Source organism: Ornithorhynchus anatinus, chromosome 3 (genome assembly GCF_004115215.2).
Source record: "Ornithorhynchus anatinus isolate Pmale09 chromosome 3, mOrnAna1.pri.v4, whole genome shotgun sequence".
NCBI classification, from domain to species: Eukaryota; Metazoa; Chordata; class Mammalia; order Monotremata; family Ornithorhynchidae; genus Ornithorhynchus; species Ornithorhynchus anatinus.
This window is the reverse complement of record NC_041730.1, coordinates 122610862-123764294: the sequence shown is the minus strand read 5'-3', so window position 1 is coordinate 123764294 and position 1153433 is coordinate 122610862. Positions and strand designations below refer to the sequence as shown.

Genomic DNA, 1153433 nt, shown 5'->3' with positions numbered 1-1153433 from the left:
CCTCGGCCCTGGACAAACCTATAATCCACTGACATTTGAGTGCTCTCTGGCAGACTATCCTTAAACGGCTGTACCGTTGAGTCCACTCGCCGCGAAAGCAGCGCTTTGGACTCCGTGACCGGTTCCGCACGTCATGCTGACTCTCCCCTTTCTGCCGTTTGCACAGTGCAGACCCGGTTTGGCCTCACGGGTTCCCGGCCGTTTGTGCAATTGACTGTTTATGCATTCAACACAGATGTGTTTGTCTGACCTGCCCACTCTCCGTGGGAAGATTTTCTCACAATAACAATTCCTCAATTACCTGCCATGTGAGAGGCCTGACTACTTGCATGAATTAATAATGACAGTGGTAGCCGTTAAGCGTTTACTATGTGCCAAGCACTGAACTAAGTGCCGGGGCAGATGCAGGGCAGCCAGGTGGAACACGGTCCCTGACCCACATGGGGTTCACAGTCTAAGGGGGAGGAAGAACGGATATTGAATTCCCATTATATTAATGTCTGGGTCCCCCCTCTAGACTCTAAGCTCATTTGGGGTGGGAATGTGTCTGTTATATTGTTTTACAGGGCTCAGTACAGTGTTCTTGCCAGGAGTGCTCAATAAATGCCTTTGACTGACTGATTTTATTCATTCATTCATTCATTCATTCAATAGTATTTATTGAGCGCTTACTATGTGCAGAGCACTGTACTAAGCATTTGGAATGTACAAGTCGGCAACAGAGACAGTCCCTGCCCTTTGACGGGCTTACGGTCTAATCGGGGGAGACGGGCAGACAAGAACAATGGCAATAAATAGAGTCGAGGGGAAGAACATCTCATAAAAACAATGGCAAATAAATAGAATCAGGGTGATGTACATCTCAGTAAACAAAATAAATAGGGTGATGAAGATAGATACGGTCGAGCGGACGAGTACGGTGCTGAGGGGGTGGGACGGGAGAGGGGGAGGAGGAGAGGGAGGGGGGGAGAAGATCAATCATATTTATTGAGCACTTACTGTGTGCAGTGCACTGTACTAAAAGTTTAGATGAGGAGACAGACATAGAGAAGTGAAGTCTCTTGCCTGCTGGGTGGCCTTGGACAAGTGACAGAGCTGCGATTGGAACCCCGGGTTCTTTTGGCTCCCAGGCCTGTGCCCTTTCCACTAGGCTTTCCCAGAATTGGGAGGGTCTAGAACGCCCTAAGGTGGGCACAGGGAGGGCAAAGTATCCCAACTCCGATGCCAGCCTTCCAGCACAACAGTAGCAGGGAGGTTTCTCTGGTGCAGCCCAGTTCCTGAGAAGGGAAAAGCTCTTTTTGAGCAAAGACGATGGGGTCTTAGAGGCAGAACCACAAGTCACAGACTACACATAGCAGCTGAGGCCTCAAGTCAAAGGACAGTCTGGGGGTTTCTGGTGGAAAGAACTTCAGTCTTCAGAGCCACTGGTCTCGGAACTGTCATCTTCAGATTCGGAGGTCAGTGCTACGACGGCCAGATGAGACCGTCCATGGACGCCTGGGAATGCAACAGTTGAAAGAGGAGATTGGGGCTCGTGTCCCGATTTGATTCATTCACTCAATCGTATTTATTGAGCGCTTACTGTGTGCAGAGCACTGTTTGATGCTATCAATACCTGTCTACTTGTTTTGTTTTGTTGTCCGTCTCCCCATTCTAAACTGTGAGCCCGTTGTTGAGTAGGGACTGTCTCTATCTGTTGCTGAGTTGTAATTTCCAAGCGCTTAGTACAGTGCCCTGCACACAGTAAGCGCTCAATAAATACAATCGATTGAATGAATGAATGAACGAACGAATGAATACTAAGCTCTTGGGAAGTACAATTTAGCAACAGATAGAGACAATCTCAGCCCATAACGGGCTCACAGGTGAGAGAAGCAATGTGGCCTAGCAGATAAAGCATGGGCCTGGGAGTCAGAAGGACCTGGGTTCTAATCCAGGTTCTGCCACTTGTCTGCTGTGTGACCTTGGGGAAGTCACTTCACTTTCTCCGGGGCTCAGTTACCTCGTCTGTAAAATGGGGATTAAGACAATGAGCCCCATGTGGGACAGGGATTGGGTCCAACCTGATTAGCTTGTATCTACTCCAGCGTGACACATAGTAAGTGCTAAACAAATACCAGAGTGATTATTATAATTGTTATTACTATTATTAGGAATCTGAGGTGCTGTTGAAAGATGAGGGGTCAGAGGACAATTTCCCTGGACCTCCAGTGTCAGGAAGAACTACGGAAGACTGGATCAGGTCCTCCCTGAGGCGGAGTACGGGACGATGCGCGTTCGATGCACACAACCCTGATGTACGTGTCCATGGTTCATTAATCGATATTAATATCTGCCTTTCCTTCTAAACTGTTAGCTTGTTGTGGGCAGGGAACATATCTGCCAATTCTGCTGTATTGGACTCTCCCAAGCGTTTAGTACAGTGCTCCACACAGAGTAGGCATTCAATAAATGCCACTGGTTGTTTGAGGCATTGATGAGAAGCAATGCCTGCTTGGAAAGGAAGAGATTTCCTGGTACAAATTCAACACCCACTGGGTATTCTGGGTCTCTGTTCTAAGTGGGTCTTAAACTTGTGGTAGATGGGGAACATGTCAGCCAGTTCTGTTGAATTGTACTCCCCCAAGCATTTAGTACAGTGCTCTGTGCAGAGTAAGAGCTCATTAAATACTGTTGATTGATTGACTGATTGCAGCCCCTTACATTCAATCACCCTCCCCCTTCTTGGTTTTTTTTATGGTATTTTTTAAGCACTTACTAAGTGCCAGGCACTGAACCGAGATCTGGGGTAGATAGAAGCTAATCAGGTTGGACACAGTCCCTGTCCCAAAATGGGCTCATAGTCTTAATCTCCATTTTACACATGAGGTAACTGAGGCACAGAGAAGCAAAGTGACTTGCCCAAGCTCACACAGTTAAAACCCAGTTCCTTCTGACCGGCAGACCCGAGCTCTATCCATTAATAATAATAACGATGGTATTTTTAAGCGCTTACTACGTGCCAAGCACTATTCTAAGTGCTGGAGTAGATCCACGCTACTCAGGCTGTCCCACGTGGGTCTCACAGTCTTAATCTTCATTTTCCAGATGAGGTAACTGAGGCACAGAGAATTTAAGTGACTTGCCCAAAGTCACACAGCTGATAAGTGGTGGAGCAGGGACTAAAATTCTAATTCTCTTCCCCTCTTCAAAGCCCTCAAAGGAGAGCTCACCTCCTCCAAGAGGCCTTCCCAGACTGAGCTTCCCCTTTTCCCTCTGCTCCTCTGCTGCCTCTCTGCTCCTCCCTTCACCTCCCCTCAGCTAAGCCCCCTTTTCCCCCCCTTTCCCTCTGCTCCTCCACCTCTCCCTTCCCCTCCTCTCAGCACTGTGCTCGTCCGCTCATTTGTATATATTTTCATTACCCTATTTATTTTGTTAATGAGATGTACATCCCCTTGATTCTATTTATTGCTATTGTTTTAATGAGATGTACATCCCCTTGATTCTGTTTATTGCTACTGTTTCTGTCTGTCTCCCCCGATTAGACTGTAAGCCCGTCAATGGGCAGGGATTGTCTCTATCTGTTGCCAATTTGCACATTCCAAGCGCTTAGTACAGTGGTCTGCACATAGTAAGCACTCAGTAAATACTATTGAATGAATGAATTAGAACCCATGACCTCTGACTCCCAAGCCCACGCTTTTTCCACTAAGCCATGCTGCTTCTCACACTGCTTCTCACTGGAATCATTGGGACCTGATTCTCTCATCCCCGGCTTCCCCCACTCTCCACCCACGCAGTTCGCTCTGTTCCTCCTTTGAACCAGATCCCAGAGTTCATCTCTCCCAGGAAACTTCCCTTCAATTAACCCTGCCCTCTAGCCACCCACACGATCCATGCAAACCCCACTCCTCAGAGCCCACCTCCTTCTGATTTTCTTTCCAAATTGGTGTTTGTTTGTCTGGAGGCTACGACGAGACTGTAAACTATTTGAGAGTCGAAGACTGGTAACATATAACCCAAATGTCTGCTGTCTCCTGTCCCTGAGTGCTTACTTAACATTCTTGACGGACGAATTCAATTTTGCACCCCAAACCGGGCACATTTAGTGAAATGAATGCCTCTCTGGTCATTTGACTGAGAAAACGGAGTCTAGCTTGTGAGCACTGTTCTCCAGTGTGCGGAGCAGAGCCCTTGCTGGGGAGAAGGGGGGAATCACAGCTCAGGGTGGAGTTAATAATAATAACGTTGGTATTTGTTAAGCGCTTACTATGTGCAGAGCACTGTTCTAAGCGCTGGGGTGGATACAGGGTAATCGGGTTGTCCCACGTGAGGCTCACAGTCTTAATCCCCATTTTACGGATGAGGGAACTGAGGCACAGAGAAGTTAAGTGACTTGCCCACAGTCACACAGCCGAGAAGTGGCAGAGCGGGGATTCGAACCCATGACCTCGGACTCCCAAGCCCGTGTTCTGAGCCACTCGTAGTGCAGTAAGAGCAGGGATGAGCGGCAACTGGGATATCTTGCCATCCCTCCCCACACTCTCCCCGCCCTCCCACCCTACCCCCGGCGCCTCCTCTGCCGTGTCGGTGCCATCGCGCGGAGTCAGTGAGCCACTCTGGGGTCGTGAGCGGCTGCCAACGCAACCGAACATAGACTCCCTTTGCAAACAGACCCACACATTCTTTCAATCAATCAATAGTTCATATTCATGAAGTCTCTACTCTATGCAGGGTGCCGTACTAAGCGCGTGGGAGAGTGAAAGCGAATTCGTCGCCAGGATTCCTGCTCTTTAGAAGCTTGCATAGTAGTAAGGAAGACAGACATAAAATAATTTACACATGGATGAGGAGAAAGGAAAAATGGATATGTAGATGAGTCAAGTTCTTAAATGGTAAGGTTTTGCAAGTTGATTTGTACAGGAGAGCTATGTTACATTAACCAGTGAGCGCTATTAAGTGCCTACTGAGTGCAAAACACTGTACTAAGCGCATGGGAGAATCCAACACAATAGAATTGATGGACAGGGTCCTTGTCTTCAAGGAGCTTACAGTCTAATGGTACAGCTTTCAATCAGGTCAACCCAGAGTCCCATCCTCTCCAGGGATCCAGATTGATAGGCAGAGAAAGATCAAAGAATAATCCAAGTGATTTGCTCTAGACAGTTCAAGCCAAACGGAGTTTTTAATGTCTGAATTAATATCTTGACTGGGTAAAGGGCTTTCATTTTTGTAAAGGATTTTCCCATGATCTCATTTCCCCAGAGAGATCTGGTTGGGTTGTCCACCCACACAAAAAGTTTACCTCTTAAACTTTCCCCTCTTCCTGCCTTCCCTTCACTTGAACCGTCAACAGGAGCAATGTGGCCGACTGGATAGAGCACGGAGCTGGGAGTCAGAAGGACCTGGGTTCTAATTCCGGCTCTGCCACTTGTCTGCTGTGTGTCCTTGGGCAAGTCCTTCTAGACTGTAAGCCCTGTGTGGGCAGAGATTGTCTCTATTGCTGAATTGTACTTTCCAAACGCTTAGTACAGTCCTCTGCACACAGTGAGCGCTCAATAAATACGATTGAATGAATGAATGAAGTCAATTAACTGCTCTGTGCCTCAGTTACCTCATCTGTAAAATGGGGATTAAGACTGTGAGCTCCATGAGGGGCAGGGACTGTGTCCAACCTGATTGCCTTGTATCCCTCCCAGCCCTTAGACTAGTGCCTGGCACTTAGTAAGAGTTTGACGAATACCATTTAAAAAAAAAATCAGATTGGACACGGTTCCTTCCCCCATGGGGCTCATTGTCTAAGGGGGAGGGCGAACAGATGGAGAAGCAGCGTGGCTCAGTGGAAAGAGCACGGGCTTTGGAGTCAGGGCTCATGAGTTCGAATCCCAGCTCTGCCACTTGTTGGCTGTGTGACTGTGGGCAAGTCACTTCACTTCTCTGTGCCTCAGTTCCCTCATCTGTAAAATGGGGATTAAGACTGTGAGCCCCACGTGGGACAGCCTAATTCCCCTATGTCTACCCCAGCGCTTAGAGCAGTGCTCGGCACATAGTAAGCGCTTAACAAATACCAGCATTATTATTATTATTATTATTAACCCCATTCTACAGATGAGGAAATTGAGGCTCAAAGAAGTGGTGACTTGCCCAAGGTCACAGAGCAGGTAGTTGGCAGAGCCAGAATTAGAACCCAGGCCTTCTGACTCTCAGTCCTATCCCAAGGTGCCTGTCTCCAGTCCTCTCTCCCACCCCTACGCCTATACTCACGGATTTTGAGCCCCTTGAAGGACAGTGTCAGTGTCTCCCGCTTGTACACTCTTGCCCAGTGCTTAGTACCATGCTCTGTACACAGTAGGTGCTTCATTATTACTATTACTACTTTCCACCACTACTCAGAAGTGAGGGGCCATCTGGGGTGCACGCTGGGTTATTTGGGATGACAGAGGGCCCAGGAGCCAGAATAAGTGTGTGTGCACACAGAGTGGGATTGGGGGGCACTGGGGGAGGGCTCAGCATTGGTTTGGGGGGGACATTTCCCAGTTGGACTTGGCGCATCAGCTCCCAGCGGGGGAAAGGACCAGGACCATCGCCGAAGCACCGAGAACTGCTGCCAGCACAGGCCCCGGGTCCCTCCTGTTCCTCCCTTTTGGTCCTCCAAGGAGTCTTGGGTTCTCCTCGGACAACCTTGATTCTCAGCAAACCCATCGAGATCTCCAAACAGCGTTGCCTTTGGTGGCATGTACCCAATCTGGGGCTTCTTTGGCGGCGTTATTTACGCTTGCTCCTCATTGACTTCACCTTGGTAAAAGAGCACACTTTCCCCAGCTCGCACTTAGGTAGGGAAAGCACGCTGAAGAGCAGGGCGGTCAGGAAACAGAAGTCAACAGATGACCTCAGGGGCTCGTAAGTACTAGGAGTCCAGTGGAGTGAACTTCTGAACCAAACACTCTGTCTCTTGGGCAAACCGTATAATTCCCCACTGTGTCCTTCAGTTTCCTTTCTCTTCACAGAAAACAGAGGCATTTGTAATTATAAGCTCAAAATTAGCATTTATATCTTCATTGCTATTTTCCTTGTCCTCATCAGGAATTGGCAGTACACATTAATTTTGCAGATATATGATTTAGGCGGGAGAGTCAACACCTTGAAAGGCAGAGGACCTGGGAGTCAGAGGACCTGGGTTCTAATCCCAGCTTTGCCACTTGTCTGCTGTGTGACCTCGGGCACGTCACTTCTTTGTGCTTCACTTAACCCCTCTGTAAAATGGGGATTAATATTGTGAGCCCCATGTATGACATGGACTATGTCCAACTTGATTATCTTGTATCTACCCCAGTGCCTCAGTACAGTGCGTGTAAATAGTAAGCTCTTAGCAAATACCATTTAAAAAAAAAGCCAGGTCCACCAGTAACCTAATTAAAATCAATAGGAACACAAACAAAGGTTGTACACTTCGGGGCAAAAGGCAAACATTAGAAATAAAGGATGGGAAAAGATTTTTAGACTAAAGACGGGTGGGAAAAGATCTTTAGACTAAAGACGGGTAGGAAAAGGATGGCGTCCATCTCAACCGCAAAAAGAATAGTGTAGGGCTATTCATTCATTCATTCAGTTGTATTTATTGAGTGCTTCCTGTGTGCAGAGCCCTGTACTAAACATTTGAGACACATTCCCAGCCCACAACAAGTTTACAGTGTAGAGGGGAAGGCAAACATTAATATAAATAAATTACAGATATATACATAAGTGCTTTGGGGAAGGTGGGGTGGGGGGGAATGAATGAAAGGAGCCAGTCAGGGAGAAGCAGAAGGGAGAGGGAAAAGAGAAAAGGAGGGCAGAGTAAGGAAAGGCGTCTTGGAGGAGATGTGTCTTCAATAAGGCTATTATTAAAGCGGTAACTACTATCCTGGAATATTCATTCATTCATTCATTCATTCAATCAATCATATATATTAAGTGCTTACTGTGTGCAGAACACTGTACTAAGTGCTTGGAAAGTACAATTCAGCAATAAAGAGAGACAATCCATGTCCACACCGGGCTTATAGTCTAGAAGCGGGGAAATAGTCAAGAGCCCAACATGCAACAGATGGGAAATAATCCTGCCACTATATTCAGTGCTGACCAGGCCCAGTCAATCAATCAATCAATCAATCAATCAATCAATCAATCATATTTACTGTTTACTCTGTGCAGAGGATGGTCCAAGCATTTGGAAGAGTACAAAAGAGTTGGTAGTCACATTTCAGTGGACTCTTATTAATGTCCAGTTATGGGAACCAGAATTTGAAAATAAAAGAGACATAAACAATACAAAGGAACACAAAAATCAACTTGGAGATGGGAAATTGGTTTTAAGAGGAAAGGAGAGATTAATTAAATCATAAGTTCCTTACAGGCAAGGCTTGGGTTTTGCTCTTCCTTTGTAATGTCCCCCATAACGGACAATTAATAACTACTGTTGATTTTCTGAAGTGGGGTTGTTTAACTTGGAGATGACAAGATGAAGGACTAATTTAGCAACCATCTTTGAGCAAGAGCAAAATTATAAGATGGAGGAGTAGGAGAGAGGAGGAGGAGGAGGAAGAAGAGGAGGCGGAGGAAGAGAAGAAGGAGAAAGGGAAGGAGGAAGAGGATGAAGAGGATTAGGAAGAAGAGGAAAAGTCCAGAGGAAGAGGCCCCAACCCCATCTGGGCCTGAACAACCCCAGAGGAACAAATAAGAGGAAATGGACTTAAATGGTCAAAGGAAAAGGTTCAAGTAGATAGAATGAAGAACTTGTTGACAATAAGGATGACTAAATACTGACTTGTATTTAAATGAAGAAAAAAAAAGCCTGCCTGGGGTTTCGGACTTCACTTATCTCAAGCATTATTACCTCAAATGACTTCTGTATAGTGGGTTGAGCCATTAATGATCAACACTACTGGTTTTGTGGGCTTCAGAGTTCTGAATTTAAGTATTGATGCTTTGCTGTTCCCCATTAGTACTCTGTGCCTGGAATTAACCTGGTGCTTAGCCTCTAATCAGAGAATCAGCTTTTCTAGGGCAGGGTCCATGTCGTGTTCCTCCCTAGCCATGACCCAGCACTCTCTACTACAGTGTTCTGATCCAAGTGGGTGTTACTGTTTGTATATCCCCTCGGGAACAAACTCAAGATCTCTATCCGGGGTCCTCCATGCCTAGAGAAGATCAAGACGTAGCCCAACATGGTGAGAACCACCCTGAATGCTTTGGAATTCAACTCCCAGAATTCTGGGAGCCATCCTGAATGACAGGCATTATGTTGTCTTCCGTCCGACCTTCTCTCTCAGTCGACCCAGCGAGCACAATTTGGCTCAACCAGTCTTTGAAACTAACAGAGTTTCCTCATCAGGAGCTGAATAATTGCTCCCGAGCACTGCAGTTGAGGACTCCTTCAAGATGCAGCTCATTGAACTGTGTTGATCTTTTTTTGATTAGCTCTTGGTGCCTTTCCATGCTAAATGCAAGTGCTGACCAAGGAGAATTGGACATTTCACTAGCCAACACTGAGTCATAGTTCTTAGGGCTCAGTGCTCCCGATCAGGCTTCCGAGTACAATTCCATAAGACAGCAAGACCTCTGTACTCCTTCTTGAAATAACACAGTGCGGTATATGCGCTGAACAAACAGAGTGGACTGCTGCCTGAGCGCCTCTGTGTTCTCACTGCTGTCGGCCAAGGGTAAACTTGAGGGCCGGGAACAGGAAGTTGTTTCGGAAAGACGTCGTGTACTCACTGTGGGAACCCTGGGCTGAAGGGCTGAGAGTTCTGCATTGTGGGAGGGTCACTAGGAGGGAGTCAGAGCTCTCTGTCCATCTTCACTGGGCCAAGAACTCACTTTTAGGCTCCCGAAGTTGGTGGTGGGGCTGTGTTGCCTAGCATGCTGAAGGAATTAGCAGTCAGCACTTGGGAGTTATGCTCTCTTCTCCCACTTTGCTCCAAACTATGAAGGGCCAGTGGGAATCCTTCCTGTCAAACCAGCAACTCTCTACGTGTGTTTGTTTCGGGTAGAGGGACAGTGGAACTCATCTCAACCCCCTGGGAGGCAGTGAAACTCCTCTCGACTGTAAGCTTGCTGTGGGCAGGGAATGTGTCTACCAACTCTATTATATTGTTATACCCTACTCTCCCAAGCATTTAATATAGTGTTCGGTACACGATAAGCTCTGAATAAAAGCTACTGATGGATTGATTGACCGTAACCCTCTAAGGGTTAGTGAAACTCACCCCAACCCCTTGGGGGGCAGTGAAACTCACCTCAATCTTCCTGCGGGCTGGGGGGAAGTAACACTCACCTCAAAACCCTGGGGGGCAGTGAAACTCACCTCAAAACCCTTAGGGAGCATTAAAATTCGATTCAGCCCTTTCAGGGACTCGTGGAACTCACCTCAACATCCTGGGCGGTAGTGAAATTCACCTCAATTCTTTAGGGAGGCAATGAAACTCACCTCAACCTCCTCGGATGGGGGGCAGTGATACTCACCTCAACCCTCTGAGGGGGCCAGGGGAAATTGCTTCAATCCCCTTGGGGGCAATGGAATTCACCTCTACCCTCTTGGGGGCCTTGGAACTCATCTTAACAGGATGGGAAGACTGACCCAAGAAACTGGGAGCCCTGGGGAGATTTGAAGTCTGCTTTCAAAAACATACCTGGATAAAGAAACCAATGGGGACATTTGGGAGGGTCTTGAGCAGAATGATATGCGAGTAAAGAACCCTCCTCAAGAGCATCTAGTTGTGGAGGCTGAAGTCAGAGAGTTGGGGGACGGGCTTTCTTTCACATCCAGCTTCCTCGGTCGGTGTGTATTTTAAAAAGTCCTTGAGCGTAACCATGCAACGACAAAACAGGAAGATTAGAATGAGGGGCTCTGATGAGTGGATAGTGAACTTTTGTTTGACAGCCCAGTTCCTCTAAGAAAAGCATGAACAACCAACCGATCCACTTCACTTCTTGGTTCAGTGGTCCCCTCCCGTCCTGCTAACTCCAAACCTAATAGATCAGAGAGGGGACACAGAATGACCTTGGATTTGGGAAATACGGGTAGCTGCATTCTCACTATTGGAGATCTACAAATAAAGTACCCGTCCTAGGCTCTCCAGCCTAGCCTTTCCTCCCTCAGTAAGAGAGATTTCTGGCAGGGTCTTGAGTTTACCAGGGATCACTTTCAAAACTAACCCATAGTTGTTCATTTATTTTCAGGTCTGTCTCCTCCTCTGGCCTGCAAGTTCCTCGTGAGCAGGGATGGTGCCTACCAACTCTATTGTATTTTCCCAAGCGCTTAGTACAGTGCTCTGGAGTAGTTTCTCAGGGCTCTTGCCTTCAAAATCAAAAGCTTGGTTGGTGTGCTGAGATTTTTACGAGATGTTCTTCCCCTTGTCTCTATTTATTGCCATTGTTCTCGTCTGTCCGTCTCCCCCGATTAGACCGTAAGCCTGTCAAACGGCAGGGCCTGTCTCTATCTGTTGCCGACTTGTTCATTCCAAGCGCTTAGTACAGTGCTCTGCACATAGTAAGCGCTCAATAAATACTATTGAATGAACGCAACTGCACATTATCTCTTTCCTGAGAGGCAGCCTGCATTTTTAGAGGGAAATCTGGGAGCTTTCTCAGTATTCTGTGCCCCGAGAAGTAATAGTAGTTAGTAGTTGCACCCATTGGGTGCCCTTGGTTGCAGAGCACTGTACTAGATGCTTAGGAAGTACAAAATATGGTGAAGCTTTCACTGCCCACAGGCACCTTAAACTCGGACAAGGGGTGACAGGTATAATACCTGTTTGCCCTCCAACTTAGACTGTGAGCCCTCCTATTCAGGACAGGGACTATGTCTGGCCTGATTATCTTGTATCCACCCCAGCACTTAGTACAGGGCTTGGCACATGGTATTAGATAAAAATATGTTCAAAGGGTAGTCAGAGTAGATAGTCGAAGACGCCACCGAATGAACACATACATTAAGTGCTGAAGGGTATAAATAAATACCTGTTAGAGGTGGTTGATGATGGGTTCGTACCACTTGGGGTGATGGGAGTTAAGTGAAGACTTTGTTGGAGAATGTGGGATAGGAAAGCAGCATGGCTTAGTGGATAGAGCACAGATTTCGGAGTCAGAAGGACCTGGGTTCTGATTCTTGCTCCACCACTTGTCTCCTGTGTGACTTGGGGCAAATCACTCAACTTCTCTGGGCCTCAGTTACCTCATGTGTAAAATGGGGATTATGCATGTGAGCAAGGACCGTGTCCAAGTTGATTAACTTGTATCTACCCCAGGGTTTAGGACAGTGCTGGTAAGTGCATAGAAACTACCATTTCAGGGGGGCTGTGGTCTGTCAGATTCGGGGAGGAAAGGAGAGAGAGGGTCCTAAACCAGAGAAACAGTAAGAGCGAACGGAGGGAAGCAGAAGAGTTGAGAGCAGAGGTTCTCAGACTGTAAGCTCGCCGTGGGCAAGGGATAGGCCTACTGACACCCTCAAGTGCTTAGTACATGTTCTATAAAGTGCTCAATAAATACGATCGATTGATTGATTGAAAGTTGAAGGTTGGTGTGGGAGGAAAGAAGAGAGCAAGTCTGGGATTAGTGGGTGAAGAGAACAGATCTGTTGGGGAGGGTAAATCAGTGGAGGGCCTTCAAGTTGATTGTATTTGATGTGGAGGGACACGGGAGGCCATTTGAGCTGTGATGCCTCAAGAAGATAATTAACGCTGTGGTATGTGGTAGAGATCAGAGTGGGGAGAGGCTGAGACAACAGTCTAGCCGCAGTATAATCAGAGTTTATATGAGGGTCACAGCCGTTTGGTTGGAGAGGAAGGGGTGAATCTGGGAGATGTTGTCTAGGAAGAACTAGCGGTAGAAATTAGCATTAGAATCAGTCATTTTGCAAAGGGAAAATGGGTAGGAAACTCTCCACTGCTTATACACCAGTGCTTTTTAGTATAGATGTCTTCATCTTGGGTGCAGTGTGCTGTATTAGACACTTAAATACAAAATAATAATAATGGTATTTCTTAAGCACTTACTATGTGCCAGGCACTGTACTAAGCGCTAGGGTAGATCCAAGGTAATTGGGTTGGACACAGTCCCTGCCCCACATAGAGCTCACAGTCTTAGTCCCCATTTTCCAGATGAGGTAACTGAGGCACAGAGAAGTGAAGTGACTTGCCGAAGGTCACGCAGCCGGCAAGTGTGAGAGCTGGGATTAGAACCTAGGTCCTGCTGACTCCCAGGCCCGAGCTCTCTCCACCAAGCCACGTTGCTTGACACTGACTTTTAGGCACCTACTCAATTCTCTCCTATTATCTTTTTTCTTCTCCAACTATAACCCAGCTCACACATTTTGCTCCTCTAGCACCAACCTACACGCTGTGCCTTGATCTCATTTCTCATTATCAGCGACCTCACTCACACCTTCCTTCCTGCTTGGAATTTCCTCTCCCATCTTATCCGACAGACAACCACTCTCCCCATCTTCAAAGGCCTACTGAAAGCGTATCTCCTCCAGGAAGCCTTCCCTAATTAACCTCTCATCTCCCTCCCTCCAGCATTACATATATACTTATATACTGAGAAGCAGCGTGGCTCAGTGGAAAGAGCCCGGGCTAGGGAGTCAGAGGTCATGGGTTTGAATCCCAGCTCTGCCACTTGTCAGCTGTGTGACTGTGGGCAAGTCACTTCACTTCTCTGTGCCTCAGTAACCTCATCTGTAAAATGGGAATTAAGACCGTGAGCCTCACGTGGGACAACCTGATTACCCTGTATCTCCCCCAGCGCTTAGAACAGTGCTCTGCACATACTAAGTGCTTAACAAATACCAACATTATTATTATTATTACTTGGGTTTGTACCCACTAGCACTTTGATACTCACCCCGCCCCCCACAGCTTTTATGCATGCATCCTTCCACTTGGTTGCTTCCCCTAACTGAAAATTATTTTAAAATCTGTCTTCTCCATTAGATTATAAGGTTCTTAAGGCCAGGGATCGCGTCTACCAGTGTACTCTTCTAAACGCTTAGAACAGTGCTCTGCGTAAAGTAAACACTCAAACACCATTGATCGATTGGAGTCGGAACCTAGTCCCGTTGCCGGCCTTGAAACAGATTCAGTTCAAGGCTTAGACCTCAGTTCTCATCTATTCTAGATTATTTTAAATCCTGTTTTAATGTCTATCTTCCCCTGTAGACTGTAAGCTCCTCGTGGACAGGGATCTTATCAACGAACTCTGTTATACTGTACTCTCTCCAGCCCATAGTAGAGAGCTCCACATACACTAAGTACTCAATGAATACCATTCATTGATTAATCCCCAAGTTTGAGCAGTGTAATAATGTTGTTATTTGTTAAGCGCTTACTACGTGCAGGGCACTGTTCTAAGCGCTGGGGTAGATACAGGGTAATCAGATTGTCCCACGTGAGGCTCACAGTTAATCCCCATTTTACAGATGAGGTAACTGAGGCACAGAGACGTGAAGTGACTTGCCCACACTCACACAGTTGGCAAGTGGCAGAACCGGGAGTCGAACCCTTGACCTCTGACTCCGAAGCCCAGGCTCTTTCCACTGAGCCGCGGTAGGATGGGTTCCCCAGGTATGTCTATCTCCGAATATTATTTATTCGCTATCTACTCACCTTTGCTGTATTTTTGTTCTTCCACCTGCTCCCGCTATTTGTCAATAGCTTATGTCTGCCTGACTCTCCCAATATTGTAAACTCCTCGAGGGCAGGGATCGTCTTTTTCTTATTGTACTAATAAAAGACACTGCACTCAATAGACGCTCAATGCATGCAACTGATGGACTGCAGTCTCTCTGAGAGGACCAAAATGGACAGGAGGAAAAGCCTTCTCCACTATGAACCCTCTAGACTGTAAGCTGGTTGTGAGCAGGGAATGTACCTGTGAATTATTATATTGTACTCTCCCGAGGGGTTTGTACAGCCCTCTGCCCCCAGTAAGTGCTCAAAAAACGCAACTGAATGAACCCAAAGTTGGGTGTCTTTTTTTAAGTAATGAACAAGGAACTCGAAGAGCAGGTAAGTGTTCATCCTGGCTCTGTGGGATGAACTGCTGTGCCCTCCCAGGCCTCAGTTTCCCTGGGAGAAAAGCACCTTTTCTGTCTCACAAGAGTTCTGAGAGGAGTAGCTTATTGGCGGTACCCCGATCTCATCCGTCTCGGTGTCAACTGCTTTCTCATGTCCCCTCCCTGGCCTGGAACTCCTTCCTGCTCCATATATGCCAGACCGCCATTCTCTCCACCTTCAAAGCATTAAGATCACATTTCCTACAAGAGGCCTTCCCCGATTAATCCAGTTTTTCCCCAGCTCACTCTCCCCTCTGCGTCACCTATGCGTTTGGATCTGTGATCTTGGGACATTTGATATTTGCCCAATCCCAACCCCACAACACAGCGTGGTTCAGTGGAAAGAGCACAGGCTTTGGAGTCAGAGGGCATGGGTTCGAACCCCGGCTCTGCCACTTGTCAGCGTGTGACTATGGGCAAGTCACTTAACTTCTCTGTGCCTCAGTTACCTCATCTGTAAAATGGGGATTAAGACTGTGAGCCCCACGTGGGACAACCTGATTCCCCTGTGTCTATCCTAGTGCTTAGAACAATGCTCTGCACATAGTAAGCGCTTAACAAATACCAACATCATTATTATTATTGTACCTACCTTTAAGTAATGGATTATAAATTATTTCTATTAATGGATGTCTCCCCCTCTAGACTGTAAACTCATTATGGGCAGAGAACATGTCCACTAATTTTGCTGTACTATACTACCAAGCGCTTAGTACAGTGGCCTGCATAGTAAGCACTCAATAAATACCATCGATTGATAGCAACAAACGTTGGCCACGGAAGCAGCATGGCCTAGTTGAAAGAGCACAGGCCTGGGAGTCAGAAGACCTGGGTTCTAATCCCAGCTCTGCTACATATTTGCTGTATGACCTAGGGCAAATCACTTTACTTTTCTGAGCCTCAGTTACCTCATCTGTAAAATGGGGATGAAAACTGTGAGCCCCACGTGGGACAACCTGATTACCTTGTATCCCCCCAGCTCTTAGAACAGTACTTTGCACATAGTAAGCGCTTAACAAATATCACCATTATTATTATTATTATTAAAATGGGGATTAAATCCTACTCCCTTCTACTTAGGACTGTGAGCCCCATGTGGGACAGGGACTGTGTCCGACCTAATTAACTTGTCCCTACCCCAGGATTTAGAACGGTGCTTGGCACAAAGTAAGTGCCTAGCAACAACCATAATAAATAAAATAAAATAACCGATTTAAAATAACTACAGCTAATTCAGGATCATATGAAGATCTCTTTCTGTCCATCACCTCTACGCCTTCTAAAACCCACTCCTTAATTTAATGGGAGTCCAGTGAAACTAACTGGCTTTATATTCACGCTTTGTATGCTTTTCGCTTGGGCACCCGACAGTCTCAGAGGACCAGTACTCTCGGAGGCCCACGGAGGAAGGTGTAGGATGTAGATAGAAATGTCCAACCCTTGACACCACTGTATAATAATTATGGTATTTGTTAAGCGCTTACTATTTGCCAAGCACTGTTCTGAGCACTGGGGTAGATGCAAGATAATCAGGTTGTGCCTCGAGGGGCTCACTCGTGGTTTTAATCCCCATTTTACAGATGAGGTAACTGAAGCACAGAGAGGTTAAGTGACTTGCCCAAGATCACACAGCAGGCAGGCGGTGGAGCCGGAATTAGAACCGACGTCCTCTGACACCCAAGGCTGTGCTCTTTCCACTAAGCCAACACTGCTTCCCTAGATCTACTACCCTGGCTCTTCTTTCCACATGGTCCAAGGAGTTCACTGCAAACTACGGCTGACTTTATCATCCTCCCACCGACAGAGTGACCCGGCCTTATTGGCTGGACCTGTCAAGGACAATAAAATGATGTCAGAGGAAGAGGGGACATTTGATGTTTCCTTACAACCCTGCATGGCAGATGAGAACTGCTCACTCGGACGGAAAATCTAAATCAGCACAGTGAATATACAAGAGGAGAGAAGTTTAAATTTTGATGAGGAGGAGCACATTAGCTGATATGCGCTTTGGAACTAACACAACAGATAAGGCTTCAGTTGGGTCGAGCTAAGGGGACTCACTCCAAGGAGTGGACTTTACCTGGACTCACCCTTTAGCATTTTTGCACACTTTAATCTTATGCTAAGAATTTTTACATTCACACGTATTTTGATTCGAACAGTCACTCGTTCAAGCTATTTTTATAGCCGCGGACTACGTGCCAGGCACTGTACTGTGCGCTGGGGTAGATGCAAGTTAATCAAGTTGGACACAGTCCGTGTCCCAGTCCCACATGGGGCTCACGGTCTTACTCCCCATTTTACAGACGACGTAACTGAGGCTCAGAGAAGTTAAGTAATTTGTCCAAGGTCACACAGCAGACAAGCGGTAGTGCCGGAATTAGAACGCAGGTCCTTCTCTCAGGCCCAGGTTCTATCCACTAGGCCATACTGCTTCTCTATTTCACCCTGACCTATTTCTAATTCTGCACCCACTATCTGTAAATCAATTCTCTCTGCCCATCTATCCCATTACATCGAACACTTCTGGAGGACTGACATGTCTTCCTTCTGTTATACTCTCCTAAACATTCAGGCCAGTGTTTTGCATTCAGTAGGTGCCCGATAAAAGAGACTGCTAGTCCACCTTTGTCAGCACATCTTCCTACAGCAGAGGAGTCACAAACACATCAAATATGCCATAATCACTATCTTTACAAAGCAGATTGAGTTCACTCTCCACTTTCCCTTGCTTTATTTCCACTTATGCCTCTTCGGGGAAAGCAGGGTCTGGGGTGCACAGCTGTTTTCATGACACTTGGAGTTGGACACTCCGACTTACTGCTTTTCTTGGAGGACAAATGGGCTCAAAAATGGTTTAGAAAACACTTTAATGGGCTTGAACATACATAATGCAGCAGCAGCTAGACAACTGGCAACATTATTCAGTCTACAAAATTATAAATATTTGATCTCATACTGTTATTACTATAATTATTTGCTGTACTGAAAAGCTTCAAGTTTATAGTTTTAATTTACCTTTTAGAAGCTCTAATGAACATTATTTAAAAATTCACTCTGTTGGGGGAGGGTCCCTTTTTTCCCCAAACCAAGGAGGGTCTCGGTGCCAAATACTGTACTGGAAAACTCCAGGGGAGGTTGCCTTGCAAAATCTGGTTCCCAGAGCGGCGCAGTCTAACCTCATTCTCAGCTCTGGGAATCCTGTTCCAATGCAGGAGGAGATGCCGTGGCCACCCCCTGAACCTCCGGGGCCAAGAAGTTTGGGGAGCACTTAAAGCTCCTTGGGGGGTGAGGGGAGGGGATCGTGTCTACTTACACTACTGTACTCTCCCTAGAGCTTAGTACAATGCTCTGCACACAGTAAGCACTCAATAAATACCACTGATCGATGAAACGACAGGTCCCGTCTACAGATCCCACTAGGGCTGGAAGAAAAGCAGGAGAGTTTACAGAACCAATTTAAGAGCAGGAGGTACTCTGCAAAAAGGCAGGGATTTTCTCGGACTCTGGAATCACGGAATCGAGTAAATAAAAAGACTAAACTGGACCCCCGATCCCCTTGGCTTCCACTTGGCACAGGGCTTTGGGGATCTTCCAAAAAAAAAAAAAGGTGGGGGGGGGGAGGGTGGGGAAAGAAATTGGTGGGATTAAATGACATTTCCAAGTGGGATTAGAGGATAATGCACAACATCTCCAATGTAGTTGATGGAAAGTGACCATCTGGACATGCCTGAATTTAGCTACACAATTGATTAGCCCTTGGTTCCCCCAAGTACCTGTGCCCATAGCCCTTGCCTGAATTTCCCCTTGTCAAGAGGGAGTTAAAAAGCTCTTCGATTGAATTCTTCTGACTCCAACTCCCCATCCCAAAAGGCTCAATCACTTGTGAAACAGGCTGGGGATTTCCTGTCACTCCTCTGTCCCTATTATCTTGGTATGGTTGACAGAAGCACAGGTGGAGAACTTCAGTATGCCAGAAGGCCCAGGCCCATAGGGAGCTGAGGTATACGAGGAGCAAACATTAGCAAATGAATTAGGCAAAAGGGGAACCACTTGCTGTGTGCTAAACGCTCTAATAATGGGGATGAAAAACCAAGAACAGTAGACTTGGTTCAGGCATGGGGCCACTTGATAGTTTCTCTTTGTGGTTTCCATGCTCTCTCCCCACCAATCCCGACTCTCTCCCTGCCCAAGACTTGGCTATTCTGAGGGAAGAAAAAAAAATCCCACTCAGAGTAGGCGTTTGAGTCTGTAGGGAAAAGGAACCCGGCCTTTCGCCCATCCTGCCCGAGGAGGTAAATGTGTTGTCGATTTGACACCTCCTTCCCGGCTGGGATGACAGTGAAGGAGAACTTTCATTCCGCCGTGACACGGGGCTTTCAGCGGGACCCTGGCTGGGGCAGGTAGCTCGAGACGAAAAGTAGCTCTGGGCCAAACCATATGCTACTTTGTCTCCAGGTTTAACGTGTGCCGTCGCCGCCTGAAACATACCCTGGCACATTTCAGAGAGACCCAGACGGTGATGGGCACCAGCGTGCTCTACCTGGCCAGGTGACCAGCAGTGATCGGGGATAATAAATCTTTAGAAAATAGAAGGCACAAGATGCAGGGAGAGGAGTGCTCCATGTCCTTTGGTTGGGTCCATTCCGATGGACATGGGGCTTGGTAACTTGGTCCCAATATTATGATTCACAGTTCACTCCGGCATTAAAGAATGATTTATCTCAGTTACAGACATTTGGGCGAGACCTCAGCTCATCCCACGCAAGGATCGTAGTCAGATCCTAGACCGTACGCTCGTCTCTAGACTATAAGCTCGTCGTGGGCAGGGAATGTGTCTACCAACTGTTGTGCTGTGTTCTCCCAAGCGCTTAGTACAGTGCTCTTCACTCAATAAATACCATTCCTGATAGTCAGAGGGGAGTTGAGGGCAGGTCTGGAAGTGACACGTGACATGTGCTAGTGTGGAAGAAAGGCTTCGTGCCCTAAATGGTGTGGCCGGGAGGTGGGGGAGGGCAGGCCGGCCACAGCTCTCGCTCCTCAGAGTGAGTGGAGTCAGGGGATCCGTGAGCAGATCTGTGGCCACAGGACATTCCCGGGTTGAGCTGCTCCAGCTCCTGGTGGATTGGAAGCGTTGCTAAAGGAGAACTAGATCACTGATCCTTTAAAAAACAGGAACCACCTTTTGATTCTCAGTATGAGACACTTGGCAGCCCTACTGAATTGCAACCATCCTCCCATCCTTGGAAACAGGATTGGGCGGGGGCATTTTCCAATTAACCAACCCTATTTTGGGGTGGAAATGCACGGGGGATTCGCTAGGATTCCTGCCCTCCCCCAATATGGGGTGGAACCACTGGGCTTTCTGATCCCCAGAATCTTCCTTCTGATACATATCGAGAGCTCCGAGGTCCCTCTCCTGATATCGGCAGAGGGGTCCTGGGGCCTAGAAATTCTTTTAATCAACTGCCCGAATCCTAGATTTGCTGCTTCTTCATCGAGACCATCATGTTGGATCTTGATTTGGAGGATGCAAAGCCCCTACGGTCCTGGCATGGGATGAATGAAAATATGGGGCAATTTATGCATGGAATTAGTTCCTACAAGGCTGAAGAGAGAGAGGGGCAAAAGCCCACAGAGGCGCAGAGTGAGGAAGAGGGACCCTCTAATTCTCTGCCCGCTCTGTGAGCCCATCCAAGAGAGTTAGAGAGTTAAATGGAGGAACCATGTGACCCTCGGGAGGGGTCTAGTGTCCTTTCCAGCTCTCACCCAGCCTGCTCCGGACAGATCCATCACCTGCCTGCTTCCTCGCTGGTCCAGGAGCCAGCTGGGAACGACACTCTAGATGTTGGCTTTAAAGTGCATTTCGGATTGCTCGTCTCATAATGAGCAATCAAGTAGCACATGGCCGCTTTTGGTGAAGTGCATGCCCAGCTGATGGGGAGACCGGGCTGGGGGCTTTGCTGCAGTTTCTTCATGACTGCCAGGGCTTCCTGTCCACGCCTCGGTGTTCAGGAACATGTCTGTAATGACATTTTTCACCAAAATGGCAGCCGGTGGTTCTCCAAAAGTAGCACTCGTTGCCTTTCACCGGTCCCTTCCGCCGGGATCTGCAGGACAGGATGGAGAGGATGATTAGGGTCGTGCCTCAAGTACACAGGGGAGGAAATCTCCCTAGTTTCAGGGCTCTCAAATCCAGCCTGCCCAGTTTTGCCAAAACATTAATTCAGGTTACAGATATAGCCAACTCTCACGTATCTGTGAGAATGGGGGGCACAAGATATCACGAAACATACAGGTAACTCAAAAGTCTCATTTTAGTACACAGTTTTTTTTCAAATCAAACCTATCTTATTGGAGCCGCTAACACGAAACAACGCTAACTGATTTGGAGGTTTCCTCTCCTTTGCCTACAATTAGCTGGAGGTGCTAATAGTCCTGAAAGAGCAAAGAGCAAAAAACAGGAGGAGAATGGGTAGGGGGGAGCGGAGGATCTTCTGAAGATCCAAGAGGGGGATTGTATTCTGAAAAAGCGAAGCTTCTCTTCACAAACTAACTTCCCACAGCTTTGTGTCCTCTGAGTCCAATGAATAGGGAACGATGCTGAGTTTACCCATGGGAACGGGCTGGGAAACTGCCCAGGGCTTTTCTGGACCTGAAAGTCCTTAAAGAGGCTGGCACATTCTGCTTTCTACGGCTGACTTACCCAGGTCGTGCAATGCCTGGTTTGGTTTGCGCTGGTGATGGGTTAACACCAAGGCACCGCTGCTGCTTGTCAGGGTAGCGGATCAACAGCTTGGTATTCTCAATTTCTTTGCCCTAAAAGAACAAAAATTTCAGGTAGAGACAGGCTGGACTTTCCACTCGTCGGAGGGTTGGTCAGACAGCTGAGCAAAACTGCCCACCGGTACTCCTTCCATTTATGCAAAGGCTAATATTTAAGAGTTCAGAACACATTTCCTCCAACAGCCTTATTTACGGCCTATCCTGTTTTGCCCAACCCCAGTTCGGCGCTAACCCTGACCCTGTCCCAATACCTCTTCGAGTGCTCCTTGGTCTAGCAGAGCAGACCCTCCCCACCCTGGATCTGAGGACAGTCTGGTCTAGCGGTCACGCAGATGAGCCGCAGTGCGCAGAGCGACCGCACCTGTAAACTGTCCAAGGCTCTGGCAGCAGCGCTGGGGCATTTGAAGTTGACGAATGCGCAGAAGCGTTCATGGAGCACCCGCACGCTGGCAATCTCCCCATAGCTGCAGGAATGACAAAGGCAGTTAGCACCCAAGAAAGCGACTCTGCAGTTCAAATGAGTCATTCAGCCACTGAAACCAGACTCAGCCTGGCCCCGGGAGAGGCAGAGATTGGCTTCATCTGGGGGTCCCACCAGAATTCCAACGGCATGGAATCCTGCTGGGCTTTGGGAGAGTGGAAACTTGATTTATCAACATAAATTTCCTTACTCTGGAAGATCTTGACGTCCGTGAATAGGTTCTGCACACAATGGCAGAAGTTTTGTGAAACCAGATCCAAAGAAGGTATTCTCTCTTCCCTGCCCTAACTCCCCGCCAACCACTGACATTTCCCTTGGTATTGTTAAATGAAAACTTGTCCTTGCAGAATCTGAATGAGAAAAGAACATGCTGACATGGCTCTACTCTTCCCCACATAGCCCCCCAGCAAGCCGTGTGGTCATGTGGATAGAGATCTGTTCTCCTCTCTCAGCTCTGCCACTTGCTTCTTTCTAACCTTGGGCCGGTCACTTTATCTTTGTCTCAATATCCCCATCTGAAGGAGAGGGTCAACATCACCCGCCTCCTCTTCACTTTCCAAGGTTATGTGAGGCTTAACGAGATGTCTGTGCTGTGAGCTGTTGGAAGTAACAACCATTTGGGGGATTCGTAAAGTGCTTACTATGTGTCAAACACTCTTTTAAGAGCTGGGATGGATAGAATATCCACAATATCGCCAAGATCCGCCCTTTCCTCTCCACCCAAACGGCTACCTTACTGCTACGGGCTCTCGTTATATCCCGGCTAGACTACCGTGTCAGCCTTCTCTCTGACCTCCCTTCCTCCTCTCTCGCCCCGCTCCGGTCTATTCTGCACTCCGCTGCCCGGCTCATCTTCCCGCAGAAACGATCTGGGCCTGTCACTCCCCTTCTTAAACAACTCTAGTGGTTGCCTATCGACCTCCACTCCAAACAGAAACTCCTCACTCTAGGCTTCAAGGCTCTACATCACCTTGCCCCTCCCTACCTCTCCTCCCTTCTCTCTTTCTACCGCCCACCCCGCACGCTCCGCTCCTCCGCCGCCCACCTCCTCACCGTCCCCTGGTCTCGCCCGTCCCGCCGTCGACCCCCGGGCCGCGTCCTCCCGCGGTCCCGGAACGCCCTCCCTCCTCACCTCCGCCAAACCGACTCTCTTCCCCTCTTCAAAACCCTACTTAAAACTCACCTCCTCCAAGAGGCCTTCCCAGACTGAGCTCCTCTTCTCCCTCTACCGCCCCCCTTCACCTCTCCGCAGCTTAACCCTCTTTTCCCCCCATCTCCTTCTGCTCCTCCCCCTCTCCCTTCCCATCCCCTCGGCACTGTACTCGTCCGCTCGACTGTATATATTTTCATTACCCTATTGATTTTGTTAATGAAATGTACATCGCCTCGATTCTATTTAGTCGCCATTGTTTTTACGAGATGTTCTTCCCCTCGACTCTATTTATCGCCATCGTTCTCGTCCGTCCGTCTCCCCGAAATAGACCGTGAGCCCGTCAAACGGCAGGGACTGTCTCTATCTGTTGGCGACTTGTTCATTCCAAGCGCTTAGTACAGTGCTCTGCACATAGTAAGCGCTCAATAAATACTATTGAATGAATGAATGAATGAATAGAAGGTAATTATGCTGGTCCCAGTCCCTGCCCAACGTGGGGTTCCCAGTTTCAGTAGTAGAGTGACTATCTAAATACAAGGAGTTATTTCTGAAAACGTACGAGGTAACGTGTGAATTATAAGACCTTTTTTTGACAATTCTAACTGTGGCAAATCTATGCTCCTGATGGCAACTGAGGCAGAGAGAAAAGTGTTTTACCACTGGTCACCCAGAAAATAATATGCAGTATCCCGGGGGGGGCTCTTAAAGAGTCAAAGGTACCATCTCCCATAAGGCCAGCTGTTTGACTGTCTGGAATCTCTAGACCAAAAGTCCCTTCGTTCCCCCTGTATGAAGCAAGAACTGCTGCCTCGGGTCACAGGGCATCGCCCTGTTTCCTAGGAATCTGTGCTGTGTGTTCCTCTGTGCTGCTCTATTTCTTCCTGCACCACTGCTTTGGGTCCTCTACACTGTAAGCTTGTTGTAGGCAGGAATGTGTCTGTTTGTTATACTGTACTCTCCCAAGCACTGAGTACAGTGCTCTGCACATGCTAAGTGCTCAATAGATACCACTGATTGAATATGATTGACTTTAAATAGGGGCGGGATCATTTTTCTATAAAAAGGTTCAGCACGTTTCCCCACTCCTCAAATAACTCCAGTGGTTGTCCATCCACCTCCGCATCAAACAAAAACCCCTCACCATTGGTTTTAAAGCAATCACCTTGCCCCTTCCTACCTCACCTTGCTACTCTCCTACTACAAGTCGGCCCACACATTTCAGTCCTCTAATGCTAACCTTCTTACTCTGCCTTGATCTCATCTAGCTCACTGCCGACCCCTCACCCACATCCCGTCTCTGGCCCGGAACGTCCTCGCCCTCAAAAAGACAGATAATCACTCTCCCCACCTTCAAAGCCCTGTTGAAGGCACATCGCCTCCAAAAGGTCTTCCCTAAGCCCCCTCTCCTCCCACTCCCTTCTGCGTGACCCCGACTTGCTTCCTTTGTTCTTCCCCCGACCCATCCCCACGGCACTTATGTACAAATCTGTAATTTATTTATATTAACGTCTGTCTCCCCTCCTTCTAGACTGTAAGCTCGATGTGGGTAGGGAATGTGTCTGTCTATTGTTATATTGCACTCTTTCGAGCGCTTAGTACAGCGCTCTGCACCCCGTAAGCGTTTAATAAATACAACCGAATGAATGAGGATTTAGGAGAGTAGCCAGGGTTCCCATATGGTAGCAGGGTTCCCAAATCATCAGAAACAGGAGGAAGCATCCAAGCCTTAACCAGGGTATGCCAGAAAGAAGGGCTGGATATGCTACCCCGTGGCAAGAATTCCAAGGATTGTTGATGCTCGATCTAGCATCCTGACTCCAGGGAGCGCATCGAACTTTACAAATAGCTTGGTAATGTTCACACAATCCCTGGGTATTCTTCTTCCAGTTTTATACAGGGTAAAACTAATTTTACACAGTGTTCTATCCGTGGACATTCAGCAAACAGTGGTGACATTGAGGAGAGAAACCAGAAGACTGCCTTACTTCAGAATTGACCTCATCACCGTTGGACCCGAGAGACGAGATGCCAGGTGCCCGTACGTTGCCCGCCCTATGGACAGGTAGTTGTCTATGCTTACCTCTTGAAGAGGTCCTTCAGGTGCTTCTCCTTGACATGCATAGTGATGTTTCCTACCCATAGGGAGGCACAGAGGGTCCTACAGGAGGAAGGGTACATGGTTTTTTTGCACATGGGCCTACACCTTCACATTTTCCAATAGCTGAGCAGGTCAAGATATTTTTCCACAAGAATATCCAAAAGTTCCCCCAAATTCTTCTAGATGGAACCCTGACTGCTTATCTCCCATCCCCAGAGCCGCACTCCCTTAGCAGCCGTGGCTCCGTTTTGACTCTTCTGCTACAGGATCCCCTCCCTTCCCGGCCCGGCCCAGCCTATCAGAATAATCCCAAATGTTCACCTACTTGGGCTGATCCGTCAAGCAAACCACTGCCTCTTCCAGGCAGGAGCTGGAGTTCCTCTCGAGCACTGCTCCGGGAGCAGGTTGCAGGGGAAACACAACATAGATTGACTTGAAAACCTTACCAGGCAGCAAGAAAGGAAAAGGGCTGGGGGAAATATGCAGGAGAAAGCTCTGGGATGGTGGGGTGAGAGGGGAGAGGGGGCATAAATCCCTCCCTTCCACCAGTGAGCTGGTACATCAATCTCAAATAATCAGTGCTTAGGTAATTAATGCCTCCAAACCTATGGTCACTAATGACATTTCTTGGTATCATCACCTCGCCCGGCAGTTAAGAGGGTACACTCTGGGCAGAGTTTCTACATCCCGTGGTCGAAACGACGTCCAGTGGGAAATACCTCGCGGGAACTGAGAGGCCATTTCTCGGCCAGCTACACTCTCTCAGTCAGTACTTACTTGGAGGGAAGACTGAGTTTTGGGGAGCTCACCTAACCCTTGGGAGAAAGTCCATTACCCCTCTGAGCGGTGATTTGAGTGATCTGACGACATGTTGGTTTGACTGTGACTAAATCCAGTTGTGCGACACTTGCTGCAGTCTACGAGTTTCAAAATCAAACTCACTAGTTTGATAAGTAAGAGAAGCAGCGTGGCTCAGTGGAAAAGAGCCCGGGCTTGGGAGTCAGAGGTCATGGGTTCGAATCCCGGCTCTGCCCCTTGTCAGCTGTGTGACTGTGGGCCAAGTCACTTCACTTTTCTGTGCCTCAGTTCCCTCATCGGCAAAATGGGGATGAAGACTGTGAGCCTCACGTGGGACACCCTGATGACCCTGTACCACCCCCAGCGCTTAGAACAGTGCTCTGCACGTAGTAAGCGCTTACCAAATACTAACATTATTATAAGGGTTCTTATTGATGGAAGTGGGAACTGAGGTTTTCCACCAAGTTTTGCCTTCACAGTACTGTCTGCTTGTTTGATGGGAGACCCCTTTCCCATCCGGTTGGCAGAAGTTAACAAGGTGAATTCCTGTTGATGGGATGGAGAAATGACCAGAGTTTCCATCAACGGGAAAACCATTTTTTCACAAAGTGAAGAGCCACTGATGGCTTGGGGGATAAACAGAAACTCCTAAAAATATACATTTCCATCCCATTAATGAGAAATTAAATTTGTAATTTTAGTGTCTGTTATATAATAATTACGTTATTTGTTAACCGCTTTACTATGTGCCAGGCACCGTACTAAGTTCTGGGGTGGATACAAGCAAATCGGGTTGGACCTAGTCCCCGACCCGCATAGGATTCAGAGTCTTAATTCCCATTTTATAGATGAGGTAACTGAGGCACAGAGAAGTGAAGTTACTTACCCGAGGCCACAGAGCAGACAAGTGTCGGAGTCGGAAATTAGAACCCATGACCTTCTGACTCCCAGGCCCATGCTCTAGCCACTACTTTCCCAAGCCCTTAATACGGTGCTCTGCACACAGTAAGTGCTCAATAAATAATAATAATGATGGTATTTGTTAAGTGCTTACTATGTGCAAAGCATTATTCTAAGTGCTGGGGAGGATACAAGGTGATCAGGTTGTCCCACGTGGGGCTCACAGTCTTAATCCCCATTTTCCAGATGAGGTAACTGAAGCACAGAGAAGTTAAGTGACTTGCCCAAAGTCACACAGCTGACAAGTATAATTGACCGACCGACTAAAGAATTTTTGCCTGTCCATTCCATTCGACTGCAAGCTCCTGGGTGGGAAGGATCATGTGCCTTGCTACTGGAGAAAACTCTTCTAGGCACTTAGCACAGTGCTTCACACTCAAGATAATAAATACCACTGATAATAATAATGAAAAGGATCCCTAAGTTAAAACTTTGGTCGAATGGCATTCCAATTCACAACTACAGTGCTGGTACATAGTAAGTGCTTAACAAATACTATTAACCATCCCCCACCCAAAACTACAGGAGTTCATACCATTGATAGGAGAAGAAGAACATCTTTATCACTATTCTACCGACAGAAGCTTTACTAAAAGACGAGTCCCGTGATGATGGGAACTCCAGCTTTTTCTTTCCCTTTCTAGCAACAGGAGTTCATTCCATTAAACAAATGAGTCACTCACTGATGGATGGCCCAAATGATACCATGAAAAAAAATTTCTGGCCCCAGACTTCAATCAGCGGGGAGAACTGGGAAAGGGAATTGGGATTAGTTAATGTGATGATTCCACTCCAGCACTCCGGACCAGTGACCATTAGACATAAGGATGTTTGATGATTTGAATTAGGTGTTTGATTTTCAATCCTTTCTATCCTTCTAACTGAGCCACGAAAATGTTTGATTCCAGTTCTTTAGGAACCTAAAGTCTGGTTACCTTGGGCAGCAATGGGGGCCTGCAAGACTGCCGGGACTGTTTCAAATTCCTCCAGCAGGCTGACACTTTGCACTTGAGTAAAACCAGCTTCCTGTAATAGAAAGAAGTAGGTTATCAATTGAGGTAAGGTTTATCCTGATAGTTGGGTACAATCTGGGGTTCTTTAAAGGGCTCTTTTCAGAGCCGTAACCGAATACCACGCTTGCCATGCCATCAGCACAAAAGTCCACCCTCTCCTCTCTTGCTAAAAAGGGGTGAAAGAATGTTTACTTGAGGTAGGGGGGAATGCATGCACCCAAAATGATGGGGGGAGGATACGAATGGCCTCTCTCGGCAGCACCCCTCCTCCCTTCCACTGGAAATGTCATTCGGCTAAGTAATAATATCAGATGTTTGGGAAGGAATGGGCGCAAGACGCTATTCGCGTCACTATCCCCTCGCACCAATGAGTATGGTGATTGCTTGAGAGAGAGCGGAGAAGGGAAGGAGGAGGGAGCAAAGGATGGAAGGGGAGGGAGGGAAGTGGGCAGAAAGGCAGAGATGTAGTAGAGCCTGTCCCTTCTCACTTGCCGGCGGCCCAGCTCCTCGCACTGGGATGGGAGGCTGCTGTTAGTGCTGCTGCTGGGGACCGCTCATAGGAAGGCCTCCCCGGTCCCCACTCTCCCCACGGGAAAGCAGGCCCTAGCAAGGAGTTGAGCGGTTGGCAGAGGTGGGCAAAGGGCAGGTTCAACTACGTATCTCTTTCCTCCATTGCCCCGCCGAGGCAGCTGAGCTTTCAGAGGCTGCAGTCAATCACGCGGCAGGATGCAAGTGGAACAGAGGGGGTGAGCTTGACATGCCTGGAACATAGTTTCTGAAGATGAAAAACTGGGGGAAAAGAGGAGGAAGGTGTGGAGGAATGATTTCTGAACCAGAACACACCTCAGTTGCTTCTACCTGCCCTCAGTTAACTAATCGGAAGAGAGAGAAAGAAACAAAGCGGGTTGGTCAAGCTGGAAACACACGTACTTACCCCCATCGTACATATCTGTTCTCTTCAACCTGCTCTCTCGGCTCCCGACTCTCCTGCCTCCATCCCCTTGTATCCCTCCCTAAGGGCAACGAGCCACAGTCCTCCCCAATAATCAAAGCCCACCTTAAATCCCTCCTTTTCCTGCCCGCCTTTCCCAAAGAATTCCCAGCAACTCAAGTCATAAAATCATCAGCCAGCCACCTATCCCTATCCTCAAAGGAGCTTACAGTCTAGTGGGAGAGCGCTTATGTATAGATATCTATTCAATTATTTATTTTCATTACTCTGTCAATATTTTTATGTCTGTCTGTCCCATTAGAGTGCAAATTTCTTGAGGCAGGGATTATGTCGCTTGCTTGTTTGATACTTTCCAAGCATTGTACTGAGCACCGTACTGTGCTAAATGCAGATTGCTATGACTCCTGGTAGACAACTACAGGATACATTACCATCTTGTCCCTTCGTGGATGAAGTGAAAATGGCTTTAGTAAGAGGGGAGGTGGGCATCTAGCCTGGGGCCTTACATATTCTAGTGAGGGCTTTGGCGATGACGGAGGCGCTGAGAACGTGGAGGCTCATACCATCAGGCTCAGAACTCGGCAGGTCAAGATCTCCTTCACAGCCTCATGACAACCTTCGTCGAATCGCAGCACCATCTCAAAGGCAGCCTCTGCATCAGAATGCTTCTACACAAGGAGAGAAGACAGAAAGATGCCTGCAGCATTGAAGACGTTGGGCTTCTTCCATTCTGTCAAGCATCTGTTACGTCAGAGAATGTGCGAAAGTCAGTCGGTCATTCGTATTTATTGAGCCGGTTACTGTGCGTGGAGCACTGTACTAAGATTGGGAGGCAAGGAAACAACAATAAACAGACACATTCCCTGCCCACCAGAAAAGCGGCATGGACTAGTGGATAGAGCACGGGCCTGGGAGTGAGAAGGTCACGGGGAATAATCTTGGCTCCACCACTAGTCTTCTGCGTGACCTTGAACAGGTCACTTCACCTCTCTGTGCCTCAGTTACCTCATCTGTATAATGGGGATTACCTCATCTGTAAAATGGGATTGAGACTGTGAATTCCCCTTGGGACAGGGACTGTGTCCAACCCGATTTGCTTGTATCCACCCCAGCGCTTAGTACAGTCCCTGGGACACAGTAAGAGCTTAACAAATACCATGCTTATTATTATTATTATTATGAGCTTACAGGGGGAGACAGACATTACTATAAATAAGTTACAGAGAGGCACATAAGTGCTGAGAGGAAGTATTTGAGACCAAAGAGTTTCAAAGGAGGCAGGGTCAGGGAACTCCTTCAATAAGCAAACTTAGTTAAAACTATATTTTACCTCACAATGTACCCCCTGTGCCAGACCAGGACTCCCTCCATTAACTCTACTTGTACTGCCAGGCTCACCTCTTTTATCCCAGCTCTCCTCATCTAACCCCTGTTCAATCCTATTTCTAGATTTCCATCTTTAGTCTTCTAAGCAGAAAATGCAAAGTAGTTCTGGGCATTACTCAATGTTCCTGATGATTACCCAGCAAAAATATGAAATTAAGCAATAAAAAATGAAAGGTCCAGACTCCATCGCCTCTCTAGAGTGATTCATTTTTGCTCGCTTTAGGTCAAATTTCAGCTAGTTTGGAGTATTAGAAAGCCTGAACTGAATTTTAATGTCTGTCTGTCACCGGGGTATATTCGGCCAGGGCTGTCGGTCCGGTGAAGAGAACACGGCTCTGGGAATCAGGAGACCCGGGGTTTCTACGGGGCTACGTTATCTGTAATCAAAGTTTCTGACCGAAGAACCAAGAGATGGACAAGCCCGGGATGACTGAAAAACAGCTGGCTGACAGGCGAGGTGAAGATGGAAGTGGTTTCCAAGGCAACCACCTGCTGGGTCATGGTACTACGGCACAGCATCGTTGGTTATCCACGGGTACTGCACGTAAAAAACCCCTCCTTGTGCTCTTTGCAACGGGCTGCTCCCGGGCCCGCCTCCACGGGAACTGTGCTCCGTGCCCCAGAGAGGACATGACTGGCAGGGATAAGAGAGCGGGTGGTGCTGTGCAAACCACTATCACTTCAGTCAACTCCTCCGCATAGTTTCTCGGTCACGAAATCTTAGGACTGAGACTTGTTCATTCAATAGCATTTATTGAGCGCTCACTAGTGCAGAGCACTGTACTAAGCGCTTGGAATGTACAATTCGGCAACAGATAGAGACGATTCCTGCCCAACAACGGGCTCACAGTCCCATTGTTACCAATGGGAGACCCCATCAATAAGTCAATATTGTTCTACGTTACACTGGGGATCACTGGTAACATCAATCAGGCTCAAAGTAGATTAGGATAGAGGCTGGGAAAGGATAACAATAACAATTCAACGATTACTTATACTACTAGTACTCATAATCTCATTTCAGCCATACAATATCCCTCTGAGGTAGGTGTTATTATCCCCATTTTACTGATGAGAAACTGAGGCCCAGAGAGGTTAAGTAAATTACCTAAGGCTATATAGCAGACCGGAGATAGAACTGAGACTACAAACAGGTTTTCTGGCTCTCAAGCCCACTTTTTTCCACTAGGCCAACCTGCCACTTAGCTCAGGCGGCCTCCCTGAAGGAATAATGAATGAATGGCCCTTCCTCTAATAATCAGAGCAGGGTGTGAAGACGAAACGTGGCTTAGTGGATAAGAGCAAAGGACCTGGGTCCTAATTCCGGCTCCGCCACTTGTCTGTTGTGTAGCCTTGGGCAAGACGCTTCTGGGCGTCAGTTACCGCATCTGTAAAATGGGGATTAAGACCGTGAGCCCCACATGGCTGTGTTCAATCTTTCATTCATTCATTCTTTCAGTCATGTTTATTGAGCACTTACTGTGGGCACAGCACTGTACTAAGTGCTTGTGAGACTACAATATAACAATAAGCAGACACATTTTCTGATTAGCTTATATCTACCTCAGAGTTTAGAAAAGTGCCTGGCACATAGTAAGCGCTTAATGCCATTAAAAAAAAACATACATGCACAAGAAACTTTCTTTGCAATTCAGTGAGCGCCCAAGGTGTGGTTTGCTTGCCTTCTTTCAATCAACCAATGGTATTTATTGAGCACTTTTTGCGGGCAGAGCACGGTCCTTCCCCTGGTGGAGTTCTTGCTGGCAGTTTAGCTGCCCAGCTGAAAAGAAGATCTGAGCTGGAAAATGCTAGGCAGTTCTTACCTTACTGCCCAGCAAGGCTTTGCCTTTGCGGAAATACCCCTTCGGCCAATCTACTGACAGCTGGATGGAGGTTTCTGCATCCAACAGGGCCTCTTCATACTTCTTCAGCTGCTCATAGCAATAAGAGCGGTTACCGAAATACCTATCAGCAGAGGAAAGAAAGAAGGGGAGCTATTTATCTTCTATTGCTAGGTGGGGCGAGATGAACAAGTGACAACAAACGACTCAACTCCACCACTTCTTCCTCAACAGCGCAAGATGCAGGAAGCACATCTGCTCACAAGTTTGTGTTTCTGAACCACCAGGTATCGAGGGAGGGCAGCCGAAGCTGACTAAATGTCTAAAGGAAGGGGCAGAAGGCAAGCAGCAGGCAAGATGTGACTGGATATATAACATTCCGCTTCTGCACTCGGGCAGTGCAGGTAAATGGAGGCTCCCGGTTACACATTTAACTCTTCGGGGGGGAGGGGAGGGGCTGAAGAGGGCAGATGCTAAATGTCCCATCTGAGACCATTTCTAATCTCGTCCTTAACCACTGGCTGAAAGGCTGGATCGCCAGTCCTCCCCTCCCTCGTTTTGTGTTCAGCTCACCGTTCCCAACAAACCAGACAAATTACACGGCTCAGGAAGGTAGACCATTACCTGTAGTCTTTGGGGTCTAACTGGATGGCCTCACTAAACATTTCAACAGCCTGGGAGAAATTTCCCCTTTTCACCAAGTCAATTCCTTTCTCTGTGAATAAAACAAAACAAAACGGAAAAAAAAAAGGCCCACACTCTGTGGTGTAAAGTCTGCTCTAGGCCTACGGGGGTTGCGGGGAGGGGGTGCGTGCTATGGCCACCTCTGCCGAGCTCCCTAGGTAGAAGATGAGGTGATCCTGCCCGCAGCAGCCTGGACAGATGAATTTAGACATCGCTGTCATTTTACCATAATTCACGGCTGGAGTGCAGCGTGAAGATCAGGACAGCGACTACTTCATTCCAACGGGACGAATGGTAGAGCAGCAAGAAGGGCAATGCAATTTACTGGGAACCTTAACGACCGGGCAATGGGCAATAAACCAGAAAATGACTGGAGAAAAATCAGCGGAACCTAAACCAAATTAAATACGGGAGTGGTGAACCAAATGACCGCACCGAAGGAGGGGTGGGAGAGATACGACTGGGTGGTGGAGACAGAAGGTCATCTGCCTTTTACTGCTGGGCTTCTGGTTGTGAACCAACTCAGGGCAGTGGGGCCTGAGAGTCTCTGCTGTTTGATGGCTGACAGACCGTCAATCTTAGTTCTGACAGAGAACTGTTGTTACACAAGGCATCACTGGAGGGATTTCAGTCGCGGGGTTAAGACCGGAATGGAGTAATCTCCCTTTCTACAACCGGGAGCCGACGAGATTGACGTGAACCTTAAAAGATCACTTACCGGCCAGCTGTCTGCTTCTCTGCACGGCGAGAGTCGGGCCATCATCCTACGAACAGCAAATGCCAGTGAATACTTTGATAGCAACAGGAGAGTTGCAGGAGCTGGACTGAAAATCAAGCAATACAATTCATCGAGTACCTACTGTGGGCAGCGCCCTGTGCCGAGCGCTTGGGAGAGTACAAAAGAGTTAGAAGACAAGATCCTTTGCCCTGTAAAAGGAGTTTACAGTCTAGCGGAGGGGTAGGGAATAAACAAATAAATTACATACAGGGAGTTTAACAGAATATATAAGTGCTTTGTGGGTGGTGGTAATTTTAGAGTTTAGGTAGCTCAGAAGGACTTAAGTGGCAGCTGGAGGACACAAAGTGGGGAAATTTGAGATTACTTGGGGAAGGCCTCTGGGAGATGTGATTTCAGAAGGGTTTTGAAGACGGGGAGAGCAGTGGTCTGTCAGATAAGATGAGGGAAGGAATTCTAGGCTGGAGGGAAGACATGAGGTCAGCGGCTGAAGAGATGAGAACCAGTCACGGTGAGCTGATTAGACTGAGGAATGAAGAAAGAGCCCGGAAGAAGAGAATGGGGAAGAGGGAGAAAGCTGAGTGCTTTAAAGCCACTGGCCAGGAACTCCCCTTGAGGAGTTTGGAGTTTAACATCCTCAACCTGTGCTTATTAATAGATTTATTAAAGATTAAGGAAACTTCTGAAGCTCGAGGCACACATATGAGTGATGATTTCATGGTTCACACTGAGAAAAACTTGGCATTTTGAAGAGGGAACCAAATACGTTAAGTAGGGGCATTTCCATTTGGCAGCATTTACCTTGGCACCTTCAGATCAACTCTTTAAACAGATCAGACTTTTGGATAGGGAAGAGCATTTTACTATTGTTCTGAACATTTGGAGGGGCCAAGGAGTTGCAGATCCAGATGGGGAAGGAAAAGAAAATCGACCACCACACATGTACCACCGTCCCCCGCCCCCAGACACACATACACGGTTCTATAGCTACCTATCCACAATTGGGTTTGGTAATTTTAGAAAGACAGCCAGATGGCAAGACCCTGGATGTCCGATGCCAGTCGCTGCAGGTTTTTCAGAGACTGAGTTACCTCCTGTGCCTTGTGTTCACTGTCCTTGTTCTCCCTGCTCTTCTTCTCCTGTTTGGGTCTATATCGAGACTTAATGTGACTGGCGGCATTGGCTACAAAAGCACTGTTGACATCCCACTCTGGTTCCTGCCACCAGCGAGAAGAGAGAGGAGAGAAGTTAAGAATCCGGTATTCCTACTCTTGAACGTTAACCTGACAGGGCCAGGAGTTCAAACACATTCACAAGCCGGCTGAATTGGTCCCTGCCTACATACATCTCATCAGCCCCACCTGCCAATTGTTACTCCTATCTGGGCCCCTCCTTACTGCCCATTTCTGCCCCTCACCAAATTCCCTCAGATTGCACTCGCAAGCAGACATACCCCTAAAACCCATTTATAAAAAGCAATAGAAAGGAAAAACTGATAATTGGATTAGTGTTATGGTCGCTGTCTGGGAAGCTGCTAATTCAGATCCACTCCCAAGGTAATACGCAAGCGTCTACATTAAGCTTGGGACCGTTTTTGCCCCCGTGGCATTAGGCTCCCAGGAGCTTGAGTTGCGGAGGAAACGGTGTCGGACAAAGAGCCTTCCCATCCAACCTTCCTCGCCCTGAACGTGCCAACGTCCTTCAGGAAAGCTAACAGGGCAAATAGCTATAAATGCCTCCTGACAAATTCACAGGAACCAAGAGGCACTGGTGGGCGTACTGTGGAAAGGTGTTGGAACGAACTGGATGGAGACGAAACCACAGGGAATGAGTGGATAGGCCCCTGTACGAGAGATTCTGTTTCACAGTCTGTAATAATGAGTCTCCCTTATACCACCCAAGTCTCTGGCTGGGAAACAATTCAGATTGGGGGGGGAGGGGGGGGGGCGGGGCAAGCAGCAACTTCATTACTGTACCTGTTCACTGTCCTCATGACCTTTTCTCCCCAGCTTCCTTCGTTCTCTTTGTCTCTGAAAGTCCAAAGGGGACAAGAATCACATTTTGCAAATATTTCAGGTTAGAGCTTTGGTTGAGCATCAGTACCGCCATCGACAATATCTACTGAGCACCCGCTGTGTGCTAAGCACTATACTAGGTACTAGGGGAACACAGACAATAAGTCAAAGATGCAATCCCTGTCCTCAAGGAGCACACGATCTAATGGGACAACAACCTAGGCAAATTACTTTTCTCCTCCAAGATACTGTTCTGAGGCTTAACGGTTAAGCCTTTACAGGAACCAAAAAGTTATGATTCCTGAAACCTTCCTGACGGCTTCAAATGATTTCCTCTGAAGTCTCATAAAAATCTCAGTAGGTACTCCTTTTAATCTATCAATCAATCATATTTACTGAGTGCTTACTCTGTTCAAGGCACAGTATTAAACTCCAGGGAGAGTACAACATAACAGACTTAGTAGATACGTTCCCTGCTTATAAGGAGTTTACAGCCAAGAGAGGGAGACAGACAATAAAATAAATAACGTGGAACTGAGGGTGGGGTGAATGTAGGGTACAAATCCAAATTCATAGGTGATACAGAAGGGAGAGAGAATAGGGGAAGTGAGAGCTTGGTTGGGAAAGGCCTTTTGGGGGAAATGTGATTTTAATAAGGCTTTGAAGGTGGGCAGAGTGACCATCTGCCCGAAATGAAGGGGGAGAAGTTCCAGGCCAGAAGCAGGGTGAAGGAAAGGGGTCTGCGGCGAAAAAGACAAGATCGAGGCACAGTGAGTAGGTTGGTGTGAGAAGAGCGGCAGTGACGGGCTGGGTTGTGGTAGAAAATCAGCAAGTTAAGATAGGAGAGGTCAAGGTGACTGAGTGCTTTAAAGCCAATGGTAAGGAGTTTCTGTTTGCTGCAAAGGTGGATGGGCAACCACTGGAGGTTCTTGAGAAGTGGGGAAACAGATTGAACTTTTTTTAGGAAAAAAACAAACCCATCAACAGATGAGTGAAGTATGGACTAGAATGGGGAGAGACAAGGCAGAAAGGCTAGCAAGGAGGCTGATGCGGTAGTCAAGGCAGGATAGGATAAGTGCTTGGACCTAGGTGGCAGCACATTGGGTGGACAAAAAGGGTGGATTTTAACAATGTTGTGAAGAAGGTAGAACCGACAGGATTTGGTGACAAACTGAATACGGGGGTTGAGTGAGAGAGATGAGTAGAAGAGAACACCGAGGTTACGGGCTTGTGAGATAGGGAGGATGGTGGTACTGTCCTCAGTGATGGCAAAGGGAGGTGGAGGATAGGGTTTGGGTGGGAAGATGAGGAGCTCTGTTTTGGATATGTTATGTTTGAGGTGTTGGCAGGACATCCAAATAGAAATGTCCTGAAGGCAGGAGAAAATATAGATTTGGAAATCAATCTGCATGGACATGGTAGTTGAAGCCTGGAAATGAGTTCTTCAATGGAGTGGAGAGCTTTAAAATAATTACTTCTGGGGTAACTGAAATGAAGTCAAAAGAAAGTCCAAAACAAAGAACGAATGGTAACACAAATCTGCTAACAATAGTTCTGAGTGAGTTAGGAGTCGGGTGAATATGGCCCATTTTATACTTGTCATTTCAAGTTGTAAAGAGGTTCCACTGATCAGGCATCGAAAGTGTCTTAAGGAGACAAGGTCAAATTACTTCAAGGAGGATACTGTCTTTGCAAAATATTTAATGCACTATGAATTGACCTGTTTTACAGATTCTATCCAAGGGCTACAAATTATTCCTTGTACCTAAGCTATGGTTTTAAAAGATAAGTGACCATATACTAAATTAAATAATCCCCAGGCATTTATTTCAACATTCTTCTCCGAATACCAGCTTGCCAAATAAGGCACCCACATGCAGTTTGAATCACGGAAATAAACAACGGTGTGGGTATTTAAATGCACATCCCTTCTGCACATGGGTGTCTAGAAAACCACACTGAGAGGGCACTTGAATCAATAAAGAAAATGAGAGACTGCACCTATCCAGGGAGCTATATTTGCTTACTCACATTTTATTTTCTTCGAATAGCTATTTTCAGACTTGGCAAAACCAACATTCCTATTCGGCTACGTATTTACAATGTTTAAAAGTGAAATGAGTTATCCAAAAGCAAAAAGAAAGGAACTTGAAAATAGTCATGGGGGGGGGGGGAAGCGGCTCACTACCACACACAAAAAACTGGGAAAATCAAACACACACTTTCTCCCAGGCCTCTCCACCTTGGTCCAAATTTCGCACTGGATTGGAAACCAGGAGCAAGGGTGCACTCATGGTAGGTGGCTTCCTAGAGACGTCGGAATGGATCCATTTCCTTCATACCCCCTGCGATCTTTCAGTAAATCAGCCAGGGATTAGGCTAGGATTGGACTTCAGCTGACAGGGTGAGGGGGAAACCCCAGTGTTGCCCGGCCCAACAGATGGTGCTTGTTTCTCCAGGGCATGGCCAAATGGCGAGTGACAACATTCCGATAATCGAAACTCTAAACCCAAAAGGAAACTCCTAAACACCTGGCACATCACACCAAAGTACCTCTAGGATGGCGATCGATCTTAAAGGAACAGTTCCCTAGAATCAAAACAACTTATCCCCGAACACACTTGCTAGTTCTTAAATCGATTCTGCTCACCTCAGACAGAGTAAGGGCTCCCCAGGTGAAACAGATTCATTCATTCCTTCATTCAATAGTATTTATTGAGCGCTTACTATGTGCAGAACACTGTACTAAGCGCTGGGAATGTACAAATCAGTAACAGATAGAGACAGTCCCTGCCCTTTGAGGGGCTTACAGTCTAATCGGGGGAGACAGACAGACAAGAACAATAGCAATAAATAGAATCAAGGGGATGAACATCTCATTAAAACAATAGCAGTAAACAGAATCAAGGGGATGTACATCTCATTAACAAAATAAATAGGGTAATAAAAATATATACAAATGAGTGGACGAGCACAGTGCTGAGGGGAGGGGAAGGAAGAGGGGGAGGAGCAGAGGGAAAGCGGGGGAAGGGGGTTTAGCTGAGGGGAGGTGTGGGGGGCAGAGAGGCAGCAGAGGGAGCAGAGGGAAAGGGGGGAAGCTCAGACTGGGAAGGCCTCCTGGAGGAGGTGAGCTCTCAGTAGGGCTTTGAAAAGGGGAAGAGAATTAGTTTGGCGGAGGTGAGGAGGGAGGGCATTCCAGGACCACAGGAGGATGTGGCCCAGGGGTCGACGGTGGGATAGACAAGAACAGGGGACGGTGAGGAAGTGGGCGGCAGAGGAGCGGAGCGTGCTTATTGCCATTGTTCTTGTCTGTCCGTCTCCCCCGATTAGACCGTAAGCCCGTCAAACGGCAGGGACTGTCTCTATCTGTTGCCGACTTGTTCATTCCAAGTGCTTAGTACAGTGCTCTGCACATAGTAAGCGCTCAATAAATACTATTGAATGAATGAATGAATGAATGAATGAATGAATGAATGGGTGGGCAGTAGAAAGAGAGAAGGGAGGAGAGGTAGGAGGGGGGCAAGGTGATGGAGAGCCTCAAAGCCTAGGGTGAGAAGTTTTTGTTTCGTGCGAAGGTTGATAGGCAACCACTGGAGGTTTTTAAGAAGAGGAGTGACAGGCCCAGAGCGTTTCTGCAGGAAGATGAGCCGGGCAGAGGAGTGAGGAATAGACCGGAGCGGGGAGAGACAGGAGGAAGGGAGATCAGAGAGAAGGCTGACACAATAATCCAGCCAGGATATTACGAGAGCCTGTAACAGTAAGGTAGCCATTTGGGTGGAGAGGAAAGGGCGGATCTTGGCGATATTATAAAGGTGAGATCGGCAGGTTCTGGTGACGGATCGGATGTCTGGGGTGAACGAGAGAGCCGAGTCAAAGATGACTCCGAGGTTGCGGGCCTAAGAGACGGGAAGGATGGTCGTACCATCCACAGTGGGAAGTCAGGAAGAGGACAGGGCTTGGGAGGGAAGATGAGGAGCTCAGTTTTGGACATGTTGAGTTTTAGGTGGCAGGCAGACATCCAGGTGGAGATGTCTTGGAGGCAGGAGGAGATACGAGCCTGAAGGGAGGGGGAGAGGACAGGGACCGAGATGTAGATCTGTGTGTCATCTGCATAGAGATGATAGTTGAAGCCGTGAGAGCGAATGAGTTCACTGAGGGAGTGAGTGCATATGGAGCACCATCACCTAGCTCTCTGCAAAGTTCCTCAATAGTTCCTCTTTCTACCTTGATAACATCAACAAATCCTGGCCAGAATGCCAAAATGAAGCAGAATGCAACGTTTCCTTTTCTCCTTAAGTGTAGCTCTAAATTGCTATGGCAGTATATCGCTTCTGGCAAAAGTGGTGCAAGGATGAGGCCAGAAAACAGAGATGAATGCTTCAATCCCAAACTCTCTTCTTTTTACAAAATTAGGTAAAGGGGATAGACATGGAGTAAAAAAATCATAAATATTTCAGGAAGAGGAGAAAAAAACCCCACTCCACGGTCCTATAGAGTTTACAAAGGGAAATCAGGTTAAAAATTGACTTTACTTTGAGAGACAAGGTGGAGTGGATAAGGAATTTAAGGTGTGTTTTCCACCTTGCCATATTAATTTAGGAGCCAATGAAAAGGCTTCTTAATACTCATGTGAAGGACAAACCAGCTCTGAATCCAGCACAGCAACTAAGAATCTTTATTGGTAGAAGGGTTTTTTAATCACTTTTTAAATATATTCATATTGTTTTCATCATTAAGCATTAATACACATGTGCTTTTTTTATGGAGTTTTGACAGCAACTAGGCTCTTCGTTTTATAAAATACCATATCCAATTCCTGAGCCCCAAAACACCGAGTTACAGAAAAACCTAATTACCTCAACCAGTGACAAACACCATCTTGAAAGAGGATTCACTCCCAAGAATGGGGTTGAGCTGCAGTGAGGGAGGGTTACGAGACTAAAGTTCGCTACTTTACAGAAAAGGATATCGAGTGATACTGGTATTCCCTCAGTGTCTTTTTCCCCAGGAAACAATGTTTTAATGCTCCATTACAGCAACTTTACAGAAGGCAGGAGATGATTTGCTAATTATGTATTTATGAAGTGGGTACTAAGCGTTAAGCCCTGTGCAAAGCAGTGGGCTAGATACAAGATAATCACGGACACTATACTGCTATAATCTTCCTGTTTACCACTATTAATTGGTTCCACGAAATAGTGTTAACTGAAAGAGTGGTAAACTATGTCATTTCCCATTAAAAAAGGACATGTGTATTCATGCTTAATGATGGAAACAATATGAATATATTTAAAAAGTGATTAAAAAACCCAATAGTTACACAATAAGGCAAGGATTATACCAACAATATAATACTTTGAATGTAATTTTTTAAAATAGGCACATATGTAAATATTTAATTCTCTATGTGCTGTCTGTCACCTCCTATTCAGAAAATAGGTCCCTTGTGCTACCAGACTAGAGATCTGCTATTATCTATTTAGTAGCAGTAATGGCATTTATTAAAACACTTCCACAAGCTAAGTGCTGGGGAAATTACTAAGTAAACAGATTAGAAGAGGTCCCTGTCCCGGGAGGTGGCACAGTCTAAATGGGGGTAGGGGTGGGAAGGTAAATAAACACATAGCCCGAGAACAGTGGAAAACAAAATAAAAATAAATGACCAAACCAACAATCAAAGATAACAATGTAAACCTGGCCAGACACAGTTCTTGGCAGGAAGAGTCCTCACCCCTCACAGCTTCAAGGACAAAATATGCTAAACAGATCTCCCATTAACTAAGGCTGCATTGAAATTGGCTTTATTCAAGGCAGTCAAAATCTTTCCAAGACTGAGGAGAGGAAGGGAGTTGTTAAAACCTGCACAGTTTACTTTGGCTTAATCGCCGAGTGAGAGAGAGTAGGTAATACTGACATTAAAATTCAATAGTGCTATGCAGGCGAGCGCAAAAAGAGCAGTGTTAAATGAGGACCGGTGCTGAAAGTACAAAATGGATTTGGACTGGATCGTGGGACCGGGTCAAGGCTTTTGAAAGTGTCCGGCTGCTCCTATCACTCGATCAATAAATGGAATTTATTGAGCATTTACTGCGTGCAGAGCACTGTACTAAGCACCCGGGAAAGTATGAGTAGGTAGACATGTTCCCTGCCCACAACGAGCTCACAGTCTAGAGTTGAGACTAGGTATTGGGGGCAGGGGACGGGATGGGATGGTACTCCCGGACAAGCCGAGGCATTTCAGGCCACGGTGGCGAGAGACTGGCTCACTCTGCAGTGCAGAGAGGCTTCTAGGAATGCCACAGGTCTCCATGCCCGGCCGAGGCTGCTTCCCGCCATCGAAAGAGTGGGAGCACGGGCTGGCTTTCCTCCGTCCCTATTACGGAGCGCCCTTCTTGCCCTCGCTCTATCCCCAGAGCCACGGCAGCGCGCTAGGGGAGTTGACGGTGCTTCTGAGGGCCGGCGGGCTGATAGCCCTCCTGCAGTTCTGGTGGGGAAGGTCCCAGCACCACAGCACTTACGGCATATCTGCAAAGCAGCAGCCTGACACAGTGCATAGAGCACAGGCCTGGGAGGCAGAGGGTCATGGGTTCTAATCCCGGCTTTGCCACTAGTCTGCCATGTGGCAGACAGGTCAAGTGTGTGCAAGTCACTTCAGTTCTCTGTGCCTCAGTTACCTCATCTGTGAAATGGGGATCAAGACTGTGAGCCCCATATGGGACAGGGACTGTGTCCAACCTGATTTGCTTGTATCCACCCTAGTGCTTAGTACAGTGCCTGACACATCGGAAGCGCTTAACAAATACCAGAATCATTATTATCAACTCTTTGGGAAACTACAATACAACAGAGTTGGTAGACGCGGTTCCTGTCCAATTAAATGGAGGAATTGAAGAAAGGAAAAAATTAAGATGACTACAGTTTTTGTTAGGCATTTTGAGATTAGCTGGAAACAAGTCAGTATTCACTGCCAGACTGTAAACTCATGAGCAGGGAATGAGTCTGTTATATTGTTCTCTCCAAAGCGTTTAGTGCAGTGCTCTGCTCACAGGCGGCGCTCAATAAATCTGATTGATTGACTGGTGCCACATTGGGATCGAGTCCGCTCCTCGGCACACGTGCCAGTGAGGGGCCGACCAGCCTCCGTGCCACCGTGGAACTGAAAGGAAAAAGGCGTCCACTTTGAAACAATTTATGCTGGAATGGACACACCGGCAAGTATATAACTAGTGGAAAGGTCCCGTGGCTCTATCTTGCTTCCATTTTTAATGGGAGTGGCTGTACTTCAAATTTTTAGCAGAAAAGCAGATCTCCTACTACACAACTAAAACTTCCGTGTAGTGCCACTTTGGAGAGGAAGACAATGACCTCTCCACTTCTCCTAAGATTGGGCAGAGTGAGAGGAATCAATTCATCCAATCTATCTAGGGATTTTCGATTTGTTCTCTTCAAATTATAAACCCTGAGTTTTAGGTAATCTTTGGATCTCTCCTCTCCCCCAACCCAATTTTATTTGGGGTTCATTTCCCAGTCACTGTTCAGCTGCAGCTTTGGACACGTCTCAGCTAGAATAATTTTCCTGGACAGCACTTTGAACTATATATCTCAAGGGTGAGGAAACTCCTTCTCACCTTTTTCTTTGCTCGTTGCTTCTCCGCTTTCTGTTTGGCTCGTTCCTCCTTGGAAAGATGTTCTTCCAAATTAATTTCCTCTTCCTGAAAACAAGACCAGAGGTTTGTCAACACGATGAGAGAGCTGGATCAGCAAACACTATTCCAACTTATTTCCAACTAATCTCACAATCCCCACCAAAAACTGTAATAATAATAATAATGTTGGTATTTGTTAAGCGCTTACTATGTGCCAAGCACTGTTCTAAGCGCTGGGGTAGATACAAGGTAATCAGATTGTCCCACGTAGGGCTCGCAGTCTTCATCCCCATTTTACAGATGAGGGAACTGCGGTACAGAGAAGTTAAGTGACTTGCCAAAGGTCACACAGCTGACAAGCGGCGGAGCTGGGATTAGATCCCATGACCTCTGACTCACGAGCCCGGGGTTTTTCCATTGAGCCATGCTGCTTCATCTTTCATTATTTTCCTTTTTTCACTTCCACCATAATTGGGCAGGAACCATGTTTACCAACTCTGTTGTACTGTACTTTCCCAAAGGGTTAGTAGAGTGCTCTGCATACAGTAAGCATTCAATGAATACCACTGATTGATTAATGGTTACCTTCTCCGAGAAACCTACTTTAAGGTCAAAGAAAAACTCTGCAAGTCAACACAGTAGCTTTCTTTAGTATTATCACTGAAAAAAAATACTAGGTGCCAACCTTTGTAATAGACAAAATAGGTGCTGAGCAGAGCCAGTTACTCAGACACAATTTCTATCCTGAAGGAGGTTCTCCGAAGAACGCCTTACTCAACTTTGCAGGAAAAATGGGTTCCCAAGACATTCCCATATCTGTAAATACTGCTTCTGGAAAACAAGGCTATTGCAGTTGGTGACATGCACAGTGATATATTTGGGGAAGCTTCATTTTTTTCCACTGAGTAATGGAAGCAATCAATGGTTTTTATTGAGCACTTACTAAATGCTTGGAAGAGTACAACAGAAGACCCATTTCCCTGTCCTCAAAAAGCTTTCAATCTAATGAGGATGACAGACAAAAAATATTTATAAATAGTGGGAGCAGGATGTAGAACAAAAATATAGCTGGAAAATAGTGCCACTATATAATTCCAGCTCTGCCTTGTACCTGTTATGTGACCTTGGACAAATCACTTCACTTTTCTGTGCCTCGGTTCCCTCCTCTGGAAAATGGGGATTCAATACCTATTAAATACCAACATTATTATTATTCTCTCTCCTACTTAGACTGTGAGCCCCATGTGAGACCTGATGATCTCCAATGCTTATTACAGAGCTCAGCACATAGTAAAGGCTTAATAAATACCATAATTATTATAAGGATGAAATAGCTGATTAATTGAGTATACACAGGAATTACAGAGTTTAAATATTTATATACATAGGTGCTGAGGATAGAAATAAAATTTTATTATTTCTAAGCGCTAAGGTGGGGAAGTTGACTCTGATTTTTTAAAAAATTTTAAATGGTATTTGTTAACACCTACTATGTGCCATGCCCTTTACCGAGGGTAGGGTAGATACAAGCTAATCAGATTGGACACAGTCCATGTGCCACATGGGGCTCACGGTCTTTCCAGTGAGGTAACTGAGGCCCTGAGAAGTTAAGTGACTCGCCCAAAGTCACACAGCAGACAAGTGGCAGAGCTGGGATTAGAACCCATGAGCAAGACTGAGCTCCTCATCTTCCCTCCCAAACCCGGTCCTCTCCCAGACTTCTCTATCACCGTGGATGGCACGACCATCATTCCCGTCTCTCAGGCCCGCAATCTCGGTGTCATCCTTGACTCGTCTCTCTCGTTCACCCCACGCATCCTATCCGTTACCGAGACCTGCCGGTCTCACCTCTACAATATCGCCAAGATCCGCCCTTTCCTCTCCACCCAGACGGCTACCTTACTGTTACGGGCTCTCGTTATATCCCGGCTAGACTACCGTGTCAGCCTTCTCTCTGACCTCCCTTCCTCCTCTCTCGCCCCGCTCCGGTCTATTCTTCACTCCGCTGCCCGGCTCATCTTCCTGCAGAAACGATCTGGGCATGTCACTCCCCTTCTTAAACAACTCCAGTGGTTGCCTATCGACCTCCGCTCCAAACAAAAACTCCTCACTCTAGGCTTCAAGGCTCTCCATCACCTTGCCCCTTCCTACCTCTCCTCCCTTCTCTCTTTCTACCGCCCACCCCGCACGCTCCGCTCCTCTGCCGCCCACCTCCTCACCGTCCCTCGGTCTCGCCCATCCCGCCGTCGACCCCTGGGTCACGTCCTCCCGCAGTCCCGGAACGCCCTCCCTCCTCACCTCCGCCAAACTGATTCTCTTTCCCTCTTCAAAACCCTACTTAAAACTCACCTCCTCCAAGAGGCGTTCCCAGACTGAGCTCCTCTTCTCCCTCTACTCCCTCTGCCATCCCCCCTTTACCTCTCCGCAGCTTAACCCTCTTTTTCCCCTTTTCCCTCTGCTCCTCCACCTCTCCCTTCCCATCCCCACAGCACCGTCCCCATCCGCTCAACTGTACATATTTTCGTTACCCTATTTATTTTGTTAATGAATTGTACATCGCCTCGATTCTATTTAGTTGCCATCGGTTTTTACGAGATGTTCTTCCCCTCGACTCTATTTATTGCCATCGTTCTCGTCTGTCCGTCTCCCCCAATTAGACTGTAAGCCCGTCAAACGGCAGGGACCGTCTCTATCTGTTGCCGACTTGTTCATCCCAAGCGCTTAGTACAGTGCTCTGCACATAGTAAGCGCTCAATAAATACCATTGAATGAATGAATGAATGAACCCGGATTTTGAAGATTTTGACTGCCTTGAATAAAGCCAATTTCAATGCAGCCTTAGCTAATGGGAGATCTGTTTAGCATATTTTGTCCTTGAAGCTGTGAGGGGTGAGGACTCTTCCTGCTAAGAACTGTGTCTGGCCAGGTTTACACTGTTATCTTTGATTGTTGGTTTGGTCATTTATTTTTATTTTGTTTTCCACTGTTCTCGGTCCTAGGCCCATGTTCTATCCACTAGGCCATGCTGCTTCTCTACTGTGTGAATTGAGAAAAATCTCCCGGAGGAAGCGAAATTTCAAGAGGATTTTGAAGATGAGGAGAACTGAAGTCTGATTAATTTGGAGGGAGGGCGTTCCAGACTGGGAGGATTGGTGTGAGTAAGGGTTTGGAGGTGGGAGAATTAAGAGGAAGATGCAGTTAGGAAATGAGCAGCCAGTATAAGCTAGAGAATAGCAAATGAATAATGGAGTTGATCTGTAAGGTGGAAAGAGCTGATGGAAAGCCTTGAAGACAATGATAAGGACTTCCTGTTTAATGTGGAGAAAGCTGGGTATCCATTGGAGGATTTTGAGGAATAATGATGGTATTTGTTAATAATAATAATAATAATTATGATGGTATTTGTTAAGCGTTTACTATGTGCCGAGCACTGTTCTAAGCGCTGTGGTAGATACAAGTAATCAGGTTGTCCCACGTGGGGCTCAGTTTTAATCCCCAATTTACAGATGAGGTGACTGAGGCACAGAGAAGTTAAATGACTTGCTCGAAGTCACACAGTTGATAAGTGGTGGAGCCGGGATTAGAACTCACAACCTCTGACTCCCAAGCCCATGCTCTTGCCACTAAGCCACGCTGCAGAGATCAATCAATCAATGGTATTTGAGCACTTACTGTCTGCAGAGCACTGTACTAAGCCCTTGGGTGTGTACCAAATGATGCTTCAAGGTGATCCGTGCAGCACTGTATGGACTGAAGAGCGGAGTGGGTTGGAGGCAGAGAATCTACTGAGGAGCTCCCCTTCCTCACCTTCAATTCCTTCTTTCCTTCAACTAGCAGAACCTCTTGGAATGATCTAGACACAGTGTTTGAGATAAATGGTACGTTCCACTGGCATGATTACTAGAAACTAGCTATTTTGTGGTTTGACATCTAAAAGGGGGATTTAAAAAGCTACAGCGTCCTTCTATGACATCACTAAAGAGGCCGCATCTTTGAGGACCATGTAAAGGTCTAAAAAGACACTGCTGAAGAGCGATTAGTACTCGGCACACTCCGGCCATTGCTTCTAAGGCACGATCCTTAGCCAACTCCTCTCCCATTTTGACAACTGCTTATAGTGCATCCCTTTCGGAGACGTCTCCTTCCCTCGCCTCTTACTGGCTGTCAGAATCCTCCAATGCTCCGCCTTCATCCCGATCCCATCTACAGCTCTGGCGATCAGATGCTGCTTAGAAGTCAGTGCTACATTTAAAGATGGCTATGTTCCTGTCAGCACAATTTAAACATAGCAAAAAACAACTGTTCATCCTCCTTCTACAATTCTAGTACGTTCAACCTTTTCCACGAGGTGGAGGATTGGTATAATTGAGGTAGCATGTCCTAGTGGACTGTGCGTGGAACTAACAAGTAGGAAGGCATCTCCTAAGTTCAAATACCAGCTCTGCTATTAGCCTGCTGTGAGACCTTGGCCAAGTCACTTAACCTATCTACAGCTAAGTTTCCTTATCTGGAAAATATGGATAAGATAGCTACTCTTCCCACTTCTTAGATTGTAAATTCCACATGGGACAAGGACTGTGACCCATTTAATTACCTTGCAGTGCTTAGTACAATGTTTGGCACCTAGTAAGGTTTTGGCATATAATAAGTGGTTAGGATTGCTATTATTCATAGTGTAGAAAATAATCAATTGTATTTATTGAGCGCTTATTGTCTGAAGAACACTATACTAAGCGCTTAGGAGAGGACAATACGACAGAGTTGGTAGACACGTTCTCTGCCCACAACGAGATTACTATCTAGAGAGCTGTATTCATTCATTCATTCAATAGTATTTATTGAGCGCTTACTATGTGCAGAGCACTGTACTAAGCACTTGGAATGAACAAGTCGGCAACAGATAGAGACGGTCCCTGCCGTTTGACGGGCTTACGGTCTAATCGGGGGAGACGGACGGACGAGGACGATGGCAATAAATAGAGTCGAGGGGAAGAACAAAATAAATAGGGTAATGGAAATATATACAGTTGAGCGGACGAGTACAGTGCTGCGGGGATGGGAAGGGAGAGGTGGAGGAGCAGAGGGAAAGGGGGAAAAGAGGGTTTAGCTGTGGAGAGGTAAAGGGGGGGCGGTAGAGGGAGTAGAGGGAGAAGAGGAGCTCAGTCTGGGAAGGCCTCTTGGAGGAGGTGAGTTTTAAGTAGGGTTTTGAAGAGGGGAAGAGAATCGGTTTGGCGGATTTGAGGAGGGAGGGCATTCCGGGACCGCGGGAGGACGTGGCCCGGGGGTCGACGGCGGGATGGGCGAGACCGGGGGGCGGCGAGGAGGTGGGCGGCGGAGGAGCGGAGCATGCTGGGTGGGCGGTGGAAAGAGAGAAGGGAGGAGAGGTAGGAAGGGGCAAGGTGATGGAGAGCCTCGAAGCCTAGAGTGAGTAGTTTTTGTTTGGAGCAGAGGTTGATAGGCAACCACTGGAGTTGTTTAAGAAGGGGAGTGACATGTCCAGATCGTTTCTGCGGGAAGATGAGCCGGGCAGCGGAGTGAAGAATAGACCGGAGCGGGGCGAGAGAGGAGGAAGGGAGGTCAGAGAGAAGGCTGACACGGTAGTCTAGCCGGGATATAACGAGAGCCCGTAGCAGTAAGGTAGCCGTCTGGGTGGAGAGGAAAGGGTGGATCTTGGCGATATTGTAGAGGTGAGACCGGCAGGTCTCGGTAACGGATAGGATGCGTGCGGTGAACGAGAGGGACGAGTCAAGGATGACACCGAGATCGCGGGCCCGAGAGACGGGAAGGATGGTCGTGCCATCCACGGTGATAGAGAAGTCCGGGAGAGGATCGGGTTCGGGAGGGAAGATGAGGAGCTCGGTCTCGCTCATGTTGAGTTTTAGGTGGCGGGCCGACATCCAGGTGGAGACGTCCCGGAGGCGGGAGGAGATGCGAGCCTGAAGGGAGGGGGAGAGGACAGGGGCGGAGATGTAGATCTGCGTGTCATCTGCGTAGAGATGGTAGTCAAAGCCGTGAGAGCGAATGAGTTCACCGAGGGAGTGAGTGTAAATGGAGAACAGAAGAGGGCTAAGAACTGACCCTTGAGGAACTCCAACAGTTAAAGGATGGGAGGGGGAGGAGGAGCCGGCGAAGGAGACCGAGAATGACCGGCCAGACAGGTGAGAGGAGAACCGGGAGAGGACGGAGTCCGTGAAGCCGAGGTGAGATAAGGTGTGGAGGGGGAGGGGATGGTCGACAGTGTCAAAGGCAGCGGAGAGGTCAAGGAGGATCAGAATGGAGTAGGAGCCATTGGATTTGGCAAGAAGGAGGTCACGGGTGACCTTAGAGAGAGCAGTCTCGGTAGAGCGGAGGGGACGGAAGCCAGATTGGAGGGGGTCTAGGAGAGAATGGGAGTTAAGAAATTCTAAGCATCGATTGTAGACGACTCGTTCTAGGATTTTGGAAAGGAAGGGTAGTAGGGAGATAGGACGATAACTGGAGGGGGAAGTGGGGTCAAGAGCGGGTTTTAATAATAATAATGTTGGTATTTGTTAAACGCTTACTATGTGCAGAGCACTGTTCTAAGCGCTGGGGTAGATACAGGGTAATAAGATTGTCCCACGAGGGGCTCACAGTCTTAATCCCCATTTTACAGTTGAGGCCCAGTGAAGTGAAGTGACTTGCCCACAGTCACACAGCTGACAAGTGGCAGAGCTGGGATTCCAACCCATGACCTCTGACTCCCAAGCCCGTGCTCTTTCCACTGAGCCACGCTGCTTCTCTAAACAGAGAAAACTGTCAGTAGAAAAAGTAATCATAAAATAAGGGTACAAATCAATATACAAATAATAAACCTTCCTCAGGATTTAAAGTTTTCAGGTAGGCTAACAGGATGACCTGATCAGGGAGATGAAGAATCCTTCCTGAAGGAGGATGTTTTTCAAAGGGTTGTGAAGGTGGAGAGGGAGGTGGTCTGGCGATTTGATGGATGGAGTTCCCCACAATGGGAAAGGGCATGAAAGTTGGAGACGGGAGAGTTGTGACTGACGAACAGCTCGGAGGTTAACTTAGAAGAAGCACAGTGCAAGATGGGGTAAAATGGAAGAGATTGGCAAGGTGAGGAGGAGAGAGCTGGTGGAAAGCCTTGAATCCCAACGGTCAGAAGTTCTCGTTTATCGTTCAACTGACAGTTAAGTGACAATCTCCCACTCCCTTTCAGTCTGAACATAGAAATTCACCCAATTTACCCTCCTTATTCTCCAACACAAAATATTTGCCCTGCTGTCTGTCAATATTATGAATTTGATTCACGTCTGTGTATCTCTTCAGAGGTTTGCAATATCACTGCTGTCTGTTTAGATCATAACTGTTCTTTGTATTCACAGACGACAACGCTGAAGGTGAAATTTATCTGAGTGGGTGAGTGGCTGAAAAGGTCAACGTGGGAAACCACGGTCCCAGCCACATTACGCACACCAGAAGGTACAATTATAGTGTTATGTTTAATATTTGCAACACTTGATGCTTTTTTCTCATTTTCCTCCATATCTCTTTTAAAGGCGCCAACATGCTGGTCCACCCTCCCTAATTGACTTCCGGTTTTCAGCTGAGAGATGCAATAACATCTGAGGCTTTGTTTTACCGTGTCCTGAAAATGATTCCTCTGCCCTCCTTACTTCGGTTTCCCACCTTCAGCTCTCCAGACAGCAGATGGGCAGCCTGCTCATCATCATCAATGGTATTCATTGATGCTTACTGTGCAAAGCACTGTACTGAGCGCTAGGGAGAATACAAACAGAGTAGGCAGACACGTTCCCTGACCACGGCCAGCCTGCAATCTAGAGCTGTTGCTCAATTCCCCCAGGCCATGTCCTCCCGCTGTCCCGGAACGACCTCCCTCCTCACCTCCGCCAAACTAATTCTCTTCCCCTCTTCAAAGGCCTACTGAGAGCTCACCTCCTCCGGGAGGCCTTCCCAGACTGAACTTCCCCCTTTTCCCTCTGCTCCCTCTACTGCCTCTCTGTCCCCCACTTCACCTCCCCTCAGCTAAGCCCTCTTTCCCCCCCTTTCCCTCTGCTCCTCCCCCCTCCTTTCCCCTCCCTTCAGCACTGTGCTCATCGGCTCATTTGTATATATTTTTATTACCCTATTTATTTTGTTAATGAGATGTACATCCCCTTGATTATATTTATTGCTATTGTTTTAATGAGATGTACATCTCCTTGTTTCTATTTATTGCTATTGCTTTTGTCTGTCTCCCCGGTTAGACTGTAAGCCCATCAATGGGCAGGGTTTGTCTCTATCTGTTGCCGAACTGTACTTTCCAAGCGCTTAGTACAGTGCTCTGCACATAGTAAGCGCTCAATAAATACTACTGAATGAATGAATTCCCTCATCTGTCCAACCTAGCGTAGCTGGGTTACAGTAAGCACAGTTTCCATGCTAGGCCACTGACTAAATTCCAGATGTTCATTGTCTGTGATCCTTTTTTTTTAAGTGGTATTTCTTAAGTGCTACCTATGTACTAAGCGCTGGGGTAGAAACGTGCTAATCAAGTTGCCACACGGGGCTCACAGTCTTAATCCCCATTTGACAGATGAAGTAACTGAGGCCCAGAGAAGTGAAATGACTTGCCCAAGGTCACCCTGAGGACAAATGGCGGAGCCGGGATTAAAACCCAGGTCCTTCTGACTCCCAGGCCCGTGTTCTATCCACTACACATCACCATCCCTCAGTCTCGCCTATCCCGCCGTCGACCCCTGGGCCATGTCCTCCCACGGTCCTGAAATGCCCTCCCTCCTCACTTCCGACAATCTAATTCTCTTCCCCTCTTCAAATTCCTACTTAAAGCTCACCTCCTCCAAGAGGCCTTCCCAGACTGAGCTCCCCCCTCTTTCCCTCTGCTCCCTCTACCCCCCTTCACCTCTCCGCAGATAAACCCTCTTCTCCCCCCTTTCCCTCTCCCGTCCCGTCTCCTCAGCACTGTACTCGTCTGCTCAACTGTATATATCTTCATCACCCTATTTATTTTGTTTATTTTGTTTAATGAGAGGTACATCACCCTGATTCAATTTTTTGCCATTGTTCTTATGAGATGTTCTTCCCCTTGACTGTATTTATTGCCATTGTTCTTGTCTGCCCGTCTCCCCCGATTAGACTGTAAGCCTGTCACAGGGCAGGGACTGTCTCTATCTGTTGCCTACTTGTACATTCCAAGCACTTAGTACAGTGCTCTGCACATAGTAAGCGCTCAATAAATACTATCGAATGAATGAATGCTTTTGATATTGAGTATGGCCCATATATGTGGCTGTTGGGACTGCTTAAGGAGTCCCAAGAGGCGCCTTGTTGGATAGAGACAGTTGATTGGAGGCCGACACCACACTACCCCCCATTCTCAATTTGACCGTCCCCCAAAGGGTATACTGGTTTTCTTGATTCAGTTTTCTACTTCCTGGTCTATCACTGCATCGTCGGTCAACATGCTGCCTGGGTAACAGAATTCTGTCACGTTTTCTTAGGTCTGTGTCACCAATGAAACATTTTAGCTTGTTTGTAGGGTGTCCTTGGCACAGCTGGATACACCACCTAGGTTTCCTTTCGATTTATCATCAGCCTACAACACCTGACTGATATAGGGAAATGGTTTACATCACCATTAATGGAAAACAATTCAAGCACAAGCCTTACTGACAGTAGGATGACTCATACCCGCAATATTTCTCCATTCTATAGCTACCGGTTTCCAGCGGCACCATAAGCTCCTAGAAGGTAAGGAATCTTTTCTATTGAATTTGCTTTGTTTATCATTAGGAACAGCACCAGCCATCCGTGCACATTTATAAATAACCTCTAATGATGAAAGTGCTAGAAAATAACCTAACAAGGTTAAGATAGATGTAGATAAAGCAGAAGTTTCAGTCAGGTCAAATGCAGCCAACAGAACTATGGAAAAAGAATCAAATGCTAATATTTAGCAGGTAGAGAAGAAGAGTAGCCTAGTGGGTAGAGCACAAGCCTGGGAGTCAAAGGACATGGGTTCTAATCCTAGCTCTGCTGTGTGACCTTGGGTAAGTCATCTCACTTCTCTAGTGTCAGTTACCTCATCTGTAAAATGGGATTAAGACAGTGAGCCCCATGTGGGACATTTTGGACTGTGCCCAACTTGATTAGCTGTATTAACCCCAGCGCTTAATATAGTGCCTGACACTTAGAAAGCGCTTAATATTATAAAAAAAGGGAACAGTCTAGAAAGGTAAGGACAAAAAATTAGCACTGCCAGACAGTAGGAAAATGACACCATATGCAACCAAGTGAGGAGAATCTATTTAGATGCCATTGTTTTTACTACATGTTCTTCCCCTTGACTCTATTTATTGCCATTGTTCTTGTCTGTCTCCCCTGATTAGACCGTAAACCCGTCAAACGGCAGGGACTGTCTCTATCTGTTGCCGACTTGTTCATTCCAAGAGCTTAGTACAGTGCTCTGCACATAGTAAGCGCTCAATAAATACTACTGAATGAATGAATCGCTTTCTGTATGACTCAGCCCAGAGTGAGAAACTGTACTGAGGTAAGGTAACTCAAAGCAAAACCAACATCAACGCTGTTCTCCTTTCCTTTATACAGGAAAGTGGAACCCAGCCCTATTGACCTAGACTTGTCCGTGGGCCCACCTCAATGAGGTTCCCCAGTTGATTGTGATACAGGCAGTGGACATCACCTTGTCTCAGACCTATGTAAAACCATCAAGGTTAAAGAGAACAGGAAAGAGCTGGATGGAAAATTCAGGAAATGAAGCAAGGCAAATGTCTATACAAACATTTGCTGAACCTGAATAAGAACCTACTGGCTCTGTCTTGGTGAAAGTAAAGGTTCTAATATAATCTCTCTCCTCTTCTTTAAGGCTCTGACTATTTATCCTTTGATAGTCGGCTGAGACGGTAAGGGTTAAATAAAAGTACACGTTCGTTGCCTCACTTGGATTCACATCCCCACAAAACGAAAATACAGCAAAATAATCCCGTGACGACGAAGGGAAATGGTATTTCAGGTCCTGTCAGATTGATCTTGCAGAGGGGTTCTGATGAATATTTCTCTGAGGAAAATATTTATCAAGCCCCTTTTGGGGAAACAAAATGAGATCCACAAAGACTACCAGATCCACAGCTATTAAATGGGGAATTCGATTTCATCTAGGTACGTATCGTTAGGAAACACAAGGGAAAGATAGCTGACTACTCCTCTCAAGAGAGCCAAACCACCAAGCCCGCTGGCTCGACTGGCAGTTTTGCAGGAAAGGCCTTCTACAGGGAAATCTCTCCAGCTTTATTCACAGAGTGAATCCCCTCCAATTCCAGGCCCCCAAATATCCAGGCCAGACTCACAAACCTGAAACCTAGAGTGTCGGCTTGGAGTCCGCGCCGCACAGCTGCCACTGGCTTCAACATCTTTTCCACATTCCATCTCATCCTCTGGTGTCTAGGGGCCAGAACCTGGGAGACAAATCATGCTGGCATCAGTCAGGGAACATGGGAAACATGAGGTATTAATATATGTGTAGAATATGCCTCCCCCTCTAGTATTACGCTCATTGTGGGCAGGGGATGTGTCTGCTAACTCTGTCGTGTTGTACTCTCCCAAGCACAGAGTAAGCGCTCAATAAATACCATTGATTGACTGTCCTTGTAATACACAGAAATACGGTTTGCTGATGCTCTTCTGAATCGGTGCTGACGTAGTGGAGCTGTTTGGTATCAGTGTGGCAATCGTGGTGAGCGGATCAATATAAGGGTCCCCAGTCTTATTCTTATACTCCCCCGGGGGCAATCTCCACTTAGCCAGGTTATATTCTATTCATTTCCTTCAGCGTTTTCATTAGACAAGCTAATCATTGTTTCCTATTACCAGAAACTATGATTTACTAATGGTGGAAGGAAAAGCGTCTAGGCTTTAGGTGAAAAGAGTTGTATTTCTCTGGTAGACAAGGAGTCTACATCTCTTACAGAGAACTTGGGGCTCCCTTGTAATATAAATACAAGGTATATATTCCATATGTATCCTCAAGGCTTCCTCTTCAAGACAAACTAGGATAGAAAATACATGATCTTGTGGTTATAACCCAACTATTCAGACAACATTAATGGTACGATGCAAATCATTATTCACAAAGGGTAATACAAATACTACAATAACAAAGACATATCACATTTTTAGAAAACGCTAGACAATCTGTCATTTGTGTTTAATACTATGGTACAGTCCCAAGGGCTTAGTATAGGGTTCGGCAACCAGAAAGCACTCAAATTTTATTGACTGATTTGGAAGTGTGAAAGGGAAGATACTGTAAAGAGCAAACACTAGTGAGCCCAACTCAGATACTTACTATCTGGCAGTGGAGGAATCAGGGAATGGAAAATATAGCTGCAAGACACGAACAATGTACCAAAGAGATAGGCTGGGAGGAAAGAAACAGATTTCTGGATTTAATCATCAAAGAGGCTAAAATCTCAGATTAATCCTTCAACTAGAAACTCTCACTATATAGATAGATGCCCCCAAGCCATATCACCCAACATGAATCAAAATACTGTTAGCTGTTGGAAAGTAGAGAATCCAACAAGAGAAAGGACAATCCTGTATCTATTTAAAACAATAGGGAGGAATTGAGCAACAACAAAAATGAGATGAGCAATTTTATCACTGCCTATAAATAGCTCTAAAATCTACCATAAAAGTAAGATCTGTTATTGGGCCACACCCCAAGATTCTCCTCTCCAGATTAAATAAATCAAACCGTCTCATTTTCTTCATAGGTTTTGGTCTCTAACTCTTTGATCATCTTTGTGACTCTCCCCTACTGTATGCAGAGCACTGCACTAAGCACTTGGGAGAGTAAAATACAAGAGAGTGGGTAGACACCTTTCCTGACCACAAGATGTTTATAGTCTAGAGTGGGAGACAGACATTAGCATAAATAAATTACTCATCTGTATAGAGGGTGGGGTGAATATAAAGTGCTTAAAGGGTGATTCAAAAGGGAGAGGGAGGAGGGGAAAAGAAGGCTTAATCCGGGAAGGCCTCTTGGAGGAGATGTGAAACATAATAATAATGTTGGAATTTGTTAAGCGCTTACTATGTGCTGAGCACTGTTCTAAGCGCTGGGGGAGATACAGGATAATCAGATTGCCCCCCTTGGGGCTCACATTTTTTAATCCCCATTTTTACAGATGAGGTAACTGAGGCACAGAGAAGTGAAGTGACATACCCAAGGTCACACAGCAGACAAGTGGCGGAGCCGGGATTAGAACCCACGACCTCTGACTTCCAAGCCCAGGCTCTTTCTACTAAGCCACGCTGCTTCTCATCCCGGATCTCCTTGTTCGCTGTAAATTGAGGAGCCCTGAACTTGGTACAATACTCAAGGAAATATCGCTAATCAATGCTGCATATAACATTAAAAATCTGTTCTTACAGGCTTGCTTTTTCGTCAATAAGATAAAACTCACAGCCAGCATGTTATCCACTATGACCTATTTTTCAGGCTCACTCAAAGATAGCTTGTAATTCTCCATTGTGTTTTCTCCTTAATGTGTTACCTTCCATCTCATGACTAACCTCATTCTATTTGACACCTCTCCAATTTTCTGTGGTTAGCCGCTGAAATGGTGGCTCTCACTTCCACCCCGGCATGGGTTCACCAGCGTATCTGTCAAATATATTCTAGGACATCACCCCGGTCCCTGAAAAACGTTCAACACCTCGAGGTCTAAACCTGACACATCCTCCAGTTTGGACCCGTAGGAGGAGGACGGCAGAAAACACGGTGAGGAAAGTTTCTTTCCCTCTGCCCCTAGTGCACACGCTGGAGACACCCTCCATCCCGACACTCTCAGTTCCATCATCACACATTTTCAATATGTATTTTGGCTACAACGTAATTACGGAATTGGGGAGTGCTCGTCCACCAAAGCCAGCCTGCCTGAGCTTGGAGCGCTGTGGTATTGAAGAAACAGCCTGTTGGCTCACACGTGTGCAGCGCTGGAACGGGTGAGTGCTACAGCACATGTTTTCCTTACTGGGATGTTTCACAAGTGTGCGACCCTCACATTACAGGGGAATGCGGTGTACTGTACTGTGTTCCACCTAGACCCTGAACAGGACCTAAAGAACTTCAAAAAACAACAACAGTGAAACAAGTTAAGTAGGGGGGATGGGCTTACAGTGAATAAGGAAATGAAATGTTTACCATTGGTTTAAAAACTGGGGAAAGGCTAGGGCATTTCTGCTTTAGAATTTGTAGGATTCTCCGCCTCCTTTGTTTAAGGTGGTCTGGTAATGGATATTTAGCAATCAATCGATTGTATTTATTGAGCTTTTGAGAGAAAACACTACATTTCTGGCCCACAAGGAGCCAGATTGCATTTATTGAGTTTTGAGAGAAAACACTACATTTCTGGCCCACAAGGAGTTTACAGTTCATTGTGTGGGCGAAGGGCAGACAAGAAAATAAATTATGAATATGAACATGTACAGAAGTGCTATGGGTGCTGAGGGTGTGGATGTGTGTGTGTGGGAATGAATACCAACTCATTTATTCAATTATATTTATTGTGCACTTACTGTTTGCTAAACAGTGGACTAAGTGCTTGGGAGAGTACAATATAATGATTAACAGACATATTCCCTGCCCACAGTGAGCTTGAAGCCTAGAGGGGGAGACAGACATTAATATAAACAATAAATATCAAGTGCTTAAAGGGTACAGATCCAAGGGCCTACGAGCAGGAGCAGGGGAAATTAGGGCTTGTTGGGAAAGTCCTCTTGGAGGCGATGTGATTTTAATAAGTCATGGACTACATTGAGAAATAATTGAGAAAATTAAGATATAAACTTTTTCATTATCTCATGTAGAAAATGACACCCCACATGCAGTCTCCCCAAGAATCGAGAAGCTTTAATTATTGTAACCCGCAACATGTTCTACAGAGCTTAGCACTCCACTGACCTGCTGCTGCAGCTGTGTGCCGTGACCTGATCAGCACGGGATTCTTCACCTTCATTCCAAGTCCCTTTCTTCTCGACTCTTATTCATAGCCAGTTAATGAGCGTTCTGGTTGACCTCCCCACATGTCACCTTGCATTTCCCGACACTTCAAACCATCTTCTAGTCATGTGAAAGTTTTCCTCAATCTCCCCAAACTGTTTCCTTAGACTCTCCGCTCTGTCGATTCTCCCCCCTTCAGTGACCAAGATGCCATGGCAACAAGATCTATTTTCCAAACTGAGAAATCTTTCATATGTGCACCCGTACAAACACACAGGGGCAAAATTTACCATGCATCCCTCTTTTTCAAAGAATTAAATGTCAGTCAGTCAATCGTATTTATTGAGTGTTCACTGGGCGCAATAGTCTGAAAACGCCTGAAAAAGGCTCGTGCTTAAAAAATGGAGAAGGAGCTCTGTAGAGGGAAAAAATGACTCGGGGGAATTTTTTTTTGATGGTATCTGTTAAACGCTTACTATAAGTGCTTAGTGCAGTGCTCTGCACACAGCAAGCACTCAATAAATACTACTGAATGAATGAATGTGCCAGGCACTGTTCTGAGTGCTGGGGTAGATAGAAAGTAATCAGTTTGGACACAGTTTATGTCCCACATGGGGTTCACAGTCTTAATCCCCATTTTACAGATGAAGGAACTGAGCCACAGAGAAGTTAAGTTCATTCACGTAATCGTATTTATTGAGCGTTTACTCTGTGCAGAGCACCATATTAAGCACTTGAGAATACCATCATCATCATTATTATTACAGTTCGGCAACAAATAGAGACAATCCCTACCCAACAACGGGTGTGGCTTGCCTAAATTCACACTGCAGACAAGTAGCAGAACTGGGATTAGAATGCAGATCCTTCTGGCTCCCAGGCCCGTGCTCCACTAGGCCAAGCTGTTCAGTGCTTAGAACAGTGCTTGGCATATAGTAAGCGCTTAACATCATTATTATTATTATTTCTAATTCAAAGATTAGGGGGATCTGATTTCAAGGGATGGGCTTCCCTGCCTCAATTCCGACCCTAACGTCTACTTGGGCGTACCCTCTCCAGAAGGCCTACTTTCAACTGGAAACAACTCCCTCCGGGGAGAACCATATGGGGGCACTTTACTCCACGGGTGAAACCTACTTGGGCTGGGAAAGACCTCAAGGAAATGTTCATTTCTCCCTGGGCAAATTTCCACTCTTGGGACCCCCTCCATATCTGGGACAAGAAGACTATTCCAGGGAAATGCCCAAGGAAACCTCGTCTTGCCACCCACCATTTCTAGTGGCTCAGCTGATGCTGACCAGTCTAGGGTAATGGATCGACGCTGGAATGGGCCCCCAGATGGGTTTGGTCTTAGATCACTCCGATTCTAAGAGCTCAGGCCAGTTGCTGCCGTAAGGACCTACTCCAGGGCTGTGAGGGAAATGCCAACGGCTTCGCTCCCTCTTTGCCAAAACCCATGGAGCACCGAGGAGCAAAAGGTTTATGAGGAATCCTGTGAAGACCAAGAACTCTAACCATATTACCTTGAGGAACAATTCACACATTTTCTGTCTGGTCACTTCTTTTCTGGGTTTTGTCCCAAAGATGGTACGGTCACACTGAACAATGAGGATTACTGATTTGATATAATCTCCTTCTTGCAACAATAATAATAATAATGATAATAATGTTGGTATTTGTTAAGCGCTTACTATGTGCAGAGCAATGTTCTAAGCGCTGGGGTAGATACAGGGTCATCAGGTTGTCCCACGTAAGACTCACAGTTAATCCCCATTTTCAGATGAGGTAACTGAGGCACAGAGAAGTTAAGTGACTTGCCCACAGTCACACAGCTGACAAGTGGCAGAGTCAGGATTCGAACTCATGACCTCTGACTCTCAAGCCTGTGCTCTTTCCACTGAGCCATGCTGCTTCTCTAATGAATGGCCTAATGAAAAATATTATCCGAAAAATGTCTAATCTATCTTCCTTTCAGAATCATTCCCTTTCAAAGGATACCTTAGTCATTCTTTTTATCCCCCAAAGTCTCTAATGTAGAAAATAACATTGTTTTGGGGGGAGTCTTTTCCATCCAGATCATTTTTTTAATGGTATCTGTTACGCACTTACTATGTGTCAAGCACTGTTTTAAGAGCTGGGGTAGACACAAGTTGACTAAGTGGAACACAGTAGAGTCCACATGGGGCTCACAGTCAAGTGGGAGGGAGAACAGGCATTGCATCCCCATTTTACAGTTGAGGAAACTGAGGCACAGAGATGTGAAATGACTTGCTCCAAGTCACACACCAGGTAAGTGCCAAAACTGGGATTTGAACCCATGTCCTCTGGTTCCCAGACCTGTGCTTAGAACAGCGCTTCGCACATAGTAAGCGCTTAACAAATACCATGATTATTATTATTTTTATCCACGAGACCACACTGCTTTCGTCAGCCATTACACACCAATTTTAACACGTTTTAATACGCCTTAACACTTGACAAATGACCTCTTAGCTACCCTCCTGGTTGGTTTTAAAGTTCTGAGAGCATGCAAGGAAAGAAGAAAATTCCATATTTCCAAACCACTCTCTATTCCCATGCCTTTAGATTCCTAGGAATCTCTTCCTGCTCTCGGGCAATTTCACTGATCAATGATCTTTTCTAAACTTTACGCTCCCACAGGCTTCTCTATTCCTCCCCTCAGTTATGTCCTCCTGTCCTGGAAGAGACAGAAATCTGCATCCGTTCATTCTTCAAACTTTCAAAACAACAGTGGACCCACTGGGGATGTGGCTCACTTTTTGAACTTAAAAGAATTGATGGAAACATCCCACGGAAGAATACGACATTGGAATCGATCTCCCCGTGCCCTGTTAGCTCATTCTAACAGATGAATATGAAGATATTTGCAGTGCTACAACCAAACTAGGTGCTGAATTCACAATGGGCAGGAGCGTAGTAGTCTCCTGTAGTAGAGATTTTACAGATCTTGATGGGAAAATGAGTTGCCCAATAGGTCCTACCCAAGTTCTGGCCTCTGCTGTGGTTTCCAAGAATGCACATCTGGATCTGCAGCTAAAATACAGATCTACAAATTGCTTTTTGCCATTGAGATACAGCTCCCCAGGTACACAGCATGTAGGACTGACTCAGCCACTTCCCTGAATCTTGACCTCAAACAATCCTTAAGTTCTTCAGGAAAACAGAAGGGATGATTTTTATATCTGCAACCCTCTGCCAAGTAAGACTTCAGGATCCTTGAATCATGCTGAGAAGTAGCTCTTAAATATACCACTGACTGAGCTGAGCTTGGGACAGAAAAGAAAAATGAAATGTGATTAACAAGTAACCTTTGAAAAGAGAAAAAGGAAAAAGAAGCGTGCTTAAGCAGCAGCTGCAACAGAATTATTATCAAGCCGACTCACAACAGACCCTTCTTCCTAGCCATCTGCCTCAATGAAGTAAGCCTAACTCAGGACTTCCCAAATTAAACTCGCCTCTGAGCAACACTGGCGATCTACATCAGGTTTTCTAGTTGCTGCCACTGCATTCTCATTTTAGGTGTCCCCGAATCCTAATTTTAGAATGATTGTATGATGCCGGATTCAATTAGCTCTCTGACTTTGACTTCCTTCAATCTGGCTGTTGGGACAAGGTCCCATAAATACAAGAGACAGTCAAACGGGCTATAAATGGGATTCATGAGACACTTACTAAAGCCCATAATGTTTCGGGGGGTAGAGAGGAAAGACAGCATCCTGGATAACCTCTGGGCAAAGAGAGACTGGAAGAGTCCAAGTACCTAGAGGCAAGTCACTCCAAACTGATGGAGAGGGAAGTGGGAAGCAGCAGGTATAACCAAAGTTGCTACTGTCCAAACCCAAATGTAAGTTGGCCAATTTGAAGGAGAGGAAAGTCAGAGCAATATCAGAAAAAACAGATGGGAATATGAAGAGGTTGTCAGTAATTGGAAGAGCAGACAAGAGTAAAGGAGGGTCAGAGAAAGGAAAAGGGGAAGGCAATGACACACTGAGCAGCACAACCAACAAACCCTCTATTAAAAAGATATACTCCTTCAAGTGGAAAAGATAGCATAACCATTCATTCATTCAATCATATTTACTGAATGCTTACTGGGTGCAGAGCACTGTATTAAGCGCTTGGAAGACTACCAATCCAGCGCTTAGTAGAAAGCCTGGCACATAGTAAGCAATGAACAAATACCATAGTAATTATTACTATTACAAGATAACAGTAAACAGACACGTTCTCTGAAACCCACAGATCCCATTTCTATCTGCTTCTTCTCAATCTAACCTAATCTGGCCTCAGACTTTGTCCATCAAAGTATATCTGGCAGTTCACCTTGAAAGAGGTGGAAAGGCACAAATCTGACACTTCCCTAACACTTAAAATTGCTACAATACTTTGCTTTTACCAAAGCACTTCCACAACACTTTTGACCTCGCAACAGCCCTGTGAGGTAAGCAGGAGCGAGTATCAGAATTCCCATTTTACAGATGGAGACAATGGGGGTTACGATGTTACGATGACTTGCCCAAGTTCACCCAGCAGTCCAGTGGGTGAACTGGGTCCAAAACCCATGTTCTTTGACTTCCAGTCTGTGTTCTTTTCCCTAGTCCATACTGATTTAGGAATTAACAGATTTTTGAAAGGGCTCTGAAACTTGAGATGCTGGAATATCAGTGAGTGCCCTTGTGACTTTTCTGTTCACCATTTGACCCGTCCAGAATGTGCCCACAAATACCTCTTAAGGAAGAGAAGCTATGGAAGAGGAGCTTCTTACTGACTATAACTTTGACCTGTAGAGTCTATGAGCGAAAAGCTCTACTTACAAAACCTCTGCATCCTATACAATAAAGTCCTACTCTGTACCAACACCATATTTCTCTCCAAAATGAGGTTTATAAATCAGAACTGGGTGTTCCCCACTTTCTTCTCCAACCCCAACGCAAATGACAAAGTAGCAGACACTCAATAGGGGGTGAAGAGTGCTCCGCTCTTGGAAATGTCCTGCAGCCTTAGACCATCTAGCTGGCCGTTCGTGCCCTTACGTTAACTCCCTGAAGGTTTCTTTCTTGAAGGAAACCATCTCTCACCTACCAACCCCCAATACTATCCACAATCACAACATTATCACTTTGTGTTTCTTCTCAAGAAATCCTCTCCAGGGTCATCATGAATTGGGATCTTCTGCTTGGAACCCAAGTAAATTCCCATTTGGAGGAGGAGGACCTCCAACAAGCAAAGAAGCTGAAGTGATACGGGCACCAGTCTGGTCTGATAATAATAATAATTAGAGTATTTGTTAAGCGCTTACTATGCGCTAGGCACTGTTCTAAGCACTGTGGTAGATATAAGATAATTGGGTTGGACACAGTTCCTGTCCCATATAGGGCTCACAGTCCTAATCTCCATTTTACAGATGAGGGAACTGAGGCCAGAGAAGTTACATGATTTGCCCAAGGTCACAAAGCAGACGAGTGTAGGAGCCAGGATTAGAACCCATGACTTTCTGACTCCCAGGCTCATGCTCTACCCACTAGGCAATGCTGCTGCTTTGATGGAAATCTTCTTGTTTCTATGAACTCTACTGTGCTCTCCCAAGGATTTAATACACATTTAAGAAATACTATCGTTTGACTGATTGAGAAGAGAAAGTTCTCTGGGTTATATCATAAAGTAAGGGAGTCAGAAGGCAGGATATAAAGCTCATCTTAACTGTAAGCTATTTGCTACACTGTAAGCTTTTCTCTAAAATGTAAGCTCATTTTGGGCAGGGAATGTATCTGTTTATTGTTATATTGTACTCTCCCAGGTGCTTAGCACACAGTAAGTGCTCAATAAGTACGACTGAATTGAATTTGAAATAAGCATGGCTGAAACTGGGCTAAATTCAAACAATGGCAAGAGCAGGAAAGTAGGATATACAGCCATACAAAATGTAGCAAAACTCAGAAGATTAGATAGGGAAATTTTCCTGCAGGAACCAAGATTGGACAGTTGATTCAAATTCCAGCAGGTCCCTGGGCCTGCGTTGGTACAGCTATCTCGGAACTGATGACCCCTGAGATTGGGATGGAAATGCAGGCTAATGTACACATTGCTGATACCCGCTGGGCCGTGTCATGCCAGTATAAGGATCCGATATTGCTCTCTTTTGGATGACAATGCCGTTCTCCGAATTTCCACCGAGATTTATGAATTGTTTAAGCAAGCCAGTAGCCAAGATATTCAATAGAGTATTAGAAAAGGAGGAAATGTCAATATCCTTGAAACCAGAATTACTGACCATGCAATATTGTCCCATAAACGCAAGAAGGAAGACATCAGAACTGAGAGTATTTAATGCCACTGAATTCAGGCTATAAAATATTTGTGTTAGCTATCAGAATAATATAAGAGGCCCAAAACTGCAAAAAAGAAAAAGAAAAATGATAGCAGACTGTTTAATCACTTTGCTACAGGAACATGCTAAAGAAGGGGGCTGGTCCTGCTAACTGGAGAGCTTGGGTCAGAGGGAAGCATTTGACAGGATCGAACAGATACACATTCAAGACAAAGTGGATAGATTGCAAAGATTATTAGATGGAAGAAAATTATACACAAAATCTATAAGCAAGGGGAAAGAAGTTAACAGTCGCCAGAGGAGCAATCTGCTTTTCACGCCGTCAAACAACCCTCTAATAAGAAATTTTGCAGCTGAGTTGAGGTCTATTAGTTGGACAGCAGGAGGGGAAAAAATATACATATTAAACCCAACTGTCACACCTGTGGATGACTGGGTGACGGTGCGACTATGTGGACAGGAGGCAGGGTCAGATTACTTCCTCAGAGAGGGCTGGGCCGCAAAACAGGGATAAAAGAAATATATCCGTCAATGGTATTTTTGCCTAAACTATGGGGATTAGCGAGTGGAGTGACTAATTGTAATGTTCACTGTGGGCCAAGTGAAGGCAAGTGCACTGTATTAAGTACTTGGGAAGTACAGAGTAAAGAAGTGACACATTCCCTGCCCACAGGGAGCTTACAGTCTTATGGGGGAGACAAACACAAAATAGGGGTAAAATTCAAAAGGTCAGAGAAGCTACATCTTGTGGCTTATAAGATATGTGGTAAACAAACCAAGGGATAGAGTTTGAAAGTAGGTGGGAGATCACTTGACAGAGAATTTAGGATGACAAAGCGAGTGCAGAGTGGGTGGGAGTTGGAGAGGTGAGGAAGAGAGTGAGGGGAGTTCACACCGGATGCTTTGGATTTTGTCAACACAGTAGTTGGAAAGGTCTTCCGGGGCAAGAGGAAGGTAGGTAAAGCAACTGGGGACTTCAGAAAGGAGTTAAAAGTCTAGAGTAATTTGGTTGGGGCGATGGGTGGAGCAGGTGACAGTGAGGGAGAAGAAAGCTGCTGAGAGGAAAAGAGGGCATTCAGTCAGGGAAGAGCACTGTACTGAGCGCTTGGCAGAATCTAATATAACAATAAACAGACACACTCCCTTCCCTCAAAGAGCTGGTAGCAAGCATAGATGAATCTGAAACAACTGAAGTCAATCTGGTGCCTGGGTTTGAACCAACAACGTTCTGCCACACATGCATGGGATTACAGGACATTTACTGTGGAGGTGGATCCACGGCTGGGGGTTGGTGGCGCAAAACTGAGGGAGGGGCAGGAAGCCAGGGATCTGAGTTCAGTGGAGAAGGCGGTAATGAGGGTACGGATTTGTGCTTCAAGAGAGGGGAGTGAGTTAGGAAGTCCAAATACGGCACCGGGCCCCGGGATAAGTGGAGGGGGTCTGGAGAGCGGAGGTTGCTGATGGAGGAGAAAAGAGTTTTGAGGGGAGAGGAGGTGTGGCTGAGAAGGCAGTTTAAGAGGTTGTGGTCAGAGAGTGGGATTTCAGAATTGGTGAGGAGAGAAACGGTAAAATGAGCGAAGATGAGATCCAGCACGTGTCCAGGTTGGGGTGTGGGTGGAGGTGGGGTGGAGCAGGTTGGCAGCAGAATTGAGGAGTGGGAGGAAGTTGGCAGTCGGGTGATGGTCAAGAGATCACTGTAGGAGAAGAAGGGTGGGGGGAGCAAAGTGAGAAAGACATCGAAATCACTCAGAAAAGTGGAGGTGAGGGCAGATGATAATCAAGCAATTGAAGTGGGTGGTCGAGGCAGTGGGTTTCAAAGGTCGAGAAGATGCTGGACGAGGGACGGGGTGGTGTCACACTGGCACTGGAGGGTGAGGGGCAACCCAAGTCCTCCCTCTTTTTCTGGAAGTCGGGGTGGGGAGGGAAGGTGAGGCCCTCCCTCCTGATGGAGCAAAAATGGAGACTCCGCCCTCTGCTCGCTTCCCCTTCTCCTCCATTTCCCTCTGCTCCTCCCCATCTCCCTTCCCCTCAGCGCTGTGCTCATTTGTATATATTTTTATTACCCTATTTATTTTGTTAACTAGGTGTACATCCCCTTGATTCTATTTATCGTGAATACGTTGTCTTGTTTTTGTCCGTCTGTCTCCCCCGATTAGACTCTAAGCCCGTCATCGGGCAGGGATTGTCTCTATCTGTTGCCAAATTGTACATTCCAAGCACATAGTACAGTGCCCTGCACATAGTAAGCGCTCAATAAATACTATTGAATGAATGAAGAACGAGCCAAATCTTAGTGATGGGGAGATAGGCTGGGCGACTGGGATGGGGCCCAAGGGATGGGTGAATCAGGGATGAGTTGCCAGCGCGCATTCAACAGTCTAGCTCAGGACAATCTATTCATATCTGATGATTTATATACATTAATGTCTGTCTCACCCTCTAGACTATAAGTTCGCTGTGGGCAAGGAACAAGGGCAATGACTAAGCTCATTGTGGGTGAGAAGCAGCATGGCCTAATGGATAGAGTACAGGCCTGGGAGTCGGAAGGACCTGGGTTTTAATCCCGGCTCTGCCACTTTGCTGTGTGACCTTGTGCAAGTCACTTCACTTCTCTGTGCCTCAGTTACCTCATCTGTAAAATGGGGAATAAGACTGTGAGTCTCATGTGGGACGGGGACTGTGTCTGACCCGATTTGCTTGTATTCACCCCAACGCTTGGGGGTTGGGGAGGAATGTGCGGGGACTGCGATACCGTTGTTGGGTAGGGAGTATCTCTATCTGTTGCCGAACTGTACATTCCAAGTGCTTAGTACAGTGCTCTGCACACGGTAAGTGCTCAATAAATACGATTGAATGAATGAATGAAAGAGAATGGCACTGATAATCCAGCCTCCCAAAGGAGGCCTTATCATCCCCTTATCAGAAACCTGAAAGGAAAAACCACCTTCAACCCATCAAAAATAAACAGCTGCGTAACAAGCTTTTACTATCCCATTTTACCTCCTGAAGGAACACCGGCAGCAAAATGAACGAAATTAACACTGTTGTCTACTTGATTGGTATAAATTGTTACTTGCCCATGGCAAGTAGGAGGGTAAAAAATGATGCCAGAGAAACAGAAAATACTAGCTCGATCACTGAATAGCCCTCTCCTTGAGGACTCTGATGGGATTTGTCTCTCCCACCCCCCGAGCTAGAAAATAGTAGAGAAGCAGCGTGGCTCAGTGGAAAGAGCACGGGCTTTGGAGTCAGAGGTCATGAGTTAGAAACCCGGCTCGGCCACTTGTCAGCTGTGTGACTGTGGGCAAGTCACTTAACTTCTCTGGGCCTCAGTTACCTCATCTATAAAATGGGGATTAAGACTGTGAGCCCCATGTGGGACAACCTGATTCCCCTATGTCTACTCCAGCGCTTAGAACAGTGCTCGGCACATAGTAAGCGCTTAACAAATACCAACATTATTATTATAGGTAGTCACGCGTAATACCTTGCTCCACACTCACTGAATGTCACTGAATTCTAAAATGAGGAATACAGCACCCCGCCCCCCGCCCCCGCAACAGTACCAAGAGCTTATAGAATGATGTTCTTCTGTTTTCTATACTCATAGATCAGCTGTTATAAAAAGGAGTATTAAATCGCCCTCCACATTTACGGACTACAACCTTTCAATTGGCAGAAATTGCTAGAAATAGAAGAGGTTGTGCTTATAACCTAGAAGCCAGCAGCCAATAGAGTGACTATAAAAGAACTAAATGTAGCAAAGTAAATGAGACACTTTTGTGGATATGTTTATTTTTTCTGTCTCCAGGAAGACGTGCTGTGACTGAATTAGATTTCCAGTTCCCTGCCTCTCCCTAGAATCGTGGGTTCCCAGTGGTAGGGAGGAGAGTTGGAAATGACTACAACACAAGACATCAAAGGATCGAATGGTTTCGTGTATGTTTAAAAAAGAAAAAAAAAATGGCTGCTTTGTAGTAAAGGCACAGCTAGTGGAAAAAAAGAGCCCACAGACAGTACCTAAAAACATGAACTGATTTTCCACGATTTCAATGGTCAAAAGTATTGTTTCGATAGTGTACAACATGTAAAAACAAAATTAGAATGTACCAGAATCCGTGGTGATCAGAAACGTGAGAAAGTTCCAATCCTTTCTTGTTGTCCTTCAAAATCTTTTTTATTCCCAGATTTGAGAATCTGGGCCATCACCGCTGATAAACTCTGACCTCAGAGCATGTTCTCCAAATAGACTTCCTGCACGACATCGGTTTCTACCTCTCAGGCTTATCTGTTCATTTTCAAGAGTGATTTTAACTGGGCCGGAAGCTACACTGGTCGCTCCTCTCATATGGGACAGTTTTTGAACGTGATTTTCATTGTATGAAATGCTGACGGAGGAACTGAAACTAAGAATACACTAACTGCGACTTTGGGATATGAATATTACTTCCTAGACTATGGACTTTAAAAGGTGCTGTTTTAACAAGGCATCAGGTACAATTTCAAGTACATTGTCTAGGGACCCTTGTCTTTACATGATAATTATGATATTTGGTAAGCTCAAGCACACAGTAAGTGCTTAACAAATACAACCGTCATCATTATCATTATTAATAACAATGATACAGGCCAAGCACTAAGCACTGGGGTAGAGACAAGATATTCAGGTGCCACATGGGGCTCACAATCTGCATAGGAGGGAGAACGGGTATTGAGTCCCCATTTTGCAAATGAGGGAACTGAAGCACAGAGAAGTTCGATGACTTGCCCAAGGTCACACAGCAGGTAAGTGGAAGTGCCAGGATCAGAACCCAGGGCCTCTGACTCCCAGCCACTAGGCCACGCTGCTTCTTTAGGAGATTAAAACAAAAGATTCTCATCATTCTGATTATTGCCTTGTTCTTCCCACCCTGCATAATTCAGCACAGATTCTCACCTAACCAGCTACATATGACAATAAGCAGGAGGGTTTTTTTAATGGTATTTGCCAAGTGCTTACTATGTGCCAGGCACCGAACTAAGCCCTGGGAAGATACAAGCCAATCGGGCTGGACACAGTCCATGTCCCACACGGGGCTCACAGTCTCAATCCCCATTTTACAGATGAGGTAACTGAGGTACAGAGAAGAGCCCAAGTTCACACAGCAGACAAGTGGTAGAGCCGGGATCCGAACCCAGGTCTCTCTGACCCCCAGGCCCGTGCTCTGTCCACTAGAACACGCTGCTTCCCAAGCACAAGGCGTTCTCAGGCATACGGGCCAAGTGGCACACCACCACTTTCCTTGCTGAATTTGCTGGCCTAAGGACCCGCGCTGCCACTAGAGACGAGCTATTGCAGTATGTCACTCATAAATTTCCCCTTCATTTCCCGCCACTTCTGCAGAAGAGTAGGTAAGGATTAGCAAGTACAGAGAAGTCCTTTTTTCTTATACCATCCTGCCAAAGCTTCATTCTCAAATCCCTAAATCAAAAAGTAGTGTTTTATATCTTCTAAATGGCACTGCCAGCTTTCAGGTAGTAAAAATACCATAATCTCTGAGGCCAGCATTTCCTGAGTTTGGCTGACAACCTAAAATAAATGTGGGCAGGAAACAGAAGGGTGAGCCTACCACTCTACAAGATAGCTGAACCAAACGACTGACCTGGATATCCATCAGTCAATAGCATTTACTAAGCGCTTACTGCGTGCAGAACAAGCACATCCCATTTTTCTGATGATAATCAACTTAATTTTTCACTAGATCCCCCTAACTGACTTAGTTATCAGGATTCATCATCACCAACATTTACTGTGCATCCTCTATGTGCACGGCATTGTAATAGAAAGTTAAGAAAATATAGCAGAGTAAAAGACACGGTCCCTGCCCTCAAGGAGTTCAGTCTAAAATGGGAATCAAACTACTCCATCCTCCACCCCACCGTCTCACGATCCACTTTTCCACCCAACTAGCAACGTCATGGAAGAACAGTATAGACAGTGTTTCTAGACCTTCCCAATTTCTAGATCGATTTCTTTCCAGGACATTAAGATAACTGATGGTCTATACTAATTCACACAATGAAGGGCGTACAAATAGAATCTCTACTGGATCTTATGCACCTACTCCTATTACTAATAATAACAACAGCTACTGAATGAATTGGGCAATCCTATGGCTAAAAGATCAGTATCGTGGCTCAGTGGAAAGAGCCCGGGCTTGGGAGTCAGAGGTCATGGGTTCGAATTCCGGGCTCTGCCACTTGTCAGCTGTGTGACTGTGGGCAAGTCACTTAACTTCTCTGGGCCTCAGTGACCTCATCTGTCAAATGGGGATGAAGACTGTGAGCCTCACGTGGGACAACCTGATGACCCTGTATCTCCCCCAGCGCTTAGAACAGTGCTCTGCACATAGTAAGCGTTTAACAAATACCAACATTATTATTATCTGATTATACTCTCACAAGCGCTTAGTACAGTGTTCTGTACACAGTAAGCGCTCAGTAGATTCGACTGAAAGAATGAACAATAAGCACACATTAAATACAACTGATTGACTGATCTGAACCTTGCTTGATTTAGAAATACTTCCAATTGCTTTCACAAGGCATATCCAAATGGTTTTAGGTCTGGTATCATGGATCATAGAGTTCCAGTCCTGGATCTGTGAAAAAAAAAGAAAACACGGATGCACGCAAACAGTACAAGATCTTGGCCATAAAGGGTCAAAACCTTGTAAACACAGAATTAAGAATACAACACTACATCGGACGGGAAATCTCATTTTTAAACAGCTCATCCCATACAGTCTTAAAAAAAGATGTATCAGAATGGCCCAGACCTAAAAATGTGCTTACTGGAAGTCAACGAATCGTGCGATGCACTGGCATGTGAAAGTTAACTAGTTATAAAAGGTTGAGACACAAATCCCTGCCAGCTTATCCACAGCTGGATGGGGAAAACCCCTACTGGATGAAATTCAGATTCTTGAAACATCAGATTACAGTGGGCATTCCAGCAAAAGGCCTCACTGCTAAAGCAGTTCAGCAATAGCTGGGAGTCAAGCCAATTATTTATTAATTTAGCAAACCCATAAAGCACCAGGGAAGAGTAAATACAAAGAGAAGGAAATGGAAAGATGTGAGTTCTGATCAGATTAAAGCAAAGAAACAAAAAGCTGGCCAATTGGCAAGTAGCAGCTCTGCCCCTACATTCTCAGCACATGAGTCAGCCTCTGAGTTATAACAAGTTTACTTCCTGAGGAATAATTATAGCACTCTGATGAGCACATCACTCCAGATAATCCACAAGGGCAAACATACGGTTCCATTTCACAACGCCTTCCACCTATTCAGTGGAATAGGAGGCAGTGGCGGAACAGAAAAAGTCTGTTCAACTCAATTCACTCAAAAGTGATCCACAGCCAATCTGACACAAGCAGGAATTTCTTACTTCACCTTAATACACCTCCCTGCCTCCCCCCGCTTCTCAATCCCTACCTTCTCTAAAAATAAAATGAGGTTACAAAGTCATTTGTGCTACTTAGTGCGTCAGCATGTTTATTTCCCTTTATAGGAAATAGTACGGCTCCCAGTCCGTTCCTTCAATTTTAGATCCCATCCTATTTCAGCCTTCTTCCCTTCAGAGAAAACAACTTTCCCTGTCACTTTCATAATTCTTTCCTCTGGTTCCTGATTACCTTATACATCACTTTCCTCGAAGCTAGAGTGGCGACCATCTTGAGCCCTCTTGCTTACAGATTCCAAATTCCAAGTCCCCCCAAATGGAAGGAACCCTCTGTTTCTCCAATTCCTTTCTTCCTTCAAGTCTTCAGTACTCATTTAAGCATATGTAAAACCCATCTTTCTATCTAGGGTTGCATGCCAAAACAAGTAGGCTGTGGGTTTTTGCTATTTAAGAGAATCTGGACAAAGTTTTATAAATGAGATTTCCTTTGATTTTTTTTTAAGGTTGGTGTATGTTCACCGGCCAAATGGCATAAGGTGCAATTGCTATAAACTGAATAAATGCATCATTCTGAAAATCCTTATTAAGTCACTTCAAAGTTTTATCTTTTTCTTTACTAAAATCACACATCTTTACTAAAATCACATCAGGGGAGATGCCTCCCCTGATTAAACCTTCATTTCCCCAATTCATGCTCCCTTCTGCACCACCTGTGCACTTCATTCATTCATCCGATCGTATTTATTAAGCGCTTACTGCATGCAGAGCACTGTACTAAGCGCTTGGACAGTACAATTCGGCAGCTAATAGGGACAATCCCTACCCAACAATGGGCTCACAGTCTAGAAAGGGAGAGACAGATGACAAAACAAAACAAGTACACTCACTAGTATCAATATAAATAAAGAAAATTATAGATATATACACATCATTAATGAATAGAATAATAAATATGTACAGAGATATGCACTTGCATCCTTTAAGCACTTGATATTCACCCCACCCTACGGGCTTCTGCACATATGTGGAGAGACTGATTTATTCTAATATCTGTCTCCCCCTCTACACTGTAAACTTCTTATGGGCAGGGAATTTATTTACCAACTTTGTTGTACTGTATTCTTCCAAGCACAAAAGTGCCCTGCCCACAGTAGCCCAATAAATTCCATTGATTGATTGAACTCTCATGATATTTGCCGCTTGAAAAGCCACTTTCGAAACTGTCGATCCTATCAAATCCTTCGGAATATGGTGGTGATTGTCTTGTCTCTCTGCTCTAGTTCTAATCCGACATTCCAGAAAAGATTGTGTTCAATCTCTCTGTCCCGAACATGTGCAATATGGATTCAGTACTTCATGACTATCAAATTGACATTGAAATCTACTAGGGTTTAGAACGCTGAAATGAAAGGCTCATTGTTAGTCTAGGAAGCAAAAATATTTTCAGCTAAAAATGAAGACCCAAATGGAATATGTCAAGACGGGTGGAGTATCTTTGCAGTACCAGTACTCATAAATAAATGGTGGTATTTGTTAAGCGCTTACTATGTGCAAAGCACTGTTCTAAGCGCTGGGGGAAACAAGGTGATCAGGTTGTCCCACGTGGGGCTCGTAGTTTTAATCCCCATTTTGCAGATGAGGTAACTGAGGCACAGAGAAGTTAAGTGACTTGCCCAAAGTCACACAGCTGGCAAGTGGCGGATTCGGGATTCAAACCCACGAACTCTGACTCCCAAGCCCGGGCTCTTTCCACTGTACCACGCTGCTTCTCCAAGACTGGAGAAAGTTGCCAGGGACAGATTTGATTTTTACTCATCAAAGAGGAAGTTTTAAAATCGAAAGAGAATGATTTTTAATAACAGGAAATGTCTACTTAACACTTTAAAATATTTGTGAAAGGGTGACAGTAACCACTCAGGTTGAAGTTCTGAAAACTGGAATTTGGACTGCCGAGAAGGGCCGTACCATTTTCAAAGAAAGCGAAAAACAAAGGAATGTTTTAGCGAAGAAGCAACAAAGCTAAATTCAATCGTATTTATTGAGCACTTACTGTGTGCAGAGCACTGTAGTAAGCACCTGGGAGAGTATAATAATAATTATAAAAAATGGACACATTCCGTGCCCACAACAAGCTTACAGTCTAGAGGGGGGAGAAGGACATTAATATTAACAAATTACAGTAGCGTGTCCTGCACATGTCAAGCAGATCAGATATGGTGAAGAAAGGAGTGCTCCCATATCAAGAAAACATGAACAGTGCAGTTATTGGAAGATGACAGACGGTCTGGGCTAAGGAAGAGAGAGGTGATGGAATTCTGCGGACCAGTAAAATTTTGCTACTTTAAAAATTATTCCCTAGATGAGGATTACGCATTTTTCTATTCAAATTGTTCACTTAATCCAAAGAACGGCTGTAGTAAAGTTCAAAGTAGAAACTAGTAAAATCACTCCAAAGAGACACAAAACAGAAGAGAACTAAAGGGGGAAGGTCACTTTAGAACCTCCAAAAAGGCATCTCATAGCAGCTTCCACTACACTGGAAGTGGTGCTACGTCTTCCAAAGGTGTCTAATTGATGAAGAGCATATTTTGTGCACTGGAAAATAAATTTGACTTGTTTTTTACTGTTGGTACATTAAATCTTCCCCTAGTCTGAAAGGCACATCCACTCAGCTCTCTGCTACTGCACGGGGCAAATCTATGCTGTACACTTTCATAATTCTCCAGGATTATATGGGGAAAATCTCAACTGCAATTCCAAATCACCATTATGTTCTACGGTGACAACTTTCCTCCCTGCGATTCTATATGCTCATCCAAATGAAAGAAATGGGCTAAGTATCATTAATAAAATCTTATGATTGAGTAGTGCTGAGACCCAAAGAATCCCAAATGTTTTCTAAAAACCACTGCTGCATATTAACTTCTTCCATATTATACATTTTCACTCTGCATATCGGACAGAACGCTGTTAGGGAATGACAACATTCGTCTATCTGGATAACGAGCGACGTGACATCGGAAAGAACGGTTGGGCCCGTCTGCGTGGCGCATTAAGAGGCAAGTTTTAATGTGGGATTCACCAAGAACATAATCCATGTGTTAAAGGAGGACTGAGTGTATTTATTAGCTTGAGGTAAGTGAACAAGAAGCAACTGAAAACAGAATTAAATCCCTCCCGAAGGGGCTACTATCTAGGTTGCAACTAAGTTGGACAGTTTGTCTTGGATTCTGTCCCAGGGAAGAGGATTACTCGAGTCGAGTACACTCGACGTTTTTCTCCTCGGCCTATCTTTGTCTAACCAGACAGTCCGTCTACCTGCCCTGACTAAGTAATATATGACTGCCTTGGAGTCATTAAACCAACCATCGGAAAATGAGAGATACCTCTTTAGGGAACAGAACAGTCGTGAACATTCAGAAGCACAGTAGTAAAAAAACAGACTGTACGATGAATTTTATCACCCTTTTCTCAATTCCATCGTCTGTATTTTAATGTTTTTCTGAAGTAGTGGATAGCCTGAAAGGGTTAACACAGTTCAGAAAGCCAAGGAAAAAGAGATGGAGTAGCACAAGCATGTTAGATGGACTAGCAGAATGTGTAAAGTAACATCTCTTACGTATATGCACAGAGGTGCCATTTTTTATTTTGAGAAAGGGGCAGAAAGGGGGCAGAGATTGTAGGGGGAATGAAGACTGGGAAGCAAAAGGCGGCAAATCAACCAACCGATGGTATTTATTGAACACTTACTGTGTGCAGAGGACTGTACTAAGCGATAGGGAACCTACAATATGTCAGAGTTGGTAGATTGTTCAATTGCAAAGAGCTGAGTGTCATTCATTCATTCATTCATTCATTCATTCATTCATTCAATCGTATTTATTGAGCGCTTACTGTGTGTGGAGCACTGTACTAAAACTCCTGGACGGTACAATTCGGCAACAGATGGAGACGATCCCTACCCAACAAAGGGGTCGCAGTCTAGAAGGGGGGAGATGGACAACAAAACAGACATGTAGACAGGTGTCAGGGTCCAGCTAATGTCAATCAATCAATGGCATTTATTGAGTGCTTACTAAGCACTTGGGAGAGTACAATACGGTTATCTTTCTGTGTCTTTTTATTCTTATGGAGAACACTCAGGTCTTGACAATCCGAAAAGCTCTTGGAGCCCCTGTCTCCAACGCCTCCGGAGAGTAGACACCTACAGGGCACTATCTGGAAATTCGAGGTGGCCGAATACACGGGCAACGGGCTTCCTCACCAAGACCCGGGCCACATCGCCAATGTCCAGTCCGGCCTTGCCTTGGGCAGTGCTCAGTCCCAAAGGGGATGAAAATGAATGAAATGTTAAGATTTTACTTAGATGTAAATTATTTCTGTTCGTGCTCCGAAATTCCTACTTTAGCCTACGCAATTCCAGGATGGCATTCCTATAAATACAAAAATTAAGTCTAAGCCTTGAAATAGAGTCAGATCCTACATGAACACACCACCTAAATCTCTGCTGAAGAAAAACGAGGAAACCGAGACTTTATACATCGATTAATGACTCTGGAGTAGCCAGCTTGGAATCACTGAAGAGGAATCTTGAGAGGTAAACTGGTCCAGCTGGATCCGGTGGGCATCTCTCCTTGTATTTATGGCAAAGATCTCCAGAGATCTCCCGCTTCCCTCAGCAACCTGTTCCAGGGCTTTAACACCTCAAGTTCCGTTCTTCCTTATGTCCACTTATGTCTCCTCCTGTTGCAGTTTCAGTTAATTTCCTCTTGTTCCATTCTTGACTGATAAGCATAATAACCAGTGAATAATAATCCCTATCTTCTCCAGGATAATCAACTCCCCAGTTTCTTTAGCCTTTCCTCATAAAATTTATTTCTACTTTAACCCTATCTTCTCCAGGATAATCAACTCCACAATTTCTTTAGCCTTTCCTCAGAAGATTTATTTTCCATCCTAGCATTTATGAAGCTATTTATACCCTCTTCAGCATTTAGGTACACAGTTCCCCTCACTGCATTTATTTTGGCAGTGTCGGAAGTGTTTTTATACTTGTCTCCCCTAACTGTAAGCTCTTTGTGAGCAGGGGACGTCATTTGGTATTCTGTATTTCTCAAGTGCCTAATACAGGGCACCACCTAAAGTGGGTGCTCAATAAACGCTACTACTCCTAAAATCATTTTTATTCTTCTCTGAATCCTCTCCTTTCACAATGAACTAAAATCAGGTTCAAGATTCTAAAAAGGTCCAGCTATTGCAGAGAATAGAAAGAGTACTTTCTGGATTTTGCCCCATGTCATAATCTTTATACTACACCTCAGTATCATGCTGGCTTCGTGAAGAATGGCACTGCATTTTTGACTCATATTCAGCTCTGGTGTTTTTCTGCAGCACTTGTACTTTAACAAATATACCCTTCACCTAACTCCAAACTGCTATTTATTTACCTCAGCGGAGTGTGCAAATACAAGTTTAAATCCCGTTCGGATTGCCAAGAGGAGAAATTCCAGGGGACTTTTTTTCCCAGCAATGCATTAGGTAGCCTACAGATAGTCCTCTTGGGATAGGGTTTCCATAGTGCTCGGATAAGAAATCACAGCAAACTGAATTGATTAACCTCCTTTTAAGATTGATTCAAAGTTGATAGATATAAATGCAAATACCTCAGCCACAAAACAGAGCACTCAACCTAACACAAGCTAGGCAAATCTACCTACCATTGTGTAAGCACACCAAAAACCCCAATCGATTTTAAATCAAAGCCTATTTAAAGCCAGCAAAAAGTCAGAATCATTACCCTTTCTGTTAAGTGTGGACCCCAAACTCCAGAGAGGGACGAGTGGCATCATTTCTCATCTTTGGAGGGTGACCCTTCCGAACAGCTCGAGGGACGATCTTCGGGGACACATGGTGTTCTAAGCTGTCAGTTCTGCATCAGTTCCAGCCACACTCACCCGGTCATCTACGAGTAAGACAGATATGAATATGAAAGATATAACTCCATCTGGGGTTGGCATCCCTAGCCCTAGGACACTTTTTTAAAATGACATTTAATAATAATAATGATAATAAGGTTGGCATTTGGTAAGTGCTCACTATGTGCGAAGCACTGTTCGAAGCGCTGGGAGGATAGAGGCGATCAGGTTGTCCCACAAGGGGCTCACGGTCTTAATCCCGAGACATTCGGTTAAAATAAAATGCCACTAGAGCCTTTAAAAAATAATGTTGGCATCTGTTAAGCGTTTACTATGTGCAAAGCACTGTTCTATGCGCTGGGGGGATACAAGGTGATCAGGTTGTCCCACATGGGGCTCACAGTCTTCAACCCATTTTGCAGATGAGGTAACTGAGGCCCAGAGAAGTGAAGTGACTGGCCCAAAGTCACACAGCTGACAAGCGGCGGAGCCGGGATTTGAACCCATGATCTCTGACTCCCTAGCCCGTGCTCTTTCCACCGAGCCACGATTTGTTAAGCCCGACTCCCGACTCTGCCCCTTGTCAGCTGTGTGACTGTGGGCAAGTCACTTCACTTCTCGGTGCCTCTGTGACCTCATCTGTAAAATGGGGATTATCTGTGAGCCTCACGTGGGACAACCTGATGACCCTGTATCTACCCCAGCGCTTAGAACAGTGCTCTGCACATAGTAAGCATTTAACAAATACCATAATTATTATTATTACAATCAAATCGGGTTGAAATAGTCCCTGTCTCACATAGGGCTCACGGTCACAACCCCCATTTGACAGATGAGGGAACTGAAGCCCAGAGAAGTGACGTGATTTATTAATAATGATAATGATGTCATTTGTTAAGCGCTTACTATGTGCGAAGCACTGTTCTAAGCACTGGGGTAGATGCACGGTAATGAGGTTGTCCCATGTGGGGTTCACAATCTCCACTCCCAATCTACAGATCAGGTAACTGAGGCACGGAGCCGGGGCTCGGGAGTCAGAGGACATGGGTTCTAATCCCGACTCCGCCACTTGTCGGCCGGGTAACTTTGGGCGAGTCACTTCACTTCTCTGGGCCTCAGTGACCTCATCTGGAAAAGGGGGATGAAGACTGTGAGCCTCACATGGGACAACCTGATCACCTTGTATCTTCCCCAGCGCTTAGAACAGTGCTTTGCACATAGTAGGCGCTTCACAAATACCATCGTTAATTAATTAAGAGCCCGGGCTTGGGAGTCAGAGGTCGTGTGGCTCAGTGGAAAGAGCATGGGCTTGGGAGCCAGAGGTCATGGGTTCGAATCCCGGCTCTGCCGGCAGAATCCCGGCAGCTGGGTGACTGTGGCCAAGTCACTTCACTTCTCTGGGCCTCAGTTCCCTCATCTGTAAAATGGGGATGAAGACTGTGAGCCTCACATGGGACAACCTGATTACCCTGTATCTACCCCAGCGCTTAGAACAGTGCTCTGCACATAGTAAGCGCTTAACAAATACCAACATTACTAATTCCGCTTCCGCCACTTATGAGCTGTGCGACTTTGGGCAAGTCCTTTCACTTCTCTGTGCCTCAGTGACCTCATCTGCAAAATGGGGATGAAGACTGTGAGCCCTGCGTGGGACAACCTGATCACCTTGAATCCTCCCCGGCCCTTAGAACAGTGCTTTGCACGTAGTAGGCGCTTAAATGCCATCATTAATTAATGAACAAAGAGCCCGGGCTTGGGTGTCAGAGGTCATGCGTTCTAATCCCAGCTCTGCCACTTATGAGCTGCGTGACTTTGGGCGAGTCCCTTGACTTCTCTGGGCCTCATTTCCCTCATCTGCAAAATGGGGCTGAAGACTGTGAGCCCTGTGTAGTCCAACCTGTTGCCCTTGTATCTGCCCCAGCACTTAGAAGAAGCAGCGTGGCTCAGTGGAAAGAGCCCGGGCTTGGGGGTCCGAGTTCATGGGTTCGAATCCCAGCTCTGCCACTTGTCAGCTGCGTGACTGTGGGCGAGTCACTTTACTCCTCTGGGCCTCAGTTCCCTCATCTGTAAAATGGGGATTAAGACTGTGAGCCCCACGTGGGACAACCTGATTCCCCTGTGTCTACCCCAGCGCTTAGAACAATGCTCTGCACAGAGTAAGCGCTTAACAAATGCCAACATTAAGTCACTTCACTTCTCTGGGCCTCAGTGACCTCATCTGCAAAATGGGGATGAAGACTGGGAGCCCCACGTGAGACAACCTGATGACCCTGTCTCTCCCCCCAGCGCTTAGAACAGTGCTCTGCACAGAGTAAGCGCTTAACAAACACAAACATTAGTATTATTATTACTTCTCTTCTCTGGGCCTCAGTGACCTCATCTGCAAAATGGGGATGAAGACTGGGAGCCCCACGTGGGACAACCTGATTCCCCTGTGTCTACCCCAGCGCTTAGAACAGTGCTCGGCACATAGTAAGCGCTTAACACATGCCAACATTATTAAGTCACTTCACTTCTCTGGGCCTCAGTGACCTCATCTGCAAAATGGGGATGAAGACTGGGAGCCCCACGTGGGACAACCTGATGATCCTGTCTCTCCCCCAGCGCTTAGAACAGTGCTCCGCACACAGTGAGCGCTTCACAAACACCGACATGATGATGATGCCATTTCAGTAGTCGAGGTCTTTTAAAAATGATTAATAATAATTAATGATAAATGATTAGGAAATGCCATCACGGTTAGGGTTCGGGACGCCGCCCGGAGCAGGGCGAGCGACCCGCCCCCGGGGGGGGGGGGGAGGGGGGTGGGATTCGCACCCAGGACCGACTGCCTCCCAGGCCGCGGGCGGGGCCCGCCGGCGCGCGCGCCCGCGCCCCTCCCCGCGCGCGCCCCGCCCGCGTCCCCGCGCGCGCGCCTCCCCCCCGCCCCTCCCCCCCCCCGCGCGCGCGCGCGCGGCCCCGGGCCGCTCTCACCGGCCGGAGGCGGACGGCGTCCCCGCGGAGCCTCCGCCGGCCCCCACCGCCCCGGGAGCGCGCCCCGCGGGAGCGCGCCCCGCCCGGCCCCGCCCCCCGGCCCGCGGCCAATCGGCCTCGAGGGGCGGGGCCTCGCGCCCGTGACGTCAGACGCAGCGCCGGCGGGGAGGGCCAGCGAAGCTCCCGCCGCCATCTTCCTAAGGGGCCGGCGGGGGGCGGGGGGGCGGCCGCGCGTGCGCGCGTGCGCGCGGGCCTGCCTTCATTCATTCATGCGTTCGTTCGTTGTGCGTTCATTCATTCATTCGTTCGTTCGCTCCTTCGGTCATTCATTCATCATTCGTTCATTCATTCATTCGTTCGTTCATACATTCATTCATTCGCGCATTCATTCGTTCATTCATCGTGCCTTCCTTCCTTCCTTCCTTCCTTCCTTCCTTCCTTCCTTCCTTCCTTCCTTCCTTCCTTCCGCATGCATGCGTTCATTTGTCCATTCATCTATTCGCTCATTCATTCATTCATTCATTCATTGTGCACGCATGCGTTCATTCGTTCATTCATCCATTCGCTCATTCGTTCATTCATTCATTCATTCATTGTGCACGCATGCGTTCATTCGTTCATTCATCCATTCGCTCATTCGTTCATTCATTCGTTCATTCATTGTGCATGCATGCGTTCATTCGTTCATTCATCCATTCGCTCATTCGTTCATTCATTCATTCATTGTGCACGCATGCGTTCATTCGTTCATTCATCCATTCGCTCATTCGTTCATTCATTGTGCACGCATGCGTTCATTCGTTCATTCATCCATTCGCTCATTCGTTCATTCATTCATTCATTGTGCATACATGCGTTCATTCGTTCATTCATCCATTCGCTCATTCGTTCATTCATTCATTCATTCATTCGTTCGTGCATGCATTCGTTTGTCCCTTAGTTCATTGATCCATTCGTTCATTCATTCGTTCGTTCGTTCATTCATCATTCAATCATGCATTCATGCATTCATTCGTTCATTCATTCGTTCATTTGTTAGTTGGTTCATTCATTCAATCATTCATTCGTGCATTCATTCGTTCATCTTTATCGAGTGCTCCTTCCTTCCTTTATTCATTCATATTGAGAACTCATTTGTTCATTCATTCATTAGAGAAGCAGCGTGGCTCCGTGGAAAGAGCCCAGGCTTGGGAGTCAGAGGTCATGGGTTCTAATTCCCGCTTAGCCGCTTGTCAGCTGTGTGACTTTGGGAAAGTCACTTCACTTCGCTGGACCTCAGTTACCTCAAATGGAAAATGGGGATGAAGGCTGTGAGCCCCATGTGGGACAACCTGATCACCCTGTATCCTCTTCAGCACTTAGAACAGTGCTTGGCACATAGTAAGTGCTTAACAAATGCACTATGCAAATGCAAATGCTTATCATTCCTTCACTAGATTAATTGAACGCTCATTCATTTATTCATTCATTTGGATTATTGAGCGCACATTCATTTATTCATGCATTCATTCATGTTTATTGAGCGCTCATTCAATTATTCATTCATTCATGCATGCATTCATATTTACTGAGCACTCATTTATTTATTCATTCATTCATTCGAGAAACAGTGTGGCTTCACTGAAAGAGCAGGGGCTTGGGAGTCAGAGGTCGTGGATTCTAATCCCTACTCCACCATTTGTCAGCTGTGTGACTTTGGGCAAGTCACTTAACTTCTCTGTGCCACAGTTACTTCATCTGTAAAATGGGGATTCAAACCGTGAGCCCCACTGGGACAAACTGATTACCTTGTATCCCCCCCAGCACTTAGAACACTGCTTCACACATACTAAGCGCTTAACCAATGCCATCTTTATTATTCATATTTATTGAGCACTCATTCATTCATATATATATATATATATCGAGGGCTCATTCATTTATTTATTCATTCAGTCATTCAATCGTAGTTATCGAGCCCTCCTGTGTGCAGATCACTGCCGTAAGCACTTGGGAGAGTACGCTCTAACACTAAACAAACACATTCCCGGCCCACAATGAGCTTACAGTCTAGAAGGGGAATCAGATATTAATATAAATAAATGAAAGGGCATCTGCCTTGTTCTCTGAAGCCACATCCCAACACTCAAAGTCAACACTGATGGCTATTCAATTATTCATTCAGTTACTACCTGTGTAATATTTTTGTTCTTCCCCATTTCTAAGTGATTTATGCCTGCCTGGATTCCCGCTTAGTGTTGCGTTCTTGGCAGCAAGAACATGCATTTTGCTCCGTTTTTATGGTATTTGTTAAGCACTTACTGTGCGCCAGGCCTTGTTTTAAGCAATGGGGTAGATTCGAAATAATCACGTTGGACACGGTTAATGTCCCACAAGGATTCACAGTCTTAACCCTCATGAGGTAACTGGGGCACAGAGAAGTGATGTGACTTGCCCAAGGTCACACAGCAGACACGTGATGCCGTTGGGATCAGAACCCAGGTCCTTCTGACTCCCAGGCCTGTACTCTATTCTTTAAGCCATGCTGCTTCACTGCTTCTGGTGTCCAAGTACCTAGTGCAGTGTGCGTTACACTCAATAAATACCATGCTTGTATGAAAGAAATAACTTGTTAGGTTTAGGAAGAGAGAGCAAATGGCAGGAAAGTATGGTTCCTTCTGTCTACTCTCCACCCCTGTCCCCAGGCTAAAAAGGGCACCTTAAGAGCAGGCAAGAGAAACCACCACCTTAGCTCCAACCTTTGAACGTCACTGCAGCCGTCAAAGTCATGAAAATCAGCCTTTCAATGATCTCCGGTGAAGTGGGAATGCAGGAAGAGCAGGTGGATATGATCACTGTCATAACGGATATTGATAAAGTATTTGTTAAGTGCTTAACCTGTGTGCCAGGCGCTGTACTAACTGTTGGGGTAGATACAAGATAATCAAGTTGGACACAGTCACCGTCTCATATGGAGATCACAGTTAATCCCCATTTTCCAGATGAGGAAACTGAGGCCCAGAGAAGTGACTTGCCCAAGGTTATAGAGCAGAAAAGTGGTGGAGCCAGGATTAGAACCCAGATCCTTCTGACTCCCAGATCTGTACTATATCCACTAGGCCACAGTCGAGCTCTAAGGATGTACCTTTCATTCATTCATTCAGTCAATCGTATTTATTGAGCGCTTACCGTGTGCAGAGCACTGTACTAAGTGCTCAGAAAGTACAATTCAGCAACAAATAGAGCCAATCCCTGCCCAACATAGGGCTCACAGTCTAGAAGGGGGAAGACAGACATCATCTCTTCTACCATCCCTATCTTTTCTTTCATCATTACCATCGTCATAAATGGTATTTATTGAGCACTTTCTGTGTGCAGACCACTGTACTAAGCGCCTGGGAGAATACAATGCAACAGAGTTGGTAAACGCGTTCCCTGCTTTTCACCGTAGGCTCTTCTACATCACCCACATCCTCCTTCTAGCCTGGAACCCCCTCCACTTTTGTGTATGACAGACCATCACTCTCTCCACCATCAAAGCCTTATTAAAATCACATCTCCCCCAAGAAGCCTTCCCTAATTAAGACCTCATTTCTTCTACTTCATCTCCCTTCTCCCTCATCTGTGGACTTGCCTTCAAGCACTTGATATTCAGCCCCACAGCCTTGATGTCCATATCGCCAATTTATTTCAGTGTCCGTCTCCTCTTATAGACTGTAAGCTTCTTGTGGACTGGAAACATGTTTACCAACTCTGTTGCACTCACCCAAGCACTTAGTACAGTATTCTGCACACAGTAAGTGCTCAGAAAATGCTGTTGCTTGGTTGATGTACGATATTTAAATTAATTAAAACCCTTGGTATTCATTGACATTTGCAATCTGCAAAATGTTCAGTGGTAAGAAATTATCGCCCACTGGGTGAGAAACTCTTTTTGATTTATTTTTAATCTACCACCTTCAAGTTTCACTGGGAGTCCCATAGTTCCGATATCATGGGATCTAGTGAGCGACGATTCTGTTTTCACAAAACCACACCATCATCGTTTTAAAGATTTCAAAAATGTCCTTATCTCAGTTTACATTTTTTCCGACTGCAAGAGCCCTAATCTTTTCAGTTTATCTTTATACGGAAGCTCCAACTCAGTGATCGTTTATATATATATATATATATATATATATATATATATATATATATATTTTAACCTCTGTTATGTTTTTAAGATGCAATGACCCAAACTGCAGACACTATTTCAGGTATGGTGATATCATGGTTTTATATTTTTTCAGCAAGATTAAGCTTTTGGATTTGTTTTCGATAAACTTTCTGATGCTATCTGGCAGACTTTAAGGTTGTTATGGTCAGGGAATGTGTTTGCTAATTCTGTTGTATTGTGCTCTCCCAAGCTTTTAGTACAGTGCCCTGCAGTCAGCCTGTCAGTCAATCATATTTATTGAGTGATTACCGTGTGCAGAGCACTATATTAAGCGCTTGGGAGAGTACAATGTAACAATAAATGTTCAATAAATATCACTGATTGATTGATTTGGTTAGGATTTTTGGCTGTCACTGAACACTGGATTTAGGGACCAGTTAAAAATGATTCAAACCCACCAACCAGGTGCCCTGCCTAAGTGGCAATCACCCATCCTCCCATCCAACCTTAATTACGAAGGGGTAATGGGAGTCACAAGTAATATTGTTGGGGAAGATGAGAAATCCAAGCATGGAAGCTGGATTGAGTTCTATCTTTCCTTGCCCTCCTTGTCCTTTTCCCACAGAGTTTCAAGTGCGGCTAGAGCACGGGTCTGGGAGTCAGAAGGACCTGGGTTCTAATCCCAACTCTGCCACTTGTCCGCTGTGTGACCTTGGGCAAGTCACATCACTTCTCTGTGCTTCAGCTACTAAATCTGTAAAATGGGGATTAAGAGTAAGTCACTTCACTTCTCTGTACTGTTGTGTTCTTGGCAGCAAGAACATGCATTTTCTCCTTTTTTACGGTATTTGTTAAGGACTTACTATGTGCCAGGCCTTGTTTTGGACTGTGTCCAACCTGATTAACTTGTACCTACCCCAGTGCTTTCCCTCTCAGGGTCACACCTGGAGAGTTTCCAGACAGTCCTCTACCAGTCTTGACTGTGGGAGGGAGAATCAAGCAGAGGCCTTCCCATTCCTACCTTGGGCCATGGCTTGCAAGTGGAAGGCAATCTGCTACAAGTCAAAAATCACCTGTGCTGGGCAGCGGCGGCACGGGAGAGAGTCGAGGGCGGAGACTCGGGTTTACCGCGTGGAAGGAGGCGACGGTAAACCGCTTCTGTATTTTTAACCCAGAAACCTCTCTGGATCCACTACCCGAACGATTGCAGATGGAGGTGGGGCGTTCAGGGAGAGATGTGTCCATGGTGTCGCTATGGGGCGGAGACACCTCGGCGGCACAAGACAAGACCCCAGTGCTTAGAACAGCGCTTGGCACGTAGTAAGCGCTTAACAAGTACCATAGTTATTATTTATCCTTATCTCCTTCTCCGTTTCACTGGGTGAAGTTAATCTTCTGAAGATTGGAGTTGTTTTCCCTGTCCCTTGCCCTAACATTTTCTGGGATTGGGAACCCATTTTATTTAGGAACCTCCCTAAAGAGACTTTCTTCTATCCGCTGGTTCCTGACCTTGTCCCCTCATATCTCCATACCTTACCAGATCAATCAATCCATCAGTGGTATTATTTGACCTCTTTGAGCAGTGCAGAGCACTGTATTAAGTGCTGCTTGGGGAATAGAGAACGAGATGCAAGAACGAGATGTGAGACCTTCGGCAGCCAGCTCCATCCCAGGGTTGGGACATCGTGGTCCCAGGCCAGATGTTTAGCTAGGACCCCCTCCCCCGACATCCCGATCAGAAGAGTGAGGAGTGGTAAGGGAAGACTTTAAGCTTCAGGTAACCCTAGGATTTATAATTTGGCATTTAGAACCAATATACATCCTTCAAATCTGGAAATCGGGGTGTTTTCAGAAGTGCTCAAAAATGCCTGGAATTCCTCAGACCAAAATGGGCCCCTAAGGGCCTGCAGTGGTCTTCCTAAACTGTTGTTTAATTTCCCTGATTGTGAGCCTTTGGCAGTTTCCGCCCTACCTGTCACAGCACGGTTTACCTTATTTGCCAGGATGAACAAAGCGGATCCTTTTTGCTGACTTCTCCCCACGGACAGAACATAAAAACATAAGGAAGAGTGTACAAAGCGGAGCTCAGTGATTTACAGCTTCTCTTTCCCACCCCACTGAGAAAAGTGCGGGACCTGTCTTGCCTCACTGGGCAAATGGCCAAAGGGACCCTGGACTCATCTCAACCTGAATATGACCAGACTCCAAGTAAATAAGTAGCGCAAAATTTAGCAGAAAACTTCTGATGCAGAGTTACTTGCCAGTGTGTTTATATTTGAAGATCCAAGTTACCTCATGAATATGGCATTATATCTCCCAGTTTTATTAATCTCTGTTGTGTGGGTTTGGGGAGAATAATGAAGGTTGTGAAAAAACTTCACTGAGCACAGGCCCGGGAATCAGAAGATCGTGGGTTCTGGTCCCCGCTCTGCCACTTGTCTGCTGTGTGGCCTTGGGCAAATCAAGGGGAAGCAGCGTGGCTCAGTGGAAAGAGCATGGGCTTTGGAGTCAGAGGTCATGAGTTCGAATCCCAGCTCTGCCACTTGTCAGCTGTGTGACTGTGGGCGAGTCACTTCACTTCTCTGTGCCTCCGTTCCCTCATCTGGAAAATGGGGATGAAGACTGTGAGCCCCACGTGGGACAACCTGATTCCCCTGTGTCTACCCCAGCGCTTAGAACAGTGCTCGGCACATCGTAAGCGCTTAACAAATAACAACATTTTAGAGAAGCAGTGTGGCTCAGTGGAAAGACTGCGGGTTTGGGAGTCAGAGGTTCTAATCCCGGCTCTGCCGTTAGTCAGCTGTGCGACCTTGGGCAAGTCACTTAACTTCTCTGTGCCTCAGTTACCTCATCTGTCAAATGGGGATTAAAAAAACTGTGAGCCCCACGTGGGACAACCTGATCACCTGGTATCCTCCCCAGTGCTTAGAACAGTGCTTTGCACATAGTAAGCGCTTAACAGATACCACAATTATTATTATTAAATCATTTAACTTCTGTGGGCCTCAGTTACCTCATCTGTAAAATGGGGATTGAGGGGATTGAGACTGTGAGCCCCTGTGGGATAGGGATTGTGATCCACCCCAACGTTTAGTACACTGCCTGACACATAGTAAGTACAAATATTATTATTATTATTATTATTTTTATTATTATCCCTGATGTCCTGCAGCAGAAGGTTTGAAAAACACCAACTAGCCCAAGATGTTTGAAAAGAAAGGGTTCTTCGGAGATTTTCAATTTCATAATCTCAGATGCCAAATCATCAGATTAATGGAAGAGAAATTCTGTTGACTGCTAAATTTAGCAGTTAGAGCTTTTAAAAATCTCTAACTCCGTTTAAGGGTGCTAATAATAATAATCAAAGTTTAATAATAGAGGCCCTTCCTTTTGGGAGAAATAACAGGAAGTGAATTAGAAATGTAAACAGTTCAGAGGCCAATGAAGAATTAGAGGTTAATCCAATTGTGTCTCAGAACTGCAGAGTAGCTGGCAAAAGGTTTCCAGGTCTAACTGTCAATCAATCAATCGTATTTATTGAGCCCTTACCGTGTGCAGAGTATTATACTAAGAGCTTGGAAGAGTACAATATAACCATATAATAGACACGTTCCCTGACCACAATCAGCTTACAGTCTAAAGGGGGAGACTAGTCAGTTAGTCATCCACACCATCCCTATTTCAAGATACGGGTGAAGCGACCACATAAGATTCCTAAAATCCAGGCCTAATGACTGAAACCTTTCAGAAGGTATCCTCGTTTCGAGACTCATTGGGTTGGAGGAGATTTCTGTGAGGTTGATATAATTACCGGAAAGAAGATAAAATAGTGCCGTCCTCTTTTTGGATGGTATTTATGAAATACCTATCATGTTCCAGACACCGGATTAAGCACTAGGGTAGATACAATCTATTCAGGTTGGACACGGTCCATGTCCCACGTGGGACTCACAGTCTTAGCCCCCATTTTACAGATGAGGTAACCGAGGTCTAGAGAAGCTAAATGACTTGCTCAGGGTCACACAGCAGACAAGTTGGTGGAGTGGGATTAGAACTCAGCTCCTTCTGACTCGTAGGTGTGTGCTCTATCCTCTAGGCCACGCGGCTTCCTTTGAGGGCTCACTCCTCCCACCCCAAGTAGCATAGCTGAATTCCCTCCTCTCTCTCAGCCCTGGGGAACCATAAAAAGGTTAACTTGGTCATGTGCTTTTTTATACATATATATATACACACACATAATAACTGTAGTATTTTTAGACACTTACCGTAAGTCACGGGGCTTAAAGCCCTCTTTTCCTTTCCTTCTACTCCCTTCTGGTTCACCCCGACTTGTTCCCTATATTCATCGCCCCTCCCAAGCCCACAGAACTTATGTACAGAACTGTAATTTATTTATTTTTATTCATGTCTGTTCGGCCCCCGCCCCCCGCCCCCCAGGCTATAAGCTTGTTGTGGGCAGGGAATGTACCTATTATGTTGTTATAGCGTGCGCTCCCAAGCGCTTAGTAGTGCTCTGCACACAGTAAGGGCTCAATAAATATGATCGACTGTCCGACTGACTGGTGGAGAGCGTGGAAGATTCAATAGAGATCATAATAATGATTGTGGTATTCGTTGAACACTTACTACGGGCCAAGCACTGTACTAAGCACTGGGGTGGATCCAAGCGTACTGGGTCGGACACAGTCCCTGTCCTACGTGGGACTAACAGTCTCAGACTGTTCTTCCGGGTTGGAGACTGGGGAGCCTGGGGGAAGGATCTGCATATGGGGGGGAGAGCCAGCGTACGGGGAGAAGGGTCACTGCAGATAAAGCACCCTCGGGTCTCCGGGTCCCACTCCAACGGGGATTGCAGCCCCGAATTCACTCAGCACCTGCAATTGAGAGGCCAAGCCCTAGAAACCACATTTGGATAACGTTAAAGTAGACCTCAGTGAGTAAGGTGAATAACGAGGCATTGTTTTTATCCAGCACTTTACATCCAAAGATAATATTCTTTGCAAACATTAGCTCATGAATCCTCCCACCTCCCAACAACCCTGGGTGCTAGGTGGCTTGAATTACCCACGCTTTCCAGATGGGGAAACTGGGTGTCTGCCCAAAATCACACGTTCGCAGACAGGGCCTCGGCCCACAGGCCTTCGGAAATGTAGGCCAGAGTAGGGGGCGGGGGGGTGGGGGAGAGCCGGACTAGAGTACGGGGGCTTCAGCTGGTCCGTGGGGAGGGGAACCATGGAAGAAATAAGTGCTAACGACTCTCCTCTCCCAACACCTTCTCTTGCCCAAAGACCTCAGTGTGATTACCTGCTGGGCCTCCCCACCTCCCCATCTCTTCCCATCTGGACCGCCTCCTGGCCAGGGTTGAGAAAGCGGGGAGGGAGGGAGGGAGAGACAGGAGAAAAACCTCCCGGTGCGCAACCCCTGAGTCACATCCATGTAGGTAAGAAGGGTTTTCTTCCCTTCCTTAATTAATTCATTAGTGCTCTGCACATAGTAAGCGCTCAATAAATACTACTGAATGAATTATTATTATTATTTTGGGCTGGGGCGTCTAATCCTGGTTTCTTCACTTGCCTGCTGTGTGACCTTAGACAAGTCAATTCACTTCTATGTGCCTTAGATTCCTCTGTAAAATGGGGATTAAATACCGTTTTTTCCTCCCCCTTAGCGTGTACAGTGCTTGGTACTTAATAAGTGCTTCACAATTAATTCCTTAATTAAGTTAATTCCTTAATTCATTAATAATAATGATGGTACTTGTTAAGCGCTTACTATGTGCCAAGCACTGTCCCAGCGCTGGGGTAGATACAAGGTCATCGAGTTGTTCCACGTGGGGCTCACAGCCTTCGTCCCCATTTGACAGATGAGGGAACTGAGGGGCCGAGAGGTTAAGTGGCTTGTCCAAAGTCACACAGCTGACAGGTGGCGGAGGCAAGATGAGAACCCGTGCCCTAAACTCCTAAACTCTTTCCACTAAGATACGCTGCTTCTCAAGGGAGGCTCGCAGAGGGCAATCTCAGCGGTGTTGGCGGGGTACTTTTTGTTCCTGTCCTACCCTTAGACCATCTGGTTCTCCCCATCTCCAATCTCACCATGGCTCCCTCCAACCCTACCAAGTTCCCCCTCCTTCCATCCCTCCCCCTAAGACCCCTCAAACCCCACCAAATGTTTTTTGGAGTCCTACCCCATTGACATACCCTTCCTCTTAGGAGCACTCTCACTTGTAACACCTCCAAGCACATGGGTAATAAACTAGAAAAGTAGAATCTGGATAACCAGTGCCAGACAGCCAAATGCACACGCTTTGAAGTACCCAGCCTCAGTCTAGATCTGGGGCTTCCTATCTGATCCCAGATCCAAAAAATAAATTTGAGCTTTCCCCTGGCTCTTATTACCTGAATTCAGCCCTTTCCTTTGATTTTTTTTTTTAACAAAAAGCAACCACCCACACATGCACACAAAAAAATTTAAAAGAGGATTAGCTTGAGGAAAGACAACTTTCAACAACTATAATAATAATGTTGGTATTTATTAAGCGCTTACTACGCGCAGAGCACTGTTCTAAGCCCTGGGGTAGATACAGGGGAATGAGGTTGTCCCACGTGAGGCTCACAGTCTTACTCCCCATTTTACAGATGAGGGAACTGAGGCCCGGAGAAGTGAAGTGACTTGCCCACAGTCTACTAAGATGACCGAAAAAGTCTCTGTGCACTCTATAGTGCCTTGCACATAGTAAGTGCTTGACAGACACTACAATTATTATATTAGACTGTGAACTCATCACTGGGCAGGGATTGTCTCTATCTGTTGCCCAATTGTACATTCCAAGCGCTTAGTACAGTGCTGTGCACATAATAACCGCTCAATAAATACTATTGAATGAATTATTATTATTATGGGCTGGGGAGTCTAGTCCTGGCTTCTTCACTTGACTGCTACGTGACCTTAGACAAGTCTTAGACTTCACTTCTATGTGCCTTAGATCCCTCTGTAAAATGGGGATTAAATACCTTTTGTCCTCCCCCTTAGCACGTACGGTCCTTGGTACTTAATACCAACAGTTATCATTGCTAATAATGGGCGGAACTGTCATTAGGGTGACCAATAAAGGCATTCAAGAATTTCAGAAACTCCTTTGCTGATAGCCCCCTTCATTTTTATTAGAATAAATAATAATAATAGTGGCTTTTGTTTAGCGCTTACTATGTGCCAAGCACTGGTCTAAGCGCTGGGGTAGGTACAAGGTAATCAGGTTGTCCCACGTGGGGCTCACAGTCTTTATCCCCATTTTACAGACGAGGGAACTGAGGCACGGAGAAGCTAAGTGACTTGCCCACGGTCACACAGCTGACAAGTGGCAGAGGCGGGATCAGAACCCATGACCTCTGACTCCCAAGCCCAGGCTCTTTCCACTAAGCCACCCAGCTTCTACAAACCATTAAGAACTTAATAGCTTTTAATGATCATCTATTAAAAATATCAAAACGATCAAAAAACGAAGGTCTAAAATGAAACTAGTGAATGTTTACTTTGTGTATAGAATTGTTCTTTACACTCAAGATAATGCCATCAGTGATAAATTCACCCGTGAGAGTATCTGTGACAGAAGCGGCTAAGACATTCAGTCAGTGGTACTTACTGAGCGCTTACTGTGTGCGGAACAGTGTACTAAGTGCTTCAGAGATGTCAATATAACGGACACATTAACTGCCCACAACGAGCTTGCAGCCCCATCCTCTTTGTGGGCACAAATTTACCTTGTAGAAATGAGTCTGTTCTAACCATTCCTGGCAACAAGTTGTTTCGTTTGGAAACTCAAAGGACAACCACTCTCAAATTCCTTGTGGTGCAAGCAACAGAAGTCGCAAACGTAACTTGTGTGACGTTACCTAAGTCACGTATTTGTCAGGACACCAACCTGCCACGTTTCTTCAGGGGAATTCCCGGAACCTATGCAGGCTCCGAGCATTTATAATAATAACGCTGGTATTTGTTAAGCGCTTACTCTGTGCAGAGCACTGTTCTAAGCGCTGGGGTAGATACAGGGTCATCAGGTTGGCCCACGGGAGGCTCACAGTTAATCCCCATTTTCCAGATGAGGTGACCGAGGCACAGAGAAGCGAAGTGACTCGCCCACAGTCACACAGCTGACAAGTGGCAGAGCCGGCAGTCGAACCCATGTCCTCTGACTCCAAAGCCCAGGCTCTTTCCACCGAGCCACGATTTACAAGTAAAAATACCGGGCACAAGAGTATTTGGTGTTTGGTGAGCCCATGTTGGTTAGGGATGGTCTCTTTCTGTTGCCGAGTTGTACTTTCCAAGCGCTCAGTACAGTGCTCTGCACACAGGAAGCGCTCAATAAATACGATTGAATGAATGAACAGCAACAGAGGATGGGGGACAGACCGGTTGAAAAAGAGTGACTGACATAAAACCAGGTGAATGTCAATCAATCAATCAGTTGTATTTATTAAGAGCTTACTATTTGCAGAACACTGTACTTAGCTCCTGGGAGAGTACGGCAGAATTAGCAGACACTATTATTCTCAGCACTGTACTCGCCCGCTCGACCGTATCTATCTTCGTCACCCTATTTATTTTGTTTAATGAGATGTACATCACCCTGATTCTCTTTATTCGCTATTGTTTTAATAAGATGTTCTTCCCCTCGACTCTATTTATCGCCATCGTTCTCGTCCGTCCGTCTCCCCCGATTAGACCGTGAGCCCGTCAAAGGGCAGGGACCGTCTCTATCTGTTGCCCGTTTGTACATTCCAAGCGTTTAGTACAGTGCTCTGCACAGAGTAAGCGCTCAATAAATACTGTTGAATGAATGAATATTCTCTGCCCATAATAACAATAGTTATTATTATTATAATTAGGGTAATTGTTAGGCGCTTACTATATGCCGAGCACTGTTCTAAGTGCTGGGGTAGATACAAGGCAATCAGGTTGTCCCACGTGGGGCTCACGGTCTTCATCCCCATTTTACAGATGAAGTAACTGAGGCACAGAGAAGTTTGGCTCGCCCAAGGTCACACAGCGGACAACTGGCGGAGCCGGGATTAGAACCCGTGTCCTCTACAAGCTTGCAGTCTGAGGTGGAGACAGACATTAATGCGAATAAGTAATTTATAATATATAATTTAAAGATAGGTACGCTGTGAAGCTATAAAGATATGTATATAATTTAAAGACATGTACGCTGTGGGGTTGGGGGGTGGGACAAATATCAAGCGTCCAAAGGTCGCAGATCGAAGGTAACAGATGTCCACGCTGATGCTGAGGGGGCTTACCACCGCTTCCCTCACTGACCCTCTTTCCCCCATCCTGAAAATAAGTGTTCCAGTTACTCTCCCCTCCACCTCACAATCCCCACATGAGAAAAGAAAAGCAGCATGGCTCAGTGGAAAGAGCCCGGGCTTGGGAGTCAGAGGTCATGGGTTCGAATCCCAGCTCTGCCACTTGTCAGCTGTGCGTCTGTGGGCAAGTCACTTCACTTCTCTGGGCCTCAGTTCCCTCATCTGTAAAATGGGGATTAAGACGGTGAGCCTCACGTGGGACAACCTGATAGCCCTGTATCTACCCCGGCGCTTAGAACGGTGCTCGGCACATAGTAAGCGCTTAACAAATACCAACATCGTTATTATTAATATTGGGAAACTCCCGGAGTCAAAGTCAGTAATTAATTTGGAGTTGCTGAGAAAAGGTCCTTGACATGATTGTTAAGAGGAAAGTGGCCCAGATTTATTTGTTATTCACACACAAAGCTCACGTTTTAACTACAGACAACGTATTATCCCAAGCGGCCTGCCGTGTGCAGTTGGGCGAGCCATTTACCTTTACCGTGCTTGGAGTTTCTTCGTCTATGAAACGGAGATCTAATACCTGTTCTTCTTCCAACTTAGACCATGAGCCCCATGTGGGATGGATACTGTGCTCGACCACACAAGTGCTTAGTTCGGTGTTTGAACATAAAACTTAACAAGTGCTATTATTGTCGCTTTTATTATTATTATTATTAATAGTGCCTTATAAATTGGAGCTCTGCTGTGTAACGGTTAGCACTTGGCCTTTGAATCCAGCGATCCGAGTTCAAATCTCCGTAGAACCCGGCCCGGGGTGCCTGTCTTTCTGATTAGACTGTAAGCCCGTCAAAGGGCAGGGACCGTCTCTCTCTGTTACCGATTTGTCCATTCCGAGCGCTTAGTGCAGCGCTCTGCACATAGTAAGCGCTCAATAAATACTACTGAATGAATGTGTCTGTTTACTGTTGTGTCGCACTCTCCCAAGCGCTTAGCACAGCGCTCTGCACACAGGAGGCGCTCAATAAATACGAGTGAATGAATGAATGAGCAGAGGATGCATGCCGGAAAGGAAAAAGGAGAGAAAGGACATTCCGGAGGAATCGATTCCACTGTTTCAAAAAAATCTGACCACGGATCTGTCACTTGCCATCTTGGCGTTTTCCACCCCCGGACACCTCTGACCCCCGGGGCCTTTCCGGCAAATGACCTTTGCCGGAGCTCGGAGAGATTAACCTGGTTCGGACAACGCAGGATCTCCATGTTGCACACGACTAGTCGGGGCGCGCTCTAGATGCGCGAGCTTGGATTTGGCGGGTGCCAAAGTGATGACTCTGCAAATTAAAGAAGCATTTGAAAATGTGTCCCCTGCTGCCCGTGGCTTGTCAAACCCTTAAAACTGCATAAACAAGTCAGAGACGTATCGCTGCCCGCAACGTGACGGGTTGGGGGGTAGATTTACAACCACGTATTTCCCCAGAGCAGCGGGAAACACTTCCTCCCAACGGAAACCCATCCTCCTCCCCGACTGGTAGTTAACGGCGCCTGGTTATGCATCCAGCGTATGGACAAAATAAAACTGCCAGTCCTCTGCCTTGGGTCATGACTCCAAACTGAGGCTTTCCAGACGCTTGGAGGGAAGGAGAGTTTACAGTCATTCGAGCCCCTCACTGGTCTCCTGGTTCAAGGAATGTCAGTCGCCGTCTGAACCACCTGCCTATCTTCATTAGGATGAACCTTTTGAGCAGCAGTAGGGTCTAGCGGTAAAAGCCCGGCCTGGGAGTCGGAAGGATCTGGATTCTAATCCTGGCTCTGCCACCTGTCTGCCGTGTGACCTCGGGCAAGTCACTTTAATTGTAACGTTGGGATGTGTTAAGCGCTCACTCTGTGCAGAGCACCGTTCTAAGCGCTGGGGGAGATACGGGGTCATCGGGTTGTCCCACGTGAGGCTCACAGTCTCAATTCCCATTTTACAGATGGGGTAACTGAGGCCCAGAGAAGTGAAGTGACTTGCCCACAGTCACACAGCTGACAAGTGGAAGAGCCGGCATTCGAACCTGTGACCTTTGACTCCCGAGCCTGGGCTCTTTCCGCTGAGCCACGCTGCTTCTCTCTGTGCCTCAGTTACCTCATCTGTAAAATGGGGATTAAGACCATCAGCCCCACATGGGACAGGCGCGGTGTCCAACTGGGTTATTTTGTTTCTAGCCCAGTGCTTAGAGCAGTGCCTGGCACACAGTAAGCGCTTAACAGTACCATTTTTTTTTTTAAAAGAAGTTCGGAATCAGTTTGAAAAATACTGTTCAACTACTCATGATACCTCAAATGCTCTGGAGAGAGTCAACTGCGTTATTCCTCTTCTGAAGAAGATTCCCTTCCCACGGAAAGAGGCCGCTTAGTGGCAATCAGCGTGTTAGTGGCGGACAGAAAGAACGGGGTGTACTGTAAAATCTGAGTTTGTACTTTAGCATATTGGATCAAGTCGCAGGATAATTGTGCTATTCATTAAAAATTGAACTCAATCCCAGCCCAGTGTTGGACTCACACCCTAGGTAAGGGGGAGGGGCAACAGGTATTTAATCCTCATTTTGCAGGTGTGGCAACTGAGGCATGGAAAAGTTAAATGACTTGCCCGAGAGGAGCTCTCTTTTAGACCGTGAGCCCCATGTGAGACAAGGGCTCACAGGTATTGTTATTAGGCAAGTCACTTGACCTCTCTGAGTCTTAGTGTCCTCATCAGTAAAACGGGTATTATAATACCCGCTCTCCCTCTTAGATCGCGAGCCCTGTGTGAGACAGGAACGGGGACCGTGCCTAATCTGATTATCCTGTACCTACCCAGCACATAAGACAATATTTGGTATATAGAGAGTGTGTAATAAATGTAATCATCATCACTGTGCTCAGGGACAAGGAAGGACACTAAGTGTATATAAAGAGCACAGGGAGGCATGAAAGAAACAAAATGGTAGCATTTCCCCCCCTCTTTCGCTATCCTTCCAACTGTGCTTATCATTATGATTAATAACGATAATAATTACCATAACTGTAATAATACCGACATTCATAAAGTTCCTACCACATGACAAGCAATGTACTAAATGATGAGATAAATCTCGGCTCCGCCACTTGTCAGCTGTGCGACCGTGGGCAAGTCACTTCACTTCTCTGTGCCTCAGTTACCTCATCTGTAAAATGGGGATTAAACCTTGAGCCCCCACGTGGGACAACCTGATCACCCCGTATCTCCCCCAGCGCTTAGAACAGTGCTCCGCACATAGTAAGCGCTTAACAAACACCAACGTTATTATTACAAGATAATCAGGCCCCCTGTGGGGTTCACAGTCTGAGGGAGAGGAAGAGCAGGTAGTTAATCCCCATTCTACAGATGAGGGAATTTGCCTTGCTTCGCTTTACGCTGTCCTAGTCGTCTCCGACCTATAGCGACTCCATGGCCGGGGCCCTCCCGGAACATCTCGCCTCCATCTGCAATCGTTCTGTTAGTGGATCCGGAGAGTTTTCTCGATAAAAATACGGAAGTGGTTTACCACTGCCTTCTTCCACGATCGAAACCTGAAACTCCACCCTCAACTCCCTCCTATGCCGCTGCTGCCCAGCGTGGCAATTCTGACTTGTAGCAGATTACCTTCCGCTCGCTAGCCACTGCCCAAGGTAGGAATGGAATAGGAATGGCACCGCTTGACTCTCCCTCCCTTGAGCCAAGATTGGTAGAGTACTGGAAACTCTCCAGGTGTGACCCCGAGAGGCGATGAGGGAATTTAGGCACAGATAAATGAAGTGACTTACGCGCTCAGCGGGCAAGTTGCGCGTCACACGGCGGGCAAGTTACCAGTTGCAAATTTTCCCATCCCAGAGACAGGAGTGGGGAACCGTCTGTGGAAAGAGCCCGGGCTTGGGAGTCAGAGGTCATGGGTTCGACTCCCGGCTCTGCCACTTGTCAGCTGTTTGACCTTGGGCAAGTCACTTCACTTCTCTGTGCCTCAGTGACCTCACCTGTAAAATGGGGATTACCTGTGAGCCTCCCGTGGGACAACCTGATTACCCTGTATCACAGTGCCCTGCACGTAGTAAGCGCTTAACAAATACCAACATCATTAACGTTATTAACTATCTCCCTTCTCAGCTCCTCTCAGAAGGGCGCGTGAAAACGTGGCCCTTTCTGCTGAGTTGATTCTTTCGGACCAGCGGGGCTCCATTTCCCTAATGGTTCCAAGGATGATGTCTTCATGATTTGTGCCCAGATCGCTCGGGTGAAAGCCCACCTTTCTCATGGTTTTGAAACCCAATACACAGCCATCCCTAAGCAAGGAAACCGTTTCTGGCCCGGAGGGAGCCAGACAGCAGTTGGGACCGGCTCCAGATAGTGAGTGAATGAGTGAGGAGGGGACACCTCTAGGCCACTGTCAGAGAGGGTGGCTGCAATCGGGCTGAAGTAGTAGAACAGCTCTTACTGTGTGCAGAACGCCGAACTGAGTGCTTAGGAGAGCACAGTAGACACATTCCCGACCCACGGGGAGCCTACGGTCTAGAGGGGGAGACAAACATTATTGAATCAATTACAGATATAATTTTAATGGCATTTAAGTGCTTACTATGTACCAGGCACTGTATCGAGCGCTGGGGCAGCTACAAGCTAATCAGCTAATAGAGAAGCGGCGTGGCTCAGTGGAAAGAGCACGGGCTTGGGAGACAGAGGTCATGGGTTCGAATGCCGGCTCGGCCACCTGTCAGCTGGGTGACTTCGGGCAAGTCGCTTCACTTCTCGGTGCCTCAGCTACCTCATCCGTAAAATGGGGATTAAGACCGTGAGCCCCACGTGGGACGACCCGATTCCCCTGTGTCTACCCCGGCGCTTAGAACGGTGCTCGGCACATAGTAAGCGCTTAACAAATACCGACATTATTATTATCCCCACTTTACGGACGAGGTAACCGAGACCTAGGTAGGTCCACCATTGCTGCGGGGCTGAGAGTGGGGTGAATAGCAAGTGCTTACAGGGTACGGATCCCAGTGCACAGGTGATGTTGAAGGGTGAGGGAGTAGGAGAGCTGAGACTTAAGCAGGAAAGGCCTTTGGGGGGGAGATGTGATTTTAGTAGAGTTTTGAAGGCGAGCAGGGTGGTGGACTGTCAGATACAAAGTGGAGGGAATTCAGGTCCAAGGGAGAATGTGGGCAAAGGGGTCGATGGAGAGAGAGATGAAATCATCCGTTCGTCCATTCAATCCTATTTATTGAGCTGTTCCTCCGCGCAGAGCACCGTACGAAGCCCTTGGAAAGTACAATTTGGCAACAGGTAGAGACGATCCCTACCCGACAACGGGCTCGCAGTCTAGAAGGGGGAAGACGGACGACAAAACAAGTAGACAGGCATCGATAGCATAATCAGGCAAAGTCAAGGAACGGAGGGTAGGTTGGCGTGAAAGGAGTGGGGTGTGTGGGCTGCACTGTAGTGGGAGTGAAGTGGGGTTGACGGGAGACAGCTGATTTAGCGCCTTATAGTCTTAAATTTAAAAGCATCCCACCCAAGTGGGCAGCAGTACCCAAGGGACTGGAGACTTGGGGGAAGAATGTTAAATTCTACGTCGATCTTGAAGTGAAGGGCGATTGTGATCTAAGGCCCCAGTCACTAGGGCTGAGCTGAATGGGGGCATCTTAGCCTTGGTTTCCCCCCCAGCCTTCCCTGTTACCCCCACCAGGAGCCCTGCCTCCAAAACAGTGGGAACATCACAGGGCAAGGGCTGAAGGTAGGTCAAGGAGGAACAGTATCAAAAATGACTGTTTCCTGGTTTAAGAACCAGGGAGAAGGGAAGGGCTCATGAGAGACACCTCTTCCCTAAGCTACGGGGTGGAGGGACAGGAGGTTATATCTAACACCTATTTAGCTAAACTGTGAGGTGGGGAGAGGAGAAGAGTAACTGTGAAGCTCCAAAGGATCCTTCAGACTGCATTTGTTTAGTTGGGGGTTTTTTATGATCTATATGAAGTGCTTACTATTTGCCAGACGCTGTACTGAGCACCGGGGTAGGTACGAGTTAATTAGGTTGGACACAGTCCCTGCCCCACACGAGGGTCACAGTCTTCATCCCCATTTTACAGATGAGGTCACTGAGGCACAGAGAAGGGAAGCGGCTTGCCCGAGGTCACATAGCAGACAAATGGCGGATCCGGGATTCAAACTCCGTCCACGTGTGAATCTGTAACGGTGAACCGTTAAATGCCTGCGTTTCACCCTAGCTGTGGCTTCTTGAGGACAGAACGGCTTCCCTTTCATTTCTCTCCGACCTTAAGTGCCCAGTCTGGTGTTCTGCTGACCGTAGGCCCTCAGAAAATCATCTGGATGAAGACGACGATGATGTTGACTTACAACAGGGACACGGACAACACCGTAAATAAAGGGTAAAATCCGTCTGGGGAGGGACAATACCCGATGGACGTTTTCTCAGGAGCCGAAGTGTCTTGTAAGAGCGACGGAAGGGTGAGGCGGTGGGTTTCCTGGGAATGGCAGTGGGAAGGAGAGGCTTTTGGGAGGATGACTTGGAGGTGGGAATGACCTCGGGGCCGGCTCGCTCCAGCTGCTGCATTCTGGGATCACACGCGCTTGAAATCCTCCAAGGCCACATGAGCCGCGTTGTGTCCGGCCGCTCCCATCACACCGCCTCCTGCAAAGGATGCAGGTGCAAGACTCTCAGCCTCTTAAGCGCCTTCTACTTCTACTGCGTGGTCCCTAACACCTAATACGGAGCTCTGCACTAAGATGATGCTCCAAGACGTCTTCCCAGAACACCCGGCCTGGGCCCTCTGCAAGTCCGAGCCCACTCTCCTGAAGCCCGCATAACTCTAAATATGTGGTTTTTGACAGATTAAAACATAGCCTAGAAGGAAGCACTGGGGTTTGTGATTTGATGATTCGGGGCCTGTAGTTTCTAACTTCTCTGGGCCTCACTTACCTCATCTGTAAAATGGGGATTAAGACTGTGAGCCCCACGTGGGACAACCTGATTTCCCCTGCGTCTACCCCAGCGCTTAGAACAGTGCTCTGCACACAGTAAGCGCTTAACGAATACCAACAGTATTATTGTTATTATTATCTCGTTACGACGCCCACGGAACTGGGAACAATTTGGGCGTGAAGGCAAAAGCACGGGTGTCAGAAGGTCATGGGTTCTAATTCTGTCCCCTCCACCTGTCTGCTCTGTGACCTTGGACCAGCCACTTCACCTCTCTGGGCCTCAGTTACCTTATCTGTAAAATGAGGATGAAGACGGTGAGCCCTGTGCCGGACAGGGACCGCGTCCGGTCCGATTTGCTTCATGGCCTAATGGATAGAGCACGGGTCTGGGAGTCAGAAGGACCCGGGTTCTAAACCCCGCTCCGTCACCTGTCTGCTGCGTGACCTTGGGCAAGTCACTTTACTTCTCTGTGCCATCCGTACAATGGGGATTGAGACTGTGAACCCCATGTGGGGCAGGGACTGTGTCCAGTCTAATTAACTTGTATCTACCCCAGTGCTTAGTGCAGTGTCTGGTGCATAGTAAGCACTTAAATACCATCATCATCATAATAATAATATCTACCCCGGCATTTAGTGCAGTGCCTGACACAGAGGAAGTGCTTAACAAATGTCATTATTACTACTACTATTAGTATGCCAGAAAATCAGCTCCACTGCAACTAGGTTCTGCAGATGGCATGGGTGCCCTGCTGGGATCCCTACCGGACCAAGAGCTTCGGCCCAGGCTGAATCAATCCTAAGGAAACTTCAGCATAAAAGAGCAGACTTCGAGCTCAATTTTGCCTAAAATTTGTGCACCGTAGGGTAGAAATTCTGGCCCATTCTATTCCAAGTAGAATCAGTGCTGATCTCAAAGCACGTGCATGTCACTCCCCTTCTTAACCACCTCCAGTGGTTGCCTAACGACCTCTGCACAAAACAAAAACTTCTCACTCTAGGCTTCGAGGCTGTCCGTTCCCTCGCCCCTTCCTACCTCCCTTCTCTCTTTCCACCGCCCACCCCGCACGTTCCGCTCCTCCGCCGCCCACCTCCTCACCCTCCCCCGTTCTCGCCCGTCCCGCCGTCGACCCCCGGGCCACGTCCCCCCCCCGGTCCCGCGACGCCCTCCCTCCTCACCTCCGCCAAACCGATTCTCTTCCCCTCTTCAAAACCCTACTTAAAGCTCACCTCCTCCAAGAGGCCTTCCCAGACTGAGCTCCCCTTTTCCCTCTATTCCCTCTACCCAGTTAAACCCTCTTTTCCCCCCATTTCCCTCTGCTCCTTCCCCTCTCCCTTCCCATCCCCTCAGCAGCGAGGCTCACTGGAAAGAGCACGGGCTTCGGAGTCAGAGGTCATGGGTTCGAATCCCCGCTCTGCCACTTGTCAGCTGGGTGACTGTGGGCAAGTCACTTAACTTCTCTGTGCCTCAGTTACCTCATCTGTAAAATGGGGATTAAGACTATGAGCCCCTCGTGGGACAAACTGATTCCCCTGTGTCTACCCCAGTGCTTAGAACAGTGCTCTGCACATAGTAAGCGCTTAACAAATACCAACATTATTATTAATCGTCCGCTCAACTGTATATATTTTCATTACTCTATCTATTTTGTTAATGAGATGTACGTCGCCTAGATTCTATTTATTTGCTATTGTTTTAATGAGATGTTCATCCCCTCGATTCTATTTACTGCTATTGTTCTTGACAGTCCGTCTCCTCCGATTAGACTATAAGCCCGTCAGAGGGCAGGGACTGTCTCTATCTGTTACCGATTTGTACATTCCAAGCGTTTAGTACAGTGGTCTGCACATAGGAAGCGCTCAATAAATACTATTGAATGAATAGGGTAATAGCAATAATAATAATCATAATTATGGTGCTCGTTAAGCGCTTACTATGTGCCAAGCACTGATCTGGGTGCTGGGGTAGATACGAGTTAATCAGGTTGGACACAGTCCCTGTCCTTCATAGGGCTCACGGTCTCAAGCACCATTTTAGAGAGGAGATAACTGAGGCCCAGAGAAGTGAAGTGACTTGCTCAAGGTCACCCAGCAGACACATGGCAGAGTCGGGATTAGAACCCACGATGTTCTGACTCACTCCCCCATGATAAGCAGCGTGGCTCAGTGGAAAGAGCCCGGGCTTCGGAGTCAGGGGTCATGGGTTCGACTCCCGGCTCCGCCGCTTGTCAGCTGTGTGACTGTGGGCAAGTCACTTCACTTCTCTGGGTCTCAGTTACCTCATCTGTAAAATGGGGATTAACCGTGAGCCTCCCGTGGGACAACCCGATGACCCTGTATCTACCGCAGCGCTTAGAACAGCGCTCTGCACATAGTAAGCGCTTAACAAATACCAACGTTATTATTAGTATTCTTATTAATTCCCCCTTGAGGCCCAACATGGCCCTGTTGGCGCTGGTGGGGCCGAGGTGCCGTGATGGATAGCTCGGAGTCCTCTGGTGTCTCCTCCCCGCTTACCTCAGCTTCAGGGCAGGCCTCTCAATTCCTTGAGAAGGTTGCGCTCGTGCACGCGAGCAGGCAAGAGGGAGAGAGAATGAAGCAGGAGGCCACCTGGGCTCCCTCACCCCTTCCACGTGCCATCCGTCTCTCCCCACAGCGAGCACCCTCCGCCCTTCGGCGAGGGCCGAGAGCACCAGTCACATACCAGGGTGAGCCCCGCTGCCACAGAGATACAAGCCCCGGATCGGAGAGCGGTAGTCGGAGTACGACGGTGCCGGGCGGGCAAAGTAGAGCTGATCCAGCGTCATCGCTCCGTGGAAAATATTCTGGAGACGACAGACAGGGTGCCTGGGGGGGGACCAACCTCGATCCCAGCGTCTCCTTGTCCTGTGATGAGCTAGAACCGATCCATTAGAATGTAATTTCCCCGAGGGGAGGGAGGCACAGCCAGTTTGGGAGTGGAGAATCTTGGGAAAAGTCACGCGATATACACCTACCCCTCCAGGTAGGCCGAAGAGCCTCTCCAAATCAGGTGGAGTCAGGATGTCTCTGCCGATCACCGACGCCTTGAAGCCCGGGGCGTAGGCCTCGATGCAGTCAAACACTGGGGAGATCAGACAACAGCAGGGGGAGAAGGAACTTTGTTTTGGCAGGAAAAGAAGCACCCCAAAAGCTCAGGAGAAACTACGCGGGCCAAAGGGCTCTCTTCCCCCCAACCCCTGGGACGCTCCCGAGTGATCCCGAGTCTAGAGAGCCCATGGTTATCCGGGTCTGCCCTGGGGCCCAAAGTCTGGAGTGGAGTCCACTAGCCTACCGGGGATCCCCCAGAGTGGCCACCTCCTCCTCTGTGGCAGATAGGAGCAGCCAGGACTCACGCCTAGTCTGGACCTCTATTTCTGGGGCTGCCTCAGTTTCTGCTCAGTCTGTAGGGGTAGATGGCGGCACCCTTCCACCTGACTTTCCTCGGGGCCGTCACACCGTATTTCGGAGCTATACCGCACACCCTGAGGGGCCGGGGTGGCGGGGAGGAGGCCAGCGGGCATAGGGGTATCCCGACTTCCCGAGTTCACACACAGCACACCAGGGAGTCCGGATTAGTTGTTACTAGGCCTCCGCAGACCCTCGCTCCTTCAGGAGGCTGCCAGGGGGCTCAAGATCAATTCCACAACCTTGATATTACCCTGAAGGCAATTTCTTAATCAATCGATTCCTTGTCAAATGGCCATTATAATTGAAAGTCACAGTCATAATGGTAACGTTGTCCTTCGGTCGACTGCGAGACGGCATCCACGGGACTAACGGCAGGGAACAGGAGCGGTGATTCAAGGAGGGATGTAAAAATGTTAATTAGGTACCAGAGACGCCTCTGTTTCTCTGGGGAAGGATGGGAAAGATGGAGTTGAGGAGTGTGTTGCTCCGGAGGCAGGAAGCCCCCGCCTGCCTTTACCTCTGTCGGCATAAGCGTCCTTCTCTTGCTCGTCCCAGGTCTTCCCTTCCGTCAGAGTGTACGGGGTGTACTGAGTGAAGAGAGAAATGACATGGCAGCCACGAGGAGCCAAGGTGGGGTCCAGCGATGAGGGGATGCAGAGCTCGATCATAGGCCTGGGAGTGGGAGACACAAGGGGAAGGAGAATCCATCTCTTGGGGAAACAGCCGTCCAACCCGGGGCCCAGCTGGGAAATGGGATCTAATACAACTTGAAGCAGCGTGACCTAGTGGAAAGTGCAAAGGGACGATGCCTGAGTTCAGATCCTGAATCTGCCACTTGCCTACGGTGTGACCTTGGTTAAGTCACTGAAGTTCTCTGGGCCTCAGTTTCCTCCTCTTTAAAATAGAATACCGGTTCTCCCTCCCCCTTAGACCGTAAGCCTCATGTGGAACAGAGACTATGTTTGATCTAATTGCATTACCTCGGTGACCTCATCTGTAAAATGGGGATTGATAATAATAAATGATTATGGCATTTTAAGGATTCACTATGTGCCGAGCACTGTCGTAGATGCTGGGGTAGATAAAAGGTAATCATGTTGTCTCAAGGTGGGGCTCACAGACTTACTCCCCATTTTACAGATGAGGTCACTGAGACACAGAGAAGTGAAGTGGCTTGCCCAAGACCACACAGCAGACGAGTGGCAGAGCCGTGATTAGAACCCAGGTCCTCTGACTCCCAAGCCCGTGCTCTTTCCACTGAGCCACGCTGGTTCTCGAGAGTGTGACCGCCACGTGGGACGGGGACCGTGTCCAACTTAATTAGCTTTTACCTAGCCCAGCCCCAGGTTCAGTGCTCGGCACATAATAACACATAGTACTGAAAAAGTACGGTAATTATTATTACTATTATTATTATTATCTATTCCAGTACGTGGCCCTTATCGAACACCCTCTAGAGACCGGCATTTCAAAGTGACCGATGACCTCTTCTACGTGGAGCCTTGGATCTGTTACTTGCCAGATTCGTTCTTTCAATAGTATTTATTGAACGCTTACTCTGTGCAGAGCACTGTACTAAGCGCTTGGAATGAACAAATCGGCAACAGATACAGTCCCTGCCCTCTGACGGGCTCCCGGTCTAATCGGGGGAGACGGACCGACGAGAACGATAGCAATAGATAGGATCGAGGCGATGAAGGTCTCATTAAAACAATAGCAAATAAACAGAATCGAGGCGATGTAGATCTCACTAACAAAATAAATAGGGTAATGAAAATATATACCGTTGAGCGGACGAGTACGGTGCTGAGGGGATAGGAAAGGAGAGGGGTATTCATTCATTCGTTCAATAGTATTTATGGAGAGCTTACTATGTGCAGAGCACTGTACTAAGCGCTTGGAATGTACAATTGTTCATTCATTCAATAGTATTTATTCAGCGCTTCCTATGTGCAGAGCACTGTACTAAGCGCTTGGAATGAACAAGTCGGCAACAGATAGAGACGGTCCCTGCCGTCTGACGGGCTCACGGTCTGATCGGGGGAGACGGACAGACGAGGACGATGGCGATAAATAGAGTCGAGGGGAAGAACATCTCGTAAAAACCGATGGCAACTAAATAGAATCGAGGCGACGTACATTTCATTAACAAAAGAAATAGGGTGATGAAAATATATACGCAACAGATAGAGACAATCCCTGCCCATCGAAGGGCTTACAGTCCAATCGGGGGACGCAGACGGACAGAAACAAGACAACTTCATCTCAATAAATAGAATCGAGGGGATGCACACCTCATTAACAAAACAAATGGGGTAATAAAACGAATAGGGAAATAAAAATACATACAAACGAGCACAGTGCCGAGGGAAGGGGAAGGGAGAGGGGGAGGAGCAGAGGGAAAGGGGGGAAGCCAGATCCCGAGAAACGTCTACTTCGCCGTAATTCCGAGCTGTTTCTTCGGGTTGAGCTCGGAGGTCACTCTATCGGCTCCTCCGCTCAACTTGGCCGCGCCCTTCCCTCCGCGACCCACCTGAAGGAAGGAATCCCTTTGGTGGCTTCCTCAAAGGCCTGGTGGAGAAGCTGGGTGTCTTCGCAGTTCAAGTGGATGGAGCACTGGTGATGGGGCAGGGGCAGACCATCAGGGGAATTGGGGGCAGCCAGGAAGTCGGGCAGCCGATTCACGGCCACTGGAGATTTCAGAGAGAAAAGGAGGGCGAGTGAGAGTCCAGACGGAGAAAGTGCTGGCTTCCCTTCTTAATAGTAATAATAGTGATTGTGGTATCGTATGGCGCAGTGGTTATCACGTGCACCTCGCACGCAAAAGGTCCCAGGCTCGAGACCTGGCAGGAGCATCTTGTCTGTCCCCGATTGGACCGTAAGCCCGTCAAAGGGCAGGGACTGTCTCTGTTACCGATCGGTCCATTCCAAGTGCTTAGTACAGTGCTCTGCACATAGTAAGCGCTCAGTGAATACTATTGAATGAACGAATGAATGAATATCTTATTTTAGGGAAGCAGCATGGCCTAATGGATACGGCCTGGGAGTCAGAGGGACTGGGGTTCTAATCTTGGCCCCACCCCTCGTCTGCTGTGTGACCGTGGGCAAGCCATTTCACTTCCTCTGTGCCTCAGTTACTTCATCTGCAAAATGGGGGTTAAGACCGTGAGCCCAATTTGGGACCGGGACTGTGACCAACCCAATTACCTTCTATCTAGCCCTTCGCTTAGTACGGTGCCTGGCACATAATAAGCACTTAACAAATATGACGATTAGTATTATTACGTTTACTATGTTCCAGGTCAGCGTGGCTCAGTGGAAAGAGCCCGGGCTTGGGACTCAGAAGTAATGGGTTCGAATCCCGGCTCTACCATTTGTCAGCTGTGTGACTGTGGGCGAGTCACTTCACTTTTCTGTGCCGCAGTTACTTCATCTGTAAAAGGGGGATGAAGACTGTGAGCCTCACGTGGGACAACCCGATGACCCTGTATCTACCCCAGCGCTTAGAACAGTGCCCTGCACATAGTAAGGGCTTAACAAATACCAACATTATTATTATTATCATCTAAATGCTGGGGTAGATGCACAGTAATTGGGTTGGACACAGTCCCTGTCCCACATGGGGCTTACGGTCTCGGTCCCCGTTTTACAGATGAGGTGACTGAGGCACGGAGAAGTGAAGTGACTTGTCCAAGGTCACACACAGCTGCCATGTGGCAGAACCGGGATTAGACCCGGTCACTTCTATCGGGCCCGTGCGCCGTCCGCTAAGCCGTGCCACTTCTCTTCTTCCCGGACTGGGCCTGTCTGGCACAAGTGAGCCGGTGCTTTAAAGGACTGGGAGAGTAGAGCAGGGATCAACGCAAAAAGAATTAAAAGGGGAACAACGTTTGGCTTAACTTTTCCAAGAGACCCCCAGGCAGGGATGAATTTATTAACAGCAACAGGGGAATGAAGCTTTAGACCCTGACTGGGAGCCGAGTTAGGCAACTTGGACCCCAAACTGCTCAACTCCAGTTGGCACTCTTACTTGAGTCCCATGAAAATAGGGTGTGCAGTGAAAGAGCACTCAGTGCTCTGCACACAGTAAGCGCTCAATAAATACGACTGAATGAATATCGTTCGCTAGAGGAAATCCGTGGTGAGCCCACAGCTGGCTGCCTTGTTAATGCCTTGTTTGGAAGCAGCGTGGCTCAGTGGAAAGAGCCTGGGCTTCGGAGTCAGAGGTCATGAGTTCGACTCCCGGCTCTGCCCCTTGTCAGCTGTGTGACTGTGGGCGAGTCGCTTCACTTCTCTGTGCCTCAGTGACCTCATCTGGAAAATGGGGATTAACTGTGAGCCTCACGCGGGACAACCTGATGACCCTGTAATCTACCCCAGCGCTTAGAACAGTGCTCTGCACATAGTAAGCGCTTAACAAATACCAACGTTATTATTAATGACTGTTTGTGATCCAGTGAACGACAACGACAAGGGGGAGATTTTACTAAGGCACCGACGGGCTCTACCTGAGGCAGGGGGTTGCCGGCCTGTGGGGGCTGAGCACGAGGGAGGCGTGGCTCTCTCTCCCTGTTCTACCCCTTAATGGGCCTGGGCCAATCAATAATAATAATAATGGCATTTGATAAGCGCTTACCGTGTGTCAAGCACTGTTCTAAGCGCTGGGGTAGATGGAAGGTTATCGGGTTGCCCCACATAGGGCTCACCGCCTTATTCCCCTTTTTACAGTTGAGGTATCTAATGGCACTGAGAGGTTAAGGGACTTGCCCACAGTCACACAGCTGACAAGCGGCGGAGCCGGGATTAGAACCCACGACCTCTGACTTCCAAGCCCGTGCTCTTTCCACACGGACTGCCGTGTAGAGCCACAGCTGCCGTGTCTAAGGCAGATAAAAGGTGGTTGCTTTGAATCTCGAGAAGCAGCGTGGCTCAGTGGAGAGAGCCCGGGCTTGGGAGCCAGAGGTCACGGGTTCGAATCCTCGCTCGGCCACTTGTCAGCTGTGTGACTGTGGGCATGTCACTTCACTTCTCTGGGCCTCAGTTACCCCGTCTGTAAAATGGGGATTAAGACGGTGAGCCTCCCGTGGGACAACCAGATGACCCTGTGTCTACCCCAGCGCTTAGAACAGTGGTCTGTATGTAGTAAGCGCTTGACAAATACCAACGTTATTATTATTATTATTGAGGGGGGCACCTGGAGGCAGGAGGGAGGCACAGGAGCACGCTGGAGAGCAGCAGAAGGCAGCAGCATTTGGAGGCAGAAAGAAGAAGCAGTGGCAGAAAGGGCTCCTTTGACCACAGACTGATATTGGACCCTTGGATTGTGGAGTGAGTGTATTTATGTGTCACTCTCTTGCACTTTGGTAAAACTAAGTAAAAAACACTTTCCACAATAACCTTGGTGATCAGAGGTGTGGCTTGAACTCTACTACGTGTCACCGAGGCTCCCCCGATCCAGGAAGATCCTGGTTGGGATGAACTGGGAGCGCGCGTGCGACAAAATCGTGTAAAGTGCATTCACGTGTTACCCAGGGGCCCCAGATTGGCCAGAACATTATAAATATATTAAAAACGATCGAGGCAAGACAGCCTTTTTGGGTGACCAGTGTAGCTGGGATTGTGGGTTTCCCACTTGTCTTTTCAGCCACACACGCACTCAGGTGAACTTCATCATCAGAGGTGTCTTCTTCAAATGTTGTTCATTCAATCGCATTTATTGAGCGCTTACTGCGTGCAGAGCACTGTACTAAGCGCTTGGAAAGTACAGTTCGGCAACAAACAGATCAATCCCTACCCAACGACGGACTCACAGCCTACAAGGGAGGAGACAGACCACAAAACAAAGCATCACCATCCCCCCTCTCTCTTTCTATACTTATAAACATATAAGTGTAATAAAAAGCTGCAGAAACACAATAAATGTAGTATCATATACCGAACATAAAATATGTTGAATTAGATGCTTTTTTATTCTATTCATATCAATGAATTAATAGTATCTTTTGAGCACTTACTCCGTGCAGAGCCCCGTACGAGGAAAGCACTTGGGAGAGTACAAAGTAGACAACATATGCAAATATTTCATTTTTTCGAGTGTTATATTTCACAACCTCTTTAGTAAAAAGGCGCTTGGTGCTACTAGAGCCCAGCTCACACATTCTGCTCCTGTAGAGCCAGTATACTCACTGTACCCTTATCTATTTCGTCGCCGAACCCTTTCCCTGGTCATCTCCCTCTCTGTCCATTCAAGCCAGACCATCACTGTCTCCACCTTCAAAGCATTACTAAGGTCACATCTCCTCCAAGAGAACATCCCCGATTAAATCCTCTTTTCCCCAGCTCCCTCTCCCTTCTGCGTCTACGCACCTCAATCTGCGACCCTTGGACGCTTGATATTCTCCCCATCCCCAACCCCGCAGCATTTATGTACATATCTTTAAATGGTATGTTTTAAATGAGCTATTTATAAATGAGTCTATCTCCCCCTCTAGACTTTAAGCTCGTCACGGACAGGGAACATGTCTGCTAATTCTGACGTATCGTAGTCTCCCAAGTGCTTCCTACAGTGCTCTGCACATAGTAAGCACTCAATAAATAGGACTGATTAATTATTAGGCACTCAGCCATTATCTGGTTTACGTAGACTCGTCACTATCTAATTATAAATTGACAGAGACCTTAATTGCTAGAATGATATTCTAGTCAGTCAAAATTCTTCAAAGGTTGGGGAAGAGAGAAAGGAAATATTTGCCACATAGCAATGGAAGAAAACTTTGATGGCGCTAGCTCGAAAGAATGCTAAGAAAAAAATACGACAGAAGGGGATGGCTGGCTGGACGGACCTTATCTACCCAATCCGTCACCAGGATTGATCTGATTGAGTCTAGGGATGGTGGAAAGGGCTCAGGTGTAGGAATCAGAGGATCCAGGTTCCAGTCCAAGCTTCACCATTTGTCTGATAAGTGACTTTGGTCACTTAACCTCTCTAGGTCTCAGTTTCCCCATCTGCAGAATGGGGATATCTGCCTTTCTCTACCTCACGGGGATGCTGGGAGAACAATAAAAGAGCTAATTAATCAGAAAATACTTTGGGAATGAACCCAAGATATACTTGGATGTCCTAAAGTTATTTTCTTCAGCGGTAGGGCTCAGCACCTACCATTGATCTTGGTTACAGGTGACTGGGAATCAAACTGAGAAATCCTCTTGATGAACTCATCTGGGAGCTGCTCCTACGAGAAAGCAGGATTCAGTGCAAAATGTCACCCTAGGGGGTAAACTGATTCAGCCGAGACCCTTTTGGAGTTAGGAGTGGTTGGGACAGCGGCAGGTAGGGCCAATTCACGGAGCTGCCAAGCCCAAGCCACGGATTGAGAGGCCTGGTACCACTTCCCTGATCCCAAATCCCTGGCCCCCGCCCCTTTCTTTAATGGTTTTTGTTAAGTGCTTACTCTATACCACGTACTATACTAAGCGCTGGGGTAGATACAAGATAATGATGTTGGACACAGTTCATGTCCCGCCTGGGGCTCGTAATAATAATAATAATAATGTTGGTATCTGTTAAGCGCTTACGATGTGCAGAGCACCGTTCTAAGTGCTGGGGCAGATACAGGGTAATCAGTTTGTCCCACGTGAGGCTCACAGATAATCCCCATTTTACAGATGAGGTAACTGAGGCACAGAGAAGTTAAGTGACTCGCCCACAGTCACACAGCTGACGAGCGGCTGAGCCGGGAGTCGAACCCATGACCTCTGCTTCCGAAGCCCACGCTCTTTTCACTGAGCCACACTGCTCGTAGTCAATCTCCCTTTCACAAATGTGGCAACTGGGGCACAGAGGAGTTAAGTGACTTGTCCAAAGTCGCACAGCAAACAAGGGGAAGAGCTGAGATTAGAACCCCCCGTCCTATATACTTTTAAGTCTCCCACACTGCTTCTCGGGAGACGATGGGACATGATGGTGATAATAATGATGACGATGATGATAACTGTAGTATCTGTTGAGTGCTTACTATGTGCCAAGGACTGTACGAAGCGCTGGGGTAGATACGAGATAATCAGGTCCCACATGGGACTCACAGCCTAAGTAGAAGGGCTAATAAGTATCAAATCGCCATTCTGCAGAGGAAAGAAGTTAAGTGACTTGCCCAAGGTCACATTGCATGCATGTGGCAGAGGCAGGATTAGAATCCAAGACCTCTGATCGCCAGGTTCATGCTCTTTCCACTAAGCCAAGAAGAGTAAGAGCCAACGGGCATCACCCACTGTCTCAGGATGGCACAGTGCCTTAGTGAAGGGCTGAGGCCTGAATACGGAAGCTTGCCAATATTTACTCAGGCTGCCCATCTTTGGGCCGGGCCAGGAAATAGAGAATATCCTCCTACCTGCTCCGTGCTGCCTATCTCAGTTGGCACCCAATCCCATGGGCCCTCACCGGTGCCGTGAGCTTCAGGAAGGTGATCTGGGGCGAAGCGTTGGACAGGACCAGTTTGCTCCTCACTTCAGTGCCATCTTGCAGCAGGACTCCCCGCACGCGCCCAGCCCCGCTCACCTGCACCTGGACGACCGGCTATCGCGGCCCGAGAGACAGACAGAAGGAGGCTTATTAATGATGATAATAATGATAATAACTGTCGCATGCGTTTGAGTGCTTCCTATTTGCCAGGCACCGTTCTAAGCGCCGGGGTAGATACAAGCAAATCGGGTTGGACACAGTCCCTGTTTCAGCCTTAAGCCCCGTTTTACAGATGAGGTAACTGAGGCCCAGAGAAGTGAAGTTTCTTGCCCAAGGTCACACAGCAGGCAAGTGGCGGAGCCGGGATTAGAACCCGGATCATTCCGACTCCCGGGCCCATGCTCTACCCACTAGGCCGCACTGCTTAAGTCCCTAAGACCCACCAGAGGAGCCACAGCAGCAGCAACAGACTGTGAGCCCCAGGCCAGAGCTTAGAACAGTGTCTGACACAGAGTACGCGCTTAACAAAATGCCATTAAAGAAAGAAAGAGAAAGAAAAAAGACCCTCTCACAGAAATCCCCCCCGAGGAAACGCGCGAGCTTTCCAGACCCCGAATTGTCCAACACTGGATTTTCAAGACATTCCCATCCAACTGCGGCCTTGGATCTCAGGATCGCGGCTGGGGAACAAGCAGAGAGGCTGGGAGAGGCCGTTCCCGCCCTCGAGGGGGTTGCGTACCTTTTCTGTGAAGATGTCAGCTCCGCGGGCTGCAGCTGAGTTGGCAATGGCCTGAGAAACGGCCCCCATGCCTCCTTCTACATATCCCCAGGCCCCCTTCTGCCCCTCCAGGCTTCCCATCACATGGTGCAGCAGCACATACCTAGGAGGGCGACACCATTCGCTCAATAGTATTTATAGAGCGCTTACTATGTGCAGAGCACTGTACTAAGAGCTTGGAATGGACAAATCGGTAACAGATAGAGACGGTCCCTGCCCTTTGACGGGCTCACGGTCTAATCGGGGGAGACGGGCAGACGAGAACAATGGCAGTAAGTAGAATTAAGGGGAAGACCATCTCATTAAAACAATAGCAAATAAATAGAATCAAGGCGATGTACATCTCATTAACAAAATAAATAGGGTAACGAAGATACATCAGTGGTTCAAACCTTGGGGTTTCTGAAGGACCAAGGGAAGAGGGCCAGGAGGCTTCTGAGTTCCACGAGAACCATTAATTCAGTCGCATTTATTGAACGTACCGGGTGCAGAGCACTGTACTAAGTGCTTGGGAGAGTACGATACAGCAGTAAAGAGAGACAATCCCTGCCCACGATGAGCTCACAGTCTAGAGGTTGGGAGACAGACAACAGTAGAAGTAAACGGGCACCAGCAGGGAAGATGAAACAGGGGACAACCTGGCCTGCTCGTCAGATCAATCAGGGGGTCTCGGTCAGGCTACCCCCCGCCCCCACACTCATTATCATTCATTCGATAGTATTTATTGAGCGCTTACTATGTGCAGACCACTGTACTAAGCGCTTGGAATGAACAAATCGGCAACAGAGAGAGACAGTCCCTGCCCTCCGACGGGCTTACGGTCTAATCGGGGGAGACGGACGGACGAGAACAACAGCAATAAATAGGATCGAGGGGATGAACGTCTCATTAAAACAATAGCAAATAAATAGAACCAAGGCGATGTACATCTCCTTAACAAAATAAATAGGGTAATGAAAATATATACCACTGAGCGGACGAGTACAGTGCTGAGGGGATGGGAAAGGAGAGGGGTATTCATTCATTCGTTCAAGAGTATTTATTGAGCGCTTACTATGCGCAGAGCACTGTACTAAGCGCTTGGAATGTACAATTGGGCAACAGATAGAGAGAATCCCCGCCCGTCGAAGGGCTTACAGTCTAATCGGGGGAGATAGACGGACAAAAACAAGACAACTTAATCGCAATAAATAGAATCAAGGGGATGTACACCTCATTAAATAAATAATGGGGTAAATGGGGTAATAAAATGAATAGGGAAATAACAATATATACAAATGAGCACAGTGCTGAGAGAAGGGGAAGGGAGAGGGGGAGGAACAGAGGGAAAGGGGAGAAAGGGGGCTTAGCTGAGGGGAGTGAATGGGGGGCAGAGAGGCAGCAGAGGGAGAAGAGGGAAAAGGGGAAGCTCAGTCTGGGAAGGCCTCTTGGAGGAGGTGAGCTCTCAGTAGGGCATTATCCACACTCATTATCCAAAAGGAGACAGATGCTTTGTCTCCCAGCTGCCCTGTCTTCCAGATTCCTCCTCCAAAGAAGCTCCACACACAGAAGATGCTCCAGAACTGACTAAGCTGTCAGAGAAGGATCCGGGCAGCCTTGCCTCGCTGACCCCCTGGTCGTCCCCTCCCCCGGACCCTGGGCCATTCACTCACCCACTACCGGGAGTGTGGGGGCTTGTCATGGCTCCAATCACAGCATCGGTCGCCAGAGTTGCTTTCAGGGGCTCGGACTCAAACCAGTGATCCAACACCTGGGCCAACAGCAGGAAGGGAAGTCACCCCTCCCTCTCCCTTTCCCCAGGGACCGTGATTCGTTGCCGAATTGTACTTTCCAAGCGCTTAGTACAGTGCTCCGCGCCCAGGAAGCGCTCGCTAATTACGATCGAATGAATGAATGACTCCTTAACCTTGTGGACGGGGGCATTCCTGGGATTTGGGCTTCCTGAAGGGAATGGTGAGGGACTGGGGAGAAGCTGGGAGTCCCCCAATCTTACCTTGGTAATTGGGGCAGTAAGGACTTGGTAATACTGTGGAAGCTGGGATCCTAGGATGAAGCCTGGAAGAGAAGAATGTAAAGCAGCGTGGCTTAGTGGAAACAGCCCGGGCTTGGGAGTCAGAGGTTGTGGGTTCTAATCCCAGCTCCGCCACTTGTCAGCTGTGTGACTTTGGGAACATCACCTAACTTCTCTGCGCCTCAGCTACCTCATCTGTAAAACGGGGATGATCACAAGACTGCGAGCCCCGTGTGGGACAACCTGATTACCTTGTATCTACCCTAGTGCTTAGAACAGTGCTTGGCACAAAGTAAGCGCTTAACAGATACCATCATAAAAAAAAAAAAGCCAGATGGCGATCCTCTAGACCGCGAGCCCACTGTGGGCAGGGATTACCCCTCTTTACTGCTATATTGTACTTCTCAAGCGCTTAGTACAGTGCTCTGCACACAGTAAGTGCTCAATAAATACGATTGAATGAATGGATGAGTGATCCAAAATGGAATGGAGGGTAAAGGGGAAACCCCAGTCCGACCCAGGAAGAGAAGCCGTTCCCCGGGGAAGCCACGGGTGAGTCACTAAACATCGAGGAGAATCTCCCCACTCCCCTTCGGCTCCCTCTACGTGGAGAAACACACACCCTAGGTTGTCCGGGTTGCACTAAACCTTCACTGGTCTTCGGCCCGGGCCTACCTGCCTGCAGCAAGGGTTTGAGATGGCGGAGGGACCGCAGTCTCTGGAGGAGGGAGCCCCGACTGAAGGCGGCCGGGTCCACCGGAGAGGCGTCCAACAGTGGCTCAATGGCGGATGCCAAGCGATGCATGAACTTCTCATATTCTGGGAAGGCCTAGAATGGAGAAAGAGGAAGGAGAGGACACAGTCCTAGCCAGGGACACTGTGATTTTACCTAAAACCCGTACCCTTCAGGCTCCTGGAAGCTTTGAGCTCCTCCACTGGGGTTCGGGCCAGCTCCGGGCCCGCGGGAAACTGATCGACCAAGTGGAGGGGTGTGCTGACCTTTGGTTGCTTTGCTCTCTGTTCCCTCAAGCTTGCTCTGATCCCGGGGTCGAAGGGGAAAGGGGCATTAGAGGCAGAGTGGGATTGAGGCCAACGGAGGGAGGAAGGAAAAATCAAGGATGGCCGACAACCGCTTAATACAGTGCTCCGCACATAAAAAGTACTCAATAAATGCCATTGATCGATTGATTGAAGTAACCTTCTAGGTAATTAGTTTAGCTGTCAGATGAGCAGACAAAATGGCTCTTCCACAGGCAGAAGCAAAGACCTTCTGACAGTGGTGATCTTGTCTGACTGAGCCAGCGTATGCCAAGTCTCGACCATAAACCACATGACTGATGAAGGATTCATTCCTAGTTTTTTCCTTTCAGACAATAGAAGGTCTCCTTTCTCTCTGCCTTTACAACTCCTCGGGGGTGAGTGAGTCACTGGGGAACTGGAACTGGCAATGGGTGGTGGTTCATGAGAGAAGATGGAGGAGGATGCGGAAAGAAGACTAGGCCAAGCAGCGTGGCCTAGTAGAAAGAGAAGCTCACCTCCTCCAAGAGGCCTTCCCAGACTGAGCTTCTCCTTTGCCCTCTGCTCCCCCTCCGCCCTCTGTTCCCTCCGCCTTCCCCACTTTCACCTCCCCTCAGCTAAGCCTCCTTTCCCTCTGGTCCTCCCCCTCTCCCTTCCGCTCCCCTCAGCACTGTGCTCATTGGTATATATTTTTATTACCCTGTTTATTTCGTTAATGAGGTGTACATCCTCTGATTCTATTTATCGTGATTAGGTTGCCTTGTTTTTGTCCATCTGTCTCCCCCGATTAGACTGTGAACCCATCACTGGGCAGGGATTGTCTCTATCTGTTGCTGAAATGTATATTCCAAGTGCTTAGTACAGTGCTCTGCACATAGTAAGCGCTCAGTAAATACTATTGAATGAATGAATGAATGGGAGTCAGAGCATCTGGGTTCTAATCCTGGCTTTGTCACTTGTCTGCTATGTGACCTTGGGCAAGTCACTTCACTTCTCTGTGCCTCAGTTACCCCATCTGTAAAATGGGGATTCAATCCCACTCCATCCTTCTTAGACTATGAACACCATGTGGGGTGGGGACTGTGCGCGACCTGATTAGATGGTAATAATAATAATGCTGATGGTATCTGTTAAGCTCTTCTGTGTGCCAGGCACTGTTCTAAGTGCTGGTGTGGATACAGGCAATCAGGTTGCCCCATGTGGGGCTCACTGTCTTAATTCCCATTTTTCAGATGAGGTAACTGAGGCCCAGAGAAGTGAAGTGACTTGCCCAAAGTCACACAGCTGACAAATGGCGGAGCTGGGATTAGAACCCACGACCTATGACTCCCAAGCCTGCGCTCTTTCCGCTAAGCCACGCTCCAACGTGTAGAACAATCCTTGGCATAGAGTAAGCACTTCAGTATCGTTATGATTATTGTTATTATCAGGCCCTCTTGGGTTGAGATCAGGGTTAGAAGAAGGTGGGGTGGTAAAGGCAATTGTTTGAGGTTCGGCGCAAGGCCGAGGCCTTGAGTTCTAGAATCGAGAAGGCTTAGAAGGATGGTTATTCCGCCCTGACCCTCAGCTTCACCCTGCTTTCCCCAAGCCTGGCCCACCACTTCTCCTCAGGAAAAAGATACGGTGGAAAAATCCCCTTCCCACACAGTTCCATGAAGAAGAGCTGGGAGCCGGGAACTCTACGTCACCATCACCCATACCTGGGCATCCCTCTGGGAGAATCGGCCAATCTGCTTCTGGTTCTCGGCCATGTCCGTGCCCAGTAAAAGGGACCTGGGGCCTTTCCCCGTGACTCTCTCTTCCAGCATTGGAGTGAAGGAGTAGGGGTTCCGAAGGTGCACCCGCAGCCCGTGTTTCTGAAAAAAAACCAACAACGCTGTAAGCTTCAGATGGAGACTGCTCCTTGCACATCATTTTCAAGCTTGAGGTGTCCTTGTACGTGACAGGCTTGGACTGATATGAAGGCTCTTGACCTCCTAGGAGTTTGTAATGATAACGTTGGTGTTTGTTAAGCGCTTACTATGTGCAGAGCGCCGGGGTAGATACAGGGTGATCGGGTTGTCCCGCGTGAGGCTCACAGTCTTAATCCTCATTTTACAGATGAGGCAACTGAGGCCCAGAAGAAGTTAAGTGACTCGCCCACAGTCACACAGCTGACGAGTGGCAGAGCCGGGATTCGAACCCGTGACCTCTGACTCCCAAGCCTGGCTCTTTTCATTCATTCAATAGTATTTATTGAGCGCTTACTATGTGCAGAGCACTGTACTAAGGGCTTGGAATGAACAAGTCGGCAACAGACAGAGACAGTCCCCGCCCTTTGACGGGCATACAGTCTCATCGGGGGAGACGGACGGACAAGAACAATAGCAATAAATAGAAATAAACAGAATCAAGGCGATGTACATTTCATTAACAAAATAAATAGGGTAATGAAAATATATACAGTCGAGCGGACGAGTACAGCGCTGAGGGGAGGGGAAGGGAGGGGGGGAGGAGCAGAGGGAAATGGGGGGAGAAGAGGGTTAAGCTGAGGAGAGGTGAAGGGGGGGGCGGTAGAGGGAGTAGAGGGAGAAGGGGGGCTCAGTCTGGGAAGACCTCTCGGAGGAGGTGAGTTTTAAGTAGGGTTTTGAAGAGGGGAAGAGAGTGAGTTTGGCGGAGGAGAGGAGGGAGGGCGTTCCGGGACGGCGGGAGGACGTGGCCCGGGGGTCGACGGCGGGATGGGCGAGACCGAGGGACGGTGAGGAGGTGGGGGCGGCTCTTTCCATTGAGCTACGCTGCTTCTCTGGACAGATACTTATTCCTTTAAAACCTAAAAGTAATGGGGCCATTCGGAGGGAGGCAAATCCTAACCTGAAGAAAATTTCAAATCTTAACAAGGCAATTGCACTCTAGGCCAACAGAAAATCTTCACAGGGACAGGCCTGGAGGGAATGGACAGTAGTAGTAATAATAATAATACTGTTGGTATTTGTTAAGCGTTTACTATGTGCAGAGCACTGTTCTAAGCGCTGGGGGAGATACAGGGTAATCAGGTTGTCCCATTTGAGGCTCACAGTCTTAATCCCCATTTTACAGATGAGGCACAGAGAGTGAAGTGACTTGCCCACAGTCACACGGCTGACAAGTGGCAGAGCCGGGATTCGAACCCATGACAGTAGACAGCAGTGAAGAAGAAACTCACCAAGGGAGCCCCCCCCCCCCCACCCGCCGTCCCGCCCCTTCATCCCTCCCTCTACTCCACCGCACATCAGCCGGCTGCAGCAATTCAATGGAGGAAGCAGCATGGCTTAATGGAAAGAGCACATTCATTCATATATACTGAGCGCTCACTGTGTGCCGAGCACTGTACTAAGCAGCGTGGCTCAGTGGAAAGAGCCCGGGCTTTGGAGTCAGAGGTCATGGGTTCGAATCCCGGCTCGGCCACTAGTCAGCTGTGTGACTTTGGGCAAGTCACTTAACTTCTCGGTGCCTCAGTTCCCTCATCTGTAAAATGGGGATGAAGACTGTGAGCCCCACGTGGAACAACCTGATTCCCCTGTATCTACCCCAGCGCTTAGAACAGCGCTCGGCACATAGTAAGCGCTGAACAAATACCAACATTATTATTATTATCACTTGGGAGATTACAATATAACAATAAAGACACATTCCCCGCCCTCAATGAGTTTACAGTCTAGAGGGGCAGACATTAATATAAATAAATTACAGCTAGGTACATAAGTGCTGTGGGACTTGGGAAGGGGGTGAATAAAGGGGTCTTTTTGACCTTGGGCAAGTCACTTCTCTGTGCCTCAGTTACCTACCTCATCTGTAAAATGGGGATTAAGACTGTGAGCCCCATGTGGGACAGGGACTGTATCCAACTTGATTAGCTTGTATCTACCACAGCTTTTAGATCAGTGCCCAGCAAACTAGTGTTATCGAGGAGCAGCGTGTCTCAGTGGAAAGAGCACGGGCTTGGGAGTCCGAGGTCATGGGTTCGAATCCCTGCTCTGCCACTTGTCAGCTGTGTGACTGTGGGCAAGACACTTAATTTCTCGGTGCCTCAGTTACCTCACCTGTAAAATGGGGATTAAGACTGTGAGCCTCACGTGGGACAGCCCGATTACCCTGTATCTACCCCAGCGCTTAGAACAGTGCTCTGCACATAGTAAGCGCTTAAGGAATACCAACATTATCATTAGCGAACAGTAACAGCGTGGCTCAGTGGAAAGAGCACGGGCTTTGGAGTCAGGGCTCATGAGTTCGAATCCCAGCTCTGCCACTTGTCGGCTGTGTGACTGTGGGCAAGTCACTTAACTTCTCTGTGCCTCAGTTCCCTCATCTGTAAAATGGGGATGAAGACTGTGAGCCCTACGTGGGACAACCTGATTCCCCAATGTCTACCCCAGCGCTTAGAACAGTGCTCAGCACATAGTAAGTGCTTAACAAATACCAACATTAAACGCCTAACAGATACCTTTAAAAAAAGAGATCAAATGGAGAAGAGCAATGCGTGAGCCGACAGGTTGGAAAAGATCTTTAATGAATGTGGGAGATTGGAATTAGCCGGTGGAATGGAAGACCACGGGAGACAAGAAGGAGGATGTGGAAAGAAGGGGATTAGGTCATCTTGATTTGTGAGAGCAGCTGGAAGAAGGTACGGTGATCAGGGCAATTGTTCATCAGTCAGTTAGTCGTAATTATTGAGTGCTTACTTATTTAGTGGGCAGAGCACTGTACTAAGCATTAGGGAGAGTACAATGTAACAATAAACAGATACATTCTCTGCCCACAACGAACTTACTATCTAGAGGGGGAGACAGACATTAATATAAATAAATAAATTACAGATATAATAATGTTGGTATTTGTTAAGCGCTTACTACGTGCAGAGCACCGTTCTAAGCGCTGGGGTAGATACAGGGGATTGAGGTTGTCCCACGTGAGGCTCCCAGTCTTCACCCCCATTTTACAGATGAGGGAACTGAGGCACAGAGAAGTGACTTGCCCGCAGTCACACAGCTGACAAGGGGCAGGGTCGGAATCCGAACCCATGACCTCTGACTCCCAAGCCCGGCTCTTTCCACTGAGCCACGCTGCAGATAAGTACATAAGAGCTGTGGGGCTGGGAGGGGGAATGAGCAAAGGGAGCAAGTCAGGGCAAGGCAGAAGGGAGTAGGAAAAGAGGAATGGGGAGTTTAATCAGGGAAGACCTCTTGGAGGAGATGAGCTTTCAATTAGGCTTTGAAGATGGGGAGAATAATTAGGAAAACTGCCTCTCTCCCCATTCACTTATGGCTCTCAAGGTTGGAGAAGAAATACAGAAAGTTACTGTGAGACAGCAGGCCATCAATCAGTGATATTTATGGGGTGCTTTGCTGTGTGTAAAGCCCTGCACTAAGCACTAGGGAGAACATAATACAACGGAGTTGATAGACGCTTTCCTGCCCACAGTGAGCTTACAGTGATGTGATCGTGCCTTCCTGAGGCTCCACACCCTACCCTAAAACCGGCTCTCACTGAGTGTTTAACTGGAGCATCCCAGCGAGGAAAGTTCAGGCTCTTAGGACACTCTGGAAAAGGAAGAATGCCTGAAACTGAGGCTGGGCTGGCAAAGATGGGGAATAAAAGGGTTCGACATGAGAGGGTCTTGGCTGGGAAGGATGTCGGAGCTGGAGCTGGGTAGCGTACGAACCAAAGGAAGGGTGGAGAGATGTGCTACTCAGAGTTATGGAAACAAAAGTTCACGGGTCAATTGATCAATCGTATTTACTGATTGTTTACTGTACTACTACTACTAATAATAATGATGACGGTATTTGATAAGTGCTTACGATGTGCAGAGCACTGTTCTAAGCAATGGGGGGGATACAAGGTGATCAGGGTGTCCCAGTGGGGCTCACAGTCTTAGTCCCTATTTTACAGATGAGGTAACTGAGGCACGGAGAAGTGAAGTGACTTGCCCAAAGTCACACAGCTGACAAGTGGCAGAGTTAGGATTAGAACCCACGACCTCTGACTCCCAAGCCCTCGCTCTTTCCACTGAGCCAGGCTGCTTCTGTCCGAAGCACTTGGGAAATATAATTCAACAGATTTGGTTGCCCACATCGAGGTCTGAAAGCAGTCTGAGCTAAGGAGCATGAGAGCTGGCGGCCCCTCCCTAATGGGACCTTTAGCCGAGAGAAGAATGGCAGAGACGCTCAGCAGCTAAAAAGTTCCGAAGCAATCAGAAGAGACAGGGTCCAGTTGTGCAGAGAGATCAGCGGAGAAAGAACAGGAGGAGAAGCGATGGCACTGGCTCTGCTTCTCCGTGGGAGCTGCCCAACTGAAAGCTTTATCTCAGGAGGGGAAGATGAGGGCAAAGCTCAGAACCAAAATGGCGTGGGGAGAGAAGGAAAAGTCCAATTCAGGGCAGAAATGAAGACTCGGGCTTTGCTCAGATGCACTTTGCTCCTATAAATCTAAACTTCTCACTGTACCTCCATCTCATCTATTTCGCTGCCATCCGCTCGCTCACATCCTGCCTCTGGTCTGGAATGTCCTCCCTCCTCAGATCATACAGACAATTACTCTCCCCTCCTTCATCATCATCATCTATGGCACTTACTGAGCGCTTACTGTGTACACAGCACCGTACTAACACTTGGGAGAGTACAATAGAGCATCCTTTCTATCCGTAATCCTATGACACCTAGGTCCCCAGCAGCAGCCGCAGTAATTGGTCTGCATCTGTTCAAGGGCTGCTCTTAACTCCGTGGGTCCCTGGCTAATCTCCGCAGGAAACCATTTGTCTCAAGCTTCTCCGAAAACCCATTCATTTTCCCGGATAATCTAGGAAGGGAGGAAAAACGTGAAGCGCTCAGCTGGACATTTCCAAAACTTGACATTATCGCACCTAAACACATTCACCAAAGCCTTATTGAAAGCACATCTCCACCAGGAGGCCTTCCCTGCTTAAGCCCTCTTTTCCCTTCCTTCAACTCCCCTCTGGGTCGCCCTCACTTGCTCCTTTTTTTTCATTCCCCCCTCCCAGACCCACAGCACTTACGAACCTATCTGTAATATATTCATTTATATTAATGTCTGTCTCACCTTCTAGAGCGTACGCATGTTTTGTGCGGGGAAGGTGTCTACCTACTATTATATTGTACTCTCCCAACCATTTAGTACAGAAAGCGCTCAGTAAATATGAATAACTGACTGACTCAAGGAGTCAAGAATGATCAGTGAGATTGGAAGTTGCACCGATTCAAGCCCTGGAGGAAACCGCACAGGGAAGAGAAGTCACCGGGAGAGTGAGGGGTGGGAGGGGTGGGAGGGGGAGATTGCAGCCTGGGGTTTGATGGATTCTAGGGTCCAGCTGTGAGTTCCTAAAGGACTCTGGGGCTGAATCCTTCTGACATCTCCACAGTTCTTTCCTGGAGCTATGTCCTCAGACGTGCAGGAGTAGAAATCAACTCTCCAGGGGACTTTAGCTGGGAGGCAGCATGGCCTAATGGAAAAGTTAGGAAGTGGAAGTCAGGAAACCCAGACTCTCTGCCCCTGGCCTGCTGTGAGACCTTGGGCAGGTCACTTACCTTCCCTGGACTCAGAAACTCCTTGGCATCTGCTTTAAATCTCTCAATCAACTTACCCCCTACTACATTACTTACCCCCCTGATTTCCTACTACCACCCAACCCGCACATTTCGCTCCACTAATGCCAACTTACTCACTGCACCTTGATCTCGTCTATATTACCGCCGACCTCTCGTCTATGTCCTACCTCTGGCGTGGAATACCCTCTGTCTCCAAATTCAACAACTTGTCACTCTCCTCACCTTCAAAACTTTACTGAAGGCACTTCTCCTCAGAGAGGCCTTTCCTGACTAGGCCCTCATTTCCTCTTCTCCCATTCCCTTCTGCCTCATTCTTGCACTTGGATTCACACCCTTTATTTAAACCTCCCTCAGCCCCACATCACTTATATACATATCTGTAATTTATTTATTTATATTAACATTTGTGTCCCCCTCTAGACTGTAAGCTTAATGTGGGCAGGGGACCAACTCTGTTTTATTGTACTCTCCTACGTTCCTAGTTCAGTGCTCCGCACACAGTAAGCACTCAATAATTACAGTTGACTTTGCTTTTTTCATCTGCAAAATGGGGATAGGATATCTGCTCCTCCTTACCCCATAGATTGTGACCCCTCGTGAGACAGTAATTGTGTCTGACGGAATCTTCCCCAGCACTTAGTACAGTGTGTGGAACGTGGTAAGTGCCTGATAAATGCCATCATTATAAATTATTACTGTCATTACCTTCAGTTCTAGGTCTCTGTAAATCTGAGGCCTCAGCAGGCTGAGGAGGTAGGAAGCACGAGAAAACTTGAATCCTGAAATAGAAACCAAACAGACATCAGTGTCAGCTGTCCCCAGTCTGCCCCTCCCCACCTGCCTCTCAGAAACTCACCTGGGATGATCTCCTCGGTGACAGCGGCCCCTCCAATCAGGTGGCGTTTCTCAAAGACAGCTGTTTTCACCCCCCATCTCTGCAGATATGCCGCCTGGGGGAGACCAGATAGCTAATGCGTGCTCTCTCTCTCTTTATCCCACCCCACTCTCCTTGAGGAGTCCTAGTTACATCACTCCCTACCCGGACTACTGGTAGTTTTACAGGTCACGGTAGCTGGAGCCTTTTTACCCTGGCAGATATTCCATGAACCATAATAATAATTACAGCATTTAAACACTTACTATGTGCAGAGCACTGTTCTAAGCGCTGGGGTAGACTGTGGGGCTCACATTGTTTTAATCCCCATTTTTACAGATGAGGTAACTGAGGCACAGAGAAGTGAAGTGGCTTGCCCAAGGTCACACAGCAGACAAGTGGCGGAGCCGGGATTAGAACCCACAACCTCTGACTCCCAAGCCCGTGCTCTTTCCACTAAGCCACACTGCTTCTCTGAACCATGCCAACTGAGGTGTAATATGTCAACTGTGCTTGTCCTAATAATAATAATCACTGTGGTATTTGTTCAGTGCTTTTCATGTGTTAAGTACTGGGGTCTCGTCTAATGCTGTCAAGTCTATTCCAACCCAAAGTGACGTCGTGGCCACATCTCCATCAGCGATCGTTCCGGTAGAGTATCCATAGTTTGCTTGGTAAAAATACAGAAGTGGTTTACCATCGCCGTCTACCGCAGTCTCCGCTCTCGACTGTCTCCCGTGCCGCTGCCGCCCAGCACAGGTGAGTTTTGGCTTGTAGCAGGTTGCCTTCCATTAGCTACCCACTGCCCAAGCTAGGAATGGAATGGGTAGACCTCTGCTTCACTCTCCCTCCCGTAATCGAGAATGGTAGAGGACTGGAAACCCTCCTGGTGTGACCCTGAGAGGGGCAAGTGCTGGGGTAGATACTAGCTAATCAGATCAGTCACAATCCCTGCCTCGCATGAGGCTTACAATTAAAAGGGGAGGAAGAAGAGATACTGAATTCCCATTTTACATGTGAGGTAACGGAGCCATAGAGAAGCTGTGCTTTGCCCAAGTCACACAACGGGCAAGTGGCAGAGCTGGAATTATAGCCCAGATCCTCTGACGCCCTGGGCCTTTCTCTTTCAATTAGGCCATGCTGCTTTTCAAGATGGAGAAGAGCTAGGCTTCAAGGCTGTCCATCCCTCGCCCCCTCCTACCTCTCCTCCCTTCTCTCTTTCCACCGCCCAGCCCGCACGCTCCGCTCCTCTGCCGCCCACCTCCTCGCCGTCCCCCGTTCTCGCCTATCCCGCCGTCGACCCCTGGCCCACGTCCTCCTGCTGTCCTGGAATGCCCTCTTCCCCTCTTCAAAACCCTACTTACAGCTCACCTCCTCCAAGAGGCCTTCCCAGACTGAGCTCCCCTTCTCCCTCTACTCCCTCTACCGCCCCCCTTCACCTCTCCGCAGCTAAACCTTCTTTTCCCCCCATTTCCCTCTCTTCCTCCCCCTCTCCCTTCCCCTCCCCTCAGCACTGTACTCGTCTGCTCGACTGTATATATTTCCATTACCCTATTTATTTTGTTAATGAGATGTACATCGCCTGGATTCTATTTATTTGCTATTGTTTTAATGAGACGTTCATCCCCTCGATCCTATTTATTGCTATCGTTCTCGTCTGTCCGTCTCCCCCGATTAGACCGTGAGCCCGTCAGAGGGCAGGGACTGTCTCTATCTGTTGCCGATTTGTTCATTCCAAGTGCTTAGTACAGTGCTCTGCACATAGTAAACGCTCAATAAATACCATTGAATGAATTGAATGAAAGAAGAGGACCTTAAGGACTCAGCAGGGACAACTGAAAACAATGGCCAGAAGCCGGCGGCAAACTTGCCACCCCCATCTTTCCTTGTCCTGATCTGGTTCCCTGGGACCCCAACTCCTCCCTCTCTCTGACAACTAGTCCATACTAACCATGGGACAAAGGAGATTGTAAAGGGAAGGTGGGGGCTAGCTCTCTATCACACATTTCATGATAAATGCGTGCCTTTGCTAAACTATGAATGATTCATCCCTGGGCTTTCTCTCTAGCCCTGTACTCTCAGATTTGAACGACAACCTTACAATCCAGCTAGTGTGAACAACTACACTCAAGGGGGCTTTAGCCCGCTTCTTCAGAGGATTTCTGATTCTCCCTGTCCTAATCCAGCTTGTGTCCAATTCCCTCTAGAGATTTCTGGGTCCTGCGACTTTAGCTGGAAAGTAGAATGACATAGCGGATAGAGCATGGGCCTGGGAATCAGAAGGTCAAGGGTTCTAATCACGGCTCCGCCACTAGTCTGCTGTGTGACCTCGGGCAAGTCACTTCATTTCTCGGTACCTCGGTTATCTCATCTGTAAAATGGGGATTGAGACTGTGAGCCCCATGTGGGACGGGGACTGTGTCCAATCCAATTTGTTTGTAGCCATCCCAGTGCTTAGAACTGTGATTGGCACATGGTAAGCACTTAACAAATACCATTATTTCCAAAGTGATGGAAATATATACGTCTGGAGCCAACTGTGTTCTGCAGAGACTGTTTCCCCATCCACCCATGGCTGCCAAGGTTTAGTGATACAGAGGAAAGTAACCAAGGGCCATCACCCCATTAAATCTCCCGCTTACTGGACTAAGTCCTTTTGCCCCCTTCCTCCCCGTCTTGATGTTGCTACCCATCCGACAAGGGCACAGGGTCTGAGTACTGTGTGAGGATGGAGGAAGAGACGATGATACTCACGGCCACCAGCCCGTTGTGTCCTGCAATGAGAAGGGGAGTGCTGGACTCAGAGGCACAGTTGGGTTGCAACGAGGAAATCTGGTTCTTTCTCCAGTGGTCTGTGGGCTAAGCTTCACTTTTTGCACTTTTCCAGAGAGGGTGGGAAGGAGTGATCAATCCCTCAGAGGTCCGCCCACTCAAAATTTCATTCTCGTAGAGGGACAATCCAGGAATTGGCTAAGCCTATTGACTGTAGAATCTGACTCTGGCCACAGAGGAGAGAATCACTGTCGTCCTGGGTCATAGGAAATTTTACCATATGGGGGACCAACAGATGGTATAAATGAACCCTTCTCAATCAGTCGATGGTATTGAGCGCTTACTGTGTGCAGAGTACTGCGCAGAGCACCGAGGAGAAGAGGAGCAGTATGGCGTAATAGAGTACAGGCCTGGGATTTAGAAGATCATGGGTTCTAATCCTGGCTCGGCCACTTATCTGCTGTGTGACCTTGGACAAGCCACTTCACTTCTCTGTGCCTCAGTTACCTCATCTGTAAAATGGGGATGAAGACTGTGAGTCCTTTGCGGGACAGGGACCGTGTCCAACTTGATTTGCTTGTATCCACCCCAGCGCTTAGTACAGTGCCTGGCACATAGTAAGCACTTAGCAAATACCACAATTATTATTATTAAGTGCTTGGGGGAGTACAACAGAGTTGGTAGACGCATTCCCTACCTAAACTGAGTTTCCAGTCTAGAGGGGGAGGCAGGCATTAATATAAATGAATAAATTATAGATACATACGTAAATGCTGTGGGCCTGAAGGAGGGGTAAATAAAGGGCATAAGTCCAAATGAAGGGAATTGGGGAAGAGGAAATGAGGGCTCAGTCAGGGAAGGCCTCTTGGAGAAACGGTGCTTTAAATAAGGCTTTGAAGATGGGGAGAGTTATCATCTGTCAGATATGAAGAGGGAGGGCATTCCAGGCCAGAGGCAGGATGAGGGTGAGAGGATGGAGGCAAAAAAAAATGAGCTTGAGGTACAGGGAGTAGGTTGGCATAATAGGAACGAATTGTGCAGTTTAGATTGTAGCAGGAGAGCAGCGAGGTGAGGTAGGAGTAGGGGGCAGGTGATTGGGTGCCTTAAAGTCGATGGTAAAGTGCTTCTGTTTGACACGGAGGCTTTGCATCACTATCACGGTGATGACTCTGGGGAAGCAGCATGGCTCTGTGGCAAGAGCCCGGGCTTGGGAGTTAGAGGATATGGGTTCTAATTCCAGTTCAATCACTTGCCTGCTGTGTGACTTTGGGCAAGTCAATTAACTTCTCTGTGCCTCAGTTACCTCATCTGTAAAACGGGGATGAAGACTGAGCCCCACGTGGGACAACCTGATTACCTTGTATCTACCCCAGCGCTTAGAACAGCGCTTGGCACATAGTAAATGCTTAACAGATACCATCATTATCATTATTAGACTGTAAACTCATTGTGGGCAGGGAATATGTCTACTTTTATATTGTAACTCTTTCAACAGTTTAGTACAGTGCTCTACACACAGTAAACACTCAATAAATACGACTGAATGAATAAGTTCTAGGCCCCAATCCTTAGCACTGGGTTACCCCACCTCTACCCTAAACTGCCGCTCCAGGCCAGTTTTGCCCATCAGGATCGGGCTCAGCTATTTAAAGCATTGGGAATTTCAGGGACCTGGTCAATCAGCTGCCAAGCTCTTTGGCTGGCTCCCTCGGGGAACGGGAAGTCTTCCGGGAACTTGCTTCCTTCTGCACCCTCGAATCCTGTCCCGGCTGTGACTTTACCTGCTCCTATCACCACTGCGTCGTACTCCGCTTTCAGGCGGCTCCCTGCTGCAGCGTGAGTCTGTCTCCTGCCCACGAGGGTCCAGAAGGCAAAGGCTTTTTGTGTTCTTGGGCTTCTCGTAGCCATTTCTGCCCCAGACAGTGACCTCAGAGTCAGAAAGACCAGGGCTCTGCTTCCCAGCTAGCAGCGGCGACAGAGAGGGGAGGAACAGGAGAGAGGAGGAGCTGACAGAATTCCCCAATCCCCAGTGGCTTGGCTTCCAGCCATTACTGGAGAGAGAAGGAATTTGGCTTCCCTTGTTTTGTACTCTTCTCTCACACATTACCCTTTAGTCAGTTTCAGAGCTGGGCTAGAGGAGCAGGGGCTACTCATTAACTGGCTTTAGACCCTAGACTTTGTCATTAAGGACCCACTGGGGCAAAGATCCGACTTGTGCCAACATCCTTAAGGCACTCGATCTCCCTCATACCTCACCTCGTTGATCTTCTACCACGACCCGATCTGCACACTCCATTCCTCTAACAACCTATTCCCTATACTTCAATCTCACCTATCCTTCCACTTGCTTCGTGCCCGCATTCTTCTCAGGTCTGGCACTTCCCTCCCTCTTCATATCTATCAGTCTACCACCCTCCCACATTCAAAACCCTCCTAAAATCACATCTCCTCCAAGAAGCCTTCCGTGTCCTCATTTCCTCTGGCCGCTCTCCTCTCCAGATCACTATTCGCTTGGTTCTTACCCCTTAAGCACTTAGATACTCATCCCAACTCCAAAATACTTATGTAAATATTTTTATAATCCATTACTTCCCCCTACCTCCTTTTTATTTTAATGCCTGTCTCCCTCCGTTAGACTATAAGCTCTCCGAAGAGAGGGTTCACGTCTACTAACTCAATTGTACCCTCCCAAGCACTTAATAAAGCACAGTGAACACAGTAGGTGCTCAATAAGTAATACTGATTAATTGAATTACGAGCTTGGTGTAATTCGTGTGACCTCATGTGGAATTCCCCATCCACTAATAATAATTCTGGTATTTATTAAGGGTTTACTGTACTAAGCGCTGGGGTGGATACAAGCTAACTGGGTTGGGCATTCATTCATTCATTCACTCGGATTTATTAAGCGCTTACTGTGTGCAGAGCACTGTACTGTTTGGGAAAGTACAATACAACAAGAAACAGTGAAATTCCCTGTCCATAATGAGCTTACAGTCTAGAGGGGAGGAGACAGCTACCAATGCAAATAATACAATTACAGATATATACATAAGTGCTGTGGGGCTGGGAGCCAGAGGGCGGGGAGTGTGAAGAGCAAAGGGAGCAAGTCAGTGCAATGCAGGAAGGCAGTGGGACATGAGGAAAAGTGGGGCTTAGTCTGGGAAGGCCTCTTGAAGGAGGTGTGCCTTCAATAAGACTTTGAAGAGGGGGAGAGTAATTGTCTGTCACATTTGAAGAGGGAGGACGTTCCAGACCAGAGGCAGGACGTAGGCCAGGGGTCGGCGGCGAGGGAGGCGAGATCGAGGCACAGTGAGAAGGTTAGCATCAGAGGGGCGGAGCGTGCGGGCTGGGTTGTAGGAGGAGAGAATTGAGGTGAGGTAGGAGGGGGCAAGGTGATGTAGTGCTTTAAAACCCCAGTCCCTGTCTCATTTGGGGTTCACAGTCTTGATCTCCATTTTACAGATGAGGTAACTGAGGCACAAAGAAGTTAAGTGACTTGCCCAAGGTCACGGAGCAGACAAGTGGCGGAGCCGGGATTAGAAGCCTTGATTTTCTGACTTCCAGGCCCATACACTAATAGGCCGTACTGCTTCTCACTATGCCTTACAGTAGCTGGGAGAGCTGTCAGTAACCTCTTCCTTTTCCTTCACCCCACACACTTTGGGGCTTGAGATGGGCTGAAGTAGAGGGGAGAGCTCCCCAGTTGCCTTTTGACAGTCCCCTTTCAACTACGCGACCAAAAGAGGTAGACCAGTTCTGTTCTACAGTACCCCATCTTGCGATCAATCTATACTCTACTTTCCCCTCCCCGCCACCTACTTCCTGTTGCTCCTTCTGTCCACCTGAATGGGGGAAAATGCTGGACAAAATTCCCTGTTTCTCATTAGTCAATCTGTCCATCATATCTATTCATTCATTCAGTAGTATTTATTGAGCACTTACTACGTGCAGAGCACTGTACTAAGCGCTTGGAACGTACAAATCGGTAACAGATACAGTCCCTGCCCTTTGACGGGCTTACAGTCTAATCGATCTAATCAATAATACCTATTGAGCGCTTACTGTGTGCAGAGCACTGTACTAGGTGCTTGGGAGAGTACAATATAACAGACACGGTCCCTGCCCACCGTGAGCTTACAGTCTAGCAGGGGAGACAGACATTAATATAAATAAATTACATACAATCATTACCTCTGTGGGAGCTGATGATTGTAATAAGTTTGCTTCACAATTCTGATTTGGCAGGGACCCTGGCCCGGTGAGAAGCAGGCAGGTCATTGAGGGTCAGCACTGAGCCTGCTGCTGTGATAGCCTGGGTAGCTGTCACCTGAGGGTTCAGGGCCACCTCCTGCTAATCCTCCCCTTTGCGTTCTTTCCCAGTGCTTCGTACAGTGCTTTGAACACAGCAAGCCCTGACAACCTGGGAAAACATGGATCATCACTTGAAATTTCACCACTTTCTACCTCATCAATCCATCGAGCAAATTTATTGAGCACTTAGTGGCAGCTGAGGCATTATATCAGTGCTTGGGAGTGTACAATATAACAGAGTTGGTAGACATGTTTTCTTCCCACGATGAGCTTACAGTTTAGAGGACTGTAAACCATTCAAATGTTTCACAGGACAAATTAACTAGGTCCTGATGAAGGTATTTATTAACAGTCTACTAGGTTCTTGACCCGGTGCTTAATAAGATACAGATTAGACACAGTCCCTGACCCATCGGATGCTCACAGGCACACAGGGAAGGAGAACAGGATTTTATCCCCACTTTACAGAGAAACTGAGACTCAGAGAAGGCAAATGACTTGTCCGAGTTCACTCAGCTGACAAATGGCAGAGTCAGGACTAGGATTCAGCTGTCCTAATTCCCATCCAGTGTTTTTTCCACTAGACCATACGTTTCCACACACTTCTGCCTGCCAGGCCCAGCAGTATCTCCAGACACACACGCAGAGGACACCCCACGAAGGAGTTCTCTTCAAGCCTAACCCGGACATTATTTCCTGGCAGGTGCAGAGAAATTTAGCGCTCTGTGCCTCCATTTTGTTTTCTTTCAGGAATGTGGTCTCCATGACAATACCTATGGCCAGACATGACATAAGTACCAAAAGACCCAAGTCGCATCCATACACATCCATGTAACTTCCTGTTGTGTACTTGTTTTCCCTCCTGCTCCCTCTATTTGTAAACACTATTTTATCTTACAATCTCTCCCATTAGATTATAATCTCCTTGAGAACAGGGAATGTGTATCTTATTTCTGCAGCACTCTTCCAACGTGCTTAGAACTGTACTCGTTGTCTTATGCTTTCGAGTCGTGTCCGACCCATGACGACGCCACACATCTCTCCCAGAACGCCCCACTTCCATCTGCAATCGTTCTGGTAGCTTATCGGTGGAATTTTCTGGGCAAAAATACGGAAGTGGTTTACCACTGCCTCCTTCCGTGTAATAAACGAATCTCTGCCCTTGACTCTCTCCCATACCGCTGCTGCCCAGCACAGGTGTTTTGCCTTGTAACGGATTGTCTTCCACTCACTAGCCACTGCCCAAGCTAGGAATGGAATGGATAGGCCTCTGCTTGACTCTCCCTCTTGTAGTCGTGACTGGTAGCGGACTGGAAACTCCCCAGGTGCGACCTTGAGAGGAGAACAGTGCGTAGATTCAGTTATAGTACCCCTCAACTTTTGAGGGAAGGGAATGTTTCAAACAATTATTAAGCATGGGGCATTAGAACAATGGCCCATGCTTAGTAATTGACTGATAGAAACATTCCCTTCCCTCAAAGGTTGTAGGGGTACTATGACTGAATTGGGGAGGTATTTTATTCATACCAGAAACAGTGGGATGGAGGTATTTTTTTTCTTTCTGGTATTTGTCCTGGGGTAGATACAAATTAATCATGTTGGACACAGTCCCTGTCTCACATGGGGTCTCACAGTTTTAATCCCCCTTTTACAGATGATAATAAATAATTGTGATATTTATTAAGTGCTTACTATATGCCAGGCACTATACTAAGCACTGGGATGGATACAAGCAAAGCGGTTTGGACAAAGTCCCTGACCTACACGGGGGCCACAGTCTTACTCTCCATTTTACAGATGAGGTAACCGTGGCACAAAAGTTAAGTGGCTTGTCTAAGATCACACGGCAGACAAGTGGCAGAGCCGCGATTAGAACCCAGACCCTTCTGACTCCCAAACCCGTGCTGTATCCACTGAGCCATGCTGCTTCTCAGATAAGGTACCAGGGGCTGAAAGGATGAGGTTCCATCCCTCTCCTTTGCTCAGGAAAAAACGTGGATTGGCTAAACCAAGCCACCCGCAGCTTACTTTTCATTTACTTGTGATATTTACTATATGCCAAGCAATGTACCAGGGGCGGTGTAGATACAGGAAAATCAAGTCCCACATGGCGTTCACAAAGTAGGAAGGAGAACAGGTATCGAATCCATTTTTCAGATGAAGGAACTGAGGCTCAAAGAAGTTAAGTGACTTGGCCAAGATCACATAGCAGGTAAATGGCAGAGCAGGGATCAGAACCCAGGTCCTCTGACTCAATGACCCTTTCTCTTTCCACTAGGCTACACTCCTTGGATTCTTCTTGCGTGAACTCGATCCAAAAAATGTGTCAGCACAAAAGGGCCCTGGATGTAGTGTACAGTGTGGATTCTGGAATTTGCCCCCCTTCCAGTCACAGGAAATTTTGCTGTTAGCGGCTCCATTCCTATTCCCCCTTTTCCTTGCAGTCGATGAATTCACTTTCCACGGCTGAGCTGAACCACAAGTCCGTTTTATAGCTAAGTAGTCAGATATGTGAGAAAGATGTGTCCCATAAGCACCTCTTCCTGCCTAGGTTGAAAAGCACTAAGTTCTTTCTCCTGTGAATTTTTGGTCAGGAGTTTGGTCTCTTGGTGACCCTAAGAAAAAACAATAATAGTCCTGGAAATGTTCTTACATTGTGTAAACAGTGTGGGGTTGTGGAAAGAGCACTGGTCTGAGAGTTGAGAGGGCCCCTGTTAAAATCCCAGCCTGCTTTTTGACCTTGGGCAAGTCACTTGACCTTGATACCTTAGTATCCTAATCTGCAGAAGGGGGATAATAATGCTTCTTGCTCCCTTTCTCATAGGGATGTTGTGAGAACACTGATGAGCTAAGTTTAGAAAGGGCTTTGGGAATAGAAGTGCTAGGTAAAACCAAGGTCTCAACCGTTTGTTCCGCTCCATTCAAACTGCAATAATGCTAATCCAAGCATTTACATTCTGCCTTGATTACCGCATTAGTCACCTCCCCAACTCCCCAACTCACAACTCCCGGCCTGACTTCTCTGCCTCCTGTCTCTCCCCACTCCCATCCTTACTGCATTCTGCTGCCCGGATCATTTTCTGAAAAAACATTCGGTTCACATCTCCCAGCTCCTCACAAACCTCCAACGATTGCCCATCTGCCTCCACATCAAACAGAAACTCCTCTAGCATCAGCTTTAAAGTATTAAATCAGCTGGCTCCCTATCTTACCTTACTGACTTCTTGCTACAATTCTGCCCCTTCACTCTGCTCCTCTTTCTCCAATCTGCTCACTGTAACTCGGTCTCATCAACTGACCCCTTGCCCACGTCCTCCCTGGAACTGCTTCAATCAATCAATTGTATTTATTGAGGGCTTACCGTGTGCCAAGCATTGAACTAAGCGCTTAGGGGAGTACAATCCCACAATGATTAGACTGTAAGCCCGTCGATTAGACTGTAAGCCCGTCAATGGGCAGGGATTGTCTCTGTTGCCGAATCGTACATTCCAAGCGCTTAGTACAGTGCTCTGCACTTAGTAAGCGCTCAATAAATACTTTTGAATGAATGAACAATCCCTGCCCACAAGATTACAGCCTTGAGGACTGTAAGTTCCCTCTCCCTTCAAATACGACAGGCCACCACCCTCCCTATCTTCAAAGGCTTATTAAAATCACATCTCCTCCAAGAGGCCTTTCCCGATTAAGTTCTCAGCTCCTCTACTCCCTCTCCCTTCTGCAACTCCCTTACACTTGATACATGCCCCGCAGCACTTAAATAAAAAAAAAATAATAAATGGTGGTATTTGTTAAGCGCTTACTATGTGCAAATCACTGTTCTAAGCACTGGGGATACAAAGCAGGTAGTCCCACGTGGGGCTCACACTTTTAATCCCCATTTTCCAGATGAGGTCACTGAGGCACAGAGAAGTTAAGTGACTTGCCCAAAGTCACACAGTTGGCAAGCGGCAGAGCCGGGATTAGAACCCACGACCCCTGACTCCCAAGCCCAGGCCCTATACATATCCATAATCTATTTTAATGTCTGTCTCGCCCTCTAGACTTCAAGTTCCGGTGAGCAGGGAACACATCTACCAAGCGCTTAGTGCTGTGCTCTGTACACGATAAGCGCTCAATAAATACCATTGATATTGATTGATTGAGGTGAGAACTTCCCCCAACGGAATTACGGTTCCTATTTTTGTCTGTCCCTGGCACTGTGGAAGCCCCAGGAATTACAAAGCAGGCTGAACTCTTCTGAGGCTTCTGCAACTTTTATTTCCATTCACCCTCCCCGGTGTAAACTTCAGTCACTTTGTCTCAGACCTGCAGAAGTCCTGGAGGTGTGTCTTTTCTGACCTTCTGTTTGTCATTTGATCCCGGGCCACGTGACGTCCTCAGAGGTGGGCCAGAGGAGGAGCCCTGGGATCCGGGACGAGGAGGTAGCCACCTTGCCCGGAAGAGGAACGTTTGTGTGTGCAGCTGTGTCTTCTCAGCCCCTGCAGCAGCGGCCAGGGCTCCGGCCAGCGCGCTATTTGCACTCGCCGGTGATCAGGTCTTGGAAACCGCCGCTGCGGGCGAGGCAGTCGCTGCAGTGGATGCTCTTCAGTGCAGAATAAGATTTCTCCTCTTCAAACCAAGGATGGAGTCTGCCACCTGAGGAGGCTGAGGCCAGCTGGAAGTCTAGCAGGAGATCGGGTCCTGAATAGGAGAAAAGGAAGGAACAGACCCCTAGGATCCCCTCAGAGGAGGCCCCTTACACCCCCAAAATCAAGGGTGCACTAGATTTCTCCTCCCCGAGAGGAAGAGGAAGGCCTGGAGGTCACTCTCCATCAAGAGCAGGCATGGCAGGGGATCCTTATAGCAACTACAGTTTGTAATGGATCACCTCCAGCTCCTCCTGCTTGTGGTTTCTGCTGCGGAGTGAAGGAGGCCCTTCTCAGGGCAGCCTCTGGACCACGTGGAGCTTGGCCCTCACAGTCTCGCTCTTTTCTGGCTCAGACTCCTGGAGCAGGCAGCTCTCGCTCACTGCAGTCGCCCATCAAATCCGGGTGCCAACCTCCACCCTCCAGTTCAAGATTTTTCACGAGTCTGGTCCCGTAGCCTCAATCGGGGGCACAGTGGCCCTCCGTCTGAGCTCCCAGGCGGGCCGGTCCCCCACAGAGCCATAGTCCTTCAGAGGAGGAGGGGCTTTGGCAACGGGGGAAGTGGCTGAGGCAGGGGAACAGACTCATCAATACTCTCTCAGCCTAGAACAGGGGGATCCGAGACGACTCCCACAGCCGCCGGGCCAGCTCGCCCGCCTGTTGGACCACCAGGTCTGTGGGGATGATGGCCAGATGGATGGCCATCAGCTCATAGCACTTGACCACCTCCGCCGGATAGCTCTTGCTGTAATAGCGCAGCAGCTTCCTAGAGAGAAGGAAAAGGGCAGGCAGTGAGGAAGCGGACGGATTTCCCTCACGCTCAGAAAAACAGGCAGATTCAATCCACCCAATCAGGCCCAGGCTCCTACATAAATCTCAATTTAGGCAGGCAGGCCCCTGGCTCCTTCCTGCTCCCAGCCACAGGTTCCCATCCCTTTTTGGACAGGAAAAGATGGCTCCTGGCTCCTGTCAAAGAATCTTTCCTGTTCCCCATCTTTCTAAGCTTGGGACCATCCATTACTTCTATTTGCTGTAAGCCTCACGTGGGACAACTGATTGCCCCGTATCTACCCCAGCGCTTAGAACAGTGCTCTGCACATAGTAAGCACTTAACAAATACCAACTATTATTATCATTTGCAACCTTCCCGACTTCCCCACTGGTCTTCCCAGGCTTTACCTTGGGCCCAGCCCCTGCGGCGTCTATAACCCAAGCAGAATTGGTGGTGCCATAAAAGGAACGGAAAAAGCTTTCTCTGTTCACAGAACAGAAGCTTGAGGTTACCCGTGCTGCCCAGTCCACTGGGGACCCACAGGGATGCTTATCCCATGGAGTTGTGTCTTGTGCCAGGATTGATGTTTTCCTGGTGGAGAAGACAGCTGGATTGGGCTCTACCCTGGCCAAGTGAGGTGCACGCATGGACCTCTCATTGCTCCTCTAGACTTCCTCACTGAACCTCTAGACTGTAAGTTCACTGTGGGCAGGGAATGTGTCTGTTTATTGTTGTAGGGTACTCTCCCAAGCGCTTAGTATAGTGCTCTGCACAAAGGAAGTGCTCAATAGATACAAATGACTGACTCCTACCTGTAGTAGTCTCCCCCCAGCATGCCAACGGGGGCTGAGTCATCTGACAGGACTGGCACCTCCATGGTTGGTAGTTTGTAGCCCTGTAGAGGAAGAAGTTGCATGAGCTCCTGAGGCAGGGATGGGATCAGGATCGGTGAGGGAAACTGAGCGGGGAGAGACCGGAAAGCAGGAACTCGACAAGCGCAGGGTCTTCCTGAACACAGAAGTACACCTTTCCCCCGGTTTTAAAAAAATTTTTTAAATGGCATTTGTTAAGCACTTACTATGTGCTAGGCACTGATGTAAGAGCTGGGGTAGATACAAGCTAATCAGGTTGGCTCACAGTTTTAATCCCCATTTTACAGATGAGGTAACTGAGGCACAGAAAAATGAAGTGACGCCCAAGGTCACACAGCAGACAAGTGGCGGAATCAGGATTATTAATATGGCATTTGTTAAAGCACTTACTATGTGCCAAGCACTGTTCTAAGCACTGGGGTAGATATAAGTAATCAGGCTGTCCCAGGTGGGACTCACAGTCTTAATCTCCATTTTCCAGAGGAGGTAACTGAAGCACAGAGAAGTGAATGCCTTGCCCAGGGTCACACAGCAGGCAAGGAAGCAGCGTGGCTCAGTGGAAAGTGCTTGGGCTTCGGAGTCAGAGGTCGTGGGTTCGACTCCCGGCTCTGCCACTTGTCGGCTGTGTGACTGTGGGCAGGTCACTTCTCTTCTCTGTGCCTCAGTTACCTCACCTGTAAAATGGGGATTAACTGTGAGCCTCACGTGGGACAACCTGATGACCCTGTATCTCCCCCGGCGCTCAGAACAGTGCTCTGCACACAGTAAGCGCTTAACAAATACCAACATTATTATTATTATAAGTGGCGGAGCCAGGATTAGAACCCGGGTCCTCTGACTCCCAAGCTCGTGCTCTTGCCACTAGGCCACGCTGCTTCTCAGGAGAAGAAGCTGCCCCAGGAAAGACGTAGCTAACTGGCAAAGGAGGACGGGAGAGTGTAAACTGGGCTTCTCGCCCTCCCTGGCAGCTGCGGTGGCTGGGCCAAGGTAGAAGAGGTCGCAGGTCCCTGTGGCACCAATCCCACATTTACAATCTGGGGGGCTTCATTCCTCAAATATTGCCAGTCATCAAACTACTCCTCACACACTTCACTGCTCTGCTAGGAAGAAGGAAGAATCGGGGGGAAGGGGAATTTCGCACTGAACCGCAGGGGAGGAAGCAGGAACAATGGGGAGGGTGGAGCAGATGACGGGGGTCAGCTAGGCGATCAAGAGGATGCTGGGGTTGAGGGTGGCCCCGGACCCTCTCATGATGACTGTCTCTGTTACCGATTTGTACATTCCAAGCTCTCCGTACAGTGCTCTGCACATAGTAAGCGCTCAATAAATACTACCGAATGAAATGACCGGAAAAAGGGAGAGAAAGAGACAGGGATATAGAAAAAGAGACAGAAAAATTTCAAGACCAAAGCAAGATGTAAGGGCAATTTGAAAGAAGAGGCATAAGGCTGAGTCAAGAGAAAAAGGCGGAGAAAAGGAAGAGAAACCAACGTGGGGCAAGAAGAAAGCAGGCAGGGAAAAAGTAATAAAACATAGCTCAAACACATTCCTTCCCTGCTGCCCACTCTACCTCAACCGCTCTCTGCGGTGGCCAACAGACAGAACTCTTTCCTTAGCCTCTGTGACGGGGACTGAGGGAAGTTGGGAGGAGCTTCCGAGATCACGGCAGACTTCCGATCAACCCTGGGCAGCCCCCGTTCGGTCGAGCTGGCTCTGCCTATCTTTAGGCTCCCAGGAAGGGACCAGAGGCCCCACCCCGGTGCCAGGAGGGGCCTTGCTCACCATCTCATTTTCAAACCACAGGAAGTACGAGCAGTAGTAGTCTCCGTCTCGGAACGTCAGCGTGGTGTAGCCTTTCTGGAGGTATCGTCGTGCCAGCCTGATCAGAGCCCAGACCTGTGGGGAAGGAGAGGGGAGTCGCGGGGGGAGACGTCGGCCGTCACCTCTCCCAACTAACCCTTAGGTAGCTCCCCGTAGGCCCAAGATCAGGCTACGCTTAAGACCGACATCACCCAAGGCCACCGGGGAGAGAGCAGGTGGAACCTAAGGGACTCGGGTCCATGACGCTGGGTTTCAGAGATGGTCCACAGCTTGAAGTCCCGGCGGGAGGGTGGCGGTGTGGAGGTTACCTTGCCTTTGACGAAGGTCGCCAGGGGTCCCTTCCCGAGCTCTGAGGAGGTCTTCTCGTTGACGTTGAGTGAAGGAGCCACCATCTGCCCACCAAGGCGATCCACATAGATGAAATGAACCAAACCTGGGAAGTCTTCCAGGTAGGTGGGGGGTTGGGGTTAAGGAAGTTTGGCTTAAGGGTCAGACGGGATCCCCAAATAATCCTTTCCACCGCCTCGGCGGCGCTGAGAGTCATCCCGTAGCAGACGGTGAGATTCCCCCAAGCCTGGCAGCCATCCCCTCTGTTCCCCTGAACCCCTTCGCTGACTCCCCAGGCCCACATTGCTGCTGATGCTGCTCAGACAACTCGCTCTTGGGGACCCTCACTGGTACCGGTGGAGTCTTCTGGATGCCCCCAGAAGCGCCAAAGGGGCAGGGTGACAGACAAGGAAGGGGATATTAGGTCGGTGCTGTTAGTTAGCACCGAGAAGCAGCGCGGCTCAGTGGAAAGAGTCCGGGCTTGGGAGTCGGAGTTCATGGGTTCGAATCCCGGCTCTGCCACTTGGCAGCTGGGTGACTGTGGGCAAGTCACTTCACTTCTCTGGGCCTCGGTTCCCTCATCTGTAAAATGGGGATTAACCGTGAGCCTCACGTGGGACAACCTGATTATCCTGTATCTACCCCAGCGCTTAGAACAGTGCTCTGCACATAGTAAGCACTTAACAAATACCAACATTATTATTATTATTAGTTATGAAGCTATCTCTGGCCCTCTCCCAGGGAAACATATTTAACAGATGGATAAACTGAGGCTCTGGAAAGGAACTGGCCTAGGACGACAAAGTGGTGGTGTGATCATTTTGGCAGGGATGTGGGGAGGGTCCAGAGTCTGGGCATGACAAGGAACTTCCTTCCTCTCAGGTTTTAGAAAACAGCCCTCAGAATACTCTTTAGAACCTAGGGAAGGCTCTTGACCGTGAAGGAACTCTACCTAGAGGCTCTCCATAATTGTAATAACAACAATAACAGTAACAATAATATTTGTTAAACACTTTCTATGTGTAAAACACTGTACTAAGCACTGGGGTAAATAGGAAATAATCGAGTCCCACATGAGGTTTGCAGTCTAAGTAGGAGGGAAACAGGTATTCAACCCCGGCTCCACCACTTGTCTAATAGTAATAATAATAATAATGGTGGCATTTGTTAAGCGCTATGTGCAAATCACTGTTCTAAGCGCTGGACGGATATAGGGTGATCTAATCTGTGAATTTAAGTCACTTCACTTCACTTCTTTGGCCTTCAGTCACCTCATCTGTAAAATGGGGATTGAGACTGTGAGCCCCATGTGGGTCAGGCACTGTGTCTAATACGATTTGCTTAAATCCACCCCAGTGCTTAATACAGTGCCTCGCACATAGTAAGTACTTAACAAATACTAATATTATTATTACTACGAATCCCCATTTGGTAGATGAGGGAATTGAGGCACAGAGAAATTAACTGACTTGCTCAAGGTGTCCCAGCAGACAAGTGGCAGATCCAGGATTAGAATCCAGGGCTTCTGACTCCCAAGCCACTGCTCTTTCTCTCTGCCCCCAGGACTGTTTAGAGTTAAACTGGGCCCAGAGGACTCATCTGAATTTCCACTTCGATCAACAGAATTTCTTGAGTGCTCACTATGTGCAGAGCACTGTATTAAGTGCCTGGGAGAGTACAATAAAACAGAATTAGCAGACACGCTCCCTGCCCATAACGATCTTACAGTCTAGAGGGGGAGACGGACATTAAGATGAATAAATAACGTATAATATACATTTTATAGGTATGTACATAAGTGCTGTGGGGTTGCAGGTGGGGCGAATATCAAGTGTCCAAAGGTCACAGATTGAAGTGCAAAAGATGATGCAGAAGGGAGAATGAGTCGGGAAAGAGAGGGCTTAACCAGGGGAGGCTTCTTGCAGATGTGACCTTAGTAATGTTTTCAACTTTGGGGCCTTTAATAGCTACAAAGAGCAAGAGGGGACAATACTCTGGATATCCCCCTAGACTGTAAGCGCCCTGTGGGCAGGGAACAGGTCTACCAACTCCGCTGTATTATACTCTCTCAAGCGCTTAGTGCGGGGCTCTGCACAGAGTAAGCGCTCTATTAATCCCACTGATTGATTTCTCAATCTCTCCACTGGGGAATAACAGGGGAGAAGCAAAGCCTAAGGTAGTGGGATAAAGACTCCTCCCTTGAGCCCTCCAACTGTTTCACGGAGATATGGCCGAGGAGACCCTCACCCCCGCCAAGTCCAGAAGGCTCTGGACCCCCCAGTGCACCTTCGCGTCTTTATATCAGGATATGACACCATGGTCACGTTTCTCTTGCTCTTCACCAACAGAAACTCCTTCCAGTCCAGCAGCTTTTCTCTGCCGAAGGAAGCCGGAGGGAGGCCCGGTTATTTGGGGAATCAAGTCCGCTACTGGCTCAGGCCCCCGGGCCCCAACACCGAGAGAGGGAACTACCCTGGGGTCCTGTGGTGGAAAAGAGCTGTACTTACTTCATGAGCTTCTGGACTTGGTCCTGAAGGCTCTGGGGCAGACAGGGCCCACCCTGGCCCGGAGCCGTGGTCAGGAAGTAGAGACGGTACATGGAGCAGAGCTGCCGTTTCAACTTCCCACAGGCCTGGAGGAGCCTAGCCGCCGGGAGACAAGGAGGGGGGGAGGCAGGAGATGACAGGAGATCCTCTCCAGTTTTCCCTTCTCCCCAGCGCCTGGACCGTCCCGCTGCACATCCCCTATCACCCACCCTCGAGCCTTCCCCGTGACCCTTTCCTGCCCGGGACCACACACCCTCCTATTTTCTGAGCCCCCCTCCCACCTTCCTTCAGCGGGGGTTTCTACCACCTCGCTCCCTCTCTTGTTTCTCTGACCCAGCTTCTCCTCTCACTTCCCCTTCACACTTACTCCCAAGAGGATCCAGGCTCGCTTCTGGAGAAAACCTTGTTCTTAAACTCCAGCCACGTGCTCTGTAATGAGCCCAGAGACGAAGCGTCAACTCACATCCAACTTCTTTTCACCACGGGAGCCCAGGTTTTCCCTCTCTCATCAGTAATTTCGGCCCTCCGTCTCTCCCCAGGTCTCAAATCTTCAAATTTCATTGGCAGCAATGTGAGGTGCCCACGTCTCCCGACTCCCGCCCCGCCGGGGCCTTCAGTGGGAGAAAGAAGACACCCCACCCCAATACCACGGGGATTTCCATCGGCCCCGACTCCAGCTGAGGAAGGACTCTGATCAGTGGCAACATGAGGCCTTCTCAGCTTTTAGAGGCTGTGGCTCCGGTGACTCTTGGTCTGAGCTGTGAAGGGCCTGTAATCCTGCTGTTCTGCTCGTATTTATCACCATCCTTATATTTTATATTATTATATTTTATCATATTTATAATTATATATAATATACAGGGAATTATATTCTTATATTTTATATTTTTATTTCACCTTCCCTTACGTGTTTGTCACCAACCTGCTCCTCAGAGTTCCTCTTGGCCCACGAGTCCCTTGGGGGCTAGGGATTTTCTCTACATCTCACCCATGTACTTTTTTTTATTTGTTAAGTGCTTACTACGTGCCAGGCACCGTACTAAGTGCTGGGGGTAGATACAAGCTAATCAGGTTGGATACAGCCCATGTCCCAAATGGGGCTCACATTCTTAATCTCCACTTTACAGACGAGGTAATTTCGGCACAGAGAAATTAAGTGACTTGCCCAAGGTCACACAGCAGCCAAGCAGCGGAGCCGGGATTAGAACCCAAGTCCCTCTGACTCCCAGGCCCGTGCTCTATCCACTAGACCACACTGCTTCTCTCCCGGGGCTTAGTAGGATGCCTCGCACAGAGCAACTGCTTAATATTATAACAATTAATATCTCCAGAGTCAGTGTCAGCTTATACTTTAGCCAAGCTCCCCACTTTACGGTAGGGGACACTGAGGCACAAAAAATGGAAATGGCTTAACCAGAGGAAGTCCATGCAGTATCTGTGTTCGGATGTACATTTTTACATCCCCAGGACTAAGCTGACAGGTCCTCTTGCCTCTCTCCAACTTCCAGGCTCCACAAGTCTGCTGTGGGAACTCGGGGAAGTCACTTCACTTCTCTGTGCCACAGTGACCTCATCTTTAAAATGGGGATGGAGACTATAAGTCCCACATGGGACAGGGGCTGTGTTCAACCCGACTTGCTAGTATCCACCCCCGTGCTTAGTACAGTGCCTGGCACACAGTAAGCGCTTGACAAATAACCACAATTATTTTTCTTACTATCCCTCTTAGCCTCTCACGTTAGGATGGGTAGTATCAAATGCCCCCAAAATCTCACCTGAATCTCCGGCCCGCCTCGGTTCTTGAGAAACTTATCCATCCTCTGGCGCAAATCTCCCAGGAGAGGGTGGGACCTCAAGCTGCTCCCGCCCTCCTGCCCTTCCTTCAGCCTCTTTTCCAGCACATAAAACCCATCCAGGAGTTGGTAGAAGGAGAGGGCCAAATGCCAATTAGGACTCTGCAGAGAAAAAGCACAGGGGCTGGGAGGTCGGAGGTGGGCGCCCAGCAGAGCGGGCAGCCGGTCCGGGGGCGAGCCCCTTGGGAGGCAGGGTCAGCCTAGGTTTCTCGTCACCTTGGTCAGCAGCACCATTGACATTCCGGGCCAGAGGGGCAGACAGTACATGGTGTGGGGCATCACTGGACAGTAGTTCTCCCGTACACTGGCATTAAGGAAAACTCTTCTGGGATTGGAGGCTGCGGGCAAGGGAGGTATCAGAGTCTGCAGTGTGTCCTCAGCTATCTGCACGGGGAGACAGAGCAAATCACGAGAAGTAACTCAGCGACCGTCTGCTCCCACCTTCTCTCACCCATCCCAACTTGGCCTTCGCCTCCCTCCCTCTGGCCGACCTCCTCCTCGTTACCTCCTGCGAAAGATGCCTAGGGACGATTCGACAATATGAATATTCCCATTAGATTCTTAGTTTCCAGCACTGTTCCCCGGCTGATGCCAGGTCACTCCACATCCCTCCCTGCCCTTCCCCACTCAGACTGGAACAGGACGAACCGGGGAAGTAGGAAAAATGGGAACGGAATTGCAGAGGTGGAAAAAGGAACAAAAGAAATGGGCTGGTGGGTGGGGATAATCCCAAAGAAAGGCTTGCTTTTGTTTGAGCCAAATTAAGCAGTGCTCTGCCATCCCATCGGTCCTTGGGCACTTCAAAGTCCGGCCACCTGTGCAGGTGGGGGATCTGAGGCCCAGGCGTGTCGAGTTAGTGGAAGAGCCCAAGTAGGATCCAAGTTCCCTCCTCCGAGCCCGAACCCTCACAACAGCCCAAGCGGCATTTGGGCATGACGATCTGCAGCGGGACACACCAAAGCCTTTCTGAAGAATCAGGTCCCAGAAATAGGGAGATAAAATGGGAGAACGAAGCAGGGTTCTGTGACTCGAGACACAGTCCAAGTCCAGGGAGAGAGAACAGTTCCTGTGGGTGGCACCTGCCACCCACCAGACAAAGGCGGTGGTGAGATCGTCCTTCGGGCTAACAAGGGAAGAGCTGCAGCCCCTCATCCGCAGACCCCATGGACCCGCTGATCTCTGTTACCCAGGGGACGGCCTCCCCGGACAGACACGGGCTTCTGCGGGAGGACCCGAGGTGGGCATAAACGATGATGCCAGAGCTCACCCAGCCCCGTCTCAGATGGGCGGCCCAGCAAGATCCCCCAAGGAGCTCACCTATTCCCCCAACAAGCACTCACCTGGACACTGGCGGTACTTACATCCCCACAGACTGGTGGCGTCCCACCCTCCAACCAGATGGTACTCCCTACAAGCCAGAAAAGAGTACAGTGTGGTTTGGGCCCAGCTGGGACATTAATTGGACCACTCAGAACCAAGAGACAGAGATGGCCTTTTCTAACCAGCATCACCCACAGGAACTCACCCCGCAAGGGGCCTACCTGGCCATGGGGCTTGGGCATCCACGTTGAAGAGAGCGGCTCTGCCTCTGAGTGCCAGCTAGATGCTAACCAGAATCCTCCCCACCTGCTACCACCTCCAGTCACCGTGAATTGGCCACGGTTGGAGCAGTGAAGGGCACATGGGGATATAGCAGAGGAAGAAAGAGCAAAACGAATCGGGAGGGACAAGTAGAACAGGTAAAAGACTCAAAAAAAGAAGAGGCCGTTTGAAGAGAGCAAGCGAAGGAGAGAGATTCTCATACCCAGAGAATCAGGGTTGTGGGGAGTGGCAGAGGTGGTGTTGGTGCTGGAGATTAGGGAGAAGCAGCGTGGTTCAGTGGAAAGAGCCCGGGCTTGGGAGTCAGAGGTCGTGGGTTCGAATCCCGGCTCCGCCACTTGGCAGCTGTGGGACTGTGGGCGAGTCACTTCACTTCTCTGGGCCTCAGTGACCTCATCAGTAAAATGGGGATTAACTGTGAGCCTCACGTGGGACAACCTGATGACCCTGTATCTCCCCCAACGCTTAGAACAGCGCTCTGCACATAGTGAGCGCTTAACAAATACCAACATTATTATTATTATAAAGAGTCGGAGAGGACGGAGACTGGAAGTTACGAAGGAAAGGTCACTTGGGGGGTGGAAAGCCAAGGTGGTGATGTTTTGATTCTCCCGGTTCTTTCTGGAATGGATTCCGCTGGAAAGGAAAGGAAGGAGTTTGGAGGGGGGGGCCGGAGCCCCGGCTGGTCTGGTGAGGAGTTGGCGGCACCATCTGTTTGAGTTACTGGGGTCTGGGCAGGCCATAAGGAACCCCTTACAATAAGAAGAAAATGACTTCCGGCACAAGAGACGGAGACCGTCAAAATACTAAGGCCCATTGTTGCGGACTGATGCAGTGACAGAGCGAAAGGCACATTCATGACGAAAGGGCCTTCTTTCCTTACACAGAGGCGGCAGTCTGGAGATCAGAAGGGAGGAAGAAACCAGGAGAGCTGCAGGTGTCTTGTTGGCTTTCGAGTGACTCCCGCGAGCTCTGCCCAGGCAGTGTAGACAGGTAATGGGAAGTCTGAGTTTGGGAGGCGTAAACCAGAAGCAGGGCAGTAGGCTGCAGCAAGAGGAAGAGAGAGGCAGAGGAAACGCCCACGCCACACTTCTGCAGGATTCCAGATCCTGACTCCTGCCCCAGGATGAAGGGTCTGTTTCTGTCCCTGATGCCAACTACTCTTCGGGGTGCCGGTGCTCGTCTGCAGGCAGCCCCCGCCCCGCACCAGCTTGGCCTAGTGAAGAGAACACGAACCCGGGAGCCAGTGGACTTGGGGTTTAATCACAGCTCTGCTATTTGCTTCCTGCATGACCATGGGCAAGTCACTGAACTTTCCTGTGCCTTTGCCAAATGTACAATGGGGATCATTCACTCATTCATTCGTATTTATTGAGCGCTTACTATGTGCAGAGCACTCTACTAAGTGCTTGGAATGTACAATTCAGCAACAATCTCTGCCCAACAACAGGCTCACAGTCTAAACGAATACCCGCTCTCCTTTGCCTGGACTGTGAGTCTCTTGTAAGACAGGGATGGTCTTCGTTTGATTATATTCTATCTAACTCAGCGCGCCTTTTCTTCCACTTAATACTGTATTGCAGTGGAAATAATTTTGTAAAGAGTGTATGAGAATCCAATAGATTGTAAGCCCCTTGAGGGCAGGGTCCAAGTCTTTTGCTTCTGTTGTAGTCTCCCATGAGCTCAGTAGAGAGCTCTGCAATTAGCAATTCATCCATCCATCAATCGTATTTTTTGAGCATTCATTCTGAGCACTGTATGAAGCCCTTGGGAGAGTACAATACTACAAGAGTTGGTTGACACGTTCCCTGCCTCTAGGGATCTTTCGGTCTAGTCTGGGAGAAAGACATTTAAAGTAGATTACAGTTAGGGGAAGCAGCAGAGTATAAGGATATGTCCACAAGTGCCGTGAAACAAGTATCAGATTGCCTAAGGGGTACAGAACCAAGATCGTAGGTGATGCGGAAAGGAGGGAGAACAGCGTGGGGAAATGAAGGGTTAGTCAGAGAATGCTCCAGGTACTCAAATATCATTCATGATGACTAATAAATTTGCAGCCTGAATCTGACTGCATTTGACGGTTGTGAAAGGCAGCTTGAAGGAGGGTGAGAAGACCACAGTAACAATTTCGGTTCTTGGTGAGTGCTTACTATGTGCCGGCTACTGTTCTAAGCCCTGGGGTAGGTACAAGTTCATCAGGTTGGAAACAGTCCCTGTTCCCCATGGGGCTCACATTCTTAAACCCCATTTTACAGATAAGGTGACTGAGCCAGGGAAATGAAATGCTTTGCCCGAGGTCACACAGCAGACAAGTGGCAGAGCCAGGATAAGAATGCAGAGCCTTCTGACTTCCAGGCCTGGCTCTATCCATTAGGCCACACTGCTTCCCACTGGGAGTGCAATGGCTGAATCAAGGATTGAAGAACTGTACTCACTTGGGGATGGAAGGGAAGGCCGCAGAGGACAGATAAAGAGCTGAGATTACTAAACAAACAGCTCTGATTCCCTTCTGGGTTAAGAGGAGGAATCTTTGGCAGTTATAATAACTAAGCCTCAGTGCAATTTCCCTGCAAAGGCCAGTGGTGGCCAGCTTTAAAGACAGAAACATGGCCTACTTCGTTATACCGAAGCAGCAGCAGCGTGGCTCAGTGGAAAGAGCACGGGCTTTGGAGTCAGGGCTCATGAGTTCGAATCCCAGCTCTGCCACTTGTCGGCTGGGTGACTGTGGGCGAGTCGCTTCACTTCTCTGCGCCTCAGTGACCTCATCTGTAAAATGGGGATTAAGACTGTGAGCCCCACGTGGGACAACCTGATTCCCCTGTGTCTACCCCAGCGCTTAGAACAGCGCTCGGCACATAGTAAGCGCTTAACAAATACCAACATTATTATTATTATTATTATTACCGGACACTCCATGAACACCAATGCTGCAACTTATATGTTTTTTTATAAGTACAGTCAGTTCTGCCAAAATGCATATTTTCACTCTGTGTTTTGACGCCTCGGAAAGTTTAGGGAACGACGTCCCGACAACTTGAGAAGCGTGGCCCAGTGGACGGACTACGGGCCTGGGATTCAGAAGGAATCCCAGCTCCTCCACTTGTCGGCTGCCTTGGGCAAGTCACTTAACTGCCCAAGGCAGCTGTGTGACTGTGGGCAAGTCACTTAACTTCTCTGTGCCTCAGTTCCCTCATCTGTAAAATGGGGATTAAGACTGTGAGCCCCACGTGGGACAACCTGATTCCCCTGTGTTTACCCCAGCGCTTAGAACAGTGCTCTGCACATAGTAAGCGCTTAACAAATACCAACATTATTATTACTTAACTTCTACATGCCTCAGTTGCTTCAACTGTGAAATGGGGATAAAGGCTGCGGGCCCTGCGTGGGACCTGGACTGTGTCCGACCTGATTAGCTCGTATCTATCCCAATGCTAGGTACAGTGCCTGGAACATAGTAAGTGCTTAAAAAATATCATTAAAGAAAAACAACAAAAAAACCTGGAAAAACTCCCCAAAACACGTGTTGAATGGGGCAGAGTGCCATGGATGTCCCAGGAAAAGGTTGTGCGAGCAGTGTTATCAAATCAGTTGTATTTATTGAGCGCTTACGCTGTGCAGAGCACTGTACGAGGCACTTGAGAGAGTACAACATAAAAATATAACAGTGTTGCTCCAGGTATTAAAAACTATGGTGTCATTTCTTCTTTCCATGTTAAAGGAGACACGACTGGGCACTGGATTTATGTTTTAAAGCAACACACACAACTAAAGAACTGAAGCAACTGCAACTTGATATTAGGGAGGAAAAAGATCCGGAGACACTAACCACTGAAGTTAACAGTTAAATACGACAATTCCCTTGGACGCAGAGCCTGTGGAAACGGAGGAACTGTGCCCCGAGAGGGTTGCCCAGAAGCAAGCTGCTTTAGGTGGCCAGGTGGGCCACACAGCCAAGATACCCATGTGGGGTATCCAACCCATGGGAGACTGGGCTGTGTCCAACCTGATTAAGTTGTATAGAAACCAATGCTTAAAACACTGCTTGACACATAGTAAGGGCTTAGCAAATACAATAATAATAATGATAATTATTATGATTACTCTTACATGCCTCACAGAAATGCGGAAACTATTTTAATGGTCTGAATGGAGGGAAACCACCTAAGGAAACAGTAGCTGTGGGTGGGCGTGGAGAGGCGGATAAAATTACCACAATGATAAATGTGGTCTTTGTTGAGCGCCTCTGTTGAGCCGAGGGCTGGGGTAGATACCACATATTCAGATCAGAGACAGTCCCGGGCTCACACGGGGCTCACGGTCTAAGGGGGAGCGAGAACTAGTATCGAATCCCCTTTTTTACCGAAGAGGAACCGAGGCACAGCGAAGCGACTTGCTCAAGGTTGGTATTCAAGTCAGCATTCCAAGAGGTTCCCTCGAGGCCACCTTGAAGTTTTGGATGAGAAACGCCGGGGTCCTCCTCCCTCATCCGCCCCCTCCTCAGAATGAAGTCTCAGCTGACTCCATTCTCCTCCATCTTAGCCCCCTCCCTAGGATTTCAGACCCACTTCATTACTGGGTCCTTCGGCGATCCTCTCACTCCCACCCACCCGGCCTCACCTGAGCTCGTTCCACTGGGAGAAGGCTTGGGAGTGTAATATTCCTCTGACATCGAAGTATTGTCAGTCTCCTGTGACAGAGAAGCAGGAAGCTCAAGCCAAAGGATAAGAGCTGTTTCTTCCAACCGCTTCTGGACAGAAGGGTCTTCGAGTCCACTGTGGACCCCCGGAAGAGGCGGGACCCTCCCGCCCCCCGCTGAAAGGGGCCCTCATCAGCAGAGAGGAAGCAGAGGTGAATGGCTGGAAAGGGACAGGGGTCTCTGAGGTGGGGGTGGGGGGCATATCTCTTACTCTGGAGGGGTCCTGCTGCTCCCCCAGGCACGTACCGTCTCCTCAGAGTCTCTGCGGGAGTTTCTCCTCTCGGTCTGCGGCAGCACAGGGATGCTCTGGCTGCTACCGGGTCGCTGCTCCGAGGGCCCGGGCCTCGTCGGCTGAAGGGGGATCAGGATGGTGGTCTGAGAGATGAATGACCTGCACCTCACCTCTATCCCGTCACGGTACTGGCCACGGCCACTCATCCGTGGGACAGCGGGGCTATGCCCACGCCACGTGCCCCCTTTTCGCCCGCCCTGGGCCTCGGTCCAGGACCCTTCCCCTCCGCTTCCTGTTGCCCGTTCCCCATCGCAAGATCTCGTGTCATCACGAGGCTGGTGCGGCCCAGGAAGCTGCCTACCAACCTGGATGCCGTTCTCTTCTGCCGAGCGGTCCCGGGGGTAAAGGTCTTGAGCCAGGAGGATGAGGGTCAGGAGATCTGCTGGGCGTAAGTTGCTCGCACAGTGGCTGGGGACACCGGGGGAAGACCGGACCCAAGGTCAGCTGGCCGCGCTCTCTGAATCGGAGGGAGCGGCAGGACAAAGAGGGGCTTACCCAGAGTAGAAGGCCAGCAGCTTGGTGTGGACCAGGAGGAAGGCGTGCAGGACCTCTTCCCCACCGTGCTCGGGGCTAGTGTTGATGTGCTGGACGACCTTCTGCTCCAGGATCTCAATGCACTGCTCGCAAAGCTGGGGATGGATCAGCCTCTCCACTGCCTGGCAACGCGAGGGGCCATTTTAGGGACCACCCCAGAACACGCACCAGCACCGCACTCTCGGTGACCAGAGACAGGTCTGCTGCAGGGATGCTCAACAGCAGCCTTGTCCCGACCCCGGATCCTGTCCCACAATCCCGCCCCAACTTCCCAGCCTCTTGGGAAATGAGGGGACAGACCCATCGGGGAACGCTGGGGACCCTCAGGGCTGAGGTCTGACCTAGGACCCAGTAGAAGGAGGACCAGATCTATCGAAGGCACAGGATGTTTGCTCTCTGAACCTTGGACTGTTTCCTAGATCTTATGAGAAGCAGCATGGCCTAGTGGAAAGAGCACTGGCCTAGGACTGGGAGGACCTGGATTCTAAAATCCTGACTCTGTCATGCGTCTGCTGCGTGATCTGGGGCAAATCTCTCAACTTTTCTGTGCCTCAGTTACCCCAGCTGTAAAATGGGGATTAAATCCTACTCCCTCCTACTTAGACTGCAAGCATCCTGTGGGACAGGGACCGTGTCCAACCTGATCGACATGGATTTTAACGAGAAGACCTAATGAGAAGCAGCGTGGCCTAGCGGACAGAGCACGGACCTGGGAGTCGGAAGGACCTGGGTCCTAATCCCAGCTCCACCACCTGTCTGCTGGGTGACCGGTGGGCAAGTCACTTGACTTCTCTGTGCCTCAGTTCCCTCAACTGTAAGACAGGAATTAAGACTGTGAGCCCAGTGTAGGACAGGGACTGTGTCCAAACTGATTTGCTTGTATCCACCCAGTGCTTCACTACAGTGCCGTACACAAAGTAAGTGCTTAGCAAATACCACGATTACTATTTTCCCCAGCACTTAGAACAGTGCTTGGCATAAGGTAAAGCTTTAACAAGCACCATTTAAAAGAAAAAAAATCTCATCGCTCTCCGAAACGGAAGATCTCAGCAGGAATTCCCCTATCCCTTGGTATGTCACTGAAACCAATTCCTTCCAGGTCCGTGGGGCTTCCTCCCACTCTCCTGCTTCTCCTCCCCTCCTCGGCAACATGGGGGGCCATGATTCCTGCCCAGTCGACCCACAGTCTCGGGGGGACCCTTCTCAGCCTCAAGACTTTCCCGCTGGGAGCTCTCATCAGGACAGGAAGAAAGTTGAGAAGCGGCACGGCACAGCGGAAGGAGCCCGGGCTCGGGAGTCAAGAGTCGACGGGTTCGAATCCCGGCTCCGCCGCTTGCCAGCTGTGTGACTTCGGGCGAGTCACTTAGCTTCTCTGTGCCTCGGTTACCTCATCTGTAAAATGGGGATTAAAAACTGGGAGCCCCACGTGGGACAGCCTGATCACCTTGTATCCCCCAGCGCTTAGAACAGTGCTTAGCACATAGTAAGCGCTTAACAAATAGCACCATTTAAAGTTACCTCCACGGCAAAGCTCTGTTCCTCCTCCTGCAGGCGGCTGTATGTGGAGAGCAGGCTCTGGAAGAGCCCCCACACCTGGCCACGCTGTTCCGAGTCGGAGGGGCGCAGCCTGGAAGGATAGCGGGGGGTGACCGAGTCAGCACCGAACCCCGCAAGACCTACGTCCCCCATCAACCCAATCCAGTCACTCATCCCTCATTCGGAGAGAAAGAAATCACCAGGCATACAACAGGACCTCACGCTGCTCTGCAGAAACAATGTTGGTATTTGTTAAGCGCTCTGTGCAGAGCACTGTTCTAAGTGCTGGGGGAGATACGAGCCACGTGAGGCTCACCGCCTTACTCCCATTTTGCGGATGAGGGAACCGAGGCACCGAGAAGCTAAGTGACTTGCCCACAGTCACCCAGCTGACAGGTGGCCGAGCCGGGATTCAAACCCATGACCTCTGACCCCCAAGCCCGGGCTCTTTTCACTGAGCCACGCTGCTTCTCTTAAGCAACCGAACAGAGAGCGCCACTTCTCTCTAGACTGTAAGCTAGGGGGCAGGGAAAGTGTCTACCAACTCTGTTGTACTGTATTCTCCCAAACACTTAGTACAGTGAAGCAGAGAAGCAGCTCGGCTCGGCGGAAAGAGCCCGGGCTTGGGAGTCAGAGGTCACGGGCTCGACTCCCGGCTCTGCCACTTGTCAGCTGTGTGACTGTGGGCGAGTCGCTTCACTTCTCTGGGCCTCGGTTACCTCATCTGTAAAAAGGGGATTAACTGGGAGTCTCACGTGGGACAACCTAGAGAAGCACGCTGAGCAACCTAGAGAGAACCTAGAGAAGCACGCTGCTTAGAGAAGCAGCGTGGCTCAGTGGAAAGAGCACGGGCTTTGGAGTCAGAGGTCATGAGTTCGAATCGCAGCTCCGCCACTTGTCAGCTGTGGGACTGTGGGCAAGTCACTTCTCTGTGCCTCAGTTACCTCACCTGTAAAATGGGGATTAAGACTGTGAGCCCCACGTGGGACAACCCGATTCCCTTGTGTCTACCCCAGCGCTTAGAACAGTGCTCGGCACATAGTAAGCGCTTAACAAATACCAACATTATTATTATTATTAACCTGATGACCCTGTATCTACCCCAGCGCTTAGAACAGTGCTCTGCACATAGTAAGCGCTTAGCAAATACCAACATTACTATTATTATTACAGTGCTCTGCATACAGTAAGCCCGCGATAAATAATATTGACTGATTGATTTAAAGCTCCTAAGCAGCCACACGGGCGAGTGCACGCACACACAGGTACACACAAGCACGCAAAAGCATCCAGACACGGAGACTTGCAATACCTTCCCACTTCCTTTCCTTCTTGGAATCAGCAAGGCACGGCCCGTTAACTCAATGGCACAAAAGCTCTAAGTGGTGTTGGGAGGGTTAACAACCCGGGGACCCCCCCCCCCCCCCGGCGCCCCACAAACACACACAGGCTTAGCGGCCAGAGCACGGGCTTGGGAGTCAGAGGTCGTGGGTTCTAATCCCGCCCCCGCCACTTGTCCGCTGTGTGACCTTGGGCAAGCCACTTCACTACTCTGTGCCTCAGTTACCTCATTTGTAAAATGGGGATTAAGACTGTGAGCCCCATGTGGGACAACCTGATCACCTTGTATCCCCCCCCCCAGCTCTTAGAACAGTGCTTGGCCTATAGTGAGCGCTTAACAAATACCACTTATTAATCAGAGCTTCCAAATCCGAACAGACTGATGTGGGCATTGGGGAGTGAGCAGAAGAACCTGGCCTCACGTAGGAGGAAGATCAGGATCAGCTTCTCCTCTAGACTGTAAGCTCGTTGTGGGCAGGGAATGTGTCTGCTTATTGTTGAACTGTACTGTCCCCAGCACTTGGTACAGTGCTCTGCGCACAGTAAGAGCTCAGTAAATATGACTGAAGTGACTGACATCTGCCGCTTCAGATTCATTCATTCATTCATTCAATAGTATCTATTGAGCGCTTACTATGTGCAGAGCACTGTACTAAGCGCTTGGAATGGACAAAACAGTAACAGATAGAGACAGTCCCCGCCCTCTGACGGCCTTACAGTCTAATCGGGGGAGACGGACAGACGAGAACAATGGCAATAAGTAGAATCGAGGGGATGAACATCTCATTGAAACAAGAGCAAATAAAGAGAATCAAGGTGATGCACATCTCATTAGCAAAATAAACAGGGTAAAGAAAATATATACAGTTGAGCGGGCGAGTACAGTGCTGAGGGGAAGGGAAGGGAGAGGGGGAGGAGCAGAGGGAAAGGGGGGAAAAGAGGGCTTAGCTGAAGAGCGGTGAAGGGGGGAGCAGAGGGAGCAGAGGGAAAAGGGGAGCTCAGTCTGGGAAGGCCTCTCGGAGGAGGTGAGCTTTAAGTAGGGTTTTGAAGAGGGGAAGAGAATGAGTTTGGCGGAGGCGAGGAGGGAGGGCGTTCCGGGACCGCGGGAGGACGTGGCCCGGGGGTGAGGACCTCTCCATGAGCCACACAACTTGCTTATTGAAAATGAAAAAGATCCCAATTCCTCAAGTTTCCAGCACTGCTCGTGAGTCCCGGGGGCTGAGACCCTCCACCACAGCCCATCGTCCCACACTGCCTTCTCACTGCCGGCCCATCTTCCACCACCAAGCGGAGTGGCCATTCCTGGTCTGGGGAAAAAATTCCCAGCCCAAGAGACACTGGGGCCAAGTTGCAGAGAAGAATGAACTCCACGGGCTGTCACCACACTGGGCAAGCGGGCAAGCAGCGGAGGGCGGAAGGGCTTGGACCCGGCCCGGCCTAGCCCCATCCGATACCAGCCGGTACCAGCTCCCGCTCCGGTGAGCCCAGGCCAACCCAAAATGGGTCTAGGCTCACTTTTGGGGGACACTCGGCGGAAGCTGGGCACTTGTGACCGGCGTTACGCTGCGGTCGCTCCCCTGCCCTCCCCGACCGCGCCCCGCACCTAAAACCTCCCACGTGGGTAGCAAGTGAGGTTGAGCGGGTCTTGAGGACGGCAGAACTCACACCACCCGGGTGAGTCTTGGGGTCGGTCATAGCTGGCCTCGCCGGCCGGACCAGCCCATGCATGTCTGTAGACTGTAAGCTCCTTGTGGGCAGGGAATGTGTCTGTTCATTCATTCAATCGTATTTACTGAGCGCTTACTATGCGCAGAGCACTGTACCAAGCGCTTGGAAAGTACAATTCGGCAACAGATAGAGACAATCCCTACTCAACAACGGGCTCACGGTCTAGAAGGGGGAGACAGACGACAAAACCAAAAAAGGAGACAGGCATCAACAGCATCACTAGATGAATAGAATTACAGATATATACACACCATTAATAAAATAAAGAGTAATAAATATGTACAAATATACACATGCTATGGGGCAGGGAAGAGCAGAGGGAGGGAGGGGGGGCGATGGGCAAGGTAGGAGGAGCAGAGGAAAAAGGGGGCTCAGGCTGGGAAGGCCTCCTGGAGGAGGTGAGCTCTCAGTAGGGCTTTGGAGAGGGGAAGAGAGTCGGTTTGGCGGAGGTGAGGAGGGAGGGCGTCCCAGGCCAGAGGTAGGACGTGGGTCCGGGGTCGACTGCGGGGCGGGCGAGAACGAGGCACCGTGAGGAGGTTAGCGGCAGAGGAGCGGAGTGGGCGGGCTGGGCTGTAGAAGGAGAGAAGGGAGATGAGGTAGGAGGGGGTAAGGGGCTGGAGAGTTTTATTGTTCAGTGCTTGGCACACGGTAAGCACTCAATGAACACGACTGAATAAATGACTACAGGAGACCAGCTTGATGCCTTGGTACCGGAGGGGGATACGACCATTTCCTCCAGAGGCCGGGACTGGCAGCGAGGCAGGAGGGGAAGGGATGTCCAGGGTCGGGGAGACTCACTCCTTTTTGATGACATGACCATCCAGGGTGACCAGTCCGAAGTGCATCTCAGTCAGCTGCTTTAGCACGTATAACTTCCGCCGCAGCTGGTCCTCGCCCTCCGTGCCGTCGCCGTTCATCGCAATGAACAAGCAGTCACCAAACTGCAAGCAATTCACTGATGGGAATCGGATCCCGAGGACCCCCTCATCTTACCCCGGGTCCCTGGGGGGCGGGGGGGGGGAATCCCTCCTCCTACTCCAGCCCCGGGCAGGGGCTGATCCTGCCCCTCCCCAGTGACGTCAACCACCCGCCCCTTCCTCGGGGAGCGGGGACACCCGCGACGCCTGTGGAAGGGGATCCGGGCGGGGGGGGGGGGGGGCAAACTCACCAGGTGTAGGACATACAGGTGATTTCCATTCTCTGCTGAGAAGCAGGTGTATGTATCTGAGATCTTCTCTAGCATTGTCACGCAGGAGATGATCAGGGGGGCCAGGAGGGTAGTGAGACTATCCTCAAGACTAGGAAGCTGGGGTTTGGGAAAAGAACAGGGCACAGTTCAGCCTAAAGACCAAGCCTTTACTGCCCCCAGCCCATCCGGGTGTCTGCCCACCACCGACGGCCCGTCTACCACGATGACACCCTCGGGGCCGGATGAAGGAGGAAGGACAGTGGGAGACCTGGTCCTGCCCGCTCAGACATGGGCCTGGAAGTTAGAGGACCTGGGTTCTAATCGCAGCTCTGCCACTTGCCTGCTGTGTGACCTTGGACAAGTCACTTCTCTGTGCCTCAGCTTCCTCATCTGTAAAATGGGGATTCGATAATTCAATAATAATGATGATAATTATGGTATTTAAGTGCTTTCTCTGTGCTAAGCACTGTTCTGAGCGTTGTTCTCCCTGCTACTTAGACTATGAGCCCCATGTAGGTCAGGGGTTGGGTCCACCCTGATTATCGCGTACCTACTCCAAGGATCAGTACTGTGCTTGTAAGCACTTAAATCCCCAAATCACTATTATTATTAGGTGTTCTATGCCTCATCCTAACTAAACCGGGAACCCACGATGGAATATGAAAACGAAATTTACGAAGACCTCTCTAAAACAAATATATCTGGGCTCCCATATGCCTCTTGAATATTTTCATCCTGGGTTCTGCGTGGGGTTTTCATGATTTCTTGGGGAACAGGGTAACCGGCACACAGCGAGCAAACCAGTTGGGTAGTATTGGCTGAAAGCAATTGGGTGGCTCCCTGGAATGGTACATCCCAACCCTTAAGGCGTATCTGTCCTTTCTGAGGAAGCAGGGGTCAGTGAGAGGGGCTATGAAGTGGAAAGAGCCCGGGCCTGGGAGTCAGAGGGTCATCCTGGCTCTCCTGCAAGTCACTTCACTTCTCGGGGCCTCAGTTACCTCATCCATAAAATGGGGATTGCGCCTGTAAGCCCCCCGTGGGACAGGTATTGTAACCAACCCAACTTGCTTCTATCCACCCCAGCGCTTAGAACAATGCCTGACACACAGTAAGCGCTTAACAAATACCACAATTATTATTATCGTGATTAAGTGTAGGAGAGAGAGAGCTGAAGCCAAGCTAAGGAGCGAAGGGGAAGTGCACAGGGCCACTCCATAGATGAAAGCCACAGTTTGGGAGGAGGGGGCGACAAACCACAGAGGACTTGGATGGGGGCTGACAACAGGGTCCAGACGCCTTACTCAACAGTGGATTGTTGAGTCTCAAACTCCTAGAACGAGTCGTCTACACTCTCTGCCTTGAATCCCTCAACTCCAACAATCTCCTGGACCCCCTCCAATCTGGCTTCTGTCCCCTCCACTCCACCGAAACTGCCCTCTCAAAGGTCACCCATGACCTCCTTCTTACCAAATCCAATGGCTCCCACTCTACCCTGATCCTCCTCGACCTCTCAGCTGTCTCTGACACTGTCGACCATCCCTTCTCCTCCACTCATTATCCAACCTTACCTTCACTGACTCCGTCCTCTCCCGGTTCTCCTCTCATCTCTCTGGCCGTTCAGTCTCCTTCGCGGGCTCCTCCTCCTCCCCCTCCCCTCCCCCTAACTGTAGGGGTTCCTCAAGGGTCAGTTCTTGGTCCCCCTCTGTTCTCCATCCACACTCACTCCCTCGGTGAACTCATTCACTCCCACGGCTTCAACTATCATCTCTACGCAGACGATGCCCAAATCTACATCTCCTCCCCGTTCTCTCCCCCTCCGGGCTCGTATCTCCTCCCGCCTTCAGGACGACTCCACCTGGATGTCTGCCCGCCACCTAAGACTCAACATGCCTTATCTTCCCTCCCAAAACCTGTCCTCTCTCTGACTCTCCCGTCACCGTGGCCGGCACGACCACCCTTCCCGTCTCACAAGCCCTTAGTGTCGTCCTTGCCTCTGCTCTCTCATTCACCCCACACATCCAATCCGTCACTAAAACCTGCCGGTCTCACCTTCACAACATCGCCAAGATCCGCCCTTTTCTCTCCATCCAAACCGCTACCTTGCTGGTACAGGCTCTCATAATATCCCGACTGGATTACTGCATCAGCCTCCTCTCTGATCTCCCACCCTCCTGTCTCTCCCCGCTTCAGTCGACACTTCACTCCACTGCCCGGGTTATCTGAGAAGCAGCGTGGCTCAGTGGAAAGAGCACGGGCTTTGGAGTCAGAGGTCATGAGTCTGAATCCCAGCTCCGCCACTCGTCGGCTGTGTGACTGTGGGCGAGTCACTTAACTTCTCTGGGCCTCAGTTCCCTCATCTGTAAAATGGGGATGAAGACTGTGAGCCCCACGTGGGACAACCTGATTCCCCTGTGTCTACCCCAGCGCTTAGAACAGTGCTCGGCACATAGTAAGCGCTTAACAAATACCAACATTATTATTATTATTATCATCTCTCTACAGAAACGCTCTGGGCATGTCACGCCCCTCCTCAAAGACCTCCAGTGGTTGCCTATCGAGCTTTGCGTGAAGCAAAAACTCCTCACTCTTGACTTCAAAGCTGTCCGTCCCCTCGCCCCCTCCTACCTCACCTCCCTTCTCTCCTTCTGTAGCCCAGCCCGCACGCACCGCTCCTCTGCCGCCGCTCACCTCCCCACCGTCCCCCGTTCTCGCCCGTCCCGCCGTCGACCCCCGGGCCGCGTCCTCCCGCGGTCCCGGAACGCCCTCCCTCCTCACCTCCGCCAAACTGACTCTCCTCCCCTCTTCGAAGCCCTACTGAGAGCTCACCTCCTCCCGGAGGCCTTCCCAGACTAAGCCTTCCCTTTCCCTGTGTCTCTCCTCCCCTCCTCATTCCCCCTACTCCCTCTCTCTGCTCTACCCCCTTCCCCTCCCCACAGCACTTGTGTATATTGGTATATATTATTTATTACTCTGTTTTATTAATGATGTGCATATATCTATGACTGAATCGATCTCTTTTGATGGTACTGATGCCGGACTACTTGTTTTGTTTTGCTTTCTGTCTCCCCCTCTCAGACCGGAAGCCCACTGTGGGGCAGGGATCGTCTCTATCTGTTGTCGAATCGTACATCCCCAGTGCTTAGTACAGCGCTCTGCGCACAGTAAGCGCTCAATAAATACGACTGAATGAATGAATGGTCTCCGAGGGCTTGGAGACGGTCCAGGAGTGGGAATCGGGAGACCGGGATTCTAAGCCCAGCTCTGACACAGACCTATTGTGTAACTCTGGGCAAGTCACTTGACTGCTCTGTGCCTCAGTTCCCTCATCTATAAAATGGGGGTTAAATAGCTGTTATTCCTCCTCCTTGACCGTAAATCCAGTGAGCAACAGGGACTGCGTCTGATTTTCTGCACTGTCTCTGTGCCTCAGTTACCTCATCTGTAAAATGGGGATTAAAACCGTGAGCCCCACGTGGGACAACCTGATCACCTCGTATACTCCCCCAGTGCTTAGATCAGTGCTTTGCACATAGTAAGCGCTTAACAAATACCACCTTTATTATTACTACTTCAGGGCTTAGCAGAGTGCTTGGCATGTAGCAAGCAGGATAATTGTTCTCCATTATTAATCCCCATTCTCCTAACTCCCCTCCCGCTCCAGCGCTCACCTCTTCCTCCCCGTGCTCCGAGAGTCCGAACCTCTGGCGTAGGCGGTCCTCGAACTCCTCGTCTGTCCAGTAGAACAGGACCTCGGCCCCATCACTGGCCACCAGCACACACTTCATCTGCCAGAAGAAGGGTCAGTCAGGCTCCCAGGGCTCTTTGGTTTCCCTTTCCTCGGACTCCCGCGCCCACACCTCTATTACCACGGGAATAATAACGTCGGTATTTGGTAAGCGCTTACTACGTGCCGAGCACTGTTCTAAGCGCCGGGGTAGACCCGGGGGAAACAGGTGGTCCCACGTGGGGCTCGCGGTCTTAATCCCCATTTTACAGATGAGGTCACTGGGGCACCGAGAAGTGAAGTGACTTGCCCCAAGTCACCCAGCTGACAAGAGCAGCGTGGCTCAGTGGAAAGAGCACGGGCTTCGGGGTCAGAGATCATGAGTTCGAATCCCGGCTCTGCCACTCGTCAGCTGGGTGACCGTGGGCGAGTCACTTCACTTCTCTGGGCCTCGGTTACCTCATCTGTAACTGGGGATTAAGACGGTGAGCCCCACGTGGGACAACCTGATTCCCCTGTGTCTACCCCAGCGCTTGGAACAGTGCTCTGCACGTAGTAAGCGCTTAAATACCAACATTATTACCATCAAGTGGCCGAGCCGGGATTTGAACCCATGACCTCTGACCCCAAAGCCCGTGCTCTTTTGGCTGCCTGGGCTCGCCAGGAGGGGCCGAAGGCAGGCAGGGTTCAGCCATTTACGAGATAATGACGTTTGTCTCCCTCAGGTGACTAAAATCCCTCTAGCCTGGAGGCTCACTGTGGGCAGGGAATGTTTCTAACAACTCCACCGTATTGTACTCTTCCAAACGCTCAGCACAAGCTCTGCACACTGTAAGCGCTCCACAGATACCATTGATTGACAAAAATAATTCCATTCAAAAGCCTCAAGGAGTTCGGCTCCCCATCTCGGGCCTTCACGAAGTCAGAAACTTACAGAAGCAGCGCGGCCTAAAAAAAGTGGAGACACCCCGGGCTTGGGAGTCAGAAGGACCTGCGATCTAATCCTGGCTCTGCCAATTCATTCAGTAGCATTTACTGAGCGCTTACGATGCGCAGAGCACTGTACTAAGCGCTTGGAATGGACAACCTGGCAAGGGACAGAGACGGGCTCACAGTCAAAACGGGGAGATGCGTCTCCCCAAATGAGAGGGAGACTGGGGGCTGGGCCAGCATGGAGTTGGACACGGGAGGAGAACGGAGGATGTCCAGGACTGCACTGGCAGCTGGTCAAAGGTGGAGGGAGGAAGGTAAACGAGGACGGGGAGGCATGTGGAGGGCTGAGAGGACACAGGATTTCGGAGTGGGAAGGACCTGCTATGTGACCTTGGCCAAGTCACATAACTTTTCGGTGGCTGCTTCAGTTTCCTCAACTGTAATAATAAATGATAATAATAATGTTGGTATTTGTTAAGCGCTTACTGTGTGCACAGCACTGGGGTAGACACAGGGGAATCGGGTTGTCCCACGTGGGGCTCACAGTCTTAATCCCCACTTTACGGATGAGGTCACCGAGGCAGAGTGAAGTTAAAAGTGACTCGCCCACAGTCACCCAGCTGACAAGCGGCAGAGCCCGGATTCGAACCCACGCCCTCTGACTCCAAAGCCCGGGCTCCGTCCACTGAGCCACTTTGCTTCTCTAACTGTAAAATGGGGATCCCTCAGATGAGGTAACTGAGGCACAGAGAAGTTAAAAGTGACTCGCCCACAGTCACGCAGCTGACAAGCGGCAGAGCCGGGATTCGAACCCATGCCCCCGACTCCAAAGCCCGGGCTCTTTCCGCTGAGCCCCTTCGCTTCTCTAACTGTAAAACGGGGATACCTGTTCTCCCTCTTATTTAGACCGTGAGCCCCAGGCGGGGCAGGGACCGTGTCCAACCTAATTAACTTGTACCCACCCCGGCACTTAGAACTGTATTTGACACAAAATAAGTAAATGTAAATAAATATGATGGCATTTGTTAAGCGCTCACTATGTGCGAAGCACTGTTCTAAGCGCTGGGAAGGATACAAGGCGATCAGGCTGGCCCACGTGGGGCTCACAGTCTTCATCCCCATTTTACAGATGGGGTCACTGAGGCACAGAGAAATGAAGTGACTGGCCCAAAGTCACACAGCTAAGTGGCTGAGCCGGGATTTGAACCCGTGACCTCTGACTCCCAGGCCCGGTCTCTTTCCCCTGAGCCACGCTGCTTCTCTACTTAAATAGCAAGAGTCAGGGCGATGCCAGGGGCCTTGAAGACATTCTCCTCGACTTCGGTGCACGCTCCCGGGGGGTTCCTCTGGCCCAGAGGCAGCAAGGAGAGTGACCACGGCAGCAACACGGATCCCACCCTCAGATTCTCCCAGGAATCACTCAACGGTATTTACGGAGAGCTTACTACGCGCTGAGCGCTGTACTAAGCATTTGGGAGCACACAACAGAGCTGGGAAACATGTTCCCTGCCCTCAAGGCAAGCAGCGTGGCTCAGTGGAAAGAGCACGGGGCTTGGGAGTCAGAGGTCGTGAGTTCAAAACCCAGCGCTGCCACTTGGCAGCTGTGTGACCGTGGGCGAGTCACTTCACTTCTCTGGGCCTCGGTTCCCTCATCTGGAAAATGGGGATGAAGACCGGGAGCCCCACGTGGGACAACCTGATTCCCCTATGTCTACCCCAGCGCTTTTAACAGTGCTCGGCACATAGTAAGCGCTTAACAAATACCAACATTATTATTATTACAGTCTAGAGGAGGAGAGCAGTGGGCAGAGGAGATTTCATCCCTAATTCATATTAAGCGTGTTTTGGGCAGGGAATGAGAGCACTGATTTTGTTGTCAGTACTCTCCCAAGCACTTAGTACAGTACCCTACTTGCGGTACGTGCTCAATAAATACCATGGATTGATTATCAACGAAGCAGCGTGGCTCAGTGGAAAGAGCATGGGCTTGGGAGTCAGAGGTCATGGGTTCGAATCCCGGCTCTGCCCCTTGGCAGCTGGGTGACCGTGGGCGAGTCACTTCACTTCTCTGGGCCTCGGTTCCCTCATCTGTAAGATGGGGATGAAGACCGTGAGCCTCACGTGGGACAACCCGATTACCCCGTACCTCCCCCGGCGCTTAGAACCGTGCTCTGCACATAGTGAGTGCTTAACAAATACCGACATTCTTATTATTATTATTACCATGAGGGAAGGGGGGGCATGAGGGAGTCCTGTTGCTACGGAAACAATCCAGTCCCTCTCGAAACCAGCGTGAAGCGGCGTGGCTCAGTGGAAAGAGCCCGGGCTTGGGAGTCAGAGGTCGTGGGTTCGAATCCCGGGCTCTGCCACTTGGCAGCTGTGTGACCGTGGGCGAGTCGCTTCACTTCTCTGGGCCTCAGTTCCCTCCTCTGCAAAATGGGGATGAAGACCGTGAGCCTCACGTGGGACAACCTGATTGGCCTGTATCTACCCCAGTGCTTAGAATAGTGCTCTGCACATAGTAAGCACTTAATAAATACCAACAAATAGCAACATTATTGAAAAGTCGCCCGAACCATCCCCCAGGAAGGATGGCGGTCTACTCTCATCTTCGACAGCGTGGCCCACAGGGCTGGCTTCGGGGTCAAGCCTCTCCTCTCTGCCTGAGAGAGGGAAGACGTCCCCCAGAAGGGGTCTGGGAGAGAGAAGAATCCGGCTGCATTCTGGACGGTAAATAAGAATAATGGCATTTGTTAAGCGCTTACTATGCGCCGAGCACTGCTCTAAGCGCTGGGGGAGATACAGGGAAATCAGGTTGTCCCGCGTGAGGCTCACAGTTAATCCCCATTTTACAGATGAGGTCACTGGGGCACAGAGAAGTGAAGCGACTCGCCCACGGTCACACAGCTGACAAGTGGCGGAGCTGGGAGTCGAACCCATGACCTCTGACTCCGAAGCCCGGGCTCTTCCCACTGAGCCACGCTGCTTTTGAGACCGGCTCCCGGTGAGGACGGAGAGGGAATGGACACAGCACGGCCTGGGGCAGGAGCCTGATGCCGCGGGTTTGCCAGACGCTCTCCCAAGAGGTCCCTTGCACGCTAAGCTTCAGCCCTCCCGCCCAGCCTGAGAGGAAAAAAAAAAATATGTTGCTATTTGTTAAGCGCTTACTATGTGCAGAGCACTGTTCTAAGCGCTGCGGTAGACACAGAGGAATCACGTTGTCCCACGTGGGGCTCACAGTCTTAATCCCCATCTTACAGATGAGGGAACTGAGGCCCAGAGGAGTGAAGTGACTCGCCCACACTCACACAGCTGACAAGGGGCAGGGCCGGCATTCGAACCCACGACTTCGGACTCCCAAGCCCGGGCTTCTTCCACGGAGCCACGCTGCTTGAACCCTCGATTCTAGTTACTGCCATCGTTTCCGTCTCCCTCCCCCCAACAGACCGTAGGCCCGTCGAAAGGCGGCGACTGTCTCTGTTACCGATTCGCACGTCCCAAGCGCTTAGCACGGTGCTCTGCACACAGCAAGCGCTCAATAAATACTATCGAACGAATGAACCCAGACGCACGGCCACTGAGAAACTGACATCTGGCCCCGAATACGACGGCCCCTCGAGGGCGGAGGCCAGGTCTTCTCCTGGCTTCCCCCAGGCGCCTAGGAGAGGGGGGTCGGCTTCCTTCTCCCAAACCCTGGCCCGCGGGGCCGGCTTCGGCGCGTCCAACCCCTCCTCTCCTCCCGACGGAAGACGTCCCCACCGGGGGGGATTCGGGAGACGAACCCGGCCCCGTTGGGGCGGAGAACCGAGACGGGCTCGATGGAGTGGGGGTTGATACGGACGCGATGATGTCGGTATCCGCTAAGCGCTTACTACGTCCCCGGCACCGCTCTAAGCGCCGGGGGAGATACGGGGCAATCAGGTCGTCCCGCGCGAGGCTCGCCGTTAATCCCCATTTTCCCAAGAGCTTACCGAACGGTCCATAAATACGATTCGACTGTGCGCCCGTCGGAGGGCGGCGACTGTCTCCGTTACCAATCCGGCCGTTCCGAGCGCTCAGTACAGTGCTCTGCACATAGTAAGCGCTCAAGAAATAGCGAATGAAATACCGATTAGCTGAAAACATTCCATCTCTATCTCCCGAGCGCTTCAGATCGAATATTCACCTACACTTCAGTCGGACTCTTCCGTCTCTGATTTGCCTGGAGTTTCAGCTCCTTTGGTTCCCCACCCTCTGTCCATTCTCCCTTTCCTTGCCGAGTGCCTTCGCTGGACTCCTTCTGAATAATAAATAATAATAATAATAATAATAATAATTACGGTACCTGCTAAGCACTTACGAGGTGCCAGGCACTGCTCTAAGCGCCGGGATACTCACAAGTTAATCAAGTTAATTCGAGAAGCAGCGTGGCTCAGTGGAAAGAGCGCGGGCTTTGGAGTCGGAGGTCATGAGTTCGAATCCCGGCTCTGCCGCCCCCCTCCCCCCGGCAGCTGGGTGACTGTGGGCGAGTCACTCCACTTCTCCGGGCCTCAGTCACCTCATCTGGAAAACGGGGATTGACCGTGAGCCCCACGTGGGACGACCCGATTCCCCCGTGTCTACCCCGGCGCTTAGAACGGCGCTCTGCCCGTAGTAAGCGTTTAACAGATGCCAACGTCAGGTTGGACACGGTCCCCGTCCCACACGGGGCTCACGGTCTCAATCCCCATCTCACAGATGCGAATCACCCCGACGTCTCGCCCACCTTCTCCTTGTGAGCCCGTTTCCGAGCGCTCGGTACAGTGCTCTGCTCGCAGTAAGTGCTCAGTAAATAGGACCGAATGAATCTGCATCCCAACTACCTCTCGGTTGGCTGGATCTCCACTGTGATGGTCCCCCTCCGCCTCCCCTCAGCTAAGCCCCCTTTTCCCCCCTTTCCCTCTGCTCCTTCCCCTCAGCACTGTGCTCGTTCGTACGTACTATTTATCCCCCTATTTATTTGATCAATGAGGTGTCCATCCCCTCGATCCCATCCATCGTGATCACGTCGTCTCGTTTCGGTCCGTCTCTCTCCCCCCCGATTAGACCGTGAGCCCATCCCTGGGCAGGGAGCGTCCCTATCTGTTGTCGAAATGTACATTCCAAGCGCTTAGTCCAGTGCTCTGCACATAGTAAGCGCTCGATAAATACTATTGAATGAATGAGTGAATGTGGGACGGGGGGGGGGGGGGCGTATATCTGACCCGACGGCCTTGTAGGAGAAGCCGCGTGGCTCGGTGGAAAGAGCCCGGCCTTGCGAGTCAGAGGTCGTGGGTTCGAATCCCGGCTCCGCCGCTCGTCAGCCGTGTGACTTTGGGCAAGTCACTTCACTGCGCCTCCGTGACCTCACCTGGAAAACGGGGATGAAGACCGTGAGCCCCACGCGGGACAGGCCGACGACCTCGTATCCCCCGCCTCCCCCCCCGGCTCTTAGAACGGTGCTTCGCACATAGTAAGCGCTTAACAGATACCATCATTATTCTCTACGCCTGTGCTGAGCACAGTGCTTGGTACATAGTGAGCGCTTTAACAAACGCCAGTTATTATTCTGATTATGGGAAAACTTGTCCAGGTGGAAGCAACCATCCCGGGGTTGAGGCTTCTAACCGAGGAGCCCAACTCTCCGGGGCCGGACCCGGCAGGGGAGGCGCCTCGGTATTTGATGATGGTGTTCGTTGAGCGCTTACTCTGTGCAAAGCACCGTTCTAAGCACTGGCGGGGGGAAGACAAGGTGATCGGGTTGTGCCAGTGGGGCTCACGGTCTGAGGGCCCATTTTACAGATGAGGTAACTGAGGCACAGAGAAGCGAAGTGACTTGCCCACGGTCACCCAGCAGATACCCCGAACTTTCATTCCTTCGTGTGGACGTATTGAGCGCTTACTGTGCGCGACAATGAACGGCCGTTCCCTGCCCACAGCGAGCTTATAGTCTGGGGGGAGCGGGGACAGACATCGTCCGCCGTGGGACCCGGGGCGTGTCATTTCGCTTCAGCGCTTAGACCAGTGCTCGGCGCACAGTAAGCGCTCGACAAATGCCATCCTTATTATTCCCCGTGCCTCATTAGTTCCCTCGTCTGTAAAATGATAACGTTGGTATTTGTTAAGCGCTTACTCTGTGCCGAGCACCGTTCTCGGCGCTGGGGGAGATACGGGGTCGTCAGGTGGTCCCGCCTGAGGGTCACGGTCTTCATCCCCATTTCACAGATGAGGTCCCCGAGGCCCAGAGGAGTGAAGTGGCTCGCCCCCGGTCACGCAGCTGACAAGTGGCGGAGCCGGGAGTCGAACCCGTGACCTCTGACTCCAGAGCCCGGGCCCTTTCCACTGAGCCACGCTGCTTCCCTTTGGGGCTGAAGACTGTGAGCCCCACGAGGGACAACCTGATGAGTTTTTATATTCCCAGCGTTTAGAACAGCGTTTGGTACTATGGGTGAGTGCTTGACAAGTACCATCGTCGTCATCGGCAAGGCCTTGACAAATAGAGAAGCAGCGTGGCTCAGTGGACGGAGCCCGGGCTCGGGAGTCGGGGGTCGTGGGTTCGAATCCCCGCTCCCCGCCACTTGGCAGCTGGGTGACTGTGGGCAAGTCCCTTCGCCGCTCTGTGCCTCGGCGACCTCATCTGTAAAATGGGGATGAAGACCGTGAGCCTCACTGTGGGACAACCTGATGACCCCGTATCTACCTCAGTGCTTGGAACAGTGCTCTGCACCTAGTAAGCGCTTAGCAAATACCAACGTTATTGGTATTAAAAACTAATGAATGAATGAATATCTGTTGCCAAACTGTCCATTCTGAGCGCTCACTGAATACTGTTGAATGAATGAGTGAATAGCTGTTACCCAACTGTCCATTCCAAGCGCTCAATCCAGTGTTCCGCACAGAGGAAGCGCTCAATAAATACTACTGAATGAATGAATGAATAGCTGTTGCCCAACTGTCCATTCCAAGCGCTCAGTCCAGTGCTCCGCACGGAGGAAGGGCTCAATGAATACTGTTGAATGAATGAATGAATAGCTGTTGCCCAACTGTCCATTCCAAGCGCTCAGTCCAGTGCTCCGCACATAGGAAGGGCTCAATAAATACTGTTGAATGAATGAATGAGTAGCTGTTGCCCAACTGTCCATTCCAAGCGTTCAGTCCAGTGCTCCGCACAGAGGAAGCGCTCAATAAATACTATTGAATGAATGAATATCAGTTGCCCACTTGTCCATTCCAAGCGCTCAGTCCAGTGCTCCGCGCATAGGGAGCGCTCACTGAATACTACTGAATGAATACCTGTTGCCCAACTGTCCATTCCAAGCGCTCAGTCCAGTGCTCCGCACGGAGGAAGCGCTCAATAAATACTATTGAATGAATGAATATCTCTTGCCCAATTGTCCATTCCAAGCGCTCAGTCCAGTGCTCTGCAACATAGGGAGCGCTCACTGACTACTGCTGAATGAATATCTGTTGCCCACTTGCCCATTCCCTGCGCTCAGTCCAACACTCCGCACGGAGGAAGCGCTCAATAAATACTACTGAATGAATGAATAGCTGTTGCCCAACTGTCCATTCCAAGCGCTCAGTCCAGTGCTCCGCACGGAGGAAGCGCTCAATAAATACTATTGAATGAATGAATAGCTGTTGCCCAACTGTCCATTCCAAGCGCTCAGTCCAGTGCTCCGCACGGAGGAAGCGCTCAATAAATACTACTGAATGAATGAATGAATAGCTGTTGCCCAACTGTCCATTCCAAGCGCTCAGTGCAGTGCTCCGCGCGGAGGAAGCGGTCGATAAATACGACTGGATGGAGGAATGCCCGCCCCGGCCCCTCCCCGCCCTCTCCTGTTCCCCCTGGAAGGCGCCGGGGTCCCGCTCCTCCCGCAGGCCAGATAAGAGAAGGGAAGAAGGAGAAGCCGAAGAGAGAGGAGGGGGCCGGACCTACCCCCGACCACCTGCGGACGGCAGCCGTGCGGCAGCCGTGCAGCAACCGTGCGGCAGCCGTGCAGCAACCGTGCAGCAACCCCGCGGCAGCCCTGCAGCCCCGGCTGCTTCCTGCAGTCACCCACGTGACCCCCCTGCCTGTGACCGAAGGAGCAGGAAGGGGGGGAAAGGGGCGGGGTCAGGACAGACGGGGACCAATGGAGAAGCGGGGGCGGGGCCGGGACGGGACGGGGACCAATGGAGGAGCCGGGGGCGGGGCCAGAGCGAGGCCGGGGACCAATGGAGGAGTCGGGGGCGGGGCCGGAGCGAGACCGGGGACCGATGGAAGGGACGGGGGCGGGGCCAGGACGGGCCGGGGACCGGTGGAGGGGGCGGGGGCCGGATCAAGGCCGGGGACCAATGGAAGAGCGGTGGGCGGGGCCAGGACGAGGCCGGGGACCAATGGAAGAGCCGGGGGCGGGGCCAAGACAGCCCGGGGACCAATAGAGGAGCCGGGGGCGGGGCCAGGACAAGGCCGGGGACCAACGGAAGAGCCGGAGGCGGGGATGAGGGCGGGGCCTGGGTGGAGCCGGGGGCGAGTCCGGTGGAGGGGCGGGGCCAAGGCGAGGGCGGGGCCAAGGCGAGGGCGGGGCCAGGGATTGATGGGAGAAGGGGCTGGGGGCGGGGCCAGTACGGGGGCGGGGCCAAGGAGGGGAGGGGGGCGGGGCGGGTCTGGGTGTATCATTCATTCATTCATTCATTCATTCATTCATTCATTCATTCATTCATTCATTCATTCATTCATATTTATTGAGCGCTGCCTTAATTAATTAATTCATTCATTCTTATTTAATAATAATAATAATGTTGGAATTTGTTAAGCACTTCCTATGTGCAGAGCACTGTTCTAGCGCTGGGGTAGCTACAGGGGAATCAGGTCGTCCCACGTGAGGCTCACAGTCCTCATCCCCATTTTACAGATGAGGTCACTGAGGCCCAGAGAAGTGAAGTGACTCGCCCACAGTCACACAGCTGACGAGTGGCAGAGCCGGGAGTCGAACCCATGACCTCTGACCCCGAAGCCCAGGCTCTTTCCGCTGAGCCGCGCTGCTTCAGTGAGCGCTTACTATGTGTGCAGAGCACTGTACTAAGCGCTTGGAATGGACAATTCGGTAACAGATAGAGAGAGTCCCTGCCCAGTGACGGGCTCACGGTCTACACGGGGGAGACAGACTGCAGAGCGGAACAGAACAGAACAAAACCAAGACAACATCATCACGATATAGAGAATCAAGGGGATGAGCATCTCAATAACAAAATGAATAGGGGAATAAATAATATATACAAAAGAGCACAGTGCCGAGGGGAGGGGAAGGGGGAAGAGAAGAGGGTGGAGGGGAGGGAAGGGGGAGGGGGAGCAGAGGAAAATGGGGGCTCAGGCTGGGAAGGCCTCCCGGAGGAGGTGAGCTCTCAGTAGGGCTCTGAAGAGGGGAAGAGAATGAGTTTGGCGGAGGTGAGGAGGGAGGGCGATCCGGGACCGCGGGAGGACGCGGCCCGGGGGTCGACGGCGGGACGGGCGAGGCCGGGGGACGGCGAGGAGGTGGGCGGCGGAGGAGCGGAGCGTGCGGGGTGGGAGGTGGAAAGAGAGAAGGGAGGAGAGGTGGGAAGGGGCGAGGTGACGGAGAGCCTCGAAGCCTAGAGTGAGGAGTTTTTGTTTGGAGCGGAGGTCGATAGGGCAACCACTGGAAGGTTTTTGAAGAGGGGAGTGACAGGCCCAGAGCCTTTCCGTAGGAAGATGATCTCACCTGGGTCGTTCCTTAATAACAATTTCAATAATTTTGATATCTGTTAAGCACTTACTACGTGCCAGGCACCGTTCTAAGCGCTGGGGTAGATACTAGGTCATCAGGTTGCCCCCCGTGGGGCTCCCAGTCTTCATCCCCATCCCCAGATGAGGGAACTGAGTCCCAGAGAAGTGAAGTGACTTGCCCAGAGTCACACAGCTGACACAGTGGCGGTGCTGGATTAGAACCCCCGACCTCTGAGTCTCAAGTCCGGGCTCTTTCCACTGAGCCACGTTGCTCTGCATTCATTCATTCACGCATTCATTCAGTCGTTATTTATTGAGCACTGTACTAAGCGCTCGGATAATATAATACAGCAATAAAGAGAGGCAACTCTTGGCCATAGCGGTTGCCGACAACCCCTGGCCTCATCCTGCCTCTAGCCTCTAACGGCCTCCCTCTTCAAATGATAATAATAATAATAATAATGAGAGGAATGGTACTTGTTAAGCGCTTACTATATCTCGTGCACTGTTCTAAGCACTGGGGTAGATAACAATTAAGCAGGTTGGACACAGTCCCTGTCCTGCATGAGGCTCACACTCTGATCTCCATTTTACAGATGAGGTAACTGAGGCACAGAGAACAACATTGATAGTATTTGTTAAGCGCTTACTATGGGCCAAACGCCGTTCTAAGCACGGGGGGACACAGAAGGTGATCAGGTTGTCCCATCTGGGACTCACGGTCTTAATCCCCGTTTTACAGATGAGGGAACTGAGGCACGGAGAAGTTAAATGACCTGCCCAAAGTCACACAGCTGACAAGTGGCGATGTCGGAATTAGAACCCATGACCTCAGACTCCGCAGCCCAGGCTCTTTCCACTGAGCCACGCTGAGAAGTTAAGCGACTCGCCCAAAGGCACACAGCAGACACGTGGCGGAATTGGTATTAGAACCCCTGTCCTTCATTCATTCAATTGCATTTGCTGAGCGCTTACTGTGTGCAGAGCACTGTACTAAGCGCTTGGAATGTACAATTCGGCAACAGAGAGAGACAATCCCTGCCCAACGCTGGGCTTCTGACTCCCGGGCTCCCGCTCCGGCCGCTAAACCACACCGAGAAGCAGCGTGGCTCAGTGGAAAGAGCCGCGGGCTTGGGAGTCAGAGGTCACGTGTTCTAATCCCGGCTCCACCGCTAGTCAGCTGTGTGACCTTGGGCAAGTGGCTTCACGTCTCTGGGCCTCAGTTACCTCATCTGTCAAATGGGGATTAAAAAACTGTGAGCCCCACGTGGGACAACCTGATCACCTTGTATCCCCCAGCGCTTAGAACAGTGCTTTGCACATAGTAAGCGCTTAACACATACCACAATTTATTTATTTATTTCTTACTCTCCCCCGCTTCAAAGCCTTATTGAAGGCCCATCTCCTCCAAGAGGCCTTCCCAGATTAAGCCCCGCTTTTCCTCATCTCCCACTCCCTTCTGTGTCGCCCAGACTTCCTCCCTTCGCTCTTTCCTCCTCCTCCCACCTCCACGGCACTTATGTACCTATCTGTAATTTTACTTATTTGTATTAATGTCTGTCTTCCCCCGGCTAGACGGTGAGCTCACTGTGGGCGGGGAATGTCACTGTTTGTTGTTGCGTCGTACTTTCCCAAGCGCTTAATACAGCGCTCCGTACACAGTGGGCGCTTAATAAATACAGTTGAATGAATGAAAGAAGCGACAGGCGGGGGCCGTACCCACCCCCGAGGCCCCTGCAGACGGCGGCGCTGGAGTCATGCAGCCCACCCACCCGAGCCGTTTCCTGCATCCACACAAACGCCTGGGAAAGTACAATATAACATCAAACAGTGACATTCCCTGCCCACAGTGAGCTCATAGTCTAGAGGAGGGAGACAGACATTAATACAAATAAATAAAATTACAGATATGAACGTAAGTGCTGTGGAGCTTGGCGGGGCGGAGTCAAAACTAGGGCCGGGTCCGATAACAATTATAATAATAATTATGGTGTTTGGTAAGCAGTTCCTATGTGCCGGGCACTGTTCTAAGCGCTGGGGTGGATAATTGGGTTGGACACAGTCCCCGTCCCACGTGGGGCTCACAGTCTTAATCCCCATTTTACAGATGAGGGAACCGAGGCACAGAGAAGTAAAGTGGTTTGCCCAAGGTCCCCCAGCAGACAAGCAGCGGAGGCGGGATTAGAAACCATGATCGTCCGACTCCCGGGCCTGTGCTCTGTCCACTAGCCAAGATGCTTCTCGAGGCCTAGGGAGGGGCAGGGGTTCATTCATTCGTTCAATAGTATTTATTGAGCGCGTACTATGTGCAGAGCACCGGACTAAGCGCTTGGAATGTACAAGTCAGTAACAGATAGAGACAATCCCTGCCCATTGACGGCCTTACGGTCTAATCGGGGGAGACGGACAGACAAGAACAATGGCAATAAATAGAATCGAGGGGATGAACATCTCGTTGAAACAATAGCAAATAAATAGAATCAAGGGGATGTACATCTCATTAACAAAACAAATAGGGTAATAAAAAATATATACAAACGAGTGGATGAGCCCAGTGCTGAGGGGAGGGGAAAGGGGGAGGAGAAGAGGGAAAGGGGGTAAAGGGGGCTTAGCTGAGGGGGCGGGTAGAGGGACAGCAGAGGGAGCAGAAGGAAAAGGGGAAGCTCAGTCTGGGAAGGCCTCTTGGAGGAGGTGAGCTCTCAGTAGGGCTTTGAAGAGGGGAAGAGAATCAGTTTGGCGGAGGTGAGGAGGGAGGGCGTTCCGGGACCGCGGGAGGACGTGGCCCGGGGGTCGACGGCGGGAGAGGCGAGACCGAGGGACGGTGAGGAGGTGGGCGGCGGAGGAGCAAAGTGTGAGGGGTGGGCGGTAGAAAGAGAGAAGGGAGGAGAGTTAGGAGGGAGCAAGGGGATGGAGACCCTCGAAGCCTAGAGTGAGAAGGTTTGTTCCGTGCGGAGCTTGATAGGCAACCACCGGAGGTTTTTAAGAAGGGGAGTGACATGCCCAGGGCGTTTCTGCAGGAAGATGAGCCGGACAGCGGAGTGAAGAATAGACCGGAGCGGGGAGAGACAGGAGGAAAGGAGATCAGAGAGAAGGCTGACACGGTAAGTCTAGCCGGGATATTACGAGAGCCTGTAACAGTAAGGTAGCCATGTGGGTGGAGAGGAAAGGGCGGATCTTGGCGATATTATAAAGGTGAGACCGGCAGGTTTTGGTGACGGATCGGATGTGTGGGGCGAACGAGACAGCCGAGTCAAAGACGACACCGAGGTCGCGGGCCCGAGAGACGGGAAGGACGGTCGTGCCATCCACGGTGATAGGGAAGTCTGGGAGAGGACCGGGCTTGGGAGGGAAGATGAGGAGCTCAGTTTTGGACATGTTGAGTTTTAGGTGGCGGGCAGACATTCATTCATTCATTCATTCAATAGTATTTATTGAGCGCTTACTATGTGCAGAGCACTGTACTAAGCGCTTGGGATGAACAGGTCGGCAACAGATAGAGACGGTCCCTGCCGTTTGACGGGCTTACGGTCTAATCGGGGGAGACGGACAGACGAGAACGATGGCAATAAACAGCGTGAGAGACATCCAGGTAGAGACGTCCTGGAGGCGGGAGGAGATCCGAGCCTGCAGGGGAGGGGAGAGGACAGATGTAGATCTGCGTGTCATCTGCATAGAGATGATAGTCGAAGCCGTGAGAGCGGATGAGTTCGCCGAGGGAGTGAGTGTAGATGGAGAACAGAAGAGGGCAAGGGCTGACCCTTGAAGAACCCCAACAGCTAGAGGATGGGAGGCTGGGGTGGATGGATCCATTGTCCAGGAGGGGAAGGGACAAAAAGGGGGCTGGGGGGTCGGGTGCGAATTTTGTCAGGGTCATGGATCACGCTGTCTCTCTGCTCTGAGGGGTTTGGTTTTCTGGTTTCCTCTGGCAGCCACTGTTGGCCTATGCGCGGTACCCCCCCGGAGCCCGCTGACTCTGCCCTAGAGAAGGCTCAGCTCTTTCAGCTCTTCCTACGTGTTGCCGAGCACTTACTATGTGCAGAGCACTGTATTCATTCAATTCATTCGTTCGATAGCATTTCTTGAGTGCTTACTATGTGCAGAGCACTGTACTAAGCACTTGGAATGGACAATTCGGCAACAGGTAGAGACAATCCCTGCCCACTGATGGGCTTACAGTCTAATCGGGGGAGACGGACAAAAAACAAGACAACTTAAGCACGATAAATAGAATCAAGGGGACGTACACCTCATTAACAAAATAAATAGGGTAATAAAAATATATACAAATAATAAAAATCTATACAGAAATAAAAAGCTTGGAATGTACAATTCGGCAACAGTTCACTTCAGTGCTTGGTGCCTAATAAGCACTTGACCTAATAATAATAATAATGTTGGTATTTGTTAAGCGCTTACTATGTGCAGAGCACTGTTCTAAGCCCTGGGGGAGATACAGGGTAATCAGGTTGTCCCACGTGAGGCTCACAGTTAATCCCCATTTTACAGATGAGGTAACTGAGGCACAGAGAAATGAAGTGACTCGCCCACAGTCACACAGCTGACAAGTGGCAGGGCCGGGAGTCGAACCCACGACCTCTGCCTCCGAAGCCCAGGCTCTTTCCACTGAGCCAAGCTGCTTCCCCTAAAGTAGAGTAAGTCACTTCAGTTCTCTATGCCTCAGTTGCCTTATCTGTAAAACGGTGATTAAAATTGTGAACCCCAAGTAGGACATGGACAGTGTCCACCTGATTAGTTTGTATCTACCTCAGCGCTTATTACAGTGCCTGGCACATAGTAAGCACTCAACAAATTCCATTTAAAAACCTACACAAATACCGTAATTATAATTACTGCTAAATCAGTCAATCAAATGGTATTTATTTCAAGCTAGCTGATTAGCATAATCTCCCCCGGCGCTTGCTGCAGGGTTCGGCACACAGTTAGCGCTCAACAAATACCGCAGTGAAAATGGTCGCTGAGGGCTTGGGAGAGTACAGTGCACCAGAGCCGGTAAACACGATCCTTGTCCTCATGGAGTTTACGAGATATCGCGGGAGAAAGACTTTAAAAGAAATTACGGATGGGGGAGGCAGCAGAGTACGAGGACATGTACGTAAGTGCTGTAGGGCGGCCATGGGGTATCAAAGGGGAACAGACTCAAGTATAGGCCAAAGGGAGGGCAAGTAGGGTGGGGAAATAGGAGGCCTCTCAGGTATGGCTTCTTGGAGATGTGATTTTAGTAGGGTTTTGAAGTCGGGGTGAGTCGAGGTCTAGTCATTCATTCATTCAGTAGTGTTTATTGAGCGCTTACTATGTGCAGAGCACACGAAGGGGAAGGAGTTCCAGGCCCGAGGGAGGACGCGGGCTAGGGTTCAGCGGCAAGAGAGACAGGATCGAGGTACAGTGAGCCGGTTGGAGTTGAACGAGCAAAGTGAGTAGGCTGGGTCGTGGTGGGAGAGGAGCAACTTAGATAGGACGGGGAGAGCTGACTGAGTGCTTTTAAGTTGATGGTTGAAGAGCTTCTTTTTAATGTGGTAGTTTAGATGAAGAGGGAGGGGCAGAAAATAGAGATACTGTGGTGATCGAATCTATCTCGGGTGTTTATTGAGTGCTTATCGTGTAGAGCATTGTAGGTGAGGAACTTCTGTTTAATGCGGTAGTTTAGGTGAAGAGGGAGGGGCAGAATCTAGAGATGTTGTGGTGATGGAATCAATCTACGGTGTTTTATAATAATAATAATAATAATAATGTTGGTATTTGTTAAGCGCTTACTACGTGCAGAGCACTGTTCTGAGCGCTGGGGTAGACACAGGGGAATCAGGTTGTCCCACGTGGGGCTCACAGTCTTAATCCCCATTTTACAGATGAGGGAACTGAGGCCCAGAGAAGTGAAGAGACTTGCCCACGGTCACACAGCTGACAAGTGGCAGAGCCGGGATTCGAACCCATGACCTCCGACTCCAAAGCCCGTGCTCTTTCCACTGAGCGACGCCGTATTGAGTGCTTATCGCGTAGAACATTGTAGGTGAGGAGCTTCCGTTTAATGTGGTAGTTTAGATGAAGAGGGAGGGGCAGAAAATAGAGATACTGTGGTGATCGAATCAATCTGTGGTGTTTATTGAGCGCTTACAGTGCAGAACACTGTACTCAGTGCTTGGGAGAGCACAGTTCAATAGAGTTGAACCAAAAGAATTCAGTGACAGACTGAATATGTGAGTTGAATGTGAGAGATGAGTTGCGGATGAGGCCGAGGTTACAGGTTAAGGAGACAGGGAGGACGGTGGGTTTTGTCTACAGCCGTGGGAGAGTTGGGTAGGGGGAAAGAGGATATGTTCGGGAAGACGAAGAGTTCTGTTTTAAGCATGTTAAGCTCGAGGGGTTGGCGGGACTCCAAGTAGAGATGTCCCGAAGGCGGGAGAACATGGGAGATTGCAGAGAGGGAATACGATGCTCTGTACAATACTCAGCTCCGAGGAAGTTCTGCAATAGATATTGCTAATTGATTGATCGAGGGAGTGCCCCCAGCCGTAGGTTCCGGAATCCCATTTTGGGAGAAGTGACCTGCCAGGGATCCGAGCCTTATCTTCTCATCTCAGAGCCTCAGTGGGCAGTGGCCCGCAGAAGCCCCTGTCTTAGCAGCTACGGCTCAGAGGTCTGAAGCCGCTCAGACCCCACTGGGCCTAACACCGGCCACCCTAAGAAGAGTTAACCCATTGGGAATGGAGATGGTAGTGGGGTAACCCTTTGGCCACAGATGCCTGGCTCTTTCTGGGGTACCCGTGATCCCAGGAAAGAGGAGCTCCTCCCTCCCGGAAGGCCTGCGTTTTTTGACACCAAACCGCTCCTGAGAGAAATCGCTCTGGCTGTTATTTATCTGGGAGGGGGCCTGCTCTTCCAATAGGGCCCAAATTTGGCAGCCCTGGAAAATCAGAGCACATCTTCATTCATTCATTCATTCAATCGTATTTATTGAGCGCTTACTGAACGGAGAGCACCGTACTAAGTTCTTGGGAGAGTGCAATATAACAGTACATTCTCTGTCCACGATGAGTTTACAAACTAGAGGGGAAGGGTCAGCTTCCTCCCAAATGGGAAGTAGAAATACAGACTATTTGGCCCCCCAATCAAATGATCCTGTGCTGCTGCTAAAAGTAATTAAACTAAAAAATTTAAGTTTATAAGTAAAGGCTACCCAGAAATTCATTCATTCAATTGTATAATAATAATAATAATTATTATTAATAATACTAATAAGCATTTGTTAAGCACTTACCATGTGCCGAGCACCGTTCTAAGCCATGGGGTAGGTACAAGGTAATGAGGTTGTCCCACGTGGGGCTCAAAGTCTTCATCCCCAATTTACAGATGAGGGAAATGAGGCCCAGAGAAGTCAAGTGACTTGCCCAACGTCACATGGCTAACAAGTGGCGGAGCTGGGATTAGAACCCACGACTTCTGACTCCCAAGCCTGTATTTATTGAGGGCTTACTGTGTGCAGAGCACTGTATTAAGTGCTTGATGGATACATATCAGGAAAGGTGCTTTTTAGTTTGTTTGAATTTTTAATTCATTCAATCTGTAGTATTTATTGAGTGCTTACTATGTGCAGAGCACTGTACTAAGCGCTTGGAATGTACAAGCACTTGGAATAATTGTGGTATTTATTAAGTGCTTATTATGTGCCAAGCACTGTACTGAGCCCTGGGGTAGACACAAGATGATCAGATCGCACATGGGGCTCACAGTGTAAGTAGGAGGGAGAACTGGTATTGAATCCCCATTTTGCAGATGAGCAAACTGAAGCACAAAGAAATTAAGTGACTTGTCCAAGGTCACACAGCAAAAGAAAGTGGCAGATCTGGGATTAGAACCCAAGTCCTCTGATTCCCAGTCCTGTGCTCTTTCCCCTAGACCACACCGTTTCTGATGGGAAGAACATCTGATGGGAACTGGAGAGAGAAAGTGATGGGACTAAATGGATCCAGAAAGCAGCATTCTTAGAGCCTTGCCAGGCAAATCAGGGGCCACTTAACTCATTTGTGCCTCAGTTATATCATTTGTAAAGTGGGGATTAAGACTGTGAGCCCCAAACAGGACCACCTGATTACCTTGTAATAATAATAACATTAATAATGATATTTGTTAAGCGCTTACTATGAGCAAAGCACTGTTCTAAGCGCCGGGGGATATACAAGGTGATCAGGTCGTCCCAAGCGGGGCTCACAGTCTTAATCCCCATTTTACAGATGAGGTACAGAGAAATGAAGTGACTTGTCCAAAGTCACGCAGCTGACAAGCGGCGGAGCCGGGATTCGAACCCATGACCTCTGACTCCCAAGCCCGTGCTCTTTCCACTGAGCCACGCTGCTTCTCTGTATCTACCCCCCCCTGCTTAGAACAGTGCTGGGCACATAGTAAGTGCTTAACAGATACCAAAATTATTATAATTATTTTGCTCCCCATTTCAGTCCAAACTCTCCCCGGAGGATCCAGTCAGTGTTTCACAGGTTTAAAGTGCTTTTGTGAGAATCTTTCCTTTAAGAACTTGGAAGTGGTCAAAGGTGTTAGTTTATGCCGCTTGGTGTTTAAGGCCTAAAAGTTTAAGGCTCTTTCCATCTCCCTCCTAGTGTTAGCCCCTCTCCGCACAGTTCCTCTGCACCGTTCTGCTGTTTCACTTACTAGCGGTAGGTCTAGTCCCTGGTGCTGAGATAAATCTCATCTCCGCTTCCACGTTACCCTTGGTCTCACTAGATCATGGGCATACCGTAGCGAGAAAGTTTTTTGTGCAGGTCAGCAGCGCTGTTAGAAATCGGATGGGGATTGCAGATGTGAATGGTAGATGCCAAGTCTGCCGACGTGAACTCTTTGCCAACTAAAGAGAAAAACAGACAAATCTATCTGCCTGAGACTCCAGCTGAGGGTTGAATCCTCTGGCACAAATTCATATTTGTTACCTGAAAATAAATAGTCTGAGGAACTTTCGAGAACCCGGAGAAGTCACAACCTCTGCTTTCCACACGACAGGTGTGGGTTTTTCATATGTAGATTGGCTGTTTACTTATCGGACTACTGAGTCCTCTGCGATGTGGGGTGCCCTTTCCACCTTTGTCTAGCCCATCTTCCCCAAGTCCAACATCTTGGGGTCATGCCACTTTTCACTAAGAGAAGGAAGCGCCACCGATCTTTCATTTTCACCACAAGGGACTTTTGGATAGTTGGTGAGAGACAGCAATGCAAGCACTGGAGCAAAACTTTGAGGAGAAGGAGAAACTGCCTTCAAACCATGGAGAAGCAACGTGGACTAGTGGAAAGAGCACGGGCCTGGGGGTCAGAAGACCCATGTTCTAAGTAAGCGCTCGATAAATACGATCGAATGGATAATCCTGGCTCTGCCAATTGATTGGAGGGTGACCTTGGGCACGTGACTCAACTTCTGCGCCTTAGTTTCCTCAACCGTCAAATGGGGATTAAATACCTATTCCCCCGCCTACTAAAAATGTGAGCCTCAAGTGGTCTGGGACTGAGTCCAATTTGATAAACTTGTATCTACCCCAGTGCTTAAAAAAGTGCTTGACACAAAGAAAGAGAAGCAGCGTGGCTCAGTGGAAAGAGCCTGGGCTTGGGAGTCAGAGGTCATAGGTTCGAATCCCAGCTCTGCCATTTGTCAGCTGTGTGACTGAGAGCAAGTCACTTCACTTCTCTGTGCCTCAGTTACCTCATCTGTAAAATGGGGATTAACTGTGAGCCTCACATGGGGCAACCTGATGATCTGTATCTACCCCAGGGCTTAGAAAAGTGCTCTGCACATAGTAAGCGCTTAACAAATACCAACATTATTATTAATAAATACCATAGTAATAATAATAATATTGTCAAGCAGTTTAATTTTTCCAAGAGAGCCATTTGTACCCTAGTGGAAAGAGCACGAGCCAGGGAGTCAGAAGACCTGGGTCCTACTCCGATCTCGGCCACTTGCCTGCTGTGTGACCTTGGGCAAGTCACTTAACTTTTCTGATCCTTGGATCCTTGGTTTCCTCATCTGTAAAATGGGGATCCATTCATTCAATAGTATTTATTGAGCACTTACTATGTGTAGAGCACTGTACTAAGCGCTGGGAATGTACAAATCGGCAACAGAGACAGTCCCTGCCCATTGACGGGCTTACAGTCTAAGACAGTCTAAGACTGGGTGTTCCAAATGGGACAGGGATTAAGACCTGATGAACTCAAAGTGCTTGGCAGATGAAAGCTCTTAACAAATAGCACAATTATTAACATCACTATTATTTTCTGCTTGCCATGGGAATTCCAAATATAGTATGCTAATAATTATGGTATTTCTTAAGTGCTTACTATGTGCCAAGCACTGTTCTAAGAGCTGAGGTAGATACAAGGTAGTCAGGTTGGACGCGGTCCTTGTACCTCATGAGCCTCACAATCTTGATCCCCATTTTTCAGGTGAGCTAACTGTGACTTGCCCAAGGTCACACAGCAGACGGGCAGCAGAGTTGGGATTAGAACCTATGAGCTCTGACTCCCAGGCCTGTGCTCTTTCCACTGAGCTGGCTGCTTCTCTAACATAGCATACTAGAGCGTGTTGGGTACACGGGCAAGGTGGGAGTCTGAAGACGAGTGACCTTGAGAACACTAGCTAGCTGGCTCTGGCTCACCACCTCGATTTGCCCACCTTGGACCTGCACAGCTCTGGGACTAGCTAGACGACAGATAACGAAACGTCCGGATCCAAGCAGTGATGGCATAATGCACAGCTGTTCTCCCAAACCCACTCCAGCTGCTTTGTCACGTATGGTCCAGATGTGCATTCATGTGCTATCCAGATGATCCATTACAGAGACAGCCCAGCTGTCCTCGTCATCCTATTGAATTCCGCCATTCTTCGGCAGTTTAGGACGTTGACATGTCTAACTCCGACCAGAGTAATTTTAGAAAACCTTGGACTCAGAGATCATGGTCGCCCACCTCTCTTGGTTCTCCTATTGCCGTGTTTTGCTCTTGGAAAACAACCCTAGCGTCTTCTAAGGGCCAGGTAAAGGATTATTGCAAGTGGTCTCATTCCGATTGCTTTCTTTGGGACCTTCATCTTCCCTCTCTGACCGACTCTGATGACTTGGCCACTTGGGGTTGGGCAAACATGGAACTGGAAGCCCTCACTGCCCAGAAGCCAGTGGGATTGGGAGTAGAGATGGGGGTGGAGGGGAGGGTGAGATGTTTTGGTAGACTTGGGAAAAAGTGAGGAGGTGGGAATCCTCATCTCATTCTGGAGTTGTACCCTTTCTTCACCCCACCCTCAGCTCCATAGCACTTCTGTACATTTTTTGTAATTGATTTTAACATGTGTTTTCGTAATTTATTCGAACATCTGTCTTCCCCTCTAGACTGTAAGCTCCTAGTGGGCAGGGAACATCTCTATCAGCTCTGTTGTATTGTGCTCTCCCAAGTTCTCAGTTCAGGGTTACGCACACGGTAAGTGGTCAGTAGATGTGATGGATTGATTGAGCTGGGAGAACATAACCACTGTCTTTAATTCTGTATTATAAATATTTTGATTTAAAACATTTGTATCAGCTGCAAGATATTTTCTCCCCCTTTCTTCACTTACGGAATGATGATGTATCTGAAGGCAGTGAACAGCAGTGACGACCCAGGTTGTGAGGGATAAAAATCCATTTTTATTCACCTTCTTCCTTTCTCAGAGCAGTGTTCCTTTTCAATCAGTCAATCAGTGGTATTCACTGAGCACTCACCTTGTGCAAAACGCTTTACTAAGCACTTGGGAGAGTACAGTACAACAGTGTTCATAGACACATTCCCTATCCACAGCAAGTTTACATTCCAGGGGGGGAGACAGATAGTAATGTTGGTATTTGTTAAGCACTTACTATGTGCAGAGCACTGTGCTAAGCGCTGAGGTAGATACAAGGTCATCCGGTTGTCCCACATGAGGCTCACAGTCTTAATCCCCATTTTACAGATGAGGGAACTGAGGCACAGAGAAGTGAAGTGACTTGCTCACAGTCACACAGCTGACAAGTGGCAGAGCCGGGATTCGATATTAATATAAATAAACGGTTTATGGATATGAACGTATGTTTAATTTTATTGTATTCTCACAAGCATTTAGTACAGTGTTCTGCACAAAATAAGCGCTCAATAAATGCCATCGAGGATGACGATGATTATACCTAGCCTACCTCATTTTGGGCTCCAGAGCAGTAGGTCTCTGCTGATTCACAGTTTAGAGGGGGTGAGCCTAGAATTCATGTAAATGCTGCACTCCAAGATGAATTAGAGAAGCAAGAGGGAGGACTGGTGAATTCTTCCACTTGGGGCTTTCTGAGAACCTCAGGGCTCTGCAGTCCTTTCAGTTGGCTGAGTCTCCTAGCAATTCACTGATCCCGGCTTGCAGTCTGCCCTGTGAATTGGCGTGTCAGCCCCCACAATGTAACTTAGTCTGGAAACGTACCCTTTGCATGAACCAGCCTGCTCATTTTAAAGGGCCTGAAGCAAAAGTGGACTACGAAAGGCAGAGATGTGGGCCCAGACAGCTGGAATAAGTTACCTGTTCCTCTGGATCAGGCGCCAGTGTGGTTTGGTTTCAAAAGTCTTCTGATCTTTTACCTTGAGGAGCCTGGTCTGGGAAAAAGACCCATACTCGGGACTGTCTGTTAGGTTACACGGTATAGTCTGCATCTTGTTGCTTCTATGGGATGGAAGCCACTCGAATAACAAGGCTGACTGCTGTCCTCGGGCTCCCGTGCCAGTCAGATGACTATCTCACGAGGCTACAAACCCAGCCAGAGAATGCTTTAGGTCAATAGAAACTTATACGTATAATAAGACACGGGGGTCACCGTTCGTTATTCTCAGATGTCCAACTAATGTGGAATGTTTAGATCGCCCCACGTCAACTTGTTAACAAACACTGCGACTGAAATAGGCACTAAACCGTAAACACAGAGGATAATGACTCCAGGTCCTGGTTTTGACTTTCAATTTGCCAATTTTGAAATTCAAAACAAGGACTGGAGTCACTATCCTCTGTGCCCATGATTTAATACCTATTTCAGTAGGTGTTCTTTTCCTGTCAAAATTGAAATAGGTTTAATTTGGGGATTAGAACAAAGGATTTAATCTCCATTGGGTTCTAGCCGGTAATTAGCTCTCTAGGGAGAAAAAAGGAGGTAGTCATGAGGAATTTACCTGCAAACCTAATTGCTCCTAATAAAATAGTGCTGTTATTCTTAGGCAAAGGCAGGCTCAGTGACTGGTTGAGTTTCACGCTAGTATTGATGAGGTAGGTATCATCGGCAATGAAATAATCAGTCAATCAATCATTTATAATTATTGAGTGCTTGGGAGACTGCAGCATAACAGAGTTGGGAGACACATTCCCTGCCCACATTGAGAGCTGGCCCGTGGAGGAGAACAAAAGTAATTCTGAATTTAATTCACCCAGCAAGAGTGTGGAGAGATAAAGCGGAAACCTTGCTGGTCCTTTTTACCACCAGCCCTTCAGCATCGGGGACGGGAGGCCTAGGTCCCATACCGTTGTAACTTTCCATCAACCCTTGCTTTAGCGTGGGAAGGGAGAAGAGAAACCAGCAAGCATGAAGTCTTCTCAACCTTTAGCACTTCAGGTAGGATGTGTCAGTGGTTGTGGCTGAAGCTGTTACTGATGTACTCAATCGCCAGAATCCTCTCTGCTCCTCTAGCCGCCCAATAACCTAGTACTTTCACTGTATTTATCATTGTTCTGGAATTTTAAGGCTTTTTTTGTTTTTATTGTTGGATCTCTCCACGTGTGTCTATCGCCAGCTGTTCCTCCCCATTTTGTTCTTGGATTTTTCCAGCCTTATTCACAATAGTCAAAACCCACCCATTAGGCATGTCATAAATACTATTATTACTATTTAGTCCTTTAAGGGGATAAATAAAATTACCTCTTTGTCCAGGTATGGAAGAGAGATAAATGACAAGAAATTGAGCTGTGGCTTTGACACCTTTCTTGTCCTGGAATCAACCCTTGATCTCTTAATTAGCCAAGGGCCAAGGCCGTTAAGGCTATGATTAGGAGCCATGGTGTTGAATAGTCAGAGGGGCTGAAAACAAAATCAAAATTTTAAGCAGGTGACAATTTTGGTTCGGGAACATCTGTTTTTCTGGCATGAGTCTTTCTTGGGTCTTTAGGTGGTAGACACTTCACACGTAAGAACAGTTTCTTTTTCTATACACTGTACAGGACCTCACACTAGGCATTGTCTAGTGGAAAAACTATGGGGCTGAGAGTTAGGAGACCTCAGTTTAATTCTCAAATCTGCACCTGGCCTGCTGAATGCCTGCCAGCAAGTCACTTAACTTCTCTGGGCATGAGTTTCCTCACCTGTAAAATGGGGACAACAATACCTGCCTCTGCCTACTTTCCAGGGATGTCGTGAGGTCAAAATGAGAAAACTGATGTGTAAGTGCTTTGCAAAAATAAAAGTACTTTTCAGAAAACAAGGTACTGTCACGTGAGGGTTTATTGATAGTAATGCTAATTTAAGTTATTTGGAAACAGGTGCAAAATCTTCTCTGGAATCAAAGCAAGAAAACAGTCTCCTAACAGCTCAGATGATTTTGAATTAAGTGTAAGGCTACCAACTTGGCCTCTCTTCTAATGCATTGTTGTGCAGAACTCTGAATTAAATTAGCACTTAAACTTCTTGTAGAGCCTTAAACAATTGCAAGTTTGCAGGTATCATCATATTTCAATATCTGTGGCAGGTGTTGGTAAATCATGAGCCAACTTCGAGAATGCTCTTAAGACGAGTCTCATAAATGATTAAAATTTATCCTTGAAGGAATCTTAATGAAGACAGCCTTCAAAATGGCACCCTTTCCATTGGCATCTGTACCTCAGTCCAGACTGAATCCACCTTGCAACTAGACTACTTCAGCCTCTCCCATATCGCCATCCCATTCTACACACATTTAAAATGGCCGACCTGAGTTCTGCACTCAGTATTAGCTTATATTTTGGGTGAGGACCTCCTCTGCCTGCTGCTGAAGATGAGGGTCCCATGGAGGTAATCTATCTCCCGATGACAGAATGCACCCGCTGTCTCTGCAGCTGATTTGCAATGTATGCTCTTGGAGTCTCGTACGCTTCTTGAACGTAGGGATTGTGTCTAACTGCTCCATTTTACTCTCTCAAGTGCTTAGGACAGTGCTCTGTGGAGACAAAGCCCTCAGGAGAGACCCCTGATTGATTGATTGGGGGCCAGGTGAGAGATCATGAGTGGCTCAATGGAAACCATTGCCATGGCTGCAAAAATAAATCAAATGCATGACCCATTAGCCAGTTCTCTGTGATTCTGCTCTTGCTGGGCCTGGGCTATCAATCAGTCAATCAGTAGTATTTATTAAGCATTTACAATGTGCACAGCACTGCAGAGCTTGGGAGAGTACAATACAAGAGTTGGTAGACATGTTGGTACCAATACAAGAGTTGGTAGACAGTGGTCCCTGACCACTGGAGCTTACAGTCTAGGTCATGTTCCCTTTCTGAACCGCCCAGAGGTGTAGGCCTCTGTGAAGCTTTCCATCCCTGGTTCTTCTCACGAACAAAACTTTTGGAAAAGTGCCTCCGCGGGATACGGGAAGTGCTTTCCAATGATCTAAGAGGAAGAGGCATGTGTTCTCATTGATTGATTCCCCTGTGTTTCTCCACAAAGCACTCAGACGACTGAAAGTTGAATATTCCACATTTTATTACTTTCAAAATATTACCTCAAAATATAAAATACCTCATGGACCCAAATTCTCTGCAGTCATCAGACTCATATAATCCTTAATAAAATCTGTTTTCTGGAAGAAAATATTAACACCTGTAAACATCCCCTGCACTTGGAAGAGACTCTCCTCCTGGACGCGTCGTTCGGACTCACTCCCCTCGGCCAACTTCCAGATTAATAGAACTTTTAAAGTTTCCTTTTGCTTCTTCCGAAAATATAATTTAATACATAACATTTACAACACGAAAATCACAGACTATTTCCACTCTAATCATGAAGAGAATAGTCAGTGTTAGTGATGCAGGGGAATAAGGAACAACGCAACTGGGCGGGGATCAAGTGAGACCTCTCTTCTCTTCCAATTTGTTTCACATCCTGAGTACGTTTCTCAGAAGGAGTCCTCCCTGCTCCAGGCCAGACAGGGCTTTTGGAGCCTGGACCGTGCGGCTAAGCCTGGGTCAAACATCTCCTTCAATGGGAGTGTGTTTCCTGTAACCTCTGAACGTTAAGCGTCAACTCTTCTCCTCCCCTCTCCTTTTATCTTCTGCATTGCCCTCCTAAAGAAAGAAGCTTTTCTTTTCCTCCTCCACACTTCTCCTTTGTATCCTCTCCATCTGACCTGTAGCGGCTGCCTCCATGTTTCAATAGAGAATAAGCCAAAACCACTGATTTGGTTCAGTTTCCTTTGGTGTCAGTCAACAGTAGTGATACAGGTCCCCCCGATCCAAGGCATGATGTGGTCCTAGAGGCAGGATCCATATAGACTGAAAGTTCACTGTGGGCAGGGAATGTGTGTGTTTACTGTTGTATTGTATTAGAGAAGCAGCGTGGCTCAGTGGAAAGAGCCCGGGCTTGGGAGTCAGAGGTCATGGGTTCGAATCCCGGCTCTGCCACTTGGCAGCTGTGTGACTGTGGGCAGGTCACTTCACTTCTCTGTGCCTCAGTTCCCTCATCTGGAAAATGGGGATGAAGACTGTGAGCCTCACGTGGGACAACCTGATGACCCTGTATCTCCCCCAGCGCTTAGAACAGTGCTCTGCACAGAGTAAGCGCTTAACAAATACCAACATTTCTTTCTCTCTTATTGTACTCTCCCAAGCACTTAATAAAGTGCTCTGCACACAGTAAGTGCTCAATAAATACGAATGAATATAGGGAACACTAAAAACATTACCACTAAAAACACTACCCTGGGCAAGTCTTCCATACCCTTGGAATCCCCCCTGAGGTCTGGAGAAGGTGAGAGCTGTCATCTTGGAGGTGATTCTAAGCATTTCCTAGGAGACTAGCCTTCAGATTGGATCCGGGGACCAGAAGTGCCCACGGTCCAGACTAGGATGGTGGAGGATGGAAGGGAAGGTTGCCCACAGGACTTCTGAGAGGAAATGGTCGTCCTTGTCCTCTCCTTCCTTATAGGTTCAAGCCCACCACAAGCTCCGGTACAGCAGGAAAAGGTAGACTAGTTTGCCTGCAGCTCTGGATGAAGCCATGGACAGTCCAAGATAGAAAGAATACCTTGTGGAGAGGTCCTGAATCTTTTAGTTCCAGGGTCTTGCGGCTGATTCTAAATAGATATCCAGAAGGTGATCCCCTGGCAACATCCTGATGAAAGAGGGACAGCAGGAGCACGTCAAGATCTTCATTAACTCCTAATGAAGTTTCTTCTTAATGGCTATGGGAGGGAGGGCCCTATTTCAACTCGGGGAAGAAAGTGAGGATCTCTCAGCGGAATCTACTAGTTGTAACAGTGATAAGGCTCGGGGAACCTTGGTTACAAAGCAAACGGTCAAGGCTTGCATTGGACTTCAAAATATCTGGTTAGCTTATTGGCCAGAATAGCACTTGGCTTAAGGAGCTCAGATTGGATACACAGCTCAACTGCTTGGCTAGAACTCAGCAATAAGGCTTATGGATAGCTTAGTACACAGGGAATTAAAAAATATACCCAGGGGTTGTTTTCTAGAGAGGATGTGTGCGTTATTTGTAACTAGGCTATTTGAGAAGTAGGTGGAGGGCTTGTTGTGTGTCACCTCTGGTGGAAATTAATTGGCTCAGGTTCTAAACGACCGTAGGAGTTTTTATGTGAAGAATTGATTCCCTCATTTTAGAATTACCTGGCTCTGGGGCATTTCCTCCATTTCTTTGAATCCTTATTTCATTCCAAGAAGTGACTGGAAAACAGTCCCTTCAATCATGCACAATTTCATCATAAATCAACACAACTGGAGGTTTGGAGATGGGCAGAATGGAAAAGACAAGGACGCTAGAATCCGAGAGCAAATGGGGTTGGTTCCTGACTAAATCTGCATTTTTCCTACATGCCCTCCCTTCTGAGTTGACTCTTCCCTTGGCTGTATATCCCCTAAAGCACTTTGATTCTTACCCCAGCCCTAAAGCATTTTTGTAACTATCACTGTTCTCTACTGTTTGCCTTGTCTATAATTTATTTTAACGTCTGTTTCCCCCTGTAGACTGTAAGCTTCTTGTGGGCAGGGTCATTTCTACCAGTGCTATTGTATCGTACTTTTCCAAGTGCTTAGTACGGTGCTCAGCACAGAGTAAGTGCTCAACAAATACCGATGATTGATTGGCAGTTCACTCGTGGATAATTAATTGGCAGAAGGACACTAGGGTTCAGTTGGATTGAGACCATGAGATTCTAAAATCACATCTCCTCCAGAAGACCTTCCCTGATTAATTTAGAGTTTCCACTGCTTATATTCCTCCTACTGCCTGTTTGTCATTTCTACACCATCTAAGCACTTAAGTACTCACTTTCACGCATGTTTCACATACCCTTCACTTTAACACTGACTCAGGCGTAGATCCCCTTTTCCTTCTTCCTCTTGTCTAATTTATTTTGGTGTCTGCCTCCCTTGCTAGATTATAGGTCCTTGAGGGCAGGGGTCATGTTCAATAATTCTATTGCACTCCCTCAAGTACTTAGTACACTGTATTACAAGAGCAGGTGCTCAATAAATACAATCAATTCATTGATTGAGTGAGATCAGGTCAGGTTTGTTGTAGTGGTGCTTGGAGGAATAGGTGAAAGTGAGCAGTCTGAGGTAAGGATTAAGGTGAGAGTTATCCTCCTCTTTTTCTGTCTTTGCTTTGCTTTTCCGCTGCTCCTGCTACTCATCTTTTCAATGGGAAGTTTGACCCTATTTATTTGAGGATTTTAAGATATTTTGAAATCGCCTGGAAGAATTTCATGCTTCCCTGCCCCTTCTGCCCCTTCTTGTCAGAACCAGGGGTTGGCGGGTTCATCTGATCCATTTTAATAATGGCACGACTGGATTTTCTCAGTTGCATATTGAAGAATTTGCATCCTTTTGGCCAGCTCTCTAAGGTGGAGTGAGACGAAACCTCTGCTGTAATGTAAGTGGATTGCCTGAGTTTGTTTGCTTTTGCTTTCTGCACTTGGCATGTGACATTCACTTGCCATGGTGTGAAATTTAGTTCTATGTGATGAGGCTCCCTCCCTGCACCTGCGGGGCTGAATTCCCTATTTCCATGATTTTAGTGAGGGTGTGGAGTGGGAGCCAGGTTTTCTGACAAGGCCCCGGGATATGGAACAGACTGGGAAATTTGCCACAGTGCCCTTTCCTGCATTGGGATTCCAAGCGTATGACTTTTCCGCATTCTCGGGGCATCCCTACTGGGAGTTCAGCTTATGTGAACGCATCCCCTTGCTTCCATTTCAACTCCGATATTTCAAATCTTTTTCCTTGTTCTAAAGAGATGGAACGAGTTGTAAGAAGTTGGTAGCCTCCAGATTTGCTCTCCAACCTACAGTTGAGGTGCGGTCTTAACCTCCTTTCCAACTTCCTAGAAGAGAGGGGAAGAAAATCTCTTCCAGAGCCAGGAGGGGAAAGAAATCTTTCCAGCTAATAACCTGATTTCTTATTTGCTCTGCATTATCATCTCTTTAATTCAGCCTTTTCTGAGTCAATAAAGAATTCATTTGCCTTATTAAAATAGTTCTTAAATCTAAATTCATCTCCTTTACGTCTTGATTTACTCTAAATGTTTTAAGGGAAAGCAGATTCGGTCAAGTTAAGATCGTTGCCTAGCATTCTTTTTGGTTTCCAAAAATTTCCTTTCCTTTCCACTTCTCTTAATCTCTCCCTGTCTCTCCCATCCCCCACCATCTCCCTCCAGGGGGTAAGTTACTGTGTTTATTAATCTCGAATCTGCCTTTTTTAGAATGATGTTGGATGCATTTGCAGTTCACTGATTTTAGATTACATGAAGTCAGACTTCCTCTTCTTGCCTCTTCTTCTCTCCTCTCCTCCCAGTTATAGCAGCATCCTTAGGAGAGCCCTTCCTAGCAGTGAGCAAGAAACACTCAATTCTAGAGATAACCACGAAGCTTGACCAAGAAGCAAGGAAACTTTCATTCCCAGGGAGAGCTAGAGTGAGGGAGGAACAGAACATTTCTTACAAGTTCTGCCATTTGATTAGCTACATTTGATGAAGAAGAGCCTGAATCCCAAAGGAAGAGCAACTGATCGGCATCAGCATTTGAGTCATAAGCACAAACACGTGATGATATCAGCCATGAAAATAAAGTTCTCAAGCTTCCCCTTCCAGGTTCCAGTCTGATTCACCCATCTGCTTCCCACGGGCTAAAGGGGAAATGGTGGTTAGAAACCACAGACAACAGCAAAAGACAGGAGGAAAGGAAAAGTGTGGAACTGGCGTTGGGCTTTAAATCCATTCCTTCCTGTCTTCCGATCCCTCCATCTTCTCCACCACTGAAGGAAGCAGGGGATCATGGTGGGAGTGCCGAGTGAGTGCTGTCGTATTTCAGGTAGCCGGTCCCCTGGGTCTGAATGGGGGCTGCCTGTTTTCACGGGTCATAGAGACACGTAGACAAGCACATGCGTTTACATACTTTCAATATTCATTCCAGGGGAGCACAAGACCTTCCGACCATCGAAATCATTCCTTTCAATTGGGAGGAAGGCCCACGCTGATTCCAGTGGGATTTGGAAGCAAAGACTAGTGAGGGTTACTCTGGAAGCTGTCCGCCCAAAAAAAGGATATTGTTGGGTCTGAAGAGTGAAATCAGGTCCAGCAGGTCCATCCGTGGCATGGGCATTTGGGAGGGTCTCATCGATACCGGCAGGCTAAGGCGTTGACGTTTTTGACCACGTAAAAGCCCATGGTCAGTGGCGGGATCACCAATGTCCGGCCAGCCCGGAGGGGTCGTGGTTTCAAATCTGGGAGTGTTCCATCATCCACCATCACTAAGGGCTGGCCATTAAGTTGCACTGACCTAGAATGGGGACAAACAGAATTGGGTGATTATTTCACAGCACGGTAACTCTTTGAAAGGTCAGTGACTCCCAGGGAAGAGGCCACTTGTTCCTGAGGAATCTTTGTAGACATTACATCAGCCTGGTAGAAACACTCATTCATTTGGTTACTCCTGGCATTTTCTCATTTGCTTTTCTTTTGTATGTAGCAGAAAAAACACAGGACAGGGAGTCAGGAGACTCCAGTTTTCATTCATTCATTCATTTAATCGTATTTATTGAGCACTTACTATGTGCACAGCACTGTACTAAGCACTTGGAAACTACAATTCAGCAATAGAGACAAACCCTACCCAACAACAGGCTCACAGTCTAGAACGGGGAGACAGACAACAAAACAAAGCAAGTAGACAGGCATCAGTAGCATCAGAATAGATAAATAGAATTATAGACAGGTACACATTAATAAAAGAGAATAATAAATATGTACAAATATGCACAAGTGCTGTGGGGTGGGGAAGGGGGTAGAGCAGAGGGAGGGAGTAGGGGCGATGGGGAGGGGAGGAGGAGCAGAGGAAAAGGGGGGCTCAACCTGGGAAGGCCTCTTGGAGGAGGTGGGTTCTCAGTAGGGCTCTGAAGGGGGGGAAGAGAGCTAGTTTGCGGATGTGAGGAGGGAGGGCATTCCAGGCCAGAGTTAGGATGTGGACCAGGAGTCGACGGCAGGACAGGTGAGAACGAGGCCCAGTGAGGAGGTTAGCGGCAGAGGAGCAGAGTGTGCGGGGTAGGCTGTAGAAGGAGAGAAGGGAGGCGAGGTAGGAGGGGGCAAGGTGATGGAGAGCTCTGAAGCCAATAGGAGTTGTAGCTTCACGCGAAGATTGATAGACCACCACTGAAGATTTTTGAGGAGAGGGTGACATGCCCAGAACATTTCTATAGAAAGAGAATCTGGGCAGCAGAGTGAAGTACCGACTGAAGTGGGGAGAGATCAGAAAGCAGGCTGATGCAGTAATCCAGTCGGGGTATGATGAGAGATTGTACCAACAAGATAGCAGTTTGGATAGAGAGGACAAGGCGGATCTCGATGATGTTGTGAAGGTGAGACCGGTTGGTTTTGGTGATGAACTGGATATGTGGGGTGAATGAGAGAGCGGAGTCAAGGATGACACCAAGGTTGCGGGCTCGTGAGACGTTCGGTGATGGGAAAGTCAGGGAGAGGACAGGTTTTGGGAGGGAAGATAAGAAGTTCAGTCTTGGACACGCTGAGTTTTAGATGGCGGGCAGACAACCCGGTGGAGATGCCCTGGAGGCGGAAGGAACCCCAATTCTGCCTCTGACCTGTTGTGTGATCTTGGGCGAGTCACTTAACCTCCCTGGGCCTTAGTTTCCTCATCTGTAAAATGGAGATGCTGCCTGCTTTCCCTAACTCTTAGACTTAAGCCCCACGTGTGAGAGGCACTGTACCCTATTCGATGATGATGATGTTTAGACTGTGAGCCCGTCACTGGGCAGATATTGTCTCTATCTGTTGCCGAATTGTGCATTCCAAGCCCTTAGTACAGGGATCTGCACATAGTAAGCGTTCAATAAATACTATTGAATGGATGATGTGTATCTACCCCAACGCTTAGCACACTGCTTGGCACATAGTAAGTATTTAATAAACAGCATAGTTAACATATAGTCTAGCTCTGCATTTGTTATTGGAGGGATTTTCTCTGAGTGGGAAACCTGAGTCAGCCTGTTTCAGGGATCTACTGTGGAAACGTAACCTTTACCTGAGACATTTCACAAATGAGGAAATTGACCCAAAGTGCCTATGTAAGTCTACACTGAAAGCCAGGGCCTGTGAATCGAGTTTGACTCACAGACTTTATTTTATCAGTCTGTTACCCAGCCTCCTCTCCCAAGCTGCCTCCTTAAACATACACAGACAATTCTTTGTGACTGACATTCAGTCTGCATTCAGCACCGGAAGTAGGAGGGTAAGGGCAAATCCAGGCCTGGCTTCTTATTTCCTTAGTTTAATTGTCTGGCTCTTCTGCCAACCCACAGCTGGGAAAGAAGGCAACTTTAGCATCATAGGGTAAGAGGAAGAGGGGAGGGGGGTCTCCAGGCTACAGGGATGTAAGGCGAAAGCATCTGATTCCTATTTGTAATCAAATCCTGCTCAACTGGAGCCACAGGCATTCAATGTGTCGACTCACTTCTTTGGGAAACAGGAAAGGAAGCTGGAAGGAGCCAAGGCACTGGGATGGTGTCAGGTCCTGAAGCTGAAAAAGGGCAGAAGCAGAAGGGAAAAACAACAACGGGAGGAATGTGGAAGGGATACGGAGGGACACTGAATCCTTTTGCTCTTATTTGTTCAGGCTAATTTGGGAAGTCCCATGTCTGCTGGTTGGTCGGCCAGTCAGGCATATGAAGAGCCCTTTGGATGCTCAGCCTTGAACCAGTGTTGAGTTGAATGCTGAAACTCCAGCCAGTTCCCCAAGGAAACATTTTTTTTTTTTTTCACAAATCAAGCTTGATGCTCCCTTTCTCAAATTCTTTACTGCTCCCAGTTCCGCCTCTAGTTTAAGTGGGCCACGACCTCACAGGCCTGCAGATCTATTGTTGTTTGAGGACAAGCATGGGTAGAAGGAGAATAGAATTAGCTTCCTACTTTCCACTGGAGCTCAAATTAAAAATAAAGAAATCCTGGGGTGTGGATTCTCCCTTGACTGATTTAAGCCTCCTGGGAACAGGGGATTTTCCTCTATGTCCTCTGACCCTTCATGAGTTCGAATCCCAGCTCTGCCACTTGTCAGCTGTGTGACTCTGGGCAAGTCACTTAACTTCTCTGTGCCTCAGTTACCTCATTTGTAAAATGGGGATTAAGACTGTGAGCCCCACGTGGGACATCCTGATTTCCCTGTGTCTACCCCAGCGCTTAGAACAGTGCTCGGCACATAGTAAGCGCTTAACAAATACCAACATTATCACCTCTCTCTTTTTCTCCGTCTCTCTCTTTCTCCCTTCATCCCTCTCTCCACAGGTGAGTCCCCACCCCTCTATTTGGTGTGGGGGATTCCACTGGTTTTCCAGAGAAATCTCATGAGGAGGAAAGCTTCTCTTCAGGCTGCTCCCAGCCTTGACTCTCTGATTACTAACCCAAATGAGTTATAAAAATGACCCTGGGAGCTTCAAGGCAAGTCTGGGCAACCAGAAAGTGGCAGAGTCAAGGGCCCTGGCCAACCGCGCCAGGAGAGCTCACTAAGGAATGCGGGATCACTTACAGATCAGCCATTACATGTTTGGTCTTACCCTTTTCTGACCCTAGCCCACTTCATTTCATCTCCCACTTTTCATGGTTACTCCATCCACTCCGACCCTAAGGATGAAACCCATTTTATTTCTCTTAATTTCATCCTCCTATGTTTAAGGAAGGTTTTCTATTTCACATTATTCCTTTCAATGACCTGACATTTTGGGGGCCCAGAGGAGTAGGACCAAAGAGAACTAAACATCTTGGGGATGATGCCTGAAGCTCTAAGGAAGACGAGGGAGCGTTCTGTCCGTCTGGAATCACGATCCTCATATTTTGTAGGAAACCAATAGCAGTGACCTTCTAGTCTCCCACCCCCTAGTTTACCCTCTAACGATTCCGCTGACCGCTTTCACACTGTGGCCTCTTCCCAAAGTTCCTGCTTTCCCAAATGTTGCAATTTCTCATTAGTTTTTCCGAATGAATAGCATCGATTTGATTTTATAAATTGAATCTCACTCTGCCCCTTTTGCCAACTTGGCTGGGTTACTGATAGTAGTGGTATTTATTAAGCACTTACTACACGCCAATCATTTTCTCGAAAGATTTCAGGGTCCCCATTAAGGTCTTCAAACTTTTGTTATTCCGGTCCCTCAGGAAGCCTCCAGAATATCATGTACGGATTCCATTAACATGTCAATTATTCAGGTTTTCAGATGGTCCATGGAAATGTTAGATAAAATCCAGATTAACTCTGATCCCCAGAGAATTCCTCTGGATAGTTTCTCCCAACATGACACATGGCCCCTTTACTATTATCTTAGGTTATAATCCTTAAACCAATCCACGTGATCACTGCTTAACTGGGCTAATCTGAGTTAACTTTGCAAGTAAAATTTTGTGAGACCCCACATCATTACATTTCCTTATCCACTAATTTAATAACGCTATCCATCAGAGAAAAAAAAAAACTCCACTGTTTATTGCCCATGGTTCTATTTTCCTGTAGATGTTTATAGTTTTTCTTTTAACATTTGTTCTATTATTCTGCTAAGAATTCACATTATACTTACCAGATGCTAATTTCCAGGATCACATTTCTCCTTTTTTTTTAACGTTTGGTATCATATTTTCTCAATCTTCTGCTACCTCCCCAGTTCTCCATGACTTTACAAGCTAAATTCTAAGTGTTCCAGTCTGTCTTTTGACTGTTTTCCTTAACACCCTAGAATGCCTGGCCAGATGGGTGCACAATTAAATTGTCCAAGTCTTAGGGCAATTGGATTTAATTCTTAACTACTTTTGCAAAGTTTTGATTACTTTCCAATTTCTAAAATGTATTGAGCCCAAACGTCCCAAGGCTCAAGCTTAACCCCTAAATATTATGCACTTTAGGGAGAACATTACCTCTCTCGGACCACAAAGGGAAGGCACCCTTTCTCTCTCTCTTTCTCATCCTCTACTGGTCTGAAAAAGCCTCGGCAGTATCTCTCCTTCCAATCGGTATTATTAGAACCCTGGTTGGATACTCCCTTTGGTTGAATACTTCCAGGATTCTGCTCACTCTATCCCCTCATGGCTCTGGAAAACCTGAGGTTTCGGAGACCCAGTGGTTATGTCTGCCTCCTCTGTTAGAGTGCAAGCTCCTTGTGGATGGGGAATATGTACTTTCCCAAGGGTTTAGGACAAATGCATCCTATGCAGTAGGTGCTCAAAAAATACCATTAACCCTACTATTATTGATTGTGGCTCTCTGCCAGGACCCAGCAGAAGATCATTAATCTGAAGATAGCCTCGGGGACTCAGGTTGGAACCAGGCTGGGTTCAGAAGGTCTGGTCTAGATGAGAACTGGCCAAAAAGTCCATTATTGAGCAGATCTGAGTCTTGCTCAAGAGTTCACTGTATAGGAGAGATTATGGGGAGGTATAAGCCCCCAGTCTGACTCAGAAAGAGCAACAGTCAATTAATCGATGGTTTTTTTTAGAGCACTTCTGTGTGCAGAACACCGTACTAAGCACTTGGGAGGGTACAATACAACTGAGTTGGTGATAATAATAATGATGATGGGCTCCCTCCCCCTGCAAATCTTCGCTACTGCCCCACAGAGACCTCCGCTCTCTCGATCCCATCTGTCTTTCCAATAGCATCTCTCCTCACCTTGCCGCCCTGTCCTCTCTTCCCACTCTCAACGATCAGGTCTCCGCTCTCAACTCCACCCTCTCTACTCATCTCGACTCTCTCGCCCCCCTTTCCCTCCGCCGCTCTCGCTCCACTAACCCACAGCCCTGGATCACCTCCTCCGTCCGCCTCCTACGCTCCTATGCTCGAGCTGCTGAGCGCTGCTGGCGAAAGTCCAAGCACCAAGCCGACCTCACACACTTCAAATTTATCCTTTCCTGCCTTAACTCTGCCCTCTCCTCCGCCAGGCAAAGCTTCTTCTCCTCCCTCATCGACACCCATGCCCGTCACCCCCGCCGATTGTTCCGGACCTTTAACTCTCTCCTTAGGCCCCCTGTTCCTCCCCCTCCCCCATCTCTCACCCCCAATGATCTGGCCACCTATTTCCTCACGAAAATCAACACGATCAGCTCTGAGCTCCCCAGAGTCACCCCTCCGCCTCTCCCCTCCCCCCCACCAACCCCCTCCCCTACTTTCCCATCCTTCCCTGCAGTATCCTCAGAGGAGATCTCCTCCCTCCTCGCAAGTTCCACCCCCTCCACCTGCGCCTCGGACCCCATTCCCTCTCACCTTCTTAAAACCATCGCCCCTGCCCTCCTCCTTCCTTAATTTCTATTTTTAACCACTCAATCTCCAAGGGCTCCTTCCCCTCTGCCTTCAAACATGCCCACGTCTCCCCCATCCTAAAAAAACCCGCTCTTGACCCCACTTCCCCCTCCAGTTATCGTCCTATCTCCCTACTACCCTTCCTTTCCAAAATCCTAGAACGAGTCGTCTACAATCGATGCCTAGAATTCCTTAACTCCCATTCTCTCCTAGACCCCCTCCAATCTGGCTTCCGTCCCCTCCACTCTACCGAGACTGCTCTCTCTAAGGTCACCCGTGACCTCCTTCTTGCCAAATCCAATGGCTCCTACTCCATTCTGATCCTCCTCGACCTCTCTGCTGCCTTTGACACTGTCGACCATCCCCTCCTCCTCCATACCTTATCTCACCTTGGCTTCACGGACTCTGTCCTCTCCTGGTTCTCCTCTTACCTCTCTGGCCGATCATTCTCGGTCTCCTTCGCTGGAGCCTCCTCCCCCTCCCATCCTTTAACTGTTGGAGTTCCTCAAGGGTCAGTTCTTGGCCCTCTTCTGTTCTCCATTTACACTCACTCCCTCGGTGAACTCATTCGCTCTCACGGCTTTGACTACCATCTCTACGCAGATGACATGCAGATCTACATCTCCGCCCCTGTCCTCTCCCCCTCCCTTCAGGCTCGCATCTCCTCCTGCCTCCGGGACATCTCCACCTGGATGTCGGCCCGCCACCTAAAACTCAACATGAGCGAGACTGAGCTCCTCATCTTCCCTCCCAAACCCGGTCCTCTCCCGGACTTCTCTATCACCGTGGATGGCACGACCATCCTTCCTGTCTCTCAGGCCCGCGATCTCAGTGTCATCCTTGACTCGTCCCTCTCGTTCACCCCACACATCCTATCCGTTACCAAGACCTGCCGGTTTCACCTCTACAATATCGCCAAGATCCGCCCTTTCCTCTCCACCCAGATGGCTACCTTACTATTATGGGCTCTCGTTATATCCCGGCTAGACTACCGTGTCGGCCTTCTCTCTGACCTCCCTTCCTCCTCTCTCGCCCCGCTCCGGTCTATTCTTCACTCTGCTGCCCGGCTCATCTTCCTGCAGAAACGATCTGGGCATGTCACTCCCCTTCTTAAACATCTCCAGTGGTTGCCTATCGACCTCCGCTCCAAACAAAAACTCCTCACTCTAGGCTTCAAGGCTGTACGTCACCTTGCCCCTTCCTACTTGTCCTCCCTTCTCTCTTTCTACCGCCCACCCCGCACGCTCCGCTCCTCCGCTGCCCACCTCCTCACCGTCCCTCGGTCTCGCCTATCCCGCCGTCGACCCCCGGGTCACGTCCTCCCGCGGTCCCGGAACGCCCTCCCTCCTCACCTCCGCCAAACTGATTCTCTTTCCCTCTTCAAAACCCTACTTAAAAATCACCTCCTCCAAGAGGCGTTCCCAGACTGAGCTCCTCTTCCCCCTCTACTCCCTCTGCCATCCCCCCTTTACCTCTCCGCAGCTTAACCCTCATTTTCCCCTTTTCCCTCTGCTCCTCCACCTCTCCCTTCCCATCCCCACAGCACCGTACTCGTCCGCTCAACTGTATATATTTTCGTTACCCTATTTATTTTGTTAATGAATTGTACATCGCCTCGATTCTATTTAGTCGCCATTGTTTTTACGAGATGTTCTTCCCCTTGACTCTGTTTATTGCCATTGTTCTTGTCTGTCCGTCTCCCCCGATTAGACTGTAAGCCCGTCAAACGGCAGGGACTGTCTCTATCTGTTGCCGACTTGTTCATCCCAAGCGCTTAGTACAGTGCTCTGCACATAGTAAGTGCTCAATAAATACTATTGAATGAATGAATGAATGAATGAAAGTATTTGTTAGGTGCTATGTGCTAAGCGCTGAGGTAGTTACAAGGTAATCAGATTGTCCCACGTGGGGCTCACAGTCTTAATCCCCATTTTACAGATGAAGGAACTGAGGCACAGAGAAGTAAAGTGACTTGCCCAAGGTCACACAGCAGTCAAGTGGAGGAGCCGGGATTAGAACCTCCATCCTCCGGTAGAACTGATCCCTGCCCTCGAGGAAATTGCAATTTAGTGGGCTATACCGCAAGCTCCTTGAGGGCAGAGATCCTGTCTACTAAGTGCCTTGAACGGTGCACTGCACCAGTTGAGGACTTGATAAATCCTGCTGCTGCTAATGCTACTACTATTATTAATACTACGATTATTAGTACTCTCCCATGCACTTAGTACAGTGTTCTGCACAAAGTAAGCACTCAATAAGTATGATGGATTGATAATTACTACCACTTCTCCTCCCCCTTCTCTTCCTCCCTCCTACTAATATAACACCAGGCTTGGGAGACTTATGTTCTTCAAAGACTTATTCCTCAGAAAGGTATTTAGAAGAACAAGTCTGTACTTCACAGGGCGGGGAGACTGGACTGCTCTACAGGGGCCTTCACTTCCTAGCCAAGGGCAATCCTGGCAGGGGGTGGGTAAGAGGGTTAACCAGACATTCTGTGTGTGCAGAGACTGTTGGCTGCTGGGGCCGGTGGGGGGGCTTCAGGTTGTCCCAAACTTTGTAAACTTGGCTACAGAGAGGTACAGGCCAATCATTTTTTCGAAGGATTTCCCATTAAGGTCCCCAAACTTTCACTATTCCAACCCCCCCAGATTCCATTAACACCCCGATTATTCAGATTTTCAGATGGTCCATGGAAAGATTAGATAAAATCCAGATTATCTCTGACCCCCAGAGGATCCCTCTGGATATTTTCTCCCATATGACACAAGGCCCTTTACCTTATCTTAGGTTATAATCCTTAAACTAGAAGGGAATGGAGAAAGTCTCATCTCTCTTCCCTGGCCTGCGAAGTCACGTTTGCTCTCTCCTGAGCTTAAGAGCTGGGTTTTAGAAACTACAGGAATAGACACCTTAAGTAAATGGAAGACAGACCGACGTAAATAGAGTAAGAACAGATGTGAACTCTTCTCCCCAGCCATATTATCTGCATTTACCCAAATGCCATTGCATTTTCCTTCTCATAGCCATGTTTCTAAGTTCTGCAAGTCCTTCCTCACCTCCCGTTGGGCCTCTCTGTAGTTCCTTTCTGCCCTCACTGGTGTTAGTACTCTAGCTCGATTTGTCATCCTCTCTATATTCCCCCATCTTAGTGGAGGATGTTCGGCCCCTTGCCAGGACACAAGCTGCTTTTGGCCTCTGGGTTCTTCCTCTCTTCATCCTGGTAAAGGGGCTGAGGGGAAAAGAATCCTGGCAGGGAGATGTGCAAAGTGGGATATCATCTCTTCACGCCAAGGAAGGGGATGAGCTTTTCCTCTCCGGCTTGTACCGGGGAGGACAGAATCCAAGTCTAACCTAGTGCAGGTAGGTGCGAGATGCTCTACCATGCTAAGTATGTAAAATATTCAACACCCGCTCTCCAGCGGAGCAATGCCAAAATCTTACAGATGAGGAGCAGAGCAAGTAGAAAGGGAGTGATTGCCAAAAGGGTTGAGCGGTGAGAGACGTATCACAGAAAATCTCTGATGATAACTTGTCTCGTTGGTCATCTAATAGGGCCAAAACATTCATTCATTCAATCGTATTTATTGAGCGTTTACTGCGTGCATGAGCATATATACCCAACTCTCCTATAATCTGGGGCCTGCCCTCTTGAAGAGCTCTGTAGTGATGATAATAATAATACTATTTATTAAGTCACTTTCTCCATTTCATTGAGGAGACTTCACCTCTTCCTGCTTTGCCCTAATCCAGTGGGAAAGAGAAAAACAACTGCAGCATGAGGCCACCACTAAACTTTGGCGAGACTAGTGGCTGATTCATTCATTCATTCAATAGTATTTATTGAGCGCTTACTCTGTGCAGAGCACCGTACTAAGTGCTTGGAATGTACAAATCGGCAACAGATACAGTCCCTGCCCATTGACGGGCTTGCGGTCTAATCGACGGGCTTACAATCTAATCTACAAACAAGGTGGTGGGGTCAGGGATTCCTTTTTCCCTTGCCCACGAGTCCGGGCACGGCGATTCCTTTCTTTAGGATCTGCGACCCTGGCCCCCAGGAACCAGACACCTTCAACTGACAGCCAAGAAATCCAGACTGTGTGATTCCTCCTTTGGCTGTAGATGGCCCGTTAGGGCCCTCGGTTCCCTGGGGAACTGCGGACATTCATTCGTATTTACTGAGCGCTTACCGCCTGCAGAGCACTGTACCGTGCGCTTGGGAGAGTACGAGACAACGAAACAAAGAGAAGCACCTCCCTTGGAGGAGATGAACCTTCAGTGAGGCTTTGAAGGCGGGGAGAATAACTGGCGGATTTGAGGAGGGAGGGCATCCCGGGCCAGAGGCGGGACGTGGGCCGGGGTCGGCGGCGAGACAGGTGAGATGGAGGCACAGAGAGAGCAAAGTAAGAGGAGCGAAGTGTGCGGGCTGGTTTGTGAAGGAGAGTAGCGAGGTGAGGTAGGAGGGGGACAGATGGGGGAGGACTTTAAAGCCAAAAGAGAGGGGTTTCTCTGTGATGCGGACAAACGCCCGCAGTGCTGTCGACCCACACAATCAAATCCCACCGGTCAAGGCCCGCGAGGTCCCGGCTGGGAAACAAGCTTTGAGCTCTATACGTGGGCCGTCCTCCGGCGGGAGATGTAGCAGTTGCTATGGCTACAGGTGTGCCTTAGTCTCCGAACAGCGAGGAGCCTGAAATTATTCTCCCCTAGCCACAGCACCCTAATGATTTTTTATTTTATTTTGTGTATGAGTCCTGGTCCTTTATGCTTTTTAAAAAATCGTTTTATTGTTTCATCTATCCTTATGTGTCTGTCGCTAGTTCCCTCACCTGGTTTATAATTCTCAGAATGAGAGACCCTTGAGGACCAGGGATCTTGCTAATTAATCATAATAATGATGATGGTATTTATTAAGCGCTATGTGCAAAGCATCGTTCTAAGAGCTGGGGGGTATACAAGGTGATCAGCTTGTCCCACGTGGGGGTCACAGTCTTAATCCTCATTTTACAGATGAGGTAACTGAGGCGCAGAGAAGTTAAGTGACTTGCCCACAGCTGACAAGCGGCAGAGCCGAGATTAGAACCCATTACCTCTTAATCCCAAGCCCATGCTCTTTCCAGTGAGTCACGCTGCTTCCCATAATTCCCAACTCTGTATATTTTCCCAGTGCTTAGTAGAACGCTCTGCACACAGTAAGTGCATTATAGATACTATTACTTTATTCAATAGTATTTATTGAGCGCTTACTATGTGCAGAGCACTGTACTGAGCGCTTGGAATGGACAAATCGGCAACAGATAGAGACAGTCCCCGCCCTCTGACGGGCTTACAGTCGAATCGACTTCTATTAAGCACTGAACGAAACCCTGGGAGAGATACACGTTTCTCAGGTTGGGCTCATTCCCTATCTCACATGGGGCTCACAACCGAACGGGGAGGGGGAACAGGTATTTAACACCCATTTTACGGATGAGGAAATAGAGATATAGAGGTTAGGCGACTTGCCAAAGGTCACAGAGCAGGCAAAGAGGGGAGCGGGAATTAGAACCCAGGTCAACTGACTCCCGAGTCTGTAGAACTCACGCAAGACTTCTTTCCGACCCCAGATCACACGGCTAACCCAACTGGCTGGGAGACAAAAAAAAAAATCACTCCATGGTGGGGAAGCAGCTTGGCTCAGTGGAAAAGAGCCTGGGCTTCAGAGTCAGAGGTCATGGGTTCGACTCCCGGCTCTGCCACTCGTCAGCTGTGTGACCGTGGGCGAGTCACTTCACTTCTCTGGGCCTCAGTGACCTCATCCGTAAAATGGGGATTAACTGTGAGCCTCACGCGGGACGACCTGATTACCCTGTATCTACCCCAGGGCTTAGAACGGTGCTCTGCACTTAACAAATACCAACATTATTATTATTATTAATTATCGAGAGCTTACTATGTACAGAGCACCGTACTAAGTGCTTGGGAGAGTACAGTACAACAGAATTAACAGAAACGTTCCCGGCCCATAAGGAGCTTACGGTCTAGGGAAAGTTTTCCGATTAAGCACGATGTGAAAACAGGTGTCGAGGGAGAACTGAGTCTGCAACTGGGCAGAAGCCTTGGGGAGGATTGCCCCTAAACATCAACAGTGGGGATGGTTAGGAAAGGGCTGATCGCCCTCTTCCTGAGACTAGGCCTGGCCTAAACAGAGCCGAAGCTTCTGGATGATCTTGGCCAGGCCACCCGGCTTCTTGGTGCCTCGGTTTCCTCGTCTGCAGAACGGAGCGGTCGGACAGCACGATTTGGTGAGGAGTTAATGACGCAGGATTTGTTGGCGAATTGTTCCGCTTCGGATTTCACTCAGCATTCTGTTCGCTACGCCGTTGCTCCCCCGCCCCATTGGGGGACCTGGCTGGGTTTGCTGGGGTGCCGGGGACAGAAGGGAAAGGATGGGAAAGGGGCATAAAAAAATAAAATAAATAAACGGTGATATCTGTTAAGTGCTTACTACGTGCCAAGAACTGTTCTAAGCATTGGGGGATACAAGGTGATCAGGTAGTCCCACGTGGGGCTGGCACTTTTAATACCCATTTTCCAGATGAGGTCACTGAGGCACAGAGAAGTGAAGTGACTCGCCCAAAGTCACACAGCTGGCAGGCGGCAGAGCCGGGATTAGAACCCACGACCTCTGACTCCCAAGATCGGCCTCTTTCCACTGAGCCACGCTGCTTCTCTAACGTACGTCACCCTTTACGCGGGGACCGAAGGGGAATGTCCTACCCGGTTCCCTTCCGAGGGTTTAGTACAGTGCTCTGCACACAGTACGCTGTAGGGACATAGCACCGATGGATTGATTGAGTGGGGAGGGACAGAGCTGAGGAGAGGAGCCGTCGAGCTCTGGTGGAGCCCGGAAATTCGGTTTGGAGGCAATCCCCCAGATACGGCGCGGCTCAGTGGAAAGAGCCCGGGCTCTGGAGTCAGAGGTGATGAGTTCGAATCCCAGCTCTGCCACCTGTCAGCTGTGGGACTGTGGGCGAGTCACTTCACTTCTCTGGGCCTCAGTGACCTCCTCTGTAAAATGGGGATGAAGACTGTGAGCCCCACGTGGGACATCCTGATTCTCCTGTGTCTACCCCAGCGCTTAGAACAGTGCTCGGCACATAGTAAGCGCTTAGCAAATACCAACATATATATATATATATATATATATATATATATATATATATATATATATATATATATGTACCTAGAAGCTGTTCCGGGAAAAGAGGTACAGGTGTCTCTCCATCTCTCTCTCCACCACCAGGAGAGGGCGGGAAGCTGGCGGGGGAGCGGGGGCGATGCGGGATAAGCAGCGTGCTCAGTGGCAAGAGCCCGGGCTTGGGAGTCAGAGGTCATGGGTTTGAATCCCGGCTCCGCCGCTTGGCAGCTGGGTGACTGTGGGCAAGTCACTTCATTTCTCAGTGACCTCCTCTGTGAAATGGGGATGAAGACCGTGAGCCTCACGAGGGACAACCTGATGACCCTGTATGTCCCCCAGCGCTTAGGACAGTGCTCTGCACATAGTAAGCGCTTAACCAATACCAACATTATTATTCTAAGAGTCAGGATTAGCAAGCCCACGGCGAGCTCCCTCTCTCCCTCCTGGAGCGCCACCAGAGGGCACTCGTGTCCTAGAAAACTCCCGCCAAGGCATGGGGAGCTTGGCTGGGCTCCCGGGAAGGCTGAAACCCGGGACTAGCGCTCCTTCTCTCTCTCCTTCTCTCCCTCTCTCTCTCTCCTTCTCTTCCTCTCTCTCTTCCCCCGTCTCTCTGTCTCTCTTCTCTCTCCCTCCATCTTCCCTCTCTCCCCTCTGCCTCTCTTCCTCTTCTCTCTCTCCCCCTTTCCTCCCTCCGTCTCCCCTCTGTTTCTCTTCCTCTTCTCTCTCCCTCCATTTCCCCCTTTTTCTCTCTCCCCCCTCTTTCCTCTCCTCTCTCTCCCACTCCTCCTTCCATCTTCCCTCTCTTTGTCTCCCCTCTGTCTCTCTTCCTCTTCTCTCCCTCCCCCCACCCCTTGTCTCCCCTGTCTCTCTTCCTCTTCTCTCCCTCCCTCTCTCCCCTCTTTCTCTCCCCTCTCTCGCCCTCCACCTTCCCTCTGTCTCTTCCTCTTCTCTCTCCCCCCACCGTCTCCCCTCTGTCTCTCTTCTTCTCTACCTCCCTCTCTCTCCCTCCATTTCCCCCTTTCTCTCTCCCTCTCTCTCTCTCTCCACTCTGTCTCTCCTTCTCTTCTGTCTCCCCTCTGTTTCTCTTCCTCTTCTCTCTCCCCTCTCTCTCTCCCTCCATTTCCCCCCTTCTCTCTCTCCCCACTGTCTCTCTTCCTCTTCTCTCTCTCCCTCTCTCTCCCCCCATCTTCCCTCTCTCTCTGTCTCCCCTTTGTCTCTCTTTCTCTTCTCTCTCTCCTCTCTCTCCCTCCAACTTCCCTCTCCCGCACCCCCCGCTGTCTCTCTCCCTCTCCCTTCCCTCTCTCCATCTCCCCCTTCTCTCCCTCTCTCCCCCCCCCGCCCCGTCCCTCTGTCTCCATCTCCCCCCTTCCACTCCCCTCCCTCTCTCTTTCCCTCCCCTCTCTCCCTCTTCTCCTCCTCTATCTCCCCTCTCCCCTTCCTTTCTCTCTATGTCCCCTCTCCCTCTCCCCTTTTTCTCTCTCTCTCTCCATCTCCCCTCTGTCCTTCTCTCTCTCTCCCTCTCCCCCCCCCCCCACCCCAGCCCGACCCCCACCCGTTCAGTCCACCCATCCCAGACCCTCGGTGGCGCCCCGTCCTTGGCCTTGCCTGCGATGGAACCACACTATCGATCCCATTTCCCGAACACTGGGCTTCCCCGCAGTCTACTTGGCAGGGAGCGGGCCCCAGGTCCGGGCTAATATTAAGAAAATGTGTGAATACGGGGCTAAGAAATCCTGCTGGGGGAGAGGTGGGTTCCTTGGCCCTGGTTTCCCAGCAAGGAGCCGCAGCGGCCTCGCTGCAGGTGTGGGGTGTTGGCTGGGCTCCCCTGCGATTCGGGCCCGTCCAACTCTCCCAAGCCGAGAGAGGAGTCTGGGGGTGCACCTGTTTGCACTTTACTGGCCCCCTGAAGCCAGAGCTGCCCCCTTCCGGCCCCCACCGTGGACTGGGGAAGTTGGTATGTGCAGCTGCCCCAACTCCTCCAGGTCACCCGCAGGTTAAAGAGGAGGGTGGGGGGCTGGGGAGGGGGTAGGAGAGGGTGTGAGGTTTGGAGGTGTGGGGAGGATAGAAAGGGCTTCGTTCATTTCCCGCCCCCCACCCCACCCGGGGGAGGCTGTGTGCATCTGGTGGAGGACAGAGAGAGGAAGATATTTTTAGAATCTCTGTGAGGATATGACAGAAGCTATGGAAGAAATCCTTCCCCTTACAGACCCTCTTATGGGGATAAAAGCTGGGGCTGCTCTTTTCATTCGTTCATTCATATAGTCATTCAAGTGTATTTATTGAGCATTTACCGTGTGCAGAGCACTGTACTAACTGCTTGGGAGAGTACAATATAACGATAAACAGACACATTCCGGGCCCACAACAAGCTTACGGTCTAGAGACGAGCTCTTCAAGCCTCACCCTCCTCCTAAAACTTTACTGGGTTACTTGTCAAGCACTTGCTTTTACGCCAGGCGTGTCATAGTGGATCGAGCACACGGCTCGGAGTCAGAAGGTCATGGGTTCTAATCCCACCCCCACCATGTGTCTGCTGTATGGCCGTGAGCCAGTCACTTCTCTGTGTCTCGGTTATCACATCTCTAAAATGGGGATTGAAAATGTGAACCCCACATGGGACAGGTACTGTGTCCAACCCGACTTGCTTGTATTCATTCATTCACTCAATAGTATTTATTGAGCGCTTACTGTGTGCAGAGCACTGTACTAAGCGCTTGGAATGTTCAAATCGGCAACAGGTAGAGACGGTCCCTGCCCTTTGACGGGCTTACGGTCTAATCGGGGGAGGCGGACGGACGAGAACAATGGCGTAGAGTCGAGGGGAAGAACGCCTCATTAAAACAATAGCAAATAAATAGAATCAGAGTGATGTACATCTCATTAAGCAAAATAAATAGGGTGAGGAAGATATATACAGTCGAGCGGACGAGTACGGTGCCGAGGGGAGGGGACGGGAGGGGGGAGGAGCAGAGGGAAAGCGGGGAGAAGAGGGTTTAGCTGCGGAGAGGTGAAGGGGGGTAGAGGGAGCAGAGGGAAAGGGGGAGCTCACCCCAGCACTTAGTACAGTGCCTGGCAGATAGTAAGCACTTAACAAATAGCACGATTATTATTTTATTAAGCACTGGGTTAGATGCAAGAGAGTCTGGTCAGACCCAGGCCCTATCCCACAGTAGGGCTCTCAGTTTAAGTAGGAAGGAGAGCAGACAGTGAGTCTCCATTTTAAAGATGAGGAAACTGAGGTCCAGATAAGTGAAGTGACTTGCCCAAGGTCACACAGCAGACAAGCAGCGGAGCCGGTATTAGATCCCAGGTCCACTGAGTCCCAGGCCCATGCTCTACCCACTAGGCCATGCTGCTTCTCTACCACCTCTGTGACCGTAGGGACAAAAGAGCCACATTCAGTAGTCCGGGAGCTCACTGAGGCTCCGTGAATTCCCCAGCCTCAGCTCCAAGAGGAAGAGAACACGGAAGAAGACATAAGAGAAAAGAAAGACTTTTTAAGGGAGAGAAAATTACCATTGTTCCTCTCTTCCCCCCAAATCTCCTCACCGCAGTAGGCATTTTGGCTCCACTACTAGCTTGCTGGGTGACCTTGGGCAATGCCCTTAACTTCTCTGTGCCTCAGTTCCCGCATCCTTAGAATGGTGATAAAATACTAGTTCCTTCCCACCTAAACTGTGAGCTCCATGTGGGACAGGGCCTGTGTCCAATCTTATTGCCTAACCCTAGTGTTTAGCACAGAGGTTGGTGTGTAGTTGACAACTGTTAATATAATTAGTAGCTAAGCAGAGTTACAGAGTCTGAGTTTTTGTCCTGTTACCAGTCCCTTGATGTTTTGGAGTTCCTGGAGCGTAAGGAGGAACTGGAGTCAGGTGGGGTTTGTCTACATAGAAGCAGCGTGGCTCAGTGGAAAGAGCCCGGGCTTGGGAGTCAGAGGTCATGGGTTTCGAATCCCTACTCTGCCCCTTGTCAGCTGTGTGACTGTGGGCAAGTCACTTCACTTCTCTGTGCCTCAGTTCCCCTATCTGTAAAATGGGGGTGAAGACTGTGGGCCTCACGTGGGACAACCTCATTCCCCTTTATCTCCCCCAACGCTTGGAACAGTGCTCTGCACAGAGTAAGCGCTTAACAAATACCAACATTATTATTATTATTATTACAGGGCCTACAGGGGCTGATGCGGAGGAGACAGCTACAGCTTGGCAGAGAGCGGTACTTATTGGGCATTTACAGGGTACACAGCACTGTTCTAAGCACTTGGGAGAGTACAAAACTATAGGCCTGTTGCATAAAAGCATCCCTGCCTCAGCCTGGTAGAAATCACTGCTGGTTTAAACATGTTCAGTAGAGTGCTGGACATGTAGTAATAATATAATAAAAATAATAATAATAGTAATGATGGTATTTGTTAAGCTCTTCCTATGTGCCAAGCACTGTTCTAAGCGCTGGGGTAGATACAAGGTAATCAGGTTGTCCCACGTGGGGCTCACAGCATTACTCCCCATTTTACAGATGAGGCAACTGAGGGACAGAGACATGAAGTGACTTGTCCAAGGTCACACAACCAACAAGTGGCAGATTTGGGATTAGAAATTCTGACTCCCAGGTCCAGGCTCTATCCATTAGGCCATGCTGCTTCTCATGGCCATTATCTTGTATTTAATGATCTGATTATACTGTATCTGCTCCATGCTTAGTACAGTGCCTGGCACATAGTGAATGCCTAACAAATACCATTAAGATTTTGGTAGATTTACTCTTAGATTGCGAACCCATGAGGGACAGGGACCGTGTTTAATTTTCTTCCAGGACTTTTAGTACAGTGCTCTGCACACGGAAAGCACTTAATAAATAATATTACTACGGTTAAATACTATTAATACCTCATTAAAGAAAAAAGTCCAGTGGGAGTGATGGTGCCAGCTGCAGCCACCATCTATCTCCCTTTCTAGACTGTAAATTCCTTGTGGGAGAGAACATTTCCATCGACTTAATTTTGACTGTACCTTCTCAATTGCTTAGTTCAGTGCTCTGCACTCAGTAAGGACTCAGTAAATCGTGGCTCAGTGGAAAAGAGCCTGGGCTTCGGAGTCAGAGGTCATGAGTTCGACTCCCGGCTCTGCCACTTGTCAGCTGTGTGACGGTGGGCGAGTCACTTCACTTCTCTGTGCCTCCGTTACCTTATCTGTAAAATGGGGATTAACTGTGAGCCTCACGTGGGACAACCTGATTACCCTGTATCTACCCCAGCGCTTAGAACAGTGCTCTGTACATAGTAAGCGCTTAACAAATACCAACATTATTATTATTACTATTATTATTAAATGCGATTGATTGATTGATTGATGCAATTTGAATAAGGCTATGAAGGAGGGGAGAGTGATGCAAGAATAGAAACGTTGGCGGAGAAGGGCAACATGGGGTGGCCTGGTGGGTTTGGAATGTTGGGAGGTGGGTAGGAAGTGAAAAGTGGGGGATCAGGGAGGGTCAGAGGGTACGGTCTGTTTCAACAGCTCGTCGGGAGGTTCTGCTTCTGTGCACCACTCAACAAAGGGCTAAAACTTGCCGGGTTGACAGAAAGCCCTTCTTCCCTTTCCTCTTCATCCAAAAAGCTACCACGTCGAGCCAATCCCACCTTGATTACTGCGTCGGCCTCCTTACTGACCTCCCCACCTCTTGACTCTTCCCACTGCAGTCCATACTTGGCTGCACGGCTCATTTTACTAAAAAAAAAGTTCAGTCCATATTTCCCCGCTCCTTAATTACCTCCAGTGGTTGTCCATTCTCACTGGGAGCCCGTTACTGGGCAGGGATTGTCTCTATCTGTTGCCGAATTGTACATCCCAAGCACTTAGTACAGTGCTCTGCACACAGTAAGCGCTCAGTAAATACTACTGAATGAATGAATCCACGTCAAACAGAAACTCCTTACCATCAGCTTTAAAGCACTCAATCACCTTACTCCCTCCTATCTTACCTCCCTCATTTCCTACTACAACCCAGAACGTTCACTTCCCTCCTCTAGCATCCCTCTCTCATTGAACCTCTATCTTGCTGGTGACACTTTGCCTCTACTTTTGTCCTGCCTCTGGCCTGGAACTCCTTCGCCGTTCATATCCAACTAGCCATCACTCTCCCCTCCTTCATAGCCTTATTCAAATGGCCACAATCAATTAATCAATTGCATTCACCTAGTACTTACCCGATGCAGAGCCCTGAACTAGGCAATTGGAAGGGTACAATAAAAATAAAGTTGATGGAAATGTTCTCTCCCACAAGGAATTTACTGTCTAGAAGGGGAGACAGACATCTGTGGGGTTTTCCCATTGTTTCCACCTCTTTTCTCCTCACTTTTGAGGCTGGTTCCCGTCTGCCAAGGTTTGTCTGCCTGCAATAATCATGTTCAGAAAGCTAGCAGAAGGAGAACAGTGATTTGCCTTGAAAGGGAGGGTTTGAAGAATATTCAAGCCCTCTGCACCAATAATCAGCTAATTCTAAAGATCTAAATCTAATCTAATCTGGAGCCAAGATCTGAACAGTGCCATCCTTAACAGTGGAATTTCAAAGATTTGTGCATCACTGTAATCATGTGATATCAATCAATCAGCCGTATTTATTGAGCACTTGCTGTGTGCAGAGCACTGTGCTATGCGTAGACAGTGTGATGGTCTCAATCAAATTGATTGATTGATTAATGGATGCAATTTGAATAAAGCTTTGAAGAAGGGGAAAAAGATGGCTCTTTGGATGGTCTGATCTCTGTCTTCCTTGAGTTGTCGTCTCAGTCGCAATATTTGAGATCAGAGGGAGATTGGCAGAAGGGAAAAGGTAAGATCTGATGCAGCTCCACATATTCTAAGTGTATTTTTGACAATGTCCTAGAGAGATCAAACCAGGCAGAAGAGAACTTCCAACATATTGGGTGTGACGTACAAACCATTTAGGCAGCTTAATATTGAATTCCCGGAGAATGAAGGCATTTGCTTGGTGCTCTGTGACAATACCCTGGTAACAGTTTCTTGTTGGGACAAGGAATCCCAGCTGCAAAGTCCAATGGGAATGGAGAAGATGGTCCTGGGCTCTGCCTTCCAGATGACCATCAAGATTGAGCACTTACTAATTCTGTAAGCTTTCCCTCTAGACTGTAAGCTTGTGGGCAGGGATTGTGTCTTGATTGCGATTTTGGACTGTCCCAAGCGCTTAGTACAGTACTGCACACAGTAAGCGCTCATTAAATACTATTGAATGAATGAATGAGTAGGAGGTTGCGGATTTGGCAAGGAGATAGTACCAATATTTGTTTGATAATACAGAATTCCAAAAACTACTTGTAGAAAAGGAAGGTGTGAATCAGAATTAGAGGCATGAATTAGAGGCATCCATTCAGCAACCTGGCTTAATAGAAAGAGCACAGGCCTGGGAGTCAGAAAGACCTGGGTTCTAATCTCAGCTCCGCCACTGGTGGGCTGTGAGACCTTGGGCAAGTCATTTAACTTCTCTATACCTCAGTTATCTCATCTATAAAATGGAGATTAAATCCTCCCCACTCCTACTTAGACTGTGAGCCTCATCTGGGACATGGACGATGTCCAACCTGATGAACTTGTGTCTACCCTGGTGCTTAGTACAGTGACTGGAACATAGTAAGTGCTTAACAAAGACCATGTAAAAAATCATCAATACTTCACAGCTCCTGTTCTCTTTACCAAAGGGAGGCCTATGGAAACCTGTGACCTGATGTTCAGATCAAGCTAAGAAACAAACATAACAAGGGGTGAGGTGCCAAAGCTGGACTGACTTAGGACCAGACAGACTACCTACAAAATAGGGGATTGTATTCACCTATCCTTTCTACTGTATTGTATTCTCCCAAGTGCTTAGTACAGTGCTCTGCAAATAGTAAGTGCTCAGTAAGTCCCATTCACTGATTGATTGATCACTAAAGTCACTGAGATCCTGGACCCACTGCTGCTTTGTGGCTGAAGAGTTCTGATGGATCCTCTATCAACACAGAGAAAAAAGGGCATCTTGAGGAGATGGCAAGAACACTATAGTGCTCTAACAACAATAATAATTATAATAATGATAATGATTGTGGCATTTGTGGTACTTGTGAAAAAACAGGATAGAAAGAACATTGATTCTTTTGAAATGTGGTGTTAGAGAAGGCTTTTTCAAATACCATGGACTGCCTGAAAGACAAACAAATGTATTTTAGAGCAAATTAAACCAAAGTGGCCTTTGGAAGGCCAAATGACTCGACTTAGATTAGCATATTTTGGATACATAATCAGCAGGACTAATTCTCTGGAGAAGACACTAATCCTAGGAAAAGTCCAGGGAAAATGTGGAAAAGGCAGACCAGGAGCTAGATGAACAGAGACCATAACAATGATAATGGAAGAACCATTAGGATGCGGATTGTGGCAGAAGACAGGATGTTCTGGAGAAAGAATATCCATAGAGATGCTATGAATCAGAAATGATTCGATGGAACTTCATAATAAGTAAATTTGTTAAGCACTTCCATGTGGCAAGATCTATATTAAATGCTGGTCAGAGTCCCTGTCCCACGTGATGCTCAAAGTTTAAGTAGGAAGGAGAATAGGCACTGAATCACCATTTTACATAAGAGGAAACTGAAGCACAGAGAAGTTAAGTGACTTGCCCAAGTCACACAGCAGACAAATGGCAGAGCTGGGATTAGAATTCAGGTCATATGACTCCCAGGCCAGTGCTCTTTCAACTAAGCCACACTACTTTTTCTGGATGCTTCTTCTGCCTCTGAAGGTGAACCTTCAAATGTCGGAAAAACAGCCCTAGTATGATGCCATGACCTTCGTCCCAACTTTGGAGGAAGTTAGTACTTCAGTCAAAGCCATGAAAGATGGTATAACAATGGGATCTGATGAAATCTATTAAAAAAAAGGAGGATTTAATGCTTAATAGTCTATGCAGGCTGCTCCTCAACATGTGGAACTTTGAAGCATTCCATAGGGCTTCAAACCCACCACCCATGATCTCCAATGCCAGAAAAATCTGAGAACTGACAGCGAAACCACTGGGACATCTCACGGCCTTCAATTGCCTGGCAAGACTTTAACTAGAATCCTTCTGGATAGGTTACTCATGTTTATCCTTGAATTGCATCGTGATTTCCCATAAATAGCAGCAGAGCAGTGATGTTCTTGCTTCAAGACGATTACAGCGGAAGAGCAAAGAAGAGCAGGGAGTCACACCAAGATCCATATACTGTATTTGTATATCTTAAAAAAATATTTGGCACATTCATGGCCCGGACTTAGGAAATTGCTAAGCAAATTTGGCTTCCCTGAAAAATTCATCTTAGACTAGTGGCAGTGCAGCAGCAGCAATAGGTAGTAGTAATCAATCAATCAATCATTCCTAAACCTAGAAAAACTATGTTAAATGACAAGTACTCCTTGCCCCATTGTTTTTTCCACTTGCTTCAATCCATCAAACAATTGTATTTCTTGAGAACTCACTGCGTGCAGAGCTTTGAACTAAGCGCTTGGAAGAATACTATATGACAGAGTTGGTAGATACGTTGCCTGCCCACAACAAACTTACAATCCAGAGGGGAAGACAGACATTAATATAAATAAATAAATTTCGGATATGTACATAAATGCCATGGTCTGAGGGAGGGGTCAATCAGGGTGCAAGTCCAAGAGCAAGGGTAACCCAGAAGGCAGGGGGAGAAGGGGAAATGAGGGTTTAGTCAGGGCAGACCTCTTGGGGGAGATTTGCTTTTTATAAGGCTTTCAAGGTGGAGAGAGTGATTGTCTGTCACGTATGAAGAGGGAGGGTGTTCCAAGCCATAGGCAGGTCATTGGCTAAGAGGTCATGGCGAGATAGACAAGACTTAGGTACAGCGAGTAGATTGGCATTAAAGGAGTGAAGTGTGCAGATTGGGTTGTACTAGAAAATCAGGGAGCTAAGACAGGAGAGGGTAAGCTAATTGAGTGCCTTAAGGCCCGTGATAAGGCACTTCTGTTTGATGCAGAGGTGGATGGGCAACCTCTGAAGTAATAGTAGTAATGGTTTTTATTGACCCCCATTTGGTACAGTGCACTCTACTTGGGAAGCGTACAATGAAAAATAGCACATTCCTTGTTCACAAGGAGCTTTTACACTCTAAAAGGGGAGCAGACATGAAAATATTTACAAATACTGTAGTCAGTATAAAAAGTATTCAAAATTTGGCATTTTGAATGCCAAATTTCATAAATGTATCTCCAAAAGTGCTAAGGATGCCTATTCAAAAGTCCATAAGTACTAGAGATGGCTGATGGAATGAGGAAGCAGTATAGCTTAATATAGCAGTAAAGCATGGGCCTGGGAGGCAGAGGATCTGGGTCATAATCCTGGCTCTGCCACTTACCTGCTGGATGACCTTGGGCAAGTCACTTACCTTCTCTGTATTACTGTTTCCTCAACTGCAAAATGTGGATTCAGTACCTGATCTCCCTCCTACCTAGTCTATGAGCACCATATGGGATAGGGACCGTAACTGGTCTGATTAACATATATCTACCCCAGCACTTAGAATAGTACTCGACGCGTAGTAAGTGCTTAAACAAATACCACTAACAAAAAAGTTATGGTTGCTCACGTCACAGTCGAAGGCGTCTTGTTTGATTCATTTCCCACTGTCATCAGAGTAAAGTTAGATGGGAAGCTGGTAGGTCCAATCTTATAAATTCTATTACCCGGCTTCATATTTGGGGATGTTACAAGGGGACCTGGAAACTGTTGTCAGAATATGCTTCTGACCCAACTTTTAAGGGAAACAGGCTTACAAGCATCATCAGGGCTTTTTGAAACAGTTTCTTATGATCACTGTAGCCCGATGACTATTGCGATAGGGACAGACAATCAGCTTCACAGAGCTTGAGTAGCAGTGTGAGCTAATGGCTACAGCACTGGCGTGGGAGTCAGAAGGACCTGGCTTCCGATCCTGGCTCCTCCACTTGTCTATGTGAACTCAGGCAACTCACTTAACCTCTCCATTAATGGGGATTAATATTGGGCATTCCATGTGGGACATAGACTGTGTCCGACCTGATTAGCTTGTATCCACCCCAGTACTTAGTACACTGCCTGGCACACAGAAAGTGCTTACCAAATACCATAAAAAAGCAAAAAAAAAAAAACCAAACCCCAAAAACAAAACTGAGGATTTCCACCAGATTACACCAAAGAAATCCTTCTATACGCAAAATGGCCAGCATTAGCTTTTGGGGGTTTGACAGAGTTTGACATTTAGTGGCATATGATGCTTCAAAGTAACTTTCCTGGTTGGCTGAAAAATCTGGATGTATCAGAGCAGGTCTATCCACTTTCTTAAGTAATTTCATCAGCAACAGGCTATGGGACACTGTCAACATCAGATGGCAAGGCAGTTACCAGTGCTTTCATTTCATGAGAAGCAGCATAGTCTAATAGGATAGAGTGCTTAGTGCCAGGCCTGGCATATAGTAAGTGCTTAACAAAGACCATTATTATTACTATTATTAGCAAGGGCCGGGGATTCAGACAATCTGGGTTCTAATCCCGGCTCCACCACTTGCCTGCTGTGTGATTTTCACTTCTCTGTGCTTTTATTCATTCAGTAGTATTTATTGAGCACTTACTATGTGCAGAGCACTGTACTAAGTGCTTGGAGTGTACAATTCAGCAACAGATAGAGACAATCCCTGCCCAATAAAGGGCTCACAGTCTCAACGACAGGCTCACAGTCGAAACGTATCTGTGCTTCAGATAGACGGGCTCACAGTCTAAATGACAGGTTCACAGTCTAAACGTATCTGTGTTTCAGATACCTCATCTGTAAAATCGGGATAAAAGTGTGAGCCCCATGTGGGATAGGGACTGTGTCCAACCTGATTAACTTGTATCCACCCCAGCGCTTAGTACAGTGTCTGGCACATAGTAAGTGCTTGCCAAATACCACGATCGTTATTATTAATTATTATTATTTCATTTCTTCCTTTGAACTTCAATGGCAATGGGACATTCAGGTGGCAAAAGTGCACTATGCTCAGGCCATGCTGCTTCAGTTCTGTTGAAGGGGATTTAGAGAAGAATTAATGAGTTGATTAAAGAGCTGGGATGAAAAGATGAAGGAATTGGGATTATGTTGCTTGGAGAAAAGAAGACCAAAGAGGCTCTATATAGAAGACCCTCAAATATATATGTCTTCTACATAGAGGATAATAATTAACTCTATTCCTTTTCAACAGAAGGCAGACCCAGGGAAACTGGTTAAACCACATCAGGAGAGATTTAAGTTAGATCTAAGGAAAAGTTTAGAAGATTTCAGGAAAATTTAGGAATAACCAAGAAAAACCCACTGTGATTGTGAATGGTCTTTCCCCAGATATTTTCAAAAACTGGAGAGCTATTCCTTTGTCCAGTGGTTTAGCAGTAAAATGGACCGGGTGGCTTCGCAGGCTCACTGGAATAATTCCATATAGAGATGTAATTGCTGATTCCTCCTGATCAAACAGAGAGATTGGAGCAGCTGGCACCCTAGAAGACTCTCCCTCTTTGCTGACCGAAAGAGGTATATATACGGAAGAACATTAAGGAAGTTGACAGAAAATGTGATCTTGGCTTAACCTTTTTCTATTTTTTAGTCCTGTTTTGGTTGTAAAATGGCGAATTTCTGATGAAAAAATTTGTTCTCCATCTGAAGCAGCATGGCCTAATGGATAGAGCATAGGCCTGGGAGTCAAAAGGACCTGGGTTCTAATCCCGGTTCCACTACTTGTCTGCTGTGTGACCTTGGGCATTTCACTTAACTTCTCTTTGCCTCAATTTCCTCACTGTAAAATGGGGATTAAGATTGTGAGTTCCATGTGGGATCGGGACTGTGTCCAACCTGATTAGCTTGTATCTACCCTACCTCTTAGTACAATGCCTGGCACATAGTAAGAGCTTTACAAATGCCACAGTTATTTATTATTATTATCATTGTAATTATTATAATTATCACTGTTATCATTACTATTATTATCATCTGTTCTTTGCCTCACTGTAGGGGTGGTGGTGATAGATCCCCAAGATCTCCCATCGTCCAAGCCTCTAGGCTCCTAATCTATCAATCGATCGATCGGTTTTACTGAGCACGTACTATGTGCAGAGCATTTGATAGAGTATAGTATAGCAGAGATAGTAGACATGTTCCTGGGTAGGTTCCCTGCCCACAACAAGCTTATAGTCTAGAGGGGGAGAGAGGTACTTATGTAGATAATTTATAGATATGTTCAGAAGTGCCATGGAGTTGAGGGTGGGTTGAATAACAGCTAAAGGGCACAGATCCAAGTGCATAGATGACACAGAAGGGAGAGTGAGCCAGGAACTCCTGAGAGGAGTTCTCTCCTAGTAGAACACGATTGATTTCTGACTGCCAGGGCTTAATACTCTCCAACCTCTTATTTGAGAATTGGTCTCAGATGGTGTTTGGCCCCGGTTCTAGGCCACCAGAGAAACTCCAGTGAGGAGGAACAGGGGACTGATACGGAATGGAGAACTAAAACAACCCTGACAAGGAAACAACAAACCTTAATGGCAAACATGTTCTTCACATTAAAGAGACCAAACCGTATCAAAAGCAAACCAATTACACTCATTGTCCTTTAGGTAAACCACTGTAGCATTTGCTTAACTACAGAGTTTGTGCCAAATGCCATCTCTGAGTTCTAAGGTGCCTACAGTGGTGCCAGTTAATCAATCAGTGGAATTAATTAATTGAGTGTTTACTGTGTTCAGAGCACGGCACTAAAGGCCAAAGAGAGCACACTGCAACAGAGTTGGCAAATATATTCCCTGCCCTCAAGGAGGTAATGATAATAATAACCGTGGTATTTTTAAGTGCTTACTAGGTGCCAAGTGCTGTACTAAGTGCTGGGGTATCAACAGGTCCCACATGGGGCTCACAGTCTAAGTGGAAGGGAGAGAGCGGATACTGAATCCACATTTTGCTGGAAGGAACTGAGGCCCAGAGAAGTTAAGCAGCTTGACCAAGGTCACAGAGCAGGCGAAAAGCCAGAGTCAGAGCATGCAATCTAGAGTCTACATTCACTTACAAAAATGGCTACTTGGCATTTGGGTACTGAATAAATATTGTTTGATCTGCCCTACTGCTATTAAGTGATCAGAGATATTCGGTTCTCTGTACCAGCAGTCTAGCATTATGTGCCTTTGGGCACAGGGCATTATGAGAAGCAGCATGGCCTAGTGGAAAGATCATGGGCTGGGAGTCAGAGGACCTGAGTTCTAATCCTGGCTCTACCATTAGTTTGCTGTGTGACCTTGGGCAGGTCTTCTCAGTGCCTCATTTTCTTCAACTGTAAATTGGGGATTAAATCCTATTCCTTCCTACTTAGACTGTGAGCGCCAAGTGGGATAAAGACTGTGTCCAACCTGATTAATTTCTATCTACCTCAGCGCTTAGAATAATGCTTGACCCGTAGAAAGGGCTTAACAAATATAATAATGATGATGATGATGGCGATAAAAGTAATATTAATAGGATGGGAACCTGCCCTCTGAAAGAGGCACCTACTGCCCAAAGAACTCAAACATATGTCCTGAGAAAAGAAAGACATAGCTTTCTTTTTTTAAAGTGGTATTTGTTAAGTGCTTACCATGTGCCAGGCACTGTACTAACGCTGGGGTAGATACAGGCTAATCGGGTTGGACACAGTCTCTGTCCGTCACGGGGCTCACAGTTTTAATCCCCATTTTACAATAAGGGAAGTTAAGTGACTTGTTCAAGGTCACACAGCAGGCCAGTGGTGGATCTGGAGTTAGAAGGATCTGGGTTCTAACTCCCGGATCCTTGTTCTGTCCACCAGGCCACGTTGCTGCTCTACCTTTCTCCTCTTAACCTTTGGTGTCTGATCAGTGTTCATCCTGAATGGCAAGGGGCCAGAAAATTTGCACTACTGTGCTCTCCGGGACACTACGTAAAAGTTTGCAAGAGATTTTCAAATGTGACACTAAACCTTGAATACAATCTCATTGAGAGCCACACTGTCTTTGAAGCAAAGGTCAATTTACTGAGCTGAAGGATGTCCTTTTCAGTTGAGGAAGAGTCTTCTTCTACCTGGAAAAAGTGCGTTGTAATTCTTGGCCCTGAAAGGTACGTACCTCCTATTTTGCGGACATACTGATCTGGGAGAGATTGAACCTCTTCGGGGTTCATTATGAAGTGGGCAGCTAAATCTAAAGATTATTTTGTGAGAAGTGATGTTCTTTCTAATTGGATGTCACAGAGGCTTTTGGAAACTAGAGCTGCTGTTTTGTAAATCCTCAAGAGCCCTGCTTAGGGAGTTAAGAGAGTTAGATGACTCTTTTTATCCAGAAACTTTGCCTGTCATGGTGGCCAATACCCCTGAAAGTCTGAGGGGCTACTGGGCTCGGCCACTGGGAGAATTGATGGTGGAGGGAGGTTTGAAAGTTTACTTGAGCTAACTCTGTTGCCTTTCTGAGCATTAACATCAAATTTACTCCAGGCTTGACTCTCTCCTCTCCTCCTCCTCCTGTCTCTCCTCCTTCTCCTCAAGCCCCCCTTCCCCTATGTTGTGCCAGCACTGCCTCATGTTGCCTCAAGGAATGAGCAGAATAGACATTCTGGCCCCAAAAGGCTTATAAAAGAGCAAAGGAGACATCAGAAGAATAAAATCACTTCCTGGAATTTCCTTTCCTTTTAAATTTCCACTGCAGAGTGCATCTGTACCCAGAACCACACCCTTCCTGCGAGACACCCCATCCCCAAACAACTGCCTCTTCATGTTGTCATTTAGTGCTTATTGAGTCTCCATGTTGGGCACGAGTCCTGGTTCCTGCTCTCGAGAACCTAAGGTGGTGGGCAAGACACCAAACATCTATGGACTAATCCTAGGCTGGCACAAACAATCCTGGCAGTGAAGAGGCTACTTTCTTTCATTCATTCATTCATGCATTCATTCAATCAATCCTATTTATTGAGCACTTACTATGTGCAGAACACTGTACTAAGCACTTGGAATGTACAATTCGACAACAGATAGAGACAATCCCTGCCCAACAACTGGCTCACAGTCTAAATGCGGGAGACAGACAACAAAACAAAACAGAACAAAACAAAATAAGTAGTCTTATATATGAATATAGGAAAGAAGCGTAGTCTAGTGGAAAGATCACAGGCCTGGAAGTCAGAGGACATGGGTTCAAATTCCAGCTCTGCCACGTGTCTGCTGTGTGACCTTGGACAAGTCCCATCACTACTCTGGGCCTCAGTTACCTCCTCTGTAAAATGGGGATTAAGACTGTGAGCCCATGTGGGACATGGACTGTGTCCAACCTGATTATCTTGTATCTACTCCATTGCTTAGAACAGTGCTTGGCACATAGTGCTTAACAAATACCACAATTATTATTATTATCAGTAGCGAAGGCAGCTGCCTGTTGAAGGGAATCTCCATGACTTATCAGTCACCTGTGCCCCACTCCTCCCAGCTCTGCTGTAGATTAGGAGCCTTTTGGGGGTTAATAATAATAACAATTCTGGTATTTGTTAAGTGCTTACTCTGTGCAAGGCACTGTACTAAGCACTGGGGTAGATATAAGCAAATTGTGTTGGACACAGTCCCTATCCCACGTGGGGCTCACAGTCTCAACCCCCATTTTACAGAGGAGGTAATTGAGGCACAAAGAAGGGAAGTGACTTGTCCAAGGTCAGAAAGCAGACAAGTGGCTGAGCCGGGGATTAGACCCCAAGATCTTGTGACTCCCAGGCCCGTGCTCTACCCACTTCACCATGCTCGAAATTAGGGTAAGAATGGGTTCTTCACACCTCAGTAGCACCCATGGCTAAGGGGCAGAGATTCTCTCCCACTCTGGAGGAAATCCATCATGACAAGCCTGTTAGATTAGCGTGCAGATGCCACACAAACCCAAACCGACTGCTATCCTAACTTAGTATGATATGTTTGTTCTTGATTTCTGCTTTAGTGATTTTACATTTGAAAGACATAAAGCAGCTCCCGAGGGAAAGGGTAATCACCATACTGAGGGGTCTGGAGAGTCCTCATCTGGCCCCTCCTCCTCTCCCCTCTCTCCCCGCTTAGCTTGGTCTGGGAAGGCTTCCTGCCTGAGGGGGAAGAGAAGGGGCTTGGCAGATGGGAAGTGAAGGGCTGTGCCAGGAGTATGGAACGGCCTGGAAAAGGGAAGGGAGGCTGAGAACAAAGATGGGTGACTTACTGTGACCAGAGAATGTCTGTTCATTGTTATATTGTACTCTCCCAAACGCTTAGTACGGTGCTCTGCACACAGTAAGTGCTCTACAAATGACTGACTGACTGACTAGAGTGAAAAGAGTTGGCAGGAGAATGGGAAGAGATGAGAATAATAATAATAAAAAAATAGTAATAATAATTATGGTATTGGTAAAGCGCTTACTATTATACCAAGCGTTGTTCTAAGCACTGAGGTAGATACACGTTAATCAGGTTGGACACAGTCCCTGTCCCACATGGGGCTCACAGTCTTAATCCACCCTTTACAGATGAGGTAACCAAGGCCCAGAGAAATGAAGTGACTTGCCCAAAGTCACACAGCAGACAAGTGGCAGAGCCGGGATTAAAATCCATGTCCTCTGACTCCCAGACTCTCACTAGGCCATGCTGCTTCTCTATTGATTTGATGCCCCCACTCCACTGCTTCAACTGCCCACATTTCTGTCATTCCCTCCTATCCACCTGGCACCTGGCACCACAGGCTGGTAGGCAGCATGGGAAGCTCACGTGGCCTCCCGATCTTGGGCGATGGCTATGACCATTCTCATAGTTTGGTACATTCCGATTTGTACATTCCAAGCGCTTCGTACAGTGCTCTGCATATAGTAAGCGCTCAATAAATACTATTGAATGCATGAATAGTTCTGCTCCCTGAGAAGCTTGGGGGATCTGGGGAGGAGTGGGGAGGCCCATGGTAGTTTGGGAGGTACTGGTGGGTAGCCACCGCACGGGGCCCGATGGGGCCACCTTGCCACTGACCCTAAGACCTGGCCACAAATCCACCTCTAGAACAATCTCAGCACTTCCAGACTTCAAATGTAAAAGTAGAAGCAAGAAACAAGCAGCTCCCGAGAGTGGCAGCTTGGGGAGGTCAAAGGGAAGGAAAGGGAAGGGGCAGTGGTGTTTAGCACAGCGGCAGCTGGTGGTGCTTCCTGTTGGAATCAGGGGTCAGGGACTAGCGAAGCAGCATGGCTCAGTGCAAAGAACCCGGACTTGGGAGTCAGAGGTCATGGGTTCGAATCCCGGCTCCGCCGATTGTCAGCTGTGACTGTGGGCAAGTCACTTCACTTCTCTGTGCCTCAGTTACCTCATCTGTACAGTGGGGATGAAAACCGTAAGCCTCATGTGGGACAACCTGATTACCCTGTATCTACCCCAGCGCTTAGAACAGTGCTCTGCACACAGTAAGCACTTAAAAATACCAACAATATTATTATTATTATTAGAGGGCATCAGTCTCCTGGAGCACCACCTCCACCGTTGATCTCCTAGTACCACTCTGGTTAGGCAAGAGAGAGCTTCCCCGCCCAGAGTCAGCCCTGCCCCTCGGCTGTCCTAAATAGCTTCCGCTATTACAGGTCATCCTTTGAGTTCCCGTTGAATGAATCCCTTTTGCCACAATGACCAGTGGAGGTGCCCCAGAAGTGACAGGAGACTCACTCTCATCTGGCATCGCCCTGGAACACCCCTGCAGCTCTCAAGGGACCCTCTGGTGTCCCAGGGACTTTTCCATCCTTGCTGAGAAAAAAACCTTGAAACCGCCAGATTCCTCTCCCGGGGTTGATCCGTGCTTGCCGGGCCGGGGATAAAAGATGCTCCCATGCACTCCCAGATCTTTCCATTGTCCCAGAGAAAAACACAGCAGTAGCCACTGCCTTCCCTCCCACCACCGAGAGTCCCTGCTCCTGGCATGTTCCATGTGTCCTGGCTGGGCATAATAGCCTATCCCATGCGCTTTTGGACATTTCCATCAATATTGCAAAAAGAATTATGTAACCACTACCTTCCCTCCCACCACCAAGAGTCCTTGCTCTTGGCTTGCTACCGCGTGCTCTCAGACTCCTCCGAGACTCGGTGCCTCTGCTGTCTATTTATTTGTGTTGTGTTTTAATGTTTCCTCACTTCTTTTGTGTCTGACTGCAATACCTTCACCCTATTTTAAACTTTTAGACTGTGATCCCTGTGCAGACAAGGGGCCCTATTTAATTCTCATGGGTGTATCTTCTCCCAGCACTTAATACAGTGCTCTGCACTCTGTAAGAGCTGAATAAATACTATTACCAGTACTATAGGGTCTCAGCAGTCAGTTATCCAGCAGGAACTAGATTAGGCAACTGCTAGCAGCATTTGAGACGAGTAAGCAGATCCAATTAGGAATCCACCGAGAAGGGAGGGTAGGCAGCATCTACAAAGACTCAACCCAGAGACATTGCCTTCCCCTCCAGGTCCCCGTGAACATGGGCACCACTTCTGAGCCACAGGACTCAACAGCAAGAGCTGAGGTGGCGGGAGACGGGTGCTTAAAACAAAAATACCAGAGATAAAGTTGCACACACCACTTGAGAAACAGACTGTCCACTATAAAACAGGGTGAATGGCCACTCCAATGGCACACGGTAATAGGAAAGAAAAGAAGGGAGATTTACCGATGTACAACGCTAACGATAGAGGGAGGATTTATTCTTGTACAACGCTTTAGGCAAAGTTTGGAACGGCGCAACCCGGGACACATGAAGAGTGAAGTCTCCTCATACCCAGCCAGAAGTCACATGAAAAAAGTGGGTGTTGACACTGAGGCAGTGTGGGGGAAACAATTTCAGCAGATGACTTCCCAGCTCGCTTTGTTTTGCTACATGCATGCGGCCAGAAGCCCAGTTGGAGCCCCCGAACCGCGAACAATTATCTGTGGACAGCTGTGGGTGTGCAGGCCACCTGCTCCAAGTTTACAGCTTTGTCAAACTTCGTGAACAGCAGAAATGGAATGGAGGCAACCCCAGTTAGTACTGCCATTTCTTCAGAGTGCCTTCCTTTTAGAGAGGATGAGCATGTCAGGGGTTGGGAGATCTCCCACTACAAAGGCCTTCAAAATTTTGGCCTGTGTTGCCTCCTGCTGAGAGAGAACGGGAGCTGCAAAGACGTTGGGGTTTTGGTGGCTGGGGATGACAGACCTAAGAGCCAGCAGCCTCCCCCAACACAACAGGACTTATCCTAGGGCAGACCGGTTTCTGCCTTTGCTCATCCTCACTCAGGGTGGCCCACGAGGATGGACACACCAGTGCTGGCTAAGTAGACACACATGACATCACACTCATCATGCTTCATGTGATGGTGTCACAGTGGCCATTTTATGGCTGCATACCCGAGTCTGGCCAACCCAAGAGCATTTTTCTGGGGCTCTCTGACCCCCACACTTGCTTCAGGACCATGGCGTTACATTGTTATTGTACCGTACTATTCCAAGCATTTAGTACAGGAAGCGCTCAATAAATACTCTTGAGTGAATGAATAAATCCTGTTCTCCTTCAGAGTTCAGATGAACCCGTGATGCCTAGCAGAAGTAGGCTGTGGAAGGAGGCCAGGTGCTTAAGGAGAAAAAAATAGATATAAAAGCTCGTGGTTCTGTTTAGGTCCCAGACAGGGTACAGGCCAGCTGAATACCGGAACAGCCTGGCATAAAACCTGGTGATGATTGGCAGACACTCCACCCTCAGTCCCCCATGCTCCTGCTGTGTTAATGGTTGCCGGCCACCTGCCCCTCTTAGATTTCACTCACTTGGACTGGAGCCCTTCCTGCCCGTAGGGTTGCAGGAGATACTGGTGAACGATCTTGTCCCTGAGTGTTCCGGCCAGTTTGATTTTCTTTCTTGATCGATGCAGGTTGATGATGTAAAGGGTAATGGATCCACGGACATAGTTGTGGCTGTTAATTGGGAAGACAGATACGGGGAGAAGACGAAAACACAGGAGTTAGGAGGAAGACCTCAGTGTTCTATAAATGGCTTTCAAGAAGCAAAAGAAAAAAATCAAAACAAGGAAGATAGTTTGTTTACAAGAGGAAAGGTGGGAAGAATTCTGGAGCAGGGATTCTGCCTTCAGCCTTCTGCTGTTCCCTGTATTTCCTGCCTCCAACTCCCCCTTGTTCCTAATGTGTTACTTGGCTCTAGATTAATAAAAACAAAAGCATGTAAGCGAAGGAGAAACCTGTCAGTTTTTTTGGCTGTGTCTATAACCCCTTAACCCTCTTCCTTTCCTATTTTACCCTTTGGGGAGAAAGCTTATTCTGTGGCTTGCATCCTTATTCAGATACTATTTTACTCTTTTTTATGGTATTTGTTAGACTTACCTTGTGACAGGCACTGAACTAAGCACTGGGGGAGATACAAGCTAATTAGTTTGGACACAGTCTCTGGTCCCACATAGGGCTCACAGCTCAATCCCCATTTTGCGGATGCACAGAGAAGTTAAGTGGCTTGCCTAAGGTCACACAGCTGGTAAGAGGAGGAGTCACGATTAGAACCCAGATCCTTCTGACTCCCAGACTCGTGCTCTATCCATCAGACCACACTGTTTCTCATTCTCACTACTCGTTAAATTTCTATTAGATTATAGTTTCCTTGAGGGCAAGGACCTTCTTTTAGTTTAACTTTGGATAACCCCTCAAGTTGCCATGAATTTGGAGGCGCTAAGTAAATCACAACAATAATAAAGGCCATGGGGCTCTTTCAGGGCACTAGGGGACTGGTTAGAACATTGGTCTTAAAGGATCAACCCATCACTGGTATTTATTTAGTGCTTTTTGTGTGCAGAGCATTGAACTATATACTTGGGAGAATATAATCCACCAGAGCTGACAGGCACATTTCCTGCCCACAAGGTGCCTACAGTCTAGAGGATTAATGCTTCTCTCAAAAGGGTAAACGGGAAATATGTAGGCTTGTTAACGATACAGCGCACTCTTTTTTATTATAGTTTATTGTAGCTTGGGGAGAAAGGGATGCAAATAGCCGGAAATGTAAATACAGGATTAATTTAATTAGGACATTACTTAGTGTACTATGATATACACAGAAATGGTAATGTTTCTATATTTGAAGACAAGGAATTTAAACACATTTTGCTTTTGCTCATCTAATCTTGGGCTTTAGTTTTTTTGATTTTTTTGACTTCCATTTCACTCCATAATCTTCCTGCAGGGAATTAGACTGAAGAGATTGAAGACATCCCTCTAGACTCTAAGCTCCTTTTGGGAAGGGAACATGTCTACCAGCTCCGTTATATTGTTCTCTCCTGAGTGATTAGTACAGTGCTCTGCAAGCAGTAAATGATCAAAAAATATGATTTACCGATCCTTTCTCTGGGAGGAAAAAACAGGGAAAGTCAAACTAAGCAGGCTGGCAGCTGTTGGAATTCTGGCACCTGCGACCAGGTTGGTAGAGGAAGCAAGGTGAGCAAGGGTAGAAAAGAAAGGGAGGAAAGGAGGGGTAAAAATGTGAGGAGAAGGATGGAGGGGAAGAGAAGGAGGGTTAAGAAGAGGAAAGAAATGAAAGTCAGTCAATCATATTTAATGATCACTTACTGTGTCCATAGCACTCTACTAAGTACTTGGGAGAGTACAATAAAACAATATACAGACACATCCCCTTTATGGTCTGGAGGAGGAGACGTACATTAATATAAATAAATAAAATTGCATATATGTACATAAGTGCTGTGGGCCGGAGGGGGGGTGAATAAAGGGAGCAAGTCAAGGTGATGCAAAAGGGGATAGGAGAAGAGGAAAGGAGGACTTAGTCTGGGAAGACCTCTTGGAGGAGATGTGTCTTCAATAAGGATTTGAAGGTGGAGAAAGTAATTGGATATGAAAGAAGAAAAAGAGAGAGAGAGAAAGAGAGAGAGGAGGGGAGAGGAGGCAGTGAGAAAAGAGGACACTTTCCCCCTTTTCCTTCAGAGACATCTACTCCAATATCTTGAGGCTGAGACAGTGTTAGGGAGGTGGCTGAATTGAGGAAAACCTTCCCCACCCCTTGGGAGAAGGTGGGGAACTAGTGTGACTGGAGATTTTTAGCCCTGAGAGTGGAAGTGGAGATCTCTCTAGGGAAAAGGGAAGGTCCTCCTTCCTCCCTCTTCTCTCCCTCATCCCTCTTTCTGAGAGCAGGTGACTGGGGCTTCCCCTGGTGACTGTTCTCCCTCCCTCCCACTGAGCAATAATAATAATAATAATAATAATAATGATGTTATTTGTTAAGCACTTACTATGTGCCAAACACTATTCTAAGTGCGGGGTAGATATGAGGTAATCAGATTGGACACAGTCCCTGCCCCATGTGGGGCTCACAGACTTAATCCTATTTTACAGATGAGGTAACTGAGGCCCAGAGAAGTTGTGATTTGCCCAAGGTCACACAGAAGACAAGTGGCGGAGCTAGGTTTAGAACCCAATCCTCTGACTCCTAAGCCCATGCTCTTGCCACTAGGCTATGCTGCTTCTCACCTTCGTTTCCACCATCTCCCAGGAAGGGGCAAGTTGTCCATCACCCCCAACTGCCCCATGCCCAGTTGGGTCCCCAGGCCTCTTTTGCTACTGAGGACACTGCCAAGTGGCTTCTCCCAGGGCTTCCTTCTCCTCACCCTATCCACTTGCAGGCCAGGTCACTCCGCTCAATCAATCAACCAGTCAATCAATCATATTTATTGAGCACTTACTGTGTGCAGAACACTGTACTAAGAGCTTGGGAGAGAACAGTAATCCACACTTTGCTCTCTCAACTTGTTCAAACAGGAGAAAATTCACTTGGGTGGCAACCCAATATATCAGGAGCATAGCCTAATGGAGAGAGCATGGGCCTGGAAGTCAGAGGACTTGGGTTCTACTAACAGCTCCAACACTTGAGTGCTGTGTGACCTCGGTAAGTCACTTAACTTCTCTGTGCCTCGGTTTCTTCATCTCTAAAGTAGGGATTTATTGCCTGTTCTCAGTCGCCCCTAGACGGTGAGCCCCGGGTGGGACAGGGACTGTGTCCAACCTGATCATCTTTCAAGTACCCCAGCACTCAGTATAGTGCTTAGTACATGGTAAGACCTTAACAGATGCCATGGTTATTATTACTATTAGCAGTATTATTATTATCATCAACAGAAATTTAATGGAAACAAAACTTAAGGTGTTGCATAGAGAGAAACAAATTCCCAACTGGGAAAAGAGGGTTTCATCGCTATAATAACAAGCAACAGGAAACAGACCCTTTACTTTCTGATGGACAAATTCTATAGGAAGGGAAATAATTTCTCATTCAGGTTTCATTTCCCCCCCCAGTTACTCTAATGATGGACACTGATATTGGTTTGGATGGGAGCCCTTCTGGGGAATCCCAGTAAAGAGGGAATTTAGTTGGAAGCTGAAAGCTGGAGATGTGACATCAACAACGATGCCTCTATTAGCCAAGACTAGAGGATGTTTCTTTTGCTGAGACTACACTGGATTTCCCTCCCATGGGAGCCAGCAACCTGTCTGCAGAGGCAAACTTGCTCTTCCAACAGTTTAGTCTAAAGGAATCCTCTGGAATAAATGGGAAGTGAAGAATGCGAGGGAAACATCACTACACATCACTAGAGGAAACTGACTCTCCAAGCTGCTCGGCAACCTTCCTACTTCACTTCCGTTATCCCTGCAGAGGTCAAACCAAGTCAGAAAAGACTGATGCACTGTAATGGACAGAGCGAGTTACCCAGGAAGTGTTTAGCTTGCCCATGTTGGAACAGGCTAAATCATCTCTCCCTGGTTCCCTGTAGCTGGGATGGCGATTGCACCAGGTCTGCAGGGGCTAGATAGTTGCACAGCTTGGTAAGCATGGCCCAGTGCTGAATTAGGTTCTCAGAAGAATGTTCATCCTCTTTCTCCCCCTTTCTGCCAAGGAGATAATTTTAGGGAGAAGCTGGCTTAGTTGATAATGGTTCCCCAGGAATGTCTGAAGCCTTGGCCGAATCCTGACCTGCAGTCACAGAGAGATCAGCTAGCCCTTTTACAATCAATCAGTCAGTCCATCAGAGGTATTTATTGAGCACTTATTGTGTGCAGAGCATTGTACTAAGCACTTTGGAGAGTACAATACACCAGAATGGGTAGATATGTTCCCTTCCCACCAGGAGTTTACAGTCTAGGAGTCGTGGCAGGCATTAAAATTAATTGCAGATATGCACATAAGTGCTTTAGGGCTGAGGGGGCTGTGGATAAAGAAACAGCACGGCCCAGTGGATAGAGCATGGGCCTGGGAGTCAGAAAGATCTGGGTTCTAATCCAGGCCCTGCCATGTGCCTACTGTATGATTTTGGGGAAGTGACTTAACTTCTCTGTGCCTGAGTGATGTTACCTATAAAATGGGCATTGAATCCTACTCCTTAATACTTGGACTGTGAGCCTTAGATGAGACAGGGACTGTGTCCAACCTGATTAACTTGTACCTACCCCAGTAGTTAGAACAGTGCTTGGCACATAGTAAGTGCTTAATAAGTACCATAATCCTGATAAAGTCTTTAAAGGGTACAGATCCAAGTGCATATCCTTTAGGCCAATAAATCTTCCTAGGGAAAAGTGTCTGGGTTGTATTTTTCCCACCTCTGCTCCATTCCCTGCTGCTCACGGTATTCCCACCAACGGCAATTCTCTGTGTCTGGAGTTTATCTTCTCTGGCTGTTCCTTCCCCATCTGACATCCTCCCCAGGTTGCCATGGGGGATGGGAGTGGGAGGGTTGGGGTTGGGGATGTACTGGGTGGAAGAGGTGGAGGACTTCAGGTGGGGGCCCGGGGCCCCGGACGACCTCCAGATCCCACGCAATCTCTGCTCATGCCAAACTCTCCCCCTGAGGCCGAGAGGGGGTGCTGGGTGTGGAGGCCTGGCCCTGAGCCTGGCCACCTCAGAGTTAGGCAAACCTGCCTGAAATCTGGCTTTATCCATGGTCTCCGAGTCTGTTTCAAACTTTTTGGGTTCGGCAAGTTGGACCATGTTTTGCCAAACATTTTTCCCCATAATTCTGAAGCCCCTGTGAATTTGAAGGGAAATTTAATCCACATGTTTCTGATTCATTTACACTTAACTCATCAAAATATTGTTTTGTAAGAGTCATTTGATGTCCAAGAAGCCTCAGGAATCTTTTTTATGAGCCGTTTTTTTTTTTCTGAGAAGCAGGAAGCCGTGTCTGGCCAAGACTAGATGAACTTGAACCCCAAAAGCTTTGAGTTTTCTTCAAGATTCATCGGGATCCAGGAGGTCTTGAACTTGTCTGAGGGCCTCTCCTCTTCCTCGGAAACATAAGCTATCTCACCAGAATGGTTTGTGTCTCAGAGGTTTTCCACCCTGAATCCCTTTCCCCCTTTGTGAGGGGTTCTGGGTAGACTGGTTCCCATCCCTCCAGTCCAGAGTGGGAAGCAGTGGGCATTCCTGGGAATTGGCATGTGCCTCTTTATTTTTGACAAGTCAAGCACTATCGCTCTATTGGGAAAGGCAGTGTGACTTACCCACCATTATATAGTAGGTCAGTGTCTTCAGTATTATATAGTAAGTCAGTGCCACAAACATTATATAGTAAGCCAGTGCCAGAGCTATACCCCTTTACTTCTGCCACATCCCTTGCTCGCTAATAATGATAATAATAATAATGGTGGTATTTGTTAAGCACTTACTACCTGCCGAGCACTGTTCCAAGCCCTGGGGTGGATATAAAGGTTATCAGGTTATCCTTATATCATGTGGGACTCACAGTCTAAATTTTACAGATGAGGTAAATGAGGCACAGAGAAGTGAAGTGACTTGCCCAAAGTCACACAGCTGACAAGTGGCAGAGCTGGGAGTAGTACCCACAACCTCTGACTCCCAAGCCCGGGCTCCTACCACTGAGACGTGCTGCTCCACTTTCTGATTCATGCTTATCTGAGTAGCAGGTACTAAGCTGGTTTCATCAGAAGATCAGAGATTCTTAAGCATCTGGCTTCTAATGCCTTATCGTCCAGATTAGAGACAAGTCTATAAAAGAACTGTAAACTCCCCTCTAGACCGTAGGGAATGTGTCTGTTTATTGTTATATTGTACTCTCCCAAGTGCTCAGTACAGTGCTCTGCACATAGTAAACGTTCAGTAAGTACAATTGAGAATTGAATGAATGAATAAATGTGGGCGGAGAATGTGTTTTATCACCTCTTCTTATATTGCTTACTCTATCAAGCGCTTAGTATAGTGCTTAGTAAAGTGCTCAATAAATACCATGGATGGATTGATTGATTGACTCTCAAGGACTGGGAGCTCAGTGCATCTAGGATGGTGGACAGCGGGGACCCAATGGGGTCACCTGCTGGCCTTCCCTACCTTTTGATAAACACCTCCGTCCAGAGCACTGCTCTAGACTGTAAGCCCGTTGTGGGCAGGGAATATGTAGGTTATCATATTGCCTTCTCCTAACTGGTTAAATGCAGTGCTCTGCATGTAGTTACCACTCAGTAAATACGATTGACTGACTGCTAGAGAGAAATGGTGGATCCGTTGGAGCTGGGGCTAATGAGCAGCTACAACACACATGAAGTGGCCAAAGAACTTTGAACTAAAGAGGGAAGGGGTCCTGACTTCCAAAGGTTCATTTCCATCATGGCCACTGGCCTGTCATGGCCTGCTTAATAATGAGGACAGTTACTGAGTCAACACAGGGCTGACAAACTGCAGGATCTAAGTTAGACACTCACTAAAATCTCTTCTAGTCTCTTGGCCAGGACTCCTACCTATCCTACCGTTACTCCGGCAGGGAGTACTCTTTCTTTCAATTCTCTTTTTCTTCCAGTTGGTTCATCTCTGGACTGTAAGTTCATCTCTAGACTGTAAGTTCATTGGGGGATGGAACATGTTTATCAACTCTGTTGTATTGTACTTTCCCGAGAGCTTAGTATAGTGCTCTGTGCAAAGTAAGCGCTCAATAAACACCACTGATTGATTGGCTTCCTGGAATTGGCCAGCTAAAGAAATGACCTCTGTGGCAGGTTGTGCCACATGGGAGGTTGTATTGGTGGTGGTGGTGCTGAGGCACTGAGTGTATTTTTTCTCTTTTATGGATGAGGTCCAGCATTTTTGTGGTTACCCCAGAGACTAGCAGGGGCTAGGAGGACAGTGGCTCCTTGTCTGGAGATCAGATAATGTGAAACAAAAGCCATGAAGCAGTCAGTCCTTTCAGATAACGGGTAGGGCTTCCTGTTGAGCAGGAGGGATGTTGAAAACCAGCAGGAATGTGACAACCCTGACTGTCCTCATCCACAAAAGATACTTGTGTCTGCAGACAGGACAAGTGACCCCAGCCCCCTGGCTCCTCCTCTAATGGTTCACTGACAGTCTTATCATAGAGAAATGAATTGGGATGGGCTCCCCCTCTCATCAGGAGGGGAAGGACCTGGGGCTGCTGGGTAACCTGACCTTCGAGGGTCTTTTGTGCTTTCCGTTCCTGATTTGTCAGATAGGGAGATGTCTCCAACCCCAATATCCTCTTCGTTTTCAGAGATGCTCTGTCTCCTCTCTAGGAGGATGATCCTCCGACCACATCCCAGAATAGGATGGGGGGCTAGGCAGGGGCCTTCTTCAGGGGTTTGCCAGGCAGGAATAATTCCCAGGGTGGGTTTCTAGTAATCATCATCCACCTTCAATGTGGGGCTTGTAGATTCATTAATTCATTCAGTTGTATTTACTGAGCATTTACTGTGTGCAGCGCACTATATTAAGCGCTTGGAAAGTACAATTCAGCAATAAGGAGTCAATATCTGCCCACAGCGGGCTCACAGTCTAGAGTGGAGGGAGACAGACATCAAAACAAGTAAACAGGCATCAATATAAATAAATAGAATTATACATATATACATAAGTGCTGTGGGGCAGGAAGAGGGGTGGAAGAACAAAGGAAGCGAGTCAAGGTGACTTGGAAAGGAGGGGGATTGAGAAAGATGGGGCTTGGGCTGGGAAGGCCTCTTGGAAGAGGTGAGCCTTCAGTAGGGCTTTGAAGGGGGGAACAGTGATTGTTTGGCAGATTTGAGGAGGGAGGGTGTTCCAGGCCAGAGGTAGGACGTGGGCCAGGGGTCGGCGGTTGAACAGGTGAGATCGAGGCACAGTGAGAAGGCTAGCACCAGAGGAGTGGAGTGTGTGGGCTGGGATGTAGTAAGAGAGAAGGGAGGTGAGGTAAAAAGGGGCAAGGTGATGGAGAGCTTTGAAGCTTTGTTTGATATGGGGAGTATCCACTAGGCAACCACTGAAGATTTTTAAGGAGGGGGATAACATGCCCTGAATGTTTCGGTAGAAAGATAATCCAGGCAGTAGAGTGAAGTAAGGACCGAAATGGGGAGATGCAGGAGGTTGGGAGGTCAAAAAGCAGGCTGATTCAGGAATCCAGTCAGGATAGGATGAGGGCTTGTACTAAGGTGGTAGTGATTTAGATGGAGAGGAAAGGGCAGATCTTGGTGATGTTATGGAGTAGAGGCATTGCGCATGCACTTTTTAAACTTGTTGAGGGCTAGCCACCTGGAGAATTTTTGGTTGGACGGATTTTAAAAACAGATTTAACGGAATCACTGAAGGTAGAAGCAGACCTAGTGGGTAGGGCACATGCCTGGGAGTCAGAAGGTCATGGGTTCTAATCCCGGCTCTGCCACTTGTCTGCTATTTGATCTTGGGCAAACCACTTCTCTGTGCCTCAGCTACCTCATCTTTAAAATGGGGATTGAGACTGTGAGCCCACGTGGGGCAGGGACTGCCTTCAACCTGATTTGCGTGTATCCACTTAGTACAATGTCTGGCTCAGAGTAAGCGCTGAACAAATACCACAATTATTACTATTAGAATGAGATCCTAGGGCAGATTTTTCAGGTTCAGGAAAGGAACCAGAAGATTGATCCTGAAGGACCCATGAACTCCAGGAATGTTCCTCAGAACCTCATAATGGCTGAAGTGTTGATTTCTGGGCACACTGAAGTGGGAGGGGGAGAACGGCAACAAACCCAGGGCAGCTGGAAGTTCTCCTGCATTGGTGCCTCGACCGAGAACTTACTTGTGATGGCTGGTACAGTGAGCGTAGATCCTTAGCTTGTCCCGGATCACCCTGCCAGGCCGTGGCTTCCTCTGCAGACCGGCAACGTGGACCGCTAAGACCTTGGGGCCAATCAGCCGTTTGTACAAGAGAGACAGCCAATAGTCCTGGAGTGGGGGAGAGACAAGGGGAAACAGGGAGGGGGAGAGAGAGGGAGGCAAAGGAGTGACTTTTCATTCACTGAAGGTCAACCAGTAGGACAGAAACCCCCAGTGAGAAGGGCTTTATACAATTCTAAATCCTTGGCGAAGCAGCATGAAGTAGTGGATAGAGAATGGGCCTGGGAGTCAGAGGTCAGGGGTTCTAATCCTGGCTCTGTCACTTGTCTGCTCTGTGACCTTAGCCAAGTCACTTCACTTCTCTGGACCTCGGTTACCTCATCTGTAAAGAGGATTGAGACCGTGAGGGCCCTATGGGACAGAGTCTCAAAGGTCAACACTGTCCTCCTTCTTGTCAGATCCAGTGGCTCCTACTCTGTCCTAATCCTCCTCGACCTGTCAGCTGCCTTTGACACTGTCGACCATCCCCTTCTCCTCCATACTTTATCTAACCTTGGCTTCATGGACTCCGTCCTCTCCTGGTTCTCCTCATCTCTCTGGCCTTTCATTCTTGGTCTTCTTCACGGGCTCCTCCTCCCCCTCTCATCTCCTAACTGTAGGGGTTCCTCAAGGGTCAATTCTTGGCCCCCTTCTGTTCTCCATCTATAGTCACTCCCTTGGTGAATTCATTTGCTCCCACGGCGTCAACTATCATCTCTAGACAGATGACACCCTAATCTACATCTCCTCCCCTGTTCTCTCCCCCTCCCTTCAGGCTCGAATCTCCTCCTGCCTTCAGGAAATCTCCACCTGGATGTCCGCCTGTCACCTAAAACTCAACATGTCCAAGGCTGAGCTCCTTATCTTCCTCCCAAACCCTGTCCTCTTCCTGACTTCCCTGTCACTGTGTACGGCACTACCATCCTTCTCACAGGCCCGCAACCTTGGTGTCATGTCACCCTTAACTCTGCTCTCTCATTCACCCCACACAGCCAATCCGTCACCAACACCTGCTGGTTTCACCTTCACAATATCGCCAAGATCCGCCCTTTCCTCTCCATCCAAACTGCTACCTTGCTGGTACAAGCTCTCGTAATATCCCGACTGGTTTATTGCATCAGCCTTCTCTCTGATCTCCCATCCTCCTGTCTCTCCCTGCTCCAGTCTATTCTTCATTCCGCTGCCTGGATTATCCTTCTACAGAAACGCTCTGGGCATGTCACTCCCCTCCTCAAAAACCTCCAGTGGTTGCCTGTCAACCTTTCATTCATTCATTCAATAGTATTTATTGAGCGCTTACTATGTGCAGAGCACTGTACTAAGCGCTTGGGATGAACAAGTCGGCAACAGATGAAACAAAAACTCCTCACTCTTGTCTTCAAAGCTCTCCATCACCTAGCCCCCTCCTACCTCACCTCCATTCTCTCCTTCTACAGCCCACCCTGTACACTCGGCTCCTCTGCTGCTAACCTCCTCACAGTCCCCCATTCGCACCTGTCCCCCCATCGACCCCTGGCCCACGTCCTATCACTGACCTGGAATACCCTCCCTCCTCATATCCGCCAAACTAACTCTCTTCCCCTCTTCAAAGCCCTACTGAGAGCTCACCTCCTCCAGGAAGCCTTCTCAGACTGAGCCCTCCCTTTGCCTCTGCGCTTCCTCCCTTCCCCATTCCCCCTACTCTTTCCTTCTGCTCTTTCCCCTTCCCCCAACACTTGTGCATATTTGTATATGTTATTTATTACTCTTTTTATTTTGTTAATGATGTGTATATATCTATGGTTCTATTTATCTTGAGGATATTAACCCCAGACTGCTTGTTTTGTTTTGTTGTCTGTTTCCCCCATTTAGACTGTGAGCCTGTCATTGGGCAGGGATTGTCTCTTTCTGTTCTCGAATTGTACATTCCAAGCACTTAATACAGTGCTCTGCACATAGTAAGCGCTCAATAAATACGATTGAATGAGTGAATTCATTGATAGGGACTGTGTCCAACCCAACTTGCTTATATACTCCCCATTTCTTAGTATAGTACCTGACACACAATAAGCACTTAACAAATACCACACCTTTTATTATCATTCTGACTCCAGTCACTTCCAGAGGGAGCCCATCGAGGAGAAATATCTCATGGAGGTTTTTGTCAAAATAAATGGAAAATTGTATATGCTAAAGAAAGATTATGGAAATACCCAATTCATATTTTTATTTTTTCACACTTCTCTGAGACTTGGCCCCCCATGTTAATGTAGAATGCAACAAAGAAAAATCAGTCTCATTACCACGTGGTCTGTCTCAGTTAAACAGGCAGATCTGGGTAAAGCAATCTGTAGGGTCTGGTGATTTGGACTGTAAAGATGTGTAAGTGTGTGCATCTGTGTTGCTGGGCACCTCCAAAATAAGTGCTTAGTGCCCCTGGGCCAGCTGTTGGAGCTGGTCACCGCCTCATTCCACACCAGATGAAACATGGTGTGGAATCAATCAATAGTGGTAGTTATTGAGCCCTTACTGAGTACAGAGCTCTGTACTAAGCACTTGGGAGAGTACAATACAATGGAGTCCGTAGACACATTCCCCGCTCAAACACTGTGAAACTGCAGAGGCTTTAAGCAGTTGGGGACATGCTCCATTAACCAACCAGTTCCATTTCAGAATGATTTTCTTTTTTAAAATGAAGAGCAGAAAGAGCCCAGTCTTCATTATGAAACAGTTACCATAAAAAACTTTGAGAACTTTTGGTGTTGGAAGTAACCCGCTAGGAAACCACATCAGTTCAGCAACTCCCCAACCTTATTTGTCCATGTGAAAGGGGTGAGGGGAAGCAGAGAATTCTGTGAGCTTTTTCAGATCACTATGCTTTCCTAAATACAAAGATGATAGGCTCCTGGGAGAAGGGACTGAGGCCAAAGAGAGTATTGTTCCTTCAAAGGTCAAATGGAATATGGGAGAGAAAGGTGTGTGCAGGTATAGAGTGCTGTATCATTCCAGCAGTTGCTATTAGCACTGGTATATTTACTTATTACCATCCTCGGCACTTGTGAAGATAGGCATATTTGATTAACAATCCAGTTTATTCATATTCCAATGCTTGTAAATTTGACTTTAAGCTCCTTTATGGACAGGGACTGTGTTTGACTTCATTTATACTTTCCCAAATGCTTAGAAACTTCCCTTTTTTCAAGCACTGTTCTAAGCATTGGGATAGAGACAAATCTATCAGGTTGGAAAGAACCCCTCCCCACAGCAGTCTCACAGTCTAACTAGGAGAAAGACCAAGCATTGAATACCCATTTTACAGTTGAGGAAACTGAGACACAGAGAAATTGTGTGACTTGCTCAGGATAACACAGTAGACAAATGATGGAGCCAAGATTAGAACACAGGTCTTCTGACTCCAAGGTCTGTGCTCTTTCTACTAGGCCATGCTGCTTCCTTAGGAGATGCTCAAAGAATACCAAAACAGGACTGAAGTTTATGTTTATGAAAAACGGGGGTTGTATTTGAGGGTTCTGTGCTGTGGGGCTAAAGGGGTGACTGAGTTCTAATTAATTGACCAGTTAGGTTTCCTGTCTTTCATCTGGGAGACCAGGATTTGATTCCTGGAGGGTGACTCTATATTCAACAGTTCTGTATATGTCATGCACTCAGTGGACACTTGAGTGGTTGACTGAGGGGAGTTATATTTTCCATTTCTCTAGATTTAACTGTCTGCTCGCTCTCCAACTCAGCTTCCCCATTTCCATAGGCCCCGTAGGCAGGATCTAGGGTTCTGCCTACCATATATGTGTTCTCGACAGAACACTTTCATGGCTAAGCATGTCTCTACTTGTTTATATATGACCTTGGGTAAGTCACTTAACTTCTCTGTGCCTCAGTTTCTTCACCTGCAAATTGGGGGTACATTGTTTTAAATGTTACTTGTGCCAAACACTGTTCTAAGCACTGAGTAATTAATCAGGTTCGATGGACACAGTTCCCATCCCACATGGGACTCACAGTCTAAAAAGGAGGGAGTATGATTTAAACCCCAGTTTAAGGATGGGGTCACTGAGGCACAAACAAGTGAATTGCCCAAGGTCACACGGTAGGCATGTGGCAGAGTTGGGATTAGAACCCAGGTCCTCTGACTCCCAGGCTTGTGCTTTTTCCTCTAGGCCACGCTGCTTCTTCCCTCTTACTTAGGCTGTGAACCAACCTAATTAACTTGTATCTACCCCAGGGCTCGGTACACAGTGTTGAATAAATACCACAATTATTATTATTATGAAGCATAAAAGAGCTTAACCTGCCCCGTCTTCCCCAGCAGCCACTCTATTCTCTCCCACCTTGGTGCTGATACCAGCTGCCACTGAAGGCTTCTCCTGGAGAGGAGGAGAATCATGAGATTGGCCCATGGAGTTCCTCACCCTCTCCTACACTTTCAGCCTCCTTGCTTCTTCCATCTCTATACGCTGCCATAGCTTCCAGAGAGAAGGAAAGGACTTACAGAGTGGTCCAATGAAATGGCCCCGTCGGCCCCTTTCCCCCAACCCCTCCAAAGTATTCCAGGAGTGGTTATCAGTGTAGGAGAAGCAGGTGGGTCTATAGCATATGGGAAAAGGTCAGGAAGGAAAGTTTTCTGTTTCTAATTATCTTGCACTCTCACCTAAATTTTTAGGTTGAAGGGAAATAGGGGCAAAATGCAATGTGTGCAATGGAAACCCAAGGATCAAGATGTTGCTCAGTTTTTAGCCTGAAAATTATGAAAGGTCTAGAATGCAGAATTTGCATGACAAGAATTATAGCTCATCTGGAAATTCCAGAGGAGGAAGGGTCATCGGAGCCCTCCCACAGGCTTCCCAGGGAGCCTGGAGAGCCCTGAAAATAATCTGAAAAACACTTCCCTATAGCAATTTTGGCGGCTCCCATTCCTCTGAACAGAGGTGAGTGGGTAGCCAGAAAGCTGGGGGGGTGGGGATGTGCTTATTTTCCAAGGAAAAAGGGTTCAGGAATTCATTAGGCCAGACCACTGGGTGGGGCTGGGAGGAATTGGGGCTTCGAAGTTGGATAATACCAACCTTCAAATGTCCTGAGGCCTAATGAGTGATTTTGAAATTCAGAAAAACATGCTTGGCCCCTTTCCCAATTCCTATCCTCAGTCTCCCACCTTCCTTCCACTGTCTCTATTCTTCCTAACCCCCTCCTTCCTCTCACCCATCTACTCTTTCCTTAGACATCTACCAGCCTACCCAGTCGTACAATTTTTTTTCCTTTCCGCTTCTTTCTCCTCCGCTTGTTCTTTCTCTCTCTGTCTCCTCTCTACTTCCCCTTGCCTATTTCCATTCCTCTTGTTTTGGATCTGACTTTCCTTTGTGTTTATTCTCATCTTTATCTTGCTCCTTTTTTATTCTTTTTCCGCCATGTCCTCCATGTCAACTCCTGTGTTACCTTTGCTACCCCTTCATACTACTTCTTCTTTCCCCTCTCCCGTATTTCTTTCTCATCCTTGCCATTGGTTCCCTCTCCTTTTTGCCCCTCTTCTCTATCCTCATCTTTGTCTTTTTCAATTTTCTTGCTCACACCGGTGAGTGGCTGGGGAGAATCCAGGGCCAAGTAGGAGGCATGGATGCTGCTGCATCTGGCCAGCAGGAGGGCAAGCAGGATTTTAGGGGACTAGAGGAGACATCACTGAAGGGCTCTGAAACTTCCAACTTCCTTCCAGTGATCCGGGGAAGACTGAGGAGAAGATGGTTGGTATCTCAGCTTTACCTTTGGTCTTGGCTGAGAGGGAAGATTCAGGGCCACCACCATTACACGAATAATAATAATGATAAAGTTGGCATTTGTTAAGCGCTTACTATGTGCAGAGCACTGTTCTAAGCACTGGGGTAGATACAGGGTAATCAGGTTGTCCCATGTGAGGCTCACAGTTAATCCTCATTTTACAGATGAGGAACTGAGGCAAAGAGAAGTTAAGTGACTTGCCCACAGTGACTACACAGCTGACAAGTGGCAGGACTGGGATTCGAACCCATGACCTCTGACTCCCAAGCCCGGGCTCTTTCCACTGAGCCATGCTGCTTCTCTAGTCTAGGCTCAGTTTGTTCATTCACTCTCCAAGAGGCTCTCCCCACTGCTTCTTTCATCTTCATTCGTGGGGCCTCACCATCCTATTTTATCCTTATTCATGAGACCTAGTCCTTGTTTTATGATGAAGATGATGATGATGACAATAATAATAATAACGGTGCAACTTATGAAGAGTTTACTATATGCCACGCACTGTACTAAGTGCTGGGGCAGAGAAGCAGCATGGTTCAGTGGAAAGAGCACGGGCTTGGGACTCAGAGGTCATGGGTTTCAATCCCGGCTCTGCCACTTGTGAGCTGTGTGACTTTGGACAAGTCACTTAACTTCTCTGCACCTCAGTTACCTCATCTGTAAAATAGGGATCAAGACTGTGAGCCCCACGTGGGACAACCTGATCATCTTGTATCCCCCCGGCTCTTACAACAGTGCTTTGCACATAGTAAGGGCTTAACAAATACCATCATTATTATTATACAAGATAACCAGATAGGACATAGTTCCTGTTTCCCACGGGGCTCAGAGTCTAAGGGGGAAGGAGAACAAGTATTTTACAGTTGAGGGAACTGAGGCTCAGAGAAGTCAAGTGATTTGCCCAAGGTCACACAGCAGGGTCGGGATGAGAATCCAAGTCCCCTGTCTCCTAGGCCCGTGCTCTTTTCACGAGGCCATGGTGCTTCTCATTTCTCATTGGTTGGTTCCTGGGCCAAGGAGTGCCTCTCCTCACTACCTTGGGGCCTGGAGGAAGAGTGGAATGGTGTGTCATTTCCCTTTGCAATTACCGTTCTAAGCCCAGAGAACGCCTCATGTGTATAGTACTGCCCAGGACCTTCCCAAGATCTCGGCCGCTTCCCTCTTTCCCTGTACCCTGCTCTCCTCTCTCATCCCTGCTGGAGTTCCAAAATTTGACTGCTGGAGAAGAGCGCAGCCCAGGCAAGGTGTGCTATCTTGGAATTTAAAAGCCCCTTTTAGTAAGAACGTGGCAGAAGCTGATGACTACATTCTTACATTTATAAAAATCAGGCAGGAAGTGGGGTCAGATGAGTGAAGTGGAAAGACAGAGCAACAACAGATTATAGGTGTGTTCCTGCCTCCAGACTCACCTCTCACCAGTCCGTAATTCGCTCTCCAGCTGGGATCCTTTTTCTAACAGATTCTGGCTGTCTCTCCACTCTTCAAAAACTTCAAGGGCTAGTCATTCCTCTTCATCAAATAGTGGCTCTAAACTCCCCACCAGCACTTGTCCTCTTATTTATCAGCTCTCTTCTCCCACTACACGCCAGCTCACATTCTCAGTATCTGTCAAGCAACCTTCCAGCTGTGTCTTGTTCTTGACTCACCCACCTCCTATGCCTGCTCACCCCCTTTCTGCTCCTTGGAAGTCCCTCCCGCTTCAAATCTGCCAGACCATGGTGTTAGGGAGACTAGGCACTGAGGATGAGGAGTCCAAGGGTCCGTGTTGGGGTACTCAAACTGTATGCATGGGGAATACTGGAAGGAGCAGGAAAATTGGGTGGAGCAGGTCGTTCCCGGCAGTAACACACAAAGGCAGGTATTAGGAGACACACAACAGTAAATAATATAGAAAAGGATGACAGGATCAGGTCAGTTGAAAGCACAGTGGAGAAAGGACAATAGGGCAACAACAAAGAATAGTTAATCCCTTCTCCACCAGAAAAACTAATTGTTATTGGCAATATTGAAGAGGCGAGAAAACCTTCCCCCGATAATCAGTCCAAGAAGGTCACACTAGCTGACCCGGCTATCGATCGGTCAATCAATCAATCAATCAATAGCATTCATTGAGCATTCACTGTGTGCAGAGCACTGTACTAAGCGCTTGGGAGAGTACAATATAACAATATAGCAGGCACATTCCCTGTCCACATCGAGCTTACAGTCAAGACAGGGAGACAGGCATTAACATAAATAAATTACAGATATGTACATAAGTGCTATGGGGCTGAGGGAGGGGTGATAAGGGAACAAGTCAGGGTGACACAGAAAGGAGTGGAAGAAAAAGAAAAAAGGGCTCAGTCAGGGAAGACTTCTTGGAGGAGATGTGCCTTCAGTGAGGCTTTGAAGAGGGAGAGAGCAATTGTCAGATATGAAGAGGGAGGGCATTTCAGGCCAGAGGCAGGATGTGGATGAGAGGTTAGTGGTGAGATAGATGAGATTGAGGTAGAATGAGTAGGTTGGCATGACCATGACCCTTTGCAAGAGCTGCACAGACTCCCAATCAGGGGACCCTCTGAAATATGTGGACACACCTCAGAAATGGCCTAGACCACCCAGATGAGGATGCCCAAATTCAGTGCAGAACCGGGGAGGGGAAGGAATGTTGAAGGGTATAAACAGGGGTCCAGGGGTCAATGGTCTTTGCTCTGCAGACTGGAGTCCACTGGTACCTGCACCAGCGTTAAGGTGAGCCAATAAACGGAGTCGTTGTGGACCTCTTGATGAGTTTACGTACTGCGTGTCAAGAATCGTTCTAAGTGCTGGGAGGGATACAAGTAACCAGATTGGATATAGTCCTGGTCGCACATGGGGCTCACAGTCTAAGTAGGAGGGAGTAGGATTAAATCCCCATTTTACAGATGAGGAAACTGAGGCCGTTAACAGAGAAGTTAAGTGACTTGCCCAAAGTCACACGGTAGGCCAGTGGTAGAGCCGAGATTAGAATCCAGGTCCTCTGACTCCTGGGCCCGTGCTGTTTCCATTAGGCTACTCTGCTTCCCTTAGCTCATGTTAAGGAATTGTAACCTAGGGCAGCTGACTGAACAGGAGAGAACATGCCCATGAGTAGTCGGAGCCAGATGCTTCATTCATTCAGTTGTACTTGCTGAGCACTTAGTGTGTGCAGAGGACTGTAATAATAATGTTGGTATTTTTTAAGCCCTTACTATGTGCCGAGCACTGTTCTAGGCGTTGGGGAAGATACAGGGTAATCGGGGTGTCCCACATGAGGCTCACAGGCTTAATCCCCATTTTACCGATGAGGTAACTGAGGCACCGAGAAGTCAAGTGACTTGCCCAGAATCACACAGCTGACAGGTGGCGGAGCGGGGATTAGAACCCATGCCCTCTGACTCCTAAGCCCGTGCCCTTTCCACTGAGCCACACTGCTGCTTCTGTACTAAGTGCTTGGGAGAGTACAATACAACGATAAACAGACACATTCCCTGCCCACAACGAGCTTACAATCTAGAGGGGGGAGATGGAAGTTATAAATAAATACATTGCAGATATGGCCATAAGTGCTGAGGGGCTAGGAGCGGGTATGAATAAAGGGAGCAAGTCAGAGCGAAGGAGAGGGGAGTGGGAGAAGAGGAAAGGAGGGATGAGAAAGGTAAGACCTCTTGGAGGAGAGGTGCCCTCAATAAGACTTTGAAAGTAGGGAGAGTAATCAGTGGCAAGTTGAGTCACTGCAACTGGGCAGGATATTTGGGGGCAAGGAACGTGCTCAGTTATTTTGTACTCTCCCAAGCACTGTACTAGGCGCTAGGGCAATGTATTAACTGTGCATGTAGGAGGAATATTGGAAGAAGCAGGAAAATGGGGTGGAGCAGGTCGTTCCTGGCAGTAGCACACAAAAGCAGGTATCAGGAGCCACACAACAGTAAATAGTTCAGAAAAAGATGATGGGTACTGAATGATGGGTTAGCACCGTGTGCTAATTGTGTACACTCTACTAAGTGCCCACAGTAAGTGCTCAATAAATGCTATCGATTGATTGATTATCAGCGGGCCCTATTGCCCCAAACAGCAGTATTTGGCAGAAGCTCCTTTTTTCCAATGGCTTCTTTATCTTGACTCTAGTACTTCTCTTTCCAGCCTTTCAGTGCTGTGGCGGAAACATACAATGAAAAGGTTGAGTCCCTGCCCTTTCCCAGGAAAACGAATTCTTGTCGAAAACAATTTTCATGCATGCTCCTTAGTGACGGTTAGTTGCATGCATCCTATAGGAATTGCAAATTATTAACCGATTGAAACACTCCTTTTAAAAGCCAAGTTTCAGCAGGGTCACTGATATCATACAATATGAGTATTAGTGTTTGAACACTTCACTGCCTAAGTCCTAACTTTGATTGGTCTGCCTCTTTGGAAAAATGATAAAAAAAGGTAGTTTCAAATGACCACAGTGATAGCTTCCAACTTCTTCAGGCTAGAGTAATGTCGAATGAAGTTGCATGGGACAAGGGTCTACTCTGAACTAACGTTTTTGCCGTTCCCTGAACTGTGCTCCAAGAGTTTCCTTCGACATTATTAGTTCTTTCTGATCCGGCCATTACGTTTTTGAACTGCTTGGTCGTTATTCATATATCCTTATCGGACAGATGGAGAAACAGGAACAAAGGTCATTTTTCCCACCAGACAATCATGTTTCTCCTAAATGAAGTTTTCAGTATCCAGTTCAGTTGCCAACACTTGCTAATCCCAGGCAAGCCCAACACTCATGGTGCTTCTTATTATTATTATTATTATGTTTATGGTATTTGTTAAGCGCCTACTATGTGCCGGGCACTGGACTAAGCGCTGGGGTGAATACAAGCAAATCGTGTTGACACAGTCCCTGTCCCACGGAGGGCTCACAGTCTCAATCCCTGTTGTACAGATGAACTAACTGAAGCACAGAGAAGTGAAGTGACTTGCTCAAGGTCACACAGCAGACAAGTGGCTGACCCAGGATTAGAACCCATGACCTTCTGACTCCCAGGCCCATCCTCCATCCACTACGCCATGCTGCTTGTGCTAGAAGGTTCAGGAAATATTAGTAGAGGCCAGAATGGCCAGTGCAGCTCCTGAACCAGCTTGGGCATCCTGAAGTCAGGGCATTGTCATGTATGACAGAGGACAGCACAGTTTTTTTTCTTTAATGGTATTTGATAAGTGCTTACTGTGGGTCAAAAACTGTTCTAAGAGCTGGGCTAGATTCAGTGAACCAGGACAGATAAAGGCCTATCCCATACGGGGATCGCAGTCAAGTAGGAGGAAGAACAGGTATTGAATTCCCATTTACCATAGAGGAAAATGAGGCACAGAAAAGGTTCACATAGCAGCTAAGTGTTGGAACCGGGATTAGAACCTAGGTCTTTTGGGTCCCAGGCCCGTGATTTGTACACTAGGTCATAATATTTTTCCACTCTCTCACCTCTAATTCATCTTGGCCCCCAATGCGTAAGCTGATCAGGAAGCTTAGGGCAGTCCCCAGAGTCTAAGCAGGCCAGTGGTCACGTTCAGAGTCCCCCGTTACTAACAGTTTGTCTGAGCGTGCCTGGGTCAACTAGGAGGAGCTCAAACTGATTTTTTTTATGGTATTTGTTGAGTCCCACTCTAGTCTGTAAGCTCGTTGTGAGTAGGGAATGTGATTGTTTATTGTTGCATTGTATTCTCCCAAGTGCTTAGTATAGTGTCGCAGCTTAACCCTCTTTTCCCCCCATCTCCCTCTGCTCCTGCCCCTCTCCCTTCCCATCCCCTCAGCACTGTACTCGTCTGCTCAACTGTATATATTTCCATTACCCTATTTATTTTGTTAATGAAATGTACATCGCCTCGATTCTATTTAGTTGCCACTGTTTTTACGAGATGTTCTTCCCCTCGACTCTATTTATCGCCATCGTTCTCGTCCGTCCGTCTCCCCCGATTAGAGCGTAAGCCCGTCAAACGGCAGAGACTGTCTCTATCTGTTGCCGACTTGTTCATTCCAAGCGCTTAGTACAGTGCTCTGCACATAGTAAGCGCTCAATAAATACTATTGAATGAATGAATGAATGAATACAGTGCTCTGCACACGGTAAACCCTCAATAAATACCACTGAATGAAAAAGAGCTTACTATGTGCCAGAAATTGCACTAAACGCTGGTGTAGATACAAGTTGCTTATGAGAAGCAGCGTGGCTCAGTGGAAAGAGCACGGGCTTTGGAGTCAGGGCTCATGAGTTCGAATCCCGACTCTGCCACTTGTAGGCTGTGTGACTGTGGGCAAGTCACTTAACTTCTCTGTGCCTCAGTTCCCTCATATGTAAAATGGGGATTAAGACTGTGAGCCCCACAAGGGACAACCTGATTCCCCTATGTCTTCCCCAGCGCTTAAAACAGTGCTCGGCACATAGTAAGCGTTTAACAAATACCAACATTATTAAGTTAATCAGGTTGGATAGAGTCCCTGTCCCACACAGGGATCAGTCTTAATCCCCATTATGCAGTTGAAGTAACTGGGCACAGAGAAGTGAAGTGACTTGCTTAAGATCACACAGCAGATGTGTTGGAGCCAGGGTTAGAGCCCAGGTCCTTCTGACTTTCAGGCTCATGCTCCACTAAGCTACACTGCCTCTCTTAGACCCTCCCGCCCGACCAACCTTCTCCCTTGTTTCCCCAAGCCCAACTTGGTGTTCACAAGGCTCAGGAAGAATAATAATAATGTTGGTATTTGTTAAGCGCTTACTATGTGCAGAACACTATTCTAAGCGCTGGGGTAGACACAAGGGAATCAGGTTGTACCACGTGGGGCTCACAGTCTTAATCCCCATTTTACAGATGAGGTAACTGAGGCCCAGAGAAGTGAAGTGACTTTTCATTCATTCAATAGTATTTATTGAGCGCTTACTATGTGCAGAGCACTGTACTAAGCGCTTGGGATGAACAAGTCGGCAACAGATAGAGACAGTCCCTGCTGTTTGACGGGCTTACAGTCTAATCGGGGGAGACGGACAGACGAGAACAATGGCAATAAATAGAGTCAAGGGGAAGAACATCTCGTAAAAACGATGGCAACTAAATAGAATCAAGGCGATGTACAATTCATTAACAAAATAAATAGGGTAACGAAAATATATACAGTTGAGCGGACAAGTACGGTGCTGTGGGGATGGGAAGGGAGAGGTGGAGGAGCAGAGGGAAAAGGGGAAAAAGAAGGTTAAGCTGCGGAGAGGTAAAGGGGGGATGGCAGAGGGAGTAGAGGGAGAAGAGGAGCTCAGTCTGGGAACGCCTCTTGGAGGAGGTGAGTTTTAAGTAGGGTTTTGAAGAGGGAAAGAGAATCAGTTTGGTGGAGGTGAGGAGGGAGGGCGTTCCAGTACTGCGGGAGGACGTGACCCGGGAGTCGATGGCGGGATGGGCGAGACCGGGGGATGGCGAGGAGGTGGGCGGCAGAGGAGCGGAGCGTGCGGGGTGGGTGGTAGAAAGAGAGAAGGGAGGAGAGGTAGGAAGGGGCAAGGTGATGTAGAGCCTTGAAGCCTAGAGTGAGGAGTTTTTGTTTGGAGCGGAGGTCGATAGGCAACCACTGGAGTTGTTTAAGAAGGGGAGTGACATGCCCAGATCGTTTCTGCAGGAAGATGAGCCGGGCAACGGAGTGAAGAATAGACCGGAGCGGGGCGAGAGAGGAGGAAGGGAGGTCAGAGAGAAGGCTGACACGGTAGTCTAGCCGGGATATAACGAGAGCCCGTAATAGTAAGGTAGCCGTCTGGGTGGAGAGGAAAGGGCGGATCTTGGCGATACTGTAGAGGTGAAACCGGCAGGTCTCGGTAACGGATAGGATGTGTGGGGTGAACGAGAGAGACGAGTCAAGGATGACACCGAGATCGCGGGCCCGAGAGACGGGAAGGATGGTCGTGCCATCGACGGTGATAGAGAAGTCTGGGAGAGGACCGGGTTTGGGAGGGAAGATGAGGAGCTCAGTCTTGCTCACGTTGAGTTTTAGGTGGCGGGCCGACATCCAAGTGGAGACGTCCCGGAGGCAGGAGGAGATGCGAGCCTGAAGGGAAGGGGAGAGGACAGGGGCGGAGATGTAGATCTGCGTGTCATCTGCGTAGAGATGGTAGTCGAAGCCGTGAGAGCGGATGAATTCACCGAGGGAGTGAGTGTAAATGGAGAACAGAAGAGGGCCGAGAACTGACACTTGAGGAACTCCGACAGTTAAAGGATGGGAGGGGGAGGAGGCTCCGGTGAAGGAGACCGAGAATGACCGGCCGGAGAGGTCAGAGGAGAACCGGGAGAGGACAGAGTCCATGAAGCCGAGGTGAGATAAGGTATGGAGGAGGAGGGGATGGTCGACAGTGTCAAAGGCAGCAGAGAGGTCGAGGAGGATCAGAATGGAGTAGGAGCCATTGGATTTGGCAAGAAGGAGGTCACGGGTGACCTTAGAGAGAGCAGTCTCGGTAGAGCGGAGGGGACGGAAGCCAGATCGGAGGGGGTCTAGGAGAGAATGGGAGTTAAGGAATTCTAAGCATTGATTGTAGACGACAAGTTCTAGGATTTTGGAAAGGAAGGGTAGTAGGGAGATAGGGCGATAACTGGAGGGGGAAGTGGGGTCAAGAGCGGGTTTTTTTAGGATGGGGGAGAGTCACACAGCTGACAAGTGGCAGAGCCGGGATTTGAACCCATGACCTCTGACTCCAAAGCCTCGTGCTCTTTCCACTGAGCCATGCTGCTTCTCTAAATTCCCCAATCAAAAATCCTTTTTCAACAGACTGAAGACAAAGCCAGACATGCAATGACCATTAAGGGTTTTGCTATGATTCATTTCTCCTTTTTGTTTCAAATTTCTATTCAATCTCCTTTTGCGTGTGTGAGATTAGGTGAGAGGAGGCTTGTCCAAGGAGTCAGTTCTTCTGTTCTTGTAAATGCTATGGGACACGGGCTCCATTGCTGGGAGAGTTGCCTTTACTACTGAAATGACCCCCAGATGTAAGAAAATTTGGCCATAGTAGGATGGGTGGCAGAAGGAACATCACTTGACGAATCTCAACCTAATGCCGAGAGACGCTGTCTTTCATCAAGAACACCGGATGGGCTTCAGTCCCTAGACTTCAGGGTCAAGAACTTGTGCAAAGGATTTGATAATCCAGAGAAGCAGCGTAGGTTAGTTGGAATGGGCGGGGCCTGAGAATCAGGGGGTCTGTGTTCTAATCCTAGCTTCTCTACTTGTCTACTGTATGACCTTGGGCAGTTCACTTCACTTCTCTATGCCTGATCTATGAAATGGGTATGAAATACTGGTTGTCCCTCTCCTTTAGACAGACAGACCTATGTGGGACAAGGACTCTGATCTCAGTAACTAGTGCTATCCTATGCTTAGTAGAGTGCTTTACACATAGTAAGCTCTAAACAAATACTGCACATTATTATTATTATTAGTAGTAATAATAATAATATTAGTATGTTAGTGGTTTGTGCAGCTCCACTTGCATTCCTGCCTTGCAAGTGCCAGCCATGGTTTCACTGGAGCACAGAGTAGCTCCTGGCAAGCTCTTAGGACCTGGACATCTTTAATTCACTAAGGACAGTCAGGGTTTGTCCCGGGCACTCGAGTTTGTTCTGCTCTCAGTGCTTTCTCCTCCTAAGCAGAATATATGGGATGAGATTTAATTGTGTCACGTCTAGCTCTACTTTTCCGCCTGCGGCCTTGGGTCGGCCTCTTAAAGACCCAGCTTGCCGCTTCTCTCCTGAGCAGCAGAGCCGAAATACTACGGTAGCCAACCTTCACCTAGATATTTGACCCTGGAGAGCAGGGAAGAAATTGAGTGTAACAACATCACTGGATTCTGCCACTAGAAGTGGAGACCAGCCAAAGCAAACATTCTGCAGGAGAAACCCCGTGGCTCCTTCTTTCTCAGCAAAAGAGAGACAGCAAGGGAAGCCCAGGAAAAGCATTCAAGAGAGAAAAGAGTTATTGAAAGCTATGGTAAAGACATCAGTGCTCCCACCTTGTCCCCTGCTATTTGCTGAGGAATAGTTCTTGGCCCTTGATTGGGAGTGGAGTCATGGGAGAGGAGCAGGGGGGCAGAAGCTTTGAGGCGGTGGCGAGGTGTCTTTCAGCATGGACTAGGCCCACAGCCTCTTTCCCCACGGCTCTTGCCTGGTTCGGAACTCCTTCCCGGGGCCACAACTCTGAGGTAACAGACGGTCCACTCTCAGGCGTGGGCTGTCCTGACCTAATGGGTAGGGTATTGAACTCCAAATCTCCTCAACTCAACACTACTTTAGTGGTTAGAGTAACAGGATTCATTAAATATCAAATGTGGGCAAAGCACCGTGCCTTCCTTGATTGTCTTAAAAGGGAGAAATGGCTCTTTCCTCTCTGTTCCTCATGGAACTGTTGTGAGGATCACTGGGAGAACAGGGTGGACAGGAGGGAGCAGAGTTTAAATCCTTAAGATCTCTGGGCTCCATTTAGCACTCTGGGAGAGGCAAGTTCCTATATAGTATTTACTGAACACCTACAGTGTGCTGAGCACGGCATGAAAAGCTTAGGAGAGTACAACAGAAACAAAAGAATCTCTGTCCCCACAGAAGGTACAGTGTAATGGGGAGAGAGATATATATATAATTTTTTTCCATCAGTTGGGAGCAGGAAGAACAAGTGTACAACATAATAGGATGAATATGGAAAGATAGAGAGAAGAAATGGGGAGTGAATAAAAAAAGTATATCAATATTCTTTATAATCAATCTGTCACATTTATTCAGAACTTACTGTGTGCAGACCACTGTATTAAGTACTTGGGAGAGTACGACACGTTTAGTAGACACGTTCCCTGCCCACAGTGAGCTTAAAGTATTCATGGGGAGATAAGCATTAAAAGAAATTATGGATATTTATATAAGTGCTGTGGAGTTGAGGGTACTTAATGAGCACAAATCCAAGTGTAAAGATGATGCAGAAGGGAGAGGGAGTAGGGGAAATGAGGACTTAGTCGCGGAAGAACTCTTGGAGGAAATGTGATTTTAATAAGGCTTTGAAGGTTGGGAGGGTGATGGTCTGTTGAATACGAAGGCGGAGGGAGTTTCAGGCCAAAGACAGGATGTAGGAAAGAGGCTGGCAGCAAGATAGAAGCGATTGAGGTACAGTGAATAGGATGATGTTAAAGCAGTGAAGTGAGCGTTCTGGGTTGTAGAAGGAAATCAGTGAGGTAGGATAGGAGGGGACAAGGTGACTGAATGCTTCAGAGTCAATGGTAAGGAGTTTCTGTTTGATATGAGAGTGGATGGGCAACCACTGGACTTTTTTGAGGAGTGTGGAAACATGGACTGAACTTTTTTTTAGAGAAATGATCCGGGCAGCAGAATAAAATATGAACTGAAGTAAGGAGAGAAGGGTGGCAGGTAGTTCAGCAAAGAGTCTGATGCAGTAGTCAAGGAGGGATAAGAAAAGTGCTTGGATCAGCATGGTAGCAATTTTGATGGAGAGGAAAGGGCTGATTTTAGCAATGTTGTGAAGGTAGAACGGACAGCATTTGGTGACACTGATAATATGGGTTGAATGAAAGAGATGAGTTGAGGATAATGCCAATTTTATGGGCTTGTGACACAGGGAGGATGGTGGTTCTGTCTACAGTGATGGGAAAGTCAGGGAGATGACATGGTTTGGGTGGAAAAATGAGGAGCTCTATTTTGTACATTTTAAGTTTGAGGTGTTAGCAGGACAACCAAGTAGGGATGCACTGAAGGCAGGAGGAAATTCGAGGCTGCAGAGAGGGAGAGAGATCGGGGCTGGAGATGTAGATTTGGGAATCATCCACACAGAGATGGTAGTTAAAGCCATGGGAGTGAATGAGTTCTCCAAGGGAGTGGATCCATGTGAAGAATAGAAAGAGACCCAAAACAGAGCCAGAGAGACTCCAACAATTAAGGGGTGGGAGGCAGAAGAGGAGCCTGTGAAAGAGCTTGCTAAGGGTGGTCATGGAGCTGACAACAGAATGAGGTGGTGAAGCTCAATTAGGGAGAGCTTTCCAGTGAGCAAAAATGGGGAGGGTTGTGGACGGGCCAAAATGTGAAGAGGCGGGGAGCTACAGGCAGGGATGGAAGTTAAGCAGAGGGCGGGAGGCAGGAGAGCAAGAAGTGAGGTGCAGTTAAAGGAGTTTAGGAGGAGGAATAGTGGCAACTGGGGAGTGGCAGGCGTCAGAACTGATGTGATGATGGAGAGACCTCGGAGACCCCTGAAGCCAATGGGAAGGGGTTTTGAAGAGGGAAGTGGGTAGCTAGTGGAGGTTTCTATGGCGGGGAAAGCTGAGTGCTAAGTAATATTATCTGGGCAGCAGAGCAGAAATGACACTGGCAGCAGATTATACTATAGACTGAAGAGTCAGTCAATAGTATTTCTCGAGTGCTTACTGTGTGCAGAGCACTGGACTAAGCACTGGGGAGAGTACAGTATAACGATAAAACAGACATTCCCTGTCCATAATGAGCTCATAGTCTAGAGGGGGAGACAGACTCCAATATAAGTAAATTCAAGATATGTACATAAGTGCTGTGGGGCTGGGAGCAGGGATGAATTAGAGGGAGCAAGTCAGGTGACACAGAAGGGAGTGGAAGAAAAGGAAAAGAGGGCTTAGTCAGGGAGGCTTCTTGGAGGTGATGTGCTTTCAGTAAGGCTTTGAAGCTGGGGAGTGTAATTGTCTGTCGGATATAAGGAAGGAGGCTGGTAGATGAGTGAAGAGGCTGGTACGGCAGTCTGGTTTTGACTGGGTAGAGGGAAAAGATTGAATCTGAGAAATAATGGGGAGGAAAATTTGGCAGGAGTCAGTGACAGACTGAATGTAAGAGCTAAAAGACAGAGACTACTGGAAGATGACAGCAAGGTTAAGGACTTCTGGGAGAGGGACTATGGAGGTAAGTTTGCTGGCGATGGAAAAGGTAGGAAAAGCAATAGCTTGAGGAGGAAGATAAAGAGTTCAGTTTTCGGCATGTTGAACTTGAGGTGCTGCCAGCAGAACATCCATGTGGAGAGTCCCTGAAGTAAAAATGAAATCCAGGAATTGGTAGCGATTAATCAATCAATGAATCAATGTCATTCAATTATTGATTGATTGAATCAGTCAATCCATCAGTGGTATTTAGTAAGCTCTTAGAAATATGCAGAACACCATACTAAGCGTATGGGAGAGTACAATACAACAGAGTTGGCAGACATGTTCCCTGGCCACAGTGATCTTATGATCTAGAGGGGGAGACCCATGTGAAGATAAATATATAACTCATAATATACAATTTAAACATATTTAAGTGCTGCCGGGTTGAGGGTGGGGCGGATAGCAATAGTGGTTGAGAGTTGGGGGCTGGTGAGGTAGATTTGGGAATTTTCTCCTTTAGCAGTAGAATGTCAATCTGCCCTTCTAAACTGTAAGCTCCCTGCTCCTTGCAGTCAGGGAACATGATTATCAACTTCGTTGCACTCTCCCAAACGCTGTGTACAGTCCTCAACAAATACGATTGACTGATTACTGAAGATAGCATATGAGCCTCCCAAGAGAATGCCTGAAGCATGAGAAGAGTAGGGGACCCAGAACAGAGCCTTGTAGGGGACGAGAGGTGGAAGAAGAGCCGGTGAAGAGACTACCGGCTCCACCATTTGTCTGCTGTGTAACCTTGGGCAAGTCACTTCACTTCTCTGTGCCTCAGTTACCTCATCTGTAAATTGGGGATTGAGACTGTGAGCCCCACGTGGTACGAGGACTTTGTCCAACTCGATTTGCTTGTATTCACCCTGTTTTTAGTACACTGCCTGGCACAGAGGACGCACTTAACAAATACCATCATTATTAAAAGCCTGAAAAGGAGCAGTCAAAGAAGGAGGAGGAGAACCAAGTGAGTATCGCACATTGTAAGTGCTCAATAAATACCACTGATTGATTGATTGGAAACCCCGGTAAGATACACTTTCCAGGAGGTGGCACAGGTCATGGTATCATAGGCTGCTGAGGGCCAAGGAGGATAGAACAGAGAAAAGCTCATTAAATTTGGCTATGAAGAGGTCATTGGAGATCAGTGACCAGACAGAATTCTGTATATTGTATTTGTCAAAGCTTAAGCATTTGTCTGTTGACTATTGTCTGTTGAGCTATTTCTCACAGGATAAGAAGGATGATTTATCTCCTTCTAACTATGGGATGGCAATGTGGCCTAGTGGAAAGACCACTGATCTCTGAGGTTGTCTGCGCACCCTTTCAAGCCTACCAACCTCAGGGTGAAGGGGTTGAATTACTCTCCTCCATGGAGCAAGTCACCGTCTGAGTTCCTTGTATGAAGGGAAAGTGTCATTTACCGGTCTGGTTCGTCCCGCCCACATTGGGCCCTCAATCGGGGAAGGTGTTATATTCTATATAACTCTGTTATCTTTGCTTTTCTGCACTCTCCCAAGTGCTTAGTACAGTGCTCTGCATTTAGTAAGTGCTCAATAAATACAATTGCCTGAGTGAATGCCATGACTACTAGAAGACCCAATCATTGAAGCAGCTTGGCTCAGTGGAAAGAGCCCGGGCTTGGGAGTCAGACGTCATGGGTTCGAATCCCGGCTCTGCCACTTGTCAGCTGCGTGACTGTGGGCAAGTCACTTCACTTCTCTGTGCCTCAGTTTCCTCATCTGTCAAATGGGGATTAACTGTGAGCCTCACATGGGACAACCTGATGACCCTGTCTCTCCCCCAGCACTTAGAACAGCTCTGCACATAGTAAGCGCTTAACAAATACCAACATTATTATTATTATTATTGTCGGACCTCAGAATCCTAACCCTGATGATTCAGGCCAGGGAGTGGGGAGAGATTGAGAAACTCCTCTGCAAGAGTGGAGGAGAGATTGAGAAAGACCTTGGCCTAAGTGGATAGAGCACAGGCCTAGGACTCAGAAGGTCATGGGTTCTAATCCCAGTTTCACCACTTGTCTGCTTTGTGAAGTTGGTCAAGTTGCTTCACTTCTCTGTGCCTCGGTTACCTCATCTGTAAAATGGGGATTAAGACTGTGAGCCCTGTGCGGGACAGGGACTGTGTCCACCTCATTAGCTTGTATCTACCCCAGGGTTTAGTACAGTGCCTGGCACATAGTAAGTACTTAACAAATTCCGTGTTTTTTTTTTTTTTAAAAGATTCTCCCAAGGAGACCAGAGGTCTCCGTGCATGAAAGGGAAGGTGGTCTCCACCCAGACACTAGAGCCGTCTGCTGGGCTCCCAGGCGATTCTGCAGCAAGTTTCAGTAAAATAATTAAACAATATCTGAAGAGCAACAACAACATCCACAAGAGCCAAATTGGATTCCTCCCCGGAAAACAAACTACAGACCACATCTTTACTGTGCAGACGCTCATTAACAAATATGTACAAAAAAAAAAAATACCAGCCTGGAAAGATGTTTTCCTGCCTCGGAGACTTTTAAAAAAGCATTTAATTCAATTTGGCATGCATGACTGAACCTGAAATGGCTACAATGTGTAACTTGTGGGAAAACATGACAGAATTAATTCTGTCTATCAGTCCACTGACTGCACGATAAAGACAGGCGACCCCCATTTGGGGTCGGGGATTATGAGGTGTCATCAGAGCACCCTTCTAGGCCGAAGACCTGCAGGAAGCACTTGCTAAGCTGGGACCATCTCCACACCTTTCATTCATTCAATAGTATTTATTGAGCGCTTACTATGCGCAGAGCACTGTACTAAGCACTTGGAATGAACAAGTCCTGTATTCTTCCTGGCCCTTTCTGAGAGAAAATGTTTTACTAGGGACCTGCAGGTCCTCAAACTGATTTTGACGTTGGATCATACTGGATCTCAAAGCCTTACTGAAGGCACATCTCCTCCCAGAGGCCTTCCCTGACTAAACCCTCCATTTCCTCTGCTCCTCTTCCCCTCCCCATCGCCCCGCCTCCCTCCCTCTGCTCTACCCACTTCCCCACCCCACAGCACTTGTGTATATTTGTACAGATTTATTATTCTATTTATTTTATTAATGATGTGTACATATCTATAATTCGATTTATCGATTTTGACACTATTGATGGCTGACTACTTATTTTGTTTTGTTGTCTGTCTCCCCCCTTCTAGACCATGAGCCCGTTGTTGGGCAGGGCTTGTCTCTATTTGTTGCTGAACTGTACTTTCCAAGCGCTTAGTCCAGTGCTCTACGCAAAGTAAGCGCTCAATGAATATGATCGAATGAATGAATAAATTAATGAAATAATTAATTAATTAATGAAAAAGACTTTGGAAAAAAGTTATTCCCAAATCTTCGATTAAATTTTCACATGCAAACCCACTATAGTTAAAAATTTGATTTATTTGGAGAAGTAGCGTGGCAGGAGAAGCAGCATGACTTAGTGGAAAGAGCCCGGGCTTGGGAGTCAGAGGACATGGGTTCTAGTCCGGGCTCTGTCACTTGTCTGCTGTATGACCTTGGGCAAGCCACAGAACTTCTCTGAGCCTCAGTTATCTCATCTGTAAAATGGGGATTAAGATTGTGAGCCCCAAGTGGGACAACCTGATTACCTTCTATCTACCCCAGTGCTTAGAACAGTGCTTGGCACATAGTAAGTGCTTAACAAATGCCATAATTATTAATTGTTTCCATTATTATTAAAAGCCAAAAGCAGACCAAACATTTCCCTGTGTCTTGGGCTTCTTAGTGAATCTGGAGTCTCAGTCTCCTGCTCTTTAACTGTGCTTCCTGTGGTTTATAGTAAGTGACTTTTGTGGCACAGGGTAAAATCTGTCTGTTAAAATTAGAAAACTAAAGCATGCACACAAGTATGGCTTTTTTTTTTTTTACAGCTTTTGAGGCTCTTTTGGCTGGGAAGAAACAAGACTCAGTCCCTGTCCCACATGGGGCTCACAATCTGAGAGGGAAGAAGAGCAAGTATCTTATTCCCATTTGACAGATAAGGAAACTGAACCATAAAAAAGTTAAGTGATTCGTCCAAAGTCACACAACAGACCAGTGGCAGATCTGGGTCTAGAATTTGGGTTTCCTGACTCCTAGTTCCAGGCTCCTTCCCAAAGCCATTGTCATGAATCGAGTACCTGGATCTGGGACCTCTGAGCTTATTCTATATTCACCTCCAACCTCAACTCCACAGCATTTATATGCATATGTATAAATCATATATTATAAAACTATTTATTTATATTAATGTGTGTCTCCCCCTCTAGGCTGTAAGCTCATTGTAGGCAGGGAACTTGTCTAATAATGTTGGTATTTGTTAAGCGCTTACTATGTGCCGAGCACTGTTCTAAGCGCTGGGGTAAACACAGGGGAATCAGGTTGTCCCACGTGGGGCTCACATCTTCATCCCCATTTTACAGATGAGGGAACTGAGGCACAGAGAAGTTAAGTGACTCGCCCACAGTCACACAGCTGACAAGTGGCAGAGCTGGGATTCGAACTCATGAGCCCTGACTCCAAAGCCCGTGCTCTTTTCCACTGCGCCACGCTGCTTCTCTTGTCTGCCAACACTGCTGTACCACACTCTCCCTTGTGCTTTGTACAATGTTCTGCACATAGTAAGCGCTCAATAAATACCACTGATTGATTGATTAGCGGAAAGAGCAGAGGATTGGGAATCAGAGGACCTGGATAATAATAATAATAATGTTGGTATTTGTTAAGCGCTTACTATGTGCCGAGCACTGTTCTAAGCGCTGGGATAGACATAGGGGAATCAGGTTGTCCCACGTGGGGCTCACAGTCTTAATCCCCATTTTACAGATGAGGGAACTGAGGCACGGAGAAGTTAAGTGACTTGCCCACGGTCACACAGCCGACAAGTGGCAGAGCTGGGATTCGAACTCATGAGCCCTGACTCCAAAGCCCGTGCTCTTTCCACTGAGCCAATTCTAATCTGGGCTCCACCACTTGTCGGCTGTATGACCTCAGGCATATCGTTTAAGTTCTCAGTGCCTCAGTTCCCTCATCTGTGAAATGGGGATTAAGACTGTGAGCCCCATGTGGGACATGGACTGTGTCCAACTTGATTAGTTTGTATCAACTCCAGCTCTAAGGACTGTGCCTGGGATAATAAAACTGGTTAACCAATGCAATAAAAAAAGGGAAAAGTTTTGCCAAAGCTGATTTAGTTAGTAACTGGAGGATAAACTATGGCCCATTTAGTTTCAGTGGAATGCTGTCTTTGCCGTTCTGAAAAGGTTAATGGCTAATGGAAACCCAGAATAGTTTAGGCACTGGGAGAATCTGGCTCAGTGAACTTTCCATAATATGAATCCCCAAATATTTGAACTTGGTGCTTCAGAAACCCAAGGTAGACACTTTATCCAACAAGCTTCATTGTCCTTGCTTAATTCAATATTGGACTGTTTGGGAAGGTCTAGTGGACTGAAACCCTGGAACAGAACTGTGGCACGGGATAGAATACGGAGTCTTTGAAATGTGGGAAATTCTCAGCGATCGAGAAACAAGACCAGCTCCAGCAAACTGCTGACGACTGGGAAAGTGCTTCTTGACCGTTATGTAGGGACATTACTACAAATCTCATTATATAATTTAATATTTCTGACATTTGCAAAGTATAATATGACATTAATCTTGACTCGCACAAAGAGGAACTGGCCCCACAGAATGAGCTGGATGGAAAATATTATCCGAATTTGCTCTGAACACTCTTCCTCAGCATCAAGTGCCAGCAGCTGTTTCAAAACCATAAGAGGAATCTAAAAATGTGTCTTCAAACTTGGCATTGGAGTTCGGAGCGAAAGCCTCAGCAGCAGGTTCAGGCCTCTCTACCACCTGTCTCACGGAAGCTTGCTGAGAGCCAGGGAGAGGCGTCTTGTCAGATCGCTCAATCAGAGGTAAGCACTTAGAGAAGCAGCGTGGCTCAGTGGAAAGAGCACGGGCTTGGGAGTCCGAGGTCATGAGTTCGAATCCCGGCTCTGCCACTTGTCAGCCGTGTGACTGTGGGCAAGTCACTTCACTGTGCCTCAGTTACCGCATCTGTAAAATGGGGATTAACTGTGAGCCTCACGTGGGATAACCTGATTACCCTGTATCTACCCCAGTGCTTAGAACAGTGCTCGGCACAGAGTAAGCGCTTAACAAATACCAACATTATTATTATGTGTGCAGAGCACTGTACCCAGTGCTTTGGAGAGTACAATAGAGGTGGTAGACATGATCCCTACCTGCAAAGAGCTTACGATCCATTCAGAAAGAATGGAAGAAACCACCAGGTGAATTTGGAAGGATAGATAGCTTCTAACAGAGAAAAGATGTTTCTGAAATTCCCTAGAGGCATAATAATAATAATGATGTTGGTATTTGTTAAGCGCTTACTATGTGCAGAGCACTGTTCTGATAATCAGGTCGTCCCACGTGAGGCTCACAGTTAATCCCCATTTTACAGATGAGGTCACTGAGGCACAGAGAAGTTAAGTGACTTGCCCACAGTCACACAGCTGACAAGTGGCAGAGCCGGGAGTCGAACCCATGACCTCTGACTCCGAAGCCGAGGCTCTTTCCACTGAGCCACGCTGCTTCCCTGGCATCAGAGGCAGGTGAAGAACCTGATGGAGATAAATCCACATCCCACTCGGATGTAAGAAATGGAGCTTCTCTCTCCTCCCTCCAAAACAGTACACTGCTACTGCAATCTCCCAATCCACCTTGGCCTCCCTTTTATCCAGTATGAGATCATTCGGAAGCTGAAATCTTGGGCTCTATCCATTGGTCTCACCCAGCATTCAGCCCCTGAGTTGTCGGACTCTATTCCCTGGTCCCATCCACTTAGATAAACTGGCGGCACCACAACAGAAAAGAAGCGCGACATAGTGGAAAGAGCACGAACCCAGGATTCAAAGGACCGGGTTCTAAACCTGACTCTGCCACTTATCTGCTGTGTAAACTTGGGCAAGTCGCTTCACTTCTCTGTGACTCAGTTACCTCATCTGTAAAATGGGGTTTATGAGCGTGAGCCCATGTGGGACACGGACTGTGTCCAACCTGATTAGCTTGTATTTACCCCAGCACCTTGTACAGTGCCTGGAACATAGTTGGTGCTTAACAGATACCATAAAAGATATGCCTACTGGTCAACCTGAAAAAAAGAGAGTATGATATCAGGAAATAACTCATATGGCTTTGGGAAGAGTTAATTTCCTTCTGTGATGGAATAATGGATCAAAAGAAAGAAATGGGTGTAATCGATCAAAATTTTAACCGGTTCTAATTTCATCCCATGGGTTTCTACCAATAATGTCTTGGAGTCATGGATGATGGGATTGGAAATTTGCAGATTAAGCAGGATTATGAACAATTTGGAAGGCCGGAACACAATATAAAGTAGCCTCGAGAAATACTAACAACGGTCCTAACAAAAATAAATCAGAAGAAAATCAATCTAAACGAGTGCAGGGCAACATACCTAGAGACGAAACGCACCCAGGACACTTGCAAGGTGGGGAAGGCCTGGCCAGGGGCAGGTTCGACACGAAAAGAAAGGCTCGGCCTTAATCTAAACAGGAGTCGGGTTCGTGGGTGTCATTTTATTAAAACGTTGGGGATGGGAGTGGGGTGTACGGACTGGAATAGGACTTGCAAGGGCTGAGAAGTCAAAATCAGAACTCTTGGAGGGGCAGCTGGGGAAATGTTGTGAAGATTTTGGTTTTAGGATATACATTTAGGGAAGCAGCGTGGCCTAGTGGAATTAGTAGAAATAGCACCATGTGGGCTAAGGACTGTGTCCGACCTGATAATCTTTTATCTTCCCCAGTGCTCAGTACAGTGCTTGGCACATAGAAAGCAGTTAGCAGGTACCACAGTAGTAGTAATAACCCCTGCACATTGAACTGTATAAAACAGAGGACCATAAGGTCTCTCAGTCTTCTTTCCCGAGGTTAAATAATCTAATTTCCCACTAGAGCATAAACTCCTTCAATCAATCAATCGATCATTCATAATTTTTGAGGGCTTACTGTGGGCAGAGCACAGTACTAAGTGCTTGGGAGAGTATAACATAACAAGATAATAGAGTTGTTGGACACGCTTCCTGGTCACAGTGAACTTTCCGTTTAGGGAACTCCTTGAGGGAAGGGATCGTGTATACCAATTCTGTTGTACTGTGCTCTCCCAAGCTCTCATTACAGTGCTCTGAAAGGAGCGAGTGCTCAATACACACCACTCATGGACTGATTAGTTCCTCTAGTTGTCAGCCGTGTGACTGTGGGCAAGTCACTTAACTTCTCTGTGCCTCAGTTACCTCATCTGTAAAATGGGCATTAAGATTGTGAGCCTCACGTGGGACAACCTGATGACCCTGTATCTACCCCAGCGCTTAGAACAGTGCTCTGCACGTAATAATAATAACGTTGGTATTTGTTAAGTACTTACTATGTGCAGAGCACTGTTCTAAGCACTGGGGTAGAGAGAGGTTAATCAGGTTGTCCCACATGAGGCTCACAGTTAATCCCCATTTTACAGATGAGGTAACTGAGGCAGCGAGAAGTTAAGTGACTTGCCCACAGTCACACAGCTGACAAGTAGCAGAGGCGAGATTCGAACCCATGACCTCTGACTCCGAAGCCCAGCTCTTTCCCAAGCGCTTAACGGATACCAACATTATTATTATTATTTCTTCCTAATTCTAATAATCTTAAAGGCTTTCCTCCGAAAGTCTCCACAGCGTCCTACTCGGTTCTTGTGAGCAGGGATCTTGTCTATCAACTCCCTGCCCTCCTTTCCTCATCTCCCATTCCCTTCTGGGTTGCTCTAACTCGGTCCCTGTATTCATCCCCCGTCCCAGCCCTACAGCACTTAAGTACATATCTGAAATTTATTTATTAATATTAATGTCTGTCTCCCCCTGTAGACTGTAAGCTTGTTGTGGGCGGAAAATGTGTCTTGTTCATTATTTTGCACTCTCCCAGTTTCTTAGCTCTGTACATAATAAGCACTCAGTAAATTCAATTGACTGACTTGCATAGTGTTTAGCTCAGTGCTCCGCACCCAGTAAAGGCTCAATATATACCTGTTTATGCCCCTCAGGATCACATTTGTTTTGAAGCAACGTCTCCCCTGTTCCCGTCCACCTACTGTGAAGAAGGTTTGGTAAAGGCTGCAGGAGCCCAGCCGAAACTCTGTCCCGCTGAAGAGAGGGGCTTGGCCAGGCATGAGTGGAGTGCAAAATGTACAGTATTTTCTTCCCTAGAAAGAAACGCTTCTTGGAATTCCGCCCCATCTCCCATTAACTGATGTTGCACGATGGTGCTAATAACATCTGCCTTCCAGATTACACACGATGATGATAGCGACGGAGATGGAATTGCCGCTCATCCCTGAAAGTCCCCGCCCCCAGCAGGTCGGCCCAGTCCCCCGGTTCAGCCCACGGACCATTAATCATCTATCATTTCTCTGGGCTTGGATCCTTCGGCCCCTTTCCACTTCATTTGACTGGCTCGGGCTCAGCCAACGCGAATTCGGTTTCAATGTTGGATTTTATGGGATGCTATTTTGGATACTTTACATTCCTGAAATCTTGTCAGCTGACCAAAAAGACATCTCCTAATATTTCAAGAGGGTGGTAAGTGAAGGAGGGGGAACGTGATCTGAGACGAGACCAAGGGAAGCTTTGATCAGCGTTGGTTTCCCAGGTCACCTGGTGATCTGTCTTCAGATCCGTTTGGGAAACCTGGCCCAGGAGTGGCACCTAATCAGATCTAACCATCCTTGACTGGCTTTTGCGAGGAAAAGGCTTATGGAAACCTGGACCCACAGAAAGAATGCGAAGACAAAAAAAAAAAAAAAAGAAGAAAAGATTTGAGCTTTCAGCCTGCAGCATCGGCCAGGAGATGCTGCATTTTTGAGGGCTCCCCAGGGCAGTCATTAGTGTACAGGGAATACCGGGATTGGAAGCAACGGCTTGAAATGAACTTCACAGTTATACGCAAATGATAAAGAAAGATCCCGTGCATTTCCAAGCCATATAAATCTGACAGCCTCGGTTCTCTCGCACCAATCCCCATCCGTTTCCACCCAAGCCATTAAACTCCTCTGACAGCTGCCTGCGGAGCGGGAGGGCATTACGGAAAAGCAGTGGTGGAGACCGCAGATGGCTGGTGAAATATACTCTGAGAATTCGGTTCAAAGCATACCAGAATCGCAATCAACACGCCGCCTGACCAGAAGGAGCCAATGGAGGCTGCGGAGAAGTATGTCGGGGTAGATGCCACAACCGGAAATCGTCCTTACAAAATGGCCCACAGTCCCCCATCTTGATTATTCTATCTGCTGAGCCAAGTCCGCTAGGATAAGACACAGGATGGGCAGTCAGGAACAGTGGTAATGGGTGCGGCGGTGGGCTGGAAAGTGACAGAAGGGGTGATAGAGTCATGCAGCTGGGTTTAGAAAAGGAAGGGAGAAAGAGAGCATAAATTCTAGAATCTAATTCTCTGTGTGCCGATCGTTCTTTTTTAATTTTCTGTCCATGTTTCCGCACTCCTCGAGAACCTCCAGCGATCGCCCATCCACCTCCACATCAAACAAAAAGTCCTTACGTCAGCTTGAAAACGGTCGGTCATTTTGGCCTCTCCTATCTTACCTCACTGATTTCCTACTACTACCCAGCACGTTCACTTCGCTCCTCTAACACCAACCCACTCATTGTAACTCCATCTCGTCCATCTCACTGCTGATTCCTTGCCCATGTTTCCGCCTTCGGCCTGGAAGTCTCTCCTCTTTCATACCTGACAGATGACCGCTCTCCCCACTTTCAAAGCCTTATTAAGATCGCATCTCCTCCAAGAAGCCTTCCCTGACTAAGTCCTCCTTTACCTTACTTCCTCTCCCTTCTGCACGGGGCTTGCCTTTAGGTCTGTGCCCTTTATTCACCTCAGCTTCACAGCACTTGTTTACATATCCGTAATTTAATACCTGTCTCCTCCACTAGACTGAAAGGTTGTTATAGGTGGCGGAAATGACTAATAAGTACTTAATAAGTATTGGTGTAATTCATGGAAATAAACGAAGGGAGACGGCTTTCATAGAGAGCCACAACACTCACACTTCCATTAGGCCACCGTTTTAGCACTCGTACCTGCCTTTCGCCCTCTGCCCTCCTCCAGTTTCCAGGTTTAACCTCTTGTCATTAGCCTAAAGGAAAGCCCGGACTCTTAAGTTGACTATCATGGACCTATTTTTTTGGTGAGGAAAGCCCTTCTTATATCTTTCCATTTGTGTCAAATGAAATGCAGTTTCAAAGCATAACTGGGTCAAGGCTGATAGGAAAGTATCTCTTTCTAAAACTGGACACGATGGATGAGAATATTGATATCGGTATAATATATATGTAACAGATCACAAAAATGTTTGTGACATTGGGCTAGTCATTTCTTCAGTTTTCTCATCTTTCAAATGGGGATTCAATGCCTGTTCTCTCTCCCTCTTAGACTGTGAGCCCCATGTGAAACTGAGACTACGTTTGACCTGATCAGCTTGTATTGACCCTGGCACTTAAAAAAGTGCTTGGCACGGAGAAGCAGTGTGGGTCAGTGGATAGAACATGGGCCTGGGAGTAAGAAGGTCATGGGTTCTAATCCTGCCTCCACCACTTGTCTGCTGTGTGACAATGGGCAAGTCACTTTACTTCTCTGGGCCTCATTTCCCTCGTCTCTAAAATGGGGATTAAGACTGTGAGCCCCACGTGGGACAACCTAATAACCTTGTATCTATCTCAGCGCTTAGAACAGTGGTTGGCAAATAGTAAGCGCTTAAATACCATCATCATCACCATAGTAAATACTTAACAAATACTCTAAATTATTATTATTATCATCATTGTAGCTTCACAACAGCTAAAATGACAGCCATAGCAGAAACATCAAGTGAATACAGATCGTTGAGCTGCCTCTTATTTTTTTCCCTAAACTTGACGGCTTCGGATTTTTTTTTAGCTAAAATCTAGTTCTCATTCTCTTCTTCCCAGAGCGGTAGTCAGCGAGTCTGGGAAAATATAGCCTTACTATTTACAACTTTGCAAATAAGATCTAGGAAATGATTAGCCTACATAATTTAAGGAGTCATGGATGACTTTTCAGAGGCAGGGCACACGGAGCAGAACAAGTTAGCTCCGCCATTTCAAAAACAGCACACATGTTCCTGAAGATTGCTGTTTCAGCTATTCAATAATAATAATAACAATTGTATTTATGAGGCACTTACTATGTGCCAGATGCTGTGGTAAATGCAAGATAATTAGATAGAACAGAGTCCTCGTCCTACCTGGGGCTCACAGTCTATGGAGAAGGAAGGATATTTAAGCCCCATTTTACATATGATGAAACAAAGGCTCAGAAAGAGTAAGTGATTTGCCCAAGGTCTCACAGCCGAAGCAGTGTGGCTTAGTGGAAAGAGCACAGGCCTGGGAGTCAGATGACGTGGGTTCAAACCCCGGGTCTGCCACTTGTCTGCTGTGTGACCTTGGGCAACCCAGTTAACTTCTCTGTGCCTGAGTTACCTCATCTGTAAAATGGGGGTTAAGATTGTGAGTCCCACGTGGGGCAATCTGAATACCTTGTATCTACCCCAGTGCTGAGAACAGTGCTTGGCACATAGTAAGTGCTTAACAAATACTATTATTATTATTATTAAGTGGCAGAGAGGGGGTTAGCACCCAGATCTCCTCACTCTCTGTTCTTTGTACTATTATTGTAGTGGTGGGTTTTTTTTTAAACACTTACTGTGTGCCAGCACCGTAATAAGTGCTGGGGTGGATTAGAGAAGCAGCAAGGCCTAGTGGATAGAGCACAGGCCCGGGAGTCAGCAGGTCATGGGTGCTAATTCCGGCTCTGCCACTTATCTGCTGTGGGACCCTGGACAACTCACTTCACTTCTCTGTTCATCAGTTACCTTATCTGTAAAATGGGGATGGAGACTGTCAGCCTCATGTGGAACAAGGACTGTGACCAACTTAATTTGCTTGTATCCACCCCAGTGCTTATTACAGTGCCTGTAATAATAAATTAATAAGTACCATAATTGGTATTATATAAGAGAATAAGATTGGACGCAGTCCACGACCCACCTAGGGCTCACAATCTTAATCCCCATTTTAGAGATGAGGTAACGGAAGCCCTGAGAAGTGAAGTGACTTGTCCAAGGACAAACAGCAAATAAGTGGCAGAGCTGGGAGTAGAACACAGGTCCCTTCGGTGTCCCGGGTCTGTGTTCGATTCATTAGGCCACCCTGCTTCTCTAGTAGAACACATTCCATCCTTCCAAGCATTGCTCCCAACTGCCGCCCGTGGTTTCAACAGTGAGCGGCTTGGTCTCTCCACATCCAGCTGGCCATACTCAGAGACAGGCGACATAGGAGTGGCAACATAACGACGATACCTTGACAGCCAAGGAATTGGCAAACTGTCTTGGGAAGACTAAATGTGGAATATTATGTCAACAGGCATCAGAGAAACAGTTATACCCCATCTGTTTTATGGCTTTTCAAAGATGTCCAACCTGGTTAGCTTGTATCTACCCCAGCGTTTAGAATAGTGCTTGGAACATAGTAAGCACATAACAAATACCATCATCATTATTAATATTATTATTATGAAGCATCCAGATTCTTTTTTATGGTATTTATTGAGCACTTACCATGTGCCAGGCAAGTGGGAGCAGCATGGTCTAATAAGACCACGGGCCTGGGAGTCAGAGGTCGTGGGTTCTAAACCCGGCTCCGCCACTTAACGGCTGTGTGACTTTGGGCAAGTCACTTAACTTCTCTGACCTCAGTTACCTCATCTGGAAAATGGGAATTAAAACTGTGAGCCCCACATGGGACAACCTGATTACCTTGTATCTACCCCAGTGCTTAGAACAGTGCTTGGCACATAGTAAGCACTTAACAAATACCACCATCATCGTCACTACTATATGCCCTGGGGTAGATATGAGCTAACCAGGCTGGACACAATCCTTGTCCCACATGGGGCTCGTAGTCTTAATCCCCATTTTACAAATGAGGTGACCGAGGCAGGGAGAAGTTAAGTCACTTGCCCAAGGTCACACAGCGGAAGAGTTGGCAGAACCACAATTAGAACTCAGATCCTTCTGATTTCCACTATTTCTACTGATTTCTACTCATTAGGCCAAGCTGCTTCTTGCAATGTTTCATTAGAGCACCCCAAACCTCATTCTTCCTGACAAGAGGTGAGTTGGAATGATAAACAGCCATGTCTTCTCTGGCAGGAAGGGCAGGATGATGCTTCGGTGGCTGCAACCTAAGGGACGTTGGGAGAATCTAGATGGCTTTTGCATCCAGAATACTCCAAAAGTTCCGGAACGGCAAACTGAACTGGAATTATAGGCTGCCAGGGTGGAAAGAAAACTGTCAAGAATGGATATTCCTGAAGCAGCATGAAGCAGCATGCAGAAGCAGCATGGCTTAGTGGAAAGAGCCCGGGCTTGGGAGTCAGAGGACATGGGTTCTAATCCTGGCTCCGCCACTTGTCTGCTGTGTGACCCTGGGCAAGTTACTTAACTTCTCTGTGCTTCAGTTACCTCATTTGTAAAATGGGGATTCAAAGTGTGAGCCCCATGTGGGATACTATTATTATATTATATCCATCATCATCAGTCAATCATAGTTATTAAGAGCCTAACATGTGCAGAGCACTGTACTCAGCACTTAATAATAATAATAATTATAATAATTATAGTACTTGATAAGTGCTTAATATGTGCCAAGCACTGTTCTAAGACTAGGGTAGATACAAGTTAATCAGGTTGGACATGTTGGTATTTGTTGGTATTTGTTAAGCGCTTACTATGTGCCGAGCACTGTTCTAAGCGCTGGGGTAGACACAGGGGAATCAGGATGTCCCACGTGGGGCTCACAGTCTTAATCCCCATTTTACAGATGAGGTAACTGAGGCACAGAGAAGTGAAGTGACTTGCCCACAGTCACACAGCTGGCAAGTGACAGAGCTGGGATTCGAACTCATGACCTCTGACTCCAAAGCCCGGGCTCTTTCCACTGAGCCACGCTGAGTCCCTGTTTCACATGGGGCTCACACTCTTATCCCCATTTTACAGATGAGGTAACCGAGGCACAGAGAAGCGAGGGGTGATTTGCCTAAGATAATAATAATAATGTTGGTACTTGTTAAGCACTTACTCTGTGCAGAGCACTATTCTAAGCACTGGGGTAGATACAGGGTTATCAGGTTGTCCCATATGAGGCTCACAGTCTTAAATGCCATTTTACAGATGAGGTAACTGAGGCACAGAGAAGTTAAGGGATTTGCCCACAGTCACACAGCTGACAAGTGGCAGAGCCGGGATTCGAACCCATGGCCTCTGACTCCCAAGCCCGTGCTCTTTTCACTGAGCCACGGATCACACAGCAGACATGTGGCGAAGTCAGAATTAGAACCCAGGTCCTTCTGACTCCCAGGCCCGTGCTCAATCCACTAAACCACACTGCTTCTCCCACTTGGGTGAGTACAATATAACAGAGGTGGTGGAAACGTTCCCTGCCCACCAGGAACTTATTTTCCAGAGGAGGAGAAAGATGTAATTATAAATAAATAAATTATGGGTAGGTACTTAAGTGGTGTGGGGCAGAATAAAAGGTGATACAGAGCTAGGAATCATACAGTGCTTAGAACAGTGCTTGGCACATAGTAAGCGCTTACAGCGTGGCTCAGTGGAAAGAGCCCGGGCTTTGGAGTCAGAGGTCATGAGTTCGGATCCCGGCTCTGCCGCTTGTCAGCTGTGTGACTGTGGGCAAGTCACTTCACTTCTCTGTGCCTCAGTGACCTCATCTGTAAAATGGGGATGAAGACTGTGAGCCCCACGTGGGACATCCTGATTCCCCTGTGTCTACCCCAGCGCTTAGAACAGTGCTCGGCCCATAGTAAGCGCTTAACAAACACCAACATTATTAACAAATACCATCATTATTATCTTAGCATTTATTGGGCCCTTATAGAGTGCACCACACCGTCCCAAGAGCTTGGATGCATAAAATAGAAGGAACTACCCCTAAGGAGGTTACGAGCAGAGGATAAATATCATGAGATAGCTGCAATAACATTAGCAGTTTTCTATCTCCTTCACAACCTAAATTAGGTTGAGCTGGAGCAGGGCGGGCCAAGCTGGCCAAAGTCACGTGATTGGCTGCACTGAATGGCATCCAGACCGCCAACCTGCCCCCTTTCTTATCAATTCCTTTGAATTCCCAGATTGGAGTTGGGAAGGAACAACCAAGGCCCATTAACCCCCACCTATTGTGGACACGCCAGTCACTGTGATTGGCCCCTCACCCTCGTGACTATCGTGACTGTCATGTGAGCAGGCTTCTTATGTTTGTGACCTACTCTCCTACTCCAACCCAGCCCGCACACGTCGTTCCTCTAACGCTGACCTTCTCACTGTACCTCGACCTCATCTATCTTGCCGCCGACCTCTCTCCCACGTCCTACCTCTGGCCTGGAATGCCCTCCCTCCTCAAATCAGACAGATAATTGCCCTCTCTCACTTCAAAACCTTATCGAAGGCACATCTTCGCCAAGAAGCCTTCCTAAGCCCTCCTCTCCTCTTCTCCCACCCTTCTGCGCCGCTCTTATTTGCTCCTTCATAATAATAATAATAATGTTGGTATTTGTTAAGCGCTTACTATGTGCCGAGCACTGTTCTAAGCGCTGGGGTAGACACAGGGGAATCAGGTTGTCCCACGTGGGGCTCACAGTTAATCCCCATTTTACAGATGAGGTAACTGAAGCACAGAGAAGTGAAGTGACTTGCCCACAGTCACACAGCGGACAAGTGGCAGAGCTGGGATTCAAACTCATGACCTGTGACTCCAAAGCCCGTGCTCTTTCCACTGCGCCACGCTGCTTCATTCATCCTCCCTCCCATCCCCACAGCACATATGTATATATCTGTCTGTATCTATAATTTATTTACTTATCTATTCAGTCATTCATTCAATCGTATTTATTGAGCGCTTACTGTACTAAGAGCTTGGAAAGTACAATTCCGCAACAGAGACAATCCCTACCCAACACAAGGCTCAGATTCTAGAAGAGGGGAGACAGATATCAAAACAAATGAACAGGCATATGATTGAATGAATGCACAAACAAATATTAATACCTGTCTCCCTCTGTAGACTGTGAGCTCGTTGTGGGCAGGAATGTGTCTGTTTGTTGTTATATTGTACTCCCCCAAGTGCTTAGTACAGTGCTTTGCACCGTAAGCGCTCAATAAATACAATTGAATGAATGAATGAATACCCTCACCAGACAATAGTTTATTTTGTTTTTGTTTTTTGCTCGTTTGTTTTTGTGTCTATATGCGCGTTTGTGTTTCTGTATTTGTTGGTCCTGTCTTCCCCATTATATTGTAAACCCCTTGAGGGCAGTGAGACCGCCGACTTATTCTTTCTTTGGAATGCTTCACAGAAAACCTAATAGGTGCTCTGCACTCACTGGACCCTCTATAGACATGACTGATGGATCTGTGTAGGATTGAGGGAATTCAAGCAACTTGCCTTTGATGATAATCCTCCTTCTTATCCTCCTGCTACTCTTTGCCTCCTCCTCCTTGTTTTCCTACCTGACTTCCCTACTCTCCGACGTGTGTATCGCCTTCCTCAGTTCCTTTCCCATGTGAAACTGGCTTGTCTTTTCATATTCCCCTAGTGGCATTTTCAAATTATTCTCTTCCCTGCAACCCCCTCCCTTCCTTTTCCCACAAAATCTTGCTTGGCCTTCATAAGAATGAAAAGAAAAAAGCCAAAAAAGGCAAAACATTAAAGTATTTGTGTGCGTGTGTGCAAGCAAGCCCCTCCCCTATTTTTTGGCCTTTTGGAAAAATGTCTAATTCATGACTGACCCTTCTGGGGTGTGTTTGGTTTCTAAAATGTACTAAGTCTAGACCTAGCTCGATTCTCTCCCAAGCCAGGATATCGTTAGCAAGACACCTGTCTCATCACAGGAGAAACGGAACTAAGGGCTCAGTACCATGTATTGTAGTAGCCAATCAATAAATACCAATTCTCCTTAAGCTCACCTACTGCACTGTGCAGAGAGGGCTTTCCCTAGTTAAGGTAGCCTGACCTTCTGTCATAGAAGAGATTAAATTAGCTAGTCATAAAAGCCCTTCCCATCTTCAAAGCCTTTCTAAGATCCGCTCTCGTCCCACAAGCCTCCCCCAGCTAATTATCAGTATCCTGAATCTTCTCAACTATTCGGCTGTCTCCGGCACTTATTTATTCATTTATACTCACTCTCAGAACTTGTGGGTATACGGATATCCACTTAAACATTCAACTTTATGCATTCTGATTTTACTCCTTGTGGATATTTCTATTATCTTTCAATGAGTACAATCAATCGATAAAGGATATTTACTGAGTGCTTACTGTTTACAGAACACTCTACTAAGGGCTCAGGAAAGTGGAAACTCTTTGTGAGCCAGGAATGAGGGAACGTGTCCTTCATTTCCGCTGCGTTCCCAAGCCCTTAATACCGTGCAGTAAGGAAATGCCATTTATAATATTACTACTATTAGTATTCGTTAAGGGCTTACTTTATACTAAACACTGAACTAAGTGCTGGGGTAAAGATAACATAAACAGGTCTCCTAAGAGACTCGCAATCTAAGTAGAAGGGAGAACAGGTACTGAATCCCCATTTTGCAAATGAAGGAACTGAGGCACAGAGAAGTTAACAATCTTCCTCAAGTTAGCACAACAGACAAGTGTTAAAGCTGGGATTAGAACCCAGCTCCTCTCATGGCCTAGTGAATAGAGCATGGTAATCAGAAGGATCTGAGTTCCAATCCCTACTCCATCACTTGTCTACTGTGTGACCTTGGGTAAGTCACTTCACTTCTTTGTCCCTCAGTAACCTCATCAGTAAAATGGGGATTAAGACTGGGAGTGCTCAGCGTTTAGGACAGTGTTTGGCCCATAGTAAGCACTCAACAAGTACCATAATAATAATTACTATTATTATTATGCAGGACAGGGACTGTATCTAACCTCATTTGCTTTTATCTACCCAAGAACAGTGGCTGACACAAAGTAAGTGTTTAGCAAATACCACAAGTATTATTTCCACTAGACCACACTGCTTCTTGTTGCTCCTATGACTATTATTATTACTGCACTGTCCAGAACATTGGATCTGGACAGAAGCAGCGTGGCTCAGTGGAAAGAGCCTGGGCTTAGGAGTCAGAGGTCATGGGTTCTAATCCCTGCTCTGCCACCTGTCAACTGTGTGACTTTGGGCAAGTCACTTCACTTCTCTGGGCCTTAGTTACCTCATCTGGAAAATGGGGATTAAGACTGTGAGCCCCACATGGGACAACCTGATTACCTTGTATCATTATTATTAATTACCAATATTATTATTATTATTGGGTTGTTGTTGTTTTTCTTTGAGATGTCTACAAACTGACTTTATGATGAATTTTTCAATATTTTTCCCAGATAGAGGAGTTAAGTTTATACCCTGTAATTTGCAGGGAATATCATTTTCCCTTTACTTCCCGAAGGCATGACTTTAAAAGCCACTTTGCCTGAGCCGATGACGTCAATTCACAGGTCAGTGGCTCTTCCCCACCCAGTGAAGACAGACGATCAGCCGGACCCCAGACAGTTTGTTAAATAGCAGTCCGCTCTTGGGCTACAGAGTGAAGAACAAATAGAATGCTCAGTATAATCCAACAGAAATAATAATAATAATAATAATAATAATGATGGTTTTTATTAAGTGCTTACTATGTGCCAAGCACTGTTCTACTAGGGAGCAGTAAAGATTGACTGAACACAAGATACAGTGGCAGCTACTAACTGGAGGTACAGATAGGGGACAGCCTTTAGAGGGTACTGTTCATCTAATTCCAGTTAATTAATATGGATAAAGAATAGATATTATTTTATGATATTTGTTAAGCACTTACTATGTGCCAGACACTTTACTAAGGTAGAAGCTACATGGTCTAGTGGATAAAGCATATGTCTAGGAGTCAGAAGGACTTGGGTTTTAATGCCGGCTCTGCCATTTTTCTGTTGCGTGACCTCGGTCAAGTCACTTCACTTCTCTGTGCCTTGGTAGGACCTGGGTTTTAGTCCTGGCTCTGCCATTTTTCTGCCGTGGGACCTCGGACAAGTCACTTCACTTCTCTGTGCCTTGGTTACCTCATCTGTAAAATGGAAATTAAGACTGCGAGTCCCAAGTGGGACAGGGACTGTGTCCAACCTGATTAGCTTGTATCTACCCCAGTGCTTAGTACAGTGCCTGGGACATAGTAAGCCATTAATGAATACCATAAAAATAAAACAAAATAAAATAAAGTGAAATAAAAGAAAAATATGCTGGGTTGGACACAGTCCTTGTCCTACAAAGGGCTCACAGACTTCATCCCCATTTTATAGATGAGGGAATTGAGGCACAGATGAGTTAAGTGTGTAGCCTGTCTTACTTTTCTCATTACAACATGATAGCCTCTGTAGGCAGTAACTCAAAGTAGAACTTCTTTCTAAGAATTCCTTAGGATGCCCACCAAGCCCTTTGCCCTAAAATAGTGATGCCTACAGCCCCTATAACATGGCATCTTTACAGAATGATGAGGAAGAGGAAAGAGGGTACAACAGTGTCCAACCTGATTATCTTGTACCAGGTTAAACATTTATCACACGAGTGACAGAGCCGGTAAGAGAACCCAGGTCCTCCGATTCCCAGTCCTGTGCTCTTCCCACTGTGACACCCTGCTTCTCAAGTGCTTATCTCTGTGTCTGTGATCATTTTTAATGGGTTGTGATCTTCACACTGATGACTTCCCCTGATCCATGTCTCTTTCCTTATCCACCCTCCTTTCAGAAATTCTCCCTTCGCTACTCTCCTCGCCAATCTTCACCATTCCTCCACTCTTTGCACTATGAAACCCCTTCACTGCTACCCTGAAACCTCTAACTCTACAGCTCAGGTGGCTCACTAATTATAACCGAGGTATTAAGCACTAATCAATCGACCACCCAATTGTATTTCCTGAACGCTTACTGTGGGTGGATCACTGTAATGAGCACTTGGGAGAGTACGATATAATGGATTTGGTAGACTCATTCTCTGCCCACAATGAGATTATTCATTCAGTAGTATTTATTGAGCACTTACTATGTGCAGAGCACTGTACTAAGCGCTTGGAATGTACAAATCGGTAACAGATAGATACAGTCCCTGCTCTTTGACGGGCTTCCAGATTATTGTCTAGAGATTATAGAGATTATTGTCTAGAGTATTTGTTAAGCATCTACTATATGCCAAGCATTCTATAAAGCGCTGGGGTCAGTTCAAGATAATCAGGTTGGACATTGTTGTACCCTCTTTCCTCTTCCTCATCATTCTGTAAAGATGCCGTGTTATAGGGGCTGTAGGCATCACCATTTTAGGGCAAAGGGCTTGGTGGGCATCCCAAGGAATTCTTAGAAGTTCTGCTTTGAGTTACTGCCTTCAGAGTCCATCTTGTTGTAATGAGAAAATAAGACAGGCTACACGCTTGGGATATGCTAGAGAACAGGAGGGGTCAATTAGAGAACAGAAGGGAGGAGTCTGCGTTCTTATTTGCAGGACATTCCTCCCTTCCGGATATTGCTTCAGTGAAGGGCGAGGCCCTGAAAGCACAGAGAAAAGCTCTAAGGATTTGGAAACAGCAAAGGCCAGAGAGGAGGAAATGACCCAGGAAAGGATTTGGAGAAAGAGAGGGTCCAGTAAAAATATGCTTTTCTCAAGTGTAAGATGCTTCATGCCCAAGAGTTGGCCAATGTCACTTCAGGGCCAGTCACTTCAGGTGGGGTATTCGGCAGGACTGGGGCGATGCCAGATGTCCGAAAAGGGGTCAAATGATACTTCCGTTTTACTAAGGGAAAGTAAGGGAAGTTGTAAGCTTAACTCCCTCCACCTTCAAACTGCATAATATTAAAAAATTCAATTTGCAAACACTTAAGAAAGGACAGGTACAATCAGTTCTCCAAGACACTGGCGGAAGAAGGAGGGCTGTGATCTGAAGAATGTATCATGACAGAACACTGGTGCCGTTACAACGCACGTGATATCTGATGCTGCCGAACTGTTTCCTCTGATATGTGTCACGTTTTATTACGACGCATTTCTCAACTTCGCAGGAACGGTCTATCCAAAATCCCTCATGGAAACCTGTACTGTGGCTGGACTGTCTACAAAGGGCAGTAATCAGTCCAACCCAGAAGAGTAACCCAATTTCCTTCTATGGTAAATAGATGATGCCTCAGTCAATCAATCAATAAGATTTATTGATTATCTTCTTTATGCAGAGCACTGTCAGCTCCCTTTAGACTGTAAACTCGTTCTAGGCAGGGAATGGATCTATCAACTCTGTTGTATTGTACATTAACTTGTTTCTACCCCTTAACAGTGCTCAACACTGTTCATAACACTGTTATAAAGTACTTAACAAATACTATCCTTAAATTAAAATTCATACTAATAATGTGGAACCAATAGAGTATAAAGACATATACAGATATTCTCCAAGAGGTCATGAGTACGTAAGGGTTTAGATGGGATGCAGAGTATCTGTAATTTATTTTATATTAATGCCTGCCCCCCTCTAGACTGTATGCTCTTTGAGGGCAGGCACTGTGTCTACCAAGACTGTTGTATTGTAGTCTCCCAGGTGCTTAGAACAGTGCTTTGCACTGAGTAAGCGTTCCATAAATACCATTGAGTAATTGATTAAAGTGCTTCTATGGGAGTTGGGAGATCTAAGGCAGGAAAATTAGAAATTAATTGGGGAAGGACAAGGATGAAGCAGTATGTTGGGGTCAGAGTGGCTAAGTCAGTGGCTTTTGTGACCTTTGGACTCTGAATAGCCTTTTATAGGCGGGAAGAGCACAAAACTGTAACAATTAACCGATCAATTGTACTTATTGAGTGCTTATTAATCATAATAATTATATTTGTTAAGAGCTTACTATGTGCTGAGCACTGTTCTAAGCGCTGGGGTAGATACAAGGTAATCAGGTTGCCCCACGTGGGGCTCACAGTCTTAATCCCCATTTTACAGATGAGGCAACTGAGGCACAGAGGAGTTAAGTGGCTTGCCGAAGGTCACACATCAGACAAGTGACGGAATCGGGATTAGAACCCACATCCTCTGGCTCCCAAGTCCATGCCTTTTCCACTAAGCCATGCTGTTACTGTGTGTCCGTAGCACTGCTATAAGCATTTGGGAGAGCAAATACAACAGAGTTCGTAGACACGTTCCCTGCCCACAACTCCTAGGGTATTTATCTGTCTTTTAACGTTATTTTTCTGTTTTATGTTGTTGCGCCTTTCCTTGTGTTTCTGTCACCAACACCCCTGCTCTCCCCCATTATTCTTAGATCGTGAGTCTTACCTCATTTGCAAAATGGGGATTAAGACTGTGAGCCTCACGTGGGATGACCTGATTACCTTGTATCTACCCCAGCGCTTAGAACAGTGCTCAGCACATAGTAAGCTCTTAACAAATATAATTATTACGATTAATAAGCACTCAATAAGTATCTACCACTTAGAACAGTCTCGGCACATAGTAAGCGCTTAACAAACACCAACATTATTATTATTATTATGGATAATATTCATCCCTAGACTTTTTCCAAGTGCTTAGTCCCTTCGTCCTTATCCTTACCTCCTCACCTACCAGTGAATAATGGAAAACCACAATAAGCTCCCCCTCTAGACTGTAAGCTCGCTGTGGACAGGGAATATGACTGTTTATTGTTATATTGTACTCTCCCACACGCTTAATACAGTGCTCTGTATATAGTAAACGTTTAATAAATACGACTGAATGAATGAATGCTTTGCACTGGACTGGCCACTAAAGAATATTATCAATTGAACACTCTCAGAATCCCATTCTGGTTTCAGACAACTATGTGTCACAAGGGGCATGATCTTTGCTGTGCACCAGGAACAGGAGAAGTCCTCTAGGCTGTAAGCTCCCTGCGGACAGGGAACATATCTACCAAATCTGTTGTATTGTAATAATAGTAATAATAATGTTGGTATTTGTTAAGCGCTTACTATGTGCAGAGCACTGTTCTGAGCGCTGGGGTAGACACAGGGGAATCAGGTTGTCCCACGTGGTGCTCACAGTCTTCATCCCCATTTTACAGATGAGGTAACTGAGGCACAGAGAAGTTAAGTGACTTGCCCACAGTTCCACAGCTAAGTGGCAGGGCCGGGATTTGAACTCATGACCTCTGACTCCAAAGCCCGGGCTCTTTCCACTGAGCCACGCTGAAGTGCTTAGAACAGAGCTCTGCCCAGAGAGCTTGATAATTACATCGGACTAATTTGTTGATTGGAAAGAACAGCCCCAGGATCCCTACAGAGTTTTCACAGTTCTTACCAAAGTATCCCACTCTGGAAAGGAGGGAAGAGGGCAGATAGAGAAGCATCATGGCCTAGTTGAGAGAGCACTGTCCTGACAGTCAGAGGACCGAGGTTGGCAGCGTGGCTCAGTGGAAAGAGCACGGGCTTGGGAGTCAGAGGTCATGAGTTCGAATTCCGGCTCTGCCACTTGTCAGCTGTGTGACTGTGGGCGAGTCACTTAACTTCTCTGTGCCTCAGTTATCTCATCTGTCAAATGGGGGTTAACTGTGAGCCTCACGTGGGACAACTTGATTCCCCTGTATCTACCCCAGAGCTTAGAACAGTGCTCTGCACATAGTAAGCGCTTAACAAATACCAACATTATTATTATTATCATTAATCTCGCTCTGCTACTTGTTTGCTGTGTGACTTTGGGCAAGTGACTTAACTTCTTGCAGCTTCAGTTTCCTCATCTGTAAAATGGGGATTAAATACCTGTTCTTCCTCCCCATTAGACTGTGAGATGCATGTGGGAAAAGGGACTCTATCCAACCTGATTATCCTGAATCTAACCCAGTATAATGCTTAACACAGAATAAGCACTGAGAAGGAGTGTGGCCTCATGGAAAGAGTACCGGCCTGGGAGTCGGAGGAACTGGGTTCTAATCTGACCTCTGCCACTTACCTGCTGTGTGATTTGGGGCAAATTACTTAGCTTCTCTATGTCTTGGATCCCTCATCTGTGAAATGGGGATTCAATACCTCTTCTTCCTCCTACTTACTCTGTGAGCCTCACGTGGAACTTGATTATCCTGTAGATAACCCAGCACTTAGTATAGTGCTTGGGATATATTAAGCGCTTAGCAGATATTATTAGTAGTAGTAGTAGTATCAAATATCACTATTACTATTATTGTGGATGACTGTGGATGAGTAAAATGAATAAAAAACGTAAGACAATAAGCTCAACGTGAGCTACCACTCTAAAAATAGAAAGCATCATACTGTATACTAAGGTGAAAAATTAAAAATATCTAACACAGGAATAGTCAAACTTCCAATATAATCAGCACTTTGAAAATGGAGTAGGATTCTGGGCCCCATAACTCAAGAGAAATATGGAGAATTAAGGGAAAGCTCTGAGATAATCCAGGAAAATGGTTAGAGGTTGGAAATGAAATTTATGAGAAAATATGGTTTGTTCTGTGATTATTTAGCCTACAGAAGAGAAAGCTGTGGGTGATTTGATATCAGTGTCTCAGCTTATGAAGGATGATTTTTAAGTCCTCCGAAGCCAGAGTAAAAGAAGATAGACTTACACTTGGGCCTGTGGGGTTTTGATTGGCTATAAAAGAAAAATGAAATAACGTAGGAAAATAAAATATAAATTGGTAAGAGTTATTAAGAATTAGAGTGGATATTAAATACTCCTCTTATCCTGGCAATGCTGATTTGTGTTTTCACTCTGACTGTCCCAATTGGCTGTGAATACTATGATGCTCAGTGGGTCTGCTGCTTCTCAGAGCATTCCATCTTGGGGGTGGGCGTGTGGGAGGGGGAAGGAATGTTATTTGAACACTGTAGGCCCATACAGGATCTATAGTGGAACCGATTTGGCCCAAAAGACTTTTGTGAAGCTTGCTTACCTGAAAATTTTTTGTTTATATTAACATCTGTCTCCCTCTCTAGACTGTAAGCTTTCTGTGGGCAGAGAAAGTGGCTAGGGGAAAGAATGTGGCCTAGTGGAAAGAGATTGGGCCTGGAAGCCAGAGGACCTGGGTTCTGATCCCATCTCTGCCACTTCTCTGCTGTGTGACTTTAGGCAAGTCACTTCACTTGTCTGTGCCTCAGTTCCCTCATCTATAAAATAGAGATTTAATATCTGTTCTTCCTTCTACTTAGTGAGCTCCATATGAGACCTGATTATCTTGTATCTAGCCCAGCACTTAGTACAGAGCTCGGCACACCGTAGGCACTTTACAGATATCACAATTATTATTATTATTGTTGTTACCGACTTTGTAGTACTCTTCCAAGCACAGAATACAGTGCTCTGCACACTCTAAGTGCACAATAAATTCCAATTAATTTGGACAAAATCTCTTTTGCTTAGGGTAAATTATTTTGCTAGCAGAGAGGTTACTTTGTCCTGTAGGACCTCCCGGGCAAATGCTATTGCTAGGGCTTAGCTTCTTCTTGTTTTCGTGCCAGAATACGTCTAGCTCTGATTACAAGCTTCATTTCTCTGAGGCTGAGAAAGGAACGAGGAGCCGTGGAGACCTTGGAGAACAAGCTGAAAGAATGAACTTGAAAAGACAGAAAGGCAAGGAGCAGGTTATGCTCTGCATAAAATCATTATCGAGATCAGAGGTACCTCTGGGTCAAATTTTTAATAATGATAATTGTGTTATTTGTTAAGTGCTTACTATGTGCCAAGTATTATACCAAGCGCTGGGGTAGAGATAAGGGAATCAGATCAGACATAGTCTCTATCCCACAAGGGGTTCACAGTTATTAGTAGGAGGGAGAATAGGAATTAAATCCTCATTTTAATCCAAAAAAAATGATACACACAGAAGATAAATGACTTGGTCAAATTCACACAGCATGGTAGAGCTGGTATTAGAAGCCAGGTCCTCTGACTCCCAAGCCTGTGTTCTTCCCACTAGGCAACACTTAGATTCAATCCCTGCAGTAAACCAAATGTTTTGCCTTTTTCTTATCTTTTTATGGTACTTGTTAAGTGCATACTATATGCCAGGCACTGTTCTAAGTCCTGGGGTAGGTATGAAATGATCATGTTGGACACAGTCCAGGTTCCCAACGGGGCTCACAGTCTTAATCCCCATTTTACATATGAGGTAACTGAAGCCCGGAGAAATGAAGTGACTTGCCAAGGTCACCTAGCGGACAAGTGGCGGAGCTGGGATTAGAACCTAGGTCCTTCAGACTTCCAGGCCCGTGTTCTCTCCACTAGGCAACACTGCTTCTCATCTTCCCTGCTTCTTCTCCCTTCTCTTCTGCCTCTCCCACTCAGAAAAACCTTTCTATCTAACGGCAGACCTGGCAGACTCTACTGATCGCTACGTTGCAGTTAAAGAGTAAAGATAGAACTAGAACCAGTGTGGCTACGAAGACAACTTCAACTCGATAGTGTCCTCCCCCTGGTTCTTTTAACTAGTGCACCTGGAGCCAAGAATTGTTAGGTTGGCGCAAACAAGATATTATTGGTACACTCGGCATCTCAGGTAAACGTGGCCTTGAGTGAACTTGAACTTGGTATTTTGGGTGGCATGCCTTCCTGGCTTTCTTCTCTGTCAAACCCCTTTCTCCATCAAAGCTCTACTAAAAGCTCACCTGCTCCCAGAAGCTTTCCCAGATGAGTCCTACTCAACGCCGCCCCTGCTTCAAACAGATCATTCCGACAGCCCTCCACACTTATCTCCTTCTGAACAAAGTGCATCTATTTCTAAAGTTTGTGTTCTTATCGGTCATTTTGTGACAATGTGTCTGCCTTAATTATTATTATTATTGTTATTTATGGTATGCATAATAATTATATTAATTTTACATTGTAGCTTATTTTTATTATTTTATTTCTGGCATTGACTACGCACTTCATAAATGTCTAAGCACTGGAGTAGAAACATTCAGTGGATCTCTATTTAGGGATGTGTCCATCAAAGAGGGATTCTCAATAAATAATTGCATTAAGCTTCCCAAGGGCAGGAACTGGGAACCCACTCTTGGCAAGTCCAGCAGTGCCTAGTGGACACTCTAAAGATTATTGACTGTCTTATCAAAGCTGATAAAGTTACTTATTAAACCAAACTGCTAAGCTCCTTTAAAGGAGGCTGTCAAGAGATTTGCTAAAGAATTTTGTGTGTCACCAGTGATTTACGAGGGGCTTGGGAGCCCTCCAACTTGCAAAACCCCGGTTTCCTCCACTTTGGCCACGGCTCCGATGTGGTGGACGGTGGGGATTTTACTGTCCGTCCCGGTGCAGGACACCTTATCTGAGACAACTCCATATGGTCACCTCAGTCATGCCATGGCCAGGACTTTTCCCTGACGGGAAGTAGGCTTCTTGCCAGTGCTCTCCTTCCTGGCTGAGCGACTCCGAAGGAATGTGAGAGTCGGGAAGATCTCTCCTGCAGATGCACGGAGGACCAGAAGGCCCTCTCTGTGCTGCATGTGGGAGCTTTGGGTCTTTCCATGGATTATACACAGCCACAGCGAAAGAGTCTGTCGAGACCTCCCCTCAACATCAATACTGGATGAGGTCTATGTAGTTCCAGCTGGTCCGATTGGGGAGGACAGGGAGAATGGACAGGAGATGGCTCCTCTGCTATTTGGGATCTCTCCCAGCCTAGGATCTCAAGCTGAAGGTCTCCAAGATGGATTAGTGAGGTATTAACGGGGAACAGATTACTAGGCTCAGTGATTGAGTCCCCTCGGCGGGGAATCTGCCAAGCTCTGCATCAGCTGCAGCCTTCTTGGGGACCTCTGTGCTGGTGCTTGGTGGAACGTGTTTGCAAAAGAAGTGAAATAGCTAACCGGAGGTCTACGGCTGCTATTGTAACTTATCTTTGTGATTTCTTCATCTTACACTCCCATCCCTTGCTTTGTCTCCCCTTCCGTCCCTTCCGTCTTTTCTGTGGGACGGAGACTCGGTCCCTCTCTGGGGGTCCGAGACCCTGACCACAGAGTAGGGTTACCCTACTCTTCTTTGAAGTCAAGCTTTGCTGTTCCTGCCAAAGTCCCATGGATCCCCTCAGGCGCCCGGTGGGCCCTCTAGACTGTAAACTCATTGTGGGCAGGGAATGTGTCTGCTTATTGTTCTACTGTACTCTCCCAAGCACTTAGAACAGTGCTCTGCACACAGTAAACACTCAATGAAGATGATCGAATGAATGAACATTGTCAGGAACACTGTCATTTCATCTGGGCACCAGTGGGATATTGTCTCTCCTCTGACCTTTGTCCTCTGAGTCCACCAGGGTCCTGCCTTATGACCCTGCCCTAACCCAATCCCTTGAAATCCCCTCGCCCTTCTGCTGTCTGCTCAAATAGGCCTAATCTCTCCATGGTGCTTTTTCCTGTGTTTGTTGGCAGGAACACGCATAGGCAGTGCACATGAGAAGAATTGGTGCTATGGATTCAGGTTCCAATTGAAGCTATAATCTGTAGATCGTGAGCTCGTTTCTAGACTGTGAGCTCGATGTGGGCAGGGAATGTGTCTGTTATTGCATTGTACTCTCCCATGCGCTTAGTACGGTGCTTTGCACACAGTAAGCGCCCAATAAATACGATTGATTAATCTATATAGCTGAGAGCTATACCATCAACTTAATTGACAGGGCCTTATCTGGGCCAATCGGACAGGATGATGCAAACGAGCTGCGTGCAGGGTCAGGAGGCTTGACCCCAACTTTAGCTAGACTTGAACGTTATATATGGGAAGATTTGTCAAGACCAAGGAATAGTATTTTGGTGGTACTTGTGGGGGTCACAATGGGATATTCTAAAGATATAATGCAGCCTTAATACAGAATTTCCTGGCTTTCTTTAGAGTCACTGGAACACAGTGTTTATGTTTCGTAATGCTAATCACATGCAATTCTTCTAAACGTGGGATCTAATGGATGCAAAAATGGGTCCAAATGTCTATTTTGAACATATGTTTTTTATATTGACTAGACCTGCACAGTTCCAAACTCTAGTTAACTCTTTGATGTGAAGTGGGTCTGAATTTCCTGGGGTGCCCTGGGATGGAATTCAGGAAGGGAAACTTCCAGACTCACCCAGATAGAAGGTTATTTACTAGAGGAAGAGGAAGGCTTTTTGTGAGTCAAGCTAGGATCCATGGTTCGGTGGTTGAGTTAATGCTGCCCACCCTGAGTACTGGAGGAAGTTGGGAAGTAGGCAGATGGAGAGCAGCAAAATCTGGAAGTTGAGAAAATGGAGAGCATTTCCAGCCAATGAGAGTCAGCCTCGGAGCAGCTTCCTGGGGGCTTCAAATGCATATAAATACCATACTGATCTTGCTGATCATGAATAGTCATTCTAAGTTTCAAAATGACTATTTTCATTTTTTTCAGATGACGTGAAGCTGATCCACTAAGTCCTCAGAGAGCTATTAAGCAGAGCTTTCATTGGCTTCCAGTGGATTTCTCCACTGCCTTTGTGTATCTTCGTCTGAAGAAAAGGAGGCTGAGAGGTGACTTAATAGCTGTCTTTAAGTGGTTGATGTGTATAATCAGGAGGATGGTGACCAGCTGCTCAGCATCTCCTCCGAGGACTGAACGAGAGGAAGCAGGTTTAAATTGCAGCAAGGGAGATTAAGGCTAGACATAAGGAAGACTGTTGTAATGGTCAGGGCTGTTGAACACTAGGACAGGCTTCCATGGGAGACTGGGAAATTATTTTCCTTGGAGATTTGACAATCAAGGCAAATCTCAAGAGAGATGGACTTGGTGACCTCTTGAGATTCATTTAAGCCCTGTGACCTTATGCACGATCCTCATCGTTTTAAATCAGGGTAAGACCCCCAGGCTAGAACTGGCTTCAGGGGTGTTTGGGATGTTGAGTCTTTCAATCTAAAACAAAGTTGTTCCAGTGACACTCCATGCCTGGAGTATATACAGTATATCCAGGCTTCCAGCCCAGCCCACCCCATTTCCTTCCTGTGTTTTTTGTCTGGCTGGTTGTGCGTGGAGGAGTGGTAGTTTAAATAGGTGGAAGGTGTGGAGAACATCAATGAGATGCTGCAGGCAGAACAGTGAGCAGTGATCTGACAGCATCTTCTGACAGGTGGCAGGTGTCTCTTTAATTGCCAGCTGGACTCCTCTCACATCCTGTACATATTGGACTCCCCTTGGAGCCACTTCTTGGGCAGCTGCCCCTCCTCTCAGCTCCCAACTCCAGACTGTTGCTGGTAAGTGTCCCGGTTTGGGTCAATGTTGTACAGCTTGGTCATGACACCGACGTACTCACTGTATTTCAATCTCTTCTATTTCACCGCCAACCCATCACCCACATCCTGCCTTTGGCCTGGAGCTCCTTCTCCCTTCATATCCCACAACCAACACTCTCAGCACCTTCAAAATCCTATTAAAATCACATCTCTCCAAGAGGCCTTTTCTGGCTAAAACCTTCATTTCTTCTTCTCCCACTCCCTTCTGTGTCACCATTGCACTTAGATTTTCACCCTTTATTCATCCCACACTCAGCCCCATAGCACTTATGTACATATCTTTAATTTATTTATATTAATGTCTATCTCCCCCTCTAGACTGTAAGCTCCTTATGGGCAGGGAATGTGTCTACCTGCTCTATTCTATTGTACTCTCCCAAGGGCTTAGTATAGTGCTCTGCACACAGTAAGCATTTAATAAATTCAGTTGATTGATTAATACTATCTACCTGATGGCCTTTGTGAAAAGAATAGTGTGAGTAAGATTAGTAGGAATCAAATTTGGAGGGAACTTGGTTCAGTAAACTAGGGAATAAACTGGGTTTCCTCTGCCTTAATACCTATGTGACTGGATAATATATTCACAGTTAGAGCCAGAGAGATGGACTTGATGATCTTTGTGATTCTATGATGCTCATTCAATAATTCAGGCCCCACCATACGTTTTGGCCTCAACTCATTCTTAATTCTGGAATTAACCCAATTGTTTGAGAAGGTGGATGTGAGAACTGGTTTTAAAATATTTCCACCTTCTTTTCCAAATAGCTTAGATTGCAGTGGGGCACAAGGACAAGCATACTGACTGCAAAAGTCATTAAAAACTGGGATAAGCAGAAAAGAGAGGTTGTGGGGTTTCCGTTCTTGGAGAAATTGATTGAAAAAGAGATGAGAACTGTCTGTCTTGGATGGTTTAGGCATCGCTTGGTAGAGAACAATTAATTGGTTGGAACAGGTGCTCTAAGGGAAGGCGATGGGAATTGGACTTATTATCTTGGAGGTGACAAGGGTAAGGTAGGAGAAAGATTTTTCCATGTGGGACAGGGACTGTGATGAGCTCACTGACTTGAATGTAGCCCCAGTGCTTAGCACTGGACATATCTCATAAGTGAGCGCATAAACAATACCATTATAATTTTTACTGGGGGACTGTGGACCAGTTGCCAAAAATTATCTTGAGCACATCTCCATGCTCCTTAAAAACCTCCACTGGTTGCCCATTCCTTTCTGCATCAAACAGAAAGCCAACTCCTGACGATTGGCTTTAGGTAGTCAATCATTTCTTTCCCTCTCACTTATTCTTGTTCCTTTCCCACTTCATCCCGATTTGTACTCTTTGTTCCTCGCACATCAACTTTATTGCTGGGCCTCATTTCTCATTCTCAGGTGTTTCCTTCTACTTGGATCTCTTTCCCACTTCAGTCATTCATTCATTCAATCAATCGCATTTAGTGAGCATTTATGATGTGCAGAGCACTATACTAAGTGCTTGGGAAAGTAAAATACAGTAAACAGACACAGTTTCATCTGGCAGACTACTGTGCTCCCCATCTTCAAAGCCCTACTAAAATCCCACCTCCTCCAGGAAGTCTTCCCTGACTAATTTCATATCTTCCCCCATCCCATTTTCCCTCCAAATTGCATCACTTATATACTTGAGTCATTTTCCCCTAAGCCCCTAAGTTCACCTCCCACCCTTACCCCAGCAGCACTTAAGTATGTATCCTTACACTCTATGGTTGCCCCCTACCTGTAATTTATCCTAGTGTCTGTCTTCTCTGATGGATTGTATGCTTCTCGAGGGTAGGGATCCTGTCTACTTTACTGTATTGGACTCTCCCAAGTATTTGGTCCTTCTGCCCGTCGTTACTGTTAGAGCACGGCGGCCTTGCTTAAGCATACCCCACCCTCACCCAACCCCTCGCCCCCCAAAATATACAATCAGGTACAACTGCTTTTCTTTAAATCGTGCCTTTTCGGAGGTGGGGAGCCCTGAAGGGGGTCGGGTGGCGAGCGACGGGGCTGGATCCCCGGGGGAAGAAGTCTTAAACCTTGGGGCGGCGGCACTGAAATCTGGCAATGGTGGTCAAGCATCCCTCCTCGCCTCCCTCCCCCAGCCTAGACCCCGAAAACGACAGATATTTCAACCTCTGTGTTCAACCCTGGAAGGGGTCTAAGCCGACCATGCTTGCAGCTCCTTCAGGGGCTGAGTAATGAGATGTTCATCCCCTTGATTCTATTTATTGCTATTGTTTTTGACTGTATGTCTCCCCCGATTAGACTGTAAACCCGTCAATGGGCAGGGACTGTCTCTATCTGTTGCCCATTTGTACATTCCAAGCGCTTAGTACAGTGCTCTGCACATAGTAAGCGCCCAATAAAAAAATACCATTGAATGACTCTACACAGTAAGCACTCAATAAATAGTATTGACTGCCTGATCGATGCAAGAGCTGGGAAGTAAGTTTTCCTCTATATTTTGCATTGGTCATAGCCTTGGATTCCTGCTGTCTCCACATTTAAAAAACTTGTAGCTAGGAAACAACTTGCTTGAAGCCTAAGGGCTCAGCCAAAACGTGTCCCACACTTCAAAAAACAACAGGTGACAAAACAAAACTCGACAGGATATGAATGGTCAACAAAGGGAAAAAGTCATTCTTAATATCCACCTGAGTGTAAGCTTCTTGAGATCAAGGACCATGTCTTCCAACCCCCTCATCCTGTCCTCAATACTTAGTGCAATGCTCTGCAAACTGAAGGCACTCAATAAATAGTCCTGATTGACTGATTGGTCCATCCTTTAGACACTGGAAACCTCACCTGAGAGAAAGAACTGGAAAGACCAAAGAGACCTGAAAACTGGAAATAAGATGGAATTAAATATAATAATAATACTGTTGGTATTTGTTAAGCACTTACTATGTGCAGAGCACTGTTCTAAGCACTGGGGTAGATACAGGGTAATCAGGTTGTCCCACGTGAGGCTCACAGTTAATCGCCATTTGACAGATGAGGTAACTGAGGCACAGAGAAGTTAAGTGACTCGCCCACAGTCACACAGCTGACAAGTGGCAGAGCTGGGATTCAAACTTATGACCTCTGACTCCCAAGCCCATGCTCTTTCCACTGAGCCACGCTGCTAGGCTCCCTCTCACGGTCACAGCTGGAGAGTTTCCACTACTCTACCAGTCTCGGCTATGGGAGGGAGAGTCAAGCAGAGGCCTACCCATTCCGTTCCTAGCTTAGACAGTGGCTAGCAAGTGGAAGGCAATCTGCTACAAGTCAAAACTCTGGCAGCATGCTGGGCAGCAGCGGTATGGGAGAGAGTCGAAGGCGGAGCGTGTAGTTTACTGCGTGGAAGGAGGCAATGGTAAACCACTTCCATATTTTTACGAAGAAAACTCTATGGATACACTACCATATTGATTGCAGATGGAAAGTAGGGCGTTATGGGAGAGATGTGTCCGTGCTGTCGCTGTGGGTCGAAAACGACCCGACGGCATAAGACGAGACAAATGGAGGCTAAAGGACCACACCTCTTGCAGGGAATGCCAAAGCTAAAAACCAGAGTCTTCAAATCTGTCAAAAGCAGGACACTTGCAAAGGAATCACTGGGGCCACAGAATGACTGTGTGGTAGAAGGTGAAGTCAGCAATCAAAAGTAAGAACAGAAAAGCGCAGACTTCTTTGGTTTGATTTTTCTTGAGGAATGTGTTAAGGAGGCTTCTGCACACATTTTTAAATTTTTATTGGTATTTGTTAAGCACTTACTCTGTGCCAGGCACTGTCTTAAGCGTTGACGTAGGTAGAAGCTAATCAGGTTGGACACAGTCGATGTCCCACATAGGACTCACAGTCTTAATCTCCATTTTATAGATGAGGTAACTGAGACACAGAGAAGTTAAGTGACTTGCCCAAGGTCATACAGCAGACAAATGGCAGAGCTGGGATTAGAACCCAAGGCCTCTGGCCCCCATGTCTGTGCTATTTCCAATAGGCAACACTGCTTCTATTCTATTCAAATTATTTTTTGTAGACAAAATAGTAGGCCAGAGCAAATGGATCAAATTGAGGTGATCATTCACAATGTTTAGTCCAAACTGATCCTCTAGATGTAAACCTGTGACAGGGAAGGAAGGAATTTACCTAAAAGCATCTGATGGGGCTCTAAGAGGAAGTGATAGAATGCAGACCAAGTCAATGTAAATAGCCACCATTCTCGTGGACCAGTGGAATGCCAACCTAACTCTAGTCTATGAAAGGGGATCCAAGGGGGGAGTCATGGGGGACTATAGTTCAGTGAGTGCTATTTCTATAACTGGAAAATAAGAAGAGACCTCCATTAATTTCAAATTTGTGAGCAAAACATAAAAGCATTACCTATTGCGGGAAATACAAGATGGTTTCTGTAAGTGGAGACCATGTCACATTTCCTAAGTGCCTCGGATAGTGCACTGCATTCAGTAGGGGCTCAATAAATACCATTACTACTATTCATTCATTCATTCAATCATATTTACTGAGCGCTTACTATGTGCACAGCACTGTACTAAGCGCTTGGAATGTACAATTCAGCAACAGATAGAGACAATCCCTGCCCAATAACGGGCTCACAGTCTAAATGGAGGAGACAGACAGCAAAGCAAAACAGAACAAAACAAGTAGTCTGGGGTAGATATTAATACTGGTATTTGTTAACTGCTTACTATGTGCTAAGCATTGTTCTAAGCACTGGGGGGGCTACAAGGTAATCAGGTTGTCCCACGTTGGGCTCACAGTCTTAATCCCCATTTTAATAATAATAATAATAATGTTGGTATTTGTTAAGCGCTTACTATGTGCAGAGCACTGTTCTAAGCGCTGGGGTAGACAGAGGGGAATCAGGTCGTCCCACGTGGGGCTCACAGTCTTCATCCCCATTTTACAGATGAGGGAACTGAGGCACGGAGAAGTGAAGTGACTCGCCCACAGTCACACAGCTGACAAGTGGCAGAGCCGGTATTCGAACCTATGACCTCTGACTCCAAAGCCCGTGCTCTTTCCACTGAACCACGCTGCTGTAACTGAGGCACAGAGAAGTTGAGTGGCTTGCCCAAAGTCACATAGCTGACAAGTGGCAGAGTCGGGATTTGAACCCATGACCTCTTTCCCCTACTACTATTACTACTACTATTTGGCTGGGGAGTTGCTGGAAGGGATCCATAAACATGTAGATACAGGAGAAACACAGTTTAGTTGGGCTTTCAAAAGATCTCTGGAAAAAGTTCACCACCAAGATTTAAAAATTTGAAAAATGATGGCAAAGGAAGGAATGTTCTATCATGGGCAGAAAGGCTAAATGATAGGAAACAGAATGAGGATCAATAACCACCAACTAAGATGGAGAATGTAAGAACTGGAGACTGCCAGGGATAAGAACTAGATTTAGTTTTGTTAACATCTTCAATGATCTGCAAGAGGAAATGTCTAGTGAAATTTTTAGGTTTGTTGGTGACGTTAGGCTCCTTGGGGTGGTGAAAATAGCATGGAAGAGCTAATAAAACTGAGTGGCGTGGCTGAAAAATGGCAAATGAGCTTCGGGGTGAGAAAGGGCGAGGCAATGTATGTGGAGAAAACCAATCCAAATTACAACTACATGATGAAAGGTTGTGACTCAGGAAAGAGATTTGGAAATTAATTGTTGGCTGCTCTTTTAAATCACAGGTTCAATACCATCAATCAAATTCCAGACATCTCTTGGAAGAGGAGAGAAAACCAAACAAATGGCATATCATTACTTGTCCAGTATGAAAAAAACGCAAGATTCACCAAACCTGGTCACTGCATCATTGGAAGGGCATCACAGAGCTGGGAAGGTATAGAAAAGGGCAACCAATATGATCAGATAGAAGGAATTGATTAAGATTCTGATTTTTCAGCTGGATCCCTCATATCTTTAGCCTTTGCAGTTTCTCCCTACCTGAAATTTATTTTAGTGTCTGCCTCCCCCTTTTAATTGAAAGCTCCTTGAGGGCAGGGTTCAGTTATACTAAACTCTATTGCACTTTCCCTCTTAGAGCACTGCTCTGAACAGAGTGAGTGATCAATAGGTACTATTGATTGATTAAGAAGGATGAAAATAACAGGGTCAATATTGAAGTCTAAAATGTCCTGAAAAGTGTGGACGGGGCAAACGTGGAAGTGTTATTCTCCAGCTCCCTTTTCAAGAGGATTAAAGAATGCACACTGAAGCTTGAAGGTGGGGGATTTACACAAACTCAGGGCTTAGAACAGTGCTTGGCACATAATAAGCGCTTAACAAATACCATCATCATCATCACAAACAAACGGAAATGTACCAATACAGTGTGGGGCACAGATATACAATTTGTTGCAACACAAAGTTATAGAGGTCAAAAATATCAACTGGTTCTAAAGGTAAAAGATTAAATATATGGATAAAGGGTCCATACTGGGTTACTAGGAGGAAAATTAGGGGTAGGTGTTCGAAGTCCATATTGGGTTACTAGGAGGAAAATTAGGGGTAGGTGTTCGATGTTCACAATGGGCAAGATGCTTGGTGAGCCAACAAGAGTTGAAATGGATGTCTATGAGACGAACTGTCATACTTTTTTAAAAAAAATTGTCAAGGGTTTATTATGTGCCAGGCATCATGTTAAGCGCTGGGGTAGATATAAGCAAATCAGGTTGGACAAGGTCCACGTGACACATGGAGCTCGCTGTTTTAACCCCCATTTTACAGGCACAGAGACAGAACCTTGGGCAGGAAGAATATTGTGCTGACCCTGTTCTGACCTATCTATGCTGAAGTTCGAGTCAATTTCCTCCAGTTCCCTCCTGGATGGAGATGAGGAACAGATGGTCACTCCGTTCAGTACAATACCCGTGTCACCTTTCACAGAGAATGAAACTGCAAAAAAAATAAATAAATCTCTTCTTTTCCAGTTTCAATTTTGGAGTTTAGGGGAGGAATGTCGCAGTTATAAAGAATGAAATGTCTACAAAGCGCCTTGAGCTCTTTGGAGTGTTTTCAATGTAAAATATAATATATGGAGAATAAGAATCAGAACCTCAGGTATTCAATGGGGTTATGCAAAATAGTTCTGACTTCTTGTTCCTCATCCTTGAAGTCTTCCCAGCCCATTCCCAAGTGGGTCCCTAGTTATTCAAGCTTTCCAACTTTCCCAGTATACAGTTCCCAATCATCGCTCTTTGTGGCTATAGCGGATTTGGATTTCTATGTTTTCGCCCTTTCTCCTCCCGCTTATTTCTACAAACCCAACATCCCATTATGATGATGATGATAGTATTTATTGAGCGCTTACTATGTGTCAAGCACTGTTCTAAGCGCTGGGGTAGATACAAGCTAATCAGGTTGAATACAGTCCCTGGCCCACATGGGGTTCACAGTCTTAATCCCCATTTTGCAGATGTGGTAACTGAGGCACAGAGAAGTGAAGTGACTTGCTCAAGGTCGTACAGCAGGCACAGCTGGAATTAGAACCCGGTTCATCTGACTCCCAGTCACCTGCTCGATCTGCTTACTCAAATCCCTAATTGTTGGGTTGAACTCAAGGCTGGGACAGTGTCAACTGTCAAAAAAAACCAGCCAGGATCTGTGAAGACTCTCTTGTCCTAAAATGTAGTGTCATAACTCTGATTATAAACCTGAACACTCAGGTAAGTGCTTTTCTGATCTGACTTCACTTCCTGTTGGCATAATTTCTCATGTGCAGCATGATTTTTCAACAGTGGCTCCAGCAAAATTTTAGGTTTTCTTTCTGACTAGCTCAGAGGACCCAAACAAATATCGTCATTGTAAAAACAGTCATCTTTCAACCTCTTTTCTCTGTGATGACCCCATTCAGTGCTTGTTTTTCCATTCTTGATGGGGTAGCAGCTACTGTGATTCTTATCTGCCTTGACTTGAAGAGGTAGATTATCTTTGTGGTAATACATTTCCAAGACTTTATAATATTTCCTTTTTTCTCTCCCCCATTCACCCCAGTACTCTCTCCCTTTCTCCTCCCCTCTTTCCTTTCTCCATCTGCCTGGGGCTACTCAGGAACGTGGTTGCAACAGACAAGAGAGAAGGTGACATCAAGTGGGAATTGAACAATTTAAATTGGGAAGAATGGGAAGCAAAAAAGTTCTGTTGTTTAAGAAAATCTGAGAGTCAGAAAAAGGAAAGGAACAGGCTTAGGGCTGGAAGAAATCATCAGGTGTGATCTTCCTAAAATCTTTCCTGCTCCTTTCCAGTCCCTCCCTCCTCCTCACCCTTCTTTGACTCTTCCATCTTTCCCAGTAGTATCTCAAGCTATCTCCTGCCTCCTCTCAAAATCAACCTCCTCCATCTGTGCCTTCAACCCTATCTTTTCACACCCTATCAAAATGCTTGTCCCTTCCCCTCTTTCCTCCCTAACCTCCGTCTTCAACTGTTCATTCTCAGATGGCTTCTTCCCCACTACTTTCCAACATAGCCATGCCTCCCCTATCCTAAAAAAAACCCCCTCCTTTGACCCCATGGCTCCCTCTAATCATCACTCCGTCTCTCTCCTACCATTCCTTTCCAAACTCCTTGAGTGAGTTCTCTACAGCTGCTACTTCCACTTCCTCTCCTGCAATTCTCTCTTTACTCCCTCCAAGATGTCTTCCACACCCTTCACTCCACAGAAACCACCCTCTCAAAAGTCACTAATGATCTCCTTGCCAAATCCAGTGGTCTCTATTCCATCCTAATCTTCCTCTACCTTTTAGGTCCCTTTGACACTGAGGACCATTCCCTTCTCCTGGAAACATTATCTGACCTTGGCTTCAGTGATGCTGTCCTGTTTTGATTCTCCTCCACTCTCTCTGTCCACTAATTCTCAGTCTCTTGCTTGGCTCCTCCTTTGCCTCCTACCCCTAACTGAGCCATCAAGGCTCAGTTCTGGGTTCTCTTCTATTCTTTATCTACACACAATCCTTTGGAGAAATCTTTCACTTCCATGGCTTCAAATTCATTCAACAGTATTTATTGAGCACTTACTATGTGCATAGCACTGTACTAAGCACTTGGAATGTACAATTCAGCAACAGATAGAGACAATCCCTGCTCAACGACGAGCTCACAGTCTAAATGGGTATTTGTTAAGCGCTTACTTTGTGGGCGAGCACTGTTCTAAGCATTGGGGTGGATACAAGGTTATCAGTTTGTCTCACGTGGGGCTCATAGGCTTAATCCCCATATTACAGATGAGGTAACTGAGGCCCAGAGAAATTAAGTGACTTCCCCAAAGTCACATAGCTGACAAGTGGCAGAGCCGGGATTAGAACCCATGACCTCTGACTCCCAAGCCCGGGCTCTTGCCATTAGGCCCCACTGCTTCAAATACAAGGCCTGGGAGTCAGAGGACCTGGATTCTTATACTGGATCCTCCACATGTCTTCTGTATGACCTTGGGCAAGTCACTTAACCTCTCTGGGGCTCAATTACCCTATATGTAAAAGGGTATTAGGACTGTGAGCCCTATGTGGGGCATGCACTATGTCCAATCTGATTAGCTTGTGGCAACCCTAGTGCTTAGTACAGTGCTTAGTGCCTAATAAGTGTATAACAAATAATATTAAAAACAAACTATCATCTCTAGGTGGATGAATCCCAAATCTACATCTCCAGCCCTGATCTTTCTTCTTCTCTGTAGTCTCGTATTTCCTCTTGTCTTCAAGACATCTCTACTTGGTCATCTTCCTGATGCCTCAAATTTAACAAGCTCAAAAGAGAACTCCTTGTCTTCCCACCCAAACCCTGTCTTCCCTCTGACCTCATCATTGTAGACAGCACCCTCATCCTCTCTCTCTCACAAGCCAGTAACCTTGGCGTTAACTCAGGCTCATTTCTCTCATTTGACTACATAATCATTCTGTCATCAAACCCCTTCGATCAACCAATCAAATTTATTGAGCACTTACTGTATGCAGAGTACTCTACTAAAGCCTTGGGAGAGTACAACATAGAAGAGTTGTTAGACATGTTTCCTGCCCAGAATGAACTTCTAGTCTTACAGTCTAAAGTCTGTCAGTTGAACCTTCAAAAAATCCCTAAAATCTTGCTTTTCCTCTCTATCCAAAGTACTACCATAGTAACATTAATCCAAGCATCAATCCTGTCCTGCCTTGATTACTGTACCAGTCTCCTTGCTGACCTACCGGCTTCCTGTCTTTCCCCTCTCCAACCAGGACTTCACTTTGCTTCCCAGATTCTTTTTCTACACACATGCTCAGCCATGTTACCCCACTCCTCAAGAAACTCCAGGGAACACCTTTGCATCCATCAGAAACTCCTTGCCCTTGGCTTTAAAGCACTCAATCACCTTGGCACTTCCTACCTAACCTCCTGGTCTTCTCTACTACAACCAAGCCTGCATACTTTACTCCTCTAATGAAAAACTACTCTCTTGTCTACCTCGCCTCTGACCTCTATTTCCACATCCTGCCTTTGGCCTGGAACATCCTCCCTTCATTTCTGACAGATGATCTCTCTCCCCGCCTGCAAAGTCTTATTAAAAGGACATCTCCTGTAAGAGGCCTTTCCTGACTAAGCCCTCCTTTTCTCTTCTCCCATTCTCTTTTGCGTTGCCCTAGCATTTGTATTTTCACCCTTAATTCACCCCTCCCTCACCCCCACACACCACTAATGTACATACCTGTAATTTTTTATTAATATTAACGTCTGTCCCCCTCTAGACTGTAAGCTCATTGTGGGCAGGGATCTTACCTAATGACTCTGTTATACTGTATTCTCCCATGTGCATAGTTCATTTCTCTGCACATAGTCAGCCCTCAATAAATTCAATTGATTGATTTATTGAAGAAGGTGGAAAAATCAAATGAGGCAAGCAGTACCTGTCATTTAGGGTAGATATTCTAGGTTTATAGTGTCCAATTATTGAACTTGGTATTTGCACTCTTACTGTACAGGGTTCTGCACACAGAAGGTACTCATTAATACCTTTGGTTGATTGACTGAGCATTACAGAGTGTGCTCAATCATGAGTAGATATGAGTAGGCATGAGTACATATGATCTCTATCCTCAAGGAGCTTATCATCTAGAAGACCTTACAATCTAGAAAAGATAACAATCTAGCAGGTTACATGCAGAATCTGAGTGGTCCACGATAAACTGTCCTTAGGTTAGAATTACTGTTACTATATTTAGTTCTTATACCATCAATATTTTCTATGTGAAACACTAAATTATCATTTTTCAAAAATGACTGTATAGAGTTCCCTCTCGATAATTCTATGAAAGGCCATTAAGCAACACTACCGTATTAGAGGCTAAATGACTGCATAACAAGACCTACTTTTCCCTCTCAGGTGCAATAGTTTTATTGCAATCAAACCATCAATCAATCATATTTATTGAGACCTTACTATGTGCAGAGAATTGCACTTGGGAGAGTACAGTACAACATAATTAGCAGTCACATTCCCTGCCCATAACACGCTCACAGTCTAAAGGGAAAGACTGACATTAATGTGAATAAGTAATTTATAAGATATGTATAGATGTATACATAAGTGCTGTGGGTTTGGGGGGGAGAATATCAAGTGTCCAAAGGTCACAGATTGAAGTGCATAGAAGATGCAGAAGGGAAGGAGGGTTTAATCAGGGAAGGCCTCTTGAAGGAGATGTGATCTCAGTAATGCTATGAAGTTGGAGAGAGTGGTGGTCTGGAGTATATGGAGGGGAAAGAAGTTCTAGGGAGTTCCAGAGAGTTCCAGTTTGCTTAAGGTTTAGGGTTTCTCTTCCACTTTTGTGCTAGGGAGAAGATGGGAAGGTAAAGGTCTTGCTTCAAGTGGTCCCTAACCATATTCCTTCTTACTGCAAGAGTGTCTGATCTCTTTTTTTATGGTATTTGTTAAGCACTTTCTATATTCCAGACACTATGTTAGATACAAGCTAATCAGCTTGAACACAGTCCATGTCCCACATGGGCTCACACTCAATCCCCGCTTTCAGAGGAGGGAACCGAGGCACAGAGAAGTGAAGTGACTTCCCCAAAGTGACTCAGCAGACAAGTAGCGGAGCCTGGATTAGAACCTGATTCCCAGGCCCGTGCTCTATCCACTAGACATGCTTCTTCCCCGAGGATAGTGCAGGAGTCAAGGTGTTCCACTCTAACATTGTGGCAGTGACAGTTCATGAGAGGACGTAGGGAAAACGGGAGAGGCTGGCTGGGATTGGATTGGCATCCCACCCCATGATGCCGCATCGGATTCCCACGCTCCTCCTCCCTGTCCACCTCGAATCCCGTGTCTGCTTTGCAGGCTCACACAATAGATGGATGCTGGCAGGGGCTGACTGGGCAGAGTGGCAGAGACACGAAAGGATAGTTTAACTGGTGAGAAGAGTGGGATGGAACTCCAGATTCGTGTTCTGAATGGTTGCTGCTCAGCATAATTAGGGTCTGGCCTTCCTTCCTGTCAGGATTTGTCACGCAATAATAATAATGAGAATTATGGTACTTGTTAAATGCTTACCATGTGCCACCGAGCACTGGGGAGATACGAGATAATCAATTTGGACACAGTGCCGGTCCCCCGCAATCTAAGCAGGAAGGAGTAGGATTCAATTCCTTTTTTACAGATGATGTAGACACAGAGAAGTTAGTGATTTGTCCAAGGTCACTCTGCAGACAAGTAGAGGAGTGGGAATTAGAACCCAGGTCCTCTGACTCACAGGTCTATACGCTATCCACTAGGCCATGTTCCTCCACGGGCTCCTGGTTGGCCCATCCTATTCCAGGGCCTGCTGAGCTCTGCACTAATAGTAATAATAGTGATAGAAGTAGAGGTATTTTCTGTGTTCTAATCCCGACCCTGCCACTTGTCTGCTGCATGACCTTGAGCAAGTCACTTCCCTTCTCTGTACCACAGTTCTCTCATCTGAAAATGGGGTTTAAATCCTACTCCTTCCCACCTAGACAGAGAGCCCCATGTTAAAAAGGGACAATAGTCAACCTGGTAATCTTTTTCTAACCCAGCACTTAGTATGATGTTTGGCCCATAGTAAGCACTTCACAAGTACCATAATAATAATGACTATATTCCCTCCTATTTAGACTGTGAGCGCCATGTGGATCAGGGACTGGGTCCAGCCTGCTTATCTTGTGTCTACTCCAGTGCTTAGGAGAGTTCTTGGCATTTAGTAATTGCTTAATAAATACAATAATAATAATGATAATAATAATAATAACTTATTTAGCACCCACTGGGTTTAATGCTCTGTACTAAATAGTGGGAAAGTAGAAGCATGTGAGATGTTTCCTGCCCATAATCAGTGGTATATTCACTGAGAGCTTACTGTGTGCAGAACACTGCACTAAGCCCGTGGGAGAGTAGAATACAGCAGACTTGGTACACATGTTCCCTGCCAAAGTGAATTTACAGTCTAAAGGGGCAGACAGGCATTAATATACAAAAATAAATTACAGATATGTATGTGGAATTCACAATCTAAGTAGGAAGAGCAGGTATCATAACACCATTTCCAGAGGAGGAAATAGAGGCCCATAAAGGTTAAGTGACTTAACCAAGCAGCATGGCTAGGGAAGCAGCGTGGCTTAGTGGAAAGAGCACGGGCTTGGGAGGCAGAGGGCATGGGTTCTAATACCAACTCCACCACTTCCCTGCTGTGTGACCTTGGGCAAGTCACTTCACTTCTCTGTGCTTCAGTTACCTCATCTGTAAAATGGGGATTAAGACTGTGAGCCCCATGTGGGAAAACTTGATTATCTTGTATCTACCCCAGCTCTTAGAACAGCGCTTGGCACATAATAAGCTCTTAACAAATACCATCATCGTCATTATTATTATTATTGAGCTAGACCCTTGTACTCTCTATTTGGCTGTGCTTACTGGAATCAATTCCCCTTCCCCAAAGTGAAAGTTCTCGTCACCTGAAGGGCAAATTGATGATGTGAGAGACTGTTAAATCTGGAGCATTTATGAGTTTATTGTAGAGCATACCCAACTCCGTGCTCGTGTCTGCCTAGCCGAGGGTGAGTCCCAATACTGGCCAAGGCCCAAGATAATATATTTTCCCCAAATTGCCAGAGCATAAAATTTAATAGGGTTACATCATTGCTATACATTATTATTCTCACATTTCAATAGTGCTTTTCACTCTGGTTGCCTCCCATCGCCAGGGGCCCAGAGGAACATTTTCCCTGTACATGTCCCAGTGATGGCCCCTTATATGCTGCTTATGTTGTCTAGACTTTGATCCCCCAATAGTTAAGCACCCCTGTTTACTTTCTGACCTGTAGACTTTAGGACTTGGTCCCGAAGTCTTAGAAATCCTAGAGCCATCTAGTTCATACTCCTCCCGCCTGACAATACTTTCTTTCCTCCTGGCACCATCCCCCTCCCTTGGGGGATGACACTTTATACTTTAACGTTAAACTCCTGCAACCTCTAATTTCTTCATTTTCATAGTTTCACGATTTTCTGTTGATCTGTGATTCTTACGTGTAGGGGGATTATGAGTCTGTTTCAATCTGGTGTTTGACTTTCAGCATTCCTTGTAAGCTTTAGGCTTTCCACTTTAATTGTTTAAAAACTCTGCTGCAAACCATAAATGGTTTTCTAACCCAAGGGCATCCAATCTCTGAAGGACTTTTCCACTAGCAGAGAAGTCTCTGGTCATGTTTTTTCTGGGCTTTCTCTCCAAATCCGATTTTGAGTCATTCCTTGGGACGGCCGACTGCAGAGGGCAGGCAGACTTTGGATGCTTTTTCCAGATCTGAGGCGAGGAAGAGTTTACCTTTCCTCAAGAAGCCTCCCTCTAGAAAGCTCTTTCTGGAATTCTGGGAATCTGTCAGGCCTACTGGGAGGCAACTTCTCTTTTTCTGATCCTGTATTATTTTTGAAATGCCAAAATTCCTTTGCCCCATGCTGAATGAATAATTACTGTGAGACTTGTTAAATGCTTACTCGGGGCACGGTACTCATTGGCGGGTTGGATGCAAACTGAGCAGGTCAGACTCAGTGCCTGCCACACATGGGCCTCACAGTCTAAGCAGGAGGCAGAACTGGTATTGATGCCCATTTTACAGATGAGGAAGCTGAGGTGCTGGGAACTTAATTGACTTGCTCAAGGTCACACAGCAGGTAGGTGGCGGAGCTGGTACGAGAACCCAAGTCCTCTGACTTCAGGTCTGTGCTCTTTCCATTAGGTCCCTCTGTTTCACCGAAGCAATATCAGGGAGCAAGGATTCTTTTTTTTTTTTTAAATAGCATTTGTAAAGCACTTACTACATGCCAAGTACTGTACTAAATGCTGCTAATCAGGTTGGACTGAGTCCATGTCCCACATGGGGCTCAGTTTTAATCCCCATTTTACAGATGAGGTGACTGAGGCACAGAGAAGCTAAGTGACTTGCCTAGGGTCACATAGCAGACAAGTGATGGAGCACTTGGTGGTTTTCTGGGATTAGAAGCCAAATCCTTCTGAATCCCAGCACCATTCTGTTTCCAAGAGGCCACACTGTTTCTTGTTCTGCAAATTATAATGTAGGCTCCTACTTCCATTTTCTAGCCTTCTCTTCATGTCCTTTAACATCTGCCAGGCATGTAGCCTTCTCTACTATTGTCACTGGAGAAGATAGCACCCCTAAATAGCGCTGTCTTCAAAACAGAACTTGATGCGAAGACTCCCTAATAGTAATGCTTAGTTTTCACCTCTCAACTGAGATCCTAGTTTTTCAGAACACATGGAATCAATATGCCTTATAAATTTACCTGTAGGAAACAGACAATCTACTGTGGGTGAACAACAAACTGCAAACTCCTTTCAAGTGGGGAAAAAAGGAAGCCACTTGTAGGAGATCAGATCCCTCGGGCTTGCAGCTAAGTTTAAAAAATTAAAGTGGAAAGCCAGGAGCTTACAAGTAATACTTAAAACCAAACTCCAGAATGAATCAGTCCAATAACCCTTCTTTTGACGCTCTCGCCAAGAATCATAGAGGAGACATGAAAGGAGGAGAGAAAGTTCTGGGACTGCGAGCATGCGGCTGACTGATCTCAGACACAGAAAAATAGGAAAGGGCCGGGAAGCTGTTTTTATGATGGTATTTATTAAATGCTTACCATGCACCACGCACTTTGCTGAGGACCGCGGTTGTAAACTGTCACTGTTGAGGCTAATATTCATTCCTTCAATCATATTTATTGAACGCTTACTGTGTGCAGAGCACTGTACTAAGCACTTGGCAAGTACAGTTCACCGACAAAGAGACAATCCCTGCCCACCACGGGCTCACAGGGCTGGCCCTGGACATCTGGTAGCTCCAGGCCGATCTCTCCATCTCATGGCCCTGCTTCCAGGTTAGAACCAATGCCAGACCCAGAGTGTGGAAGGATGGGACAGGGAGGGAGAAGAAAAGGAGATTTTGGATCCAAGCGGCTTGCAAAGTATGACTTGCCACTCTGTTCCTGAAATCATTCTCCCATTCTCTCCCTCTTTCCAGCCGGGGAACTCTTATATTGAGAAGCAGTGTGGCTCAGTGGAAAGAGCACGAGCTTGGGAGTCAGAGGTCATGAGTTTGAATCCCACTCTGCCACTTGTCAGCTGTGTGACTGTGGGCAAGTCACTTCACTTCTCAGGGCCTCAGTACCTCATTTGTAAAATGGGGATGAAGATTGTGAGCCTCATGTGGAACGACCTGATTACCCTGGATCTACCCAAGGGCTTAGAACAGTGCTCTGCACATAGTAAGTGCTTAACAAATACCAACATTATTATTATTATATTAAGGGGTCTGTCACTGCCACTTTGGATGGCTGGCCCATTTGACCTGTGTTGTACTCTCCCAAGTGCTTAGTAGAGTGCTCTTCTCATAGTAAGCACTCAATAAATACCATTGATTTGTTGACCCATCCTTAAAACATGCTTTGTGGTTGATGTGTGTGTGCATGTGTGAGTGTGTGTGTGTAAGAGAGAGAGATGTGTGAGATTCTGCACTCTGAGGTTAGGCAAATGGTGCGCAGGTGAACTTGAAGCGAGTGGACTGTGAAACTGTGAGGGAAGACTAGGAGAGCCAGAAGTATAAGAAGGCCAACGAACTTAGGCAGGCCCAGTGAAATGTGGGTAGATCCAACCATTTTCCGCTTTTGAAACTATTCGCCAGACTTCTTTAAACAATTCATCATTTTGAAGATCAAGGCCGCATGAATAGAATGAGAGAGGACAAAAGGATTTCACCAAAAGAGAAGATAAAATATCTTTTCAAAACACATAAATATCCTACATGAATAACTTTCACCCTCTGAAACCTCAGCTTGAAAGGCAGACGAAACTCTTTAAGAGGAAGGACATAAAGTAAATGAAAGCAACTAAACCTTTAGCGCATTTAAGGAGATTTATAATCCAGTTGGGTAAAGTTTGAAAAGCATAGGCATTTTAGATACATCAGCTGAACTACAATTGGATACCAGATCTGAAAAGGAAATATCAAGGTAATTAAATTTAAAGTCGTATGGACTTGGGGACTGTAATAGAAACCGCATCAAATACAAGAAAAGAGGGGAAAGAAAATTTAAAGAAAAGAAATGACTACAGCTTTTAAATATGACATAGTCTCAATATATGATTCAAGTTAAATCCTTAGACTTCTGGGATAATATAATTAATCATTAACCCTCCATCATCTCCTTCCAAAGACACGTTTCATCTTTTTGTGAGGTTTCTTTTTTTGATACAAGTAAATTTAGTATCAAGCAAATGTTTGGATTCTTCATAATAAGACAAAATAAACATTGCTTTGTCAATAATAGAATGTGGTTTAACATATTTTTTTTAAAAACTCTTACCCTGCAACATCAGTGTTTAATTGTCAAAATTCAATTTGTATAAGTTCAACTTCTCTCATTTGAAATGTGCCGCCTAAGACAAAGAGTGAAACATATGGACGTATTATCCTCGACAAAACATTATTTTCTCTTGAGCAACCTTCAAAAGCCTCCTCTCATCCAAGTGTGCTTCAGATGAAAACCAAGGTGAAGAAATTTGAAGTGAATCTTCCACCTCCTTACTTTTCCCTTTTAAACCTTGAATAATTTAAATGATAATTTTGTTCCAAGGCCTAATAGAAAAGGTCCCTACATTTCTTCAATTGCAATATCACTAAAAGTTCTGTGCACAGTTTGGATTTTCTGAAACACTGGCAGTTACTTTGCACCCAGTCTTGTCCCCCTGGTTGAAAGACACAGAAATGGGTGAGTCCTGGAGGAAGCAAGTATAGAGAGAGAAGAGGATGGTGGTTTTCCATCAATCAGTCATATTTATCAAGCACTTACTGCGTGCCAAGCACAGTACTAAGATGTTGGGTGAGTACAGTAAGATACATTCTCTGCCCACAACAAGCTTATATTCCAGAGGGGGAGACAGACATGGATGTAAGTAAATAAGTTATGGTAAATACATAAGCTCTGTGGGGCTGATGGAGGGGCGAAAAAAGGGCTCAAATCCAAGTGCAAGGGTTATGCAGAAGGAAGTGGGAGAAGAGGAGGTGAGGGCATAGTCGGGATAGGCCTCGGCTTCCAGACCCCTGCAAAAAGGAAGGTATTTGCAGGGGTCAGACAAGTTTGAGCAGTTCGCAGAGGTAGTAACTGAAACCCAATGAGGGCAAGGGTCTTCCTCGTTAAAGGGAGGTGGTGGGGTTTTGATTAGGTTGTTCAGTGTCTCTTGATCTCTGAGTTGTAGTGAATATTAATCGATCAATCATTCAGTGGTATTTATTGAGCGCTTACTGCATGAAGAGCACTGTACTAACCACTTGGGAGAGTACAATGTATCCTGGTTGTTATATAAGGGTGCTCTACTATGGGACACCAGGGTTAAGCTCCTGCATCTCAATTTTATGTACACAGGGCTCGCTTTCTCAAAGTCTTCATTCATTCAATCATATTTATTGAATGCTTACTATGTGCAGAGCACTGTACTAAGCCTTGGAATGTATAAATCAGCAACAGATAGAGGCAACCCCTGCCCAATAACGGGCTTACAGTCTAAATGGGGAGACAGACAGCAAAGCAAAACCCAACAAAACAAAACAAGTCAAAACAAGTAGTGTGGACTTCATGTCCTGCTTAGGATCGGGACTAGTTTCTGAGGGAAGTTTCCTTAAACCAGAGACATTCTGAGGGACAGGAGGTAGCAATGTAATTTCCCGAACACTTCCTCAGGGCAAATGGAAGATACAACAAAAGTACGAGACAGTTCCCTGCCGATAAAGAGTTTATACTAACTTAGAACTACTAAGCACATACATAAATAGACATAAATTTATATTTCTACAAAAGTTCTGCTGAAATCCCATCTCCTCCAACAAGCCTTCCCTCACCAATCCTAAGCATCCCAAGTTATGGAAACCCATCAGCCAGGTCTAGAACTTATGAGTTTACTTATCCTCATCTCAGAACTTGCGTACAGGTTTATTCAACTGCACATTCAATTATAGATTTTGATAATTCTATCTTCCCCATAAATGTAAACTCTCTTGGGACAGGAATTGTGTGACTTGTTCGTTTTGAACTTCCCAAGGGCTTATAACAAGGCACTGCACCCGGTGGGAGCACAATAAATGTTATGACATATAATATTTATAAATATTATAAGTATAGTATAAATAAATAAATATTCCTACTCCAAATACTTCTATTACCACTGCTGCTGCTACTGCAGTTGCTACTGCAAGAGACAAAAGAAAGAAGTTGAGGATGTCCCAGAATTATGGGGTATCTTGTAGATTTAGACTCAGCCAAAAAACATATTATCAATGAGGAGGAGGAGATGTTTTGTAGTCAAATGATGGTCTTTCAGTTTACTAAAAAGAAAGCAAATCATGGGGATCTAATGGGGGATAGATTGTAATCCACTTATGAAGCTGGAATTATGGTGAACAGCATTCATTCAATCATATTTATTGAGCGCTGACTGTGTGTAGAGCACTCTACTAAACCCTTGGGATGGTACAATACAACAATAAATAGACAGATTCCCTGCATCATAGAAAAATCAAGTAGATGGATATGTACAGAGGTAATAGTAACAGTAGTCATGATAATGGATTTTAGCAAACGCTTACTGTGTGTCAAGCACTGTACAGGAAAGGATTTCTCAACCAAGCTCTGGTACCAAAGCTGAAACTGTGTGCATTCTTTGGTAACACCAGAAAGGTGTAGGCAAATAGGAAGTGATTTCAGGGAAAAGTCCACCCAAGATTATGAAGCGCCTGGGGAAATGGATCATTAAGGGAAGATTCATGGCTCTGAACCTATATAACACCTTAAGGAACATTTAATGGTGGATGAGAAACATGGTAATTGGCTATGAATGAATTGTTAAAGCAGGTGAACCCTTCAGTGAAGGAGAGATGATCTCACCCTCTACACTGTAATTTCACTGTGGGCAAGGAAGATTTCGGTTTCTTCTTCTGTAATAATAATAACGTTGGTATTTGTTAAGCGCTTACTATATGCAGAGCACTGTTCTAAGCACTGGGGGAGATACAGTTGTCTCCCATGAGGTTCACAGTCTTCATCCCCATTTTACAGATGAGGTAACTGAGGCACAGAGAAGTTAAGTGACTTGCCCACAGTTACACAGCTGACAAGTGGCAGAGCCAGGATTCGAACCCATGACCCCTGACTCCCAAGCCCGGGCTCTTTCCACTGAGCCACGCTGTCCCAAGGCACATAGTACAGCACTCTGCACATAGTAAGCACTCAGTAAGTACGATTGAAAGAACAAGTGGTGAGAAACAGGACTAGGATTACACTAAGAAGGAAAAAGGGTAAGTAGCATGGCACAGTGGATAGAAGAACATGGGCCTGGGAGTCAGGAGATCATGGGTTCTAGTCCTGGCTATGCCAATTGTCTGCTGTGTGACCCTGGGCAAATCACTTCACTTCTCTGTGCCTTAGTTCCCTCATCTGTAAAATGGGGATTGAGAGTGTGAGCCCCACGTAGTTGTGTGTCCAACTTGATCTGCTTGTAACCATCACAGAGGTTAGTACAGTGCCTGGCTTAAGTAAGTGCTTAAATACAATCATCATCATCAAGATGTGGGCAAAATGTTAATGAAGTCCAGAAGGTCTGACAGTAAATAGTCACTATGGGATCAGTGAGTATCAGTCAATCAGTGGAATATTCATTCAGTAGTATTTATTGAGCGCTTACTATGTGCAGAGCACTGTACTAAGCGCTTGGAATGAACAAGTCGGCAACAGATAGAGACGGTCCCTGCTATTTGACGGGCTTACAGTCTAATCGGGGGAGACAGACAGACAAGAACGATCGCAATAAATAGAGTCAAGGGGAAGAACATCTCGTAAAAACAATGGCAACTAAATAGAATCAAGGCGATGTACATTTCATTAACAAAATAAATAGGGTAATGAAAATATATACAGTTGAGCAGATGAGTACAGTGCTGAGGGGATGGGAAGGGAATACTTTCTGTGTACAGAACACAGTACCTAGTAAGTATCGATCAATCAAGCTTATGGTCTAGAGGCAAAGCATTTCCTCTGAATTGAACCCGGGTCTCCCACATTCATTCATTCAATTGTATTTATTGAGTGTTTACTTTGTGCAGAGCATTGTACTGAGCATTTGGAAAGTACAATACAGTAATAAAGAGAGACAATCCCTGCCTACAATGGGGCTTACAGTCTAGAGGGGAGGAGACAGACATCAAAACAAGTAAACGGGCACCGATATAAATAAATAGAATTATAGATATATACATATCTACATAAGTGCTGTGTGGGAGGAGAAGGGAGGGAAGAGCAAAGGGAACAATTGGAGGTGACACGGAAGGGAGAGGGAGCTGAGGAAGAGGGGGCTTGATCTGGGAAGGCTCCTTGGAGGAGTCTCAGTAGGGCTTTGAAAGGGGGAAGAATGATTGGCAGATTTGAAGAAGGAGGGCTTTCCAGGCCAGAGGTAGGATGTGGGCCAGAGGTCAGCGGTGAGACAAGCGAGATCGAGGCACAGTGAGAAGGTTAGCATCAGAGGAGCAGAGTACGCAAGCTGGGATGTAGAAGGAGAGAAGGGAGGTGAGGTAAGAAGGAGCAAAGTGATGGAGAGCTTTGAAGCCAATGGTGAGGATTTTTTAATTGTTATGGAGGTTGATAGGCAGCCACTGGAGATTTTTGAGGAGGAGGGTGACATGCCCTGAACGTTTCTGTAGAAAGATAATCTGGATAGCGAAGTGAAGCATGGACTGCAGTGGGGAGGAGAGGCATGAGGTTGGGAGCTCAGAAAGGAGGCTAATGCAGTCATCAAGTCGGCACAGGGGGAGTGATAACAATAATAATAATAATAATAACAATAATAATAATAATGTTGGTATTTGTTAAGCGCTTACTATGTCCCGAGCACTGTTCTAAGCGCTGGGGTAGATACAGGGTAATCAGGTTGTCCTACGTGAGGCTAAGAGTTAATCCCCATTCTAAGAGTTAATCCCCATTTTACAGACGAGGTAACTGAGGCACAGAGAAGTTAAGTGACTTGCCCACAGTCCCACAGCTGACAAGTGGCAGAGCCGGGATTCGAACTCATGACCTCTGACTCCCAAGCCCGGGCTCTTTCCACTGAGCCACACTGCTAGTGAGTGATTGTACTAATGTGGTAGCAGTTTGGACGGATAGGAAAGGGAGGTCACAATCTTGCCACGAAACTATTAATGCTCACGACAGATCATTTCATGCGGTAGTGGAGGGAGATCAGATGAGATCCATGGGAACATTGGGATCATTTATAAATTATCGGAAATTATTTATGTTATATATTATACATGATGTATTTACATTAATGTCTGCCTTCCCCTCTAGACGGTAAGCTCACTGTGGGCAGGGAATGTGTCTACCAACTCTGTTATATTGAACTCTCCCAAGCACTTAGTAGAGTGCTCTGCATACGGTAAGTGCTCACTAAATTTCCACTGAATGATGGGTGAGGAGGAGGAGGAGGAATTCCTCACTGGCCAGCCAGGTTTCAATCATCCCTAGCCTCCGGCAATACCATGGGCTCCCAATCAATTCCCTAATCCCATACTAACTCCAGGAAGGAGGTGACCCCACCAAGCTGCCACCTGGGGATGATGTGCTGATCTCAGACAACTTTAGCATGGAATCCTGCCCAGGGAAAGCCACGGGAATGACACCATCCCTTAAGTCACAGATAACACAACACAGCAAAACAAAGTGTTTTGCACCGAATAATTTACCCTGATCCCTGGGACATGGACTAAGTGGAATTTAATAAGCCTTTTCCATCTCTAATGACTATGTTTCTGTATTTTTTATATCTCCCTTCTGAGTATGCTTTTGCACACTCTGCTTTTCCTGTGGGCTCTGCTCCCTGGCAGACCACAGAGTGCATTTGCACACACTGATTTCTCCTTTGAGTGCTGTATGTTTCTGCACACTCTGCTTCTCCTGGAGACTTGTCTAATCTCTCCTTGTAGGGCTGTGAATTTTGGCACACTCTGGCTCTCATGGATATTCTTTTGTACATTAACACCTCTGCTTTACCTCACCCTTCAAAGCCTTAAACATAGTAGCCAAAAGGATTTCTGTGACACCACTGACATAAGCCATCTCTGTCCTGCTTGGGGTATCTGGGTATTCTGTTGTCAAATTGTACATTCCAAGCGCTTAGTACAGTGCTCTGAACATAGTAAGTGCTCAATAAATACTACTGAATGAATGAATGAGTCTTCCTTGCATGCTTGAGTACTTTTTCACCGAGATTTGGAGGTTGGGCAAACAGTGGCTAGAAATGGCAGAATCACTAGATTAAAATAGGCAAGTGTTAATCAATAAATAGCATTCTAAACTTCCTCACTAAACTTCTAACTCTATTGTACCCTTTAAAGCACTTAATAATAATAATGATGGTATCTGTTAAGTGCTTATTATGTTCCAACCACTGTTTTAAGCGCTGGGGCAAATACAAGGTAATCAGGTTGTCCCACGTGGGGCTCTCAGTCTTAATCCCCATTTTACAGATGAGTTAACTGAGGCACAGAGAAGTGAGACTTGCCCAAAGTCACAGAGCTGACAAGTGGTGGAGCCGGGATTAGAACCCATGACCTTCTGTCTCCCAGACCCGTATTGTATTCCCTATACCTATATTAGACCTTTGACTCCCAGGCCCGGGCTCTTTCCTCTAAGCCATGCTGCTCCACATTTAGGAGCAGCTTTGTACACACTTAGTACAGTGTACATAATAATAATAATTGTGGTATTTGTTAAGTACTTACTGTGTGCCAGGCATTGTACTAAGTACTGGGGTGGATACAAGCAAATCAGGTTAAACACAGACCTTGTCCCATGCTGAGCTCATAGTCTCAATCCCCATTTTACGGATGAGGTAATTGAGGCCCAGAGAAGTGAAGTCACTTGTCCAAGGTCACACAGCAGACAAGGAGTGGAGCTGGGATTAGAACCCATGACCTTCTGACTCCCAGACCTGTGCTGTATTCCCTATACCATTCTGCATCACCTGTTCAAAACTGAATTTCTCATCTTCTCACCCAAACCCTCTCCTCTTTTCAAATTTCTTTTCACTGTAGGCAACACCATCATCCTTTCTCTCATAAACCAACCACTCTGCTATTATCCTCACTCGTCTCTCTCCTTTGACCTACAAATTTAGTCGGTCACCAAATCCTCTCAGTTCTATATTTTGACAACAACTCTAGAATCCACCCCTTTCTCTCCACTTAAACTAGTACCACACTGATCTAGATACTTCTCATATCTCACTTCCACTACTGCATCAGTCTCTTCGCTGACCTACCTGTCTCCACCCTCTCTTGTCTCCAGTTCAAAGTTCACTCCCCTGCTTACACCATTTTTATAAAAGACTGTTCTGTGCACATCCATCAGTCTATCGATCATTGGCATTTACACAGTGCTTACTGTGTGCAAAGCACTATACCTAGGAATTTAGGAGGGTAATAATAATAATGATAATGTTGGTATTTGTTAAGCGGTTACTATATGCAGAGCACTGTTCTAAGCGCTGGGGTAGATACAGGGTAATCAGGTTGTCCCACGTGAGGCTCACAGTCTTAATGCCCATTTTACAAATGAGGTAACTGAGGCACGGATAAGTTAAGTGACTTGCCCCCAGTCACACAGCTGACAAGTGGCACAGCTGAGATTCGAACCCATGACCTCTGACTCCCAAGCCCGTGCTCTTTCCACTGAGCCACGCATTCCAATGGGGTTGGTAAACACCCTAAGGGTCTAAGGGTATAAAAATAATCATGGTGGCATTTGTTAAGCGCTTACTATATGCAAAGCACTATTTTAAGCGCTGGGGGCATACAAGGTGATCAGGTTGTCCCAAGTGGGGCTCACAGTCTTCATCCCCATTTTACAGATGAGGGAATTGAGGCACAGAGAAGTTAAGTGACTTGCCCAAAGTCACACAACTGGCAAGCAGCAGAGCTGGGATTCCAACCCATGACCTCTGACTCCCAAGCCCGGGCTCTTTCCACTGAGCCACGCTGCTTCTCTAACATGATTCTCACTTAGGGTACTAGAGGTTCCAGGTTCATATTACAGATGAGCCCATTTTCTTAAAAAAACTGAGAAACAGAACACTGGCCTGGGAGTCATAATAATTGTGGTATTTGTTAAGTGCTTACTATGTGCAAAGCACTGTTCTAAGCGCTGGGGGATACCAGGTGATCAGGTTGTCCCACGTGGGGCTCACAGTTTTTTTTTCTTTTAATCCCCATTTGACAGATGAGGTAACTGAGGCACAGAGAAGTTAAGTGACTTGCCCAAGGTCACACAGCTGACTAGCGGCAGAGTCGGGATTAGAACCCATGACCTCTGACTCCCAAGCCCACACTCTTTCTACTGAGCCACGCATCAGGGCTTCTAATCCTGACACTGCCACTTGTCTGCTATGTGACCTTGGGCAAGTCACTTCACTTCTCTGGACCTGTAACCTCATCTGTAAAATGGGGATTGAGATTGTGAGTCCCATGTGGGACAGGGACTGTGTCCAACCTGATTTGCTTGTATCCACCCCAGCACTTAGTACAGTGACTGGCATAAAGTAAGCACTAAACAAAGAATACTAATAATAAAATATTATTATTGTTAATAAACATGATCTCTGCCAACAAGGCTCTTACAATCTAGAAGGGGTGACAAGCATTAATATAAATTATAAATAGGTAAATGGGAGGAAATGAGTATATATACAACAGCTGCTGTGAATATCAAAGTGCTTAATGGGTACAAACCCAAGTGTTTGGGGAGGGATGCAGAAGGGTGATTGGAGGAAATGAGGATTTAGGGAAGGCCGCTTGGTGATTTTGGTAGGACTTTGATGATGGGGAGAGTGGTAATCTATCTGTACAATGGGGATTAAAGTTGTAAACTCCACGTGGGGCATGGACGGTATCCAACCTGATTTGCTTATATTGACCCCAGTGCTTAGTACAGCACCTAGGAAATGATAAGTGTTTAACCAGTACCATTCTTCTTATTATTACTATTAAATATATGATATGTGCAAAACACTGTACTAAGCATTTGGAATAGTACAATATAACAGATTTGGTAGACATATTCCTTACCTACAAGGAACTTTCAGTCCAGAAGGGGAGACAGACATTAAAATATATTATTCATTCAATTCATTCAATAGTATTTATTGAGCGCTTACTATGTGCAGAGCACTGTACTAAGCACTTGGAATGTACAATTCAGAAATAGATAGAGACAATCCCTGTCCATTGATGGGCTTACAGTCTAATTGGGGGAGACAGACAAAAACAATAGCAATAAATAGAATCAAGGAGATGTACATCTCATTAACAAAATAAATAGGGTAATAAAGATATATACAAATGAGCAAATGAGCACAGTGCTGAGGGGAGGGGAAGGGAGAGGGGAAGGAGCAGAGGGAAAATGGGGAAAGGGGGCTTAGCAGAGGGGAGGTGAAGTGGGGGCAGAGAGGCAGCAGAGGGAGCAGAGGGAAAAGGGGAAGCTCAGTCTAGGAAGGCCTCTTGGAGGAGATGAGCTTTAAGTAGGGCTTTGAAGAGGGGAAGAGAGTTAGTTTGGCGGAGGTGAGGAGGGAGGGCATTCCAGGACAGCGGGATGACGTGGCCCAGGGGTCGCTGGAGGGATAGGCGAGAACAGGGGACGGTGAGGAGGTGAGTGGCAGAGGAGCGGAGCGTACGGGGTGGGCAGTAGAAAGAGAGAAGGGAGGAGAGGTAGGAGGGGGCAAGGGGATGGAGAGCCTTGAAGCCTAGAGTGAGAAGTTTTTGTTTCAGGTGGAGGTAGATAGGCAACTACTGGAGGTTTTTAAGGAGGGGAGTGACATACCCAGAGCGTTTCTGCAGGAAGATGATCCGGATAGCAGAATGAAGAATAGACTGGAGCAGGGAGAGGCAGGAGGAAGGGAGATCAGAGAGATATTAGGGACCTGTACATAAGTCCTGAACATTATGGCTGAGGGAGGGGTAAATAAAGGGTACAATCCTTTATAAGAGCAGGATAGAAAGGTAGGTGAGGGATTAGGGCAAATAGGGGTTAGTCAGGACAGGTCTTTAGGAAGAGATGTAATCTCCCTAAGGCTTGGAAGGTGTAGGAGTGATGATCTCTTGGATATAAAGCTTTTAGCATAGTGCTTTGCACATAGTAAGTGCTCAATAAATAGGATTAATAATAATGATAATATAAAGGTAGAAGGAGTGTCAAGCTCATTGCCCTCACCAGTTGTTACAGACATTTAACTCCCTCCTCAGACCCCTTGCCCCTCCCCACCTCCCCCATCCTTGGCCCCTAATCAGCTAGCTACTTACTTTATTTAGAAAATTGAAAGTATCAGGCATGATCTCCTTAAAATCTCCCCTGCTCTTCTCCAGTCTCTCCCTCCTCCTACCCCTTCTTCAACTCTCCCATCTTTCCTAGGAGTATCTCAAGAGGCCTTCTCACAAAATCCGCCCCCTCCACCTGCGGATCTGACCCCATCCCTTCACACCTTATCAAAACACTTGGTCCCTCCCTTTTTCCCTCCCTAACCTCCATCTTCAACTGTTTCCTCACCAGTGGCTTCTTCCCCTGTGCTTTCAAACAGGTTCATATCTTCCCATGGCTCCCTACACCTATCACCCCATCTTCCTCCTACCATTCCTCTCCAAACTCTCTGAGCAAGTTGTCTCCAGCCACTGTCTCAAGTTCCTCTCCTCCAATTCTCTCCTTCACCTCCAATCTGGCTTCCATCCCCTTCACTCCAAAGAAACTGTCCTCTCAAAGGTCACATATGTTCTCCTTCTTGCCAAATCCAACGGTTTCCACTCCATCTTAATCCTCCTCAACCTCTCAGTTGCCTTTGACACTCCTGATCACCCCTTTCTCCTGGAAACATCATCCAACTTCGGCTTCACTGACACTGTCCTCTCCCGGTTCTCCTCCTATCTCTCTGGTGCTCATTCTTAGTCTCTTTTGAGGGCTCCTCCTCTGCCTCCCACCCCCTAATGGTGGGCATCCCTCAAAGTTCAGATCTGGATCCCCTTCTATTCTCCATCTTCACCCACTCCCTTGGAGAACTCATTCACTCCCATGGCTACAACTATGATCTTTATGCAGATGATTCCCAAATCTAAATCTCCAGCCCTGATCTCCCTCCTCCTCTACATTTCCTCCTGCCCTCTTGGATATCCCACTGATACCTCAAACTTAACATGTCCAAAACAAAACTCCTTACCTTCTCACTTAGACCCTGCCCTCCCCATTCATTCATTCGAATTTATTTAGCGTTACTGTTTGCAAAGCGCTGTACTAAGCACTTGAGAGAGTACAATATAACAGTTAAGACATATTCCCTCCTCACAACGAGCTCACAGTCTAGAGGGAGAGACAAACATTAATATACAGCCTGGGGTGGGCAGGGATTGTCTCTCTTTATTGCTGAATTGTATTTTCTAAGCACTTAGTACAATAAATACAGTTGAATGAATACATAAATAATTAAATAAATTGCAGCTATATGCATGAATACCATGGGGCTGGGAGAGGGGGTGAATAAAGGGAGCAAGTCAGGGTGACACGGAAGGGAGTGGGAGAGGAGGTGAGGAGGACTTAGTTAGGGAAGGCTTCTTGGAGGAGCTGTCTTCAATAAGGCTTTGAAGGCAGGGAGAGCAAAACTGTCTACCTGATACGAGGAGGAAGGCATTCCAGGTCAGAGGCAGGATGTGGGTGAGATAGAAGAGATTGAGATATGGTCAGAAGGTTAGCATTAGAGGAATGAAGTATGTGGGGTTGGGTTGTAGTAGGAGAGTAGCGAGGTGAGGTAGGAGGGGGCAAGGTGATTGACTGCTTTAAAGCCAATGGTGAAGATTTTTTGTTTGATGTAGCGGTGGATGGACAACCATTGGAGCTTCTTAAGGAGTGGGGAAACATGGTGTGAACGCTCTTGTAGAAAGATGATCTGAGAAGCAGAGTGAAGAGTAGACTGAAGTGGGGAGAGATAATCTGTTGAATTGTACTCTCTCAAACACTTAGTACAGTGCTCTGCACATGAAAGTGCTCAGTAAATACCTTTGATTAATTGATTAAAAACTTAAAATTAGACTGAATAGTGAAAAAAATAACTCTTTTTTGTTTCCCATTCTCCTCCCTATATCCTCAATATTTATGATTCAAGTAAGAGCTTTCAAAGACATCTTTTTCTGTTAAAATGAAAAACCTCTAGTGGGTTTTTTTTCCTCCCATTTTATTGCAGTGCAGGAACAACTCTCTTTGCAGGAGCCATAGTTATACGCTTAAAATAGAAATCAGGTTCAGGCATGAAAGAGCATGACCAAAATAAGGAACAGATTTGAAGAAAAAGGACTTCTTTAATTCATTCTGATCAAGTGGGATGATACAATTTGCATTTGCCCTCTTCAGCGTCAGGACAGTACTCAGCACATAGTGGGAACGCAATAAAAGTTGATGACTGATCGACTCTTGTTTCGGAGAGCTATGAAAGACATAATAAAAAAGAGGGAAACTTCCTATACGGTTAAAGCAGTGTACAAATGTAAGTCCGCGAGAAGAAGAAAATCATCAAATACAAGTTATGGAAACTATGACTGGAATATTTTCTAAGCTATCACATATGATTGAAATTCAGACACTTGGTTTTATGAGGGGAGTGTGGAGGGAGAGGGCAGAGGCTCATAGGACTCTGTTAGGTCAGAACTCCATACAGTCTGCTCATCTGGGATCAAAATTTTTCTCCACCACCCGATTTTACAGCCCCTAGGAAGTAAATTAATTCAACAGCAAAGGCAGAATTCTCCGTGGCTATTTTCAAACACGGGAGAAGAGCATAATTAAAGCATTCTTAGATCTTCCCTACCCTTCCTCCACTGACTCCACTCTCAATTCTTTCCACGTGATGTGAGGTGAGTTTCAAAGCTCCCCATTCAGGGGAATTTTTCTTCTGGCTCAATTAAGACACTTTCATTCATTCATTCATTCAATAGTATTTATTGAGCGCTTACTATGTGCAGAGCACTGTACTAAGCGCTTGGGATGAACAAGTCGGCAACAGATAGAGACAGTCTCTGCCGTTTGATGGGCTTACAGTCTAATCGGGGGAGACGGACAGACAAGAACAATGGCAATAAATAGAGACACCCAAAGGCTCACCTATTACACATTAATTGACAATATATAAGGTTTACTTAGCATTTGTTTCTACGAGCATCAACATCACTTCAGTGAAGGAGACTATCCTCCACTCATGAAAGACTTAACAAAACTGTAGAAAGCCCTGTAGAAATGGGAGGGGATAGTTTCAAAGATCTTGGCCTTCTTCTGTCTCCATCTATACTCACTCCCTTGGTGAAATTCGCTCCCTGACTTCCCTGTCACCGTGGACAGCACTACCATCCTTCCCATCTCACAGGCCCGCAAACCTTGTGTCGTCCTTGACTCAGCTCTCTCATTCACCCCACACATCCAATCTGTCACCAACACCTGCCGGTCTCACCTTCACAATATCGCCAAGATCTGTCCTTTCCTCTCCATCCAAATGGCTATCGCGCTGGTACAAGCTCTCATAATATCCCGACTGGATTATTGTGTCAGCCTCCTCTCGGATCTCCCTTCCTCTTGGCTCTCCCCACTCCAGTCTATTCTTCATTCCGCTGCCTGGATCAACTTCCCGCAGAAATGCTCTGGGCATGTCACTCCTCTCCTCAAAAATCTCCATTGGTTGCCTATCAACCTTCGCATGAATCAAAAACTCCTCACTCTTGGCTTCAAAGCTATCCATCCCGTTGCCCCCTCCTACCTCACCTCCCTTCTCTTTCTACTGCCCACCCCATACACTCTGCTCCTCTGCCGCTCACCTCCTCACTGTCTCCCGTTAACGCCTATCCCGCCATCGACTCCTGGCCCACGTCCTACCTCTGTCCTGGAATACCCTCCCTCCTCACATCTGCCAAACTAACTCTCTTCCCTTCTTCAAAGCCCTACTGAGAGCTCACCTCCTCCAGGAAGCCTTCCTAGACTGAGCCCACCCTTTCCCTCTGCTCCCCCCTTGTTTTGTTCTGTTTTGCTTTACTGTCTGTCTCCCCCATTAAGACTGTGAGTCCATCATTAGGCAGGGACTGTCTCTATCTGTTGCCGAATTGTACATTCCAAGAGCTTAGTACAGTGCTCTACACATGGTAAGCACTCAATAAATACTATTTAATTGAATTGAATTGAATCATCCTCCCTAGGCCCTCCCCCTGCCCTGTCTGATCAACTGAAACAGCTATTGCCAGTCAGATTTTGACACAGGAATGTCAGATGTCAATCAAAGGATGCAGCTCTTTAGCCGGTTACAGTTAGTGAGAACTAACATGGCTCAAGTGGGAAGCAGTGTAGCCTAGATGAAAAAGTATGGGCCTAGAAGTCAGAAGACCTGGATTCCAAACCTGGCTCTGTCTCTGCCTGCTCTGTGACATTAGGCAAGTCACTTTAACTTCTCTGTGCCTTTGTTTCCTCAACTGTAAAATGGGGATTCAGTACCTGTTCTCCTTCCTATTTAGACTGTGACCCGCTTGGGGTACAGGGACTGTATCCTAATTTGTATCTACTCCAGTGCTCAGAACAGTGTTTGACACATATTAAGTGCTTAACAAATATTATATAAACAAAATTTACACCTTCAACTAGGAGGAGGAAGATCATAATAGATCATATAGGGGAGCCCCGGCACATCCATGTTCCAATCAAATGACTCATGCATATAGTACTCAGGCTCGAGCTTGTCTTTCCTATGAGAACTTTCACCCCATAATGATGCCTTAGTTTATTTGACCCTACCTAGAGGGCTGACCTCTAGTTTTTAATTCTGTGGGAAAAGGTTGAGAGGTCCCTGCAGGACCTTTTTTTAAAACTGGTATTTGTTAAGCGCTCACTATGTGCCAGGCACTGAACTAAACACTGGGGTAGATACAAGCTTGTCAGGTTGAACACAGATCATATCCCAAATGGGGCTTGGAGTCTTGGTCCCCATTTTACAGATGAAGTAACTGAAACAAAGAGAAGTTAAGTGACATGCCCATGGTCACATGGCAGACAAGTGGCGGAGTGAGCATTAGAAGCCAGGACCTCCTGACTCCTGGGCCAGTGCTCTATCCACTAGGACACACTGCTTCAAGGCAAAGTCCAAGCTCACAGAGCTTCAGCCACGTTCAGCAGTAAGAAGCACAGCGAGAGAAGTGGCAACTTTAGGCTCCTCGCTCAGTAACCCAATGTGCAGAATGCATTAGCATTTGGCTTGGCTCGATAGCCAAAATGTTCTGCAAAAATTTTACATTCTATACAGCAAGGGCACACTTCATAGAGCAAAATGAAAAAGCAAGTGAGGGCCTGGGTTAGCTGGTCAGAGGACAACTGTACTCCAGGATTTTGTTCAGAGTTGCTTGGGAATCAAAGTTCTTTCGGCTCAGTAACCCAACTCGGAAAGCATTAGCATTTGGCTTGACTCGATAGCCAAAATGTTGTGCAAAAATTTTACATTCTATACAGCAGAGGCACACTACACAGAACAAAATGAAAAAGCAAGTGAGCGCCTGGGTTAGCTAGTCAGAGAACAACTATACTGCAGGATTTTGTTCAGAGTTGCTTGGGAATCAAAGTCCTTTCAGCATCCCTGGCCTCCGATGAGCTCGTCACCTATTTCATCAACAAAATTAAAACCATCAGGGTAAAATGTCCCTCACATCTCCCAAATCCCAATCCCATTCCAATCCCTCACAGATTCTATCATTCTTCCTAGCCATCTCTCAAAAGAAGATTTCCTGACTCCTTTCAAAATCTCCCTCCTCCACCTGTGCTCCTTCCCCATCCCTTTGTACTTTATGAAAACACTTACACTCTATTCTTCCCTCTGTGACAGTCATCTTCAACACTCACTCTCCAGTGGCTTCTCCCATCTGCTTTCAAACATGCCCCCATAACCCCTCTCTTAAAAAAAAAACCCTCCCTTGACCTCTCTGCATCCTCCAGTCATCACCCCATCACCCTCCCAAACTCTCCCAAGCATTTAGTTCCAGGATCTCCCCACAATAAGCACTCAATAAAAAAAGTTAATTAATTGATTGCTTGGATGGCCTGTAAATTGACTCACTGTTTAAGCTGAGAAATATCACGGAAAATACATGGTTTAGAGGAAAGAGCACAGGACTCAAAACGAGGGAGCCCTGGTTCTAATCCTGGCTCTGTCACCTGCCTGCTTTGTGGCTCTAGGCAAGTCACTTAACTTCTTGAGGCCTCAGTTTTCCCATCTGTAAAATGGGAATGAAATAACTTTTTCCTCTCTTCCTTAGTCTGTGACTAATCTGATCTGTGCCTAATGTGATTATTTGTAGTTAAACCATTGCTTAGTATATTGTAGGCACTTAACAAATACCACAATTATTACTGATTATTACTATCAACCTCTGAGTTGGGACATAAAAGTCCGAGCTGGTATATAAATGTGTGTGTGTGTGTGTGTGTGTGTGTAGAGAGCCAAGCTGGTATATAAATATATATGTGTGTGTGTGTGTGTGTATGTGTAGAGAGAGAGAAAGATATCTTTTGCTATTTATAGATACATGCATATATGTACATATATCTATATATCTACATATTTAGATATATTTATATTTTAGATGAAGGCAGGTAGAAAATCAGCAAAAATATGGATGACCAAGAAGTGAGATTAAAAAGAGAAGGAACTATTTTCTGATAAACACCCTTTCTGAGCTGAACCATATGGTCGGATGTTTCCTTGAATCTGGCAAGTTCAAGCTTCTTTTTTCCAGTCACTCCAATATTAATCTTCTTTCTTGCTGTTTATTCCTTGGTTTCCTGACAGATAATGCTTGAGTGACATATGAGGTGAGAAATCCAGGGTGTAATAACACTATGTCATGGAAAAACCCATAACGCTATGAATCTATAGCATAGGAATTCTATGAGGAGTTTGCACAGGTATTAAATGTTCTGTGGTTGGGCTCTGGAAGCCTGTCCTGACCTGACACCGGCATTTCTACGCTGGCCTAGGGGAAGGCAGGGTTGCGGCTTCCTGGTTACGGCAACAGATGGAGGAATGGTCCGAAGTGCTGCTTGTCATCACCTCTGGTTGACAGACCACAGGCAAAGAGGAATCAATGGGGAGAAGTTAGAAGCAGCATGGCTTCATGGATAGAGCACAGCCCTGGAAGTCAGAAGGATGTGGGTTCTAATCCTGGCTCTGTCGCCTGTCTGCTGTGTGACCTTGGGCAAGTCACTTAACTTCTCTGGGCCTCAGTTACCTCATCTGGAAAACGGGGATTGAGACTGTGAGCCCCACATGGGACAGGGGCTATGGCTAACCTGATGAATTTGGATCTACCCCAACACTTTAAAGAGTACTTGGCACATAATAAGCACTTAACAAGTACCATAATTATTATTATTATTATCATTATTACCAGTTGATTTGGGAGTGAAGAGGAAACCAAGATTGGTGCCTTGTATATTCTCCCCTCTTCTTTTTGGTTTAGAAGGAATTGATTTTCTCCCACATTTCTACTCAAAATGGGGTGCTTACATTTCTACCGACTCAGCCCCACAGCACTTATGTACAGATGCATAGTTTAGTTATTTATATTAATGTCTATCTCCCCCTCTCTACTGTAAGCTTGTAGCAAGGAACTTGTCTACCAACTCTGTTCTATTATACTTTCCCAAGTGCATAGTGCAGTGCTTGATAAATACGACTGATTGATAGATTTGCCCTGGGCCAGAGGCCGTGAAAAAATCCAAGATTGAAAAACCACAACTAGCCTCCACCTGCAGCCACATTCAAAGCAATGTCAGTCAGTTAATTATATTTATTGAGCGCTTACTGTGTGCAGAACACTGTATGAAGAAGTGTAGCTATAACCCAGAATAATGGCCCCAGTGATAGGATAGTGCAACATCTGGAAACAATCAATGATATTTACTGAGCACTTATTATGTGCAGAGCACTGTACTAAGTGTTCAGGAGGGTTCATAAATCAGGAACAGTACCTACACAAAGGTTATCACATAATTGGATAGTTTTTTACTTTGTAAACATCTGGATCGATCACAGTCTTCGCTTTGCACAGAAAGCCCACCTGGACCCACTGCCGGGGGCTGGGGGTGGGTCAGGGTCGGGATCAGGGTCAGGGTGGACACTAATTCTGGAGTCCGGGACCTCATGTTGTCTGTCTCCCCCTTCTAGATTGTGAGCCCATTGTTGGGTAGGGATTGTCTTTGTTGCCGAATTGTACTTTCCAAGCGCTTAGTACAGTGCTCTGCACACAGTAAGCACTCAGTAAATACAATTGAATGAATGAATGAATGAATGAATGAATGCAGAGTCTGTCACTGAAAGGATATTGCTGGAAAGGTCAACAGCACCATGAACTGACACTGGGTGAGGGACTTTCAGAATTTATATAAAATCTAGTCAACAGTCCAAAGCCTTGGTGGGTAACAATAATAAAAATAACTGTGATATTTGTTAAGTGCTTACTATGTGCCAGGCATTGTACAAAGCCCTGGGGTTGGATACAAGAAAATCAGGTTGGACACAGTCCCTGTCCTACATGGGCCTCACAGTCTCAATCTCCATTTTACAGATGAGGGAACTGAGGCCCAGAGAAGTGAAATGACTTGTCCAAGTTCACACAGCAGAGAAGTGAAGGAGCCCAGATTAGAACCCATGTGATATTCAAAATGCTACTTGTTAGCCACTACAAGGGAGTTTGCTTTGTGATCTTGGGCAAGACATTTAACTATACTCTACCACAGTTTACATCTCTGTAAAATGGGACAAAATCCCTATACTACCTCCCTCTCATTTAGAGTCCCTTGTGGGACATGGGCTGTGTCCAATTTGATTAATAATGATGATATTTGTTAAGTGCTTACTATGCACCAAGCACTATTCTAAGCACTGGAGCAGATACAAGGTTATCAGGTTGTCCCACATGGGGCTCACAATCTCAATCTCCGTTTTACAGATGAGGTAACTGAGGCACAGATAAATTAAGTCACTTGCCCAAAGTCACACAGCTGACGAGTGATGGATCCGGGATTAGAACCCATGACCTCTGACTCCCAAGCCTTTGCTTTTTCCACTAAACCATGCTGCTCTTCGTGTATGCTCAATCAATTAATCAATTAATGGAATTTAATGAGCATTTACTGGGTGTGGACCACTGTACTAAATTATTGGGGAGAATTCAATAATAATAATAATAACGTTATTTGTTCATTCATTCAATAGTATTTATTGAGCGCTTACTATGTGCAGAGCACTGTACTAAGCGCTTGGAATGAACAGGTCGGCAACAGATAGAGACAGTCCCTGCCGTTTGATGGGCTTACAGTCTAATCGGGGGAGACGGACAGACAAGAACAATGGCAATAAATAGAGTAGAGGGGAAGAACATCTCGTAAAAACAATGGCAACTAAATAGAAACAAGGCGATGTACATTTCATTAACAAAATAAATAGGGTAATGAAAATATATACAGTCGAGCAGATGAGTACAGTGCTGAGGGGATGGGAATGGGGGGGGGAGCAGAGGGAGATGGGGGGACAAGAGGGTTAAGCTGCGGAGAGGTGAAGGGGGTCGGTAGAGGGAGTAGAGGGAGAAGGGGAGTTCAGTCCGGGAAGGCCTCTTGGAGGAGGTGAGTTTAGGTAGGGATTTGAAGAGGGGAAGAGAATCAGTTTGGGGGAGGTGAGGAGGGAGGGCGATCCAGCCGCGGGAGGACGTGGCCCAGGGGTCGACGGCAGGATAGGCGAGACCGAGGGACGGTGAGGAGGTGGACGGCAGAGGAGCGGAGCGTGCGGGGTGGGCGGTAGAAAGAGAGAAGGGAGGACAAGTAGGAAGGGGCAAGGTGACGTACAGCCTTGAAGCCTAGAGTGAGGAGTTTTTGTTTGGAGCGGAGGTCGATAGGCAACCACTGGAGGTGTTTAAGAAGGGGAGTGACAGGCCCAGATCGTTTCTGCAGGAAGATGAGCCGGGCAGCGGAGTGAAGAATAGACCGGAGCGGGGCGAGAGAGGAGGAAGGGAGATCAGAGAGAAGGCTGACACGGTAGTTTAGCCGAGATATAACGAGAGCCCGTAACAGTAAGGCAGCCGTTTGGGTGGAGAGGAAAGGGCGGATCTTGGCGATATTGTAAAGGTGAGACCGGCAGGTCTCGGTAACGGATAGGATGTGTGGGGTAAACGAGAGAGACGAGTCAAGGATGACACCGAGATTGCGGGCCTGAGAGACAGGAAGGATGGTCGTGCCATCCACGGTGATAGGGAAGTCTGGGAGAGGACCGGGCTTGGGAGGGAAGACGAGGAGCTCAGTCCTCATCTTTGTTAAGTGCTTACTATGTGCCAGGCACTGTACTAAGTGCTAAGGTAGATACAAGCAGATAGATACAGACCCTGTCTCTCATTGGGCTCAAAGTCTTCATTGAGAAGCAGCGTGGCTCAGTGGAAAGAGCAAAGACATAGGAGTCAGAGGTCACGGGCTCTAATCCCGTCTCCGCTACCTGTCAGCTGTGTGACAGTGGGCAATTCACCTAACATCTCGGTGCCTCGGTTACCTCATCTGTAAAATGGGGATTAAGACTGTGAGCTTCACGTGGGACAATCTGATTACCCTGTATCTACCCCAGCACTTAGAACAGTGCTCGGCACATAGTAAGCGCTTAACAAATATGAACATTATTATTATTTTATAGATGAGGCAATTGAGGCACAGAGAAGTGAAGTGCGTTGCCAAGGTCACAGAGCAGACAAGCAGTGGAGTCAGGATTAGAACCCATGATTCTCAGACCCAGGCTCTATCCATTATGCCATGCTGCCTTTCCTACAATACAGTAGAGTCAATAGACTATCTAATTGCTATTACTGCTACTATTAAATACCATTATTATTATTGTTAGAAGCCTTTCTCACCTTCATGCCTCCATCTTGAGGGGCAGCCAACTAGTGATGTTGCTAGTTGGGCTGGGAAGCAGTATGGCCTAGTGAAAAGAGCCTGGGCGAGGAAGACAGAGGTCCTAGGTTTAAATCCCACCTCTGTCACTTGCCTGCTCTCTAACCTCGGGCAGGTCATTTAATTTCTCAGTGCCTCAGTTTCCTCATCTGAAGATTGGGGATCAGATACCTGTTCTTCCTTCACCTTCAATCAATCAATGGTGTTTATTGCGTGTTTACCACGTGTAGAGCACTATGTTGAGCACTTGGTAGAGTTCAGTACAATGCTGTGATCTTGTGACCTCAGGCAAGTCACTTAACTTCTCTGGGCCTCAATTCCTTCATCTGCAAAATGGGGATTTTGTCCTCCCTCCTACTTACAGCGTGAGCCCCATTTGGGACCTGACCCTCCTGTTTCTACTCCCAGCACTTAGTACAGTGATAATAGAGTAGTAATCATTTAACAAATACCACGATTATTATTAATATTACTGTTGATTCCCACAAGGAACTTCCAATCTAGACTTAGAGTGTGAGTGCTGTGTGGGCCCGAAACTGTGACTTATTTGCTTGTATTGTATCTGTCTCAGAGCCTAGTACAATGCTTGGCATGTAGCAAGTGCTTAACAACTATTATTATTATTAGTATTAGTAGTAGTAACAGTAGTGTAATAGCCATAGTAGTAGTTAGTAGTAGAGTGGTTGTGAGAGCAGATGCAATTTATCTCCTTGGATATTAGCCAGTGCTCTGAAAAAAGACAGGTTGAAAATCTGAACATTGAAAATTCCCCAAATCCTAAAGTCTAATTCCAGGACAGGTGAGTCTAGAAGGGAGAGGGATAGAAGCCTTACATACTTGGGCCTTTAGTCCCTTTATAAATGGTGTAATAACAATAATAATGATAGTATTTGTTAAGCGTTATGTGCCAAGCTTTGTTCTGAGCATGGGGCAGATACAAGCTTTTCTGGTTGGACACAGTCCCTGTCCCACATGGGGCTCACAGTCTTCATCTCCATTTTACTGATGAGGTAACTAAGGCACAGAGAAGTGAAGGGACTTGCCCACGGTCACACAGCAGAAAAAGGGCGGAGCCAGGATTAGAACCCAGGTCCTTCTGACTTCCAGGTCCATGCTCTATCTACTATGCCATGCTGCTTCTTATTGGTTAATCGGTCAGTCATATTCATTGAGCACTTACTGTGTGCAGAGCACTGTACTAAGCACCCGGGACAGTACAATAATGATAATAATGACAATGGCATTGAAGTGCTTACTATGTGCCAGGCATTGTAATAAGCACTGGGGTGGACACAAGCAAATTGGTTTGGACACAGCCACTGTCCCACATTGGGCTCACAGACTTCATCCCCATTTACAGATGAGGTAACTGAGGCATAGAGAAGTGAAGTGGCTTGCCCAAGACCACAGAGCAGACAAGTGGTGGAGCTGGAATTAGAACCCATGACCTTCTGACTCCCAGGCCCTGTTTTTACCCAGTATGTCATGCTGCCCTTTCTATATAATGAACACATTCCCTGTTTACTGAGATTTTACAGTTTCTTACTTTGTGCCGTGCAATCTACTAAGCACCGGGCTAGATACAATCTAATCAGTTGGGCAGAGTCCATGTCTCCTGTGGGGCTCACAGTCTTAATTCCCATTTTCCAGATGAAGTAACTGAAGCACAGAGAAGTTAAGTGACTTGTCCAAGGTCACACAGTGTCAAATGAAGCAGCATGGCTTAGTGGAAAGAGCAGGGGTTAGGAATCAGAGGTCATGGGTTCTAATCCCAGCTCCGCCACTTGTCAGCTGTGTGACCTTGGGCAAGTCACTTAACTTCTCGGTGCCTCAGTTCCCTCATCTATAAAATGGGGATTAAGACTGTGAGCCCCATGTGGGACAACCTGATTACCCTGTATCTACGCCAGTGGTTAGAACAGTGCTCAGCACATAATAAGCACTTAACAAATACCAAAATTATTATTAAGTGACAGAGCTGGGATTAAAACCCAGGTCCTCTGATTCTCAGATCCATGCTACATCCACTAGGTTATGCGGCTCTTCAACATGAACTGTCAGCTCTGACCTCCCTCCCTGGTAGTAAATTATTCTTTCTGTCCCTAAGGACACTACTAAGTTTTAAAAAGATCTCCTGTGTCTTTCCAAGTATCATATGTTCTATCTGCTCTGCACACAATAAGCTCTCAATAAGTACCATTGATTGATTTATTGATTGCAGTTGCACCTCGGAGGTTTTATCTGACCAGGCTGTCAAATGGATTGACTGATTTTTATTAATAATAATAATAATAATGATGATGGCCTTTGTTAAGCACTTACTATATGCTAAGCACTGTGCTAAGCGCAGGGGTAGATACAAGGTAATCAGGTTATCCCACGTGGGGCTCAAAGACTTAATCCCCATTTTACAGATGAGGTAACTGAGGCCCAGAAAAGTTAAGTGACTTGCCCCGAGTCACACAGCCGATAAGGGGCAGAGCTGGGATTAGAACCCAAGACCTCTGACACCCAAGCCCGGGCTCTTGCCACTAAGCCACGCTGCTTCTCTTCTTTTTAGAAATATTGGCTACTGGAATTTGCTGTCACTTGGCCTTGGGTTTGGGGTCACTGCTCAGCCCCTTTCAGAGGAGCTAAAAGCACTTTCCGCACATCTTGCCCATTCTCAGAATTCTACTGGGGGACGCCTGCTTAATATCTGAATTATCATGATTTGGCAGTTGAGGAAACTGAGTCCCAAAGAGATATCATAAAAGGTTCAAAGTCATTCATTTATTCAATAGTATTTATTGAGTGCTTACTATGTGCAGAGGACTTTACTAAGTGCTTGGAATGTACAATTGGGCAACAGAGAGAGACCATCCCTGCCCGATGATGGCCTCAGCAAGCCAGTGACAGAACTGGGATTGTATTTTCTGGGTTTCCTTCCTCCTAAAGCTGAGTCCCATCTACTAAGCCACTGTTCATCAGTGGAGGATTAGTAAATTAGGAAACATGGCCTTGAATGGTTTTGTAGAAAAATGATCTGGAAAGCAGAGTGAAGGATAGACTGAGATAGGGAGAGACAGGAGGCAGGGAAGTCAGCAAGGAGGCTGATGCAGCAATCAAAGAAGGATAGGTTAAGTGCTTGGATTAACATAGTAGGAGTTTGGATGGAGAGGAAAGGGCGGAGTTTAGCGATTTTGTGAAGAAAGAACCGAAAGGATTTGATCACAGATTGAATATGTGGGTTGAATGAGAGAGATGAGCCAAGGATAATGCCAAGATCACGGGCTTGTGAGACTGGAAGGATGGTTGGTCTAATAATAATAATAATAATAATGTTGGTATTTGTTAAGCGCTTACTATGTGCCGAGCACTGTTCTAAGCGCTGGGGTAGACACAGGGGAATCAGGTTGTCCCACGTGGGGCTCACAGTCTTAATCCCCATTTTACAGATGAGGGAACTGAGGCACAGAGAAGTTAAGTGACTTGCCCAGAGTCACACAGCCGACAAGTGGCAGAGCCGGGATTCGAACTCATGAGCCCTGACTCCAAAGCCCGTGCTCTTTCCACTGAGCCATGCTGCTTCTCCAGTGGTCTATAAATACCATTATTATTTGTACTACACGGGCTCACTAGTTGGTGAATATGAGATTATCTACCACCCTCCTGGGAAACTGTGAGTCTGGGAGTCCAGGCCAAAATATCAGTGGCCCCCTTTATTTTTGGATTTTATGCTGTTTGTCTGTTCTCAGCCCTGGGCTCTTTCCCACGCCATTTTACAACTCTGGGTTTTCTCTTCCTTTGAGGAAATGTATTCCGTACTTCAGGTGCATCATCTGCAATGATCTAAATTCAAACCTGGTTTCTAACCACTGCCACCTGATGTCCAATTCGCAGTGTGTGCCTTTGGCTTTGGCTATTTCCAATTTTCTCCATTTTTAAATCTTTTTTTTTATGCACTATCCAAAAATGAGAGGATACTTGGCATGTTCTCTTTAAAGGCACTTCATAAACTCTTGTACCTGGCATTTAACCCAATTGATCCTGCTCTCCTCTTTTCTCTGCTCTAGGGTAAAGCCATCTTCTGTGACTAATGAGATCCTTAAGCAGTCTCCAGGCTGATTCCATGGATTGTAATTTCCTAACATTTCCCTTTAGTCTAACATCCTCATTTAAAGAAGAAAATCCTTCTTGGATTTGGAATCGCAGACACTGTATTACCTTTTTTGTACAAATTCACCCTCAGGGAAGGCTGATTTAATTACAGCCTGAGACTTCAAGAGCAAATTATATGGACCGCAGCACCACTCCAGACAGCAATTTATAGTTTGATTGTTGAGTTTGGACCATTTTTTCCACTTGGTTACAATCGAGTGTCTGAACTCGAGATTCCAAGCCGGGGCACCGGCTTTCCATTTTGAGGGTGGGAGCAAGGAATTGAGAAGGCCCTCTGGCCTCACACATTCTTTCTGCTCTTCAGCACTGCCTTTAGAATAGCAAGATGTTGCTGGGCTGAAGTATTGTGGATAAAAAGAATGAGGAAAGGAGTTGCTGATAGGGCCAGAACCTAGACCAAGGAAAGGAAAAGGATTGAGGAACTCCTATATGACTAATTGGAGGCTCCACATTTGCCTGCTCCTTAAGGGCAGGGATCAGAAGCAGCATGACATAGTGGATTAGAGCACGGCCCTGGGAGTCCAAAGGTCATGGGTTCGAATCCTGGCTCTGCCACTTGTCTGCTGTGTGACCTTGGGCAAGTCACTTCACTTCTCTGGCCCTCCGTTACCTTACCTGTAAAATGGGGATGAAGACTGTGTGGCCCACTTGCGACAGAGACTGTGTCCAACTTGATTACTTCGGATCTAACCCAGTGCTTAGAACAGTGCTTGGCACAGAGTAAGTGCTTAACAAATACCATTATTATTATTATTGCCAACTCTATTATACTGTACTCTCCCAAGTGCTTGGTACAGTGCTCTGCACAAAGTAAGCATTCAATAAATACCACTGATTCATCGCAGATCAGGAAGGAATCCTAAGGAGATGGCAAGGATAGTTGAATGTTCTCCTCAATATAATAATTATGGTACTTTCTAAGCACTTACAATGTGCTGAGCACTGTTCTAAGCTCTAGGGTAGATACAAGTAGATACAAGCATGGGAGTCAGAAGGTCATGGGTTCTAATCTCCGCTCTGCCATTCATTCATTCATTCAATTGTATTTACTGAGCACTTACTGCGTGCAGAGCACTGTACTAAGCACTTGGAAAGTACAATTCAGCAATAAAGAGGAACAACCCCTGCCCACACAGGGCTTACACTTGTCTGCTATGTGACCTTGAGCAAGTCATTCGTGGCTCAGTGGAAAGAGCACGAGCTTTGGAGTCAGAGGTCATGAGTTCGAATCCCAGCTCTGCCACTTGCCAGCTGTGTGACTGTGGGCAAGTCACTTAGCTTCTCTGTGCCTCAGTTACCTCATCTGTAAAATGGGGATTAAGACCGTGAGCCCCACGTGGGACATCCTGATTCCCCTGTGTCTACCCCAGCGCTTAGAACAGTGCTCGGCACATAATAAGTGCTTAACAAATACCAACATTATTATTGTTATTATTATTCTCTGGGCCTCAGTTGCCTCATCTGTAAAATGGGGATTGAGACTGTGAGCCCCATGTGGGCCAGAGATTGTGTCCAACCCGATTGGCTTGTGCCTACCCCGTGCTTAGTACAGAGCCTGGAACATAGTGCTTAATAAATACCATTATTATTATCATTATTATCATTATTACTATTAACAATCCCCATTTTACACCTGAGGTAACCGAGGCCCAGATATGTGGCAGAGTCGGGATTAGAACCCAGGTCCTTCTGACTCCCAGGCCCAGGCTCTATCCTCTATGTCTTCTGCTATTGAAGTTGAGATCCTACAAAACAAGATAAACCTTCCAACAACCCAAGGCACTCATCCCAACTATTGAGAAAGTTACTTCAGCAGTCAGAACTGTGAAAAATATTGAGTTCTATGAGCACAGAAGGACACCCTGTTAAACCTCTTACACAAGGTCTTCAAAACATGGAACCCTGAGAAAATGCCACAGGATCTCAAAGAGGGCACCATCACCTTCATCTTCAAGAAGACAGGAGAAAGATTAGATTATGATAAATACTGTGAGGCATTTCGTCACTCTCCTGGCCAGAGCACTCCTGGATTGGTTCCTAAAGAAGATTGTCAGCCAATTGTTCCCAGAATCAGAATGAAGCTTCAGATCACATCGTGGCACAGCAGATGTGGTCTTTGCAGAGCGTCAGACACAGGAAAAATGTAGGAAACAGAACTGAAAACTCTACACAGTTTTCACAGACTTTACGTAAGCTTTTGATACCATCGGTAGGTGCGGACTCCTGGAATTACTCAGAACTTTGTTGGTCCTGAAAAATTCACTGTCACTCCCTTCTACATCGCCCTGACTTGCTCCATTTATTCATTCTCCCTCCCAGCCCTACAGCATTTATATGCATATCTGTAATTTATTTAATGTCTGTCTCCCCCTCTAGACTGTAAGTTCATTGCGGGCAGGGAATGTGTCTGTTCATTGTTATATTGTAATAACATTTGTTTAGTACTTACTATGTGCCAAGCACTGTCCTAAGTGCTGGGGTTGATACAAGGTAATCAGACTGCCCCACGTGGGGCTCCCAGGATTACTCTCCCAAAGGCTTAGTACTACTGTGCTCTGCACACAGTGAGCACTCAATAAATACAACTGACTGACAGTTCATTCCTCATCAGTTCATTCCTCATGGTGCTTCTCAAAATGGGATTCTAACATTAACTTCCAGATTCTTTGTGGGTGTTCTTAATGTTGATCAAGACAATGGTATTTAATGAGCACTTACTGTGTGCAGAGCACTATGCTAGGTACCTGGGAGAGTACATTCCCTGCCCACAACGAGGTTATAGTCTAGATTTTCCTCTGCCCCGTCATTCCCTGACTTGCTCCCTTTGCTCTACCCTCCTCTCCTCCCCACAGCACATGTATATATATGTGCATATTTATAATTATAATTTTATTTATTTTTATTAATGATGTGTATACAGCTAGAATTCTTTTTATTTTAAAGATGCTACTGATGCCTGTTTACTTGTTTTGCTGTCTGTCTCCCCCACTCTAGACTGTGAGCCTGTTGTGGGTAGGGATTTTCTCTATTTGTTGCTGAACTGTACTTCCCAAGCACTCAGTACTGTAAGCGCTCAATAAATGCTATTGATTGAATGAACTCACACAAAGCCTTTCTTTGTTCAGTTTGGTCAAAGAGAAATGATCAGCTCTGAAGCAATCAGCCAAATCATCATGGAAGAGTCTTAATATTTAAGGATGCTTTCGTAGCATTCGAGGCAGCTACTTAGGAGTGTCGTTGTAATAGCGGTAGAAATAGTAGTAATAGTATTTATTAAGCACTTACTTTGTACAGAGCACTGTACTAAGTGCTAGGAAGGAATAAACAGGCAGGAATTTGAAATGGACACAGCTCTGGCCAGCTGATGATGCCAAATGTTTTGGTAAGTTCTACTAACACTGAGTAAAGGACTTGAAGTTCCCTACATTTCTCCTGTAGTTGGACTGTAGTAGAGGCCATTTCTGCTGTGACTCACTATGATGGGAAGCCTTTTGTGAATTTGGCTGTACGTGTGTAGCAATGGCCTTCGGCTGCGAGCCCATCTGACTGGGATCTAGATAGCAATAGAACGATTCCACGATAGGCTCCATAGTCATTTTCTTGCCTCTCTTTTTGAAGAGAGTTCCTATGGCGTCCATTGCCCATGCTCTAGCCACTAGGCTATACTGCTTCCCTACTAGGCCCCATTCCTAGTGAACTGATTAGCACAGCGCTTCATGCTCTGTAAGGACTCAATATATACCATAGATGATGAGGAGGATTGTAGCAAGACTCCTGCCAAAGCACCGGCCTCCCCCTCATTGCCCCAACTCTAGAATCGTTGTGGACAGGGAATGTCTGTTAAATTGTTATGCTGTACTCTCCCAGGTGCTTAGTAAGCACTCAATAAATATGATTGACATAAATACGATTGACTGACTGAAGACTTTGATAATGTACTTTGAAGTTCCCTGGCATTTCCTCAGCATTCTATATGTTGGGGAAAAATTTGCAGGCATGTGACTTCTCACTATTTGGAGCATGATAAAAGTCAAAATGTCACCACCTCTTAGCTTTTGGGTATTTCCCAGATATCTTTTATTCCATAAATGGAAAATTATATTCACGATTACAATACAGTAGAACAACAGTGGACCATTGCTCTTTAAATTTTTAATTCTATAGAATCCAATAATTTTTGTCCAAATTTCTGCATGACTGCCTATACAGGTGTTGAAGCTTCCCATGGTAATCAACTTATCATATATTAGCCCTGTTGGGTTGATTCTCTCTAGTTCCTTATACAAATGTCCTATCTGTTTGCTGGTGCCAGTTACGGTGGGCATAAATGCATTGATAATAATAGTAATAATAATTATGGCATTTATTAAGTGCTTACTATGTACCAGGCAATGTACTAAGCGCTGGGGTGGATACAAGTCAATCAGGTTGGACATAGTCCCCGTCCCACATGGGGCTCAAAGTCTCAATCCCCATTTTACACATGAGGTAGCTGAGGCCCAGAGAAGTTAAGTGACTTGCCCAAGGTCACACAACAGACAAGTAGCCAAGTCAGGATTAGAACCCATGACTTTCTGACTTCCAGGCCCGTGCTCTATATCCACTATGCCACACTGTTTCTACTATGCCGACAACTGTAGCAGGCATTTCCGTTTTCGAGAAAGGCAAGGGGCAGGAGAAGCTCGCTAATGTCTGCAAGAACTTTATCTCAGCCCTCACTTTCAAAGTGTTTCCTCCGCTCCACTTCTTGTTGAGGGCTCATTTCCACCTATTAGATTCAATTACCCATTCAGACTTTGGGTACAAGTGTACTGAAACAAACACGTAGTACAGCTCTCCTTTCCTCTTCTCCCACTCCTTTCTGCATCGCCTTGACTCGCTCCCTTTATTCATCCCCTCTCCCAGCCCCACAGCACTTACTTACAAATCTATAATTTATTTATATTGATATCTGTCTCCCCCTCTAGACCGTAAGCTCATTGTGGGGAGGGAATGCATCTGTTTATTATTTGATTTTACTCTCCCCAGAACTTAATACAGTGCTCAATAAATACAGTTGATTTGATCGACTGACTCAGTGCCAAGGTCAGGATTGGAAATGACTGAATTATATAGCAATTTGGCAGAAAAATGATGTACAGAGTTGGTCACTGAGGATAAAAAGTTGATTTTGAGCCACAAATGTTCATCAGCAAGCTTAAGGCGGAGAAATGTTATAGGTCATAACAAATGTCAGAAGCAGTAGGTGGTACTAGGAAGTACAAGGTGGCAGTGAAATAGAGTTGCAAAGAAAGTCAGAGGAGTCTCCATCCCTGGAGATCTTGAAAAAAGAAATAGTCGTTCATTTGTGCTATCCATCTATTCCTGGCTCTGATCATTTCCCAAATTCTATGGTTCTAAACTTCTGTGAATTATTTAAGCATCCAAAGCCCTGTTTTGTCCACCCTACTAGCACATCCTATTGAGTCCCGGGAATTTTAGACCCCATGGGAACTGCTCCTTGCCCTGGGTGACATCCAGATCTCCAGCCCGATCCACTGCTTTGGTTATGTTACCACCAAACAACGGCTCTTTCCACTTGTATTTCACTAGTTTATCCAACCTAGAGATTCTGGGTACTAGGTCCTTTCAGATGGGTTGACCAGAGGCAAAAAAGAAATGTCTTGCACCGATCATGATTGTGTTTACAGAGCTCCAATAGATTTGCCATCGAGTGAAGCGTAAAGCAACCACTTCTTTAGAATGGTGAGCTAATTGAGTGAGTGGCTGGTTCTTTCAACTGCATTTATTGAGCACTTACTGTGTGCAAGCACTGTACTCAGTGCTTGGGAGAGTACGATACAGCAATAAACAAATTCCCTGCTCACAACAAGTTTACAGTCTAAAGGGGGGAGATAGACATTAATATAAATAAAAGTCCTCAGCTTGGGAATATATGCCATTAGGCATTGGAGCCTGGGCCTAGGAGTCAGAAGATCATGGGTTCTAATTCCAGCTCTGCCACTTGTCTGCTGTGTGACCTTAGGCAAGTCACTTCACTTCTCTGGGCCTCAGTTATCTCATCTGTAAAATGGGGATTAAGATTGTTAGCCCCATGTGAGACAGGGACCGTGTCCAACCTGTGTGACTGTGGGCAAGTCACTTAACTTCTCTGAGCCTCAGTTACCTCATCTATAAAATGGGGACTAACTATGAGCCTCACGTGGGACAGACTGATTACCCTGTATCTCCCCCAGCGCTTAGAACAGTGCTCTGCACATAGTAAGAGCTTAACAAATACCAACATTATTATTATTATTATTAGGTTGCATCTACCCCGGTGCTTAGAACGGTACTTGCCACACAGTAAGTACTTAACAAATACCATCATTATCATTATTATTATTAGAAAAACGAAAGACCCCTTAGTAACCCCCCCCCCCCCACTGATCTTTCAACAAGTGGTTGGATTTCGGGCCTAGGGAATTTGGTGCCTGGAGATTCGGGGCATGATTAGTTGTGTAAGTGAGCACGGATGGGAAGGAGCCAGATTTCAGGAGGTTGAGCCAAAACCGCCTTCCCCAAGGAAAAGACCAAGCTGCTGCTGGGCCCAGAGCTTCCAAAAGCATCTTGAGGGCAGGGAACATGTCTACCAAACTCTGTGGTGGTGCACTCTCCCAAACGGTTAACAAAGTCCTCGGCACAGAGTAAATGCTCAAGCATGGCTCAGTGGAAAGAGCCGGGCTTGGGAGTCAGAGATCATGGGTTTGAATCCCAGCTCTGCCACTTGTCAGCTGTGTGACCGTGGGCAAGTCACTTCACTTCTCTGTGCCTCAGTTCCCTCATCCGGAAAATAGGGATTAAGACTGTGAGCCTCATATGGGACAACCTGATTACCCTGTATCTACCCCAGCGCTTAGAACAGTGCTCTGCACATAGTAAGCGCTTAACAAATACCAACATTATTATTATTATTAATAAATAGCATTGCTTTCTTTCTTGATTGATTAATTGAAGGGGCCTTATGCTGTGACCCCCCCAGGAGGATTCCACACAGTCATGACCTTGGGTGGGTCCCTGCCGGAGTAACTGGCAGGCGGAGACTCCACCCTAGGCATGTCTGGAGCTTCCCATCAAACCAGAAGGGGGCGGCAGATGAGCCCCACCAGGGTTTCAGGGGCAGCCTCTCCGGGCTCCCCTCCAGCCCTAACACCTGGGAACAGTGGCCCCCAAAATCATCTCACCGGAGAGACTCGAACTGGGATTTGAAGGGTGAGAGGGGTAGCTTGCCAAATGAAACATCTTAAAAACACCATTTTAATGACTTACGTATAAATTAATCATAAACATGTGGATTAAATTTCCCCAGAAAAACATGTTTTGGTTCTCTCTGGACCCCAAGTGATTGAAAAATGATTGGAGACATTTCCTGAACCCAAAGAGTAAGCAGGAGCAGGTCCGCGCTTCTCAAACTGCAAATGTTAGTGCGATAGATAAATTATCCAGAGGGACCAGGGAAGTTAGAAATATGGACAGGAAATAAGGAAATGAGAGTCAGCCTGGAAAAATGCAGCAGATACATCTGGGGTAAAATAATCAGAAACAGAGAAATTTGGTTGGAGGGAGAAACTAAGGGAACCATGGTGACCAAAGGGACCAGGAGTAATAGTGGACACCAGACCGAACTGGAATTTGCCAGGTCACTGCCAAAAGCAAAAGTAAAATGGTAGAGCCGCTGGATTTGGCTCAGGGAACGGGAAATGACATTCCCTGTCGGCGAAGCTTGAGAATGATCTTTACCCTCTGGTTGAAACAGAGCACCGATGCGGCCTTCCCTATGGATGACTGTCAATTGGACCAGTCGTTCAGGATTACCTCAAGGAATCGGCGCATTATAATATATGCTGACTCAGCAAACAGTGCAGTTTCCAATCTCTGAGGTTACTCAGCCAATACTCAGCCTGATCCAGGACAGAGAACCAAGCTCCTCCCCATCCCCACTGCAGAATACAGAGTTCCGAACAGGTGTCACTTGGCTCTTCCAACGTCGATCACTGCCTAGTGAGGGTCAACCATGAAGACTCTCGAATTGCCCGCTTTCCTTTTTGGGGAGTAAACACAATATGCTTCCTGACAAGAGCCCCGGTTTGTACCAGCCAGGACCTTCCTGGACTCGGGGAGCCTGGGTGACACGTAGTAAAGTCGAACCACACCTCTGATCACCAAGGTTACTGTGGAAAGTTTTTTTTACTTAATTTTACCAGAGTGCAAGGGAGTGACACATACACACTCACATTCACTCCACTCTACCAAGGATCCGATACCGGACTGCGGTCAAAGGAGCCTGTTCTGCCACTGCTTCTTTCTGCTTCCAAGTGCCGCTGCCTTCTGCTGTTCTGGGCACTTCCCTCTGCTTCTCTGCGGGCTTCTGTGTTCCTCTGTGCTGCTTCTCTGCATGTCTCTGTCTGCATGCCCTTTGCGTGCCCCATGTGTGGGTGTCTTCAGTGCCTTTTATGTACCTCCTTGCGATTCATAATGACTGCCTAATATCTGCCTTTGGCATCGCGGTTGTGGCTCTATGTGGCAGTCACTGATTGATTCAAGGCTGATACTGGGTAAAACAGGGAGAGAAAGCCAAGCCTGCCTCCTTGCTCTGCCCACACAGGCCAGCAGTCACCTGTCTCAGGTAGAGTCCATCAGTGCCTTCACGAGCCTTTTCTTTGTTGCTGTTCACAGGATCACAAACAGTCATTAAATAAGGCAGCTTGTACTGGGCTCACCACATTTCCTTCTATCTTCTTCCTCTCTCCTTTCTTTTTCCCTCCTCCACTCAGCCCTGGCATGGAAGAAAGAAAAATGTCTCTCTGTTTTCCCTCGGGCTTTCCTCTTTTCACCAGTTCAAGGAGAGAGGTGTTCCCAAGGACCCCAGAGCTATAGAAACTGCCATTAATTCAGGTTTCCTGGGAAGACTGGGAAGGCTGTGATAGTAATGGCACTGCGGCACCACAACAGAAGCATGACAGACAAAAAATTCAAAGCACGCCTGGCCATACCAATTACCCCCAAAAGGACTACCTCTCAGGCTCTATGCGAAGCTTAAGACTTGTGGTTGGTCTTGCTGTCAGGCAATCAGTGGAATTTACTGAGCACTTATTGTGTGCAGAGGGTTGTACTCTAAGGACTTGGAAGAATATAATACAATAGAGTTAAAAGACATTATTCCTGCCCACAAGGAGCTTACAGTGTACAGGGGGATACAGACATCAAAATGAATTACAGATAGGATAAATGGAAGAATATAAGGATACCTACACAAGTGCTTTGGGGCTAGAGATGGTGTGGATAACAAGTGCTTAAGAGGCCCAGGTCCAAGGTGATGAAGGAGGGAGGGAGAGTAGGGGAAATGAAGCTTATTCGGGAAAGGCCTCTTGGAGGAGACGTGATTTTAGGAGGACTTTGTAGGTGGGGAGAGTGGTCTGTCATGTATGAAAGGGGCGATGTGGGCAAGGGTCGGCAGATAAGACAGGGGTACCGTCAGGAGGATGGCATTAGAGGAGCAAAGTGTGCAGCCTGGGTTGCTTCATGACATTAGTGAGGTAAGGTAGGAGGGAGAGAGCTGATTGAGAGTGCCTTAAGTAGTAATAATAATAATGATGATGGTGATGATAATAATTGAGGTATTTGTTAAATTCTATTTGCCAAGAACCATTTTAAGTGCTGGGGTAGTTACAGATTAGGCACAGTTCCTGTCTCACATGGGACTCACAGTCTTAATCCCCATTTTACAGATGAGGTAACTGAGGCACAGAAAAATTAAGTGACTTGACCAAGGTCGCACAGTAGTCATTTGGCAGAGCTGGGATTAGAATCCAGCTCCTCTGACTCGCAGGTCCATGCTCTTTCCACTAGACCACACTGCTTCTCAATGGTAAGGAGTTTCCGTTTGATGAGGAGGTGGATAGGCAACCAACTACTGAAGCTTTGTGATGACTGGAGAGACAAGGACTAATTGTTTTTGAAAAATGGCCTTGGGAAAGTCACTTCACACTTGTGTACCTTAGTTCCCTCTCCTGTAAAATGGGGGTGAAATAGCGGTTCTCCCTTCTTCTTGGACTGAGAGCCCTGTGTGGGACAGGGACTCTGATCTAATTATCTTGTATCTACCTCAGTGTTTAGTAGAGTGCTTAGCACATATTGAGCACTTAACAAATATCACAATCATAATTATTATTTTGAAGAAAGTGATATTTAAACTCCTGTAACATTGGACTCCAAACTCTTTTCCTCTCTTCATATTACCTGAATGGGGGAGTAAAATGTCTCTCGGTTAGCTCCACAGCACGTTTGGTTTGGAAAACTCTCCTTAATAGAAGACAGGTAAACATTTAGAAATTAAGGTGGAAAAAGCTAGTTCGTATCTTAGTTTCTGCTAAATGGCAAGTGGATCGTTGTTTACTGTAACAGTTCTGAGGCATTTGACATAGATACTATTTTTTATGTACAAAGGAAGTCTCAACTGATAGTTGATGTCTACTGCGCATATTCTAACAATTGTGTGAGTTCTTGGGTAATCCATGGACAAGTCTTCTCTGGCCTGAACAAACCCTACTAGATGTAAACTCCCTGAGGGCATGGCCTGTGACTAATGTACATTGGGACACTTAATCTAAGCCAACCACTCTGTCGATGCTTTGATGTGGCTGAGAAACAAGACTTTTCTCAATCAGTTTGCACAACTTTGGCCCCCTTCTTGATTTCTCGGTTCTAGATAAATTTTGCTTTCTGTGAAAGGCTAAATTCTCCATCAACATCATGTCCGGCTGTAAATCTTAGAACGAACCTCTTCATTCTCTTTAGCTTATGACATCTCAGGTCCGAATCGGCCTTGGAAAGATTTCTAAAGCCTCGCTCATTTTCAGCAGGTGGCACACTGAGAAAATGAAATTGATTAATTTGTTCCACTCTCGAGTCAGTTAAAGAGAAGTCTACTCAATTTGTGTTTGCAGCGTGTGCACACAGATTGGTTTCTTGTAGCCATCGACAATGTGCAAGGTGGGGAAAATTGAATTGTCATGTCTGGAGAGGGTTGAGGGAGCTGGGAGATGCACTTACCTGCACTTAGCCACTCCAGTTGCCAAATCTACACTCACCACATCAAAGCTCTTGTATTCATATACTATTATATCAAAAACTGGATACTGAGGAGCTAATGGGGAAAACTAGATTCTTTAATACTGGGTGAATGCCTGTTGGCTTACCACTTTATATTAGTTTGATCAATAAATCAATGGTATTTATTAAACACTTACCATGTGGAGAACACTGTACTATGCACTTGGGAGAGTTCCAACCTAGCTGCCCTCCAGGAGTTTACAAACTAGTGGGAGGAGTTTACCTTTTATTTTGATCTCAGATTTATTTATTCTTCATAATAACTCTATATGAAAAGTCTTTCCTTTTGATGTAGATGGGGAAACAGAGTTACACAAGGGTGAAAGCTAAGGCACTGGGGGACTCTGGATCAGAAGTCATAAGCTTTTAATAATAATAATTGTTGTATTTGTTAAGGGCTTAACAAATGTGCCAGGCACTGTACTAAACAGTGGGGTAGAAACAAGATAATTGGGTTGGACACAGTCTCATGCTGAGGGCCCACGATCATGCCACCCAAACTTTCAAATCAAGGCACATCTGTCTTTCCGGATGGGAGACGTCATCTCAGACTGACTCTGAGAGGCAGAGTTGTGAAGTGAAGACTCTCTTTCAAACTAGAGGACAAAATGGAAGGAAAGAGAAGTGTGATGATGCCCCTAAGGTGAGCAGACAGAAGGCTGGGAGTGGAAAGATCCTGGAAGAGGCTTGTGTTCTAGATAGGGATTGCCGGTGGTTTGACAGGTAGGGGCTATTGTAAATCACTCATGTCAGATTCCAGTCGCTCTCACAGACTCCTGGCTACCATAAAAGCATTACAATCTCAGGAGGGGGCAGGCACCGGCAGGAACAGTTAAACTGGCACTGCTAGCAGAATGTAAAGGGAGTTGAGGAATTCTCTCTGAGAGCCCTTGAGATGTAATTTCCCTCTCTGGCTGGCTGAACTTAAGATTTCTTGGCAATGCTGAATTCAACTTGCAGGAGCACTAAGCCACAAGCACGGTATTTACGAGCACCGAATCCTATTAGTTGACCATGTTAGGAGATGACATGAGTTGAGAGTGGTGAGCTTTAATGCTCTTTGAAGTTCAATTTTCCAAATGAAAACAATAGAAGGAAAATCATTTCAGGGAAGAAGCAGGGAGGAAGTGTATCAACCTCATCTTTCCTACTGGGAGCAGACCATTTATTAGGGCTTAATGGCAAAGAGACCTAATAAATAAACTGTCAACACAGCTTTTCAGGGAAGCTGGCCTGTTCTCCATTCCCCACACCTCCGACAAACCACTGGACTTTAGGCGATAAACAGAGCTCGTGCCATAAAGATGGCCGGCTTGTAAAGGTAAAATCAATAGCTCATTGTGTGTTTATTGTTATCTTGCACTGTCCCAAGAACTTGCTACAGTGATCTGCACACAGTAAGCGTTCAATAGGTATGAGTGGATAAATGAATGAAAGAGTTCTTGGGGTGAGCCCACAACAAGCTGCCTTATTAATGACTGTTTATGATCCCCTGAACAACAACGAAGAAGACACTTTGCGAGACCACTGATGGGCTCTACCTGAGAAGGGTGATTGTGGGCCTGGGAGGGAGTGGAGCATGGAGGGTTGTATGGCTTTCTCTCCTTATTCTGCCCAGAAGCAGGCCTGGACCGAAAAGTGAGTGTTGCATGGAACCCCAGTTGCAATGTCTAGGGCAGATGGAGGGTGGCCTTTCTGAATCAAGAGGGGCACCTGGAAGCACACAGAGAAGCAGAGGCAGCACAGAGAAGCAAGCACTGAAGCAGCAGGAGAGCAGTACTCGAAAGGAGCAGAAGGCAACAACACTTGAAAGCAGAAAGAAGCATTGACAGAATAATGATAATAACGATGATGGTATTTGGTAAAAGCTTACTATGGTCCAATCACTGTTTTATTGGGCTCCTTTCGCCACAGACTAGTATTGGACCCTTGGTGAAGTGGAGTGAGTGTGTGTATGTGCCACTCTCTTGCATGCTGGTAAAACTAAGTAAAAACTTTCCGCAGTAACCTTGGTGATCAGAGATGTGGTTTGAACTCTACTATGGGTCACCGAGGCTCCCCCGGTCCAGGAAGGTCCTGACTGGTACCAACCGGGGGCTCGCGACAGTTCCAAAGTAGAATCAGCATACACATAAAGAACAGTTATAAATTCCATCTGTAACTTGAAATGCTGTTAGTTGAAGACCGTCTTCAGTTTCTACCTTGGCTGCAAACCTGCCTGGGGCTTCTGGACATCACATAGTAGTTTTAATCCTCCAGAGGGACTGACAGAGAGGAAGTGAAAAGATGGACTGGGAAAAGAGAGCGTTAACATGTGCAATGGGAGCTGAACCTGAAGAGGGTGGAAGCCGAGAAGAGAGCTGGAGGAAGGTGGAGCCCTGCAGAGAGCATCACCAACAAGAATCTGATTTGCCCTGAGTCCCACACCCTTTCCATGTTTCCTTCCTCTTTTGAATGAGATTCTCTTCCCATATCCTTGTTTCTTTCTTCTTTTCCTTCCCCCAGAGCTCCTTCTTTCTGGCCTATTCTCTACCAACGAACACTTCTACCCGAGAGCCAGTTTGGGCAGGAATAGAAAAAGGAAACCACAATTTATTCCATTTACTTCTTTTCCTCCAGCTTTGGTAAGGGGCTTAGCTGGAAAGGAGGTTGAGACCACTGACTACAGTGAGATGTTTGATTCATCCGAGCATCTGAGTTATCCTTAAACTGATTAGCACACAAAAAAATTTAGACCCCCACCACATATTTTAACACTGGAAAACGATGACCCTGAATGACAGACACAAGATCTTCTCCTCCTAGGTTTGTGCAACATTCAGCACAGTACCCAACTTTACAAACGCTATTGGATGATCACAAAACATATCCTCCCTGTAAGCATCTCCACCATGCCCTCTTCTTCAAGGACACCCTTCGAGTCTTTGACAACTGGGGAGGCTACACCCCTGGTTTACAAGGTAGTAAATCAGCAAACTGATGGCAGTCAGAAAATTCAAGATTTATGGTGGTTGTATAAAATAACTATAAACAAATAGAACTTTTTCAAAGGGATTTAAACGACTAAATTATATCCAGACACATGGCTAGGATAAGAAGTAACAGTAGTAGAAGCATTTATTGAGTGCTCATTTGGTTCGGTGCACTGTACAAGATGTCATGGAAGTATGAAATAGAGAGGTGATATGTTCTCTGAGCACAAAAGGATTACGTTATTATGGGAGAGACCAATATAAAGGTATTTGGAATTAGAGAGGTCGAAATAAATTTAAAGTAGGATAAACTCTTGTCCTTCCAAACGTATGCCTGGAGCTTCACAACAGGACACTCCATGCACACTGAAATGGGTCCCTTTACTCTATCCAGCAACACTGCCTTTCTTCTTGGGACTTACTGGTCCCCATATAACCAAATCCCCTCTTGCCTGGGACACAGAGCACCCACCTTTCAAGGACTTTGAGATCACCCTTTCCTAATAGTAATAATAATAACTGTGGCATTTGTTAAGCACTTACTATCTGCCAGGCACTGTGCTAAGTGCTGGGGTGGATACAAGCAAATAGGGTTGGACACAGTCCCTGTCCCACGTGGCACTCACAGTCTTAGCCTACATTTTATGGATGATGTAACTGAGGCACAGAAAAGTCAAGTGATTCGCCTAAGGTCACACAGCAGGCAAGTGTCAGAACTGGGATGAGAACCCAGGTCCTTCTGACTTCCAGGCCCGTGCTCTATCCATTTGGCCATGCTGTTTCTCTTCTGGGAGCAAACAAAATGAAAGAACATAAGGCATTCTATTGGTAGGATAATTAGTTTGTCCTCCAGCCTAATAGTTTGTCTCTGACAGAGGCAGCAGTATGTTTGGAGCAATCACGCGAGGGTTGCCTTCTTTCATATCCATCCTAATATTTAGTGGTGTGCCATATAACTGCCTACCTGTTCCAGACTATTTCCTTAACATTCCCTGTAATAACTCATTATGAATCTCTTGTCCACAAATTTATCCTTTTGAATCTATTTATATTCCCTGCCTGCACAATTTCCATGGCAACCAATTCCATTTGGTGACCACCTGCTGTGTGTAGAAGTGTTTCTTTCGGTTTGTTTTAAATATGCCACCCTCAAGCTTCAGTGAGAAGCAGTATGGACAGGTGGATAAAGCCCAGGCCTGGGAGCCAGAAGGACTTGGGTTCTAATTCTGGTTCAGTCACTTGTCTGCTAGGTGAACTCGGGCAAGTCACTTTACTTGCAGCGTGGCTCAGTGGAAAGAGCATGGGCTTTGGAGTCAGGGCTCATGAGTTCGAATCCCAGCTCTGCCACTTGTTGGCTGTGTGACTGTGGGCGAGTCACTTCACTTCTCTGGGCCTCAGTTCCCTCATCTGTAAAATGGGGATTAAGACTGTGAGCCCCACGTGGGACAACCTGGTTCCCCTATGTCTACCCCAGCGCTTAGAACAGTGGTCGGCACATAGTAAGCGCTTAACAAATACCAACATTATTATTACTTTTCGGAGACCCAGTTAACTGTAAAATGGGGATTAAGACTGTGAGCTCTAAATCAGTCATGGATTGTCTCAGGCAGGGATTGTGTCCAACCTGATTATTTTAGTACAGTGCTTGGCACATAGTAAGTGCTTAACAAATTTTTTTTTAAAAAAAAGTGTGATTCCCCTTTGTGGATCAGCACTGTAGGATGGATGTTTTCCTGGCTGCTCACCATTTTCAGGCCTGTGTCTCTGTTCCCCCAAAGACCTTTTCTTTTCTCAGAATAATCCCCATTAGCTGAATATTTTCTCCCTTCTCTGAATCTTCTTTCCCAGAATACCTTGAGCCTCTCCATCAAAAAACACATCCCTTGCACCTGCTTATAATATTATTTTTCCTAAGATGCCTCTTCTGGCTTGATACTCCTTGTAGGACAGGAACTGGAAGGCCAGCCTTCACATTTAAAAAGAAATGAGTTTGTCCAAAAACCTCATATTTCAAAAGAACTAAATGTGGTCAAAGCTGAAAACTAGAGGAGTTATTCAGAATCAGCTCTGGAAAGAAAAACTGAAAGAAAGAGAAAGCAATGGAAAACAGAAGATGGAGATTATGGAGAGAGATGAAACTGTTCTGAAAGGAAATGTGTCCTCTGTAGTAGGATCAAGTCTCAAAGGCAGCATTTTATATCCTGGATAGGGTTGCAGGCCTCTTCAGGACTTGGCATCTAAAACGCTCTGCCTCTGAAGACGCTTACTGAACGATACGTCACCCTTGCTTTCCATCACCACCCTGAGACCTTCTGGACTAGCTACTGAACGACATGGCACAGACTCACTCAGAGGTGCAACGGTGACTTTAAGTATTATCCTTCTTAACCATATCCCTGAGCTGGGACATACACTCCTGTTTTGGGAGAGAAGGAGGGGGTATCTTTAAGGCTTGCCCGCGTTTTATCTTGCCTCAGTAGAAGTAAATTCGAGCTCCAAAATATATTTGGCAGGTAAGAAAGAAAGAAAAAAGTTTTAGAGGGGAATCTGTACCTTGTATTTGACACAAACATTGTGCAATGCTGTGATGTGTAAGAGAGGGTCTTAACTACTCAGGGGCCTGAGAAGGCTACTGGCTTTGTTCACTTCAAAACTGCCAGATGGAAAGCAGATCCAGATCGACAGTAACTAAAGTTATTAAAGCTTAATGGATCTTGGAGCACTGAGTAGGTAGCATCAGTCCAATTCTGACTGGTTAAGAGCCCGCCCCACCTGAGATTAGCCCAGAATTCCGTTCTTCTTGGCAGACTGAGAACCCCGAGATTCAAGAGTCAATCAGATACTACGTGTGTGTCTCACTGATGTATATCATTTCTATCCTCAGCACTTATGTACCTGTGTATATTCTTATCTATACATTCAATTATTTATGCAGCAATTTCATCCAGATACAATTGTATTTTTCCAGCTGTATTCTTCTTCTTTCTCTTGCTATTGCTATTTCTAAATATTTTTTGCCTGCCTTTCCTAACCCTTAGCACAATACTTATATTGGGACTGTGCTTCACTGTGTTTACAAAATGATCGTTCTGCCCTCCCTACTTGCCCATGTCCTGATTCAGTTCACTGTTCAGCAGCTGCATGGGAACTGCTAAAGATCATGCTGTTGTTGGGAAGCAGTGTGGCCTAGTGGACAGAGCACAGGCCTGGGAGCCAGAGAACCTAGGTCTAATCCCGGCTCTGCCACTGGTCTGCTGTGTAACTTCGGGCAAGTCACTTAATTTCTCAGTGCCTCAGTTTCCTCATTTGTGAAATGGGGATTAAGACTGGAAGCCCCATGTGGGACATAGACTGTCTCCAACCTGATTATTTTGTGTCTACCCCAGCATTTAGAACAGTGCCTGACACACAGTAAGTGGTTAACAAGCACTATTATTATTATTCTTATTCTTATTATTTGTCCTGGTCTCTCAGATGGAAGCCTTTAGATTGCATCACTTTTAAGCACATAATCTCGCTGGGTTTTTTTGGCTTTATTGTCAATCCATAGCTCTGAGCTGACCCCAAAAGTCGTTCCTCACAATCTCCATGCTTTCTTGGGTAATGGGCAAGTGCTCAGTATAGTGCTCTGCTCATAGTAAACATTCAGTAAATACACTGATGATGATATGGGCCTCCAGAGGAAGAGCTATCAGTATACAGTACTTCCTAAGTGACTGTCACATTGGCGATTCCTGCTTTCATTTGAGATTGAAGTGTCTTGGTGGATCAGAGGTGTATTTGATGTCCCCCATAGCAACCACTAGAACCACTCTTCTGTGCATACTGCTTTCTCAATTTATTAGATCCCATATCCATCAAACACTTCTAACTTTATTTTTCACACATACTCTTATAATGAAGTATTTTTCTTTTTTTTCTTCTTCTTCATAATAATAATAAAGTGCTCGTATAGCCCCTGCTTGACCTTTTCTCTATCATTACTCAAGTAAAGAAGAGGAGCTTGGCAGTGTTACCAACAACTAATATGGTTTCTATTTCAGTCCTAATTTGACCAAATTTTACCCTGCATAATTCCTATAGATTTTCAGAGAAATGGTACAAAATCAATTGTATGTTCATTCTATTTTTAAACATTTTTGGGTCCGTCTCTCCCATTACAGCATAAGTGCCTTGTAGGTAGGGAATGTGTCTCAGGTTTCTATTGCTTTTCCCAAGCGTTCAGTACACATTGAATTGCATTCAGTGGGCACTCAGTAAATAACATTACTACTTCACCTAGAATGTCCCATCGCAGAATAGTTTCCTCTCTTTTTAATGTTTTTTTTAAAAAGTACTGTCTCTCCCAGTATATTGAGAGTGTATTTCCCAGACTCTTCTCCTGGATGCACTGTAAAAGTTCCTGCCTATTGTCAGCCCTGGCGTTCTTGACATACCATCTGTCCTTAGCCAATGGGAACCCAGATATCTGGGCAGTGTGCCAGGACCACCGAGGCAGACCCTCCTCTGCAGGTGAAAGTGCTTCCTCCGGTGATATTAAACATGACCTTTCTTCCTAGGCCCCACTTTACCCTGTAGGGCCATGAAACCAATACATAAGAGGGAAGCAGAGGGATGAGAGCTACAGTGTAGCCTAGAGCAAGAAGCATGAGCTTGAGACTCTTGGGACCTGGGTTCTAGTCCTGGCTCCACCACATGCCTGTTGTGTCACCTTGGGTGAGTCGCTTAACTTTTCTATGCCTCAGTTTCCTCATCTGTAAAATGGGGATGGAGACTGTGAGCCTCACATGGGCAGGGACTGTGTCCAACTCGATTTGCCTGTATCCACCCCAGAGCTTAGTATAGTGCCTGGCACATAGTAAGCACTGAACAAATACCACAATTATTAATTATTATTATTATTGGTATTATCATCATCACCCCAGTCCTGAGCAGTTGTTAACTCTATTTAAACACAAGGCCAATTTCACAGAAAAACCCTGGTCAATCTATTAAACTGTGAACTCCCTGAAGACAAGGTCTGTGGGTGTACTTAAACAGGTACATCAAGCCCTTTGGCAGGCCACAAAAAGTGTTGATCAACTAATATCTGGGGCACATATAGGTGAAGGATTTTAAGGGCACAAAGACTGAGAATGCAAAAATTAAAATGTCTCTTGGATCACTTACTCATTTGCTTTAAACCCATTTCACGTTCCCTCCTCCCCCTTTCCCCTCCATCTACCCCCTCTCCACCCTTTATGCTGCTCCCAAATTCCTCCCTGACCCTATGCCTGTTATCCTGTCCCAGCACCACAGCTCATCCCCTTCCCCCGACACCAGCCCCCATCAACTCACTCCTATCCAGTCCCATCCCAACCCCTCACACCTTCCTCTCCCTTTGTACACCCAGTCCCTCTTCCACAGCCTCAGCCAATTATGGCCTGTGGAACCCTCTCTCCATTATGGAAAGGATTCCCTTCATCCATGACCTGTTCCTGACCCAGTCACCGCTCCTCCTCACTATCACTGAACTTTGGATCCTCCCGGATGACATAGGGATCTCATCTTCATCTACTCCACGGGACTGTCTGTGTAAAGGGGAGGAGTGGGCTTGCTTCTCAATTCCCAGTGCTACTTGCACATCATTCCACTTCCCCTCTCTTTTATTTTCTCTGAAGCCCATATCATCATCATAATAATAATACTTGGGGTATTTGTTAAGCACTTACTGTGTGCCAAGTATTATTCTAAACGCTGGGATAGATACAAGGTAATCAGGTTATCCCACATGAGACTCACAGTCTTAATCTCCATTTTACAGATGAGGTAACAGACACAGAGAAGTTAAACGGTTTGCCCAAGCTCACACAGCAGATGAGTGGCAGAGCCGGGATTAGAACCCACATCCTCTGACTCCCAAGCCAGTGTTCTTTCCGCTAAGCCATGCTGCTTCCATCTTTACCACCCACTACAGATATTACTACCCAGCGTGGCTCAGTGGAAAGAGCACGGGCTTGGGAGTCAGAGGTCATGGGTTCGAATCCCAGTTCTGCCACTTGTCAGCTGTGTCACTGTGGGCAAATCACTTAACTTCTCTGTGCCTCAGTTACCTCATCTGTAAAATGGGGATTAAGACTGTGAGCCTCACGTGGGACAACCTGATTCCTCTGTATCTACCCCAGTCCTTAGAACAGTGCTCTGCACATAGTAAGCCCTTAACAAATACCAACATTATTATTATTATTATTATTATTATTAGCCCCCCAAGGCCACTTCCAACCTTTTGAACCATCTTCATCCCTTTCTCACATTCCCTCTCTCTTTCTCCATCCCTGCACTGAATTTTGGGGACATCACTATTCATACAAATGTTCCTTATGACCCTTTCACTGCCCATTCGGCACATAGTAAGCACTCAGTTAATAGTTTTGATCGATTCACTCATTGATTCACATCAGCCTGTGGGACTGGGCAAAACGGCGGACACAATGTTTCTGTGGGAATCTGAGCCTTTGCATTTTTCAACCAGCCTTACCTTGGCAGCCAAATGTACTGTTCTCTTCAATAGCATATGAAGCTGATGGCTCTGTGAGGACAGAAGCCCTCAGGCTGATTCAGGAAAGCTAAAGAGGAATAGGACGGGTTGTCATGTGACCAGAGGAACTCCGTTTAAGAGCGTTGGCTTCACTGAAACTTCCCAAAAGGCCATAGCAGATAGCTAACAGCACAGGCTGTGATCTGACAAGTGTGGGACAGCAGTGGCATGGACGGGAAAAGAAGAAAGTCACCTCCACTGGGAGGGGAGCCCGAGGTCTCAGCCAGTTGACAAGCAGCCAGCTTGATTCTCAGTGATGGATCCTCCAGTTGAAGCTGCTCCTCTCTCAGCAGACAGTTGACTCACACAAAGGCCGCGTGTGGAAAAGTCTTTGTCATGGCAGCTAACGAGCTGATCGTTTTTCACATCCCAGTTATCCTGAGCTGGTACCCTCAGCTCCTTTCATCTTCCTGATTGCTCCCACGGGAAAGAGAGACAAACTGCTATACCTAAAACGGTGCCAAGACACGGCCTTGTTTATTTTTCCCCAGAACTGCAGCTTTTTAATTATTTAATATTCAACTATCCTGTACTTCCTATGTCTACTGATTGTTAGACATCCATTTCCCCAGGGTAGATAGGGTGAGGAGAAGGGAACCTCACCAAACCTTAATAATAAATAATAATGGTACTTAATAATAATATAATAATAATAAGCACTTAACTATGTGCTAAGCACTATTCTAATTGCTAGGGTGGATGCAAGTTAATCAGGTTGGACACAGTCACTGTCCCACGGACTTCACACTCTCAATCACCATTTTACAGAAGACAATAATGATGATATTCGTTAAGCGCTTACTATATGTCAAGCACTGTTCTAAATGCTGGGGTATATACAAGGTAATCAGGTTGTCCCACGTGGGGCTCACAGTTTTAATCTCCATTTTACAGATGAGGTAACTGAGGCATAGAGAAGTTTAGTGATTTGCCTAAGGTCACAGGGCAGATAAGTGCCAGAACTGGGATTAGAATCCAGGTCCTTCTGATTTCCAGGCCCATTCTCTATTCCTAGGGTCTGGTCCTCTAGCCTCCCAGGGTATTGAATGCAACCGCTATAGGGAGCTCTTTCAGGGTTTAAGTCACTATGTTTAAATCACAAGTCTATTTCAATATGTGCTTTCAATCACATTCCCAATATGATCCTTCTGGGAAAGGGGCCTGGGGGTGGTAAGAAATGGGATCGGCTCCTTATTGGAGGAAGTTTCAGCTCCCTGAGGACACGGATCACGTCTTCCAACTCTGTTGTACTGTACTCTCCTAAGTGTTTAGTTCCATCTCTGAATGCTCTGCATTCAGTAAACACTCAATAAATACTATTGATGGAATGGTTGACTGGCAGATGGTTTCTCTTTCAATGTCCATGAAGTAATTGTCCCTCCCCGTTCTTCATTTCACATAATTGATGATTGATTCTCACATGTCTACCAACTCCGCTGTAATGTGCTCTCCCAAGCGCTTAGTACAATGCTCTGCACACAGTTAGTGCACATTAAATACTATTGTGATGATGATGAAAACCACTGGCATCAACCCTTCTCATGGGAGGTGACATTTGCCCTCTGCATGGACTAGCAGTGGAAGTTTACCAAAACTAGCAGTAGGAATGTCTTGCTGGTCCTTAATCCTTTTATTAAATAACATTTCCAGGTCCAGTTCTGAACTTGAACAAGTTCAGAATATCTCTTCGCGAGAAAGGACTGACACTGGTAGAAGGTGCCAGAGGATGTCTGAGGAAACCGAATATGTTTGATAAGGTATCTAGTCACTCAACTGGTCAGTCAATCGTATTTATTGAGCACTTACTGTGAGCAGATCATTGTACTAAACACCTGGGATAATAAAATGTAACAATAAAGAGATACATTGCCTGCCCACAACGAGCTTCAGTCCTACATCTTTTCCCAGTATTCCTGGATTATCCCAGGGAAGGCTGAAAGGGTGCCAAAATTTGATTGGTAAAACATTCACTGCACCATTTTGGAATCAAAGTATCCCAATTTTCAGGATCTGTTTTACCGTAAACTGTTTTCTATTTGTGATTTCTGCTTCTCTCTTCGTAGTGCAAATACCTTTCACATCCCTTCCATTCTTCTAGGGCACCAAAATATCTTGAGTCAACCCTTCCAGGCACTTGAGGTTTTCTTCACTCTCTTGTTTACTCTTTGACTGAGAGAGAGCAAAGTTGCCACGGTGGGATTTTTTGGAGTAGTATGAAACATCCACGGAAAACAGCATGGTGTAGTGGATAGAGCATAGGTCTGGGAGTCAGAAGGCCAAGGGTTCTAATCCCTGCTCTGCCACTTGTCTGCTGTGAGATCTTGGGCAAGTCACTTAACTTCTCTGTCCCTCAGTTACCTCATCTGTTAAATGGGGATCGGGACTGGGAGCTCCACATCAGACAGGGACTGTGTCCAATCCGATTACCTTGTGTCCATCCAACACTTAGAACAGTGCCTGTCACCCAGTAAACGCTTAACAAATACCATAAAAACCTACAAATATATGATCATGGGCTCCAGATTTCTCCTGGGTGTTCTTAAATTATTTCTTTCTTTAAGTCCCCTAGATGATTATGGTATTTGTTAAGCACTTCCTTTGTGTCAAGTTCTGTTCTAAGCACTAGATACAATGATACCAGGTTGGACCCAGGTGGGGCTCACATCTTCATCCCCATTTTACAGATGAGCAAACTGAGGCACAGAGAGTGGGGCTGAAGAGCAGCATGCTGGGCAAATAGGGGATGATGAGATGATGCAGATGGGCTGAGCGCTGTCTCTCTTATAGAACTCACCGAAGAACACAATAGAAAAATAAAATAAACATTACCGGCGCAAGAGCTAATTAGCATCACTAAGGTGGGACAATGTTAGACTACATGAGCCAGCTAACAAACTGGAGTTGATTTCTCCAAGCAACAAAATGCAAGTAACCAAATTACCGAGTGTTCAAGCCCCGAACAAACGCCCTTGAAGATTTTAAAGCCATGTAAAATCCTCAGGGTTTTATTGGCAGTATTTGGTTATCAAATGAATAAGTCTCTGAAGTAGCCGCCATTATGATTCCCAGATCTCCATTTCACATTCCAAGGGCCTTGCTGGCAGGAGCTGACAGATAGGTGCCCTGGACGAGCCTTGTAAATTCCTTCTGGGGGAGATCTACCAAGCACCTCTTCTCCTCTTCTTGCTGCCAAGTTCTCCACTTACAAGGTGTAGAATTTATTAGCGCAAAAAAAGATGAAAAGAAAACCGGCTACTTTTTAAAGTGCTTTTACATAAGCTTTCTTTATTAGAGCTTTGTGCTTTTGGAAACTCAGCTCCCTTGGGAAGAATTACAAATGAGAAGCTTTGTGCTCAGTGGATGAGACTTGCCTGATAGAGGGAAGCTGGGAAGTTTTTTCACTTACAGTTTAATAAACTGGGAACAGGAACAGAAACTCCAGTTCCCTAATTCTTTGGGTCTGTCCTTTGGCTAATTTAGGATTAGTCCACTTGCACCAAGCTTTTCTGAACTAATGCCAAAGCTTATAATCATTCATTCATTCATTATTCATTCAGTCGAATCTATTGGGACTTACCGTGTGCAAAACACTGTATTAAGTGCTTGGGCGACTACAGTATTACAACCATGAGAAGCAGCATGGCATAGTGGAAAGAGTATGGGCCTGGGAGTCAGAAGACCTGGTTTCTAATCCTGGCTCTGCCCCTTAACTAATTAATAATCAATAATGTTCCTTCTTAGGTGTTTACTATGTGCCAACCACTGCTTAAGCTCTGGGGTGGATGCAAGTTAATCAGGTTGTACAGAGTCCCTGTCCCACCTGGGGTTCACACTCTTTACAGATGAGGTAACTGAGGCCCAGAGAAGATAAACTACTTGCCAAGATCAAACAGCAGACACGTGGCAGAGTGGGGATTAGAACTCCAGTCCTTCTGACTCCCAGGCCTGCACTCCATTCGCTAAGCCATACTGCTTCTCTAAGATCACTTGTCTGCTGTGTGACCTTGGATAAGTCTCTTCACGTCTCTGTGCCTCAGTTGTCTCATCTGTAAAATGGGGATTAAGACTGTGAGTCCATTGTGGGACATGGACTCTGTCCAACCGGATTATCATGTATCTACCCCAGCGATTACAGTGCTAGCATATAGTAAGAGCTTAACAAATACTATTAAAAAACAAACATAAAAAACTCAGTTCTATAAATATCATGTCCCATCCATTTACAATGAGGAGACAGGAGGGGCTATCTTACCAAAGCCATATGACAAATCAGTGACTAAATCAGCGTCACTGAATCACCCGAATACTTCTTCTAGATGAATATTCACAGGTTATCACAACCTACAGTGGACACTGCCTCCCCTCTAGAATTTTCATTCTAAAGCAAGTGGGAGGCAGGCAAATAGTCTCATGATTCATTTTTTAATTTTGTATTTAGTTTTGTTACTGATCACTTGGGCTTGGGTAAAGGTGAGCAGCATTAGGGCAGGCTTCCTGAAAGAAATAAACTTTGTCCCTCCCACTTGACACTTCCCAAGCTCTGATTCTCCTTTTAGTGGACTCTGGGAACTCCATCACCGCTCCTTCACGACTGAAGGGTCAGTATCTCTCTGTAACCCACTTGCCTGTTTCTTTTTCAGAAAGGGTTTCACACTCTCTATTATTTTGGCAGAAATTTCAGCTCCAGAGGTAATACAATCCCATCTGCTTTCAACATGTTTGCATTTGACATTAACTAATGTCTCCTATTAGCAGTGAAAGAAACCAATCTGGGAAAATTCATTTTCAAGTAGAGTTCAAACAAGCCACAAGGCAAAGCGGATTCTCAAATGCACTTGGGTATTGCGGTCAAGCCAAAAGTCTGTGAAATGGGTCAAGAGAACAGAAGGCAAGAACTTATCTTTCTGATTTACTGACTGGAAACATGATGAGAAAGAGAAAATTCTCCCAACCAAATGGGACATCAAAACACGTGATGGCAAAAAGGAAAAGCCAAAGCAGATGGGTGGGATCTTATCTTTCACTTACCGGTAATGGGTTAAAATTCTGGTCCACGAGGTGATTGTATCCATGGTCAAAAAATGAATGTCGAATCACAACGTCAATGCCCTGGTTGGCCAACATTCCTAAAGTGTTCAACCACCTAGAAGGAAAGGAAATAGCTGTATCAAGATATTTCATTCAAATGCAGGGAGTGATCATCATTAGTATTAATAGGATCCTCACCTTCCCACCCAAACCCTGTCTTCCCCTGACTTTCCCAATACTGTGGACAGCCCCACCATCCTTCCTGTCTCACAAGCACATAACTACCCTCCTTCCCACTCCACAGCATGTGTGTATATAGGTACATATCTATAATTCCATTTATTTACATTAATGCCTATTTACTTGTTTTGATGTGCATATATCTATAATTCTATTTATTTATATTGATGCTATTGATGCGTCTTTACTGATTTTGATGTCTGTCTCCCCTCTTCTAGGCTGTGAGCTATTGTTCAATAGTATTTATTCAATAGTATTTATTGAGCGCTTACTATGTGCAGAGCACTGTACTAAGTGCTTGGGATGAACAAGTCGGCAACAGATAGAGACAGTCCCTGCCGTTTGACGGGCTTACGGTCTAATCGGGGGAGATGGACAGACAAGAACAATGGCAATAAATAGAGTCAAGGGGAGGAACATCTCGTAAAAACAATGGCAACTAAATAGAACCAAGGCGATGTACAATTCATTAACAAAATAAATAGGGTAATGAAAATATATACAGTTGAGCGGACGAGTACAGTGCTGTGGGGATGGGAAGGGAGAGGTGGAGGAGCAGAGGGAAAAGGGGAAAAAGAGGGTTTAGCTGCGGAGAGGTAAAGGGGGGGTGGCAGAGGGAATAGAGGGAGAAGAGGAGCTCAGTCTGGGAAGGCCTCTTGGAGGAGGTGAGTTTTAAGTAGGGTTTTGAAGAGGGAAAGAGAATCAGTTTGGCGGAGGTGAGGAGGGAGGGCGTTCCAGGACCGCGGGAGGACGTGACCCGGGGGTCGACGGCGGGATAGGCGAGACCAAGGGACGGTGAGGAGGTGGACGGCAGAGGAGCGGAGTGTGCGGGGTGGGTGGTAGAAAGAGAGAAGGGAGGAGAGGTAGGAAGGGGCAAGGGGATGGAGAGCCTCGAAGCCTAGAGTGAGGAGTTTTTGTTTGGAGCGGAGGTTGATAGGCAACCACTGGAGTTGTTTAAGAAGGGGGGTGACAGGCCCAGATCGTTTCTGCAGGAAGATGAGCCGGGCAGCAGAGTGAAGAATAGACTGGAGCGGGGTGAGAGAGGAGGAAGGGAGGTCAGAGAGAAGGCTGACACAGTAGTCTAGCCGGGATATAACGAGAGCCCGTAACAGTAAGGTAGCCGTTTGGGTGGAGAGGAAAGGGCGGATCTTGGAGATATTGTAGAGGTGAAACCGGCAGGTCTCGGTAACGGATAGGACGTGTGGGGTGAACGAGACAGACGAGTCAAGGGTGACACCGAGATTGCGGGCCTGAGAGACGGGAAGGATGGTTGTGCCATCGACGGTGATAGAGTGATTGTGGTGATTGTGGGCAGGGATTGTCTCTATTGCTGAATTGTATTTTCCAAGCACTTAGCAGAGTATTCTAAGGACACAAGCTCACGGTTTTAATCCCCATTTTATGGATGAGGTAACTGAGGCACAGAGAAGTGAAGTGACTAGCCCAAGGTCACACAGCAGGCAAGTGGCAGAGCCAAGATTGCAACCCAGGTCTTCCTGTCTTCCAGGCACATGAGCTATCCACTAGGCATTGCTGCTTCCTTATATTTTCCATACACATACACACACAAATACACATATAATATATATATATATACCCACACAAACATATGTACACATGTATATTCCCTAAACACAGACACACACCTTCTCTATATATTCAATCTGTCACTAAATCCTGTCATTCCAAACTTTATAATATCACTAAACTTGCCCTTTTCTCTCCAAACTGCTACCTCGTTAATCCAATCATTTAGTCTGGATTACCGCATCAGCCTCCTTGCCGACCTCCCAGCCTCCTGTCTCTCCCCTCTCCAGTCCACACTTCACTCTGCTGCCTGGGTTATTTTTCTAAAGAACGTTCAGACCATGATTCCCACTCCTCAAGAAACTCCAGTGGTTGCCTTCTCACTCTAGGCTTCAAGGCTCTCCATTACCTTGGCCCCTCCTACCTCTCCTCCCTTCTCTCTTTCTACTCCCCACCCGGCATGCTCCGCTCCTCTGCCACCCACCTCCTCACCGTCCCCCGTTCTCGCCTATCCCGCCGTCGACCCCTGGGTCACGTCCTCCCGCGGTCCTGGAACGCCCTCCCTCCTCACCTCCGCCAAACTGATTCTCTTTCCCTCTTCAAAACCCTACTTAGAGCTCACCTCCTCCAAGAGGCCTTCCCAGATTGAGCTCCCCCTTTTCCCTCTGCTCCCTCTGCTGCCCCTCTAACCCCCCTTCACCTCCCCTCAGCTAAGCCCTCTTTTCCCCCTTTTCCCTCTGCTCCTTCCCCTCTCTCTTCCCCTCCTCTCAATTGCTCGTCCACTCAATTGTATATATTTTTAATACCCTATTCATTTGGTTAATGAGATGTACATCACCTTGATTCTATTTATTGCTATTGTTTTAATGAGATGTACATCCCCTTGATTCTATTTATTACTATTGTTTTTGTCCGTCTGTCTCCCCCCATTAGACTGTAAGCCCGTCAATGGGCAGGGTCTGTCTCTATCAGTTGCCCATTTGTAAATTCCAAGAGCTTAGTACAGTGCTCTGCACATAGTAAGCGCTCAATAAATGCTATTGAATGAATGAATTCACCTCTGTATCAAGCAAACACTCCTTCCCATTGGCTTTAAAGTGCTCAATCAACTTGCCCCTGCCTACCTTCACTGCTCTCCTACTACAACCCAGCCTGAACTCTCCACTCCTCTAAGTCCAACCTACTCACTGTACCTTGATCTCATCTGTCTTGCTGCTAACCTCTGGCCTGGAATTCATATCAGACGGATAATTACTCCTCTATTTTCAAAGACTTATTGAAGGCTTATCTTCCCTAAGGGGTCTTTCTTGAATAAGGCTTACGTATATATCCCCCTCTAAACTCTAAACTCACTGTGGGCTGAGAATGTGTCTACCACCTCTATTATAGTGTCCTCTCCCAAGTGCTTAGAACACTGCTCTGCACGCAGTAAGCGAATAATAAATATGATTGATTAAGTGATCATTAATATTACTGGCAGACTGACAGAGGAACTACCAAGGACTCATTATCTCCAAAGGTCAATCATTATCCAGAACTTACAGTGTCCTAGAACTACAGCAGTAATAATGGTATTTATGAAAACAGTTGCATCAATATATTTCAAACAAATCCAGAGAATAATGGCCATTAGTATTACTGGCAGGACTGTCAGAGAAACCTCTAAGGATGCATTATCTTCAAGGGTTACTCATTCTCCTCAGTGTCCTAGAATTACATTAGTAATGGTATAGTAATAGTAGTAATAATAACGCCTCCTAACATCTATGGATTACCACTTTTTTATGGTCTCTGTAGTTGAATAGTCATTCTCCCTACGGAAATATGAATACTAAATCCTAAATCCTTCCTGTTAAACTCTAAATCCACTTTCACTTACGAAGATGCCAAAAAATCAGTCAGTAGCTTTCACATGAGCAGCGTGGCTCAGTGGAAGGAGCATGGGTTTGGGAATCAGAAGTCACGGGTTCTAATCCTGGCTCTGCCACTTGTCAGCTGTGTGACTGTGGGCAAGTCACTTAACTTCTCTGTGCCTCAGTCACCTCATCTGGAAAATGGGGATTAAGACTGTGAGCTCCATGTGGGGCAACCTGATTACCTTGTATTCCCCCCAGTGCTTAGACCAGTGCTTGGCACATAGTAAGCACTTAACACATGTTGGTATTTGTTACGCACTATGTGCAGAGCACTGTTCTGCCATCATTGCCATCAAATGCCATCATTATTATTATTATTATGATAGCTCACTGTGTCTCTGTTGCTGAATTATACTTCCCAAGCACTTAGTACAGTGCTCTGCACACAGTAAGTGCTCAATAAATACGACCAAATGACTTGAATGAATGAATGAATGATATCTATTAAGTTAAGACTGTAAGCCCCATGTGGGTCAAGGACTGTGTCCAACCCACTTTGCTCATGTCCACCTCAGTTCTTAGTACAGTTGCCTGGCACATAGTAAGTGCTTAACAAATACCACAGTTGTTATTATTATATGTCTTCCAACTCTCCCAGAAGCTGACCTCTGCACTGGATGGAAGTTGGATATTTCAGATCATGTAAGGGCTTTGTCGGTTCACTCGGTTAGTTTCTATTTACTCTAGCGACTATTTGCTAAGTCAGTCAATCAATCAATCAAAAGTTCAAACTTCCCTGGAGACTGTAAGGTCCTCATGGGCAAGGATGGTGTCTACAATTCTTGTATTGTACTTTTCCAAAGGCTTAGTACAGTGCTTAACACACAGTAGGTGTTCAATAAAAAACAGTTCCTGATTCATTGATCGGTATGTATTGAATGCTTGTACAGAACACTGAACTGAGCACTTGAGAGACTAGAATGCAGCCCCCAGAGGAACAGGGACCATGTTTAATCCCCAACTATGTATTCTCTCCCAGGGTTTAGTAGAGTGCTCTATACACAGTGAACCCTTAACAAATACTATTACTACTCCTAGAAATGATCTCTGCCCTTAAGGAGCTTACAGTCTGAACAGGGAGGCAGACACTGAAATATATTACAGATAGGGGAAATGGCAGGATATAAGGATAGGTACCTAAGTGCTGTGGGTCCAAAATTGGGGTGAATATCATAAGCATAATAATAAAGATAATTATGGTATTTGTTAAGCACTCACTGTGTGCCAGACACTGTGCTATACGCTGGGGTAGATAAAATCAAATCGGGTTGGACACAGTCCTTGTCCCACGTGGGGCTCACAGTCTCAATCCCCATTTTACAGACGGAGTAACTGAGGCACGGAGAAGTTAAGTGACTCGATCCGGGTCACACTGCAGACAAGTGGAGGAGCTGGGATTAGAACCCATGATCTTCTGACTCGTAGGCTCATGCTCTATCCACTACTCAAGGTTGCTTCTCTACAGATCCAAATGCATAGGCGACACAGAGTGAGAGTGAGTAGGAGGAAAGGGGGCTTAGTTGAGGAAGGCCTCTTAGAGGAGATGAGATTTTAGGGTGGCTTGGAAAAAACTACAGAAGTTTTCACAAATTTACATGTTCTGTCATCCTAATGATGTAAGTGAGTTTATGTGGCACCTTATGAAGCCTCTATCTTCCCCAAGGTTTGCATACAACCTAGTGGAAAGAACTTGGGCAATTCCCTTAATTTCTCTGAGTCTCACTTTCCTTTTCTGGATATGGTGTCTGGAATAGGGGTTGTATCTGAACTGATTATCTTGTATCTACCCCTGAGCTTAGCCCAGTGTTTGGGGCATAGTAAGCACATAATGAATGCTGTCATTATTATTGAGAGATCAGGCTCAAAAGTGACTTCTGTTGCCTCGGAGAACGGAGGAAAGATGGAAGGCTGAAGGATCGAACTTCGCCTAGGTCGAATCCTTCTTTGATGCTCAGTTCCTGAACATTATATCATTATCGAAACTGCAATTTGTATCAAATCAGTGATTTTATTCACATATTCAGTAGTGAGACCAGAATTTAGCAAAACTCTTCTGTGGCCATTCAAAGTACCACCATTAATCATCTATCAAAATATTTCCAAGATGCCTATTACTGTCGAATCCATTATTACAAGGATCATTGTTTATGCCCCTCCAGGCAGTTTTCAATCCACGTGACAGTATTCATAGCCAAGCCAATTTGAATTCTATTTTCAAGTAAGATTCCATGATACACTGTGTCAAAAGTTTGGCGGAAATCAAGATATATGATATCTATTGCATTCCCTTCATCTGCAATTGTTGTAATTCTTTCAGGGAAAAGCAATCAGTTTGTCTGCTGTGATTTGTTCCCTATAAAGATGCTAAAGAAGCTGCCACATTGATGGGGAAATAAGCCCATATATATTCATGAACAGCCGCCGGCAACGTAACGCACAACTCAATGCAGAGAAGGATTCCTTGGAAGGCCATTAGTCAAAGATGAAGTTTCAAGCAGGAAGGAATCTTCACTTTCTAGCTTAGTCGATTCCAAGGAATTGACTCCAACAACAAAAAAAAGACGACTCCTCTGAGAACTGAGTCCCTGGAGCAGCGGAGCTGTGTCGCGGCCACCGATATCCTCCTGCTTGGCCCCGAGGGGACTGAGAGCCCTGTAGCAAGGATATAAACCTACCCTCCCGCAACTTCGAATGGAGGGCAGGTTGTTACAGTGTAGAACAGGCAGCTGGCCTGGAGCACCGAAGAGATCAACAACAACTGGACAGCTATGTAAAGTACGCCTGTTTCTGTTTTTGTTTCATTCTTAGTTTGTGCCTTAATCCCTGTGTGTGAGAGCTGGCAGGATAGTGGGAAGGTGGCATTGTGGTTGCCCTCGACTCCCTGTTTTAGACTGTGAACCAGTGCCTGGGTTTGAAACAATGTAGATGCATTCTTTCTCTGATCTAGTACAGTGCTGTGCTGCACATCACAAGTACTTAATAAATGGCACTGTTGATTGATCTCCTAGAGGGCAGGGATTGTCAGTCAGTCTGTCAACCATATTTATTGAGCATTTACTTTCTGCAGAGCACTGTACTAAGAGTTTGGGAGAGTACAATAGACACATTCCCTGCCTACAACTAGCTCACAGTCTAGAAGAAGATAAAGACATTAATATTAATAATTTACAGATATGTTGTCAAGTGCTCTGGGGCTGGGAGCGCAGATGTATAAAGGGAACAAGTTAGGATGTCACAGAAGGGAGTGGGAGAAGAGGAAAGGAGGGCTTAGTCAGGGAAGGCCTCTTGGAGATGTGCTTTCAATGAGGTTTTGAAAGGGGGAAGAATAATTATCAGTCAGATATGAGGCTGAAGGGCGTTCCAGACCGGAGGCAGGATGTGGTTGAGAGGTCAGAGGTGAGATATATGAGACTGAGGTTCAGTGAGAAGGTTAGCATTAGAGGAGCGAAGTGTACAGGCTGGCTTGTAGTAGGAGATTAGCTAGGTGAAGTAGGAGAGGGCAAGGTGATTGAGTGCTTTGAAGCCACTGGTGAGGAGTTTCTGTTTGATGCAGAGGGGGATGATCAACCGTTGAGGAGCGGGGAAAGGTGAATTGACCATTTTTGTGGGAAAATGAGCCAGGCGGCAGAATGAAGAATGTAATGGAGTCGGAAGAGACAGAAGGCAGGGAGATCAGTAAGCAAGCTAAATCCAGGTTTGAGGTCCACAGGAGGCCTCATCTCCAAGGGCATAAATCTTATGAATGCTAGTTATCTTCTCATGGGGCACTCAGACCCAGTTTTAGTATTTTTCAGTCTTCCTGGAATCACTGCACCTTCCTTCTGTCTTTAGGATTTCATCATGTGCTTGGAGCCCTTCTGAGTAGGCTCTTACCTTACAAACAGGCAAACTGGTCTATGGAGAGGGAAGGGTAGGAGGCCTGTAGGGATCAAATAATTTTGGGCAAACTTATCTTTGGAAAGGGAAGCATAGGAGGCTGTAGGAATCAAATAATTTCTTGGAGGACTCTTTCCAGGCCTCCTTTTAGGGCAGACTTGAATCCTGCCACCATAGGAGATGCATTCCTGCCACAGTCTAATTGGACCTCTCATTGTGGGCAGCAAATGTATCTGTTTATTGTTATACTGAAGTCTACCAAATGCTTAGTACAGTGTTCTGCACCCAGTAAGCGGTCAATAAATGTGATTGACTGACTGACTGAGGTCTCCTCCTGTATGCCCAGAACAGTCAGGCACAGTCAGGCAAGCCTCTGGGGAACTGGGCTTTAGAAAAACATGGATTGTGGTATTGGCTAAGCTCTTACTATGAGCCAAACCCTGTCCTAAGCACTGGTGGAGATACATGATAATTAGGTTGGATTCAGTTCCTGTGCCACAAGGGGCTCTAAATCAGTCAGGAGTATTTACTGAGTGATTATTATGTGCAGAGTACTGTACTGAGCACTTGGGGAAGCTCGATGGAGTTAGAAGACACTAAGAAGCAGCGTGGCTTAGTGGAAAGAGCATGGACTTGGGAGTAGAAGTCTTGGGTTCTAATCTTAGCTCTGCCAATTGTCAGCTGTGTAACTTTGGGCAAGGCACTTAACTTCTCTGTGCCTCAGTTACCTCATCTGTAAAATGGGGATTAAGACTATGAGCCCCACGTGCGTATCTATCCCAGTGCTTAGAACAGTGCTTGGCACATAGTAACTGCTAAACAAATACCATTATTATTATTATTGTTATGAACTCCGCTCTGAAGGAGCTTCCAGTGTAGCGTGCTTCAAGCTCCAATACTGGAATCAATCATACATTTGTTCTGAGTTAACTTACAGGAATCCAGCTGCGTAGGAATCAGATAGGTTGTTCGTGCCTCCAGCAGAGGTGGTTACAACTCCTTCCAGCCAAATCTTCTTTCCTGGGGTGTATGTGTTTACCACCTATTCACAAAACAAAAGTGCAGTCATTTAATGTACTGTGCACTGATCCTTTCAGAAGAATTCCCAAACATACTTAGCACAGGCTAGGTCTTTACTTAGTGGATTGGAAGTTCCAATTTTAAGAGAACGTAGAAAGGCCAAAGGAAGCAACAAAGGTAGATTAAATGATTGGGCAAAACGATCTCAAAGGAGAGGTCATAAGAGTTCCGATCGGGTTCCGTGAGAGTGGCTTGATGATGCTCTTCAAGAGTTAGCTGTGGTACCTTTAAAGTATAACCTACCTAAATAACAAGCTCTGAACTAAGTGCTAGTGTAGACGCAGGATAATCAGACCAGATCAGATGTGGGCTCTATTCCACACTGGCAATCTAAGCAGAAGGGAGAGCAGATTCCTAATTTACAGAGGAGGAATCTGAGGCCTGGAGCAGTTAGGTGACTAGCCCAGGGTCACAGAGAAAGCCAGTTGTAAAGCTAGGGTTAGAACTAGGGTCTCTGGACTCCCAGTCCCCTGTTATTTCCACTAAACGTGGCTGTCCTCCTAACTAAGACAATTATTATCTGTTTTTCACCTCTACTGAAGGCATAACAAAATGTAAAGAGCATGAATTGCAACAGACAGGATTGAGATAAGGGAGAAGAAAGCACAGTAAGAAAGATACAAATGATAAACATTGGAATTCATTCATTCATTCACTCGTATTTATTGAGCGCTTACTATGTGCAGAGCATTGACTGAGTGCTTGGAATGTACAATTCGGCAACAGATAGAGACAATTCCTGCCGAACAATGGGCTCACGGTGATGCAGTCTTAGTTGGAGAGCCAAGAATGGTCCGGGATAAGCTACCTGTCCTGAGATGAGGGACTGAGCTGACATACGAGAAGCATCTACTACCAGGAATCTGCAGGAGTAGGACTTGAGGAGTGTTCCCAGACCACCATCCATATGAAGGGGGTCTTCAATTTGGCAAGCATGTACAGGAATTTAGAACTCAGAACAGTGCTGGGCACACTGTAGGGACTCAGTGATCAATCCATCCATTAATCATTCAATGCTATTTATTAATAATGTTGGTATTTGTTAAGCACTTACTATGTCCAGAGCACTGTTCTAAGTACTGGGGTAGATGCAGGGTAATCAGGTTGTCCCATGTGAGGCTCACAGTCTTAATCCCCATTTTACAGATGAGGTAACTGAGGCGCAGAGAAGTTCAGTGACTTGCCCACAGTCACACAGCTGACAAGTGGCAGAGCTAGGATTTGAATCCATGACCTCTGACTCCCAAGCCCATGCTCTTTCCACTGAGCCACGCACTTACCGTGTAGAGACAAAGTGCTTGGGAGAGAACAATACAATAGGGTTGGTAGACATGATCCCTAGCCACAGTCTAGTCCTGGAGGCAGACATTAAAATTAATTACAGATAGGGGAAGTAGCAGAGTACAAGGTATGTTACTTAAGTGCTGTGGGTACAGTAAGTTCTCAATAAATTCCAATGACTGATGACTGATTGCTTCGCAGGTGTAGATATCAGAGTTATGGTTTGTCAACACTCTTCTCGTAGTCACTGTATTGGGCCTGTGGCAATACATCCTGAGGAGAATACTTGGGGTAGAAGCAAAGTGATACCTTTCTTCCTTTCGTATCTGGGAAACTGTTTTCCAGCATTCTCAAAAGTGTAAAGGGGAGAATTGAGCTCATTGGTGGTCCTTTATTTCTTTACTACATTTTTATTCTCGTTACATCACCCTCAGCTCGACAGTACTTATGCACCATTCTTACACTTTTCCATTTCCCCTATCTTTAACTTATTTTAATGTCTGTCTCCTCTCCTAGACTGTAAGCTCCTCAAAGACAGGAATCGTGTCTAATGTCTCTATTATGTTTTACTCTCTCAAATGCTTAGTACAGTTCTCTGCACACAGCAAGCACTCAATAAATAACGCTGACTGATTATCCTAAACAGTTGAAGGACAGGGGTTGCAACAACCACAAAAAGCAATCACCTGCTAGGTTATAGAGCTCTGGCACAGGATCAGAAACTCTCAAGCTGCAGCCAGTTTGACCTTAATGGGATCTGCATGATGATGATGCTTATGGTACTTGTTAAGCGCCTATTATGTGCCAAGCATTGTGCTATGAGCTGGGGTAGATACAAATCAATCGGGTGGCAAACAATCCCTGCCCCACAGTGGGCTCATGTTCTTAATCCCTGTTTTACAGATGAGGTAACTGAGGCCCAGAGAAGTTCGTGGCTCAGTGGAAAGAGCCTGGACTTTGGAGTCAGAGGTCATGGGTTCGACTCCCGGCTCTGCCACTTGTCAGGTGTGTGACTGTGGGCAAGTCACTTCACTTCTCTGTGCCTTAGTTACCTCATCTGTAAAGTGGGGATTAACTGTGAGCCTCACGTGGGACAACCTGATTACCCTGTATCTACCCCAGAGCTTAGAACAGTGCTCTGCACATAGTAAGAGCTTAACAAATACCAACATCATTATTATTATTATTATTAACTGACTTGCTAAAGGTCACAGAGCAGACATGTGATGGAGCCGGAATTAGAACCCAGGCCCTTCTGACGCCCAGGCCTGTGCTCTATCCACTAAGTCATGCTACATCTAAATAACCTTTCTCTGCACTTTACAATGTGTGATTTGTCTGCCTGCCTATGTGTCCGCTTCCCTCTATATGCCCCAGTGAGAACATGGATGTGAGATTGTGAGTGGTCCAGAGCAAACCACTGTCATTAGAAAGTTTCTTCTCCATCCCACGATTCTTGGTCCTGAGATTTCATGATTGAAGCTCATCATTCATTCTCAACAGGAATCTCCATCATTCATTGCCCATCGCATTATTATAGATTTGTGCAGGTGTCTGAGGAACTATGCAGTTTGCAGACTCTCCCTGCTACGAACTGCACTTCACACTGCTGCACAGATCATCTTTCTGAAACACAGCTCAGCCCACATCTCTCCACTCCTCAAACGTTCCCTGCCCCCATTTATTCAATAGTATTTATTGTGCAGAGCACTGTACTAAGCGCTTGGAATATACAGTTCGGCAACAGATAGAGACAATCCCTGCCCAATAACGGGTTCACAGTCTACGTGGCTCAGTGGAAAGAACCCGGGTTTAGGAGTCAGAAGTCACGGGTTCTAATCCCGGCTATACCACCTGTCAGCTGTGTGACTTTGGGCAGGTCACTTCACTTCTCGGTGTTTCAGTTACCTCATCTGTAAAATGGGGATGAAGACTGTGAGCCTCTTGTGGGACAACCTGATTACCCTGTATCTACCCCAGCGCTTAGAACGGTGCTCAGCACATAGTAGGTGCTTAACAAATACCAGCATTATTATTATTATTATTATTATTGTTAAATGACAATGAAAGCCCCCACTCCTACTGGTTACCTATGTTTCTCTGTCTCAAACAAAAATTTCTCAGAATTAGCTTAGAAACTTGTCATCATCTGTCCCACCTTAGGCACCCTGCACATTTGCACTCTTCACCCACTGTTTCCTAACTTGCTGTCTTTGTTTCTTGCCCAAAACAACTTTTAGCTGTTCCTTGCCCTTAAGGACAGGACCTGTGTCCAAATTCCACTGGGGTTCCCCTTCCCACCACTTAGTACAGTGCTCTTAATAAATACTATTATTATTATTTCAACTATCTCACTCTCAACCATCCTTACTCCATCTCTTCACTTCTGCGATTCCCTCAGCTTGGAGCTCCCTCTCTTCCCACATCAGACAGACCACAGCTCTCCCCATGTTCAAAAACCTCCTGAAATTCCACCTCATCCAACAAACCTTCCTCAGTAATTTCCCAATGCTATCATCCTTTAACCACCTTTAACATTCATGAGCACATTTGTGCCCTCCTTAACACTGATTATCTATATGCATCTGTTCACAATATTTACTTGGGTGACTTTAGTTTTACATATTATTGTGTTTGTATACCCTTTAGAGTGTAAGCCCCTTGTGGGCAGGGAACTTAGTTATTCAGCTCCGCCACAGGTCTGCGGGGTGACCTTGGTCAAGTCACAACTTCTCCATGCCTCAATTACCTCACCTCTAAAATGGGGATGAGTGTGAGCCCCATGTGGGACAAGGACTGTGTCCAACCTGATTAATTTGTATCTACACCAGTGTTTAGTACAGTGCTCGACACATAATAAGCACTTAAAAAATACTATAATAATAATTATTCTATACTTTCCAAGATACTCAATAAATCCTTCTACTACTATGGCTACTTCTGGTACTATTACTATTCCCTTTTTTCATCCCTCCATCAGTCTTACGGAACTTAAATACATATCTATATAATAATAATGTTGGTATTTGTTAAGCGCTTACTATGTGCCGAGCACTGTTTTAAGTGCTGGGGTAGATACAGGGTAATCAGATTGTCCCACGTGAGGCTCACAGTCTTAATCCCCATTTAAGGTAAGCTCAGTTACCTTAGCTGTAACTGAGGCATGGAGAAGTTAAGTGATTTGCCGAAAGCCACACAGCTGACAGGTGGCAGATCCGGGATTAGAACTCATGACCTCTGACTCCTAGGCCCTTGCTCATTCCACTGTACCACAATTATTTTTAATAATGTCTGTCTTCCCCCTAAATTGTAAGCTCACTGTGGGCAGGGAGTGTGTCTACCAACTCTGTGATATTGTATTCTCCCACTTAGTACACTGCTCTGCACACAATAAACGCTCAATAAATATGAGTGATTGTGTGATTACTGCTACTGCAGCTGCTGCTATTCTACTAATATTATTGAGATATGTCCCTCATTGTCCTCTCCTTTAGATTGTGAGCTCTCATTGTTAAGAGACAAAACATTTATGCAATCCCCCTCCTGAGTATGGTACAAAGGACAAATGTATGACAAGTTAAATAAACACAATCCCCTCACTGTTAAGGGGGATTGCATAAATATTTTTTGAAGATGAAGAACTCAGAGTCATGCCATGAAAACCCCAACCATTCCCAGTAAAAGAAAAGAAGTGAAGTTTGCAGCTCCAAATAGAATCCAGATAAAGAGTCTGCGAAGACACATCTTCCTTCTCTGAGGGAAGTCAGTTAAATTTACTGTAGAATATTGTTTTAAAAATTATGGAGTGGCAGATAGATACTAAAGGTGTTCACATAGCCAAATGGAAAGCTGATGTCTTGAACAGTAGTCCATGAAGTACTGGGAAAACTAATCGTAGAATTTTAAAAATCATGGAACAGGCAGGATTTTTAAAATTTGTTAACACAGAATAATAAAATTCTCAATTAGGACACAGGTGTCCTAGAGACTTTCTGAGCTGGGCCTCTGGATTCAAGTCCCATCTACAAAATAAAGAATTGCATTTTTTTCCTTATCTTACAGGGATGATGCTCAGTTAAATGAAATTCTGCCTAAGGAATAGTTGAAGCTCTTCAGAGACAGGAGCTAATAAATCACAATAAAGGATTCTGGGAGCAACAAGCAAAATCGGAGATGGGAATGTAAACATGAAGGAAATATAAATGTAAATGAAAAGAAATTGAGGTGGAATTCAAGAGAAAAATGTAAATTGAAGAAGGGCATATGAATTGGAGAAGATAGAGTCACCCCATCCAAATTCATTTCATTTTAAAAAATCAATAACTAGATAAGCAGTTGAGGGAATGCAGTAGATTTAATGGAGAACTCATTCACTCCTGTGGTTTCAACTACCATCCCTATGCAGCTAATTCCCAATTCTACATCACCATGCCCTGATATCTCTATTTCTCTGCAGTCTCATATTTCCTCCTGCCTTCAGAACACTTCTACTTGGGTATCCTCCCGACACCTCTCAAACTTAACATGCTCAAAGCAAAACTCCTTACCTTCCCACCAATACACTGTCCTCCTCGTGACTTTCTCATCACTATAGACGGCACCACTATCCTCCCTGTCTCAGAAGCCTCTAACCTTGTCCTTGTCCTCAACTTATCTCTCTCATTCCACCCATATATTCAATCTGTCATCAAATTCACCAAATCCTGTAGGTTCGACTTTCACAGCATTGCTAAAATCCATCATTTACTCTCCTTCCAAACTGCTACCGTGTTAATCCAAACACTTATCCTAGACTGCCTTGATTACTTCTTCAGCCTCGTTCCTGATCTCCCTGCCTCCTGTTTCTCCCTGCTTAAGTCCATACTTCACTCTGCTGTCTGGATCATTTTTCTACAAAACTTTTCAGTCCATGTCTCCCCAATCTGCAAGAACTTCCAGGAACTGTTCATCCACCTCCAAATCAAAAAGAAACTCCTTACTTTAAGCTTTAAAGCACTTAATCCGCTTGTCCTCTCCTGTTTTGCCTCACTGCTATTACTACAACACAGCCCTCCCACTTCATCACTTCTCTAATGCCAATCTACGCGCCGTACCTCGATCTCATCTATCTCATGGCCAACCCCTCGTCCACATCCTACCTCTGGTCTGGAACTCCCCTCCCCCTTCGTCTATGACAAACTATCACTCTACTCATCTCCAAAGCCTTAGGTAAATCATGGCTCTTCCAAGAGACTTTCCTCACCTAAGTCCTCATTTTTCTTATTCCACTCCATTCTTCATCACCCTTGTACGTGGACTTGCACCTCATCCTCAGCCCCACAACACTAATGTGCATATTCTGTTTCCCCTCTAGACTGTAACCTCCTTGTGGGCAGAGAATGCGTCTACCAGGTCTGTTATATTATACTCTCCCAAGCACTTAGTACAGTGTTCTAATTACCCTGGTTAAAGCACAATTATATTAAAGAAAAAGTCCTCACTGTTGTCATCAAGGTTTTCCAAAATAAGCTCCTTATTTTATATATAAGTTCTCCCTCACCCTCTCCTCCCAACCCTGCTCTCTTCACTCCTCTCAAGCCCTCTTCCTAACTACATTCCATTCTTGTGTTACCTATCACTGATTCTTTGTTCATGCCGTTTTCCCAAATTGGAATGCCATTCCCCCCAAAATGCTCAATTCATTCATTCATTTATTCATTCAATCGTATTTATTGAGCGCTTACTATGTGCAAGTATTGTACTATTCATTCAATAGTATTTATTGAGCGCTTACTATGTGCAGAGCACTGTACTAAGCGCTTGGGATGAACAAGTCGGCAACAGATAGAGACAGTCCCTGCCGTTTGACGGGCTTACACTCTAATCAGGGGAGACGGACAGACAAGAACAATGGCACTAAACAGCATCAAGGGGAAGAACATCTCGTAAAAACCGATGGCAACTAAATAGAATCAAGGCGATGTACAATTCATTAACAAAATAAATAGGGTAACGAAAATATATACAGTTGAGCGGACGAGTACAGTGCTGTGGGGATGGGAAGGGAGAGGTGGAGGAGCAGAGGGAAAAGGGGAAAATGAGGCTTTAGCTGCGGAGAGGTGAAGGGGGGATGGCAGAGGGAGTAGAGGGGGAAGAGGAGCTCAGTCTGGGAAGGCCTCTTGGAGGAGGTGATTTTTAAGTAAGGTTTTGAAGAGGGAAAGAGAATCAGTTTGGCGGAGGTGAGGAGGGAGGGCGTTCCAGGACCGCGGGAGGTTAAGCACTTGGAATGTACAATACGGCAACAGATCAATCTGATCAAACTATATCATTTATCATGTAATGTATTTGGCTCAAAGCATCCTGAAACCTGACTCACTCATCTGGGATTGGACAGCCAGGCTGTCTTCTTGTGGATTAACAATGAGTTGATGGGGCCCAAGAACATATAATAATCAGCAGCAGTGATAGAACTGAGCATGAAAAAAGACTGGTAGAGTGGCACTGTTGTTGCTGATATGCCCGTTTTTCTAAAGGAGAGCTAGATGGATGGTCCCTCTCAATGTCATCTACTCTATTCCCCTGCTCTAGGTAAAAATAACTTTTTTATGGTATTTGTTAAGCACGTATTTGTTAAGCACTTACTATGTGCCAGGGACTGTACACTGGGGTAGATGCAAGATAATCAGGCTGGAAGCAGGGTGGTCTTGTGGATAGAGCACAGCCCTGGGAGTCAGAAGGACCTGGGTTCTAATCCTGGCTTCACCACTTGTCTGCTGTTTGACCTTGGTCAGGTCACTTCACTTCTCTGTGCCTCAGTTACCTCATCTGTAAAGTGGGGATTAAGGCTGTGGGTCCCATTTGGGACATGGACTATGTACAACCTGATTAGCTTGTATTGACCCCAGTATTTAGAACAGTGCTTGGCACATAGTAAGCACTTAACAAATATCACAATTATTATTATTATTCTTATTACAGACCATGGCCCATATGGGGCTCACCGTCTTCATCCCCATTTTAAAGGTGAAGTAACAGAGGCAAAGAGAAATAAAGTGACTTACCTAAGGTCACATAGCAGACAGGAGTCAGAGCTGGTATTAAAACCCAGGTCTTTCTGGCTCCCAGGTCTGCGCTCCATCCACTAGACCACACTGCCTCTCGCTTAAATCATCCCCGTTCGAATGCTGGTTACATCTCCATTGACAGCATCTTCATCCTGTAGCTGACCTTGATCTTGGTGTCATCCTCAACTGCTCATTTTTCCTTCAACTCTCACACCCAACCCACAGTTAAATTGTTTCCATTCTTCCTCAGACAGATTTTGAAGGTTGTCCTTTTCCCCTCTACACTAAATCAACTGTTAATTCTTTGTCATTCTTCTTCTCAACCCTTTCATGGATCCATTCCTTCCTCTCCATCCCAACGGCCACCACCCTGGTTAAAGCACAGTTATATTAAATCCTTACTATTATATCTTCCCAAGCACAGAATACTGCATTCACTAGGCACTGTATAACCATCACCAATGCTGTTACCACTATTTTTTTATGGTATCTGTTAAGCATTTACTATGTGGAAGACACTATACTACATTCTATGGGGAAGATACAAATTAATCATATTGGGCATGGTTCCTATCCCAGAGAGAGTTCACAGTTTTAATCCTCATTTTACAGCTGATGCAACTGAGGCACAGAGAAGTGAAGAGACTTGTTCAAGGTCACACAGCAGGCAAGTGGTGGAGTTGGGATTAGAATCCAGGATCTTCTGGCTCCCATAGTCACTAGGCTATGCTGCTGCTATTATTATTATTACTACCACTATTTCCACTATTAAAACAACAACCACTACTCTATAATTACTACATATTTCTTAAAAATCTCCCGAGATGGGGATGTCACAATCTGCAATTAAAATTCATTCCATAGTCTAGCAAGGCAGAGTGGCAGGAAATTCTTCCTGATATTGAACCCAAATTCCAAATACTGCCATTTAAGCCCCATTCCTATTATGCTGCCCCGGTCGGAGATGGAAAACAATTGCCCAACATCACCCATCGCAGCAATTTATCGTTAATTATGGTGCAAACAATACTCTCTGCTCTCTGGTAGATCAGGACTTGGCTTCTGAAGTTTTGTTTCCTTCTCTGTTCGTTTTGTGCTTCGCCATCAAATCGTGAATCAAATTGTGGAAGTTTTCACATATAAATGGTGGGTCAACTGTGCCTGAGTAGTAGTATTTTTTAAAAAGGAGGCAACTCCGATATATCTTAGAAGATGAAAACAGCTGTTAGACTATTTCCTTTCCTTTGGTGCAATGGCCTTGAAGAGGGGGTACAGGAAGGAACTCTTCAGCCAAAGCAATGTATTATTCTCACTACTGGAGTGAAGAAATCCACTCCAGATGGCCCGTAGTTAAAATAGCACCTACTTTCCACCACTATCATCATTATCAGTTAATATTTATTGAGTGCCCAGTGAGTGCAAGGCTCCATTCTAGGTTCTAATAGACCCCCAAAGGGTTATCTGTCTCCCTTGAAATTGTTTGAAGCCTTGCTCCTCAGAACAGTAGATCAAGGCTCTTGCCAACAAAAGGAAATCAGGACCTCACCTTTGATCCCCTCTCTTGCCGCTTAAACTAGATGGTCTTCTGAGGCTCTTTTAAATGAAAACGTTGGCCTGACTTCAGATTCCGAATTGAAACTATCATCATTTCTTCCTTTCCCAAACCTGCTTCTCCCTTAACAGTCCAGTCCAGGTTGAAGAGAGTTAAGACTATTGTCTCAGAACGGAAATTCTCTGAGCCTTCCCTTCTGCTTCTAAGGCCTCCACAGGCAGATCTACTCATTCCCCCAGGCTAGGTTGTGCTCTCCAAACCTTTATCCTTTTTTTTAAAAAAAAAAAATTTCAAGAGCCAAGAAGGGCGGTCACACGGGTCTCTTTGGCTACCCTATGCTCCATGAGCATTAGGCAATGTTCAGCATGTCCTATGAATAAACTTCTGTGAGATAATCAGCTACATTCTATTCCAACATTTAAAAAAGATGAGTCCAGGAGGAAGGACAGGACGTTTGTGAACATCTTCCCCCAGACCTTCCCACAGTCAGTAGGGGACGATCCTTCCCGTAGAGCATGATTTGGACACTCATTCTCATCTGCTCACAGCCTTGGATCGCATGGGATAGAGGGGTGGGGATGAAACAGAGGTGACTCCTTCTAACAGTGTCCAGGAATCCCACATCACTTTAAGTAATAGGTTATTCTAAAAATAAACTAGATGTTCCTTAGGAATCCCATGGTTACTTCCTTTCTAGAAAATCTACATCGCTGACAATTTGCCTCATCCATATAAACAACATCAGCAGACGTATTTTATCCTTTTAAATTATCCTTCACAATCTTAGTGTAGTGGCTTCAAGCCCACTCTTTGGGAGGCAATATTTGCATCATAACCAATTTGACAAAATTCCCACCATGCCTCCATATCCAACCATTTTTATTTGTGTGATTAATGATGAAGATATTTATTAAGCACTTATGTTCTAAGCCATAAATTTAGTTCTGGGATAGATACAAGATATCACATAGGATAGAGTCCCTGTTCCACATAAGGCTCACGGGTTAAAAGAATAGGTATCTTAGACCTATCTTACAGATGAGGAAATTGAGGCACAGAGAAGTTAAGTGACTTGTTTCAGGTCACACTAGGATTAGAATCTAGTTCTCCCAATCCCCAGTCTTGAACTCTTTCCAGTAAACTTCCCATTATCATGGCTGTGATTAGCCCATATGCCCTATGCATGAATAAACAGCAATGAGAGGAAATATTCTATACTGATTTAGGCAGAATCTTGATAGCTTCCACAGAATCTGGCAAGCACATTATCAGAGGAACTTTATCACAGGATAGCAGTTCTGTAATGTGGTAAAATGTCACCATGGGTTTGGAGAGCTAAATGGTTAATGAGTTACTTTTTTATGGTACTTGTTAACTTTCTTACTATGTGCTAGCCACTGAACTTCTCAGCAAATAAACACAACACAGACTCATAGCTGCTGATACCTCGTGTTGCCTTCCAAATACTAGAAAGATGCTGTGGACGTCCTCAAGGTCCTCAAGGTCCCAACAATTGCCTCTGATAGATGATATCGTCATCCCACAGTTGGATTTGAAAGATGTACAGTCCCACTGCAGGGGCCAACCACTGGTTTATAAATTATAATTATCATAAACCTGAGCTCTTAATACAAATAATGCATCAGAAAGTGGATCCACACCACCATAAAAGCCCCAGATCAATCTACTGGGGAACAAAGAATGCTGTGAGACTTTCTCTAGCAATATGACAAGTATCCATATTGGACCAAGAAACCCTTAGCTTCAAGAATTAAAATCAGAGTAAAGAGATTCTTCTCCCAAATACCCAATAAACCAATCACTTGTATTTATTGAGCGCTTACTGAGTGCAGTACTAACTGGGTGAGCTTCATACAATAGAATTTGTAAACACTAACCCTGCCCACAAAGACATTAATGCCTCAAGGATGTAGAAATGTAAAGGAAACACCACCAGGGATGGTCGGAGGCAATGACTCATTTAAAGAAAGAACATCTGCATCACAGCAAGAAGGACACCAGTAAGACCTTGCAGCTCCTTATTATTCCAACAAAAAGTAGACCTCCTGTCCCAGGTCAAGTAGATCAATCACATTAAGAAACACCCTCGACTAGTAGTGAGTCTACTAGTGAGTCTACTAGTAGTGAGTCAAGGCACCCTTGACTGTCAAACCAGAAGAGAGATGATATGATGATCGTCACCAACTCAAGATTTTCACTCATAGCTAAAGAAGCTATTCAACCCCATCCACATTACCAGAGCACTGAGGATTATAGATGGAGCCACTCTCATTGCAGACAAGAAGGGAATCTTGTATGGGTAGCAAAAACACAACATTAATCAGAAAAGTCTTCTGTTGAGGAGAAGGTCCTGGGAAGCAGAAAAAACCAGCCACAATATGAAGGCAAGACTTCAATTTCTTATCTCACCTTGGCTTCACGGACTCTGTCCTCTCCTGGTTCTCCTCTTACCTCTCTGGCCGATCATTCTCGGTCTCCTACTCTGGAGCCTCCTCCCCCTCCCATCCTTTAACTGTTGGAGTTCCTCAAGGGTCAGTTCTTGGCCCTCTTCTGTTCTCCATTTACACTCACTCCCTCGGTAAACTCATTCGCTCTCACGGCTTTGACTACCATCTCTACGCAGATGACACGCAGATCTACATCTCCGCCCCTGTCCTCTCCCCCTCCCTTCAGGCTCGCATCTCCTCCTGCCTCCGGGACGTCTCCACCTGGATGTCTGCCCGCCACCTAAAACTCAACATGAGCAAGACTGAGCTCCTCATCTTCCCTCCCAAGCCCGGTCCGCTCCCAGACTTCTCCATCACCGTGGATGGCACGACCATCCTTCCCGTCCCGCAGGCCCGCAATCTCGGTGTCATCCTTGACTCGTCCCTCTCGTTCACCCCACACATCCTATCCGTTACCGAGACCTGCCGGTTTCACCTCTACAATATCGCCAAGATCCGCCCTTTCCTCTCCACCCAAATGGCTACCTTACTATTACGGGCTCTCGTCATATCCCGGCTAGACTACCGTGTCAGCCTTCTCTCTGACCTCCCTTCCTCCTCTCTCGCCCCGCTCCGGTCTATTCTTCACTCCGCTGCCCGGCTCATCTTCCTGCAGAAACGATCTGGGCATGTCACTCCCCTTCTTAAATAACTCCAGTGGTTGCCTATCGACCTCCGCTCCAAACAAAAACTCCTCACTCTAGGCTTCAAGGCTCTCCATCACCTTGCCCCTTCCTACCTCTCCTCCCTTCTCTCTTTCTACCGCCCACCCCGCACGCTCCGCTCCTCTGCCGCCCACCTCCTCGCCGTCCCTCGGTCTCGCCTATCCCGCCGTCGACCCCTGGGTCACGTCCTCCCGCGGTCCTGGAACGCCCTCCCTCCTCACCTCCGCCAAACTGATTCTCTTTCCCTCTTCAAAACCTTACTTAAAAATCACCTCCTCCAAGAGGCCTTCCCAGACTGAGCTCCTCTTCCCCCTCTACTCCCTCTGCCATCCCCCCTTTACCTCTCCGCAGCTAAAGCCTCATTTTCCCCTTTTCCCTCTGCTCCTCCACCTCTCCCTTCCCATCCCCACAGCACTGTACCCGTCCGCTCAACTGTATATATTTTCATTACCCTATTTATTTTGTTAATGAATTGTACATCGCCTTGATTCTATTTAGTTGCCATCGGTTTTTACGAGATGTTCTTCCCCTTGACGCTGTTTACTGCCATTGTTCTTGTCTGTCCGTCTCCCCCGATTAGACTGTAAGCCCGTCAAACGGCAGGGACTGTCTCTATCTGTTGCCGACTTGTTCATCCCAAGCGCTTAGTATAGTGCTCTGCACATAGTAAGCGCTCAATAAATACTATTGAATGAATGAATGAATTTCTGAGAAAGTCACCACTATAGTTATAGCCTAGGTAAAAATGGTGAAATATCTGAATCTGATGGCATTCCTTTGAAATCTTCAAGGAGAGAGAGTCCTAAAAATCATAGGGCTGAATAAGCTCTTCTTCAACATATGGAATATTGGAGAAGTGCCACAGGTCTCCAAAGATACCTGCACCTCACATCTTTAAGAAGAAAGGCGAGAGAGAGTGACCTGTGGAAACTGCCTATACATCACACTCTGTCTCTCCCTTGCCAGCAAGAATCTAGAAAGAACCCTTCTGGTCAAGCTACTGAAGAAGAGTCAATCACATATTATTTAATGAAGACAGTATTTATGAAGTAATTATTGTGTTCCAAGAACTTGGGTAGATGCAAGAAAATTACATCAGATGACACCTCTGTCACTCAATAATAATAGTAATTTTGGTGTTTGTTAAATGCTTACTATGAGCCAAGCAGTGTTCTAAGCACTCTGAGTAGATTCTACTACTACTATGAATGGTATTTAAGCACTTAACAATGTGCCGAGCACTGTTCTAAGCACTCGGTAATCAACAAGGTAGTCAGGTTGGACACAGTTCCTGTCCCACATGGGGCTCACATGAGGCATAGAGAAGCTAAGTGACTTGCCCAAGGTCACACAGCTGACAAGTGGTAGAGCTGGGTTTAGAATTCACATTCTCTGACTCCCAAGCCAATTATCTTGCCAATAGGCTCACAGCCTAGATGGAGGGAGAGCAAGATGTTGACCCCAATTTTACAGATGAGGAAACTGAGGCACAGAGAAGTTAAGTGACTTGACCAAAATCACAGAGCAAGGCAGGGATGACTTCCAGTCCCATGCTTGTTCATCCTAAACCTTGATATTCACCCTACCCTCGGCCCCACACCACTTAAGTACATACCTACCTATTATTTATTTATATTCTTGTCTGTTTCCTGCTCTAAACTGTCAGGTTGTTGTGGGCAGGGAACGTATCTACCAGTTCTGTCATACTGCACTCTCACCAGCCCTTAGCACAATGCTCTGGACACAGTAAGTACAATAAATACCATTGATTGATTGATTGATAGGTCATGCTACAATTTACAATATGATTTCAGGCCCAAACAGACTGTATCATTCTACAATCAGGAAGCCCTCCACACAAAGATTTTCTTCAACCCCACAGAGCATAATGTTATCACTGAAATTGTAAGCTCACCAATGACACTCAGCTAAACAAAGAAATAGAAGACAGAATCAAGAAGATGAGCACTGCTTTCGATGGAGATTGAAAAATAGAATTGTGCAGCAGGATATCCAACTTCAGACCAAATTGAAATCTATAATGCTGTAGTGATGTCCAACTTTCTGTAGGTCTCTCATAGACATAATGTCCAGAATCTAGGGCGGTTTTGCCAGCACCACCTGTGACCAACTCCACATCAAGTAGCAAGCTCGAATCATCCACCATGATGTCCTGGAAAGAAGTCAGTCTACAAACATAGAAGTCATGGGCTTGGGAGTCAGAGGACCTAGTGCCAGTTTCACCTCGTGTCTGCTGTGTGATCTTGGGCAAGTCACTTCACTTCTCTGTGCCTCAGTTTCCTCATCTATAAAATGAGGAATAAATGCCTGTTTTCCTTCTTACTCAGAATGTGAGTCTCATGTGCAACAGGTACCGTGACAGATATGATTATCTTATACCTACCCCAGGGCTTAATACAATGCTTAGCGCAAGGTAAGTGCTTAGCAATTACCACTGTTATTATTATTACCCTACAAGGGGCACATGAGGGGAATGGATAATCATAGGATACCCAAACAGTTGCAGTGTGTTGAACTGAAATGAAAGGAAAAAGGACAAAGGAATCCACATAAGGTAATAGTAAAGAGCAACCTAAGAAAATGTGATGTCACAGCTGGAGGTTGGCAACCCCCCTCGGATAGACAGACCAGTATGGTGGACTGTAATCCAGGTGTAGGGAGTTTTTTGAGCTGGTGTTTCAAGAGAGTTTGGAGACAAACAGGCAAAAGTCAAACATCACCAGGTTCTGCAAAGAACAAAGACGGCAACACAATGGTGATAATCACTGTAACTGCTCAAACTGGGTAGGATGAGGGCAGGAGAGAGAGCGAGAGTTGAAAGGCAATGCATTTTGCAAAGTAGAAAGACAGCCTTTCTCATCTTCATGGCATAAAGGGTTTTCAGTGGAAGAAGGAACAGTTTCTGCTCTCTAGTGCTCAATAACTCCCAGTGTAATACTCTATCCTAGTTACATTATCAGCCAAACTAATTGTTTTATTAAACCCTGCATGTCAATTAATCCATTGTATTTATTGAGTGCTTTCTGGATGCAGCACCCTGTACTAAGCTCTTGGGAGAGTACAGTATAACAGACTTGGTAGATATGTTACCTGCTCACAAGGAGCTTACATTCTGAAGGAAAAAAAATGGCACTTACTATGCACTGCTCTAAGCCCTGGGGCAGAATCAAGATAATCAGCTTGGATACAATCGCTACCCCATACAGGATTCATATTCTAAGTCAGAGGGAGTGGGATTTAATCTCCAGTTTACAGAGGAGAAAATTAAGGTAAGGAGAAATTACATGATTTCCCAAGTGACATAGTAGAAAAGTGGCAGAACTGGGATTAGTTACTTCCAGGCCTGGGCTCTCTCCACTAGACCACACTGCTTCCCATAAACATCTGCCCTTCCCTGCCCTACCATCTACTTGCCTGTCTCCTAATCTTCACTTCAGAAGGAAGTGGAGACATACAAACACATTTACCCAATCCAAATCAATTGGGATTCCAATTGCACAGGCAATATTCACAAATCTTGAGGATAAAGAAACAGTGCAGTGGCACTTGAGTAAACTCTCATCTGAATGGGTCTCCAGGGAACCTTCATCCTTTCAGAATAGTTTATCTTCATTTAGCTTAGGAACACATACAAGTATACTTTAAAAAATGCATCCAATAGTTTGTTATTGTCAGGTTTGTTAAAGGTAAGACTGGACTGCACAAATATTTGGGCGTCTTAAACCATGGAGGCCTAAAGTGAGATCTCTGGGGTCATTTGTACTGCTACTGAGTAAACCATGCCTCAAAAACTGGTGAGGGGGCTGCTGCAGCCACTGAAAAGTCTGTTTTGGCTACTGAATCCTAGGATTTTCTCCCTCACAGTGTCCTGGGCAGTACTTGTATTACAAAGATGCAGTGATTCCTTCAGACCAACAGATGGCCTAGTGCAGTCGGCCGGGTGATGCTCCTTAGACGCAGTTGCGGCTGTTCTTTGCTTCCGGAAGACTATGCTCTGGGCAAGATTGCACTAGAAATCAATCAAATAATTGCATTGAATAATAATAATATGGTATTTGTTAAGTACTTACTATGTGCCAAGCACTTTTCTAAGCGCTGGGGTAGATAGAAGGTAATCAGATTGCCCCACGTGGGGCTCACGGTCTTAATCCCCATTTTACACATGAGGTCACTGAGGCGCAGAGAAGTGAAGTGGCTTGCCTAAGGTCACACAGCAGACAAGTGGCAGAGCTGGGATAAGAACCCACGTCTTCTGACGCCCAAGCCAGGGCTCTTGCCACTAAGCCACGCTGCCTAATACTTGCTAAGCCCTTAGCGAGTGCTTGGGGCAGTATTTATTTATATTGATGCCTGTCTTCCCCTCCAGCCTGGAAGCTCGTTGTGGGCAGGGAATGTGTCTGTTTATTGTTACATTGCACTCTCCCAAGTATTTAGTACAGTGCTCTGCACCTAGTAAGCGCTCAATACAATCCCAATGCTCAATACAGACAATACATTCCCTTCCCTCAAGGAGTTTAGAATTGTCTGCCACTTCAGAGGAGGCCAGGCAGCTGATTCCTTTAGGCTTCTGGGTGGGGCTTTCATGCCTTGACACTTTTAAAAGGCAGAGTTTCCATATGCAGATAAATCCCAAATGCAGATATATGGTAAGAACGGAAGCCCAATATTTATGAAAAGCGAGGAGTCTAAAATTGAATTCGCCAAGTGTATCTGAGCAAACCAGGAGCCTGTTCAGGAAATTCAATGGGTCTATTTTATCTGACGTGATGAGATATCCCACTTGAGGCCAGTTGATCAGGGAATTCAGGCTTCTCTCCCACCCCCGCAGTCCCGGTTGTGATGGTGGGGGATGTGGAGGTGGTTTTCAGAGGTGCAGGGTAAAGGAGGGATCCAGGGAGCCCAGCTGCTTGGATGGGGAGATGGTTGGCTAGCCTCCTCATTCTCTTCTTCAGCTGCCATTGCCACCCTCCCCACCATGGTTGTTCTGACCCTTCCGGCATTGAGCCTGATGGGATTAGCCGACACAGGCAGGACCATCTATTCAAAGACAGCTCTAGAGTGACCATTCGGCTTGGGGTTGCTGACAAAACCAGTTCTGTTTCTGTCCGATAACTATTTTATCCAAAACAGACCATCATGGGTAGGGGCACTCAGGGCACTGATCTATCAATTGTATTTACTGAGCGCTTACTGTGTACAGTGCATTGTACAAAGCACTTGGGAGAGTACAATATCACAATAAACAGACATATTCCCTGCCCATAATGAGCTAGTGTCTAGAGGAGGAGACAGACATTAATATAAACTGCAGGTAGGTGCATAAATACTGTGGGGCTAGGAATGGGGGATGAATGAAGACACCAATTCAGGGTGACACAGAAAGGAGTGGGAGAAGAGGAAAGTAATGCCTAGTCGGAGAAGTCATCCCTCTAATCTGGCTTCTGTCCCCTCCACTCCACCAAGACTGCTCTCTCAAAGGTCACCGATGACCTCCTTCTTGCCAAATCCAATGGCTCCTACTCTATCTTAATCCTCCTTGACCTCTCATCTGCCTTTGACACTGTCGACCATCCCCTTCTCCTCCACACCTTATCTCACCTTGGCTTCACAGACTCCGTCCTCTCCTGGTTCTCCTCTTAACTTTCTGGCCGTTCATTCTCGGTCTCCTTCGCGGGTTCCTCCTCCCCCTCCCATTCACTAACTGTAGGGATTCCTCAAGGGTTAGTTCTTGGCCCTCTTCTGTTCTCCATCTATACTCACTCCCTTGATGAACTCATTCACTCCCACAGCTTCAACTATCATTTCTATGCAGATGACACCCAAATCTCCTCCCCTGTTCTCTCCCCCCTCCCTCCAGGCTCGTATCTCCTCCTGCCTCCAGGACGTCTCCACCTGGATGTCTGTCTGCCACCTAAAACTCAACGTCTAAAACTGAACTCCTTATCTTCCCTCCCAAGCCCTGTCCTCTCCCTGACTTCCCTGTCACTGTGGACGGCACGACCGTCCTTTCTGTCTCACAAGCCCACAAGCTTGGTGTTGTCCTTGACTCAGCTCTCTCATTCACTCCACACATCCAATCCATCACCAACACCTGCCGGTCTCACCTTTACAATATTGCCAAGATCCGCCCTTTCCTCTCCATCCAAACGGCTATCGTACAGGTACAAGCTCTCATAATATCCCAACTGGATTATTGTGTCAGCCTTCTCTCAGATCGCCCTTCCTCTTGTTTCTCCCCACTCCAGGCTATTCTTCATTCCACTGCCCGGATCATCTTCCCACAGAAACACTCCCCTCCTCAAAAATCTCCAATGGTTGCCTATCAACCTTCACATGAAACAAAAACTCCTCACTCTTGGCTTCAAAGACATCACCCTGCCCCCTCCTATCTCACCTCCCTTCTCTCTTTCTACTGCCCACCCCATACACAACAATGCTCTGCCGCTCATCTCCTCACTGTCCCCCGTTCACGCCTATCCCACCATCAACCCTTGGCCCACGTCCTACTGCTGTCCTGGAATGCCCAACCTCCTCATGTCCACCAAACTAACTCTCTTCCCCTCTTCAAAGCCCTACTGAGAGCTCACCCCCTCCAAGATGCCTTCCCAGACTGAGCCCCACTTTCCCTCTGCTACCCCCTCACCCTCTGCTCCTCCCCCTTCACCCCCCCATCACTGTGCACATTTGTATATATTATTTATTATCCTATTAATTTTGTTAATGAGGTGTACATCTCCTTGATTCTATTTATCTTGATAATGTTGTCTTGTTTTTGTTTTGTTCTGTTCTGCTTTGCTATCTGTCTCTCCCGTTTAGACTGTGAGCCCGCCATTGGGCAGGGATTGTCTCTATCTGTTGCCGAATTGTACATTCCAAGCGCTTAGTACAGTGCTCTGCACATAGTAAGAGCTCAATAAATACTATTGAATGAAAGAACGAATGAATGAATGAATGGAAGGCCTTTTGGAGGAGTTGTGCCTCCAAAAAAGCTTTGAAGGTAGTGGAGAGTATTTGTCGGATATTGCTGGAAGGGCAGCAATAGAAGATGAGAAAAGACTGTCGTGGCCATGGTGGGTATTGTATGTTCTCTTCTGTTCTTTTCTTCCTTTCTTTGGCCCTCTGTCCTTTTCTCTCTCTCCTCCTTCCCTCTACACCTGTTCCTTATTAGACCTCATCTCTAACGCCCTGAAGGTAAATTTCACTGGTCACTATAATTTAATTTTGTGCATAAGTGGGAAATACATGCACAAATACATTTATAGATAGTACTGGATTTAATTAAAAATGAAAGAATTTAAGTACAGCTACACTAGACTATAGATTCTACTCTAGAATGTAAGCTCACTGTGGGCAGGGAATGTGTCTGCTATATCGTTATACTGTATTCTGCCAAGCACTTTCTACGGCGGTATGCACAGAGTAAGCGTTCAATAAATTCGACTGACTGCTGAACATCATTTAAATCTTTATCTGTAATACAGGAATACCCCATGATGCACAAGTATCCCATGATTCAATGGGCTACACATTCCTTTAAAATAAGGTGGACTCATAAATGGTATGGTAGGGTATATTTTCATGTTATAAATGTTATAAATTAGGATCCATTCCAGAACCTCTGGGAAAGCACTATGAAACTCCCTTATGTTCTTTATACTAGAGGGATTAAAATCAGTAAACTACCATTTGATCTTTATTGAAGTAATTCAGAGTATAACCTACTGTCAAATAAATCAGTTGTAATTTGATTAGAAACCTTTCCAAGAAGCTGGAGAAATACAAATTTGTTCTGTTGACTGAGGTAGCGATTTTTCAATTTTAGTGAAAAACATGTTCTATTTAAGTTTCTTCTAAAAGCACCTGGTAGCTAGGGAACAGCTTTTAAACTCCTCTGCACCACTTTGAACCTTTGTCTCGATTAGGAACTTGGTCACTGGTTCTATTTATAAATCCATCCTGCTTTCTTGAAAACTGATGCAAGACTTTTAATCCTACAGTTTTAGCAGGTGGTAGAAAAAACACAACTACTTCTTCACTTATTTTCAAATCTTACAACGATACTTTGGATTATTGAAATTTGATGAGTACCTCATGGGATGGCAATTCTCCAAATGGGATGAGATTAACTCATTGATGTCTCCATCACCCATTTTTAAATGAATACATTTTACCAGGTCTCAATTCCTTTATTTATCTGCTCAGCAGTATCTCCTATGGCCCCTAAATCTGAAACAAACTTTGGGCAGGACTTCCTCCTAATTATATTCATTTTTGAATATATGAATCGTATAATGTCAGCCCAACAGGGGAAGGAGGCACAATAGTAGCAATAATAAATTGTTATGATATTTGATAAGTAACTACTATGTGCCAAGCAGGGTTTTAAGCACTGAGGTAGATACAAGTTAAACAGGTTGGCTCACAGTCTTAATCCCCATTTTACAGATGAAGTAAATGAGGCAAGAAGTTAAGGGACTTGCCCAAGGTCACAGAGCAGACAAGTGGCGAAACCAGGATTAGAACCCATATCCTCTGACTCTGAAGCCTGTGCTCTTGCCATCAGGCCACGCTACTTCAAGTAAATAAATATTATTGGTCCATAGGCGAATGTGTTGCTCTGGCAATTGGGAGACCTGAGTTCCAATTTTGGTTCTGCCTGCTGACACCTTGACATCAGTGGTGAAAATTTCTGACCAAAGAACTACTTTGGACAGTCTGCAAGGTTGACAGGACCAGCTGGAATCTGGAGAGATGGCTGGCAAACATGGGTAGCATAGACTGTATGCAGCAGATGCCAAGAAAGCCACCAAGTGGTTAATGGAGCTACTGTCTTCTGTCATTACTGGTTTGCAGTCACTTTGCCCATAAATAGGTCCAGGATGTAATAAGAATTAATAATAACGATACTAATGGCATTTGTTAAGCGCTTAACTATGTGCCAGGCACTGTACTAAGCTCTGGGGTGAATACAAACAGATTGGGACACAGTCCCTGTCCCATGTGGGGCTCACCATCTCAATCTCCATTTTACAGATGAAGAAACTGAGGCCCAGAGAAGTGAAGTGACTTGCCCCAGACCACACAGCAGACAAGTGGCAGAGCAGAGATTAGAACCCATGACCTTCTGACTCCCAGGCCCGTGCTCTATCCCCTACACCTTGCTGCTTCTTTATGACAAATCTTCCTGGGTGCCTTCTGCAATTCCTATCACTGTAGACACCCACCCCACTGCTCCCCCTATTAGCAGCACCATCAATCAATGACATTTATTGAGCGCTTACTGTGTGCAGAGCACTGCACTAAGCACTTGGAGAGCACAACAGAATGAAAAGACCCGTTTCCCCCCCAAAACTGAGCTTACAGTCTAGAGGAGGAATTTTGACTGAATTTTGGCATTCCATGAGCTCAGAATTTCAACACTCACAGTTTTCCTCCCTACTTCAGAGTTAGCCCCACACCTAAACCACCCACTTCTAAATTCTGACACATGACTTTGGGACTGACATCTGCTAAGGAAGAGGAGCAGGATTTGTGTTCCACCAATAAGTCCCAGGACCAATGTGTGCCTGAGGGTGTGATTATTCTTAAACAAAATCTTCCAGATACCTTCACCCATCTTCCCCTTGCTAATTTCGCACATTCTTCTTCAAATCAGTCAATCCCTCGTATGTATTGAGTGCTTGTTGTGTGCAGAGCAGAACAGTTGGGAGAGTACGATATAAGGGTTGGTAGACATAATAATAATAACAACGATGGCATTTGTTAAGCGCTTACTATGTGCCAAGCACTGTTCCAAGCACTGAAAGAATGAAGTAAATTGGGTTGGACACAGTCCCTGTCCCATGTGGGACTCATGGGCTCAATCCCCATTTTACAGATGAGGGAACTGAGGCCCAGAGAAGTGATGTGACTTGCCCAAGGTCACACAGCCAACATGTGGTGGAGCCGGGATTAGAACCTCCGTGTGGCTCAATGGAAAGAGCCCGGGTTTGGGAGTCAGAGGTCATGGGTTCAAATCCGGACTCTGCCACTTGTCAGCTGTGTGACTGTGGACAAGTCACTTCACTTCTCTGTGCTTCAGTTACCTCATCTGTAAAATAGGGATTAAGACTGTGAGCCTCATGTGAGACAACCTGATTAGCCTGTATCTACCCCAGTGATTAGAATAGTGCTCTGCACATAGTAAGCGTTTAACAAATACCAACAACAAAAAACAAAAACCTGTGACCTTCTGATTCCCAGGCCTGTGCTCTATCCGCTGCGCCATGCAGCTTCTTGTCTCGTGGACACATTCCCTGCCCACAAGGAGCTTAGGGTCCAGAGGGGGAGAGACATTAAAATGAATTACAGATATGAAATTTAGCATCCAATCTACACCTGAAAATCATCATCGCGATGGAAGCTTTAATGACCTGGCCCATAATGAGCTTACAGTCTAGAGCGGGGGAGGTGGACATCCAATACAAATAAATAAAAAGACACATATGTATGTAAGTGCCGTGGCGCTGGGAGGGGGGAAGAGCAAAGGGAGCAAGTCAGGGTGACGTGGAAGGGAATGGGAGATGAGGAAAAGTGGGGCTTTGTCTGGAAAGGTCTGGGAGATTGTAATTTGGGCAAGTCACTTCACTTCTCGGTGTCTCAGTTACCTCATCTGTAAAATGGGGATTAAGACTGTGAGCCCCATGTGGGACAACCTGATTACCCTGTATCTCACCCAGTGCTTACAACAGTGCTTGGCACATAGTAAGTGCTTAACAAATACCAACATTATTATTATTATTATTATTATAACAAGACACATTCCCTGCTCACAATGAGCTTTCAGTCTAGAAGGGGAGACAGACATTAATAGTCAGGCAATGGTGCACCACAGTGCACAGGGCATGCCTGGGTTTTTTATATTCAGGACCCTTCTATGGCCCAAGTAACCACAGCATAAAAGCAAAAGCACAAATGAATCACATACCATTATTTGGTGAAGTCCACGTACTTCCTGAGTGCTTGCTGTGGGCAGAGCACTGTATTGAGCACTTGGGAGAGTACAATAGAAGTACTCTCTAGTAGAGAGTAGAGATTAATAATAATGTTGGTATTTGTTAAGCGCTTACTATGTGCCAAGCACTGTTCTAAGCGCTGGGGTAGACACAGGGGAATCAGGTTGACCCACGTGGGGCTCACAGTCTTAATCCCCATTTTACAGATGAGGTAACTGAGGCACAGAGAAGTTAAGTGACTTGCCCAAAGTCACACAGCTGACAAGTGGCTGAGAAGTAGAAGAATAGAGTAGAGAGTAGAGTAGAGAGAGTAGAAGAATAATAGAGAAGTAGCGTGGCTCAGTGGAAAGAGCCCGGGCTTGAGAGTCAGAGGTCATGGGTTCGAATCCCAACTCTTCCCCTTGTCAGCTGTGTTACTGGGGGCAAGTCACTTCACTTCTCTGCGCCTCGGTTCCCTCATCTGTAAAATGGGGATGAAGACTGTGAGCCTCACGTGGGACAACCTCATTCCCCTGTATCTACCCCAGCACTTAGAACAGTGTTCTGCATGTAGTAAGCACTTAACAAACACCAACATGATTATTATTATTACAATATAACAGAGTTCTTTCTTTACAGCTGTGTGTCAAACATTGTTCTAAGTGCTGGGATAGATACAAGTTAATTAGGTTGGTCACAGTTCCTGTCCCACCTGGGACTCACAGTCTAAGCAAGAGAAAGAACGGGAGAACTGAGCCACACAATCACAGTGCTCCCCTTCAAAGCCCTACTGAAGGCTCCCCTCCTCCAAGAGGCCTTCCCAGACTAAGCCTCCCTTCTTCTCAGCTCTCCCTTCCCTCCACGGTGCCCCGACCCCTCCCTTTGGTCTACCCCCACTCTCTGCCCCACACCACTTGTGTACATATGTACTTATCTATAATGCTATATATTTATATTGATGCCTGTTTCCTCATTTTGATGTGTATATGTCTATAATTCTATTTATTTATATTGATGGCTGTTTATTTGTTTTGATGTCTGTCTCCCCCCTTCTAGACTGTAAGCCCGGTGTTGGCAGGGATTGTCTCTCTTTATTGCTGAATTGTACTTTCCAAACACTTATTAGAGTACTCTGCATGCAGTAAGCGCTCAATAAATACGATTGATTGAACGAATGAATGAAGTGGCCTGCCCAAGGTAACAGAGCAAGCATTTTTCAAAGCCGGGTTTAGAATCAAGGTTCTCAGACTCCCAGACCCCTGAGAGGCAGCTTGGCCTAGTACATTAGAGCATAGGCCTGGGAGTCAGAAGGATCAGGGTTCTAATCCTGTCTGGTTGATGACCTTGAGCAAGCCACTCACCTCTATGTGCTATTACCTCATCTGTAAAATGGGGATTAAGACTGTGAGACACATGTGGGACAGGGACTACGTCCAACATGACTCACTTTTATCCATGCCAGTGTTTAGTACGTCAGGCACATAATAAGTACTTAAATATCAGCACTTACTATATGCCAAGCACTGTACTATGTGCTGGGGGAGATACAAGATAATCTGGTCCCACATGGGCTCAGAGTCTAAGTAGGAGGGAGAACAGGTATCTTCACATCTATTGGGTGACCTTGGGCAAATCACTTAACTTCTCTATGCCTCAGTTCCTTCCTCCACAAAATGGGGATATCTGTTCTCTCCTACTTAGACTGTGAGCTTCAGGTGGGATCTGGTGACCTGGGTTCTAATACCAACCCTGCCATTTGTCTGCTGTGTGACATTGGGCAAGTCACTTCACTTCTCTGTGCCTCAGTTTCTCCTCTGTAAACTGAGAATTAAATAACTGTTCTCCTTCCTACTTAGACCATGAACCCCATGTGGTAGATGGGATTAGAATCCAGGCCCTCTGACTCTCAGGCACATGCTTTTCCCAGGAGACCTCACTGTTCCTTAAAAGACTGCAAGGGGTAAAAATAAATGTTTTATTCAGGCCAGAGTATGCAGCAGTTTACACTGCTGTAAGAATGAGCCTTTAGGTTTTTTTACTTATAAAGATGGGGTCTAAAATTTTAATACAATCATTATAGTCTCCAGGGCTACTTAAAAATAAAACACCATCTTATTTCCTGCTTCTGAAAGATTGTTCATTACAAATGGCCATTTCTAGGAGATGGGGCTGCATTTTCAACTGTTTTTCATTTTCATTTTCAACTGTTCTGAAGTTAAGACAATTTCTTCACAGCAAAGAGATGTGCAGCTCATGAATTCACAGTGGTAGTTAAAGACTTTAAGACAGAGATACCCAAGAGATTTTTTATTTCCCGTGTTTTACTGATTAGTGGGACAGTCAGTCCTTCCTGATTCAACAAGAACAATAATAATGCAGAAAAATACGGGGGAAAGAAGGGAGTCAGAAAAATAGTAGGTAGGGTACCAAGATATTCAGGCAAAATGTCCAGTTGGAGAGCAAGATCTGCATAATGTTCGTGGCAGATTTATCAATCATTCATTCAATCAATGGTATTTATTGAGTACTTACAATGTGCAGTACTAAGTGCTTGGAAGACTACAATACAATAGAGATGGTAGACATGACCCACCCTTCAAGGAGCATACAATCTAGTCGGGAAGAGAGACATTAAAATTACAGATAGGGGAAGCAGTAGAACATGAGGATATGAGCAGTAGTGCTGTGGGACTGAGATAGGATATCAATGTGCCTAACAGTGGTTTGGCGATGAGGTGGGGGAGAGAATCAATGTGCTCCTTACCTGTTTTTGTTCTACACTGTTATTTCATGGAGATGTGGAGTAATGAGTCACTATAGTCCATAAGAATCTTTCCCAGTTTTGAAGAGGGCTACTAAACCAATCCTCAATCCACCTTTCTTTACTGTGGAATTCTAATTTCTTCAAGATACCTTAATAAGTCCTATTTTCCAACACTTCCATCATACGGCTACTTTCCTCTGGACACTTTTGAAGGTTTCCGTATTTCCCTCCAGTTTATTTTGATGACTGTCATGATTAATGTTCAAACTTGTGAATATTAATCTAGATCGGGTCAAAGGCCTGAAGTAAATTAGGTCAGGCCCTAAGGAAAACAGATGGAAGACAAAAATTTGAGTAAAAAATGAAAATGGAACCATCCACATGGGTATTGAGCTTCAGGCAGCTGGTGATGCTTGGCACTATTTTAGATTCATATCTCTCATTCAACCCATATATTTAATCTGTCACCAAATCCTGTTGGTTCAGACTTCACAACATCGCAAAAATCCACCCTTTCCGCTCCATCCGAACTGCTACCACGTTGAGATGGGCACTTATCCTATCCCACCTTGACTACAGCATCAGCCTCCTTGATGACCTCCCTGCCTCCTGTCTCTTCCCACTTCAGGCCATACTTCCCTCTGCTGTCCTGTTCATTTTTCTATGAAACATTCAATGCATATTATCCTCTAGACTGTATGCTCACTGTGGGCAGGGAATGTATCTTTTACATTGTTGCGTTTTACTTTTCCAAGCGCTTAGTAGGGTGTTCTGCACATCGTAAGTGCACAATACATGGAGCGAGTCATCCACACTTGCTGCCTCAAATTCCTCTCCTCCAACTCTTTTATGGACCCCCTCTGATCTGGATTTCATCCCCTTCACTCTACTGACACTGCTCTCTCAAAGGTCACCAATGACCTCCTCGGTGCCAAATCAATGGCTCCTACTCTATCCTAATCTTCCTTGACCTCTCAACTGCCTTTGACACTGTTGACCATCTCCTTCTCCTCAATACGGTATCCAACCTTGGCTTTACTGACTCCGTTCTCTCCCCGCTCTCCTCTTATCTCTCTGGCCATTCATTCACAGTCTCCTTCGGGGGCTCCTTCTCCCCCTCCCATCCCCTAACTGTAGGGGTTCCTCAAGGGGCAGTTCTGGGTCCCCTTCTGTTCTCCATCTATACTCACTCCCTTGGTGAACTCATTTGCTCCCATGGTTTCAATTATCGGATGATACCCAAATCTACATCCTTTCCCCGTTCTCTCTTCCTCCCTCCAGGCTCGCATCTCCTCCTTCCTTCAGGACATCTCCTCCTGGATGTCCTCTTGCCACCTAAAACTCAACATGTCCAAGACAGAGCTCTTTATCTTCCCTCCAAAACTCTGTCCTCTCCTTGACTTCCCCATCACTGTAGATGGCACTACCATCCTTCCCATCTCGAAGGCCCACAACCTAGTTGTCATCCTTGACTCCACTCTCTCATTCACTCCACATATCCAATCAGTCACCAAAACTTGCCGGCCTCACCTTCACAACATCGCCAAGATCCACCCTTTCCTCTCCATCCAAACAGCTACCTTCTTAGTACAATCACTCATCCTATCCCAACTGGATTACTGCACCAGCATCCTTTCTGATCTCCCAACTTCCTGTCTCTCCCACTTCAGTGTATACTTCACTCTGCTGCCTGGATTCTCTTTCTAGAGAAACTCTCTGGGCATGTAGAGAAGCAGCATGGTGTAATGGATAGAGCAAGGGACTGGGAGTCGGAAAGTCATGGGTTCTAATCCCGGCTCTGCCACTTGTCTGCTGTGTGACCTTGGGAAAGTCACTTCACTTCTCTGGGCCTCAGTTACCTCACCTGTAAAATGGGGATTGAGACTGTGAGCCCCATGTGGGACAGGGACTTTGTATAACCCGATCTACTTGTATCCAACCCAGTGCTTAGTATAGTGCCTGGCACATAGTTAAGCGCTTAACAAATACCATAATTATTATGTCACCTTCCTCCTCAAAAATCTCCAGCAGTTTCCTATCAATCTTCGTGCCAAGCAAAAATTCCTCAAATCTCAAAGCTTCAAAACTCTCCATCACCTTGCCCCCCCCCCACCTCACTTCCCTTCTCACCTTCCACAGCCCAGCTCGCACACTCTGCTCTTTGAGTGCTAACCTCCTTACTGTGCCTCGTTCTCACCTGTCCCGCTGTTGACCCCTGGCCCACATCCACCAAACTCACTTCCTCCCTTCAAAGCCCTACTGAAAGCTCGCCACCTCCACGAGGCCTTCCCAGACTAAGCCCGCCTTTTCCTTGGCTCCTCCTCCCCTCCTCATAGCCCTGACTTGCTCCCTCTGCTCTACCCCCCTTCCCGCCCCACAGAACTTGTGTATATATGTACATATTTACTATTCTGCTTGTTTTATTAATGATGTGCATATATCTATAATTCTACTTACTTATATTGATGCTAAAGATGCCTGTTTACTTGTTTTGATGTCTGTCTCCCCCTTCTAGCCTGTGAGCCCTTTGTTGGGTAGGGATTGTCTCTGTTACCAAATTGTACTATCCAAGTGCTTAATACAGTGCTCTGCACACAGTAAGTGCTCAATAAATTTGAATGATTGATTATCCTACTCAAGAACCTCCAGTGGTTGCTCATCCACCTCCACATTGAGCAGAAACATCTTACCCCGGGTTTGAAAGCACTCAGTAACCTTGCCTCCTCCTACCTTTCTTCTCTGCTTTTACTACAAACCGGTCCACCCGCTTCACTCATCTGATGCCATCCTACTTACTGTACTTGGATCTCATAGATCTCATCGCTGACCTCTCACCCATATCCTGCCTCTGGCCTAAAACTCCCTCCCTCTTCATATCTGGCAGATGATTTCTCTCCCTCTATCCTCGAAGCCTTATTAAAAGTGCATCTCCTCCAATCAATCATTGAATGGTGTTTATTGAGTGCTTACTATGTGCAGAGCACTGCATTAAGCACTTGGGAGAATCCAACAGTGTTGGTAGATGTATTCCCTCACCACAAGGAGCCTACAGTGTAGAAGGGGAGACAGATATTAATGAATAAATTGTGGATCTGTACACAAATGCTATGGGGTTGAGGGTGGCATTAATAAATGGTGCAAATCAAAGTCAGAAAAACATCGTTCCTTTTCTTATATTGCATGTCAGTTAACATTGTTCTATTAGAGGATAGTCTTTAATCAGGATGGTTCTGCACCTGAACAGCCAAACCACTGGATATTAGTGCCATTTTAGAATATTTTATTATTAAATGGCATCAGAAATCAAATAAAAAATCTTAGTATACACATCTCTCAAACAATTAAGCCGAACCTTCTTCTAAAACTCTGAGGGAGCAGAAGACAAATTTAGTCAGAGTCAAAGAAGTACAGTTCCCGGTTGACTGTGTGATTCAAGTACTGTGGTGGAAACATTTCATGTACTTTGTTGAGATATCTGTCTTAGTAGAAGTAGTACAGGATCAGGAATCAGAGGACTCGGGCTCCCCTCCTGGTCCTGCCACCTGCCCACAGTGTGAGCCTGGGCTAAAGCACTTCTCTGTGCTTTAGTCTCCCCATCTGCAACATGAGGACTAAACACCCACTCTCCACCTCTACCTGAGACTGTAAGCCCTGTTTGGGATGGGGACTGTACTGATAAATCATGTCTACCCCAGTATTTAAAATATAGTAAATGTTTAACAGATACCGTGATTATTAATAAATATAATGGCACCAAAGTCAAGCACAGATATTGGAGAAAATGACTGAGGTGCTTGTTGAAGATTTCTGGTTTCACTTTATTAATGCTGAAGCAAGTTGCTGTAAGTTTTATTCAGAAAGATCACAATGGTATCCTGACACACTAAAAGATAAAAAGACAAAATCATGTCTTGTATATTAAAAATACTTTTATAGTTTACTGGCAAATTGTTTTATCCACTACTATTAAACACTTATTAAGCACTTAGTATATAATATTTATAGAGGCTTTCTTTGATTAAGCCCACATTTCCTCTTCTTCCTCTCTTTCTGCAGCATCCTGGATTTGCAGTCTTTATTCACCACTCCCTCAGCCTCATAGCACTTATGTACATATTAGTAATTCATTTATTTATATTAATGTCTGTCTCCCACTCTAGACTGTAAGCTCCTTGTGGGCAGGGACGTCTGCCAACTCTGTTATACTGTACTCTCCCGAGTGTATAGTTCAGTGCTCTGCACATGGCAAGCACTCAATAAACATGAGTGACTGACTGATTGACTCATGCAGTCTACTGAAATTTGTAAGGAAAGAGTCCCGTTCAGTGGGATCTGCCAACTGGGGTTTAGAAAGGGATTAAAGTATATCCATTTACCATTTGAAAATGACTCATAAAGTCATTTTTAAGGGCATGTTATTAAGGTCACTTTATTAAACTCATTATGAACAGGGAGAGTGTCTGCCAACACTGTTGTATTGTACTCTACCAAATGCTTATCATAGTATTCTGTGCTCAGTAAATACCATTGACTGATTGATTGATAGTCACCAAAACAACAACCTATGATATGTCTGTTTAGCCTGAGCTTGATCTTTCCACATGACAAGTACGGTTTAGGAAGGCAGCAGGGCCTAGTGGAAAGAGCATGAGCCTGGGCAGCGGGAGATCTGGATTCTAATCTCAATTCTACTGCACAGGTGTATATCCGTGGGCATGTTATTAAACTCAGTTTCCACAGCTATAAAATGGGAAGAAGATACTCATTCTCCCTATCTTAAACACTTGTGGGCCCAATATGGGCTAAATACAACTGTGTCTGCTCTGATTAACTTATGTCTTTCCCAGCACATAGCACAGTGTGTGGCACATAGTTAGTGCTTAATAAGTACCCAAACTATCTACAGTAATTTTCAGCAGGATCCAGAGAAGCTAAACAACTCAGGGCCATAAAATATGATGGTTAAGCATTTTATACTAGCATGTTGGCATACAGCAATGCAACGGAGGAAAAAGAAGCCCTCTCGTCTCTCCCTGTTTGTAATGTCTTGCTCATCTTTCTCCTGTCTCGAACTCCCTCAAATTTCAAACCTGCCAGACTACAGCTGTCACCATCTTCAAAGCCCTTCTGAAACCACTTAATCCACATCTCCCCACTCTTCAAGAACCTCTAGTGGTAGAACCATCCACTGCCACAACAAACAGAAAATCCTTACCATTGGCCTTAAAGCAATCAATCATTCATTCATTAATATTTATTGAACGCTTACTGTGTGCAAAGCACTGTACTAACCGCTTGGGAGAACACAACAGACACATTCTCTGCCCACAACAAGCTCATCTTCAGCTTGCCTTTCTCCTTCCTTACTCTACTGATCTACTACAGCCCAGCCCACGCACTCTGGTGCTCTAGCTTCACCTGCCTCACTGTACTCTGGTCTCGTTTCTCTCACCGCTGACCCCTTTCCCACATCCTCCCTCTGGCAGGAACACCCCTCCACCTCCATATACTCCACATGACCACTCTCCCCACTTTCAAAGACTTATTAAAGTTCACATCTCCTTCGAGATTCTTCCCTGATTAAGCTCTCTTTTCCCCGACTCCCTCTCCCTTCTGCATCACCTATGGACTCGGATCTATATCTTATGGGCATTTGGTATTCACCCCGCTCTCAGCCCCAGTGCACTTATGTTCATATCTATAAATTATTTATATTAATATCTGTCTCCCCCTTCGACTGTAAGCTCACTGTGGGTTGGGAAACTCTCCCAAGCAATTAGCACAGTGCTCCGCATGCTGTAAGCACTCCATTAATACCACTGATTGATTGTTTGATCAAAGTCTACTTCCTTCGAGAGACTTTCTCCTATTAATCTCTCATCTCTCCTCCCTATAACCCTACAACACCCCCCTCAGCATTTAGGCAATCTCAACTCAATAGCACTTCTTTACATTTCAATTTCAACACATTTCTATTTAAACACATACTTATCCATCTTTCTAGTTTCTTCTTCCTCTTAACTAAAACTTATTTTACATGTGTCTCCCCATTAGATTTTCAACACCTTGAGGGCAGGAGCTGAGTCTCCTAACTCTATCTTATTCTCCCAAATGCTTAATATGATGATGATGATGAAGGAATTTGTTAAGTGCTTACTATGTGTGAAACACTGTTCTAAGCGCTGGGGGGGATACAAGGTGATCAGCTTGTCCCATGTGGGGCTCACAGTCTTAATCCCCATTTTAAAGATGAGGTAACTGAGCCACAGAGAACTGAAGTGACTTGCCCAAAGTCACACAGCTGACAAGTGGTGGAGCCACGATTAGAACCCATGACCTCTGACTCCCAACCCCGTGCTCTTTCCACAGAGCCACGCTGCTTCTCTGCACCCAATAGGAGCTCAATAAATGCTATTCATTGATTGATTTTAACCTAAAAGCCTCAGTGAAACAGCTTTATCTATAACTTATTTAAGATACATTAGCAATTCTTTTCTTGGGAAGCAAAACCTGTCTTCTTTTACACTGTGAGACTAAAACAAACAAAGGTATTCAGTGAGTGCTTACTTCGGAAAGAGCACTGTACTAAGTGCTGGGGAGAATACAAACAGATTTGGTAGACATGATTCCTGCCCTCAAGGAGCTTACAATCTGGTGGAGGAGCTTACTGTCTTGAAGATAAAACATTTGCCTATCTGGCTTTATTAGCAAATCCCTTCAGCGACATGACTTGAGCCACTCAGAAATTCTTTAGACGGGATTCCAGACTCCTTGTTTTTGCTGGGGTCTGTGTAAGCTGGGAGTGAATAACGCCTGTAGTGGATCTCATAGGGGTAGGCATTTTGCCCTAGGATATCCTAAAATATCACCTTTCCTAATTCCTTTCCTAATTACTTCCTACTGGGAGGAAGTAATAAAACAAGAATAGGGGACAGAGCCAGCTGGTCTAATCAGCCCTCTTAGGCTGTATACTGTCAATGTCATTCCTAAACTCTTCTGAGAATTCTTCCCAAAGGACCAGGAGAATTCCCTGATGTTTTTGGGCAGTTTTTTTTGTGGTTTGCTTTTTTTGTTTTTTTATGGTATCTGTTAAACACTTACTATGTGTCAAATATTGTTCTAGGGGCGGGGGGGTAGATACAAGTTAATTAGGTTGCAGCAGTCCCTGTACCACATGGGGCTGAAAATCTAAGTAGGAAGAAGACCAGAAGCACTGAGGTTCAGAAAAGTTAAGTGAATTGCCTAAGGTCACACAGCAATCACTTGGCAGAGTCATGATTAGAATCCAGTTCTTCTGGCTCCCAGCCTCCTTCTCTTTCCACAAGGCCACATTGCTTCTCCTGTTTCTTGGAGGGATCCAAAGTCAGACCACCACAGGTTCTGTGGTTTCCGATTCTATTTTCCTGTGGGGGGCACTTGCAGTTTTGGCTAAGAATGAACAAAACCTATTCTAGTGGCTAGAAAGAGTTTCTCTCTCTGCCCATCTCCATCCCTGCGGAAGATGTCAAATTGAATGATTTCCTGGAACAAATTGGAGCCAAACAGAGCCTCAATATGTTTAGCACCGCATAAAGATTGAGCTTTTTTATTGTGTACATTCAGAGAAAGATATATATTTAATAAATGGCATCTATGCCTGGCTGCCCGTGATACAGTCCTCATATCCAAACTATTCAGTGATTCAGATGTATCTGATCGGCCAAGTATCTGGTTAAACCGCACTCCTTGCCTCAACCTCTGATTTCAACAGTAAGTACTTGGATGCAGCAATTCCTCCTACCTATCAATCAATGGCATTTATTGAGCATTTACTGTACTTTACTAAACGTATGGGGCAGTAAAATATAACAGAGTTGGAAGACATGTTTCCTGTCCATAAGGAGCTTACAAAAGTGCTATGGTGGGTGGATATCTTTGTCTTTGAAGATTCAGGTACATGGATAAAAGCAGTGCCTTGCAAAATAAAGGAATTGCACAGCAGCCCTGGGGTAGAGGGGTAACTGGTGAATGTGATTCCAAAGGGTCATGAAATGAAGTTAAGGGAAGCAATTAGTCACTTGGAAACATTCTGTCAGGCTAGGTATTTTTTAAATGCTCAAATGTTTACTTGGGTGACAAATGGCCCTTTGAGAGGTGGTATTGTCTAGTGGAAAGAGGACTGGGAAGGCCCCAGGAGACCCAAGTTCTAGTCCCAGCTCTCACTTGCTGTGAGAGTAAACCAAATCACTTAGTGTGGCCTAGTGGAAAGAGCCCAGGCCTGGGAGTCAGAAAACCTGGGTTCTAATCCCGGTTCTGCCATTTGCCTACTATGTGACTTTAGTCCTCATTCACCATCTCCGTGCCTCAGTTATCTTATCTGTAAAATTGAGATGAAGCTTGCGAGCCACATATGGGACATGGACTGTGTCCAACCTGATTATCTTCTACCTACTTCAGTGATTAGTATAGTGCCTGGCACATAGTAAGCACTTATAAAATACCATTAAAAACCAAAAATCTATATCTCAGTTTCCTCATCTACAAGATGGTAATATCATACCTATTCTTCCCACTCCTGGACTATGAACCCAGGGTAATAATAATAATAACAATAATTACGGTACTGTTAAGTGCTTACTATGTGCCAGGCACTGTACTAAACACTGGGGTGGACAGAAGCAAATCAGCTTGGACACAGTCCCTGTCCAGCATAGGGCTCACAGTCTTAATCTCTATTTTACAGATGAGGTAACTGAGGCATAGAAATGTGAAGTGCCTAAGGTCACACAGCAGACAGTGGAGGAGTCAGGATTCATTCATTTAGTCATATTTATTAAGTGCTTTATGCATGCAGAGCACTGTACTAAATGCTTGGAAGGTACAATTCAGCAATAAAGAAAGATAATCCCTGCCCACAGGGGGCTTAACAGTCTACAGGGGGAGAGGCAAACATCAAAACAAGTAAACCAGCATTAATATAAATAAATAGAATTATAGAGATATACAAATACATATCAAAACAAACAGGCATCAATTAAAAAATAGAATTATATATATATATATACATATATATATATAAGTACAGTGGGACGGAGAGATGGGGGGAAGAGCAAAGGGAATGAGTCAAGGTGATGTGGAAAGGAGGGGGAGCTGAGGAAAAGGGGGGCTTAGTCTGAAAAAGCCTCTTGGAGGAGATGTGCCTTCGGTAGGGCTTTGAAGGGGAGAAGTGTGTTTGTTTGGTGGATTTGAGGAGGGAGGGTGTTCCAGGCCAGAGGTAGGACGTGGGAGAGGGGTCGACGGCGAGACAGGTGAGATCGAGGCAGAGCGAGAAGGTTAACGCCAGAGGAGCAGAGTGTGCAGGCTGAGATGTAGTAGGAGAGAAGGAGGAGAGGTAAGAAGGGGCAAGGTGATGTAGAGATTTGAAGCCAGTAGTGAGGAGTTTTTGTTAGTTATGGAGGTTGATAGACAACCACTGGAGATTTTTGAGGTGGGGCGTGACATGCCCTGAATGTTTCTATAGAAAGATAATCTGGGCAGCAGAGTGAAGTATGGACTGAAGTGAAGAGAGGCAGGAGGTTGGGAGGTCAGAAAGGAGCCTGATGCGGTAATCCAGTTACGATAGGATGAGTGATTGTACTAAGGTGGTAAGCAGTTTGGATGGACAGGAATGGGTGGATTTGGGTGCCGTTGTGACAGTGAGACCAGCAGGATTTGGTGATGGATTGGATATGTGGGATGAATGAGAGAGCGGAGTCAAGGATGACACCAAGGTTGCGGGGCTGTGAAATGGGAAGGATAGTAGTGTCGTCCATAGTGATGGGAAAGTCAGGGAGAGGACAGGGTTTGGGAGGGAAGATAGGGAGCTCAGTCTTGAACATGTTGAGTTTAAGGTGGCAGGAGAACATCCAAGTAGAGATGTCCTGAAGGCAGGGGGAGATGTGAGCCTGGAGGGAGGGAGAGAGAACAGGGGAGGAGATAGAGATTTGGGTATCATCCACATAGAGATGATAGTTGAAGTGGTGGGAGCGAATGAGTTCACCAAGGGAGTGAGTGTAAATAGAGACTAGAAGGGGACCAATAACTGAACTTTGAGGGACCCCTACAGTTAGGGGATAGGAGAGGGAGGAGGAGCCGGTGAAGGAGACTGAGAATGAACACCCAGAGAGATAAGAGGAGAACCAGGAGAGGACGGAGTCAGTGAAGCCAAGGTGAGATAAGGTGTGGAGGGGAAGGAGATGGTCCATGGCATCAAAGTTAACTGAGAGGTCGAGAAGGATTAGGATGAAGTAGGAGCTGTCGGATTTGGCAAGAAGGAGGTCATTGGTGACCTTTGAGAGGGCTGTTTCGGTGGAGTGGAGGGGACGGAAGCTAAATTGGAGAGGGTGCAGGAGAGAGTTGAAGTTGAGGAATTTGAGGCAGCGAGTGTAGATGACTCGTTCTAGGAGTTTAGAAAGGAAGGGTAGGAGGGAGATAGAGCGATAACTGGAGGAGGCTGTGGGGTCAAGGGAGGGTCTTTTTAGGATGGGGGAGAAGTGGGAATGTTTGAAGGCAGAAGGGAAGAAGCCATTGGATAGTGAGCGGTTGAAGACAGTATGTGGCTTAGTGGAAAGAGCACTGTCTTGGGAGTCAGAGGATGTGGGTTCTAATCCCAACTCTGCCACTGACTGCTGTGTGACCTTGGAAAAGTGACTTAACTTCTCTGTGCCTCACTTACCTCATCTGTAAAATGGGGATTAAAAGTGTGAGCCCCACGTGTGACAACCTGATTATCTTGTATCTACTCCAGTGCTTAGAACAGTGCTTGGCACATAGTAAGTACTTAACAAACACCATAATTACTCTTCTAGACTGTAAGCCTGGTGTGGGCAGGGACTGTTTCTACTGCTGAATTATACTTTCCAAGTGCTTAATACAGTGCTCTGCACATACTAAGTACTCAATAAATACAATTGAATGCATGAATGAATGGTTAAGGAGGGAAGGAGGGAAGGGAGAGAGTTTTTATAAGGTGCGAAGGAGTGGGATCCGATGCGCATGTGGGGGGATGGCACTTGAGAGGAGGTAGGACATCTCTTCTGAAGACACTGCTGGGAAGTATGGGAAAGTTGAAAAGAGGGCATAGAGGAGGGAGGAGAGAGAGTGGTGATTCTGGGGAGTTCAGACCAGATGGCATTCATTTTCTTAATGCAGTAGATGGCCAGATCACTGAGGGTGAGGGACTGGTGGGGGGGCTGATGAGAGAGTTAAATGTGTGGAACAACTAATGAGGGTGATGACCATGGGTGTCAATAAGGGAAGAGCCATCTATGGCTTGGCTATTTTAACTATATGTGTATGCTTAGGATGGAAAAGGTAGGATGAACAGCCAGAGAGATAAGAGGAGAACCAGAAGAGGACAGAGTCAGTGAAGCCAAGGTGAGATAAGGTGTGGAGGAGTAGGGGATGGTCCATGGCATCAGAGGTAACTGAGAGGTCGAGAAGGATTAGGATGAAGTAGGAACTGTCGGATTTGGCAAGAAGGAGGTCATTGGTGACCTTTGAGAGGGCAGTTTCAGTGGAGTGGAGGGGACCCAACCAAAGGCTCTGCTGTCTGCATTTGTCCTCTCTTTCCAGTCACCATTATTATCTATAATCTGATTTTCACAGCCTGCATTACCTTTCCACATATTTGTCTCTTCTCTCCCTTTTTTATTCTGTCCATCAAATAATCAATCATCATCACCAAGTGGTATTTACTGAGGGCTTCCTGTGTGCAAAGTGCTGTACTAAATGCTTTGGAGAGTAGGGTACAACAGAGTTGATAGACAGACTCCCTGCCCAAAAGAAGCTTACATTCTAGAGGGGGAGACAGGCATTAAAATGAGTTCCAGATAAGTACATAAATTATGTATAGTGGGACATAACTATGAGGAGGTTTTCCCATTCCTCAGTGTTGTCATTTGATATTTGGATAACCAGGAATCAAAATGAATTTATAAACTCTACGCTTGTGTAATTTGCCATAGGACCCACTACAGCATAGGGCTCAACTCCTAATGGGCATTCAAAATTTAATGCTGGTAAAATTAATGTATGTAGTTTTCATTCATTCAATCAAATTTATTGAGCACTTCCTGTGTGCAGAGCACTGTACTGAGCACTTGGGAAATGCAATTCAACAACAAATGGAGACAATCCCTGCCCACAACGGGCTTCTAGGCCATGTTTCCCATCCTAGGAGTGATTGATCCATTTAGTCATTGATTAATTAATTCAATCATTAGTTCAAGAACCCATTAAGTATATGACATTTTGCTAAGTGTTGAGAAGAATAGAAAACCAAAAGAGAGTCAACATTAAGGGAAAAGTGTGTAACATAACCCACAACACACCTCCAAAAGTCCCAATAACAAAACTCTTAGGCTGTGGGGGATGAGTTGAGATATAGATGCCGCTCCCTATATCGTTTAGAATGTGAGCCCGTTATTGGGCAGGGATTGTCTCTATCTGTTGCTAAATTGTACATTTCAAGCACTTAGTACAGTGCTCTGCACATAGTAAGCACTCAATAAATACTACTGAATGAACATATCAATTCTCCCTCCAACTTCTGGCTTTGCTGACATCTCAGAGCCACATTTTTCTCTTTGCCCCTTTTCTGACCCAATTCTCTTCTTTACATATCATTTCATACTTACTTTCTGGATTTTCCGAATCTGGTCGGAGAGTGTATCTAAGAGTCGTGTTTTTAGGAAGTCCATCACTTTGACCACCCGGCCATCAATGTAGTAGCTGAAATGAAGATGATAGGAGAGTCAGAGACATCTACAGCCAAGGACCACAGAGTCTGATTTTCTAAGCATAGTCACCCCTGTCGGTAATGAAAATTTGATCCATGTACCTCTCTTATGCCAAGGGAAATTCAGCTCTTGGGGATTTCCAAACAAGGCCTAAACTTCCTGTTTTCCCTACTACCACCCATAATGTGACTCAGAGAGTGGATTTTCAACCTGTATTTTGTAAATTGTAGCAGTTCCAAGAGAAAGTTGGAGGTGGGGAGGGTGGAGTTGGCAGGCGAAATTGGGGGAGGGAAAATGAGATCGGTGGGGAATCCAAAAGCTATTCCAAAGGTACTTTATCTTTTCAGCCAACAATTCTTTGGTGAATGAATCTCAAAGTGAAAAAGCGAGGAGAGAGCAATACTTTTTCAGCCGAAGCACTTTTAAGAACGTAGGTGAGAGGCGCAGTGTTCCCAGAAATTATAAAACATTTAAAAATAGCATCTTATTTCTTCAAAGGCTGAAAAAGTGGCAGAGAGTCAGACCAGTTCTATTTCATGGCCCTCACTCCAAAGCAGAATTCATTTGTGCATACTTACGGTCTCTCAAAGATCATCAATGCCTCCTCTGAGGGTGGCCAGATAAAACAGATCAGCTTTGGATATAGATTCAAAAGCAGAAAATTCCTTACAAACATTCATAACAATAACAGCGAATGGCCAGGGGCAATAGAAGAACAGTTATAGTGCTAGGGTTTCAATTTTAACATTTTGATTACTATTCTCCCTTGTCCTCCGCTCAATTTCTTTAAGGACCTGGACTGGTGATATTTTAGCTGAGTGATAGTAATGACATTTATTGAACACCCACTTGGTGCAGTGTACTGTACTAGGGGTTTGGGAAATACTGAATAAAAAGTAGCATGATCTCTGCCAACAAGGAGCTCCTCTAATGGAGGTAATGAACATAAAAATATTCACAACTAGAGTTGTCAAAATAAATAATCCAGAATGCATATACTCAAGAATGCTGAGGATACTTTCAAAGGCCTTGAGTTATCTGATGGAACTAAATGACTCCGGATGCAGAGAGATTAGTGAGGGAAGGCTTGTTGGAGAAGGTGGGATTTTTCGGGGGGATTTGAATATGGAGAGAGTCGTGGATTGTCTAATGTACGAGGGAAGGAATTCCAAGCTGGGAAGCAGAGTGAAGGAGGGGAGGATGGCAGGACAGTCAAGAGTGAGTTACAGTTAGAAGGTTTGCTTGGGAAGAGGAAAACGGTAGGTTGGGAAATAGTTGATGAAGAGAGCAGATAAGTAAGGAGGGGACAGACACTCTGATCTACCTTCCTCCTGTCTCTCCCTGCTCCAGTCTATTCTTCACTCCGCTGCCCGGCTCATCTTCCTGCAGAAACGCTCTGAGCATGTCACTCCCCTTCTTAAAACCCTCCAGTGGTTGCCTATCGACTTCCGCACGAAACAAAAACTTCTCACTCTAGGCTTCAAAGCTCTCCATCACTTTGCCCCCTCCTACCTCTCCTCCCTTAGCTCTTTCACTGCCCACCTCGCACGCTCCGCTCCTCTGCCGCCCACCTCCTCACTGTCCCCTGTTCTCGCCTATCCCGCCATCGACCCCTGGGCCACGTCCTCCCGTGGTCCTGGAATGCCCTCCCTCCTCACCTCCGCCAAACTAATTCTCTTCCCCTCTTCAAAACCCTACTTAAAGCTCACCTCCTCCAAGAGGCCTTGCCAGACTGAGCTTCTCCTTTTCCCTCTGCTCCCCCTCTACCCCCCCTTCGCCTCGCCTCAGCTAAGCTCTCTTTTCCCCCCTTTTCCCTCTTTTCCTCCCCCTCTCCCTTCCCCTCCTCTCAGTACTGTACTCGTCTGCTCAACTGTATATATTTTCATTACCCTATTTATTTTGTTAATGAGCTGTACATCACCTTGATTCTATTTATTTGCTATTGTTTTAATGAGATGTTCATCCCCTTGATTCTATTTATTGCTATTGTTTTTGTCTGTCTGTCTCTCCCGATTAGACTGTAAGCCTGTCAAAGGGCAGGGACTGTCTCTATCTGTTACCAATTTGTACATTCCAAGTGCTTAGTACAGTGCTCTGCACACAGTAAGCACTCAATAAATACTATGGAATGAACAGAGGAGAGCCTCATGAACAACTGAGAAGAGTTGTTGCTCAATGCAGAGAGACACAGGAAGTTAGTGTACGTTTTGAAAAAAAGAGAGCTGTAAGCTGATGGATGTTTGAGGAAGATGGTCCTTGCAGCACTGTGCAGTATAGATTGAAGAGGTGGAAAGCCGGGAGTCAGCAAGGAGGCCAATGCAATAATCTAACTGTAGTACGATCACAGCTATTTTTTTTTTATGGTACTTCTTTAAGTGCTTACTATGTGCCAGGCCCTGTACTAAGCACTGGGGTAGATACAAGAAAATCAGGTTGGATAAAGTCCCTGTCTCACTTGGGGCTCACAGTTTCAGGTGGCTATTTAGGGGGAGAGGAAGGGGTGAAATGAAAGAGTTGAATGAGAGCAAAGAGGTGAGAATGGTCCCTAGAGTTTCAGTTTTCTGGGGCAAGAAGCAAGATCACTTTAATCCACAGAGATGGAAAAGTATGGGGAAGAATGGGTTTATGGGGAAAGATGAGGACGTCTGTTTTGGACCTGTTGAGTCTGACATTCTGGCAGGATATCGAAATAGAGATGTCCTGGAAGAAGGCAGAGATATGGAATTGCAGGTCAGAAGAGAAGTTAGGGATACAGAGGTACATTTGGGAATTCATTCATTCATTCAATAGTATTTATTGAGCACTTACTATGTGCAGAGCACTGTACTAAGCGCTTGGAATGAACAAGTCAGCAACAGATAGAGACAGTCCCTGCCGTTTGATGGGCTTACAGTCTAATCGGGGGAGATGGACAGAGGAGAACAATGGCAATAAATAGAGTCAAGGGGAAGAGCATCTCGTAAAAACAATGGCAACCAAATAGAATCAAGGCGATGTACATTTCATTAACAAAATAAATAGGGTAATGAAAATATATACAGTTGAGCAGACGAGTATAGTGCTGAGGGGATGGGAAGGGAGGGGGGAGGAGCAGAGGGAGATGGGAGGAAAAGAGGGTTAAGTTGCGGAGAGGTGAAGGGGGGGTGGTAGAGGGAGTAGAGGGAGAAGAGGAGCTCAGTCTGGGAAGGCCTCTTGGAGGAGGTGAGTTTTAAGTAGGGTTTTGAAGTGGGGAAGAGAATCGGTTTGGTGGAGGTGAGGAGGGAGGGCATTCCAGGACCGCGGGAGGACGTGGCCCAGGGGTCGACGGCGGGATAGGCGAGACCGAGGGACGGTGAGGAGGTGGGCGGTGGAGGAGTGGAGCGTGCGGGGTGGGCGGTAGAAAGAGAGAAGGGAGGAGAGGTAGGAAGGGGCAAGGGGATGGAGAGCCTCGAAGCCTAGAGTGAGGAGTTTTTGTCTGGAGCGGAGGTCGATAGGCAACCACTGGAGGTGTTGAAGAAGGGGAGTGACATGCCCAGATCGTTTCTGCAGAAAGATAAGCTGGGCAGCGGAGTGAAGAATAGACTGGAGCGGGGTGAGAGAGGAGGAAGGGAGATCAGAGAGAAGGCTGACACGGTAGTCTAGCTGGGATACAACAAGAGCCCGTAGCAGTAAGGTAGCCATTTGGGTAGAGAGGAAAGGGCGGATCTTGGCGATATTGTAAAGGTGAAACCGGCTGGTCTTGGTAACGGATAGGATGTGTGGGGTGAACGAGAGAGATGAGTCAAGGATGACACCGAGATTACGGGCCCGAGAGACGGGAAGGATGGACGTGCCATCCACGGTGATAGAGAAGTCTGGGAGAGGAACGGGTGGGGGAGGGAAGATGAGGAGCTCAGTCTTGATCATGTTTAGTTTTAGGTGGCGGGCCAACATCCAAGTGGAGACATCCTGGAGGCGGGAGGAGATGCGAGCCCGAAGGGGGGGGAGAGGACAGGGGCAGAGATGTAGAGAAGCAGCATGGCTCAGTGGAAAGAGCACGGGCTTTGGAGTAAGAGGTCATGGGTTCGAATCCCGGATCGGCCACTTGTCAGCTGTGTGACTTTGGGCAAGTCACTTCACTTCTCGGTGCCTCAGTGACCTCATCTGTAAAATGGAAATTAAGACTGTGAGTCCCACGTGGGACAACCTGATTCCCCTGTGTCTACCCCAGCGCTTAGAACAGTGCTCGGCACATAGTAAGCGCTTAACAAATACCAACATTATTAGATCTGTGTGTCATCTGCATAGAGATGGTAGTCAAAGCCGTGAGAGCGAATGAGTTCACCGAGGGAGTGAGTGTAAATGGAGAACAGAAGAGGGCCAAGAACTGACCCTTGAGGAACTCCAACAGTTAAAGGATGGGAGGGGGAGGAGGAATCACGGAGGTGGTAGCTGAAGCCCTGTGAACTGTTAGTAATAATATTAATTATGATATTTGTTAAGCACTTACTATGTGCCAGGCACTGTACTAAGCACTGGAGTGGATGCAAGCCAATCGGTTTGGACATAGTCCCTGTGCCATGTGGGGCTCAGAGTCTCAATCTCTATTTTACAGATTCGGTAACTTAGGCACAGAGAAGTAAAGTGACTTGCCTAAGGTCACACAGAGTCAGAATTAGAACCCATGACCTTCTGACTCCCAGGCCCGTGTCTTATCCACTATACCACGCTGCTTCTCCATTGAGCTCTCCAAAAAAATTAATGTAGACCAAAAAGTGTTGAGAACTCATGCCAGAGTCTGGTGGGGGCAGGGAGAGGGATGACTACAAAAAGAGGAAGGAGGCAAAAGAGAAGCCAAACTGACAAATCAAGATACTCAAAATCATTCATTGCTCTCCGTTTGTGCCCTCTTGATTCCTTTGATCTTTTAGACTATAAGCTCATTATGGGCAGGGAACTTTTCTGCAAATTTTGTTGTATTGTACTCTTCCAAGCACTTAGTACAGTGCTCTGCACACAGTAAGCACACAGTAAGTACTACTGATTTATTGATTGTTGAGATGTCACCTAGGCCTAAGACTAACACTTAGGTGAGGCTAACTTATCACGTCAGTTTGACCACAACGAAAGCTTTATTTTGGGGGATTTCTATACAGTTTAATTTTTATTCCTCTACCAGAGCCCAGGTCTGCACAAAACAAAGCCTGCTCTGACGTACTTACTAAGAGATGAGAAAATAAATTTGTAATTAGTTTGCCTTTGTCTCTAAAGGGTACAACAAAATGGCTTCTGAAAAGAGTTTGCCCAAACTAGCTGGTTTCACTATTGAAATTCTAAAAAATTCAATGGGCTACTTGTCTAGCTGAAATGGAATGCAAAGTTTCCATTTTCTACTTTGAAATTTCTTTTCTGGAAGCTCAGTACTGAATTAATATTGGATGTGGAATAATAATAATGTTGGTATTTGTTAAGTGGTTACTATGTGCCGAACACTATTCTAAGTGCTGGGGTAGATACAAGGTAATCAGGTTGTTCCACATAGGGCTCACACTCTTCATCCCCATTTTACAGATGAAGTAACTGAGGCACCAAGAAGTTAAGTGACTTGCCCAAGGTCACAGAGCTGACAAGTGGCAGAGCGGGATTAGAACTCATGGCCTCTGATTCCCAAACCCGGGCTCTTTCCACTAAGCCACGCTGCTTCTCGAATAGTGATTTAAGCCTAGCCCAGAGTCAGATCCATGGAGCCACCCAATTAATAGCCACTAATGATGATGATGATAAAGATGATAATGAAGATGATAGTGATGATGATGATGATGATGAAGTTGACAATGGGGACAGGAAGTCGTTGCATCTTCCTGCCTCTTTCCTCATCAGAAACAGGGGGAAGGTGATCCTTAACTGTCCACAAAGGATCCCCTAAACGATCCCCTAAATTTACTAATAATTGTGGTGATGAAAATGAAGGTGAAAAATCAGTATTGAAGTGAGGAATCCTTCTGAGGCAGATCTCATTTTGTAGAATTAAAAGTCTTGCACTAGACAGGAGGCTCTCAACGAAACTCACAGTCTATCAGGTTTCCCGCTGCAGTACACTGTCCCTTTTCTGGCTTCAAGAGAGGAGGAACTTTAAGCGAAAGTGCAGGATGGCAGTGGAAGCAGTAGTGTGTGCAGAGTGAAAGAAAATATCTACATTAGACCTGGTCTGTGATGGCTCTTTCCTTCAACCATTCATTTGAACTCGGGTGATCAATCCTCTTCTGCCCACCATAGACTCAATATCTATACCTGGAACCCTGCCAAGCCTCTGGATCTATAAGAGACCCAGATCACTGGCGATATCACATATTGCCAATCCTTTTCATCCCACCGATTCCATCCTAGCCTTGTGCAGTTCCACTGGGGGAGATGGGCGATGCCCTCACCTCCCCTGCTGCTCTATCACGGCCCCGATGCAATAATCTTGAGGCTCTCTCCTTGAACCCCATTGTGAGCTCTTCCACAATTAGTCACTTGTGCCCATTAGCTCTTAAAATATTTAATGAGAAGGGTTTGTTGGCTCCCGGGGCAGCTGGTTTTGTTTATGCTGCCCTTTATTTTTAAAGGGAAAACCTTTGCCCCTTATTATTTGACCCCTTCTTTTATTTCAAGTAATTGCATTAGAGCCGACTTCCCTACGCTCAGGAATTTCCGGATCTACTTTGTCGCCTGCTGTTCTGGAGGGAGGGGGATAGTCTGCTAAGAATTATAACACCCGCCTGCTGGAGGAAGGCAGGTATTCCATAAAACTGGGGCCTATTCCACCAAAGGGGAAAAAGCCTAAGTGAGCCCAAAATTACAACCTCTACACTGTTAGACTCATAAAATCCCCTCTGACACCTCCGATCCAGGCTCAGTAGAGGAGCGAATAAAGATCATAAAGATTTAAAGACAGATGCCCCCACTTCCTCTTGTGCCTGCAACCTAGGCCCATGCGGAATGACTGACATTCATTTGCCCTCCCTTTCGGTTCTCTTTGCAATGGCTTTCCTTCCTTCCTCCTCTAGGGTCTGGATTATAGGATGTTCCCCTCCTGTGACCTGAACTTGACGTCAAAAGGAAGTTTGCTGTGATGTAAGAAGGAAAGCGATCGGCTTAGAGAAAGCGTTGGACCATGCTGCCGTGCATTTCTATTAGGCAGATCGCAGCGTGACAGGTAATATTGGCTCCAGGAAGCAGATGGAATAATTATTCCTATGAGAAAAGACTTGCAGAATTGGACTTGTTTAACCTAGAGAGAAAAGGCTAACCCGCCTTTCAGCTAATGAAGGCTTTGATGGAAGTAATTCCGACCCAAGGATGGAACAAGAGGAAATGCTTAATTAAAAGTTTAAATTAAAGCAGGAAAGAATTCAATAGGAAATAAGGAAGAACTTCTTATTTTATAACTGTGATGACTGAATTAGTCTCCCAAGTGGCAGTGCAGAGTTTCTATCCACGGATATCTCTTAGTAAAGAACTGGCCACCAGCAGTTCTCTATGATCTGGTTTTGCACCTGGCCAGAGGCAGGGCACTGGACCCATTGACCGCTCTCTGTTCTACAATTCTCCCTTCCTTTGCCCATCTTCAGGTAGCAGATCCAATGAACACAGCAATCAATGATCAAAAGGCCAGTGGCTCATCCACTAGTTGGCTTCTCAGGGCCTGAATGATGAATCCGTTAACTTCCCAAGAAAGAAAATCTGACTCACTCAGGCTCCAAATATGACCATTTTCTCATCCTCCCCAATCCTTCCAGCCCCTTCTTTGTTTCAACATTGGCCTAGTGGATAGAATACGGGCCTGGGAGTCAGAAGAACTTGGGTTCTAGTCCTGGCTCTACCAATTTTCTGCTGTGTGGTCTTGGGCAACTTTGCTTCTTTGAGCCCCAGTTAACTCATCTGTAAAAATGGGAATTAAGATTGTGAGACTCATCTGGGGCAGGGACTGTGCCTGACCTGAATCGTTTGAATCTACCCCAGTTCTTAGTACAGTGTCTGGCACATAGTAAATGCTTAACAAATACCATAATTATTATTATTACATGTGCCACTTCTCTGGGCCTTGATTGATTCATTCATTCAATAGTATTTATTGAACGATTACTATGTGCAGAGCACTGTACTTGGAATGTACAATTCAGCAACAGATAGAGACAATCCCTGCCTACTGACGGGCTTACAGTCTAATCAGGGGAGACAATGAAGACTTGTCTTGATGACTATGGCTTGATGACTTGTTGACCTTGATGATTATGATGGTAGCTGAACCAGCCATCTCCTGCCTCTTCTCTTTCTGCTCCATGTACTTTCTCCATTTCATGCTTTCCAAACTGGCAGAGAGGCTTGGATTTGGGCCTTGAAGCATGCCAGGAGAAGTGACAGTAAGCAGTGGCCAGTAGCCTTCTCAGAAGTCTCAGCACTGCAATCTAGCCCCCAACTGCCACATTCTCAAACCAACCACGCTGATAATGGGGGGAGTAATGGGATGGTGATGGGGCACTGTTAGCTTTCTTCTCTCTGGAGCAGCAGTTTCTGCCTTTCTCTTGCTTCCCTGATTGTTAGGATCTGAAAACGTTCAGTTGCTAAAAACATTCCATCTCCTTCAATTTGGAAGTTTCATTCCCTGAAAAGCAGCTTTAGGAAGGATCACAAAATCATTAACCTTTAACCTGTTCTTAAAGGATTTCCCCTCATGAGCATTTGGTAGCCATTTTCATGTACACTGGGAGCTGGAATTGGCTCTCAGAAGCAGTGGCAGCCAAGTGTCAGGCTGGAATGAATAAATCATACCGTCATTGCCATCATAAGTTTGTAGAGTGCTTCATAAATACCATGAATTCATTCTTAAAATACCCTCCTGAGGAAGGTTGGGGTGGAGATTTTTTCTCAGTTTTATCCAGGGAGGGATAATGAAGCATAATGACTACCCTGCTAAGCAGGGCTTAGAGATGTCTTTCTGGTTTCTGGTCCACTGCTCTCTCTTAGAACACTCTCTTTACAAATCTCTGACAATAATCATTAACATCATCAGGTTAGTCTTCTTTTTCCTTCATATGAACCATGCCTTCCTCCCAAGTCCCATTCGACAGAGCGAGCGAGAGAGAGAGAGCTGGAAGGAGAGATAGGGGAGGGAGAAAGAAAGAGGGAGAGAAGAAGACAAAGGTAGAAGAAAGTGTGAAGAAAGTACTTGTTCAATGCTTACTATGTGCCAAACACTGTTCTAAGCACTGGGGTAGATTCAGGTTAGTCAGGTTGGACACAGTCCCTGCCCCACATAAGGCTCACACTCTTAATCCCCATTTTACAGATTAAGTAACTGAGGCTCAGAGAAGTGAAGTGACTTGCCCAAGGTCACACAGCAGACATGTGGTAGAGGCAGGATTAGAACCCATGAACCTATGACTCCCAGGCTTGTGCTCTCTCCATTAAGCCATGCTGGGGAGAGAGAAAAAAAGGAGGAAGGGAAAGAGAGGGGGAGAAATAAAAAGGAAAGAGGAGAGAGAGGAAGGGGAATAGGGGGAGATGTAGAGGGGAAGGTGAGGAAATGAAAAGTGAGCAAGGTGGGAGAGGAAGAGAAAGATGGGGGGAGAGAGAGAAAGGAAGGAGAGTTGAGGGAGACCATGAGTGATTATTTTCTCTGAGAAAACTTAGATTACACTTTTTGTTCAGCCAGTTTATTTTTCATATTTTACCAAAGATATTTTCTACCTCATAAGCTTAACATCTAAGCACCCAATCTGATCCCCCTCCTTCTTCTATCATAGCTCTAGAAAAGTCAAAGTGAGTACAGGGAGAAAAAGCCTCTAATCACAAATGATTCATTATCTAAGCACCCAGCCATTTCACCGTGGGGAAGGGCTATTTCCCTGACATTAACAATCCAACAAATGGCCTGTGTTGAATTAATCATAAAAATAGGAAGGAAAATTAAAAAGCACAGAAAGGACAGAAGCTGAAACTGTACATGGTAGTCAGACAACTTCCAGAGGGGAAAGAGAAGGTGTAATACCCACATACAGACATTTATGTTCTGCTCCCTAAGAGACCCAGGTGTGACCAACTTCACTGAGTACTTTTGAGGCTTGAAAAGGACCAAGAAAGAGAGGGGGTGGGGGCTCAGATTTTCAGTTCAATAACAATTTGGTTGTAGTCTCATTAAACGAAGCGATTCCGCCTGCTCCTAATTTCATTCTTGGCTTCACTAGTTGTTGTTTGTTTGTTTGAATGAAGAGGGAAAAGGGGCCGGGGATGCAGAGCAAATTGGAGCACTTGGAGGGAGAGGAACCGACATGTGTTAATGAGCAAGAGGGAGCAGATCAGGGAGCAATCCTCAGCAGCCTTCTTTCTGCAAATTTCTCTTCCAAATCTGATGACAGTTTGAGTGCAGGGTTGCATAAGATCCCAGACTGGTGGTTCTGGGTGCTCTGAATAGAAAGCTAAATTGTCTGTACCCAGTGCTGCTCGCTGGGATTTCCAAATGCCGACTGTAAGGGCAGCTTTCTGGATATTCCGACCCTGAAGTTGTCACAGAGAAGATCCCCGCATGAATCTGACAAGAGGTTAGATTCTGCTAAGTGAAGAAAATTGACAGCCTCAGTTTCTTTGGTACAATTTAGTGTCTCCGTTCTCCACTGTTTGGAGACCTCATTCGCTTCCATGGCCTCAACTACCATCACTAAGCAGATTATTCACCATACTACCTCTAGAGAAGCAGCATGGTGTAGTGGATAGAGCACGGGCTTGGGAATCAGAAGGTCATAGGTTCTAATCCCGCCTCTGCCACTTGTCTGCTGTATGACTTTGGACAAATCACTTAACTTCTCTGGGTCTCAGTTACCTCATCTGAAATGGGAATAAAGACAGTGAGCCCCATATGGGACAGGGACTGTATCCAACCTGATTTGCTTGTATCCCCCAAAACGCTTAGTGCAGTCCCTGGCACATAGTAAACACATAACAAATACCACAGTTACTGCTCCAGCCCTGACCTTTCTCCTTCTCTGTAGTCATGCATTTCCTCCTGCCTTTAGAACATCTCTATCTGGATGTCCCACTGACACCTCAAAGTTAATATGTCCAAAAGAGACCTCCTCACCTTCCCACCCAAACCCTGTCCACCACCATCTTTGTCTTTCCTGCAGACTACATCACTGTCATCTTTGCCTCATAAACCTGTAACCTTAGCATTATCTTCATCTCAGCTCTCTCATTCAACCCATATATTCAACCTGTCACCTAATCCAGTCAGTTTTACCTTCACAGCATTGCTAAAATCCACCCTTTGCTCTCCATCCAAACTGTTACCACAACTGACCCAAGCATCTGTATCCCACATCAGTTTTCTCACTGATCTTCCTGCCTCGGGTCTCTCTCCACTCTAATCCTAACTTCACTCCAACTTCCAGATCATTTTTTTGAAAGTAGTTCAGCCCATGTTTCCCAACTCCTCAAGAATCTCCAGTGGTTGCCCATCCTTTTTGGCTTCAAAGAGAAACTCTTTCCCATGGGCTTTAAAACATTATCTTTTCTCACTGGTTTCCTTCTATAACCAGCCCGTACAATTCACTTCTCTAATGAGTGAATTAGAGTTATCTCTTTCCACTGCCCATCCCACATGCTCCGCTCCTCCGCCGCCCACCTCCTCACCGTTCCCTGTTCTCGTCTATCCCGCCATCAACCCCTGGGCCACGTCCTCATGCGGTCCTGGAATGCCTCCTCCCTCCTCACCTCTGCCAAACTAATTCTCTTCCCCTCTTCAAAACCCTACTCAAAGCTCACCTCCTCCAACAGGCCTTCCCAGACTGAGCTCCCCTTATCCCTCTACTCCCTCTACCCCCCTTCACCTCTTCGAAGCTAAACCCTCTTTTCCCCCCATTTCCCTCTGCTCCTCCCCCTCTCCCTTCCCATCCCCTCAGCACTGTACTCGTCATTACCCTATTTATTTTGTTATTGAAATGAACATCGCCTTGATTCCATTTATTTGCTATTGTTTTAATGAGATGTTCATTCCCCTGATTCTATTTATTGCTATTGTTCTTGTCTGTCCATCTCCCTTGATTAGACTGTAAGCCCATCAAAGGGCAGGGACTGTCTCTATCTGTTACTGATTTGTACATTCCAAGTGCTTAGTACAGTGCTCTGCACATAGTAAGCGCTCAATAAATATTATTGAATGAATGAATGAATAATGCCAACCTATTCACTGTACCTCAATCTGGTATATATCACCGCAAACCTATGGCCTCCTTCTGTCCTGGAACTTCTTCCCCTTACATATTTGACAGACCACCACTTTCCCCATCATCAAATACTTATTAAAATTACATCTCCTCCAGGAGGCCTTCCTTGACTAAACCCTGAATTCCCTTACCTGCCCTCCAATCTGCTTCGCCTATGCACTTGGATCTGAACCCTATAGGCACTGGATATTTACCCCACCTTCATCTCCACAGCACTTATGTACATAGCCATAATTTGTTTTAATGCCTGTTTTCTCATCTAGAGTATAAGCTCACTGTGGGCAAGAAACATGTCTACCAATACTCTGTGTTGTATTCCCCCAAATACATAGTACATTCATTCAGTTCATTTAATTGTACTTATTGAGCACTTACTGTGTACAGGATACTATACTAATCCCTTGGGAGAGTACAATACAACAATAGACACATTTCTTGCCCACAGTGAGCTTTCAGTCTAGAGGATGAAATTACAGTCTACAGTACAGTGTTCTGCATATAGTAAGTACTCAAAAATGCTTATTGATCAATTGATTGATTGTGTGCTTGAGAATGCTAGCCTGCAATGTAGCCTGCCTCTAATGTAGGCTCTCTGCCTTTTTGGACAGAGGCAAACTCATGCTCACCTGGGCCTTTACTGTTTTCTTCCTCTTAGAATTCTTTTGCACTCCGTCTATCAGGTATTCTTCAAACATTTCCCCAAATCTCTCCTTACCTACAGCTTTTTTCCCCTGAGCAGCTGTTAGGCACCACCATCTTCTTACCGCAGATGTCTGATTCTGGCAGACCTCCCCACCTCCTGACCCTTTCCCCTCCAGGCCACATTTTATTCTGCTGCCTAGATCATTTTTCTAAAACAGTGTTCTGCACCCCACCTTGGAGGTCTATGGTCTTTCTTCCATATTAGCATATTTGAGAGATCTTCAAGATTCATTCTTTCTTCCTTGGGCTAATACAGAAGTGGCTCACCAGACCCTTTGCCTGCTTATTTTTGAACTACTATGTCTATGAGTCTGTTATATTGCTTTATTGTAATCCTTTGAAATGTGGTGTTTGAGAAGGGTTTGAGAATACCACAGACTGAAAAACAAACGAACAAATGGCATTTAAAGCAAATTAAACCAAACTGGTCTTTGGAAGGCCAAATGAGTCAACTTAGATTAGCATATTTTAGACGCATAATCAGGAGGACTAATCCTCTGGAGAAGACACTATTGCTAGGCAAAGTCCAGGGAAAACTTGGAAGAAGCAGACTGGCAGCTAGATGGATAGAGACCATAACGATGAAAACGGAAGAAAGGTTAGAAAGCTTGCAGTTTATGGCAGAGGTCAGGATGTTCTGGAGAGAGTATATCCATGGAGTCACTATGAATTGGAAATGACTCGATGGCACATAATAAAAAAATAATAATAATAATAACTGTTCCAAGTGCTTAGTACAGTGCTCTGCACACAGTAACTGCTCAACGAATACAGTTGAATGACTAACTACTGCTGACCACATGTTCACTGGTGGCTTGGCCTACAGTTGAAATGAGCCTGAGAGGAAGGTGAAAGGACCTGAAGCTGGCTTATTTTGTGGCTTTAAATGTGTTTTTTTTGTGACTCAATCAGTCAATCAATATTTGACCGTTTACTCTGTGCAGCAATGTATTAAACTCTCGAGAAAGTCCGTTATAGAAAGATATAGCTCCAGATGTAAACATCATCCCTACCTTCAAGGATCTTAAATCGAGGCTGGAAGACAGACTCTAAAGGAAATTAAAAGTAAAAGGGAAGCAAGAGAAGCAGCATGGCCGAGTGGAATGAGCACAGGCCTGCGAGTCAGAAGGTCAGGGGTTCTAATCCCGGCTCTGCTATGTGACCTTGGGAAATCACTTAACTTCTATGTGCCTCAGTTTCCTCATCTGTAAAAGGGGGATTGAGACTTTGAGCCCCACATGGGACAGAGACAGTGTCCAATTCCATTAGCTTGCATCCACCCTGGTGCTTAGTACAGTGCCTAGCACATAGTCAGTACTTAACAATTACCATAATCAATCACCGATAATAATAATTATGGTATTTGTTAAGCACTTACTATGTGCCAAGCACTGTTCTAAGCGCTCGGGTAGATGCAGGGTAATCAGGTTGTCTCATGTCAGGCTCACATTTTTGGAGAAGCAGCGTGGCTCAGTGGAAAGAGCACGGGCTTTGGAGTCATAGGTCATGAGTTCGAATCCCTGCTCTGCCACTTGTCAGCTGTGTGACTGTGGGCAAGTCACTTAACTTCTCTGTGCCTCAGTTACCTCATCTGTAAAATGGGGATTAAGACTGTGAGCCCCACGTGGGACATCCTGATTCCCCTGTGTTTACCCCAGCACTTAGAACAGTGCTCGGCACATAGTAAGCGCTTAACAAATACCAACATTATTATTATTATTATCCCCATTTTGCAGATGAGGTAACTGAGGCACAGAGAAGTTAAGTGACTTGCTCAAGGTCACACAGCGGACAAGTGGCAGCGTTGGGATTAGAACCTATATCCTCTGACTCCCAAGCCCATGCTCTTCCCACTAAGCCATGCTGCTTCTGAGAGCTTACTGTGTGCAAAGCACTGTATTTGGGAAAGAACAATATGAGTTGGTAGGAAGGTTCCCTGCACACAAGAAGCTTTCATAATTACTGTGCGGGTGAATGCGGGGAGTGAGTACCCAAGTGCTTTAGTGACATGAAAGTGTTGAGGTGTCATTAGTGGGAAAAAAGTGTGGGGATATGACAGATTCTCAGGGAATCAATCAATCACTGGTATTTATTGAGCACTTACTTTGTTCAGAGCACTGTAGTTAGTTCTGGGGAAAGTACAATACAACAGAATTAGATTATCCAGGAAGGGCTTCCTGAAAGAGATGTGATTTCAGAAAAACTCTGAGAATAGGAAGAGCAATGGTCTAGGGGTATGTGAAGAGGGAGGAAGTTCCAGGCAGAGAGGAGGGCCAGTAAGAGATTGACAGCAAAGATAATACAAGTAGGGTTCGGGAGAGCAACCATCTAAGTTAGAAAATGAAGAGCGGAGGAAGGAGGTGACTTTCAAGAAGACCCTCTTGACCAGATTTACAAGTGCTTCAAAGAAGAGAAAGGGCATAACTGTGAGGGGAAAGTCAGGCAGTCGGTCAATCATATTTATTGAGTGCTTACTGTGTGCAGAGCACTGTACTAAGTACAATATAACAATATAATGGACACATTCCCTGCCTGCGATGAAATTACAGACTGGATGGGGAGACAGACATTATTGTAAACAAATGAAATTACAGATATGTATATAAGTGCTTTGGGGCTGGGAGCAGGGGATGAATAAAGGGAGCAAGTCAAGGTGACACAAAAGAGAATGAGAGAAGAGTAAAGGAGGGTTTAATCAGGGAAGACCTCTTGGAGGAGATATGCAAGGAGGCTGTAGATATAGGAGGAGGTAGAGCAGAGGAGAAAACAGCACTGTTCCTTTTTTTTAATGGTATTTGTTGAGCACTTACTCTGTGCCAAGCACCTTTCTAAGCGCTGGGGTAGATACATGGTAATCAGGTTGTCCCACAAGGGGCTCACAGTCTTAATTCCCATTTTACAGATGAGGTAACTGTGGCACCGAGAAGTTAAGTGACTAGTACACAGGTCCTCTCATTCCCAGGCCCATATTCTTTCCACTAGGCCATGCTGCTTCTGCAGCAGTTTGATCAATGCTCCCCAGACAGTGCTCAGTAAATACTTGCATGATTAATAGCAGATATCATGAGGTCATCTTTAACAGGCAACAGTACAAATGAAATAAGATCATTTTTACCACCAAGGCAATTCTAATGAACTCAGCAGCCTTACCCAAGGGACTAATTCAGAACAAAATATTGAGGCAGAGGAAAAATAAAAATAAAAGAAAATGGATTTCAGTTGTCAATCAAAATGAACACATCTTAGGCCAGATAATATTATTGGATTGGATTTTTGTCAGTGCCAAAATTCAATCAGTTGCAACTGTTTTTTGTTTTTTTTAAAATCATCCTATCGCACCTGTGGAAAGGAAGGGTATTTGTTTCATGGGAAATGTGGCTTAATGGTAAAGATATTAAATAAACATCATATAATTATGATGGTAATTGTTAAGTGCATACTATGTGTAAAGCACTGTTCTAAGCACTGGGGAGGATACAAGATGATCAGGTTGCCCCACATGGGGCTCACAGTCTTAATCCCCATTTCACAGATGAGGTAACTGAGGCACAGAGAAGTGAAGTGACTTGCCCAAAGTCACACAGCTGACAAGCGGCAGAGCCGACATTAGAACCCATGACCTCTGACACCCAAGCCCGAGCTCTTTCCACTGAGCCATGCTGCTTCTCTAGGAAATTGGCATGGACTCTACAGTGTCTACCAGACTCTCCCAGTAGAGGAACTAGATGACTGTCTTCAAACAGGAATAACTGAAAATTTAAGTAGACTATAGCTCATCCAGAAAAAATATGGTTAAGATATTGGGACATGAAAATAATAGAAAAGTCTATTTACTGATCCACACTTGATGAAAATGTTTAGAATGATTCCACCAATTTCGAAGTATCTTAGGGAATGGGTATCATCTAGTGGAAAATCACACTCTACTTCTTAAGTTGTGAGCCCCATGAGGGTCAGCGAAAATATCTGATCTAATTAATCTGTATTTACCCCAGTGCTTGGCACCTCATAATCATTTTATAAATGCCATCATTTTCAGGATGTATACATATCTAATATTATATAATAGCTGTATTACATATAAAATGCTGTGAGTGCCAGGCACTGTTCTAAGTGCTGGGATAGACAGAAGATCATCAGGTTGGACATAGTCTCTGTCTCACATGGGAATCACAGTCTTCATCCCCATTTTACAGATGAGATAACTGAGGCCCAGAGAAGTGAAATGACTTTCGCAAGGTCACCCAGCAGGCAAGTGGCAGAGCTATAATTAGAACCCAGATCCTTCTGACTCCCAGGTCTTGGCTCTATCCATTAGGCCTTGCTGCTTCTCTGCTCATATATTGTTTTGATCCCTCATTTATTTTCATGTTGCTCAATAGCCATAGCTCTCCTAGATTCCAAAGGTTGAGGGAGCTAGGACAGGGGGGACACCCTCCATAACCTTTGTACAGCAGAAAGGGGACTGAAATAATGAAATCCATTTGCAGATTACCCAACTTCCTTCATTGTCATCTTTTAGGCCTCAGGCATATTGGACATTGCCTACCTTTGGCCAACTATTCCCTTGTCTCTCCACTGGGGAAGGAGGGAGAGGAGAAGCAGCTCAAATTAATCTGTTTTGAGCTTTTCTAGGGATAGCTTAGAGAAGGCGTTCCTTCTTGAGGTTTTATAAATATCTCCTGTACTATAACTGTTGGATTTTCAACTGGACTATTCTGTTTGTGAAATAATTTATACAGGCTTATGCAGCTGAATTAAGATTTAAATGGCAGGGCTAATAAGTGATGGGAATCAGGGGCTAATTTGCATATATGGTTAATTATATATGGTTTGGGATAATCCATGCCAAGGCATTTCCCTACTATCCTGAATCATCAAGACTTAGCGGAACATTATGTGAGTATAACAAATGTAATTATATTCAATAGAAAATGATGTTGAATGCAGAATACTCTAGCACATAATTATATGCTAATTACAAATACATTTTACATCCTACATGAGGCCACAAACTAAATATTCTCCTATCTAGCCTGCTTTATTTGCCAAAGCAACAAATATATAATGTATAATTATATATTATATATATTATAGCTCATTTAATAGATTTGTTTGCTACTGGCTTTGCAGTTTTCTAGAAGAGACATGGAAAACATGTTTCTTGGAGCTTGCCGTGGTAACTCATTTATATTAGATATTAAAGAGTGTTTGCCAAATAAAACCACCCTGAAAAAATATGAAAACTTCATAGTACTAAAAACATGGATGAACCAACCAACTCTTCCCCAGCTTTTCTCTGCTAACCACAAATTCATGTTTTTTCTCAGAGCTCTGCGTGAATGAGTTCTAGTTCCTAACTAAGGTGGTAAGTGATTAGAGCTTAGTAGTTGCTCCATAAACAGATAACAAACAGGGAGGGTTCAGGAGAACAACCATATAATAATAATAATAATATTTGTTAAGCACTTACTATGTGTCAAGCACTATTCTAAGTACTGTGTTAGATACAAGCTAATCAGGTCCCTGTCCTACTTGGGGTTCGCAGTCTTACTCCCCATTTTACAGATGAGATAACTGAGGCCCAGATAAGTGAAGTGACTTGCCCAAGGTCGCACGGCAGAAAAGTGACAGAGCCTGTATTAGAACCCAAGACCCTGTGACTCCCAGGCCCGTGCTCTATCCATTAGACCACACTGCTTCCCTGCTGCTGCCAAGTTAGGAAATGAAGAGCGGAGGGAGGTGCTTTTTAAGAAGACCCTCTGTCGTGTCACCACTAAACATCTGCGCAGAGTCTCCAAGGCCAACATTTATTCAGGAATCTTTCACCTCCTTCTCCAGCCCCTCCCCCAGTCAGGCTTGAACCCAAAAGTTAACTCCTGGGACCATTTTTAGGTCATTCCAATATGTGCATTCAAGTGACTTCCCTGTACATTTTGAGTTGTAACAATTGCTGGGTCCTCTTGTGCATCACTTAAATCAATTTTGCTAAATGACTCCTCTCTAGTCTCAGTCTAGAGTTCTTTGCATTGGAGTGTGTTCCTCCCTCTCCTATCCCCTACACTCCAGAAGGGGTTAAAAGCCCTGGAAGGACTGGAGCAGAGGAAACGTACCCACATTTCCCATTTTCCCCTCCCTCCTAGTGTCCTCTACTTGGTAGCTAGGCCTTGGGAAGCTGAGAATATTTTTCTTCTGTGATTCATGGTTGGACTGAAGAATAGCTACCAGTAGTAATGTCTTGACACTTCCCCATCCCGTATGACTACCAAGTCTACTGGACTCTCCCAAGTGCTTAGTACAGTGCTCTGCACATATTAATAGCTCAATAAATACCACTGATTGAATGGATGACGAGATGGAAAGAGAGTTATAATTTTAAGGTGAACAAGTTAAAGTGCATCTAATCCGTGAACATCTATTTTATCCCAAGAGAGTTAGAGAGTAGTAAGCTTCTAACTGCTGGAAGGGCTCAGTTAGTTTAAGAACAAAAGGATGAATAGAAACTAAGGTAAAGTCTACGACACAGGATTATATCCATAGCAACGTGACTCAGTGGAAAGATCCCAGGCTTGGGAGTCTTGGGAGCCGGGGTTCTAATCCCGGCTCCTCCGCCAGTCAGCTGTGTGACCTTGGGCAAGTCACAACTTCTCTGTGCCTCACTTACCTCATCTGTAAAATGGGGATGAAGACTGTGAACCCTACGTGGGACAACCGAATTACTCTGTATCCTCCCCAGCACTTAGAACAGTGCTTGGCACATAGTAAGTGCTTAACAAATACCAACATTATTATTATCCATCCATCCATCCATCCATCCATCCACCCACCCACCCACTGGGGAAGCTTGTCAATTTGGTGACTGGGGGAGAGGAAAGAATGCTGGAGTCTCCGGCTCTTTTGGAGTATTAATAATGTATTTCAGCTGACTAGAAAGGGGAAACAGCATGGCATAGTGGATAGTGCACGGGCCAGGGAATTGGAAGGTGATGGGTTCTAATCCCAGCTCTGCTATTTGTCTGCTGTGTGACATTGGGCAAGTTACTTCACTCCGACATGCCTCCATACCTCATCTAAAAACTGGAGATTAAGACTATGAGCCCCTTGTGGGACAGGAATCTGATTTGCTTGTATTCACCTCAGTACAGTGTATAGTACTGAGTACAGTGTCTGGCACAGAGTAAGCACGTTACATGTACCACAAAAAAAATACAACTAAAAATTGACCTCTTTAAACTCACTGGTGTTCCCCATGTTCACATTTCTTGAAACTATTTCTTTGACTCTGTAACTCTCTAAGATTGGGAAGGTGTATTGGAAGCCTGCAATTTCAGAAATTTCATTTTACGATAAACTACACATGAGAAGTTTCTAAATTTATAACCTGCTTCAGCTTTATAATACAGAGGTCTGACTTAGAATGAACTTCCTGCATGGGGCTAGCTCTGTGGGTGCTGGCAGGAGGAAGATGGGGCACATGGGAACTACAAAGAAATGGGGCAACAATTTAAAAAGCCACGATGAGGGGAAGGGAGGAAAGTTTAAAGGGTTGGCTAACAGAGAGGTCCAGGTTGGGGGGAAAGGTAAAGGGTGTTGACCCAAATGCCAGGGTGTCAACAAGGAAGACCAACCCATCCATTTTACATCTGAGTGAAGTAAAACCTGGCTACCATGTTGTGGAATCTCTCTGGCTTAATATAAATTAATGTGTCTAGATTACTCATCTATAATTTATTGAGTAAAATACTCTAGAGAAATTTGGTAAAAATGGGGCATTCAGCCATCAGTCAGGAACCAATACGTTATTGGTTAACTGTTCCTGTAAAAATTGGTTCCGACTTACAAATTTTAAGTTAAAATGGGTTTTTCAGGAGCCAATCATGTTATAAATCTGAGGACTGCCTGTATTGTAATTCTGTAATAGTGATTATGTTGTAATACTGACCATGTGCCTGGAATACTAGAACATTATAACAACGTTAACCCCAGTTTGGTCTGCAGGGGAGGGAGGCATAAAGGCTGGAAAATATTTTTTGGAATTTTTTTTGACCATAAATCTCATCCAGGTGACTGAAGATGAGTCTTGCTTGGGTACTTCAACTGCTAGCAGGTTACAGCTGTGTTGTGTTACAGTCATTGGTGGGGAGAAGTTGTCCAAACAGAGTAACTGTGAGCTGGCTATCTATAAGAACTGGGAACAAAATAGCCATGAGATTGAAAGAAAGGGAAAGGATGGATTCTTTGCACTCAAAGACCACTTTCCTCCCCTATCTTGGATGGAGTGAGTAGGGTGGGTCCCAGGGGACAAAACCAAGATGGGCAGAAAAGTCAGATTTTATTGCCATAATAATAATGATAATAATAATAATAATGGTACTTGGAGCATTTGTTAAGCACTTACTATGTGCCAAGCATTGGAGCATTTGTTAAGCACTTACTATGTGCCAAGCACTATCCTAAGCACTGGGGTGGATACAAGACAATCAGGTTGGACACAGTCCCTGTCCCACATAAGGCTCACAGTCTTGATTCCCATTTTACTGCTGAGGTAACTGAGGTCTAGAGAAGTGAAGCAACTTACCCAAGGTCACACAGCAGGGCAGTGTCGGAGTCAGGATTAGAACCCAGCTCTTTCTACCTCCCAGGCCCATGCTCTAGCCACTAGGCCACGTTGCCCCAGGCTGGGGAGGGAAGGGGATGCCAGTCAGTCTATCAGTGGTATTTTCTGAACAGTTATTGCTGCAGAGCACTCTAAGCATTTGGGAAAGCATGACATGATTAAAAAGAAGAACTACCTGCACCTTGAATAGTTCTGCTCCTTTAAGTACTCTCTTCCTGGACATATCCAGGTGAATTGGACCTCAGAACCAAAACAGACTTTATCTGGGTGGAAATAAGATGGCAGTCTGTTTCCTCTTTATAACCTTTTCCCACTCCCTGCCAAGTTCTAGCTTGCCTGTGGCTGCTAAAATGCTGCCAGTTCCAGGGAGAGAGGCAGAGAGATAGATTCCCTTTCTTGGGTGTAGCACTTATGTACGCATCTGTGATTTACTTATTTATAATAATAATTATGGTACTTGATAAGTATTTAGTACTTAGTATGTCCCATGTGGGGCTCACAGTCTCAATTCCCTTTTTACAGAAAAGGGGCACAGAGAAATGAAGTGACTCACCTAAGGTCATACAGCGGACAAGTGGTGGAGCCTAGATTAGAACCCTTGACTTTCTGACTCCCAGGCCCGTGACCTATTCACTACACCATGCTGCTTCTCATTTATATTAATGTCTTTCTCCCCCTCTAGACTGTAAAGCTTCATATGGGACAGAGAATGTAACTGTAGTTATATTATACTCTCCCAAGCACTTAGTACTGTGCTCTGCACAGAGTAATGCTCAATAAACACAATTGACTGACTGACTAAAATGCCTATTGGTCTGCTGCCTTCCGTACTGTGCAAAAGTCAAATGGCACAGCTTCCTCCTCAACACCTTACCTCCATGCCCTCCAAACCCAAAACTTCTAACATTCATACAAACATAGATTAGGGAGGCCAGCAACATTGCAGACTGGAAGTAGGTGACACATATTATGGGATGAAGGCAAAAGGACACCATTTTGTGGCAGTCCTCTCAATTTTTCCCCAAGCTACAGCACGTCTCCAAGATGCTCTAGCCCTTCCTGGCCTGCTTCATATTCATCATATTCCTTCCCAGATCCCTTAGAACCCAGCCTTTGCTTCTGAGCTCCAGAAGAGCTCCAGATTCTGGAGGCGGGAGCTCCACTGCTGGAAATATAAATAATAATAATAACAATAATGATAATGATATTTGTTAAGCACTTACTATGTGTCAGGCACTTTACTAAGTGTGGAGTTAAATACAAGATGATTGTGTCTTTTTCCCAAAAAGGGCCCTTTACCACATAAGGCTCATCATCTTAATCCTCATTTTATAGATAACTGAGGCACAGAGAAGTAAAGTGACTTGCCCAAGGTCACACAGCAATGGGCAGAGCGGGGATTAGAACCCAGGTCCTCTGACTCGCCCGTGCTCTTTAAGCTAGGTTATACTGCTTCCAATAGCAGCTCTAAAGGTGTCTGGTGCCAAATCAGTTCCAGGCAGGGGACAGACCATCTGAAATCCAAATGAATGGGTCTCCTAACATCAAATATTTTAAATGTTTTAAAACCCGGATGTATAACTATATAGAAACATATATATGGTATACATATGTAGTGTGTATATCTATAGCTACAGGTTTAAAAATATTTGATGTTAGAGAACCATATGTGTGTGTATATATATATATATATATATATATATTCATTCAATCATATTTATTGAGCACGTACTGTGTGCAGAGCACTATGCTAAGCAAAACAGAAATAAAAAGAGAAAATCTGTGTGTGTGTGTGTATATATATGTATATGCATATATTCTGATATATATATATATATATGTCCCGAGAGCCACAGCAGTAACAAGAAGTGGCATGACCTCGTGGAAAGATCCTGGGTCTGGTAGTCACAGGACTTGGATTCTAATTCCATCTCTGCCGATTACCTACGTGACTTTAGGCAAGTCACTTAACTTCCTTGTGCCCCAGTTTCCTCATCCATAAAACAGAGACTCAATACCTGTTCTTTCTCCTACTTAGAGTGTGAGCCCTATGTGGGACAGGGACTGTGTATCACAATGCTTAGAGCAGTGCTCGACACTTAGTAAATGCTTAACAAATAAAAGAAAAAAAAAGGAAGGCACATCAAGTGAGAGAAACATCCAGTAAAGGAGGTTGAGCAACCCAAGAAGAAAGGAAAGAGATATGGTGGGAATCAGTTATTCATTCCTCACAACAGCTCACCAAACTGAATCCCTGGCATCCTTTCAGCCACAATCATAAATTGATTGATTGATTCATTCATTTGATTATATTTATTGAGCACTTACTGTACTAAGCGCTTGGAAAGTACAGTTCAGCAATAGAGACAATCCTTGCTCACAGTGGGCTTACAGTTTAGAAAGGGGGAGACAGACATCAAAACAAGTAAACAGGCATCAATAGCAACAATATAAATAAATAGAATATAGGTATCTGCACATGACGTAAACAGGCATTAATATGAGTAAATATATGTACATATATACACAATGTTGTGGGGTGAGGAAGGGGGAAGGGCAAAGGGAGCGAGTCGGGGCGATGGGAGGGGAGGGGGAGCTGAGGAAAAGGGGGGCTTAATATGGGAAGGCTTCTTGCAGGAGTTGAGCCTTCAGTAGGGCTTTGAAGGGGGAGAAGTATGATGATTGGCAGATTTGAGAAGGGAGGTCATTCATTCCAGGCCAGAGGTAGGATATAGGCCAGGGGTGTCAGCCTTCTCTCTGATCTCCCTTCCTCCTGTCTCTCCCCGCTCCAATCTATTCTTCATTCTGCTGCCCGGCTCATCTTCCTGCAGAAACCCTCTGGGCATGTCACTCCCCTTCTTAAAAACCTCCAGTGGTTGCCTATCGACCTCCGCACGAAACAAAAACTTCTCACTGGGCTTCAAGGCTCTCCATCACCTTGCCCCCTCCTACCTCTCCTCCCTTCTCTCTTTCTACTGCCCACCTTGTAGGCTCCGCTCCCCTGCTGCCCACCTCCTCACCATCCCCCGTTCTCGCCTGACCCGCCGTCTACCCCTGGCCCATGTCCTCCCGCTGTCCTGGAACGCCCTCCCTTCTCACCTCCGCCAAACTAACTCTCTTCCCCTCTTCAAAGCCCTACTGAAAGTTCACCTCCTCCAAGAGGCCTTCCCAGACTGAGCTTCCCCTTTTCCCTCTGCTCCCTCTGCTGTCTCTCTGCTGCCCCCTCACCTCCCCTCAGCTAAGCCCCCTTTCCCCCCATTTCCCTCTGCTCCTCCTCCTCTCCCTTCCCCTCCCCTCAGCACTGTGCTCGTCCACTCATTTGTATATATTTTTATTACCCTATTTATTTTGTTAATGAGATGTACATCTCCTTGATTCTATTTATTGCTATTGTTTTTGTCTGTCTCCCCCAATTAGACTGTAAGCCAGTCAGTGGGCAGGGACTGTCCTTATCTGTTGCAGAATTGTACATTCCAATCACTTAGTACAGTGCTCTGCACATAGTAAGTGCTCAATAAATACTATTGAATGAATGAGAACGAGGTACATTGAGGAGGTGAGCGGCAGAGGAGCAGAGTGTGCTGGCTGGGATGTAGAAGGAGAGAAGGGAGGTGAGGAAGGAGGGGGCCAGGTGATGGACAGCTTTAGAGGAGCAGCGTGGCGCAGTGGAAAGAGCATGGGCTTTGGAGTCAGGGCTCATGAGTTCAAATCCCAGCTCTGCCACTTGTCAGCTGTGTGACTCTGGGCAAGTCACTTAACTTCTCTGTGCCTCAGTTCCCTCATCTGTAAAATGGGGATTAAGACTGTGAGCCCCACGTGGGACAACCTGATTCCCCTGTGTTTATCCCAGCGCTTAGAACAGTGCTCTGCACATAGTAAGCGCTTAACAAATACCAACATTATTATTATTATTAGCTTTGAAGCTAATAGTGAGGAGTTTTTGCTTGATATGGAGGTTGATAGGCAACCACTGGAGATTATTGAGGAAGGGGGTGACATGCCCAGAATGTTTCTGTAGATATTCTGGGAAGCAGAGTGAAGTATACACTGAAGTGGGGAGAAAGAGAAGGTGTGAGATCAGAAAGGATGCTGATGCACTAATCCAGTTGGGATAGGGTGAGTGATTGTACTAACATGATAGCGGTTTGATGGAGAGAAAAGGGCAGCTCTTGGAGATACTGTGAAGGTAAGACCAGCAGGCTTTGGAGACAGATTGGATGTGTGGGGCGAATGAGTGAACGGAGTCAAGGATGGTACCAAGGTTGCAGGCTTGTGAGACTGGAAGGTTGGTAGTGCCATCCACAGTGATGGGAAAGTCAGGGACAGGACAGGGTTTTGGAGGGAAGATAAAGAGTTCAGTCATGGACATGTTGTGTTTTAGGTGGCAGGAGGACATCCAGGTGGAGATGTCCTGAAGGCAGGAGGAGATGCGAGCCTGGAGGGAAGGAGAGAGAACAGGGGAGAAGATATAGATTTGGGTATCGTCCACGTATAAATGATTGTTGAAGCCGTGGGAGCGAATGAGTTCACCTACCCCTTGTTGACACCAAACCCCATCCTCCTACACAATCCCAAAATGTCAATTAGTCTTATGTACACTGAAAACATAAATATGCAGTCACACTACCTTCAGTTTTTATATATCCTCAGCTCGACTTCCACTCCATATTTACAGGGAAGAAGACATTGTAGAGATGCAAAAAGATGGTTTTTGAACCCTTCCGTCGAGGGGAAGGTGAGGGTAGGTGAAAGTCAAGACCACTGTTCATCTCCATCAGGAAGACCCAACCGTGGGGAGTTCTTCCACTGTCCCATCTGCCAGCAGCTCAGTGGCAGGATTTTGATTAGTCTCTGATGTTGAAGCCAGGAAAGGCAGATTGTAGAACAACAAATAATTGGTGTCTAGACAAGTTTTAAACTAGTTTTTATAGTCAGCGTCTTTTGCTTCTCTTTGTTCTCAGCTGTGTATTCCGGTACTTTGTATTTCCTTCTGGAACCTTCCTAATTCTTAAAGGCATAACATGATTGCCTTGGCATTTTTCCCTCGGAATAAAAAAATTACATACCTTAAATGATTAAAAATAGGTGAAAGAACCTTTCCACGCTTCACCAGGATACTTTAAATTATTTAAATATCAAGGGGGCATCAAGGACTAGTGGGAAGACTGGACTTTGGAAATTGTATTTACTAAGTTTCCTCTATGTACCACACACCATTCTAAGTAATGGAGTAGATACAATGTGTAATTGGATTGGAATCCTTGTCCCACTAGGGTCACACAGCCTAGGTAGGCTGGGAAAGAAGAGACTTGGTTTCTTATCCCTCTAGACTGCAAGCTTATTCATTCTTTAAACTGTATTTATTGAACACTAATTGTGTGCAGACCACTGTACTAAACACTTGGGAGAGTACAATACAACAATAAATAGACATATTGCCTCCTCACAATGAGTTCACTTGAGGACTTGTGGGCAGGGAATATGTCTACCAACTCAGTTGTATTGTATGCTCCCAAGAACTTGGTACAGTGCTCTGCACACAGTAAATGCTCAATCAATATGATTGATTGATTGATTATCCCTACTCTGCATCTGGCCTTCTATGTAACGTTGGCAAAGTCACTTAATCTCTCAGGGCCTCAATTTCCTCATTTGCAAAATGGGGTAAGATATCTGCTCTGCCCATCTCTTAGAGTGTGAGCTCTGTGTGGGACAGAGACTGAGCTGATTGTCTTATTTCTACCCCAGGACATAACACAGTGATATGGCAAATAATAAGTCCTCAATAAATACCATAATAAAAATTATGATTAAATTTATACTAATTGGTCTTTCATCTTTTCATGCTAGCCAACATTCTTAAAGCATCTTATCCGTCCCTGTTTTGGACTGTCATTATTCTTTATGCTTCCAATAAACTCCAGCATTATATGGGATGGGATGGGATGGAAAACCTCACTCATCTTCTAGTACCTTGTTTTCTCTAAAATGTTATTATCCATGCCTGCTGCTATTATTGCATTATCCTCAGATGGTAGTTGCAGGACTCTCCACTTCCCTATGTGTGGGTCCTTTTAATTTTAGCCTTAATTGAGTTTGCTGTGGGACTTTGGGCAAGTCACTTAACTTTTCAGTGTCTCAGTTTCTTTATCTATAAAATGGAAGTTCAATATCTGTTCTCCTTCCTACTTAGATTACCCCATCAGGGTCAGGGACCGTGTCTGGCCTGATTAACTTATATCTACCCCAGTGCTTAGTATAGTGCTTGGCACCTAATAATTGTGGTACTTACTAAAGTACTTAATAAATGTGGTACTTACACTTACTATGTGCCAAGCACTGGGGTAGATAAAAGATAATCAGGTCCCACGTGGGGCTCAGAGTCTAAGTAGGAGGAAGAACAGGTAGTGAATCCTAATTTTGCAGATGCATGAACTGAGGTACAGAGAACTGACTTGCCAAAGGTCATGCAGCAGGTCTGACTCCCAGGCCCATGCTTTTCCCACTAGGCCACATAATAATTGCTTAACCAATTCCACAGTTATTACTGGTGTCATTATTATTGGTGTCACTTCTCACATAATGACAACCACCTTTTTGTCACTCATCCACCTAAATGTAACGTCCTACTTCGATTACACTATGAGAAATTCTGTTGTAGTGAGCCCATGGGAAGCCCTTTTCTTGACCAAGAAGCCATTTTACAAGTGACTGTTTTTTGAGTCTGTGAACAACAACATCAAAGAAGGAATTCGAGGAGGAACTAGGCAAACAGCCTGAGCATCATCACAGTATGCTCGATCTGTCTCTAATGTCTGTGCACGCTGTTTTGCTGCAGGGCAGAAGGAATGTGCACACCAGATAAATTCAAGATCAGTCTGCAGGGTGGGCATGGAGGGAGACATAACCTTCCCTCATCTCTTTACCCAGTAATGGGCCTGGAACAACCACCACAATGCCCGAAGCAGCGAATCAGGAACCTTTACGATGCCCCAGGCAGCCAATACAGAAAGCCTTTCTAGCCTAGCTAATGAGAATAAAAGGGGGAAGATCCTGACCCCTGGGGGTGGTACCACCTAGGAATTGTGGCCAAACAACCGAAAGAAGGAGGTTGCCATGGCTCACAAACCAGGTCTGTGGCCATGATCTAAGAACAGGCCACAGGGGCTGTACCACCTAAAATTGGCATCCCAACAACCAAAACAAGGCAGTCATCATGAGCTAAGAACCAGACTACAATGCGGCCACCACAAACCAGCTAAGACTTGCACCGGGAGTCCATGCTGCCACTCACAGAAATCACGAATTAGCGAGCCCATCAAGAGCCAGCTGGACTCCTCGAACTCCTCTGGCATGGGACCATCTGCATGCACATGGGGCAAACAGTCGAATGAATAGCTATATATAGATATATACATATTTGTTTATGTGTGTGTGTGTGCGTGCGTTTACCCCTTTAATTAGATTAAGAATTGAATAAAGCCTTTTGCTGTAGACCGTAGCGGTTTGGTTTCGCTTTGAATTTGTCGTTGAGTGCCTGAATAAAGTCTAGGCCTGGATCCATGATGGAGTCTGGATTGGATCTCAGGGCAAAATGTAGGCGGGGATCCTTTGGCCCTCATAGCCATAGGCGGTTAGATGGTGTATGCCTTCATTAGTCGCCAACAGGGAGGCTGAAGTAGATAAGGACCTCAGACACCAGCTTGTAACTTGAGTGCCTGAAGATACGGGGGAGGTGAATCCCCAGAGATGGGCTCATAGCTTGAGTGCCTGAAATTAGGGGAAGGGGAATCGCCAGAGATGGGTTATAACATCTATCATACCACAACTTTTTATTTTCTTGTCATCCTGTCTCTTATTAAACGTCCTCTTCACTTATTTCATTTTCAAATTTGTTGGAAGTCTATTTCTAACTTTCTTCCCAAATACTCACTCATCTGGGAAACATCTTATTGCCAGAGGAGTGGTTCAATAATTTAATAATGTCAAATAGGGGTTCTTCTCGGAATATTCTGCTTAGTGAATGATATCTTAATTCATTTTCTACTAACTTCTTTGACTAAGGGTACCCCAAGCATGTAGAAACTTTTAATCCATTGTAAATTTCTCAAATTCAGCAGTACTAAATTACGGTTTATTATCTCCCATAATTTAGAAGGTACAAGATGTTTGGAAATAAAGGTTTATTTTGGATTATTACATTCTGTACTGGAATGCTCTACAGTTTAGTGATTTCTATTAAGTCTAAATAGAAAACAAATGAAAGGTAAGCTTTCCCACCATATGCAAATAAGTCCATTCTACCTCCTGACTAGGTTTCAGTGGTTTACGATCCAAATTATCAGCGAATACTACGTGTATGTTGATATTTTAATGCCACTTAAATTTACATTTTCTCTAATGCAGAAATCTCTTAGAATTACAAAACTGTTTCTCCAATTTACATTTTTTAGTTGTTAGGTTGAAAACTTCCAACTTTTTAATGATAGCATTGATTGCTTATTAATAATGATGGTATTTGTTAAGCGCTTACTATGTGCCAAGCACTGTTCTAAGCGCTGGGGTAGATACAAAGTAATCAGTTTGTCCCACGTAGGGCTCACAGTCTTCATCCCCATTTTACAGATGATGTAACTGAGGCACAGAGAAGTGAAGTGACTTGCCCAAAGTCACACAGCTGACAAGTGGTGGAGCTGGGATTAGAACCCACGACCTCTGACTCCCAAGCTTGGGCTCCTTCCACTGAGCCACGCTGTTTCTCATGATAATAACAATAATAACATTTGTTCTATTTGTTAAGCATTTACTATATGACAATGATCCAATGATAATTATAATAATAATAACATACTACTACTAGGATTTGTTAAGCAGTTACTATGTGCCAAGCTTGGTTCTAAGTGCTACAGTAGATTCAAGTTAATCAGGTTGGACACGGTCCCTCTCCCACAGTTTAAATAGGAGGCCTACTGAATAAATAAAGCCCTACCGAAAAGCTCACCTCCTCCAGGAGGCCTTCGTAGACTAAGCGCCCCTTTTTCTCTGCTCCTCCTCCCCTCCCCATTGCCCTAACCCATTCCCTTTTCTCTATCTCCCCCGCCCCACAGCACTTGTGTATATATAAACATATTTATTCTTATAATTTGATTTATTTTTATTAATGATGTGTATATATACCTATAATTCTATTTATTTATAATGATGCTACTGATGTCTGTTTACTTGTTTTGATGTCCATCTTCCCCCTTCTAGACTGTGAGCTCATTGCGGGCAGGGACTGTCTCTATTTATTGATGAATTGCACTTCCCAAGCACTTAGTACAGTGTTCTGCGCACATTAAAAGCTCAATAAATATGATTGAATGAATTGAATGAAAGGAGGGAGAACAGGTTATTGAATCCCCATTTTGAATCTAGGGAAACTGAGGCACACAGAAGTTAAATAACTTGCCCAAAGTTATACAGCAGAGCCACAGTGGGCTAAGAACTGGGGTAGATATAAAATAATCAGATCAGACAGATTCCCTGTTCCTCACAGTACTCACAATCTAAGAGGGAGAAATCAGTCAATCAGTTGTATTAATGAAGTGCTTATTATCTGCAAAGCACTATACTAAACGCTTGGGTTAGTAAACTACAATAGACTTGGTAGACACGATGGGTGCCCTCTTTGAGTTTACAATCTAGTGATAATCAGCCTGGCATATATCCATCTTCCCCCTCTCAGAGTTGCACCTGGAGCGTTTCCAGTCCTCTACCAGCCTTGACTTCGGGAGGGAGAGTCAAGTAGACGTGTACCCATTCCATACCTAGCCTGGGCAGCAGCTGGTGAGTGGAAGGCAATCTGGTATAAGTCAAAATTCCCCTGCGCTGGGCAGCAGCGGCATGGGAGAGAGTCGAGGGAGGAAATTCCAGTTTACTGAGCGGAAGGAGGCAATGGTAAACCGCTTCTGTATTTTGACCAAGAAAACTCTATGGATACACTACCAGAATGATTGGAAATGGAGGTGGGGCATTCTGGGAGAGATGTGTCCGTGGTGTCACTTTGGGTCGGAGATGACCCGATGGCATAAGACAAGACAATATGTCCATCTTAAATCACCAAAGGCTGAGATGCTAGAAAATTGGCAGGCCTGTCAGGAAAAGAATGGTGTCCCATTCTCCAACAAGACGTCTTGATTAATCTCCCAGCATTCTGAGTCAGGAAGAACAGGTATCTCTGCCTCCCCATCTTCCTGATAACTAGCTTGGCATTTGAATCTTTCAGCTGCATCCACGGAAACAGTTGTCTGAAATCTCCCTGCTAAGGACTTTCTGTAGAGGGTAGAACACAGGCTTGGAAATCAGAAGGTCGTGGGTTCTAATCCCAGCTCCCCCTCTTGCCTGCTGTGTGACCTTGGGCAAGTCACTTCCCTTCCTCTGAGTCTCAATTACTTCATCTGTAAAATGGGAATTGACACTGTGAGAGCCACATGAGACAGGGACTGTGTCCAATCAGGTTAGTTTGTATGCACCTCAGTACATAGTACAGTGTCTGGGACACTTAGTAAATGCTTAACAAATATCATTATCATCATTCCAATTATTCTATTGCATTGCATCCTGTGCACACTCGAGAAATACTACTACTATTACTCTGAAATACCAGAGTTCCCCTTTTTAGGTTTTGCTTTTGATTAATGTCTCTAGCTTCTTCCCCCGCTATATTTAGCAAACTTTAGAGAAAATGCTTTCAGAGATTTAATCTCTGATTTGCTGTCAGACAAACTCTCGAATAAAACATTTCCAGTAAGGGAAGCTGCACTGCATAAACTAGAAGTGGAAGGAGAGGGCTGTGAGTCAGGGGACCTAAATTCTAATCCTTCACAACATCACTAAAAGCAGCTCTCTTTTCTCCAACCAAACCGCTGCCACGTTAATCCAAGTACTTATCCTATTAAGCCTTGATTACTGCATCAGCCTCCTTGCTGACCTCCCTGCTTCCTGTCTCTTCCCACTCCAATCTATTCTTCACTCTGCTGCCCAGTTCATTTTTCTATAAAAACATTAATTCCATGTTTCCCCACTCTTCAAGAACCTTTGGTTGTTGCCCAACTACCTCCACATCAGACAGAATCCTCCTTAACATAGGTTTTAAAGCACTCAATCCCCTTTCCCCCTCCTACCTTACCTCCATGATTTGCTAGTACAACCCAGCCCATATACTTTACTCCTCTAATACTAACTCTACTCACAGTACCTTGATCTCGCCTATCTCACTGCCAACCCCACGGCTATGTCCTCTGACCTGGAACGCCCCCCCCACTTAATATCTAACTGATAATCACTCTCCCCACCTTCAAAAACATATTGAAGGCACACCTCCTCCAAGATGCCTTCCCCAACTAGGCCCTCATTTCCTCTTCTTCAGCTCCTTGCACTTGGATTTGTCCCCTTTTATTTACCACACACTCAGCCCCACAGAACCTATGCACATAGTCATAATTTATTTATTTGTTTATACTAGTGTCTGTCTCCCCCTCTGGACTGCAAGCTCACTGTGGGCAAGGAACATGTCTATCGATTCTGTTATACTGTACTTTCCCAAGCACTAACTTCAATGTTCTGCACACACAAAGTGTTCAATAAACACTACTGATTAATTGATTGATTGAAACCAGAACATTTACTTAGGCACGTGAAGACAAAGAGCAGACATACTGCTCACACCCTTATTCCTACTGACCATTCTCTTTCAAATGCTTATATATAATATTTGGAAAACATCTCCCTTCTAGAAGCCTGTTGCTCCTTGACAGATTTTCACTAGGTCTAAGTGAAGAGATTCACGAACACTTGCCCGTCTTCTGGTACACTCTTTTTGGTTTTTTTCGATGGCATTCGTTTAAGCTATTACTATGTCCCAGGCACTGTATTAAATGCTGGGATAGATTCAAGCTAATAAAGTTGGTCAGTCCATGTCCCATATGGTGCTCACAGTCTTAATCCCCATTTTGCAGAAGAGGTAACTGAGTTCCAGAGAAGTTGACTGACTTGACCAAGATCACACAATAGACAAGTGATGGAGCCAGGACTAGAACCCAAGTCATTCTGATTCCCAGGCCTGTGCTCTATCCAGTAGGCCACTACATAGCCACAATCTGCCCTTTCCTCTCCATCCAAACTGCTACCTTGTTGGTACAATCCCTCATCCTATCCCGATTAGATTACTGCATCAGCATCCTTTCTGTCCTCCCTACCTCCTCTCTCCCCATTTCAGTCTGTACTTCACTCTTTGGCTCAGATTATCTTTCTACAGAAACATTTTGGGCACATACCCCCCTCCACAAAAACCTCCAGTGGTTACCTATCAACCTTCGTATCAAGCAAAATCTCCTGACTATTGGCTTCAGAGCTCTCCATCACCTTTCCCCCTCCTACCTCACCTCCCTTCTCACTTTCTATATCCCAGCCCATACACTCTGCTCCTCTGGTGCGAACCTTCTCACTGTGCCTCATTCTCACTAGCTCCGCTGTTGACTCCTGGACTATGACCTACCCCTGACCTGGAACAACCTCCATCCTCAAATTCACCAAACAGTAACACTTCCCCCCTTCAAAGCCCTACTGAAGACTCACCTCCTCCAGGAGGCCTTCCCAGACTAAGCCCCCCTTTTCCTCAGATCCCTCTCCCCTCCCCATCACCCTGACCCTCTCCCTTTGCTATACCTTCCTCCCCACCCCACAGCACCTGTGTATATGTGTACATATCTAAAATTCTATTTATTTACATTAAAGTCTGTTTACTTGTTTTGATGTGTATAGATCTATAATTCTATACTGATGCTATTGATACCTGGATACTCGTTTTGATGTCTGTCTCCCCAATTTCAGACTGTGATCCCATTTTGGGCAGGAATTGTCTCCCTTTGTTGCTGAATTGTACTTTCCAAGCACTTAGTACAGTGCTCTACACACAGTAAGTGCTCAATAAATATGATTGAATGAATGGATGAATAGGCCTAGGCTAGGCTGCTTCTCATCATCATATATGCAGCACTCAGCCCTCCCCTAAGCTCTTGGGAGAGTACAGTATAACAAAGTTGGTAGATCTATACCATCCTGTGACTCTAACTCTCTGTACATCTCCAAGCATGGGACTAAGGAAAGTTTTGAACAGAACTGGACCCACCACCAAGCTCTACATCATCCCAATTATGATCGGGTGAAGAATTGAATGAGCCCCAATCATGAATAATCTCAGTGAATTTCTCCAGATAACCAAATTTGCAAAGCTCTGACCCGTTAACCCTATTACTTGTCTCGTCTCATGTCTTCGAGTTATTTCCGGCCCAAAGCAACACCATGGGCACATCTCTCCCAGAACGCCCTGCTCTCCATCTGCAATTGTTCTGGTAGTGTAACCACTGAGTTTTCTTGGTAAAAATATGGAAGGGGTTTACTATTACCTCCTTCCACACAGTAAACTCAAGTCTCTGCTTTCGACTCTCTCCCATGCTGCTGCTGCTGCCCAGCACGGGTGAGTTTTGATTTGTAGCAGACTGCCTTCCACTTGCTAGCCACTGCTCAAGCTAGGATTGGCCTGGGTAGCCCTCTGCTTGACTCTCCCTCCCATAGCCGAGACTGGTAGAGTCCTGGAAACTCTCCAGATGCCACCCTGAGAGGGGTATCATTATTAGTATTATTACTAATAATAATAATATCAATCAATGTTATTTATTGTGCACTTACTGTGGACTCTCATTCCTCACCACAACACCTAGGGGGCCCAATTCACACCACCACTGGAGTTCAGGTGGAACCAGTCATCCCAGACAAAAGAGGGACTCTTAAGCAGAAGGTAATGGCACAACAGTGGTTTGGGTTGACCAAGTCTCATGAGCTGGTGATGGGCCAAGAAAAAAGCCAAGAGTTGCAGGCATTCAATTAACAATGGCTTTTGGTGATGAGGATGGGAATGATGACAGTTCGAAGATGTTTTCTAAACTATTTCTACTAATGTCATCAGCAGCAGCAGGAGCAATGATATTTATTGAGCATTTACTATGTGCAGACCACTATACTATATACTTGGGAGAGTATAATACAAAAGAGTTGGCAGGCTTGTTCCCTGCCCACAACGAATTTACGGTCTAACATCAGGCACTCTGAAAACTGGAATAATGTCTCCCTACTCTCAAATGGCATTAACAACCTGGCTACCATTTCACTTAGCTTTCTGATATTTCACTTTTTTGGGGTCTAACAAATAACCAGATATGTATCAGGACTAATTATTCCCACCCTTGCCAAATACCAAAATTTGCCAAGCCCTTTTTCAAAAGGGGAGGAACTTCCCCCAAAGAAAGTGAACTAAATAAGCAGAAAAAATAAGTGTCAATTGAACATGACGGTTCACAATTATTCGCACACAGGATGAAACACAACTGTTACAGTTCTCAAATTGCTAATTAATCCAGAATCTTCCTCTCATGTGATGCACATTAGAAAAAGTCCAATTGAAATTCTAACTGGCATTGGAAAAAACTACATCTGTGCAACCTGGAAAACTAAAACTTACCCCGAGAAGCTTGCATTCTCTGACTTTTGTGAAGCTCACAAAACAGAAAAGATTTTCACCATGAAGATTTTTTTTTTGTTTCTCTTATTATTTATTTACACCCATTGAAATAGTGAAGAAGAAAAGGCGGAAAAAAAGACAGGACGTAGCTATCCACCTCCGCATAAGAATACCAGCAGAAAACCACAGCTATGCTGCCATCAAACAACAATACTTTGTGTTTACGAAACTCTCCAGTCCCAGAAACAGCCGTGTAACTTTAGACAGTCATGAAATTACATCCTGCGCACACTCAAAAGCCATCTTTCCATTGCTTCTAACTTCGTTATTTCATTGTGTATTTTGTTGGGTGTTTTTTTCTTCCCAGAAATCATCCAGGAGATTCTCTCTCCCAGGCAATGAGTCACATGGAGAATTTGCGCCTTAGGGGTCTAAGTGTTTAAAGAGGTATTTGCTCTGCTTGGATCTTCTGCCATTCTGCCCCTGAAATATTTGGGAGTGAGGCCATTGTGCTTAGTTAATTTGGGGAGCTGTTGGGCATTTCTCTGTACACAACGGAGTGGGAAATATGCCCAATTCCCTAATGGAGAATTTAAGAAAATGCAGGAACAAGAGAATGCAGGACCAATCGCTTACCTACTAACCTCTTTTGGAATCAAAATTGTGCATAGTGTGGAGGAGGAGACCCTCTCTCTCCCACTGACCCTGAAAGTTCATTCATTTTGGAGCCATTTAATAGCATTTGGAAATACTTTTGCTGTTCTTAAAATGGGACCAATATATTTATTTCTACCTGCCCAGAAATCCAAATCTTCAGTTTTCCAATTAAGAGAAATCACTTTTGGATTGAGACCAAAATCCCTGGGCCCCCAAAGATTGCATTTTTGGTTGTAGGAGGGAAGGGGAAAAGGAGTAAGAGGAGAAAGGGGGAGTTTGAGTAATTGGAAATGGAGAGTTAGAATCCAAACATGCACTAAAACTTCATTTAGCAAGATTCAGTTGTGCAGACCCTATATCAAGCAATCAGTCCTGCAGAGCACACCTGGAAATCTGTCCTCAGTGGTGGGAATGGAATGGCAGTGCTAGGTAATCTTGAGAGAAAAGTTCCCAAGGTACAGCCATGTTGTGTAATCCCAGGATCCAAATTCCCAAAATGAATGTAATCACTGCACAATGTAATCCCGGGAACCCAACTAAACAGACGTAATCACTGCACAGAGTAATCCCGAAAGTCAAACATCCACATTGAGGCAATCCAGCTCCCAAAGTGATCAAATGACTTGAGACAAATGTATCAAGTTGCTATGGCAACTGATACAAAGTACTGCCCAGCTGTTTTCAGTCTGCTTTCCCAACATCAGAGACCCAACATCAGGCCTGCGCCATAAAAATACCTCCTTGCTCATAAAAAGACATTCTCTGACTCACTCCCTGGATTTTTCATCTTTGCATGCCTGTGGTCTGTCCCCCATTTGATCTGTACACGTAGTCACCAGTGGAGAACCCTGATAGAATCCTCACTGTTAGTGTTTCCATTGGATGTCCACACTGATGGGCTTTCCCCCAAAGCTTCAGGGTAGCCTGTAATTTCCAAAGTGAATGGCTCAGACTGAAAAGCAGTGGACACCACACACACACACACAAACATAAACACCCCCACTCCCCCCACACCACACTCACATTCTCTGTGTGTTGTTTTTGGATCTAGTTGTTTACTATCATCTTATCAGCTTTGTGGTGCTTTACACTTAAGCAAATGTAGAATGGATCATTTCTTTCTAAATGAAATGACAACATATTGGTTTTCAGTTTCGTTTCCTGGCTCCACCTCTGATTACAGGGGGTCCTTGACTCTTCTCACTTTATACTTACTCTCTCAGGGAGCTCAACTATTCACCTGGCTTTGGCTTCCACGTCTATGTGGTTACCTCTCAGATCTGTTTCTCTAATCCTGCCCCTCATCTGACTGGCAATTCTGCACTTCCTCTTGCCTCTAGAACATCTCCATTGGGATGTCTTGTAAGGTTCCCTAGATCATATCCCCGGGCCATAACAGGAACAGGAGAGGAGACCCCTTCTCCTAGTAGCAGGTTTGGACTCAAAGTGAGGTAAGGGGAGGAAGAGCTATTTTTAACCCATCTAAATTCTCACAGCAGCACTTCTCCCAGCCCGCACACTTCTCTATTGCCAATCTTCTTATGCTACCTCAGTGAATTTTTTCTTGAATTTGACCTTTTGTGCAGTGAAGCAGAATGGCTTAATGGAAAGATCACGAGCTTTGGAGTCAGAGAATGTGGGTTCTAATTGCAGCTCCACTGCTTGTCTGCTGTGTGACCTTGGGCAAGCCACTTAACTTCTCTGTGCCTCAGTTACCTCATCTGTAAAATGGGGATTAAGACTATGAATCCCATGTGGGACAACCTGATTACCTTGTATCTACACCAGTGCTTAGGACAGCGTTTGGCACATAGTAAGCACTTAACAAATACCATAACTATTATTAGCATTATTATCCTTCCTCCAGACTGGAACTCCCTCCCTCCTCATATTCAACAGTTATTTGCCCAAAGTCACACAGCAGACAAGCAGTGGAGCTGGGATTAGAACCCAGCTCCTTTGATGCCTAAGGCCATGCTCTTTCCACTAGGCCATGCTACTCCTCGGCTCTCCTCCAAGAAGCCCTCCATGACTGACCTCTCATTTCTGCATCCTACCATCCTCCCTTCTGCAGTGCTTGGGTCCAAATCCCTCAAGCACTTACGGGCATATCATAAAATTCTGCTGCTTCCCTTACCTGTAATTTATTCTGCGGGTCTCCCTGACTAAAATATAAGCTCCATAAAAGCAGAGAGAGTATCTCCCAATTTTTATTGCTTTGTACAGTATTCTGCACAGTGTAGATGCTCAATTAATACTACTGATTGATTGATGGGTTTATTGGACCATGTGAGGAGAATGGAATAACAGCAGCTGCTGAAGGAGTAACTTAAAGGAGGTCAATACAAATCCAGAGCGCAGAAATGATATTTGAAAGACAGTGGAACCTAGTTTCAGGGGACTGCTGAGAGACCACTGCAGCAGATAGACCAGTTTTGTGGGCAGAAATCAGGAGAGGGATTACTCTTCCAGCACAAAGCCTGTGGGAAGTTTGAGATATAAACTCACTGTGGGCACGGAATGTATCTACCAATTCTGTTGCATGGTCCTTTCCCAAACACCTCACAGAGGGTTCTGTACATAGTAAGTGCTCAGTAAATACCACATTGATTGATATAAGTAGGAATAGAAAAAAACAAAATGAGAGACAGGACTGATATGGGACAAACCCATTAGTGCAAGGATCTATGGATAACATGACGACCCAAGCTGTCCAAGCTCAAGCTCAAGAGGTCCAAAACTGAACTTCTCATCTTCCCACCCAAGTTCTCTCTCCCTAAGACTTTCCCATAACTGTTGATAACACCATCATCATTCATTTCTCTCAAGTCAGCAACCTTTCTCTCTATGGCAACGAACTTGTCTACGAACCCTTTTATTTCTGGAATTTGTTAAGCGCTATGTCCCAGGCACTATACTAAGCACTGGAATCTGTGCTAATCACATTAGACACAGTCCCTCACCCACTTTGTGCTTACAGCCTTAATCCCCATTTTACATATGGGGTAACTGAGGCCCAGAGAAGTGAAGTGGCTTGCCCAAGCTCACACAGCAAACAAGTGGCAGAGCAGGCATTACAACCCAGATTCTTCTGACACCAAGGCCCATGCTTTCTCCAGTAGGCAATACTGCTTCTCTTTGTTATACTCGCTCAAGCACTTAGTACCATTTTCTGCACAAAGTGCTCAATAAATATGTTTGACTCTTTGATTTTGCCAATTCCTGTCAGTTCTTCCTTAACAACATTTCCAGTCCTCCGCCCTTTCCTTCCCATCCAAATGGCTATCACACGGGTCCAAGCACTTGTTCTATCCCAACTTGACTATTGTGTATTCCTCGCTGACCTCTCTGCATCCGGTCTCTCTTCATTCCAGTCCTTACTTCACTCTGTTGCTCTGACCACTTTCCTAAATAATCTTTCTGCACACGCCAGTCAGTTCTTTCTTTTCATATTAAGGAGAATATAGTCATATCTATTACATGTAGAAGGATTCAGAGTATCTTAGAGTCTATTAGTCCAAAAGAAATTACTATCATTCATTTAGGTAAGTTTCTCAGAACTTTTAAAAATGAATTAGAATCCAAATATATATATACACTGATGCTAAAGTGTATTTTATCTGTTCTACCTCAGTTACACGAATAAGTTTGTCTCACAATATATTTAAGTTTAAGTTAAAAGAATATGACTGATAGGCACATATACTGAAGTCAGTCAGTCGATCATATTTATTGAATGCTAACTAGGTGCAGAGTACTGTACTAAGCATTTGGGAGAGTACAATATAACATTTCCTGCCCACAGCCAATATTCTACATCCTTTATTGATATACAAAACATACTCTTCAGCCAAATTTTGAACTTATTTCCACCTTGTTTAGCATTCTTGTATATAGGTCTGTTTTATTTATTTTTGACCTTTCTACTTGTAAATATTTTTATAAACTCCTTATGTGCAGGGGATGGATCATTCCAATATTCTTTATTTCTAAAGTGCCTAAATCAGTGCAATACACCAACTGGGCACCAAAAAATGCTATTACTACTCTTCTTAGCCAGAAATACAGAGTTCGGTATCCACCAGGGAGTCCCCAGCAGGGAGCTGATTGGAATAGGAGGCATTTGGTTGTATTACAAATTTGTAATGTCAGTGTCTAGACTGTAAACTCATTGTGGCAGAGAATGTATCTGTTATATTATTATATTGTACTCTCCCAAGAGCTTAGTAGAGTGCTCAGCATACAGAAAGCACTCAATTCATTCATTCATTCGATCCTATTTACTGAGCACTTACTGTGTGCAGAGCATTAATATGATTGATTATATTTATTAAATCTACATCTCCTCAGTAGAAGGGGTTAAACTATGACCATTATAGCATCACTTCCCCTGGTCAATCCTATAACAGGAGCATATAACTGGCCTCAGGGGTTTATTTTTTGTCGGTTTTTTAAATGAAAAGAATAAAAAACAATCACGAGCCTTCTCGTTTTGTCTCTTCCATTTGCCCTAGGGCTGGGGCTAGAGGGTCTAGGTTCTGGCGAGGAGCCTCAGTGCTTTCCTGCTTCCCCTACCCCAGCTGCTGCTTCAGAGGTTGCGCTGATGAAAGGTGAAGAAGGCCCTCAGGTGGCTCAGACCTTCCTAGGAGTTGGGACAGAGCTGCTTGGTGTTGCACCATTTTCCTGCTTTGAAGAGGGAGACAAGAAGGGCTGCCCTGCTCTGGCCACTGCTCCAGACCCAGGCTAACTAGTGGGGAGGTGGCCCTCATTCCCCCCTATTTCTACTGGAGCAGCCTCTCTGTCCCCTCATCCATCGGTTGAAACCTCTTGCCCATGTCCTGCCTCTGGCCTGGAACACCCTCCCTCTTCATATTTGACACTCACTTCACCTTCAAAGCCCTATTGAAGAAATATCTCCTCCAAGAAGCCTTAATAATAATAATACTAATAATGTTGGTATTTGTTAAGTGCTTACTATGTGCCGAGCACTGTTCTAAGCGCTGGGGTAAATACAGGGTAATCAGGTTGTCCCATGTGAGGCTCACAGTCTTAATCCCTATCTGACAGATGAAGTAATTGAGGCACCGAGAAGTTAAGTGACTTGCCCCGAGCCACACAACTGACAGGTGGTGGAGCCGGCATTAGAACCCATGACCTCTGACTCCTAAGCCCATGCTCTTTCCACTGAGCCACGCTGCTTCCCTTCCCTGACCTTCCCAGGCCTTCCCTGACTAGGCCCTCATCTCCTCTTCTCCCACTCCTTTTCTGCTTGTATTACACTTGTAATTTACAGCCCAACAGCAGTTATGCACATATACAAAATTTATTTATTTTTATATTAATGTCTGTCTCCCCTTCTAGACTCTAAGTTCGTTGTTCGCAGGGAATGTGCCTGTTAATTATGTTGTATTTTCCCAAGTGCTTAATACAGTGTTCTGCATACCGTAAGCTTTCAATTAACATGATTCACTGACTAACTAATGTCTGTCTCCTGCTGTAGACTGTGAACTTGCTTGGGGCAGGGAACATATCTACCAACTCTATTTTACTGTACTCCCCCAAGCATTTAGTACAGTGCTATTCGCACAGAAAGCACTCAATAAATATGATCGATTGAAACCATCTGCCTGTCCCCCTTCATCCACGCAGCCCCCGCCTTCTCTCAGCCCCCCGGTCCAGAGCTGGAACCCGCACATGCATCCCCCTTCACCCCCATGGCCCTTCTGCCTCCTCTCTGGCTCCTGGAGGGGTGGCAGAGGGAAACTGAGGGAGAGTCCCTGACAGAGCTGCTTTGGTTTTGGAGAACAAATCCCGCCTCACTCTTCCCTGGAGCCGCCCCTTGGTCGGAAGATCGGGGGACCAGTAATTTCAACTAGGAGAACACCAGCCATTATATACTGCTTGTTTGTCATATCATCTTGAAGGATTTCACCTAAATAATGTATAGTAGCACAAATTCACCCATCCATCATGTAACCCAAATGGATGAACATTTTCATACAAATGGATTATAGCCTCTAGTGAGGAGCAGAGTGCCCTCGTGGATAGGGTATGGGGCCTGAAGTCAGAAGGACCTGGGTTCTAATCCCAAATCTACCACTTGTGTGCTGTGTGATTTTAGGCAAGGCATTTCACTTCTTTGGGCTTCAGTTATCTCATCTGTAAAATGAGTATTAAGTCTATGAGCCCAGTATGGGACATGAGCTGTGCCTAACCTGATTAATTTGTATCTATGCCAGCATTAAGTACAGTGACTGGCACATAGTAAGCACTTAACAAATACCATTAAAATAAAGAAATAGTGACCCATAGAACTTCCCAATTTCTGTACTTCACATTTTCTCTACTAGAGAAGATTTCCAAAGGCAATTTACTCTTCTTTGGGAATACATGAGGAACTGGAAATTGCCTTTCTGCTAGTATTGGTTTCAGATGTTTGGTGTGGGCCAGAAGGCAGTCATCTGGAGAAAGATGTAGCTCCATCTTGGTTAAAAGGAGGTTCCTAATTAATCCAGATTTAATCCAGCACAGAGAGGCCGTTTTAGAGTGTTGGAAGGATAAGGAGGAAAAAGCAAGCATGAAACCAGGCACTGCCAACACAAAAATCAGCACAACACAGGGCAGTCTTGGAAATGAGCAGCAAAACTGGGACTAAGCAAGCGTTCCCTTTATGTGAGTGCTGCATAATGAGTTGGAACAGAAAGATAGAAGTTACCATTTACCTCCACATTAAGAAAAACACTTTCCCACTGGTTTCAAGACTGTCCACCAGCTCTCCCCATATCACATATCTGCTCTCCTCACCTGCTGCTTTTCAATTTACATTCTTCACTTATTCCAACCCAACTTTCTCAATGAATGAATTCACCAATCAATCACAATTATTGAGTGCTTACTGTACTAAGTGCTTGGGAGAGTCCAATTTAACAGAGTTGGTAGAGAGGTTGCCTGTGCACAATGAACATACAGTCTATAGGGGGAAACAGACATTACATATAATTGAATCTTGCTCTTGACTCTCCTGCCTCCATTTCCTTGCCCTGGCTATTTCACCTACCTGGAACTTCCTTCAGATCTGCCCAAGGACAACTCTATCTACAAAGCCCTTCTAAAATTCCATCTCCTGCAGAAAGCCTTTCCTAATTAATCACCAACACCCCAAGCTTTAGCAATCCAAGAGCCGTCATGAATTCATACCCAACCCCAGTTCATAAGTATATTCAGTTATTTATTCTATTTCATCCTGACATTCTTACTATCTGTTATATCCTGGCTTTTCTTCATGCTCCAACTATTTGTAAATAATCTGTGTCCTCCAGTCTCGGTCATTAGACTGTAAGCTTCTTGAGGGCAGAGAGTGTTAATTTTGCTTCAGGTGTACTCTACCAATATATTGCTCTCAACTCAGTAAAGGCTCTCTGAATACCTAAAACTCAACATGTCCAAGACTGAGCTCCTTATCTTCCCTCCAAAACACCATCCTCTCCCTGACTTTTCCGCCACTCTGGACGACGCTACCATCCTTCCAGTCTCACAAGCCCGCAACCTTGGCGACATCCTTGACTCCACTCTCTCATTCACCCCACACATCCAATCCATCACCAAAACCTGCCGGTCTCACCTTCACAACATTGCCAAGATCCGCCCTTCCCGCTCCAACCAAACCGCTATCTTGTTGGTACAATTTCATCCTATCCCGACTGGATTACTGCATCAGCATCCTTTCTGACCTCCCAACCTCCTGTCTCTCCCCACTCCAGTCTATACTTCACTCTGCTGCCCAGTTTATCTTTCTACAGAAACATTCTGGGCACGTCCCACATCCTACCCACGTGGCCCACTTCCTACCTCTTGCCTGGAATGCCCTCTCTCCTCAAATCTGCCAAGCAATCACACTTCCCCCCTACAAAGTCCTACTGAAGGCTCACCTCCTCCAGGAGGGCTTCCCAGACTAAGCCACCCTTTTCCTTGCTTCCCCTCCCCTCTCCATCACTCCGACTCACTTCCTTTGCTCTACAACCCTCCCCACCCCACAGCACTTGTGTATACATGTACATTTTTATAATTCTATTGATTTATATTAATGACATGTATATATCTATAATTCTATTTATTTATGTTGATGCTAATGCTGCCTGATTATTCATTTTGATGTCGGTCTCACCACTTCTAGATTGTGAGTCCGTAGTTGGGCAGGGATACTCTCTCTTTTTTGCTGAATTGTAGTCTCCAAGAGCTTAGTACAGTGCTCTGCACACAGTGAGCACTCAATAAAGACGATTGAATGGATGAATGAATTCCACTGATAGGCTGGCAAGGCATTCCTTGGAAGACCACTGGGTAAGGCAGAGTGACACATATTTGGCAACACAGTAAATGCTGAATAAATATGAATGAATGAATGAATGAATGAATGAATGAATGAATGAATGAAAAGGGGTGCTGAACCCTGCCCTCATGATGCAGGGCAGTAAGATATGGAGCCTCGTGAGTGACATTGCTGGTGGTCTCTGGCCCAATCCATTTTGGAGTTGTTTTCAGGGGTCCATGCCAGTTGGTTCTGGGAGCTGGTCTACCTGTTTGCTAACTTTGTGGTGAGTAGACCAAACCTTATGATTTCATGCAGACCAGGGCTTTATCGGAGAAATCATGGCCCAGTGGATAGGGGAGAGGCCTGGGAGTCAGAGGATTTGGGTTCTAATCCTGGCTCTGCCATTTGTCTACTGTGTGACCTTGGGAAAGTAACTGAACATCAGTGTACTTCTGTTCCCTCAACTGAAAAACAATCAGTTGTACTGACTGAGTGCTTGCTGTATGCACATCACTGTATTAAGCACTTGGGAGAGTACAATGTAACCAACAACATAATAATAATGTTGGTATTTGTTAAAGGCTTACTATGTGCAGAGCACTGTTCTAAGCACTGGGGTAGATACAGGGTAATCAGGTTGTCCCACGTGAGGCTCACAGTTAATCCCTATTTTACAGATGAGGTAACTGAGGCACAGAGAAGTTAAGTGACTTGCCCACAGTCACACAGCTGACAAGTGGCAGAGCCAGGAGTCGAACCCATGACCTCTGACTCCAAAGCCCAGGCTCTTTCCACTGAGCCACGATAAAAGAGGGATTCAATACGTTTTCCCTTTCTTAGACTGTGAGCCCCATGTGGGACAGGGATTGGGTCTAACCTGATTAACTCATATCTACTCCAGTGGTTAGAAAAGTTCTTGACACATAATAAGAACTAAACAAATAATGAATAAATCAATAAAATATATTATGTTAAATTATAATAAATCAGTAAAACAGGATCAGTGTAGTTTGATCCTCATAAGCCTGGCTTCTTTTGAATGTTCTTGGCTCTCCAGTTGGGATTGCATCTGATCAAATGACACTCCTATCTGGTCTGATCCAGAGGGACCTTGGGATGACCACATATTCTAGGAGTGCCCCAGACTATTCCAGACTATTCTCCTTTAACTTCCTCAGACAGGACCAAAGCTGGTAGGAGGCTACTGTTTTAGGTTGATGGCTTTCAACGAGCCATTCCTGGAGAGACGGTTGCCAGTTGGGCTTGCTAATAATAATAATTATTATTATGATCTTTAACAAATACCACCAGTATCATTACTCTTACTATGTGCTAAGCACTGTTCTAAACTCTGGGGTAGATGCAAGGTAATTAGGTTGTTTCACGTGGGGCTTATAGTCTTAATCCCCATTTGACAAATGAGGTAACTGAGGCACAGAGAAGTTAATTGACATGCCCAAAGTCACACAGCTGATAAGTGGCAAGGTCGGGATTAGAACCCATGAGCTCTGACTCCCAAGCCAGAGCTCTTTCCACTAAGCCATGCTGCTTCTCTATTTGTTAACCATTTACTACGTGCCGGGCACTGTTCTAAGCGGGGTCGATACAAGGCAATCAGGGTGTCTCATAGGGTCTCACAGTTTTAATCCCCATTTTACAGATGAGGTAACTGAGGCAGAGAGAAGTTAAGCAGCTTGCCCAAGGTCACACAGCAGACAAGTGGCAGAGCTAGGACTTAGAACTCCCTCCCTTTGCTCTACCCACCTTCCCAACCCACAGCTCTTGTGTATATATGTACCTATTTGTTATTCTATTTATTTTATTAATGATGTAAATATATATATATATAAAATTCTATTTATTTATATTGATGTTATTGTTGCCTACTTGTTTTGTTGTCTGTCTCCTCCCTTCTAGACTATGAGCCCATTGTTGGCTAGGGATTGTCTCTATTTGTTGCAGAATTATAAGTTCCAAGCACTTAGTACAGTGCTCTGCACACAGTAAGTGCTCAATAAATACGATTGAATGACTCCCAAGTCCATGGACTTTCCACTAAGCCACGCTGCTTTCCACCTCTGTTGCCTGGATTTTTCAGGGACTCATTCATTAAATCAGGTAAGACCAAGAGTTGCAATGGTTTGTGGCTTCGGCTAGAAAAGAGACATAGCTCATTAGTTTTCTAACGGTAGCAAATCCCACAGAGTAGCTCTGTCGTACCACCACGCCACAGCCCCAGATCACCTGCACAGTATGATTCTTCTGTTCGTGTGCTCATGCTGCTGCAAACTTTCAGACATTGAAACTGACCTCATCCACCCCAAACTCACCCTGACCTGCTAGAACTCTGTCTTCTCCTTTGTCGAGCAACAATCTTTCTCCACCCTTGACTCCCATACCCATTGCCCATTCCAACTGGTTCCGAATTTTAACTCCCTTCTTAAATCCTCTGTCCCCAGCTTCCTCCCTCGCTTGAACCCAAATGACCTCGGCTGCTATTTCATTGACAAAACTCAAATCATCAGGCATGGACTCCATAAAATTCCCCTTGCAACTCTCCAGTCCCACGCTCCTCCTTTCCTCAGATCAACACTCTCTTCTTCAGCACTTAGTACAGTGCTCTGCACACAATAAACACTGAATAAATACAAATGATTGGCTCTTCCTAGTCATTTCTCAGCCTTCCCAGCCATCTCTAAAAAGGAGATTTTTCTCCTCTTTTCAAATTTCACCCCCTCCACCTGCCCCTCCAACCCCATCCCTTTGAACCTTATGAAACACTTGTGTCTTCCCTGATGGCAATCTTTCTCTCCCTGACGGCCATCTTCAACTTTTCACTCTCCAATGACTCTTTTCCCACCCCTTTCAAACGTGCCCACAGATCTCCCATCCCAAACATACTCTCCCTCGACCCCACTGCATCCTCTAGATTAGAACCAAGGGCCTCTGACTTCCAATCCTATGCTCTTTCTAATTCTCTTTGTCACATCCCACCTCGACTATCATACTGGCCTCCTCGCTGACCTGTCCCAGCCTCTTCCCAATGTAGTCCTTACTTAACTCAGTTGCATGTCTCCCACCAGATCAAATCAAAACTCTTCACCATCAACTCAATAGGTTCTCCCCATCCTGCCTACCCTTGCTCCTATCCCACTGTTGTCTATGTTGTGCACGTCGCTCCTCTAATGCAGACCAACTTTCTGTGCCTTGATCTCATCTTTTCCACCAATGACTCCTTGCTCACGTCCTCCTTCCTTCCTGGGACTCCCTCTCCCTTCATATTCAGCAGTTCAACACTATTTCCATCTTCAAAGCCCCACATCTCCTCTTTTATGACCTTTCACCACCCCAATCTACTCCTGTACCCTTCTGTGTTATCAATGCATTTTGGTCCACAGCCCCTAAGTACTTTGATACTCACTCCAGTCCCCTAGGACTTATGTCTCTATCTATATGCTCTGCTGCATTCCCGATCTCTAATTAATTTTAATATCTGTCTCTCCAACTAGATTATAAATTTGTGGGGGTTTTTAAGTGACATTTGTTAAGTGCTTACGGTGTGCCTGACATTGTACTAAGTCCTGGGGTATATCTACCAACTCCCATTGTACTCTCCCAAATATTTGGTACTGTGATCTGCACCCAGTAAAGGGTCAATACCATTGATTGACTGATTGATTGTCCACCCTGACTGTAGATGTATCTCTGGTCTCCAAATTAGGATCGGAGGCACCAGCTCATCAAGCCTCATATTCTAAATTAATTAATTGTGGTATTTTGTAAGTGCTTACTATGTGTCAGGCACCATAATAAGCACTGGGGTAGATAAAAGCAAATCACATTGGACACAGTCCCTGTCCCACTTTGGGCTCACAATCTCAATCCCCATTTTGCAGATGAGGTAACTGAAACACACGGAGTAGTGAAGTGACTTGCCCAAGGTCACACAGAAGACAAGTGGCGGAACCAGGATTAGAACCCAGGACCTTCTGACTCCAAGGTCTGTGCTCTATCCGCTACACCGTGCTGCTTCTCCATATTGCTACTCTAGATCACAGTACTAGATTGCCTGTCTTGGTTATGTGTGTTCTTTAAAGACACTGTGAGAAGCATTGTGTGTGGCCATGCCCCACACCTTGGTGTTTGAAAATGGCTGCCTGATTCCTGGGAACGCTGATATGCCCTTCAGTGTAACGAGGCCCGTTGGTGGTGGGGAGCAAGTCTCCATTGCCTCTGAGCTTTTTCTTAACGTTGTGGTAACAGACCTCTGGTCAGTCTCTTTCAGTCCTCGATGGTGGGATTTCTGGAGATTATCCTTTATGAATTCATTCATTCAATCATATTTACTGAGCCCTTACTGTATGCAGAGCTCTTGGGAAAGTACAAGATAACAACAAGCAGACACATTACCTGCCTACACTAAGCTTACGGTCTAGAATAGGAGGCAGACGCGAATATAAATAAATTACAGATATGTACATAACTGCTGTGGGGCTCCGAGGGAAGATGAGGGAGGAGGTGTTCTAGCTGTTGTGAGTCTATCTTGGGGAGTGGCTAAGGGTAGGAGGGAGAACTGTGGAGTCCAGGTGCTATCTGCTGCCCCCAAAGAGTGCAGATCTTTGAGCCAAAAGAAACACAACACACTCCCCACTTGGTTTTGTGTATATTTGAACAAGTTGCAAACACATGGTGTTTGTCTTGAACAACAGCCAATGGTTTTGAAAGGGGCCAATAAATGGAAGGAGTTTTACAGTAAATTTTGTTTTTCCAATAAAAGGAAACATTGGGCTTGACTCTCACCTCTGAGCCCAAGAGAATGCCCGTCATTCATTCATTCAATAGTATTTATTGAGCGCTTACTATGTGCAGAGCACTGTACTAAGCGCTTGGGATGAACAAGTCGGCCACAGATAGAGACAGTCCCTGCCGTTTGACGGGCTTACAGTCTAATCGGGGGTGACGGACAGACAAGAACAATGGCAGTAAATAGAGTCAACACCGAGGGTTTTCCTTTGCCTCATCCTTTCCCATGGGCAGGGAACATCCCTGCCAACTCTGTTGTAGTGGACTTTCCCAAGCGCTTAGTACAGTCCTCTGCTCATAGTAAGCGCTCAATAACTACCATTGATGATGAGGATGATGATGATTGCCAAGTTCATCCCTACCTGAAGGGGAGACTGGAGAGGGCTGGGGCCTCTCTCTGGGGGGCCACTGGGAGAGAAGACCTGTCATGCTCCTCAAGGTGAAGGAGATCCCACCACTCCAGAGGAGAAACGAGATGCCATTCGTGCCCGAGTTGTTTACCCCAACTGTGGTACCCGCCAGCATTCCTGTGCCTATTCTGTGCGCAGAGCACTGTACTGAGCACTGGGAAGCAAAAAACAGGTAGGAATTGGACACGGCCCCTCTCCTTTAGGGGGCTGGGAAGCAAATTTCTCGATCACCTCAGCAAATCTTCATGGGGACTCGGAGACAGTGTCCCCTTGTAGCTGGAGCGGGACATTAGCCCAGAAAAATTGGCTTCACTTGTTTAAAATAAATACCATTGACTGTAAGCTTGTTGTGGGCAGGGTATGTGTCCGTTTATTGTTGTACTGTACTCTCCCAAGTGTTTAGTATAGTGCTCTACACACAGTAAGTACTGAATAAATACTGCTGGAATGAATTGCTGCAATATCTGCTATTTGTTTTCTTCAACGGTCTGTGAATTGAGACTCTTTGCATCAAAATCCTATACTGCTAAGGATTAGATGAGCAACTAACCCAGGAAGGATGGGCACAGAAGAGCCCATTGTTGGCTGCATGCCAAGTTTATTAATGTATTAAAGTCAGCAGTCCTTCCTTCTATTTTCTGATATTACTGGGCAACATATACTGAAGCAAGATAGCATGACCTTAGTGGACAGCGGGCAATAGAAGCAGCATGGAATAGTGGACAGAGGATAGGCCTGAGAGCAGAAGGTCATGGGTTCTAATTCTGGCTCCAACCACTCGTCTGCTGTGTGACCTTGGGCAAGTCACTACTCTTCTCTAGGCCTCAGTCACCTCATTTGTAAAATGGGGATTGAAACTGTGAGCTCCACAGGGCGCAGGGACTGTGTTCAACCTGATTTGCCTGTATTCACCCCAGAGCTTAGTAAAATGCCTGGCATATATTAAGTACTTAATAATAATAATATTAATAATAATAATGATGATGATGATATTTGTTAAGTGCTTACTATGTACCAAATACTATTCTAAGAGCTGGCGTAGATATAAGGTAATCAGGTTGTCCCATGTGGGGCTCACAGTCTTAATCCCCATTTTACAGATGAGGTAACTGAGGCACAGAGAAGTTAAGTGGCTTGTCCAAAATCACAGAGCAGAGAGGTGGAGGAGCTGGGATTAGAACCTATGACCTCTGACTCCCAAGCCCGTGCTCTTTCCACTAAGCCACGCTGCTTAACAAATACCACTATTAATATTATTATTATGGACTGCCCTGGGAGCTCAGATATATGGATGGTTCTCCCAAGTGGAACAAAGGCCTGGGGGCACTGGACTATTTTCACTTCTTTTGTTTCTCTGGCTCCAGATTTCTGCAAAGAACAAGACTGATTCCTGTTCATTACCTGTCTCACAGACACGGAGAGTTAAGGAGGTAATTTCTGAATTTAGGCAGAGAAGAGAGCTGTAAACCTGCATGTTTTTATACTGGGGTGGCATTGATCAGTGGTATTTATTGAGAGCTTACTGTGTACAGATCACCATTCTAAGTGCATGGGAGAGTGCAACACAATACAGTCTATGGACATGATCTCTCCCCTTAAGCATCTTACAGATCAGAGGGGGAAGCAGATATAAAAATAAATTACCAATGCATATGCACATTATATTATAAATTACATTGTAAATGTAATTTTAATAAATAAATGTCTGTCTCCCCCTCTAGACTTTGAGCTCTTTGTAGGCAGGAAACATGTCATATTGTACTGTACTCTCCCAAGTGCTTAGTACAGTGCAGTGCACACAGTCAGCTCTTAATGAATGCCATTGATGATTAATGATATAAAGGAGAGAGATGACTGAGTGTATGCTTTAAAGTCAATGGTTAGGAGTTTCTATTCAATGTGGAGACGCAAGGGGAACCAGTGGAGGTTTTTGAGGAGAGGGGAGTCATGAACTGAGTGCTTTTTTGGGAAAATGAATCAGGCGGCAGAGTGAAGTAAGGACTAGAGTAGGCAGAGTCAGGAGGCAAGGAGGTTAGCAAGGAAACTGCCTCACGCAATGCAAACCAATTCTTGGCAATTTCACAATAAACAACCTTCCATAATCCTGCCCACTCCTGATTGCCCCAGATCCCTGGAAAATTTTTTGGCCTCCTATCAATGGGCTTCAGAGAGAGTGCATGAGAAGTGTGGGAAATGAGAAAAAAAATATTTAAAACCAATGTGGAGAGAACTAAGGGGGAAATTTTAAAGAGGAGAGGAGTGGGATGAAATTTGGCTAGGCTGATCATCAACCAGGGACTTGGAAATAGCATGGCATGGGTGGATAAAGCATGGGCCTGGGAGTCGGAAGGTCATAGGTTCTAATTCTGGCTCCGCTACTTGTCTGCTGTGTGACCTTGGCCAAATCACTTCACTTTTCTGTGCCTCAGTTACCTCATCTGGAAAAAGGGGATTAAGACTATGAGCCCCACCTGGGACAACCTGGTAATCTAGTATCTCCCCCAGTGCTTAGAACAGGGCTTGGCACATAGTAAGCACTTAACAAATTCCATCATTATTATTATTATTCTCTGTGCCTCAGTTACCTTATCTGTAGAATGGAGATTGAGATTGTGAGCCCTACATAATAATAATAATAATAATAATAATGTTGGTATTTGTTAAGCACTTACTATGTGCAGAGCACTGTTCTAAGCGCTGGGGAAGATACAGGGTAATCAGGTTGTCCCACGTGAGGCTCACAGTTAATCCTCATTTTACAGATGAGGTAACTGAGGCACAGAGAAGTTAAGTGACTTGCCCACAGTCACACAGCTGACAAGTGGCAGATCCAGGAATCGAACCCATGATCTCTGACTCCGAAGCCTGGGCTCTTTCCACTGAGCCACGCTGCTTCCTACATGGGACAGGGACAGTGTACAACCCAATTTGCTTGTATCCACCCCAGTGCTTAGTTTAGTGTCTGGCACATAGAAAGCACTTAACAAATACCAGAATTACTATTATTATTATTATTATTGTTATTATTATCATTAGAAATGACACCGTTACTTACTTCCTGAAAAAGTGAAAATCATCATGTTGTCATCTACCTACTTGGAGGAACTGTAAAGTGGCTGTTCCCACTTTGGCATTTGTTAAACATTTTCTACATGTCAAGCGCTTTGCTAACCTTTATTGGAAGATTCATTCATTCATTCATTCAACAGTATTTATTGAGCGCTTACTATGTGCAGAGCACTGTACTAAGCGCTTGGGATGAACAAGTCGGCAACAGATAGAGACAGTCCCTGCCGTTTGATGGGCTTAGTCTAATCGGGGGAGACGGACAGACAAGAACAGTGGCAATAAATAGAGTCAAGGGGAAGAACATCTCGTAAAAACAATGGCAACTAAATAGAATCAAGGCAAGGAAGATACAATATGAGGGGATTGGACAGAGTCTTTGTACTACTCTGGGCTCATAGTCAAAGAGGACAGGAGAACAGCTATCTTAGCCCCAATTTACAGATGAGGACATTGAGGCAGAGAGACATTTAGTGACTCGCCCATGATCATTCAACAGGCAAATGGCAGGCTGGGTAAGAGCTCATTTCTCCTGACAAGCAGCTCTATGCTCTTTTAAGCCACCCATTGACATTTATCCTGATGGGAGTGAACGTGCCAGTTAGCATCTCTAATTTTCTCCTCTAAATCCCCAACTTACTATATAATAGTCCATTATGGGCTACTGCCCATGAATTTAGCAAAACCTCTAATGAACCTACTGACATTTTTTGCCTGCACAACTTCCTGTGCTTGCAAATTCCATATGTTCTCTCCCAATCTGTTATGAATGTTATGTTTTTCTTTTGTTGTGGCTGCTGATTCGGTTCAGTCGTTGACTTTCATCTTCACCTATTCTGATTTTTTGTTAACTGTTGACTTTTCCCTGTTTCCTAGACCTCCTGTGGGTAACCGACCAGGTCTGAACCAAGAGCTTAAGAAATGTTATTAAGTGATAGTCAAAGAATACCGGATGAGCACTAGATGGATACAGAAAATAGAGCTGCTTATGAGAGACACCAGTGGATTTGAAATATGGTAAGAAGGGGCTCTGCATTGGACAGGAATTTAGGAGGGAACAGGGGTGAGCAGTTGGCCCAGTTTCAAAGTATCAATCTATGAGTTTTATATTTATTGAGCGCTTACTGTGTGCATAGCACTGTTCTAAGCACTCAGGATAGGGATTCAGAAGACACATTCCTTGCCCATAAGGAGCTTACAGCCTAGAGGGGGAGACAGACATTAAAATAGATAAATTATGAATATGTACACACAAGCATATTGATATTCATAGTCATATGCGTACATATCCGACATAACATCATTCTCCCCGCCTTCTAAACCTTATTAAAAAACACAACTCCTCCAAGAGGCCTTCTCTGATTAAGTCTAACTAAACCACTCTGAGAAACAGTGAGATCTAGGAGATAGAGCTTGGGCCTGGGAATCAGTAGGAACTGGGTTCTAATCCTAGCTCTGCTGCTTGTCTGCTATATGACCTTGGGCAAATCTCTTCTGTGCCTCAGTTACTTCATCTGTAAATTGGTGATTAAGACTGTGAGGTTTATGTGGGACAGGGACTGTGTCTAACCCCATTACCTTGTATCTAGTCCGGTGCTTACTTAGAACTGTGCCTGGCATATAGAAAGCACTTAACAAATACCACAAGAAATATACCATTTCTCTATTCTCTTCTACATAGATGGATCTGTGCCTCTTAAACACTTGATATCCATCCCAACCCTACTCCTACAGCATTTATGTGCATATTCTTGCACTGTGCCATTTCCCTTACCCATAATTTATTTTAATGCCCATCTTTTCCTCTCATATGTAAGCTCTTTGTGGGTGGGGATCATTTATTCCAACTCTGCTGTACTATACTCCATCAAGTGCTTAGTACAATGTTCTGAACACAGCAAACACTCAGTGAATGTCATTGATCGATTGGTATTGATTCCAGTTCCCCACGGAGCCAACCTGATTTTGCTACAGGTCACGTTGTTTCTGTTCAATTAAGTTTGTCTCCTGTTTGGACTATCTTCAGGTTAATGGAGCATCTTCCTCTTTTCCACTCTAGGTAGCATCAGGGGTTTGCTTTTCATTTGATTTGCCCTTTAGAATAATCAACCCTATCCTGTGTCTCGCCTAGTTGAAATAGCTGTGGGAATCATATGCACGCCACAGAGATTGTGGTTGGTAAGGGAAGTTATCCCCTGTAGAAAACCCCAGATTCCTACTGCCTTTGCACTCACCAAGAATTTAATCAAGTAACCAAATCCCAAGTGTCTTGAGAGTGACAAGACCTACACATCATTGATAGGAGGGGAAGACATTGCTTACTCTCCAAACAGTGCTTTTATGGTATTATGGAACAGTGGACAATTCGGAGAAGACTCAAGCGCAGGCTTAGTAAGTATGAATTAGTTCCTTATATTCCACATCAGTCACAAAAGGAAAAGAAACTAAGAGTGACTAATACCTACTGTTGCCAGGTAACAGCATCCACAGTGCTCCCAGCCACTTTCATGAACCTGTGAAAAACAGAGGGAGAAAGTGAATGAACCTAAAAATAAGAGACAACACATCTAACAAGACCATGAGATAAATATGTGGATTTGATATTGATAAATGAGATAAATATGTGGATTTGACTCCAGCTCTGCCACTTGTCAGCTGTGTGACTGTGGGCAAGTCACTTCACTTCTCTGTGCCTCAGTTACCTCATCTGTAAAATGGGGATTAACTGTGAGCTTCACGTGGGACAACCTGATTACCCTATATCTACCCCAGCGCTTAGAACAGTGCTCTGCACATAGTAAGTGCTTAACAAATACCCACATTATTATTATTATTATTACATTGGTGGTGGCAGGGGGTCTAACAGGCCTAATTCAGATTCCATCTGCTCTATTCTGGATATGGGAGGTAACCCTTCTTCCTCTCTAGATTGTAAGCTTGCTGTAGGCAGGGGTGTGTTTGTGTATTGTTATATTGTACTCTTCTAAGCTCTTAGGACAGTGCTCTACACACTAGGCTCTCAATAAATACGACTGACCGATCAATTGACAGTACTGACCTCAGTTGCAGTGTCTCTGACACTAGATTTGGGATTTTTCAGGCCTAAAGACTTTTAGAAATTACCTTCATGGTTGCTTAGTTCTTCTCATTCTAAACGGAATATATACATTTAGTAGGTCTTACAGAATTGTCTGGCCAGACTAATCATGGGCAAAGAGGGCAGAGCCCTTGATTCTCCTTCTGCAAGTTATAACAACCAAATTACAATGGGGGAAATTAGATTTGAAAAGTTAATCGGTTTACTTGGGTAGAAGATAGATCTGAGAATTATATTCTCAGTTAACTTTTCAAATCTTTAAAATACTGACCTCTGGTCCGGAGGAATACTAGAGGCCACAGTAGTTGAAGGTTATGAGAAACTTATGAGAAGCAGCATGGGTAAGTGGATAGAGCACGGGCCTGGGAGTCAGAAGATCCTGGGTTCTAGTCCAGGGCTCTGCCACATGTCTTTTGTGTGGCCCTGAGCAAGTCACTTGACTTCACCGGGCCTCAGTTTCCTCACCTTTAAAATGAGGATAAGAGTGTGAGCCCCATGTGGAACAGGGATTGTGTCCAACCTGATTAACTTGTATTTTACCCCAGAGCTTAGAATAGTGCTTGGTACATAATAAGAAATTAACAAGTACCACAATTATTATTATTAAGTTTAAGTTATAAATTATTTTCTCCTAGTCCTCATGGCAGAACAAGGAGAAAATCCTCCTTCTATTCCATTCTCATTTCTGTGTGATATTTGCTAAGCTCGTACTATGTGCTAGACCCTGTACTAAGTGCTGGGATAGATACAAGATAAACAGGTTGAACAAAGTCCCTGTCCCACATGACCCTCACAGTCTTAATCCCCATTTTGCTGAGGAAGTAACTGACACACAGCAGAGTTAAATGACTTGCTCAGGGTCCCACAGCAGAAAAGTGTCAGAACTGAGATTAGAGCCCAGGTTCCCTGGCTCCTAGACCTGTGTTCTTTCTATGCTGCGTCCCTATTTTCTCCACTCAAATCAAATCATTGGAGAGAATCCCTGATATGGCTCTGGAAGCACAGTTTCTTTTTGTATCTTTCCCTTACATTTACAGATGCCATCGCAAGATCGGGGTAGGAACACTGCTCCCATTAGAGAGACACTCAAGAGATCTTTTCCATCTCATTTCTCTGACTCACACCCTCAGATCTCTTTAGCAAGGATACTTGGCATTAAATTCTAAGTTGTTCAAGTAGAAAAACGAACTAATTTCTAGACGTATACAAAATGCTATGCAAGAGAAATTTTAAAGATGAAATGATATGCAGAATACCGATCCCGGAGGAAAAACAATATGTTGCAAAGCAGGGGGATCTTAAATCAGAAATTGGGATTACCAGTAACTCTGGGTGACTGATTCTGTTTTGGTTTCTGGAGCTTGGTTGCCGAATCTGAAATCTAAAGATCACCGTGGATCCATTGACAATGTTCAGGCCAACGTCTAAACCTGCCAGGAAGCAATGAGCTTGGTTTTCCAAGGTCTCGTGCCCAATGGATAACCTTTTGGGTGGCCTTATTCAGAGAAACAGATAGGCACAGTGCTTCCTCTCAGGTTGATGCCCAACTCTGAGAGGAAAGAGGCGGGAACCCCTCCAAATGAAGCAGGAAATAAGAGAGACAAATCTGTGCAACAGCAGATAGTTCAGCATTTGGTAGCCTTCCCCTTTAGGCCTGAATTACTGCTATAAATAACAACAAAAATATCCCCTTATGTTTTCAACCATTTCTCTCCTCCCCGAGGATCCCCAGATCTGGGAGGATTGTTCTCTTTCGTGATCCACCTGCAGGCGTGACGTGTCTGAAATATTGTCAGGCCGTCTCCCTCAGGGAGTATTGCAGCTCTCTCCTCGAATAAGGGACATCTTTCTTCCTGGCCTTTTTGGTTTATTTCCTTGTTCTGTGCTGCACTATGAATCCGGCTCCCAGGGAAAGCCGATAAATCCTTCACAATAGGTAATTTGTCCCCCCCACACCATGTTCTCTCAGGTTCCAACAGTGAGGAAGCCTGAGTGAGTTCCTTTTGTCCAGGCAAAATACACAGTAATGTGAAATACCTCCTCGAGCCAAGGAACAAGAGCCACCCTAAATAACTGTTCTAGAAAAAGAGAGAAAACTGTAACCTGCAAATAGGAAAGTCCTGGATAATGATCCAGGGCATCTTCTATGATGACTGCAGACCACTTTGCTTTTCCTTGGCTTAAATTAATTGGACTGCAGTACAGAAAAGAGTGCTATCCAGAGGAATTTATACTGTAAATGGCATGTGAAACATTCTAAGCCCACAATCTCCCTCAGGTACAAGGGCTTGTTGGTCATGCATAGGTCTACATACGTGAATAAAATTCAACAGCATTAACCCTATATTTGAATAGAAGAGTTTGCACTTCACACCCACACACACACATTCTCTATCTACCCACCCCCTCCCAAACTCTTCCTGTCATCTTCCCAATCCAGTCCCTCTATCTGTACTTCCTCTAGACTGTAAACTCGCTGTGGCAGGGAACATGTCTAGTAACTCTGTTACGTTGTACTCTTCCAAGTACTTAGTACTTGAGAGTACTTGGGGAGTACTCAAAGGCTCGGCACGCAGGAAGTGCTCAGTAACTAGAGAAGCAGTGTGGCTTAGTGAAAAGAGCACAGGCTTGAGAGTCCGACGTCATGGGTTCAAATCCTGCCTCCACCATTTGTCAGCTGTGTGACTTTGGGTAAGTCATTTAACTTCTATTTGCCTCAGTGCCCTCATCTGTAAAATGGGGATTAAAGAGGGTGAGCCCCAAGTGGGACAACCTGATAACCTTCTATCTAACCCAGAAATTAGAACAGTGCTTGACACATAGTAAGTGCTTAACAGATGCCACCATTTGTTATTATTATTATTACCATTGATATATTTATTGTTGGATTAATTCTGATCCCATTCTTTCTCACCTTATAAAAACATCTGCACCCATTCTTCTTCCCTAAGTCCCTTCACTAGACTGTAAACTCATTACCGTGTATCTACCCCAGCACTTAGAACAGTGCTTGGCACATAGTAAGCGCTTAACAAATGCCATCATCATTATTATTATTAATTTTAAACTGTAATCTTGTTTGGGCAGGGAACACGTCCACTAATTCTGTTGAATTGTATTCTCCCAAGCGCTTACTACGGTGCTCTCAGCATACTAAATGCTCAACAAATACCAATTGATTCCTTCCCCACTTATCATCTTCAGCTGCTCACTATCTTGATGGCTCTTTCCCTTCTGCCTTCTATATGCTCACATCTCCCCCATCCTAAAAAAAAAAACCCTCTTTAAATCATGCTACATCTTCCAGCTACTGCCCCATCTCCTGGCTTCCATTCCAGTCCAGCCACTTCAAACAACCTCTGTACAACACACCTGCTGCCTCCATTTCCTCTTTTCCAACTCCCTTGTTGATCCTCTACAATCTGCTTTTCACCTTGTTCACTCTAGAGAGACCACTCTCTCCAAGATCACTAATGACCTCCTCCTTGCCAAATCTAATGGATTCAACTCTCTCCTATTCCTTCTCAACCTCTAAGCTGACTTTGACCCTGTGGATTACTCTCTTCTCCTAGAAACACTATCTAACTTGTTTTACTGACTTTTTTCTTTCCTCATTCACTTCTTACTTCTCTGGCCTCTTCTTTTCAGTCTCACTGTCCTGCTCTTCCTATGTCAATCAGTCAAACAATGGTACTTATTAAGTGCTCACTGTGTGCAGAGCAACCATTCAATCAAATAATGTTATTTGACTGATTGGTATTTAGTGCTTGGGAGAGTACAATGCAATAGATTTGGTGGACATGTGGAAAATCTGGATGATATAATAATAATACCTGTGGTATTTGTTAAGGGCTAAGTATGTACCAAGCACTGTACTAAGCACTGGGGTGGATACAAGCAAATCAGATTGGACACAGTCCCTGTCTCTGTTGAGGCTCACAGTCTTAATCTCCATTTTACTGATGGGGTAACTGAGGCCCAAAGAAGTGCGGTGACTTGTCCAGGGTCACAGAGCAGACAGGTGGCAGAGCCGGGACTAGAACTCGTGACCTTCTGACTCCCAGGCCTGTGCTCTATCCACTATGTCACGCCGCTTCATGTATGTAGTGAGGGCTGAGGGACTGAGGGTGGGGTGACATATCAAGTGCTTAAAGGGTTCAGATCCAAGTGCCTAGGTGATGCAGAAGGGAGAGAGATGATGGCCTAGTCGGGGAAGGCCTCTTAGAGGCTATGTGTTGTAATAAGGCTTTGAAAGTGGGGAGCACAATGGTCTGTCACATATGGCTCAGTGGAAAGAGCACGGGCTTTGGAGTCAGAGGTCATGGTTTCGAATCCCAGCTCTGCCACTTGTCAGCTGTGTGACTGTGGGCAAGTCACTTCACTTCTCTGTGCCTAGTTACCTCAACTGTAAAATGGGGATTAAGACTGTGAGCCCCACGTGGGACAACCTGATTCCCCTGTGTCTACCCCAGCGCTTAGAACAGTGCTTTGCACATAGTAAGCGCTTAACAAATACCAACATTATATGAAGGGAGAGGGAGTTACAGGCCAGAGGGAGGATGTGGGCCAGGGGTCAGCAGCGAGATAGTTGAGATTGAGGTGCAGTGAAACCGTGACTGTGGGTGTCCTTCAAGGTTCCATCTTAGTCCCTTTCATTTCTCACTTGACATTCATTTCCTCAAGGATACCAACCACTCCTATGAGTTCCACCACTATCTCTGGGCAGATGACTCACAAATCTACCTTGCTAACCCTGACCTCTCCCACTCACTATAATATCACATTTCTTCTTGACTCCAGGCATGTCTATCTGAATGCTGCATTCACAACTCAAGCTCAATAGGTGTGCAACAAAACGCCTCAGTCCAACAAAGGTATCGTGCAGAGAAATGGACTAAGCACTTGGGAGAATCCTCCTCCTTATTCCTTTGACTGTAAGCTCGCTGTAGGCAGGGAATGTGTCTGCCAGCTCTGTTAATGGCTCAGTGGAAAGAGCCGGGCTTGGGAGTCAGAGGTCATGGGTTCGAATCCCAGATCTTCCACTTAGCTGTGTGATTGTGGGCAAGTCACTTCACTTCTCTGTGCCTCAGTTACCTCATCTGTAAAATGGGGATTAACTGTGAGCCTCACAGGGGACAACCTGATTACCCTGTATCTACCCCAGTGCTTAGAACAGTGCTCTGCACATAGTAAGTGCTTAATAAATACCAACATTATTATTATTAATAATTAATAGCAATAATAATAATAATTGTGGTATTTGTTAAGTACTTACTATGTGCCAAGCACTGTTCTAAAAGCTGGAGTAGATACAAGGTAATCAGGTTGGACACAGTTCCTGTCCCACATAGGGCTCACAGTCCCCATTTTACAGATGAGGTAAATGAGGCACAGAGAAGTAAAGTCACTTGTCCAGGGTCACACAGCAGTCATATTAGAACCCACCCCTTCTGACTTCCAAGCCATGGTCTTTCCACTAGACCAAGCTGCTTCAAGCTCTGCACACAGCAAGCGCTCAATAAATACCATTGATGATGATGATACTATGCAGTTAGTAATCATGATTCCTGCCCTCAAGAAGCTTATGTTCTGGCAGACTGCCTCATCTTCCCTCCCAAACCTCTTCTCCCCCTAAATTTCTTATCCTACTTGACAACACAACCATACTTCCCATTTCCAAAGTCAGTCAACTAACACCCTCCCTACCCCCACAGCACATATGTGCCAATCATTTTACTTGGCTGCTACCCTAAGTGAAAATGAATTTAATATCTGTTCCCCAACCAGATTTGTAGCTCCTTGTGGGCAAGGATCATGTCTGTTAACTCTCTTATACTGTCCCAAGTATTTATTATAGTGCTTTGCCTCTATTTAGCCCTCATTCATTCATTCAATCATATTTATTGAATGCTTACTATGTATAGAGCACTGTATGAAGTGATTTGGAGAGTACAATACAACAATAAATAGACACATTCCCTGTCCACATCAAGCTTACAGTTTAGTGGAGTTTACAAGTTCTGGAGTAGATACGAGATAATTGGGTTGGACACAGTTCCTTTCCAACACAGGGCTTCCAGTCACACTCCCCATTTTACAGGGGAGGTAACTGAGGCACAGAGAAGTTAAGTGAATTGCCCAGGGTCACACAGCAAACAAGTGGCAGATGTCCTTATGAGGCCCTTCTGATTCCCAGGCCTACACTCTATCCACTAGCATCATTTTACTAAGACTTTACTCTGCACACATCTCCCCAACAAATCTCCCCATTACCTGAAAACCTTCAATGGGTTCATTCATTCATTCATTCAATCGTATTTAGTGAGGGCTTACTATGTGCAGAGCACTGTACTAAGTGCTTGGAATGTACAATTTGGCAACTGATAGAGACAATCCCTGCCCAACAATGGGCTCACAGTCTAAACAGGGGAGTGCTCCCTGCATCAAGCATAAACCCATGGCCACTGACATTAAGACCCTCTATCAGCAAACCTCCCTCTACTTGTCCACTCTTTTCTCTGACTACATCCCAGCTGACACACTTCATTCCATTTCAGCTAACCTAAACACTGTGCCTTGTTTCTCCCCTTACTGCTGCCTGGAATTCCTTTCCCCAACATATTCACCACACCACAGCTTTCCCCACTTTCAAAACCCTGCTGAAATCACATCTACTCCTGCAGGCTTTCCCTGATTATTTCTTCTCTCCCCAGGGCTTATCTACCCAACTACCTCCTTAGTATTTTGTGCACATCTATGCTCTCACAACTTCCTGGGCAGCATTTTGGTAAGTACTCTGTTACTCAGGAATTTACTCATCTAAGTATCCACTTTTCCTCCTTCTCCTATTTTTTTGGTGTGTCTTTTTCTCCCACTAGATTACACTTTCCTCAAGGCCAAGGATCGTATGTATTGTCAGCTGTGTGACTGTGGACAAGTCACTTAACTTCTCTGTGCCTCAGTTACCTCATCTGTAAAATGGGGATTAACTGTGAGCCCCACGGGGGACAACCTGATTACCCTGTGTCTACCCCCAGCGCTTAGAACAGTGCTCTGCACATAGTAAGTGCTTAACAGATACCAACATTATCTATTAACTTTGTTGGATTCTTGCAAATGCTTAGTTCGGCTCTCTCCACACAGTTAAGTGCTCAATAAATATGGTTGACTAGCAAACACGTTTAACCTAGAATACCCCCCCCCAACTTACAGTAATATTCTTTGCAATTATCCTGATGATAATCATGTCCTCCTCTTTCAAAGATTTGAAGGATACTGTTCAGGGGAGGGAAGAGTCTTCCCTCAGTTTATCCCTGTTGAAAAGTCTTTGGATGAAAAGCAGTGTGGCCTAGTGGAAAGAGCATGGGCCTGGGAGTCAGAGGACCTGGGTTCTAATCCCAGCTCCATCACTTGTCTGCTTTGTGAATTTGGGTAAGTCACTTATATTCTTTATGCTTCAGATACGCCATCTGTAAAATATAGATTAAATCATCCTCCTCCTCCTCCTCTCTCTGAATTAGACTGTGGGCCTCATGTAGGACACAGACTGTGTTCAACCTGATTATTTGTTGAATAACCCGAACACTGGCACATAGTAAGTGCTTAATAAGTGTCATTAAAGAAAAGTGGGATTGAAGGAGTGTCTTCAGAGAGGTGAACGAGAGATTCATTTGTTTATTCAATGCAATCATATTTATTAGGAGCTTACTGTGTGCAGAGCACTGTACTACGAGCTTGGGAAAGTATAATACAAAAACATAAGAGATGAGGTTCATGGGAACAAGAGACTCATTCGGGCCTAGGAACATCAAAAAAGGAGATGACCAGAATGAGGTGAGGAGAATGATAAGGAAGGAGGACTCCAGAGAGAAAAGGGAAAGTGAGGGATGATGGCAGATGTGCGGAGTTCCTTAGAACCCAGACTGAGGAGGCCATAGTTTTCACAAATGACTATAGTCTGAGAGAGGACTTTCAGCAAGGGAGTTGTTAAAGTGCCTGGCAGAAGACTCATTTCCTCAGAGTCACTTTGGACCGACCTGAGGGAGTTGGGGAGGTGTGTGAGGAGGGGATTTCCTTACACCAGATGTGAGATGCTCCAGCGCCTGAACCAGAGAGCTGGCTGTGGAGGCTAAGAAGAAAGGTCAGATCTTCAAGATACTGTGAAGGGGAAAAAGACACTTCAGGATTTGATTGCCATAGGAAGAATTCTTCTGAATGCTAAATTTGGCTGAAGACCTGTCCTGGTGCAGTTGGTTATCCCTGCCAAGGCCTGCTCCAGAACCTTAGTCCCAGAAGACCCTGAGCACCATGCAGCCCCTACCCATGGGGTGGCTGAAGCAGAATTGTAGTTGGGAACAGGACGGGTGGTGATTTTGCAGCTCAGAACACAAGCTTGTGTTCTTAGCTTTAATTAGAGGAACACAAACCAATTCCTCAGTGGAGTTTGTTATCCAGTTGGCCCCCTCCACATTCCTCTGAGGAGATGAGGGGCACGGAATATTATCCCCATTCTGAAGCCAGGGAAACCGGAGCCTGGAGAAATGAGGTAACTAGCCCAAGCCAATGAGTGACAGAGGCAGGAGAGGAACCCACATTTCCTGATCAGCTTTAGTTACTTTCCACCAGACAATGCCGTCTCCAATCCTAAAATAAATATTATCTCGGAAAGCCAGGATAAGGCTTCAGGCGAGTGGACCCAGCTAAGGCTGTGCAGGGTTAAGTAGTTCCTGCTTCTGGAGATGGGATTCTAACTTAAAATAAATCATATGTGAAATGAGCTCAGAGGTCTCAGTGTACTACAGCCCTACCAAAAATTTGTCTGTCTTCGGTGAGTCCCGTCCCTGCTGGCCTGGAAGTGAGGGGCTGAGAACCACTGAGCTATAGGAAGCCATCTGGCTCCCAGCTACCGCGTTGCAGCTGCCCCCGGCTGGTGCTATCAGCTTCAGCAGAGGAACGCCGGGCCCTGAAAAACTGGGCTAGCTTAACCCAAAGACAATTCTCCGCAGCCAACAAAAGGGGTGGCCGTCAAGACGGGGCAGGGAGAATAACTCAGGATGGGAGCTTGTCTGGAGCGAACAAAGAGGGCGGGAATACCGGTCATGGAAGAACCAAAGAAGTGAGCGAGTTGGGGCTAATTGGCTATCAGCAACCTTCTCCGGTGGGGAGCAGGAACTTGCAGTAGCCACGACATTGCACCAGTAAGCGCTGAACAGCTGTTTGGAAGAGCCGTCCTCCCTCCGGAGACGGAGATGGAACACGTCTCTCCCAGTATGAACTGAAAGGAGGAATCTGCTCCTTTCCATTGTAATTTGGTTAAATAGTTTAACTACTTTGCAGTTGAAACAAAACAGAGCAATTATTAGGAATAACACTGTGATAATTACCCTGCCCCGCAAATCGTCCCCAGCTGTGGATCTTCCCACTGTACTGGGAGTGCGTGGAATTAGCAGGTTTCCTGGCTGGAAGCAGAAGTCCTAGATCATTCTCATTCCACTGACACATTGCCCCGGCCCTTCTTTCCAAGTCCCCTCTTCTCCCCCTCATTTGAGCTGCTTGGAACACTGCACACTGTCACGTGCAAAGAAACAATAAGTAGCTGGAGACTTAGCACTGCTTTTCCTTTGGAATAGGCCTGGGGCTGAAAATGGGTCAGGCATATGACAGCCCAGTGATCCAAATCAATATGAACTCTGTCCTGGGCCAGATAAGTACTGCAGGTCCTGGTGGGTTGCAAGAGGAAGTGGGTGTGCTCGCCAGAGAGAAGTCCTGCAGGGGATGTGGTGCGGGTGGGCCAAGATGGAGCCCTCCCCTGGGAATGTGGATTCAGTGCCCAGCCGCCTATGGTCTCAGAATCCAGATCAGAGCCCCCGAGGGGCTGGCTGCCTACCAGGCGGAGATTAATGTCTTGTATCCCTCAGCTCACAGAGGCTTAACGGGAATCCCAGGAGAATCCTGGCCACGCTCCCATGTGCTCTGAGTTGCACAGTCTTCAGCGATCACAGTGTTCCGGCCCTGGAGTGTCCCAGCTCCCACTCTCAGCATGGCCTAGTGGATAGAGCACGGGCCTGGGAGTCAGAAGGACCTGGGTTCTAATCCTGCTCTACCACTTGCCTGCTATGTGACCTGGCGCAAGTCATTTTACTTCTCTGTGCTTCTGCTTCCGCATCTGTAAAATGGGGATTGAGACTATGAGCCCTATTTGGGACAGGGACTATGTCCAACCTGCTTAGCTTGTGTCCAACCTGCTTAGCTTATATCCACCCCAGAGCTTAATACGGTGCCTGGCACAAAGTAAGTGCTTAACAGATGCCACAGTTATTATCTCATACTGGAATCTCCATGGATTCCGTTTGCCCAGGTCGGGGGGGGGGGAAGGGGCAGAGTAGAGCACAGGCTCCCTCTCTTACGAGGCTCCAAGGAGAGTCCCGTAGCCCGGGAGCAGTGGAACGGTGGCTTTGTTCTACATCTCCAGCTCCTGGAGAACTTCTTTGGATTTTGGAGCCAGGTGATATGGCAGTTGGGCTTCTCTGCAGCCCATAGTCAACCTGAGCCTATGGGTGGAGGAAAGCAAATATTGGGATGGGTAGGTGGGTCCTCAGAATACCTACACACCCCCTTTGTGCCATGTGTATCCAAGATGTCAGGATTGAGGGTGGAAGCCTCAAGTCTTCCAGAGGAAGGGGGCTCTTCCAGCAGCCCAGCAATCTTGAGTCTGTACACCAGCTAACTGAGGTAAAGCTCCCTAGACCAGACCCTTTAATAAAGTCACTATGGATTAACAGATGTTGCTTCATTGAACAGAGGGGCCCAGCCTGCCCTGCAAGACTACTGATTTCTCCATTTGGACACAGAGGGAGAATTGAAGTTGAAGGCCGCTCAGAGAAATAGCTCTCCACTCTTTAAGATTTACCCATATCTCCTGCATGGTCACCTTTTCCTGAAGCTGCCTTTTGGCTGATTCACTGCTTTTTGCCCCTACTACAGGGAGTGAACAGGGCCAAAGAAGACATATGCAAATCAAATCATTCCTGCAAATGTCTGGTAAAGGAATAATGACAAGGGAAGATGGCTGAAACTCTTAGTTGAAAATGCGTTTGAAGATTACCTAAGGATTTCCTTTATCCTGCTAATTCTGCTCCCATTAATGCATCTATTTGCAAATTACATTATATTATATATTTGCATAATGCAAATATTTACATAACTGGAGGGAACAATTTAATTACCAGCTTTTTGGTAATTAAATCTTTCCAGGGTCAATAAACAAAACTATAATCCTGTAAACCAGAATGTGATCAATGTCCGAAGCCCTGGAAAGATATAATCATTAGGAAGGGAAGCGGAAATCAATTAACATGGAACATAAGGGGATAATAGATAGAATTCCAAAGAGGAAGACACCAGGATTGTATTCCCAAGAGTAAGAAGTATTCAACGAAAGAATCAACTCGACTGGGAAATCAGCAAGAGTCCCTTTACTTAGGATGCTTAAACACAGAGAGTTCCAAGGGCTAAAAGTCAAGCATTTGGGAGGGATTCAACAGACATCTGACATCAGCAGGGATAAATCTGCTCAGAATCCAAAAGAGTTTGTCTTCTCACCACTGATCTGGGGTTTTGACAAGGACAGTAAAGTAGTGTGGTTAAGGTGAGCGAAGTGGTTAGGAGAACAAAGTAATGATTCTTTCCGAAGGTAGCATTTTGGCCTTAAAAGATCAAGTAGACTTAACGTGCTGAGAATTTCACACACCTGCAGGTATGGAAGAATGCTCTAGAGTTGCGGAATTTGAGGTTATGTGTCCCTTCTATAACAGACTACAGACCTGTTCCCCATTCTGGGAGAATTAATCATTTCTAGAGGATTTAGCAAGCTTCCAAAACTTCCTGCCAATTTCTACTAGCTGAGCCATGTTTCATGACAACAGGACAACAGGAAAAGGGATATCCCAAACTTTGATGCACATTACTTTGGTGTGTGTGTGTATGTATGCATACATGTATACATATGTATCATACCTACATATAATAGATATAGTATTATTATTACTATGGAATTTGTTAAATGCTGACTATGTTTCAAATGCTGTTCTAAATACTGGGAAAGACACAAATTAATCAGGCTGGACATAGTCCCTGTCCCATATGGGACTCCCAGGCTATGGAGGAGGGAGATCAGATATTGGTGAATCTCCATTTTACAGATGAGGAAACTGAGGCACAAGGAACTTAAGTGACTTGTCCAAAGTCACACAGCAGATAATTGAAAGAGCTGAAATTAGAATCTCAGCCCTCTGCCTCCCAGGCCTATACTCTTTTCACTAGGTCACAATGCTCCTCATAAATAAAGGATATATCTGACCTTTATTCTGAAGATCCTTGTCCATGAGCACAGTTGAAAAGGCAGGTGCCTGACTCCCTTCTGTGCTGTGGGTCTTAAAATCTAATCTCTTGGTCTTTTGATGAATTTACTTGTCTCTGTTTTCAAGTCCTCCTCTTGGTGTCGAGATCTTTGTGGAGTCTTTGCTCAAAGGAGAATATCCCCATTCCAGTCACTGCCACATTAGAGTGGTCTCTCCATCATAATTTATTTATATTAATGTCTGTCTCATCCTCTAGACTGTATGTTCATTGTGGAGAGGAAATGTGACCCTCAACTCTGTTATATTGTAATTTTTAATAATCATAATGATGGTATTTGTTAAGCACTTACTATGTGCCAAGCACTGTTCTAAGCGCTACTCTCCCAAACACTTTAGTGCAGTGCTCTACACATGGTAAGTGCTCAATAAATACGACTGACCAACTGACAGTCACTCACTAGTCCCTTGTTGTGTCATTGTGCTTCACTGTGTCGTTAAAATGCTTGGATGTGTCCCCTTTCAGTTTTCCGACCCTCAGCTTTTGGGGAATCAGGCTGTCATCCGTTGACCCACCCAGAGAGTTTCTGTGGCTGCTCTCATAGCCTCTATCCTGGTGAGCTGTCAGTGTTCTAGGTATTCACTGTTAACCTTTTCATGTTGAGGATGGCTCACTGGGGAGAACGGTGAAACCCCCCAAGAAGCTGGATGTACCTTCTGCAGTAAGTCCAGATCTCAAGGACAGCCTTCAAGGAAAGCATTATAGTTGGCAAGATCTGGAGAAACAATCCATCCAATTGTATTTACAGAGAGGATTCTTTGTGCAAAGCCCTGAACTAAGAGCCTGAAAGAGTACAATATGAAAGAGTTGGTAGACACGTTCCCTGCCCACAACAAGCTTTTATTCTAGAGGTAGATGCAAATATTAATATAAATACAATTACAGATACATACATAAGTGCTGAGGGAAGGGTGAATAAAAGATGCAAATCCCAAGTGTAACAGTGACGTGCAACAGAAGAGGAAATAAGGGCTTAGTCTGGGAAGGTTTTTTGGAGGAGATGTGCTCTAAGTATGGCTTTGAAGTTAGGGAGAGTGATTGTTGGTCGGCATGAAGAGTGAGGGCATTTGAGGCAAGAGACAGGATGCGGGCGAGAGGTCAACGGCAAGAGAGCCACAGACAGGGAGTGGATGAGCCGCTCCAGATGCCCTTGCTACTGACTCTCCGGAGCTCTGTGACAGAGTCACAGCTCTGTCAGGGTCACAGAAAGAAGCAAGAACTTTGGGGAACAGGCAGCAGTTGTGGTTCCCCTTAACTGCTCCTGCTCCTTCCCTCTGTTGGCTCCCACTAACATTTTTTGAGGAGTGTGGTGAAGAGGGTGATATATGAGGGGGGAAAGGCAGAGATGACAGTTTTTCATTTTGAGCATAGACTGGGAGGGGACAGGCTATGTGGAACAAATAGCTCAGGAAATTACCACTCTGGGGCTTCCCAACCTGATCGGAAACACACACATCTTATCAGAGACCAGGGAAGAGTGAGCTATGTAGATATATTTGTTATATATTATAAATTATTTACTAGCATTTGTGTCCACCTCTCCCTCTAGACTCTAAGCTTTTGTGGACAGGGAACATGTCTACCAACTCTGTTGTACTGTACTCTCGTGAATGCTTAGTATAGTGCTGGCTGTAGTAAGCACTCAATAAATAACCATTGATGATGGGGCTGGGAGTCCAGCTCAGAAAAACCTAGGTCCACCTATGGGGACAGGTGGAGGATGTGGAGGTAGAGTGTGTGTTTGTGACCTTCTAGTGAAATCCTGAGGCCACAGAAATAAAATATCTCAAAATAGGTTGCAAACCTCTGGTTTAAGGTGAACTCCTTTCCCCTTGGAGACCAAAAAGAACCTTCTCTTTGTTTCTGTCAGCCAAGGGGAAGAAAGCATCGAAACCATCCACCGACAGCTTCAGGAGGGCGAAATGTTGTTTGGGCTGAATGAATTTACTTACCCGTCGAGGAGAGCTATGACATTCTTCCTCGGGCGCCCGATATTAGGTCCATACAAGCTGGCTCTAGAGTAAGTCCGAATTGGTTGCAGCAGGCTTTTCAGCTGGATGTAGTCCTTCCCCAGTTGGCTGCCATTCACCGCGCGGCCATTCATGGTCCGATAGTTATTAGGCTCTGGATTAAAAGCAGACACGTGAATTAGGGTTGGGCAGTTCAGGCTTCCTGTCCCCACCCCCTGCTTGGCCCCCACCTAGTCAGGAAAACCTGACTCCACGGAGAGGCTTGTCTCCAACCCGAGCCTTGAGTGGTGCTTATCTTGAGGATTAGTAAGGAAATATCTGAGAAGTGGGTGGTTGGAGGTGAGGGCATCAGAGTAGTCAAAGAGAAGCTCCAGGGCAGTGAATAGGGTAGGGGCCTGGGAGTCAGAAGTTCATAGGTTCTAATTCTGGCTTCACCACTTGTCTGCTGTTTGACCTTGGGCAAGTCACAAGGCACTTCTCTGTGCTTCAGCTCCCTTATCTATAAAATGGGGATTAAGGCTGTGAGCCCTATGTGGGACAGGGACTATGTCCAACCCGATTATCCTGTAATAATGTTGGTATTTGTTAAGTGCTTACTATGTGCAGAGCACTGTTCTAAGCGCTGGGGTAGATACAGTGTAATAAGGTTGCCCCACGTGAGGCTCACAGTCAATCCCCATTTTACAGATGAGGGAACTGAGGCACAGAGAAGTGAAGTGACTTGCCCACAGTCACACAGCTGACAAGTGGCAGAGCCGGGAGTCGAACTCATGACCTCTGACTCCAAAGCCCAGGCTCTTTTCCACAGAGCCACGCTGCTTCCCCTGTACATACCGCAGCTCTTAGAAAGGAGCCTGGCACATAGTAAGTGCTTAACAAATACCATAATAATAATTACTATTATTGTTAAGGCCTGGCAGAGGCCAGGTTGGCACCAATCTTGGACTGATCTTCCCAGTCTCTCTCCAAACAAGTGCTCAGAGACTGATATGCCTTGGGCAGTAGGGCTTTTTAATTTTGCAACATGACACTGGAGGAGTAAAAGGACAGACAAACCCATGTCCAGAAAACCCTGCCCCCACTCCCCACTCCCCGTCCTCTCTCAGTCACCCCAGGAGACAACAAGGGATCTGCAGATTCCAAGGACATCCAGCCCAGCCCCATCCTCGACACACACTCGTATTGCTGGGAAAATAGCAAGTTTGACATTTCAAATTCAATTAGCAAAGGGAATGAGAGGGACAGGGAAGCAAGGAGAATGACAAACTTGCTTCAGAGCAAGTAATTCAAGACTTCTCAGTTGGGTAAATAAACTTTGGCAATGAAAATAAATCAGTCTGGGAGGGGATTGAGGATCTTAGAGCAGATGTCACCAGTCGGCTGGCAGAGCATTGGCAATGCTTATTTTTCTTGACCGGAGTGAGGATTTTTTCTTTTACCCAGAAGAACAACATAAACTTCACTCTCCTGACCTCTCTTCTCCAGAAGTGTGAAGCAAAACAAGCACAGTAAGGGCTCAAGGTTCTTCTCCAGGAAGGGGGAATTCAAAATGGCCAGCAACTAACTCTTCAGGAGACAGCCGGGCCTGGCCCACTGCCTGTGAGAGTTGATAACCAAATCTCAGTGCTTGCCAGTTTTTTATTAATGGTATTTGTTAAACACTTACCATGTGTCAAACACTGTTCTAAGCACTGGAGTGGTTCAACTTAATAGGTTGGAAATAGATCCCATCATGTATGGGGTTCACAGTCTACTTAGACTTAGAGGGAGAACAGGAGAATTGAGGCACAGGGAAGCAAAATGACCTTCCCAAGATCAGACAGCAAGCTAACAGGAAAGCAGGGATTAGAACCTATGTCTGACTCCCAGCCCTGTGCTCTTTCCACTAGGCCTTGCTAATTTCCTGAGCCATGTAATGTCCCGAGGAGTTGGGCAGCTCCCAGAAAACCTGGTGGGGAGAGGGGCCATTGTGATTGTCCAGATGAGAAGTCAACGGTTAGGATCTCTTGTCTTAACATTTTTAGGGGTCTAACTCGAATGAGATCACCATAATTCCTAAGATAGCAAATTTCTAAAAAGCAAGGCCTTTATGTATTTGACTGGCTTTATTCAACATTGAGCACACTCCCATATGCTGGTTTGTGCTTAATAAATGCTTTTGACAGTGACAATTATGATCACGGCCCTGAGAACCAATTGCTTTCTGGGACACTTTTCTATTAAAGGAAAGATTCTTTCACCCCTATAGTACCTGCAACTTGCCTGAGTTTTTTCTTGAATCCTTCCCCTTCTCCTCAGCACTTCTTCCTCCTGTCTGCAGATTTTAAAACTTTTTTATGGTATTCGTTAAGTACTTACTATGTTCTAGGCACTATATTAAACGCTTGGGTCACCGAAAGCTAATCAGGTTATACATAGTCCATTTTCCAAATGGGGCCCTCAGTCTTAATTCTCATTTTACAGATGAGGTACTGAGGCACAGAGAAGTGAAGTGACTTGCCAAAGGTCACGCAGCAGATAAATGCTGGAGCCGGAATTAGAACCCAGGTCCTCCTGACTCCCAGTCCATGTGCTATCCATTAGGCCAAGCCTGTCTCTTCCATGAGATTAGGGGAGCCTGGCTTAGTGGAAAGAACCCGGGCTTGGGAGTCAGAGGATGTGAGTTCTAATCCCGGCTCCGCCACTTGTCTGCTGTGTGACCTTGGGCAAGTCGCTTAACTTCTCTGAGCCTCAGTTACCTCATCTGTAAAATGGGGATTAAAACTGTGAGCCCATGAGGGACAATCTGATTACTCTGTATCTAATCCAATGCTTAGAACAATGCTTGGCATATAGTAAGTCCTTAACAAATACCATCACTGTCATTATTATTATTCCTAATACGAGGTCCTTCAGGGAGGGGACCACATCTTCTACCACCTCTAATCTAGACTCTCAAGGATTCAGTCCAGGGCACTGCATAGAGATAGTGCCCAGCAAACACAGCTGATCGCTACTCACCATTTCCTAGCTCCCAAGAGATGTTGTACTTTTTGCTGGCACTGTACTTCAAAAGGCTCAGGGCACTCGAGCTGTTCCATGAGTTATTGGGATTACGGCGCAGTGCGTTCAGGGCAAATATCAGGTGGAGTCCAGAGCAGTCAGCAAAGTTATAAAGTTTGTCTAGAGACCTGGCTGGGAAGAAGCAAAAAAAGGATTGTAACTCTCAAATGATTCCAATCTACGGAAATAACAGCGTGACAGACAAGCTTTCAACTTCACTCCTCCTTAGACTCTCTTTTGAAGGAGAAACCAGTTTGACATTCTCAGGTGAATTGGCAGGTGCTATTAAGCAAGCCCCTACAGCGTGACATTGCAATCAATGTGTAGAGAGTCCAACCTGGCATGTACTCTTCTCTACTCCGACGCGGTATTTCTCGTGTGTCCTCCTGGGTTACCCAGGGTTTGCGGGGGGGCGGGGTGGAGGAGTGCTCCCTTCTCTCTCTGTGAGGACGACATCAAAGAATTTCCTATTTCCCTATGATTTATTCCTTCCTCGCTGGTCTCAGGTATCCAGGTCCCTCCGGAACTCTCACCGGCTCCACTCTCTGTCATCGTCGGCTCCTTTGAAGGCTGAGTTCTCGGCCAGCTACCGGGCAGGGGGTGATTCTCTTAATCTGTTCGAGGCTCCCCGTGTGCACACCTGCGCTTCGTTAGTTATCCTGCCATGAGGCGGAGCATTCCCGGCTCCCCACGGGGCCCCTCTTCCCGCTTCCCCGGCCCCGCAGGTAGGCACCACCGTGTCTGCTCTAAATCTGCTTCCAGGGGAAGTCTGAACCCCTTGTCCTCCACGATCAGGAATTTCTGCTTCCAGGGAAAGTCTGAACCCCTTGTCCTCCACGATCAGGAATTTGAGACCAGTGGGTGAAGACTTTTCCACTTCATTAGATGTCAACCTGCAGGGATCTGATTGCCTACAGATACCACTTTGGGGAGATGTTCCTAAGAAGGCCTTAGAGAAGCTCCACACATACCTATGCAGTGCCAGAAGGGTTGGAATAGGGCTAACCAACCACCGTGCATCAGATCTAAAATAAGCATTCCCGACCACATATCTCAAAAGTAAGAGGACAGTTCGTATCGTTGAATAATAATAATAATAGTAATGATGATTGTGATATTTCTTAAGCATTTACAAAGTTCCAGGCACCGTACTAAGCTCTGGGCGGAATATAAGCAAATCGGGTTGGACAAAGTCACTGTCTCACATGGAACTCACAGTCTTGATCCCCATTGTACAGTTGAGGTAACTGAGGCACAGAGAAATGAAGTGAGTTGACCAAGGAGACAAGTGAGAGAGTAAGGATTAGAACCAATTACCTTCTTACTCCAGGCCCTTGCTCTATCCACTAGGCCATGCTACTTCTCCACAATGATTTTATCTCTAGATACAGGGCTGAGCAAGTGTTGCTTTGGGGACTAAATTTAACAACATATACTGGGGTACTAACAGGTGTTTCATTTCTAGCCACAAAACATGAAAATCATAAACTCATCTAGCTGCAGAAACCTCCCTCCACTCTCATAAAACAAAAGAGAAACATACATATTTAAATATATATGCATCCCTTTCCACACTGGAAACCCCACTTGTTTTCACCTTACCTTAAAATGATCCCCAAATTATTCTTCCCCAAACTATTCAACTTTTCCTCATGGAAACGTCTTCAAAAGAACTTTCAAGATTTCAAATCTGAGGAAGAAAAAACCTAAACACTCTCTTTAGTTTAGATTGCTCTAACCCCCTCTTCTTTTTTTAAGATATGCATTTAGCATTTCTTAAGCCAGCATGGCTTAATGGAATGACCACGGGCATTTGAGTCAGAGGACCTGGGTTCTAATCCCTCCTCTGCTACTTACTTGCTGGGTGATCTCAGCTAAGTCGTTGAACTTCTCTTTGCCTCAGTTAGCTCATCTGCAAAATGGGCTTTGAATACCTGTTCTCTTTCCTATTTAGAACGTGAGCCCCACGTGGGATCTGATTATCTTGAATCTTCCCCAGGATTTAGCAGAGTGCTTGGCACATAGTAAGCACCTAACAGATAGTATTATTAGTATCATTATTGATTATGTGTCAAGCCACTGTGTCAAGCATTGAGATGGACACAAAATAAATATGTTGGACACAATCCCTATTCTGCTGCAGGCTCAAAGTCCCAGAGGGAGGAAGAGCAAAGATTTATCTCCCTATTTTATCCCTCCTATCTCTCTATCTGCTCATTCCCAATCTCTTTCGTGGGCTCCTCCTCTGCCTCCCACCCCCTAACTCTGGGTGTCCCTGTAGGTTCAGATCTGGATCCCCTTCTACTTTCCATCTACACCACTCCCTTAGAGAACTCCTTCGCTCTCATGACTTCAACTACCACCCCATGCAGATGATTCCCAAATCTTCATCGCCAGCCCCGGTTTCTCTCCCTCTCTGCAGTCTCGCATTTCCTGCTGCCTCCAAGACATCTCTTCTCGGATGTCCTGCAGTCAACTCAAACCTAACATGTCAAGAACAGATCTCCTTACCTTCCCATCTAAACCCTGTCCTTCCCCTGACTTTCCCATCACTCTAGACAGCACCTCCATCCTGTCTCACAAGCCCGTAACCTTGGCATTATCCTTCACTCCTCTCTCTCATTCAACCCACATATTCATTCATTCGGTCATATTTATTGAGCGCTTCGTGTGTACAGAGCACTGTACTAAGCTCTTGGAAAGTACAATACAGCAATAAAGACAGACAATCCCTGCCCACGATGGGCTTACAACCTCGGATGGCCTGACTCCGCCTCTAGGATCCCTTTGGCCTGTAATACTAATAATGGTGACATTTGTTAAGCGATTACTATGTGCCAAGCACTGTTGTAATCGCTGGGGTAGATACAAGGTAATCAGGTTGGACACAGTCCCTGTCCCACATGGGGCTCTCAGTCTCAGGCCCCATTTTAAAGATGAGACCACTGGGACCCAGAGAAGTGAAGTGACTTGCCCAAGGTCACACAGTAGACAAGTGGCAGAGGAGGGATTTGAACCCAGGACTTTCTGGCTCCCAGGCCTGGGCTGTAGCCACTAGGCTACACATCTTGTCTATGCTCCTGTGGACAGGACTCCTGCCTATCCACTCTGTCATGCTTTACTCCCTCAAGCCCTTAGTACAGTGAGCACTCAATAAATACTGCAGATTGACTGATCCCCAAACTTTTGTGGCTCACCAGCAGCAGTCCTTACATTTTCTTGGCCACATCTGACTCGCAGAACTGCTCCTTCACCATGGTGATGGCCTCCAGGGAGCCACTCACAGGGGGTACAGAGGGCTAGGGCGGGGGCAGGGGCCGCCTTCTGCCAATCTATCACTAATCCTGCAGGTTCAATCTCCATAACGTCCCTAAAATCCATCCTTTCCCATCCATCCAAATTGCTACCACATTAATCCAAGCACTTATCCTATCCTCTCTTGATTACTCTATCAGCCTCCTTGTTGCCCTTCCTGCCTCCTGTCTCTCCCAATTCCAGTCCATACTTCACTCTGCTATCCAGATCATTTTTCTACAAAAAACCTTGAGTCTATGTTTCTCCACTCAAGAATCTCCAGTGGTTGCCCATCCCACTTCTGCATCAAAAAGAAACTACTTACCATCGGTTTTAAAGTACTCAATCACCTTGCTCCCTCCTATCTCACCTTACTACTCTCCTATTACAACCCAGTCCACACACTAATCCCAGTTCTGCCACTTGCCTGCTGTGTGGCTTTGGGCAAGTCACTTCACTTCTCAGTGCCTCAGTTTCCTCACCTGTAAAATGGCGATTAAGGCCCGCTCCCTCCTACTTAGACTTGAGCTCCATGGGACAGAGACTATATCCAACCCCAGGGTCTTGTAAGTAATCCAGTGCTTGGACATAGTAAGTGCTTAATAAACATCAGAATTATTTTGCTTATCTCTATAGAACATGCCAGCCAAGCTTGATGGTACTTTTCCCAACACCCTATGTGATCCTCTCGCCCTACTCACTCCTTCCATATGGCCTTGCCTGAGAGAGGCTTAATGAGGAGACTGCTTATTGTGGCAAGATGTTTTGGTTAAGAATGCTATGGAAACAAGTCTGTTCACTCACAGATGAAGATATTTTCAAGAGAAGATCGTTTTTATGATGCTTTGGAGATGCTATAACTCGGCCTCACACAGAACCATGCCCCAAAGGGTGGTCACTAAACACTTCTTGTTTTTGTTGGGAAGCAGTGTGACATAGTGGAAAGAGCATGAGATTAGGAGTCAGGTCCTGGGTTCCAATCCCAGCCAAAGAGTCAATCATATTTATTGAGTGCTTACTGTGTGCAGAGCACTATATTAAGCACTTGGGAGAGTACAATATAACAGTAAACAGACACATCCCCTGCCCTCAACGAGCTTAGAATCTCGAGGGAGTTTACAGTCTAAAGGAGTTTATAGTCTAGAGGGAGCTCCCAGCCCTGCCACTTATCAGCAAGGCACTTCACTTCTCTGGGTCCCAGTTACCTCACATCTGTAAAATGGGTATTAAGACCGTGAGCCCCATGTGGGACGTGGGCTGTGTCTGACCTGATAAACTTGTATGCCCCATTGCTTACTACAGTGCCTGGCCAATAGTCGGGTCTTAACAAATACCATTAAAAAAGATGATAGTGATGAAGACAATACTCGGATCCTCATAACAGCTTCCATAAACCTTTAAACATGAAATCTCACCAGGTGGCTATAGCACAAACACTTACACTTTCAACCTGTTTTAACTATTGAGCTTGGCCAGCTCCACACAATCACCTCGCACCTTCCTATATTACCGGGCAGATTTCCTTCTTTGACCCAGCAAGCTCGCTTTGCTCCTCTAACTCCACACTACTCACTGTACTTTGATCTCGTCTATTTCACCATCAACCCCTTACCAGCATCCTTCCTCTAATCAGTGTCATTTATTGAGTGCTCATTATGTGTATGGCATTATATTAAGCATTTGGGAGAGTACAAAAGAATTAGCAGGCACGTTCCCTGACCAAAACGACATTACAGTCTAGAGGGGGAGGCAATCATTAATACGAATAAATAATTTGTAATATCTAATGTAAGAATATGTACATAGTGTTATGGGGTTGGGGGTGGGCAAATATCAAATGTCCAAAGTTCACAGATCCAAGTACATAGATGATGCAGATGGGAGAGTTTTGGGGGCCTGGAACTTTCTCCCCCTTCATATTTGACAGACCACCGCTTTTCCCACTTTTGAAGCCTTCTTAAAGTCCCATCGCCTCCAAGAGGTCTTTCCTAAGCACCCCACTAAACTGTAAGCTCCTTATGGGTAGGGAACATGTCTCCAAATTTTATCTTTTACTCTCCCAAGCACTCAATACAGTGCTCTGCACAAAATAAGTGCTTAATAAATATGACTGAGTGATTGAATCCTCCACTGGAACTAAAGAGAGAAGCTTCCCAGATAATTCAGTTCAGCATAAAGAACCTGAAGAGACCTAGGTGCTTGTCATGTATTTTAGTGCCTGTCTCTTCCACTAAGTTGTAAGTAGTAACAGTATTTATTAAGCCGGGGAAATGTCTACCAATTTGGTTGCATTGTGTTCTCCCGAGCTTGGGGTCTGCACAGAGTAAGCACTCAGAAAATACCACTGATTAACTGATGAAGAGCACATTGTCAGCAAAACATTGTACTAAGCTCTGGGAAAGAAGACACAGGTGAGCATTAGCTAGGCTCCCTGGCCCTCAAGGGGCTAAAAACCTAGGAATGCAACATCCTTTGAAGGCAGAGATTGGGTGTCCCTAATTCCCTCTAAACTGCAATCTCGTAGTGTTCAGGGAAAGTGTCTACCAACTCTGTCTTATTGTTCTCCCCAGTACAGTACTTTGCATACAGTAAGTGGTCAATAAACCTTCTGTTTTATTGTCTCCCAGCACTTAGTACAGTGCTCTGCACACAGTAGGCACTTAATAAATACTATTACTATTACAGTACAAAATGCTTAGTACAGAGCTCTTCACAGAGTAGGCATTTGGAGAATTTAGAGAAGCAGTGTGGCCTTGTAGAAAATGCAAGGGCTCTGCCACTTGTCTGCTGTGTGACCTTGGGCCTTCAAGGACCTTCAAATTCTCTATACCTCAGTTACCTCATCTGTAAAATGGTGATTAAGACTGTGAGCCCCACGTGGGACAATCTGATTACCTCATATCTACCCAAGCATTTAGAACAGTGCTTGGTACATAGAAAGCGCTTAACAAATACCATAATTATTATTATTATTCAATAAATACCATTAATTGGAGAGAAAATATCCCCAACATGGATACTTAGCACCCTGTTAAATCTTTCAAGGGAACTACACCTTTCTCTGCTCCATTCCTCCACCTTTCTTCCTAAAGAGGCAGATCTGATGTGATCACCTCAGGTAGGCCCTGACCTCTTGGGACTGGAGAGAATTTGCTTCACTACTAGGCTTAGTCGGTCACCCAGGGGAGAGGCTTCTCCCTTTGGGCCTTCATGCTGAGTAGCGGCATGGCTTAGTGGAAAGAGCATGGGCCTGGGAGTAAGAAGGTCACAGGTTCTAATCCTGACTCCACCACATCTCTGCTTTGTGACCTTGGGCAAGTCATTTCACTATGCTGCGCCTCAGTTATCTCATCTGCAAAATGGGGATTGAGATCGTGAGCTTCATGTGTGACAGGGACTGTGTCCAACCTGACTAACTTGTATCTACCTCAGTATTTAAAGCAATGCTTGGCACATAATAAGTGCTTAACGAGTACCATTATTTTTTTTTTCACCTTCTCCTTGAGCCTGGAAAAAATGGCCTTTTCCAAATTACAACAATATGCTCTCTCCATAGAGGCATGGCCTTAAAATTCTCCAGAAAGGGAGAGCTCACAATATCCAGGAGAATCCCATTTCAATGTCGAAACAGCCTAATGATAATGAATGTCTTTCCTAGGTCTAACCCAAATTCCTTCCCCAGTGTCCTCCCTCCTCCCTCCTTCCACACAGGCCCCCACCCCCCCACCCCACTGCCCTCTGGTGCAATATTCGGTCATTCCTTCTTGTTCAATCCTTAGTAAGCAAGCAGGACATCCAGACACCCAACATCTGGGGATCAGGATCATCGTCCCTGTAAGCGCTTATACATCTGAACAAATGAGTGGAGAGTATGGGAAAAATTAACAAGTCAAGGAGAAAAGTTCAAAATAAAGTCAGACAATGACATAGTTACTCTTCAGACATTAGGACACAGAGCAAGGGGCTTCCTTTACGGTCCTGCGCGAGCCTTGTTAAACCATGCTCGACGGCACATTCCTGGCTGCTCAACACAACCCGCCCAAGTAGTCTCGGTGACCCAAAAACAACAGCTGAAACCAAATCGTTCAACAGCTTAACGAACGTATCTCTTTCCCTCCCATCTCTGGGCTTCCTTGTGGGCGTGTGCTGTGCATGTGTGAGAAATCCCCCCCTAAACAGTTGCAAAATCAATCAGAACTTTGATGGAAGTTCTGAGAAGGTTTCTCCTCTCTTCCCAACCCCCCGCTCCCTAGATAATTACATCCTCCTTTGCTCTGGGACTCTTGGCTTTTGAGCGTTAGGTGTGGGGCTGGCCTGGTCGGGGGGAGGGGGCGGCGAGGGGGAGCAGCAGGGGCAGACACTGCAGTTTTAAGTGAAATCAGGTGTTGCCTTCCCAGCAAGGATGTCTGGAAAATGTCAAGATCCTTTGAGTAACAGGTATTGGCAGATGAGAACTTCCCACAGCGTTCTGCTGCCTCTTTACCAAGAAGGCCCAGTTGGGCTCTCTTTTTCTTCACTTTATTTAGTCCTTTTATGTATGCCCCAGATTCCTCCCTTCTTTGCTCTCTTTTTGCAAGTGCCAACGAAGAACTGCCATCTTCGACAGACTCTCCTCAGGCACTGTTCGGGAGTGATGGGATTCGGGATCCTTCCTCCCTCCGCACGGATGCCAAGACTTGCAGTCAGAGGGGAAAGCACAGGAATTTTGCAGTCGGAGTGCACGCTGTACTCAGGAATGGAGCTGGAAGAACATCCTCTAGGCCAGTTTTTCCTCATGCCGCAGAACCCGAGCCATTTTTTTCCACAGTCCAATGCAAATGCAGAAGCACAGACATACACAGCCATTTTTTCATTCTCCTTGCCCTCCTGTCTCCAATTATTTTTGCACTGCCTCTTTTAGTAGACCGTAAGCAATTTGAGGGCAAGGAACTATGTCTTCCATTGTATTCATCCCAAGCGCTTAGTACAGTGCTCTGCACATAGTAAGCACTCAATAAATACTATTGAATGAATGATTCTCCCATGTGCTTAGGACAGTGTTCTGCCCACAATAGGTTATCAATACGCTTGATTGACTGAAACAATCTCCCCAGTAGCCATCCAGCCTGAAGCCTCCCCCTCTCCAATCTACTCTGAAAAATGCAGCTGCACTGATCATCTTCATGAAGCATTCCTTGGTTCATGCCACTACTCTCCTCAAAACCCTCCACTAGCTCCCTCTGTCTTTTCGCCTGAAACAAAATCTCATCACAGTTGTCTTTAAGACTCTCCACCATCTGGCCCCATCTTCCCTATCTGTTTTCTTCTGCCCCTAATCCTCAACTCGCTATCCTGGTTCCTCTCAAGCCAACCTTCTAAGCTGCACCTCCCTCTCAAGTTTCCCTCCCCCATCCCCTCATTCATGCCGTCCCCTAGATTGAAACCCCCTCCTTCCCTACATCAGACAGCCTGCAGCTCTCCCCATATCCAAATCCCCCTTAAAATGCCAACAAACTTTCCCAGACCAACTGAACTTTAAGAGGGCAGTTTTGCTGGAGTGAAGATTGGAGTGTAGTCAAGGAGAGAATTTGAGGAGAGGAAATGGAGCAGAAGGTGTAGACAACTTGCTCAAGGAGTTTGGGGTGGAATAGTAGAGGAAGATTGGGCAATAACTGGAGGGAGTCGTTGGGTAAAGGAAGTCTTTTTTAGGATAAGGGAGACATAAACATGTTTGAAAGCAGTGGGGAAGAAGTCACTGGAGAGTGAACAGTTGAAGATGGCAAGAAGATGGAACAGGAGGGGGCAAGTGTTTTGATAAGGTAAGAAAGGATGGGTTGGGGGCACAGGTGGAAGGGGTTGATTTTAACAGGAGGAGGAAGATCTCCTCTTGAAATACTGCTGGGAAGGAGAGATTAGGGACTGGAGAGGATCAGGGAAGATTTCAGGAAGATCACACCTGCTAATTTCAATTTTATCAGTAATATATGTGGTAAAGTCATTGGGGCAAGAGATGGAGTAAAAGGAGTTGGAGGAGGGAGGCAGAAGTCTGAAACAGCTGGCGTGGGCAGTGGGTATGGGAATCAATAAGGATGGAGAAATATTATTTCCCGGCACAGTTAAAGCAGAGGAGGAGGAGCTTAAGATGGACAAGGTTGACCTGGAGTCTGGATTTCCATTAGCAGTGCTGCACAGTGTGAATGCTAAAGTGGAGGAAGTGTACTGTTGAGGTCATACAAGGTTGTAGGTAGGTGGCATAAGATCAATGGAGGGCAGAGCTCAAACTTCTAGGTCGCTTTCCTCCGCCTCGGCCACCTCTCTGAACCTCATCGTGGGCAGGAAATGTATCGGTTTATTGTTGTATTATTCTCTCTCAAGTGCTTAGTACAGTGCTCAACACACAGTAAGTGCTTAAAGAAGCAGCGTGGGTCAGTGGAAAGAGCACCGACTTGGGAGTCAGAGATCATGGGTTTGAATCCCGACTCTGCCACTTGTCAGCTATGTGACTGTGGGCAAGTCACTTCACTTCTCTCTGCCTCAGTTCCCTCATCTGTAAAATGGGGATTAAGACTGGAAGCCTCACGTGGGACAACCTGATTACCCTGTATCTACCCCAGTGCTTAGAACAGTGCTCTGCACATACTAAGTGCTTAACAAATACCAACATTATTGTTATTATTAATAAATATGATTGAATGATAGGGGAGTGAGGGAATTGAGCTCAGTGGAGAGGATGCTGTTGAAGACCTGGATTTGTGTACCAAGAGAATAATAATAATAATGTTGGTATTTGTTAAGCACTTACCATGTGCAGAGTACTGTTCTAAGCACTGGGGTAGATATAGGGTAATCAGGTTGTCCCTCGTGAGGCTCACAGTCTTAATCCCCATTTTACAGATGAGGCACAGAGAAGTGAAGTGACTTGCCCACAGTCACACAGCTGACAAGTGGCAGAGTCGGGATTCAAACCCATGATCTCTGACTCCCAAGCCCGTGCTTTTTCCACTGAGCCATACTGCTTCTCTAAGGGTAGCTTGCACTTTGAGACCAAATGAGGCATGATGATTTTATAAAACTGGAGGGGATCAAAAGATAGGCAGTCTCTTTGCAGGAACAATACAGGGTGTGTGGGAGGGAAGGCAGGTCAGGAAGTTGTGGTCAGAGAGTGGAATTTCAGAGTTGGCAAGGTTGAAGATTATACAGTGACTAGCAATGATGTGTTTAGCAGAGTGCCCAAGTTGGTGAGTGGGTGAGGTTGTGGGGAGCAGGAGGTCGGTGGAGAGGAATCAAGCCATGAGAAGGTCGTCAGCAGCATCCATGTGGATACTGAAGTCATGGGGGATCAGTGTAGGAATGGAGAAAGAGAAAAGGAAGGTGAGAAATAAATTGAAATGGCTCAAAAAAATGGAGGAGGGACATGGGGAGTTATATATGTTGTCTACTAGTAATTGGAATGGGTGGTAGAGGGGGATGATATGGACTTCAAAGGAAGGAAAAGAGGATTTGAGGAGAATTGTTCAAAAGTGGCAATGGGGAACAAAAAGAAAACTAAGTCTGCCCCCTTTCCCTGTGGGCCTTGGGAAGTGGGAGAAGATGAGGCCCCCTCAGGAGAGACAGTATTGTCTGAGGGGAGGCCACTTTCAGTGATGGCAAGAAGGAGCGGTGAGTTGTCTAGGGTGAAGGGAAGCTTTCCCACGCTGGAGCAGGGGGTTCCACGGGCTGCACCTGGCTGGGGGCTGGGAGGGTGGGTGTTGGGAGAGAGTGAGTTGACCAAGGCCAACGCTGGAGATGGGCGAGGAAGAGACAGCATGAGGGGTAGGAAGGGGGATTAGGGAGCTGCTGGGAAACACCAAATGTGCCCTCAAATAAATATTAATTGATGAAGTTGCACTTAGCCTATCACAGACTACTAAATTTCAGAAGAGATAAAAAGGGAAAGAGAAAAATATGGTGACAAGTTGAGTACTCTGGCACAATTTATGCTGTAGTCATTGATTTTCCTGAATGAGGAGATCTGTACTGGGGAAGGGAAGGACTGATATTATAAATTCACAAAATCCCTCCCTTTACTAAATCCATGCTCCGGTAAATGAAAAGGGATTAGGCAGCTAGCCCTTTTTTCACCATACAAAACTCTACAATATCTAAATCAAGATGGAGAGATGAGATTTTTATTTGGGACCAAAACCAATAATGTCATTTTCACAAGAGATAAGCAAGAACTGAGCACAGGTGCCCAGAGAAACTCCAGTGGGAAGGGAAATTGATCAGAAAAAAATATTTCTGATACACTTGAAAATGATCAAACCTGCCAGATAACATACCCCAAACAACATATAGAGTCTAGTAATGACAGTAGAGACACTGAAAATTCTTCACAAATATTAGTGAAATAATCTGGGTACAGAAAAAAACATTTTTCTGAACTTTCTGCTGCCAAAATAGTTTTAAAAATAAAATTTCAGATTTTTGGTGGGGGTTTAGTGCTAAGGAAAAAAAATATTTGGGTGGGCTTATTATTAAACATAGAGTTGTTTCTGATTCATAGTGACTCCATGAAATCACTGGTTTTCTCCAGAACCACCTGTCCTCTGCCGTAATCTGCAACCTTTCTAATGGTTCTTCCATTATTGTGGTTATGGTCTCTAACCATCTAGCTGCTGGTGTGCCTCTTTCTTGTTTTCCATGGACTTTTCCTAGCAATAGTGTCTTATTTGGGTGAGTATAAATCTAAAATGAATCCTTCCTCTATTAGGTATTGTTTAGTTCATTTAAGTTAGCTTATCTTCTCCACTAGGTAGTCCTCAACAGCAGGGAAGGAGGTTAGTCTTCTCTAAATTGGTGAGTGTTCAGTAAATGTTGAGAAGCAGCATGCCCTAATGGGTAGATCTTGGGCCTGGGAGTCAGAAGGACCTGGGTTCTAATTCTATTTCCACCACTTGTTTGCTGTGTGACCTTGGACAAGGCACTTAACTTCTCTGTGCCTCAGCTACTTCATCTGTATCATTGGAATTAAGACCGAAAAAAAATCCAGGATTAAGACCTGGACTATGTCCAATCTGAATAGTTTGCATCTAACCCAGGATTCAGTTCAGTGCCTGGCACTTAGTAATCACTTTACAAATACCACCAAGAAAAAAAAAGGAACAAGAGGAGGAATAATACTGAAATGAAAGAGGAGCATAGCTACAGCCATCCAAATTGAACATAGACAGATTTCTGCCAAGGAATGTTGGAAATCCAGTTATGTGGACACAAAATGATAATTATAATGATTGTGGTATTAAGCACTTATTATGTGTGAGGCTCTATACTAAGATCTGGGGTAGCTACAAACTCATCAGTTGGCCACAATCCCTGTCCCATATGGGGCTCAGAGTCTTAATCCCCATTTTAAATGTGAGGTAACTGCAGCACAGATAAGTGAAATGACTTGCCCAACAGCAGACAAGTTGCAGAGACAGGATTATGATTCACAGGCCCATACTCTATCCATTAGGCCATTGTCCTTCTCAGAACAAAACTGCTGTCCATTTGTATTCAGTAGCTCCTCCTTTCTTCTGCCCTGGAACCCCATGAGAAATAGCATTACAGGAAGCCCATGGAGTAATGAATATCTTGCCCATGGATGGAGGTGGGATGCCTGGCTCCTTGCCTCTTCCCACATGGAGAGTAGTTCCAGGACATCCAGAGTTCCTGCGCATCATTATGCTGCCTGGACCAATGGGCGCTCAATAAATTTCATGACTAACGTCAGTGGCACGTCCAGGAACCGACTCTGTCACTTAAAATTAGAAGGAGAGACCCCAGTGACCGAGTCGTGGGATTACTATGCATTGCCTTGAGGCGTACCACTACCTCGGAGCTGACAGCATGGGAGCCTATCAGTTCAAATCTAATAACTCTGACTTCAGGCCCTCTCTGGGGACAGAGAGAGATGGGTGGCGAGAAGCCAGGAAACAAACTGGCTTCAGTACAGGCTTTTTTTCAGCCAATGAAAATGATGGCAGGAATTTCTTGGTCTTTAATTTTACCCAATTTCTCCTATTTTTACCACCTTTTCCCAAGGCTAAACATTTCATCCACGATGTTCATTTAGTTGACATTTCCACAATTCTCCTCGAGGAAGCCATGGTTCCATCTCCAAAGACGGCATCTATTAGAAAGAATAAACGCCCCCTGCCCTGTCTTGCTCCTCATCATTTATGTTTCTCTTCACCTGCCCTTAGAAGACCCTCGCCGATCATTTCTTCATCAATTTTCAAAGTCTCCTCAGAGCGGCTTCATTTTGGATTTGCTCAGCTCAATTCTAACCTCAAGCCCAGATTTGACTTGGAGAAACCTAAGAAATCTTGGGCTCCTAACTTGTGGTATTTTCTTCCAGGTGGAGCCTTGGAGGAGGAGGAGTAATAACAGTAATGATAGTTTCTTATTAAGGACTTACTGCTGCAGAGCACTGTACTAATGAGTACACTGTCTCTCAGGGAGCTCACCATCTAATAAGAGAGGGGAGAACCAAGGAACTTTTGTAACTGCCCAAGGTCTCGTAACCCGAGCTCATCTAACTCAGGACAGATCATTTAATAGTATTTGAGTACTTGTCCTCTGCAGACCTCTGTACTAAATCATTCAATCAGTGGTATTTATTGAATGCTTAATGAGTGCAGAACACTGTACTTAGGGCTTGGGAGAGTATCAATTCAACAGACATAGCAGACACATTTCCTACCCATAACAGAACACTTGGGCAGTCCATTACATTGTGCAATTACCATCGTCGCCTGCAAGGAGAGAAGACCAAAGACAGCTTTGGTCAGGATGATGGGGGCATTTCTTACAGAATAATAATACTAATAATAATGAATGTGGTATTTGTTAACCACTTACTATATACCAAGCAGTGTACTGAGCCCTGGGGTGGATACAAGCAAACTGGGTTGGACACAACCCCTTTCCCCCATGGGGTTCAGATTCTTAATCCCCATTTTACAGAGGAGGAAACTGAGGCACAAAGAAGTGAAGTGACTTGCCCAAGGTCACACAAGTGGTGGAGCTAGGATTAGAGCCCAGGTCCTTCTGATTCCCAGGTCCATGCTCTATCCACTAGGCCATGCCGCTTCTTGCATGGGGAGGAAGAAGCTCTTTAGAAGGGCTTTGGAAGAAGCAAGAGACATGGTTTAGCCCAGGTGAGTTGCTCGGTTGTTCCCTCCCATGCATTTAGTATAGTGCTTTATAAGTGAATGACACATCATAATCCCCATCATCAAGAAGAAAGAGGAGAGGGCTGATTCTAGAGGAATTATTAGGGTAGTTTTTTGGTTTCCATTGCCGGCAGGATCTTAGCCAGAGTTCTTTTGGAAGTAAATCATTACAAAAAGGCATCTCGGGAATCATGATGAGGAATCAAATCAAAATGCAACATAGCAGATAAGATATCCTCTATTGATCAATCAATCAATCATACTTATTGGGCACTTAGTTCAGAGTACTGTACTGAGCACTTGGGTGAGTATAATGTAACAGCTGATAGACGCATTCCCCTTGCTGCAAAGAAGTGAAGGGAAAAAATCCCCAAAATCACCAAATCCCATTCATAGATCTCACAGATGCATCAAACACCATGAAAATACCCAGACTCTGGCAACTCCCAAGTAAATCTGGCTGCCTTCTCCTCAAAAGTATTCATTCATTAATTCATTCAATCATATTTATTGAGCTCTAACTGTGTGCAGAGCACTGTACTGAGCACTTGGAAAGTATAATTCGGCAACTGACAGAGACAATCGCTCAGTATGGCTGACAACATGGGCTCCTTCATCCCTGAATCAAATTCCCTACAACCATTGGAATGAATCAGGACTATAAAGTATGTGTGACTCTATCAACAATATTTGGCTAACTACTGTGTACAGAGCGCTGACACTGAGCACTTTGGAGAGTACAATAGAGTTAGTTGACATGATGGATTTCCTCAAGGAGCTGATAAGGGGGGCAATTGTTCGATTTAGTCTGCCATGCTTGAGGATGGAACAAGAGACCTGGAAACTGGTGTTAGAATGTGTCTGTGGTCCTCCAGAAAACCCTTCCACCTCAAAAGCTTATGAGTATAATTGACAGAACTAACGACAAAACTGATGATGGTGTCCTGGAAGTCTTTTCACAGAATAATATGCAGTCAATAATGAATATATCCCAAAAAAAATTAACCGAGAAAAACTGTGCCTCGATATCTCCATACCCATTCATTCAATCATATTTATTGAGGAATAGAGGTTGCTCTGGGATGGGTAGGAATAGGGCACTTCCCATTTCTCTGTCTCCACCCCGTTCTCACTAGGCCGCTGACTATCGTAATTTAAACCACTTAGTCAATGGATGAGGCAGCAAAAAAATGCAGCATCTTATCTGCTCATATTGGGTGGCTGTAGCAAATAAGAGAGTCATAGTTTATAATGATAGTAATCCTTTGGGGAACCATCTCAAATGCAACAGTGAAACCAAGGTACCATTTCAAAGTGTAGAGTGGATTGTCAGTCCCCGATAAGTTTTTTTTCAGCTGGCCCAAATACACGATAGGTATCATGACCATGGCCACCGATATCATCTTCAATTACCAAAGCCATATTTCTGTCACTCTTACATTGAAATGAGATTGGATTTATTTCAGATCTCTGTACATTTTCGTTCCGGCAAACAAAACCAACAGTTTCCATTATCTCATCAGCCAATGTCTGGATCTTAAGCAGACAAAGAGGGGTGCAAGATGGTGCAGTCCCTCACAGAACACTGCTTCTCTTCTCTGAATGGAAGGGTGGAGGAGCAGGGTGAGCTTCTGATCTAGAAGATGGAACCTGTTTTTTCTTCCACTCGGTTAAGTTGTACTGTGCTATATTTTGGGGAAGCAAGCAATCATGGGCTGATCAACCCATTCTTTCTTAGAATTTTGGACATTTTATATTTTCCCCCAGTCCCGAGATGCCAGGGTTAATCACAAAACTGTCATATGTACTCGATCAAACTCTTCTATAAAGCTTCTGAAAACAACTCAATTTTCCTTTCTAGAACAGGAAAGAGGATCAACAGCCTGAACCCCCGAGGAAATGATTACTCTCTCTCTGGGCATATGCTGTGGTAGGATAAGGCATTTCCATTTGCTTAAATACTCCTCTAAAAGAATTCCATTTACAACCACTTTATCAATTTTCCTGCAAGTGCTGAAAATGACAGTTGTTGTCTTTTATCACCCAAATTCAAATGTGATGTTTTCACCAGTTAGCAGTTAAAAAGTGACCTGCTCAAGAATAACACCCAAGTGAATTCCAGTTTCCTCAAATCTAGAACCCCTGAACAAAAGTCACCAGTATCATCTTTACTTTGTGCTTTGGAGAGTGATTGTCCAATCTAAAATATAAATCTTGCCAATTACTCTTCTTTTCCCTGTAGGCCACTCTGTGGTTGATCTTGCAGATGGAAAGCGATCTCCATTACAACCCTGTTTTTGTTCTCTCTTTAAAATATTTTCCTTTACAGCGGACACCTCCCACCTTTGAGCACTCCTCTTTGCCTGTTGGTTTTTTTTTAAAACAAGGGTCAAGTGTGAGTGTGTGTAACATATGAGTACAATCTGTTCAGTCACTTTCAACAGATGGAAGAGTGAAAGGCATACCTCATCTGCTTTGACTTTCTTCCCTCACCGTCAATGCATTTCTATTGCTTACCAAAAATTAAGTCAGCTGAACAGTGAACACTTCAAACTTGGTTTAAGGGAATGCCTCCATGAGAAAAACATAGTTACTGAGTAAAAAAGACTTTTTCTTTTGTTCTCAGGTTGACAGCAAGCTTCATGTCTCTGAAGTGTGGTTGGTGTTTGGTAAGATTTTCAAAGCACCTAGAGCAGCCCAGCTCTCTACAAGCTCAATGCAGAAATGGAAAATGAAATGATTTCTGTTGGTTGGAATTCAGAGCCAGGACTGCTACTAGGGTAAAGTAGCAACAGAGGTCTACTAGGGTAAAGCAGTCGTCGACATCCACACAGTCTTTCCAATAACAAAAACACTAAAAATATTGTAAGTTCTTTGAGCGGGGGCCAACACTTTGCTAGAGAAATAATAGACCAAGAGCAGATATGAGGATGGTTTTATAGAGGGCTTAGGAGAGCTAAAGAAGCTAAAGTGAGGAATGCTGGGGTTGCTTAGCACATTGTTTAACCAATTCTGGTATCAGTTAATCCTCACAGCCCTTGACAAATCACAAATTAGTATCTACACCTCCATTTTACAGAAGAGATATTTGGAAACCGAGGGACAAAGGGTTGGAGAGCACCAATTGGAGAACGGTTTGAACTTTGAACTTGTCTACAGAGACAAGAGCATTGAGTGTGGTTAACTAAGCAGAGATATTGCAAAATTTCATTTTCCAAGCGGTAAGCAAGCCAGTCTGGTGGCTTAATAGCAAATTCCTTGAGAAAGAAGGTAACGGTAGGAAATTTTGTGACACCATAACAACAGCCTTATCTGAATAAGAAATCCCATCTACACCAACCAGTGGTATTTATCGAACAATTACAGTGCACTTCAGAGCACTGTACTAAATGGTTGGGTGAGTATAGTACAACAGAGTTCGTAGACAAGTTTCCTGACCACAGCGAGCTTACAGTTTGGAGGGGGAGACAGACACTAATATAAATAAATGAATTATGGATATCTTTATAAATGTTGTGCAATCCCAAATGCAATCTGCACCAACTGATGCAAAGGGAACATTGGATTCTTCACAGATATTACTTAGCAAAGAGCCATTAAACCTGAAGGCATGGTTAGAAGACAAATGCCAGGGAGGTCTGGTGAGGAGGACTTTGAGCTAGAAGAACTACCAATAGCAGTTCAAGAAATGCAATAACATTGGCAGTTTCTCATGAGAGGCAAAGGGATAGTTACAAAGTCTAAATTTCACTTCAGAAAAATGTAATAATTGTGGTATTTGTTAAAGGCTTGTATGTCCACGCTCTGGGGTAGATACAAAATAATCAGGTTCCACAGATCTAAGTAGGAGGGAGAACAGGTAGTGAATCTCCATTTTGCAGGTGAGGAAACTGAGGCACAGAGAATTTAAGTGATTTGCCCAAGGTCACACAGTAGGTGAGTCACAGAGCTGGGATTAGAAATCAGGTTCTCTGACTCCCAAGACTGTGCTCTTCCCAATAGGCTATGTTGTTTCTCTATTATGAAAGGTGGGACACCAAAGCTGAGAAGATCCTAGACTGTGTAGACAACCACCAAACCAAGGATTTCTATGCATCCTTGAAGAAGTTCCACTAACACAGGCACAGAGAGGGAACCGTAACAGGAACACATAGAGAAAAAGATCTCAAAGCTAGGGAAATAAGAAGGTTTATGAGCTAATCAAAAGTCATGATCACCTTCCCCATTCCAGGCACAGGTTCCTTACTAGGTACTCTGGAGCATATAATAAAAAACATAAGACATACACTGAATACTGCATCAGACTCCTCACTGACATCCCTGCCTCTTATCTCTCCCCTTCCCAATCCATTCTTCACTCTCCTGCCCAGATCGTTTTTCTGAAAAACCATTAAGTTCATATCTTCCCACTTCCACAAAAACTTTCACTGATTGCCTATCTTCCTCAAGCATTCGATCAGTTCTCCCTCTCCCATCTTACCTTTCTGATCTACTACAATTCAATCCATAAATTTTACTCCGCTAATACCAACCTACTCAACTATCTGGCTGCCGAGCCCTTGCACATATTCTCCCTCTGCCTGGAACTTCCTTCCCCTTCATATAATAATAATTATGGCATTTGTTAAGTCCTTACTATGTGGCAAGCACTGTTTGAAGTTCTGAGCACTGTTCTAAGCACCATCTGATACTCCACTTTCCTCACCTTAAACATAAATCTCATCTCCTCCAAAAGTCCTCTCTTAATTAAGTCCTCATTTCCCCTACCCACCTACCCCTCTGCATCACCTATGCACTTGGCCGTGAACCCTTTAAGACCTTCGATGTGCACCCCATCCCCACAAGCACTTGTGTATAAATCCTTATACTCTATTTCCCCTATTTTTAATGTATTTCAACTTCTGTCTCCTCCTGTAATAATGATGGTATTTGTTATGCACTTAATATGTGCCAAACACAGTTCCAAGCGCTGGGGTAGATACAGGCTAATCAGGTTGTCCCACGTGGGGCTCACAGTCTTAATCCCCATTTCACAGATGAGGTCACTGAAGCACAGAGAAGTTAAGTGACTTGCCCAAAGATACACAGCTGATAAGTGGCAGAGCCGGGATTAGAATCCTTGACCTCTGACTCCCAAGCTTGGGCTCCTTCCACTTGGCCATGCTGTTTCTCTAGACTGCTAGCTCCTCTGGGGCAGGGATCATGTCTATCAATTCTACCGTACTGTACTCTGAGTGCTTTCCTCTCTTTCTGCCTTTTCCTCTCCATCCAAATTGCTACCACATTAATCTAAGTATTTATCCTATCCCGCCATGATTACTGCATCAGCCTCCTTGCTGACCTTCCTACTTTCCGTTCTCCTCTACCTCCAGTCCATACTTCACGCTGCTGCCTCGATCATTTTTCTACAAAACCATTCAGTCCAGATTTCCCCACTCCTCAAGAACCTCCAGTGGTTTCCCATCCACCTCCTCATCAAACAGAAACTCCTTTCCAATTGGCTTTAAAGCACTCGATCACCTTGCCCCCTCCTACTTTACCTCCCTGATTTCTTACTTCAACCCAGCCCACACACTTTGTCCTCTCATGCCAATGTACTCACTTAACCTCCAGCTTGTCTATCTAGCCACCAACTTCTCACCCATGTCCTGCCTCTGGTCTGGAACACCCTCCCTCTTCAAATCCAATAATCACTCTCCCCACCTTCAAATCATGAATGAAAGCACATCTCCCCCAGAAGGCCTTCCCTGACTAAGCTCTCATTTCCTCTTCTCCCACTACCTTCTACATCACACTGATTTGCTCCCTTTCTTCACCTCCCCCACCAAGCCCCACCTCACTCAAGTACATACCCATAATTTATTTATTTATACTAATGTAATAATAATATTTGTTAAGTGCTTACTATGTGCCAGGCACTGAATTAGGCTGAGTTGGATAAAAGCAGATTGTTCCTGTCTCACAGAGGGCTCCCAGTCTTAATCCCCATTTTACAGATGAGGTAACTGAGGCACAGAGATGTAAAGTGACTTGTCCAAGGCCAAACAGCCGACAAGCGGCAGATCTGAGATTAGAACCCATGACCTGACTTCCAGGCCCATGCTCTGTCCGTTACACCATTCTGCTTCCCCTGTCTTCTCCTCCAGACTATAAGCTCACTGTGGGCAGGGAACTCTACACACAAAATGTGTTCAATAAATGTGATTGGCTAATTTCTTACTCTGCACATAGTAAGGACTCAATAAATACCACTGATCAAATGACAAAGTCCCTGCTTTGTAGAAGTTTAAACTCAAATGAAAGCGATAGACATGGATTGAATACAGATAAGAGGAACAAAAGTAAATGAAAGCAAAAACTAAATCATCGTTTTTAATAGAGCTCAGCCAGCATGTCGCATCTTCACTGGTGGAAGATGTGATCAGGGGGCATTTGGAGTGTTGATGCCATTTCCCTTTCTTGTTGGACAAGAACTCAGAATCATGTCTGTATTCACTTATTATGTATCCATCCTAGAACTCAGTATAGGGCTTAGGACAAAGCAATGCCTTACTAAAAACCATTACTGCTCCTCCTACTTCTCCATACAAAGTAGGCTTTCAATAAAGACTGATGATGGTGACCATTCTTCTAATTTATCAAGACAGGAGGGTGTAGGCTGCAGCTCAGGAATTAGGTTGAGGGAGTAGGAAAGTAGCAGCAGTGAAGGAAGACTGAAAAGGTTAGCATTCTAGTCTGAAAATGTGGACACCGGGAGGAACCATAATTAGAATTCATAAGATCATACAGGAGACAGGGTCAACACAAATTTGTTGATACCCAAATCACACAATAAGATAAGAAGACATCCAGGGAAGCTTGACTGTGATAGATTCAAAATAAACAAAGGTAAACACTTGCCCCAGTGGTGTTGGCTATGGAAATTGACACCACAGGAAGTCGTGTGGGCTGAAAAACTAGAAGTAGGTTCAAGATATTTTTGCATAACACATTTGTGCAAATGTGTTGCATGAATGTCCATAAGGGGTTGGCAGAGGGAAAATTAGGATTGTAGAAGTAAGGTTAGGGGTGCCTATCCACCTTCATATTCATTCATTAATTCAATAGTATTTATTGAGCACTTACTATGTGCAGAGCACTGTACTAAGTGCTTGAAATGTACAATTCGGTAACAGATAGACACAATCCCTGCCCACTGATGGGCTTACAGTCTAATCGGGGAAGACGGACAAAAACAATAGCAATAAATAGAATCAAGGGGATGTAAATCTCATTTATAAAATAAATAGGGTAATAATATGAAACAAAAACTCCTCACCATTGGCTTTAAAGCATTACATCACCTCACCCCCCTCCTACCTCACCTCACTTCTCTCCTGCAACCCAGACAGCACACTTCACTCCTCTGGTGCTAACCTTTTCAAGCGCTTACTACAGTGCTCTGCACATAGTAAGCGCTCAATAAATACTATTGAATGAACCTTTTCACTGTGCCTCGTTCTCACCTGTCTTGCCGCCGACCTCTGTCCCACATCCTACCTCTGGCCTGGAATGCCCTCCCTCCTCAAATCTGCCACAGAATAACTCTCCCGCCATTCAAAACCTTACCAAAGGCACAACTCCTCCAAGAGGTCTTTCCAGCCTAAGCCCCACTTTTCCTCTTCTCCACGCCCTCTGTGTCACCCTGACTTGCTGCCTTTGCTCTTCCCCCATCTCCCTGCCCCACAGCACTTATCTGTAATATTTGTAATTTTACTTATTTATATTGATGTCTGTTTATTTGTATTGATGTCAGTTTCCCCACCTCCGGACTGTGAGTTTGTTGTGTGCAGGGATTGTCACTCTTTGTTGCTGTATTGTGCTTTCCCAAGAGCTTAGTACAGTGCTCTGCACATAGTAAGTGCTCAATAAAAACAACTGAATGAATGAATGAATAAATGACATATCCACACTGTTGGGTTGAATGACAACAAAGTTAGTCATAGGATTGCTTCTCTAAACATACTGTTGCTGTGATCTGAGACAGAACACTGGATTGAGTGGACCCGTAGGATGACCCCTGCAATGGGATGGTACATATTATTATGCTCTATTCTAAGGCCTCCCTTTTGACTGGGCCCCCATTTCTTTCTCTCATTAGATGATCTCCTTTGTAGATGCTGCAATTAAGCCTGTAAATGCATGGAAACATTATCATTATCACCATCAGTGGTATTTATTTAGAATTTACTCTGTGCAGAGCACTCTTCTAAGTGCTTGGGAGAATCATAATAATAATAATAATGTTGGTATTTGTTAAGTGCTTACTATGTGCAGAGCACTGTTCTAAGCACTGGGGTAGATACAGGGTAATCAGATTGTCCCACGTGAGGCTCACAGTTAATACCCATTTTACAGATGAGGTAATTGAGGCACAGAGAAATTAAGTGACTTGCCCACAATCACACAGCTGACAAGTGGCAGAGCTGGCATTCAAACCCATGACCTCTGACTCCCAAGCCCGGGCTCTTTCCACTGAGCCACGCTGCTTCTCAGAACAGAACAGAACACAACAGAAGCAGCATGGCATAGTAGAAGCAGCATGACAGATAGAGCACAGGCCTGGGTGTCAGAAGATCATGGGCTCTAATCCTGGCTCTGCCACTTGTCTGCCGTGTGACCTTGGGCAAGTCACTTCACTTCTCTGTGCCTCAGTTACCTCATCTACAAAATGAGGATCAAGACTGTGAGCCCTACGTGGGAAAGGGATTGTTTCAAACCTGATTTGCTTGTATTCAACCCAGTGCTTAGTACAGTGCCTGATACATAGTAAGAGCTTAGCAGATACAATAATTATAATTATCATTATTATTATTGTTACTATTAACAACAGAGTTGCCAGGCACTTTCCCTGCCAGCAAGCAAACAGTCTAGAGGGAGAGATAGACATTAATATAAAGAATTAATTTATGATTCATTCAATCATATTTACTGAGCACTTACTGTGTGCAAAGCAGTGTACTAAGCACTTACGAGATATACTTTATATTGTTTACATTATATATGGCAGTACCAGACTTTAAATCTGAGCATGATCTACATAGAGTACAGTAAAAGTAAAGCTCTGAAACCCCGAAAAATGTTAAATTTTCAAAAGGCAAAAGTATGATTAGTGTGTTTCTTAATGTACTAAACAAGACGAAGATAGTGAACTGGCTTAGCACTAATTAGAGAATTTCTACAAAAGCATCTAATTGCTGCGAGAGAGAGCAGCAACCAAAGTTCAAAAGCCCCTCCACCAGAAGATTCCTAGCTGCTGGGAGATATCCTAGATGGGAGAAACAGCTACAGAACTAGTTGATCAGAGCAGGAGATGAGCCTTAAACCTTTGAAAACCCTGGTGTCTTGTGAAACTCTATTTGTAAATTTGGTGCTTGGATGATGAATAATATGGTATTTTTAACAAAGCAGATTACACAAGTATGTAAATGTTCAGTCTTTTGAGAGGTAGAGCTGTAATTAATCACATAATCCAAGGAACCACGGGATGTTATCCACTTAGTGTACACAAAAACACCAGCGGAGGCTCTGTCGTCTCTGGCTGTATCGTCTTAATAGCAACAATAGCTCCTTCGGAGTGTGTGCTGTGACCATAGAATTCAGGGGCCTGTGCATTCAAGGGGAAGATCTAGCTTAATGCACCAAGGCAACTATGTTGTGCTGGCTCTTATTAGAACAGCCTCTGCCCTTAGTCCTGTGTCTAATCTGAGGGGAAGGTGGCCTAAGGAGATGAAAACAATGTGAGAAACTCTTGCATTTATAAGCAAAACCAGAGTAAATGAAAAACCGAAGGAGGCATATTGAGTTTGTTGACCTTTGGGAGTTGGGCAAAGCCCATCCGTTTCCTCAGGCTTTGATCTGAAGCGGATAGAGGGGGCGAAACAGAGAGGACTAAAGCCTGATAATGAAAGGAGCAGCAGCAGTTAACGGGTGCAGGTCAACAACTCTGTTTGCAGCCTGTCACATTAAATAGGTAAGTCTCAATTTCCTATGGTGTTGAAGGACTGGAAAAGTGTGGTAATAATAATAATGATGATGGTATTTGTTAAGCACTTACCATTAACCAGACACTCTACTAATTGCTGGGGTGGATACAAACAAATCAAGTTGGACAGAGTCCCTGTCCCACATGGAGCTCACAGTCTCAATCCTCATTTTACAGATGAAGTTACTGAAGCACAGCGAAGTGAAGTGGCTTGCCCAAGGTCACATAACAGACATGCGGCAGAGCTGGGATTAGAATCCATGACCTTCTGAGCCCCAGGGCCGTGCTCTATCCACTTTCCCATGCTGCTTGGATCCATGAAATCCACAGGTGACACAAATCTGTAGCCTCAACCTCTTTCCCACAGTTTTGGGAGCAGTGAGAGTCACCTCCATTTCTGGAACCCCGTACCCATGAGAAGAAACATGGTGCAGGAGTAGAAAGAGAAGAAGGTTAAATGTACCACACACTGGATCATTAGCATACGTGGAATGAATATGGGAACCCAGAGGCGTGACAAAAAGGGAAAAACTGTATTTTTTAAAAAATTAAATTGAAAGAGGAAGAAAAATAGCCATTACCACAGGAAGGTGCTGAATGGTTCTTTTTTGGGGAAGTACAATTTTTCTCTTCCTTTAGCATTCATTCATTTGCTTGGTAATTAAATTGCTTAATGTTTAATGTTGCACTGACTGATTACTAGTTACTGTGAGTTGGAGTTTGGCAACATAAAGATGGGTCTTGGCCTCAGGGAAGGTAATGCCCCTGAGTAATGCCCCTAAAGAAAACATTACCTTCTTCGTAAAGATCATTTACAAACATTAAACATCCAAATTGCTTAAATATTCATCATCCCCAACAAGTAATTTATCTGGTACCATTCTCTCCTTCACAGTTAGGAATGTGTCACCAATGTTCCATCCCTAATGAAGTGGGCAGAAGAACTTTGCTCCTCCTTTGTCCATATTCTCCCATTAGCCAATTTAAAAAAAATTAAAAGCAGGTACACAGAGGACCCTTAAACTGGAAAAATTAAAGAAGTTAAGGGGGAAAAATTATCCTTTCATAAATGGAAAGCTCGTCAAAGTGAAAAAACAAACTAAAGGGAAAACCCATAAAGTTTGGTTGATGAGAAGCAGCATGACCTACTTAGTGCTTAACAATTATTATTATTATTAGCTCAAATAATTATTTGCTTTAGTCTTTAGAGAGGAAGTTGTTAGGGAAGATCCCACACAGAAAAGGTAAAAATCAAATTGTGGTGACTCACACAATGTTTTAGATGAAATTTATTGATTTATTTATATTATTAGTGGTATTTGTTAAGCGCTTACTATGTGCCTGGCACTGTACTGATCATTGGGGTAGATACAAAAGCGGACACGGTCCATGTCCCACATGGGCTCACAGCCTTACTCTCCATTTTAGAGATGAGGTAACTGAAGCACAGGGAAGTTAAATGATTTGCGCAAGGTCACACAGCAAGTACATGACAGAGCAGGGATTAGAACACAGGTCCTCTAACTCCCAGGCCCATGCGCTTTCCACTAGGCCTTGCTGCTTCCCAAATTGATGAAATGGTTAGTCAAATAACCAGAACTGGTTAGTAAAGATACTTAAATTCTGAGAAACCTGGATGGGATTTGCAGCACTCCTGGCGAGCATGTCATGTTTAGACTGTGAACCCGTCAATGGGCAGGGATTGTCTCTATCTGTTGCCGAATTGTACATTCCAAGTGCTTAGTACAGTGTTCTGCACATAGTAAGCACTCAATAAATACTATTGAATGAATGAATAATAATGAACTACCGCTGTTACAACTTCCACCACTGCCCTATCATTACAAATGGCCACTGTATCGGGGACTGGCATATGTTCTACAGAACTCCCAACTATAAGACTGGCTCATCACGTGACTAGGGGAACTATAGATTTGGGGAATTCAGGGAGGGAGTGTCCCATCGATACCTGGTAAATTGATAAAGTCTATTAACCAAGTTTAGGATCAATAAATACTTTAAAAAAAACAACATGTGGGAGATAACCAAAAGCTTCAGTACAGGGAAATCATTCCAATTAGTCTACTGCAATTCTTTGATGTACATGTAGAATGGAGAGCTAATATAACTAATATATTTAGATTTTCAAAGGGCCATAGAAAAGATTTCATTCAGTAGGGATTTTTAAATGAATAATCATGGAATTGGAGAGAACATTTTTTCAGTAGTAGAAAGCAGACTAAAATAAAACAAAGGGTGGGGATAAACAGACAGTTTTCTGGCTAAAAAAGTATAAATGAAAGAATCCTCAAAGGATTAATTCTGAGATCAGTTTTATTTAACTTTTTTTCTACTGATCTGGAAATTAAATCCTAGTTATGTTATCCCATCAGTCTACTCAATGCTCATGGGTATATTTGGTTTCAATATATGTTTGTAATTTTAATCCTTGTGTCTCCCCCGTTAGATTGTAAACCCTTCAAGGCAAGGACTGCATCTATTACTTCTATTGTATGTGCCTAGTATAATATTTGCTCTTTTTTTTTTCAAAGCTATTTGTTAAGTGTTTACTGTGTTCCAGATATTGTACCAAGTGCTAGGTTAGAAACAAGACAATCAGGTTGGACACAGTCTCTGACCTACATAGGGTTCACAGTCTTAATCCCCAGTTTGCAGATGAGGTAATCGAGGTTCAGAGAAGTTGTGTCTTGCCCAATATCCCACAGCACAAAGGTGGCTGAGGCAGGATTAAAACCCAGGTCCTGTGACTCCCAGGCCCATGATCTTTCCATTAAGTCAGGCTACTTGTCAAAATTGTTGATGATAACGGTATTCTTTCAGGTAGAAAGATATAAACTACAAGAAAGCTTTATAAACTGGAGAGTTTGGGAAGAAAGCTAGGCAATGGTCTTCACTGAGAACAAGTGCAAAGTGAAACATGATTGGGAAAACAATCCAGATTACAGCTACATGAAAATGGGTTTGAAACTATTAGCTTTCTGGGAAGAAATCTTTCATCTTGATCACTGTTCCTTTAAAGTATTGGTTCAAAACTAATAAGGGGAACAAAATTCTGGGTATCATCAGGAAGAGGATAGAAAACAGAAGGCACAGTTTTTCAATCAATCAGCAGTACTTATTGAACATTTACCGTGTCATGCCACTGTATTACCAAAACCACTGGGCATCCATACTTGGCATGCTGGGTAAAGTTCTGGCTGTGGCTGTATTTTAGGAAGGAAATAATAAAGTGGTAGAAGAATCAAAGAAGGGCAATCAAGGTGATCAGGGTACTGTAGCAGCTTTATTAGAAGGAAAGATGGAAAGGATTAAGACTTAAGAAAGGATTAAGTCTGGAAAGATGAAGACTGGGAGGGGACATGACTGAAGTTTATCGAATACCACGCCACCATGACTAGGTGGCAAACCCCGAAGCGTCACAGAAGTAGGTTCAAAACAATCAAAATGAAACACAGATTTTATCCAGTAGATGGCAGACATATGGAATCAGTTTACCCCAAATAAGCTGTACAGGCTGAAAATATTAGTAGGTTCAAGGAATCTGGGGGAGGTGGAGTAAAGTTAGTTATGTTGTAAAGTGCATCCCTAACCTTTGGGATGGATGTCAAAAAGGGCAGGCCAGTGTTAGAGTCAGAGACAGAATCTCGGGGCAGAATCTTTGGGCTTTAGTCCGGTAATACTATTGTTTATGGTGTGATCTGCTATTTCCCATCTCATTTTTAACCAAGGGCACAATGAAAGCAAGGGACATCAGGTTCAGGGAAGGCTTGGGGGTTCATATTCTGCCACTCTGGGGCTTTAGATGAGAGCTGATCAATCATTCAATCAATCAATAGTATTTATTGAGTGCTTACTGTGTGCAGACCACTGTACTAAGTGCTTAGGAGAGTACAATTCAATTGGTAGGCCCATTCCCTGCCCACAGTGGGACTACAGTCTAGATGGGGAGTCAGACAATATAAATAATTTATAATATATAATTTATGAATATGGACAAAAGTGCTGAAGAACTGTGGAAAGGTTGAATACCAAGGGCCCCAAGGTCACAGAACCAAGCGTAGATCCAAGTATTCCTGCCTTCAAAGGCCTTGTAACTGGTAATATATGATTAGGTACCTATCCAAACATGTTTCTACTCCCAGCGTCATCTTTTGCTTGGAGAGGTGAAAGTCAGCAGCTGACCTTCCTGTTCCTAGCTACTGCTTCCCCCACATTCTTCAAGGCCTGAATTCAACACCAGAGTTAACAAGGCACTTTGGAAGACCACTAATCCTTTTCCAGCACCAAGATTCATTTTGTTGCCTTGTTCTTTACCCCTTGGGGCTTCTAAGGAATAATTTAGCACCTGCCCAAAAGGGTAGGACAAATTAAATAGTGGGGCATGTATATTAGAAAGAGAAATTGCTCCTTCTGAATCCTGAATTTAGAATATTCCCTTTGTCGCAGATCTACATCTCCGCCCCTGTCCTCTCCCCCTCCCTTCAGGCTCGCATCTCCTCCCGCCTCCAGGACGTCTCCACCTGGATGTCGGCCTGCCACCTAAAACTCAACGTGAGCAAGACTGAGCTCCTCATCTTCCCTCCCAAACCCGGTCCTCTCCCAGACTTCTCTATCACCGTGGATGGCACGACCATCCTTCCCGTCTCTCGGGCCCGCGATCTCGGTGTCACCCTTGACCCGTCTCTCTCGTTCACCCCACACATCCTATCCATTACCGAGACCTGCCGGTTTCACCTTTACAATATCGCCAAGATCTGCCCTTTCCTCTCCACCCAAACGGCTACCTTACTGCTACGGGCTCTCGTTATATCCCGGCTAGACTACTGTGTCGGCCTTCTCTCTGACCTCCCTTCCTCCTCTCTCACCCCGCTCCAGTCTATTCTTCACTTCGCTGCCCGGCTCATCTTCCCGCAGAAACGATCTGGGCATGTCACTCCCCTTCTTAAACAGCTCCAGTGGTTGCCTATCAACCTCCGCTCCAAACAAAAACTCCTCACACTAGGCTTCAAGGCTCTACATCACCTTGCCCCTTCCTACCTCTCCTCCCTTCTTTCTTTCTACCGCCCACCCCGCACGCTCCACTCCTCTGCCGCCCACCTCCTCACCGTCCCTCGGTCTCGCCTATCCCGCCGTCGACCCCCGGGCCACGTCCTCCCGCGGTCCCGGAACGCCCTCCCTCTTCACCTCCACCAAACTGATTCTCTTCCCCTCTTCAAAACCCTACTTAAAACTCACGTCCTCCAAGAGGCCTTTCCAGACTGAGCTCCTCTTCTCCCTCTACTCCCTCTACCAGCCCCCCCTCACCTCTCCGCAGCTAAACCCTCTTTTCCCCCTTTCCCTCCACTCCTCCCCCTCTCCCTTCTCATCCCCTCAGCACTGTACTCGTCCGCTCAACTGTATATATTTCCATTACCCTATTTATTTTGTTAATGAATTGTACATTGCCTTGATTCTATTTAGTTGCCATTGTTTTTACGAGATGTTCTTCCCCTTGTCTCTATTTATTGCCATTATTCTTGTCTGTGCGTCTCCCCCGATTAGACTGTAAGCCCGTCAAACGGCAGGGACTGTCTCTGTCTGTTGCCGACTTGTTCATTCCAAGCGCTTAGTACAGTGCTCTGCACATAGTAAGCACTCAATAAATACTATTAAATTATTAGCTCTTGATTATCCATATTCTGAAAGCTCCTCCCTACTCAAAAGGTAGAAACTTCTGGGAGCTGAATTAATTCTTTCGGGCCCCTAAGGTCCATGTGGGACAGGGACTGTGTCTGACCTAATTAACTTGTACCTACCTCAGGACTTAAAAACAGTGTTGACACATAGTAAGTGCTTAAATATCATAAAAAAGGCACTTGAGTTCAAATTTATTTGCACAACCTCCATGTGTACTAGTGTTTTCTATTCATTCTGGCAAGCTACTGGGTTAACCAAGAAAGACCTCTATATAGGTTTCTGTATTACAGTGTTAATAATAATAATGATGTTGGTATTTGTTAAGCGCTTACTATGTGCAGAGCACTGTTCTAAGCACTGGGGTAGATACAGGATAATCAGGTTGTCCCACATGAGGCTCACAGTCTTAATCCCCATTTTACAGATGAGGGAACTGAGGCACAGAGAAGTTAAGTGACCTGCCCACAGTCACACACCTGACAAGTGGCACAGTGGAATTCAAACCCATGACCTCTGACTCCCAAGCCCGTGCTCCTTCCACTGAGCCATGCTGCTTCTCTGAACCCACTTCCCCACTCAGCATTGTTTAACACGAAACCTATAAATGGAAAACTAAATCAAGAAAGTGAGGATGCCATTTGAAGTCTTCCAGGGTACGGTAATAATAATAATAGTATTTGTTAAGTGCTCACTATGTGCCAGGCACTGTACTAGAGAAGCAGCGTGGCTCAGTGGAAAGAGCACGGGCTTTGGAGTCAGAGATCATGGGTTCGAATCCCGGCTCGGCCACATGTCAGCTGTGTGACTTTGGGCAAGTCACTTAACTTCTCGGTGCCTCAGTTACCTCATCTGTAAAATGGGGATTAAGACTGTGAGCCCCACGTGGGACAGCCTGATTCCCCTTTGTCTACCCCAGCGCTTAGAACAGTGCTCGGCACATAGTAAGCGCTTAACAAATACCAACATTATTATTATTACTAGGCACCGGGGTAGTTACAAGATAATTGGGTTGGACATAGTCCCTGTCCACATAGGACTCACAGTCTTAACCCCCAGCTGGCATCAGCCTCCAGCCAATCTGAAGGTCTCTACAGAGCAGCTGTAATAGTACAGTATTAGTAATACTATTACTTCTAGTAATTCAGATAGTAGTAGGGAATGGGTCTGCTCATTCTGTTGCATCATACTCTCCCTGGGCTTAGTACAGCACTCTGCACACAGTAAGCGCTCAAAGCAGCATGGCATAGTGTATAGAGCCCAGTCCTGGGAGTCAAAAGGTTATGGGTTCTACTCCTGGCTCCACTACTTGCCTGCTGTGTGACCTTGGGCAAATCATTTCACTTCTCTGGGTTTCAGTTACCTCATCCGTAAAATGGGGATTGAGGCTGGGAGCCTCATGTGGGACAGGGACTGGGTCCAATCCTATTTGCTCGTACCCATCCCAGTGCTTAGGACAGCTCCTGATACATAGTAAATGCTTAACAAGTACCACTATTATTATTAATAATAAATACCACTGATTGATAGTATTAATGACAGTTATTGAGTTCAGTACACTTTACTAAACACTGTGGAAAATATAACAGAAACTCACTTGTTCTGCACCCACAAGGGGCTTACAATTTAACTTCACATTTGGCTGCAAGATTGAATCGCAAATGTTGATTCCTGGAACATAGTTATCCAGGAATGAAACAATGTCTATCATAATGTGAGGACAAATTAGGAGACAGAAAGACCCAGCAATATCCAAGGAATAAATAACTGGTAAATTGAAGCAGAAGCCTGGTTTGAAAAGTTTCACTGAAGCAGAATCTCAAATGCTTATTGTGCTAGTAGAAGGAACATGGGATTGGGAATAAGGAAACTCGGGTTCTGGCTTCAGGTTTCACCACTTGACGGCTGTGTGACCTGGGGCAAATCACTTAACTTCTCTGTGCCTCAATTTCCTCACCTGAATAATTGGGATCAAATTTCTCTTCTCAGTCCCGTTTAAACTGTGAGCCCCTTGTGGGTTGATGATTGGATCCAATGAGATTGTCTTGCTTTGCACAGTGCTAGCAAATAGAAAGGACTTAATAAATACCATTATTGCCATTATTATTAGATCTGTGGACTACAAAGAGACAAGAGTGAACATCAGAATGCAAAAGCGGCAGACAGATTAGCCTGGTGTGCAGCACTGAAGAATGCTTCCTTCTTCTCAAGCGGAAGCTTAAATAGCAAGATGAATTGTAATTCAGTGCTAACCTTGGCAACAGCAAAGAGAAAGCTTTACTTGTTTAAATATGGAGGGTCTATCCAGGCCCACCCAGTCAGGATCCTTAATGGCATCTTTGCACCCAATTGGCAGCTCTATATTTTTGGAAGGAATTCCTTTTCTCTCCAAGTAACTACCACTCCTATGCCCATTGCTCTTTCCAGGTGTTTCAGATGTTCAACCCCCTCCTCAAGACCCTGTTCCCCTCCTCACAACATCTCTTTCCCCTAACGACCTGGCCACATACTTTACTGAGAAAATTGAAACAATCAAGCATAGTCTCCCTAAAATCTTCTCTGCTGCTCTCCAGGTACCCCTCCTTCTGCCCCCTCTTGGAATCTCCCATCTTTTCCAGCAGTAACTCAAGAGATCTCCTACCTCCTCTCAAAATCCAGCCTCTACCTGTGTCTCTGTCCCCATCCCTTTAGACCTTATCAAAGTGCGTGCCCCCTCTCTCCCACCCTCCTTGACCACTGTCTTCAACTGTTCACTCTCCGATTGTTTCTTCCCCACTGTTTTTAAACATGCTCATGTATTGCCTATCCAAAAAACAAAAAAAAGAACACCCTTGACCCCACAGCTCCCTCCAATTATCACCCCATGTCTCTCCTATCATTCCTTTTGAAACTCCTCGAACAAGTTATCTACACTCGCTGGCTCCACTTCCTCTCCTCCAATTCTCTCCTCTGACCCTCTCTAATCCAGCTCCCACTCCCTCCACTCCACAGAAACTGCCCTCTCAAAGGTCACAAATGATTTCCTTCTTGCTAATTCCAATGTCCTCTACTCCATCCTGATCCTCCTCAACTTCTCAGCTGCCTTCAGCAATCTGGACAACCTTCATCTCCTGGAAATGTTATCTAATTTGGCTTCACAAACACTGGTTCTTCTATCTCTCTGGCCTCTTCTTCTTTTGTGGGCTCCCCCTAAGTGTGGGAGTCCCTCAAGGTTCAATTCTGAATCTCCTTCTATTATCCATCTACACCCACTCCCTTGGAAAACTCTTTAGCTCCCACGGCTTCAACTACCATCTCTATGTGGATGATTCCTAAAACTACATCTCCAACCCTGAGCTCTCTCCTTCTCTGCAGTTTTGCATTTCCTCCTTCAGGGCAACTCTACTTGGATGTCCCACTTATAGAAGCAGCATGGTGTAGTCTATACGGCACAGACCTGAGAATCAGAAGGTCATGGGTTCTAATTCCAGCTCTGTCAGTTGTCTGTTGTGTGATCTTAGGCAAGTCACTTTACTTTTCTGTGCCTCATTTACCTCATCTATAAAATGGGGATTGAGACCATGAGCCCCACATGGGCTGTGGGGACCTTTGGAATGTGTCCACTTGATTTGCTTGTATCCACCCTGGTGCTTAGTACAGTACCTGGCACATAGTAAGAGCTTAACAAATACCGTCATCATTATCATTATCCCTCAAACTTTATGAGTCCAAAACAGAACTCCTGAAATTCCCACCCAAACCCTGTCCTCCCACTGACTTTCCCATCACTGTCGACAGTGCCAATACCCTCTCTGTCTCACAAGTCTGAAACCTTGGCATCATCTTCAACTCATGTCTCTCATTCAAACCACAAATTCATTTTCACCAAATCCTGCTGATGCACCTTTCACAACATCCCTATAATCCACCATTTCCTTTCCATCTAAACTGAAACCATGTTAATCCAAGCATTTATCCTACTCCACCTTAATTACTGCATCAGCTTTCTGACCTCTGCTTCCAGTTTCTTCCCAGATCATTTTTCTACAGAACCATTCAGTCCATGTTTCCCCACTCCTCCAGAAAGTCCGGTAGTTGCCCATCCACAACTGCATCAAAAAGAAACTCCTTACCTTTGACTTAAAAGTTCTCTTTCACCTTGCCTCCTCCTATCTTACCTCTCTGATTTCCTACTACTAACCAACCCACATACTTTACTCCTCTAATGGCCACGTACTCACTGTACCTTGATCTCATCTATCTCTCTGCTGACCCCTCATCTATGGCCCAGGAACTCACTTCTGCTTCTCATTTGACAGACAAAAACTCAAAACCTTATTAAAAGCACATATCCTCCCAGTGCCTTTCCCTAACTAAGCCTCCATTTCCTCTTTTTTTATGGAATTTGTTAAGTGCTTACTATGTGTCAAGCTCTGTTCTATGTGTTGGGGTAGATACAAGTTTATCATGGTGGACACAGTCCCTGTTTCACATGGGACTCACCATCTGAGTAAAAGGGAATAGGATTTGTTCCCCATTTTACCGTTGGGGAAACTAAGACACAGATAAGATGAGGGACTTGGCCAAGGTCACACAGCAAGGATTTTGGCAGAGCAGGTCCTCTGACTCCTAGGCCCAAGGCCTTTTCATGGTCTTTCCACTAGGCAATACTGCTTCTCCCACTTCTCTACTCCCACTCTCACCTGCATCACCCTTTCACTTGGATTTATTCCCTTTATTCAACTCACCCTCAGCTCCACAGCACTTATGAACATATCTCTAATTAATTTTTTTTTTAATTGATGTCTGTCTCTCCCTCTAGACTGTATGTTTGCTCCAGCCAGGGAACATGTCTACCAACTCTGTTATGTTATACTTCCTAAGTGCTTAGTACAGTGCTCTGCACACAGTAAGTGCTCAATAAATATGGGTAAATATGTACTAAATATGATTGACTGATTGACTGTTAATTCCTTCCATTGCTTCAGATCTGGTTTGGAAGAGAGACCATCATTCCTATGAAATATATAACCCTCACCTGGGTCTCTCGGGAATCTTCAAGGATCTGTGGAAACTGGAACAATGATGGAAGCTGAAACGTGTTAGAATTTATATTCTAACCCCATTTGCAAGAATAAAAGGAGACAGACCATGGAAAAGTCGTCACTAACAGAGAATCACCTTGGCGTCCAATCATTGCCTCTGTTTTGGATAATTCCCTACTCCCAATTCACTTTACTCTGCTATGTAAAATGTTCATTTGAAATGATAATAACGATGAAAGCCAACAATATAACATAATCACGGCTGCAAATTAAGGGCAGAATAACATAGAAGTTTCGAGAATGTCGGACAGTTCAGAGAGGATGGATGATCCTATTGGGTAGTTTGGGAGGACTGTGTCATAAATTTAGTGACTTGAATTTTGTTGACAGCTCACAAGAGTGGGAACCAAAATAGTGGGCAAGTAGACAGGAGGTAGGTTTAGAGTTTGTTATCATAGGGAGAGGTTGTAATGGTTGCTGGCTAAGAGTAAGTGAGGGAGGGAAGTTTCTGCTGAAAAGAAGTGTCTCTTTTCCCAATCCTCTGAGATTTTTTTCCTTAATTCACCTTCTCTCCAGGTTCTTCCTGCTGGGGCATATACACCTGCTGACCTCTATAATAACAGAGGGCAAGTATTTGAACAAACCTCTGGGAAGTTTCCCACTCTAAATTGTAGGGATGGCCCCCAGTAACTGACAGACCCCACTGCTGCAATATCTTTCTGCTGTTCTCCTGATGTTGCCCATGACCAAGAAGCACTCGATGCCTGCAAATCTGTAAGTCAGCTAGAATCAGGCCCTCCAAATGACTGGGGGCTCCAGGAGAGAAAGACTGTTTTGACAACTTGAGGAATATTGCTTTCTTCTGAAATCACACACTGTAACGTGGCCAGCTAGTAGTAATGGTCTTTGCTGAGCACCTTCTGAGTACAGTCTATTGTACTGGGAAAATATGTGAAATGCACAAGACATATTCCCTGCCCACAATGAGTTTGTGCACTAAAAGGGAAGATTTTTGATAAACAGAATAATCAAAATAAAGGATTGATTGTGCAATTGATCTCTCACACCCATAGGTATAGATATAGAGAGGTATACATATACAAATATATATTTCATATATATATATATATTTCACAAGTGCAGAGAAACGGCAAATATAAAAGTCCTAGAGATGGACATCAGGCTGATCAGACTTGGGAAAGGAGAGTTAATCGAAGAAGCCTTGTTGGAGGAGGTGGGATTTTAGGAAGGGCCCCAGGGACACCATTATAATTTAAGAAAGGGCACAAAAAAATTCCCCAACAAGTGGAAAAGGGCCTTTGGGGTCTTAAAGACTTGACGAATTACCAGCATCCTCTGCTGTAAAGCAAACATTCATGTTTCAGCCCTGGAGAGAGAGTACAGATCTTCCCTTTAAATTCAACTGAAAAGCAATTCCATACATTTTCACTAGCTGACATGAAATTCAATTTGATTCACAATAACCCATGCAGATTTTTCTAAGTTATTTTTATATTAAAGCATTCTTGCAAATTTTCTACCCAGATTTAGGTTTAAAAGTTTCCCAGACTCAGTAATTGGTACAGTAACGAGTCCTTACATTTTAATTTTGCCTGCTCCAGATGTTAACATCCAGACTGTCTTTCTTCCATTCTACATCCTTCAGCATGTCACCATAATACCGTCCGCTTCCAAATGTGTCAAAAATACCAGAGTGCGTCAGGCTAGGAGTCCAGTAACTCACCTGACCATCTGTCTACGGGGTGCCAATTTGACCTTGCTCTTCTGATGGAGAAGAGGAGAGGGCGAGACCAAGTGTCTCCGTCCACTGAACGCTACGCCTGCCCTTCCAGTGACTGCGTGGAGAGTGAGGAAGGTTGAGGAGCCCGGCCTTCGGGACTGTTGGGTGTGGTCCACGAGGCAAGGTAAAGTATTGGTAGACCACTGGGAGTGAGGGAAGAACTTTGGCTCTCATTGCTCAACAGCATTTTCAGGCAAGCCAGGGGAACACAATCTCATCCTAGATAATAGCGCCGCTGAATGATAGTCGGGGAAACTTGGCTCGAAGATCCCAACTAATAAAGTAATACAGTGATCTAGTGTATTCATAAGAACCTGCATTTCATACCCAGCTGGCAAGCAGCTGGATGACAGCTGGAAGACCTGGGCTGATTCCCCCACAGATAACAAGGAGATCTTGCTCTAGAAGTTACTAATATCATCATCCAAGATCTTTAGCAGCTGAAGGAGAAGTTAAAAAAAAACACAAACTCAACAGCGTAGGCTTTCAGTCAAGCCCTTTCCTTGATTTTTGACAGCTGGGTTCAATCCACAGCTGGTAAAGAAGTTGTGTAATGATGACCACAGATAGATTTTGTCCCTCACTATGGAATACCAAAGGAGTAGTCTGGGGTCTTCGTGCCTCTCCCCCACCAATAAGGGGGTTGGAAGGCAGCCACATTGTGTGGGCTCAATTCCCAGCTGGCACAGAACTTGGAAGATAACCATGAAGTCTGGGTTCAATATCCAACTGCTCAAGAGCTTGGCTCCCAGCCTTGTTGTGTGGAATCAATCTCCCATTGATAGAATGCTTTGATAACAAACAAGCAACATGGGTTAAATCCAGAAATTGTAAAGAACCTAGATAAAAGTCCTAGGACCTGGAGTTTGGTCCCCAAATGGCAACGTTAGGATGACAGTCGGGAATGGGTTTAATCCTCAAATGGTAAGAGGTTTGGATGACAGGAATGAGGTCTGGGTTCAATCTCTTGTCATTAAAGAGCTTGGAAGACCAGCGTGGGGTCTGGTTTCAATCGTCAGATGGTAAAGAGTTCAGATGACAACAATGGTTTCTAGGTTCAAGTGAAAGCTGACAAACAGCTTGAAATAAACTGCAAGATCTGGGTTCAATCTCAAAATGGTAAAAGGTTTAGCTAATTGTCATAAGGAGTGAGTTCAGTTTGAAGGCCTCAGAAAGCCAAGGCGAGGTAGCTCTAGGATCTGTGGAACCACATTGAGCTAGTTCATCTGTGGCTTTAGGAAAGCCCAGATGGTAAGGAGTTTCAATGCTGGTTGCTGGACTGTGATCCCACCTAAGAAGCAAAGAGGGTGGACCCGTGACTGTGGGAAGGCCAGGACTTATTTATTCCTCATCTACGTCGAACGAGGATCCTGAATAACGGAAGTCCATGGGCTAGAACTTTCCATTCCCACCCCTCCACTCCCCCGACCCCTGTCAATATGTAAATACAAGCTTTAGTGCCAGGTCATGGACTAACGTAGCAAAAGAATATTATGTGACTTCTCCATACCCATAACTATGGAGGAGAATACACGCACCAGGCCTGGGAATGTGATTCCTGAAATAATGTAATTCTTTTGCCAGGACTTTTGCTGACAGAAAGACTGTTTTATATGGCTATGAGAGCAGATGTCTGAAAAGCACTGAAATCTATGATGTGTGTTCCTAAGTGAGATGACAGCTGGCACCACTGCACAAGATCTTGTTCCTACTTTTACACAGTTTCACTAAAACACTTCTCTCTGATCACCCTGATTTATCAACAAACAGCAGTTTCTGGAACCTTTTAAAAGCATTCCCAAATAGGCAAGACGCAGACAGCTCTCCAAATACCCACCAATCTACAAACCACTGAACAGAGAGACAAAAATGGAATTGGATTCCTTAGAGAAGCAGCAGAGGGGCCACTCTACCAAACAAGCCGCCTTTCTGAAGGTTGGCTCTCATTGGTGTGGCAATCCAAGCTGGATCCCAAGAAATACGGTCTAACCACGGGATGTGTTTAGGGCATAGAATGAACTGCCAAGAGAAGTGAGACAAGCTTGACTGTTTTGCCTTGAAGGAGCTCAAGTGGCAAAGACCCTTAAAATGTTTTCTAAAGAATAGTCTTGCAGCAACCTTTAATGACAGGAGAGGCAAGACTTGATTAACTTCTCCACTTATTTTAAGATGACCCAAAGATTTAGATTAATCAATCAATCAGTGGTATTTATTGAGAACTTTGTGCAGAGCACTGTACTAAAGGCTCGGGAAAGTACAGTTCAACAGAGTTGATAGACATGTTCCCTTCTGCCCTCAGTGAGATTGTTCATTCATTCAATCTTATTTATTGAGTGCTTACTGTGGGCAGAGCGCTAATCTAAGAGCTAGGGAGAGTACAATACAACACTAAGCAGTCACATTTCCTGCCTACAACAAGCTTACAATCTAGAGGAGGAAGACAGACATCAATACAAATAAATAAAATTACAGATAAGTGCTGTGGGGCTGGGAGAGGGGAAGAACAAAAGGAGCAACTCAAGGCAATGCAGAGGAGTGGGAGAAGAGGAAAAGTGGGGCTTAATCTGGGAAGGTCCCTTCAATAAAGCTTTGAAGTGGGGAGAGTAATTGTTGGATTTGAGAGGGAAGGCGTTCCAGACCAGAGGCAGGATGCGGCTAGAGGTTGGTGGTGACACAGGTGAGATCAAGGCACAGTCAGAAGGTTAGCACTAAAGGAGCGAACTGTGCAGATTGGGTTGTAGAATGATTACAGTCTAGAGGACCGTAAGACCTGGGTAAAATATTATTTAAAGGATTAACTAAAGAAAACTAATTTTGACTCCCAGTGACTATTCTTTTTTCAGTATATGACCTCTGTTGATCCTTATTCACTCGTTCATCTCCCTTTGCTTTTTTGAAGCGGGAACCATGAAAAAGTAATTTCTAGGACTTTCAACCTAAACAACACCTATAAAAGATGACAAGTGCTCTTCATCTCAGTTATTTTCCTGCAGATTCAGGACTCGAAGGGGATGGGGAAAGATGGCTATGAAGAAAAGAGACAATTTGTTTGGAGAATTCCAGTTTACTATGGATTACATAGTGAGAGTTGATAGAGCCAGGGTCTACTGTCAATTCTTCCACTTGCCTGCTCTGTGACCTTGGACAAGTCACTTTACCTCTCTCATCCTATTTCCTCTTCTATAAAATGTGGAGTAGAATATACCTACTCTCCCTACTTCTAAGATGGTTAGCCTATAATAGATAGGGACTTTGTCCTATCTAATTATCTTTTATCAACCCTGGAGGTAAGCATAGTGCTTGATCATAGTAATAAATAATGTACATAATTAATACCATAATGAAATTTGCTGCCTTCCATGGTGATATCCCAGGAGATTCCTGGACACCTGTGCTCCCTCAGGCCCCCTATGCCTCCACACACTAGCAATTAAGAATCACAGGTGTGGATGACAAAGGGTTTCTTGGTATAAAAAATTTCTCCGTTTATTCTAGTGTTCACCTAGAGGAACAAAAGGAGTTCTGGAGGTAACCCTGGAACACTCTTCTGACATTTCTGGAAGAGGGAGCATCCTAGAATCTGACAGGTCTATTGGGCAAATGCCACTGTTATGGAAACACTCCTCCACACTTCCAAGAGATGTAGGGTCATCTAGTGGATAGAGCTTGCGCCTGGGAGTCAGGAGAACCTCGGTTCTAATCCCAGCTCCACCACTTTCTGCTCTGTGACCTTGGGCAAGGTCTTAAACTTCTCTGTGCCTTAGTTACTACATCTGTAAAATGGGAATTAAGAATGTGAACCCCATGTAGGACATGAACTGTGTCCAACCTTGTGTCTACCCTAGTGCTTAGTACAGTGCATGGCACATAGTAAGTGGTTAACAAATACCATTAAAGAGAGAGAAAGAGAGAGAGATGCTACCCACCCCTGAGGCCCTACATGGAATAGCCTGAGAGGTTCCAGGGTTACAGTGGGGATTTGGGTCCGCCTTTGGAGGAAGAATCCAATTCAGCACAGTTGACAACCCATTCTGGCTAAGGACTAGAATGAAATAAATCCTTCCGGAGTTGCCCAGACCCAAAGCTGCACCCCTGGGGTGGCCATTTGCTTTTCAAGTGACTGGATGCCCAGGGGACAATGTTGGACCCCCTCGATCATGGTGCATTGCTGTTTATAGTCCCCCACCACGTCATGGCCTCCAAAATGCTCTTCATCTTATTCTCCGTGCCAGTTTCCAAGGAATGATGCTACCCATTTTCAAGCAAACTAGTCTTAAAAAGAATGAGTAGACAATAGAACAATTGCCTCGGGGCTGTTGGCTCCTACTGGCTCTCTTTAAAAGGGCAGGGTCTCCATCCTACCACATCAGGACAGGAAGGCATAATTTAATCTATCCTTAAAATTAATGAGCATGTAGGAAATAATGGCGGCAGATCGGTTCTAGAAATATGCAATAACAGACGGCGATGTGAATTTAAGTACTTTTTTCACCAATGTAAGAAATGGACCATATAAGTAATGTATGAGATCATTCAACTGGCAATAATTAAAATGTTGAATGATTTAAAATTAAAGCCCTAAGCATATTGTCATACAACATTAAAGCTGCAAATTCAAACACCCAAAGATCAGAAAATAAAAGGGGCTCATCTGAATGATGCCTAGTGTTCTAACAAATATTGCAGACTTGTAGAATTTGGCATTGAATGTTGGAGTGATTAATGTTGTAATTGCTTCTACTCTTTGGTAAAACCTTCCATCAGAATGTCACAGTGGATGATTTTTTCTCTGGAGTGCAGTAACCAGGGTGGGTCAGAAAGAGCTATGTAGTGAATTAATATTTTTTTGAAGCTAAATGATCATTAAAACACAAAATGAAGCAGGGTGGGCCAGTGGAAAGAGTATGGACCTGGGAGTCAGAGGATTTTGGTTCTAAACCCAGCTCTGCCAGTTGCTTGCTGTGTGTCCTTCTCTATGTTTCAGTTACCTCATCTGGAAAATGAGGATTAAATCCTCCTCCCTCCATTTTAGACTGTGAGTCTCACTGTGTCTCCCACTGTGAGACAGTGGCTGTGTCCTACCTGATAAAATTGTATTTACCCCAGCCCTTAGAACAGTGCTTGGCACATAGTAAGCCTGTCACATTGACACATTGCTGCCTGTCTACTTGTTTTGTTTTGTTGCTTGTCTCCCCCCTCTAGATTGTGAGCCCATTGTTGGTTAGGGATTGTCTCTATCTGTTGCCAAATAGTACTTTCCAAGTGCTTAGTACAGTGCTCTGCACACAGTAAGTAGTCAATAAATAGGATTGAATGAATGAATGAATGAATGAATGAATAGTAAGCACTTAACTAAAGCCGTCAAAAAGGAAGTCTTCCTCATTTGGCCACGCTGTCACTCCCAGTTGCTTCTGGGTCTCTTGGAGACTGTGGTGGTTCTCCAGATCCCCCATACTTATTAATCAAATTTCATGGCACAGAATTCAAGTTTGACCCAGCCATGTCCTCCTTAGGGACACTGTTCTCCACACCTTCTAACTCTGTATGCTCCAGAAAAGGAGGGAGTGTGCTGGGAGATGGCTGGGAGAGAGCCTTTTCAGATAGCAGGTGACCATATCTTGTTTCCATATTGCCTCCTGCTCTCTGAAAAGGCTCTAAGAGGTATTGCCACTCTTTCACACCCAGAAACTGTGGAAAGAACTCAGGGTGGAGCAAGAGGGAAGGATCAAGTCTGATTTCTTGTGACTGAAGACTGAGGCTGGAGGCAGGGGAGGCTTTGTGACTGTGAGGACAATAGGAGTGAGGGTCATGGCTGAAGACTCCCAAAGATATTATCCATGAGACCACCCTTGGTCTCCTTCCCTCTCAACAGCGAGATACACTTCCTCCTAATGTTTTTCTGTCTAGAAGAAATTCTCCAGTCAAATATATCTTTCTCTAAACATTATACTGACATTAAGGAAGTGACAGCGAAATGCTGGGAAGACAACCAAATGTTAGGCACTCAGAAAATAAAACAAAAAACAGAGGGCTGCCATTCTCTAGAAGTGTGGAAAGTCCCTCCCTGGAGTCTGCATGTGATCTGGTGCCCACAACTCAGGAAGACCAAAAGAGGCTTGAAAAGGTACAAAGAAGTGTCACCAAAGGGATTGGGGGACAGGGGGACAGTGTGGGGATGAGCAGCTTCTGTATGAGAATATATCGTGGTCTAGGAAGACAAGGCTGTGAGAAGGCATGATTGAAGTTTAAATAGTCATGAAGAGTGTGGACAAGGCAAACATGATATTGCTGTTCATCACCCCCTCCCTTCTCTTCTTCCCGTGCCTGACATATAAGCCTGAAGGTAGTAGGTTCAACAAGAAGGAAAAAAAAGACTTTTTCGCATGGCGGGCAGTAAGGACACGAGATTCATTACTACAGAATGCTATGCAGGCAGAAAATAGCAGTAGATTCAAGAAGGATTTGGAAAAGTTAGAAGGGTAAAAGTTAGAAGAGTCATAATAATGTTGGTATTTGTTAAGCGCTTACTATGTGCAGAGCACTGTTCTAAGCGCTGGGGTAAATACAGGGTCATCAGGTTGTCCCACGTGAGGCTCACAGTTAATCCCCATTTGACAGATGAGGTAACTGAAGCACAGAGAAGTTAAGTGACTTGCCCACAGTCACACAGCTGACAAGTGGCAGAGGTCTAAGGTTGCATCTGAGTAGATGTGTGGTTAATAAGTCCATAAAGTGTTAGGAAAGGGAAAGATTCGAGATACTGGATGGCACAGACATAAAAAGAGTTATTTTCCAAACACTCTTTACTGCCATAGTTATTATTATTAACAATAATAATAATAATAATAATGTTGGTATTTGTTAAGTGCTTACTATGTGCTGAGCACTGTTCTAAGCGCTGGGGTAGATGCAGGGTAATAAGGTTGTCCTACATGAGGCTCACAGTTAATCTCCATTTTACAGATGAGATAACTGAGGCAAAGAGATGTTAAGTGACTTGCCCACAGTCACACAGCTGACAAGTGGCAGAGCTGTGATTCAAACCCATGACCTCTGACTCCCAAGCCCGGGCTCTTTCCACTGAGCCACGCTGTAGAGACAGAATACTGGGTTGCAAGCAATGTGGATAGTTCTCCTGCAACGCAAAAAGCTCATATTACTGCAAAACCCACATTCAGGAAAATTCACACTGTAGCATTCCCCCACTGTCCAGTGCTGCGCACCTGAGCACAGTGATTTCTTCCGACACCAAATCACACTAAAACCAGGCAGATACACACTGTGGAAAGATCATTCCCTAATTCTGCTGTCACTTTCTATCTAAAATGCATAGTGAAAACATGCATTAGGGAAAAACAGCTTGCTACTTTATGTCTACTTTCTTTCCCATTATCACGTAAGCTCCTTGAGGTTAGAAGTGATTTCTTTTGAATGTTTTGAAAGACCCACAGTAAAGCACTCAAAACACTTGCTACCGGAATAATGATTCTGACACAACATGGTATTTCTTCTGTCCCTAATGATACACATTATTGTGAATAAGATAGATGTATAGATAGTCCAAGGTACTCAAGTTTAAATCATATCAATAATTTTCACAACTTTCCTATGAAGAGGAGCAATCTGTTTTTTCCAGTTAGGGGAGTTGAGCCTCTTAGGAAAGTAACTGGTTTGGTCCACTGATAAAAAAGACATCAACTGCAGTGTGGAACCACTGTAGCCATATAATGCACCTTAAAATGCTGATTCTTTCAGATTTCACCTCGGCCTCCATTATTCAAGCTTTCCCTTTAGAAGAAGGGCTTTGCTAAGGATTTTTCAAATGCAGTCAAGAATCAAGAACAAGTACTCTCAATGAAAATTTCATTTTTCAAGGACTCTATTTCATTAAAATTCTTGTTTATCCAGAAGCAGCATGGACTGGATAGCTGGATAGAGCACAGGCCTGGGAGTCAGAAGGACCTAGGTTCTAATCCTACCTCTGCCACTTGTCTGCTGTTTGACCTCGCAAGTCAATTCACTTCTCTGTGTCTCAGTTACCTCATCTGAAAAATGAGGATTAAGACTGTGAGCCCCATGTGGGACTTGTACTGTGTCCAACCTGATTAACTTATATCTACTCAGCACTCAGTACACTGCCTGGCACATAATAAGCACTTAAGATACCATTAAAAAAATGATACCTTCAGATTGAAAGTGCTAGCCCTTACTTAGCCATAGGACCACAGTTTGCAGTACCAGTTTAGCTGACCTTCTAACTGAACCTCATTCTCAAGTTTCTCAACCCCATCACCTTCCTTACAGGGTCCCCCACCTTGGAATTCCTGTCTTCCCCAAACTTACCTCACCGGGGTTCTCCCCTTAGACAAAGACCAACTTTGCCATCTTCAATTATTTCCCAGCATCCCATCAACCATCGCTAACACTTTTGTACCTGCTTAGATGCATCCTCAGCCCTTATGCATACAAACTGAATCAAATGTACATTTAACATGACTATTCTATTTCAAGATAGTTTTATGTCTGTCTCCCCTATTAGAGCATTAGCTTACTGGGGGCTAAGCTCCCTGTCTAAGCCCTCGCTTCTCCTATTACAATATCTACACATTTGTCGCTGTGTCTTTTAGGTCCTTTAATATTCATCCCATCTCTAGCCCCACAGCACTCATGTGCATTTATTTTAATGTCTGTCTCCCTCTTTGGTCTGCATGCTCTTTGTGGGCAAGGATTGGGTCAGCCTACTCCATTGTAGTATACCTTTATAAGCACTTAGTACAATGTTCTGCACACGTAAGTGCTCATTAAATACCATTGACTGATTGGGCTGGGAATGTGTCATTTGCTTGTTGTGTACATCCCAAATGCTTAGTCCAAGGCAGTACATCCACTGGGCACTCAAATACTGTAATTATTAGAATTGATCAATCATATTTATTGAGGACTAACTGTATGCAGAGTACCGTACTAACCATTTGGGAAAGTACAACAGAGTAAGTAGACACATTCCCTTCACATAACGAACTTAGAGTCTAAAGTGGGAGAAGACAATAATATAAACAAATTACAGATATGTATATATTTGTAGGTCTGAAGAAGGGATGAATAAAGGGAGCAGATCAGGGTGATGCAGAAGGGAGTGGGAAAAGAGGAAATGAGGGCTTAGTCAGGGAAGGAATCTTGGGAGGAGATGTGCCTTCACTAAGGCTTTGAAGTGGGGGAGAGTAATTGTCTGTCGGATATGAAGAGGGAGTACGTTCCAGGCCAGAGGCAGGATGTGGGAGAGAGACAGATGAGATTGAGGTACAGTGAGTAAATTGGCATTAGAGAAGTGAAGTGTGTAGCTTGGGTTGTAGAAGGAGAGCAGTGAAGTGAGGTAGGACGGGACAAGGTCATTGAGTGCTTTAAAGCCGGTGTTAAGGAATTTTCCTTTGATGAGGAGGCAGATGGGCAACCACTGGAGGTTCTTAGGAGTGGGGAAACATGGACTGAATGTTTCTGTAGAAAAATGATCCGGGCAGAAGAGTGAAGTATGGACTGGAGTGGAGAGAGACATGAGGCAGGGAGGTCAGCAGGGAGGCTCGTCAAGGCAGTACTATATAACTATCCCTTGTACTTGAAGATTATTCTTATTATTAAAGTATTTGTTAAATGCTTACTATGTGCTAAGCAAGATGCTACTCATGGTGAAATGCACCTATGGGTGCATGAACTTTGTGCCATTAAGCCATCTTAACAACTCCTTGCTTCACCCATGAGTTTTCCTCTCTAATAAAGCCATGGCAGAAGCTTTATGAAAGTAGGAAGGAGCAGGCCTTAGCTTGCTAATTAGCTTCTGTGCTTAATAAGCTGAGGAAAGCAATTTCAAAATGGGGGCTGGAAGCTTTGCCATGCCTTAAAGAACATGTGAAGATTCAACTCTCTGACACCTGAGAATGGGGCCAGAAGCTCTGAGAAAGTCTTTTTGACCACAAAGAAAAAGGAAGTGAGGAGGAATGGAGTTAGGGGTGTTACCATGAAGCTAATCTGACTTTGTGCACACTACCTCCTGCTTGGCAAATTCTCCATGACTGATTATTTTAGCGGTGGCTTTACAAAGTGATTGTTTCCTTTCTGAACACTACTAAGTCTCAATTTTAGCATTCCTAGCAAAGAGGGGGCAGAATGGGGGAGGAGATTGGGTGGGAAAGGCTCCTGAGCCCTGAGCAAGTGAGACACAACTCAGACTCAATATCCCGGCTGTCCTTTCATTTAACAAAAGGCTGCAGTCCTTGGGCAGGGACTGGAGAATATTTTCTCCTTTTCTGTCCACTTGCTTGTAGTTTATGTCAGACTTTTTTCTTTTCCAGTTCTACTAAAACCATTGAAACTCTGCCAGGCTGTAAGGGGAAGAAAACATCTCTCTCCCCTTCCACCACTCGGTGTTTCCAGAAGTATCTCCTAAAACTGATCCTTCCTCTTGTCCCTTTTCCTGCCTTCTCCCTTCCCAGAGGCCCCCCCAAACCTAAGCAATCACATCCAGATTTCTCACTTCCTACAGTTTCTGATATCCCTTTTCCCAGAGTATTTCCTTTTGGAAGTCCTATGGAAAGCATTCAAGATTCATAATCAGGGGGCCCTGGAAATCGAGAGTACTTGCTGCCATGAGCAGGATACAGTTGGGTACAAAGTGTGATAGGGGATGAACTGGGAATAAGATCCTGGTATGAGTGCTTGAGGGAGGGAGTTTAGCTGGTGGTTTGGAGGGGGCCCTCTGTGCAAGTGGACACAAGAGAAGGAGCTGCCAGGGCCCTGGAATAAGTGTCCCCCTCCCCTCACTCCAACCTTGTCATTCAAACAGAAGGGGTTGCATCACTGGTGTGGGGGACTCAACAAGTAGATTTTCCCACCAATCCAAACTGGCCTAGGCATGGTGAGTACTCAACAGACAGATTTGTCTGCCAGTCAGATCCTGCCTGGAGAAATCACTCAGAGGAGAGGGTGGAAGGGATGGATCATCAAACCGTGTTTTCATTGGAGGAATCCGAAAGACCAAAGCTGCCCAGAAAAAAAAAAAATCATTTTTAGAGGAGTATGAGATTAGCAAACCGCACCCCTATCGTGTACCCCTAGGGGCAACAACCTGCAGCAGTGAGCCAGATGAGTGTGATGCCTTTCTTCTGTCTGTCATGAATAGAGAAGTGCAGAAGCTGGGCAGGTAGCCAATTGAAGCCAGTGTTTTCAGCTACGGTCCCCTATTGACACATTAGGCCTAGGCAGGCTAGAGACAGCATGCTGCCTATACAGACTGCCTTGGGACACCTCCAGGCTAGATAGAAGAGCTTGTTAATTAATTGTGCTACCCATCCAATCGGATTTTTTTATTCCCAGTGTCTTTCCAAGGCCAGGGGGCTCAGGTCTGGCCACGTGGGGTAGGATTTCTGTTTTCTATTAGGCCAGATAAATTTATAGCTCTTCTTTACAGCTTTAGTTTATTCATCGTTGGATAGATTTTGTCATGGCTGGGCCTGCATGGGAACGTTATATTATGAGTTTATTTGGTAGACCTTTTCAGTATGGTCTGAATAGATAAACTGGAAATCATAAGGAGTAACAAGACCAAATCAGCTCCGGAGGTTTGAAAAACAGAGAATGTTTAAATGTAACTAATTTTTTTCTAATAATTTAGTATTGATAGGAAAGAAACTGGGTGGCTATGTGGAAACAGAGATGTATGTAGCCTTTTAGCTGTACTTGTCATTAAAAAAATTTGAAATGGAAATTTTAATAGCTATGGTAACAAATTACAAAACCATTTACTTGGACCATTCATTTCATTCATTCAATCATATTTATTGAGCGCTTACTGTGTGCAGAGCACTGTACTAAGCGCTCCTAAGGTAGATTTATCAGGCATTTGAAATGCTGAGTTCAAGGTTGATGCAGAGGTTGTATTCTTGTGATTTGAAAGGAAAATGTAGTATATTGTTGTAAAAGCATTCTGGGAAAAGTCAGTCAATCATATTTCTTGAGCACTTACTATGTGCAGAGCACTGTACTAAGCCTTCGGGAGAATACAATATAACAGACTTGAAGTGATGAAAACTGTCACAGGTTAAGATGCTGGTAAAGATTTGAATGGATATTTAAAAAAAATAAATGATAGCAGCATAGAAGTCAAGATCTGTGGGGAAGGAGCAAGGAGTAATATACTGTGTTTAGGTTGGTTTTTTTCCATTGTTGACATTGTTAGAGAGTTCATGATTAGGAGAAAAATAATCTGAAAACACATTACAAGGATGTGTGTGGGAAGGTATGTGTGTGTGTATAAGAAGAGGAATGTCTACGTATATCTGCTGCACTTATGAACATTTTTTTCAGTCCTAAGAGTCTGGTGTGCCTTTTGGCTTTCTTGGCGGGTGAGTTTGAATTGAAAAAGTTGAGTCAGAGAACTGGAATTTTAAATAATTACTCCAACACAAGGCAAAGAAACAGTGGCAGGTAGAGCTCTGTTCCATTTACTTCTCCGTGCATGGAAAAGAGAGATCTCAGAAAAGCTACAGAGGTGTCTTGTTTCCCCTGAAAGGGCTGACAACAATGAGTCATATGGGTGATGGCCATTCTAGACAAGTTGGAAAATTGATTGTGTTCTATAATTGAAAAATCAAGGTGATCCCATGTTCGGTAATTAATGTTCGGGTTACTGAAGTAGATCATTCAGTGAAAATGTTGCTAGCATGAATGAAAGATAGTGTGTTTCTGTACTGTTTGCTTCTGTACCACTGTTCATTTAACCTGGCATCAAATGGGAGAGTTTCTGTTTGTACTGTAGTAGCCTTATTGAGGTCACATCTCCTCCAAGATGCCTTCCTCGGGTAAGCCCTCTTAATCTATATACTTAAATCTTTGCCCTTTGGGCATTTGGTACTTGCCCCACCCTCAACCCCAAAGCACTTATGCACATATCTCTAAACTATTTATGTTATTGACTGTCTCCCCCTGGAAAGTGTAAGTGAGGAATGTGTCTTATCACTCTACCTATCTTGGGAGACTGCAACATAGTAGAGTTGATTGTTGTTGTTGTCTTATGCTTTCGAGTCATCTCCGACCCATAGCAATGCCATGGACACATCACTCCCAGCACATCCCAACTCCATCTGCGATCATTCTGGTAGTTTATTCATAGAGGTTTCTTGGTAAAAATACCGAAGTGGTTTACCATTGCCTCCTTCTGCACAGTAAACCTGAATCTCCACTCTCGACTCTCTCCTATGCCGCTGCTCCCAGCATGGGTGGGTTTTGACTTGGAGCAGATTGCCTTCCACTTGCTAGCCACTGCCCAAGCTAGGAATGGAATGGGTAGGTCTCTGCTTGACTCTCCCTCCCATAGTCGAGACTGGTAGAGTACTGGAAACTAGCCAGGTACAACCCTGAGAAGTGGTAGGTAACACTCAGTAAATACTGTTGATTGCTGCTTAGTTTGGTGTGCAAAGTGTGCTGCTCACAAGAACTCTAGACGGTAAGCTTGCTGTGGGCAGGGAATGTGTCTCTTCATTGTTATATCGTACTCTCCCGAATGCTTAGTATAGTCCTTTGCCAAAGTGAGCATTAAATAAATATGATTGAATGAAGAACTCTGCTCTGAACTGCCCTCTTTGATTGAATTCAGGATTTCCCTGATACCATTCAGGGAGAAACTCATTTTTGCTGTATTAACAAAATGATCCAGAATCTCTTCTATGTCTTAATGATCACCAGCATCAAGTAGCTCATATAACTGTCTTAAATACTTTTTATGTTATTAGTTTAGCACTTACTATACAACAAGTACTTTTTTAAGTGTTGGAAAAGATACAAGTTTGCGAGGTTGTAGTCCTTGATGAGCTTGGGGGCTCATAGTCACAGTAGGAGGGAGAACATGTGTTGAATCCCTATTTTTCAGATGAGGAAGCTAAGGCACACAAAAGTTAAATGACTTAACCAAGAACTTGACTTTCACACAGCAGGCAAGTGGTGGACCTGGGATTAGAAGCCAGGTCCTCTGGCTCCCAGGCCCATGATTTATACACTAGGTTAGGCTTCCCAAAGAGCAGCAAGAATAATCCAATACCAGTTTCCAGATCCTTTGGTGAATGAAATCGTACTTGTTAGCTCTGTCGTGCATCCTGACTCATTGGACTCTTGATGGGCACTGGTTCCATTTGGTTGACTTTAATTCTGAGTAGTCTTAAAAGTTTGTAGAAATCTTGTCAGCACCCCTGCTCAGTAGTGATCATATTCTAGACTTTACTGGTGACCTGAAAGGCTTTGACAAGGTCAATGTGCAGAGCTCTTCAGAATCTCTTCTGCCTCAAAAAGTGGCTCTCTTGTGCCATAATGTGGCCTAAAGCCGCATGGTAGTTCTCAGAGTCTAGAATTGCTTCTTAATCGATTCCATGAAAAGTGTGTACCTAGTGAAAGAACTTAAACAAAGTAGACCTTCCCACCAGAAATAACTTAGAGTACCATATTGCCAATATCCCCAAAATTGCCCAATATATTTTTAAAGTGATAAAAAGAATAATATAGCTACATTGTCAAACAATAATGGAAAAATTCTGAATTAGATTTTTTTATGTGTGCCTATATACAGAACTTCATTTTCAAAGTGCTACCTTTCCCATTCTATTCAGCACAGAGGCACCTTGTTAGCACAAGAACCAATAGAACACATCTCTGCTAAATAGATTATATGGAGATCGGATTTAATTACCTTATCAAGTCAGTCAAACCACTTCAGAAGAGGAGGAATAGAAGTGCTAGGGAATCAATCAGTCAATGAATGATTGTCATTGTTCTTGTCTGCCTATCTCCCCCGATTAGACTGTAAACCCATCAGAGGGCAGGGACTGTCTCTATCTGTTGCCGATTTGTACATTCCAAGTGCTTAGTACAGTGCTCTGCACATAATAAGCGCTCAATAAATACTATTGAATGAATGAATGAATATTTATTGAGTGCTTCTCTGAGTAGAGCATTGTATTGAGCTCTTGGGAGTGTATAATATAACAGAGTTGGTAGAAGCCCAAGTAAATCTTTTGGAAATGCCTTGGAGTGCAAGCTCCTTATAAGTTTAAATCCCCTTACCTACTACAGTACACACTGCACCAAGTGGACACTCAATAAATAGTGCTACTTTTTCTAAGTGAAAGAAAGCAGTAAGACTGACATTAAAATCCATTAAAATTATTGCAAGAGTGCAAAAAGAGTGTTGAAACAGATGATGGCTGTATAGTGAAAGATTGCTTCCCAAATGTTGCTTGTCATAGTCCCATTAATCTGTTCTAGTGTTATTTTAGCTTTTTAAAATAACCGTACTGCCTAATTGACTCATTCAACTTATGGTTGACATCACACCATCATCATCATCAATCATGTTTTTAATGCACAGAAGTTTTCAGACTAGTTCTCCAGGTGATGTGGAAAATACAATGAAACCACAGAATCTTATTTTTAATGGTATTTGTGAAACACTTACCACGTTCCAGGTATTGTACGAAACACTGGGGTCTATACAAGCAAGTCAGGTTGGACACAGTCCACTTTCCACCTGAGGCTCACAATCTTAATCCCCTTTTTACAAATGAGGTATCTGAGGCACAGAAAAGTTAAGTGACTTGACAAGGTCACGCAGCAGACAAATGATGAAACTAGGATTAGAACCCAGTTCCTCTGACTCCCAGGTCCGTGCTCTATCCACTAGGCCATACTACTCTGACTACCTGCCTTCAAAGACTTTACAGTCTAAGGAGTGGGATAAGAATATTTAATTCTCAAGAAATATATACAAAAATATAGTAATAAAAGCCCCATGAGAGTTCAAATTTGAAACTTCCTCTCTTGGATAAGCTGAAAGTCCCACTTTGCAATCAATGGTATTTATTCATTCAGTAGTATTTATGAAATGCTTACTATATGCAGAGCACTGTACTAAGTGCTTGGTATGTACAATTTGGCAATGGATAGAGACAATCCCTGCCCAATGATGGGCTCACAGTTGAACACTGACTACATGCAGAGGACTGTACTAAGTCTTTAATAGCCCTACTTGTCTAATTGGGTTTTTTTTCACTTTTTTGCATTTTAAGTCCTATAAAAGCCCTCTTTCTATTTTCCCTTTCCAGGATGCAATCAAAATTTGTGCCCAGTGAGATTTGGGGAGAGGGAATCGTTCATCAAGTTCCCCCTAAAATTTCTGGGAGTTCTGATACAGACAGGGGCTGGCAGAGGAGTGTGGGAGGAGGTAGAGGGAGGGAGGCAAGGGAAGAAGAGAGGGAGAGAAGAGCTCCAGTTACTGTAACTAGTTGTAGCCAAACCTTGACTATATAGCACTTGCTGGCCAAAATCTCCCTCTCTGGACTTGCTCCTCCTGAATGGCATCTCCATGTTGGATTTTTCTACTTGGAACTTGATTCCTGTCTTCAACAAGCATTAGCCATCCTTCCCAATTTCATGTCATCTGCAGCAAATTTGATGTGCAGCGGTAATGATGGAGGCATCTTTTAAATCCTGGGCATTTCCTCAGTGCTCCATATGTTGAGGAAAATTTGATGCAAACATCCACTTTGTCCCAGGCCTCTGCTTGAAAATCTCAGCAGGTGTGCCATTCAGTCCAGGAGGCCATCATTAGTCACGATTCTTAATAATTCCGAGCCCGCCAAAAATCAGTGCTGAACCTACACCCAGCTTCAGAAATTGCCCTGTTAAGAGTAGGGGGAAGGTGGGAGGCGGTAATGAGGTGATTTCTTGATTTTCCTATCTCTTTGCTTCTTCTCAGTCTCTTTTGCTAGCTCCTCCTCTGCCTCCCACCCCCCACCCTGACTGTGAGTGTCCCTCAAGGTTCAGTTCTGAGTTCCTGCCTACACCCTCTCTCTTGGAGAATTCATTCACTCCCATGGCTTCAACTGTCATCTCTCTGCATGATGATTCCCAAATCTACATCTCCAGCCCTGACCTCTCTTCTTGCCTGCAATCTCGCATTTTCTCCTGCCTTCAAGACATATCTACTTGGATGTTCTGCTAACACCTTAAATTAAATATGTTCACAAAAGAACTCCTTATTTCCCCACCTAAAATCTCTCCTCTCTTTGTCTTTCCCATCACTGTAAATAATATCATTATCCTCCCTACCTCACAAGCCTGTAAGCGTGGCATTTTCAACTCATCTCTCTACCACCTGCATATTTGACCTGTCACCAAATCACGTCAGTTCGACTTTCACATTACTAAAATCCACCCTTTCCTCTCCATCCAAACCACTACCATGCTGGTCCAAGCACTTATCCTATCCTGCCTTGACTAACTGCAACTGCCTCTTCACCTACCTTCCAGCCTATTGTCTCTCCCCAGTCCAATCCATACTTTATCCCACTGAACAAATCATTTATCACGAAAAACGTTCAGTTCATGTTTCCCCACTCCTCATAAACCTCCATTGGCTGCCCACCCACCTCCACAACAAAGAGAAACTTCTTACCACTGGCTTTAAAACATTCTATCAGCTTGCCCCATCCTACCTCACCTCACTAATCTCCAACTACACTCAGCCTGCATACTTCGCTCCTCTAGTGTCAGTTTATCCACTGTGCCCCTATCTTGTCTATCTCACTGCTGACCCCTTTCCCACATGCTCCCTGCAGCCTGCAACTCCCTCCCACTCCATAAACTCCAGACCCCCACTCTCTCCACCTTCAAAGCATTATTAAGGTCACATCTCCTCCAAGAGGCCTTCCCCAATTAAGCCTACTTTACCCCAGCTTGCTCTCCCTTCTGCATCACCTATGCCCTTGGATCTGTGATCTTTGGATATTGACCCCACCCCCAACCTCACAGTACTTATGAACATATCTTCAACTTATAAGTTATTTATTTATTCATATTAATATCCATCTGCCCTCTCTAGACTGTAAGCTCATTATGGGCAAGGAACGTGTCTGCTAATTCTTTTGCATTTACTCTCCCAAGCATTTAGTATGGTGTTCCACAGATAGTAAGCACTCAATAAATATAATTGATTGATTTCTGAAGTGTGGCTGCACCCTCCAGAGAACACCTATTCCCATGCATATAATGTGGTGTTTGTTAAGCACTTGCTATGTTCCCAGGCACTGTACTAACTACTGGGGTAGATTCAAGCAAATTGGGTTGGACAAAGTCAATATCCCACACGGGAATCACAATCTAGACCCTCATTTTACAGATGAGGTAAATGAGACACAGAGAAGTTATGTGACTTGCTCAAGGTCACCCAGCAGATAAGTGTCAGAAACAACATTAGAATCCAGGTCCTTCTTACTCCCAAGTTCATGCTTTTTCTGCTAGACCATGCTGTTTCTCTGCTAATCTTTCCTGGGTGCTATAGAGGTCTTCCGTTTGAAATAATAATGGTGATAATAATAATAATCCTAATGTTTGTTAAGCACTTAGTGTGGCTCAGTGAAAAGAGCACGGGCTTTGGAGTCAGAGATCATGAGTTCAAATCCCACTTCTGCCACTTGTCAGCTGTGTGACTGTGGGCAAGTCACTTCACTTCTCTGTGCCTCAGTTACCTCATCTGTAAAATGGGGATTAAGACTGTGAGCCCCACGTGGGACAACTGATTCCCCTCTGTGTACTCCAGCGCTTAGAACAGTGCTCTGCACATAGTAAGCGCTTAACAAATACCAACATTATTATTACTTACTGCGTGCCAAGCACTGTATTAAGCATTGGGATAGATACCAGATAATCAGGTCAGCTATTGTCCCTGTCTCACAGCCTAAATAGGGAGAGCAGATATTCCATTCCCCATTTTACTGATGAGGAAATTGAGGCACAGAAAAGTGAAGTGAATTGCCCAACAGACCAGTGGTTCAACCTGGATTGGAACCGGGTCTTCTGATTCCCAGGCCTGTGCCTTCCCCACTAGGCCACGTCGTTTGAAAATCTGCAGACTCCCACAATACTTCAGGCATGGACCCTTCCACTGGTCCCACATATTACTTAACTGGATCTGCGTGTGAGCACATGACTTCTTTAAGCATTTCGCATGTATAAATCGAAAGGGCAAGAGAGGTGATCAGAATACTCTGTTTGTTAGGCTTCCAGTAAATTCTGTGAACTTTGATTTGTTTTTACATAACCTGCCTTGGAAATCTTGTCTTAGGGAACCCACTGGATGACCAGTCGGAAAGCATCGCAAAGCCGTCCACTTGTTGTTCAAATAAGTAGAAGAGATTGTCTAGGACACTGTCAGGAAGCTCCTTGCAGATGTCTTCATTCTCCAGCTTCACACTGATCCATAAGCATGATCCGGAATACAAGTTGCTTCCAGATGACCTTGGACCTGAGTGGCTTTCAACTCTATGTATTTCCATCCCGTGACCGCTGCAATTATCCACAGTTGTGTTGATTCTTAAAGGTCAGGGGAAGGAATGTGAATTGAGGATCAGATAGAATCTGGAATATTAAGTCATGGGGGATGGCAGCAAATGGGAAGATGACAGGCAAAGGGTCTCTTGGGAAGGGAGCAACTGAAAGAGAGTAGACTTTTGGGTTTCAGCGTGATCTGTCAAAAGAACGTGCTCATTAATACAGAAGGAAAAGAAGGTGAAGAAGCACTGTGGCCTAGTGGAGAGAGCACGGGCCTGGGACTCAAAAGGTCATGGGCTCTAATTCCGACTCTGCCACTTGTCTGCTATGTGACCTTCACTTCTCTGTGACTCAGTTACTTCATCTGTAAAATGGGGATTAAGTCTATGAACCCCAAGTGTTCAGGTCCCACATGGGGCTCACAATCTTAATCCCCATTATACAGATGAGGTAACTGAGGAATAGAGAAATTAAGTGACTTACCCGAGGTCACTCTGTACATGTCATTCATTGATTAATGGAGATGTAAAAGGGAACTTAATGATAGAGAGGGCAAAGGGTCAAACTGGGAAGTTATGTCCAAAGAGAGGAAGTGAAGAGATGGAGTTGGAGAGTATTATATGTTCTAAGAGGTGGACAAATTTGTTTTTTATCTGTCTCGGTAATCTACTGTAGTGCTGAATCTTCCATGTTGTCATTTAGTTCTTCCTTAATACTAACAGTACTCTCCTTCTGCTTAATCAATCTATTGATTGATCTTCTGAATTTATTCATCTCTGTAATTTATTTGTTCACATCCAAAATGTATTAATATTAATGCCCATCTCCCTTCTAGACTTTAAAATCCTTGTGGGTAGGGAACATGTCTACTGATTCTGTTGTACATTGCTCTCCCACTCTCTTAGTTCAATGCTCTGCATGCAGTAAGAGCTTAATAAATACCATCGAATGATTGATCATTGATGGATCTGAAGCTCCTTTTATTCACCTTGATGGGAGTATGATTATCATCCTCCTTCAAATACCAACATTGTTCTTTTAACCCAAGAAGCTCTTTGATGCCAACCCTGAATGGACAATCCAGGGTTTATAATTTAATATTTAAAAGTAGTGGTTTCCTCCTCCAAGTACTTAAACCTTTTCAGATTTTGTTAGCCTACTTAAACTAAATTGAACACATTATCCTCAAATGACTTTTGCTTAGCTTTAAAGACACAGGAGATCTAGAGAGTCAGTCCAGTTCCACCTAGGACCCCTCTCCTTTCTATCAGAAAGGATTAAAGTAGCTCTCACTTTTCTGTCTGAACATCATTCCTTCACCATTCCCAGCCATTCCCTCCTCACCAGCTTCTCCCACTCTACATCCTTTTTTGATATCTCGATTTTTTTTTTAGTGGTAAACACTTACTACACGCTAGGCACTGTAATAAGCACTGGGTAGACATGAGATAATCAGGTTGGGCACAGTCCCTGTCCCATATTTTGATGTTTCTAGTACTTCTTTCTTAATTCTGTAAAACTTTTCAAGTAAATTTAGCTCATGATTTTATGGTAATATCTTCCTCTTTCTGCCATCAGGAAAAAGACCAAGCAGTTATTTATTCTAACAGTGTACCAAGCAGACAAACTTTTTCCACAAAGGAATTTCTATTTTAGATGGTTCAAATAATGATTCCAATTAATTTCGCTACTGCACAGTGTCCTAAGCGGTCAGAAATGCTGTCGGCAAGACTGACAGCCAGTTATGGCCATCCACACCTTCATTTACATTTTGAAAACTCATCCTCTTCATATGAAGAAATGAAAAACCCTCTCTTCTATCTTTACCAAGATCACCTGGTGAAGAGGGAAATGGAACAGGGGGAATAAAAACTCCAAAACAATTTCCACCTGACTACCTGTCACCTCTTCAAAAGTAAATAATAGAGAACAAAGGCTGAGCCTCTGAGAACACCAGGGTTGATGGTTTTTGTTTCTTTTTATTTATTTGTTTGCTATTTGGAAAAGCATTTTACCAGGCTACATGCTTTTCTGGCTTGGCTCCACACAGAAAGGGTTTAAAAACGTAAATTAAATACAAATGGTCAAAGCCACATATCTGAATAGTTCCCAATATAAGTCACAGAGACATTTTCATAAATATTCTTGTTAATCTTTTTTTCAAAAATTCCCATGGAACCAGCCATGTATGAAATGTGGGGCCAGAGAAGAACAGTTTTCCTCTCAATGCAGAATGAGGAGGGAAATCTTAACTTCCCTGAAAATTATGTGCATATATAGTCAGCATTCAACTAAATACAAACATCAGTGAAATTGTTTTACTATTATACTTGTCATAAAGCCAAAAAGAGAGATGGGTAAATATGTAGAGAGAGAAAGATACATATATAAATATGTATATTATATATATATGCAGATATATATAAAAATGCATATATATATTGCTGTCCAGAGGAATCACGTAACTCAGTGAGTACAGTCACAAGGAATCTGTGTTCTAATCTGTCCCTTCTGTCCCCTAGGACTGTCTCCTCGGCCACTGGTGGCAAACAGAAAGCCTGAGAGACAGGAAGATGGAGGAAGAGTGGGAACCAATGGTCCTATATCCCTCGCCCTCCTCCAGATGTTTACGTTGGCCAACTGGCCCACACCGGCAGCGGTCCTTCCTTCCCGTTTCCTCTGTTTCAGTCCTAGTGGCTAAAGCTTCCAACCAACCTCCAAGGCAGGAACAGTGACACTCTGGCATTTAAGTGCCTCCCATCTAGACTGTAAGCTCGTTGTGGGCAGGGAATGTGTCTATTATTGCATTGTATTTTCCCAAGGGCTTAGCACAGTGCTCTGCACACAGTAAGCGCTTAATACAATGGAACGAATGATTGAATGATGAGCACTGTGCAGCATGGCCTGGGAGTCAGAGGTCATGGGTTCTAAACCTGACCACCACTTGTCTGCTTCGTGACCTTGGGCAAGTCACTTCTCTTGTCACTTCTCTTCTCTGTGCCTCAGTTACCTCATCTTTAAAATGGGGATTGAGACTGTGAGTCCTATGTGGGACAGGGACTGTGTCCAAAAGCTATTTGCTTCTATCCACCCAAGTGCTTAGTACAATGCCTGGTGCATATTAAGCGCTTAACAAATACCATCATTATTATTGTAAACTCTGGGGTGGATCCAAGGTAATCAGTTCAGACACTTCTGGCTGAGGGGCTTTCATCCAAAAGCCTAGAGAATCCAAAAGTGCTGTGCCGAAGTCAATGACCATGGTGGTCCCAGGCACATCCTTAAACCTCGTGGCCTCTCTGGATAGAAAACCAAATAGGTCGGTCCTGAACAGGAGGCAGTGGTGAGTTGAGGCTCTGGCCAGTTGCTCACTGTTTCTACATGGGACTCTTGGTCTCTCTCACTCTCTACCTAAGGTACAATGAGATGTTTGAAGCTTAACATTATCCTCCATCTGCATGGAGGATCAGTGTCAAGAATGTTCACTGGATGCAGAGCACTGCTAGCCATTTAAGGAACAAATAAAATAAAATAGGGGATTCCTCGAGGATCTTACAACCCACAGGGGAGAGTGGAGATCAAAATTGATTGATAGACCATGGTTAAAATAATGACAGTATAATAACAATACAGTGATGTGGCCTCCTGGAAAGAGCACAGGCCTGGGAATCAGAGAACCTGGTCTTTAGTTCTGGCTCCACCACTTGTTGGCCATGTGACCTTGGGAAGGTCATTTAACTTCTCTGTGCCTCAGTTGCTTCATCTGTAAAATGGGGATTCAATCCTACGCCCTCCAACTTGGAATGTGAGCCCATGTAGGGGAGTGATTGCGTCCAACCTGATTATTTTGTACTTACCCCGGTAAATATTATCATAATAATTGTGATATTTGTAAAGTGAATACTATGTGCCAGACACTGTATTAAGCACTGTGGCAGGCCCAGTATGTGCAGATTGGACAGTCCCTGTCCAACAAGAGGCGCACAGTCTAAGTAGAAGAGGACCAGGTATTTTATCCCCATTTTACAGATGAAGAAGCTGAGGACCAGAGAAATTAAATGACTTGCCCAAGTGACTTGTCACACATCAGGCAAATGTCAGGGTTGAGGGATTAGAACCTGGGCCCTCTGACTCTCAAGGTCAAGCTCTTTCCAGTAGGCCATGCAAGTAATATAAAATAAATAAAAGATGCATGCATGACTGCTGAGGAGGCTGCTGGAAGGTATGACTGGAAAGGTGGGCAGAATTAATTTAGGACTGCCTCTTGGAGGTGGTGACATTTTTTAGGAGGACTTTGAAAGAGAAAAGAGATGTGATTTGGCAAAGGTGAGGAAGGAAAGCATTCCAGGCAGGGGGAAAAAAGTGAGCAAAGTGTTGGAGGCAGAAGAGTCAAGGGTGAGTGGTGGTTAGATAACAATCTTTGGAGAAATAAACATAAGGAATGTGGCATGAGAAAAGAGAGAGCTAGTTGATGGAAAGATTTGCAGCTGATTATTTTGGATATATGTTTAAGGCATTTATTTCAATCATTCACTTTGGAGATGATCAGTCGATCAATCACTAGTTTGGACTGAGTGCCTTCTCTGTGCAGAGCACTGTACTAATTAGTACACATAATCCTTGCTCTCAAGGAACCTATTGTTCAGCAAGCAGCAGGAGAGTGGCTGTCAGGGTGAAGAGGAAGGGACAAATCTGAAATTATTTAGATAGAACGAGCAGAACGTGGAGGTAAATTAAACATGGCAAGTAAATGAAGAGAGAAAGAGTTCAAGACAATGTCATGGTTAAATTATGTTGGTGACGGTGACAGGGATGGGAAAATTAAGGGGCTGAGAGGGTTCAACAAGGAGGAAGAGTTTTGATCACAATATATTGCAGGTGCTAGCCAGTCATCCAGGGTCAGATGTTCAGGAAGCAAGAGAAAATCTGGCTTCTAATCCTGGCTTCCCCACGTGACTGCTGTGTGACCTTGAGGAAGTTATTCATTTCTCTGTGTCTCATTTCCCTCAGATGTAAATTGGGGATTAAGACCGTGAGAGTCACGTGGGTCATGGATTGTGTCCAACCTGATTAGCTTGTACTGCGCTTAGTACAGAGTCTGGCACATAGTAAGCACTTAACAAAATACCATAGAAACAAAAAAACCTGAGTTGTACTGTGACTGAGATGTCAGGGACAAACATTAACTTTGGGAGAAAAGCCTAGAGAGGAGGCAACTGAAACTTTATAAGCCAAAGAGCTCCCCAAAGGAAAGAGAGTGGAGCAATGGGACCCTAAATTTTTCCCAAGCTGCAGATTCCTCTTTTTAGGATTCCCCCACCACCAAGGATGCTGCCTCAGTTCTTTGTGCTGCTCCTCCCATTGCCCAAACCATACCTTTGGAATTGCTCACTTTTCCAGAGGCCTGGATGGCTTACCTTGAGGCCAATGGTTAGCAGTTTCTGTTTGATGCAAAGATGAATGGATAACTATTGGAGACTGTTGACAGGTATAGAATGGCACTTTGGAAAGATGATCGGAACAGCAGATTGAAGTATAGAGTAGAGAGAGGAGAGGCTGGAGGCAGGGAGGCCAGTGAGAAAGTTGATTTGGTCAATAGTCAAGCTGAGATATGACCAGTACCAGGCCACTGTGGAAGCCATTTGGACGGGGAGGAAGAGGTGGAAATACCATGGACAAAGAACTTATTCGGTGCCCTGAGAATCTTGAGGACTTTAGAGTCAAGGAGAATTTAATTTAAAATAATTGATGACTTCCTCAATGTCCTTAGCTCTTCCCCTCAATCTCATCCTAGCTGCTTTCTCCATATTGCACGTTTCATGGATACTTTGTTCCATAATGCCTATTTTATGAGTTGGTGATTCTTGTCAGAGTAATGGTTTGCTGTGTAATCAGGCAGAGAGAGAATTGTCTCAAGGTTCACTTAATATAGATTCAATTATATAATGCTAAATGGGCTGATCATACAGAGAAGATTGAAATCTGCTTTAAAATCCCTGCAATTTCCAATTCCAGTATATCAGCCATAGCATGTCTGCTTACCTCCACTAGTTGAGAGGGTCAATTCACTTTTCCTCAACTTTGCATGCTGGGAAGGAAGATATGCCATATAAGCATGGGAGAGCCTCTCCTTCCTGCTGACCTACAGTAGAGAATCTCCAGAATATTCAGTGCCTAAAGAAATTTTGGAAAACTTAGTGATCCTACAGAATGAAAATGTCTCCATTTTTGCGATGGGAAGATGAAAGCGAAGGTCAAACCAGGAACAGATTTTTGATCTCCCTCCATGAAGTTGCTATGCTTTCAGAGTAGAAGGAGTTATGGCGAGGAAAGAGCACTCTCACTAAGAGTTGGGTTGGGGGAGTGGGAAATTAACTAAAATTAAACACCAGAAAGTGACTCTTTGACAGGTTCTAAATAGCTACATTTCTGAAATCAATCAAAAATACTTATTGAGCTCCTGTCTGAAAAGCACCCCAGAGAACTTGGGAGACTACTGCTGAGTGAGAAACATGGACCCCACCCTCAAGAAGCTTTTAGTCTGATGGGGAACAGGGGACACAGGGTATTCACAAATGTTGTGACTGTTGAAAGCTAAAGAATAGCTGAAAAAAAAAGGATAAATAGATGAATGATAGTTAGGCTATGTCTGGCTTGATGGAAAAAGCAGGTCCTGGGAGTCAGGAGACTTGTGTTCTAACCCCAATTCTGCCACTTGTCTGCTATGGACAAGTCCTTTAACTTCTCTGTGCCTTAGTTTCCTCATATGTAAAACTGTAAAATATGTATTTTCCCTTTCCCTTAGATTATGAGCTGTGTGTGGGATAGAGACTATATACAATCTGATTGTAACATATCTACCCCAGTGCTTTGCACAGTGCTTGATAGTAAGCATTTAACAAATATGATTATTATTGCTACATGAAAAATAGAACTAACCAAACTACAAAATGAATTGTCAAAAAACTGTAGGTTAAAATTGATCAAACATCCCCAAACCATGTATTAATTCTCAATTTCTTCCTTCCAGGAGGATAGACTAGTCAGAGACGTTTCCTCTGTTCCAATGAATTGGCTCAGATTGGCACTGACTGAAGGAGGGGAAGAAGCTGTACAGTGGAGCCCTATCTGTTGTCTTCCTGCATTCATTCTGTGAGTCCAGCCCTGATCTTAGGCCTTATTTACCCTGCATATCGGGATGGCAGTCTTGGATCTTTCCAACATTCCATCTCTCTGCCTTCCCTCCAGGCAGCCACCAAGATATTGGGGCTGCAAGCAAGTCACTCCCAAGTATAGGGTTGTCCTGATCAAAACAGTCCACTGAAGTGGTTCCAACCATCCTGTCCTGAAGTTGGCTGCCATCCAGTCAAAGGCAAGTTAGTCCAGGTGTAGGTTCAGCCAGCTGCAGGTAAGTTCATTTGCAATCCATTCTAGGTCACTCTAGATGGCAGATCCCCACCCCAAATGCTGGATTTGCAGACAATCCCTGGAATCCTGGATCAGTATGAGTCTCAGCCTAAACTCGTGTGTCCCTGGATCAGAGGAAGCCATTCTGATCCAGATAAACTCCTCTCCTCTGCCCTACTCATATCACACATGCTCCAAGAGGTCTTCCCTGAGTAAACCCTCATTCCCCCTACTTGCCCAACCTTAATTAAACACCAGAAAGTGACTCTTTGACAGGTTCTAAATAGCTACATTTCTGAAATCAATCAAAAATACTTATTGAGCTCCTGTCTGAAAAGCACCCCAGAGAACTTGGGAGACTACTGCTGAGTGAGAAACATGGACCCCACCCTCAAGAAGCTTGCCCAACCTTCTGCATCCCCTATGCAGCTGGAGCTGTACCCCTTAAGCACTTGATATTCACCCCACCCTCAGCCTGACAGCACTTATGTACATATCCTTATACTCTCCCATTTCCCCTATCTGGATGTATTTCAATGCTTGTTTTGCTCTGGTCTATAAACGACCAGGTCTATGATATTGTACTCTCCCAAGCATTTAGTACTGTGTTTAGCACAGAGCAACAGCTGACTAAATACTACTGATTCATTGAGTGCTCAAACAGGGACAGTTGCAGGATTAGAGCAACCTCTCTCATGCCAAGAACCCTGCTATGTTGCCTATGCCTATCTATTACCTTTGGACATATGATATTCACCTCAGCCCCACCCCACTGCACTTATGTACATATATTTAAATTATATATTATAAATGATTTATGTATTCATAATGTCTATCTCCCTCTATAGACTGTAAGCTCATTATAGACAGGGAGCAGGTAATAATAATAATAATAATAATGGTATTTGTAAGTGCTTACTATGTGCCAGGCACTCTATTAAGTTCTGGAGTGGATACAAGCAAATAGTGTTGGACACAGTCCCTGTCCCACATGGGGTTCACAGTCTCAATCCCCATTTTATAGATGAGGGAACTGAGGACCTTCAAAGTGAAGTGACTTGCCCAAGATCACACAGCAGACTCTGCTAATTTTGCTGTATTGGACTCTCCCAAGAGCTTGTACATTGCTCTGCACATAGTAGGTGCTCAATACATACCATTGATTGATTGATTGCTGTGAGAATGCACATTTACCACACTCTGTGTCAACGGTGGTTTTCATGAAGGAAGGGACTCATTGAATCTCAGCATCAGGTGGGTGGATGGGTCCTCCCTGGACCTTTCGTTGTTTCATTTAAGGCTTGTTTAAATACCTAACTGGTCCTGACCAAAGTCTTCTGCCGGTTCATAATATTCAAGACAAAGTCAGGAAGTGAGGGGAAGTAAAGCTCAAAAAGGTTAAATGGCTTCTCCCTCTAGATGAAAATCCCATTCAAGCAGGGATGGTGCAGACTGAGGCTGAGTTGGCACAAGGCCGAATGCAGTTGGGGCTACAAGACAAAGTCAGAATAAAGAAGAACAAAACAAAGAAATACAGATGATTTCCCTTGGTCTGACTGCACCCTGGATCACTGCCCCATCTGAGCTCCATGGGGGCCACTGATAGGGTGTAATTCTCGTCGGTGATTTTTTCCAGTGCTTAGCAGACAATAGATGCTTAATAGACACTATTATTACTACTACAAGGGCTCAGGGGAAAGTGAAAGGGGAGAGGAGGAAGGTGGGAAGCTCCTTATGGGCACGGAACCTGTCTGCCAATTCGTTTGTATTGTACTCTCCCAAAGGGCTTGGTGCAAAAGGAAATTGAAAGAGGAGAAGAAGGCAGGTAACTCATTACGGGCAGGGAACGTGCCTGCTAACTCTCTTGTACTCTCATGGGCTTTGTACAGTGATCTTAACACAGTAAGTGCTCAACAAATACCATTGACAGATTGATTGATTGATTGATTGATTGATTGATGAAAGGGCATCCAGCTTCTGCTCCTTTGCAATAGCTGTTCACCATTCTTCAGAGTTTCTACTTTGGCTGGGCACCATCCCATTGGGCAGTTATGGGCAATGGGCCGGGAGCAAATGGCTGATGGGAAGCATTAGCAGTGGTGGTGGGCAGTGAGTGTGAACTGACCTCTCTAGGCTGGGATGGGATTGTCTAGCGTGGCTGCACAAGGGGCTTCCAGCTGCCCCAGGAACTCGAACCCCAGGACCAGGAAAGCCAGCTCAGCTTAGCTGTGCGAGGGGTGACTGCGGTCCCTCCCGAATGAAGAGAAGGAGAATGTCTCACCGCCTGGTGGTTTCATTAAAATCCATTTCAACTAAAATTAGGGAAAAGGTTAGAATAAAGGAAAGCCCAAAGAACTCCATATTGTCCATATTCCTTCCACATTCTGGCTATGAATGGATTTGGTGAGTTGACTTTCCAAATCCAAAGTTCCTTCTTTGGGGTCTGTAGCCAGGATGAGCTGGAGACCAAGACCAGGGTGGCTAATAATTTTTTTTCCTCTCTGAGGTTGGTGCTCTCTCTAAGTCCTCTTCTCTTTGAGTCCTCCCATCTGGAGCCCTCTGTACCTTCTGCAACTTAGGTTACATAATAGTTTAGGCCCTGTGATGATGCATACTAGGTGTTTCATCAAATGGTGCACCCACCAACTGTCTAATTCTGTTGTATTGTACTGTACTGTACAATTCAACCCATCAACTGCAAAAATGTTGGAAACAATGTGGCTTAGTGAAAAGAGCATGGACCTGGGAGTCAGAGGACCCGGGTTTTCTAATCCTAGATGTACCACTTACCTGCTATGTGACCTTGAGCAAGTCATCTCTTCTGCAAAATGGGGATTTATTACCTGTTGGCCCTTCTACTACTCTGTAAGCCCCATGTGGGACCAGATTAACCTATCCTAGTGTTTAGTCCAGTGTTTGCCATACCATAATTGTGATTGTTATATAGTTAGCACTTAACAAATACCATGATTATTAATACCCAGCATTAGTGTGAGTATCTTGAGTACGGAATCTAGATTTCCAGGTTTCACAAAGGTGGTGTAGGGGGAGGTCAGGGTAGGGAAGATCAATCAGATGGGAATCTACCTGAGGGAATAAACCTGCCTCTTCTGATCCAAAGCATAGAAGCATTCAGGAAGCCAGGGACCCAATCTAAAAACTGCCGCTCTGCTCTACTCCCTTCCCCACCCTACAGCACTTACGTATATTTGTACATATTTATTATTCTACTTATTTTATGAATGATGTGTATATATCTATAACTCTATCTATTTTGATGCTATTGATGCCTGTCTACTTGTTTTGGGGTTTTTTGTTGTTGTTATCTGTCTCTCCCTTCTAGACTGTGAACCCATTGTTGGGTAGACATTATCTCTATCTATTGCTGAATTGTACTTTCCAAGTGCTTAGTATAGTGCTCTGCATACAGTAAGCGATCAATAAATATGACTGAATGAAGGAATGAATGAATGGTGCCACTGGTGCTGATTGCAGCTACAATTTAGCAGGAGTTGATCCAGACCCCTTGGTTTGTTGTCAGACTATAGGAAGTTCTACATGTTTGCCTGCAAATAAACACTTATTATAGTGCTCTGCAATGGTGAGCACTCAATAAATACAGTTGATTGATTGATTTCTGCCATTTCACCTCTGACTTTAATGAAACCTCCAGACAGAGGGGCCACAGTCACCTCTGAGAGAGCTGAGCTAGCTAGATTTAATAATGTTAATAATGTTGGTATTTGTTAAGCGCTTACTATGTGCCGAGCGCTGTTCTAAGCGCTGGGTAGACATAGGGGATTCAGGTTGTCCCACGTGGGGCTCACAGTCTTAATCCCCATTTTACAGATGAGGGAACTGAGGCCCAGAGAAGTTAAGTGACTTGCCCACAGTCACACAGCCGACAAGTGGCAGAGCTGGGATTCGAACTCATGAGCCCTGACTCCAAAGCCCGTGCTCTTTCCACTGAGCCACGCTGCTTCTCCAAGATTTCTTGGTTCTGGGACTACAGTTCCTGGTGCAGATGGAAACTCCTCATCCAGCCAGGCTAGAGACTCCCATGCCAGTCTAGAGAGGCCAGTTTCAGCAAGGCTTAGATGCCAGGAGGCAGAGGCTCAGACACTTACTTGCCCACCACCACTGCTACTGTTTCCCACCAGCCATTCGCTCCCCTTCCACTGCCACAGCTTCCCATCTGGGGCAGTACCCAGCTAAGGCAGAAATTTCTGGTGAGCAGCTCTGGCAAAGGAGAAGTTGGTTGCCTCATCATCCTCATCTCCTCCTCCGACAATCTTCTTCCCCTCCCCTTTCATTTTCCCCTCAGCCCTTGTAGTAGTAATAGTATTTATTAAGCATCTACTGGAAAAAATATACTGATGAGAATTAGAAAGAATCCCTGTCCTCGGTGGAGCTCACAATCCAAGAATAAATGGAGGGGATGGAACAGACCCATAAAGGAAGATGAAATAGTAAAAGCACAAACACAATATAGGAGACAGGGATGATGATAAATGCAATGTGAGTCAAAGGGCATTGTGGCTCAGGGAACAGCCTAGGTTTTAAGCCTTACTCTGCCATTTGTCTGCTGTGTGACCTTGGTTAAGTCACTTAACATCTCAATCTCAGTTAACTCATCTGTAAAATGGGGATTAAAACTGTGACTCCCCCCCAACGTGGGACAAGGACTGTATCCAACCTGGTTAGCTTGTATATACCCCAGTGTCTAGCATAAAATAAGCACTTAACAAATATCAGTAATTTATATATATTTCAAGCTCCTCATGATAGCTTCAGCCAGAGTTATGGTCTTCCCAACACTCAAAAAGTTGAGAAGATCTAAAGCTGTTCTTTTTTTCCCCAATCTCTTCTCTTTCTTTTTGACCTTCTCCCCTTTATCCTTTCTTTCTCCACCTCCTGTGTCTTCAACTCTTGCCCCAACATCATCCCACCTAAGGCGTGTCTAGAAACAGATTGGCCTAGTGGAAAGAGCACATGCTTTGGAGTCAGAGGGACTGGGTTCTAATTCCAGCTATTTTTCTGTGGCCACATTTCCACATCTGCAAATTGGGGATTAAATAACTGGTCTCTCTCCTACTTGCACTTTGAGCTCCAAGTGAGACAGCACCTGGGTCTGACCTAATCACCTTGTATCTAGCCCGGTGCTTAATTGGTGCCTAGTACACAGTGAGTGCTTAAGAAACACTATTATTATTATTATTGTGATCACTTTACTCTGACCACTACTCTGTGACACCTGTTTCCTACTAAGATAACCGCCTCCATCAAGCCAAGCTCTGATGGATTTCTCCCTCACATGCCTTCTCGCAAACCACCTCCTGAATTTCGATTGATTCTCAGCAGGCTGAGGTTAGTTATTTATAAAGGAAAATCTCCCACAAATCACTTTTGAAATATTTTTCCAATAGGCAGATCGATTCTTTTACAGAAGGTCAGAAAAGCAATTGCAGAACATCTATCACCTTGCCCAGACCCCGCCAGCCTCACCTTGGCAACCAAACCTGCCCTCAGAGCTGTGGGGGCTGACTGACAGGGAAAGGAGAGGAGAGGCTGGAGCAGCACTCTCTGAGCTGGGCATCTGGTATGTTTCAAAACTCTAAAACAGTCTAACTGAAAACTGTCCCAAGAAAAAGGAAATGTTTCAATCTGAAATCCTTGATTAAAACCACATTCATAATTCTAAGTATTTAAAGAGAAAGTTAAAGAAGAAATTTACTTTTGCACATCACAGAGATTATAATAAACACAGAACCTTGCCAAAAGAGATGTCTCCAGCTGCTCTGAAGTAACATCAGAGTTTACCAGTGCTGCAGCAACTTCGGCAAGGGCACAATAATGTACAGAATGGCAAAAAAAAAATGGTAATGCAAAACGCATGCTCCCTGCTGGAGTAGTGTACAGTACAGACTCACATACACACTCTCTCTCTCTCACACACACATTTTATTTTATCCCCCGTGCTAAATAAAAAAAAAGTTAGATCTCTGTCTGCTCTATCCAGGATTTTCCAGACTACATCTGTTTCTTTGGAAAAGCTTTCCAATGTCACTTTCTGTGGCCGAGGACTTAGCTTGCAGTTGAGAACTGAAGTGTTAGTTGTCGCCAATTTTTTGTTACAGTGTTAACCACTGCCAAATACTCCCAACTCGGGGTCACCTTTTCCAATCAAGGGATTGACTAATTATTTAGACTCGTCTAAACGGAGGAAGCCGGCCTTTGTCAAAACAATGCCTCCTCTCCATTTTTCCAAATCCACCATAAAATCCTCCACAAACCATGTGATCTCCAATCCAACGGACAATGGCTAAATCTGCACAGGGCAAGAGCAAAACTCTAGAAAAAAAAAATCTTGAATCCACACATTTCTTAATGGCTTAAGTGGAAGGAGCCTCATTCTCAATCCAGTGAAAGGGGAGGTTTCAATGACTTCTTTTGGGAGTAATTGTTGGATTGACGGAGCTGGCCTGGATCTTGGCATTCCCCAGCTGATGCCCATGCAGGCGTCTTGGTTGGTCTGAGAGCTACCCGATATTTAGGGGTACTAGGAGCTCTGGACTACTCTGCCAGTCTGGATCCAGGGATTACCAAGAGGACCCAGGGTACCAGAGGACTGGAGCCCTGGGGAAGCAGTGTGTCCAGTGAATAGAGCATGGGTCTGGGAGGGAAGGACATGGGTTCTAATCCCAGCTCCATCACTTGTCTGCTGTGTGACCTGGGGCAAGTCACTTCACTTCCTCTGTGCCTCATTTACCTCATCTGTAAAATGGCGATAAAGACTATGAGCCCCATATGGGACAGGGACTGTGTCCAACGTGATTTACTTGTACCTACCCTGGCACTAAGTACAGATTCTGACCTATTATTATTATGATTAATGATAGTTTTAAATAATTATAGTCATTAATGATAATAATAATAACAATAACAAAAACCATCTTCAGTGGGAAGGTGACATTATGATTTCTGAGGCTAATCTTCTGAGAATAGTGAGGTACAAGGTTTCATCAATTCCACTTCTCTGAGGGCAGGGCTCATGTCTATCTAACCTAGTGTACTCTCCCCGGCCCTTAGTATAGGAAAGGCAGCAATGACTGATTGACTGTCAGACTCTACAAACATCTCCCCAACTAAAAAGCACAGCTTTGTCTTTGGTGAGATGCTATGTCCTACAGCTAATCACGTCAAAAATGGACATTTCCTCTGGAAAGATCAACTCAATAAAGATACATATTTGTGCAGACTAAGTCCACGGTTCCTTAATACAGAATCAACAAATAGGCCCCTCTAGCTGGGACTGTCTCCAACACCTTTTGGTGTCAACGAGTTCACTTGGGGTAACAGTCCAAAGCATTGCACTGCCTTTCCTAATGCTTAGATTGGATTTTCCCTTCTCCCTCTGGGTCTCCCTTCTCCCAGACTTCTCCCTTAAAGCTACCTTCTTGTAAGAAAAAAATTAACACCCTTCCTTCTCACCTTCCCCATCACCCACCCATTACCTATCCCCATTCCTCCCCCTCGCCGGCTTATGACCCGTGCCCTGGCAAATCACAATGACATAATGGCTTTTAGATTTGTTCTTGGGTGAGTAAACTGGCTATGCTTTTGTAAGCAGTTTCCATGCCCCATCCACACCACCTCTGATGCTGCTCAGCCAACCTCTTCCCTGTCGGCTCTTTCAATGGCCTATGAATCAAATCTCGCCTGCTATTTAATTGCATTGGTTGCTGTTCAGGGATTCCCTCTCATTTGTCAATATCCTTGGGGTAATGGAGTGTTCAGGGCTGGTGGTATAATTCCTGGCAGCTTCCTGTGGTGGGCACTGAACCTCCCAGCTCTGCTCACCTTCACCTTCTAGCAGGATTCGGAACATTTTATAAATGTGTTTCTCTCAGTGCCGTGTTACTCTGTGGGTCACTGAAACTCTCCACTACTGGTTCCCGCATTCACTGAAGAAATTGCCTTCTCTCCTACTGGCCCTTAACCCTACAGTGAAACTTTAGCTTAAATTCCCTTTGACCCACTTAGAAATTTCGATCCACTTCTTCCTCCATCGCAAGAGAGATCGGAGGATTGAAGAGCTTAAGCCTGGAAGTCAGAGGACTGGGGTTCTAATCCCAGCTATGCTGCATGACTGCTGTGTGTCCTTGGGCAAGTCACTCAGCTGCTCTGTGCCTCGGCTATCCCATGTGTAAAATAATAATAACAGCATTTGTTAAGTGCTTACTATGTGCAAAGCACTGTTCTAAGTACTGGGGGGGATACAAGTTGATCAGGTTGTCCCACATGGGGCTCACAGTCTTAATAACCATTTTACAGATGAGGTAACTGAGGCATAGAGAAGTTGAGTGACTTGCCCAAAGTCACACAGCTGACAAGCGGCAGAGCCGGGATTAGAACCCATGACCTCTGGCTCCCGAGCCCGTGCACTTTCCACTGAGCCATGGGGATTAAGGCCTTGAGCCCCACATGGGACGTGGACTGTGTCCAAACTGATCAGCTTGTATGTACCCGAGGGCTTAGTACAGTGCTCTGCAGTACTTAGAACAGTGCTTGGCACATAGTAAAAGCTTAACAGATACCATCATTATTATAGTAAGCTCTCAGAAAATACCACTGATTGATTGATTCTTGGCTCTTAGCTTTCCTGGGTACTGAGCAAGAAGAATTCACCCTCTATTACCAGGATACAGTGGAAGGTGAATAGCTTCTTTAATGCAGATACTTACTCTGGCCCATTTGCTCCTGCCTAAGGGAAGCTATTAAGGATCTGTTGACACGGCCTTCCCACCTACCATGCCATGGAGGAAATGAAGTCTTTAGTTGGCCTTTTTCAGAGCTCTTCCCTATGTCCTCAAACTTCACCCTTCAATCAACAGGAACTCCACCCTCAAAAAGGGCTGCAACAGAATCCAGGAAAGGTCACCTCAGCCACAGGAGTCTTACATTTTCAAAGATGAGAGAAGACGGTATAACAGAACACCTGAGATTTGGGGCACCCTTTTTTCACGGACATTGTCAGTGCCTCCTGTGCCAAATATCACGGTCCTGGAGGTCAGAGGACCAGGGTTTTAATTCCGGCTCTGCCACTTACTTCCTGTGTGACGTTAGGCAAGTCACTACACTTCCCCATGCCTCAGTTCCCTCAGCTGCAAAATGGGGATTAAGTCTGTGAGCCCCATGTCGGACATGGATTGCGTCCAACCTGATCAGCTTGTTATCTACACCAGAGCTTAATACACTGTCTGGCACATAGTAAGCACTTAACAAATACCATTAAAAAAAAAAACTATCACAATACCCTAGTTTTTTGTGTGTAGGAACAGCAACAACAGAAAATTACAGTTGTAAGTTACCCAGCATGGTCATTCATTACATTTCTGATCAGGGGTCAGAGGTTCTGCTGGACTGTCCCCAGACAGGGTTCTGGTGTGAAGCATGTGGGCAGCAAATAGGGTGTCCAGGACATGTCGAGTGCTGTCAGTGGCCACGCTGTAAGTGCCGTTGGAGCTTGAAGATTCTCCTTTGGCTACTAGATCACAGACTTCCCTAAGACTCATCATTACTAGCTAAATGTGGAGAGTCACACCTGTGATTGGGGCTCACTTCACTAGTTTGGAACACACCAAGCTACCACTCCGGACACAAATGAGAGGAGGAAAAGAAGAGCCATATGATTCAATCCGGAATGGACTCACAGACGGGAATAATGGCAGCTAAATAATCCAGAGATGAATTGGGGCTCAACTTGGTGTCCTGATCAACTGAGTTGCAGTCATAATAATGGCTGTGGTATTTATTAAGTGCTTATTATTCATTCAATTGTATTTATTGAGTGTTTACTGTGTGCCAAGGGCTGTAGTAGATACAAGATGATCAGATCATACATGAACTCTCTCCCACATGGGGCTCAGTAGAAAGGGGAAGGAGAACAGGTACTTTTTATTTATGGTATTTGTTAAAGTGCCTACTATTTGCCAAGAAACGTATTAAGCAGTGGGGTAAATAGGAGCCTAGCAGTTTGGACATAGTCCATGTCCCACATGGAACTCACTGTCATAATCCCCATTTTACAGATGAGGGAACTGAGGCACAGCAGTGAAGTGATTTGCCCAAGGTCACACAGCAGACAAGTGGTGGATCCAAGGATAGTACTCAGATTCTTCTGACTTCCAGGCCTGGGCTGTACCCATGCTTCATCTTAACCCTCAGTTTTCTCGACTGTAGAATGGGGAATAAATACCTGTTCATCCTCCTATTTAGACTGTGAGCTCCATGCAGGACAGGGCCAGTGTCTGACCTAACTTGTACCTACCCCAGCACTTTAAGCAGTGTTTGACACACATTAAGTGATTAACAAATACCATTAAAAAAAAAAACATTTTACAGGTGAGGAAGCTGAGGTCCAGAGAAGTTAAGTGTCTTGCCCAAGGTCATACAGCAGGCAAGTGGTAGAGCTGGGATGAAATGACAGGTTCCCTGACTCCCAGGCCCAGTCTTCTCATGAAGACGCTGGCTGTGGATGGGTTTACAGGGACAAGTGTTTTCAAGCTGTACATTTTACAAGTCTACCCAAATGAAGGGGAAGGGAGTCTTAAAGACAGAGTAGGTTGAAAACGCGTTCCACCAGCAGCAAATCAGCTTTTCGTCTGTGTAACTTCCTGTTTGTAAATAAAGGTGAAATGAAGTTTGGTCAAACCGTTTCTTCCTGGCCAACAGATGACTGTCATTGTCAGGCATAGCCATGCTGAGAGTGAGATAGAATATTTGGTTGTTGTCTGGGGTAGAATATTATAATGCACTGCCTTTCACTCATTTTACCTTCTTTTCTCAGCCATCCCTTTTGTCTCCCTCTTGGTTACCTTTCATGTAAAATCCTCTTCCAGCTTCAAACCATTTCACAAGGTGGCATTTTAGTAGGAATGGGTGATGACATACATGACAAAGAAATGTTCCAGCAGTTCACCTTGATTCCATTTTCGGCTTTTAACAACATTCCCGAGTACCTTTCCCCTCTCTGACAGTGGTCAGGATCTTGTGCCAAGATAATCTCTTCTTCCTTCAAGATAAGACCTTAATATGATCTCCAAGCCTGTGCTTCTGGACTGCCCAGGACCTCCTGTGAGGACCTAGGGCTCTCTCTCTCCCCGTGAAGCTATGGATCAAACCTCCTAAGTCCACCCCGCCCTGCAATTAGCTGGCTTCCCCTCTTCACATTTGACTACTGTATCTGCCTCCTGAGGATGAGCACTGGTTCTTCAATCCCTTCTCCTTCCCTGCACTGTACTAAGCATTTGGTAGTGTACAACAGAGTTGATAGACAATTTCCCTGCCCACAGTGAGCTGGAGCAGGGTGCCCAGCTTGGGAGCAGATTCCAAGTCAGGGCCTGTGAAAGGACTGTCTCCTCTGATCTTGATTGCTAGGCACCCTTTGACACAAAGGGGAGAATCAAGGTAATTTATTCATTAGAGTTGCAAAGTGATTTTCCTTGAGGAGCTTTTGGTAAGGCATTTTCTCAGTTCTGCCTCCACCAGAAAAGTGTCAGTTATAAGAAATGGCTGTTTTCAAAGTGTTTTGCTATCATAAATTAAAGGACTGAATAACTACCTGAAATTTTTACTGAAGACATCTCTCTTTTGATAAATGACTTCCCAGCACCCTCTCTTCTTGCACTTTCTCATCCCCACTCTTGTTTCTAAGCTTCAGTAGTTCTGGGTTACAGCCTTCAAGAACTGGGTCCCTTTTCTGAGTAAAAGTAGCACCTGTTGAATAATGATTAGAATAAATATAGTATTTGTTAAGTGTTACTATGTGCCAGACACTGTACTGAGCCCTGGGATGGCTACAAGCAAATCGGGTTGGACACAATCCCTTGTCCCTCCTGGCGCACATAGTCTCAATACCCATTTTACAGATGAGGTAACTGAGGCAAAGAGAAGTTAAATGATTTGCCCAAGGTCACATAGCAGACAAGTGACCTCTTGATATGGTGCATTGTACTAGGTGCTTGGGAAGTACAGAATAAAGAAGGGACCCATCGCTGTCCACAAGAAGCCTACTGTGCCAAGCCTACTGTGCCACCCAGCCTATATCCAAAGGTTTGCAAATTAGATGCTGTACTTGGCTGCAGAAGCTCATGACCCCTTCCCATAAATATCCAACAGATCCCCACTCTCCCTACCTTCAAAGTCTTATTAAAATCACATCTTCTCAATGAGACCTTTCCCATCTAAGCCTTTCTTTCCCCTACTCCGTCTCTATTCCATATTGCCTACATATTTGGTCCTATACCCTTTAAGCACTTGATATTCACTCCACCCATAAAGCACTTATGTCTGTCTGTCTCCCCCTCTACACTGTAAACTCCTTGTAGGCAGGGTATGTGTCTACTAACTCCGTTGTACCATACTCTCCCAAGAGTTTAGTATAGTGCTTGGCACACATTAATTCATTGACTCATTGTGTCAAGCTCTCTCTTACTCTTGTTTTCATTAATCTGAGGAGAAACCCAGAAAAGGGGATGGGTTGAATACACCACCATGCTGCTCTTCGGAAAGCATCCCTTGTCTTTGAACTTTCAAAATTCTAAATTTTGTTCAATTAAATAAATGAACATCAAGAGAGATCCAGAAGAACCATACAGAACTAAGAGGTAAAAGCAGTCGGGGACAGAGGTCAGATCTGAGAAACAAAATTTGACCAGGGGAGTGACAGGATGAATTTTGATCAAGTGAACAAGACTGGAGAAAATGCTTGTCAAATATGGCAGTGATAAAATTCTAAAGTCTCCCTATTGAGATATCAAAAAAGCATATACCACACACAGTTTTCTCTGGTTTCCAGAACCGCAGGAAGCAGCAGAGACTAATTTTCTTTGGGCAAGAAGAAAAGTTAGAAGCTCGTTCTCAAATCCCTCACATACCAATTTACTGAGACACTGGTAGTTGACCTGACTTTGCCTCAGTCTCTTTCTTAAAGACATTCCCCCTTTTTGTGCCTCAGTTTCCACATTGGGAAAACAAGAGCTGATAAAACCTGCATACCTCATTGTTGGGTGAATCGTTGAAATAATGTTGGTAAAGAGCTTGAAGACATGGAAAGTGCTAAATTTAATTATTTATTATTAGGATCTCCTCCCCATGCAGATGTTTTTGGTTGAATGAAATAAGAACCATGTGGAAGGCACAAGAGCAGGGAAAGGGAAAGACGAACTTAAGATGGAAAGGGAGTATGAAAACTACAGGATTAGGAAAGAACATTCACCCAGAGAAGAATGGGACAATGAAGGTAAAATAATCTAGTGAAAAATATTCAGGTAGAACAATACAAAAGGGAGGAGGTGTTTGGGAAGAAAGCATCTTAGGAAAAAGGAGGCAAATGGAAAGAAATGTCTCACTTTAGGACAATGATGAATGACAGGACTCTGGGTTCCAATCCCCGTTCCACCACTCACCTGCTAAGGGATCTTGGGCAAGTCACTTAACTTCTCTGTGTCTCAGTTTCCTCATCTGTAAAATGGGGATTCAATACTTGTTCTCCCTTCCCTTTAGATCCTGAGTCCTAAGTAGGACAGGGACTGTGTCTGTCCTGATTATCTTGTATCTATACTAGAACTTAGAATAGCATTTGTCACATTGTATGTGCTTATTATTATATTATTATTGCCGTTACTATTATTAAAGAAGAAAAATAGAAACCTGAGGAGAGAAAGGTTAAGAATAGAGGCACATGGCCAGAGGTTAGAGAATAAAGCACTTCAAAAAAGAGCAACTGAAGCTATCACGAGGCAGAAGTAAATGGAAAATTCACTACAAAACCTTTTGATAAGACAACATTAACCAACAAATTCATCTAATGAAGTGGGCCTCAAGCACCTCTGCTTAGAAAACTCACTTTGAAAGAGAACCAGGTAACACAGGAAAAGAAAATCAGGCAGGGGGACTGAGAGAAATTTAGTAGACTCGGACTACCTTTCTGTCCTCATTATATCAGGGTTTTGTGAGAATTTAGGTTGGTGGGAAATAATGTATGCACCCCAGGAAGATAATTCCTTTAATCAAATTGGATGGGATTGTGTCTGCTGGCCCTAATGACTGACATCATAGATTCTTAAGGAATGTCTCTGAAATCATCCCAGTACCACACCCAATTATTGTAGCAGACTACTCAGGAGCCTGCAGAGTGGAAAAATACAAACAGAACATCTACTTTTTGAAAAAGGAAAGGGATGAGTCTGGAAATTATAGGATGGTTTCTGGAGGTCTCTTTTTGATTCTGTGGAGAAATAATGTCTGTCTGGGGTGGTTAACTATGCAATGAAAAAGAAGGTTGGAATAGGCGTGCTCTTCCAGACCCTGTTACCAATGATTCTGAGCAATCTCTCCTCCACTTTGCACTCATGATGGATCCCAGGCTGGAGTTGGGAAATAGGAACTGCCATCAGTCAGTCAGTCAATTGTATTTATTGAGTGCTTACTATGTGCAGAACACCAGAGCTCCATAGAGCTCCATACCTTGGTTTAGTGGAAAAGGCACAGGCTTGGGAGTCAGAGGATGTCGGTTCTAATCCTGGCTTTGCCACTTGTCTGCTATGTGACCTTGGGCAAGTCACTTAACTTCTCTGTGCCTCAGTTACCTCATCTGTAAAATGGGGATTAAGACTGTGAGCCCCACGTGGCGTAACCTTATTACACCTTGTATCTACCCCAGAGCTCAGAACTGTGCTTGGCAAATAGTAAGCACCAAAAAAACCCATCATTATTATTATTATTATTATCATTATACTAAGTGCTTGAGAGAATACAATATAACAATATAATAGACATATTCCCTGCCCACAATGAGTTCACAGTCTAGAGGAGGAGCTTATGCCCGGGTCTGTGAGCTCAATCCCAGCTCTGCCACTTGTCAGCTGTGTGACTGTGGGCAAGTCACTTAATTTCTCTGTGCCTCAGTTCCCTCATCTGTAAAATGGGAATTAAGACTGTGAGCCCCACGTGGGACAACCTCATTCCCCTGTGTCTACCCCAGTGCTTAGAACAGTGCTTGGCACATAGTAAGCGCTTAACAAATACAAATACCAATACCTGTACATATTATTTATTACTCTATTTTATTAATGATGTGTATATATCTATGATTCTATTTATCTTGATGGTATTGATGCCTGACTACTTGTTTTGTTTTGTTGTCTGTCTCCCCCTTCTAGACTGTGAGCCCTATTGTTGGGCAGGGATCGTCTCTATCTGTTGCCAAATTGTACATTCCAAGCTCTTAGTCCAGTGCTCTGCACCCAGTAAGCGCTCAATAAATACGACTGAATGAATGAACTGGAGAGATGGGCCTCAAATTAAATTACAGATAGGGGAAACAACCGAGAATAAGGATAGGTATATCAGATGTACAAACATTCCTAATATCTCTTCTTTCCTCAGATTCCTAAGCAGCTCTTTCAGAATCTATGCCAGCATCCCTAGCTAGAGGAGTCTGGGATTGAAAGAGGTGAGAGGGAAAAAAAAAGCTGGGATGGAAGAAGTCTAAATTGGCTGCCAATAAGGACTGACGGATGTTTTCAGAGATGAGTCCAGAAGAGTCACATTGCTGGGAAAGACAATGTGAAGGGACAACTTGATATCCTGTGCGACGCCCAGGACATGGACCATTATACTTTCCTGCAGTATCTTTTTTGCTTTGAGAGCAAAAATTTCAAGGTGCTAGACCACAGAGAGCAGAAGTGCTCGCACCAGCATGATAAAAAGCTAACATGGATTAGCTGTATGTTGATGGAACAAGCGTCAGTGACTTAAAGAAAGAGCCAATGCAAAGATTCCAATGAGCTGGAGCAGGGTGCCCAGCTTGGGAGCAGATTCCAAGTAAGGGCCTGTGAAAGTCTGATCCTGGGTATGCTCATTGGAATGCAAAAATAAGAAGTCTGTTATCAATCAATCCATCAACTGTATTTATTGAGCACTTATTGTCTGGAGAGCCCTATACTAAGCGATTGGGAGAATGCAATGCAACAGAGTGTAAGAGACATGTTCTCTGCCCCACAAGGAGCTTACAGTCCAGAGGGGGAGATAGACATTAATATGAATGAATTATAGATACGTACATAAGTGCTCTGAGGCTGAAATAAAATATTCATTTTATTAAAAATAAATCTTAAAATGAATCTTCCATATTATTAGCTGGTGATTATCAGATTTCACAAAGAGATATACCACACGTCTTATATTTGTCCACTTTTAGAAAAGAAAATGCTGAGCATGCGTGCATTTGCCTGATGAGTCAACTTATTTCTTCGGGTCCCAGGTAATCTCTGGCTCTCTCTTCTGCAGAGGAGTTTTCCATCAAAGTCAGTGTTGAAAGCTAGAGGAAGTTTATCAGATCTGAAAGTTTTCAGGCAGAAACCAAAGGTCATCTTCCAAACCAACAAATTTAAATCTTCCCAGGAAGGTGTTTGTTACACAGACAAATCAATTCTGATGATAATAACCGCTTACCAAGGTGCAAAGCACAGAGATGGATAAAAAATAATCTGCCAGATCCAGTCCTGTCCCACTCAGGGTTCACACTGTGAGAAGTAAGTAGACCATTTTATAAATGAGGAAATAGAAGCACAAGAGAGGTTAAAGTGACTTGTTCAAAGTCATTGAATAGGCAGAGTGCAGAACTGGGAATAATAATAATAATGTTGGTATTTGTTAAGCGCTTACTAGGTGCAGAGCACTGTTCTAAGTGCTGGGGTAGACACAGGGGAATCAGGTTGTCCCACGTGAGGCGCACAGTCTTCATCCCCATTTTACAGATGAGGGAACTGAGGCACAGAGAAGTTAAGTGACTTGCCCACAGTCACACAGCTGACAGGTGGCAGAGCTGGGATGCGAACTCATGACCTCTGACTCCAAAGCCCATGCTCTTTCCACTGAGCCACACTGCCCAGATTCTCTCATTCCAAGATCAATGCTCTTACTTCCAGAACACTATGCCACTTTACCACCCAGAGGTGGCACTTTAACATAAAGAGAGTCAGTTCTTTTTCCAAATTAACTGGGGAGTAGATTTTATTTTTAAATCTCCCAGCTGATTTTTTTAAAAATGCCTCCATCAGTGAAAGTCAAGTGATGTGGGAGATTACAAAGGAGAGTCTTATGGACCTCTGCCATTTACCTACGGTGTCACCTAAGGCAACTGCTCTGTGCCTCAGTTTCCCTATCTCTAAAGTTTCCCCTTAGTTTCTCCCTCTGTGGGAGAGGGACACTGTCCAATCTAATTATTTTGTTTCTACCCTAGGATCTAGTATTGGTACATAGTAAGTGCTTAAACAAATACACTAATTATCACCATCAGTCATTATGATGAATTCATATTAATCATACTATTTATAATTTATGCATATTAGTGTCTATTTTATTCATATTAATGTCTAATCCCCCTCTCTAGACTGACCGTTATGGTCAGGGAACGTCTGGTAATTCTGTTGTATTGTTTCCATCCAAGCAGTTATACGGTGTTCTGCACATTGTAAGTGCTCAATAAATATGATTGATTTACTGATCGTTTGATTGATTGTAGCTCCCACTCCTCTGTGGCTTCCAATGTCTCCAGGGATCCAAAGAAAGACATGGAATGGGGAGCTCTCAGGTTTGGGTGCTCAGAGGGGTGGCAAGGCCCATATTGTCTCAAGGCTGGGTTAGCCACAAGTATGTGCCTCCCCATTCACCATGGCCTAGCAGCATGGTCTAGTGGATAGAGCGCAGGCCTATGAGTCAGAATTACCTGAGTTCTAATCCCGGCTCTGCCTCTTGCCTACTGTCACTTAATTTTTCTGTGCCTCAGTTACCTTCTCTGTAAAATGTGGATTAAGACTGTGAGACCCACACGGGAAAGGGACTGTGTCCAACCCAATTTGCTATCCCAGCACACAGAACAGTGCCTGACATATAGTAAGGGCCTGAAAATACCATTATTATTATTATTATTTCCTTTAATAAGAGGTGCCTTTGTGGTTAGGAAGGATCTATCTCTCTTATTCAATCTGGAAAATGGGAATTAAGACTGTGAGCCCCTTGTGGGACTGGGGCTGAGTCCAATCTGATTATCTTGTATCTACCCCAGTGCTTAGTACAGTCCGCACTGTACTTAACAAATACCATAAAACACCCACACATAGTCAATCTGTCACCAAGTCCTGTTGGTTCTACCCTCCTTCCAGAATCTGCCGCTTCCTCTCTATCCAAACTGTTATCCTCACTGGTCCAAGTACATATAATATCCTTCCTTCACTACTGCATCAACCTCCTCACTAACCTCCCTGCCTCTAGTCTCTCCCCATTCCAGCCCACTCTACTCCCTGCTGCCCAGATCATTTTTCTAAAACAACTCTCTGGGCACCTCTTCCCACTCCTCCAAAACTTCCAATGACTGCCAATCCATCTTTTCATCTAAAAAAACTTTACCTTTGGCGTTAGGCTTGCAATCAGTTCTCCCCTTCCTATCTCAGCTCACTAATCTCCCACTACAATGCAGTTTGTATATTTCCCTCCTCCAATGTCAACCTGCTCACAATACCTCATTCTAATCTGTCTGGCTGATGAACCCTTGCTCATGTTCTCCCTCTAGTATGGAACTCCTTCTACCTTCCAATCTGAAAGAACATCCCTCTCCCCATCTTCCAAGCCTTACTAAAAATCACACCTCCTCCAAGAGGCCTTCCCTGACTAAACCCTCATTTCCGCAACTATTCACTCTCCCTTTTGAGTCACCTGTGTACTTAGATCTGCATCTCTTAAGTACTTTGATTCTCCCCCCACTGCACCCTCCCAGAACTTTTGTCTTGTCTTAGGCTGTGGTGTCATCTCCGACGTCATGGACACATCTCTCCCAGAACGCCCCACCTCCATCTGTAATCGTTCTTGTAATGTATCCATAGAGTTTTCTCGGTAGAAATGTGAAAGTGGTTTACCATTATCTCCTTCTGCGCCGTAAACTTGAGTCCCTGCCCTCGACTCTCTCTCATGCTGCTGCTGCCCAGCATAGCTGAGTTTTGACTTGTAGCATATTGCCTTCCACTTGCTAGCCACTGCCCAAGCTAGGAGTGCAATGGATATATCTCTGCTTGACTCTCCCTCCCATAGTTGAGACTAGTAGAGTACCTGAAACTCTCCAGGTGCCACCCTGAGAGGGGAGAATCTATGCGCATGTCCTTATTCATTGCTGTTTCTCCTATTGGTAATTTTCATTTCAGATAAGAGGGGGTCAGTAGTTCAGGGTCAAAAGAGAAGAGCAGCAGCAAGAGAGGAATGGGGCAGCAGAAAGAAAAAGGCAATGATGACAAAATGGCTGATCCTCCTTCTCCTTACTGCTCCCACTATTTTAGAATAATTGGAATTTCCATCCTCCCCATTAGAGTAAAAACTCTTTGTTGAGCGGGAACATGAGTTTTACTACTACTGTACTTTCCCAAGGGCTTAGTACATCAATCAGAGGACACTTGATAAACACCAGGAGAAGCTACATGGCCTAGTGGAAAGAGCACGGACCTGGGAGTCACAGGACCTGGGTTCTAATCCCTGCTCCACTGCTTGCCCATTCTGTGACCTTGGGCCGTTCATTAACTTCTCTGTGCCTCAACTTCCTCATCTATAAAAATGGGGGATAAGATACCTATGTTCCTTCCCACTTAAAGTGTGAGTCTCACTTGGGGTAGGATCTCGGCCTGATTTGTTTATAGTTGTATCTGATCTAGTCCTTAGCACAGTACTTGGAACATATTAAGTGCTTAATTTTTTTTTTATATTTGTTGAACAGTTACTATGTATCAAGCACCATTCTAAGCGATGTGATAGATACAAATTTATCCACTTGAACACAATCCCTGTCCTACATGGGGCTCACAGTCTAAATTGGAGGGAGGAGAATTTACTCCCCATTTTACACATGAGGTAACTGAGTCACAAAAAAGTTAAGTGACTTGTCCAAGGTCATGCGGCAAGCAATTAGTAGAGCCAGGAGTAGAACGCAGGTCCTCTGATTCTCAGGTCCAGTCTTTTTCCACTAAGCTACACTGCTTCACTAACAAATGCCACAAGGCCAAATGCCAAAGGAGAGGATTATATTTTCTGAAGGTAAGAAATGGAAGCAGCATGGCCCTGAGAGTCAGATGGACCTGGGTTCTAAAACCGGCTCCATCACATCTGCTGGGTGACCTTGGGGAAGTCAATTAACTTCTCTGTGCCTCACTTACTTCATCTGTAAAATGGGGATTAAGACTTTGAGCCCTATGTGGGACATAGACTGTGTTCACCTGACTAACTTGTATCTAACCCAGTGCTTAGTATAGTGCCTGGCACATAGTTAGCCCTTAGCAAATACCATAAAAAATACCATAACAAGATCAGAACTTTCCCACAGTGTCCAGTCTATTCAGAATTAGGCCAGAGCAGTGGCGCTTGGATACCAAGGATTCTGTCACCCTCCTACCACCAATCCCATTCCTGATCCCATTCCCTCATTTACAGTTGCACAGAATTAATCAGGCAATTAAAGGAAGCTGGGATTCTACAAGCTGAGCTCTCCTGATCTAGAGATTCCTAAACAGCTTCCTGCTGTGTCAGAACAATCTGCTCTCCTCATCAAAGAAATGTTCTAATGAAGGGGACAAGTTCCTCGTGCCAGAATCTAAATGCATTTGAGTGCTCCTGACTCTCAAAGCTGTTCCAGTTTTCAGAAGATCAAACTCAAATCACAGCCAACATAATTAAGTACTATGATTGCAAAGGGCTCATCAGAGTTTCAAAGTTCCCCAAGAGAGGAGATGTGGCTTCCAAAAAAGAAGAAAACAAGAAATCCTACCGTGTGAAAACAGCACAGTGGAAAGTGCAGAATTACAAAGGCAGCTTCCACGATTATTTCTGAATTGGCGGCTCCCGCGATTATTTCTGAATTGAACCAGGGGACATGCAGAAGGTGAGATATACCGTTGGGGGCATATTCTGTTGTTGATGGGAAATTATTCACACGAAGTATTGGATCATAAGACTTTAATATGTAAAAATGAAATATGAGGCCATAACAAGATCCAGAATAAAGATAAAAATTCCCCTCTAGACTGTAAGCTTCTTCTGGGCAGGGAACGTGACTACCAACTCTTGTTGTACAGTACTTTTCCCTAACGCTCAGTGGGGTGCTCTGCACCCAGTGAATGCCCAATAAATACCATTGCTTGATCTTGTTTCTCAGCAAAAATTACTCTATTCTGCATGTTGATCAATCAATGAGTCGAATATCCCAATCTATCTGATAGTCTCCAAACGACCTCATTCCAAGCTGTAATAATTGTGGTATTTGTTAAGCGCTTACTTTGTGCCAGGCACTGTACTAAACACCTGGATAGATACAAGCAAATCAGGTTGGACACAATCCCTGTCCCACAAGGGACTCACAGTCTTAATCCCCATTTTACAGATGAAGTAACTGAGGCAAAGAGAAATTATGTGACTTGCCCAAGGTCACACAAAAAAGAAGTGGTGGAGCAGAGACTCCCAGGCCGATGCCTCATCGACTTGGCCACAAAGCTAGAGTCCCCAAATGGGTTGCCAAATCAGTATGGACATTTCTACTATTTTTAAATTATTTGAATCCTGAAACTACGATTCTCCTCAGCTAAGATTTGCTGGACCAAACTCACTGACTTGGGTGACTCTTTGACTACCCAAAAGAATATTATTTTCTCATATTAAATTGATAAATTTGACCATGTCTACACCTCTATTCCATTATACTCTCCCAATTGTTTAGTACAATGCTCTGCACACAGTAAGCACTCAATAATTACCATGGATTGATAGGCTGACGTTATGAGGTTATGTTATTCAGCTCTCGTATCTCCCTGAGAAGGATCCAACTCAGGTAGGGGATTATATTGCTGAAATCCAATTCAATCAATCAACTAATGGAATTTGTTGAGCATTTACTCTGATCAGAGCACTGTACTAACCACTTGGGAGAGTACAATATAACAATATAACAGACACATTCCCTGCTCACAAATCCACCATTTTCTCTCAATCCTAACAACTACGATGCTGATCCAACCTCTTATCCTATCCTGCCTTGACTACTTCATCTGCCTTTTTGCTGACTTCCTAGTCTCCTGTCCCCCACTCCAACCCATATTTCACTCTTCTGCATAGATCATTTTTAAACTGAAACGTTCTGTCCATGTCTCTCCCTCCTCAAGAGCCTCCAGTGACTGCCCATCCACATCTACATTAAACAGAAACTCCTTCCCATTGGCTCTAAAGTACTCAGTCATTTCATCCCATCCTAATTCACCTCACTCAATGATCTCCTTCTACAGCCCAAACCACACGCTCCATTCCTCTATCACCAGTTTACTCACTGTGCCCCCATCTCATCTATCTCTCTGCTGACCCCTTTTGCATATCCTCTCCCTTGACTGGAACTCCCTCCCCCACCATAAATACCAGCCCACCACTCTCTCCACCTTCAAGCATTATTAAGGTCACATTTCCTGCAAAAGGCCTTCCCTGATTAAGCCCTCTTGTCTCCTGCTCGCTCTCCCTTCTTCACTGTCTCTACTCTTGGATGTGTGACCTTTGGACATTTGAAATTCACTGTACCATCAACTCCACAACATGTATGTACATATCTTTAAATTATGTATTATAAATTACATACTTATTCGTATTAATGTCTGTCTCCCCCTTTAGACTGTAAACTCATTATGGGCCGGGAATGTGTCTGCTAATTCTGTTGTACTCTCCCTCGGGTTTAGTACAGTGCTCAGCACATAGTAAGCACTCACTAAATGCCACTCATTAATCGATGGGTTGATTATATTTACTAGCTTCATCTGATCCATTCTCGCAGACTACACTGTAAAGAAAGTCTACTTACTCATCCAAACCCATATTTTGTCTTGGGCCCTATAGGAGTCAGATACCGTACAGGCTCCTTAGCAGTGGGGAAAGGGCATAGGGTAGGCAGAGTGGTCACTTATGAATAACCAACCATCCCTTTTTCGTTACATAGGCAGCCACTCTACCCAACCAGTCATCCTCCCAAGTGGGCAGAATGGGGGCTTGGTGGGCTGAGACTGGAGGGAGAAGGAGAAAACACAGGGAATGGGCAGGGTGGTCTCAGGGCAGTCTCATATGGGCTGCAGGAAAGTGCAGGCTGTGTTTTATCCCAGCAACCCAAAGCAGTACCAACTTCTCATCTATTCAACCCAATGGAATTAGCCCCCACATAACCTGGGCTCAGAGAAGCAGCATGGCTTAGTGGAAAGGACCCAGGCTGGGAGTCAGAAGGTCCTGGGTTCTAATCCCACCTCCGCCACTTGGCCCCTGTGTGACTTTGGGCAAGTCACTTCACTTCTCTGTACCTCAGTTCCCTCATCTGCAAAATGGGGATGAAGACCGTGAGCCCCACGTGGGACAACCTGATGACCTTGTATCTATCCCAGCGCTTAGAACAGTGCTTAGCACATAGTAAGCACTTAACAAATACCACCATTATGTCCTAACACTAATTATCAATCACTCAATAGTATTTGAGCCCCTACTATGTGCACAGCAATATACTAAGTGCTTGGGAGTGTACAGAGGAGTAGGCATGATCCCTGCCTTCAAGGATTTTTACAAATGCTAGGGGATTTGGAAGTGCTAAGGTGGCAGTTGGGGGAAGGAGGGGGATATAGAGTGCAGAGATGAAAAATTAATCAGGGAAGACCTCCTGGAAGGAGGGATTAAGATAGGGATTTTTACCTCTTCTCCCTTCTGGCCCCATATGGGATTGGAGACTGTGTCCGACCTAATTATCTTGTGTCTATCCCAGTGCTTAGTACAGTGCTTTGGCATATAGTAATTGTTTAAAAATAATAATCATTATTATGATCGTTGTTGCTGTTATTAGAGGAAATTAAAGGAGATGATGTGATTTTAAAACGTCTTTGAAGATGGGGAGAGATGTGTAACTTGTAGATTTGCAAGTCTCTAGGGAAGAAGGGAATGAGCTGTCAAAAATCCACCTGCCAATTCAAATTTATGCCAAATGGAGAAATGGAGAAAACCCAACTCTGGCAGCGGTTAGCAGGCTCTCTCAACCTCATGTAGGTCAAAATTCAGGACTCACAGAGGGCATAGCAGAAGAGAGATGCTCCATTAACAAGCAAGAAGGAGTTGATCCACCAAGTCCTGGATTCCCAGAACAGACATGTGACTGTTCCTTTCATTTATCCAATTAGCACTCCACACTCCCAGTCCTGTCCAAACTCCTTGAATAGGTTATATACACTGATGCCTCAACTTCTTTCCTTCCAGCTCCCTTTTAGCCCTCCAGAATCCAGTTTTCTCCTCCTTAGATCCACTGAGATGGCTCACCCCAAAGTCATCAATGACCTTGTTCTTGTCAAGTCTAACAGACTCTACTACATCTTAAGCTTTCTTAACCATTTGGCTAAATATGGCACCGTGGGCTATTCCCCTCCTCCAGGAAACACTATCTAATTTTGGGTTCTCTGAGTCAGTTCTCTACTGGCTCTCCTACCTCTCTGACCACTTCTTCTTGGTCTCTTTTACCAACTCTTCCTCTGGCTCCACTCCTCAACTGTGAGTGCTCCTCAAAGTTTAGTTCTGGATCCCATTCTATTTTCAATTTATACTCACTTCCTTGGGTGCTCATCTACCCCCATGTCTCCAAAATACCAATGACAAGAACACTGAAACATACCTCGCTAATCTTGACCTCTTACCTCTGTCATCTCACATTTAATCCTGTCCCCAGGGAATCTCTACATGGGTGTTCCACCTGTGCTCCCCTGCCTACCTTCATTGCCAAAATGCTAAGCTTTTTCAGCGACACAATTCCATTTTATAAATGAATAACCATGAGGGGGAGCAGAGCTAGTTTTCAGTGGAGATTGAGCCTGACTGACACTTAAAAGGGACGCAAGGGAAACTTATAGTGGTGGGTGAGAAGAACCCAGCTTAGAGCCTCATCTAGGCCTTCTCACTGTGGGCAAACACCCATAATGTCAGGTGCTGGACAGAGTGTTTCAAGAGACAGAACTTCAGGGGATTAGTGATGTCATCTCTATGTAATATCAGGTAGAAGGGATGGGAACACCCAATAAAGTGATCTGCACACAGAAAGCGCTCAATAAATATGACTGATTAACTGATTGACAGGTTACCTGTTTGTCATTGCCAAGAGCAGAGTAAGAGACAAATTGGGGTTAGCCCCTACCTAGAAAAGCATAAACAAAGTCTCCTGTGTAATTCCAGACCACTTCAGTGTGTTGGAAGCTGGGACTTTGATTACCATTCCTGGGTGACCACATTTCCAATTGGTCTTAGTGTCCTTGAGAACATATGTGTGTGTTTGTGAGGGGTTGGGGGACACTTGTACATAAAAAAACAACCTGGGAAGTGTGGGTAGCCTGTTTTTATAAAGGAAAATGCAAATGCTAGTCAATACTATGCTCCTCCTTCACTCCCATTCATCCCCATTATAGAATGATTTGTTTTTTAACTGGCAGCTTCCATTTTAATTTGGTATTATTGGTTAAGCAGGCAAATGCTTGAAAAACTAACGCAGGCAGGCCAATTACTGTCACTGCAAAATAAATCAAAATTTGCTGAGTAAAAAGAAGAGTGGAGAAGAAATGGATCTGGCCTTCTTTGCAGACATAAAACCCTGCTGTAAACCACACAAACCGGGGCCCTAGGAAACTAAATAAAAAACTCCAGAGACAGAATGTGGCCTTCAATAGCTGAATATTATTAATTATTAGGCACTTGATGAATACTGTATGTCAGAAGGCTGCCCATTGGATTGAGAAACTAATCTACACACTGTAGGTAGGCTCAGAGGAATTTCACATTACCATATCAAACGCCCAACCGATGGAAGACACAAATTAAGTAATCCTCATTCCTCATTCTTATGCTTTTCTGCCTTCCTTGTCTCAATCATCACTTTAACATTTTTCTCTGCATTTTTTTCTTCTTATTAAATTGACATTCATGTTATATTGGTGCTATAAAAAGATGTGTCCACCACTCTGTGTTTGGCGGGTTTGCCATCTATAAACTCGGCATGTTAACTTTAGGGGTTTATGAGAGCTTGTTACACTCAATGAGTCTAATACAGGAGAATCATTTCTATCCTAGAAATCCCATTCTGCAATAACTCTTCTCTCGATCAAGAAGGAATAGACCAACCAGAGTCTGACTTCCCAGAAGAGATAGGTGTCTGTTCCTTTCAGGTATCCAGTTAACACTCCACTTTCTCCATTCCCAATCTTGTCCAGACTCTTGGAATGGGTTATATACACTGATGCCTCAACTTTCTCCCCTCCAGCTCCCACCTTAATCCTCTACAATCTGGTTTTCTCCCCCTTGGTCCACTGAGTCTAATACAGGAGAATCATTGGCCTTTTATCCAAGAAATCCCATTCTGCAATAAACCTACACTCAATATTTGATCTTTTCAGAAAAGCTGTCATATCCTCTGGGGGTTTTTTTGTTTGTGTTTTTTTTTACTTGTTTTGTTTTTAAATATAGATTCCTTCCTCAAAGAAAGAAAACCACCTGAATACTTTGGCACAGATTTCAGGAGTTTTTTTGATGGCATCCCCAGCAATCATCTACCCTTTCAATTTTAATTGCTCATTATTTCCCTCAGCCTACATGGGGGAAGTCAAGCTCTTTTCTAAAGGCTAAGAGTGGCTTTTGGAGAACCCATCCACACCAATCAGTGGCTCCCTGCGGGACTGGACTATCCCAGAGTGAATGTGCCTAGTGACCCCATAGTTTGTGGAGTTAGATTATGCTGACCAACTTACTCTGATTTAGCCAGGGTGGTCTCAAAAATTGGTAGCTAATCTAAACCATTTTAGAAAACTCTGCAAAATACCCCAGAAAGCTTTCCTGGCTTACCCCGTACTGTTCACCAAATGCTCTTGCTCAGTTTAAAAACAACTTCAGGACCTGGGCTGGAGAACAAACAATAAGTGCTTAGGTCAAGGTAACTCTGACTCCCACACTCATCTCTCCTCTCAGAGCCTCTAACCCCAGCTCAGAAATGTCATGGGCCCAGGTCATCCCAGCTCGGATCCCTATGCTACCTCACCTCAATCCATGGCTCATTAAAGGAGAGGTTTTCCAATTTAGGGTTGACCTCTCTCAGAAGGGTCTTTGTAAGACCATGGATAGACAAAGGGTTAATGAATATCCCCACTGTGCTGCCAGACCATACCTTCAGATGAATCCTGAGATTCTCTGAGGGAAGATGTCATCTAAACAATATTGGGTCCCTTCTTGGCAATTTCTCCTAGTGTAAAAATAATAACCTTTAGGAGGATAGTTCAGAGGAAGCATAAACTGAACATTGCTATTCACTCTTAAGGCAAAAGACCACCTGATTCAACATACATGCATCTGATTTAAAAGTCTTCCAATTAATGTTTACTGTACAGTAATAGTTTTACAAAGTCCACATTATTATTATTATTATTATTGTAATGCATTAAAATCATTTGGAAGATTTTTAAATTGGCAACATCAAAGCATGTTTAAAGTGGGAAAAATTCTAGCAGCCCTTAATTTTCCTATTATTTCAAAGGAATGATAACTAAGGAGGCAGATGATGGGGATGAAGTATCATTTAAATTAATAATCTGATGTTTAGCTGTTTTAAAAACACCAGTTCTAACCTGGTGCCTGAGACTTAGGAGGTGTCAGGGGGAGGTCAGAGAACTCGAAAAAGTGGACAGCAGGGAGAAGCTCTTGGTCACGATATGCTCTGCCACCAGAGTTTCAGGGACTGATAAATAGGACTTCGAGCATCCTGCTCTCTTGCCATTACAGGAGACATATCTCCCCCTCCCAGAGTGGCACAAGGCAGGTAATAATAATAATTATTATTATATTTGTTAAGCACTTACTTTGTGCCGAGCACTATACTAAGCACTGGAGAAGATACAAGATAATCAGTCCACACAAGGGACTCACAGTCTAAGTAGGAGGGAGAACAGAATTGAATCCCCATTTTGTAGTTGAAAGAACTAGGACACCGAGAACTTAAGCAAGTTGCCTAAGGTCAACAGCCTGTAAGTGGTGAGGCAGAATTAGAACTCAAGTCCTCTGACTCCTAAATCCATGTTCTTTTCACCAGGCCATACTGCTTCAGGTTATGGGGAAGGATATGGGAGGATAGGACCTACCTGGATCCAAGGGCTAGCACCCCCGTAACCAGTAATGAACTGTTTTCACGCCATCCTTCATTTATTTACTTTATCTTGTTTCCTCTTTTCCCTTTGTGTCTCTCATCCTCTTACTCCCTTAGATTAGCGGCAGCATGGCATAGTGGATAGAGCACAGCCAGAAGGTCATGGGTGCTAATTCTGACTCTGCCACTTGTCTGCTGTGTGACCCTGGGCAAGTCACTTCACTTCTCTTTACCTCAGTTACCGCATCTGTAAAATGGGGATAGAAGCTGCGAGCCCCATGTAGGACAGGGATTGTGTTCAACTTGATTTGACTGTATCCACCCCAGTGCTTAATATAGTGCCCGGCTCATAGAAAGCACTTAAACACCATCATCATGATCATCATCATCATTATGCTCTCTGTAGGTTGGAGAACCTGTCTTAATCAACAGTAATAATGGAATGCATTAAGCTCTTATTATTTGCCAAGTGCTCCACTAAGCACTGAGGTACATATGAAATAATTAAGTCAGAAGCAGTCCCTATCCCACATCTTAAGTGCTTAATAAATGATAGTGATTTATCAATTCATTCATTCAATAGTATTTATTGAGCACTTACTATGTGCAGAGCACTGCACTAAGCGCTTGGAATGTACAATTCAGCAACAGATAGAGACAATCCCTGCCCATTGACGGGTTTACACTCCAGTGTGTAATAATAGTACTCATAGTATTCACTGAGCAATTACGGTGTACAGAACACTGACTAATCACTGGGAGAGAATACACCGGTGGAAATCAGACATGGTCCCTGTCCCTTACGGGACTCAAAAACGACAATACACCTATCCCTGAAATAGAAGTGCATATGCCACCATAATGATCAACACTTCCATTTTCCAGTCTATCAATCAATCAGCTATTTATTGAGCACTTGTGTCTGCAGGGCTCTCAACTACCTGCCTGGGAGTTGGTAGCCATGATTGTTGGCCTTGAGGAGCTTAAAGTCTTCTTGGCTGTACTGCCTGGATCATTTTTTCTAAATAAATCACTCTGCACACATCTCCCCACTCCTCTAAAACTCCAGTGGTTGTCCATCCATCTCCCCATCAAATAGAAATTGCTCATCACCAGCTTCAAGGCAGTCCGTCAGTTCTCTCTCCCTTAACTATCCTTGTTCCTCTCCCACTATAACCCAGTCCCGCACACATGGCTTATCTTTCACCAACATACCAATGTACTTTGCTTTCATCTCTCTTGTTTTCGACCCCTTGCTCACGTCTCCTCCTCCTGCTTGGAGCTCCCTCCCACTTTATATCTGACAGACCATCTTCAGAGCCCTACTAAAATCACATCTTCCAGGAAGCCTTCCATGACTAATTTCTAATATCCTCACACGATTTCCCCACCAGTTGTCTAGAGTCCATGCCCACTAAGTATGGACAGAGCTTAGCAAAGTTTATTTTTACGCAAAGGACTCACATTAAGCCAAAAAGACTGCGGCCCAGTGACGATGCTGAGTTGTAGCTCAGCAGGCAGTAATGTTATGGCTTTTGCTGCAAAAGTGGGCCAACTATATTACATTGTACTCTCCCAAGCGCTTAGTGCAGTGCTCTGCACACAGTAAGGCCTCAATAAATACTACTGACTGGCAATTTTATTGTAAAATTCCCACCAAATGGTCTATGTGATTCTTTTATCAAACGCCCTCCCCACTGATGGCACAGCAACAAGCTGATCCCAGCAGAGCCAGAACTAGAACCCAGCTCTTCTGATTCTCTGAGCTGTGTTCTTTCCACTGGACCAACAGCAGGGCTGACCAGAGGTGGAGGACAACATGGAAAGAGCAGGCCAGGAAAGTAGTGGCAATGTAGCCTAGTGGAAAGATCATGGGGCTGGGCAACAGGAGACCCAAGTTCGAATCCTGGCTCCACTACTCTCCTATGTGACCTTGGGCAAGTCACTTAACCTCTCCATGCCTCAGTTTCTTTAACTGTAAATTGGGGATTAAATGCCTGCTACATTTTAGACTATCTTACACACAGTAAGCACTTGAGTTCAGTTGAGAAGTAGCATGACTCAGTGGAAAGAGCACGGGCTTGGGAGCCAGCGGTCGTGGGTTCTAATCCCGGCTCTGCCACTTGTCAGCTGTGTGACTGTGGTCAAGTCACTCAACTTCTCTGTGCCTCAGTTACCTTATCTGTAAAATGGGGATGAAGACACTGAGCCCCACGTGGGACAACCTGATTACCTTGTATCCCCCCCAAGCACTTAGAACAGTGCTTTTCACATAGTAAGTGCTTAACCAATACCATTATTATTATCAATTGAATTGACTGACTGATCAGTAAGGACAGGGACTATTCTGATCTCATTATCTTGTATCTTCCCCAGTTCTTTGGCACAGTAATTTGCCATCTACTAAGCACTTAACTAATACTATAATCTTTAATCAGATAGATTATAAACTCTTGAAAAGGCAGGGATCATGTCTACTTACTCTGGTGTACTCACCCAAGCATTTAGTGCAGTGCTTTGGACAAAAGAAGCCCTGAATAAATTTCAGTGAATACGATTGCTTGATTGATTGATCGGAAATTAAGCTGGAGTAGATTATAAAAATGGCAGGAAACAACATGTTGAAGAGGGCAAAATGTTACAGACTTGCAGTGTAAAGAGCCACTTGAGTGACTAATTGAGAATTTGCCATTCTTTCTGTCAACTCTCTGCAGTCTTGCTCAAGAGCAAAGCTGCAGCTTAATCAGCACAGAAGATGTCATTTCCAGACTGATTTAAGTGTGAGGTTCTGCTTTGGCTCAAATCGTCCACAAATGAGTAGCTGAACCATTAAATGAGCTGGGACAGCAACAGCTCTTTTTCTTGTTGATTTAAGAGTTGCTTCTCTGCAAAATGGTGTCAACTGGCAGACGCTGGGTTTTCTGCATAATTTTCCCCCTTTAACAAGAACATCAAAGGAAGCTGGATGTAAAAGAACAAGTTAATCAATAAACCCATTAAAGTCTGGAAATGCAAAAGTTACAGCAATATTCATCTGGTTCCACTGCCCAGACTGAATACATTAAGAATAGATGACGGTAACCTAAGATATTCCTGGGTGCAATATTGCAGTGTTAATGTTGCTACTAGGCACTTAATATTTGAATTTACTGACTACTGTGAGCTTAAATTTAAAACTTAATGAAACTGTAGCTTTTTTGTGGAGTTGTGTTTTTTTCTATTTACTACATTGCAACTGAGTCTCAAGTACCCATAGTGATAGGCCAGGAACAGCCTGGAGGCCTGAAATCCATTGGGAATCTGCCCCACTACATTTCAACCGAAGCTGCTAAGGAGAAGAAAAACTGATGGTTGGAATTTCACCTCCTTAAATTTCCCCCATTCCCCACCCCACAACCTTGGTGTTCATAGACAGGGAGAGAACCAAAGGCAGAAAACAGAGAGGAAAAGCACATCCTGGAGCCACTTCTCCATTCCACAAACCAGGGACAGAGTGCCACTTTACCCTGAATTCACAGGAAATCTATCCAGGATTGGACCTAGTAGCTTAGGGCAAAGGAACCAGGGATATTTAGCCTGGAGAAGGAAACCTTAATAGGGGGTGTCAGGCATTGTTATTATTATTATTATATTTGTTACACACTGTGTGTCAAGCACTGTTCTAAGCACTTAGGTATTTGCAAGTTAATCATATTGGGCAGAGTCACTGTCCTATGTGGGGCTCACAGTCTAAGTAGGAGGGAGAATAGGCTTTAAATCCTCATTTTACAGGTGAGAAATTGAGACAGGGAGAAGTGAAGTGACTTCCCCAAGGTCACACAGCAGACAAGTGGTAGAGCCAGGATTAGAAGCCCAGTTCTCTGAATCCCAGGTCTGTTATTTCTGCTACGCCATATTGCTCATCCTATTTCTCACTAAGCTACATGTGACTTCATAAGGCGTGCTATCCTCCAGAAACCCAACTACAATGCATAGACCTTCCAAAGGACGGCATCTCCCTTAAAAGAAGAGCGGGTGGGAAGGAGAAGGGACAGGGAGACACATAAGGGAGGCATTGCAGAAGTAGAGGTAGAATCCGGCAAAAAATGTGCCTACCAGCTTTGTTGCAGTGTACTATCCCAAGTGCTTAGTACAGTGTTCAGCACAGTATAAGTGCTCAACAAACACCACTGACTGATCGATTGACTCAGGAGCTTCATCATGAATACATGGGTTTTTCTTGGAAAATGAATTAAGAGCCCGAATCAAAGAGAGAATTATGTGCACGGCAAGTAACTCCTTCCACCCCCTTTAGATTGTTCCATGAGACTAGTGGTAGACCAGTTGCTCACCGTACTCTCTGAGAACACACTATTAGGCAAGGAGAAAGGAGCTTAGCCTCAACGTAAGGAAGAGGTTCCAGATAGAGAGGGTTGTCAAAATCTCCTCTAGAGGTCATAAGAGCATAAGCAGTGCCATTCCTGGATCTGGCCAATGCTCGCTCTGGCATATTTGGTCTCAGACAGGGGCAGCAGGAAGTTACCCTAACTGACGCACAACCAAGGTTTAGGAATAAGCCATCTAACATCCCTAAGTCCCCCTTCCCCCATTTATAATTATTTTGCTTCTACTAACTCATTAAGGATCACTTGCATAGGAATTTGATTTCAACTTTGAACTTATTGGTAAAAGCCTGTACATCTTCCTGTTGTTATTAGTTCTATCTACCCCCATTCTCTTGTGTACATATATTTATATTCTACTGCTTCTCCTTACCTGTTATCTAATTTAATGTCTGTCTCCCCTGCTAGCTTCTCCAGGGCAGGGATCTTGTCTCTCTCCAGCATTACATAGTGGATAGAGCCCGGGCCTGGGAGTCAGAAGGTCATGGGTTCTAATCCCAGCTCCACCATTTGTCTGCTGGGTGACCATGGGCAAGTCACTTCACTTTTCTGGTCCTCAGTTCCCTCCTCTGTAAAATAGGGATTGAGACCATGAGCCCCACATGGGACAGGGACTGTGTCCCTCTTGATTTGCTTGTATCCAGCCCAGCGCTTAATACAGTGCCTGGCACATAGTAAACACTTAACTTACCATTATTATCATTATTATTATTATTATCATTACTATGTCTATTGCACTCTCTTAAAGTGCTTGATATACTGTTCTGCACAAAGCAAGCACTTAATAAATACCACTGACTGATCTGCTTATCACCCTCTCTGTGAAGGATTTCTTATTGTTTGTTTTGAAAGTAATAACAATAATAATAATTATTATTATGGTATTTGTTGAGTGCTTATTATGTTTCAAGCACTGCACTAAGCGCAGAGGTAGATCAATACACAATAATCATTCCACTCCAAGTTTCAACGAGTGACCCTTATGGAATTTTATGAGCAACAATTATGTGTCTAATCTTCCTATACCCTTTGTGACTTGGTGTATTTCAATGATGTCTCCTCACAGTTTGCCCCTTTCCAGACTCAGGTCCTAACAATATCAGTCTGCCCTCAACAAAAAATGGCTTCACTCCCCTAATCATCTTGCTTGGTTGTATTTTCTCCAGCCAACCATAATTAACAGCTTGGCTTCGTAGAAAACACAGGCCTGGGAGTCAGAGAGCCTGAGTTCTAATCCTGGCTCCACCACTCACCTGCTGTGTGACGTTGGGAAAGTCACTTAACTCTCTGTGCCTCAGTTCCCTCATTTCCAAAATGAGAATTCCATACCTGTTCTCTCCTACGTAGGCTGTGAGTCCCATGTGGGACCTGATGATCTTATATCTACCCCAGCTTGCTACAGTGCTTGGCACGTAGTAAGCACTTAACAAAGGTCATTATTATTATTATTATCATTATGATTACTATTCTCTAACTCTTTGGGCAATTCTTGAAATTCAGTGACCAGAACGGAAATTAGAACTCCTGGAGAAGGTACCCTATGTTTCACAGAGTGGTGACACTCTGCCTTGAGTTTGGCTTTCTATCCCCTCCCCAGTGACATCCAACTGCTGCCATAAATAAACCAATGATTTAAAAGAAAGGTCAACAATGACTCTGACATCTCTTCCCAGAGTGGTGGTGGATGGCCATGAACCCATCACCATTTAGTTGGCATTTCAATTAATTTTCTCTCTGAATATTAAGTAAGAAGTGTTGCTTAATGGAAAGAGCCCAGGACTGAGAGTTCTAGTCCCAGCTCTGCCTGCTGTGTGACCTTGGGCAAGTCACTTTACCTTTCTGGTCCTCAGTTTCATGATCTGTAAAACAGGGATAAAACAGATTGTGAGGCCCATTCGGGTCAGGACTGCATCCAATCTGAGGACGTAGTATCTCTCTCACCACATAGCACATAATAATTATAGTACTGCTAAAGCACCAATCATTACTGGCTCAACTAAAGCAAATGTGCCGTTTTTAACCCACATACTCAGCCTTCTTGCCATTTCATCATCCCCAAGAGATTAGTATAATCAGGAAACTTTGAAATTTCACTGCAAATTCCCTCTTTCAGATCAATGATGAAGATGACAAATAATTTTGCTCCTAGCACAGCTCCTGTTTACATTTTTCCATCCATCCTAAACCCTTTGTTTCCAATATTGTAGCCAGTTTTCTATCTATGGTCAAATAGTCTTTACAACTGAGAAAAGTATGGCCTAATGAAAAGGCACAAGACTTAGAGTCCAGAGGCCTGGATTCCAATCCTGAATCCATCATCTTGTTGCTTTGGTTTCTTCATCCCTAAACTGGAGATTAAATATGTTCTCCCTCTCACTTAGACTTTGAGCCCCATTTAAGACAAAGAATGTGTCTGATATTATTTGGCATCTCTATCCCAGTACTTGTCACATAGTAAGAGTTTAACAAATGTTACAATTTTTATTATCAATCAGTGATATTTATTGAGCACCTACAGAGCAGAGTTCTAAGATCTTGAGAGAGTAAAATATAAGAGCTACTAGGAGAGCTTTTTCTGTGAGAAGCAGCATGGTTTAGTGGAAAGAGAATGGGCTTAGGAGTCAGAGGTTGTGGGTTCTAATCTGAGCTCTGCCACTTGTCAGCTGTATGACTTTGAGCATGTCACTTAACTTCTCTGTGCCTCAGTTACCTCATCTGTAAAATGGGGATTAAGACTGTGAGCCCCACTTGGGACAACCTGATAAGCTTCTATCTCCCCCAGTGCTTAGAACAGTGCGAGGCACATAGTAAGCGCTCAACAAATACCAACATTATTATTACCATTACCATTAGAGTGGGAGGTAGACATTAAAATAAATTATGAATATTTACGTAAGTACTCTGGGGCTGAGAAGGGGGTGAATATCAAGTGCTTAAAGAATACAGATCCAAGTGCATAGGGAATGCAGAAGGGAAGGAGAGTAGGGATTTTTCATTTATATTAATGCCTGTTTCCCCCTATAGACTGCAATCCCCTTGTGGGCAGAGAATGTATATGGTTATTGTTATACTGTACTCTCCCAAGTGCTTAGTACAGTGGTCTGCACACAGTCAGTGCTCAATAAATACAACTGACTGACTGACAGTGAACATGTCCGCCAACTCTGATGTGTCGCACTCTCCCAACCGCTTAGTAATAATAATAATAATAATGTTGGTATTTGTTAAGGGCTTACTATGTGCAGAGCACTGTTCTAAGCGCTGGGGTAGATACAGGGTAATCAGGTTGTCCCATGTGAGGCTCACAGTTAATCCCCATTTTACAGATGAGGTAACTGAGGCACAGAGAAGTGAAGTGACTCGCCCACAGTCACACAGCTGACAAGTGGCAGAGCCGGGAGTTGAACCCATGACCTCTGACTCCGAAGCCCAGGCTCTTTCCACTGAGCCACGCTGCTTCTCTACACATAGTAAGTATTCATGAATACCGTTGATGATGATGAAAAAGTGCTTAAAGTGTACAGATCCAATGCATAGGCGACATAGAAAGGAGAGAGTAGAGGAATCAAGGTCTTAGTTGGAAAAGGCCTATGGGAGGAGATGTTATTTTAATAGGGCTGTGAAGGTTCAGTGAGTGGTGGTCTGTTATATATGAAGAAGGAGAGATTTCCAGGACAGAGGGAGGATAATGTTGGTATTTGTTAAGCGCTTACTATATGCCGAGCACTGTTCTAAGCGCTGGGGTAGACATAGGGGAATCAGGATGTGAACAAGGGGTCAGTGGCGAGAGGAACAAGATTGAAATACACTGAGCAGGTAGGCGTTAGAGGAGTGAAGCATATGGGTTTGGGTTGTGGTAGGAAATCAGTGAGGTGAGGTAAAATGGGGTGAGCTGATTGAGAGAGTGCTTTAAAGCTGATGGTCAGAGTTTCTGTTTAATGCCAAGGTGGATAGGCAACCTTGGGTTTTGGAGGAGCAGGGAAATGTGAACGGAATGTTATTTTAGAAAAATGATCCAGATAACAGAGTGAAGTAAGGAGTGGAGTGAGAGTCCAGCAAAAGTCCACAATATTACAGCTGACTGTTTCCACCACTCCCGTAGCTATCCAGTCCATCCATCCATCCATCAATCAATCAATCAAGGGCTCTGCATACAGCATCTTCACCTCAGGCCTCAAAATTCCTCTAGGTAAGTCCTGAGTGGAGCCATCATCATTTTTCTCCATCCCATCATGCCATTACTATATTACTTTAATTTCCCCAGAACTGAGAAAGTAAATGAGAAAATAGGGAACAGATTGAATTCATATATTGTGTCCATCTGAATCCAAATGGCAATATTAAATATGGGTTAACATCACATCAGCAGTGCAGCCTTACACTTAGGCAAATGAGGCCCTGTGGAACTTGAGAGAAGAGAGGTTTCAGAGTGGACCATTCTCTGTTTTTCCCTACAAGCCAGCAATATAATCACCCTAACAAAATACAGCTCACCTTAAATAAGCATCTGCAAGCATTTCAATATATCACTTAATCAATGGCATTTATTGAGAGCTTTCTGTGTGCAGAGTACTGTACTAAGCACTTGGAAAGGTAAAATATAACTGAGTAGATATAGATGATCCCTGCCCACAGAGAACTTACAGACTACTTCAAAACAGCTTCCCAGGAGTTTTGCTTCAGAGAGAAGTTGATACTGCCCATGTTGAGACTACATCCATGGGTTCCAAACCAGACTTTGCCACTTGCTTACTAGGTGACTTTGGGCAAATCACTCAACTTCTCATTTTCCTCATCCGTAAAATGGGTATTAAATACCTGATCTCACCTCTCCCCACCCCAGGCTGTGAGCCCCATGTAGGACAGGGAATTGATTACTTACTTTGTATTTTTGAGACACATTATGGTCTATGAGAAGCAGCATGGCTTAGTGGATACGGTATAGGCAGAAGAATCTGGGTTATAATCCCAGTTTTACCACTTGTCAGATATGTGACCTTGAGCAAGTCACATCACTTCTCTCGGGCTCAGTTACCTCATCTATAAAATGGGGATTAAGACTTTGAGCCCCATGTGGGACAGGGAATATGCCCAACTTGATTAGATTGTATCTACCCAGTACTTATTGCAGTGTCTGGCAAATAGTAAGAACTAAACAAATACCACAAAAACACCCCTTAATACAGTGCTTGGCACACAGTAAGTGCTTAACAAATGCCACAACTGGAAAAGCAGCATGGCTTAATGAAAAGAGCAAGACCTGGGGACCGAGGACCTGAGTTCTAATCCCACCTCCTCCACTCTCCTGCCACATGACCTAGAGCAAGTCACTTAGTTTCTCTTTGCCTCAGTTTCTTCATCTGTAAAAAAGGGACTCAATGCCTGTTCTCCTTTAATCTTAGACTATGAGCCCCATGTGGAACAGCGACTGTGTCTGACCTGATTATCCTGCATCTACCTCAAGGCTTAGTACAATGCTTGACACTTTGTAAACAAAAGATACCACAATTATTATCATTCATTATTATTATCCATGAATTGAGAGTGTCAGAGAGAGAATCTCTTGTATTTTTATTATTATTATTATTATTATTTTATTATATTACCCAACACTATCCATGAAAAGAGTCAGGTACATTAGAGTGATGTGTGAACACTGTTCTGATTCCAATGACTACTCAATCAATAAATCAATCCCATTAAATAAACCCCAAGTGAGTCTTGAGCTTCCACTCAGAAGATTTAGAGTTCAGGGGTAGAATTCCAAAGACTTTTTTCAGAGAACACTGTCTTACATGATTTTCATCTCCCAGTTTTAGTGTATATGCCGCAGTGTTAAGCACTGAACTAAACACTTGGGAGAGTACAGTAGTAACGAGACTCATATTTCCTGCCCTCACTTAGTTTACAAGACTGTGCATAAGGAATATGTCTGTTTACTCTTGCCCCGTACTCTCCCAAGAGCTCAGTACAGTGCTCTGCACACAGTAAGTGCTCAATAAATATAATCGAATGGATGAATCTATTCAAGGTAGAAAGACAAAAGTTATATACAGATAAAAGAAAAGTCAGAGGGCAAATAATTACAAAGCCAGAAAGCAGTACAAGTAAATCAGGAACAATCAATAAATCAATAGTATTTATTGAGTGCTTACTGTATGCAGAGAATGGAACTAAGTGCTTGGGACAGAACAGTATAACGGAGTTTTTAGATCTGTTCCCTAATCACAAGGAGCTTACAAACTAGAAGAAGAGACAGTCATTAAAATAAATTATGGCTCTGTACCAGGTGCTATGGAGCTGAGGGTGGGATAAATACCAAGTGCTTAAACAGAACAGATCCAAGTGCATAGGTGATATAGGGAGGTAGAGGGAGTTGAGGATATGAAGACTTAGGGAAGGCCTCGGGGTGGATGGATGTGATTTTGATAAGGCTTTGAAGGTGGGGAGAGGGGTGGTCTGTCGGATATAAAAGAGGAGGGTATTCCAAGAGGCCAAGTGGAAGATGTAGAGAAGGGGTAGACAGCAGGTTAGACAAGAATAAGGCACAGAGAATAGGAGGTATTAGACAAATGAAGTATGTGGGTTGGGTTGTAGTAGGAAATCTGGAACGTAAAATAGGGGGTGGTGAGCTGATTGAGTTATTTAAAGCTGATGGTTAGGAGTTCCTGTTTGATAAGGAATTGAATGGGCCACCATTGGAGGATCCTGAGGAGGTGGGGGAAATATGGACTAAACATTTTGTTAGAAAAATGATCCAGGCAGCAGACTGAAGTGAGGCTAGAAATGAGGGGAGGCAGAAGGCAGGGAGGTCAGCAAAGAGGCTGATGTAGTAGTCAAGGCAGCTTACGATAAGTGCTTAGATCAGTGTAATAGCAAAAGGCAAAGAGAAAGGGATAGTGATATTGTGAAGGTAGAACTTGCAGGATTTGGTGACAGGTTAAATATGTGGGTTGAATGAGAGAGATGAGTCAAGAATAATGCCAAAGTTACAGGCTTGTGAGACAGGAGGATGGTGATGTTTCTCGCTGCCAACCTCCCTCTGGCCTGCAACTCCCTCCCCTTCATATCTGACTGACCATTACTCTCCCTACCTCCAAAGCCTTATTAAAAATCACATCTCCTCCCAGTGATCTTCCCCAATTAAATCCTTATTTCCCCTACTCCCTCTCCCTTTTGCATCATCCCTGCACATGGATCTGTAAGATTACAGCACTTAATATTCACCCCATCCTCAGTTCCATAGCACTTATGTACATAGTTGTAATTCATTATGAGTGTCTCCCCTTCTAAGCTGTAAGCTTCTTGTGAGCAGGGAACATGTCTACCAACCCTGTTATATTGTACTCTCCCAAACAGCGTGGCTCAGTGGAAAGAGCACGGGCTTTGGAGTCAGGGCTCATGAGTTCGAATCCCAGCTCTGCCACTTGTCGGCTGTGTGACTGTGGGCAAGTCACTTAACTTTTCCGTGCCTCAGTTCCCTCATCTGTAAAATGGGGATTAAGACTGTGAGCCCCACGTGGGACAACCTGATTCCCCTATGTCTACCCCAGCGCTTAGAACAGTGCTCGGCACATAGTAAGCGCTTAACAAATACCAACAAATACCAACATTATTAAACAGTAAAGTGCTTTGTACACAGAATGCACTTAATAAATATGATTGATGGATGTTGTCTGTGGTGATGGGAAAGACAGGTGGAGGTCAAATAAGAGAAGCAGCGTGACCTAGTGGAAAGAGCATGGGGCCTGGGAGTCAGAAGGACCTGGGTTCTAAACCCAGTTCTGCCATATGTCTGCTGTATGACCTTGACCAAGTCACTTTGCTTCTCTATGCCTCGGTTACCTCATCTCTAAAAAAAAGGGGATTAAGACTGTGACCCCTATGTGGGATAGAGACTGTGACCAACGTGATTATCTTGTATCTACTCCAACACATAGTACAGTGCCTTGACAACTAGTAAGTGCTTAACAATTACCATAAAAATAGAATGCACACTTAAACATTTAAATATTTGCTGAGGGTAGGATTAAATTAACAAGTAATAAGGGCGGGAACAGTGTTGGTCTGAAGTGACTATGGTGTGATTTAATTAAGGAAGCCTTCCTGGAAAAAGCGGGATTTCAGGAGGGCCTGTGGATCTCTTGGGGAAGGGAGAGGAACAGCATGAACTAGGACATGGAGGCAAGAGAGTTGAGAGCGAGGTACAGTTAGAAGGCAAGCTTAGAAGGCGTGGAGTCTTTGAGCTGCTACTGGGGGACAAAAATGATTCTGGCTCATTAAAAAATGGAGGGAACTTGGCAATTCCCATTTTCTCAGCTATGGCAAAGCCCCTTTCAGGTCTTGCTGGATAGGATTAAACAATTTTGCCGGAGGAGCCCAAAGAAGCTCCGTTGCCTAGTGAGAATACCATGGGGCTGGGAGTCAGGTGACCTGGGTTCTCATCCCGGCTCTGCCTCTTTGACCTGTTGTGGTACCTTGGGCAAGTCACTTAAATACTCTGTGCCTTAGTTTCCTCATCTGTAAAATGGGAGATTAAATCCCTGGTTCTCCCTTCTTCTTTAGCCCGTGGACTGCATATGGGACAGGCACAGTGTCCAGTCTGTTTCATCTTGTTTCTACCCCGACACATAGCCTAGTGCTTGGCACAAAGTAAGTGCTTAACCGATATCAGTCGTCATTATTATTATTGACTCCCAGCTGAAGTGACCAGACTTTCCAGTCTATGTCTGCCAGATTTAGGGGTTCCATATCTTCCCCTGAAAGGACTCTTGCAGGATCCATGAGAGAAGATGGTTGGCAGTGATGGTGGTGGTCGCGTAGAGAAATAAGGAAGAGGTGGGAGGAGGCTCATCCCCTTCCTTTTCAGTGGTAAAATCAACTACCACCACCACTGGGGCACTCATTCATTCAATCGTATTTATTGAGCACTTACTGTGTGCAGAGCACTGTATTAAGCACTTGGAAAGTACAATTCAGCAACAGATAGAGACAACCCCTGCCCAACAACTGGCTCTCCGTCTAAAAGCGGGAGACAGACAGCAAAACAAGAGAGGCCAGAGAGTACATGTTCTAACGTACATTCCCTAAATGCCAACACCTGTGCTTGATAAATGCTGTTGATACCAAAAAGGAAATGCAGTTTTGAGGAGGTGAAAATGGAGCCTTTATGCTCGGTCAGATTGACAGTTGTGTTTCTTAAACAATCAAGAGATCTCCAATTAGATATCAGTTGGAAGGCTTCCACCACACAGCAAGCAGCATCAAATAAAGACTGGATTAGTCCAATATGCTGCCAGAAGACCAAACAGTAAACACTCTCCAGTTCAGGGCAGCAGAACTTCTGTCAACCTACGGTAACCTCCGATTCAAAGACGAACAAGTTGTTTTCTGTTACATGTCAATCTCGGCACATCTCGCTTGCAAAATAAATATTAAAGGAACTCAACCGAACCCAGTTCTGGGATTCTGCTGCCGCAAAGGAGCCTGGGGGAGATGAGGGGCCCAGCGGGGCTGAGTGAGGGGAGTGCCTGACATCCTGGGGAACGGAAGACAGGATGAGAAGAACATTTAAATAGCCCCAACTTATAACAGACGTGTTTCTTGTTCACTCGATCTGGTCGTGTGAAAAGCTTATGAGTGGGAGAGAGCTGGGGCTGGGTTGAGGGGGGTGAGGGAGAGAGGGAGGGAAGTGGAGGGGGACTAGCAGCAGCAGCCAACAATGCACGAGGCCGAAGATGTGGAAACAGTGAATCGGACAGAGAAAGCAAGTGTGGGGGACCAGAAAGGATATTCATATGCAGGAGTGTGTGTGAGAATGTAAATGAGACATGGAGCAGAGGCAGGGAAAGGCAGATGAGAAGAGTGTAGGGTGGGAGGAGTGTGAGGAGAAGGAGAGACTCAAAAAGGGAGGAGAGAGGCAGAGAGAGAGAGACTGCCAATTGTGCTTTATTTTTTTTCACACAGGATTCACAACATTCCTCAGAAAATTCAATTTTGTTGCCCTGTTCTAGTTTGCTAACCAGAACCAATTTAATTTTAAATCTACACGCAGAGCCAAGGGGGACCAAATATTTTGCAATTACTTTTAGCTCCCTGTTGGAAGGCAGAATATGATTTAACCAGTTCAGCTCCTGCCATAACAAACAGCTTAGCTTGTCAGGAGCTAGAGGGTGTCCTATGACTGGGAGTTTGGAGGATGGGGACCTGTTGAAGACTTTATTTTGAAATTATTTGCTTTGGTAAACAACTTAATGGGAGTGAATTTTTTAGAATGTGACAAATCACATTTGATTTATCTGCAAGGGGCATGAAATACTGGTATAAGAGAGCAATTTGTTACACAGAATGGCTACCCCTTGCTATAAATCTGTCCACTGTCACACTCTATTTGACATCCAGTTAGGTGGTTTTAGAAGAACTGGCTTATTACTCCATATAACGAAGAGCAGAAAGTTGATACATGACTCTCTTGTTCCTCCTCTGCTACTAGGAACACACATTTCTTCGATATCTGCATGTGAGAGTGTTTCTTGGGTTTTGTGCCCTATTGTGACAGATTGGTAAACAAGCTGATAAAATCAAGTGCTTTCAAAAAGGAAAAGTTATCACACTGGGTCGGCCCTGGCTTGCATAGAATGTGAATTACTCTGGTTCTGCTTAGCGTCGGCACACATTTTTTCAAAATAATCTAACGAAGTTTGTTTCCTGATCTCTTTCTCCATAAATAGAACCATTAAGCAATAGGGCTGCCCACATTCTGGAAGATATTCCCATCATCTACTCTGCTTTGTCTTAACGCATGACCACAGCCAACACTCTTTCCCTGATCCCTCTGGCAACGCTTCCTCTGTCCTAACTAGAGCAAGGATCATTCACCCAGAAACTTCTCTGCAACCAGGCTCAGCACCTTCTTCTTGAGAGCTCCGCTTTAAAAAGTCTCCATCTGAAGGGAGCCCGAGCTGATGTGGGTCTAGCAAGAAGTTCCCTTCTGCCTCTCATTTATGACCTTCTTTATTAAAAAGAAAATGAAGCTCACATGGTGGCCCGGAAGCAAATCCAGCTTGGGCCAGCCCATGGAGGAAATGCTCTTTCCAGATGTGAGGCAAACAGCGAGGCTGACCCCAAGAACATTTTTATCAATAAACAATTTTCTAAGCGAGATGTTCCATTTTTACAGTCCTGAATTTCTCTATGCTTGAGGAAGAACTGAGAATGCTCGTAATGGAAACTTTTCACAGATGAAAACTGGAGTGTGTTGAACTAAAGAGGTCATGACAACATAAATGTTCAAGGGAGAAGAACACCTGGGAGGTAACTTTAAGAGCACTGTGTGTCACTGAGAGTTGAGTATAATCTTCCCTGGGAAGCACAGACAATCTTACCTGAATGTGACTTTGAAGCACAGGATTTAGAAAGGATAGATGAAAGGTTAGGGGACCGTTTACCATAATAATAATGCTGGTATTGGTTAAGCGCTTACTATGTGCAGAGCACTGTTCTAAGCGCTGGGGTAGATACAGGGTCATCAGGTTGTCCCACATGAGGCTCACAGTTAATCCCCATTTTACAGATGAGGTAACTGAGGCACAGAGAAGTTAAGTGACTTGCCCACAGTCACACAGCTGACAAGTGGCAGAGCCGGGAGTCAAACCCATGACCTCTGACTCCAAAGCCCAGGCTCTTTCCACTGAGCCACGCTGCTTCCATAATGTAGGCTTGCAGATGATCCCTGAAGATAGAAACCATGCTTACTTAATCCGTTGTGCTCTCCCAAGTGCTTAGTACGGTGCTCTGCATACAGTAAAGACTCGATAACTTCCCACCTAAACCCTGTCCTCCAGCTGACTTTCCTTATCCTTATGGAAAACACCACTACTCTCCCTGTCTCATAAGCTCCTAACCTCGGCATCATCTTCAACTCATCTCTCTCATTCAACCCTCATATTCACCTGTTACCAAATCCTGTGGGTTCTACCTTCACAACTCCTCTAAAATCCACCCTTTCGTCTCCATCCAAACTACCACCACAATGATCCAAGCACTTACCATATTCCACCTTGACTACTACATCAGCCTCCTTGCTGAACAACCTGCTTCCTCTCTCTCCCCTCTCCAGCCCATACTTCATTCTGCTACCTAGATCATTATTCTAAAAATACATTCAATCCCTATGTCCCCACTCAAAAACCTCCAAAAGTTGCCCATTCACCTCCACATCAAACAGAAACTCCCAAAAGCTACCTGCACACTTCACTCCTCTAACACCAACCTACTCTCTTTACCTCAGTCTTCTCTACCCCACTGTCGAACTCTGGTCTACATCCTCTGCTTGGACTGGAACACCCCGGCCCTTCGTATCCAACAGACCACCATTTTCCCCTCCTCCAACAGCCCTCTAAAATTACTTCTCTTCCAAGGGCCCCTAGACCCTCTTTACCCTATCTACCCTCCCCTCTGCATTACCTCTGCATTCCGATCTTTTCCTCCAAAGGACTTGATATTCACCCCACAGCACTTATGCAGATATCCTTACACTCATTCACCTGTCAGATTATTTTAATGTCTGCCTCCCCCTTTAGTCTGTAAGCTTCTTTAGGACAGGGTTAGCAATGACCAACTCTGTTTTACTGCACTTTCCCAAGCAATCAGGACAGTACACATTAAGTGCTCAGTAAATGTCACTAATTGATTCAATGTCTGATAAAACAAGGAGATTCTGCACAAGAACACCTTCAAACTAGATTGCAGAAGCAATGTATGAGTTCATCAGCATTGTATACAGACTTAATTATGTGTTAAAGGATCACTGTTATACATGTACTGGAAACAGTGGATTTTATGCAGTTACACAGTAAACCTTGTAAATTGCTAATTCATTCAATCATGTTTATTGAGTGCTTACTAGGTGCAAAGCACTATACTAAGTGCTTATGCATTTATGCAGTGCTTCTAATAGAGGGGCACAATTCAGAATGCTTACAAGCTTCAGAGGCAGAAGTCCCAAGGTCCCTAACACCCACAAAAGGCACATCCACCTTCTTTAGCAATTTCACCAGCATCTCCTGTGAACTAAAGGCAATAACAGAAACTGTGACATTTGATAAGGGTTTACTTTGTCCCAAGCACTGTACAAAGCACTGTGGTAGATATAAGATAATGAGGTTGGACTTGCTCTCTGTCCCACATGGGGATCACTGTTTAAGTAAGAGGGAATTGAGGCATGGGGTAGTCAATTGACTTACCCAGGATTGCGCAGCCGGCAAGTAATGGAGCCAGGATTAGAACCTAGGGCCTCAGGTCTGTGCTTTTTCCACTAGGCCAAATGGCGTGTGCCTGTGCTTCACTGTGTCATTGATTTATCTTTTCTGTTCTCTGTGGTACCACATGACCCCTTCCAAGGGATCATATAATAAATCAATTGCATCTATTGAGCACTGACTGTATGCAGGGCACTGTTCTAAGTGGTTGGGAGAGTACAATATACCAGAATTGGTAGACTTGTTCTCTCCCCACAGGGAGCTTACAGTCCTAAGGAGCTTACAGCAGTTGCTTGGGTATCCTGCTGTCATCCATTCTCCTCACATGTCCTGTCCAGAAGAACAGGGTTCCTGCAACCCTTGTTTCAACTCTGGTGAGCTGATTCCATTCCAGAACCTCAATGATGGTAACTTTGTGCTGTCATTTAATAGAAATTATGGTTGAAAATGGCACTGATAAAACTGCTCCAAGAGTGTCTTCGGTGGTGGGTAGGTAGCAAGAGAGAAGTACATTCATTAAATGCCCATTAAATAGTTGTTTGTTTGTTTTTTAATGGTATTTGTTAAGCACTTACTATGTGCCAGGCACTGTACTGAGTGCTCAGGTGGATACAAGATAATCAGGTCAGACACAATCCATGTTTCACATGGACTAATGTCTAATCCCCATGTCATGATGAGGTTATTGAGGTAGAGATGTTAAGTGACTTGCCCAAGGTCACAGAGCAGATGTGTGATGGAGCCAGGATTATAACCCTGGTCCTCTAGACACTCAAACCTATGCTCTTTTCAGCTAGATCACACTGCTTCTCTGACTGGCAACCCAGAGACCTGTTCAACAGAGAGAACAACTAATGGAAGGAAGGCCACAGAAAGGCATGTGGATCTATCATTTAGGAGTATCTAAATTTGGTTCTAAATATTGCCTCAGTGTCACTACTCCTATTTCCTCCATAAAGTAACACTAAATTCACCTAATCCAAACAAGGCGAAAAAGCAAACAGCTTATCATTGTGCTTCACTGTGTCATTGATTTATCTTTTCTGTTCTCTGTGGTACCACATGACCCCTTCCAAGGGATCATTGGATAAGGGAGTTGAGGAAGAAGAAAGTTTGGGAATCTTTGTGGCATAAGGAGCAAATTACCATTTCTCTTTGCCCTTCTGTGTTCTCCTTAGGGTGGTCCCAGGGACCTAAGAGATGCGAGCCCAAATGTTCAATTAATTAGAAAATAATACTTAATAGAAAATTAAGCCTTGATTCTGTGCAAAGTACCATATTAAGTGTTTGGGAGAGTATAATAGAGACAGTAAAGACAATCCCTGCCCTCTAGGAGTTTACAATTTAGAAGAGGAGGTGAACACTAAAATAAATTATAGGTATTTGAAGCAACCAAATAGGCAGATACATTTTTAAGTGTTGTGGGGAGAGGGAGCATTGAGTACGTAAGGGCTTGGGTAGGTGGTAATAATAATGATGGCATTTAAGCACTTACTATGTGTGAAGCACTGTTCTAAGCACTGGGGTGGATACAGGGTGAACAGGTTGTCCCACGTGGGACTCACAGTCTTAATCTCCATTTTACAGATGAGGTAACTGAGGCACAGAGAAGTTAAGTGGCTTGCTCAAAGTCATACAGCTGATAAATGGCGGAGATGGGATTAGAACCCATGACCTCTTTCTCCTAAGCTTATCCTCTTCCCACTGAGCCATGCTGCTTCTCTAAGAGGTAGAGAGGAAATTAGTGTGGGGAAACGTGGGATTTGTCAGGGAAGGCATCCTGAAGGAGATGAGATTTTCGTAGGACTCAGAAGATCAATCAATCATACTTACTGAATGTGTGCTATGTGCAGAACCCTGTACTAAGTGCTTAGGAGAGTGCAATACAATAGATTTAACAGACACAGTCCCTGCCCATAATGAGCTTCTGGTGTAGAGGGAGAGACAGAGATTAATATGAATAAAATAATGAATAAGATGCAGAAAGTAGTGGACTCCCGGGTGTGAAGAAGGAAGGCATTCGAAGCACGAGGGAGTGCATGAAAACGGGGTTGACAATGAGAGAAACGAGAGCAAGACATGGTGAGCGGGCTTGTAGTAGAGGAGTGCAGTGTGTGGAACGGGCTTTAGAGGAAGAGTGAGGATGCATTTCTATTCCCTCCTACTTAGACTGTGAGCCCCATGTTGGACAGGGACTGTGAGCAATCTGATCAACTTGTATCTACCGCAGTGCTTAGAATAGTGTTTGGCACATAGCACTTAACGAACACCTTAATTATTAGTATTATTAGTACAGGGTGGTGTCTTGGTGTCTGACTATAACCTGCTTCAGGACAGAGGACACTACCTGATTCCAACATGGACTAGTTTGGGGAGCAACTAACACCCCTAAACTGCCCATCAAACCTCATTCCTAGCCCCTTACTCTAATTGCTTGGCCAATTAGTGCTGAGAATGAGCACCAATCTCATTTTGCAGTGGATTTTTGGCTGCAGTGCTGTAATGGTCTAACAGCCATTATTTGGCTTCTCGGGTCATAGGCGTACCAGGGTAATCTGGATGGGACCTTGATCTATACTTGTGAGTACTGAAGTGATACACTTTCTATTCAGAGTGGAGGCATTCTAGGAGTAGGAAGGAAGTCAGAAGGTAAACAAATAGGGAGATGGTACAGAGAGGAAATTTGGAGTGGGTAAGAGAAGCCGTTGGCCCGACCACTGAAGCCAAAGAGGTTGGCAGAAGATGTGGATTTTGTACCCATTTAACCTATGAGTCACTGTATGACTGGACCAGTCATTAAGGTCCACTGGGCTAGCCAGTTGTAAAACGTGGCTAGCAGAGCATATCTTCTCCCAATCTTAGAGAGGTGGTGATGGGAAGATCATCTCCCTGTCAGGTCAGGACTGGATTTTTAAGGCAGTCCCTTGGCTGGCGGGACACTGAGAACGCCTTGCTTAATTCTACTCCAGAGTGGCTGTGAAAGACATTTATACTCTTGACTATAAGCTTGTTGTGGGCAGGGAATGTGCCTGCCAACTCTGTTGTACTGTACTGTTCCAAGTGCTTATTACAATGTTCCGCAAACAGTAAGTGTTCAATAAATACCATTGACTGGTGCTCATTCTCAACACTAATGTATAATCAATCAAGACTATATCTCTGACTGTACATTCAGTTATTTATTTGGATTACTCTGTACATATTTTTAAGTCTGTTTCACCCATTAATGTGTAAGCACCTTGAAGGCAGGGAATGGGCCACTTGCTGGTTTTGCACTTTCCAAGTGTTTAGTATCATGTGGTACTGCTTCTCTTACCACTACCACTAAATGACTTAAATCTTGCAAGGATGAAGGTAAGAATAAAGAACCTACAACAGTAGAGTCACTAATGGCAATCCCCCTTTTTTTTTTTTTGGTTAAAGTTCTTGTGGCTCTTGGGCAGAAAAAGCATGTCTCAGGCACCAAGGAACTAGGAGTGAAGGAATGGGAAGAGGCGGAGAGAAGATGAAAACCTTTTAATAGTCCTAAAAATAAATGCACATTTTTAAGATTTTGCCAGGCAGTTCTGAGCCAACTGCGTGTTTCCAGGCCCTCATAGCATGGCAGGAGAGGGAAAGAGAGGCTTAGTAATGAACAAGAATCAAATACCTCAGAAAATAAAAGCGGAACAAGTCAAAATCGACCGACCAGTAAGAATGAAAGAAAAGCCCACCTTTCTTGAGGTTCCAAAGTGTTTAGGCCTTTTTCCATTGACAGGGTCAAGCCTGTTAGTGCTTCTCACGTACTGAATGGAAGGAGAAAAAGAGCCATTTGGACCAAGATAATCCATTTGGCATTTTTAGGTCAAGACAAACCACAAAGTGTGAAGAAGCTGACTCCTGCTGGCAGGGCCAGGGCAAGGATTTGGCCACAGGATGTCTGTGCCCAGCATGCACAAGGAAGAGGCACGATCATGACTTCCGCCCCTCAGGCCCTCCACTGCTGCCTCTTTCCAAACCCCCCTGGCCTCCGGGAGCCACACCAAAGTGCACGTCTGGCAGGCAGAGGGCAGGGAGGGAGAGAGGCAGGCTGGGTTGAGGAGCAGGGTAATGATAATAATTGTGGTTAAAAATTTTGTCAAACACTTACGATGTACCAGCCATTGTTCTACATGTGGTGTAGATACAAGCTAATCAGGTTGGACACATTCCCTGTCCCACATAGGGTTTGCAGCCTTTTAATCCCCATTTTACAGATGAAGGAACTGAGGCCCAGAGACGTGAAGTGACTTATTCAAGATCACATAGCCTACAACTGGGGAAGTTAGGATTAGAACTTCAGTCCTTCGGACTCCCAGGCTCATGCTTTACTCACAAGGCCATTCTGCTTGCAAGGCAACTGGGCGGTGCAGGGCCCTGGCCATGAGTGGCCCCAAGAGGCGACTGCGCAGGAGAACTGCACTCGGGGACTTGCTAGGCTCAGTCTGCTGGACCTCCAGGAGTGACAGCCTAAGGTGATGATGATGATGATGGTATTTGTTAAGCATTTACTATGTGCCAACACTGTTCTAAGCACTGTGGGAGATACAAGGTTTATTAGGTTGTCCCACGTAGGGCTCACAGTCTTAATCCCCATTTGATAGATAATAATAATAATAATAATAATAATAATAATAATAATGTTGGTATTTGTTAAGCGCTTACTATGTGCCGAGCACTGTTCTAAGCGCTGGGGTAGACATAGGGGAATCAGGTTGTCCCACGTGGGGCTCACAGTCTTAATCCCCATTTTACAGATGAGGGAACTGAGGCGCAGAGAAGTGAAGTGACTTGCCCACAGTCACACAGCCGACAAGTGGCAGAACTGGGATTCGAACTCATGAGCCCTGACTCCAAAGCCCATGCTCTTTCCACTGAGCCACACTGCTTCTAGGTAACAGATAAGGTAACTGAAGCACAGAGAAGTTAAGTGACTTACCCAAAATCACACAGCTGACAAGTGGCAGAGTCAGAAATAGAACCCACAGCCTCTGACTCCCAAGCCCGGGCTCTTTCCACTGAGCCACATTGTTTCTATAGGGTGGAAACTGGGGCAGAGCCCAGTGAGCCTCGATTAACTAATGTAGAGCTCCTGATGATCCAGACAACACCAGGAGGAGATGCTCTTCTCTAAATCACCTTCAATAAAATGGAAGATCCTTGAGGGCAGGAAATGGGTCTTGCTCATGTGTTGTATGACAAGAGCACTTGGTAAAATGAATTGCATCCATTAGTTGCTTCGTGAACTCCATTACTACCACTGAGGTGACATGGAGAATAAAACAGGGCAAGGCTAAGCAGGACACAGTCAATGGGGCTATGGTTTGGGGCCCCAGAAGCTGCTGGGAAGGAACTCAAATAGAAAGGAGGAGGCCAAGGTGACACATAATAATAATAATAATAAATAACTGTGGTATTTGTTAAGCACTTAGCATGTGCCTGGCACTGTACTATGTGCTGGACTAGATACAAGGTAATTGGGTTGGAAAGAGCCCCTGGCCCAGATAGGGCTCGCAGTCTTAATCCCCATTTTACAGATGAGGTAACTGATCCACAGAGAAGTTAAGTGACTTGCCTAAGGTCACACAGCAGATTAGTGGCGGAGCTGGGATTGGAACCCAGATTCTAACACAACCTCAGAGAGCTTGATACTGCTGGAAGTGTGTGTGTGTGTGTGTGTGTGTGTGTGTGTGTGTGTGCATGTGTCCCCAGTGTGACTGGGACCGTGAATCCCACTTAGCCTTTTCAGCCACATACATATACTCTTAGTGAACTTCACTGTCAGAAGTGTTATCTAGACTGTAAGCTCATTGTGGGAAGGGAAGGTGTCTATTAAACTGTTATATTATACTCTTCCAAGCGTTTAGTAGGGTGTCGGGCACATAAGTGCTCAATAAATATGATTGACTGACTGACTGACTCTTAAAACAAAGACAACACTATATACAATGTACATGTAGAGAGAGAATTAAGTCGGGAATGTTCTGTCCTTTTTCTGCACTTGAATTCTTAATTTGAATTATGCATAGACATTAACGTTATAACTCAGCCTTAAATCAGCCTTAAACCCAGATATCTACGTTTCAAACATTGACTGAGAAGAATCATGCATATCTGTAACTCATTCCCTCTCTTGCAATTCTGCCCCCCACCCTGACCCCAATCACATTTTTTCCTCCTCTAAGAATCAGGAAAATCTAGACTTTAGAAAAAGAAAGAAGAAAAAAACCCTTTCCCTCTCTAGAGTTAGGTTTATGAGTTTCACAAATGGGTTGTTTTTATTATGACCAGTAGCATCTGGTGAGGTGAGAAATTGGCGAGGGAAAAGATCCATTTACAGCATAAATATTGCCTGGAATTGAGCAGGGGGCAAGGGTGGGACACACGTTCCAATCCCGGGCAAGACATTCCACGCTGTTGTAACTCAGAATGTGTCTGCCTCCTAATGAGGAATTCCTTTCTCCAGGTCTTTTCCTAAAACCAATTAAAGTTACCGCAGGGCAGCCCAGCCACAAAGGACTAGTATAACTTGGAGGTGTTGGAGGAGAGGTTGAGATTGGGTAAGAAAGCACATGTCCCAAATCACTTAGAGATACAGACTCTTGCATCGGGTATAGAATATCAGCGGAGTACGCCTGACCTCTCAGGCTGGGAAGACAAAATTTTCAAAACAGGGATTTCTGCTGAAAACCTTTTGTCTCCAGGTCCTTCTACACAGAACCTGGGATCATGAGTGGAAGCCTACCAGTTGATTTCAACTTGCTGACCATGCACAGGGATAAACTCTAGGTGAAAAGGTTCCAAATCATTTTAGGATATTTTAACCACAGAAACAGGCTGACCAGACATCTGATTTTCCACTGGACAGTCTGATTTTCAGCTGTTCTGTACTCTGCCCGGTAGGGATACGATACCAGTTGCTGTTATATCTGGTAGTTTTATTCTCAGCAGCCGCTTCAATTAATCTATAAATGGTATTTATTGATCAATTGCATTACACTCCTCCATGGCAGTTCCTGCCCCAGGATTCTATGGCTCAGAAGTGGCGCTTCTGTTCAGAGGGACCTAGGAGGAGAACACAAAGGCTCTGGAGTAAGTCGGGGTGGTTATGGTGGTCATAAGTCCCCCTAAAAAATAGTCTAGCTTCAGCCAAACTTGGGGACCTTCCCCCAAATTGAACTGATGATATTACGTTAAGATGCATAACCATAACAACACATTGTCATCACGTGTTCTTCCAAATTTAATATTTTTAGAGTCATTGGCACCCACTCTATGAAGCTTCTACCTTTAGGAAGAAACGACTTAACTAGTACTCAATGTGGAGCAAAATCTTGTAGTAAGATCCTTTGAACATTTGATATTCACTCCAACTCGAACCCCATAGAACTTATATATTTAATATAATTATTTATTTATTCATATTGATGTTTGTCTCCCCCTGAGATTGTAAGCTCACGTGGACAGGGAACATAGCTTATTTTCTTATATTGTACACTTCCAAGTGCTTAGAAGAGTGCTTTGTACATAGAAAGTGCTCAAGAAATACCTCCGTTTGATCAATTAGTAGCTATATGAAGAGGAAGAAAAGGAAAAAATAATTTATTTCTTATTAATGTCTGTATCCCCCTCTAACCTGTAAACTCACTGTGGTCAGGAAACATGTCTACCAACTCCTATTTTGTACTCTCCCAAGCACTTAATACAAAGTTCTGCACACAGTAAGTGCTCAATAAATATGATTGCTTGACTGAGGAGGAGGAACAGGAGGAGCTATAAGGGTTTTCAGAGAAGAGCGTGGCTCAGTAGAAAGAGCCTGGGCTTGGGAGTCAGAAGTCACGGGTTCAAATCCAGACTCTGCCGCTTATCAGCTCTGTGGCTGTGGGCAAGTCACTTAACCTCTCTGTGCTTCCGTTACCTCATCTGTAAAATGGGGATTAACTGTGAGCCTCATGCGGGACAACCTGATTAACCTGTATCTACCCCAGTGCTTAGAACAGTGTTTTGCACATAGTAAGCGCTTAACAAATGCCAACATTATTATCATTTTCATTTTGCAGAGGGAAAGAAAAAGAAAGTCTAAGAGGAATGATATGGGTGAAATTAGACTCAGAAAGGGATGGACAATAAACAGCAAAATAAACAGGAACAGGAGGGAAAAGTTTGGATGAATTAATGCATTTAATTTTAATGATATTTATTAAATGCTCACTCATGAGTAAAACACTGTGCCAAGTAGGGGATAGATTCAAGACTACCTGATCAGACACAGTCTTCATCCTCCAGAGGGCTCACGGGTTTAGAAGTAGGAAGTGTAGGAATTTTATTGCCATTTTGTAGATGACAGAACTGAGGCAGGGAGAGCTAAAGTGACTTGCCCAAGGTCACACAGTCCATTAGAACTCAGGACTCCTGACCCCCAGTACCATGCCATTTCCACTTTTAGAAAAGAAGAGAACATCAAGGAGGGAAATAAACACTAGAGGGATGGTTGAAGAAAAGAAGAAGTAGGTGAAGACGACAAGTATACTGAAATCAGCACAAAGACAATTTTAAGGGAGGAGTGGATTTAGGGTTCATTCCAGCCCAATAAAAAAGGAGTGGGTGGGACAAGAGACTAAGCAGTGAGTAACTGACTGACCCTCTAAATTCTCAGGTAGCTTGGCACAAGGTGTAGCCCTAGGGTGTCCTTTTCTCAAACTGAAATCCAGGGATCTTTGCTGCTCTGCAATAAATGCACATGGCATCCTGGAGACTGCAAGCATCCTTGCAAAAACACCCACCGTGGCTATAAAATTGCACTTTTTTCTGCCTCTGAACAATGACGAACCAGCTCTGAGGGACCAGAAAGGGAACAGAGACTTTTCTTAATCTGAGCCATCTAAAATCTCCCAAATTTAACACTCTCTGGGCACGTTCAATTGTACAGTTGGTTTCAGGCTTTATCGAGTTGATTCTTTACAAGAGGTTAGATGTAAGCTACTTGTGAGCTACCATCACAGCTACCAAATCTACTGCACTTTATTCTCCCAAGTGTTTAGTACAGTGCTCGGCACAAAGTAAGCACTCAATAAATGCCACTGATGGATTGATGTTTTTAAATGACATGAGTGAGGTTAAAAGCCAAAAAGGTTATCTCAGGAATGCCTTCGTTGGGTCACCACGTCAGGCAGGAAGAAGCACTCTATTTTCTCCTTTAATGTTAGAGTGGAGAGAGGACTGGATGTTCTTCCAGGGAAGAATCACTTTCTCCAGATCACACAGAGGATTTGCTTGGAGCAGTCCCAGGGAAGTGACAGAAAATAACACATGAGGTACAATATCTGGCCCCACCAGGCAGTAAGGATGGGTTAAAGGGTGCATTAGCTGAGAGCAGAGGACTTCAAAGGGATTCAACATCAGAGGGAGAGACTTTTGAAGTGGGCCAGACTGCTTGTATATGTAGAAAATCTCTTTGGGGAAATGCAGTTTTTGTTAAGAAAGGGTCATTCCTGAGATACTAAAATATGACTTGGGACCCATGGGTTTGGCTCATTATTGTTTTAAGAAAGAAGATACTATGAGTGTTCAAGTGGCAGTGTAATGTAAGTACAGTTCTGGCCTGATTAAAGAGGAAAGCTAAGTGGCCCTCTTAAACTTCCATTTTATCTCCCTGCCTCTCTTCCACAGTGTGATAGGAGATTTATAATTCAGCCTGCTCTCCGGGCAGCTCACAGCAAAAGCTATGCTAGAGATAATATAATTTAAAGGACTTCAGGATTTAAAAGTAACAGAGATCATTGAGGATATTTCTGAAATTTCAAGGGCATCACAGGTTGCAGCTAGAAAATCTATATTTTCTCCCTTTCACTTCTAATTTACCATTCATTCAATCGTATTTATTGAGCACTAACCATGTTCAGAGCACTGTACTAAGCACTTGGGAGAGTACAATACAACAATAAACAAACACATTCCCTGCCAATAACGAGCTTGAAAAGAAAATGTCTTATTCAGTAGTAAAATAAGTAAATTCATAGAGCATAACTATCTTGATTATAAGAAGCTTCTTGGTTCATATGTGGAAAGCATTAATAAGCATGGGGCTGAAAGTCAGAGGACCTGGGTTCTGATCCCAGCTCTGCCACTCATCTCCTGTGTGATCTTGGGCAAGTCACATAACTTCTCTGTGCCTCAGTTACTTTATCTGTAAAATGGGGATTAAGACTGTGAGTCCTTTGTTGGAAAGGTACTAAGTCCTACCTGATTAACTTTGCCAACTGTCAAATTGCATCCTAGGTTAGTCAGGAAGTTGACATTATTGCAGGAATACAAGTTGCTATTGTGGAGGATGTGAATATTGAGGAAGTGTTGATGACTGGAAAAGAATTGATTAACACCCTCTAGACTGTAAGCTCACTGTGGGCAGAGAACATGTCTACCAACTCTGTTATACTGTCATATTGTACTCCAAGTGCATAGTATAGTACTCTGCACACAGTAAGCACTTAATAAATACAATTGATTGATAGATTGACTGTTTCAGAGGCAAACCAGAAAATGAATATACCTGGAAATGATGGGCCTGTAACTTCAACTTGACTATCTGGAAAAATCCAAAATCAGCTGGCAAGCATAAGGCATCAGACTCTCAATGCCTTTGAAAATAACGAGTCCTGTCAGCCTCATCAAATCCCTCCCTATAAGGAAAGATCAAAGGAAAGTGACAGACTTACTTTATCTGGCTTTAGCAAAGCTTTCTACACAGTTCTCTATGACAAAGTCATCTCCAAAATGAAAATGTCCTAGTCCCGAAAATTCTTAAAGTCGGTTGGCGCATCTTCCTCAAAGAGTTTGCTACCCATCAACCAATATCTACAGAGAGACATTAAAAGAGGCGTTTGGCAGGAGTCTGTGTCTCTGGGTGGCAGAAAAGAAAGGATGATCACTGAGTTCAAAAACAACACTACCCTAAGTGAGGAGGTAAGAGTCTGAAAGGATACAATCAGAATTCACAGTAATCCTGTATTCACAGATGGGAAAAGAACCTCAAGAAATCATCTGGTCTAGTCACCAGTCTCCAAGCAGGTGAAAGCCTCAACAACCCAGGAAAGGGGATTTCCTATTCTATTTTTTAAAAAGTTTCCCTCGAGAAAGATACCACAACTTTCATTCAATCATATTGATTCATTCCATCATATTTATTGAGCGCTTACTGTGTGCAGAGCACTATACTAAGTACAATATAGTAATTAGTACAATATAGTAATAAACAGACATAATCCCTGCCAACAATAAGCTTACAGTCTAGAGGACAACCTCAGCTCCTCTGCAAGGAGATGCCACAGTCTCCTATGTTGAATTTTCTTTCTTGTTTTGGGATGTTTCATTTTGCACTTGTTTTTTTGTATGTATGTCAAACTTTGCTACAGAAAAATAATATCTACTTTGAAAATTATCATTGGGATAAATGTTGAAAAAGGAAATAGTTATATATGAGAGACCACAAACTTTCTTTTGAGTTTTTTTCTAGATGAAAATGAAAGCAAATAGTTCAGTGAAGGAATAATTGCTCCTACCCCCTTAATTACTTAAAGGGTGGAGCCTCCATACTAAGATGAAACACTGAGAAGCAAAAGGGCAGGGTATTTAAGTATTATGGCAAAATGTATAATAGTGTTGAGGAAGCAATATAGATTACTTGAATAGGAATATGCATAGTCATCTTAAAGGACAAATTTGATTAGATAGAAAGCTATGCAAAGTGGGAGTATGGGAGATCCTGAAACCACTAGGTTGTCGTAGAGATAAGTAGACATATTGTCCTATAGGGAGGAAGGTTGGTCTATAGGTAAGGACATAGGATGGGAAGTCAGGAGACCCATATTCTAATGCCAATTCTGTCAGCGACCAGCTGTATGACCTTGTGCAAGCCACTTAACTCCTTTGTGCCTCAGTTACCTCATTTACCAAATGGAATCAGATATCTGCTCTCCCTACCTCTTAGACTGTGAACCACTTTTAGGACATGGACTGTGTCTGATCTGGTTATGCTGTATCCACCCCATTGCTTAATAAGTGTTCTTCACATAGTGTTTAATAGATGTCATTGGTGTTGTAATTTTTAGTAACCCAAATGAGAAATTATTAGTAAAAAAATTGAAAGTTAAATTGTCAAACCTCTAGTTTGGACTCAGAATATTATGAAGAATCAAAGCAAATGAAGGACATTTGGTTTGGGGGTATGCAAGAGGAAAGAAATTGTTTTGAAAGAATTAGCAACAGATTTGAAAATGAAATGGATAAAAATCTTATGATTTAGAGAGGAGTTTGTGGGATTTTTAAAAAATCCCAGAAGCAGATGCTTTAAGAATGATAAATGCTATTTCTCCTGTGGGATAGTTTTAATAACAAGAGTTAAAAACAAAGTCAGAATTCATACAGACAGAAGTCATGAAATAGGCAAGAATCGGGGGTGTTTCAAAAAGAAATGAAGGACATGAATTGGGCAAAGAAAGGAACAGAATCAGTGGGAAAAAGTATTTTATTAACTGGTAGAGTGAGGTTTGGATTGAAAATGAGGCAACTGGTTTGTGGGAACTTAATTAGTTTGTACAAACTTGAAGTTGAGAATAAGTAGAGGATGGCAATAAATCAAGAAGACCTGAATTAGTAAAAAAGAAAAACATATCTGCTTCCAATTGTCATTCTGGGAGCTCCAACAAATGGCAGAATCAGCAGTAGGGGGAAGAGGTTAGGAGAAACCACAGCAGAGTGGAGGGAGAAGTGACTAGAAAGAGTTGATTCAGAGAAGCTTTGCCCAAGTGGATCAGAAGAACCAGTGAGAGGCCGTCACAGTACTGGTGAGAGACTCACATAGAAGGAGTCCAGCATCCCCCATCTCTCCCTGACTCCCCAGCCTCTCCTCAAGAGAGTTTCTGATAACCAACGAGCATTTTTATCATGAAACTATAGGAATCCAGCCTGTCAAATTTGGATGTGACACCAGTGTGCCAAAGTGGACAAATGATTATATGAGTTAGGTCTCACATTTGTCAATGGATTTAAACAATTCACTTTCTCAAGGATACTCCCACCACTTCTTCCCACTTTCCAAACCCTCATGGATCATATCTCAGGGATTCAGAGTTTCTCTCAGAGTTTCTAAGGGAACGGTGTCGTTATTCCACAGGATTTTGCTGTAAATGTTATGCTTTACACGTGCAATGTTGCTCTCTATAGAAGCAAAAGATGATATAAACTTTAAAATGACACCAAGCCCATACTCCCCGATAGTACTAAGAGAACTTTCCTCCAGCGCCATGTCAAATCTGTCCACAGAGGGCTAGTAGGGAGGAAGTCCAAGTGGGTTGGTGTCCGGCCAATTTCAAGTGCTCATAACTCTCCGATGATTCAGCCCAGGAAAGAGGCATCACTTTCTATCTTCACTGCCAATATATATCTTCTCTTTCAAAGCATTGTTTGTTTTGAGATGTTTTGAGAAATGAGAGCTATGTGATTGGTGAATTTCATTCACGTGGCTGTTTCTGAAGTCGATAAATTCAGCATGGCACCATCTATTTGCCTAGTGTAAACTGGGCCTCCCCAAGGAGAGCTGTTAATCGCAACTGTGCTATCATTTAGCATCAAAAGCAGCCATGCATGCAGATTCTGGGGTGTTCACTCATCTGGGCCTCAGACTATAGTGGGAATCCATTATAGGGATCCAGAGAGTAAGCCCAAGGGTGGCAGGCAAGAGAGAATTCTTCTGCTCTCCCATATTCTTACCCCAAAAGGCAGAGCAGGATGAAAGGGAAAGAAGGTGAAGGAGAGGGAGGAAACAGAACTTAACTTCCATTTCCAGGCTTCCTCTTCTCCAACTGGTCACCCTTAGCTAGGGAAGAGATGATTCCTCTGTTTTAGGTAGGCGGAATGCTATTCCCGTCTTCAACCACTCTTCACTGACCCGCCAAGCCACAGTAGCCATTGTTAGACTGCCTGATTCTGGGAGAGCCCTCCCTTTCTGGTACAGACATGGAGAAGCCCCAGAGGTAACATCAAGAAACACATGGAAGAGGCAGATGGAAACAGAAAGCTCGACCGCTCACACGATTTCCAATGTCCCAGCCTGAGCCCCACTTTTCCTCTGCTCCTCCTCCCTTCCCCATCAGCCTTACTCCCACCCTGTGCTCTACCCCTCTCCCCACCCAACAGCACTTTGGTATATATTTATTATTCTATTTATTTTATTAATAATGTGTATATACCTATAACTCTATTTATATTGACACTATTGATGCTGGTCTACTTCTTCTCTGTTGTTGTCTGTCTCCCCTCTTCTAGACTGTGAGACCATTGTTGGTTAGGGATTGTCTCTATTTGTTGCCAAATTGGACTTTCTAAGTGCTTAGTACAGTGCTCTGCACACAGTAAGTGCTCAAAAAATGATTGATTGAATGAATGTCAGCACAGTAGCTGTGCTGATCCTGATTCAGACCCATGGAATAACAACTCACTAGACATAAGAGCTGTGAGAGTGACACATTTAGGTGGAAAAGAGGGTTCATAGCCTATATTCAGGGTCTCCCATACCTGGAATTTATTTTAATGTCTCTCTCCCGCACTAGATTATAATCTCCTTGAGGGCAGGGACTGTATTTAATAACTCTAATGTACTCTTCCAAGCTCTTAATACAGTGTTCTGCCCACATTAAGCACTCAGTAAATTCCAGTGATTGAGAGAATGGGCTAGAGTGAGCTTCAGTGGACTAAGGAGAACACCTAACTAAACACTGCCACCACTGAGGCAACTCTCATCACAAAAAGAGAAGAGGTTGCTGGGCATGCCTAGTAGACACTTGCCAACTTTTCTCAGACATTTGGGAAATTGGTTATCTCATGGTTGTTCTTCAGAAAGGTCACTAGCTACAAGGGTTCCATTGGTGTCAAATTTGTACACCAAAATGTAGCTTATAAAAATACTAACCGAAGTCATTTTGTATTACTGAAGCACCATTCTTGGGGGACTACAAGCACACATTAATCTTTACTACAAGCTAAAGTGGGAGAACTGAAAGGCCAGGTGGTTTTACTCCTTTGCTCAAGGTCACACAGGGAACCTCGCCTGAAGAAGGGAGGCCACTGATGGTCCTCATGTATGCCAGTGAGGTATAAGTGGCATTACATGTTACACTGGGCATGTCACAAATGTGATGATATCATAAGTGCCATTTTGCTGATATATGCCCAAAGACACGCAAACACAGAGAATTTCTTTACAGGGATGCCTGAACAACCCCCACAATCTTCAAGCCTTGTTTATTGGTGTTGATTTCTTGGTTCCCTTTGAACCTAGGGGCCACTTCCAAGTTGTGGAACTCGGTGATAAGAGCCAAGTGGAATGCAGGTGCATTCTTAAAATAAAAATACTAGGAATATTAGGGAAGCAGCCTGACCTAGTGGAAAGAACCCAGGCCTGGGAGTCAGAGGACCTGGATTCTAAAACCAGCTCTGCCACTTACCTGCTGTGTGACCTTGGGCAAATCATTTCTCTGTGCCTCAGTTAGGAAAGAGCCTGGGCTTTGGAGTCAGAGGTCATGAGTTCGACTCCCGGCTCTGCCGCTTGTCAGCTGTGTGACTGTGGGCAAGTCACTTAACTTCTCTGTGCCTCAGTTACCTCATCTATAAAATGGGGATTAACTGTGAGCCGCCTCACGTGGGACAACCTGATTACCCTTTACCCCAGCGCTTAGAACAGTGCTCTGCACATAGTAAGCCCTTAACAAATACCAGCATTATTATTATTATTAGTTAGCTAATCTGTAAATTGGGGATTCAATATCTGTTCTCCTTCCTACTTAGACTGGGAGCCCCATGTGGGACCTGATAATCTTTTATCTACCACAGTGCTTAGTACAGTGCTTGGCACTAATAAATACCACAATTTACAATTATAAAGGCAGCCAGTGTCATACCCACCTTGAACAGGGTCTGACCAGCAAAAAGGGGATTGTCGAGGATAAAACCAGACATATGGCTATTCTAGCCTGAAGGTTAGATTTTTCAACTCCTAGTGCACCAACCAAAGACCTCAAAGCCTGTCTAGGAAACAGCCACTCTTATGTAGGTGTCAATCTGAGGAAGAAAATCGTTCAAGTATAAAACAGCTGGAAAAGTAAAAAGAGATTTTGTCAGGGGAGCACACAGCATCCCAAAAAGAAAAAGAACCAAGAAGCTGACTAAGTTTCTCAGAATCTTTCTGCCTCTCTTTGGGGAAGAAAATTGTAGCTTTTGCCTCTGACACCTTCCTTCCAATTGAAAAACATTCTTATTTTACAAACATTTTTACCCTAACTCTTTAGTCTGCTTTGAAGACACTGATGTGTTGCAGGCATCTAACTTCCAGAAGAAGCTCAATCCATTTCCAAACTGGTACTGATGTCTTAGCCCTCATTCCCTCCTCTCCCATTCCCTTCTGTGTGGCCCTTGCACCTTATTCACCCCTCCCTCAGCTCCACGGCACTTATGTATGTAGCCATAATGTATTCATATTACTGTCTGCCTCCCCCTTTAGACTGGAAACTCAATGTGGACCAGGACCACGTCTACCCACTCTGTTACATTTTATTCTTCCAAGTACTTAGTACAATGCTCCGCACGCAGTAAGCATTCAGTAAATATGACTGATTGATTCATTTATTAATCCAGAATGTTGATATATTGGAGCACATTAAAGTAGCTTCTCAGGAGACAGTGGTTCTACACACAGGCCTAGTACGAAGTGAGGAACCTAGTAGCAGTTGCTTTAGAGTCTCACTTCCATTAGCACCAAAATGAGTTTGGGAGTAGGGAAAGAAGGTCTGCATGTTTACCTTGGCCTTGCCTCACTTTCACTGATCCAGACTTTCTCAGAAAACTTGAGAAGGATGGCTGTTGGCCAACTGCTAAACAAGTGAGCCATCTGTGACTTTCAGCTGTGGGCTGCAGACTTAGCAGTGGAGGGCTCCTGAGAATGTCTAAGGCCAAAAGTCTGTCCAGTTTGATGTGTGAGGAAACGATGTCATTATTAGTGCTGGCAGTTGTAATAGTAGTAGTCGTGGTGGTCGTTAGTAGTCGACTGAGAAGCAGCGTAGCTTAGTGGAAAGAACACAGGCTTGGGAGTCAGAGGACGTGGGTTCTAATTCTGGCTCAATCACCTGACTGCTGTGTGACCTTGGGCAAGCCACTTAACTTCTCTGGGCCTCAGTTACCTCATCTGTAAAAATGGGATTAAGACTCTGAGCCCCATGTGGGACAATCTGATTACCTTGTCTCTACCCCAGCGTTTAGAACAGTGCTTGGCACAGAGTAAGTGCTTAACAAATACCACCATTATAATTATTAATCAGGTCAGAGTCCCTATCCCTCATGATGCTCAGAGAATAAGGCATTTTATCCCCGTTTTACAGAGGAAAGTGAGACTCAGAGAAGTTAAGTGATTTGTCCAAGGCTGCACAGAAGACAACTGGTAGAGTTGGATTAGAACCTAGATCTTCTGACTCCCAGGCCCATGCTTTATCCACTAGGCTCATCATCGTCTCATCTCATCACGTCAACCCATTTAAGATAATCAGCCTACACAGGGGACGCTAAAACAGGTAGTCTCATCTACTTTGTCCATGCTGAGAAAAAGAAGACCCTATTGGAAAGAGCAGGACAGGAAGTCAGGAGACTTAGTTTGAGTTCTAGCTCTTCCATTAAACAGCTGTGTGACCTTGGGCAAGTCACTTAACTTCTCTAGGCCTCAGTTTCCTCATCAGTAAAATGGAGATTAAATACTTCTTGAACTGCAGGCTTCATGTTGGACATGGAGCACAGGACTGGGAATCAGAAGACCTGGTTTCTAATCCCAGCTACTTGCCTGCTGTGTGTGATCTTGGGCAGGTTTTCTATCTTCTGGTCTCAGTTTCCCCACTTCTAAAATGGGAAATAAATACCTGTTCTTCCTCCCCCTTAAACTGTGAGCCCTATGTTGGACATAGTCTGTGTCAGATCTAATTACATTGAATCTACCCCAAGTGTATAACACAGTGTTGGTACAAATTAAGCAATTAACAACATACAATATAGCATAATATTATTATTATCATTGATGCTTTCTTATGCAGAGCTGAGAATACTTTTGGAAGGAATCCCTGTCTACAATTTTCCAGGGCACAAAAATGATTCCACTGAGTAAATAAGATAAAGGTTAAGGATCAATCCCAAAGGAAAGAGGAAGAGTGTGGGTCAAGGCAAGGGGTCCACATCAGGCCCTGCTTGTCTTTGTTGTTACTGCCTGCATTCATAATAAAATAACTGTGGCATTTGTCAGGTGCTTTCTATATGCCACCCACTGTTCTAAGTGGGGGGGGGGGTAGATAAAAGATAATCAGATAAGACTCAATCTCTATCTCACATGGGAGGGAGAACAGGTATTTAATTCCCATTTTACAGATAAGAAAACTGAGGCTCGGAGAAGTGAAGTGGCCTGCCCAAAGTCACATATTGCACATAGGTAGCAGGTCTGGGATTAAAACCCAGGTCCTCTGGCTCCCAGTTCTGTGCTCTTTCCAATAGGCATATGGCTTCTCTGCAGGTCACAATGCATTGGGATTCTAGGGTGAACCCTCGCCAAAGAAAGGGGCAGGACAATAGCTTCATCATACAACGAGGAAGAGGGGAGAATTGCAATGCTAAACTTTAGCAAAAAGATCCCCTGAAGAGGTTGTGTGACTTGATCAACCTATCAGGCCTCCACACGATTTACAAGTGTGGTCCAACTACCTAAATGAACCTGCTCTCCTGTAAGGGAGAGTTCCCTTCAGCAGTAATTGTAAATTCAGAGATCAGAGAAGGATAAAAATTCACTTAACTTTCAGGAGAACCTGTCCCTTAAGGACTGTCAAGGCAGAAATCATACAAACACAAGAATGATCAAAAAAGCTCTCTTTACACTAACAGAATTCCCAAAGATTTTCTTCCCCAGCTTCCTTATTAAGTGGAGCAACCTCCTGGGTCCTTTCCTCTAGACCCACCATTTATTTAACTCATTTTGACTCAGTGCATCCCAGTGAGAATCTATGGCTGTGTCTTCTCAGCACAATTAAACAGGCCACAACTCCCCTCCAGACCATGATTGTCAGCTCCAACAGTGATTTCCATCATAAGCACCACATGGAACAGAATCTGTGTCAGATCTGATTAACTTGTAACTACCCCAGAGCTTACCTAACATAAGCACTTAACAAATTCCACAGTAATAATGGTTACAATACTTGTCATCACTTACATCTTAAGAGTAGGGATCCTTTTAGTTTAGGCTAATGAAAACACAAGTTTATGTCTACCTGTGAGGTTTTGTGTTACACCAGCTTTCAGAGATGCTGTGTAAACATTGAAAATTCTCCAGAATATTCAGTTATTTTTTCATTCATTCATTCACATTTATTGAGTGCTTACTGTGTGCAAGAGCACTGTGCTAAGTGCTTGGAAAGTACAAATTGGCAACAGAGACAATCCCTACCCAACAACCAGCTCACAGTCTAGAAGGGGGAGACAGACAACAAAACAAAATAAATAAACAGGCATCACTACCATAAAAAGAGATAAATAGAACCATAGATAAATGCACATCATTATTAAAATAGAGCAATAAATATGTACAAATATATACAAGTGCTGTGGGGAGGGGAAGGGGTTAGAGCAGAGGGAGGGAGTAGGGGCAATGGGAAGGGAGGAGGAGCAGAGGGAAAGGGAGGGCTCAGTCTGGGAAGGCCTCCTGGGAGAGGTGAGCTCTCATTAGGGCTTTAAAGAGGGGAAGAGAGTTAGTTTGGTGGATGTGAGGGGAGAGGGCATTCCAGGTCAGAGGTAGGACATAGGCCAGGGGTCGATGGCAGGACAGGCGGGAATGAAGCAAAGTAAGGAGGCTAGCGGCAGAGGAGAGGAGTGTGCGGGCTGGGATGTAGGAGTAGAGAAGGGAGGAGAGGTAGGAGGGGGCAAGATGATGGAGAGCTTTGGAGCCAATAGTGAGGAGATTTTGCTTCATGCAAAGGTTGATAGGCAACCACTGGAAATTTTTGAGGAGGGAAGTGACATGCCCAGATAGTTTCTGCAGAAAGACAATCGGAGCAGTGGAGTGAAGTATAGACAGAAGCGGAGAGAGGCAGGAGGATGGGAGATCAAAAAGGAGGCTCTTTTCCTGAGGAACCATGCCAACGGAACACAAGTCCCCCTGTTACCAGAAGGATCTTTCCCCCCAGATGCCGCCACGAGGGTTCAAGCTCTCTTTTCCTAAGGAACCACAACATTGGACTTGAGTCCCTCCTTCCCAGAAGGATCTTTCCCCTCTGGATGCTGCCACGAGGGCCCGACCTCTTTTTTCCTGAGGAACCGCGCCATTGGACCACAAACAAGTTTGCGTTCTTTCTACCAGGCTCGATTTACCTCCCATTACTTTGGCATCCCAAGACATTGGTCATAACTATACCTGTTTTGGGAAAAAAACCATGTCCACTTGGAAACAGCATTTAGCTGTTGAATCTCGCAGTGCCTTATCTCCCCACCCAAACCCTGTCCTCCCCCTCACTTTCCAACACTGTAGATGGTACCACCATCCTTCCTATCTCACAAGCTCAAAACATTAGCATTACCCTTGATTCCTCTCTGTCATTCAACCCACATACTCAATCCATCACTAAATCCTGTTAGTCCCACCTTCACAACATAGCTAAAATCCAGCCTTTCCTCTCCAAACCACTACCAAGTTGATACAATATTAATGTTAATATCCTGCCTGGAGTTCTGCATCAGCCTCCCTGCTGACCTCCCAGCCTTCTGCCTCTCTCCACTCCAAGCCATACTTCACTCTGCTGCCTGGATCATTTTTCTACACAAACATTCAGGATGTGTCACCCCACTCCTCAAAAAACTCCAATGTTTGCCCATGCACCTCCACATCAAACAAAAACTCCTCACCACCTTGCCCCCTCCTACTCACCTCACTACTCTCCTTCTACAACCCAGCCTGCACACTTTACTCCTTCAGTGCTAACCTCACTATTCCTTAGTCTCACCTATCTCGCCACCGACCCCTAACCTGTGTCCTGCATCTAGCTTGGAATGCCTTCCCTCCTCAAATCTGCCAGACAATAACTCCTTCCCACTTCAAAGCCTTATTGAAGGCCCATCTACTCCAAGAGGCCTTCCCAGACTAAGCCCCCTTTCTTCTTCTCCCACTCCCTTCTGCATCATCCTGACTTGCTCCCTTCGTTCTTTCTGCCTCCCAGCCCCACATCACTAAAGTACATATATGTAATTTATTTGTACTGATGTCTGTCTCCCCTCTTCTAGGATGAAAGCTTGTTGTGAACAGGAAATGTGTCTGGTTTATTGTTGTATTGTACTCTCCGAAGTGCTTAGTAAAGTGTTCTGCATGCAGTAAGTCCTCAAGAAATACGACTGTATGAATGAAAGAACAGTCACTGAATGGAATGCTCAGAAGCAGAACCTAATAATACTCCTAACCATTGTAGTTCTTGAGACTGGCTGATAACACAAACATTTGGGAAACATGCCACACAAAACCTGCCCTTAAAATACTGACGGAAGAAAGTGATTCTGGATTTTCTGGCTACCCATTCCTCCTCCCTTAACAGATTAATTGGCCTGATGGACTTAAGAACAACTTAGCTACATTGTACTCTCCCAAGTGCTCCTTACAATGTTCTGCACACAATAAATGCTTGATAAATACAACTCATTGATTGAATGATTGAAAAACAGTCCCCAAGGGGATCTGGCAGACAGCAGGGAAATACAGGCCTGCTAGCCCCCTCAGGAAGTGGTTTTCAATTATGGACTCTGCTTTCAGGCAGTAGGGACAGACAAGGAGGCAGCCCTATCGAGGTCTCCAACCCATTCAAACTGATTTGCAGCAAAAAAATACTAGTTACCAACCCACTTTCATCAGGTTAAAAATGACTTCGCCAATGTTTACTGGGAAGAACCATTTGGGGACCCATAACGTTCCTTTTGTTTTTCAAACTGTCCCACCCCCACCGTTCTCTCTGTGAAGACACATGCAGCATTTGCTCTCGGCTGTGGGTTAAAAGCATTCTAACAGCCACTTTCACAAAGGATTTTTTTTGTGTGCTGAAATGTCCTTGTGCATAGTCTCAGCCTGAAGATGAACTCTTCCTGGAAAGTTTGAGGAACACTCATGAGCTGTTTGTCTGTTTTATTTAATTTTGCAAGTGGAAAAAGCAATATACTTTTCCCTGTTTAAGAAGAAAAAAATCTGTTGACTCTTGCACACAAATAACTCAAACCAGCTGATCTTTAAAACATCAAACTTCACATGTGGCTGAGACTTAGACGAGGCACTTTGCTAAGTTTGAAAAAATCATTTAAATAATGAAATTGTAAAGCAAATAAAATTTGCTTCTGGGGACACAAAGTCAAATGTTTTGATGATGTTTCAGTTGAGTAACCATCAGTGACCCACAATGCCACATGCCACAGATAGACTTCTCAGTATCTAGTGGTTCTATATAAGACCCCAGAGAGTTGTGTAAGCACAATTATGCAACTCTACAATCCTGCAGCTAAAATTAAGTCTTCATGTTTATTTGGATGAACGGAGTTGAAACATTCACCTAGTCCCGCTGAAGGTTACCAATCTTCCTTCAGGCTTGTATGGATGTCTCCCAAAATCTGCACTCAACTCCAGTTAGCCAGAAGGTGAGGACAATGGATGGGGAAACTAGAAACTCTACCAATCTCACATTACCACCCAGTCCCTAGCTGACCTGAGGAACTAGAGTTCTCGGATCTCAGGATCCACAGGAATATAACACCATTCATTCAATCATATTTGTTGAGCACTTACTGTGTGTGAAACACTGTACTAAACACTTGGGAGAGTACCAGAGGTACACTTGGTCCCTCCTGTTTCCTAATACTTATCCCCTTCTTCCTTCTTCCCTACCCCACCCTCCCCATGTTGTCAGGCATCCAGGAGGGAGCTTGAGTAGCCTCCTTTCCCACACTCTTAGTGCTGGAAGGCAGTAACCTCAGGTCTGTGTTAGGTCATAGGTCCCTTTCCCACAGTCCCCAGATTTATAGAAATAGGAAATAGAGAGCAAAGTTGCGTTATGGCAAAATAAGAGTGGAAATGTGAATTTCTGTAAAAGCAGTAAGAAATTGAAATTTTCAGTGGAAAGAAGAACACAAGAACCACCATTTGGTGACAGATGAATGGTTCATCCTGCCCAGGATTCTATCTTCAACAGTGACGTGGGGCTTGGGGGCTGACTCTCCTTAACATCCATAGTTGGTATTACTAATGTGCCCTCAGAGTCCAGTAACTTTTCCCTCTAGCAATCCACTTTGAACTTAGACTTCTTAAACTCTGTGGCATTTTCTGCTTGTATGACATCCTGTGGATGTAATGGGGAAGAGTTTTGCACGAATATGCATTTAGGCACATCAGGGTTACTTAATAATAAGACTTGAAACAACACAAATACTTTATTTTTTTCTGTCATCTTTTCACTCTACAGTAATTGTAAGGTTTTTTTGCTGTACTAAACAATTGTAAGATAAATTTTAATCTGCTTTTACAGATCAATCAGTAATTTAAATGGCCCTGTTAGCAAGTGTCATAGTTGAAAGGTGAATTTGCCCTTTCTTCATTCCTCAGCATTCCCCCTTCACTCTGAATAACAGTGCTGGCTATATTAGAAGTGAAATCATTTGAAATTCAGTATGTAACTAAAAGATCATCTCAGTGGCCAACTCGAACATTCCCCAACTAATACTCTTCATATATTCCATGCTTAAAGGCTAAGTGTATCTTGCTCTGGACTCTCCAGTCTCTGACCTTTACTCATGCTGTTCCTCCTGACAGAAATTTCCTTTTCTCCAAATTTATGATGCCACAACTCTCTCCATCCTTTTAGCCCTCTTAAAATTCATTCATTCATTTAATCATATTTACTGAGCACTTACTGTGTGCAGAGCATTGTACGAAGCACTTGGGAGAGTACAGTATAACAGTAAACAGGTACATTCCCTGTCCACAGCGAGCTTACAGCGTAGACATCAGTACAAGTAAATAAATTACAGAAATGTACACAGGTGCTGCTGAGAAGGAAAGAACAATGAAGAGAGCAAATCAGGGTGACACACAAGGGAGTGGGAGAAGAGGTAAGGGAGGGCCTAGTTTGGGAAGGTCTCTTGGAGGAAATGTATCTTCAGAAAGATTTTGAAAGAGGGTAGAGTCATTGCCTGTTGAATCTGAGGAGAAAAGGCAGTCCAGGCCCAAAGCAGGATGCGGACCAGGGGTCAGCAGCAAAACAGGCGACACCAAATCATAGTGAGAAGGTTAGCACTAGAGAGCTGAAGTGTGCAGGCTGGGTCATAGAAGGAGAGTAGCGAGATGAGGTAGGAAAAGGAAAGGTGGTGGAGTGCTTTAAAGTCAATGGAGAGTTTTTGCTTGATGCAGTGGTGGATGGGTAACCACTGGAGTTTTTTGAGGAGTGGAGTGACATGTCCTCAACATTTCTGTAGAAAAATGATCCGGGTAGCAGAGTAAAGTATGTACTGGAGTGGAGAGAGACAGGAGGCTGGAAGGTCAGCAGGAAGGCTGAGGCAATACTCCAGGTGGGTAGAATAAGTGATTATATTAAAATCCTACAAAACTCCAGGAAATCTTACCTGGTTAATTCACAACACCTCAGTTTCTTGACAGCAACCAACCCCTACCTAAAACTGTTATGCACTTTAACCCTCTCTTCAGCACTCATGTTCAAATGTATATTTTTATATAAATTTTTGTTATTCAATTACTTGTTCAGCTATTAAGTCCGCATTAGCTTGTACTTCTTCCTACCTTTTATTAGTGCTCTTCCTCAAACTCTCATAAACTGTAAATGTTTTTTTGTCTGTCTTCCCCATTAAGTTGTGAGTTCCTTGAAGATAGGAAATGTGTCTTCTGTTGCTGTTGAATTCTCCTAAGCACTTCGTACAATGTCCAACATGCTACAGCATGGATCAATAAATGCCATTGACTGCATGATTGATATCCATCCTTAGGACTTGTGTATATTCAGTTTTCCACTTATTTTTCCTGGTCACTCTATCTGTACTTATATTTATGCCTATGTCCTCAATTAGAGTGTTAGCTCTTTAAGGGGAGGAAAGCATGGCATCATAAAGCCAATCTCTATGGACATAGATCTTTCAGTTTGGAGAATTCCCCAAAGATTGACCATTTTTAAGGAGGTTTATCAAGGCAATTTTTCCCATTCTCAAGTGCACTGAGTCTCATTCTTAACATTTCTAGAGAAGAGGAGGTGTGAAGAGGAGGCAGGTTGAGCCTCCCTCCTCAGGCAGGCCTCAGGCATTTGGTCAGGGGCTCTGAGTGGTGTGTCCTGCATTTCCCACGAAATTCACTTCTCTTCTCTGGAGGAGCTTCCATAGGATCCCCTCAGATTCTGGACCCACTACTCCCCATCATAATGGGGCTGGGGACAGTGCCCAGGAACTGGTCCGGGTCAAGCAGCAGCAAGTCTGACTCCTCTCAGACATCTTCCCGCTCTCCCTTCCTCCTACAGTATCTATATTTTTTTTTTTTTGGTTTTTAGCTAGAAAGGGCAGAGGACTATAGTCAGGAGATCTGGAAAACAGAGCACCTGATATCTCTTTTCCCAAGGTTTCTACTTTTGCTACTGAAAGAACTCTCAGGCTCCCTGAAAGTGCAAGTGACGGTGAATGTGACTTGGCTCAAACACTCACCCAGTCACTTCCAAACTACTCCTTGCCCTTCCACCCCACCTCTCATGTCACTGGGACAGGGGACTCAACAAGCAGAGTTTTCCACCAAGTGGAAAACATGGCAAACACTAAACAGGCAGATTTGACCAGCAATCAGATCATGCTTGGGGGAACCAATCAGAAAATGGCGCCAGGGGCAGATCATAAATGTATGTCTTAATTGGAAGAATCTGAACAAAGGTTTCTCAGGAGCCTTTCATTTGTCCCAGGACTCAGAGATTAATAAGGTGAACGTGTACCCAACTCATTCCTACTGAAGGCTAAATTGGATTCCTTTGAAGCAGTGCTAGGTAGCATCCTATGTTTCCAACCATGAAATCCACCTTGCCATAATGAAAGAATCAGCCTTCAAAGGGAAATCATAAGAGCGTTGAAGAGTGGCGTAGGCAAATCAATGAAGCGGTGAACTCTCTGCCTCAGACTTTTCCATTGGCTGAAAAAAGGATTTTTCCACCCATCTGTAATTCCCTCTAAAAACAAAACCTATAGCAATATGCTTATCACTATTATCATTATGATTATAATAATCATAATATTTGTATTTGTTAATTTGATACAGAAGCAGCATGGCCTAACATACAAAGCATGGGCCTGGGAGTCAGAGGACCTGGGTTCTAATCCCAGCTCTTCCACTTGTCTGCTGCGTGACCTTGGGCAAGTCACTTAATTTCTATGTGTCTCAGTTACTTTTCTGCAAAGTGATATTATTATTAATAATGATAATAATAATGATAACTTTGGGATTTGTTAAGTGCTTACTATGTGCCAGGCACTGTATTCATTCATACATTCAATTGATCATATTTATTGAACGTTTACTGTGTGCAGAACACTGTACTAAGCACTTGGGAGACTACAATGCAACAATAAATAGACATATTCCTTGCCCACACCAAGCTTGTACTAAGCACTGGGGTGGATATAATAAGCAAATCAGGTTGGACACAGTCCCTGTTCTGCATGGGGCTCACGGTCTTAATCCCCATTTTACAGATGAGGAGACTGAGACACAGAGAATTTAAATTACTTGCCCAAGACCACACAGCAGACAAGCAGCTGAGCCGGGATTAGAACCCACGACCTTCTGACTCCCAGGCCCATATTCTATCCACTACTCCATGCTGCTGCTGCTAATAATAAACTGTGGTATTTGTTAAGCACTTACTTTACACCAGGAACTTTTCTAAGCACTGGGGCAGATAGAAGATAATCAGGTTGGATACAGTCCCTGTCCCACATAGGACTCATAATCTTAATCTCCATTTAACAGATGAGGGAACTGAGTCACAGAGAAATTAAGTGATTTGGCCAAGGTCACCCAACAGACAAGTGTTGGAGTCAGGATTAGAACTCGGGTCCTTCTGACTCTCAGGCCTGTGCTCTATCCACTAGAATTAAGACTTTGAGCCTAGGTGAACTGTGTTCAATCTAATTACCTTGTATCTACCTCAGCGTTTAGAACAGTGCCTGGCACTTAGTAAGCACTTAACAAATGCACTTTAAAGAAAAAAGGGCACTTACTATGTGTCAAGCACTGTTCCAAGTGCTGGGGAAGCTACAGGTTAATCAGGTCAGATGAAGGCCCTGTCCCATAGGGGGTTCAAAGCCTAAATAGAAGTAAATGTACTGTTTCCCAAGGGAAATCCAAAGAAACCCTGCAAGGGAGACAGCAACAATATCAAGGTAAATTTCAACCAGGAGAGAATTTCATCTCTACCACCTTGCTGTGTGCTGAAGACTGACGATAGCCATGAAATAAATCATTTTTCTTTTTTTTTGCTTTGCCGTATGCTGTCAGTTTCTGCGGAACAAGAACAGATTTGATTCTCCAAAAGGAAACTGATTCCCTTTTTCAGAAAGAATTTTCCAGAATATATAAATGCTAAAATACAGTATCTAAGAGTAGAAGAGGAATTCAGAATCTAAAGAGAGTCTTATGGAACTTTCTCTAAGCCCCCCCTTTCCTCTTCTCCCACTCCCTTGTGTCACCCCAAATTGCTTTGTTTATTCCTCCCCATTCCCAGCCCCAGAGCACTTATATACATATCTGTAATTAATTTATTTATTTTAATGTCCATCACCCCCCCACCCCTAGACTGTAAGCTCACTGTGGGCAGGGAATGTGTCTGTTTACTGTTGTATTGTACTCTCCCAAGCTCTGGGTACAGTGCTCTGCACACAGTAAGAGTTCAATAAATACAACTGAATGACTGAATGAACCAGAGAGAAGGCTTGCATCCTTCTTAAAAATGAGATGGAACATCTGTAATTTAAGACCTTTAAAGATGTATCACAAATAAGGAAAAAATGACTCGGCAATTAGCTTTTACAAGGCCCTTGCAGCTTCTGACGGGTTGCCAAAGCTGGACGTACAAGTGTAACTCATTAAGTCTCGGTGAAATCACTGTGAACGGCTTCTATTCCTCCACTTTGGTATTATCTATAATGTATCTTCTTATACGAGCATGTCTGGGGCCTGTTTGCTAATCACAGAAAGCTATTAAGTGTTTCTGGTGTAGATGGACTGAGTTAGGTTTTCCAGTGCTAGGCATTTGATGCCAAATAAAGATAAGCTCAAACTCTTATTAGAAGACATGCTCTTGGTTTGGTAAAAGTATGAATAGAAGTTGTAGATGTAATGGTATTTCTTAAGTCCGATCTGAGCGTGATGCACTATTCTGAGTGCTTGGAAAAGTATAATAGATGTAAAAGACGTGTTCCCTGCCCACAAGGAATTTATAATCTAAAGGAGTAGATAGACTTGAAAAATATGTCTCTGGTCTGAAAACCCCTCCCTCTTTATCTCCAGCAGATGATTACTCTCCCCAGCTTCGGAGCCTTATAAAAAGCATGTTTCCTCCAAAAGGCCTTCCATTCATTCATTCAGTCATATTTATTGAGCGCTTACTGTGTGCAGAGCACTGTACTAAGTGCTTGGAAAGTACAATTCCGCAACAAATAGAGACAATCCCTACCTAATAATGGGCTCACATTCTAGAACCAGGGAGAAAGACAACAAAACAAGTGAACAGGCATCAATAGCATCAATATAAATAAAATTATAGATATATACACATCGTTAACAAAATAAATAATAATCTTGGTATTTGTTAAGCGCTTACTAAGTGCAGAGCACTGTTCTAAACGCTGGGGTAGATACAGGGTCATCAGGTTGTCCCACGTGAGGCTCACAGTCTTCATCCCCATTTTACAGATGACGTAACTGAGGCACAGAGAAGTTAAGGGACTTGCCCATGGTCACACTGCTGTGGTAGAGCCGGGATTTGAACCCATGACCTCTGACTCCCAAGCCCGGGTACTTTCCACTAAGCCAAGCTGCTTTATGTACATATATACATAAGTGCTTCCCTAAGCCCTCACTTCATCTCCTCCCACTTCCTTTTGCATTACCCTTCCACTTGGACTTTCATTCTCCCCTCCCTCAAGCCCACCGCACTTTTGTATATATCTATAATTTATTCACTTATATTAATGTCTCCCTCTAGACTGTAAGCTATCAACTCTGTTATTCTGTAGTCTCCCAAGTACTTAGGACAGTGCTCTGCCCACAATAAGCACGCAATAAATATGATTGATTGCTTATGAACAGTGGGAGAAGTAGGAAGAGTAAAAATGGCTAAGGAGAAGAATGAATATGCCAGGAAGAGTTACCAAGATAAATTATTGAGTGCATAACTATAAATGTATATATAAACAAGAGCTAAGAATGGGCATAAATGCGTAAATGCTAGAGGGAGCTATTGGGTTAATGTGACTTAGGATGTTGGGAATAAATTGGGGAAGGCTTGCAGGAGGTGGTGGAATTTCAGGAGGTCTTTGAAGATGTGGAGGGCTAAGGTCTCTTGGACACGGCGGAGACCAGAAGAACAATGTAAGCAGGGGAACGAAAGCAGGCGAATCAAAGATGAAGTACAGTCAGCTTGGGAAGATTAAAGAGTATTAGCTGATGGGTGATAGGTGATATGTGAGACTGAGAAATGGAGCAGAGTGCCTTAAAATCAATGAAAAGGAGGTTTTGTTTGGTATGGAGGGAGATGGGCAGCCACTTAGAGGTTTTCAAAGAGTAGAAAGACACATGCTGAGTGATTATTCTGGAAGATGAACCAGGTAGCAGTGTGGAAGCTGAAATGAAGGAGGGAGAGGATTGGAGACAGGGAGTCCACTGAGGTGGTTAATAGACAAGTATAATCTCATTAAGATAAAAACTTGAAACAGAGACAAGGCTACACTGCCCTTCAAAGCTGTCCAAAGAAACACATTCAAAGCTAAATTTGCCCACTTTGAGGGTCGAAAATTAAAATTCTTGCTGATGAACAAAATGAATTAAAGCTAAAATATGGAAGATAAAATTTAAGAAGGAATGCATTACCTTCCCTTTAACATTTATTCTCTCCAGTAATACTTCCTGGGAAGTTTCTATTTCACGATTATTTGGGAATGCATTAGTTTGCCTGAGCCACAGTAGAAGTCAACTGGATTTAGCAGAGAAAGTATAAAGCCTGCTGGTATTGTACTGTTGGGTTAAAGGTACTCCCGGCTGAGGACGTCAGTGAAGATGGCCAAGATTACACCAACTCATAAAAGAATAATAATAATAACAGAGAACTTTCAACTAATAAGGGGTGGATTATCCAAGTTTGTGCAACATCTATGCTCTTTGCCCTTCCTCCTCCTCTTTCTTCTTTGGGCTATTTCTATCTTTTTGAGTAATGGGAGCAGATGGGAACAAAGAGGGATGGAAGGAAACTCAGAAGTATATAGTTGTGTGTGTATATATAAACAAGTCTATAAATGTAGATGCAAACATATTCATATATAATGTTGATTCTTGATGGCAGTTCTAGTAAAGGTTTGATGGGGGAAGTAGTTTGAAACTAATGGGTAGAGTGAGGGAAATTGTACACACAACTCTAACCGTTAGCAGAGGTAACATTCTGTCAAAATGGCATTCATTCATTCAATTGTATTTATTGAGCAACTTAGCATAGTGCTCTGCACAAAGTAAATGCTGGGGAGAGTACAATATAACAGTAAACAGACCGCCCAGAGTGAGCTACAATCAACCAATCTATCAATGGTATTTACTGAGCTCTTCCCATGCAGAACACTGTACTAAGCACTTGGGAAAGTCCAATACCATAGAATTGGTAGACATGTTCCCTGTCCATAAGGAGGAGATTTAAGTTCAAATCTGAAAATAATGAGCAAAGAGAGATTTTGTTCCCACACCAATATGTACGGTGTTTGTTCTTCATTTCTGAAGATGACACTACTTTTGGTGAAATTCTATTCAAGCTGTCATCCATTCTATATCAAGTGCCTGAACAGATTGTTCTTTGCTGGCCTGGTGTCTGTCACTTTTTGTGACTCCTCTAGGCATCCTGCTATTTGTAAAGCTCAAAATGAGCACTCTCTTCTGGCTGCTGTTTAGCAGTCTGGTCTGTCCCCTCCTGTGTTCTCCCAGCTGCCCACTACTATATCATCTTTTTTGAAGCCGTGTTTCACTTTCAAGACACGTATCTGCTTCCTCTTTTTACATGTGCCCCCTATTAGTTCACCATTCAGCTGCTGCTTGAGAATCCAAGTGAAATCTATTCTCCTCCCATCTCACACCCAGCTAAACTGTGTTGCTGTTAACACTGTGGTAACTCTGGTGAGCTGACTGCATCCCAGAACCTTAATGTTGGAAAACCCATTTAATTTGTTCAGTCTGTGTGGTAAGAGCCTGCCTACCTGGTGAATGCCTCAATAATTTGGATGTGTTTTCTGAGGTAGAGTCTCATCTCCCAGCTCCATGTGAGGTTAGAGATCACTACAGCTTTACAGGTTTTAATTTGATAGGAAACTTATTGCCCTGTTTTTAAACTCTATGCTTCAAAGCCATGCTGGCCTTTGTATTTGATTTTCTAAATCTTTGTCTACTCGTGCAGCAAAGGATAGTGTACTGGTTAGTTGAGGAACCGTATTTCATTTCTGAGTTGTGGATGAAAATCTTAGGTGAAGCTCAGGCTTCACGGGTACAGTTTGGTTGAGAGCCTTGGATATCCTCAGGCTTACTGCCATTCCACAGAGCTGTGTCGACTCTGTGAAGTGGCCCATAATCATCTGCATGTCTCCTTGGGGGGGGGGGTGCGGGGGGGGGGGGGGGCTAGTACTTGTAAAGCCCATATTATGTGTCAACTGCTCTTCTAAGCTCTGGGGCTTATCAGGAGGGACACCTCCCTGTCCCATGTGAAGCTCACAGTCAAGTAGAGGGGAGAACAAGTACTGAATTCCCATTTTACAGTTGAGGCGACTGAGGCACAGATCAGTTACCTGCCCAAGGTCACACAACAGACAAGTGGCAGAGTCAGGATTAGAACCCAGGTCCTCTGGTTCCCAGGATTGTGCTTGAGTGATCATTCGCTATTTCACGCTGCTTCTCCTTGTGTTGGTTCCTTAAGAACAGTCAAAAGGATTCTCAGATCCTTAGACGACTGGATCAAAGATTTGCAATTGCTCTTGCAGCCTTGAGCTGGAAGAGTTTCTTGGGGCATCAGAAGCAGATTCTTGGTCTAGTCTACTGGTCTTTTGTAATAATTATAATAATTGTGGTATTTGTTAAGCACTTACTATGTGCCAGGCACTTACTTAGAAATGAGGTGGATACAAGCAAATCAGGTTGGACACAATCCCTGTCCAATGTGGGGCTCACAGTCTCAACCCCATTTTACAAATGAGTAAATGAGTCCCAGAGAAGTGAGATGACAGGCCCAAGTTCACACAGCAGACAAGTGATAGGGCCAGGCTTAGAACCCATGACCTTTTCATTCTCAGACCCGTGTTCTATTCATTATTCTACACTGCTCGTCCAATCCTCAGGCAGGCAGAATAGAATAGATTGAACAGAACTGGATACAGACCTGCTCCTCCCCAGTGGTGATAATAGTAATTAATAGTTATGGTAATTAAGCACTTATCATGTGTCAAGCAATGTTTTAAGCACTGGGAAAAATACAAGTTAGGTCAGACCCAATCCCTGTCCCCTAAGCAGTCACAGTCTACATAGAAGGGAGAAAAGGTAATGAAACACCATTTTATAAATAAGAAAACATGGGCACAGGGAAGTTAAGTGGCTTTTCCAACATCACAGAACTGGTAGAGCCAGAATTAGAACCCACATCTTTTGAGTTCCAGGCCCATGCTCCTTCCACTAGATCATGCTGCTTTAGGGATAGGGTCAGGCAGGGTACTTTTGACTATCACTCAACTGATCAGACTACCATGGAGTAGCCTGAGGACTGTAGTGAATTTCACAGGGCAGTGAAATTTGCTTAGCAACAGCCAGAGCCCAGGTGGAAAGAGCACAGGATTGAAAGTTAGAAGACCTGGGTTCTAAACCCAGCTCTGCCACTTGCCTGCAAACCAGCCTGCTCCTCATCTTCAAAGCCCTATTAAAACTAATCAAACAATTGGTATATTTTGAATGGTTACTGTATGCAGAGCACTGTACAATACATCCCACCAGGAGTTTATAATCTGGGAGTGGAGGAAACAGACATTTAGATAAATCATGGATATATACATAAATGCTGTAGGGCTGAGGGTGAGGTGAATATCAAATGCTTAAAAGATACACTTGAGAAGCAGCCTGGCCTAGTGGATAGAGCATAGACCTGGGAGTCAGAAGGTCTTGGGTTCTAATCCCAGCTCCTCCACTTGTCTGCTGTGTGACCTTGGGCAAGCCACTTCACTTCTCTGGGCCTCAGTTCCCTCATCTGTAAAATGGGGATTAAGACTGTGAGCCCTGTGTGGGACAGGAACTGTGTACAACCAAATTATCTTGTGTCTACCCTAGCACTTAGGACAGTGCCTGGCACCTAGTAAGTGCTTAAATACCATAATTATTAATTATTATTATTGTGATTATTACAGAGCCAAATGAATAGTTGACAGAAGAGAGAGGAAGCTGGAAATGTGAGGGTTTAGTTAGAGAAACCGTTGTGGGCAAGGAATGTGACTGCTTATTGCTGAACTGAATTGTACAGCTGTACTGTATTGCATTGAAGCAGCGTGGCTCCGTGGAAAGAGCCTGGGCTTCGGAGTTAGAGGTCATGGGTTCGACTCCCAGCTCTGCCACTTGTCAGCTGTGTGACCTTGGGCAAGTCACTTAACTTCTCTGTGCCTCAGTTACCTCATCTGTAAAATGGGGATTAACTGTGAGCCTCACGTGGGACAACCTGATTACCCTGTATGTATCCCAGCGCTTACAACAGTGCTCTGAACATAGTAAGCGCTTAATAAATACCAACATTACCATACTCTCCCAAGTGCTTATTACAGTGCTCTGCACACAGGAAGTGCTCAAAAAATACGATTGAATAAATGAAAGAGTGGCTTCTGAGAGGAAATGTGATTTACAGAGGATTTTTTTTTTTAGGAGAAAGTGGTGGTCTTTCTGATATGAAAGAGGAGGGTTCCAGGCCAAGTGGAGGATGTAGGCGAGGGGTAGACAGTGGGATAGACAAGACCGATTTCAGAGAGTAGGTTGGCGGTAGATGAATGAAATGTGTGGGTTGGGTTGAAGTAGGAAATCAGCCAAATAAGAAGGGATGAGCTAACTGAGTGTTTTAAATCCAATGGTAAGGAGTTTCATTTTAATGCAGAGGTGGATGGGCAACCACTGAGGGTTCTTGAAAAGTGGGGAAATGTGAACTGATTTTTTTTTAGAAAAACGATCTGGGCAACAGAGTGTAGTATGGCCTGGATTTGGGAGAGACAAGAGGTGGTCAGCAAGGAGGCTGATGCTATAGTCAAGGCGGGATATGGCAAGTGCTTGGATCAGCACAGTAGCAGTTTAAATGGAGGGAAAACGATCTGGGCAACAGAGTGTAGTATGGCCTGGATTTGGGAGAGACAAGAGGTGGTCAGCAAGGAGGCTGATGCTGTAGTCAAGGCGGGATATGACAAGTGCTTGGATCAGCACAGTAGCAGTTTAAATGGAGGGAAAAGGCAGATTTTAGTGATGTTGGGGAGGTAGAGCTGAGGGATTTGGTGACACATTGAATATATGGATTGACTGAAAGAGAAGAGTCAAGAGTAATGCCAAGATTATGAGTTTGTGAGACAGGGAGCTTTGTGGTGGTTGTCTACAGTGATGGAAAAGACAAGGGGAGGACACAGTCTGCCTGGGAAGGTGAGTTTTGGACATGTTAAGTTTGAGTTGCCAGTGGGAAAGCCAAGTAGAGATATCCTTGAGGCAGGAAGAAATGTGAGTCTACAGAGAGGAGAAATAGATCAGGGCTGGAGATGTAGACTTAGGAATCATCCTTGTAGTGATGGTGGTTGAAGCCTTGAGAGCTTAAGTGATCTAAAATCTCATCTTTAGGAAGTCTTCCCTGATTAATCACTCACCTCCCCACTCTATTTTCCTTCTACTCACTTGAGTGCTATGCATGAGAATCAGTGTAGCCTAATGGAAAGAACACTGGTCTGGGAGTCAGGGGAATCTGGGTTTGAATCCCTTTTCCACTGTTGTGTGACTTTGGGCAAGTCTCTTAATTTCTCTGTGCCTCAGATTCCTCACCTATAAAATGGAGATTAAATATTTGTTGTCCCTCGCCTTTAGTGGCCCCCATAAGCAATAGGGACTGTGTCTGAGCTGATTATTTACTCCAGTGCTTAGTACAGTGCTTGGCACATAGTAAGTGCTTAACAAATACCACTATTATGATTATTATTATTAGGGACTGAGTACAATCTGATTATCCTGTATTAACCATAGTGTTTCATACAATAGTAAGTGATTTATAAATACCACTATATCATTATTATTGTTATTATTAGGGACACTGATGGTGGAAAACACTTCTGAAAGATCCTTATTGCCACAAAGAACCTTGTATGTTTCTCTGCTTGTTCAACCACACCAATAGTTTACCAACTGCAAACCATGTGGAATGATGTTTAGTTGGAATTAATAATATTTTGACATTAAATTGTGTTGTGAAACTACTTTTGAGCATGAGCAAAGAGGAATGAATATTCTGCAGAATTGAAATAACTTTGCAAGATATGTGGGGAGAATATGTTTTGTGCTGAACTGGAGCTGTGCCAGTGGGCTGCAACTGCTGCAGAAAACTAGTGAAAAACCAGCCTTTGTGGAGTGAAAACCATGAAAAATGGAAGGAATGTGCCACAAACTGGGAGTTAGTATACACAGGGGGTGGCCGCGCAAAAGCAAAACTGTGAAAGAAAAACCCACCAACGGAGAGGCCCAGTCGCCTTCTTCCAAAGTAATTGAGAGTTGGATGCCTCTGCCAACGGGACTTGAGGAAAAGCTACATTCTCTTAGCACATAGTAAGCACTTCATAAATGCTCTAATTTTTATTCTCTGGCCTCCATTCTATCACCTGCAGAATGGGAATGATACTCCTTGTAAGAGAAGCTACGAGCATTATAATTTTTAGAGAGAGTTATTCAGAAGTTGCTACATACAGATGACTACAGCTTAAGAGACACAATTGCAAGAAGGCATGCGAGAAGTCAAGCAATTGTTTGTAATCTGCTTTCCCAACTCCACCCAGAACTATTTCAATCAATCCTATTTACTGAGTGCTTACTGTGTGCAGAGCACTGTGCTAAGTGCTTGGGGAGCACAATAAAACAATGTAATACACAAATATTTATTGGCAATCAACCTGAAATCTTCACCAAAGAGCTTCAACAAAATGGAATGAAAGCTATCCCAGAATTCTATTTCCTAGGGAGCTTACGGTCTAATGAGAAACAATGTCAGTGGTATTGTTTGTCTTCTCTAGGCACAGCCCTAAGCATTTGGGAAAATTACAGTAGAGCCAGTTGACGCAACCCCTACCTTCAAAAGCTTACAAAGTAGAATTCTAGATTGAGGTTTGCTTATCCTCTGGAAAACTATCCAACAGAATAAGAAGAGAGCAAGTCTTTGACGGAGAGTGACTTCAAGTTTCAGACCAAATTATTGGTTTCCAGTGCTGTGGTGCTATCCAAGAGACAAACAGCATCAGGCATGGCAAACAGAAAACACCACGCAAAAACCAGGACCGGTTTCAGGGTGTGAGGAAAGCCACTGCCTCAGAATGACACCACGTGGCCACCGCCTGGGACCTCCCCAAGCTACTCTTCCTAAAGACGGAAGCAGTGCTGCCTTCTCAAAAATGGCGACTGGGTGCCTTCTCTGAATGATGGCTCATAGTAAGCACTTACCAAATATCATTATTATTGTGTGCAGAGCACAGAATTAAGCCCCTCAGAGCATTCAAGGCCAGGGTCATTGAGTTCCCACCTGCTCCAAATTTCCCTACCAAGGCCCAAAGATGTTTGGAGAGGGAAGGCTCCTGCTTCCCAGAAGCATTCACTATTTCTCACCTTATCTCTAATTTAATTAAGTGTCTGCCTCCCGTGCTAGACTGTAAGCCCCTTGAAGGTACAAAGAAATCTCCTGTTTCCTTTCTACTCTCCCAAGTGCTAAAGTGCAGTGGTCTGCGTACAGTAGGTGCTCAATGAATGTCAATGACTAATCAGTTGATTCTCCCCAGGTGTGGAATACACACCTGCCTGCCTGGATCATCTGCACTGTGAAAGGCACCTACTAAGAGCACATTAGAACTGCTCAGGATTGGTAGCTAACTAATAAATGGTATTTACTGAGCACTTAATGTGTGCAGAGCATTGTACTAAGCAATTGGGAAACTACAATATAACAGAGTTGGTAAGCACATTTCCAGCCAACCATGAGCTTACAGTTCAGAGGGAAAGATGGACATTAATATGAATAAATATAATTATGGATATGTATACCTAAGTACAGTGGGGCTGAAGGAGAGGTGAATAAAGGGTGCAAATCCAGGGACAAAAGTGACACAGAAGCTACTTGTCAGCTGTGTGACCTTGGCCAAGTCACTTAATTTCTCTGTGACTCAGTTACCTCATCTGTAAAATCGGGATTACGACTGTGAGCTCCACGTGGGACAACCTGAATACCTTGAATCTAACCCAGCACTAAGAACAGTGCTTGGCACATAATAAGTGCTTAACAAATACCATCATTATTTGAGAGCTCACCTCCTCCAGGAGGCCTTCCCAGACTGAGCCTCCCCTTTCCCTCTGCTCCTCCCCCCTTCCATTGCCCCTTTTCCCACCCTCTGCTCTTCCCCCTTCCCCTCCCCTCAGCAATGTGCATATTTGTATATATTATTTGCTAATATATCTATTTTGCTGTAAGCCCGTCAAAGGGCAGGGACTGCCTCTATCTGTTACCGATTTGTACATTCCAAGCGCTTAGTACAGTGCTCTGCACATAGTAAGTGCTCAATAAATACTATTGAATGAATATATATATGTATCTATGAGTCTATTTAATCTTGATGATGTCTGTGCCAGACTACTTGTTTTGTTCTGTTTTGCTGTGCTGTCTCCCCCGTTTAGACTGTGAACTTGTTATTGGGCAGGGATTGTCTCTATCCATTACCAAGTTGTACATTCCAAGTGCTTGGTACAGTGCTCTGCACATAGTAAGCGCTCAATAAATACTATTGAATGAATGAATGAATGAATGGGAGAAGAGGAAATGAGGGCTTATTCGGGGAAGGCCTCTTGGAGGAGATTTGCTATTAATAAGGCTTTGAAGGTGTGTAGAATGATTGTCAGGATGGGAGTGATAGGTCGGTAGTGAGATAGTGAGTAGGTGAGCATTAGAGGAGCAAAGTGTGTGGGCTAGGTTGGAATAAGAAATCAGGGAGGTGAGGAAGGAGACGGCAAGTGCTTTCAAGCCAATGGTAATGAATCTCTGGTTAATGTAGAGTTGGATGGGCAACCACTGGAGGTTCTTGAGGAAATCACAAACTGAACATAATAGGAGAAAAATGTTCTGGTCAGCCAAATGAAGTATAGATGGAAGTGGGGAGAGGAAAGGAGGCAGGGAGGTCAGCAAGGAAGCTGATATAGTAATCAAGGCAAGAGAGGATGAGTGCTTGCATAAGCATGGCAGCAATTTGGATGGAGGGGAAAGGCCGGATTTTAGCAGTGTTGTGAAAGTAGGACAGACAGGATTTGGTGATAAATTGACTTTGTATGTTGCGTGAGAGAAATGAGTCAAGGACAACACCAAGGCTATGGATTTATGAGACAGGGACGATGGAAGTGCCATCTACAGTGAAGGAAAATCAGGGAGAAGACAGGGATTAATAATGAGTTCTGTTTTGGACATGTTTACTTGGAGGTGTCAGTGGGACATCCAAATAGAGATGTCCCGAAGGCAGGAGGAAATATAAGACTGCAAAAAGGGAGAGAGATCAGGCTAGAAATGTAGATTTGGGAATCATACGCATAGAGATAATGTTAGATTTAGTATCCTTTTTGCATTTGCACAGCTTTTTGCATTTAATAACTGTGTATTCTGGCTGAGAAACTGAAATGTTCTCCCACTCTGCTATTCATTCTCAGTTGCGGTCTGGCTGTGGATTTGGAGTAAGATGGGATATTGGGGTAAGATCCTTTCCAAATTCAGAAACTTGCAGTAGCTATCCCTCATGTAATCTTTATCCAAAGATTGGGAATATGTTTATGTTTTATGGCGTTATTCCAACATATATAGACTTAAGTTAACGTTAAGGAAAAACCCTTAACCATATGGACCACCAAACAGGCAAACACCTCCTTAAAGGATATGTTCAGATACACCGACACTCTCTGAACTCTTAGGCTTATTTTTAATCTGATATTAGTTCATTTACTGGGACAGACTCTCCCAGGGCCTAAGCTACTCCCTGTTGTATATTAGAAACCTCTGAATGCCTCATTAACCCTTTCCACTCAAAAAAGATCCTAGAAAACACCCTTTGATCAAAGTAAAGGGCTTTTTTTTTTTTCGGTTGAAGAGCCTATGGTAGTCAGGCTGTTGAGAAATGAGGCAGCTCTGTGTGGTTTACTGTAGGGGAGGGAGAGTGGGAAAGAACTAGAGACCAGAGAGAAGGCTGTTGCATACCAGCACACCTGGGGTCCCTTCTCCCCATCCTTCCCTTTTCCAGTGTCAGAAGCCCAGGCAGGGGTTCGCCCACCTCATGCCTCTGTCCTGGAATGCCCTCCCTCCTCAAATCTGACAATTATTCTCCCCCACTTCAAAGCCTTACTGAAGGCACATCACCTCCAAGAGGGTTTCCCTCCTTTCCTCTTTCTCCCACTCCCTTCTAGTCACCCTGACTTGCTCCCTTTTTCATCCCCCCTCCTAGTGCCACAGCGCTTGATCCGCCCTTTCCTCTCCACCCAAACGGCTACCTTACTATTACGGGCTCTCGTTATATCCCGGCTAGACTACTGTGTCAGCCTTCTCTCTGACCTCCCTTCCTCCTCTCTCGCCCCGCTCCGGTCTATTCTTCACTCCGCTGCCCGGCTCATCTTCCTGCAGAAACGATCTGGGCATGTCACTCCCCTTCTTAAACAACTCCAGTGGTTGCCTATCGACCTCCGCTCCAAACAAAAACTCCTCACTCTAGGCTTCAAGGCTCTCCATCACCTTGCCCCTTCCTACCTCTCCTCCCTTCTCTCTTTCTACCGCCCACCCCGCACGCTCCGCTCCTCTGCCGCCCACCTTCTCGCCGTCCCTCGGTCTCGCCTATCCCGCCGTCGACCCCTGGGTCACGTCCTCCCGCGGTCCTGGAACGCCCTCCCTCCTCACCTCCGCCAAACTGATTCTCTTTCCCTCTTCAAAACCTTACTTAAAAATCACCTCCTCCAAGAGGCCTTCCCAGACTGAGCTCCTCTTCCCCCTCTACTCCCTCTGCCATCCCCCCTTTACCTCTCCGCAGCTAAAGCCTCATTTTCCCCTTTTCCCTCTGCTCCTCCACCTCTCCCTTCCCATCCCCACAGCACTGTACTCGTCCGCTCAACTGTATATATTTTCGTTACCCTATTTATTTTGTTAATGAATTGTACATCGCCTTGATTCTATTTAGTTGCCATTGTTTTTACGAGATGTTCTTCCCCTTGACGCTGTTTAGTGCCATTGTTCTTGTCTGTCCGTCTCCCCCGATTAGACTGTAAACCTGTCAAACGGCAGGGACTGTCTCTATCTGTTGCCGACTTGTTCATCCCAAGCGCTTAGTACAGTGCTCTGCACATAGTAAGCGCTCAATAAATAAATAAATACTATTGAATAATGTATTTATTTATATGTCTGTCTCCCCCTCTAAACTGTAAGCTCCTTGTGGGCAGGGAGTTTGTTATATTGTACTCTGTCAAGTGCTTTGGATAGTGCTCTACATATAGTAAGTGCTCAATAAATATGATTAAGTGAATAAATGAATGTAAGGGCTGAGCAATAGGGGTGTTGAGCTGGAAGTCAGCACTACAGAACTGTCTGGATGTCACTGGCTCAGAATTCACTGCTGTTCTTCTTGGGACTGTGTGCCAGAACTTCCCAGAGTTCAGAGCACTGGCACTTCTGGAATTGGCAGTTTATAGCTCTGGCACCTTTAGATCTTCACCCTTCAGATATAAAAGTCCAAGTAAAGGCAACATTTTAAATTAACAGTTTCGATATTGGCAGATGAGGGAAGGTACCATTTTAGATTAACAGTTTCGATATTGGCAGCTGACACCGGTTTGATACTGTGGTAAGAGTCAGCTCTTTCAAATACACGTGTTCTGGAGACACATGAAGTGATATAACTGCCATCACTATGGAATGGCAAGGTTGCCACCTCCCACTCAATCACTGTAAATTTAAGTGAAACATTAGGTAATGGCCTGAGCCCTGAAACCTCCTTTATAGAAAAATTATGGCAGCATCTAGGTCACAGTGGCATGGGAGATCAGAGGACACAGAGAAAAAGAACATGAAGAAAGCAACCCAGAAAAGGAAAAGAGAAAATTTTCTTCTTTATACAGCCATGCTATTTATTAGCATCTATTGCTCTCCTCAAGGTGCTGGTCAATGGATTTGGAGGCAATCTTTTCCAGCACGCTCCAGCTAGCAAAGTGCTCAGGTTTCCCAAGTTGTTGTAACCTATCAAGCTGAAGACAGAGACCTTGTGGCAGTGCCCAAAAAGGCCCCTTCAATATATGACAATACAGTATCAATACCTACTGAGAGAAGCCAGATTGGATGAAGACGAATGTGGAGGAAAGATTGGACAAAGGAATATAAACAACCTACCTTATGCTGATGATACAACCCTACTAGGAGAAAGTGAAGAAGAAATGAAGTGCTTATTATTAAAAGGTAAAGAACAGAGCAAAAAGTTGGGCCTATATTTGAATGTCAAACAAATGTATTTTAGAGCAAATTAAACCAAAGTGGTCTTTGGAAGGCCAAATGACGACTTAGATTAGCATATTTTGAACATATAATCAAGAGGACTAATTCTCTAGAGAAGACACTAATGCTAGGAAAAGTCCAGGGAAAATGTGGAAGAGGCAGACCAGCAGCTAGACGGATAGAGACCATAACAACAATAACGGAAGAACCATTAGACAGGTTGCAGATTATGGCAGAGGACAGGACGTTCTGGAGAAAGTATATCTATGGAGTCGCTATGAATCGGAAACTACTCGGCAGCACTTAATAATAATAATGATAGTATAAATGGCAGCCTTTCCCACCTCTGTCACCAAATTTGGGAGGTTTCTTAACCATTTGAGCAGGTGCCATCCCTGTTGAATTCAGTGGATTTGTCCTGAACTTCTCATGTCATAGGTGATGGGGATAACATGAAAGATTGCCAGGAGACAGAAATCAACCGATCAAATGATCAGAGGTATTTATTGAGTGTGTACTCTGTGCAGATCACTGTATTAAGGTCTTGGGAGAGTGCAAGACAAAATAGTTGGTAGACTCAACCCCTGTCCACAAGGAGTTTACAGCCCAGATGGGGAGACAGACAGTTAAATTAATTACAGATAAGGGAAATTACAGAGTACAAGATATGTCAATCAGTCATATTCATTGAGCACTTAACTAAGTGATTGGGAGAGTACAATACAACAGAATTAGCAAATTCCCTGATCATAACAAGCTTACAGTCTAGAGGGGGAGACAGACATTAATATGAATAAATAAGTATTTATAATATAGAATTTAAAGATATGTACATAGGTGCTGTTGGGGTGGGAGAAGGGCAAATATAAAATGTCCAGAGGTCACAGATCCAAGTGCATAGATGATGCAGAAGGGAGAGCAGGCCGAGGAAAAAACGGCTTAATAGGGGAAGGCCTCTTGGAAGAGATGTGACCTTGATAATGCTTTGTAGGTGGAAAGAGTGGTGGTCTGGCATACATGGAGGGGGAGGGAGTTACAGGCTAGCGGGAGGATGTGGGAAAAAGGTTGGTAGCAAGACAGGCAAGATCAGGGCACAGAGAATAAGGTGGAGCTGGAGGAGCAGAGTGTGAGGGCTGAGGGCATGTAGGAGATCAGTGAGGTGAGTTAGGATGGGGCAAGCTGATTGAGCACTTTCAAATCAATGGTAAGGAGTGTCTGTTTGATGCAGAGGTGAATGATTAGAGAAGCAGTATTGCTCAGTGGATAGATCATGGGCCTGGGAGGCAGAAGCACCTGGGTTCTAATCCCTGCTCCACCACATGTCTGCTGTGTGACCTTGAACAAGTCACTTCACTTCTCTGGGCCTCAGTTGCCTCGTCTGTAAAACAGTGAACCCCACGTGGGACAGGGACCGAGTCCAACCTGGTTACCACCCATCTACCCCAATTTTTAGTTCAGTGCCTGGCACATAGTATGTGCTTAACAAATACTACAATTATTATTATCATTATGACTGATAGCCATTGGAGATTCTTGAAAAGTGGGGAGATATTAACTGAACATTTTTGTTGAAAAATGTACAAAATAATAATAATACTAATAATGTATTTGTTCAGTGCTTACTACGTGCCTGGCCTCTTGGAGAGTACTAATGGTTGAGAAGCAGCTTGGTCTAGTGGATAGAGCATGGGCCTGGGAGTCAGAAGGATCTGGATTCTAATCCTGGCTCTACCAGTTGTCTGCTGTGTGACAAGGCTAGTCTACTTGAGCAAGTCACTTCACTTCTCTGTGCCTGTTACCTCAGATGTAAAGTGGGGATTAAGGCTGTAAGCCTCATGGGGACGAGGACCACATCCAATCTGATTACCTTGTATTTACCCCAGTTCTCTGAACAGTGCCTGGTACATAGCGCTTAACAAATGTCACAGGTATTATTATTATAATTAGTCACTGGAGAGAAATTAGAGATGTAGAGATGATAGAGGGGACATCCCTACTAAGTGTGAGAATGGATGTTGAGGTGGGGCTAACTATTGCCCTGTTCCTCCTCCAAGTGTCTAGTTGTTCATTATTGGAAGAAGAGAATAATTTAGGGGGACCATTGGCCAGATCTCATGATGGTATTGCTTGCATTTTTATAGTCTAGGGACCAAGAAAGTCAGATGTGCATTGAGAAGATGGAGGGTGAGTCCTCATCAGAGCAGCCGGAGGTATTTAAGCCTTGCCTTTCTGGACCTTAAGCAAGTTAGACTGCAGGCCCACTACTGATTCGGCCTTCCTGGCCCATGCTGTGGTTGCATTAGGTGCTTTAGATCGGCACACCCTAATTTTACTGCCACAAGCCGTACCCATCACCTGGCCTCGATAGGCACCTAGGACATCTACGCTCACCTCTGTTGACACCAGACATTTAGAGGACTCTTTCCCAACCTCCTCTTTTGAACCTTCAACTCGAAAAAGTTTCACACCATTTTTACCGGCTGTGCAAATGTGCCAAGAGCAAGCTTATCTGCAAAAAACCCAAGGGATTGACAAATTTGGAAAAACTCTTTTTTACACTATCTAGCATTTTATTTGAAGAACACTTCAAGCACACGGGAGGGCAGCTACATCTGGAGTGCAACATGGCAGCTGTTTAACAGCCATGACACCTCACAAAAGTTTAGGACAGGAAGCAGAGAATTCCTTAGCCAATTGAAACTAGGAGGAGGAGGGATTTCAGAGGCAGAATGCAATTGCACCAATTGGCTCCGAGCCAGGTCTGTGTGGTTAACACCTCTGTCCTAATGAAAAGCACAAGATCTTTAAGGACCATTAGTGGTCACAGTCTCATCTGAAATATGATGTCTCCAGCAGCCCAGTGACCCTTAACTCCTCGCTAGGGCATTGGCTCATTTCTGATTCAGCAGGAACCATGTCACCTAAAGAACTGCCAAAACCACTGGATGACAAGTTCAGCTGCTGACCCCACAGTGACCAACCAGGGACCAACTGACCCCAGCAGGGTAAGGCTTAGCTAGGTTGGATGTGAATGATGCTAAACATAACAGAGCTAGCCCGGACTCTGGTTTAGGATCCGAACATTTTTAGTTGCAAACTTGGATGCGCTGCCATCGAAATTGGCTCCTGCCAGACACTTGCTGAAAACCTCTGGGGCTGCTGCCAAGCCAAAGGGGATAATTCAGAGTTGGACGCTATCCTCCCCTTTGGTGACCCAGAGGCACTTTGCCAACAAAGCATATCAGCACATGGCCTGGATGCTGGGACCACAGGAGAAGCATTGGGGCTGAACGGATGAAGGCAGACCACAGAGGGTTTCTCGGTCTGTTTCCGCCCCATCCTCTGCCATCCCAATTTGCCTCTGCTGCCCATGCTGGTTCCCTGGTAACCCTTAGAGTGGCAGAAGGGACACTGGAGGGTAGAAATATATAGGCAAGGTTTAATGGCAGTGTATCATGTGTATCATGAAGGACTGGACTTGTGCCTTCCTCCAAGACACAGTGAACCTCACACCACCCTGAGAAAGGGTGCCCTAGTCTGCGATTCACACATTCAAACCCCAGCAGAGCTGGAACTCAGCCGGCTCCCTGAGAGAGGGTTTCCCCTCTTCCCTTGGCACAAGCGTGTAACTTGTTGCCAGTCCACGAGGAGAGTACACGAGGCTGTTAGGTGTGCTAGGAATCCCCACCTTCCTTAGACCCTGATGGAGGGCTTCGCTGTCATGATCCTGTCCTCTTCAACCTAAACATTCCATTAAGTTCCTCTCCTCTGAGTTCCCAAGGGTCCTCTGTATTGCGTCCCCAATAACAATAATTTTGATATTTGTTAAATACTTATCATGTGCTAAGTATTGTACTCAATGGTAGGGAGAACCCAGATAATTAGATCAAACACAGTCCCTGTTCTACACGGGGTTCACAGTATCAGTCAATCTTTTACAACTCTGTTATACTGTAAGCTCTTAGTGCAATTCTCTGCATGCAGTATGCAATTTTAAGCTATTGATCGTTTGAGTGCTTACTGTGGGCAGAATACTGTTCTAAGTTCTTGGGAGAGTATAGTAGAGTTGGTAGACATGTTCCCTGCCCCCAAAGAGCTTATAGGTGGGGCAACAAATTCCATTTTACAAATGAGGAAACTGAGGCACAGATCATTTAAGTGTTTGCCCAAGGTCACACAGCAAGTCATTCCTGAGTCCCCAGGACTCCTCTGTTCTAGGCTCATTTTTTATTCTTTTTCTTTCTCCTTTCTTTCTTTCTCCCCTTCCCTGTATCCCTTCTTTTGTCTTTCCCGCTCTCTCATGGTCACTCTCCTTTTGCTTTCTCACAGTTTCTCTCCCTTTTCTCCCTCTGACTCTTTCTGACTGTCTCTGTTTTTCACTGCTTCTCACTCTGCCTTGCTCCGCTTATTCACCAAAGACAGAAAGAAGTGGAGGAGGGGATAAAGGAGAGGAAGGAGGAAGTAGAGGAAGAGGAGGAGAGACCTTATAAAAAGCAAAATAAGTAAAATTTTCTTAAAACTGTAAAATCATTATCTGGATTTTGTATTTGAAGAAATACAGAAATATTACAGTTGGGTCTGCTTTCAAGCTCGTTTGACTCTTCTGATCTTTGCATGTATACTTTCATAGGGTCTCCTTTTCAGAATGTTAACTTTGAAGGCCAGGGAAGAAATGTCTTTTCCTTGAAAGATCTCATTATCCAGGCCCTGCTGCTGATGATGATGAGGTTGAAGGAGTCCCTTCTACTTAATTTGACAGTCAAGCCACAGTCGTGAAACTTCAGGCCTGAGTACCTGGGCAAAGAAATTAATTCTAATGCTAGTGATTTGTGCAAGGCCAATTGCGTGTCTCATTCCTGCCAGTCATGTTCCTTCTGGGGTCCAGAGTGCAACACGTGTAGACAGGCAGGAGTGCAGCACGTTATGAAGAGCATGTATGCTTCTTTGATGGCCAAAATGACCAATGCTGCTCCCCAGCACCAGAACCCAGGTGATGGTTCCCATGGTAGTCGCTGTGGTCTTCGCCTCTCGGGGTGGCCAGCTGTTTTTCAGGATTCCTGCTAGATTTATCTGCCTCACAGGCAGGTGGTTTTTCAGTCCAAAATCTTCACTGAAGGTATAGCTCCAGCATCCCGAACTAGAACCCAGTCAGGTCTCCTGATTTCCAGGCAATGAGCATGTTTTTATGGGATTTATTAACCACTTATTATGTGCCAGACACTATACTAAGCACTGGGGTAGATACAAGCTAATCAAGTTGGACACAGCCCATGTCTTACACGGGATTCACAGTCTCAGTCCCCATTTTACAGATGATGTGAGTCCTAGAGAAGTGAGGTGACTTGCCTATGGTCACACAGCAGACAAATGGTGGAACTTGGACTAGAACCCACATCCTTCTGACTCCTAGGCCTGTGCTCTATCCACTAAGCCAAGCTGCTTTCCACTCCATCAACAGCAGGGCTGACATAGAGAGTACAGAGTGTAAATCTGAATCGCACAACGTGTACAACAAATGTTGGTTGAGGATGAAACCCCCAAGCATTTGATACCGTGCAATACCACCTATAATACTTCAACAAATTTTGTTTATCGACTGCAGATAACGCTAACTGTAGTCTTTGGTAAGTGTTTGTTATGTACCTAGAACTGTACTAAGGGGTAAAGCAGGTTAGACTGAGTCCCTGTCCCACAAGGGGCTCACAGTCTAAATAGGCAGATAAAATAAATTCCACCAGTTTTTTTGTTTTCTCCACAGCATCACAAAATCAGAATCACGAAACCTTTTTTGCCTTTGCAACCACAGTTTCATTCTCTACTCCCTTAATTTGTCTGGATTATAACTAGCTTCTTTCCAGAGCTCCTTGTGGACAGGGATTATGTCTACCAAGCCTATTGTACTGTATTCTTCCAAATGCTTAGTGTAGTGATCTGCATCCTTTCCATCATTATTCTCCAGTAACCAGAAAAAAGAGAGGTGAAAATAAACCAGCTCCCACAGTGACAGGTTGTGAGCAGCTCCTAGAACATCCTGGCAAACAAAAATAAACACTTAACAAGCCTACAAAAATGGATCAACCCAACATCCATCCTTAGCACTTCAGAAGTTTATTCCTGATACCCCACTACAACTCAGCCAGCTCATTTGGTTCCTTTAAGGCCAACCTACTTACTGTACCTCAATCTGTACCTCAAGCTCAAGTACTGTACCTCAATACTGTACTTCAAGCTATCTCACCACTGACCTCTTGCCCACGCCCTCCTTCTGAGCTGGAAGTCCCTCCCTTTTCATGAGAGACAGACCATGACTCTCCCCAAATTTAAAGACTTTTAAAATCACATCTCCTCCAAGAGTCCTCCCCTGAGAAAACCTCATTTCTTCTACTTCCTCTTCCCTCCGTGTCATTTATGCACTTAGATCTCCACCCTTTAAGCATTTGATATTCACCCCACCCCCAGCCCCACAGAACTTATGTACATAGTCATAATTTTTATGTGTGTCTGTCTTCCCGCATAGACTGTAACCTTTTTGTGGGTAAGGAACATGTTTGCCAATTCTGTTATATTGTATTCTCTCAAATGCTTGGTACAGTGCTCTGTATTCTATTGATTCTATTTATTGCTAATTTATTTTAATTAATTTATAAGGATTTATTAATATCCTTGATTCTATTTATTGCTCTTGATTATATTTATTGCTATTGTTCTTGTCTGTCCGTCTCTCCCGATTAGACTGTAAGCCCGTCAAAGGGCAGGGACTGTCTCTATCTGTTACCAATTTGTACATTCCAAGCGCTTAGTATAGTGCTCTGCACATAGTAAGTGCTCAATAAATACTATTGAATGAATGAATGCTCTGCATATGGTAAGCACTCCATGAATACTACTGAAGGATTGATTGATGGATTGATTGGATTCCATGGGGCACAGTCCAACCACCTTACAAGGTCAAGCTCTGGGTTGGGCAAAGGGCCATCATACCCCTACCCTACTCTACTTGGGAGGGAAAACTCCACTTGGGAGGAAAACCCTTAAGTAGGTGAGCACAGGTACCTTTGTTCAGACTGAAAGGAGAAGACAACAGGGAAGAGGTAAGTAGGGTCTCCAAACACTGGACTGGAAGACCAATCTGCTACGTGAGGCCACGGGAAGTCTTTGACAGGAGGAAAGGCCCAGTGAAGAAGACACTATGCTAATTAGTAATCATCAACCAACCCTGGACACTAGACATGCTGTTCTACCCTAGGGACCACACTGCCTGCCCACCCATCCTAACTCTCCAGGCCTAACCCCATTGGGTTGGGATCAGAGAAGAGGGGCCAAGGCGAATAAGTAGACAAGGTCAGGATTGGGAGCTCATGAGCAACCACAGCTCTGGGTCTCATGGATAGGGGCATAGTGTGGGCCATTTACCCCTGAAAGAAGAGGTCTCTGCTCCTAGGAAGACTCTGCTGGCTGTTTTTTACTTAAATATTTATTTATGATCATGGCAATGAGCCCTCCTCTCCACCAAGATGGCCCAATGCACCCAGACCTGGGTTCTAATCCCGGCTCCACCACTCCATCTACTCTGTGACCTTGGGTAAGTCACTTCGCTTTTCTGTGCCTCAGTTACCTTAAATGTAAAATGGGGATTAAAACTGTGAGCACTTGTGAGACATGGACTGTGTCCAACCTCATTAATTTGCAAAGTGCTTAATAAATACTTAAGTAAAAAACAGCCAGCAGGGTCTTCCTAGGAGCAGAAAGCTCCCCTTTCAGGTGTAAATGGCCCAGGTTATGCCCCTACCCATGAGCCCTGGAGCTGTGGTTGTTCATGAGCTCCCAATCCTGACCTTACCCACTTATTCACCTTGGCCCCTCTTCTCTGCCCCCAACCCAATGGGGCTAGGCCTGGAGTCTTAGGACAGGTGGGCAGGAAGGGTGGTCCTTAGGATAGAGCCACTCTGAACAATGGACCCAAATCTCATGCTGTAAGAAGTCTCGCCCCCAGAGAACTCCAGGGTAGCTGGGACAGGAGCAGTGGTGCACCTGAGTCACCAGCTCCCTGGGCTAATCACCCTTTCCCTCCATCTCCACCCCATATGGAGGGAATTCTTCTGAATCCCACTTGCCCTCCTATGGGAAGTGCCTAGAGGCATCCAGAGCCCAGTCAGGGGAGCGGGGAAGTGGCAGTGAAGATAGATTGGCAGGTATGGTAAGGTGGCCTTAGGATAGAATTTCCACACATTAACTCACTCCCGCCTCCCCGAGTGAGTTTAATCTGGGCTCTGCAGCTCATAGGTCTTCTCCCACGGAGCAAGGCAGAGATTATGGAACTTCTCTGACCTCTAATATGACTAGTAGCTTATCGATCAATTGGGTAATAGCAGCGAATCCCCTGGGATGGACAGTTCCTCTCCTGGTTCACTAGGAATGCGTACGTTTCCCCGTCTCTGTGCAACTCTAGTTTGGGTATTATTTGACTTAACTGCTTTTGCATTTGATTTACCTTCAGTTCTGAAACTTCCCTGTTCACTCCCTGATTTAATGCCTTGCTGGTTAAGCTCTAACAGCTTCAGAACAGGTTAATCTCTGGTTGAAACCCAATGAAACTAAAAACCTGGGGAAAGCCAGGTCATGGCCCGAGTTACTCTGGGGATATATTTCTTTCATGCCAAATCCAGAAGTCTTTTCTCTAATCTAATCATTCTTGACCTTTCTCCTGCCTTGGTCTCCTTCTCAAAACTCTGGCCATGACTTCAGGGATTCGGCTTTATCCTAGGCTTCCTCTCACCCCTCCTTCTTTGTCTTCTCCTCTTTTGCCTTCTTTTCCTCATGTTTAATTGTGATGTTCCTCCAAGATCAGTCCTGGGTCCACCGCTTTGCTGCGTGGCTTAGTGGAAAGAGCTCAGCCTTAGGAGTCAGAGGTCGTGGGTTCTAATCCTGGCTCCACCACTTGTCAGCTGTGTCACTTCAGGCAAGTCACTTAACTTCTCTGTGCCTCCGTTACCTCATCTTTAAAATGGGGGTTAAGACTGTGAGCCCCCTGTGGGACAACCTGATTACCTTGTATCTACCTTAGGGCTTAAAACAGTGCTTGGCACATAGTAAGCACTTAACAAATACCATCATCATTATTATTATTTGGGAATTAATTTGACTTGCCAAATTTTGACCCCACCTTTCAGTGGATAATTTCCAAGGTCCCTATCTCCAGCTCTGAACTGAACCTGCCTTCTAACCCCTCTAAACCCTCAGGCGCACATTTCTTTCCAACGCAATTTACCAGCTACCACGCGTACCAAATATTCAAGCTCACTGCCACAAATTAAACAGTGTGGCAGGGTTCTTGATTAGAATCTAGTGGCTAGGAAGAAAGTTTGCCTCTGGGGTGATGGAAGAAAAAGATTAAGTAAAGCTCAATCTTTTCTGGATTGTGAGCCCTCTTGAGGGACAAGGACCTGCCTAATTCCCACCTTTGTATTCTTTCCCAGTACTTAGTACAGTGTTCTGTGCACAGTAAACAATAAATACTATTACTACTATTCAGATTTTGAAATGAGCTAAAGAAAAAAGTCATAGAGAAAGGTGTTTTGGAGAGAAACTGTCATCGATCAGCTTCACATCATCAAATCCTTTGCAAAAAAGAAGGGAAGGCACTGGGCTATGTACATTTCAAAGGTCATAGTTATTCATTCAATCAATCATATTTATTGAGCACTCACTGTTTGCAGAGCACTGTACTAAGTCCTTGAAAGATGGAATTTGTTAAGCTCTAACTATGTACTAAGCACTGTTCCAAGTGCTAGGGTAGAAAAGAGGTAATCAGGTTAACCTCATGTGCCTCACAATTTTAATCCCCATTTTACAGATGAGGTAACTGAGGCACAGTGAAGTGATTTGCCCAAAGTCATGCAGTTGACAAGTGGCAGAGGCAGGATTATAATTATAGTAAATATTTAATTTACACAATTATGGTAAATACATTTTATAATCATTTTATAATTATTTGGAATTTTTAATGAAAATACTAAAGGGTGGCAAAATATCAAATCCATCGCTGTTAAGCATTCCTCTCTCACAAAGTTACCAAATAGTTCCAGCATCCCATCCTCCAATCCCTCACACTTAAAATCTGGGCGGCAGCATCGATTCCTCTCTCTTCCCTGCAATCTGTCGCCAAGGCTTGCTTACTTTCCCACCATAGTATTTCATGATTTGCCCCTTCTCCATTCTAAAAACCACAGATATCCTACAATAGGTCAATCTATGGTATTTACTGAATGCTTACTGTGTGCAGAGCACTGTACTAAGCGCTTGGGGGAGTACAATGTAACAGAGTTGGTCGATAAGTTCTCTGCCCACAACGAGCTTACATTCGAATTGCCTAATCATCTTGTAAATATACTATCATTCAAGCCTCTCTGCTGGATTTCCTGACTTTACATTTCCCCTCTCATCCTTGTTTAAACACAGCCGCAAGATCTATCTTTCTCAAACTTACATCAAGTATGCGGTTGTTACTGTTTGCGTCATCTCTTTTGCTGCTTAAGTCAAAGAGCAATGGGCTTCAAGGATCTCTACCAACTGATGTCCCCTTTCAATCTTCCTCTTTTCCCATTATACCCCAGCTTGTGCTCAATGCCCTGCTCCAATTAACTTGCTTACTGGTCCCCAGACATGACTCTCTAAGAGCAAGAACCATTACACAAGCCATTCTGGCTATGTGGAATGCCCCCATCCTTTTCTTCTTCACCAATCAAGGGACAAGGACCATGTCTAACTCGCCCTGGACATTATCTCCCAGAGCTTAGTACAGTCCTCTGCTTATTATAAGCATTTAATACTAGTACTATTCCCAATCCACATCCTCTCACCTACATCTAATGAGCACTTACCATACGAAGAACTCTGTTCAAGGCCCTGAGGGAACCAAAGAAGTAAATGAAGCAAATCCTGCTCTGGAGGAGCAAACTCTATTCCTCCAAGGTACTACTAAATTCCCACCTCTCTTAGGCAGTCTTCACAGATTAATCCCCCAAAGTCTGGCCATATCTTCCATCCCACCTCCCAGGACTTGTGGGTATCACTTTAGATCTTGAATTTTCTGTTGTAGTGCTCAGTAAATATTATCGATGATGATGGTTAAAGGTAATTCAAACAGAAAAGCAGTGTTGCCCATGGAAGAAGCACAGGTCTGGGAGTCAAAGTAATCATTAAATTTCAAACTTTTCAAAAAGTGATCCTCATGCAAAATGGGACTGTGTCCAACCTAATTCATTTGTTTCTCCCCAAGTGCTTATAATAGTGTTTGACACATAGTAAGCGCTTAACAAATACCATAAAAAAAACTTATACGAAGATGTGTAAAAAGGTTAATATGTGTCTAAACTAAAATGCCTTTAAGAATCACAACTTTTATGCTTATTGATGTCTTGATTTTCATCTTATAACCTAAATATATCCCTCAGGGGTATATTTTTATGTCTTTATTATTTGCAATAAATCACCCAGTCTCTCTAATCACTCTCTATTGACAACTTTACTAATTTGGAGAGATGATGATATCGGTGTGTGAAAAACCTACTGAAATACGATTTACCTCTACATCCAGATGTTCAGACACATTAAACCACTACGGAGCCTGATGATTTATTTTCTCTCTCGCTACAGGTCAAAGCACATGGTTTTGAGAATACTTTTGAGAGGTGGGCTAATGCCCTCATATTTCACTACTGGAAGTCTTTGGTTCTAATCTGAGTAAAGTCACAAATGAAATACCTTTGATGGACTCGGTTTAAACTCTAGTGAACACTGATTCATATCACCTCAAACTATCCATACATCTGGCCCTGTGGGGTGCTACAGACAAAGCTGCTTTCCTGGGAAAACATTCAACTTAATGGCTAAGATAGTTTAATAAACACTCTCCGCTCTCCTGGCTATGACTAAAGCTTTTCTTTTTCAAAGTATAAAAGTCAAAGATCCAGTGGAATCCTGACTTCAATCTTTCCTAGTGCTCAGTATTTAGTGCTCATTGCGTTCAATAGGTGCTCAATAAATACTATCACTACCTTTAGGGAATCAGAGTGGCCTAGTGGAAAGAATATGACTAAAAGGACTTGGGCTTTAATCTCAGCTCCACCGCCTGCCTGCTGTTTAACCTTGAACAAGTCACTTAACTTCTCTCTGCCTCAGTTTCCTTATCTGTAAAGTGGGGATTCAATACCTGTTTTCCCTTTGCCTTAGACTGTGTGAGTCCTGTGTGGGACAGGGACTGTGTTTGAACTGATTATCTTGTATCTATTCCCAGCACTGAGTATAATAATAATAATGATGGTATTTGTTAAGTGCTTATTATGAACAAAGCACTGTTCCATGTGCTGAGGGGGAGACAAGGTGATCAGGTTGTCCCACAAAGGGCTCACATGAGAAGCAGCGTGGCTCAGTGGAAAGAGCACGGGCTTGGGAGTCAGAGGTCATGGGTTCGAATCACACTCTGCCACTTGTCAGCTGTGTAGCTGTGGGCAAGTCACTTAAGTTCTCTGTGCCTCAGTTACCTCATCTGTAAAATGGGGATTAAAACTGTGAGCCCCACGTGGGACAACCTGATCACCTTGTATCCCCCAGGGCTTAGAACAGTACTTTGCACAGAGCAAGCACTTAACAAATACCACCATTTATTTATTTTATTTTTAATCCCCATTTTAAAGATGAGGTAACTGAGGCACAGAGAAGTTAAGTGACTTGCCCAAAGTCACACAGTTGACTAGCGGCAGAGCCGCAATTAGAAACCATGACCTCTGACTCCTAAGCTCATGCTCCTTCCGCTGAGCCACACTGCTTCTCCCAGTATAGTTCTTGGCACATAGCAAGAGCTCGACAAATACCATGATTATTTTTATTATTATTAATATTATCATCATCAATATTTTAGGAAACTGCTTGAGTTTACACCACCAATCAATGGTATTTATTAAGCGTTTATTGTGTGCTGAGTACCATACTAAGCACTTGGGATAGTACAATACAAAAGAGTAGATATAGATGATCCCTGCCCACACAGAGTTTACAGATTACAAGGAGAATGGGCATTGAAATAAATTACCGATGGATATGTGGTTAAATGCTATGGGACTGGGGGAGGGGTGAATACAAAGTGTTTATATTTCTAGCAAAGGCACCTAAGAACCAGAGTTCCCAACAATGTCATTTTGACTTGGGTTCCGGGTTTAAATAATAATCAATCAATAGTATTTATTGAGCACTTACTGTGATCCGAATACTAAATATTTGGGAGAGTACAACTGAGTCAGTAGATTTGATTCCTGCCCTGAAATTGCTTTCAATCTAGTGGAAAAGACAAATACTAAAATAAATTCCAGGTAGGAGGAAGGAAGAGAGAAAAAACACACACACATAAGCGCTACAGGAGAGGAAAGGGGTGTGAGTCACCCAAGGCTTAGGTGTCTCAGAAGTGCTGGAGTGGCAGTATGGGCCAAATAGGGTGGAGAGATGAAATATTAATCAAGAAACTTTCCTGAGGAGATGTGATTTTGGAAGGGCTTTGAAGATATGGAGAGCAATGGTTTGCCGGTTGTGAAGATGGAGAGAGCTCTAAGCAGGAGGTTGGCCATGGGAGAGGTGAGAGAGAGGAACAGTGGATGGGCTGGTTTTCATTCCCAGGTCCTCCAGTTTTTTGGCTTTTTTTTTTTTTTTTGGCTACTGGAAAAGTTCACTTATCCTTAGAAATTGGTATAAAGCCAAAAGGGCAATGCCCACCTGGACCTCCCTACTTTATTTGGCTTTGGGTATCTATCAAGTTCTTACTGTTAACTAAGCGTATTCTAAGGGCTGGGAAGCAGAACTTGCAGCAAGGAGCCACTCAGGGACCATTAGGAGACTAGCGAGCAGTTATAAAAGAAGAGGATCTGCCATTCCTCCAGGCCCCTTCCTCTACTCTCAAGCATTCTCCACGCAAGAATGGAAACCATGTGGGCCACCAAGTTAAAAATCAACAGGAACCAAGCAATGAAGGCTTTCCTAGGTATGAACATTGCTAGGCATCCACCCAAATACTAATGATAATAATAATGGCACTTTTTAAGCTCTTACTATATAATAATAATGGTACTTGTTAAACACTTACTATATGCCAAGCACTGTTCTAAATAGTGGGGTAGATATAAGTTAATCAGGTTGGACCTAGTCCCCATCCCACATGGGGCTCAAACTCTTATCCCTGTTTTATAGATGAGGTGACTGAGGCACAGGGTAGTGAAGTGACTTGTCCAAGGTCACACAGCAGGTATGTGGCGAAGCTGGAATTAGAACTCAAGAGCTTCTGACTCACAGACCATGTTCTATCTACTAAGCCACGCTGCTTGGGGTAGATACAAGATAAACAGGCCTATCACAGTCCCTGTCCCCCATGGGGCTCACAGTCTAAGGGTGAGAGACAAGAGATACTGAATCCTCATTTTTTACAGATAAGGAAACCAAGTCACAGAGAAGTTAAGTGACTTGCCCAAGGTCACAAAGCAGGTGACAGATTAGAACCCAGATCCTCTGACTGGCAGGCCTATGTCTTTCCACTAGGCCATGCTAAATCCTTGTCGACAGCATTAATGAAGATACCTCTCTGTGTCCATAATTAATCGATCAATCAATCGTATTTACTGAGCATTTACTGTGTGTGGAGGACTATGCTAAGTGTTTGGGAGAGTGCAGTACAGTAGAGTTGGTAGACATGATCTCCGTCCACAATGAATTAGCTTGCAGCCTAGAGAGGGAGAAGTTTGGGATGGAAAAATAGGGCTCAATGAAGCCCCATCCATTTGAAGCAGGAAAGCCCTAAAAGTGCCATTTCAGTAAATAGAGCCTGTACAACAAGGCAAGAAAAGCACAAGAATCAGCCTAGATTAAATTGTGTATTCACGTTGGGTGTCATAGTTTCTGAACAGTGCAGAGGACGAGCAAAGAAACTGATGAAATTAGAATAGTCCCCATATCAACAAAGGGACACTTTTTGCAACCTCATTAATGGACAACCAAGATTCAATTCTGGTACCATCCCCTGCTTATTTTTTTTTTCAACTCCCACAACTGAAACCTGGAAGCTACAGAATTCCAGAGACCTAGGAAGGCTGACTCCTCACTGTTTTCCATCTCCTGGTCTTGTTTACATGTGTTTGTCTGCAAAAGTTTTTATGGAATAAGACAAAATGAGCGCTTCAATTTCCCAATAAAATCTATGCCCCAGTATGAGTCATTGTTTTCTTTTTTTACACTAGCTGGGGCAAACCTTCTGGTTTTAATAACTAATACTGCTGAGTTCAATAAAAAGCACTTAATTTAATTTAATCCAAACCTTGATCAATGCCAGCTTCCCATGGAATTTTATCTTTGTTTTAATTTGAGTCCCCATGTTCAGAAAACTGAGAGGCTGGGAGGGAAAGAACAGAAGTCAATTAGTTCGTTAGCCTGTTTCTGGACAAAAGATTTGGAAATAGAAGATTGGCAGGTAAGCGCAGAGATTCCAGTTTTCTTGCTGCCTCCGATAAAGGGTTTTTGGTGAATTTAATATTTTCTTTAATCCACAATAAAGAAGCAGGGCACTTCACCATCCCGATTGGGAAAAGATCTTTTAAAATACAATATTCAAGGCCCAATTAGGATCGGATTTCTTAGCTGGAAGTGAACTGATTTAATGTGTTAATATTCAAGAGATACGCTACTGTATAATTAGAGACAGAGATGGTCCTTTGAGTCAGGCCGTTTGAACGCTAAAGCAACCAGTCTTGATTCCTGGGGTCTGGAATGGATATAGAATGAAGCCAATCTGGATGACAGCTTCCACAAAGCGTTTCTTAACGTTGACTCTGGAATTTTCGGTAGATTTACAGTTCTATAATCCAAAGTATTAGGCCTCTGATGGGAATTCATCGGCTGATAGGTGAGACCACTGGGATAGAGAATACACCCCGCCCTCACGGTGTACGGAGAGCTTTTGCTGAAAAAGCATTAATGAAACATCTCTTCCCATTCAGTTCTTCAGCTTCACAGGGCAGAGGCGCACAGGCCTGTTGAGGGATCTCTCTCTCTGGGGCTCTGGGCCAACAGGCAGTTTTCTGACTAGCCCCCAAAGGAGGGTCTCTGGCAGCCAAACCCCCTCACATCCAACTTGGTGCACTGGTCCAACAGAGATTCCCGAGCAGAAAGCAGCCCCGTGCTGAGCCCCACACTTCATTTCCTGCAGCACCTGGGCTCTCCGGAGGGCTCTCGGGTCCAAGGGCTGAACCTGACCCGATCCTACTCAGTTCAGGCCTGCCAAGATCCCAGCTTGAGATCGGAAAACTGCCCGCCAAATTCCACCCGGCACATTCATCTACTTGCGGCTATAACTGTGAGACACCTGAATTCCAGGTTAGGTTATACAGCCCACAAGCCACGTCTCCACCTAAAGTTCACAGGTGACCATAACTGAATCTTCTTCCTCTGCAACAGCGATGGCAGGCGCTCATCTGCCCTGGCTAATTAAGGCCTGGACTGCTTTACTTCTCCTCAAAAAGCCGGTCCGACTAATGAGGTGCCTTAGGAGTCAAAATCAGGAGGCAGTCCTCATCTGGGAGCGCAAATAGACCCATTAAACATTTCTGTGAAAATTCTCAACAAAGGAAAATGAAACCTTCCAGGGAAGAAGAAAGTTGACCTCTTGCTCATGCCCTTCCTCCTGCCTGGAATTTCCTTCCACTTCACATCCAGCACATCATCGCTTTCCCCATTTTCCAAACCATACTTTAATGACATCTACCAGAAAGCCTTCCCTGACTAATCTCTCTTCTCCCCAATCTATTTTCCCTCCTTCTTGCATCCCCTCTGCACCAAACTCTATCCTCAAAGCTCACCTCACTCCCCATCTCCACAGGACACACGTTCATATCTCTACATTTGCTTCCCCCAACGATCATTCATTTAAATGTCTGTGCTCCCTGCCAGATTATATGATCCTTGAAGGGAGGGATTGTGCCTGCCAACACCCAAGCACTCAAGACAGACAGCATCTTGCATAGAGTAAGAGCTCGATATATGCCACTGGTTCACTGATTGCCAGTCTCACCTTTATAATATTGCCAAGATCCGTTCTTTCCTCTCCACCCAAATGGCTATTTTACTGGTACAGGCTCTCATAATATCCCGGCTGGATTGTCAGCCTTCTCTCTGATCTCCCCTCCTCCTGTCTTCTCCCACTCCAGTCTATTCTTCATTCCGCTGCCCGGCTCATCTTCCTGCAGAAACGCTCTGAGCATATCAGTCCCCTTCTTTAAAACCTCCAGTGGTTGCCTATCAACCTCCGCACAAAACAAAACCTTCTCACTCTGGGCTTCAAGGTTCTCCATCACCTTGCCCTCTCCTACCTCTCCTCCCTTCTCTCTTTCTATTGCTCGCCCCGTAGGCTCCGCTCCCCTGCCGCCCACCTCCTCACCGTCCCCCGTTCTCACCTATCCCATCATTGACCTCGGCCCACGTCCTCCTGCTGTCCCAGAATGCCCTCCCTCCTCACCTTTGCCAAACTAATTCTCTTCCCCTCTTCAAAGCCCTACTGAGAGCTCATCTCCTGCAAGAGGCCTTCCCAGACTGAGCTCCCCTTTTCCCTCTGCTCCCTCTGCTGCCTCTCTGCCCCCCCCTTCACCTCCCTTCAGCTAAGCCCCCTTTTCCCCCCTTTCCCTCTGCTCCTCCCCCTCTCCCTTCCCCTCCCCTCAGCACTCTGCTCATCTGCTCATTTGTATATATTTTTATTACCCTATTTATTTTGTTAATGAGATGTACATCCCCTTGATTCTAAAATCACCTCCTCCAGGAGGCGTTCCCAGACTGAGCTCCTCTTCCCCCTCTACTCCCTCTGCCATCCCCCCTTTACGTCTCCGCAGCTAAAGCCTCATTTTCCCCTTTTCCCTCTGCTCCTCCACCTCTCCCTTCCCATCCCCACAGCACTGTACTCGTCCGCTCAACTGTATATATTTTCGTTACCCTATTTATTTTGTTAATGAATTGTACATCGCCTCGATTCTATTTAGTTGCCATTGTTTTTACAAGATGTTCTTCCCCTTGACGCTGTTTATTGCCATTGTTCTTGTCTGTCCGTCTCCCCCGATTAGACTGTAAGCCCGTCAAACGGCAGGGACTGTCTCTATCTGTTGCCGACTTGTTCATCCCAAGCGCTTAGTACAGTGCTCTGCACATAGTAAGCACTCAATAAATACTATTGAATGAATGAACTTACTGCTACTGTTTTTGTCTGTCTCCCCTGATTAGACTGTAAGCCTGTTATTGGGCAGGGATTGTCTCTATCTGTTGCCAAATTGTACATTCCAAGCGCTTAGTACAGTGGTCTGCACATAGTAAGCGTTCAATAAATACTATTGAATGAATGAATGATTGATTGAAGGACTAGCCCTGCAGAGAAAATCTGTTTAAGAGAGGTCACAGTGTCTCCTCCTGTTTCTTTTTCAACCTGTTTCATTCCTGTATGATTGTGAGGATATGCAACTCCCTTCACCTACCTCTTCTCAAGTCTGTAAGCAAAATGGGGGTCACAATAATTGCTTCCATATGAATGTGTCAGAAGCCCTAATGAAATACAGTAATACCTGGCAAAGCCACTGAAACCCTTTGTTTAAAAGGTGTGGCAAGTTTTATCAATATCAATACAATATTGAGCTCAAATCTCCCTTATTTTGAAGAGTTCCCTAACTTTGCTTCTGTGGGCTGCAAAAGGGATGTAAAAATGTATAATCACCTAAATGCTCTTTAATTATGATTGTCACCCAACCCAACTTTCCAAACTTAAACTGACACATCCTTTGAGAAAAGAAGAGGATTGAACACATCACTAAACTCTCTGATTGAAGAAATCCAAGTCAAGAGCAACATATGACTTGGACTCACAGGCAGGAAAGTGCCGAGACGCTATAGATGGTTGAAACAGAGGACAACTGAACTAACATTATGTCTTTAGTTCTGCTGCTGAAAATCCATCTGAGTCATTTGCAACCCACAGTACCTAAAATTTTGTTCCCTCAACACTGAAAAGTATAGGGAGAAAGATTTCAACTTACCTTAAGGTGGGAAATTCATCCCCCAGGGATTGGGGGCAACTCTCACTTAATACAGATTAAGCACAGGAGTGTCACAAATAACTCTAGTCAGATCCACAGAGGCCAATCTGCTACAAATGGTGACATTTAGGCCCTAACAGAGTATTCATTTTCAGAACAGTAAAGCTCCACAGTACATAGCTGTAAAAGATATACAGGTGCCAAAATTAAAGGCTAAATTAGAGATCTATTTTTTAAATGGCCTGAGAATGCTCCACATGACAGGTGAAACATAGGACAAATAATATTCTTTAATACAAAATAAACCTTTTTGAATTTATTAGAGGAAATTGGTGTCTCTTGGGGCTCTACTTCTTATCCCCTTCCCAAAAAAGGTAATTTTCAACAGAAGTTTTAATATACTTCTTAATACTCCATGACCTACTCAGCCAAAGGTGAACCTGTTTTTAACAAAAACAGTTTCCTTTTCACCATTCATATAAAGCTAAGGGAGTGTCATTTTTTTTTAAATGTCCATTTTGTTAATAGTGCAACTAAGTGCTTCCATGATATGTTCAAATGCCTACATTATTCAACCGTGTAACAGCAGCCCTAGAAAAGGCCTGCTCAGTCTGATTCCTTCCCATTCACAGACACAGGCAAGGAATTACATTGGAAGCCCCGCTGGATGACAGCAAAATGACTTCCTGTCAAATGACCTCTATCCTCTCCCCCCCCCCCCCCCCGAGGTGACAGGAAATGGGTTGAAACACTGGTAATATCACTAATCAAATTGAGGGAGCACATGTTCCCAGCCTGCAAAATGGGAAGTTTGGATGCAATGTGTTAGCTTCTAGTTTCGCCAAGTGATCCAGCATAATGACAGATGAAAGAAGAGGTCAGATTTACTAAGTGTTGAAGAGGTGTCATCAAGCACGGCATATTACTTCAAGATGTCTCCAGATACAGAGGCCACGCAGGCATCTCACACACAGAAGTCTTCCACCCACTGGGAGTTTGAGAGTTTCATAATAGTTCGATGGGCAACGACCAAACTGTCCCAACTCACTACTGAACTACTTCCCTCCTCATTGAGTCTTCGGATTTAATCATTTGGCCCTAAAACCTCACTCCCAAACCTCCCACCTTGCTCTTCGAGGTTAGCACTGACCTACACTGGGCCTACAGAAGATGGACACAGTTTCTTTTAGCCTTTCCATTGTTCCGCCTAAGTAGAAACGTATCTGCCAGATGTTTCTCAGTCAATCATATTTACTAAATCTTTACTGTCTGCATGGGCACTAAAATTATTGATATGTTGGTATTTGTTAAGTGCTTACTATGTGCCCAGCACTGTTTAAGCGCTGGGGGAGATACAGGGTAATCAGGTTGTCCCACGTGAGGCTCACAGTTAATCCCCATTTTACAAATGAGGTAACAGAGGCACCGAGAAGTTAGGTGACTTGCCCACAGTCACACAGCTGACAGGTGGCAGAGCCGAGATTAGAACTCATAACCTCTGACTCCTAAGCCCGTGCTCTTTCCACTGAGCCACACTGCTTCTCTATCTCTTGCATCCTGAGCTCCTTGAAACTGCTCCCAGAACTGGGATAATTCTCTCTTTAAAAGCAGAAATTTTTGGATTACTTCTGGGCCAGGCAGAAAGTTTCAATAAGGAGTTCTGTTCAAGAAGCATGGTGGCCTAGTGAGAAGCAGGATGGCCTAGTGGCAAGAGCACAGGAATAAGAGTCAGGAGACCTGGGTTCTAAATCTGGCTCCACCACTTGCCTCCTCTGGTAAGTCACTTAACTTTTCTGTGCCTCAGTTTCCTCACCTGCATAATGGGGATTCGTTACCTGCTTTCCCTCCCCGCTTAGACTGTGAAGCCCTCTTGTGGGCCCCTGATTATCCTCTATCTATCCTAGAGCTTAACACAGTCCTTGCCCACATAATAAGTGTTTAACGAATACCACCTTCCTTGGATTACTGAAACTGTCTGGTATTCTCTTCCCAAGGCGGTCACATGTTCACTCCCCAAAGGCCCCCTCTAGACTGTAAGCTTGATGTGGGCAGGAGATATGTCTGTTTATTGTTATATTGTACTTCCCCAATACTGTGTGTACTTCCACACAGTAAGTGCTCAATACATACTACTGACTGACTGACAAAGTATTTCTTTGCAGTAATTCCTCACCATGCTGACTTGAACTGCTGGTCCTGTCTCAGAGCCAATTAGAGGTCTCAGATGCAGTTCAGGCTGGGGCTCAGAACTCCCCTAGAAATGTGGCCGGAAGCCAGTCTCTACCTTGTTTTTGATAAGGTGGGCAGTTCCTATAAATCCATTGATTAATCCAGGGTGTTTATTGAACACAACTTCTTTGTGCCTCAGTTTCATCATCTGTAAGACGGGGATTCAATACCTGTGCTCCATCCTACTCAGACTGTGAGCCTAATATGGGACAGGGACTGTGTCCAGTTTGATGAATTTGTACCTACCCCGATGCTTAGAACAGTGCTTGATAGTGCTTAATAAATGTCATCATTATTACTGGGTGCAGAGCAATATACTAAGCACTTAGAAGAGTACAATGCAATAGATTTGGTAGACAAAATCCCACCCCTCAAGGAGCTAGTCAGTCAATTGTATTTATTGAGCACTTTCTGTGTGCGACCACTGAACTAAACATTTGGGAGGGTACAATATAACAATAGACTTAATGGAGGGAATAAGATGTTTAAATAAATTACAGACAGGGGAAGCAGCAGCAGTGTATAAATTCATATTCATAAGCACCCAGGGGCTGAGGGCATGAAATCACTCAGCCAACCCTGGAGAACCACATATAGATTTCTGTCCAGTGAAAATGGCTCTAAGCCCTTCCTTCTGTTGGGAAATGAAACCAATCCCTCTGCTATCTCCATGGGAACTGGGAATGTAAGACTGCAGGGAGGAATTACTTTGTTTTGATAATCAATCAATAGCATTCATTAAGGCTTATACCCTTCCCTCAAGAAACTTACAATTTAGGAGAGGAAGACCCTAAAATCATTTACAGATAAGAGGTAGAAGGAGAAGTGGAACTGAACATGTGCTAACGCTTGCATAAATGGAATGTCCTGGAATGCCCTCCCTCATCACCTCCGCCAAACTAATTCTCTTCCCCTCTTCAAAACCCTACTTAAAGCTCACCTCCTCCAAGAGGCCTTCCCAGACTGAGCTCCCTTTTTCTCTCTGCTCCCCCTCTACCCCCCTTCACCTCTCCTCAGCTAAGCCCTCTTTCCCCCCTTTCCCTCTGCTCCTCCCCCTCTCCTTTCCCATCCCCTCAGCACTGTACTCGTCCGCTCAACTGTATATATCTTCATTACCTTATTTATTTTGTTAATGAGATGTACATCACCTTGATTCTATTTATTTGCTATTGTTTTAATGAGATGTTCATCCCCTTGATTCTATTTATTGCTATTGTTCTCGTCTGTCCGTCTCCCCCGATTAGACTGTAAACCCATCAAAGGGCAGGGCCTGTCTCTGTTACCGATTTGTACATTCCAAGAGCTTAGTACAGTGCTCTGCACATAGTAAGCGCTCAATAAATACTACTGAATGAATAAAAGGAAATGTAAGCTATGTACAGAAGTGCTAGAGGTGGTTCTGAGTAATAAGAAGCATGGGAGAATAACTGTGATATTTGTTAAGTGCTTACTATGTGGCAGACTCTGTGCTACACACTGAGAGAGGTACAAGATAATCAGGTCCCACATGGGGCTCATAGAGTAGAAGGTAGAACAAAATCCCCATTTTGCAGATAAGAAAACAGAGAAGTTAACTCACTCCAGGTCACACAGCAGCTACATGGTGGAGGAGGATTAGAACCCAGGTCCTCTGACTCCCAAGCTCATGCTCTTTCCACTAGGTCATGCTGCCACCATACTACTTTGTAGATCAAGTAGGGAGACAGTGTTTCTACTTTGAATTCCTCAAGAAGTTTCTAAATATCCCCACTCTCTCTAACCTCTCCTTCTTGCCACTGCCTTGAGAAGGCACATTGTTTCCAAGTGTGAAGGACCTTAGCTACTCTGCTTATGGGCACCTGACTTTCCAAAACTTTCACAAAGAATAACACAGATGAAAGTCATTTGAATAATCCCATAAGGATTCAGAATTCAGAGAGGCTTTACTCTGTAGAATATGAAATGCCAAAATGGCAAAAAATTTGGGGTTGTAGAGAGTGCTAGCAAAAAGCCTGAAGCTCTGTGTCAGGCAAAAGCATTTTAGGAGAAGCGAGGCCTAAAACTGCAAGTCTAGAATTCCATGGACTGCTTGAAACTTTCCTCTACTCTGTCAAATGATTAATCTCTCTAGACTTCAGTTTCCAAACTTGGCGAGGAGAATTATTAGCACAGTGCATGTCCTAGTGGAAAGAGCATAGGACTGGAAGTCAGAGGGCCTAATTTCGAATCCAGGCTCCTCCACTTGCCTGCCATGTGACCCTGGGTATGTCACTTCACTTCTCTGTGCCTCGGTTCCCTCATCTATAAAATGGGGATTAAACCTCCTTAGACTGTGAGCCCCACGTAGGATATGGAATGTATCTATCCTGATTACTTTGTATCTACCCCAGCACTTAGTAAGAGCCAAATAAATATTATTCTTATTAATATTACCTTCCCTAGCTCAGGTGAAGAGTGGTTCTTGTGAGGCACATCAATCAATAATATTTATCAAGCACTTATTTTTTGCAGAGAACTGACAATAAGCTCATTATGAGCAGGAAATGTGTCTCCTAATTCTGCTAGGCTGTACTCTCCCAAGCACTTAGTACAGCACTCTGCACCTAGTAAGCACTCAATAAATGCCACTGATTGATTGTACTAAGCACTTGGTGGGGGAACAATACAATAGAGTTGAAAGACACGTTCCCTGCCCACAACAAGCCAAACTTAAAGCCCTGGAAAGGCCCAGCACAATGTGATCACTGCTAGACGCTCTTCAAAAGTATGCATCAGGTCTTCTATAAAAGCTGATTATGTCAACAGTGGTCAAACAAAACCGTCTAGGGGAAGGACGCAACACCTGAACCTGTCCCGGAGATTCACAGAAATAAAACTATTCCTATTGACTGAGAGGACGGCTTACCTCTGAAGAGCTCAAAGTTTCTTCACGTCTGGTATCTCATTTATTCTCCCAACAAGCCGAAACTTGATGAAAGCCAAGGAAGATCAGACAGGATCCATTATTGTCGAAGGAGAATAATGGCATCCTCCCCTGCTCATACAATGCCAGGATGTGCCTGGCTTAATGACCATCCAGCCCGCTGACAGAGAGTGAAGCCACCAGGCTCACTTTATTATGCAAATGGCTTTTATCTGCTCCACTGCAGAGTGCAATTCATCATCTAAGAAATAGGACCTCTGTCCAATAAGCAAACGGGGGATGCCATTTTTGAACAGCACGGTGCACAAGAGAAAACACACGAGTTACGTACATTTATTTATAGCCTAGTGGGGTGTTGATCAACGGATTCATTATCTAAACTGACAAGTGAAGAAATTACATTCAGAGACCTGAAACTGACATGAAAGGAGAGATAATATCTCAGCCCCAAAGGGGAAAATGATAAAATGGAAACATTAAGAAGGCTGAAATATAAAGGAGAGGTAAGTACTAACCCAGCAGCCCCAAAGGGAAAGGGAAAGACTGCCTTTCCTGGAAAGCTACAGGCTCATTGTAATAGTGTAAGAAGAGCCTTGAGATCAGATTTGCAATTTAGTACTCCAGAAACTTTTTTGGGGGGCGGGGGGGAGAGGCATTCCTGCCCATCCTGGAATTCCACTGAGACATTCAACTGGAACAAGGAGAAATGGCACTCTTTGGGGAAGCTCCTTGTGGGGAGGATGTGCCTCTTACATCTATTTTCTTTCCTAAGTGCTTACTACAGCGTCTCACTCCAGATGTGCTCAGTAAATAGTATTACTACCACCCGCCTCAGCCCAGCCTGCCTCTCTTCAAATGCAGGAGCCACTGGGTTGTAGGAGAGTTGGGCCTTTGTGGTCATTCAATCAACCAGTTATATTTATTAAGTGCTTAGTGTATGTAGAGCACTGTACTAATTGCCCAGGAGTGTACAAATTAGCAGCGATTGGGTCGGGTCTGGATTAATGTCTGACTATTATGCACCTTAACTTGGTTGGCCCCAGTTCATTCATCATCAAGATCTCTCCTACACAGACTAATCTAGTGTCCTGGTTAAACTAAGACTTAGCTGGGATTTTTATAGACTGGCCTAGCAAATGTCTGAAAACACATAGGTCCCAGAATTGAGTCTGCTTCAGCTAAAATGAACAGCCAATCCCATGGTAACTCCTGGACTCTTGTGCCGGGCAGAAGGGCACAAAGTGGCCACTGTAGAACAGGTGTGGGGCTGCTCCTCCAGCTTCCTTGCAAAAATGGCACACCCCCTTGAAGAAAGGTCTAGAAGCCACCACAATCAGAATTAAAGGCAGGTACTCCCTTCCCCTTATACTCTGCCAAACCTATCCAGAGATGAATTTCCTAGAGGTGGGGAAGGTACTCATGTCCAATCACCTCATGCTCTCCAACCTCACCTCATGGATCTCCAACTACACTTTGTTCCTCTAGTGCCACTTTACTCACTGGGTTCCCATCTCATCTGTCTCTCTGCTGACCCCTTCCCCACATCCTTCCCCTAGCCTGGAACTCCCTCACTACACGCACCAGACCGTCTCCTCCAAATGGCCTTCTCCGATTATGCCCTCTTTCCCCACCTTCAACTCCACAGCACTTATGTACATATTTGCAAATCATTTTTTATAAATACTTTATATTAATGTCTTGTCTCTTCCTCTAGACTCTAAGCTCATTGTGGACAAGGAACATATCTGCCAACTTTGTACTCTCCTAAGTGCTTAGTGCAGTGATCAGCACACAGCATGCACACAAGTACCATTAACTGATTGATGTCATCCCCATTTCTAATATGGCTGGTTTTTCATGCAGTTATCCCCGTTGCTGAGCCTTGGGCATATCTATCTTCATGAAATGGGAGCCATATTGCCTTCCTGACATCATAAATCACTGGTGTTGCTTAGAAACTTGTCAAGACAAACTTAATGGCCCCTAGACATCAGTGAGCTGAGCTATTGATTTCCCTTTACTGGATATGACATCTCATCTTCTAGAGGACTGTGGGACCTGGATCTTCCTCAAAAGAGGTTCACAGCTTCCTGGGCATTTCTACTGATGCTTACCAACCAATCACAACATCAAATGCAGGATAAGGAGAGGAACTACAAGGTCCTGGGACTTAGTCAAGTTCACCAGCATGGAGACAGAACTCATGGCAAACGGAGTTCACGGCAACACAGTTTTTCTTGGCGGGCTTGTGACGAGACTACATTATAGAAGGATTCCCAACCAGCTACTATATGGCGACCTGAAATGGGCCACACCTAAACTGGGAATGCAGAGTAAACTGTTTAAAGGCCCAAAGATGCACAGCCTCAAACAACGCGACCTAGCAGTATGGACTGTTGGGAGATCACAGGGGAAGAAAATCTTGCTGGCAAGCAGCAACAGGGAGAGGCACTGCTCTCCTTATGCCAAGATCTTTGTGAAGATTGCACTTTCAAGGGGTCATCTTGAAAAGAGATAGGCCCTGAATGGAATGAGGACATTAGCTCAGCAAACAACAACCCTCCAATTCACACACAGTATTCACGGAAGTGTTGATCATGCGTTAGTCTTTTCAGTCAACTCACAAGCATGGGCAGGATTTTATTGTCAGTAGTTTTATCTTTGAAAATAATGACAACTATATGCATATTTGTAGAGTTATATATAAAATCAATGGCACAAATCAGGCTGTGTAGCTGGAATGTTTGATTCATTAAATTATTTTTACATTGTATGTAGTTTCAGAGAAGCAATAATGTGCTCTCTGCAATTCAGCAACCATGTGGATATCTAAAGTGAATGATTTGTGGTGGTGTTGAGATCGTTTTTTATTAGAAATATATTTGAATGCTTAGGATGCTAGAACCATTTCCTTCACTTCAGTGATTTACCATTCAGAACTCAAGAATGCTCAACACTGGAATTTAAATTGCAAAATGATCTATCTCTCCAAGCCCTTGTTTTATATGCTCACCATATTCTCAGAGAGAAAATTCTTAGAATTGAAAGGTGTTAAAGGCTCAACAATGATCAGAGGAAGCTGATGGCCTATTTTTACAGAATGGAAATGTTGAAAAAAAAAATCCAGTAAAAATTGACAGTTCAGGACGCCCTAGCCTCAGCCAGGGAGATATAGTAAGTCTGGGGGGTGGGAACTCCTGAGTTCCTTGTGGGCAAGGAACATGTCTACCAACTCTATCGTACTGTACTCTCCCATTGCTTTTCAGTGCTCTGCACACAGTAAGCACTCAATAAATACTGCTTGGACTCTCATCAGCTGGCTCTCTGGCTTCTGTTCTCTCACCCACAGCAGCACAGATTCACTCACTGGCATCTCAGGTAAGGTAGGATCACTGATTAATTAATGATTGAGAGAACCACCTTGAGGATGAATGGGCTAATTATCATAAAAAAGTACGCCAAGGCCTGGGGACCTATTCCTCAAGAAACAGATGGTATTCATGGGGTTAGGAGAGCTAAAATCAGCTAGATGGCTCAGTGGGCCTGAAAAAAAACTCATTCCCAAAGAATCAGGAAACAAAAAATATTTATAACTGAAGATTAAGGAAGAGCAGAAATGAATTAAAACAAGCAGCCTGGGAAAAAAAATTCTGGGCTTTGCTATCAACTTGGTTCTTTTTGCATCATCATTGTCGTCATTATTATAGTATTTGTTAAGCACTTACTAGATGTCGAGCACTGTTCTAAGCAACAAGGGCGACACATGTTAATCAGGTAGGACAGTCCCATTTGGGGCTCAGAATCTAAGTAGGAGGGAGAACAGATATTGAATCCTCTTTTTACAGTTGAGGAAACTGTGGCAAAGAGAAGTTAAGTGACATGCCCATGGTCACACAGCAAGCAATTGGAAGATCCTGGATTAGAACCCAGGCCCTCTCAGGTCCATGCTCTTTCCAGTAGGCCAAGCTGCTTCTCATAGCGGATATCCCCAGACCACACCTACACCCTCAATTTCCATGAAAAATTCATAAAAATCATTTTATGTGTTGAAACCCTGACCATTTGATCTTGAGCAATTCAGGAAAAGTCAATAGTTTTTCCTGGGGAAAAAAATAATTCAGATATTCAGTAGACTGTGTTTCCTCAACCTCAATGATCTTTCCTTTAGTTTTCTAGCAGTCAGTTTCTTGCCTTCTGACTGGTTCCAACACCTCCAACCTGTACTTCCTTGCCTGAAATTCTGCCCGGATCATCTTCCTTCAGTGTCACTCAGGAAATATCTCCCCACTCCTCAAAAACTTCCAAGGAGTTACCCATCTCCTTCCACATCCAACCCGAAACTTTGGATCAGTGGCTCCAGGGTTCTCCCCAAGCTTTCTCCATTTTACATAATAATTGTGGTATTTGTTTAGCACTTACTATGTGCCAAGCATGCTAATAAGTGCTGGGGTAGATACAAGATAATCAGGCCCGATGCCGCTTCTGTCCCAGATGGGGCTTACAGTCTCTGGGGGAGAGGGGAGTACAGGTAATGAATTCCCATTTTCAAGATGAGGAAACAGGCATAGGGAAATGAAGTGACTTGCCCAACATCACACAGCAGGCAAGTGATAAAATGGAGATTGGAACCTGGGTCCTCTGAAACCCAGCCCCATGCACTTTCCACTCCTTCTCATATTGATTCTTTTCACCCATTATTCACTAACTTTCACCCTTCACTCTTCCAAATCTCACCCTCTAACTGTAATTCATTCTGGACTCTCTCCCTCCAACTTCTTACTCACACACTCCCAAATCTAGACTGGAATTCTGACCCTTCAGCCCCCCTCCAGAGTCTTATAGATCACAGCTCTCTTCATAAAATCTCATCTCCTCCAGGAAGCCTTCCCCAATTAGTTCACAAACTCTCAGTGGCATCAACTCAACATAGCCCTTAATATTCATGTAATTTGCTCCTTAACATTTTATTAATGTGAGGCATTTCTCACCCTCCTCTCCCCATCCTATAGATCACTACCTGCCCAAGAGGCTTCAGCACAGAAGACCCCTGGAGTGGGTGCCTTTAAAGCACTCAATCACCTTGCCCCCTCCTACCTTATCTCAATGATTTCCTACCTTAACCCAGCCTGCACACTTTGCTCCTCTAATGCCAATCTATTGACCGTACTTCACTCTTGTCTATCTTGACTCCAACCTCTCACCCAAATCCTGCTGCTGGCCTGGAATGTCCTCCCTCTTCATATGAGACAGATAATCCCCTCCCCACCTAGAAAGGCTTATTGAATGTATATCTCCTCCAAGAGAACTTCCCCCGCTAGGAGTTCATTTCCTCTTCTCCCTCTCCCTTTTGCATCTCCTTTTATTTACTCCTCTCTCAGCTCCCAACACTTATGTACATACCCATAATTTATTTATATATAGTAACACCTGTTTCCCTCTCTAGACTGTTAGCATATTGTGTGCAGGAATGTGTGTGCCATCTTTGTAATTCTGTATTCTCCCAAGCACATAGTAATAAATATGATTGATTGATGGGGCTGAGCGTTCAGCACAGCAATAAAACTGAAGACAGAAATCCAGAGACCACTCCTCATGCCAGACCTGCCTCTCCCCCTGCCATCTTCTAACCAGCAAAACCACACATGGATCAGTATCAGTGTGGAACTGTACTGCCTAACTAGGGTGTGCATTTCTGCCAGGGATGCTCAGTTTCAATAATAATAATAATAATAATTGTGGTATTTGTTAAGTGCTTACTATGTGTCAGGTTCTGTATTAAGCACTGGAGGGGATACAAGCGAATTGGGTTGGACACAGTCACTGTCCCAGGTAGGGCTCACAGTCTTAATCCCCAATTTACAGATGAGGGAACTGAGGTACAGAGAAGTGAAGTGACTTGCCCAAGGCCACAGAGCAGACAAGTGGTGGAGCCAGGATTAGAACCCATGACCCTCTGACTCCTAGGCCCTTGCTCTGTCCTCTACGCCTAGCTTTCAAGGATGCAGAAGAGATGGGAGGGGCTTGCTGAAGTGATCCAACCTAGGGGTAAGCAGGGAGATAAAAGAGGAGGAGGAGGAGGAGGAGGGGGAAAGGCATTAGATGGAGAGGGTGGAGGGAACATTCATGTCTAAGGAGAGAATAATAATTATGATCATATTTGCTGTGCTTACTATGTGTTAATCACAGTTCTAGGCACTGGGATAGATACAGGATAATCAGGTTGGACATAGTCGCTGTCCCTCATGGGGCTCACAGTCTTAATCCCCAGTTTACATATGAGGTAACTGAGGCACTGAGAAGTTAAGTGACTTGCCCAAGGTCACACAGCAGACAAGTGGGAGAACCAGGATGAGAACCCAGGTCCTTCTGACTTCTAAGGAGTCCAGGCACCCAACCAGTTGTTGCCTTCAGGCAATTCAGGTGGAAGGAAAGACACAAAACCTTTGGTATTTTTGAAGTTATTTGCTCAGTGCTTGATGGCCCACAGCAATCCTTACCATCAGCTGGAAACCTACCGGAAATGGGTCTCCAAAAAAAATCACAGCCCTTCCATCCTCCTCATATTGGTCATCATCTTTAACTCAGTTTGCAGGAAGAGAGACAGGATTGCCTGCTTCTCCTCTCACAGCAGCTAATGAGCCTGATGGCAGGATTTTCCCTGGGTGAGAATGGAAGCAAAGGCGGGAATGGAGAGGACAGTGGGGAACCAGAATTGGGCTGGGAGTCATACCCGAAATAAAGAGCCATAAATACCCTTCTGAAGGGATCGTGTCTACCAACCCAAGAGCTTAGGTCAGCGCTCTGCATACAGTAGGCACTTAATAAATATTACTACTATTTCTATTATTACTACAGAGAAGCAGCGTAGCTCAGTGGAAAGAGCACGGGCTTTGGAGTCAGGGCTCATGAGTTCGAATCCCAGCTCTGCCACTTGTCGGCTGTGTGACTGTGGGCAAGTCACTTCACTTCTCTGTGCCTCAGTTCCCTCATCTGTAAAATGGGGATTAAGACTGTGAGCCCCACGTGGGACAACCTGATTCCCCTATGTCTACCCCAGCGCTTAGAACAGTGCTTGGCACATAGTAAGCGCTTAACAAATACCAACATTATTATTATTATTACAGCTGCTACCTTAGTCAAATTTCAGAGCACCTGGAAGATAAGAAGATAAGCCATGCTGGGAAGCAGCGTGGCTCAGTGGAAAGAGCCTGGGCTTCAGAGTCAGAGGTCATGGGTTCGACTCCCGGCTCTGCCACTTGTCAGCTGTGTGACTGTGGGTAAGTCACTTAACTTCTCTGTGCCTCAGTTACCTCATCTGTAAAATGGGGATTAACCGTGAGCCTCACGTGGGACAACCTGATTATCTACCCCAGCACTTAGAACAGTGCTCTTCACATAGTAAGCGCTTAACAAATACCAACATTATTAAGCCCTTGGAAAAGGGCTAAAAGTCTGTTGTGGACCTTTGGCAAGTCACTTAACTTGTCTATGCCTCAGTTTCCCCATCTGTAAAATGCCTGTTCTCCCTCCTTCTTAGACTTAGATCCCTAAGTGGGGCAGAGACTGTGTCCAACCTGATTAACTTGTATCTGCCCCAGTGCTTAGAAAAGTACTTGACACATAGTAAATGCTCAACGTGGCTCAGTGGAAAAAACCCGGGCAGAGGTCATGGGTTCTAATCTCAGCTCCACCGCTTGCCAGCTGTGTGACTTTGGGCAAGTCACTTCACTTCTCTGGGTCTCAGTTACCTCATCTGTAAAATGGGGATTAAAACTGTGAGCCCCACGTGGGACAACCTGATCACCTTGTATCCCCCAGCGCTTAGAACAGTGCTTTGCACATAGTAAGCACTTAAATAGCACCATTTATTTATTTTATTCAACAAATACGATAATGATAATGATGTTGATACTGATATAAAAAGAATCAAGAGCAAAATCCAGAATTCTTTTCCCAAGCTGCTTGTTTTAATTCATTTCTGCTCTTCCTTACCCTTCAATTCAAAATACTTTTTGTTCCCTGATCCTTCGGGAATGAGGTTCTTTCCACTGTCTTCTGGGTCATTTGTTAGGGTTTAACAAATATTATGATTATATGAACTGTTCAGACCCGAGGGAGTGGGATTCAGGTCTTAGAAGAGAAGATGAATTCCAGAGTGTCCATGAAATGACTAAGTGTAAGGCAGCATGACTGACCTGGCCCTCACAGACTTGCTAATAACTCTTCTAATTCTGCAGGCCCAGCTCAGGGCCTGGGAGTCAGAAGGTAATGGATTCTAATCCCAGCTCCATCTCTTATCTGCTGTGTGATCTTGGGCAAGTCACTTCACTTTTCTGTCCCTCAGTTACCTCATCTGGAAATTGAGAATTGAGACTGAGTGCCCCACGTGGGGCAAGGACTGTGCCCAACCCAATTTGCTTGTAATAATAATAATGTTGGTATTTGTTAAGCGCTTACTATGTGCAGAGCACTGTTCTAAGCGCTGGGGGAGATACAGGGTAATCAGGTTGTCCCACATGAGGCTCACAGTTAATCCCCATTTTACAGATGAGGTAACTGAGGCACAGAGAAGTGAAGTGACTTGCCCACAGTCACACAGCTGACAAGTGGCAGAGCCAGGATTTGAACCCATGACCTCTGACTCCCAAGCCCGGGCTCTTTCCACTGAGCCACGCTGTACCCACCCCAATGTTTAGTACACTGCCTGGAACATAGTAAATGCTTAATACCACAATTATTATTATTAATACTTAGTACAGTACTCTGCATACAATAAGCAGTCAATAACTATGACTGATGATGATAATGTTGGAATCTGGCTTCATCCAATAGGTTTCATCAAACTGCAGCCCAACCGCTTAGAAGGTTTCAAGAGACTAGTGAACTTTTGAGGCGGTGCTCTCTAATGGCCAGGAGTTGTCAATAAGCTGGTCGCCATGAGATTTTCCTAGTTCTCCTCTGCTCTCGAACCCACAACAGAATATCCAATTGCCAGTGATCACTCAGTGACTTTAATTCTTATACCCCATCTGTGATTGTGATGATTTGAAAGTAGAAGGGGAAAACTGAGTTTACAAGTCCTATCCAAAGCTCAAATTGTCCTTGGCCAACCAACAAATCTAGCCAATTCAAAGATTTTAGCTGTACCCTAAATGTAGGCAAAGAGATATTATTGCCAAGTACTTCTGACCAATAAAGATTTTATTAAGGAAGGCGAAGACCTGGGGGCTGGAGCCTTTTTGGTCCAACACAGTGAACATATTCAAATATGATCTTAGTTATCTGCTTCTTGTTAATACAACAGGGAACACCAAGAACCTTAGCCTATATAAAACTAATAATGATCTCTATTTAAATAATTCATCTTTCCATGCCTTTTTCTCCACCTCTGCAAGTTATCCTACTGGTCTTCCCACCTTTTCTTTCTGTTTTTCCAAGTGACATCCAGTGTCTCCTTTATTTTGGATTCAGACCTGTCAATTGTAGTCAGATCGGAAGGCCGGTGGAGGCTTGGCTCTAAGCCTCAGGTGGCAAACCCCTCAGACCCACTTACACATAGAGAAATAGCAAAGAAATGGAGAGGCATACCACAGACCCAAACACACAGAGAAGAAAGATCTTAGTCTTTTTCCAATATCTTCTTTCTTAACTTAGCCCCTGCTTTAGCCTTCATGAAAAGAGGGCAGAGTGGGAGAGAAAAGGAGAAAGGGGAGGCGAGAGGAAATGGTCTCAGCATCAGCAGCCTAAATGTCTTAAAGTTTTAAAGAAGTCTTCTTTTTTCTTTTTTTTTTTAGTGCTAAAACCCAGCAACACACATTGGTTTGGAGAAAAGTATACAGAGACTGTTCCTAGATATATTCTTCTTCTTGTCGCTGTTGGGTAAAGAAAATATGTGAGATAAAGGAAGAGAAATAGCCCCCTACATCACCATTAAAGGTTTCTATCTATGCCTAATCTAGAATAGGTATCCCATCTCCAACTGACAAGGTATCTGCAATGAAATGAACAACTGATTCCACTAAAAGTCCTGTTCAGAGTCTGTGATGGACAAAAATTCTCAAAAGAGCAGTGTGTTGTGAAATTGGTCTTTGTGCCATTTCCACTGACTTACTTTCAAAGCTATGACACACAACCCAGAATTATCAAAAGCATGGAAACTTTGTTCTTGAGTCCTTAGTCTGAGTTTGACTGACTGTCTATCTCACCACATATATCTAACTCTCACATAAGCACAATCCTCTTAATTGCCATTTGACACTTCATAAATAAAACAGTTTGAAGGTGACCATTGGTCTGTTTTCCAGGGGATACTGCTGTGAGCTTGGAGTGCAAACAGTGAGAAAGAGAGAAACAGCTGTTTCATCTACTCCACAGAAAAATATTTGCACAAAGTGTAATGTTTGGAAAATGTCTACAACCTGTTTCATGCTTTCTACAGATCATGAAAACAGCATTTCTGTTCCCTATGCTAAACAAGACAGATGGAGAGAGGAAAAGGTCAAAAAAGAGAAAAGGAAAACTATGCACCAGTGGAAGAATGGGGAAGCCATGGAAGAGGAGATGACAGATGAGAAAAACAAAACTAAATCAGACACTTAAGAATTTAGTATTGTCCCCCTCTTTGCTCCCTCCTTTTGTCCTCTTTCTCTCCTGAACTCTTCTTGCCTTCATTCACATTCTCTTCCCTATTCTTCTGTCCAGGTAACCAAACCTGCTTGCACTGTCTCCCACCTCTGAGAAATCATTCATGTCACCCCCTGCTTGGAAAGTGCCCTCTTCTTCTCTCCAAACATGTCCCTTTCCATCCTTTGATTTTCAAAGTCGTACTGAAGACTCATCTTCCCCATGAAGCCATTTCAGATCCACCCTACCCAGTCGTGGCCATTCCAATCTCCAGCAATCCCCCTACACCTGCCTTTCCTTCTTTCCACCTACCCAATTCAAAGGACTTTCCTGTACATCTCTGAACACATGCAGTGGATGAGAGTTCTTATAGTTAGGAAACCTGGGTCTCTAGAGTGTAAGCTCTCACCCATATCCTCTCTGTGACCTGGAACTCCCTCCCTCTTTATATTAGACAGATAATCACGCACCCCACTTTCAAAGCCTTATAATAAATGCATCTCCTCCAAGAGGCCTTCGCCAACTAAGCCCTCATTTTCTCTTCTCCCACTAACTCCTATGTCTTCCTTGCACTAGGATTTTCACCCTTTATTCACCCTTCTCAACCCCACTGAACTAATTTAATTTATTTATATTATTGTCTATCCTATTGACAGTAAGCTCACTGTGGGCAGGTAATTTGTCTACCAACTCTGTCATACCCAAATGCTTACTTAGTATAGTACTCTGCACACAGTAAGCACTCAATACATTGACTGAAGCTCACTGTGGGCAGAAAATAGATCTACCAAACCTGTTGTATTATTGTCTCCTAAGTGCTTAGTGCAGTGGTCTGCACACAGTAAGTACTCAATAAATACCACTGATTGATTAATCTTGGTATTTTTGAAGTGTCCTATTTTCTCCATGTCATTTGAATCTTCTTATGGAAGGGACAGTACATCCTGCCTCTTCTGAATCAGTCCATCAGTGGTATTTGTTGAGTACTTATTCTGGGAAAAATATTGTACTAATTGCTTGGAAAAATACAAAAATTTAAGTAGACAAGATCCCTGTCCTCAAGGAGCTTACAATCTCAGCCTACATTATCTAAAATTGTGCGCTGCATACAATGGGTCCTCATACACATTATATTGCATAGTTGACTTTGTATTCCAAGATTCCACTGAAGATATTCAGTGAGACTGTAAGCTCCCTATGGGCTCATGTCTTCTAACTTCATTATATTCACCAAAATAATCTTGCTCTTAAGTCAGTTTGGCAGGCATTTGATATGGCCTAATTGCAAAGGTGGCAGATGCTTAAGAAACTGAAAATGAACTATTTCTGAATTCATAAAGAAGAGTTAAGGCCAAAAAGATAAGTATATTTCCCTAAATAGCATGAAAAAATTCCAAAAATACATGAATGACCCAAAAGTGACTGACATAGAGATCGCATCTCCTGAATAAGTGAATTCTTTTCTTCCAAGAATTAAAGGAATAGGGAACACAGTAGCAAAACTTGTCAGTCAGTTGTATTTATCAAGCATTTACTCGGTGCAGGGCACTGAACTGAGCACTTGGGAGAGTACAATATATCAATAAACAGACACATTCCCTGCCCACAACTTCTGAAGAGCTCTGAAATCGGAAGAGAAATAATGGCAAACTGTTATCACACTCATTCACACAGAGATCAAAGATTATTCATCCTGTCACCGCTGTTGTCTGCAAAACCTGCTTCAGATCTAGAGGCAGGAAAGGCACTGGTGAAGCATTCCCGCTGCAAGAGGTCACTGGCAGATAGCTCAGTGGTTCTCCCTTTGTGCAGAGAGCATAATGCAGAAAGGTGTGAAGGAGAGACCCTTGCATGCCTGGTGGGGCCTTGCAGTTTGGGTTTCAATTCAAGAGCCTGGTCCCCGCCCCCCCTTCTCTGCATCCCAGTGGCCAGGATGGGGTCTGAAGCCCCAGGTGGGGCAAAACTCTGGAGTGGAGGCCGCCAGGGCCCTAACAGAGATGCTAGCCAGTGCCCTGACTCTGGCTCACCTCCCTGGGACAAGCTGTGCAGGATGATGGGCTTTGTGTTTCCTGGAAGCTGCCTCCCGGGAGCCTCCACACTAAGATGTTATTTTGGTTCCTTTATTGATTCTTTTATTTATTTTCCATTCAACTGCACAAGTCCACTGTTTTCTCTAACATATGTTAAATTCTAAGCTGGGTTCAAAATATTTCAAGAAATGGACTCTGACCAAGTCCCATACGTTTCCCATAAGTGCAGGGAAATGTACATCATTTTTGAGAAAGCCAAATAAGGGCCTATAAATAGACACACCCCCGAGCACCTTCTGGGAACTTGAACAAAAAATGCATGGGGTGAATTTTTTTCTTCTTATTTTTGAATGCCATGACTATCTTCAGTGTCCTCTCCTCTAAACTCGTTGTGCATTAGGGAATGTGTCTACCAACTCTGTCATATTGCCATATTGTACTCTCCCAAGTGCTTAGTATAGTGTTCTCTACACAGTAAGTGCTTAGTATGATATCTGAACCTGCCTTCTGAATATAAATACAATTGTCCTCCTTATTCAAAGAATGCAGTATTATTTATATTAATGTTTGTCTCCTCCTCTAGACTGCAAGCTCTCTGTGGGCAGGGAATAGGTCTGTTTATTGTTGTATTGTACTTTCCCAAGCACTTAATACAGTGCTCTGCACACAGTAAGTGCTTAATAATTACAATTGACTGACACCACCAACAGTGAAGTTCACCTATGAATGTGTGTGTGGCTGAAAAGAGCAATGCAGGGCCCAAAGTTTGGACTACATTGGTTGTCCCTTATTGTGCTTTCATGCTTAATGTTTGAAGCGCCTGACACTGTTTTCTCTTTTGCCTCTCATTCCCTCCTAATATTCCAGACCTCACATAGCAACTGTCCCTTTCCTTACACCCATCATCTCTAGATTGTAAGCTCCACCTCAAGGCTGCAAATGCCTTGTGGACAGGGAAAGTGTCTACCAATTCTGTTGCACTGTACTCTCCCAAGGGCATAGTACAGGGCTCACTAAGGACTCAATAAATACCACTGATTGATTCTCCACCAAGGTCTGTCCCCTTTTTCCAACTTGCTCCAAGTCTATTCTCCCTGGCAGTTTCTGATATCAAGGTTACACCCAACTGTCTCATCCTCATTCCATCAGGGTAGATGTTTTGTAAACAGAGAGGGAGCTCTCCTCTGCTCATAATTGACAGTTATAATCATATGCACAAACTGGTTAATCAAATCCATTCATTCAATCGTATTTATTGTGCGCTTACTGTGTGCAGAGCACTGTACTAAGGGCTTGGATTGTACAATTCAGCAACAGAGACAATCCCTGCCCAACAACAGGTTTACAGTCTAAAAGAGGGAGACAGCAAAACAAAGTAAGTAGTCAGGCATCAATACCATCAAAATAGATAAATAGAATCATAGATATATACAAATAAGAACTTCTGTTGACACATTTTCACATCGTGCAACAGAGGAGTCAAAGATGCCTTCCTCTCTTCTCCAGCAACACTCTCTGCCACTTGTCAGCTGTGTGACTGTGGGCAAGTCACTTAACTTCTCTGTGCCTCAGTTCCCTCATCTGTAAAATGGGGATTAAGACTGTGAGCCCCACGTGGGACAACCTGATTCCCCTGTGTCTACCCCAACGCTTAGAACAGTGCTCTGCACATAGTAAGCGCTTAACAAATACCAAAAAAAAAAAAAAAGAATATGAGCATCACCAAGAAGCCCCCCAATGGAAGCTGTTCAGCCACTCCCCAGAAAAGCTTCCCAAGTAGTTGGCTTGCAGTTGAATAATTTGTAAAGCTGTTCTCACAGACAGAAATCTGGAGACTCTTCCTCCCTCTTTCTCTCTCTCCACACACACTAACATTCATTCAGTTACGTAGATAAATCGACTCCCACTGGAACTCATTATAAGATGCTTCATAACATAAAAAGGTTGTATTTAATCAATTGTATTTAATGAGCGCTTTCTATTTGCAGAGTGCTGTACTAAGCACTTGTGAGAGTACAACAGAGCTAGTACATATATTCCCTGCTTACAATGAGCTCATAGTCTAGAGGGGGAGATGAACATTACTATAAATTAATGGATATATTCATAAATTATGTGGGACTGAGGGAGGGGTGAATAAAGAGAGCAAATCAGAGTGACACAGAAGGGAGTAGGAGAAGAGGAAATGAGGGCTTAGTCAGGGAAGGCCTTTTTGAGGAGATGTGCTAGCAGGTTGAAAGGTAGAATGGAAAGAGTCTGGCACTGGAAATCACAAGAAAGTCCTAGTCACAGCTCTGACACTTGCCTGTTGTGTGACCTTGGACAAGTCACTTTAACTTCTCTGTCTTGTCTTATTCCGAGTCACTTCCAACCCATAGCGACACCCCGAACACATCTCTCCCAGAATGCCCCGTTCTCCATCTGCAATCATTCTGGTAGTGGATCCAGAGAGTTTTCTTGGTAGAAATCCAGAAGTGCTTTACCCTTGCCGCCTTCCGTGCAGCAAACTCACGTCTCCGTCCTCGACTCTCTCCCATACCGCTGCTGCCCAGAATGGGTGAGTTTTGACTTGCAGCAGATTGCCTTCCACTGGCTAGCTATTGCTTGACTGTCTAATATGGCTTGACTGTCCCTCCCATAGCCGAGCCTGATAGAGGACTAGAAACTCTCTAGGTGCGACCCTGAGAGGGGGATCTTCTCTGTACATCAGTAAAAATGGAGATAAAATAAGTGTTTTCCCTCCCTTTATGTACCATCATTAGTATTATCATCATTGTATTGCATCAGTGTCTACCTGCAGAGGCAGCTTGAGCCCGGAGAAAGGCTGGACATGGAAGATGGCTGGGATGTCAAAATTATTTCCTGCCATTTTAACCCGCCATGATTTCCTGTCATCTTAACCAGCTTCCTCGCCAGCATCATTATCAGCTCTCCCGGCATTCCTGAGACCAATGTCCCAATCTCCTTGAGGGCAGGGATCGTGACTACTTACTCTATTTTACTCTCCCAAGCACTTAGTGCAATGTTACACACAGAGTAAATGCTCAAAAAATGCTTCAGATTGATTGATGTACAAACATTTTTCGACCACCCTCCCTCCCTCCCTTCTAGACTGTGAGTCCATTGTTGGGTAGGAATTGTCTCTGTTGCTGAATTGTACTTTCCAAGTTCTTAGTACAGTGTTCTGCACAGAGTAATTGCTCAATAAATATGAATGAATGAATGAGTTTTCCCTCCACCCCCGAACAACCCAGGGAGGGAAAGATTTGTTCCTGCAGATGGCTGGCACCTGCTGCCTCTTCCAGTTCCAGCTCCATTTACATTTTACTGCCCCAGAGCTGAGTTCTGGGGCACCAGTAGCAGCATCCAGCTCTGAAATTGGCCCCAAAGCAAGCTGGGGAAAGCTCAGCCACCACCCACTTTCTAAAAGTCTACTGCTGTCTGGCAAGGGCCTGAAATACTATGGACTCACTCAATGTACAGTGGGGCTTTGGTCTCTCAGCTCTACATTAAAGTAGGCTCCCAGTTATTCTAAATTGCCCCTTCTAGAAAAATCAAAAGATTACGGGGGCATTGATTTGTGGAATCAATCTGGCTAAGAGGCTGGGGGTGGAGGTGGACGTGGTGAAGTGAATGAAATGGGGCATTCCCCATCTCTGCCGGGCATGACTGCACTGCGCTTTGAGGAGAAGCAGACAGCTAGATATAAACCTCCATCCTAGGGGATGGCACCCAGTGACGAGATCAATTCCTTATGGACCTCACGGCAGGAGTTTGGCCCTGGAGGAGATAGAGGGGTGGTGTGGAGGTTGGAGGGAAGGGTAGAGAGTGTACAAGGACAAGGGGTTAAGGAGCTCCAGCGCTCCTGCCGCGTATAACACCCCAGGGCTTAAAACACGCACATTATGAACTATGAACTGCCATTACCACAAACCAGATGGGTGCTTTTTTATGGTATTTTTTAAGCAATTACTATATGCCAGGCACTGTACTAAGCCTTGAGGGAAATACAAGCTAATCGGGTTGGACAAAGTTCCTGTCCCTCATAGTAACTGAGCACAGAGAAGTGAAGTGGCTTGCCCAAGGTCACCCAGAAGGTAAATGGTGGAACTGAGATTAGAATAAAGGTACTTCTCATTCCCAGGCCCAGGCTCTATCCATTAGGCCACGCTGCTTCCTTAACTTTTTCTTGCTTTCCACCTAATGAGCACGCAGAGAGTGGATGTAGGCCCCTAAATGAGAGCTGAGGGCTCCCTGGAACCACACATTTCCATATTCGCGTGGGCTTTGGCATGGCTGTTTGGCTGCAGGCTCATAAGGTCAGCCTTATGTTGGCTATCCCATATCTTTACCTTTGTTTTCAATTGCTTATTGACTGAACACTTTGTTCTGGTCGACTCCCAAATTAAAGAGCTCAGTCAATGAATCCTATCGTATTTATTGAACACTTAACTGTGTGCAGAGCATTGTACTAAGTGCTTGGGAGAGCACAGCATAACAAACTTGGTAGACATTCTGTGACAGAACCCCAGTTCTGTACATTCCTACAGCAATAATACAACACATGTCTCACAAGGAGGAGGAGGATGAGAAGCGTTGGTCATGGCTACTCATTTTTCATATATTCCTGCATATGTTTCCACACTTCACCTGTGACAAGGGTATGGACATCTCATTAGCCTTCCTGTCCCTCCCACTGAGGATGAAATGGATAAAGGGGCAGGGGTGACTCTGGGAAGATCTGATTACAATTCCAGAAAGCTCCTATATCAAAACAGAGGATAAAAGTCCTTCACGAGCCCAGGAAAATGACAGGAAATCTCAGAATATATCTACAGGTTGGATATAGATCTGGATCCATCTACTAGACTAGAAGCAGTATTTATTAATGCCCATTTGGTGCAACGCACTGCACTAAATGCTTGGGAAATACTAAGCAGAGCGACATGTTCCCTACACACAAGGGGATTACATCCTATCATTATTATTATTGCTAAGGTATTGGGGAGTATTTCTTATTCACTCAAACACATATGCTTCTTTCTCATCTTACATACTTATCAGACTTTCAATCACCTCCATTTTTAGTGCACTGGACTAGTAATGCCTTGAGGTCCACTATCAACTTGACAACGAACCTCCCTGAAGACTCAGGAAAACCTTTGGACCCGAAGAAAATGTATCCCAGTCCTTCTCCCAAAGTGCCCAAATCTCTCTATTAGCATAATGAATACTGCGGAAGGGCCTCCAGAGGTTGAATATGCTCATCCAAAGATTTTACAATATATGAATTTTACAAATAACTCAATGAGAAAATATGTTTCCTCTTAGCTGAATGCAAATGCAGAAAGTGAATAAACTCAGCAGTGTTCAGAGGCTAGAAAAAGTCTCCCACTGGGTGATGTAGAGAAAGGAGATGGAACATGCTGGGTAACAAAATCTATTAAGAGGAAAGTTCTGTCCAAGAGACCTAGACTAGTACTAGGAAAGACACGTGTCCTATAATTAGGAGTTATCCCCATTAGCTAGAGTTAAAGGCTTCCCAGCTTCCTCAGATTCCATGAAGTTCTGATATTCCCATTTCACACTCTATTAAACAAAGCTCAGAAGCAAAATTTGGGATTAGGGAGTATAAAGAAATCAAAAGACTATCTCATAAAAAAGAAACACTTGCCAATTTGGAGTGACACACATCATTCTCCAGTTAAAGGAGTTCAGAACATTCCCTCTCCTGGGATGTAACTAATAATAGCCAATTCATTAAAGTAACTACCCTTGTTGCAAACACCAACCTTCTCAATTTCTAAACAGATCTGTTTTCTGACTGAAGACTAATCTTTTTTTCTCCCGTTCTTTTAAAATTTAGACGCCTACTCTCTGCATCACTGCCTTTGTTTTAGTGGTGCTCAGTTTGAATGCTAGATACGATTGCACTGCTTACTCAGTATTGAGTCTAGAAAAGGGTACATAAGCATTTTCTGCCTTCTCTACATCAAAACTGGAACACCAGAGGACATTTCTGGGTGAATTTTAATAACACTAACAATATGGGAGGGTATGTCAACCCAGGATCGCCCTTTGAAGTCATTTTTTTTAATGGTATATCTTATGCACTTACTATCGAGAAGCAGTGTAGCTCGGTGGAAAGAGCACAGGCTTGGGAGTCAGAGGTCAGAGGTCATGGGTTCTTTTCCCAGCTCCTCCACTTAGCTGTGTGACTTTGGACAAGTCACTTCACTTCTCTGTGCCTCAGTTACCTCATTTGTAAAATGGGGATTAAGACTGAGAATCCAACGTGGGACAACCTGATTACCTTGTATCTACCCCAGCGCTTAGAATAGAGCGTGGCACATAGTAAGTGCTTAACAAATACCATAATTATTATTATTATTATGTGTCAAGCACTTTTCTAAAGACTGAGATATATCAGGTTGGAAATAGTCCCTGTCCTACATGGAGCTCAGAGTTTAATAGGTGGGAGAATCCCCATTTTACAGTTGAGGAAACTGAGGCACTGAGAAGTTAAGTGACTTGCCTAAGACCACACAGTAGGCAAGTGGCAAAGCTAGGATTAGCACCCAAGTCCTCTGACTCCCAGAGGTGGGCTCTTTCCACTAGGATACAATGATTCCCATATTTGCCCACATAGAGAGGCCCTCTTCATCTTTAAGCAGAATAAGGAAGACAGCAGTTTGTGCACATACATAGACACACGCAGCACGTAAACACACAGACTCATGTATTATATATATTATATATATTATTTATATCATTTATATATATGTGTGTGTGTGCATATATAAACATGCATACAGATGAAATCTTCAGGGAGTCATTATTATTTTATTGTCCAAAAATATTGTTCTGAATTAAAGCAATGGAGAAAAACAGTAGGCATTCCCGGCTTTTAGAAAATGCCAGTTGCAGTCTGTTTAATTCAGGGCAGCGTTTTATGGTCCGGGTTTGACAACGTTCCCATTTCTGGAAGGAACGAATCAAACACGTGCAGCACCATGTAAAGGAGAAAACGTGAAGTGCTCCTTCCAAGCAGGTGCAGCCGATTATCTGCAGCAAACCCTCGGCCTGAAAAACTTCTATTTTCTTCACAAAGTTTAAGAGCACTAAAAACTCCCAGATAATGGGAAGTCCCTGAGCTCTTTCGGAAGTGTTTTCTCATGCTCCGGACCTGGGGTGACAGCTGCTTCTTTGTAGCTATGGGGAGTTGTGGTTTTCCATTTGTGAAAATTCAAGAGAAATCTATCATTTCTGGGAGAGAGAGGAGGTCCTGGGCTGCTCAAATAGCTTTACAGGTTGAACATTTGGAAATGATTCAAGGCACCAATCAGTGGTGGGATATGGGGAAATATTTAACTCTCTAAGAAACAGTATATAAAATAAGCTGTTGCTCAGCTTGATGACTATTTTGGTATTGCCTAATGACTCACGTCGGTGCCAGACACCTCGGAGTTCTCTCAAGGGGTGCATTTTGATGACCTGATTACATAACATTCTCTCCATTGGACATGATTTCTGGGGAGAAATTCTTGATTTGAAAACTCAGAGTATCAACAAAGTGCAACTTCCCAAAAATCCTCTGCAAATTCATCCATTTCTTTATTTCAGAGCCAGGGGAAGAGATTGTAAAAAAGACGGTAATACTGCGCCTGAACCCACAGGTTTCTTCAGCTTCAAGAGATGGAGGTTCCAGGAAGTAGTCCCTTGGTAGGTACTGTGATGGAGCAGTTTCATGTATAAGACCGAACGGTTGATGGATTGTGAACAAAACACTCGTATAACCAAGACCATTTGAAAGCCAGGAAAGGCCAATTTAAGCTACCTAGTCCATCCTTGGTCATTACTCCAAACAGATGTTAGTTTCCATTTGTTAATGGGTCACTTTTTCCTTTGTTTCTCTTTAAATTCATCAGGGAATATTCATTTCAGTCACTTCTGAAAATATATGTTTCCATATTAAGAAATACCCATTGCTGGGCTCGAATTCTGATGTTCGCTAGTTTAGAAAAGAGGCAAAGATCGCCCCACAAATATCTGAGGACAGCTAGTATAAATGGCACTCACAGTAGCTTAGGAAGTTAAAGAAGCAGTGTACCCTAGTGGATAGAGCATAGGCCTGAGAATCAGAAGGACCTGGGTTCTAATCCCTGCTCTGCCCTTTGTCTGCCGTGTGACCTCGAGCAACTCACTTCACTTCTCTGTGCCTCGGTTACCTTGTCACTAAAAGAGGGATTAAGACTGTGATTAAGATAGACTGTGTCCAATCTGATTACACTGTATCTATTCCAGTGCTTAGAACGGTGTCTGGCACATAGTAAGCCCTCAACAAATACCACACACATGCACACAAAAATAAATTTAAAAATTTGACAAGGATCCAACAATGCCCAAGGAGTCTCCCAGACATTTTCTATGGTTCAAGCATAAACTGCAGCGTGGCTCAGTGGAAAGAGCACAGGCTTGGGAGTCAGAGGTCAGATGGGTTTGAATCCCAGCTCTGCCACTTGTCAGTTGTGTGACTGTGGGCAAGTCATTTAACTTCTCTGTGCCTCAATTACCTCATCTGTAAAATGGGGATTAAGACTGTGAGCCTCACGTGGGACAACCTGATTACCCTGTATCTACCCAGCGCTTAGAACAGTGCTCTGCACATAGTAAGCGCTTAACAAATGCCAACATTATTATTATTATGATTACTAAACTGCACCAGCTACACAATGTATGTTACTGGGCACATGGGGCCTAGGCAAGAGAATGTGGATGCTTCCATGCAACCAATCACCACTATGGGAAAATAAATCAAGTACCTCTCCTACTGATGATAGGATACCTCTTTCCTTTTTCCTCCTCCCCAAACGAAAAGCTTGTGGGAATAGGCAGCCTAGCATTGGCCTATGCCTGCTAAGGAAACAGTAATAATAATAATAATAATAATAATAATGATATAGTAACAAATATGAAATAACAGCAATTATTAAAACTGTGGAATTTGTTAAGCACTTTCTATGTTAACTACTCCAGTGCTTAGGACAATGTTTGACACATAGTAAGCACTTAAATACCATAACAATGTGTTTCAAGAACTGTACTAAGCACTGAGGTACAGAACAAGATAATCAGATCAGACACCGTCCCTGTCTCATGCTTGTCTCACTGTCTAAAGGAGAGGAGAAGCAGCGTGGCTCAGTGGAAAGAGCATGGGCTTTGGAGTCAGAGGTCATGAGTTCAAATCCCGGCTCGGCCATTTGTCAGCTGTGTGACTTTGGGCAAGTCACTTAACTTCTCGGTGCCTCAGTTACCTCATCTGTAAAATGGGGATTAAGACTGTGAACCCCACGTGGGACAACCTGATTCCCTTGTGTCTACCCCAGCGCTTAGAACAGTGCTTGGTACATAGTAAGTGCTTAACAAATACCAACATTATTAGGAGGAATAGTGATAAAAATAATAATAATAATAATGATTGTGGTATTTGTTAAATGCTTACCATGTGCCAAGCACTGTACTAAGTGCTGGGGTGGGTACAAGAAAATTGGGTTAAACATAGTCCCTGTCCTACGTGGGGCTCACAGTCTCAATCTCCATTTTACAGATAAGGTAACTGAGGCATAGAGAAGTGAAGTGATTTCTTGAAGGTCACACAGCAGACAAGTGGCGCAGCCAGGATTAGAACCCATAACCCTTCTGACTCCAAGGAGAGTGCTCTATCCACTACGCCATGCTACATAGGTAATGAATCTCAATATTACAAATGAAGCTACTGAGTCACAAAAAAGGGTAAGTGACTTGATTAAGGTCACACAATTGTCAAAGTGGCAGAGCCAGGATTAGAACCGAATTAATCTGACTCTCAGGCTCATGCTCTTTTCACTAGGCCAAGTTGCTTCTCTTATTTGTGCTGTTCCAGTCCTATTTGTGCAGTTCTATTTTTAATGACACTTTTTAATGGTATTTAAGTGCTTACTATGTGTCAAACACTGGTCCAAGAGCTGGGGTAGGTACAAGTTAATTAGGTCGGACACCGTCCCTGTCCCACATGGGTCTCAGAGTCTAAGCAGGAGGGAGAGGAGGAGAATTGAGGCACAGAGAAGTTAAGTAGTTTGCCCAAGGTTACACAACAAGGAATTGGCAGAGCTAGGATCAGAAACCAGGTCCTCTGACTCTCAGGTCCTTGCTTTTTCACTAGGCCAGGAATCTTACAAAGGGATTCAAAGGTCCCCTCCTTGCCAAATCTTACAGTTTCTACTCCATCCTAATCCTCCTCAACCTCTCAGATGCCTTTGACACTGTGGACCACCCCCTTCTCCTGGAAAAGTTATCCAACTTTGGCTTCACTGACACTGTCCTCTTCTGGTTCTCCTCTTATCTCTCTGGCCGTTCACTCTCAGTGTCCTTTGCGGGCTCCTCTTCCGCCTCCCAATCCTTAATTGTGGGGTCCTTCAAGGTTCAGTTCTGGGTCCCCTTCTATTCTCAATCTACACCCATTCCCTTGGAGAACTCAATGGATCCCGTGGCTTCACCTTATCACCTTTATGCAGATGGTGCCAACATCTACATCTCCAGCTCTGATCTCTCCCCCTCTCCGCAGTCTCGCATTTCCTCCAGCCGCCAGGACATCCCTTCTTGGATGGCATCCTGTCATCTCAAGTTTAAAGTGTCCAGAACAGAACACCTTATCTTCCCACCCAAACCCTGTCCTCCCCAACACTTTTCCATCACCGTAGAAGACACCACCATCATCTTTCCTGCCTCACAAGTCCATATCTTTGGCATTATCCTTGACTCCTCTTTCTCATTCAACCCACAAATTCAATCCATCACTAAATCCTGTCAGTCACACCTTCACTGCATCACTAAAATCTGCCCTTTCCCCTCCATCCAAATTGCCACCATCTTAATACAATCACTCATCCTATCCCGCCTAGATTACTGCATTAGCCTCCTTGCTGACCTCCCAGCCTTGTGCCTCTGCCCACTCTAGTCCATACTGCACTCTTATGCCCGGATCACTTTTCTATAAAAACGTTCAGGACATGTCACCCCGCTCCTCAAAAAACTCCGGTCATTGCCCATTCACCTCTGCACCAAACAAAAATTCCTCACCACTGGCTTCAAAGCACTTAATCACCTTGCTCCCTCCTACCTCATCTTGCTATTCTCCTACTTCAACCTAGGCCACACTCTTCACTTCTCTAATGCTAACCTTCTAACTGTGCCTATCTCACCGCTGACCCCTGACCCACATCGTGCCTCTGGCCTGGAATGTCCTGCCTGCTCAAATCCGACAATTATTCTCCCCTTCTTCAAAGCCTCATTGAAGGCACATCTCCTCCAAGACGCCTTCCCCAAGCCTCCCCAACCTTTCCTTTTCTTCCACTCCCTTCTGCGCCACCCTTTCTCGCTCCCTTTGTTCTTCCTCCCTCCCACCCGCACAGCACTTATGTACATATCTGTAATGTATTTATTTATATTAATGTCTGTCTCCCCCCTCTATGCTCTAAGCTCACTGTGGGAAGGGAATGGGTCTGTTTATTGTTATATTGTACTCTCCCAAGTGCTTAGTACAGTGCTCGGCCCACAGTAAGCACTCAATAAATACTATTGAGTGAATGAATGAATTTTGCTGTGGAAATTACAGTATTTTAGTCACACACAACCTACAGAAACATTCTCTCATAAATTTGTTGAGTGCTCTTTGGGTACTTTCAATCCTTGTCTCACCCTGTAGGTTACTTACAGCCCCATTCCGGAGGAGGGCAAGCCACAATGGAATAGGCCTTGGACAGCAAGTATTCACCCAAGAGAATACATTTCACAGAAGTCCACTACATGTGGCTCTGAAATCAAGGAGATGATGATGATGATGATGATGAGCTCTAACTGTACAGTAATGATTACAGGGTTTGTGCACAGAAGGGTTAGAAGATGAAGAAATAAAACCAAGTTAGACATGAAAGGAACCATTTAATGTAAATATCTTGAATGCTGCCCTGACTCAGGAGACAACGTGAGAAATGCACGTGGAGTTTCAACAATAATCACATATTGCTTAGTGTACTTTACTTCTGCCTACTACTTCTATTTATTACCGTCTACTATACTATTTCTCTCTAGCACAGTATTTCTAGACATTTTTGAGAAGCGGCATGGCCTGGGGAAAAGAGCACAGGACAGTGTGACGTTGGAAAAGTCACTAAACTTTTCTGTGCCTCAGTTCCCTCATGGGAATTAGAAACTTGTTCTTTCTCCTCCTTTAGATTGTGAGGTCCAGGTGGGTCAGAGATTGTGTCTGATCTAATTGTATTACCCTTAGTATAGTCCTTGACACAAAGTAAGTGCTTAAAAAGTCCTACTAAATACTTAAGTCCAGATTCTTATGTCCCCTCTTTAACATCAATCAATCAATAATATTTGAGTGCTACTTGTCATTAGGGAGTTGGAAGAGAATAACATAGTAGGGTTGATAGACATAAACCCCACCCACAAGGAGCTTAAAGTCTAGAGGGGGAGGCAGATGTTAAAATCAATTACAGATATAGGAAATGGACGAGTGTAGGGATATGGATCCAGGAGTTGTGGGGCTAGATGTGAAGTGAATAACAAGTGCTTAAGAGGTATAGATCCATATGCATGGCTGACAGCCGGGAGGGCATTAGGAAAAGAGAAGCCCTAGTCAGGCAAGGCCACTCAGAGGAAATGTGATTTTAGGATGGCTTTGAAGGTGGGGAGAGAGGTGGTCTGTCTAGTATCAGGAGGGAAAGAGTTCCAGGCCAGTGGGGGGACTTGGGCAAGAGATCAGTGGCGAGAAATGGAGATTCAGGTTCAGAGAATAGGTTGGTATTAGAGGAGCGAAATGCATGGGCTGGGTTATAGATCAGTGAGGTAAGGTGGGGGGCCGGAGGGAAGAGTTGATTGAGCACCTTAGTCAATGGTAAGGAGGTTCTGTTTGTTGCAGAGGTTGATAGGCAACCACTGGAGGTTTGGGAGAAGTGGGGAGATTTTTTTAGAAAATGAAATAGGCAGCAGAATGAAATATAATAATTATGGTATTTGTTAAGGGCTTTCTGTGCGCCAGGAACCGTACTAAGCTCTGGGGTGAATAGAAGCGATTCAGGTTGGACACAGTCCCTGTCCCACATGGGGCTCCCAGCCTCAAAAACCATTTTACAGAAGAGGTAACTGAGGCACAGAGAAGTGAAGTGACTTGCCCAAGGTCACACAGCAGACAAGTGGCATTTGGACCAGAGAGGTGAGGAACAGGCACTGTTGCCATGACATCGGGTATTCCAAGGATAGGATAATGAGACATAGAGCAGCAACTGAAATTCCTGTGCTACAGCACTGTTTTCCAAAGTGCCAGAGTTCTGCTACTCTGTGTTTTATTTTCCATAAATTTTTGTATTGATTCCAGAGGCCGTAGTTCTGAGTTTGGCCAATAAATAAAGAGCAGTATATGCTACCTATGGCCATTATCAAACCCAACCTGCAAAAGGTGACTCGCCAAACAGATTTTTAAATCAATTTAATCACACCCTAAATTAGGAGGGACCTGCATCCCAAAGGACACACACACACACACAAAGAGCCAGTGGAATGGAAGCTTCATGTCCAACCTCTTCCCCTCACAGAATGGATGACCTTCAAACCAGAAAGGTCTCAAATGCAAGTCTGGAGGCTGAAGTGATGAGCAGGTAGAGCCTACCTTGTCTTGTCCAGAAGATGAGCCGCCCAGGCATCACATCACCACTGCAGTCCCATGAGTCAGATGATGAGTCAGAAGACCACAACTACTCACCCAGTCCTACCCATGTAGTTAAAAATAGCTATAATAATAATTATGAGGATGGAATTTAAGTGTTTACTCTGTGCCTGGCACTGTACTAAGCACTGGGGTGGATACAGGCAAATCGCATTGGACACAGTCCCTTTCCCACGTGGGGATCACAATCTTCATCCCCATTTTACAGATGAGGCAACTGAGGCCCAGGGAAGTGAAGAGACTGTTCAAGGTCACACAGCAGACAAGTGGCGGAGCAGGGATTAATGATGGTATTTGTTAAGTGCTTACTATGTGTTAAGCACTGTTCTAATCACTGGGGTAGATACAAGCCAATCAGGTTAGAGAGAGTCCCTGCCCTATGTGAGGTTCACAGTCAATCTCCATTATGCAGTTGAGGTAACTGAGGCACAGTGAAGGAGCATGGCTTAGTGGCAAGAGCACAGGCTTGGGAGTCAGAGGACGTGGATTCTAATCCCAGCTCTGCCACTTGTTTGCTGTGTTATCTTGGGCAAGCCACTTAACCTCTCTGTGCCTCCGTTACCTCATCTGTAAAATGGGGATTAGGATTGTGAGCCCCACGTGGGCCAACCTGATTACCTTGTATCTACCCCAGCACTTAGAGCAGTGCTTGACACTTGGTAAGTTCTTAACAATGCCATCATCATCATCACCGAGAAGTTAAGTGACTTGCCCAAGGTCATACTGCAAATAGGTGGCTGAGCCAAGATTAGAACCCAGGTCCTTCTGACTCTCAGGGCCATGCTCTATCCACTAGGCCATTAGAATGCAGGTTCTTCTGACTTCCAGGCCCATGCTCCATTCACTAGGCCATTAGAACCCGGGTCCTTCTGACTCCCAGGCCCACACTCTATCCACTAGGCCACAAATGGGGGAAACAATTTTCCAGTTGGATACATGCACGTACACAAGCACGCCCCTACACACCCACCCTCCCTACAATACAAGCTTCTCTCCTTCCTGTCTCTTTTCTTTTTCACACATGCACAAACAGTCACGTCGTCATATGAGACAAGTGAGCATTGAATCTTAGGGGTAAAAAAAACAGATGTTTTCCAATTTTCCTTCACACAACCATATTTTATATATGGTTCTTCAATGGATTTATAGCCAATGAAGGGATGTTACTACATTAGCTCATGGAGGGGGGGAATGATAAAAACTGGAAAGGAAGAGTCAGACAAGGCAAAAAGAGGCTATCCAGAAGGCTGCAATTGGAGAAGCATGACAAATGGGCAGCACAGTTTTAGAAAGCTCCAACAGAAAGGCAGATTGCCTGCCTGGGAGTGAGTCTCCACAGCTGGGCCATCGCACACACCATCTGGTATTTTTTAAATCTGCTTTCCCCAGGTGATCTGATTCTTGGAGTGCCCGTGGAGAAGAGAAAAGGAGGGATTGGAAGACTCAGACCCAATGCTCCCCTAATTAGTTAATGGAATCTTGTTTGAATCAGTTTCAGCTTCTCCTCCAAATCTGCCTCTTGGTTCTTTTTTTTTTTCCAGCAGAGAGTTGCAGAGTTGAAGTTTAACTCCTAAAGTCTTTCTTTGCAAAGTTACAAGCCACGATCCTTGGCATGGTGGCCCAAAGCGGTGCTGAAGGGATTATTCTTGGTCTAAACACCAAGGGCAGGCTGGACCGTACATCGTTAGCGTCTCCCTGCCCCTCACCATTCTCAGGGATGTCCTCCGTTGCTAGATGATAGTCGACATACACAGGATCAGACGCTTCTCTTTCCCAGATGGATCATCCAGATTGACAGTCTAGAGATTGTGACCCAGGGGCTCCATCACTATTTTGCACATTTCCCAGTTCTGGCAGTGCACAGAAACTCAGAATGTCACAGGATAATGGAAGTGTTTGGATTTTTTTTTAATGGTGTTTATTACACACTATGTACCAAGCACTTCAGGTTGGACAGTCTTAATCTCCATTTTACAGATGAGGTAACTGAGGTGCAGAGAAGTTAAGTGATTTGCCCAAGGACACACAGCAGACAAGTGGTGGAGTCCAGATTAGAACACAGGTCCTCTAGCTTGCAGGCCTGTGCTCTTTCCACTCGGCCACACTGCTTCTCATTTGTTCCAGAAGAGCAACTTTTCTAGCTTCCAAAATCATTTTGAGTAAAAGTCTTCCCTGCTTTCAAAAGTTAAAGAACCCTTTCTCTTTGTCCAAATTCTCTCCCACCCGGTATTGGCAATCTTGATGGAAATCCAAAAACCAAGCTGCCCTTTGCCATTAGAAATATGTCCTCTCATGCTCTGTTCTCTCATCTGGACAACACTACTCTTTTTTCCTTCTGACTCCTTTGCCCAGAGCCCTCTCAGACCATTCTAAACTTACACCTTTCTCCTAAAGGTTTGCACACCCCCACCTCCTCCTTCTCTGAGCCCCAAGGACCTATCTACCCTTTTGGAAAGTGTGGCCCGAAAGAGAGAGGACCTGGGTTCTAATCCCAGCTCTGACACTTGCCTGCTCACTCTAGGCTTCAAGGCTCTACATCACCTTGCCCCTTCCTACCTCTCTTCCCTTCTCTCTTTCCACCGCCCACCCCGCACGCTCCGCTCCTCCGCCGCCCACCTCCTTACCGTCCCTCGGTCTCACCTATCCTGCCGTCGACCCCCGGGCCACGTCCTCCCGCGGTCCCGGAACGCCCTCCCTCCTCACCTCCGCCAAACTGATTCTCTTCCCCTCTTCAAAACCCTACTTAAAACTCACCTCCTCCGAGAGGCCTCCCCAGACTGAGCTCCCCTTCTCCCTCTACTCCCTCTACCACCCCCCCTTCACCTCTCCGCAGCTTAACCCTCTTTTCCCCCCATTTCCCTCTGCTCCTCCCCCTCTCGCTTCCCATCCCCTCAGCACTGTACTCGTCCGCTCGACTGTATATATTTTCATTACCCTACTTATTTTGTTAATGAAATGTACATCGCCTCGATTCTATTTAGTCGCCATTGTTTTTACAAGATGTTCTTCCCCTCGACTCTATTTATTGCCATCGTTCTCATCTGTCCGTCTCCCCCGATTAGACAGTAAGCCCGTCAAATGGCAGGGACTGTCTCTATCTGTTGCCGACTTGTTCATTTCAAGCACTTAGTACAGTGCTCTGCACATAGTAAGCGCTCAATAAATACTATTGAATGAATGAATGAAGTGTTGCATTGAATTCCTTTAATCTAATCCCACCCCTCAACTCCACTGCACCCTCCAGATATCGCCCCCGCCCTGTCCAACCCCCTGGAATGAACTGCAAACATCTGGGCCTCCAACAGCTCCCTTCTAGATCTCCTGAAATCTGGATTTCATCCCACACGCTTTACTGAGACAGTATTCTCCAGAGTGGCCAGTGATGGCTAGATACACCCTATCCTAAACCTCCTTGACCTCTTGACTGTCTTCACCTTGCCACCCAACCCTTCTCTTAGAAACTCTTTACCAGGATGGAATTTGCCAACAGGATACTCTCCTGGCTCTTTTCCAGCTTCTCTGACTGCTTTCTCCTCAGTTTCTTTTTCTGGCTCTTCTCCTCCTTAATTGCAGGGGCCCCCAAAAGCTCATTTCTTTGTTCTCTATTCGTTTAGAACAGTGCTTGGCACAGAGTAATTGCTTTACAAATATCATCATCATTATTATTATTGTTTCATGGCAGAAGCAGCATGGCATAGTGGATAGAGCATGGACCTGGGAGTCAGAAGGTCATGGGTTCTAATCCCAGCTCCACCACTTACCATCTCTGTGACCTTGGACACACTTTACTTCTTTGGGCCTCAGTTACCCCATCTGTAAAATGGGCATTAAGTCTTTGAGCCCCATCTGCGACAGGGACTGTGTCCAACCTAATTAGCTTATATCTCCCCCAGCACTTAGAACAGTGCTTGACACATAGTAAGTGCTTAACAAATACCACCATTGTTATATTTATTCTCTCGGGGAGCTCATCAATTCCCATGGGAACAGGAACCCCCACACAAAATTGATTCCCAAATCTATATTCCCAGCCCTGTCATCTCACCATCTTTACAGTCACATACCTCTCCTCTCCAAGGGTCATCTCCACTGAGTCTTTCCCTTCTGACCTATGTTCTCAGTCACTTAGTTCAGTCAGTCAGCCAATTTGAGTGCTTACTATGTGCAGAGCCCTTACCAAGTGCTTGGGAAAGTACAGTATAACAATAGAACAGGCACCTTCCCTGCCCATGATGGCTTACAGTCTAGAGGGGAGACAGACATTAATATAAATAACTTGCAGATATGTACATAAATGCAGGGGTGGGGAGGCGGGAGGGGGGATGAATTAAGGGAACAAATCAGGTGACACAGAAGGGAGGTGAAGAACAGGAAAAGAGGGCTTCCAACTGTACTTCAGCTCCTCCCCTCTAATGAGAGATCTTGCTTTCACCCTCATCCTTTCTTTCTGAGATCATCAGCTGTTCCTGCTCTTCCAGATCCTTCTCCCCCCACCTGTCAGCCTGCCTGCTACCCCCAGTCATCAGTGCATTGTCACTGTACTGAGCAGCCTCCCAGGTTACCTATCGCCTCATCCTCAGGATCACATTCTTGGCACCAAACTATGATGATTATAATAGACAGCTCGCATGAGCTTGAAATGGCAGAATTGTATGGAGCTTTTTCTAGATTTAAAGCATTTGAGTCTAGTATTTCCAAAATTGTAATCCCTAGGACCCACAGGAAAAAAAAGTCATTCCCTGAGATTACTTAATCCTCTACATTGAGCTCTGATATATTCTAAGCGCTTAAATAGTTATGGACTAGGTCATAAGCATTTCTAGGTCTCTTTCTCCCTACAGAAGGTAAGCTCCTTTGGACAGGAAATATGACTCACACTTCTCCTGTACTTTCCCAAGTGCTTAGTACAGTTAGTGCTCAATCAACACTAGGAAGAGGAATTGTTTTCACTTCTGCAAGAATCATCTACCTGAAGTATCCTTCAAACACAAATCTCTCCACTCCCAGAAACCTCAAAAGTCTTCTCATTTCCCTCTTCATCAAACAAAAACTCCCCTCAACCAACCAATTTCAAGGCTTTCTTCACCCAATTACTCTCTCTGACAATCTTTGCTCTACCTATGTTCTCCATCAATAGCACCTCACCCTGATTCTGCCAACTGTTACTGTGTACTCTCCCTAGTGCTTAGAACAGTGTCCTCTATACAGTAAGTGTTCAATAAATATGATTGATTTATTATCCTTCCATCCTGGAACTCTCTCTCCCAACAAATCTGCTGGACCACAATTCCCTCAAATCCAAATCCCTCTTAAAACTCCACCCTTTCTGGGAAGACTTTCCCAATTCATTCTCAACCCTCTATTCATAGCAACCAACACCACCTTTCGCACTTACATGTTTCATGCCCATCTCCTGGCCATAGGTGCCCATGTGTATTTTATTCACATGTTCAATTATTTCTTTGGCTATTTTCATCCTGATACATTTGGATTTCTTAATATAGCCTCCTTCCTCTTCCTCCTGAGCACACTATTAGTCAATAATTATTGTCTATCTGCCCACCCCCATTAGAAGGTAAACTCTGAGGAAGCATGATTGTCTGTCTTGTTTCTGTTATTCTTATCCAAGGGCTTAGGGTAGCGCTTAACACTCATTAGGCGTTCAATCAATACCTCTGATAGTGACGATGATGATTCATCTCTTCTACAAGTAAAGAAATCAAGTGCTAAAGAGAGAAATGACTTAGAACTGCAGCCTAAAATCAGAAGTGGAATGAGGAAAACCAGGAAGAGTGGGACATTTGTTATCAGAGAAAGGAACACAGAAAAGAAACAATGTGGCCAAGTGGATGGAGCATAAGCCTGGGAGCCAGAAGGACTTGGGTTCTAATTGCAGCTCCTCAACTTGTCTGCTGTGTGACTTTGGGCAAGCCACTTAACTGTGACTCAGTTCATCATCTTATTCATTCATTCAATTATATTTATTGATAGCACTGTGTGCAAAGCACTGTACTAAACTCTTGGGAGAATACAATACAATAACAGATATATTTCCTGCCCATAATGACCTTACATTCTAGAGCCGGGGAGACAAACATTAATGTAAATAAATAAAATACAGATATATACATATGTGCTGTGGGGTTGGGACAGGGGAAGAACAAAGGGAGCAAGTCAGGGCGATGCAGAAGGGAGTGGGAAAAGAGCAAAGGCGAGGTTTAGTCAGAGAAGGCCTCCTGGAGGAATGTGCTTTGGTGAGGGGGAGAGTAATTAACTGGCAGATTTGAGGAGGGAGGGCATTCCGGGGCAGAGGCAGGACATGGGCGAAGGGTCAGCGGCAAGATAGGCAGGATCGAGGCACATTGAGAAGGATAGCATTGAAGGAGTGAAGTGTGTGGGCTGGGTTGTAGTAGGAGATTAGGGAGGTGAAATAGGAGGGTTATACCTGTTAAGAGCTTAATATGTACCAAGCATTGAACTAAACATTAGGGTAGATACAAGGTAATTGGGTTGGACACAGTCCCTGTCCCACACAGGCATAACAATCTAAACAGGAGGGAGCAGGATTTAACCCCCATTTTACAGATGAAGAAACCAAGGTGTGAAGTTAAATGACTTGCCCAAAGTCACTCAGCAGACACGTGGCGTAGCCTGTGAGACCCTAAGACACCCATGCTCTTTCCACTAGGCCATGCTTCTTCCTCTCTGTAAAATGTAGATTAAGTACTCGCTGTCCCTCCTACTTAGATGTTGCCCCACGTGATATATGAACTGGATCCAGTCTGATTATAATAATATTGGTATTTGTTAAGTGCTTACTATGTGCAGAGCACTGTTCTAAGCGCTGGGTAGATACAGGGTAATCAGGTTGTCCCACGTGAGGCTCACAGTCTTAATCCCCATTTTACAGATGAGGTAACTGAGGCACAGAGCAGTTAAGTGACTTGCCCACAGTCACACAGCTGACAAGTGGCAGAGCTAGGATTCAAACCCATGACCTCTAACTCCCAAGCCCGTGCTCTTTCCACTGAGCCACGCTGCTTCTCTATCTTGTACGTACCCCTCTTTCCACTTGTGGGCCGAGATCATTTCTAACTATTCTATTGTATTGTACCCTACCAAGCTCTTAGTGTGGTGCTCTGTACACAGCAAATGCTCAATAAATACCATTGATTGAATGATTAATACAGTGTAAATGACTGCAAGAGGAAGTAGGGTTTATAATTCAGCGGGTGGGATTTTGATTAGACAGCAGGGAAAGACTTCCTGGCCAAATATTGAGACTTTAATTAAATATCCACATAGTAAGCACCTAGGCTGCTGTTATTATCATCATATTATCAATGTTTCTTCACCCTTTGCCCATGCCCCACTTCCTGGCCTGGCTTTCAGAGCATTTCCTCCCATTCCTACTGGCTTCAGTGGAGGGAGAAGAGGAAGGATGAAAAGAGCAGTTCTAGGGCGCATGGTCCATTTCCAAGGCCAAGGAAAAGCTCTGGGGTGTGACCTTTGCAGTGGGCAGTGTCTCAGGGCACAGAGACCGGGGAGGCAGCTCTACTCAGCATTCCCAGTCTGTAAGCAGAGAGTAGGCATGGCACCAGGCTGGGATCCAAGGCCCTATGCGAAACGAGGCTCTCAGATCACCCCGGCCCAGAAATGTCCTCCCGGGCGTTGTCCCCATGTCCAAAGGCCCGGAAATCCCATTGCTGCCTTCTCTCCCACCTCAAATTTTGGGGGTAGGGGCAGGGAGAGGTGAGGGTTAGTTACCCACCCTGGCCCCCTATTCTATCTCTGAGGAAGCTGTAACAATAATAATAATAATAATGTTGGTATTTGTTAAGCACTTACTATGTGCAGAGCACTGTTCTAAGCGCTGGGGTAGATACAGGGTAATCAGGTTGTCCCACGTGAGGCTGACAGTCCTAATCCCCATTTTACAGATGAGGTAACTGAGGCACAGAGCATATAAGTGACTTGTCCACAGTCACACAGCTGACAAGTGGCAGAGCTGGGATTTGAACCTACGACCTCTGACTCCCAAGCCCATACTTTTTCCACTGAGCCACCCGTGTGTCCCAGGAGGTAAACAAGCTTCTCTGCCCCTACCTAAGGTGGGACTCAGGAAGTCATCTTACTCCATGGGTCAGGTCTTTACACAAGCCATTTCAAAAGGATGGATAAAGTTGTATGAAGAAGGAGACTCCCCAGTTTTCATAGTTCCATGACTCAATCCAAGTCTCAGTATTCAGCCAGGAAGTCTTTCCCTGCTTTCCCCCAATCAAAATCCCACCTGCTGAATTATAACCCTACTTCCTCTTGCAGTCATTTAAGAACATTAGTATCCTACACCAAGCAACTAACCACACACATACAGCCCCCCGCCCCAACACACACACACTCTCACATGCCTAAGATAAATATTGTACTTCTACAGTACACTCAGTGTGAAGGAAATCAGTGACATTTTTAGCTGCAGTTCTTTCTTTACTCCTTCACCCTTTCTCCACCAAAGCACCAGTCCCTATTACAAGCAATAAGAGAAGTAATAGTAGTTACTAAATGCTTACTATGTACAATAATAATGGTGGTATTTGTTAAGCGCTTACTATGTGCAAAGCACTGTTCTAAACGCTGGGGGGATACAAGGTGATCAGGTTGTCCCACGTGGGGCTCACAGTTTTTAATCCCCATTTTACAGATGAGGTAACTGAGGCACAGAGAAGTGAAGTGACTTGCCCACAGTCACACAGCTGACAAGCGGCAGAGCCGGGATTTGAATCCATGACCTCTGACTCCCAAGCCCGGGCTCTTTCCACTGAGCCACGCTGCTTCTCTACAAGTCACTGTACTATACAGTAGAAAAGAAATACAAGGATGAGATCCAAGTCCAGTCCCTGGGTCCCAAGGGGATCACAATCTAAGAATAAGTAGGAGAAGCACATAGGCAGGGAATGGCAAAAAAAAAAATACAAGAGATAAGGATGACAATAAACACAAAAAGAGCAGGAGGGTTTCAGGTTCCTCACAACTCAAACCAACATTCCCAGTAGTCCCTGATTGTTGTGCACGGAGTTTCTGTGGGTGACGGGAAATAGACTTCCAACAAAACCAGCACCTCTCCTTCGCTGGCTGAGAGGGTCCCCTTCCAGTGAACCTGGGTCCAAATGAACGATTTAACTTCAGTCAGCCTGCTCCTTATAGGGATTCTTTTACTTTCAAGATCAGACTTACAGTTTAAAACAAAATTCCAACATTTACAAGTTTATCATTGTCTGACCCAAACTTTGCTAACACTGGGCTCATTGACTTTCTTTGGTCATGGATGAAGCCCTTGTTCCTATTCACTCCGAAAGGTTTTTATTATAGTGAGTCCCCTTTCTCCTGCAGTCTGAACCTGACACCTGGAGTAATCCCGGATCCTCCAGGCATAAAGTGCCAGCAGTTCCCCTCCATTTCTTTCTTCTGGGGACAACTTTCTCCCCATTCTGCTTCAACTCCTGTCAACAAAAGTTATTAATGCAAGATAAATGATTTAAAATGACCCTTTTAAAGTGAGAAGCAGTGTGGCCTAGTGGATGGAGCATGGGCCTGGAGTCAGGGGATCTGGGTTCTGATCCTGGCTGCACCACTTGCTGCTGTTTGACTTTGGGCAAGTCACTTCTCTGTGCCTCAATTACTTCATCTGTAAAATGGGGATTAAGACTGAGTCCCACATGGGACATGGCCTGTGTCCAACCTGATTAACTTATATCTATTCCAGTTCCATCCATTCAATCATATTTATTAAGCACTTTTCTGTGTGCAGAACACTGTACTAATCAGTTAAAAAGCTGGTTCTCACTCTGACTAGAGTGAGGTTTCAAATGAAACAGCTCATTATAGTCACATGCTTCCCCCCCTCCTCTATATAGAGCTCCTTATTTTCACATTAAAAGCCTTAATCACCTGACCACATTTTCACTTTCATTCATAAAAGTTCTAATTGGCAATGTCAAATTAGGAGAAGAACCTGATGCTGGGTAGAAAAAAATTCTGTCTGGGGCACTAAGGTGACCTGATTTGTTAGCTGGCTCACTACCCGGGGTTTGGCATGAGTTCTTTTGTTACCAGTTAAGCTCTAAAGGGCTACAAAGTCTTCATTTGAGTTCAGGGAGCCAAGGTGGGAACATTGGGAGATTCCCTCCTCTTAGGTGCTTCCTAATTGGTCAGAGGCCAGTCATGCACCATGGATAGCTGCTCCGCTTGACAAGAATTAAAATGTTGTCTGTTCAGGAAAGGGAGGTAGAATCAGGTGGGATGGATTCAGAGGTGGAGTATGATACCTGGGCTTTCTCTGTGGGTCATCATCACAATCAGTATTTATTGAGAACTTATTGTGTGCAGAGTGCTGTACTAAGCACTTGAGAGAGTACAACAGAAAATTGCATTACATTCAATGTACATTTCCTCATTTCATCTACTTGCCCAGGCTGAATTTAAATCCAGCACTCCAGGGTGTGTGTTCGCCTCCCCACCCAATGTAGAATCATGGGCAGATTTTTTTTTTTATGATATTTGCTAAACACTTACTATGTGCCAGGCACTGTAAGCTCTGGGGAAGATACAAACTAATCCATTTGAACGCAGTCCATGTCCCACATGTGGCTCACAGTCTTAATCTCCATTTTACAGATAACTGAGGCACAGAGAAGTTAAGTGTCTTGCCCAAGATCACATAGCAGACACATGGCAGAGCAGGATTAAAACCCAGGTCCTCCTGACTCCCAGGCCTGTGCTCTATCCACTAGGCCATGCTGCTTCTCCTATTTAATGGGCACATCTTTCATTCCATCATTCAAATCATAAGTACAAATTAGAAACTTGCCTCAAAATCAGCATCAAGGGGTAACATTCCTAATCACTTTGTCCTTGCTAGGGACACAGAGTCCAGCAAGAAGGGAAGCCAGATCACCTCACTCCCAACTCAGCACTGGATCTGCTGTGTGACTTTGGGAAAGTCATTTCACTTCTCTGTGCTTCAGTTACCTCATCTGTAAAATGTGGATTAAGACTGTGAGCTCCATGTGGGATGCAGACTAAATCCAATTTGATTAGCTTGTATTTACTGCAATGCTTGGTACAGTGCCTGGTATATAGTAAGCACTTAACAAATGCCAGAAAAAAAAATGTTCGCTGAGCTTTCAGTGCAATTTGATGCTGGTCTACTATTACCTGTCCCTTTCAAAGGAAGGAACTGCTAGCCATTGGGAAAGGATTGGAGTAGAGGGACATTGTCTCTCACCTGTCACCGAGTCTTCACTGCCTACCATGTAATAAGCGCTTAACAAATATTATTATTATTATTATTATTATTATTAAAAGGCAGTCCAGGATCTTGCACTTGCATCTTCTCTGGGAGCCCTATAATGCTTCCAGCCATGGTGTAGTGGATAGAGCACAGCCTTGGGAGTAGTGGATAGAGCACAGCCTTGGGAGTCAGAAGGTCATGGGTTCTAATCCTGCCTCCACCACTTGCCTGCTGTGTGACCTTGGAAAAATCATTTCACTTCTCTGTGCCCCAGTTATCTCATCTGTAAAATGGGGATTGATCTTTTGAGCCCAACGTGGTCCATCCTGATTTGTTTGTGTCCACCCCACCGCGTAGAACAGTTCTTGGCACATAGTAAGTGCTTAGCAAATACCATAATTATTACCTCTCTTTCTCTGGGAGCTGCCCTGAATCTCCAGAGACAAGCTATTCATCTTGAGACCTTCTAGCAACAAACGTTGAGTCTTCAGCCAGAAACTCTGCATTAAAATCATATTCCATCAGAATGTCTAATCACTTAGTATGAGACATTAAAATAATAGCACCAGCAGGCATTGGGTACTCTCACCTTTGGAGCACTAAATAAATAACACTTAATTGGGAAGGGACAAAACAGCAACAGAATGAAAATCTCTAGGGACGAATGCAAGTGAATTCATTTTGAGAGGGGGCAAAACGCAGCAATGCAACATGGGAAATGTCTGATGATGTATAAGAGCTAAGAGTTCCACTGGAGCATTACAAGTTGGATATAACCAACAATGTAAAGCTGAAAAACTGACATGTTTCTGAAATGGTGATTTCATTTTTGCATTTGATGTTTCATTCTGGTCTAGGCATTTGAAGAGGGCTATGAAAAAATTGGAGAGGCTTCAAGGTAGATCGACAAAAATGACTAAAGAAAGGAACAATAAAAACTTTGAGGTAAGGTGAAAGGGGTTGAGATTTTTAAACCTGCAGAAGAAAAAGATAGCTAATGAACTACTAACTTCTCCTAATCCTACAGAGCCTTGGTGGGTTGCCCTGAGGGGTACCACAACAGAATCCTCCCTGTATCCACTAAGTTTACTGCCACTTGGAGGGAGAAACTCTCTCAGTTTGTTCATCCTCCCCTCCCCTGTCCATTTTGGCCTGCCAGTCTTTTCTTTTAATAAACTTGTCAATCATATTTAGTAAGTGCTTACTGTGTGCAGTGCCTGGGAAAGTACCATATAACAGAGTTGGTAGACATGTTTCCAGCCCTCAGTGAGCTTAAAGTCTAGAGATGGATAAAGACATTAATATAAATTATGGATACATATATAAGTGCTGGGATCTAAGGGATTGATGAATAAAGGTGCAAATCTAAGTGCAAATGTGAGCCAGAAGGGGGTGGGAGAAAAGGAAATGAGGGTTTGGTTGGGGAAGTCCTCTTGGAAGAGGTGTATTTTTAATAAGGCTTTGAAAGTGGGAAGAGTGATCGTTTGTCGGATATAAAGAGGGAGGGAGGTACAGCAAGTAGGTTGACATTAGAGGAGCAAAGTGTGAGAGTTGGGGTGAAGTAGAAAATCAGGGAAGTAAGGTAAGGTAAGGTAGGAGGGGCCATGGTGATTAAGTGTTTTAAAGCCCATGGTAAGTAGTTTTTGTTTGTTGCAAAGATGGATGGGCAACAACTGGAGGTTCTTGAGAAGTAGGGAAACATGGACTGAATGCTTTTGTAGAAAAATGATCCTGGACGAGTAGCCACATTGGGATAGCATAAATGCTTGGATTAAGGCAGTAGCAGTTTGGAGAGGAAAGGACAGATTTTCACAACGGTGTGAAGGTTGAACAGACAGGATTTGGTGACAGACTGAATACAGTGAATACGGTTTAATGTGAGAGAAGAGTTGAGGATTGCTCCAAGGTTGCGGGTTTGTGAGTCAGATCAGGGTGGTGGTGCCGTCTACAGTAATGGGAAAATCATGGAGAGGACAAGGTTTGAGTGAGAAAATGAATTCTTTGGGGACATGTTAAGTTAGAGGTGTTGGTGGGACACCCAAGTAGAGATGGTCTGAAGGCAGGAGGAAATGTGAGACTGCAAAGAAGAGAGATCAGGGCTGGAGATGTAGATTGTCAGAATCTCCACTTTTCCTATTCCCCTATTCTGCATAACCTCATTTTGTCTCTGCCACCCAAATCTTCCAAAGCCATAGGAGATAAGGGACTTGAGGGGAAGGAGGGAGAATGAGTCCAGGGTGGGGACAGGACAGAAACGGGGCTGAGTCAGAGGGACCGGTATATGGGACAAGATGGCTGGCAAGATGAGGGAAGGTGAGGCAAGCGGAGTGGATGGGGCAACAAAAAAATCTGCTGACCAGATAATGGCTCCTCCATCAGGGAGAATGTCTCTAGGAGGGCCAAGGCAGCCAGTTGGAGTTGAGCCCCGTGAGGTCCAACATCATGAGGCTATATTTCAGTCTGAGTTTTAAAGACATGCTTTGTCTTCAGACAGTTTGATTGCTAAGGGCACCCTTTCATCAGTAATAAACAATGATGGCCAGAAATTTGGCAAAATCTTGCTTTGGGAAGCCAAGACTGAAAGGAGGAGGATCCCAAGGGCTCTTAAGGTAACCCCCACCTCACCCTCTGTCCCTCACCCTTCCCTCCTATATAATGTCCCTGATTGGCCCCAGATGTGGCCCCAAAGTCCTCCCAACTAGGTCGAGGATCCCCAAGTATTGCACTTCCCAAGAGCTGGAAACTGAACTGGAGTTGGATAAAGTGACAAACTCCCACTAATGAGACAGAGTGGAAATAAGAGGTTCCATTTTTATCCTGATTCATCTGCTTTTTGTGACTGATTTGTGGTCCCCTGTTGCACCCCCTTCCTCTCCCCCCCACTTTTTTTAAAAAATGGTATTTGTTAAGCACTCACTATAATAATAATAATGTTGGTATTTGTTAAGTGCTTACTATGTGCAGAGCACTGTTCTAAGCACTGGGGTAGATACAGGGTAATCAGGTTGTCCCATGTGAGGCTCACAGTTAATCCCCATTTTACAGATGAGGTAACTGAGGCACAGAAAAGTTAAGTGACTTGCCCCCAGTCACACAGCTGACAAGTGGCAGAGCCGGGAGTCGAACCCATGACCCCTGACTTCGAAGCCCAGGCTCTTTCCACTGCGCCATGCTGCTTCCCAATGCCAGGCACTTCACTGAACACTGAGATAGATACAAGCTAATCAAGTTAGACAGAGTCCATGTCCCACACGGGGCTCACATTTAACGGGTGAGGGAAGAGAGGCACAGTTAAGTTGTGACTTTCCCATCGTCACACAGCAGACAAGTGGCAGAGCCAGGATTAGGACAGTGAGCTACCTATTAGGTTATGCTGCTTCCCTCCTCTCTAGACTGCCCCAAAAGGATGTTAGGATGAAGGAGGAACAGAATAATAATCATTAATAAGTGGCAGAACCAGGATGCTTGCACACCCACACTCTACAAATCTTGGGAATGCCCTTGAAGTATAGCTTCCAGGCCCCTTTCTCAGAACTCTCCCCTTACCCATAGAGAGGGCCCAGCCTGGAAGAAACAGCAAATGATGTCTAGGGAAAAGAGCCAGAGACTACATCAAGATGGTGCAGTAGATACTTGCCCATTTGGCAGCTCTAGATGAGAAATGCAAAACAAAGTGGCCTCTTCAAATACCACCTCTCGTATAGACTCTGTGTCTGAGGGCGGATTCCTGTTGGCTTGGAAACTGGAGAATCTGGAACCAAGTACCCATTAGAAACACAAGAAAAGAGTGTGTGGATTTGAGTCATGTTGTAAATCTTGGCATCACATGGCCCTATTCCATCATCCTACAAACTTAATTGATGCCAAGTACGCAGTTTTCTGATTCGGTTTCACAGAGCTGATTAAAGTGCTGTTTTATGAGAGTTGTTTGAGATTCAAGAAGCTGTAAGAATGCTATCATCTTCAGCAAAGAGCCTGACACAGAAGACATCACCCTCATGGCAGATTGGTTAAAAACAATGTGTGTAAACCAACTCTCTAATTTCCCCTGTTAATATCTGACCTTCGCCAAACAAATTACCTAAGAAAGTCTTACACATAATAAGACTTTTTCCCATACAAAGGCCAAAATTCTGCTTTGTAGCTACATCCTGGATCATTTCTTTCTAGATCGGCTATTTCTTTTTTTAATGACCTTTAATGTGAATAGAATATACGAAGCTTTGAAATGGTAGAGTCAAGACCAGTGTAGCTCAAAATACAGTCATTCCTTGGGTTTCAAACTTTAGTACAGTGCTCTGCACATAGTAAATGTTCAGTAAATACGATTGAATGAATCTCTGGGGTGGTTGCATTCATTTGTATTTATTGAGTGCTTACTGTGTACAGAGCACTGTACTACATGCTCGAGAGAATACAATATGACAATAAACACTTTCCCTGCCCACAACTAGCTTACAAACAGTAATATTTACTGAAAGCATAGTAGAGTGCTTTGCACATAGTAAGTGCTCAATAAATACTATTCATCATTCATTCATCATTCAATTCTTCAGTGATGTTTCCTGAACACTTACTATGGGTATGTTTACTGAATATTAAGTACTCCCCCTATTTGTCATTTATTTCAATGTCTGTCTCTCACTCTAGACTGTAAACTCCTTGTGGGCAGGGTTATCATCTACCAGCTTTATTGTACTATACTATCCCAAATATTTAGAACAGTGCTCCAGGCAGGCATACACAGACAGGCTGTGATACTTTAAGCAAATGCTACTGAAGAAGTAAATATTAAAATCGTATCTCCTCCAGAATGTCTTCCCTGACTAATTTCTCATTTCCCCATCTTATTCTCACTCCTTTCCACATCACCTATACACTGGGGACCTTATGCACTTCGATACTCACTCCGTAGCCAACGCACTGATGCACATATTTTTATAATCTGTTGCTTTCTTTATAATTTATTTTGATGTCTGACTCCTCTAGCTAGATTGTAATAATAATAATAATAATGACGGCATTTGTTAAGCACTTACTATGTGCCAAGCACTGTTCTAAGCGCTGAGGGATATGAGGTAATCAAGTTGTCCCACATGGGGCTCATAGTCTTAATCCCCATTTTACAGATGAGGTAACTAGCACAGAGAAGTTAGATGGCTTGCCCAAAGTCACACAGCTGACAAGTGGCGGAGCTGGTATTAGAACCTCTGACTCCCAAGTCCGAGCTTTTTCCAGTGAGCCACGCTGCTTCTCTTATAAGCCTCTTGAGGGCAGTTATAATGTCTACCTAATATACTGTACTCTCCCAACTTCTTAGTTCCCCTCTCAGGGTTGTTGCACCTGGAGAGTTTCCAGTACTCTAGCAGGTTTAGCTATGGGAGGGAGAGTCAAGCAGAGGCCTAACCATTCCATTCCTAGCTTGGGCAGTGGCTAGCGAGTGGAAGGCAATCTGCTACAAGTCAAAACTCACCCATGCTGGGCAGCAGCGGCATGGGAGAGAGTCAAGGGTGGAGACTCGTGTTTACTGCGTGGAAGGAGGCAATGGTAAACCACTTCCGTATTTTTACCAAGAAAACTCTACGGATCCACTACCAGAATGACTGCAGATGGAGAGTGGGGTGTTCGGGGAGAGATGTGTCCGTGATATCACTATGGGTCAGAAAAGACTCGACGGCATGAGACAAGACAAGAACTTAGTAAACAGTAAACATACTCACAGTAAGGGCTCAAGAAATTCATTCATTCAATCATATTTGAGTGTTTATGCATAACACTGATAAACAGATTGATCCCTCCCCAACTCCTTCACTAACTGAGATTAAGCCATGAATGCATTTTGGGATCTTGGAGGAAGCTCTGACCATTGTTTCTGTCAGATTTTCAAGGTGTTGAAGAGATCTCAGAACAGATAGACAAAGAAGTTGTTGAATTGAGAGGCGATTATTTGAGTACATTGTATTGCATTGAGAGGAATTATTATCCATTGAGAATTTGACTGAATATTGATAAGTTCACGGCAAGTTGCCGAAACAGATGAGGAAGTTTGGGTTTCTCCACAAACAGCTAAAAATTATAAAATTGAGATTAAAAAGTGTTGTATCATTTTCAAGAAAGCAGATAAATTTATCAATATGATTGAAGTAGAAGAACCAAATGGAGGAGTTTGACAGGCAGAGATGGTCAGAAATGACTAATGTGTAGCAAACTGTTCTATGAAGAGAAAAAGAAAGCTGCCATTCAATTTAAATTAGAAAAATTATTTCCAGTATTAACTGGATTCTATTTCTACAGCCCCTGGCAAAGACTAATAACCGTATTAACACTTCTCATGTATTTAATATTGTCATGTTATTCTTTGACTCGCATTACTAAAGATTAAATAAACTTTTAGGAATATTTGTCCAAGTATGTAACATGTAAAGGAATTTCACATTACATCTCCAGAGACTCTGGAACCGATCCTAAGTCATGACAGTTAAGTCTAAGGGACAGTGTATCCCATAGTAGAACCATCCATGAAACAGCTACAATTTTAAGGACTATAACTCCATTGTCTCATAGTTTATGCCTCTATGAAGGAAGTCTGGGCTGCCAGTAGGCAGCGTGGGGAATACTAGTATATAGCCCCAGCTCAGACCTTATTGACATCAAGGAGACGTGTGAGATGTAATGGAACAGATCTACTGAGAGCGGTGCAAGGCTAGAATTATTATTGTTATTGTGGAATTTTTTAAATGCTTACCATGTGCACCAGGTATTTTACTAACCAGTGAGATGGATACAAGCAAATCATGTTGGACAAAGTCCCTGTCCCACATAGGGATTACAGTCGCAAACCCCATTTTACAGATGAGCTGAGGCCCAGAGAAGTGAAGTGACTTGTCTAAGGTTACACAGCAGACAAGTGGCAGAGTCGGCATTAACATGAGCAGTCAGTGAGCTGATGCCCATGTTCCCCCCCCCAACCCTCTCCTACTTTGGAATCAGGATAGGGAGGCAGTTCAGAGACTTAGATTCTCAGCCTGCTTGGGATTCACAGCCCAGAGCACTGTGCTCAGCATACAGTAAGTGCTCAGTAAACATCATCGATTAATTGATAAAGAACAGAAGTCCACCCAAGCCACCCTCATTTATTCATTCATCCAGTTGTATTTATTGAGCACTTAATGTGTGCAGAACACTGTACAAAGTGCTTGGGAGAGTATAGTACAACAATAAGCAGATACAGTTCCTGCCCACAATGAGCTTACAGTATAGAGGGGGTGACAGATACTGATAAATAAATTATGGATATGTACCTAAGTGCTGTGGACTGGGAGCAGGGATGAATAAAGAGAGAAAGTCAGGGCGACGCATAAGGGAGTGGAAGAAGAGGAAATAAGGGCTTAGTCAGGGAAGGCCTCTTGGAGATGTGACTTCAATTTGGCTTTGAAGGAGGGGAGAGTAATTGTCTGTTGGACTTGAGGAGGGAAGGCACTCCAGGCCAGAGATAGGATATGGGCGAGGTGTCAGCAGCGAGATAGACGGGATCGAGGAACAGTGAGAAGGTTAGCATTAGAGGAGCAAAGTGGGCAGGCTGGGCTGTAGTAGGAGATTAGTGAGCTGAGGTAGGAGGGGGCAATGTGCTAGAGTGCTTTGAAGTCAATGGTGAGGAGTTTTTGTTTGATGCAGAGGTGGATGGGTGATCAGTGGAGCTTCTCGAGGAGTTAGGGAGAGCTGAAAACAGTGAAGGTGGGGAGGAGCAATGACACTACCATTTCCAGCTCTTGCCCTGCACACCCCTGGCTCTACCCACACTGTGGCTGTGCTGGAGTGTTGTGTTGGCATGCCTCTCTCCAGCTGGGTGATAACTGCTCCAGCAGTTAGGTCGGGGAGGAGGAAGGGGAGGGTGACTTTACTCACCAGCTTCCCAGGACTTTGAGTGGAAGGACTGATTTTGGGGTTCTGGATTTTGTCCAAACTCACGCCACTGCTCACAGACCCCCTCTGGCAGGTGCGCAGGTGGAGAAGCTCCTGGTGATCATTCGGAGAAGGGAGAGGCCCAGCACTAGTTTCTGCAGGGTCCAGTTCCCCCAACCTTTGAGTCCCTTCTCCCTCCCAACCTCCACCACATAATAATAGAAATGGCAATAATGTTAATAATAATTGTGGTATTTAAGAGCTTACTATGTTCCAAGCACTGTACTAAGCACTGGGGTGGATACAAGCAAACTGAGTTAGGCACAATTCCTGTCCCGTATGGGGCTCACAGTCTTAATCCCCATTTTACAAATGAAGTAACTGAGGCCCAGAGAATGACTTGCCCAAGGTCTCACAGTGGGCATGTGGCAGAGCCAGGATTAGAATCTAGCTTCTGATTCCCAGGCCCAAGCTCTATCCACTAGGCCACGCTACTTCTCTGTAGACAGGGAAAAGGAGTAAGGATGGCTTCTGGGTCCTGAGAGAACCCGGGATGTGCCCAAGACGCCGACAGGGCTGAGGAATTGATGTCCTGAGTTGACACAGTCACAGAGCTGACTGGGAGGAGTAACTGAGAGCAGATAGCAGCATTATACACACCCTCTCCCCGCTTCATGACTGGGGCAGCAGAAAGGCATACCCCACTGCCTGGAAACTCCCATCTCCAGCCCAGGCAGCCATTTTGCCTTGGCCTAGTGCCTCCCACAGCATATCATCCACTGCCACCATTGCGGGGCAGAAACCCTGGTGGATGGAAGAAGACAAGGGATGGTAAATCACAAAGGAGGACAAGGACACCAAACAGGTAAAATCACTCCAACTTCTACTTCAATCCTGTTTCTCCCCCTTTCATTTATTCATTCGATTGCATTTATTGAGCGCTTACTGTGTGCAAAGCACTGTACTAAGCACTTGGGATAGTACAAGACACATTCCCTGCCCACATCGAGCTCACTTTCATTCATTTACTCAGTTGTATTTATTGAGTGCATACTGTGTGTAGAGCACTTTGTTTATCGTTATATTTTAGTCTTCCAAGCACTTAGACACTTTCCCTGCCCACAACAAGCTTGCAATCTAAAGGGTGAGACAGACATTAATATAAATACATCACAGATGTGAACATAGGTACTGTGGGGCTAGAAAGGGGGATGAATAAAGGGAGCAAGTCAGGGTGACACAGAAGGCAGTGGGAGAAGAGGAAAGGAGGGTTTAGTCAGGGAAGACCTCAGAGGAGACGTGCCTTCAATAAGGTTTTGAAGGGTGGGGGAGTAATTGTCTGTCAGATTTGAGGAGGGAGAGCATTCCAGGAGAAAGGAAGGACATGGACGAGGGGTCACCAGTGAGATGGATGAGACCGAGGTACAGTGAGGAAGATAGCAAAAGAAGAGCGAAGTGTGCAGAATGAGTTGTAATAGGAGAGCAGCAAGGTGAGGTAGGAGGGGAAAAAATGATTGAGTGCTTTAAAGCCAACTTAACAGATAGTAATAATTATGGTACTTGTTAAGCACTCACCACGTGCCAAACACTGTTCTAAGCACTGAGATAGATACAAGTCAATCAGGTTAGACACGGTACCTGTTTCACATGGGTCTCACACTCATCCCCATTTCACAGGTAAGGCAACTGAGGCACAAAGAAATATAGTGACTTACCCAAGGTCACAGAGTAGACACGTGCTGGAGGCAGGCCCAGAACCCAGGTCCTGCTGACTCCCAGGCCCGTGCTCTATCCACTAAGCCACACCGCTTCTTCAATAGTCTTCTCTGCAGCTACATCTCTGCAAATTTACTTACTTTTTCTGCTAATATCTATGTGAACCTGTCAGCAGTGAATACTGCCATGCTATATCTAGAAGAACTTGGTGTTTAAGGATCTGTAAAAGTACCTCCAACCTCAACCTCACCCACTTAATGTTGTTATTTGTTAAGCGCTTACTATGTGCAGAGCACTGTTCTAAGCATTGGGGTGGATACAGGGTAATCAGGTTGTCCCCTATGGGGCTCACAGTTAATCCCCAGATGAGGTAACTGAGGCACAGAGAAGTTAAATGACTTACCCACAGTCACACAGCTGACAAGTGGCAGAGCTGGGATTCGAACCCATCTGACCTCTGACTCCCAAGCCCGGGCTCTTTCCACTGAGCCATGCTGCTTCTCACTTCCATCTTAACCTACTCCTTCTCCCATTTGCCCCTTCCTGTCTATTTTCTTTGTCCCTTTCCCCTCAACCCTCCTTTTCCTCTTTCATCAGCTCCTCTCTCCTCACTTCAGGGGCCCCACCCCCATCTCCCTTAACCATGACTGGATTTTTCCAATGGCCTCCTCTAAAGAAGAGGGCCATGGGGCAGGGCTGGTGCTACGGGCCAAGGTTGAGCAGCGGGACTCCTCATGGTCCTTGTGCCATCTTTGCTCCCTCCCTCTGCAGTTGCAGATTTCACCAACATCCCTTCCGGTTGGGCCCCGGGGCACAGTTCCCAAGCTGTAGGAGTCCCACAGGAAATAACAACGCAGCTTTGAAGTGGCCTCAGGAGGACTCAGGAAAAGGAAAACTCTCCAGGGTGTGAAACGAGGGAGTAAGAAGAGCTGCTCAATATCAGAGGTCTCTGAGGTCAGATCCTGAGGAATGTTCCTAGAGGAAATGAGTAGAAATTGAGTAAAAGCTAACTGGGGATAAACAGAAAGAGAAAGGCAAGATCTAGGATTCCCTCCATCAAAGGAATTGCTGGAGCATAAGTATCTGGGAATGACTGGGAAGCAGGGTGGCCTAGTGGAAAGAGCATGGGCCCGAGAATCAGAAGATCTGGGTTCTAATGCCGGCTCAGCCCCTTGTCTGCCATGTGACCTTGGGCAAGTCACTTAACTTCTCTGGGTCTCAGTTCCTTCATTTACAAAATGGGGTTTTGATACTTGTTCTCTCTTTTATTTAGACTGTGAGGTCTATGTGGGATGTGATTATTACGAATCTACCCCAGCTCTTAGTACAACGCTTGACACCTAGTAATTGATTACTGAATGCTGTTATCATAATTATCATCATCATTCTTTGGGGGCAGAGGCGAGACAAAGTTCTGAAGAGGAAGAAGAGGGAACATTCTGATGCTGGACTGAAGCAGGGTGGTGAGGCAGGGCAGGAGAGGGACAGTGAGTTACTTAAATACCCCTCTACCAATAATGCATAGGACCAGTTTTTCATTGGGCAAACCAGGACCAAAGTAAATTGGGATTATTTTAAGGAGAGTCAACCTATACTGGATTTGCTTAGAACAATATGCTGAGTTCTCCCCTATTTGGAAGGGGGTGAATGTGTGAAATCCCTGTAGGGAGAGGTGGTGGCAATTGATTGATTTATTTCCACACCCATGAGCCCAGTAATCCCAAAGACTTGTACCTACACATCCTCCCACCAGGAGAAAATAAACGCCACTCCCCACCCCCTTTACTATTACACTAGTTCCAGCCCAAAGGTGCCCAGCCTTTGTTCAGACTGTAGCCAACTCTAGGTGGAGGCCACACTATGGTCATGGCAGTGACAGCTTTTCTCTTAGCTGCTTAAAGGCTGAAGGGGCATAAAGAAAAAGATCTGAAGTGCAGGGCAGGCTCACTCCAGGGCAAACGACCTCAGCTTTAGAACAGAGAAGGGAACAATGAAAATTTTGCCATATCCCTCTCATCCAATTGGAAGGTCCCATTTACACTTGAAAACACATCATGAATTATTTGTAAACTGAAGAGGCAGAGGGTAGGGCCTGTATTTTCATCACTGGATCATCTTAAACTGTTGGTGTTGACATTCCTTCATAAATATTTCCCTTCCTGGTTCATAGCGTGTCACAGCAAATCTGGGATATTTTCTGGCATCTCACATGATGAATTATTTAATTTAATTTCTAAGGGCCAGATCATGCCCTTGGATCCGTGCAAGTAACGAATATTATCATCAGTGGAAATTAGGTGTGTGTGTGCATCTGTGGGGAGGACTTGGCCCTCTAAATTCTTATCACATGACTGACTGTGGAAACTTCCCTTATTTTATTTGGGTTCCCTGTCTAGAAGCATGCACCAAACCACCGGTGGGTAGGGGCTGGGATCTGATTGGAGACCAAGTGGGTTTTTAGCCTGAGTGGAGAAACAGAAATCAAGAACTTCCCCATTCTCAGTTCTCAAGAGTTCTCCGTTTTCTCAGTTTCAACCCTGAGACCAATGTCTTTGCATCTATGGTCCTGTTCCTTAGTTGGTGAGAAAATGATGAAATCCCTCTTTAGTATCATGCCTTGCACCCAGTGCTTTTACCACAACCATTTTGGAAGTATTGCTATCCCCGTCTCATTGATATCTTTTTCAAATCGGAAGGGCAGCTATATGATGCACCTATAATATATTGGACCTGTAAGGTTGGGTACGTGTGCTTGTACCAAAGCAAAGGTGCAAAAAAATATGGTACTGTTGATTTGGGTTTGCTTATGCACTCTTCAAACATGTGCATCCTTCATAGAGGAGAGAGAAATGCATCCAAACCCAGCTAAAACACATTTCTCCTTGTCCTCTGTGTGAACCTTTGGTTCTTCAAGACAACATTAAACAAAAGACAGAATGGTTTAGGGGGAAAAGCGGAGAATTATAGGCTCTGAGATATATAGGTACCAGTTTAGCTCCATTCATTTGCCTATAGCCAACACACTTACTCGCTCTATGCCTCCGCTTGTATTCATTGACAAAACTGCTTTCAACTTCATAGGAATGCTAGAAACAGGAATGAGATCATGGGTTTGCTTCTCCCAAAGTGAAAGGAACTGACAAACCTATGGTGATATACTGACCCATCCTAGACACTATCTAACCCATATCAGGGCCACAAAGCTTTGCACCCACCAGAATTGTAGGCTCATGGCAGTGATGGGGCAACTTAGAGAGAAGAGTGATCCTTCACACTCACCGTGAGTCTTCCACCTGGATCCTCTATGCACCTGCAACAGTACAATATTCAAATTCTCTCCGTTCAAACTCCACACAGGAAAACTTGATACACCCACTCATCACAGGGCTAAGAATAGCCCATCCCAGATCAGAATATAGTTAACTACACAACCTGCACACTCAGTCTGTACCTCCCAATACATTACTCCACCGACAACTAAACATGTTAATCAATCATATTTATTGAGAACTTACTGTGTGCATAGCACTGTACTTAGAGACTGGGAGAGTACAATACAACAGAGTTGGTAGACATGTCCCCTGCCCATAATAAGCTTTCAGTGTAAAGGACATTAAAAATATATATAAGTGCTGTAGGGGCCGAGAGAGAGGTGAATAAAGGGTGCAAATCCAAGGGCAAAGGATTTGCTTCTGTGTCCCTTGACACAGAAGGGAGGGACAAAGGGACACACACAATACCTGCCTCAAACTAGCTATTAACAATCAATCAATCACTAGTTTTTATTGAATACACCAAGAAAGGTTGTCACTCTTGTCAGTTGGAGAGGGAAACCTGGCAGGCCACATCCTACTTCAACCCCTGAACACTGTAGCTTGTCTCAGCAGAATGTTGAGAGGTAACTAACTGCCTTCACTTCCCAGGCCTAAACAGGTCCAGCCTCTTTGTGAAGCAGTGTGGGAAGCAGCATGGCCTAGTGGATAGACCCCAGGCCTGGGAGTCAGAAGGACCTGGGTTCTAATCCCAGGTCCACCACTTGTCTGCTGTGTGTCCTTGGACAAGTCACTTCACTTCTCTGGGCCTCAGATACCTCATCTGTAAAATAGAGATTGAGACTGTGAGCCCCATATGGGACAGGGACTGTGTCCAACAAGATTTTCTTGTATCCACCTCAGTGATTAATACAGTGCTGGAACACAGTAAGCACTTAAATACCATAATTGTTATTATTATTATTTGTCAGGTTTCAGATAGCTCTAAAAAACTAAGTGCATTTAGTAAGGTACAGAGGGAGGCCCCCTTTCACTACCACAGCTGGAGAGTTTCCAGGACTCTACCGGTCTTGACTACAGGAGGCAGAGTCAAGCAGAGGCAAACCCAATCCATTCCCAGTTTGGGCAGTGGCTAGTGAGCTCAGGGCAATCTTCTACAAGTTAGAACTCATTTGTAATGGGCAACAGCGACATAGGAAAGAGTCAAAGGTGGAGATTTAAGTTTACTGCATGGAAGGAGACTATGGAAAAGCACTTCCATATTTTTACCAAGAAAACTCTATGGATACACTATGAGAACAACTGCAGATGGAAGTGGAGTGTTCTAGGAGAGATGCATCCTTGGAGTCGCTATGGGTTGAAGATGCCTTGAGAAGCAGCGTGAGCAGTTGAGAAGCAGTTGAGAAGCAGTTGAGAAGCAGCGTGGCTCAGTGGAAAGAGCACGGGCTTTGGAGTCAGGGCTCATGAGTTCAAATCCCAGCTCTGCCACTTGTCGGCTGTGTGACTGTGGGCAAGTCACTTAACTTCTCTGTGCCTCAGTTCCCTCATCTGTAAAATGGGGATTAAGACTGTGAGCCCCACGTGGGACAACCTGATTCCCCTATGTCTACCCCAGCGCTTAGAACAGTGCTCGGCACATAGTAAGCGCTTAACAAATACCAACATTATTATGCCTTGACGGCATAAAATGTGACAGTGGGAGGCAGGCCCAAGTGCACAGCTGAGTAAAGGCAGGAAACAGAGGATGTCAGTGGGAAGTGAATGGACTGAAATCGGGTGATAACAATAATAATTGTGATATTTGTTAAGCACTCACTAATAATGACAGTAATACTTTTTGCCAGACACTGTACTAAGTTCTGTGGTACATACAAGGTAATCAGGTTGACACAGTCCCTGTCCCACATGGGACTCACAGTCTTAATCCCCATTTTACAGATGAGGTAACTGAGGCCCAGAGAAGCAAAGTAACTTGCCCAAGTTCACATAGCAGACAAGTGGCAGAGCTGGAATTAGGACCCAGGACTACCAGGCCTGTGCTCTATCCATTAGGCCATGCAGCTTCCCTAGGTATCGAGCATGGTACTAAGCACTGGGGTGGAAGCAAGATAATAAATAGGTTATACAAGTGAAAGAGGGTTGAAGAGGAGTAAAATGAGGCCCAGATAACTTGCCTAAGGTCACACACCAGGCAAGTCGTGGAGCTGGCTTTAGAACCCACATCCACTCCCAGCTCTGGACTCTTTCAATAGGCTGTGCTGTTTCTCTAGGGGATGGGGAAAGGTTATGAAGAGGCCACTGGGGTAACAGGGATGGGCTGTAAGATGCTGAGACATATTACAGAATCTGTAGGTGGACAGCAGTAGGATCCTGGGGAAATATGCCCAGGATCTGGAGGCCTGTAAATTGGCAGGTCATCAGCCACCCTGGGGTCTAGAGGCAGGAGAAGTGGTAGGTGGTGGTGATTGTTGGTGGCCGGCGGAAGGGAGGGAATTTAGCTCTATCTGTTGGCCAGAAGGAGGGCTGAAGTTGGTGAGGATGAGGAGGGTAAAATGCAGTGGGAGTTTGCAGTAGTGCCAAGGCCTCAATTGGCCCCTCTGCTGTTTCACGGTCTTCAAAATCCAGCCAAGATCTGCACCCCTGACTGTAGTCCTGTGCCCGATCCGATGACCCGCTGAGCTCTGTCACAAAATAATAGCGAAGTCCTATAGTCTTGAGTACCATGTTGGTGTAGTTCATTGTACTAGGGGCTTCGGAAGTACAGGATAAATAAGTGACATGATCCCTACCCACAAGGAGCTTAAATAAAGGAGCTTAATAAAGGAGCTTAATAGATCCCACAGCCACTCTCTCCTATGTTTTGAAAGGCCACAAGAGTGTGTTTATTTATACTCTGGGCTTCTGATGTCTCCTCAAGATACAAAAAACAACTATGATGCTGAACTGAAGGGACAGCTGGACTGATGCAGCGTGACCAGAAGGAAAGAGCACAGGCCTGGGAGTCAGGGGATCAAGGTTCTGATCCTGTCTCCTCCACATGTCTGCTGGGTGACCTTAGGCAGCTCACTTAACTCCTCTGTGCTTCAGTTTCCTCATCAGTAAAATGGGGATTAAATACCTGTTCTCCATCCCCCTTAGGCTGTGAGCTCTATGCAACACAGGGACAACTGGATGGTATCTAGCTCAGCACTTATCACACTGCTTGGCACAATTATTATACTGGATAAAGCACTCAAATGAAAGGCAGAAAATCAGGTGGTAACCATCCCTGATCTCTGGCCCCAAGTTCTCAGTACAGTACATTGCACTCAACAGGTGCTCAATAAATAATAGAGAAGCAGAGTGGCTCAGTGGAAAAACCTTGGGCTTGGGAGCCTGAGGTCAGCAGTGTGGCTCAGTGGAAAGACACCGGGCTTGGGAGTCAGAGGTCATGTGTTCAAATCCCAGCTCTGCCACTTGTCAGCTGTGTGACTGTGGGCAAGTTACTTAACTTCTCTGTGCCTCAGTTACCTCATCTGTTAAATGGGGATTAAAACTGTGAGCCCCACATGGGACAACCTGATCACCCTGTATCTACCCCAGCGCTTAGAACAGTGCTCTACACATAGTAAGCACTTAACAAATACCAACATTATTATTCTTCACTCTGCTGCCTGGATTATCTTTCTGCAGAAACACTCTGGGCATGTCACTCCCCTCCTCAAAAATCTCCAGTGGTTGCCTATCGACCTCCGCATGAAACAAAAACTCAGCACTGCACACTTAGTGTGCAGAGGACTGTACTGACCATTTGGGAGAGTACAATATAACAGACATATTTGCTGCCCACGATGAATTTACAATCTAGAGAAGCAGCATGGCTTAGTGGAAAGTGTATGGGCTTGGAAGTCAGAGGATGTAGGTTCTAATCCTTACTCCTCCACTTGTTACTCTGTGACCTTGGGCAAGCCGCTTACCTTCTCTGTGCCTCAGTTACCTCATCTGTAAAATGGGGATTAAGACTGTGAGCCCCATGTGGGACAACCTGATTATCTTGCATCTACCCCAGCTCTTAAAAAAGTGCTTGGCACACAGTAAGCGATTAAATACCACAATAATTACTAGAGGGTGAGACAAAAATTAATATTCATTCATTCAATAGTATTTATTGAGCGCTTACTATGTGCAGAGCACTGTACTAAACGCTTGGGATTAACCAGTCAGCAACAGATAGAGACAGTCCCTGCCGTTTGACGGGCTTACGGTCTGATTGGGGGAGACCGACAGACAAGAACAATGGCAATAAATAGAGTCAAGGGGAAGAACATCTCGTAAAAACAATGGCAACTAAATAGAATCAAGGCGATGTACATTTCATTAACAAAATAAATAGGGTAATGAAAATATAAATAAATTACAGATATGTACACAAGTACTGTGGGCCTGGGAGGGGGGTGAATAATGGGAGTAAGTCAGGGCAACACAGAAGGGAGTGAAAAAAGAGGAAAGGAGGGCTTAGTCAGGGAAGGCTTCTTGGCGGTGACGTGCCTTCAATAAGGCTTTGAAGGAAAGTAGAGTAATTGCCGGATATGAGGTGGGAGGGTCCTCCAGGCCAGAGGCAGTATCTGGGTGAGAGGACAGAGACGAGATAGATCAGCGACAGAGGGAAATAGGTCACCACCTTCTCACATGGGAGAGGAAAGGACCCATATATAAACTGTAAATAGCTTAAAAGACTTCCCTCCATTTCTGGCCATCATGCAGGGTATGACTGCACTGCTCAGTGGAAAGAGCCCGGGCTTGGAAGTCAGAGGTCATGGGTTCGAATCCCAGCTCTGCCACTTGTCAGCTGTGTGACTGTGGGCAAGTCACTTAACTTCTCTGTGTCTCAGTTACCTCATCTGTAAAATGGGGGTGAAGACTGTGAGCCTCAGGTGGGACAACCTGATTACCCTGTATCTCCCCCAGCGCTTGGAACAGTGCTCTGCACATAGTAAGTGCTTAACAAATACCAACATACCCCAGTGCTTAGAAAAGTGTTTTGCACATAGTAAGCGCTTAACAGTTACCAACATTATTATTATGAATCATTCAATCGTATTTATTGAGTGCTTACTGTGTGCAGAGCACTGTACTAAGTGCTTCGAAAGTGCAATTCAGTAACAGATAGAGACAATCCCTACCCAACAACAGTAGGGGCCAGGGGTACTCCTCGGTTTATCTAGAGAATGCCTGACTGGACAGGAATTGGTGACAGGGAGGAGGGAGGCTTCTCTCCCATGAGCCCACCGGAGGGGCTGAGTAAAGAGCTCTTGGGTTCCCAAAGAGACAAGTGCAGTAAACAATAGAGTCATTGAAGATCGTTTTGTAGATGCTGTGTTCAGCTCCCCATCCCCCACAACACTCTCCCAGACCCCACTGCAGACATTCCTCAATCCAGTTCCACAGCCTTTCACAGTTCTTAGCCAGACATAATTCCTCGAGTCCCCAGGAAATTATTTATAGCGAGTGGTAAAAATATAGACTCTGATCACTTGCTGCGTTTTATCAAGTTGGCTGTTCACATTTTTATTAGGCTCATAGCATTCTTGTCTAGTTACCAAAAACAGGAACAGCAACTGTTCTGAATATAAGCCCAGTCATGAAATGGATCACCTGTTGGCCTGGGCCCCGAATGGATTTCTCCCAGGTGGAACCGGCATTGCTCGCTTGTCTAAACAGAAATTGGGGCCACACAGAAATTGGTTGGGGAAGGCCTGCATTGCTTTTAATGCCTCCTTTGTGCTCTCCCCTTCCCTAAGGCTAGAGGAGGAAGATGAGGAGAGCACGGAGTAAGAGGGAGACCACTGCAGTTCCTGTCTAATCTGTGAGCTCGTTGTGGGCAGGGAATATGTATGTTATATTGCTATGTTGTACTCTCCCAAGTGCTTACTACAGTGCTCTGAACACAGAAATGGCTCAGTAAGTACAGTTGACTGTCTACACAGCCCAGAATGCCAGTTCTGGGGCAGCTGCCTCCTCCCCCAGAATAAGTGAGGCCCCATCCCCCTTGTCCTTTGTTCTTCCAGAAGTTGTTTTGGAGGCAGAGAGGGATTGACCAGTGGTGGACCAGGCCAGGCTATCAGATGGCCTGCCCACTCACCTGTGGAGGCAGAGGATGGGTCAAAGGTTCTGGTCAGCACCAACTAAATGACAAGGGAGAAAATCTGAATGGGCGGCAAAAATAAAAACAACAATCATTGTAGCGTTTGTTAAGCGAAGCAGCATAGCTTAGTGGACAGAGCTCAGGTCTGGGAGCCGAAAGATCATAGGTTCTAACCACAGCTCTGCCACATGTCTTCTGTGAGACCTTGAGCAAGTAACTGTACTTCTTTGGGCCTCATTTACCTCATCTATAAAATCGGGGTTAATAATAATGTTGGTATTTGTTAAGTGCTTACTATGTGTAGAGCACTGTTCTAAGCGCTGGGGTAGACACAGGGGAATCAGGTTGTCCCAAATGAGGCTCACAATCTTAATCCCCATTTTACAGATGGGGTAACTGAGGCACAGAGAAATTAAGTGACTTGCCCACAGTCACACAGCTGACAAGTGGTTAAGACTGTGAGCCCTATGTGGAACAGGGACTGTGTCCAACCAGACTACCTTGTATCTACCTCAGCGCTTAGAACAGTGCTTGGCACATAGTAAGCACTTAACAGGTACTATACTTACTATTATAAGCCAAGCACTGAACTAAGCAATGGGTAGATACAAGATAATCAGATCGGATACAATCCCTGTCTCACCCAGGGCTCACAATCTAAGTGTTGTGTGGGGAGCTGGGCATGTTTGGATCTCTGGATGTGGAATGGGTGATACATGTGGGGCATGTATAATTTAGCAGAACCAATAAAATTATTTATGGGGCTTCAAAAGCCTAGAAGGTTTACCCTCCCACTCCCCCCAAAAAATTTGAGATGATTTCATTTCCTAACATGGACTTTTCTGAAGTTAGTTCTCTCAAAGTAGAATGATGGTTTGAACAATGAAGGAATATTCAAAGTTAAGATGCAAACAACAGAACAACCATTCATTTGTTTTAGAGCATACTATCTGTAAACAATTCTTTGATGTGCCATTTCAAAATGTTGGAAAAATAATGTCTGGGGATTTGCTTAATGATAAATGGCTAATAGTAAACTTACAAATAAGGAGTGTAAAATACTGACTGAGGAAAACTCCTACCATACTGTACCATCAATTTCAGATAAAGTTAGAATATTTCCGGACCCAAACTATTCTCCAAGTACAAAGTCTTAAATTAGAGTCCAGCTTTTGATTAGAGTCAATATCCAGAATTACACAGTAAATTTAAATGCTTGTAGTACTATAAACATTAAAATGTACTTTGTGAATAAAAAAGTTATTTTGCCATTTGTCAATGGGGAACATTTAGTATTGCAGTTAGAGGATATATTTTATCATACAGTGCACAGCCAACTCATAAAAATGTTACAGCAACCATAGGGAAGTTAGAAAAACAAATCTGAGAAATGTGAATAGGTCTGAGATTTCAATTTCCCTCAAAAAAAAAGTATAACTGCACTTTCTACTATGAGAAAAATGAGGTTATTTCTGCTTGAGAAAAAAAGGCAAAACTTGTGAGTGGGGCAGTAAAATCATGAGTAATTGTTTTGCTTTACCTAAGACATAACTACAAGAAGTGATATCAATCGTATTTACTGAGCACTTACTGTGTGCAGAGTACTGTACTAAGCACATGGGCAAGTACAATATAATAGTTAATTCCCTGACTGCAAGGAGGCTGTAGTCTAGAGGGGAACATGAGTTAAGTAGGGGACCTGGCGGGGGCAGGTGGGGGAGGGGAATCAATAAAGGCAAATCCAAATTGAAACACATCTTACAAAAGATAGAAGTGGTAAAATATGCAAATATTATTTCATTATTTTAGAAAAGAAGAGCACTAAAGAAGAGAAACCCAAAAACTGAAAATATGTAAGAGACTTTCCCAACATTTTACAGATCATCCTCAACACCATTTATCAAGTGCTTTGTAGGGACAGAACACGAACCAAACACTCAATTGTGATCAGAAAATGAGAACAGGTGGCACTTGAGAGAGGAGAGTAGAAAGTTCATCCAAAACGGAAAAGAAAACACTTGAATTGTACATTTCAAACTTATAGAACTTTTATAACACATTCCTAGAGTACTTGTAGAATTAGCAGCGATGCAGAGCTATTAGGTTCTACTTTGGGGAACTCATCCAGGACAGGAGAGTTGCCTGAAGACTGAAAAAGAGCAAACACTCTACCTATCTCTGAAAATAGGGCATGGGGGACCCTGAAAATCACAGGCCCTCAATCTTGAAATTGAGATGTATATGTACTCCACACATAGCTACAGTCGATGATTGTTTTCAGGAGTCGATAGCTTGCTCTGTTCAATGAGAGCTGGATAGGCCTCGTTCTAGCAGGAGTTTTGTTCTGGCAGTGGAGAAAAGGCTAATGGGTTACATCTTGGTCAGCAAGACAGCACTGGGCTCTTCCTTTCAGAAAAGAGTATCTTCTTGAGAAATAAAAGATGCAGAATATACTCCTCTCTGGGCAGTGCGAACTTTGGGTGCCTCTCCTGCTCCTAAACTCAGGGTTACTTTGAGAATTCTGCCACCAGTGGTAGGTGATTCCTAAGTCAGAAATATTTAAGGCTTTCATCAAGGTGGACAGGCCTAGCAGGAATCCTGGAGAGTTAGTGACAAAGCAAAACCTCAGAACCTACCAAGGTAATGGTCTTCTGGGTCCACCAGGTTGTTACACCACAGCATCAGCGCTATGCTGTGGTCACTTTGGCCAAAAATGGGCCCTGCACATAAAAACCCTCACAATGAATCACACCCCTAGAGCAGGAGAGTGACTGGCAGGGATGGGAAGTGGTGGGTGAAGCTGCCCAAATCACTAGCAGTAAAATAAATTTCTTCATGCAGGTTCTCAGTCCTGAAGACTCAGAGCTGAGATATCTGATGGTTTCAGTGGGAGACACCATCATCCCTCAGTCTCATCCCCACCTGGCCAGGTTTCTACCTCTCCTTTAGACTGTAAGCTTCTGGTGGACAGAAAAAATTGCTTGCCAACTTTGTATATTTTCCCAAGCACTTGGTACAGTGCTCTGCACACAGTGAGTGTTCAATAAATACCTTGCTTGATTCTCTGCTGCCCAATCACTGTCCAATTACTGTTCTCCCTCCTACTTAGACATTGAGCCCCATGTGGGGGAGGGACTGTGTCCAGTCTGATTAACTTATATCTACCCAAGTGCTTAGAACAGTTTTTAATGCATAGTGAGCACTTAAATACCACTATTGATATTATTATTATTATTATTATTAAAGCAAAGCAGCCCTCAAAAGGAGCAACTGCTGCAACTTCTATTTCCTACAGCATTAGAAGAGTAATAATGTTGGTATTTATTAAGCGCTTACTATGTGCAGAGCACTGTTCTAAGCGCTGGGGTATACAAGGTAATTAGGTTGTCCCACGTGAGGCTCACAGGCTTAATCCCCATTTTACAGATGAGGTAACCGAGGCACAGAAAAGTTAAGTGACTTGCCCACAGTCACACAGCTGACAAGTGGCAGAGCTGGGATTCGAACCCATCACCTCAGACTCCCAATCCCATGCTCTTTCCACTGAGCCACGCTGCTGCTCAAGAGTGGGTGAATGAGGCAGAGTCCAATGGGTTACTGAAGGGTGAGGACATTGCTAAAGGGAGGAGTGATTTGTAATGGAGAGCATTTGCTGATGGAAAGAAGAGTTTGCTGAGGGAATGGTGAGAATTCATTCTTTCAGTGGTATTTATTGAACACTTAACTGTGTGAAGGTCACTATACGAAAGACTTACACTACAACTATAAATAGACACATTCCCTGCCCAAAATGAGTTTATGGTCTGGGAGAAGAGGGGAAGCTAGGGTGTGTGGAGAGGGTGCATGGGGTAGAAAACAGATATTAATATAAATACATTACAGATATGTATGTAAGTGCTGTGGTGCTGTGGGAGAGGGGCGTGGGGAGGAACAAAGGCAGCAAGTCAGGACGACGCAGAAGGGAGTGGGAGAAGAAGAAAGGGGACTTAGTCTGGGAAGACCTCTTGGAGTTGCTTCTTCATTAAGGCTTTGAAGAGGGGAGAGTTATCGTCTGCCAGATTTGAGGAGGGAGGGCATTCCAGACCAGAGGCAGGATGCGGGCAATGGGTGGGTGGCAAGATAGAAGAGATCGAGGCACAGTGAGAAAGGTAGCAATAGAGGAGTGAAGTGAGCAGGCAGGGCTGTAATAGGAGTGAGGAATGGTGAGGAGTTTTTGTTTGATACAGAGGTGGATGGGCAATGACTGGAGTTTTTTGAGGAGTGGGGTGATATGACCTGAAAGTTTTCGTAGAAAAATGATCTGGGCAGCAGAAGGAAGTGTGGACTGGACTGAGGAAAGACAGGAGTCTGGAAGGTCAGCAAGGAGGCTGATACAGTAATCCAGGCAGGATAAGCTGAGTGACTGTATTAATGTGGTAGCCGTTTGGATGGAGAAGAAAGGGAGGATTTTAGCGATGTTGTGAAGGGGGAACCTTTTGAATATGGGGGTTGAATGAGAGAAAGGAATTAAGGATAACACCAAGGTTATGGGCTTGTGAGACAGGAAGGATGGTGGTGCCATCTACACTGATGGGGCAGGTCAGGGTTTGGGTGGGAAGATAAGGAGTTCTGTTTTAGACATGTTAAGCTTGAGGTAACCAGAGGACACCCAAGTAGGGATGCCTTGAAGGGCAGGAGGAAATGTAAGACTGCAGAGAGGGAGAGATATCAGGAGAGGTAGATTTGGGTATCAACTGCATAAAGGTGATAGTTGAAGTCATGTGAGCAAATGAGTTCTGCAAGGGAGTGGGCGTAGAGGAGAATAGAAGGGGATCCAGAACTGAACCTTGAGGGATCCCCACAGTTAGGGGGTAGGAGACAGAGGAGGAGCCCAGGAAGGAGACTGAAAATGACTGGCCAGAGAGATGAGGAGAACCAGGAGAGGACGTGGTCAGTGAAGCCAAGGTTGGATAATATTTCAAATACTGAGTGGATACTATATGCAGAACACTGTATATGCAGAACACAGTAAAGTGTACTTGGGAACTGTACTTGGGAACAGTTAGTACTGTACTGGGGAACAATCAATAGAAAAGTAGAATGCATGGCCCCTGCCCTCAAGGAGCTTATAATGGAATGAGAGGAGACAAAAACATAAATTGTAATCCTAAAATGGGAACAAGAGTAAAAACATACATACAATGGGCACAAACAAATACTACCAAAAAATAAACCAAGAGACAGATGTATAATGAGGGTGGTTGATTGGATGATGTAAGCAGAAGGTGAGTAGCTACATGGGGTAAAACTGTCCCATGGACTCCAACAAAATGCACTGATAAAACAATATAACCATTTGGGAATGGTTGCCTCCTGGAAGGGATACCTTTTTAAAAAGGTCTTTCTAGGTGAGGAGGAACCATTGTTTACAGAATTAATTGGTTAAGGGGGCTCCCAGCCATGGAAAAGGATGTGATTGATCAGCCAGAAATGAGAGAGGTGAGGTACCAGAAGCACAGTTAGGAGGTTAGTTTGGAGCAAACTTAGGATCAAAAAGTTCAAGTTAAGACATACAGACAAACAGAGAGATGGGAAAGATGAGAAGAGGAGAAGGAAGAGAAGAAGAGTAGGATGAGGAGGAGGAGGAGAAGGCAGAGGCAGCTGGTCCTCAAGTCCAATACAGTAAAGCAAAATTACAATGGGAAACTCCCGATTAATTGAAATGGTTAAGTCAAAAGGGTCTTAAATTCCATATTTCATCAATCAACAACATTTATTGAGGGCTTACTCTGTGCAGAGCATTATATGTGAAGAGCATTGTATTAGGCACTTGGGAGAGTACAAGAAGACAAGGTTGGTAGATACATCCCCTGCCCATAACCAGCTTACTGTCAAGGATCCTATACAAAGAGAATTCCAGGAAACAGTAAGGAAATTATTTGAAAATATATTTTCAATATGGTTGAATAGGCTCCAGTGTACTTCCTAGGATTATCCCACAGCATATGAAATGAATGCATTGGTTCAAAATGAATTTAAACTAAAACCATGGTAATAAATTATCCAGAAAATTCAAAACTTGAAACTACTCTGACTCCAATTACCCAGCTATTTAAGCTCAATTATCCAGCTATTTGAATCCAAAAAAACTTTCACCTTAAATATCTTGAGAATTTAAAACCAGTGAGCCTGAATAGAATAATTTTCTAAGCATTTTGCTCCCCATAGAAAACCTAGCCTGGAAATAGCATAATATTGAAAGGAATACATGGGGCTATTAGTGGAGAAGAAGGGGCAGGACTGGAAGAGACTTCCTCACCTGGAAACCTAATATCAATAAATACAAAATGGAACAAGTATTCATAATAAAAATGTCCAAAATTGAATATAAAGTTTATTTAGAGTTAGAGTGGATAGTATTATTACAGACAAACCTGTTTTGTGTCTTCCACATTTGGTGGCTAACGGGAATATAGGGGGCAAACTATAGTAGAATCTTAGCAGTGCATTTGGTTTGGGATTTTATACCTGAAAGGACGGTTCAAATTCTCTTGGAAGGAACACAGCTACATGGAGTGAAAACTTCCCAAAGACTCCAACAAAATGCAATGATAAATAGCACTAGATCCATTTGGGAACGGCTGTCTGGGGAGGGTGTTCCACAGGTCAGTTTTAGGTCCTATTCTACTTAACATCTTAATTAATGATTAGGAAGACAGAATAAACAGCACAGTGATGCAATCTGCAGAATACACTAAACAGGGAGTTGCGCTGCAAACACCAGCGAGGAGAGAAAAATCATCCAACTGGACCAAGGAAATTAGAGGCCAGGAGAGAAAAGAACAAAGTGAGCTCCAGTTGACCAAAATGAAATACACATGTAAGAAAAGTAATCTGAAATACAGATACTCATTTGGGAGAGAAACCTGGAAAACAGAAATGCCAGAAGAGACCTAAGAGTCACAGCAAATTAACTATGAGACTATAAAGTGATGTGGCAGTTGTTTTGAGCTGTGTACAAAGAGTCATTGCATCACAGAGCAGGGAAATGAAAGTCCCTTCCCACCCAAGTCTGGTGAGACCACACCTGGAATTCTACATTCATTGTGTGCCCATTTCTGCCAGAAGATGATGCTTATGCTTTGGAAGAAGTTCAGAGGAAAGTAACAAAAGCAACAAAATTAATTCAAGGACTGAAGGGAAGGATTTAGGGTGAAATACTAGAAGAGTAAAATATGGTAAGCAGAATTTAACTGAAAAACATGTAAAATGAGATATGGCAAGAATATATATTGTGTACTTGAAAGATATAAACACCATGGGGAGGAAGGCTGGAGAGTTATTTAACATGGCACTAATGGGGTAGACAATCACTCTACATTAAGATTAAAGAAAGGACCATTTACACAAATATCTGGAAACAAGAATATCCTGGCCAGAAGACTCTTGCAGTATGGGATCGCGTCTCAAATGAAGCAAGAAGAGCTCCAATTCTACAGACATTTAATAGAATGACTCTTGGGCCATGAGTTCTAATTCCGGCTGCATCAATAACTCTCCACAAGACCAGGAGAAAACCCCAGAGAGAGGTAGGAGGTAATGTGTCTCAGGGGTTGTAAATTCTAATCTCAGCTCTACTACAAACTCTTGGCCTATTTTCTTCCTCTTCACCTGCTCCCTTGGAGTGATCATTCACCCTCATGGCTTCAATTACCACTAGAACACGGATGATTGTGAATCTAGCTCCCTAACCTTACCCTCCCTACCCTCTTCTGATTGGTCTGGGGTCTCTATTTCCTACTGCTTGGAGGGTATTTCCAACCGAATGTTCGTTCTGTGATCTGGAACTCATTATAGCCTAGGAAGATTAGGGAAGCAGTGTGACAGTGGAAAGAGAGGGCCTGGTTTCTAATCCTGGCTCTGCCACTTTCCCGTGAGCTACGTTGGGTAGGTCACCTAACTTCTCTGTGCCTTAGTTCCCACATTTGCAAAATGGGGATTCAAAAACCTGTTCTCCCTCCAACTTAGACTGTCCCATGAGGAACCTAATAATTGTATATCTCCTCCAATGCTTAGTTCAGTGCTTGATGCTTAGTAAGCACTTAATGCCATTATTGTTATTATTCCCAAACCCTCTAAACCTCCACAGTTTCCCCATTATCAAAGACATAATTCACCAGGCCTGACCCCCGAACCACAGCCCTTGCTCAACTGCCAAGTCCTGTGGTGTCTTTCTTTGAGGCATCTCTTAGGTCCATTTCTACTGTCTGTGCCTTGGCCAGGCCAAAGATGACCGCAGTCCCAGTCCTATATGGGGCTCACAATCTAAAGTACTATTTTACAGATAAGGAAACTGAGGCAAAGAGAGATGAAGTGACTTGCCCAAAGTCAAGCAACCCGGAAGATGGAAGAGCGGGGACTCGAACCTGGGTCTCTTGACTCTGTTCCATGATCTTTCCACTAAACTGTGCTATCAGTCTCATCTGTACAGATGTTGGTGGTGCTGTGTTAGGTCAGTCTTGGGTGAAGGCCATTCAAATCACCCCAGTTGTCCTTTTAAAGGTTGGCAAGGGAATTGCAGGGAAGGAAAGGAAAAACTACTTTTTCCAGGAGGCAAACTGGCTGACTCACAGTCTCTTTCAACCACAGTAGGGAGTGGTCTTGGGCTGTGCCAAGCTCCTGAGTTCCCTTGATAGAAAGGAGGATGACCAGGATCTGCAGCTTCACAAAATGGACACTGATCAATGAGGAGCCTCTTCAGAGCTGGGCCCACGGGGGTAAACTCTTACCCACTAATTCCCTGGGTGGAAAAGAGGTGGAGTTGACAATCTATTTTGGAGATTTCCTGGTGATATTTCAGGTGCATAAGGTTGTAGTGGGTAGGGAATGTGTCTACCAACTCTGTTATATTGTCCTACTGAACTCTCCCAAGTGCTTAGATCAGTGCTCTGCACACAGTAATCACTCAATAAATAAGATTGTTAATGATTGTGGTTTTAAATCTTTCTTTGAATTTTTGCGTTCTTGCATTCTTTTTCATTGTATCTCTGATTAAATTAATCAATGTCTTGTACTTATTGAGTTCTTCTTCTACACAGAGCACTGTACTAAGCACTTGGGAAAGTACAATATAACAGAATTGGTAGACATATTCCCTGACCACAAGGAATATTATTTAGGAGGCATAGATAAATCAGGGTTTTATCATTCTTTAAAGTAGGCAGAAACTATTTTTTGATTCTGCCCAGATGCCAGATTTTTTTATTCCTCTTTTTATGATATTTGTTAAGTGCTTACTATCTTCCAGGCACTGTACTAAGCACTAAGGTAGATATAAGCTAATTAGATTGGATGCAGTTCCTGTCCCACATGAGGCTCAGTCAATCCCCATTTTACAGATGAGGTAACTGAGGCACAGAGAAGTGAAGTGGCTTGCCCAAGGTCACATAGAAGACTAGTGCTAGCACCAGGATTAGAATCCAGGTCTCCCAGATCCATGCTCTTTCCACTAGGCTACACTGTTTCTCTTTTTGAATGCCTAATCTGAAGAGGGGCCGCTATGTCTCATTCTTGACATTTTAGCAAGAAACAAATTGGCAACCAAGAAGGGACTAACTTGCTATAATTCTGAGGAAAGGGTGTTGGATTTAGAGATTTCTGAACAGACACATAGTATTTTTATGGATGAACTCTCTTTTGAGTTTGCAAGACCATATGTTTCAGAGTAAGGAGGAGATAAAACAGGATTGGATTCAAATGCTAAAAGGTTTGCAGCTGGAACATTCCCAAGCAAGCCCAAGGAATCATGAGGAGCTAAGGAGGGAAAATTGTGTGAAAACTCTAAATTCGGACCTAAAGGAAGAAGCTGTTCTTACCAAGGGCTTGGTCACCTCAGAGGAAGTAATTATGGAGGCATTTCTGCTTAAATATGCCCCAGAGGGACAGCCTTGCCAGCAAAATTGTTCCCGCTCATTGTAAGAACTCAAAAAATATCTCCCAGTACCCACTGGAATTGTAGCAGTGAAGCGCTGCTATCGCAAAGGAGACCCTTCAGTTAATTTGTTTCTGGTTACCTGGATTACTGTAAACTGCACATGGGCAGGCAATGTGCCTACCACTGTTCTACTGAACTCTCCCAAATGTTTAGTACAGTGCTCTGCACAGAGTAAGCATTCAATAAATACCATTGATTGATTAACTGATTGAGGCTGCTTAGCAGAAGGTGACTTAAATCCAGAATTCTCCACACGAGGAATGACCATACTACTGAAAACTTAGTGAGGAGTTAGAGAAGTTGGAAGTCTTGTCAGCCCATTCCCTGTGGAGCGGAGTGGAAATTCAAAGCTCCTAACTTGACAGCCCACATCCTTCTGGCCACCTATGATGAAACTTAGCCCCCACCCCTTGTCCAGGGCAACTGATTCCCTTGTCCTAGAGGAAGGCCAACTTCCCAGTGCCAGCGGTCTCTAGATGCAGACTAGATATTGAATTGGGAAATTTTATGTTTGCCCCATTAGATAAGGTCCAGTGGTGTGCCCCACTATTTTCTAAGCCAAGTTTCCTCTTCCCAGGAAGGGTGAGGGAGAGGCCAGGTTTCTTTTCCAGGAAGAGAGGAGGCATGTTCTCCCACTCTTTTTTTAATGGCACTTGTTAAGCACTTACTATGTGCCAGGCACCATGTCGGCGTAGATACAAGCTAATCCGTTTGGACACGGTCTATGTCCCACCCAGGGCTCCACAGACTTAAATCCCCATTTTAGAAATGAGGCAACTGAGGCACAGAAAAGTTAAGTGACTAGCTCAAGGTCACATAGCACTCAAGGGGAAGAACCAGAATTAGAACCCAAATCCCTCTGATTCCCAGGCCCATGCTGTATCCAGTAAGCCATGCTGCTTCTCCACCTTATCACCATGGGGACCATGTTTACTAATAATTACGTTATTTATTAAGCACTGTGTGCCAAGCACTGTTCAAAACTCTAAGGACCCCAGAACACAAGCTTCTACCATGTTTGCTGCTACTGACGGTGATTTTATATTTAAGCACTTAATAAGGGTCAAATACTGTACTAAGCTCAGGGGTAGATACAGGATCATCAGATAAAGATAATTGTGATAACTAAGGAAAACAAAGCCCTGAGAATCTCCATTTCCAAAAACTTGCTCCTCTACTTGTCTTTTCCTCAATAAAATGAGTGACTTCAGTCAGTGGTATTTGAGTATTTATTGAGTGTAGGGCACTGTTTTAGGCAAACTTTCCCAGTGCAAAAAAACTACCACAGAAAGACCGTATTGGAGACTAAATAAGGCAGACTACTTAGACTGTGATTCCCATTTGGTTCAGGGACTGTGTTCAAACTGATTAACGTTGGTATTTGTTAAGCGCTTACTATATGCAGAGCACTGTTCTAAGCCCTGGGATAGATACAGGGTAATCAGGTTGTCCCATGTGAGTCTTCATCCCCATTTTACAGATGAGGGAACTGAGGCCCAGAGAAGTGAAATGACTTGCCCAAGGTCACACAGCTGACAAGTGGCAGAGCTGGAATTCGAACCCATGACCTCTGACTCCCAAGCCCTGGCTGTTTCCACTGAGCCACTCTTTACTTGTATCTAGCCCAGTGCTTAGCTATATGTTGCTGAATTGTACTTCCCAAGCACTTAGTACAGTGCTCTGCACAAAGTAAGCACTTAATAAATACCATTGAGTGAATTGAATGAATAAATGATTAGAACAGTGCTTGACATAAAGTTGAGCGGGGCGGAGGTTATCGTATTTGTTAAGTGCTTACTATGTGCCGAGCACTGTTCTAAGTGCTGGAGTAGATATAAGGCAATCAGGTTGGACACAGTCCATGTCCCATATGGAGCTCAGTCATAATCACCATTTTACAGACGGGTAACTGAGGCACAGTTAAAGGACTTGCTCAAGGTCACACTGCAGACAGTGGCAGAGCCAGAACTAGAACTCAGGTCCCTCTGACTCCCAGACCCATGCTCTGTCCACTAAGCCACCTCCTCCCTCCCGTCAGTGTTTGACAAAAACAATAGTAATAATAATAATAATAATTGCTGGATAGGAGAGCCTGCTCCTTTTAAACATTCAATTTGGACTTCCCCTAGGCAAAGCATTTGACTTTGGAAAACGGATGACTGAAAAGATCAAAGCTGTGTAATGATTATAAAATAATCAAAATCACTTATTTCATCTTTGATATTAAGTGATTTCCAGCATCTAGAGTCTACCTAGAATTATAAAGGGAAAATATCTATCACCCAACTAAAAATTAAAAGAGATAAAAACTGGCATGACTCCACAGCTGCACACATCTGTGACAGCTGACCACACGACACTGCTGAATTCTCTCTGTGTGTGGGCTTGTTATAGCAGAAAGGCCTCTTTGATTGGCAGTTGAAACTAAAGAAAAAAAAACAGAAGGCTAAGAAGGGAAACAAACAGTCATATCGTATCCTAATATGGAGAAAAAAAGAACAACTGGAAGTTTAAATCTAATATAAAACCAATTAATTCAGCCCTAACCCCCTGCTTCATTTTCATCGTCTACAGGGAATGGGGTGAGACCCGCACCAGTAAGTGATACCAGGATATAAATAGACCACTTAGCCCAGATGGAGTGATCCTTGGGGAAGAAAAGGTATGAATGGCTCCGAGAAGGGCCTGGAACAGGTCTGCAAGGTGGCTCTGCTCTTGACATGAACCAGGAAAGCTTACATCAGCTACTCTGGGGCTCCCACTCCTGCCTCAGAAGCAGCCTGAATTTTCAAGACCAGACCCCAGCTGCTTTTTAAAACTATCCTTCATTCTGACTGAGAAGAAAAGGGAAGTTTATAAGAATGAATGGCCACTGGCTAAGCCCACTAGATTATATACTCCTTATATATATTCCTGAAAGAGGAACTTTGGGCCTGCAGTATTACAAGTGCTTCCCAATTTTTTTTTTGGTCAGGGGCAGACCTGAGGAGCCGATGGTCAGCCCACACCCCTAAGCTCCACTCCTCAGATATCTGGGTGAGGAGCTCGGGATTGCAGTGGCCAATTTCAGAGCACCACCTACTTTGATTTCTAAAATAAAGGAAACTTGGTGGCACCTAAAGTTCTCAGGTCACACCTGGGAGGTCCTCAAGGCTATAGGAGACTGCTTGGAAAGACTAGGCTCTATTACCCTTGGTTCAGTCTTCCTTTCTTCTTTTCTGTTTGTTAATTGCTTACTATGGGCCAGACTCTGTACTAAGTGGTGGGGTAGATATAAATTAATCAGGTTGAGAACAGTCCATGACCCACACGGAGCTCACAGTCTTAATCCCCATTACAGATGAGGTAATTGAGGCCCAGGAAAGTTAAGTGACTTGCCCAAGATCACACAGCAGACATTTGTGGAGCCAGGATTAGTATCCAGGTCCTCTGACACCCAGGCCCTTGGTCTTTTCACTAGGCCATGCTGCCTCTCAGCATCAGAGGGAGATAGATTTATGACAGCAGCATCTTCTTCAGTTTCAGGCCATTAGTTGGCCCTGATCCCATCTTACACCTCATGAAGAACAAGAGTGGAATGGCCGAAGGAAGGATATATGGGGAGTTTCCAATGGAGCAAGGAGTGAAGGAGTGTGTGTGTGTGTGTATGTGTGTGTGTGTGTGTTGGGGGGGGGGGGGACAGGAGTATCACAACATATAAGATTGACTATGCAAGAATTTGTGATTGCCTGGGACTAGCAAGAAGGAATAGTGAGGTAGGTGAGGACCTCACACGGTTACACACTGGATTCTCTATTATGGAAATCACAGCCTCATCACAGACATATTTATACACATCACAGATCAGTAGCCTGTTTAACTGCAAGGAAAAGGAAAGGATAAAAATACTGATTATTTCCCACAGTATGTAGAGATCCAACTCTAAAATTGGTAATGTCATGGATCTGAGACCCCAATTTATTTGTTCTTTTGTCACATGCGTGCCCCAGTTTGCAGTTCATAGGAAGATCTGAATGGACACTAAGTGCTTTCTCAAAGAGAATAGTTAGAACCAAGAAGAAAGGGAGGGTAACTGGGGAAATTGGAGGGAAAGAAGGGCTATAGAAATTGAAAGTACTCTGTCTTTCTGTCCCGTGGACTCCTCCTGTCTCCTCCCTTTGGGTTCAGACTGCCTCTCTGACAAGACAACAAATCCATTCAACCAAGACAGTGTGACATCCTGGAATCAAGTTAGCCCAAAAACTGCCTGTCGTTCTTTCATTCATTCAATCGTATTTACTGAGCGCTTACTGTGTGCAGACCACTCTACTAAGAGCTTGGAATGTATAATTTGGCAACAGATAGAGACAATCCCTGCCCAACAATGGGATCACAGTCTAAAAGGGGGTGACAGCAAAACAAAACGACAGGCATCAAGACCATCAAAATAGACAATAGAATCAGAGATATATACACATCATTAATAAACTAGAGTAATAAATAATACATGCAAATATACACAAGTGCTGTGGGGAGGGGAAGAAGTAGAGCAGAGGGAGGACCCTTAAAGAGCTCTTTAAGAGAGCAGGTAGCTCGTGGTTGTGACGGTTTAAAGCTGGAACCTTCATAGATTCGGAATGACTGGATAGCAGCACAGAAAAAGAAACTTTAATGAAGGGCATTTCCCATCTCCTGCTAAGGCATAGAGCACCAGAGATGGCAATTATGTTTGTTTCAGAAATAATAGGAAGGAAACGGGTTTGTTTTCTCCTTCTGCAATATGACCTCTCCCAGAGTGAAACTTTATCCTAACAACAACATAAAATAAAGATTTCATGCTAATGATTTTGGTTCTTGTAGTTCCTGCTAAGAGATTGCCCCTGCATAATAACTGAATCATTGGGAGAGCGACCATGTCTACCTTGCTGTTCTCTAGAGCAGTGCAAAAGATTCTATGTGGGGACCTGTCCCTCCTTACCCTAACATGGAAATACCTTTAAATGCAAATTCTTTGAACCCATCCCCCCGGGGGGAGGGATTCTTCCTCCCAGTTAACTTGTAGAAGCCATTTTAGGATTCTACTGACACCTGGTGCTCAATTATCAGGAACAAAGAGACTGCAGTCCTCAAATGCAAACAGAAAGGTCTTTAAAAAGTGCTGCCTCAACATGCAGTGGGGAGCTAGGTGCTGTCAATCTATGCTAATTGGATATGTTTATTACTACTACTGATGATAATAATTGTGGTATTTGATGCATGCAGTATGTACTAAGCACTGAACTAAGCACTAGGGCAGATACAAGGTAACCAGGTCCCACATGGGTCTCCCCGTCTAAGTAAGAGAGAGAATGGTTATTGCACCCCAATTTTGCAGATCAGGTAATTGATGCACAGAGAAGTTAAGTGATTTGTCCAAGGTCACATAGCAGGCAAGTGATGGATCAGAATTAGAACCCAGGTTCTCCGGCTCCCAAGCCCAGGTTCTTCCCACTAGGCCATAGATTCCATAGTCCCTGAGATTCACTGTTTTCACTAACAAGCAATCCCCTCTCAGGGTTGCACCAGGAGAGTTTCCAGTCCTCTACCAGTCCTGACTATGGGAGGAAGAATCAAGCAGAAGCATATCCATTCCATTCCTAGTTTGCCCAGTGACTAGTGGGTGGAAGGCCATCTGCTACAAGTCAAAACTCCCCTGTGCTGGGCAGCAGCAGCACGGTAAAAAGTCGAGGACAGAGATTCAAGTTTACTGCATGGAAGGAAACAATGGTAAACCACTTCCATATTTTTACCAAGAAAACTCTATGGATATGGTACCAGAACGATTGCAGGTGGAGGTTCATTCATTCATTCACATTTATTGAACACTTACTATGTGCAGAGTACTGTACTAAGCAATTGGAATGTACACTTGGGCAACAGATTGAGACAATCCTTGCCCAATGATGGGCTTACAGTCTAATAGGGGGAGTCAGACAAAAACAAGACAACATAATCACGATAAATAGACTCAAGGTGGGGCATTCTGGGAGAGATGTGTCCATGGCGTCACTATGGGTCAGAGGCAACTCGATGGCATAAGACGAGGCAAAAAAGCCCTTCTTGATCTCATTGAAAAAAATCCAGCAAATCCTGATGCTGTCAATATCTCTTGCCGTTCCATCTTTATCCCTTTCCACAGCTCCTCCTCTGCCCCCCACCTTCTATCTGTGGGTGTCTTTCAAGGCAGAAGAAGCAGCGTGGCTCAGTGGAAAGAGCCCGGGCTTTGGAGTCAGAGGTCATGGGTTCGAATCCCGGCTCTGCCACTTGTCAGCTGTGTGACTATGGGCAAGTCACTTAACTTTTCTGTGCCTCAGTTACCTCATCTGTAAAATGGGGATGAAGACTGTGAGCCCCACGTGGGACAACCTGATTCCCCTGTGTCTACCCCAGCGCTTAGAACAGTGCTCTGCACATAGTAAGCGCTTAACAAATACCAACATTATTATTATTATTAAGGCTCAGTTATGGGTTGCCCTTCTATATTATCCATCTACACACACTCTTGGAGAATTCATTCCCTCCCACAGCTACAACTGCCATCTCTACAAAGATGATTCCCAAATCTACATCTCCAACCCTGACCTCTCCCCTTCTCTGCAGGCTCATATTTCCTTCTGCCTTCAAGACATCTCTACTTGGATGCCCTGTAAACATCTCAAACTAAACATGTCCAAAACAGAACTCCTTATTTTCCCACGCAAGCCCTGCTCTCTGTGTGTCTTTCCCATTACATTAGACAACATACTATACACCTGTCTCATAAACCCACAACCTTGGCATTATCCTCAACTCATCTCTCCTTTTTTGTGGTTTTTGTTAAGCAGTTACTATGTGTTGAGCACTCTTCTAAGCACTGGGGTAGATACAAGTTAATCAGATTGGACACCGTCTTTGTCCTATCCTCCATAGTGTAAATAGGAGGGAGAACACATATTGAATCCTCATTTTACAGATGAGGAAACTGAGGCTCAAAATAGTTGAGTGACTCACTCAAGATCAAACAGCAAGCAATTCACAGAGCCAGAATTAGAAGCCAGATCATTTAAGTTCCAGGACCGTGGTCTTTACCACACATCCATGTTGCTGCAACCCACATATTCAATCTCACCAAATCCTGTTGGTTTTACTTTCACAGTACTGCTAAAATCCACCCTTTCCTCTCAATCTAACTGCTAACTATACTGATCCAAGCACTCATTATATCCCACGTGGGCTACAGTCTCTGTGTCCTTGCTGATCTTCCTGCCTCTGTCTTTCCCCCACTCCAGCCCTTACTCCACTCTGCTGTCCTAATCATTTTTAAAAATAAATGTTCAGTTCACATCTCCCCACACCTCCAAAACCTCCAATGGTTTCCCATCCACCTCCTCAAACAGAAACTCCTTACCACTGGCTTTAAAAGTAATCAATCAGCTCACCCACTCCCATCTTATCTTTTTGAATTCCTACTGCAGCTGGCATGTTTGGCTCCTTCACCACCAACCTTATTCACTTTTCCTTGATCTCATCTATCTCACCCCCATCACTTTGCCCACATCCTCCCTCTGACCTGGAACTCCTTTCCCCTTCAAATATGATAGACCAGTCACCCCACTTTCAAAGCCTTTTTAAAATCATATTTCTTCCAAGAGGCTTTGTCCAACAAAGCCTCCTTTTCCCCTACTCCTTCTTCATCGCCTATGCACTTGAATCTGTATTTTCACTGAGCACTCACTGTGTACCGAACACACGTAAAATGGGGATTAAGACTGTGAGCCCCACGTGGGACAACCTGATTCCCTTGTGTCTACCCCAGTGCTTAGAACAGTGCTCTGCACATAGTAAGCACTTAACAAATGCCAACATTATTATTAATCCCCATTTTCCAGATGAGGTAACTAAGGCACAGAGAAGTTAAGTGACTTACCCAAAGTCACACAGCTGTTAAGTTGCAAAATTGGAATTAGAACCCACAACCTCTGACTCCCAAGCCCATGCTCTTTCCACTAAGCCACATTGCTTCTTCATGTTATGTTATGTGATGTTAGTAAAGCTTTAAAGGTGGGGAGAGTGGCAGTCTGTCATAGGGGAAGAAATTAAGGAAAACTTGTGCTGTAGTAATCACCCACTCAGATGACATAGATGTCATATTTGACTTGGCTCTCTCATTCACCCCATACATCCAATCCGTTACCAAAACCTGCCGGTCTCACCTTTATAATATCGCCAAGATCCGCCCTTTTCTTAAGCGGCTATCTTACTGCTAGGGGCTCTCATAATATCCTGGCAAGATTACTGTGTCAGCCTTCTCTCTGATCTCCCTTCCTCCTCTCTCTCCCTGCTCCAGTCTATTCTTCACTCCGCTGCCAGGCTCATCTTCCAGCAAAAACGCTCTGGGCCTGTCACTCACCTTCTTAAAAGCCTCCAGCGGTTGCCTATTAACCTCCACACAAAACAAAAACTTCTCACTCTAGGCTTCAAGGCTCTTCATCACCTTGCCCCCTCCTACCTCTCCTCCCTTATCTCTTTCCACTGCCCTCCCCACATGCTCCGCTCCTCTGCAGCCCACCTCCTCACCGTCCCCCGTTCTCGCCTATCCCACCATCGACCCCTGGGCCACGTCTTCCCAGGGTCCTGGAACACCCTCCCTCCTCACCTCTGCCAAACTAGTTCTCTTCCCTTCTTCAAAACCCTACTTAAAGCTCACCTCCTCTAAGAGGCCTTCCCAGAATGAGCTCTCCTTTTCCCTCTGCTCCCTCTACCCCCCCTTCACCTCTCTTCAGCTAAGCCCTCTTTCCCCCCCTTCCCTCTGCTCCTCCCCCCTCCTTTCCCATCCCCTCAGCACTGTACTCATCCGCTCAACTGTATATATTTTCATTACCCTATTTATTTTGTTATTGAGATGTACATCATCTTGATTCTATTTATTTGCTATTGTTTTAATGATATGCTCATCCCCTTGATCCTATTTATTGCTATTGTTCTTGTCTGTCTCCCCCGATTAGACTGTAAGCCCGTCAAAGGGCAGGGACTGTCTCTGTTACCGATTTGTACATTCCAAGCACTTAGTACAGTGCTCTGCACATAGTAAGCACTCAATAAATATTATTGAATGAATGACATAGGCATGCACACATTAGTGTCTTCTATATATCATATGCCAAACCCAAATAGGCTCACGTTGTCTGAAAAATGATGATGGCATTAATGAGCACTAAGTAGGTGCCAAGTACATAGAATTGTGATAGATCAGACACAGTCTCTGTCTCACATGAAATAGTCTAGGAAGGAGGATGAACAGGTATTCTATTCCCATTTTATAGATGAGGACACTGAAGTTCAGAAATCAGGTAACTCACCTAAGGTCACACAGCAGGCAAGCGGCAGAGCTGGAATGATAATCTCGCTCTTGGACCCTGAGTCCCTTGTTCTTTTCACTAGGTCAGAGTCCCTAATCTCATCCTCACTAAAACGTGTAGTGAAAACCTGTTTTATGGCAGAATCAAGTGAAATGATGATACTGGTAACACATCCTCTATCAACCAATGATTCGATTTCTGTTGGCTGTCCAGTAGGTAACATCAGTTCTTGCTGGATTAAAAAGAGATTCTTGTGTGGCTTGGGGTCCTTCTCAAGGTAAGGTTTTAACTCTGGCTCTGCACCTTTCCTGTTGTGACCTTGGAAAAATCACTTCCCTTCTCTGTGCCTCAATTTCTTCATCTGTAAAATGGGAAGTAAGTACCTGTTCCCCTTCCTACTTGAACTGTGAACCCCATGAGTGATAGATACTGTGTCCAACCTGATTATCTGTATATATCTCAACAGTTAGTACAGTGCTTGGCACAGAGTAAGCATATAAATACCAATTGGTTTATCATTATTATTACTATTATCATTATAGTAACAATGCCCACTGGTTGTTCATCTACGGGAAATCTCTACAAATCAAAGCTTATCTTCAGGCAAATTGGATGTCATCCTTTTTTTTCAGAAGAAAGGATACACATGATAACTGAAAATCAACACTTGGGCAACAATCACAAATCATGGATAAAGATGGTTTCCTTGTTGTGACCCAACGTGTTTGTTAATTCCTCCACTGGTTTATATTCAGTTTTCACTCTGACATCTTGAACCAAGGCACTCCATGACATCTTCTGATCAATGATGTCAGAAAAGTCTGTTTCCCAAAACTTGACTTGGCTTACACTGATTGTCCATGTGTGTCCTTGCCCACTGAAGATGATACTGCTGGCTCTGGGCCAGTTCCCAGGCCACTGTTAACACCATTTGCATTGAGCAACTACTGAAAGGAGGCTTCAGCCCTCTCTCCTTCATGGAGATTTCCCAGGCTTTAGACGAGTCAATCAGGGCACATCATCATCAGTGGTATTCACTGAGTGCTTACTATATGCAGAGCACTGTACTAGGTGTTTGGAAGAGGCTCAGTATGGCTCTACCTCTTTTTATCCTTTTTATATGTCATCTTTTTAACCTCATTACTGTGTTCTCTGTAGGGTGCCACCCCCTACCACCCTGTAGCTTTGTGTGCTTCAATTTCCTCAATTGGTAAATAAGGATTAGAACTTTTGGGCTGCTGGAATAGCTTCACTGAATGACATATGTAAAGGGCTCTTACATGAAGGCTTGAAGGATAATCTGAGGTCTACGATGACTTCAAGGTGCATCTGAATTGCTAACGATCTCTAAGAAAAAATGCATAGACGAGACCTCTTCCATGGGTTAGAATTTGTTGTTTTGGGATTTTTTTTAAATGGCATCTGTTGAGTGCTTACTATGCCCAGACATTGTATTAAGTACAGAGGTAGATACAAGATACTCAGGTTGGACACAGTCCCTGTCCCATATGGGGTTATCATGACCTACTCAGGCCTCAGCTACATAAGCAAAAACTCTTCATTATTGACTTCAAAGCTCTCCATCACCTTGCCCTTACCTCACCTCCCTTCTCTCCTTCATCCCAGCCCTCACACTCTGCTCCTCTGGTACTAACTTCCCACTGTGCCTCGTTCTAACCTGTCCTATCGATCCCTGACCCATGTCCTACCTCTGGCCTGGAATGCCCTCCCTCTTCAAATCTGTCAAACTAGCAGACTTCCCCCTTTCAAAGCCCTACTGAAAACGCACCTCCTCCAAGAGGCCTTCCCAGACTAAGCTCTCTTCTCCTCTGCTTCCCTCCCCTCCCCATTGCAGTGACCTCCTTCCTTTGCTCTATCCTCCCTCCCCACCCCACAGAACTGATGTATATATGTACATATTTAATTATAATTCTATTTTAATGATATTTATATATATATATATATAATTATATTCATGTGTAATGATGCTACTGATGCCTGTTAACTTATTTTGATGTTTGTCTCCCTTCTTCTAGACTGTGAACCCATTGTGGGCAGGGATTGTCTCTATTTGTTGCTGAATTGTACTTCCCAAAGGCTTAGTACAGTGCTCTGCACACAGTAAGCGCTCAACAAATAAGACTAAAGGAATGAATAAATCCTTCCCTTGCAGATAATGTGAACCTTGGACCACAGGGACCAATCGATAGAGTGTCCACAACCAGAGGTCCCACTGTAGGTACTTAGAGTGGAAAGCTTGAAAAAATCCCTTTATCTTAGAGGTCTCTACCCCTTCAAATATACCCACTCCCCTCCCCGCCAACCCTCACGACCGCCCTTACCAACACTCATCCATCACCGTAAAGGGAAATATTTACAAAAGTGAGTTTAGTTGTGTTTAAATATTATGTTTAGCTGTCTGGAGACCATGTTCTCAAGATTTATATAAGAAATCAAGGATTAAACTTCATAACAATTAGAAAACCACACTGCTCAAAATCAAAGACCTAGTTAAAGGACATTAAAATTGCTTCACCACTGGTGCTAAACTGAAATGACTCTGTTGCTTCTCAACACCTGAAACCACAGCCTTCAGATCTCTCGCATGAACCAACTGGGAAGCACCAAAAGGTGAAACAAGGTACCACCTTTGCACAGCCACTTCGATGAAAAATGTGAAAAATGTCTGAGGTCTCTTTGAAGCAGGCCTGGTAGAAGCACAACCAGAGAAGAGCTCTTCTTTGGGGGAAGTTTGTTTAGTGGAAAGTAAGCAAGTTGTCAGGGTAAAAGTTGACAATGTTGATTTCAACAGTTTGAACTGAGAATAAACATCCAAGAGGATTAGGTTACTTAGAATTAGAAACGACTCCATTGAATTCAGTTTTTCATGCTTTTGTTTTCAAAGAAATTCCGCCTTTCAACTACATTCATGGATCCTGGGCTTAGGACAAGGGTTAACTTCCCCCATGTTTTGATGAGGGACTCTGGGGTCTAACACCCAAAGAGTGAAAATTGGCATGGGGAAGGAGGAAACTGAATGAGACTTTCCCCACCAATTAGAAAGAGTGGAGGAGCATGGGGAAATTCAGCATCATCTTGTATGCCCTCCCACCTACAGCCATACACAACTTCACGTTTCAAAGAATCCCCCACCAAAATCATTAAAAATAACAGAAAGCTAAACACACCATCCTTGGGCCCTTAATCCTTAAAGCTCCTTCAGACAGCAAAAATGATCCTTAGATTCCTGCCTGCCCTACTCAGTCTTCACCAAAAACATGGTCAAAACCAGCAGATGACTCTGCAAGCTTTTGTCTCAGGTTGACTTTGAAAGGTGAGGATGGGTTTCAGGCTTTCAAAAAATCAAAACGATCTGTTGACTGCTCAGAAATTCCTGGAGGAAAGCCAGAAAGCCTGTAATGAAAGCTAAAACTTTCCCACTTTGGCTTGGGGGTGTAAAAACGTGAGCTGTTCACTGCCTGAAAGACATTCCATCTTCTTTTATAAAATATCTATAAACAAGAGATAGGCACATTCTAGGATTTTAAGGGGCTTTTTTTTTTTTTGTCTTGGACCAATATAAAACAGGCCTTTTCCCCACTCCCTTGAGTAAACTGGGTGACTTTTCTGTTGCTGCCCTTGATTCGATCTAAAATCCTTAGTGATTAGCTGAAAATTCTCACGCTGAATTCAGCTGTTACAACACACTCAATCACGTCAGAATGGTTCCCGTTGCTACTAGCAACATTTGTAGGCAGCCCCCCAAAAAGGTGCTTCTCGTTCTACCTGCCATCCCCTTTCCCAGAAGCTCCAACTCATGCACATATGCCTTTAGAGCAAGACTGTAAGAGCAGAGTCTGTCTTACTCAGATCATTCAAACTCCACGAGGAATGAAAGAGTGTGGGTTTTGTCTGGGGGCCATTATCTCTTTTACATTTCATCTTTATATTTACTGGGTTCATAGAAAGGACATACTCAGAAGGGGGGTGGAGGGAGGGAAATCAGCTGCAGCTTGAAGGACACCAAATTTAGTAATTCTCTCAAATCCACTGGCACACATCGCAAGTTATATTTTTACAAGCCTTCTGTTTCCTTTAGGTTCTCATTAATTCTGACTTTTGAAACATGCTATATCCTTCAAAATCTCAAGCAAAAAAAGGAAAAATACTATGCAAACTACATGAAGTATTGGGTCAGGAAAGCTACAGTTACTTTAAAAAATAAATAAATAATTGGGATGTATCTAGTGAAGGTGAGTTTATGCTCAACTAACTGGATGCCACTCTGGCTTCCCCACCTATGTTTCCTTCTGTCATGTTAAAGTGTCCACTCCAGTGCTGCTTTGGAGTGTCAGCCTTACCTGTTAATATGAGGTTACTGTATGTATTGGAGAACTGTTCCTTTAAGAGAACCAGGTGCATCTGAGCTGCTTTCTCCCTCTGCAGTTCCAGCATCACATCCGGATGTTGAGCAATCTTGCAGCCTTTTTGCTTATCCAGGGCGATGTCACTTCGGACAATATCTACAAGGAAGAAAGAAAGAAAGGAGACAGTAAAAGCTAAGTCGGAGTTCTACCTAAAATGGTCAAAAGCATTGGAGTCAAAACCGTCATTAAGGTGAGGGTCACGAATTTGAGTTTTAAGGGGGTACCAGCCCCATCTTCTCCTTCAGGATTCTCTTCTCATTTCCAGTTTATTCCTTTGTCCTCTAGATTGCACGCTCACTGTGGGCAGGGAATGTCTCTACCAATACTGCTGTACTGTACTCTCCCAAGCGATTAGTACAGTGCTAGGCACACAGTAAGAACTCTATAAATATCACTGATGGTGATGACCTTGCTGCTGTTGGGTCTCACCCCTTCCCTTTCTCTGTGGAATACCTGCTCTTAAACACTTACACCCCTGACTTCATGCCTCCAAGCTTCTGGGAGTTGGGGCTGTGGAGGGCTACAACATCTCATCCAATACTGAAACCCCCTGACAAATCCCTTACCTAACCCATCCACTTGGCTTGGCACAAGTCTGCTATCTCCTTGGTTGGTGTTTAGGGCATTTCGTGGCTCTTTACCGTGTGCCTCAATGCCACAAAATACCTCAGTGCCACTGAGGCACACAGTAAAGAGCCACGAGATTCCCCCATCCCAGTTCAGTAATCAGTCTTCCTCACAGAGGTATTTTGTTGATCACTGATGAGAGCAAGAGGAGGGCTGGAGTCACTTTGCAAATCTGCCTCTTCCACAATTATTTTCCCATTAGTGGTCGGCTGCTTTTTATGCTTTGGTTTAATTTCACTCAAAGCAGATGTACAATGTGGAAGTGTGTAGTAATAATCCCCCGCCTGTAGAAACATCCATCCTAAAAAGGAATCTTTTGTTCCCCAAGTTAGTGTTGTCAAGTGAACTGGGGCAATAAAAGTGATTCAGCAACCTTGAAAGCCTCACTTGTTTTCTCTGCCAGGACCAAAGTGGCTACAAACAATTTTTCCCACTAGATACTCACAATCCACCTCATGGACCATCCTCCCTCAACTATTCCCTTGTCAAGGATCCTCTGCCTGGACTCTGTGGCTCTGTGAGGCAAGGAGCAGAAAAAATGAATGCTTTTTCACTTGATCCAGCCAAACCTCCCATTCCACCTCTCCACTTCTCTCCTCACCACCTCCCAGCGCCCCCAAGACAACAATGGAGAAGTTTCCAGACCTACCTCTAGCCAACAATCCTATTTCCACATGAATCTCACCTACCATAGCTCAGTGCAGTCCACCTCGGTGTTTCTCCCAACTTGACCTGCTTCTCAGTGTCTCTCACCAACCTCCAGGAGTCCCCCCCAAGAGTTGCCGTTTTAATCAACCTACTTCTCACCTGATCCCAAAAGTTCCTCATCACCACTGAAATACTGCTCCTATCCTGCTGCCTTCATTACCCCCAGCCTAATGAGCTAAGAGGTGAAGTTTGCCTCCTTCTCATTCCCCCTAGACAAGCCCAGGTGTTTCATCTGATTCTTACTCCACCTTCTCCACCTTTGACTCTCACACCTGCAACTCATGATCACTGCCACCTACTAATGCTCTGGCTGTACCTCCTTCCCAAATGATTTTCAAACTATGCTGGTAGTCTCCCTTTCTCCTCCCAGTTCCCTAACCTGATCATGGGTGATCCCAACACCCAAGTCAGATTCCTCGGCATTCCTTTTCTCCCATCCTCCAACGGGGTCCCACCATTGACCTCCCAGTCACCCATCACTGGTCTAACATCCAACATTGCCAACTTGATGCTCCAAGCCTCCAATTCTGAACTGTGCTAGAAGCAGACAGCGTGTGCACCCACTTGGGGTTGTTTGCAAGGACATTAAAAGCAACTGGATTTAACACTAACATCTACAAGAGACAATTCCTGTGACTTTCTAATTCACCACCATTCATCATCTACTTAAATATCTCTAAGGGGCCTGTCTTTGGAGAACCCATTACTGTCCTTCATTATGGATCCTTTAGCCCCTCTTCAATCTATGTGTCAATGCTCATATTAAAAGCAACTTGAATTCTATTTTCAAGTGAGATTCTATGAGATTCCTTGTCAAATGCTCTGCAGAAATCAAGATATATCTACTTCATTTCCTTCATTACTTCATTACTTCATTTCCTTCCTCTGCAATTGTTGTAATTCCATCAGAAAAAGCAATCAGTTCTGTGGCATAATTTGATCTTTATAAACATGCTAAAGAAACTTTTATGAGGGGAATAAGCCCATATATATTCATGAGCAGCCATCAGCCATGTAATATAAGGCAATACCGAGAAGGGTTCTTTAGAAGGTCATTACTCAAAGGTATGTCCACCAAGAAGGAATCCATTCTTCCTACCTAGTCACTGAGGACAACCCTCTTCTGACTGTAAAGTATGCCTAATCTAGTAAAATTAGCTACTTGAAGTAGTTGCGTCATTGCACATTTTTCTTCCATCTTATCCAAGGCAGTAAGTCATCCTGGTTAGCTCTTGGTAAATAGCAATGCCTGTCCCTAAGTTTGGGGACTCACTAAAAATAAAAAATTAGCATAGGAGTCTGGGCCTCACTGGGAAACATGTGAGCTTAAAGTTTACTCTGGCAAGGATCACTGTCACAAAAATCAAAGGTCCTGAACTATAGAAGATGGGAATGGATGGGATCACTGAAGTTTACTGCTAAGAAATTTAATGACACTGATGTTTAACCTTTCAAGAGAAACCAATAATTTAGTGAATCAGTCATATTTATTGAGTGCTTACTGTGTGCAGAGCACTGTACTAAGCACTTGGGAGAGTGCAATGTAACAGAGCTGGCAGACATGTTCCCTGCCCCTGACAAGCTTGGAGACTTTGCCTGGACCAAGAGGAGGCAGAACAAAGGCCTCTTTCAATAACCTTACCTACTGCTAAACTTTCTCCAAAAGGTGTTTTATCAGCACCAATTTCCTCCTGAGCCAACAGACTAAGGAGAGAGAAGCAGTTCTGGAAAGTTTTAGAAAGAAGCTGATGGGTACCCCATGTCAGAGCACTTCATTCACTCAGTAGTATTTATTGAGCGCTTACTATGTGCAGAGCACTGTACTAAGCGCTTGGGATGAACAAGTCGGCAACAGATAGAGACAGTCCCTGCCGTTTGATGGGCTTACAGTCTAATCGGGGGAGACGGACAGACAAGAACAATGGCAATAAATAGAGTCAAGGGGAAGAACATCTCGTAAAAATAATGGCAACTAAATAGAATCGAGGTGATGTACAATTCATTAACAAAATTAATAGGGTAAAGAAAATATATACAGTTGAGCAGACGAGTACAGTGCTGTGGGGATGGGAAGGGAGAGGTGGAGGAGCAGAGGGAAAAGGGGAAAAAGAGGGTTTAGCTGCGGAGAGGTAAAGGGGGGATGGCAGAGGGAGTAGAGGGAGAAGAGGAGCTCAGTCTCACCTCTGGAGGAGGTGAGTTTTAAGTAGGGTTTTGAAGAGGGAAAGAGAATCAGTTTGGCGGAGGTGAGGAGGGAGGGCGTTCCAGGACCGCGGGAGGACGTGACCCAGGGGTCGACGGTGGGATAGGCGAGACCAAGGGACGGTGACGAGGTGACCGGCTCCCCGGAGAGAAACAAGATCTGTCCCAAGAATGATTGTAGACGTGGGGCTGCGGAATCAGCCTCCGCTAAGCACACAGCTCTTTATCTCTGATGGCTCAAGGTGCTTATTTTGAAGGTAGCAATAAGGCATCTCCTGCACTGAGCCCAGCATTAGGGTCATCTGAGGATCTCTGGCATTCCTGGTACAATCCACTACCTTAGAAGGTCAGGGGAATCACATCCCAGGAAAGAAGACATCTAGACTGTAAACTCGCTGTGCACAGGGAATGTATCTAATTAACCCAGTGCTTAGAACAGTATTAGCCACATAGTAGGTGCTTAACAAATACCATTATTATTATTATTATCTACCAACTCATACATGGCAGAGTGGCCTAGTGGAAAGAGTGCAGGCCTTGGAGTCAGATGAGCTGGGTTCTAGTCCGGGCTCTGCTAATTGCTTTCCTTCTGACCTTGGGCAAGTCATTTGGCTTTTCAGTGCCTCAGTTTCCTCAACTGTAAAATGGGGATTCAATACCTGTTCTTCCTCCTACTTAACCTGTGAGCCCCATGTGGGATAAGGATTGTGTCTGAACTAATTGACCTACCCCAGTGTTTAGAACAGTGTTCGACGCATAGTAAGTGTTTAACAAACACCATAAAAAACTCTGTGGTATTATACTCTCCTAAGCATTTAGTACACAGCTCTGCAAAGAGTAAGCCCTCAATAAATACCATTGATGATGATTATGATGATGAAAGAAGGACACCTTACTTGCAAGGAGAGAGGACTACCTCAAATGTACATTAGAGAATGGTGGGAAGAAAAAGCAAAATCTAAGAAAAGATAGGGAGGTCAGGGGAACCGAGGGACAATAAGGCTGGAGAGTCTTGGTTTCCATACAGAAGAAATAGAGGTGTTATGACTTAAGTTTGATCTTCCCCACCACAGCTGAGAAAAATACATCCAATTCAACCCATTTTCATCATCGGCCTTTCTCCCTATGTCTTGGGTGCCCTTCCCCAATAGCTCTCCAAGATAGGTCTCTCTATCTGCCTCCCCCTCTCTCTATTTCTCTGCCCCTCCCTCTCTCTTTCTCTCTCCTCACTTTCCATCTCTCTCTTTCTCTTTCTCTCTCTCTTCCATTATTCATTCATTCAGTCATATTTATTGAGTGCTTACTATGTGCAGAGCACTGTACTAAGTGCTTGGGACAATACAATACAACAATAAACAGATAGAATCCCTGCCCACAATGGGCTTACAGTCTAGGGGGCGAGAAAGACATTAATATAAATAATTACAGATAATAATAATTGTATTTGTTAAGCATAGTAACATATGTGTCAGGCCCTATACTAAGCGTTGGGTGGATACAAGCAAATCGGGTTGAAAATAGTCCCTGTCCCACATGGGGCTCCACAGTCTCAATCCCCATTTTACAAATGAGGGAAGTGAGGCACAGAGAAGTGAAGTGACTTGCCCAAGGTCACCCAGCAGACAAGTGGTGGAGCCAGGATTAGAACCCATGACCAGATATGTACATAAGTGCTGAGGGGCTGGGAGGGGAAAAGAACAAAAGGAATAAGATAGGTGATGCAGAAAAGAGTGGGACAAGAGGAAAAAGGGAGGATTAGTCAGGGAAGGCCTCCTGGTGGAGGTGTGCCTTCAATAACATTTTGCAATGAGGGAAAGTAATTGTCTGTCAGAATTGAGAAAGTAGGGAGTTCCAGGCCAGAAGCAGGACATGGGCGAAGGATCAGTGTGAGATAGATGAGATCGAGGCACAGTGAAAAGGTCAGCATTAGAGGAATGAAGTGTGTGGGTTGGATTGTAGTAGGAGAGTAGTGGGGTGAGGTAGAAGGGAACAAGGTGATTGAGTGCTTTTAAGTCAATGGTGAGGAGTTTTTGTTTGATGAGGAGGTGGATGGGCAACCACTGGATTTTTCTGAGGCTTGGAGGACATATCCTGAGCATTTTTATAGAAAAATGACTATTCAAACCATTCCTCCATGAAGTCTTCCCTGACTAGGTAGACTAGAGATAACATTCTCAGTTCATCACCACCTACATGCAACTCCCCCTGCTCACACTACTCCAGAAAACATGTATACACCTTGGATTAAAAATGACATTAATATTTTTATGTAATTTTTCCATATTTGTTCAGTTGTTTGTGTCCTTTCTAAGTCTATACCGATTAATGTTGTCTATCTTTAGCTTTTAAGATTTTAGAGGGTAGGGAATAAGTCTCTAGGCTGTAAGCTCATTGTGGGCAGGGAGTGTGTCTGTTCATTGTTGTACTCTCCCAAGCACTTAGGACAGTGCTCTGCACACAGTAAGTGCTCAATAAATATGACTGAATGGATGAATGAAGTCGCTCTTGCACGGCACCTCACAAATGCACTGTTCAAGTATTCAGAAAGGCATTTAACATGATATTAGGGGACGCTGAAGAAGATGATGATGACGATAATGCTGAAGATGAAGATGATAGTGGAAAAGAAGTAGAGGTTCCTATTTGATTTGGCAAAGAAGAATCAATCAATCATATTTTTTGAGACCTTACTGTGTGCTGAGCTCTGTTATAAATGCGGAAGAAGAAGTTCCATTCAGTTCTTTCATCTGGGAAATTATGACAGAGCCAGTTCAATCTGTTAACTAATCAGTGGTATTTATTGAGTGCTTACTGTCGACAGAGTGCTATACTAAGTGCTTAGGAAAGTACTACAGAGTTGCTAGATGTAATCCCCACCTACAAGAAGCTTACAATCTATAGTTCAGGTTCACCTGAAGCCCAACAAACTTCTACCGATGTCTCAGCTCAGTGGAGGTGGAAAGCACCTTCCCCTCTCCATGATTCATTAATTGTATTTATTGAGCACTTGCTGTGTGCAGAGCACTGTACTAACCATTTGGGAAAGTACAATGCAACAATGAACAGTGACTTTCCCTGACCACAACAAGCTTGCAGTCTAGAGTATAATGACAGTATATGTTAAAAGCTTACTACGTGCCAGACACTGTATTAAACGCTGGGGTGGATACAAGCAAAGTGAGTTGGACACAGTCCGTGTCCCATGTGGGGCTCACAGTCTCAATCCCCATTTTCTAGATGAGGTACCTGAGGCCAAGAGAAGTGAAGTGACTTCCCCAAGGTCACGAGGCAGACAAGTGGAGGACCTGGAATTAGAACCCATGACCTTCTGACTCCCAGGCCCATGTTCTATCCACTATGCCATGATTCAATGATACCAAACCTTTGGGGGCTAACTAATCTGCCCAATAATAACTAATAAGGAAATAGCCTTGAATATGTGTGAAACTTTGGGAGGTCCAATGTAACCACTAATGGAGCCATGGAGAAGGGAAGGGAAGGAACCTGACAGTGTCTCAGACCAGGTTGAGTTGGTATTTGATGAGTACTTTAGTAACTGGGCCTCCTAGAAGTCTTCATATCCTTCAAGGAAGGTAGATGATAACACACCAAGGGATCCAGAATTCACCTGTGAGAGGGAGACAGTGAGATATTTATGCTACTGGGATAGGAATCCTAGGATCTGTGTTGCGGGCTCATGGAAATCTCATTCCCTCCTTGTGACTCCGTGTGTTCATCTGTGAAAAGGATAGAATAATACTGGTAGCCAATGCACAGGAGTGTGCTGCATATCCGTTTTAACATTTATAAGGTTGAATTTATTAAAAGAAAGGTAATCTGTGATATCTAGGAATCACACGGGCATCAGCAACCAGAGGCACCCAAAATTAAAGAATTCCAAAGAACGTTTGCCCTGCAGAGGAGAAACGGTCAGGGACCAACTGTTGCAGTTTGGTCTAATGAGAAGAGTGTGGGCCTGAGAGTCAGAAGATCTGCTTCCTAATACTGGCTCTGCTACTTAACTGCTGTTTGACTTTGGACAAGTCATCAGCGTGGCTCAGTGGAAAGATCCCGGGCTTGGGAGTCAGAGGTCATGGGTTTGAATCCCAGCTCTACCACTTGTCAGCTGTGTGACTGTGGGCAAGTCACTGTACTTCTCTGTGCCTCACTTACCTCATCTGCAAAATGGGGATGAAGACTTTGAGCCTCACGTGGGGCAACCTGATTACCCTGTATCTACCCCAGCGCTTAGAACAGTGCTCTGCACATAGTAAGCGCTTAACAAATACCAACATTATCATCTTCTCGGTGACTCAGTTCCCTCAACTGCAAAATGGGAATTCAGTGCCTGTGCCATTGTTCTTGTCTGTCCGTCTCCCCCGATTAGACCGTAAGCCCGTCAAAGGGCAGGGACTGTCTCTGTTACCGATTTGTCCATTCCAAGCGCTTAGTACAGTGCTCTGCACATAGTAAGTGCTCAATAAATACTATTGAATGAATGAATGAACTTAGAATGTGTGCCCCATGTGGGGATCTGATATTTTGTATCTCTCCCAGAGCTCGGTACAGTGTTTGGCACATAGTAAGTGCTTAACAAATACCACAACTAATATAATAAAGAGGTTCATGTCCGGCCAGGAGGGGGAGAAATGGGCTCCTTTATGTGGATGGCTTTGGAGCCGCCTAGTGGCTGCCTCTGGGGACATCTCACCTCCCAACCCCCAAAAATTCCTTGCCTAGAGAGGGGCAATCCTACCATTCCAATTCATTAATCAGACTGGATTCCACAGAATATTTAAGTTGGAACCTTTCTGCAAGGTGATCAAAGAATATGGGAAATAGACATCTCTGAGTATAAAGGAACGGTATATCTTAAAACTCTGCTAACGTGACCTTTCTCCAAGGAATTCCCGGTGCCGAATGGCCTAACAATAATAATAATGCTGGTATTTGTTAAGCGCTTACTATGTGCAGAGCACTGTTTGAAGCGCTGGGGTAGGTAGATACAGGGTAATCAGGTTGTCCCACGTGAGGGTCACCGTCTTCATCCCCGTTTTACTGAGGTAACTGAGGCACAGAGAAGTTAAGTGACCTGCCCACAGTCACCCAGCTGACAAGTGGTAGAGCTGGGATTCGAACCCATGACTTCTGACTCCCAAGCCAATGCTCTTTCCACTGAGCCACGCTGCTTGCTGTATTTTGTTAAGTGCTTACTACAATAATGTTGGTATTCGTTAAGCGCTTACTATGGGCCGAGCACTGTTCTAAGCACTGGGGTAGATACAGGATACTCAGGTGGTCCTACATGAGGCTTACAGTCTTAATCGCCATTTTACAGATGAGGTAACTGAGGCACTGAGAAGTTAAGTGACTTACCCAAAGGCACACAGCTAAACCAGGATTAGAATCCATGATGTGCCACACATTGTTCTAAGCACTGGAGGGGTGAAACAAGGTAATCAGGTTGTCCCACATGGGGGCTCCCAGTCTTAATCCCTGTTTTACAGATGAGGGAACTGAGGCACAGAGAAGTTAAGTGACTTGGCCAAAGTCACACAGCTGAGAAGTGACAGAGCCAGAATTAGAACCCACAACCTCTGACTCCCAAGCCTGTGCTCTTTCCACTGAGCCACGCTGCTTCTCTAATAATCAATCGGCAGTATTTATTAAGCACCATACTAACTATAATAGAGGTAGAGGGCACAATCTCTGCCCACCAGTAGTTTACAATCAAACAGGGAAGCAGGTATAAAATAATCTACAAATTAGAGGAAGATGTACTCAAATAGTAGTTACTGGAGTAATAGTACTAGTTGTATCATCAATGGTAGTTATGATTCATTCATTCGATTAATCGCAATTATTGGGCACTTTCTCTGTGCAGGGCACTGTAGTAAGTGCTTGGGAGAGAACAGTATAACAATGGGCAGACTATAAAGTATATATTATAAAATATTAATTTATATTAAGGTCTTTCTCCCCCTCTAGACTGTAAGCTCATCCTCTAGACTATAAACTTGTCGTGGGCAGGGAATGTGCCTGTTATATTGTTATATGGTACTCTCTCAAGCACTCAGTCCAATGTTTTGCACACAGTAAATCCTCAATAAATACAATTGATTGATTACCGAGTGTGGAGACTGTATTAAGCACTTGGGAGAGTACAACACAATGGAGTTGGTAGACGTATTCCCTGCCAACACTGAGCTTTCAGTCTAGAGGGGGAGAAAGACATTAATGTAAATAAATATTTTATAATATATAATTTATAGTTATGTATATAAGATCTCACCTCTCAGGGTCGCAACTGGAGAGCTTCCAGTACTCTACCAGTCTCAACTAAGGGAGGGTCAAGGAGAGGAATATCCATTCCATTCCTAATGTGTCTGTTTCTTCTTCTATTGTACTCTCCCAAGCACTTAATACAGTGCTCTGCACCTAATAAGTGCTCAATAAAGGTGATTGAAAAGAAGGCTTAAATGAAGAAAACCTCTTGGCAGAAATGCAACCTAATTAAAGCTTTGAAGGAGGAGATAGTGGTGGTCTGGGATATACGGAGGGGGAGGAGGTTCCAGGCTAGAAGAGGATGTGGGAAAGGGGTTGGTGGAGAGATAGATGAGATTGGAGCACTGGGAGTAAGCTGGCAATAGCATAGTGAAGTGTGTAGGCTGGACTATGGTAGGAAATCAGTGAGGTAAGATAGGAGGGAGCGGGTGAGTTTATTGAGCACTTTTAAGCCAACGGTAAGGAGTTTCTGTTTGATGCAGAGGTGGATGGGTAACCACTGGAGGTTCTTGAGGTGTGGAGAGAGATGGACTGAGTGTTTTCTTAGAAAAATGTAGTAGTATTCATTAAGTAACTACTGTGAACATACCACTGTCCTGGAAAAAAAATTACACAGGTGAGAATTGGACACTAAATCTCGTTAATCTTCAAAATAACATTTGGCTGAAAGAAAGGTTGAGGAAAAATGAATCATGCAACCCTGGAACTGAGACTCTTTAAGAAGGGCCAAGACACCTCTGCATAATTCTAGGGAGATTTTTCAAGTATTATGTGAGACCTGCCACCTTGGGCCAGGGAACATTTCCAGATGAAAGAAAGCAGAGAGAAAAATTGAGGAAATCCACTCTGTACAGTAAGTTTAATTCTCCCCTACTTTTATATGGAGGTCAAATGAGGAGCCTGGAATAATAATGGTGGTATTTGTTAAGCAAAGCACTGTTCTAAGCACTGGGGGTGATACAAAAAATAAATAAAAAATAAATAAATGGTGGTATTTGTTAAGCGCTTACTATGTGCAAAGCACTGTTCTAAGCACTGGGGGATACAAGGTGATCAGGTTGTCCCACGTGGGGCTCACAGTTTTAATCCCCATTTTATAGATGAGGTAACTGAGGCACAGAGAAGTTAAGTGACTTGCCCAAAGTCACACAGCTGGCAAGCAGTGGAGCTGGGATTTGAACCCATGAACTCTGACTTTCTTTCCACTGTGCCACACTGCTTCTCAAGGGGATCTGAGGTAATTGAGGCACAGAGGGACAAAGTAGTTGGCAGTGATTTGCATGTTGGCTCCTATAACCCTACAGAGTTACATTTACACTTTGAGGAAAACAGGTAAGAATATGGTTCATTCTGTAATTTATTTGCTGTATTCAGTTGTTCTGAGTAAGATAAATTTCAAAACTTGAGCTTGTTAGCCCCAGTGATCCCCATTGAGCTAAACCATGAGTAAAATAAGTTCTATTGGCTCTGGACTTCAGGTCTCCCATTTGAAGAATGAGGACACTGATGCTCACCCACTTCTAAGGGGTGAGAGGAATGGAGATTTTCTGAGTGACAGGGACAAATATGCCACCTCAGAGATTCCCTCAGGGTGACCCAGCAAGAGAAATGAACACTTCTGAACCGAACTCAGTCAATCAATCAATCCACTGTACTTATTGAATGATTACTATGTGCAGAAAACTGTACTAAGTGCATGGGAGAATACAACAGAGTCAACAGACGCATTCCCTGTGCCTAACAAGTTTACAGTCTAGAGGGGGAGACAGACATTAATATAAACAAATAATTATGGGGTTGAGGGTGGAACAAATATCAAAAGCCCAAAGACCACAGAGTCAAGTGCATAGATGACACAGAAGGGAAAGGAAGGTGGGGAAAAGGGCTTAATTGGGGAAGACCTCTTGGAAGAGAAGCGGCACAATAATGCTTTGAAGGTCGACAGCAACTCCAGGAAGGATTCCTCACATCCTTCAGGGCTGAGTCCAAAGACTCAAACTAGTTTCCTCTGGGTTTAGGGTATCTCATCAGCCCCTGCAGCAGGCCGAGAGCTGGCTTCTCTCTATCCCCTGCCAGTGGAGACAGCAGAATCCTATGCGACGGGCAGCAGAGAAGCCCATAGTTAACACTTCCACTGGGAAGTTGGTCTCCTGTGGTACTTACGGTATTTGTAAGCACTTACCATGTGCCAGGCACTGGACTAAAAGCTTAGGTCAAAGCAATCTGACTCAATCTCTGTCCTATATGAGGTTTACAGTATAAGAGGGAGAGAGACAACAGATATCCCATTTTACAGATGAGAAAACTAAGACACAGAGAAGTTATGTGACTTGCCCAAAGTCTAACAACAGGCAAGTGGCAGAGCTGGGTTCTAAACCAGCTTTTCTGATACCCAGGGTCGTGCTGTTTCCACTAGGCCGCACACTGAGAGCTTAGAACCCACAGTCACTTTTGACCATAGTCACTGGGTCCCAACCAAATGTCACTACACCGTTTTTTATGGTATTTGTTAAGCACTTACTATGTGCCAAGCACTGTTCTAAGAGATGGGGTAGATACAAGGAAATGAGGTTAGACACAGTCCATGTCCCACATGGGGCTTCACAGTATTAATCCTTATTTTACAGATGAGGTAACTGAAACACAAAGAAGTTCAGTGATTTGCCAAGGTCATATAGCAGACACGTGGTGAAGCAGGGATTAGAACCTAGGTCCTTCTGACACCCAGGCCCTGACTCCCAGGCCCATGATCTAATCACGCCTTCATGAGGAATAACTTTTTAAGAGTTTAAAGTTCTGAAAGAGTGATGAAAATACAAAATGTCACCTACGTAAGTGTAATAAGCCTTCAGAAACTCACAAAAAGACAAATTCTACAAAATACTGCCTTTTAGATGGGTGTCTAGCATACATGGACAAGTAATGTCAAAGTACAAACTTTTGCAATTCCTGACTTTTGAGGTAAATCTCCAGATTTTTGGGTGGTGCTAAGGTCATCTTGCATTTAATTAACATTAGACACAAAGTAGATCCTCTTTATTAGAATTTCCATGGAGTGAGGTAAACAACCCTCCAGACAAGCTATTGTTTGTAACCAATCTTCCCTTCTGCTAGCAACACATGGGGTTTTGTTTTCTTTCTCTTAGCTCAATCCTCTGGCACTGGCTGTGGCAGTGGGCAGGAAAGAAGGAAGTTGCTTCTTTGGGGTTATGAGCACTAGGGAGCTTCTATCTAAAATCCCACTGGTTGTAAGCTTGACTTTTAGCTTATCTAAATTTCTAATGTCAGAGCCCAGTGCAAATAAAATAATGAAAGATCCCAAGAGATATGCCGAAGCAGCTTCCTCAGTTGATAAACCAGCTCAGTTCAGCCCTAGAAGATTCTTGGTCTGAGTCTCTTTACTGAGAAACTACTATTGGATGGACAGTTTGTCCAGATAAATCCGCTAATTTTAAGAGCTCTTGGGCCTTCTAGAAATATTACCAGTTCCAGATTGGCCAAAAGTGTGTTTATTCTGAACTTTCATCAGTAAATCTTGGACCAACCCCATTTCTCTCCTCCCCTCTGTGTGATTGGTTGGTGTCAGCTGCACACAGCAGAAAAATTAATTTGATGCCTGGTGGTGTTTTACGAGAGTGCGAAAGTCACATGCAAGAAGAGGACCAGGGCAATGGAAACAGCGGCCTGATCCTCTGCCATCTCACAGGACGGATGAGTCAGAGGCAAGTTTAGAACAATAACCCAGTAAGTCAAGGGCTTTTTCTGTGGTTGGGCCCTCGTTCTTGGGCCCTCCCTCCAAGACAGCATGGGATGGGAGAGATAAGTAACAAAACTTGTCCACCAGAGAAACCATGTCCCCCTAACGTGAAACACTTGGAATAGTTGGATAACGAGCAACTTATGGCATTTGAAACACTCAGACGGTGTCCAATCAAGAGACATAAAAAGGAAGAATATTTAATCCAATGAAAAAAAATGTTTTTACTACACTGGAATGCAAAGTTTTCTTCTGAGAATTGTTAGGACATGTACTGGGGTGAACAATATTTACCCTCGTAAAAATTGCCTCTTCCAGACCGATGGAGGAAGTTAGTCCAATCCTGCTGGCAGAGAGCATGTAGGGATTTGCCAGGCCCAGTCCTGCTCTGTTCAGTCAATCGATCGATGGTATTTATTGAACGCTTACTATGTGCAGAACACTGTAGCTAAGCGCTTGGGAAAGTACAACAGAATTAGCAGACACATTCCCTGCCTATACTGAGCTTACGGCCGTTCCTTTCTCCTGCCTCACGCCATGCTATCAGGGGAGTTTTACAGTGGTACCCAGAGTCCAGGTAGGCAGGTAGTGTGGCACAGTAGGCAGCACCGATCTCCAGCACCCATGCTCAAGACCCTTGGGACAACTTCTGGGGTGAATCAAGAGTCAAACACCAGGAGACATACTTCCAATCAAAAGAAAACAATTTGCAAAGTGAAATAAACACCTTATGCTAATATCATAGCATAATATTAGGGTATTATATATATACCCTATATATAATATTAGGGTATTATATATATAATATTAGGGTATAATATTATGGGAAGCAGTGTGGCTCAGTGGAAAGAGCACGAGCTTGGGAGTCAGAGGTCATGGGTTCGAATCCCGGCTCTGCCACTTGGCAGCTGTATGACTGTGGGCAAGTCACTTAACTTCTCTATGCCTCAGTTACCTCATCTGTAAAATGGGGATGAAGACTGTGAGCCTCACGTGGGACAACCTGATTACCCTGTATCTATCCCAGTGCTTAGAACAGTGCTCTGCACATAGTAAGCGCTTAACAAATACCAACATTATTATTATTATATCATAGATACTAACAATATTTATTAAGAGCTTACTATGTGCTGAGGACTGTACTAAGTGCTAGGCCATATATAAAATAATTAGATCATACCCAGTCCATGCCCCAACAAGGGGTTCACAATCTAAGGGAAAGAGTGAGCCGGTACCCTATGCCCATTTTTTAGAGTGATCAAGTATCTTATTCATTCAATCATATTTCAAGTATATTTCATATACTTGAGTAAACTAAGGCAAGGAGAGGCTAAGTGACTTGCCCAAGGTAACACAGAAAGCTTGTGACTGAGATGGGTTTAGAATCTGGCTCTTCTGGATTGTACCTCCGTGCTCTTTCTACTAGGCGACATATTAGGTAGGGTCATTCTCAGTGCAAGTAACGGGGATTTTGGAAAGCAACTATATGCATCCCCTGATCCTTTTTTTTAAATGGTATTTGTTAAAGCACTTAGTATGTGCCAGACACTGTACTAAGTGCTGGGGTAGGTATATGTTATTTAATTAACTCATTCATTCAATCGTATTTATTAAGTGCTTACTATGTGCAGAGCACTATAGTAAACACTTGGGAAAGTACAATACAGCAATAAATTGTGACAGTCTCTGCCCACAACGAGCTCACAGTCTAGAGGAGGGAGACAGACATCAATAAAAATCAACAGACATCAGTATAAATAAATGAATAAAAATTACAGATATATACATAAGTGCTGTGGGGCAGGGAGAGGGGAGAAGAGCAAGGAAACAAGTCAGGGCAACAAAGAAGGGAGTGGGAGATGAGGAAAAGTGGGGCTTAGTCAGGGAAGACCTCTTGGAGGAGATGTGCCTTCAGTAAAGCTTTGAAGGGGAGAGAGTAATTGTCTGGTGGATTTGAAGAGAAGGCGTTCCAGGACAGAGGTAGGATGTGGGCCAGGGGTCAGGGGTGAGACAGGTGAGATTGAGGCACAGTGAGAAGGTTAACAGCAGAGGAGTAAAGTGTGCAGGCTGGGTTGTAGAAGGAGAGAAGCGAAGTGAGGTAGGAAGGAGAGAGGTGATGGACTGCTTTCAAGGCAATGGTGAGGAGTTTTTATTTGATACTGAGGTGGATAGGCAACCCGTGGATATTTTTGAGGAGGGGAGTGACATATCCTGAGCGTTTCCATAGAAAGATGGGCTGGGCAGCGGAGTGAAGTATTCATTCATTCAATAGTATTTATTGAGTGCTTACTATGTGCAGAGCACTGTACTAAGCGCTTGGAATGAACAAGTCGGCAACAGATAGAGACAGTCCCTGCCGTTTGACGGGCTTACGGTCTAATCGGGGGAGATGGACAGACAAGAACAATGGCAATAAATAGAGTCGAGGGGAAGAACATCTCGTAAAAGTATGGACTGGAGTGGAGAAAGTCAGGAGGTTGATAGGTCAGCAAATAGGTTGATGAAGTAAATTAGGAGGGATAGGATGAGTGATTGTATTAACGTGGTAGCAATTTATGTGGAGAGGAAAGGGCAGATTTTTAATCAGTTTGGACACAGTCCATGTCCCAATGGGGCTCCCAGTCTTAATCCCCATTTTACAAATGAGGTAACTAAGGCACGGCAAAGTTAAGTGATTTGCCCAAGTTCTCACAGCAACGAGTGTCAGAGCCGGAATTAGAACCCAGGTCCGTCTGTCTGCCAGACCCATGTCTAGACACTAGACCACGCTGCTTCTCTATTTTTGAGAAGGCCACGCTGATCTGTTTTTGCTGTTAAGAAAAGGTCTAGGACTGGGGGTTTCCAACTATTCTTGTTGATCTGGCCCCAAGCAGATTCTATTTACAACTCCAAAAGCCAGTTGGGGGTAAGAGCTGTAAATAATTAAAAGCACATTACTGGTCAACTCAAATCTAGAATTTGGGGCAAGTCTCCTTGTCACCTTGAGAAATTCACTTTCATGGCCTGTGCTTTCATTTTCCTACTTCCCAAATGTACATGGTCAGATTAGTAGTGATAGTTATGGTATTTCCTGAGCTTCCAATGTATGCCATGCACCATACTAAGCATTTAGAAAAGTAGAGCAGAAGCACAAAACATGTTCCCTGCTCACAAGGAGGTCACACCCAGTCCCGGTTCCGGGACCGGCTCCCAGTCACACCCTCAATCTCGTCATCTGCTACCACTGCACTATCTCCTCCCTCACCAACTCTGAAATCCCTCTCTCTGACCATAACCTTCTCACCTGCCTCATCTCTCACACTCCCTGCCAACCTTCGCTACGCCCCACAGAGACCTCCACTCTCTCGATCCCATCCGTCTTTCCAAAAGCATCTCTCCTCACCTTGCCGCCCTGTCCTCACTTCCCACTCTCGACGATCAGGTCTCCGCTCTCAACTCCACCCTCTCTACTCATCTCGACTTTCTCGCCCCCCTTTCCCTCCGCTGCTCTCGCTCCACTAACCCACAGCACTGGATCACCTCCTCTGTCCGCCTCCTACGCTCCTATGCTCGAGCAGCCGAGCACTCCTGGAGAAAGTCCAAGCACCGAGCCGACCTCACACACTTCAAATTTATCCTTTCCTGCCTTAACTCTGCCCTCTCCTCCGCCAGGCAAAATTTCTTCTCCTCCTTCATTGACACCCATGCCCGTCACCCCGCCAATTGTTCCGGACCTTTAACTCTCTCCTTAGGCCCCCTGTTCTTCCGCCTCCCCCATCTCTCACCCCCAATGATCTGGCCACTTATTTCATCACAAAAATCAACACAATCAGGTCTGAGCTCCCCAAAGTCACCCCTCCGCCTCTCCCCTCCCCCCCCACCAACCCTCTCCCCTACTTTTCCATCCTTCCCTGCAGTATCCTCAGAGGAGATCTCTTCCCTCCTCGCAAGTGCCACCCCCTCCACCTGCGCCTCGGACCCCATTCCCTCTCACCTTATTAAACCGTTGCCCCTGCCCTCCTCCCTTCCTTAACTTCTATTTTTAACCACTCAATCTCCAATGGCTCCTTCCCCTCTGCCTTCAAACATGCCCACGTCTCCCCCATCCTAAAAAAACCCGCTCTCGACCCCACTTCCCCCTCCAGTTATCGCCCTATCTCCCTACTACCCTTCCTTTCCAAAATCCTAGAATGAGTCGTCTACAATCGATGCCTAGAATTCCTTAACTCCCATTCTCTCCCGTACCCCCTCCGATCTGGCTTCCATCCCCTCCATTCTACCGAGACTGCTCTCTCTAAGGTCACCCGTGACCTCCTTCTTGCCAAATCCAATGGCTCCTACTCCATTCTAATCCTCCTTGACCTCTCAGCTGCCTTCGACACTGTCGACCACCCCCTCCTCCTCCACACCTTATCTCACCTTGGCTTCATGGACTCCGTCCTCTCCCGGTTCTCCTCTCATCTCTCTGGCCAGTCATTCTCGGTCTCCTTCGCCAGCACCTCCTCCCCCCCATCCTTTAACTGTTGGAGTTCCTCAAGGGTCAGTTCTCGGCCCTCTTCTGTTCTCCATTTACACTCACTCCCTCGGTGAACTCATTCGCTCTCACGGCTTCGACTACCATCTCTACGCAGATGACACGCAGATCTACATCTCCGCCCCTGTCCTCTCCCCCTCCCTTCGGGCTCGCATCTCCTCCTGCCTCTGGGACGTCTCCACCTGGTTGTCTGCCCGCCACCTAAAACTCAACATGAGCGAGACTGAGCTCCTCATCTTCCCTCCCAAACCCGGTCCTCTCCCAGACTTCCCTATCACCGTGGATGGCACGACCGTCCTTCCCGTCTCTCGGGCCCACGATCTCGGTGTCATCCTTGACTCGTCTCTCTCGTTCACCCCACGCATCCTATCCGTTACCGAGACCTGCCGGTTTACCTTTACAGTATCGCCAAGATCCGCCCTTTCCTCTCCACCCAAACGGCTACCTTACTGCTATGGGCTCTCGTTATTTCCCGGCTGGATTACTGTGTCAGCCTTCTCTCTGATCTCCCTTCCTCCTCTCTCACCCCGCTCCAGTCTATTCTTCACTCCGCTGCCCGGCTCATCTTCCTGCAGAAACGATCTGGGCATGTCACTCCCCTTCTTAAACACCTCCAGTGGTTGCCTATCAACCTCCGCTCCAAACAAAAACTCCTCACTCTAGGCTTCAAGGCTCTCCATCACCTTGCCCCGTCCTACCTCTCCTCCCTTCTTTCTTTCTACCGCCCACCCCGCACACTCCGGTCCTCCGCCGCCCACCTCTTCACCGTCCCCCGTTCTCGCCCATCCTGCCGTCGACCCCTGGACCACGTCCTCCCACAGTCCTGGAACGCCCTCCCTCCTCACCTCCACCAAACTGATTCTCTTCCCCTCTTCAAAACCCTACTTAAAACTCACCTCCTCCAAGAGGCCTTCCCAGACTGAGCTCCCCTTCTCCCTCTACTCCCTCTACCACCCCCCCTTCGCCTCTCCGCAGCTTAACCCTCTTTTCCCCCCATTTCCCTCTGCTCCTCCCCCTCTCCCTTCCCATCCCCTCAGCACTGTACTCGTCTGCTCAACTGTATATATTTCCATTACCCTATTTATTTTGTTAATTTTGTTAATGAAATGTACATCGCCTTGATTCTATTTAGTAGTCATTGTTTTTATGAGATATTCTTCCCCTCGACTCTATTTATTGCCATTGTTCTTGTCCGTCTGTCTCCCCAGATTAGACCATAAGCCCGTCAAACGGCAGGGACTGTCTCTATCTGTTGCCGACTTGTTCATTCCAAGCGCTTAGTACAGTGCTCTGCACATAGTAAGCGCTCAATAAATAAATACTATTGAAGGAGCTTATACGAAACAGATATGAAAATACTGTTTAACAGTAGAATCCTGATGAATAAGTGTATGTACAATTGATTGTGCAAATATAGACAAGTGTAGAGGATCGGTAGTGGCCTAGTGGAGACAGCACAGACCTGGGAGTCAGAAAGACCTGGGTTCTAATTCTGGCTCAGCCACTTGTCTGCTGTGTGACGTTGGGCAGGTCTCGACCTCTCGGTGCCTTAGTTACCTCATCTGTACAATGGGAATTAAGACTGTAAGCCCCACATGGGACAGGAACTGCATCCAACCTGATAGCCTTGTATCTACCCTGGCGCTTAGAACAGTGCTTGGCACATAGTAAGTGTTTAACAAACGTCATCATCATCAACAGATTGGAATTCCCAAGAGTTTGGTACAGTGCTCTGCATGTAGTAAGCACTCAATCAATACCATTGGTGATAAATTCATTAATTCATTCATTCAATAGTATTTATTGAGCACTTACTATGTGCAGAGCACTGTATTAAGTGCTTGGAATGTACATTTTGGCAACAGATAGAGACAATCTCTGCCCAGTGACAGGCTCACAATCTAAATGGGCCAATAGTTTGGCCCAAGACCCGGAGATTGGCAAAAAGACAAAGCCAACAGGACTCAACCTCAAGGCTCTCAAACCAAGGAGGCACCAGAGACACTGTTTGGGGAGCTTCCCCTGCCATCAGCCATTCAACAGGCCCCTTGTCACCAAATGAGTGTGGAGCAGAGAAGGAATGGGACCATTTTTTTTAATGTTGTTAAATGCTTACTATGTGTCAGGGATTGTACTAAGTGCTGGGTTAGATATAAGTTAATCAGGTTGGACACAGTCCATGTCCCACATGAGCCTCACAGTCTTAATCCCCATTTTACAGATGAGGGAACTGAGGCCCAATTAGTCAAGCAATGAGTTTTTCTGTCTTTACTTAGTGTCTCTGATGTGCAATGTCCTGCACTAGACATTTTGGAAGGTTACCATTCCCCTTTTTCTGGAGTCCAAACCAGTTACACAAGCGACCCTGTGCATCAACTTGGGTTTCAAACCACAGGAAGGAACTTGGTTAAGATTCAAAGACAAAGGAATTTACTACCCTAGTCCAAGCCCTCAGAAAAAATTATCATATCATCCCCAATTGACCCTCAATTTGCTGCCACAATTTGCCCTCTGGGGGAGGTCTCAGGCTTAAAGAGCCAAGGCTGCTTCCACTTAAGGTTAAGATAAATTGGCAGAACAGTGTGCCCGCTGCTTGTTACATAAAATCTGATTCATACCAATGCTATTAGTCTTTGAGCTTCCGTAAGAATTATGTTCAACCTCAAAACACTTCTTTAAGGAAAATTACAAGAGTCTCACTTCACCAAGACAAATGTGGCCCAAACCAATAGAAAGTTGAAACATAATTCTAGTTCCTCTAGACTGCAAGCAACTTGAAGGAAGAGATCATGTCTTCTAACTCTACTGTACTCTTCCAAGGGCTTGGAACAGGGTTCCTCACAAAATGAGTGTCCAATAATTACTATTGATTGATTCCAAATAGGACTGAGAAAACCTAGAACTGGTTACTCAGGGACTGTTCCAGAGGTAGTAATGAAGCCCTTTGGACGTAGAAAACCTTGTACCTTGATTTATTTCTCATCAGTCCCCAGCCGTCCTCTTAGACATTATGTTCTAAGAATGGAACCGTCTCAGCAGATTGGTACAAGGACACTGTTTTCTATTTTAAGTCTGTCCAACTTCAACCTAGGAAAAGGAGAGGAGTATTCCAAAATGATTTTTTGGCTTTCTGCACCTGTTTGGTTGCTCCTGCATGAAGCAAGTGTGACAGGGAAAAGATAATTGTTATTTTACAGATGTCATCAATATGCTACCAGTGTTAGCCAAAGATCTTGAGATTAACTGGAGCATGAAAACCAAGCTACTGTTACCCAAGGAAATTCCAGTTCCCCAAAATAAAGCCCCCTGCACATTCCAGAAACATTTCATTTGTTTTTTGGTATTTTTTTATGGTATTTGTCAAGTGCTTACGATGTGTCAGGCACTGTATTAAGCAATGGGGTAGGAACAAGCTAATCATTTTCTGTCCCACATGAAGCTCACAATCTCTATCTCCAGTTTACAGATGAAGTAAATGAGGCACAGGGAAGTGACTTGCCCAAGGTGACACAGCAGACAAATAGCAGAGCCAGGATTAGAATCCAAAAACTCCTGACTCCCAAACCCCTGCTCTACCGACTAGGACAAACTGCTTCTCAGTACCTGCTTCTAAATACCTCATGCTAGGAAACCAAGTCATTTACAATAGACCAGGCACACAGCAGGTGGAGGATTAGTTGGAGGAGTATTAGGAAGTGGGACTCTCAAAAAGAGGAAAGAAGAGAGGCAGGGCAAGAACCAAAAGAGAAAGAGGGGCAGAGAAACAGAGAAAATACAAGAGACAAAGACAGAGGGTAAATAATAATAATGCTGGTATTTGTTAAGTGCTTACTATGTGCCGAGCACTGTTCTAAGCGCTGGGGTAGATACAAGGTAATTAGGTTGTCCCACGTGAGGCTCACAGTCTTAATTCCCATTTTACAGATGAGGGAACTGAGACACCAAGAAGTGAAGTGACTTGCCCAAAGTCACACAGCTGACAGGTGGCGGGGCTGGGATTAGAACCCATGACCTCTGACCCCTAAACCCGTGCTCTTTCCACTGAGTCACGCTGTTTCTCTAAAGTCTGTGTCTAAAGCAGCAGGTAAAGGAGATTGAGTGGGAGGAGAAAGAGAAGACAGGGAGATGCAGAGAGTACTGGCTCCATGATCAATTAATTAAGCAATTATATTTATTAAGCACTTAGAGTATGAGTAGCACTACTGAGGGTTTGGGAGAGAACAAAGGAGTTAGAAGACAGAATTCCTGCTTTCGAAAAGCTAAAAATCTAGCCCTATCTCCAAACACTGTGATTGAATGGGAGAAATGAGTCAATATCCTCAGCTGAGAGATCATTCAAGTGGTTGCATTCTATAATTCAATAGTATTTATTGAGCGCTTACTATAATAATGTTATAATGTTGGTATTTGTTAAGCACTTACTATGTGCCGAGCACTGTTCTAAGCACTAGGGTAGTCACAGGGGAATCAGCTTGTCCCACGTGGGGCTCACAGTCTTCATCCCCATTTTACAGATGAGGTAACTGAGGCACAGAGAAGTGAAGTGACTTGCCCAAAGTCACAGCTGACAAGTGGCCAAGCCGGGATTCGAACCCATGACCTCTGACTCCAAAGCCCATGCTCTTTCCACTGAGCCATGCTGCTTCTCTACTAATAGCCACGCTACTATGTGCAGAGCACTGTACTACGTCCCTGGAACATAAAGTTTGGCAATAGATAAGGACAATCCCTGCCCAATGAGGGGTTCACAGTCTAAACAGGGGAGACAGACAGCAAAGCGAAACAGAACAAAACAAAAACAAGACATCATCAAGATAAATAGAATCAAGGAGATAAACACCTTATTAACAAAATAAATAGGGTAATAAATAATGTATACAAATGAGCACATTTCTGAGGGGAGGGCAACGGGGAGGAGCAGAAGGGGAGGGGAGGAGGAGCAGAAGGAAAGGGGGGCTCAGTCTGGGAAGGCTTCCTGGAGGAGGTGAGCTCTCACTAGGCTTTGAAGAGGGGAAAAGAGTTAGTTTGGCGGATGTGAGGAGGGAAGGCGTTCCAGGACAGCGGTAGGACATGGGCAGTCACCCATGACCTCCTTCTTGCCAAATCCAATGGCTCCTACTAAATTCTAATCCTCCTCGACCTCTCAGCTACCTTTGACACTGTCGACCATTCCCTTCTCCTCCACACCTTATCTCACCTTGGCTTCACAGAATCCTTCCTTTCCTGGTTCTCCTCTTATCTTTCTGGTCGTTCATTCTCAGTCTACTTTGCGGGCTCCTCCTCCCCGTCCCATCCACTAACTGTAGGGGTTCCTCAGGGGTCAGTTCTTGGCCCTCTTCTGTTCTCCATCTATACTCACTCCCTTGGTGAACTCATTCGTTCCCATGGCTTCAACTATCATCTCTATGCAGATGACACCCAAATCTACATCTCCTCCCCTGTTCTCTCCCCCTCCCTCCAGACTCCTATCTCCTCCCACCTCTAGGACTTCTCCACCTGGATGTCTGCCTGCCACCTAAAACTCAACCTGTCCAAGACTGAGCTCCTTATCTTCCCTCCCAAACCCTGTCCTCTCCCTGACTTCCCTGTCACTGTGGACGGTACTACCATCCTTCCCGTCTCACAGGCCCGCAACCTTGGTGTCGTCCTTGACTCTGCTCTCTCATTCACCTCACACATCCAATCCGTCACCAACACCTGCCGGCTCTCACCTTCACAATATCGCCAAGATCCGCCCTTTCCTCTCCATCCAAACTGCTACCGTGCTGGTACAAACTCTCATAATATCCCGACTGGATTATTGTGTCAGCCTCCTCTCTGATCTCCCTTCCTCCCATCTCTCCCCACTCCAGTCTATTCTTCATTCTACTTCCCGGATCATCTTCCTACAGAAAGGCTCTGGAGTGTCACTCTCCTCTTCAAAAACCTCCAGTGGTTGCCTATTAACCTTCACACGAAACAAAAACTCCTCACTCTTGGCTTCAAAACTCTCCATCACCTTGCCCCCTCCTACCTCCCCTCTATTCTCTCTTTCTACTGCCTACCCCATACACTTCGCTCCTCTGCCACTCACCTCCTCACAGTCCCCCATTCACACCTGTCCAGCTGTCGACCCCTGGCACGCGTCCCACCTCTGGCCTGAAATTCCGTCCCTGCTCACATCCGCCAAACTAACTCTCTTCCCCTCTTCAAAGCCCTACTGAGAGCTCATCTCCTCCAGGAGGCCTTCCCAGACTGAGCTTCCCCTTTCCCGCTGCTCCTCCTCCCCTCCTCTCCCACCTCTGTTCTTCCCCTTTCCCCTCTCCTCAGCACTGTGCTCATTTGTATATATTATGTATTGCACTATTTATTTTGTTAATGAGGTGTATTTCTCCTTGATTCTATTCATCTTGATGATGTTGTCTTGTTTTGTTTTGTTCTGTTTTGCTTTGATGTCTGTCTCCCCTGTTGAGACTGTGAGCCTATTACTGGGCAGGGATTGTCTCTATCTGTTGCTGAATTGTACATTCCAAGCACTTAGTACAGTGTTCTGCACATAGTAAGCACTCAATAAATACTATTGAATGAATGAATACTCTCCCAAGCACTTAGTACACTGCTCTGCACACAGTAAGCACTCAATAAATACCACTGATTGATTGATTTGGGGTGCCAGCTTAGCAAATATTTTCAAATCTGAACATGGTCCAGGACCCTGATGTTATGTTCAGAGTAATTTGATCATTGAGATGTATTGAAGAGAGATAACACTGTAAAACTGGTCAGCTAACAAAGTCACTGCTCCTCAAGGACAGAAAGTGACATAGGATCACAAGGCCAAACAGGAGCATCCACTCAATCAATCAGTGATATTTAATTATAATAATAATAATAATGTTGGTATTTGTTAAGCTCTTACTATGTGCAGAGCACTGTTCTAAGCGCTGGGGTAGACACAAGGGAATCAGGTAGTCCCACGTGGGCCTCACAGTCTTCATCCCCATTTTACAGATGAGGTAACTGAGGCACCGAGAAGTGAAGTGACTTGCCCAGAGTCACACAGCTGACAAGTGGCAGGGCCGGAATTCGAACCCATGACCTCTGACTCCAAAACCCGAGCTCTTTCCACTGAGCCACGCTGCTTCTCTATTAAGCCCTTATTACATGCAGAGTGCTTGGGAGACTAAAATACAATGGAATTGGTGGACCTGTTTCCTGCCCAAATAGAGCTTACAGACTTTAGAATGTAGAATGTAACACTATGGAAAGTAATGGTTTGCTTCAAGTCCCACAGAGTCAGCAATAGAACTGGCAGTGAACCCAGATGAGCAAGACTTGGCCCAGTGGAAAATTCCCAGTGTAGAGTAGTGTTCAGATAAGCCGTCTGGGCTAAGCTGACTCCAAACATTTCACTTGCCGGGAGATCAGAGTCAAAAAGGAACTGCTCAGAAGACAGATACAGAAGGGCATCTACTCTTCAAATTTCCTTCCTTCCTTCCTTCCCTCAGTATTTCTGGTGAAGATTTCCCAGTATGGATTTCTGAGCCAGTCCAATCCTAGAGCCTCCTCCTGGTTCTGTAGTTGGAGTTTGACCCACTGACCCTATCCCTCCCATACCTTGCTACTTATCCTCAGCGCCACCCACTTGGCTTCTGCCTTCTAAATTAGGGTCCAGGGAACGGCAGACCTGTGTGTCTTTTAATGTTGTTTTCACTTTCAAGTTCATGCAACATTTTCCCAGATTTCTTTCAGTCGGGGAAACGTGTGGGCTTTTTCACATGACAGATTTCCGTGAAATTTATAACACGACTGGCTCTGCCTCCAGCCCAGGACATAAATCAGTCAATCAACCCATGGTATTTTTTGAGCACTTACTGTATTTAGAGCACTGTACTAAGCACTTGGGAGAGTACAATATAACGGAGTTGGTAGACACGTTCCCTGCCCACAAGAGCAAGGTAGGCGTCCAATAAGGTAGGATTGGCATTGCTCTGTCAAGGAATTTAATAATAATAATAATAATGTTGGTATTTGTTAAGCGCTTACTATGTGCAGAGCACTGTTCTAAGCGCTGGAGTAGACACCAGGGAATCAGGTTGTCCCACGTGGGGTTCACAGTCTTAATCCCCATTTTACAGATGAGGTAACTGAGGCACAGAGAAGTTAAGTGACTTGCCCACAGTCACACAGCTGACAAGTGGCGGAGCTGGGATTCGAACCCATGACCTCTGACTCCAAAGCCCGTGCTCTTTCCACTGAGCCACGCTGCTTCTCTTTTAGTATGTAGGAGGGATAGGATACACAAAGAAAATGACTGAGACAAAGAAAAACTAGGTTTTTCAGAGTCAATTGTCCTGATAGAAATGTTGGATAGCCTGAGAAAGCACAATTATTTGGTCAATTCTGACTACTGACAAGCAATCTGGTTAATTCAATATGAAACTTCTAGGGAGCCTATTCCAAAACCCACCTTGAGAGCAGAATTAAGCATATTAATCAACTCTCCTCCTGACTTCATACTGACTAAGAGCCCGGGCTTGGGAGTCAGAGGTCGTGGGTTCGAATCTTGACTCCGCCACTTGCCAGCTGTGTGATTTTGGTCGTCACTTAACTTCTCTGTGCCTCATTTACCTCATCTGTAAAATGGGGATTAAAACTGTGAGCCCCACATGGGACAGCCTGATAATCTTGTATCCCCCCAGCCCTTAGAACAGTGTTTTGCACACAGTAAGCACTTAATAAATATTATTAATATTTAATTTAATTAATAATGGCGCATAATAATACATTGTTATTATGGTAGACTCTGGGACTGTGAGAATTAAATCATATATTTAAAAATGGGAAGAGAAAGTCATTTCTCACAAGTAGGTTGGCATTACACCAAGGAATACAGACAGATTAGATTTTTTTTCTCCAAAGAGGCTGGGAAACCCAGTGGAGCTAAATTCTCATTTTTATCACTTGGTGTCATGTATCGCAGATAGACGAACGTGGCATACTGAAATTGAGAAGTGAGTAGCCCTTTTGGAGCAGATGCACCATAAGTATCCTGAAACAAAGAGACAAGAATCAATAGCCTTCAGCAACTGGAAACAACCACTATGATAGCACTGAAGTATTCTGACTGACTTGCATGACCCAGTCAAAAGAGCTCTGAGGCCTGGAAGTCAGAGGACCTGTGGTTTAATCCCTGCTCTGCCACTTGCTTGCTGTAAGACCTTGGGAAAGTCATTTAACTTCTCTGTGCCTCAGTTATCTCATCTGTAAAATGGAGATAAAGACTGTGAGCCCCATGTGGGACAGGTCTATCTCACCACCGACATCTCATACACATCCTCTGGTCTAAAGCACCCTCCCTCCTCATATCTGACAGACAATTACTCTCCCCTCCTTCAGAGCCTAATCGAAAGCAAGCCCCCCTTTTCCTCTGCTCCTCCTCCCCTCCCCGTTGCCTCAGCTTCCTCCCTCTGCTCTACCTCCCTCCCTGCCCTTCAGTACTAGTGTATATATATATACATATTATTCTATTTATTTTATTAATGTGTACATATCTATAATTCTATTTATTTTATATTGATGCTATTTATGCCTGTTTACTTGTTTTGATGTATGTCTCCCCCCTTCTAGAATATGAGCCCATTGTTGGGTAGGGATTGTCTCTATTTGTTGCTGAATTGTAGTTTCCAAGCACTTAGTACAGTGCTCTGCACACAATAAGCGCTCAATAAATATGATTGAATGAGTGATCGTGATAATGGTGTCTTGTTTTTGTTTCGTTCTGTTTTGCTCTGCTGTCTGTCTCCCCCAACCAGACTGTGAGCCCGTCACTGGGCAGGGATCGTCTCTATCTGTTGTAGAATTGTACTTTCCAAGTGCTTAGTATGGTGTTCTGCATATAGTAAGCGCTCAATAAATACTATTGAATGAATGAATGAACTCCTCCAAGAGGGTTTCCCTCCTTTCCTCTTCTCCCTTTCCCTTCTGCAACTCCCTGACTTGCTCCCTTCATCTCCTCCAACACCCCCTCCCCGCTGCACCAAAGCACTTACTAGTAATTTTTTTATTTATATTAATATCCTTCACCCCCTCGAGACTGTAAGCTCATTGTGAGCAGGGAATATGTCTAAAGTGCTCTGCATGTTGTAAGCACTCAATAAATATGATTAACTGAACGACTGGGCCTGCACCCAATCTGATTAATTTGTATTTACACCAGCACTTAAAACAGTGCTTGACTCATAGTAAGTGCTTAACAAATACCATATTTTTTTAAAAAGGGGCATTATAGTCTATTTCAATTTAGCATAGAAAATGGAAAAGCTGTTTACCAGAGATGACATTTCTACTATGTATAAGATGTGAAAGATAACACTTTGAAGCTTAAGTGCAGTATTTACGAAGTTAAAAAAAACCTTAATTCTAAATATTTAATTATAAATATTTACATTTTTACATTACGTTTTTACATTACTACTTGATCATGAACTGTATCTACTGGGCTTTTCAGTAACTCTTTTCAAATCTATTTCTATTGTTTTCATCAGTTTTTTGGATCTTGGGAATGCACTGATGCACTCTCCCCTCTCCTCTCTTTCAACTCGAGATTGGGAGTCCTTTGTGAGAAAGGGACGGTGTCTAATTCCCACCCATGTATGTTTTTCCAATGCCTAGGATGGTGCTATGCACAAAGTATTTAATACGCACTACTACTATTATTACTACTGTATATTTTGTTCTTTGGGAAACTAGACTTTCTTTCAAGCTCTTCTGTTAATAATCTATTGCCAGGGAACCAATTAACAGCATTAGCTGGGTTATCCAGTACTGAAAATTGGTGTAGCGCTTTGGGGAGCCAAACTACAAAAAAGACATAAAACTTCTCTGTGGGGGGGAAGGGTCAATAGTTATGAATTCCTTCAACACCTCTGATTGCTCACCCCCTGAGGGAGGCCTTCCCAGACTGAGCCCTTTCTTTCCCTCTGCCCCTCTTCCCCTCCCCATTCCCCCTACTCCCTCCCTCTGCTCTACCCCCTTCCCCTCCCCACAGAACTTGTGTATATTTGTATATATTATTTATTACTCTATTTTATTAATGATGTGTATATATCTATTAATCTATTTATCTATTTTGATGGGATTGATGCCTGTCTACTTGTTTTGCTTTGCAATCTGTCTCCCCGCTATCTGTCTCCCCCTTTTAGACTGTGAGCCTGTTGTTGGGCAGAGATTGTCTCTATCTGTTGCCGAATTGTACATTCCAAGCACTTGGTACAGTGCTCTGCACACAGTAAGCACTCAATAAATGCGATTGAAAGATCAACAGTCCCTCTAGTCTGTAAACTATAAGGTAACTGTAAGGTAGGCATGGAACATGTCTACCAACTCAGTCATATTGTACTCTACCAAGTGCTTAGTACAATGCTCTACACACAGAGAGTTCTCAATAAATATAATTGATAGATTGATATTTTGTAGCCTGGGACCAATCAAGGCTATTTATTGGGTACTTACTGTCCTTAACACAGAGCACTGTACTAAGTGTTGGGGAGGGTGCAAAACAACAGAGGTAGATATGTTCCTGCCCACGAGGAGCTTGTTATGGGCAGGGAATGAATCTGTTATACTCTTGTGTTGTATTCTCCCAAGCATTTAGTTCAGTACCCTACACACAGTAAGCACTTAATAAATGCAGTTGTTTGACTGACTGGAAGGCAGACTTTAAAATGAATTATGGATATGTGCATAAGTGCTGCGGGGCTGAGGGTGGGATGGATATCAACTGCTTAAAGGCTATAGATTCAAGTGTATAGTCAGCAAAGAAATGAGAAGGAGTGGGAGAATTGAGGGCTTAGTTGAGGAAGGCCTCTTAGAGGAGATGTGATCTTAATAAGGTTTTGAAGGTGGGGAGTGTGGTGGTCTATCGGATATGAAGGGGGAGGATGTTCCTGGCAAGAGGGCAAATGTGGGTAAGAGGTCAGTGGCGTGATAGATGAGGTCAAGATTCAGTGAGTAGATTGGCATAGCAAAATCGGACCTTGCGGATTCGGGCTGTATTAGGAAGCCAGTGAGGTAAGATAGGAGGGGAAGAGCTGAGTGAATGCTTCAGAGCTGATGGTAAGGCATTTCTGTTTATTATAGAGATGAATGGGCAACTACTGGAGGATTTTTGAGGGTAGGAGGTTTTTTTAGAAAAACGATCCAGGCAGCAGAGTGAAGTAGGGACTGGAGTTGGGAGAGACAGGTGGCACAGAGGTCAATGAAGAGGCTGCTGCAGGAGGCTGGTGCAGGAAGTAGCATGGCTTAATGGAAAGTCCGTGAGCCTGGGAGTCAGAGGGCCTGGACTCCAATCACTTTTCTGTCACTTGACTGCTGCGTGACCCTGAGAAAGTCACTTAAGTTCTCTATACCCTCAGTTTCCTCATCTGCAAAATGGAATTAAGACTGTGAGCCACAGATGGGATATGGACTTTGTATCTACTCCAGTGCTTAGTGCAGTGCTTAGTATAGTGCCTGGCACACAGTAAGCACAATTATTATTATTACAGTGCCCATGACATAATAAGCATTTAGCAAATACCATTTAAAAAGTAGTCCAGATGGGATATGATAAATGCTTGAATCAGACTAGCAGCAGTTTGGATGGAGCAAAAAGGGCAGATTTTAGTGATGTTGTGAAGGCAGAATTGACAGGATTTGGTGACAGCCTGAATAGGTGGGTTGAATGGGAGCAAATGAGGGGTATAATGCCCAGATTATGGGCTTGTGAGAAGGAGGGTAGTAATGTTGTCTACTGTGATGAGAAAGTCATGGGGAGGACCGAGTTTGGGTGGGAAGGAGAGGAGTTCTGTTTGGGACATGTTAAGTTTGAGGTGTCAGCAGGACATCCAAGTATAGATGTCCTGAAGATAAGAAGAAATGCAAGACCGCAGAGAGGGAAAGAAATCCAGGCTGGAAAAGTAGAGTTGGGAATCATCCTCATAGAGATTGTAGTTGAAGCCAAGGGAGTGAGAGTTCTCCAAGGGGATGGGTGTAGATGGAAAATACCAGGGGACCCAGAACTGAGTTTTGAGGGACTCCCATTATTATAAAGTGGGAGGTAATCAATCATATTTGTTGAATGTTGAAATGTACAGAACACAATTGGGAGAGTACTATATTAACAGTTGATAGATGTGTTCCCTGCCCACGGTGAATTTACAATCTATAGGGGGGAAAAGCATTAATGTAAATAAATCTGAATATGTCAATAACTACTGTAGAGCTGAAGGAGGGGTGAATAAAGGGTGCAAATCCACATCCAAGGACAGAAGAGGACAATGTGAAGAGACAAAGGAGAACCAAGAAAGGACAGTGGCAGTGAAGAGGGGTAGTCCACAGTGTAAAAGGCAGCTGAGATGTCGAGGAGGATTAAGATGGAGTAGAGCTGTTGAATTTGGCAAGAAGGAGGTCATTCATGACCTTTGAGAAGGCAGTTTCTGTGGAATGAAGTGGGTGGAAGCCAGGGTGGAGAGTGATAAGAAAAGAATTGGAGGAGAGGAAGTGGAGGCAGCAGGTGTAGACAACTAGCCCAAGGAGTTTCAAGAGGAATGGTAGGAAGGAGTTGAGACAATAACTGGAGGGAGCCATGAGGTTAAGGAAGGATTATTTTAGGAGGAGGAGCCATTATAGTGTTTGAAGACAATGGGGAAGGAACCTTTGGAAAGTGAACAGTTGAAGATGGTGGTCTGGGAGGAAAGAAAAGATGAGGCAAGTGTTTTGATAAGGTGTGAAGAGAGGCAGAAGTAGTGGGGGTAGATTTGAGAGGAGGTGAGAAATCTCCTCTGAGAAAGATGGGAGATCTCCTCTAAAGAAGGGGCTGGAGGAGGGAGGGGCAGGAGAGAAGCAAGGGAGATTTTAGGGAGATCACACTGACAATTTTAATTTTATCAATAATGTACATGGCCAGGTCATTAGGAGCAAGAAATGGAGGGTCAGAGGTTCTGAAAAGGGAGCTAAATGTCTGAAACCGCTGGCGTGGGCAATGGCAAGGGGGTTAATAAGGACTGACTGATTAATGAAGAAATAACATTACTGGCCAGAGGAGAGGGCGGAATTAAAGCACAGGAGAGAAGGAGGTGTACTGTGGAGGAGACCTAGGGCCGTGATTAGTGGTACAGGATCAGCAGAGGGATAGGGGAATGAGGGATCCACCTCTTTTCCTAAATCTACCAGCCAGAAATGACATCTAATATCCTTAAATGAAGCATTTTAAGTCCCCTCGTAGAGTGAATCTGGGGGGGAAAAAACCTGTTTCTCTTCCAAAGCAGTCTCAATTCCTATAGCTGATGGGAAGTACCTACAAAGAACCTGTAGGCTAGGATGAGGGTGAATGGAAATGAGGAAAACGATGGTGCCTGACTCTGACCATGGGAGAGACCCGGTTGACAGCGCTAGGAGAAGAGTTTTAGTAATTCCAGTCAGTCTGCATAGAAAACAAGTCATTCCTTTTGTGAGTTCGTTGCGGGCAGTAAATGTCACTGTTCATTGTTGTGCTGTTCCTTCTCAAGCGTTTAGTTCAGTGCTCTGCACACACTAAGTGCTAAATACAATTGAATGAATGAATGAAGCCATTTTGGCTATCACGAGGCATGGATGAAAATCAGCAGAATTGTAATGTAATTCCTATCTCCAGAGTCCCAAAACAACTGGAGCCATCAGGGGAGCAACATGTGGAAATCCTGATCGAGTTATTTCTCCCATGAAAACTATCTTGCTCAAGATTACACCCCAGATCTTAGCACTTAAAATGTCAGTCATCACAATGATCATTTATTTAAAAAGAGCACTCAAGAGATTTTATAGCTTTGTTTAGCACAATATCTTTTCCATCCCCAACTCCTCTCTTCCCCTTGGGAGGAAATGGAGAAAGATGGAGCAGAATTTTGAAAGCTCTGGTCCATTTTACAGGCCCTGATACACAGCCATCCTTCTAGCAGCAAAATCCTACAATCAAGTCGATTAAAAGTCCCAAATAAATTCATTCTAACTCTGTAGGGATGCCCACAGGCTGCCTCCTCTACAGAAGGCGAAACCAACTCACAGTCGGGTGTAGAGGAATCCCAGTTAAACTAGGGGGGTGAACACTCCTCGGAAACAGCATAAATTAGGGAAACTTGCAATCTCTGGCTGAGGCAGAGTGTTAAACTGGACTTAAGGACTGAAGCCCTCTTCTCCAGGAGCTCGAAGATCTCACTAGAAGATTGGGCCCCTTCCTGAGACTCTAAAGGATTGAAAGAACATCCCTCAAGTCACTTATTCTCCCAGTACTGTTAAGGAAGGGAAATGGAAAGAGCTACTATTAAAAAGGAAAAAGAGGACCCATTTTTGCTCACAACAAACTCTTCAGTGCAGCCTTGAGGATCCAAGATCCCCTCAGGTCAACATCACCTCTGAGGGGCAAATGTCCTTGCATGGAGTTTACAAGTTGGCCTGGGGAACATTCATGTCAGCAGCTCCTGTAACACAGGAAATGCCCCTTACCACACCTTCCTGATTTACACTGATTCCTGATACACTCCACATGTGTCCCTTCCTCCCCTCTCCCCCTCCCCATGTTTGCCATGGTTCTGTTCCACATTTAGGTGATGAAAACTTAAGACCTGTGGTTATAACTTCTATGAGAAATTTCATTTTGAAAGGCTGCTACATTTCAACTTTACTGCCATGAGGAAAACAGAAGAAACAAAAGACTTCAGTCATCTACTAGTACAGAACCCCCCCAGTGAAGACATTTAATAAGGGTAAGGTCTCTGCTGTGAGTTGTCCCAATAGTGACCTTTGGACTGCAGAACTATTCATTCGCTTCGACAAATGTTTTCTCTGAACCAAGAGAATTTATTTTTCTAATGGTTTTAGGCTGCATGCTTACATCCTCCTAAGGACTTGAAGTCGACCGGAGTTGGTCAGCATTTCCCTTGGAACTGGCACTCACCTGACTAAATTTAAGATCACTCTTCCAGAGAGATGCAACTACAGCTTCATGGGAAGTCCCAGCAAGACTGATTAGTTTTCTCTGTGAACCACAGAGTCAGAATAAGCATCCAAATGTGAATAGCTCATTTACCCGTAGACAGCCAGATGCACTTAGATTTATTGGAAACAAGTTTAAATTATTTTTTTAGGAGGCAGTGGGTTTGGAAGATCCATCACTACGCTTAGAGTCAAAAAAAAATGGAGTGTAGTTCTCAGCTCTGCCACTAAGTGTAACTTTGGGCAAATTTTTTTTGTTTTTGTTTTTGTTTTTTTAATGGTAATTTTCATGGTAGTTGTTACGTACCTACTATGTACCAGGCACTGTTCTAAATGCTGGACTAGATACAAGCCAATCAGGTTGGACACAGTCCATGTTCCACAGTCCATGAAGGCTCACAGACTTCATCCCCATTTTACAGATGAGGTAACTGAGGCACAGAGAAGTGAAGTGAGTCACCCAAGGTCACAGAGCAGACAAGTGGAGGAGCCATAATCAGAACCCAGGTGTCAGTGCTCTATCCACTAAGCCATCCCACTTGGTTTAATTTCCTCATCTGAGAAATGGAGTGAACATCTTCCCTCTGTCTCATTAAGGGCCCTGCAAGAAGCTGCATGTAAAGTGCTTTGAATGACTCAGTCTATCAATCATATTTATTGAACGCTTACTGTTTGCAGAGAACTTTACTAGGTGCTTAGGAGAGTACAATTCAACAATAAACAGACACATTTCCTGCCCACAAAGAACTTGCAGTCTAGATGTGGAGACAGATATTAACATAAATAAATAAATTACAGGTATGTACATAAGTGCTGTGCGAGAAGTCAGAGAAGGGCATTACGGTGGACTTCTGTAGACCTGAAAGAGAACTGGATGCTTGGGAAGGCCATCTTGGTAACCAAACAATCAATCCATCATATTTATTGAGCACTTACTATGTGCAGAGTGCTGTACAAGCTCTTGGCAGAGTACAATACAACAGAGCTGGTAGACATATTCAATTTATAATCTAAAGGTAAACAGCTCCTCACCTCCCTACTCCACAAAGCGGTCACAAACTTCTTTTACTTTTTCACCATGGTGTTGGCTGCAGAAAATATTGCAGAGAGCCAAAGCTCCCCCCGCATAATCTCTTACAGCCTGTTAGTACTAGGAATAATAATAGTATTCATTCATTCAATAGTATTTATTGAGCTCTTACTATGCGCAGAGCACTGTACTAAGTGCTTGGAATATACAATTCGGCAACAGAGACAATCCCTGCCCAATAATGAGCTCACAGTCTAAATGGGGAAGACAGACAGCAAAGCAAAACAGAACAAAACAAAACAAGACATCATCAAGAGAAATAGAATCATGGAGATATACACCTATTAACAAAATAAATAGGGAAATAAGTAACATATACAAATGAGCACAGTGCTGAGGGGAGGGGAAGGTGGAAGAGCAAATGGGGGGAGGGGAGAGGAGGAAGAGCAGAGGGAAAGGGGGATCAGTCTGGGAAGGCTTTCTGGAGGAGGTGAGCTCTCAGTAGGGCTTTGAAGAGAGTTGGTTTGGTGGATGTGAGGAGGGAGAGAATTCCAGGACAGCGGTAGGACGTGGGCCAGGGGTCGACGACGGGACAGGCGCGAACGGGGGACTGAGAGAAGGTGAGCGGTAGAAGAGTGGAGTGTACAGGGTGGGCAGTAGAAAGAGAGAAGAGAGGTCAGGTAGGAGGGGGCAAGGTTATGGAGAGCTTTGAAGCCAATAGTGAGGAGTTTTTGTTTTGTGCGAAGGTTGATGGCATCCACTGGAGATTTTTGAGGAGGAGAGTGACATGCCCAGAGCGTTTCTGTAGGAAGATGATCCGGGCAGCAGAATGAAGACTGGAGTGGGGAGAGACAGGGAGATCCAAGAGGAGGCTGGCACAATAATCCAGTCGGGATATTATGAGAGCTTGTACCAGTACGGTAGCAGTTTGGATGGAGAGGAAAGGGTGGATCTTGGCAATGCTGTAAAGGTGAGACCGGCAGGTGTTGGTGATGGATTGGATGTATGGGATGAATGAGAGAGCAGAATCAAGGACAATACCAAGGTTGCGGGCCTGTGAGATGGGAAGGATGGTAGTGCCGTTCACAGTGACAGGAAAGTCAGGGAGAGGACAGGGTTTGGGAGGGAAGATAAAGAGCTCAGTTTTAGACATGTTGAGTTTTAGGTGGCGGGCAGACATCCAGGTGGAGACGTCCTGGAGGCAGGAGGAGATACGAGCCTGGAGGGAGGGGGAGAGAACAGGGGAGGAGATGTAGATTTGAATACTTAACAAATAGTATTTGTTAAGTGCTCACTTTGTGCCAAACAAACAAACTAAGCACTGGGGTAGATGCAAAATAATCAGGTCAAACAATCACTGTGCTACATGGAATACACTAAGTAAAAGGGAGAACATTTATTGAATACCCATCTGACTGTTGAGAAAACTGAGACATGGAGAAGTGAAATGTTCTTGCCCGAGATCACACAGCAGGCAGATGGTGGAGTCAGGATTAGAACCCAGGCTCTCTGACTCTAAAGCCTGTGCTCTTTCACCAACTTGCAATTTTCAGCAATGGAAACTTTCTAGTCCCTGGTCCAGTCTCAACCCCAGAAGGTAGGACAGATTGGGAAACATATTTACCTACCTAGGCTTCTCTGGAGCTGATAAATTGCCCAGAACAGTGTACCTGAGACCAGGATAATAACAATAATAATAATAATAATAATAATGATATTTGTTAAACACTTACTATGTGCCAAGCACCGTTCAAGGAGCTGAGCACTGTTCTAAGGATCCTCCCAAGCCCATCCCAATCCAGGTCTGCACTTTGGAAAAGGTTCGGGAGGCGCTAAAGCTGCCTTAGCAGGGAACGTGTCTGATAACTCTGTTGTATCATGCTCCCCCAAGTGCCTAGTACATTGCTCTGCACATAGTAAGTGCTCAATATATACCACTGATCGGTTGATTGAGTACAGACCAGATACAATAGCTGGTGCCCTCAGTCTTCCCTCTTGCTGGCAGTGATCCCAATACTGCCATATTCCAGGGGGTCCCTGAGTCTTGTAATTCATCAATCTTCCCATCTCCAGAAGTTGGAGCCACCGATTACAGTCTACACCATAGGGAACTCAGAGGGAATATTCCATCAACTCCTTGAGAAGCTGGAGAAGTTCGGGGCCAATCTGGGGACTAGAGACCACTGAATTGAATCCTTTGGCCACCAGAGAGTAGGAATCCAGAATGCCCCTCTCCCCTCCTTCCCCCCCAGATCTTCGGGGAGAAGAGTGATCTGGGCCAGCTAGAAACCAGTCTGGACCCACCCTAGCCTGCCGGATTAGGGTGGGCAAGGCAAGGGACACTGGAAATTTGCCCTGTGGCTTTAGCTTCATCGCAAGATTTCCTATTGCTCTCATACAAAGACCTGGACCATGTGTCTCCTCTCTGGCTTCTTTATCCTCCTTTAAGCAAAGCTTGATCTCGGCATACCAGAACTCACATTCAGATTAATGATATGAATTTTAAATGACTCTTGGAAAATCCTCATCTAAGACTTCTTTCGAGTGATACACTATTTAAACAAAAAGTCAAAATATTATTAGTGTCATTTTCCATTTGTATTCAAAACACTTAACATAAGTCGTATTTAAAGAAAATTATACTTTGATGCATAGGGTTATAATTTGGCATTCTTGACATTTACTCAAATAGTTTATTTCAGGGAGAGGGATTAAGGGGAATAGGAGGCTGTTTAAAAGATGTTAGCAGGGAAAGATACACTTTAGAGAAAGTTACCATTGAAAACTGAGTAGAGAGTAATACAAAATTCCTTTATTAAATTGCTCTGGTAAAATAAAAATAGTGGAGAATTAGCAACCGATGAAGACCTTGTAAAATGATCAATTAAAATTATCATTTATTGAGGATTTACTGTGTGCAGAGCACTGTATTAAACATTTGGGAGAGTTCAATAAGGCAGGTATACTTTGTACCCTGTCCTCAAGGAACTTACACACATATGCATATGAAAAAGTATCTATATATCTTTAAATACATATTACATTTATAATGGATTTACTTGCATTCATACATACACAGATAGAAACGAGTGGGGGTGTTTATAGATATATACCCACATATAAAATATCAATCATAATATCAATAAATGTGTCTAGATATCTCAGTGATATTTACTGAGCGCTTACGGTGTGCAGCGCACTCTACTGAGCACTTCAGAGAGTATAATACAACGAAGTTGGTAGACATATTCATGCATTCATTCATTCATTCAATCATATTTATTGAGCATGTACTGTGTACCCCTCCCAGCTCCACACCAATTATGTACATATCTTTAATTTGTTTCTTCATATTAAAGTCTATCTCCTCCCCCTTAGACTGTAAGCTCATTGTGGGCAGGGAATGCATCTGTTTACTGTTGTGTTATAGTCTCCCAAGTGCTTAGTACAGTGCTCTGCACACAGTCAGTGCTCAATAAATATGGTTGAATGAATGAGTCAAGGATAACACCAAGGTTGCAGACTGGTGATACAGGAAGGATGGTGGTCCTGTCTACAGTGCTTGGAAAATCAGGAGGAGGACAAGGTTTGGGTGGAAAGATAAGGATTTCTTTTTGGGACATGTTAAGTTTGAGGTGACGGCAGGACATCCAAGTAGAGGTGTCTTAAAGGCAGGAGGAAATGTGAGACTGCAGAGTGTCTATTGAACAGTCATTAAATCTATATATCTTGTGAGTAAAATCAAACTCATAATAATGAGCATAAAAGCCAAAAAAGGGTGCAGTCTCCAAAAGCTGATTTTTGATTTGTTAATCACCTACCTTTCGCTTTGTAATTTTTGAACTGGTTCGGATGAATTAGTGAATTGGCTAAAACACAGAGTTCAAAAAGTCATGTAAAAGTAGTTGCCAGTCAAATGTTCTACCAGCCGATTAATGTGAAGAGTAGCTATTGCTTTAAAAGTGTAGCTGAAGAGGATAAAGAGGATGAAGGCCCTTGTCCCCTCTACTCAGACTCATACTTGGCCTTAGGGGTGGGTAAGAGGATAAGTGTCTGGGATGCACGAAATCCACAAGGGCACAGATTCCCTCTCTTTTTTTTTTTGGTACTTGTCAAGTTCTTACTATTTGCAAGGCATTGTACTAAGCACTGGGGTAGGTACAAACTAATCCAGTTGGACATTATCCCTGTCCCACATGAGCCCCATTTTACAGATGACGTAACTGAGGCACAGAGAAGTGAAGTGGCTTGCCCAAGGCCACACAGCAGACAAGTGGCACCACACAGCAGACAAGTGGCACAGCTGGAACCCAGGTTCTTCTGACTCCCAGGCCCATGCTCAATCCACTAGGCCATGCTCCTTCTTATCTCTACAAGACACCCTCCCCATCACTGCCTACTCCCCATTAATTCCCTGGAAATGGCCATTCTCATATTTTGAGATGGAGTTTCTGGGACTCCACATTCTAAGTGCTCAGGATACATATATATATATATGTGTGTGTGAAGTCCAAAGCCTCTGTTCTGCCTCAAATGCTTGACGTGCTGTGTGCTGGTTTTATCAATGCCTGAGTTTGAAGAAAGGGAAATTGGTAGGGAACTGTCACTAAAACCTTTTGCTTCCCATTCTTCCTTCCCCTAAGGTGGGTACCAGAGTCATCACATCATTTTGGGAGGCTTCAATCCCATTGTCTATTTTATGCCCCCTCCCTTAACCACCCTTCTCCTATCCCCATGTCCCTAACCAAAGAAAGCTTGGTCAGAGCAAAAGCCAACATTTAGACAGCTTCCTACCCCTCCATCCTCCACACAGACTGACCCACAAACAAATTTGGTCCCTTCTGTGCTCTGCTAACTTGGTCAGTGAGTGTGGAGGTGGAGAGAGGCAGATAGCTGAAGGTAAGGGGGTGCAGGAGATGGGGGAGCAGTTGCAAGATGGGAGTTCCATAGCTCCCAGTGTCCACTGGCACAAGGCTACTGTAATAAAAGGCCCGGGAAGGGCCCCCACTTTCACCTGCTTGCCTCAGATCAACTGTAAGAACAACTCTTGGTCTGTCTAGGTTGACTCTGCTCAGGGACACCCTGAATTGCTAATATGGTTTTGGTCATTAAGGAAATGGTTGATGTGGGAGGAAAGGCTGCCTTGCTAACAGCAGGATACTGATTTTACAAGAAAAGAATCTAGAGAGAGGATGACTATAGAGAGGGGCTGGACACAGCCAGATGGTCAGGAGGTAGACATGGGGGTGAAGACTGGTTATTGCAAAGGACCATAGACTCTTCAAAGCGGTGCAGAGATAACTTCCAGTCATGTACAACAAAACCAAAACATCCACTTGCCTTAATCTCTACTGAATATATTTTTCAGTCAATCAATCATATTTATTGAGCACTTATAGTATGCAGAGGACTAAACTAAGTGCTTCATAAAATACACATAATCCCTGACAACAAAGATATTATGTCTACAGGGTAAAACAAACATTAAAATAAATTATAGATAGGAGTTTAAGGAAATGTACATAACTTCTGTGGGACTGGGGTGAATATCAAAGTGTTTAAGGGGTACAAATCCAAGAGCATAGTTGACAAAGCGGCTTGGAGGGTGAAGGGGCAGATTAAAAGTGGATTTAAATTGTGTAACTCTATTTTATTTGGCACTGACAATGGGATCCTCTGCCTTTGTTGTATTAATAATAAGAATACTAATAATTGTGGTATTTGTTAAACGCTTGCTATGGTTATGCACTGTACTAAGTGCTGGGGTAGATACAAAGTAATTGGGTTGGAGACAGTCCCTGTACCACATGGGGCTCACATTCTTAATCCCCATTTTACAGATAAGGTGACTGAGGCCCAGAGAAGTGAAGTGACTTGCCCAAGGTCATGTAGCAGGTGAGCTCAGCAGCTGGGATTAGACCCATGATCTTCTGACTCCCAGGCCCGTGCTCTATCTACTACATCATGCTGCCTCCGGCATGGCACCTTGATGTCAATTTTTATGCCGCTCTGTCATTTACCTCCAAAACAAAGATCTTTAAAGAGTGCTCACTGAGGACAAAGCGTATACGAAGAGCTGGAGAAAGTGCAACAGAAGCGAGTGATATGTTCCCCAATCACCGGGAGCTTGCGATCTAGTGGAGGAAACCAACGCACCAAAATTATTTACAAAGAGTAAGAACAGGAAGAACAGGTGGTAGCCGGAAGTACCTCAGGTGTGCCAGGGTAAAATGATTGAATAATGAAATATACAAATAAAGATACACACGTGCATAAATGCTGAGAACAGAATTTACATATTTAAGTTTTAAGAGTGGCCGTTGTTTTGACCTGATTATGGAGTTATAAATTCAGTGGGGAAGGCTTCTCAGAGTCACTACAGTTTTAACAGGGCTTTAAAGAGCTATGGTCTGGCAGATTGGGATGGTAGAGGAATTCCAGATCAGGAAAACAGCATGAACCAAGGGGCAGGTCAGGGGATTCGAGAGCAAGGTTCAGTTCCAGGGTGAGCTTGGGTGGAGTGAAGCCTGCGAGCTGGGGTGGAGCAGGTGAAGAAGTTCATCATGTAAAATCGGAAAAACGTGCAGTCTGCCTCTAAATCCTACGAATTACTTTTCTATATTTTACAAATATACAGCTATTCCTCATTACATTGGTTCAAGTTCATCTCACTTCCCAGCTGAATTTCTATAACATTGTCCTTACTTATCTTACTACCTTAAGCCTCTCCCATCTTCAGTCTATTCTGCAGGGTGCTAAATGTATCATTTTCTTAAAATGTATTTGGCATTTTCTTAAAATGCAACGCTCCCCTCCTCATAAAAACACACACAAAAAAAACCCTACATCCGCCCCATCTTCAACACCCTCCTAAAATGTTATCTCTTCCGGGAAACTTTTCCAGATTAATCCCCACCGTTCTGGTCACGTTACCCTACGAGTCACTTCACCACTAAAGGGTATGTGTCATTTGTTTATTTATTTAAATTTGTTTAATTACTTATATTTGTTCTTATCATTTTTAGCTATACTCTTAAATATTGTATGTTGTTAAACTGTGTCTGCTTTTCTTACCCACTAGACTAACTCCTCCCCTATTAAGTCCTCATTTCCTCTATTATCATCATTAGTATTTATTGAGCCCTTACTATGTGCAGAGCACTGTGTTAAACACTTGGAAGATTAATAATGATAATTATGGTATTTGTTAAGCACTTACTATGCACCAGGCACTGTATTAAGCCCTGGAGTGGATACAAACAAATCGGGTTGGACACAGCCCCTATCCCATGTTGGACTCGCAGTCTCGATCCCCATTTTACAGATGAGGTAACTGAAGCCACAGAGGAAGGTAAGGGACTTGCCCAAGGTCACAGAACAGACAAGTGGCAGAGCCGGGATTCGAACCCGTGACCTTCTGACTTCCAGGCCTGAGCTCTAGCCATTACGCCATGCTGCTTCTCTATAAGTACAGAGAGTACAGTACAGTACAATTGAAGCAGCGTGGCTCAGTGGAAAGAGCAGGGGCTTGGGAGTCAGAGGTCATGGGTTCGAATCCTGGCTCTGCCACTTCTCAGCTGTGTGACTGTGGACAAGTCACTTAATGAGGATTCAGACTGTGAGCCTTACATGGGACAACCTGATTACCCTGTATCTACCCCAGCACTTAGAACAGTGCACATAGTAAGCACTTAACAAATACCAACATTATTATTATTAACGTTATTATTACAAGACAACAAAGTTGGTAGACATGTTCCTTGCCCACAGAGAGCTTACAGTTTAGAGGGTGAGACAGATATTAGTATTAATAAGTAATCCCTACTTGCCCTCTCTCTCTCCGGCAGCGCCTGTGCACTAGAATCTGTACCTCCCAAGCATCTGATATTCACCCCACCCTCAGCCCTGTAGCTCTTTCATTCATTTATTCAGTCATATTTATTGAGCACTTACTGTGTGCAAACCACTGTACTAAGCGCTTGTGAGAGTATAATATAATAAACTGACATATTCCCTGCTTACAATGAGTTCACAGTCTAGAGCACTTGTGTACATATCCTTCTACTCTCCCATTTCCCTAATCTATTTTTTTCAATATCCCTATCCCCCTCTAGACTGTAAGCTTCTTGTGGGAAGGGATCATGTCTACCAACTCTATTGCACTGTTCTTTCCCACGCACTTAGTGCCACGCTCTGCACTCGGTAAGTGCTAGATAAACACCACCGATTGATTGGTTGATTGATTGATTGGGGCTGTCTTTGGCTGCTACTGTATGTTCTCAAGTGCCCAGAGAATGCTCGACATGCAGGAAATGCTCAGTAAGTAATCATAATAATAACAATGGTTTTTGTTAAGCATTTACTATGTGTCAAGCACTGTCCTAAGTGCTGGAGTAGATACATGCTAATCGGGTTGGACACTGTCCCTGTCCAACATGGGGCTCACAGTTTTAATTCCCATTTTACGGATGATGTAACTGAGGCCCAGAGAAATGAAGTGACTTGCCCAAGGTCACACAGCAGATAAGTGTGGCATCCAGGATTAGAACCCACATGCTTCTGACTCCCAGGCCTGGGGTCTATCCACTAGGCCATGCTGCTTCTCTGATAATGCTACCATGTTAATACAATCACTCATCCTATTACACCTAGATTACTGCTTCAGACTCCTTGCTGACCACCCAACCTCCTCTCTCTCTCCACTCCAGTCCATACTTCATGCTGCAGCCCGGATCATCTTTCTGCAGAAACGTACAGGATGTCACCCCTCTCCTCAAAAATCTCCAGTGGTAGCCTATCCACCGCCTTTAACAAACAAAAACTCCTCACCATTGGCTTTAAAGTTCTCCATCACCTTGACCCCTCCTACTTCACTTCCCTTCTCTCCTTCTACAACCCAACCCAAACACTTCACTCCTCTGGTGCTAACCTTCTCACTGTGCCACAATCTCACCTGTCTCACTGCCAAACCCTGGCCCAGTCCTGCCTCTGGCCTGGAACGCCCTCTCTCCTCAAATCCGACAGACAATTACTCTCCCCCTCTTCAAAGCCTTTTTAATAAAAGCACATCTCCCAGAGATCTTCCCAGACTAAGCCTCACTTCCTATCTCCCAATCCCTTTCTTGTCACCCTGACTTGCTTGCTTTGCTCTCGCCCCTGCAACCATGCCCTGTCCCAGCCCCACAGCACTTATTATACATATATAATAAGTATAATACATATATATATATATCTGTAATTTTATTTATTTGTATCGATGTCTGTCTCCCCACCTCTAGACCTTGAGCTTCTTGTGGACAGGGATTATCGCTGTTTATTGCTCTACTGTTCTTTCCCAAGCACTTAGTACAGTGCTCTGCACACAATAAGCGCTTAATAAATGATTGATTGAATGAATAATGATAATGTGGCAATAAGTGATAGTGATCATGTGGCAAAAATCTGAACACCCCAGGAAGGAAGGAGAGAAGTAACAGAGAATACAAATGTGCAAGTATGTTTAAAGTGTAGGACAAAGTTGCCTAGGCTGGACTTCTGAACCCATTCCAACTTGCCAAGCTCCCTCCCTTCCAATGAGTCATTACCTCTGAAGACCAACTGGAAACGGGGATGAGTCCCTCCCTCCTCCTCACCTTCTTCCCCACCCCGGCCCCAATCCTATCTTGCTATGCAATTCACAAATAGCATTTCGTTCTTCCCTTCCCACCACTCAGAAAGCCAAATACTTGCATAATGTCTGTATGCAATGTAAATGTTGCGTTTATTTAATTTAATTTCATGTATGTATTTGTTTGGCTCCGTGTTTATTTATCTGAATGCCTTTTTACATGTTTGTCCCTGTCAAAGTCTGTTTTAAATTGAAGGCTCCTAGAGGGCAGGAATGCTGTCTGTTTCCCGGACTTAGAACAGGACCTTGTGGCATGTGGCCCTCCCCACCCGAATTGGGGGAGGAGGGAGAGAAATAACGACCAGAGCCTGTTGAGGAGTTGCCTTCCAGGGTTGCTTCTTCAGTCGCGGTGATGAGCCGGTTCCGGTGCCAGCCACATTCCCTCCCTAGTTCTGCTTGTGAATCCCAGTGCCCATTGTGAAGTGATGGTCTAAGGAGAGGATCCTGTTTGTGTCTGTGGAACTGAAGGCAGCTCTCTTCGGCAGCTAGCATGGCTATGCCCACACCCGTTTTATGCAGAGCTCCTGCTTAGGTGACGTAGGCAGCGATGCCAGCAGGAGAAGGGTGGTCACTGAGAAGAAGCTTTCCTCACTGCTCCCTTGCTTCTTTTTTTTTAATGGAATTTGTTAAGCGCTTATTTCGTGCCAGGCACTTTATTAAGCTCGGGTTAGATACAGGCTAATCAGGTTGGACACTGTCCTATCCTACTTAGGGCTCACTTTCTCCATCCCCATTTTACACATGAGGTAACTGAGGCACAGAGAAGTGAAGTGACTTGTCCAAGGTCACATGCAGACAAGTGGCGGGGCTGGGATGAGAACCCAGATCCTTCTGACTCCCAGACCCATTCTCTATCCACTAGGCAAAACTGCTTCTCACCTGATCATATCCCTGTCATCGTATCCCTTTTTTTTCCTTTTGATATTTGTTAAATTCTTACTAAGGGCCAGACACTATACTAAGTGCTGGGGTAGATACAGGTTAATCGCGTTGGACAGACTCCCTGTCCCATATGGGGCTCACAGTCAAAATCCCCATTTTACAGATGAAGAAACTGAAGCAGAGAGCAGTGGCTTACTAAAGATCACCTAGCAGACAAGTGGCAGAGAAAGGATTAGAACTCAAGTCCTCTGACTCCCAGGCCACTGCTCTATCCACTACGACATGATGCTTGGTGATGTATCAGGGTGGAGTGGAATATTAGAGTACTAGGGTGAAGTACTTGCACCCAAAATATTAGGCCATAAGTATCTAAACTGAGAAGCCAGTAATTAGGAAAAGAAGAGTGAGGCAATATGTGAGGAATAAAAGAGTGGGAAGCAAAAAGCCAAGAAGAAGGAGGAAAAAGGAAAAAGACCAAAAGGAAATAGAGCCTGGTGGCTGTGTGGTCACACCAGCATGTATGAAAAATGCCCTAATATCCCCAGAACTAAAAGTATTGTTTTCCAGGGGACAGAACTATATTTTCGGAAGGGAACAGACATATTCAAAACTTGTATGGCCACGACATGACCATTTTCTAAATTAGTATTTCAGAGTACTGATGGTGCCTTTGTGGCTTCAAAGAGCTAATGACCCTTCCAAAAGTGCCTGACTCCCTCTCCAGACACAGATTCTCCCAAGACATAGGTTTAACACATTCAGTTCCCTCACAGTCCAGGTACTATTGAAGTGACCAGATGTCTCTCACTAGGCAGGACAGTTACAGCATCTTGGCCCCTGTCCCACTAACACTAACACATCTTAGCCCCTGTCCCACTATCACAAGCTGAGATGCTGGTGGCAGCTGTAATAATAATAATAATGTTGGTATTTGTTAAGTGCTTACTACGTGCAGAGCACCGTTCTAAGCGCTGGAGTAGATGCAGAGTAATCAGGTTGTCCCACCTGAGGCTCACAGTTAATCACCATTTTACAGATGAGGGAACTGAGGCACAGAGAAGTGAAGTGCCTTGCCCACAGTCACACAGCTGACAAGTGGCAGAGCCGGGAGTCGAACTCATGACCTCTGACTCCGAAGCCCAGGCTCTTTTCCACCGAGCCACGCTAGCAGCTTGGGGCGGGAGCAGGGGGGATCTGGCTGTGGTTTTGGTTATGACTCTGGCTGTGGCAAGTAGCCCTTTACGCTGTCGCCACTTGCAAGGGGCAGTTCAGCAGCAGCAGCAATCGCGGAGTGGCCTTGGCCTACACACCTCCGCTTTCACCAAATGACCAGCTTCTGACCTTGACTTCCAAGATCGTGTCCCTTATGACCCCTGGGGAGGCTTGGCAGAAATAATAAACAATGTGGCCTAGTTGATAAAGCCTGGGCCTGAAATTCAGAAGGACTTGGAGTCTAATCCCCACACTACCACTGGTCTGTTGGGTGACCATGGGTAAGTCACTTCACTTTTCTGTGCCTCAGTTACCTCATCTGTAAAATGGAGATTAAGACTGTGAACCCCATCTGGGACAGGAACTGTGTCTAACCTGATTAGCTTATAGCCACCCCAACGCTTAGAACACTGCCCGGAACATAGGGAGGGCTTAACAAATACCATACAAAAATTTTTTTTAAACCCTAAAAAGTAAAGGTCAGCCCCAAGGAAGATGATGGCAGCAGGGAAGCAGCGAGAAAGGCTTCTCAGTGAGCACAGCTTCTCTTACTGGTACTCCTATCGCCAAAACCTAAATGGGAAGCAGGGAGAGAGGAAGTCATGCCACCCTTCTCACTTCCTTCCCATGCCTTCTCACTATTGCCAGCAGCTCTACGCTAGCCTTCCCCTGCAGCCAGATGCTTGGGGTCACCCCCCCAAAGATTCCAGCCTGGAGCAGTCCCTCAGTGCCAGAAATCCCTCAGAGCAGACCCTGGCAGTAGCAGTTACAGGAGCCACAGTAGCAAACCCATCTTGGAGCAGAAGCAGGGCTGGAAACAGGGCTTCCTGATGCTGATGGGAAACAGCAGTGGGATGCTCAACTGTCCAAGCAGAAGACATCTTTTGTGAACACTGTTGATTGGGACTTTATTTCAAGGGAGGAGCTGTATGGATGTACTTATCATCCCTACTGTTTCTGTTTCTTTCTCTGTCTCTCTCTCCATCTCTTCATACGTATGTATATATGTATATCCTTCCCCCCTCTCTTTCTCCCATTTCTCGCTATCGTTCTGTCGTGCCCCTCCCTTTTACTCCCTCCCTCCCTGTTTCTTAGCTCTCCATGTGTGTCCTTACCTCTCTCTTCTCTGTCTCCTTTTTCTTCCTTCTTCTTCCCCCTAATTTTGGACCTTGGTCATACCCCCACTGAAATCCTTCTCCCTAGTCTGATGTGTGCTTTGGAAACTATGGTCTCCTTTTGTTTCATGCAAGGCAAGTTCAACGTGACCCTAATCCTCTAGACTCTTATATTCTGAAGCATAAAATTCTGAAAGCAGGGATATGGTCATCAATGTGAAACTCCATATGCTAGCGTAACACATCCACAGAGATATTATATATTGAAAGACCTCAGGACAAGCTAATAAATATTTACATTATGAATTGGCTTTGGAATCCAAGGGGTTTGTGTTAAGTAATGTGTCAGTTAATTATTAGAATTTGAGGGAAAAGAATTGCTGAGATTACAGGAAGAAGAAATCATCATCTTGTCTCTGGTAAGGCAGAAGTGGGACTTGCAGAGATCTCTGAAGGACAGAGAAAAAAAGGAGATAAAGGTTAGTGAATAGCAAAAGGAAAGTCAGGAATGGAGAAACAACCAACAGAAACTTTATGTTAGTTCATTTAGGCAGAGTCGAGAAATCAGGAAGGGAAAAGGGGGCAGACAGAAAAGTTAGAAAGTTTAACCAGCCTAGTGGAAGGTCTTGAGGTTTAGGAGAGGGTGTTAGTATTGATTCCTAGGGTGAAACAGAGCCACCATAGGGTTTTAAATAAGATGGATGATCTGTTCAGGGGATGACTAGGAAGAGAATTCAGAAGGCAGCTTTAAGGATCACTAACGAAAGGGTTGCTATAGTCCAGGTGGGAGAGTTCCCAGTCCTTAACTAAGCATTTGACTAGAAGAGAAGAGCGAATGAAAGCAGCCCATGCTGTGCAGTAAGTAGTAGCAAGATTTGGCAATACACTAAGTGAGAAATCTGGGAACACTCCAAGATTTTGGGTTTTTTTGTTTTGTTTTGTTCTGCTTTTGCTTGGAAGCAAGCAGGTAAATTGTATTGAGGGGAAGACGAGATAAAAATGAGCTCTGTCTTTATCTTGTATTAGTTTAAAAAGGCACCTATCCAGGAACTTCTGGGCAACCTACATTCAGCCTCAGGGAAAGATGACCGAGTGAAGTTTAGGGAGCAGCAGTGTGGGGCCAGGGAGGGCCTCAACCTGGGGGAGGGGTGCATCTTTTAGCCTAATTTCCTTGCCTCTCTTCTTTACTCTGTCCTGTGCTGGAGCCAGGTCCCCACCACAACTCCCTTCCCTCCCCACCTTGAAACATGCTGCCCCCTGTCGTTTTACTTTGTATTTAACTTGAAAGGCGGAGAGGTATCCAGATGGAATGAAATGTGTGATTATTCTGAGAGCGAATGATGTGTGGCTAGACTGACGGAAAAATGCTTCATAGAAAGCCTACAAAAAAATAAATATATAGTATAGAGAGGTTGGTTGAGGTCGATGAAAAAGTGTGAGAGAGAGAAAGATGTCCTTCTGAGACCAACTTCACTAAGCTGATAGATGATGAATCTGGAAAATAAAGCTAAATAGCAGGCAACCTGGATCTGCTGACGTAACTCACCAAAGGAAAAGAAAATGTAGACATTATATGAACATCTAAATATGAATGTGGTTCCACCATGAAAAAAATACATCAAAATGCACCCAGGGGAAGTCATTTAATTTAAAAATGCCGATACAGTACTGCATTTAATGGGAAGGAGACCCCTGGAGAGTAATAACGATACAAGGAGTTCTAGGGGCATAAGCAGACAACAAATTAGCCTTGATTTTTGCAACCTAACAAGCAACAACAAGAAAAAGGTGGTATTGCAGGTCTGCCGGTGCAGCTCATCTCACCTCTCGGGCCAGGGGAGGGGGAAGATATTCTGTAACGCGGCTAAAACCTCAAATACCGGGACAGTTGAAAACACCTCATTATCCAAGCTATAAATCAAAAAGAATTAAACTAAGAGCGGTAAAACAGATTATGGTTTGCACTAATGACTCCAACTAAAGTTGAAGAAGAATCAAATCTAGGCAGTTTGAATAAACACCAGTCTAGGGAGGAATATTTTCCAAAATTGGTCCTGTCTAGGGCAAAGGATGGGGATTTCGCGGGGCGGGGGGGGGGGGATCCTGGGAATTCAGGAAGGGCAAGCCAGATTAACTGGGAGGATTGGGATGATATTGAAAAGGTAAAATTAGACGTGAACCTCGGGAGAGACTTGCTGACAGGAGAGACCAATAGGATGACCAAACCGATGACCCCGCGGCATTCCTGGAGACATTTAATACCGGCCTGGACCAAACCCCAGAGAGGAAACCCCCATAGGGAACAATCCGGCCTAACCTCACCCCTGAAGTGGTGGATGGATGGAGATGACCCCTCAGATCTTTTCCATCTCTCATTTTGGTGATACTATTCAGTTTTATGGGCCCAGGCCTTCTGCCAATTTCCCTTCTCCCCGGGGTGCCCACTTTCTCCTTTTACAAAGGAGGCGGACTGCATCCCTCATTTTAAACACATCTCATTGTTCTTTGGGAATTGGAAATTCAATCCCGGGGACGCGTTTGTCAGAAGAAAGCCAATTCTTAAACTGACACCAGTCTTTCTTTTTTCGAGGGCTTCCTGAGGTCTTTCAGGGATCGTCATAAACAAAGGGGAAAGCCTAGGAAATGCGGTTTAATCAGTTAATCAGTAAAATCTCCATTGCTCCTCTCATCTCCAACTCCCGTCAGGGCGCTGCCGCGGCGGGTAGCGGTAGCGGAAACTTTGAGGCTTCTTACCCGAATCCCTCCAGTAGTTTGCTGCTTCACTACTCTAGTCCAATTTACCTTTCAGCGTTTACAGTCGGTGTCAGTTACTCTTCCTCGAAATGACATTTACCTCTTAAAAACTCCCATCTTTGTGCAATCCCGGGCGCCCTCCCTTAATACTTGCTGGTGCATTGAATTTTCAGCCCTCTGTCCTGGGGCAAATATTTTGAAGGGCTCCGTTATTATAAGATCTATGCAGAAAGCTAATTCCCGGGACTTGCACTGTGCCCCTTTTTCCCCTCCTTTAAACGCTCAGCGGTCATTTTGCCCAACACTTTTGCGATGCCGGCAAAGGACAGGTTTCTTCTCCCGAGCTGGTCAAACGGGAGACAAAATATAAGTACGAGAGGCCAGAGACCTTCAAATCAGCGGAAAACAAAACTATCCCGCCGCCACCCCCAACTCCCCAAGAGGTAAGCACACAGGCATCAGCAGACAGAAATCAAGGAATTAGAGCCCAAGTCTCCTTCCGACTCAAACTGCCTCAGCTGCTGAAGGCAAAGGTGTTCAAGGTAATCGAGCCAGGGACTCATCTCTAAAGCGCACGGAGTGCCTAGGCTAGAAACTCACCGCCAATAAAATGCTTTGGGTTTTGTGATTTGATTGAGAAGGGATCCTACGGCAGAACGCGGAAAACGTTTGAACAAAAATTTTGCAATCTGCACGGTTGTACAGGTCGAGGGGCCAGTGGAAAGGGGTCAGCAGAACCGACCTAAAAAAGCAGATTCCCAAGCGGGCAGGGTAGTTAGAGACCCGCAGAGTGGCTGCATATTAAGATCCTCTCCATTCTCTCGGGGATCCAAAGGATCAAAGAACAGTTAAAGCACTAATTTTCCTCTAAAACACTGGCACTCCCCCTCGTCGCTTTAATCAATCAGTGGTATTTTTTGAGCGCTTACCGTGAGCAGAGCACTGTAGTAAGCGCTTGGGAGAGAACAATATAACAGTATAGACACGTCTCCTAGAAGCTCTATTCTCTCTAGAGACCCAGGGTCTGTTGGCTTCGTCAGAGGAGCCCCGTCCAACCAGACACGGGCCAAAGTTTCTCCTGAAACTCCAACTCCGTCCTGGAGAGCCAGGGGTGCCCCACATCTTCCCCAACGCCACAGAGACATCCCCCCTTCACCCCCCGCGGTTCTCCAGGCCAGGCTCCCGCCCCTCTCCCTCGCCCCAGGAGGAAAGGGGGTCGTCGGGCTCTCACCATCCTCGTAGTTCTTGAGATAGTAATCTGGGCCGGGGCCCCCGCGGCTTTTAGCCGGGTTCCTCAGGTTCTGGAACTGGAGGAAGTCGGTCCTTTTGCCCCCGAAGCGCAGGAAGGCAGGGGAGAGTCCCCGGGCCAGGGTCACCAGCCGTTTGGAGCTGCGGAGAGAAAGAGACAGTGGAGGAGAAAAGGGGCAGGAGGAGAGTGGCGATGTTGCGGGGCCTGGCTAACTGGGCCGAACTGGGCCGAGCCGGGCAGGAATCAGAACGTCAGAATGGGTGGAAGGGGTAGGAGGTGATGGGGGGCGATGGGGGCGGGTTGTTGCTCCAGTCTGTCGGCCCCTTTCCCTCCTTGCCTGCCCCAGCTCCCCGCTGATCGTGGTTTGCGCGCTCAGAAGCAGCAGCGTGGCATGGTGTGAGCCCTTTTGGGGCAGGGAATTTCTCTCTTTCTTGCTGAATTGTACTTTCCAAGCGCTTAGTACAGTGCTCTGCACACAATAAGCGCTCAATAAATACGGTTAAATGAATAGAGCACGGGCCTGGGAGTCAGAAGGTCATGAGTTTTAATCCCGGCTCCATCACTTGTCTGCTGTGTGACCTTGGGCAGATCACTTCACTTCTCTGCACCCCAGTGACCTCATTGGGAAGATGGGGATTGAGAACGTGAGCCCCATGAGGGACAGGGACCGTGTCCAAACCGATTTGCTTGTATCCATCCCAGCGCTTAGTACAGTGTCTGGCGCAGAGCAAACGCTTAACAAACACCATCACTATTATTTCCATTCCCCCCTCCGCACTTCAGCCCTGTCCCACCCGGATCTCTGCCAGCCCAACCCAATACATCCATCCATTCTCCACCGCCTGGGCTCGGGTTTGGCCACCCTGGAGCTGGGGAGGGGCCGTGGGGGGACACCGGTCTCCCACCGGGGCCTGCCGCCTCCTCCTCCTCCTCTTTCTCCTTCAAATCGGAGTCCAGGGAGTCAGCTCTGCCGGTCCCTCTCTCTGGCGCTGCGCCGGAGGTGGACCAGGTAAACCTGTCCGTCCATCGCCTGGCCTCCCAACCCGGGCTCCTTACCCCGACGGGCCATCGGGCCCGTGGAATCCCACTGAAAGGGGCTCTCATCTCCCCTTCCGACCCTGTCCCCCTCCATTCATTCAGTCGTATTTATTGAGCGCCTACTGGGTGCGGAACACTGGACTAAGCACTTGGAAAATTCAATGCAACCATAAAGAGGGACGATCCCTGCCCACAACGGGCTCACAGTCTAGAAGAGGGGAGACGGACGTCAGTAAAAGTAGACAGGCCCCGATATAAATAGAATTATAGATAGAAACATAGATACATAAGTGCTGTGGGTCGGGGAGAGGTGGGGGAAGTGCAAAGGGAGCGAGTCGTGGTGCTAAGGAAGGGAGTGGGCGCTGATCCGCCTTTCTCCGACCACCCTCGACCTCCGGGACACACAAGGCAACTTTCTCTGACCGACCCCAGAGCCTGACCTGATGACCTCCGGAGCGTTTCTCCTACGGAAGGCCGCTTCCTCGCTCTCCGAGAGCCCACCGGGTCCCTGGAGGGGGGGACCCCCCGACCCGGATTTTTTCTGTTTTCTTCTACGCCCCCCCCCCCCCCATCTCTTGGGGCAGGGGGCAGAGATGGGGCTGTTGCAAAGCCTCGGAGAAAATGCGCCCAAGGCCACGGGGCTCGGAAAACTCTGTCTTCGAACCCGTCGGCGTGGAGACAAGACGGGGCACCCTTGGTTTGGGGGTGCAGAGAGCTGGGGGCGCTTGGAACCCCTTCCCCTGGGTTCTGCGTGGGCTCTACGGAGGACCAAATTCCTGTTCATCGTTCCCTCGCATCCCGGGGACATTTCCACGGGCGGAGAGAAGCTGCAGGCGGAGCGGGGAAAATGACAAGCCGGGGTCTGAGTTCAGGGCTTTTGGTTTGTCATTTTTAACACTTTACTGGCTCGGTCTCGGAAGAAGCCCTTACCCCACCTGCAGACGTAGATAGAGGAGGAATGCAAGAATAAATCGAGAGCGGGAGGTGGGGGGAAGAGACGGGGAAAGAGAGACACGATAAGAGAATATACAGTCCCCTTCTCCCCGGGGATCACAATTCAAGAGTTTTGGAGTAGGACGGTTCAGAGGGAGCTCACAAGTAGAATGGTCATTTGGCAAGTAAAATCGTCTCTAAGAGCTCGTTCCTGGCCCATCTGCGTTCAAGAAAACCTGGCTCTGCCCTTGCAGATAAACTTACTTCTGCAGGTGATGTATCTGAGCACCCTGGAGTCCGTGTTCAGGTGAAAGGAGCGGTCTGGGCGTTATTATCAGGATTTAGCCACCCGACGCCGGCACAACCTGTGCCAACTCGCAACTAACTGCACCCCCGGCACCTTCCCCAGAAAGGCAACATTGTCAATAATGACTGCAATCGGCAATCCGCATTAGCCCGATTTTCCTTTACTTTTCTACAGTCCCCCCACCCCCCACCTCCCCGGCCCCACCCCCAGCGATGGGGGCGATGAGACACCCTTCCCCGAGTTGGCTTCCAGGCGCGCAAATCTCTTGCCCACAGCCCCATCTGTGAAGGCTCACGTGGAACCAGACCGACTCTTCTCGACCGGGATCAATATATCACGCTTTTCGTGCTTCCTCCAACAAAACAAAACAAAACAAAAAAAAACCCGGGAGGCTTAGGGATCCTTTCCCTCTTCCCATCCGAGACATGGAAAAAGAAAAAACCAAAACCGTGGCCACCTCAGATGGAGGATTGGCTTTGTCTCCCGGGCCGGTCCTTTCCACGCGGAAGAGGGACTCCACGTGGGTCGGTACCTGCGGGTCCCCCCCGGGACCCCGGCCGGGCCTCGGAGTGGGGAAGAAGAGGCTGTTGAGGGGGATCCCGAGCAACCAAATTGTCCGTTTCCCAATGAGCGAGACTTACTCACGAAAGATGAGCATCGGACAGCGGCCTCGGGAATGGGAAAGCGGGAACTGAGCGATGGCTCCCACCGGAGTGTCAGGACTCGGGGGTCACCCGCAGCCGAGGCTCCGCGGTGGAGGGAATTTTTAAAAAAGCAACACTCGTTTGGACATGGCAGATCGTTTATTTTTATTTTTTTTTTTACATCGCCTCTCCTCGTCTCTAATGCGGATGGACCGCCGTTGCGTAACTGCTAAAAAGCCCCAAACCTGGGAGAATGCGAACCGAATTAGTTTCCAAAGCATGCAGAGCAACTCGGGAAGCGTGGTCAAAGCCTCCTGGTTTGCTAATCCGCCTGCGCCCCATTCCGCCTGGGAAATATCCCCGGAGTATTTCGGGGATACTTTCGGCTCCCCTTAAATCCTCTGCGACCCGAGAGAGGGGTTGAGGGGTGGGGGGGGGGTCGTTCTTTTTTTTTTCTTTAAAGAAGAACTGAACTACGCACAGTTACCGCAGGAGATTTGAGGAGGAGGACCCGGGGGCCATTCCGTATATAAAAAGACGCCTGCAAAGTCCTGAGCGTTGGAGGAGACAGCGGAAGATATTAAACCAAAAAAAAAAAAATCAAATCCTTCTTGAGCTCCGATCAGCCTCTCTTCAAGTTAGTTCTCTGGCGGGGATTGGGGAAAAATTACAGGAACGATCTTCCGTGGAAAATTCCACTTTCGTGCGATCCCCGGCTTCCACACACATATACACACACACGCGCGCGCACACACACACCCATACACGCACGCACACACGCGCACACACATACACACACTCACACACACATGCACACACACACACCCCTTCCTCTCAGGTCTTTGTTGCTGGAGACGCTTCCTCTGTCTGCAACTGCCCTGCACCTCTTGTTTCTTTTCAGAGGGAGACGGAAAGGCTAATTGCTGTGGATATATGTAAGCACAACATTTTTTCAGTCATAACTGATAAGTTTCTGAAATGCCTTCTGCATTGCAAACATGTGCATCTTAATAGAAAACATTGCTTTTCTCAATCACAAGTTACAGCCCCAGCGCAAATATCCAAGAGGAAAGCCTCCTTTCTTCTATCTTTGCTTTGAGAGATCTGGTTGGGGTTGGGTTTTTTTTTTTTTCCTCCCTCTTTGGAGTGGGGGGATGGGAGGGGGTGGGGGAGGTTGTTAAAAAAGATGATACATCGAAGCCCCTGCCTTACCTTAAGAAATCGAGCCAGCCATCATGAATGATGGAAGGATCCAACTGCAGAGAGAGGAAGTTTTCATTGACTGTCCTGACAGGGCTCTTGGTGCTCACATCAAGAAGAACCAGGGTCTTTTCCTTCACACCTTGAGATTTGTCTACAGGAAAAGTTCTCCTGTCTCCAGCTTGGGAGGAAAGGGAGAGATGAGCCATCAGAGCAAGCAACAGTGCCATCGGGGCTAGAAACGCAGGGGGGCAGGAGCTAGGATAGGGCATGGCGTGGAGAGAAGGCACAGAACACCCTAATTAAATCCCTCTGATTTAAACCCCTCTGTCTACAGGGTCTTGCTGGTGACTAATTGTCCTTATCTAAAGTGTGTGTCTGTCTGCCTTTTTTTTTTCTTTTTTTTCTTCCCCCTTTTTTTTTTTTTCAGTGTTTTGGTGCTGGTGGAGCGAACTCACGCCCCTGGCCAGCCTTTTCAGAGACTGGTGCCAAAGAGTCCTCGTTCACCAGCGCCGCCCCTTTAAGAGATTTAGACTGCAGACTTTTTTTTAACTTTTTAAAGGTAAGGCGGGGAGGGGTGGGGGGTGGGGGGTGGGGAGGAGAGTAAGGGGGCATTGGAGGCTTCTGAATTTAACCCTCTCGGGTCGGGAACTAATCTTCGACAGACCGGGAGGGTTGTTTCTCACTTATGGTTTCTGGGTGTTCGATTGTTTGTTAGTTCCCCATCTGAGGTAACTGGAAGTGTGATCCAGATGCTGATGCACTGAAAGGCAGAGCCCATCCTACAGCCGGTTACTAGACTGCGCGTCTACTTGCTTCCCTTTGCGATCTTTTCTGATGGCAGGGGGGCATTTCGGGCAGTTTGGGACGGTTGGCATACAGTGATGATGATGACGGTATTTGTTAAGCGCTTACTATGTGCCAAGCACTGTTCTCAGCGCTGGGGTAGTTACAAGGTTGTCCCACTTGGGGATCGCGGACTTGATCCCCGTTTTCCAGATGAGGTAACTGAGGAGCAGAGAAGTGAAGTGACTTGCCCAAAGCCACAGGGCTGACAAGCGGCGGAGTCGGGATTAGAACCCACGACCTCTGACTCCCAAGCCCGGGCTCTTCCCACTAAGCCACGCTGCTGATCCTGTCCGGAGCCGGGAAGCAGGATGAGTTAATCACCACCGTCCCCCGTCATCAACTAGGATCTGCTGGGACGACGGTGGTGGTTATGGAGACTTCGGAGACCCCTCGTGCGCTTGAGGTCACACAGACCGAATGGCAGCATCCTTTGGACTTTGAGCTCCTTGTGGGCAGGGATTGTCTCTTTTTATTGCCGTATCGTAGTTTCCCAAGCGCTTAGTCCGGTGCCCTGCACATAGTAATAATAATAATGTTGGTATTTGTTAAGCGCTTACTATGTGCAGACCGCTGTTCTAAGCGCTGGGGGAGATACAGGGTCATCAGGTCGTCCCACGTGAGGCTCACAGTTAATCCCCATTTTACAGACGAGGGAACTGAGTCACAGAGAATACAATGTCGGTATTTGTTAAGCGCTTACTATGTGCAGAGCACTGTTCTAAGCGCTGGGGAAGACACAGGGGAATCGGGTTGTCCCACGTGGGGCTCACAGTCTTAATCCCCATTTTACAGATGAGGTAACCGAGGCCCAGAGAAGTGAAGTGACTTGCCCACAGTCCCACAGCTGACAAGTGGCAGAGCCGGGATTCAAACTCATGACGTCTGACGCCAAAGCCCATGCTCTTTCCACTGAGCCACGCTGCGAAGTTAAGTGACTTGCCCACAGTCACACAGCTGACGGGTGGCAGAGCCGCGAGTCGAACCCATGACCTCTGACTCCGAAGTGCAGGCTCTTTCCATTAAGCCAAGCTCTCAGTAAATTCAATTCAATCAATCCTCCGACTTCTAGAGAGAAAAGGACGACCCTAGAAGGAAAAGAGTGCTTGACCATTCATTCATTCATTCATTCATTCATTCAATCGTATTCATTGAGTGCTTACTATGCGCAGAGCACTGTACTAAGCGCTTAGACCAAGTGGCCCCTACCTCCCTCCTTGTGACCCTAGCCTGGCCGGCTTGGGCCCAGGATCATTGATTCAGTCGTATTTATGGAGCGATTACTGTGTGCAGAGCACTGTACTAAGCGCTTGGGAAGTACAATTCAACAACAAATAGAGAAAATGCCTGCCCACAACTGGCTCCATCGGACAGAAGCTGAGGAGACTTCGGGGTCTGCGGGGAGGGGGGCTGCAGGTCCTTTTTCCCTCCATCGTGCTCCGGGACATGGCTTGTCGCTGCGTGCGCTGCCCAACTGCCACCTGTCCCCAGATCCGTTGCGGCAAATACATCACTCCCATCGTCTCGCCCTTTGCCTGGGCTCCCGCATGCCGGGAGGGAAGGAAGTATGGGAAGAAGAGAGAGGATCATTCATTCACTCAATCGTATTTATTGAGCAGTTATGCAAAAGGCTTGGGAAAGTACACTACAGCAATAAAGAGGGACAATCCCTGCCCACAACAAGCTCACAGTCTGGGGGTATGTCGGGGGGGCGGGGGGAGGGTGATGTGGAGGAGACAGACATCAATACAAGTAAACAGGCATCAAGACATCAATAAAGGACCCAGGGAGACGGAGGCAGGGCCGGGGGAGGGATCCAACAGCCTTCTTAGCCATTTTTCAGAGTTGGCTGGTCCTTTCCCACTTACCCGATTAGCCGCCCTTGGGGCACAGAGAAAAACCCCAGGGCTGGTACCTCATCATCAGGCAGGACTGGGAGGGACGGGGCCTATGGCCCGAGGCCTAACATGTGCGGCCGGGACCCGGCGCCCAAGATGTTCAGGACCGGCCTCGTGCAAAGCACGAGAGGGGTGGCACGTGGAGCCCTCTCTTGTACACGCATGTGCTCAAAGGATGCTCCTTGACTCTTCTGCTGCCCTCGTTTCCCTTCGTTGGACACCAGGAAGGCCTCACAGCGGCCCCAGCTGTGGACCCATTCTGACGATTGATTCATTTCATTCATTCATGCATTCAATCGTATTTATTGAGCACTTACTGTGTGCAGAGCACTGTACTAAGCGCTTGGGAAGTACAGTGCAGCAATAAAGAGAGAGAATCCCTGCCCACAATGAGCTCACAGCCAAACGGGGGTGAGAGGGACATCAGTACAAGTAAAGAGGCATCAATATAAATAAATAAAATGATAAATATGTACATAAGTGCTGTGGGGAAGGGGGAGGGGGAGAGCAAAGGGAGGGAGTCAGGGTGATGTGGAAGGGAATTGGAGATGAGGAAAAGTGAGCCTCAGTCTGGGAAGGCCTCTTGGAGGAGGTGCACCTTCAGTAAGGCTTTAAAGAGGGGAGAGAGTGATTGTCTGGAGGACTTGAGATAGGAGGGTGGCTTCGAAGCAGTCCCCAAGAGGGTGGGGCTGGAAGACAGTGCAGCCTTCATTACTGGAGGTGATAAGAAAAAAAGACCCTTGGCTCTGAAGCCCTCAATCTGCTCCAGGTGTTGTGTTCATGGTCGCAGGTCTAGTGAGCAATTGGACTTGCTGCTTTTACCCTAATTCCAGTGCACGAAGATCCAACCAATACAAGGCCTTTAGTCTCACCCATCACCTCTATTCCCACTGGAATTTTCCAGCATCCCGAACCACTGAAAACAGGCTAAGCTTCCATTCCAAGGTTGACTGCATTGCATCATCATTCAATTATTATCATTATAGCATTTGTTAAATGCTTACTATGTGCCAAGCACTGTTCTAAGCGCTGGGGTAGATACAGGATAATCAGGATGTTCCACATGGGGCTCACACTTTTAACCCCCATTAAATGAGGGAACTGAAGCACAGAAAAGTGAAGTGACTTGCCCAGGGTCACACAGCTGACAAGTAGCGGAGGCGGGATTAGAACCCACGTCCTCTGACTCCCAAGCCCGTGCTCTTGCCACTAAGCCACGTTGCTTCTCAATGTTCAGTTGAACCTTCAATGTTCAGGAACCTTGAACATGCTCTAAAGCAGGCACTGTGAGAGAAAGAATACTAAAGATGAGATCGTGTACCCAAGTAGTTTATCTTCATCAACGCTTGCTTTGCTCATATTAACCTCAGTGTTTAGTGCAATGCCTGGCACAGAGTAAGTGCTTAACAAATACTATTTAAAACAACAACAAAACCCCCAAAACTCTTGTTGGCTATGCACAGTGCACTGATTAAGCACTTAGGGAATATCCCCAAAATGTTCTTTGTCCTCAAGATTACAAGCTAATGGGGAAGACCACACATAAAAGAAGACAAAGTTCAGAGAATGAGAGAATAGATTTTTTAATGACCACAAGATGATTCACAAATAAATACAAAAAGTAACTCCTGGGGACTGAAGAGGTTCATGGACTAAGGCTGAATGATCCTAAAGAAGGTGGCTTTGAGGAAAGAAAAGACAGAAACTGATTAGGAAGGGCTTGGCAAGTGGGATAACAGTCCTGAGCTCAATAGGTGAGAAATGAGAAAGTCTGAAGCGAGGGGTGGTTCACTTAGAAAAGGAGACGATATGTTGCAAAGTCAGCTTGTCAATCCGTTCATGGAAAGGGCAGAAAAACTACCTCCCAGCCATCGAAGAGTCCTGAGGTAACCGGGCAGCCTGTATTTCTGAAACTTATTCTTATTTCATTGTCTTGTCTCACTTTCCTGGAAAGGGATGCAGAATTGCCTGTATTTTAGTAACCCCAACAAGGTATCTCTCTCCTCAAATGAGAAGGGCAGGTGAAGCCATACAGAGATTGTATTATCAAAATTGCAATCTGGCAATTGCCCCTCCTGCTTCTCACCTCTGAGCTTTGCAGAAGACACACCTGATGAGAAGGTAGAGGGGTGGCCTTTTGCATTAGTGCCCACTCCACTCCACTTCCAGTTGGCTGTAAGTGTGGCTACAACTGCCTCAGTAGGGAAAAATACAAAGTTGGAATGGGAGCCATGCTGCAGGCACTGTTTTGCATGGGAACAGCTCTCTTTACAAATGTACACTTATTTTGGGAGAATTTTCATTTTGTAGTTAGTGTCTGTTTTGTGATAGATTTTTCAGATTGTCCTCTTTTTTAGAAAAACTTTCTTTTTGCCAGTCCAGACAAAATACTCCTTCATTTGCTGTACTCACTCTCACTGGACACCCATCAAGCTTAACCACGGGATGCTTATTCTTCTCTATGTAGCAGCTCTGTGGGGCCAAGGTGTGTTAGGGAGAAGCCAGCAACCACACATAAACAATTGTTCTGCTACTAACCTACTAGTTCAGACAGCTCAAATGCCTCTTCTCAGGACTTTTGTTAGAGTGTCTTTGAAGCAATGTAACAAAAACATGTTGGTATTGAGTAGGCTGCTGGTCGCTGGAAAGAATTCAGGAGGGAGAAAAAGGTAGGCTGGAGAGTTTATTGCTAGAGCCCTCTGGGGCTGCAGGGGGAAGAATCGAACCCAACGTGCACCATCGCCTGCTTGGCCACAGCTGCGATTTGAATTTTCAAGCTGACCCCATTTGTAAAGGTTGGTTGCCTAGGGACTAGCCAGTCTGAAATGTGTTCTGCAGAGCCCCTTCATAGGGTGGAAGGTCTAAAACCAGGAGGACAGATGGTAAGGGCTATAACAAAGCACTTGTTTCTTAATTGCTAATGAAAACCATTCCTTGAGCCAGCATGATTCCACAGGCGTGTCTTGCTCTGGGACACTGGACCAAAGAAAAAAATCTCAGTGACGAGTAAACTGTAGGTCAATTGAAGAGTTTTGTCCACAAACAGCAGGAGTTTTCATATGGCCCAGATTTCCTGAAGTCACTTAGCCTGGCCTCCAGGTCAGTGGAGGTGTTACATTGATGAGTGATTGATACCTGTAGTAGAGAATGATTCACTGAGTTCTGCATAGGAAGGTTGACCATTTATCCAGATAAACTGGGACAGTTCTGGGTTTTTGAAGACTTTTGAGTAACTTTAGAAACTTTAGAATCCCAACATTAGAGCTGGGATTGTCTGGCTAAACAACCCCTAGCTGTTTTTCCTAATCACTACCAACCTTAACAATCGCTGTCCCATTTGGGGCACAGAGTCTAGGTAGGAGAGAGTTCATGTATTAAATCTCCACTTATGGATGAGGAAACTGAGGCACAGAGAAGTTAATAATAATAATAATAATGTTGGTATTTGTTAAGCGCTTACTATGTGCTGAGCACTGTTCTAAGCGCTGGGCAAGACACAGGGGAATCAGGTTGTCCCACGTGGGGCTCACAGTCTTCATCCCCATTTTACAGATGAGGTAACTGAGGCATCGAGAAGTTAAGTGACTTGCCCAAAGTCACACAGCTGACAAGTGGCCAAGCCGGGATTCGAACCCATGACCTCTGACTCCAAAGCCCATGCTCCAAAGCCCACTGAGCCACACTGCTTAAGTGACTTGTCCAGGGTCACCCCAACAGGCAAGTGGCAGAGCCAGGATTAGAAGCCAGGTCCTCTGACTCCCAGACCTGTGCTCATTCCACTATTGACATTTCTTCTGCACTAAGCATTTGGGAGAATATAATAGAATTTATATATATATATATGATACATGCTCTGAAAGAGTTTACAATATGATAGACAGACATTGAAATAAATTACAGATAAGAGGAAGTGATAAAAGTACATGAGATAAGAAAGCGCTAGGGAATCTGTGAGAATTTAAGGGTTTAGGTAGTATATAAATGTTGAAGTATCGATAGTGAGACTATAAGGTGGAAAAATTAGAAAATAATCATCTGTGAAATGGGGATAAAGACTGTGAGCCCCATGTGGGACAGGGACTGTGTCCAACCCAATTACCTTGTATCTATCCTAGTGCTTTCAGTAATACATGGCACAGAGTAAGTGCTTAACAAATGCCATAATAATTATTATTAGGTGAGCAAAAGGTCAGTGACAGATGATATGAGAATGATGCAAACCGAGTACGTTAGCTTGTGAGAAATGAAGAATGTGGGTTGGGAAGTAGTGGAAGAAGAGAGCGAGAAGAGTAGGAGTTTTTGATTGATATGGAGATAAATGGGTAATGACAGGGAATGATAGGGATTTTGAGGAGTAGGAAGACGTGCAGAACAATACTGTAGAAAAATGATCCAGGCCACTGTGAAGTATGGATTGGAGAAGATGGGGGAGACTAGAAACAGGAAGAGCAGTGAAGAGACTCATGCAGTGGAAAACTGGACTATGACAAGGGCCTGAATCAGCAAGGGGGCCATTTGATGGAGTAGAAGGGATAATAATAATAATAATTAGGGTATTGGTTGAGTGCTGACTATGTGCCAAGCACTGTTCTAAGAGCTGGAGTAGATACAGGATAATCAAGTTGTCCCACATGGGGCTCACACTTTTAATCCCCATTTTCCAAATGAGGTAACTGAGACACAGAGAAGTTAAGTGACTTGCCCAAGGTCACACAGGAGACAAGTGGCAGAGGCAGGATTAGAACCCATGTCCTCTGACTCCCAAGCCCGTGCTCTTTCCACTAAGCCACGCTCTTCTCTATTATGGAAATATTGTGGAGAAAAGCTCCCTTCCGGCTCGTATCTCCTCCTGCCTCCAGGATGTCTCTACCTGGATGTCTGCCCGCCACCTAAAACTCAACATGGCCAAAACTGAGCTCCTCATCTTCCCTCCCAAGCCCTGTCCTCTTCCTGACTTCCCTATCACTGTGGACGGTACGACCATCCTTCCCGTCTCTCAGGCCGGCAACCTCGGGGTCATCTTTGACTCGGCTCTCTCATTCACCCCACACATCCGATCCGTCACCGAGACCTGCCGGTCTCACCTTTATAATGTCGCCAAGATCCGCCCTTTCCTCTCCACCCAAACGGCTATCTTACTGTTACAGGCTCTCATGATATCCCGGCTGGATTATTGTGTCAGCCTTCTCTCTGATCTCCCTTCCTCCTGTCTCTCCCCGCTCCGGTCTATTCTTCATTCCGCTGCCCGGCTCATCTTCCTGCAGAAACGATCTGGGCCTGACACTCCCCTTCTTAAAAACCTCCAGTGGTTGCCTATCGACCTCCGCACGAAACAAAAACTTCTCAATCTAGGCTACAAGGCTCTCCATCCCCTTGCCCCCTCCTACCTCTCCTCCCTTCTCTCTTTCCACTGCCCACCCAGCACGCTCCACTCCTCTGCCGCCCACCTCCTCACCGTCCCCCGTTCTCGCCTATCCCGCCGTCGACCCCCGGGCCTCGTCCTTCTGCTGTCCTGGAACGCCCTCTCTCCTCACCTCCGCCAAACTAATTCTCTTCCCCTCTTCAAAGCCCCACTGAGAGCTCACCTCCTCCAAGAGGCCTTCCCAGACTGAGCTTCCTCTTTTCCCTCTGCTCCCTTTGCTGCCCCTCTACCCCCCCTTCACCTCCCCTCAGCTAAGCCCCCTTTTCCCCCCTTTCCCTCTGCTCCTCCCCCCTCCCTTCCCCTCCCCTCAGCACTGTGTTCGTCCGCTCATTTGTATATATTTTTTATTACCCTATTTATTTTGTTAATGAGATGTACATCACCTTGATTCTATGTATTGCTATTGTTTTAATGAGATGTACATCCCCTTGATTCTATTTATTGCTATTGTTTTTGTCTGTCTCTCCCGATTAGACTGTAAGCCCTTCAGTGAGCAGGGACTGTCTCTATCTGTTGTCAATTTGTACATTCCAAGTGCTTAGTACATTGCTCTGCACATAGCGCTCAATAAATACTATTGAATGAATGAAGGAAAAGCTGGCAGGATTTGGCAGCCACTTGAATATGGGACTTGAAAGAGAGAGAAAAATCAAGAATAATGTCATAGTGACAAACTTCAGAGGTAAGGAAGATGGTGGTTCACTCAACTGTGCTAGGAAAGTTCATGGAGGAGAGGATTAGAGAGGAAAATTGGGGATGGTTTCCAACATAAAAAATACAGACAGCCTATTCACAGGATATCCATGGCATACTGAGGGGCTTGATACTGATTAACTATTTGTTTTGTACAGTGGTATCAATAATAATAATTATTGGTTATTATTATTAACAATAGTAATAATATTTAAGCATTTACTATGTGCCAAGCATTGTACTAAGCTCTGGTGTAGATATAAGATAATCAGATGCTCACAGTCTACAAGTAGGAGAGAGCACAGATATTGAATCCCCATTTTGCATATGAGGGAACTGTGGCAAAGAGAATTTAAGTGACTTACCCAAGGTCACACACCAGGTAAGTGGTGGAGCATGAACCGAGGATTAGGAAGTTGGGGAGCACAGGCTTTAGGAGGGCAGGTGCTTTTGGAGCTACCACTGATCCATCAAGGTCTCTGAAAAGGGCATCACATTCTGCCCTCAAGACACTTCCAACTGGATGATGGTCAATATAAATTAAACACAGTGAATATAAAGCCAACCACACCCTTCTCTATGCCAAACTCACCCATCAGATCTACAGCTACTGCCTCACTCCTTGGCAAACATCCACCTCCATGGGCCATGCTCCTTAACCAGCATATTTTCTGTTCACTGACTTGACCCTGTTGAGCTTGGTATTCCATCTGGGCAGGTGTAATAATAATGTCGGTATTTGTTAAGCGCTTACTATGTGCAGAGCGCTGTTCTAAGCGCTGGGGTAGACACAGGGGAATCAGGTTGTCCCACGTGGGGCTCACAGTCTTAATCCCCGTTTTACAGATGAGGTAACTGAAGCACAGAGAAGTGAAGTGACTTGCCCACCGTCACACAGCTGACAAGTGGCCGAGCCGGGATTCGAACTCATGACCTCTGACTCCAAAGCCCGGGCTCTTCCACTGAGCCACGGTGTAGTTACTCTTCGTCTTCTAGGCAGGAGGAAGCTGCCTGGTACCTCCTTCTTCTCCTCTTCGTTCTCCTGTTCCTTCATCTCCTGCTCCTGCTACTTTGCCTCCTCCTTTCCCAACAGGAGTTTGACTCAGTAGGGGAACTCTGAGTAGATTCCAGTCATTCTATTGAGGAATGCTTTATTTTTATTTCCCCTATCCCTAATCTAATGTAATGTTTGTCTCCCACTGTAGATTCTAATCTCCCTGTGGTCAGAGATCATGCCTACTAACTCTGCTGTATTGTACTTCCCCAAGTGCTAGGTACAGTGCTCTGCACTCGGTAAGCACTCGGTAAATGCCACTGATTGATTGGCAACCAATAAATCTAAGAATCAAAAGTGATTGACTCCTCAGCATCCTTTGAACCCCAAATCCACTACACTTCTTCACCTCCCCCAGCTGCCCCTGGTGATCTCCACCCTGGTCTATTGTAATTTGCCCTCTAGACCGTAAACTTGTTGAAGGCAGAGAATGTGTTATATTATATTGTAACAACAATAATAATAATAATGATAACAGTGATATTTGTTAAACACTTACTGTGTGCCAGGCACTGTCCTAAGCACTGGGATGGATATAAGCAAATCGGGTTGGAGAAAGTCCCTGCCCACATCGGGCTCACAGTCTCAATCCCCATTTTACAGATGAGGTAACTAGGCCCAGAGAAGTGAAGTGACTTGCCCAAGGTCATGCAGCAGACAAGTGGCAGAGCGAGGCTTAGAACCCATGACTCTCTGACTCCCAGGCCCATGCTCTATCCACTACACCAGGCTGAACTCGCCCAGGCACTTAGTATAGCGTTCAGCACACAGTAAGCACTCAATAAATACAATTGACTGACTGCTTCTAGCATCAGGGCTTCCCTCTTACCTTCAAGGCCTGTCCTGGAGACCTAAACCGCCTAACAGACCTTGACATCCTCGCCACGCATGCAGCCATTCTACATTGGTTCCTCATGTTTTTCTGATTATGCTATGATCAGACTCCATGCTTGGCCCTATGTGACCAACATATCAAACATCCTCCCCCCCACCAGCTCATCTAGTTCCCGTCCATCATCCAAAATGCTCCTGAAATTCCACCTCCTGCATGAAACTTGAACCAACTAATTACACTCTAAAGTCAGCTTCTCTCCAGTGAAACCACTCTGCCTGTTCAAAACAAACAACACACACAATCTAGCCTTCACTTCAGGGTTCATGAAAAGTGAGAGTCCAACCCAGAGTTATTTGAGAGAACAAATACCTAGCTCCCTAGGTATCCCGGAGCCGTCTGCTACTAATGACGACGATACAATTGTGGTATTTGTTAAGCGCTTACTACATGCTAGGCACTGTACTAAGCTCTGGGGTAGATACAAGATAAACAGGTTCAACACAATCCCACTTAGGATCCAGGCATATTTCCATTTTACAGATGAGGTAACTGAGGTCCAGAGAAGTGAAGTGACTTGCCCCAGGTCACACAGAAGACAAGTGGCAGAGCTGGGATTAAAACCCAGGTCCTCTGAGACCCAGGCCCGTGCTCTTTCCATTAGGACACACTGCTTGTCTATGTTGCCCGTTGAATATTTTTGCTTCAATTTGTGTTTGGGAAACCGTATAAAGATGGAATTCACCCATTTCCAGACTGCAGCGGGTAGGAGGCAGTCCTGCTTTAACCATTGGTCAAATAAGGCAGCTGTGCTGTGCCCAGCACTCCAGGTGGTGAAAGGATCAACAGAGTCATCATAAGGGATCATTCTCTCAGGAGAACTCTGGCAAGAATATTCTTTCCCTCTCCTTCCTTCTCTCCATTCCTGGACTGACTTCTACCAGATCATCTGAGAGGCAAAAATGCCTGGGGGGAGTTGGAGAGGAGAGCTTGTTTTTGGAGGTGAGGGAGAAGCATGGAGGTGCTCCTGGGAGTGAACGCTGGCGTGGCTCAGTGGAAAGAGCACGGGCTTTGGAGTCAGAGTTCATGGGTTCGAATCCCGGCTCGGCCAGTTGTCAGCTGTGTGACTTCGGGCAAGTCACTTAATTTCTCGGTGCCTCAGTTACCTCATCTGTAAAGTGGGGATTAAGACCGTGAGCCCCACATGGGGCAACCTGATTCCCCTGTGTCTACCCCAGTGCTTAGAACAGTGCTCGGCACATAGTAAGCACTTAACCAATACCAACATTATTATTATTATTATTATTAATCCTAGGCTTCCTCTTCCTTTAGTCCATCAGGGCCCTACTGTGACCATTTTTTGGTGGCATGGCAATCTTTTCAGGCAAACTGACCGATCTAGCCACCTTGCACTTTCAAGTAGGCACCTGCTTGGATTTGGGTATACCCTCTAGACTGTAAACTCACCCCCTAGACTGTTAGCCCCCTCTAGACTGTAAGCTCATTGTGGGCAGGGGATATGCCTGGTTATTGTCAGACTGTAGAAGAATAATAATAATGTTGGTATTTGTTAAGCACTTACTATGTGCAGCGCACTGTTCTAAGCACTGGGGTAGATACAGGGTAATCGGGTTGTCCCACGTGAGGCTCACAGTTAATCCCCATTTTACAGATGAGGGAACTGAGGCACCGAGAAGTTAAGTGACTTGCCCACAGTCACACAGCTGACAAGTGGCAGAGCTGGGAGTAGAATCCATGACCTCTGACTCCAAAGCCCAGGCTCTTTCCACTGAGCCATGCTGCTTCCCCCACTCTTGTACTCTCCCAAGCGCTTAATACAGTGCTCTGCACACATTTGAAGGCTCAATAAATATGACTGAATGAATGAACTCCTCGTTGACTGGGAACATGTCTACCAACAATGTTACATTGTACTCTCCCAAATGCTTAGTACAGTGCTTTGCACATGGTAAGTGCAAAATAAATATGATTGACTGATAGTGAATAGACTGTGAGCTCACTATGGGCAGGGAATGGGTCTGTTAAATTCTGTTGAGTTGTACTCTCCCAAGTGCTTAGTACAGTGCTCTGCACAGTAAGTCCTCAATAAATACCATTGATTAATTGATTGGCTGATAGTGAGTAAATGTCATTGGTGCAGACTGACTTTTGGTGATGATGAACAGGAAGGAGCCATTCATCTAAAGGGTGAATTCTCCCAATACAGTAACTGGTTGAAAAATGGGAAGCTTCTTCTTTGGATATCATGAGGAAAAAAACAAGGATGATTATTCAGAATTTCATAAAATCATATAATATTCTATTTTGCTCCATAATGTTTCAGAGTTTGATGTTACTGTAACTACTGCAGTGCCATGTATTAGTACAGTGCTCTGCATGTAGGAAGCGCTCAATAAATACTATTGAATATATGCCCTAAGTTCTTAATAGATGTTCACTTGTTTTAGTGTGAAATATGCAAATCATGGATTAAGGAAACACTTTCTTTAAGGTGATTCTGTGTTTTGAATGTTGTGTATAAATATGGTATTTGTTAAAAAAAACCCCATAGGACATCAGTTTTAAAACTAATGGTATTTATTGAACACCCACTGATTTCAATACACTATACTAAGCACTTGGGTGACTATATCAGAAGCCAAACACAAATTCCCTGTCTACAAGGAATTTACAATCTAATAGGGGAGACTGACAAGCAAAATACTGACAAATAGTGTGAACAGTAGGAAGAACGTGGATCAGATAGGGACTAGAATAAATATGCCAAGATCAAATATAACGAATCATAATAAATATTTGAATATACCATTAAATATGGATAAATGCTTTGCATTCATTCATTCATTCAATAGTATTTATTGAGCGCTTACTATGTGCAGAGCACTGTACTAAGCGCTTGGAATGAACAAGTCGGCAACAGAGACGGTCCCTGCCGTTCGACAGGCTTACGGTCTAATCGGGGGAGACGGACAGACGAGAACAGTGGCAATAAATAGAGTCAAGGGGAAGAACATCTCGTAAAAACAATGGCACCTAAATAGAATCAAGGCGATGTACATTTCATTAACAAAATAAATAGGGTAATGAATGGCTTTGAATGGCTATAAATAAATGCTAGAGGTGGCAGTAAATACAATTTAGGGTGCTGGGAATTAATCGGGGAAGGTTTCTGGGTTTTCAGAGGGTTTTGAAGTTGGGGAAGGTTGTAGTCTGACTAATCTGTGGGAGGTCACAAGTGGGTGGAGAGCAGAGGAAGAGGGGAAGTTCCCAGCTTGGAAACAGTATGAGGAAGGGGTCTGGGAGGTTGGGTTAATCTTTCCTCTCCTTCTGCGTATTTATTCAATTCATTCATTCAATAGTATTTATTGAGCACTTACTATGTGCAGAGCACTGTACTAAGAGCTTGGAAATGTAAAATTCGGCAACAGATAGTGACAATCCCTGCCCATTGACGGGTTTACAGTCTAATTATCAATGATAATAATTATGGTATTCGTTAAGTGCTTACTATGTGCCAAGCACTGTTCTAAGTGCTGGTGTAGATACAAGGTAATCAGATTGTCCTACATGGGGCTCACAGTCTCAATCCCCATTTTACAGATGAAGTAACTGAGGCACAGAAGAAGTAAAATGACTCGCCCAGAGTCACACAGCAGACGAGTGACAGATCCCGAGATTAGAACCCACGACCTCTTACTCCCAGGTCTGCGCTCTTGCCATAGAGAAGCAGCGTGGCTCAGTGGAAAGAGCACGGGCTTTGGAGTCAGAGTTCATGGGTTCGAATCCCGGCTCGGCCACTTGTCAGCTGTGTGACTTTGGGCAAGTCACTTAACTTCTCTGTGCCTCAGTTACCTCATCTGTAAAATGGGGATTAAGACTGGGAGCCCCACGTGGGACAACCTGATTCCCCTGTGACTACCCCAGCGCTTAGAACAGTGCTCGGCACCTAGTAAGCGCTTAACAAATACCAACGTTATTATTACTAAGCCACGCTGCTCCTCCTATTTGTACTTGTGTGTACGGCTGGGTAGAGATATCATTTTCTGGGAAGCAGCATGGCCTAGTGGAAAGACTACAAGCCTTGGAGTCAGAGCAGCTGGGTGCTAATCTCTGCTCTGTCGGTTGTCTGCTGTGTGCCTTGAGCAAGTCACAACATTTCTGTGCCTCAGTTTCCTCATCATAAATTGGAAATTACCTACCTAGACTCCCTCTTAGACTGTGAGCCCTTTGTGGGACAGAGACTATGTCCATCCTGATTAACTTTTATAATAATAATGTTGGTATTTGTTAAGCGCTTACTATGTGCAAAGCACTGCTCTAAGCGCTGGGATAGATACAAGGTGATCAGGTTGTCCCTCATGGGGCTCACAGTCGTCGTCCCCATTTTACAGATGAGGTAACTGAGGCCCAGAGAAGTGAAGTGACTTGCCCAAAGTCACACAGCCGACAGGTGGCGGAGCCGGGATTAGAACCCGTGACCTCTGTCTCCCAAGCCCGGGCTCTTTCCACAGAGCCACACTGCTTCTCTTTTATCTATCCCAGCGCATAGAACATTGCGTGGCACAAGCCTTTAACAGTGCCGTAATTATTAATTATATTTTTCATCCAAATGTGAACAGAACGGTTGAGTGTCCCTAAAGCTCGTACGATGTAGATTCTGGAGCACCACCTATTGGCCAAATCCCTTGAAGTCTCGACACAGGCCGGTGGGCACGAATTGCGAAGACCCTCCGATAGAATTTCCTTACATTCCACTTACACCATAACCATATAATAATGTTGGTATTTGTTAAACGCTTACTATGTGCAGAGCACTGTTCTAAGCGCTGGGGTAGACACAGGGGAATCAGGTTGTCCCACGTGGGGCTCACAGTCTTAATCCCCATTTTACAGATGAGGTAACTGAGGCACGGAGAAGTGAAGTGACTCGCCCACAGTCACACAGCTGACAAGTGGCGGAGCGGGGATTTGAACCCATGACCTCTGACTCCAGAGCCCGTGCTCTTTCCACTGAGCCACAATATACAGTTAGTGCATACACACACCCACTAATAGCCTAATGACTGTTGTTTTTCAACAGAGATATTTGCGGTAAAGAAAACTGTATCTCATCATCAATTTTTCCTCCACACCCCGAGTTTCACAAATGTAAATAAGTCAAGAGCTATTTCCATCCTTCTGCATTCTCCTTGCCACCTGCCCCGGGAGCTGAGCTCTCTGCCTTGAATAACAGTACACCCAATTTGAGCAGAAAGGGCCCTTTGCAGGGAGCAGAGTGAGGGGCAAAAGTGAGCTGAGAGGTCATCCTAGGAAATATGGGACTAACAAGTTTATCAGTCATATTCTGACCAGGCCTCTTTGGGTCTCACGTCCAGTCCGCCCTCAGGTGATGGAGTAGGCCGCTCTCTGAAGAGCCAGCACTGAGAAGAAGCATCGTGTAGCAGTTAGAGCATGGGTCTGGGAGTCACAGAATCTTGGGTTCTAATCTCAGCTATGCCAATTGTCTGTTCTGTGACACTGGGCAAGTCACTTCGCTTTTCTGGGCCTCAGTTACCTCATCTGCAAAATAATAATAATAATAATAATGTTGGTATTTGTTAAGCGCTTACTATGTGCCGAGCACTGTTCTAAGCGCTGGGGTAGACAACAGGGGAATCAGGTTGTCCCACGTGGGGCTCCCAGTCTTAATCCCCATTTTACAGATGAGGTAAATGAGGCACCGAGAAGTGAAGTGACTTGCCCACGGTCACACAGCTCACAAGTGGCAGAGCTGGGATTTGAACTCATGATGGGGATTGAGACTGTGAGCCCCACTTGGGGCAGGGACTGTGTACAACCTGCTTTGCTTGTATCCACCCCAGCTCTTAATACAGTACCTGGCAGATAGTAAGCACTTAACGAATATCATTATTATTGTTATTATTATCATCATCATTCATTGTGAAGAGTGATTCTTCCTCCTCTATCTTCGCATTTTATTGCTTTCTCCTACCTGTAATTTATTTTAGTGACTGTCTCCCTTGCTGGTTGTAAACTCCTGAGGACAGAGATCATGTCTATTCATTCTACAGAACTCTCTCAATCACTTGGTACAGTGTTCTGCACAGAGTTTTTAATAAATACAATCTTTATTTAGCCAGATGGAGCCAATACTTGTTCATGTGAGTCTTTTACACTGTAAGCTTGTGGTGGGCAGGGAATGTGACTGCCAACTCTGTTGTATTGTTCTCTCCCAAGCATTTAATACCTTGCTCTGCACATAATAAGCACTCAATAAATACCACTGATGATGTTGATGATGAGTCTGCCCACCATCACGCCACCATCACTCCCTTCTCCCTCTCACCACCAAGGAGGATGAATCATGCTGACTAGCCCAGTAAAAAACTGCAATAATTAGAGAATCCTAAGGTTAATACAGTTAATGTCACACCAGGTGGGTGCAAATCTATTCTATTTAAAAGCTCTACAGTCAAGGCAATTTTACAACCTTTCCTCAGAATCCATCCCAATGATTTGTCAGAACAATCTTCCTTAAAGCTACCTTGAATTCTTTATGATGCAATGAAGATGTCCTCTTTGAAATAACTCATCTGTGGTCCCAGAGGCCTCTCAACCACTGCGGGAATTCCCTATTAACTGGAGAACAGATGAAGGTCTTCAGTAATGAGTTTGATATCAGTTTGGATCATAATCAATCGTATTTATTGAGTGCTTCCCATGTGTAGAGCACTGTACCAAACTCTTGGGAAAATACAAGAGAGATGGTAGAAACGTTCCCTGCCCACAAGAGGCTTACAATCTAGAGGGGGAGACAAACATTAATATAATGTGAAGCAGCATGGCTCAGTGGAAAGAGCACAGGCTTGGGAGTCAGAGGTCATGGGTTCTAATCCCGGCTCCGCCACTTGTGAGCTGTGTGACTTTGGGTAAATCACTTCATTTCTCTGTGCCTCAGCTACCTCATCTGTAAAATGGGGATGAAGACTGTGAACCCCATGTGAGACTGCCTGATTACCTCATATCCCCCCCAACGCTTAGTGCTTGACACATAGTAAGTGCTTAACAAATGCCATCATTATAAATGTATGAATTGTGGATAAATGCCTATGCCCTGTAGGGCTAAGGGAGAGGTGAATAAACTGTGCAAATCCAAGTGCAAGAGTGATGCTGAAGGGAATGGGAGAAGAAGAAATTAAAATAACTGTTTCATTTTGTAACCCCCGCCACAAGAGGAGCTCCAGCTATTGTGCTGCTGTGGCTCAAATTCCAAAGGGAAAAAAAACGCTCTTCGTCCCACCCCACCCCCTGGGTCTAGGTTGGGCTACCCCAGGATCACATAAGGATTTAGGGCAGCTCCAGGGGAACCACTCCAAGTTGAATTCATCTCAGAGAAGGTTAGATTGGCTCTAGTAGGCCACAGTAGTTCTGGGGTCCCTGGTGACCTTAGGGGTGAGAATAAAAGACAAATTTCAGGATGGAACAGTAAGATAGAATAAGGCAAAGACTGGAAAGTGTTTTAGTAGTAGTATTTATTAAGCCCTTCTGTGAACAGAGTACTGTGTTTAGCACTGGGATAGAGTAGATAGGTAGTAATTATTTATTCATTGAATTGTATTTATTGAGCGCTTACTGTGAGCAAAGCACTGTACTAAGCGCTTGGGAGAGTACAAGACAACAACAAATGGGCACATTCTCTTCCCACAATGAGCTCACAGTCTAGAGGGGGAGACAGACATTAATATAAATAAATAAATTACAAATAAGTAAATCAATTAGACATGGATGTTGCCCTTCAAGGGGCCCCCCAGTCTACGAGTATAGAAATGGGAGTGGGTAGGACTGGACAAAGACACATCAGGAGCAATGAAACATTAAAACAGTGAAACAGCCTAAGGGACCGGAACAAAGACGCAATCCATGAAATAAAAACAAAAGTGAGCTGTGGCCAGAGGTGCGGTATGCTATCATGAGCTCTTCCTAGTCTGAGCTATTTGCGCCAACTTATATCATGTCCAGACAGGGAGGACTCATTTTGTTAGAAGAATGTTTCTGTTTGTTTTTTAATGGTCTATGTTAAGCACTTACTATTTCTCGGGCACATTAGGGTAGATACAAGCTCATCGGGTTGGACCCAATCCATGTCCCACATGGGGTTCACAGTTTTAATCCCCATTTGACAGTTGAGGTATCTGAGGCCCAGAGAAGTTCCGTGACTTTCCCAAGCTCACCAGCAGACAAGTGATGGAGTCAGGATTAGAACCCAGGTCAGCTGACTCCCTAATTCACTCATCATGTTGTCTCCAAATTGTATGAGGAAAAGGTGCTGCAGCAAAAGTACTACTAAATGTCCTCCTAGGCAGAATGAATGCCACACATAAGAGGAACCCAGGGATTCTCCCTTTCTTACAAGGAGGCAGAAGGATTCAGGGCCCTTAAAGCCCGGGATCCCACCTTCTGCTGCTTGAAGACCAGGCTGCAAACCGTAGGTGGGGTTCCTTAAGGCCTCTTCCCAGTCTGCACCCAATTCTAAGGAGGCATGCTGAGTAATGGGGCTGGGGGGAGTGGGAAGTTATCAACCCATTCCCCCTGGGCTTCTCTTTCTGGTTCTAAAATCCATTCCTTTTGATGTTCCCCTGTAGACGCCATTATTCAATCACTGAACCATCTTTCTGAGTCGCCTCTAACCTCCCTCCAATGGTAGATCTATTCAGTTACAAACATATCATTTGAAGGTGAATTAACATGGATGAAGTGCGGAAGAGCTAACAATGCCAGTAGCAGGCACTCTGTCCTTTAAAAGCAGTTTTGTTTTTTACCAGTAATACTGAGATTAATGGAAATTACAGCACTCCCTCCCAGGCTGAATGACTCCATAAATAACATTTTCTAGCTTTAGCCTTGAATAGGCTTGAGTTCAAGCTATTTTGGTCTTTGGTTCTTTTTCTCCTGGCAGGAAATATACATATATATATATATACATATATGTACACACTCACATATGTACATATATACACATACATACACACACACACACACACATATATATAATACAAATTTATATTCCTTCCAGGAGAAATATACGTGTATATATGTGTGTGTGTGTGTGCACGCGCGCGCGCGTTTGAGCATGCATGCAGGTACTAGTGTGCTGAAAAAATAATAATTATGGCATTTATTAAATGTTTATATGCTAAGTGTTGGGGTAGAGTCAAGGTTATCACATAAGACAGAGCACAGACCCTAATCCACAGTCTATCTTATCCCCATTTTTAAATTGAGGAAAATGAGGCCCAGAGAGGCTGTCTTTCCCAAAGTCTCACAAGCAGTCAAGTGGTGGAACCGGGACTAGAACCTGGGTCTCCTGACCCCCATTTCCATCCTCTTCTGCCTTGCATGGGACAGCTCCAGGTCTTTGTGAGACCCAAGAACCGCTCTTTCCCTAAGTCCATCCACCCACCCGGACTACTTTGACACCCTGGTGGCAGGATGGAAAAGGCCTACAGTCCCATGGCCCAGGGCAATCTGAGGGAACTGAGGTTTCTTTTTCAAACATTTTCAAGATAACTTTATGAAAATACAGTTTTCAGAAGCTTCTTGGAAAGACCTTCCAGGGTATTATGAAAGTTTGTTAGTTGTTTTCTTGGTAAGAACTTTTTATTCTAACTTATACGTGAACGTTGCAGAGGAAAGACCCTCTTCTCCCTTCTCTCCCCTGCTCCCTCCCTATTTCATCTCGCCCTGCCCCCTACTTCATACAAGCCCTAATTCTGGCCTCCAAATTCTAAGGGCTTTTCTCCCAGGGGTTCTAAATCTTTCAACTTTTCCTTGGGGCCAGACAACTGGGAAGAATCCAGTGTTCTTTGCTCCTTGGAGAGAAGCGCAGGCCCGAGTGGAAGCACGTGGTGGGTTCCAAGAAAATCGGCGCATCAGACCTCAAGGGACTGCCACCCCACATCAGATCACAAAGACGTGCCACCCCGCCGCAGGTCGCAAGGGACTCCCACCTACAGAGGGCTTTGAGGGGCTTCCATCCAGCACTGGGCCGTGAGGACCCAAGTGAATTTCTCCACTACATGGAGAGAGGGTTTTATACAGCCTTCCTATGCCTGTGAATTCCTGGCTTTTTGGTTTTGGTTTTGGTTTTTAATGGTATTTGTTAAGTGCTTATTTTGCGCCAGGCTGTTCCACCGGGGCACCAGTCAACCAGTGCCTACTCCACCAGTGCCCATTCTACCACTGAGGCTGCTCTGTGGGGGCCCACTCCATCAGGATCCACTCCACAGGGTGTGGAACAGGCCAGGGACGGGGCAGATTGGGACTGGGATAGGCCAGGGTGGAGCAACAGCATGGCCTAGTGGATAGAGCATAGGCCTGGGAGTCAGATGGACCTGGGTTCTAATCTCAGCTCTGCCACTTGTCTGCTGTGTGACCCTGGGCAAGTCACTTCACTTTTCTGTGCCTCAGTTACCTCATCTGTAAAATGGGGATTAACTGTGAGCCTCTCGTGGGACAACCTGATTACCCTGTATCTCGCCCAGCGCTTCGAACAGTGCTCTGCACATAGTAAGCACTTAACAAATACCAACATTATTATTATTATTATTCTCAGTGTCTCAGTTACCTCATCTGTAAAATGGGGACTAAGAAGACGGTGAACCCCATGTGGGATGGGGACTGTGTCCAACCCAATTACCTTGAATCTATCCCAGGGCTTAGAACAGTGTCTGGCACATTATTATTATTGTTAGTACTAGAGCCAAGTAGGGGCAGTCACAACCCCACCATTTGGTTGAAGAGCACGGCCACCATCGGTCAGGGTCGGCGGCAGGTGCAGCTGACCAGGCGATACTTTGTTTCCATCCCACAGGAGGCAGAGCGCAGACCCAGAGCCTTGAAGGGGCCTCAAAGAGCCACCACAGCCGAGTGTGCCATTGGTCAGTCTTCAGTTAAGCTGGGTGCTGAGCTCAGGGTTTAGAGAAGCAGCGTGGTGCAGTGGAAAGACCACGGGCTTTGGAGTCAGGGCTCATGAGTTCGAATCCCAGCTCTGCCACTTGTCAGCTGTGTGACTGTGGGCAAGTCACTTAACTTCTCTGTGCCTCAGTTCCCTCATCTGTAAAATGGGGATTAAGACTGTGAGCCCCACGTGGGACAACCTGATTCCCCTGTGTTTCCCTGATTCCCTGATTCCCCTGATTCACCTCAACAGTCATTATTTGTCTCCAAATGTTTTGCCAGGGTAGACAATCTAGGCAGATTACCAGCCTGTTTCAAAGAGCTGAAGAAAAAGAACGAGAGCCTGGAGTAGTTGGCTCGTTTCAACTGGTATTCACCAATCCCAGCTAAGCCCAGTCCCAGTGTTAGGGAAGTCTTTTCTATGCAAACACTCACAGTTAGAAGTACATCTTTCACAGTTAAGGGAATTAAGTCTACAGATAAAAGCTCAAGGTATTTTTCAGGATTATGAGGTGTTCACCTCGTATAAGACTCATGATTTCCTTATAATTGATCCTCAGCAGCCTGGAGAAGCCATTCATGAAATCTTTGGTGTTGTGCCCTCTGTCTCATTCCCTCTCCTCTGTTCTATTCTAAGCCAATGAGCTCCATGTGGGACATGGATGGTGTCCAACCTGATTAGCTTCTATCTACCCCAGCATTTAAGTACAGTGTCTGGCATAGAGTAACACTTGACAGACACTATTAAAAAAAGTGGGGCTCATAGTCTAAATCCACATTTTATAGATGAGGTAACTGACGCACAGAGAAGTGAAGTGATTGCCCAAGGTCACCCAGCAGACCAGTGATGGAGCTAGGATTAGAACCCAACTCCTTCATTCAATTAATTAATTAATTAATTAATTCCATAGTATTTATTGAGCACTTACTGTGTGCACAGCACTATGCTAAGTGCTTGAGAGAGTACAATATAACAATAAGCAGGCACATTCCCTGTCTGCCTCCTGACTCCCAGGCACATGCTCTATCCATTAATAATAATAATAATAATGTTGGTATTTGTTAAGCGCTTACTATGTGCAGAGCACTATTCTAAGCACTGGGGAAGATACAGGGTCATCAGGTTGTCCCACGTGAGGCTCACAGTCTTAATCCCCATTTTACAGATGAGGTAACCGAGGCACAGAGAAGTTAAGTGACTTGCCCACAGCCACACAGCTGCCAAGTGGCAGAGCGGAGATTCGAACCCATGACCTCTGACTCCCAAGCCCGGGCTCTTTCCACTGAGCCACGCTGCTTCTCCAGGCTGCTTCCCTCCTCTCTACCTGTATGGGGATCACTACCCCTCAGTGGGTTAGAAGTGGAAAGGATCCATGGAAACACTCTATCTTAGTCTCCAAAGAGCTTAGTTCAGGGTTCTGGGCACTCTAAGTCTCAAATAACTTCCAATGATGGATTTAATTGATTGAAAGGGGATTGTTCTCTAAGCACTAAAATGAACATGCATTCTGGCCCTCCCAGGGATCATGGGAATTTTCTCCTCTTTCTCATTTTCATTTTCATTTCTAGATAGCTTCTTCCTGTACCATTCAAGACCCTCCCCTTTTAAACAGTGCGATCATGGTAGGTAATACTGAGATCTCCCTGGTACTACCGCATTCAACTTCAAATTTTATACATCCATTTGAAAACACTGCTTCCTGCATTCCATGAATCTTAAAAGCCAAATCAAACGTATTTGATTAGACTAATAAAGTCCCAAGTTTGGAAGGTAAGGAAATTTGCCAGGGTTAATCAAGTGACTGAAAAAACGCTTCAAGCTCCCTTCCCCTACCTCGCTTTTCCCTCAAACCACAACCCTCGAATCCCATGACCAGGGCTACTTCCTATTATCAACTGGACACTTTGAGAGGTGTATCTGTCCCCAGTGGACCATATCAGATCAGATCATTTTCTGCATGATGGCTGCATTATTATTAAATCATGCCTTAGCCATGATGGAGAAAATGTTACTCCTGAATACTGTCTTAGCCAGGAAGAACAAGTAGTGAATTGAGTTCAGGGAAGAATACAGCCCATTGTCTAATAATAATAACAACAGTAATAATAATAATAGTTGTTAAGCACTATTCTTTTCCAAGCCCTGTACTAAGTGCTGGGGTAGGTATGAAACAGCGTGGCTCAGTGGAAAGAGCCCGGGCTTGGGAGTCAGAGGTCATGGGTTCGAATCCCGGCTCTGCCACTTGGCAGCTGTGGGACTGTGGGCAAGTCACTTCGCTTCTCTGTGCCTCAGTTACCTCATCTGTAAAATGGGGATTAACTGTGAGCCTCACACGGGACAACCTGATTACCCTGTACCTCCCCCAGCGCTTAGAACAGTGCTCTGCACAGAGTAAGCGCTTAACAAATACCAGCATTATTATTATTATTATAACACAATCGGGTCAGAAACTGTTCCTGTCCCACATGGGGCTCACAGTCTAAGGTTGTAATATTGAAATAGTATTGGGGAAGTTTAAATTCAGTGACTGTAGGTGCTTTTAATTATGAATGAGAAAACTGGGCTGGGAATGAAACCTAATAATTATAGGGTTGCATTAATAAAGGTCTCTGTATCAACCAAAAGCATTCTTCCAACTTCTGAGTTAGAGGATTTTCCAAAGAATGCAAGATTTGCTGAAGAAAAGTGAGCAGTGATTGCCATCTTGTGGATTTTGAACTAATTACAGAAAAGAAATATTTAAAGGAAACAGATGTTGGAAACTGTTTAGAGTTAATTCATCCACCATACAAACCAAAGGGGCTTTCCCTGAGGAGAAAAAGCATAAAAACAATGAGCTCTATCATTTTTATGGCTCTTTGAAAAACAAGGCACTCAATGCAGCCTGGCTTCAGAAATGATGAAGAGTTCACTGTGACATTAGGAAATTCCTCTTGGCAACATCCAGAGGTGATCAAAACTAGGCCTGCAACAGTGAAATGTAATTCCTGTATTTTCCCCTACACAAACACGATTTGCAACTAAATCCAAAATCATGGGTGCAATAATTTTAGCCTGCAAATAACTGCTCAGCATTCATGTTCTTTATTAATAACGGTGGTATCTGTTTAGTGCTTACTATGTGTCAGTCAGTCAATCATATTTATTGAGCGCTTAAAATGCACAATGCGAAATGTGCTTACAAAGCACTGTACTAAGTGCTTGGGAGAGTACAATCTAACATATAACAGGCACATTCCCAGCCCACAGTGAGCTTACAGGCTAGAGGAGGAGTCAGACATTAATATAAATAAATAAATTACAGCTACGTATGTAAGTGGTGTGGGGCTGGGAGGGGGGATGAATAAAGGGAGCAAGTCAGGCCGATTTAGAAGGGAGTTGAAGAAAAGGAGAAGAGGGCTTAGTCAGGGAAGACCTCTTGGAGGAGATGTGCCTTCACTAAGGCTTTGGCGGTCGGGGGGAGGGTGGGAGAATAATTGTCTGTCAGATACGAAGAAGGAGGGCGTTTTAGGCCAGATGCAGGACATGGGAGAGAGATAGGAGGCAAGATAGATGAGATTGAGGTAAAGTGAGAAGGTTAGCATTAGAGGAGTGAAGTGAGGTGCCTGGGTTGTAGTAGGAAAGTAGTGAAGTGAGGTAGGAAGGGTCAAGATGATTGAGTGCTTTTAAGCCAGTGGTGAAGAGTTTCTGTTTGATGTGGTGGAGGTAGATGGGCAATCACTTACTATAGTGTCGAACACTTTATTGAGTGCTGGGGTAGATACAAGATATCAGGTCCCAGATGGGGCTTAGAGTCTAAGGTACTGACTCATTTTGCAGATGAGGGAAATGAAGCACAGAGAAGTGACTTGCCCAAAGTCACACATCAGGCAAGTGCCAGAGCTGATGCCCAGGCCCGTGCTCTTTCCACTAAGCCTCATTGCTTTACTACGATCCTTTACTAGTGCTTAGTACAGTGTACACATACACATATATACACATAGTAAGCACCCAGTACCACTGACTGACTGATTGATTGAAAAGTTAAACACCTACCTGATTAACTAAGAACATTGCTTAATTTCTCTTCCATTCTGCAAGTGCTTTCAAACCTGAACTGGGGGAGACAACATATGACATGTGATAATTCAATTCTTGGAGAAAAATGTACATTCAAAATAAATTATGCATTTAAGCAATGAAGCCAACTATCCTATTGAGAGTATTTTCAAATTAGACCTATGTGAATTATCTATGTTTAGGAATGTACTCTGTATTAAATAAATGTATGATATCTCTAGGGGAAAAAAAAGACCAGGATTTCTTTACTAAATTATAATTCACACATAGTGCTTTGAAGGCCACAACCTACTTACCTAACTGGGAAAAATATCTTGAACTCAATCTTCTGAAATGGCCAGAGAGCCGAGAGTAAAAAACCTGGAAATGTCAAGATATCAAAAGAGAAATGGACACAGCAGCAAAAAGATTAGATTTAAACCAAAGAGGGCTATCATTTAAATATGTCAGGCTTGCTTCATTGAACACAGCTTGGTGTCATTTGTACACTGGGCCAGAGTTCAAAGAGAAGCTACAACCAAAGTTCAGTCACCAAGCAACCAGTTGGCCTCTAGTCTCCCCAGGGTTTATCGTAATTTGGCAGTAAGCAAGTCCTGAAAGAGTGAAAGCTCCTCCTGTTCCTGGGGTAGTGATTGAGGCAAGGAGGAGACTTGGGATAGATGCATATTGGTGACATTCATTCATTCTATTACATTTATTGAGCACTTACTGTGTACAGAGCCCTGTACTAAGTGCTTGGGCTTACCACAAGTACAATACAACAATAAACAGACACATTCCCTACCCACAACGAGCTTACATTCTAGACGGGAGGCGACAGACATCAGTTCTTGTCTGTCCGTCTCCCCCGATTAGACTGTAAGCCCGTCAAAGGGCAGGGACTGTCTCTATCTGTTACCGATTTGTACATTCCAAGCATTTAGTACAGTGCTCTGCACATAGTAAGCGCTCAATAAATACTATTGAATAAATGAATGAATGAATAAATTGCAGGTATTCACTTAAGTGCTGTGGGGCTGGGAGGGGGGATGAAACAAGGAAGCAAGTCAGGATGACGCAGAAGAGAATGAGAGAAGAGGGAAGGAGGGGCTTAGTCTGGGAAGGTCTCCTGGAGGAGATGTGCCTTCAATAAGGCTTTGAAGAGGGGGAGAGAAATGATGTGTCAGATTTGAGGAGGGAGAATATTCCAGACCAGAGGAAGGACATGGGCTAGGGGTAGGCAGCAAGATAGGCCAGATAGAGGCACAGTGAGAAGGTTAGCATTAGAGGAGCAAAGGGTGCGGGCTGGGTTGTAGAAGGAGAGTAGCAAGGTGTTAAAGGAGGGGGCAAGGTGGCAGAATGCTTTAAACTCAATGGTGAGAAGATTTTGTTTGTTGCGGAGGTGGATGGGCAACCACTGGATTTTTTTGAGGAGCAGGGTGACATGTCCCGAACACTTCTGTAGAAAAGTGATCCGGGCAGCAGAGTCAAGTGTGGGCTGGAGTGGGGAGAGACAGGAGGCTGGGAGGTCAGCAAAGAGGCTGGATGCTGCGATAACGGTAAGTATGAAAGGGATGAAAGGGGAACAGTTTCCATGAGTTTCTCAGTTTGGGGTTTGAAACAGCAGAGATATTATTAATTATGAATAATGATAATGATAATAGTAACAATTTTGGTATTTGTTAAGCCCTTACTTAATATGGGCTAATCAATCGATGGTATTCATTGAATGCTTACTCTGTGCCGAGTATTGTACTAAACACTCAGGAGAGTACAACGCAAAAACTGTACTAAGCGCTGGGGTAGATCCAAGATAATAAGGTCCCATCTGGGGCTCACACTGTAAGTAGGAGGGAACAAACTCATTTTGCACAAGAGGGAAATGAGGTCCACAGAAGTTAAATGACTTACCCAAGGTCACACAGCAGATATGTGGCAAAGACAGGATTAGAACCCAAGTCCTCTGATTAACAGGCCTGGGCTCCTTCCACCAGGTCACACTGCTTCTGATAGGAACTATAGTTATCAAAGATATCCTCAAAGGAGTTGAATTTGTTTGCATTAGGCATTCTTCCCCAACTTGCTATGAAGCATTCGCTGGTTATTTACTCATCGCAGAAAGAAAATAGGCTACATTTCAGGGCAGTGATGTTGCCTCGGTTTTGTAATAAGCTTTTAGATAGGTTGCAGTAAGAATTAGGAAAGGAGAGAACACAAAAATCCACAGAAAGAAAAGAGCTTCTTTTCATCATGAATCTGAATTGCTCTTTGTTCTTGTTACCATATAAATTTATAGTATCTTTTTGGGGTACCTAGAAGAAATTCTGCAAGCAATTTACAAATGAAAGAGCAGAGAAGAAAGCTACATTTTTGTTAGAGGTTTTATGTAAAACATCCATTCCAAAACATCCCTTTGTTACTTGGAAAATGCAGGTGTAATCCAGTTTTTCTCATTAGGTTATTTTCTTCCTCTAAAAGAAATATCTAAATTGAGAGAGTGTTTTCCTAAACAAAGAGAACCCAAGTTAATCCTACACCACAAGTCTTGTCATCCATGTGCAAGGAAGATGATATATAGAACACCTGAAAAACCCATTTCTGAGGAGGGCTTTATAGCAAATAACAAATGACAACAAATGGAGGCAGTTTGTGAACAATTTTAAAAGCTTGAAGCACAGAATGGAAGTGTTTAACCTTCTTCAACCTCTCTGGTTCGTCCACCTGAAAAATCTCAAGGATTCCATTCACAGGGAAAATCAAAACAAAGAAAAACAGCCCAGAGAACTGTCTGTCCAGGCCCTCTAGACTGTGAGCTTGCTGTGGTCAGGGATTGTCTCTCTTTATTGCTGCACTGTACTTTCCCAAGCACTTAGTACAGTGTTCTGCACACAGTAAGCACTGAATAAATATAATTGAATGAAGGAATGAATAAAGAGAAACTTTCAGGAAAAATTAGGTTCCGTTTCTTTTTTGGCAAGGACCTTAAAATGCCTTAATTATGAGAGGAAGATTCTCCCTAGTGTCAAAAACCCTGTTAGGTTGTGAAGAGGAAGATAAAATATTTTAAGGAACTAGGTTGCCAGTTAGTATCCTGCCAGATAATCAGTGAATCGAGTCTAATTTTTCATTTCACAGACTCAATCCCCATTTTACAGATGAGGTAACTGAAGCACATTCATTCATTCATTCATTCATTGAGCACTTACTGTGTGCAGAGCACTGTACTAAGCACTTGGGAAAGTACAATACAGCAATAAAGACAATCCCTGACTACAACGAGCTCACAGTCTAAAGAGGGGGGAGACAGACATCAATACCAGTAAACAGACATCACTGTGTAAATAAATAAAATTACAGATGCATACATAAGTGCTGTGCGGCCAGGGGAGGGGGAAGAGCAAAGAGAGCAAGTCAGGGTGATGCAGAAGGGAGTGGGAGATAAGGAAAAGTGGGGCTTAGTGTGGGAAGGCGTCTAGGAGGAGATGTGTCTTCAGTAAGGCTTTGAAGCAGGGGAGAGCAATTGTCTGGCGGATTTGAGGAGGGAGGGCGTTCCAGGCTAGCGCTTAGTACAGTGCTCTGCACACAGTAAGCGTTCAATAAATACGACTGAATGAACATGGGCGAGGGTCGGCGGTGAAACAGGTGAGATCGAGGCAAAGCGAGAAGGTTAGAATCGGAGGACCAAAGTGTGTGGGCTGGAGGTGGGTAAGCAACCACTGGAGATTTTTGAGGAAGTGGGGGTGACATGCCCTGAATGTTCCTGTAGAAAGATAATCTGAGCAGCAGAATGAAGTATGGCCTGGAGTTGGGAGAGGCTAGAGGTTAGGAGGTCAGAAAGGAGGCTGATGCAGTAATCTAGGCAGGATAGGATGAGTGTTTGTACTACCATAATAGCAGTTTGGATGGAAAAGAAAAGTGAAGTGAATTCCCCAGCATCACACAGCAGACAAGTGGCAGAGCTGTGATCGGAACCCATGACTTTCTGACTCCCAGGTCCATGCTCTATCCACTACGCCATGCTCGTGAATTTCTCCACTCCCCAAATTTACTACAATACCAGGGGGTAAAAACCTGCTTCGAGCTGGAAATATCCAAAGCAAACTGATCTTGCCTGTCCCTGCACCCCTTCCCTCCCCCCAAGTCCCCTGCACAGCCTGGCCTGAATAAAGTCCTAGACCACAGGATCCCAAACAGTCTAGACCAAACGCTAATCTTCATCCACTCCCTTGGAGAACTTATTCACTCCCATGGCTTCTACTACCATCCCTATGCAGTTTTCCCAAATCTACATGTCCAGGACTGATTTTTCTCTTCCTCTTCAGTTTCGTATATTAATGATGGTATTCGTGCCAGGAACTGTACTAAGTGGATACAAGAAAATCGGGCTAGACACAGTCCCCCCCATCCGACTCGTGGCTCAGTGGAAAGAGCCTGGGCTTCGGAGTCCGAGGTGATAGGTTCGAATCCCTGCTCTGCCACTTGTCAGCTGTGTGACTGTGGGCAAGTCATTTCACTTCTCTGGGCCTCAGTGACCTCATCTGGAAAATGGGGATTAAGACTGTGAGCCTCACGTTGGACAACCTCATTACCCTATATCTCCCCCAGCGCTTAGAACAGTGCTCTGCACATAGTAAGCGCTTAACAAATACCAACATTATGGGGCTCACAGTCTCAATCCCCATTTTACAAATGAAGTAACTGGGGTCCAGAGATGTTAAATGACCTGCCCAAGGTCACATAGCAGACAGGTGGCCGAACTGGGATTAGAACCCATGACCTTCCGACTTCCAGACCCATGCTCTATCCACTACGCCATGCTGATTCTGTTTCTTGGTATTTCCTCCTGCCTTCAGGACGCCTCTACTTGGATGTCCCGCCAACACTTAATGTGTCCAAAACAGAACTCCTCATCTTTTCGACCAAACTCTGCCCTCCCCATGACTTTCCCCATCATTGGAGACAGCACCATCATCCTCCCTTTCTCACAAGCCCATAACCTTGGCAATATCTCTTTCGTTCAAGCCACGTATTCAATCTGTTAACAAATCATGTCTGTTCTGCCTTCACAACATCACTAAACTCTGCCCTTTCCTCTCCATCTAAACTGTTACCATGTTGATCTAAGCACTCACTCCAGCCCACCTTGACTAGTGCATCAACCTCCTTGCTGACCTCCCTGCTCATCTCTCTCCCCACTCAAACTTCATTTTGCTGCCTGGATCATTTTTCTACTAAACCATTAAAGTCTATATTTTTGCACTCCTCAAGAACCTCCAGTGTTTGCCCATCCACCTCCACCTCAAACAGAAACTCTTTTCCATTGACTTCAAAGCACTCAATCACTTTGTCCTTTCCTATCTTACTTAACTGATTTCTTTCTATAACTCAGCACGCTCATTCTGCTCCTCTAATGCCAACCTACTCACTCTACCTCAATCTCATCTATCTCACTGCCAGCCCCTCACCCACATTCTCTCTCTGGCCTGGAACTCCCTCCCCCTTCTTATCTCACAGACGATCACTCTCTCCACCTTCAAAGTATTATTAAAGTCACATCTCCTCCAATAGGTCTTCCCCACCTCAGTCCCTATTTCCTCTACTCCCTCTAATTTCTGCATCACCCTTGCACCTGGATTTCTACACTTTCCTCACCCCACCCTCAGCCCCACAATATTTAAGTACATATCTGTAGTCTATGTCTTCCCCTCTAGACTGTAAGTGCCTTGTGGGCAGGAAACATGTCTACAAAACTGTTGGACTGTACTCTCTTAAGCACTCAGTACAATCCCCTGCACACATTACACACTCCAGCATGGCTCAGTGGAAAGAGCCTGGGCTTCGAAGTCAGAGATCATGAGTTCGACTCCCGGCTCTGCCACTTGTCAGCTGTGTGACTGTGGGCAAGTCACTTCACTTCTCTGTGCCTCAGTTACCTCATCTGTAAAATGGGGATTAAGACTGTGAGCCCCACGTGGGACGGCCTGATTCCCCTGTATCTACCCCAGCACTTAGAACAGTGCTCTGCACATAGTAAGCGCTTAACAAATACCAACATTATTATTATTAGTGAGTCCCATCTAACTTATGAACTTATATAGACTCATTCTCAGCCTCATGGATATGTCTGCACAGTGATTCATTCTGACTTCCCTAGTTGTAAATATTTTCATTTTTGCCTCCCCATTAAAGTATAAGTTCCTTGTGAGCAAAGAACTTGTAATGCCTTTATTCTGTACTTCCCAAGTGTGCCACACCAAGTGGGTGTTCATTAACTATTACTACTATTATCAATCAACAGTATTTATTGAGCACTTACTCTGTGTACTGTACTAAGCACTTGGAAGCACTTTAAATTATACATTATAAAAGACCTATTTACTCATATTAATGTACGTCTCCCCCTCTAGACTGTAAGCTTGTTATGGGGAGGGAACGTGACTACTAACTCTGTTGTACTGTACTCTCCCAACCTCTTAGTACAGCACTCTACACATAGTAAATGCTAAATAAATACGATTGATTGAGTGAATGATTGGACGAGTACAGTAGTTAGCTGACATGATTCCTGCCCTCGAAGAGCTTACTAGCTGCTACTAGAGAGGTAGCATGGCCCAGTGGATAGGGAACAGGCCTAGGAGTCTTAAGGACCTGAGTTCTAATCCCAGCTCTACCACATGCATGTTATGTGACCTTGGGCAACTCACTTAACTTCTCTGTGCCTCAGTTACCTAATCTGTAAAAATGGGGATTAAGACTGTGAGCCCCATATGGGTCAGGGACTATGTCCAACCTGATTAGCTTGTACTTACCCTGGGGCTTAGAACAATGCTGAACACATAGAAAGCGCTTACCAAATTCCACCATTATTACTACTAAACTAGTAGCAAAGAGCTCTTTTCTAGTGGCCAATGCTATTCATTCACGGTGCCAAGGAGCAGCTGGGGAACAACTTGACCTAGAACACTAAATGGGAGGTAAGTGGCTCAGCAGGCTAGGGTCAGGGCCAGGGACAAACCACTGCTTGTATGTTGGGAAGACATCTCCTGCAAGTGAGACTCAAGCCACTTCTGGCTCAGCAATATTATGGCCAAATAGCTGTGACCCAAAACGTGATCTTAAATTGAATCAACAACCTCATCATCACCGTGGGAAGTAGCATGGCCTTGTGGAAAGAGCCCGGGCCTGGGAGTCAGAGGCCCTGAGTTCTAATCTCAGGTCCACCACTTACCAGCTCTGTGATCTTGGGCAAATCACTTCACTTCTCTGTGCCTCCATTCCCTCATCTGCAAAATGGGGATTCAATACCTTTTCTCCCTCCTTCTTGACTGTGAGCCTCACTTGGGACCTGATGATATTGTACCTACCCCAGCCCTTAGTACAGGGCTTGGTACAAAGTAAGTGCTTAACAAATACTGCAATTATTATCATCATCATCATCATCATCAATGGTATTTATTGAGAATTACTATGTGTGGAGTACTGTACTAAGTGCTTCGGAGAGTACAACAGAGTTGGCAGACACATTCGCTGCCCACAACGAACTTACAGTCTAGAGTGGGGAATAGACATCAATATAAATTATAATTTATAATTTAAAGATATGTACATAAGTGCTGTGGGGTTCAGGATGGGATAAATAACAAATGCCCAAATGTCACAGATCCAAGTGGATACATGACACAAAAGGAAGAGAGGTCTGGGGAAAAGAGGGCTTAAATGGAGATGGCCACTGGGAAGAGAAGTGACCTTAATAATGCTTTGAAGGTGAAGGAAGGTGAAGGTTCCAGGCTAGGGCGTGGAAATGACTAAGGGGGTCAGTGACGAGACAGGTGAGACTGGGGCTGTTGACAGAGGAGTCAAATATGCCGGTTGGGCTGTAGTAGGAGATAGGTGAGGTGAAGTAGGATGGGATGAGCTGATTGAGTGTTTTGAAGCCGATGGTAAAGAGTTTCTGATTGATGCGATGGTGGATGGACAGCCATTAGAGCTTCTTGAGGAGTGGGGAGATACGAACCGAACGTTTTCGTTGATCAGTGTCTTGTGCAGCAGAGAGAATTATGGATTGGAGTGGGGAAGGACAGGAGGCTGGGAATTCAGCAAAGAGGCAGATACAGTAATCAGGGTGGAATAGTATAAGTGCTTGTATCAATGAGGTAGCAGTTTGGATGGGGAGGAAAGTGAGGATTTTAGCATTGTTGAGAAGGTAGACCCAACAGGATTTGGTAACACTGAACATATGGACTGTATGAGAGAGATGAGTCGAGGGCATCAAGGTTATGGGCTTGTGAGATAGGGAGGATAGTGGTATTGTCTACAGTGATGGGAAAAACAGGGGAGGTTAGGATTTGGGTGGGAAAGTAAGGAGTTGAAATTAAGGTGATTGAAAATAGGGGTTGCGGGGGCACAAGGGGCTTCAAATCTGGAGCCAAAGTGATCAAGTTCATTTTGGGCCAAGGAAGATGTTGTTCCCTGGGTTCAGGATTCCTGGGACACAGACTTGGCCCAACATATAGCGGCTGAGAGAGGCTAGGGCTGGGTTGTCCCTGGCTACGTTCATTTATTCATTCAATCATATTTATTGAGCATTTACTGTGTGAAGAGCACTGTACTAAGTGCTTGGGAGAGTACAGTACAACAATAAACAGACACGTTCCCTGCCCACAATGAGCTTACAGTCTAGAGTCAGGGAGATAGACAAACATGGGCATTGACTGAGTGCTAGTCCCACAGTGGAATTCCCAAAAAGTTAACTTGTACCTACCTCAGCACTTAGATCAGTATTTGACACACAGTAAGTACTTTACAAATACCAAGAAACAAAACAAAAACAAAAAGGTTCTATTTGGAATCCTTAATGGATGGGCTTAAGCCAGGTACCTTTGGACATTACAGTGATTCTTACAGGTCATTAGGTCTTACAGGTCATTAGTGTCAGAAACAGCAATAAATGTGGGGCCTCAATTAAGATACTTCTGTACTGAGAATCATTCAGTGGTATTTACTGAATGCTTACTGGGTGCAGAGCACTATATTAAATCTTTGGGAGATCTGTTGTTTTTTACTTTCCCAAACATTTAGTACAGTGCTCTGCATCCAGTAAATATCATTGATTGATTACAATGGAATTGGTAGACATGATCCCTGCCCACGGTGTTTTACTAAGCGTATCTGTAAAGTAAAGCCAATCTTCCCCTAAGAATTTGGATAAATAGGGGTGAGGTCCCAGGGAAATTCTTTTTTTTTTTTTCACTAGACAGAAGATATGTTCACAGACAGTAGAGGTTTTAAATGATTTTAAATGCATAATTTAATACAGTCTGCCTTATTAGGTGGGGATTATGTTCTTAATGAACCCCCACATTAAGGAAAACTCACATTCGAGTAGGCGGGCCTTGACCATACCTGCACAAGACTGTTCCTTCAGACACTGCATTGCATTAGAGAACCAGCGGGGTCTAGTGGATAGGGCAAGGGCCTGGGAGCCAGAAGGACCTGATTTCTAATCCCGGCTCCTCCACTTTTCTGCTGTGTGACCTTGGGCAAGTCCCTTCACTTCTCTGTGCCTCAATTAACTCATTTGTAAAACAGGGATTAAGACTGTGAGCCCCATTTGGGACATGGTCTGTGTCCAACCCAATTAGGTTGTATCTACCTCAGTGCTTAGTACTATCCAGACTGGCATGAGCTGTCCATCCAAAATACACATAGAAGAAGAATTAAGGGTACAGTGATGACTGTTCATCATTTCAAAGAGTCAGAAGGTGGAAAACATCTTAATTTAGTACCCAAACTGCTAGGTACTACTCCACTAGCTCTGGTTGGCTATTTTTGACTCTAGATACTGGGTGATGCGTTCCTGCTTTGTGAGGCACAGTGAGGGGAGGATGAGGGCTGAGATGCATCTAAACTCAAGAATGAGCTACTGGAGCTTCTTCACTCTGTCATCCCATCCACTGGACACTCTGGAATTTCATTCCCCAAAGGTCAGGACCTGTGGCTACCAAGCGTCCCATCAGGGGAAGCAGGTATTGATCCAGGAAGGAGAAAATTTAGAGTGGAAATTGCCTTCTTAAGCCTCCTCCTCCTCTCCACCTTGAACGGGCATCCTCCTGGCTCGTTCATTCATTCAATCATATTTATTGAGCACTTACTATGTGCAGAGCACTGTACTAAGTGCTTGGAATGTATAATTCAGCACCTCCGCACCCTTCCCCCTGGCCCCCATGGGCCTGAGACAACCCAGTCCATCCCTGACAGGGAAATTCTGGGAGCTTCTGTCTTGTGCACTGGCAGGAGAGAGAGAACCAAGGAGGCACAAGTGACTCGTTCCTGAGCACAGATGCAGCCATTCTCTCACCCTCCCTTGTTGCCCTCTACATGGCAAGTGTCCAGAGTCCTGGGCAGTGAAGTAACCATGGCCAAGCTTCTTTGTACTTAGGGCCTCCCTTTTACTTAGCCTGTGACTCTCACGTGGGATGCGGATTGTGTTCGACCTGATTAACTTGTAGATACCTCTGCACTTTGAACAGTTTTTGACATATAATATGGGCTTAACAAATGCCATTAAAGCAAAACAAATGATACTGCGCAACTTAAGACTTCAGCAAGTTAATATGGAAACCACTTTAACCAGGTTAACTTTCTTGTCTTACGATATCTAGTCATTTCCGATCCATAGCGACACCACGGACACATCTCACCCAGAACACCCCGCTTTCCATCTCCAATCATTCTGGTAGTGTATCCATAGAGTTTTCTTGGTAAAAATACAGAAGTGGTTCACTATTGCCGCCTTCCCCGCAGTAAACTCGAGTCTCCACCCTTAACTCTCTCCCATGCCGCTGCTGCTCAGCATAGGTGAGTTTTGACTTGCCGCAGATTGCCTTCCACTTGCTAGCTCCTGGCCAAGCTAAGAATGGAATAGATAGGCCAATGCTTGACTCTCCCTCCCATAGCCAAGACTGGTAGAGTACTGGAAAGTCTCCATGTGAGACTCTGAGAGGGGAGGCTAACTTTATTTGAGGAATACCTGCACTTCATTTAATAGGAGCCTAGTAGTAATATTTGTATATTTCATAGAAGTAGCATGGTGTAGTGGATAGCACACAGGCCTGGGAGTCAGAAGATCATAGGTTCTAATCCTGGATCTGCCATTTGTCGGCTGTGTGACCTTGGGCAAGTCACTTCACTTCTCTGTGCTTCAGTTACCTCATCTGTAAAATGGGTATTGGAACAGAGACTGTAACCAACCCATTTGCTGTATCCACCCCAGGGCTTAGTCCAATGCCTGGCACATACTAAGCACTTAACAAATGCCACAATTATTATTATTATTAGTGTTTGTTAAAATCTTACAGTATGTTAAACACTGTTCTAAGAGGTGGGATAGATACAAGTTAATTAGGACAGACACGGTTACTGTTCTTCATGGGGCTCACAGTCTTAATCCCATTCTACAGATGTGGTAACTGAGAAACAGAGAAGTTAAGAGATTTGCCCAAGGTCACACAGCTGGCAAGTGGCAGAGCTGGCATTAGAACTTAAGTCCTCTGAGTCCCAGGCCTCTGCTTTTTCCATTATGCCACACTGTTTCCCACTACCACAGGTACTATAGTAATATAATTTACTGAGCACTTACAGGGTGCAGAGCACTAAACTAAGCCCTGGGAAAGCACATATATTAGTCAGGGATCCTGTCTTTCATGGCCCGAAAGAGTTACTGAACTTAATAATAATAATAATAATAATAATAATAATGTTGGTATTTGTTAAGCGCTTACTATGTGCCGAGCACTGTTCTAAGCGCTGGGGTAGACATAGGGGAATCAGGTTGTGCCACGTGGGGCTCACAGTCTTAATCCCCATTTTACAGATGAGGGAACTGAGGCACAGAGAAGTTAAGTGACTTGCCCACAGTCACACAGCCGACAAGTGGCAGAGCTGGGATAATAATAATAATGTTGGTATTTGTTAAGCGCTTACTATGTGCCGAGCACTGTTCTAAGCGCTGGGGTAGACATAGGGGAATCAGGTTGTCCCACGTGGGGCTCACAGTCTTAATCCCCATTTTACAGATGAGGGAACTGAGGCACAGAGAAGTTAAGTGACTTGCCCACAGTCACACAGCCAACAAGTGGCAGAGCTGGGATTCGAACTCATGAGCCTGACTCCAAAGCCCGTGCTCTTTCCACTGAGCCATGGTGCTTAGGAACTTCACTAAGCACCTCATCTATAACTAGGGAGTGTCTTAGTTACTTGGGAGAATTACATCAATAAGTATTCTGGTGCCCAACATCTTGATATTTGTCCTTCTCCACTGCAAAAGCCATACTGAATTCATTTAAAGACCTTGGGCTCATGACATTCTCTTCCTTCACTGCTAAAACTCAAGTTGTTTAGCTCAGGGCAGTGACCTAAGTGTTCAAGGTTGGGGCTCTCCCAGATCACTTTCTTTCCTCATTGGCAGGATCATTCAATTCCTTTTCCTGCCTCCCTTTATCTTCAGCATCATTTCCAGACATCCTACCACTCTGCCCCAGGACTCTGTGCTTTTCCCATCTTCCGCTACCCTCCCTGCTCCACCCCCCCCCCCCCGACTTTCTCTGCCCCAGAGTATCTTGGATTTGCAGTAGGGTCCCAACCTACCCTGGGAAACAGCTTGAGGAAGAAGAAGGATCCAGAGCTGGACAAAGAGCCACATCAAATAGGCAAGTGGGTGCTATTTTGAACATGTGGGCAATCCAGGAAGAGGATGTTAACAGGACTTAAGCAACTCCTCATCTACATCCCTTTTGCCCTGTGACTCACCCACAGGTGCAAAGTAGAGGGTAGGAATCATGTCTACCAACTATGATGTACGGTATTCCCGAAAGTTTAGTCCAGTGCTCTGTATGCAGTAAATGCTCAGTAAATACCACTGATTGACAGATTTTCTGGTCCCTTGGTGTTCTGAAATGCAATGGTTACCTATGGTGACTTGAATCTGCCTGGATCAAGATTAGCCCTCACTGCCAGGTCAGGGCTTATGAGCTGGTGCTGGGCAGATAGTGGGTAATGTCTCTGGAGCCTTGGGCTACCATTCCTTCCTCAGGTTTCTGTTGTGAGAGGACATTGGAGTGCCTGAGTGACCCCTCCCAGGACCCTAAACCTCCATCATGTCTGGGCTTTGAGCTTTGACTCTTAGATTGGTTATGTATTTAGATTATCTTCTGTCACCAAACCCGCCCCAGTCCCAATTCTTAGACTGTGAATTCTGGGAGGATCAGGCACCATTCTTAATTCTCACCTGTATGTTTTTTCCCAGTGCTTAGTATAGTGCTTTTTACTATTAAGCATTTTCAAGTAATATTAAGCACAACAGATACTTAATAAACACTATTACTACTGCCGCTGCTAGTTCAGAGGTCACCCTCAGTATCGGAGACATCCAGCTGATTCCTGCCCCAAATCCTGTCCCCCCACCTACTTGCCAACCTGAGGAGCCTGAGGGCAGTGCCCAAAGTCCAGCAGTCAACAGTGTGGCTTAGTGAATAGAACACAGGCTGGGAGTCAGAAGGACCTGAGTTCTAATCCGAGCTCCGTCACACGTCTGCTATGTGACCCTTGGCAAGTTACTTTACTTCTCTGGGCCTCATTTACCTCATCTGTAAAATGGAGATTAAGAGTGTGAGTCCCAAGTGGGACAGGGACTGTGTCCAATCTGATTAACTTGTATCTATTCCAGCACTTAGAACAGTGCTTGGCACATAGTAAGCCCTTAACAAGAACCATCATTATTATTATAATTACTCCTGGACAGCAGTGGGCAGGGAACGTGTCTACCAACTCTGTTATACTGTATTCTCCCAAGCACTTAGTACAGTGTTCTGCGCATACTAAGGGTTCATTAAATACCATTCATTGATTAATTGATTGGTCAATCAGGTGCATTAATGGTCCAGTTACATGAACATCCTATCACACAACCAATAGATTATAAACTCCTTAAGAGCCGGAATCAGGTCTACCAATTCCATTGATTTGTACTCTCCCAAGTGTTCAGTACAGTGATTTGGACACATTAATCACTCAGTAGATACCATTGCTTGACAACTAAGAAAACACATCTGCCAACCCTACTGATTTGTACTCTCCCAAGTGTTTAGTACAGTGCTCTGTACACAATAAGCACTCAACAGACACCACTGATTGATTGACAACCAAAAAAACACATCTGCACGTCTTGCTATTAGCCCAATTCCAAAATATAATAGAACGACGATGCCCACTCTTTAGCAATCTCCTTTAGTTTGGAGGAAAGGCAATTGCTCTGTAAGAAACATGGGTTTAAAGTATGTTTGTCTTTAACACATGCTGGTTCTTGCCCCATTTAGACTTGATCATTATTAGAGATCATAATGACCTTACCTTGACCCCTAGGGGAGTGGTCAAGTTGTAGTTTTATCACTGGTATTTACTGAGTGAGCATCCACCAGATGCAATGCACTGTTACTAAAGACTTGGGAAATTATAACAAAAGTGTTCCCTGACCACTATTATTCCTTCAGCCAACTTATGAATTTATTTTTGCCCTCTCCAGAACTCATGTATATACGTGTACTCAATTATTTTCACCTCTTTAATTCTAAATAATTTTTTGTTTGTCTCCCCCTTAGAGTTTAAGCACCTTGTGGACAGGGAAAATGTCGATTCTTTACTCTGTACTTCCCAAGAGCCCAGTACAGTCTTCTACCTATTGATTAATGAGTTGATTTGATTGATTGGTATAACTCTTGCCTTCACAGTTAAGGGTATACCTCTCCCTGGAAACGTCAATCCTCTGATCTGTTGAGCGATGGCTGACACTTAGTGGTGCCACAGAATCAATTAATCAATGGTATTTATTAAGCGCTTACTGGGTGCAGAGCACTGTACTAAGTGGTTGAACTCCGTAGCCTAGTGGAAAAAGCACAGACCTGGGAGTCAGAGGACCTGGGTACTAATCCTGGGTCTGCCACTTGTCTATTACATGACCTTGGGCAAGTCATTTAACTTCACTGTGCTTCAGTTTCCTCATTTGTTCAAATAGGAATAAAATACCTGTTCTGCTTATCTATCTGCCCCAGTGCTTTACAACAGGGCTTAGCACCTAGTAAGTGCTTAATAAAGATCCCAGTTATTGGTAGTTACCCTGATTGGCAATGTAGATGCTGGGTTAGATCATTGCTAAAGTAACTTCTCTCATGTCACTTTTTTTTTGTTTGCTAAATGGTGAATTCTGAGCAAGGAAAGCCTTTTTCCCAAGTATAATAATAATAATGTTGGTATTTGTTAAGCGCTTACTATATGCCGAGCACTGTTCTAAGCGCTGGGGTAGACACAGGGGAATCAGGCTGTCCCACGTGGGGCTCACAGTCTTAATCCCCATTTTACAGATGAGGTAACTGAGGCACCGAGAAGTTAAGTGATTTGCCCACAGTCACACAGCTGACAAGTGGCAGAGCTGGGATTCAAACCGATGACCTCTGACTCCAAAGCCCGTGCTCTTTCCACTGAGCCATGCTGCTTCTACACTCTGCTTTCCTCGTGAAGACCCAGCTTTGAAAAAGAGGAAGCATCATGCCCCTACCTCTACCCTTTCCTTTCTCTTTAGTCAAAAGATTTAATGTTCCTAATTGGTTTCTGTTACTGTAATTCTCCAAATTCTCTCCTGTTTATCTCTTTTTTCCTGGTAATGAAGTGTCTAAAACCAAACACGGTACTGCAGGTGCTGTCTCACTAGGGCCATAGAGGAAAGGACTATTATATCCCTCTACTTTGTGACACGAAGCCTGTGTGAGCGGCCCAGTCATATTTTTGCTGGAATATTACATTACATTACAGACTCGTATCTACAGCAATTTGCTCTTCAGCATCACCCTTGGGCCTCTTTCAGCCATTGCTGACTTCCAGGTGTTGCCCTCCCAAAGAATATTTGCTATTCTTATTTCTCCCTAGATGCACTAACTTGTGTTTTTCCAAATTGAGCACCATTTTTTTTCCTGCTATTCCTAACCCTTCTAGACCCCTTTACAAAACATTCCTGCTTTTATTGGTGCTTTCAGCTTCTCCTCGTTGGGTGTCATCTGCAAATTTCATTAACACATTTGTGACAGGATGTCACAAAGAGGGGAACTGTTAGGGGACTTTCCCTTTGTCTGCTGGAGCAAAGACGCTGGAGAGTTGATGAACACAGGTGTTCTTTCTTGTCTAAAAATTCAAACTCCACTAAATTCCCTCCACATCTTTCTCCACGGAGGCGACCTCCAAAACAAAACTTCTGCCCACAAAGAACACTTCGGTTTTTCCCCCTCCAAACTGTCCCTCAGTCAAGAATGAAGTTTTCCCCAGGGCCAACAACCTGCCCAACCAGGAGGGGGTCCGGATTTTGTAGGATAGTATTCCACTTCTAGAACCCCTCCTGCTTGGCTTCCCCAAGAGACACACTCTCCCCTCTGAACAATAATGAAAATAATGGTAATAATAATGGTATTTGTTAAGCACTTACTATATGCTAGACACTGTACTAAGCACCGTGAGAGATGCAATGTAATTCATTGATTCAATTGTATTTTCTGAGCACTTACTGTGTGCAGAGCACCGTACTAAGTGCTTGGAAAGTACAGTTCGGCAACAGATAGAGACAATCCCTACCCAACAACGGGCTCACAGTCTAGAAGGGGGAGACAGACAAAAAAACAAAATAAGTAGACAAGCATCAATACCCATATGGGACTCACAGCCTATGTAGGAGGGAGAGCATGTATTGAATCCCCATTTTGCAGCTTGAAGGAACTGAGGCTCAGAGAAGTTAAGTGATTTGCCCCAGGTCACACAGCAGACAAGTGGGAGAGGTGGGATTAGAAACTAGGTCCTCTGAGTCCCAAGTCCGTGCTCTTTCCACTAGGCCATGATGCTTCTCCACGATACTCTTTCTCTCTCCCCCTATTCTGTCTGGCTGAAGACTCTGGCTGCCCTAATTTTGGTTCTCTTCTAAACTATGCCAGCCCGGTCCCCCATAACGATTTACTTCTTTCAGCCCTGCTGATTGAACTGGTCAACTGGTCAACTGGTGGTGGAAGCAGTCCTACCCACCTGCAATTTTCCACAATCCGCCTCGGCCCAGGGCCCCTCACTGGTCCAGCCAGTCCAGATCCCAAGGATGGGATTTACTCCCTGCATTTTGGAAATAGTAATGATCCTCCTTTCTCAGACGGAGAGAAGGGAAAATACACCTCATCTTCCCTCCTGGATTCTCTCATTTAATTTACATCCTTATGCCCTCAGAACCACCTGTAGCATTTCACCACTAAATCAGCCTACATATCCAACAACACCTGCTCATCTTCATATCCATTTCTCCTCTTTTTTCTAACAGTAAATTATCCTTCGTTAATCTTCCCCAATACACTTTAAGTTCTCTGAATATAGGGATCATGACTAGCTAACTCTATTGTGGTCCCCCAAGCATTTTGTTAGGACTGTGCTCTTGCACACAGGTGCTCAATAAATACTACCCATTTACTGATGGACCGATCCTTGGCTGTAAGCGTAGCTAGTTTTTCTAAGCCACTTTTACAGGGGAGTAGGAGAGGCACAGTGACAACCACAGAGTCAGTGGTCCACAGACGTCAGGAAGAGCAGGCTGGCTGACTTCCCTCCCAGAAATGCCCTCATTGGGTATCACGCACTGGATCAATTGGGGGATGACTTCTGGTCAGACCACTGGAGTGGTGTGCAATTCTTCCCTTCATCCCTTCTTCTGAAGAGAATCACACTCACCAAGCCCCACCAAGTCATTCATGTCTACAGCTACTTAGGATCTAGTCTAGGAGCAGCATTTTTCTCCTCAATTCCTAGATGAGTAATTTGAGGCTCAAACAGGTGAGTGTTTTAAAGCACTCAATCATCTTGCCCCTTACCTCTCTGCTTTTCAACTAAAACCCAACCCACACACCTTGCTCCTCTAATGTCAACTCACTCAGTCTTCCTCAGTCTCATCTATCTCACTGCAGACCTCTCTTCCAAGTCCTGTCTCTGGCCTGGAACACCCTCCCTCTTCATATCCAACAGACTATCATGCTCCCCACCCTCAAAGCCTTATTGAAGGGACATCCCCTCCAAGATGCCTTCCCTAAGCCCTCATTTACTCTTCTCCCACTCCCTTCTGCAGTGCCCTTGCACTTGAATTCGTATTCACCTTTCCCTCAGCGCCACAGCACTTACGTACATATCTGTAATACATTTTTATTGATGTCTGTCCCTTGCCTCCTTCTCTAAACTGTAAGATCGTTGTGGGCAGGGAACATGTTTATCAACTCTGCTATATTATTCTTAGTACAAGTTCTTAGTATACTCCTCTGAACACAGTGCTCAATAAATGCAGCTGATTGATTGATCGAGTATTTTGTACTTCAAAAAAAAATTATGTGAGCCATCAGGAGAGATATAAGTACAGTAATGGACATTTCAGTTGGCAGCCCTTCGGTTCCCAGCATGCTCCGCCTCACATCCTGTTCCTTTAGTCTTCAAGGGGGCATTGACAAGACATCTGAATTTCTTATCAGGGCTTTGATAGTCAAAGGAAAGATCCTGGACCTTTTCCCCTGGGGCACATTTCCCAGGTCCTTCTCCTGTCTATCGAAAGAGATAATGGGTCAGACAGAAAGATACCTGTGCTGAAGAGGGGTGAAACCTTGCTCCAGTAAAAGTCTGGCTCTGGCATTGGTCCCTCCGGTAATTTAAGATAAGGAGGGACTCTCTGGATTTCAGGTAACTTTTGGAGACTTTTGTTGGCTGGGGGTATTTATACTGTCATTTCCCATATCTGCAATTTATTTTAATGTCTGACTCTCCCACTAGACTGTAAACTCCTTGAGGGCCAGACTTGTGTCTTCCACCTACCTTGTACTACACTCTCCCAACCACTTGTACGGTGCTCTGCACACAATAAGTCCTCAATAAATACCTTGGATTGATTTGGGTGGGGGAGGGTGTCGATGGGAGGAAGAAGAATGGGAAGTGCCAGTAAATAAAGAGAAGGGACCACATTTGCTCTAAACAAGTCTGGTTCATTTTTCCTCTCCCTCATCAAGAACTTGGACCAGTAGTGCTCAACAAATACGAGGACTACCCACTTTAGCTTCCTAGCCCTGCCGATTCTAGATGTGTATTGTTTCGGAGTCCCGTTAGATTGACTGTTCCCTGTGGCTTTAACTTCTCTTTTTGTGTTTCAGTGGTTTGCACCCCCTAGGGCTCAACAGACGGGGTGAGGATTCCAGCCCGCCTTTCTGACTGCCTCCAGGGCAACCCAGGGCCAGAGTCCTTCGAGGGGACCACGGTTGCGTTTAGTTCAGAGCCCTGTAAATGCCCACCTTTGTGGACGATCAGCACGAAGAGAGAGGGAGGGCGTTAGCTGATGTGGAAAGGCAACTCTCACTCCTGGGAAAAGGAGACCCGAGGGGAATGAGGACCTGCCTTTGCAAATACGACCCAGGCTGGAGGGGGCAAGGGGATGGAGAGCTTTGAAGCCAAGAGTGAGGAGTTTTTGTTTCATGCGAAGGTTGATAGGCAACCACTGGAGGTTTTTTGAGGAGTGGAGTGAAAGGTCCAGAGCGTTTCTGCAGAAAGATAATCCAGACAGCGGAGTGAAAAATAGACTGAAGCGGGGAGAGACAGGAGGATGGGAGATTCGATGCAATAATCCAGTCGGGATATGTTGAGAGATTGGACCAGCAAGGTTGCAGTTTGGATGGAGAAGAAAGGGCGGCTCTTGGCGATGTCGTGAGGTGAGACCGGCGGGTTTTGGCGACGGACTGGATGTGTGGGGTGAAAGAGAGAGCGGAGTCAAGGATGACCCCCAAGGTTGCGGGGCCTGTGAGCCAGGAAGGATGGTAGTGCCGCCCACAGCGACGGGAAAGTCAGGGAGAGGAACTCTCTTCCCCTCTTCAAAGGCCTGAGAGCTCACCTCCTCCAGGAGGCCTTCCCAGACAGAGTCCTCCTTTCCCTCTGCCCCTCCTCCCCTCCCTATTCTCGCCACTCCCTCCCTCTGCTCTACCCTCTTCCCCTCCCCACAGTACTTGTGTATATTTGTATATATATTATTTCTCTATTTCTTTTATTAATGATGTGTATATAAGCAGGGTGGCTCAGTGGAAAGAGCACGGGCTTGGGAGTCAGAGGTCATGGGTTCAAATCCCGGCTCAGCCGCTTGTCAGCTGTGTGACTTTGGGCAAGTCACTTCACTTCTCTGCGCCTCAGTTACCCCATCTAGAAAATGGGGATTAAGACTGTGAGCCCCACATGGGACAACCTGATCACCTTGTATCCTCTCCAGCTCTTAGAACAGTGCTTTGCACATAGTAAGCGCTTAACAAATGCCATCATCATTATTATTATATCTATGATTCTATTTCTCTATTTTGATGATATTGATGCCTGACAACTGTTTTGTTTTGCTGTCTGTCTCCCCCTTTTAGACCTTGAGCCTGTTTACTGGGCAGGGATTGTCTCTATCTGTTGCCAAATTGTCCATTCCAAGTGCTTAGTACAGTGCTCTGCATACACAGTAAGTGCTCAATAAATACGAATGAATGAATGAATGAATGAATGAATGAATGAATGAATGAATGAATGAATGAATAGGGGCCAAATAAACCATCCACCCACCAGTCGAGGCAGGTTCTGATCACTGGTTCAAGTGAGTCTTTGGAACATAGGAACTCCAGGTCTGAGGGGGACTGGGTCAAAGGGTGTGAATGACTCATGCAGAGCATCACCAGAGCCCAGGTCTGGAAGTCAGGAGGTTTTGGGTTCTAATCCTGACTCCGCCACTTGTCTACTGTGTGACCTCGGGCAAGTCACTCATATCTCTGGGCCTCAGTTACCTCATCTGGGAAGAGGGGATTGAGACTATCAGCCCCACATGGAACAACCCGATTGTCTTGTATCTACCCCAGCGCTTAGTACAGTGTTTGGCACGTAGTAAGCACTTAACAAATACCATAATAATAGCAATTCTCTGGGCCTCAGTTATCTCATCTGTAAAATGGGGATTGAGACTGTGAGCCCCAAATGGGACAAGGACTGTGTTCAACCGATTTGCTTGTATCCACCCCAGCGCTTAGTATAGTGCTTGGCACATCGTAAGCACCTAAATACCACGATTATTATTATGATTATTATTATTATCATTATCCAGTCCGGTCCAGAGGGAGCCAATCCAAATCGAGTCCCTTAGATTACAAGCCCCATGTGGGACGGGGACTGTGTTCGATCGAATTATTTTATCTCTACTTCAGGGCCCAGAGCAGTACTTAATCAATCCCACCATTATTCATTCATTCATTCCTTCAATTGTATTTATTGAGCACTTACTATGTGCAGAGCACACAGAGTACAATTCAACAACCAATAGAGAAAATCCCTGCCCACAATGGCAATATCATGGGGTGGGGGGGCGGGGGCGTCTAGGACTAATCCGAGTTGGCGTAGTGTACAGAGCACGGGTCTGGGAGTCAGAAGGTTATGGGTTCTAATTCCACCTCTGCCACTTGTCTGCTGTGGGAGGATGGGCGAGTCGATTCACGTCTCTGTGCCTCAGTGACCTCATCTGTAAAAGGGGGGTTGAGACTGTGAAAGAGTCTCATGTGGGACAGGGACTGTGTCCAACCCGATTTTCTTGTCTCCACCCCAACAGTTAGTACAGAGCCACCCACATAGTGAGCACTTAATAACTACCACAGTGATTATTATTGTTCCCTGAATGGCCCGGGGTCCCTGAATGAACCAGAACTCTGGGTCTTGAGGGGGAAGGGGAGCAACTCTGCTGCCGCTGGGAAGGAAGGGGGTGGTCGACCGAGCCCCCTTAGAGGGCAACGAATCCGCTCTGTTACAGCCAAGGCCAAACGCCGAGCCTGCCCCATTAAGATAACCACCTCCCATATCCCCCGCCAGATGGTAAGCTCGTCGAGGACCGGTCTATCTACTCAACTATATAATAATAATAATAATAATGGTATTTGTCAAGCACTTACTATGTGCCAAGTGCTGTTCTAAGCGCTGGGGTAGATGCAAGGTAATCAGGCTGTCTCACACGGGGCTCCCTGTCCTCATCCCCATTTCACAGATGAGGTCACTAAGGCCGAGAGAAGTGGCCCAAGGTCATACAGCAGGCCAGTGGCCGAGCCGCGATTAGAACCCACAACTTCCGTCTCCCGAGACCGGGCCCTTTCCGCTAGGCCACGTTGCTTCTCTCTCCCAAGCGATTTGTACAGTGGTCTGTCCAAGGTAAGCGTTCAGAAACTACGGCCGATTTTCCCGGAGGAGGGTTGGAGGGGTGTTCCGGGATCCGGAGAAGCCCCCCGCCTCGGTTTCCCCGTGTCCTCTCGGTCCGGAGAGCCCACCCGGCCGGCGCGGCCAAGGGCACGCGTGGGGGGCGGGACTCGGGGGGTGGCTAGGCTGGGCCGGACAGGGGGGCTCGGGGGGCTGGACAAGGGGGGTCCGTGCTGGGGAGCTGGGCCGGGTGGGGGCGAGGGGCTGGTGGCTGGGAGGGGAAGGCTGGGCCGGGAAGCGGGCCTTGGTGGGGGCAGAGCTGGTCGGGACGAGGGGTGGGTCTGGGAGGCCCGGTTGGGTCTGGCCGGGGGGACTGAGCCGGGGATAGGCCTTGGGGGGCCGGGCTGGGTCAGGCTGGGTGTGGGGGACTGAGCCGGGGGATGGGCCTTGGGGGGCCTGACTGGGTCGGTCCGGGGGGGACTGAGCCGGGGGGTGGGCCTTGGGGGGAGCCTGGCTAGGTCAGGCTGGGGGACTGAGCCGGGGATGGGCCTCGGGGGGCTGGGCTGGGTCGGTCCGGGGGGACTGAGCCGGGGGGTGGGCCTTGGGGGGCTGGGCTGGGCTGGTCCGGGGGGACTGAGCCGGGGGGTGGGCCTGGAGGGGAGCCTGGCTGGATCAGGCTGAGGAACTGAGCCGGGGAGTGGGCCTTGGGTGGCCGGGCTGGGTCAGGCTGGGGGACTGAGCCGGGGATGGGCCTTGGGGGGTGACCCGGCTGGCTGGGTCAAGTCAGTGGGGGACTGAGCCGGGGGGGGGGGGGGTTGGGGGGGGCCTGGCTGGGTCAGGCTGAGGAACTGAGCCGGGGAGTGGGCCTTGGTGGGAGGGCGGCCTGGCCGGGCCGGGTGTGTCCGCGGGTCTGGGCAGAGGGGTGGGCCTAGAGCGGTCCGGGTGGGTCCCGTCCCCCCCTCCGGGGCTCCCGCTCGGGCTGCTGCTCCTCCTCCTCCTCCTCCTCCTCCTCCTCCTCCTCCTCCCGCTCCTCCTCCTCCCCCCTCGGCCCCGGCGCAGCTCCGGCTGCGGCATCACGCGCGGCCGGGCCCCGCTGCAGGATGGAGCGGGCCCGGCCCCGGGGCGGCAGGGGCGGCTTCTTGGCGGGCCGGGGGTCGGTGCTGCCGCCGCTGCTGCTGCTGCTGTGGCTGTGCCCCCAGGCCCCGGGGGGGTCCCCCGCCTGGCTGCTGGGGCTGCGGCCGGAGGACACGGCGGGCGGACGCGTGTCCCTGGAGGGGGGCACGCTGCGGGCCTCGGAGGGCACCCGCTTCCTCCTGCGGGTCTTCTTCCAGCCGGGGCCGGATAACGGGACGGAGGAGCGGGTGCCCCGGCTGCTGTTCGTGGAGGAGCCCCCGGCCCCGGCCCCGGCCCCGGCCCCGGCCCCGGCCCCGTCCCCGTCCCCGGCCGGTCCCGGGGGCGCCCAGCGTTGCCTCGGGGCCAGCGGCCGGACCTCGGACGTGGAGGTGCTGGGTCCCCTGCGGCCGGGCGGGGCTGCGGGGTCGGCCCTGGTGGAGGTGTGGGTGCGGGAGGCGCGCAAGGGCGGCGGGGCGTCCAGCCTGTTCTCCCTGTGCGCCTGGGACGGGCGAGCCTGGCACCACCACGGCGCGGCCGGGGGGTTCCTGCTGCGGGTCCGGCGGCGGGCGGCGGGGCCGGGCGTCGGGCTGCCGCCGTCGGGCTGGCTGCGGGGGCTGGGGGCCGTGCTGCTGCTGCTGCTGTCGGCCCTCTTCAGCGGGCTGCGGCTCAGCCTGCTGGCCCTCGACCCCGTGGAGCTCCGCGTGCTGCGCAACAGCGGCTCGGCGGCCGAGCGCGCCCAGGCCGGCCGGGTGCAGGCCGTGCGCGGCCGGGGCACCCACCTGCTGTGCACCCTGCTGCTGGGCCAGGCCGGGGCCAACGCCGCCCTGGCCGGCTGGCTCTGCGCCGCCGTGCCCCCGGGGCCCGGACACCGGGCCGGCGGCGGGGAGGACCCCGGCGTCCCCTTCCCCTGGCTGCCGGCGCTGCTGTGCGCCGGGGCCGTCTTCCTGGGGGCCGAGGTGGGGCCCTACTCGGTCTGCTCCCGCCACGGGCTGGCCATCGCCTCCCGCAGCGTGGGCCTCACCCGCCTGCTCCTGGCCCTGGCCTTCCCCCTCTGCTACCCGCTCAGCCGCCTGCTGGACTGGGCCCTGCGCCAGGAGATCAGCACCTTCTACACGCGGGAGAAGCTGCTGGAGACCCTGAGGGCCGCCGACCCCTACAACGACCTGGTCAAGGAGGAGCTCAACATCATCCAGGGCGCCCTGGAGCTGCGGACCAAGGCGGTGGAGGAGGTCCTCACCCCGCTGGGCGACTGCTTCATGCTGCGCTCCGACGCCGTGCTGGACTTCGCCACCGTGTCCGAGATCCTGCGCAGCGGCTACACCCGCATCCCCGTCTACGAGGGGGACCGGCGCCACAACATCGTGGACATCCTCTTCGTCAAGGACCTGGCCTTCGTCGACCCGGACGACTGCACGCCGCTGCTGACCGTCACCCGCTTCTACAACCGGCCCCTGCACTGCGTCTTCAACGACACCCGCCTGGACGCCGTGCTGGAGGAGTTCAAGAAGGGTCGGTGGCCCGTCCCCTCCGTCCTCTCCCCCGAGGCCCCCGCCGGCCCTGGGGACCGGGGTTCCCGTCCCCGCCCCGCCACCCCTCTGCGCCGAACCTCTCGGGGCCTCGGCGGCCTCGCCCGTCAAAATGGGGATGGACCCCGTGAGCCCCACGTGGGACGGGGACTGCGTCCGGCCCCGTCTGCTTGGACCCACCCCAGCGCTCGCTCCGGGGCCTGGCCCGGAGCTAAGCGCTTGATGATGATAACCAGTTGGTTATTTTTTAAGCGCTTGCTGTGTGCCGAGCGCCGTTCCAAGCGCCGGGGTCGACAGAGGGTCATCGGCCCGTCCCACGTGAGGCTCGCGGCCTTCATCCCCCTTTTACAGATGAGGTAACTGAGGGTCCGAGAAGTGAAGTGACCTGCCCCAAGTCACCCAGCTGACAGGCGGCGGAGTCGGGATTAGAACCCATGACCTCTGACTCCTAAGCCCGGGCTCTTTCCATTCATTCGTTCGTTCGGTAGTATCTATTGAGCGCTTCCTAGGTGCAGAGCACTGGACTAAGCGCTTGGAATGGACAAATCGGCAACAGATAGAGACGGTTCCTGCCCTCTGACGGGCTTACGGTCGGATCGGGGGAGACGGGCGGACGAGAACGACGGCGATGAATAGAGTCGAGGGGAAGAACGTCTCGTAAAAACGATGGCAGATAAATAGAATCAGGGCGATGTACATCTCATTAAACAAAATAAATAGGGTGATGAAGATATAGACAGTCGAGCGGACGAGTACGGTGCCGAGGGGTGGGACGGGAGAGGGGGAGGAGGAGAGGGAGAGGGGGAAGAAGAGGGTTTAGCTGCGGAGAGGTGAAGGGGGGGGTAGAGGGAGCAGAGGGAAAAAGGGGGGAGCTCAGTCTGGGAAGGCCTCTTGGAGGAGGTGAGCTTTAAGTAGGGATTTGAAGAGGGGAAGAGAATTAGAGTGTCGGAGGTGAGGAGGGAGGGCGTTCCGGGACCGCGGGAGGACGTGGCCCGGGGGTCGACGGCGGGCTGGATGAGAACGGGGGACGGTGAGGAGGTGGGCGGGTAGAAAGAGAGAAGGGAGGAGAGGTAGGAAGGGGCAAGGAGATGGAGAGCCTTGAAGCCTAGAGTGAGGAGTTTTTGTTTGGAGCGGAGGTCGATAGGCAACCACTGGAGGCGTTTAAGAAGGGGAGTGAAATGCCCAGAACGTTTCTGCAGGAAGATGAGCCGGGCAGCGGAGTGAAGAAGAGACCGGAGCGGCGCGAGAGAGGAGGAAGGGAGATCAGAGAGAAGGCTGACACGGTAGTCTAGCCGGGATATTACAAGAGCCCGTAGCAGTAAGGTAGCCGTCTGGGTGGAGAGGAAAGGGCGGATCTTGGCGATATTGTAAAGGTGAGACCGGCAGGTCTCGGTGACGGATCGGATGTGTGGGATGAACGAGAGAGACGAGTCAAAGATGACACCGAGGTCGCGGGCCCGAGAGACGGGAAGGATTGTCGAACCATCCACGGTGATAGGGAAGTCTGGGAGAGGACCGGGCTCGGGAGGGAAGACGAGGAGCTCAGTCTCGCTCACGTTGAGTTTTAGGTGGCGGACAGACATCCAGGTGGAGACGTCCCGAAGGCGGGAGGAGATGCGAGCCTGAAGGGAGCGGGAGAGGACGGGGCGGAGATGTAGATCCGCGTGTCATCTGCGTAGAGATGGTAGTCGAAGCCGTGAGAGCGAATGAGTTCACCGAGGGAGTGAGTGTAAATGGAGAACAGAAGAGGGCCAAGAACTGACCCCTGAGGAACTCCAATAGTTAAAGGATGGGAGGGGGAGGAGGCGCCCGCGAAGGAGACCGAGAATGACCGGCCAGAGAGATGAGAGGAGAACCGGGAGAGGACGGAGTCCGTGAAGCCAAGGTGAGATAAGGTGTGGAGGAGGAGGGGATGGTCGAGAGTGTCGAAGGCAGCTGAGAGGTAAAGGAGGATTAGAATGGAGTAGGAGTCATTGGATTTGGCAAGAAGGAGGTCACGGGTGACCTTAGAGAGAGTCGTCTCGGTAGAGTGGGGGGGACAGAAGCCAGATTGGAGGGGGTCCAGGAGAGAATGGGACTTCCACTTTCCACTGAGACACGCTGCTTCTCTGTTGCTTAACAATCACCACCATTCTTCGCCCCCGATAAACCCTTCTTAACAAATGCCATCGTTACTATTTTTAGGAGGGGAAGCTCTGTAAGGTGAGAGGTGGAGAGTCTGAGGCCCAGAGAGGTGAAGGGACTTGCCCAAAGTCACCCAGCTGACAAGTGGCAGAGTCGAGATTAGAACGCATGTCCTCTGACTCCGAAGCCCGGGCTCTTTCCACTCAGCCAAGCGCTGTTCTAAGCGCTGGGCACTGTGTAACCTCTCCCCTCACCCTCCTCGTCCCCATCCTCCCCCTGGATACCCCGATCTCCAAAGCTCCGCATCTCTCATCCTCCCTTACCGTCCTTCCGTAGCACCGGAGAAGCAGCGTGGCCTAGTGGCAGGAGCCCGGGGTTTGGGAGAGGGAGGGCGTGGGTTCTAATCCCGGCTCCGCCACTCGTCTGCTGGGTGACCTTGGGCAAGTCACTTCTCTGGGCCTCAGTGACCTCACCTGGAAAATGGGGTTTAGGAATCGTGACCCCCATGTGGGACAACCCCATTACCTCATGTCTACCCCAGGGCTTAGGACAGTGTTTGGCACGTAGTAAGCGCTTAACAAATATCATCATTACGATTATTACTATCTGCTCTATTGATGATGGTGGTGGTGGTATTTGCTAAGAGCACCGTACTACAACTAGTAATAATTTTCGTACTTTTTACGCGCTTACTATGTGCCAGGCACCATTCTAAGCGCCGGGATAGATACAGACTAATCGGGTTAGACACAGTCCCTGTCCCACGGGGCGCTCTCAGTCGTAATCAGCGCCTAGTACAGTGCCAGCGCTTAGTAGGGTGCTTGGCACCGAGTAAGTGCTTAGTAAATACCATCGTTATTATTAATCCCCATTTTACAGATGAAGGAACTGAGGCCCTGAGAAGCAAAGTGGCTTGCCCAAGGTCACACCCCAGATGGGTGGCGGAGCCGGGATTAGAACCCAGCTCTGGGGTAGATACAAGATAATCAGTTTCCATGTGGGGCTCATCTAAAAAGGAGAAAGAACAGGATCAAATTGCGTTTTTCAGATGAGGCAACTGAGGCCCAGAAAACTAATAATAATAATGTTGGTATTTAAGCGCTTACTATGTGCAGAGCACTGTTCTAAGCGCAGAGGTAGATACAGGGTAATCAGATTGTCCCACGTGAGGCTCACAGTTAATCCCTATTTTACAGATGAGGTAACTGAGGCACAGAGAAGTTAAGTGACTTGCCCACAGTCACACAGCTGACAAGTGGCAGAGCTGGGATTCGAACCCATGACCCCTGACTCCGAATCCCAGGCTCTTTCCACTGAGCCATGCTAAGTGACTTGCCCAAGATCCCACTGCAGGCATGCGGCAGAGGTGGGATTAATAGTAATAATAATAATGTTGATATTTGTGAAGCGCTTACTATATGCTAAGCACTGTTCTAAGCGTTCATTCATTCATTCATTCAATAGTATTTGTTGAGTGCTTACTATGTGCAGAGCACTGTACTAAGCGCTTGGAATGTACAAATCGGTAACAGATACAGTCCCTGCCCTTTGCCGGGCTTTCAGTCTATATGTATACATACCCATTTTCAATAAGAAGGGAACATGTTAGGTGCTTACTATGTGCCAGGTGCAGTAGTCAGCACTGGGGTAGATACAGGATAATCAGGTTGGACACAGTCTTTGACCCACATGGGGCTATAGTGTAAGTCAGAGGGAGGAGAATTTAATCCCTATTTTACAGAGGAGAGAACTGAGGCACAGGGAAGTTAAATGAACTTGCCCAAGTCATATAGCACACAAGTGGTGGAGCTGGGATTAGAACTCAGGCCCCCTGGCTCCCAGGCCCATGCTCTTTCCACTAACCCACAACCGTTTGCATGTCAGTCAAACACTCCCTAGCCCATTAAATCTTCTTGAACCAACAGCTACTCTAAAACAATTTCCTCTTGCATGAGTTTTTTCAAGAATATAACTAAAAATAATAACTGTGGCATTTGTTAAATGCTCATTACATGTCAAGGACTGTTCTAAGGTCTGGGGAAGATACAAGATAATCAGATTAGACACAGTCCCTTCCCATACAAGGCTCACATCTAAGTAGGAGGGCGAACAGGTATTAAAGCCCCATTTTACTAAGGCACAGAAAAGTGAAGTGACTTACTCAAGATCACATAGCACACAATTGGTGGAACCTGTATTAGAACCCATGTCCTCTGACTCCCAGGACAGTGCTCTTTCCACTAGGCCATGCTACTCCTCAACCTTTTTGAAGAAATGACTAAATTTGGAAATTGTAATTTTCCCCAGAATCTGCAGTTTTTAAACAGAACTTTTTTGGGTGTTCGATGCATGTGATCTAAAAATCCTGTAAGTAATAGATGCAGTGGTTATAAACGAAATTAATGCCATAAAGTCTAACTTACCCCCACGCCACTCTGAAATACGTGTTAAGGAGTTTGGGGTGTCCATGTGCTAGAAATACCATTTCCACTTTCCTAAAACAGAGGAAACAAGTAGCTTCCTTCCTTGATAGGCTCTGTCTTTTCTATATTTCCAAATTCCCCTCTAGGCAGTATAGACTTAACACTGTCTCAGCTCATGTTCTTTTGCTTCTAAAGGGAAAGACAAAGCTGCCTCTGAAATCCTCTTTCTAGTGAGCAAGGCAGGCCCTCAGAGCCAGTAACTAGGTAGGAGAATTGAGGGGGAGGGAAAAGGAGGCTGAGCCAGAGAAGGCGTCTTGGACCAGCAATGATGCCTGCAATGAGGGGTTGGGAGGGAGTTGTTAGGGTAGATACAAGGTAATCAGGTAATTCAATAGTATTTACTGAGCGCTTACTATGCGCAGAGCACTGTACTAAGTTATCCCACGTAGGGCTCACACTCTTCATCCCCATTTAACAGATGAGGTAACTGAGGCACGGAGAAGTTAAGTGACTTGCCCAAAGTCACACAGCTGACAAGCGGCGGAGCCGGGATTAGAACCCATGACCTCTGACTCCCAAGCCCAGGCTCTTTCCTCTGAGCCACGCTGCTGGTCTTCTGACCCCCAGGCCTTTGCTATTTCCACTAAACCACACTGCTTCCCATCTCTTCCTCTGTCCACTCTCCTTCCCCTACCTGCCTCATTCAATAGTATTTATTGAGTGCTTACTATGTGCAGAGCACTGTACTAAGCGCTTGGAATGTACAAAGCGGCAACTGATAGAGACAGTACCTGCCCTTTGACGGGCTTACAGTCTAATCGGGGGAGACGGACAGATGAGAATGATGGCAATAAATAGAATCAAGGGGAAGAACATCTCATTAAAACAATAGCAAATAAATAGAATCGGGGGGATGTACATCTCATTAACAAAATAGATAGGGTAATGAAGATATATACAGTTGAGCGGACGAGTACGGTGCTGAGGGGATGGGACGGGAGAGGGGGAGGAGCAGAGGGAAATGGGGGAGAAGAGGGTTTAGCTGCGGAGAGGTGAAGGGGGGTAGAGGGAGCAGAGGGAAAAGGGGAGCTCAGTCTGGGAAGACCTCTTGGAGGAGGTGAGCTTTAAGTAGGGTTTTGAAGAGGGGAAGAGAATGAGTTTGGCGTTCTGGGACCGCTGGAGGACGTGGCCCAGGAGTCGACAGCGGGATAGGTGAGGACAGGGGACGGTGAGGAGGTGGGCGGCAGAGGAGCGGAGCGTGCGGGGTGGGCGGTGTAAACAGAAAAGAGAGGAGAGATAGGGAGGGGCAAAGTGATGGAGAGCCTTGAAGCCTAGAGTGAGAAGTTTTTGTTTTGTGCGGAGGTCGATAGGCAACCACTGGAGGTTTTTAAGAAAGAGAGTGACATGCCAGGGCTTTTCTGCAGGAAGATGAGCCGGGCAGCGGAGTGAATAGACTGGAGGGGAGAGAGAGGAGGAAGGGAGATCAGAGAGCAGGCTGACACAGTAATCTAGCCGGGATATTACAAGAGCCCGTAGCAATAAGATAGCCGTTTGGGTGGAGAGGAAAGGGCAGATCTTGGCAATATTATAAAGGTGAGACCGGCAGGTCTTGGTGACGGATCGGATGTGTGGGGTGAACGAGAGAGTTGAGTCAAAGATGACACAGAGGTCGCGGGCCTGAGAGACGGGAAGGATGGTCGTACCATCCACAGTGATAGGGAAGTCAGGGAGAGGACAGGCTTGGGAGGGAAGATGAGGAGCTCAGTTATGGTCATGTTGAGTTTTAGGTGGCAGGCAGACATCCAGATAGAGATGTCTTGGAGGCAGGAGGAGATACGAGCCTGAAGGGAGGGGGAGAGGACAGGGGCAGAGATGTAGATCTGTGTTTCATCTGCATAGAGATGATAGTTGAAGCCGTGAGAGCGGATGAGTTCACCAAGGGAGTGAGTGTATATGGAGAACAGAAGAGGGCCAAGAACTGACCCTTGAGGAACCCCAACAGTTAGAGGATGGGAGGGGGAGGAGGAGCCCGCGAAGGAGACCGAGAATGACCGGCCAGAGAGATAAGAGGAGAACCAGGAGAGGATGGAGTCCGTGAAGCCAAGGTGAGATAAGATGTGGAGGAGAGGGGATGGTCGACAGTGTCAAAGGCATCTGAGAGGTCAAGGAGGATTAGGATAGAGTTGGAGCCATTGGATTTGGCAAGAAGGAGGTCACGAGTGACCTTGGAGAGAGCAGTTTTGGTAGAGTGGAGGGGACGGAAGCCAGATCGGAGGGGGTCCAGGAGAGAATGGGAGTTAAGGAATTCTGAGCAGCGAGTTTAGATGACTCGTTATAGGATCTTGGAAAGGAAGGGTAGTAGGGAGATAGGGCGATAACTGGAAGGGGAAGTGGGGTCGAGAGAGGGTTTTTTTAGGATGGGGGAGACGTGGGCATGTTTGAAGGCAGAGGGGAAGAAGCCACTGGAGAGTGAGTGGCTAAAGATAGAAGTTGAGAGGAGGAGATCGGGGCGATGGTTTTTATAAGGTGAGTGGGAATGGGATCCGAGGCACAGGTGGAGGGGGTGGCACTTGCGAGGAGGGAGGAGATCTCCTCTGAGGATACTGCAGGGAAGGATGGGAAACTAGGGGAGAAGGTTGGGGGGAGGGGAGGCAGGAGGGGGAGAGGTGACTTTGGGGAGCTCAGACCTGATTGTGTTGATTTTTGTGATGAAGTAGGTGGCCAGATCATTGGGGGTGAGGGGTGAGGGGACGGGGAGGAACAGGGGGCCTAAGGAGAGAGTTAAAGGTCCGGAACAATTGGCAGGGGTGACGGGCATGGGTGTCGATGAGGGAGGAGAAGTTTTGCCTGGCGGAGGAGAAGGCAGAGTTAAGGCAGGAAAGGATAAAATTGAAATGGATAAGGTCGCCTTGGTGCTTGGACCTTCGCCAGCAGCACTAGGAAGCTCGAGCATAGGAGCGTAGGAGGCGGACAGAGGCGGGGACCCAGGGCTGTGGGTTAGTGGAGCGAGAGCGGCGGAGGGAAAGGGGGGTGAGAGAGTTGAGATGAGTAGAGAGGGTGGAGTTGAGAGCACTGACCTGATCATCGAGAGTGGGAAGAGAGGACGGGGGGCAAGGTGAGGAGAGATGCTTTTGGAAAGATGGATGGGATCAAGAGAACGGAGGTCTCTGTGGGGGAGCATCAGCCCTGATTCCCTAGCTTTATTAAATTACGGAATAGATTAACCCCATCTCCAGCGGGTACCATAGTCTCTCTCATCTCGAAGAGGCAGGGTGTCCTGTGGGCCTGGAAGTCCACAGTGGAAGGAATGGCCTTTGCTCAGCCAAACGGGTCAGGGGGTGACTGAGGGAGGGGAGAGAAGGGCGAGGGCTTTCATTAATGCCACCCGTTTGCCCGTTGAGCAAGATCTGGTTGCATTTGCCGAACATCTGCTACCTTTCAGACTGCCCATCACCCCTGCATCATACAGAAGGGAGCAGTTAAAGGTGACTAAAAGGAACTCTCTCTGAGGTATTCTTTCAATTTTCCACCTGCACATTGCCTCTGCCCTAGCAGGTGACCCTGGGCAGAGCCCCACCTAGGGCAGAAAAAGTGTTTAAACAAACTGAGGGGGACCTCCGTGTTGGAACTTCGATAGATTTCCTGTCTCCAACCCCCTCCGTCCCCCAACGAATGAACAGAAACAAAGTCCTGTTTCCTGGATCGTCCCTGGTTCATTCGTTCAGTCGTATTTATTGAGCGCTTACTTTGTGCAGGGGATCCATTGTAGTTCAAAGCTGGGAAAAGAGGAAGGGGGTGGTGGGCCTGCCATGTGGCCCTCACCTGGGAACACACACTTCATTTAGTGGTTGGGTATCATTTGTCTCTTGTCCTAGGTGATGGTCGGCTGTCTTAGTTCCCTTCCATGTTCTATCATTTAGTGCGGATGCTGCAGTTCCACAGTGGTTCTTCTCGTTTGGCCCGTTGAAGGGGAAGACAGTCAGTGTAAAAGCTGACCGCAATGTGTTATCGCCTGTCTTACCCAAAGGCTTTTGGATGCTGCTTTAATCCTCTTGTTTATTATGCTAAATCTCTGCCTTCAGAATAGAATGATGAAAAAAACACACTGCTGCAGACTTGCAATGAAGGAAGGTCTATAGTTAATGGCGTCTTTTCTTCCTTGGGGTAGTTCTGCGTTGAGTCCTTTCCATAAAGGACTTGCCCCAGGATATCATTTCATCCCTTCCCTGCTGGCTCTCATGGAACTTGTTCTGTGGTAAAATTCTTTCTTCACCGAAAAATCGGATGAGCTCTTCGATTTGGCGTATTCTCTGGAAGTCCAACAGCATTTCAGGTCTAACAAAAGAAAGGTTAAGCGATCACAGAATGGAAACCTGAATGGTCCTCTAGTCTGCCTTCCTATTTTATGCAGGGATACCCCTTTACTCCCAAACAGTGGAGTGGCACACCTATTTTTAAAGACCTCCAAAGAAAAAGGTGCCTCGGACTCTTTCACGTGCCTCTCCCAAAGTTTAAATACTCCCCCTCTCAAATTTTTTTTTCATCAGAGCCGCTTCATTCCCTGCTGTTTCCGTTTCAACCTATCTTTGCTTCTCTTGAGTAAAGATGGGCAACAGCTGGTCACCATATTCTCTGTACAAAACCCTCCATGTACTCATATCATTAGAGTTCAATTTGACGTCATATTTTAGCCTTCATCCCAGCTTCCACACTGTAACTTTCTCCCTCCCTCCAACCCAAAGGCATGGAGTGTGTGATCCAGTGAAGGCTACAAGGTTCCATTCTTCTCTTCCCCTTTTAAGCTCTGGATATTTTATGTGAGTCTGCGCCCCTGAAGCCCTAAGGGCCTTTATGTAGTCACTCTGCCTTCCTGAGACTTTCATTTCCTAGTGATCCACTGCTTGTTCTCCCCTGCCCCTAGACCTCCCTCTTCAGATCTACTCTCTTTCATTGCAGTACATGCTAGTTAATGTGGCATCTTCTCCAAACCCCTGCCCTTCTTTCTTAACAATCAAAATTTATCAATGCCTCCCACCTGGAGCAGAGGTTTGTAGGGATGGAAAAGGGCTACATCACCACTGATAGAATTTTTCAGACTCTGATAATGCTGCTTTTGAGAGTTGGGCTTTTTGTTGTTTTTTTAGAATTGCTCTCTTGACCTCTGAAATCTCAATTAATCATTCAATGGTGTTTATTGAACACTTATTACTAAGCGCTTAGGAGTGTACAATACAGTGGAGTTGATAGACATGTTCCTTTCCCCTTTTGAGGAGAAACATTGATCTCTCCCCTGTAAGCAGGTGGAAAAGGAGAAATGACCCAAAAAATGCAACCTCTGAACTGTATGAAGGGATGGCTGTGTTGGTCTGATTCAAGATGATTTACCTTTAGTTCAGTAGAGGTGACATTTTGTGGTCATTTTTCTCTTCGTGGCAGAATACTTCTCTAATTTTGGTATGCCGATTTTAAAAAAAAAAACCATCCACCACTGAGTCAGTGAGGTCTCTTTTATCCAGGTCCAGAATGATGCTTCAGAACAGTATTTTGTTGTTGAAGAAGTAAACACCCGTGTCCACAGCACTTTACAAACCCACCAGACACTGGTGCTGACCTTGCATCAGATCCTTGACTTTCTGGAAGGGGATCCCACAGCCAACCCAGTGCCTCTGACCAGGCCAAAGCAGGATGAATGGGTCCCTGCTTTAAGTGAAGTAGTCATTTTTCTTGCCCTAAGCAGTTAAGACTTAATAATAACAACTGAGGTATTTAAGTGCTTACGAGGTGCCAAGCACTGTACTAAGTAGATTCAAGATAATAATAATAATTATGGTAAAGCTGTTCTAAGCGCTGGGGTAGATACAAGGTAAGCAGGTTGTCCCAGGTGGGGCTCACAGTCCTAATCCCCATTTTACAGATGAGGTAACTGAGACTCAGAGAAGCTAAGTGACTTGCCCAAAGTCACACAGCTGACAAGTGGCAGAGCCAGGATTAGAACCCACGTCCTCTGACTCCCAAGCCTGTGCTCTTTCCACTAAGCCACGCTGCTTCTCCAAGTCTCACAAGATAATCAAGTCTCATATGGGACTCAGAGTCCAAATAAGAAGAAGAACAGTTATTGAATTCCCATTTTGCAGATGAAAGATCTAAGGCAGAGAGAAATTAAGTGATTTGCCCTAGGCCATAGAGCAGGTAAATGGCAGAACTGGGATTAGAACCCAGGTTCTCTGTCTCCCAGGCCAGTGTTCTTTCTATTAGGCTGCACTGTTTCTCGTTAGACCTGGATAACATGTTTAATCCCCACCTGTATATTCTTTCTTTTTGCTTAGTACACTGTGCTGCATGCAGTAGATGATAAATATAGTTACTACTATCTGTGCCTGCCACACCCCAGAGCTATCCTCAGGTAGCATCTTTAGCTCTTGAGATTATAGTTGGCTGGGCTTGGCATCTCTGCCCTCTCCCAAAAGGAAAGGAACTCTCCTTTTTTCTCTCTCTTTCCCCATCCTCTCTTTCTCTCCCCTCTTCTCTCTTTGCATAACCCCTTCTATCTAATCAGGAATTTGATAACTGCCTCACTTCTCTCCTGGGAGAGTTTCTGTATCCACCCCAGTACTTAGCACGGTGACATCAAGTGAGGGCTTAATAAATACTCTAAGCATAGTCCTATCCTTTATGAGGCTTTTTAGATCTAGGCTTTCTGTCTCTTATATAAGAGGTGCTGGTGTTGGGCCTGAAGGTGTTTGTCTTCTTAACCCCATTCACCCTTTTCACCATTTCAGTTTTGTAACTTGCCATTTCGTGCTGCCGCGTTTCAGATGCCCCCCAAGGGAACCTGTCTCCGGGTTGGGAGGGGAGTTAAGCTTTTTGTATAATATAAGCCCTGCTTCTCTCTCTGTCTGTCAACCAGTGGTGCTCTATGGGAGTCAGTTCTGAGGTGAAACAAAGTTTGGGGCCGGTGTTATCACATCTGTCTTCGTCTGCTCTCCTTCCCCCGTGGTCAGGGACTGGCAGACTGTTGGCGGCCTCTGTCCTCCCGCTGCTCTACCACTCCAACTGCTTTCTCCTGTCCGAGCCAGACCGATAGCACAGCAGATTTCATCCAGCTGCCTGTCTGTCCCCTGCTTCAGCATCTTAGGCAGCTGCTGGGCCTCAGGGACAGCTCCGCTCTAGGTCCTGGGTAATAGTGTACAGGAATTGCCCCAGCTTCAATCAATCAAGAGTATTTGTTGAGCACTTAGTGTGTGTAGAACATTCTAGCAAATACTTGAGAGAATACAATCCCTCAAAGTTTGGTAAACATGATCTCTGCTCTCTCCCTGGCCCTAAACCTAGGAATCAAACAATGGTGTTTATTGGGCATTTACTGTGCGGAGAGCACCGTATGAAGCTCATGGGAGAGTACAATACAGCACATTTAGCAGACACGTTCCCTGTCCTTAATGAAGTGTCTGACCTAGTTAAGAGGAGCAAATGCTTTTGTTCTAACCTTCTTGGTAACTGGGAAAATAATCAGGCAGATGGTTTGTTTCCCTTCCTCTTCCCTTTTTTTTATATCATTTGGAAGCAGTTGTTTTCACTGTAAGACCTAAAGGGCAAGGATCCTTTCTCAATCATTATTTGTAAGTTCCCACAGTGCCTAGAATAGTGCCCCGCACACAGTGGACACTCAATAAATGCAATTGACTGGTTACAGGAATGTAATTGTGGTTTGAATTGAGTAATGCTTAATCAAAATGCCTTCCCTCACCAAATGCAAAATACATATAGGGTACCAGGTTCCCTATCCAAAGAGCAGTTTCTAGAAGGGAGGGAGAGGAAATGTGCTCTGGATCTGCTGCCGTTGCTTCGATTTCTATAGAGAGCATTGCCGTCTGCATCACTTAAGGCCCCCTAACTAGCTGTCAGGTCCGAGGAAGTGGTCTGGAAGAGCCAGGGCAGCCCAGTGAGCGAGAGGTGCTTCTTCTAGGAGGGAGGTGAGCTGGACCCCCCCGGCCCCAAGAATGACACGGAGAGGCTGAAAGGCCTAGTGGAAAGAGCACATGCCTGGAGTCCGAGGACCTGGGTTCTAATCCCAGGTCTGCCAGTTGCCTGCTGGGTGACCTGGGACGAGTCACTTCACTTCTCTGGGCCTCGGTTTTTTCATCTGTACAATGGGGATTCAATATCTGCTCTCCCTTTCTACTTAGACTGTGAGCCCCATGTGAGAGAGGGACTGTATCTGACTGGATTAACTTGTATCTGCTCAGTGCTTAGAACAGTGCTTGACACATAGAAAGCACTTAATAAATATAATAATCATAAATCATGCCAGGGCTCTGACCCGGGGAGGGGGGAGGTCCTGGATTAAGGACTCTGTGGTGACATGGGGGCTGGGCTGCCCCTCACCAGTCGGGGGCTCTAGTAGTTTTGTGTGCAACGAGGCCGACTTTGCTGTGATCCAGTGCTGGGCTTCAGTGGACCACCAGCAGAGCCAGCCGGTTCCAGGTGGGGACCCAGGGCCACAACAGCTGCTCCAAGGTGGAGGTGGAAAGGACAGTCAGTTTCCCTGCAGCCACTTCAGCTGCCTGGGACAGCAAGGTGTGGCCCTCTGCCCAGGGGTCCGTGAGATTCCCATCATCTAACCCCTGGGCTGCAGGGGAACGGGAGCAGCTGTGAACCGACCCCCACCCAGAGCCTCAGCCCACCTCCTGCTCGTTGCTGCAGCTTGAAACATTTCACCTGACTCCCCGCCCCTGAAGTGTCTGCCCCCTTGACGCTGCCACTGCCCTGCCAGTGAATGCCATGTCCCTCCTGCAGCATTTTGCATGTACTGGAAAACTTGAAAACTGGCAGTGGCAATGCCCAAGTGCCATTTTGATTAAAATCTTTTTTTTTGTTTGTTTTTCAGCCCTGATTTACCCCTTACTCCCCCACGCCCCGCACCCTCCCATCTTGTCCCCACGACGTGTCCACTTGGATTGCCCGCCGACACGTCAAACAAATGTTCAAAACTGAACTTCTCATCTTCCCTCCTAAACCCACTCCTCCTCTCAGTTTCTCCATCTCCACTGACAGCACCATTATCTTCTCTGTGATTAAAGCCCACAAAGTTCCTCACTATCATTCTGCTCATCAATCTATTACTAAAATCTGCTGATTCTTCTTTATAATAGTAATAATAATGACAGTATTTGTTAAGTGCTTACTATGTGCCAAGAACTGTTCTAAGCGCTGGGGTAGATACAAGGTATTGAGGTTGTCCCATGTGGGGCTCGTTGTCTTAATCTCCCAGATGAAGTAACTGAGGCACAGAGAAGTTAAGTGACTTGCCCAAAGTCACACAGCTAAGTGGCGGAGCCGGGATTAGAACCCATAATCTCTGATTCCCAAGCCTGTGCTCTTTCCACTAGGCCATGCTGCTTCTCATGAATCTTCCCCCTATCCCATCTTCTCCACATAGCCATTACCTTGGTTCAAGCACTCTCCATAGCATGACTGGACTGTTGAATCAGGCTCCTCACTGGTCTCCCGGCCTCCAGCCTCTCCCTTCATCAGTCCGGGTACCGCATTGCTGCCCAGATCACTTTCCTGAAATATCGCTCAGGACATATCTCCCCATCTCCTGCAAACCTTTCAAATGACCTATTTCCATTGGCTTCAAGGCTCCCCATGATGGCTTTACAGTTTTAAGCCCTCCTCCCCGGCTTCTCCCCTATTCTTACTTTCCCTCCTCCCAAACCTTCCTCCTAACTGAACTCCTCTTTTTCTTTGTTCATATTGTTCCCGGGCCCTGAAACACCCTTTCCTCTCAAATTTGCCAGACATCAATTTTTCCTCATCTTCAAAGCCCTCCTAAAATCTCACTTTCTCTAGCAAGTCTTTCCCAATTAATTATTAGGATCTCCTGAAATCATATCAACACTTCAACTGCCCTTTGCATGTATGTATTTATTTATGCCCATTCACAGCTCTTGTGCATGCTATGTATATTTGATGGAGCATTTCATTTATTCTGACTCCATCACTTGACTTCTTGGTGCCTCAGTTTCATCCTCTGTAAAATAGGAATGAAATAATTCTTCTTCCTCCCTCTAAACTATGAGCCCCATTTGTTACAGGTGACTGTGTCGGCCTGATTATCTTGTATTGGCCCCAGGACTTAGTACAGTGCTTGACACATAATAAACACCTAAAAAACCCCACTGTTATTATTAATGTCATTGTTATTATTCTATGTCCATCTCCCCTAATACAGTGCAAGCTCCTTGAGGGCAGAGAACTTGCCTTGTGCTTCTGACATACTTCCTGAGCAATTAGTACATTGATTTCAGTAGGTGCTCAGTAAGTGTCATTATTATTGCTATTACGTAGAAGGAGATTAGTCAAGATATACACCATGCTAGTTATTATTCTAATTCATTCATTCAGTCACATTTATTGAGAATTTACTCTGACCAAAGCACTGTTCTAAGCGCTTGGGAAAGTACGATATAACAACAGACATATTCCTCCCCACAAGAGCTTACAGTCTAGAGGGGGAGAAAGACATTAATATAAATAATAGATAAATTACAGCTATATACAGATATATAAATATGTGCTGTGGAAATGGGAGGGAGGATGAATGAAGGAGCAAGTAAAGCAGTGCAGAAGGAAGTGGGAAAAGAGAGGAAGGCCTTAGGGAATGCTTCTTGGAGGAGATGCGCTTTCACTAAGGTTTTGAAGTGGGGGAGAAGAAATTACCTGTCTGATATGAGGAGGGAGAGTATTCCAAGCCAGAGGTAGAATGTGGATGAGAGGTCAGCGGTGAGACAGTTGAAATCGAGTTTCAGTGAAAAGATTAGAGGAACAAAGTTTGCGGATTGGGTTGTAGTAGGAGAGTAGCAAAGGAGAGGGGGCAAGGTGATTACGTGTTTTAAAGTCAATGGTCTCCTTAAGTGCTTTGTATGATGCGGAGGTAGCTGGGCAACCACTAGATTTTCTTGAAGAGTAGGGAAACATGATCTCAGTGTTTTTGAAGGAAAATGATTCAAGCAGCAGAATGGAGTGTGGACTGGAGTGGGGAGAGACAGGAGGCAGGGAGGTCAGTGAGGAGGCTGATAAAATAACTAAATCAGGATAGTGCTTGCATTAATATGGTAGCAGTTTGGACAGAGAGGAAGATGTGGATTTTGGCGATGTTGTGAAGGTAGAGCTGACAGGATTTAGTGATGACTTGAATATGTGGGTGGAACAAGTGAGAGGAGTCAAGGATAATGCCAAGGTTACAGGCATATGAGACAGGAAGGATGATGATGCCATCATAAGTGATGGGAAAGTGAGTGGGAGGACAGGGTTTGGGTGGGAAGATAAGTTCAGTTTTAGCCATATTAAGTTTGAGGTGACAGGAGGACATCCAAGTAGAATTGTCTTGAAGGCAGGAGGAAAGGCGAGACTGCAGAGAGGGAGAAAGGTGTAGAATTGGGTGTCATCAGCATAGAGGTGCTAGTTGAAGCCGTGTGAGCGAATGAGTTTTCCAAGGGAGTGGGTGTAGATGGGGAAAAGAAGGAGACCCAGAACTGAACCTTGAGGGGGACTCCCAGAGTTGGGGATGGGAGGCAGAGGAGGAGCCTGCGAGAGAGACCGAGAATGAGACTGAGAATGAGTTAATATCTGACAGTTAAATTTGTGATCATTTGTTTAAGGTTTCCTCTGGTGTGGAAGTTACCCTGACAGACAGTATAGTTCTCAGTTCTGACATTTTCATCTTTGAAACCCAGACAATGCATTGACCCTTTTCCAGCACTTAAACGCCTCTCCAGCTTCTCACAAAGCCTACAGCAATCCTAACTCATGACTCTGCAGTGATTTCAGCCCTAATAATCTGGGCTAAAAGTAATCACATCTTGGAGATCGAAAACATCTAGTTTAATTGAGTAATCTTTTAAGAGTCTTCACTGCAGCTTGGTTATTCTCCTTCCTGTTTCATGTTGCCTGTTTCAGGTTCTAGTGAAATGTATGCTTTTGGGAAAAGATGGAAAAGGAATTAAAAGCATCTGCCTTCATGGTTTAATCTATTTTCAGCTCTTTGTCACCATGAATCAGGGCCCACCCACATTTTCCCTTGTCCTCATTCCTGATCTACTTACACCATGTTTTTAGATTGCTATAAAGGAAGCAATATTACGCTCCCTGGTAGTTTCTCCACACACCACTTGCTAATGTACATTTTGGCAAACACCAGCAACCTGTTGATGTTGTGAAATTGTTTAAGGATCCCACAGGTAGTGTTTAGAAGTCCTCTAAAAGGGTTTGGGGGTGTTGAATGCAGAACCTGGTAAAATTCACTCTGTTGCCAAAACAAGTAAAGCCCAGGCTTTCTCATCACCTGCACCAGAGGCCCAGGTGGGAACACCTGCCTGCTGATTCTTGGAGAGAGGCTCGGCAGATAGAAGGCTCTGGAAAGAGCCTTTCTCTGAGTCTGCTGCAGCTGATGCTGGGTTGTTTCTCCTCAAATAAACTTTTTAGTTATATGTTCAGGTATTCCATTCTGAAAGTGTTGTGCTACTTCCTGTTACGTCCTCATTCTGCATTCCACATGCATGAATTGTAAGCATGGTAATTTTTTATCCATAGTCATAATAAAGAATCGTGCTGGTTGTTAACAGCTTACACTATGTTGAGCACTCTACTAAGCTCTGGACTAGATACAAGATAATCAGATCAGACTCAGTCCCCTTCCCATATGGGGCCCACAGTCTAAGTAGGAGGGAGAGCAGGCATTGAAGTCACATTTTACTGAGGCACAGAGAAGTGAAGTGACTTGCCTTAGGTCACACAGGTGGCAGATGGCAGAGTCAGGGTTAGAACCCAGGTCCTCCAACTCTCAGGCATGTGCTCTTTCCACTAGGCCACACAGCCTCTCTGTGCCATTCTGGGGGGCTCCAGCTCACCTCCCTCCTGAGGTAGCCACCTCTCGCTCATTCTGCTACCCTGGAGGAGGCCACCTCCTCTAGGCAGACAGGGAGCCGGAGGCCTCAAGGGATCCAGGCAGCATTGCCCTCTGCAGAAAGAGAAGCAAGAGCAGTGGATCCAGAGCAGATTTCCTCTTCCTCATTTCTAGAAACTGCTCTTTGGATAGGACACCTAGCACCCTGTATGCATTGTGTATTCCGTGCACTCCATTTGAGCATTAATCAATTCAGTCCTTAGTTACATTCCCATAACCGGTCAATCACATTTCTTGAGTTCCCACTCTGTGCAGGACACTATTTTAAGCACTATAGGTACTTACAAAGGATGCCCAAGACAGCACCCGTGCCCTTAAGGTCCTGCAATGAAAACGATTTCTTCTAATGCTGTCTCTATATGCTGCTTCCATCTCACCTCATTAGATTGGCAGATCCATGAAGGTGGAGAAGTGCATGAGGTCTGATATATATCCCAAATTGCATAGTATGGCAAATTGCAAAGTATGGTCTTCTGCACACAGGAGGGGCTCAATAAGTGTTGTGGAGTATTTGGTTGGTGAAATGTTTGCTGCATAGGACTATGAACTCTATTTGGGACCTGGATTGGGTCCAACCTGATTAGCCTGCATCTACCCCAGTGCTTAGAACAGTGTTTAAATATAGTAGGTGCTTAAGAAATACCACCGTCATCACGGGTAGGGGGAGAGGGGCTCTTTCTATCTTCAGAGCAGCAGCTTCTGGGCACCTCCACAATGGCTCCACACCATCTGCGGCAAGAGCCCAGGCTTGGGAGTCAGAGGTCATGGGTTCGAATCCCCACCCCTCGGCTGCTGGTTGACCCTGGACCAGTCCCTTTCCTCCCTCAATCCCTCAAATGGGGATTGAGACTGTGAGACGTGGGACGACCCGATTACCTTGTATTTACCCAGTCACTTCACTTTTCTGGGCCTCAGTTACCTCATCTCTAAAATGGGGATTAACTGTGAGCCTCACGTGGGACAACCTGATTCCCCTGTATCTCCCCCAGCGCTTAGAACAGTGCTCTGCACAGAGTAAGCGCTTAACAAATACCAACATTATTATTATTATTGTTACCCTAGCACTGAGAGCGGTGCTCGGCAAAGAGTAAGCGCTTAGCAGATAGCAACATTATTATTATTATTACTAATCTCTGCTGTGGGACCTTGGGCAAGTCACTTCACCTCTCTGAGCCTCAGTTACCTCATCTGTAAAATGAGAATTTAGACTGTGAGCCCCACGTGGGACAACCTGATTAGCTTGTATCTAGTCCAGCGCTTAGAACGGTACTTGGCACATAGTAAGCGCTTAACAAATACCAACATTATTATTATCTGCAGAAAGATTTGGGTGCTAGGCCCAAGAGCCTGGCATATGCCCCTCTGGCAGTTCTGCTGGGAGTGCCAGTGGCTAGAATCTGCTACCATTCTTCCCCGCTTCAAAGCCTTATTGAAGGCACATCTCCTCCAAGAGGCCTTCTCTGACTAAGCCTGACTTTTCCTCATCTCCCACTCCCTTTTGTGTTGCCCTGACTTTCACCTTTTGCTCTTTCCCCCTCCCAGTCCCAAGGCACTTCATACATTTCTGTCTTTTTATTTATTTGCATTGATGTCTGTCTCCCCCACTCTAGACTCTGAGCTCATCGTGGGAAGTGAATGTCACTGTTTATTGTTATATTGTACTTTCCCAAGGGCTTAGTACAGTGCTCTCCACATAGTAAGCACTCAATAAATACGAACGAATGAGTGAATGAATGCCATCATCAACTCTTTGGGGTTTCTGAAGAACCCTCGATGTTTTCATGCAGCTGGTCGATTAATTGCAGGGAAAGGCTGCAATTCAGAAAAGGGCCAAAATGTCATTTGCAATTTTAAAAGGGGATAAGGTGAGGGAGCAACTCTCTCGATGCTTTTCTACTGTAAGCTTTCCTCTTTCCCGGAGAGTGTTTCCCCGCTGCCTCTGAGGAAAACCAAGCAGGCTTTCACTCTGAGATATTTTCACCCACTTGAATATGGAATATTTGATATGTTTAGAGCAGAGACATCTGTGCACCAAGATGCTGTAATTCCAAAAAAATTAAAAACAAATTATGTAAAAGTTGTTCCCAGTAAGTACTTTAGAATAATGCTGTTGCAGTAATTTACTTCCCATATGTTTTAGTTTAAATTCTTTGAAGTTAAACAAAGCTAACATAAATAATTGCTCTCATTTTAAAGACTTGACCAATAAATCCATTGAAAGATATACCTTAAGATGGGATTAACTCTAATGTTGTTGCATTTCTCAAGAGCCTTTCACAGAGAAAGTTCTGCCTTCAGTCTGGGTGAGACATTAATATAAATAAACTATGAATATGTACATAAGTGCTGTGAGGCTGAGGGTGGAGTGAATATCAAGTGCATAAAGTATACAGATTCAAGTGCCTAGGTGATGTGGAAGTGAAAGAGAGTAGGGGAAATAAAGGTTTATTTAGAGAAGGTGTCTTGGAGGAGATGTTTGTTCATTCATTCATTCAATCGTATTTAGTGAGCGCTTACTGTGTGCAGGGCACTGTACTAAGCGCTTGGAAAGTACAATTTGGCAACAGAAACAATCTCTACCCAACAACGGGCTCACAGTCTAGAAGGGGGAGACAGAAAGCAAAACAAAACAGGTAGACAGGCATCACTACCATCAAAATAGATAAATAGAACCATAGAATAATGCACATCATTAATAAAATAAATAGAGCAATAAATATGTACAAATATATACAAGTGCTGTGGGAGGAAAAGGGAGAGAGTAGGGGCAGTGGGGAGGGGAGGAGGAACAGAGGGAAAGGGAGGGCTCAGTGTCTGGGAAGGCCTCCTGGAGGAGGTGAGCTCTCAGTAGGGCTTTGAAGAAGGGAAGAGAGTTAGTTTGGTGGATGTGAGGAAGGAGGGCATTCAAGGTCAGAGGTAGGACATGGGCCACGGGTTGATGACGGGACAGGCGGAAACGAGGCACAGTGAGGAGGTTAGCAGCAGAGGAGCGGAGTTTGTGGGCTGGGCTGTAGGAGGAGGGAAGGGAGGTAGGAGGGGACAAGGTGATGGAGAGCTTTGAAGACAATAGTGAGGAGTTTTTGCTTCATGCGAAGGTTGATAAGCAACCACTGGTGATTTTTGAGGAGGGGAGTGACCTGCCCAGAGCGTTTCTGCAGAAAGATAATATGGGCAGCGGACTGAAGCAGGGGGAGACAGGAGGATGGGAGATCAGAAAGGAGGCTGACGCAGTAGTCCAGTCGAGATATTCTGAGGGATTGTACCAGCAAGGTAGCAGTTTGGGTGGAGAGGAAAAGGCAGATTTTGGCAATGTTGTGAAGGTGAGACTGGCAGGTTTGGGTGACAGATTGGATGTGTGGAGTGAATGAGAGAGCAGAGTCAAGGATGACTTGTGAGACGGGAAGGATGGTAGTGCCGTCCATGGTGATGGGAAAGTCAGGGAGAGGACAGGGTTTCGGAAGGGAAGATAAGTAGCTCTGTCTTAGACATGTTGAGTTTTAGGTGGCGGACGGACACCCAGGTGGAGATGTCCTAAAGGCAGGAGGAGATACGAGCCTGGAGGGAGTCAGAGAGAACAGGGGAGGAGATGTAGATTTGAGTGTCATCTGCGTAGATTTGATAGTTGAAGCCATGGGAGCAAATGAGTTCACCAAGGGAATGAGTATAGATGGAGAACAGAAGGGGACCAAGAACTGACTCTTGAGGAACCCCTACAGTTACTGATGGGAGGGGTAGGAGGAGCCTATGAAGGAGACTGAGAATGAAGGGACCGAGAGATGAGGAGAACCAGGAGATTTTAATAAGTCTTTGAAGGTGAAGAGAGTGTGGTCTGTCATATATGAAGGGGAGGGAGTTCCAGGCCAGAGAGAGGACATGGTCAGTGATGAGATAGATGAAATCTAGGTACAGTGAATAGGTTGGTGATAAAGGAGCAAAGTGTGCATCTTTTTTAGGTATGATGGATCCAAAACCCCTCTATTATGAACTATTGCCCTCAGAAGTTGGTTGCCAAACAGCATTGCCTAATGGGTTGAGCACAGGCCTGGAAGTCCTTCTGACTTCCACTTGGACAAGTCACTAAAGTTTTCTGTGCTTCAGTTACCTCAACTGTAAAACGCAGATTGAGACTGTGAGCCCTATGTGACGTAGACAGGGACTATGTCCAACCTGATTAACTTGTATCTACCCCAGTGCTTAGTACAGTGTCTGGCCCATAGTAAGTGATTAACAAATACCATTTTAAAAAAATGAGGAAGTGAGAGGGCAGCTACATACTATGCCAAGTGAAATATTGTCTTAAGTTTATTTGGTGAACATTTAGTTCTGTGGACATTGTCTGGCCCAAAATGGTTACATTCTCTTCCTTTCCCTGTTCTATAACTCTCCTTCCCTCTTCCTCCTCTTCTCAGACCAGCAGGAAGTGGCAGGGTTTGGGTAGGAAACGTTGCCATAAGCACTAGCTTTCTCAGAAAAGAGAAGCAGCATGGCCTTGTGAATTGTGCACAGTTCTGGAAGTCACAAGGACCTGGGTTCTAATCCCTGCTCCACCACTTGTCTGCTGTGGGGCCTTAGGGAAGTCATTTCTCTGTGCCTCAGTTACCTCATCTGCAAAATAGGGATTAAAACTGTGAGCCCCATGTGAGTCATGGGCTGTGTCCAACCTGATTAGCTTGTATCTACCCCAGCAATTTATGCAGTGTCTGGCAAGCATTTAACAAGTAACATTTTAAAAAAGTGAAAACTATCACTCTTGCTGCTTATTGGTTTCATGTGCCGGTAATGGATTAGGGTCCTGATCTTCTGTAATGATTTCTCTCTGTCCATTTCCCCTGTGTGAGTGTTGATAGAGTGGATGCCAGTAGGTTGCAGAGACAGTATTTCCAGCATGGGTAAATATCAGTGACAAAAATAATCAGATTCCAGGATTAGGAGTCAGGGGACCTGGGTTTAGGCCCCTGCAAAGTCACTGGGGATGATTACTTCACCTCTCTGTGTGTGACCTTGAGCAAGTTACTTAATTTCTCTAGGCCTGTTTCATTATCTCTAAAAGAGGGATAAAATAGATTGTGGGCCAGAGAATATGTGTGATCTCATATCTTTGTACACCTGCTGTGTTTAGCAGGTAATAATAATAATAATGATGGCATTTGTTAAGCGCTTACTATGTGCCAGGAACTGTTCTAAGCGCTAGGGTAGGTACAAGGTAATCAGGTTGTCTCACATTAGGCTCACAGTCTTAATCCCCATTTTATAAATGAGGTAACTGAGGTACAGAGAAGTTCAATGACTTGCCCAAAGTCACACAGCTGATAAGTGATGGAGTCAGGATTAGAGCCCACAACTTCTGACTCACAAGCCCTTGCTCTTTCCACTAAGCCACGTAGTAAACAGTAAATGCCAAAATTATTATTTGTGTATAAAATGTGTTTTCATTCATTCATTCAATAGTATTTATTGAGCACTTACTATGTGCAGAGCACTGTACTAAGCGCTTGGAATGTACAAATCGATAACAGATAGAGACAGTCCCTGCCCTTTGACGGGCTTACAGTCTAATCGGGGGAGACGGACAGACAAGAACAATAGCAATAAATAGAATCAAGGGGATGGTTTTGAAAACCATTTAAAGGTTTGGAATTTTAAAGATATATTTAAACTTAAAGATAACTTGGGATTGGGACTATAGCTGCTTAATATTAAGATTTTAGAACAATAGATTCTAGTAGCTTCTTAAGACTTTATTTGGAAAATAGCTCATAATAAATCAATGGTATTGAGCGCTTCCTGTGTGCAGAGCACTGTACTCAGCACTTGGGAAAGTACAGTGCAGCAGAGGTGGTAGATGTTCCCTGCCTACAAGGAGCTTACAGTCTAGAGGATGATACTAGGGACTATCAACTATGCCCTTTGAACATGGAGCTATGAACTTAATATGCTGAGATTCTGCCATAGATTTATGAGGGTTAATATAAAGCACTCCACCCCTCAGGGGTCACAGTCCAGAAGATTCCATTCAACACCTCTGTGATATTTCGTTTCCAGTCTATAACTGGATTTGGGTTTCCAGAGGTAATATTCTTGTCAACAGTAATGTTTGGGGATGAAAGAGACTTGCTTGATTAGCCACGTGTGTGCAAATCCATGCCTCTCTCCTGCACCTCTCTCCAAAAGTGCAATGATTTGGGGTTGTGGGGTAGAGAAGATCAGGTCGAGGGGGAGGACTCTGGTGTAGGAATCTCAGGAACCTCCAGTGGTTGCCAACCCCCCTCTGCCTCAAACAGAAGTTTCTCACCATTGGCTTTAAAGCACTCAATATCACCTTGCCCCCTCTGATCTCACCTTGCTCTTCTCCTACCACAACCCAGCCCGCACACTTCACTCCTCTAAAGCCAACCTTCTCATTGTGCCTCGATCTCATCTATTGTGCCGCCTACCCCTTGCCCACGTCCTGCGTCTGGCCTGGATTGCCCTCCCTTCTCATATCCAACAGACAATTACTCCCCCAGCCCTTAAACTGCCCCCTCTTCAAAGCCTTATTGAAGGCACATCTCCTCCAATGCCTTCCCTGACTGAGCCCCCCTCTTTTCCTTTTCTTCAACTCCCTTCTGCATCGCTCTGACTTCCTCCCTTTATTCATCTCCCCCTCCCAGCCCCAAAGCACTTATGTATAGACCTGTAATATATTTATTTATATTAATGTCTGTCTCCCCCTCTAGACTGTAAGCTCTTTGTGAGCAGGGAATGTGTCTGTATTGTTATATTGTGTTCTTCCCAGCGCTTAGTACAATAAGTGCTCAGTAAATACAACTGACTGACTGACAGGATGAAAGTAAAGAGGAGCAAAAGAAATGAGGTAAATATTTTAACCAGAATATTCCAGGAATAGCAGCTCTGCCCCCAGGAAACTTGTCTACCTCTTCCTGCCTGGGGCACCCCACTGTCCCACATGGGGCTCACACTGTTCATCACCATTTTACAGATGAAGTAACTGAGGCCCAGAGAAGTTGTGACTTGCCCAAGATCACACAGAAGACAAAAGGCAGAGCCAGAATTAGAACCCAGGTCCTTCTGACTCTCAGGCCCATACTCTGACCACTAAGTCACACTGCTTCTCTGTACAGCAGTCTTCACACAGTAAATTCTCAATGAGCTGCATGTACTAGGGGAAAGAGTGCAGGCCTGGGAGTCAAAGAACAAGAGTTCTAATCCCAGCTTTTGCACTTTTTGATGGTATTTTTTAAGTGCTTACTATGTGCTAAGTGCTGGTACTTGCCTGCCTTGTGGCCCTGAATAAGTCTCTTAACTTCTGTGTGCCTCAGTTTCCTCAACTGTAAAATAGGGATTCAATACCTATTCACCCACCTACTTAGACTGTGAGGTAAGACTACTACTTCTGAAGCAGTGTGGCTCAGTGGAAAGAGCCTGGGCTTGAGAGTCAGAGGTCATGGCTTCTAATCCCGGTCCCACCACTTGTCTGTTGTGTGACCTTGGGCAAGCCACTTAGCTTCTATGTGCCTCAGTTACCTCTTCTGTAAAATGGGGATTAAGATTGTGAGCCCCATGTGGGACAAGCTGATTACCACGTATCTACCCCAGCGCTTAGAACAGTGCTTGGCACATAGTAAGCGCTTAACAAATACCATAATTATTATTCTACTAGTGAGCCCCTACTTATACTGTGGGACAGGGATTCCGATTAACTGGTATTTACCCCAGTGCTTAGAACAGTGTTGGACACATAGTAAGTGCTTAGCACAGGCAATTGCAATAGTAATATCATTGATTCATTGATATGGACCGATCAGTGGTATTTCTTGAGAGCTTAATATGGGCATAGCACTGTACTAAGCACTTGGGAGAGTACAACAGAATTAGCAGACGTGTTTCCTGCCCATAACGAATTTACAGTCTAGAGGATGCTAGCAAGATTTTGTTTTGCACCTTTCTGCCCAGAAGAGGGGTCACCCTCCTTGCCACATACAGAAGGCATGTAGTCAAAGGTGAAGAAGGGAGAACAGAGGCCCAGCGAAGGGTTAGAACCCAGAAGCCCTGGATCCCAGAGAGTGCCTGGGCCTCCTAGTCTTTGGTTTCTGCCTCGGCCAAATCAGCTCGAGAGACCAGCAGGGTGAAGGAAGCACCAGGACAAGTACATGGATCTCTGATCAACACACCCTCCCCTCCTACATCATGTGTGCAGACGGGTAGATCTTGGCTGCGTTGATGGGTTTGCCTCTTCCAGGGCCTCTCTCTGATTTCAAGTGTGCCTCTTGAGGTCCAAACTTAGGGAAGTCATGGTTCAAAGAGAACATGACTGCCCAATGGCTAACCTGTCTGACGTGGTGGTTTCCGATGTGATCGATAAGCAATGTGGTTTAGTGGATAGAGCACAGGCCTCGGGGTCAGAGGACCTGGGTTCTAATCCCTGCTCCTCCATATGACTGCTGTGTGAACTTTGGCAAGACTTTTAACTTCTCTGGGCCTCAGTTACCTGATCTGTACAATGGGGGTTAAAACTGGGAGCCCCATGTGGGACAGGGACTGTGTCCAACCTGATTAATTTGATTAAACCCCAGTACCTAGAACAGTGCTTGGCACATAGTAAGCGCTTAACAAGTACCATTTCCCAGTCATTCACATCGCATTATTTGAGGCTTCCCTGTAGTTAAACAAGTAGAAGAAACAAGTGCAGTTTTTGCAGCAGCAAATGTTGAAGTGGATTTGGTTTCTACCAAATCCATCCAATTATTCAATACTTCATTATTCAAAGGCAGATTATGCAGGCTCTGCATTATCCAAACCCCTTATTAATTTCCTCTCTCATTATAATTATTATTATTACAGTATTTGTTAAGGACTTACTATGGGTCAAGCACTGTTCTAAGCACTGAGTTAGATACAAGTTAATCAGGTTGGTTACAGTCCCTGTCCCACATAGGGCTCACATTCTAAGTAAGAATGAGTAGGATTTAATCCCCATATTAGATATGAGGAAACTGAGGCCCAGAGAAGTTAAACGACTTGCCCAAAGTCGCACAGGAGATAAGTAGTGTAGTCAGATTAGGACCCAAGTCCCCAATCCCCAGGCCTGTAGTCTTTCTTCTAGGCCATGCTGTTTCCCACTTAGACCATGAGCCCCATATGGGGCAGGGACTATGTCCTGATTATTTTGTATCTACCCCAGTGCTTACAGTAAGTGCTTAATAAATACTGCTATTATTCGTAGTAGAAATAGCAGCATTATTAGAAGTATTGACCTATTTTCCAGGTCAGGAAGCAGTGGGTAAGAATAATAATAATAATAATAGCAATAATAATTGTGGTATTTGTTAAGTGCTTACTGTGTGCCAGGCATTGTACTAAGCATTGAGGTGGATACAAGAGAAGCAGCGTGGCTCAGTGGAAAGAGCCCGGGCTCGGGAGTCAGAGGTCATAGGTTCGAATGCCGGCTCTGCCATTTGTCAGCTGTGTGACTGTGGGCAAGTCACTTAACTTCTCTGTGCCTCAGTTATCTCATCTGTAAAATGGGGATTAACTGTGAGTCTCACTTGGGACAACCTGATTACCCTGTATCTACCCCAGTGCTTAGAACAGTGCTCTGCACATAGTAAGCGCTTAACAAATACCAACATTATTATTATTATACAAGCAAATTGGGTTGGACACCATCCATGTTCCACATGGGGCTCACAGTCTCAATCCCCAATTTACAGATGAGGTAACTGAGGCACAGAGAAGTGAAGCGACATGCCCAAGGTCCCATAGCAGACAAATGGCAGAGCAGGGATTAGAACCCATGGTCTTCTGACTCCCAGGCCCATGCTCTATCCACTACACCTTGCTGCTTCTCAGAAAAGCCCTGAAAAGAGTAAAAAAAAAGCCCCAGCGTAGTTGGAAAGAGGGAAAAATAAATACAAAAGACACTTTCCTCCAAGTCAACTATGGGGGAAAAGACTTAATGCTTCCTTTCTGTCAATGCACAGGAGATTTAGACATGGTCCAGGAGCCAGGAAATGTCTGTGCTGTCAGGCTATGCCATCGGACTGCGCTGTCCCAACAGCCCGGACCAACAGCGTGACCCGAAGGCTTCCAACTGTCAATTCCCAAGAGACTCAGGCCTGGTGCAGGAGCTGGGTAATGTCTGTGCTGTGGGGCTATGTTTTCGGACTGCAGGCTAGCAGTTAATCCCAGGGATTATAATCCATTTGTTCATTAACTGAGGCACTGTAAAGTCTTCCAGTAGGAAATTGCTAACCTCCTAGGCAAAGTGGAATGCTTGGTAAATCTATTATTATTGTTATTATTATCATCAATAATAATAACAACAGTAGCTGCGGTATTTATTAAGTACTCGGTGTTAAGCACCAGGGTAGATTCTAAATAATCAGTTCAGACACACAGTCCCGGTGGTTCCACGGCATATTTCCCAGAGTTTGTTCTAGAACATGTTACTGAAGTGTAATCCTTTGCGATGATCCCATTAAAAATGTGTTTATGGAGTTGCCCCACCAGGTCTCTGCAAACTTTGAATTCTGAGGGCATTTCCCAGTAGAGGGTGGCGCCGGGGAAGAGGGAGGCGGAACTTTGAGCTGAATGGCATGTGACCCGATCCAGATGGTCCCAGGTCCCAGACAGAGGAAGGTCTCCCTCTCCACTCTGTCTTCCATGTCAGTCCTGACTGCAGCCCAAGCAGGGTGACGTGGAGGCTGATGTGTGTGAGGTGGGCTGGGACTCTGGAGGAAGAGTTTCACTCCAAAGATAAGATCGGGGTGGAGAAACGGGGAGCGATGGCCCACATGAGAAGCAGCATAGCATAAGGGATAGAGCACGGGCCTGGGAGTCAGAAGGTCATGGATTCTAATCCAGGCTCCACCACTTGTCTACTGTTTGACCTTGGACAAGTCACTTCACTTCTCTCGGCCTCAGTTACCTCATCTATAAAATGGGGATTAAGACTGTGAGCCCCACATGGGACAACCTGATAACCTTGTATCTACCCCAGTGCTTAGAACAGTGCTTGGCACATAGTAAGCGCCTAAATACCATCACTATTATTACTATTATGAGGCTCACAAGTCTGTTTCCTCAGTGTGGAGATGATTATTTCTCCCTTTGTTTCTGGCTACTACCGACTGTGTGTATTTTTTTTATGGTATTTGTTAAGCTCTTACTATGTGCCAGGCATTGAACTAAGTGGTGCAGTAGATACAAGCTAATCAGGGTCACAGTCCTAGCCTCCATTTTCCAGATGAGAGAACTGAGGCAAAGAGAAGTTAAGTGACTTGCCCAAGGCCACGCAGCAAACAAGTGCTCGATCCGGGATGAGAACTCGGGTCCTTTTGACTCCCAGCCTTTTGACTCCCAGGCCCGTGCTCTATCCACTAGACCACGCTGCTTGCAGGGATTGTCTCTATCTGTTGCCGAATTATACATTCCAAGCTCTTAGTACAGTGCTCTGCACATAGTAAGCACGCAATAAATACGATTGAATGAATGAATGATGTGGGTATAATGGCAAAGAAGTAAAGGAAAGAGGTAGAAACTCACTGCTTTATCAATAACCATCTCGAAGCATTGGCAGTTTCTTATCATGATGTCCTCCTCTGTTCGGAATTGTTTACTGTGCCATAAACAGTCTTTTCTAGTTGTCCTCTTCCCTGCCAGTAGAAAAATTTCTCTTAAAATAGGCTGCGATCAATTATATATAAAGGCCTTCTCAATGCTCCTTCTGCATGTGGATTTTAATTTTTAATTATGCCTTTTGTTCACTAGCACTTTAGGCTTTTGGCCATAGGGATTGAGGGCAGCCTGTATGAGGCAAAAAAAAAATGTGTTTTCTGGAAACTTGTGGAAGCCACCCAAGTTACCCTCTCAACTGATGATGATGTTGGTATTTGTTAAGCGCTTACTATGTGCAGAGCACTGTTATAAGCGCTGGGGTAGATACAGGGAAATGAGGTTGTCCCACGTGAGGCTCACAGTTTTCATCCCCATTTTACAGATGAGGTAACTGAGACACAGAGAAGTTAAGTGACTTGCCCACAGCCACACAGCTGACAAGTGGCAGATCTGGGATTCGAACCCATGACCTCTGACTCCCAAGCCCGGGCTCTTTCCACTGAGCCACACTGCTTCCCTGTGTTCTGAATTTCCCAGATAAGGGGCGGGCTCACTCCCCCAGTTCCTGTACAGCCCCACCCAAAGTTCTCCCAGCGTGGCTCAGTGGAAAGAGCACAAGCTTTGGAGTCAGAGATCATGGGTTTGAATCCCGGCTCAGCCACTTGTCAGCTGTGTGACTTTGGGCAAGTCACTTAACTTCTCGGTGCCTCGGTTACCTCATCTGTAAAATGAGGATTAAGACTGTGAGCCCCATGTGGGACAACCTGATTCCCCTGTGTCTACCCCAGCGCTTAGAACAGGGCTCGGCACATAGTAAGCGCTTAACAAATACCAACATTATTATCTGGCCTTTAGAAACACCACTTTGGTTTACATACAGTGAAGAGAAACTGGATCAGCTCCAGTGATGGCAACAACTCTACATGCTCGCCCCATGGGGACGATGTGGGGGTGATCTCTCTGTACCCCCAGCTTTATGAGCTATATTTGCAGACTTGCTCTTCCCAGGCCTCTGACATACTTTGAAAATTTCCAGTCAGATGAAAAGATCCAAAATGATGACTTTGATGGTCTCTTAGCTCCTTGAAGCCTGTCCCCTCACAGTTTTCATCCCCACTGAAATCCCTGCCTCCTTTTAGTCCCCTGAACTCAAAAAGAAAATTTGGCATCACTAGTTACCTCTTCACCAATAGCCCGAAGATTGTTGAGAAGTAAAGTAGGGAGATGCATCCTTACCTAGGCTGGATGAGATGCATCCTTACCTAGGCTGGATCAGTCAGTCAGTCATATTTATTGAGCACTTACTGTGTAGAGTACTGTTCTGAGCCCTTGGGAGAGTGCAATATAAACAGAGTTGGTATGTTTCCCGCCCACAGTGAGATAACAGTCTACAGGGGTTCAAGGAAAAGGGACTTCTTTCAATTCTCAGGACCATTAAGGGCTTCCACAAAAAAAAAAAAAAAAAAAGCAGAAATTAAAAATGCACTCTTTTGAATCCAAAACAGCTGATGCACAATGCCAGTGGTTGCCTATCAACCTCCGTATCAAGCAAAAGCTCCTCACTATTGGCTTCAAAGCTCTCCATTCATTCATTCATTCAATCGTATTTATTGAGCACTTACGGTGTGCAGAGCACTGTAGTAAGTGCTTGGAATGTACAGTTCGGCAACAGATAGAGACAATCCCTTCCCAACAACGGGCTCACATCACCTTACCCTCTCCTACCTCGCCTCCCATCTCTCCTTCTACAGCCCAGCCCACACACTCCACTCCTGTGCCGCCACTCACCTCCTAACTGGGCCTCGTTCTCGCCTATCCCGCTGCCCTTGGCCCACGTTCTACCTCTGGCCTGGAATACCCTCCCTCCTCAAATCTGCCAATCACACTTCCCCCCTTCAAAGTCCTTCTGAAGGCTCACCTCCTCCAAGAGGCCTTCCCAGACTAACCCCCTTTTTCCTCAGCTCCCACTCACCTCCCCATCTCCCTGACTCGCTCCCTTTACCCCCCCACCCCACAGCATTTGTTTATATATGCATACATCTATAATTCTATTATTTAATGCCTGTTTACTTGTTTTGAGGTGCATATACCTATAATTCTATTTATATCGATGCTATTGATGCGTTTACTTGTTTTGATATGTTTCCCCCCTTCTAGATTATGAGCCCTTTGTGGGTAGGGATTGTCTCTCCTTATCGCTGAATTGTACTTTCCAAGTGCTTAGTACAGTGCTCTGCACACAGTAAGTGCTCAATAAATCCAACTTAATGAATGAAGGAATGAATGAACCATATATGTTGTAGATGCCACCATGGGTCAAATGAACTGTAATGGCCAGACAAAAAAATCCGCCAAGTAGCCATTAGATAAAGCAGCTCTTCTGCAGAACTCCTGATTGCTCTCGGGACTCCAGTGATGCTGAGATCAATCTCATAGTTAAAAATAGGCAGGTGCAGCAGGCTAAGGAAAGGAAAAGGTAAATAGCACAAGGAAATGGATTTATCGAGAATGGGCTTCGGCCCACCAGGGATCACCAGACAATCTTCAACGGAGGAGCAATATTACCATCTAGGTCCTATGCTGTGGCCTACAGGCAGTATCAGTCAATCTTATTTATTGAGCACTGTCTGTGTGCAGAGCACTGTACTAAGTGCTTGGTAGAGTACAATATAATAGACACATTCCCTGCCCTCAACGAGCTTACAGGCTTGAGGTAAAGTCAAGGTGATTCAGGCTGGACTCAGGGAGACAGAGAAGCCATCCTCTATGGATGGTTAATTAGATTAGTTCTTTACCAGGACAATGTCTCCAGGAGAGGTTTGGATGCCCAAGACAGTATTAGGTCAGTCAGTTGTATTTATTGAGTGTTTACTGTATGCAGAGCACTGTAGTGAGCACTTGGAAGGAACATTTTAACAGACACATTCCCTGCCCACAGTGAGTTCTGAGGGGGAGACAGACATTAACATATATATATAAATTACAGATGTGTATACAAGTGCTGTAGGGCTGGGAAGGGGGATGAATAAAGGGAGGAAGTCACGGTGACACAAAAGGGAGTGGAAGAATAGGAAAAGGGGGCGTAGTCGGGGCATAGGCAGAACTAGGCTAGGCCAGGCTAGATTGCTAAAGCCGTGGGAATTATGCCACTGAGGCCTGAGGTGCTGTAGCCACCCCTGAAGGGAGAAGGGGTTCCAGGGGCTGAAAGAAGGGAGTGAAATGCCTCAGGCCTGTAAGGTTCTGATTCTGGGTTCAAATTGAGACTTATCCTATGTTGAAGGGCCTTGGGATGACTGGGCTGGTTCTTAGGATCCCCCTGAGGTTTGGGTCCATATTTGACTCAAGGAAGAACTAACTAATTCACCTAGATGACTGAAAGCTTGAGATTCACCCAGGTCCCATTAAGACCCCTGCCTGGTTCTTGGTTTACCCTCACCCAGTTGCCACTTGTCAGCTGTGTGGCTGTGGGCAAGTCACTTCACTTCTCTGTCCCTCAGTTACCTCATCTGTAAAATGGGGATGAAGATTGTGAGCCTCAGGTGGGACAACCTGATTACCTTGTATACCCCAGCGCTTAGAACAGTGCTCTGCACAGAGTAAGCGCTTAACAAATACCAACATTATTATTGAGGTTAGTGGTGAGGTGTGTCCTCTATAATGTTCTGCTTTTTCACTTCTATTTCTGATACAGAACTGCACCTCTTCAAAATGAAACTCATCTTCACTCTCTTCATCCCTGCCATGTCTCGGTCCTTGGCTGGTTGTCCCAGCTCTACTGGTGTCCAAAATGGAGGTGATTCCATTTTTCCTTTTGTTCTTGCCTCAATAGGAAAATCTCACCTGGCCATTGTCCAGCGGGTAAATAACGAGGGAGAAGGGGATCCATTCTATGAGGTGATGGGCATCGTCACCCTGGAAGACATCATAGAGGAGATCATCAAATCAGAGATCCTGGATGAAACTGACCTTTACAGTAAGTATCTGACCTCTGCTCCTATCAAGCCAGGATCCCAAGGTTCTACTACATTTGTTAAGCGCTTATTAGGTAGCAGCATGGTGTAGTGGTTACAGCACGGGCCTGGGAGTCAGAAGAACCTGGATTCTACTCCCAGCTCCGCCACTTGTCTGCTGTATGACCTTCGGCAAATCACTTTATTTCTCTCCGCCTCAGTTCCTTCATCTGTAAAATGGGGATTGAGACTGTGAACTCTTCCTGGGACAGGGACTGTGTCCAACTCAATTTGCTTGTATCCACCCCAGTGCTTAATACAGTGCCTGGCACATAGTAAGTGCTTAACAAATGCTATCATATGGCTCAGTGGAAAGAGCACGGGCTTTGGAGTCAGGGCTCATGAGTTCGAATCCCGGCTCTGCCACTTGTCGGCTGTGTGACTGTGGGCAAGTCACTTAACTTCTCTGTGCCTCAGTTCCCTCATCTGTAAAATGGGGATAAAGACTGTGAGCCCCACGTGGGACAACCTGATTCCCCTATGTCTACCCCAGCGCTTAGAACAGTGCTCGGCACATAGTAAGCGCTTAACAAATACCAACATTATTATTATTATTATTATTATTATTACGTATCAATCACTGTTCTAAGCTAATTAGGCCAAATGCAGTACCAATCTAAGTGGGAGAGAGAACAGGTATCGAATCCCCATTTTGCAGTTGAGGAAACTGAGGCACAGAGAAGTTAAGTGACTTGCCCAAGGTCACACAGCAGACAAGTGGCAGAACTGGGATTAGAACCCAGGTCCTGTGACTCCCAGGCCTGTGCTTTATACACTAGGCCACGCTGCTTCTGACTGTTCCCAAGAGAACAGAGACACTAGAGCATCCATGGTATTCCCTCAGTCCTGCTTCACCGAGGTGCCCCTGGGGTCTAGAAAGAGTTAGAAGAAGAAAGAAGCAGTCATAAACTGAGGAACCAGTGAATGCTGTGATCAGAAGAAGGCACTCTTGGGAAGAGGTCTCCTCCTTCATTGGAATGCTGCCCCTTTCAGGAAAACTGCAGAGAGCAGAGGCAGAGGTTGAGGGGTAAATACGGCCCGAGGTCATAGGGCCAGAGGGAGCAGATCTTCTGATCCCACAACTTAGAAGGAGAACCTAGTCCCAGCTATACCCTGAACCCCAGAGAAGCAGCATAGCCTAGTGAATAGAGCCTGGGAGTCAGAAGACCTGGATCCTATTCCCGGCTCTGCCACTATCTGCTATGTGACCTGGGACAAATCACTTCATTTCTCTGGGCTTCAGTTACCTGATCTTTAAAATGGGGATTAAGACTGTGAGCCCCACGAGTGCCATGGAGTATGTCCAACCTGATTATCTTCTATCTATCCAGTGCTTAGTACAGTATCTGGCACATGGCAAACACTTAGCCAGTGCCATTTTTTAAAAAAAGCAGAGTCCCCACTAGGACCACTGGACAGGCAGTATTTCATCTTCCTGGTCTCCCCGGATCTGGGGACTTTCCTTTTAAAACACTCCCCCAAGGATCGTTATTTGCTTTCACTGCCTCAGAGATGTTTCAGGCTGTTGGCAGTCTGCCTGCCTGCTCCCATCAGAGGCAGCAATGGCATGGTATGGCACATCCCTGCTGGAGAAAAGCCAGCTAAAGGTGCCCTAATTGGGCCTTCTTTGGGGAATGGAAGGGAGATAAGGATGAGGGAGGCTCAGTGTAGCTGGCTCAGAACCAAGAGCCAACAGTTTATGTGTCCTAGTCCTAGCCTTGCCACTGAACTGCTGCGTGACTTCTGTTTCTTGTTTCTCCATCCGCAAAGGGGAGGGCTCAGCTTCCTTTTCATGTGGATGGTGCTTTAGCCCTCAAGTAGCAACTGGAGAGTCCTGCTGATCAGCTAGGACAAAAGTTAGTTTCCATTAAGAGTTCTTACCAGCCAGAATTGCTGTCCTAATTCCTTTAGAATGTAAGCTCCTTGTGGACAGGGAACACGTCTACCGACTCTGTTCTATTATGCTCTCCAAGTGCTTAGGACAGTGCTCAGTATGCTCTGCTCTGCAGTAAATGCTCAAAAATATCACTGATTGGAGACAAGAGTAAATGTCCGCTCAGAGTTTTAATCTGCCAGAACTGCTTCCCTAATTCCTCTAGACTTTAAGCTCCTTGTGTGCAAGGAACATGTTTACCAACTCTGTTGTACTGTACTCTCCCAAGTGCTTAGTACAGTGCTCTGCCCACAGTAAGCACTTAATAAATATGATTGAATGAATGAATGAATAATAATTATCATTATTATTATGGTATTTAAGTGCTCACTATGTGCCAGACACTGTACTAAGCCCTGGGTTAGTAAACAGCCACTTGTCCCATGTGAGACTCAAAGTTTCAATCCCCATTTTACAGATGAGGTAACTGCGACCCAGAAAAGACTTGCCCAAAGTCACTCAACAGACAAGTGGCAGAGTCAAGATTAGAACCCATCTAAGTCATGCTGCTTCTTATTTCTAGTTGTAGTAATAATAATGATAATAATAATTTGGTGTTTGTTAAGCACTTTCATTCAGTTGCATTTATTGAGCACTTACTGTGTGCAAACCACTCTACTAAGTGCTTGGAAAATACAATTCGGCGACAGAGGCAATCCCCACCCAACAACGGCTCCCAGACTAGAAGGCACTTACTATGAGTCAAGCACTGTACTAGCACTGAGGTAGATACAAGATATTCAAATCAGACACAGTCCCTGTTATGCTTGGGGTTCACAGTTTAAGTAGGAAGGATTAGAATTTAACCCCCATTTTACAGATGAGGAAACTGAAGCACCAAGAAATTGAATGACTTGCCCAAGGTCACATAGAGAAGTGGTGGAGCTAGGATTAGAACTCAAATCCTCTGCCCTCTGACTCCCAGTCCATGCTCTTTCCACCAGGCCATGCAGCTTCATTGAGATCTACTCTTGACCTCTCTCTGAAGGAGTCCCACACCTCCTGCTTGAAGAAAAAAGTTCACCCTTCAGGATACGAAAGCTCCACTCCCCCCAACCTCCCCCGCCCGCTGGCTGGGAAGCCTAACGATCTTCATTTGTCCTTTAGCAGTTGGCAGAGTTCTGGGTCCCCCAAGGGATCACCAAACCTGGTGGGTGCTGGGGTAACTGGCCCAGAGACCAGGGCAGTGTGGTCCCAAGGCTGCTATGGTCAGGCTTGGATCCCAGTACTCACCGTGGGTCCTGTTGGGGCTCTGCAGCAGACAACCGGAAGAAGCAGAGGGTCCCCCACCGGGAGCGGAAACGGCAGGACTTCTCCCTCTTCAAGCTCTCAGACTCCGAAATGAGAGTGAAGGTTTCACCGCAGCTTCTGTTGGCCACGCATCGATTTATGGCCACAGGTAGGTGACTGCCCAGAGCAGGGGTCCTGGAACTTCCGACTCCATTTCCTCTCTCCCCAGAGAACAGGTTTCTTGGAGTCTGTTCTCGACTAATGTGAATGGGTGCCCTGGGCTTGAAGCCAATGGACTTTGCTTGGAGGGGTCCAACGTCGCTGGCGTCTGGGTCTGAGTTGACTTTGGAATGGGCCCAACAAATGCTTCTGGGGCTCCTAGGCTACCTGGCATTCAGAGTTGCTCATGTCCCTCTTCCAAGGAAAAGGCCAGCAATAGTTCCCTGCATCCTGTCCTGCAAAATCTTAGATAGATGCTGTTCTTTCAGCAGTAGGAACAGCAGCCGGTATTGAGACTCGGTGCAGAGCATTCATTCATTCAATAGTATTTATTGAGCGCTTACTATGTGCAGAGCACTGTACTAAGCACTTAGAATGTACAAATCGGTTACAGATAGAGACAGTCCCTGCCCTTTGACGGGCTTACAGTCTAATCGGGGGAGAACAGACACACAAGAAAAGTGGCAATAAATAGAATCAAGGGAAAGAACATCTCATTAAAACAATAGCAAATAAATAGAATCAAGGTGATGTACTAAATAAACAGGGTAATGAAGATATATACAGTTGAGCAGACGAGTACAGTGCTGAGGGGATGGGACGGGAGAGGGGGAGGAGCAGACTGGCTCTTGGGGATCATATAATAAGGAAAAAAGATAAGTGCCCTGCACTTGAGCTTAAGTTTAGCGGGGGAGAAAAGGACCCAGATTGTCAGTAATATGAGACATCCTCAAAAACCTTGAGTAATTGCCATTCCTAGCGGCCTGAAGTCGAAACTCCTAACCATGAGTTTTAAGACAGTCAGCTTTCTCCAATCTACTTAACTCATCATTTTCACTACAGCCCAGTTCATACCGTATGGTCTTCTACAGTCAGCCTATTCACTGTGCCTCATTTTCATTTTTGTCACAGCCAACCTCTTGCTTAAACTCTCCCTCCAGCCCAGAACTCCCTCCTCCTTCACATCCAGCAGACTGCTGCTCTCTCCATCTTCAAAACCCTTCTGTAATCACATCTCCTTCAGGAGCCTTCCCTGATTAGTCTCTTATTTCCTCACCCTATTTCCCCCACAACTGGTATTCAGCATTTCCACGTCATCCAAGAGCTTAAATACTCACAACCACCCACTAGCACTTATGTGCTTAGTTTTATGCTCCATTGCTTCCTCCTACATGTAGTTTATTTTAGCGTCTGTCTCAGCCATTACATTGTCAGCTTCTGAAGGGCAGGGATAGTGTCAACTTACTCTCCCATGCACTCAGTAGATTGCTCTATACAGATTCAGTGCTCAATAAATTCCAATGTTTGATCATTGGATGCAAAAGATAAACAAGCAGCAATTGTGAGGAAGCAATGAAACAGCAAATAAACTTTTATACATGAGGGTAAAAAGGTTTTACAAAATAGGAACATGAGGACCAGGGAGTGCATCTCTTCAGCTGGGGACCCGGAATGCATAGCTGAGATTAGTGGGATGTGAGGGGGATCTTGTGGGAAGCCCATATCTCCTCACACCTCAAGTTGGCCTGGGTTCTGAGAATCTCCTCTCTCCCATTCCTGGAATCTTGATCTCAACCTCCTCCTCTGCAGGGGTTTAAGCCTTAATCAGGCCCCAGGCACCCTTCCAGCCCCTGGGGTTCCATTGTGGATTCACAGTCATTAGAGGCCCAGGAAGACACCACATTCTTCTCTCCCATCTCTCTCCTGACACTTTCCAATCACCTCTTCCCACCCAGAGGTTCCTGGTCCTTCCATCCATTTCCCTACTGTGGGGTGGGGTGATTGACTCCTTGAATCCTTCCTGTCCCCTGCCCCGGGGATCCAATGTGACTGTGGCCCAAGGCACCATCCAGTGTATAATTCTTTCACTGAAAGACGCAACAGGATTTTTGGAGGAAAAGTGAGCTAGTTGCCCTTCTGGATATTAATCCAAAGGGTTACAGATGAACATTCTAACCACCCTAACTTTTCCCTCTACACTCCCTGACTTTCTCACCAATATCCACTTTGGACTTCTTATGCTTGGACTTATCCCAGCTTCCCTGAAACGTGGTGTGCCCTCATTGTGGGCCCTGCCTCCTTCCAGCTCAGTGGGCGTCTCTCCACTAACCTGCGTTTGTCACCTCCTGGTCTTCCCCAGGGCCAGTATCTCTGACTCCCCTAGAGCTGACCCGGGAGGAGATGGGGCCAACCCAGGTCTCACTCACCCTGCATCTCTTCCCATAGAGGTGGAACCCTTCAAGTCCCCGTACTTCTCTGAGAAAATTCTGCTCCGGCTCCTGAAGCACCCCAATGTGATCCAGGAGCTCAAGTTTGATGAGAGGAACAAGAAGGCCCCAGAGCACTACCTCTACCAGCGCAGCCGTCCCGTCGACTACTTTGTGCTCCTTTTGCAGGTGGGTGTCTTGTGGGGGGTGGGGAGGGGGATTAAGGGGGCCGGGTGTCTGGGGGGGACCCTTTCAGGCTCAGCCTATTTACAGGCTTCAATCAGTCAATGGTATTTGTTAATAATAATAATGATAATTGTGATACTTGTTAAGCACTTAACTATGTGCCAATCAGTGTTCTAAGCACTGAAGTAGATACAAGTTCATCTGGTTGGATACAGTCCCTGTCCCACATGGGGTTCATACTCTCAAACCCCGTTTTACAGATGAGGTAACTGAGTTCCAGAGAAGTGAATTGACTTGCCCAAGGTCATACAGCAAACAAGTGGCAGCGCCAGGATTAGAACCCATGACCCTCTAACTCCCAGAACGGTGCTCTATCCACTTTGCCAGACTGCTTCTCACTATTAAGTTCTTGATAGAGTTCAATATATCAGAATTAGCAAATATCCTTGGGAGTGAAGTGAGCCTGTGTTTCTCCCTAGGGATGGAAGGTCCGGGATCTGGCTATGGCCTTTTTTTTAATGGTATTTGTTAGGCTCGTACCACGTGCCAGATACTGTACTAAGCACTGGGGTAAATACAAGATAATCAGGTTGGACATAAAATCTGTGCCCTACATAAGGCTCACTGTTTCCATCCCCATTTTACAGATGAGGAAACTGAGGCACAGAGAAGTGAAGGAACTTGCCCAAGGTCACTCAGCAGGCAAGTGGAGAGCTAGGATTAGAACCCAAGTCCTCTAACTCCCAGGCCCGAGCTCTTTCCATTAGGCCATGCTACTTTCCTTGAGGTCTCGAGGGTTGGTTTTCCAAGGGCCAAGATCTGTTCCCATAATTCATCCATTCCTTGAAGAACTGTGTTTCTGGGAAGAATGGTTTCCTTATCATATGGTGCGTCTTGGAGTCTGTCCACCTACCTTATGCCAATTCCCAGGTCTCCTCTGACCTGGCCCTGCCAGTCCAGCCCTGTTGCCTATTTCCAAATCTGTTAGTGTATGTGTAGGTGTGTGTGTGCGAGGAGTATATTGAGCAAGACCCATTTCCTCCCATCCCCCCACACAGATTCAGTGAAGCCAGAGAAACAGGACAGAGAGAGTCCAGCTGACCTGTTGGGTTGTCATCTAGGGACAGTGCTAGGAGGACTCAGGGCAAGGCCCATGGATGATAAGGAAGAGTCAAGAGGAGCACAGTCCATGGGGGAGGGCCTAGAACAGCCCTTGAACTGAGACAGAAATAATATTGATTCAGCCCCACAAGTCCTTCCCTTGGCCATTAATGGCCTTTCCCTGGCAGTTCAGAGATCCCAGCTGCTGCTTCTATTTGTTCATCATTTCCAACTATGGCTTATATCCTGCTCTTTCAATCCTTCACTGAATCCTGTCACTGCAAACTTCACAGCTTGCTAAAATCTGCCCTTTCCTCTCTACCCCTCCTGCTACCATGTTAATCCAAGCACCTATCCCATCCTACCTTGTTTACTGTATCAGCCTCTTTGCTGATCTCCCTTCCTTCTGTCTTTCCCCACTTCCCTCTGCTGCCCAGATCATTTTTCTACATTTCCCCTCTCCTCAGGAACCTCTGGTGGTTGCCCATCCATCTCCATATCAAACAGAAACTCCTTACCAACGGCTTTAAAGCAGTCATTCACCTTGCCCACTCCTACCTCACCTTGTTAATCTACCTCAACCCAGCCAGCACACTTCCCTCCTCTAATGCTAACCTTTTCACTGTACCTCGGTCTCAACTATCTCGCTGCTTACCTCTCACCCACATCCTGCCTCCGGCCTGGAATGCTCTCCCCCTTCTTATCTGACAGACAATTACTCTCCCCACCCTTTTGAAGCCTCACTGAAGACACATCTCCTCCAAGAGGCCTTCCTTGACTAAGCCCTCTTTTCCTTTTCTTTAGTTCCCTTCTGTATTGCCCTGACTCGCTCCCTTTGTTCAACCTCCCTCCCCGCCCCACAGCACTTATGTACATATCTGTGATTTTATTTATATTAATGCCTGTCTCCCCCTCTAGACTATAAGATCATTGTGGGCAGGGAATATGTCTGTTATATTTTTATAGTGTACTCTCCCAAGCGTTTAGTACAGTGATCTGTACTCAGTAAGCGCTCAGTGACACTTGACTGACTGACCGCTCCTCCCATCATGAAGTCCCATGAAGCTAACCATTTGGAGTATTGGTGGTGGGTTGGATCAGAACTGGTTTCTACTTTCCTGCTCACTCTGAGAACCTCAGAGCCTCCCTGATTTGTGGTGATGCTTTGGGAAGCGCACTCCAGTCTCTCTGGCTGTAAAGTGACCTTGTCCTTATCAATTATATTTATTGATATACTGGATTGCACTTACTAAGGGAGTGCAATACAGCAGATTTGCTTGAACTCTCCCAAACTCTTAGTTTCCTGTTCCGGACACAGTAAATGCTCAGTAAATATGATTGAATGATTTTGGTAGACATGTTCTCTGCCCACAAGGAGCATACTTCTTTATCCCTTGCTCCCCTTCCAGATAGGGAAGTTTATTAGGAGTACCGCATTCTAAGGCGACTTGTCTGGTTTGGAAGAAGTGTCCTGCCATTGTTTTGGCTTCTGGTCAGTCAGTCCATCGTATTTATTGAGTGCTTACCGGGTGCAGATCACTATACTAAGTACTAGGGAGAGTACAGTATAACACTATGAGCTTACAGTCTAGACGGGGAGACAGAGGTTCTGGGCCAGTGGTGTCATTGGATGAAATGTACACTCGCTTCTCAGCTGAGTCCATGAAGCTGTCCCCCGAAACCCTTATTAGCAGAGTTCTGAGGCCCACTGGTAATCCAGTTATGTGGGCTGTAGGAGTATCGTACAAGCACTGAACCGTGCCAGCAAGCAAGCTCTCGACTTTTCCAGGGTAAAGTGGAGGTGGAGGTTGGTAAAGAAGGGCTTCGCTTCGAGAATGGAGCCTTCACCTACTACGGTGTCCCAGCCATCATGACCACGGTCTGCTCAGGTATTCTCTGGGTGCAAGCTTTTCATTCGGAATATGGGGCAGGTGGAGGGGGAGGGGGTACGTGGAGATTTCTCAGGGATGGCAGCTGGGAGGGGACAGGCTTCAAAGAGACACTGGGTCAGAAAGTCACCATTTGGGATCTCTTCACCCCTATGGGGAAGATCTTAGATCTTGTCAGAGACCTAAGATGAGTGAGACTGGGAGCCCAGCTTAAATAGCTGAGTTGGCCTTCACCCTCATTGTCCCTATGGTTCTTATTAGTAATTATTAATGGTAATTATTAATGATTAAGATGAGGATGACATTTATTAAGCACCAAACACCATGATAAGTACGGGGGGAGATACAAAATAATCAGATCAAACACAGCCCCTGTCCCTCTCAAGGCACACATCCTAAAATGGAGGAAGAGCAGATTTTATCCCCATTTTACAGAAGAGGAAACCGAGGCACGGAAGAGTTAAATTACTTACCCAAGGCATCTCAGGCAAGTGATGGAGCCGGGATAAAAACTCTGGTCTTCCTGGATCCCAGTACCCGGATCCCACCAACTTCCAGTGTTTTTGAGGACCTGTCCTTTCCATACAAAAGCTTCACCTAATTCAGCCAAGAAACCCATGAGGTCCTTCTCCCCAGGAGCTCTGTGGGGGAGACTCAGTGGTTCCTGGGGGAGTTTGGGGCTGAAGGCGAAGGAGGTAGTTTTGGGTGGGAGACGAATTCTCTCACAGATGCCCAGTGAGCACATATCAAGTTTCTTTTCTCTAGATAACGACGTGCGGAAGGTTGGAAGCCTGACTGGATCCTCCGTCTTCTGTATGTATCTCCGAAAACCCCTTCTTCATTTTTGCCAGTGGGGTAGAACTGGGCCTGGGGAGGCTGTAGGCCCGGGGCAGCTCTGGGCCTGGGACAGTAGTAGTCCTGGGGCAGCCTAGGCCCGGACTAGCCCTGGGCCTGGGACAGCACTGGTCAGGAGCAGCACTAGGCCTGGGCCCTGGGCTCCCTATGCAGGCCCAGGCCCCAGGAAGAAGCCCAGCTGTTGCCTCTCCTGGCAGTGCCCCAGCTTCTCAAGTGCACAGGAGCCTGCTAGGCCTGGCTGCCTTCGCTTCCAGTCAGAACTGGAGTGCTGGTTCGCTTCCTGCTTCTTCTCGACTCATCTGCGCTTTGGGGAAAATCCAGGGGCAGCTCCCATTAGCTGCTTTGACCTACCCGTGGGAAAAGCAGATTATTCTGTTGCTCACTGAAAAAAAAAGCGTGTGCTTTCCACTTGATGCTGTGAATGAGGCTCTCACATTAGAATGGCTCTGCGCTATTTTCCCCATCCTAGGGACTCCTCAGTCTCTGGCTTTGGCTCTCAGTGAGGGTCAGAGGGGATGCTGGGAAGCAACAAATGCTGAACCATGCCTCGGGCCCCGAAGTTATCAATCGATCGATCATCGTGGCCCATTGCTTCTTTCTTCCTCGCCTTATGGAGTGCCTGTACTGGGCAGCAGTGCCTGCATTGGATCAAGTGTCTGATCCCAAAAGTGTGTGGATCATCTGGCTGTCTCTCCTGGTCTGTTCACAATCCGATCCTTGCCTCTGCGTTATATTGTTTCCTTTTTCCATAGCTGCTTCAAATTCCAGGGAAGCTTTTTCCTTTCCTTCTGCTCACTTCCTTTCCCTTTTATATGGTGAAAGCCCTTTGTATTTACACTTTTCTCCCAAAGCTCTTTACTATCCATATTTCTTGGTGGATGATACCCTCAGACTGGTTTCAGATGGAGAAGCAGAGGAATTGATTTGTCCCACCCAGTCAATCAGCCCAAGGCTCTGCTGCCTCATCAGAACCCAGCTCTGAGGCTGAGAATTCGTGTCCTCCAAGTGGGAGATGTTCAGGGTCACCTTGGAAGATGAAAACATGCAGGAAGCAATCCTGAGCGACTTCACCATGTAGATCCGCTGGGAATCAGTCAGTCTTTGGCCCAGAACCTAAGGCTGTAGTAGGGAAATGACTTGTGGAAATGCATATGCTGACCTGGGGACAGACCTGGAACTGGAAGCCTCCTTGTACTGAGGCTTGATCGAGAATGGCTAGAGACCTCAGATGGCGGAGAGACTGAAATCCAGTAGTCTAAGTATTAATTACTGAAGGTTAATAATGTCTTTTTAATTGTATTTTTAAGTGCTTACTATGTGCTAGGCACGGTACTAAACGCTGGGGTAGATACAAGATAATCAGGTCGGAAACAGTGCCTGTCCCAAATAGGGCTCACAGTCTTAATCCCCATTTTACAGATGAGGTAACTGAGGCACAGAAAAGTTGATTGATTTGCCCAAAGTGACACATCAGGCACGTGACTCCCAGGCCCATGCTCTTTCTACTAGGCCACACTGCTTCTCCATCTTCCCCCCAACCCCAAGCAGAGTGTAAGCGAGTGCATGTTTCATAGGAAATGAGCAAAGAATTTCCCAACCAGCCATTTTGGTTTCTCAGATACAGTAGGTTTGGGCTGTGTGATGGAGAAGCCTGCCTTGATGGGAGATCCTGTGCCCCCAAGTGTCCTTAAAGAGTTTTTGGATTTAGAGGCTCCTTGAGCTGGAAGGTGAACAGATTCTGTCTCCCTCACATTTCCCCCCAGGAGATATAGTTGTCCTTGAGATTTAAAGACAGCGTTGATGGTAAAGTTCATCAAAGAGTGCATCGGTGAATTTCCCCCAAGAGAATGTGAGTGGCCATGTTGTCCTTTAGGGCTTCATCCTTCAAGCATCAGGAAGTTGGGGACTTTCTGCCCCTTGCCCACTAGAAGAGGCACTACCCCAACTTGATAACGAATCCCAATTTTACAGATGAGGAAACAGAGGCACAGAGAAGTTAAATGACTTGCCCAAGGTCACACAGCAGGCTAGTGGCAGACCTGGGATTAGAAGTCAGGTCCTCTGACTCCCAGGCTTGTGCTCCTTCCCTTTGGCCATCCTGCTTGGCTTGTGCCTGTGCACTGGGTAGGGAGATGGGGTGTGAAAGAGGAAGAGAAATGCACTAGCCCCAACCCAGGTGGATACACTCTCCAAAGATCTGGCTCATTTCCATTTTTCTACCTGCCAGGGAACATTTGATTCCTGTTGTTGTTCTTCACCTTAAGGTGGCTGGTGATGTCACTACCCTTCCTGGGATGAAAACTTTAGTCAGTCTGTCAGGAGTTCTCTTGTGTTAATTGCCACAACTGTAATAATTCATTCAATAGTATTTATTGAGCACTTACTATGTGCAGAGCACCATACTAAGAGCTTGGAATGTACAATTCGGCAACAGATAGAGAAAATCCCTGCCCACTGGTGGGCTTACAGGCTAATCGGGGGAGACAGACAAAAACAATAGCAATAAATAGAATCGAGGGGATGTACATCTCATTGACAAAATAAATAGGGTAATAAAAATATATACAAATGAGCGGTCGAGCACAGTGCTGAGGGGAGGGGAAGGGAGAGGGGGAGGAGCAGAGGGAAAGTTGGGGAAAAGGGAGTTTAGCTGAGGGGAGGTGAAGGGGAGGCAGAGAGGGAGCAGAGGGAAAAGGGGAAGCTCAGTCTGGGAAGGCCTCTTGGAAGAGGTGAGCTCTCAGTAGGGTTTTGAAGAGGGGAAGAGAGTTTGGCGGAGCTGAAGAGGGAGGACATTCCAGGACAGCGGGAGGACGTGGGCCAGAGGTCGACGGCGGGATAGGCGAGAACAGGGGACGGTGAGGAGGTGGGCGGCAGAGGTATTATCATGGTACTTGTGCTTACTATGTGTCAAGCACCGATCTAAGCACTGAAGTAGATACAGATCAGTCAGGCTGGATACAGTCCCTCATGAGGCTCACACTCTTAATTCCCATTTTACAGATGAGATAAGTGAGGCCCAGAGTAGTTGTGACTTGCCCAAGGTCACACAGCAGACATGAGGCAGAGCTGGGATTAGATCCCAGGTCCTTCTGACTCCCAGACCCTTTCCACTAAGCCATGGTGTTTGAGTGCTTACTGTATGCAGAGCACTGTACTAAGCATATGGGAGAGTACAATATAATAGAGTTGGTAGACATGTTCCCTGCCCACAAGGAGCTTAGATTCCCCTTAGGTAAGCTCCCTCTGTCCCTAGCGTGACACTTCACCCCACCATTGTATGGAATGCAGATCTCAAGTTCACGCTCATGTTCTCGCTCACCGCAGCAGTGCCCAGAAATGGTTGTGTCATTTCAGAATCTTGGGTGTTGACACGCCAGCTATTGAAGAGACTCTCCCTTAGAGGCTGAGGAGAGAGGCAGCGAGAGCAGAGAGTTGGACCCGGTGACTCCGGCCAACAAGCCCTCGAAGGCTGGGCCCAAGCCCAGGTCAGAGGGAGCTCCTGGGTGAAAACCAAGAGAACCACTGCCCCAATTCCTGCCCGGGGGGGCCGCTTCCAGCCAGGGCATAACTACATCATAAGCACTGTGCCTGCCTGTCCTTCATCCATACAGTTCTCTGAGGGTCTGCTCGTACCTTTCCCCTAGAGCGGGATGGGGAAAGGAGCGTGCTGGACCCTGCCAATAGGAGCTGGGGAAAATTCAGGATGCAGTGTGATAGTGGGCTCAGAACAGATGCCCAGATGGTGGATGTTTGCTTGTTTTAGACATGGGGGTCTCAACTCAAATATTTTGTGCCAAGGGAGATCAGTCAGTCAATCAGGGGAAGTTACCAAGGCTCTGTGTGTGCAGAGCACTGGAACAGGCGCTTGGGAGAGTCCAGTGCAGTTGGCGATAGCTAATTATCCCAAGAAAATTATTGTTCAACCAAAGCAGACTCACTCCTCCAGTCCGTTGAACCTTCCCACTCCATTCTCTGCCTCCTTAGCACTGACGCACCGCCCCCAAGTGCTTGCAAGCCCAGCTTTGCTTCATATAAACTAATGCGATGCTGTTCACGTCCTGACTTCTTTTCTGGGCTTACCTTTTTCTCACCTCTTCACTTGTTTTTCTCCTCTTGTGTTTTCTTTCCTTTTCCCGCTCCCCCTTGATCACTGACTCTCTCCCATAGTGCCTGTTTCAGTGTCTCGAACCTTTGCCCACAGCAGAAGGGAATCCTTGGCAGACTCCCCAGGTAATCTTGCATGGCGGCGGCCCCGGATGCACCGTGGGGTCGGTGAGTTGCGAGGTCTTGAGCTCCTCGCATCGACCTGCAGGAGGATGCGAACTGTGCCTGCGAGGCATGGAAGTGGGGGACACATTTTCAGAGGGGAAAAACGGCAGATGATCCCGTCGTTGTCCAGTAACTGTTTCTGTGAGGTGGGCCCACTCCCCCTTGGTGTCTGTCAAGCGCGCATTTTTTTTTTATGGTACTTGCTTACTGTGTTCCAGTCACTGTACTAAACGCTGGGGTAGCAGCAAGATAATCAAGTTAGACACAACCCCTGTCCCACATGAGACTCAGAGCTTTGTGTGCACCCCTAGCCATGGGAAAAAGGTTCAAGGGGTGGGCAGAGGTGTGGGTGAGTGTCCACGTAAGGAAAACTAGAATGTTGTATAATTAAAGAGACACTGAGGTGGACCTCCATTTGAATATTCTCAATTTTCAATATTCTCTCCAAAGTCCCTATCAGACAAATTGGTACACTCAGTTCCTCCAGAAATTATGTTTTGGGTGGGACTCTTGACGATTTCTCTGATGACATACTTCAGACTAGATTTCAAACGATTCATTGTTGAAAGAGGCAGTTGTGTGCATGCGTGGAAAACTATCCCAGGGGCATATTTATGGCACGAGCAATCCTAAGCACAGTGTTCACATGGACGAAACCTCAAGAAATAGAAGAATTGAGTGTACTTTGAAATCCAGCTTTCATTGTCTTTTATGGCCAGGATGGAGGAGCAGCATGGCCTAGTGGATAGAACATAGGCCTGGGAGTCAGAAGGTCATGAGTTCTAATCCTGGCTCTGGCACTTGTCTGATCTGTGACCTCGGGCAAGTCAGTTCACTTCTCTGTGCCTCAGTTCTCTCATCTGTAAAATGGGGATTGAGACTGAGCCCGATGTGGGACTGGGACTTTGTCCAATCCGATTTGCTTGTACCCCTCAGCGCTTAGAACAGTCCCTGGCACATTGTAAGTGCTTAACAAATACCATAATAATAATTGCTATTACTGTTATTATCAAGAAGTCAAATTTCATTGGTCACTCCTCAAGCAGGTAACTTTGGGGACCTACTTGTGGACTCCAGGGAGACGTGGCCCTACAGCCTCTTCTCCAACCCCCAGACCTGCCCCTCACCCCTCCCGTAGAAGTGAAAGGTAAATATCCGAGAAGCTTCAGGCCGCCTTTCATCTACCACCCATAACCACAGCAGTCTTTTTTTTAATGATATTTGTGAAGTAAGATACTGTACTAAGTGCTGGAGCAGGTACAAGCTGATCAGGTTGGACACAGTCCACGTCCCACATGGGGCTCACAGCCTTAATCCCCATTTCACAGATGAGGTAATTGAGGCCCAGAGAAGTGAAGTGACTTGCCCAAGGTCCTACAGCATATTAGAACCCAGGTCTTTCTAACTCCCAGACCCATGCTCTAACCACTAGGCAATACTGCTTCTTGCAAAGTAATCATCGCGTCTACCTTTGCATCCAGGTGCACTAGCAGGCTCTACTGAGGCAGTAGAGGCGTGGAGAGAGTGGGGATCCCTGCTGTGGGGAAAGCCTTGAAAAGGGCCCCGGGAGGACACTCTCTGAGAGATGTGGGGAGGTCTGGCACAGGGCCAGATCGATTCACCGGGATATCGGGAAATCCCAGTGGACCGATGCCTCTGGGACCTCATAAGGCCCCATCTGGCTCCAGATCACTCACAGAGTGACTCCAAGACCCATCCTGCTGCTGCTACTGCTGCTTCTGTCCGAACTGAACATGAGAGGCTCCCTGGCCGCCCCCGCTGAGGCAGCTTCTGCTCAGAACTAGTTAAGTCCACACAGGGGGGTCCCAGGGTTGATTTGGGGGCAGATTGGGTCCTTCTTCAAACTCCCCAGGGAGGAAAGTCTTCTCAACCTGCACTACTCCTCTCCCAACCACTAAAGCCCATATGGGAAGCAGAAGAGCCTAATGAAGACTCCAGGCCTAGCAGGCAGGAGGCCTGGGTTTCTAATCCAAGCTTCACCACTTGCCTGTGGTGAAGTGCAAATCACTTCACTTTTCTGAATCTCAGTTCCCTGTATGTTTAAAATCAATCAGTCACATTTTTGAGCACTTACTATGTGCAGAGCACTGTACTAATCCCCTGGGAGAGTCCAACAGAATAAGCAGGGATGTACCCTGCCCATTATGAGTTTACAGTCTAGAGGGGGGAACTACTGCATCAATTGTTGGAATTCAGCTTGCCAGATCTACCCAGAAGTAGAATGACTGTTTGGAAGTGCTGGGCTACCCACTGAAACAACTCACCTGCCTACACATGCCTTCCTCTGATGCTCCTCATGCTTTCTGATTTGAGGCCATCAAACTGTGAGGAGGACAACTGTGTATTTTTTTTTGTTGTTATTTATTGTTCTTTGTTTCATTTTTGCTTTTCCCCAAGTATTCAAAGAAAATCCAAAAGACTCCCCTGTCCTTTTTTTAAAATAGTATTTTAAGTGTTTACTAATTTGCCAGGTACTGAACTAAATGCAGTCAGCTTGGACAGTGCCCCTGTCTCACATGGGACTCAGTCTTGATCCCCATTTTTATTAATATTTGTTCTCCCTCCCTCTTAGACTGAGAACCCCATGTAGGACAGGGACTGTATCCAACCTGTATTTAGCCCAGCACTTAATAGTTTTTTTGTTTTTTTTTTTAATGATACTTGTCAAGTGCTTACTATGTGCCAGGGACTATATTAAGCACTGGGTCAGACACAAGACATTCAGGTTGGACATAGTTCGTGTCCCACATGGGGCTCACAGTCTTAACCCCCATTTTACAGGTAAGGTAACAGGCATAGAAAAGTGAAGTAACTTGTCCAAGGTCAAAGAACAGACAAGTGGCAGAGCTGGGATTAGAAACCAGGTCCTCTGACTCACAGGCCCATGCTGTTTCCAGTGGCACATGGTATGGGCTTAACAAATATTATTATTATTTTACTAGCAGGAATCACTCCTCATTTCACTTTCTTCCCTCTCTTCCTCTCTCCCAACAGTGGACCCTCCCCATTCTGACCCCAGGCTTCCCCCTGGAACCAGATAAAGCTCAAAATTTCATAGATGGGGTCTCTCCAGCGGTCCTTCTCTAGTGCAGGGCCAAGGAAGGGGAGTCTCAACTGAGAGAAGGGTCGTAAGGTTGGTCCCATTTTCCAGCTTGCGGGTGGGTGGCTGTGGCAAGAGCAGACACAATAAGAAGTATATTAATAATAACTGTGGTGTCCGTTAAGTGCTTAGTATAGACCAAGTACTGTATTAAGTGCTGGGATAGATATGGTACAATCAGATCGGACTGAGCCCCTGTCCCACATAGGGTTTCTAAGAGGGAGCAAGGGAGCACAGTTCTTAATCCTCATTTTACAAATGAGGAAACTGAGACACAGAGAAGTCAAGGTCACACAGCAGGCAAGTAGAACCAAAACGTCCTTCCTCCCAGTCCTGTGCTCTTTCCACTAAGCCACATTGTAGGGTGGCTGCTTCCCTCCCCATGCCAGGCCAGGCTATGCCCAAGGCCCTCAGGAACTGGGCCAGATTTGTACTCTGACTTCTTCTCACTCAGATACTGTTCCGACCCCTTAGTTTTGGTCAGGCAAAGAGCTGTTAGTCTCCCCACTCTTGCTCTCTCCCATAATGCCAAATAGAATTTCCCAGCATGAAATGGTTTAAAAAAGTCATAATTGTGGTATTAATTAAGTTCTCACTATTTTCCCAACACGCTATTTAAGCATTGAGGTAGAGAATGAGAATGACATTAATCAGTCAGGGAGTATTTAAGCATCTCACTCTGGGCAGAGGGCTGTACTGGATGCCATGGCAGCAAAGGAAGCACAGATGGCCACTGTTCTCCTTCCAGGCTCATCTGACTCTAGCTGGGCTGGCTCAAGTGAAGAAGACAACTAAGAGCCACAGGGGGGCCACTGTGACCTTTGCCATCCCGTCTTTTGGGCTTGGGTTGGTCCCATCTTTTGAACTTGGGAAGCTGAGGGGATGGTCAGGAAGCAATTTTCTCTTGTTTCTCAGAATAACTAAACAGAAACCTTGCAGGAGACCCCATGCAGGGCCCGGGGTGGGGGAGGGCGGAGGTGGTGCGGAAAGAGGATGGAGAGGGGACTGGTCCATCACCTTTCCTCCCCATTGGCTAAGCCACCTTGGTCGGGGTCACAACCCAGAAGTTGAGACCTGGTGTCCTGGAATCAAGTACGGATCAGTTTTGAAAGGAAGAAGTCAAAAACCATAACTCGGGAAAAGAGTGGTGAAGGGAAGGGAGCCAAAGTTCCCCTTTGCCAGCCACCACACCTGCCAAAGTGGAGCAGCTACTGCTGCTGCCCAATTAGTTTATTTTCAAGGCTACCTTAACCACCCATGTAGTGGATGGTGCTGTTTCCCCATAGGCTTTTCATTGACTCCTTCATTGAGAAGTAGCTTGGCCTAGTGGAAAGAGCACAGACCTGGAAGTCAGAAGGACCTGGGGCAAATCACTTAAACCTCTCTGTGCCTCAGTTATCTCATCTGTAAAATGGGGACTGCGAGCCCCCTGTGGGACATGGACTGTGTCCAACCTGATTACCTTTGTATCCTCCCCAGAGCTTACAAGAGTTTCTGGTACATAGTAAGAGCTTAACAAATACCATAAAAAAAAATTGACGAGCTATTCATTGACAACCATGAAACATGGAAAACGCCACTTTCAGCACAAGCAATCCTGTCACAGCAAACCATTCGTCCAGATAATCCATATTCCAACTCCAACAGTGGCAAAACAGTATACTTGGAGGAACAATACAATGATTTCCCTCCTTGATAGTGATGATAAGCATTTAGTAGGTGCCCTAGGTAGGTACAAAATAATCAGATTGGACACAGTCCTTGTTTGTCCCAGGGCTCCCTGTCTAAGAGGGAGGGAGAACGGGTATTTTATCCACATTTTACAGATGGGGAAATTGAGACACGAGAAATTCAGTGACTTGTCCAAGGTGACCCAACAGACAAGTGGTGGGTTGGGACTAGGACCCAGGTCTCCTGACTCCCAGTCCTGTGCTCTTTCCACTAGCCATGCTGTCTCCCATTCAGTCCCTCTGCCTTAATATCCCAATTCCATGCTTAAAGATGTAATGTAATGTTGGTATTTGTTAAGCGCTTACTATGTGCCGAGCACTGTTCTAAGCGCTGGGGTAGACACAGGGGAATCAGGTTGTCCCACGTGGGGCTCACAGTCTTAATCCCCATTTTACAGATGAGGTAACTGAGGCACCGAGAAGTTAAGTGACTTGCCCAAAGTCACACAGCTGACAAGTGGTAGAGCCGGGGTTCGAACCCATGACCTCTGACTCCAAAGCCCGTGCTCTTTCCAGTGAGCCACGCTGCTTCTCTACAGATGTACCATCTGTCTTCCTCCTGCCCTATAAGAGCCCTTTATGGACTGCTCATCCATAACTTGATTCAAACTCTTCTTGAACGTACTGAGATTTTTAGGCCACACAACTTCATAGACTAAAGATACTGACTGCACCAAAAAGCATTTGGTGTTTGAACCCACTTCTTTGAATCCCACATCTCCTCAGTCCGGGGTCATGGGATTTGGGAAATGACGATTCTGTGTTTCTCTTCTGTCCTGGTTGTTTTTCATTTGCTTCTCTCTGCCCCACCTTTCATCTCTGCCATGCTCTTCATCAGGAGTGGCAATCAGAAGGTCATGCTGCAGAATTCCAGGGTTTGCAAGGAGCTAAACTGGGCCTTTGGTCCCTGGGCTCTTCTCAGATACATCCAGCATCCTGTTGACCTCTTTGGCGGCTCGCTCACACTGAATGGATGAGTTGAGGGAGCCATCCACTATGATTCTAAGATCTCTTTCTTGAGCCGGAATGGATGCTGCCACCCTAAGGGTGGGGATTAAATTTCCCAGCTGCACTTTTTTGTACTTGGTGCCCCTGAAGCTCATCTGGCCCTTCGACCCTATTCACCCCTCTTTACTGGAGCTTCTTGCCTGGTTTTTCTCTGTTGTCACTGGCAAATGCAAAGGTTTTATGGCAGGGGTCCTCTTTGGGGATGTTATGAAACCAGTCTTTTCATTCAGTAGTATTTATTGAGTGCTTACTATGTGCAGAACACTGTACTAAGCGCTTGAAATGAACAAGTCGGCAACAGATAGAGACCATCCCTGCCGTTTGACGGGCTTACAGTCTAATCGGGGGAGACGGACGGACAAGAACGATGGCAATAAATAGAGTCGAGGGGAAGAACATCTCGTAAAAACAATGGCGACTAAATAGAATCAAGGCGATGTACATTTCATTAACAAAATAAATAGGGTAATGAAAATATATACAGTTGAGCGGACGAGTACAGTGCTGAGGGGATGGGAAGGGAGAGGGGGAGGAGCAGAGGGAAAGGGGGAAAAGAGGGTTTAGCTGCGGAGAGGTGAAGGGGGGGTGGTAGAGGGAGTAGAGGGAGAAGGGGAGGTCAGTCTGGGAAGGCCTCTTGGAGGAGGTGAGTTTTAAGTAGGGTTTTGAAGAGGGGAAGAGAATCGGTTTGGCGGAGGTGAGGAGGGAGGGCGTTCCAGGACCGCGGGAGGACGTGGCCCAGGGGTCGACGGCGGGATGGGCAAGACTGAGGGACGGTGAGGAGATGGGCGGCGGAGGAGTGGAGCTTGCGGGGTGGGCGGTAGAAAGAGAGAAGGGAGGAGAGGTAGGAAGGGGCAAGGTGATGTAGAGCCTATTGCCACTATTCTTCTGAGGGATCATCACTGCTTGCTCTTCTTCCCCAAAAAAGTGCATTTCTTCATTCGCCATTTCTACATGGTTTTCTTGCCCACTGTTACTATCCAGTTTTCTGTCCAGTACTGAACACCAATCTTGTGTTTACTTTGTTCTTTGAGGGAAGGTTTTTTTGTTTTAAGGGTATTGGGATGGAACCTTAGAGCTTTTGAAAACTCTCAATCGATTTTGTGCCACGACACCCCTCTGACCCCCTCAAAAACTCCCACCCTCTGGCCCCGTGAAGGACTCCAGTGGACTATTGAGGGATGATTCCCCCCTAGAGCAGCATGCTTTCTTTCTTCCCCCCAGAAGACTGTGTATTTCTCTTGCTTTGCTGATCCTAACTTCATTATAGATTCTACCAGTTCATCAAAACTTCAGCCCTTGTGAGTTTTGTAAACTAAAAGTGGCTGGGGTTCTTATTATTATTAGTTGCATGAATAATACTAATGATTGTGGTGTTTATTAAGCAATTACTATGTGCCAAGCACTGTACTGAGTGCTGGAGTAGATACAAGATAATCAGGTCCCATATGGGGCTCACAGTCTAAGTAGAAGAGAATTGAATCCCCATTTCACAGATGAGGGAACTGAGGCACAAAGAAGTTTTAAGTGACTTGCCCAAGGACACAGCAAGTAAGTGGTGGATACTGGATTAGAACCCAGGTCCTCTGACTCCCAGGCCTATGTTCTTTCCACTAGGCCATGCTGCTTCCCCTCATTCCATTTGGTGGGTGGGGAATTCTGAGATTCCGGCAGGGAGGCAATCGGCTCTGGTCATGGAACCCCAGAACCCTGGCTCTCAATTTGGTAGACTGGCTTGTTTCCCTGGGCCCCAAAAAGAGCGCCTGGAGCCTCCTCTCCTAGTCGCGGAGTTGGTGGCTGAGCCCCTGTAAGGAAGAAGCAACTGCTCACTGGCACTGCTTTCTGGAAAGCACTTTGACTGCCCTTCCTGGGGTCCCTGAGAGGTCGTGGGCAGCTTCAAGTCCCTGCTTCACAGTCAGATCCCTGAGGCTTTTCTCAGGGACAGAACAAGATCAGGAACTTGCCAGCCTCAACTTTCCAAGCCCAGTCTTGGTTCCCAGAGCCATCCATCCTCCTCTTTCAGTCTCTGGCTTCCAACTCTTGCCAGCTGTGCCGTTCCATGTTTAAAAAAAGATTGCAGGGAGATTAGAGCTGCAGGAGAATGTTGGGGGAGGAGGTGGTCTTGGTTTGATCTTGCTTTGGTTATGGGTTGAAATCTCTCACCAGGCCTTCCGGGGGGTGATGTGAATGCTAGAGAGTGCCAGAGCAACTTGCCCTCGGTGGAGGCTACTTTGCCACACGTTGCTTGAATCATATCAACAGATACATTCCCCTTTGGGCTTAGATAAAGCGCTGGACTCTTCAGCCGCGAATAATTCTGTGGCATTTAGAAAGTTATAAGCGAGAGAAATTGAGGGTCGGAGAGCTGCAGTTAGGGTGAAGTCAACATTGCAGGAAGAGTGAATGTGGTGCGTGAGTAAATGCTGCTCAGAGAACCTAAATTTTACATTTGTCTTCATGAAGTTAGTTTTATGGATGAATTCATTGCAGTGAAGAAGGCCAAAGTGACTCCACCATTAATGAGGAAGAAGATATTTCTTCCCATGAGTTGGTGCCCCTCCTGGACCAGTTTCTAGCCCTGCACCTTGTTTTTCTATTCTGTTCTTCTTGCTCAGCCTGGGGAGGGTGGGTTGGTCTCCTTGTGAACTCTCTCCCCAAATCCCAATTAGACAAGGGCCAGCTTCAGATATTGTACTGCCCTGAAGTGGGAAAAAATTAGTCACACCTTCCCGTTCAACAAGATGCCATTATGTTACGCTGTGGGCATTACACCGGGTCTACAGAAGAGCATAATGTCATATGGGAGCCCTCCCGATTCTCCAGGGCAGCCATGACATTTTCTCCCCACTGTGCCGTCTCAACTTGATCTTTCTCATCCCAAGCCCCTGTTTGCACAGGAGCTCCTTCCAACTCAGAGAGGAGGAAGCTGGGAACTTCCAAATTCTCATCCCCTGCAGCCACCCTGTCTGACATTGCGCCCTGAGGCAGCTGCCTCACTGACTTACCATCTGGGGCCAACCTTGCTTTCAGAGGAACCTAAAAAGGAGACTGTGCTGGTGGGCTCAGGGCTGATGAGAGTGTTAATGGCAAAGCTTAGAGGAACAGAGCTCTTGGAAGGCAGGGAGGCATTTTCTTTGTTTTTTTTAATGGTACGCTCTAAACGCTTAATATGTGCCAAGCACTTTTCTAAGCACTGGGGTGAATAAAAGATATAATCAAGTCGGACACAGTCCGTGTCCCAAATGGGACTCACAGTCTAAGGAGGAGGGAGTAAAGTTTCCATTTTACAGATGAGGTAACTGAGGCAAAGAGAAATTAAGTCCCTGCCCAAGGACACAGAGCATACAACTGGCAGAGCTGGAATTAGAAGCCAGGTCCTCTGACCCCCAGGTCAGGGCAATTTTCCACTAGGCCGCACTGCTTCCAGTAGGCTTTTGTGGTGCCTCTCTGTGTGAAGGGCACTGACGCCAGCCGGGGGGCAGTTAAGAGCAAGAATCACTGCCCAGGTCTTCCTGTGGGTGCAAGGTGCAACACAGTGCAAGGTGCGTATTAACTTAGTCCTCAATTACCACTACTTCAAAGTCCAGAGGGCACAGAGTAAACAACACGCCTCTCTTTCTCTCTCTGTCCCTCTTTTTCTCTCTCCCCTCTCTTTCTCTGTCCCCTCTCTTTCTCTCATCCCTTTTCCATCCCCTACCTGCTCTGTCTTCTCCCTCTTTCCTATTCCCCCTCCTCCTTCCTTTTCCAACATTTGCAGTAAACCGATCCCCTTCTCGCTGCAGTGGGTTGAATTGCTCAGAGTCTCCAAACCGAGAGCGCAGTGACCATGGGGGGAGCACCACTCAGCTGTACACCAGCAACAACCTCTACACGCCTGACTACTCAGTCCACATCCTCAGTGATGTTCAGTTTGTGAAGGTAACCGTCAGGAGGACTCCCTGCTCCTCCTCCCTCAACCTCCCCTCACCCCGACCCCCTCCTCCCTAGCCCCTACCCTCCCACAGAACAGAGATGCAGGACAGATCCCAGAGGAAAATTGGGAGAAAGGGATGAGAGAGGCAACTTAGACTACCTCGGTAGGTGTGTAAACCCAAGTGGATCCGTGAGCCATTCTGCAAGATGGGTGGTGCCAAACACACTCACTGTGGGCAGGGAATGTGTCTGTTTATACTTATATTGTAATGGTAATTGTCGTATTTGCTGAGCACTCATATGTGCCAGACACTGTACTAAGCTCTAGAGTGGTACAAACAAATCGGATTGGATAACAGTCCCTATCCCCCTTGAGGTTTAGTCTCAATTCCCATTTCACAGATGAGATAACAGAAGTAAAGTGACTTGCCCATAGTCACAAAGCAGATGTGTCGGAGTCAGGATTAAAACCCATGACCTTCTGACTTCCAGGCCTGTGCTCCGTCCACTACGCCATGCTGTACTCTCCCAAGCACTCAGTAAGCACAATCGAATAAACGCCAGGGTGGATATTAACATTATTAGCAGCCCTTCCTTCTGGGTGATTTTCACCCCCCTTGGTGAGCACCCAGTTACCTTGACCCAGTACTCATTTGCCTCTGTTGTGCACATGGGGAAACTGAGGGACTGGCCTCAATTTCCTCGCTTGCAAATTGGGGAAAGGATTCATGCTCTCCCTCCTCCTTAGACTGTGAGCCCCATGTGGGACAAGGACTCTGTCCTAGTTGATTACCTTTTGTCTGTCCTAGGGCTTAGCTCATAAGTAAGCGCTTAATAAATGCCACTGTCACCGCTGTCATCTAAGGCAGGCCCCTTGTTCCTGGCCGTCAGTATCCGGGTAACAAACTAACAAGCGAGTCTTGGGTCAGGAAGCGCCTGGGACTAGGAGGGGTCCGTGCTGTGCCACCACTCACATTTGATTAGAATCTTTTTCAAGAGCATTATTACCCGAAAACCTTTTTTCATCTTTGCTTCCTTTTGAACCACTGCAATAGAATGAAAAGTATCCATGCTTTCGATTCCCATCAAGGGTAGAGAGAACAGGGAGGTCCCTTCCTGGATCGGGTGTGGGCACATCAACCTCCCCTTTCCCGCTGTTCCTCTCCACAATCTACAGGCTGTTTAGAATGTAGTCATGCACTTCTGGTTGGGGTAGAATAATAAAATTATCATGATTAATAATAACCATGATAATAATGGCATTTATTGAAGCATTTACTTAAGAAACAAGTGCTAGGGTAGATGCAAGGTAGATATCTCAGACCCAGTCCCTGTTCTTCATGGGGCTTACGCTCTAGGACTTAAGGAGAGCAGGTATCTTGTTCCCATTTTACAGGTGGTGAAACTGAAGCCCAGAGAGATTAAGTGACTTTCACAGGTGACCCAGTAGGTCAGTGGCAGAGCTGGGACTAGAACCCAGATCTCCCAACTCCCAGTCTCATGTTTTTTGCATTAAGCCATGCTGCCTTTTCCTTTTCCTCTTCACTTGGAGGTCAGGACTGATGGTAGGCCATGGGCATCTGCACCTCAGGTAAGCCTCCCCACTCACTCATACCTCCCTCTCCTCCCCTGTCCTCCCAGCAGCCACAGGAGAAGGGTACAATGGTATTTATTGAGCACTTACTATGTGCAAAGCACTGCACAAAAGTGCTTGGGAGAGTATAAGAAGAGTTGTCAGACATGTTCCCTGCCCAAAGTCTAGAACACTGTATTGTACTCTCCCAATCGCTAAGTACGGTGTTCTGCGCACCATGAGAGCTCAATAAATAAGATTGATTGATTGATTTGATTGACTAATCTGGCCAAGTCATAGCCATCACCTTAGGCCAGATTGGATGTTTCGGAGAATTACATAGGGTAGAGCTTGGTCCAAGAATCCTGTAGGTACCAAAGTTAGGTCAGGTCAGCACAGAGCCGATTCAAGATGCCTCCTGCGGCCCCTGCCTCACCAGCGATTAGGCAGCAGGGAGATGGAGAGAGAGGGCAGGCACTTAGGGACATTTGCCTGTTCTTTATATTTGGCTTTATCTATTCACCTACTGGGGGTGGAGGAGAGAGACAGGCTGAAGAGAAATGAGGCATTGTGCATTTCCTTTCCCTTAGAGTCAGGGCTGCTTCTACTGGAGCTGCCCATTTAAAGAGTCACCCAGTGACCCTTTAAAGGGGTCATGAGCTCTGTAACTTTGTCAGCTACATGCCAAGCCCTCTTTAAAAAAAATCGGGGATCCAAGAAGGATCACATCCTTAAATGTATCATGTCTGTGGTGCTTGGAGATGGGACAACTCCCTGATGTCTGGTCATGCAGGGCTCTCCTCCAGAGGACCAGAACCGCTCAGACAAGAGTGTGGATAAGGTGAGAGGCAGAAAGGAGCCAAGTCTGGGGCCAGAATGTCAATGATGACCTGGGACCTTGGCAAGAAAAGGAGCCCTGCCTAGGATGGGTTGACCAAGGGGCCTTGGAATTATATAGAATTTCAATTCAGAAGGAGAGCTAGCAGGAGGTTTCCCTCTTTGGTCCAGAGCCCCATTTGAAGAACCTACTAATTGGCCCTTGCTACCCCTGAACCACCATCAAAGGGATCCAAACAGGTGCCGATTGGCCTGCTGTTTTCTGGAGTTCCTGAGGGAAGCCATGGCAGTGGGGGCTCTGGGCCTGTGTCATTCCAACCCTATCCCTAGCCCAGTTCCTCAGGGAGAGCCCACAAGATGTTACCCCTCCCTGCAGGCCCCACACTTAGAAGCTCTGCCCAGTGCTCTGGCATCATGGGTGTTTGTCTGACCTACCAGGGGCAGCAGGAAGTCCAGCCCTAGCCAGCATCCCCAGTGGCCACTCTTCAGCCAGGTAGGAGTAATGGACACAGTTTATGAGATTTTCTTATATGTTGGAGCATTTAGAGGACTAATAGGATCTGGTATTGCAGTCAATACCTACCACAGACAATCCCTCAATCAATCGTATGGAGCAACTTCTCTGTGCAGAGAACTGTACTGCATGTGTGGGAGAGTACAACAAAGTAGACACAGTCCCTTCCCTCAAGGAGTTTCCAAACCTAACAGGGCACAAAAACAATAGTCATAAAGTAGCACCAGACTAATGAAGAAATGTAAGTCCTGTTGAGGGACTAGTTCATTCTAAGGACTTCAGACCGGCTGCTGCTGTTGCTGTCGTTGTTGAACCATTATGTATTAGCTACCGCTGGAAGCAGAATTGCAGTCATAACAGACTGTGTTATGCCTGAAGCATGAAATTCAGAGTGAGAGAAAGTGTTAGAACCTCTAGAGAGCAAGGATCACGGGCCGGGGGCGGGGGGGGGGGTCATTGCTTTCTAGTTAGCAGAATGGAAATTGTGACTTTACTTTTGCCCCACAGACTGAACAATTGAGATCAGGGCCAGTCAGTCTTACTTCCTTTCATTCAGGATGGTTCTTGGAGGAATAATAATGATGGTATTTGTTAAGCGCTTACTACGTGTCAAGCACTGTTCTAACCACTGGGGTGGATACAGGGTAATTAGGTTGTCCCATGTGGGACAGATGAAGTAACTGAGGCCCAGAGACGTTAAGCGACTTGCCCAGCAGACAAGTGGCGGAGCCGGGATTAGAACCCACGTCCTCTGACTCCCAAGCCCCGTGCTCTTTCCATTAAGCCATGCTGCTTGCTCCTGCTTGCTCCAAGAATCCCCAGGGAGCCCAGACTGCCAGGCATTCTCATAGTTGGTGGCCGCCAGAGTGGCTATCTGTTGAAGACACAAAGTGCTTGAGCCTGTTAGCCCCTGGGCCCAGGCACCCTGCTAATCCAGGACCGCTCTGAGGGCTCCTTCCCAAACAACTCTGGCAGGGAGGGTTTGGACCAGAATAGACCCAGGGACCTGAGAGCACCCTCTCCAGACTGGGCAAGCCCCAAATATTCCCAGGAAAATGGATGTGTTCCTGAATGCCAGTGGAACAGTTGTCTCCCCAAGCCTCATCCCTAACTGAAGCTCTAACCAGCTCAAGGACTAACTACCCACCTGGTTATCTGTGACCCCTTGCCTTGGTGCTGGCCTGGGCTCAAATCAGACTCCCAACATTTTTTCTCTGGTGAGGCAGGGGCCTTAGCAGTGCTGACAACCATTTATGCTAGGCTACTGGCAGCCCTGGCTTTTAAAATAAATTTTATCATTTAAAAGAGGTATCCATTCCAATCAATCAGTGATTTTTTAGAACACTCTACTAAACTCTTGGTAGAGTACAGTACAATAGAGTTGGTAGATGCAGTTGCTGCCCACATAGAGTGTACAGTCTAGACGAGCACAGCTGTTGTATAATCTCAGGGCAACCTCTTGTTGGCTTCCTGACTCCACCAAAGATGAAACTGTACTACATGGTGAACTTTGAACTTCACAGGAATTTCCACAGAAAACTGTAGGTTCCCATTAGCTCCAATCCAAGCACAAAATACATTGCAAAGGAAATGAAAAAAAAGTTTGTTAATGGTGAAACAGAAGGTAAATGGCAAGGAAAGCTAAGGGAGTGAAAAACTCAGTCCTCTCTTGACTGCTGAGGGGAGGTCTAGGTGCAGGGAATTATAGAATTACACATTTCAGTGTGGCAGCAAGACTTAACCTGAAAGAGATTAAGAGGTGGTTTATAGAGGAGGAAGAGGAGGAGAAGAAGAAATCTTGGTATCAGGAGTGGAGAAGGCAGCTTGGAGTCTATCTCCCTTTCCTCCAGCCTGTTCAGGCTAATCAGACAAACCACCAGCCCACCTCAGTCATCCCTGGGCTTTGGTCCAGGCTTTAAACAATCCCTGAGAAATTACTCTGTTTGAGCCATCCCCTTTTCTGAGGGCCCTGGAGGTTTCCAAAGGTGTTAGGGTATCGTGTGAATACCACCTAACTGTGTAAAAGATCTTGGTGATCTTTGCTAAGGTAACCCAAGGTAGAGTAGAGTGATAGCCAGGTCTTCTGTATTTTACAGACTTTGTCAAAAGGAAGAAATGATCAGAGCAGTAAATGGGGGCATCTTGTCCCTAATTTCCACAGATAATTATGTTTCTAGATTTCCACATTGCCTTTTTTCTATTCTGATGATTTTGGGGATCAGTGAAATCTATACCCTATGATCAAAGTCACCTTCCATCCAGCATGCCCTAGACAGTTCCTCATTCTGCATCTTTCCCATCAATCCTGATTGACACCCAGCGGAGGGCCAGCAAATCTGAAAAAGGCCCAAGTTCTGGCAAGGTGAGAAGAGGTATTTTAGGGAATTAGCTTGAAGTTAGGCTTCAGCAGCAGAAAGGTAATTTCAAATTGAAGAGCAGCAAAGCCTCCCTCTCCACATGGCCAGCATTCCCACCTCTTCCTGTTTCTGAAAAGATTGGCCTTTGGCCAGGAAGCTGCTGTGCTTGACCATCGCCATTAGACACTTCCTTTTCCTACTTTTGCCTTTGCTTCTGCTAATGCTGAGTTCGAGGGCTTGAGTGAGACAGTATGGATGTGTGTGTGGGAGAGAGAGAGTCAATGTAGGGGTCGGTGGAGCGGGAGTCTGCAAGTGTCTGAGTGTGACTGTGTCAATTTGTATGTTATTGTGTAGGAGAGTAAGTTTGGGAGTTTACCTGTGGGAGTCTTTGTGTGTATGAGTTTATATATGATGCCTGTGTTTGTGTGAGTTTGTGTGTGAGTGAATCTGCCTCCCTTTACTGTTGCCCCGATCAGCCACAGACCCCCTGGGGTCTTTGAGCTCAAAGATCCCAAGCCCTTGAGGGCTGGGAAACCTGGCCAGTTTAGGAATACGTAGGGTGAGCTCGTACTTTGACAAATTTCACAAAACAGTTGTGCCCTTGCCAGTCAGAACCACACCAGCTAAATTTACTCCCACACCCAAATCCTGAGTCAAACCCCCTCTGCTTGCCTCTCAAAAAGCCACAGTTGACGTTGGAAACTGATGTGGCCCTGTGTGACTTGCCCAATCTGTGTTTTGCTGGCATTCCTTCTGCTGCTGTGCCAGGGAAGGAGCAGGTTTGCAGGGGTGGCAGAGGTAATGGAAATAATTCTGCTCCCAGACTTCCCTCCACCATCCCCCCCTCACCCCAGCTACCCAGTGCCTTTCCCCAGAGTCAAAATGGATCTCTTGGCACCTTGTCCTAGCCACAAGGAATCAGCTCCTCTGTGGAGTGGGTGGGATAGCCGGACGTGGTGCTGTGCCCATCTTTGCCCACGTGAGCTGCTTTCTGTCCTTCCTGAACCTCAGCATTCTTGGCAAACGTTCCTAGGAAAGTACTTTCATCTGGGAATGTGACTCAGCTCAGAGCCCTGGCCACATTCGGAGCAAACCCAGGACCTAAGTGCAAACTGGTCCTCTGTGCTCGGGCCCCTACAAGAGGCGGGGGGAGTGTGCCATTTGTGGCTTTAAAGGTGCTTCCCTAAACAAAACCCCCACATAGGACCCAATTTGTGGTGGTCAGGTGCAATAGCCACACCCCAGGCTCTCTTTGCCCACCTGAGCCGCCTCGGCCTCTGTCTGCTCTTTCCCAGATCACCCGGCAGCAGTACCAGAATGCCCTGACCGCTTGTCGCATGGACAACTCGCCCCAGTCCCCCGATGCAGAGGCCTTCACCAACGGGGACTCCACGAAGGCCTCGACGGTCCGGGGGACACCACAGACCCCCAAGGACGAGCCTGCCGCCACCCTCCTGAATGAGAGGAGCAGCTATCAATGTGAGTCCCCATGCCGGATCTGGGTGTGAAGGGGCGAACTACTTAACCTCTTCTTCCAGCCACTCCAGCACCCTGCTCCTTGGACGGCCCCACCCGATTCTCTGACGCAGATGGGTGGGGGCCTACTCTCTCTCCTGCAGGCAGCCGATCAGATGGACTGAGGAGCCCCAGCGAAGCGGGCTACCTGAGGATGGAGGAGGTCCCCTTCATCCAAGAGGAGCTGGCTGACAACGAGGAGAATGGAAAACGGCAGTGTTTGCTGCCCACGGCCCCTGCCTCAGAGAGGACAGGTCAGGAGCGGCCAGCCGGAAGTGGGGTATTCGGGGAGGAGGGATGGTGAGGGAAGAGGGTAACCTGCCTTGTCTTGCCTCTTTTTCTCCCCTATCTTGGTGTCTCGGGGCATCATCTAGACAGGCCATGGACATAGAACCACCCCAGCTCTCATTTGCAAATGTTCACCTGTTTTCTCCTCGTGGTTTGGAGGTACCTGCAGGTCAAGACTTGAGGCAGAGGTTGGGTCTTAGAGGAGTACTTTCACTGCCTTTGGCCAGCTCCATATCCACAGACCTGGCTAACTAAGGAGGAATGATGGGTAGGACCTCCCCGCCCCGATTGCCCTCCCTTCCAAGCCACCTCCCTTTCCCCTAAACTTCCTGCCAGCTGGGGGCTGGGAGATGATCTTGAGGAGTCTTTCATGAAAAGGCAGTGTTGCCTAGAAGACAGAGCATGGGCCTGCAAGTAGAAGGACCTGGGTTCTAATCCTGGCTCGGCCACTCATCTGTTGTGTGACCTTGGGCAAATCACTTCACTTCTCTGTGCCTCAGTAACCTCATCTTTAAAATAGAGATTAAAACTGTGAGCCCTATGAGACCTAACTTGCTCCCTTTGCTCTTCCCCCTCGCAGCTATATAGCACTAATGTACATATCTGTAATTTTATTTATTTGTATTGATGTCTGTCTCCCCAACCCCAGCCCCCAAAGACTGTAAATTTGCTGTGGGCAGGGAATGTCACTGTTTATTGTTGTGCTGTACTTTCCCAATTAATACAGTGCTCTGCACACAGTAAGAGCTCAATACATACGATTGAATGAATGAATGAATGTGGGATAGGGACTATGACAAAACCAATTATCTTGTAACCATCCCAGCACATAGTACAGTGATTGGCACAAAGTAAGTGCTTAACAAATACCAAAATTATTATTATTGTAATTATTATTTCCATCTTGAAAGCGAGTGTTCTGAGCAAGACCCATTGTTCCTCAGGCCCTGTCAAGCAATGGTAGTTGTAGAAACAGCGTGGCTCAGTGGAAAGAGCACGGGCTTTGGAGTCAGAGGTCATGGGTTCAAATCCTGGCTCTGCCACTTGTCAGCTGTGTAATTGTGGGCAAGTCACTTAACTTCTCTGTGCCTCAGTTACCTCATCTGTAAAATGGGGATTAAGACTGTGAACCCCACGTGGGACAACCTGATTCCCCTGTGTCTACCCCAGCGCTTAGAACAGTGCTCTGCAATATAGTAAGCACTTAACAAATACCAACATTATTATTAATAGAGTAGTGGTGGTATTTTTTGAGCACCTGTTGAGTGCAGTAAACTGTACTAAGCAACGTGGCTCAGTGAAAAGAGCCCGGGCTTGGGAGTCAGAGGTCATGGGTTCTAATACCGGCTCTGCCACTTATCATCTGTGTGACTGTGGGCGAGTCACTTCACTTCTCTGTGCCTCAGTTCCCTCAACTGTAAAATGGGGATTCAGACTGTGAGCCTCACGAGGGACAACCTGATGATCCTGTATCTCCCCCAGTGCTTAGATCAGTGCTCTGCACATAGTAAGAGCTTAACAAATACCAGCATTATTATTACTAAGCAATTGGGAAAGTACAACAGAAGTTCAAGACACATTTCCTGACTGTGATGGGCTTATAGCCTAATGGGAGAGGCAGACATAAATCCTAGTTCACTGCTAAAGACCCTCCCATCCCCTGCACCCTCCATCCCCTTCCCTCAGGCCCCTGGCCCCATTTGATACAGAAGCCCACCCTCCATCTTCCAGGATTCCCCCAACCCAAACTCAACTGAGTTGAGGTAGGTCTACAGTGTTCAGGCTCCTCAGAGAACTCCTTTCTCTGCAGCTAACAAGAGCATTCCCTCACTGAGGATTCAAGTGGACTCTGAGGCTCTTCTGTACCTTTGATTATTGCAAGGAGCTTTTGGAGCTCAAAGGAGAAACCCGGAAAAATAGACCAAGGAGCCTGTTACCCTAGCTAAAGATTCCACTAGCTCTATTATAGCACTGCGGCCTAGTTGAATCATTACAGGCTCGAGAGGCTTAGTGGATAAAGCACAGACCTGGGATAGCTTAGTGGATAGAGCATGGGCTGGGGAGTCAGAAGGACGTGGGCTCTAATCCTGGCTCTGCCATGTATCTGATGTGTGACCTTGGGCAAGTCACGCCTATGCCTTAGTTTCCTGATCTGTAAAATAAGGAGTAAATACCTACTCTTCCTCCCCATTAGACTTGTGAGCCCCAAGGGGAAAAGGCACTGTGGGTGGTCTCATATTGTAGTAATAATAATGGCATTTGTTAAACACTTACTATGTGCCAAGCACTGTTCTAAGCGCCTCGGTGTTTAGTACAGGGCTTGGCACATAGAAAGTGCTTAACAAATTCCACAGTCATTGTTATTTCTCTCCCAAGCATATAGTAAATGCTTAACACATGGCACAATTATTAAGCTCTTTGTGGGCAGGGATCATATCTAGCAACTCTATCGTATCATACTCTCCCAAGCACCCAGTACAGTCCTTGGCACCCAGTAAATACTTGATAAGTACCTTTGATTGATTGATAAGCACAGAGTTGGTGCTCAATAAATACAATTGATTGATTAGAGGTCTCTGGATGAGAGGTAATAATAATGTTGGTATTTGTTAAGCGTTTACGATGGGCAGAGCACTGTTCTAAGCGCTGGGGGAGATACAGGGTAATCAGGTTGTCCCACGTGAGGCTCACAGTTAATCCCCATTTTACAGATGAGGTCACTGAGGCCCAGAGAAGTGAAGTGACTTGCCCACAGTCACACAGCTGACAAGTGGCAGAGCTGGGAGTTGAACCCATGACCTCTGACTCCCAAGCCCGGGCTCTTTCCACTGAGCCAGACTGTGTGCCAGCACAGCTGACTGCTGACCCCACAGGCCTGAAGGATAACTCTAGGAAAGTAGTTCACGTCTAAAGTCTTCTACGTGGCAGCTGCTATGCAGAAGAGAATAGCCTTCTGCCTACTTAGGATCTCACCAGGAAAAGATGCCCTCTTGACCAGACTTTCATTGCCTTCAGTGGTTTATGACAGGCAGTGAAGGTGATTATTTTTGACTTATTTTGGGATGATTCTCATCTGACTAGGGAGATCTTTTGCTTCCTGATTACTGCTTAAGACCACTGCCTCAAATGCCCCCCTCTTAACCCCTCAGCCACCTAAACTTTTAGCCAAAAATGTTAGCTCTGTCTCATTTCATCAGGCAGTCAGCTTGGTTCTTGCCGGGTTCTTGCAGCCCTAGAAGACTGTAACTTCCTCGAAGACAGGGATCGTGTCTACTGACATTATTGTTTTATATTTTCCCAAGCGCTTAAGATTGTGCTGTGCACACAGTAAGTGCTCAGTAAATACCATTGTTGATTGATTGATTGATTGAAAGATTGAAATGAACTTTTTCCTCCCACCGATCTATCCCTCTGGTCCCAGCTGGTGAATCTTGTAACATCACCCTGGACTCCGACGCTCCAAACGTGGACCTTATGACCAGTCCCTCGGGGAGTAATTTCGAGGAAACTCTGGGCAAGAAGCTGCTGAGAACACTGAGTGAGTAGACCCCCACCCCCTCAGCCCGCTGATGGATGGAAAGGTCAGAAGGAGCTCCCCAGCCTCCTGGGGAACCCTTGTTGGTGGTGGAGGAGACCAGAAGACAGTTGGGGTTTCACCTGGGACCTGCCGGTATTAGACTGCCCTGCGGCAGCAATGGTCTGGGCATGGCCATGTCCAGTGGGTAGCCAACAGCCACTAGCAGTCACTATAAAGAGAAATGTCAAATAGATAAGCAAGATGAGAAAGGATGTGGTTAGGCACAGAACCAGAGGAACAGGTGGTCGCCCCCATCCTCCTCCCCCAGGCCCATTGCAGAGACAGAAGTGAAAATGGACAGTTTTCCCCTCCTTCCATCATCCTCAGGCCTGGTACTTAGGCTATCTAGGAGACACAGTTCACAGGCACTCCTGACCAGCTCCAAGGTCACCCTATCTGCTGAATAACTCCTAAGGAGGTGGAAACCTGGAGGTAGGGGGTTTTAGCGGTTTTAGCTGGATGTAGGGGGTTTTAGTGCACACACACTCCACATTCAGACTTTGCCCTGTGGACCCCTTAAGTACCCTTAACACCAGTATTTCCCACCCTGTGTCTCTGCTCTTAAATGATGAATAGGCCTGGGCCTTGCCTCAGGCCAGAGTTCCCAGGGAAAGGGCTCTGTGCCTCTCAGAAGAGATGTTTAAGTCACAGGTTCCTGACACTCAGCTTTCAGAGCGGGACCTCTCCCAGCATTCAGAACTGGCCTGTGAGGTGTTCGTCTAGGGTGAACAGAGGTTTCTCTGGGTATTAAAGTCCAGTTTTGGGGTCTTCATGGGGTCCTTCAGTATATCATCCCCTTTCGTGGTGACTACGTGGGCAGTTCAAATACCCACAGCCATTCACACACACACAGACTCCTTAGGGACAGTCTACCCTGGGCATCTAGAGGATCACACAGGGAACTTTATCATTGGCCTTGTTGGCCCACAGATGAGATCCCTTCCTCCCCTGGGTCCCCTCAGATTTAACTTGGTGCCTGCGAGGCTGAGAGTAGCAATCAGTTCTTCATTCAGTCATATTTACTGAGTGCTTACTGTGTGCAGAGCACTGTACTAAGCACTTGGGAGAGTGCAACCACTTTAGTTCTCTGTGCCTCAGTTACCTCGACTGTAAAATGGGGAGTAAGATTATGAGACCCATGTGGGACAGGGACTGTGTCCAACCTGATTAGCTTGTATCTACCTCAGTGCTTAGTACAGTGCCTTCCACATAGTAAGTGCTTAACAAATACCACAGTTATTATTATTACAATATAACAGAGTTGGCAGACGTTTCCCTGCCCATAATGAGTTTACAGTCTAGAGGGAGAAACAGCAGAATCCTGGGCTCTACTATGGAGCGAAGCCGACCCACCTAAGCAGGACCCTGGGTTGGGAGATTGTTGAGCAAGGTGATGATGAATGAGGACAACAGTTCAGTGACTTGTGTTTGCCTGAGTCATCCCGGCTCTTAAGCTGGTCAACTGTGTGACCTTGGGCAAGTCACTTAACTTCTCTGTGCCTCAGTTACCTCATCTGTCAAGTGGGGATTAAAACTGTGAGCCCCATGTGAGACAACCTGATCACCTTGTATCCCCCAGCACTTAGAACAGTGCTTTGCACATAGTAAGCGCTTAATAAATACCACAATTTATTTATTTATTTTTATTTATCTCAAGACAAATGAAAGGATTTTTCACCCCCTTTATTTTGGATAGATTGGTACTAGTGGATAGGACAGGAAACCAGGAGTCAAGAGACCTGGGTTATAGTCTAGTTCTGCCGCAGACCTGCTGAGTGACCTTAGGTAAGTGCCTTAGTCTCTCTGTGCCTCAGTTTCTTCATATGTAAAATGGGGATAAAATGCCTACACTCTCTACCTTTTAGACTGTGAGCTCCATCCATCACAAGTAATGCTTAGTAAGCATCACAGTTATTACTGTTGCCTCTCTAGCAACTGGTAACTTTATCACTGGATTATCCCCTGGTAATATTGGGTAGTATTCCTGGTGGAAGATATAGGTGCCCAGTTCAGTCTGAGTGAATTAAGTGTTTGTTTGAATTCATAACATACTAGGGTAGCTCACCCAAGCCCCATAATAATAATGTTGGTATTTGTTAAGCGCTTACCATGTGCAGAGCACTGTTCTAAGCGCTGGGGTAGATACAGGGCGATCAGATTGTCCCACGTGAGGCTCACAGTTAATCCCCATTTTACAGATGAGGGAACTGAGGCACAGAGAAGTGAAGTGACTTGCCCACAGTCACACAGCTGACAAGTGGCAGAGCCGGGAGTCGAACTCATGACCTCTGACTCCGAAGCCCAGGCTCTTTTCCACCGAGCCACACTGTTATGTAAATATTTTTGGACTCTACTATTTCCCCTATCCCCATTCTACTTTAATGCCTATCTCTTCCTGTAAATTACAAGCTCCTGGTGGGCAGGGATTGCATCTACCAACCCTATTGTATTGTACTTTCCCAAGCACTGCACATATCAGCTCGCAATAAATACCACTGGTGGATTAAGATAATCCAAACTCGCCTCCAAAGCAAATGGAAGGATGCTGGCAAGCCGTCTGTTTGGCCTAGGTGGGTGGCCCTGGAGATGAACAAGCTTTAGCTTTGACAGGTCTTTTACAGCTCTCACTTCCTAGCAGGCAATGATTTCATTTGTCTTTGCAGTTTGGGCTTCTCCCAGAGCTCTCAGCTGAGTGCGGGGTTCAAATACAGTCTGAGGGGCAGCTGAACAATAATAATCATAATGATGGTATTTGCCAAGCACTTACTATGTGCCAAGCACTGTTCTAAGCACTGGGGTAGATACAAGGCAATCAGGTTGTCCCACATGGGGCTTACAGTCTAAATCCCCATTTTACAGATGAGGGAACTGAGGCACAGAGAAGCTAAGTGATTTGCCCAAGGTCACACAGCAGACAAGTGGCGGAGCCGGGATTAGAACCCATGACCTCTTACTCCCAAGCCCGGGCTCTTTCCACTAAGCCATTCTGTTGGCTTTCCCATTTACAGCCCCACTTTAGCGAGGCCACCTACTCCCATTTCCTTTGGACAGGCTGAGCTTTCCAAGCTCTCCATCTAAATCCTCCTCCTACTAGATTATAAACTCCTCGAGGGCAGGGACCATGTCTACTAACTCGATTGTATTTTGCCAAACGTTTAGTGCAGTGCTCTACGAAGAGTAAGTGCTCAGTAAATATCACTGACTGATTACAAACTGAGCCTACACCCTATTTCTCTCATGCAGTTCCCACCTTAAACCCCTCCCCCAAAACATCTAGATCCCAGACCCCTGTCGGAATCGCCGAGGGGTGGTTAGGGGAGGGAAGAGGAGTTTACAAGCAGGATATTGAGCAGGCAATGTCTTTTCAGGTGGTCGAAAGAGAAAGCGGTCATCTGAGGGAGAACGGACGCCTGAGGAAAATTCCAATTTGACCCCTCTCATCACCTGACAGGAAGCAGGAGGGAGCAGGGGCCGGAGATGTGAACGACCAGGATTCTGATGCTGCTCCTTGGGGGTTGGCCTCTCCATCGCTCGCTCCATCCCAGAGGCCGGCCCCTGGCACCAGAGACACTCGCTTGCTTTTCCTCTTCATGTTTCCATCCCCACCTGTCAGATCGATAGCCCACCTCTCTCAGCAACAATGTGGCCCAAAACCCTGCTGATGTAAACCACCACCAATGGAGACGCTCCAGCAGTGATTCGGAAGGAGCTTGCCAAGAGTGACCAGAGACTTACCTCTCCCTGCTTGTTCCACGTCCTTGGATCCGGCAGGAGACAATAGATGAGCAAGAGTATGGGCATCGGAGTCTCCTTTCCTCGTCCTTGTGGGATGAAGAGCGACTGATGCCGCCACTCCACCCCCTGCACGTGACCCAGCACCCGGGCTACCCCTGGACTAACAGTGCCCTGGAGGTGGGTGACGTCTCTGGCCCAGCAGATGGAATTAGGCTATACCTGGGCCCAAACCAAGTTGGGTGACCCAGCATTTGTTCTGTCCAGGTCTCTTGCAAAGCAAGATTTGGGCTGGTAGAGGAGCTGGGGATCTGAATTGAGGTGAAGAAGCTGTGATGTGGATCTCAGAGGAGAAGAGGGCAGGGGGACCACACCTTCCATTCATCCTGCCCACCCTCAGGGCACGTGGACCCCCAGCTGGTCACTTCGCACGGGGCAGAGCGAGGCAGATAGTGGGTTAGAGCCAAGGATGGAAGTTCACGTTTCCTTTAAAGCGCCTTTTCGGCTGTTGATGAGTTTTGCCATTTGTAAACCAAAGAGAGCCAAGTGGACCGCAAGGGAAGGCGGAATGTGCCTGTTACCCCCTCACGTGGGGCAGCCTGAGCTGGCTGAGTCACATGGGCAGAAGTAATGGAAAGCCCTTCTCCCTCCCTCCCTCCTTCCCAACCCCTGCCCCAATACCCATATTCCCCTGGTCCGAGGGATGGGACCAGGGTGGAGGAGAAAGGTGGTGGAAGTCAAGCTGTCCAACTCGAATCACTGTGGAGTCAGGAGGCGGCACTGACAGCAGGAACAAACCCCAGCTAGAGAGCTGTGGCCCAGCCCAATATAAACCCGTCCCTTTCACGCATGGCCTAAAGCCTAGCGATGCATGAGTGTGCGCTGACCCTCAGACCACCTCGCCCATTGTCAGTCACTTACCTGGCATTTGGGGCCAGTAGCCAAGCAGCAGCTCTGCACCCCTCACAGGGGGCAAAGCCAACCGCCCCCTTAGGCAGAGACCTGTAATCAGCTGCTTTCGCCCGGCCCCCACCCCTGCACGGGGAACCGTGGGGCGGGAGGTGCCCTCCCCTGCTTCCAGCAGTTCTCCCTGCCCAAGGGGCCCCGGGGTTCAGCTCAGGGCTCTTTTCTCTCGCTTTCACCCCCTGGCTCAGCCAACTGAGGAGCAGCCTAGCTCCTCCTTCATGGATTTTTCTTCAGGGACAAACTGTGGGGTGAGGATTTTAGATAAAGTATTTCTGAAGGTTCAAACCAATGTAAATAGTTTTTAAATAAAAGGCAAATGCGTTTCCCTGGAATGCTGGCAATTCTTTTGGGCAACAAGGGTGGCCACCAAGACCAGGGGATGGAGAGGAGCCATCACCTCCTGGAAAGGAGCCCTTCCCTCTCCTAGACCCAGTGCCCTGGGACTAGGCCCTTAGCCTGGTTCTCTATTCCCTGGTCCAGAAATGGGAGTCAGGCAGGGAAATAAGCGCAGTGGATAATTACGGGCCTAGGAGTCAGAAGGTCATGGGTACTAATCCTGCCTTTGCCACTTGTCTGCTATGTGGCCTTGGGCAAATCACTTAACTTCTCTGGGCCTCAGTTACCGCATCTGTAAAATGGGGATTAAGACTGTGAGCCCCACGCAGGACAGGGACTGTATCCAACCTCATCTGTTTATATCCACCCCTCTCCCCACATCCCTGAGGAACTGCATTAGCAAAGCAACTCCCACCTCCACTCTTACCAAAGCTATGACAGAGACTCCAGGGTAAGAAGAAGGGGAGCACACACCCGTATGCTCTCAGGAAGCCTGGCTAGGGAGAATCAAGGCCTGGGAACCTTCTAGATTGCTCCGCTCCAGGTTCACAAGTGCCTTAAAGTGGCCCAGGTTTCTCCTCCTGAGGCTGGAAAGAACCCTGGACCCCACCCAGGGCTCGACCTGTAAAAGAGACCAGGAACTTGGACTGAAATTTTTCCTCCAGAGGCCAATAGAGTGATTTCTCCTAATCTAACTGCAGAATCCCCAGCCCCTTTTTAGGGGTACAGGACTTCCAATCCTCTGACGAGGGACTGGTTCTAAGTTTCCATAAAATTAGAACTAACCTCCCACACCAGCTCCTCTGCCCCTTCCCCGTGGACTGCTAAGGCCGACAGTCAATCCTTCTGTCCCTGCCAGAATTTAATCGATTAGCGAGAAGCCAGTCCTGGTGACAAATTCCCTTGCCACAGATTCAACCTGACTCAGTTTGACCTTTTGCTGGCCTGACCAGTTTGTCAGCCCAGGATCAGTGGCCAGACTTGACCTATACAGACCTCTACCAATTGCTGTTCCGTACGCTGGTAGGACCCTAGCCCAAGCGCCCATGGGAAACTGTGTTGATGAAGAGATATGGTTGAATGTGGGGGATGTTGCCAGGGGCAGTGTCTGCCTATAAGAAGGAAAAGTGAAGTTTCCCTTTGATACTGAAGGATCTTCACATTGTTAATGACACTCAAAGCCCTGATCACGAGAACTTGTCTTGACGCTTCTAAAATTCTAGAGTTTCTTGTGGACACAGGGCAGCACTGAAGGGAGGTATATATCACGTCTAGCAGAGGCCTCCACGGCCCACTTCATGGGGGTCTCTGATATTCATGGGAGAAGCAGCGTAACCTAGTGGAAAGCTGGAAAGAGCTCAGGCCTGGGAGTCAGAAGACCGGAGTTCTAATCCTGGCTCCACCACTTGCCTGCTATGGGACCTGGGACAAGTCACTTAACTTCTCAGAGCCTCAACTACCTCATCTGTAAAATGGGGAGTCAATATCCCGACTCCGCCACTTTGTCAGCTGTGTGACTTTGGGCAAGTCACTTCACTTCTCTGAGCCTCAGTTACCTCACCTGTAAAATGGGGATTAAGACTGGGAGCCCCACATGGGACAATCTGATCACCTTGTATCCCCCCCAGCGCTTAGAACAGTGCTTTGCACGTAGTAAGCACTTAACAAATACCATCATTATTATCTGTTCTCCCTCATACTTAGACTGTGAGCCCTGTATGGGACAAGGACTATGTCTGACCTAATTATCTTGCATCTTCCTCAAAATTTAGAACAGGGCTTAACGCACAGCAAGTGCTTAACAAATACTATTATTCTTATTATTACCACTACTCTTTTTCTCAGCTAGTCCAGTCACAGCACTGCCTGCCCCCTCACCCACCTCTCTGTGCTACTGAATAGGTGGGATGGAAAGTGCTAAGACACAGCTCTCCCTTCTACAGTTTGAAAGCTCAAGGCCGGAGGAGACAAGGGGCAAGGAAGTAAGAGTCTGCAGAGAAATGAAATATTCTCTTTAATGACATGGGCAACAGCTACAATCACAATGAGCTCCTCAAAGACTGATTTTGGGGAAAAGATTTTGCTTCCTGGCAAAGATGATTGGAATCCATCCTTAACAATACCCGTACAGAAGCAAGTGAAAGCTAAAAACCCATTCATTTTATGATAGAATGGCCAGGATGTCTAAATCTTAAATCTGTGAGTGCATTTTTTTAAATTTGATATAGCAGTTTGCCCCTCTTCAGCTTTGGCGTGGGCTTTCCAGCCTCCAAAGCCACCCTGAACAATGGCACCCGCTCCATTTCTGTTCTTAAAATCAACTACACATGAATACGTTCGCACAAGCAGAGAACGGACACGTTACACAAAGCAGCTTTGGTGATGCTGGTTGTAGTGATGGCTTTCACTGGACCTTAGTAACGGCTTCGTGGATTGAAGTGGCCACATAATCCAGGTTCTTGGTGGTCAGACCACACATGTTGATGCGGCCACTTGGCAGCAGATAGATGTGCTTCTCCTTAATCAAGTACTCCACTTGGTTAGCTGCAGGTCAACCAAGAGTCACTGTCAGAGCAGCAGGGGGCCACGGAAGCACACCAATTGGGCCCCAATTCCAATCTGCCCTCCACCCTCCCTCCCCTCAAAACTGCGACTGTTCAAATGACCATTAGGCTATTCTAAGTTTAAGACCCTCTCCGTTAAAGCTACTTTTGTCTAGCCACTCTCACACCCATCCCCAAGCCTGCTGTGTGCAACCCAATTTGTGGGTATCCACCCCAGCTCTTAGTAGAGTGCCTGGCACATAGTAAGCATTTAAATTCCACAATGAGTGACCTGCCTCAAATCTCCCTACCTCTCACAAGTCCCAGAATACAGCTATGGCCTTGGTTTTATCATTTTGAGACAATTTGGGTTTTATTTTCTGTTCAGGTTTGTGGTTTCCTAGGCACTAGGACAAAAGCTGGCCTTAGTGGACAGAACCCTGTCCTGGGAGTCATAAGTGGCTCTGCTACTTGTCTGCTGGGTGACTTTGGGTAAGTCACTTCACTTCTCCTGGTCTCAGTTACCTCATCTGTAAAACGGGGAGTAAGACTGTGAGCCTGATTTGGGAGAAGGACTGCACCCAACCCATTTTGCTTGGAACCCCCTAGTGTTTAGTACAGTGCCTGGCACATAGTAAGCACTTAACAAATACCACTATTATTATATTACAGATGTCTGTATGATGGGGAAAGGAGGGAGCTCAAGGAAAAGACCTCAGGAATGAGTTAGGCTTCTGGTTACCTCCTACAGCCCGAAAGCACCTGCCTGGACAACTCGGAAGCAAGTCTGTAGGCACTTACGGTTCAGCCCCGTGAAACTGAACATTCCAATCTGCTCAGTGATGTGGTTCCAGGTTCCTGGCGTGCGCAGGGCTTCCAATCGCGCTCGGAGTTCTGATCTCATCTTCAAAATTCGATCCGCCATTGTCTTCACGTTACCTTTCCTGGAAGAGAAGGGATGGAAATGAACCACTATTTGGGGCAACCAAACAGAGATGGAGGAGGAGAAACTAGCAGCAGGGGCTAATTTACAGGGAGGTCTGAGGGGGGCCGGGAGGGAGGGGGGAGGCGGGTCCCTGGCTCCACATAAAATCAACTGAGCAAATAATAACGATGATGGCATTTGTTAAGCGCAAATAAGCCAACCAACTAAATACCAGCAAAAACAACAGCACGTCTTATTATTCCAACAGTGTCCTAACTAGGGATCACTTCACCATCCAAAAGAGAGCCAAAGTTGTCATGCAGAATTCATCTGCAAAATTCACTATTCCATTTTAAGAGTCCCCGTCCTCCAATCCCCAGGCTCCCCTTGCTGATCCCATTTTCTCTACCACGCTGGCCCCTTCAACTCTGAAGCCAGCAGTAACATGGCCTAGGGAAGGGAGGAGGGACAAAGCTGCCATCACTGGAACTGGAATGGTGTTTTGGAAAGTGTAGGATGAAAAGAAACAATGTAGGGTTTTCCAGAGAGATGGCTAGAGGACTTCTGGACTGCTTTCCTTCCCCTTTGATAGTCACTGAAAGTGGACCACCAGAGAATGATGAAAGGGAGCCTAACAAGCCACCAATGCACCTGCAGGCAGACCCCCTAAGATGACAACATCTCCCTTATGTTTGGGGGCCATTTCTAAGAATGTTGGAATGGGTGACCTAGAATACCAACCTCTGAGCTAATGGTAAGTGCTGAACAAAAGCAACTGAGAACAACTTGGACAGAACGGTCTGGATCCAGGACAACAGCCTCTTCCTTCCCCTCCCAACGCACCCCGCCCTGAGCCTTACCACTCGGCAAAGAGCTCGGGGTTGGTAAGGGTAGTGGCCACAATGTGAGCTCCTTGAGAAGGGGGGTTGGACCAAGTGACGCGCACAATCTTCTCCATCTGGGAAAGGACACGCAGGACGTTATCACCGTCTTTCCCCACCACGGTCAGGTTCCCCACCCGCTCATCTAGAGAGAGAAAGAAATGTCAAACAAAACCTTCCAGCACTCCCTTCCCCACCCCTGTCCGGCAGCCCCACCGGCTTTGCTGGCTGCTGCTGCCGCCCCGGGGTGAGCTACCGTTGAAGGCATTTGTCTGGGGAACACTCACTGTACAGCCCAAAGTTCTTGGAGAAGGACTGAGAGCAGAAGATCTCAAAGCCCTCAGACACAAAGTAGCGGACGGCCCAGGCGTCTTTGTCCAGGTTTCCGGAGGCAAAGCCCTGGTAGGCTGAGTCAAAGAAAGGGAAGAGAAACCGGCGCTGCAAGGAGAAGAGGACAGTTAGGAGGGGTAATCCTTCACCTCCCGGCCCTGACGTCACCTGCTCTCCACCTTCTCGCCCTCGCAGACAATGGCTCCTTCCTCAACTGCTCAGCAACTGCTTCCTTTGGAGCCAGGCCCTATATCTGCTCTATTCTGCACCTCTCTACGTCCCTGACCTACAGGCCCTGCAGTTCTTTCTGAGTCTCTGCTCAGTGAAAATAGCCCTTGGGAAGGGCTCTGCCCCGCAGGCAATGTTGTAGACATGTTGGACTCAGGGGCATAATTTTTTTTTTTTTAAATGGTGTTTGTTAAGCACTTACTATATGCCAGACACTGTATCGAGCGCTGGGGTAGATACAAGCTATTGCAGGTTGGACACGGTCCTAGTCCCACACAGGGCTCACAGTATTAATCCACATTTTACAGATAGCTGAGGCATAGAGAAATTAAGTGACAACCAAGGTCAAACAGCAGTGTGGCATAGTGGAAAGAGTAGAGGCCTGGGAGTCAGAGGATGTGGGTTCTAACCCCAGCTCCGCCACAAGTCAGCTATGTGGTCTTGGGCAAGTTACTTAACTTCCCTATGCCTCAGTTACCTCATTTGTAAAGTGGGGATCAAGACTGGGAGCCCTATGTGGGACAGGGACTGTGTCCAACCTGATTAGCTTCTATCCACCCCAGTGCTTAGAACAGTGCTTGGCACATAGTAAGCGCTTAACAAATACCTCAGTTATATTATTATTATTTGGTGGAGCCAGGATTAGAATCCAGGTCCTTCTGACTCCCAGGCCCATGCTTCATCTATTAGGCCTCACCGCTTCTCAGTGATTGGGGATGTACACCCTCTACCAAAGGGACATTCAGTTGCAGGGAGCTGGAGAAGCATGGCTTCACAGCCATCGGGCTAGAACCTGCAACATCAGAGCTCATCTTTTTGCCTAGGGTACGGGAATGAGAAAAGGAAATCCCACTCTGTTTTAACCCCTTGAAGAAATACTGATTAGACAGTTCTTTTCCCCAAGTCTGTAGAGCAAGACTTAATTATAGGTGGGGGGAATGGAAAGGAAATTCTGTGACAGCCAATTCTAATGCAAGGTTAAAGGGTGAGTTCAACACCTGCTCCTTCCCAGTTGAAGTGTTCCAACCCAGGAGGGTTCTGGGATGCTGGTATAATTATAGTATTTAATTATGGTATTTGTTAAATGCTTATTATGAGCCAAGCACTGTTCTAACCACCGGGATAGATACAAGTTAATTAGGTTGGATGCAGTCCCTGTCCCACATGGGGCTCACAGCCCAAGTAGAAGGGAGAACAAGTATCGAACACCCATTTTACCGATGCAGAAACTGAGGCACAGAGAAATGACGTGACTTGCCCAAAGTCATACAGCAAGCAAGTGGCAGGGCAGGAATTAGAATCCAGGTCCCGACTCACAAGCCCCTGCTCTCTGAACTACGTCTCGCTGCTTCTCACAGCTTCTAGTTAGTGGGCTTAACCACTTGGCCAGAGTCCTTCACACAGAGGTTCACAGAGAGTGAGTTTTGGGGTCAAATACTGTTGTTGGCTCATACTAGCAGTCTTTAGGTTGCAAACATCAACAGGACAGATGTTGCCAACGGCACTTACCTTCATGACATCAGCAATCTGCTTCCACTGGTCAGGGGTGGGATCGGTGCCCGTTGGGTTATGCGCACAGGCATGAAGGATGAAAATGGAGAACTCGGGAGCATTCTGCCGAGAGGTGAACAAACCAGTCAGTTCTCACTGGAAGCCACAGCAACAACAGCAAAAGTCACAAAAGAGAATGACTAGTGAGTTGGTGAGTCAATGAAAGCCAAGCAGCAGGGAGCTGGATCTGTTCCACCCAAGCCGCTGAATTCTAGAATGAACCGGAAGGAAACAGCTTCGACCCTCCATTCACCACCAGTCGATCTGTCTCTCCTGAACGCCCCAAGTGCCCTCTTTGCAGCTTTCCCCTCTGAGTGACCAACCTCCATATCTTGCAGCAGGCCCTCGAGGTTGAGCCCCCTCTTAGCAGCGTCCCAGTAGCGATACGTTCGGATGTCTTTAAAGCCGGCAGCCGTGAAGACCCCATTATGGTTCTCTGAAAGAAAAAGGACAATTCCTCTCAGAAAAACCCCAGGTCTGTAATTGGGAAACTCAACATTTCATCCAATATCAGAGGGGCTGCCAGACAAAAGGCCATGGTAGTAGAAATAATAATAATTACGGTATTCGTTAAGCACTTACTACGTGCCAGGCATTGTTCTAAGTGCTGGGATAGATACAGGATAATTGGGTTGGGCACAGTCCCTGTCCCGCATGGGGCTCACAATCTTCACAATCATTTTATAGGTGAAAGGGCCACGGGCAGAGAAATGAAGTGACTTGCCCAAAGTCACACAGCAGACAAGTGGCAGAGGTGAAATTAGAATCCGGGGCCGGGCTGTATCCACTAGGTCACGCTGCGATGCCAGGTCCAACTTTCACCAGTCACCTTGCCGGGGGGCTCGGTGCAGGTACACCGAGGCCTGGAGCATGGTGAAGACTTATACATCCTGGGCTCGCACAGCCGCTCCAGGCCAGCCTCCGCCCTGCCTGCCTGGTCATCCCTAAATCACACATTTCCCGGGGGCTCTGGTTAGTTTTAATAATAACAATAATAATAACTGTGATATTTGTTGAGCACTTACTATGTGCCACCGGGGTTAACAGAAGCAAATTGGGCTGCACACAGCCCCTGACCCACATGGAGCTCACAGTCTTAATCCCCATTTTACAGATGAGGGAACTGAGGCCCAGAAGTGAAGTGACTTTCCTAAAGTCACCCAGCAGACAGGTGGCGGAGTCGGTATTAGAACCCAGGTCCTTCTGACCCCCAGGCCCGTGCTCTATCCACTAGGCCATGCTACCTCACTAGTTCTCCCTTTCTCCTCTCCCTGAAGTCAAACTACTCACCCCAGGTTGGCGAAGACACGTAGACAGGGGTTGCTGTGTTGTTTGTTCCATTGTACCACCTGCTCAAGAACTCTGCTCCGATGCGAAGAGCCCCTGTGCCCCCCAGACACTGCACACTTCCAATCTGAAAAGAGAAGGCAGGGGTCAATGACCGACAGGGACACTGCAATATGGACAGTGGCCCCGCAAGAAATGTGACGGCTTGTTCCAGGAGGAAAACATCCAGATGGGACAGAAGCTCAGGTGACGACTTTCCTAGAGCTGGACGATTAACCCTGCGCTTTCGTCAGCAGTTTCAACTGCCAAAGCGGAAAAGATTACAGGCAAAGGGACATTTAAATAAGGAAGAACTGAACTCTGGTCTGACACCAAAGTTCAGTAGAGGTTTTCCAATGTGATACCTTCAGCTCCCAAACACTGGGCTCAGAGAGAGGAGACACGGCAATTATTACTTAATGGTATCTGTTAAGCGCTTACTGTGTGCAGACACTGTACTAAATGCTGGGGTAGATACAAGCTAATCAGGTTGGACATAATCCATGTCCCACATGGGGTTCACACTGTTATTCCCATTATACAGATGAGGTAACCTGAGGCACAGAGAACTGAAGTGACTTACCCAGGGTCACACAGCAGATGTGGCGCAGCTGGGATGGAAACCCAGGTCCCTTCTGACTCACAGGCCCGTGCTCTAACCGCTAGCCCACAATGCTTCTCAATCCATAATCTCCCCAGGCTGAGGACCATTTTGGCGGGGTTGGGGGGGGAGGGAAATCTCCAATCCCAAAATTTACCTCGTTTAAGGCTTTTTTTTTTTCAAATGGTAATGGTAAGCACGTACTATGAGCCAGGCACTGTAGAGGCTTGCCTTCCTGTCCTGAGAGACAACTCACCCTCTCACCTCCTAAGTTTCCCAAGGAGAAGCAGTCCTTTGGCCAGAATTTATCTGCCTCTCCAAATCAGATGTTCAATTGTGGGTCGAGGGGGTGTGGTGTATGACGTGAGGCAACCCTCTAATCTCTCATTCATTTTTCCAATGGTTTTTGTTAAGTACTTACTGTGTGGTAGCCACCGTACTAAGCCCTGGGGGTAGACAAAAGATAATCAGGTTGGACGCAGTCCAGGTCCCACATGGGGCTCAGTCGTAATCCCCATTTTACAGATGAGGGAACTGAGGCACAGAAAAGTTATGTGACTTGCCCAAGGTCACACGGAAGACAGGTGGCAGAGCTGGGATTAGAACCCAGGTCCTCTGACTCGCTTCCCACTAGGCCACGCTGCTCTCTCCCTGCGTATCCCTCTCTCTCTGCCTCTCGTCCCCATTGCCCCCCTCCCTCGCTGCCCAGATGCTGCAGTGTTCTCTACGCTCAGAGCCGGCAACTGCGCTGCCAGGAGCAGAACAATGGAGGAGCAGTCAAGGACAGTGGGTTTAACTGCTGACGATGCGCTTAGCTGCCTTTCGGTAGGTAATAACGGAGAAACTGGCTTGGAGCCTTTTTAACCCAGCACAAAATGTGTGTCAATGTCGTGGGTGTCGTGGGGACAGTTCCCATGGACGTTTGTTATCTCACTTAACACAGGGGGAGTGATGTAGGTCTAACCAGGTTGAGGCATTCTGGCCCACACAGGGGCTTATACACTGATATCAGGCCACGTGGCCTGTGGAAAGAGCGTGGGCTTGGAGTCAGAGGATCTGGGCTCAAATCCCGGCTCCACCGCTTGTCTGCTTTGTGACCTTGGACAAGTCACTTCACTTCTCTGTGCCTCAATTACCTCGTCTGTAAAACGGGGTTTAGGACGTTGAGCCGTATGGGAGCCGATCGTGTCCAACCCATTACCTTGTATCTATTCCAGTGCTTAGTATAGTGCCTGGCACACAGGCACTCAACAAATGCCATTTAAAAAAACCCAAAGCGAAGCCCTGAATCGAGCGAATCTCTCAACGTCTTTCCAAGGGAGAGCAGCAGCCCTCACCCAACACTTTTTTTTAACAGTATTATTATTAATAATAATAATGGCATTTGTTAAGCCCTTATTATGTGCCAGGCACTGTTCTAAGCACTGGGGTAAATACAAGATAATTGGGTTGCACAAAGTCCCTGTCCCACACAGGGCTCCCCATTTTAAAGATAAGGGAACTGAGGCACAGAGGAAGTGAAGCAACTCTACAGAAAGGCTCTGGGCTTGTAACTCCCCTCCTCAAAAACCTCCAGTGGTTGCCTATCAACCTTCGCATGAAGCAAAAATTTCTCACTCTTGGCTTCAAAGCTATCCATCCCCTTGCCTCCTCCTACCTCACCTTCCTTCTCTCGTTCTACAGCCCACCCCGTACACTCTGCTCCTCTGCCGCTAACCTCCTTTTGGTCCTTCGTTCTCGCCTGTCCTACTGTCGTCCCGCTGGCCCATGCCCTACCACTAACCTGAAATGCCTTCCCTCCTCACATCTGCCAAACTAACTCTCTTCCCCTCTTCAAAGCCCTACTGAGAACTCACCTCCTCCAGGAGGCCTTCCCAGACTGAGACCTCCCTTTTCCTCTGCCCCATCTCCCCTCCCCATTCCCCCAACCCCTCCCTCTGCTCTACCCCCTTCCCCTCCCTACAGCACTTATGTATATTTGTATATATTATTTATTACTCTATTTTATTAATGATGTGTATATAGCTATGACTCTATTTTGATGGTATTGATGACTGATTACTTGTTTTGTTTTGCCGTCTGTCTCCCCCTTTTAGACTGCGAGCCCATTTTGGGGCAGGGACTGTCTCTATCTGTTGCCAAATTGTACATCCCAAGCACTTAGTACAGTGCTCTGCACACAGAAAGCGCTCAATAAATACGATTGAATGAAGAATGAATTCTTGATTCTATTTATTTGCTCTTGATTCTATTTCTTTGCTATTGTCTTCATGAGATGTTCATCCCCTTGAGTCTATTTATTGCTGTTGTTCTTGTCTGTCCGTCTCCCCCGATTAGACTGTAAGCCCGTCATAGGGCAGGGACTGTCTCTATCTGTTACCGATTTGTTCATTCCAAGCGCTTAGTACAGTACTCTGCACATAGTAAGCGCTCAATAAATACTATTGAATGAATGAATGAATGACTTGCCCAAGGTCACGCAGGAGACAAGTGGAGGAACGGGGAATAGAACCCATGACCTTCAGACTCCCAGACCCGTGCTCTACCCAGTAGGCCATGCTGCTTCCTCAGTTTCTCTTTCTTGTTAAGTACTTATTACGTGCCAGGCACTGTACTAAGCACACTTACCCGCTTCTCTTTGATGGCTGGGCTGTCGTCCCCAAGAGCTATGCGAGAGGCATTGGCTCGGAACTCGGGCAGGCCCAGGATGGGTAAGTACTCATGGTTCAGAGTGTTGTCGCCAGCGATCCTCTGCTCCACTTTCTTCACGACGGGCAAAACCCACGGCTGGCAATCATCCGTCCGATAAGCTGCAACACAGAAATGGCGGGGAGATCACCTAACGAAGATCCCCAGTTGACTCCTGCGAGAGTCCGGAATGACATATCAGGACATCCTTTCTCCCTCATCCCCTCTGCCACTTTGGTGACAGCAACATATCTAGACGAGGGTCAAATTTCAATGATGACTGAAGCTGAGAAAAATTGAGGTGGAAGAGGGGAAGCGTGGTCCAATCCATCACCAAAACCTGCCGGGCTCACCTTCACAATATCGCCTAGATCCGCCCTTTCGTCTCCATCCAAGCTGCTACCTTGTCTGTACAATCACTCATCATATCCCGACTGGATTCCTGCGTCGGCATCCTTTCTGATCTCCTAACCTCCTGCCTGTCCCAACTTCAGTCTAAACTTCACTCTGCTGCCCAGATTATCTTTCTTACAGAAACACTTCTGGGCACGTCACCCACCTCTTCAAAAATCTCCAGTGGTTGCCTATCAACCTCCATTTTAAACAAAAACTCCTCACTATTGGCTTCAAAGCTCTCCCATCACCTTGCCCCCTCCTACCTCACCTCCCTTCTCTCCTTCTATAACCCGGCCCACACACTCCACTCCTCTGCTGCTAACCTCCTCACTGTGCCTAGTTCTCACTTGTCCTGCTGTCAACCCCTGGCCCAAATCCTGCTTCTGGCCTGGAATGCCCTCCCTCCTTATATCCACCAAACTAGCTCACTTCCCCCCTTCAAAGCCTTCTCAGACCGAGCCCCCCTTTTCCTCTGCTTCGCCTCGGCCCATTGCCCCTACTCCCTCCCTCTGCTCTACCCCCCTCCCTGCCCCAGGGCACTTGTGTATATTTGTACATATTTATTATTCTATATTTTATTAATGATGTGCATATATCTATAATTCTATTTACCTGTTTTGATGCCACTGATGCCTGTCTACTTGTTTTGTTTCATTGTCCGTCTCCCCGCTTCTAGACTGAGAACCCTTTGTCGGGTAGGGATTGTCTCTGATGCCGAACTGTACTTTCCAAGCACTTAGTACAATGCTCTGCACACTGTAAACACTCAATAAATACGACTGAATGAATAAATGAATGCTATCATCAGCTCCTTCTAAGTAATGGCCCATACAGTTCGGCCAAAGGAAGCCAAGAGGTGGAGGGATCGGTCTAAGCTGTGCAGGTCTCTGCCTTGACGACTCACAGGCCTAACGGATAAATCCAAGCTGCCCCTCACCGGACACCCCATGGCTTTCCAGGTGAGCAGGGATTTTGGAGAGCCTGGAGGATGGGAAGTGGGAAGTCATGCAAAATGAGTTGGCATTTTGGATTGGGGGCATGAAACTGTGGTGGCTCATTGCCTTCACAGCAACTCAGCTTCTCTGCTGTCCCCTAACAACACTCCTCCAATCTTTTCTCCCTCCTCCCCTACCTGAATGGGAACCTGGAGTCACTTTAATTTCCCACCTCCCTGACAAGAGGGATGTGCTAAAGAGTGATGTGTTTCCAAGACCTGGTTGAATACAAACCACTTCCAGGTTTCTGGTCTGATTATTTAGCTGATGGACTATCAGCTCACAGGAGAGACAGGTACTGAAGGAGATAGGTGCCTTCCCAAGACCTGAGTATTTGTTGTCCATCCCTAATAACAGTAATTGTGGTATTTGTTTAGCACTTCCTATGTGCCAAGCACTGACCTAAGCGCTGGGGTACACACAAGATAATCAGGTGCTATGCGGGGCTCACAGTCTAAGTAGGAGGGAAAACAGGTTTTGAATCACCATTTTGCAGATAAGAGAACTGAAGCACAGAGAAGTTAAGTGACTTGCCCAAGGTCACTCAGAAGGTACGTGCCAGAGCCGGAATTAGAACCCGGCCCGCTGACTCCCAAGCTCATGCCTTTTCAATTAGGCCTCGCTGCTTCCCGGATAATCAATGTTTCAGAGCTTTGCCTTTATTCTCCGTTACCACCTCCTCCTCTCAGAGAGATGAGAAAGGGTTATTTGTGGACTAAGCTTAAGCAAAAGTGCTGCTTGCATCTGCCCACTTCTCCCATTATTAATTCTTTCACCAGTAGATGGGCAGGAAGATGGAAAAGAAGTGAAACTCAAGATTGCTTCGGGTTTTTAATGCACCTCTTTCCTGCTCTCGTAAAGATGTGATGGAAAAGGATGTTGAAAGTAATGGTTAAACTGAGGTTTGGGGATTATCTGCGGTTTTCATTTTCATTCTCATTTTGTGGTTTTTAAATTACCTGTTCTTTCTCCTCTTTACACTTTGTGAGCCCCAAGTGGGATATGGATTGTGAATGATCAGACCGTATTATTTTTAGAAGAGCACTTAGCACAGGGCTGGGAACACAGTCACCACTCATCCAATACCACAATTCACGAAGTCATTTTCCTTTGGGTAGCAGAGAGTCAGTCAGGCCAAATTTGCATCAGAAAGCCAGCCACTCGGCAAGGTTTTTTGCTTCTGACTCTCATTTGCCAAAATAACCAGAAGGAAACTTGCCTCTCTTTTGCCTATCGGCTTATCAGACTATTCCCATCCACGAGGAACCCAAAGTCCTGACCATGAGCTCCTGGAACAGGCAGAGGAGGATCCCTAAGTAGGTTAAGAGCAGAAGATCGCCCAGTTTGTTCCCTCACCCGGACTACCCTTTGCCCTTCACCCTTCCAGGGTCACCCAGAGCTTTCCCAAAAGGGACTGGTCCCAAGTTCAGGTGGACTCTGCCCCTGTAAATATGAACACGGAGGTGGAGAGGGGCGGAACAGGGAAACGCCCGTTCTCCATCCTCTGGGCAGGAGGGTCGAGCGGCCTTGTTATTTACCATCGAGGATTAAGCAAAACCCTCCGGCAAAGGGCTGTGCACAACATATTATGCAACTCCCCAAGGACTCCCTCTCACCCCCTCCACCCACTTTGGTGCCACTCTGCATTTTCCACCCCCAAATTTTGGTGGTTCTTTGCCTTTTCACTGTTCGGTGTAGTCTTCGTCACATTTAGCAGTCTAAAGGACTATGGTTACTTCGAGCCACTAATTTGGACTGTAAAAGGCTATTTCTAAGCCAAAGAAAGCTCCGGTTAAATGCAAACTGGGTTTTCCCTCTATTTAATTAGTCTTTCGACTGAGGCGCAGGTCCACTAGGAAGCTGAAAATCCCTACTACTGAGATTGAAGTGTGTGAGGGCTACTTAGATCAATCAGTTAATCAATGGTATTGTTTGAGTGCTTTCTGTGCAGAGAGCACTATAGTATGCGCTTGAAAGAGTAAAATACAAGAGTTGGTAGCCGTATCCCCTGTCCACAGCAAGCTTACAGTCTAGAGGGGGAGACAGATATTAATATAAATAATTTACAGATAGGTACATAAGTGCTATGGAGCTTAGAAATGAGAAACGTTCACAGGACTTAGATGCACTTGAATTTGCACCTTTTATTCACCCCACTCTCAGCCTCACAGCACTTACATACATATCCATATTAATTTATTTTAATGTCTTTCTCCCCCTCTAGACTGTAAGTTCCTTGTGGGCAGAGAAAGTGACCACCAACTCTGTTGTACTGTTCTCTCCCAACTCTACCATTTAGTACAGTGCTCTGCACATAGTAAGCCCTCAGTAAATACCACTGATTGATTGACTGGGTCCCCGGTATTTTCATTCCTTGCTTGGTCTCTTCCTGCCTTTTCTCTTCTTAATCCTCTCCTCTTTCACTTCCAAATACCACAGTTATTATTATTAATATTATTAAAATTCCTGGCAAAATGACTTCTTGAGCTATCCTTTTACTAGCTGCTCTAAGAGCACGGGCTTGGGAGTCAGAGGTCATGAGTTCGAATCCCGGCTCTGCCACTCGTCAGCTGTGTGACTGTGGGCAAATCGCTTCTCTGTGCCTCAGTTACCTCATCTGTAAAATGGGGATTAACTGTGAGCCTCCCGTGGGACAACCTGATGACCCTGTATCTACCCCAGCACTTAGAACAGTGCTCTGCACATAGTAAGCGCTTAACAAATACCAACATTATTATTATTCAGTGGACCAGTCTCCCACTGTATGGAGCTTGATGGTGTTACATTGGCATCCGCAGTGAATGCTTAAATGCTTACTACAATGCTCTGCACCCAGTAGGCGCTCAATGATGATGATGATGATGATGTTGGTATTTGTTAAGCGCTTACTATGTGCAGAGCACTGTTCTAAGCGCTGGGGTAGACACAGGGGAATCAGGTTGTCCCACGTGGGGCTCACAGTCTTAATCCCCATTTTACAGATGAGGGAACTGAGGCACAGAGAAGTTAAGTGACTTGCCCACAGTCACACAGCTGACAAGTGGCAGAGCTGGGATTCGAACTCATGAGCCCTGACTCCAAAGCCCGTGCTCTTTCCACTGCGCCACGCTGCGTCTCAATGAATACGACTGAATGAATGAATGACCATGGGCCTTTTTGTTACTGTCGTTAAAGGCATTTGTTAAACACTTACTATGTGCCAGACACTGTTCTAAGTGCTGGGGTAGATACAAGGTAATCAGTCCCTGTCACTCACAGAGCTCACAGTCTTAATCCCCACTTTACAGGTGAGGTAACTGAGACACACAGAAGTGAAGTGAGTTGTCCAAGGTCACCCAAAAGACAAGTGGAGGAGCCAGGATTAGAATTCAGGTCCTTCTAACTCCCAGGCCCATGCTCTATCCGCTAGGCCGCGTTTCATGAGGTAAAAGTCATTTTTGTGGCATCCACCCCAGCTTGAACATCAAAGAGCACTGATGTGCTGCAGGCTCCCTGGCCCCGCCTGGCCCTCCATAGCCTGCTGGATCCTGAGGGGCTGCAGGACTCCAGGGTCCCCAGGACAGCTTGGGTCTGGGTGACCCAGGGTATTGTTCTAGTCGAGGGTTGATTCCGGTGGATCGCAAGCCCAAATCACTTCGGGCCAGAAGGAACCCTCCTCTCCCCACCCCTTGCAACCAGAAAGGGTCCTGATCCACACGATAGGCTCCGAGGGGGTGGGGGTGGGCGGGGGCACCCCCAGCCCTGCAGTGCCCTCTGGAATGAATAACAGAATAATAATACGAGAAGCAGCGTGGTCTAGTGGCAAGAGCATGGGCTTGGGAGTCAGAGGTCATGGGTTCTAATCCCGGCTTTGCCACTTGTCTTCTGTTTGACCTTGGGCAAGTCACTTCACTTCTCTGTGCCTCAGTTATCTCATCTGTAAAATGGGGGTTAAGACTGGGAGACCCATGTGGGACAACCTGATCACCTTGTGTCCCCCTCAGCGCTTAGAACAGTGCTTGGCACACAGTAAGTGCTTAACAAATAATAATAGTGTTGGTAATTGTTAAGCACTTATTATGTGCAGAGCACTGTTCTAAGCACTGGGGTAGATACAGGGTCATCAGGTTGTCCCACATGAGGCTCACAGTTAAATCCTCATTTTACAGATGAGGTAACTGAGGCCCAGAGAAGTGAAGTGACTTGCCCACAGTCACAGAGCTGACGAGTGGCAGAGCCGGGAGTCGAACCCATGACCTCTGACTCCGAAGCCCGGGCTCTTTCCACCATCATTATTATTATTATTATGTGAGACAATCTGATCACCTTGTATCTACCCCAGGGCTTAGTACAGTGCTTGGCACAGAGTAAGCAGTTAACAAATTCCGTCATTATTATTATTATTATTAACAGAGCATCCTTCTTGTTTCCCTAGCACCAATCAATCAGTGGTATTCTTACTATGTGCACAGCATCGTACTATGACTTGGGGAAGTACAATAGAAGGTGGGAGACAGGAACGCAAGAAGCTTACAGTCTACAATGGGAGACAAACGCTGAAGTAAGTTCCAGTTAAGGGAAATAGTCAGGTATAAAGACACGTACATAAGTGCTGTGGGACTGGAGTGAGCATCAAAGTACTTGTGGGGAACACAGCCAAGAGCATATGGGGTGCCATTTGGTGGCCCTTCGGGGTTCCTACAGACCGCAGGGATGCCGGTCCGTGAGCACACCAGCTCTGATGAGTCACAGTCACCCTCTGGGATTCACCAGGAGAGCAAGACCTTTGTGAAGCAGGAAAAAAACCTCCTCTTCCATCGCTCCTTCCTTCTCCTGCTTCACCCTAGCCCTTCTCATTCATTCATTCATTCAATAGTATGTATTGAGCGCTTACTGTGTGCAGAGCACTGTACTAAGCTCTTGGAATGTACAATTCGGCAACAGATAGAGACGATCCCTGCCCAATGACGGGCTCACAGTCTAAGGGGGGAGACAGACTTTCTCATCATGATGCCTTCAAACCAGAGCAGGTAGGCGGCTCCATACCAAGATAATAAGTCCCTGGAGTTGTTTCATGATGCTCTTAATTATAAATGCACCTAACGGGTGGCTCTATTGTTCAGGAGAAACAACCAAGTATTATCATCAAAGGGTTTTTAACCAATATTAATGAGTGGTTTTTGTTTTCAATTATACTTGGATTAAAACCAGTATCATTTCGTTAGTAGAGCAGCGTGGCTCAGTGGAAAGAGCCCGGGCTTGGGAGTCAGAGGTCATGGGTTCGACTCCCGGCTCTGTCACCTGTCAGCTGTGTGACTGTGGGCAAGTCACTTCACTTCTCTGGGCCTCAGTTACCTCATCTGTAAAATGGGGATTAACTGTGAGCCTCACGTGGGACAACCTGATTACCCTGTATCTACCCCAGTGCTTAGAACAGTGCTCTGCACATAGTAAGCGCTTAACAAAAACCAACATTATTATTATTATAGGCTTGTACACATTGACATACAGAAATAAATGAAAGAGAAGTTCAGAACCGTTCCCAAGTATCTAGAGCCAAACACAATTCATTCAATAGTATTTATTGAGCGCTTACTATGTGCAGAGCACTGTACTAAGAGCTTGGGATGAACAAGTCGGCAACAGATAGAGACGGTCCCTGCCGTTTGACGGGCTTACGGTCTAATCGGGGGAGACGGACAGACGAGAACGATGGCGATAGAGTCGAGGGGAAGAACATCTCGTAAAAACAATGGCGACTAAATAGAATCGAGGCGATGTACAATTCATTAACAAAATAAATAGGGTAACGAAAATATATACAGTTGAGCGGACGAGTACAGTGGTGTGGGGATGGGAAGGGAGAGGTGGAGGAGCAGAGGGAAAAGGGGAAAATGAGGGTTAAGCTGCGGAGAGGTGAAGGGGGGATGGCAGAGGGAGTAGAGGGAGAAGAGGAGCTCAGTCTGGGAAGGCCTCTTGGAGGAGGTGAATTTTAAGTAGGGTTTTGAAGAGGGAAAGAGAATCGGTTTGGCGGTGAGGAGGGAGGGCATTGCAGGACCGTGGGGGGACGTGACCCGGGGGTCGACGGCGGGATGGGCGAGACCGAGGGACGGCGAGGAGGTGGGCGGCGGAGGAGCGGAGCGTGCGGGGTGGGTGGTGGAAAGAGAGAAGGGAGGAGAGGTAGGAAGAGGCAAGGTGATGGAGAGCCTCGAAGCCTAGAGTGAGGAGTTTTTGTTTGGAGCGGAGGTTGATAGGCAATCACTGGAGTTGTTTAAGAAGGGGAGTGACACGCCCAGATCGTTTCTGCGGGAAGATGAGCCGGGCAGCGGAGTGAAGAATAGACCGGAGCGGGGCGAGAGAGGAGGAAGGGAGGTCAGAGAGAAGGCTGACACGGTAGTCTAGCCGGGATATAACGAGAGCCCGTAACAGTAAGGTAGCCGTCTGGGTGGAGAGGAAAGGGCGGATCTTGGCGATATCGTAGAGGTGAAACCGGCAGGTCTCGGTAACGGATAGGACGTGCGGGGTGAACGAGAGAGACGAGTCAAGGATGACACCGAGATCGCGGGCCCGAGAGACCGGAAGGATGGTCGTGCCATCGACGGTGATAGAGAAGTCCGGGAGAGGACCGGGTTCGGGAGGGAAGATGAGGAGCTCAGTCTTGCTCACGTTGAGTTTTAGGTGGCGGGCCGACATCCAGGCGGAGACGTCCCGGAGGCGGGAGGAGACGCGAGCCCGAAGGGAGGGGGAGAGGACAGGGGCGGAGATGTAGATCTGCGTGTCATCTGCGTAGAGATGGTAGTCGAAGCAGTGAGAGCGAATGAGTTCACCGAGGGAGTGAGTGTAAATGGAGAACAGAAGAGGGCCAAGAACTGACCCTTGAGGAACTCCAACAGTTAAAGGATGGGATGGGGAGGACGCTCCGGCGAAGGAGACCGAGAATGACAGGCCAGAGAGGTAAGAGGAGAACCGGGAGAGGACAGAGTCCGTGAAGCCAAGGTGAGATAAGGTATGGAGGAGGAGGGGATGGTCGACAGTGTCAAAGGCAGCAGAGAGGTCGAGGAGGATCAGAATGGAGTAGGAGCCATTGGATTTGGCAAGAAGGAGGTCACGGGTGACCTCAGAGAGAGCAGTCTCGGTAGAGCGGAGGGGACGGAAGCCAGATCGGAGGGGGTCTAGGAGAGAATGGGAGTTAAGGAATTCTGAGCATCGATTGTAGACGACTCGTTCTAGGATTTTGGAAAGGAAGGGTAGTAGGGAGATAGGGCGATAACTGGAGGGGGAAGTGGGGTCGAGAGCGGGTTTTTTTTAGGATGGGGGAGACGTGGGCATGTTTGAAGGCAGAGGGGAAGGAGCCCTTGGAGATTGAGTGGTTAAAAATAGAAGTTAAGGAAGGGAGGAGGGCAGGGGCGACGGTTTTAAGAAGGTGAGAGGGAATGGGGTCCGAGGCGCAGGTGGAGGGGGTGGCACTTGCGAGGAGGGAGGAGATCTCCTCTGAGGATACTGCAGGGAAGGATGGGAAAGTAGGGGAGGGGGTTGGTGGGGGGGAGGGGAGAGGCGGAGGCTTCATGGAAAGAGCACGGACTTGGGAGTCAGAGGTCGTGGGTTCTAATCCTGACTCCGCCACTTGCCAGCTGTGTGACTTTGGGCAAATCACTTAACTTCTCTGTGCCTCAGTTACCTCATCTGGATTGAGACTGAGACCCCCATGTGGGACAACCTGATAACCTTCTATCTATCCCAGCGCTTAGAACAGTGCTCGGCACACGGTAAGCACTTAACAAATACCATCATTATTATTATTATCCTTGGCACTTGGATCCCACCCTTGCAACATGTTTCAGGGCTTCTACCAGAGCATTTCCCAGGGGGCTCAGCATAAATCCTTGCACACATTTTTTTTAGTCAGCATTAGGGAGAATCGCTGCCCTTGCCCTTAACCAAAGGCCCCGGGGGACACACACTCAGTATTAAGCCTCTTTTCCCTAGCCTACAATTTGGTAAACGCCACTTTCTAATGTAAGTGATTAGAATCAGTCTAGGAGGTCACATTTGCAATAAGCGTCCACAATGCTGCAGTGGCACCAGCTACTCCACATAAACTCCTCTGTAAGACTGTAAGCTCGCTGTGGGCAGGGAATGTGTGTTATATTATACTCTCCCAAGCACTTAGTACAGAGCCCTGCACATAATAAGCATTTAAGAAATACAATTGACTGATTGACCTCCTTGATTTGGAGAGGGGATTGGGTGAAACACACTGAAGCAGAAACCCGATCCAAATAGGAACCCAATCAATCAATGGCATTTATTGAGTGCTTACTATGTGCAGAGCCCTGTACTAAGCGCTGGGAAGACTATGATACAACAGAGTTGGCAGACATGTTCCCTCCCACAACCCACCCCCTCCGAGGACCCTTCTCCTTTCGTGGCCAGGGCCATGGCTCTCAGATTGTGGCACAGGCCTAGACTCGGGTAAAGTCGCTCTGCCTCTGGGTACCGGGGCGCGAACTTAGAAGGAAAGGGGAGAGGCTGAGGGAGAGGGGAATGATAGTCTCTGCCATAGTCAGGGAGAATTTATTCATTCATCCCATTGTATTTATTAAGCGCTTATTGTGTGCAGAGCACTGTACTAAGTGTTTGGCTAAGTACAATTCAGCAATAAAGAATGACAATCTCTGCCCACGGTGAGCTCACAGTCTGGGAGGAGGGGGAGCACACACCCATCCAAATAAACAGACATCAATATAAATAAATGAAATTACAGATATATACATAAATGCTGTGGGACAGGAAGGAGGGAAGAACAAAGGGAGAAAGTCAGGGTGAGGCAGAAGAGAGTGGGAGATGAGGAAAAGTGGGGTTTAGTCTGGAAAGGCCTCTTGGAGATGCCAAGGGCCTTCCGCCCACCAAAACTATACAGGGCACAGAGTTGGGCCCTGGGAGTTTCACAAATAAAAGTCTAAAAAGTCTGATTTTACTATGCCTGGATGATGATGTGATAGAAGGAAGCCCACGGGGAAAGTAATAATTCAGCCTTTCCAGGGTCTCCAGGGGGACTGTTCATTCCACTTACCGTGTTTATAGAAAATAAGAGTGTCATGGCCCGAGGAGCCTCCGCTCCTCCCAGTGCCACCTAAGGAATCCTGCCCTGGCCGGCTGAGTGGGTGCAAGACACTAAGGATACAAGGACACAGGGGTCACGGAGGATGAAGAGACCCTGCTCCACACAACACTAACCAACACTGGGAAGGTTGTATCCGTTGTGACTGCTGAGCTCTGGACTGGCTTGCCTGAGCGACAGGCAACATGAAAACTGCTCCCTTATTAATAAAACAACATTAATAATGGTGAGCACCATGGCTTGGCAGTAAGCAGCATGGCTCAGTGAATAGAGCACAGGCCTGGGAGTCAAGAGGACCTGGCTTCTAATCCCGGCTCCACCACTTGTCTGCTCTGTGACCTTGGGCAAGTCACTTCATCTCTCTGTGCCTCAGTTACCTCACCTGCAAAATGGGGATTAAAACAGCGAGCTCCATGTAGGTCAAGGACTGTGTCCAATCTGACTGGACAGACTGGACAGAAGACTGGATAATCTTCTAGACTGTGAGCCTGTAGTGGACTAGGATTGTCTCTATTTGTTGCTGAATTGTACTTCTCATGCATTTAGTACAGTGCTCTGCATACAGTAAGTGCTCAATAAATACAATTGAATGAATGAGTCTGATTAGCTTGTATCTACCCCAGCACTTAGAGCAGTGCTCGACACAAAGTAAGCGCTTAACAAATACCATCATCATTATCATTATTATTATTACTAACCCCTACTATATGCCAAACATTGGAGTTGCTACAGGATAAATCAGATTGGACACACTTTATCTCACTTGGGATACACAATCTAAAGTAGGGGGCAGGGGAGAAATGGTATTTCACCCCCATTTCACAGATGAGGCAACTGAGGCCCAAAGACATTAAGCCACTAGGGGGAGCCTATTAGGCTGTTTTTATCGTTTCAATCTTATGTTTCCATCACCACCCCTCCCCTCCTCCTCACTGATAAACTCAGAGGTTGAATTAATGACCTTTGTACCTTTATCTGCAATTAATCTGCATACAATAAATGTTCATAAATACTACTGAAAACCCTGTACAGCTCTCAACTAACACTGGAAGGGGGAGCGGAGCGGGACAGACAGCTCATATACAGTTACCCAACAGCTTTTCTGAAGGCCATTCTGAAGAAGCAAATTAGATCATGTTACTGGAGCTATGGCAGTCATGGGAAGGTAACAAGGGAGAACATATTTAACTTAGAACATTTTAAAAATAGGAAACACATCCCTGGGCTGAGAAGCCCAAAGCTCATCTCCAATTCATATCAGCAGGGAGCTAGCGTTCGGAGTGAGCCAGGATCTCTGTGGATTCTAGACCACAAGGCATCACAGACACCATCACAATTGAGAATGAACCTTACTGCTGATGTCCTTCGGGTCAGATCCACCCACTCCCCAATATAATAAGCCCCTAAAGTCACCCGTTTGATTTTACTGTTAACAAATGCCCCTATTGGGTGGCTCTATTGTTTAAGAAAAACCACCAAGCATTACCACATCTAAGGGATTTTTAACCATTAATGAATGGTTTTTGTTTCCAATTATACTTGCATTATAACCAACATCATTTCCTTAGTACAGCCTCTTTTCCCTAGCCTGCAGTTTGGTAAATGTAACTTTCAAATGTCCCTTTTAGCTCCTTGAGGGCAGGGACTGTGACTATTGTATAGTTCTCTCCCAAATGCTTAGTACCAATCAATTTATTTATCAAGCGCCTACTGTGGGCAGACCACTGTACTAAGCACTTGGGATTCATTCATTCATTCATTCAATCGTATTTATTGAGTGTTTACTGTGTGCAGAGCACTGTACTAAGCGCTTCAAAAGTACAATTCGGGCAACAGATAGAGACAATCCCTACCCAACAACGGGCTCACAGTGTAGAAGGGGGAGACAGACAACAAACCAAAATAAGTAGACAGGCATCAATAACATCAAAAATAAATAGAATTATAGATATATACACATCATTAATAAAATAAATAGAATAATAAATACGTACAACTATACACAAGGGCTTTGGGGTGGAAAGCAGAGGGAGGGAGTAGGGGCGACGATGGGGAGGGGAGGAGGAGCAGTGGGAAAGGGGGGCTCAGTTTGGGAAGGCCTCCTGGAGGAGGTGAGCTCTCAGGAGGGCTTTGAGGGGGGGGAAGAGAGCTAGTTTGGCAGATGTGAGGAGGGAGGGCGTTCCAGGACAGCGGTGGGACGTGGGCCAGGGGTCGAAGGCTGGACAGGCGAGAATGAGGCCCAGTGAGGAGACGAGTGGCGGTAGAGAAGCGGAGGGTGCAAGGTAGGATGGAGAAGGAGAGAAGGGAGGTGAGGTAATAATAATGTTGGTATTTGTTAAGCGCTTCCTATGTGCAGAGCACTGTTCTAAGCGCTGGGGTATACAGGGTAATCAGGTTGCCCCACGTGAGGCTCACAGTCTTAGTCCCCATTTTACAGATGAGGGAACTGAGGCCCAGAGAAGTGAAGTGACTCGCCCACAGTCACACAGCTGGCAAGTGGCAGAGCCGGGATTCGAACCCAGGACCTCTGACTCCCAAGCCCGTGCTCTTTCCACTGAGCCACGAGGAGGGGGAAAGGGGATGGAGAGCTTTGAAGCCAAGAGTGAGGAGTTTTTGCTTCATGCGAAGGTTGACAGATAACCACTGGAGATTTCTTCGGGGGGACGGAGGGGGGGACATGCCCAGAATTGGAAGACATGTTCCCTGCCCACAACAGGCATACAGTCTAGAAGGGGAGACAGCCATTACTATAAATTATGGATATATAAATAAGTACAGTGCTCCGCACACAGTAAGCACTGAATAAATCCCACTGACTAATTAATCAATCTACTGATTGGGGGCCTTCACCTCTGGGGACTAGCATTGTACTAGACACTAGGGTAGATACCAAACTAATTTAGTCAGCCAGACAATAGTATTTATTTAGAGAAAGACATGAATATAAATAAATTACAGATAAGTACATAAGGGCTGTGGGGCTGGGAGAGGGGATGAATAATGGGAGTAAATCAGGGTGAGGCAGAAGGGAGTGGGAGAAGAGGAAAGGAGGGATAAGTCAGGGAAGGCCTCTTCGATAAAGCTCTGAAGGTGGGGAGGGTCATTGTAATTAAGTAACTGATTAAGTAATTAAGTTGGCCACAATCCCTGTTCCTCAGGGGGTCCCGGTCTAAGTGGGAGAGAACAGATATTTAATTCCTATCACACAGATAAAGAAACGGAGGCCCAGGGGAGTTTAGTGATTTACCCAAGGTCACATAGTGGGCAAGTGACAGAACAGAGATTAACTGTAGCATCTGTTACTTCCAAACGCTTTTTGTCAGCCACTTTTGCCACAATGCAAGCACTGTGCGGTGGCTCCCGTGGGCAGGCCTTATCCCTCTTGGGGCTCAGATTTAAACCGGTCAGAGAAGCGGTATTTTATCCCCATTCTGCAGGGGGGGAAAGGAAGGCCCAGAGGCGTTAAGGGACTCGCCCAAGGTCATGCAGCAGGCAAGCGCGGGGGAAGAGATGGGAACCCAGGTCTCCCGATTCCCTTCCTGCTTTCCACCTAGGCCACGCTGCATTTCGGGTCTCTTTCCACCCCTCCTCCCACGGTAATAATAATTACAACCATTAAAATAATTATGGTATTTATTAAGCTCCAGGCCCCGGCCTAATTGCTGGGGTAGAGCCAGGGTAATCAGGTTGCAAACGGTCCCTGTGCCACGTGGGGCTCAACGGTCTCAATCCCCATTTTCCAGATGAGGTCTCTGAGGCCCAGGGAAGGGAAATGACACGACTAAGGTCACGCAGAGGACAGGTGGAAGGGCCGAGATTAGAACCCACGACCTTCTGAGTCCCACGCTCTGGCCACTGTGCCAAAATTCCGGGGGTTGGCCTACCCCACCAGCTCCCAGGCTCGGGCACGCATCCATCCCCCAATTTGCCTGTGTCCACTCCAGCGTTTAGTACAGTGCCTGGCACATACTAAGCGCTTAACACTATTATTATTTATGAATTCCAGAGGCTCAGCTGCCCCACCGGCTCCTGGTTTCAGCCACGCATCCATCCCCCCAATTGCCTGTATCCACTCCAGCGCTTAGTACAGTGCCTGGCACATACTGAGCGCTTAACAAATACCATTATTATTTATGAACTCTAGAGATTCAGCTGCCCCACCGGCCCCTGGTTTCAGCCACGCATCCACCCCCCGATGGCCTTTATCCATTCCAGCGCTTAGCACAGGGCCTGGCACGTAGTAAGCGCTCAACAAACACCATTTTTATTATTTATAAATCCTAGAACTTCAGCTGCCCCACCGGCTCCTGGTTTCAGCCACGCATCCATCCCCCTGATGGCCTGTATCCACCCCGGCGCTTAGTACAGTGCCTGGCACGTAGTAAGCGCTTAACCACCATCATTATTGATGATAATAAATAATACCATTATTATTTATGAACTCTAGAGATTCAGCTGCCTCATCGGCCCCTGGTTTCAGCCACGCATCCATCCCCCTGATGGCCTGTATCCACCCCGGCGCTTAGTACAGTGCCTGGCACGTAGTAAGCGCTTAACTACCATTATTATTATTTATGAATTCTAAAGATGCAGCTGCCCCATCGGCCCTTAGTTTCAGCCACGCATCCATCCCCCTGATGGCCGGTATCCACCCCGGCGCTTAGTACAGTGCCTGGCACGTAGTAAGCGCTTAGCAAGCCCCATCATTATGCTGATTGTGATCCTATTTATTATTATTAATGATGATTATCGCCTCCGGTCCTGGCCACTCACCTCCCACCCCCAGATTGACCTTGCGGGGGTCCGTGTCCTCCCGGAAATCGGCGGTGAGTTTAAAGACGAGGACGGGCTGAGCCTGCGGGACATCGCGGAAGAGGGAGGCCGCCGCCATGGCCGAGCCCGCCCCGCACCGCGCCGCTGGAGGAGACGCTCACCTTCAGCCCGGCCGGCGGGGAGGGGGGCGGGGACAAGGGGGAGGGGGCGTGGCCGGCCTCCTCCAATCGCGAGGCCGCGCCGGGAGGGCGGGGCCCGCCGCAGCCAATCGCAGAGCTCCTTGCGGGAGGCGGGACTCCTCCCGCCAATCGCAGAGCTCGAACGAAAGGGGAGAGGCGCGGAGGTGGGGAGCCAATGGCGGCGGGCGAGGGTTGATTGACGGGTGGCTCGTCCTATTGGAAGGCAGTGCTCTAGTCATTGTAAAGAGAGGTGCCCCGCCCTTCTCCCCTCCCGCCGGTGCCCTCATTCATTCATTCAGTCAGTCAGTCATTCAGTCATTCTTTCATTCGTTCATTCGTTCAGTCAGTCAGTCAGTCATTCAGTCATTCGTTCATTCATTCAGTCATTCAGTCATTCAGTCATTCGTTCATTTGTTCATTCAGTCATTCAGTCATTCAGTCATTCGTTCATTTGTTCATTCAGTCAGTCAGTCAGTCATTCGTTCATTTGTTCATTCAGTCAGTCAGTCAGTCATTCGTTCATTCGTTCATTCAGTCAGTCGGTCAGTCAGTCAGTCATTCAGTCATTCTTTCATTCATTCAGTCAGTCATTCAGTCATTCAGTCATTCAGTCTTTCGTTCATTCGTTCATTCATTCAGTCAGTCAGTCAGTCAGTCATTCTTTCATTCGTTCAGAAGCAGCATGGCTCAGTGGAAAGAGCCCGGGCTTGGGGAGTCAGAGGTCATGAGTTCGAATCCCAGCTCTGCCACTTGTAATCATAATGTTGGTATTTGTTAAGCGCTTACTCTGTGCAGAGCACTGTTCTAAGCGCTGGGGAAGATACAGGGTCATCAAGTTGTCCCACGTGAGGCTCACAGTTGATCCCCATTTTACAGATGAGGCAACTGAGGCCCAGAGAAGTGAAGTGACTTGCCCACACTCACACAGCTGACAAGTGGCAGAGTCGGGATTCGAACCCATGAACTTTGACTCCCAAGCCGGGGCTCTTTCCACTGAGCCACGCTGCGACCATGGGCAAGTCAGTTCACTTCTCTGGGCCTCAGTTCCCTCATCTGTAAAATGGGGATTAAGACTGTGAGCCTCATGTGGGACGACCTGATTACCCTGTATCTACCCCAGCGCTTAGAACAGTGCTCTGCACAGAGTAAGCGCTTAACACATACCAACATTATTATGCATTCATTCATTCATTCATTCGTATTTATTGAGCGCTGACTCTGTGCAGAGCACTGGACTAAACACTTGGAATGGGGGCAGCAGCGTGGCTCAGTGGAAAGAGCCTGGGCTTGGGAGTCAGAGGTCATGGGTTCCAATCCCTGTTCTGCCACTTGTCAGCTGTGTGACTGTGGGCAAATCACTTCTCTGGGCCTCAGTGACCTCATCTGCAAAATGGGGATGAAGTCTGGGAGCCCCACGTGGGACAACCTCATTACCCTCTATCTATCCCGGCACTTAATAATAATAATATTGGTATTTGTTAAGCGCTTACTATGTGGAGAGCACTGTTCTAAGCGCTGGGGTAGATACAGCGTAATCAGGTCGTCCCACATGAGGCTCACAGTCTTAATTCCCATTTTACAGATGAGGTCATTGAGGCCCAGAGAAGTGAAGTGCCTTGCCCAAAGTCACACAGCTGACAAGCGGCGGAGGCAGGATTAGAACCCACAACCTCTGACTCCCAAGCCCGGGCTCTTTCCACTGAGCCACGCTGCTTCTAGAGTTATACTGTGAGCCCCACGTGGAACAATCTGATCACCTTGTGTGTCCCCCAGAGCCTAGAACAGTACTTCGCACATAGGAAGGGCTTAACAAATACCATTATTATTATTATTATTATTATTATTATTATTACTAAGGCCTAGAAGGTAATAAATGGGTGGGAATTAAACAGGTCCCCCCTCCCTTGTGGGGCTTATAGTCTAAAAAGACTCGGTATTTGTTGAGCACCCAGGGGGGAGTAATGCCCTGTTTTGAGATGAGAAAATAAAACAGAAGTCCAAGGTACGCTCCCTGCATGAACGACTTTACGCTTTAACAGGCGAGAAATTCTCCGTGTCCCTATTCCCTCTCAACCCCTCTCCTCCACTTCCCCACCTCCCAATTAATCATTTGATCAACAGTATTTATTGAACGCTTACTAGGTGCAGACCACTGTGCTAAGCACTTGGGAGATTACAACAAATGCGGAGCCCTGAGCCACTTCCAAGCCAGTCTGGGGTCTGACAGGCCAAATGGCCTTGAAAGCTGCCCCCATGGCTCTGGTGATGTTGGGCAGGGCACCAGACCTCAGTTTCCCCCCATGTAAAAGAGATTCAAGAAATGACAACCATCATCTAGCAGAGACCTCCGAATAAAAGCAAACCCACGGCCGTTCGATTTGCAGGTTACTCCTACTGTCCGCCCTTCTCGCGGGTTTGTTGTCTCCTGTGTTAACCAGAGACCTACCTCCCAATTTTTCCTCTTTCTCCTCAGAAGAGATTGTAAACTCAAATTTGGGCTTGGATTTTCGTGGCCTAGCAATGAACCCTAGCTGGAGACAGTAGGGACTGTTCCCTCACTGGGAGTTTCCAGCTATGGGGAGGCAAGGGGGTGGGAGGGAAGTAGGGAGAGGAGGAAAATCATTGTTTTTATTCCATTTCTTTTTCTGCTACACTTTGCAGCCTCACTTATCCCAACAAGACCTGAAAACTTCCTTAACTTCTGGGCCTGCCTGCCCCTCCCAAGCCCCATTCCTCTTGCTCGATCATACTGTCAATCTTATTTATTGAGCACTTACCGTGTTCCAAACACTGCACTAAGCCCCCGGGGGAATACAATGAAATAATAATATTATTATTTTTGCGGTATTTCTTAAGGACTTACTATATGCCAGGCACGGTACTAAGAGCTGGGGTGGTTACAAGCTAATTGGGTGGGAAAAAGTCCCTGTCTCACATTCATTCATTCAATCGAATTTGTTAAGTGCTTACTATGTGCAGAGCACTGTACTAAGCGCTTGGGAAAGTACAATACAGCAATAAAGAATGACAAGCCCCGTCCACAGTGAGCTCACAGTCTGTGGGAAGGGGAGCAGACACCAATGCAAATAAACAGACATCAATATAAATAAATAAAATTACAAATATATACATAAGTGCTATGGGGCAGGAAGACGGGGGAGAGCAAAAGTGGCTCAGTGGAAAGAGCCCCGGCTCGGGAGTCAGAGGTCATGGGTTTGAATCCCAGCTCTGCCACTTGTCAGCTGTGTGACTGTGGGCAAGTCACTTCACTTCTCTGTGCCTCAGTTACCTCATCTGTAAAATGGGGATTAACTGTGAGCCTCACGTGGGACAACCCGATGACCCTGTATCTACCCCAGTGCTTAGAACAGTGCTCTGCACATAGTAAGCGCTTAACAAATACCAGCATTATAATACTATTAAGTCAGGGAGAGGCAGAAGGGAGAGGGAGATGAGGAAAAGTGGGGCTTAGTCTGGGAAGGCCTCCTGGAGTTGCCAAGGGCCTTCCGCCCACCAAAACTACACAGGGCACAGAGTTGGGTCTTGGGAGTTTCACACATAGAAGCCTAAAAAGTCTGATTTTACTATGTCTGTTTGATGATGTCATAGAAGAAAGGAAGCCCATGGGGAAAGTAGTAATTCAGCCTTTCCAGAGACTCCAGGGGGATTGTTCATTCCACTTACCGTGTTTATAGAAAATAAGAGTGTCATGGCCCGAGGAGCCTCCCCTCCTCCCAGTGCCACCTGAGGGATCCTGCCCTGGCCGGCCGGGTGGGTGCGAGACACCAAGGACACAAGGACACAGGGGGTATGAAGGATGAGAAGACCCTGCTCCACACAACAGTAACTGACACTGGGAAGGTTGTATGCTCTGTGACTGCTGGGCTCTGGACTGGCTTGCTTGAGTGATAGACAATATGAAAACTGCTCCCTTATTAATCAAACAACATTAATAATGGTGAGCACCATGGCTCAGTAGTAAGCAGCATGGCTCAGTGGATAGAGCACAGGTCTGGGAGTCAAGAGGACCTAGCTTCTAATCCAGGCTCCACCACTTGTCTGCCGTGTGACCTTGGGCAAGTCACTTCGTATCTCTGGGCCTCAGTTACCTCATCTGCAAAATGGGGATTAAAACAGTGAGCCCCATGTGACACAGGAACTTTGTCCAATCTGACTGGAGACTGGACAGAAGATTGGACAATCTTCTAGGCTGTGAGCCCATAGTGGGCAGGGATTGTCTCTATTTGTTGCTGAATTGTGCTTCCCAAGCTCTAGTACAGTGCTCTGCACACAGTAAGTGCTCAATAAATATGATTGAATGAATGAATGAGTCTGATTAGCTTGTATCTACGCCAGCATTTACAACGGAGTTTGACACATAGTAAGTGCTTAACAAATACCTTCATCATCATCATTATCATTATTATTATTTTTATTGACCCCTTAACGTGGCTCAGTGGAAAGAGCCCAGGCTTGGGAGTCAGAGGATGTGGGTTCTAATCCTGGGTCTGCCACTTGTCTGCTGTGTGACCTCGGGCAAGTCACTTAACTTCTCTGTGCCTCATTTACCTCATCTGTAAAATGGGGATTAAACTGTGAGCCTCACATGGGACAATCTGATTACCTTAAATCTACCCCACCACTTAGAACAGTGCTTGGCACATAATAAGTGCTTAACAAATACCGTAATTATTATTATTATCGTTATTATTATTATTATATGCCAAATATTGGAGTTACAGGATAAATCAGATTGAACCCACTCTGTCTCACATGGAGTTCACAATCTAAAGTAAGGGGCAGGGGAGATCTGGTATTTCATCCCCGTTTGACAGATAAGGCAACTGAGGCCCAGAAACATTAAGTGACTAGGGGGAGCTTATTATGCTGTTTTTATCATTTCAATCTTATGCTTCCATCACCTGGCTCACAGTCTCAATCCCCATTTTACAGATGAGGTAACTGAGGCCAGGAGAAGGGAAGTGACTTGCCCAAGGTCTCACAGTAGACAAGTGGCGGTCCCAGGATTAGAACCCAGGTCTTTCTGACTCCCAGGACCGTGCTCTATCCACCAGGTCCTGCTGCTTCTCAGGAGGGTCGGCAGCTGTGTTCTCCTGCCCAAAGGGAATTTACGGCTTGGAGGAGCAGAAGCCTTCACCCCTTTTTCACCCCCACATTCAAATTGAAGTTGAGAGACCTATATGAAGGAGACTTTTTCCAACCCTGGGAAGTTTTGGATCAAGAACTGCACTTTAACTGTCCCTTTAAGAAGATCTCCACTTCATATAGGACTCATTTTGCCTTTTTGAGCCAAAACCTCCCCAGAGGAGAGGCGATAGCCTTGACGGTTCTGGTCCACCAATAGCTGCATCATTCCCTACCCCGTGGCCTGTGGAAAGACCCTATTTAACCTCAGAACTGGCATATCTCCAGGGAACAAATTTTGATAACCCAGAGAGAAACGGCTTGGTCATAAAGCCCAGTGCTAATCCTCCCTGGACAGCTACCCTGGGAATCTCCAAGACTCCTCTCTTGGCTGCCTGGCTTGAATCTGCAAAGGGTATGTAGGACTGGTCTGGCAAGGAAAAGGCCACAGCTGCTGTTTATATTCTATAGGACCAAAATTCCTGAAGCCACTTTTTCTCTCCTCCTCCTCATGTCCCTCCCTTCCCCCACCCCACTCCACCCCACTTTTTCTCCGGGATTCGGTACTCCAGGAGAATGACTTTTTGGACTCTGTTCCTCTCCGATTGAGAGCCTCAAGTCCTCCCTAATGTGAGACTCCAATCTTGATACAAACCACATGCTTTACAGGCCATTGCTAATTTTAGCACTTTGACCCAGAGCTGATTTAGCCTGAAACTCTGTTGAGTGTCCAGAGCAAGCGAGAGGCTCCGTCAGTTGAACTGAACTGAGGAAGCAGACGCTGCCCAGAGGAGTGAAGAGCCAGATAAAAGTGATCCTTTCCCAACAAGGGGGCTGAAAGGATACCAGAAAAGGTAGAGTGATGGTTGTTCTTGCTGCCCTCGCCTTTCAGTGGCCGTACCCTGTTCTCTCCTGGATCGTCCATCAGCGGAGCTTAGGTGTGAGGAAATTTCATGCCAGAGGACTGGAACCCGTGGAAATACCTGACAGATCTATTTCCCACTTGCCCTTCTCTTCCTGACCTTTTCCTTCTATGCAACCAGCGGGATAAATTGGGCTGCTTGAGGCCTTAGGGATTTCTTTCCCAAGACGATGATGTGCTTGGGCCAGCATCATTTCAAGGTGGAGGAACAGAGGAAGGAGAGGGGTGATGCAAATCTGGGCTGGAGAAAATCAGCCTCTGCAATTGCTCCCCTCCTTTATGTTCCCTTCCCCAGAGCAACTGCAAACCCAGAAGTGAGGCACAGGAATGAGAGGAATGCATGGTGCTTTCAGTCTGCCCCAGAAACAAGCATACTTTAATGGTTCAGATAATCAATCAATCAGTCAGTGGTATTTACTGAGCACTTATTGAAGCAGTGTGGCCTATTGGAAAGAGCACAGAGCCTAGAAGTCAGAAGACCTGGGTTCTAATCCCGGTTCTGCCACTTACGTGCTCTGTGACCTTCGGCAAGCCACTTGACTTCTCTGTGCCTCCCTCTCCCTTCCTCTGACTTAGACTGTGAGCCCCATGTGGGACATGAACCGTGCCCAACCTAATAAACTTGTATCTACTCCAGGGCTTTGAAAAGTGATTGACACATAGTAAGTGCCTAGCAAGTATCATTTAAAAAAAAAACTTACCATGTGCAGAGCACTATAATAAGCGCTTGGGAGAGGACAATACAACCCAGGTGGTAGACACTTTCCCTTTCCACAACAAGCTTACAGTCTAGAGGGGGAGACAGACATTAATATAAGTAATCAGTGGTATTTATTGAGTGCTTAGTATGTGCAAAGTACTGTAATAAACATTTGGGAGAGTTCAGTACAATAGTATTAGCACAGAGAAGTTACAGGTATGTGCTGTGGGGCCGAGGATGGGGTGAATATCAAGTGCCCAAAGGGTAAGTATCCAAGAGCATAGATGACTCAGGACACGATGGGGCATGTACTTTACCTGTCCATCAATGGTATTTATTGAACACTTACTGTGTGTGGAGCACTGTACTTAATTCACTCATTCAATCACATTTATCGCGTGCTTACTGTGTGCATAGCACTGTAATAAGCATTTGGGAGAGTACAGTATAACAATAAACAGACACATTTCCTGTCCACAATGTGCTTACTGGCTCCCGATTCTCTTCCTCCCACCTCCTTCACTCTCTCCTCGCCACCTCCCTCTTATCTTCCCCTACTTCTCTCTCCCCATCTGCCCCCTGTCCCTTGCTCCCCATCCCCACCCTCCCTTCTCACTTGGAATACTTGGAAAAGGTCAATAGAGTGGGTAAACAAAATCCCTGCCCTCAAGGAACTCAAAACCTAGCAGAGGAGACAGACATTAAAATAAATTACTGGTAGGAGAAGCAACCTGGAGTGAAAGGTTCAGTTTAGAAACTGGGTTTTTCTCTCACCACCATCTTTGTAAAAATTCCCAAGCCGTGACGAGCTCTCCCAGGGGATCTAGTGGACGGTCAAAGGAGTCACCTGGAATTACATGGAAGTGTTCAGCAGGCGTTTTTAAAAATTACATTTGTTGAGCACTGTGGTAGTTATGAGCTAATTAGGTTGGACTCAGTCCACGTCCCACCTGGGGCTCAAAGTCTTAATCCTCATTTTACAGATGAGAGAACCGAGGCATAGAGAAGTTAAGTGACTTCCCCAAGGTCACACGGTAGACAAGTGTGGAGAAGCAGTGTGGCTCAGTGCAAAGAGCCTGGGCTTGGGAGTCAGAGATCATAGGTTCTGATCCCGGCTCCGCCACTTGTCAACTGTGTGACTTTGGGCAAGTCACTTAACTTCTCTGGGCCTCAGTTACCTCATCTGTAAAATGGGGATCAAGACTGTGAGTCCCGTGTGGGACAACCTGATCACCTTGTATTCCCGCCAGCGCTTAGAACGGTGCTCCGCACATAGTGAGCGCTTAAACAAATAGCACAAGTGGGGGATTCAGAATTAGAACCCAGGTCCTTCTGACTCCCAAGCCCGTGCTCTAACCACTAGGCCCTGTTGCTGCTCTGAGGATTCAGCCTCGTTGAAGAGAAGGTACTGCCAAGGCCCTAGCCAGAGAAGGAACTGCCCGTTCCTTGCAGACTCAGCCCGATTCAGCCTCTGGGGGACACTCTAGTTCTATGTTCTCTGGTCACCTCGGGTGACTGTGGGTGGGCTGGGGGGATGACTTTATCTGGGGACGCTGTGGAAAAAATGACTTTCTATGAGGATGCTGTCAAATGATTTGCAAGCCAGTGGGGCTCCACAGTATGAGAAACCTGTTTCTGTGTGTTTTACTACTGTCGATCAGGGACCTAGAGTGGAATGCCCACCCACTGCCTTTACTCCCTGCCAAGTCATTAGTTTGCTCCCCGGGAGCTAACCTAAGCCTGCTCAAACCAACGGGGCTGACGGTGAGGTGGAATATCATCACCCAGACAACCTTGGGAAGATAGGGCTAGTCCGGGTAGCCACCTCTTGCTCACACTCTTCCTCTTGCCCGGACCTATCTTCCCCTTCATCAATCAAATAATCAATCGGTGGCACTTACTGAGCATGACCTCTTGTTCACACCCTCCTTCCATTCATTCATTCAATCATATTTATTCAGCGCTTACCATGTGCAGAGCACCGTACTAAGCGCTTGGAAAGTACAATTCAGCAACAAATAGAGACAATCGCTGCCCACAGCGGGCTCCTTCGGGCCTGGAACTACTTCCCCCTTCATCAATCAATCAGTGGTATTTATTGAGCATTTACTGTGCAGAAATCTGGACTAAGCACTGGGGAGAATACAGTACATCAGAACTGGTAGAAACGTTCCCCGCCCACAACGAGCTTACGGTCTAGAGGTTATCTGATAGACCGGCACTCTCCCCATCAACAAAGACCTACTAAAATTATCTCTTCCAGGTAGCCTTCTCAGATTAAGCTCTCATCCTCCCATCCTGGTTTCCCTCCCTACAGCCTCTTCCACACGCTTGGTCACCTCCCCACCCCCAGCCAGCTCTTAAGTACTCCCCTCCAACCCCACAGCACTTCCATACGTATCTTTGTACTCAGTTTCTTCACCTATTTGTCATTTATCCTAATGTCTATCTCTCCAATTAGGCTGTAAGATCCTGAGGGCAGGGATCATGTCTAGCAACTGTAGTATTCTCTTCCAAGCACTTAGTATACTGCTCTCCACAAAGTAGGTACACAATAAATACTTTCTTGCACTCACGGAAAATACCATTTTCAATTTTTTTGGAGATTATTTTGATTAATTATTGGTGACCAAATTATTTGCTGACCATCCCCTTGAGGATTACTGACCTGCACTTAGAAGGGGATGGCAGAATAGCATTCTGGTTAAAGCATCATTGGTATTTATGGAGGGCATACTGAGTGCAGAATGCTGTCGAAAGCCCTCAGGAGATTAAAATAGAGTGGATAGACTTTCCAAGCGCTTAGTACAGTGCTCTGCACACATTAAGGGCTCAATAAATACTACTGAATGAATGAATCAAGGAGCTTACCATCTAGCGGATATCCAAAAGTCCTTCCTGCAGTTGGGGATGCTGGCTATCCAGGCAACCACGACTCAGTGGCCCAAAGTAGTCCGGAATCCCCGGCTCCTCATTCTAGCTAAGGAGATATTTCCCAGGCTCATCTGCCACCCAGAACCTATATTTGTTTTATAAGAAAAAAGTACTGCATCACAGATCTTCTGTGGTCCTAACTTATTTAAGACTGGTGGGCTATTATTTCTAATAAAATTGCTGGGTGAATTTAAAAGTAACTTAGTGGCAAAATGGGACACGGATTTGACCTATCCATAACCTCCTGGCTGAGTTATCTCACTTAGATTTGGTGCAGCCACTAGGTAAAGGATGACTGACACTGTTCATGACAGGACATTTGGAGTGCTGAAAGGTATTTCTGAAATGAACTCCTTTGTATTTCTAAAGCGACTTTTTCAAAGAAGCTTTACAGACTCTTTTGGGAAGTTTGGGTCTGGGAGTCAAAAGACCTGGGTTCTAATCCCATATTCGTCACTCCATTCATTCTTTCAATCAATCATATTTATTGAGCAATTACTGTGTGCAGAGCACTGTACTAAGCACTTGGAAAGCACAGTTCGGCAACAGAGACAATCCCTACCCAACAATGGGCTCATGGTCAACCTCAGTCCACAGGCTCCACCATTGGTCTGATATGTGACCTTGGGCAAGTCACTTAACATCTCTCTGCCTCAGTTACCTAATTTGTAAAATGGGGATTAGGACTGTGAGTCCCATGTAGGACACAGACTATGTCGAACCTGATTATTTTATATCTACCCAGCACTTAGTATAGTACCTGGCACTTAAAAAAGAGCATTTAAAAAAAAGCAGCATGGTCTGGTGGAAAGAGTACAAACCTGGAATCAGAGGATCTAGGTTCTAATCCCAGCTCTACCGCTTGCCTGCAGTGTGGCCATGGGCAAGTCACAACTTCTCTGTGCCTCAGTTTCTTCAACTGTAAAATGGGGATTCACTACCTGTTCCCCCTCCTCCTTAGCCTGTGAGCTCCAGGTTGGACAGAGTATCTGTGTCTGATCTGATTAACTTGTAAATCTCCTCACCATTGCCTTTAAAGCACTCCATTACCTTGCCCCCGCCTACCTTACCTCGCTTCTCTCCTTCTACAACTCAGCCCGCACTCTAAACTCCTCTGGTGCTAACCTTCTCACTGTGCCTTGATCTCGCCTGTCTCGCAGCCGACCCCTAGCCCACGTCCTGCCTCTGGCCTGGAATGCCCTCCCCTCTCAAATCCACCAGACAATTACTCTCCCCTGCCCTTCAAAGCCTTACTGAAGGCACATCTCCTCCAAGAGGCCTTCCCAGACTAAGGTCCACGTTTCCTCATCTCCTACTCCTTTCTGTGTCACCCCGACTTGCTCCCTTTGCTCTTCTCCCCTCTCCCTGACCCACAGCACTTATGTATATAACCGTAACTTTATTTATTTATATTGATGCCTGTTTATTTGCATAGATGTCTGTCTCCCACCCCTCTAGACTGTGAGTTTGTTGTGGGCAGGGATTGTCACTCTTTATTGCTGTATTGAACTTTCCCAAGCACTTAGTACAGTGCTGTGCACACAGTGAGCGCTTAATAAATACGATTGAATGAATGAATGACTACCCCAGCACTTAGAACAGTGCTTGACACAGAGTATGCACTTAACAAATACTATAATAACTATAATCAGGATGGTAATTATAATAATAAGAATTTGTTTCAGGAGCTGGTGTCCATAGGCTTCTATATCTCAAGTGGATAGAGCACGGGCTTGGAAATCAGAAGGTCATAGGTTCTAATTCCGCTTTCACCACTTGTCTGCTGTGTGACCTTGGGCAAGTCACTTCACCTCTCTGTGTCTCAGTAACCCCATCTGTAAAATGGGGATTGAGACCGTGAGGCCCACATGGGGCAGGAACTGTGTCCAACCCGATTTGCTCCTACCCACCCTAGGACTTAATACATTGCCTGCAACATACTAAGCGCTTAACAAATACCATTATTATTATGTGCAGGACGTAATTGAAGAAGCTCCAAGTGTCCGAGAAGGGGCAGGACACTCCCTTGCAAGCGGAAGAAGAAGATTTCCTCTTCAGTCAGGGGTTTCTTTGCCCTGCGATCTGTAATTTTATTTATTGAAATTGATGTCTATTTGTATTGATGTCTGTCTCCTCCCACCCAGACTATCAACTCCTTGTGGGCAGGGATTGTCTCTCTTTACTGTTGCCTTGTACCTTCTCAGACGCTTAGGACAGTGTTCTGCACAGAGTAAACGCTTAATAAGTACGACTGAATGAATTGAAGGCATGCAGCATTCCCTCCCTGCCGTTTTCCAGGAGGAGCTTGGCCTCACCACGACCCAAAGTTTGAATTTTCCTTGTTGCACTATCATAAATTAACAGCAGAGAGCAGAACAACTCTTCACTACGACCAGCTGGGTCCTATAGGCGGAAAATCGTCCCAAACGCCTCTAAGTCACACTGGAAAGAAGCATTATTTTCCAGTAAAAGCTTGTTTATCTTTACTCAATATTGTTTTTGCATCAGGATTGTTTTTCTTTTTGTCCGTCCTTGTCTGAGAGGAGGGGGGAGGGAAGGCAGACCGAGGAAATAGCAGGATCTATGACGGAGGCAGCCTGTCTGTGGGGTGAAACGTGGGACTCCTCAAGTCTCCTGATCCCAAAGAGGGTTGGATCAGGACACAGGGAAAGGGCAGCCTGGCCTGCCTGGTCCAACGGGATTGCCTTGTGAATGTCCCAGCGGCCCAGGACTCGCCGGGATCAGATCACCCTGGATGATCAGCGTGCATCGTGGCAAAAACTCTAAGGCCCAAGTGGATCAAGAACTCAATCAGGCAATCGTATCGATTGAGCACTTACGGTGTACTGTAGTCAGTCGGTTAGTCGTATTCACTGAACGCCTACTGTGTGCAGAGCACTGTAATAAGTGCTTGGAGCAGGACAATATAACAGTAAACAGACACATTCCCTGTCCACAACGAGTTGACGGTCTAGAGGGACTGTACTAAGCATTTGGGAGAGAACAATATAACAGAGTTAATAGACGCATTCCCCGGCCGCAACGAGCTTACAGTCTGGAGAACTGGGTCCGACCTGATTATCTTGTATCTTCCCTAGCGTTTAGAACAGTGTTTGGCACAAAGTAAGCACTTAACAAATACACCCTAATTGCTGCTGTTGGCTATGGAAAAGGCCTGGGATTAAAGGACCAATCACTGGCTTTAGGCAAGATAAAGTTCAATCTCTGCCTTATTTTTCCTCTCCGTTTTAGCCGGCAATTTCGAGCTATTTTATGGGCAATTCAGAGTACAATACTTACAGGGAGGATGTTAACCATGTGGCCTTATGGAAAGAACATGGGCCGGGAATCAGGATACTTGAGTTCTAATCCTGGCTCTGCCAATTGCCTTCTGCGTGACCTTAGGCAAGTCACTTAACTTCTCTGTGCCTCAATTTCCTCCTCTTTAAAATGGGGATTGAATACCTGTTCTTCCGCCTTCTTAGACTCTGACCCCATGAAGGACAGAGACTGTGTCTGATCCGATTGCTTCGTATCTACCCCAGTGCTTAACTTGGGGCTTGGCACAGAGTACGCACTTAGCTACTATAGTCATTACTAGTGTATTCTCATTTTTCAAACGTTTAAGAATGACACAGTTCCAATACAAAGACAAGACCGGGTTAGAGACATAATCCTAGGTCTAGTGTAGTCCACTTTTAATCCACTGCAAAGGAAACAGAAAAATCTCCTTTTGCTCCAGCCAGGTTATTAGAGGAAATGTATAATTTTGAGGACGATCAATTAATGACGTTTATTGAGCGCTTACTGTGTGCAGAGCACTCTACTAAACACTTGGGAGAGTACGGTATAACTGAGTTGGTAGACACAATCCCTGCCCTCACTGAGTTTACAGATTAGAGGTGGCATTGAAAACCCATTTGGGAGATCAGAGAGCAATCACCATCATCAACCTTCAAGACTCTCCCACCCTTATACTGGCCTGGCCGAAGCCTGAAGGAAAAAACAAAACTTTTGGCCTCGTGACAGCAAAGGCCAGATAGCTAGGAGATGTTTGCTTTGCCTCCATCCACCATTTACTTCCATTTACTTCCACACTTTGTAACCTAGGGTGGGGCGTTTCCTCTTCTTTCTGCTTTGGCTTCTCCATATGCAAAATGAAGGGGAGAATGCTACTCCACAGGCTTTTGACTTAGCAGTAATGGTATTTATTAAGTGTTTCACGTGTGTAGAGCACCATAGTAGGGAATAATGTGTATTTTTTATTGTTATACTCTCCCAAGCGCTTACTACAGTGCTCTGCACCCAGTAAGCACTCAATATTTGGCTGACCAACTGACTACTGTAAGCATATTGAAGAGTACTGAAGATTCTTGAATTCGTGCCTATAAGGAATTTAGAGATTCTTATTCCAGGAGGAGTAGTCATCTAAAATACATTTTCTGAGTAAGAGAAAATAAAGTACAACCTATTTGCCAGTCACTTGATTTTCAGAGTTTTTGACATGTCTAATTACTGAAAGTAAATTATTTTGACTATTGTTGCTTTTATTCTTCATTTATAAAGGGCCTGTCTTCCAAAGAACCCAAAGTTCTCAACATAAATCTTATTTAATAGACAGTCAGCTTCACCACATCCATGTGGATTAAAAATAATAATACAAGACTTTTTCATTCCACTTACTCCCACCCTCAAAAAAGCCCCAGTGATATTAATTAAATTAACGTTACAAATGTAAGAAGTCCGTTGTTCCTGTGATGAGGACTTTTCCTTTCTGACATCATTATCATTTCTACGACGACTGTTACGTGTTCTGAGGCAGGGAAACATTCTTTTTGAGAAATGGAAAGGGTATAAAGGCAACAAAATGTAATTTGAGGTTTAAAATGTGAAATGTGAGAATGTAAAAATAGAAGGTGTTTAATTCCATATAAAGGCAATAGGAGAGCAATAGCTCTTTGCCTCTCTTTTTTTTTTTTTACAGAAGCAGCATGGCTTAGTGGAAAGAGCAAGGGCCTGGGAGTCAGAGGACCTATGTTCTGCCACTTGCCTGCTGTGTGACCTTGGGCAAGTCACTGAACTTCTCTATTCCTCAGTTTCCTCAACTGTAAATAGAGATTCTATATCTGTTACCCCTCCTACTTGGTCTGTGAGCCTCATGTGGGGCATGATTATCTCATATCTATCCCAGTGCTTACAAAGTACGGTGCTTGGCACAAAGAAACCACTTAAGAAGTAGTAGTATTATTTCCCAAGAAAGATTTTGCTCTGTTGAGTCTGAAACAGCCTAACAAGGCTCTTTTAGGCCCTGTAATCAGAGGTCACGGGGGACTAGGAGGGGATAGTTGACTGATCAGGAGCTGCTGCTGTCACTCATCATTTCCTTCCCCAGAGTCCCAAGACTGAGCCAGTCCAGTCTGACCCCATCAATCAATCGAATAATATTTATTGAGCACTTACTGTATGCAAGGCACTATACTAAGCAGAAGAAGCTGGGTTTTAATCTCGCCTCTGCCACTTGTCTACTGTGTGACCTTGAGCAAGTCACTTAACTTATTTACGCCTCAGTTACCTCATCTGTAAAATGAGGATTAAGACTGTCGGCTCCATGTGGGACAGGGACCATGTCCAACCTGATTAGTTTGTTATCTATCCTAGTGCTTGGAGAGAAGCAGCGTGGCTCAGTGGAAGGAGCACGGGCCTGGGAGTCAGAGGTCATGGGTTCCAATCCCAGCTCCGCCACCTGTCAGCTGTGTGACTTTGGGCAAGTCACTTCACTTCTCTGTGGCTCAGTTACTTCATCTGTAAAAGGGGGATTAAGACTGTGAGCCCCACGTGGGAAAACCTGATTACCTTGTCTCTACCCCAGGTCTTAGAACAGTGCTTGGCACATAGTAAGCGCTTAACAAATATCATCATCATCATCATAAACTTAATCGGGTCTTCCCCCAACTAAGCCCTCTTTTCTCCGGCTCGCTCTCCCTTCTGCACTGTCCATGCACTTCAATCTGTGACCTTTGGATATTTGGTATTCATCCCAACCCCACAGCCCTTATGTACATGTTTTTAAATTGTACATTATAAATCACTTATTTATTCATATTAATATCTGTCTCCCCCTCTAGGCTGTAAACTCGCTAAGGACAGGGAACATGCCCGTTAATTCTGTTATATTGTACTTCCCCAAGTACTTTAGTACAGTGCTCTGTACAAATCAGTAAATTAGTTTGATTGATGGATTGGGCGAGTACAATATAACAATAGAACAGAGTTAGTAGACACATTCCCTGCCCATGACGAGTTTAGGGTCTAGATAGGGGCTTGATGACCCACTCCCACAGCACTAGAACCAAGGGTCTGAACTGACCTAGAAGAGTCTCAATCTTGCAACCCTCGGAAGAGTGATCAGCTTGACGTATGTGTAGTGGATAGAGCATGGGCCTGGGAGTCAGAAGTTCTGGAGGAGGTGAGCTCTCAGTTGGGCAAATCATTTCACTTCCTCTGTTCTCTGATTACCTCATCTGTTAAATGGGGATTGAGACTGTGAGCCCCGATTTACTTGTCTCCACCCCAGCACTTAGGTACAGTTCCTGGCACATAGTAAGTTCTTCCAAATACCCCACCTACTCCTAGTGCTGCCACTTGTCAGCTGTGTGACTGTGGGCAAGTCACTTCACTTCTCTGTGCCTCAGTTACCTCATCTGTCAAATGGGGATTAACTGTGAGCCTCACGTGGGACAACCTGATTACTCTCTATCTACCCCAGCACTTAGAACAGTGCTCTGCACATAGCTAGCACTTAACAAGTATCAACATTATTATTAGTGAACTGTGAGCCTCATGTGGGACAACCTGATTACCCTGTATCTACCCCAGCGCTTAGAACAGTGCTCTACACATAGTGAGCACTTAACAAGTACCAACATTATTATTATCATTAGTGTGTTTCCTGTTCCTTCTCGCCCATCACTAGATCAGGCCACAAGGCCACCAGCAGACAAGCTTCCAAGCTGCAGGACATCTGGAAGAACCCTCGTCAATCAATCAATAATATTGTTTGAGCATATCAATCAATCAATTGTATTTATTGAGTACTTACTGGATGCAGAGCACTGTACTAAGCACTTGGGAGAGTAAAATATAACAGAGTTGGTAGACACAGTCCCTGCAGCTAACAATCTAAAGGGAGAGACAAGCATTAATGTAAATTAAAAAATTATGCATATAAGCATAAGTACTGTGGGGCTGAGGGAGGGGTGAATAAAGGATGCAAATTCAAGTGCAAGGACAACGCAGAAAGGAGCGGGAGAAGAGGAAATGAGGGCACTTACTCTGCGCGGAGCACTGTACCAAGTGTTTGGGAGAGTATAATAGAGTTAGTAGATAAAATCTCTGCCCTCAGGAAACCTACAATCTAACTGGACTGTCAGACGCGGGGAGGGGGAAGTACAGATCTGGACATAATGACTAAAGTGGGAATGGAAGGAAGAACGAGCACCCAAGGGATTAGCTAATGGGGAAGTGCTGAAGTGCCGGTAAAGAGGAGAAATAGGGTGGGGAGATTAGAGATTATTCAGGAAAAGGCCTGCTGGTGGAAAAATAATTTTAGAAGAGTCTTGAAGATGGGGAGAGCGATGGTCTGATGGATGTGAAGGGGGAAGGAATTTCAGACAGATGGGAAGGTGTGAGTAAGAGGTCAGTGATGAGACACAAAAACAAGGCACTATGAGTAGGTTGGTTTGAGAGGAAATGAGCATGTTGGCTGGTGTGTAGAGGGAGAGCAACACGGATAAACAGCAGGGAGAGAGCTGATTATGTGAATCAAAGCTAACGATCAGGAGTTCGGCTTGTTCTGCTTCCCCTCTAAACTATGAGCTCCTTGAAGGCAGGGAACGTGTCTTCCAACTCTACTACATTGTTCTCTCAATCACTCAATCAATTAATCAGTGGTGTTTATTGAGCACATATTTATTCGATGCTTAGTGTGTGCAGAGCATTGTACTAAGCACTTGGGAAAGTACAATGCTACAGAATTGGTAGACAAGTTCCCTGCCCTCTAGGAACTATCTAGTGTCCCAAGTACCTAGTACAGTGCTCAGCACACAGTAAGTGCTCAATAAATACCTTAGATTTATTGATTGACTGATGTGGAGAAGAATCGGGGGAGGACTGTGAGAGAAACCAAAGTTAGATAGTGTTTCCAGGAGAAAGTGGCGGTCCATTATGTCCAAGGCAGCCAAGAGCAGTGTGGGCTAATAGAAAGAGCACGGGCCTGGGAGTCCGAGGACCCGGGAAGTCCCAACTCTGCTAATTGCTTGCTATGTGATCTTGGGCAAGTCACTTAATTTCTCTGTGCCTCAGTTTCCTCAACTGTAAAATGGGGATACCTGTTCTCCCTCCTACTTAGACTGTGAACCCCAGGTGGAACAGGGACTGTGTCCGACCTAGTTCACTTGTACCTAGCCCAGTGCTGAGAACAGTGTTTGACCTATAATAAGTACTTAACAAACACCATTATAAAAAAAGAGGTCAAGAAGGGGTACAGCCCATTAGATTTGGTAAGGTAGAGTTCCTTCGTGTCCTGAATGCCCTCCCACTTCACATCCACCGAAATCTCTTCCCCTCTTCAAAGCCCTACTGAGAGCTCACCTCCTCCAGGAGGCCTTCCCAGACTGAGCTCTCCCTTTCTCTCTGCTCCTCCTCCCCTCCCCATTCCCCCACTCCCTCCCTCTACTTTACCCCCTTCCCCTCCCCACAGCACTTGTATATATTTCTACATATTTATTGCTCTATTTATTTTATTAATGATGTGCATTTATCTACGGTTTTATCTATTTTGATGGTACTGATTCTTGTCTACTTGTTTGTTTTTTTTGTTGTCTGTCTCCCCCTTCTAGACTGTGAGCCCATTGTTGGGTAGGGATTGTCTCTATCTGTAGCTGAATTGTACTTTCCAAGCACTTAGTACAGTGCCCTGCACACAGTAAGCGCTTAATAAGACAATTGAATGAATAAATGAACTTCAAAGAGTGTTGTCTCCGTGGAGTGAAGAGGGGTGGAAGCCTGAGGGGTAGAAGGGCCAAAGAGGGAGTTAGAAGAGAGAAAATGGAAGCAACAAGGGGTAAACAACCCGTTCTGAGGTGATTGGTTAGGAATAGTAGAAGGGAATGGGGACATAGCTAGATGGTGCAGTGGGGTCAAGAGTGGATTTTCTGGGGATGTGGGATGGGGATGTGAATATGTTTGGAAGCAGCCATCAGCGAGTCTTTTCCTGAAGGGTCATCTCCTGCCTCTCTAGCCAGACCAAGATGTAGCTAAGACCAAACCACTGTGAAGGTTTGGGGCTGAGGTCGCCCCGCTGACATTCAAGAGATGACCTTACAGTGGAAAAAAGGACATTCTTGAGAAATAAATGTTTTTACAGACGGGAAAACTGAACCCAGAGAGGTAAAGTCATTTTCCACAAGTTTCTCCAGTGCCTGGGGTTTTTCAGTCACAAGGGCAGGGCAGAGCTGAGGCCAGAAGCCTAATCTCTTGTCTGTATAACCATCCTTCTACCTCTCTGGCATTATTTTTTAGGTCTGGCCTCAACATTTCCATTAAGGAGCAACAGGTCGGGGTTCTTGGATCGAGGAGTGTGAAGAAATCCTGAGGTAAATCAGTGCTCTTAGGTAAAAGCTAGTGACGGGTTAAAGCTGCTCATTTCCCAGCTCTTCCCTCCCAAGCCAAACTGCATTTGGGAGCTTCCTCCAGCCCAGAGTAAGGGCCCACCAGACACACGTGCTGGCAACCACAGGTTTTGAGGGCTGGAACTGTTTTTCGTGCAAACATATACTGTGAAACGATACACATCAGCAAGCAAACAAAGGTAACTCTGTCTTTAGGGCTGGCTAGGTTCCCAGACAAATACACATTAATCCTGGGCCAGTGCACACCCCAGGACCAAGGACAGAACCAACCATCTCCTCCTCACCCAACACTAGTTCCGATCTTCCACTCCATCTCCTGGGGCCTGGTCAAGTACTAGTAATGGTATTTATTATTTGCCGAGTGCAGTGCGTTACATCAAGCTTTAGGGAAAACACAACAGAAGTCTGAAATATATTCCCTGGCCGTGAGGAGCTCACATTCAAACACTCAGCTCTCAGATTCCAGCTCCTAACCTCAATCGTCTGCTAAGAATACTGATGATGGTGGTATTTGTTGAGCCCTTAAAGCATCAAACACTGTCCTAAGCACTGGGGTAGATGCAAGCTAATCAGGTTGGGTGCAGTGCCTGTCCCAGCCTTAATCCCCATTTTACAGATGAGGGAACTGAGGCACGGGGAAGTTAAGTGACCTGCCCAAGGTTACACTGTGGACAAGTGGTGGAGCCAAGATTAGAAACCAGGTCCTTCTGACGCCCAGGCCCATAATCTATCCACTAGGCCATGCTGCTTCCTCAGCTTTCTCAGCTTCCTCTGCTGCCGCCAAACATTCCAAGCCATGTCACCCCATCAGCCTCTTTGCACTGATATAATACGTGGCTATTTATTTAGGTGCTTCCTCGTGCTTTTTGTCATTCAAAACTCTCTCTTACCCTTTTACTTCCTGGATACTAGGGATTTTTTAGATTGCAAGCTACTCCAGAACAGGAACCTTTTCTTTCACTTCTACTGGATGTACCCCGTGCCTTAATTCTATTTATTTGCTACTGTTTTAATGAGCTGTTCATCCCCTAGATTCTATTTATTGCTATTGTTCTTGTCTGTCCATCTCCCCCATTAGACTGTAAGCCCATCAAAGGGCAGGGACTGTATCTGTTACTGATTTGTACATTCCAAGCGCTTAGTACAGTGTTCTGCACATAGTAAGCGCTCAATAAATACTATTGAATGAATGAATAAATGTTGTTGGGGTTGATGATGATGATGATGATGATCAGGATGGCCCTGCCCTCCTGCCATATTCCCATCCTATCCCACCCATTTCTAATCCTCCGGTGACTCTCAGTTCCTTCCTGCATGACCAGTGCATCTTAAGGCATAGAGCATAGACCTTGAAATCAGAAGGACCTAGGTGCTAATCCCAGCTCCGCCACTCATCTGCAGTGTGACTTTGGGCAAGTCACTTCACTTCTCTTGGCCTCAGTCACCTCATCTGTAAAATGGGGATTAAGATCGGGAGCCCTTTGGGGACATGGACTGTGTCCAACCCAATCAACTTTTATCTACCCCAGCGTTTAGTACAATATCTGGCATAGAACAAGTATTTTGACAAATACCATTTTAAAAAAAGGCCCATCTAGTGGTTTGGAATGGTGTGTGGGAAGTAAGGAATTAGGTTGTCTGCACACTTGGATCTATGACCTTTAGGCAGCTGATATTTACTCAACTCCACAGCACTTTTTTTTAAAGGTACTTGTTAAGGGCTTACTCTGTGCCAAACACTGTTCCAAGTGGTGGGGTAGAAACAAGTTAATTAGGTCAAGGCACAGTCCCCGTCCTTCATGGGGCTCAAAGTCTAAGTAGGAGGGAGAAAAGGCATCCCCATTTTACAGTAGGGGAAACTGAGGCCCAGAGAAGTTAAGCGACATGCCCAAGGTCACTCTGCAAACAATTGGCAGAGAGGGATTAGAACCCAGGTCCTTCTGAATCCTTGGCCCATGCTCTCTCCACTAGGCCATGCTGCACTTCTGTACATATCTTTAAGTTATATATTAAATATTTTATATTCTTGTCTGTCCCCCCTCTCGACTGTAAGCTCACTGTGGGAAAGGAATGTCTGTGTCAGTTTTGTTGTATTGGACTCTCCCAAGCTCTTATTACAGTGTTCTGAACACAGTAAGCACTCAATAAATACCACTGATGATAATGATGATGTTGTTGATGATGGGTGTGGCAAGGAGAGCAGGGCCTGGGGTTGGAAATCAGGGGAGAAGCAGAAGTTGGAGAGGAGAGGTGAAGAGGCACTAGTATCTATGAATACTCCAACCATCAGCAAACCTTCCCTCCAATCTGACAGGCCACAAAGGCGCCCGATGACCAAATTGTTGCAGCTGTTTTAGTAAGTGCCGATAAATCACATTAACTGTAAAACATGCCTTAATATAAAAGAACAGAATGGACCGAGCAGAACTCTACAGACGTCCTATTGGGTGGCTCCAGTTCAGCCATTAAGATGCGCTGCGGGGAAGCGTATGGGCGGATTTTTATTCAGCTGGAAATATTTATTTTGTTTGGGGTGGACGCAAGCTATGTGGCCACATTTAATAAGTTAATTAAATAATTGAAATAAGGGCGAGGAATTCATTTCATGTGATGCTTTACATGAATAGGGTGCAGGGGGGAATTCATTTCATGTGATGCTTTATATAAATAGGGTGCAGGGGCGAATAAAGATAAGTATCAAAGTGAGAATTCTAGATGCTAATTAAAAACAGGTGTCTTAATTGTTGCCGGTGGTCTTCTACCTGCTGGAGGGTTTCGCCCTCCTCTCCTGGGGGTGCGGGTGACCACTCCAGGGGGCCGATGATTCCCAAATTTGCTCTTGCTATGACTCAGATAAGAAATTCCAGTCAGGGTTAAAAAAACTCAGACTGGTGGCTTTCTGGATTATAAACTCTATGAAGCCTGTTCCCTCCCAACTCTCATCCACCCAAAAATCCCTGCTCTTTTCCAGATGGGGGCCTCAAAAGAAAAGAAGCTTCTCTACCTGGGAGGCTGCTGGGGGAGGAAAATGACTTGTGTTCACTTGGGGAGCACAAACCACAGAAATGCCGAAAGATGTTGTACCATGCTGGAGTTCTGTGAATCATCCGGAACCTTAGATTTATCTAACCCCATCAAGTTGTAAATTCTGTACCATCTTTAGACTATAATACCTAATTATTATTAAATCAAGCTAATTATTAGTATTAATTATTGTTATTGTTCTTATTTTTATGGTACTTGTTAAGTACTTACCACGTGTCAAGCACTGTTCTAAGATCTGAGGTGGATACAAGATAATCAGATTGCATACAATCCCTGCCTCACAAGGGTCTCACAGTCTAAGCATGAGATGAGGAAAGTGAGGCACAGAGTGCCCAAGGTCACACAGCAGAAGACTACGAGAGCTAGAATTAATAATAATGACAATAATAATTTGGGTATTTGTTACGTGCTTACTATGTGCCAGGCACTGTACTAAGCGCTGGCATGGATACAAGCAAATTGGGTCGGACACAGTCCCTGTCCCACATAATAATGTTAATAATAATGTTGGTATTTGTTAAGCGCTTACTATGTGCAGAGCACTGTTCTAAGCACTGGGGTAGACACAGGGGAATCAGGTTGTCCCACATGGGGCTCACAGTCTTAATCCCCATTTTACAGATGAGGTAACTGAGGCACAGAGAAGTGAAGTGACTCGCCCACAGTCACACAGCTGACAAGTGGCCGAGCCGGGATTCAAACCCATGACCTCTGACTCCAAAGCCCGGGCTCCTGCCACTGAGCCACGCTGCTTCTCTGCATGGACTCCCAGTCTCAATCTCCATTTTATACATGAGGTAACTGAGGCATAGAGAAGTGATGTGACTTACCCCACCAAGGCCACACAGCAGACAAGTAGTAAAGTTGGGATTAGAACCTGTGACCTTCTGACTCCCAGGCCCGTGCTCTATCCGTTACACCATGATTAAAACCCAGGTCCTCTGAGTCCCAGGCCTCAGCTGTTTCCACTAGGCCACCCTGCTTCCCAATTAAATCCCTTAATTAAAATGACTATTATTGTTATTAAATCCTTGTTTCCCTGACAGTCTGTCTTCATGGAAACCACTGTCTTCAGGAGTGCAACACCTCAGTAGCAGCATCACTGAAGCTAAAGTTTCTAGCTTCCTGGGGCTCAGGGGCCAGGTGGATCCTCCCCTAATCTATAAACGCCCACCATGGAGGTTGGGACATTTGTCTGGGGGCGTCAACTAGTGCCATAGGTTGATGAGAGGTCCTCAGGCTCAAGAGAGTGAGAAACCAACCAAGTCACCCGCTGGTGCCCTAGCCCATCGATTTCCACTGTGCTGGTGAGACAGGAGGAAAAGGGCAAAGGAAACTAAAAAGATTACAATAATAATAATGTTGGTATTTGTTAAGCGCTTACTATGTGCAGAACACTGTTCTGAGCGCTGGGGGAGATACAGGGTAATCAGGTTGTCCCACGTAAAGCTCACAGTCCTAATCCCCATTTTACAGTTGAGGGAACTGAGGCCCAGAGAAGTTAAGTGACTTGCCCACAGTCACACAGCTGCCAAGTGGCAGAGCCGAGATTCAAACCCATGACCTCTGGCTCCCAAGCCCGGGCTCTTTCCACTGAGCCACGCTGCCATACTGGTAGAAGGGTGATGGAGAACAGGGGTGGGCTCTCCCAGCAGGTAGAAGATGGCAACAGCCATTCTAGAGGGATTTGTTTCTTAATCCCCATCTCCCCGCCTGCTGAGAGGGGGCAGAGAAGTGGAGAGAACTTAATATAGAGCCTGCATCCTGGTCACTTAATAGTAATGATATGGACTGAGCATTTACTGAGTGCAGTGCATTATGTCGAGCTCTCGGGAAAGTGCAACAGAAGTCTGAGATAAATTCCCTGGCCATGAGGAGCTCACATTCTCCCCACCTGCTAAAAAGGGCAGAGAAGTGGAGAGAACCCACCATAGAGCCTGGCTCTGGCTCAGAGTTGGATCTCCGAACCTAATGGTGTCAAGGCAACCCTGAATTCACAGAACTTCCAGAAGCGTTGAGGGAGTTTCAGTCTTTGCTAACCAAGAGAAGTTTCAGAGGAAACAATCAAGCATGTTTCTTGTATGTTTTTTAAGGAAATGGAAGGTTGGAACAAAAGAACACTATTTTTCCCCAACACAAAAATATGTAGCACTTTAAGACTAAACATTCCTCAAACTCTTAACTCTGTTGTCTCCCTCTGCCCCTCTCAAACCCGCCCCTTCCCCCTCCCGTCTTCAAGAACACATCTTTGACCTTGTCATCATCCGCACCTGTGAAACCTCCAGCAAAGTGCTCCCTCTCTCCGAGCCCAACTTCCTGTCCTGGTTCTTTTCCGGCCCTGCCCTAGCCAGAGCCTGCCACCCGGCCCTTCGCCGATATCTTCCTTATGGATCCCATATGTTGCTCTGAGGCCCGAGTCCCACTCACTTTGACAGCTGCTTCCCAACCTACTGTGGATTTGCTAGCATCCATCTTCAGCCCCACCCTCACCGGCTCCTAGGTTTCATCATCCCGCTGCGGAACACGTTGGCTGAAATTCTGCTCTGGAATAAGGGAAAGATTCAAAACCTCCTTCCCAGTTATGAAAACTGTTCAATGGTCGGGCGGTGGTGGTGGTAACAGCCCTCTTTTGTCATAGAGGGGCTACAGCGACCAGCCCACTTGCCAGGAGGAGCTGAGCTCCTATTGGGGATCAGGGTGTCGGGGGTCCGTGATTTTTTTTAATGGCATTTGGGGAAGATAATAATAATAATGATGGTATTTGTAAAGTGCTTACTATGTGCCAGGCACTGTTCTAAGCACTGGGGTAGATCTAGGTTGTCCCACATGGGGCTCACAGTCTTAATCTCCATTTTACAGATGAGGAAACTGAGGCACCGAGAAGGTAGTGACTTGCTCAAAGTCACACAGCTGATAAGTGGCAGAGCCGGGATTAGAAACCATAACTTCTGACTCCCAACCCCATGCTCTTTCCACTAAGCCATGCTGGTTGTCAGGTTGGACACAGTCTCTGTCCCGCATGGGGTTCAGAGTCTTCATCTCCAGTTTACAGATAAGGTAACTGAGGCCCAGAAAAGTGAAGTGACTCACCCAAGGTCAACCAGCAGACAACCAGCAGAACTAGAATTAGAACTCAGGTCCTTCTGACTTCCAGACCCGAGTTGTGCCCACTCGGCCATGGCGCAGAACAGGGAGGCTCGGAAAGCCAGGGTGTTCTGCAGCTCCCCTGGACGGTGACTCGGGACCCTCTGCCCCAGAACCCATGCAATTTTCAGGTCTAGACCTCGTGTGCCTGAGCCCGGGCAACACCCGACCTGCCAGAAGAGCCGTCTGCTCTGCCGCGGCGGAGTCCGAGGGCCGGCCAGAGACAGGAAACTGGGGACTGGGCTGCCCCAGCCCTGACCCTGGCCTCGGGCCAGGCTGGAGAGTGAGCCATCCACTCGGTGATGGACTGAATACAACAGACCCCGCTCTAGGAGACCTGTGGGGAGCCAGCATCATCGGGAAGGTGGCCGGTCATAATGTCACTAGGGATGGAGGGTCTCCTAGGTATCCCCCAAGCGTGGCCCAACCCAGCCATCTTGGCCCATTCTAACCAGTGTGGCCCGGCACATCCAGTGTAGCCCAGCTCAACAAGCACAGCCCACACCAAGCAGCACAGCGCAGTACAGCCAGCATAATAATAGTAATAATGCTGTATTTGTTGAGCCCTTACTATGTTCTAAGCACTGGGGTAGATATAAATTAGTCAGATTGGACACAGTCCCTGTCCCACATGGGGCTCACACTCTCAAGCCCCTTTTTTCAGATGAGGTAACTGAGGCTCAGAGAAGTGAAGTGATTTGCCCAAGGTCACACAGCAGACAAGTGGGGGAGCCGGGATTAGAACCCAGGTCCTTCTGGCCCGGCACAGCCCAGCGTGGCCCAATCCAGCTAACCCAGACCAGTCCAGCCAGCAGGTCCCAGCACAGCCAGTGAGGCCCTGTTGCTTATTCCCCATTACCTGCCCAGTCCGTGCCCTAGCCTAAGCCTTGGGCAAAAGAGACAAATGGCAGACGGCTTGCTCTCTCCTTTCTCCCTCCTCCCCTCCCACCAACCCCCGCACTGAAGTTCCAGGGAAGAGGAGAGAGACCCTGGACCTCGCTTTACCCAAACTATGGGTGCGTGCTCTCTCCGGGCGGGGAAGAGACCTTCGGCATTTGTCAAGGGGAGAAGGGGGGAAGGAAAATAGTCCCATTTCTGGGGGTTTTGGTTTCCTTCACTACAGGTGGAGGCTGAGGGGACCGATGCACCCTGCCTCCTTTCCCACTTGTGTCATCATGTTACTACATTGTAAGCTTCTAGGGGGAAGGAGTCAGATCATATCTACTCTATTGTACTCTCCCAAGCACTTACTACAGTGCTCAGCGAACAGGAAATGCTCAGTAAATACTACCACTTGATTGATTTTGAGGCATGCTAGGGACATTGCAGTCAGAACCACAGAACAGTCTGCTATTTTCAGACCTGAAAACCATCAGCCTGGAAGGCAGGCTCACTTCCACGATCTGCCCCCACTTCCCCCGTCCTCGTATTTTTGAATGGTGGTGCTGGTGGGGGTATTTATTGAGTGCTCACCAGTGCAATGCACTATACTAAGCGCATGGGAAAGTACAACAGGAAGTGGCTTTGCAGGAAGATGAGTGTCTATGCTGATTTCCATCATTACGCATCTGTGACCTTTCCTCCTTATCCACCCCAGCTCGTCAAATTCCATAACGACGCTGATGGCTGCCCCGGCCAACAGTGCTGATCACTGCTCTGCCTTTTGGGCTTTACCACATTCAACAAACACAGCTCCCCCTTAGCCTGCCTCCCCCAGAGCAGAGTCAACATCAGTTGGTACCAAGAGCTGGTCATCATCTAGGTGGACAGAGCACGGGCTTGGGAGTCAGAGGTCGTGGGTGCGAATCTCTGCTCCGCCACTTGTCAGCTGGGTGACTTTGGTCAAGTCACTTAACTTCTAAGTGCCTCATTTACCTCATCTGTAAAATGGGGATTGAGACTGTCCGCTCCACGCGAGACAACCTGTTAACCTGTATCTACCCCAGTGCTTAGGACGGTGTTTGGTACATAGTTAACACTTAACAAACAAATACCATTATCCCCTCCCTTCTAGACTCTGAGCCCATTGTTGGGTAAGGTTTGTATCTATTTATTGCCCAAATGTACTTTTCAAGCATTTAGTACAAGGCTCTGCACACAGTAAGCTCTCAGTAAATATGACTCAATGAATGAATGAATGAACCAAACCCCATGACCCACATCTTGGCTCCCATTCCCTTCTAATAACGGTATTTGTTAAGCACTTACTATGTGCCAGGCACTGTACTAAGCGCTGGGGTGGAGAGCAAATCGGATTGAACAGTCCTTGTCCCAAGTAGGGCTCACAGTCTCAATCTCTGTTTCACAGATGAGGTAACTGAGACCCAGAAAACTGAAGTGACTCACCTACGGTCACATAGTAAACATGGGGCGGAGTCTGGATTAGAACCCATGACCTTCCGATTCCGAGTCAGGTGATCTATCCACTACTCCATGCTGCTTCTGCTTGCTAAACCCCCAACTCGTCCACCCCATAGCCGTCCTCTTCCCTCTTCTGCCACCTTTCTTTACCATTTAACCATGTGCTCTGACTCCTCTCTCCATTAGCTCTGACCTATTTCTTACCCTGACTCTCATGATCTCTTTGCCCACTTCCCCTTCCAGCTTTCCTTTGGTGACCTAAAAGAGGCCAAACCAACTCCTAGATTCAGGCAATCATATTTATTGAGCACTTCCTGTGTGCAGAGCACTGTAGTAAACACTTGGGAGAGTGCACTGTAGCAGTAAACAGACACATTCCCTGCCGACGGTGAGCTTACAGTCCAGAGGGGAAAACAGTCACTGTCTCTTTCGGCCGTGGGCCAGGCAAATTTTACTTCAGTACCAACCCCTGAAAGTTATCAGGGTATTTCGGTTACCCAGTTTCCCCTTTTCAGATGCTAACAATAATCTAAAAAATTCCCCGATGGAGCCGTACATTGAGAGATCTTCAGTCACTTGCGAGGAAGAGTCAAGGGGCCTTCGATAATATCTCTTCCTCTTCGAAACTCACTGTGCAGAACTCACCATTCTAAAGAGGGAAATGACTTATCTGCAATTCTCAGCCTGAGGCCTACTTCCATTGCCCCACAAGGAATTCAAACATTTTAGCCCTAATAGTACTGGAACAAAGTCGGGTCTGAGACAGACAGACACAAAGAGGGAGGCTCCCAGCCCCTTGGTGGGGCCAAGCTGACAGCTCATTAGAATCTGTCCTTCTGGAGCTCTCCTTTCATTTCCTCAAGTTACAAAGCTTGACACCAAATGTGATGGGGAAAACCAAGGAGGTAACTTCCCCCGGGCGCCCCAATCCCCCCTGTCTGCTTTTGTTTGACAAATAAGGGGAGTATGTGTCACCCAGCTGAAAGCCTCCCACACACCTGAGCCACGCTAACCAGACCCCAAACATCCTCAGACTCCCTCCGTCCCTCTCCCCCGCTTGGGCCTGAACAGAAGCAGAGGACTGGACTCACGTTTTCAATACTCTGGGGTCTGTTCTTCAGGAAAGTCTTTTTCAGCAGAGTGACTGCTGGAGACCAAGAACCCATTTTTGCTGTCCTCTGAGCACTTACTGAGCACAGCATTGCAATAAGCACTCGGGAGAGTAGAATACAACAGAATTAGCAGACACGTTCTCTGCCCACATCCCACAGACGATCACTCTCCCCACCTTCAAAGCCTCCTTGAAGGCACGTAGCCTACAAGAAGCCTTCCCTGCCTACGCCCTCATTTTCTTTTATATGAAAGCCATCACATCATCCTTATGAAGAAATCCTTCTAGCTTCCCTCTAGACTTTAAGCTCCTTGTGGGCAGGGAACTTGTCTATCAACTCTGTTATATTGTACTCTCTCAAGTGTTTAGTACAGTGCTCTGCACACGGTCAGTGCTCAATAAATACCATCGATTGATTGAAACCAGTCCCGTTCTTGGCCCTGCCTATAATCCCTGTAGTGTCATTAGCATCAATCCTGGGAGCTAACTCAAGTCTGCTGAGGATGGGGTAGAGTATCATCACCCAGATGTACTGGGAAAGAAAGGGCTAAGTTAGGTGATGAATCAATCAATCATATTTATTGAGCACTAACTATGTGCAGAGCACTGTACTAAGTGCTTGGGAGTTATGATATAACAGGATTGGTAGACGTGCTCCCTGCAGATAAGGAGGACCAGGTCTGGCAGATTTTTCCCGGAAGAAAGGGGCCTGCCCTAGCCACTTGAGTGGCAGTAAGTGGCCCCGTTACCTCCACCAGGCCCAGGACTGGCTCCATTAGAAGTCAATATCTTCTTTGCACCCCAGCTATGAAAGCAAGCAAGGAACTACTGGGAATCCTGATATTTAGCCTGGCATTGTTAACCTGGCATTGTTAGCCTGGCATTGTTAGTCTGGCACTGTTAGCCTGGCATCATTAGCCTGGCTTTCGGGTTTAGCAGCATGGCCTAGTGAATAAAGCACAAGCCTGGGAATCAGAAGGTCTTGGGTTCTGAACCCAGCTCCACCACTTGTCTCCTTTGTGATCTTGGGCAAGTCACTTCACTTCTCTGGGCCTCAGTTATCTCATCTGTAAAATGGGGATTGAGACCGTGAGCCTCCCCTGGGACAAGGATTGTGTCCAACCCAACTTGCTTGTATCCATATCAGGGCTTAGTTCAGTGTCTGGCACATGGTAAGTGCTTAACAAATACCACAATTTAGCTCTTTCCGAAGCAAGCCGAGCTTAGATATCGTTTCAGAAAAGGTCGAAAGGCCCCTGCTGAGTCCCGAGGGAAACATGGATACTGCAGGCACCATCTATTCGTGATGGAAACTGGGGAGCAGATCGAGGACAGCCAGCGGTTAGGAAGGAAGTTCAGAGCCCGGGGACCCCCAGGTCACCCCAGGGAAGGGGAATGCCCTTTCCCTAACCATTCCTTTTCTGCTTTATGAAGTCAGTGATGGAGGATTTTGGTGTTTAGGAACTATGGGCTGCAGTATCAGCCCTTCCCAAATCTGCTATCCTAACTCCAGGCAGCAGGTGCAGTGCTAAAGAGAAACGGGGAGCAAGAAGGTGTGTGGCCTACTAGACATAACATGGACCTGGTAGTCAGAGGACCTGGGTTCTAATCTCAGATCCGCCACTTGTCTCCTATGTGATCTTGGACAAGTCACTGAACTTCTCTGTGCCTCAATTCCCTCACCTGTAAAATGGGGATTAACACTGTGAACCCTATTGTGGGACGGGGCTGTGCCTAACCCAATTATCTTGTATCTACCCTAGTGCTTAGGACGGTGACTGGCACGTAGAAAGAATACCACAATACAAATATGTACAAGTACCACAGTAATTATAATTAAATCCCATAATCTGTAAAATGAGGATTAGGACTGTGAGCTCCATGTGGGTTAGGGACTCTGTCCAACCTGATTAGCTTGTATCTACCCCAGTGCTTAGTACAGTGCCTGGCACACAGTAAGTGTTTAAATACCATCAAAAAGAGCTTGGTCTAAAGACAAGCTTTCAGTCGGGATGCATTCTGAGTTTGCTGTGGCTTGTCTTCCTCCCCCGCCTTTGGGATCCGACCCCCTCCAGGGCCTTTCCCCTCTGATTCCCTCCACCGTTCCCTGTCCCGCCACTAGTTTGATCTTAAGGTCTGCTTGTTGTTGTAAAGATCATTATTTAGCATCTTGATCTCTTCAGAGGTCAGACTGTACTGTATAAACAAACTACTGCTCTACCTTAAAACTCTTTCTCTAGAAGTAAGTTGCAGAGGAGGTGAAGGCAGGTCAGTTGGATCACTATCTGCCTCAGTTTCAACTTACAACTTTTTTTTTTAACGGCATTAAAGTGCCTGCTGTGTGTTAGGCACTGCACTAAACACTGGGGTAAATATAAGAAAATTGGGTTAGACATAGTCCCTGTTCCACATAGGGCTCGTGATCTTAATCTACATTTTACAGATGAGGTAACTGAGGCACAGAGAAGTTAAGTGACTCGTGCAGTCACGCAGCAGACCACTGTATTTAACCAATCAGTTGTATTTTAATCAATCATATTTACTGAGCACTTACTGTGTGCCACGCACTGTACTAAACACTTGGGAAAGTACAATATAATAATAGACACATCCCCTGCCCAAAACAAGCTCATATACACATGTGTTGTGGGGCAGAGGGAGGTTTGGATAAAGGGTCAAATCCAAATGCTAGAGCAGCACAGAGGGGAGTGGGAGAAATGAGGAAATGAGGGCTTAGTCAGGGAAGGGATGAGATGTGCCTTCAATAAGGCTTTGAAGGTGGGGAGAGTGATCATCCTTATAGACAGGGAACGTATGTGCTAATTCTATACTCTCCCAAGTGCTTAGTACAGTGGTTTGCACACAGTAAGTGCTCAATAAATATGATTGATTAAAATACGACTGATTGGTTAAATGCAGTAGTCTGCTGTGTGACCTTGGATGAGTCACAACTTCTCTGTGCCTCAGTTATATGCTTGATTGATTAATATGAAGAGGGAGGGCATTTCATGCCAGAGGCAGGACACGGGTGAGAGGTCGACAGCGAGATAGATGAAATTGAGACTCCGTGAGGAGGTTGACGGAGGAGAGAAGTGTGTGGAGTGGGTTGTAGTAGGAAAGCAGTGAGGTAAGGTAAGAGTGGGAGAGCTGATTGAGTGCTTGAAAGCTGACATTGAGGTGTTTCTGCTTGAAGCAGAAGTGGATGGGTAACCACTGGAGGTTCTTGAGAGTGGGGGAACATGGACTAAATGTTTTTGTAGAAAAAATCTTTCATCTAGGGGAGAGTCTAGCTGGAACCTTATAGGAGGTGGCAATCAGTGTGTTAGGGGAGGTTCCAGAAAAGGTAAGGCCCCAAAGTGGGGATATTTCTGCTTTTAAAATCCATATGAAATTTATCTCCCAGGGTATTGAATCTAATTTTGACCTCACAGGATGTCCCAGCTGTGGAGAAAGTGAAGGCTTCTCAAAATCTAAAATTGGAGATAACAGGAAACCTTGGAAAAATGGAGATCATTTAGCCTGTAGTTTGAAAGAAAGTCGGGGGCAGTGGGGGTGGGGGGTGACAACTCTTTTAAAATCTGAGAAAGGAGGTAAAAAATAAGTACTAACCAGTTGCCACTCATTTTCATAGGAGTCTGTCTTGGTAGGGTGGCCATTCATCCTGTTTTATATTGGACAGCTTGGTTTTCAGCCATCTGTCCCCAACCCGGAATAGCTACGGTACAGGATGCTGTATATCCAGCATTTTTTACTTGAGAAGTCAGAAAGGAGGAGAACTTGTTGTCAATCAAGGTGAGTAAATATCAGCAGAGGCGACATGGGAAGATGGTGAAATGTCCCCGCCGAAGACCTGGATGAATCCACTTCTCAGCAGAGGAGCCCAAGCTCACTGACGATCTCTAGCAATCTTGAGATGGGCCTGTCAGACTCATCTTTGCCGCCCAGGTCTGCTTCTGGAAGCGATTGCACATGCCCAATGCGCACAAGCTCCAGCAAAGTGAACGGGTGTCGTGCTTCAGCTTGCCCAGACGTGACTGATGCTTGTCCAAACACATCAATGATTAAAAGGGGAGTAGAGGCGGTCAGGCCAGGAGGTGGCCTTCATGGACAAGCACAAGCAGGGAAAGGGTCCCAGCAGGAAAGAAGTCTGGGAAGCTCTCAGATAAACAGCAATCTAAATAAGCAGTGTGGCCTAGTGGAAAGAGCTTGGGCCTGGGAGCCAGAGGACCTGGGTTCTAATCCTGGCTCTACCACCTTCCTGCTGGGTGACCTTGGTCAGTCACTTCACTTCTCTGTGCCTCAGTTCCCTTAATTGTGAAATTAAGATTCAATACCAGTTTGCCCACCTTCTTAGGCTGTGAGCCCCATTAGGAACAGGGACTGTGTCCAAACTGATAAACTTGTATCTTCCCAGGTGCTTAGATTAGTACTTGACTCATCATAGGCGCTTAACAAATACCATAAAAAAGTCTGTGGTTGGAGGACTTGGGGGTTTTCTGCTCTAATGCTTAGTGTTGGCCTTAGATGACTCTGGGTGAGCCAAGAGAGAATTTTATGTACCCTAAATATCTGCTATAGCCACTGAAGTATCCTTGAATATTAACTATGTCAAGATACCATCCAATCAATAAATCAATCAATCAGTGGTATTTATTGAGTGTTTACTATGTACAGAGCACTGTACTAAGTGCTTGGGAGACTACAATAAGCAGAATTAGAGGACATGGACTACGCTTTGATTTCCAAAACCCTAGATCAGAGGATACATTTTAAGGATACAGAAAAACAGAAAAACAAAGGCATCTTGGCTGAAAACTGGAAGTCCGCTGGTGTAGATATACTGACACGGAACCCTACTAATAAAAGTAGAGCAGGTCTTCTGGAGTTGAAGTTTCATAAGGACTGTGAGGTGATGGGCATTCAAGCAGCAGACATAACAGCACAACATAGTACAATCTTTGTTGTGTGCACAGTGTGGTTAGGACTGTGGATCTCACATTGGCCTTTTCAGTCACATGTGCACTCAATCATAAATTTCACCCTCAGTGGCATTTTCTTTGAGCACAAAAGACAGCTATATACCTGTGTGTGTGTGTGTGTGTGTGTGTGTGTGTGTGTGTGTGTGTGTGTGTGTTCACACCCACAGAATTTTGAAAAGCTCTGATTAGTACCCTTTCTGACAATGTGTGTTATTCATCTCATTTATGAGCAGAGAATGTGTCTACCAACTCTGTTGCATTATACTCTCCAAAGTGCTTAGTACAGTGTTGTTCATATAGTGAGTGCTCAGTAAATACATTTGATTGATTGAATGAAGATCTCTGGTTGGAACATGTCCTAGAAACAAAGTAGAACAGGGCCAGCTGCTTAGAACACTTAGTTTCTTAGTCTGTAGAGGATGAAATTGCTGGCGTCAAGAACAAAGCACAAAATACATCTTCTTGATATAACTGAGGGATCAATCTGCTTCAGCCTAGCCTAGAAGACAAATAGAGTAGAATCATCTTCACTATCAACAGTTTTTATTAAGCACCTGCTTCCACAATGCAATGTACCGAGCACTGAGAGGGATGGCAAGAGAAATATAAAACAAGGTTCTGTGCCCTCGAGGGGCCTGCAACCTATTGAAGGCATACAAGTAAAAATGAAACCCAGGAACACAACTGCTTGTCCATTTGGATAACTTTCTTGCCCTCACCCTCACCATCCAACCTAGTCAATCAAGGCCACTTTTTGGTTCCAGGAAAACAAGCAGGTTCTTCTTGGTTAGGATCCTGGAATTCAAGTTCTGGATTCTTTTGTTCTTGTTTTATTTTGTTTTGTTTCATTGTATTTGCCAAGTGTTTACTATGTGTCAAGCACTGTGCTTAGTACTAAGCACTGAACTAAACACTGGGGTAGATACAAGATAATTAGATTGGACACAGTCCATGTCCCACATGGGGCTCAGAGTCTTAATCCCCATTTTACGAGGAGGCAACAGAGGGACAGATAAATTAAGTGACTTGCCCAAAGTCACACAGCAGGCAAGAGGAAGAGTCACAATTTCAACCTAGGTCCTCTGACTCCTAAGCCTATTTTCTTTCCATCAGACTACACTGCTTCTCTACATGGCTTCTCTGCATTGTTCTGTTTTACTACTGCTCTACTGTTTGCAAACCAAGTCTGTATTTTTTAGAATATTCAGTATTTGGTTTGGGGAGGTGAAACCATTTTTTGTGATCTGCAGGATTCCCACCCCTAATCCTTAACATGTATAATGGGGTCCACGGAGTGACCCATTCCCCAAGCCATCAAAAGTTCCTTTACCAGTGACCCTAAGGAATCTACAAATTCTCTGAGCTGCTGTGGGACCCTCTCAGAACTCTTTGTTCTTTTCCAGGATGGGGAGAGGGACTTCAGGTTAAAGGCTCCTCTCTAAACTCCATCCTCCCAACCTGAGAATGTATCTATCTGTTGGGATCTGACTTCTTTCTTAAAGTTGCTTCTTAAAGCTTCCCACCATCAAGGACCCCCTTCCTCCCCAGAATTATATGCTTCACTGTTGACCCTGAATCCCAGAAATTTAAGGAGTTTCCTTATTACCTTCCAGTACTATCAAAGTACCATTCAACATTCTGTTACACTACCCTCCTTAAACAGGTTTTTCATCTATAAGTGCTCTTTGAAAGTCTCCGGTGGACCCATTAAGGAGATGGTCTCCAAATGTAGGCTTAAAATGTGGTCCTTCTATAGAAAATACAATTGGTGTTCAGGAAATTTGGCCTTTTAGAGTGATAGTCTTCCAAAACAGCCGGTTGCCCCAGCAGATTTACCCAAGTCTTTTCAAGTTCCGGAGACTCGGCTGCAGACATCATTTGAAACACCTTTTATAACTATCATCTCTGTCCATTTTATGGAGGAGAAGCTATTAGAGGTGAAAGTTTTTTGCCTACGGGCATACGGTAAAGTCGGAAATAAAATCTCTTCACCTGAAATTCCTCTCCTCCGCTCCTTAGACCACACTATTACTTCTGGAAGTCATCCGTCTCCCCAAAGACCAGAAGGCAATTCACCTAGAATCATCCACTGCTTAAAACATTCCTCCCCTCGGGCTCTCAGGTCTAAGTCCCATACTTTGGTTTTTGGGTGGTTGTTGGGTTTTTTTTAAAAAAAATTCTCGCTGTTCCTTCTTCACAGACCACACCCTTGTGTTTCGCTCCATCCCCCATGACTTCTGCAGAGATACAGACTACTCAGTTTGCTCCTCTCCTCTCTCACCACATCTCAGTTTAAACAACCACACTCCACTTACTGCCCCAGTTACTGGTACATTTTCCATCTGCTCTAAACATGCACTCCCATCTCCTCCTCCATCCCTCCCCCTTCCCATTAACGTTATCTTCCTGAACAGCTCAGGAATACAGATGTTTTCACCCTGTTCCTCCAGCGAAGGGGTATTTTCCCAGTGTTTCTCTGTCGGTTCTCTCCAGGCAGTGCCTCTTGGGGAGAGGAGAGTAAATGTTTTCATTCCAAACCCTCAGGGTCAGGTCACGTTTGTCTAAACTGTGTTTGTTGCTGTAATTATCAGATTAGCTGATCTCTGGCAGTATGACTTGGGGGAGAAGGGGGGGGGGGGGGGTCAGCAGTATTAACCCTTTACCACCCCCCTCCACCTCCCAGCCGCTCCACCCCCAAACCCGGGAGAGTAGGTTTGGCTGTCGTACAGTGCGAGGACGATCCGGGAGAAGCAAAGTGCTGCCATCTCTCCGCTGGGCCCAAGGGTCTGTCTGAGGAACCGAAAGTAATTCTTCCTCTCAGCTCTTACCTGGCAGCTAGACACATCCACGGCCCTTATTCAATAGGCCTTTCGCAAAGACAGAAGGTTGAAAGGGCATCTCTCCAGAGATCTGGTGGGAAAAGAAAGGCATGGGGCTTAGAGAAGGGATTTGAGAGGTGGATAAATAACTCAACTAAAGGGATCAGTGGAGCTCAGACAGGACAAGGTAACCGGCAGCAGGAACTGTCTGGGTCCAGCCTCTTTCTCTGAGGAGACGGGAAATGAGTTAGCAGGGCTCCATTTCAATTTGTTTTGACTTTTCTCTGGTGCACACACACACACACACACCCTTCAGAAAAGAGTTAAAGTCATTCATTCATTTAATCGTATTTATTGAGCGCTTACCATTTGCCGAGCACTGTACTAAACGCTTGGAATACACAAGTCATCTTCCTCAGCTGTTGCTTAAGTCCCTTTCCCTCCCGGTGAAAACTTCCCCTCACCTTCTCCATCAGATGTAAATTACTCCCTGCCATCTTATCATCATCAAGTTGCTTGGTGGCCTACCCACCTTCTTTCATGCCAAGAAGCAGCTTGTCCGAGTGGAAAGAGAAGGGTCTGGGAGTCAGAAGGTCTGGATTCTAATCTCAGTTCTGCCGCTGTTGTGTGACCAAGGGCAAGTCACCTTACTTCTCTGTGCCTCAGTTTCCTCCTCTGTAAAATGGGGATTTAGTAGTATCTGTTCTCCCTCCCTCTTAGACTGTGAAACCCACATGGCACAGGTACTGTGTCCAACCTGGTCGTCTTGTCTTTAGTTGAGTGCTTAGCTCATAGTAAGTGCTTCACAAATAACGTCACTATTGCTCCGGGCCAGAGGGAGGGTGTGGCTCGTGTGGCAGCTGCCATAGGTGCCTGGTAGTCTCCGCGCCAGAAGGAGAGACGACCCTCGGCCCTGACACTTAGGAACCAAGATCCCTTCCGGAGAAGTTGATTTATATTACCAGTGGGTTAGGCAGCATCCTGCAAGTTCTCTCTTCCTGCTTGTCATGTTTCTACTAGAGCACAGAGTTTGATCAGTCCATCAGTGGTATTTATTGAGTGCTTGCCATGGGCGGACCACTCTACTAAGCCCTTGGGGAAGTAGAATAGAACAGAGTTAGCAGCTAGAGAGGAAGTGGTGAGGGGTGCCTTAGATGCTGAATGGGAGGGAGACGTCCCAGTTATAATAATAATAATGATTAGGGTATTTGTTAAGCCCTATGTGCTGAGCACTGTTTATTCATTCATTCGGTCATATTTATTGAGCGCTCGTGTGCAGAGCACTGTACTAAGCACTTGGAAAGTATTGTTCGGCAACAGATAGAGACAATCCCTACCCAACAACGGGCTCACAGTTTAGAAGATTAGAAGTTCTAGAAGTTCTAAGCTCTGGGGTAGATTCAAGGTCTTCAGGCTGTCCCACGTGGGGCTCACAGTCTTAATCCCCATTTTACAGATGAGGTAACTGAGGCACAGAGAAGTTAAGTGGCTTGTCCACCGTCACACAGCAGACAAGTGGTGGAGCCGGGATTAGAACTCCCATCCCTTAACTCCCAAGCCCGTGCTCTTACCACTAAGCCACACTGCCTATCCCTGCTGTCTCTACCCTCCCAATCATCTTCACAGCCTCCTACATCATCACTGCTATTACCACTGGAGGGCTGAGGGCTGGGATGCCTCAGTAGCACAGATTGCTCATCCCAGTCTTACTTCAAGGTTTGTTCCTCCCATCTCGTGTATTTCAAACCACCTCATAGCTCCTCCTCACAGTGTTTGTCATCATCAACGGCATTATTGAGCCCTTCCTGTGCGCAGACGCTTCAGAGAGTACGCTACGACAGAGTTATTAGACACAAGCCCTGCCTACAGTGAGCTTACACTCTAGAACATTCATTTGTAGTTCCCATTTCCTTGCAATTTGAGGGAGAAGGATGCAAGATGGGTTGAACTCCTGCAGTAATTAACACCCACCTCTCCTGTGGTATCACTTTTTCAAAAACCAGAAAGATTGACAATCCCACTGGACTGTCAGCCCCCGCTAGATTGTAAACTCCTCGAGGGCAGGGATCATGTCCATCAACTCCATTAATAATAATAATGATGGCATTTGTTACACGTTTACTATGTGCCGGGCACTGTACTAAGCACTGGGTGGATACAAGCAAATCAGGTAGGACCAGTCTCTGTCTCACATGGGAGTCACAGTTTTAATCCCCGTTTTACAGATGAGGTAACTGAGGCCCAGACAAGTGAAATGACTCGCGTCAGCTCACATAGCGGGCAAGTGGCAGAACTGAAATTAGAACCCAAAACCAGGCCAGTGCTCTATCCACTAAGCCATGCTGCTCCTCTATTGTAGTGTACTCTCTCAAGCGTTTAGAACAGTGCTCTGCAGAAAGTAAGCACTCAGTAAATATCCATCTATCAATGGTATTTATTGTATTTGTCAATCAATAAATACCACTGATTGATTGATTGTTAGGTCTTGACTGGATTTGTCCATTTTGCCACCCCTGAGCCCTGGAAAGAGGGAGAGAAAGGGGTGTCCGGGCCACGGCTTGTGGGGATCAGGCATATATATAAAAGCACAAGCAAAGTTGTCACTGGCCCAGCCAGCCCTGTGTTCTGTCACAGGGTGTGACTGTGGGTAAGTCACTTAACTTCTCTGTGCCTCAGTTCCCTCATCTGTAAAATGGGGATTAACTGTGAGCCTCAGATGGGACAACCTGATCATCCTGTCTCTCCCCCAGCGCTTAGAACAGTGCTCTGCACATAGTAAGTGCTTAACAAATCCCAACTTTATTATTATTTTGCCAATTTAGAGAATAAATTCCATGAAGGTTGAGGTTGCTTATTTCATGTTTTCTCTAGTGCTTAGTTGATCAATTTAATTCATTAATGCTGAAAAGTCATCGCTTGGATGTGTCTGTACTTTAAAAAGGTAAAGGGAACCAGCCTCTGGGTATTCCCATTGCTGGTCATGAAGCAGAGAACAGGCAGAGAGTCAGGGAGAAGGTAAGACCCCTCTAGAGCCAACATTAGGGGCAGGGAGTTTCTTGCCCTACCCCAGGGCTGGTTTTAGAAGCAGAAGCTGCCAGACTGTTCTAGAATTTAATGTTGGTATTTGTTAAGTGCTTACTATATGCAGAGCACTGTTCTAAGCACTGAGGGGGTACGAGATAATCAGGTTGTCCCACGTGAGGCTCACAGTTTTAATCCCTGTTTTACAGATGAGGTAACTGAGGCACGGAGAAGTTAAGTGACTTGCCCACAGTCACACAGCTGAGAAGTGGCCAAGTCGTGATTCGAACCCACGACCCCTGACTCCCAAGCCCGGCCTCTTTCCACTGAGCCAAGCTGCTTCTCTAATAATGGCATTTGTTAAGCACTTACTATGTGCAAAGCACTCTTCTAAGCGCTGGGGAGGTTACAAGGTGATCAAGTTGTCCCACGTGGGGCTCACAGTCTTAATCCCCATTTTACAGATGAGGTAACTGAGGCACAGAGGAAGTGAAGTGACTTGCCCAAGGTCACACAGTTGGCAAGCGGCGGAGCCAGGATTAGAACCCATGACCTCTGACTCCCCAGTCCGTGCTCCTTCCACTGAGCCATGCTACTTTAGCGCTAAGTCCATACAGAGCTCTTCAATTTTACAGCCCTTCCAGCACTTATGTATTTATTTATACCCTTGCTCAGCACTTGTGTATATGTGTGTCATTAACTGTACATTCAATTATTTCGCCTGATTACTCTTGTTGTAAATATTTTCATATCCGTCTCCCCTTTTAGAGTATAAGCTCCTTGTGAGCAGGGAAGGTACCTCATGTTCCTGTTGTTCTTTACCAAACGTCTATTACAGTGCACTGCATCCAGTGGGCACTCATCAAGCACCAGTCCCACTGGTTGTTCATCACTGTAAGCTCTCTGTCCATCACAAAGTTAATTCAGCCTGTAAACACTCTATTTTTACTAAATGCTCTGTGTTGAAGCACTTCGCTGAGGACTGGAGTGGTTACAGAATAATCAGATCAGAATTCCTTTTCTCACAGGACTCACCCTCCTACATGTAAGAAAAGCAGGTATCTTGCCCCATTTTACAGATGAGGACACTAAAGCCCAGAGAGGTTAAGTGACTTGCCCAAAGTCACCCAGCAGGCTAGTGGCTGAGTTGGGATTAAAACTCAGGTCTCCTTCAGAATCTAAAATGTACGGTCCTTTCACTAGGCCATGCTTCCTCTTCTGAAGATTATTTAGTACCTTTAAGCTTCTCCTCCGTCTCTTTCCTGGAATTGGAGAAGAAGTTCAAAAGAGTTTAATGGATGTTTTGTGAAGCTCTGGTATCATGAGGAAGAAAGATGGGAGCTACGGATGAAAATGAGAGTCGGGAGTCGCCTGTAAATTTAAGTTACCCTTGTCATCCCCTTCCCAGTTAGCAGAACTTCCTTCTGATCCAAGGAGTCCTTTGTAGACAGTAATGGCGAGTTCACTAATGTTGAACACACCGGCCCTCTGATGGGGAAAAGCCAGAAAGGAGCCCTCCCAGGGATTAACTCTCCTGGGAAAGGTGAGCGTGGAACTCCTCGGAATGGTTTGGGATCCCAGGCTGAGCTCCCAGTCAATGACTGAACACCCAATCGCCTGTTCGTCTCCAACTCAATGGTATTTTTTGAGCGCTTACTACATGTAGAGCACTGTACTAAGTCCTTGGGACAGTACAATACAACAGAATTAACAGACGTGTCCCTTTCCCACAATGAGCAAGGTGTGAGGCTCAACCAGAGACCCAGCTAAGCAGCACAGATGACGAGGACTGGAGTCCCTGCCCTTGACCTTCCTGTTAGCTTCTCCCGGCATCCTTCTGCACACTGTCCCTCTGACAGCTCAGGTATAGAAAGTAGATGGGGGGGCTAGGCTCTTATTATGTGACAGACACTGTACTAAGCAGTGGGATCGATACAAGATAATCCTCTGCCGCCCACCTCCTCACCGTCCCCCGTTCTCGCCTATCCCGCCGTCGTCCCCCGGGCCACGTCCTCCCGCGGTCCCGGAACGCCCTCCCTCCTCACCTCCGCCAAACTGATTCTCTTCCCCTCTTCAAAACCCTACTTAAAGCTCACCTCCTCCAAGAGGCCTTCCCAGACTGAGCTCCCCTTTTCCCTCTGCTCCTTCTACCGCCCCCCTTCACCTCTCCGCAGCTAAACCCTCCTTTCCCCCCTTTCCCTCTGCTCCTCCCCCTCTCCCTTCCCATCCCCTCAGCACCGTACTCGTCCGCTCAACTGTATATATCTTCATTACCCTATTTATTTTGTTAAAGAGATGTACATCACCTTGATTCCATTTATTTGCTATTGTTTTAATGAGATGTTCATCCCCTCGATTCTATTTATTGCTATTGTTCTTGTCTGTCCGTCTTCCCCGATTAGACTGTAAGCCCTTCAAAGGGCAGGGACTGTCTCCATCTGTTACCGATTTTTACACTCCAAGCTCTTAGTACAGTGCTCTGCACATAGTAAGCGCTCAATAGATACTATTGAATGAATGAATGAATGAATGAATGAATGAATGAATGAATGAGGTTGGGCACAGTCCATGTCCCACATGGGGCTCACAATCTTAATCCCCATTTTACAGATGAGGGAACTGAGGCACAGAAGAGTTAAGTGACTTGCCCAAGGTCACAGAGAAGACAAGTGGCAGAGCTGTGATTAAAACACAGGTCCTTCTGACTCCCAGCCCTGCACTCTATCCACTAAGCTGGGCTGCTTCTTATGTGTTGGTGAATAGCTCAACAGGTTTATCTCTAGAAATGTCTAGAGCAACTTTTTTTTATGGTAATTATTAAATACTATGTGTCACACACTGTTCTAAACGCTGGGGTAAATAAAAGCTAATTGCATTGGACACAGTCCCTGTCCCCAGTGGAGCACACAATCTAACCAGGAGGGAGAACAGGTTTTGAATTCTCATTTTCAGCTGAAGAAACTGAAGTAAGTGAGGTGTCTTGCCCAAAGTCACACAGCAGACAAGTGGCACACGTGGGATTCAAATCCAGGTTTCTGGCTCCCAGGCCTGTGTTTTATTCTCTAGGCCACACATTCTGTGGCAAGAGAGCAGTGTTTAACTGCCTCAAAACAAAAGAGCCCCAGATTCCTCTCATTCTACGAGAAAAGGTGTCTGGACTCCAGCTCTTCTTTTCTCAGGGGAGTATTGTGCTCAGCAAGCTCTCAGGGAACTTCTCTCCCCTCAGTGATGCAAAAGGAACCACACCATGTGGCCTCGCCATTAATGTCTGAGTGGCTTGGAGGGAAATATCTATCTTGGGCTGGAGAACAAGACAAGTCCTTAAGTGTGAGACCAAGTTGGGAAGAGATGCCAGTGGGGAAGTCAAGGTTCAAGGCGAGGTCAGTATGAGTGGCTTGAAATGCTGATGACAGATGGAGTTTGGGAGACGATCATCAGAGTTGGTGAGAAGCGGGAGGATGGAAGTAGGAGAATGGGAGATTTTGGGAGACGTGGAAAAAGAATACGAGGGAAACGAGGTTCGAACAAGAAACGAGAAAAAGCAGAGTGCGGAAGTCTTTCCGTTAGCATCTGAAATAGGGAGATGGAGAGGGACATGGGCTGCTAGGGGGTGAATGGGGGAGTGAGAGGGAAGAGAAGAGATAGTGGGTGACAGATGGAAGAAGAGAGCTGAGAGTGCTAAGGAAATGAACACCGAGGAGAGACAGCCCCTGGTTTCCAAGCTGGGGCAGACTGGCTCCCATTCGGAGGGCGCAAGGATAGAGTCTGTCAGTCACTGGGGGGTGATGACAGATTGGCCTCTGCAGACAGAGATTGCAGAATCTCCTCCTCAGGCAAGCCTGGAGCTAAATTATCCTACAGAGGCCACAGCTTCACTTCCAAAGACCTGATCCCATCCAAATAGAGGTTCAGCCCTAGAGGTCGGGGCTTGGGAAAGCTGTCACAAGAAGACTTTAAGCTTTACTCTAGATTGAAGGCTCATCTCTAGACTGTAAGCTCTTTATGGGCAGGGAACATGTCTGTTTACTGTTGTATTGTACTCTCCCGAGCGCTTAGTGTGGTGCCGCTTAGTACGGTGCTGTGCACACAGTGAATGCTCAATAAACACAACTGAATGAAGAAGTGTAGAGCAGCCTAACTTGGGCCTGAATTCCCCTGTTGATTTTCCTTTCTGCAGCTCTTCAACTTCCTTTCCCTCCCTCCAATCACCCAATCTTCTCCTCCTCGCTATCAACCACTCAGTCAATGGTACTTAGTGTGCTAGGCACTGTACTAAGCAAATGGCAGAATACGATAATAGTCCCTGCTCTCAAGGAGCTTCCAATACAATCCTTTTAATTCTCTTGGTTATCAACACTCTATTAAGCCCATTACTATTACTATTATTATTACACTCTGTTAGAGTGTAAGCTCCCGGGGACAGGGATTGTGTAATTCTCAAGTGCTTAGTAGAGTCCCTTGCACCCACTGGGTGCTCAATAAATACTCCTGTACTTCACTTCCTCCTACTGTTATTATTCGGGTGTTGAAATCAGCTGCATGCATATTTTTAAAAGTATTTTTATCTGTGCTTTCGTCTCTGTTGGATGAATAGTTCGGGAAGTGGCCTGGGGACTTGGGAGAAGAATATGGAGATGAATTTGGATGAATTTGGGCTGACTCAACTCCACCCCCAACTGCTGCATCTGCTGTTCTAGAAAATAGCAGTCAGAGACGGGGTCAGCTAGGCAGGTAAGTTTGCGGGTACCACGTGATGTTCACCATACCAAATCAGTCCCGCCTATCCAAGTGGATGATTCTAATTCCTATTTTATTAATAAGATAAGTTATTAATTCAGACTTCAGAGGGGCTCTAAAAGGCAGAGTCCTTGCCAGGGAAGGACTTCCATCTGAAAAATCCCAACTCCCGCTCTATGCACAGCTCTGCAGAATCCTTTTATACTGTCCTGATCGCCTCCCTTCTTTCCTATGAATCAATTCCTTACCATGACAGGAGAATTTGCATGCACTAATGAAACTGCGTGCTATGCCATTGAGAGATACTCTCTCATCAGGGTTACCCATAATGGAAAGGTCTAAACTGAAGCATCAGACAAAGTTGATTCACCTGTGCTGGGCAACAGTGGCACAGGAAAGAGTCAAAGGCAGAAAATCAAGTGATCGAAATGTTGATCAAAGGCAACAGCAGAGACTTTAGTTTTTACTGCATATAAGAGTACAATGGTAAACCACTTCTGTATTTTTTATCAAGAAAACTATGGAAAAAGAACCATAGAGTCGCTATGAATCGGAAACGCCTTGACGGCATCCAAGAAGAATTCCCCCTAGGCTTTTCTCTACAGCCTTCCCAGGACAGACACACACCTTCACTGGAACAACTGTGAATAAATAATCTACTGCAGGAATTACTAGTTTATCCCCTCTAGACTGCAAGCACCTTGTGGGCAGGGAATGTGTGTACCAACACAAGGGGCCAGAGGGAAAGCAGAGATTCGGGCCTTCCCAAAATTTGACCTCCAGCTCTCCCACTGCCCTCAATACTGTCAGAGGCAAGATTAGCCCTCGGAAGTTCCCCTATCTCCATCCCTCCGTTCATCGTCCCTCGCCCCGGGGATTGGATGTATCCGTGGCTGGTGAAGGGTAGGAGGAGGGGGGCATCCCACAGTGTCCATCTGGGGCTTGAGGAGATGGAGCCCATGAGGAGGGATGGGCTGGGAAGGTCTGAAGGATGGGCCTTGAGCTCACTGGAGGGCAAAGGTGAACTCCTGGAAGAGGAATCAGGGTGCCACTCTGGGTGGGGATCGGGAGGGGAAAGGGGGAAAGAGAGCAAGGCCTAGTGGATAGAGTCTGGGCCTGGGTGTCAGAAGGAGCTGGGTTCTATTTCTGGGTCCACCACTTCTCCACTGGGTGACCTTGGGCAAATGACTTCTCTATGCCTGTTACCTGATCTATAATGGGGATTAAGATTGTGAGCCCTGTGTGGGACAGGGACTGTGTCCAACCAGATTAGTTTATATCTACCCATGCATTTAGTACAGTGTGAGGCACACAGCACTTAATAAATGCCATTTAAAAAAAAAACGCTGTTATATTGTACTCTCCCAAGCGTTTAGTACAGTGCTCTGCACCTAGGAAGTGTGCAGTAAGTAAGTACCACTAATTGATTGGTTGATTGGGTGAGGTTAAGGCTGAATTCACCTTAAACACCTTACATGGAATCTGAATCCTACTTCAACCCCGGTCCCTAGAGGGAACAGGCTAGTGAATTTGGCTCTCCTAGGTCACTGGTGTCCAGCCTGCTTTAACGTGCCCATTCAGAGCCTTCCGTGTCCTGTCTGAACTCGCAGTTTCACCTGGCTGAGGTCTGAGCCCTCTGCTCTTTTCTCTCTTCCCTTTTTCAACCAGGCTTCAGCTTTCACCCTGACCCCAGTTTGTCAGTGGTGATACTCCCTGCCCTGCCCTGGTAATAACTTTCATCTGAGCATCTCTTCCCTCCCTGAATTTAAGTAATTCCCGAATCCCTACCTCTTCTGCTTAACTGTCCCAAAGTCCAAAACACTTCATTAGGATGAGGGAAGCTTAGCTACCTTGCATACTATAATATTTGGAAAATTCCCATAAAGTAATGAAAATGTTGGTATTTGATAAGCACCTACTATGTGTCAAGCGCTGTACTAGGCTCTGAGATAGATAATCAGGTCAGACAGAGTCCCTGTCCCACCCGGGGCTCACAGTCTGAGCGGGAGGGAGAACAAGTGTTGAATTCACATTTTGTCGGTGAAGAAGCTGAGGCGGAAAAGTCAAGTGACTAGTCCAAGGTCACATAACAGGCAAGTGGCAGAGCTGGTATTAGAACCCAGGTCCTCTGACTTCCGGGCCCATGCTCTTTCCACTAGGTCACGTTGCTCTAGTCTGTAAGGTCCTCTTGGGAAGGGAACATGTCTACCAATTCTGTTGTACTCTCCCAAGTACTTAGTACAGGCTATGCACACAGTAAGCACTCAATAAATACCACTGATTGATAGCTATGTCTTCTTGATGTTGTATGCCACAGACACTCTAGGAGGGCTTAGTAATGATGTCAAGAATGATGGATGAGCCTTGCTACTAACACCTCAGGACTGAGTTCCTGCGGGAAGCAACTAATTATAGAGCAAGTGGTTTGCACTAACCCTCTCTCGTCCCTGCCGGTCACTTTCCCCCAGGCCATGGAGTGCTTAATACACATTTATAGAATGGATGGATGGATGATGGGATGGATGGACAGGTGGATGAATGAAGAGTCCTAAAATATGATTCCATCATTCCTGCCACTACTTTCCTATCTGGGGAAAGGAAGGAGGTTCTGTGACAAGTTCTACATCCCATATCTCTAACTCACTTGGTGATTTGGAGGAAAAATTAATAAAAGGGGATCACAGAAACAAAGCTGGATCTTGAGGGGCAGGAGCTGTGTTGATATGACCTTCTCTGTCTCTAGCAGGGCCTGGGAATCAGAAAGACTTGGGTTCTAATCCCAGCTCCACCACTTGTTTGCTGTGTGAGCTTGGGCAAGTCACTTCACTTCTCTGTGCCTCAGTTGCCTCATCTGTCAAATGGGGATTGAGATTGTGAGCCCCATGGGGGACAGGGACTGTGTCTGATCTGATTATCTATCTGAGAGCTTAGTACAGCGCTTGGTACATAGTAAGTGCTTATCAAATACCAACATTTTCATTACTTTATGGGAATTTTCCAAATAATATAGTAGACAAGATAGCTAAGCTTCCCTCATTCTAATGAGGTGTTTTGGACTTTGAGACAGTTAAGCAGAAGAGGAAGGGATTCGGGAATTACTTAAATTCAGGGAGGGAAGAGACGTTCAGACGCTCAAATGGTGTCCACTTCAGCTCTTAGAACAACGCCTGGTATATAGTAAACACTTAACTTTTATATATATATATAAGTGTATATAGTAAACACTTAGTTAAAAAATAAAACAGCATTCCAAAGGGAGGAGACAGGGAATCTCACCCAATCTCCACAAACCTCCATAATGATAATAATTGTTCATTCATTCATTCAATTGTATTTATTGAGTACCTACTGTGTACTAAGTGCTTGGGAGTGTACCATGTAAAATAACAGACACACCCCCTGCCCGGAATGAGTGTACAGTCTAGATGGGGGGGAGACAGACATTAATATAAATAAATTACAGAAATGTACGTAAGTGTTGCGGGGCTGGGAGGTGGGAAGAACAAGAGGAGCAAGTCACGCCGACACAGAAGGGAATGGAAGAATAGGAAAGGGGGCTTGCTCAGGGAAGATCTCTTGGATGAGATGCGCCTTCAGAAAGGCTTTTGAAGAGGCAGAGAGTAATTGTCTGACAGATTTGAGGAGAGAGGGTGTTCCAGGCCAGAGACAGGACACAGGCGGCAAGATAGATGAGGTACATTCCAAGCGTCTAGTACAGTGCTCTGCACACAGTAAGCGCTCGGTAAATATGATTGAATGAATGAATGAATGGAGGCACAGTGAGAAGGTTAGCATTAAAGGAGCAAAGTGTGTGTGCTGGGTTGTAGTAGGCGAGAAGCGAGGTGAGGTAGGTGGTGGAGTGCTTTAAAACCAGTGGTGAGGAGTTTTTGTTTGAAGCAGAGGTGGATGGGCAACCTCTGAAATTTTTTGAGGAGTGGGAAAACATGTCCTGAACATTTTTGTAGAAAAACAAGTCAGTCAGCAAAGTGAAGCATAAACTGGAGTGGGGAGAGACAACAAGCTGGAGGTCAACAAGGAGACTGATGCAGTAATCCAGGTGGGATAGGATGAGTGACTGTATCGGCACGGTAGCAGTTTGGATGGAGAGGAAAGTGCAGCTTTTAGTGATGTTATGACAGTGGGATCTGCAGGATTTAGGGATGGATTGAGTATGTGGGTTGAATGAGAGAGAGGAGTCAAGGATAACACCAAGGTTATGGGCTTGGGAGACAGAAAGGATGGTGGTCCCATCTACAGTGATGGGAAAGTCAGCGGGAGGACAGGTTTGGGTGGAAAGATAAGGAGTTCTGTTTTGACCGTGTTAAGCTTGAGGTGACAGGAGCATATCCAAGTAGAGATGTCTTGAAGGCAAGAGGAAATGTGAGTCTGGAGAGAAGAAGAGAGATCAGGGCTGGGGAAGTAGATTTGGGTATCAAAACTGTCATATTAAATGCTAATGCTGTGCCAAGCACTATATTAAGGAAGTAGCATGGCCTAGTGGATAGAGCATGAGCCTGGGAGTCGGAAGAATCTGGGTTCTAATCCTCGCTCTGCCACCTGTCTGCTGTATGACCTTGGCAAGTCATTCCCCTGTGCCTCAGTTATCTCATCTGTAAAATGGGGATTAAAATTGTGAGCCCCATGTGGAACATGGACTCTGTCCAACCTGATTATCTTGTATCTATGTCAGCGCTTCGTACAGTGCCTAACACTTAATAAGTGTTTAACAAATACCACAAAAAAATGATGCTGGGATCGAGTCAAGCTAATTGGACCAGGCATAATCTCTCTCCTCCACTGCGCTCATTAGGAGGACTGGTATTTTATCCCCATTTTACGGATGAAGAAACTGAGGCACAGGGAAATTAAGTGACCCAGCCAAGGTCTGACTACAGGCACCTGGTGAAGCCAGGATTAGAACCCACATCCTCTGACTCCCAACAAACCCGTGCCATCTCCAGTAGACCAAGCTGCTGTTCTCAGCTCCGCAGTTGTGACTTTTGGAAGAGAATCATCCCAACGCAAAGCAGCACAAGGACTGTGCCCAGTCTTGCTGGATTCTGCTCTGACCCCAGACCTGAATCCCGGTAGGGTCCCCGTTGGATTAGCAGGCTCCTGGGCCCTCAGCTGAACCTACCGACTCTTGCTCAGGAGTCAGGAGTTCCGGGGACTTTTCTGCTATGAAAGAGACCCAAGAAAATGTCCCCCCTCCCTTCTGCTTTCTGAGGAAATCTGGATTCCAGAGCTGGCCCCTAGGCTATGATGTTGCAGTTTGCTGAAGGAAAAAAAACCCTCCAACTATTTATTTAATATTAAAAATAATTTTTCACAGAATTTGGCTGGCGTCAGCCCGAGCACTTACTCATAGGGAAACTCAAACAAAGGCAGCCCTGGCCCCTGGCCAATCAACTGGGTGCTGGGTGGTCTCCGTCCATCTTGGGCTCAAAGTAGCTCCTAGGTCATTTGCAGTCCCACTCGTGGATGGGGAGATGATGTATTAATTTATTTATTAGAAATGTTTTTTAACAGGAAATGCTAATAGTTTGCATTTGCAGAGACGTCGCACTGGAGACAGCTGGAGGAACCGGGCCGGCTTTGCTGGGAAGGAAACTGGGGCTCTGGGGGCAGGGGTGGGGTCGGGGCCATTGGAGGAGAATCCAGAGCTGACCAGCTGGCCTGACCTTTCTTGGAGATCCCTGGGCAGAAAGGCTGCTCCTTCCCGCTGCCCTGCTCCTTCTTAATCCCAGATGCTTCCTACGCTGGGAAGCGGAGTGATTGCGGCTCCAGGACCTGGGAGGCCTGAGTTCTAGTCCCAGTTCTGGGCTTTATCGACTGGGCCTGGTGGCTTTCGTGGGACTCTGTTTCCTCCCCTGCAAATGGAGACCCTTAGCCCTGTCCCCTCCGGACTCACAGGGCTGTTGTGGAATCAAGTTCTCCAATAATGCGGGGGTTGCGTCCCGGCAAAGCCCCGGGTTAAAGAAAGCTCCCGCTGAGCACCACTGGTCTCGGCATCGCGAACACAGGCACGGATCATTCTTTCCGACACCTCGGCGCGTTATATCCACTTGGGCCCGCGTTGCCGGACGAACGTTCCCTAACTCCCCAGCGGCAAGCTAGGTGGAACTCACACTGAAAACAACCACTGTGGCAGAAGGCACAGTGAAAACACTCTCTATGGCAGAACTCAGGGCAGCTGATGGAAAAGTGCTTTGGGAAGCCAAAGAGTTACATGAATCAAGGGAAGTGTTATTTATGCCTAGGCGCTGAGCATGGAGCTGTGAAGGAAAGGACAGCTAAAGAAGCAGCAGGAACCAGAGGAAATTCATCAGGCTCAGGAGACACAAGATCTGGGTTTTAGTCTGGAAAGTAGCATGACTTATTGGAAAGAGCATGGCTCGGGAGTCAGAGGTCATGAGTTCTAATCCCAGCTCTGCCACTTGTCAGCTGTGTGACTTTGGGCAAGTCACTTTACTTCTCTGAGTCTCAGTTCCCTCATCTGGAAAATAGGGATGATAACTGTGAGTCCCACGTGGGACAACCTGATCACCTGTATCTACCCCAGCACTTAGAACTGTACTTGACACACAGTAAACACTTAACAAATACCATTATTATTATTATTATTATTGTTAGTCCCAGCTCTATCACTTCTTTTTTATGGTGTTCATTAAGCACTTACCATGTGCCAGGCACTATCCTAAGTGCTGGGAAAGATCCAAGTTAATCAGGTTGGAGAGAGTCCATGTTCCACATGGGGCTCACAGTTTTAATTCCAATTTTACAGATGAGGTAAAAGAGGCACCGAGAAGTGATGTGACTTGCCCAAGGTCACTGAGCAGACAATTAGAAGAGCAGGGATTAGAACGCAGGTCCTTCTAACTCCCAGGCCCATGCTCTATTTATTAGGCTGTGCTGCTTCTCATCGGCTATGTGACCTCGGGCAAGTAAGCTCATTATGGCCAGGGAATGGAATGACCGCTAATTCTATTATGCCATACTCTCCTAAGCACTTAGCACAATGCTCTGTACTTAGTAAGCTATCAATAAAGATGATTGATTTAACTTCTCTGTACCTCAGTTCCCTCATCTGCAAAATGTGAATTCAACGCCTGTTCTCCCTCTTCCTCAGACTGTGAGCCTTATGTGGGACTTGATTATTTTGTATCTACCCCAGTGCTTAGAACAGCATTTGACACATAGTAAGCCCTTAGCAAATATCATTATTATTATTATCATTATTAAAGAGCCCAGGCCCAAAAGTCACTCTTTGCTACTTGCCTGCAGGGTGTCTTCGGGCAAGTTACTTCATATATTTGTGCCTCACTTTCCTCATCTGCAAATGGGGATTAAATACCTGTTCTCCCTCCTACTTAGACTTTGATCCCCATGTGGGATAGAGACTGTTTCCGTGCAGATTATCATGCATCTACCCCAGGGCTAGTGCAGTGTTTGGCATATTATAAGAGTTTAACAAAGACCACAATTAATATTGCTCAGGTGAGTGGAGCGGTAAGCGTAAGATCATATATGGGCTCCAGTATAGGAAGCACATGGGTAACAGAGAAGCAGCATGGCTTAGCTGGAAGAGCAAGACCTTGGGAGTCAGAGGTCGTAGGTTCTAATCCCGGCTCTGCCACTTAACAGCCGTGTGACTTTAGGCAAGTCACTTAACTTCTCCTCAGTTACCTCATCTCTAAAATGGGGATTAAGACTGTGAGCTCCATGTGGGACAGCCTGTTTACCTTGTATCTATCCCAGCACTTAAAACAGTGCTTGGCACATAGTAAGCGCTTAACGAATACCATCATCATTATTATTATAATCGTGCACTTTAATATGCTACCAGTAAGGAATCGTTAGTAGGCGGGTTCGGTTGTTCTTAGTGCATGTTCTAAAAATGTGTTTAGGCTCATGAATGCGGAGTGTTTGCTTGCCCAAATGTGAACTTCTCGATCAGTTCAGGCACATGTGCACTTTTCTATGGACTTTCAGGAATTCAGGGCCAAGGTCAAATGTACACACGGGTAGAATTTATGTGTGTAAATGAGAGAGACGGTGAGTGTGTTTGTGTGTGCGTGCGTGCTCGTGCATGTGTGAGTGGATGAATACCCATGCATGACAAGACATGTGCAGGTCTGTGTGCGTTTGAAGAAGCCCTAGCCCATCTGGGCGACGACAGTACGGAACTCACTGTGTGGGAGGGATACGGCTGCCCATTGTCCCGGAGAGAAGGGGTCGAGTGCTGTCTAACCCAGGCTGCCCCTGCAAGGGACTGTTCTTTTGTTTCCTGCTATCAGAGGAGGTGAGGGTTGACCCAGGAATCCAGTCCAGATCCCTAGAGATAAACTCTCCTGAAGCAAGAATACCGTCCACGAAAAGAGTCTGACCTCTCTCCGGCCGGAGTCACTGTATTCCCACACCCACAGCGGCCCGGCCAGCCCCTCCGCTCCGCGGCCGGATTCCCCTGGACTCTCCCCGGGAGGGCTGAGATCTTCGGTGCCTCAATCGATCCGTCGGTAGTATTTATTGAACGCTTACTCTGGGCAGAGCACTGTACTAGGTGCCGGGGAGAATACAGTACAACAGAGTCGGTAGATACATTCCCTGCCCACCACGAGCTCACAGGCTCGGCCCCCTGGGCCTTCTCCTTTCACAAGCCACTTTCAGGGGCTGCAAAGTGAAGCCCAGACTGAGAGGCAGAGAACGAAGCGGGAATGGGGGCAGAGGGACGAGGAGGCAGCCCTGGCTTGGTTTCAGAAGGTGATGAATAAGAAGAAGAATTGAGGTTTTTGAGAAGCAGCACGGCTTACTGGAAAGAGCACGGGCTTGGGAGTCAGAGGTCGTCGGTTCTAATCCTGGCTCCGCCACGTGTCAGCTGTGTGTCCGTGGGCAAGTCACTTCACTTCTCTGGGCCTCAGTTACCTCAACTGTAAAATGGGGATGAAGACTGAGCCCCACGTGGGATAACCTGATGACCTTGTATCTACCCCAGCGTTTAGAACAGTGCTTGGCACATAGTAAACGCTTAACAAATACCAACTTTTTTTTTTAAAGTACTTACTGTGTCCCAAAACACCAAAGTCAGGACTGGAGTAGATACAAGGTAATCAATCAGTGAGTCAATCAGTCAGTGGTACTTATTGAACACTTACTGTGTGCAGAACACTGTACTTAGCACCTGACTCTATTTATTTGCCATTGTTTTTATGAGATGTTCTTCCCCTCGACTCTATTTATTGCCATCGTTCTCGTCTGTCCGTCTCCCCCGATTAGACCGTAAGCCCGTCAAAGGGCAGCGACTGTCTCTATCTGTTGCCGATTTGTACATTCCAAGCACTTAGTACAGCGCTCCGCACATAGTAAGCGCTCAATAAATACTATTGAATGAATATAGCAATCAATGGTATTTATAGAGCGCTTACTGTGTCCAGAGGATTCCTGCCAAGGCCACCAAATGGATTTTCATTCTCTACAACGGCAGCTCAGCCCAGTGGAATGAGTAAGGGGCTAAAAGTCAGAAGAGCCAAGCTCTAATTCCAGCTTTGCCATGGGCCTGCTGAGTGATCTTGGGCCAGTCCCTGGGCCTCAGTTTGCTCACCTGTAGAATGGAATTAAAATACCTGTTCTCCCTCCCCCTCAGACTGTGAGTCCATGTTGTAGAGGAAATACCACAAATACCGCAATTCTTCTTCTTATTATTAGGAGTGCATCAAATCTGATTATACCTTCTATTTTCTATCTACGCCAGGGTTTAGCACAGTGCTTTTTTATGGTATTCGTTAAGTGCTTACTGTGTGCCAGGCACGATCCTAAATGCGGGAGTACATCGAAGATAATTAGATTGTCACAGTCCATGTCCCACATGGGGCTTACAGTCTTAATCCCCACTTTCAGATAAGGTAACTGAGGCACAGCATACTTAGTGCTTAAATATCCTTATTAGAGGGGAAGAGAATGAATAATCTTATATCTACCCCAGGATTTAGCACAGTGCTTGGCACAGAGTAAACCCTTAAGTAAATGGGGAAGAAAATGAAAAACATAGCTGTCTTTGCCACCAACCAACCAAGGAGTAGTGGCAGAGTTTCCCAGGCACTTCAGCAGGCTCTCAGGACTTTTCATGTCCTCTCCTGACCCAGCTCCTAATTCCTCGAGGCCTTGGGCAGATCAATTCCTCTTGGGGCCTCAGTTACCTCCTCTGGGGAAGGGATCTATGAGGAATGCCATGAAAGAAACCAACTCAAAATGACAAGAGAGGGTTTGGCCAGGATACAGAGCTGCAGAAATGAAGCATAAAGTCACGAAAATGTCCTCCCATCCCCTTGCAGGAGCAACCAGGACCACGGGATGGTTGCCAACATTTCTAGATGACTGTCCACTCCTCAATGGGGCCCTTTTGGGTCATGCCGGGATAGCTGGATCCACTCATTCATTCGATCGGATTTATTGAGCACTTAATGTGTGCGGAGCACTGTACTAAGCACATGGGAGAGTACAATCTAACAGTAAACACATTCCCTGCCCACAGTTAGTTTACAGTCTAGAGGGAGAGACAAACATTGATATAAATTAATAAAATTACAGGTATGGGAATGGGGATGAATAAAGGGAGCAAGTCAGAGTGATGCAGAAGGGAGTGGGAGAAGAGAAAAGGAAGGCTAAATCAGGGAAGGCTTCTCGGAGGAGATGTGCCTTCAGTAAAGCTTTGAAAGAGGAAGAATGATAATTACTCTTTCAGATATGAGGAGGGAGGGCTTTCCAGGCAAGAGGCAGAGGCCCGAAGCAGAGGCCAGAGGCAGGATGTGGGAAACCTGGGAGCTCCAGGCCCGGCCTCTCCCATTCCCTCCTGCAGCAGGGAGAGGAATAGCTTTCCTCAGACACCCAGGGCTCTCATCCCAGCTGCTGCAGATGCCACTGCCGAAGTAGTAAGAAGGATCCTATCACCATGCTACAGCCTGTCTCCCAGCCTCAGTTTCCCTCTCCAGCCGTCAGGGAGATAGCTGCTGCCTCTGCACGCCAATCTCGGTGACAATCTCAGGAGAAAGAAGTGGGGGAGATGGGTCGAGGATCCCACCTCCCTTTTAGGTCTCTTCCTGAATCCTCTAGACTGTAAACCCGTCCTCTAGGCTGTAAGGTTGTTGTGGTTAGGGAATGCATCTGTTTATTGTCATATTGTAAAAATAATAATAATAATGTTGGTATTTGTTAAGCGCTTACTATGTGCCGAGCACTGTTCTAAGCGCTGGGGTACACAGGGGAATCAGCTTGTCCCACGTGGGGCTCGCAGTCTTAATCGCCATTTTACAGATGAGGTAACTGCGGCACCGAGAAGTGAAGTGACTTGCCCAAAGTCACACAGCTGACAAGTGGGGAAGCAGCGTGGCTGGGGAGGTAGCGTGGCTCAGTGGAAAGAGCCTGGGCTTCGGAGGCAGAGGTCATGGGTTCGACTCCCGGCTCTGCCACTTGTCAGCTGTGTGACTGTGGGCAAGTCACTCAACTTCTCTGTGCCTGTTACCTCATCTGTAAAATGGGGATTAACTGTGAGCCTCACGTGGGACAACCTGATGACCCTGTATCTACCTCAGCGCTTAGAACAGTGCTCTGCACATAGTAAGCGCTTAACAAATACCAACATTATTATTATTATTATTATTAAGTGGCAGAGCCGGGGTTCGAACCCATGACTTCTGACTCCAAAGCCCGTGCTCTTTCCATTACTCTCTCCAGTGCTTAGTACAGTGCTCTGCACACAGTAAGCACTCAATAAATATGATTGAGTGAGTCTATCCCTGATGAATGGATCACTCTCTCCCTCTTCCCTATCTTTTGCCCAATTCCCTTCATCCCCCGTCTCCCCCCTAGTCTCTTCCGTGGCTCAGTGGAAAGAGCACGGGCTTTGGAGTCAGAGGTCATGGGTTCGAATCCCGGCTCTGCCACTTGTCAGCTGTGGGACTGTGGGCAAGTCACTTCACTTCTCTGGGCCTCAGTTACCTCATCTGGAAAATGGGGATGAAGACTGTGAGCCCCACATGGGACAACCTGATTCCCCTGTGTCTACCCCAGCGCTTAGAACGGTGCTCTGCACATAGTAAGCGCTTAACAAATACCACCATCATTATTATTATTATTCCTAGGGAGAAACTAGATTAGGAGACTGTTGAGCCGGGTGCCAGGGCCCTGACAGTCGTGTTGGCCCTGGCACTAACACTGGCACTGACATTGGCACTGACACCGATGCTGGCATTGACCCTGGTGCTGGCGGTGGTCCCGGCTCTGATGCCGGTTCTGGATTTGATGCTACTTCCTTATCCCGGTGTGCGTAATCCCGGCAGGACAGCGGATTTCTTGATTCTGGGAGCTCAGGAAAGAGCTCTGACCACCCATCCACAGCTTGCGTATGACTCAGTCTCATTCCCAGTGTTTCACTCATCGCACCGTGGACTCCTACTCAGGAAACACCCAGTTCTTCCTTTTGTTTAATGAGGAGAGACGCTGCTTTATCTCCTTGGTTTGCAGAGATTGACACAAAGATGTGAACAGGCACGAAATGTCACTCAGCCAGAGGAGAGAGATTTTCTCGACTTAATTTTTTCAACTAACATTTTTCTACGGTTCTCAAAACGTTCAAGGTGAACAAGTGAAATCATGTTGGGATTCTGCCCGGTTTGGGGAGCATCCCCCACCCTCTCTCCAGCCCCCGCAGGGGAAGAGCAGCCGTGGCTCAGTGGAAAGAGCCTGGGTTTGGGAGTCGGAGGTCATGGGTTCGAATCCCGGCCCTGCCGCCTGTCAACTGTGTGACTGTGGGCAAGTCACTTCACTTCTCTGCGCCTCAGTTCCCCCATCTGTAAAATGGGGATTAAGACTGTGAGCCTCATGTGGGACAACCTGATTACCCTGTATACCCCAGCGCTTAGAACAGTGCTCTGCACATAGTAAGCGCTTAACAAATACCAACATTATTATTATTACCGAGAGCAGCTCTCACAGACCACCTGACCCTTTCTCTCACTCCGGGCAGCAGCCGCCTCTTCGCCGCTCGGGCGGGCAGGTGAGCAGGCAGGAGGACAGACGGGCGATCAGGCAGGCGGGTGGACAGGCAGATGAGAAGGCAGGCAGCAGCGTGGCTATTGGATAGAGCCTGAGCCTGGGAGTCAGGAGGACTTGGGTTCTAACCCCAGCTCCCCCACTTGCCTGCTGTGTGACTTTGGGCAAGTCACTTAACTTCTCTGGGCCTCAGTGACCTCATCTGAAAAATGGAGACTAAGACCGTGAGCCCCACGTGGGACAACCTGATTACCTTGTATCTACTACAGTGCTTAGCACCTAGTAAGAGCTTAACAGATACCAACATTTTGGAGAAGCAGCGTCGCTTAGTGGAAAGAGCACGGGCTTGGGAGTCAGAGGTCGAGCGTTCTAATCCCGGCTCCACCACTTATCAGCTATGTGACCTTGGGCAAGTCACTTCAATTCTCTGTGCCTCGGTTACCTCAGCTGTAAAATGGGGATTAGGACGCAAGTCACTTCAGTTCTCTGTGCCTCGGTTACCTCAGCTGTAAAATGGGGATTAGGACTGTGAGCCCCACATAGGACAACCTGATTACTTTGTATTTACCTCGGCGCTTATTATTATTATTAGATAGGGGGTACGGGCAGGTAGACCGGTGGGAAAGCAGGTGGACAGACAGATGAGCAGGCAGGAAGGAAGGTGGGCAAGTAGGCGAACAGGCAGGCCGGCAGCCAGGCGGGCAGCCAGGCAGCCGAGCAGATGGGCAAGTAGGCCGGCAGGCAGGGTTCGCAGCTGAGGATCTGATGGGGCTTAGGTGGCTTGTAGGAGGCGAGAATCCCATTCAACGGGAATAGGAATAGGATTCCTGCCTCAGGGAGATTTCAGGAATTACATGCTCACTGGCTTCCCTCCATTCCCTTACCTTCCTCCATCCTCCAGGAGTATCCTGAATCTCCATCCTTCTTCCTATTATTGCTGTCCAGCCAAAACCCACACCCAAGCCTCGGCCCAGACCTCCCACCCCCATCCCCCACTGACTTCCCCAGCCCCCAAGAAATGAGACAAAACCATAGTAAGAGATCTGAATGAGGGGACCAGGCCCAAGGAAAGCCCAGAGCAGCCTGGGTGGGGCGGGCTGGGCAGCCACAAACAGCCTCCAAAGAGCTTGGTTCTGCCCTCCTCACCATCAGCTCAAGTCAGTCAATCACCTTGCCCCGCCTACCTAACCTCGCTGCTCTCCTATTACAAACCTGCCAGCATACGTCACTCCTCTATGGTCAACCTTCTCACTGTACCTCGATCTCATCTATCTCACCGCCGACCTCTCACCCTCATCCCGCCCCTGTCCTGAAACACCCTTCCTCCTCATATCCAACAATTACTCTCCCCTCTTCAAAGTCTTACCGAAGGCACGTCTCCTCCAAGAGGTCTTCCCTTATTAAGCCCTCCTTTCCTCTTCTCTCACTCCCTTCTGCACCACTCTCACTTGCTCCCTTTATTCATCCTCCTTTCCGGCTCCACGGTATATGTACTAATCTGTAATTTTATTTATTTATATTAATATCTGTCTCCCCCTCTAGACTGTAAGCTCATTGGGGCACGGAATGTGTCCGTTATATTGTTACATTTTACTCTCCCAAGTGTTTAGTACAGTACTGTTCACCCAGTAAATGCTCAATAAATGTAATTGACTGACTGAGAGAACATGCCATCATAGGACAGAGGTGGAAAGCATAAAGTTGTTCCCTGGGGGCTTTTCCTTCTGGACAATGCCCCCTGGATGCAGTCATACTTTACAGCTCCATCTGCCTCCTAAGGGAACTATGAATTATTTATTTTTCTTTATGCTTTCTGACCTCCCCTTGCCTCCTTAATCAATCAGTCAATCATAGTTATTATTGATCATAATAATGGTATTTGTTCAGCACTTACTTTATGCCAGGCACTCTTCTAAGCACTGGGGTGAATACAAGCAAATCAGGTTGGACACAATTCCTGTCCCACATGAGGGTCACAGTCTCAATCCCCATTTTGCATGTATAGTAACTGAGGTCCAGAGAAGTGAAATGACTTGCCCAAAGTCACACAGCAGACTAGTGGGGGAGCAGGGATTAAAACCCATGACCTTCTGACTCCCAGGGCCCTGCTCTAGCCACTACGCTGTGCTGCTTCTCAGCAGCATGAGCGCTTACTTTATTGCTTTATGAGTGTTTTATTCATTCATTCATTCGATTGTATTTATTGAGCGCTTACGGTGGACAGATCACCGTGCAAAGCACTTAGGAGAGTACAGTACAACAGAATTGGTTGACATGACCCTTCCTGACCTCTCCAATCCTTTTCCCGCCCTCCCTTTAAACATCTGAGACTGCCACTCCCCTGCATTCCATAACGGAAAAGTGTATAAACCCAGGACCCCGTAAACCAAACCCACCACCAGCGTCTTCTTTCTTTATTCTTGCTGAGATGCTGCATGGCCTAGTGTTCATTCATTCATTCATTCAATAGTATTTATTGAGCGCTTACTCTGTGCAGAGCACTGTACTAAGCGCTTGGAATGAACGGCAACAGATAGAGACAGTCCCTGCCGTTTGACGGGCTTACGGTCTAATCGGGGGAGACGGACGGACGAGAACGATGGCGATAAATAGAGTCGAGGGGAAGAACATCTCGTAAAAACAATGGCTACTAAATAGAATCGAGGCGATGTACATTTCATTAACAAAATAAATAGGGTAATGAAAATATATACAGTCGAGCGGACGAGTACAGTGCCGAGGGGATGGGAAGGGAGGGGGGAGGAGCAGAGGGAGATGGGGGGAAAAGAGGGTTAAGCTGCGGAGAGGTGAAGGGGGGTGGCAGAGGGAGTAGAGGGAGAAGGGGAGCTCAGTCTGGGAAGGCCTCTTGGAGGAGGTGAGTTTTAAGTAGGGTTTTGAAGAGGGGAAGAGAATCGGTTTGGCGGAGGTGAGGAGGGAGGGCGTTCCGGGACCGCGGGAGGACGTGGCCCGGGGGTCGACGGCGGGACGGGCGAGACCGAGGGACGGCGAGGAGGTGGGCGGCGGAGGAGCGGAGCGTGCGGGGTGGGCGGTAGAAAGAGAGAAGGGAGGAGAGGTAGGAAGGGGCGAGGTGATGTAGAGCCTTGAAGCCTAGAGTGAGGCTAGGCTTAGATAGTAGATAGAGCATGGGTTCAGAAGGACCTTGGTTCTAATCCCAGCTCCGCTACATGTCTGCTTTGGGGCCTTGGGAAAATCATTTAACTTCTCTGGACCTCAGTTACCTCATCTGTAAAATGAGGGTTAACACTGTGAGCCCCATGGGGAACCTTGATTAGTTTGTATCTATCGTAGTGCTTAGAACAGTGCCTGGCACATAGTAAGTACTTAACAAAAGGTCCTCAGTTAGGATGAGGTTAAAAATAGTCCTACATGGAGGGGGTTGGATTATGGGCTGTAGGTTGGCTTGGCAACAAGAGGTAAGAAACAATGAAGGGAGAGGAGTTGAAGGTGGACTGAAATGTAGAATTACATCTAGCTTTCATTCATTCAATCATATTTATGGAGTGCTTCCAGTGTGCAGAACACTGTACTAAGTGCTTGGAAAATATAATTCGGCAGCAGATAGAGACAATCCCTACCCAATAACGGGCTCACGGTCGGGCTCACAATCTAGCTTGTGGAGTAATCGTTGACCAGAAGATAGCCCTTGGGCACACCCCTTGAAGAGTGACTTCCTGACTCCTCCGTCTGGATTTTCTTTGACAAAGTTTACCACGGGCCAAGGGAAGATACAGCTGACTGTTCCTGGGAGAGGGCTCCTGGTACTCCCAGTGCTCCCAATGACTCTGGTGCTCCCGATAATAATAACTGTGTTATTTGTTAAGTGCTTACTGAGTGCCAGGCACTGTACTAAGCAATGGGGTGGTTACAAGCAAATTGGTTGGACACAGTCCCTGTCCCACGTGGGGTTCACAGTCTCAATCCCCAATTTATAGATGAGGTAACTGAGGCACAGAGAAGTAAAGTGACTTGCCCAAGGTCACATAGCAGACAAGTGGCTGAAGCAGGATTAGAACCCATGACCTTCTGGCTCCCAGGCCCATGCTCTAGCCTCTACACCATGAGTACTCCCAGTGCTCCTCATACCCCCTTTTGCTCTCAGGGATCCAAGGCTTCCCAATTGTGAAAGAAAGCACAACTTGTGGATTCAAGGCCAGCCCTACCCGGGGCCTAGGAAGCCTCAGAGTCTCCAGGGAAGGGCCCTCTCTGGACACGCTTACTGCTACTGCTAAGCTTCATCAACAAAACTGATACCATCAGGCTTGATTTTCCTAAAATCTCCCCTGCGCATCCCTAATCTCCACCTCCTCTTCCACCCTCTTCGAATCTCCCTGTATTCCCTATAATTACTCAAGATGATCTCTCTGGCCTACTCTTTAATTCTACACCTTCCACCTGTGCTTATGACCCCATCCCTTCATACCTTTTTTAAACACTTATCTGCTTCCCTTCTTCCCTCTTAGACTGCCTTCTTCAACTGTTCACTTTCCGACGGCTTCTTCCCCATTGCTTTCAAACATCTTATGTATCGCCTACGCTAAAGAAAACTCTCCCTTGACCCCACTGCTCCCTACAGTTATTGCTCCATCTTCCTCCTACCGTTTCTCTTCATCTATAATCATTCCCTTGGAGAACTCATTTGCTCCCATGGCCTCAACTACCATTCAAACGCAGATGATTCCCCAATCTACGTCTCCAGCCCTTACCTCTTTCCTTTCCTGCAATCTGGCATTTCCTCCTGCCTTCAGGACATCTCTACCTTGGATGTTCCGCTGAGATCTCAAACTAAACATGTCCAAAACTGAGCTCCTTATCTTCTCACCCAAACCCTGTCCTCCCCTCTGTCCTTTCCATCACTGTAGACAATATCACTGTCCTCCCTATCTCAAAGCCTGAAGCCTCGATGTTGTCCTCAACTGTGTCCAACCCCACCAGCGCTTGTTGGCTTCTCTAATAATAATAATGTTGGTATTTGTTAAGCGCTTACTATGTGCCGAGCACTGTTCTAAGCACTGGGGTAGACAGAGGGGAATCAGGTTGTCCCACGTGGGGCTCACAGTCTTAATCCCCATTTTACAGATCAGGGAACCGAGGGACCGAGAAGTTAAGTGACTTGCCCAAAGTCACACAGCTGACAAGTGGCCGAGCCAGGATTCGAACCCATGATCTCTAACTCCAAAGCCCGTGCTCTTTCCACTGAGCCACGCTGCTTCTCTGCCCTCTCTTCTGTTTTACCACTGACTGCTTTCCCACATCCTCCCCATGGCATGGAACTCCTTCACCCTCCAAATGCAGCAGACCACCACTCTCTCCACCTTCAAAGCATTGTTAAGGTCACAACTCCTCCAAAAGTCTTCCCCAATTAAGCTCTTTTTTCCCTGGCAACCTTTCCCTTCTACGTCATCTATGCACTTGGACCTATGACCTTTGAACAGTTGATATTTTCCTCACCCCAAACCCATAATATTTATGTACCTTCTCATATTATATTTTAATATCTGTCTGCCCCTCTAGGCTGAAAGTTCATGGTAGGCCGGGAACGTGTCTACTAACTCTGTTATATTGTACTCTCCCAAACACTTAGTACAGTGCTCTACACATAGTTATTATTATTAAGTATAGTCGAGTCGCTTCCGATTCAAAGTGACTCCATGGATCTATTGTCTCCAGAACGTCCTGTCCTCTGCCATAATCCGCAATCTTTCTGACTGTTCTTCTTTTATGGTTGTTATGGTCTCTATCCATCTAGCTGCTGGTCTGCCTCTTCCTTATTTTCCCTAGATTCTTCCTAGCATTAGTGTCTTCTCCAGGGAATTAGTGTCCCTGATTATCTGGCCAAAATATGCTAAAGTAAGTAAGTAAAAGCAAAAGTAAAAGTCGAGTTATTTGGCCTTCCGGTACCAAAATGACTACACCAAGGAAGTACTCAGTAAAACCCATTGATTGATTGATTTTAATATCAACCAGTCAATTGTATTTATTAAGCACTTACTGTGTGGAGTGCTCTATACTAAGCACCTGGGAGAGTACAATTCAACAGAGCTGGAAGAAACATTCCTAGCCTACCAGGAGTTTACAGTCTAGAGGGGAAGAGAGACATTAAAATATATTATGGATAGGTACATAAGTGCTGCGGGGATGAAGGTGAAGTGAATACCAAATGCTTAAAAGGGGACAGATCCCAGTGCACAGAAGACACAGAAGAAGAGGAAGTATGGGAAAGTGATAACTTAGAGAAGCCCTCTGGAGGAGTTTAGATTTTAATAAGGTTATGAAGGTGTGGAGATCCCTGCCCTAACTACTGCATCAGCCTACTCACTGACCTCCCTGCTTCCTGACTCTCCCCACTCCATTCTATACTTCACTCTGCTGCCCAGATCACTTTTTCTAAAATAACGCTCAGTCGATGTCTCCCCACACCTCAAGAACCTGTAGTGTCTGCCCGTCCATCTTTACATCAAACAGAAACTCCTTGCCGCAGGCTTTAAAGCACTTAATCAGCTCACCCTCTTACCTCACCTCGCTGATTTCCTACTACGATCCAGTCCACACACTTCACTCCTTTAACACTAACCTATTCGTTATACTTCAGTGTTGTCCTCTCACTGTGCCTCCATCTCGCCTGTCTCGCTGCCGAACCCTAGCCCACGTCCTGCCTCTGGTCTGACACACCCTCCCTCCTCTAATCTGACAGACAACCACTCTCCGCAACTTCAGAGCCTTATTGAAGTCACATCTCCTCCAAGAGGCCTTCCCAGACTAAGCCCCATTTTTCCTCATCTCTCACTTCCTCTGTATCTCCCTGACATGCTCCCTTTGCTCTTCCCACCTCCCAGCCACAAAGCACTTATGTCCATATCTGTAATTTTATTTATCCCTTTGCTCTTCCCCAGGGCCAGCCCCAAAACGCTTACGTACATATCTGTAATTTTATGTATTTGTATTAATGACTGTCTCCCCCATTCTAGACTGTGAGCTCATTGAGGGCAGGGAATGTCACTGTTTTCTGATGAATTGTACTTTCTCAAGTGCTTAGTACAGTGTTCTGCACATAGTAAGTGCTCAATAAATGTGATTGAATGAATGAATGAATCTATCTTGCGGTCAAACCTTTGCCCACATCCTCCTTCTGGTCTGGAACGCTGTTCCTCTTCCTATATGACAGACCACTACTCTCCCCACCTTCAAATCCTTATTAATCAGTCTATCGACCAATCAATTGCATTTGTTGAACGATAACTGTGTGCAGAGCACTGTATTAAATGCTTGGAAGAGTAGAATATAACAATATAACAGAGTTGGTAAACACATTCCCTGCCCACAATGAGCTGACCCAGACAGGTTAAGTGATTTGCCCAAAGTCTTACATCAGGCCAAGGTGTGATATAGCAGTGCAGGGACTAGAACCCAAGTCTCTGGACTCCCACTTCCAATTTCCTTTCACCAGGCCTCACTACCTGTTCTGTATTCTAGAATGAGTAAATTGCCCAAGGAAACTTCCCGGTCCTTAAAGAGGTCCTCACCTTACTTTCCATAACAGTAAAAATGGTAAAAAAAAAATCTCCATTTTATGAAAATCACAGGGCCTCGGGGTGTTAAAATTGAAGGAGAGTGTGGGGGGGATTGATTCACTTATAGAGAAAGAATGGGTATTTTCAATAACATCCCTTTCCTACATTCTGACCCTCTTGTACAGTTTATTCATTTGTTCATTCGATCGCATTTATTGAGCACTTACTGTGTGCAGAGCACTGTACTAAACACTTGGGAGAGTACAATGCAACCATAACCAGACACATTCCCTGCCCACAGTGAGCTTACAGTCCAGAGGGCAGAAAGACAGACATCAATACAAATAAACATATTACAGATATGTACATAAGTGCTGTGGGGCTGGGACCGGGGAAGAGCAAAAGGGAGCAAGTCAGGAAGATGCAGAGGGAGTGGGAGACGAAGAAAGGCGGGGCTTAGTTTGGGAAGGCCTTTTGGAGGAGATGTGCCTTCATTAAGGCTTTGAAAGGAGGGGAGAGTACAAGCCAAACTGTGGAGGTTTTCTCTTTGTGGTCTGTCCTTCAAGTTGTTTCATCTCTTCCACCTAAGCAGACCCTGGGCCCTAAGGTGTTTCTGCTATGGGCTTGGTTCTCATCACCCTCTGAAACTGGGAGGTGCTTCTTTTGGACTGGACCGGCAATCAGTGCCTCTAATGGGGTTCCCTTATCAAAAGGGATATGAAGTAGGGAATGTCATTTGGATGAAAAGTTTGAAGACATATTTTTCAGTTGGAATCGATATTCCACTATTTCCAAAGTAACAAGAACTCTGTTCCTTTCCATGTCCTGCCTTCGTCTCTTAATAATAACAATAATATTAATAATGATAATAGTCTTTGTTAAGCACTTAGTATATGCCAAGCACTGTTCTAAGAACTGGGATAGGTATAAGATAATCAGGTTAGACACAGTCCATGCCCCACATTCATTCATTCATTCAATCGTATTTATTTAGCTGTTTTTGTGTGCAGAACACTGTACTAAGCACTTGGGGAGTACAATTCAGCAACAAATAGGGACAATCCCTGCTCACAATGGGCCCACAGTCTTAATCCCTATTTTGCAAATGAAGGAACTGAGACCCAGTTAAGTGAAGTGACTTGCCCAAGGTCTCCCAGGAGACAAGCAGGGATTAGAACTCATGTCCTCTGACTCCCAAGACCAAGCTCTTGCCACTAGGCCTTGCTGCTTCTTTTAATACCCTCCGCCCCCACCCCCAACCTCCCACTTTCATCACTGTGTTCCCGAGTCCCTCTTCCTGTTCCTGCTTGGTACAACTTCCCAACCTCCTTTTTTTTAAACCTCCTTTTTTCTATCCCCGACCATTCCCCTCTAGCACTATTCCCCTCTAGCCTTAGCATCCCATCCCAATCTTCCACCCCCTCATTCTTCCCTTTAAGTTCTTCATGATTCCACACCCCACCCACACCTCTGCTTCACACTCCATCCCTTACTCCTCACTGATTTTCTGACATCGATCTCCTCTTTTCTTACAGTTTCCCTTGTCTGTTCATACCAATCCTTCCTCTCCTTGCCCATGGACCCAGCCATCTGCCTTCCATTATTTCAATCTCTTCTGTAGTATGAAGTCGCCTAACCTAACCCCAACTGCCCTAAACTCATCTCTCCCCTGAGCAGGAAATTCAAGGAGGTTTCATATTTCTAAGTTGATTCAGAAGGGATTGTTCGTGGACATGGGATGGGGTTTGCGGTCTGACACCCCCATGTGTCGCATTATATGTCCTGCCGGCCCCTTCTGGTTCTGGTTTATGGTTAGATGACTAACAGCTTTCAAATCTATATAAAACATAGATCCGCAAACAAATCCTTTTCAATGACAGCTTGTGTGACCCTTAATCTTTAAGAAAAAGAGAGGCAGTGGTGAGAAAGGGAGAATGTGCGAGGGAGAGTCTCACAAGAGACAAATCAGCCAAACTTTTTTTTCTGTACGTTCTCTGGGTCGTAAACCTGTCCTAAAGAATCTAAAGCGGCACAGAGAAGCAGTGCGGCCCAGTGGAAAATAGCCTAGCAATCAGAGAACCTGAGTTCCAATCCTTGCTCTGTCACTTGCTTGCTGTATGACCTGGGACAAGCCACTTAACTCTCTATATCTCAGTTTTCTCATCTGTAAAATGGGGATTCAGTACGCTTTTGCCCTCCTACTTAGACTGTGAACGCCATGTAGGTCAGGGACCGTGTCTGACCTGATGAACTTGTATCTTCCAAAATGTTTAGAACAGAGCTTGACACATAGTTAAGCACTTAATAACTACCATCATTATTATCGTTATTATTATTATTTGATCCTGAGATTTGGGAATTGTCCCATTCAAATTAGTAATAATAATAATGTCGGTATTTGTTAAGCGCTTACTATGTGCCGAGCACTGTTCTAAGCGCTGGGGTAGATACAGAGTAATCAGGCTGTCCCACGTGAGGCTCACAGTTAATCCCCATATTACAGATGAGGTAACTGAGGCACAGAGAAGTGAAGTGACTTGCCCACAGTCCCACAGCTGACAAGTGGCAGAGCCGGGATTCGGACTCATGACCTCTGACTCCCAAGCCCGGGCTCTTTCTACTGAGCCACGCTGCTTCTCTACATCTGGTCAGTTTACTCTCTCTCTCTCACACACATACACACACACACACACACACAGAAAGACCTGGAGAATTCAGAGTCTAGAGTTCTCCTCTCCCCACCCATAATGGTAGCTTGAGGAGGCACTAAACCACTGGAACCCATCATGTGGGAGAATAGCTTCCCCCACCATATGCATATCCCAGTAGTGGTCCCAATCATCCCCTCCTTCTCCAACTAGGAGAATGAGGAGCAGCAACAGTGGGGAGTCTCATTCGACTCCTAGAATGCTGGAAGGCTGTGGCTACTGCCATGGTTGTTACTGAGCCACAGCTGCGTTTGTTGGACTCCACACTGCGAGGAGCCCAAAATTCTGCTTCTCTGGCCACAGTGCCCTCTCCCTCCTTTTGAATATGTTGTTGTCTTTGTTTTTGTGCTTTTATGGTCTCACCCATCCTTATATTCCTTCACCTTTCCTCTTTCCCATCCTTATCCTCACACTGGGGGCCCTTTGATGATCAGGGTGGAGAAGCAGCGTGGCTCAGTGGAAAGAGCCTGGGCTTCGGAGTCAGAGGTCATGGGTTCGACTCCAGGCTCTGTCACGTCAGCTGTGTGACTGTGGGCAAGTCACTTAACTTCTCTGTGCCTTCGTTACCTCATCTGTAAAATGGGGATTAACTGTAAGCCTCACGTGGGACAACCTGATTACCCTGTATCTGCCCCAGCACTTAGAACAGTGCTCTGCACATAGCAGGAGCTTAACAAATACCAACATTATTATGACATTTTTAGACTATTTAGATGGTGAGCCCAGCGTGGGAAAGGGACTGTGTCTGAACTGATTAGTCTCTATCAAGCCCTTAGCACATAGTCCGTGTTTAACAAATCCTGCCGTAACAAATCATCATTTTCTACCAATAACAATTTTCAGTTTGTATTTTTCCTGGCACTTAAGATAGTGCTCTGCATCAAGTTAGCACTTAAATATTACTATTACTACTACTATTATTACTACTACCTACCTCCTTCGTACCGGTGCAGGCCGAAGAACTGTTGTCATGACTTCCTCTTCAAGAAGATGTCCCATCCAACATTCCTTCTCCCTGGCTGAGGAAACTTACCCATCCTTGGGACACTGGAAGGGCAGAGCCTGCATCTCAATAGGCCCACTCCACTGCCCCTTAAAGGCCAAAGGGCCTCAGGCTCCGTGCCAAGCATGGAGTCCAAGGCTATTTCCCCGCTTCCTCTTCTTCCTCCAGCTCTGTCATCCCATGAGCCTTTGGGGAAAGGGAAAGTTTATTAGTATCATGCGAACACAACACACACACTAAGTGCTCAATAATTACGACTGAATGAATGACTGAATGAATGGACACACACACACACACACACACACACACTCGAACTTAAGTAATAACATTCCTGAATCAGACCAATAGTCAACAAGCCATCTAGTTTTTTCTGTAACTCTGGCAACAGGAGAAAATCATCTTCAGGCATTCTTTCATGTTTATTGAGCACTTACTGTGTGCAAAGCACTGTACTAAGCGCTTGGGAGAGTAGACTATGACACCAGACACATTCCCTGCCCACAACAAGCGCACAGTCTAGAGGGGAAGACAGACACGAATATACATAAATAAATAAAGGAATTACAGATATATACATATGTGCGCTAGGGCTGGGAGGGAGGATGAATGAGGAGAGCAAGTCAGGACTACACCGAAGGGAGTGGGAGAAAAGGAAAGGAGGGCTTAGTCAGGGAAGGCTTCATGGAGGAGATGTGCCTTCAATAAGTCTTTGAAGAGGGGGAAAGCAATTATCTGTCTGATAGGAGGAGGGAGGCATTTCAGGCCAGAGGCAGGATGTGAGCTAGACGTCAGCGATGAGATAGATGAGATCAACAACCATGTGACTGTGGACTTCCCTAAAGGATGGACCATCTAGCATTCCTAATTTTTACCTCTATGTTCCCAGTCTTCTCTCCATCGGCTTCTCTACCCAGTGCTGCTTTCTTTTCTGTAGCTCAATCCAGTCCCTTTGGGAGCCTGATATTTTAGACCTGAACAGGTTCTTGAGGCAATGATTTCCAAGTTTCACCTGGTGTGTGAAGAAATGTATCCTTTTGTTTATTTGGAGTCTACCATCTTCAAGCTTCAATAGGTGTCTGGTGTTGCAGAATTTGCTGACTAATAATCCAGGTTCATCCAGTCCACACCCATCATGATTTTGTAGGATTCAGCCATGCCCTTCTCAGCCTTCACCTTTCCAGACAGCGGAGCCCTAACTCTTTCAGCCTCTCCCCATATGGAAGATACTCCATTCCCTAAACATCTTGGTTGCCCTTTTCCGTGCCAGCTCTGATATGTCCTTCGGTAGACGTGGCAGCCAGAATTAATGGCAGTATTCCAGGGGTGGGTGTGCCATGGTTTTATAAAATGGTGAAAGTCTGCCTTCCGTTCTGTTTTCTAGCCCCATCTTGATGGCGGCCAGCAATTGGCCGGGCTTTTTGGCTGCCGCCACCCACTAAACCAGTGATTTAAAAGAACTGTCCATGAGGACTCCGAGATTTTTTTCCTGAAGAATGACTCACACAAGCATTCGCACGCACTCACACGCTCCCTCCCACACCCCCTCCTCCCCACATACTCGCATTTATAGGAACCATCAACCTCCTTCTCCCCAACGCATGGGTCACACCCTTTCTGGGAGTTGTTGAGAGGAAATTTGGGTTCATTGGAATGATATAATTCCAATACCAGCTATTAGTAAAGAAAGGCTTCTGTGCACCCTAAAACCTGGTGAGGTCAGCGTTCAGAGGATCTAAAGATTAAATGAAAGGAATTTGAGTAGCTCCTTGGGCTGTAGCAGAGCAGTTGCTACACAAGCTTGCCCCTTCAGGTGAAGACCCTGCCACTGGCCCTGAGCAAACCACGATCTTATCCTGGAAATGAGTGGCTTTGACTTCTCTTTCTCAATCAGTTGTCCTGCCGCCCTCTTGAAGTGACTTCTTGATCCCCGTTGCGGTGACCTGTCCAAGTGAGATGTGTGTGCACCCAAGCAGCAGGCTCTGAGATCCCCTGTTGCAAGGCAACCATTTTCTTCTCAATTCTATCAATCAGTAATATTTATTGAATGTTTATTCTGTGCAGAGAACTGTAGTAAGCGTTAGGGAGAGTTCAGTAGAGTTAATCCCCAAACAAAATCCCCAGACAAAATCCCCGCCCTTGAGGAGCTGACAATCGAGCTGGGGAGAAGGACATTAAAATATATTGTATAAAGATGTGCGCATAAGTGCTGTGGGGAGCGGGCGGAGGTGACTACCTAAGTGCTTAGGGGTTGAGGACAAGTGCATCGGTGATATAATAGGGAGGGAAATAAGATGGGATGATGACACATTAATCAGGGAAGGCTTCCTGGAGGAGATCTGAATTTAGTAGGGCTTTGAAGCTGAGGTCTGTCAGATAGGAAGCACGATATTCACCTCACCCACCCTCAGCCACACAGCATGTACTTACCTATACATAATATATATCAATACCTCTCCACCTCTAGACTACTGATTTGTCGTGGGCAGGGAACGTGCAACTCTGTTGCATTGTAGTCTCCCAAGTGCTTAGTACAGTGCTCTGCACACAGAAAGCACTCAGTAAATACCACTGATGATGATGACGAAGGAAGATTTGGAGTAGATGTAATTATAGAAGGGCCTTAAAGATGGGGAAACCAGGGGTCATCCAGGTAGTAGAATGGTAAGAGTAGTAATAATAATGATGGTGTTTGTTAAGTGCTTACTACGTGCCAAGCACTGTTCTAAGCAATGGGGTAGACACAAGTGCTAAGCGCTTAGTACAGTGCTCTGCCCACAGTAAGCGCTCAATAAATACGATTGAATGAAAGTAATCAGGTTGTCCCACGTGGGACTAACAGTCTTAATCCCCATTTTACAGATGAGGTAACTGAGGCCCAGAGAAGTGAAGTGACTTACCCGAAGTCCTACAGCTGATAAGTGGCGGAGCCGGAATTAGAACCCATGACCTCTGACTCCCAAGCCCGTGTTCCTTCCACTAAGCCACGCCGCTTCTCCAAGCCACGCTGCTTCGCCAAGCCATGCTGCTTCTCCAGCAGTTGTATTTACTATGTGCTTGCTATGTACAAAACACTGTACTAAGCCCTGGAAAAGTATACAGAGGTGGGAAATAGACACAGTCCCTGACCCTCAAGGGGCTTACAAACTCGGAATATGGTTGAAGAAGAGAGGCTCCAAAGGAGCAATAAAACAGTAAAGCACTCAACCCATATAAAGCACAGGGACAAATAAACAAAATGAAAACAAAAATCAGTAGTGTGCTATGTCTCGAGGAGCAGAATTTTAGTTTCTCTGGAGCTAAGTGTTCAGGGCACAGCAACTGCCCCAGCAGGCACCAGTCTTTCTGAGGTTCTGTGGAGGCCTCAGGCAGCAGCTGCTTTTCTCTTTTCCCCCGAACTGGTGGAAGGCAGAGCAGGATGGAGTCTCCTCGTAGGCAGGGAGGAGAGCCAGTTTCGGGATCCTGGAGAAGCAGCTTGGCTGGGCATCCGGGGTTGGGGACACCCAGGACAGGCAGCTGCAGCTTATATCCCTGCAGCCCAGAACGTGCAGATCATGTCGAGGTCAGGAGCCCTGGCCGATGGAGAGGGAAGGAGGAGATGTTCCCTGCCCCTTCACTTAGCTGCAGGGGAGAGAGGCCCAAAACTCTCAGCTGCTGCTTATAGATCTGCAGCCCAATGCACATGAAGCACTTTGGGGGCGATGTGAAGGAGGAGGGAGTTTTTTTTGTTTTGCTTTGTTTTGTTTTATTTTATGGTGTTTGTTAAGTGCTTACTATGTGTCAAGCACTGTTCTAAGTGCTGGGGTAAATACAAGGAAATCAGGTCAGACATACATAGTCCCTGTCCAACAGGGCTCAAAGACTAAGTGGGAGGAAGAACTGGTATTAAATCCCCATTTTACAGTTGAGGGAACGGAGGGACGGAGGAGTTAAGTGACTTCCCCAAGGTCACACATCAGGCAAGTCCTCTGATTTCCAGGCGGGTGTTTTATCCACTAGGCCACGCTGCTTCCCAGTTCCAGTCAGGAGAGAGGGCGTCAGCAAGAATCGACGGTGAGAGCGAGAAGGAAGCCAAGCCCAAGCCCAGAGCCGGAGTGGAGAGGGGCACGGGGGTTTATTTGACCGCGGGGAGCAGCCAAGGTGGTCCAGAGGTTGGGATCCCTGAGAACAGGACCTCGTCAATGAGGTAGAAAATTGATCTTCCTCTTCTACTGTTCATTCATTCATTCATTCAATCATATTTACGGAGCACTTAATATGTGCAAAACACTGCATTAAGCACCTAGGAGAATCCCATATAACAAAAGCAGACACGTTTCCTGTACACAACGAGCTTACTGTCAGGGGGGAGACGGACATTAGAAAAGACACATTTGGTTTCATTTGCCCCTTAGATGACAGTGAAACCTTACTCTGCAAAAGGAAGAGGGAGAAGGATGGTGAGTGAATCTAATCAGGAGTACCTAGCGCTTCTGGGAATCAGAGGACCTGTGTTCTAATCTCAGATCCGCCACTTGAAGGCTGGATAACCTTGGGCAAGTGACTCAGCTTCTGTATATCTCAGTTACCTCATCTGTAAAATGGGGATTAAATACCTGTTCCCTCCCCTACTCAGACTGTGAGCCCCATGTGCGATCTGTTGAGCTTGTATCTACCCCAGCACTTGGCACAGTTCTCAGCACATAGTAAGTACTTAACAAATATTAACAATAGTAATAATCTGAGGTAAACTGATCTTCTCTGAACTTCTTTGAACTTCTCTGAACTGCTTCTAGAGAAGCAGCGTGGCTCAGTGGAAAGAGCACGGGCTTTGGAGTCAGAGGTCATGAGTTCGAATCCCGGCTCTGCCACTTGTCAGCTGTGTGACTGTGGGCCAGTCACTTAACTTCTCTGTGCCTCAGTGACCTCATCTGTAAAATGGGGATTAAGACCGTGAGCCCCACGTGGGACAACCTGATTCCCCTGTGTCTACCCCAGCGCTTAAAACAGTGCCCTGCACATAGTAAGTGCTTAACAAATACCAACATTATTATTATTATTATTCTTGCCATCTCTGCCGAGAAGCAGTTAAATTTTGGTTTGTTTTGGTCCCGGCCAAGTGAGACGGGATCAGGTGCCACACCTTCAAAACTTTATGAAAATCACTTCTCCAAGAAGGCTTCCCAGTTAAGCCATCAGCTCCCCTACTCCCTCTCCCTTCCGCATCACACATTCGCTTGTATCCGTACCCTTTAAGCACTTGATATTCACCCCACCCTCAGCCCCCCAGCACTTACGTCCAGATCCGTAATTGATTTTAATGTCTCTATCCCCCTCTAGACCGTAAATTCCTTGTAGGCAGGAAAAGAGTCTCCCAACTCCGTTGAATCGTACTCTCCCAAGCGCTCAGTACAGTGCTCTGCACGCGGTAAGCGCCCAATAAATACCACCGATTGCCGCGGGACGGTAGTCGGAGGTGACTTCATTGGGAGAAATTGTCATTTTGGGTGGTTTTTAAACAATAGTCTTAGTTGGCCATTCATTTTCTAAATAAATCGGCAGGGCTCCCGTTGATGGGCTGGACAGAAGCAGCTAAGATTAGAGCCCCCAGTTCCCCAGCCGGACCTTGAGTTGCTGTCAGGCCTGCAGAGAAACAGCAGCAAGCTCTCACGCAAATGGCCTATAAAAAAAGCCCTGTCAAAGGCACCTTGACCTGGAGGGTTTTCTGTGGTACTCAGCTCCCCAGCGGCCCTCCGGAGCTGTGCTCTCTTTGCATGATGTATTTCCCCTGCCTTTTTTAGAGCTGCATTATGTTCCCTCCAGGAAACAGCCTCTTCCTTCTTATAAACACTGTTCTGGGTTTCTGACCAACGCCACTGCCATTCTGCAACCACTCTGTCCATCCATCACACCTCGCTGACACCCTAGCAATGGTTTTCTAGGACCGGGCCAACTCCAGAGGTGAGAGAAGGGTGGGGAGAGGGAAGGGGTGAGCCGTGGGGGGAAGGGGAGAGTGGCAGAGGGTCACACACACACCCCGATTCCAGCCTGCTGACTAATTCCCTGGAAGCGCCGGGCCTCCACAGTGAGCAATCCTTTCCGACGGCTTGATGGAACGTTGAGGAAGGGTCAGCGCTAGGTCATCTCAAGGTCACGGCTTGAAGTTTCCAGACTCTCTGCTGAGTGCGCGGAGCACCGGGAATTGGAGGGTCTAGTCTGGCGGGCTGAGAGGAGAAACCCTGCCCCAGAGTGGGCACATTGTGCCACTGTGGCTTCTGCAAGGAGGGCGAGGCGGCCCTTGGGGAGAGGGGGGTACCCAGAAGAAAAGCATGAGCCGAGCGTCAGGTGTGGGGGCTTGCGTGTGCTCTGGGTGGCGGGTGAATGAGTGGCGCCAATGTGCTGCTGCTATCGTGTTCAGAAGATGAATACAGGAGGTGAGGGTCGGGGCAGATTTAATTCTGGGAAACTTTCTTTTGCTTTTCCCTTCCTTCTCGGGAACAATGAGAATAGAGTAAAATTCTAGTATGTCCACACTATAAATTCCAGAATGCTGTGGGACCTAAACGAAGCTTGCTCAAACCCAGACAGAAAAATCCAAGAATTTAAAGTTAGCAAGAGCAGCCGAGGGTGGTGCTAGGAAGGTTGGACCTGTTTCTCCAGGATAATCCCCATCCCGGGTCGTTAGTACTCTTTCCCAAATAATCCGGGATAGATTACAAATGACCTGGCTAAACCGGGTTACACGATCAGCCTACCAACCTGTAAATCAGGGAGAAGCACTGAGCAGCTCCGGAAGAGGGGTAGACTAAAGATCTACATCTACAGATTCTAATTATGCAGAAAACCCAGAATTACTCAGATTAGGGGAGACATGTCTGCTTGCCTAGGTGATCCATACTGTGATTCTGAACTAAGGCAAGTCCTTATGTAAAACACACGGAGACGTTATACATTCTAACTCTAAATGACTGGAGCGCAAATGAGAGCGAAGGCCGGGTGAAGTGCTCTTCTGCACCATAACACGTCCCAGCTGCAACTCGGCAGCACTGTCCTTCGAGGAGCTCATAAACTGGTCCCTAGTGCAAACATCTCTCCACCTCTAAGCAGAGAAATCTTTCAATTATATATTATAAATCATTTACTCATATTTATGTATTCATATTCCCATCTCCCAAATGCTTACACACTGTAAGTGCTCAATAAATATGATTAATATTAAATCAATAATTATAATAATCCTGATAGTTGTTAAGCACTTACTATGAGCCAGGCACTGTACTAAGCGCTGGGGCAGATACAAGCAAATCACATTGGACACGATCCCTGTCCCATACGGGGTTCACAGTCTCAATCCCCATTTTACAGATGAGGTAACTGAGGCACAGAGAAGTTAAGTCACTTACCCAAGGTCACCCAGCAGACGAATGGCAGGCCGGGATTAGAACCCAGGTCCTTCTGACTCCCGGGACTGTGCTCTATCCACTAGGCCAAGTTGTTTCTCCCCCTTTAGAGTGTAAACTCGTTAAATTCTCTATACGAATAATTGTAAAATTATTCGTTATGCGTCCTGTAATGTACTTCCCCGAGCAGTTAGTACAGTACTCTGCATCTGTAAGTGCTCAATACATAGTACCGATTGATCGTTTGATTGAAAAGTAAATCATTTCATCCTGCCTGTAGTACTCTCCAGTCCTTCGACAGTGTTTGCCATCTACTTATTTACAGATAATAAAATTGATGTGGAAATTCCATTATCGACACTGTCTAGTTAGCCAGACTGGCTTGTAAACCAAATGCGTTCTTTTCTCATCCTAAATTTTCAGTCTTACATGGAGAAAAATAGCACCGAACTTCAAGAGGTCAATTTAATTATTTCTCATTTTTCCCATCTATGACCGCTTCCTCTTAATCAGGATATCTAAACTCCTCAACTATCTTTTTCCTAACTTCATCTGTGTTATCACTTTACACCCTTGGAACAGATTTTTTTTCATCTGAAGAGATTAGGGAAATTAATTTTGTGCAAGAAGTATTTTCTGAAATTTCAGGAAGGATATGGGAATATGGAAAGAATTATTGGATGCTTAAAACAAGGCAAACTATAATCCACTGAAGATTAAAGAATGGAGAACTGTATTATATCATCGTGAATATTGTTCATTTTCATTTCTCAGACTAGCCTGAGAACTAATTACAATACGGCTGATTAACCAAGTCCAGTATATTAATTTCATAAAACCATCAAACTTTTCTAACACTGAGGTTTTTATCCACATCCATCTTTAGTGCTTATGTTTATGATGATTCAATTGTATATTCAATTTTTTTATTTTAAGAACTTTAGTTGTAAAATTATTTTATGTCCATTTCCCCTATTCAAGTGTAAACTCCTTGTAGCCAGGAAACATGACACTTGTCTATCTTGTACTTTCCAAGCGCTTAGTACGGTGCCTTGCACCCAGTGTGTGCCCAATACATGCTGTGACTACTATTACTTAAATTAAAATCTCCTGGATGTATTTTCATAATTTGGTGCTAATACCCTATTTTTCAACTAAGAGATAATTGTTGATGCACAATCCGGTGACAATATCAAGCCTTTTGGTATATGTCTCACCAATCTAGTTAACACCTCTTCCAAGTTCACGTTGAATTTCCTCATTAACCACTATATCAACGAGCAAGTTTTCTTTCATTTTTTAACCATTTCATGGACAATTATATAACCAACCCTCAGTCTCACCGAAAAAACAAATGTTTTCTGTCAGCCAGAAAGAATCATTTTGTCTAAAATAATCTTTGCATTTCCAAGACTAAATCTTGATTTCAGATTTGCTGCTGGATTTCTCTAGTTAAGTTTCTCTAGTGGCCAATTCACTCCACATCACTGGCTGTAAATTTAGTCCCTTGGATTATAAATGCCTATTACCCTTTTTCTATCTTTCCATGGACTGTTCTTTTTTGAAAAACGCATTTGTTAAGCACTTAATATGTGTCAAGCACCATTCTAAACCCGGGGTGCCGAAAATTTAATCAGGTAGAACACAATCCTTGTCCTGCCGGGGACTCACAGTATAAGTGGGAGGGAGAAGTATCAGATATCCATTTTACAGCTGAGGAAACCGAGGCACAGAGTAGTTCAGTAACAGAGAGAAGTTAAGTGAGAAGCAGCGTGGCCTAGTGGATCCAGCACGGGCCTGAAAGTCAGAAAGACCTGGCTCTAATCCTGGCTCTGCCACTTATCTGCTATGTGACCTTGGGCAAGTCACTTAACTTCTCGGTGATTCAGATACCTCATGTGTAAAATGGGGATGAAGACCGTGAGCCCCATGTGGGACAGTGGACTGTAACTGATTATCTTGTATCTACCCCAGTGACTGGCACATATTCTTAACAAATACCATTATTATTATTATTATTACTATTGTACTCCCCCAATCATTTAGCACGGTGTTCTGCATGTAGTAAGCACTCAGAAAATACAACTGATTAATTGATCATCTTCATTTCAGGTTTTGCACAGGATATTTGGCCATTAACATTTTGCTTTATTAAGTGGTAGCCTCTACCCGCTCTTTACTGAGCTATTTTAGAATGTCAAATGAATATGTGTTTACTGCCCAGGCCACATTGCCTGTATTAAGGTAATGACTTAAAATTGTATCCACTCAAGAACTACTCCCCATCCTCTCCTTCCAATCTCTGGAGAGACCCCCAGAGGTTAAGCAAGCTCCCCATCAGCTGTCCCCACTCCTGAGTCTCCATTTGAAGAAAATGAAAGCTCCTCTTAAGGGGTTTCTCTTCTCTCTTCCTCTTCTAGTAGCTCTCTTCCTCCTCTTATTCTTTCCCTACTCCTTTCTTTCCTCTCTGTGCCAGGAGAATCCTGCCTACTAAAATGTGTCCCTAAGTAAATGGGAGGAGGGGGAGAGTGATAGGTTCAGTCTTGAGTGACAGAAAGTCTCAGATGGTGCTCTCCTCCAGGATATATTGCTCCACAGTGGATAGGTTAAACATTTTACACGATAATTTAGCCTCCATTAGCTAGACTAAATAACCCCAATTCTTTTAACCTTTCCTCTTAGGACTTATTGTCCAAGCCTGCAATCATTTTTGTCGCTCTTCCCTGGACTCTTTCCAATTTCTCTATCACTTTTTTAAGTGTGGTCACCCAACTTGGATGTAGAACTCTAATAAGGGTCTGACTAGAGCACAGTTGAGAAGAAGGATTACTTCCTAAAGCTTGCAATATGGCACACTCCCATGGCTCTTTCTCAGCACAATAAAGGCATTTTATGATTCAGCTCTGGCATATTCATCTGTCAGTTAAGATGTTAGATCTCTTTTTGAAAGCTAGACTTGACTATCATCAGCAGCAGCATCATCATTATTATCAGTATTTACTGAGCACGTACCAAGCATGAAGCACCGTCCTGAGGGCTTGTAAGAATATACCAGAAGCAAGACACATGATCACTTCCCTCCGGGAGTTTACAATCCAAAGAGGTGAACAGACAAAAATGATTTACAAATAGTGGGAGCAGGAGGAATATCAAAGAAATAACAGGAAATAGAAGAGACGTATTGGGATGAAATAGCCGAATAAAAAAGTAAATATACAAATAAAAATATCCATAGGCAAATAAATACTGAAGATAGGAATGAAATATAAAAATGCTACAAATGGTATTGGTTCGGTGTGGTTGATTTCTGTGAATTCAACCGGGGAAGGCTTCCCAGAGGATGTGGTATTTTAGGAAAGCTTTAAAGATGGGGAGAACTTTGGTCCAGAAGAACTGTGTGAGCAAGGGGGTCAGAGACTTGGAGAAGCAGCATGGTAGATAGAGCACGGACCTCAGAGTCAGAAGAACCTGGGTTCCAATCCCCTCTCTCCCACTTAATAATGATGGTATTTGTTAAGCGCTTACTATGTGCAAAGCACTGTTCTAAGCACTGGGAAGGATACAAGGTGATCAGGTTGTCCCACGTGGGAGTCACAGTCTTAAACTCCATTCTACAGATGACGTAACTGAGGCCCAGAGAAGTGCAGTGACTTGACCAAAGTCACACATCTGACAAATGATGAAGCCGGGATTAGAACCCATGACCTCTGACTCCCAAGCCCGGGCTCTTTCCACTGACCCACGTGTGGCCGTGGGGAAGTCATTTAATTTCTCTGGGCCTCAGTTACCTCATCTGTAAAATGGGGATAAGAGAGTGAGTCCCATGAGGGACAGGGACTTTGTCCAACCCGATTAACTTGTATCTACCCCATCACTTAGATGAATGAGAAGATGAGCTTAGGAGGAGCAAAGAGTGAGAGTTGAAGAGTGGCAGGTAAAGAGGACTGAAATTTAAGAATGGGAAACCGGGTGAAGAGCCTTGAAGCCCAAAGTAAAGTGTCTGCTTAATGCAGAGAGCTATTGGAGGCATTGACGGAGTGGAGAAATATCTGCTTGTTCCTACAAAAGGTTGCAATGCCCCGTTGGAAGGTGAGGCTGAAGGAGGGAGAGGATAGAGGCAGTTGCACCATTCCTCTCAGAGTCACACCTGGAGAGTTTCCAGTACTCCATTCAATAGTATTTACTGAGCGCTTACTATGTACTAAGCGCTTGGAGTGTACAATTCGGCAACAGATAGAGACAATCCCTGCCCACTGACGGGTTTACAGCCTAATGGGGGGAGACAGTCCGATATTTACTGATAATTACACCTCATGATTGGTGGGGCTCCCACTTAGATTGAGAATGCACCTTTGGAGCAGGGAAGACAGATAGGGAAACGGAACTCACAAAGTTACTTTTTGGAGGTTAGAAAGCCAGCCCCGGAACTGACCAACCCTGCTCTTGTAATAACAGCAATATAATAATAATAATGTTGGTATTTGTTAAGCACTTACTATGTGCAGAGCACTGTTCTAATCGCTGGGGTACACACAAGGGAATCAGGTGGCCCCACGTGGGGCTCACAGTCTTCATCCCCATTTTACAGATGAGGTAACTGAGGCACAGAGAAGTTAAGTGACTTGCCCACAGTCACACAGCTGACAAGTGGCAGAGCCGGGATTCGAACCCACAATCTCTGACTCCAAAGCCCGTGCTCTTTCCACTGAGCCACGCTGCACAAGAGGATTTGTTACGCGTTCATTAGGCGCCAAACACCGGGCCCAAGTGCTGGGGCAGATAAACGATAATCACGCCAGACAGTCTCTGTCCCACATGAGGCTCACAGTGGAAGTACCAAGGAGAACAGGCACCGAATCCTCATTTTACAGATGAGGGAACCGAGGCCCAGAGCACTTAAGTGATTTGCCCAAAGTCACAGAGCGGGGCAAGTACCAGTCCCGACTTCAAGAGGGAGAGTCAAGTAGAGGCATTGCCATTCCATTCCCAGCTTGGGCAGTGGCTAGTGAGTAGAAGGGAATCTGTTACAAGTCAAAACTCACCTGTGCTGGGCAGCAGAGGCACAGAAGAGAGTCGAGGGCAGAGACTCAAGTTTACCGCGTGGAAGGAGGCAGTGATAAGCCGCTTCCGTCTTTTTACCAAGTAAACACTATGGTTACACCACCAGAACGGTTGCAGGTGGAGGTGGGGTGTTCTCGTAAAGGTGTGTCCATGGCGTCACTTTGTGTCGGAGATGATTCAACAGCATAAGACAAGACAGTATGACCACAACTTGAACCAGGTAGTAGCTGTTCAAGGAAGAGAAAGAGGCAGATTCAGGAAATGTTGTGGAGAAAGAGTCAGCAGGAGCCAGCAGTTGAATAAATGTGAGAGCTGAAGGCCAGTAAGGATAATAATAATAATAATAATATTTATTAAGCACTTACTGTGTTCTTAATCTAATATAATCTGGTTTGATCTAAGCAATGGGGTAGATAGAGTGGGTTAGAGTCCCTGTTCCATATAGAACTCACAATCTTAATTTCCATTTTTCAGATGAGGTAACTGAGGCCCAGAGAAGTTAAGCGACTTGCCCCAGGTCACACAGCAGACAAGTGGCAGAGCCGGAATTAGAACCCAGGTCCTTTTGACTGCCAGGCCCTGTGCTCTATCCACTTGGCCACGCTGCTTTTCGGCTGGCCATATACCTCAGTTAACTCTCTCCTCCATAACTGGTGAGCAAGCTCTCCATCCTTCAGCAGGATCATTCTTTCAAGGGGTCCCAGAAAGACACGCCTCCCTTTTCCCTGAGCTTCTTTCTTTTGGGCTTTTGAAAGCATTTGCTTGTCCAATTTTCATCTATATCTTTAAACCCAGTGCAAAGCACAGCAACTGTTCTCTGCTGTGGGAAGGTGATGGAGTAATCGTTGCTTATAGGAGGTAAACAAAGTAACAAGGTTTTGTGATAAATTTGTAAATTAAAGACTTTTTATTGAGAGTTTGCTTTCCTGTGTTTCTCTATGCTGTACATTTTTTTTTTTGAGTTCAAGGAGGGACAGGGAAGGGAGAGTCTACTACAGGATTGGGTTGGGGAGGTCAAGTGGGAACACTCAAGCAATCAAGACTGGGGCAGAGGCAAACAAAAGGGATCTTGCTACTGGTGCCAGGAACTATGTGTTGTCAGGTTTGGCTCCCAGAGAACAAGGTACCCAACACAATATACACTCTGCCCTCCGTTGGCTTGTGCCAGGGTGTGTGTGTGAGTCTTTGTGTATGTGTGTGTGCATACCGCAAGCATTTCAGCCACAAATAACCTTTAATTGCACTTTGCACTGTGCTTCACCCCTGAATGCCTACTCACTTGTTGCACTCCGTGTCCCGGTTAGAGCGTGGGTAATGGGGCAAGAGAGAGTGAGCGGCAAACCTCTAGCACTGAAATCAATTCTTCTATGCAGATTCTCAATCCTGAAGTCTCAGGGTCGAGGCCCATCCACTGTTCTCACTAGAAGACTCCAGCACGGGAGTCTGAGTCTGTCACGGTTCAAATGTCCTTCCAATCTGGGGCCATGTTTATTCCTCTTATGGCATTTGTTAATAATAATAATTATTATTATTACCACAATATTTGATAAGTGCTTACTATTTGCCAGGCATTCTACTAAGCGTTGGAGTAGACACCGTGTAATTGGGTTGGACACAGTGCCTCTCCCACATAGGGTTCACAGTTTTAATCCCCACTTTACAGATGAGGCAAAGAGAAGTGAAGTGACTTGCCGAAGGTCACACAGCAGACAAGTGGCAGAGCCAGAATTAGAACCTAGATCCTTCTGACTCCCAGGCCTGTGCTCTACCCATTAGATGCCACTGCTTTGTTGTCATTTAATTCTTATTCACGTAATCTTTCCCAGTGCTTAAAAAATACTGTCGATACTAAATTCAAACATGAGGCTATTGATGGCTAATAATGTTGGCATTTGTTAAGTGCTTACTACGTGCCAAGCACTGTTCTAAGCGCTGGGATAGATAGAAGGTAATCAGGTTGTCCCACATGGGGCTTACAGTCTTCATCCCCATTTTACAGATGAGGGAACTGAGGCACAAAGTTAAGTGACTTGCCCAAAGTCACCCAGCTGACATTTTTTGAGGGAGCCCGGATTAGAAACCATGATCTCTGACTCCCAAATCTGGGATTTTACCACTAATTCACGGTGGTTAATCATTCATTCGATGGTATTTATTGAGCACTAACGGGGTGCAGACCACTTACCTACCCATGTGCACAGGTCTGACTGAATGAACACCCTTGTCTCACGGTTACATTTGGCTTCGAACCCATGGGATTCGAACCCATACAGTGGGATTCGAACCCATGACCTCTGACTCCCAAGACCGGGCTCTTTTCACTGAGCCACGCTGCTTTATGCCAGGCAAGCATGTCTGCTGCTTTTGTCTTCCAAAATCTACTATTATACTACAGTGAGCGGGGAACATGTTTGCTAATTACGTTTCATTGTACTCCCCCAAGCGCTTAGTACAGTGTCCTGCACATAGTAAGTGCTCAGTAAATATGATTGATTGATTGTTCAAAACGTTGCCTTCCTGTGATGTGAAATGTTTGTTCTGCTTTCACTGCTTTCATATGCCCTATTTGAATTTTCCTTATAGCAGCTGTTTGGATATCTTGTTTTCCACTCCCGTCACTGGCCCCTCTTGGCAAAGTTGTGTCGTGATGAGCAAAGCCACGATCCTGATGGACTGACTGCTTTCAGGACCTTGTTACTGGCGATCCTGTTTTGCCAAGTGATGTGGAGTACAGGTCCTAATAGCAGTGGTACTTGTTAAGGGTTTATTATGTACTAAGCACTGTACTGGGCACTGGGGTAGATACAAGATAATCAGGTCTCACAAGGAACTCAAAGTCTAAGTAAGGATGAGAATAGGTATTGAATCCCCATTTTGCAGATGAGGGAATTGAGATGCAGAAAAGTTAAGTGGCTTGCCCAAGATCACACAGCAAGTGTGGTAGAGCCAGATTTAGAACTCAGATCCTCTGACCCCGAGTCTTGGACTCTTTCCACTAGGCTGTGCTCCTTCTAAGGAGATGAGACTGAGGAAATTGCTCATGGAGGAGAATGTCAGATCTTGAAGCCAGGTAGATTCTACCACAGCTTCGTAGATCTTTAATTTGACTTGATCAATCAGTCAATCAATCAAAGGCATTGTCTGAGTGCTCACTATGTGCAGAACACTGTACTAAGCACTTGGGAGAGTACAATGCAACAGAATTAGCAGACACATTGCCTGCCCATACAAGCTGCCCTGTTTACACCAGCCTATGAGTCTCCCCCCCGTCTCAGGGTCATACCTGGAGAGTTTCCATTACTCTCCCAGCCTTGGCTATGGGAGGGAGAGTCAAGCAGAGGCCGGTCCATTCTATTCCTAGCTTGGGCAGTGGCTAGTGAGTGGAAGGCAATCTGCTACAAGCCCAAATTCACCTGTGTTGGGCAGCAGCGGCACAGGAGAGAGTCGAAGGCGGAGCCTCAAGTTGACTGCACAGGAGGCAGTGGTAAACCATCTCCATATTTCTGCCAAGAAAACTCTACGGATACACTACCGGAACAATTGCAGATGGAGAGAGGAGCCGTTCTGGGAGAGATGTGTCCATGGTGTCGCTATGGGTTGGAAACAACTCGACGGCATGAGACAAGACAAGATGAGTCTACCAGTCTCCGCCTCCATCTCCATTATGACCGTTGTGGCCAACGGTGGGATATTTGCTAGAGCTCCAGCCTGAATCACTGTCCCACTCCTCCCAGGTGGAGGTAAGGCTGTACCTCTGGAGGTTTGATGGACAGCCAGGAGGGGGAAGGGAATCCTCTAATAATAATAATAATGTTGGTATTTGTTAAGCGCTTACTATGTGCCGAGCACTGTTCTAAGCGCTGGGGTAGACACAAGGGAATCAGGTTGTCCCACGTGGGGCTCACAGTCTTAATCCCCATTTTACAGATGAGGTAACTGAGGCCCAGAGAAGTCAAGTGACTGGCCCAAAATCACACAGCTGACAAATGGCCGAGCCAGGATTCGAACCCAGGATCTCTGACTCCAAAGCCCGTGTTCTTTCCACTGAGCCACACCTCCCCTACTCCCAGGGTCACTTTCCCCCAGATGGACAATACCAAGAGAGTGGTCTAAGGCAGCCAGGAGCCATGTCTCAGACTGTCAGGGTGACCGAGGTGATGGAGATCCAGAAGGCAATAAATGCGTGAGCAGGGATGCTATTGCACAGGTCTTAGAGGAGGAAACGACAGAGGTGCACATTGAAAACCGGAAGTTTCTACAAAGATGATGTTCCGAGATATGGATACAAATGGAGATAGGGAAGCAGCATGGCTTGTGGATAAAGGACAGGTCTGGAACACAGGGGTGCTGGGTTCTAATCCCAGTTCCACCACTTGCCTGCTTCGTGTGGCTTGGGCAAGTCACTTCACTTCTCTGTGCCTCAGTTTCCTCAACTGTAAAATGGGGATTCAATACCTGTTCTCCCTCCTACTTAGACTGTGAGCCCCAGGTGGGACAGGGACTGTGTCTGACCTGTTAAACTTGTATTTATCCCAGTGCTTGACACAGTAAGCACTTAACAAATGCCATTTAAAAAAAAAATCAAATCTCATTATATTCCCTGGGTTTCTTTCCAGTTCTTCATATTGCTAAAGCATATCTTATCGGCATAGTCATTGCTGTAAAGGCCCCAGTGTCATTCTCAAAACAACAAAAAGATATATGTATTGTTCTTTCATGTGTTTATCTCAGCCTCAGAACCACCATACTACATGTAGCAGGATACTTCAGGCAGGAAAGAATAAAGATGATGACATTAGATTTTTGCCTTGTGTTATGTGTTATGTCTACAACTGGTGACCAGACACTAGGGTGAAGTTGCCTAGAGAGTTGTAAAAAGTGATTTACTAGAGATTGTCTTCTGTAGGATAAATCATTTTTTAGGGGAGCTGTAAAGTCTATTAAAAGCACATATTACCTTCTAACTTTGTTATTAACTGTTCAGAGACAGGAAATATATTTTGTGTGTAAAGCACTATAAGACTGAGTCTTACTGAACCGTGTATCCACTTTTGATTTTATTACCTGTCAGAGTTGCCATCGGTTCCTGATTTGGGAGGCACCTTGCTATGCCAAGGTCTGACACTGCAGTTTATTAGGACTCTTCCTCCAGACCTCATTTTGGTCTACCTAGGAAACCGAAAACATCGACTACAGTTAAGCAGGCCACATGAGAACCTGGAAACCTAGAGATGCCAATCTTTGCTCTACCTAGGGCAGTGGGCAAGAGTAGGTGAACTGGGGTTAGCAGGAAATCCTGCTAATCCTAGCAGAGAAGCAGCATGGCTCAGTGGAAAGAGTCCGGGCTGGGGAGTCAGGGGTCATGGGTTCAAATCCCAGCACCGCCGCTTGTCAGCTGTGTGACTTTGGGCAAGTCACTTCACTTCTCTGGACCTCGGTTGCCTCATGTGTAAAATGGGGATTAAGACTGTGAGCCCCACGTGGGACAACCTTGTATCCTGCCCAGGGCTTAGAACAGTGCTTTGCACATAGTAAACGCTTAACAAATGCCATCATCATCATTATTATTATTATTAAATCCTGGACAAAACGGCTTCAGAATAGGAAGGTTTGAGGAGAAGACGCTCCCCATTTCCAACTGAGGCTCCTAAGCGGTTCCATCCTGTCCCAGGCGCTTACACGGTGCTCTGCACACAGTAAGTGCTCATGCAATAGCAATGATTAATCCCTCAACTCACTCATCCAAGGCCACAGACATGACCCAGAGGGGCCCTCTCACACATCTGATCCCTGGAATTTTCCCATTATACCCACAGACTAGTCTGGCACCGTTGCCCTGCCTCCATCCAGACCTGCATCCCCACACTTGAGGAGTGAGAGAAAGATTCAGGTGGGATGGCATCAAGCGCCATTCTTCTCCCTGCTGTCCAACACAGGTGAACACAGGGCACAGCAATGAAACTGGGTATCCAGATGTACTGCCTTGTTTGAACGCATTCACCTGGAACTGTAGGTTCTACATTGCCCTCGCCTTTGCGTCCAAGTCATTCTCCAAACCACTAGCTCTAATCAATAAAATCTAGAGATACTAAAAGGCCTGAAAATAATAATGATACTGAGAGTGTCGATGATGATTTAAAATAATAATGTTGGTATTTGTTAAGCGCTTACTATGTGCAGAGCAGTGTAGGGTAGAGCGCTGGGGTAGATACAGGGTCATCAGGTTGTCCCACGTGAGGCTCACAGTCTTCATCCCCATTTTACAGATGAGGGGAACTGAGGCACAGAGAAGTGAAGTGACTCGCCCACAGTCACACAGCTGACAAGTGGCAGAGCTGGTCAGGACACTTCCCCAGCTGCCTCGGGTATGGGCAAATAATAATAATAACAATAATGGTACTTGTAAAGCACTTACTATGTGCCAGGCACTGTGCTAAGTAGTGGGATAGACACAAGCAAATCAGATTAGGCACAGACCCTGTCCCACGTGGGGCTCACACCCTGAAACACCATTTTACAGATGAGGAAACTGAGGCACAGAGAAGTGAAATGACTTACCCAAGATCACACAGCAGACAAATGGCAATGCCTCCTTAGAAGAACTAACATAGCAGTGACATGAGGTGAAGCTAAGGTGACCTCGTGAGCAGTAAGTTTGGACTCTAATATGTGGCACCTGCCAGCCTTCAGAATTCACCCATCTTCTGGTGAGAGTTAAGTCATCTTTCTCACGCCCCGGGTAGGCTCATCACTTAATATAGGCACTGGCTAGAGGGAGAGTTGGTACTTTGAAATTGGGCAGGATTCTCTGGGGGCCAGAAACCAGGGAAAGGCTAAAGAGAGAGAGGGGAGGGATGGTCCTTTAAAATGGCATTATGAGTGTTTTGCACAAAAATTGATTTTTTTTCTGGGACTCACGGGGAAATGTGATTAGCCCACAGCTTTACAACAGCAAAATAAATGTTGACGACGGGGTGAATGAGGAAATTGATTTATTCTAACCTTGCCAGGACCCAAAAATGCTTTTTCCAGATGGGGGCTGGCCACAGCCCTTCATTTAACAGCTGAAAGGAAGCGATGTGGCCTCATGGAAAGTGCACAGGCCTGGGAGTCAGAGGCCCTGAAGTCTAACCCCCACTCGCCCACTTGCCTGCTGCTTCTCTGTCCCTCCCCTTTAGGCTGGGAACCTCATGCGGGATAGGAACTGCGTCCCACCTGATTAATTTACATCTCCCGGGGCAATTAGAACGGTGTGTGACACATCGTAAGTGCTTAAAGAATACCATAATCATCATCAATTAAATACTCTAGCTAGAATCAACAATCATTAAATGCTAATCGTTAAGAATCAGCGAGGCTTAGTGGAAAGAGCACGGGCTTGGGAGTCGAAGATCCTGAGTTCTAATCCCGGTTCCGCCACTTGTCACCTGCCTGACTTTGGGCAAGTCACTGAACTTCTCTGTGCCTCGGTTACCTCATCTGTAAAATGAGGAGTAAGACTGTGAGCCCCACGTGGGACATCCTGATCATCTTGTATCTCCCCCAGGGCTTAAAACGGTGGTTGGCCCATAGTAAGCGCTTAATAATAATAATAATAATAATGGTATCAGTTAAGCGCTTACCATGTGCCAAGCCCTGTTCTAAGCGCTGGGCTTAACAATTACCATCATTTATTATTTATTACGCCAATGCACGTTCTCTCTGGAAGGTTCGGGGCAAATGCAGGTGTGGAGCTGCGTTCACGACCGGTTGGCCGTTGTCCCATCTCATTCATCCCTCTCCCCATTCCCAGGTCTCCCCATCCCAGCTCTGCCGCTTGCCAGCTGTGTGACTTTGGGCAAGTCACTTAACTTCTCTGTGCCTCAGCTACCTCATCTGTAAAATGGGGATTAAAACTGTGAGCCCCACGTGGAACCATCTGATCACCCTGTATCGCCCCGGCGCTTAGAACAGTGCTTTGCACACAGTAAGCGTTTAACAAATACCACCGTTATTATCATTATTATCCCTTTCCCTGGTCTCCCCATCCCATTCCCTGGCGTTACACGGAGAGCTGGAGGCGCCTTCTCTCTCCCCCGAGCTGTCAGGAGCTTTCTGGAGGTTCCGGAGGAAACCGGGAGCGATGAATCACAGGGAACGTTCGCCGGGCTTTATGAGGGAGCTCGCAGGGTTTGATTTTTCTCTGCTCCGGTCTATTTACGCAGCAGAAATCTCGGCCGCGTTAATGGACCTGGGATAATGGTGTTTACTTTAGGGCGATAAAGCCATCGGCTTCCCCCGGGGAGCGGCTGCGAAGCTTCCTCCGAGGTAAACGCCGCGCGAAAGGGGGAGATGGAAGGGGCGAGGGTCTCCCGGGGCGCCCTGGCAGCCCCTCGCCCCCCTGGGAGAGGGCAGGTCGGGCCCCGCGGGCCCATGCCAGTTCCCACATAAATCACCAGCTCCAGAGGCTCGGGAAAAGGGCCATTTTTCATTCCCGACGGTGGAGCAGCTCCTGACAGAAAACGAGAAACAGAAGTTGCCTTTAGATAAACCATTTGCCAGAGCCGCAGGGCCCACCTCTCTGCCCGCGGCCCGCCCCCTGGAAAGGAAAGGAGGGCAAGGTGGGAAACCGATGAACCAGCGTGGCTGAGTGGCTCCACGACGGGCCCGGGAGTCAGAAGGTCGGGGCTCCTGATCCCGGCTGGCTCTGCCACTTAATAATGAGAATATTGGTATTTGTTAAGCGCTTACTATGTGCAGAGCACCGTTCTAAGCGCTGGGGTAGACACGGGGGAATCAGGTTGTCCCACGTGGGGCTCACAGTCTTCATCCCCATTTTACAGATGAGGTCACTGAGGCCCAGAGAAATTGTGACTTGCCCACAGTCACACAGCTGACAAGTGGCCGAGCCGGGATTCGAACTCATGACCTCTGACTCCAAAGCCCGGGCTCTTTCCACTGAGATCACCACTCACTTCACTTCTCTGGGCCTCGGTTACCTCTTCTGTAAAATGGGGATTGAGACTGGGAGCCCCATATGGGATCGGGATTGGGTCCAACCCGATTTGCTCCTCGGGAAAATAGTAATAATAATTGCGGTATTTGTTAAGCGCTTACTGTGTGCCAGGCACCGTACTAAGCGCTGGGGTGGATACGGATAAATCGGGTGGACACAGTCCCTGTCCCACGTGGGGCTTACGGTCTCAATCCCCATTTTGCAGATGAGGTAGCTGAGACGCAGACAAGTAAAGTGACTTGCCTAAAGCCCGACAGCTGTCCCAAGTGGTGGAGCCGGGATTATGAATCCGTGAACCTCTGTTTCCCAGATCCGGGCTCTACCCACTACGCCATGCTGCTTCTCCCCAGTGCTTAGAACGGTGCCTGGTACAAAGTAAGCGCTTAAATAACAAATAATAACAAGTATTATTAGTATTATTAAATGGGCCTGAACCCCACTCTGGGCAGTGCTTGTGGCCACCTCCTCTGCCCAGCCAGAGTACTCTGAGCTCCTACCCTGAGCTTTCTGGGGCAGCCAAGGCCGCAGCCCCTCGTGGGCCAAGCCAAAGGTCTCCAAACCGGCCACCTGCCCGCCATCCCCCTCGCCGCGGGCCCTGGACACAGGGACCCCCCAGTGTCCGGCCTCAGACTCGAGGAGAAGCAAGGGCTCTCGTGTCCCTCCAAGCTCGGGGCCTTCCAGTCCCTTCCTTGGGCTCACCCTGGGACACACGTGGGTGCCCTCAGTCGAGCCTGGGGTTCAGTCTTAATCCCAATTTTACAGGTGGGGGAACTGAGGCAGAGAGAATGAAGTGACTTTCCCGAGGTCACACAGCAGACGAGTGAAAGAGTTGGGATTAGAACTCATGTCCTTCTGACTCCCAGGCTCATGCTTCATCCACTAGGCCATGCTGCTTCTCCAAACTTCTCCACGCAACATTAGCACTTGGGCAAAGCAACCCGGGCCCCGAGCCTTGCAGGGCCCCGGGCCCCTGGGACTTGGAAAGGTCAGCCCAGCCCCCGGGGTGCAGGCCCAAAGGCCCACAGAAGCAGCAGGCCCCGGGAAGTTTTCGTTCATTCCTTCATTCAATCGTATTTATTGAACGCTTACTGTGTGCAGATCACTGTACTAAGCGCTTGGCAAAGTACGATACAGGAATAAAGAGAGACGATCCCCGCCCACAACGAGCTCACAGGCTAGAGGGGGGAAGACAGACATCAATACAAGTAAATAGACGTCAATAAAAACAAATCAAATTATGGATCTATACATAAGTGTAGTGGGGTGGGGAGAGAGGGGGAGAGCAAGGGGGGCAAGTCAGGGTGCTGAGGAAGGGAGTGGGAGATGAGGAAAAGGTGGGACTTAGTCTGGGGAGGCCTCTTGAAGGAATAAGTCTTTGAAGGGGGGGAGAGTAATTGTTTCGTGGATTCGAGAAGCAGCGTGGTCTCGTGGATGGTGGATAGAAGGTCATGGGTTCTAATTCTGCCTCTGCCACTTCGCTGCATGGCCTTGGGCGAACCACTTCACTTCTCCCTGCCTCAGTTACCTCATCCGTAAAATGCGGATGAAGAACGTGAGCTCTATGTGGGACAGGGACTGGGTCCAAGCTAATTATGTTGTATCTACCCCAGCGCGTAGCACAGTGCCTGGCACATGGTAAGCGCTTGGCGAAAACCATAATTACTATTATCGAGGAGAGAAGGGAGGTGAGGTAGAAGGGGGCATTCTGCAGAGCGCTCAGCCCCGGGAAGGGGCTCCTCCCCGCCTCCACCCCGACCTCTACCTCGGCCTGCGTCCTCCGGGTTTGGCTCCGGCCCCGGCCGGCCCGGGGGGCGCGCTATCCATTACGGTAATCCCCTGTCCAAACACTGCGGCGGGGAGGCCGAGACAACAAGGCTTGCTGTAAACAGAGTGCAGGGGACAATTCTAATGATATAAATAAAATAACCATTAATAGCGCAAACGATTAAGTGAACGCGAGGCCAAACGGCCGTGACTTGGAGAGCAACGGGGTTTGTGTACACAGCGTGGACCCGGCGCATCCATCAGGTAAACTGGGAATTCCTGATCCGGGGGAAATCTAAACCCAGCGCAGGTGAGGAGCCCGCAGAGAGTCACCCGGGACAGAACATCCTGGTTACACACTATACATACACATGCTCGCTCTCTCTCTCTCTCTCTCTCACACTCTCTCTCTCTCTCTCACACACACACACACACACACACACACCAAGCAAACATCCCAAGGAGAAATCACGCATACACACACTCTTCATATACCCCAAGTACACACATTCATATACCCCCCAAACACACACACACACTCCAAATTCCTTTCATTCATTCACTCAATCGTATTTATTGAGCACCACCTGTGTGCAGAGGACTGCACTAAGTGCTTGGGAGAGTACAATATAACAATCACCAGACACATTCCCTGTCCACAACGAGTTTACAGTCCATTCCTATCAACCGCACGTCATAAAAGCGCACATCCCGGGCCTAAGCACACCCTAAACTCATATCCCAAATAGCCCCTTTTTGAAACACCCCAAAGACACACTTACCCCATTCACTCACACACACACACACACACACACATACACACACACAGAGAAAAGATATCCTCAGAACACCCACACCGGACGCACACCATATCCCGTTTATATCCAGCAAACACTCGCAAAGCAAGGACAAGGAGTAAACTAAACAAACACACACCCCTTAAATACACACCTATACCGTACACCCAAATACACACACGGCAAACTCCCAGTTCTTACCCCAGGCTATTCTCCCTGACAACGCTCCCCTTTCGTCGTCCCCCTCCCTTCCCCGCTCCCCTTCCCCCATTGCGTTTGAGTTTGGAGCGGACGATTCCGATATTCCGGCTGCTGCTGGTGGTGGTGGGTTGTTGGGTGGTCACCCTGGCTCCCCTGCGGACCCAGGAGGACCGGAGCGGAGAGGCCACGACTGCCGCAGAGCCCTGGGATCCCTACAGGTGCCACCCAGCCCCCGGCCCTAGCAGAGGGATAGAGGGATCCGGCCGGCACGGTCCTGAGGCTGAGACTTAATAATAATAATAATAATAATGCTGATAATATTTGCCAAGCACTTACTATGTGCCAGGCACTGTTCTAAGCGCTGGGGTGGATACATGGTAATCAGGTTGTCCCACGCGGGGCTCACGATCTTAGTCTCCATTTTACAGCTGAGGTGACTGAGGCACAGAGAAGTGAAGTGATTTGCCCAAGCTCACGCAGCAGACGTGTGGCGGACACAGGATCAGGACCCACGTCCTCTAACGCCCAAGCCCGTGCTCTCGCCTCTAAGCCACGCTGCTTCTTTTGAGATCTGAGCGGATTTCCTCATTCCCTCCTGGCCTGGGGGCTCCTCCACAGCCTAGCCGTGACGGCCCCTCTGCTTCCAGCTTCCCCTGCTGGGCCAGGCAGGAAGGGAGGGAGCCGGTGGAACTGGGGTTCGGGGAGATGGGTTCTCGGAAGCACTCCCTTCTCACTGTCCTCCACCTCTCCTGACTCGCGGCCGACCCCTGGCCCGCGTCCTACCTCTGGCCCGGAACGCCCTCCCTCCTCAAATCCGCCAGACGATCACTCTTCCTCCCTTCAAAGCCTTACTGAAGACGCACCTCCTCCAAGAGGCCTACCCAGACTAAGCCCCCTTTTCCTCGGCTTCCCCTCCCTTCCGCGTCACCTCGACTCTCTCCCTCTGCTCTTCCCCCACGGTGGCTCTCCCCCTCCCACAGCACATATATATCTATAATTCCATTTATCTATATTGATGCCTGTTTTCGTGTACTGCTGTCTCCCCCGCGTCTAGACTGTGAACCCGCTGTGGGCAGGGAAGTTCTCTCTTTGTACTGTACTTTCCAAGCGCTTGGTACAGGGCTCTGCACACAGTAAGCGCTCAATAAATAGGATTGAATGAATGAATGAATGAATGGACCCTGGGCAGGGGGCAGAGGGAGCGTGGGCTGAGGGCCGGGAGGGGGTCTGCAGGGAGCTGGAGGGGGTGCCGGGGGGGCGACTGGGATCGGCAAGGCCCCTCCAGAGCCGCCGCCTGTGTTTATCTTCAGTACAGAAATCAGCAGCTTCCAGTAAATCCCGTCACCGGGGCGCATTCTTCACTCGGGGCTGTTAACAAGCCGAGCTGCCTTTTACGGAGCGTAAATGTTTAGGGGGGAGGGGGCCGGGAGGTGGGGGTCGAACGGCAGAGAGACCTGGCGGAGAGGAATCTGCCAAGGAGGAGGCCCTGACGGACAGCCTGGTCGAGGCCGGCCGGGGACAGAGGAGAGGGGTCAGTGGGAGAGGGTCCCCCGGCCCTGCCACTCGGCCCCTTCCCCAGACCGGGCCCGGCCCAGCAGGACGCGGATTCCGCAGCTCCTTGATTTATTTGCCCTCCCAGCAGAGACCCTAATTGGCCTGATCTTTATCTAAACACGATAACAATAACTTGTAACTTTCGGGTCTGTTTACAGCGTCTGAAAATAATGCTGGAGGGGTGGGGTAGAAGAGGCGGGGGGTCGAGGGGAGCTGGGCCTGGAGTTGGGGAAGGCTCCTGGGGTCGCCGAGGGGAGTGGGAAGGGGAGCACTCTTCGGCTCTCCGGCTTGACTTGATGGAAATCTAACTGATTTCCACTTAGGGTGGGAGGGTGGGCGCGTTGCTCGTACTTGAGGGAAAAGAAACCACTAACTAATAACGAAGTAAATCATTTCGCCAGGGGAAAAAGAAAAATAAAAGGCAGAGGAAGAGCGCCGAAACCACTCCGCCGAGGTCTCACTCCTCCAGAGGAGCTGCGACCGTGCAAGAGAAGACTGCGTCCCCCCAACCCATATGTCTTCCCCTTCCCCTCCACACCGGACTCTCCGGTGGCCGGGAAAGCAGGCTGCGGCCTAGTTTCTCCTCCTGCTTCGCTTCTCACCTGGTTGGGGAGGGGGAGAGGGAGCACATGTGTGCGAGCGGGTAAAGGTGAGTTTGGGTTTGGGGGTAGATCACGGGTGAGTGAGGGTCTGGGTACCCCCAGAGCGAGGCAAAGAGTGGAAGAAGGTGTGTGTGTTTGTGTATTTGTGTGTGTAATGTGCGCCTAGGACTCCATAACATCCTGGGTCGGGAAGAAGGTCGGTGGGCGTGGAAATGGGCCGCTCAGAGCCGGCATCGAGCTCTGTAGACCCCCCCACCCCGTCCCCCACCTCTCTTTCATTCATTCATTCAATCAGTCGTATTTATTGAGCGCTGACTGTGCGTAGAGCGCTGTACTGAGCGCTTGGAAAGTACAATTCAGCAATGTTTGCGTCCAGCTGGACACCAGGGCCCCGGCTTTAGGCCCGGGGGGTCAGAGGGGCAAGTAGAACTTGACGTGGGGCGGGGGGCAGGGTCGAGCCTGCTCCGAGCCGGTGTCGAGAGAGCCTCCCCCCTCCCGGCTCTATTCCTCTTGCAGATTTCGGTGTCGGTCCGACTGCATCGCTTGGGTGGCGTCCGGGTCCTGAGGCCCGAGAGGAGGAGAGGGAGGGGGGCTAGGGATCCCCGGCCTGGGACCATCCCGGCCCGACAGACCCCCGGGCTGGGAGCCCCAGGAATCCGCACCCGAGAGAAAAAGAGAGAGAGAGAGAGAGAGAGACGCCCCTCCCTCCTCCCACGGATGCGTGGCCCTTGCCTCCGCCACAATAGAAGGAAGTAGGCGCCTTGCGGGATCGGCGAGGTTCGGGGATTTCCGAGGGGAAAGGGGCCCGGGGCACGGAGGTCAGCGTCGCCGCGGCCCCCTCTCCTTCCCGGACACCAGGCTGAGCCTAGCGAGACCCTCTTGGGACCATGGCGGGACCGGGGCATGGGCAATTGGGGGGCAGGAGGGGTCGCCGGGCCCCGAAGCTTTCTTCTTCCCCCCCTCCTTACCTCCTCCCACCAGCCCCACAACACTTATGTATATATCTATAATCCTATGTATTTAGATTGACCCCTGTTTACTTGTTTTGATGAATATACATCTATAATTCGATTTATTTCTATTGATGCTGTCGATGCCTGTTTAGTTGTCTTGATGTCTGTCTCCCCCCACCCCCTTCTAGACTGTAAGCCCGGTGTGGGCAGGGATTGTCTCTACTGCTGAATTGTATGTCCCAAGCGCTTAGTACAGTGCTCTGCACATAGTAAGCGCTGAATAAATGCGACTGAATGAATGAATGAAAGTGAAAAGGAGGGCTCATTCATTCAGTCGTATTTATTGAGCGCTTACTATGTGCAGAACAGTGTACTAAGCGCTTCGAATGTACAATACAGTAACAGATAGAGCTAATCCCTGCCCAACAACGGGCTCACAGTCTAAACGGGGGTGACAGGCAACAAAACAAAACAAGTAGTCAGGCGTCAATTCCATCAAGAAATTCCGCGGCTTGGGCCGGGGTCTCAGGCAGCCGAGAAAGTGGGTTCGATCCGGAGAATCATCCTGAAGCCACCCCCCCCCCACCCCTCCTCCTCCTTCTGTCCTTTCTTCTCATTTCTCCTCTTCCCTCTCGCTTCATCTCTTTCTTCGCCACCTTGTTCTCTTCGTCCTTCTCTTCCACCTTCTTCTCCTCTCTCTCCCCCTTCCCCCTCCACTTCTCCTCCCGCTTCTACCTACAGTTTCGGTGAAGTAAAGTAACCCCCCTCTCCGGCCCCCCCTCCCGCTCCTCCTCCCCCTCCCCTCCTCACCCGCCACCCCGGCTCTTGCGGTGGGGAGGAGCCGGGATCCCGGGAGGAGAGCGGGAATTACAGGACTTCGGGGCCCCGCAGCCACTGCCAACCCCCGGGACCCTGAAGAGCCAGAGGGGCGAGAGGTAAGGGGCTTGGGCCCATCGCCCCCTCCCCAGCTTCGGCTCCCTTGGGGGGGTCTCCCCGGCCCTTTCCCTCCTTTGGGCCGCAGCGGGCAGGAGGCCGTGGGGCCTGGGCCCGTTTGCGGGAGGAACCAGAGACCCGCTGGAGCCAGTCCTGGGGCCGGACGGGGCCGGACGGGACAGAGAACCCGGGGGGCTCCCCTGGCAAATCCGGAACCGGATTCGGGGCCCCTCCGACCGCGGGAGAGACACGGCGGCGATGAGAGAGAGAGCCAACCTCCCCATAAGACTGTAACCCCTTTAGACTGTAAGCCCGTTGTGGGCAGGGACTGTCTCTAATGCTGTATTGTACTTTCCAAGCGCTTAGTACAGTGCCCTGCACACAGTAAGCGCTCAATGAGTACGATTGAGTGAATGAAAGATGCCCCACGTGGGACCACCTGATTACCTTGTATCTACCCCAGCGCTTAGAACAGTACTTGGCACATAGTAAGCGCTTAACAAACACTATTATTATTATTATTATTATTAATAATAATAATAATAGTCTCCCGTCCCAGAGGAGCTGCAGCGAGGGGACGGGGGAGGACAACTTCTCCAAGGCGCTTCGACTTGCAAAACCCACCGGCCCCTGGACCGGCCACGATTTGGGAAGCCAAGTCAGGAGCCCCAAACGGGCTGGGGTCCCTTCTCCTCGAACTCCTGACTCCAAATCTCAGTCGCCCGCACCCAAGCTCTTTCCCCGACCCCCCCCCCCTTCGGCTTCCCGGGGCCCTCAACCCCGACAGACCCGAACTCTTTTTCCTTAGCGCGTTCCCACTCTCCCATCCCTCCCTCCCCAAGAGGGACTTTTCCAGTCCCTCCCGGGCGAGAGGGCTGAGCAGAGGATGCCAGGGTCGAGGGCCATGCCGTCCTCCAGCGTTTCGAAGAGTGCCGAGGGTCCAGCCGCGGCGCATCCCGCTCTCCAGAAACCGCTTCCCACCTCGCAGCCCCGCGTATACAGTCGCCAGCAGGAGCCTCCCCCCACCCCAAAATAATAATAAAAACAATAAAAAACAGCCGCGCCTCCGAAGAATGTGGCTCCTGGACGGAGTTTCCTTCTCCGGTTCCCCAAATCCCCAAATCAAAATCTCCGGGGCGGCCGGGGCATTAGGGCCAACTCTGGGTGACGGGAAAGACGTCAGAATCCCGTGCCTTTCCAAGTGAGAAATATGCATTTTTTTTTTCCTCTCCCCTCTCCTGCAACTCAAACACCCGGAAATGGTTTAGCTCCGTTTTACCCCCAGAAAGAGCAGCGACCTTGGAGGAGCAACCAAGTGTGAGGAGAGGGTCGGGGTCCCAATCTGAACTTGGAGAGAAACGCGGCCGACGGTCTGCGCGACTCTTGGCGTTGGGAAAAAGCCTGGTCCGGCCGCCCGCAAGGACTGGGATTCTTTCGTTCGGTCCATAAAATTCATTTGGCGGTGCTGAATTAAATTCAAGACCACACCGCCCGACGCCCGAATTGCAAATGCAATCACCAAATATAAGGCGCTCCCTAAATTATCTTGCTGCATACACAAACACGAATTACAGCCACGCGCCTTACCCCCCTCCACGCACTCGGTCTATATTATTCTAAAGAATTGCACTTGGCCAATCGTATTCGTTACCATGCTAAGAAAACGTCCTCGTTCGTAGTTTCTGATTTTTGCGAAATGTTTTTCATCCAGGCAATCGTATTTATTGAGCGCTTACCGTGTGCAAAGCACTGTACTTTTTGTAAGGTTCCGGCTACGTTGCGGGGGGGAGGGATTTTTTTTTTAAATGTATTTTCCCAAAAGGTGAAAATTCCATCTTCTTCAGCAAGTTGAATCGAAACTGAATTTCACAGCTGCATTAGCCGATATCAGTATGGAAACTCCATATATAAATAGCAAAAGAAGCCTCTGTAGAGTAGGAAATTCCTTTCCGGACATCGTTCACGAAATCAGTTGCTGTATAAAAATGATTGGGATCGTTTGTAGCCTCATTCATCTTTAATTATTTTTTCTCGATCAATTGTGAGAATTTAGAAACTTCGTTTCTAGGAGGTAGAATGATTTTTTAATATCAAGACCAAAATATCTAAGATCCCTTTGAAAGAAGAAAATAGTTTCCCCGCATTACTGAAAAAAAGTTATTACACTAGTTGATATTTTGTCTACTGTTATCAAAAAAAACGAATTTACGTTGGAGCTTAAGAGGGAATCGTTTCCCTAATATAGTGAGTGAATGAAAAGAAGGGATTATGAATAAATAATTGCTTTGAATTGTGAGAGGAATGGAAAATATCTCATCCTTCACCACTTTCGCCAGACAGTCCTATAGCTACAATGATAAATTATCATCAGGATTTGAATGTAGCAATAAGCCTTTAACTGTTCATATGTTGGCCTAGCTTTGTAACTAGAATAAAATGGTAAATATAATTAGTAAATTTCCTGTTGTTGTTGTTATTGATAATTACGAACCGTCATGATTTGAAGTAACGATCGTTTATTTGATATATCTGTTGCCTTTTCATCGAAAAATAATTACATAACGAGGAGTGAACAGTTTTCATGTCATTTTAGAGCAGCGGCTGTACTTACAGAACAATATCAAAAGTATGTAAAGTAACTAAACGAACAAAAGTAAGTAGCGAAAACGGTATCATACAAAAATGTAGTAGCTGAAAAACATACTTCTTAATCCACTTGACAGTCGATTTTTTTAACTGCTTGGGCTCCAAATAAGATTACGTGGAAATACATAATCAAGATAAAATAATTAAGAAGGTGAAATTCTCAAGCTGTTTCAGGGCATCTTTTTACCCAAACGATTACAGCTCCAAAAGCATATCAAACGAGCGGGTCCGCTGTCTGATTGTAATTATACAAATAAATGCTAAGCAAACGACCTCCAGGAACGAAGCTGCCGCTCTAATTCCTGGCTACAGTTACACAACGCTCTCTACAAATATGTCATAATTGCAAACGGTGATTATATAATCAAACGTCGCGCTGTGCCAGGTCGTATGCACAAAGGGAGCCAGAACGGTCTCGCCAGCCAGATTGTTGCGGTTCAGGAATCGCTCCTTTGTGCCTCTCGGAAGGATAAACGCTTCGGAAGGCCGGACCGTCGGGAGGTGCGACTCGGAGCGGTCCGCAAGGAGCGGACCCCGGCGATAACGATAATAATGACGATGATGGTGTCTGCTAAGCGCTTACTCTGTGCCAAGCACTGTTCTAAGCGCTGAAAGCGTGGGGGCGGGATCCTCTAGAGGGGAGAAACGCAGGAGATGCTGCAGACGGAGCGACGGGGAGCTCCCCGCTCGGATAAGGGGTTGGGGGAGAGGAGGAGGAAGAAAAGGAGGAGGAGGAGGAGAAGAGGGCAGGCTAAATACAAGCACTTGGTCCGGGGAGAGGCCCAGAGCTCCTCCGAGCAACCGGGCTCGGCCCCGGGCCCAAGGAGAGCCAGCTGGGGGCTGGCTCTCCCACCTCGGTTTCCCCCTCCTACCCACCGAGGTGCCCCTGGACCAGAAGCGCTTTCCAGCGCTTGGCCCACAGTGAGCACTTAGCAGATTCCATCATTAGTAGTAGTACAGTGTCCCGCACCCAGTAAGGGTTCAGTAAATACAACCGAATGAATGAAGAGGCCTCTGTCTGCCGCATCCCCCTTGCCCCCCGCCGAGATGGAGGAGGGAAGGGATTGGGGTGGGGGGAGGCTGGGGGCTCGGACGCCTCTCTCCCCCATAGGTTGGGGCCTGGGCTGCGGGGTCTGCCGGTCTCCCTGTTGGCCGTCCCGTCCCCCCTCCCCGCCCCCCCCCCGGAGCCCTGGACTAGGCCCAGCTGGCTCGGACCTCCCGCCGGGCGGGGCGAGGGAGCCTCCAAGCGAGGCCTGGGACTGCAGGAGGACGGGAGGTCAAGGCAGGGCTCGGCCTGGCCATCCACTGACCGCCCCCCACCCCCTCCGGGGTCCAGGGCCCCCTCCCCTGCGGCCTCGGCCAGACCCGATTCCGCTGGACCCCCTCCCCCGACAGCGTAGTTTAGTGGCAAGAGCGCGGGCTTGGGAGTCAGAGGACGTGGGTTCTAATCCCGACTCCGCCACTCGTCTTGTTGTGTGACCTGGGGCAAGCCGCTTCACTTCTCCGGGCCTCAGTTACGTCATCTGGAAAATGGGGATTAAGACTGTGAGCCCCACGTGGGACAACCTCATTACGCTTGGAACAGTGCTTGGCACATAGTAAGCGCTTAATAAATACCATCGTTATTATTATCTCTCCCAGCGCTCAGAATAGTGCTTGGCAGAAAGTAAACGCTTAACAAATACCAATATTATTATTATTATTATTATGGGTTCTATTCCCGGCTCTGCCATCGGTCTGCTGTGTGACCTTGGGCAAGCCTCAGTGTCCTCATCTGTAAAATGAGGATCGAGACTGCGAGCCCCACAGGGACCGTGTCCAACCCGATTTGCTTGTATCTGCCCCAGCGCTTAGTACAGTGTCAGTCCCATAGTAAGCACTTGACGAATACCATAACCATTACGGTAGTAATGATAGTGTTCATTATTATAATTCTATTCTTTATGAATCCTGGTTGATATTAATAATTATTATTTTCCGGGGTAAAGAGACAGGCTCCGAGGGAGGGATCCTTGCCCGGCCAGGTCCCTGGGGCGGAGGGCAGGGTGTGGGTGGGAGCGGTGGGACTGCTTTCCCGCTGCTGTTGGTAAGAGACCCCCCTCCCCGTCTCCAGAGGCTCCGACCACCCCGAAGGAGTGAGGAGGAGCGTGTGCGTGTCCGTGTATGCATGCATGCGTGTGGGTGAGATGCGTGAGATGCATGCGTGTGCGTGAGATGCATGCTCCCGCGTGTGTGGCTGGGGACAGGAGGGTGTCGCGCCCAGAAAAAAAGCCAAACCCGCACACGCGGGATTTCGGAGGAGAGAAACCACCAAGGAACAGAGGGAAGCAGTCGGGGGGGAAACGGATACAAAGACAGTCCCCGGAAGCTCCGAGGGCAGACTGAGGGTGGGGGATTGCTGATGACGATTGAGTGGAGCTGTGCCCCCCCGCCCCTCGCCTCGGGGTCCCGGGCTCAGCCTCCGAGCCCCCCGCCCCCGTCCCCCGTTCCCCAGCACTTGCCGCCGCTCTCCTCTCCGGAGCCCAAGCGGTGCGAGGCAGTGAGTCCAATCGGTTCCCAAATAGCCGCTTTCCTTTGTAAACACGTCGGATCCCACCGCATTGGGTTGGGGGGTTTTTGTTGTTGTTGTTGTTGTTAAAACGAAATATAGCCTCTGCTCCCCGCTTTCGTTCCGTTTCTTGCTTTTTTGCGGAGTCTCAGCTCCCAGCTGTTAAAAACGCCTCCGCCTCTCCTCCTGCCCCCGTCCCACGGGGAGGCTCAGGACCGGGGTCCTTCTCCAGCCGCCCCTTCCCGGCCCCTTTCCCTCCGGGATCCTGCCCCCCAGGAAGCCCCTGACTCTATTTCGGGGAGGGGGCAGAAACGCCCACCCGAACGGGTCGCTGCCTTGGGCAAGTCACTTCACTTCTCTGGGCCTCAGTTCCTTCCTCTGTAAAATGGGGATGGAGACTGTGAGTCCCCCGTGGGACAGGGACTGTGTCCAACCTGATTTCCTTGTATCTACCCCAGCGCTTAGAACAGTGCCTGGCACATAGTAAGCGCTTAACAAATACTATTATTATTATTATTATTAATAAACGACCTTCTCCTCTTCCCTCCGGCCCAGCCTCTTCCGGAGCGAGGCCGCTGCTCTCCTTCATCCCTCTCTGCTTCAGTGCGTCGCTCCCGGGGGAAATTCCCTTCCCACCGCCACGCTGCCCGTCCCCCCACTCCCTCCTGCTCCCGTTTACCCACCATCGGCCGGCTTTTCCCGAGAATTCTCTGCCGCTCCTCCCGTGTGCCCAGCCCCGGGAGCGAGACTTTCAGCCCCCCTCGACTCGGCCCCCGCCTGGCGATAGGGAACTTGCCAGGCTCCGATAACCCCCCCAGGAGTGGCTCGGGGGTTTAGAGAGGGGGCTGCGGGGTTAAGAAAAAAATGATGGTATTCGTTAAGCGTTTACTATGTGCCAAGCACTGTTCTAAGCGCTGGGGTGAATACGAAGTTATCAGGTTGTCCCATGTGGAGCTCACAGTTTTAATCCCCGTTTTACAGATGAGGTAACCGGGGCACAGAGAAGTGAAGTGACTTGCCCGAGGTCACACACCTGATAAGTGGTGGGGTCGGGATTAGAACCCACGCCCTCTGCCTCCACTAAGCCACGCGTGGGTCAACGGGGACACGGGATAGAAACGGGATTAATAATAATATTATTATTATGGTATTTTAAAGCGCCTACTACGTGCCAAGCGCTATACTAAGCGCTGGAAATAATCGTAGTATTTGTTAAGCGCTTACTATGTGCCAAGCACTGATCTGAAGCGCTAGGGTAGATCCCACGAAATCAGGCTGGGCCGAGTCCCTGTCCCTCATGGGGCTCACCATCTTGATCCTCATTTTACAGATGAGGTAACTGAGGCACAGAGGAGGTCAGCGATTTGCCCAAGGTCACACAGCAGACTTGTGAATTAGGGCCCGCGACTTCTGACTCCCAAGCCCGTGCTCTTTCCACGACGCCGCGCTGCTTCAGCGAGGGCCCAGGGGAGGCGGGAGGGAGGAAGGAAGGGAGAGAAGGAGGGAAGGAGGAGGTTGATTTCCCGGTAGGAGCGCCTCGCTCCTCGCAGAGTCTGGGAAGCGGAGATGATCCCTGGGACCAGGGCAGAAAGTCTGCCCTACGCGCCCCGCTCCCCAGACCTGGCACCCAGCCAGGCCCACGTTTCTCTCCTGTGTCCCCGTTGCCCCCCCCCCCACCCCCACCCCCCCGCCGTGGCCCTGTGGAAAAATCACGGGCTTGGGAGTCCGAGGGCGTGGGTTCTAATCCAGACCCGGCCACTTATCAGCTGTGTGACTTTGGACGAGCCTCTTCACTTCTCGGCGCCTCTGTTCCTTCATCTGTAAAATGGGGATGAAGAAGCGAGCCCCGCGTGGGGCGACCTGATTACCTTGTATCAGCGTTTAGAGCAGTGCTTGACACAGAGTAAGCGCTTAACAAATGCCATCATTATTTACCCCAGCGTTTAGAGCAGGGCTTGGCACAGAGTAAGCGCTTAACGAATGCCATCATTATTATTATTATTACTACAAGAGCGACGACGTGTGTGGACCTGGCTTTGGGGCGCCGGGTGCGGGGGTCCCCTTCGGTCCCGTGGTGGCCGGGGGACAGAAGCAGCGTGGCTCGGTGGAAAGAGCCCGGGCCGGGGAGTCCGAGGTCATGGATTCGAATCCCGACTCCGCCACTTGTCAGCCGTGTGACTTTGGACCAGCCCACTTCACTTCTCTGGGCCTCAGTGACCTCAGCTGGACCATGGGGAAGAAGACTGCGAGCCCCACGTGGGACAACCTGATGACCTCGTATCCCTCCCAGCGCTGAGAACGGCGCTCTGCACATAGTGAGCGCTTAACAGATGCCCTCATCATTATCATCATTACCCCCCCACCCCCGCCCAGATCCTCTGCAAGGCGCTCCGGCCCCGGCTCTGCGCGCAGACGACGGGATTCCCCGATTCGATCCGTTCTGTCCCTCGCCTCTCCCTCTCCCCCAGCGCAGATGTCCTGCCAGAATCCCTCTCTGGAAGACCCCGGGGTCCCTCCCCTCTCCGGGCCGGGAAGGACGGGAAGCGGCGCAGCTGGTCCCCGCCTCCTCCGGGTGGTGGGCAGACCCCTCTCCCCTCCTCCCACGCTGACCCCGGGGCCCGGCCCCGGTTTGGGGAGCCCCTAGCTGCCCCCCACTCGCCCCTGGGTCAATTTCTATTTCTGGGCGGCCGGGGCCAAGGTGGGGGGTGGGGGGGGGGGGGGTGGGGGGAGGGAAGGAGGGGGGGAGGGAGGGAGGGAGGGGGGCGTGGTCTGCTCCTCCTCCGCCCAATGGGAGAGGAGGAGCCGGGACCCGACCCCGCCCCCGCCGTGACGTCGAGGCCCGAGGCAGAGGAGGCTCCCGAGCCCGGCGCTAGTCCCTGCAGTGGCCTTAACAAAACCCGGACCCCCCGGTTCCAGGCGAATGGAGGCGATTTAGACGGGAGCGGGACGTCGTCCATCGTTTGTCCAAAAACCAAAAAAAAAAAAAAAACCCCAAACCAAAAAAACCCAAAAACCAAAAAAAAAAAAAAAAAGCCCCCAGCCGGGAGCGGCGGCCGCGTCCGGAGGAGAGCTGCAGGAGGGGGGACCGGGCCTCTCTGCCTCCCCCTCCGCCGGGCTGCCCAGGATTTATTGGAGCGTTTGTTCGGTGCCATTAAAGTTGCTCTGATGATGTTACCAAGCCCGGTCACCTCCACACCTTTCTCCGTCAAAGACATTTTGAACCTGGAGCAGCAGCAGCAGCAGCGGCAGCAGCAGCAGCAGCAGCAGCAGCAGCAGCAGCAGCAGCAGCAGCAGCAGTACCATTTGCAGTCGGACTTGGAGCCTCACTTCCACCCCCCGTCCTCCTGCATGCTGGCGGCCGGGGAGGGCGGCCCGTTCTCCGACGGCGGGGAGGACGAGGAGGACGAGGAGGGGGAGAAACTGTCCTATCTGAACTCCCTAGCCGCTCCCGAGGGCCACGGGGAGGCGGGGATCTGCCCCGAGAGCTTTGTCCACACGGTCCTCCGGGGCTCCTGCGGGCCCCCGGACCCAGAAGAGGAGACCGAGGTGGTGAGAGACCGGAGCCAAAGTGAGTAAAAGGGGAAGGAAAAGCACCCGCACATCTGGAACAAAGGCGGAGCGCCCGCAAACGTCCCACAAACCTGCCGGTCCGGCTGCCCGCCCCCTTTTAGGCTTTGGTTGGGTTCATGCCACCGTCCTGTTCTGCGACAGCTCCGCAAACCGCAGGTACCTGCGAGGGAGCGAGGGGCGGGGGTGGGGGGAAGAGGTGACCCCCCGCAAACCGCAGCTCCCGGGCGAGGGTGTGAGAGGGAAGGACTCGGGCGCGGGAGCGGGGGGCGTGGGGGAGGGGAGGCCGGGGCGGGAGGGAGGGGGGGGGCTCGTTTCCAAGCGCTTAGGACAGTGCTCGGCACACAGTAAGCGCTCGGTAAATACCGTTGAATGAATGGACGAGTGAGAGGAAGGCCTGGTGCGGGGCGGGGGGTGGGGGTGGGGGGGGCGGGATTGGCTTCTTCCCGATCAGTTTTTTAAAAAAAATCCCCGTTGGGGCTAGGGCTTGGGGGTTCAGCCGGTTCCTTTCCCAACCAGTGCCAACCAGCTCCATTCCCGCCCCCCGGCCTTCCCTGGAAAGCGGACCCACTCTGGAGGGCGGCCCCCTCATCCCGCCCCGAGCCCTCCCCACCGGCTTGGTCCATTCATTCCTTCGGTCGTATTTCTTGAGCGCGGCCCGTGTGCGGGGCACTGTACCGAGCGCTCCGGGGAAAGTACCATCCGGCGGTGAAGAGAGACAGTCCCTGCCCACGCCGGGGTTAGGAGTCTAGAGGGGGCCGGGGGGCGAAACAGTGAAGGCGGGCGGCCGGGCCGAGCCTCGGCCCCAAGGCCCGGCCGGTCCCCGGGGCCGGGGGTCGGCTGGCGGCCCTCGGGGTCTCCGCTTCGCCCCCGGAGCCGGAGCTCAGCGCCGCTTGGAAAACGAGCAACGGGGATGCTTCGGGTCCCGGGCGCCGAGCTGGGGGTCAGCGGCAACCGTCCGCGCTGGGCCCCGCCAAAGCAGCCGGCTCCCCCCGAGGCCCGCGGAAAAACCCAAACGACAAGCCAAACGGCCGACAGAAACCGGCCGCGGCCTGCGGGGCGGAGGAGGCCAAAAGCCGTCGCAGGGCCTGCCGCGACCCCCCCCTCCCCGTCCCCTGCACACTCCCCGAGGTGCGCGCCGGCTGGGCCGCGGGCGAATCCCGCGTGGATCTCTCTCCGAGCCCGAAGACGAGCCGCCCCCTCGCCCTGCGCCTTCTCACACAAATGACCACAGGCGGCGAGTCTCTCACGGGCCGCCGCGCACCGCGCGAACACACTTCTCGCCCCGCGACTTCACACCACCAAAAATACCCCGGCGAGTGAGCGGGCCTTGCACAGGCACATCCCGGAGGTACAGCGATTCACCTACAGAACCACGTGTGTGGGGGGGGGGGGTGGAAATCCGGGCCTAATCTCATTCTCTCCCTCTCCTGTAGCGGCTTTGGCTCCGTGGAAAGAGCCCGGGCTTTGGAGTCCGAGGTCATGGGTTCGAATCCCCGCTCGGCCACTTGTCAGCTGGGTGACTTTGGGCCAGTCACTTCACTTCTCGGTGCCTCAGTCCCCTCCTCTGTAAAAGGGGGAAGAAGACGGGGAGCCCCACGTGGGACAGCCCGATGACCCCGGGTCTACCCCAGCGCTTAGAACGGTGCTCGGCACGTAGTAAGCGCTGAACAGATACCCACATTATTATTAGTTGGCGGCTGCCTCGCCGAGCTCGGTGAGGTCCGCGGAGCCGGGGCCCGCGTCGGAGGGGGGACGGTCCTTTCCGACGCGGGCCGAAACGCGCACCACGCACCTGGGCCCATCCGCCCTCCTCCATCCATCCATTCCTTCGTTCGGTCGCATCTGCTAATGATGATGATGATGATGATGGTGACGATCGTATCTGCCGATGACAATCCCGAGGGTGATGGCGGAGAAGCAGCGTGGCTCGGTGGCAAGAGCCCGGGCTTCGGAGTCAGAGGTCACGAGTTCGAATCCCGGCTCCGCCACTTGTCTGCTGTGTGACCTTGGGCCAGTCACTTCACTCCTCTGGGCCTCAGTTCCCTCATCTGGAAAAGGGGGATGAAGGCAGTGAGCCCCACGTGGGACAACCTGATTCCCCTGTGTCTACCCCAGCGCTTCGAACAGTGCTCTGCACAGAGTAAGCGCTTAACAAATACCGACATTATTATTATTATTATCCGTTAAGGGCTTACTGTGTGCCGGGCGCTTGCCGGGTGCGGAGCCCTGGAGTAAGCGCTTGCGTGGCTCAGCGCAAAGACCCCGGGCTTGGGAGTCAGAGGTCGTGAGTTCTAATCCCGGCTCCGCCACCTGTCTGCTGTGTGACCTTGGGCCAGTCACTTCACTTCTCTGGGCCTCAGTTCCCTCATCTGGACAATGGGGATTAAGACTGTGAGCCTCATGTGGGACAACCTGATCACCCTGTATCAGACAGTGATCTGACAGTGCTCTGCACATAGTAAGCGCTTAACAGATACTAACATTATTATTATTGCCGGGTGCGGAGCCCTGTAGGAAGCGCTTGCGGGGTGTGCGGAGCTCTGTAGGAAGAGCTTGCGGGGTGCGGAGCCCTGGAGGAAGCGCTTGCGGGGTGCGGAGCCCTGGAGGAAGCGCTTGCGGGGTGCGGAGCCCTGGAGGAAGCGCTTGCGGGGTGCGGAGCCCTGGAGTAAACGCCTGCGGGGTGCGGAGCCCTGGAGGAAGCGCCTGCGGGGTGCGGAGCCCTGTAGGAAGCGTTTGCCGGGTGCGGAGCCCTGGAGGAAGCGCCTGCGGGGTGCGGAGCCCTGGAGTAAACGCTTGCGGGGTGCGGAGCCCTGTAGGAAGCGCCTGCGGGGTGCGGAGCCCTGTAGGAAGCGTTTGCCGGGTGCGGAGCCCTGGAGGAAGCGCCTGCGGGGTGCGGAGCCCTGGAGGAAGCGCCTGCGGGGTGCGGAGCCCTGGAGGAAGCGTTTGCCGGGTGCGGAGCCCTGGAGGAAGCGCCTGCGGGGTGCGGAGCCCTGCTCTAAGCGGTCGGGAAGGTCCGAAAGAGGCCGGGCCGGGGAGTCAGAGGACGCAGGTTCTAATCCCGGCTCCCCCGCTTGTCTGCGGTGTGACCTCGGGCCTGTCGCTTGGCCGCTCCGTGCCTCGGTTCCCTCCTCAGTCGAATCGGGGGGGGGGGGGGGAGGAAGGAGGAGGAGGGGGCGGGGGAAGACGGTGACCCGATGACCTGGGCGCTCAGAACATAGGGAGGGCTCCACCGTCATCATCCTCGTTATAAAGGGTAACCGGGGAGGGGGGACGGGACGGCGAAAGGGGTCGGACGGGAGGGTCGGGAGAGGGCCGGGCCGGGCCGCGTGGCGGGGGCCCGGTGAGAAACGACGGTGTCGCGCTCGTTTCGCAGAGAGCTGCTCGCTGAAGAAGCCCCTGGAGGCGGGCGACTGCAAGGCGGAGGAAGGCGAGCGTCCCAAGGCGCGGAGCCGTCGGAAGCCCCGGGTGCTCTTCTCCCAGGCGCAGGTCTTCGAGCTGGAGCGGCGCTTCAAGCAGCAGCGTTACCTGTCGGCGCCCGAGCGGGAGCACCTGGCCAGCAGCCTGAAGCTCACCTCCACGCAGGTGAAGATCTGGTTCCAGAACCGGAGGTACAAGTGCAAGAGGCAGCGGCAGGACAAGTCCCTGGAGATGGGAGGCCACGGGCCCCCGCCGGCCCCGCCGCCCCCGCCCCCGCCGCCCCGCAGGGTGGCCGTGCCCGTCCTGGTGCGGGACGGGAAGCCGTGCGTGGCGGGGGGCCAGAGCTACAACGCGCCTTACGGCGTGGGGGCCAACCCCTACTCCTACAACGCCTTCCCCGCCTACGGCTACGGCAACTCGGCCGCCGCCGCCGCCGCCGCCGCCGCCGCCGCCGCCGCCGCCGCCTACGGGGGCAACTACGGCTGCTCTTACCCCGCGGGCGCCGGGGCCCCCTCCGTCCAGACCCCCGCCGGCAGCGCGGGCGGGGGGCCCTTCGTCAACGTGGGCAACCTGGGCGGCTTCGGGGGCGCCGCCCAGCCGCTGCAGGGCTTGCACCAGGGCGGGGCCGTGCCCGCCTGCGCCCAGGGCACCTTGCAGGGCATCCGGGCCTGGTAGGCGCCCCCCCGCCCCCCCAACCCGCCGGCCCCGTCCCCTCCCGCCCCGGGGACTGTCCCGTTCCCCCGCCCCGCCTCGGGGTCCGGGGCCGACGGCAGGACCGGCCCGGCCGACCGAACGAGGGCCGCCTCGGTGGACGGCAGAAAGATCGGTCTCTATATATCGAGCTCTATATACGTCCATGGAACGACCCCCCCTCCCCCCCCCCCCCACCGCGGGAGGGGATGCGGGAGGATGCGGGATGGGGGGGGGATGGGTGATGCCCGCCCTCCCCCTCCCCGGGCATCCTCGTCGTCCCCCCCCCACCCACCCACCCGCGGGGGAGGGGGCAACGAGGGGTCGCGCCCTCCTGCCCCCGGCACCGCGTGGCATCCCGATGCGGGGGTCTCCCCGCCTCTTCCTCCGGGGATCGGAGACGGGAGGCTACAATGAAGAAAAGGGCGGGGGGCAGGAAGAGACCGGCCCCCCTCCTCCCAAGGCACTTGACCTCCATCTCCCCTCCTGTCGCCTTTCCCCGGGCCTCTGGGCCGGGGGCGGGGCGGGGAGGGGGGTGAGGGGTCTCAGACAGACCCATTCCTTAAAACGACAACAACGACAACAGCGACAGTTCCGGAGAGTCTTCTAAAAAGCGAAAAAAGAACCGTTCCCGGCCCTCGCCCCGTGCGCCGCCCCCGGGGCGCCGGGGTCCTTCGGCCGGAGGGATGGGGCGGGGGGGGCGGGAGGACCCCCGCATGTCCCGGCCGGCCGCGGGAGGAGGGTGGGAAGGGGCTGGGGGGAGGGGGGGGCGGATCCCCGACTCAGCCCGGGAGGCAGATCAGCGGAACCCGAGGCGAGATCAAAAAGGTCGGGAGCCCGACGGATTGCGCGGCCCGCGGCGCCCGCCAAGGTGTTACTTTGTTTCCTTTCTGTTTCGTACTCTGTATCCAGCATGTTATCATCTATATACCCGCCGTGTACACACCAGCTGCCATACACTACATGACTTAATAAAGAAGGTGCAATATTTCCAAACCCAGACTCGGACGCCGGGACTTTCTTTAGCGCGAAGGGAGAGCTCGGAAACCACTGGAGAGCCGGAAAGGCCGCCCAGGGCCGGGTCGCCGAGGGGTGAGAAAGAGGGAGGGAGGGACAGAGACAGAGCCGGGGACAGGCAGGGACAGAGAGGGCGGGTCCCTTCCTCGCTTCCCTGGTGGTTGCTGGGGACGTCCAGCCCAAGGCGTCTCTGGTCTCGGCCTCCGAACCCCCAGCGGGCCGGGCAGCTCTGGGTCCGAGGGTTTCCCGGGGGGGATATCTTGACTCCCCCAGCCCCCGAGGCCCCAGCGGGCCGGTCAGCTCTGGACCCGTGGGTCTCCCGGCGGGGACATTTTGAGTCTCAAGGCCCCCGAGCCCCGGCGGACCGGTGGGCTCGGGGCCCGAGCGTCTCCCGGGAGGGATATTTGGAATCTCAAGGCCCCCGGCGGACCGGTCGGCTCGGGGCTGAGCTTCTCCCGGGAGGGATATTTGGAATCTCAAGGCCCCCAAGCCCCCCGGCGGACCGGTCGGCTCGGGGCCCGAGCGTCTCCCGGGCGGGATACTTGGACTCTCAAGCCCCCCCCCCAAGCCCCGGGAGGACCGGTCAGCTCCGGGCCGGAGGGTCTCCCGGCGGGGATATTTTGAACGTCGCGTCTCCCAACCCCTCCGGCGGGCCGGTGGGCTCTGGTCCCGGGGGGGCTGCTCGGGAGGGAGGGATGTTTGGAATTTCACGCCCCCCGGCTGGTCAGGATGGAAGGCGCGGCCAGTCCCGGTCCCCCTCTTCCCGGGGGATGCCCTCCCCGGGGTGACCCCCGTCGTCGTCCCCGTCCCCCGTCCCCCGTCCCCCCCCGTCCCCCCCGCCGCCCCGCCCGGCCCTCCAGCGGCCCCCGGCCACGGTGCGTCCGTCCCCTCCCCCGGGCCCCCCGCCCCCTGCCCGCGCTCTCCCCGGCGGGCCGGGGCTTTGTCCGGCCCCTCGGACCCTCGCCGGGCCCGTCTGTGCGGAGGGCAGCCCCGCCACACGGCCCGATTGTGAGCGTGCCAAAGCGGGTGAATGGGGAGGCCTTAGCGAGCGGGGCTATTGTGGGGCCGGCCCCGCGCTGAAAGGCGGGCTCCGGGCCCGGGGAAGGTGCGGGGAAGAATGGCTTTTCATTGGAGATCCCGAACAAAAGGTGTGATGAGGAAGGCGAGGTCCCCGGCGCGAACAAAAAGCCCCGCGCCTCTGGATTGACGTCCCCCCACCCCCCCCGGCTTGCCCCTGGCTTCTCAGAGAGGGGCTTTGTGCGGCGGGGCGGCCGAACAGAGGGATGGAGAAATGCGCCGGGGTTTTGTTCCCCGTTTTTGTGCGGCCGGGCGGGAGGGGAGCGCTGATTAAGGCCGCGGCCCGGCCCGCAGCGGGGACATTCAGCGGGAGGCGGCCGCCTCAATGCCGGGTCATTATTGCTACATGGTTAGCAATTTCCCTCCCGCGGGAGGGGGCGGTGGCGTGGGAGGGGACGGGACACACAGAGGAGCCGGGGCCGAGCCGGGCAGCCGAAGAGGGGGTCGCCCCCTTCCTCCCCCTCCCCCCCCCCCACCGCCCCCCACAAACACGCACGCCTCCGTTCGGAGGCCGCGGGGCCGGGCGGGGGGCCCCGGGGCTCCCCCGGGGGCGGGGGACCCCCTTCCTCCCTCCCGTCCGGAGGCCCGGGCAGCGGGGGCCGCTCTCCCGGGGGGCGCAGGCTCCGCCGGCCCGGCCCGTCGGACCTCCCCCCCCCCCAGCCCCCTCCCTCTTGGGCCCGGCCCTCCCGGCCCTATTGGGGTCGGGGGTCCCGGGTCCCCGGGAAAGGCACGTGCGGGCCTGGAGGGGGGTGCGGTGGGGGGGGGGGGGATGGCGGGCCGGGCACGAGGTCCTGGGGGATGCCCGCCTCGGCCGGCGCCCGGCCGGTCCTCGCCGCCCTCCGGGGGCTTCGCCCGACTCGGCCCCGGATTCCGGGCGGGCCGGGGCGGGGACTCTGTCGGGAAGGGGCTGGCCCCAGCGCCCGTTCCTCCCAGCCGGGGGGTCTCCACCTCCCAACTCCCCCCCCCCCCTTCCCGCTTCCCCCGCTCCCCGCCGAGGGCCGGGGGCGAGGAGGGGCAGGGTCCCCCTCTCCCGTCGGGGACGACAGCCCGCCGGGTGGGCGGACAGGAAGGGAAGGGGGTGAGTGGGACGGTCCGGGTACACATCCGGGGCCTGCGGCAACCGCCCGCGATTTCCCAGAAGGAATTCGAAGGCCGGGTGCGGGGAATCGACTTGGAATCCTGGCCAGACCCCGGCCGACACTCGGCTCCCTTTCTGACTCTCCGACTCCCATTTTCCTGTCCTCCATGGGCACATCCTGCCTGCGCGACCTTCCCCTTCCCACCCGCTCCTTCATCCACCCCTCCACCCCTCCATCCACCCGCCCATCTCCCCAACCATCCATCCATCCATCCATCCATCCATCCATCCATCCATCCATCATCGATGGTATTTTCGTCATCAGTGATATTTATTGAGCTCTTACTGTGCGCAGAGTACCATATGAAGTGGGAGATTACAGTATAACGAAACAAGAGAGTTGGTGGATACATTCCCTACCCACAGTGAGCTTAGTGTCTGTAGTCCGTGAGTCAATCCATCCATCCATCCATCCATCCATCCATCCATCCATCCATCCATCCATCCAATCTAACACATTCATTGAGCACTTTCTTTGTGCAGAGCACTGTACTAAGTGCTTGGGAGAGTACACTATAACAGTATAACAGAGTTGGTAGACGTATTCCCTGCCTTCGACTAGCTTGCAGCCTAGAGGGACTGGGTTTGGGAAGCCCCATCCTTTCCCTCCTATAGGGAAAGCCTACCTTCCTGGGTCTTCTGTACCCCTCACCCCCTATTTTTTCACTACCTGCACAGTGCTCGTCCTGTCCTCGCCCTCCAACCTTCTCCTAGCCCAGGCCCGGCGGGCGTGAGAACACAGAACCTGCAGGACAGAGAGGCAGGGTGGCCAAGGGGAAAGAGTATGGACTTGGGAGTCAGAGGACCTGGTTCTAATCCCGGCCCTGCCTCTTGTCTGCTGGGTGACTTTGGGTAAATCCTTTAACCTTTCTGTGCCTCGTTTGCCTCCTCTGTAAGATGGGGATTAAGACTATGAGCCCCATGTAGGACGGGGACTGTGTCCAACCTGATTATCTTGTCTCAATCCCAGGGATTTGTCCAGTGCCTGGCATTATAGGAAGGGCTCAAAAAATAGCTCTTTAAAAGAGAGAGCCAGAAGAGGGTGACCATGTCTGCTTCATAGCCACCGCAGACCACTAGCCCCACTCCTCTAAGGTGGTCTATCGCAGCCGGCTGGATTTAGGGCGGAATTGCTGTCCCAAGGCGTCACTGGCTCCTCTCGGTTGTCCCCCTGCTCCTTCCCAGCCCCGCTCCCCGCTCTGGAAGTTCGTGACCTGGAAGAGACACGGGCAGAGATCCAACGAAGAGCAGCCCTGAGCCCGTCTGGGAGACACGGGAGACACGGGAGCGGAAGCAGATCTCCCAACCTTGCTGGAAGTGCCCAAGGACCGACTGCCGGCCCACTTCAGGTGGTCCTGGACCCTGGACCCCGGATCGGGGCCCCTAAAGCCTGCGGGATTCAAAGTGATGTTCAAGCAGGGCCATGCTCCGGTTTTTTAGGGGTTGGCAGCATCACTGCCCAGGTGGATCCAGGTGGGGAGCGGTGCCCGGCTCCACCCTCAGCTCCCGTCCCAGTTCTGCCTCATGCTCCATGATGCTACTCACCCTGCCACCCCTTCCCCTGTCCCTTGGGAAAACCTTCTGCCCCTCCCCTCGTTTCCTCAACCGACCAGGAACGTCCCCTTGGAATTCCAGTTAAAGGACTATTTTTTGGATCTGAGGTTCTCAGCCACATTCATTCATTCATTCCTTCATTCATTCATTCATTCAATGGTATTCATTAAGCACTTACCGTATGCACGGGACTGTACTAAGCACTTGGGACAGTTCAATACGACAGTAAAGAGTGACAATCCCTGCCCACAATGAGCTCACAGTCTAGAAGGGGGGAGACAGACATCAGTATAAACAAACAACAATACAAATAAATAAAATTCAGATATATACATAACTGCTGTGGAGCTGGGAGAGGGGAGAAGAGCAAAGGGAGTGAGTCAGAGCGACGCAGGAGGGAGCGGGACATGAAGAAAAGTGGGGCTTAGTCTGGGAGGGCCTCCCGGAGGAGATGTGCCTTCGGTAAGGCTTTGAAGCCGGGGGGAGAGTAAATTGTCTGGAGGATTTAAGATGGAAGGGCGTTCCGGGCCAGAGGTAGGACGTGGGCCTGGGGTCAGCGGCGAGACGGGCGAGAACGAGGCACAGGGAGATGGTTGGCACCAGAAGAGCCAAGTATGTGGGCTGGGTTGTAAAGGGAACCAGGTGAGGTAGGAGGGGGCAAGGGGATGGACTGCTTTCAAGGCAATGGTGAGGATTTTTTGTTTGATACGGAGATGGATAGGCCACCGCTGGAGGGTTTTGAGGAAAGGGGATGACACGTCCTGAACGTTTCTGAAGAAAGAGGATCTGGGCAGCGGAGTGAAGTATGGATTGGAGTGGGGAGAGGCAGGAGGTGGGGAGGTCAGCCACATCATGTTTTTGATCGATGAGTCTTCCGTTCACGAGGTTTAGCCATTCCTGGCATACGAGCTCTCGGTACCAAACGGGAGCAGAACCATCCACCCCCCAACCCTGGAGTCTGTGCCTGACAGCGGCTACAGGTTGACTGGGGAACCCAGGGGGAACCAGAGAGAGGTAGGGGGGAAAAGCCGGGTGCAGTATATGGAATGTCTATAAGATCATTATCAAGGAGAAGCAGCGGGGCTTAATGGAAAGAGCACAGGCCTGGGAGCCAAAGGACCTGGGTTCTAATCCTACCTCCACCACTTGTCTGCTGTGTGACCTGGGACAAGTCCCTGAACTTCTCTGTACCTCGGTTTCCTCAACTGCCAAATGGGGATTCAATCCCGGTTTTCCCTTCCATTTAGACTGTGAGCCTCGTGTAGGATAAGGACCGTATTAACTTGACTAGCAACGTGTCTACTCCAGCACTTAGAACGGTACTTGACACATAATAAGCACTTAAGAAATATCATAAAAAAAGGAGAGTACCCTCTCAAGAGAGATCTGGAGGTGAGAGCCCTTGAAAAGACGAGGGGCAAGTCTCAGAAAGTCTCTTGCCCCTCACTCTTCATTTAGAAGCAGCGTAGACTAGTGAATAGAGCACGGGCCGGGAGCCGGCAGGACCTGGGTTCTAATCCCAGCTCTGCCACTCATCTGCTACGTGATCTTCGGCAAGTCACTTCACGTCTCTGGGCCTCAGTAATCCCAACTGTAAAATGGGGCTTTGGACTGCGAGCCCCATGGAAGACAGGGACTGTGTCCAACCCGATTTGCTAGCCTCCATCCCAGCTCTTAGTACAGTGCCTGGCACATAGTAAGCACTTGATAAATATAAAGATTAGTAATTTAGCTGAAGGTTACTCCTCTCTGGGCCAGAGGGCTCCCTTCCCTCCTGCCCTTGTCCTCTGCCTCTGAGGAGCCGTGCAGGTCCCGGCCTCCGCCGTGGGACCCAGCAGTTAGGTCCAGTACAAGGCAGGAGGGGAGAAGGGCTTCCGGCTCAAGGTCCTGGCATTGTTCAGGCTGCAGGGAGAAGACACTAAAGTAAACAGGCTGGAGGTTCCCAGGAGCCGAGACAGTTGGGTGATCGATAGCGGGCCCGCCTGGGCCCTGGAGAGCGGCTGCCGCCGATGTTTAGGAGCGAAACCATGGCAAAGGCAGCAAACACATTAATAACTGGGGAGGTGGGCGGTGCTGCCTGGTGTGTGTGTGTGTGTGTGTGTGTGTGTGTGGTGGGGGGGGCGGGGGGCTCAGACTGCAGGGGTGGGGCCCATGAGAAGAGGGGAGCGGAAAGCGGCAACTGCCGGGGGAAGGAAGGGGTGAGGAATGTCCTTGCTGAAGGGGAGGGAGGGGGTGAGAACGAACGTTTGTATGTGTGTGTGTGTGTGTGCGTGCGTGCACGTGTGCCTGTGTGTATGTGTGTGTTTTGCACTGTATCTGGACGTGAGTTAAGTGTGTGCCATCATCAGAAAGTAATTTATTCAGCGCCCACCTAAACAGGTGTGGGCAAGAACCGTATATGTGGGAACAGACACGTGTGACCGTGTCTGTGACTGTATATGTTTGTGCCTGCGGGCACATTGGTGTCCGTTGGTGTGTACATGGTGATGAACATGAAGGGTCCGCTCTTTCGTAGAGATCCGCTAGGTGCCACAGGAGTCCTGGACTTTAGACATTTCTAGTTACAACGAACAGCATTTAGGAGGCGGGGAATCCTACACCCCGGCTAGCCCTTAGAACGCATTGATTTTAACTTGACAACATTAGTCCCCTTTGGGGTCCTAGCTCCAGGAGGGTGTAAAGGTGGGCTCCTTGGGGAAGTTTAAGGAAGGCAGAGAGGGAGGGGTGGGAGAGACAAGGGATGGGGTGAGGATGTTATCTGATCCCCAGGCAGAGTCACCAGGGAGGATCGACCAGTCCATTTTACTTCTAATGCGGTAAAAGTCGATCTTCTGATTCAATATAAATACATCAATATAGCTTTATTCCTCATCTGTAAGTAGTTACGTTCACAGTGCGGACTAATTTTGGTTAAGAATAGAATATTCAGCTCCGGATCAGGAACCAACCCCTCATCTATAACGTTGGGGAAAATTTGTTCCCACTTGCGTTGGGACCCAGGAAGCGATTTCCAGGAACCCACTGTGTTACGAGTCGAACGCTAAGGCACTCTTCGGGCAGGGGAACCGCTTTTCTCTTTCCATCTTCTGTTTCTCACTTCCAGGTTCAACCGTTCACCCTATCCCTCCTTTGGCCTCGGGCCCCGAAATGCCTTAAGCCGACCGGGGTCGTAACTCCCGGCTGCCTCCTTAGTGCGAAGCCTCCGGGAGCCCGGCCAACTCCTCTCTGATACCCGCTAGTCACACTGCTTCTGGCAGGCTCTCAGGGTAGCTTAAGTCCTAGGCAGGGTAGGCCAGGGGTAAGCCCAGGTCAAAATGCACCTCCTCCTTGCCTTCCCTTGGGGGTGTCATGCCCCCTTGCCCTTCCAAAATAATTATCTGCAGGACGGGGGTCAGGGTGGAGGTGCCGTCCAAGTGGCCGTGCTGGGTCCCCCGACGGCTGGGGAGGCTCTGTGAGGACGGTGGGCTCTGGGCAAATGCCCGGTGTTCCCAGGGGATGAAGAAGTCCTACCAGCTCTGGGGTCTCAGGACCCAGAGCGCAGACGCTTAGTACAGTGTTCTGCACTCCGTCAGTGTTCCCTGACTCCCCTCTCACCTTCCCTCCCTAGTCTCCTCTCTTCTGCATTACTCAAGCACTGGCATCTCTACTCACTAAGCACTTGGAAACTCGTGCCACCTGTACCCCCACAGTGCTTATGGACTCATCCTTATACTCTGCTGCTTCCCCTACTTGTGATTTATTTAAATGTCTGTCACCTCTGCTAGATCGCTTACTCCTCGTAGGCCACGATCAAGCCTAGCGACTCGTGTGCTTTTTCGGAGAAGCAGCGTAGCCTAGTGGATAGAGCACGGGCCTGGGAGTCAGAAGGACTTGGGTTCTAATCCCGGCTCCACCGCATGTCTGCTGTGTGTGACCTTGGGCAAGTCACTTCACTTCTCGGGACCTCAGTTGCCTCTTCTTTAAAATGGGGATTAAAACTGTGAGCTCTATATAGGCTAGGGACTCTGTCCAACCTGGTTAGCTTGTATCTAGCCCAGCGCTTAGTCCAGTACCTGGCACGGAGTTAGTGCTTAACAAATACCATAAAAAAATCCAAAACAAAACAGTAAGGGCTCAATAAACGCCAGTGCTTGATTGACTAATTGATGCTCAAAACACACCACTGTTGATAATAATGACCTAGCTCAGCTCAAGGAGACTCGAGCTGCCTCCAACAGGCTTTCCCTGACTAAGCCCTCCTTTCCTCGTCTCCCACTTCCTTCTGTATCACCCTGATTTGCTCCCTTTATTCATCTCCCCTCACAGCCCCTCAGCACCTATGTACGAATCTGTTATTTATTCATATTAATATCTGTCTCCTCCTCTAGGCTGTAAGTTCACTGTGGGCAGGGAAGGTGTCCGTTTATCATTGTATCGTACTCTCCCAGATACTTAGTACAGTGCTCTGCACCCAGTAAGGGCTCAATAAATACAACTGACTGCCTGCCTGGAGATGATTTGGGAGCTGGGCTGTAGGTGAGCAGCAGCGGCAAAGATACAGCCATCTCTCCTGGGGTCAGCCATGACAGGGAAAGGCGTTACCGTGTTCTCCACCCGTGGATGCCGTTCTCTGCTTCCCCGAGATCTCCAAACGGAAGCCGAGACCCTCGGAGGCAGAGCGGCACTGCCGAGCTGAACCGTGATCCAGCCACGTCCTGAACGGACCAAGGCAAATACCTGAATGAACTCATCTTGCACTTGGATTTGCATCCTTCATTCACCCCTCCCTCGGCCCCAAAGCACTTAGGTACCTATCTGTAATTTATTGACTTCTATTAATGACTGTCATTCCCCTTTAGGACTGTAAACTAGTTGTGGGAAGGGACTGTGTCTACCAACTCTGTTGTAGTGTACTCTCCCAAGTGCTTAGTACAGTGCTCTGCTCCCAATAAGTGCTCAAAAAATATGATTGAATGAATGGATGAATATTAATGGCTGCCTTCCCTTCTAGATTGAAAACTCGCTGTGGGCAGGGAATGTGCCTGCCAACTCTGTTATATTGTACTCTTCGATTGTAGTACACCTTAGGTCGGGTGGTGGAGGGGAGAGGCAGCCATACCATGGCATCATTCAAAATATTCAGCAGGGGCCCAGGTGAGCAGGGTCTGGAAGGGCAAGGCAAGGGGGTGCTGCTCAGGGTTTCCCTATGCAAAGTCCCTAGTTTCATAGGTTTGGGCCTGCCTCCCAGTGACATTAGATAGACTGGATGGGGAAGCACATTTCCCCCTGCCTCAGTGAGGCCAAATGTCTGGCCTTAGAACCAGAGAAGAAGCAGCAGCAAGAGCCACACAACACCTAGCGTCACCACCGTCGACAGAAGTTCAGCCACAGCGGCAGCAGACCCCCCAGCTTTCCCATCACAGTCGACACCACCAACATTTTCCCCGTATCACTAGTCCGCAGCCTTGGCATTGGGAACCTTGGCGTAGTGGAAAGAGGAGAGGCCTGAGGGTCAGAGGACCTGGGTTCTGATCCTGGCTCCATCACTTGTCTGCTATGCGATCTTGGGCAAGTCACTTAACTTCCTCTTGGCCTCAGTTTCCTCATCCATAAACTGGGGATTCAATACCTAGTCTCCTTCTATCCAGCGCTTAGAACAATGCTTGGCACATAGTGAGCGCTTAACAAATACCATTATCATTATTATCATTATTAGTTAGACTATGAGTCCCAGGTGGGGCGGGGACTGTTTCCAACCTAGTTATCTTGTATCTACTTTAATAGAGCAATTAGCACATAGTAAGCATTTAACAAATGCGATTGTTATTATTGCTCTAGACTCCTCTCTCACTTTCATCCAGCATATTCAGTCTATCACCAAATCCTGCCTACTCTATCTCCCCAACATCTCTAGAATCTGCCCCTTTCTCCCCATGCTGCTTCAAGTAATTATCATAATCCCATCTTGTCTACTTCATCATCCTCCTTGCTGACCTCCCTTCCTCCAGCTTCTTCCCCTTCCAGTCGGTAATTCCTTCTGCCACCTGCATCATGTTTCTTAGAAAATCATTCTGTGCTCATCCCTCCACAACTCATAAATCTCCAGCAATTGCTCGTCCATGTCCTCTTCAAGCAGCAACTCTGGGTCGTCAGTTTTAAGGTGCTCAATTTTCTCTCACCTCCTATTTATCCTCATTCGTCTCCCATGACAACCCAGCTGGCACACTTGGCTCTTCTGATCCCGGTCTACTCTCTGTGCCCGGCTCTCTTCTCTCTCGCCATCGACTCTTTGCTCATGCCTCCCTCCTGCCTGCAACTCCCTCCTCCCTATCTGACAAACCACCAGTCTCCCCATCTTCAGAGTCTTGCTAAAATATCATCTTCTCCTTGAAGCTTTCCCTGGCTCATCTCCTCACTCTATTTTCCTTCCCAATGGCAATACTGAAAGACTTAGTCCTACCTCCTAAGGACTTAGGTATTCTCTTCACCACCCATTACTTTTGTACATAGCTGCTTCCCCTACTTGAAATTTATTTTAATGTCTGCCTCCCCAACTCGCCTGTGCTTCTGGAAGGTAGGGGTTGTGTATATTTTATGGTATTCTCCCAAATGCTTAGTACGATGCTCTGCGAACAGTGTGCATTCAACAATGACCAGTGATGGATTGATTGGCAACTAATCCATCTAGATGTCCTGAAGAATGCAGACCCTCCAAGAGTTTTCCTCATCATCAGAGCAGCCCCTCTGGAGCCAGACACCCCGTCTTAGAGCCCTACATTTGGGAGATTCTCTGACAACCCAACTCATCTGGAAGCCATCAAAACGGTGGACACGATTAGCTGATCAAACAATCCATCAGCGGTATTCATTGAATGCTTACCGTACGCAGAGCATTGTACCGAGTACCTGTGGGAGTGTAAATGAGTCAGGAGTCATGATCCTGGACGTCAAGGAGCTTACAGTCTAGCAGGGGAGACAGATACTCAAATATATTACAGATCAGGGAAGCAATGGAGTGTAAGGATTTGGATATAAGTGCTGCACCTAAACGTTAAAGGGATACAAAATTAAATGCTTAGGTGTCCTAGTAGGGAGGAAAAACAGAGTGGGGAGATGAGAAAGTAGCCAGGGAAGGCTTCCCAGAAGAGATGTGATTTTAGTAGCTGTTTGAAGATGGGGAGAGTAATGACTATGGATAGACTCAATGGTATTTATTGAGCACTGTACTAAGCAACTGGGAGAGTGCAATATAACAGAATTAGCAGACACATCTAGGGGGATAAAATATCTTCGGATCTAGTCTTATCTCCTAAGCACTTAAGTGCTCATCCCACCATACATCACTTCTGTACATATTCTTATGAATTATATCTGTAATCTATATTAACGTCTGTCTCCCTCTCTAGACTGTAAGCTTCCTGTGGGCGGGGATCTTGTCTACCAACTCTGTTGCACTCTCCCAAGTGCTTGGTATAATTAATCAATTATATTTATTGAGCATTTATTGCATGTACAACACTGAACTAAACCCTTGGGAGAGTGTAATTCAAGAGAGTTGGTAGACATGTTCCCCGTTCACAACGAGTTTACGGTCTAAAGGTGGAGAATGCACGTAGTTCTCTCTCTCTCTCTCTCTCTCTCTCTCTCAAATCTATCGGTATATTTTTTCATATATATCTGTGTATGTATAGTTAATTGAACATTCAATTTATTTATTCTGATTCCACCATTTCTTTGATTTTTAAGCCTGTGTCCCTCATCAGAGTTTAAGCTTCATGTGCACAGACCATAGGCTTCATATTTATGTTGAACTTTCCCAGATGCTTAGTTCAATATATATACGTATATATACATATATATCTAAGATCTATCAATAGTATATTTTTTCATTTTTTAATGGTATTACACAGTCCCTGTCGCACAAAGGGCTCACAGTCAATCCCCATTTTGCATATGAGGTAATTGAGGCACAGAGAAATGAAGCGACTTGCCCATGGTCACACAGCAGAAGAGTGGCAGAGTCGGGATTACAACCCAGGTCCCTCTGATGCTACTTCAGAGCACTCACAGCCTGCAACACACTGTACTAGGCACCAGGGAGAGTACAGGGCAATAAAGTCGGTAGACACAATCAGTGCCCACAGGAGTTTAGAGCTTAGAGTGGTCAGGGGGCAGGGGGCGGGGGAAGACAGCAAAAGAAATTACAGGTAGGGGAAAGAGTAAAGTATAATGATAAACACATAAGTGCAGTGGGTCTAGGGATGAAGTGAGTAGCTAAGCGCTTAAGGAAGACAGCCCCAAATGGAAAGGTGACCCAGAAGGGAGAGTGAATAGGGGAAGTGAGGGGGGGTCAGTCTAGGAAGGCTTATTATTGTCTTATGCTGGCGGGTCGTGTCCGACCAATAGCGACGCTGTAAGACACATCTCTCCCCGAACGCCCCACCTCCATCTCCGGTCGTCCCGGTCGTGTATCCATAGAGTTTTCCTGGTAAAAATATGGAAGTGGTTTAACATTGCCTCCTTCCGCACGGTTAGTGAGTCTCCGTCCTAGACTCCCTCCCATGCCGCTGCTGCCCAGGACAGGGGAGTTTAGACTAGTAGTAGATTGCCTTCCACTCGCTAGCCACTGCCCAAGCTAGGAATGGAGTGGGTATGCCTCTGCTTGACTCTCCCTCCTGTAGTCGTGACTGGTAGAGGACCGGAAACTTCTTTACACTCCTCAGAGGTCCTGTGGAGTGACCATAAGGTCTATTAGCCAGATTAGCTCTTAAGGAAGGTCTGAATCAACCACATAGACGCTTTATGATGCGTAGAAGATCCGCGGAGTCTGCAGAGTCTTCAATCTTACTGCTGATGCTTGCTTTATGTTTACCCATCCTCAGAACTTGTACATAAATGTGTATGTGTGTGTGTGTGTCCTTTGCCCTGGAATTCCCTCCCCCTTCATATAGGACCCACCACCACTTCCTCCCCGCTGATCGAAGAGGAAGGCTTATTAGAGGAGAAGATTCATTCATTCAGTCATATTTATTGAGCACTTACTATGTGCAGAGCACTGTACTAAGCGCTTGAGAGAGTACGATTCAACAATAAACAGTCACATTCCCTGCCCACAACGAGCTTACAGTCTAGAGGATAATGGGGATGGACACAGTCCCCGTCCCACATGGGACTCAGCAGCGTGGCTCAGTGGAAAAAGCCCGGGCTTGGGGGTCAGAGGTCATGGGTTCGAAACCCGGCTCTGCCACTTGTCAGCTGTGTGACTGTGGGCCAGTCACTTCACTTCTCTGGGCCTCAGTTACCTCATCTGTAAAATGGGGATTAACTGTGAGCCTCACGTGGGACAACCTGATTACCCTGTATCTTACCCCAGCAGAACAGTGCTCTGCACATAGTAAGCGCTTAACAAATACCAACATTATTAGAGGAGCAGCGTGGCTCAGTGGAGAGATCACGGTCTTAGGAGTCAGAAGTCATGGGTTCTAATCCCTGCTCCGCCGCCTGTGAGCTGTGTGACTGTGGGCAAGTCACTTAACTTCTCGGTGCCTCAGTTCCCTCATCTGTAAAATGGGGATGAAGACTGTGAGCCTCACGTGGGACAACCTGATTACCCTGTATCTACCCCAGCGCTTAGAACAGTGCTCGGCACATAGTAAGCGCTTAACAAATACCAACGTCATCATCATCCTCACTTTATAGATGAGGTGACTGAGACACACAGAGAAGTGAAGTGACTTGCCCCAGGTCACACAGCAGACAAGTAGCAGAGGTTCATTTAGAAGCCAGCTCCTAAGTGGTGGTCTGTCACATATGAAGGGGGAGGGAATTCCAGGGCAAGGGACACACAAACACACCAACACATTTATGTCCAAGTTCTGAGGATGGGTAAACATAAATCAGGCATCAGCGGTAAGATTCAAGACTCCGCAGCCTCTGCAGATCTTCTATGCTTCATAAAGAGTCTATGTAGTTGATTCAGACCTTCCTTAAGAGCTCATCTGGCTAAAGACCCTATGGCCACTCCACAGGACCTCTGAGGAGCGTAAAGAAGTTCCGACTTGGGCAAAGAGGGAAAACTGCGTTGTTGACGTCATTATTACAATAATCTCTTTAACACAGTTTCTTTCTCAGAAGAAGAAGTCTTCCAAAATTTAGAGAAAACTTGCTGGGTGTGAAGAGATGACAATGGACTCCAGCTTTTGAGCCCTTCCACCACAGTCATGGCCAGGAAAAATGGCACTTCTCTCCAAAATGGTGATGCACCCAAGAAGATCCATCTGCAGGGATTTCTCTTTAAGATATAGAATCTTGAGGATGAGCCACAGGATTTCAGAGATGCCGCTATAATCACCGCCCTTTTTTTTTTTTAAGTGGATAAAGCTGACTACAGAAGCCATGGCGGCATTTCACTGCTCCTCGTTAAACCCTCGTTACTGGCAAGATACTACTCAGAATTCCAGTCTTTACAAGCCACACGATCTTCATTTCATGTAAGATACAGGGTAACAACCAGGAGCATCAAAACTTTCCTACATGATAGTCATACACATTACAAAAGCATTTATTTTAATGTCTGTCCTCCATCTAGTTTGTAAATTCCTGGCATGCAGAAGTTGTAAGCAGGGACTGATTGATCAATTGATCGACTGACACTTACTCAACTGTATTGTACTCTCCCAAGTTAACAAGTCAATTAACTTCCCTGTGCCTCATTTATCTCAACTGTAAAATGGGGATTAAGTTTGTGAACTTTATGTGGGACCTGGACTGTGTCCAACCCAATTACCTACTCGAGTGTTTAGAACAATGCCTGGCACATAGTAAGCGCTTTACAAAGGCCGCAATTATTATTATTATCTACCCCAGTGCTTAGTATAGTGTTTGGCACATAGTAAGCATTTAACAAATGCCACTTATTATTCCAGTTGGGTTGCACACAGTCCCTGTCCCACAGAGGGCTCACAGTCCAAGTAAAAGGGAGTGGGATTTAATCCCCATTTAATAGATGAAGTAACTGAGGTCCAGAAAAGTTAATCGACTTGCCCAAGGTCACACTGCAGACAAGTGTCAGAGCAGGATTAAAGCTCAGGTCCTCTGACTCCCAGGCCAGTAGTCTTTCCACTAAGCCAAACTGCTTCTCAAGATCCTGAATCTGCTCACCTTTTTCTGTTTTGAACTTCTGTCTGTCTCCTAACTCTTCCTCACTGCACCAGTCCTGCCTCCCTTTTCATTCCCTGGTCCAGCAAAACTGTGGGGTGCTATGGATGGACACTGCTCTTCTCTCCCCTCCATTCCTCCTGTCTCACAGGGAGCTGAGAATCGAGTGGGGGAATAGAGGAAGGTGCTAGTATCCGATGTACATATCTGTAACTGATTTATTTATATTTATGTCCATCTCCCCCTCTAGACTGGAAGCTCGTTAAGGGCCGGGAATGTGTCTGTTTATTGTTATATTGCACTCTCCCAAGAGCTTAATACAGTGCTTTGCACATAGTAAGTGCTCAAAAAATTCAATTGAACGAATGAACGAATGCTAGGGACAGGAATAGGAGGGCCTATATCCCCATAGGATCTAGATTTGGGCAGGGGTCCGTCTCACAGACCCTCATTCATTTATTCTATCTTATTTATTGAGCACTTACTGTGTACAGGGCACTGTACTAAGCGCTAGAAAAGTACAATCCATCAACAAAGAGAGACAATCCCTGCCCACACCGGGCTTATAGGCTAGAAAGAGGGAGGCAGACCTTGAAAAAAGTAAGAAGGCATCAATAGCATCAATACGAATAAACAGAATTTTAGATATATATACACATCAGAACAAGTAGACAGGCATTAATATAAATAAAGGGAATTATAGATATTTCCATATATACCCAAGAGCTGTGTATATAATAGGTATATACAATATATGATAATATGTATAATATGTATATACAATATGTATATATTTACATAGATACACAAGAGCTGTGGTGGGTAGAGCAAAGAGGGCGAGTCGGGACGAAGGGGCGGTGCAGGGGAGCTGAGGAAAAGGGGGGTTAGTCTGGGAAGGCCTCCTGGAGGAGGTGAGCCTTCAGTAGGGCTTTGAAGGGGGAAGTGAGATTGTATAATTAATTAACACAGGGGGAGTTTTTGTCCTTAAGGAAACGGGGACATTTTTGCCTGCTAATTCTATTGCATTGTAGGCTCCCAAGCGCTTAGTACAGTGCTCTGAGCGTAGCGAGCGCTCAATAGATACCAATGATTGACTTGCTCGCAAGGACGGATATGGGAAAGTTCTTCAAAGCAACCGCTAGGAGGAGTCATTTCCTTATTTGGGTGGAGGCCTCCACACTGCCTCTCAATACTGAAATTTTCCTTGCGCCCCCAAGGAAAGTAATCAATCAATCAATCAATCAATCATTCGTATTTATTGAGCGCTGATTATGGGCAGAACACTCTACTAAGCGTTTGGGAGAGTACACTGTAACAGAGTTGGTAGACATGCTCCCTACCCACTAAGAGCTTACAGTCTAGGGCGGGAGCCAGACATTAATGTAGATACATAAATTATGGATAAGTAGATAAGCGCTGTGGGGCTGAGGGAAGGGTGAATTAAGGGTGCAAATCCAAGTGATGCCAAATGAAGAGTCTGGGGCTGTTTTGGGGAAAGAGGACGAGGAGAGAAACATTCTTTTGCCCCATATCCCTACTCCCATTTAAACTTCCCATTCCCATTCCATTTAAATTTCACCTCAGGATACTAGCACCTTCCTCGAGTCCCCCACTCGAGTCTCAGGTCCCTGAGAGACAGGAGGAATGGAGGGGAAAGAAGAACGGAGTCCATCCGTAGCACCCCACAGTTTTGGAGGACGAGGGAACAAACAGGGAAACGGGACCGGCACTTGAAGGTGAAGTTTAAATAATACTGCTCCCCTATCTCGTCTAACTGATCCCAGTGTGCTGTGCTCAAACATTAATTTGAGTGAGTTCTAGACACAGATTCCAGTGCTCACAGCATATCTGCCTTAGGTTGAGTGAACTTTGCCAAGTCTTTGCCTCTCCCTCTAGACAGTTGTCTCCCCTGCTAGTCTTCAAACTCTTTATGGGCAGGGAACCTGTCTCCGGCCTATTGCATCGTACTCTAATCACGCAAGCAATGTTATTTATTGAGCTCTTACTGCGTGTGCAACACTATACTAAGTACTTGGGAGATTACAACACAACCGAGTTGGTGGACACGTTCCCCGCCTCTAAACTGTAAGGTCGCTGTGGGCAGGAAACATGTCTACCAATCTGTTAAATTGTACTCTCCCAACTGCTTGGCATAGTGCTCTGCACGCAGCAAGTGTTCATTCAATACCACTGACTGAAAAATATGACTGATTGACAAGGAGCTTTCAGTCTAGAGGAGGGAGATAGACATTAAAATTAATTACAGCTATGTTCATAAGTGCTGTGGGTCTAGGGGTGGGCTGAATATCAAATACTCAAAGGGTACAAATCCAAGTTTAAGGGCAACCCGGAAGGGAGAGGGAGTAGGGGAAATGAGGGCTTAGTTGAGGCAGGCCTCCTGAAGGAGATGGGATTTTTAATAAGGCTTTGAAAATGGAGATAGTGATGGTCTATGGTGTTTTGAGGGGGAGGGAATTCTAAGGCAGAGGGAGGAGGGCGTGGACAAGAGGCCGGTGGCAAAATAGATGAGATTGAGGTACAGAGAGTAGGTTGGCATTAGAGGAGCAAAGAGAACATGCCGGATTATAGTAAGAGACCAGAGAGGTAAAATAGGAGGGGTCAAGCTGACCGAGTGCTTTAAAGCCAATGGAAAGGAGTTTCTGTTTGATGCAGAGTTGGATGGACAACCCCTGGAAGTCCTTTAGGACTGGAGAAACATGGAATGAATCTTCTTTTAGGAAAACAATCCAGGCAGCAAGAGTGAAGTATGGACTGAAGTGAGGGGAGACGGGAGGCAGGGAGGTCAGCAAGGAGGCTGATGCCGTAGTCGAGGCAGGATACGATACAGGCTTGGATCGGTGTGGTAGTCTTTGGGTGGAGAGGAAAGGACAGATTTAGTGATGTTGTGAATTTGTGGGTTGAATGAGAGAAATGAGTCAAGGATAATGCCAAGGTTATGGTCTGTGAGACAGTGAGGATGGCCTTGCTGTCTACGGTGATGGATAAGTCAGGGGAGAATGGGGTTTGGGTGAGAAGATGAGGAGTTTTGTTTTGGACATGTTTAGTTTGAGGTGTCTGTGGGATATCCAAGTAAAGATAGATGTGCTGAAGGCAGGAGGAAGTGCGAGACTGCAGAGAAGGAGAGAGGTCGGGGCTGAAGAGGTAGATCTGGGAATCAACCACGCAGTGTTCTGTACACAGTAAGTACTCAGTAAATACCAGGGATTGACTGATTGATACCCACCAGTCTGTTTGTGATACCAATGCCCTATGATGAGTAAATGCCTCCTATGAACCACTTTTTTGGAATGTGTCTTTTTATTGTCATATTGTACTCTCCCAAGTGCTTAGTACAGTGCTGTGCACACAGCAAGCACTCAATAAATACTACTGAATGAATGAATGAATGAACGACTATTCCTTCAAGTCTGAGAAGCAGAGAAAATAAGGAGTTGCTGCTTGAAGTGAAGGCACAGGGGCTTGGTCTTTAAACTCCACCAGGTGTCATGGGTGATCCTCGGTGATGTGGCTTGATTCCCAACACCCTACCGGATTCGGGAGTCTACGGCAGTTCAGTTTTTCAGACAGAGGCAGAGGCTGGAAAAAAAAAATCCATGAACAATCGGACAGAAGCCATTCCGTGAACTGGGAGAAAGAGTATGTGCCTATGACCACTCGGAGAGGCTCATTCCTTACTGAGTGAGAGTTAGCAGGCACTGAGCACGCTGGAGCCAACAAATCCACCTCAAACTGTAGTGAGCCAGTGAGAGAGGTGAGTGAATGCTCAGCTCAGTTCAGTCAATCAACCCATCAATCAATCGCATTTATTATAACAACACTAATTTATCATAATAATAGAAAATAATTGTATCATTTTTTAAGCACAGTGTGACAGGCACTGTGTCAAGCGCTGGGGTGGATACATTTAAATCGGGCTGGACACAGTTCCTGTCCCACAAGGGACTTACAGTCTCAACCCCCATTTTACAGATGAGGTAACTGAGGTACAGAGAGGTGAAGTGACTTGCCCAAGATCATACGGCGGACAAGTAGCGGGGGATTAGAGCCCAGGTCCTTCTGACTCCCAGTTTCTAGCTCTATCTTCTAGGCCACACTGCTTCTCTATTAGTGCATTCTATTAAGCACTTGGGGAGAATACACGATAACAATAGAACATACACATTCGCTGCGCACAATGAGCTTACAGTCTAGAGGGGGAGACAGACATTAATATGAATAAGGAAATTACAGATATGTACCTAGAGAGTTTCCAGTATTCTACCAGTCTTGACTATGGGAGGGAGAGTCAAGCAGAAGCATATCCGTTCCATTTCTAGGTTGGGCAGTGGCGAACGAGTGGAAGGCAATCCGCTACAAGTCAAAACTCCCCTGTGCCGGGCAGCAGCGGCATGGGAGAGGGTCAAGGGCGGAGACTCGAGTTTACCGCGTGGAAGGAGGCGATGCTAAGCCGCTTCCGTATTTTTACCAAGAAAACTATGGATCCACTACCAGAACGATTGCAGATGGAGGTGGGGCGTTCTGGGAGAGATGTGTCCATGGCGTCACTGTGGGTCGGAGACGACTCGGTGGCATAAATCAAGACATAAGTGCTGTGGGGACTTGCAGGAAAAGTGAACATTTTTAATCAATATTAGTCACTGTGAGTGGTATTTAGTAAGTGCTTCTGTGTGCGAGCGCAGTACTAAGCACTTGGGAAATTACACTGCAACAGAGTTGGTATACACAATCCCTGCCCAAAAGGGGAAATAGAATGGCCAAATGGAAAGAGCTCGGGCCTGGAAGTCAGAGGACCTGGGTATTAATCCAGGCTCCGCTATCTTTTTGAGCGTGGGCAAGTCACTTAACTTCTCGGTGTCTCTGTGCCTCAGTTTCTTCATCTGTAAAATGGGAATTAAAGCCTACTCCCTCCTAGTTTAACTAGGAGCCCTGGGGGAACAGGGACCATGTTCAGCGTGACCATCTTGTGTCTACCCCAGTGTCTGGCACATAGTGAACACTTAACAAGTACTACTGTTATTATTATTATTATTATTAGGATCTTACAGTCTAGTGGGGGAGACAGATGTTAAAATAAATAACAGATAAGGGAAACAGAGAGTATAAGGATACGGACATAAGTGTTGTGGGGCTGGAGGTGGGGTGAATATCAAAAAGTGCTTAAGAGGAGGAACACATCCAAGAGCATAGACCATGCAGATGAGAGGTTAATCATGGAAGACCTCCTGGAGGAGATATCATTTTTGAAGAGCTTTGAAGAAAGGGAGAGTGGGGTTCTGTCTTGTGTTAGGCTGTTTTGTTGTATCTTTGAGAAGAGTTGCTATTACGTAGGCACTGAAATATAATTGAGAATAGAGTTCTTTTTAGACTACCCCTACAGGGGCTACTTATTCACAGTCCTGGAACTCCCAGGTATAGTATCTATCCACATTTTCTATATAGCCATCACTGGGTGTTATTAATATCCCTCCGATTGGGCTGGGGCAGTGATTAGCCATCAAGTCTTTTTAAAAGATATGCCTTATCCAGGCCCAAGATTTAAGATGAAAAGTTCCAATCAAATTCTTTCTGCCTGAGAAATGATAAGCTTCATGTTCAATTCTGCCAAAAACTCAATTCTGCCCCCCAATGCTTTCCTCTAAAACATTAGTGTTCACACCTGGTATAACCATGGTATTTGGTAAGCATTACTATATGCCAGGCACAGTACTAAGCGCAGGGGTGAATACAAGTAAATCGGATTGGACAGAGTCCCCGTCCAACATGGGGTTCACAGTCTCAATCCCCATTTTGCAGATGAGGTAACTGAGGCCCAGAGAAGCGAATTGACTTGCCCAAGGTCACACAGCAGACACGTGGTGGAGCCAGGATTAGAACCTATGACCTTCTGATTCCCAGGCCCGTGCTCCATCCACTACACCGTGCTGCTTCTCACCGCCATCCCACCAACACCCCACTTCTCCAACTTAGAGACCCCCCAATCTAGCTCTTCTAGTATTCAAGGTGTTGGCACGCCGCCAGGTCTGGAGACAGTTCAATAGCACTAACAATGCTGATGACAGGGGAGGCAAGTACAATCTGGGGTTAATTTCAGAAACCTGGACTGCTGGTTACCGCAGAGATTTTTCCATTTTTGCCAACTGCTTGTAGAGGAAGAAGTCTGATCCTCTGGATTTGAGAGTGCTTGGAAGTGCCTTGGGTGCTGAAAGACAGCTATGCGGATTAGGCAGCCTCCACTAAGTACTTGGTGCTATCAGCCTCCCCTGGTTCCAAACTGGCTGGACTTGTTAAGCAGCCTTAAAATGAGCAGGAAGGAAGGAGAAGGGATATGTGCATTAAATCCAGCTCATATTGGCAGCATTTAGAATTAAGCAAATAAAGATCTTTCTGCAACAAGAAAGGAGGCCTTAGAAGAGGAATACTATGGTTTAGGCAAAATGGGGAGCAGCCTCTAGATGATTCTACAGACACCAGACAGAGCTGGAGGCCTCACGGCCTTGCTGATAGCTGCAGTAAGATAGCCAGCCTTAGTTCTGGAGCCCCAAGACGTCTAGTACATGGCCAACCCCCTTTCTTGAGGCAGGGAAGGATTTCTCAGAGGGCATCATCTTGCAAAGGTCAGTGATACTGGCAGCCCCGTCCCTATGTCAGGAAAGAGTTTTGTTGTGTGTTTTTTTTCCCAGCCTCATCAGCCGCTCCCATGGTAGTCTCGGAGAGCAAAGAAACCCTTGCAGAAACTGAAACCTACAAAATCCCATGGCCCAGACATCGACCCAGGCCTTGAGTGCTCCCAGGGCAGGAGAGGGGGAGGGCGAGATCTGAGCGAATCCATTTCCGGAGTATTTCTCTCCTTGGGGACACAGCTGGGGAGCCAGAGGAGGAGAGGCTAGCTGGCGGGGGCGGAGAGGAGAGGAAGGGCTCTCGGCTGGCTCCGGCTGGCCAACGGGGCTGAGGAAAAGCTCTTCGGGGTTTCAGGAGCTCCTCAGGGTTTTTGTTTTTTTTTTACCTTGGGCAAGTTTGGGCCTGCAAAGCTCTGCAGTTTGGCCAAATACTCTAGCTGAGTTGTTTAGCTTTCGAGAGAGCTTCAGCTGCCCCTAAACTCTCCGAGGCATCCTGGAGGGACGTGATGCTGAAGGTCTCGGGGGAGTCAGGGCCTAGACTAGTCTTTCCGTTCCGCCAGTCAATCCAATTTACTGAGCACTTAGTATGTGAGAATACTGTACTAAGCACGAGGGAGAGTACAATGTAACAATAAAACAGACACATTCCCTGCCCACGACAAGCACACTGTCCTGAGAAAGGGACAGAAATGGTTGAAGTGGTGGGCAATGGGTTTCTAGGTATACTCGATGACTTCTTTGACTGTGCATGAGTTAGGTGAGGCCATCAAATTTTGGGGGGAAAGAATTAGATGCACCACCACTGATCGCTACCCAAACTCTTTCAGCACCTGGAAATCCCAGTCACTGACAACAATCACTCTTGATTCCTCCCAAATTAATCTGCTTCCCATGCCTTGTTCTTCTCTCTCCCACCTCTGACCTCTTGCTCACACCCTTCCCTTCAACTCACACCCATCAGCACTTCTGTGGGTCAGGGACAACAGCTGATGTGACTGAATTGTATCGCCCCCATTACTTAGCTCATGTAATTTATCCTTGACAACTACCACAGTTATTATTATTGCTGTTATCATTATCATTATCTTTGAGGACTTTCTATAACTGCTTCTGAAGTTGGCAGCTTGTCCCCCAGTCTTTATGGGGAACTTACTGGGCGCGGAGCACTTAGAAAGGTACAGTGGCGATCGTAGATATGATCCCTGCCCTCGAGGAACTTTCAATCCAGTAAGGGAGATAGACATGGAAATAATTTACAGATAGGAGAAAGAAGGAAAAGTCGACGCGTATACGTGTTGGTGCTTTAGTAGCCGGTTATGTAAGTCAAAATGTACAGAAGCGTTGTGGGTGGTTGTGAGTACACTAATGTGGACTTGGCCCAGAAGTGCTGAGGGGTGTGAGTTTAGGGGATGGGTGTGAGTTTAAGGGAAGGATGTGAGCAAGAGGTCAGAGGTGGGAGAGAGCAGAACAAGGCATGGGGAGCAGATTAATTTGGGAGGAATCAAGAGTGATTGTTGTCAGTGACTGGGATTTCCAGGTGCCGAAAGAGTTTGGGTAGCGATCGGTGGTGGTGCATCTAATTCTTTCCCCCCATCAAGAGTGATTGTTGTCAGTGACTGGGATTTCCAGGTGCCGAAAGAGTTTGGGTAGCGATCAGTGGTGGCGCATCTAATTCTTTCCCCCCCAAATTTGATGGCCTCACCTAACTCCTTTTAGTAAAAAGTTGCCTAACACCAGACCTCTCCTACGAAGAGATACCTGATCGTGGCAGAAGAGTTTGCATATGTTGATGAAAATTAGAGCTATGCCAAATAGGACTACCCATCATGGAAAGGTCTAAACCGAAGCGACATAGTCGAGTCACCTGTGCTGGGCGGCAGGGGCAAGGGGAAGAGTCAAAGCAGATGATCGAGTGATCAAAACGTTGATCAGAGACAACGGCAGAGACGGAAGTTTTTACTGTGCGGAAGAAGGCGGTGGTAAACCACTTCCATATCTTTACCAAGAAAACTGGATACACGTACCAGAATGACTTTATTTATTCATTCATTCAATAGTATTTATTGAGTGCTTACTATGTGCAGAGCACTGGACTAAGCGCTTGGAATGAACAAGTCGGCAACAGATAGAGACGATCCCTGCCCTTTGACGGGCTTACAGTCTAATCGGGGGAGTCGGACAGACAAGAACGATGGCAATAAATAGAGTCGAGGGGAAGAACATCTCGCAAAAACAATGGCAACTGAATAGAATCGAGGCGATGTACATTTCATTAACAAATAAATAGGGTAATGTAAATATATACAGTTGAGCAGACGAGTACAGTGCTGAGGGGATGGGAAGGGAGAGGGGGAGGAGCAGAGGGAGATGGGGGGGAGGGGGGAATATTTATGACAGAAGATGGGACGTTCTGAAGAGAGTTCGTCCACAGAGTCGCTATGGTTCAGAAATGACTCCACGGCATTTGAAGAAGAAAAGGCCTGCAGGAGAGAATGATGTTAGCGTCTCCCCCTCTAGACTGTAAGCTCGTTGTGGGCAGGGAATGTGTCTCCCAACTCTGTTATATTGTACTCTCCCAATTGCTTAGTACAATACAGTGTTCTGCACACAGTAAGCGCTCAATAAATACCATTGATTGATTGATTGTCAAATTCTAGACTGTGAGCCCGTTTTTTAGACTGTGAGCCCGTTGTTGGGAAGGGAATGTCTCTATCTGTTGCTGAATTGCACTTTCCAAGCGCTTGGTATAGTGCTCTGCACACAGTAACTGCTCAATAAATATGACTGAATGAATGAATTTCAATGTTCTGGTAACATTGAAAATGAAAATGCTTTCATTTTGTGATGAGAAATGAAAGTATTAACTTGACAGCTGCTGAGAACAGGTCCACTGCACCCTTGAAAGGCCACTGCAGGCCTCAGACAGCATGTAAGCATTTTATCCAGGCTAATCCTTTAGGAACAATTCAATATTCGATTTACCTTAGGGTACGGCGGTAGGTCTTTTCCTCCGTTAAGCTACAAAGTTACATTTTTACATGTTGGTTGGCCAGCCGAAAGCCTAAGTCAACTGGGTCACCAAATGAATGACCAGTGCTGTGAAGACCAGTGCTCGGTGGAAAAAGCATGGGCTTAGGAGTCAGAGGTCATGGGTTCTAATCCCGGCTCCACCACCTGTCAGCTGTGTGATTATGGGCAAGTCACTTAACTTCTTTGGGCCTCAGTTACCTCATCTGTAAAATGGGGATTAAGACTGTGAGCCTCACGTGGGACAACCTGATTACCCTGTAATAATAATGTTGGTATTTGTTAAGCGCTTACTATGTGCCGAGCACTGTTCTAAGCGCTGGGGTAGACATAGGGGAATCAGGTTGTCCCACGTGGGGCTCACAGTCTTAATCCCCATTTTTACAGATGAGGGAACTGAGGCACAGAGAAGTTAAGTGACTTGCCCACAGTCACACAGCCGACAAGTGGCAGAGCTGGGATTCGAACTCATGAGCCCTGACTCCAAAGCCCGTGCTCTTTCCACTGAGCCACGCTGCTGCTGTATTTACCCCATTGCTTAGAAAAGTGCTCGGCACATGGTAAGCGTTTAACAAATACCAAAATTATTATTATTATTATTATTATTATTAAATGCTGAAGCACTTTGAAGGCACTTTGCTCTCCCACTACCAAAGGTGATTTCATCTTGTAGTAGATAGGGCACGGGCCTGGGAGTCAGAATCTACATCTCCGCCCCTGTCCTCTCCCCCTCCCTTCAGGCTCGCATCTCCTCCCGCCTCCGGGACGTCTCCACCTGGATGTCGGCCCGCCACCTAAAACTCAACGTGAGCGAGACCGAGCTCCTCATCTTCCCTCCCAAACCCGGTCCTCTCCCGGACTTCTCTATCACCGTGGATGGCACGACCGTCCTTCCCGTCTCTCGGGCCCGCGATCTCGGTGTCATCCTTGACTCGTCTCTCTCGTTCAGCCCACGCATCCTATCCGTTACCGAGACCTGCCGGTTTCACCTCTACGATATCGCCAAGATCCGCCCTTTCCTCTCCACCCTAACGGCTACCTTACCGCTACGGGCTCTCGTTATATCCCGGCTAGACTGAGGACACTGGGCCACGTCCCCCCGCGGTCCCGGAACGCCCTCCCTCCTCACCTCCGCCAAACTGATTCTCTTCCCCTCTTCAAAACCCTACTTAAAACTCACCTCCTCCAAGAGGCCTTCCCAGACTGACCTCCCCTTCTCCCTCTACCTCCCCTTCACCTCTCCGCAGCTTAACCCTCTTTTCCCCCCCTTTCCCTCTGCTCCTCCCCCTCTCCCTTCCCATCCCCTCAACACCGTACTCGTCGGCTCAACTGTATATATTTCCATTACCCTCTTTATTTTGTTAATGAATTGTACATCGCCTTGATTCTATTTAGTTGCCATTGTTTTAATGAGATGTTCTTCCCCTCGACTCTATTTATCGCCATCGTTCTCGTCTGTCCGTCTCCCCCGATTAGACCGTAAGCCCGTCAAACGGTAGGGACCGTCTCTATCTGTTGCCGACTTGTTCATTCCAAGTGCTTAGTACAGTGCTCTGCACATAGTAAGCGCTCAATAAATACTATTGAATGAATGAATGAATGAAGGTCATGGGTTCTAATCCCAGCCCTGCCACTTGTCTGCTGTGTGACCTTGGGCAAGTCACTTCACTTCTCTGGGGTTCCCTCATCTGTAAAATGGGGGTTGAGACTGCGAGCTCCAATTGGGGCAGAGACTATGTCCAACCCTATGTGCTTGCATCTACCTCTGTGCTTAGTACAGTGCTTGGCTCATAATAAGCACTTAACTAGGACCATCATTATTATTATTTTTATTATTTTCCCATACCTGAGGCAGTTGGGAAAGTGACCTAACCTTTTAAATCATCATCACTGCCCTCTCTGCATCATCAGTATTTATTGGGTGCCTGCTATGTGCAGAGAGGACTGTACTAGACTCTTGGGGAATGTACAGAAGGGTAATACCGCAATGCAGTATATCCTAGTGGAAAGAGCGTGGGCCTGAGGAGTAGGAGACCTGTAGTCTAGGCTAGCTCTGCCCGCTATGTTACCTTGGACAAATCACTTAACCTTTCTTGGCCTCAGTTTTCATATCCGTAAGATGGATATCCCCTCTCAGGGTCGCACCTGGAGAGTTTCCAGTACTCTACCAGTTTCGGCTACAGGAGGGAGAGTTAAGCAGAGGCCTACCCATTCCATTCCTTGCTTGGGTAGTATCTAGCAAGTGGAAGGCAATCTGCTGCAATCTGCTCCATCTGGTACACTACCAGAACGATTGTAGATGGATAGCGGAGCTCTGTGGGAGAGATGTGTCGCTATGGGTGGGAAACGACTCAGTTTTCCCTACTGCTTTCCCTACTTCTTAGTGTGTGAATCCCATTGTGGGACAGGGATTGCGTGTGAGTTGATCATCATGTATCTACTCCAATTTAACATCAAATGTCATGACAGGATCACAAGCAGCAAAGCTTTAGAATGAAGTCAGTCTCCTAGAATCGAATCTCTTAAGATTGAGAGAAGCAGCATGGCCTAGTGACTGGCTAGAGCATGGGCTGGGGAGTCAGAAGGATCTGGGTTCTAATCCCCAATCCGCCACTCGTCTGCTGTGTGACCTTGGGCCACATAGTAAGTGCTTTACAAATGCCATAATTATTATAAACAGCGAGAAGAAGAGTTTTCCCACAAGTGAATATTTTACAATCTCCAAACTAGGGATTTTTTAATTTTAATTTGACAGAGTAGATGTTAGCATTTCCAAAGAGAATGTCTTCACACCAGTTATGGGAAGGCTTAATTGGAGCTGGTTAGAGTGGGATTATGTTGTAATCACCCATCCAACCTTGTGTCAGGGAGCTGACAGACTCAGGCTAATACACGCTAATAATCCAGATGCCCATTGGATAATATCAAGGCCCATATCCTCCTGGCAAAGACATCCATTATGCCAACCTTTGGGCTCTTTGCCCACTTACTGGAGTTTGGATTGCTGCATGCAGATTAATGGGGTTTCATGATGTGAAGAGAAAGAGATCAGAGAAGGAGCTTGATGTGACCATGGGCTCCGGTCCAGGAGACTCTGGCTGGGACTCTGACTTCTCATGAGGTAGCCTGACCCTCTTCCTCCATTCTTACCATGTTTTCCCTGACTTCAAAATAGGACATGCAGCTGACAGCTCCATACTGGGCTCTCTTGAGTAGAAGGTGGGACTGACAGTCTAGCTCTCAGAAAACAGAAGGTGCTATAACGAGCGACCTCTCAGGAAGAGAGCAGTGCTATGTGGTTAACAGGTGTCAGAACCTAGAACAGTAGGAAATTCCCATATCATGATTACATTTCGACTGATAGATCCATTCATGGTCTTTACTGAGCATTTACTGAGTTCAGAGCACTACAGTCTTTCAGTCAGTCGATTGTATTTATCGAGCACAAGCAAGCAGCGTGGCTTGGTGGAGAGAGCACGGGCTTGGGAGTCAGAGGTCGTGGGTTCTAATCCCAGCTCCGTCACTGTGTGACTTTGGGCAAGTCACTTCACTTCTGTGCTTCAGTTACCTCATCTGTTGTATAGGGATTAAGATTGTGAGCCCCACATGGGACAACCTGATTACCTTGTATCTACCCCAGTGTTTAGAACAGTGCTAGGCATATAGTAAGCACTTAACAAACACCGTCATCATCATCATCATCACTTACTGTGTGCAGAGTTCTGAACTAAACACTTGAGAGAGTACAGGGTAACAATATAACAAACATATTCCCTGCCTACAACATGCTCACAGTCTAGGGGGGGAAACAGATATTAATATAAAAAATTAGAAATATGTACATGAGTGCCATGGGGCTGAGAGGGGGAAAGAATAAAGGGAGCGAGTCAAGGCGGTGCATAAGGGAATGGGAGAAGAGGAAAGGAGGGCTTAGTCAGGGAAGGCGTCTCCGAGGAGTTCTGCCTTCAGTTAGACTTTGAAGATGGGGAGAGTAATTGTCTGTCGCATATGACGAGGGAGAGCGTTCCAGGCCAGAGGCAGGATGTGGGCGAGAGTTTGGCGGTGAGGTAGACAAAATTGAAGTAGAGTGAGAAGGTTGGCACTAGGGGAGTGAAGTATGTGGGCTGGGTTGTGGTAAGAGACTAGTGAGGTGTGGTAGAAGGGTGCAAGGTGATTGAGTGTTTTAAAGCCTATGGTAAGAAGAAGTTTCTGTTTGATGAAGAGGAGGATGTGTGACCCCTGGAGGTTCTTGAGGAGTGGGGAAACATGATCTGAACATCACGAAATTCCCATATCATGATTCCATTTCAACTGATCAATCAATCCACGATATTTATTGTGCATTTACTGAGGACAGGGAGCACTGTAGTCAGTCCTTTCTCCACTGTAAGTCCTTGGGGGCAGGGAAGGTATCTACCAACTCTGTTATATTGTACTCTGTTATACTGTACCCTCCCAAGTGCTTGATACAGTTCTCTGCACACAGAAAGCACTCAATAAATACAATTAATAATAATAATAATGTTGGTATTTGTTAAGCGCTTACTATGTGCAGAGCACTGTTCTAAGCGCTGGGGTAGACACAGGGGAATCAGGTTGTCCCACGTGGGGCTCACAGTCTTAATCCCCATTTTACAGATGAGGGAACTGAGGCACAGAGAAGTTAAGTGACTTGCCCACAGTCACACAGCTGACAAATGGTAGTACTGATTGATTACTAAGCACCTGGGAGAGTGCATCAGAAGGAAAACATATATTACCTACCCTCAAGGAGATTACCATCCTAACTGGGAAGAGAGAGATACCCCCGAAATTTGCCAACTGAGGGAGCAGGAGGAAGAACAAGAATAAAATCGAACAGATATGTCAGGATGAAATAGCTGAATTAATAATTGAATACATTGTAGAAGTGAAGATTCATAAGCTTGCAAGGTACTAAATATTATCTATAGTTAGTTTCTAGTTCTTTACCTTTGTTTAATAACCATTCATTCATTCATTCATTCATTCAATTAACTCCATTGTATTTATTGAGCTCTCACCGTGTGCAGAACACTACACTACGCACTCGGGAGAGTACAATACAACAATAAGCAGACACAGTCCCTGCCACAGTGAGCTTACAGTCTACAGGTGGGAAGACAGACATGAATACATTTAAATAAAATTACAGATAGGTACATAAGTGCTCTGGGGATGGGAGGGGAGAAGAGCAAAGGGGACAAGTCATGGCAATACAGAAGGGAGTGGGAGATGAGGAAAGGCTGGGCTTAGCCTGGGAAGGCCCCTTGGAGGAGATGTGCCTTCAACAAAGTTTTGAATGGGGGGAGAGTAATTGTCTGTTGGATTTGAGGAGGAAGGGCATACCAGGTCAGAGGCAGGATGTGGGGTCAGCGGCAAGATAGGTGAGACCAAGGCACAGTGAGAAGGCTAGCATTAGAGGAGCAAAGTGTGTGGGCTGGGCTGTAGAAGGAGAGAAGCAAGGTGAGGTAAGACGAGGGAAATCGGTGGAGTGCTTGAAAGCCAATGGTGAGGAGATTTTGTTTGATGCAGAGGTGGATCGGCAACCACTGGAGTTTTTTGAGGAGCGGGGTGACATGTCCTCAAAGTTTTTGTAGAAAACCGATCTGAGCAGCAGAGTAAAGTGTGGAGTGGAGTGGATTGGGGAGAGACAGAAGGCTGGGAGGTCAGCAAGGAGGCCGATGCAGTAATCCAGGTAAAATAGGATGAGTGGTTGTATTAACGTGGTACCAGTTTGGATGGAGAGGAAAGGGTGGATTTTAGCGATGTTGCGAAGGTGGGACCGGTAGGATTTAGCGATGGATTGAATATGTGGATATGTGGGTTGAATGAAAGAGGAATCAAAGATAACGCCAAGGTTACGGGCTAGTGAGACGGGAAGGATGGCGGTGCCTTCTACAGTGACGGGAAAGTCAGGGGAAGGACAGGGTTTGGGTGGCAAGATGAGGAGCACTGTTTTGAACAAGTCAAGTTTGAGTTGAAGGGAGGACATCCAAATAGAGATGTCTTGAAGGCAGAAGGACATGTGACACTGGAGAGGGAGAGAGATCGGGGCTGGAGATATATATTTTGGTATCATCCGCCTAACAGTGGTAGTTGAAGCCAGGGGAGTGAATGAGTTCTCCAAGGGAGTGGGTGTAGATGGAGAATAGAAGGGGACCCAGAACCAAACCTTGAGGGACCCCCACAGTTGGGTGGGAGGCAGAGGAGGAGCCCGTGAAGGAGGCTGAGAATGAATGGCCAGAGAGGTAAGGTAGGAACCAGGAGAGCACAGGGTCAGTGAAGTCAAGGCCGGTGAAGTCAAGGTTGGATAATGTTTCCAGGAGAAGGGGGTGGTCGGCAGTGTCGAAGGCAGCTGAGAGGTCGAGGAGGATTAAGATGGAGTAGAAGTCATTGGATTTAGCAAGAAGGAGATCACTGGTCACCTCTGAGAGGGAGATTTCTGTGGAGTGAAGTGGATGGAAGATAGTTTGGAGGGGATCAAGGAGGGAACTGGAAGAGAGGAATTTGAGACAGAGGGTCTAGACAACAATCCTGAGGGGTTTGGAGAAGAATGGTAGGAAGGAGAAGGGGCGTTAAATGGAGGGAGCTGTGGGGTCAAGAGAGAGTTTTTTTTTAGGATGGGGAGACAAGGGCTTGAAAGCAGTGAGGAAGAAGCCATTGGAGAGTGAACAGTTGAAGATGGCTGTTAGGGAGGGAAGAAGGGTGGGGGTTGAAAGTTTTGTTAAGGTGTGAAGGTATGGGGTCAGATGCACAGTTGGAGGGGGTGTCCTTTGAGAGGAGGCAGGAGAGCTCCTCTAGAGATACCGCTGGGAAGGATGGAAGAGCTGAAGACGGAGTCAGAAGGGGGAGGGACTGAGGAGGGGCAGGGATGATTTAAGGGAGCTCACCTGACGGTGTCAATTTTCTTAATAAAGTAGGTGGCCAGGTCACTGGGGGAAAGGGATGGGAGGAGGTGGGGGGACGAGGGACCTGAGGAGGGAATTAAATGTCTAGAACAACTGGCAAGGGAGATGGGCATGGGTGTCAATAGGGGTGGAGAAATAGTTTTGCCGGGCAAAGGAGAGGGCAGAGTTAAAGCACACAAGGTTAAACTTGAAATGGACAAAGTCGGCAGGATAATTCGATTTCCACCAGCAGCCCTCTGCAGCTCACGCACAAGAGCAAAGGAGGTGGACTGTGCAAGTGGTCCAGGGCTGTGGGTTAGTGGTATGAGATCAACAAAGGTTTAGGGGAGGGAGAGACTTGAGTTCAGTAGAGAGGGTGGCGTTGAAAACGTCCATTTGGTTACCAAGGGAGGGTAGTTTGGGTATGGAGGCTAAGAGGGGCATGGTGACTTGAGAAAATTGGATAGGGTCCAGAGATCGGAGTTCTTTGAAGGGGGAATAGTACAGATTTACCTGGAGGAGGTGTGTGGGAGAGGAGGCGGGTGAGGTTGCGGTCAGATAAAGGCATTTTAGAGTTGGTGAGGTTAGAGATTGTACAATGGTTAGAGATGAGATGGAGTGTGTGTCCAAGTTGGTGTGTGGGTGAGGTGAGATGGAGCAGGAGGTCAGCGGAGTTGAAGAGTGATAACAGACAGACAGCTGAAAGGTCATCAGGAACAACTATGTGGATACTGAAGTCTCCAAGTGGGCAAGGAGAAAAAGAGAAGGAATGTGAGAAAGGGATCAAAATGGTTAAGGAAGTTGGAGGTGGGACATGGGGGAAAGTAAATGACAGTAACTACAATCTGAAGGGGGTAAACTCTGGATTTTATGAAGTGCTTACTAGGGGTGGGGGGGCTGACACAACATGAGATATGGAACACAGGTTGGGGAAGGCTTCCTGGAGGAGGAGGAATTTTTTTAAAGGAAACTTTGAAGATGGGGAGAGCTACGGTCGGGTGAATTTTAGTGGAGCGGGAATGCCAAGCAGGGGGAATGGAATGATCCAGGAATGATAATAATAATAATGGTATTTGTTAAGCCCTTACTATGTGCCAGGCACTGTTCTAAGCACTGGGGTAAGAAACAAGGTAATCGGGTTGAACACAGTCCCTGTCCCACATAGGACTCATAGTCTTAATCCCCATTTTACAGATGAGGAAACCGAGGCCCAGAGAATTAAAATGCCTAAGGACACAGAGCAGACACATGGCAGAGCCAGAATTAGAACTCATGACCTTCTGACTCCCAGGCCCGTGCTCTAGCCACTAGACCACGCTGCAGAGGCAGAATAACCAAGAGCAGGTTATGGTTAGAAAGTGACTTGAGAAAAGAGAAGAGTGTGAGGCAGGGAGTAGCAGGTGAAGGGAGCAGATTCTTCGGATGGGGAAAGTTGGAGAGGCTTGAAGCCAATGGAAAGAAGTTTGGGCTCAATATGGAACAGCTCAGTTATCCGGTTATCCTCTAGACCGTAAGCTCCTCCTGGGCAAGGAACAAATCTACAACTCTGTTATATTGTTCTCCCCCCTCTAGACTGAAAGCTCGCTGTGGGCAGGGAATGTGTCTGTTTATCATTGTGCTGTACACTCTCCCCAGCGTGTATGATATGATATGATAGATTCATTGATTGATCCAAGCTTTTCCACGATGCCCAAGCTTTTCTAGTAGAATGGGGTTTTGACAAAGTGTAGTTTCATTTTCAAAAAAATGGAAATCCTAACTACTTTAAGTTACAAGTGTAACCTAGAACGAAAGACAGGGTGGGGTACTGTATTGGCCTGCAGAGTTCAGTGATGATGTACACGGACATTACAAAACATAGTACTCTTCATGTCCACATGAAATTAGCTTTCAAGGAACTAAATATCATCTATAGTTACTTTCTAGTTCTTTCGTTTTGTTTAATAATTATGGACTTTACCGAGCACTTACTAGGGGCTAAGCACTCTGCTAAGTGCAGGGTAAATACAATCCCTGTCTCTTAATATAAGAGGTAAGGAGAACAGGTGTCTTATCCCTATTTCCACATGAGGATATCGAGGCCCAGAGAGGTTAAGTGACTTGCTCAAGGTTGCAGAGCGAATCGGTGGCGGGTTCCAGGTCTCCCGACTCTCCTGATTGGGTCCCATGCTCTTTCCACTAGGTAACGATAATAATAATAATAATAGTGGTATGCTTTAAGTGCTTACTGTGTGCCATTTGATGGGGGAGGAACAATACAGTCAGGTCAGACACAGTCCCCGCCCGACATGGGGCTCACAATCTAAGGGAGAGGGAGAAAAAGAATCTGATACCCGTTTGTTTCAGATGAGGTAACCGAAGAAGTTAAATGACTTTCCCCACGTCTCACGGCGAACAAGTGGAGGAGTCAAAATTAGAACCCACGTCTGACTCCCAGCCCTGTGCTCTTTCCATTAGGCCACGCTGTTTCTCACGAGGCTATCTCATTTGCTGGTGATTCAAGCGACCTAACCGAATTTCAACGAGCACGGGAAAATTCCCGTTTCCAGAATAACCACCCATCCAGTTCGGCCTCAGTTCCATGCATTCCGCTTTTCTTAGTGAAGTGGTCTCCCTTGACCCACCTTGGAACTCGGCTGCCCCAGTCGAGCCTTTAAGAACGGGGCCACGCTGGACGATAAACAGAACGCGGATACGCTGGGCGTGGGGCGGCGGTCCCAGGAGTGCACATACCATAGTTGGCAACAGCGCCCGGGTGGTGCTTTGGGAGACTCGGATCTTGGGATGGCCTACAGGACATAGCGTGCAGTATACATTGTTTGGTCTGAGTCTTTAAGTGCTTTTTCCGAGTTTGTTGTTTGTTTAATTCCTGTGCTTTTGTGTGTTATCCCCTATAAATCTCCCTTTTTTAAAGAACTGTGTTTGACAACTTCATTTCCCCACAATTGGAGGCATTTCCCCTGCTATGGGTCAGAAAGACTAATTACCCCCAAACTGAAAACTGTAGAGAACTCTCAGCCTGAAGAACCACCCAGAGGCCAACGCCGATGGCGGCATCAGTAGAAGAATAATACAATGTCTGCTAGAAGCGGTGACGTTCTTAAACCAGAATGAACCGCTGACCCCATCTTCACCTGACCAACGCATCAACTGGGTGTGGAGGTCTCCTGTTTCCCGCCAATGACTTCCCCTTGTACAGAGCGGGGAGGAGGAAGTGATGGGAGGGGAGGGCGAGGGGCAGGAGAGGCAAACGAGGTGAAGAAAGCAGAGGGGAGGTCTGCGCCAGCTGCTGGAGATCGCCAAGGAAGGGGAGAGGAGCCAGTGGGGCAGGGAGGTTCAGCGGGGCGGGGGGCAGTGGACAGGTGGGAGGGCGAAGGTTATTAGGAACTGGAAATTAGGTGACCGCTTTGCAAGAGAGGCTCCTTTAGGAAGTGTCAACGGAGGATCGCCTCCCAGACCCGCTTCCGCCCCAACTTCACGATTTTCTGACTCCTCCGGGGCAGGGGTCTCTCCGGCTTCGGGGCCGTAGCCCCAGGGTTTCTCAGGCTGGGACAAGGGGCAGGGGGACACAGGTGTGCCTAGGAGACCATCTCAGGCCTCCAGGAGGGTAAAAATATCATTAATAATAATAATAACAATAAGAAGAGTGGTATTTCTTAAACACTTATTATGTTCCAGGCACCGTACTAAACCCTGGGGTTGATACAGGCTAATTAGGTTGGACGTTGGACACAGTCCATATCCCACCTGGGCCCACGGTCTTAATCTCCATCATAGGGTTGAGGTAACTGAGGCACATAGAAGTTATTCAAAATCAGTGGTATTTATTGAGCACATTCTATGTCCAGAGCACCGTATAAAGCACTTGGGTGAGTACAACAGAAATAGCAGACAAGTTCCCTGCCCAAAACGAGTTTGCACTCTACAATTAAGTGACTTGCCCAAGGTCACACGGTACACGAGTGGCGGAGCCGGGATTAGAACCCAGGTCCTCCGACTCCCGGGCCCACTCTCTTTTCACTAGGCCACGCTGCCCCTCGCTGCGGCGGCTGCCCGGGGAATCAGCCGCGAAGTAGCCGGTCCAGAGCGAGGGCGAGACGGAGGACGCTGGAGACGGCTCCAGTTGCGCTTGGCCTCGGGGTTGGATGGAGAGCTCTGGCAGGGGGCCTGGCTGGGAATTTACAAGCTTGGCAGCCAGGCTGGGGAAAGCCCAGGCAAGTTTGGCCGAGCGCCGAGGGGGAGGAGTTAGGGCCCAGCCCGGGGCCAAAAATAGCCCACCGAATGGGTGTTCTGCTGCCGTTTCTCAGAAACGGGACCAGTTCGGTCTGAGTCCCTTGAGTCGGGGTCGGAACCTTTCTGGGGTGTGGGAGGGGTGGGAGAACCTCGGTGAGCCTGGGATTCACCGATAAGCCAGTGACACATCTCCTCCAAGAGGCCTTCTCAGACGAAGCCCCGCTTTTCCTCATCTCCCGCTCACTTCTACATCGCCCTGACTTGCTCCCTTTGCTCTTCCCCACTCCCAGCCGCAAAACACTTAGGCCCATATCTGTCATTTTATTTATCCCTTTGATCTTCCCCACTCCCAGCCTCAAATCACTTACGTACATGTCTGTAATTTAATCTATTTGTAACGATGTCTGTCTCCCCGGTTCTAGACCGTGAGCTCGTTGTTGGCAGGGAATGCCACTATTTACTGTTATAATGTATCTTCCCAAGTGCTTAGTACAGTGCTCTGCACACAGGAAGCACTCATAAGTATGACTGCATGAATGAATGATCCAGTCTTCCAGAGCCCTCAAAGTCAGTGGTCTCTGGAACCTGCTCTGGACCGTCGGGCCCTGCTGCTGGCCCAAGGAGCGAAGGCCCCGAAGGAGACTCGAGCGCTGAACTTCTCCTGACCTGAACCTACGGGGCTCGGGGTGGTGAAAACACACGGGGCCCGGAAAGCCAGGGAGGGAAATGGCAAGCTGATAAAATGGCAAGGTCACGGTCTTTCGACGGCCACTTCCATTTCCCCAGGACGCGACTGGCCGGAGGGTGTGGCTCGGGGGCCAGGCCAAGAGAGAGCCTCTGCCCGGGCGGGATGGAGCTGAGCGCTCAGATAGTTACAGTGACCGGAAGTGGATGGAACTACATCCCAGAATCGTCAGACAAATACACTTCGCTTTCGCGCATCCGACAGTGGGTGATGAGCATCTTAACCGGGAAAGAGTCACTCGCTGGTTTTGAAGGGTCAAGAGCATTGATTCGGGGAGCTTTGAACTGCAACTGAAATGAACTAGTGCTGATAAAAATCTCCTAATCAAGTCGGATAACAAAGAAGTCCACCCCAGAGACTCAAGCCAGATCAGAAGTGGAGATGTAAAATTCTGTCCACCGCCTGGGCTAGTAAGATTAGCCTTGGAGTTGAGAGGGTTTTTCAGTTGGGACATAATAATAATGATGATGATGACATTTGTTTAGCTCTTGCTATGTGCCAAGCACTGTTCTGAGCTCTGGGGTAGATACCAGGTAATCGGGTTGTCCCACATGGGGCTCACGATCTCAATCCCCATTTTACAGATGAAGTAACTGAGTCACAGAGAAGTTTAGTGACTTGCTCAAAGTCACACAACTGATAAGTGGCAGAGCCGAGATTAGAACCCACGACCTCTGACTCCCAAGCCCGTGCTCTTTCCACTAAGCCATGCTGCTTCTTGGTATAGCCATAAATGGAGCTTCTCCTCCTTTCAAGCCTGCACACTGCCAGTCAGGTGATGGAGATGTAAGGGGCGGAGGGGAAAGGCAACCCTGGAACCAGAAACAGGTAGCGTCCGACTCCTGAATCCAAGTAGAAGCAGTGTGGATTAGCAGAAAGAGCACGGGCCTGGCAGTCGGCAGACCTGGATTCTAATCCCGGTTCCACCACTTGCCCGATGTGTCACCTTGGGCAAGTCACTTACTCTCTGCTTCCTTTTTCACATCTGTAAAAAATAAGGATAAAATACCTGCTTCCCTCCCTTTTAAATTATTATAATTATTGATATTCGTAAAGCGCTTACACTGTGCCCCATATGGAACCGATCCCGTGAGCAGTCTGCTTGTACTATATCTACCCCTGCTCTTGGTAAGTAATAAGCGTAATAATTATTAATATATAAAGCAACACAGCTTCTTCAAGGATTAACTCTCAGAGGCTAGGTGAGAGAACTATGGGATTCACTTCCTCATCCTACCCCGAGAATTGGGCTTCACTGACCTTCAAGTCAGTTTCACCTATCCCAATCCATCAATCGATAATATTTCCTCAGCATTTACTATGTGCAGAGCATTCTTTACTAAGTACCTGGAAGAGTACAATTTGACAGAATTGTTCGGAGAAGCAGCATGGACTAGTGGAAAGAGCATGGGCCTGGGAGTCCGGGGACCTGGGTTCTAATTCTGCCTCTGCCAAATGTATGCTGTGAGTCCTTGGACAATTCACTAAATTTCTCTGTGCCTCAGTTTTCCTGTCCTCCCTCCCACTTAGACTGTGAGCCTCATGTGGGACAGGGACTGTGTCCATCCTAATTGACATATATCTATCTAAAGTGATCAGAACAGTGTCTGACACATAGTAAGTGCTTAATGAGTACTATAAAAAGATAGAATTGGTAGATGTGATCCTGGGCCACAAGGAGCTTACAGTCTAGAGAAGCAGTGTGGCCCAGTGGCTAAAGCACAAGCTATGGAGTCAGAGGACATGAGTTCTAATTCCACCTTTGTCACATCTGCTGTGTGGCCTTGGGTAACTCACTTAACCTCTTTGTGCCTCAGTTCCCTTCTCTGTAAAGGGGGGATTAAGACCGTGAGTCCTATGTGGGACATGGACTTTGTCCAACCCGCTTACCCTGTATCTAGCCCAGTGCTTAGAGCAGCGCTGACACATAGTAAGCGCTTAACAAATACCAAGATTTTTTTTTTTTAAGAGGGAGAGACAGCACTCGGGGCATCTTCTACTGGTGCCTCCTTTTCTTCTGCCCTCAATTACAGCTCTTCCTCCATCCCTGCCTTCCCCGTGCCTCCACCGCTCCTCCCCTGCACTGGGCCCAATTTTCTGCTGGAGGTTGGGGGGATGGGATGGAGGGCCCAAGGTAGACATTGAGGGTGATCTCAGGGACCCGTGACATATGCAACAGTTTTGGAACCACCAGCCCAGAAGCGAGGAGCGGCAAACTGTTCAAAATTGAACATCCGAATAATGAATCGTTGACAAAATCGACCTGCTTTCCAACTCCATCTGTGGAAAGTCTAGGTCATCAGACGAAATTCGGCCCTGCTGGAAAGGAAGAGTCTGCGCCGATCAGAGCGGCTTCTTCGGCTTCCCCGAGTGGGACTCTGGGGGAACCGCCTCTCTACTGGCCCTTCATTGGCACAGCAGCGTGGCCTAGTAGAAAGAGCACGGGCCTGGAAGTCAGAGGACCCGGGTTTTAAACCTGGCTCTGCCAACCGCTCTGCCCATTGCTTGCTGCGCGACCTCGGCCAAGTCACTTAATTACTCTGTGCCTCAGTTTCCTGTTCTCCCTCCTACTTTAGGCTGTGAACCTCCATGTGGGAAAGGACTGTATCCAGCCTAATTACCTTCACACCAGGGCTTAAAACAGTGTTTGACACACAGTAAGTTCTTAACAAGTACCATAAAACAAACAAACCTTGAAGATAGGCCAAATGGGCAGCTCCTTGAACTCACTGCTCCTTACCTCCCCAGTCATATCATCCCATCAGCCACCCTTAGCAATTACATATCGATCAGTCAGTGTAGTCTATTTGACCAAAACAACTCCTTATCTTCCCACCTAAACCTTGTTTACCTCCCCCACCCAATCTTTCTCATCACCGCAGGTAACATCACTATCTTCCCTACTTCAGAACCTCAGAAGGTTCCCCACCTTCTAGAGAGGTGGGGATCCCTGTCAGACCGTAAGCCCATCAGAGGGCAGGGACTGTCTCTTTCCGTTACCGGTTTGTCCATTCCAAGTGCTTAGTACAGTGCTCCTCACATAGTAAGCGCTCAGTAAATGCTATTGAATGAATGAATGAACCCCAGGACCTATTAACTCATCTGTCTCCCCGACACTGGACTTTAGTTACTTTGGGGTGATGAGAAGCAGCGTAGCCTAGTGGAAAGAGCATAGGCCTGGGAGTCAGAGGACCTGGATTCTATGCCTGGTCTGTCGTGTGACCTTGGACAAGTCATTTAACCTTCCTGGGCCTCAGTTATCTCATCTGTAAAACGGGGATTAAGACTATGAGCCCACTGTGGATTAAGGACTGTGTCCGACCCGATTTGCTTGTATTCCACCCAGCATTTAGTACAGTGCCTGACACATAGTAAGTGCTGAAAAAATATTATTACAGACTAGTTAATAAATATGATCGAATGAATGGGAATTAAGGCTGTGAGCCTCATGTGGGACTTGGACTGTGTCCAACCAGATTGGCTTGTATCTACCCCAGCACTTAGTACAGTGCATGGCTTATAGTAAGCGCTTAACAAATACTCTTGAAAAAAATGGCCCCTAGGGTTGGGGGAAGAGTCATTCCAGTCTTTTAAGTCCTCGGCTCCATCATTATCCTCATCGACTTCTTTTATTGAGCGCCCTAATGTGTGCCAAGCACTCAATCAGTCGAGAAAGTGAAAGGCCCTCTGGAAGAGGGGCCTGGATTGTTTTCCGAAGGATCAGATCAGCTTGTAGAACTTGCCACACCTGTGGCCTCTTAGCCCTTGTTTGGATTCACCTGTCAACGCAGAGCACTCCCACCGAGCACTTAAGAACCAGTTATCTCTCCTCACCCCCTCCCTGATGCCAGCTGTCTAGGATGGATTGGGATGGAATTAGGATAGCAGGAGAGGGGGCCTGGTTAACCCTTAGCCCTCAGAACTGTATGGCCTCCCGAAGGGAGAAGCAGTATGGCCGAAGGGTTAGAGCACGGACCTGGGAGTCAGAGGGACCTGGGCTCTAATCCCAGCTCCGCCGCTTATTACCGTGCTATTTGTTAAATGCTTCCTATGTGCCAGGCACTGTACTAAACTCTGGGGTAGATTCAAAGTAATCTGATTGAACACAGTCTCTGTCCCTCATGGGCTCGCAGTCTTAATCCCCATTTTACCGGTGAGGTAACTGAGGCCCAGATAAGTGAAGTGACTTGTCCAAGGTCACACAGCAGACAAGCGGAGGAGCCGGGTTTAGAACCCGGATCCTTCTGACTTCCAGGCCAGTGCTCAATCCACTAGGCCATGCTGCTTCTCCACTTCTCCACTCCACTTACCTCATGAGTAAAAGGGGGATTAAGACGGTGAGCCCTGGGCCGGGCAGGGACTGTGTCCAACCTGATTAGCTCACATCTACCCCACTGCATAGTACAGTGCCTCATATATAGTAAGTGCTTAATGAATACCTTTTGAAAAACAAAAAACCTGCTACTCTCCCTTCCTGAGCCGCATCTGAGTCCCTAACCACTAGGATGCTGGTAGACACTGAGCCAATGGATGAGATTGCAGAAGGTGATTGGTGCTCTCCTGGAGAGAGTCTAAGAGAGTCCGGAGCAAGTGTTCAGAAAGGAGCAATCCCAAGGTTTCGCACTGGGACCCATCAATAGGGACAGGATATTTTCCCGTGTGGGTGAGAATCGTTGCAGGTGTTGACCGAGTCGGAATTAGCTGCCTCTGCTGCTGCCTGACAACCCCCACTATTCGTTCAATCTTATTTAGTGAGCACTTACTATGTGCTGAGCACTGTACACTATCCACCACTATCTGCGGTATGACCTTGGGCAAGTCACTTCACTTCTCTGGGCCTCAGTTACCTCGTATGTAAGATGGGGATTGAGAACGTGAGCTCCACGTAGGTCAGGGACTGTGTCCGACGTGATTTGTTTGCATCCACCCCAGAGCTTGGTACGGTGCTTTAACGAATGCCGTCATTTTTTTAAAAAAGTTTCACTCCAGACTTCTCTAGACAGGGTCCCCTATCATCCTCACCCTCTGGATTCATCCTCCCGCTCGACCCGCACTTCTCCCTCTGAACTCAGCTGACCTTACAAAAATCAAATCTCCTCCAAGAAGCCTTCCCCAGTTAAGCACTCATTTCTCCTATCCCCTTCCCTTCTGGGTTGCCTAGGCACTTGGATCTGTACCCTTTAAGAACTTGATATTCACCCCAACCCCAGCCCCAGAGCACTAATGTACCTATCGGTGTCCTCGTCTAGACTGTGAATTCCCTTTTTTTATGGTATTTGTTAAGCACTTACCATGCGTCAGGCACTGTGCTAAGTGCTGGGGTAGATACAAGCTAATCAGGTTGGACACGGTCCCTGTCCCACCCTGAGCTCCATCTTAATCCCCATTTTACAGACGAGGTAACTGAAGCACAGAGAAGTGAAGCGACCTGCCCCAGGTCATGTAGCAGACAAGTGGCCGAGCTGGATTAGAACTCAGGTCCTTCTGACTCCCAGGCCTGTGCTCTATCCACTAGGCCACACTGCTTCACCTTGATGGCAGGGAATGTGTCTATCAACTCTGTTGTATTGTACTCAAGAGCTGAACACAGAAGCAGCGGGGTGCGGTGGAAAGAGAGATCATGGGTTCGAATCCCGCCTCGGCCTCTTGTCCGCTGTGTGACTCTGGGCAAGTCACTTCACTTCTCTGTGCCTCAGTTCCCTCATCTGTAAAATGGGGATTAACTGTGAGCCTCACGTGGGACGACCTGATTCCCCTGTATCTACCCCAGCGCTTAGAACGGTGCTCTGCACATAGTAAGCGCTTAACAAATACCAAGATTATTATTACTCCACACAGTAAACTGCTGTGTGACTTCAGTCAAGTCACTTAACTTCTCTATGCCTCAGTTTCCTAATCTGTAGAATGGGGATTAAGACTGTGAGCACTGTGCGGGACAGGGACTGCGTCCAACCCGATTATCTTGTATCTACTCCAGTGCTTAGAACAGTGTCTGGCACTTAGTAAGTACTTAACAAATACAGTCCGGTCTGTTAGACCGTAAGCCTGTCATTGAGGAGGGATTGTCTTTATCTGTTGCGAATTGTACATTCCAAGCGCTTAGTACAGTGCTCTGCATATAGTAAGTGCTCGATAAATACTATCGAATGAAATACCATCATCATTATTATTATTATTATTATTATTATTATTATTTTTGGCCTATTGAGCAACAATGACTCACAAAGACAGGGACATATCTGAAGATGGGTTGTTGGTGGATGAGTCTTTTCTTTGTCACCATTCACTACAGACCTAGATCCAAGAGGACTGGATGGAAATCTTGGCTGACTCTACCCACTTTCTTTCCTACTATTCCTGATTTTATCAGTCTATCAGTATTTATCGAACACCTACTGGGTGCAGAGGACTGTACTAAGCCCTTGGGAGAGTACAATAAAATTAGAAGACACAATTCCTGCTTTCATGGAGCTTACAATGTAACGGAAGAGGAGGCCTCAAAATAATGACAGAAAGGAGGCAAGAGAGTGGAAATATGTGCGTGTGGATAAGTTGGATTGGATCCAACCTGATTATCTTGTGTCTGCCCCAGGACTTAGTACAGAGCTTGGCACAGAGTCAGCGCTTAACAAATACCATCATTCTTATAAGTGCTGAAATAGCAATCATAATAATAATTATGGTATTTTTTAGGCGCTTACAATGCACCAAGCACCGTACTAAGTCCTGGGGTAGACATGAGATATTCAGGTCCCACATGAGTCTAAGTCAAAGTCCTATAGGCTAATAGGAAGGAGAACCTGTTTTGAATGCCCATTCTGAGGATGAGATAACTGAGGCACAGAGGAGTTAAGTGTCTTGCCCACGGTCACCCAGCAGGTATGTGCCAGAGCCAGGATTAGAACCCAGGTCCCCTGATGTGGGATGTGGACAGGGAATATGTCATATTGTTGCACTGTACTCTCCCGGGCTCTTAGTAAGCACTAAATAAAAACAATTGATGGATGGATTGATCTTTCTACCAGGCCACCAAATACAGTACGTTAGTCTATGACCAGACCTGCTACATGTGAGCACATACATGTGGAGGTGGCCACGGGAGATGCCTCCGAGTGAAGACCGATCAGTAAGGGAAGGGCAGTGCTCATCTCCCCTGTGACCTAGAGATTCTTGTCTCCTCGGGGATTGATCGGAAGCAGCATGAATAATAATAATAATGATGGCATTTAAGCGCTTACTCTGTGTAAAGCACTGTTCTAAGCACTGCAGGGGGGATACAAGATGATCAGGTTGTCCCACGTGGGGCTCACAGTTTTAATCCCCATTTTACAGATGAGGTAACAGGCTCAGAGAAGTGAAGTGACTTGCCCAAAGTCACACAGCTGGCAAGCGACAGAGCTGGGATTAGAACCCATGACCTCAGATTCCCAAGCCCGTGCTCTTCCCACCGAGCCAGCACGGGCCTGAAAGTAAGAAGGACCCGGGTTCTAATCCCAGCTCTGCCACTTGTGTGCTGTGTGTCCTTGGGCAAGCCACTTCACTTCTCTGGGCCTCCTTTACCACATCTGTAAAATGAGGATTAAGACTAGGAGCCCCATGTGGGCTGGGGACTGGGTCCAACTCCATCACCTTGTATCTACCTGTAGTCTTAAGTGACTGTGGGCAAGTCACTTAACTTCTCTGTGCCTCAGTTCCCTCATCTGTAAAATGGGGATTAAGACTGTGAGCCCCACGTGGGACAACCTGATTCCCCTATGTCTACCCCAGTGCTTAGAACAGTGCTCGGCACATAGTAAGCGCTTAACAAATACCAACATTATTATTATTATTATCTACCCCAGCGCTTAGTACAGTGCCTGTCACATGGCAAGTGCTTAACAAATACCACAATTATCATTATTATTATTATCCCCTCTCCTGGAAAGGAAGGAAATTACCAACCACCCACACATACTTACTCACACCACATATATACCAAGAAGAACTTTTCCTGAAAGCTGGGGTCAAAGAGTGTGGTCTTGTAGAAAGAGCACAGGCCCGGGAGTCAGAGGACCTGTGTTCTAATCATGCTCTGCCACTTGCTTGCTGTGTGACCTCAAGCCACTTAACTTCACTGTGCCTCAGTTTACTATCATTATCAAATTCCGCAGAGTCATTTCCGATTCATAGCGACTCTATGGATATATTTTTTCCAGAATGTCCTGTCTTCTGTTCTTCCGTTATCATTGTTATAGTTTTTATCCATCTAGCTGCTGGCTTGCCTCGTCCATATTTTCCCTGGACTTTTCCTAACATTAGTGTCTTCTCCAGAGAATTAGTCCTCCTGATGATGTGTCCAAAATATGCTAATCTACATCAAGTCATTTGGCCTTCCAAAGACCACATTGGCTTAATTTGCTCCAAAACCCATTTTTTTGCTTTTCAGGCAGTCCTTGGTATCCACAAAATACCATCCACTTTAACCATCCATTTTATCCACAAAATGGTATCTCCAATGCCACATTTCAAAAGAATTGATGCTCTTTCTATCCTATTTTTTCACTGTCCGGCTTTCAGATCTATACATTATCAATGGAAACACCACAGAATCGACAATTTGTAGTTTTGTGGCAATTACTGCATCGGCACATTCCATGATTGTTTTCAGGCTCTTCATAGCAAATCTTCCTAACATTATTCTTTGGTGAATTTCTTGACTATTAGTGACTCAGTTTATTCAATTGTGAAATGAGGATTCAATGCTTAGTGTCCCTCCTACTTAGACTGTGAACCCCATGTGGAACATGGACTATGTTCAATCTTATTGATTAGTATCTATCCCAGCACATAGAACAATGTTTGACACATAATAATAATAATAACAATAATTGTGGGATTTAAGCGCTTACCATATGCGAGGCGCTGTACTAAGCGCTAGGGTGGATGCAAGCAAATAGGTTTAGACGCAGTTCCTGTCTTCCATGGGGCTCACAGTCTAAATCCATAAATTACAGATGAGGTAACTGAGGCACAGAGAAGTAAAGTGATTGCCCAAGGTCACCAGCAAAGTGGCGGAGCAGGGATTAGAACCCATGACCTTCTGACTTCCAGGCCCATGTTCTATCCACCATGCCGTGCATAGTAAGCTCTTAACAAGTACCATGAAGACACAAAACCAAACCAAACGAACAAGCCCCAAAACAAATTCGGTGGCTCCTGAGTGGTCCTGGGAATAGCCTCACTGGCCCAGCTTTGCTTTCCCTCTAACTGATTTTCCATTTGAAATTCCCAAGCACTAGCTTCTGGGCTCTTCCCCCTTGACTCCACTGTTGCTGACACTCCAAAGCCAAAGAGGCGGAATCATTAGCGGGCATGAGAATGACTGACAGGGTCAGTTTACACAGCAGCTAAGAGAATTGTTCATTTGTATTTGAAAAAAAAAAATGCTGGAATTACAATATCCATCACTGGAATATGTCAAGTGCTTCTAGGATTAACTTCCTGGTTGTTGCTCACCTGGTCCTGCCTTGAGACATGAGAGGTAGGTTATCAGGAACAAAAGGGGATAATGATAGAGGCTGCACCTATGGGGGAAGAGGAGGAAAAATCTGCCAATCAATCAATCAATCAATCATCAAAGCAGCGTGGCATAGTGGAAAGGCCATGGGTTTGGGAGTCAGAGGTCGGGGGTTCTAATCCCGGCTCTGCCATTGATCAGCTGTGTGACTTCGGGCAAGTCACTTGACTTCTCTGTGACTCAGTTATCTCATCTGTAAAATGGGGATTAAGACTGTGAGCCCCACGTGGGACAACCTGATTACTTTGTATCCCCCCAGCGCTTAGAACAGTGCTTTGCACGTAGTGAGCGCTTAACAAATGCCATTATTATTTTATCATTATTATTCTCTGTGCCTCAGTTACCTCATCTGTAGAGTGGGGATTAAGACTGTGAGCCCCACGTAAGACATCCTGATTACCTCGTATCTACCCCAGCGCTTAGAACAGCGGTCAGCACATAGTAAGTGCTTAACAAATGCCGTCATTATTTTTATTGTGATTCTAAGCGCTGGGGTGGATACAAGCAAATCAGGTTGGACACAGTCCCTGTCCCACATGGGGCTCACAGTCTCAATCTCCGTTTTACAGATGAGGTAACCGAGGCCCAGTGAAGTGAAGTGACACCCAAGATGATGCAGCAGACAAGTGGTGGAGCCAGGATTAGAATCCAAGTCCTTCTGACTCCCAGGCCCATACTCTGTCCACTAGGCCAAGTTGCTTGAGTGCTTACTGTGTGCAGAGCACTGTCCTAAGAGCTCGGGAGAGTACAAGATAACAGAGTAGGTAGAGACGGTCCCTGCCAACGAGGAGGTTACCGGGAGGATTTAATTTTCTCAGGCCCTTTGCAGAGGGACCTTGGGTCTTTTCTCAACTGTCAAACTATTCAATACCCATACGCCCTCATTTGTACACTGTGAGCCTATGGGACATCGACTGTGTCAGACCTAATCGATCATTATCTATTCCGGTGCTTCTGACGGTGCTTAACTCATAGAAAGCACTCAACAAATACGTAAAATAAAACAGAACATGTTTGGTAGTTTCTGAGCAGACCTTTCATTCAATCATTCATTCTGTCGTATTTATTGAGCGCTTACTTTGTGCAGAGTGCTGTGGCGAGCACTTGGGAGAGGAAACTACAGCAATAAGCAGACACATTCCTTGCTCACAACAAGTTTACAGTCTAGAGGGGGCTCAGGTATTAATATGAATAAATGAATTACAGATATATACCTCCCGGCTCACAGGCCCGCAACCTTGGTGACATCCTTGACTCAGCTCTCTCATTCACGACCCCCCCCCCCCCATCCAATCCGTCGCCAAAACCCGCCCGTCTCACCTTCACACCGTTGTCAAGATCCGCCCTCTCCTCTCCATCCAAACTGCTACCTCGCTGGTACAAGCTCTCATCATATCCCGACTGGATTATTGCCTCAGCCTCCTCTCAGATCTCCCTCCCTCCTGTCTCTCCCCGCTCCAGTCTATTCTTCATTCCGCCGCCCGGCTCATCTTCCCGCAGAAACGCTCTGGGCCTGTCGCTCCCCTTCTTAAAAACCTCCAGGGGTTGCCTATCGACCTCCGCACGAAACAGAAACTTCTCACTCTGGGCTTCGAGGCTGTCCATCCCCTTGCCCCTTCCTACCTCTCCTCCCTTCTCTCTTTCCACCGCCCACCCCGCACGCTCCGCTCCTCCGCCGCCCACCTCCTCGCCGTCCCCCGGTCTCGCCCGTCCCGCCGTCGACCCCCGGCCCGCGTCCTCCCGCGCTCCCGGAAGGCCCGCCCTCCTCACCTCCGCCAAACTGACTCTCTTCCCCTCTTCGAAGCCCTCCTGAGAGCTCACCTCCTCCAGGAGGCCTTCCCACACTGAGCCCCCTTTTCCCTCTGCTCCTTCCCCTCCCCACCGCACTTGTGCATATTTGTATATATTATTTATTTCTCTATTTTGTTAACGATGTGTATATAGCTATGATTCTATTTCTCTCGATGGCATTCGTGCCTGTCTACTTGTTTTGTTTTGCTGTCTGTCTCCCCCTTTTAGACTGTGAGCCCTTTGTCGGGCAGGGATGGTCTCTATCTGTTGCCATATTGTACATTCCAAGCGCTTAGTTCAGTGCTCTGCTCACAGTAAGTGCTCAATAAATACTCGTTTGAATAAGAGCCATGGGACTGGGAGAGGGGATGAAGAGGTGAGAAGCAGAGAGGTGAATGGGAGAAGACCAAGGAATAGCCCAACCAGCCCAACTTTGACCCTCCCTTCTGCTTATTAATTAATTCATTCATTCATGCATGCATGCATGCATTCATTCATTCGTATTTATTAAGTGTTTACTGTGTGCAGAGTGCTGTACTAAACGCTTGGGAAAATACAATACAACAATAAAGAGTGACGATCCCCGCTCATAACAAGCTCACTTTCCCGGTGACCTCCTTCTTCCCATTCCTGGGTCAACGGAAAAGTGGAATTAATTGTGGTGTGCGTCAAGCTCTCTACTAAGATACAAGATCACCACGTCAGACCCAGTGGAATTAAAGGTTCACGGTTACCTTGGCTTCCACTTCTTCTCCATTCAGGACTGGGCTTCATATTCATTCAGTTGTATTTATCGAACACTTACTGTGTGCAGAGCACTCTACTAAGCGCTTGGGAAAATACAATACGGCAATAAAGAGGGACCATTCCTGTCCACATTGAGCTCACAATCTATAGGGGGAGAGAGAAACATCAGTAAAAAGAAAGAGACATCAGTACAAATAAATAAAACGACAGATATACACATCAGTGTTGTGGGGTCGGGGGCTGGGGGAAGAGCAGAGGGAGCCAGTCAGGGCGACGCAGAAAGGAGTGGGAGATGAGGAAAAGTGGGGCTTAGTCTGGGAGGGCCTCTTGGAGGAGATGTGCCTTCAGTAAGGCTTTGAACCGGAGGGAGAGTAATTGTTCGGCGGATCTGAGGAGGGAGGGCGTTCCATATCCTCTTTAAGGGGTGTTTTCCGGATTTCTGGGGCCACTGAGCCAAAGGGGTGCTGAGATCACCTGACTCCCCCGGAAGCCGCATCAGTCTATCAGTGAATGGTTTTTTCATTGAGCGCTTACTGTGTGCGGGTCATTGTACTGAGCGAGCGCTTGGGAGAGCACGGTACAATAGAGTCGGTAGGTGGGTTCCCTGCCCTCAAGGAGTGCCGCCGGTAGCCTGGCAAGGAGGTTTAGGAGAGCTTCTCTCCTAGCCCGTTGGGTGTATCGAGGCAGGAAGGGCAGGTGTGTTGCTGTGATTCTCCTCTCTCTCTGCCGGATGAAAACTTCAGGAAGGAGGAAGGCAGGTGTCCCTTCCGAAGCAGACGAAGGCTGAGCTGATATTAATTCCCATGATCCTGGACGTGGCGGGCTGCGTTGCAACCCCAGGCTCCGAGGGAGGTGGGAGGGGAGGACTGGAGGGCCAGAGCGTTCGCCTTGGGTGTTCTTTAGGGGGTCTTGGCTCCCCACGGACCTGTTCTCTCTAAGGAGAGAGCTCGGGGGTGGGTGGGGGTGGCGGGAAGGAATGGGCGGACTACTGGCCCAAATTCAATCTTCAGATCAGCCTTTGGGCTTCCACCTGCCTGCGCGTAAAATGGGGAAAGAGCCCTCGGCCCACACTTACCCGTCAGTGATTTTAGGGTGATGATGGAACTGGGGTCCTACCAGTGAGAAGGCATAATGGATAGAGCACGGGGGTTGGGAGTTAGGTCACGAGTTCTAATCCCTCCTCTGCCACTTGCCTGCGGCGTGACCTCGGGCAAGTCCTTTCGTTTCTCCGTGCCTCCGATACCTCCTCTGTAAAATGGAGACTGAGGCTGTGAGCCTCACGTGGGACAGGGACCGTGTCCAACCTGAATCACTTGTATCTACCCCAGAGCTTAGTACAGCGCCTGGCACATAGTAAGCGCTTAACGAGTACCATTTTATTTATATTATTAAGTCAGCGGTACCCTGGAAGATAGAAAAATTCATGCCGAGGGGTCATAGAGATTCCAACCCGCATGGTACGTCGACGACTGTCGACTTTATACGAATTTGCTGTCGTTTAAATATGTGAGAGGAAAAAGAATCTGTCAGCATCGACAGAAATGAACGACCGAAAGTTCTACTTAAGATGGATCAATAGCATTTATTGAGCACCATCTGTGGGCAAAGAATTGCAATCTCTGGGAGAGTGCGAAGGAGTTAGGAGACAGAATCCCTGCCCTGGAGGGGCTTAATACACCCACCCTATTTGGAACAATTTTCTCCTCTGTCAGCCAGTCGAATTTATTGAGCGCTCACTGGGTGCAGAACGCTACGCTCTTGGGAGAGCACGTTATAACAATCCACGGACACGTTCCGGGCCCGCAACGAGCTTACCGTCTAGACGCTGCATTCTGAAGACTCCCTTTGCCCTGTGGAGGATGCCTCCAGTGTGGGCAAATTAGAGTCCAGAATGGTTAGGGCCAAAAATGAGTGTGGTTGGAGGGGGAGGGAGGCCATGTAGGTGGTGGGGAAGGTACAAGTGGTGGAGGAAGAGGACGATGAGGGAAGGGAGGAGAGGCCTTAAGCTCCCTGTGGACAGCCCTTTCCCACATGCTTAGCACAGTGCGTGTCTCTCAGTAAGCTCTAAATAAATGCAATTACTCCTCTTCCTCTTCCTCCTTCTGTTACCAAAACAGCTCGGTTTGTGTGACGGCCTATCTTCCAGGCCCCCAGCGTGCTGCTAAGCCACATGGCTTAATGGATAGAAGACGGGTCTGAGAGTCAGAAAGCCCTGGGTTCTAATTCCGGCTCCGCTGTGTGACCTCGGGCAACTCACATTCCTTCTCTGGGCCTCAGTTACCTCGCCTGTAAAATGGGGTTTAAGAGTGCGAGCCCCTTGTGGGACAGGGACTGGGTCCAACCTGATTAACTTCTTTCTACCCCGGTGCTTAGAAGTGTTGGGCAGTTTTTCAGCGCTTGACAAGTACCATTATTATCTTTATTAAAAGTCTTTTTTCTGAGCAGGGGGCCAAAGGGTTGTTTGTTACCTTCTCATTAGCAAGATCCAGCCCCACCAGCTGCAAGGAAGAGGAGAGCTTGTGAACTCCTATCATCTCGCTAAATTTCTCCAAGACTGTCAGAGGTCCCAACTGCACTGAGAATTTGGCCACACGTGCTGCTGAAGACCCGATCACATCCTCACGACCAGAAGAAAGAATAACTTGGAAACAGTAGTGGGAAATTTGAGCTGGATTTTTTTTTTTTTTTTTTTGTTCCTAGTATTTATGTTTTCCCCCTCGTCCCATTGTATGTATACTATCGGAGACCGCCTGTCTGGCTGTTAGATTGCAAACCCTCCAAGCTTCTGCTTTTATAGAGCATTTCTAAGTGGCTAGTACAATGGTTTACACAAGGAGCCACTCAGTAAATACTGATGATGGTGTTAATGATGAAAATGACCAAGACCCAACAGTCCAGGACTCCCCTGCTCCTAGACGTTCCCTATGACAGCTGGGGATTAACGAGACGTAATCTCCGCTCTACCTTTCTAGGGATTTTGTCCAGAATGTCAAGTTGATCCTAGAGGTCGCGCACCTTCTCTCTCTGAACTTACAGGGCCTCACCGGATCCCCAGGTCAGGGAAACTGATCCGTTCTGCCCAATGTGTCTTATCTTATGCCGTCGTTTCCGACCCGTAGCGATGCCATGGACACATCTCTCCCAGAAATCCACCCGAAATGGATCTGGTAGTGGATCCATAGCGTTTTCCTGGTAAAAGTACAGAAGTGGTTTACCTTCGCCTCCTTCTGCGCAGTAAACTTGAGTCTCCTCCTTCGACTCTCCCGTGCGGCTACTGCCCAGCACAGGTGTGTTTTGACTTGGAGCAGATCACCTTCCACTCGCTAGCCACTGCCCAACCTAGGAATGGACCGGGTTTGCCTCTGCTTGACTTGCCCTCTGTAATCACGACTGGTAGAGTACCGGAAACTCTCCAGGTGCGACCCTGAGAGGGGGCCCAATGTGTTCCTTCCCCCAAATCAGCCTGCCAAAACCAAAGAAGCTCCCATGTCCTCAAGTTCTACTTGCGGAGGTTGTACGGTTGTTATATTCATTCATTCATTCAATCGTATTTATTGAGCGCTCACTATGGGCAGAGCACTGGACTAAGCGCTTGGAATGAACAGGTCGGCAACAGATAGAGACAGTCCCTGCCCTCTGACGGGCTTACGGTCTAATCGGGGGAGACGGACAGACAAGAACGATGCATCCTCACGGCCTCCCTCTGACCTGCTTGAACCCCCTCTTGCAGATTATTATTATTGTTATCATCATATTTGTTAGCACCGTACTAAGCAACGGGATAGTTACAAGATATTCAGATTGGACACAGTCTCTGTCCCGCATGGGGCTCCCGGTCTAAGTAGAGTGGGATTTAATCCCCATTTTACAGAGGAGGAAACGGAGTCCCAGAGAAGTTAAATGACTTGCCCAAGGTCACAGAGCAGACAAGTGGTGGAGCTGGGGTTAGAATCCAGATCCTCTGACTCCCGGGCCCTTGCTCTTTCCACGAGGCTATTCCGCTTCTCACAGTGGTGGTCTTTATTAAGTGCTTACTGTGGGCAGAGCACTTCACTAAATGTCGGACGAGAACACGCAGCTAAATTGGTTACGGCCCCTGTCATTCGCGGGGTTCGCGATAAAAGAGGTTTCTAGTAAAACCAGAATAGAACCCTATGGGTTTAGCACTCCTTCTCTGAGCATCATCCCTCTCCCCAACATCTCCCCTAACCCCGCCCTCACAAAAGAACATTTGCCTTCCATAGCCCTTTAACTATTTCTCTGGACTGTCTTAACTAGCTGACTTCCAAAACGAGATCAAAATACCTATATTTTGTGCCCCGATTTCATTCGCTACTCAACTGCCCGCCCGCCCCAGGCCAACCCTAGGAAAGCGATCCACTCGACCTCCCATCTCTCAGTTTCGGCGTATAATTATAAGATCAAGGGCAGCGACTGTGTCTTTTCCTTTTCTTGGAGTAGAGGAGGAGCAGGAGGGTTCTTTGGTGCCTAGAATGGGACTTCACTTCAAAATAGACCCTCAATAAATACTGTTTATTAGGTCTTCTTGTTCTTGGGTCTTCTCCTCCCAACTTTCTCTGATTCTGCTGATTTAGGTTCTGGCCAACAACAAGCCTGACCGTGATTTTCTTTTTATCTTTTTCCTTCTCCCTTTTCCCCCAGAGCAATGACTCACATCTTCTCCCTCACCTGGACTGCCTTCCCCACTTGGCTCCGACAAACTGCATCCTTCCCCTGCTTCAAGATCCCACTCCAACCCCACCTCCTCTATGAAGCCTTTCCTGATCACTTCATTTGCTCTTCTCCCTCCGCCCCCCCCCCCCCCCCCCCCCGGGACTTAATGGCTGCCTCTTGGTCTAAGCGTAGACTGAGTTTGGCGTTAGGGGAAGCAGCGTGGCTCAGTGGAAAGAGCCCGGGCTTGGGAGTCAGAGGTCATGAGTTCGACTCCCGGCTCTGCCACTTGTCAGCTGTGTGACTGTGGGCGAGTCACTTCACTTCTCTGGGCCTCGGTTCCCTCATCTGTAGAATGGGGGATTAACCGCGAGCCTCACGTGGGACGACCCGATGACCCCGTATCTCCCCCAGCGCTTAGAACGGTGCTCTGCACATAGTAAGCGCTTAACAAATACCAACATTATTATATGATTATTTCACCCAAGAGCCCCTCTTCATTGTTTATCTATCTGTTACCGATCTGTACCTTCCAAGCGCTTAGTACAGTGCTCTGCACATAGTAAGCGCTCAATAAATACTATTGAATGAATGAATTTATTGGTTATTTATTTATTATTTCGCCTATTTATCGTTTCACCTAAGAGCCCCTCAGAAGGAGCTGACTTTCTCTCGAAATATTTCTCGGCGCTTAACACAGTCCCTTGCACGCAGGCCCTAGCGGAAGGAATACATCTTCTCATTCTATTCCTACTGGAGCTTCCCATTTCCTATCGACCCCTCAACTTTTACCCGCCGCTCCCTAACTCGGCTGGGCGTGACGGTACTAATGATTATAGTGTTGAAGGGCTTCCTGTGCGTCAGGCTCTGTATTAAACGCTGGGGTGGGTAGAAGCGCATCGCGTTGGACGCCGTCCCTGTCCCTCGTGGGGCTCACGAGTCTCAATGTCCATTTTACAGATGAGGTAGCTGAGGCCCAGAGAAGTGAAGTGAGTCGCCCAAGGTCACATAGCAGACAAGTGGCGGAGATGGGGTTAGACCCCAGGACCTTCGGACTCCCGGGCCCCCGCTCTCGTGATAACAATGTGGGTATTTGTTAAGCGCTTCCTCTGTGCAGAGCACCGTTCTAAGCGCTGGGGGAGATACGGGGTCATCGGGCCGTCCCACGTGAGGCTCGCGGTTAATCCCCATTTTCCAGACGAGGTAACTGAGGCCCAGAGAAGCGAAGTGACTCGCCCACGGTCACGCAGCTGACGAGTGGCAGAGCCGGGAGTCGAACCCGTGACCTCTTTCCACTGAGCCACGCTGCTGCCCACTAGGCCATGCTAGATCACGGGTCTGGGAGTCAGAGGACACGGATCCTCATCCCAGCTCTGCCACTTAACCACTTACATTCTGTGTGATCTCGGGCAAGTCACTTATCGTCTCTCTGCCTCAACTTTCTCATCCGTAAAATAGGGATCAAATACTTGTTTTCCCCCCCGACTTAGAGTGTGAACCTCACAGCAAGCGGAGCCTGGGCCCGACCCGATTATCTTGTATTTACCCCGGCGTTTACTCCTCTCAGAGTCACCTCCGGAGAGTTTCCAGTCCTCTACCAGTCTCATCTACAGGAAAAGAGGCGGACGCATTCCCGTTCCATTCCTAGCTTGGGCAGTGGCTAGAAAGTGGAAGGCAATCTGCAACAAGTCAAAACTCACCTGTGCTGGGCAGCGGCGGCGCGGGCGAGGGTCGAGGGCGGCGGCTCGAGTTGACTGCGTGGAAGGTAAATGCGATAAGTATTTGATCTCTATTTTACCGCTGTAATTTTACCAAGGAAACTCTACGGATACACCGTAATAACGATAATTATGTCGGTATCCGTTAAGCGCCTGCTATGTGCCGAGCACTGTTCCAAGCGCTGGGGTGGACACGGGGGAATCAGGCGGTCCCACGTGGGGCTCACAGTCTTAATCCCCATTTTACAGATGAGGGAACTGAGGTGCAGAGAAGCACCCCCAGGATGATCGCAGATAGAGGTGGGGTGTTCCGGCATCGCTACGGGTGGGAGACGACTGGACGGCCTAAGACAACACCCCAGCGTTGAGTACGGTGCTTGACGCACAGTCATTTCGCAGCAAATATCGCTATCCTTATTAATAGACAACGTCCCGCACCTAGAGAAGCGGCGTGGCTCAGTGGAAAGAGCCCGGGCTTGGGGAGTCATAGGTCATGGGTTCGAATCCCGGCTCCACGGAGTGGGGGCAAGTCACCTCACTTCTCTGGGCCTCGGTGACCTCATCTGTAAAATGGGGATGAAGACTGCGAGCCTCGTGTGGGGCAACCTGATGACCCCGCATCTCCCTTCGGCGCTTAGAACAGCGCTCGGCACGTAGTAAGCGCTTAACAGATACCGACATTATTATTATTATTATTATTATTATTGAGGGAAGGCTGTTCCTTCCAGCTGGCTTTGACTTCTCGTTAGGTCTGAGGATAGAAATTCCTTACCCGTCCCTTGAAGGGGATGTTTCATTGAGCTTGGCTGTAGTCCAACATTTCTTTAGCTTCCACCTTTCTAGTAGACCGCACTGAGGCGAGGTGTTTTGCTAAGGGCATTTGCTGAGCATAAATAAAGATCAGCACAGATGGAAAGAAAGCTTCCCGCAGTCGCTCCTGAGCGAACCATCTAATCGATCGTATTTTTTGAACGCTTGCCGTGAGGGGAGTGCTGTACCGGACCGAGAGGCAGCGCGGCTCGGTGGAAAGAGCCCGGGCTTGGGAGTCAGAGGTCATGGGTTCGACTCCCGGCTCGGCCACCTGTCGGCTGTGTGACTTCGGGCGAGTCACTTCACTTCTCGGTGCCTCGGTGACCTCATCTGTAAAATGGGGATGAAGACCGGGAGCCCCACGTGGGACGACCCGATTCCCCTGTGTCTTCCCCAGCGCTCGGGACGGTGCTCGGCACATAGTAAGCGCTTAACAGATACCGACGTTATTATTATCACTGAGGGCTTGGGAGAGTCCAATATAACAGAATCGGTAAGTCAGGTCTCCTGCCTCCGACAAGCTGACGTAACTTCTCTGGGCCTCGGTTACCTCATCTGTAAAACGGGGATGAAAACCGTGAGCCCCATGGGGGACGACCTGACTCCCTTGTAGCCACCCCAGCGCTTGGAACGGTGCTCGGCACATAGTGAGCGCTTAACGAATACCACAGTTAGAGGGACCAGTGACTGGAATCCAGAGTCTCCACACAGGCCGGAGCAGAGAGGTAAATCTGCGGTCTTTCTCCGAAGCATGGTATGACTCCAAGTCAGCCGTTGTGCAGAAGAGAGTGTAAGCATCCTCTAACGTTGGTATTTATTAAGCGCTTACTAGGTGCAGAGCACCGCTGTAAGCGCTGGGGGAGATACGGGGTCATCGGGTCGTCCCGCGTGAGGCCCACGGTTAATCCCCATTTTACGGATGAGGTCACCGAGGCACCGAGAAGTGAAGTGACTCGCCCAAGGTCACACAGCTGACCAGGGGCGGAGCCGGCATTCGAACCCATGACCGCCGACCCCCAAGCCCGGGCTCTCTCTCCACTGAGCCACGCTGCTTCTCCGCTTCTCTCGACTGTGAGCTCGTTACGGGCGGGGAATGTGTCGGTTTGTTGTTGTATTGTACACTCCCCAGTGCTTAGTACAGCGCTCCGTACACAACAAGTGTTCGGTAAATACGACTGATTGACCGACAAGAGAGGGAGGGCTCTTCAGCCCAAATGGAGAGGCAGCGTGGCCTCGTGGAAAGAGCAAGGGACTTGGGGTCAGAAGGTCACGGATTCTAATCGTGGCTCCTCCACCGGTCTGCTAGGTGACCTCGGGCAAGTCACTTCACTCGGCCGGGTCTCAGTTCCCTCATCTGTAAAACGGGGATCGAGACCGTGAGCCCCACGTAGGGACTGCGTCCAACTCTATTTGCTTGTAATAATAACAGTGATAATGACGTCGGCATCCGTTAAGCGCTCACCAGGGGCCGAGCACCGTTCTAAGCGCTGGGGGAGATACAGGGGAATCGGGTTGTCCCGCGCGGGGCTCACCCACTTTTAATCCCCATTTTCCAGAGGAGGGAACCGAGGCACAGAGAAGCGAAGTGACTCGCCCACAGTCCCACGGCTGACCAGCGGCGGAGCCGGGAGTCGAACCCATGACCTCCGACTCCGAAGCCCGGGCTCTTTCCCCCGAGCCACGCCGTACCTGCCCCACCGTTCAGTACAGTGCCTGGCCCACAGGAAAAGGAGCCGGGCTTCGGAGTCGGAGGTCATGAGTTCGACTCCCGGCTCTTGCCGCTCGTCGGCTGGGTGACTGTGGGCGAGTCGCTTCCCTTCTCTGGGCCTCGGTTCCCTCATCTGGAAAATGGGGATTAACTGTGAGCCTCACGTGGGACGACCTGATCGCCCTGTATCTACCCCAGCGCTTAGAACAGTGCTCGGCACACAGTAAGCGCTTAACAAATACCACCATTATTATTATTATTAACAAATGCCGTAATAATAATAGTTATTATTATTAAGTACATCTGAGCATCGCACCCCAGCGGATTCTAAACTTTGATCGTCTGAGCCTGCCATTACTTACCTTCAACTTCCTTTCTTTCGTTTCCTCCTTTGCTCTCTCCTGGTTCCTCCGCTCCACCTTACCTCCCCAGCTGAGTCCGCTTTGGGTTAGGTTCAAGCGCCTAGCGAGGTCCACCCTTGAAAAAGAAGTTCTGTGGATCGAGGGGGAAGGGGTTAGGTCAACCTGGAGGTAGAGAGAAGCAAAATGACCCAGTGGATAGAGCACGGGCCTGGGAGTCGAAAGGACCTGGGTTCTAATCCCGGCTCTCCCACCGGTCCGCTGGGTGACCTGGGGCGAGTGGCTTCGCTTTTCGTGCCTCCGTTACCTCATCTGTCAAATGGGGATTAAGACTGTGAGCCCCCTGTGGGACGGGGGCTGTCTCCAACCTGATTTGCTTGCATCCGCCCCGGCACTTAGTACGGCGCCTGGCACGTAGCAAGCGCTCGACAAATGCCACCAAAACTAGCATCCGATACGAAGAACACGCACGCTGCGTGGAATCCCGGGAGAGCGCCCCGCAGAAACGTTAACTGGGTCCCGTCGCAGCTCATCCACCCGATCCGAGGTCGAGGGGTCCAGCGCGTGCTTATCAATTGGCCCTCGGTACGCGCAGATCCTCAGCGGGTTATAACGCGCACCCAGGTCCGCGCGACCAACGCCTCCACGTCCCCTTCCCCAGCCCAAGTTTTCCCTCGCGCTCCCTCTGCGACGCCCCCCTTCCCTAGATTGCGAGGACTTTCAAAAACTGAGAGATCTACAGGGTTCCCTCCCCCATTATCGCTCAGACTTCTTCACCGAAATTATTATTTACTGAGAACCCTCCAGGTGTGAGCCCCTCGTGTATCTGTCTAGATGTTTTCTATTCCGATTATAATTGGTCACAGTTATATAATCGACTATTTCCCGTCCATTTCTTTGTTCTCTGGGCCTCGTCGGATAATTTCTTCTTTAATAGCATACGCGATGATTTCCACTCTTCTGTTTCACTCGCTTCATGCGATACGCAGAACGATGCCTCGCCCAAGAGGCGCCAGCTGACGGGGATGTGTATTATCATCATCAAGTAATGACGTGGGTACTCGTTAAAGCGCTTACTATGTGCCGAGCGCCGGGGTAGACGCGGGGGAATCGGGTCGTCCCACGTGGGGCTCACGGTCTCCATCCCCATTTTTACAGATGAGGGAACTGAGGCACGGAGAAGTGAAGCGACTGGCCCACGGTCACACAGCTGACAGGCGGCAGAGCTGGGATTCGAACTCACGAGCCCTGACTCCAAAGCCCGGGCTCCTTCCGCTGCGCCACGCTGCTTCCCCTAAGTGCCGTCGAGTCGTCTCACAGGAGAACGGGGATGCGTAACGGGCCGATCCCGACCGCTAATGGCCAAGAGGAAAGAGCACGGGCCTGCGAGCCGAAGGTTGGTGGGCAAGTCACTCGATTTCTCTGTGCCTCGCTTTCCTCGTCTGGGAACTGGGGATTAGATATCTGTTCCCCCTCTTAGACTGGGAGTCCCACGTGGGACAGGAATTTGCGTTTGACCGGATGATCTGCATCTAATAATAATAATAACCTCGGTATCCGTTAAGCGCTTCCTACGCGCAGAGCACCGTCCTAAGCGCTGGGGGAGGTACCGGGGGATCGGGTCGTCCCACGTGAGGCTCACAGTTAATCCCCGTTTTCCAGATGAGGGAACTGAGGCGCAGAGAAGCGGCTCGCCTTCTGGCCACATCTAGGCGTGGCTTAGTGGATGCGACCCGGGCCTGGGAGCCAAAGGTACCTGGCTTCTGATCCCCGCTCCTCCAAGTCTGCTATGTGACCTTGGGCAAGTCATTTAACTTCCGCGGGCCTCAGGTACCTCACCTGTAAAATGGAGATTAAGAGCGTGAGCCCCGGGTGGGACAGGGACTGGGTCCGACCTAGCTCGCGTCCATCCCAGCACTTCGACCAGTGCTCGGCTCAGAGTGAGCACTTAACAAGTACCGTTGCTAATGTCGTTATCACCCCGGTGCTCAGTACACGACAGAGCACTTTACCGGACGGGACAATAACCGCAGAGCATAAAATCGCTCTATAAATGAAGCGGCCTCTGCCGGCGCGGACGGCCCTGGGCTCCACCTAACGAGATGGGGGACTTGTGAGGAAGTTCCTCAGCTACACGGGACGACGTCAGCGGGGTCTCCAGGGTGTCCGGACCCCTACGGGGAAGCAGCGCGGCTCGGTGGAAAGAGCCCGGGCTTGGGAGTCAGAGGGCACGGGTCCGACTCCCGGCTCTGCCACTCGGCAGCTGTGCGACTGTGGGCGGGTCACTCCGCTTCTCTGGGCCTCAGTGACCTCATCCGTAAAGGGGGGATTAACCGTGAGCCCCGCGCGGGACGACCCGATGACCCCGTCTCTCCCCCGGCGCTTAGAACGGCGCTCGGCACACAGCAGGCGCCTAATAAGCACCGACGTTATTATTCGACGGCATTGGGACACCGCCAGATGTCTTTCCTAACGAGCGGTGCGGAGTCACGGGTGCCAAGGGGTGAGGGAGGGAGGGAGGTGAAGGCCAAGAGCCTTCCCTAAGCCCTCCTTTCCTCTTCTCCCTCTTTCTTCTGCACTGCCCTGATTCGCCCCGCGTATCCGTCGCCTCGGGACTTAGGTACGTATCCGTAATTTATTTATACTAAGGTCCCTCTCCCGCCCTGGACTGCGAGCTCACTGTGGGCAAGGATCGTGCCTGTTACATATCGCGTGCACCATTTGATCCTACAGATTTTATCGCATCGTTAGCGCCATACCGTACTCAGCGTGGCCTAGCGGAGAGAGCGCGGGCCCGGGAGCCAGGGGACCCGGGTTCTGACTCCGGCTCTGCCCCGCATCTGCTGCGTGACCTCGGGCACGTCTCTCGACTTCTCCGCGCCTCAGGTCCCTCCTCTGTAAAATGGGGATCGAGACCGCGAGCCCCACGTGGGACGAGGGCTGTAATCGACCCGATGATCTCGTCGCTACCCCAGTGCTTAGAACGGTGCTCAGCCCACAGTAAGCGCTTAAGAAACACCCCAATTCTCCTTCTCCCGAGCACTTAGTACAGCGCCCTGCACGTGATAAACAGCTGACTGACTGACTGAAGGTGCCGGGAGACCTGACGCACCATGAAAACCGCGCTGAGACCCCGGGGGGAGATTTCACGCGTGGGCCAGCCAGATGTTTTCAGTCCCGGTTCCGGGGGGGGGGACGACGGGCCTCCCGCAGCGCTCCCCTCCCCGGGCAAGACGAACCCAGTGAAACCGTTTCATTTCAAGAAGCCTCTTTATTCGGAACCAGGGGAGCGAGCGGGGCCTCCCCCTCGCCGAGGGTCCGGAGCAGGGCGCCGACCCAGGGTGGAGGCAGGAGACCGTGGACGTCGTGCCGCCGGGGGGAGGGCCGGGCCGGCAGAGCCGGGGGCCGCCCCGGCCCCCGGCGCGAGGTGGCGCCGGCCACGTTCCGCCGGCCGCGGGGAGGCCTCGGGTCGCCTCCCCTCCGGACTCGAGCGGGGCGGGGGAGGGAGGTCAGCCGGGGCCGGGCCGGGGCGGGGGCCCGGGCCCCCCCCCCCGGTCTCCGACGCCCCTTCACTTCCCGGCCCTCCGCTCCTCCTGCCGTTTGGCGATGAGATATTTGAACAGCTCGTACACGGACCAGGCGATGGCCGTGGACGGGATCTGGTAGATGACCCTGGCCTGCGCTCCCCGGAAATAGGCGGTCGCCCCGCCGACCCGGTACACCGTCCTGAAGGCGCTGGCCATGCCCGTGATGTGTCCGCTGATGTTTGAGTTCAAGGCCAGGGACTCCTGGGTGTTGAGCAGCGTCTTGCAAACGTCCAGCGGCGTGGTGAGGGCCGCGGCCACGGCTCCCGCGCAGGCCCCGGAGATGACGTGGGAGCCGGGGTTGTATCGTCTGTGCGGGTTAAAGTGCTCCTGCAGGTACTCGTAGGTCACGAAGTGGATGGCCTGGAAGGGGACGTTCATGGTCAGCTGCGTGGTGTAGCTGCGGTAGAAGGCGCCGGCCCCTTCCTTCTGCCACACGGCCCGCACGCAGTCCGTCACCCGCCGGTAGGGCGAGTTGTACATCTGCATCCTCTGCTTCACCACTGGCGGGGAGGGTCCGTCCGCGCCGGGCGAGGAAGGAGGAGGGAGCGACGGCCCGTCGGTGGCGGCGGGGCGGGGGGGGGGAGCGGACGCCATCCGGGGTCCCCGGCCGGCGGATCGGCCGACGGGATGGAGGGGAGAAGAGAGAGGGGGATGAGCGATTTGGCCGGGACCTCGGCTCAAGTCCCCGGGGGTCGGCGGGTGGACGGGGAGGAAGGGAGCGCGACCGATCCCCGTTCTACCGGGGCGTAACGCTATACCGACACCGGCCGACTTGAGGTCGCAGAGACTTCTACGACGGGGACCGCCCCCTCCCCCCGCCCCCCCCCCCCCGGTACCCACCCCCCTCGCTCCACTTTTCGCTTAGGATGCCGGGATACGCCACTCCCGCCGTCCCCGCTGTCTACCTGCCTACGGCATCGATCCCAGGGGGCGAAGACTCCCTTTTCCGGGGGAGAGGCGGCACCGCGGGAGAAAGAGCACCCCCCGGGACCCTGCTCTACGACGTTGGGCGAGTCGCCTCACTTCTCGCCGTCTCAGTTACCTCTTCCGTAAGAGGGGGATTGAGACCGGGAGCCCCACGTGCGACAGAGACCGTGTCCGACCCGAACCCGACTGGCTCGCCTTAGCTTAGCGCGCGGCGCCCGACGCGCGGTCGGGGCGTAACGGATACCGTTTAAGCCCCCGGACCGTAAGCTCCCTGTGGGCGGGGGGGATGTGCCCACCAACTCTGTTATATCGAACTTTCCCGGGCACATAGTACGTCGTGCTCCGCACGCAGCCGAGCGCTCTATAAATACGACTATAAAAACAAAAAATCCCAGCCCTGAAACCCGGACTGCGGCCCACCCGTCCGGACTGTATCTACGCCAGCGCTCGGTACGGTGCGGCTGGTGCAGGGTGAGCGCTTAACAGATACCATTAAAAAACAAACAGAACCGAAACACTCCCCGGCGTTGTCCGACTCCTTCCCCGAGCCAAGGGCGAACGGCTCCCAAATCCCCCCGGACGGTCGTCTCCCGGTCAGGCCGCGGCGGGACCGAGGGGAGGACGTCATCGCACCCCCGGGGCAACGCTTCCTAACTTCACGTTGGCGTATTACTGAGCTCCGTGGGTTTCCACGCCCCGGCACCGGCCTGGCGTGACACGAGGCCGGCCCCCAGGCTGACCCCGGTGACGCTCGGGCCGACAACCGCGTCCGGGCCGCCTGCCCCGGCTGCCTCCGCCGCTCAGCGGCCCGGTGGACGGTCCCCATCCACTGACAGGCCTCAATCAGTTCTCTCTTTCCCAACTCCGGTCCCTTCGACCCGGCAGGAAAGGGGAAAGTTTCGATTCGGCGCGGCTCAGGGGAAAGAGCCCGGGCTTCGGAGTCAGGGGTCGTGGGTTCGACTCCCGGCCCCCGCCACTCGGCGGCCGTGTGACCGTGGGCGAGTCGCTTCGCTTCTCTGGGCCTCGGTGACCTCGTCTGGAAGACGGGGATTGACCGCGAGCCTCGCGTGGGACGACCCGATGACCCTGTCTCTCCCCCAGCGCTTAGAACGGTGCTCGGCACATAGCAAGCGCTTAACAGATGCCAACGTTATTACTATTATTATTATTATTATTATTATTATTGATTCCTCGCACTGGACGCACGGCCTAGCGGAGAGAGAACGGAAGGACCCGGGTTTTAATCCCGACTCTGCCAATCGCTCGCCGAGGGACCGCGGGCAGGTCGCTCAGACTAGAGAAGCAGCGCGGCTCGGCGCAGAGAGCCCGGGCTCGGGAGTCGGAGGTCACGGGTTCAAATCCCGGCTCGGCCACTCGTCAGCTGTGTGACTCTGGGCAAATCACATAACTTCTCTGTGCCTCAGCGACCCCATCTGTAAAATGGGGATAGAGACGGTGAGGCCCACGTGGGACAACCTGCTCACCCTGTACCCTCCCCAGCGCTCAGAACGGCGCTTTGCCCAGAGTGAGCACTTACCGAATGCCATCATCATCATCATCATCACTATTAACCTTTCTGGGACTCGCTTGCCACAGCTGTAAAACGGGGACACCCGTTCTACCCTCCTACTTGGACTGCGAGCCCCATGCGGGACAGGGCTTCTATCCGATTTAACTCGTATCTTCCCCGGCATCTGGAGCAGCGTCCGACACGGGGTAAGCACTCGACAGATACCGTCGAAAGGAAAAAAAAAAATGAATCCCGGTCATCTGGTAGCAGCGTGGCCTGGTGGAAAGAGCACGGGCCGGGGAGTCGGAGGACCTGGGTGCTAATCCCTCACTTCGCCACCTGCCTGTCGTGTGACTTTGGACAAGTCACTTCTCAAGGCCTTCCGCTTCCTTATTATGGAAAATGGGGATTCACTCGCTAGACCTGGAGCCCCACGTGGGGCAGGTACTGCACCCGACCCCGTCACCTTCGCCTACCCCAGAACTCAGAGCGGTGTCCGGCACAGAGTCGGCACTTAAATCACCACCTAGCGTGACTGTCCGGAAGAGACCAGACCCACCTGGGCCGTGAACACTCCCAGCTCCCCGCGGCCGGGACACACCCGGGGCAGGGCCTCTCCCCGGGACGGTCCCTTGGGCCCCAAGGCCTCCCTCTCTCCCCTAGACTGCGGGCCCGCGGGGGGCAGGATCGTATCTGTCCGTTGTTACTCTCCCAGGCGCTCGGCACGGTGGTCCGTACACAGCAGGCGCCCGACAAATACGACCGACTGGGTGAGCGGCACAGGTTAAGCCTGTCCGGCCCGAGATGAGCAGCGCGGCTCGGTGGGAAGAGCCCGGGCTTGGGAGTCGGGGGTCACGGGTTCGACTCCCGGCCCTGCCACCTGTCGGCTGTGTGACCGGGGGGCGAGTCGCTTCACTTCTCTGTGCCCCGGCGACCTCATCTGTGAAACGGGGATTAACCGTGAGCCTCACGTGGGCGCTTGGAGCGGTGCTCGGCACACGGTAAGCCCTTAACAAATACCAACGGTACTCCCCAGCGCTCGGAGCAGTGCTCTGCACACGGTAAGCGCTTAACAAATACCGACATCGTCGTCATCATCATCATCATCGTCATTGTGAGGAGGGCGCCCCCTGGCGACGAGAGCTGGCAACCGAACCACAGGCGCCCGGTCGGGGGGCAAGAAGACCCGTCGGGAAGGGGGAATTCCGGGGAAGCCGGGGCAGTCCGGACACCGCCTCCCGCTTCGGGGAGCTCGACGGGCGGATCGTTACCTTCTGCAGGATTCATGGCCGCATCATGGAGCAACGTGGCCACACACCCCGCCGCACCTGCGAACGAGAAAACAACTGCCACACGTGAGGCGGGGAGAGGGCGGGCGGATCCGACGGGGAGCCGGTCCGGGGGGGCGCGGGGGGCGACCCGAGGGGCCCCCCGCTCGGAGGAAGGGGGGCGGGGGGGGCCCCCCCCGGCGTCTCCGAAGGCGCCGGCCGACGGAGCAGGAGGCTCCCGGGCGCCTCCGCAGCTCTGCCCGACGGGCGAGGGGCAGTTAAAGCAAGGAAAGTCTCCGACCACGGAGTCCCGGCGGAGCCGACGAGGGGAGGGCGGAGCAGACGCCCGAGCGGCCGGGGCGGGGAGAGGACGATCGCGAGTCACACGGTCCTCTCGGGCGGCTCGACCTCCGAAGGCAACTCACCTTGTCTCCTCCTGCCCGCGTCCTTCCCGCTCCCAGCAACTCCGGACTCCCGGTTTCTTCCCGTCTGCCCCTCTCCTTCGGCGCTCAAACTCCTCCTCTCCGCCCCCTCCCTAAGCTCGCCAACCCCCCCCCCCCGGCCCCGTAAAAGCCCGCCGAGAACCCCGGGACCCCCCTCTGGACCTCCAACCCCCCCCCCGTCCTCGAAACCGCCAGCCTCCGACTCCCGGGCCCCCTCCTCCAGATGAGGCTGGGTCGAGTTTCCTGAGCGGGCCGAGGTCGGAGCTCCCCGCTCCTTCTTCGGGGGGACACGCCCAGAGCCACCCTCGGGGGCGTCGGAAAGCGGGGCGGTTCTGAACGGCTAAGTGGCCGACACGGAGACGGGCACCGGGTCCCCGACCACGGGGCGGCGGAGAGGAAGGACGGGCGTGGCCGGAGAAGAGCGGACTCTTCTCGCCAACTCGTCCCGAGACCCTGCCCTGCCGCCCGTCAGCCGCGTGGGCAAGTCGCTTCACGTCTCCGTGCCTCAGTTCCCTCGCCCGGACAACGGGGACTGAGACCGTGAGACCTCCCGCGGGACAACCCGATGACCCCGGATCTACTCCGGCGCTCTCAGAACGGTGCTCTGCACGCAGCGAGCGCCCGACGGACACCGACGTTATCAGAAGGCAGAAGCGGGTGCCCCGGGGGGGGACCGAGAGAGGCGGTCGCCAAGGAGCCCGGAGTCCGCCGAGCGGGCCCGCCCTCTCCGACCCCAGAGCCTCGGGTGGGAAACGAGGCCGGGCGCGGAAGGGACGAGAGCGGCGAGGGCCCGGGGCCTTCGGGGAGGGGGGGGCGGGGGCGGAGGGCGAACCGGCGCAGGAAGGATCAATGATACCGTTGGCGATATGGCTGTTGCCCCCGGGATGGATCACGTCACTCAGTGTCTTTTTTAACTTCTCGTAGCAGGCAAAGTAGAGGGCGTGGGCGGGCCCGGCCCCCGTGGCCGTGACGTTCAGGCCCCTCATGGGCCGCCACCAGCCCTCCGTCCGCACGATCCTCCACAGGGCCTCCAGCACGTTGCGGTAGCGGGCGGCTGGGTCCGGCTGCAGGCTCTGCATCCGCGTCTGCGAGCGCAAGGAGAGGAGACGGAGGTTACGGGACCCGGTCCGCTCTCGCTTCCTCGGGGGGCCTCGGACGCCCCCGGCTCCCGCCCCGCCTCGGCGACCTCGTCCGTAAAATGGGGATTGAGCCCGCGAGCCCGTCTCACGTGGGACAACCCGATCGATCACCTTGCGTGCCCCGCGCAGAGGGAGCGCGAAAATAAATACCAACGTGATCCTCGCCGGGTCGGAGTCGGGCCGATCCCCGGGGGCGGTGGGCTCCAATCCCGCCTCGGCCACCCGTCCGCCGCGGGAGAAGCCGCGGGGCCCGGGAGTCAGGGGTCACGGGGTCTAATCCCGGCTCTGCCGCGAGTCAGCCGCGTGACCTCGGGCGAGTCGCCCAACCTCTCTGTGCCTCGGTCACCTCGTCCGTCAAACGGGGATTAAAAAACCGCGCACCCCACGCGGGACGGCCTCATCGCCTCGCATCCCCCAGCACTCAGAACCGCGCTTGACGGATACCGCGATTTTCTCTTCCCTGGGCCTCGGTCGCCTCGTCTCTAAAACGGGGATCGAGGCGGGGACCGCGTCCGACCCGATCCGCTCGTACCCACCCCGGCGCTGAGTACGGCGCCTGCCACGAAGCAAGCGCTTGACCAACGCCACAGTTATCGTCGTCGTCATCATCGTCTCTCGGAGCCCAGGGTCCCTGCTGGCTCCGGCCAGCCGCGGCAGTCGGGGCTAAGAATTAGTTCCTCCCCAGAGAACTTCCTATTTACCCTCCGCTTGCCATCTGAGTCGATGCCGTCGCCACGCTCTTGGGAGAAGTAAAGCCCGCCTCCTCCGGGAAGCTCCCCCAGATTAAGCCCCCCTTTTCCTCTAACAATAACAACAACACTGGTATTTGTCAAGCGCTCACTACGTGCCGAGCACCGTCCTGAGCGCTGGGGTAGCCGCAGGGGAGTCGGGGTGGCCCACGTGGGGCTCACGGTCTTCATCCCCATTTTCCAGACGAGGGAACTGAGGCCCAGAGAAGTGAAGCGACTCGCCCGCGGTCACACGGCTGACAGGCGGCCGAGCCGGGATTCGAACTCACGAGTCCTGACTCCGAAGCCCGGGCACTTTCCACCGAGCCGCGCCGCCCCTTGCCCTCCCTACTGCCCCACTCCCTTCGCTCTCCGCCCCCTCCCCGCGCCACGGCACTCGTGCCCGTACGTACGTATCTACAAACGATATGTTAAAAACCGTATTTAATAATTCTAGCTTATCTCTATCGACGACGTGCACGTATCCACGATTCTACTTATTTACGACGATGCCACCGATGCCCGTTTACCTTCCCGTGGTCCGTCTCCCCCCGTCTTAGACTGGGAGCCCGCTGCGGGCGGGGATCGTCCCCGTCTGTCGCCGAGCCGTACTCCCCAGGCGCCCGGGACGGTGGCCTCGCGCCCAGCGGGCGCTCCGAGGACACGACCGAACCGAAGCGGCCGTCTCCGAGCGTCGGGTCCCCCCCCCCCGCCGGACGCGGCGGGCGTCCCGGGGGAGGCCCGCGATCCCTCCCGCGGGATGGAAGGCGAGGCCCCCCCCCCCCCCCCCCCCGTGACCCTCTGGCCCGTCAGAGATCGAACCGCCAGCTAGGGCCCCCGCGGCCCCCTCTCAAGTCGCGAAGGTCGGCTGGCATTCTCCCGCAATTTTCCAGGGCCGGGTCGGGAGCGAAGCCGCGGTCGACGGGCTAACCTCCCCGACGCGGGCCGGGGGGGGGGGGGGTCCGGAGGAAAGCGGAGGGGGGAGACGTCTCTCTGTCCCCCGGGCCCCCCTCCTCGGGCTTGGGACGCCTTCCCCTTCCCAGCCTACAATCCGCCACTCTCCCCACCTTCAGAATCCTCCTCCGATCCCGCCGGCTCCAAGAGGCCCTCTCCGACCGAGCCCTCGTCCGGGTTTGGGAGTCGGGGGTCATGGGTCCGAATCCCGGCTCCGCCACCGCGTTGGACGGCGTCTACCGAGCGCTTACTACGCGCGGGGCACCGCACCGGGCGCTCGGGATGAACGGGTCGGCCACGGACGGAGACGGTCCCCGCCCTCCGACGGGCTTACGGTCCGACCTGTCAGCTGCGTGACCGGGGGCGGGTCCCTTCGCTTCTCTGGGCCTCGGTTCCCTCATCTGCAAAACGGGGATGAAGACCGGGAGCCCCACGTGGGACGACCTGATCCGCCCGCGTCTACCCCGGCGCTTAGAACGGTGCCCCGCCCAGAGTAAGCGCTTAACAGACACCAGCGTTATTATTACTCGGCCTCCCCTCCTCCATCATCCGGGGCGCTCGCTTGAGTAGAGAAGCAGCGAGGCTCAGTGGAGAGGGCACGGGCTTCGGAGTCGGGGGGGGGGGGGCCCACGAGTTCGAATCCCAGCTCCGCCACTTGTCAGCTGGGGGACTGTGGGCGGGCCACTTCACTTCTCCGGGCCTCGGTCACCTCGTCCGTAAAATGGGGATTAAGACCGTGAGCCCCACGTGGGACGACTCGATCACCCCCAGCGCTTAGAACGGCGCTCTGCACATAGTGAGCGCTTAACAAATACCAACAGTATCATTATCATTATTACCCCTCAAGCGCTTTGATACTCGCCCCAGGCCCGCATCCTCATAATCTACCATTTCCCTTATCTGTAATTTCTCTCCCTCTCCGTCTCCCCCTTAAAGACTGCGGACAGGACGGCATGGCGGATAACGCGCGGGCCTCGGAGTCAGAAAGTCACGGGTTCTAATCCCGGCTGGGCCACTTGTCTGCCACGCCACTTCTCTGTCCCTGGGTTACCTCATCCGTAAAACGGGGAAATGAGAGAGTGAGGCCCGGGTAGGGCAGGGACCCGATCTGCCTGTAATAACAACGTTGGTGTTTGTTAGGCGCTTACTACGCGCACGGCGCTGTTCTAAGCGCTGGAGGAGATACAGGGTACCCACCCCGGCATTCGGTACAGTGCCTAGACGTAGCGAGCGCTTAACGAAACCCGGAATTATTATGACCGCAGCGTGGCTCGGTGGAAAGAGCCCGGGCTTGGGAGTCGGAGGTCCCGGGTTCGACTCCCGGCTCTGCCGCCCGTCGGCCGTGGGACTGTGGGCCAGTCGCTTCCCTCCTCTGTGCCTCGGTGACCCCGTCTGGAAAATGGGGATTGACCGTGAACCTCCCGTGGGACGACCCGACGGCCCCGTATCTCCCCCGGCGCTCGGAGTCAGAGGTCATGAGTTGGAATCCCGGCTCGGCCACGCGTCGGCTGTGTGACCGTGGGCGAGTCACTTCACTTCTCTGGGCCTCGGTTCCCTCGGCTGGAAAACGGGGATTAACGGCGAGCCTCACGCGGGACGACCCGCTGACCCGGTATCTCCCCCGGCGCTTAGAACGGCGCTCCGCGCGTAGTGAGCGCTTGCCAAACGCCGACGTCATTATTACGTCCCTCGACTCCACTGCCCCGTCCCCTCCCAGGCGCTCAGGGCGGCGCCCCGCGAACGGTAAGCGACGCCGCGACGCCGGCTCGATGAATGGCGCCGATCGACTGCTGCGACGGTTAGGGCCACGCCCTCTCGAGGCGCCGAGGCAGGCGGAGGGCCCTCCTCGCCCTCAGCTGCATTCCCGGGCCACGGTTCCCCGGGGGGGGCCTCGAATGGGACTTTGGAAGAAATTAATCTTACTTGATAATCCTCCCCGCCCCCCCCCCCCCGCAAAACCACAAAATCCGCTCGGCAGACGCTTCTCCTCCGAAAAGCGGCTGACCACGAGGATCGTCTACGCCTCGAGGCCCGGACGCACACCACCTAGGTCTGGGGTGGCGAGGTCCCGACGGCTGGAGAAGCAGCGTGGCTCAGGGGAGAGAGCCCGGGCTTGGGCGGCGGAGGTCGTGGGTTCGAATTCTACATAGATGTGTACACGCTTATACGTATACATGCGTGTGTGTGTGTGTGTGTACACATACACACACATATATATACACACGCGCGCGCACACACATACACACATATATATATATATATATAAAACTCCCATCTATATTGATGCCCGTTTACCTGCTTTGATGTCTGTCTCCCCCGCACCTCTAGGCTGTAAACCCGGCGTGGCCAGGGATCGCCTCTCTTTATTGCCGCGCCGTACTTTCCGAGCGCTCAGTCCAGTGCTCCGCACCCAGGAAGCGCTCGGTGAATACGACCGAACGAATGAACCCACGACCCCCGAGTCCCAAGCCCGCGCCCCTTCCGCTGAGCCACGCTCGCTTCTCTTTAGGGAAGAACGTCGGAGGAGAACCGGCCGCCAGTTCCGCGGAAGCCGAATCGATCGAAGCGGGTCGCTCGCGCCGTGAGGCCGACACACGGCAGGGACCGTCTCTCCCCGCCGCCCACTCGCTCGTTCCAAGCGCTCGGTCCAGCGCTCTGCACAGAGTGAGCGCTCAGTAAATACTACCGCGTAAACACCATCGAACGACAGAAGCGACTCGGACCCGCGCGAAGAGCGCAGGCCCGGGGGGGGGGTCCTCTGGGAGTCGGAGGACCCGGGTTCTACCCCCGGCTCTGCCGCTTGCCCGCCGTGCGACCTCGGGCAAGTCGCTTCTCCGTGCCTCGGTCTCCTCACCCGTAAAACGGGGAGGAAAACCTATCCTCTCCTACTTAGACCGGGGGCTCCGCGGGGTCTGCGTCCAACCTGATTATCTCGTACCTAACCCAGTGCCTAGTACGGTGCTCGGCACGCTGTGACCTTTTTTTTTTTTTTTAACGGCATCTGTCAAGTGCTTACCGCGTGCCAGATGCTGTCATTAAGCCCCGGGGGATAACAGTAACGTCGGTATCTGTCAAGCGCCCGCCACGTGCCGGGCACCGTTCCAAGCGCCGGGGTAGCCACGGGGCCGTCGGGTCGTCCCACGTGAGGCTGGCGGTCAATCCCCGTTTCCCGGATGAGGTGGCCGAGGCGCAGAGAGGCGAAGCGACTCGCCCACGGTCGCACGGCCGACGCGCGGCAGGGCCGGGGAAGACACGGAACGATCGGATTCGACCCGGTCGCTGCCCCTCAGGGGGCTGGCGGACCCGATCCCCATTTTAATGACGATAATAGGGTCGGTATCCGTTCGGCGCTCACTGGGCGCCGAGCGCCGTTCTAAGCGCCGGGGGGGACGCGGGGTCATCGGGTTGTCCCGTGAGGCTCCCGGTCTTCATCCCCGTTTTCCAGATGAGGTCACTGAGGCGCCGAGAAGGGGAGCGCCCCGCCCCCGGGTCCCGCCGCCGCCGGGCGGCGGGGCCGGGATACGAACCCGTGACCTCCGACTCCCGAGCCCGGGCGCCTCCCACCGCGCCGCGCTGCTTCTACGGCCGAGGTGAGCGAGTCCCAGAGAAATGCAGTGACTCGCCCAGGATCACGAAGCAGACGGGTGCCAGAGCTGGGAGCAGAACCCAGGTCCTCTGTCCCTCGGGCCTGTGCCCTCTCTACGAGGCCACGCTGCTTCCCTTGCTCGGCCCGACATCCAGTAAGCTCTTAACAAACACCGCCCGCTGTTCACTCGGTAGTATTTATTCATTCATCCCAACGTATTTATCGGGCGCTTACTGTGCGCAGGGCACTGCACTAAGCGCTCGGACGGTGCTCCGCACATAGTAAGCGCTCAATAAATACCAACGAATGAACGTACCAGTGGGTGACAGAGAGAGCCGGTCCCCGCCCTCTGACGGGCTCACGGTCTAATCGGGGGAGACGGACGGGCGAGGACGGTGGCGATGAATAGAAGCGAGGTTATTATTATTGTTATTACTGGGGAGCCAGACAAGAACAATGGCAATACACGGACTCGAGATCATTGTTATTAGCAGGCCAGTTACAGAGGGAAACCGGTTCCCACACCCAAAAGCTGGGAGCCGAGCGTGGCTCGGTGGAAAGAGCCCGGGCTTGGGAGTCAGCGGCCACGGGTTCGAATCCCGGCTCGGCCACCTGTCAGCCGTGTGACTGTGGGCGAGTCACTTCGCTTCTCGGGGCCTCGGTCACCCCGTCTGTAAAACGGGGCCGAAGACCGCGAGCCCCGCGTGGGACCCCCTGATTCCCTCGTGGCCACCCCGGCGCTTAGAACAGCGCTCCGCAAACGGCAGGCGCTTAACGGACACCGCCGTTATTACGGAGACCGGAGGCTCACCGGGGGCAGGGAGAGCGTCTGTCATATGGTACGGTGCTCTCGGCGCTCAGGAAATACGATTTCCCGACTCTGACTCCGGGAGAGGCTCTTCCTCCGCACCTGCTCCGGGGGAGCGGGGAAAACCGGCACAGCCCGCTGGAGAGCGAGCCCCGTGGGACGCCAGCCACGTCCTCCCCGCCCCCGTTCGCGCCCGCTCGGCCGCGGGCGCCGGGACGACGGATCGCTCCCGCGACCGGCCGGTCGGCGGGCCGGCAGCCGGGAAGAGGGTCGGGGTGTCATTCCGCCACGCTGGAATCCGCTCCCCCCGCCTCCCCCCCCCCCCCCCGGCCCCTTCCCACTTCCCGAGCGGAGGGAGACACCTCCGCCTCTCCGCTTCCCGCCGAAAGCGGCTCCGAGATTCCCCCGTAAGGAGATCCCGGGGCCTCCCTTGCAAAATCCGCCCTAAAACTAGCCCCCAGGCGGGTGGGCGGGAGGGCTCCGGTTAAGGGATTCCCAAGGGGTCAAGGTGACCGGCTCCGCCTCTGTTGGGGGGCAGGTCCGGAGCCAGGAGCCGGAGCCAGGAGCCGGAGCCCGGAAAGAGGTCAGACGGCACCTTCCCGTGCCGGCAGCCCCTCGGCTCCCGGCGCGGCCGGCCGGGGGCCGGCCCGGGAGAGGCCGCGGGGGTCCGCCGCCTCCCCCTCCCGCCGCCGCGGGGGGACGAGACCCACTGCCGTGGTCAAAAGGGGTTGCCGCACGCCAGGCTATTTTAAGCCCCCGCCGCGGTCCTCGGCAGCAGCCGAGAGGTGGCCGGCGCGGGCCCGGGAACGGCGGCTCTCCCGGCAAGGGCCCGGGAACGGCGGCTCTCCCGGCGCAGGCCCGGGAACAGAGGCTCTCCCGGCGCGGGCCCGGGAAGAGCGCACCTGCAGGAGGGACCAACTCGGACCGGGCTTTGTCGGAGCAGAGACGGGAAACTGCCTTCCTGGGCCGGGGTTCCACTTTCTCAAACACCTCTCTTTCCGGAAACCCTGAATCGTTCATTCGATCGCATTTACCGGGCGCTTGCCGGGCGCGGAGCGCTCGGCGGAGAGGGCACGGGACAACGTGACGGACACGCTCCCCGCCCGCAACCAGCTCAGAGGCCACGAGACGTCAATAACGTCGGTATCCGCTAAGCGCTGACTACGCGCAGAGCGCCGTTCTAAGCGCCGGGGGAGACGCGGGGGACTCGGGTTGTCCCGCGTGACCGTCTCCGTCCCCATTTTACAGATGAGGTAACCGAGGCCCGGAGAGGCGAAGTGACTCGCCCGCGGCCGCCAAGCGGCGGAGCTGGGATTCGAACTCCCGACCTCTGACTCCGAAGCCCGCAAGACGGTCGTTCTCTGCTGCCACCTGAGCCTTTCCCCGCTTCATCCCCGCTAGACCCGGAGCCCGGCTGACGGCCGCTCTCCTTAAAACAGTCCCTCGCAGAGAGGAACGCCGGTGCAGCTTTCCCTGGGCGATCTCTCTCCTTGGGACTAGATAATCCCCACCTCCTTTATTCCCCCACTCATTCTGGAAGCTATTAAACGATTCTTCGCTGCCCTCTCGGGCTCCGTTCAGACGTCTCTCCGGAAACCCGACGCCCTAAACTCGGTCCTCTGATGAGGGCCTAAGTATAGCGAGGGTGTTACGGGGCAGCTCTGGAATATCTACACATGCAGCGCGTCAGCTCCGGGAAAAAAATTAAAAGCGCTGTATTTTGATACACGCGGGACCGGGACCGGGCGGCATCTCCGGATCCTTCCCCGGACCTGAGGCTACCGACTCCTTCCCCGTTTTGAACCGTCCGGTCTTCCTTTCTTACGGCGTCGTCCCCCTTTTCCGATTCCATCTATCGCCGCTGCTCTCGTCCGTCCGACTCCCCCGATCAGACCGTGAGCCCGTCGGAGGGCCGGGACCGGCCCCGTTGCCCGTCTGTCCGGTCCGAGCGCTCGGTCCGGTGCTCTGCACCTAGCGAGCGCTCGATAAATGCCGCTGAACGCATCAGCGGCTTGGCGGAGTGGCAGAAACAGAAATGGGCCGACTTCCGTTCTCGGCATTTAGTCGGGCGCGTCCCTCCCTCGCTGCCCGCGGCGGACATCGAACCCAAGCGCCGCCCTCTTTCGCCTTCAGTTACGCAGGTCGACGACGCTAGGCCGCCGGCGGGGACGCCGAGCACCTCCCCTTGATAACGCCGGTACCCGTCGAGCGCTTACCGTGTGCAGAGCACCGTTCTAAGCGCCGAGGGAGGTACGGGTTAATCGGCTCGGCCCGCGTGCGGCTCCCAGTGAATCCCCGCTTTACAGAGGAGGTAACAGAGAGTGACGACGCCGGTATTAGTCAAGCGCTTCCGACGTGCGGAGCACCGTCCTGAGCGCCGGGGGAGATACGGGGGCGTCGGGTCGTCCCACGGGAGCCTCACGGTTAATCCCCGTTTTCCAGACGAGGGAACCGAGGCCCGGAGAAGCGAAGCGACTCGGCCCGCGGTCACGCGGCCGACGGGGCCGGGGGTCGAGCCCACGACCTCTGACTCCCGAGCCCGAGCCCTTCGCGCCGCGCCGCTTCCGCATTTGGCACCGAGCCATCGACAGATGTTATTTCTTTGTAAATCCAATCCGCTGCCCGGCAGAGAGTAGGCCGGCTTCCTTCGGGAGGACGAGGCCCGGCTCTCGACCCGGGCGCTCCCTCCGAAAGAGGCCAACGGACCGGTTTCTCCCCCGCTCCCCCGTAGACGATACCGCCGCCCTCCACGTCCTCGGTTCCGCCGCGGACGAATTGCTTCGACCTGAGGCTTTCCGGACTTCCCGCCGAGAGATGAGGAGCATCTGCTGACGCCCGCGGTTTCTTTCGTTCTGAGGATCGCGGGAGCAGAGAAGCAGCGCGGCTCAGTGGAAAGAGCCCGGGCTCTGGAGTCGGAGGGCGTGGGTTCGAATCCCGGCTCGGCCGCTTGTCGGCCGTGTGACTTCGGGCGAGTCACTTCACTTCTCGGTGCCTCAGTGACCCCGTCTGTAAAATGGGGACGAAGACCGTGAGCCCCACGTGGGACGACCCGATTCCCTCGTGTCTACCCCGGCGCTTCGAACGGTGCTCGGCACATAGCGGGCGCTTAACAAATACCGACACCGTTGTTATTATCGTCATCTCCGACGTGGTCCGCAAAAAGGCCTCTCCGAAAGGTGCCGATCGCTGCGTTTGACTTTCGCCTCCCACGGCTCGGACCGTCCGCGGGAATAGGTTCCGGTCGGTTTGCTGCACGTTAATAATGATGTTGGTATTCGTTAAGCGCTTACTACGTGCAGAGCACCGTTCTAAGCGCTGGGGGAGGTACGGGACCATCGGGGGGGGGGGGGGGTCCCCCGTGAGGCTCCCGGCCTTAATCCCCATTGGACAGATGAGGTCGCTGAGGCACAGAGAAGCTAATTAGGATAATGTTGGTATTCGTTAAATAAATTGTGGTGTCTGTTGAGCGCTCACTACGTGCGAAGCGCCGTTCTAAGCGCTGGGGGATACGAGGCGATCGGGTCGTCCCACGTGGGGCTCACGGTTTTAATCCCCATTTGACGGATGAGGCAACTGAGGCCCAGAGAAGTGAAGTGACTCGCCCGAGGTCACACAGCTGACCGGCGGTGGAGCCGGGATTAGAACCCGTGACCTCCGACTCCCAAGCCCGGGCTCTTTCCACTGAGCCACGCTGCGCTTACTATGTGCAGAGCACCGTTCTGAGCACTGGGGGAGATGCAGGAAGATCAGGCCGTCCCACGTGGGGCTCACAGCCTTAATCCCCATTTTACAGACGAGGTGACTGAGGCCCAGAGAAGCTAATAATAACAATAATGACAATGTTGGTATTTGTTAAGCGCTCACTCTGTGCGGAGCGCCGTTCTGAGCGCCGGGGGAGATGCGGGGTCATCGGGTCGTCCCCCGTGAGGCTCACGGTCTTCGTCCCCATTTTCCAGATGAGGGAACCGAGGCCCCGAGAAGCGAAGTGACTCGCCCCCGGTCACGCGGCCGCCGGGTGGCGGAGCCGGGATTCGAACCCGTGAGCCCTGCCTCCCAAGCCCGGGCTCTCGCCACTGAGCCCCGCTGCTCCTCCCGGGCCACCGGACGGTGAGCTCACGGCGGGCGGGGATCGCCGCCCTCTACTGCTGTCCCGTGCCTTCCCGGGCGGTCAGCACAGTGCTCCGCAGACAGTAAGGCGCTCCGTCGACGCCATCGGTCGACTGAGCGCAAGAAACGGGGGCGAGAAACAGCCGCGGGTCGCTCCATCCCCAAACCGGGTCTCGCCCCGCCTCCCTCGATTCCGACCGTCCGTTGATCTCCCGTCCCCATAAGGAGCTAGATGAGGGTTCGTCGGGGAACAGTAGCGTCGGTATCTGTCATCAATAATAATAAATAATAATAATAATAATAATAACGTTGGTATCGGTTAAGCGCTCACTTAACCCACGGGAGCCTCACGGTTAATCCCCGTTTTCCAGACGAGGGAACCGAGGCCCGGAGAGGCGAGGCGACCCGCCCGCGGTCACCCGGCCGACGGGCGGCAGGGCCGGGAGTCGAACCCGTGACCTCTGACTCTCCCCGCCGAGCCGAACGGCTCCCGACGCTGCCAGATCCGTTGGTTCGAGCCATCGTGTTTACTGAGCGCCCGCCGCGCGCAAAAAGCGCCGGACTGGGATCCGGTCCTCACCGATCAGACCGCGCGCCCGTCCGACGGCAGGGACCGTCTCTGTCCGTTGCCGACCCGTTCGTCCCGAGCGCTGGGTACGGTGCCCCGCACGTAGTAGGCGCTCAAGGAACGCTACCCAACGAAGGAATGAATCTGGCCTGCGACACCCCCAGCTCTCCCCTTTGCCCCGTGAGGGGAGACGGCGCCGACCGAGAGCGCCCGAAAATAACAACGATGATGTCGGTAAGCTCAGCTCAGGTCCTCGCACGACAACAGTAGTGACGTTGGCACCCGCTGAGCGCTTACTACGCGCCGGGCACTGTCCCGAGCGCTGGGGGAGATACGGGGTCACCGGCGGGGCTCGCGGCTAATCCCCGTCTGACAGACGAGGTCACCGAGGCACCGAGAGGCGAGGCGGCTCGCCCGCAGTCCCACAGCCGACGAGCGGCAGAGCCGGGGTTCGAACCCGCGACCTCCGACGCCCGCGCCCGGGCTCTCTCCCCCGAGCCGCGCCGGCCCGTTTCTTGAGCGCTCGCCTGTGCGCAAAGCGCTGTCCTGAGCGCTTGACCCGGGGGGCCCCCCCGGGGCCCGGCCCTGGGCGCGACTCTCGCTCGGTCGCCTCTCGGCCGGGAGCTCGCCGTGGGCGGGGACGGTCCTCTCTTCAGCGCCGTAGTCTCCCGGGCGCCCAGCGCAGCGCTCCGCACACGGCGAGCGCTCGACAAAGAGGACGGGACGAACGCCGCGCACCCCGGCGCGTACGCGCTTGCCGGGGGTCTCCGCCCCCCGCCCCCAGGCGCGGGTCGGAGCGCGGTGGGGTCTCGCGGCCTGGCGTTTAGAGCCCAGGCCCGGCTGCCGGAACGTCGCGGGTTCTAATCCCGGCTCCACCACGCGTCTGCCGCGCGTCCCCGGGGCGGGTCACCTCGTAACGTCGCTATCCGTCAGGCGCTCGCTCCGTGCGGGGCGCCGTTCCAAGCGCCGGGGGCAGATACGGGGGCGTCGGGTCGGCCCACGTGGGGCTCCCGCTCTTCGTCCCCATTTTCCGGACGAGGTCGCCGAGGCCCAGGGAAGCGCAGCGACCCGCCCGCGGTCACCCGGCTGACGGGTGGCCGAGCCGGCGTTCGAACCCGTGACCTCGGACTCCCAAGCCCGGGTTCTTTCCGCCTCGCCGCTTCTCACTTCGCCGCTCCCTTCTGGGCCTCGGTTCCCTCCCCTGGAAAATGGGGAGGGAGACCGTTATCATTATCATTACCCTCAGTACAGTGGCCGGCACCCAGTAAGCGCTTAACGGGCACCGTCGTCGTCATCGGGATTGCGCTCGGGACGGTGCCCGGGACATAATAAGCGCTTAACGGACACCATTTTATCATTACGCTCAGTACGGCGACCGGCACGTAGTAAGCGCTTAACGGACACCGTTATCGTCATTATGCTCAATACGGCGCCCGGCACGTAGTAGGCGCTTAACGGACACCATTGTCGTCATTATGATGATCAATACGGTGACCGGCACGTAGTAGGCGCTTAACGGGCACCGATATTATTATGATGATGATGCTTAGTACGATGACCGGCACATAGTAAGCGCTTAACGAACGTGATTATCATCATCATTATTACTGAAGCCCGTCAAAGGGCAGGGACCGGCTCTGTCTGTTGCCGACTCGTCCGTTCCAAGCGCTCGGTACAGTGCTCTGCACATAGTGAGCGCTCCATAAATACTATTGAAGGAATGAATGAATGACTAGTAAGTGCTCAACAAGCACCATCATCACGATTATTACCGTCATCATCATCATTATTATGAGGCTGAGTGCAGGGGCCAGCACAGAGTAATCGCTTAACAAACACCATCATCATTATTATTATTATTACGAGGCGGAGCGCGGAGGCCAGTACAGAGTAAGCGCTTAACAAGCACCATCATTATTATTACGAGGCGGAGTGCGGAGGCCAGTACAGAGTCAGCGCTTAACAAACACCATCATTATTATGATGATTATGATTATTACGAGGCGGAGCGCGGAGGCCAGTACAGAGTAAGCGCTTAACAAGCGCCATCATTATTATGATGATTATTATTATTATTACGAGGCGGAGCGCGGAGGCCAGTACAGAGTAAGCGCTTAACAAGCGCCATCATTACGACGGTGACGATTATTATTATTACGAGGCGGAGCGCGGAGGCCAGTACAGAGTAAGCGCTTAACAAGCGCCATCATTATTATGATGATTATTATTATTATTACGAGGCGGAGCGCGGAGGCCAGTACAGAGTAAGCGCTTAACAAGCGCCATCATTATTAAGACGATTATTATTATTACGAGGCGGAGCGCGGAGGCCAGTACAGAGTAAGCGCTTAACAAACGCCATCATTACGACGGTGACGATGATGATTATTACGAGGCGGAGCGCGGAGGCCAGCACAGAGTAAGCGCTTAACAAACGCCATCATTACGACGGTGACGATGATGATTATTACGAGGCGGAGCGCGGAGGCCAGCACAGAGTAAGCGCTTAACAAAACGCCACCATTACGACGGTGACGATGATGATTATTACGAGGCGGAGCGCGGAGGCCAGCAGAGAGTAAGCGCTAGACAAACGCCATCACCATGGCGATTATCATCGTGATCATCACCGCGATCACGAGGCCGAGCGCAGGGGCTGGCACAGAGGAAGCGCTCGAGAGGCACCGTGGTCATCACGCCGCCGCCGACCGCGACGACGATCGGGACCGGGGGGCCGAGCGCGGGGGCGAGCGGAGAGCGAGCGCTCGAGGAACCCCGGCATCGTCGTCATCGCCCCGACCGCGGCGACGGGTGGGCCTGGGAGGTCACGGGCTCGAATCCCCGCCCCGCCCCTCGTCAGCCGGGTGACCGTGGGCGAGTCGCTTCGCCGGGCCCCGGTGGCCTCGGCGGGAAAACGGGGATGAAGACCGCGAGAGCCCCGCGCGGGACAACCCGCGTCTCCCCCGGCGCTCGGCACATAGCGAGCGCTTGACGGATACCAACGCCGTCATCACGGGCCCGGGCGCGGGGGCCGGCACGGGGCGGGCCCTAAACGCACACGCCGTCGCCGTCGCCACGATCGGGATCATTATTACGACCGGGGCCACGGGGCCGGGCGCGGGGGCCGGCAGAGAGTGAGCGCCGAGCGGACCCCCGCGTCCTCGTCATCACGACTGTCGCGACCGTGACCGCGAGGCCGAGCGCGGGGGGGGGGCCGGCGCAGAGTGAGCGCCGGACCCCCAGCCCCCTCGTCATCGGGACTATCGTCTCACTAGAAGCGGCGCGGCTCAGCGGAAGGCGCGCGGGCTTGGGAGTCGGGGGTCCTGGGTTCGAATCCCGCCTCTGCCGCGCGTCGGCCGGGGGGACCGAGTCGCTTCACTTCCCCGGGCCTCGGTGACCCCGTCCGGAAAGCGGGGACGAAGACCGGGAGCCCCCCGGGGGACAACCCGGTTCCCCCGGGGTCTCCCCCAGCGCTCGGAACGGTGCTCGGCACCTAGGGGGAGCGTGACAAATACCGACATTATTATTATACTCTTCGGAGGCCGAGCTTCACACACTCCGTCGTTATAATAATAATCATAATGTCGGTATCTGTTAAGCGCTCACTAGGTGCAGAGCACCGTTCTGAGCGCCGGGGTAGACGCGGGGGAATCGGGCGGTCCCACGTGGGGCTCACGGTCTTCGTCCCCATTTTGCAGATGAGGGAACTGAGGCCCGGAGAAGTGAAGCGACTCGCCCCCAGTCACCCAGCCGACACGTGGCAGAGCCGGGATTCGAACTCATGAGCCCTGCCTCCCAAGCCCGGGCTCTTTCCACTGCGCCACGCTGCTTCTCTGCTGTTCTCACGCCGCTGTTATCGATAACGTGGGTATCTGTTAGGCGCTTACTAGGCGCCGAGCGCCGTTCTGAGCGCTGGGGGAGAGAAGCAGCCTGGCGCAGTGGAAAGAGCCCGGGCTTGGGAGTCAGGGGTCATGAGTTCGAATCCCGGCTCTGCCACTTGTCGGCTGGGGGACTGGGGGCGAGTCGCTTCACTCCTCCGGGCCTCGGTTCCCTCATCTGGAAAATGGGGACGAAGACCGTGAGCCCCACGTGGGACGACCCGATGCCCCCGTGTCTACCCCGGCGCTCAGAACGGTGCTCGGCACCTAGGGAGCGCTTAACAGATACCAACATTTTTAACATCATTACATAAGGGAACCGGGTTGTCCCACGTAGGGGCTCCCGGTCTTCGTCCCCGTTTTCCAGACCGGGGCTCACCGAGGCCCAGGGAAGTGAAGCGACTCGCCCCCGGTGCCCCCCCCCGGCCGACGAGCGGCAGAGGCGGGATTCGAACTCAGGACCTCCGACTCCCAAGCCCGCGCGTGCTCTTTCCACCGAGCCACGCCGCTGCTCCGACGACGACGACGGCGACGGCGGCGACGAGCGCCGGGGCCGGCAGAGAGCGAGCGCCGGACCCACCCCATCATGACGATGGCGCCGTCCTCACCTTGACGCAGTCGACGGGATACATGAGGCAGTGCTCCAGCACGCCCGCCACCGCCCCGGCCGCCATGTGCGTGCTGACCGCCGCCCCGGCCGGCAGCGCCTCGTACTCCGCCGGACGCCCCGACGCCGCCATCCGCCCGGGCCCGGCCCCCGGCCCCCGCCCCCGGCCCCCGGCCCCCGCGCGCCCCGCCCCGCCCCGCCCCGCCCCCCGGGCCCCGCCATTGGCCCCGACGCCCGCCCGGGCCCGCGCCCCATTGGCCGCCCCGCCCGCCGCTCCGCCGCCCCGCGCGCCCATTGGCTCCCCCGCTCGGCGCTCCGGCCGCTCGGGGGCGGGGCCGGGCCCGGCTCGCCCGCGGATTGGCCGGGATCCGGGGGCGCCGCGCGCCCTCCCCTCCCCGCCCGCCCGGGCACGTGCTCGGGAGCCGCCGCGCCATTGGTCGGGGGCTCCGCGCGCCGCCGGCGGGCGCGCGGGCCGCGAGGGGGGGGAGGGGGAGGGGGCGGCTCTTCAAGGTCAGGAGGGGGCGGGGCCCCGCCCGGCACCGCCTCCTGACGTCATCGAGGTGACGTCATCGCCCCCTCCCCGCTCGGGCGGTCGTCATGCGGGGGGGGGGGGCGGGGGGATTTGTGAAGCGCTCCTGGGGTGCCGAGCGCTGTTCCCAGCGCCACGTGGGGCTCCCGGGCTTCATCCCCATTTTACAGACGAGAGAACTGAGGCCCACAGAAGCTGATAATAATAATGTTGGTGTTTGTTAAGCGCTTACTCGGTGCAGAGCGCCGTTCTGAGCGCTGGGGGAGACACGGGGGCATCGGGTTGTCCCACGCGGGGCTCCCAGTCTTCGTCCCCATTTCACAGATGAGAGAACTGAGGCCCACAGAAGCTGATAATAATAATAATGTTGGTATTTGTTAAGCGCTTACTAGGTGCAGAGCACTATGCTGAGCGCTGGAGGAGAGACAGGGTCATCGGGTTGTCCCACGTGGGGCTCACCGACTTTATCCCCCATTTTACAGATAATAATAATAATGTCGGTATTTGTTAAGCGCTTACTAGGTGCCGAGCACTGTTCTAAGCGCCGGGGGAGATACGGGGTCACCGGGTCGGCCCGCGGGAGGCTCACGGTCTTCATCCCCATTTTCCAGGTGAGGGAACTGAGGCCCAGAGAAGCTCCATTTACACTCACTCCCTCGGTGAACTCATCCGCTCTCACGGCTTCGACTACCATCTCTACGCAGATGACACGCGGATCTCCATCTCCGCCCCCGTCCTCTCCCCCTCCCTTCGGGCTCGCGTCTCCTCCCGCCTCCGGGACGTCTCCCCCTGTTTGTCGGCCCGCCACCTAAAACTCGACGTGAGCGAGACCGAGCTCCTCATCTTCCCTCCCGAACCCGGTCCTCTCCCGGACTTCCCTATCACCGTGGACGGCACGACCGTCCTTCCCGTCTCTCGGGCCCGCGATCTCGGTGTCATCCTTGACTCGTCTCTCTCGTTCACCCCACGCGTCCTATCCGTTACCGAGACCTGCCGGTCTCACCTCTACGATATCGCCGAGATCCGCCCTTTCCTCTCCACCCAGACGGCTACCTTACTATTACGGGCTCTCGTTATATCCCGGCTAGACTACCGTGTCGGCCTTCTCTCCGACCTCCCTTCCTCCTCTCTCGCCCCGCTCCGGTCTATTCTTCACTCCGCCGCCCGGCTCATCTTCCCGCAGAAACGATCTGGGCCTGTCACTCCCCTTCTTAAACGACTCCAGTGGTTGCCCATCGACCTCCGCTCCAAACAGAAACTCCTCACTCTAGGCTTCGAGGCTCTACGTCACCTTGTCCCCTCCTACCTCTCCTCCCTTCTCTCTTTCCACCGCCCACCCCGCACGCTCCGCTCCTCCGCCGCCCACCTCCTCGCCGTTCCCCGGTCTCGCCCGTCCCGCCGTCGACCCCCGGGCCGCGTCCTCCCGCGGTCCCGGAACGCCCTCCCTCCTCCCCTCCGCCAAACCGATTCTCTTCCCCTCTTCAAAACCCTACTTAAAACTCACCTCCTCCAAGAGGCCTTCCCAGACTGAGCTCCTCTTCCCCCTCTACTCCCTCTGCCATCCCCCCTTCACCTCTCCGCAGCTAAAGCCTCATTTTCCCCTTTTCCCTCTGCTCCTCCACCTCTCCCTTCCCATCCCCACGGCACCGTACTCGTCCGCTCGACCGTACATATTTTCATCACCCTATTTATTTTGTTAGTGAAATGTACATCGCCTCGATTCTATTTAGTTGCCATCGTTTTTACGAGATGTTCTTCCCCTCGACTCTATCTATCGCCATCGTTCTCGTCCGCCCGTCTCCCCCGATCAGACCGTGAGCCCGTCAGACGGCAGGGACCGTCTCTATCTGTTGCCGACTTGTTCGTCCCGAGCGCTTAGTACGGTGCTCTGCACCTAGTAAGCGCTCAATAACTACTATTGAATGAATGAATGAATGAAGTGACTCGCCCCCAGTCACCCGGCTGACAAGGGGCAGAGCCGGGAGTCGAACCCACGACCCCCGACTCCCGAGCCCGGGCTCTTGCCGCTGCGCCACGCCGCTTCCCGTCATCAGGCGGTCCCACGTGGGACTCACGGCCTTCAGCCCCATTTGACAGACGAGGTCACTGAGGCCCAGAGAAGGGAAGGGACTCGCCCCCAGTCCCCCGGCCGGCCAGCGGCGGAGCCGGGATTCGAACCCAGGACCTCTGACGCCCCAGCCCGGGCTCTTTCCGCTGAGCCGCGCTGCTTCGTCCGAGGGTGATGCTTCTCCTCTTCCTCCTCCTCGCATCCATTAAGCGCTTACTACTACTACTGATGATGATGATGATGATGATGATACTCTTAAGCACTTACTACGCGCCAAGCACCGTTCTAAGCGCTGGGGGAGGTACAGAGCGATCGGGTTGTCTCAGGCGGGGCTCCAGCGGGGCTCAGCGGAAAGAGCCCGGGCTCGGGAGTCAGAGGTCGTGGGTTCGACTCCCGGCTCGGCCGCTCGTCAGCTGCGGGACTGTGGGCGAGTGGCTTCGCTTCTCTGGGCCTCGGCGACCTCGTCTGGAAAATGGGGATTAACCGCGAGCCTCGCGTGGGACGACCGGATTCCCCTGTGTCTCCCCCAGCGCTTAGAACGGTGCTCGGCACCTAGTGAGCGCTTCACGGACACCAACCTTATTATCCCCATTTTCCAGATGAGGTCGCTGAGGCCCAGAGAAGAAGAAGAGCGATGGCATTTGTTAAGTGCTGACTAAGCGCGAAACACTGTTCTAAGCCCCGGGGGGGGGGGGGGGGCGGGGAGTACAAGGTGATCAGGTTGGCCCACGTGGGGCCCACGCTCTTAATCCCCATTTTCCAGATGAGGTCACTGAGGCACAGAGAAGTAAAGCCGCGCGGCTCAGTGGAAGGAGCCCGGGCTCGGGGGTCGGAGGTCACGGGTTCTAATCCCGGCTCCGCCACCCGTCAGCTGTGTGACTTTGGGCAGGTCTCTGGGCCTCCGTCACCTCATCCGGAAAATGGGGATGAAGACCGGGAGCCCTACGTGGGCCAACCTGATCACCTTGTACTTCTGCCCCGGCGCTTAGAACAGTGCTTCGCACTTTTGAGTAAGCGCTTGACAGATACTAACACGATTATTATTATTAAGCGAAGTGACTTGCCCGAGGTCACACAGCAGACAGGTGGTTGGGGCAGGATTAGAACCCATGACTTTCTGCCTCCCGAGCCGCCGAGCTGTGCCGCGTCACGCGGTTTGGCGGGTAGAGCGCGGGCCTGGGAGGCAGGAGGTCGTGGATTCTAATTCCGCCCCTTCCGCGCGTCTGCCGGGTGACCCTGGGCAAGTCGCTTCACCTCTCTGGGCCTCAGTGACCTCATCTGGAAAATGGGGATTGAGCCTGGGAGCCCCTCCCGGGAGAGGGAATCTGTCCGACCCGATTGGCTCGCGTCCACCCGAGCGCTTAGTACAGTGGCACGTAGCACACAGAGAAGCGGCGTGGCTCGGGCGGAAAGAGCCCGGGCTTGGGAGTCCGAGGTCGTGGGTTCGAATCCCGGCTCGGCCGCCTGTCAGCCGTGTGACTTTGGGCGAGGCACTTCACTTCTCGGGGGCCTCCGTGACCTCATCTGTAAAAGGGGGATGGAGCCCGGGAGGCCCACGTGGGACAACCCGATTCCCGTGTCTCCCCCAGCGCTCAGAACGGTGCTCTGCACATAGTAAGCGCTTAACAGATACCACCGTGATTATTATCGTTCCCGACGTTATTATTCAAAGTATCCGGGTCAGTGTACTGGCGATCTGGACGGAGAAGAAAGTGCAGATTTTAGCCACGTTGGGAAGAGAGAACCGGCAGGAGGTGTTGACAGTCTGAATATGTGGGTGAAGGAGAGAGATGAGCAAAGGATTCGCTCAGTAGTATTTAGTGAGCGCTTACTATGTGCTGAGCGCCGTACTACCAACATTATTATTATTGTTACAGCGAGCCCTAAACAAATACCATCATCATCATCATTCTTATGAGATCTGACCGCCTTTCTTCCAGAGCCGCGGGGTTCGTTCTCATCCTTCCCGAGGTGTCCATCGCCTTGATTCCGTTCGTTGCTATCGTTTCTGTCCGTCCGTCTCCCCCGTTTACACTATGAGCCCGTCGATGGGCAGGGACCGTCTCTATCTGTCGCCCAATTGTCCGTTCCAAGCGCTCAGTCCGGAGCTCCGCACCTAGGAAGCGCTCAATAAATACGATTGAATGAACGAATGGCTACCTGCTGCCGAATTGTCCATTCCAAGCGCTCAGTCCGGTGCTCCGCGCATAGGAGGCGCTCAATAAATACTACCGGATGAATGAATGAATGAATATCTGCTGCCCAGTTGTCCATTCCAAGCGCTTAGTCTAGTGCTCCGCACATAGGAAGCTCTCAATAAATACTATTGAATGAATGAATGAATAGCTGTCGCCCAATTGTCCGTTCCAAGCGCTCAGTCCAGTGCTCCGCGCATAGGAAGCGCTCACTGAATACTACTGAAGGAATGAATGAATGAATAGCTGTCGCCCAATTGTCCGTTCCAAGCGCTCAGTCCAGTGCTCCGCACCCAGGAAGGGCTCAGTAAATACTACTGAATGAACGAATGGATATCTGCTGCCGAATTGTCCATTCCAAGCGCTCAGTCCGGTGCTCCGCGCATAGGAGGCGCTCAATAAATACTACCGAATGAATGAATGGATAGCTGTTGCCCAGTTGTCCATTCCAAGCGCTCAGTCCGGTGCTCCGCACCCTAGGAAGCGCTCACTAAATACTATTGAATGAATGAACGAACGGCTGTCGCCCAGTTGTCCATTCCGAGCGCTCAGTCCAGTGCTCCGCGCATAGGAAGCGCTCAGTAAATACTACTGAATGAACGAATGGATATCTGTGGCCGAATTGCCCGTCCCAAGCGCTCGGTCCAGTGCTCCGCGCATAGGAAGCGCTCAGTAAATACTATTGGGTGAACGAATGAACATCTGTTGCCGAATTGTCCGTTCCAAGCGCTCGGTCCAGGGCTCCGCACCTAGGAAGCGTTCAGTAGATACTATCGAATGAGTACTGAATCAGAGAGCGGCCGAACGACCCCGTCCGAGTTTAGCGGCAAGCGGTGCCCTTCCTCTCTACCTCGATGTCCCTGCGTTGGGCTAAGCCCCTTCCCCCTCTTTTTCTGGCCGGAAGAAATCGGGTTGAGAATCAGGGAAAGGAGTCTAACCACAAGGATCGGTTTGCCGGGGGCAGTGAGGGGTGAGAGTCCTCCAGGTTTTTCTGCCTCTTCGGTATTATTAGTATTATTATTACGGCATTTGTTAAGCGCTTACCTTGTGCCAGGCTCTGTTGGAGAAGCGGCGTGGCTCGGCGGAAGGAGCCCGGGCTTGGGGGTCCGAGGTCATGGGTTCGAATGCCGGCTCTGCCGCTCGTCAGCTGGGCGACCGTGGGCCAGTCGCTTCACTTCTCTGGGCCTCAGTGACCTCATCTGTAAAATGGGGATTAAAAGTGGGTGAGCCCCACGTGGGACGACCTGATAGCCCCGGATCTTCCCCGGCGCTCAGAACGGTGCTTGGCACCTAGGAAGCGCTTAACGAATACCAGCCTCGTTACTAAGCGCTGGGGTGGATGCAGGCAAATCAGGTGGGTCGCAGTCCCTGTCCCACGTGGGGCTCACGATCTTCATCCCCATTTTGCAGATGAGGGAACTGAGGCCCAGAGAAGGGCAGTGACTGGCCCGAGGTCACCCAGGAGACGAGTGGCAGATCCAGGATCAGAGCCCATGAGCCCCCGAGCCCGTGCTCTAGCCACTCTGCCGGGCTGCTTCTCTACGTCGGTAATATTAATAATGATGGCTTCTGTTAAGCGCTTACTACGTGCGAAGCACCGTTCTAAGCGCCGGGAGGATAACGATAAGAGTAACGGCGGTATTTGTTAAGCGCTTCCTCCGTGCGGAGCACCGTTCTAAGCGCTGGGGGAGACACGGGGTCATCGGGTCGTCCCACGTGAGGCTCACCGTCTTCATCCCCATTTGACAGATGAGGTAGCCGAGGCCCAGAGAAGTGAAGTGACCTGCCCGCAGTCACACAGCTGCCAAGTGGCAGAGCAGCTGACAGGTAGAAGAGGGAAGCGAAAGGAAAACAAACCCCTACCTTCATTTCTTCTCTGGGCTGTAGGATCCGACAGCGGTGTCCATTATTATTTAACACTGGTACTTGTTAGGCGCTCACTACGTGCAGAGCACTGTTCTAAGCGCCGGGGGAGATACAGGGCGATCGGTTTGTCCCACGGGAGGCTCACGGTTAATCCCCATTTTACAGATGAGGTAACTGAGGCACAGAGAAGTGACTTGCCCACAGTCACCCAGCCGACAAGTGGCGGGTCGGGGATAGGTTATTCGGCAATAAGAATAACTGTGGTATTGGATGTGCCAGACACCGTACTGAGCGCTGAGGTAGAGTCGAGGTAAGCGAGTTCGTTCAGTTGTATTTACGGAGTATTTCCTGTGTACTGAGCGCTTGGAATGTACAACTGGGCAACAGATAGAGACAATCCCCGCCCGGGGAAGGGCTCACGGCCTAAACGACGGGCTCGATGTGTCCATTTCAACTATTCATTCGTCCGTTGGGCTCAACGGTGTCTAGTGAGCGCTTACCACGTGCAGAGCACTGGACTAGGCGCTCGGAACGGACAGATGGGTAACGGATAGAGACGGTCCCTGCCCTCTGACGGGCTTACGGTCTGATCGGGGGAGACGGACGAGAACAACGGCGAAAAATGGAATCGACTATTTATCATGATGACTTGATAGTATCGGTCAATACGAGTAGCCCGTATTAGTACGTTTGTTCGTTGTCCGCCTCCCCTGTAAGCGTCTACGTTTCTCGTAGGCAGGGACCGTGGCATTTTTTTTCTTTGTACTTTTCTAAGCTCCAGGTACAGTGTGTTGAAGCGGCGGGGCTCAGTGGAAAGAGCCCGGGCTTGGGAGTCAGAGGTCATGGGTTCGGATCCCCGCTCTGACACCCGGCAGCTGTGTGACTGTGGGCAAGTCACTTCTCTGGGCCTCGGTTCCCCCATCTGCAAAATGGGGATGAAGACCGGGAGCCCCCCGTGGGACGACCTGATTCGCCTGCGCCTACCCCAGCGCTTAGAACGGTGCTCTGCGCGTAGTAAGCGCTTAACAGATCCCGACATTATTATTATTAAGACCGTGAGCCCCCCGTGGGACGGCCTGATTCGCCTGCGCCTACCCCAGCGCTTAGAACGGTGCTCTGCGCGTAGTAAGCGCTTAACAGATCCCGACATCATTGTTATTATTATCACTTCTAAGGCGTTCAATAAACACCATCACCGATTATTCCCATCGATAAAATGGGAGCGGTGTGACCTAACAGAACGAGCACGGGGCTGGGAGTCCGAGGACCTGGGTTCTAACGCCGACTCTGCCGCTCGCCCTGCCTTGCGATCCCGGGCAGGTCGCTCCGCCCCTCCGTGCCCCGGTCACCTCATCTGCAAAATGGGGGAATCGGACACAGTCCCCGTCCCGCGGGCAGCTCACGGCCTCAGTCCTCGTTTTTCAGGCGAGGTAACCGGGGCCCGGCCAAGTGACTTGGCCGGGGTCACGCAGCGGACGCGTGGCGGGGCCGGGCTCCTTCCGGCTCCCAGGCCCGCGGTCTATCCGCTAGGCCGCGCGGCTTCCCCTAGCAGTGAGAGTGCTCATTTTGTGCAGAGCACCGTACTAAACCCCGGGAAAGAGTATACGGGTGGGAATGCGGAGATGTACGTCGCCTCGATTCTATTTACTCGCTACTGCTTTCGTGAGACGTTCCTCCCCTCGGGCCTATTCACCGCCACCGTTCTCGTCCGTCCGTCTCCCCCGATCAGACCGGGAGCCCGTCCGACGGCAGGGACCGTCTCTATCTGTTGCCGACTTGTTCATTCCAAGCGCTTAGTACGGTGCTCTGCACATAGTAAACGCTCGATAAATACTATTGAACGAATGAATGACACGCACGTAAGTGGTGCGGGGCCGAGGGAGGGGTGGAAGGGGGAGTCAATCCAAGCTCAAAGGCGACGCAGGAGGGAATGGGGGGGAAGAGGAAATGGGGGCTTAGTCTGGGAAGGCCAGGTCTAGGTAAGTACCTAGAGAAACAGCGTGGCTCAAGGGAAAGAACCCGGGCTTGGCAGTCAGAGGTCATGGGTTCGAATCCCGGCTCTGCCGCTTGTCAGCTGTGTGACTGTGGGCGAGTCACTTCGCTGGGCCTGAGTTCCCTCATCTCTAAAATGGGAATTAACTGTGAGCGTCACGTGGGACAACCCCATGACCCTGTGTCTCCCCCAGCGCTTAGCACAGTGCTCTGCACAGAGTAAGCGCTTAACAAATGCCAACATTATTATTACCTTTTTACAGCTTATTTTTGCTTTTTTTTCATTTTTTTAAAGCTAGCCCAGGTCCTGTCAAAATACTCCCTGGTTCCATCACTCCCCCAATCCTTGCTCTGATTATAGTTAAGGATCCAAGTCATGATAACTCTGGGAAGGGAGGATATAAGTAAAGACCCATAAGGAATGTTCTTTTTCATTTTTCTTCTCAGCCGGCGTTCTTCCTTTCTGTCTTTCTTATCCTGGTTTCCCCTCTTCTTCCCTCCTATAATCATCATAATAATGATAGATATAATGATAATAATTTTTATGCTATATTTTGATAATATATTTCTGCCGGGTGAACTTGGGCAAGTTACTTAACTTCTCTACGCCTCGGTGACCGCATCTGGAAAATGGAGATTAAGGCCGTGAGTCCCCCGTGAGACACGAACCGTGTCCACTCCGATTAGCTTCTATCTACCCCGGTGCTTAGCACAGTGTCTGGTACTTAATGAACACTTAATAAATACCGTTAAAAATAGTAACTGTGGTATTTAAGCGTTTACGATGTGCCAAACACCGTGCTGATCACCGGAGTAGATAGGACGCAGTCGGATCGGTCAACCCTAGTCCCTTTCATAACCCACTCCAGTCCTTATTCTGAGCGAACAAAACCGAGGCCGTTCCTCCTTCCTCTGTAAAAGAGATCAAGCAATCAGTGGTATCTATTGAGCTCTTACTATGTGCAGAGCACTGTGCTAGGCAGTTGGAAGAGTACAATACAATAGAATTACTGGACACGTTCCCTGCTCATGCCGAGATTACAGTCTAGAGGGGGAAAGAACGTTGCCTAGATTTTTTTTTTTTTTAAATAACAGCAATTTCCATTCAGTAGTCCAGAGCCTTAATGGAGAAGTAGCATGGTGTACTGGATAAAGCACGGGCCTGGAAGTCAGAAGATCTTGGGTTCTAATCCTGGCTCCGCCACTTGTCTGCTGTGCGACCTTGTTCAAGTCACTTCACCTCTCCGCGTTCCAGTTCCTTCATCTGTAAAATGAGGATCGAGACTGTGAACCCCACATGGGGCAGGGACTGTGTCCAACTCGATTTGCTTGTATCCGTCCCAGAGCTTAGTACAGTGCTCTGCACACAGTAAGCGCTCAGTAAATGCGACTGAATGACGCTCAATGAATACGATCGAATGACGCTCAAAAAATACGATTGAATGAGCGAATATTAATACTAAAAGTTGGAGTTATAGGCAAATATTGGAAACCGTGGATTTGACCGATGTATTGAAGAAAGCATATACAGATCTGGACACAGACTGAACGTGTGAAACAGATGATTGAGGCAAATTGAAGCTTTATCCTAAAGTTTCATGCTTGGAGAGACCCTGATGTAATATCTTACTTAGTTTTCTATAGCAACTCTCTTCACACCTATCATATCCCTGGTCCTCATGAGATCCCTGGAGGGAACAAATATTTGCATCCCCATTTTAGAGCCTGGGAAACTGAGATCGGAGGAGTTAAGGGATGACCAGTTTTGGAACAAGTCGGTGATGGCGGTCGAACAGCAACCCACATCTCCTGACCCAGGCCCTCCCAGGCTAAGCCCCCCTTTTCCTTACCTCCCCCTCCCCATCGCTCCGACTCACTTCCTTTGTTCTACCCCCCTCTCTACCCCACAGCACTTGTGTATATCAGTTCATATTTATAATTCTCTTTATATTAATGATGTGTGTATATCTATAATTCTATTAACGCTAATGATGTCTGTTTACTTGTTCTGACGTCTGTCTCCCCCCTTCTAGACTGTGAGCCCCTTGTGAGCGGGGATTGTCTCTTTCTGTTGCTGAATTATACTTTCCAAGCGCTTAGCACAGTGCTCTGCACACCGTAAGCGCTCAATAAATACGATTGAATGAATGAACGATTCATTCCCTTTCCTTGTATTATGTTGCCTCCCTAGTCACTGGAAAACAATATACTAGGGAAACATGGCTAGGAAAAGAGTTGTGAAGAGAAGGTAAGCAGCTTGTTTCCGATCTGTTCCCCATTCACATTGTAATCAGTCATATTTATTATCATTAATAATAATATAATGCTGGTATTTGTTAAGCGCTTACTATGTACCAAGCACTGTTCTAAGCACTGGGATAGATACATGGCAATCAGGTTGTCCCCCGTGGGGCTCCCGGTCTTCACCACCATTTTACAGCCGGGGTCCCTGAGGCCCAGAGAAGTTAAGTGACTCGCCCTAAGTCACACGGCAGGCAAGTGGCGGAGCGGGGATTAGAACCCATGACCTCTGACTCCCAAGCCCGCGCTCTTTCCCCTAAGCCACGCTGCTTCTCGGGTGCAGAGCGCTGTACTAAGCACTTGGGAGAGCTCGAGATAACAGAATCGGTAGTCACATTCCCCACCCACAAGGAGCTTACAGTCTAGAGCGGGAGACAGACATTATTATAAATCAATAAATTCTGGATCTGTGCTTGAGTGCCGCGGGGCCCAGAGTAGGGTGAATAACGGGTACAAACCCAGATGCAAAGGTGAAGCCGAAGGGAGAAGAGGAAATGACGACTTAGGGAAGGTCTCTTGAAGTACGTTTGTTTTTAAGAAGGTTTTGAAGGTGGGGAGAGTGATCATCTTTTGGATTCCAAGGGGGAAGGAGTTCATCTCCCTCGCCGCCGACCCCTCATTCGGGCCTCGCCCCCGGAAGATGTTCTGAATGAGGGGTCGGCAGCGGGGTAGACGAGATACAGTTTGAGATGTCAGGCTGACAAAAGATTGGGAGGGACAGGACTAAAGAAGAAGAAAGTTCAGGGGCAGACAGAGAGTTGTAATAGTAATATTAGCGGTGAAAGTACCGAAGCACTGACTTGGAGCAGAGGCATCTACTAAGCGCTAGGATGAGAATTAGACATGGTCCTTGGCCCTCGGCGGCTCGCAGTCCGAAAACATAAAGGGGAGAGGGGACTGGTGACGAAGACCGATAAGGAAATAGAAATTCTCCATTCTCTTGCCCCCTCCTACCTCACCTCCCTTCTCTCCTTCCACCGCCCACCCCGCACGCTCCGCTCCTCCGCCGCCCACCCCCTCGCCGTCCCCCGGCCTCGCCCGTCCCGCCGTCGACCCCCGGCCCGCGTCCTCCCGCGCTCCCGGAAGGCCCGCCCTCCTCACCTCCGCCAAACCGACTCTCTTCCCCTCTCCGAAGCCCTCCTGAGAGCTCACCTCCTCCAGGAGGCCTTCCCACACTCAGCCCCCCTTTTCCTCTGCCCCTCCTCCCCATCGTCCCTCCCCGGCCCACGTCCCTTGTGTGCGTGTGTACGCGTTGATTATCCTATAATGATGCGTAGGTACCTATAATTCTATTTCTTTATTTTGATGCTATTGATGCCCGTCTACTTCCTTGGTTTTTCTGATCGTCTCCCCCTTCTGTGAGCCCATTCTCAGGTTGGAGGTCTGGGGCGGAGAGGTCGAACAAAGGGAGCAAGGGCGAGGCAGAAGGGGATGGGAGAAGAGGAAAGGACGGCTCGGTCAGGAAGGCCTCCTGGAGGAGAGGAGAAGGTGACAAGCCTTTCGAGTGGGGGAGAGTAACTGTCTATCACACGTGAGGAGGGAGGGTGATTCGGGCCAGAGTCGGGATGCGGCCGAGATAGAGGAGACGGAGGTGTTGCAGGTAAATCCGAGCGGCCCAGCGCGCCCAGGGAATCCTGATGGGAAGGCAGCGCCTTACTGGCTCGGCTGGGAGGCGGAAAGCGAAAGAACGGGGAGTGGGCTGCAGCAGCAGCCGCTTAAATCCCCTTCTCCTGGCGTGCACAGAGCAGGACGCCCGGGAGTCGTCGTGGAGAAGCGACAGGCTTCCGGCGGCCGTTCAAATCCCCGGGTTCCGGGCGCGTCGCTAGGCCGGGTGGGGGAGAGAGAGGTAGATTGGTCACACGTTACGTGTGTGGGCGGTAGTAGAAATTCATTCGATCGTAGTTACCGAGCGCTTACTACGGGCAGAGCACTGTACTAAGCGCTCGGAATGGACAAATCGGTAACAGACAGAGACGGTCCCCGCCCTTTGACGGGCTTAGAGATCAGAGAATACGCAACAGGGGAAAAGAACAGGAATCTGAGGACACAGATGGGGCTGTTTCTGAAAGAAGAAACACAATGATAATAATGATTATTATCCTCCCGCGGTCCCGGAAGGCCCTCCCTCCTCACCTCCACCAAACTCACTCTCTTCCCCTCTTCAAAGCCCTACTGAGAGGTCACCTCCTCCAGGAGGCCTTCCCAGACTGACCCCCCCCCCCCCGCTTTTCCTCTGCTCTCCCTCCCCACCCCATTCCCCTCCACCCTCTGCTCTCCTCCCTTCCCCTCCCCTCAGCACTGTGCTCATTTATATATATTATTTATTACCCGATTTATTTTGTTAATGAGGTGCATATGTCCTTGGTTCTATTTATCTCGAGGATGTTGTCTTGTTTTGTTTTGTTTCGCTCTGCTGTCCGTCTCCCCCGATTAGACTGTGAGCCCATCACTGGGCAGGGATTGTGTCTATCTGTTGCCGAATTGTCTATCCCAAGCGCTTAGTACGGTGCTCGGCACCTAGTCAGCGCTCAGTAGATACTATTGAATGCATGAATGAATATTTGTTAATAATAATGTGGGTATCTGTTAAGCGCTGACTAGGTGCCGAGCGCCGTTCTAAGCGCTGGGGGAGATAAAGGGTAATCGGGTTGTCCCACGTGAGGCTCACGGTTGATCCCCATTTTACAGATGAGGTAACTGAGGCACGGAGAAGTGCAGTGACTTGCCCACAGTCACACAGCTGACAGGTTGGTATTTGTTAAGCGCTTACTACGTGCAGAGCACTGTTCTACGCGCTGGGGGAGATACAGGGTATTCAGGTGGTCCCACGTGAGGCTCACACTTCATCCCCATTTTACAGATGAGGGAGCTGAGACCCAGAGAAATGAAGTGACAAGCGACAGAGCCGGGATTCGAACCCATGACCGCGGACTCCCAAACCCGGGCTCTTTCCACCGAGCCGCGCTGCTTCTCTTCACTTTTGTGCCAAACACTGTGTTGAGTGCCGGGGTGGGTGACAAGGTAACTAGGTCAGACAGTGACCCTGAGCCACCTGGGTCGCACAGAGTTGGAAGGAGAATAGGTATCTTATTCCCGTTTTCCAGATGAGGAAACAGAAGCCCGGAAAAATTAAGTGACTTGACCAAGGTCACACAGCGTGTACGTGGTGTAGCTGGAATGGGATCCCAGGTCCTCTAACAGCCAGGCCTTCTCTTTCTGTTCTTTCTGCCTCGGTGGATTAATCGCTCATTCATATTTACTGAGCACCTACGGTGCGCCGAGCACTGTACTAAGCACTCGGGAGAGTACAATATGACAGAATCGCTAGCGATGTTCCCTGCCCACAAGGAACTTACCATCTAATTGGGGAGACGGACGTGAAAAGAAATCAACAAATTATAGATGTGTACGTAAGTAGCCCCCCTTTCCCTCCGCTCCCCCTCTCCCCTCCCCATCGCCCCAACTCACTTCCTTTGCTCCCCTCCCCGCCCCACAGCACTTGTGAGTCACTTCACTTCTCCGTGCCTCAGTTACCTCATCTGTAAAAATCGGGGTTAAGACCGGGAGCCTCCCGTGGGACAATTTTGATAACCCCGTCTCTCCCCCAGCGCTCAGGACGGTGCTCTGCACCCAGTAAGCGCTTGACAAATACCATCGTGATTATTATTATTGTGCTTCTATGTACGTATTTATAACTCTATATTAACGATGTGCACGCATCTAGAGAAGCGGCGTGGCTCGATGGAAAAAGCCCGGGCTTTGGAGTCGGAGGTCATGGGTTCGAATGCCGGCTCCGCCGCTTGCCAGCTCTGTGAGTGCGGGCAAGTCACTTCGCTTCTCTGGGCCTCGGTTCCCTCATCTGGAAAATGGGGATTAAGACCGCGAGCCTCGTGTGGGACAACCTGATGATCCTGTGTCTCCCCCGGCGCTTACAGCAGTGCTCTGCCCCTAGTAAGCGCTTAACAAATACCCCCGTTATCATTATAATTCTATTTACTTATTTATATTGAGGCTACTGAAGCCCGTTTACTCGTTTTGATGCCTTCTAGACTTTGAGTCCGTGGCGGGCGGGACTGTCCCTATTTGCCGTTGAGTTGTACTTTCCACGCGCTTAGTACGGCGTTCTGCACCCGGTAAGCGCTCAGTAAATATGAATGAATGGGGGAGTTTGGGGGATTCATTCATTCAGCCGTATTTATTGAGCACTAACTGTGGGCAGAGCACTGTACTAAGCGCTTGGGAGAGTTCATTAGAACAATAAACACAGGCCCCCCGCCCACAGTGAGATTACGGTCTAGAGGGGGAGCATCACACCCGATGGTTTCAATTATATGTGGCCAGGTCACTCGGGACAAGAGATGGCGGGAGCCGGGGGACGGGGGGGCTTGAGGAGGGAGGTTAAACATCCACGTCCTCCCCCCTAATGGATCCTCTTTTCCCACGGCTGCCCGGCCATTTCCATCGAGCCGGTGGAGATCCAAGTGGGCCGGGGGCAGGGGCTGAATGAAGGAGACGGTTCGTGTTACAGGATGTGGAAGGTTCTGCGCCCGGCTCATCCTTATTTCTACCTTTCATCTTCACAGATTCACCGAAAACCCGCAAGCAGGAGAGTTGCAAGTGTGAGCAGGCCCCGCTGGACCGAGGGGCCGGAGGCAAAATGCGGCAGGCGGAGTGAACGTCCTGACTCGGCTCTCCGAGGCCCGTTTTCCACCTCCTTCCCTTGTCTCCCTCTCTTCTAGTCTCCGAATTTCTCTCCCTCATTCTCTTCATTCCGCTCCCTTTCGATAGTATTTATTGAGCGCTTACTATGTGCGGAGCACCGGACTAAGCGCTCGGAACGGACAATTCGGTAACAGACAGGGACGCGGTCCCCGCCCTCCGACGGGCTCACGGTCCAATCGGGGGAGACGGACGGACGAGAACGATGGCGATAGATAGAATCGAGGGGATGAACATCTCTTTAAAACAACAGCTTTTCCCTCCTTTCCTTTCTTGCCCCCCTCTCCCTTTTCTAATAGTAGCAACAATTGCGGTTTTCATTAAGCACTTACTACGCGTCAAGCGCTGGGGCCGATACCACGTGGCTCGGCGGAAGGAGCCCGGGCTTGGGAGTCGGGGGTCATGGGTTCGAATCCCCCGGTCCGCCACTTGTCAGCACGCCTCCGGGCCTCAGTGACCGCATCTGTAAAATGGGGATTAAAACCGTGAGCCCCGTGTGGGACGACTCGATGACCCTGGTGTATCTCCCCCAGTGCTTAGAACGGCGCCCTGCACATAGTGAGCGCTTAACGGATACCAACATTATTATTGTTACTGCAAGCTAATCAGGTGGGACACAGTCCCCTCCCTGCCCCGGGGCTCACGGTTTAAGGAGGAGGGAGAATAGTATTTAATCCCCATTGAGGGAGACCGAGGCAATCAGTCAATCATTTGTATTTATTGAGCGCTCACCGTGTGCAGAGCACCGTACCGACTGCTTGGAGGAGTACACCGTAACTATATATTCATTCACTTGTATTTACTGAACGCTTACTATGCGCGGAGCGCTGTACTAAGCGCTCGGAAAGTACAATTCAGTAACAAATAGAGATCATCCCTACCCGCACCGGGCTCTAAAGTCTAGAAAGGGGTAGACAGACATCGAAACGAGTAAACGGGCGTCAATAGCATCGATATAAATAAATAGCAGCGTGGCTCAGTGGTCGTGGGTCAGAGGTCATGGGTTCGAATCCCAATCTGCCATCTGTCGGCTGTGGGCAAGTCACTTCACTTCTCTCCGCCTCGGTCACCTCATCTGTAAAATGGGGATTAATAACAACAACAACAATAATAATAATAATAATAATGTCGGTATTTGTTAAGCGCTTACTATGTGCAGGGCACTGTTCTAAGCCCTGGGAGAGAGACAGGGTCATCAGGTGGTCCCACGTGAGGCTCACAGTCCTCATCCCCATTTTACAGATGAGGGAACCGAGGCACAGAGAAGTTAAGTAACCCGCCTACAGTCACACAGCTGACAAGCGGCAGAGCCGGAATTCGAACCCATGACCTCTGATTCCCAAGCCCGTACTCTTTCCACTGAGTCACGTGAGACTGTGAGCCTGATGGCCGTGTCTCTCCCCCAGCGCTTAGAACAGTGCTCTGCACAGGGTAGGCGCTTAACAAATATCAACATCACTACTGGAGTTATAGCCGTCCGCACGTCGAAACGAGTAAAACGGGCTTTTATGTAAAGCGAGAGAATTCTAGATATGTACATGTGTACCTAAGTGCTGTGGAGCGAAGGGAGCGAGTCGGGGCGATGGGGAGGGGGAGCCGAGGAAAAGGGGGGGCTTAGTCTGGGAAGGCCTCCTGGAGGAGGTGCGGCTTCAGTAAGGCTTTGAAGGGGGGAAGAGGGATCGTCTGGCGGATTTGAGGAGGGAGGGCGTTGCGGGCCGGGGGTAGGACGCGGGCCGGGGGTCGATGGAGGTTAGAGGCAGAGGAGTGGAGTGCGTGTGCACGGTGGGCCGGAGGAGAGAAGGGAGGCGAGGTGGGAGCGGGCAAGGGGATGGACGGCTTCGAAGCCAACAGCGAGGAGTTTTTGCTTCGGGCGAAGATCGACGGGCAACCGCTGGAGAGTTTTGAGGAGGGGAGTGACAGGCCCAGAGCCTTTCTGCAGAGAGATCATCCGGGCAGCAGAACGAAGCGGGGGGAGGCGGGGGGGGGGGGGGGCGGGAGATCGGAAGGGAGGCTCGACGCGGTCATCCGGGCGGGAGAGGACGAGGGACCGTACTGACGTGGTAACGGTCTGGAGGCGGCAGGCTCTCAGGACGGATTGCCCGTGCGGGGTGAAAGAGAGAACAGAGGCCAGGACGACATCGAGGTTGAGACGGCCGGTAGACACGACGAGCTTCCCGGCTAGAGGCCCCGAGACGCGACTCGCCCGGGGTCCGCACGGCGGGAAAATTAGGGGCAGACGAGCCATCTCGGGTGTGCGGCGCAAATCGCCCCGTTTTCGTTCACGTCACACAGACACGGCTGGCGGATCGCCCGCTGCCGGGGAAGGACGACCGATTTCACCACTCGAAGTCGACACGGGGTCGATTCTAGACGGGGACAGAGAATCGAGGGAGGGCTAGCCGGGGGGGACCCGCGATTACCACGAGGCGTGTCTTCGACATGGTGGCTAAAAACGTTTCGGAAACGCGGTTTCCCGTACCGTGTTACGACACGTCCTCGGACGGGATGAAATGGAAAAGACCAAGTTCGCGCTGCAGCATTTTCGGGTCGTTAGGTCAGAGGTGAGGAAGGAAAATGGTTTCGGCCTATCTTTGGCTTCGTCTCTAATCGTTCGTTCTAAAATCGAGACCTTTACTGTCTGATCTATTCGGGGGATGAGTGCTTTGGGAGGAAATGTGCTCCGTAAATGCCTGAGGGACGCAGACCAGACCGGGGGAAACGTGGGCAAAGAAGCTTCTGTCGCTCATTTCCCAAATTACGAGGAGAGTGTAATGGGAAGAGATGGGGATCAAAGGGCAGATTCTTACGGCTCTGTTTTAATCCTGCAAATTATGAAATGAGTGTCCACTCTGGCTCCCTCACCTCACTAGGGTTAAACAGATATAAAATTAAACACGCCGAAATGTGACGTTAGCAGTGTCGTCTTTAAGCCAAAACAGCCGTCGCTCAGCGGGTTACAGCACCGGCCTCCTTTTTTTTTTACGGCGTTACTGGATTTCCTCTACTCTCTGCTGTTTCCCCTGCCCAGATGACCTTCCTGATGATGATGATGATGATGATGATGATGGCGGCATTTGTTCATTCATTCAATAGTATTTACGGAGCGCTTCCTCTGTGCAGAGCACTGTACTAAGCGCTTGGAATGGACAAATGGGTAACGGATAGAGACAGTCCCTGCCCTTTGACGGGCTTACGGTCTAATCGACGGGCTTACAGTCTAATCGTTTGTTAATTTGTTTGTTGATTTGTTAAGCGCTACTGTGTGCCAAGCACTGTTCTAAGCGGCGGGGGGGGGGGGGGGGGGAATACAAGGTAATCAGGTTGTCCCACGTGAGGCTCACAGTCCTCATCCCCATTTTACAGATGAGGGAACCGAGGCACAGGGAAGTGATTTGCCCACAGTCACACAGCTGAAGAGTGGTGGAGCCGGGATTAGAACCCGTGACCTCTGACTCCCTTGTATTCATTAAGCGTTTACTGTCTGCCGAGCACCGTACTAAATGCTCGAAAGAGTTGGCAGACGTGTTCCCTGCCCACAGGGGACCTTACGGTTTAGAAGTTACCTATTTCCCTTCACATCGCGTAGAAATTCCCGACTAGGCGTGGGGCAGATGCGCAGCGCGGAGCAGCGGCGTGGCTCGGTGGAAAGAGCCCGGGCTTGGGGGTCAGAGGACGTGGGTTCCGATCCCGGCTCCGCCACTCGTCTGCTGCGTGACCTCGGGTAAGCCACTTCACTTCTCTGGGCCTCAGTTAGCTCTCCCGTAAAACGGCGACTAAGCCTGTGAGCCCCACGTCGGACAACTTGATTACGTTGTCTCTACCCCAGCGCTTAGACTAATAATAACGTTGGTATCTGTTAAGCGCTCACTACGTGCAGAGCACCCGTTCTAAGCGCCGGGGGAGATACGGGGTCATCGGGTTGTCCCACGTGAGGCTCACAGTCTTCATCCCCATTTTCCAGATGAGGTCACTGAGGCCCAGAAAAGTTAAGTGACAGTTGATATTTGTGAAGCGCTCGCTATGTGCGGAACACTGTTCTAAGCCCTGGGGGAGATCATTTTTTAAGTGATTATTGTGTGGCTCAGTGGAAAGAGCCTGGACCTGGGAGCCAGAGGTCATGGGTTCGAATCCCTGCTGGGCCACTCGCCAGCTGTGTGACTGTGGGCAAGTCATTTCACTTTTCCGGGCC

At 46.8% G+C, this 1153433-nt stretch overlaps 8 protein-coding genes and 7 non-coding genes across 25 annotated transcripts; 6 read left to right on the top strand and 9 right to left on the bottom strand.

The window, feature by feature from the left end:
- Positions 1 to 17922: 17922 nt before the first annotated feature.
- Positions 17923 to 81387, bottom strand: LOC103169568 (hsp70-Hsp90 organizing protein). Of its 2 annotated transcripts, XM_029060129.1 has the most exons (17): positions 81326 to 81387; positions 78235 to 78399; positions 55984 to 56055; positions 54990 to 55093; positions 43602 to 43685; positions 35935 to 35988; positions 35050 to 35175; positions 33941 to 33986; positions 33163 to 33253; positions 32521 to 32662; positions 29875 to 29979; positions 28282 to 28372; positions 25914 to 25977; positions 25571 to 25648; positions 22218 to 22320; positions 21777 to 21889; positions 17923 to 21180 (listed from the first exon to the last, which is right to left on the bottom strand). In XM_029060129.1, exons 4-17 carry the CDS (start codon positions 55062 to 55064, stop codon positions 21045 to 21047), a joined length of 1308 nt encoding a protein of 435 aa, XP_028915962.1. In that variant the 5' UTR covers positions 55065 to 55093; positions 55984 to 56055; positions 78235 to 78399; positions 81326 to 81387; the 3' UTR covers positions 17923 to 21044. The 2 variants fall into 2 exon arrangements, with proteins under 2 accessions (XP_028915962.1, XP_028915961.1); XM_029060128.1 differs by lacking the exon at positions 55984 to 56055.
- Positions 81388 to 100876: 19489 nt separating this feature from the next.
- On the bottom strand, positions 100877 to 130635 carry PYROXD2 (pyridine nucleotide-disulphide oxidoreductase domain 2). 2 transcript variants are annotated; one of them, XM_039911602.1, is made up of 16 exons: positions 130436 to 130635; positions 128637 to 128656; positions 125865 to 125958; positions 125714 to 125787; positions 119129 to 119284; positions 117087 to 117240; positions 116394 to 116455; positions 116053 to 116150; positions 114362 to 114503; positions 113602 to 113736; positions 112324 to 112390; positions 107698 to 107854; positions 105682 to 105836; positions 104732 to 104838; positions 104440 to 104560; positions 100877 to 101445 (listed from the first exon to the last, which is right to left on the bottom strand). In XM_039911602.1, exons 1-16 carry the CDS (start codon positions 130560 to 130562, stop codon positions 101375 to 101377), a joined length of 1740 nt encoding a protein of 579 aa, XP_039767536.1. In that variant the 5' UTR covers positions 130563 to 130635; the 3' UTR covers positions 100877 to 101374. The 2 variants fall into 2 exon arrangements, with proteins under 2 accessions (XP_039767536.1, XP_028914957.1); XM_029059124.2 differs by having other exon boundaries at positions 112324 to 112396; positions 130436 to 130634.
- A 3538-nt stretch (positions 130636 to 134173) lies between these two features.
- Positions 134174 to 134311, bottom strand: LOC114810961. Its single transcript, XR_003758650.1, has one exon. It is a non-coding gene; the product is annotated as a small nucleolar RNA SNORA7 (small nucleolar RNA).
- A 2894-nt stretch (positions 134312 to 137205) lies between these two features.
- Positions 137206 to 171421, bottom strand: HPS1 (HPS1 biogenesis of lysosomal organelles complex 3 subunit 1). Of its 6 annotated transcripts, none has more exons than XM_029060888.2 (20): positions 171296 to 171368; positions 167522 to 167635; positions 162368 to 162484; positions 158679 to 158816; positions 158309 to 158451; positions 154424 to 154532; positions 152867 to 153027; positions 152677 to 152779; positions 152326 to 152430; positions 152001 to 152070; positions 147125 to 147192; positions 146001 to 146168; positions 145707 to 145886; positions 144299 to 144360; positions 143893 to 144027; positions 143696 to 143761; positions 141367 to 141511; positions 141020 to 141133; positions 139178 to 139260; positions 137206 to 138359 (listed from the first exon to the last, which is right to left on the bottom strand). In XM_029060888.2, the coding sequence occupies exons 3-20, from the start codon at positions 162482 to 162484 to the stop codon at positions 138197 to 138199; spliced, it is 2130 nt and encodes a 709-aa protein (XP_028916721.1). In that variant the 5' UTR covers positions 167522 to 167635; positions 171296 to 171368; the 3' UTR covers positions 137206 to 138196. The 6 variants fall into 6 exon arrangements, with proteins under 6 accessions (XP_028916721.1, XP_028916724.1, XP_028916722.1 ...); XM_029060891.2 differs by having other exon boundaries at positions 147146 to 147192; XM_029060889.2 differs by having other exon boundaries at positions 167526 to 167635.
- A 56779-nt stretch (positions 171422 to 228200) lies between these two features.
- HPSE2 (heparanase 2 (inactive)) lies at positions 228201 to 791207 on the bottom strand. Its single transcript, XM_029059340.2, has 11 exons — positions 790948 to 791207; positions 786796 to 786953; positions 734760 to 734921; positions 478226 to 478399; positions 475208 to 475379; positions 460207 to 460254; positions 404293 to 404386; positions 364686 to 364792; positions 356192 to 356306; positions 237500 to 237645; positions 228201 to 228356 (listed from the first exon to the last, which is right to left on the bottom strand). Exons 1-11 carry the CDS (start codon positions 791205 to 791207, stop codon positions 228206 to 228208), a joined length of 1587 nt encoding a protein of 528 aa, XP_028915173.2. The 3' UTR covers positions 228201 to 228205.
- Positions 290875 to 291012, top strand: LOC114810728. The gene has a single exon (XR_003758423.1). It is a non-coding gene; the product is annotated as a small nucleolar RNA SNORA7 (small nucleolar RNA).
- LOC114810873 lies at positions 439464 to 439601 on the bottom strand. Its single transcript, XR_003758563.1, has one exon. It is a non-coding gene; the product is annotated as a small nucleolar RNA SNORA7 (small nucleolar RNA).
- Positions 528560 to 528697, bottom strand: LOC114810373. The gene has a single exon (XR_003758073.1). It is a non-coding gene; the product is annotated as a small nucleolar RNA SNORA7 (small nucleolar RNA).
- Positions 697378 to 697518, top strand: LOC114810862. The gene has a single exon (XR_003758552.1). It is a non-coding gene; the product is annotated as a small nucleolar RNA SNORA7 (small nucleolar RNA).
- A 48879-nt stretch (positions 791208 to 840086) lies between the features above and the next one.
- Positions 840087 to 914113, top strand: CNNM1 (cyclin and CBS domain divalent metal cation transport mediator 1). Its single transcript, XM_029059887.1, has 12 exons — positions 840087 to 841608; positions 874585 to 874728; positions 877957 to 878097; positions 880374 to 880543; positions 883431 to 883530; positions 884296 to 884343; positions 888553 to 888615; positions 898268 to 898428; positions 904999 to 905182; positions 905323 to 905472; positions 908928 to 909044; positions 912452 to 914113. The coding sequence occupies exons 1-12, from the start codon at positions 840087 to 840089 to the stop codon at positions 912529 to 912531; spliced, it is 2880 nt and encodes a 959-aa protein (XP_028915720.1). The 3' UTR covers positions 912532 to 914113.
- A 2001-nt stretch (positions 914114 to 916114) lies between these two features.
- GOT1 (glutamic-oxaloacetic transaminase 1) lies at positions 916115 to 940612 on the bottom strand. Its single transcript, XM_029060552.2, has 9 exons — positions 940455 to 940612; positions 925131 to 925312; positions 921866 to 921989; positions 920899 to 921011; positions 920534 to 920638; positions 918754 to 918904; positions 918446 to 918611; positions 917462 to 917604; positions 916115 to 916661 (listed from the first exon to the last, which is right to left on the bottom strand). The coding sequence occupies exons 1-9, from the start codon at positions 940570 to 940572 to the stop codon at positions 916522 to 916524; spliced, it is 1242 nt and encodes a 413-aa protein (XP_028916385.1). The 5' UTR covers positions 940573 to 940612; the 3' UTR covers positions 916115 to 916521.
- Positions 940613 to 1025226: 84614 nt separating this feature from the next.
- LOC114810807 lies at positions 1025227 to 1025364 on the top strand. The gene has a single exon (XR_003758499.1). It is a non-coding gene; the product is annotated as a small nucleolar RNA SNORA7 (small nucleolar RNA).
- Positions 1025365 to 1045983: 20619 nt separating this feature from the next.
- Positions 1045984 to 1050616, top strand: NKX2-3 (NK2 homeobox 3). Its single transcript, XM_007658284.2, has 2 exons — positions 1045984 to 1046522; positions 1049898 to 1050616. Exons 1-2 carry the CDS (start codon positions 1046120 to 1046122, stop codon positions 1050614 to 1050616), a joined length of 1122 nt encoding a protein of 373 aa, XP_007656474.2. The 5' UTR covers positions 1045984 to 1046119.
- A 27729-nt stretch (positions 1050617 to 1078345) lies between these two features.
- On the top strand, positions 1078346 to 1078483 carry LOC114810635. Its single transcript, XR_003758330.1, has one exon. It is a non-coding gene; the product is annotated as a small nucleolar RNA SNORA7 (small nucleolar RNA).
- A 34232-nt stretch (positions 1078484 to 1112715) lies between these two features.
- SLC25A28 (solute carrier family 25 member 28) lies at positions 1112716 to 1133724 on the bottom strand. 4 transcript variants are annotated; one of them, XM_029061243.1, is made up of 4 exons: positions 1133576 to 1133724; positions 1118056 to 1118284; positions 1116760 to 1116816; positions 1112716 to 1113551 (listed from the first exon to the last, which is right to left on the bottom strand). In XM_029061243.1, the coding sequence occupies exons 1-4, from the start codon at positions 1133705 to 1133707 to the stop codon at positions 1113034 to 1113036; spliced, it is 936 nt and encodes a 311-aa protein (XP_028917076.1). In that variant the 5' UTR covers positions 1133708 to 1133724; the 3' UTR covers positions 1112716 to 1113033. The 4 variants fall into 4 exon arrangements, with proteins under 4 accessions (XP_028917076.1, XP_028917078.1, XP_028917077.1 ...); XM_029061245.1 differs by lacking the exon at positions 1133576 to 1133724 and adding an exon at positions 1133548 to 1133565; XM_029061244.2 differs by lacking the exon at positions 1133576 to 1133724 and adding an exon at positions 1127200 to 1127297.
- Positions 1133725 to 1153433: the final 19709 nt, after the last annotated feature.

Excerpts from the sequence above, each read along its gene's own strand:
- LOC103169568 (XM_029060129.1), bottom strand. The coding sequence starts at position 55,064 with ATGGAATGTGGAAAAGATGTTGAAGCCAGTGGCAGCTGTGCGGCGCGG. Across the intron at positions 35,989-43,601 it reads AGCAACGAGCAAAGAAAAAG|AGACAAAGAGAACGAAGGAA; the intron begins GTGAGAAGGAGT and ends TTGGACTTTCAG. Across the intron at positions 33,254-33,940 it reads GAGAAGCAGACAGCTGGCCG|AGAAAGGAATTGACTTGGTG; the intron begins GTAAGTGATCTT and ends TTTTATTCACAG.
- PYROXD2 (XM_029059124.2), bottom strand. The coding sequence starts at position 130,562 with ATGGCTACGAGAAGCCCAAGAACACAAAAAGCCTTTGCCTTCTGGACC. Across the intron at positions 116,151-116,393 it reads TTACTGCCCCAATTACCAAG|GTGTTGGATCACTGGTTTGA; the intron begins GTAAGATTGGGG and ends CTGTTGGCCCAG. Across the intron at positions 104,839-105,681 it reads GGACGCTTATGCCGACAGAG|TGTTTGACTGCATCGAGGCC; the intron begins GTAAAGGCAGGC and ends TGATCTCCCCAG.
- HPS1 (XM_029060892.2), bottom strand. The coding sequence starts at position 162,484 with ATGAAGTGTGTGCTGGTGGCCAGTGATGGGGCCGAGGTCCTGTTCTAC. Across the intron at positions 152,431-152,676 it reads CAGAAGAGAACGGCATCCAG|CCGACGAGGCCCGGGCCCTC; the intron begins GTTGGTAGGCAG and ends ATCCCCCTTCAG. Across the intron at positions 141,512-143,695 it reads AGAAACGTGACCATGGTGTC|CTACCTGGAAGACTTCCCAG; the intron begins ATATCCTGATAT and ends CCAACCCCCCAC.
- HPSE2 (XM_029059340.2), bottom strand. The coding sequence starts at position 791,207 with ATGCCCTATCCTAGCTCCTGCCCCCCTGCGTTTCTAGCCCCGATGGCA. Across the intron at positions 460,255-475,207 it reads GTCATAGCTCTCCTCGACGG|GTTCATGAAAGTGGCTGGGA; the intron begins GTAAGTAAATTC and ends TGTTTTTCACAG. Across the intron at positions 228,357-237,499 it reads CACTGTACCAGCCATCACAA|CCACAACTATGTCCGTGGAT; the intron begins GTAAGTTCTCGG and ends CCCAATTAACAG.
- CNNM1 (XM_029059887.1), top strand. The coding sequence starts at position 840,087 with ATGGAGCGGGCCCGGCCCCGGGGCGGCAGGGGCGGCTTCTTGGCGGGC. Across the intron at positions 878,098-880,373 it reads GCATCGATTTATGGCCACAG|AGGTGGAACCCTTCAAGTCC; the intron begins GTAGGTGACTGC and ends CTCTTCCCATAG. Across the intron at positions 883,531-884,295 it reads CATGACCACGGTCTGCTCAG|ATAACGACGTGCGGAAGGTT; the intron begins GTATTCTCTGGG and ends TCTTTTCTCTAG.
- GOT1 (XM_029060552.2), bottom strand. The coding sequence starts at position 940,572 with ATGGCGGCGGCCTCCCTCTTCCGCGATGTCCCGCAGGCTCAGCCCGTC. Across the intron at positions 925,313-940,454 it reads GGTCAATCTGGGGGTGGGAG|CTTATCGGACGGATGATTGC; the intron begins GTGAGTGGCCAG and ends TCTGTGTTGCAG. Across the intron at positions 918,905-920,533 it reads AGATTGCTGATGTCATGAAG|CGCCGGTTTCTCTTCCCTTT; the intron begins GTAAGTGCCGTT and ends TTCTCCTTGCAG.
- NKX2-3 (XM_007658284.2), top strand. The coding sequence starts at position 1,046,120 with ATGATGTTACCAAGCCCGGTCACCTCCACACCTTTCTCCGTCAAAGAC. Across the intron at positions 1,046,523-1,049,897 it reads GGTGAGAGACCGGAGCCAAA|AGAGCTGCTCGCTGAAGAAG; the intron begins GTGAGTAAAAGG and ends CTCGTTTCGCAG.
- SLC25A28 (XM_029061243.1), bottom strand. The coding sequence starts at position 1,133,707 with ATGGCGGCGTCGGGGCGTCCGGCGGAGTACGAGGCGCTGCCGGCCGGG. Across the intron at positions 1,118,285-1,133,575 it reads ATCCCGTCGACTGCGTCAAG|ACGCGGATGCAGAGCCTGCA; the intron begins GTGAGGACGGCG and ends TTGCGCTCGCAG. Across the intron at positions 1,113,552-1,116,759 it reads GGCCATGAATCCTGCAGAAG|TGGTGAAGCAGAGGATGCAG; the intron begins GTAACGATCCGC and ends CCTCCCCGCCAG.